This window comes from Tursiops truncatus, chromosome 9, assembly GCF_011762595.2.
Source record: "Tursiops truncatus isolate mTurTru1 chromosome 9, mTurTru1.mat.Y, whole genome shotgun sequence".
Taxonomy (NCBI): Eukaryota; Metazoa; Chordata; class Mammalia; order Artiodactyla; family Delphinidae; genus Tursiops; species Tursiops truncatus.
In genome coordinates, this window is record NC_047042.1 from 77,208,523 (window position 1) to 78,361,955 (window position 1,153,433).

Here is a 1,153,433-nt window from a genome sequence, read left to right on the forward strand (position 1 = left end):
TTGTAGGGTCTCTTCCAAGAGAATGTAATGTTGCAAGTGCAGGTATGATAACCAAGTATTTTATAGACAAATTCTAATAAAAATACCCTGAAACCAATAAAAAAAAGACGATCCTGTCAGATATAGCAATCTTTCCTCATCTTACGAAGCTTAACTCTGAGACAATAATCAATTATGAGAAGTGAAAATAAATGAAGCCTCGTAAGTAAGCCTCATAAGTCTTACCCAATTATTTACCAAAATTTCATAGAGTTTTATTGCATTCACAGCTTTTATCCACACATTGTTTTATTACATAATTGTGGCCTTGTTATGAATATATTTTTATGCTGCCTTTCATGTTGTTACATAGGCATTTTTATTACACATAATTATAAACCTATCATTGTTACTGTGTAATATTCTACCTTGTATAGTGGTTTTCAAACAGGGATAGTATTGCGCCCCAGGGGACATTTGGCAGTGTCTGGAGACATTTTTGGTTTTCGCATCTGAAGGGGATGTGCTGCTGGCACTTACTGGGCAGAAGCTAGAAATGCTGCTAAACATTCCGAAATGCACAGGACAGCCCTCACAACGAAGAGTCGTACAGCACAGCATGTCGGTAGTACCAGGGTGGACGAACCCGCCCTCGTGGTGTACCGGGGCTCTTGTGATCACTTTCGTGATGTCAGCTGTTTAGGCTCTTTTCAAATTCTTCCTAAACTACAAAACTATGATAAACATTTCTTTATGTAAAAGCCTTTTACCATATTTAGGATGTTTCCTTAGTACCAATTCCTGTAAGTGCCAGTTGGTGAGAAGATTGTATGAATATTTTTATGTGTCTTAATACTCTTTGGCTTTCCGAGAGTTGTACAGTTTACACTCCCACTGCTCAGGTACTGGAGTCTTAGGGCTCCACTCCTGGGTTCAGGCTTCTGCTCAAACATCTCTTTGAGCAGCATTCCCCAATCGGCCTGTTGGAAGCAGCATCCCCCTCCTCCTAAGGAAGATCTTCAGAATATTTAGTGCTGATCATTGGAAGGGACTTGAGCTGCCTCAGTGTCCCGCGTGTGCAAGCCGAATGTGGGGCCCCCTCTCCGCAAGCCCCTCACCCCAGGCCCTCCCGTCTCCTTACCCTGCTTTTTCTCCGGAGCACATTTTGCTTCCTGACGTATTTTATATTTGTTGTCTGTCCCCCCCTATTTGTATATAAGCTCCATGAGGAGAGGAACTTTGGCTCTTGTAAACCTCTGTATTTCTATACCTAGAAGAGGACTGGGCACGTTAAAAACACTCACTACATTTTAGATAAATGAATGAATAAGGAGTGAATTAATGAATGAATTGGGGTTGTTTTGTTTTGCTTTACCTAGGACAAAAATGCTCTTTAGTGATCCTGGGAAACCCGACACTCTATAGGTAGTGTTCCTCAACATACAATAAATGTGTCAATTTTGACCCATTTTCTTTTTCTGTAGCACCTTTGTAAATTAGCCCAATTGAGAAATGGTGTTCTATACAGACTTTATCTCCGATATTAAATCACGTAGAGCAGTTTTGCAATCTGCAGAGAGGTATTAAAGATGAGCATGACCCACCTATTTAGCGAAATGCATGGGACTCTATATAGTCCATCATGGGTCTCAGCCTGATACTACCTGAGAATTTATGGCAGCTGCTCCTTCATATCAAATTAATACAAATATTTAATATGTGCATGTTCTACTCAATATTACACCATAGGACTCTTACTTAATTTTCACATTTCTCATCTGAAAGCCCCTAATTTGTTAGCATCCAAAATGACTTTAATAGACAAAACTTAGAAAATAAGAACCCTTTATAAGCAGATACATTTTAGTTTCTTAGAATTGAATTCCATTCATAAATAGCACATAGAGTCAGAAATACTAAGTATTTACTTAATTAAAGTGAACTTTTTAGGGAAAGTGGGAAAAATATACACATTTGTCAAAATAAACAAAAACACTTTTATTATTATAAATCATGATTGATTATCTATCATCCACTCACTGGCTAATTGCAAAATATTCTTGTATATTAGAGGTTTCCTCCTCATTAGTACAATATTGGTGTGTTAGGGTAGGTGGTATTAAATGTTAAGGCATATAAATAAAACACACTACACTGGTTTTAAAAATCTGGACATCCGGGATTTCCCTGGTGGCGCAGTGGTTAAGAATCCGCCTGCCAACACAGGGAACATGGGTTCGAGCCCTGGTCCGGGAAAATCCCACATGCCGCGAAGCAACTGAGCCCGTGGACCACAACTACTGAGCCCACGTGCCTAGAGCCTGTGCTCTGCAACAAGAGAAGCCACCACAATGAGAAGCTCGGGCACTGCCGCGAAGAGTGGCCCCTGCTCGCCGCAATTAGAGAGAGCCTGCATGCAGCAACGAAGACCCAACGCAGCCAAAAATTTTAAAAATAAATAAATTTATATATATAAAACAAATCTGGACATCCTAGGCATTAAAGTTAACAAGTTTCTTAAGGTAATCATTTTTAAAAAGAAAAAATAAGATTTGGAAGCGGGAGTAAGAAAAATTGTGTGTGAGATTGAAACTTCTTGTTACGTACACAACAAACTCCTAATCAGCCTGTCACCTGGGACACATTCTAAGCAGCTCGAGACACACAGCCTGACCTTTGAAAAACTTCCCGGATATGCTAATTTGTAATCCTTTCCTCTGAAGCTTTGGACATGACTTTCTCAGATTCCTATTATCTTGCTTCAATCCTAGGGGAGTTGCTTTAGTTCTGAATTATCCACATGAGAAATGAACCAATGCAAATAATTTTTTCCTTGCTGCTAAATTGTTTAATGAAGGTATGTATTGAAAACTATAGCATTAAGTTTCCTAATGGAAACTATTAGAGAAGTCTCTTACAGCACTTTTACTTCAGGTAAGTGTTTTAAAGGACTCGGGAAGTTAAAAGCACATTTCTTGGGCTTTTTAGAGAGTAAATGAAAAACATTCCACATTTTGTTTACACAGTATGTCTAGTTCTAATCTCACAGGATACATAAAAATGCTCAAAGAACCACCTGGAGAAAAAAAATGAAATGGTTAGACAATAACTAAGGCCAATGAGGAAACATTGATAACTGGGGTCATTTACTGTATATTCACAGAATCCACCTACCTGCCACTCTCCTTCTGGGGTGCCTTCCTGTGGCAGATTGTATTTTCCAAAAATAGCTCAACAATAGCTTTCAGCCCACATGTGACTCATTGAAACTCATCCCAGTGAGAGGTGGATCTATGGTCCCTTGCCTTGAATCTGGATGGACTTGTGACTACAATGAAAGTGATGCTACGTGATTTCTGAGGTTAAGTCATAACACAGCATCTGCCTGGTTCCCTTTATAACCATGCTGTGAGTTACTGCTGTCTTCAGTTTATGGAAAAGGAAACAGCTAGTATGTTGTAGGACTAATCACACTACTTCTCAGAGAAACTTCTGTCTCATGAGTCTAGGTTGAGGAAAGCTGGACATATAAATATCAGTATTATCTGGAGGAAGCCAAAAAAGTCAGAAAGACCTGGAAGATGTGAGCATTAAGTCTACCGAAATGGTTAGACCAGGGATTCCCAAACTGTGGCTCAGGGGCCACATGCTTCTAAGTACAGTATAATCTACCCATCCATACCCAGATCCTACCACCACCACCTTTACTATTGAAATTTCTGGTAGAAAACTTGTTACTGAGAGCCAATGCCGTGTTTCACTCTATATATCTTTACTCAAGCTTACTGACATTTCCTTTTCTAGCACTAACGTTAGACAGCCCCCCTTCAATCATACCCCCTTTATCACTCAGTTAAAGCCCAAACTAGTTATTATATTATCTCAGTGGGTTCCTGCTCCCACCCAAGGTGCTAGTTCCCTAGTTCCCATGCCATCTGGGTGCTCATCCAGACTGGGGGTGGAATCAACGCAACACAAGTGTTATTTCCTAATTGATTATGTTAAAATCAATGTTGTGGTTAAAAACAAAAAACTTTCATAACAGTTATGTCTTTACTTGTTAATAGATTACTGATCTCCATTATTGATATTTTTGGCAGGTGGGACCAGGTCGTAATCAACTTTGATCCTTTTCCAAAAGCATAGATGCTTTCTCAACTGCCATGTGTCCCACATATAATACCTGCTTATTTCGATGGCAGGATGTTTCATATGCCAGAATATGAGCACAGTCCCTCAGAAAGTTTAATTTTTATCCCTAAAGAGAAACATTCCTTTCCTCCAAGGAGAAACAAAGTTTTATTTGTACATCTTGGTACCTAATTCACACAGCATGCGATTCACACAAAGTGCACAATTCAGTGATTTTTAGCACATTCACAGAGTTGCACCTCCATTACCACGATCAACTCTACACTTTCATCTCCCCCCAAAAACCCCCGAACTCATTAGCAGTCACTCCCACTTGCCCCCAAACCCCCCAGCCCTAGGCAACCACTAATCTACTTTCTCCATATAGAGATTTGCCTGTTCTGGACATTTCAAACAAATGAAATCATACAATATGTGGCTTTTCACGCTTGGCTTCTTTCACTTAATATTTATCCATGTTGTAGCAAGTGACTGTACTTAATCTCTTTTTAATTGCCAAATAATATTCCATTGTATGGATATGCCACAGTTTGTTTATTCATTTATTATTGGATGGGCAGTTGACTTGTTTTGATTTCTGGCTGTTATGAATAATGCTGCTATGAACATCTGTTTACAAGGTGTTGCGTGGACATATTTTCATTTCTCTAATACTAAAGAGTGGAATTACTGGATCATATGGTAACTCTATGTTTAACCATTTGAGGAACTGCCAAACTGTTTTTCCAAGCAGTTGTACCACTTTATATTTCCACCTGCAGTTTATGAGGGCTCCAATTTCTCCACATCTTCACCAGCACTTGTTATTATTTTTTCACAGTAGCTATCCTGGTGACTTTGAAGTGGTATCTCATTGTAGGTTTGATTTGTATTTCCCTGATAGCTAATGTACGTTAAGCATCTTTTCATGTGCTTATTGGCCTTTTGTATGTCTTCTTTGGAGAACTGTTAATTGCGATCCTTTGTCCATTTATTTTAATTGGGTTCTTTGACTTTTTCTTGAATACAGTAGTTCTTTACCTATTCTAAGTACAAGTTCTTCTCTCACTTGGTATATGATTTGCAAACATTTTTTCTCATTCTATGGGTTGTCTTTTGCCTTCTTGAGGTATTCTTGGAAGCACAGAAGTTTTTAATCATGATGATACCCAATTTATCTATTGTTTTTCTTTCAGTGCTTGTGCTTTTGGTGTCATTTATTTAAGAAAACACTGCCTAATCCAAGGTCATAAAGATTTACACCTATGATTTCATCTAAAAGTTTTATAGTGTTTGCTCTCATATTTAGGTATTTGGTCCATTTTGAGATAATTTTTATATGTGCTGTGAGGTAGGGAGTCCAACTTTATTCTTTTGTATGTGGATACCCAGTTGTTTCAGCACAATTTGATGAAAAGATTATTTTCCTCAATTGAATTGTCCTAGTACCTTTTTCAAAAGTCAATTGACTGTAAATATGAGTTATTTCTGGACTCTCAATCTATTCCTATTTTACACTTTTTCTTAGAATTGTTTTCTTAATATTACTTTTGCTTCATTCATTGATATTGTATACAAATACAATCAATTTTTGAATATTAATCCTGTATCATGCAACTTTGCTGATCTCATGTATTAGTTCTAATGTTTTCTTAGAGTATTCCTTTGAATTTTCTTTGTATAACATTAGAGATAGTTTTACATCTTCCTTTCTAATCTGGATGTCCTTTACTTCATTTTCTTGCCTAATTGCCCAGCTATACCCTCTAGTACAAGTTGAATGGAAATGGCAAGAGTATACATCCTTGTCTTGTTTCTGATTTTAGGGGGGAATCCTTCAGTCTTTCATCATTAACTATGATACTAGCTATGGTTTTTTCATAGATGCCCTTTATCAGGTTGAAGAATTCCCTTCTATTCCTAGTTTGTTGAGTGTTTTTATCATAAAAGTGTGTTGGATTTGTTAATGCTTTTCCTGTGCCTAATGAGGTGACCATGTGGATTTTGATTTAGTCTTACCTATTTCCTTCTCCAAACATTAAAAGAAAGCTATAAGAAATGTCACTTTCTAAATGAATCATCATTTTACAAAAAGGCATAAAATAGTATTATTGCAAAGCTTTGGTGATCTAAAAGCATCCAACTGAATCCGTTAGAAAAATAAAGCTGCATGAAGAAATTTTTTTCTTACTAAAAAGATAAAACTTCATCTGCTAATTATCGGAAAATATATTCTTGTAAGAAAAAAGTTGCATAATAAATTAACAAGTAGTATAATCATTGTCACTTTTACATACACATGAAAAAATACATGATAGAATTATTAAAGTTCCCTGGTAATTACTGGCATCTCTTGTTCCAAATGTTTTCATATTAAAATAGAGATTTATATTTCAAAAACACCATTGTATTGACTTAATCAAAACATATCATGCTTTATGTTTTAAAATATCACATTAGCAAGCATGTTTGTGGCCTAAAAGTTCAGAGCTGTGTTGGCTGGGAAGATAAAAACAAAATATAATTCTCAATTACGGTTTGATTGTGCTCTGTGTAGTATACATAATGCCCTCTGCTTTAATTCGCTCCAGTATTGGTCCATAGATCTCCTTTGAAAAGGGCCCCATCAGGCCTTTAGCTTGAATTTCACCTAGAAGAAAATAAATTTGTAGTTACCATTTTAAAGGTGGTATGAAAGGTTAACTTCTACAGCAAGAGTCTCCATACAGCAGTAAACTGTGAGTCAACAAGTTGTTGGAGGCCTAGGGATTTTTCAAAATAGCAGCTTAAATGTCCCCTACTAAATTATTACTTTGGGACTTCCCTGGTGGTCCAGTGGGTAAGACTCCGCGTTCCCCATTCAGGGGACCTGGGTTCGATCCCTGGTCGGGGAGCTAGATCCCACATGCATGCCGCAACTAGTAGTTCGCATGCTGCAACTAAGAAGTCCACATGCCACAACTAAGAGCTCACATGCCGCAGTGAAGATCCTGTGTGCCGCAACTAAGACCCGGCGCAGCCAAAATAAATACATAAATATTTTTTTAAATTATTACTTAATCAACACTGTAAGAAAAAGCAGTTAATTGAAAGCACAGCTGGAGTTAGGGACAGAGTCTGAATTTATACACTTAACTGCATTAACTACCAAATCAGAGAATAAAGTCTAGTAAGAAAGTAAAGTCAACCTAACGGGTCTGCTTTATTTGCTGATGTCATTTTTTAAAAAGCATGAGACCAACAGAATGAAATTAAAACCAGTCTGGTTATTTGGGCACTGGCATCTGTTAGGGTGGCTGAAAGAGTAAGTCTGGGCACTTTCCTTAAAGACTATGATGCCCTCATCCCTCATCACTTCTTCACTCTGGTTCCTCAATAACTAAGTAGGTGGTTTAATTTTTTTTTCTTTTTTTTTTTGCGGTACGCGGGCCTCTCACTGCTGTGGCCTCTCCCGTTGCGGAGCACAGGCTCCGGACGCGCAGGCTCAGCGGCCATGGCTCACGGGCGCAGCCGCTCCGCGGCATGTGGGATCTTCCCGGACCAGGGCACGAACCCGTGTCCCCTGCATCGGCAGGCAGACTCTCAACCACTGCATCACCAGGGAAGCCCTAGGTGGTTTAGCTAATATGATACTGTACGTTTTTTCCCCATTATTTCCCATTTATGTTTTGATGTTTTTTACTCCCCTCACACCTTCACAGGGGCCAAATGGGGTGTCATATTCAGAGCTGATGCTTATTGAATGCAAACATCATCTTAAGGGGAGAGTGGAGAGTTGAAATTTGAATTCATTTAGTTCAAAATATATATTTGGTATTGATAGTATGTTGAGACATGAGGATTAATAAAATGTGGCCTATATTTTTGAAGATCTGGAAATGAATACCCTCTGCTATTTCAGTGTTACCCCAAAAATACAAAAAAGTAAGGAAAGAAAAGAAGGCAGTTAACATTCCCTGGGGAACCCCTCTATGTGGTAGGAGCTTTATGTATTATTTCACTTTAGTGTCACAACAACCCTATGAATTAGTCATGACAATCCCCACTTTAAAGATGAAGGAACTCTGACTCAGAGATGCTAAGTAACTTGCACCCCATCACTCAGTCATCTTGCGACTGAGCTGGGACAGAAATCAGGTCTAACTCCAAAGCCAAGGTTTTTTATTCATCACAAGGTGATCTCCCAGTCAGCCAGCCCTTACATCTTCTGAACTGGCTCACTTTTAGTGAAAGCTAGTGTCATACTCAAGACTAATTATTTGATATCCAGGTCCTGAATGACTTGGAGATAATATGGAGACAAACTTGGTCCCCCAGGGAAAGAACTTACCATCAAGTAACATCTTGGCTGCCATAGCAGTGGGTAACCCCACAGTTTTAGCCATAGCTGAAAAACCATTGACATCCCCGTAAACCACAAGATCAATAGTTTTATTTTCTAAATGTCCAGAAGGATGTCTGATTCCAAAGTTGTCTCTCATCACAATCATATCTTTCTCTCCAGGGCCTTGAAATAAATAAACATACAGTTTAAAATGTCACTATCATTACAACTCCAGTATCGTACTTCATCCCCCTGCGCCTGCCCTTCTGCTCTCGTTTCCCCTCCCATTATGTATATCCTTAAACAATTATGTATACTGCTTTTTAGCCCAAAGATCAAATTAAAAATTCAAGGAAATGATAACTGTAACCAGGTTCCTCTGTCTAGGTGGGTATCACTATAACCTGGTTACAGACACGAGGGTGCTGCTGTAGAGGCTGTCCCTGCTTCTCCCCAAAACGCTCCTTCAGCATTTTCCTTAATGTGTCAAAAATTAAAAGTAAAACTAATGATTTTTTCCTTTGCCATATTACCCAAGTTCACTCTTACTTAATAGTTCTCTTATTCTCCCCTCTGGAAAAATAGTCCGCGTGTTCTTTCCCCATTCCCACTGTGTAGCTCCCGCCCTTCAGTCTAATTCACTGGTTCTTATGATTCCTCTGCTGGGATGTTTAGCCAATAGCCCACAGCCTACCATAGGAAAGCTTCATGGCCAAATGCTTGGAGAGTGCATCCACGAGAGACTCTGCCCGAGGGACTTGTTCATCCCCAAGCAAGCCCAACCTGAGAAGCACGAGAGATGGCTGCATTAGTTCAAGTCCTATACATATGCTCAGTTGGGAAGCAGAAGGGAACGCTCACTGGATTTTATCTTGAAAGGGCAGAATCACAAGACGACAGTTCAAGTTATAGGACTCTCAAGTTATTGTAAAATAATAATAATGAGAGTAATGTTTTAACCTTTAGAATCATCCCCAGACTCTCCCAGGAGTGTTGCCTGGAGCTAGACCTGATGCACTGTAAGTACACACTGTTGCAAAGCTTTTCATGAGATTAACTTACAGGTTAGTTCTCCCACATGAAGGATACCAGCAGAATGGGCCACAGCCACATGAATAAGTGTTGTAAAGTAGTTAAAGGAAGACTGGGAGAATGTCCTACAGGAGAGAAAAAATATCCCACCTTTCTCAGGAACTGAGTAGTGAAGCTGCTCAAAAATAAGTATTTCCCAAGTTATAATTGCCATTGAATTTCTCGCTTTACCTACTTTTCATCCCCACATGAACATGGTACGTGGTAATCTCTGTACAACAGGCCAACATTAGAGCAGCAAATTAATCAAAGACAATGTAAAATATTTGCTTCTATCTTGACTTTTCTTTGACTAGAAAGCACTAAGTAATCATTGATCCAGTATTTTGCTCTAGGTTGACTGGTGGGTACCTACCATTCAACAGCCTCCAGCTGGGTATTGTCTCCTTCTAGTTTCTTAAAGACAGCTTCCTTAAGCACATCACACTTGGAGGAGGGTGAAATTCCCACTAGATCACAGAGGAGTTCTTTCTGGTTAGAAAAACAAAGATACAAATTCTAAGCTCCAAATAAAATAAAAAATGAGTTGAGAAATTATCCTATTAAGACATTGGACCTCAAAAGAACCTCAAATTTTAAATTAGAAATAATTAGAAATAGTAAATTGTGGCACACACATGTGCATACACACATCTGCACACCCACACATCAATAAATGGGTATTTCAGAATGATATTTCAGCAATAAAAGAGTCATGACACCAAATCAATACCAAAAAGGGGATACCATATTTACCATCACATTGACTACTTTTGCAGGTCCTCTCTATCACCTTATCCCTCATTATCCCTCACCGTCTAGAAGTCAATTTTGGCCAGGATAGAGTGAAAGGGGCTTATTGCTGTGGTTGCTAGTAGCAACTAGAGTTCTTTTGTAGGTTCAAGAAATGAGGAAAATTGTGCAGATAATAAAATCTCAAAGGACGAGCACTTAAACAGTGGTCATAGCTTTTTCTAATTTCTAAACAAGACTCTTTCCAGGCTCCCAAGGAAAATGTTATGCTCTAGATTAAGGATCAACAAACTAGTTCACGGGCCAAATTGAGCTCACCACCCGGTTTTGTAAATAAAAAGTTTTATTGGAACATAGCCATGCTCATTTGTTTACGAGCAGTCTGAACTGAGTAGCCTGACAGAGACCACATGAGCCATAAAAGCCTAAAAAATTTACAATCTGGTCTTTTACCAAAAAAAAAAACGTTTGCCAGCCCCTGTTCTAGACTGTAGCTACCAAGAGAAGGGGAGCAGCCCCAAGAATGCCTGCACCAGCCTTCCCATCAAACTGCCTCAATGTCAGATTCACTATGGGTATTTATTCACTCCTGTCCAACAAGTAAGTTTATGAAATCTGAAACTTAGATTGAAAAGACTCTCAGATACACAAAAGAACTGAATTTAAAAGCAACTGGTGGGCTTCCCTGGTGGCTCAGTGGTTGAGAATCTGCCTGCCAATGCAGGGGACACGGGTTCGAGCCCTGGTCTGGGAGGATCCCACGTGCCGCGGAGCAACTAGGCCCGTGAGCCACAACTACTGAGCCTGCGCGTCTGGAGCTTGTGCTCCGCAACAAGAGAGGCCGCGACAGTGAGAGGCCCGCGCACCGCGATGAAGAGTGGCCCCCGCTCACCGCAACTGGAGAAAGCTCTCGCGCAGAAACGAAGACCCAACACAGCCAAAAATAATTAATTAATTAATTAATTTTTTTTAAAAAAGCAACTGGCTAACCAGAATACCCAAGATCCAAGTTTCTTTGGGACACTTAATGGGATTAGCAGTATTGATTCTTTTCTCTTTGTGATAAATTTCTAGCATTTCTATTGGAATATGGGCACATTAATTTAAGTTGAATGACCAGCTGGTAACAAGTTAATTCCTGGCAGTTAGCGGAAGCTCTAGATTTTAATACAACACAGATATGGGCATAAACTCAGTAATTAAAAACTCAGATTACGCATGGTTACAAATGGTCAAATAAAGGAACGAATGGGATTCGGGCGTTGGGAATCTAGTTCTGCGATGCCAGCCGGAGCTCTCCTGCTTTCTCAGTTTCAGGAGGCCCAAGCTTAACTCCTGTCATGGGGTCACCACTCAGACAAGCGGCAGAGCCCAGAGCACAGTGCAGAGAGCAAGCGCATCTCTGCTCAGGGCTGAGGGAGCAATCAAGTGGTAGAAGTTGCAGCAGGAAACGGGCCCCGAGAGTCAGCCTCCGTGTGCTCTCCATCCTCCCCAAACAATGAAGTGTGGAAAGGGGGGCTTTGGGGCTAGGACTTAACTTCCTGCACATAAGTCACAGAATGGGTTCTTTGCTGGTCCAAACCCACGTTCAAACCTGACCATTTCAGAAGGCATTTCTTTTTTTTTTTTTTTTTTTTTTGTGGTACGCGGGCCTCTCACTGTTGTGGCCTCTCCCGTTGCGGAGCACAGGCTCCGGATGCGCAGGCTCAGCGGCCATGGCTCACGGGCCCAGCCGCTCCGTGGCCTGTGGGATCTTCCCGGACCGGGGCACGAACCGGTGTACCCTGCATCGGCAGGCGGACTCTCAACCACTGCGCCACCAGGGAAGCCCTCAGAAGGCATTTCTGAAGAGCAGCAGACAATGTATCATTCCGGAGTCACTCACCCAAGTGAGCGGATTGGCATCAGGTCGAAGGGCAGGAAATGCATCTCTGTTTATAAGACCCAATTTTACAAATCCATTCAAGGCTTTGGCATATCCCTGTAACAAGAGTTATTAAGCAATATATAAAAATTTGTCTTCAAAGAAAAACATTTTTTAATTTCTTGAAAATAAGGACCTATTTTTGTAGTTCATTTAGAAAACAGGCTGAGAATAGCCATTTGTGCTGCTAGTATTGATGCAGTCACCCTCGGGTTCAAACCAAAATCAGCAGCGTCACAACAATTCCACTGGTTTACACAAGAGCCCTTGCAAAACGTGGGTCTTTACTTTTGTTTCTGGGTAACATGCGAGTGGCGTTTTCTGACAGCATAAGGGAAAGTTTCATCTTGTGTTACATGCTCAGGTCAGCAGAACTGTATTTAATAGAATAGTTGTTCTCTCTCTTATAATGGAAGAAGGAGCTTGTAAGAATATCTCCCAACGAAGATAATCCATCCTACTGATTAAGAGCCATTATCCTAACGTCTATAAGGAGCAAGGGGGAAAGGCAGGCATCAGAGAGGTATTTCTAAAATGCCATCACGCTGATAGAAATTCCTCACATGTCCTTCATTCTCTGCAGGACAGGCCGAGGTTCTTGGCACTGTTATGTAGAACCCATCCCAATAAACCCCTCCAGCCTGACTCACTAATCATCCTCTCCACCACTCACCATCCTCCAAACAAGCTGCTGTGCTCTTCCAGAGACCTGGGGCTCGGTGCACGCTGCTCCCATGCTTGGAACATGGTAACCCCTCTTTCTCATCTATGAAATGTTTACTTTTCTCTTAAGACCCAGCTCAGCACACATACTGAGCTCCCTAGGTGAGTGGGCACCCCCTTCTTCTCTGTATTCCTGTAGCATTTTGTACATACGCACTTAACACAAACTGTAATTAATTGTCTATTCAGCTGCTGAACGGCAGGCATAGAAAGTATGTGTATGTGTGTCCTTCAACCCCATGTCCTCACCCCATTATCCATCATTCCAATATGCTGAAAGAGAACAAATGACTGGATGAATAGATTCTGAATGAAGATGAAGTGAAGGAGGATCATAATGTATGTTCTCCTGTGAGCAAGTTACACTGGGGGCCGGGAGGGAGGGGGGATTGGAAAGCCAAAATAAGGAGCTTTATAGCCACTGCAACTGAGAGACAGCAGGTGGGGGGAGGAGAAGAAGAAGAAGAAGAGGAGAAGGGCAGGAAATTATTTCAGGAAGCAGTAAAATTATTAAGATATAAAATAGTTCCTGTTGCCACTGGATGTTTCACAGCTTAATGTGTGAATTCTCACACGTCTGAACGGCTGTATTATTCAAACTGTCCAAAGTTACTAATTAAAGAATTAAAATTCATTTGCTCTAACCCAATGTAAATATACTTCAAAGAGGAGAAGCAAAAAAGCAATACCCCGAGCCTGCTTCTAGGATCTGATGAATGCTGGGGGCCCCTTCTTCCAACATCTCAAATACTGAGACATTTCTCAGCTATTTCTTCATCTCAGAAATAATTTTATGGTGACCTCTAGAAATGAATTTATTACGTGTATTCATTTATCAGTAAGTACTTAGCAAAGTGCTGCCACGTGTGAGACTTGTGCTAGGGGCTGAGGCCACAGAGACGAAAAATGCAGTCCCTACCCATGAAGACACTACAGTCCAGGAGAAGGGTCAGATAAGTCCAACAAATAAGGCCTGGCCCATAGTGAGCAAAACCACGACCACTGAGGACTACGACACACTGGGCTATCACAGGTGCTACGACAGGTAAACGCCAAGCTGTGGGCGCACAAGGAGGGGAACTCACGTAGATGTCGGGGAGGGGAGTCAAGGAGAGGAATTAAGAAAGATCCTGTAAGGTGGTACAAGCTGGGTCTGGAAGGACTCAGGTGACAGGCAGGTGCAGGAGAGAAGTCAAGGTCTCCCTGTCATACTTGGGTGACAGGGTCTCATCTCTAACGCTGGAAAGAATCTTCAGGTTACTGAAGGGTTGCTGACATTGCTCAGGACGTGAACTCTGTGACATCTTCCATCCTCTGGGGTTCTGTGGGTATGGCTCTCGTCCATGCACATCCTTGAGAGCTTTAGTTAATTCTTAAATCTCAAAATCCTCTATTTCTGGGTCTATATGTTTGGCAGGAGCCTAAATCTATTGGAAAAGCCTAACTCCTGAAACCCCTGGGGAAAAGAAACAGAATCAAGAATCTGTCAGATCTGAGGACAGTATGGCTGCAATTCACACTAGAATTTCTGCTGTGCTTGAAGGCTTCTGAAGCATCCATGGTTCCTCGATCTCCTTAGGATGTTGTCACCGACAATTCATTTAATTCCTAGACAATGAGGACATCGCATTCATGAGAGCACAGGTACCGCGGAATCTCACAGGGCATCGAGGTCTGAAATCAGGTCTCTAATTTTTAGAGATCTATGTATTTTAGGTACGCTGGTTGTAGTGGGTTGAGCAGTGTATCCCTCATAACTCACGGCCACTCAGAACCTCAGAGTATGACCTTATGTGGCTCTTTGCAAATATGATTAGTTAAGGACTTCAGTATGCAGCGACCTATATTTGGGCTCCTAAATCCAGTGCCTGATAAGAAGAGGAGAGGACACAGTGATATAAACAAGAGAAGGTGGTATGAGGATGGAGACAAAGAGATGGGACCAGTATGTCTACAAGTTAAAGAACATCAACAGTCGCCAGCAACCACCAGAAGTGAGGCGAGAGTGGCAAGGGACAGTTTCTCCCTCGACACCTCCAGAAGGCTTGCCCTGCCCACACTTTGATTTCAGACTGTGACCTCCTGGATAGTGAGAGGATAAATTTCTGCCGTTTTAAGTTTGTAGTAATTTATTATAACCACCCTAGGAAACAATTACACTGATTGTCTTAATCTGGTCACACTTGTAACTACTCTTTTGTGATTACAAAACGTGTGCTGGAATCTCTGCAACGGCGGTGCTTCCTGGGTCCCGCGGCAGCTTCCCTGGTGAGTCAGGCGTGGCTGGCTGCTGGGCAAAAATCAGACCCGCCTCTGTCCCATCACCCACGACGGAAACCCTCCAAGAAAAAGTGGTCCCAGACGCGTGTGCCTGAGTATTCCGCACGAAAGAGGTGCCCAAAATGAAGACCCTGACGCGCCCGGGGCTGGCAATGTGATTTGCGCTCACCAGCACGTGCACCAGCTTGCCGCTCGTGTACAGCGGTCTTGGCGGCCAGAAGGAGCAGCCCCCGCAGCAGCAGCCGGCAGCGGCGACCGGCAGCGCGCAGCGGCCCGCAGAGAGCAGCCCCCTGCCGCGCCCCGAGGCCCCCGCGCGACCGCGATCACTGCAAGGATACCTTGGCGTGGCGGACCACAAGGAAGATCTCCAACACTTGGCTCAGCACTGGCTGGTTCACAATGACGATTGCCCTGGAGCTCTGCGACAGGACCAATGTTTATGGCATGGATCCCCAAGACTTCTGCAGGGATCCCAATCACCCTTCAGTACCTTATCACTATTATGAACCTTTTGGACCTGACGAATGTGCAATGGACCTCTCCCGTGAGTGAGGACGGAAGGGTAGTCATCACCGCTTTATCACAGAGAAATGAGCCTTTAAGGACTGCGCGCGAGGCTTCCCTGGTGGCGCAGTGGTTGAGAGTCCGCCTGCGGATGCAGGGGACACGGGTTCGTGCCCCGGTCCGGGAAGATCCCACATGCCGCGGAGCGGCTGGGCCCGTGAGCCATGGCCGCTGAGCCTGCTCGTCCGGAGCCTGTGCTCCGCAACGAGAAAGAACTGGGCACAGACATTAAATTTTCACTTTTCTCAACCAGACCGGAAACCAGAATCGCTTGCTAGAAGTCATCCTGAGAACAAACCTGTGTTCTGAGGAAAGTGTGTGGCCAGACTGAAATCCCAAGTACCCTCTGTATCAGACATCGGGCCCCTGAACTTCCTGAGTCACCAGACATGGAAGAGGAACAGAATTGGTCGCAGGGGTAGCTGCACTCCTCAAGAAGTACCATGTACAGCTGCCTCTGAGGCCTGACTACAAAGCAGTGCAGCTGGTTTACAAGGGAAAATTCCAGAACTAATACACCCTAATGAGTGCTGTCCCTTTCAAGAGGGGTGACCTTAGGACCTGAACACTCATTTCAATGATGCTGCCGTGGCTAAAAACATTTTGGATCTCTTTAAGTATTGCTTTTGAAACTGAGACATGAGCAACTCAACATTAGTTGTATTCCTTTGTAGAAATATCACGTTAAGAGTAATTTTTCTATCAGATTATATCCTAACCTGAACCTTTGTCATCTGTTGGACTCTGTGTGGTTTGTAAAAAGCAGCCTTGAAAGTATGGACATGATTTCTGAAGAGTACATCTTTACTAAAACTAAAAATAGAATTACCATATGACCCAGCAATCCCACTCCTGGGCATATACCCAGAGAAAAGACATATGCACCCCAATGTTTATTGTAGCACTATTTACAATAGCCAGGTCATGGAAGCAACCTAAATGCCCATTGACAGACGAATGGATAAAGAAGATGTGGTACCTATATACAATGGAATATAACTCAGCCATCAAAAGGAACAAAACTGGGTCATTTGTAGAGATGTGGATGGACCTAGAGACTGTCATACAGAATGAAGTAAGTCAGAAAGAGAAAAACAAATATCGTGTATTAATGCATATATGTGGAATCTAGAAAAATGGTACAGATAAACTGGTTTGCAAGGCAGAAATAGAGACACAGATGTAGAGAACAAACGTATGGACACCAAGGGGGGAAAGCGGGGAGTTAGGGGGGATGAACTGAGAGATTGAGATTGACATGTATACACTAATATGTATAAAATAGATAACTAATAGGAACCTGCTGTATAAAAATAAATAAAATTTGAAAAAAAAGAGTACATCTTTACTGACTTTCAAAAGCAACTGCCCAATATTTATTTATTGAGAGTTTTTTAGTGTGCTCTAGGTCAGTATTTTTATAGATTATGATTATGTGGTAGTTTATCCTTCCTAGTTCTTTAATCCTGAATGATGGTTGGAAAAGGCCCGGAACAGGGAGAGATGAGTTGCCGTGTTCACAGTACTCATTGTTAGCATGTGATGGTATTTGGCTTGGAAATGTTGTGTTGCATTTTTTGAACCCTCAGGCTTCAAGAACAGCTATGACATTTTCCAAAGTGCAGAAATGCTCCAAATGACAAAATTGAAAACCAAAAACTTTGTCATTCAAACAAAAAAGATACCAACAAGAGAAACTTAAAGACAATTTGCTTTAGTAATAATTGATGTAGGTCACTTCACTTAAGCCCTAGTTTCCTCTTCTGCAGAATGATATCACTGTACCAGAGGACCTCTTAAGTTTCATTCCAGATCTGAAATTCTCTCAACAAGCCTCTCATTGACCCATGTAAGGACTTTGCACTTGGAATGATGGAGCTCCCACAGTAGCAGGAGCCTTATTTTAGGGGGTCTTTTATATCCCCCTACTACCTATCCCCCTCTTGTGGTTAAAAGCATACCTCCTCCCCAGACCCCATTGGCAGAAATCCATCCCCTGCTTCTCTGATGCTTCTTGCACCAAAAAGAGTTGGCGGGGGAGAGAATTTTCATGCTTTTCCTTGGTGACAAGAATAAGGAACTGCACTTCTATGAGTTTTTCAGGAGAAGAGAATATAAGGAGATTCCCCATTATACTGCTCATTTATCCTATGAACTATTCAGATTCACTCACTGCAAATCTTACATTATGTTCACTGCCATTCCTTGGTGTTCAGGAGTATAAAGGACTCATTTTACTTAGAACCAAGATCAAACAGTATGATAGATTTTCATTTATGCAAGTAACATTGTTCAAAAATAGCCTTTAAAAAATATACCAATGTTTTCTTTACACATGGCTTAGGAGGCATTAATTTCTCTAATGCCAAATTTGAAGGCGTCAGCAAACATTATGTATGGGAACTGACATTGTTTTACAAAACATGACCTGGTTTGTGATTAAAGAAGCTTTCTCACATTAAAAAATAAAACCATTTTTTAAAATGTGTACTGGACATTCGTATTTATGGTCCTAGTAGCTACACCCCATTTTGTGGTAAAAACATTTCAGATTCACTTTGGGGAAAGTGACGCTGACTACGTCGTCAGCACTGGGGACATAAACAGGGGCCAAAGCTGATTGGCACCTTTTATTGCACTGACCTCAGGGGTTAATGAGATAAAAACTCGACTTCTGGCTGTGAAGAAGTACTTTTTCTTTCTCGCTGGATTTGAACCTAAGAGGCTGCCACCATCTTGCCATCCCTGTGAAACAGGGGACGCAGCCAATGCTTGAAGGAAGAGCTGAGAGGTGAAGAGAAATTACTACGTGCCAGTGAGGTCACAACCCTCAAACCTCAGTACACCTGAAGCTGACCCTTCACCGGACCCCCCTTCTCCTGAGTCAAAAATTCCCTTTTTGCCCCAGTCACTTTGAGTTGTCTCCTGAAATGGTCAATCAAAAGAGCCCTGAGGGGAGAGCAGCTCGGGGCTCTGTGACCACCTAGAGCAGTGGGATAGCGAGGGTGGGAGGGAGACGCAAGAGGGAGGGAATATGGGGATATATGTATATGTATAACTGATTCACTTTGTTATAAAGCAGAAACTAACACGCCATTGTAAAGCAATTATACTCCAATAAAGATGTTTAAAAAAACCCAATTTTTAAGTAAAATATTTACATATAGAGTAAAAAAAAGAAAGAAAGAAAAGAGCCCTGAGAAAAAAGACGCCAATCTGGTTTGTTTTTTTTTTGTTTTTTATACATTACAAAATGATCACCATGATAAGTCAATTACCATCTGTCCCCATACAACAATACTACATTATTATTGACTACATTTCATACCCGTGACATGTACATTTCATACCTGACTCATTCATTTTGTAACTGGAAATTTGTACCTCTTAATAGCCCTCACCTATTTCCCCTTCCCTCTGGAAGCTACCTGTTTATTCTGTGTATCTATGACTTTGTTTTTTTCTTTTTTAACATTTGTTCATTTATTTTGTTTTTAAATTCCACATATAAGTGAAATCATATGGTATTTGTCTTTCTCTGACTTATTTCATTTAGCATAACACCCTCCAGGTCCATCCATGTTGTTGCAAATGACAAGAGTTCATTCTTTTTTACAACTGAGTGATATTCCACTGCGTGTGTGTGTGTGTGTGTGTGTGTGTATGTATACACCACATCTTCTTTATCCATTTGTCTATTGATGGGCACTTAGCTTGCTTCCTTATCTTGGTTATTGTAAATAGTAAGCATAGGGGTGCCAGTCTGGTTTATCATCTTAATTATTTCAATTATGAAGAAAAATCAAGTGTTCACATCACTTATATCAAAACAGGCAACATGATCATCTCAGATAGAGCCACTTACCCTGTACCTCAGCGTCCCCCGTAATAAAGTGTGAGCAGACGGAATGCCATAAATCTCAGCATATTTGGTACTGTCTCTGTTAGGATAACTTTCCAAATTCAATCCAGGGAAATAGTCCATAGGAGTAACCGAATCCAGGAAGGAGACACCCCCGACCACATTCACAACCTGAGGAACATCGAAAAGGCACACGTGGGGTTAAGAAAGTGCATTCCTCTTTGGATTTACCTGCATTCGTTTCATAAGGAAGAAATCCAGGTTTTACAAGAAAGCAATAGGGGATTTGAAAAAAAAAATTTAATGAAACTACGCTAATCAACATCCCATATTCAAGCTGTTCTACTAATATCATAATTCACAAGGCCATTGTTCTCCCAAGCTTTAAAATCTGACAAAGCATTTCATTTTTTACTCAGATCTTGTTTCTGATTTTTCCTTGCCCCTGGATGAGATGGCACTGGATTATGTCTCAGTAGAGTTTTGTTTTGTTTTTAAATAAACAATACACTATAAGCAACAGATACTCAAAGTGGCTTCTGTGCTCAAACAGCAATGGCCATGGTCTCACTCTGTTCTTTCTCTTCACTCCCATCCCCCTTCTCGAATGCTCGCTACATCAGGCACCAGTTTTGCACATCCATTCACACAGCTAGCATTTACAGACCCCCTGCTATGTGTGTGCCAGGATCACACCTGGGAATAAGGACAGTGATGGATAAGATTCAACTCCTGCCTCCGTGCAATCCTTTGTTCATTGAACAAACCTTTACTTAATGTCTACCAAGACCCAGGAGCTGCACTACAGCAACAATAAAGTGCTACAGCCTGGACTAGTCAACCAACATGTGTACGTTGGGAAATGGAGTGGGGGAGATGCCCTCTCACAAGGACAATGCAATGAACATACAGTGAAACTTAAAAAAAAATACTACCTCCTGATCTTACTGCCTCTGAGAAGTTATGTCACCGATTCCCAAGCTCTTCTGATTTCTCAGTAATCCTCGTTCCTACGTCTCTTCCCCCACCATACACAATCAAAATGCAGTGAAGCATTTTTTCCCGTTAATTTTGATTAAAGGGCTAAATTTTTCTTTCAGTTTGTGAGGTTGATGATCATCCTTGAGATCATGGAAAACATTCTGGAGTAATAAAATCAGGGCTGAGAATCCTGGTGGAACTAGACTTTTTGTCCTGCTTGCACCACTGGAAACAATTTCTGACCACATCTAAAAGCTGCACGAAAAAACACTGCACAAGGGAGCTGGTGACGTACCCTCTGGCGGAGTCTGAGCAATTTGCTCAAAGGAGTCTTCGGCTAAACTTAACGATTCACAGGGTTTATTTGTAGGGAGGTTCTGCGTATGTCTTGGTATGAAAGGGAAAATGGAAAGGTATGTATGTGTATAGCTGAAGCCCCAGAAGGAAACGGGCAGTGCTGACCGTAGAGTCATGCCTGGAGGGGCCTCCGCAGTCAAAGGCTCACTTTGAAGAGCACCAAGGACCATCAAAAATCCCAAGAGTGAGGGGCTTCCCTGGTGGCGCAGTGGTTGGCGGTCCGCCTGCCGATGCAGGGGACACGGGTTCGTGCCCCTGTCCGGGAAGATCCCACATGCCGTGGAGCGGCTGCGCCCGTAAGCCATGGCCGCTGAGCCTGCACGTTCGGAGCCTGTGCTCCGCAACGGGAGAGGCCACAGTGGTGAGAGGCCCGCGTACAGCAAAAACCAAACCAAAACAAAACAAAAAAATCCCAAGAGTGGGAATCAGAAGGAAGTGAGGAATGCTTTTCATTTAAGTTTCTTGTCAAACTCTTCTGAACTTCACAGTAAACATTTCTTGAAGAGCCATTTCTGTACTTTTGCTTTAAAACAAATTTCTTCCATCAGGATTCTAAATTTTTTTTTAAAATCTAATAAAGAGGCAAATGTTTACTTTTAGGGTCTTCCCACCTATCTCTCTTCTACAACCTATGGCAATTCTAAAGTTTGGTTTACTTGTTTGCAGGTTAGGGATTTTTAAAGAAAAATTCAGTAAAGACCACTATATTCCAGCACTGTACTAATCAGAAATAAATCAGCTGGTTCCTAAGTCTATCACGAGGTCCTTGTAAAGAGAACAGGGAAAATATAAGCTGAACGGTAACGATCCGTTTAGAGACTGACGGCTGCTAAAGGAACCTGACCCCAAAATCACTGGGTCATTTGATATCAATTCAGAGTTGTATTTCTAATGTCCTATCATGGGATTCATTAATAAGCCCCGCCCTACATGACAGATAAGAAAGAGAGGCATGTTTATCCATTTGCCAGAGAATATGCATTTTTTTTCGGACTCAACAATGATTCCATCCAAGACCCACTCCCAGCAGAAACAGTGGCTCATTACTCGCTGCCGGTGCAGACTGCTCTAAGTGTGACTCTTCCCCACACATGCGCCCACACCCACACGTCCCCCAACTGCTGAGAACCACTGACAATAAGCTGGATTACTAAACCAACAAGATATTTAACCCAGGCAATATACAGACAAGCATTTATGAGGGCCCACTGTGTGCCAGGTGCCTTATATACATTACCTTTAATCCACGCAATAACCCACTTTTCAGAGGTGAAAACTGAGGCTGATAGAGTCACCCGGGGCAGATTTAAACCCATGTCTATTTGACTCCAATGTCCGTGTTCTTTCTACTATACCATACCGTCCCCTTAATTGTGCTCATCTGTGGATCAGTAGTTTGAAAAGGATGTGAATTGACTAGGTACAGCATTCCTGATCATGCCACCAGTGATGCACCTGAAAATTGAGTTAAGAATGGCTGCAGGTGGGCTTCCCTGGTGGCGCAGTGGTTAAGAATCCGCCTGCCAATGCAGGGGACACTGGTTTGAGCCCTGGTCCGGGAAGATCCCACATACCGCGGAGCAACTAAGCCCGTGTGCCACAACTACTGAGCCTGCGCTCTATAGCCCGCAAACCACAACTACTGAAGCCCGTGAGCCACAACTACTGAAGCTTGCGCACCTAGAGCCCATGCTCCGCAACAAGAGAAGTCACTGCAATGAGAAGCCTATGCACTGCAATGAAGAGTAGCCCCCGCTTGCCGCAACTAGAGAAAGCCCGCGTGCAGCAACAAACACCCAGCATAGCCAAAAATAATAAATAAAATAAATAAATAAATAAATAAAAGAATGGCTGCAGGCAATAGAGAGCAGCAGCTACAAAGGGAAGGCTGGGTGCTACAGTCAAGGGAGGGGAAGGCAATAGGAAGAGAGCCAGAAAACCTATCTCAAATCTGTGTTTGCAGAGCGAGCACGATCCTTACTTAGTGTATTTGTTTAGCTTGGGAGTGGCTTGGGATAGGAGGCTGAAGGAGATGATGGTGAAGGTCTGCCATGTCACCCCCAGGTGTCACCAATGTCCCACCACCCATGGAGGGAACAGAACTCAGAGAAGACACAGTCACTGTCTCCAAACATGTGGAAGGAAATCAGATGCATTAGAAACAGGATTAGAAGTTAGAAGTTAGCAGTAGTACCAGAGGTAGATCTTGTCCTACATCCTTGCAGTTATTTCCAATGAGATACATCCTAATTCCTAGGCTACTGCCTGAGTTGCTGGAAAAGTTTAAGGTTTCAACTTAAAAGCAGAAGCCAGGGGCTTCCCTGGTGGCGCAGTGGTTGAGAGTCCGCCTGCCGATGCAGGGGACATGGGTTCGTGCCCCAGTCCGGAAAGATCCCACAGGCCACGGAGCGGCTGGGCCCGTGAGCCATGGCCGCTGAGCCTGCGCGTCCAGAGCCTGTGCTCTGCAACGGGAGAGGCCACAACAGTAAGAGGCCCGCGTACCGCAAAAAAAAAAGCAGAAGCCAGAGAAGTCACCTGGCTCCCCCATGATGATTCTGTGTATTACATAAGGCCTGCTCCATGGTGGAGGGTGATGGTGACAGAGGCAATGGAGGAACAAGAGAGGTTTTGAGATGTTTAACAATCTGGGTTAGAAGACAGACCGACACACTTGAATTACTGAGTGAATAATACAGCATCCGGAAAAAGTGTTAGACACAGACAACCAAAGTGTGGGAGTTCAGACAAAAGATAGTGAACAGGGGCTGGAGTGGTCAGGAAGAGCTGCGTCCACAAGAGGAGACCTTGAAAAAAGTATGATTTTAGCAAAGAGAAGAAAAGCATCGTGTTTTCTCTGGGTGTCCTCCACAGTGTCAGGGAGATGCAAAAAGCACTCCTCTTTTACAAAAGGAGTTCAGGATAAAAGGGAAAAACTTCAAATTCAACAAATACAACTTTTGCTGCCTGAAAATAACCTCTTGCTTTTCCTGAGCTCCTACCACCATTAATTTCTTTATGCAGCTGATGTTTGCTAGGGGCTTAGGACACGCCCAGAGATCTGCTGTGTGGCAGATTGTAATCTATATGACCCCACTGAGCCCTACCGCAAGAACCCTGCAAGGCTTGTGTGATTATGCTTACCTTCAGGCAAGGAGCTCAAAGCTCAGAGAGATGAAATGATTGCTCTAGTGCCACCCAGCCAGCCATGGCAGAGCTAGAGGACCAAGTCAGACACACTGGTATCAGGTTCCATGCTCTTTCTGTTGCACATTGCATTCCACTGACCTCCTTGTCATCATCTTTATCTCTTTTTTTTTGTGGTACACGGGCCTCTCACGTTGTGGCCTCTCCCGTTGCAGAGCACAGGCTCCAGACATGCAGGCCCAGCGGCCATGGCTCACGGGCCCAGCCGCTCCGTGGCATGTGGGATCTTCCCGGACCGGGGCATGAACCCGCGTCCCCTGTATCGGCAGGTGGACTCTCAACCACTGCGCCACCAGGGAAGCCCTCTTTATCTTTTATATGGCCTCCTGAAAATAAGCATTTTACCCAGCTGAAGCAAGAATTCTTCCTGCATTCACATGTGAGTTTATACCAAACATAGGCCAGTCTCTGTTCCATGATTGCAGAAGGTAGAAGGGGCAGTTGAAGAGGAGATCGGCAGTGGCATAGAAAAGGGCGTGTGTCTGGTAGAATGTGAGACTGAGACCCAAACCTTCATGATTCTTAGAATTGGAGAACTAGATTGCCTGGCCTTTGGTGACACTGAGGGATGTCAGCACTTGGACCACAACTCAAGGGTTCTGTTTCATATCCTGAACCATGTGAATGTGTCTTTCCAGAATCAAGGTCAAGTGTCTTGCTTGTCCAGTAGTGTTTTCAGTGCAGCTGTGGTCCTCTGGTCACTAAGTCAGTCCATCTCAAATTCAGCTGCACATTAGAACCATTTGGGAAGTTTTTAAAGATCCCCAAGCCCAAGCAAGTCAGAACCTCTGGGGATGAGGCCCAGACAGCAGGATTTTTTTAAGCGCCTTGGTGACTCCAGTGTTCGGCCACGGCTGTGAGCCGCGCTCACAGGTACAGAAGTCGATGGCTGACAATGACATTCACCTTAAGAGATTCTTTCAATTTACTCCGGTTTTTACACGAAATACACTTAGATCACAGATACACTGAGAACTTATAATACTGCTGCCAGAATAATCTTTGTTAAGACCCACATCCGATCAAGTAATTCATCGCTCCCTGCAGTGCTAGGACTACGGTGAGGTGAGTGAGGTGCTTAGGGCACAAAATATAAAGAGGAAGCCTTGGTCTAGTTATGTTTGTTCCTAAATGTGAGTCTTTCCTTACAGTCAAGAGCATAAACTACGAAAGCAGACAGATGTGATTTGGACACTGCTGAGCACAGTCATGAGTGGCAGTGTCTCTGCCAGGCTGGCGCCTTCTTATCCCTCAAGGCTGAGCACATCTTCTCTTCCCTGTTAATTTTCCTCTCCCTGACCTCCTCACCAAGGTCAAGTCAAAAGTCAATTGAACCTTGGGGTAAGAGAGGAATAAAGACACAGACCTACTAGAGAACAGACTTGAGGATATGGGGAGGGGGCAGGGTGAGCTGTGACAAAGCGAGACAGAGGCATGGACATATATACACTTATGTACTTATATACACATATATACACATGGACATATATTACGTTTGGACATATATACACCAAACGTAAGGTAGACAGCTAGTGGGAAGCAGCCGCATAGCACAGGGAGATCAGCTTGGTGCTTTGTGACCGCCTGGAGGGGTGGGATAGGGAGGGTGGGAGGGAGGGAGACGCAAGAGGGAAGAGATATGGGAACATATGTATATGTATAATTGATTCACTTTGTTATAAAGCAGAAACCAACACACCATTGTAAAGCAATTATACTCCAATAAAGATGTTAAAAAAAAAAAAGTCAATTGGCCTCTCATCTGCATCGCTGTGGCACTTTAGCATACTTTGGAACTCTCATTGAATTATACCTATTTATTCTACTGTCTGCCTTTCCTGCCGTGAAGCGATCTGGTAAAAGAGGGGGAAAAAAGGCTTTAGAGTTAGTTAGATCTGGGTTTGAATCCCAGCTGCATGACTGTGAACATTCTCTTTGCGCCACAGTTTCCTTATAGTAAAATGATGAAAACAGTACTAAACTCAGAGCGCTCTTACGTTCTGCCACACAGCAGCTGGGAAGAAATCTTAGTTTCCTTCCTTGACCCATCACACCCTCCATTCCGAGAGCTACCCCCATTCTAGTTGTGAGTTCTCTGAGATCAGAAACTTCATTCAGCATGACAACCTTTAGTGCCTTGGCCCAAGTCTAGCACATAGTAGGGATTCAGTAAATGTTTGTCAGGCTGAAATAAACTGCAAGATGACCAGTAGTTATGCACGCAGAGAAGTTAAGAAGTGAGTGTTTCAACGGCAGAAACAACTTGCAAGAGGGCAAAGAGGAAAGAATGAGCCTGGGCTTTGCTGGGAACCGTGAGGAGACCACACGGAATGGAACAGTAAACACACACTGGGAAACAGTGCAGGAGGAGAAGGGAGAGCAAGCAGCACAGCCAGCGTTAAAGGGCGTTGGTATTGGGGAGAAAGTGTTTGGCCTTTCTTAGGCAGTTACTGCAGGTTTGTATCTCTAAAGCTTTGATGATGAGCCTTCACCTTTCCATTGAGCAGGTAGGTGGCGGGCTGCATTATGTTCATCAAAACTCCCACTGGACTCCAGCTAAATTTGTATCTCAAGGGATTGTCTGAATGTTCAGGGGCTGGAAGGCCACCGCAGTAGGAAACATAAGATTCAATCTGTAAGATAAAGAATCAATAAATTAGGGAAATTAACAATTAGTTACGGAGAATAATCATCCAAATCTATCCGAGTAATTAATTGAGTACAGTGACACAAATAAGGTAAACTTGTTACAGTTTCTCCTTTCTTAAAGTTACAAAGGCTTTCAAAAATACATCCTTAAAGCCGAACACCATTTGGTGTTTGTCAGTTATATTTAGATTAAGTCAGTTATATTTATATATATATATGTGTGTGTGTACATATATATATATATTTTTTTTTTTTTAATCATCTAGAGATTGTGGCTAACATTTTGCTCCGTTAAAAATCCAACCATTAGTTCAATTCTGCTTGGTCAGTGCCTCCTGACTTTTAATTCAAATTATATACTTCATTATAATTTGATTATATATGTATAATTATTAGTATTAATTAATATGTAATTAATATAAATATTATTAATTGATATGATATATAATTTAATTAATTTGATTCTATATTTGATTATATATATTACATATGTGTGTGTATATATATTATATAAAATATATATAACCTGTTTTAGGTTATATATATATTATGTTAGGTTAGGTTTAATCTGAGTCATCACATTTTCATGTCCAATAGTTCTTTCTTATGTGTAAAAGATACTTTATATACCAACAGGTTGATAATATTATAAAGAATTTTTCCCACTTTTAAAAGTCAAACCTTATTATAGAATCTCCAAAGCAGTCTAAAATCTTTTATCAAACCAAAATATATATTATAGTAGCATCTATTTCTCTAAAAATCTATTGTTAAAGCTTGGACTTTTTTTTTACCATACAAATATTTCTGCAGTTTCAAAATTTTACTTGAAATTTCTAGTCAAAGTATGAGTTAGAATATAGCAGTTTCTTCTCAAAATAGACTAAAGACCCTAAATGTAACACCAGAAACCATGAAACTCCTAAAGGAAAACATAGGCAGAACACTCTGACACAAATTGCAGCAATGTTTTTTTGGATCTGTCTCCCAAAGCAAAGGAAATAAAAGCAAAAATAAACAAACGGGACCTAATTAAACTTAAAAGCTTTTGCACAGCAAAGGAAACTATCCACAAAGCAAAAAGACAATCTACTGAAAGGGAGAAAATATTTGCAAATGATATGACTGATAAGGGGTTAATATTCAAAATATAAGGGCTTCCCTGGTGGCGCATTGGTTGAGAGTCCGCCTGCCGATGCAGGGGACACGGGTTCGTGCCCCGGTCCGGGAGGATCCCACATGCCGCGGAGCGGCTGGGCCCGTGAGCCATGGCCGCTGAGCCTGCACGTCCGGAGCCTGTGCTCCGCAACGGGAGAGGCCACAATAGTGAGAATCCCACGTACCGCAAAAAAAAAAAAAAAAAAAAATATATATATATATATATATATATATATAAAAAAATACATATAAATAGCCATATAACTTAACATCAAAAAAACAAACAACCTGAGTAAAGAATGGGCAGAAGACCTGAATAGACATTTTTCCAAAGAAGAAATGCAGATGGCCAACAGGCACATGAAAAGATGCTCAACATTGTTAATCATCAGGGGAATGCAAATCAAAACCACAGTGAGATATCACCTCACACCTGTCAGAGTGGCTGTCATCAATAAGAACACAAATAACAAATGTTGGTGAGGATGTGGAGAAAATGGAACCTTCATACACTGTTGGTGGGAATGTAAATTGGTGCAGCCACTGTGAAAAACAGCACGGAGGTTTCTCAAAAAACTAAAAATAGAACTACCACATGACCCAGCAATCCCACTCCTGGGTATATATCTGAAAAAAACAAAAACACTAATTCAAAAAGATACATGCACCGCAATGTTCATAGCAGCATTATTTACAATTGCCAAGATATGGAAGCAACCTAAGTGTCCATTAACAGATGAATGGATAAAGAAGATGTGGTACATATATACAATGGAATACTATTCAGCCATAAAAAAGAATGAAATTTTTCCATTTGCAACAACATGGATGGACTTGTAGGGTACTATGCTAAGTGAAATAAGCAGACAGAGAAAGGCAAATACTGTATGATATCACTTATATGTGGGATCTAAAAAATACAACAAACTAGTAAATACAGTAAAAAAGAAGCAGATACAGAGAACAAACTGGTGATTACCAATGGGGAGAGGGAAGGGAAGAGGGGTAGAGGATTAAGAGGTACAAACTATTAGGCATGAAATAAGCTACAAGGAATATATCCAACACAGGGAATATAGCCAACATTTAAAAATAATTATAAATGGAGTATAACCTTTAAAAAAAGAATACAATAGTTTCTTTAATCAGAATTATAGAAAGAGTATTTCTGTACACAAAAATTGGGGCCTCTTAATATTTTCCTAAATGGACCTTTGGGTGTCAGTTGGGCTCACCGTGGCTCCCACTTCTTTGGCCTTATCTATCGTTTCCATTGCCAACATATGATCAAGACCAGGGTCCAATCCCAATTCGCCAATGACTGTGATGCCAGCATCTTCCACACTGAAAGAGGTGGAAAGAGAAGGAAGGAAAATTTGGATAGAAAATAAGAACAATTCCATGGAGCTACTTTGTTGAAAACCTACAGAAACTTACCTCTTTTCTAATTCTTTTAGCACCGGGGTGATGTAGCTTGCAGTGATCATGTTAACCTTGCTTGCGATGCATGCCTTGGCCACAAGAGGATGCAATACATAAGGCAACAAGCTTAAAAACAGGAGAAACTAATCAGAAACTTTCTTTGCCAACCGTCCCTCCAATGCACCTTGAACTGCAGTAAAGTGAAGATATCACACTGATTATTCTCTCAGAGATGATCAATGACTCCTTGAAGACTACAGAATAAATTCATCCTGTTATCATATTTAAAACTCTCCACAATATGACCTTCACTTAACCTTTCTATTTTTCCTCCTTGCATCTCCTTCATAAACCATATATGGGGACCAAAGAAGCTATTGTAATTCTCCACTCACAGTCTTTACTTTTCCATTTGTGAATTTAAAGAAGATGTTGGGGGTAGGAGTTTAGTAATTTATTTATTTATATTTGCTGTGCTGGGTCTTCGTTTCTGTGCAAGGGCTTTCTCTAGTTGTGGCAAGCAGGGGCCACTCTTCATCGCGGTGCGCGGGCCTCTGACTATCGCGGCCTCTCTTGTTGCGGAGCACAGGCTCCAGACGCGCAGGCTCAGCAGTTGTGGCTCACGGGCCTAGCTGCTCCGCGGCATGTGGGATCTTCCCGGACCGGGGCACGAACCCGTGTCCCCTGCATCGGCAGGCGGACTCTCAACCACTATGCCACCAGGGAAGCCCTTTTTGGCTTTTTTAATCAAAAATAATTATTACTAAATGTGGTAGCCCTTTAAAAGCCAATGAATGAAATACTTGCAAAACTCTTAGTTGGAAAAGTATTAATAGAAAATGTTCAGTGGCATCATCTTAAAGGTTAGTGGGGATTTTTTGTCGCATTCTCCACGTTGAAAACCTGTCTGATAAAAATTTTATCCAGATCTAATATTTTTAAATTTGGGCATTATCAGCACTAACCTAATAATATGCTGAGAACTAGAACGATAGAACTTCCATTGATGGTGCCTATTTTACACAAAGGGATTAGAGTTCATAATTCATTGTGTATGTAATATAGCAACTACTCAAGAGGACATAATTAACCCAAATAGTTGGAAATGCCACTTGTGAAAACATACACAAAATAAATACACATCTAATTTTCAAAGTAATTTATCAAACTCAATTCCTACTTTGCATTAAATCGTTAAAAACCAGAACTGCAAAATAAAACCATGAGAATTTGACATATTATAAAATTCTTGTGAAACATATTCTTCACTCATTTTACTTTGATAGTCCCTAACATTGTGTTTACATCAAAACATTCTTTCTCCAACTTAAAAAATGAAAAGCTATGTAAGAAACACTACAGGAATGTTTAACATCATTTCCACTATTCACCACAGAAATTCAACCAACTGAGAAAAATGAAATATAAAACAGATTTTGCTCATGCTAAATCTTATTGCAGGTCACCAAGTCGTGGAATTCTAAATTTTACACCTGTTAATAGATTATTATCGTGTCCATTATCTTGTCATATTTTGCTTCTGATTTTGTTCAAAATGTGTTTTGTTATGTTCTTTTCTTTTTTTAATCAAAAAACAATGTTATGTTTAGGTACCTATGTGTGGCAAAACAAATTCTCTTTGTTTTATTCAGTAGGCTAGAATATTACATTTTGAAGGACTTACTTTCATAATTATAACCTGACAGACAAGGTCTATTGGTTATTGATAAACTTTTGCTAAAAAATAATTAATTCACATTAAATTTTTATAAATTGAATAATGTTTTTAAGTGTCCAAAGTGAGCCTATATTAAGAGCTAATGCAAAAGTTCCCACTTAGAATTACCTTTCTTTGCGTCTGTTTTCCAACACCCACCCCCTTTTTTTAAGGAGGAAATCACAGAACTTGCACAGAACTTGCAGAACTTCCTCCAAAGATACCATTTGAATCTGATCTAACTATGAAAGTGATCTAATTATGAAAAAGCAGGTTAACTTTCTTCCTTCCATCTTGGAAAAATTATATTCTAAGAATAAACGGCTTATTCTTATCGCTTTGGTATTTTCAAAGTGAAATATCTAGCCTTCATTTTGTAGCCCTGTATCTAGAGTTAGATCTGCAGTTGTATTAGATAGTAATGAATGATATATTTCAAGATATGTTCCTCTGCTAAGGCTAAAAATGGTCATAGGGCTAGAGAATCTACTCACTTTCATTTAAGCTTTATAAGTCCAAAGGAAAAAATAGCCACCCAAATACGTCGTTAGTGCCTCATGACCAGCATTTCCACTTCTAGGTGAATCCAACAGAAGTGTGTGTATACGGTAACCAACAGACAAACACTACATTGTTCATGGCAGCACTATTCATAATAGCCAAATTCTGGAAACAACCTAAACACTCATCAGCAGTCAAATGGATAATAATAGTATATTCACGTAATGGAATATTACACAGTAAAGAGAATAAACTACAGTTACAGACAACAACGCAAATGACAATCACAATGCTGAAGAAAGAAGGCAGCCACAAATGAGGACATACTGAAAGATTCCGACTGTACAAATTGAAAACCGGCAGAAACGAATCTCTATGTTAGAAGCCAGGACAGTGCTTACCCTTGAAGGATGGGGCTGGTAATAAAAGGGGGCACAAGGAGCACTTCCTGGATACTATTATATTCTGTTTCTGATGTGGATGATGGTTACACCATGTGTTCACTTTGTGAAAATTCTTTGAACTACAAACTTATGATTTGTGCACTTTCCTGGAGGCACATGTGAGTGTAAAAGTTTACTGAGAGAAGAGAAGAGGAGAGAAGGGGGAAGGGAGGACAGGGGAGAGGAGGGGAGAAGAGAAGAGTGGAGAGGATAGAAAATAAGGAAAGAGAAGTAACAGCAACGACAACAAAATATATGGCGATCATTTCTTACTATTTACTAACCTGATGACAAGATCCTGCGTTGCCACCAAGGAGTTCAACTTCACTTCTTGTTTACCAACGTACAGGCTAACAGGATTAATATTGTATTTCTTGCCTAACTGTTCGATTTGATTCTCCATGTCAGAGCCTATTCAAGAATTAAAACATCCAATCTTTAGATTTCCTTCCACTAGTCAGAGAGTAAAACACATTTTAACATCTTCAAAAATAATTTTTCAAAGTTTAGAAGCAAGATAGTCATCTAACATTCACAGAGTAGCCATGTTTTGAAATCAATTTTACTTCCTCTTCTTTAAAAATTGGGGCTTATTTACCTACTGTTATTTCTATATTGTCGTCCCTCGACAGGTATTCCAACACCGGCTCAGATACGTAACCAGATCCAAGAACCAAGACCTTTTTCTTGGTGCTCGCTGAGAGTGACTGAACACGTTCCCTATAAATAAAAGGGGGGTGAGGGAATTTGAACAAAGAAACATTTCAAGTAACAAAATGTTGCTGTCCCCAAACCAGACTAAAACTTAGACTGTGAAGCAATTATTTTTTTCCCACACTTCTTATAGTAAGAACCTCAACAGGAGTTCCCAATACCAACATTTTTCATTATTTTAGATCTTGTATGATGAACAACAGACCCTGAGATCTTTGAGGTGTATGAGTTCCCTATACCACTAGTGAGGTGCAGATGCTGGCCCAGCACCTGGCTACTCACAACTGAGTAACTTGGTGTCACACTCTATCCTTCCGGGGGACATGATTCAAAATCATGCTGGGGGCCTTACATCGAACCTTATTTACTCCTCACAACAATCCAAGAAGACAACGATCTGAGGAGGAGATTATTATCATATTAGACACTGTCTTGTGATTTATCTTCAGGGTCACTTGAAAACAGTTAAAACCATAATTTTGACATCACAAACGCCATGGGTTAAACGTAGAAACCTACATGAGTCACTAGGCAGAACTCTAATTCTTGAATTTTTCTGTTGTTGGAATTTGTGCCTTCCTGACAGCTAACTCTTTGTCTTTCCTGCAAACTCTGACCTCCAAGACAGTGACTGAGTCTTAGCTGTCTTTATAAACTCACTATTGCTCACTGTGTTTTGCCTTAAAGATGGAAGATACTCATTAAATGTCTTTTGAATCAGAGTCCCAGATAACCATGGAATGGCTTGGTGACAGGGACTTAAGCAGAAGGCTCTGTTGCTGGAATCTTTTAGGACAGGATGTCTCTCAAACCTTAACCTTTATTTAACTTCACTTCATTTCATTAATTATAAGTGAATAAAAATAAATTTAAATGTAAAATGTTCCTGCCCCCTCTTCACCCCCAGAACTCATATTACTGATGAGGGGACAACTCCTTTAACTTCCACCCCCATCCCATTTCACCTCCCAGAAAGAAACACTATTACAGATCCTCTCTAACAGCACTTTCTGTAGTTTGTGTAATTGAAACACATTATTTTGATGTCCAAAAAATAAAATGTTCAAAATACATATTTAAGAACTCGCTCCTAGATTTTAATACTCTCCACCCCATCAGCAACCCCAAAACGCTCCAGGTTAATAATCATTGTGCTAAGGAACGAAGAGAACAAAAGAACAAGGCAGGCATTCAAGAGAACTCCAATTTCCTTCCAAAATGCAATCTTCATTTTCAGTCTCTTGGCACAAGGTTCTACCTGGGAAGGAGGGCAGGAAGTCCTAGCAGTTGGGGCCAGCAGACCTGCCGCTACGTGAAATATAGTGTGTAAAGAGCGACTGGTCATGGTAGACACGTCATTGGATTAGTAATGTAAGAAAGAGATCATCTGATGATGACAATTCAAAGATACACAGAACTATGAAAAACAAATATGTGCAGTTTCCCCTACGAGACACTCTCCTATGGAGTTACAGAACTAGTTGCTTTTTTAAAAAACAAATTATACACTCTTGTATCATGCCAGAATATTTCACTGACACACAAAAAATTACTGTAAGCTAACAAACACATTTGGAAAAGGCGTAACAGTAGTACTTGATCTGGTCATATCTCTTATTTACTTCTTACAGGTGGAAAAACTGAGAAAGAAGACCAGGCAGTTTGTTTGTTTGTTTTTAATTTTCCCACTCTGGCTTCTCCTGAGAATTAAGTGCATGGGTTATTTTTTTTTAATGTGAATAGACCAGATATAAACACGGATCAAGTGCAATCAGTTGGAGACCAGAACATTCCAAAGAAATATCAATGTTTCCAAACTTTTAGTAGTAAAACCTATTATAGAAACCAGGGTCTTAGCTAAGTATCTTCCTAAGAGAACTGTTCTCTCCAGTCGATTTGCCACATTACTTCCTGACACTTTCCTCCTAGTAAGAATCCCCAGGGGAAACTGACCTCTCATGATTTTCTTTCTTCACTACTTTTCTTAATTTCTAACCAAAAGCTCACTTTTCCGAGTATTATCCGAAACAAAAGAGAGTCCAAATCCTCAACCAAAAATCAGCCTGAAAGCACCACAGAAAGGGTTAGCAAGCTCATTTTCCTCTGAGAGAATAGCTGAGACATTACAACATGCAAAATGCTGGAGAAGGAACAAGGACAGAGCTTTTGGAGTTTTGCTTACTTACACCCAACTCTACATGGATAACAGAAAGCCAGAACGATGCTACACTACTGTTGAAGGGAAAATAATTCACAATGGTTCTAGGCAGTCACTTCGTTTGAATTTCCTATTATTTACAGACTTTTTTTAAACTTACATATTGCATAATCCTAGCATCACGAACTCACATGGAAGCATTAAAAAAAAGGACTCATGAGATCCATGATAAGAATAAATGTATTAAACAAGAGGATGTGAATGATGCTTACCTGCTCTCCCGGAGTTTCTGGATATATTTATACTTATTAGACAATGTGCCGTTGGATGTAATCACTGCCTGAATATATACGATACAAGACATTTCTTTAGTCACCACATTTAGTCCCACAAACATGGGCTCATGACTAATAGAGAAAACAGAGAGTAACAGAGAAAGACAGGGAGAGAAAAAGGAAAGGGGAGAATGGGGAGCAAGGATAGTGGTGGAAAAAGACATTCATGAAAAGAAATTCTTTTCATAACTTACATCTCGCACCACAGGAGAAAAATTCTGACTCTCAAGAGGCTGTGTCGCGTCTGATAATATCTGAAAAGGAAATGAGATTGGAAAGAGAGAAATGACATTGCAAAGAAGGCTTCTTGCTATTTTATCCATATGAAAATATTAGTCAAAGGAAAGAAAATAGTTTAGAAAACAGTTTTTGGAAAATCACTGAATTGTATAGATAATTGGTAAAAGAAGTTTTCTATAAGCAATGAATTCTGCCCCCCTAAAACATTATTTTAGTACAATTATTTCAGTACAATTTCCAACTCTAAAACCAAAATTTAATCATGTTCGCTTACTGGAAGCACAAAATAACTTATGCTTCCCCACCAGTTAAATGTGTCATGTTGAGCGTGCTGGTAAATACCATCACATGCTTTATAACCATAGTCCTCCCTCTGAGGAACTCTACCCCTTCCCAAAAGGTTCAGGCTGGGGCTTCCCTGGTGGCGCAGTTGTTGAGAGTCCGCCTGCCGATGCAGGGGACGCGGGTTCGTGCCCCGGTCCGGGAAGATCCCATATGCCGCGGAGCGGCTGGGCCCGTGAGCCATGGCCGCTGAGCCTGCGCGTCCGGAGCCTGTGCTCCACAACGGGAGAGGCCACAACAGTGAGAGGCCCGCGTACCGCAAAAAAAAAAAAAAAAAAAGAGTTCAGGCTGTTCTATTAGAAGTAGAGAATGGGTCTTGCAGACAAAAGAGCCACCAACCCTACAATAGAGAGTCTCCCTCGGGTCAATATTAGTTCTGTTTATAGGCACATCAGCATTTCCAAAGTGTCAAGGAAAATGACTTGACCTAGTAAACTCAAAAAGTCATTCACACTCTTCCCATTATCTTGCAAGAATGAGTCAGATGGCCAACAACAAAGGCCACACCTCTCATATTAACATCCCAGCAACCCAGTCCTCCTCTTTTCTTCCAAGGTATAGAATCGTTGAATAGACTGCCAAAGGGTAAAGGTCATACAAGTCAGTATGATTGCTTCTGATGGCCAATGCGACGATCATTCCTTCTTTATCCATAGGTTAAGGTCCAGAGCACTCATCCAACTACGAAAGTGTAAAATGTACCTACCAGATGCTGGCAAGACAGTATCTGTTTACTGTATTAAAATAAATATAAAACTACTTCCATGTGTCTAAAACATAAGACACCTAGGCTCTCTATTGCTGGGATAATGGCAAAGCCAGGGCATTCTTTGGGAAACTGATGAAATGGACACACCTGGGGTCTCCCCACTGCTTGTTTCTCCCAGGCACCTTTGGAGTATTTCCTTCTCAAGCTGACTTCTCCACCTACCAACCCTGTCTACAAGCCAGGAGCCATCAGTAAGTAGACAATGAAATGAGTTCGCATTTCACTCGGTATATGGTTAAACGGCTGAACTCTTGTGTATCTTTTCACTCTCTCTCTGCTCTTTATCTCTTAATTCCACAGCTCTATTTAGGCCTTACTGGGACCATGGGAACTACTTCCCACCTCTTTCCTCCATTTATCTCCAATCTACAACACAAATCTGATTATTTCTCCTGTGCCTACTTAAAATAATTCAGTAGCTTTCCGTTGCCTTCAAGTTAGTCTCAGGCTCCTCTACAGCCTGGCTCTGCCTCTCCTGCCTCAACCCTCCCATTGGCCTCACACCCAACACTTCAGTCCTGCTAACAGTGTGGAGCTGTGTATCTGCATCACACCCTCACCTGCCTCTGTGCCACACCATGTAGATGCTTCCCATGCTATTCCTCTACCTGGAACTCCTCCTCTTTGGTCTCCAAGATGCAGCTGAAGAATTGCCTCCTCTGAAAAGCCTTTACCAAAATCTGCCCCCAGGCAGACCTGGAAAGTAGGAACTGCACTTGGCATCTTGCTGTATGCCTACTACATTATAAAATGGTAAATACTCAATAAATACCTTAGTGGATACATGCAATAATTACTTAAAGTTCAATGGATTTTTCTTCCCCAAGGAAACTAATAATTGTCTTGAACTGCAGTCCTCAGAGATGCCAATCCTCATTTCGTTTTTTTTTTTTTTTTTTGGCCATGCTACACGGTATGCGGGATCTTAGTTCCCCAACCAGGGATAGAACCCGTGCCCCCTGCAGTGGAAGCACGGAACTTAACCACTGGACCAACAGGGAAGTCCCTAATAATTGTCTTGAGTCCACCTAAAGAAAGGCAAACATAAAAGACAACAAAAGGCTGTTTGATTACCGCATTTAACTGTCTCCCTTGCTAGAATTCGACCAGTACAAAACTGCAAGCACAGCCTCCTGGAACATGTGGTATGTCTCGTCACTTCCACATATAACACCTTTGAGGCTCATCACTCTTTTTTTTTTTTAATCCATTTATTTTATTTACTTATTTATTTTTGGCTGTGTTGGGTCTTCGTTGCTGCCCTCGGGCTTTCTCTAGTTGCAGCAAGTGGGGGCTACTCTTCATTGCGGTGCGTGGGTTTCTCATTGCGGTGGCTTCTCTTGTTGCGGAGCATGGGCTCTAGGTGTGCAGGCTTCAGTAGTTGTGGCACACGGGCTCAGTAGTTGTAGCACGCGGGCTCAGTAGTTGTGGCTCACAGGCTCTAGAGCACAGGCTCAGTAGTTGTGGCCCACAGGATTAGTTGCTTCCCGACATGTGGGATCTTCCCGGACGGGGGCTGGAACTTGTGTCCCCTGCATTGGCAGGCAGATTCCTAACCACTGCGCCACCAGGGAAGTCCCTCATCAGTCTTTTCTAAATTAATTTCAAGCTATTTATCCTGGTGTTAAGACCCTTTTAACACAAAACCAACATATTTACCTTAACCCCACCAGACCAGACAACGCACAGAAAGCTTACATTAAATTACTCCCACCTTTGCTGCCGTCTCCATCACACAGGATGCCTCCCACACCTACGCAAATGAACAGATCCTATACATCTACCAAGAGCCAGCTCAAATGTCACCTTCCCTGACTTTCCCAACAGGGCAGATCCTCTCCCTCCACAACATCATTGGCATCTTTCTGATGGCTGTCACATTCCATCTTACGGCAGAGTTGCACACTCATCTTATCCCCTTCCTGGACCTCATACTCCTATAGGTCAGAAACTGTGTTTTAATTCTCTTCACTTATATGTGTGCCTTGTTCCAACAGACAAGAAATATCTATTGAACTCAACTGAAACAAAACTTCCATATTGGTTCAAAATGATATCTTGTGCCCTGCAGTGCTACAGGGTCCATAGGGACCTCAAGTCAAAAAGGAAAATCAGTGGAAAATAGGACAGTGCATATACCGGCATACCTTGTTCTATTGTGTTCAGTTTACTGTGGTTTACAGGTACTGATTTTTTTTTTTTTTTTTTTTTACAAATTGAAGGTTTGTGGCAACCCTGTGTCGGGCAAGTCTATCAGTACCATTATTCCAAAAGCATTTGTTCACTTCATGTCTCTGTGTCACATTTTGGTAACTCTCCCAATATTTCAAAATTTTTCATTATTATTATTTTTGTTAAGCTGATCTGTGATCAGTGATCTTTAATGTTACTATTGCAAAAAGATAATGACTCATTGAAGGCTCAGATGATGGTTAACATATTTTAGCAATAAAGTATTTTTTTAATTGAAGTAGAGCTGATATACAATATTGTATTTCTTAATTAAGGTATGTTAATATTTAGACTTAATGCTATTGCACACTAAATAGACTACAGTATAGTTTAAACATAACTTGTATATGCACTGGGAAATCAAAAAAATTTGTGTGACTCACTTTATTGTGATATTCACTTTACTGCAGTGGTCTGAAATTAAACCCACAATATCTCCGAGGTACTTTAAGTATAGCTCCCATACCATTATCAGAAAAGAATACAGAAAATATACTTAATTTTTTAGTGGTAAGCAGATACACATAGTATTAAAACTACATAGAGACACTCATCAGTTTTCAAAAATGTCCAGTGCTCAAAGATAGGCTGAGATAGATGTCTCCAAGACAATCCCACCACACTGTTTGGAAGACCTTAGTGACATATAAAAGGAAGGAGCTGTGACAACTTAGGGAAGTTGGCTTTGTCAACAGACATCGAAGCACTGTTCTTAGATGTAGTCACCAATGTGGAAGCAATGGCTGGGACGCTGAGCAGAGAGAAACTGAGAAGAGCTTTCGGCTGACCTTAAACAATAGGGTGACAAAAACTGGAGCTTAAGTTCTGTTGAAGGGGATCCTAATAAAGGCCAGATTTTCATTTGTGATCCTGAAAGACTATATTCTAAATAAATGGTAAATTGAAAAACATCAGTTTTCCAAAGGACCAAAGCCCACCTTTGAATCATCAATTGAGGTGATTTTTTTCCTAGCCTATCCCCCTGTCAGAAACAAAGGAAATCTTCTCTGAAAAAAAAGACACAAAATCCAGAGCCTCCAATCATCTCTAAAATTTTATAGACACAATATCCAACATTCAATCAAAACCAAACAGGCATAGTAAGTGATAAGAATTGACTGAAAACCAAGAAGAAGTAAAACAAAGAACATAAACAGACCCAAACGTTCACTGTAATTATCAGAAGTGAGTTTAAACTCGGATTAATATGTTCAAAAAATAAAATTTTCCCCAAAAAGGCAAAACTAATCCATAGTTTTTAGTCAAGATGATAGGTACCTTTCAGAAGGAGAGTGGGAACGGTGCTGGGAGAGGCACAAGGGGATTTCTGGGATGTTAACATTGTTCTCTTTTTTACCTATGTAGTGTTCACATGGGTGTCTTTGTGATAATTTATCATGCTGTATACTTACAGATCACTTATCTGTGAGACTTTAATATTTTATGCTATTATATAATGTAAAAAAATTATATTTTCTTCTTTAAGAAAAATTTTATTTAAATTTTACTTATCCCTCATCAGTTACATGGGCTAACCCTCAAACACACTTTACTAAGGATTTCATTGAATTGGCTTGCTTTTCTCCTAACATCTGTATGAGATCAACCGTACTGAATGAATGGCAATTTTGATTAAGGACAAATTGGAATGAAAAACTGTGACCTAAGGTTCAAAAGAAATAAACTTGTAGGGCTTCCCTGGTGGCCCAGTGGTTAAGAATCCACCTGCCAATGCAGGGCACATGGGTTCAAGCCCTGGTCTGGGAAGATCCCACATGCTGTGGAGTAACGAAGCCCACGGGCCACAACTACTGAACCTGTGCTCTAGAGCCTGTAAGCCACAACTACTGAGCCCACGTGCCACAACTACTGAAGCCTGCACATCTAGATCCCGTGTTCCATAACAAGAGAAGCCACCGCAATGAGAAGCCCGTGCACCGCAACGAAGAGTAGCCCCTGCTCACCGCAACTAGAGAAAGCCCGCGCACAGCAACAAAAGACCCAACTCAGACATAAATAAATAAATAAATAGATTAATTAATTAATTAAAAAAAAGAAAGAAAGAAACTTGTAATTGAAATTTTGAAACATAATAATTTGTGACTTGCAAATGGCTAGTAACAGCTTCTTAGAATGGTAAATGATTTTAGAGCAGCCAAACCAAAAGACATTTCAAGAAATAACAGTCAAATCCATTCACAAAGGCAAATTAGCATGCAACATTTTCCATATTTTGGCCTAATAAGGTAAGAGTTGCACTGAAATGCATACTTGTAAGATTCAAAAGATGAATTAAAGCCAAAGGCTCACCGATAGCTCTTTTAGCTACTCCAAAGCTCTGCTGGAGTCAAGCTGATTTAATTAATGTATTATGACTGGGGAGTTCTCTTTTAGGTAGGGACTAAGCTCTAACAGACCATCCCTTCTACGCATAACAACGATAAACTCTGGACAGAATACAAACAAAACTAACTACGTGAGGGCTTCAGAGAATGAAGAATAGCAGGCGGTCTGGGGAGAGTGTCAAAACTCGGAAGAAATCAGCAGTGCCGTAGTTGAGCTTGCTGTTCTCTTGGCATTGCCCTGAGGAGGGGCCACGTGGTGTGAAGAGCTAAAAACCTGCAAGCAAGCTCACTGACTTTCTGATCTGAGGAAACAGGGCTAAAACCCACAGCACCACAGCCTCTGGAGTGTGACTGGAAAATGCCAAAAAGGACAGATTCAGATAAAGTGAAGCCCAACTTCCATGTAAACTCTGGTCCAAGTCTGGAAGGACTGAGCATGTGCAGGTCAGATTACAAGCAATCCAGATAAAGATGAAAGAGCTGAACTTGAGCTACCTGTCTCAGGTGAGACAGAGTTTTCAGTTTAAGTCTAGCCAAGTTAATAAACCAAACAAAATCAACACTTTTCAGAGAAATGTAGCAATCCAGAATCTCCACAGCATGACTCTTCAACTCATCCAGGATGTTCTCCAAAACTATTCAGCTTAAGAAAACGAGAAAACTATGACGTGATCCATTCTCAAGGGAAAAGACAATCAATATATGTCACGCCCAAGTTTACCCAGAATTTTGGAAATATGAGGTAGACTGTAAAGTGGCTTTTACAGCTGTGCTCCATGTGACAGAGGAAACTACACTCGTAATAAATAAAAAGATAGAAATTCTCAGGAGAGAAAGAGAAAAAAATGTACTAAATGGAAAGTTTAGAACTAAAAGAGAATATCTGAAATAAAAATTCAAGTAAAGAGCTAAAGGAAGTTATTGATTCTTCAGGGAAAGGATACCAGAGGGAAATGAATGAACATCACTGAAAATAGTAAACATCTAGGTAAATTTATTATTACTTTTTAAATATACACATGCTTTTCACCACTTAAACATTTACAATTACAGAATGTTAGAACTAGAGGGACCATTAAGATTATATATTAAAACCACCTTACTTTACAGGTGAAACATCTGAGGCTCAGAAAGGAAGTGACTGCCCGGCTCAAGGCCATAAAGCAAGTGATTGTCTCCAGTAAAACCTGGCATTTATACTCTCTTTCTCAGGCTACTTTAATCCCTCAGCACCAATTCCAGACACACTGCAGATCCAGTACTGCATCAGCAAGCTTTCTCAGCCTTAACTTCTTTGTGTCTCAGTTTTCTAATCAGCACAATGGGTTGATAATGGTACCTACCTGAAGGGGTGATCACGAGTATTTAAAAATAAAAATATATAAAGTAATTTGAACACTGTCTGGAACGTAGTAAGTGCTATATAATATTGTTTCCAACCATGATAATGCCTGCCACCATCATTTTCTAAAGCCTGTTACATCTCCCTGCTGACATATTCCAGGAGGAAAAACAAAGGGTCAAAATAGAATAATTTGTGAAAGAAAAGAAGAAAATGGGCTGGAAGTTGCACTTATTAATACCACACTACCTATTGCCCCATTTTAGTATGAGAGCTCCTCAGTGAAACCATGGATGAAAAGGACAAGAGCCACTCTTCATACCTTTGGAACCATTGCCTGAGGCAGACAGCCATAAGCAATAGAAATAAAGCAGGATGGGTATAAATGCTTAGGATAAATACTGAAATAAGAAAGCTTTTCCCGAAAAAGAAAATGGAATTTAGATAACACCGTATTTCAGCAGTCAATCGCTGATCACAGTAAATAATACATGACCAGTGGACCTTCAAGACAGCAGAGGAGAAAGACGTGGAGATCACCTGCCTCCCCACAAATACATCAAAAATACATCTACGTGTGGAACGACTCCTACAGAACACCTACTGAACGCTGGCAGAAGACCTCAGACTTCCCAAAAGGCAAGAAACTTCCCACCTACCTGGGTAGGGCAAAAGAAAAAAGAAAAAACAGAGACAAAAGAATAGGGATGGGACCTGCACCTCGGGGAGGAAGCTGTGAAGGAGGAAAAGTTTCCACACACTAGGAAGCCCTTCGCGGGCAGAGACTGCGGGTGGCAGAGGGGGGAAGCTTCGGAGCCACGGAGGAGAGCGCAGCAACAGGGGTGCCGAGGGCAAAGTGGAGAGATTCCCGCACAGAGGATCGGTGCCGACCAGCACTCACCAGCCCGAGAGGCTTGTCTGCTCACCCGCCGGGGCGGGCGGGGCTGGGAGCTGAGGCTCGGGCTTCGGGGGTCAGATCCCAGGGAGAGGACTGGGGTTGGCTGCCTGAACACAGCCTGAAGGGGGCTAGTGAGCCACAGCTAATCGGGAGGGAGTCCGGGAAAAAGTCTGGAACTGCCTAAGAGACAAAAGACCATTGTTTCGGGATGCGCAAGGAGAGGGGATTCAGAGCACAGCCTCAACGAGCTCCAGAGATGGGCGCAAGCCGCGGCTATCAGCGCAGACACCAGAGACGGGCATGAGATGCTAAGGCTGCTGCTGCAGCCACCAAGAAGCCTGTGTGCGAGCACAGGTCACTGTCCACACCTCCCCTCCCGGGAGGCTGTGCAGCTCAGCCTGCCACTGCCAGGGTCCCATGATCCAGGGACAACTTCCCGGGAGAACACACGGCACGCCTCAGGCTGTTGCAACATCATGCCGGTCTCTGCCACCAGAGGCTCACCCCTCATTCTGTACCCCTCCCTTCCCCCAGGTGAGTGAGCCAGAGCCCCCTAATCAGCTTCTCCTTTAACCCGTCCTATCTGGGTGGGAACAGACACCTGAGGGCGACCTACACGCAGAGGCAGGGCCAAACCCAAAGCTGAACCCCAGGAGCTGTGCGAACAAAGAAGAGAACGGGAAATGTCTCTCAGCAGCCTCAGGAGCAGCAGATTGACTCTCCACAGTCAACTTGATGTACCTGCACCTGTGGAATACCTGAATAGACAACGAATCGCCTCAAAATTGAGGTGGTGGACTTCGGGAGCAACTCTAGACTTGGGGTTTGCTTTCTGTGTCTAATTTGTTTCTGGTTTTATATTTATCTTAGTTTAGTATTTAGAGCTTAATATCACTGTTAGATTTGTTTATTGATTTGGTTAGTCTCTTCCTTTTTATATATTTTTTTTCTTTTTCTCTTTTTGTGTGTATGTGTATGATTCTTTGTGTGATTCTGTCTGTATAGCTTTGCATTTACCATTTAACCTAGGGTTCTATATGTCCACTTTTTTGGGGTTTTTTTGTTTTGTATAGTATTTACCGTTAGTTATCATTGGTGGATTTCTTTATTGGTTTGGATGCTCTCTGCTTTCTTTCTTTTATTTTTTTTTTAATTTATTTTATTTTTATTCTTGGGTGCATTGGGTCTTTGTTACTGCGTGAGGGCCTTCTCTAGTTGCGGCGAGTGGGGGCTACTCTTCATTGCAGTGCGCAGGCTTCTCATTGCGGTGGCTTCTCTGGCTGCTGAGCACGGGCTCTAGGCAAGCGGGCTTCAGTAGTTGTGGTGCGCAGGCTCTAGAGCACAGGCTCAGTAGTTGTGGCACACAGGCTTAGTTGCTCTGCGGCATGTGGGATCTTCCCGGACCAGGGCATGAACCCGTGTCCCAGGCATTGGCAGGAAGATTCTTAACCACTGCACCACGAGGGAAGCCCTCTTTCTATTTTTAAAATTATTTTGTTAATTTTTAATAATATATATTTTTAATAACTTTATTTTATTTTTTTTTCTTTCTTTCTTTTTTTCTCCGTTTTCTTCTGAGCCGTGAGGCTAACATGGTCTTGGTGCTCTGGCTGGGTGTCAGGCCTGAGTCTCTTAGATGGGATAGCCGAGTTCAGCACATTGGTCCACCAGAGACCTCAGACCCCACATAATACCAAACGATGAAAGCTCTCCCAGAGATCTCCATCTCAATGTGAAGACCCAGCTCCACTCAAAGACCAGTAAGCTACAGTGCTGGACACCCTATGCCAAACAACTAGCAAGACAGGAACCCAACCCCATCCATTAGCAGAGACGCTACCTAAAATCATAATAAGTCCACAGACACCCCAAAAGACACACCAGACGCAGTCCTGCCCACGAGAAAGACAAGATCCAGCCTCATCCACCAGAACACAAGCAAAAGTCCCCTCCACAAGGAAGTTCACACAAACCACTGAACCAACCTTACCAACTGGGGGCAGACACCAAAAACAACGGGAACTACGAACCTGCAGCCTGCAAAAAGGAGACCCCAAACACAGTAAGTTAAGAAAAATGAGAAGACAGAGAAATACACAAAATATGAGGGAGCAAGGTAAAAACCTACCAAACCAAACAAATAAAGAGGAAAAAGGCAGTCTACCTGAAAAAGAATTCAGAGTAATGATAGAAAAGATGATCCAAAATCTTGGGAAACAAGTGGAGAAAATACAAGAAACATTTAACAAGGACCTAGAAGAACTAAAGAGCAAACAAACAATGATGAACAACACAATAAATGAAATTAAAAATTCTCTAGAAGGAATCAATAGAAGAATAACTGGGGCAGAAGAAAGGATAAGAGCAGAGCAGGAAAGGATTTTCTGCAGAGCAGAAAAAAGAAAAAGAATGAAAAGAATTGGGGACAGTCTCAGAGACCTCTGGGACAATATTAAAAGCACCAACATTTGAATTATAGGGGTCCCAGAAGAAAAAGAGAAAAAGAAAGGGTCTGAGAAAATATTTGAAGAGATTATAGTTGAAAACTTCCCTAATATGGGAAAAGAAATAGTCAATCAAGTCCAGGAAGCGCAGAGAGTCCCATACAGGATAAATCCAAGGAGGAACACACAAAAACAAATATTAATCAAACTATCAAAAATTAAATACAAAGAAAAAATATTAAAAGCAGCAAGGGAAAAGCAACAAATAACATACAAGGGAATCCCCATAAGGTTAACAGCTGATTTCTCAGCAGAAAATCTGCAAGCCAGAAGGGTGTGGCAGGACATATTTAAAGTGACAAAAGGGAAAAACCTACAACCAAATTACTCTACTCAGCAAGGATCTCATTCAGATTCGATGGAGAAATTAAAAGCTTTACAGACAAGTAAAAGCTAAGAGAATTAAGCACCACCAAACCAGCTTTACAGCAAATGCTAAAGGAATTTCTCTAAGAAGGAAACACAAGACAAGGAAAAAAACCTATAAAAACAAACCCAAAACAATAAAGAAAATGGTAATAGGAACATACATATTGATAATCACTTTAAATGTAAATGGATTAAATGCTTCAACCAAAAGACACAGGCTTGCTGAATGGATATAAAAACAAGACCCATATGTATGCTGTCTACAAGAGACCCACTTCAGACCTAGGGACACATACAGACTGAAAGTAAGGGGATGGAAAAAGATATTCCATGCAAATGGAAACCAAAAGAAAGCTGGAGTAGCAATTCTCATATCAGACAAAATAGACTTTAAAATAAAGACTATTAGAAGAGACAAAGAAGGACACTACATAATGATCAAGGGATCAATCCAAGAAGAAGATATAACAACTGTAAATAGTTATGTATCCAACATAGGAGCACCTCAATACATAAGGAAAATGCTAACAGTCATGAAAGGGGAAATCGACAGTAACACAATCATAGTAGGGGGCTTTACCACCCCACTTTCACCAATGGACAGATCATCCAAAATTAAAATAAATAAGGAAAGACAAGCTTTAAATGATACATTAAACGACATGGACTTAACTGATATTTATAGGACATTCCATCCAAAAACAACAGAACACATATTCTTCTCAAGTGCTCATGGAACACTCTCCAGATAGACCATATCTTGGGTCACAAATCAAGCCCTGGTAAATTTAAGAAAATTGAAATCGTATCAAGTATGTTTTCTGACCACAATGCTATGAGACTAGATATCAATTACAGGAAAAAAAACCTGTAAAAAATACAAACACATGGAGCTTAAGCAACACACTACTTAATAACCAAGAGATCACTGAAGAAATCAAAGAGGAAATGAAAAAATACCTAGAAACAAATGACAATGAAAACACAACAACCCCAAACCAATGGGATGCAGCAAAAGCAGTTATAAGAGGGAAGTTTATAGCAATACAATCCTACCTCAAGAAACAAGAAACATCTCAAATAAACAACCTAACCTTATACCTAAAGCAATTACAAAAAGAAGAACAAAAAAATCCCAAAGTTAGAAGAAGGAAAATAATAAAGATCAGATCAGAAATAACTGAAAAAGAAATGAAGGATACGACAGCAAAGATCAATAAAACTAAAAGCTGGTTCTTTGAGAAGATAAACAAAATTGATAAAACATTAGCCAGACTCATCAACAAAACAAGGGAGAAGACTCAAATCAACAGAGTTAGAAATGAAAAAGAAGTAACAACTGACACTGCAGAAATACAAAGGATCATGAGAGATTACTACAAGCAACAATATGCCAATAAAATGGACAACCTGGAAGAAATGGGCAAATTCTTAGAAAAGCACAACCTTCCGAGACTGAACCAGGAAGAAATAGAAAATATAAACAGACCAATCACAAGTACTGAAATTGAGACTGTGATTAAAAATCTTCCAACCAACAAAAGCCCAGGACCAGATGGCTTCAAAGCCATCAAATGTTTGACTTCAAATGTTTGAATTCTATCAAACATTTAGAGAAGAGCTAACACCTATCCTTCTCAAACTCTTCCAAAATATAGCAGAGGGAGAGACACTCCCAAACTTATTCTATGAGGCCACCATCACCCTGATACCAAAACCAAAGATGTCACAAAGAAAGAAAACTACAGGCCAATATCACTGATGAATATAGATGCAAAAATCCTCTAGAAAATACTAGCAAACAGAATCCAACAGCACAATAAAAGGATCATACACCATGATCAAGTGGGATTTATCCCAGGAATGGAAGGATTCTTCAATATACGCAAATCAATCAATGTGATACACCATAATACCAAATTGAAGGATAGAAACCATATGATAATCTCAATAGTTACAGAAAGCTTTTGACAGAATTCAACAGCCATTTATGATAAAAACTCTCCAGAAAGTAGGCATAGAGGGAACTTACCTCAACATAATAAAGGCCATATATAACAACCCCACAGCCAACATCGTCCTCAATGGTGAAAAACTGAAACCATTTCCACTAAGATCAGGAGCAAGACAAGGTTGTCCACTCTCACCACTATTATTCAACATAGTTTTGGAAGTTTTAGCCACAGCAATCAGAGAAGAAAAAGAAATAAAAGGAATCCAAATCAGAAAAGAACAAGTAAAACTGTCACTGCAGATGACATGATACTATACATAGAGAATCCTAAAGATGCTACCAGAAAACTACTAGAGCTAATCAATGAATTTGGTAAAGTAGCAGGATACAAAATTAATGCACAGAAATCTCTGGCATTCCTATACACTAATGATGAAAAATCAGAAAGAGAAATTAAGTAAACACTCCCATTTACCACTGCAACAAAAAGAATAAAATACCTAGGAATAAACCTATGTAAGGATACAAAAGACCTGTATGCAGAAAACTATAAGATACTGATGAAGGAAATTAAAGATGATACAAACAGAGAGATATACCATGCTCTTGTATTGGAAGAACCAACATTGTGAAAATGACTATACTACCCAAAGCAATCTACAGATTCAATGCAATCCTTATCAAACTACCAATGGCATTTTTCACAGAACTAGAATAAAAAATTTCACAATTTGTATGGAAACACAAAAGACCCCGAATAGCAAAAGCAATCTTGAGAACAAAAAACGGAGCTGGAGGAATCAGGCTCCCTGACTTCAGACTATACTACAAAGCTACAGTAATCAAGACAGTATGGTACTGGCACAAAAACAGAAATATAGATCAATGGAACAGGATAGAAAGCCCAGAGATAAACCCATGCACATATGGTCACCTTATATTTGATAAAGTAGGCAAGAATATACAAGGGAGAAAAGACAGCCTCTTCAATAAATGGTGCTGGATAAACTGGACAGCTATTTGTAAAAGAATGAAATTAGAACACTCCCTAACGCCACACACAAAAATAAACTCAAAATGGATTAAAGACCTAAATGTAAGGCCAGACACTATAAAACTTAGAGGAAAACATAGGTAGAACACTCAATGACATAAATCACCGCAAGAGGGCTTCCCTGGTGGCGCAGTGGTTGGGGGTCCGCCTGCCAATGCAGCGGACGCGGGTTTGTGCCCCGGTCCGGGAGGATCCCACATGCCGCTGAGCTGCTGGGCCCGTGAGCCATGGCCACTGAGCCTGCGTGTCCGGAGCCTGTGCTCCGCAGCGGGAGAGGCCGCAGCAGTGAGAGGCCTGCGTACCGCAAAAAAATAAATAAATAAATAAAAATAAATCACTGCAAGATCCTTTTTGACCCACCTCCTAGAGAAATGGAAATAAAAACAAAAATAAACAAATGGGAGCTCATAAAACCTAAAAGCTTTTGCCTAGCAAAGGAAACCATAAACAAGACGAAAAGACAACCCTCAGAATGAGAAAAAATATTTGCAAATAAAGCAACTGACAAAGGATTAATCTCCAAAATCTACAAGCAGCTCATGCAGCTCGATATCAAAAAAACAAACAACCCAATCCAAAAATGGGCAGAAGACCTAAATAGACATTTCTTCAAAAAAGATATACAGATTGCCAAGAAACACATGAAAGGATGCTCAACATCACTAGTCACTAGAAAAATGCAAATCAAAACTACAATGAGGTACCACCTCACACCAGTCAGGATGTCCATCATCAAAAAATCTACAAACAATAAATGCTGGAGAGGGTTTGGAGAAAAGGGAACCCTCTTGCACTGTTGGTGGGAATGTAAATTGACACAACCACTATGGAGAACAGTATGTAGAGGTTCCTTAAAAAACTAAAAATAGAACTTCCATACAATCCAGTAATCCCACTGCTGGGCATATACCCTGAGAAGACCATAATTCAAAAAGAGTCATGTACCACAATGTTCACTGTAGCTCTATTTACAATAGCCAGGACATGGAAGCAACCTAAGTGTCCGTCGACAGATGAAGAGATAAAGAAGATGTGGCACATATATATAATGGAATATTAGCCACAAAAAGAAACGAAATTGAGTTATTTGTATTGAGGTGGATGTCCCTAGGGTGTGTCATACAGAGTGAAGTAAGTCAGAAAGAGAAAAGCAAATATCGTATGCTAACACATATACGTGGAATCTTAAAAAAAAAAAAAAAAAAAAGTTTCTGAAGAGCCTAGGTGCAGGACAGGAATAAAGATGCAGACGTAGAGAATGGACTTGAGGACACACGGAGGGGGAAAAGTAAGCTGGGACGAAGTGAGAGAGTGGCAATGGACATATATACACTACCAAATGTAAAACAGATAGCTAGTCGGAAGCAACCGCATAGCACAGGGAGATCATCTGGGTGCTTTGTGACCACCTAGAGGGGTGGGATAGGGAGGGTGGGAGGGAGATGCAAGAGGGAGGAGATATGGGGATATATGTATATGTATAGCTGATTCACTTTGTTATACAGCAGAAACTAACAAACCATTGTAAAGCAATTATACTCCAATAAAGATGTTAAAAAATAATATTAATAATATATGACCAGAACATAGGCTGTCAATTAACCAAGCATGAGTGAGTAAAATCCAACAAAATTTTCTGTATTTCTGATTTTTCCAATCTATTAATCACAGCATAGTAAGAATGCCCCAAAATATGAATTGACCTAGAAAAGCAGAAAAAAAGTGAAAATAAAGTAAATCTTATTTCACATGTCAGGAACATTCTTAATAAAGTATGCATAATGAGAGGCAAATGCAATTGTAATTAAGCATGAAGGCAGTTACATATTTCCCATGAAACAATTATGCAGAATATGTAAAAATAAGAGTGTCAGTAAGTACTTCGGGGAAGCGCTGGCATTTCATTTTACAACAGATTTCTTAGACACAGAAGACCAGAACATTCATAAGATCACTTCAAAGTCCTATTTAAAGCCACAGAGGTGTTGCTACCAGTCCGCTTACCATTTCTTCAACATAAGGGTAAAGCATGTCTCCAAAGTATTCGGTAGATTCGATTGGAAGCTGTGCCGGCAAATTGTCAATGGAGCACATCAGAATCCCAGAGCCTTCGACGCTAGGAGAAGCAACGTGCTTTATTCGGATGGACAAAATTTATGTGTAAGCGCTAACTTTCGCAGATGTCTACTGCGTTATTTACACTTCATAATCATTTGTAATCTTCTACCACAGTATATAGGAAAATAAACAAGACTTTTCAAATAAAACTTTTCCCTTCTTCACAACCCATGGAAATGTAGTATGTGTGTGTGTGTATTTAAGTGCTCAAATCTGAATGTGGTTTTTCTACCAAATTTTTTAATATGCTTGAGCGTATCTCTGGAAATTTGCATAGCCTTCATAAAGCCGTGAAATATTGAGTATTTTAGAGTAGTATATCAAAGGAAGTAAATGATGCATTATTATGTATCTCTCCCCATCTAACAGCTTTAGCAGACTCACCTGTCATGAATAATATGCTGATCTGCATCATACATGCAGAAGGGATGCTCTATTGTCGTGCACTCAGTCATAAACTCAATAGATCCTCCGGTGTCAGCTGAAATGTCACATATTGCCACAAGTCTGTAAATAACATCAATACTTAGATGTGAACATGGATCTCTGAAGTCTCCGACAGAATTTAAAATGAGTAAAAATGAAAGGTGCTTGAACAATTTTCAATGTAGATGCTAAATATTTCCTAGGCTCCTTAGCTCTTTTTCCTACAGCTCACATGTTCAGGAAACTGTTCTTTTGGGATACAGAGAATCTTCCTAATAGGAGTTTTAGTCTCCCCAAGCAAAAAGAAAAAGAGGAAGAGGAGATGGATAGAGGAAGATAAGAAAGGAAAAGAGATAGAAGTAAAAGAAAAAAAACCCTCCTTATACATACTACTATATATAAAATAGATAACTAATAAGGTCTATTGTATAGCAGAGGGGACCCTACTCAATACTCTGTAATGGCCTCTATGGGAAAAGAATCTAAAAAAGAGTGGATAGGGAAGTCCCTGGTGGCTCAGTGGGTAAGACTCCACACTCCCAGTGCAGGGGGCCCAGGATCAATCCCTGGTCAGGGAACTAGATCTGCATGCATGCCACAACTAAGAAGTCCACATGCCGCAACTAAGACTCAGTGCAGCCTAAATAAATAAATATTAAAAATAAAAAAGAGTGGAGATATATATATATATATAAAACTGGTTCACTTTGCTGTACAGCAGAAACAACACAACATTGTAAATCAACTATACTCCAATAAAAATGAAAAAAAAAACCCTCCCTAGAGAAATCATTGACAACAGCCTAAAGTTAAGCTAGTCAGCCAACTTTAAATAACTTAGCAAGTTCGACTACACTACCTCCACCCCGCTTAGTAATACATCATTTTATGTGTTATTACATAGAAATCTCTGGAATTATGAACAAAAGTCTCAGCCCAGGATTCGAAATCCTTTTGAAGTTGACCCCAATTTTCCTGCCCGATCTCTAATTTCCACTTGCCCATATAAACCCTATACTAGGGCTACAGTGTCCCACTCACTGTCTTAAACTGTGCTTTGGTGGCTCCATAGTTATCAAGCACCAATCCTATCACTTGAAATCCCTGTTCTCACTCCTCCCTAGAGACTTTGCCGAGCCCATGCTCCCACTTTCTTCTAAACTCTTGCGATATTGATTGCTCCTAGCATTCCTTTGGAATTGAATTGATGCCAGCTACATGCCTGAGGGTAGCAACCACATTTTTTCTTTATCTCTCAGCTTAGCAGAGTGACAGGCAGACCAGGTGCTCCACAAATATTTATTTATTAACGAATTCATTCAACGTTTAGTAATTATTTGAATGAACATTATATGTCAAACAACGTACTGGGTACCTGTGGCCAAAACAAATAGGGCCCCTATCCTTAAGGAGATTAAGTTCTAGTAAGTTCTAGTGAGGCAGGAAATATCATAAACACAGGAAAATAAAAATCATAAACACATGAATTTCAGGGAAAAATATAGTAACAGACTGAAGAGTGATGGGAATGGGGAAGCAAGAGACGACCTCTCTGAGGAGCTTACTTTTGAGCTACGTGTGGAGTCCCATAAAAGAAGAGAATCTCAAGAAGGAGGAAAGAAAATAGACTCACAAACATAGAAAACAAACATATGGTTACCAAAGCGCAAAGGGGGGGGAGGGAGGGATAAATGAGGAGCTTGGGATTAACAGATATACACTACGATATATACAATGGATAAAAAATGAGGACCTACTGTATAGCACAGGGAACTATATTCAATATCTTATAATAACTTATAATGGAAAATAATCTGAAAAAGGAAAATATGTGTATATATATATATATATATATATATATATATATATATGTAACTAAATCACTGTGCTGTATACTTGAAACTAACAGGGCATTGTAAATCAACTAGACTTCAATAAAAAAAATAAACTTGCTCCCTAGAGCAAACAAACAAAAAAAAGAAACTTTGCAATCTCAGTTATCCCTAACATGTTATCACCGAGTCCAGCTGATCACTTAACACAATTAAGCCCAGAACACTTTTTCTAACTTTCGGGATGTCACCTTATACATATATATATAACTGAATCACTTTGCTGTACACCTGAAACTAACAACATTGTAAATCAACTATACTTTGATTAAAAAAAAAAAGGAGGGAAGGTTAACTGTCAAATATTTCCAAGAGATTAAATAAGATAAGTCAGACAACTGGTTATTACTAGTCAAGTCCTGTGCTATGTGGGTCCCCTATGTGTGATACCCTCACAGTGGGCCTTGCTGCTGAAAACTGCCATCATTGCTGAAGTCCTTACTTGTGTGGCAGTGCAGGGCAGCCTTCAACACCAGCAACTGAGGACTTGCCTGGAGCCAGGAGACTCTGAGCATCTTGGCGGGTTAGTAGGCGAGGAGTGTTTTGTTCCCAGTAGATTCCATTAATTAAACAAGTTGTATAGGGTGCAATCTGTAAAGCAGATCCCAAGGTCAGCGAGATAGGAAACAGCCTTTTTCAAAGCAGTGTGCTGAAAGAGAGCTATCAGTAAAGTTCATGAGAAATAATTTAACGTTATTTCTAATTGACTTCGTTATTTGCCAAGTCAGTGGCCACCTTTCGAAGCAAAGACGATAAATACCCACCCAGATTTCAGTGGAAAATTATCTCATTATAGAAAAACACATGAATATAAATACATTAATATCTGTGTTCTATAATGCCTTGCATAGCCAAGAAAAAGGAAATAACAGAAGTTCAAGTGACCAAGTGCTCTACTTCCAGCTCAGCCTCTAGTAGCATGTGATCTAAAGCATGCTACCTTAACTTCTCTGGGCTCTGTTTTCCTTACCTGCCAGATGGGGATAACGTGTACCCTATTCCTCAAAGGAATGCTGTGAAGATTAAATCAGATAACATCTGTAAGCTCCATGGGCAAATGCGCTACATGCATGCATACATGGTAACTAGGTCATTATAAGTTTGGGGATGCATCCAATCACCAGTATTTCTGTGACTGGGGAAGAGAAGGGATGGAAACTTACTGGATTCAAAATTTTTCAATTTGAAACTAGTTTTATAATTCCTGTTTCTTAAGCATCTCAAGCATTTTCAAGCCACAGGTAAGAGTTCTTCTATAATATGCTCTACATGCTATAACACTAAATTTCATACCAGAATCTAAAAATGTTATATTGTTCAAATACATTTAAAATTATTTAAAATATTCCTTTTCACAATTAGATGCATGCATTTTTTTGTTGGTTTATTTTAAGAAGGACTGTTGCATGACCAATGACTACAAAACACACAAATATATTATCCTTCTTATAAGACGAGACCAGAGTGTCCCCATCAGGAGGATCTGAACTGGAAGTAACTTTTGTACAGTGGAGGTGGGTCTTCCATAGCCATACTGTTTCACTCTGGTCCCCTGTAATCAATGGCGTGTATTTCAAGATGGCTGGCTGAGGTTGACTGCAATTTGTGGCCATAGAAGGGATAGAACTATGTTGAGAACAACTCTCATAGACACTATGGTTTCTCAACAGTACTAACTAATTCAGGATAAATACAGAAAAGAGTAACCCACAGGAAATGGTTTAGAGCAACTGGGCACATGCAGACCTGAAGGAGAAACAGAGTCAGTGAAGCAATGTGCACACCCATAGAAACTACCAAAGCCACAAAGCAAAGGCCAGTCCAAACACCAAGAAAAGCCAACAACACCTAAGGACAACTCATAATACCCAAAGGACTCCCCACAAGTCAATATGGAGAACTGAAAACCAATGTACACAATCACAATCTCTCTCCTTGAAAGCAGCCTAACTATAGCGTATCACGAGCAACCAACTCAAAAGCGAGGCATGATACTCACATCGGTATTAAAACGGCTTATGTAGCGCTCAGGATATTTGTCATACTCTACAGGATCATAGATACCATCTGTTTTCCGGACGAGATGATGATGGCGACTTAACACTGTCCCGTACACTTTTCTCAGGTCTTGCAGAGGAGAAAGGAATTAGTCAAGTGGGTCACAAATGATAAAGGGTTATGGTGATAAAATACTATAACACTGAAACTGTTAAAAAAAACAGTAAAAGACACAAACACTCGCCCGCCCCGCCCTCCCTACCTCCATTTTGGGAAACTTCTTTTAATTCGTGCGGCTCCACGTATTCACAAGGTAATTCATTGAAGATTTCTTGGGCTCCCTGTAAATAATGCATGAGTGAAAACTCTAAAAATCAATCCGAGAAGAGCCAATACGATTTCCTGCAAAGGTTCCAACTCCTCTTCCCCACAATTTTATAGCTCAACTTGCCCTGCCCCGCAACTGGGACCACAACACGGAAGCACAGGTGAGCCTCTTGCATGCAGCCTGTGAACCAACTTTTATTCCCATTTAAACACCACTCATTGGAAGGGGCTTTAATTTTTTTACTTAAAGTTATTCAGCATAGAAGCAAGGGGGTTTAAGAACTGACAGTACGATAAAAATATTTCTATTTAATTTTTGCTCCATTGCAGAAATTATTTCAAGTGGGGAAACTATATTTCCTACTTATATCAGATGGCTATCTCACAGTGCAATATAAATAGTGATGTCCTGTTTGTAAAATATTTTCGCTGAAGAAAGATCTATTTTGCAATTACAAGTTTCTCTATGGGATCAAAAATACATTCTCGAAACTACCCCAGAAGGAAGAAAGTAACAATAGTAGTCTTGAGTTAAGCCTCTTAACATCTTTTGGCAAAACTCCAAATCTTATAAAATTTACATCCTGGGGTCACTTCCAAATTTTGGGATATCTCAGTGATAGAGGTAAAGCAGAGCACCCTAAGAATAGACCTTTACACAACACGGAGTTATCCCTCTAAAAAGAAAAAAAGAAAAGAAACACCATTCAAAGCCTCTGACAGCTTGGAATCAACTCAAAGCAAAGACACTAAGTTTGGACCAGTACTGCACTTTACTGTGGGAAAAGTACATAGGTAAGAAAAGTACCAAGAACAGAATGCCCAGTCGTGGAAAAGAAGGGCTCTGAAATGTCACACAAAATGCCCACATCCTTTGGGTCAGTGTCAGAGTTTCAGACTGCTTTACAGAAAGAAGACAGTTGGAGCATACCTTAGATACATTACCAGTCCCTGTGAACACAAATGTTAAGGGCCCTATCGACTTTGGCATCAATCCCAGAGATATTTCATAGCCAGTGTCTCGGACAGCTTGCACAGCCTGACTGCTGTTCCTGTAGTTATGAGCCATGCCAATGTGCTGCAAGCAAGCACACGTGGATCACATTAGTCTACCACCTGAGACAGGTTTCTATTCTTAAAATGTGACATGTATTTAAAAAAAAAATGGACACAATAAACATCTCACCATAAAAGGTGTGTGATGTCCCAAAGCAAGGAGCCTTAAACCCATTCCATGTAAAATGTTGATCATCCCTGTTGCAGAATCAGACCAACAGAAAGACCATTAGTTGGGAGGAGTTGAAGCTGTTCTCTCTACCTGTCCTCCAACCTGCTCCGTGCTCTGAGAAAGCACAGACCACAGCATCTCAGTTTGGAAGGGGCCCCGGTAGTCATCTTATCCATTCCCTCAACTTTCTGCCATCGAAAGCGTTAACCCAGCTGCACCCCGACCTGTCCCCTCCACATCCAATCCTGCTAAAACGGAGAGTGCCCCTCTTTTTCTCTAAGGTTAATCTCTCCACCTTTGCTCCAGATCCCATCCCTTCCTGTCTCTCTCAGGAATTTACTCTTGAATTATGTCCTCTCTCTATCCCTCTCTATTGGTTCATTCTTATCAACATTTAAACACGCCTCCATTTCTCTCATACCAGAAACAAATGAATAAGCAAAAAAGAAGTCACCATTGACCCTATGACCCCTCCCCCCATCATTTCAGTGACCTACACAGCTAAACTCGTGGACACTTTTCAGATCTTGGCTTACTTGTCAGAGGTATCTGGCAATGTAGAGCCCCTCTTTGTTGGGACTCTCTTCCCTCAGCTTGCCTGGCTTGAACATTTTCACCCTACATTTCTGCAGGCTCCACTTCCCATGCCCATTCCTTTTATATGAGTGCCTTGCCCTTTGCTTGGTATTGGTCACTCTCAGGATTCTGTCCCAGGCACTATTCTCTTCAATCTCTACATTTTTCCCTTAGCTAATCTCATGCATTCCTAAATTTCAAGTACTCTCTGTATGATGATGACTCCAAGTCTGTATCTCTAACGCAGATATTTTATTTCAAGACCCAACCAACCACCTTATGGATTTCTCAATCTGGATGTCCTTCACGTAGCAGAAACTTAGCATGCCTGTAACGAAGACCTCAGCATCCATTCTCCCCTTCTTTTCCAGAAGGGAACTTTCCCTCTCCATATCCCTGACAAATTTTCTTTGACCTTTTTTCTGATGTCAACTTTTAAAGGAATAATTTACATACAACAAATCACACCAATTTAAAGTCTATAGTTTGATAACTGTTAACAAATGCACACACCCATATTACCACCAACATAATCAAAATACAGAATATTCCCATCACTCCAGTCAATCCTCCCCGAACTTTGGCCCCAAACAACTACTGATTTTATTTGTCTCTATAGATTCGTTTCTTCTACAGTTGCATACAAATGAAATGTTAAGTATTTACTCTTCTTTGTGTGTCTGCTTTTACTCAGGAAAATGTTTTTGAGATTCGTGCATACTTTGTGCGTACAAGTAGTTTGCTTCTTTTTATTGCTGAGGAGTGTTCCGTTCTATGGATGTACCACGGTTTATTTATCCATTCCTCTGCGGATTGTCTGGGCTATTATGAATGAAGCTACTATAAATAATTCTTTACAAAAAATAATTTGTTTCTCTTGATAAATGCCTATGAGTGGAATTTATTTTGTACATTGATATGCAAGTGTTTTATTTATTCTTGAGATGAGTCTTTCAAGGATTTGCCTATTTTGTCAACGTTGTCAAATTTATTGGCTTATTCATAATATTCCCTTATCATTTTTAATATCTGTGACATATATAGTGATGATTCCTCTTGTATTCCTAATATTGGTAAAAAGTGGCTTCTCTCTCTTTTTTTTAAAAATCAATCTAACTTGAGGTTTATCAATTTTATTGATTATTTTTTTAAAAAAAGAACTGGCTTTTGATTTTCTCTATTATTTTCCTGTTTTAATTTAATTGATGTTCCCTCTTATCAATATTATTTCCTTCCTTCTATTTGCTTTGGGTTAATTTTGGGTTAATTTTGGGTTAATTAATTTATTTTTCTAGCTTCTTCTGATGGAAATTTAGATTACTAATTTAAGAACTTTCTTCTTTTCTAATGAAAGCATTAAATGCTATAAATTTCCTTCTAAGCACCACTTTACCTGCATTCCACAAATTCTGGTGTGCTGTGTTTTAAATTTTCATTCAATTCAAAATATTTTCTAATTTTTCCTGTGATGTCTTCTGGACTCATGGGTTATTCAAAAATACATTGTTTATCTTCCAAATATTTGGAAGTTTCCTATATATCTTTGTATTATAATTCCAAAATCAATTTTATTATAGTCAGAGCACATACTCTATGATTTCAGACCTTTTAAGTTTATTAAACATTGTTTTGTGACCTAGCATATGGACCATCTGGATGAATGTTCCACAGGAAAGGAATGTGTTCTGTTCTGCAAGTTGCTGGGTGGAGTGCTGGGTGCTCAAGAACTTCCACTGATGTCAGGGCGGTTGATAGTGTTTTGCGTCCTCTATCCCTACAAATTTTCTGTCTACTTATTCTGACAATTATACACCTTCAAGTAGTCTAATCTGATATAGAGTTATAACATGTGGTGTTTCTCAACTAAAGATGGTTCAAAGTACTAACTGGGACAAAAATCAAGTACTGTTTTTCCCCAAACTCCAGCTTGTATCCTTGCTAGACTGCTCCTCTGTTGGCTCCTGTCCCCATACCTTTTCTCCCTCTTTTACCCTTTCTTCCATTCTTCAATTTCTCATCACCAAACTGACCTCTCTTTCCAGTCTTCCAAACAGTAAAAATTAAGAGCCTAAGCATAGCTGTTGTCCTTCTCCCTGCTCTCTTTTTCTTAATTTTTGTAATAAATATAGTTTAATGATTTTATTTTATTCCCCTGATATTCATCACCCTTAGTCACACCCCCATGTTTATTTTTATTGGTGGAAATGAACACTCCCATCCCCTTGCCACAAAAAAGAGAGAACGCAGTTACTCCCCAGGCAAATTTAGAAAATGGGTGATGTAACAGCCTTGGCATACCTACCTGCCACACCTGCCCACTGTCCAAACGCCACTACCCGTATTCCTCTATGATCCACCATTTTCTCATAATCAATAAGTCGGATTTCCTGAAGAAACAGTAAAAAATTTCTCAAGCAGACCCATCCAGCTTAATTTGAATGAGTACAAAACATATATGAGCAAGTGATTATTTCACAGTATTCCCTCATAAAATAGATCTTGACTTGCCAGGTGCACCATGAAATATTTAGAAAATGCTGGGTCACAAACCAATGATAGGTTTGTGATGAGAAATGAAAGAATGGTCCTAGCAGGGTGCTAACACCCCTTGATAGTAGGCAATAAAATAACAAAGGCATGATTTCTTTTAACTTTTAGCCCAGCACCACTGACAAATATATCCACATACTGCCCCCACTCATCCTCACATCCTTCCCTCTAGTCTCAAAAACCACAAGTCTTTCCTGAGACTAATCCCTGTGAGCTAGATGCCAGCTTTATTCTATGTCCTCCAAGACCTCTCAAACTTTTTCTTTCTTTTCTTTCTTCCTTCTTTACACTGTTCCTTTCCCTCAGCCATTCTAAATACACCCAGGTCTCTCTTCTACTTTAAAAATAACGACTATACACCCTCTCAAGTCCATACACACAAATCTATCTCATTCTCTCTCTCTCTCCTTCTGTCTCTCTTAGTATCTCTCTGTTTCTCTGTCTCTCTCTTTTTTTTCTCTCTCCAGCCTTTCACAAGCGAACTTTATTTTAAAAGTAGCACAAGCTGCTTGCTCTTCACTTCCTCACCTTCACTAAAATCTTGTCCTTCCTCTTTCCTTGGGAATCTTCCCTCTCTCTTGGAAATGTCCTATTACCTCATGCTTAAAAACTGCTGACACATTGGAATTATAGAATGTTTTAAATAGTCTCTTTCCTCAAAGATGATATAATTTTTGCCATGTGCTTGGATTTAAGAATATTTAATATTAATCCAACTCCAAGTAATTTGTTACAAAATGTTGCCCAAAAGCAGCCCTGCTGGGTCTGTTTTCATTAATTTTCTTGAAATGAACGAAACTTCATATAACCAAAAAGAAAAATGTTTCTAAAGTACTTTTTGAGGAGTTTTATCTGCTTAAAGTGAAACATTCTTCTATAATACTATTTCCTTTAATTACTTTTTGAATTGATTCTTATGAAACACTGTAAATTAACTACAGTGTCTGTTTAGTGAATCTGAAATTAGTAAGAATGTGTTCTACAGGTTTATGTAAAATACATTTTCCTCCATTACTTTTACTGTTTGTGAAACTCTCCTGTCCTCTACCTATCGTCAGATTCAAGTCTAGTTTCTAATGCTCTAACATCCTTACCCCAGGACTTAGACCTTGGACTTCTCCATCTACAGTCACTCCTTACCCTCACCCAGTCTCATGGCTTTAGATACCATCTAGTCTCTGACAACTGAAAAATGTGTATCTGGAGAAGCTGCCCTCCTGAGCTACAGACTCACATCCAATGGCCCACTCAGCATCTCCCCTTACATGTCTAATGGGCAAATTAAACTCGACAGGCCCTAAGCTCAAATCTTCATCCTCCCACCCAAGCCTGCTCCTCGTGCAGTAGCATCATGTCAATCTAAAGCAACTCCTTTAAGTTACTCTAACCAAAATCCTGGAGTCGCCTCTGACTCCTCTCTTTCTCTCATAGTCCACATTCACCTCATCCATGAATCCTGCAGGATCAGACCTCTAAAATACATCCAAGATTGTCCATGTGTCACGACCTCCACTCCCGCCACCCTCAACATCATTTGCAGCCTAGCATCTGGACTAGTCTAGACTAACAATCTTCTTATCAATTTTGCTCTCCTTCTCCCGTCTCCAACTTTTATTCACAGAGCAGGCAGAATAAGCATCTTAGAATATGATTAACTCTAATCCTCCATTCAAAAAGACTGTCTGTCGGGCTTTTGCACTACTATTCTCTCAGGCTGGAAGGCTTCTCCCAGATGGATATGGCTTGATCCTTTGCCTCTTACAAATTTTTGCTCAATGCCAATACTGCAATGAGGCACTCCCTGATCATCCTATTTCAAGTAGCGTTATCACCTCCCCTAGTGCCCAGCACTCCTTTTTTTCTTCTGTATTATATTTATCTCCATTACACATATCACCAAGCGACATATGAGGTGTTGTTTATTTATTCTAGTGTCTCCTCGTACTAGAATGTAAGCTATGTTCATTGCAGTGATCAGTGTCAGACACATTGTAGGCACTTGGTAAATATTTGTTGAGTATTTTAAATAGATGTATTTTAAATAGATGATAGTTTTTCCACAGTATTTATATCTCAAAAAATGTTTCTTTTCCTTATGAATGTTAATAAATGTAAAAATAGTTTCCAGTACAGTTCTGGTACTACAGAGCTGTGCAGCCTCAGTCAAGTCACTTCACCTCTCTGGGCTCCATCTGAAAAATTAGGGTGGTAAGTTATATGATCCCTGAGGTTCCTTTTAGCTCTAAAATTCTACTTGCTAATATTTGAACTATTAACCTTATAAGTTAATAATCATTTGGAGCAAATGCTTCTATCATTCTTCCCATTTCAGAATACAAAGGAATGAAATGTGTTTGGTTCCTCTTATCACAAACTCCAAACTTGCCCAGCAGAGCAGCCCGAAGAGTAGCAGAACTATACAAGGACTAACTGCAGATCACCTCTCCTACTGAGGTGAATACGTGATGTATTTTCTAGATGCTGAAAGAAAACTAAAACTCCACTTGACAGTTAAAAGTTAAAAAAAAATATGTTTCTATGTTAACATTTATGAATATTGGCCACTAATTACCTGTTTTAGGATCTCATCCAACAAACCCATATTGGCCTCCTGAGCCTTTATGGTGTGGGAGAAGAATGCATAGGTCTTCTTAGGCATTAGTTTTTCTTCTGGGGGTCTTTTAACTCCCAAAATTAAACAAGCTTCAGAAATATCCTCCTGAAGAATGCCACCAGCTTTGACATATTCCTGGGAATGTAATTTTGATTAAAAGTTATTCTCTTGATTTGTTGTATTCATATTTTCTTTAATAAATAAATGTAGCAATTAAAGTCACAACCTTTTGAAGGAAACAAATATAAGGAACAAATCATAGAAAAACTACTTCTAATATTCTTACTTGCTGGCTAAAGATCAATCTAACATGTTTGACTTTTGTACCAGAAACAAAAAATTAGAGAATTCAGCACATACTTTAATCTAAGAACAGTTAATAGTTTGACCATAACCGCTAGCACATGTGATTTAAATATACATGTAAAATGTATATTTTGTGCCAACAATGCCCTGAAACATTAAATGCTAAATAGTAATATACTTTTAAAGGAAATATATATGCTTTTATATACAGGTATACTTTTAAAGGAAAGACATATATGCAATCTTTTCTTTTCTTTTGTTTTTTTGTTGTTCAGTTAGTATTTATTACTGCCCTACTCTGTTCCATGGACTGTGCTAAAGATGAGATAGGACACAAAGAAACAGAGACAAGCTCTCCCCTGTAAAGGAGCTCACAAAATATTGTAAAAAGAAGTCAGAGGCACAGTGCATGAGGCTGAATTCAAAAGAACATTATGAGTAGCATAATCTAAGTGATATATTAATTTAATGGATATTGAGATAACTCCCAGGTGAGATGATCAAGGAAATGTGGAAATTTAAATTAATCTAAAAGGCTGGGTAGGATTTGGAGGGATGGAGATGGGAAATACAAGGTGGTAATATCAGTAAGAGATAGTGAAGGAGATGGGAAAGTAAGGAGATGTTTAGGGCATAATAAGTGAATCAATTTAGAAAAATAGACTGAATATTATTATGGTGAATATAAGCTTTATTGGATAAAAATAAAAATAATCATTGATTTTTTTTTTTTTTTTTTGCGGTACGCAGGCCTCTCACTGTTGTGGCCTCTCCCGTTGTGGAGCACAGGCTCTGGACGCGCAGCCTCAACGGCCATGACTCACAGGCCCAGCCACTCCGTGGCATGTGGGATCTTCCCAGACCGGGGCACGAATCCGTGTCCCCTGCATCGGCAGGCGGACTCTCAACCACTGCACCACCAGGGAAGCCCCATTGATATTTATTAATAAATTACTATGTGCTTTGCTAAGCTCTTTGGGTGAATTATCTCATTTAATTCTCAAAACTCCCATGAGGTAGGTACTATTATTATCCCCAATTTATCAATGGGAAACCTGAGTCCTACACATTAAACTGAGATTTCATAGCTAGTACATGGAGGCAATAGACAATCATTTCAGACTTTTAAATAAAGGGGTAGCATGATCCAGGCAGAATTTTTAAAGCATCTTAGATGGCAGTTGAATAAAATGAAGATAAATCTAGTTAGGAATCTACTTCAAAGGAAAGTACAAATGAATAGGAAAGAAAGTAAAAGAATGAACATATGGTTCATACCTGGTTTCTCTGAAAACAATCTATTTGCCCATTTATAGTAGACTGGTTAAATAAATCATGATAAATAATGGAGTAATTATAGCAGCCATTAAATAGAATGACGCTGATGTCTATGAACTGACATGAAGTGATTTCCAGGTATGCTGTAGAACAAAGCAAGGTGCAAAAGAGTATATACAGTATAAAACGTTCTGTATAAGACTGAAGGGAAAATAAGAAAACACATACATACACACACATACACATGCTTATTTTTGCAAGAAGAAACACAGGAATGATAGATCAGAAACTGATGAAAATAGTAACCTATAGGGTGGGTGGGAATGGGATGTAAGGGATTAAGATGAGAGCAAGACTTCTCTGTGTCGCATCTTTTTATACAGTTTTAATCGTTGAAGCTTGTAAATGTTTAACTTATTTGAAAAATAAAATTAAATCAAAAAGGATTTAAAGCAAATATTAAAATGTCATAGAAACAAAAATAAATCCAACTGGATATCACATTGACATGTAACCACAGAGAAAAACTCATTCAGATATCTTTTGAACACAGCACTCCGAATATTCTTTGTGGGATGTATTCTAAAGGCCAAAAACAAAAAAATTCTTCTAAGAAATATTAAATTCCATTCAATATTCTCTTATTGAGGTATAATTGACATTATATTAGTTTCAGGTATACACCTAAATGATTCGACACTTGTGTATATTGCAAAATGATCACGACAATAAGCCTAGTTAACAATAAGCCCAGTACTGTTCTAGATTAAAAGAACTAAAGCTACATAATAATGAATACAATGAACCTTAATTAAGCCTTAATTAAAATAAAAACCATAAAAGACATTTGAGACAATGGGGAATTTGAAATGTGAGATGTGAGATGATATTGTGGAATTATTAATTTCTTAGGTGTGAAAAAGATACAATGGTTACGCAGGAAGATGATTTATTCCTAGGAAATGTATACTGAAGCATTTAGAAATAAAGTGGCATTGTCTGCAGCATATTTTCAAACGGCTCAGGAAAGGAAAAACACATGCATGTATCTAAAATAAAAATAAAAGTCAAACCTGTGTCATAAGATTATTGTGAAGAATAAACAGAATGATGAATACGAGGGGCTTCACCTGGTGGCTGGCAAGGTAAACACTCATGAACAAACTCTACTCAGTGAAGCATTTCCTGCAGACATTTGTCTTTCCAGTCCTAGAACCAGGGTCACACATGAAGGAGAGAATGACTGAAGGATGTCATCTCCTAAAAGCAATCATTTTATCCCTCAGCTGGAAGAAAGCATGGAATGGGGTGAAAATAATACTTACTGGCTAAATTATGGGCTCAAGAAAGGATTCTAACTAGAAATCTCATAACTATATAATCTCATTATAACCGAAGTAAAGAAATATTGTCATGTGGTCTTTAAGTGACACTAGCAAACATTTTATTTTCACTCAGATGCTCCCTATTTTTCATACACAGGGTCATTTCAGTCCCACCTATTTTTAAAAATTGGAAATATTTACCTTATCGTGAATGGCCCGCCGATTGGAAGGCTGTATTAAGACCTTGTACCCCAGATTGGTGATCCCTTTGATGTGCCGGGGAGCCAAGGGAGCCCGCCTCTCCCAGGCGTTCACATCCTCCCGCCTCAATGCCATCACCGCCTTATAGTGAAGCCTGGAGAGGCTGAGGCCCAGCCTGCCCAGTTTGGTCCTAGGTACTCGCAGCATCTTGAAACCTGGTGACTGTAAAGAAATTGTAAAAGCAGGACAACAAAAGGCAAGAAGACTCACAGGTCAGTTCTGGTCTCCTGAGAAATCTGCTGTAAAATCCAACCAACTCAGGTGGTAACAGATTCAAGATGAAGAAGGGAGAGTGAAAACCTGGATGACATGATAATTTGCTGGTCATTGGGATGCTGTTCCTTTACCCAAACAAACCCAAACTTCCACAAACGAAGTTACTTCCAAAAAAAAAAAAACAATAAAATGTCCCAAGCAACTTATGGGACACTAATCAATATCTGCTAAGTTGAACTCATTTTTTTAATGTATGTTTTATCAAACACACATTCAGCACAGAAGTTTTAAGCAAGTTAATCTACAATGCAAATACAGGAAGATAATTTATGCCAATTTTGATGATTAAAGTTTAGAATCCTTTCATAATGTACAAGATCCTTGACAATCTAGCTCCAACCTCTTTCGAGTTTCATCTCTGACCATTTCCTAAACTAGTTCTACTCAGTGTGTTTTATAGCCTGTTGTCAGTCAGTGACTGCTTTGTACTGGTCCACAATGAGATATGTACAGAAATAGAAAGTAAGCACTTAGAAACCTTTATATGACAGGATCATTCTTCTAGTAATTCATTGGTATTGAATTTTATAAAAGCATTGGTCCTGGAAGATTGGAAATTTAAGAAAACAAAACAAACAAACAATTTATCACCACAGGTGTTAGAAGCTGAAGAAGCACCTGACACCCCCAGCCTCACTTCTCTGACCCTGTTGTTGCTCTAAACATTCTCTTCCCGGGCTTCCCTGGTGGCACGGTGGTTAAGAATCAGCCTCCCAATGCAGGGCACACGGGTTTGAGCCCTGGTTTGGGAAGATCCCACATGTCGCGGAGCAACTAAGCCCATGCGCCACAACTACTGAGCCTGCACTCTAGAGCCCGTGCTCTGCAACGAGAGAAGCCACCGCAATGAGAAGCCCACGCACCGCAACGAAGAGTAGCCCACGCTCACAGCAACTAGAGAAAGCTCACGCACTGCAACGAAGACCCGATGCAGCCAAAAAAAAAAAAAGAAAAAACCATGCTCTTCCCCTTTCCAGAGTTTCCTCTACCAGACCACCTCCCCCTGCTATCATATTAAACCCAGACCTGTCTCAGTTTTCTAACTGCTATTCCAGATTCTGTAACCCTATTCATTAATTCAATTAAGAAATATTTACAAGAGGCTTACTATGTGTCAGCACAGAATAAATTTTACAGAAAATTTTAAAGCATAAGTATCAAACAGTATTCTGTGCCTCTTCAAATGGTTACATAAATGTAGTAGTCAGAAGTCATTTCAGACGATAATTTGCTGGTCATTTGGATGCTGAACCTTAGTTTTCTATGTTTAAGGTTGGCATGAAAATATAGAGACTAAATGATTTTACATCTTCTAGAAATTCCCTAGCATATAGCACAATTCTTATGGAACACATTTCTGTTACATCAGACTACAATCTCTAAATCAGACCCACCTTACAGACAGGGAAGTTTTGTCCAACAATGGAATGTACAAGTACTATTTCCTGGGGGCAAACTACTTATCACCCTAGATAGAAAACTTGTAGGATAACTCACAACACAGACTAAAAGAATAAAGCAAACAGCAAAGACTCCGGCTAAGAAGGCTTTAGGAAGAAAAGGGGCAGGGAGAGAAAACACTGCACACAGCAAATGAACATGCCGGTCATGAGGAGTTCAGGCTAACTTTTACTCAGGCCAAAATACGGATGACCGACATTTCAGTAAAAGTCTGTTATACACTTTATCTAACTTTTTGGTTTACTTATATAGTTTCGTTTTTAAAAGAAACTATGCTAAGCCCAAATCCAAGCCCAAGCCCATAACATTTATTCTCCCCCAAGCCAAAGGAAAATCTGCAACGTCCCATAGAACTTAAATCCCTATGTTTGTAAATGAAATCAATTCCAAAGACAAATGAGTCTTCTAAACACACTGAGAAGCCCAGAAACAGTCCCATCTTCTCAGCAGGGGCTGCATCTCACATACCATAGTTGACCAAGTGACTCTAATCCTCTATACTTAGTAGCAGTTCTTGGCACAAAGATTAGGAAACATGTCCAAATAATTCAGTCTCTTTCCTCAGCCCTAGCTTGATTTATAACCACAGCTTCCCCTTTCTCAGCAACACTCCCTCCTCTTCCACATCTCCTTTGCCTGGAGTCGGGGGTACAGCGTGGGAGGAGAGACATAACCACATACACTCATGTAATACACACATACACGTTTGCAGCTGCAGACCTTCCTCGGGACCTAGGAAAGGAAAGTAGCAGAGGCCGGCCTTCTGCGTTTTATTTGGGAAGCTACTTTCACTTTCACTTTTTGTAGGGAATTCTTGAATCACAATTCCTGACCCTTTGTTTTCAAAGAAATAGAGCAATAGTCACCACTGATTTAACATTATATGCTAAGCACTATACTGAGCACTTTACAGACATTATCTCATTTCCTCCTTGTGAAAATCTTATTTAGTAGATACTATTATTAGCCCCATTTTACAGATGAAGAAACTGAAGTGAAATCCAACTAGAGCTGTTGCTTTTTAGCAGAAGCAGAATCCCTAGGGTAATATTCAACACTCAGGATTTTCTCTTCTTTGCCAAAGCCTGCAGATCCACACCTCGTACATCTGACATATGTTACTCCTGCCAGCTCAATTCAGAAATAGATCAGATCCATATGGCATATTATTAGTTCTCGCACAGCATGGGGTTCCTCCATCAACCCCTTTCTATGTGTCACCAAAAATCCTTCCTGAGTCCCTGCCAAGGTAAATTCTAAGTTTCTGGATGCTTAGAAAAAAGATGATTATAGCAGGTCTGATTATGTTAGCAATTGCTTGAACCTTGAAACTTGGTCTCAGCATAGAACTTTCTGGGACCGCCATTCATTTCATTCTCAGGTCATCAAGAAATATGTAACAGTGAGAATTTCTGAATTACTCTGAGGTATGGCACTGCAGGTGTCTGACATTTCATGGAAATGCCCAAGTGGGTTATTCTGGACTTCCCTGTCCTGTATTTTATGGGCTTTTTCCAAGAATACCGTGAAGTAAATGTCATGTATATTTCTGGCAATGCCTTCAAGTGGAAGCAAGGCAGTAAGACTCCGGACTTATTCACTGGCTCAAGTGAGGTTAATTGACAGGGTTGTGTGCTGATAACAGCTTCTGGCATGAGCAAGGAGAATGTGGAAAAGCAAGAGAAGGAAAGGAAAGAGGAAAAATAAGGAGGAGGAAGAGGAGGTGAGAAATAAGGGGAGAACGAGAAGTGTCACCCAGTCAGGGTTGGAGAACAAGACCCTTTCCCTGACAATTTCTGAACAGTCTTCCCTTCAACACATGAAGGGCCAATGTTTCAAATGGCATTAAAATAAAATTTAAAAAGATTCTTCTGTATGTTTTTGTAAAACAAGAATAGCACTATGGGGCTTCCCTGGTGGTGCAGTGGTTGGGGGTTTGCCTGCCGATGCAGGGGACACGGGTTCGTGCCCCGGTCCGGGAAGATCCCACATGTCGCGGAGCGGCTGGGCCCGTGAGCCATGGCCGCTGAGCCTGCGCGTCCGGAGCCTGTGCTCCGCAACGGGAGAGGCCACAACAGTGAGAGGCCCGCGTATCGCAAATAAATAAATAAATAAATAAAAGCCAGACATTTTCTTGATGAGCTATAATTTGCCCATTGATTATGGGAGAAGTGTTTTGATTTTCTTTCTTTAATTAAAAATAAATTCGGGGTTACTTAAGGTATGCATAGCGTGATGTTAGTTTCTTGTAAAGCAGCAGCAATCCAGTCCCCTGCTCATTTTCATGAGATCCAACAGGAGCAGCATGAAACAATTTTATCTAATTAAATGACCTCAAGCAGTATCTGCTGGTGACTTATCAATCACTAATTATAGCTGAATATTAGAGTCAGAGTGGATGGGAGAAAAGATCATCTAAAACCAGATAATACAAATGAAGGTAGCGTGCCTCATATAAATATAGGATTTCCCATGTTTCATAAACAGCATTTTCCAAGCATCTATGGATGAATCATAATAAAACAGTCTGCTCTTTGGTTGGTATAACTTTTAAATGTAACTGGATTAGGTTACATTTATCTGTTATTGTTCAGGTAGTACTTATGCCAGAAGACAGAGTACCTGATTTGTGCTGGTTTTCACGGGTTAGAGTGGTAGGTGGATGAAGAAAGCTGAGATCTACAGAGAGCTTTGTATCCTTCCATCGAATGTTCAAAAATCTTTGAAGTCTCTTCAATCCTTTCCATACTATCAACCTAAACAGAAAACTTTTCAAACCTACAAACCACCTACCAAAGCCAGAACAATGTGCAAGCAAACACAAGAGCTTAAGTACAAAAAAGGGTTAGGCTTGGCCCCTTCTAATTTCTGGTGCTTCCACTGAGACATGTCAAAAGGATTACACATTCAGTATTAAAGAAATTTTAAGGCCAAATCATCTATCTTTAGCCCCCAAAGTCAGAGATGTGCTCTTTGTCCTTATATTTTAGATCTTTGAAATAATTCCACTAGAACATAATTCAGTGACTCACACTAAAACCATCCAATTACATGGGGAGATTTCTCAATGCCAAGTTATTTGCAAATGATCAGGCATACATCTTGGTTAAATATTGAGACACTAAGGATGGAGTAGCCTTGAGCTGACTAAAATAAATAATGAGTGAGAAATGCAAATGTTTTATATCCACACTTCCAGTTTATTCAAAAAGTGCAAGTGTATTTAAAAAACCATGGTTTCCCAGGAAGCCTTGGTACTATAAATAAGGGTAGGCAGCCGCATGGCCATGAGTCTTGGCCTACACGACATATTTGGCATCCAGACCATAATAATCCTGTAGAGGTCCAAAAGAGTTCCAAATTAATAGAACACCCAGTGATGGCCTAGAACTAATCCAAATACCTCCCAACCCCAAGGCTTGCTAGAACTAGGCTTGGGTATGCAGCAACACTGTCCTCCATACTTTTATTTCCTGTTGCATAGCTATATTCTTTTAATATTAAACTCCTTACAAAAAAGTTAGCTAGAAGTAAAAACAAGCAGACTTGGGGAGTGCTTATTAGTGCTAAGTAATCTGGTCTAAGAATATTCATATGTTCTCAAGCCTATAAGCTACTCAAAGTCATCCAAAGACATAAGACCTATGAGTCTCCTGGTCTCTAGCCCACAAATGTAGCTTCACTGAGATGGAATGCAAAGTTAGTTCTGAATTGGAGTCTCATCCAAAATGTTTATCTGCATATTTGTCTGTCTCTTTGTTAAACTCTAAATTCTTTGAAGAAATGAATTGTGTTTTCCTCATCTCTGTATTCCCAGTGACCGCCCCATAGGAGAACTCAAGTGTTTTGCGAAAGAATGAAGAAATAAATGAGAAAATTTAAATGAATGTCATAAAGACCAATGTAGCAGAGAAAACAAAATAGACTGATGAATAAGAACAGGAATTCATATCTCCCATCCCTCCAACAATGCCCCACAAAAGATCTAATCTCTTGCTGAAATCTCATAGACCAATGAATATTTTGAAATGCAAATAAAAATGGTAGCAAAATCCAGACCTGGTTGCTGAGACATTTAACTAGATATGGGGCTCCTTACCTGACTTCAGTTTCCTAATCCAGACTGGAATATAATACTAAAGTCCTTTTCAGCTCTGATGTACTGATTCTATTAAGGATAGTAGTGACTAGGCACTGTGGATTACAAAAGCATTAGAATTTTAGAACATAAATAGGCACTCTGACTCATGAAGATCCAGGTGAAGTACAGTAAACAGGGAGACAAAAATACCAAAAACACTACGGAGGAAGACAGGATATTCACTTAAATTACCTGGATTAACTGCAGTGACCAGGAGCCCAGAGCTTAAAACAGGAGGGGGTACCTCAAAGGAATTCTGACTCCTCTCTTCCACAAATGGCCTGGGTTCCTCAGCTTCCCACTTACTCTATGACCTCGGTGAGTAACTTAACCTGTCTGTGCCTCGTCGGCAAAATGGGAATCATACTATCTACCTTTTAGAGCTATTGTGAAGTTTATTTGCACTAGTAGGCATAAAGTGCTGAGCACTGCCTTGCATGCCATAAACACTCAGTAAATGTTAAGAAAAAGGCTGCAAGCCTGCCCACTCCTCAAAGGTGAGCACAGGGGCTTCCCTAGTGGTGCAGTGGCTGAGAATCCGCCTGCCGGTGCAGGAGACACAGACTCAAGCCCTGGTCCGGAAAGATCCCACATGCCGCGGAGCAACTAAGCTCATGCACCACAACTACTGAGCCTGCGTGCCACAACTACTGAAGCCCAAGTGCCCTAGAGCCCATGCTCTGCAACAAGGGAAGCCACCACAATGAGAAGCCTGTACATCACAACAAAGAGTAGCCCGCGCTCGCCGCAACTAGAGAAAGCCCGTGCAGCAACGAAGACCCAATGCAGCCAAAAAAAAACTAATAAATAAATTTATTTTAAAAAAAGGTGAGCACAACCATCACCACTGACAGAAGACACCACTTTTCCATACTCTGGGTCACACCGTGGGAAGGCCTTCACAATGGCTCCATATTAATCCCTCCCCTTTCTTATTTTTTTAGAAGCCCAGTAAACCTTCTCTTTACCTTCACCCTTTAGGCATGAGTGTTCAAGAAAAATAAGTTATCATTTTAATACTGTATTTCACCAAATTTAAAACATGTTTTTTCACATTTTAGCATCCCCAAAATGGGGATGCATCTTATAATTGGCTGCACCTTAATTCTATGAACACGGTAATAATGTTGTTGGTTATTTCCCATTCCAAATGTACAGCATTTCCGTGATTCCATGAATTCCATAGAATTTTCCTGTGGCCTCATCAAAGAAACTTGCCACTGTTTGTACTGTTATCTCTATGAGAAAATTAGAAAAAGAATATTTGGAAAAATGAAAACTTTTTTGTTAAATTGGCATTGGTTACATACCAAAGATCACTTCCAAAGTCCTGAACCAAAATCTGCTAATGATTAAATAGAAGATTAGTTAGTAAAGGGGGAAATTTTTCAATTACAAATAAATCAAAATTCTGATGACGCTGTCACCAGTAACAAGTGAGACTGATAACAAATATGATTTTCTGGAGAGTGGGAAAGTCACTTGGGGACATTGGCTTAACCTTTGTCGTCCTAGCTCATTTGGCAGAACGGCCACCAGGTTACATGGCTAGAAGGTAGTCTGGCCCTAGGTTCACTCAGCTTTATAGCAAAAAAAAGAGGGGCTTCCCTGGTGGCGCAGTGGTTGAGAGTCTGCCTTCCAATGCAGGGGACACGGGTTGGAGCCCTGGTCTGGGAAGATCCCACATGCCGCGGAGCAACTGGGCCCCCGAGCCACAACTACTGAGCCTGCGCGTCTGGAGCCTGTGCTCTGCAACAAGAGAGGCCGAGGTAGTGAGAGGCCCGCGCACCGCGATGAAGAGTGGCCCCCGCTCGCTGCAACTACAGAAAGCCCTCGCACAGAAACGAAGACCCAACACAGCCAAAAATAAATAAATAAATTTATTTATTTATTTTTTAAAAAAAGGGGGGGGAGTTCAAGTTACAAAACACACACACACACAGAAGCGTCCACACCAAGTGCCATGGGTTTCTTGGTTTTTTTTTTCTTCCAATATAAAGTATATGAAAGCCACGTGTCAAAGTCAGTGATGGTTCGGTCCTGTGCATAGCTAGGTCGGCGTAATAACAGCTACGCCTTTTCCACATTCCGATAGCTGACGACCCACAATATCAAAAAATGTTCATCTTTGTTAGAGTTACTAAACACACTCTCTCCCTCTCACCACACCCACTCCCGCTCTCCTAAAATCAGTGCCTAAAAAGCATATTTCTTCCAGAAGTAGTCGGGCCATTTAGTCCCACTGAATTAAACAGGGTAGATAACTGCTTCTAACCGCGCCCCCTCCCCGCGCAAACGCTCACATTGGCCCGCACAGCCCCTGCGGTTACTCCGCAGTTCAGATGCGCCGAAAGAAATCGGGGTCGGGGGGACCGGGGGGCCGCGGGGAGGCCCCCCTCTCCGTCAACCACCTCCCACAGCTGCCTATCTAAATAAGCACACAGTCCAAGAATTAACAGAGGGTTTGCTCTACAGCTTCAATACCAATGCTTTACTCCCCAGCAACCGCTCCCCACCTCAGCCCTCGCCAAGAAAGAAATCCGAATTGCCATCCCCTGCCTTCTTCCTATACAGAAACTCCGGAGCCGCGCCCGCTGCACCCCACCTCCCAGCCCTCGCGTGCAGAGAAACGCTAGCCGGGGAGGCCTGGCGAGGAGGCCCAAACGCTCGCCACCCTCTTCCGTACGCTCGTCCCGGCAAAGGCCGGAGTCCGCAGAGCTCCCGGGTCCCCAGCGGCGCGGGGAGGGGGAGGCAGAGCTCGCCAGCACCGCCCGGCGGACTGGCAGAGCCCCGCCTGCGATCTCCAAATCCTTCTCACAGGCTGAGCCCACCGCCCATCTGCTCAGCCCCTCCGGGCACCCTCCCCCTGCTCACCTCGTCCGGTCCCCGCCGCCTCTGCGCTCCCGGGTCCGGGCTGAGTAGGATCCGAATTCCGAGCAGAAATTGGGATGGGGGCCTTGAGGAGGAGGTGTTTGCTCAACTTCGGAAGTCATGCCTCTTCCTCCGCAGCCAATCAGCGCCCGCCCTGAGGGAACAACCTTCTCCTCCACCAATCCGCGGCTATGCTAGGTGCTAGGTCATGCCCTGCCCCTGCTCCTCCCCGAAAATCCTCCTGCCTTTTAGATCTCTGACCTACGTCCTTAGCTGGGGGCGTCACGTCCTTCCAGGACTGTTATTGACCAAGTTTGTAACTATCCATAGCAGGAGACAGGCGGAGACGGAGAAGGACGAAAATAGTCCGGACATTACACGCTCAACAGATGCATGTATCTCCTGGGAAAAAAGTTTCCGTTTCATGTATATCACGCTTGCTTAGCGATATGCACTTCTCAAAGCATTTTCACAGCCTCATAACAAGACTGTGAAGCCAGATGACAGTTCTTAAGGCCATTTTAGAGTCCAGCAAACTAAGACTGAGAAATTAAGTGTTGTGTATGCACATCCAATGAATATTAATGTTCATTAATGAATTTACTAATTTGAATAATGAATTTTCATTTTTATGAATAGTGTGTAGCCCCAGAGGCTTTTTGCTCAAGTCAATGAGATGATCAGAGTCGTGCACTTAAGGGAATATGGTCTAGATAGTGTATAGAAGGGGGTCAAGTAAAAGTGATAGTAAAGGGATTTAAAAGGACAGAGTCAACACCACCAGTAAGACTAACAGGCTAGAGTAAGAACTGAAACAAATTTGGTGTTTCAGGCTTGGCTAAGTGGTGATTAGGAAGTTGGTGATATCAAGAACAGTGCAGTAAAACACAGCAAGGAGGGAAGGCTTTAGAGGAGTGGTTAGGAATATGATTTGGCATGTGTAAAGCTAAAGATACAGAGGAAAACCCCAGCTTCCAGAGAACCTTCTCATTTTCTCTGTAATTGGAGATATGAGTGGAGTTTATAACAATGTTCTAGGTTCAAGATCGTTGACATGAGCATTTAATAGTTAAACACATCTGTGGCAGTATGAGAAAAGTATGTGTTAGAGAAAGTTACAAAAACAGAAAGGAATATTACCCTCTGGCCATTGATTCCCTAGGAAGCCCACAGATGGACTTCAAGTGTTTTTTTCTGCCTCTAGTGCTGAGGCTAGTCTTCACAAAATGCATTTCCCCCGACCCTCTAGGGCCATTTAGCCAGGACTTTTAAAGAACACTGGACTTTGTCACATATGCGTGAATTCTTAATATTCATTGGATGTGGATACAGTAAGTTTACATCTCAGTCTTGGTTTGCTGGACTCTGAAACTGTTCTAAGAACTGTCATCTGGCTTCACGGACTTGTTATGAGGCTGTGAAAACACTTTGAAAACTGCATATCGCTAAACAAGTGTGATAGTCATGAACTCAAAACTTTTTTCCAGGAGATACACACATCTGTTTAGTGAGTCATGCCTAGACTATTTAGCCCAAAGTCTTTCACACAATGTGTGAGTTCCTTCAAGATATGGCCAAAATCAGCCATCTCAGCTTTATTTCAACAGCAGCACCAGCCTGAAAAGAACAGTGAACCACAATCTGTGCTTTGTTATCTCCTAAGGATTAAGAGCCTGGATCAGAATCCTTACTTTTTCCTCTCAAGGTAGAAATCGTGGACAAGTTACTCAGTTTTCAAAAAGGCCTCGGTTTCCTTACCTGCTAATAGGAAAATAATAGGAGCTACTTCATGGGGTCATTATGAGGATAAAGCAAGATGATGGCCAAAGTGCTCTGCAAAGTGTTTAGCTAAAGAAACAGGCAATTATTCTTCATTTTCCCAGAATCTCATGCTGTTTACTTATCTGTGGTTCTCTGTAATTCCAACGGGGTAAATTAGGAGACATTAAGAGAGTGGGTACAGGGATAAAGAAGGGCAACAAGAGATGGTGATGCACCCCAGGGCTAGCCATAGTGAGAATACCTGTAGGCCTTGATAGGGCCAGGGGAAGAGACAGTTACCAGAACTCAGGAAGAGCTCTAGCTGTGGTGTAGCTGAAGCTACAGGAGGGCCACTTGACAGTGGTGACTTTTGACAGGCATGGAGATGCCTAAGGAATCAATAACCCTGCCCAGAGAGGGAGTTACCTAAGGCAGGGGTCAATAAACTTTATTCTGTAAAGGACAGAAAATTAATATTTTAGACTTTGCAGACCATTACGTCTGTGTCACAGTTACCCAACTCTGAGATTTGGAGAGTAAAAGCAGCCATAGACAATGCTTAAATGGATGGGCATGGCTGTGTGCCAATAAAACTTTATTTATAGAAATAAATTGCAGGCTAGATTTGGATCGAGGGTCACAGTTTGCAGATGCCCCGCCTATGGAATGAATAACCCTACTTCCCTCTCCTGCCCTCCCCTCTCCTGCTAGAGCCCAAGGAAAGCCTGAGGCTTGGTACAGTCCATAAAGGTCAGTCCCTCAAGGACAGAGCAGGTACAGAAAGGGGCAGAAGTTCTACAAGGTTCAAAGGAACGTATTCAGCACAAAAGGTATTCAGCAAATGCTTGTTTAAACGAATGATTGGTCACTGTGAATTACTCTGCAAATGGTTGAACACCCATAGGAAAACTATCAAAATTACATCCCTTAATGGGCAAAGCCAGGAAAGGGTCCTGGATTACGGTGACTCCAGAGAGACTGGGATGCTCCGTTAGCCTCTCTCTTGCTTTATTTTGAAATCCCATGCACTCCTGACCTGCCGATGAAACATTAACCTGGCCAAAAGAATCCTTCCTTTTAATTCCAAACTACCGCTCAAATGCTTATGGTGTTCAAGAATTTTGCAAAATATGCACGTGAGAAAACCTGTTCCTTAAAATGGGGGATTCAAATGTTTTTCATCATAGTGACATTTGTTGTAATAAGTGTGACAGTTCTCAGAAATTTCTTCACAATGAAAAGAGACAACAGATGCAAGAAAAACAAGTCTTGGATACACCCCAAGTGCTTCCACAGTCAACTTTGGCAGTCAACCCCTCAGACTCCTTCAATATAGGAGAATTCTTCTTCCACCTACGTGGGGTGCTGAGTCAATACTCCTGAAATTGGAAAGTTGATTCTAGGCCACTCAAGCTGCCTCTCTTTCTCCCACATTCTTTGGCTTTCTCTCTCCCCTCGTTGTTCCTTACTTCGGTTTTGTTCTTCCTGAGAGGCCATGAGGGTAGTAGTCAGGCATGAGAGCACTGGAGTGAGCCAGACCTAGACTTAATCCCTCCTTTGCCAACTCCCTAGTAAGTCATTTTCCCCCACCAGGACATTGGCAAACATCATAATGTTCTCAAGAAGATTAAGTGACGCACATTCTCAGGATACATGAGCTATCATTGGGGTTTACTGTTTTACTCTGTCTCCTCCTCCCCTCTCCTTTCTTTGTATGCAGAACCCATTTTTAATCTTAAGTGAACTTTGCCATAAAGAGAAAAGAGGTGGACATTTGTTCTATTTTTTAATTAATTAATTAATTAAATTTAATTTTTCACTGCTTTGGGTCTTCGTTGCTGCACGCGGGCTTTCTCTAGTTGCGGTGAGTGGGGGCTACTCTTCGTTGTAGTGCACAGGCTTCTCATTGCGGTGGCTTCTCTTGTTGCGGAGCACGGGCTCTAGGCGCGCGGGCTTCAGTAGTTGCACCACGTGGGCTCGGTAGTTGTGGCTCGTGGGATCTAGAGCGCAGGCTCAGGAGTTGTGGCACATGGGCTTACTTGCTCTGCGGCACGTGGGATCTTCCTGGACCAGGGATCGAACCTGTGTCCCCTGTGTTGGCAGGCAGATTCTTAACCACTGCGCCACTAGGGAAGTCCCAAGAGGTGGACATTTGTTCTCTTGATCTCTCAAGACTTTATATCTCTCACATGAACAGCAAATTTCACAATATCACCTATATCAGCCCACCCTAATAAAATATTTGATTATTATAAATAGAACTTTCTTACAGACAGGAAGTACAAAGTCATGTTGTATAAAATAAGAAGTAGTTTAGGAAAGAAAAGTTTCTAAATGACAATTACTATTGTTGCCTAACTCCCAAATTATCTTGGGAATGAAACACACCTTCTTTACTATCAAGGAATTTAAAAATCTGATTAGGTAAGATAAGAGCAGGAACCACCCACAGAAAAATCACAATTCCTGCAAACAGGTTCTGGGTGGAGACAGTGATGTCCTGGGGGATTGTATTTTCCCCCCACCCTCAGAAGAAAGAAGCTGAGAAAACTAATTTTTAGTTCACCTCCTCTACCATTACCAGTCCTTAGGGAGCCTTCCTGAAAAAAAATTTTAAGAAAATCCCAAGCCCCCTGGCATTTCCAGGGTCAACATTTGTTGGTTTCACAAAGTCCCCAAGCGTCCATGATCTCCCTCGAGAGTTACTTATGCAAACATAACTCACTGGACAGGTTTGCTGTCCATCATCACCTGCTTAGTAACTGTTATTGTAAGTCTACCAGGACTTCTAAATTTTCAGTTACACAACAATGCATTTTATAGATTGAGTGACAATTTTATGCCATGACAATACAAGCATTGTACTGGGGATGCAGATTGTGGAATATATCTCCCTGACCAATAATGGATCTAATATATTCAGATCGAGGAAGAAAATCCAGCGTTCCTCCTCTCAGCCTCATTTGCATGAAAATCTCAAAAGAGAAGATGTCTTAAAGGACTGAGAAAAGATTGGAGAAAGGAGGGAGGAAGTATTTAAAGCAAAAATAAAATACAAATGTAGTTTTTCTGGAGTAACTGCAAGTGTAATTGAGCTGGAGACAACCAGCAGGCCAGGAGGAGGAGGTAGGAGAGTCAGGACTTTCTCACTCTAGTCCTAACCTGGGTTAGGGACTGAACGAAACCAATCTTTTACTGTTGTCATCTCACTATAGACATAGGAAGGAGAAAAGAATATAAAAATTGTTTTTTGCAGTGTAAGAAGTAGCAGCTAGGAAAAATAATCTCAGCATAGACAAGGTCTCATCAGGAAGCAGGAAGTCAAGTAGAGAAAGTATCCCTGACATTGAACTGACTCTCATGATCACTGCCATCTGTATAGCTCCTCGGAAACAAAGGTAATAGAATTGGAAAGGAAGAGAGAAAGAATATCAAAGGAAGATGTTCTCACTGAATGGTGTAATAATATGGACATTGCCCATGACAGGCACAGGCTTGTCTGGCATTATTATTTATCATTATTGAACGAACGACTCCCAACCCCCTAAAACAAAACAAAGGCAAAAGCCTGAAAGACAAGAATTTACTCCGTAAAGAGAGTACTGCCTGGGCCTATATACACAGGTTAACTCCAAATATTTGTTAGCTATTTTATAAACATAGTTTAAATAAACACTTTCCCTACCCTAAGAAGCTAAATGCCTACAATGCCAAGGATGTGCTGAGACAAACACCACAACAATGAATAAACTCTTAGGAGTCCAAGACTTGTGCTCTGTCTTTGGAATCTCAGGTGTCCCCTGCCCGCCCTACACCCACTAGGCCCTGAGGGATCTGTGCAATTTTGTGAAAGTAATAGATTTAGACCGTGGATGAAATAGGCAACTGAAAAAAAAGAATAAAATGAGGAAGAGTGGAGAAAACAAGGATAAAGAATGAAGTGAGTGGAAGGTGAGAGGCCAGCAGCAGAAGGGTTACAGCAAAGTTTACTCACTGCATGCAAGTCCCATGAGGAGACAGGAGGATGAGCTGCCACAGAGGACACAAAAGGGTTTCAGAAAGGACAAATATGTCAAAGGTTTGGGGAATAACACCCACATCTCAGAACACCTCTATTGAATTTTAAGAAGGAATTAAGTTCAAGAAATCTTTTCCTGCTAGAAACCACTTCTGCTTCTTCCCCTCTCTTTCTTGGGCACAGGCTGCCTTGCCTGCTTACATCTTCGGCTTCTTGTCAGCGTCCTGGCTGCCGTGAAAGCTCCATGGCTGCTGGGAGCCTGGCTGTGCCACCTGCTGAGCCCACAACAGCGAAATACCGTCTCCCTTGTCAGGAAGGGAACTGCGTTCCTACCACCTAATGGAATTCAGCGGCCTTTGTAATGGGTTGAATGATGTCCCCCAAAATTCATGTCCACCCAGAACCTTGAAATGTGACCTTATTTGGAGGTAGAGCCCTTGCAGGTATAACGAAGGAAAGAATCAAGTTGAGATCATATTTGTTTCCGGTGGGATTAAACTCACTGTAAGTGTCTTTAAAAGAAAAGGACACGTGAAGGAAGAAGCCCAAGACAGAAGCAAAGATGGAGTTATGCTGCCACAAGCCAAGGAAACCCAGAAGCCACCAGGAACTTGAAGAAGCAAGGAAGGATTCTCCCTGTAGCGCCTACGGAGGGGCCATGGCCCTGCCAATACTTTGATATCGGACTTCTGGCCTCCAGAACGATGAAACAATACATTTCTGTTGTTCTAAGCCCCCCAGTCATTGGCACTTTGTTACGGAAGCCCTTAGGAACAGCCTGAATCCACCAAAGAGCTAGATTGCCCCCCAATGTTGTGGTGATTGCTCATGTATCACTGTCTTAGGACACAAAACAAAATAAAATCACGCAATGAATAAAGAAGGTAGAAATATACCATAACTGCATAGGCAGGAATTCAAAGTCAAGGTCACTTCTTTAGATTGATCTTCCAGAGACTGTTTGCTCTAAAGGTCTAGAGAAAATGAAGCTGAGCTACAGCTTGACTGTGAGCTCTAAAATCAATTTGAAATACAGGTACACTGAAGCTGGTTGATTCTACTTTTAAAAGACCTACGCCTCTGGATTTTGGAGAAACACCCTTATACCTGCAGTTTCTACAGACTCATTTAGGAAGAGTACTTCATTTACAAAAATGCCTATATGAAAAGAGAATGGTGGAAACAAACATTTTTAACCACTTCATCTCAGACAAGTCTTCTGTAACCCATGTTTCTTCATTAGGTAGACTGATAAAAAGCATATCAGAGAATTGGTGAGTACTATCTTGAAAATGGTATTATTGTTATTATGCTACATGGTACACGGCACACTAATCTGACAATGTGAGAAAAAAGTCAGAAAAGTATCACCCTCAGGTGAAACAGATGACCAGAACCAAAATGGAGAGAAGAGCGGCCAACTTTAGAAATTGTTTTTAAATGAATCGCTGAAGGTACTAAGGAATTTTCCAGGTCTCTTTCAGGAGATCCTGTTGTCCTCTCAAGATCTCTATGGGATACAATAATGTAGACAAACTGTAACTTAATTGCTTGTTTTCTGCCTGAAGCAATGATATGGTAACCCCAGAGCTGTGAGATGCATGGAATCGAAAAAAAAAGGTGAACAGAGTCTTACCTATGAAGGAGAATCCTCTGCTCAGGCCAGCAGTGTCCATATCCCTGCGTTAGAGACACAGGAGAAGATCCAGATGTGGGGGAGCCCGAGATATCATCTGTTGGACTTCCTTCAATAAAAAAGACAAAATTATAAATTCAAAATTAAGTACAAGAATAAATTCTTATTTATACTAAGAAAAGAATTCACGATGGATTATTAGAGCCTTGAAAATTCAGGTCTCATTCTTCTGAGATCTCTTTAGGCAATTTACTAAAAATGGTTACATAGAAATACTTCCTGGTTGCAATTCTGGCTTCCCCTCTCTACCTAGAATACTCTACAGTTCCCAGTCACGCCCAGCACTCACAGGACTCAGGTAAGGGAGGGGTCGAAGCTGAAACCTGTTTACTTTATGCTACATCCAATTCTGCAGAGAGGGTTGTGCCCAGCTGTAACAGAGATTTCCCTGTCCAGGACAGAATGTATTGTCAAGCAGTGACATGAATTTCTTATCAAATATTAATAATAAATTGACATTTTGGCTTTTGAGTTCAACCTGCATGAATCAGTCCCTAAGAACCCAAAGGGCTGATAACAATGAGGGAGCTTGAATGTGGAGACTCTAGCAAATAACGTCATCCTGAGAATCCCTGGCTGAACAACTAGTCACACTGTGTCTCTGACATCTCCAACAAGGACCACCAGCTCCATAAATACACTTAGCAAGAAATACTGGACTCTTCGCCTTCCTGTACACACACAAACACACACACCCCACAAGATACAGCTCACTCCATTCTTTAAGGATCAGTTTTGATCTCAGTTTAAGATGAATTGTATACACACAAACACACACACCCCACAAGATACAGCTCACTCCATTCTTTAAGGATCAATTTTGATCTCAGTTTAAGATGAATTGTACACACACACACACACACCCCCCACAAGATACAGCTCACTCCATTCTTTCAGGATCAATTTTGATCTCAGTTTAAGATGAATTTATATCTTCTGCAGCAGTGCTCAACCTTGGCTGTTCATCAGATTTACAAGCAAGAAAATGCTCCAGTAAGAATGTATACAGGGCTTCCCTTCCCTGGTGGTGCAGTGCAGGGGACACAGGTTCGAGCCCTGGGCCAGGAAGATCCCATATGCTGCGGAGCAACTAAGCCCGTGCGCCACAACTACTGAGCCTGCGTGCCACAGCTACTGAAGCTCACTGCCACAACTACTGAAGCTCACGCGCCTAGAGCCCGTGCTCCACAACAAGAGAAGCCACCGCAATGAGAAGCCTGCACACCGCAAAGAGGAGTAGACCCTGCTCGCTGCATCTAGAGAAAGCCCGCACACAGCAACGAAGACCCAATGCAGCCAAAATAAATTAAATAAATAAATAAATTTATTTTTTAAAAAAAAGAATGTATACAAAATAAATTAAAAAAAAAAAAAGAATGACCAAGTCCAATGGACCAAGGGATAAACGAATGCCTTAATTAAAAAGAGCCACATCATGTTTCCCTGAGACAAGGTGGTAGCAGTGCTGGTCGTGAAATGCGGAGTGGAGGAGTGTTATGCTTTTTTAGAAGATAATGAGTAAAGTTTCATGCATATTTGGTGTGAGGTACCTGCAGCATATACCGAGGTAAAGATGTTTAGTAACCATGTACTACAATTATATTCACACATGTCTTCAGCTCCTGGTAAGTTGTGATCCCCATGAAGCCAGATAATAGATCTTATTCACATTTATATCCTTGGCATCCAACTCAGGACCTACAGTATAAACGGAGTTCAATACACATTTGGTGAGTGGATGAACAAACAAACTACTATATGAAGTAAATGAACCAGTGTTTGATAATCTGTTCAGGAACTGAGTCATCGAGACTGAAGCTTTTCTGTACACTTGCCAAGTCCCAAAGAGAGATGAAAATTCTGGTGCCTGAAGCCCTGACACCTGAAAATCCTGATTCCCTTATTTTGTCCACTTGGCTAGCGGGTTCTCCCAAAGACTACCTTCTCTTGGATTCTTGGCTCCCTTACCCTTCATGCTTAGCAATTCACACCACTACCCCTTGCTATGACTGTGTAATGCTGATTGCTCATCTAGAATACCGTTATCTGTGCCCATATTCTCTGTACTCTCTACTCTGCCTTCCTAGCTGCATTTTCTCCACTACTTGTAGCTGCATCCCACTGCCAATGGCTGTCCTTACCTAGTCCCTCTCAATGTGTCCTTCCTTCCGTGGTGTATCAATGTACTAGCAGGAAAGAAATGGCAAACACAAAGGCTGTAACTGAGAGAGTTCCATGAAAGTGGTATGGGCAAGTCTTGGTGAAACACTCAGGTATCAGCAAGAGTGAGAAATCATTGCTACGCCACAACTGAAGGCACAAGAATGGGAAACAGTGTTTCCAGAGCCTAGAAAAAGTTTGGAGCCATAGAAGAGGAACTGAAGGACAGAGGCTCTAACTATAGAACACAGCCACTGCCCAAACTGTGGCCAAGCAAATGTAAGAGTGCAGAGGGAATAAATAACCCAACATGCTTCTCCTTTCATCTGCCAATACCCTGCCGCTGTCTCCCTTTGGCTAAACCCAGCTGGAAGCCAAAGGGCAAGGGCAGTCTGGTAATGTAATCCATAGAGGTCAGTGTCTGACGCACAGAAGGTAAAGGGCATGGTATGGATCAAGGTATGACGTGGGGGTATGCAAACAGAGAATAACCTATACAGTCCATTCCTTTTGCTACACAGCTTTTACTCTTGACCTCTGCCTAGATGAAGAACTTGTGACCCCCATACAGGAGAAACACGAAATATCATCAGTCATAGCGTCATTGTTGAGTGATGTCAGTTCTGTCACACTTCCCACCACTGGAATCTAAACTGTGATGTTAGCCTCCATTAGCACTCTTCATAAAATGTAAGAAGGAAAGGGGGGAGACAATTAATTTAAAACTGCTGCAAAGCTTTTTGTAGCTGGTTACGAGATCTAAACTGATAACAAGAGCTTCCATGTTTTAGCACTCAATTCCCTCACTCTCTACCAGCATCTTGACTGAACAGAATTCTTTATCTAGTAGGGTTACCTAAAAATTCTTGCCTGCAGAATCTGAGGCCTTGGTGTTTCTGATTTATTCAGCTACTGGAATTTTCCATTGACTAGTGTTTTGAACTGGGAATTCTAGACTTTAGGTTTCTCTTTTATGTATACTCTCCAGAGTAGACAGTGTCCAGTCCATTCCTCAATCCACCCCATGGTTGCCATAGCAACTAAGTGAAAGACTATTTGATCCCTCACTACTTTGTCCTCTCCCTCTAACTCCATCACATGCCACCTTTAATGATAATCTGAGTAATGTGATATTATTACATCTCCTTTCCTCCCAACAAGGAGGGTATCTATGCATTCAAATACGTGACCATCACAACCTGAGCTTCCCATTTTGAGGATCACTTCTGAGACCAGTATCAGCCAGGGTCACAGCAGGAAAAAAGATAGCTCACTCAGAGTCCCTTGGCATAGTTTTCTTCCCATGCTCCAAGCTTTGGCCAGAGTATCTCATCAACCCAACTCAACAGGAAATCTTAGGGCAAACCCTAGGGTTGCAATCCACAGAAGTCAGCCTCCTGGGTGTGGCACAGAACAAGTTAGAAACCTGGAGGATGGGTGTGATGCAGCACTCAGATAAATCAGCATACTTGGTCGCACTGACATCTTTTAAAAAACAACTTGTTTTTTAAGTTATAACTCCTGAATTATAACAGTTAAGGTTGAGAAGGTTTTAAAGTCTTCTTTACAGAGCAAACATATCAACATTTATCCCTCTAAATCAATTAACATAAAAGACTAAATGAACATGTGTATGTAAGTCTCTCTGTTCTAGAGGCCTGGGACACCACTATCTAAATCTACTTCTCAATGGAAAGATTACTCGGCAAATGCCAACATGCCTTATAATTATTTTACTTTGATTGTGTTTTCCTTCTGAGGTTTAATGAGTTTGAATAACTTGCTGATGCAATTTTGTTACAATGGAATTTATCAGTTTTAGAAATAATTTATTATAAATTGTATTTGATATAATTATAACTAGAAATATTCTTCAATAATACTCTACATGTTTGCTAATGTCATTTGGAGCAAACAAAATTACCAGAGCATATCTGGACTTTTTCTTTATCTCCTGGCACTAACGGATACTCAACTCTTATCCTTATAATAGTCAACGGTCCTTGGAACTGACATTCTTCTCTTTGTTGAATTTTTGTGACCTGTTATGATGGCTTGTAAAACTGGGAATGATAGGTGTGGGTTATCCAGGTAAATAATGTTAAAATACAGTGTAATGTAAACACTAAGGAATATTTACGGATGCTAACGTGTTTCAGTTGGAGAACTTATAGAGCTCTGCTACTGATGGACGGAAATTCAGTTTAACAGCACTGATTATACTTTGCCTTGAAATGAAGTGGAGAAGTGGGAAGTAGAGAGCTTGGGAAGAGTAATGTTTGGAAAGGAGAAGGATAAGTGATTGAAGAATCACCAAGATAAGATCTTATTGAGACTCAGCATCCTGGCTGAAGGACCACCATTTCCACTGAAATGATTTTATCTGGATAATCAAATGTGGACTTTGATTAACCACAGGACCTGCTTCTCCAGACTCAGACGTAATGGAGAATATGTAGATTTGTAGAAATATCCCCATATAAAATTCTAGGGACTTGACTTCTTTTACTTTAGCTCTTGGCATAGTATTCCTAACAATATTTTGATGATGGGCTTACGTTACTTTCATTCCATGGAGAACACTGATTCTTGTGACGATGTATTTAAAGCAGGAATGTAGGAAAGCTATTTATATAAACACAAATGTTGGATTCTTACAGGAAATCAATGAGTTCCTAAATGTTTTCTACAGGGTATCAGTGAAAGATATGCTGCAAAGATCCTAAAATACATGAAAACCATAACCTTAAAGGTTTCCATGAAAAAAAAGAAGTATGAACAACAGAGAGCGGTGAAATAAAAGTGGTGAAAGTATAGGTCAGAATCTAAGAATATAATGTATATTTTAGAAAGTCTTGAGAGAGAAGTAAAATTCGTATTTTATGGCAAGACAAGAAAAATTTAAACATAAAAACTTTTCTCTGTCCTTTGGCCTCCTCTCTCCCCTCTGCTGTGCATTGTGTACCTGCATTATGCATCGACCAAACATCCCCATTGGCAGAAATACCTGCTCAACCATAAAGAGCAACATTCTCCCAGCACCAACAAGACAACTCCTTAAAAGATAACATTCTTTCCTGATCTTGTAAAGGGTCACTACGACCCACCACTTTGTGCTTACAGACCTGGGATTGTGTAAACTGTCAAAAATACATCATTTAAAGTTCAGCTCTCTGTCTCAAAAAAATTTTTATAACTGTGCCTCGACTTCTAATGGACAGGACAGCTCTCAGAGACTTCTGAGAGGCTGTACCCAGGATATAATCCTCCATTTGGCTCGAATAAAATTTTCCTCTTCTTTCTTAGATTGACCAATTGATTGACCAATGGACACAAGAAAGAAATTTAAAAGTATAAATGTATACAGGGATAAAATACAAACAATTAGGTAATTATATGGTAATAAAATGATAATAAGAAAAGTACCATGTTCGAACACCTATATGCCAGATATTGTGAAAAGTGCTAACCCTATAATATCTCATGCAGGCCGTACAGTATCACATGGGGTAGATATTAATAGTAGTTGCAATCTATTTGAGAAAACTGAGGCTCAGAAAAGTTAAGTGAAGACACTCAGATCCCTGCTGAGGAGCTAAACTTAGGTCAATTCCCTGGTGGATTCCAAAGCTCATGCTCTTAACCACTGTGCTATGATTCTTCTCAGAAAAACAATAATTTGTGAGTTTGAACCGGGACTAGTGGGGGTTTTTTTGTTTCGTTTTGTTTTAGTAAGGTGACTGCTTTTCTATACAATTTCCTGTCATAGAACTTGCCTGCCACAAATGGCCCTGAAGCATGAAAGCTTTTATCTTTTAGGGGTGGCAGCCTCTCTGATTCTGGGTACTTTGCTTCTCTCATCTTCAAAATCAATAGAAAATATAGTCCATCTATACAAGATGATCTATTTATTTCCAAGGCTGTAGACTTCATGCTGTCTGAACTGAAAGAAATGGGTAGATCCAGGGTCAGGGGTGGAGAAGAAGCTGTGTTTGGAACATCCTGAAGGAATTATTTATAGATGGACAAATAGAAAAATTATAAGTTGTCAACAAGGACCTTTGGAGAAAAATGTAGGAAAAGAGCAGAGGTGTTTGAAGATTACCAGTAGTACACAAATGAAAGTAAAATTGAAGTTCTAAGAGGCAAAAGGTGGGGGGGGGATGGAAAAAGCTCAGATGAAGTAACAGTTTGGGTCATACTTAGGGCATATCAAATATAAAATTGTGAAGAGATGAAATGCTTGGGAAGAAGGAGATTGGGGACCATCAAAGTGGTTGGAGAAAGTGGGTAAAAGCAAACCAATTCTTTAATTTTGCCTAAATGAACATAATCAAGATGAGATGTGTGTAAAATAGAATAAGATACTCACTGCTCATGGGACTTCTCCCTAGTCCTTCACCCCCACCAAATCTGACATCCCCTCCAGAAGGAATATCTGCAGCTCTTGTCAAAATTGAAGGAGGAGGGGGGAGGGGGAGGAGGAGAAGGAGAAGAAGAAAGAGAAGAAACACCACTGGATTAAAATTCAGTGGTGTGATTGTGATAGTTCAGAAATAAAGGATGGGACAAGCCATCCCAAGATATGTTTTAGCTCTTGGCTGCCAGCTTCTCACACAGCTGACTTTAAAGTTTTAATAACCATGTTAAGAGATTGCAGAGGATTCCCATCACCCAGCCAGGATGGATTTATTCCCACCCATTCATATCCATCTCACAGAGCCAAAGAAAACTTTGAGGAAGAGTGGACAAAAAGCTTCATCTCCTGCATCTCTCTTACGGCCTCTCACCAGCGACACCTACTACTGTTCCCCATAACTGTCCATTTGAAGTGAGGGAGAGGAAGCAGGAAAGAGGGGGCTTGTGTTCAGGCTACTGCTGCTGCTACAAAGATAACCAGATTTATTCCAACATATGTATATTTAAAACAACATTAGCATGACCTAACTCTTATGTGTATTATTGGCTCAATAAATGGGAAAAAAGAGATGAAAGTGGAGAAGAGGAATTTCCTTTTTTCCGTGTTCATTATGATTATCAAATTGGTCCAGGGTCTACTGTTTCACCTGGAGCCTGATCTTAGTATTTATACTAGCTTACAGCTTGCACAATGAATGCATTCCACTGCCTTTATTGATGTTGTACTAGTTTGCTAGGGCTTCCAAAACAAAATACCACAGACTGGATATAATAAACAGAAATTAATTTTCTAGAGGCTGCAAATCCAAGGTCAAAATGTCAGCAGATTTGGTTTCTCCTGAGGCCTCTTTCCTTGGCTTGCAGATGGCCAACTTCTCGCTGTGTCCTCATGTAGCCTTTCCTCTGTGCAAGCACATCCCTGGTATCTTTCTGTATGTCCTAATCTCCTCTTTCTTTTTTTTTTAAGATTTATTTATTTATTTATTTATTTTTGGCTGCGTTGGATCTTCGTTGCTGCATGGGGGCTTTCTCTAGTTGTGGCGAGCGGGGGCTGCTCTTCTTTGCGGTGCCCAGGCTTCTCATTGCAATGGCTTCTCTTGTTGCGGAGCATGGGCTCTAGGCCCACGGGCTTCAGTAGTTGTGGCATGCAGGCTCCGTAGTTGTGGCTCATGGGCTCTAGAGCACAGGCTCAGTAGTTGTGGTGCACGGACTTAGTTGCTCCTCGGCATCTTTCTGGGATCTTTCTGGACCAGGGCTCGAACCCGTGTCCCCTGCATTGGCAGGCGGATTCGTAATCACTGCTCCACCAGAGAAGTCCTAATCTCCTCTTTTTATAAGGACACCAGTTAAACTGGATTAAGGTACACCTCACAAGCTCATTTTAACTTAATTACCTCTTTGAAGTTCCTATCTTTAAATTCAGTCACATCTGAGGTACTAGGGGTTAAGGGCCTCAACTCATGAATTTTGAGGGGGACACAATTCAATCCCTAGCAGATGGTATGTTTATACTGCAACATCAACTGTTACCGAATGCAAGTTCATTTGTCCAACAGAGTGAGGTCAAACAAACCTTAAACATCAGAGTTTGGAGCAGAGAAAGCTTTACTGCAGGGCCAAGCAAGGAGAATGGGCAGCTCATGCTCAAAATACCCCAAACTCTTCACTGGTTTTTGGAGAAGTGTTTTTATAGGCAAAATTGGGGGTGAGGGCTGCTTTGTCTACACTATTGTTTCTTGACTCTTCCTCCTTTGTTTCTGCATTTCCTCCCTTTCCTAATTAGTAACTCTACCCTTTCGAAATCAGGGAAGGTCTGGGAGGCTGAAACCTTTTTCCTACAAACTAAAAATGGGGGACACGGAAAGGCTTTTTTACCTGGGAGGGTCCCACGGGGTCCAGCTTGGTTTCAATCCCCCTTTTATTTGATAATCCTCAGTCTTGAGGGGAACAGGTGTTCAGGTGTTAGGCAAGAAAGGGAATAACATTTGGATAGAGACGTTAATTATAAACTCAGCAGAGGAACTTGGTTTTAGGAGGACTCAGTTTCAATGCCAGGCTACCAGTTACACCTCCTTTCCTTCCCCTCCTTGGTGAATGTTCAGAGTTAACTGACAGAATTTTTATTGTTAAAGCACGTGATGAAGTAACCTAGTGATGACAAATAATTTTCTGGAACTCTTTTGGGGTATGTTGATACCTACCATAAATCACCTAGTTATAAAATTATTGGCATGGGACTAGAGTCTGACTGTATAGATGGTAGAGAACCCTGGGGAGCACATGTTGGAGTAGTAGAGAAGAAAAAAGGGACAGAGTATGATCTGAAACCAGTAGGATCCAACACAAGAGAAAGTTTGAAGTAAGAAAAATAAGAGCAGGCCTGAAGAAGTTTCCAAATCAAAGCATAGACAGTTGAAGAGATGTTTTTTCAGTTCTCATGACTACCAGCATGGATGTAGTCATGAGACTGCCTGGAGCACTTCAGAAGCAGAAGAAAAGTACATAGACGTGAAAAGGAAGACCTATCTTGATGAGAAAAATAGTACAGAGGTAGAATCAATAGAACATTGAAGATGCCTGGAAAACAGAGGAGATAGAAATGGCAGAACTGGAAACGGGAGAATGGCAGGATAGTGACCAATACAGTAGTAGGCAGAGTTGAGGTGCTGGGTTAGATGAATTGAATGCAATGTTCTGGCAAGACATCTAAATGACAATGTATAGTAGGAACCTAGGAATTAATGACTAGAGTTAGAAAAGTTAAGGTCGTAGATAGGATTTGGTATCTGTAGGCATAGACAGCAAAAAAAGAGAGGACACAGCCTTGTAAAAGCCTACATGGAAGGGGAAGACGAGAGCAAGGCATGAGAAGAGAGTGCGCCAAGAGAGTATGACACAGGGGACTTCGAGAGAAGAAGGAACTTCAAGGAGAATGTGGATGTGGGTAGATGGTTTTAAACCTGTTTTATGTTGCATGAAAATTTGATAATTTGTAAACTTTTGGAAATGTGATACAGTGAAATGTTATGTTGATACTAAGCAACACAATGAACTCTGCTTGAAGGATGGCCCCTGGACTGACAGTTCTAGGTATGAATATACACACCTAGTGAGGAGCCATAATTTTGGCCTTCAGTGAGTGCAGTGACTTGCAAGGACCCTGGAAGAGATGGCTAAGAAGTTGTTAGAAGAGATGGGCTCATGTGGAACGTGGGGTTTCTAAGCCAGGGCTGCTCCCACCCTGGCTCAACATGGATCTTGTCATCTTGCATGAACTGTCATGGGGGAACCAGGGCCAAAGAGAATAACCCCCAGACAGGTGAATAGACTGGTGGGTTAATGGCTGCCACGAATACCAATGAAGTACCGAAACAAACCAACAAAACTATCAGAATACAATTATATACTCAGCCCTCCCCTGCCAATAAAATCATTCAAAGACAAAGGTGAAATAAAACCATTTTCAGGCAAACAAAAACTAAGAGAATTTGTCACCAGCAGTTCTGCCTTATGAGAAATATTGAAAGAAGTCCTAAATAAATGAAGAAAACCGTCAAGGTCAAGATAGGGCTTCCCTGGTGGCACAGTGGTTAAGAATCCGCTGCCAATGCAGGGGACACGGGTTCGAGCCCTGGTCTGGGAAGATCTCACGAGCCGCAGAGCAATTAAGCCCGTATGCCACAACTACTGAGCCTGCACTCTAGAGTCTGTGAGCCACAACTACTGAGCCCATGTGCCACAACTACTGAAGCCTGCACACCTAGAGCCCATGCTCTGCAACAAGAGAAGCCATCTCAGTGAGAAGCCTGTACACCTCAACAAAAGGTAGCCCCCCGTTCGCTGCAACTAGAGAAAGCCCCCGTGCAGCAACGAAGACTCAATTCAGCCAAAAATAAATAAATAAAATAAGTAAATTTCTTAAAAAAATAAATAAAATATATTTTTTTAACTTTCTTTAGAAGGTAATTGACTGTTTAAAGCAAAAAGAATAGCAATGTATTATGAATTTATAATAAATGTGGACATAAAATGTATGACAACAATTGTGAAAATATACTATTATAGGATTCTTACATTGATTACATTGTATGTGAAGTAGCATAGTATCATTTGAAGGAAAACTGTTAAGTTGAAAATGTATGTGGTAAACTCTAGAGCACTAAAATAATAGTGCTACCACTAAACCACTAAAAAAAATAACAATATAATAAAGAGATAATAAAACAAAGGGAGGGAAAAAACAAATTGTGGAAAAAAATAATCTAAAAGGACACCAAGAAATGTTTTGAGTTGATGGAAATGTTTTATGTCTTGATTTTGGTTGTGGTTGTATGACTGTATACATTTGTAAAAACTCATTGAGATGTATACTTAAAATCAACAACTTTTATCATTTGTAAATTAAACTTCAATAAAGATGCTTTCCAAAAAAGTGGGCAGAAGCTGTTCCCAAATTGTGGTCGAAAGAAAACCAGCGTTGTAGGCTAAATGTTTGTGTCCCCACCAAAATTCATATATTGAAGCCCAAGCCCCCAGTATGATAATATTTGGGACTGTGGCTTTTGAGAGGTAATTATACTTAGATTAGGTCATGAGGGTAGGACGCCCCCCCCCATGGAATTAGTGCCCTTAGAAAAAGAGGAAGAAAGAGAGAGATTTCTTTCTCTCTCCAGGAGAACACATCAAGGAAATGCCACGTGAGGACACAGCAAGAAGGAGGCTTTCTACACTCCAGGAATCTCACCAGGAATTGAATCTGCTGGAATCTTGATCTTGGACTTCTCAGCCTCCAGAACTATGAAGAATAAATTTCTGTTGTTTAAGTCACCCAGTCTACGGTATCTTGTTACAGCAACCCAAACTGACTAAGATAACTGGAATCTTAGTGAGATGGTAATCAGTACTTCAAGAACAATAGATCTTCTAGTCCTAGAAGCTGGGTAATGTTGTACCATAAATTATTCTCTCAGAACTTCACAATAAACAATAGCACATTAAAGAATCTAGGAAATACCTTGTTATAACAAAAAAGGAAAAAAACCTATTTGAGTTGGGAAAGTTTTTTCCCATCAAAACTATTAATTTCTCCTGGAACTGTTTCCCTGAATAAACTAGTTTGAGAAGTTCTGGTGTCCAACATTCTTTTGAGAAATTTGTCAGCAAGTAAAATGAGATCACTGGGTCTTTCATCTGACTGATAAGGAAAAAATAAAAATAAGCACGTATAATCATGACTTGGTTTTTAAATAAACATAGAGTAAAAGTTACCTTTTTTAATACAGTTCTATGAATTTTAACCCATGTACAGATTCATGTAACCACCACCACAATTAAGATACAGGACAGTTATATCATCCCTAAAACTCCCTCATGTTGGTAACATCCTTTGTAGTGACGTCCTGCTCCCATGTCTAACCCCAGGCAATCACTGATTTGTTCTCTATTGCTATAGTTCTGTCTTTTCAAGAATGACATAAAAGTGGAATCATACTGTCTATAATGTTAGCTTCTTCCACTCATAATGTCTTCAGAAACCATCTAAGTTATAGTGTGTATCAATAGTTCATTCCTTCTTATCATTGCATAATATTCCACAGTGTCAATGTACCACAGTTCATCCATTCACTCACTAAAGGACATTTGGGTTGTTTCAGCTCTTGACAATTCTGAATAGAGCTGTAAATATTTGTGTACAGGTTGCTGTGTTTTCATTTTACTACCTAAGAGTGGGATTACTAGGTTTTAGGAAGTTTAACTTTATAAGGAACTGCCAATCGGGACTTCCCTGGTAGTCCAGTAGTTAAGATTCAGCACTTCCAAAGCAGGGCACAGAGGTTTGATCCCTGGTCAGGGAACTAAGATCCCACATGCCGTGTGGCGTGGCCAAAAGAAAAAAAAAAAAAGAAAAGAAACTGACAATCTGTTTTCCAGAGTGGCTCTACCATGTTTTACTACCACCAGGAGTCCAAAAGAGTTCCAGTTATTCTGTATCATCATCAGGACTTGGTATGTTTACTCTTCTTAATTTTAGATATTCTGATAAGATATACAGTAGTGGTATTAAAAATGTGGCATTAATTTGTGTTTTCCTAGTGGCTAATGATGTTGGATATCTTTTCATGTGACTATTTGCTTATTTTTTGTCCACATAACCTGTTTTAGCGAAGTGTCTTTTCAAGTATTCCCACATTTTTATTTGGATTGTTTGTTTTCTTTCTCTTGAGTTTTGAGATATCTTATGTATTCTGGATATAAGTCCTTTGTAGAACACCTGGAGTGCAAATATTTTCTTTCAATCTGTAAATTCTGTTTTTTATTCTCTGAAAAGTGTCTACCATAGAGGAAAAGGTTTTAATTTTTATGAAGTCTAATGTATTAATATTTTTCTTTTGTGGACTGTGCTTTTGATGCCTTGCCCAGAACTCTTTGTTTAACCCCAGGTCATAAAGATTTTTCCTAGGTTTACTTCTAAAAATTTGTATGATTTTAAGTTTTACATTTAGATTTATGATCCATTTAAATTAATTTTTGCATAGGTGTGAAGTTATGTCAAGGTTCTTTTTTTTTTTTTTTTTTTGCTTATGGTTGTCTAATTGTTCCAGCATGGTTTGTTGAAAGGTTCCCCTTTCAACATTAAATTGCCTTTGCATCATTGTCAAAAATAAATCAACTGGGCTTCCCTGGTGGCGCAGTGGTTAAGAATCCGCCTGCCAATGCAGGGAACACGGGTTTGAGCCCTGGTCCAGGAAGATCGCACACGCCGCGGAGCAACTAAGCCCATGTGCCACAACTACTGAGACTGCACTCTAGAGCCCATGAGACACAACTAGTGAGCCCGAGAGCCACAACTACCGAGCTCACGTGCCACAATTACTGAAGCCCGTTCACCTAGAGCCCATGCTCTTCAACAAGAGAAGCCAGCGCAATGAGAAGCCTGCACACTGCAACGACGAGTAGCACCCACTCACTGCAACTAGAGAAAGCAGGCACTCAGCAACGAAGACCCAACGCAGCCAAAAATAAAAATAAATAAATTTATAAAAAATGTTATATGTCAGAACGGTATTGGCTTCCGGAAGATGGCGAAAGAGTAAGACGCGGAGATCACCTTCCTCCCCACAGATACACCAGAAATACATCTACACGTGGAACAACTCCTACAGAACACCTACTGAACGCTGGCAGAAGACCTCAGACCTCCCAAAAGGCAAGAACCCCCCCCCCCCACAACGTACCTGGGTAGGGCAAAAGAAAAAAGAAACAACAGAGACAAAAGAATAGGGACAGGACCCGCACCAGTGGGAGGGAGCTGTGAAGGAGGAAAGTTTTCCACACACTAGAAGCCCCTTCGCGGGCGGAGACTGCGGGTGGCGGAGGGGGAAAGCTTCGGAGTCGCGGAGGAGAGCACAGCAACAGGGGTGCAGAGGGCAAAGCGGAGAGAATCCCGCACAGAGGATCAGGGCCGACCGGCACTCACCAGCCCGAGAGGCTTGTCTGCTCACCCTCCGGGGCGGGCGGGGCCTGGAGTTGAGGCTCGGGCTTCGGTCGGAGCACCGGGAGAGGACTGGCGGCGTGAACACAGCCTGCAGGGGGTTAGTGCGCCACGGCTGAACGGGAGGGAGTCCGGGGAAAAGTCTGGACCTGCTGAAGAGGCAGGAGACTTTTTCTTCCCTCTTTGTTTCCCGGTGCGCGAGGAGACGGGATTAAGAGCGCTGCTTAAAGGAGCTCCAGAGACGGGCACAAGCCACGGCTAAAAGCGCGGACCCCAGAGACGGGCATGAGACGCTAAGGCTGCTGCTGCCGCCACCAAAAAGCCTGTGTGCGAGCACAGGTCACTATCCACACACCCCTTCCAGGGAGCCTGTGCAGCCCGCCACTGCCAGGGTCCTGGGATCCAGGGACCACTTCCCTGGGAGAACGCACGGCGCGCCTCAGGCTGCTGCAACGTCACGCAGGCCTCTGCCGCCGCAGGCCCGCCCCGCACGCAGTGCCCCTCCCTCCCCCGGGCCTGAGTGAGCCAGAGACCCTGAATCAGCGGCTCCTTTAACCCCATCCTGTCTGAGCGAAGAACAGACGCCCTCCGGCGACCTACACGCAGAGGCTGGGCCAAATCCAAAGCTGAGCCCCTGGGAGCTGTGAAAACAAAGAAAAGAAAGGGAAATCTCTCCCAGCAGCCTCAGAAGCAGCGGATTAAAGCTCCACAATCAACTTGATGTACCCTGCATCTGTGGAATACATGAATAGAAAACGAATCATCCCAAATTGAGGAGATGGACTTTGAGAGCAAGATTTAGGATTTTTTCCCCTTTTCCTCTTTTTGTGAGTGTGTATGTGTATGCTTCTGTGTGAGATTTTGTCTGTATAGCTTTGCTTCCACCATTTGTCCTAGGGTTCAATCTGCCCTTTTTTTGTTGTTGTTGTTTTGTTTTGGTTTTTTGGGGGTTTTTAATTTTTTTCTCTTAATAATTATTTTTTTATTTTAATAACTTTATTATATTTTATCTTACTTTATTTTACTTTATCTTCTTTCTTTTTTTCTTCCTTCCTTCCCTCCTTCCTTCCTTCCTCCCTCCCTCCCTCCCTCCCTCCCTTCCTCCTTTCTTTCTTTCTTTCTTTCTTTCTACTTCAACTAATTCTTTCTTTTTACTTTTTCTCCCTTTTATTCTGAGCCGTGTGGATGAAAGGCTCTTGGTGTTGCAGCCAAGAGTCAGTGCTGTACCTCTGAGGGGGGAGAGGCAACTTCAGGACACTGGTCCACACTGGTCCCAGCTCCACATAATATCAAATGGCAAAAATCTCCCAGAGATCTCCATCTCAACACCAGCACCCAGCTTCACTCAACAACCAGCAAGCTACAGTGCTGGACGCCCTATGCCAAACAACTAGCAAGACAGGAACACAACACCACCCATTAGCAGAGAGGCTGCCTAAAATCATAGTAAGTCCAGAGACACCCCAAAACACACCACCAGACATGGACCTGCCCACCAGAAAGACAATATCCAGCCTTATCCACCAGAAGATAGGCACTAGTCCCCTCCACCAGGAAGCCTACACAACCCACTGAACCAACCTTAGCCACTGGGGACAGACACTAAAAACAACGGGAACTACGAACCTGCAGCTTGCGAAAAGGAGATGCCAAACACAGTAAGATAAGCAAAATGAGAAGACAGAGAAACACACAGCAGATGAAGGAGCAAGATAAAAACCCACCAGACCTAACAAATGAAGAGGAAATAGGCAGTCTACCTGAAAAAGAATTCAGAATAATGATAGTAAAGATGATCCAAAATCTTGGAAATAGAATAGACAAAATGCAAGAAACTTTTAACAAGGACCTAGAAGAACTAAAGATAAAACAAACAACGATGAACAACACAGTAAATGAAATTAAAAATACTCTAGATGGGATCAATAGCAGAATAACTGAGGCAGAAGAACGGATAAGTGACCTGGAAGATAAAATAGTGGAAATAACTACTGCAGAGCAGAATAAAGAAAAAAGAATGAAAAGAACTGAGGACAGTCTCAGAGACCTCCGGGACAACATTAAACGCACCAACATTCGAAGTATAGGGGTCCCAGAAGAAGAAGAGAAAAAAAAAGGGACTGAGAAAATATTTGAAGAGATTGTAGTTGAAAACGTCCCTAATATGGGAAAGGAAATAGTTAATCAAGTCCAGGAAGCACAGAGAATCCCATACAGGATAAATCCAAGGAGAAATACACCAAGACACATATTAATCAAACTGTCAAAAATTAAATACAAAGAAAACATATTAAAAGCAGCAAGGGAAAAAGAACAAATAACACACAAGGGAATCCCCATAAGGTTAACAGCTGATCTTTCAGCAGAAACTCTGCAAGCCAGAAGGGACTGGCAGGACATATTTAAAGTGATGAAGGAGAAAAACCTGCAACCAAGATTACTCTACCCAGCAAGGATCTCATTCAGATTTGATGGAGAAATTAAAACCTTTACAGACAAGCAAAAGCTGAGAGAGTTCAGCACCACCAAACCAGCTTTACAACAACTGCTAAAGGAACTTCTCTAGGCAAGAAACACAAGAGAAGGAAAAGACCTACGCTAATGAACCCAAAACAATTAAGAAAATGGGAATAGGAACATACATATCGATAATTACCTTAAATGTAAATGGATTAAATGCTCCCACCAAAAGCCGCAGATTGGCTGAATGGATACAAAAACAAGACCCATATATTTGCTGTCTACAAGAGACCCACTTCAGACCTAGAGACACATACAGACTGAAAGTAAGAGGATGGAAAAAGATATTTCATTCAAATGGAAACCAAAAGAAAGCTGGAGTAGCAATTCTCATATCAGACAAAATAGACTTTAAAATAAAGACTATTAGAAGAGACAAAGAAGGACACTACATAATGATAAAGGGATCGATCCAAGAAGAAGGTATAACAATTGTAAATATTTATGCACCCAATATAGGAGCACCTCAATACATAAGGCAAATATAACAGCCATAAAAGGGGAAATCGACAGTAACACATTCATAGTAGGGGACTTTAACACCCCACTTTCACCCATGGACAGATCATCCAAAATGAAAATGAATAAGGAAACACAAGCTTTAAATGATACATTAAACAAGATGGACTTAATTGATATTTATAGGACATTCAATCCAAAAACAACAGAATACACATTTTTCTCAAGTGCTCATGGAACATTCTCCAGGATAGATCGTATCTTGGGTCACAAGTCAAGCCTTGGTAAATTTAAGAAAATTGAATTTGTATCAAGTATCTTTTCTGACCACAACGCTATGAGACTAGATATCAATTACAGGAAAAGATCTGTAAAAAATACAAACACATGGAGGCTAAACAATACACTACTTAATAATGAAGTGATCACTGAAGAAATCAAAGAGGAAATTAAAAAATACCTAGAAACAAATGACAATGGAGACACAATGACCCAAAATCTATGGGATGCAGCAAAAGCAGTTCTAAGACGTAAGTTTATAGCAATACAATCCTACATTAAGAAACAGGAAACATCTCGAATAAACAACCTAACCTTGCACCTAAAGCAATTAGAGAAAGAAGAACAAAGAAACCCCAAAGTTAGCAGAAGGAAAGAAATCATAGAAATCAGATCAGAAATAAATGAAAAAGAAATGAAGGAAACGATAGCAAAGATCAATAAAACTAAAAGCTTGTTCTTTGAGAAGACAAACAAAATTGATAAACTGTTAGCCAGACTCATCAAGAAAAAAAGGGAGAAGACTCAAATCAATAGAATTAGAAATGAAAAAGAAGTAACAACTGACACTGCAGAAATACAAAAGATCATGAGAGATTACTACAAGCAACTCTATGCCAATAAAATGGACAACCTGGAAGAAATGGACAAATTCTTAGAAATGCACAACCTGCCAAGACTGAATCAGGAGGAAATAGAAAAGATGAACAGACCAATCACAAGCACTGAAATTGAAACTGTGGTTAAAAATCTTCCAACAAACAAAAGCCCAGGACCAGATGGCTTCACAGGCGAATTCTATCAAACATTTAGAGAAGAGCTAACACCTATCCTTCTGAAACTCTTCCAAAATATAGCAGAGGGAGGAACAATCCCAAACTCATTCTACGAGTCCACCATCACCCTGATACCAAAACCAGACAAGGATGTCACAAAGAAAGAAAACTACAGGCCAATATCACTGATGAACATAGATGCAAAAATCCTCAACAAAATACTAGCAAACAGAATCCAACAGCACATTAAAAGGATCATACACCATGATCAAGTGGGGTTTATTCCAGGAATGCAAGGATTCGTCAATATACACAAATCAATCAATGTGATAAACCATATTAACAAATTGAAGGAGAAAAACCATATAATCATCTCAATAGATGCAGAGAAAACTTTTGACAAAATTCAACACCCATTTATGACAAAAAAAGCTTCCAGAAAGTAGGCATAGAGGGAACTTTTCTCAACCTAATAAAGGTCATATATGACAAACCCACAGCCAACATCGTCCTCAATGGTGAAAAACTGAAACCATTTCCACTAAGATCAGGAACAAGACAAGGTTGCCCCCTCTTACCACTCTTATTCCACATAGTTTTGGAAGTTTTAGCCATCAGAGAAGAAAAGGAATCCAAATCGGAAAAGAAGAAGTAAAGCTGTCACTGTTTGCAGATGACATGATACTATACATAGAGAATCCTAAAGATGCTACCAGAAAACTACTAGAGCTAATCAATGGATTTGGTAAAGTAGCAGGATACAAAATTAATGCACAGAAATCTCTGGCATTCCTATACACTAATGATGAAAAATCTGAAAGGGAAATCAAGAAAACACTCCCATTTACCATTGCAACAAAAAGAACAAAATACCTAGGAATAAACCTACCTAAGGAGACAAAAGACCTGTATGCAGAAAATTATAAGACACTGATGAAAGAAATTAAAGATGATACAAATAGATGGAGAGATATACCATGTTCTTGGATTGGAAGAATCAACATTGTGAAAATGACTCTACTACCCAAAGCAATCTACAGATTCAATGCAATCCCTATCAAACTACCAATGGCATTTTTCACAGAACTAGAACAAAAAATTTCACAGTTTGTATGGAAACACAAAAGACCCCGAATAGCCAAAGCAATCTTGAGAATGAAAAACGGAGCTGGAGGAATCAGGCTCCCTGACTTCAGACTATACTACAAAGCTACAGTCATCAAGACAGTATGGTACTGTCACAAAAACAGAAATATAGATCAATGGAACAGGATAGAAAGCCCAGAGATAAACCCACGCACGTATGGTCGCCTTATCTTTGATAAAGGAGGCAGGAATGTACAGTGGAGAAAGGACAGCCTCTTCAATAAGTGGTGCTGGGAAAACTGAACAGGTACATGTAAAAGTATGAGATTAGATCACTCCCTAAAACCATACACAAAAATAAGCTCAAAATGGATTAAAGACCTAAATGTTAGGCCAGACACGATCAAAGTCTTAGAGGAAAACATAGGCAGGACACTCTATGACATAAATCACAGCAAGATCCTTTTTGACCCACCTCCTAGAGAAATGGACATAAAAACAAAAATAAACAAATGGGACCTAATGAAACTTCAAAGCTTTTGCACAGCAAAGGAAACCATAAACAAGACCAAAAGACAGCCCTCAGAATGGGAGAAAATATTTGCAAATGAAGCAACTGACAAAGGATTAATCTCCAAAATTTATAAGCAGCTCAATAACAAAAAAGCAAACAACCCAATCCAAAAATGGGCAGAAGACCTAAATAGACATTTCTCCAAAGAAGATATACAGACTGCCAACAAACCATGAAAGAATGCTCAACATCATTAATCATTAGAGAAATGCAGATCAAAACTACAATGAGATATCATCTCACACCAGTCAGAGTGGCCATCATCAAAAAATCTAGAAACAATAAATGCTGGAGAGGGCGTGGAGAAAAGGGAACCCTCTTGCACTGTTGGTGGGAATATAAATTGATACAGCCATTGTGTAGAACAGTATGGAGGTTCCTTAAAAAACTACAAATAGAACTACCATATGACCCAGCAATCCCACTACTGGGCATATACCCTGAGAAAACCATAATTCAAAAAGAGTCATGTACCAGAATGTTCATTGCAGCTCTATTTACAATAGCCCGGAGATGGAAACAACCTAAGTGTCCATCATCGGATGAATGGATAAAGAAGATGTGGCACATATATACAATGGAATATTACTCAGCCATAAAAAGAAATGAAATTGAGCTATTTTTAATGAGGTGGATAGACCTAGAGTCTGTCATACAGAGTGAAGTAAGTGAGAAAGAGAAAGACAAATACTGTATGCTAACACATATATATGGAATTTAAGAAAAGAAAAATGTCATGAAGGACTTAGGGATAAGACAGGAGTAAAGACACAGACCTACTAGAAAAAAAATGTTATATGTCAATTATATATCAATAAAAAATGTTTTAAATCAGTAAGGTGGAATCAAAGATTTTAAAGATAACTCTCGCATATTAAAAAAATAGTAATAAAAATAAAATCTTATCATTAAAAAAAAAAGAATAAAATACTTGGGAATAAACTTAACCAAGGAGGCAAAACACTTGTATACTGAAAACTACAAAGCACTCTGAAAAAAAAATTTAAAGCACAAATAAATGGAAAGACACCCTGTGTTCATGGACCAGTTTCACTCTTAAGCAGAGTGCCGTTCACATGTGTGTCCTTGTCCCTCTTTTCTCCTAACTTAGCATATTATTCCACAATATCAACTTTTTACCCACCTGTTGCACCCACGATTCCTCCCTATGCCCTAGTCTGCAAATCATTAACAATTGGAATTGCTGTTTAAAGCTGGGGGTTGCAAACTTCTGTTGGAGGTGGTCAGAGGGAATAATAATCATAACTTAATAATCTTTTTCCTTATCCTGTGATATAAAGGGTGAAAATGGTCTCCACTTGGAGTACTGTAAAATATAACTGTGCTTTCATCAGACGAAAGTTGGGATTTGGTTGAGAAGGGAGATAAAGGGATTGTTTGGAGTATTTCTGAGTTTGTTGACAACAGAATATCAGTTGAAAGGAAGGGGAGAGGTGTTGTCAGGAGGAAGTTTCAAGGAGATACAGTCCTGAGCTGGAGGCACAAGAACAGTTAGACTGAACTAGATAGGGAGGAAAAAGTGGTGAAAGGTAAACTGGAGGGTTCTCAGTGACATTTTAGTTCCTGTAACTTGCCTCTCCTCCTTTCTGGGGCTGCCTGATGAGAGATTATATTATCAAAAATCAAATAGATAAGCAAGAATTTATTGCCAGTTTTATGAACACCAGGGCAAGTACCCTACATCTCAATGGTAAAAGATGGATAAGAAGATACAGCTTAGTTTTCAGTTGAAGGGAGATCTCTTACTCTGGAGATCTTACGGGGAGGGAAGGGCAGGTAGAGGGTGGGATACTGTGCAGAGCATACATCTAATCACTAACCTAACCAGCAACAAAGATTAGAAGGGGCAGGCCTACTGCATCTACCCAGTCTTCTGCTTGTTGTGAAGACACTGTCCAATTTATCTAACTTTTGTTTAAATCCAACAGCACGTCGGAAAGCCAAGAGACTGTGCCACCAGATGGCACTGATTTAGCACAGTGACTTAGACTCCACTGAGTCAGATTGCAACTCTCCCTCCTATGGAGAGGAATGAGTATGGGGTGGAAAAAAAGGAAGGCCAGAAGGACTCACTTCAAGCTTCCTGGGAAGTATGGAGTGGAGATAAGACCTAAGATTTGTAGTGAGATTGGTATTGAAAGCCAAGGACCAGGAGTCGATGATGAGATAACACCCAATTAGTTAGAAGGCAAGAACGAGATGCTGTCTGAATTGTTTAGGAGACGGTCACTAAATGAGAGCCACCAGGCTTTCATTTATAACGTGTCTCATTTGTTGCCTCGATCCAAAGGACATAGGAAATGACCAAAACTAGGACTTAGACATTCACTTGAATTTCCTAAAGACCCAATGGCTGAGCTCTAGTCATATCAACAATGCCACGCTAAACACCCAAACCTTTCACCTTTTTTGTTTCTCTGCCTCCCCACTCCCTAGGCTGAAACCCTGCGTGAGCATTAATAGGCAGTAGGGTCCTGGTTTAACTCCCCCAGACTTTGCTTAAGGGACTCCCTCAGCTACCTCCCCATATTCTCACAGATCCGTTTCAGACGATCTATTGAGAAACGTTAGGAAAGAGACTTGTTCTAGCTTCAGTGGAGGGGGTCACATGTTCATATCCGTTTATGCCTCCAATAATTCTATTTGTTGCCTTTGCATTGTGTTCCAAGATAATGAATACCTCCATAGTAACAAAAGTCTGAAAATAAACTGTTACCTTGATTTTCACATTTTCAAAGAAAAATCCCTCAAAGGCAACCAAACCAGAAGTCTCAGCAGTGAATATGCAATAATGGCTACAAGGTGAACAGTGTTTTTTATTCCATTTTCTAAGCAGCACCACTGATTGATTATCTTGGAAAGGAATTTAGATTGGATTAGGTGATCTTTTTTTTTTTCTTCAGTTGTATAGCTTGTTATTAGCAATTAGAACATGCAGTTGCTTTTGAACAATGCAGGTGATAAGTGACTTTGAAGGAGATTTATTATATTGTGATACAAATGCTTTATAAATGCAATTTTATTTTAAAACTTCCACCTTTTCCTTTTCTCTGGTTACAACTGTCAAAGTATTCTGAAAGCAGAAAGAGTGTGCATAACTGGAAAAAAAATATAACGAAATATTCCAGATATACTAAACACTTTACAGGCTGAATTCAAAGGACTGCTGTTGCTGTACTTTTTTTTTTTTTTTTTAACCTATCACCTTTTCTCTTTGCACAACATACTTCAGGGACAACCCCACTTACACTGTGTGAAACCAGAAAACCCTTAGCATTGAACTAAAATTAGGAAAGACTATACCTATCAACCATGAGGAAATTGAGTTCTGGCAACTTTGAGGGTTCGAGATTCCCAGTGTTCAGCAGTGATATCTTTGTAAGGGTCCAACTGGACCCCCATATAGAACACAGGCATGTGCAAACAGAGTCCTGTAAACTCAGAACTTCAGTGAGCTCAGCTTAAGTCCTGAAAGGACAGCTCCCTAAACATCTATACTGGCTTGATTGGGTATCATTTTTAAAATGAAATATTTTTATTTCAATTTTCTGGACCCTGTGATTGTGGTTTTAGAGAGCCAATAAATAGCACTCCGCTTTTCCATACCCCAATAGATTCAGGAATCTGACAGAGATCAAAGCATAATCTTTATTATTGATAAAAGGTAGAAGGAAGATGTGGCTTAAATGTTCAGTCTCAATAGATTTCCTAACACTTTGTCACTGTATTAAACTTAGATCCTCTAATTTGTCAAGGGACGGAAACTGTCAATAAAAAATTAATCAGTCAATCTAAGAAAGAAATGAGAAATTTTATTCAGCCCAAATTGGTGATTATAACCCAGAAACAGCTCTCAGAAAACTTTGAGAACTGTCCCACTCATTAGAAGTCAAAGCACAGTTATTTAAGTTTTTTGAGACAGAGAGCTGAACTTTAAGCGATGTAGTTTTGACAGTTTACACAATCTCAGATCTGTAAGTGCAAAGTGGTGGGTCATCATGACTCCTTACAAGATCAAGAAGGAATGTTATCTTTTAAGGAATTGTCTTGTTGATGCTAGAAGAAGGTTGCTCTTTATGGTTGAGCAGGTATTTCTGCCAATGGGGGATGTTTGGTTGATGCATAATTCAGATACACAATACACAGTAGAGGGGAGAGAGGAGGCCAAAAGGCAGAGACATTTTTTTTGTTTAAATTTTTCTTGTCTTGCCATAAATTGCGAATTTCATTTCACAAAACTAAATTTTTGGTGGTGAGAATACTGTAGTGTGTACAGAAGTAGCAATACAATGTTGAACACATGAAACTTATATAATGTTATAAACCAATGCTACCCCAATAAAAAATAAACTTACTCTCTATAGGGGCACAACAATGGATCCATGGTACTGGGAGGTGAGACTGGCACCTGGACACTTTGAGCTCCTCATGACACTGAATCAACAGGCAGAAGAAGCAGTGACTGTACTGCTAGGGGTTGATTCATCCTGAGTGAAAAGGGGGAAATTGAGGTTGCAAGTGCATAATGAAAGAAACGATCCCTGGGACACCTCTTATTACTGTCATATCCTGTGAGTAAAGTCCATGGAAAATGGCAACAATTAATTCAAGCAGAACTTCTAATGGCTCAGACCCCTCAGGAATGAAGCTTAGGGTCACTTCACCAGGCAAAGGGTCATGACCAGTTGAGGTAAATCCTCGGGGCAAAGGAAATATAGAGGGTTAGTGAAAGGATGTCGTTATAAATATTAGCTACAACCATGTGACCTGTTGCAGATATGAGGAATACAATACTTATGAGTAGTTTTACTTATTTTTATATGAACATTTTTGTTTTATTACCTCTTTCATCCTTTATTATCTAATATAGATTGTATTAATAGTAGATAGCTAAGTATTTATCAGGTTATCAAAAAGAGAGCGTAAATCAGATGGGAGAAGGATGAATACCCAAAGACAAAAAAGAGATGTAACCTCTCCTGGGGAAAGGCTTAGATGGTTTCTCAGCTATATGTGATAGAGTTGCAGCAAGTGAGATGGAAGTATGACTTTCTTACTGTCATAATCTGAGACTAACTTTGGTTTAAGAAATGTGAATACATATGGCTGTTCCTCAACCTGGATGACCAAAAACTTCCTGGTACTTCAACAAAATGCATTTGTCAGCAGGCAAAGAGTTTCCTACACAGTGAGGATTTTCACTCTTCATTTTGGCCCCTGGAGAGATGGGTCTCATATTTTTCCTGTGAACGACTGAATATTTCAGACTTTTGCAAGGCTCTCGTAACTTGAACAAAACATTAAAAACTTTTTTCAAATACACAAATATAAAGATTTTATTTAACATAGTGTAATATAAAAATCTTATTTGTCTAATGCAGTTGATGCCAAAGTATAATATGTATTTGCAATTTAGATCTTAAAAAATACATACATTTTTCCAGCTCTCAGCCATAATGTAGGCAACATAGTCCCTTTTTATAAATGAAGCAACTCCAGAACATCTGTCTCCCTTCTCTTAATTCAATATTTTTTCTATATTATATCATGTTGCAGTTAAATGTAATTCCAAACTTATGCCATTTTTCTTTTATAGTTATTGGTGTCTCTGTGAACTGTAGGGTATAATAAGGAACTAGTTTACAGTTCCAACGTGAAATTCTCCTCACAATTTCTCTTATGCGGCAATTCACAATTTCACCACTGGACGGCACCAGATTTTATCTTTTAAAGTTGATTTTTCAATTGAAATTGAGACTAGTGCACAGCAGTAAAGTAAATATTTAAGTTACAGGAGTTAATCAAGAACAAAATACTTCAATCAGGTAAAATCACACCCTAATCCTCAAGTCAACGCTAAAAACTAACATTTCTGCACCACATGTTTGTAAGTGAAGAAACAAAATATGTGTATAAATGAGCATTACAACTCAAAAGTGTTGACTCAAAGTAAATTGTATGTAACAACACCAACGAATGTTTAACCTTGAAATTAGATTAATCCAAAGGAAAACTGTTCAAATCCATAAGTCACAATAAACTTTAACAAACACACAGTACAAAGACAGAAAGTAATGCAAATATGCTCCAGCCACATGAATTCAAGTTGGAGACTATCCAAAGCTTATGATAACCACCTGTTTTCCTGAACTATCTGCTCTAAGAGTTCACTCCAGTGTTTCATTCCCTTGGTGGGTTTTCTCAGCCTTGCTGTGGTCTATGAAGTCATCCTTTGATTTCCCTATCAAAGTGACCTTCTCTTAAAGGGAGGGAACCTTCAAGATGTTCTCGTCTCACGCTTCCTCTTTCTTCTTCCCTCTGATGGTAATTTACACATCCGATCCAAAATTGTACTTTAATCATGTTGCAATATATACGTATATCAAATCACGTTTTACACCTTAAACTTCCACAGTGTTATACGTCAATTGTCTCTCAAGAAACCCAGGGGAAAAAATGTACTTTATATACTGACAGGCTGGGCATCGTAACCAGAAGCCTACATACTACCAAGAAAAAAATATGCACAGGAGAAGGAGGAAAACCAGAAAAAGATGGTGCATGGAACGCAAGAGAAAAGTCTTGTGGGACAATTCCTTCCTTCCAGTTGCTCAGACCAGAAATACTTGGAGTTAACCTTGACGCCTCTATTTTTCTCACACTGCAGATTCAATTCATTACCAAACTCTATTTTCTCTACCTTCAAAATATATACAGGTCTGTTACGGTCTGAATGTTTGTGTGCCCCTAAAATTCTTATGTTGAAATCCTAACAGCCATTGTGATGATATTAGGAGGTGGGGCCTTATAGATGTGCTTAAGTCATGAAGATGGAGCCCTCACGAATGGGATCAGTGCTTTTACAAAACAACCAAAAAACCCCACAGAGCTCCCTAACCCTTTCTGCCACGTGAGGATACAATGAGAAGTGTGCAACCCAGAGAGGGCCTTTGCCAGAACCCTACCAGACTGGCACTATGACCTTGGACTTCCAGTCTCCAGAACCATGAGCAATAAATTTCTGTGGTTATAAGCCCCCCAGTGTGCGGTAGTTTATTATAGCAGCCTGAACAGACCAAGACAAACACCCACTCACTTCACCCTACTCCTTCTCCTGTAACCCTGTTCCAAGCCACTACCATTTCTTGCCTCAATTATTTCTATAAACTCACGACTGCTCATGCTGTCACTGTCTTCCCTCCTACAGTCTACTGTCAACACAATGATCCTTTTAAATGTGAAATATTACTTTGCTGCTTAAAATTCTCCAATGGATTTTTCTTCTTCATTGATTGGAAAGGTTGCAATTTTTAAGGTGAATCTTTATATTTCCTTACATCAAAAATTATACATGTCCAATGTGATAAAGTCCATCATTTCTAAAATGAGTATTATAGACAGTGAAATTCCCGAGTAACCGTCTCTTCCTAGTAAAAACTACTATTGACAGTTTGATGGGTATTTTTTAATGCAGGTAGGATCATAATATAATATTTTTCTGCAAATTACTTTATTGGCTCAACCTTATATTTTTGGACAATTTTCCATGTCAATATATCTAGACCTACCTCACTCTTTTAAATAGCTGTACCACAATTCAGTAGTATATTGAATGGCTCTGCCACGGTTTATTTAACAATAATTGATATAGGAACATTGGGGTCATTTTCAAAACATTTTGTTTTTACTAATACTTCAGTGTTCATCATTGTGCAGGCATTTTTGCATGCATGTGAGTGTATGTCTGCAGGTAAAGTCCTAGAAGTGGAATTACTGGGTCATAGGGTATAAGACACATACATTGGTGTCAAAGCCTTGATTCTCCTAGTTGCCACTCCCCTACTCTACCCTTTCCTGTGAGGAAAAGTGCCTCCTCCCCCCAGTTCTCCTAGGGTTCTACATTGAGATCACAGTGCCTTGACATGACGCTCACCTCCCCTGGCCACAACACAGATGATCATCTCCACCTTGCAGGTGAGACAGATGAGTTCAAAGAGCCATGATAAGACCTCACATGTTTAGTAAGTGCATAAAATAAACGTTAAACCCAAGTCTGCATGACTCCAAAGCTGTGTTCATTTTCCTATGCTGCACTTTGATACAAATATAAGGAATTCTGTTGAAAACCATCTGAATATAGAAGCTAAGTGGATTCTCTGGGACTCAGGGTCTGGACCCTGGTTGGGTTTGTGCTGTTTTCTAAGCAACAAGAGAGGGGAAATCTCCACGCTGGCATCTAAATATTCTGACTCCGCAGGACCACACGTCAATGCTTCCAGATCTCCTGATATTTGGGTTTTGTTAATAAACCATGGACTGGATGTTTTATATTTCGTCTGGGTGTTTGGGGACTATAGAGACCAACAGAATGTGATTAAGCACAGTGTTCACAGTGAGATGCTCTGTTAATTGCAGCATTTGTGATTCAAGGAAAGAGGAAAACTGCTAGCGATAGAAACATTCATTTATTTGGACCTGATAAAGCACTCAGATATTGTTGATATTTATAATCCAATATGTGCTTATAGTGATAAGGAAAAAAGAATAAGGCTGCTAATTCCCTTGCATTGTATGGAACTCTTTATGGTAGCAGACATTTGTTTCCCTGTGGTAGGCGTCTCTCTTCTAATTCTTCTAGAATTACTGAGGCCCAGAGCATACACAGCTTTTATGTTCCTTACCCAATCCCCAGCAGGTCTCCAGTGGACAGTGTTGCTCTAACAGAACATACCTGCCTGAAGCAAACCTGGGAAGTGAGTCATGCTGCTTTCCTTAAAGCATCTATCTTTCCTATTGTAATAAAACCAATCAACGACAATGGTGATGAAGATGACATGATAACAGCTAACATACATTGAACATCAATGCATACGCTCGTGCTCCGTAAAAGTATTTCTAAGGATACTTTTAAAAATTGTACCAATGCCTATGATCTCCTCCCAAAACTCCTCCCTAGTTTGATGAACCAAACTTGGACCAGTTATGCCTAGAAAGAGAAATGGAGTTTCAGATTTCCCAAGAAAATGATTGATAGTTTATTTGGCTTTGTAAGCTTCCTTGCATGGTTTTTATATCTGTATTTTATTCCTATATGGTCACAGCTCTTGAAATTAATAAAAACAAATCTCAAACTAGCATAAACCAACAAGGTAACTAGGAAGTTCAAGGGATGAACACACAGACAAATCTGAATTCAGAGGCTCCAATGATAACATCAACCTTGGTCTCTTCCCTTCGTGTCTTAATTTTGCTACCTTCTACACTGGCTTTCCTCTCAGGCATTTTTTGTTTGTTTTTTTACGAGATGACCCATGAGCAGCTTCAGGCTTAAATTTTGCTAGCATAATTATTCATTCAAAGATTTTATTTTGCAACAGCTCTAGCAAAAATCTCAGAATTCAATTAACTGACTTGGGTCCCAAACCCAGATTTGAAGCAATCATCATAGTTGAAAAGTGAAACTGTCCAAAAGGCCAGGCCTGGGACATATATGCCTACTTCTAGGTAAACCCCAATCCAACACATGAATTGAGAGTGGGGTGGTCAAGTCCTCACAGAGTAAGAAGAGGTGTTGGATGGGACAAAAAAGGTCTTTACAGTGTCTGTGTCTTAATCAGACTATAAGCTTATCAAGAGCAAGGACTACATCTGATAATTATTTGTATTCCCCAGAGAGTATTCAAAACAGTGCTATACACGAGCGCCCATAAATAAATTTTTATTTACAAAGTTTCTAGCTGCCTGAATACAATGGCTTAAAAGGGGCCTTTATCAAAAGATGGTGACATCACCATGCCCACCAAAACAAAAATATGTGAAATTCAAACAATAAAAAGTATTTTCTCTTTTTTTTTGCTAAAAAAAGGTGGGGGGACTCTATATAGATCAAAAGATACAATATTTCCCTCTCTAAATAAGTTACTGTTTAAATTCCATTAATATTTATTGAGCAAAGATCATTTACAAGGCACTATATATAGTATTTTATGCATATTATTGCATGTAATAACTAGTCCAACCCTGTGGGGAAGTATTGTTATTTCTTTTACAGAATGAGGAAATTGAACTTCTGAGAGATTAAGTAATTTGCTCATAGTCTTAAAGTTAATACATGGTGAAGCTTGGAGAGATTTTTGATTCTACGGCATTCTCTGCACCAGACCAAAAGTGGACATTTAGAGACCACAGATGTGTCTGGACAGAAAGTTATGTTAAAAAATTAAAATGGAATGCTTTTAGGAGAGACATTAATCACATGTTTATTGTATAAACCAATTTTTATTGACTTACAGCTGACTTCATCACACAGTTGTGATACCTGCATGGTCTCCAGAAGCACGTGGGTGAGGGAACTGCACAGGACCATGATGGACTTAAGCCATTCATGCTCCGTAGGCTCCCATCAGTATTATTTCCTTGTTAAAGTATGATATTTATACTGGCTATACATTTGGGGGGGTGAATTAAATTAGATTCTGTTCACACTATACAAAAAGTAAATTCTAAAAATAATACCAAAAGAAAATATTAAAAGATAACATAGGCACAACACTCTGACATAAATTGTAGCAAAATCTTTTTTGACCCACCTGCCACAGTAATGAGAATAAAAACAAAAATAAACAAATGGGACCTAATGAAATTTAAAAGTTTTTGCACAGCAAAGGAAACCATAAACAAAATGAAAAGACAACCCTCAGAATGGGAGAAAACATTTGCAAATGAATCGACTGACAAAGGATTAATCTCCAAAATATACAAACAGCTCATGCAGCTCAATATCAAAAAAACAACCCAGTCAAAAAATGGGCAGAAGACCTAAATAGCTATTTCTCCAAAGAAGACATTCAGATGGCCAAGAAGCACATGGAAAGATGCTCAACATCACTAATTATTAAAGAAATGTAAATCAAAACTACAATGAGGTATCACTTCACACCAATCAGAATGGCCATCATCAAAAAATCTACAAACAATAAATGCTGGAGAGGGTGTGGAGAAAAGGGAACCCTCTGGCACTGTTGGTGGGAATGTAAATTGATACAGCCACTATGGAGAACAGTATGGAGGTTCCTTAAAAAACTAAAAATAGAACTACCATATGACCCAGCAATCACACTGCTGGGCATATACCCAGAGAAAAACGTAATTTTTTACTGCATGGGGGCATTGGTGCCCCTAACCCCACATGGTTCTAGATATATATATGTCCTGGAGATATATATACATATATCTCCAATTTGTTCTGTTTCTCTGGAGGACCCTAATACACTATAATTATTTCAAAATAATACATTAAAAAATAAATGCGTGCATGCTGAACAAGTTTTTTTTTTTTTTTTAACTTGTGTTTCATGGGAAGTAATAAACATAAGGGTATCTATAGAGAAAAAAAGCAAATAGATTAAGGTTTCCATGGAATAGCACTGTCAGCACTGTCCAGGCTCTGAAGCCAACAAAGCTGCCCTGAAGCCCTTGCACTAGGCAGGTCCCGGCAAGTTCCTTAACCCATAAGCCTCAGTTTCTCAGCTGTAAAATGGACGTTATAATAGCTATTGCTTTGGGGATACCGTGAGAATTAAATGAGCTAACTCCTGTAAGGCACTCAGTCCTGTGCCTGCCAGATAGTAAGTATTCAATACATTTAGTTATAATTAAAATTATATTCATTCATATTTAAGTATATTATGTATCAATGCCCACATAATTTTGGATTTTTGTCATAGTTTTAAACCTGGTACAAGTATAAAAAATGTTATGAGAGCTATTTTCAATCTCATTTTTGTACTAGAAAATAATTTATGAAATCTTTCATGGGAAACCTTTGGAGATTTAATTTTCTTCACTCTCTGTTTCTCAGCCTGCTGGAAAGTGTATTATGCCATTGGCTATTTAGTCTTGGAATTTCGTTCACACTGTTCTCAGGAAGTGTTGCCAAGGAACACAGATGAAAACCGGAATTGTGAACCTTTCTTATCCAAATCTCACTGCTAACTCCATCTCTGATGGCTGATCATATTAAAGACTAAAGTAAATCGTTATAATGTAACCTTCAACTTGCATGATCTTTTTATTAAAAAAGCATTATTTACTCAAATGGCAGCTGGGAGCCCAGAGCCCATGGCTACTTAAAACATTTTCTAATACAGGCAATTTTCTGCCCTAGAGACAAAACATGAATGGACCATCTATTGGGATGACCAATGGCAGTGAGGGGGTGGGGAAGGGATGACAGAAAACTAGTTAAAGGATAAAGACATAATTAAATGTCACTGACCAGTCTCATTATCATTAGGACATCAGATTTTTTGGAAGCTTGGTTTATATAATCAACTACGGAAAGCTGATTGGATGAAGACGATCACCACTGGATAAAATTGGACAGAAAGAAAACTCAGGAGGTTTAAAATTCTTATGTAAGTCAATCAACTCATCAGTTCAAACTGTTTTATGCCTAAATTTTTTAAAACTAGAGTTAGAATTTATATTTTTGTTTAAAGCTTCAGGTAATAAATGCAAAATATTAATGAGATTTAAAATTAAGGAGCTGTGAAACAGTATGTTCTAGTTAATTGAGGCAGAATTTTAAAGGAACACCAAGGGACTCTAACCAAAATGATGAATTCTCTGATCAAAGAGGACAATTTGCCTTGAGAGCGGTGGTCTGAAGCAAGAGCAGGGGTGCTGGGAAGAGGTTGCAATGTCTTAGCTCTACTGGCAATTATCCTATCATCCAGGCATTTGAGATTTATCGACTCTGACTTGTAAAAGTTGTTAGAATCTCCCCCAAAATTTGATTTGCCCCAAGTGACCAGAGTGTTATGGTTTTATTAAGGGCCCAACTCTGGCCTCAGCTCGATTTCACGAAGCTCTTATGGTTCAGCTGCCCTGGGCACTGCTCCCAGAGCCCACTGAACAACGTCTCTGGACATGGAAGACTCCTATTATCTCTTAATATTAGTCAGGACTCTTCTGAATGTGAGTGACAGAGCTCTTACTCCAACCAGCTTAAGGAATAGAAAGGAAATATACGGGATCATAGAACCATTAGAAACTAATGTTCACTTTACTACTGGACCCACTTTCCCATTCTTTCCTCCTTTAACACATACAATGTCGTAAGCTACTTCATTATTATTTACCAGAATTTTCTATAAACATGTGGACTAATTACTTATCATTATGGCATATATTAAGGAAACTTAGTAATGATAAAAGCTATAGTAAGCAACTACTATATTGATAAGGAGGGATAAAAAAGATCTCGAGTAACTGACTCAACTCAGTCCCTTGCCCAGCCTAGGCTAATCACGGTGACTGGGGTTCAGACATTCTGATTGGCTGTGTTCAAATCATGTGCTCCAATCATGTGCTTCCCAGATGAAGGGGGAGGGGGCTGCTAAAGAGACCTAGAGGTGTTCAACTTTAAATGTGGGTATTTTAAATGTGCAAGGCATTATAATTGAAATGAAAATAATTACTATAATTACACTTATATAAATATAATAATAAATACATTATATAAAATGTAACATATATATTAATCATTAAATATATTTATAATGTTATCTATTATATTATAATATGTAACATAATTATACTTATATAAATATTATAATTAATAAGCATTGTAGTTATAGGATTGCTTCTCATCCTTCCATCCCCCCCCAAGAATTAGGTGTTATTCTTACTTCATGGACAAAAACACTGAGGATTCAAGAGGTTAAGTAATTTCCCAGTCTCACTGGTAGTGAGCGGAGGTATGGGGGCTTGAACCCACCGAGTCCAAGTCCTTCTTAGCTGTTACACTGCTGGCAGCAGAGTCACAACCCTTTTTCTTTTTTCTGCTGTTTCTTTATCTAGTAAACATCTGCAACCCCTCTGGTCTTCAAATATTTGGTCTTCACATTTTCTTAATGAAAGACTGAAGTGATTTTAGTAGTCTGATCTATTATTATTCAGGATGTCGGGGCAAGGACAGAAGGACTTAATTTACACGAGTGAGGAAACCAAAACACTAAGATGTCTAGTAAAGATTGGACTCTTCTGTCCTCTCAGCAAGGAGCAACACAGAGCTGAGAGCTCACAGGGGCATGAAGAGGGCAAGAAAGAAGGGGCCTCCCAACAGCAAGTCCAGGTTAGGGGTGCAAGAGTCAATGGCAAGATGGCGGAGTTGTTCTCACTTTCTGATATAATTATTTGCCCAGCACATCCATTCTGGAGCTAAGCTATCCATACTTATACCCTAGTTCATGTTGATGTCAATAATATAGCTCAGATTCTGTAAGGCAAATCAGCTGTAGTCTTCTTTTTGTTACCTGAGCTCCCCAAACTCATGACTACTGAAAATGGAGTCAGCATACTGGTAACTTGCATTATATGAATCAAAGAATTGATGCTCAGGGCGTCATAACTAGCACAAGCAGTGGATAAATACAACCAGAACTTCCTTGTTATCAGTCTTTGATCATAACACTAATGTCCCTAAGGTATGTGAAGGGGTTATACTCAATTCTTATCGAAATTTTCCTTCAATTGTTGTCTTTATTAACCGATTCTGAATTGGTCGTCCAGAGATAGAAGTATATTTTATTAAATGCTTATATAGAAGTATAAATATTATTCAAGGTATATGCTTATATAGAAGTATAAATATTGTTCAAGGTATAGTCACCTTATTATTCAAGTAAGGTGATAAATGACTTCCCTAGAAGTGTATGCAAATTAAATTAACTTTGGGAGTGAAGTCTTCATTTTCAAGAGAATCCCACACAATCTACTGCTTTCGCTCCTGCTGAGAGTGTTAATTTATTTTTTCTTAACTAGAAAACCATAAGAAGATCTCTTTTAGGACTGCGTCTTCTATTTATTAATTTCTTTCATTGATTCTAAGATACTTTAACAACAACCTTGCATCAATGGTTATGGTATTTTCAAGCTATTTAATGTAATGTCAGACAATATGTTTCATAGTAGTATCCCTTTGGAGTGTTAGGCAGTTTGCCTCCCTGTATAAGCTATCAAAAGACAAACAGTAGCAAGTATTTATCACAGCCTCAGATGTCCAGTGATTGGTTGGAATTCTTTGGTCAACAACAGATACAGAGAGATGAATGTTAATTTTCCAAGCATTTTATTTAGAAAGCAATTCAGGTGAACATGTTCAAAGGAAATATTTAGTATTAATAGTGGTTGTTTATGACTTTTCCCTCTATTCACAGGAACTCAAAAACTAAGGAAAAAAGATAGTGGCACTGCTCTGCTTGTCGAAGGTAATTTATACTATAGCTAGTAAGTAAAGACACCTAGGTTAAATGATTTAACTATGTCTTCCATGCCTAAGACTCCAATTTGAAAACTCTTTCTGCTCTAAAATTAACTTGTAGCTTTAAATATTGTCAGAGTAGGGCTTCCCTGGTGGCGCAGTGGTTGAGAGTCCTCCTGCCAATGCAGGGGACGCGAGTTCGTGCCCCGGTCCGGGAAGATCCCACATGCCGCGGAGCGGCTGGGCCCGTGAGCCATGGCCGCTGAGCCTGCGCGTCCGGAGCCTGTGCTCCGCAATGGGAGAGGCCACAACAGTGAGAGGCCCGTGTACCACACACACACACACACAAAAATATATATATATATATATACACACACATATATATATATACTGTCAGGGTAGGAGAGTATAGCTATACTACTAGTTGTGTGACCTTGGGCAAAAAACTTAGTTTCTCTGAGTTTAATTCTTCATATACCTAAGGGACGTAATTTCTAACTTACAGGATTATTGAGGAGATTTAATAAGATAGCGAATGCAAAATATTTAGTACACTTCTTAACAAACACTTGACGTTATATGGAATATACCCCACTAAGGCCAATTTGAGCCATTTTAAAAATTGAAAAAAAATTATGTAAGTTAGCATCTAACTCTAGAATAGAGAACATACAGGTTGTTTTTACAAGTAAATTTTTTACTGAAGATGAATGAATACATATAGTAAAGTCCACAAGTAATAAGTACATTGCTCAATATTTTTTTAAATTAATTTTTATTGGAGTATAGTTGCTTTACAATGTTGTGTTAGTTTCTACTGTACAGCAAAATGAATCAGCTATACATATACATATATCCCCTCTTTTTTGGATTTTCTTCACATTAGGTCACCACAGAGCACTGGGTAGAGTTCCCTGTGCTATACGTTAGGTTCTCATTAGTTATCTATTTTATACATAGTATCAATAGTGTATATATGTAAATCCAAATCTCCCAATTCATCCCACCCCCCTTTCCCCCTTGGTATCCACATGTTTGATCTCTATGTCTGTGTCTCTATTTCTGCTTTGCAAATAAGATCATCTATACCATTTTTCTAGATTCTACACATATGCCTTTTAATATACAACATTTGTTTTTCTCTTTCTGACTTGCTTCACTCTGTATGACAGTCTCTAGGTCCACCCACATCTCTGAAAATGATCCAATTTCGTTCCTTTTTATGGCTGAGTAATATTCCATTGTATATATGTACCACATAAACACACAAGGTAACCAAATCAAGAAATAGAACATTACCAGTATTTCAAAAGCCCGTTCCTCTGTTCTTTCTCCTAGTCTCTACTCCCTTTTCAAAATTAATCAGTGTTCTGACTACTAACATCATAGGTTAGTTTTGCCCATTCTTCAACTTTATATAAATGGAATATACCATATGCATTCTTCTGTCTGGCTTCTTGTCTTTCAACATTATTGAAATTAATCCATGTTGTTGTTATGTGTCACAGTACTTCATTTTCATTGCCCTGTTGTATGGATGGACCACAGTTTACTTTTCCATTCTAATGTTGATGGATTCTTGGAACAATTATATTATGAGTTAATGCTATTATGAAGATTCCTAACATAGTGATAGTATAGGATAATGCTATAATACAATGAAGATTCTCTGTACATGCTTTTTAGTGCATATATGTATACATTTCTTTTTCTTTTTCTTTTTTTTTTTTTTTTTTTGCGGTACGCGGGCCTCTCCCTGTTGTGGCCTCTCCCGTTGCGGAGCACAGGCTCCGGACGTGCAGGCTCAGTGGCCATGGCTCACGGGCCCAGCCGCTCCGCGGCATGTGGGATCTTCCCGGACCGGAGCACGAACCCGGTCCCCTGCATCGGCAAGCGGACTCTCAACCACTGCGCCACCAGGGAATCCCTCTTTTTCTTTTTAAAAAAATTTTTAACATCTTTATTGGAGTATAATTGCTTTACGGTGGTGTGTTAGTTTCTGCTTTATAACAAAGTGAATCAGCTATGCATATACATATAATCCCCAAATCTCCTCCCTCTTGGGTCTCCCTCTCACCCTCCCTATCTCACCTCTCTAGGTGGTCACAAAGCACTAAGCTGATCTCCCTGTGCTATGCGGCTGCTTCCCACTAGCTATCTATTTCACATTTGGTAGCATATAAGTCCATGTTGGGTGTAATTTCTGTTGGGAGTGGAATTTCTGGGTCATAACGCATGCACGAGTTTATTTTCAGTAGATACTGCCAAATTTTTCCAAAGAGGTTGCATCAATTTACACTCTCAGCAGTCATGTATGGGAATTCCACATGCTTGCTAACACTTGGTATTACCTCTCTTTTTTTATTTTAGCCCTGTGTCAGGTGTGTAATGATATTTAATTTTAATTTTAATTTCCCTGAATTGTAATGATGTTAAACACCTTATTATAGGCTTATTGACCATTTGGAAACGCTCTCTTTTTTGCCCCTTTATTTCTTTAATGTTTTTCATAGGCATGGAAATTTATTGAAAAGTGACCCCAAACCAAACAAAAAGCCAAACCTGCTGCCTGGAAGTCATCAGGTAAGAGAAAAGAGAAACACCATATCACAGGTATTACAATAGTTACTCTTTCATTTTTTCATAACATCCAGACAAAAAAAGCACTTGCAAGTAAATTATAGTGAATGGTAACTCATTAAGAGAAATGAAATTCCCATAAAAATTTTATGGAACTGGAAATTGAGAGAGAAAAGAGCTAACATTCAATTTTAAGTGATTGACATTCTTGATATCAGTGATAAGGAAAATAATATTCCAAGGTTGATATATCTGTGGAAGTATAAATTGATGGTGTGTATGGTGAGGTGGCATTCAACTTTCTTTTTTTTTTAATTGAAGTATAGTTGATTTACAATGTTGTGTTAGTTTCAGGCGTACAGCAAAGTGATTCAGATATATATATATATATATATTCTTTTTCAGATTCTTTTCCATTATAGGTTATTATAAGATATTGAATATAGTTCTCTGTGCTATACAGTAGGTCCTTGTTGTTCATCTATTTTGTATATAGTAGTGGAAACTCTCTTTTGTGAAGTACCTGTTCAAGTTCTGTGCCCAATTATCTAATGGTTTGTCATTATCTTTTTGATTTGTAGGTGGTTGATTTTCTTATACTCTGGGTATATCTTGAATCAGACACATGAATGCAAAAAACTTCCTTCCCTCTAAATCTTTACTTTTACTTTCTTAATGACTTTTTTAATAAATAAAATTATTGATTTTAATGTGGTCTAATTTATCAATCTTTTCTTTTTTAGTTATAGGTCATATGAGTAACAAATAGCATTAAAAACAAATAACAGATTCAGAAGACTGGGGCTTTAGATGTTGAAATTAAGATGCGTAATATAAAATTATTAGATAGAAAACACTTAAAAATAGAATTTTTTGAATTGGGAAAAACTATTTAAAGCTTCTGAGATGATTTGAAAATTTTTTAAAATTTGTATTGGAAATTTGGTGCACGGAATTGATTTAATCATAACCCTTTAATCATGGCACATTAGAATCATTTGCCCAAGAATGGCCTTTTTTACTTTATTTCATCTTAAAAACATAACGAACATTTGGAAATTCACCACCTAATGCAAGAATTAGAATATTAACAATAACTTACATTTACTACTACTAGTAATACCACCTCAGTGGATAGGTTAACAGCTTGTTAAATGTGGTTGGAAGCAAATTGAAGAACCAAAAAAGAGAGCTTAAAAATTACCCTTATGCCAAAGACCTACTGTATAGCACAGGGAACTATACTATACTCAATATCTTGTAATAATCTATAAGGGAAAAGAATCTTAAGAAAAATCTTAAGAAAAATGTATATACAATATAAAACTGAATCACTTTGCTGTATACCTGAAACTAACACAACACTGTAAACCAATTATACTTCAATAAAAAAAGAAAAAATTTACCATAGTGCAACACAAAGAGACAGGAATATGGAAAATAGGAAAAGAAATTTAAGAGATGAGAAAGTTCAATAAGATGGTCTAATTGAAGTCTAAGAAAGAGGCAATAGGGAGAATGGAGAAAAGTCAAAATATGAAGAGGTAATGCCTAACAATTTTCCAGACCTGATAAAAGATATCATCTCATTTTCAAAAAACATTAAAACCAAAGCATAATATATAAAAATTTGCTTATAGAAATATTGTAATGAAATTGGAGAACAAAAAGGTTGAAGCAAACATTTTTCAATTTAAAACTTTGCATTTGTGAAACAGCTGGAGAGAAAGGACTAAATACATAGATCAAAAGCAACTATGCTAGTGTCCATTGTTGCTAGAGAACAGTAAAATAATATATTTAGAGGTCACTGAGGAAAAAAAACAACTAGCAACTAGAATTATAAAGCCATCAGAACTACTTTTAAGAACAAAAATTTCCTTTAATATATGTCTGGGCCTGGTGTTGTTTTTGTGGGAAGGTAAAGAAAAACTGAGCACATAACAATAGAGCCCCACTAAGAAACTTCTTAAGATGTACTTCAGGAAGAGCAAAACAAGTCCAGAAAGAAGGTGTAAATGCAAAAGGAAATGAAGGGAAAAATTATGGTTGTACGTAAATCCAAGGCAGCATTGATCTGAATTAAGATGTGCCAAGCTCTTTGTCTGGATTGGGGATTCACAATTAATTTTGAATTTTATTAAATATAATAAAAACCACTTGCCCAAAGAGATCTGTATGTCCATAGTCATTGGCAGCATTAATCACAATAGTCAAGGAATGGAAATAATCTGTGTCCATTAATGAATGAATGGATCAAGAAGATGTGGCATGTATGTCCAATGAAATATATTCAGTCATAAAAAATAAATATTTTCATTTGCGACAACATGGTGTGACGTGATTTATAAGAAATATTTATTTGGGAACTTCCCTGGCGGTCCAGTGGTTGGGACTCTGTGCTCCCAATGCAGGGGGCATGGGTTCAATCCCTGGTTGGGGAACTAAGATTTGCATGCCTTGCGGCAAAAAAAAGTATATATATATATATATGTGTGTGTGTGTGTGTGTGTGTGTGTGTGTGTGTGTGTGTGTGTGTGTATATATATATATATATATATATATATATATATATATATATAGTCTTTATCCCCATTCCAAGCACAGAGCTCCTAAAACCCTTGGAGGTTCCTGAGATGAGAGCAATATAAGTGTCTTTGTTATATTAATGAGGTGGCTTTTGGAAAGCTGGTTGCCAGGGGAGCCAGCCACATGATTGGAGAGTTAGAGCTTTCAGTCCCACATCCATGATCTTTGGGAGGGGAGAGGATGAAGGTTGAATTAATCACCAATGTCTCTGTAATGAGTTTTCCATAAAAACCCAAAAGGACAGGGTTTGGAGAGCCTTCCGGTTGGTGAATCTGTGGGGATTTGGAGAGAGTGATACACTCAGAGAGCACATGGAAGCTCCAAATCCTTTCCCCCTTTCTTGCCCTAAGCATCTCTTCTATATGGCTGATCCTGAGTTATATCCTTTTGTACAAAGCAGGTAATCTAGTAAGTAAAATGTTTCTCTGAGCTGTGTGAGCCACTCTAACAGATTAATGGAACCTGAGCCATGGGTCATTGGAACTTCTAATCTATAGTCAGTCAATCAGAAACACAGATGACAACTTGGACTTGCAATTGGCATCTTAAGTGGTTGGAGGTTGGCTGGGGGTGGAGTGGGTGCAGTCTTCTAGGAGTGAGCCCTAAAGCTATGGAATTTGACGCTACCTCCAGGTAGATATTGTTAGGATTTAGTTGAATACTGGGACACCTGACTGATGTCTGAGAATTGCTTGGTGTGGTAAAAAACGCCACACGTTGGAACTGGATGCATAATTGCACATGGATGAACCAGAAGGGCGTTATGCTAAGTGAAATAAGCCAGGGAGAGAAAGGCAAACACTGTGTGTTATTGCTTATTTGTGAAATCTAAAAAAAAAAAAAAATGTCAAATTCAGAGAAATAAAGAATAGAAAAGTAGTTGCTAGGGGTTGGGGGGTGGGGGAACTATGGATAAGATGGTAAAAAGGGTGCCAACTTTCAGCAGTACAATGAATGAGGATTCAATGTGTAACATAGTGATATACTTGATTACTCTGTATTATATAACTGAAATTTGCTAAGAGAGTAGAACTTAAATGTTTTCACCCAGAAAATCCCAGAAGGTAACTATGTGAGGCAATGGATGTGTTAATTAACTCAATGGGTAGAATCCTTTCACAATGTATACATATATCAAGTTATCATGTTGTATACTTTCAATATATTACACTTTTGTCAATCCAGCCTCAGTAAAACTGAAAAAATAAATATCTGTTTTGCATAAATAATAATTATAGTTCACACTTGCTGAGTGTTATATCAGGAAAGTATGTAACATAAATAACACATTCAATCCTAAAAACAACCTCTGAGGCTTATTAGCCCCATTTTACAGATGAAGGAACTGAAGCATGAAGACATTAAATAATTTATTCAAAGTCACAGAACTAGTCATCAGAGGAGACAGGATTCCACCCCGGTTTTCTGGCTCTAGAGCCTGGTTGCCTAGCAGCCCTATGCTGTCTTAACTACAGTCCAAAAAAAGCATTTTTAAAGCATGTATTTTTATATGCTTAGAACATTTTCTGGGAAAAAATAAACTAGAAATGATCAAAATAGTAGTTCCCTTTAAGGCAAGTGCCTTGGGAGGGAAGAGATATTTTTCTTCCTTTCAATCTTTCTATTTTTGTTGTTAATTTATTTGGAGGGAGGGTTAAAAATCATCACGCACCCAAAAGAATAAACGAAACATATATTACGAAGCATATATTTTGAAGCATAACAATGAAATGAATCCCTGTGAATCATGATCTTAAAAACACAAACATTACCAATACTATTACATTTAGACCTCTGTTGTAACTTCCTAATCATGTGAACGTAGTACTTTAATTTTTAATTAAAAAATTCAACTAGAAGTATTCTGATGGGGCAACTTATACCATTTTTCTCACTGGCAAAGCCCATTAACAATTCCCAGGAAATAAAAATAGAATCTGGATAATAAAATGAAGTCTAACCTTTATTTGCTCTTTTCCTTTGTGCTCAGTCTCATTTCACTTGCTCAAAGCGTGTCTGCTGCATGCAGAGGCCTCCAACCCGGTGCTTCAGACCAGAGTTCCTAGTGCGAAACACCTTAGCTGGGCAGGCTACGCGCTGAAGCACTGCACACAACACTGCAATTCAGGACGGTGGGCAGCGGGCCGTGTGCAGAGGTGCTGCACCTGGCACTGCGATCTGGATCCGTGAACGGCATGCTGCACCTGCCCCCCACCGGCGAGAACTCGGCCCCTTCTCCCTCCCCGCTGATGTGAACCCTCAAACCATCCCTGCCCATGAGCTACAAGAGCTGGACGGTGTGCGCTCCAGCTGAGCTCACCCTTCTCCATTCTTTGATCAAAGAATAAAGCTTTCCTTCGCTTCTGAACCAACCTTGGTCTCCTATTGGAGAGAGAGGCACCAGGCAGGAGGACCCTTGTTGGGTACTGACTTGGGAGGGTCAGTAGCATTTTTGTCTTCTTTATATGTTTCTAAATATTTTTTTGAGAAACCAAACAGTAAAGTGGGGAGGTGAATCAGAATGTTACATTTTCAAAAATGTAGTGGTTGTGAGTTCCAGTCACACCCAGGGATGTGACAGCACATTAAGCCTCCCAACGCCCTTGATTAAACCCATGTGTATCTCACGTGAGGCAATGTGAAACACTATTGAAATATCCATTGTAAGTTTATATAACAGGTTATTTTACAACCTCTGAAAGGGAAGTGAATTCCAAAGGGGAAGAAAAGCGATTTTATGCAAGTACGTCGCTTAAAAATAATAAGTGTATGAAAAAACTACCCGCAGCTAGAGACTCTTAACACTATTAAGGGTAGTATGAGAACTCATCTCTGCTGTTACCAGCAGCTTTTGTCACTGTACTCTTTGTCTTTGCCAACATCACTTTTGGTTTAAAAAAAAGAAAAGAAAAAAGCACCTGAAAACCTTGAAACCCAACAATCTTTCCCACATGATTCTGGGACAAACAAACAAGTATTGTTCAACTGCTCCATAATAAGGTTAAGGACCTTTAACGATAATGTCAGCATATTGACGATATTGTCAAAAGCTTTTTTATAATTCTGAACACACAGGCAGAATAAGTTGTGTCATTGGTGCTTTTAGGTGGTCTTTCAAAAACCTTTAAAACCTGGTACCATGTGAAATCCTTAGCACTTAATGGGGAAGTTTCAATTCTTGAGGACGCTACTTACATGAAATAATGTTTTTCATTAGCAAATTGAGCACCCACAAAAATTTTTAAATAAATTCAAGTTTCTTAGAAATACATTCTGTATAATACATTCTTTTTAAGTGAAGTTTACTTCTTTCATTGCAAACTGTTGAAAGGACATTTCAGGAAATTGGATGTGAAGATGCTATTTGAAACACTACACACACAAACTTCTATCCTTCATTATATTCTTAGCGCTGCTGGCACAGGGATGCCTTAGAGCAGAAGGATCTGAAAAGTGTGAGCCAACACAAGCCATGCTTCTAGAATAATCTATACATTAGATAGACAGATAATCTGACACCTCCCCCATTGTCCTCCTCCTAGTATATATCCACTGCCTTAGCCCTCTCACCCCACATCTGCACCTTGCTGCTTTGTAGCAGGGCAGTGTAGTGGCTAAGAGCCTGGACTTGGAAACCAGACTTTCCTGGCATCCAACCCTGACTCTGCAATTTACCACCCTTAGCTCTGTGGTGATGGATGAGTTAGGTAACCTCTCTTTGCCTGTTTTGTCATATGGAAAACAGACATTATAGTGCTGTTACAAATATTAAATGTTACTCTATGTAAAACACTTAAACAACACCTGCAGATAAGTGCTTCGTAAACATTGGCAATTATTACCTCATACATACTCTGTCTTCTGTATCCTAGGCCTCTAATCTTTTCCATAACACCTATCTGCTTTTATCAATTTTCTTTTTCCCCCAACAAACACCCACTCGTGACCTTGACCAAAGTGCTGCTTTGAGTGGGTGTGAGTGTGGAAAGGAGACCCACAATATAATCAAGACTGTTCCCTGTTACTCTTCCATCTGGACAATTTCCCCTGTTGCATCTTTTTTTTTTTTTTAATTATTTATTTTTGGCTGTGTTGGGTCTTCGTTTCTGTGTGAGGGCTTTCTCTAGTTGCGGCAAGCGGGGGCCACTCTTCATCGCGATGTGCGGGCCTCTCCCTATCGCGGCCTCTCTTATTGCGGAGCACAGGCGCCAGACGCGCAGGCTCAGTACTTGTGGCTCACGGGCCTAGATGCTCCGCGGCATGTGGGATCTTCCCAGACCAGGGCTCAAACCCGTGTCCCCTGCATTGGCAGGCAGACTCTCAACCACTGCGCCACCAGGGAAACCCCCTGTTGCATCTTATGAGTAACAAAAGTAAAAACAGTTTTCAAAGGCTTATTTCTTGAACTAAACCATATCATGATGCTGGTAATATAGCAGATTCTGTGAGAGCATTAGTGATGGAAAACACATGAAGCTCTCTCTATCTGCCAAAGCCACCTTTTCACTCATGGTGCTGGGATAACACTTCTCCTGTGGCTTATGGGACCCGAAACCTATACCAACCACACAAATGTGGTCTGCAAGCCGCCAAAGTAACTAGCTTTGTGGGATGATTACTTTGCTAGCCTTTACAAACCTTTTTCTATCTCCACCTTTACCCTGCCATCCCAGAAAGATCTAAAGTATGGGATAGAAAGAGCTTGCCTGATTTTCCTGCTATCGTTACGATCACAACTCATTAGGAACACAAAAGGTTTCATTCAGAGAAAATACAAATAACAACACTTAGTTATTGCCACCAGAAACTAAAACTCCCCGGTTCCAGTATCTCCCTCTCATGGATGTTCCTTCATATCCGTCCTGGCCATGGCTCAGCCTCTCAGCTCTTCACATGTATTTCCTCAAACAAGTACAGCACCATTTCTTTCAAGCCTCAGCTGGGTGCTTGGTGTTTTGGATTACTTTAAACCCACCACTTATTCTCCAGAGCCTTTAAAGGTTCTTTCATTGCTGTGATCCCATAGGCCGTGTCCTATGCCTACAGTATCATCCCTTCTAGATGATATTTGGGTGAGGGGGCAATAAGGGCCAGAGAGGGTTGCTAGGCAATCACCAGCTGTCTTGGGCAATAATTTTGATGTCTTCTTCCAATCAATTCACAGATTGCACACCACCACCACCATACTCAACAGTTTTTTTTTTTCCAATTCATACCATATTCTCTACCGGTGACATGCCACAGCTGAACTTGTTGGTTACAACTTGTGAATTACAACACGGCCTACTTCTACTTCTACTTCTACTTCTAATCCTAATCAACCCCTGGCTTGGTGACCAGGTCATCTCCCTCTACTCTCTCTTCGTTGCAGTGCGCAGGCTTCTCATTGCAGTGGCTTCTCTTGTTGCAGAGCACAGGCTCTAAGCACATGGGCTTCAGTAGTTGCAGCACGCGGGCTCAGTAGTTGTGGTGCATGGGCTTAGTTGTTCCGCGGCATGTGGGATCTTCCTGGACCAGGGCTCAAACCTGTTTCCCCTGCATTGGCAGGCAGATTCTTAACCACTGCGCCACCAGGGAAGCCCACAACCTGTACTCTTTTTCTTTTGATAATTCCTATTAAACAGGATGAAAGGGGAACTATTTAAATGTGTAATAAAACTTGAACTGTTGTATATATATATTTTTAAACTGAGGGGAAAAAGTAAAGTCAAAGCAATGTAGTTTTTTTTTTTAAAACTGAGACTTTTCAAGGTATCAAGGCAAATACTAGAACATTTTAATTATAAGCTTTTATGACAACGCAAGAACAAATAGCTGGTTTGGCTGAATATGTCCTTAATGGACTTGCTTGATCAAGTAAATAGCTTGGTTTGCTACAAAGCAGATATATCCTAGACTTTCTGAATTTTTCTGATTTTTACAAGACCTATTTTTTTAACACCTTTCCAAATGCCTGTTTGTTATTTTCCTCACCATGGTACACAGCATAGGGGGGCAATATAATGCCTGGTTTCTAGCCACGATTTTTTTTTTTTTTTTTTTTTTTTTGCGGTATGCGGGCCTCTCACTGTTGTGGCCTCTCCCGTTGCGGAGCACAGGCTCCGGACGCGCAGGCTCAGCGGCCATGGCTCACGGGCCCAGCTGCTCCGCGGCATGTGGGATCTTCCCGGACCAGGGCACGAACCCGTGTCCCCTGCATCGGCAGGCAGACTCTCAACCACTGCGCCACCAGGGAAGCCCCTCTAGCCACGATTTTTTCATGCAGTGAAAGTACTTCACAAGTACTTTCTTAAACAAGTACTTTCTCTCCTGAGTATCATGACAGCTTTACTTCTGTAGTTCGATTAGATAAGTCATGGTATCTGATATACATTCTCCTGCCAGATCTAATTGGTGACAATTAAATTTCACCGGTAGGTCTATTCCATATTAGTTTAGAGTGTACCATCCCAACTTAACCACAGGTAATAGATGCTGTTCTCGAAAAGACTCTCAAAGAGAAGCCTACTTTGCAATTACAGGACAGCGTGAAACTTGCATCTGTCTGCCCTTCTGTGTTCAATAATCACAGCCTTTGGGTTTCAGCCAGCTAACAGAAGACAATATATTGCCATCCTTCTTATTAGATTATGCCGGTGACAGCATGATGATCCATGTGCGCGAGCAGGGCTGAAAAGAAGACGAAGGAGCAGAATTTTCTTTCTTCACAGCAAGCCTGTGAAGAAAGTCATTTGAATTTTGGCAAATGACACTGCCCTAAGAGCATCCCTAGGTGTAGTTCGGCGTCTGCACTCTTCAGATTGTATCCTCGAAACATTTGCCTTATTTGTTTGCACTTTGCCCCCAGCCCCACCCCATGTTGTCAGCTTCTTGGAAGCAGGAAATCCAGTGTGTATTCCTCTGTGATCCCTAGGGAACCGGTGATCTTCTCTGAACAGTGGGTAATCAATAAGGACTCGTTAGCCTAATTTGTTTGCCACTCCTGTTTGCCAACAGCTCACAGCTACACCGCATTGCTTGATATAGTGCTTCAGTGAATCCCTTCTGAGTCCTTATAACAGTGTCACATAATGGAAAAAGGAGGGAACAGAGGATTCTAATACCTGGATTTTGGTCCCAGTTTGCTGCTAACTTAGGTGTTGTGGAAGATGCTCAGAAAACTTCCCTTCTTTGGGCTTTCAGATTCTTTGATATCCTCCCACAGAGAACCTTTAATGTCACCTTTTTAAAGAGGCCTCTCCTAACTTAGTTAAAATTACAGCCACTACCAACTCCAACCCAGAAACCCTCTCCCTCGTCCTTCCTTTATTTTTCTCCATAAGACTTAACACCATTTCACATATTAACTTATTTTTTTACTATCTCTTCTCACTAGAATGTAATCTCCATGAAATCAGGGACTTTTGCCTCTTTTAACAAAAGTATTTCCAACGTTTGGAACAATGCATGGTGATGTAGGCACTCAATGAATATTTGTTAGCAAGCAATATATAACTACATTCTACTCACAGAGTGAGGAGATGGAATTAATAGATTGGGACTGGACTAGGGTCCATTGCTCTTTGTGGGCTCTTTTCCCAGAAGATAGGACATATATTGCAACAAGGGAAGAGAACATATAATATTTGCAAATTTCTTATTACAAGTCTCTCTTTGTTTAGAAATTATGCAAACCCAGTCTTTGTGTTTCTTCTGGACAATAGGGAGAAACTTTCCCTCTAGCATTCCGTTTAATAGAAACTATCAAGAAAAAATGAGTGATGACTAGATTCCAGGTTATGTAAAGCATTTGCTGGAATTTGGCATCCCAGAGAAAGTTAACAAAAGGGGGTCATACTCACTCCTTCAGGAGATAGCACTTCAACACATCAGAGACTAAGTTGGAAGTTTCAAGAACCTCTTGTAGTCTATCCCCAATCCTGAGAAGATAATGTCATCTCATGGCCCAGAATCTTTCAATAATTGCAGAATCCCACCTTTAGGCAAAAAACCGGAAGTAGCAGTGAAACATCTCAGTATTGCTTAGTATTCTATTTGGCAGGAAATAAATGGATTGAAAAGCTCTTTAGTATGTTCTGTCTCTTGGTGTCCTGCAATTTTCCCTTTTATTGTCATTTTAAAGAGTTAGAGAATAATGTAGCCCAGAGAGAGAAGTGCTGTGAGAAAGAGGCTTGCAAATTCTGGCAAGCATACTTCATAATAATTCTTCCAATCCTTCCCCAAAGGGTCCTATAGTTAGTTACTTGGGTAATTGCTTACTGGGGAGAGGGAATGCACAGTTTGGTTTGTTGTCGTTTTGCTTTTTTCTAGGACTCTTGGACAAATGGTCTGGGTTGAAATTGATATTCAGGAACTTGAAGTACCATTAGAGCCCAATTGCTAGAGTGGAAAAATATGGGAACCAAGTAATAAATGGTGCTCTGGCCTAGATTTGACTCATGGTAGGTCCACTGAACCCACTTCGATCATGGACTTACCCAGTGCCTCAATGTACATATTGAGTACTTAGTATTTGGGCAGAATTAATACAATAATCCCTTGACATGTAGGATAAGAGCCCCTGCAGTGAAGAAGACCAGGTGGAAACTTCTGAATCTTCCCTTACTCTCGCTGAGATAGTGAACATAAAGCAAGAGACTTCCACTTGCAGTTAGAATACAGAAAGTAACAAGAGATTGTTCCAACCCTACTGCCAACAAGTTGAAAAAGCTAACCTTCCCACAAAAAAAATAAACCTTAAATCACGGCTTTATTTAACAACCAGAGAGCTGAGGACACAAAGAAACCAAAGTAAACTGAAAAACGTGAAGTGATGAGAGGCTTCCATCTCTTGCAAGGCAGTGGGAAGAGGAGGAATGCACCCTTGGTAGTGGTAAGGGGAAACCAACTGACCTTTAACAAGCTTCTGGAAGCAGCATCTGGGGATTGGAACCCTGAGAAGCCCAAGCCAAGAGAGAGCGCCTACTCGAACTTTCCTACAGGTTTTCATGGAGTGCAGAGGGAAGATACACAAAAGAATGGTTACAGTGCAGGAGAGCCAAGAGAAATACCCCCTGAAGTGCTCTCCAACCCGAAAAGCTGGTAACTAGGCTTTGGAGCACAAATATCTCAGATCTTTGGCAAATTTCGGCACAGCTCAAAAACCAAGCACTACTGAAGAAAAGTCCTGATGTTTCCCCCAAAATATTTAAACCAGAGGTGAATTGAATTTAACTAAAGCTGCAACAAAGTTGAGATTCAGTTCAATTATAGATTAGATTACCTTAGTGTCCCATACCAGTAGCCTGCCAGAAAAAAAAAGGATTATCGTATTATTTACTTCAATCTCTATTATTCTCTTACATGTAATGTCTGGCAATACAATTAAACTGTGTAAGACACAGAAAGAAGCAAGAAAAAGACATCTGCAGCCAAGAAAGGAAAACCATGAATAGAAGCAGATTAAGAGATATTGCAAAAAAAGAATAAAAAAAAAAAAAAAAAAGAGATATTGCAGAAAATACCCCATCATTAGAAGATAGTGATTTTAAAGTAATTATGATGAATGTTAAAAAGAGGTAGTGTAAAAGATGGACAACATGTATACATGAATTAATAGATGGAGAATTTTAGAAGAGAAATAGAAACTAAATAGAAGTTAAATAAAATTGCTAGAAATGAAAAATATGAAATCAAAATTAAGAATTCAAGAAATGTTCAACTATGCTTCAATAAAAATAAATTTAATTAAAAATTTTTTAAAATAATTCAAGCGATAGCCTTAACAGTACACTGGGTACTGCAGAGGAAAAATAAGTAAACTTGAAGATAAATCAATAAAAATTATTCACATTGAAATGAAAGAAAGGTGAAAAATGAAACAGAAACCTTAAATGTCTGGAACAATACCCAGGAGTCTGATATACATATAAATGGAGTGCCAGAAAGAGAGTAATAAAATGGAACGGAAGAAATGTTCAGAGATAATGGTAATTTTTCCTCAAATCATAAAATATATCAATTCAGGGACACAAGCAGCTCAGTGAACCACAAGTGGAGTACAGCACACACGCACACACACACACACACACACGTGTAACACAGTCAAACTGCTGAAAAACAGAGACAAAGAGAAGATCTGAAAAAAACAGCCAGAAGAAAAAAACACATCATATACAGAGGAAAACCGGTATGGATTATGGCTCACTTCTCATCAGAAACAGCAAAAAAGTTAGTGGAATAGGCAAAAAAAAAAAAAGAAAAAGAAACTTTAAAATGCTGTAAGAAAAAAATTCCTAACCTAGAATCCCTTTTCCAGCAAAATTGTCCTTCAAAAATGAAGATGGGGACTTCCTTGGTGGCACAGTGGTTGGGAGCCTGTCTGCCAATTCAGGGGACATGGGTTCGGGCCCTGGTCTGGGAGGATCCCACATGCCGCGGAGCATCTAGGCCCGTGCGTCACACTGCTGAGCCTGCGCTCTAGAACCTGCGAGCCACAACTGCTGAGCCCGTGCTCCTTGAAAAGAGAAGCCACCGCAATAAGTCCACGTACTGCAACGAAGAGTATCCCCGGCTCGCTGCAGCTGGAGAAAGCTTACCCTGTACACAGCAATGAATACTCAACGCAGTCAAAAATAAATAAATAAATTTTTTTTAAAAAAATGAAGATAAAATAAGGATATTCTCATTAGTGACAACCTGAGAGATTTTGTCTCCAGAAGACCATCAGAAACACTAAAAGAAGTTTCTCAGGCTGAAGAAAAAGACTGTCAAATGGAACATTGGATATGAGGAAGTGAAAAAAAACCATATATATATATATATATATATATATATATATATATATATATATATATAATTTATTTAAAAGACTATTGATTATGAAAAACAATCACATTGATAATGTAGGGGTTATAGAATATACAGAAGTAAAATATAAAAGAATAAGAGAACAGGTGTCAGGAGAAGGAATAAAAACACTTGTTTTAAGATTATTACACTTTTTCATGAGATAATAGAATATTATTTGAAGGCACATTGTGATGAGATAAAACAAACAGAGATATAGCTTAAAACATAATCTAGGAGATAAAATAGGATACTTAAAACGTACTCACTTCATCAACAATAAGGCAGCAACGCAGGTGGGAATAAAATACACATAGTAAAATGAGGGGGGAAAAGTAGACAAATCCACTTGTTAGTTAGAGATTTTAACGGGTTTTTCTCAATATTTGGTAGAAAAGGTAACCCCACCCAATCACTGAAGATATAGAACTTTTGAATGACATTATCAACCAACTTTAATTAACATTGAGAGAAAACCACAAAGTTTCATAACTTGGTGTATAAGAACAATTGTCAAAATAAATGACATACTGGACCATAAAACAAGTCAATAATTTAAAATGATAAAAATAAAGCAAAGTATGTTCTCTAACCGTGATGGTTTTAGATTAAAACATGCCTAGTAAAAACAAGGCATCTAGAAAATCCCTAATATTTGGAAATATAACAACACACTTCTAAATAACCCATGAGTCCAATGAGGAAAAATTACTAAAAAAATTGGAAAATATCTGTACTGAAAGATCATGAAAAGATAATGAAATGTTAGCATATCAAAATTTGTGAGATAGAGCAAAAAAAGTAGTGTTTTGAGAAAAATGTACTGGTCTAAATGCCTATATTAGAAAAGAAAGTGTAAAATAAATTATTTAAGCTTCCACCATAAGAAGTTATTTTTTAAGTAGAGCAAATAAAATCCAAAAGAATGGAAGAAACAATAAAAAGAATGGAAATCAATATAACAGCAAATAGGCAAACAATAGAGAAAAATCAACAAAATTTTTCAAAAGTTGAAAAGTTCAATTGAATTTATAATCCTCTAGCAAGACTAATCAAAAAAACAGAAGAGACAAATTACTAATATCAATGTAGAAGGGGACGACACTACAGATGCTACAAATATTAAAACAATAATAAATGAATGTTATGAACAACTTCAATGCCAACAAATTTGGCAAATAAAGGAAAAGAACAAATTCCTTGAAAAATACAACTTTCCAAAATGGACAGAAGAGAAATCAAAAAGTCAAGTAGCCTTCTATCTATTAAGGAAAGTGTATTTGTAACCAAAATATTGTAACAAACAACTGCAGGTCCAGATAGCTTCACCAGTGAATTCTATTAAACATTTAAGGAAAAAATAATTCTAATCTCACACAAACTATTGATATTTCAGGAAATAGAAGAGAAGGGAACACTTCCTAAATCAGTTTAACAGGTTAGACTTGAAAGGACATTAACAAGGTATAAAAGCTACAGGATAATATCCTTTGGGAACATGGGCAAAAAATAATCTTAACAAATTTTTAGCAAATCAAATTCAGCAGTGCATATATAGGATAATACCACATGATCATGTGGGATTTAACTCAAAAATTTAAGATTGGCTTAACATTTTTCTATCAATCTATGTAATTCACCTTATTAACAACATAAAGGAGAAAATCATATTATCATCTTAATAGATGGAGAGAAACTATTTGACATCTTAGTAGATGGAAAAAATGTATTAATGATAAAAACTATTAAGCACACTATAAAAAGAAGGAAATTTCCTTTTGATAAAGGACATCCATGAAATACTATATCTAACGTTATACATAATGTGAAACACTAAACTCTTTTTCACTTATATTTGGAACATTGCAAGGAAGTCTGATCTCACTTCTTCCAGTCAACTTTGTAATATAAGTCCTAGTCAATGTTACAAAGCAAGGAAAAGAAATATAAAAGACTTATTAGAAAGGAAGAAGCATAATCAACACTACTCTCAAACAACATGCAAATACACATAGAAAACCTAATTAAATCTCTCCCAAAGTACTAATAAAACCACTAATAAAATAAAATACTAATAAATAATACTACTAATAAAAATACCAGTACTAATGAATTTATTAATTTGGTTGAATACAAAGTCAGTATGCAAAAATCAGTTGTAATCCAAAACACTATAAAATTACATTTTAAAAAATATAATTTGTAAGTCCATCATAAACACCGTATAACTAGGAATAAATCCAACAAATGACACATAATACATCAACATTGGAAACTACAAAGCATTGCTGAAAGAAACTAAAGAAGACATATACAAATGAAAAGACATACCCCATTCATGGATTAAAAGACTCCATATCATAAATATTTCCCATCTCTCCAAATGCAGTGCAATCCCAGTCAAAATTCCAGGAAGGATTTTTACAGAAATGTACAAGCTGATTCTAAAATGTATATGAAAATACAAAGGACCTAGAATATCCAAAGCAATATCGAAAAAGAAGGACAAAGTAAAGGACTTTCTCTGCCTGACTCAAAAGTCTTTATAGCTACAAAAATAAGACATTTATTAAACATTGAATTGACCTAAGCATCAATGAATAGATCAGTGAAGCAGAATAGAGAGTCCAGAAATAGATCGACACACATATGGTCAATTCAATGGGAAAAGGAAAGTCTTCTTAACAAATGACTCCAGAACTGGAAAAACATATGGAAAAAAACAGACCTCTACGCTTGTGCAACCATACACAAAAATTAATTCGAGCTAGATCATAAACCTAAATGTAAAACTAGATCCATAATGTTTTAGCAGAAAATGTAGGCATGTATCTTCATGACTTTGTGGTAGCAATTTTTTTTTACATCACAAAAAACATTAATCATGTAAGAAAAAAAGATAATTAAAAAACAAAAAGATAATTTAGATTTTATTAAAAGAAAAAGTTCTGCTCATCAAAGGCACCTTTAGAAATGAATAGTCAGCCCACAGATTGGGGAAAATATTCACAGTATATGCTTAAAAAAGAACTCATGGGGCTTCCCTGGTGGCGCAGTGGTTGAGAATCTGCCTGCTAATGCAGGGGACACGGGTTCGAGCCCTGGTCTGGGAGGATCCCACATGCCGCAGAGCAACTAGGCCTGTGAGCCACAACTACTTAGCCTGCACGTCTGGAGCCTGTGCTCCACAACAGGAAAGGCCGCGATAGCGAGAGGCCCGTGCACCGCAATGAAGAGTGGCCCCTGCTTGCCACAACTAGAGAAAGCCCTCGCACAGAAACGAAGACCCAACACAGCAAAAATAAATTAATTAATTAATAAACTCCTACCCCCAACATCTTCTTTAAAAAAAAAAAAAAAAACTCATGGCTGCAATATATTTTTAATAACTACTACAAAACAACAATAAAAAGAAAAACAACCCTATTTTTTAATGGGCAAAAGACTTGAACAGACACTTAATAAGAGAAAATGTAGGTATAGCTGATATCATATGTAAAGATGCTCAAAATCATTAATCATCAGGAAAATGCAAATTAAAACCACAATGGGGTACCATTTCACACCTGTTAAGAGTGGCTAAAAGTCAAAAAGTATGCCAGTACCAAATAAGGTTGTGGAGCAATTGATCCTCCCATATAGTCCCAGTGGGAGTGAAAAATTAGTATAACCTCCTTGGAGAATTGTTTGCAAAGTTTCCTGAAAGAGGTATAGACCATCTGGACATCCCTTGTGACATAACATTGGCCGTGATACCAATGTTATCGTGCTAATTGAAACAGATGAGCAAAGGAAGCTAATACGTTGAAGGCTTTGGTAAAGTACCTGTGTTCCAGAGGGTTTAAAATAAACCTGATGAAGACTCAGAAGTCAAACACATCAGTAAAAACTTTTTAGGATTTTAATGGTCTGAGGTATGCCAGGATTATCACATATTAGGTTCTGGAGACAGCACAGTTCACACTTGCAAATACTGCTCCAACCCCTTTACTGAGTGACATGGAAGGCTGACAGATTTTAATGAGATCCAGAGAAGTAAAGGGCTCTGGGGCAGGATTAGGCTGTGGGACAAGCAGCCCTGTCACTTGGGCTGTGTAACCCAGCAGACCCTATGATATTAAAGGAATCTGTGATGAAAAAGATGTTGCGTGGATTTATGGCAAGTTCCTGTAGGAGAATCATAACGTTAGACAAATGAGGTTCTGGAGTGAGACCATGGCATCTGCAGCAGAGAATTAGCCATAATAAGATGGACGTGGTACGTCGGAGATCGGTCCTGAGCAGGACGAAGAGGCACAGCAAGCTGCATGAGCCCAGACTCCAGTGACATACATTAGTATTGCAATGATGCCTCCTGCTGAGCTCACACCTGAAGGGAGTGCTACCTGAGGCCCAGAGGACAGAGGTGAAAAAAGGCCAAGCTGCGTTCACAGGTGAGTTGGCTCAGTATATATATATGTGCAAAACAAAAACTGGCTGCAGTTTCACTATCTCCTCACTCAGAGGGAGAGGAGGTGTCTGAAAGAAAATAGTGACAGGAAAATCCTCCCCAAAGGCAGTCTTGGATGTGGGCTGCCCCTGGGGAAGCGGTATTCAAAGGCTTAGCCCCTCGCCTCGGTTCAGGACATGTCTGAAGTATTATCCCAGCTTCATAGCACAGTGTGGGGTCGGGTCAGGCTTCTCTGAGGCTGCACTACAGTCCAACTTCTCCCTCTGCCCAGCCCTGCTTCCCTCAACTCTTTATAGAGGTTATGCCCAAAAACACATCTCAATTATCTCCAGTTCAGCCTGTTTCCCAGGAAACCCAACTTGCAAACAATGAATAAAAAGAACCAGTGAAATAAATCAGGATTAACATTTCTACATTTAGAAAGTTTGTGGGAGGCATGGAGGGATGTTATTTCTGCTTGGAAATTCAAGTTATCAATTTTGATACTTGTTTTTTTAGTGCTCTTATTTCTGATGGTGGAGACATACACCTTGGCTAGAGCTATACCAGAATATAGACTTGGGCTGCCACACCGCTACCCGAAAGCAGAGGGCGCTTTTGCCTGGAACATGTGAGAACAAATTATTTTCTCGTTACTTTTTTGCAGCAAGGGGAGTGTAGCTCCCCAAAGGCTAATGCTTACTGGTGGGATTGAGAGTTCTCTAGAGCTCTATCTATCTATACATAAATATATATAAAGGCAAGGTGGGTAATTAATGTCCAGTACTGGGGGAAAAGACACATACTACAGTATAGGAACAGCCATGCTTAGAGTATGTTACTCAAAGGGCAAAATATGTATTTCTTTCCTCTTTTCCTTTGTTACATTTTTTTGATTGAGCATCGGGTGCACAGAACTGCACTAACCATAATCCTAAATTCAGAACAGGCTTCCATCATCTATATATAAAAGGCTCTCTTTTATTTGTTTGTTGTTCATTTGTTGGTTTGAATAACATAATAAACAATTGTGAAATCACCACCCAAGAGAAAATTTAAACGATGACAATATGATCCTCCTTGGGATCCAAACAATTCTCCTTGGGTGAGGATCTCATGGGACAATAACATTCACACGAGAGCCTCACCCATCCTCTCCCCCTGGGTCTCACCTTGAAACTTGAGTTCACGTTGTCTTGCTTTCCTTTTGATATAATTATATTACACTTAACTCTGTTTCTTAATAGCATATACTTTTGTTCGGTCGTTTTTAAATTTATAAAAAAGGGTCTCAATCCAATTTTACTGTATTATATTTCACAATGAAAAGGATTATTTAAAGGTATCATGCAAGATGTAATCTCTGGAGACTTTTCATTTAAAATTATATTCCTAAAATTCACCCATAGTGTCATATGTAGCTATGTTCATTCACCTTGTTTACTGCATTTTTTCTATCTTCAAGATCCATTTCTGGAAATTCATCTATAGACATCACCTTTTTTTCTTATCTTTTCCTTTAAAAACAAAACATTTTTTTCTTTATTTCCTCTCTCCTCTTCCACAACATTCTCGTTTACTTTACTGTGTATCTCATATATGCCTTGCTTCTTCTTTTTCCAACATAGTTTCAAGGAACCCTGGCATCTCTTGCTTAGTTTCAGGAAGAGGGGTGTTTGTTTTCCTAGAAAACCAGAACAGAGAAATTCAAAATGCCTTTAATATAATGCCGCATTTGAATACCCCCTGCGCCTACACATCCACCTTGTTCTTGTGGGTCCCTTAAGCCTACCTGAGGCCTTACACCAATTGAGCTGGTTGTAAAGATTCATTTGGTTGGGCATAAAGAAATCTCCTGCGGTACTGAAAAAACATCCCTCATAGAATAAAGGACCAAGCTGTCGGGCATAATGAAAATCAAGTATTAAACGTAAGCCATACAGGCACTTCACACACCTGGAACAACAGCCGGATGGTTTGGAGAGACAATGGCAGAAAATGAATCTCATGTGTATTCCAGATGGTTCTGAAGGCTCACAGACAAAAAGCATTCATTCTACCCCCTTTTCAGAGCAACTCCAATGAAAATGTCCTCCTACTCTCAGCTAAATTCGAAAAGTTAAGTGGTTAAATAAATGCCTGAGATGGGACGGGTTATCCTTATCCTTCCAACTTGCATATGAATGTGAAGTCGTCTTGCAAGAAGAAATGACAAACACCCAAACGACTGTGATCACACTGACTTCTTCCTAGTGGACATGATGACCGACAGAACGTACAGATCACCACACTGAGGTGAATACAGATGAGAGTTTAACACATGCTGAGACCCACAGCGCTGGACAGGCCAGGGTGGGGACAGAGATCCTTCGCTCTGAGGAGTAGCAACAGTGGATGGTGCAGCCACATTTCTGCAGACAGAAAGAACGCAGTTCCACCATTCACAACAGCTTTTAAAAGAGCAAATATTTTCTATTCATTCTAAAGAAAATTATGTTTGTGAGAATAGAAAATTGTGTGGATGCAAATTCTCCAACCTGGTAATTATCTCCGATCCATTTCAATAAGCAAAGGTTTGGGGGAATTATTCACATCTGAATCATTTTCACTGCTTTTTATTTGCAGAATAGATTGGAACTCTATGAATAAGAGACCTTCAACTCCTATTAACATTTTTGCGTACAACTGAGGCTCTCCGGAAATGAAAAGACAAACATCAGTAAATCAATAAAAGAAAACATTATTTTATTTCACCTTGGGCTCAGCCACCCACTGCCTAGCTTCTCTCCATCCTTGGAAATTTTTCTTTTGAGCTGACCCAGCTGGAATGCAGACAGGCGGTGAGGAGGTGGGAGTGGGCATTGCAGCTGAAGGGAGCTGCTTGAGCAAAGGTGAGACTTCACCCAAAGGGAAAAGATGAAGTGACTCCTTTGGTTGGATTGAAGGGTTCACATGGGAAAGTGGTTGTAGAGGAGGCACTTTGTGGAGGAATTTTAATGTCTGGATAATTGGAAGCCGCAGAGGCCACTGGGGTGAGTGTGTGTGTGTGTGTGTGTGTGTGTGTAGGGAATGGGTGCTGTCCAAGGACTTCGGCTAATAAGGGACAGCCATAAGTGGCAATAGACCATTAGAGCACCATAATGAAGACGGAAGGACTTGTGTCAGACCTACCACAGCTGAAATATTGGCTTGGCTACCTCCTAACTCTGCCACCTTGGGCAAGTTACTTATCTAAGGCCAAGGTACCGCCTCTCCTTGGGGAGAGGGGTGATATTATCTCCTTGGGGAGAGGGGTGATAAATGGGGGTGATATTAACAATTCCTAATTCATGGGTTGTTTGAGGAGGTTAAACAGAATCATCTCTATAAAGTACTGGACACATTGTAGGACGAAGTATAAATATTAGACATTATCATTTTTATCATCTTCGTTATTATCATTATTATTTCAGGAAAATTAATTCTCTATATGAGATGAGTAGAGATATCCATCCACTACTGCGCATGGCTCTGATGGAAAGAACCCCATTCTCAGCAATACTATAAAGTAACTAAGATAGAGGCTGTTTTCATTTTGAACAGCCTTTAAAAATCTACATTTCTTGGAACAAGCCGTTATAAATTCCTTATTTAAAATATCCTTAGGGCAAAGCGAATTTTACCTCTTTAAATTGCAAAGAATAAACACAGGTGGACTTCAACTTAAGTTTCTCCGTAAACTATTTGTGGGAAAAACTTGGCCCAAGTCTAGAAAAAAGAAATAACTTACATGTTAAAGGCAAGTCCGTGCAGAGAACACACAGGAATGGCTGCATCAGCCAGGGAATCACCTCCCTCAGGGAGGAGCAGGGAGCTACAGATTGTAGCAGATGGGGATTATGTTTTCTTTGTTTGGCTTTAAGGGTTTGAGGCACAAGAACACGATGGAGTTACTCAATTGCAGAGTTAGGCAACTCCATACCCACCTACTGCCTCCAGTTTTCTTTTTATTAAAGGAATGAGGAAATTCAAAGGAACAGCCATGATTATTTTCTAAATAGGAGACTTAAAAGTCAAGACTTTTGTTACCTATTTAAGTGGGTGGCTGTGTGAGGTACAGGAAAGTTTACTGACATAAGGATGGGGTAAGTGAGATCAGATTCCACCTCCTAATTTAGGGACACTATGCACTACCTCATTTATAAGAAAAGGAAAGGGTTTGAATTAGATGGTCCAAAGGTTTCTCCCAGTTCTCAAATTCTGATTCTACATTAGCCACATTTTACATAGCAGTGTTTCCTAACTCCTCCAAACCAGATATGACCTTTCCCTGCATTAAAAACCTGTACGATTTCCCCCTCTTTTAGAATACTTGCTGTGCTCCACCTTGGATTATAGTTAAGGGTGTACCTGTTTATTTCCCCCTAATTGACTATAACATCCTTTAAGGCAGGAGACATTTTTTTTTTTTTTGCGGTACACAGGCCTCTCCCGCTGCGGAGCACAGGCTCTGGACGCGCAGGCTCAGCGGCCATGGCTCACGGGCCCAGTCGCTCCGCGGCATGCGGGATCCTCCCAGACCGGGGCACGAACCCGTGTTCCCTGCATCGGCAGGCGGACTCTCAACCACTGCGCCACCAGGGAAGCCCCAGGAGACATTTTTATTCATATTTGCATAATCCAAAAATGGATAGAAAGAATTATACACCACAACCAAGAGGGACTTATTCCAAGTATCTAAGGCTAATTCAACATTCAAAAATCAATTAATCGGGCTTCCTTGGTGGTGCAGTGGTTAAGAATTCACCTGCCAATGCAGGGGACATGGGTTCGAGCCCTGGTCCGGGAAGATGCCACATGCCATGGAGCAACTAAGCCCGTGTGCCACAACTACTGAGCCTGGGCTCTAGAGCCTGCGCACCACAACAAAGAGCAGCCCCTGCTCGCCGCAACTAAAGAAAGCCTGCGTGCAGCAACGAAGACCCAACAGTCAAAACTAAAATAAATGTTAAAATAAATAAATAAATTTAAAAAAATCAATTATTGTAATCCACCATATCAATAGCCTAAAAGAGAAAAATCATATGATCATAACAATTAATGCAGAAGGAGCTTTTGACAGTATCCAACTCTCATCAGTGATAAAAGCTCTCAGCAAACTAGGAACAAAGGAGAACTTCCTGAACTTGACAAGTACTATCTTCAATAAATCTATAGCTAACATCAAGCTTACCGATGAGCAACTGCATGCTTTATCCCCTAAAATTGGAATGAAGGCAAGGATGTTCTGTTTTACCACATTGTTCTTCAACATTGTTCTAGAAGTTCTAGCTAATGCACGAAGACAAGAAAAAGAAATAAAAAGGCATACAGATTGGGACTTCCCTAGTGGCACAGTGGTTAAGAATCTGCCTGCCGATGCAGGGGACACAGGTTCCAGCCCTGGTCCAGGAAGATCCCACATTCCACGGAGCAACTAAGCCTGTGTGCCACAACTACTGAAGCCTGCGTGCCTAGACCCCATGCTCCGCAACAAGAGAAGCCACCACAATGAGAAGCCTGTGCACCACAACGAAGAGTAGTCCCTGCTCACCACAACTAGAGAAAGCCCGTGCACAGCAATGAAGACCCAACCAAAAATAAATAAAATAATTTTTAAGGCATACAGATCAGAAAAGAAGACATAAAACTACCTTTAGTGAGAGACGGCATGATTTTTATATAGAATTCGCCCGAAAATCTATGAAGAACTTCTGGAACTAAAAGGCTGATATAGCAAGGTGGCAGGATACAAGGTCAATGAGCAAAAGGAAAAAAATTTTTATATACCAGTAATGAACAATTGTAACCTGAATTTTTTTCTTTTTCTTTTTTTTTTGTGGCTGCACCACGCAACCTGCATGGTCTTAGTCTCCTGACCAGGGATCGAACCTACAGTGGAAGTGTGGAGTCTTAACCACTGGAAGTCCAGTGAAGTCCCAGGGAAGTCCTCTGTAATCTTAATTTTTTTAATGTTATTTACAATAACACTAAAATATATACTTTGGTATATATCTAGCATAATTTATACAGAATATATGTGGAAAACTATAAAACACTGATGAAAGAAATCTAAATAAATGGAGAGATAGTTTGCCTGAAAACCAATAAATGTTTGCCAGGGGCTCAAGGGAAAAGTGGGTTGAATGTGTGAGACACAGGAGATTTGGGGGGATGGTGAAATAATTCTGCATGGTACGATAATGGTGGATATATGATACCATGCATTTGTCAAAACCATGAATGTAAACCTTAATGTGTGCAAATTTTAAAATTTCACTCAGAAGATCTTGGAATCCCAGGAAGGAAAGCAGACTGTCAAGAGGCTCTAACTGTATTACAAATGTATGATACAACATCAACCTCACTGAGTGGGATGGGATGGGATACAAAATGCTAACTGAAGTAATGTTGGAAATAAGTGGACCTGGTATGACACAAGAACTGTACACAGGCACTGTGCTCCAGCTGATGAAACTTTTTCCCATGAGTGTACAGGTTACCAATTCAGAAACCACTATACATGAACAAATAAATAAATGGATAGTGGATGGTAGGAACCAGATTTCTCATTGTTGGAGTGAGAAATTACAGATAAGAAAGAAGGGAGGGCTAGAAAGATCCATGTTGATTTTGACTCAAGTTAGAGACATCAATATGAACTCATGTTTAGCTTAATATAAATACATATAGAAATATTTATAAGTACATATATATACACCAGTTAGTATACACACACCTATCCCTGCTCTGACAGCTTAGAGGGCCGAGAAGCAATGACAGCTTAGTAGCAAAGAGCACATCTAGTGCCTAGATCTTGATTTCTTTTTTTTTTTAATTTCTTTTGATGTGGACCATTTTTAAAGTCTTCACTGAATTTGTTACAATATTGCTTCTGGTTTATGTTTTGGTTTTTTGGCCGCGAGGCATGTGGGGTCTTAACTCCTTGACCAGGGATCAAACCCACACCCCCTGCACTGGAAGGCAAAACCTTAACCACTGGACCGCCAGGGAAGTCCCCTAGATCTTGATTTCTTATATCATTCTCCAAAAAAAGGAATGAGAGATCCTTAGGAAAATGGTTGATTCCAGGACTAGGGCAAGAAATGTATAGGATGAGCCTAGAACATCTTGCAGTGCCAGCATGTAAGGAAGTACTCAAACACTCACATATACACGCACACACACATACACACACACACACACTGACAATGCTGGGATTATGTGTCAAAGGGACACAGGAGCCAACTGAAAGAGCTCTCAATGGCCAAAGCTGCAAAAAATTTGAGCAAAACAATAAAGTAGTATTTTATTATAACTCAAAATATAAAATAAACATCCATCAGTCCATACTGATATACATAAATGATTAAATAAATAAATGAATGGGGAAAAAAATCTCTTGTGCAGAAAAATTCCAAATAATTTATGTAGACACTTTGCCTTAAGGGGGGTAGAACTCCCCCGCTGAGATTGAAACCAGGCGTATATAGTGGCATAAATCCACTCAGTTTTGTGGTTTTCTCCAACAGCACTTTAGCAAACTGTGTAATAAGAGAGAAAACAGGTATATGAATTGATTCAAGGTTGAGGCTTGAAGCTGGGGTGCAGTAGAAATAGAAGGAGACTAGTATGCTGAAAATGCTTGCAAGCGGGTGGCTGACATCATGCACTGTAAAGTGTAGTCTAACTGGGGAAGGAGGCGAGGCTGTGAGAATGGCAATGACCTGGATGAAACAGAAGGAGGTCTCCGAGAAGTGTATTGAAGAGCAGCTGGCGATGGAATTGATGAATGGCTTGAAAGATGACGAGGACTTTGTGTAAGTGCAAAATTGACCAGGGAGACTTGCATTTTGACTATGGCAGGGGGTGAGGCGTGACAGGACAGCAGGATTGAATGGTCTTAAGGCTAAGTTTTTAAGCAGGCCTGAAGGAAGCCTTGAGGGGTGTCAGCCTCTGTACTCCCCTTATCCTGGAACCCCACAAAGCACGTTGTGTCTGTTTAGTGTCACAAATAAAAGGATGGTGAGAGACTACTTGGCTGCTTTTGAAAAGTTGAAATTGGAAACTTCCTATTGTTCATCCACCTCTGAGGAACTGGTTCTTTCTCAAAAGCATTGTCGATGTCCTTCATTGACTATGAGTCTGAGCTTCTTTTTCCCCCAGCTTTGTTGAGGTATGATTGACAAATAAAATTATATACATTTAGGTTGTACAACGTGATGTTTTGATAAACGTATACATCGTGAAATGATCTCCACAATCAAGCTAATTCACATATCCATCACCTTATGTAGTTACTGCTGTTTTTGTGTGTGGTGAGAACACTTGAGATCTACTCAGCAAATTTCAAGCATGTGATACATTATTATCAGCTATAATCATCATGCTATACGTTATGTCTGCAGAACTTATTCATCCCATAACTGAAAGTTTGTACCCTTTGACCAACATTTCTCTTTTCCACCCACTTTATAGCCCTTGGTAACCAACATTCTCCTCTCTGTTACTATGAGTTCAACTTTTTTTTTTAGATTCCACATATAAATGATACTATACAGTATTTGTCGTTTCTTGACTGGCTTATTTCACTTAGCATGTTGTCCTCCAGTTTCATCCATGCTGTTGCAAATGACAGAATTTCCTGCTTTTAGGGCTGAGTAATATTCCATTCTGTGATATAAATATATATATATATATATATATATATATATATATATAATCTTCTTTACCCATTCATTCATTGATGCACACTTAGGTTGTTTCCATATCTTGGCTATTGTGAATAATGTGGCAATGAACATAGGAGTGCAAATATTTTTTTGAGATAGTAATTGCATTTCCTTTAGATATATACCCAGAAGTGGGATTGCTGGATCATATGGTAGTTCTGTTTTTAATTTTTTGAGGAACCCCTGTACTGGTGTGTTATCTTGTTTGTCTTCGTGTTGAAGAGGCTTAGAGAACACCAGCGTGGAGATTATAGAGCAAATGAGAGAGGATGCGGCGGACGTTTTAGGTGTAATTATTTCACCTTTGACCTGTTGGAGAAAGGTCTTAAGAATGACAAAAAAAAATTGTTTGAATCTTCCAGAATGTGGGAATAGAGAGTTCAGAAGTCCCGCTCCACAGCAAAACGACAGCTTAACTGGTAAAATAAAGATTTGTTTTCCCTTCCTCATATGGTAATAATTGTTACAATTTGCAGACGAAGAGCCTCTCCACCACCCCACTGTCCAAACTAACAGTATAATCAATTTTCTGTCCTACTTGGCTATACATTTACAACCAGTTTATCTTGGAAATTTCATCAGTGAGTAAAGTTACACGGCTCAATGTTATATGTTACAAGATAGCTTGAGATTTTTTTTTTTTTTTTTGAGATGAGTATTTGGTTACAACTGCCTTAAAATTTCTGCAGGCTAGATTCATTGCAGCCCTGTCCTATAACATAGAAAATTCGATTTGATGACTCATTGTAAGTAAGAGCAGAGTCAATATTAATGTCTTACAGGACTCTTGGCCCTGTATAAAGGTATCCCTTGGGCCTCATCTATGGTATTGTGGTGTAGCAATCTATTCCAGCACATTACCTAGCCTAATTCCTCAATTTTCATAATAGGATTTTTAAATTTTTATTTATTTTTATTTTTGACTGTGTTGGGTCTTCGCTGCTGCACACAGGAATTTCTCCAGTTCTGGCGAGCGCGGACCACTCCTCGCTGCAGTGCGCGGGCCTCTCATTGCAGTGGCCTCTCCTGTTGTGGAGCACGGGCTCTAGGTGCGCGGGCTTCAGCAGTTGTGGCACGCAGGCCCAGTAGCTATGGCCCACAGGCTCTAGAGCGCAGGCTCAGCAGCTGTGGCGCACGGGCCTAGTCGCTCTGTGGCATGTGGGATCTTCCCCGACCAGGGCTCGAACCCGTGTCCCCTGCATTGACAGGCAGACTCCCAACCACTGCGCCACCAGGGAAGCCCCATAATAGGATTTTAATCCTATATTCCATCTCTATTGATTTTTAAAACATTGTTCATTGATTTAGTTAGCAATGTACATTACGGGTTCTATTACCTTAATTCACTGATGCTCAAAATTTTTTAAATCTCCATTAGGGGAAACACAATATTCATGAAAAAGTACCTGAAATACAGTCTAGCTGTACCTGCAGAATCTCCATGTTTAGGAAGAACTGGAGAATTACATTTCTGAGTCAAACTGCTAGGCCCCTCAGTTGTACTTGGACATTTTGCCAATAGCCCAGGCTGAGCAAAGCTACACAAAACAATTTTGAAGAGTTTAGTGCTTACTATAAAGACATTTTTGAGGATGAAATTCTCTGTATCCTCTCAGTGTCTTCTCTCTAGGAAGACCTACCTGTGGAAATTGCTACCGTGTCTCACTACCAGCATAGTTATATTTCTTCCCAGCAAATCTTTTTATAGGTACAGTCAATCACACCACTGATGATTTCTCCCTTTTCATGTTTGCTTTTTGAAAGCGTAAAACAAAATTGATGTCTCGGTGACAGGAAACCAACAAGATCCGGCAGCACTGTTCCGTGCACTAAGCCTAATCCAGGCTTGATTTTATCTTTCCTGCCTTCTCATCTGTTCATTTAAACTTTATTTTCTTATTATATGTATGTATTTCAGTAATCTGTTTTAAATTCTTCCTGGAACAAAGAGAGTAATTTCTAATGTCCCTAAAGAAACCTTTCTTGGAATGTACTTCCTGCTAAATTAAATGAAAATTCTGAGGGCATTTCAGGTAGCCAAGTAGGAAAAAACATTGTGTTTCATCACAAGGGTCCTCCTTTAAATGCTACTCTTCAACCTACTTTACCAGCCTATATAGAATGTCACTGTGAGGGAAGAAAGAAAAGATCTTTTGTAACTCATTTTTTTTTTTTTTTTTTTTTTGCAGCACGCGGGCCTCTCACTGTTGTGGCCTCTCCCGTTGCGGAGCACAGGCTCCGGATGCGCAGGCTCAGCGGCCATGGCTCACGGGCCTAGCCGCTCCGCGGCATGTGGGATCTTCCCGGACCGGGGCACGAACCCGTGTTCCCTGCATCGGCAGGCGGACTCTCAACCACTGCGCTACCAGGGAAGCCCTGTAACTCATTTTTGAAGGCTTTTTGATGAGCCTTGAATCTCTAATCTGGGGAAGCTCAGGCGGATGAGTGGAGTAAACATCCAAACACCATTCTCTGAGAGGCCAACGTGGTATTTCTGGCCAGGACTCATTGTTCTGAACTATCAGCACTAGGGCCCATGGCTGTGATGGAGTCATGTGTCCAGTGCAGTGGTGCTTGTGGCAGCATCCTAGGCAGGACCTTGGCTATGCCTTGCCTCCCTTTGCTTCTGTCTGAGTTCACTTCAAATCTCTGTAATCCAAACTGTGAGCAATTGGGTCTGTGAGCCAAATAATTCCCACTCAAGAAATTCCTTTTCTTTTCAGATCCACAGATCCAGTTTTGTGGGTTGTTTTTACAAATCTTGAATAGTACGTAGGACCACTCTCATTTTCTTTTTCTTTTTAAAATTTTTTTTTGGAGTATAGTTGATTTACAATGTTGTGTTAGTTTCAGGTATACAGCAAAGTGAATCAGTTATACATATACATATTTATATCGACTCTTTTTTAGATTCTTTTCCATATAGGCCATTATAGAGTATTGAGTAGAGTTCCCTGTGCTTTACACATATACCATAGATCCTTATTAGTTATCTATTTTATATATAGTAGTGTGTATACACTCAATACACCCAATCTCTCAAATTATCCCTCCCCCACCTTACCTCCTGGTAACCATTAAGTTTGTTTTCTACATCTGTAACTCCTGTTTTGTAATTAAGTTCACCTGTACCCTTTTTTAGATTCCACATATAAGCAATATCATACAATATTTGTCTTTCTATGTCTGACTTACTTCACTCAGTATGACAATCTCTAGGTCCATCCATGTTGGTGCAAATGGATTATTTTGTTCTTTTTATGGCTGAGTAATATTCCATTGTATATATGCACCACATCTTTTTTATCCATTCCTCAGTTGCACTCTCATTTTCTTAAGGAGAGAGGCTGACACTCTGGAACTCTGGGAGGTCCCACTTTCTAATTCAGAAAGTAAATATGATAATGCTGTCAGGCAGGTGGTCCCAGACTTGAGATAAGCTCTGACAAAGGAGGGAAAAACAAAGGGCAGAATTTATTTTGTCTTAGAAGATGCTGAAGAACACAAATGTCATATCACCTTTTTTATTTTTTAGGATGTTCTAAGCTCCAAATAACAGAAATCACGACTCAAAAAGGCTTAAACAATGGGAGTATCTTGGGCAGATTCAGGCATTAGGAGACCTGAAGGCTAATACAATCTTTGAGGCTCTCTTCATGCAAAAGAATGCAAAATTACAAATTTAATACTGCTCTCCAGGTCTTAGAAAGTCCTATGCAGGAGAAACACCCTGATTTTTAAGCTTTGTGTTAAAATGATTTATACCTCCCATCACTAGAAGTCTAGAAGTAAATTTGTAATAGGTAATGAATTCAGCAGTTTGATGATATCACTAAAGATGTAGGTTCCTTACAGATTTATGCTGTACCATCTTCAGCATATCCTTTTCAAGTTATCTCTCCTTGTGGTTACAAGGTGGTTACTAAAGTTCTAGGCAACAAATAAAAACACTAAAATATCCAAAAGATGATGATGATCATTGAAATAAGGCAAGGAAAAAGAAATAAAAGTCATAACGATGGAAAGGAAGAAGAAAAACTGTTTTATTTGCAGATAATATGATTATTTACTTAGAAAATTAAGGAATCTACTAAACAACTACAAAAACTAATAAAATTAGCAAGGCCACAGCATATGAGGTGAATGTACTTCACTGTGTTTTTATAAACTAGAAGTAAACGATTAGAAAATTAAATTTAAATATAATTCAATATACAGTAGGATCAAAAAATATTTAGGAATAAATTCAACAAAATATGTGTTAGACCTCTACACAGAAAACTATAAAACATGTCTCAGAGAAATTAAAGAATGTCTAAATAAATGAAGAGATAAGTCATATTCATGGAGTGGGAGACGATATTGCTACTATGTCAATTCTCACTAAGTTTATTCAGCACAATTATAATCATAATTCCAGGAGGATTTTGCAACAAGCATGACAAGCTGATTCTCAAATGTGTATAGAAATCCAAACTGTCTAAAATATTGAAAGGAATCTTTGAAAAGTAATAATAAAGATGTACTTTAAAGATATAGTAATCAAGATACTATTAGATACTATTAGAATAAAGATAGACATATAAACTAATGAAACAGCATACCAACTCCAGAAATAGATCCTCAGTTATATGGCTATTATATTCTCAACAAAGGCACCAAAAAAATCCAATGAGAAAAAGAATAGTATTTTGACAAATAGTTATGGGAAAACTGGATATGTATATGGAAAAGAGATGATTCTCAACCCTTACTTCATATCATAGTCCAAAATTAAATCAAGATAGATTATGGACCTAAACACAAAAGCTAAAGCAATAATAATTTTGAAGGAAAACAGGAGAAATTCTTAATGACTTTGGAGTAATAGTAAGTTTCCTACAGAGAATGAATAAAAGAAAAAGATTAATAAATTAAATTTCATCAAAATTAAAACTGCTTACCCAAAGTCACTATTAAGAAAAGGTGTATGGAAGCTGCAGACTGAGAGAAAATATTTGCAAAATATATTTCTGATAAAGAACTGGTATGTAGGTTGTGTAAATAATTCCTATAAATTAATAATATAAAGAAGAGCACCTCAATTAAATAGGTAAAATATTTCAATAAATACTTCACAAAAAAGAATATATGAAATGCTGATAAACACATGAAAAAGTGCTCAACATTATTAGTCACCAAGGAAATGAAGTACCACTGTATACCCACCACAATGCCAAATTTGGACTAACAGAGACTTGCATATATTTTTTTGTAGAGTGTAATATATTACAACCACCCAGGAAAACTTTCTTATAAAATTAAACATACACTTTCCCTATAACCCAACAATCCTACCTCTAGGTGGTTACTCAAGAGAAATAAAGACAATTTTCCACAAAAAGACTTGCATAAAATGTTTATAGCAGCTTTACTAAAAATAGTTGAAAACTGGAAAAATCTCAGATGTCCATTCATAGATGAATGCACAGCTCTGATATATTCATATAATGAAATACTACCACGTAATTAAAAAGGAAGAAACTACGATGCATGCAAGGACATGAATGAATCTCAAAAACCCTACGCTGAATGCAAAGAGTCTTACACGAAGGAGTACACAGATGTATGATTCTATTTATATAAAAGTCTAGAATAGGTAAAATTAATCTATGATAGAAAAAAAAAACAGAACAGTTGTAGCCTCTTGGGGGAAGAGGTAGGGTTGACTTAGACGGGGAATGAGGGAAATTTCTGGAGTGATGGCAATGTACGTTGATAGGGATTTGGGTTACACGAGTGTATGCACTTATCACTTAAGATTTTTACATCTCATTTGAAAATTTTACTTCAAAAGAAAAAATTATAAACATATAATGACCTCTAGTTAATATTACATGTCTGAATTATCTAGTGAGAAGGGTAGGCATGTCTATAATTTACTTTGAAGTGCATTAAGAAATAAGATGGATTGATGGAATTATAGATGGATAGATACGTGATAAACCAAATGCAGCAAAATGTTAGTAGTAGAATCTTGGTGATACACATATGTGTTTACTGCAAAAATCCTTTATCTTTGCTAAACATTGTTTCATAATAAAATGCTGGGGAAAGAGGCCCAGAAAAAAATTTTTTTAATTCTTCTGAGTCTCTTTTTATGAGCAATGAAGACTTTCCCCAAATAATAGAAGAATTTCCCTCATTTCTCATTTGCAGGAAGAGTGGCATCTTAGAGCTGGCTCATTGTGGCTTGCAAGAGTCAATTGTTAAATTTTCAGGAATTTTGTGAACCAGTTGATGTCACGTTGGAGTTTGAATTCACTACAGAGGGAGTATTCACACCAGAGAAATTATTGAATGCTCCAAATCAGGACTTTTTTTAAAAAAGAGCCAGTTGTTAAATATTTACCAATACACCACTGCCCACTCTCAACAAACCTCTGACATAGAAAACAAAACACAATGATAGGCATAAATTAAGGAAAATACATCTGAGTTACAAGTCAGAATGCGAACACCTGAACCAAATTAGGTCTCTTCCAGCATGGAGAAAGGAAAATGACTAATGGATAGGCTAGTAACAGTCTGACACACACTTACACAGACTCACAATTCAAAAGAGTATATAGTACTGTTTTGGTTCAAAAGGATACACAGTAAAATCTCTCCTCCCACCTCTCTCCATTTTCCCACCCTTCCAGTCAGCCAGTTCTCTGACTGGGTAACCAAAATTACCTGTTCCTTGCACATCCTGCCAGTAAGATTACATGCATATACAAGCAGATGGCATTTTTCTTCTCACAGTGATAGTATACTGCTACTCTGCTTTAAAACCTTGTTGTGTGTGTGTTTTTTTTTTTAACCTAACTTTGTAAAATTCTACCCACATTCTCATTTTTTGGTGATTGCATGGTTTCTATTATATGAATATAATGCAATGGATTTAACCTAGCCCTAGACGTGGATATACAGGTTGTTTCCAGTCTTTATTATTACAAATTATGCTGAAATAAATTATAGAGTATTTCCCACATATGAGATCAATTCCTAGGAGTAGAATTGTGGTGTCAAAGGGGATTTGCAACCTGTAATTTGAATGATATTGCCAAATTGCCCTCCACTGATATTGTATCAATTTAAAACACCACCAGCAATGACTGAGTGCCTGTTCCCACAAAACCTCACCATCAAAATGTGCTAAATCTTTGCTAATCAGGTAGGTGAAAATTGCTTTATTGAAGTTTTGATCTACAATTCTCTTAACACAAGTGAGGTTGAACATCTTCTGATGGCTAACAAACATTTGTACTTCCTTTTTTAAGAACTATTTCTATAAACATTTGTAAGGTGCATCCTTTTCATAACAAATGTGTAAGGATATCCGCACTATGTTTGTTTTTTAAGTTGCAAATATTTTCCCCAGTTTGTCATTTTTCTTATGACTTTGCTTAGCTTTTTTTAGATATGCATGACTTTTTTCATTTTTATGAGGTTGGTTTATCGACATCTATTTAATGTATTCTAGTTTTGTTGCCATACTTAGAAGGTTATACTGATTATGTGAGTATTAAAAAATACGCCATAATTTCTTCTATGACTTTTATGGTTACACACTTTTCATTTAAATTTTTGTCCTTTTGCAATTTACCTTTGTTAAGGTAGGCAGTATGAACCGTATTTGTTCTTCTCAATGACTGCTCAGCTGCCCCAGTACTGTTTAATACTATGATTTATCATTTTTCTGAAAACACAGCATGGTCTAATTTATTAGTTATCTTGTTTTTCTGTTACTTAATTTTTTAATGATCAATTTTATCATTTCTATATTTCCTTCTGCTTCCCTAAACATTTTTTGTTCTTTTTCTAACTTCATGAGTTAAGTGCTTAATACATTTCTCTTCATTCTTTCCAGATTATTACTATAAATATTTAAGGACATGAATTTTCCTCTGATTTAGATGTATCCTAAAGGTTCTAAAATGTAGTGGTTTAATTTTTTTTATTAAATTTAATCAGATAAAAATAATAGCTATAAATTCTATTAGGAATCATCACACAACAAACATCTGTATACACACAGGCTAGTTTAATAAAAAGACTACAACTATTAATATCAAAGCCTCCTGTGTACCCTTCAATCTCATTGGCTTATTTCCTGCTTATAGGTAACCACTATTCTAAAAAGTTTTCTTCATTTATTGACCTTATTGATATATTTTTAACTTTTTAATGGATTCACAGTGTGCATTCTTCAATGACCTGTGTTTTTACTCAAATTATGTTCCTGAGATTTATCTATGATTTTGCATATAACAGTAATCCATTCATTTTCACTGCTATATACTATTACATTGTATAAGTATACCACAATTTATTATTTCCCTGTTAATAGACATTTGAGTTTTTCCCAGTTTTTTATAATTATAAAAGTGTTATTATGAAATCTTGTACCCCGGTACCTATATGTCTCTGGTAACTGTGTGTGAGAGACTCTCTAAGTTATGTAGCTAATAGAGGGATTTCTAGCTGATAGAAATAGTGTATGTATAGACAAATTACTAGCTAATGCCAACATGTTTTCTAAAGTGATTTCTAAAGTTATTACAGATTCCTTTGCTATCAAGAGGATATAGACGTCTTGGATGCTTTATATATTCACCACCTTTGCTATTGTAAGGATTTTAATTTGCCCAATTGGTTGGGTATGAAATTGGATCTCACTGTGGTGATATTTTGTATTTTGATGATGATTAAGAAGGCTAAGCATCTTTTTACATGTATATGGGCAGTTTGATTTCCTTCTCTGTAATTCCTTATCAAGTTTTTGCTTGTTTTTCGATTAGGTTTTTTTTGCCATTTCTTTTTGTTTTATAGATTTCTTTATATATGTTGGATGTATGTGGGATAACACAAATTATATGTGTTGAATGTTTTAGCTATTCTAGGCATTGCAAATACCTTCTGTATACTCGCTGTATACTTAGTAGTTCCATTTTCTTACTGTAAAATTTCTTAGTCTGAAAAATTCATGTGGTATGAAAGTGAGAAATTTAGAGAATCCATAGACGCAAGTGCTGGCAGAAACACTATGTACAAGAAAGACAAATCTATACAGAGTAAGTGCCTTACATATGAACGAGTTCCGATCCGAGAGCATGTTTGTAAGTCCAGTTTGTTCATAAATCCAACAAAGTTAGCCTAGGTACCCAACTAACACAATCAGCTGTATACCGCTGCTTTTACGCTTGCTTCTGGACAGCCTGGGCTTGAAATAAAGACACTGTACTACTGTACCCTATACAGTACTGTACAGCGAAGTACACAAAAGCACAACCACTTGTAGAGGATGCACACACGTGACAATGTATGTGACAATGTACGGCCAGACACGTGAACTAACTTACATGATTGGACATGCAAACGCACGTTTGCAACTTTGAAAGGTGAAGGTTCGTATGTAGGGGACTTACTGTACAGAATATGTATCTCTTCCAGCAAAGACAGCATGATGTCCTCCATGCGGAAGGAGTCCAACGTAATCAGCGTATCACCAGCTGGTCACCTGGTCCCATGCCAGAGGTTCTGCATTAGATTCTAGTATTGGCTAGAAGGTCATTCATCCATGAAAACCACATCAATCTTAGTGAAAGGGAAATCTATTGAACCCATGCAAAACACTCTGTTTTCCATGATAGAATGTGAATTCCAGGAAGATAAAAAACATATGGGTGTTAATTCCTATTGCATACCCTCCACCTAAGCTGGCGCCTTGCACTTTGAATGAATCAATGAAATAATGAATGAATACTGAGTTTTAGTTCTGGTTTTCTTGGGACTTGGAGTGACTATACAATGCTGAGGTAGTCTCCATTTTATGTATTGCCTTTCGATTAACCCGTGCATATATATGTTTCTTCTCACTATCTGAAATATCCTAGCCAATATAAATTTTCAATTGTCCTTTACCCTCAACATTTTGCTTCTCAAGAGAGTAACAGGTTCACTGATTCTCTTCCTTTACATTCTTTTATGTAAACTGACAATTATTTAATTGTTTTATTGTAGAATTATTTAATTCTACAAAAGGTTTAAAGCTCTATATTGTAATGGGATTAGTCCTGGAATCAGACTAAAAAGAACAGTATAAACAATGCAATTAATGCTTTATGGTGATAGGATTATGAATGTTTAGGGGGGAAATGTTTTCTGATATGATACAACTTACTGTAAAATATTTTTAAGTGAAAATTTAAATTTAATCCAAGTATTCAGAATGTATAATACAATCTTGTTTACCATCACCCAGCTTCAACAATGATTAATTCATGGCCAATTTTATTGATCTGTACTTACACCCCTTCCCTTCTTCTGTATTATTTTTAAGCAAATTCTAGGTATCTTATCACTTCACCCTAAAACAGTTGAATACATAGCTCTAAAAGAACTATTTTTTAACAAAATCACAATGCTTTTTTCATATCTTAAAAAGTAAACATAATTCCTTAATTTTATTAAACACCCAGTCAGTGTTCAAATTTCCAGTAGTCTCGGATGTCATAAATGACTTTCATTTTTATAGTTTATTTTATTGACTTGGGATTGAAATAAGATTTACATGTAGCAATTGATTATTAATGGCAACTGTTTTTAGCAACTGTTAAAATAAATAGCTGTGTTAAAAACATAGCAACTGTCTTTAAAATCTCTTTTAACTGGTAAGTTTTCTTGTTCTGCCGTCCTGGTCCCCTTCCTCCTCTTCCCCCTGCCCACTCCCCCTCCACTCTCTTCTCTTTTTCTAGCTCTCCCTCTGCCACTCTCCCTTACTACTGTTTGTTGAAGAAACTGGGTTGTTTGTTCCACAGAGGTTTGTTCCAAACTTTGGTTTTAGCTGACATTTTAAAAAATGCAAATCTTATTCGGAAATTTGTGTAAACAATTTACAGGTGTAGAATGTTTCACCAACTCCAGATCTGGTTCACATTTAACTGAAAAATTACCTTTCTATGGTAAGCTATCAAAAGACATCACTATATTTGTTACTATGATTCAAGGGCTCTGCATTTCTCACACGTAAAAAGTGTATATTATTGTTATCAAGAAGAATAGAGTTAAATCAAACTGAAGATCTGTTCTTCATGTGAGTATAGATTTCTAGCTCCAGTTAGGAACTGGTACGTGATGCTTTCTCTCCCCACTCCCACACCTTTGTACCCATGAGCAACATTTGTTTGACAGCAAAATATTAGCCCTGGAGACTTGTACTGACAGAATTTTACTTCATCTTTATTTAGTAACTTGATCTCCATACGACCAATAGCAACGTGATTTCATTTGACACCAATATCACCTCGAACTTGAACAGAAAATGTACACAGTTATTTGTGATAACTTTGTACCCATTCACGTGCATGATGGATTTTGACTTTTCTTCAAAGTTCATTATGGGCAGCATGTCACAATACAAGCAGAAATAATATAATGGCAGAGGTAGATTTTCCTATCAGGGTCATTTAAACACCAAGCTTCCTCTTCTCTATTGCCTGGAGTGAGTAACCTATCCTGGTTTGAACTGCCAATTGCTTCAACACCAAGAGAATACAAATGACCAGTGTGTAGATTAATATAGCTTTGTTTTTAGTTAGTCTGCCTGGAGCTGGAATGGACATATGCACTGACTTCTAGAAACAATGAAATTTATAATAAGGTATCTGCTTACACTTATAAATATGATTTATTTTTTGGTTTTTAATTAACCTAATGGAAACATATAATTTCTTGTGTGAAATAATATGTGTTTTTGGCAAAAACATAGCAAAAAGGCAATGCTTTTCAGGGCCAGGCAACAACTTCATATTCTTACCCACTGAGATTTAGGGTTGTCTTTAATTTTTATGCTTTTAAAAATGTACTGTTTGGTAACAGAGTAAGTCATGATCATGATCCCTTAAAATGATAAACTTTATGTGTAATAAAGGTTCTACCCATTGAAAGTGTTTATAAAGTGACCCAAAAAATTTCTGTAAGAAATAAACCCTAATTTTGAATTTGAGATCATTTGTATTTTATATCGTATATTTGGGGGTGAATATTTTGCAAAGACAAAACATCCCATTACAGTTATAATTTAGTCACTGCTTTGAGCTGTCACCAAATCTAACAAAATTATGATGTCTGACATTGTTACCTGCCACTAACGTAAGGGACATCTATCAAACAGTGTGCACAGTTCTGGGACTCATGAGTCCATTGCACCTTGTGGGTTCATTTCTTCCATATTTGGAAAGGAGCAAAGTTCTATGATAGGCTCACTAAGCTTCAGACTTCATGAACAAGTAACTGCTTTGACGAGGCCCCTAAAAATGCTTTCATTTACTATTGAAAAATTGACACTTCACTCCTAATCTTGCATGATAATAACTTGTTCTCAAACTAAATGTTTTTTAAAGTCGAACATATTATATCCTTTGGGAAGAGATTATTAGAAATCAGAATTTGGGATCTGGGTTAAAATAAAATCGGTAGGAATTAACTACTTAACGTTATTAATTCCATTCTATATTCTGATTTCCAAAACTGAGCAAAACACAAGGCTCCAGGTCAGGAACTTTCTAAAACTGGTTCCTGCAGTCCAATAGGCCACCTTCCTCTGTACCAAAAGTTAACTCCAACAGACAGCTGGAGATAAAACATTTCCCTCTGCAGATGATCTGAACACTGGCCACTCTTCCTAAACATGAGAGAATTTGCTGGCTAACTTCAAGTAAAGAGAAGGTGTATGGGGATGAGCCAATTTGCTATTCATACCATTGGGGTGCCTATTTCATGAATGAACATAAACATTTATATAAGCACACACAAATACAAACATACAGGTTAGAGAGTGAAGGGGCACCTTTTCACATTTGTTGGAGGTGGGAGAATTGTAAGGTCTTCCACTGACTATTAGCTAAGTATCCCTCTTCATCAATTTTTAACACCCCCCTCCCAGTCACCGCCACTCCAACTAATCTCTAAGCTCATCCTATCTTTAAGGAGATTCTCCTTGATGTTTAGTGAGTTCTAACAGCTTTGTCATAAATCAAAGTTCATCGATAATTCACCTCCTGACAAGTAGTCCTCCTGAGTGCTTATTTTAGAGGATTTCCTTTTGGCTTTTCCTACTTAATCACCACTACTTCAGACTACTCAAACCTGTGACCAGACAGACTACTGTTTCCGTTGCCTGCCTTCTCTGGAACTGTTGCCCCATCCCAAATCAGACCTGCGCAAAGTCTCTCCAGATTACAATAACAGATCCCCTATATGCTCCCACCTACCCAAACAGACCAATTCTATCCTTCCATAGAAGACTTCTTTTTCAATATGTCAAAGCACACTGGCAGGGGCTAAAAGGTGGGAGTACCACATATAAGTACTTCCTAACTGTAAGTATTTTATGGCTTAGTAATTTTCCTCAACAATGTTCATTTTCTTTTCCACCAGTGAAATTGTGTCACCTTGAAAGTCTGGGAGAATTACATCCTGGGGTTCTGAGAATAAGTTCAAATACTGATTGAGAATAAATTCAAGAGACAAAAGCCATTTTCTGCCCTTTATAATTACCCCTGACCTCATTCTGTTTACTCAAAGAGAACAAACGCTTTCAAGGTTCGACTAAGTTACCTCGAAAAGGTGGCTACCCATAAACTACCAGACATTTCCCCCAAGCTCCCTGGGGCACAGGCAGCTGTGAGGGAATGTGACAAGCACCTGGAAAAAGATTTTTCCACTTGGCTGTGATAGTCAGGAGAAATGGCTCTTCTGCCAGCCTCGAAGATTCAGAATTTACCCAACTATGGAATTTCAGAACTATCTCTTTCTGAAGTCAAATCTAACACGGATCTAGCCTCAGCAAAGGATAAGGTGGGGTATGGGGACGTCAGGAAAAGAGAAAGGTAGGGATTCGATCTACTGATTGCTGGATTGGGACTTAAAAGTCCCAGTGCCCGAGGGCTTGCGTCCTGGGGCAAGAGCTGGGAAGTCTGGACCCGACGCCTGCACGTGGAATCAGGAATCCCCTGCTCTCGGGATCCCTCCCGTCCAGCTCCGTGCCCAGGATATTGGGGTCCCCCAACCCGAGAGAGGCCGCGGTGGAACTTGGCTCGGATGTCCCGTGGGGCCCGCTCACGCGCTTGTCCGCGGTCGCCTCACCCAGGGTGTCTATCACCTCTCTGACTTGGGCCGCCGACGAGGGCCTCGGGTCGTCGGCTCTCGGCGCCCGGAGCGGTCAATCCTTCCCCCACCTGGAAATGCGGGCTCTGGTTGCCAAGGAAATCGCCGCCTCGCCCCGGCGGTGCCCCCTACCCACCTCCCTTTCGTCCCGCCTGTCGCCTCCTGGCTCCGCATTTCCTTGAGCGCCCCCAAGACGTACAAAAGTGAGGCAGGAGAGCAAATTTGAACTCGTTCCCTACGCCTCTCTTGCGACCGTCGAGGCGCTCGAAGAGCCGGCGAGGCCGCCCCGGGTGGGAGGGGATCCTGTGCCCGCCGTGCGGATCCGCGGTGGATTCTCCGCAGCGGCCAGGCCCGGCGGGAGCTCGAGGCCGAGGGAGGGGCCGAGACGCACCCCCGAGGCAGGCGGGGCTGCGGGGACCCCTGCGGCCCACTCCCCCCAGCCTCTCTCCCTGGATGTGGCCCCGCTGCAGCAGGGTGGCTGGGCTGGGAGCTTGTCTGGCAGCTTCTACTGAGCAGCTAATAGTATAACAACCCGGCTTTGATAAATCTGAACTAATTACCCCTCTTAATTAAAGTCTTTAGCAGTTGTTTCACTGTTTTGGCAAGAAAACAGGAGAGACTTGCAGTTAGAAAACACCAGAGCCCGAGCTCACAGCGGAGATGCTGATTAACACTTGAAGCATTTCAAGGACCTGGCACCCACCACAGTTTGGTTTTCATCCATTTTTCCTCCTTGAACGGAAGTATATTCGTCTATAAACATATACACACACATAAAAACATGCAGGCTCCCTTTGCCAGCTATGTACAAGTCAGTATGCGCGTTCAGGATGCAAACAATAGATCCCCGTCCACATGATATCATTGTAACGCCTGTGTGGGGACGTATATTACACACAGCTCCTATAGATATGTTGTTTCCACTTAACTTTGCACTACAAATATATCAGATGGTCCAGGACAAAGACGTGCTTCTGTTAGAAAGCTCCACATCTTCTGTCTCTGAACTTACCGAATTTCATTACTTTACCAAAGTTGTAACTATTTGGAGAGACTATTATTTGCTCCTGGTGAATTTTTCAGATGAAACATTGGGTGATACTAACCCAGGGTTGAACTTTTTAAAAAGGAAGAAAGAAGGCTGAGGGGGTCAGAATCAGGGATCCCTAGCTGAATAATATGAACAGAGCCCTGAAGGGTGTTGATTAAATAAGCATGTTCCAAAGATTTATTTCCAACAGTCAATGAATCAGTTTTCACGTGCAAGAATCAAACCCAAAATTCAAATTCATCCATAATGAACCGTCCTTATCTAATGTGTGTGTGTTTGTATGTGTGTGTGTGCTGATGAATGTGGACTGTGCCTTTACGGGCACACACATCTATGCGTGTATATATAACATACACACAGAATTGGGTTTTTTTTTTTTTTTTAACCTCAGGGAAAGAGGAACTGGTAATAAACAATCGGCAGGCATCTCGAGACCACAGAATCCACACAATGGAAGTATATACAATAATAAAATTAAAATGGTGCAGCATTCCCGGGTAGGATAATACAGATCTCAATAAATACAGCAGAAATTTGTGTTTAAAAAGAAAAACAAACACGATCTCTCCACCCGAGATGAAAATTCTTTGCAAATTAAAAAAAAAATCAGAAAACAAAGCCCCAAATTTTCTCCTAATTGTTAGTGCCTATATAGGATATAATACACAAAACCACTTAGCAGGTGCATGCAAGAGGCGAAAGGCCAGGGAATTCAGAGGCTTCTGGTTGGCGCTAATGTGTAAGGCCCAACATGCCCTGGGTTCTACAGGTGAGCTTGGGTAGAGAGGTCCAGCTCTATTCCGCCGCTGTCTCAGTAGTGGGGACCCCGGCTGGGGCTGGGAAGGGACTTCGGCCTTGATCACTGGTGGCCCGGGGGGAGCCCAGGCTGCAGGGGCCCAGGGGGCGGCAGCGGCGCGGGCAGCGGCTGCTGTAGAGGGGGGGACGGGTCCGCTCCCGGCTCCCCGGCAGAGGTGCAGGGCAGCCCCAGGCCGCTGTCGTGCAGCTTGCGGACATGCTTCTTGAGGTCAAAGTTCCTGCAGAAGCCCTTGCCGCACGTGGGGCAGGTGAAGGGCTTCTTGTCATTGTGGGTGTGCATGTGGAATGTGAGGTTGTAAATCTGGTGGAAAGCCTTGTTGCAGATATTGCACTTGAACTGCTTCTCCCCGCTGTGGGTCAGCTTGTGGTTTTTGTAATTCCCTGAAACAGACAAATGACAGGGACGTGGATCTGAAAAGAAAGCTTGGAACGGGAGGAGCAGACGATTGAAGGACAACGAGTCTAGAGAAGAGGGGCCACAGCGCGGAGGGCCGGTGCAGTTCTATGCTGCCCGCCTGCACTTCGCTCCCCAAATTTATTTTTAAACATCAGCAGTGAGGTCGTTCCCTCCACGTTTTAATACAACAGTTATTAATCCAATTCTATAAAACGAGGACAAGCGGTTAAAAAGAAATGCCCCCTCTGTATACGAGCCATGCCTTTCTCTAGCACTCATCACACTTGAGGGTACGACGTTGGAATGGCAACACATGCGCTGGTAACTAGCTGCACTTAACAAATCGTTTTCTGAAATACCCCCCAAAGTTGAGGGCTTTTGGTAAGACTACTGCGAAAGACAACGCCTCCTGGGTTCGATACCTTTTTGATGAAATCCTTTGCCACAGAATTCACACACAAATGGTTTGTAGCCTGCGTGTATTCGGGTATGCGTGTTTAAAGTAGAACTTCTATTAAATGCTTTGCCACACTGGTTACATTTATGAGGTTTTTCCTAAGCGGAAAGGAGAAAAAGCAGAGAAGTTAAGGTATTTTGCTATTCAGTGGAGTCTGAAAAACTCACAAACACTGTAATGCTCTTACACATGCTTTTAAGCAAAACAAAGGCAAACAATACCTGGCATTTCTCTCTCTCACAGCCGGCACATTTTAAACAAATCTTACGCTAAAGAGTAAGAGTTTATCGGCCATTAAAAAAAAAAACAAATCGTTCGGAAATAAACCAGGTGAAATTGAGACAGCCGAACACACCTGGGTGTGAATGATCTTGTGCCTGCACAGGGTGCTGGCTTGCCGGAAGCCCTTTCCACAAACTTTGCAAACGAAGGGTCTGGCTCCTGTGTGCACCGGCATGTGACGGGTTAAGTTATAGTGCGCGTTAAAGACCTTAAACACAAGTACAACAGGTTAGCTCAACAAGCCCTTGGAGATCAAACCAGGCAGAGGGAGGGGAGGGAGGTGATAACGTTATAACAAGTGTATACAAATAATTACAAAATAAAATTAAATGTGGAAAGAAAGAAGGGAGGGAGGAAGGGAGGAAGGAAGGAAGGAAGGAAGGAAGGAAGGAAGGAAGGAAGGAAGCCCACTCCCCCCCCCCCCCCCACTCCTTACACAGTACTTGCCTTTCCACACACTTCGCAAGTGAAAACTTTGGGCTTGGTATGAGGAGAGCCGCGGCTGAAGTCAGAGGTTTTGAACGCTATTTTTTCCGACAGGAGCTGGGCGCTTTCTTTCATGTAATGCTGCAGCTGAGCCTGGGACAAGTCTTTGAAAGCTACTCCCGAGGGGTACTTCTCCACCGCCGGGACCACCAGTTTATTCCTTTCGGCTAAATACGTTTTTGGCTGCGGGTGCAAAGGGGAACTGAGGAAGTAGGAGGCCACCGGGTGGATGTTAACGCCGGCCGCCGGGTGGCACGGGCCGTCACCTCGATTCAGGTAGCACAGGGCTCCCATGGCGTGGAAGGAAGAATGGTTGACCACCCGCGGCCTTACCAGCTTGTACTGCTGCAGCGGGAGCGCGTCGCGGGCCAGGTCGCCCTTGAGAGTCAGCGCGCAGTTGAGCAGGTCGCTGCAGCTGAACGCGGGCGCCGCGGGCGCTTCTGCAGGTGCAGCCGGAGCCTCCAGACTCGCCTTCCGCGGCTCCGAGCCCGTCATTCCCGCCTTAGGGCTCGTGTCGTACGCCACGGGCACGAAGGGGATCATGCAGGGGATCGACGAGTTAAGATGCAGAGAGTGCTTGGGGTCCCCCTTGGGCACGGCTCCCTGCAGGAAGTGGGGGACAGGCAGGGCTTTGGGCTCGGGGGTGCGTGCCATGATTCTTTCGATGGAGAAAGCCAAGGGTTTGGAGGTGTTCATCATGTTGCCCCGGGCCGGAGCGGTCGCTAACATTTTGGCAGTCGCGTTGTGGCAGCTACTGTCCATGTCTGAGTCTCCAGCGTCCCTCAGCCGGGGCCGGGCTGCGCCGTCGTTGCCTTGTTCCCTGCTTGTCACAGACCTGCGGAGAGGGGGACGGGCACCATCACCACCAACAGCCTCCTCCTCCTCCCCAGCATCACCAGCCGAACCTGCCTGCCCAGCCCAATGGACTCCTGCCAGCCCATCGCAGAGTTCTTGGCGCACCAATGACTCGGGGACAATCACTACTTATTTCTATCAATAGAAAGTGTTGTGTCAATAACGCAGCCAAGATCTCGCCAATCGTTAACTTCCAAGAGGAGAAGGTAAACTAGATAATTGCTCAATTCGCTTCCAACACTCAACAGGAAAACTTTTTTTTTTTTTCCTCTGCAGTCAGTGACTACTTTTCATTGGTGAGCGAGGTTCCCCCGCCCAGAAGAGGCGGGGGCGCTCTCCGAGGCGCGGCGGACCGTCGCCTCCGCGCACACACTCGCCGGCGGACACTTCGCTACCCTCCGCGTCGGCCCCCCCGCTTTGCTTTTTCCTGTCTTTTTAACTCTCAATCTGCTTAACCGGGCTTTAGAGGCCAAGCAAATCTGAGATCAATTTTCTCGTTTAGCTCTAAATGACATCATCTAAAATCATTGTACAAGGGCTAAATAAGGAAACAGACTCGAATTCAGGGGCAAACACCAGGCTATATTTATCAAACGCCAGGCTCTAGAAAGCCGCGGCCAGAAAGCCTCCGGCAAGAGAAATCCGAGCCTTCCAGGCATGGTTCCGCCGGGCCCGAGGTGGGCCCGGGTCGGAGCCCCGCTGCCTCCTCCGCAGTCCTCTTTCTTCCTCTAGGGCCTGGGGCTGAGGGCTCCTGGAATCCCGAAGTCTCCGTGGCCTGAACCGAGTCTGGACCATTTGGAAGACGCCAGCAGGTAACTGGCCTCCCCACAAAGCCCCTGAGAATTAAAGGCCTTGGGAGGCTTGTTTTATGTTTGTGGTTTTGTAAGCGCGATGCCGTGACCTAAGCTTGGGAAAGACACGCTCCATCCACAAAGTTGAGGAGGAATTGCAAGGAATAAGCGGGTGTCACACCAAAAGAAACCTCGGCTAGGACTAGACACCCTCCCCCCACACCCACCAAACACACACGCGCGCTTTTTGGCGTTTCCATTGAGAGCCCGGAAAGAGAGTCTTTTAGTACTTGCGCTCAGCTAGAGCTCTCTCGGAGCATTTAAAATCCTGAATGTTGGGCAGAGAAGGGAAGCAACCTATTGATTCCCTCCCCCAACCTCCCGACTGCTGGTGTCCGCGCGCCTCCTTAAAGCAGCGCGGGCGGCAGCCAGGGTGTGTGTGTGCGCTCGGGGGCGACGAGCACCGCGAGCTGGCTGCATGCCTGTCGCGGCCTCAGCCGCGCTTTCGCCTCCCAGAGAGCGCGCGGAGACTAGGACCCGCAACGCCCCCCATCAAGGCGCCCTCCGGGTCCGGTGCCTGGGCCAAAACTCCCGGGGAGGAGCTGTAGAGAGTAAGGAATGTTCCCGGCAGCGACTCCGGCAGCGCGGGTTCTCATAGCTTAGGCGGGCGCCGCCCGGAGCGCGCCGGGAGCAGCAGCGCGCACCGTCCTCGTCGCTCCCCTTGGCAAGCCTGCAATCGTGCGGAGCTTAGCCCTGGGGCCAGGTGTGCTAGTGCCGGGCGTGACCTAGCCGCTACACCGGGAGGACGCGGTAGCCGGGAGACCGCGCCAGGAGGCAGAGGAAGAGCACAGAGATGCCAGCTCCGGGCCTTGCGGCCTGCCCGCCCCTGTGAGTGGCCGCCCGCAGCAGCCCAGGGTGCCATCTACCTGGTGAGTTACCCCGAGTGGGTGCTTGTAGAACGGGTGGTGACGGGCGCCAGACATCGGGCCAAGCGGGTGTGGGCGTCCTCTTCCAGCAGGAGCGGTGGAAACGGTCGGCAGTGGGAGGCTGGATGCAAGCGGACTAGATACCCTGGGATTGTTGAGCCGCTGACCAAATTACACACCAAATGCAAAGCCTGGACCCCAAACGGAGGAAATCGACCTCAAAACAGTCCCTCTTCCCTAACCCATTGCCCAGCACAGGCCAGGGACCACTCTCTCTGGCTTTGCTTAGGGGGGTCTGCCCCGCCCCCGCCCGGCGGGCCAAGAGGAGTGGAAACCGAGAGAGTCTGGGCTGGGAGCGCGCCCGATGCCCAACCGCGAAGCAGAGCCGCTGGATGGGTGGCGAGGAAACCCAGTTGCTGGGGCAATGGGGGAGGAGACGCGAGTCCGCCTGGAAGTTGAAGGCAGCCAAAGGGCCAGGTGGGGGAAAGGTCCGGTTGCGACCGGCCTTAGCAACCAAGCCTGCAAGTGCCTGGTTTCAGGTCTCGAGGTGGCGTCGGGCTTGGAGGACAGATGCGGCGGTAGAGAAGTGCAGAATGAGGCGAGCGCAGAGCGCGGGGCCCGGGTCCAGGAAGAGGTGCCACACCCCCAGCGGCACTTTGGGGCGGTTTGAGGCCCAGGCGCAGTCGCCCAGGGTGATCCCAGGCTGGAAATTTTCTTTCCGTTTGCTGCTGGGGCCGCAGAACCTGTCTCCTCTTCTCCCCTGCTCAGACAAAGAGCGCCGGACAGCTTTGCTAGGGGAAAGTGGGGGCGGGTCCCGCCACAGATGGGTCGCTATTAAGACTTTAATTGCTGCCTTTTGGGGGGCGGATCAGGTTTCCTTTCCTACCTGCCGCTTCCCAGCATCGAAGAATCCCCCTCCTGCTGCCCTCCTCCGAGGCAGGGCCAGATTTAAAGGAAAAAGCAAAGAAGCACGAAACTGCCCGACTCTGGAAAGCTTTGCAGCGCCCAGCTGACATATACAACTCACCCGCTTCCGGAGCGTTACCTGCCTTATTGACTGAATGCCACCAGTTTGTTTTATGTTCGTCGCGTGTCCCTCCCTCTCTTCCCCTCCCCCACTTCCTCCTCCTTAACGGCAAAAGAGCCTTGGTTTGACCTCGGTAAATTTCCCCTTCGTTGGACAGTGAACTAAAAAGGAAAATTATTGGCTAAGGGGTATACGTGTTTTGTATGGCTAATACTTCAGTAGTTTGCTTTCCACTGGTCTTTTTGGGATTTGCCTTTTTGACAAGTGTTGTTTGAAAGTATAGTGTCATTTGAGTAACACAAATAGCGCAAAGTAGCAATTATACCCTTCCTTTACTAGTGCCGAGCTTCCTAATCCTAAAGACCGAGGAGGTTCTTTATAAATCCAGGTCTTGTTATTCCAACATTTGTTGATGAGTGTTTTCCATTTAAAACCTAACATATATATATATATATATATATATATATATATATATATATATTTATATATATAAAAGCCTAACCTATATGTTAATTTTTTAAAATCTCTATTAAGTAAGGATGGTCTTAAACAAAATGCACAATGTATTCAGCAAAGTCTTCCATTTTATTAACTAATCTAGCCAGTACTTTGGGTTTTTTCCAAATGCATTTGAAAAATAACAACAAAAATACCACCAATGAAAGCAGAGCTTATCTGACAAATTTAGAAGCTTCTAAATCAGTTCAACACTTTAAAATTATTTATTAAAAGAATGCAAAGAAGACTTGTTTGTTTTGTTAATGGCAAAATAGAAACTCGGTTATCGTTTCTTTGGATTTTCTTGGAGAATCCTATAATCCCCCCTTTTTCTCATCAGAGCTGATGATTAAGTTCCCTCCCCTTCCCAGCCTTGGAAAGCCAGTATTCATTTGCTCTACTACTTTAAATCCTTGGGGAAGGTGAGTTTTAATGTTTGGTTTATCCTGCATGAGATGTCCTAAGGGAAGCAGAAAAACCTTTGGTACAAAGAGACTAGGTAACAAGCTCCAAGTTAAGACTTTCTGAGAAAATAAGAAAGAAGTTCTACTCCGCTAAAGTAATTCAAAGTTCTCTTTTTCCTGGGGAATCTGATTTTGATCTCAATGCTTCCTAAACTATGTTCTTGATATTTTTCAAGAACTTGCATAATTTTCACATGCTTTTGATTTACATCCCTGTCATAAGGAAATGAAGTTTCTGGTCATGATTACTGCAATAAAAGACAATATAACAGAACCATCAATTGCCAAATAATCCACAATTTTTAATCTCTTCTCTTTAATGTCATCAAATACTGTTGACTATTTTAAAAATAAAAAATGGACTGGGAATTATTCAGCCTTCTGCCAAGTGCACTAATTCATCCCTGGTCATGCTTTTAAGGTTTTCAGGCCTTTCCAACAACATCTACCACCCCGGCCTCTTTTTCAAAAGCAACAAACCAGCTTTCTTTTTGCTTCTTATTAACTACTGCAAGCTAAAAAAAAAAAGGAGAGAAGATTATTATTATGATGACCCCCCTCTCCCAGGCATTCAGATTCATCCACACTTTTTCCTATTTAATAAATAGCACCAAGGGCAACGTACCTTCCTTCTAGAGGAGGAAAAACATTCCTAAATTCTTCTACAGTTTTGCTCAGTCTTTATCTCCGACTGGTCTTTTGTTATTTCTTGTGTGTGCTGGAGGCGGGTGATGGACTAGGACACAAATAGGAAGGGTCTGCAAGGTTCAAGGAAAGAGTCTTGTTGCGTTCCTCTGATTAATTACTGAATACACAGTGGGAACTAACTTTCCAGTACATTAACAAATACATGGGCCACAAGTTCATACTGAAGGCTACTGCTTTTGCTTTTAGTTAGTTTAGTAGCAAATAAAGAATTCTTGCTAATTTCATATAGCACGTGAAAGGCAGTAAGTATCACAGGTTAGGAGTATAGGAGGCATCAGTTAACTCGCAGAGCCCTCTTTTCTTTGGGGGTCGGAGAGGCGGGAATATGGCTTGTTGTTTATCTCTAGGTCTTTGTTGTTAGTATTTCTTTCATACTAGGATTTCCCTTAAACCTAGTGAAATTATTCTCCTCAAAACAGCATTTGCATATTAAATCGGTTTGTGAAAGTAAATGAAGAGCCCCAAAGGTGAGAGCTGGTATTGAGCTGGCAGGCATTACAGACTCCGATCACCTGCCCTGGGTTTGTTGCTGCCCCTCCACTAATGCTGGGCTTTTTCTCACCCGTTCCCACAGGCCTGTGAGGTGTTTTCCCTCCAGACTGCCAAGCTCCGACTCAGGGCTGGACTTGATGGAAAAAGAAGTCTATAAACAAGCAACCCAATTTCTCCAGCATATTCGAGGAGCTGCCCCGAAGTCAAGCAACAAAACCCAGCAAAGTTTTACTTGCAATTTACAACGGTGTTATTGAAACCCGGGAAGTGGACAATTAGAAGAGGATGCCCCAAGTATGCGCTCTTGCCCTACACTGATAGCTCGTTATGCAATTGGCCGATTAGCATTTTGCCGCAGTCCCCAGTTTTTTCAAAGTCATTTTGTGGTCAAAATAAAAACTACATTTAACACAGCGCTGCTCTTTCCTTGATACCACCCACGAGATTTACAGCGGTTTTCATGTTGTTTTCAAACTTTCTTATCTCTCACACGAAATAAAAGTCGACAGTGGCCATTCAAATAACACAGAGCAAAGAATGAGCTTAGAGAAATGGAGAAGCAATCGAGGTAAATCAAAATCTTTGGGCGAGAAATCTCTGACAGCCGTTTATACATTCAGTTTCCTCCCGGACCCCGGCCGTCGCAGCGCCCCGCGCCGACCCTCTGCCTCGGCCGCCTGGGCCTCCATCACAGCGGCGGCCTCGGCGCCCCCTGCCGTGGCCTCCAAGGGAGACTGCGTCCGGCTGTCGGCGTGGGAGCTGGGGCGCCCTCCTCACTCCCGAAGCGCTGGCCCGCGCTGAGCGAGGTGATAGAAGCCCGAAGTGAAACAGAAAAGCGGACCCACTCTCCCCGGCCCGGCCGGGCTCTCTACTCATTGGCCCTTGCTCCCGAGTCCCAAACAGTAAAACTGACGTTGGCAAGGCCTAGGGCGACCTGGCTCCGTGCTGTGGCCTTGGAGGGGCCCGGGGGCGATGGCGCCTGGCGCCTGGAGGGGACTGGGACCTGGGGCGCCACTCGCTTAGCCCGACCTTCCCTTCCCGCCCGCCGCGCGGTGCGGTGCGCGTCCAGCTGGGCTCCGGGCCCCGGCGGGGCCTCCGGGGTGCCGGGTCCGCCAGCATCGCGCGGTCGCCGACCCGGTCCCTCTGACCTCGGGCCTCGGGAACCGCCACCGACCCCGCGGGCTCCGCGGCCCCTTCGGGGCTCGATCGCGCTCCTCCCCCTCCCCGCGCACCCCGCGGCTCCTGCCGCGGCTCCCTCTCGATCCTCCCCTAGGCTGCGAGAATGGGGGGAGTCTCCAAAACTCCAAAGAGTTTCGGGAGGGGGGAGGGGCTGCCGGATCGTGTTTAAAGACCCAGTAACAGATGGCAGAGAACTTCTGTTTGAAAAGTTTTTGAACAGAACATTCGCTAATAGACTTGCTTTGACGACTCCGAGTGTAACTGAAGGGTCATTTAATCTAGATGTCAGGTGAAAGAAAACAGGCCTGACGCTGTGGCACGCCCAAGAAGGAACTAGAGCATCTTTTTTACTAGTTTTGCCTGTCATTTTGAGTTTCCCAGAAAACACTTTCTTAAGCCAATTTTAAATGGGGGCGAAGGGGGGGGGCACCACTGTGTTCTCCCTAAACCTGTCACGTCCATTCTCGTACCGTATTTTCGTGCCCACTCCTCGCCCCCCAACCCCGCGAATCCTCCTTTCAGAGCCGTTTCGCTTGTCCTTACAATTAGTTGGAGTCTTCTGAAAGTCCTGGGGATGAGAGAGAGTTTTCTAACTAGATTCTCCTGTTTTAAGACATTTTCCTTCTACCTTCGCCTCTCGGCCCATCCTCCAATTTGTCCTTTCATTCGGGTTCCTGAGCTCTCCCTGTCAATCCCTTTTTCCCCCCTTCAAAGGAGGAGATGGGACGGCTGTCCCCAGAGCACAATGCCCCCGCGGCCACCTCCAGCAGGCCGCCCCAGTCCCGAAGGGGAGGAATCGCTCAGCCACTGGCCGGCCCCTTTTTCTCAGGGGCGCTGGACGCTCTTCTGCGATTCCCCCCGCCTCCCTCCCTAAGGCCTCTCTCGGACCAGATCCTACAGGCGTTGGCCCTGTTTCAAGAGTTGAGCTGTAACATCCACGCCGAGGAGATCCCAAGATGAGGCTTGATCCATCGTTAAGGGATCTGACTTTTACAATGTTAGGTTAAATCATTGCCTTTGTTTTGGGAAGTCATTTTTCTTTTTCTCTTCCCACCGTCTCCTCTTTAAGTTCAGTTGATTCTTTGAATTTCACCAGCAGTGGGTCTGTTGCCCTCAAAGTTTCCCATCAGTCTCACAGAGGAAGAGGGTGCTGGAAACACCGCGAAGCTAAGCGGCCCGAGTCCGTGTGAACGCCGACTACAGGGGAACGGCGACCGGCAGCCCGCGGTGACCTCGAGGGCCGGCCGCCTGATGTCACGAACGCTGCCCCGCCGCGGCTCCCAGGGCCCGGGTTGGCGGCTCTGTTTCCCTGCCGACCCGCGGGGTGGAGGGTGGGAAGGAAAGCTGAGTCCGGGGAAAAAAGCGCGAGGAAGAAACGAGGCTGTGAATCATTCAAAGACTGAATGGGGTCGGTTCCAGTTGCAAGTGGAGGTGGGGGGACCCTCCTCGATCTAACCCTGTGATTCACAGCTTTTCAGAAATTTACATAATACCAGGGCGTGGATGTAAACCTAAAGGACAAAAATATGAATTCGACAGCACATGTTCCATTATTCGCACCATGGGCCTGGATATGTTCCCGGCGTTGGCATAGTAGCTGATTCCCCGAGCTTTGTACTCATGACGGAGAGTAACTGAACTTTCACAACAGCGTTGAAAGGAGAGGCAGAGAGGGAGGAAAAAAAGGGAGAGAGAGAGAAAATGGCTTTAGTGACTCTGATTTAGATTTCTTACTGACGGCAAAAGAGTTTTAAAAATTGAGAGCATATGCTGTGTTCAAAAGGCAGTGGGCATGATGGTAATTGGGGTCCCTCACTTTCCAAAGGATCTGTTCCCCTTTGATTTGGCTAACATGGACCTTTTATTTGAAAAGCAAATTCATTACCCTTTAATATTAATAGGACATTCCAATTCATTATTTCCCTAGATAAGTGAAGGCCACAACATCTACTGAGAGGCCCCGCTGTCAACTGGGCTCCAGCTGGCCAGCTCCAATGTAAGATCAAAAAGTAAGACGTGGCAGCTACAAAATACACGTGATTGGCTGTCTTGCCTTTTGGACTAGTATTTTTGTTTTGTTTTGTTCCTTCTGCATTTGAACTCAGACACCACTAATAAATTCAAATTCTGGAGCCCTGCTGGAGGCGTTTTCTCAATGATTCCCTGTGGAACACCGGGCATGGGGAAATCCAAGGGCAAGGTTGTGGGATCCCAGCGTCCCCTTATTTTAGCGGGAAGGCTGCAGGAGTGCAGGTACCCTTGGTCTCGTGCTGTGCCTCGGCCAAGTGCATCTGGCATCCAGTCCACCCGCGGGTGAGCAGTGGAGCCCTCCCCTCTTGTTTAGTGGCGGACGTGGTGGTCACTGGAAATCGGAAAGAGGAAAGGCCTTTCTTCTCCCATCTCTGCCTTTCTGCATCTTACTGCTATTCCAGCCTCCCTCTTCTCTCCAAAACCTATGTGCAAAATTGGCCATATTCTCTCTCATTCAGTCCAACCCATCAGTAGTTTGCAGTTATTTTAAATTAATTTCTAGAGCTTTTAGTTAAACCTGTATGGGCAGGAACTTAAGAGGAGAAATCATCTACTTTTTCAAGTATGCAGTGAATTCTGCCTTCACTAACCGCCCCCCCCCCCGCAATTGCTGCCCCATAAAGGGTAAATGGTAATCCTCTTTTCTCCTCTTTGTCCCCTTCTATACTTTTAAAACTTGATTCTTCAATTATCCATTGAAATTGAGAACGTTTCCTCCCTTCTAAGAAACTTCTTTTTCATTAAGTACTCCTACCACCGATGTGTCCCAGGAGTTTTGAGGGCTGAAATAAATGATGCCAGTTTCCTGTCCTGCTTTAGCCTTCTAGCCAGGGAGTGCCAGCTTGGGGAGGGCCACCCAGCCAGTGGACTCCTTGTTAACCTGAACGGATAGTGGCAGTTCCCCTTTGCCTTGTTTTTCTGTAAAATGGGACTAAATCAAAGCCCACTTCATTCTTGGGAGGCTTTGAGATTGAAAAGAGATTTAAAAATAAAACTACTTTACATGTGAAAAGCTATCCATCACCTTGTTAAAAAATTAAGCTATAAAATTTTCCCAAATATTTTTCAGACAACTGTTTTTAAAAACAACGCTTCTGCTCAGTGATTTGCCTTCTGGTTATATACATGGAAATGTTAAAATACACATAAAAAAATCACATTTGCTAAATTATTTTTCACAACCTTGAGGACTTCCCTTATCCTTGGGGGCCTGCTCTCCCACGTCCAGTCTTGAGTTCCCCAGGGGACAATTTCTTCTGTAGATTTGTGAATTAACCTTTCACAAAAGCTTTTCAAAAATCCCAATTTGATTAAAGCTTCTCTTTCGAAGCTGTTATTTCTAAAATTAATCAACTTCCTGATAGACCATCATGATTATATGAAAGAACCCACCAAGCTATCACCCAATGTAACAAAAAACTGGGCAGTTTGAATGAGTGACAATGAATGAGCTTCTTCAATACAGCAACTTTGTAGTGTGTTTAAAAAAATTATTACCCAGCTTTGGGGTATGTGTGTAGGTCAGGGACACCTAACAAAAGCCCTCCCCTGACACAATCTGCTGCTATCCTGGCATTTCCATATTTCACTTTCCACGTTTTGAAATCCAGTCCTATTGGGTTCTGACCTTTTACTAATGTAACCCCTCTTTAATGAAACTTTTTCTACCTCCCTAGCAAAATCTCCTTCCAAGGTTACAATTAGTTTTGCTTCCTTGGCATTTTAAGGAAGTACCCTAAACAACAAACTTCAGCATTTAAAGTTTTCTTTCTGTCAATCACACCCAAGAGAGGTGTTACCAGTTGGGTGTCAGGAAGGAGGCAGTGTTAAAAGGCAAACCAGAAGTGACTTAAAGTAGAAAAAGAAATAATTTGACATACCACTTTCAATTTGGCAAAGGTACATATTATGTGTAGGGGCTCCATAAACAAGCCTGTGCCAGGGGCCAGGAAAGAGTATCTACTCTGCCTGATGGTTCTTGTTTGAAATCAACTCTTCACTTCCTCTCAGACCAGAGAACCACTGATCCTAGGGATGGACCACGTGAAAGGAGATTTCAGACAACTCTAGACTATGTTTATTGTCTTATTTATTTATTTATTTATTAAAAATAAATTCCTTTATTTATTTTGGCTGCCTTGGGTCTTCGTTGCTGTGCGCGGGCTTTCTCTAGTTGCGGCGAGCGGGGCTACTCTTCGTTGCGGTGCGGGGGCTTCTCATTGCAGTGGCTTCTCTTGCTGCGGAACACGGGCTCTAGGCGCGCGGGCTTCAGTAGTTGTGGCTCGCGGGCTCTAGAGCGCAGGCTCAGTAGTTGTGGCGCACGGGCTTTGTTGCTCCCCGTGTTCCCTGCATTGGCAGGCGAATTCTTTTTTTTTTTTTTTTTTTTGCGGTACGCGGGCCTCTCCCTGTTGTGGTCTCTCCCGTTGCGGAGCGCAGGCTCAGCGGCCATGGCTCACGGGCCTTGCAGCTCCGCGGCATGTGGGATCTTCCCGGACCGGGGCACGAACCCGTGTCCCCTGCATTGGCAGGTGGACTCTCAACCACTGCGCCACCAGGGAAGCCCTGATTTATTTTTTTTAATCGCACTGCAAATAAGCACACAAATACAGCGGCCCGCAGTGTAAAGTTGCAAAGTAGGGGAGATTAAAGGCAACGTGGCATTCCGGAGTGGGAGGATGGGCGTGGGGCACGAATCCTGTTTCCTAGGTCTGGAACTCAGGAAGCTGCAAGTAGGCTATCTTAAAGGAATGATGGGGATGGGGAACATCTCTCCAGTTAAAAAAGCAGCTCTACGTCTGGGCCTGTGAGCCATGGCCGCTGAGCCTGCGCGTCCGGAGCCTGTGCTCCGCAACGGGAGAGGCCACAACAATGAGAGGCCCGCGTACCGCAAAAAAAAAAAAAAAAAAAAAAAAAAAAAGCAGCTCTAGTCCTGGCACAAAGCAGGGTGCGATCTCTTTCCCTTTGGTGAGTGATCAGTTTCTCCCTCCTCAAGGCCACCGCGTTCTTGGCCCCGGCACCACCTGGGCTCGCACCTCCCTCGCCACGGACATCCTGGCTTGTGACCCTGGGCGCGCCCTTGGCCCCGCGCTGGGTCTCTACGCTATTGGCGTTTCCCTGACGGCTTCGAAGGGCGGTCAGTTCAACAATCCGGGGCAGGACTCCGTGCTGGCTGTCGTCCTCAGAGCCTGCCGTTTTTTACTCTGTTGCCACGGCGGAGGTCACCTTGGGGCGCGCCGGGGCGGCCTTCGGTCTCCTCGGCCTCACTCCCGGTGCTGCTTCGCATTTTCCCGTGCCGTGTGCGCATCCCTGGGCTGAGACGCAGGACGCCATTAAAGGCCTCCTTAAATCTGGGAAAACACTAATGAACACCAATTTGCCCTTGAAATTCTCTTGAACTCAACCTACTGGTCACAGGCAGAGGCCTGAGATTCCTCGCTTGTGGTCCGACACCCCCCCCCCCCATCATAACCGTCCGGTTTCGGAGGCCCTGACCAACAAACAATATCCTCATGTGGACCCAAAGACACGTCTCCAGCCGCCTCCCCTCCTAACTGCAGCTGCTCTCGGAATACTGGCCCTTTTGGGAGACAGTCGACTTGCCCCTCCCGGTCTCCTCTCCTCCCACTAGGTTGGCTGTATAAATAACCTTGAAACTGGACAGTTCTAGCCAGTCCACTGACACGCTAGGGACGGAGCCAAAGGTCCGCCGAGATGACTGTGATCTACACCTTGTGCCAACCCGGCGAGAACTGGGCGGTGCGAGTGGTGGTGTATGTTGGCAGGGGCAGGCCTCCCACAATTTCTTTCGAATCCACCCCCACATGAAGAGTCAACAACGGCCACAACTTATACGCATCACCTTCGTAACTGAGCGCCCACTTCACAGAGAGGTTACATAACTTGCCCAAGTACACAGAGCTCGGACGCGGGTAAGTGTAGTCGTTGGCATTCAAACCCAGGCTTTCCTGGCTCTAAGGCCCTGGCCCCTTACGGTTCCCCAAGCTGTGTCACGTTCACACGTTTCTGGGTAGATCTTTAAATCGAGGTCTTTTTCAACTTGGGAAACACATCGAATTCTTGTCTTACTTCCTGTCTCTCGGCTGTACACACTCACAGTCTAGTGCCTCCTTCTCCCTTAAAACGATCACGTATTGCACCTGGATAGAGGCTGTGGCTGACCGTCACCGTGGCTTCTAGAACCCAGGCTCAGAGCTTTGCGCTCACAGCCTGCACTCGCCTCGGGCCCCTTAAAGTATCATGCTTCAACGTTACAGAGAAGGGCAGTTGAAGGCACATCTGCCCTTCATCTACCAGCCCACGCGGCGGAAGGCGGGGAGGGTGGGGGAGGAAGCCTCGCCCTGGGCTCCCGAGGTTGGGGTGAAGCGCTCTGGAGCCGTCGCTGCTGCGGGGTCGCAACTGCTCTTTGCCTCTGGCCTGCTGCCCAGGCCCCTGGGCTTGACTCCATCTGCAGCTAAATACCGGGGCCAAATGAGCTGCCAGCTTTTCCCTAAGGTTCCTGCGGGTCCAGCGATCTGGACTTGAAGGAAAAAGGAGACCCAGGCCCACGGCGTCTCGCTACACAGTACCGGGGAGGGGATGGGGACTCAGTGTAAAGGCGGGATGAGCCCCATCCTCCCGAACCCCCCCCCAAACCAGGTCCGAATTCCGCACAAACCCCGCGGGGCTGGGAAGGGTCAAGGGCTGTGGGCGGGGCCGGGGTTGCGGTGAAGCGCGAGCGCGCGGGGGCCGACTCGGTGGCTCTCCGGCCGCGTAGCTGCCCCGCCAGCGGCGCGTGAACAACTCTCGGGAACATCGATTTGTCACCTCCCTTTAGGGACCCGGACCGGGAAATTTCCATTTTCTGTGCTGGGAGTAAGAAATGAAAGCGATCGAGCTCTTGCTCTAATTTCTTCCATCGGTCCTTCTACCAAAGGCGTGGCGGGAGGGGCTCGGAAGACCGGGTCTGCGCGGGGGGCCGGGCCTGGGGTTCCCCCGGGCTTTCGCGGGGTGGCTCGGGGCGCGCCCCTCTCGGGAGGGGTTTCGCGGTCCAGGAATGGCGACAGCTGAGTGGCCGCTTTCCCACCAAGGGCACCTTCCCGGAGCTCACGGACCCCCTCACCCACGATCGCCGCGGGACCAGGCCGGCTGTGACCCTGGGGGCGCGGGGGGAGCCCCGAGACACTTTGCATGGGCGCTTACTGCAAAAGTAGCAGGAAATCCTTTCTCCACAGCGAGGGACAATGAACAAGAACTAAGAGGAATTCAAGTGGAAAAATCCGTGAATACAAGAACGACCCCCAGCTGGAGCTGGGAGGTTTGCGTTAAGCTCTATGTGGTTCTCTCCCTTTCCGGGAAAAAGGCCTTATTATTATTTTTCTCCAACAAGAGCTTGGAGAAACTTTCCCTCTAGGTGTGTTCTTTAACAAACTCATTCCGGCTGGACATTAGACTGTATTAGTTATTTTCTCCTTCAACATTCACCGAACTGGCCGAAGAATGCACTTTTTTTCCCCCCCTTCCCCAAGACCGTTTAGGAGAGTGGAACTATTTCTTTGAAGTTAAAAATGATTTTCCTTTCAAAAATTGTACTACATTTGTTAGGTTTCCAATTAAATTCTTTTTTAAAAGATTTTTGTTTTGTTTTGTTTTTAAAGAACACTTGGTATCCTTTAATAGACAGATGCTTGGGCATCCACTCTCACAGCTATACACACGGAAGAATTATGAAGTCATTTCAAGCAATTTGCAGTTATGTTGAAGAGCATTTCTGGGCAAAAGCCCCAAACTAACTTTTCATTCTTTTTCAGGGTGACTTTATAAATTTCTCTCCATACACCCCTCTGTGGCTCAAAGGTTAGTCCACACAGTCCTCAGAAAACTGTGAGCATCTCCACTACCTGCCCTTGATTGCTATTGTCCTCTCCCTGCAAGCCAGTGGAGGCTGGAGTGGGGGTGGCAGGTTTAGAAATCTCCTGGGTGTCTAAGGGAAGGAGCAGAGAATACCCAAATCTGGAGAGAAGCTACAAGAGGCTGACCAGCAAAGAGGGCCAGTGGGCAGGTTAAATAGGTCAGGTCAGCAGGGAGACCCTGCTGGCCCCAAGTACTTTCCCCTGTAACACATGCTTTCCCCTTTATTTCCGAATTCTATCAGCTAGATATTTCCTTAAAAAAAATATGTATATATATATATACATATATATATATATATGGCTAAGGGGGTGGGTTCATCAGTTATTCATACTTTAGGACAAGATGGGCCAATTACTCTGAGATAAGCTACATCAAAGAAATAGACATTCGATATAAAGGAAAAGAAGGGTGGGTAAGTTCCAAGTAGACAGCAATTTGAGCTGTGCAGAGCCAGCTTGGGGAGGGTACCGTTGGGGATTTGAGGGTAGCCTGACTAGACACCTGAGGGCTTGAGAAAGGATAGTATCGGCATGAGGGTGGAGAAGAAAGGGAAGGACAAGCATTCCAAGACAAACTGCCTTTCAACAATACTGAGCTCGTAGAGTGGGTCTCTAATCCAGGAAAGGAGAAGAAATTTCCATTCATGTTTATCTTGTAGCACAGGGTCTCTTACCCCTAGGACCCAGAATTGAGCCCACACAATATTATATAATAACTGTGGATTAAATAGGTTTTTGTGGGCTAGTCTAGGTCAGGCACCAGAATAGATTTGGAGGGCCAAGTTGTTTCACTTCCAAAGCTTCAGAACTTATGTTTACACAAATTCAGGGGTACCTTCACTTATTCTGCATTAACTCACTTCATTTAAGAACTACTTACCAGGGCTTCCCTGGTGGCACAGTGGTTGAGAGTCCGCCTGCCAATGCAGGGGACATGGGTTCGTGCCCCGGTCCGGGAAGATCCTACATGCCGCGGAGCGGCTGGGCCCGTGAGCCATGGCCACTGGGCCTGCGCATCCGGAGCCTGTGCTCCGCAACGGGAGAGGCCACAACAGTGAGAGGCCTGCAACGGGAGAGGCCACAACAGTGAGGGGCCAGCGTACCGCAAACAAAACAAAACAAAACAAACTACTTATGAATGAGTGCCGGCATATTTTTGAAAAAAATACAAAAATTAAAATTCAAAGATAAATTACAATTTAAAATTGTAGCCAGAAAATACTTTGGGGGAAGAAAAACTGTTAATATGTCAATTGCTAGTTAACATTACTAGCATTTCTAGTATTACTCATTATTAACTAATTGCTAATGTTAACTAATAATACACAATCTATGAGTATGTAGTCAACATCAGCTTTGCTATGGAAATATGCTCTCATATTTAACCAGTTCTTTTAACAAGTGTGAGTGCCTACTAGATGGAAAGCAGTGTTAATACCTTTTACTCATTTGATTGTAAATAAACACAATAAAAACACAGAGCCAGATTGCTGAGATGGTTATAATACTGCAAACATATTTTACTGTATTTAATTTATACAAGTCTAATAAATACATAAGTGGTTAGGACCAAGTGGACTTTTATTGCCTGCAAGCTGTTACACTTAGTAGTAGGAGAATATGGTATGCTGACGACAGCACACTTACTACCCCACACTTTGGGATTTTTATACTTGAAGGAAAAAATGTTCAGAATGGAACAAGACACAAGCCCATTGGATAATCTAGCTTATATTTGGGTTTGGCGATCCTTTAAGCCCAGGAAGACCAATTCAGAGTACTAAGAACCAAGGTTAAAGTTTTAACACACATCACAACAATGATAAATTAACTAGGAAACAAACCTTGCACGTAAATGATAAACTGTCAAGTACACACCATTTTAACAAGGGTACGTACAATAGAGCTGGCGCAATGATGAGAAGTGGCTTATTCTCACAATGTATCATGAGAAATACGTATTTCACTTCATACAAGCGACATGACTTTGATGTAACTACAGGAAAAAAAGTCGAATCTTCTTTAAAAAAAAAAAAGGTTCATGTTCCAATCACAGAGCCAAAGGTCATCATTTTAGATCAAGCTACACAAAAAAGGCTGATCTTCTTCAAAAAAATACTTGGCATTTTCTCTTTTAACTCTGCTTCAGGTTAACTTTTTAAAATGTAGAGTGAAATATAAGCATTTATATTTGGTCCAAACTATCAATGTAATTACAAGGACAGGTACAAAATAAACAATGTCAAGGCCCTCCTTCCTTCTGCAGAGCTGCATTTTATTAGCCTTCTTCTTCTTCGTCACTGTCTTTCATCGTGATGCCCTGAAGTCCACCTCCTTCCGAAACAGAAGCTGTAGCCTCCTCTACTGTTAAACGTCTGTGCAGGGTGTCATAGGTCTTACTGTTCAGGGTGCCTTCCAACACACCCTGCAATCGGAAGTCCCTATAGGTTTTCTGGAGGAAGGAGAGAGAATTTGCTTAGATCCCTTATGGATTATATGTCTGGATGGATGTATATGTGTATGTCTGAATGTATATATACTCAGTTGGCATTTCAGAAATGATCTTGGACAATTCACTAATGGATTCGGATTGTAGCTGCCCAGGCCAGTCATCCTGTTGGTGTAGGTTCTGGGGAGCAAATGAAATGAGAGACTTTTGATAGTGCTATTCAAACTAGAATCACTCTGAGTAGATCAAAATGTTGTGACTGTCAGATGACAAATGAGCTTTTTCCCCCCAAAATATTACTAATTGTGCAGAATTTACTATTTGAATAACCTGTAACAAAGGTAAAATTATATGTACTTATGTACATTTTCAATATGAAGGAATTCTTAGTTTTTCAATTGAGGAGGCTTTATTTTATTTTAGTATTGAAAAATACATTACATTTTATAAAATGCATTAGGTTTTTGGGGAAGGTGTGTGGAGGGAAGAGGATTAATCCTATTATCACTAAAAGAAGTTTGCATTTTCAGCATTTGTGAATTATAAAGTTTATTTATATGCACACTGGTTAAACTCTGTGTACACCTAAATGTCTGTATGAATTTTGCCCTTCTGAAATTGTCTTGGAATGTGAAGTGTTAAATTCTGGCATTAAACTTCCATTGATGGGCTAATAAAACATATTTACTTTTTTTGGTGTGAAACAGTAAATTATTATTTGGTGTATTATCTGTCAAAAATAGTGCAAATATCATGTTACTGTTTATACAGTGATTCTTAAAAACAAGAATAACAACGAAACTCTCATTTCTGTGGCTCTTAAGATATGTAACCTATAAAACTTTCCTTATTTTACTTTTCTCCTAAGTGAGACTTTCTTCACACATGAGTTTTTGATGACAAACAAGGCTGGTATTTTATTATTGATTTTTAAAGTTGAAGAAAAAGTCTAGAGTTAGTTCAATGGGGAAACAAAGCACAAATGAAGATAGCTCATTCTGTAGGGGCACTTCTAAGGCCATTAAAATGCTAAATATCTTTAAAGATTTTTTTTTTAACTGTCCTATGTTAGATTTAGAATACTAAACAGCCAGATGTCAATTGACTGGACAAAAGTATCAATACATATCAATGTGCCACTTTTTTGTTCTAAATGATTGCTAACAGTCACTTTTTTGGGGGTTTGCACTTAACAGATGAAAAAAGTCAAATAAAAAAAGGAATGTTGTACTTCCTGGCCCCAAATTACAACTCCAATAGCTGAAAATTAACATTAAGGAATGCCTGATTTCACTCAACACAATTAGAAGGAAAATATAATATTCAAACAGCTCAGCTGAAGGTGCTTATTCACTTGAGGTAGGAAGTGCTGATGGATGGCATCTTAATCCCCTGGATATACACACCTGGTCTACAAACAGACTTCTGGGAAGGAACAGAACCATTACAAGGTAGTGGTGTCACTGGTGTTTTCACATTTTATCTTCCTGTCTTATATCATCTGCCTTATGCCCCACGGTACCATTCAAGTTTCAGAAGTGATATTCACTTGTTATAAATAAAATGCATAAATAAAGTCCACCTCATGTCCAAAAAATAAACTGGTGAGGAACACTGTACTGTATCTGAGGTCAGTATCTCAACAGCAAGAAAAATTTAGTGTTTTTTTTCTTAAATGACCCAAACTATTTAAATTTGATTATTTATTTATCTATTTATAGATAATGTGTTGGGTCTTGGTGCTATGTGTGGGCTTTCTCTAGTTATGGTGAACGGGGGCTACTCTTTGTTGCAGTGCACAGGCTTCTCGTTGCGGTGGCTTCTCTCGTTGTGGAGCACGGGCTCTAGGCACGCAGGCTTCTGTAGTTGTGGCACGTAGGCTCGGTAGTTGTGGCGCACGGGCTTAGTGGCTCCGCGGCACGTGGGATCTTCCCGGACCAGGGCTCGAACCCGTGTCCCCTGCACTGGCAGGCGGATTCTTAACCACTGTGTCACCAGGGTAGTCCTTTTAATTTGATTTTAATATTTTGTATTAAGAAACATAAATCCCACCATCCTCATATTCTCTTTCTAAACCATTAAAGCTTATTATTACTAAGGTGATACTTTCACACCAAAACATACGGTAATTTGCATCAGAACCCATGAAGTAACTCTGTAAGGTAAATTTTGTCTGGAAAAATCTGGTAACTAGTATGCATGGTATTACTACCACAGAGATTTCTGTTCAAGCCTCTAACACTCTGATAGTTAGATTAAAAATATATCAAGCACAAAAAACATTCATCTACAGCTAATACATCTGAAATAAAGTATTAGTGTTCCACTGAGAATTATATGCCAAGTTTGTGAGTCCCACTTTCTTATTTTATTGGAATGACTTTCCTTAGACTTAGCTTAATTATCAGTAAGTTGGCCAGGACAGAGTTGTATTGTGGATTTGCAGCCCTAAAGGCTTTCTAATTTGTATAAAATTAAGACTCTGCTTCCTTACTTTACTAGTAAGCAATAAGCAGTTAGGGGCACTGCAGGGCAGGTACCCTTGCAATCTCTCTCTTTCTCTTTTTTTAGAATTCATAACATGTTATTGACACTTAGAGATCCTCTGTGGCTGCCAAGAAGGTCTGCTTGGCTCTTACTTAAGACAAGTGCCTGCCGCAGGGTGCTGCTCACTTGTCGTCTTTTCTCCTAGTAAAAGAGGCAGCTCGTTTATGTTAACCGCTTTTAAATGTCAAATGGCCTCTAGGGAGAACAGAAATCCATCAGCCATTTTGATTATTTGAGGATTCTATTTTTCCCTTCCCCAAATAAACCATTCTGATGTTTAAACTTTGTTAGTTTCTTAGTCCTAAATCTTCTGTGAATATCTTACTGCAATTTGTCTCTTCTTAGTGAGCAACGTCAATGAACCAACTGGCGTCTAAGTGTCTTTGTGGGGCAAAGTTGGCTATCGTATACATCTTGATGGCATCTGGGTCTCCGTGGGCACAGGAGAATGACAATGCTTCTAAGGACTAGGCTGCCAGAGTCCAGTAGCTCTCGGCTCAGCTCCTGAGTAGAATGCACTACCCTACTGTAACATGCAGGTCCAGTCTAAGTGATGTGGATGGAAGGAAAGCCTACTCGGGGCCTGCACAATTCTATACATGTGCTGTTTAATAGCCGCTTAAATTCACTGGAAAATGAACATTATAAACATAGCCATATAGGCTCTGAAGAGCGATGAATCTATGTATGAAATTGGTTAAAGTCTGTTTATATTCAAAGTAGAAAAAAAACCAATTAGAACACTGAATTAATTCATCCTAATTTTCATTGTGAGAATAATCACTTTTAGTTATTAAATAAAGCCCTATGAGTTGATTAAACGTATCAGCCCAAGAAAGTAACGGCTGAGTTTGGGGACCTGCTTGCGAAAAACAAAACATGGAAAGTCAAACATATACATGAAATTTAATTTCATATTTATCAGTCTTGACTGTTGGTAGCCATCATGAAGACTATATTAAAATAAGATAAACTGACTGGTTTAGAATACAATGGAAATGTCACCCTATAATTAACAAAATTATTAATCATTTTTTCTGCTAAAATATTCACTGGTGCTCGAACTGTTATGACTGTGAATATGAGAAGAGGAATAACTTTGAAATAAACAGATGATGGGCTAATAAAAAATGGAGATTATTATTATAAAAACAAAGAAAGCTTACCAATCTATCAACTAATACCAATCAGCCGACTATGTAATTTCTGACATCCTGAACACAGTAGACATTAGCTTGAAAATATGGCTGATCCTAAGGGGAACAAGCTAATCCCAATATTAGTCACAGTATAGACTGCAATCTTAACATGTACACCTATTTAGAAGGTAAACACAGATTATTCTGATTCTCTTTTATGAAAAACAAACTTCAGTTGAAAGCTCTCCAAGTGACATTTGTAGAAACAAGGAAGAAACCATGGAGGAACTAAAGCAAACATGAACGTTATCATAATGTGTTTTCAGTTTCTTTGTAAAATAAATAACACCTGGTAAAAAGTGTTCTCTATCAAAGGTAGTCTGTCAATTGAAATGTAATGTTTTAGTGTATTAAAATTAGTGGGTGACCAATTTTCCTTGTTATTTATGGCTAATCATGATTGCTATTACTGTGACATTATAGGTCTGGGTCTATGTTCCAGTAGATTTGCTGATTTCTGACTTTAGAACTTTCCTCTTGGTGGCTCTTTCTATAACCTATGTGTCTGTGGCACAAAAGAATTCATATTCTGATGAGACTGCAGGAGCCAAGAGAATGGTGGAAAATATTTTAATGTGGATAAAACTTTTAATGATGTGATACAGTGGTTCTTCTCAAACTTTATCTCTATCAGAATCCTCTGGAGGGCTTGTTCATGTACAGATGGCCAGGTCCCACTCTCAGACACTCTGACTTAGTGAGTCTGGTGTGGAGCCGAAGAATTTGCATGTCTAACAAGTTCCCAGGTGATGCTGATAATGTTATATCAGGAATGACATTGTGAGAACCACTGTGTGTGTGTACATATACACACATACACACAAATATACACATATACATATATATGTACGTGCAAATATAGATATACACATATATAGGCACACACACATATATATACATCAATGGCATATGTATACCATTTGATAAATGGTACTAGAATGGAAGTAAAAGTTACTTATTTAAAGGAACAGCTGATTCACAAGAGCTTAGAGTTATGTTTTTTGCCATAATGTAGAATTTGTCTCAATTTTAAGAAAAAGTTATACCTGTGGTAAATTTTGTATTTCCACTGGAATTTATAAGGTGTGAGAAATCATGCTGAATAATGTATTACTTTAAAGCCCCTACTCACTCAATATAACATGCACGTGATTACATTTCCTCTTGAAAAGCAGACGTCAAAATGGCCTCATTGAACTGATATAACATCTGTTAGTGGTTATGGATGGTCCCGGACACTCATACTGATCATCTCTTACATATAAGAAGGGGCATGCTTCCAAAAGAATTCAGGCAGTGACAATGTTTTACTTTCATATCAGGATATAACAAAATAAAGGAGACTCTCCTTATCCTAGGGGCAAATATAATTCAAAAGCCCTCCTAATAATATATTAATAAATATGAAGGAAATATATTAGGAGAAAACATTTCTATACCTAAGACAATTAATACAAAATTATTGTGGACCCACTAGATTCAGGTAAATGTGCTAGGGGCTTTATGTATATATTATCTTCAAATATAATTACTTGATAACAAAATACTTTTAATTTATTAATACAAAAACAATAAATTTATGTTTATTTAGTAATCTAACTGAAAATGGAATAAACAGCAGCACATCATTGCTGAAAGTGATGTTTTTAAAGTACTTACATCCACTCAGGTATATTAAATACGATTTTCTTATATGTCAATATCTTGCCATTATTCTTTATAGCTTGCTGGGCAATACACATCTAAACACATTTTGTTTACCTTCACAATCTTGATTAGTGTCTTCAGTTGGTAAATATGAAGCTGCAGGTCTAATCTATCAGCCAACCACACACAAATGACTTTCATGGAACTGCTGTACCATTGCTGGAAAGAAGGATGGGGGTGGGGGGGAAGAAAACAGAAAAGAAAACAACCTCTGCAGTATTCATTTAACAGATTCGGTAATGAGGGGGTAATGAAACACTCTGAAATGACCATAGATCAGCACTTGAAGTCAATAATGCTATAATTTCCTGTTAACAGAATTGTATGTTTTGCTAGAAAATCTGCTAAGTTGACCTAGGCTGTTCTTTACATGAATTAACATTACAGTCTTTTAGCTGTAACATATTCATGGGAAACAGTGTTTTTGCACTTGCAGCCTAGCGGCCTGCTTTGTAATTTGTAGGTAACAATGGGTACTAAATACATGTTATGGGACTGAATGGACTGCCAAGCAGCAGGAAAAAAACAGGTAAATTATTTTCAAAGGGAAATTTCCCATTAGCCTGCATGTTATGTAAAAATCAGAGTAATTACCATCATGCATGTAGGCAATACCTAGAAATAGCATTTTAAAGGAGGGATGGTGAAAAACATCCACAGCTTACTAACCTCTAATCCCCAGTCACAACTTTATCTACTATCGGTTGTTAAGTATTTGCCAAGATGGTCTAAAACCACCTAAAATAAAGATTTCAGATCTTAGGAAGGAACATTATCAGGATGGAATTCTTGTGTCTTATAAGAATCACAAAAACAGATGTCAGTTGACCAAATTATAAAAGAAAACAATCTGTTTCATTTTGCAAGTGTTTTTGGAGGGTTCATGTTTTCTCTCTGTTTATTATAACTCTCTTGGTGGGAAAATGGAAATTCTTCTCTAATGTACTTTCCTGCTCCTATATAATGCCTGTGAGTATAGTAAAAGAAGAAATTTTGTTCCTATTTTCAAAAAAGGGCAATCTGCCATTAGTGATGGCATTTTAAGGGATTCAGTACTTACACGCCAGAGCCAGGTTTAGGTAATAACTGTAAGAAAATAATGCTAGTCATTCAGATAACTGTGAGAAATATCAATGTCCACGCAGCATTTAGGAAATGACAAAAGAGTTTTTGAAAGAGAAGGTATTTTGTGCCTTGCTTGTGTACACACAGTGACACTACAGATCACATATGTACGTGCATATGTTCTTAGGTATTCAAACACAGAAAAAAATCCTAAAAGATATTTTTCTTCCATAATAAAGCAGTAAATACAAATTTCTAAAAGAAATCTCAAGTGATACAAGTAAGTCTGAACTTCACCTGGACTTGTATTTACTAACATTGTTCTAATAAAATTTAGTATAAAGAATGGTAGTTTAAGCATAATATAAAAATGAATTAGTTTAACATTTCATCAGACTTATTTCTATTAGTTTGTTGGCATACTGGACACACATGCATAAAATGAGATAAGCTAATGAAAATGAATAACTGATTTACTGAATACTGTGATATTAAATGGATGAATGAACATTCAAGTTTTTAAAATGTGAGATGGGCTATGGTTGTTTAAAAAAAATATTATTCATGTACCCAGTTTTTCTTTTTCCTAATGATTACTTTCCTAATTTTCAGGACATGTAAAAGTATCAGAAATAAGTTTTATAAAATGAGATACTCCTAAATTCTTAAAAAATAAACTGCTAAAAAATTCAGTACTTCAGCTGACATATTAAATCTTAATAGATTAGTATCTGGTATTTAAATTCTATACTTCCTTATTTCAAGTTATAGCCTCAACTACTTGAGTTCTATTTTAATGCAGGTAAACACTCATAGGTATTGGTGATATTGAACATGAGTATACTGAATTAAAACCCTCGCCCCCAGCCCACCCTCCAAGTAACTTGAAAACTAAAATGTAGTCATAATGGTTATGACTCTTAAATTATAGTGCTTCTTCAAGGAATAATTTTTTTTTTTTTAGTTGGGGGGACAAAATACGATACATTGTACAAAATTTATAACATACAAGTTAATTGGGCTGTTAGACTGTAAAGTTACTATATATATGGTAAGTTGCATGAATCTGAAGTAAATGAAAATGCTTTCTTAAAATTACTCCATATGCATCTTATGTTCTTAAAAAATCCTTAGGTAATTTAAAATTAATTTAACTTCATTTTTCCATTACATATGAGTGGTACTTATGATTAAGTGATAACTGAAAGGACATCTAACATAACACAGAAATTTATTTTTAATATAACTTCTTTAACACAATGCCAAAATTATAATTTTAAAGAAGAATAATTTGGGAATAAAATGATCTAAAGTTAACTATAAAAACAGAGAAAAAGAACTAATGTTAATAAAGTGCTTAAGCTACTTCATCATCATCTTACTTTAAAGGCAAACAAATTATTCTACAAGGAACATTCTATAAGAAAAATTATTCCATCTGCTAATCATGCATATTTCTTGGTTCCAAAGTCAAAGCATTTCGAAGAATTTCAGCTAAATCAAGCAAATGATGAAGAAAAATCAATAGCTTAGCTTAGAGTTTACGTTGCTATGAAGAATAAGCTAACGAACAAACAAAAAACCTTATTAGGACTGCTTCTTTCTTATATATGGTGAAACACACACACACACACACACACACACACACACACACACACACACACACACACACACACACACACACACACACACACACACACACACACACACACACACACACCCCAAACAGACAAAACCACAAAACAGAAATCACTAGCATTTTCCTATTTCTGGTGTTGGAATGGTTATGTCCTTCTTCTGGGTGGAGGACCATAGATTCCATTTTTTTCATCTTGAGAAAAATGTCAAAGGTAAGTTAGCATCATTCCCCCCACCCCACCAAACCAAACCAAACCACCCTCCAAAGCAAAGAAAAAAAAATTTGAAAGGGGTGAATGTGCACTGAAGTGTGACTGTTAGAAAATGTGCTTGCATTTTGGAAAAGTTAATTTTATAAAGCAACTTGTTTGACTATTCACTTTTCCTTTCAGGGGATGACAACGAAGGGGCACTGGAGCTTGCACTCAAGTCGTGGGTATGGCATTACTGCTTTATTCCCTGCTTGGTCTACTTAAGAATAAAGCAGTTAGTGTATATTCTACGCTTTTTTTCTCCATCAATCCATGCCAGCAGCCTACCACTTTAACAAAATATATGTGTTTTTTTTTTTTTCTTTTTTGTGGTTCATTCAACTCCTGTAAGGGCATGCCTTACTCACTTCATTTTCTTGAGATATCTCTTTTAAAGCAAAAAGAAAAGCAAAGGAAAGGCTAGGGTTGACTCTGTGAGACCCCTGTATTTATTCACACTTATTGTGCATGACTGTAGACTGGTAAATCATATTAGCAGCCCGTCTCCCCATCAAGCTGCTACTTGCTTTCCAGCCCTGGGAAGGTTCAACAAATCAACAGGAGCACGGAAAACAGAACATCAGTCTAATCTAGTGTTTAAGGTGAAGTTTTCAAACCCAATCTAAGAAGATCTTTAGAGCAAGCAACAAGCTGAAGGGCTCAGAAGGTGGTATTGACAATGAAAGAGTGTTGAAATATTGAGAAGCGCAGCACTTGTGCATTTTTAATAACAAGAGGGTCAACAAGGACACAGCTCCCTCAGTGCCAGGAGTTGCCACTGACTATGGAAATTGCCACACCAGGGCTATAAACGCTTGCAGTTCATCAGCTTTTTTAAACAGTTCATCAGCTTTCTTAAACACCCTGAACCCCCTCAGTGGACCTTTAGTCTTGAATTAACAAACGAAAGCAATGAAAGAGGGTGCATTCTGAATGGCTGGCATTGATCCCCAACTGTGTCAGCACTGCTACAGGCCCTGAAAAACTCTCTCCATTGTCAATAGAAATTGACAAACCTCCTCTCCTAAATAGTGCAGCTGAGCCGGGCGGGATCCACGCAGCTGTAAAGGGCTCTGCTCTTGGGGCCGGGGAGCACTAACAATGGAACAAGCATGAGCTCTTTGTCAGTCCCAGACTCGGCAATTTTCTAACAAGGATTAAAGTTGTTTCTCGGCAGTGCTGGTGAAAAGAGATTTAGCAACATACCGTGCTTTCTTCATGCAAGTTAAAGAGAAGTAGTTAAGGAATTTCATTATGCTGTCGACTAGTGGAAATACAAAACAAATATATTAAATATGCACGGCTCCCTTTGCTGCCTAATTTATAACATTTTGAGGAGGATTCAATTAAATATAACACTTACTGCCTGGAAACAGGCGCTTCGCCTTTATTTTGGAAGTTTTATTTTTTAAAAAGTCCAGCTGCTTGCCACCTGGAATGAGGTCTCAATACATACTAATGCACAATGTCTTCAGACCTTCTGGGGCTAATATTCCTAAATCTGAGTCACAGGACCACATAGGGTTCACATATTGCGGCTGCTTCAAGCAAATGATTTCTGTCAGAATGTGGCTTCTGAGGATGATGGCAGGGTAAAAATAGTTGCTTTGCTGGGGAACAAATCTGTGATATATTTTCTGCTTAAGTGTTTAGCTTTTTATTGATTATGAACTTGGTACAACTAGCTGATGTATTTTCATTCTTCTCCAGCTAGGCTCGTCTCAATAGGTGAACAACAAGAACAACAACAGCAACAAAACAAACCCAACACTTTTTAGCGCCCCCAGATATGAAATGGCTACATTTCCACAGTATGTGTGCATTTCTTCATTTATTTCAAGAGAAGCTGATAGTTTCACCAGAGTCAAGTCACCGTGTTGAAATGACATACCACCTAGAAAATCTCATCTTAGGAAATAGGTGCCTTTTAAATGTTAAGTTTAATTGGATAAAAGAATAATGGTTTTGAAAAGCTTGATAAATATAAAGCACCCTTTAGGATCACTTCGTGGCTTCAGAGGGCAACAAATTATTTAGAAATGTTAATGCCCTACAGTTTCACCAGTACATTACAAAGTAAATAGAAATGTTTCTTTATACATGGAGTGTTCCTTTTGTCAATTGTACATCTGTTTAATATAACTAAATTCGTGGTCACTTCCCATTTCTAGGCACTAAAATGCAGATCTATATTAACGGTACATTTGATATAATAATACCAACATTTCCACCCTCTTTTCAAGCTAACCCACTCAAAATGATTATATTTGGTTCCACAAAACAGACCCTCAAAACACAAGCATTTAGGGCTTCCCTGGTGGCACAGTGGTTGAGAGTCCGCCTGCAGATGCAGGAGACACAGGTTCGTGCCCCGGTCCGGGAAGATCCCACATGTTGTGGAGCGGCTGGGCCCGTGAGCCATGGCCGCTGAGACTGCGCGTCCGGAGCCTGTGCTCCGCAACGGGAGAGGCCACAACGGTGAGAGGCCCGCGTACCACAAAAAAAAAACAAACCACAAACATTTTGAAAGTTTTAAGTGTGAATTTTGTGTTGGCTTGGAATAGGATTAAAGGCTATATTTAAGGAAAACTGAAACCAGTCTATTAGGTTAAGAATACAGGAAGTGTTCAACCCAACCTACATCTATCAACCAGCTAGCCCCGGAGGCGCTCAGGAGGAGGGAAACAGAGACTCGCATCTGGACATGGAGGCTGAGGGCTGGCCGTGAACGCACCAGAGAAGAACATCAACACAGAAGCTGCAGGGGCCGCAGTGCCGGCCCCTGTGATGCGACTATTTGCTTGACTGAGTCTGTCGCTTGCTTTCTCTATGCCTCAGTTTTCTCATCTGTGATATGACGGACAGATTATATGAACTAGCTTTAAAATAAGATTTTTATGCTCTCCAGAAATACTATGAGATTAGATTTGACTGTCAAAGGAAGGGGCATGATTAGAAGCAATATAGCTTGTGATTCTCCTCAAAGAAGGGAAAAGCCAAATTGTTTTTTTTTTTAATGCTACTTAAATATAGCTTTGTTCATCCAAATATGCAAGTCTAGGATTCCAGAAGTTTCATTTGGCCTTTTAATGAAGTACAGACATATTATAAAAATGAAACAATAAAGTACAATGAGGAATAAATGAAATCTATTAAGAACTGTGAAGTATTCTTATTATGATTTTATAATAACAAATAATGTTATATACAATATATTATATAATAATAATACTCTGATTATAAAGGTATCTGATGTTTTTAAAAAATCTTCCATGGGAGGTTCAAGTGCATCAGTTTTCATTTGATTCTTAAAACAACCTTGACGAAGTGGTTATTATTCCTATTTTGCAGGGAAACTGAGCTCACGTAGGTAGAAAACTGAGTTTAGATTAAGCAATTTACTTATGTAAGTTTATGTAAGTGGCAAGGTTAAGATTCTTCTTATATCTATGCTCCAGAGTCCGTGCTCATGACTACTAGGTTATTCCATTTCCTTCTATGAAACAGTCTGTTCCATCAGTGAAGTCTCTGATTTTTTAAGAGTAGTTTGATGCTTGCAGCAAACAACTAAGAAAACAACTCTACCATTCCTGGTGGTCCCTGATAGTTATCATAACCCAGGACTGTGAAGTAATACAGGAGATGCTTGTTGTTTCAAAGAAGTCCATCACATTTTCTTGCAAGTTACTGTAATCTGCATTTCCAAAGATATTTGTACACCTGATAATGTAATTACATAATGTAATAAATTTTTGGAAGAGCCATACTCTGTTAGGGTAACCAACCAAATGGTCCTTGTGCTATGCATTTCCCACGTGTTTACTTCTTAAGTTGTTTTACAGTGCCATATACCCTAATGCTTAGGAATCCTGGGAAGAATTTTTTTTTCACTGCAACAAAACAAAGCAATGCGGAAAGAAGATCCTTAGTACATTCACGAGGGGACTCGATCTATATGTGCAGTTTTCTTCATCTTTTTTAAAAATACAGAACAGAGAAGAACTTGATTCATGCCTTTTTCCTTCCATATTCAATAAACTCACATTCAGGGCGATTTTCATTTCTTATCTCTATGAGGAAGTCTGAAAAGGAGAGTTCATGAGCACTATGATGTCTGTTAAGAAAGGGAAAATGTAAAAAGTACTAACATGGGAGGGTTGGCATATAGTAGGTACCTAATAAATGCTTGTTGAATGCTGAAAAACCTTTCCTGCTCTTGAAGTTCAGTACTTTTTTTCCCCCATTCCTTTTTAAAAAAAAAAAAAATGAATATAATAACCAAGACACTTCCAAGATGCATTCAATCCTCTTCACTTATAAAATAGGATAAGTTACATAACAGGGTAAGTTCCACAAATTGGGGGTTGCAAAAGCTCTTTTCCACTCACTACTATTTCATTAACCCCAAATTTCCTTTCTTCCAAAATATCCTGAAAGTAATATTATTAAACTAGCCTACCTATTCTCACGCTAGACAAAGAGCATTAAAATCAATACTATTCTTCACATTCATTATCATCAAGTAGGCAAGTGCCTTTGTAAATTTATTCTGTGGTTCTTTCCCTGGTGCTAAAAAGATTAGTGATTACAAAGTGAAAATTTCAGATCATCAGTTGTTCCCCCTCTCGCCTACTTATTGACAAATGATGGAACGCATACTGGTTTGGCTCATCTTTTGACTTATCAGTGGTTTGGTTGAACTCAGTGGTCAAGCCAGTTATAATGGTGTGTGCACCAGTTTGGGGTGCAGACATAGACTATGAATGATTTATTTGGGCATATGACCTGTTCATCTGGTTGAATGACTCATCTTAAGTACTATATATAAAAGTTTGGTCGATATTGCATTTAAATCAATAATGTAGGATCCGGATAAAAATAAATTAGACTATTAAATGGTACAAGTTTGAGATAAAACCTAGGTCTGAGAATTAATGGTTAGCAAGTCTCTCTGCTTCAGTTTCCTTATAAAAAATAGGGAACAATTATTCCAAAGTCCCGTTTCCAGAGTGTGGTAGGGACTGGGATAAATAGCTGCCTTCCGGTCTCCGACTCATGGCGCACTCCCACAGGACCTGAATGACCTGCTGATCTGCTAGATGTTGGGTTTCTCTGTATCTATGGTTTTTGGACATGCCAATCCCTCTGTCTGGACTTTTATTCCCATGTACGTTTCATTGGCCAGATTCACGTTGACCTTTAAGACTCAGTTCAACTATCATTTCTGCTACGAAGCCAACACTATCTCTTACCAGGTAGACTTAGATGCTCCTGTATTTCCTGCTCCTAGAACCCTGTACAGGTGTCTATAAAAATACTGCACAATGTGCCCTATGTCTGCCTCACCAGGCTGTGAGTATCCATAAGGCAGAAACCAAGTCTTTTTATTGATATCTTGAGCCCTTGGCAGAATGTTTGGCACATGACATGCATTACATAATTGTCGAAGGACTGAATGCTTTTAAATATTTGGAAACATAAACTGTTACGTATATAATAGTGGCAGGGCAGCTTTTCAACAGAAAAAAGATAAAAGAATATCAGAGCCAGAGGAACTGTTGACTTGAATTAACATGTTTCATTAATAGCAAAATAATTTAATGCATGCTAAAGTTGTAGATATCATCAAAAAGAAAACAACTGCATCTGGCTAAAGACATTTAACATAGAACTGAAAATGTGACAGTCTAATTTCGTTTTAAGTGATGAATTAAGTAAAGGAGAAAGTACTGTAAACTAACAAACCCCCATGTCTATGTACATATATGAGTGTCCGCATATATACTCTTATACACAAAGATATGATAACATTATGTGCTCAGCGGTTGATGTGCTCAGCTCCTGGATTGGCCCTCAAGAGTCTGTCACGCATGCAGTGAGCTGCCCCTCCAGCATATGCTCAGGGGTATTGGTAGCTATTCCTGGGGGGTATCTGAGGCTGTGGGGCATATCTGGTGTATGGCTGGCAGCACTGCCTGTGCATTTACACCAAGAAGTGACATGTCCTGGGTGCTTTCAGTGCTTGTTGGTTTTGTGAGAGGTGTTAAAAAAAAAAGTGAGAAACATCATTGGTGTGGCACTATTGACTTGAGTCTGAGGGGACATGAGAGCTCTCCTGGGAGCTGGTATAAGCCTGGCTTTTGAGCAAAGAATCCATGAAGGGTAGAGAGGGAGAGTGTGCCCTTGTTGTAACGTCACGGCATTGGATATTGCAGGCACTAGAGCTAGGTACAACCCTTGCATTGGCCCTAAGTTCTGGCAAGTTTCCAACCATCCACTTGCAACGGAGAGAAATAAATAAACGTCAGATTTAGATAATCACTATCATCTATTTTGAAAGGGTACTAAATTTTAATTCTCCATAGTACATCCATTTGGAAAAAAATCTATGAAGGTCTATTCAATAGACGAAAATATGAAACATTTTAATGTAGAAATTAACAACTTTTTCAGAAGACCCACTTGGCCGTAAGAATGTAAGCTCCCTTAGGGCAGGAACTTGGTATATCTTATCTAACATTGCATTCTCAGCCTCTAGCAGTGTGTGGCCTCTAGAAAATAAATACTGGTTGTATGAATAAATAATAAGAGGGGTTTTGATTTCCTATTTTAATTAGAATCCTACCGAGTCATTGTGACAGAGATACCCAACTATGTGGGAGGAAACAAATGCCTAACGTTTTTTTTTCTTTTTTTGGCCGCACAGCATGTGGGATCTTAGTTTCCCAACCAGGGATTGAACCAGTGCCCCCTGCAGTGGAAGTGCAGAGTCTTAACCACTGGACCATCAGGGAAGTCCCAATGCCTAACCTTTTAATCCCAACATTCACCACCATCCCTTGCACTTCCTACTTGAAGGATGAATTGGATTTGTTTTCTAGATCTTATGCATCCAAAACGTCACATGAATGACCATCCTACGTCTATAAACATATACATTTTTAACTGTATAACATAGGCAGTAAGAGGAAAGTCAACAAGAAATATGGGGAGTATATGGGACCAAATTTATAAGGATCAGTAGAGCAAAAGTATGGGAAAGTTATCCACGAGAATGCATAACTAGGAATATGCCTTGAAAAAAATATTGTTCAGCCACATTCAAATACTGCGTCCTATTCCTGACTCTAAACCCTAAGCATGACCGAGAACATTTTGAGAAGTTTCAAAGGACAGCCACAAAGATGATTAAAGGGCTAGAAAAGGGGCCTATGAAGAGAAGTTTAGCAAATAGGGATTATTTATCCTGGAGTAGACAAGTATGACAGGTGCCTTAATAATAGTCTTTATATATAGGAAGGATTATTCCCTAGAGATTCTGGCTACCTGCTTTTTGTTCTCCACTGAGAGGAAAAAGGGAAATGGGTTTAAAAAATAGCGTGAAGAATTTTGGTGATGTAGGGGTTAAAACTTGCTTTATTTCAAACAAAACATCTTGCCCATATTAAGAGAGCAAAATTTAGATGGTCTCTTAATTAGGACTGGGCTGCGATCAAGAAATTGAGAGCTCTCTGAAGTTTAGGTATTTATAAGTACCTGTGAAAATTGTTCTTTTATAGAGTTTCCTTTCAATGCATTCAATAAACACATGTTTTTGCCACAATGATGCTGATTTACTACAATAGCCGTTTCCTTACACGGATTTTTTTTTTTTTTTTGTAGTTGGACGTAGTCAATAGTGGCAATCTGGCTGCCACTGCTGTGCCCACTTGTGAATGGCACTGACCATGTAGATGGGGCTGCATGGAAAGCTTGCAGAGGGAGTGTCTGACGGAGGAGGAGTTCAAAAGGCTACCACAGAAAACGGCTTTAAAGCCATGTGTCATTTGCTTATGAAGTTAGGTTTGAAGAGAAGAACGGTAGCTATCATTTCTATGAAAACATCACACTGGTCAACTGAAAGAGATGCTGGTCTCAGGGGAGTCCTGGGTATTTTCTTTTTTTGTTTTTTCTGCGGTACGTGGGTCTCTCACTGTTGTGGCCTCTCTCGTTGCGGAGCACAGGCTCCGGATGCGCAGGCTCAGCGGCCGTGGCTCACGGGCCCAGCCGCTCCGCTCCGCTCCGCTCCGCTCCGTGCTTCCCAGACCGGGGCACGAACCCACGTCTCCTGCATCGGCAGGCGGACTCTCAACCACTGCGCCACCAGGGAAGCCCTGGGTATTTTCATTAATAAGTCAATGGTTGCCAGATGCAGTGCAAGCATGCAAACCACCGAGGAAAAGCCAGGCTCTGTGTGGAGAAGTCAGAGTTTTCAGACCATATTACATGTGAAGGCAGCATGAAATCAGTACTAAATAACTTTTGAAATGCTCAACATGTTGCCTGTAATTATTTCAACTATCTTTGATAAAATCAGGAGGGAGAATATTCTAATTTCTTCCATGACTATTAAGTCACTGTTACCGGCTTGGGTGAATGAAAGCAAATGCGTACTTATGCGTTCGGTGTGAAGAAAAATTTCTCGATCGAAATGCAAGTTTTGACATTTTCCATTCATCAGAGAAGAGTTTTACCATTGCTAAGGGATTTTAGGTGATCAACCACAATTTTTTTTTTTCTATTCAAACAAAAACCTCAGATCAGTTCACATGTGAGTTTTTTTTTTTGTTTTTTGTTTTTTTAAAATTCTGAGCACAATTAAAGGTGAGTTAAGGCTCTGGTGGAAATCTAAAGAGCATCAGCAAATCTGAGCACTGCTCAGCTTTTGAATTGCTTTTCTACTTCTCAGTTCTTTTAAATGGTTTTCTATGGCAGGAACATTTTTCTTAATTAGTCACAGCTAATTAGTGTTCGGGCATAGACAAGTAATCAGAAATGTCAGAGCTGCAAGGCTACATCTCCCTAATCCTTTGATAATAATTTAGCCTCCTGGGAGGGCCCCAAGCTGCGGTAAGTAGTGACTGACAATAAGGCAAAATTAGGTGGGCAGCAGACCATTAGGGTAGAAAAATAAAAAGCACTACCCGGTCCCGCTGAGCACCATCAGGCAACTAACTGCGCTGCCAGATGAGGTGCCTGTTTAAGCCTGTGTTGTTAATTAGCTGATTCTACCAGACCTGCCACATATGTCCAGGTGCCTCACGCAAAGATGTGTATTTCTGGGCAAGCGCCAAATGACAATTGTGTCCCGTGATCACATTTCAAGAATCTAAGGAAGAAGTCCACATATTTCTGGAAGATTCTTTTGAATTATTAAAGAAATAAGATCAACAAGCTGCAATACATTTTCTTGTTGAGTTTCTTTTAGGCAATTAGGCACGCTTATCTCAAGTTTCTCAGGTCTTAATTCACCAACAGCTTAGGTTCAAATGAGGGCCTTTGGCCGCAGAGCCGCGTCTGGACTTGCCAAAGCTCTTCTGGCACACACCGTACATCAAAAGTAGATCCTTTCACAAATCCTTACACTTACAAATGATAACATGAAAATAAGGATTATTAACTAAAATGAACGAGACGGCTGTAATTTGAGAGCAGAGGTTTTGAAGAGAAACAAACTTTGAGGGGAGAAAAGAAAACAGCTAAGGGGCAAGCTCTGTATGGCATTTACTGAGGCAGACATGACCATATACAGAACAAGTCTGACTACAACTGTCTTAAAAGACGTCCAACAACTTCAGTGGGAGTCTGAATACTGTGGGTAAAACAAAGCAGGAATATATATAATGAAAATAAAAACCACCACCTGGAAAACAACGTGTTAAAGCAGCGAAATCAGACATTGTTTAAATGTAGGAGATGTGAGATGCCGGTCCTATAACACAAGTAAGAAACAGACAGTTAAACTTCTTATCTACCTTTAGTGCACAGTGTGGCCCAGGTTACACGACCTAACAGTGGGTAGAAATAAATGATCTCAAAGAGTCTCAAGGACATCCCTGAGCTTCTATCGTCCATCTTTTCTAGTGATGGAAAAGGAAAAGAATGGAATGACATGAGAGTGATGGTAACATTTGAGTGCTGATAGGGAAATCATGACTGGGCATAATGTGCCAAAGTAATGCTTTACATTTGACTTCTTTTTACATAGGGACAAAACCAAAAAGAAAATACGCTGTAACGGGAAGCTATACTGATTTAGGCAGGTGTATAACCACTTGCTCGTCATTTGAAAGTGAAAGATCATTGAAAAGAGGAAAAGTGCTATTTTTAAATCGACATTCACATATAAGAGAATATATCTATAATATCATGGAATGATAAGAAATGCAGGAAGGCAAAGAAGTCTTCTTAACGGGTCTTAACGGGTTCCAGCCTGCATTTCTAATAATGAGGTTGATTACATACACAAAGAAATTCATCCAAGGAATATGACTGAAAAAGTAGATGGTCAGTTCTAAATATATCCTACTATCTAGCAGCCATTCTTACCCATGTCCTGTTGATTTCATGTATTCTTGGGAAACCAACATGATCAATTTAATTTTTAAATAAGTTAAGAATAGTAGTGTCAGTCTTACTGAGGATGAATAAATTCTCAAATCAAAAATTTGGGCATTGGTGTGAAACAGTTAACTCAAAAATTCTGAGCATTTCCCCCCTTTTTCTTATTTGGGAGTCCAGAGACAAACAAGAGCATAGAAGTGCAAAATTAGTTTTATTTTGAAAAGTATATTCACTTGCAATAGTTTCATTTCTTTTTCTTACCGTATCTTAAAATGACTACTGAACTCACTGACATAGTTTAGGTCGATTTTACTTAAAATGTTTAATTTAGAATTTCTTTACTGAAAAGAATTCTTTTCAAGGAAAGTCCTAAGAAATTAATCCTTCATAAAACACTATTCGGATGAATATCACTGATTAATTATCATTTAAAGAATTACTTTTAATTTTAGAAGACATCACAACACGATTTAAAAAAAATCTCATTGAGATGAAACTCTTCAACAATTAGATATTTAATCAGTTTATAACACAAGAGAATGTTTAATCTGCATGATTTACCAATTAAATACTGCACCCTGATGTGTCTTCAGCAACACTAGAGCTAAATCGAAATTGTTTCAAAGGGACACAAGATGGGAAATGCCCTATAGATGCACAAAGGTTTAGAGAGGTAGGAAGGTTGAGTGTCTCTCCTGGACAGCAGGATGCACTTCAGTCGACCCCTACGGGCCTCAGCATTGTAATATTCTTGGACATTAGGAAGTGACCACAGAGGATGCTCTCGTGGCGATTACCGTGGTGTCAGTTTTGATTTCTGAAACATCACCACTTTCCGACCCAGAGATCCAAAGCTCTCAGGGAAGTTGCCCAGCCTCTCTCCTGACCCATGGGCACTTGGGGCTCTCCCTGTGTTTGCTGAAACTTGAGAGCGTGGGAAGACACATCCATAGTAGGCATTAAAAATGGAACTTAAGAATTAGAAAATCATTGCCATGCCTTTATATTGGGATCAGAGAAGTTGTAGATGGTTTTGAGTTGATAAAATTTTTAAACAGCTACTGACAATGATGTTTTATACACTGAGGTAAGGGAGATTGCCTGCAAAGCAGAACACCTTCTTTTGGTGAATCCATATTCTCTTCTGCTACAGAACTTCCTTTAGATTTCTCTTACCCAGATAAGACACATTTTTTTAAATTGAAAAAGTAGATTTAACATGTATATTTTTTTCCTTTGGCTAAATTCAAAACATAATAAGTGAGTATAATTTTTTCTTTTTTAAAATTTAAGTATATTTGCTATACAGTATTATATAAGTTACAGATATACAATATAGGGATTCACAACATTTAAAGGTTGTACTCCATTTATAGTTATAAAATATTGGCTATATTCCCCATGTTGTACAATATAAGCTACAAGAATATACTGCGCGACACAGGGACCATTATATTAACATATAGATTTTAAACACAGCTTGTGTACCACCAATGACCACTTGATAGGCAAAGACAGCCTCTGTTTAAGATATCCTGGTCACTCAGAAAGACTTAACATGAATACAGAATATATGAGTTCCAACCGTTTTTCTAAATGTAGGGTTCAGAACCATGGTGGTAGCTGTGCAGAATGTCAAATGACAGTCTTTATATAGAATCTATTTTCTACTTATCTACTGTAATTGCTACTGCTTATTGCTTTTACCTGGCCATCACAAAAAAACTTAAGAATTGATTGCTACTCCGGGGTGCAAGACTCAGCATGCAACCAACCCAGTAACTTTTGGCGCCACTGCTAAAATTAAAACTAATTTAATTGGTTGGTTTAAAATCTGGAAGGGATTTCAGAAACCATCTGGAGTTCTAGACTAGCTTCTTCAGTTTATATGTACTACCTATACTGAGTCTCAAACAGGCGACATAACTTCTTGAAGCTCACTCATCCAATTAATGGCAGAACTGTGGCTGGAACTGAGGTTTCTGGATTCCTGGCCTAGCCCTCTTCCTACAAACACTGTTTTACCACTTCAAATTTTGTAAGTCTGAAGTATGGTAGACGTAACATGGACTTTGAAACTAGAGAGACACAATTTCAAAGTCCGATTTAGCACTTAGGAAGTCCTTTATTGTCTCTGGGTGGGAGATTCCTTAACCTGAAAATAAGGCTAAAATGGGGGTGATGGCATCTACCCAGAAGGTTAGAAATGATATAGGTCAAGTATCTAGCACATTTCCTGGGACACGGAGGTGCCCTGCGAATAGTAGTGGTGACAGGGAAGGCTATTATAATTATTTTGACACTTTGAAAAGATTAGGGATGTACCTTAATCAAACTTAGTACCTTCCATTAAACAGGGGATCTGCCATCATTTACTTACACTTTTTGGAAATTATTTCCGTTTTAAGCAGGAAGTGTTTTATAAGTTTAACCATTTGTGGAGTAAAGCAGAATGTCTTGATATTTATCCTAATATTAACTGTTTTGATCTTCAAATGATACTTTTAGTTTTAATATTTCAAGATTTGACGTAAACGTCTAAGATTATCCTATCTATGGTCTTTCAGATAATACAGATTTTAGTCATCCCCCTCTTTAACACATTGAAGAAATAAGAAAACTTCCATTAGGGGCTAGAACAATAATAATAGCAGTGCAGGATGCTTAGGAAGCAGTCATGGTGTACGGCTGGGTGGGGGGCTGCACATGGACAACAGTAGAAGGTACCACTCTCCTCTGCAGGTGCCTCCCCAACACAATGGATGCAAATCCAGGGCAATGGTCATTTTTTTACCTTAGTCCCTGGTACAGTTATTTAATCAGAACCCTAAGGTATTTAGCCACAAGTATCAGGAACTAGTAAGATGCTTAATGGATCAAAAAGTTTCTGAGGCCAGGAACACCACAAGTAATTAATTACTACTCTCAGGGCCAGTTTCACAGAATTTTCAGCAGTCTTTTTCACGCGTGAGGCATCATGTGGAGAAAAATTCTTTAGTAAAACACATGCATTCTTTTTTAAAGTGTTGGTGTTGGTGGCAGGATGGGTGTTTTGTAGAATAATTGTTTTATATGGAAATACTGCTATGTGTTCTAGAACGAAGCGAACTTCATCTGGATAAAAAGCACATCTTTTGTAAGAAGTTAAGCTCTCCTATTTCATGACCAGAAACTGCAGGCCCTGTACTCTCATCTGGGTGGGTTAAAACCACTAAGTATTGACTCACTGCAGCGAGTGTGCGCGCGTCTGCGCGCAGGCGTGTGAGTGTGTGTGTGCGCATTTTCTTCTGCATCTGAAGGTGGGAGGCTCCATTTCCTTACTCAGGAAGCGAACTGGAATAGCAAAAGTTTGTCATGATGCCTGAATAAAACTGTTCATTCTTTTATCTGTAATAGGCTAAGGTTGCTAACAGGATTTATAGGGTCATTACTTTCAACTGTTTCTTGACACCTAACAATATTATTTTAAGCTCCAGCCAAGTAATTATATAACGTCTCTCAGTAATGATCTGTTGCTTAAGATACACATTCTACTTTACCTTTCAACACATACTTGATAACCTCTCATTTACTAACTGTAATTGAGGCAAATTCAGTCTTGGCTAATTAGGGGCTCTTGGTACCCCTTCATATGTTATTCTTGGTGACATATCAATAGAATTACAGTTTACTTTTTATTTTTAATTACAGTAATAAAAATGTGCAACTTAAAAATATTAGAATGTTTAAGGACATTATAACTATTTTACAAATAACAAGTCCAATGTTCTACTGGGGATACACAGAATGACAAAACCTTCACAACCAAAACAGAATGGTGGCTTGTCAAGGGTTCCCCTTAGAAGCAAACTCACAGCCATGTCTGATGCTTAGGCGTTGAAAGGAAAGTATATACCTATCACCAGGACAATCAAACTAGTACATCATTTTAATGTTGGCCTCCTGGCATCCACTTTAGTTAGCTCCGTTTGTTATTGCTGCCATACAAAAGGTCTTCAAAAGAAGTTTGGTGAATGAAGGGGAGTTTAAGTAGGAAATAACTTTATGAAGAAAGAAATTCTGGGACTTCCCTGGTGGTGTAGTGGTTAAGAATCCACCTGCCAATGCAGGGGACATTGGGTTCGAGCCCTGGTCCAGGAAGATACCACATGCCACGGAGCAACTAAGCCAGTGCGCCACAACTACTGAGCCTGCGCTCTAGAGCCCGCGAGCCACAACTACTGAGCTCGCGTGCAACAACTACTGAAGCCTGCGCGCCTAGAGTCCGTGCTCCACAACAAGAGAAGCCACCACAATGAGAAGCCCGCGCACCGCAATGAAGAGTAGCCCCCGCTCACCGCAACTAGAGAAAGCCCGCGCACAGCAACGAAGACCCAACGCAGACAAAAATAAATAAATAAATAAATTTATAAAAAAAGAAAAGAAATTCTACCTCTGTTACAATCTGATGGCAAGCTTTGTAGTAAATAGGTCGCCAAGACAAAAAATTGAAGATGTTAAGAAACACACACACACACACACACACACACACACACACACACAGTGGCCTATTTCCAGAATGACTCTACCATTTTTTCACCATAGAAGATGTGCTTTAGCTATACCAAGAAGAAACATAATGGGAATAACATCAACTCAACTTTTCTGCTCAACATTTTTGAAAATTACCACATAAGCAAAAAAAGTAAAAGAGAACTTGGAAGTGAAACATATGCTTGTAAATTCAGAGCAATACCAAGTGGAAGCAGAAGTTGCTAATATGGTTTCAGTATTTTGTAAAGGAGCCAGCTGGATGGATGATAATTTTTCTACCCCTGCAGGGCATCAAAGCTTTTAGGAAATCATTCTTTTCACACATATTAACACTTAGCTTATTAAAACAGATGATACTTTTATTGTAAAACAGCCTGGGTAGAGGCTAGAAACATAAAATATGAAAGATAAGGCTCATTTTGACCACCCAATCTGACAAACAGCAAACACTGACATGACAGACCATGGTGGAGATGATGACGTAGCAGGACCTTCTGTAACTGCCACAGCTGAAGTGTCACCATGAAGCCCGTGAACTGCTGTTATGAAAACATTTGCAGTAACTTGCATAATTAAATGAAACTGCCAGAAAAGCATTTCTAAAATGCAGAGAAGATGTACATAAATAAATACAGTTCAAAGCAAATACTCCATTTCAGAATCAGCACTGTAGTGAATTATGCCAAGTTATGTCACAAGCAAAGTACCATTTCCTTTGAACTGACTGCTGAATAATTACAAATGAGTGACAACATTGTTGTTGAAATGGACTGCTCTCTTAGTCTCTTTTACAGGTACTCGGTGAATGAAACTTGCTGATCAGGCCATCTAAAACCACAACCTCCCCATTCGAGGAGCTGCCATGCCTCAGTGAAGATCTTCACGAGACTACAGCAGTATTCTGTTAGCAAACGTCAGTACTGGAAAGCAAGATGAAAATGCACACTAACAGTACAGTGGCAGATATCTGCCTTTACTGCAGCTTATTTCTTTGTTTAAATGAAGAATATTATACTGACTTAAGAAAAACTTTTATAGTAGGGGCCAAATCCATTACAGTCTGATTCTGTTTATGGATTGCTGCAAAGGCAAGTGATGTAAACTATATACAATGGTAAACTGGATATCACCTTGCTTGCTAAAATTAACCTTAGAAGGATTTTGAGACTCTCACTCTAATAGTGACAGTTTTCAAGTACAGAAAAAAGCCAGTTAAGGCTTCTGTCAGCAGTCAAAGAAATAAAATGGGCAACTATATTAGCTGCCTAGAAGAAAAAGAAATAAAAAAAGAGAGTCTGCTTTGCAGACATACCATCAAAGTGTAACTGTTTCCTTCACAGTACATCTGCAAAGCCAGCATGATTTGCAAGGGTACTTACATCAAACAACTTTTCTATATACATTTCCTCATTGACCTTTTCTCGAAGAATATCCTGGTTTTGCCGAACAAACATAATATAGGTGTCTGCCAGGTCCATTCCTGGTTTCTGTTGTGAGGGAAAAGCACAGGGAAGAAAACAATATCACGTCTTGATTGTGAAAATGTTATTTAATCACCATCCTAGAAAATCATTCCTTATATCCTTTCAAAAGTTACAGTAGAAAAATATGCTTAAGATCAAATCAACAATGGACACCTTCAAATTCCATAATTAAAGTAAATGAACGTTTATTATTGAGGTCTATAACTTGAGGTCATAGTTACTTATCATTATTAAGATGATTAGAAATATGTGGTTGTAAGCTAGTAGATACTCTTTTTTTTTTTTTTTTAATGGCTAACTTGCTAGGTCAATATGCCAAGCAGTATAAATGAATACATTTTTCAAAAAAATTCCCACATGCAATAATCATTTCCTAATTGTAAGTTCAATTCCCTTTTCATCATTTCTGGCTGGTTTATCCATATATATTTTAAAAAATGTTAGCTTTCCTTGGTTTGCCTTCCTCAGCTACTATGGGTGTTCAAGGGATACAAAATAAATTTTCTTATTAGGAAGATATTGAACAAAAAATATTTAATGCATTACAAAGTGAAATGCAAATCAAAATTTTGTGGGTTATCCATTGCTTCTACTCATCCATATTAATCAATACTACCTCAAGGATTTATATTATTTTAGAAATGCAATAAGAATACTGATGAACTAGTCTCCCGTGAAGAGCCAAAGGTGTGGATTAGATAAGTTTCCAAAGTTACTCAACAGTTGGTGTCTTCTAATATTAGACAAGATAAGGCAGTTAATAGAATTCCTCCTCCCTACAGAGTCTACAGAATCAGCACCAGGGAGGGACAAAAACCTGAATGGCTCCTAAAGAGTTCTCCTTCTAAATTTATCTCTAGTTCTTCTTTTAGTTTCACACAGCTGGACTAGATGATCTGTATACTCTATACCTGGGGTTGATTCATAGTCTGTACTGAATAAGTCATTTCATTAGAATAGGACAATAATAATGATGAAATGGTAGAACTGATGCCTGAATAAGTCAATGTCAGTCGTGCATAATTTCTTATCTATAGGATGCACTTACAAACTCCATCGATGGACTCTTTGTAAAAGTAAATAATGTAAGGAAACTAGGTGAAAGAGGATATGAATTATTTAACTATTACTACTGCAGGAAAGACAAGATATACATCTGAGTGATGCTAGGACAGTAGTAGTGCCTTTTCCTTAAATGAAGGACAAAGTTCTTATCACTTCTTTTTCCGGGAGGGGATTGTATTTTATGTATTGATACAATGATAAAACTGCCCATCTCTTAACCAGTGCACAGTATAGACATTGGGCATATCTCATTAATAAAAATTAATTTGATTTTTTGGTAACAAAGTTATTTCTGGGCAATGAAAATCACAGAAAGTTCTTATATATTTACCTCTTATATTTAGCCTAAAGGGAAATTTATACCACATGGACGAAAGGATCCTTTCAAACATAACCTTGAGGGGGCTTCCCTGGTGGCGCAGTGGTTGAGAATCTGCCTGCCAATGCAGGGGACACTGGTTCGAGCCCTGATCTGGGAAGATCCCACATGCCGTGGAGCAACTGGGCCCGTGAGCCACAGCTACTGAGCCTGTGCGTCTGGAGCCTGTGCTCCGCAACAAGAGAGGCCACGACAGTGAGAGGCCCGCGCACCGCGATGAAGAGTGGCCCCCGCTCACCGCAACTAGAGAAAGCCCTCGCACAGATTTGAAGACCCAACACAGCCAAAAAAATAAATAAATTTATAAAACAAAAACCATAACCTTGTTATAACAAAATTCGTGAGTAGCTATAATCTGAAACAACTATTTATATAAATGTCTTCACTGATCTTTCCTTCCAGAGCAACCATACACAATGTAGGAAATATATTCCAAACTTAATGGAGACAACGTACCAAATTCATGCCTTCACTATTTTTCTACATAATTCTCATAAGCAATGTCTGAAAGTTTAAATAATTACAAGGCTACTCAAGAGAAGCCTAGGTTATTTTCTTCTTCGGGGGCGAGGGGTGTTACACGTAAGTTTTTCCAGTAAAAAGGCAGGGTAATTTGTACAAGATTACTAACTACTATTAACGGTTGAAGATAGCTAGCCCATAAGATAAGGATTTCTCTCGGTGCCTCTCAAATTTGTCAAGACACTGAAAGTGTGAACATTCAGAAAGGATACTGCCGCACAATGAAAATGACAGGAGAACGACTTTCTATACATGATAACAAGTCAGCTCCACATCTGAGTTTCAGTCAGGTGCTTAGAAACAAAATGCTGTGATATATATAATACCAAGGCAGCTGGGCACAGCCCAGAGGAACTGAGAGTTAAGAATCAACACATGAGAGGCGTGCCTCCTCCACCATTTTTCCCCACCGCTACCCCATTTTTATTTCTGCCTTTCAAAAGAAGAGTACGCTTAGAAGTTTAAACTAGTCAATCACTTGACCCATCAGACTCACTGGAAACTGAGTTACAGCCAGGAGAAATAGAGAATGATGGCTTTAAACGCTTGCCACAGACCCGAAGGTAATTTTTTTCCCATTTCCTTGATCACTTTTAAGATAACATTAGACATCATGAAACACTGTCCAGGAAGAATTTATCTTTTGTCATCTAAAACTAACAAATACTTTTACAGTTTAAGCCTAAGAGAAAACTCAGTGCTATTCCCTTCCGCAGACCCGAGGGATATAATACTGAAATCTGTAAGCTGAGACAGTTCTACAGCTCTCTAAGAAAATCACAACCGTGGTCGAGGGTGTGAAGTAAAGCTCATTTAAAAGTTTATTTCAACAAATTAAGTGTTGTCTTTTTCTTTTTTTCTTTTTGAAATTACATTTTCTCCCCTTTGGCAAATTAAGATCCACTTGCCTAGAAAACAAAACCTACAATTCTTACATTCCTCATTAGCATTATTTCTTCCTTTATCTTTGAGCTGTTTACGTATTCTTGCAACTGTGACATACGGGAATTTCACACCTAGTGAATATATTTTCATGTAGCTTGTGCCATGAGACTATAATCATTAAAAGAATATACACAAGTAAGGATAACTGCAACAGCTGGTGACATTTACCAATTAGAATTATAGTTCTTTAAAACACTTTGTCCTTCCTTTGGTGTATGAAGGGTAATTATCTCTGATAAACTGCTGAAAAAGATGTAATTTTCCTTTTAAACAGTTTCTACTTACAGTACAAATGTGTTTGGATAGAAGACATTATCGCTGGTTCAGTGCTCCTTTGTGCAAAGACTCTGTTTTATGGCAGTAAGATCTACATATTTTGGAAGTCACTGCGTCTCACTCCATTATTACATGTTATCTTATTAGGAAATAAAGTTTAGTTAAAAAAGCAAAAAACTGAACACACTCAGTTAAGTTTTTGTTTGCTGGTGTGTAAATGAAAAGCATGCATGTGACTGCATCACCAGGTAGAATATTGCTACACATTCTGGTGCAAGTGGGTGTCTCCAACCTTATCAAAGGAGCAGCCTGTTAAACTTCAACAACTGTAGATCTGGATGAATTTTTATCAAGGATATTTTGTTCTGGAGAGCTACATGTAGAAATCTTCGCTATATTTGTAATTACAGTTTCCTTAATGAACGAGAAAATAACAATTAAAAACCACATAGCGAGCACATTATGTATTAAATACCACTAAGAGAGAGTAAATGTTGTTTTTCATTCTCCCATTTAAAACTTTGAGATCACGCAGCGTAGAGAATGGGATTGAGGACACGGGGTCGGGGGAAGGGTAGGCTGGGACGAAGTGAGAGAGTGGCATGGACATATATACACTACCAAATGGAAAACAGATAGCTAGTGGGAAGCAGCCACATAGCATGGGGAGCTCAGCTCGGTGCTTTATGACCACCTAGACGGGTGGGATAGGGAGGGTGGGAGGTAGACACGAGAGGGAGGGGATATGGGGATATATGTATATGTATAGCTGATTCACTTTGTTATAAAGCAGAAACTAACACACCACTGTAAAGCAGTTATACTCCAATAAAGATGTTAAAAAAAAACACAAAAAACTTTGAGATCCTCAGTTCATTAAGCACTAACTTCTCCATCTTGTTTCTTAGGGTAGTAATCTCTAAATCAAAATAAGCCTTCCTGGATTGCTTCTAATTCGATTCAGAAAAGAACAGAATTTGGCTAACGAAGTTATAGTAAAAGGATACAAATATCTAAAAACATTCCCCCACGAGCATAAAGAAATCAAATATGGACGGGAATGGAGTACGGTAAGGTGAGCTCCTCTGACTTTGGCTGCATAATAGAATACACCAGCGAGGGAATGAGTTTAAGTAAGGATGCAGACTCCAGCACATTTTTTTCGAGCGCTAATCACTGGTTAACCCAGTGAGATGAAAATGCCGTTTAAAAAAAAAGAAAAGCAAAAAATTCCTTGTTAATTACACACTGCAAATGCTCTTACTTCCTGCTGCTACACCTAATCCCACAGGTGCAAGTCTTCACTTTCCCCATTCATGGGTAGGTGGGTGCAATGCTGCAGACATTTTTCACAGCTACAGATTTAGATACAGAAGAAGCCCGTTTAACCTTCCACAGGAGGTTAACAATACACTATGCAAACACTGTCATGGTGTCTATTTAACAAGGAGACAATTTTTTTTTTTTTTTCCTGCGGTACACGGGCCTCTCACTGTTGTGGCCTCTCCCACTGCGGAGCACAGGCTCCGGACGCGCAGGCTCAGCGGCCATGGCTCATGGGCCCAGCCGCTCCGCGGCATGTGGGAATCTTCCCGAACCGGGGCACGAACCCGTGTCCCCTGCATCGGCAGGCGGACTCTCAACCACTGCGCCACCAGGGAAGCCCTCCCACTAGGTTTTAGTCACTGATCCTAGTTCTATCCTCTTGATTGATATAGACTGAGGCTTCTTTAACTGGGAACTCCATGTATTAAACATGACTCTCTTGTCTCTTAGCGTTTTCCTCTCTCAAGGATAATATTCCAATTTCCCTTTTTTCCTTTATAAGCCATTATTTCCAGATCCCCTTAACTATGCTGGCTGCTCTCTTCAAAAGGAGGTAAAGTAAAAATTATATGTCGTTTTTAAAAGACTACAGATGGATTTTCCCACGATAACACAGACAGATGTGAACAAGATAGTATAGAGCAGAATGATTATTTTTTAGAATCTGGACACTAGATTTATTATAATCAGTAATAATGTATGATGACAACTAACATTTATTGATCACTAATTTCATTCCAGGAATCCTGAAAAGTGCTTAACATATTTACAACAAGCCTAGAAGTGGTATAATTCTATTTCCATTTGATAAAGTAATTGATGTCCACACGGGTATATGCTTAAGTCCAAACTCATCTAATTATGGACATTATATATGTGCAGTTTTAAATATATCAATTATACCTCAATAAAGCTGGAAAAAAAAAAAAAAAGGAAACTGATGCCCAAGGTCATACAGATACTGAGCAAAAATGATGGAGCAAGGGTCCAAACTCAAGCAGTCTGGCTCCTGAGTTTGGGTTTGTAACTTCTCTGTTGTGCTACCTCGTGTTTGTTTTTTTAAGCAGCTACTTTACATTATGGTCTCACTTAATTTTTCATACAACTTTCTAACATACATTGATATCATCGATATCCTCCCTACCTTATAGGGAGGCAATATTTTTTGGGGGGTGGTTAGTTTTAATATTCTACTTTAAATCTACTGAAGTTTTGGGTTGGGCCTAGTGTTCACGTCTGTAAAGCTAAAGTGAATGTTTTCATGCTGGTCCTACATCTACTATAGCCATTCTCCCTTCCCCTCTCTCAGGTCTGAGTTCCCTCCATCTAAGTTACTGTTGAGCAGGGGGAACAGATTCACCCCCTCGAGGTCTTGCTTTTCTTATATGTCTAAGGGCTTTGCCACCATGAACATACCAAGGTTCTATGATGGAGCCTTGAACTGTGCAACTACAACAGGAACTGGTCTCCAGAATAGGGTTGTTTAACCAAGAAAAAAATCTAGGAAACCATCCGAAGGTCACAGTTTATCACCCTGATTAGAAAGATATCACGGGGGTGGGGAGGGGTCGGCTACTAGCTTCTTTGCTAAGAAGCAGGAGATAATGAAATTCACTTCTGTTCAGGAACAAACTGATGATTTTTCTCTTATGTATGATATTTTTTCTTTCATAAAGAAGTGTCATGAAAGTACAGATTACAAAATACATAAGACTATGTTCATAACATGTTATATTTAAATGACTTGATTTGAATCATTTTCTGTTATTGACTCTTTTTTAACATCTTTATTGGAGCATAATTGCTTTATAATGTTGTGTTAGTTTCTGCTGTATAACAAAGTGAATCAGCTATACATATACATATATCCCCATATCTCCCCCCTCTTGCGTCTCCCTCCCACCCTCCCTATCCCACCCCTCTCGGTGGTCACAAACCACCAGCTGATCTCCCTGTGCTATGAGGCTGCTTCCCACTAGCTATCTATTTTACATTTGGTAGTATATATATGTCCATGCCACTCTCTCACTTTGTCCCAGCTTATCCTTCCCCCTCCCCATGTCCTCAAGTCCATTCTCTACGTCTGTGTCTTTATTCCTGTCCTGACCCTAGGTTCTTCAGAACCATTTGTTTTGCTTTTTAGATTCCATATATATGTGTTAGCATACGGTATTTGCTTTTCTCTTTCTGACTTACTTCACTCTGTATGACAGTCTCTAGGTCCATCCACCTCACTACAAATAACTCAATTTCGTTTCCTTTTATGGCTGAGTAATATTCCATTGTATATATGTGCCACATCTTCTTTATCCATTCATCCGATGATGGACACTTAGGTTGTTTCCATCTCCGGGCTATTGTAAATAGAGCTGCAGTAAACATTTTGGTACATGACTCTTTTTGAATTATGGTTTTCTCAGGGTATATGCCCAGTAGTGGGATTGCTGGGTCGTATGGTAGTTCCATTTTTAGTTTTTTAAGGAACCTCCATACTGTTCTCCACAGTGGCTGTATCAATTTACATTCCCCTCAACAGTGTAAGAGGGTTCCCTTTTCTCCACACTCTCTCCAGCATTTATTGTTTGTAGATTTTTTGATGATGGCCATTCTGACTGGTGTGAGGTGATACCTCATTGTAGTTTTGATTTGCATTTCTCTAACGATTAATGATGTTGAGCATTCTTTCATGTGTTTGTTGGCAATCTGTATATCTTCTTTGGAGAAATGTCTATTTAGGTCTTCTGCCCATTTTTGGATTGGGTTGTTTGTTTTTTTGATATTGAGCTGCATGAGCTGCCTGTATATTTTGGAGGTTAATCCTCTGTCGGTTGCTTCATTTGCAAATATTTTCTCCCATTTGTTATTGATTCTTATACATCTTCAGCTGTGCTATAATTATATGGAATACCTGACAATCAAGTATGTACCAGGATCATGAATTCCTCCTTCTCTTTTGTGTTAGGAATGCCACTTGATATCATAGATAATTTTATATTTCTAACGCTTCATTTCATAAAATGTATTTTTTATTTTTTGCTTTTTCAAAATTTCAAAAATGAGATTATTTGCTAGAAGATGTTGCTCATTTCTCTGAAGAATTTTTTTTCTAGCTCTTTACCTTACTATCATCTTCTAAGTGACATTTATGGGCTCTGTTGTTTCTTGGATGGAATAGGCCAGAGATCTAGAATTCACAGAATGATAGAATATCACAGTTAGAGGGACTAATGCAGTTTATGTAACTTATTCATCCATTTTATAGATAACTAAACTGAGGCCACTGAAGTGAAGTAATGTCCAGGGTCATACAGTTAATCCAAGGGCATAGAGCAGCATAAGAGGAATTAAACCTCAGGTATTACGTCCTAGTCCATTGCCCTTTAATTTTTTTAAATTTTAGAATAATTTCAGATTTATAGAAAAATTGTGAAGATTGTATGGAGAATTCCCATTTACTCCCCACTAAGTTTCCCCTATTATTAATATCTTACATTAATATATTTGTTACAATTAATGAACAAATAATGATACATTATGAACTAAAGTCTATACTTTATTCGTATTTCTTTAGTTTTTACCTAACATCCTTCTTATGTTCCACGATCCTGTCCAGAAGACCTCATTACATTTAATTAGTCATTATGTCTCCTTAACCTCTTCCTGTCAATTTATAAGACTTTCCTTCTTTTTGATGATCTTGAGAATTTGAGTACTGGTCAGATATTCTGTAGACTGTCCCTTTATTGGGACGTGTCTGTTGTTTTTCCTCTGATTAGACTGGAGTTATAGGCTTCTGGAAGGAGACCACAGAATATTTATCAAGAATAAATATTATCTATATAATTTATCACTGTTGATGTTGACCTCAGTAAACTGGCTGAGGTGATACTGTCAGGTTTCTCCCTGATAAATCCATTCTCCTCACCCTCCTTTTCATACTGTGCTCTTTAGAAGGGGGTTGCTATGTACAGCCTTAAGGAGTACGGAGGTGTACTGTCTCCTTGGAAGCAAAGTATCCACATTATTTATTTGGAATTCTTCTGCTTGGGAGATTTCTCTTTTCCATTTCTTCTTTTTCTGGCAGCGCCGCACGTAGGATCTTAGTTCCCTGACTAGGGATCGAAACTGCGCCGCCTGCATTGGAAGCACCGAGTCTTCACCACTGTACCACCAGGGAAGTCCTTCCCCCATTTATTTATTTATTTATTTAATTTTTGGCCGTGTTGGGTCTTCGTTTCTGTGCGAGGGCTTTCTCTAGTTGCAGCGAGCGGGGACCACTCTTCATCGCGGTGCACAGGCCTCTCACTGTCGCGGCCTCTCTTGTGGCGGAGCACAGGATCCAGACGCGCAGGCTCAGCAGTTGTGGCTCATGGGATCTTCCCAGACCCGGGCTCAAACCCATGTCCCCTGCATTGGCAGGCAGATTCTCAACCACTGTGCCACCAGCGAAGACCCCCTCCCCATTTATTTATTCAGTCAATCATTTACTTACGTCAGTATGGACTAACAGATATATATTTTATACTTTGTGTTATAAGCTAACACTACCTAATTTATCTGGTTGCTGAACTTACTCTAGCTCAGGCCATTGGGAGCTCTCTCAGGGGTCTCCTGGGTCCCTTTAACATATCTCCTATCATTGTGGGTTTTTCTTTCTAGACACTTCCTTACTTTCTCTGACACATATATAAGATGCTCCAGGCTCATCTTGTGTTTCCTGCCCCAGTCCTAGTGTCAGACATTTCTTCAAGGAATCCTGGTTCATTTTATTGGAGATTAGAGACCACGATCTGGGCACTGGGTGTGCTTGTAGCTACTGGGATATCAATGCTTCTAGGCTCTCTCAGCTAACAAACCGAGGAAATATATGTGTATATACTAACCCGTGCATATACGTATATCTAAAAATATTTCTATATGCAACCAGCTCTATCTATATTAAGCTAAAGACAAGTTCACATTGATGGCTCCAACTCCAATCCATTACCACAGCGATAATTCTAGCCTCTTCCTCTTGTTTGTCTTCAACATCTCACTCCATGGGAAACTTGGCTCCCACCAGCCACCACCCTTTACTTAATTGTTCAATTCCATTATACACGTAGAGTGGTTTCTGAATTGTTAACCTGGGAGGAAACACTTTCTCAACAAGAGTACAATGTTTACGTACAGTTCCTTTTTCCTTTATTTTTACATATGCCACCCATTTCAAAAGTGACTCGGATCAGCACTTTTTTCCTTCAACTTTTTTTAGTGAGGTTATTCCATACATTTGCAGTAGGGTTTAGATTATTTTATCACAGTCTCCATACTAGGATCCCATGATATCCTAATTGATTTAAAATTTTTTTTCATATATTCAGGTTCAATTTTTGTGCTATAAAGTTAGGACTTGACAGAAGCATAGTGTTTTATATCTATCATTACAGTATTACCTGGAATAGTCTCACTGCTCCAAAAAGTTCCCTTGGCTTCACCTATTCAAGTCTCCCTGACCTTGAACTTATGGTAACCATTAACCTGTTTGTAATCTTTATACAGTTTATTTATAGTTTTTTAGATGTAGTTTTCCCTTTTAGAATGTGATATAAATGGTATCATACAGTACGTAGCCTTCTCAGACTGGCTTCTTTCACTTAGCAATATGCCTTTAAGATTCATCTATGTCTTCGTGTCGCCTGATAGCTAATTTTTCTTCTTCTTCTTTTTTTTTTTTTGCTGACTAGTACTCCAATTGTATGGATATACCACTGCTTGTTTATCCATTCACTGACTGAAAGACATTTTGGTTGCTTCCAATTCTTGAATATGAATAAAATTGCTATGAACACTTGTGTGCAGGTTTTGGTTGTGGACATATGTTTTCAAATCAGTTGGATAAATACCTAGGAGTGCAATCGGTGGTTTGCTAAAGACTATATTCAGCTTTGTAAGAAACTGCGAAATGGTCTTCCAAAATGGCTGTACCATTTTGTATTTCCACCAGCAATGAATGAGAGTCCCTACTGCTCTGCATCCTTGTCAACATTTTGCTACTGTCAGTTTTTAAATTTTAGCCATGCTAATAGGTAATAGTATCTTATTGTTTTAATTTTCATTTCTCTAATGACAAATGATGTTGAGCATCTTTTCATTTGCCTATTTGATACCTATATGTCTTCACTGCAATATCTGTTCTTATCTTTTGACCATCTTTTAATTGGGCTGTTTGTTTTCTTATTGTTGAGTATTAAGAGTTCTTTGTACATTTTAGATACAAGTCCTTGATCAAATATATGTCTGTGGCTTGTCTTTTCATTCCCTTAGCAGTGCAGAGCAGTCAATTATTAAGTCTAACTTACAATGTTTTTCTTTCATGGATGCTTTTGGTGTTGTATCTAAAACCTTATCACCAAACTTAAGGCCATAAATATTTTCTCTATGTTTTCTTCTAGAAGAGTTTTATATTGTAGTGTGCATTTTACAGGTAGGTTTTTGATCAGTTTTGAGTTAATTTCTGTGAAAGGTGAGCCAGTGTTGTTGTTTTTTTTCTCATAAGGTTCTCCTTAAAAGACTGTTTCAGAAAGGTATCTTGCTGGAGTTTTAGCATAAACAAACAAACAAACAAACAAAAACAGTAACAGCCAACAGCACCTCATAGCTTTTGAAGTTAATGCTTACAGACATCAGTAATAGAGGTGTAATGTCTGGATCTAAGGGAGAAACTCTTCCTATAGCAATCTGCCATGGCCAGACCATATCTATGGTTTAGTATGCTTTGCTCTGGGTGGCAACTTGATTTAATAGTGAAATTGGTAAGCTGGAATTCATCTAGAGAGCGATTGGTATGATAAAGAGTCTGGGTACAATTGTTACAGCTGTTTTCATGATATGTCTATTTCCCTATCTCTTTTATTCCTAGACACTGAACAGCTTGTGGGCAGGACATATATATATTTTCATCATACATGCCCAGAATCTAGCACTTAGTACGTGTTAAGTAAGTATTTAATTAGTGAATTCAGTGAAGAAGTTAAGGATGTTTAATACAGAAAATAAGAATTCCTCAGACAATATATCCCTTTGAATAGCCACCATATATCTCTTGGGAAGAGGATGTATGATAATCATCAACAAATATTTGAAGGGCTATCATGCAGAAAAGGGATTAGAACCATGACAGAATTCACAGAGGTACAGAATTTCAACTCATTATACATAAGAGGAGGCTGTCTTATGGTGAGCCTGCAATCACTGAAAAAATTAAAAGAGCTTGACTGAATCTTTGTGAGGGCTATCAGGAGAGGGGGCTTCTGCATTGACGAGGAGAGTGAATGAACCACTTTCTGTGTGTTTCAATGCTGAAGCTCTATGGGCTCTAACAGATCTAGTACACAGTCAAATAAAGAATTTCAAAAGCTCTAAGAACAGAAATAATTATGGTGTCCTATTCAAAATTAAAAACAAAAATTTGTGATTCAAAATTTGTAATTCAAAATTAAAAACAAAAATCTATATTATAAAGTATTTGCTAGGAATTCCAATAAAATTCATGTGTTCCCACGATTACTTGTCTTTTTTTTTCATACAGCGAGTATAAACCATTCCCCCTTAATTCTCCCTTTCCCTCTTTCATGCTGTTCCTTTGCAGGACCATACAAATGTGATTATTTCTGCTTATTGCCCAGTACTGACTTTCTGATTCTAGGTACAAGACAAGGAGTATGCCGAGACTTCTTTTGGAATCATCTGTAAAACTAAAAACAAACAAACAAAAAACTACTCTGAAGAAACCCCAGGCAAAGGCAGGAAAGTCCACGGCCTTTTCATTTAAAATGTTCATTTATAATAACTATAGCAGCAATAAACCTGGAGACTGTCTAGCCCATAGTATAAAATGCAGTTATGCATTTCAAAAATAAGAGCCACCTACAACTGATACACAACGCTTGCCAGCTCTCAAACCACTAACATTCATAATGATGATCTAGAGATGGTGATGCTATTCAAGTACAGCCTTAATCAAAGATGAGATGACTTATATTCCACTTAGTTTTAAATTTTAAGTTTCTTCCCATTGTGCCCTAATTCTTTGAAAATTGATACACGTGCCAAAACACATGATTAAACAGAACATTTAGGCCTTGATCATATATACGTGATAACAGAATTTAAGGCAAAAGTTAATTTGTTAATGACTATCAACTTGTTGATTATATTTATCACATGAATTTTTTTTCATTGTAGCTAAGTAAGTTTCATACTTTCCTCTCATGGTATCTTAATTGTTGAACAAATTTACAGGTCACTCATTATTTCCCAAGAATTCTGTGAAAAACCAAATGTTGAACTAAGTGAATATTGATTTATTTATAACACTTCTGTATTCAGAAAACTAGTTCTTTGATTCAACAGGTCTTGATTGTTACTTTAACTCCTATAAGAAACCTGTTAGAGCTTTCATGGAAAGGGAAGGAGAGTGAACCTTTTCCTATAAGTAATGTGAGTCATTTTCTCCCCCACCCTAGAGCTGCCACTGAGCTGATATGTTCTAATGATGAATTGACCTCCCCAAGTTACAACGGAAAAGGTACACTGAAATAACCTTGCCAGGCCTTGCTATGAGGGTTAGTGCTCGCTTAAGAAAAATAAACTGCTCCCTGAGGCAATGATGTTAGATTAAAGATCTGAAATACACCCATGGTGAACCATAATTATTTTTTTAAAGACTTATTTATAATTTTAAAAAGCAGATAAAAAAATACTTACTGGAACATCAACATATTTTGCGGCTGCTTTCACCTTAAGTGGAAAAGAGATAATTATGAGAATTATTTTCTTAACTGTTTGATAAGTACTGTGACAGCAGTCAAAAGACAGCAGAGGAGAACTCATTCAAAATACTCACAGTGAATGACAGAATGGATGAAAAGAAAGTACCTTCATCATATCTTGACAGCTTAGACAACACCCCTTCCAACACTGAAACAAACTAGAATACACGTTATAGTGAGTATTTAGGATAGTACTGTGCATACAAACAAATAACGGGGCAAACAACTCTTGGACCAACTTCTCCCGTGGCACAAAAACCTGAAATGTATAAACTGACACAATGACAAAATCTCATTTTGAAGATGAACTCTAAGGTCCTTTTACATTGCTGGAAAAAATACGCACATTTTTTAAGATAAAAGAACAATGTGTAATAGGAGTCTGGTTACTACGTGTGAGATGACTTAAACCATTAGTAAAAAACTTTAAATCCCTGTGACTCTTCCTTAATATAATTTTCAACTCCAATATAGATGTTTATAAGTCCTCATCACAAGAAAAAATGTTGTAACTATGTATGGGGATGGACTTATTTTGGTGATCATTTTGCAATTTATACAGATATCAAATCACTATGCTGTATACCTGCAACTAACATAATGTTGTATGTCAATAAAAAAAAAGAGAGAGATGTTTCAAGGCAACGATGGTCAAGCTTCATCAAATTCCTTTCTATCATATAGCACTTGACCATTCCCCAACTTTTTCTATCTACAGAAGAGGTTGAATGACAAAGAACAGAAAATGGAAAGGTGTAACATTTGGGGCCCTTGTAACATTGAAATGAAGTATGATACATCAGCTAACGAGTATTCACCAAGCAGTTCCAATTGGGACATGTAAGGATCATCCTTGCTTTCAGAAGCTTACAAAGTAGTTGGGGAGCTCAAACAGATACACGCACTGCAGAGTACGATGAAAAGAGCACCAGACTGAGAACATAAATCCTGATTCTGTCATTGACTGACTGCTATGTGGGCTCCAGCCAACCAGTGCACCGGTTCCCCCATCAGTCAAAGGTGTGTTTGTGTTGGTGGGACGGGTATGGAATTAAAATTGTCTTAAGAGTTTTACATTTCTAAAATTTTATACTTCTATGAAATGAGAGTTAAGACATATATACTGTAATGTAATCAAAAATGTGGAGAATTTTATTTCATTGAGCAGAAACATTAAGATCTGGCATGAAGATAAATAAAAGATATTAATAAGGATCTGCTGCCCTACATCTTTCCTCTTTAGAAGCAAAATAATATGCACTATTGACAAATTATACCTTCCCAAAGGGAAAATACCAAAAAGGTTTTTTAAATACAAAAAGGGAAATTAATGAAGGCTGGTTTTTGTTCACATAGCAGCTTCTTCAACAAAGGGATAATAGTTCTAGGGACACACCTTATTGGTCTCTGGTGAGCAGAGAACTCGCTGAGAGTGCACAGGAGATAATCTTTTCTCTATGGCTGGTCAATTACTGCAAAATAGTTTATGCAAAAGAAACAAAAACTTCCCTGCAGGTTTCTCCATCACATCATTTGAGACATGATGTAAGAACACAGAAACAAATTCATGTGAACTGCTGACTAAAATTTTATTTTTATTAAAGAATGAGAACTATGTATGGTTGGTTAGTTATCCTAGGGGATACAAATAGCAAAAAACATAAAATTACAAATTGCTCACAACTAAAAGTCAGTTTAGCACTTTCCTCCTGCCCATTAAGATTTCTTACCAATCAGAGCTGGCTAACTCAACTTCTTGTGGTTGGCAAAGACCCAGAAGACCTATACTCCAGGGCTATGACCAGGGGAAGGGAATGCCAAACTTAATGGCCCTCTGCGGAAAATGCCTCATCTCTTGTAACTCAAATCTTGAAAGTCAGTGTGTGATGGGTGATATCATTTGCCATGAGGAGAGAGACAATTGCTATGGTTACCAGACAACGTGAACCACTGAAGGCTCTAGCATAGCATCTGGTTCACTTGCCTTCAAGTGAGTATGTGTTTACACAGGTGAGTGATGCTGAGGGACTAGGCAAAGTAGAGGCAGGTCCTGTGGATGGATTTAGAAGATCTTAGCTCGAGTTGAAGCTCTGCCACTCTCTGGAGGTGAGACAACAGTCTGGACATTCAGCTTCTCTAGCCTCAGTGTACTCATCAGTAAAACGGGGAAAATGTCACTGCTTTGCTCACAATAAGGATGGTGTGAAAATCAGCAGAGATGATTTAGGTGAAGGGACTGTGAAAATGGCAACACACCAAGAGATGTAAAGAATGAATATTATTGGTATGATGAGCTAAATCACTAGCCATTATATGTCTAAAAACCTACACATGTTACGTCACAAGTTAATGGGGGTAGCCTTGGGATTGTTTAGTGATAAGGAGAAATAATGCATTTGGTTACCAGCGAATGCGTCTAATTCAGTGACATGATATCTATGGAGGCAGGATAGAGTTGATGCTGTAAGTCAGAAGACCCATGTCGGAATCCCATCTGTATCAAGGTCATGTGGCTGACAGTAGAGGAGGGAGGCTTTGGACACAGGTGGTCTGGCTCCAAAGCCCGTGTTCTTTGCCATCACAGTACAGAGTTGTAAGCATTAAATGATATAACTAATGTGCCTGGCATATAATAAGTGCTCAATAAATGCTATTTTCTTCTTCTTATTGAGCACCTAATATGGGGAATACAAAAAAAAAAAATGAGTCTTAGACCCTTCCCTCCAGGAATGCACAAACTAGTAGGAGAGACAGACGTGTACACAGTTGGTCATGACACAAGGCAGGAAGTGATGAGGGACAAACAGTGTAACTGAAACTGACTTCCACTGGAGGATACTGGGTAAGCTTCGTTTGCGTGGTGGCACAGGGGCTGAGCAGCAGGGTAGCAGAAATCGAGTGGCTAAAACAACACTTGGGGAAGCCCATTAGCAGATGACCTTAGGGCAGAAGTTGCCCCACTGTGGCATCTGACAACCTGTCTGGCTCGTCTTCTCTTTAGAGTGTGAAGCAGCACCAGGTTACATCCCACGAAGTCCAGCGTGTGCACCTGCTGCATGCATGTCACAGCATTCTTGGGCTCCATTTTTTTTTTGGTATGCGGGCCTCTCACTGTTGTGGCCTCTCCCGTTGCGGAGCACAGGCTCCAGACGCGCAGGCTCAGCGGCCATGGCTCACGGGCCCAGCCGCTCCGCGGCATGTGGGATCTTCCCGGACCGGGGCACGAACCCGTGTCCCCTGCATCGGCAGGCGCACTCTCAACCACTGCGCCACCAGGGAAGCCCCTTGGCCTCCATTTTAACAATAGTGTAGAGCCTCTCCCTGGGATCCTCCCTACCCCAAATGGTCCCTGGCGAGGCCCAATACAGCAGGGACTCTAAGTGCTTACATGGCAGTGAACAGTGACTGCCCCTCTGGGACCAACCACATGAGCCATACAGTTCCAAGAGGAAGGTTTTCTTTGTAAGATTTCTGTCAAGGCACACGTGGTGGAAGAGCTACCTTAAAACCCAAAATCTATTAACAAGATTGACTAATAATGATGTAGTTTCCATCTGGCTTTTAATTGTAGAAGGCAGCAAGATTCCAAAGAAATCCAGCTAAATGCTGGGTTTAGTTGCTGTGTCTTTAACTGCTTCCTGTGAACTTTCTCTGTACAGCTCAGGGAGGATATAAATACTTACAGGTTTGCCTTGCGCTCCCTGTTCTCCTGAGGGTGTCAGGTTGGAAGGAAACCCTGTAATCTCTGTTTCCCTGCTTTTTATTGCGGATGTCATTTACTGGGTTTGTTTGAATAATATTTAGCGCCCAAAGTCTGTCTGGGTCATTACCAACTTTGCCTCATTAGGTACACTCTCAGGGAAATTAAAGATGAAGGTATGTTGAAAGGACTGGTAGAATGAAACATGAAGTATGCCACGAGGCATGTCGGTTTAAATTTCCTGCTGGATTTTAACAGGGTATAGGATTCATTTTCCTACATGTATGGAAAGTAGAACGACAAATTCTGAGAAGTGATAGGAACGATTCAGCTGTAGACTGGTGGGTTCAAAACACGCAGTTCTTACTTTTTTCAACTGTGAAATTTCAGGAAGTAAACAAGGAATATTTGCATCATTTACACTGCAAGTTATTAAATCTTCCACAGAAAAAAAGATGCATCCATAAACAAGACTAATCATGAAAAACTAGGTGTATTTTGGAGGGGGGAGGATACATAGGGCTGGAGATACCTATCAGATGTTTTATTTTTGTTTGGTACAATCAGGACTGACTAGTACTGTTAAAAATCCACCTGGAACCAGAATGTCATGGATTGGAAGAAAGCAGGTTTCCTTCCCTGAACTGGAATGTTAATGTTATGATACAATGGAAAATAATCCTCGCTTCTCCCACTGTGTATCCACGTCCTCTTTGAACCTTTGTTCCAAATGACTCCGAAAAGGTCCTTCCAGATGATCCAGATCGGTATTGAGGATGGACAGGATCTGACAGCACGTATTTATACGACATGCCTTGTTCTGCACAGTATCTCAGACAACTTCCAAAACAGCACGTCTAGCCCGGATGTTGGTGAAGTCTCCGCATTCCTCTCATTGTTCCTTTCTCCCTTGTCTCCCAAATAGACTGAACTATGTTAGTTTGTATTTCTTTTCTTCTAATTACTCCTAACAGTGCATGTTATTCCTTTCAAGCACATTCTTGGGTTTCAACAGTTGTCTTCTGAATACATTGTCTTGATCCAAACAAGTAAATTTAACCAAGTTAACTTAATCAGACTGAATTGGTGGTGGTAGAGGAGATACTTTAAGTGCATCATCTAGACAGTCAGGTCAGATTTGTCCTCTGTCCCTCTTAAGAGAAATTCAGGGGAAAATATTCTAGGTTATTAAAAAGAATAGGTGGGGCTTCCCTGGTGGCACAGTAGTTGAGAGTCCGCCTGCCGATGCAGGGGATGCGGGTTTGTGCCCCGGTCCGGGAGGATCCCACATGCCCCGGAGTGGCTGGGCCCGTGAGCCATGGCCGCTGAGCCTGCGCGTCCGGAGCCTGTGCTCCGCAACGGGAGAGGCCACAACAGTGAGAGGCCTGCGTACCGCAAAAAAAAAAAAAAAAAAAAAAATAGGTGTTGTGGTATGTACAGGTATTTACACCTACACACCTATATATCTATATATGTACTTAGTGAAAAAGTATATACTCTTTCCTAAATCCCTTTTTGCAATAGTTGAGAATTCAGGAAGTTGAATATACTGCTCTGGTCTTTTAATTCATACCCAGAATTTACTGAGCCCGTTACTGGAGTGCATCGCGAGAGTAATCACTTTCTCACTCTTTGCTCTGTTGACCATTTCCTCCAAGCAGTTCTTTCCCACAGCCTTCCCAGTTTTTCTTTGATGTTACACACAATGAATTCCACTCTCACCTACCTGACTCACAGCTGTCCCACATGATTGCCTGCCCACGCTGGTCCCACAGTGTGTATGCCTGCATGTAACAAATATCGCAGGAAATATCCACAGAGCCTGGACATATAAAGGGGACATGAGAAGACTGCAGTGAAGCTCCCATTCTTTTCCTCTCTGATCTTGCTGAGTTCTGCGTGCTGTTGTGCAAAGATGATAGGCTTAGGGCTACAGGGTCAAGTCCTGGCTTCTCCGCCAGCCACTGTAAAACCGTGGGCCTTTGTTTCCTCATCTGTGAACAAGGAGACTGGACTCTGGGTGGATCAGGCCTGCCTTGGGAGATGGGGCTACACAGGTAAGCTCTGGCCTGCTTCCCCTCCTCAATCAGAATAGCTTTGCTTCCACCAGTGTTGTATCTGGGGTGCCACCTAAGATATATCTGAAGACATTAAATATATCTCATAAACATCATGAAAGTATATAGAAATATGTCTTATAAACATTACAGAAGTGTTTGAAAAGTCTCTGTTAGACAATCTCAGGGTTCTCTTCCAACTCTAGCATCGTGTGTGCTATGGGACTTCAGAGCCTGCAGAGAAAAGATGCAGGTCCCTGGAAGCCTCCATACACAAACATATAGAAAGATCTTTGCTTTATTTATTTATTTTTTGATGTGGACCATTTTTAAAGTCTTTATTGAATTTGTTACAATATTGCTTCTGTTTCATATTTTGGGTTTTTGGCCACAAGGCGTGTGGGATCTTAGTTCCCTGACCAGGGATCGAACCCACACACCCTGCACTGGAAGGCGAAGTCTTAACCACTGGACCTCCATGGAAGTCCCCAGAATTTTTGCTTTAGACTGAGAAAAGGCTGTAGGTTTTCTTCTCATCCAGTATGCCTGCTTTTTTTTTAATGCGGAAACTGAGTCATGCAAGGAGACCCAGCTGGTAACATGAAGAAACAGGAATGGAGTCCAGTTCTCCTGAGCCTCCCACAGTTTATCTGACTGAATTAATTCTAATATAAGGCAGCAATAAATATAGCATTTCTTGTATCCTTTCCTTGGCAAGAGTTAATGTTCCTGTCTTCATTTTTTTTTTTCTTGGTAAAAATTATCTATATCCTTTTCTGGATAGAAGCTTCTTTTTTGTTTTTGTTTTTGCCTTCTTTAAAATGGTTTTTATTTCTTCCATTTCATTTCTCCATGTCTTCCACAGGAGTTCCACTTATAACATATATACCTGAGAACAGCAGCCACTGATAGAATCATGTTCAATGGCTGAAATCTTATAATCCCATTGGTATTTTCATCCCATATCCTTCCTGTGAACTCCAGCCCCAAATACCTAAATATCTGAATGTCCCCTTGCTATCTCCTCCTTCAGGTATCTCAGAGGCAGCTCGATTCCCCCATGTCCAATTCTGACATGGGTTGTTCCCTCCAAATCTGTCCCTCTTCCAGGGCACCCTGCATCACCGAACGGCACAACATCACAACATCCATCTCCTGCTGCAGGCTATAGACCTAGAGGTAATTGTCAACGTTTTCCCTTCTCTCCCCATTACTAACCCCTTGTCTTAGTCTTCTCAGGCTGCTATAACAGAATGCCATAGACTGGGTGGCTTATAAACCACAGTAACTTCTCATACTCTGGAGGCTGAGAAGGCCATAGTCAAGGCGCTGGCAGATTTCATGTCTGGTGAGGACCCAATTGCTGGTTCATAGATGATACCTTCTGGCTGTGTTTTCACATGGCAGAAGGGACTAGGGAGCTCTGTGGGGTGTTATTTATAACAAAGTGAATCAGCTATACGTATACATATATCCTCATATCCCTTCCCTCTTGCGTCTCCCTCCCACCCTCCCTATCCCACCTCTCTAGGTGGTCACAAAGCACCGAGCTGATCTCCCTGTGCTACGTGGCTGCTTCCCACTAGCTATCTATTTTACATTTGGTAGTGTATATATGTCCATGCCACTCTCTCACTTTGTCCCAGCTTACCCTTCCCCCTGCCAGTGTCCTCAAGTCCATTCTCTACGTCTGCATCTTTATTCTGGTCCTGCCCCTAGGCTCTTCAGAACCTTTTTTTTTTTTTTTTTTAGATTCCATATATAAGTGTTAGCATATGGTATTTGCTTTTTTCTTTCTGACTTACTTCACTCTGTATGACAGACTCTAGGTCCATCACCTCACCACAAATAACTCAATTTCATTTCTTTTTATGGCTGAGTAATTTTCCATTGTATATATGTGCCACATCTCCTTTATCTATTCATCTGTCAGTGGACACTTAGGTTTCTTCCATGTCCTGGCTATTGTAAATAGTGCTGCAGTGAACATTGTGGTACATGACTCTTTTTGAATTATGGTTTTCTCAGGGTATATGCCCAATAGTGGGATTGCTGAGTGGTCTGGTAATTCTATTTTTAGTTTTTTAAGGAACCTCCATACTGTTCTCCATAGTGGCTGTATCAGTTTACATTCCCACCAACAGTGCAAGAGGGTTCCCTTTTCTCCACACCCTCTCCAGCATTTATTGTTTGTAGATTTTTTGATGATGGCCATTCTGACTGGTGTGAGGTGATACCTCATTGTAGTTTTGATTTGCATTTCTCTAATGATTAGTGATGTTGAGCATCCTTTCATGAGTTTGTTGGCAATCTGTATAACTTCTTTGGAGAAATGTCTATTTAGGTCTTCTGCCCATTTTTGGATTGGGTTGTTTGTTGTTTTGATGTTGAGCTGCATGAGCTGTTTGTATGTTTTGGAGATTAATCCTTTGTCAGTTGCTTCGTTTGCAAATATTTTCTCCCACTCTGAGGGTTGTCTTTTCATCTTCTTTAGGGTTTCCTTTATTGTGCAAAAGCTTTTAAGTTTCATTAGGTCCCATTTGTTTATTTTTTGTTTATTTTTTTTTTTTGCGGTACCCGGGCCTCTCACTGTTGTGGCCTCTCCCATTGCGGAGCACAGGCTCTGGATGCGCAGGCTCAGCGGCCATGGCTCAGGGGCCCAGCCGCTCCGCGGCATGTGGGATCTTCCCGGACCGGGGCACGAACCCGTGTCCCCTGCATCGGCAGGTAGGCTCTCAACCACTGTGCCACCAGGGGAGCCCTATTTTTGCTTTTATTTCTATTTCTCTAGGAGGTGGGTCAAAAAGGATCTTGCTGTGATTTATGTCATAGAGTGTTCTGCCTATGTTTTCCTCTAAGAGTTTTATACTTTCTGGCCTAGGTTTAGGTCTTTAATCCATTTTGAGCTTATTTTTGGATATGGTGTTAGGGTGTGTTCTAATTTCATTCTTTTACATGTAGTTGTCCACTTTTCCCAGCACCATTTATTGAAGGGGCTGTCTTTTCTCCATTTTATATTCTTGTCTCCTTTATCAAAGATAAGGTGGCCATATGTATGTGGGTTTATCTCTGGGCTTTCTGTCCTGTTCCATTGATCTATATTTCTGTTTTCGTGCCAGTACAATATGGTCTTGATTACTGTAGCTTTGTAGTATAGTCTGAAGTCAGGGAGCCTGATTCCTCCAGCTCCATTTTTCTTTCTCAAGATTGCTTTGGCTATTCGGGGTCTTTTGTGTTTCCATATAAATTGTGATATTTTTGTTCTAGTTCTGTGAAAAATGCCATTGGTAGTTTGATAGGGATTGCACTGACTCTGTAGATTCTTTTGGATAGTATAGTCATTTTCACAATGTTGATTCTTCCAATCCAAGAACATGGTAAATCTCTCCATCTGTCTGTATCATTTTAAATTTCTTTCATCAGTGTCTTATAGTTTTCTGCATATAGGTCTTTTGTCTCCTTAGGTAGGTTTATTCCTAGGTATTTTGTTCTTTGTTTTGCAGTGGTAAATGGGAGTGTTTCCTTAATTCCTCTTTCAGATTTTTCATCATTAGTGTATAGGAATGCAAGAGAGTTCTGTGCATTAATTTTGTATCCTGCTACTTTACCAAATTCATTGATTAGCTCTAGTAGTTTTCTGGTAGCATCTTTAGGATTCTCTATGTATAGTATCATGTCATCTGCAAACAGTGACAGCTTTACTTCTTCTTTTCCGATTTAGATTCCTCTTATTTCTTTTTCTTCTCTGATTGCTGTGGCTAAAACTTCCAAAACTATGTTGAATAAGAGTGGTGAGAGTGGGCAACCTTGTCTTGTTCCTGATCTTAGTGGAGATGGTTTCAGTTTTTCACCATTGAGAATGATGTTGGCTGTGGGTTTATCATATATGGCCTTTATTATGTTGAGGTAAGTTCCCTCTATGCCTACTTTCTTGATAGTTTTTATCATAAATTGGTGTTGAATTTTGTTGAAAGCTTTTTCTGCATCTGTTGAGATGATCATATGGTTTTTATCCTTCAGTTTGTTAATAGGGTGTATTACAGTGATTGATTTGCGTATATTGAGGAATCCTTGCATTCCTGGGATAAACCTCACTTGATCATGGTGTATGGTCCTTTTAAAGTGCTGTTGGATTCTGTTGGCTAGTATTTTGTAGAGGATTTTTGCATTTGTGTTCATCAGTGATATTGGCCTGTAGTTTTCTTTCTTTGTGACATCCTTGTCTGGTTTTGGTATCAGGGTGATGGTGGCCTTGTAGAATGAGTTTGGGAGTGTTGCTCCCTCTGCTATATTTTGGAAGAGTTTGAGAAGGATGGTGTTAGCTCTTCTCTAAATGTTTTATAGAATTCGCCTGTGAAGCCATCTGGTCCTGGGTTTTTGTTTGCTGGAAGATTTTTAATCGCTGTTTCAATTTCAGTACTTGTTATCGGTCTGTTTATCTTTTCTATTTCTTCCTGGTTCAGTTTCAGAAGGTTGTGTTTTTCTAAGAATTTGTCCATTTCTTCCAGGTTGTCCATTTTATTGGCATATAGTTGCTTGTTATAATCTCTCATGATCCTTTGTATTTCTGCAGTGTCAGTTGATACTTCTCCTTCTTCATTTCTAATTCTGTTGGTTTGTGTCTTCTCCCTTTTTTTCTTGATGAGTCTGGCTAATGGTTTATCAATTTTGTTTATCTTCTCAAAGAACCAGCTTTTACTTTTATTGATCTTTGCTACTGTTTCCTTCATTTCTTTTTCATTTATTTCTGATCTGATCTTTATGATTTCTTTGCTTCTGCTAACTTTGGTATTTTCTGTTCTTCTTTCTCTAATTGCTTTAGGTTAGGTGTAAAGTTAGGTTGTTTATTTGACATTTTTCTTGTTTCTTGAGGTAGGATTGTTTTGCTATAAACTTCCCTCTTCGAACTGCTTTTGCTGCATCCCATAGGTTCTGGGTCGTCGTGTTTTCATTGTCATTTGTTTCTAGGTATTTTCTGATTTCCTCTTTGATTTCTTCATTGATCTCTTGTTTATTTAGTAGCATATTGTTTAGCCTCCATGTATTTGTATTTTTTACAGTTTTTTTTTTCCTGTAATTGATATGTAGTCTCATAACATTGTGGTCGGAAAAGATACTTTTTCCGACGATACGATTTCAATTTTCTTAAATTTACCAAGGTTTGATTTGTGACCCAAGATATGATCTATCCTGGAGAATGGTCCATGAGCACTTGAGACACAAGTGTATTCTGTTGTTTTTGGATGGAATGCCCTATAAATATCAATTAAGTCCATCTGGTTTAATGTGTCATTTAAAGCTTGTGTCCTTATTTATTTTCATTTTGGATGATCTGTCCATTGGTGAAAGTGGGGTGTTAAAGTCCCCTACTATGATTGTGTCACTGTCAATTTTCCCTTTTACGGCTGTTATCATTTGCCTAATATACTGAGGTGTTCCTATGTTGGGTGCACAAATATTTACAACTGTTATATCTTCTTCTTGGATCGATCCCTTGATCATTATGTGGTGTCCTTCTTTGTCTCTTGTAATAGTCTTTATTTTAAAATCTATTTTGTCTGATATGAGAATTGCTACTCCAGCTTTCTTTTGATTTCCATTTGCATGGAATATCTTTTTCCATCCCCTTACTTTCAGTCTGTATGTGTCCCTAGGTCTGAAGTGGGTCTCTTGTAGACAGCATATATATGGGTCTTGTTTTTGTATCCATTCATCCAGTCTATGTCTTTTGGTTGGAGCATTTAATCCATTTGTATTTAAGGTAATTATTGATATGTATGTTCCTATTACCATTTTCTTAATTGTTTTGGGTTTGTTTTTGTAGGTCTTTTCCTTCTCTTGTGTTTCCTGCATAGAGAAGTTCCTTTAGCATTTGTTGTAAAGCTGGTTTGGTGGTGCTGAATTCTCTTAGCTTTTGCTTATCTGCAAAGGTTTTAATTTCTCTGTCGAACCTGAATGAGATCCTTGCTGGGTAGGGTAATCTTGATTGTAGGTTTTTCCCTTTCATCACTTTAAATATGTCCTGCCACTCCCTTCTGGCTTGCAGAGTTTCTGCTGAGAAATCAGCTGTTAACATTATGGGGATTCCCTTGTATGTTATTTGTTGCTTTTCCCTTGCTGCTTTTAATATTTTTTCTTTGTATTTAAATTTTGATAGTTTGGTTAATATGTGTCTTGGCGTGTTTCTCCTTGGATTTATCCTGTATGGGACTTTCTGTGCTTCCTGGAGTTGATTGACTATTTCCTTTCCCATATTAGGGAAGTTTTCAACTATAACCCCTTCCAATATTTTCTCAGTCCTTTTCTTTTTCTCTTCTTCTTCTGGGACCCCTATAATTCGAATGTTGGTGTGTTTAATGTTGTCCCAGAGGTCTTTGAGACTGTCCTCAATTCTTTTCATTCTTTTTTCTTTATTCTGCTCTGCAGTAGTCATTTCCACTATTTTATCTTCCAGGTCACTTATCCGTTCTTCTGTCTCGGTTATTCTGCTGATTCCTTGTAGAGAATTTTTAATTTCATTTTTTGTGTTGTTCATCATTTGTTTGCTCTTTAGTTCTTCTAGGTCCTTGTTAAATGTTTCTTGTATTTTCTCCATTCTATTTCCAAGATTTGGGATCTTCTTTACTATCATTACTCTGAATTCTTTTTCAGGTAGACTGCCTATTTTCTCTTCATTTGTTTGGTCTGGTGGGTTTTTACCTTGCTCCTTCATCTACTGTGTATTTCTCAGTCTTCTCATTTTGCTGAACTTACTGTGTTTGGAGTCTCCTTTTCACAGGCTGCAGGTTCGTAATTCCCATTGTTTTTGGTGTCTGTCCCCAGTGGGTAAGGTTGGTTCAGTGGGTTGTGTAGGCTTTGTGGTGGAGGGAACTGATGCCTGTGTTCTGGTGGATGAGGTTGGATCTTGTCTTTCTGGTGGGCAGTACCATGTCTGGTGGTGTGTTTTGGGGTATCTGTGAACTTATTATGATTTTAGGCAGTCTCTCTGCTAATGGGTGGGATTGTGTTCCTGTCTTGCTAGTTGTTTGGCATGGGTGTCCAGCACTGGAGCTTGCTGGTTGTTGAGTGGAGCTGGGTCTTAGCGTTGAGACGGAGATCTCTGGGAGCGCTCTTGCTGATTGATATTACCTGGGGTCGGGAGGTCTCTGGTGGTCCAATGTCCTGAACTCGGCTCTCCCACCTCAGAGGCTCAGGCCTGACACCTGGCTGGGGCACCAAGACCCTGTCAGCCACATAGCTCCTGTTGCTTGAGGATCCACATTTCTTCTGGAAAGGACATAAATCTGGCAATCTCACTTCAGGCCTAGCCCATCCACCTTTTCTCCCTTTGTGCTTAGTCTGTTTCACTTGCTCATAATGGGCCCCATGCAGAGGCCTTGCCCCCGGCCTTCAGACCAGAGTTCCTCGTGAAATGGCTGGGCCGACACCTCAGCTTGGGATGTGCACTGAAGCTCCTCACAGGACACTCAACTCCTGTGGGGTGTTTTTTATAACGCCACTAATCCCATTTATGATGGCTCTAACCTCATGACCTTATCACCTCCCAAAGGTCCCACCACCAAATACCATCACATTAGGGATTAGGTTTCAACATATGAATTTTGGGGGGACACAAACATTCAGTCTATGGCACCCTGCCCATTGTATATCTTAAATGTTTTTGGACTAGTCCAATAGAGACCAATGTTATAGCCTCCTTACTACTCCCTCTCAATCTGTTTGCTGTGGGTAATCAAATGAATTGTCTTACAATGCAAATATGATTAACTCTATACCCCTACTCCCTGCCTCTCCAACCATTCAGTGACTTCTCATTGCTCTAATGATGAAGACATTAAACTCCTCAGGCCTGTAGCTGGGCTTTTTTTTTTTTTGCGGTCTGCAGGCCTCTCACTGTTGTGGCCTCTCCCATTGCGGAGCACAGGCTCCGGACGCGCAGCCTCAGCGGCCATGGCTCACGGGCCCAGCCGCTCCGCGGCACGTGGGATCTTCCTGGACCAGGGCACAAACCCGCGTCCCCTGCATCGGCAGGCGGACTCTCAACCACTGCGCCACCAGGGAAGCCCTGTAGTTGGGCTTTTAACCATGATTCCATACTACCTCTCAGGTACAGAAATCATCAGCATGTAGTTAAACCAGAAGTGTGAAAGTCACATATATATATATATATATATATAGAATGAATTCAAAAGAAGACTAAAGATGGAAACCCAAGAATCCCACCATTTAGCTGCTAGGTGGAGAGAGAACATAGAGATGGAAAGCCAAGATCTTTTCTAGGCATGGGAAATGTGTGTGCAGGTGGGACACATCCTGTTGAGTGTTACATGTGATTAAGAGCCCTGGATCATTCTCAAAATATTTGTGAAGACATGTGGATAAAAGGAGGATGCAGAAGTTGAACTTAAGAAAAGAGATGAAAAGAATGTAGCAAACATATTTCTCAATATGCACAGAAGAATTGAAATATGGGCAGAAACATTTGGGATACAATACAAGGAATTCACTATTTTATGCATCTACTCTATATTGAATTAATTAATATGCTATAAAAATGTCTAGGACACAGCTCTTAGAATTTTCCAGAATAAAGACAGTTAATGTAGAAGTTACATATTTTAATTTTTAGTCTTTTGCTTTTTACTGATTTCCTGGAGATCTGGAATCAGCAAGTGCACTGGATTAGGAATCTGAAACTCAAAGGTTTGAATCCCAACTCTTGCACTTATTAGGTGTGTGACTCTGATCAGTTTACTATACTACTTTGAAGATTACATTCCTCTCTGTGAAATAGGGTAAGTCCACCCATTCCATAGGTGCTATGTAGTTTGAATTAAATAACATATGTATAGTAGCTGCTTCACAGTAGGTACTCCATAAATACCTCCTTTAAAAAAATCATTTCTTCTTTGGTGAAGACAAATGGGAACATACTATCTAAGCGGTTGTCTTGTTTTTAAATATACTGAAGTTTTAAGGTAGTTTGCATGTCCATCTGAGTGGAGGGTCATCAGAGCAGTGGTTCTCAAAGTCTGGCTCAGGGACTCCTACATCAAAATCACCATGGTGACTGGTTAAACATGCACATTCCTGCCCTTCTTCCAAAACTTCTGGAAAGCAGGGCTAAGGCATCTGTATTTTAAAAAGCTCTCAGGCAATTTTTTGGCATGCTAACATTTAAGGATTGTATTACAGAATCTTATTCATCTTTGTTTACTGAAATAAAATGCACCATTTATTGTCATCTTTGATGGAAGCTTAAGACAGTTGTCAAAACTATCAAATTAATTTTATTCTTTTCAACTAAAGATTATTAAAAAGTGCCATTTGACTGCAGGAGAATGGATCCAGAGAGAAAAACTATAATCTAGACCTGATTTCTAAATATAATAGCTAGTTACATTAGGCTATGTAAGTTAAAATTAATTACAATTAAGTAAAATCAAAATTTCAATTCCTCAGTTGCACTAGCCATGTCTCAAGTGTTCCACAACCACATGTGGCTACTAGTTACCATACTGGATGGTGAAGGATAAACATTTCTATCATCACAGAGAGTTCTATTTCATAGTGCTGATCTCTAGGACACCATTTCCCAGCTTGACTCAAATATACTATTTTTTCAATTAACCAGATGCATTTGATATAGAAAAATTTAAGTTTTTTACTTTGCCAGAAACAAATGCAGAAATGATGTATAGACCTTCCTGCCTTTTCTGCAACCCTTCCTCCCCTTCGCCCCAAACCAAAACTCATTGTAGCCTTTTTGCCTTGTTGCCTATTTAACCCTTTATCAACTGCATGCTTGCAATTCAGTGGCTCTCTTTACGTACCCTTCTCACAGAAGACAACTTCCACAGGAGAACTGTGCTGATGGGAAGGCTCTACCCGGATAAAATTTCCCTGGATGGCTCGCCGACAATAAAGGTACAGGGTTAACTATGTCTGTTCTATGGGCTGTAAGCTGCTGGGCTGGGCTCCTGGGAGGGCGGGAATCTCATGGTTCTTCCTGTAGGAGCTTCATTCTCCAGTGATCCACCTCTTCCTCTACCTCCCAGATGGTTTTCCTGTTAACACTTCCCCTTTCCCCCTGCTGGTGAATTTGTGTTGTAAGTGTAGGTGTTCAGTGCTGGGGTAGAAGCTGGGGGGCAAGAACAAACTGGGGAGGTGGTGCAGTTCTAAAATCCCCTTTCTTTGTGACTTTTTTTCTACCTCAAGACCTGTTACCAGAGAATTAGGAAGCACAAAACGATTTGAACCCCACCACCCCTGAATCAACTATAATCCCACCACCTAGATAAAAGCTCTGTTGGTACTGTGGTGTTTATCTGTCTTTTCTCTATGTGATGACAATTTAGATCATAGTTTACATTTCTAAATAGTCAGCTTTTTTCCCACTTACCACGATATTATGAAATTTTCCTTTAACATTATAGTCTTTGAAAGCAAACTTTATTAATATAGATGTCCCATAATTTACTTTACCGTTGCCCTCATGTTAAAGTTGATTCCTGTATTTTTCATTAGAAATAATGTGACATCTATCCATGTATATAAATTTTGTGCATCTCTCTGAGTAGTAAGAAAAAAGAAACGCAGAAAGAATTTTAGGTGAAGGGGTATTAATGTACTTGACATAGTTCCAAACTATCTTCTAGAAAGGCTGTAGCCATTTATATTCCCATAAATAGAAAATGTGAGTGTCCCACTTCACCTTTTCTAAAACTGGGTGATAGCTTAAAAACATCTATGCTAATTTGCTATAAAAATATTATATAAATTTTAGTTTTATTGGTATTCCTTAAACTATTGAGGCTTAACAGCTTTCATGCTTGTTGGGCACCTCTATTTTTTTCTCTTCTAAACAATGTGTCCTGTCTGTTTATTGAATTGAGGGTGGCTTTTCCTTTGCTTTTTGCACATTCTTCCAATTGTCTTATGAAGCCTGGTCTAGGGCTCTTTGATTCAGCACCCGCTCTTATGAAAGTGACTCTTTGGGAGAAATCCACCCTCTCTCCTTACCCTCTTTCAGCTCCCCGTGCTCTCCGGTTGTTCATCTCTTTTCCTATCAGACCCTGATCTCAAATGTCATCTATGGCAGTCTGTTCCACCTTAGTGGGATTTTAAATCACCTAATCATTCAGTGGAACACTCACTTATACTTCATCTCTCCTTGTACAGCTAAAGGCCATAGCTTTTGTCAAATATCTGAAGCCTCAAATTTCCAGACCTAGAGTCCCAGTGCTGTCACCACAAAAAAATAGGCTAAATTCAAGAACTGATGATGACTCAACTCATCCGTGGAGACAAACAATAAGAGAACATGAATGAGAAAGAATAAGGTATTACTGGAAGATAGAGTTATTTTTAGAAAGACAACAATTGCAAAAAAGCCAAAATTAATTATAAATGAAAAACCAAAAGTTACTGACAAAGTGTTCATAGTTTGCTCATAACTTTTCTTAAAATTTGAACTTTTCTTGCATCTGTCTTTAAAGCTACTATTTCTCCATTAGGTATTTAGAAACCTAAGACAGATATTTCTAAAAATTCTCAGTTGAAAATTATTTCATGTGATTTAAAAAGGTAAATAAAAAATACCTTACCTTTGAAACTAGAAGTGAAATGATTTCTTTTACAGTGTTGTCAATCAAATCATCTATTTTCGAATGGTACTGCTGCTGGATATTAAAAGACAATGATGCATTAGTTGATGTGGACACAAAACTTTTGTCGTAAGTCAAATGTTTTAAAGCTACTAGTTATGGCATATCCGATTTATACAAAATGGCCATTTTGCACATTAGAAGAACAAAACCTTGAAAACGATCCACCCAATCAACAGTTTTTACATTGTGGGGTTTGAAAATTTTCCCATGTGCTCTGTTGAGTGAAGCAGCTAATGGGGTTATTATATAGATGAATTGAGTTCTTTTTCTTATTCAGGAGAAGGAATGTGAAGGATACTTTTTGTCTTCTCCTCTATAATTAAGGTGGCTGTGTATTTTTCTAAAGGGTTGATTTAGCTGGAGAAGCAAAAAGACTGGAAAAAGATTTAATTAATACAGCATTTCATGTCTGACAACTCTCATTCATAAGTTATTTTAAATGTGCTCTAGAAATAAAATGAGCTCCCAATTGTTCACACTGAAAGGACCTTTTTGTCAGCACAGGGAGCCGCAGTTTATACAATTCTTACAATATGCTCAAGCAAGGGCAAAATTAAAATTTCATCAACAAAGGTGATAGATGGTAACAAATTAATAGGCCATAAAAGGTATAATGAAACGGCACTCACTCCCCATAGTTTTATTACTGCTTCCTCTGAAAAAGACGCCTTTAAGTAAATGCAAAAAAGATGTATTTAAAATAAACCTGAAAGACTCTTTTTTTGCTTTCTTTAGAGAATACTAGAGAGTCCCCTTCTTAAGCTAGCAGGAGCTTCGGGCTTTGACAGTGTGTGAAGGCACACTTCACAGAGAATGTGACTTGTAAAGACTAACCCTATCTTGATGGTTCAAGGCTTCTTGCAACAGCTAACGTAATGCATAGAGTAAAAGTACTCAGGTCAGTATAAACATTAGACCAACTTAACAGCTGCTGGGTGAATGGTTTCCAAAGATGTAAGTTTTTGAAAGCTATTTTTTCTTCTGAAAACATGTCTCAAAGTTTCTACACAGAACAAAACATCAACTTAGGTCTGCGTTGGAATACGCAGGAATGAGGTCTCCCCACAGGCTCTGACAGTTACAAGCCATCATTTACCTGCACAAATAATGAAGAAAGGAAGCGTAATTTTGGAGCATGTGAATTATTTTCTTTTCCTGCTTGTGTGTGTGTATGCACGTGTGTGTTGACAAGTGGTCTAAAATTAAGCACACATATATGAACAAGGAAATTTCTAGGCATGTATTCCACTCAGTGAAACAAAATACTAAGCGTCCATCTCACGTAAAGCCTTACTGATCCTCAAATTTGTGCTCCCCAAAGGACAAACAGAACGGAAACCTAGATGGGGGATTTCTACTGCTGTAGTACTGACACTTTTGCTTTCAGAACAGCTTGAAGAGAAGGGAAAGGGAAGAGAACAAAGAAAAGCAAGGCAGAAGAGGAAGAACCTGAAAAACCTGGCTGGTAGTTGAGATGTCCAGGAAGCCCCCCACAGATACAGGTACAAAAACATCACTCCCCCTGGCCCCCACCAGCTGAAACTGTTCCAATGCCTCGGCAGTGGAGGAGCTTATGCAAATGACCACAGCAGCTCTCCCTCCATGCACACACTCTTTTCAAATCCTTCTCTCTCCAAATTCGTTGTCTGTGTAGCAGGAAGAGCTAAAATAGCAGCCTGAGGCTCCCTCCTCTTTGGGGTAGAATAAGAAAGGGATACAGGAGATGGGCTTCAAGCTTCTCTCATCCCTCTCACATGGAAAGTGCTACAGAACATTCAGGGGTTGAGGCGCCCGAACTTGCAAACAGTTCCATCTTCTTAAATATGCCTTATCCTCCATGTTCATCTCCCTTTGCCATAAACTTTATTTTTAACTCAAAAATAATGAAATGCCATCAGAAGGCTATTGGATATAAAATAGTAGAGCTTATACATGTTAAACTTTTGCATTGGACCGATTTTGTCAATTCTTAAAGTCAAGAGATGAACCACTGAAGAGGCCATTTATATCCTTTTTATCGAAAGGCAGGGAAAGCCACAGACTCTAGGAGCCATCAAATTCTCCTACTATACATGTCTTTTGACTGCTGTTTTCTTTCATATCTAATCTAGCCAAAAGCAGAGATGGAGGGAAGGAGAGAGAGAGAGAGAAAGTCAAAAAGGAAGAAAGAAAATATACTATACATCTTAAATGTGTTACCCAGGGGGCAAACCCAAATAGTATAAGGGTTGCTAGATTTTTTTAATATGAGATTTTGCTACTGTAAAATTTCTCTGATTAGCTCTTACACTAATTCTAAATCTGAAAGCTGTTGGGAACTTCCAGAGTCTGCTCTAGCTGCACAGTTGGTAGAGGTGGTCTAGGAGAACTGTGGGTGGAAATGGGGAGGTGGCCTGAGAATTCATAGTTTACATACATATTCTGCAAAGAGAATAGTTCAGAAATGCCACATACAGATAATAGATAATTAGCTAGAAAAAGTTATTCATTAGGAGATCCAGATAGCTTCCAAAGACAAATACAGACACATACAAAAACCACAAAACAGGTAAGAAGAGAATTTATCTGGAGACATTTACATTTCCTAAGCTAAAACTGATAGGTTTTTCATTTAGACTAGCAGACCAAATTTTTGTTAAAAACTTGCAAACTTTTTCTCGGCAACCATAAAAGCCTATAAATAAAATTCGTATCAGGATATTTCAAGTTGGATCAATGATTCTACAGACCAGGGTTTTGGTAATTTCCAGACCATTCTTAGACTAATTCTCCCCACATCTGCCCTCAAAAGTAAACCGCTGGTGCCTTGCTTCTCCAGTAGATGACTCCGAACTTAGATTAAGATGACCGTTGAGGAATTTTAACTTCATGGAGCCCAGGGAATTCAGACCAGGCACAGGTCTGAAATCCTTGCCCCCCTACATGTGGGTAAATATTCTCATTTCACCGGACTGTTCTCATGAGGAAACACGCAAAAAACGAAGACTAATCAAATGCCACTGCAATCCAGCATTCTTAAAAGATTTTGGTCCTTCTGTTGGATTGGGTTGTTCTGGTAACGGAAGTATTTTACTGCAACTGAGAACAAATTCCACATAAGTAGGGGCTCCCGAGTAGCTCCATTAATGTGCTTCCATCTTCAACGGACGGACCATGAGGTACAGTGGTTCTGAGAGCATATGACTGCCTAAGGCCCACGCAGTCATCTGCTTTTCTGCAGGAATGGATAAGGAGGATTTCTAAACACTGGTGGTTTTCTGATCCCCACATCTGTCCCTGAGGGCCTGGCCTGAGATTGCTGACTCATTACACACGGCTGTCACAAGAGCAGATCATTCACTCACTAATCACTCCATTAAATGCTGTTCTGGGCTGTGGCCCAGAGTGCTTGCATCATTGTGTGCCACGTAAGAAAACAGAATCATAATTTAGGAGCCCAGAAGAGGCTTCACTGTGGGTAAGGAGCTGGGAAGGTTTTATCCCAGCAATGACGATATAACAAATTTACTAGAGACTGTGGAGAGGTAATTCCCTTAAATTTAGGAAAAAAAAAAAATCTGCTAGGTTTACCAATGTAGTATATATTTTTATAAGGTTCCAAATTGTGTAATAATCTAGTTTTTTCAACAACTTTATTTGTTGCTTGCTGTACACTGGGGTCCGTTGGTTCACCTCTGTATGTAATGTATTCACCACTTTGCAATAATTCCAAAACTTGTCTCAAACACGTACAGGGAGGAAAAGCCTGTGCAATTATGTGCATATATTTCCTGGAGATTAAAAGCAAAGTATAAAATACTTCTTTTGCATTGAAATTCTTGTTTACCACTTTTCAGTGTTGCTAATGAGTTTTACACCTGCACATTTTGAACTATATTAATTGTGTGAAAGTTGTGGGAAACTAATTGTCTCTGGTGAGAAGGTACAGGTGCAAACATAATGAACAATAGCAGATTACTCTTCAAAACCATCCACCTATTAATGTAAAGAATCATTTGACAATGCAACAATGTTTTGTCATTTGTGCCTGTTTTGCTTTCAGAGTCCTACAGTGAGTTGTTTCTTACAGAGGAGGATTTCTTTTTTTTTAAATGGGGGTAATATTTTTAAAGCAAAAAAAATCACTCTGCTCATTCAACAAATATTTATTACGTGCCTATCAGTATCAGGTACTGCAGTGTACGTAAAAATAAGAACAAATGGATAAATTCAGTATTAATGGAAGAGGCAAGATCATTCTATCAACCTGATGAGAAATGGATGTGTGTATAAAGAGACTTAAGGCAATATTCCCAAGCAGACAATCAAAGGCTTACATCTGGCTATAGAAAACCAAGAGAAGGTGGTTATGAGCCATTGAGAGCCAAGCCAGCTGCCTACTCATTCAGGTAATTAGAGATAATAAATCACATCATAAGAGATCAGAGAATAATTACTGAACACTCTATAACACATACCAGCTACTTAATGTGTCTGTATGGTTGTATGCTGTGGTATTAGAAACACATCTTTTCCCCCTGAATTGCTCAAAGAATGAAAGATGTGTACACACACATAAGTTATGGTCAAATAGCTAATGTTTATCTCTGGGTTAAAAAGTATGAAATTCACAAATAGTGGGCCTTCTCATCCTCTTAGCAGTTACTTAAGCCTTTCTGCTTGGATGAGAATTGTTAGCCCAGTGAAGAGTTGGTTCTGAATTTGATTCCCAGGTGTCAACTGTAAGACTTGTAAGATTTAACATATTCGTAGAGCACAAAAGCTTTTGACCTATTAAAAAATATTTAGTCAATCCTGTAGGTATAAAAGGTTTTCTTTTTTTTGAAAATTTTAGATTTTATTGTCTCATTAGATGTAATTTTTTGATAAGAACATGATTAAGATATAGTTCTATTTTTTTTTTTTTTTAAGATGACTGGTTTGAACAAGAAACAAAGTGGTTCAGCAACTTGTGTTCACTGAATACCTGAACACTACAGAACAATGAACTTTGGGTGCATTAAAAATCAGTGAGAAATCCATAATGCGTGAATCCTTCTGGAGGATTTTTTTTTTTTAAATTGGAGTATAGCTGCTTTACAATACTGTGTCAGTTTATACTGTACAGCAAAGTGAATCAGCTATATGTATAAATATATCCCCTCTTTTTTGGATTTCCTTCTCATTTAGGTCATTAGTTATCTATTTCATACATAGTTATCTATTTCTAGGTCATTAGTTATCTATTTCATACATAGTATCAATAGTGTATGTATCATACAGTCACTCCCAATCTCCCAATTCATCCCACCACCACCACCACCCCCTGCTTCCCCCTTGGTGTCCATACGTTTGTTCCCCATGTCTGTGTCTCTATTTCTGCTTTGTAAATAAGATCATCTATACCCATTTTTTCAGATTCCACATATATGTGTTAATATATGATATTTTTCTCTTTCTGACTTACTTCACTCTGTATGACAGACTCTAGGTCCATCCATGTCTCTACAAATGACCCAATTTTGTTCCTTTTTACGGCTGAGTAATATTCCATTGTATATATGTACCACATCTTCTTTATCCATTCCTCTGTTGATGGACATTTAGGTTGCTTCCATGTCCTGGCTATTGTAAACAGTGCTGCAATGAACACTGTGGTACATGACTCTTTTCGGATTATGGTTTTCCCTGGGTATATGCCCAGTAGTGGGATTGCTGGGTCATATGGTAGTTCTATTTTTAGTTTTTTTAAGGAACCTCCCTACTGTTCTCCATAGTGGTTGTATCAATTTACATTCCCACCAACAGTGCAAGAGGGTTCCCTTTTCTCCACACCCTCTCCAGCATTTATTGTTTCTAGATTTTTTGATGATGGCCATTCTGACTGGTGTGAGGTGATACCTCATTGTGGTTTTGATTTGCATTTTTCTAATGATTAGTGATGTTGAGCATCCTTTCATGTGCTTCTTGTCCATCTGTATGTCTTCTTTGGACATACAGATGTATGTCTTCTTTGTTTGTTTTTTTGATATTGAGCTGCATGAGCTGTTTGTATATTTTGGAGAGTAATCCTTTGTCAGTTGCTTAATTTGCAAATATTTTCTCCCATCCTGAGGGTTGTCTTTTCATCGTGTTTATGGTTTCCTTTGCTGTGCAAAAGCTTTTAAGTTTCATTAGGTCTCATTTGTTTATTTCTAAAAGGTTTTCATACTGTGTTCCTCCTGAGGTTCTGGGTAGTACCTCAAGAAAAGCTTGTGTCAGGGAGGAAGAAGGCTCCTGACACAGGCCTGCCTCTTCCCTGCCTCTGATGATGGTTACATCCCACACGATGAGTGGGAGGAAAGGCTGTTATCATGGTGGGCATGTCCCTCACTGAAATCCACATCTGGGTTCTTCTGTATGAAGTGATCTTAAGAGTTGCCTCCTGGTCCTCAAATTTAGAGGTCACCCTCATATATGCTATATGTCATCCTAAGCCCCAAACTCTAAATTCTTCTAGTATTAATGAAAGTACATAATACAGGTATATGCATCTTGAAAATGTTAACAATCACTCTGCTTCTGAATTTATTTAGAATTTAAAGGAGGGTGAATTCATTTGGTTTTAAATAATCTTATCTTTAAAAATTTTAAAGTAGTTTGCTGATTCTGCAGCTTAACAGGGAAGAAACATTCCCCTTGACACTATTTAAGGTATAAGTATCGACACGTGTTTTAATGAGTCATTGGGTATTGCTATGTAGTGTTATACGCAGAAACCAAAAACCTGAAAATGGAATTAATTATATTATTTAAATTTGAAAAGACGAAAATAAAAAATGTACACATACGAAAATAATAATTCAAATGAAAATGTGCTTTTTTTAAAAAAAAGAAACTTACCCACTGACTACCAAACTGGATCATGCCATGGGGGGGAAATAAAAAGATGATGAAGGAGAACATAAGGGAAAAATAAAGAAATGATGAAAAGGTAATTACCATGGGAAAAGATGCAATAAAAAATCAACTTAAACAAATAATCTAAGAAAAAGAGATCCATTTCACCCAATCACCACTCTCAACAAAAATAAATCATGGAGTAAAATAAACTGTATTTCTGAGTATAGAATCAAACAAAATAGAAATCAAATTGAAACAACGGGGTATTTATTGAAGAAAAGCAAAGCCCCATCTTTAAGTACATTTCTACTTGATCTTTAAAAGAAATGGAAACTTTTGTGTAAATAAAATATTTCATGCGCTATTTTCTGTGACCTGTTTTTTGTATGCAAACTCTGGATACTCTATATTTGTATAAACAAAGTAAGTAGCTTTCTAGCTTTCTCATTTGCTTGTGAAAAGCAAGGTTTATGTAAATACACAACACCTAAGCCGTTAAAAGGTATATCTGAAATTCAATGGCCACTTGTAAAATTTTGGGCAGTCTTTATATTAAAAAGAAGAAATTGACAAGAGCAAAGGATAAAGGGGCATTCCATTATTATAGTAAAGATCAAACACTTGTATGGGGGAACGTGGCCTTTTTAATCTAGTCAAGTGAGAGACTTCTAGAAACAGCATCCTCCTCCACCAGGGCACCCAGTGGTGCATTTCCACATGGGACATTCAGTCTCCACTTACCTCCTGTCCTCCATCCAGGGCACAGAGTTTGGTGCTTTGCTTTTTGGCATCAACTAATACATTAAACATTGTACACACAGAGGCTGGGATGCGCAAGTCAGTTGTTTTGCTTGCCTTTTGCAGCTTGAGTTCGAATGCAGTTCTTGTTCTATTCATTAAAACATGAATTCAGAGTAAGAACTTCTGACATATGTCCCACCTGTTTTGTAAAAGTGAAATCAAAACTACAAGATGCTAATTTAAAACATGCAAATATGGGGTGTGGCATTGCCTGGGAGCTAGGAGGTAGGATGCTCTTCTTTTCAGGTGTCTCGTATGAAAGATCAGACTGTGGTATTTTATATTAAACATAGCTTTTGCAGTCGCTCAGACAATATTTCTACCCAAATGAAGCTATTTGTTACATCTAGTGTGTACTTTTCATGGAAAAACTTCATAGTTGCGCTTAACTGTCTGAATGAATATCCAAGTAGAAAAATCACCTGCTTCTCTATGTTAAAGCAGAACAAATCCTCTGTGTGAGTGTTCACCACATCAAAAAAAGGACAAGTCTAGAAAACACTAAAACACCATAATCAGTGTGCAATGGAGAATGTGTAATTCTTTTATGCCATTTAGTTTCTCTTTCAAATACCTGAAGTTGCATTTAGGTTTTTTAAAGAAACTGCATAACAGGTAGTTTGGAAATGGTTTTGCTAAAGTAGCCAAAGAATATCCATAGATTTGATACATCAGAATCACAGATGACGAACATGAATGTTTTTAAACATTAAATAATCTAATTCATGGCCTTGCTTTACAAAGCCATTAAACATTATTCGAAAGACAGGATTTTTCTTGCTTTAAAGAATTCAGGATTACTAATTGCTCCAACCAGAATTTGTTATTCCCGTATGCTGCCCTCACTGTTCTTGCACATGTTGTGAACTAGGGCAATGGGGAAAACAATGCTAATTAGGATGCAATACTGATTTTGTAAAAAGTATTAAAGAAAAGGAAAGCACATGTGGAAGAATCCAAAGCCTCATAACTTATTTCTGGTTAAGTTCTGAAAGAATGTAAATAGATACTCGGAATTCATCCGATGGGGATAGAGAATGCCAGAAAAACAGAACAATTGATGGCAATGATCGTCCACGGAGTTTGCCATGTCATTTCACAGCACACAGACACAGTAAGTAATGCGTAAAGTACTTAACAGATCTCCTCCATATGTCTCAGGAAGTATTGCTTTGGGAATTTCAAGCACAGTATTCCCAGAGGATAATAAGCACAACAGAAAGGATTAATACAGTACGGGTGCTATTGATGAGGGTAATGGTTAGGAGACCCGAGAAAAGGTAGCAGGCCAATTTTATCAATTACATGGGTCCCCAGAATTCAGGTCAAAGGACCTAATGTCCTTGAAATTTTGGAAAAGTGGTACATGTTGAAACCTTCCTTGTGACAATTATATAGAAGAGACTTGGTGAAAAGTGGTATTTTGGGGGTTGGCAGAGTAAGCAGCAACTTGAAAATACATGTCTACCTTTTGACACAGGCCTCTATCATATCACTGGCCATTAGTTTAAGTCTTTGCTCTAAGTGATGGGCAAATTCTTGTTCTGGCCAGTGAAGATCAAATATAAACATTTGCAGTGCATCGAGTTTCCAAAAAAGGTCTTCTGATGTTGCTGAGCCATTGCTAGAAGAAAAGGGAAAAATGAAGAACATCGTAAACTTCCACTGTTAGCTGCGTCACCAATACATTGTTTCTTCTTTTCTGTATCACTTGCCATCAAAACACTGTTTCTTCTTTTCTGTATCACTTGCCCTCAGTGAAAAAATACTACGTAAACCCCCTAGTGATCAATACTTTTCTTCGTTCAACCTTCTAATTTTCCCCTTTCACTTCTTAATGAATAAGGCAAGGAGAACAAAATGGAAATATAGTAGTAGGGTTTCATTAAAAAGGGGTAAAATGAATAATGATTCTTTACTAAGGAAATCAAATTATATACATAGGAACAAACATCTTAAATCGTTCTTTACCAATCTCTAGGATAAAGATAAAATACACATTTCCTCCTAGATATTCAGAAAAGTATGTTTTATGCCAGAAAATTCATATAACAGCAACTAGCAGCTTTATTTAACTCATGCATACGTGCCTCTGTCATCATGATGACAGCCATGATGATGGCTTCTGTTTATCTGTAGGTATGTAGCCTTCAGGGCCTTAAATTTCTCAGTTACAGGTAAAGGTGAAACAGGTACTGGGAATGAAGTAACAGGCTGGGTAGGGAAGCAAATCTTACTTTTACTTTGAAATGCTTTGTGCCTTTTCTTATTCATAATCAAACCTAACTTAGTACCAGGTATGGTCTAACAGAGAAAAGATATTCAAGGTGCTCTCAAGTTGGAGCACCATCATATATTTCAGGTCCTTCCATCTATCTAACCATGGAGCCAAGGTCTGCTATGCACTCACTACTATGGTAAAGTTACTCTAGGGACCATATTTTCACACCATGTGAGAAGGTAATTTGTGTCAGAGTATATCATATTTGAGTAAAGGATAATATTATTACTTTTCATTAAGCAAGTATACAGCCTAATAGGAAAATAGATGATTTGAAAATAAAATATTCCTATGTATACTGAAACTTAATTGTAAAAGAGAACAAAAGAAAAACAAAAAAACAAAAACTGCTGTATGATTCATTTCTGCTTAGCTTTCCAAAATTTTAACATATACTAACCTAAAATTTATATTTTAGGTTTGTAAAAGAAAAATATTAAAATAAAATAAACTAACTTATCACAAGGGCATGGTAGAAAAATTTTATAAAAAAGTCTTTTAAATAACCACATTGTTTAGCTAAATATATCTTAATTAGCCAAGCGTAAAAACAATCACCTCCTGCTCTGGCTAATTAAAAGCTTATTTCTGCCCTGCAGCGCCCAACATCTTCGCTCCATCACCAATCTACTGTGCTTTCCTCCTCCCATTTTGCCAGTAATTCCTCATGATCTCCTCGTCTAGCCAAGATGTCCTCCGAGTTAAATTCTCAAGGGAACGAGCACAGCAAAGCAGTGAACACTACCCATAGCACTTCCCTCACTTAATATCTCCAAACCTTAATATTCAGTGCCCCAAATGTATCATTAAACAAAAGAACCAGACAACCATGCTGACATTGCTGTAAAAAATGTTTGAGAAAACACTATAGTCAATTTTCCATTTTGCCATTTATATAATAAAAAATAAGAGAAAAAAGTCCTGAAGCAAAATCCTCCTGTACATCTGTAGTGTACAATTTAGTAGATAGAGGAACTATGTTTTAAGAGCTATTGAATATAATTGTCAAAGAAGCAAATCTACTTCTTATAATATTCTAATTTGGAGAAATATAAGTAACAGCACAACAAAACAACAGCAACAAAAGCCACCATCAAAACAAACCCCCAAATAGTAAAGGTAGAATTCTATTAAAAATGGACTTTCTCATCGTATGTGACAATTAAATCTTTATAGAGAAGATGGATATATGTTTTTTCTGTTCTTTGATGTTATGGTGAGATTCTGAATGATACATGTGCTTAATTGGGAATGTAAGTAAGATAACAAGAGTTTGTTATAATCAAATAGATGAAAAAATGTAAATAGGTTTTCTCTCAAGCTGGCATGTATAACCCACAATTTATTCAGAGCTTTTTCATTTTAAAATTATTTCTCATCAGTGACCTATCCCTAAAAGTATTAGTAACAGATTAAAGAATTCAAACGGGAAAAATGGAGTCTGAGATAATTTTCTCAAAATGCCAGCAGTAAACTTACCTGACTGGCATTCACTTCTAGAGCGAAAAAACCCAGAATGAAGATTTTATATACAGCGAGAGATTTGGAGGAGCACCTCTTAAGGTGATTTATACATGAGTATGTAGAGACGCATCTTCAGACTCATGGCTAGTTTGGTATTATTTCTCTTTACTTTATCAGTAGTTGTATTTTTAACTCCTTATATATGTGAAATGGGATTTTTTTTCTTGTTATTTAATGCTTTATAAGAAAAGTTAAAAAAAACTTTGCAATGACATCAGAACATTATCAGTAATTCTGGCCACCTTGACACAAAGCCTTGTGTTGAAAACCTTGGCAGGTAAAGATAATGGTAACTAACTTGTAAAACATAATTTTTTATTTGCCCAGAATGATGAAAGTAGAAGCACTTTATTTACAAAGTCACAATTTGTTATAAAGACAGGACACTCCTGTCCTGAGACAGGTTATTGTTAAAAAGGGGCTCCTAATAATGAGATTTAGGGCTCACATATATCTCAAAGCTAATAGAGTAATTACAAAAAACCCCCACTAAATTTCACAAGGCAGTGCCCAAAATAGTGTTCTTCATTAAAATCAAGGATGTTAAACAGATGGGAAATGAGGAAGAAGAGTTAAATTAGAAAACCATGTAAAGAAGTACAAAAAAAAATCATAAACTTAGAAAGGTTCACTACACTTCCTAGATAACTGAGGACACACAGACACCACTTGTAAAGCCCAAAGCATTTGCTTGTAAGAAAAAGATTCACATGTAACCTAATATCTTAATAATTATTATGAGTATAGTGTTGATGTTTAATTTGGAGAAAAACTGCCAAACTATTTTGCAAGTTATCATTCTCTTCCTTGGTCTTTGTTTCTCTCTCTCTTTTTTGATTATATGCAGATTAGACTGGGAATAGATTTGACATGTGGTGATGGGATAGGTTTTGGATGTTGGACAACTTTTTAATCAGTATATTCTCTGGAAGCAAAATATATTAATAATCGGAGTGAGAGCTTTGGAGTCAAGCAAACCTGGGTCCAAATCTTGTCTTTGTCATTTGCTTACTGTGAGACACTCGTAAGTTTTGCCTTTTGACTTCTTTGTGACTTAGTTTCCTTAACTGTAAAATAGGGAAAGTGACATTTACCTCACAGGGTTGTTACAAAGCTTAACCGAGATAAAGAATTTGGCACTTTATACAACAAATTCTCTATAAATGGTAGCTAATTTTCTTCTTATAATTATTATTCTTTCTAGCTGACTTCATGAGAGACCTTGTGCAAAGCATGGGCTGTTATTGAGTCCATTTGATTGCTGTGAGGCTCATACTTTTGACAACCATACAGTTATGAGTAATAATGATGATTGACGATAATGTAATAATAATTATAGTAATAACAATCATAATGTAGAATAGGAGTGGTTATCATCTATCGAGACCCTATGCTGTGCCAGGCACTTTTCAGTTTTTTAAAAAATTCTCACAAAAAACGTCTTTAAGTTAGGTGCCATAACCATTTCAGAGTTGAGGAAACTGAGGCAAAGGAAGACTTAACAATGAATAAGCTGGGATCTAAATGTGGGGCTGATCGATTTCAAAGCCCATGTCCTTTTCACTTTAATGACTCTTGGTTACTGAATCTGCAATAGGTAGGCTCAGCAAAATGTGGAGTTAATAAATATGGTTTGTAATGATATAAAGATTACTTAGGGCTCCCCTGGTGGCGCAGTGGTTGAGAGTCCGCCTGCCGATGCAGGGGACACGGGTTCGTGCCCCGGTCCGGGAAGATCCCACATGCCGCGGAGCGGCTGGGCCCGTGAGCCATGGCCGCTGAGCCTGCGCGTCCAGAGCCTGTGCTCCGCAACGGGAGAGGCCACAACAGTCAGAGGCCCACGTACCGCAAAAAAAAAAAAATTACTTAAAAATAACAAGGTGCATCAAATGATATATGAAAGGACAAAAGAAGAACTTGTTGGTACTGAGAAACAAAGGACAACCCATTCTCTGGAGCCTGCATTATTATTTCTTTAAAGGTGAGACTAAGATTAAAGCAGAAAAAGATTATGTTCTTGAAACTGTTCTTACAAAGGTTTTTCTACATATACAAGATAAACCAAGTGGCAGTAACAAAGCTGGAGCCAACTAAGGATCCTGGAGATACATACCAACCGTTAACCACACTGCTTGTCTGAATATGGAGAACTCTGGTTATACCACTTAGACTAGAGTCTACAACCTGGGCCACAAAATGACCCCTGCCCCACAGATTACATATGAACGACATCAAACCAGTGAGTATTTTTTTTTAAAAATCTATATTATTTATCATTGATATGCTAAGCTTAGCTTAATAGCTTCAAAAACTCAAAACAAATAAAATCAAACATAGTATTCCTCAACCAATGATAAATGCCATGCAATCTAAACACATCTGCACAGAATACAGCCCAGGCCATGCACCAGCTAACACAGCACCAGGAAATAAGTGAGGGATACACACGTGGACTCATATAAAGAAGCCATCCACGAAGGAGTAGAAAAGCTAGGAATCTGTGGAAGATTAAGAGGCAGACTTGGAACTTTTGGAAGAGCTACATTGGGAAGACTGTTGGCGATATTCCTGTAAAGAAACAAACAACGTGGGAAGGGACCACCATAAGCAATAACTACAGATGGCCACGTGTAAAGTCATAAGGTCAGCATAGAAGAGACAGGGGCTCTGTGGACACTAGGCAAGATACCTACTTGACAGGCTGCCATGTCTCTTGCTCAAAACCTCTGTGAATTGACTGGGCGATGGAGGACTCCATGAGATCCACGTAGCGGACAACCAAGGGCACAAAGATTTCTTGCAAGTGTTTATGAAATTTTCCATTACATAGAAGTGCTGAAATAGTCAAGCAGAAACAGTGTTTGTCAGAGGGATAATAGCAGGCATTTGGAAAATATGGACGAAAATCTTTTCTGGAAAGAGTCTGACACAGAACCAATAAAATACAGAGGTCTGGCCCCTCATATTGGATATCGTGTCATGAAAATTGATCAAGAAGTACAATTGACCTTCTATATATGGCTGTCAAAACCACAGATAGATTATATCTCTATAAAATGTTCCTGCCAGGTGGTATGGTTTTATTTTCTAAGAGGTTTAGCACACGAGGCATCTGACCACTTGCTGGAGATTCAAGGGAGCTGCTGAATTCCCTGAAGGTCTTGACACGTGTAAATACAGCAATTAAACAGAGTTAGAATACCTGTGGTATGCTGTGTATCACAGAAGAGCTAAACCTGTTCAATTCTAAGAGATAAGTTTGATTGCTTCTAAGAGATACACTAGTTTAATTCAGCAGGAGGGTGACTGTGGCCTTGCGAATGTCTATTCTGCTTCATGAACTTTTTAGTTATTTGTGGATTTTCTTCTTAGGCATTTACTTTTTCACATGGGTATTAAAAAAGTCAGCATATCACATGCATTTTTTAGTTGTCCGTTAGTCTTCACTGAATTATGATATAGGACATCCAACCTGAAGCCATTGCAGACGTCTAAGAATTTGCACTACTGGGACAGGACTGCTGGACAACATGCACTTACCTCCACTAAAAGATGGCTGCTTTCTATGTACAGGTCATAGTTTTATTAGAACACAGGTCAGTGCTATAGACTGAATGTGTCTCTCCCAAATTCATATGTTGAAATCCTAACTCCCAGTATGATGGTATTAGGAGATGGGATCTTTGGGAGATGGTCAGGTCTAGGGCAGAGCCCTCAAGAACAGGATTAGGATCCTTATCAAAGAGACCCCAGAAACATTCCCTTGACCCTTTCACCCTTGAAGATACAGTGAGAAGACAGCTGTTTGTGAGCCAGGAAATCTAGCTCTCCCCAGACACTGAATCTGCTAGTGCTTTGCGTACCACAAAAAAAAAACAAAACTCAGTTACAACATGAAAAAGTGAAAAGGTTACCAAAACGATTATATTCAATGAACTGAAAAGTAAACTAAACTCAGGGAACATGATTCCTCCAGCTCTGCTCTTTCTCAAGATTATTTTGAATATTTGGGGTCTTTCTGCAATTTCACTCCTGTGTATATATCCAAAAAAACAAGAACACTAATTCAAAAAGATACATCCACCCCAATGTTCATAGCAGCATTATTTACAATTGTCAAGATAGGAAGCAACCTAAGTGTCCATCAACAGATGAATGGAGAAAGAAGATGTGGTATACGTATACAATGGAATACTACTCAGCCATTAAAAAAAGAAAGAAAAGAAATTTTACCATCTGCAGTAACATGGATGGACTTGGAAGGCATTATGCTAAGTGAGATAAGTCAGACAGAGAAAGACAAATACTGTATAATATCACTTATATGTGGAATATAAAAAATATAATAAACCAGTGAATAAAACAAAAAGAGCCAGTGGGAAGGGGGAAGGGGACTAAGGGGTATAAACTATTAGGTATAAAATAAGCTCCAAGGATATACTTGGAGGAATATAGCAGGGAATATACAGGGAATATAGCCAATATTTTACAATAACTATAAATGAAGTATAACCTTTCACAAATTGTGAATCACTATATTGTACACCTGTAACTTATATATTATACATCAACTATATTTCAATAAAAAAGTGAACACTGTGAAAATATTCAATGCGCTTATAATACGCATTGAAAGCTGGATAATTTTACATTGCTATACAGCTAGACTGTGTGCCTAAGTCTTAATTTATATGGCTTACTAATAAAAAGTATAAAGAACCTTAGGCTCTGCACCTTGATAGGTACTGTTAAATATTGTCATTATTTTTAAGTACACCAGAGCCAAAACATATGCTAATGTTAACAAATCATTACCTCTGAAAATAAGCATTCTACCTGATCAGTTCAGATGCTACTTTATTATACATTTAGAGATTAGGTATGTTGGCTATTAAGCCGTACTTACTTTCTTAAGATGAAGAAGCACATAAGGAGAATCACTCTCAGTTATTATTAAATGTTATAATGATTCTAAGACTAAGTAGCAGTTGACTCAAATGTATTTCTAGCAAGAGCTCTCTTATGTAACAAATTATATCTACAAATGAGCACTCTGCCTCATCCATTCAAATGCTACTCTACTGTACATTTAGAGATTAGATATGTTGGCTATGAAGTCATAGTTTGTTAAAATGAAGCACATAAGGAGAATCACACTCAGTTATTATTAAATGTTATAATGATTCTAAGATTAAGTAGCAGTTGACTGGAATGTATTTCTAGCAAGAGCTCTCTTTTTTGATAGCCTTGATAAGCACCGAATTCATTATCTTGTTAAATAAGCCTACTTCTCTTCTCTTATTCTCACCCTAGGAGTGAAAATAGGGATTGTCCACCTGATCATTATACCAGCAACCTGGAAGTTGTACCAGAGGTCTCTCCTTCACTTCCTACCTCCAATCCGTAGTCAAAACCTGCATATTTTATATCCTTATTATCTTTCTAACACTTCTCATCCCTCTCTTCATCACCACTGATGTTGTCCTAGTTCCAGCCTTCTCATCTCCTGCCTGGGCTAATGCAATAATCTCCTAACTGGTCTTAGGCTCCTTATTTTCCTTCTGCCCATTCATCTTCTTAAAATCTCAAGCAGAGGGGCTTGCTAAAATGTAAAACAAATAATGTACCTCCCAAAGATTATAATTCTTTAATGGATCCTCAAGAAAAACTTCAAAAGCCTTAGCATGGAATGAAAGCCATCTATGAGATGTCTTTTTTTTTTTTTTTAAAGATTTATTTATTATTTATTTATTTATTTTTGGCTGCATCGGGTCAGTTGCGGCATGCGGGATCTTCATTGAGGCATGCAGGATCTTTCGTTGCGGCGTGCGGGTTTTCTCTTCTCTAGTTGTGGCACACAGGCTCCAGGGCGCGTGGGCTCTGTAGTTGTGGCGTGTGGGTTCCAGAGCATGTGGGCTCCGTAGTTTGCAGCACGCAGGCTCTAGCTGAGGCGCGCGAGCTCAGTAGTTGTGGCGCGCAGGCTTAGTTGACCCGTAGCATGTGGGATCTTAGTTCCCTGACCAGGGATCAAACCCACGTCCCCTGAATTGTAAGGTGGATTCTTTACCACTGGACCACCAGGGAAGTCCCTATGAGGTGTCTTAATATGACCTCTCTGGCTCTTATCGTTTGCCTGACCCCCCTACTTCCTGTGGTCCAGACATAATGATTTTCATGTTTCAGTTCAAGTATACACTTTCCCCTCCAAGTCTTCCTTGAAATGCTTCATTCTGCTGTCCCTCTCCCTGATTACTGGTTTCCCATGTTTATTCTCCACCCTGCACAGGTTTCTACTGTAGTCCATGTTATACTTCTGTACTCATTGACATATCTCTTTCTTCCTATGAGTGTGCAAGGTCCTTGGAGAAGGGACCATGTCTGTATTCTTAGTATCCAACAAAGTCCCTGGCTCAGAGCAAGTGTTCAAACGTTTGTTGAATGAATGACTACCTGTATACACTATTAAGATTACTACATAGTTACTACATTATTATTCTGTATAAGAACTTCTGAGGCCTGTGTAGCTCTTCATATTTTCTATAAAATATATAGTACTAAACATTTTTATGAGAAATCCTATTTTTAGACCCATACGTCCAAGATCATGCTGCTAAAAGTTCTACTGGATATGAATGTTGTCTATTTTATGTCTCTTATTTTATTACTATTATTATTCTTTCGGCCATGCCGGGTTTCGTGGCTCGTGGGATCTTAGTTCCCTGACCAGGGATCAAACCAGGGTCCCGTCAGTGAAAGCCCAGAATCCTAACCACTGGAACACCAGGGAATTCTATGTCTCTTATTTTAATGAATGTACCAAAGGGAGGATTTTCTCTGTTCAGTCATGACTTGATAGCAAACTATTACATCCTGCAGAATGAGGAGAAAATGGAGAGTTCCTGTATTTCCTAAGAATGGTCACAAATATTGAATTCTGGCCAAAAGTTTGCTTACGTTTCAGCAGAGTTTTCCTTTTCATTAAAGTCAATCCAATTATAAACCCATGTTCAAAAGTTTTAGAAAATTGGCAATTGGTAGTATTTCTTTGGTAATCAGGTTCAGGAAAGGCGAGGAAGAATGGAGGGAGAGACGGGATGGAGGGGAGAAAGAGGAAGAGGAAAAATGAGAAGAAATGAAGAGAAAATACACATGGAAAGGGAAAGAAAGAAAAGGGAGAATCCGGTTTCAAAAGGCAAGACTCCTGGAATACAGATGACACTATACTTGTGTATGTAAAGGCATGCTCCTTTTCTCAGTTGTCCATATGCCAGTTTGCATCCCATTCCTATCAGACGCTGTCAAAAGCCATCGTAATGTGTAACCCCAGGCATCAGAATGAGTGCTTCTATCTTCTCCATATGGTTTAATAAGGACAGATTAGGATTTGGGGCTGCCACCTGTCCAAATCAAGCCTTTACAAGGCTAAAAGCTCACTAGAAGAGGCCAGTTCTCAATGTGGCCTCATCCAAGAACGTTTCTGACAATATACCAGAGGTGTGGAAGTAGAAAGAACTGCTCAGAAGGAGTCTCAAATAGTGGTTACGAGAACATAAGTGGAGGATTAGCATCTAGTTGGTTGATAAAAATATTTTTTTCCAAAAGATTCTATTCTATATCTCCAAATATCACCTTGTCAGAAAATAGGGAAGCATCAATGACATCAAGCCCAACAGTACAATTAGAAATGGCAAAAAGAAAGCAAAAGGCTTAAATAAAAGGTAAACTAGAGGGGCAGATGTGCCCAGTTATTTTGAGCATCCCAATAATTAATAAATTAGTGTTGATTCTTTACAGACCCAAAAGAGTCTTACATTTACAAAAGTACTTGTCATAGGCTTTTAATAGTAAGATTTCAACACAGAATTTAAACTACAATCCAATTAATAACGATTACTGAGACAATAACCACTGGATAAATTAAGGATAAGCAGATAAAAGAGTTCACATACTGTGTTTAGGGTAAAAATACGCTGTTGACTCCTGAGACCATATAATCCAATCTTATATCTGCATTCCTCCTTCTAATTAGTCAGCATTCGTGGATTACTAGGAAGAATGAAACTCCCCCCTAAAATTCTAATTCTAATTAGGCATTTCAGAAGGGAATGAGTAATTTATGACCAGCAAAAAACCACAAAAAATACCCAACCACACAAACCACAATAAAAACAATAGATTTTGCCAGAAAACAACAATTATTCAAGGGACTACAAACTGTACCAATCCTTAACAATGCAAGCACCATGGACTAAGATATAAAATTAATAGATCACTCTCTATGTTGACAAATACATATAATGGGATCCCCATCACAGGAAATATGACTATGGGCTTCAGGAGAAAAGCCTGGAGGACTGCAGCCTAGAACAGCAGTATGTAAAAAGAAAACACATACACACAAACCAAACCAAACTTCCTCCCCACTCAGATCTAGGAATAGCGCCCAGCCAAGAATCTGGCACATTAAGCAGGCACTCAATAAATATCTGTTTATTGAATAATCCACCCCCTAAAGGAAACTCTGAGAGCATCCTGCTGAGGTTTAAGTAAAATAGAAAACTCTTCAGTTTTTTATTCTCCTTTTAACTAAAAATCTGATAAGCAATTTTACATAGTTTGGTAATATTTAATTTATACTATACTGGAATGATAACCTCCTAAATCCACACCCAACTCTTCCTTTCCTCTCAGGGCACTTGTTAAAAAATACCTATCTATCTATCTATCTATCTATCTATCTATCTATCTACCTATCTATCTATCTAGAGATAGGAGGTAACAAGGAATGAGAGCACTGATGTTATAATGTTTATTATTTTGGGGGCAACAAATCCAAATCAAACAAAACCAAGTTTAAAACTATAATTAAAAATGTCATAGCACAGAGTACACATCATTGAATTACAGTTTTACAATCTGGTGCATTATAGTTAGTACTGCATATATGCCCATATCCTCCACTAAATTATATGCTTTTCAAGGGCAGGAATTGTTTTTTACCCATGTATCTGTAAGGTGACTGGGATTTGGTAAATTGTAGGCATTCAGCCCCTGTTTCTTGCAGAATTAATTCAGGAAAAAATCAATATAAACATTAAGCAAGGCTTCGGGCAAAAATAAGCAAAGTCTCGTGGTCTAGCAATTCTCATGCTGGATTTTATGAGACTAGTATTAAAGCCAAATGGAAAAGTCTGAAATTTTACTCCAGTTACATACAACCTTCTAATCTTTGGGGTTATGTCCCACAGTACCGTCCCGGTAATGGAAACAACTGAGTACGGCTGTAACATGATCAATAGCCTTCAAGTGTGGGGTTCCTGACGTTTGTGGCCTTCAAGAGTTAAAGATGTTTCTACAAATCTATAGTGAAGAACACTGTTAGAGCACTTTAGGTTATTTTCTCTAAGGCACTAATTTCTAAGAAAATATACAGATTAAAATTTTAAAATGTCTACATGTAGTAAAAAGATACTAGAGCAGTACTGCAGCATTCCATTTAAGAAAAAGCTAGTGACTCCTTGCTTTTTCATTTCTTTTACTATATTAGTCAGTAAAACAAGTTCTGACACACAATTTTGAATTCAATCAGCTCTTGGGATTGGTGTTAAATACATTTTTGAGTTTTAGTGGTCATTTCATCATTTGTAAAAGAGCTATAAAACTAACCTGGCACACAGCTCTGCTATAATCTAGAAGTCATATCCTTTCTGCATTATTCCTAGTAGATGTATATACAGATATAACTGTAAACACCAATTTGTGAATTTCAGATGTACAGCTCATTTAAGCTCTTGAGGTAGAATGACACGCAGGTGCCAGCCCTCCATATTTCAAAGCCTGAAAATTAACCTAATATGCAATATGGTGACCTAACTGTTCTTCATTTGAAAGAAATCTAAAAAATAATCTCTGATACAGCTGAAGTGTGAGAATAACCACCAGGATTTCCACCTCTTCATTTCTTAATGAGTTTTTTGATAATGAGAGGTGACTCTGCCAGTCACTCTGGGCTCTATTATGGCTAATTTGACTCCACTTCACTCTCCTTGTTAATTATTAACACTAGCCTTTTTATCCTCATGAGACCACATTCCAATTTTTCTTTTCTCCATTTTTATGAGCCCATCTTTATGAAGGTGAAAGTCTTGGAGGATAGGTTTTCACTTAGTGTAGAGCCTGAACATTTATTATTCGTTTAGGTAGAGACGCTGTGACATTGATTATATAAGCACGGGTGTTCTTAAGGATGGCTTTAATGTGCTAGCAATGTGAAAAGGCTGTTAATTAAAGAAGAAGCACCGTGGTATTTTTCAGCTGGGAATCAGTTCCCAACAGAATGGTCATTTGCCACTTGCTAGCATATCCACAGATTAAAAGGTGACTAGCTCCAAGAGTCTGTCTTTCGGTAGTACTGAAAGAGATGATTTGTGCCATTTGCAGATGGCTTTCATTTGTCAGAAGCAGTCACTTGCCATACGGATTATCGACAGGACAGGACAATTGTGGAAAACGGCACGCAAGGGTAGAATCTATTTGTACCAGCTTCATAGTCATTCAGGATCATTCAACTATCATGCTAATTGCTTCATTATGAAAACATTTATTTTCCCTAATTTTAATACATCTGTTTTTCAAAACTGTTTCCTGAGATACCATTTAAATTGATTACCCATCTAATTAAGACTTGGGTTGTGGGGAGTGGATCAGGATGTATGGAGGAAGGATGGAGAGGTAAGCAGGAGTTCAGTCTTTTTTGGACAGAAATGAGGGAGCCGGAGTTTGTTTTCTTCATCAGTCCTTCTCTGGGAGTCAATGGGTGAGCCTGTGAGGGGCGGGAGACTGGGGACAGTTGCTACAATTGTGGTGCAGCTGGTACTCTTCCCTCGAGGAAAACCACATTTCATCTCCATGGATCCTTGAGGCTAAGATTTTCCCTAATCACGCCCAACTGTAAGGAAACACACCTACCCCAGACACAGTTCTTTTTTCCCTCCTTAAAATAGCAACCGAATTCACTGTCTTGAATCTCTTTCCTCCTCTAATTAGTTCAGTCCCTGGAAATCTCGTCATGGATGTTTTATAAGGTACATGCTAAGACAATACTTTATCTGGTCCCTTCTGCACCCTTTAACCAACCTGCTTCCTTTGCCCCCATAATTCAAGGCCCTTACTAACATTTTATGAGGTAAAAATAAAAGTTCAAGGAATCTCCTATCTTCTTTAAAAATATGATCTTATTTTATAAATGCCTCCAGAATCTGCATTTGCGCCTGCAGATTGAGGTGGGCTGGAGACTAAGTGATCAGGCTCCACCTTGCCGCTGCCTTGGTTTCCTACCCGCAAGCCCCAGCCCAGGCACCTCGCCTCCTAGGGGTTTAGCTTATTCAGCTGGAAAATGAAGACGTTTGTCTAAGATCCTCCCCGCTCCCCTAAAGATAAACACTTATTTTTAAATATCAAAGCATAAATATTTTAACAAAATAAAGATGGTAAACATCCAGCAGGAACATCTAAATTATTCATTAAAAAAAAAGCCCAAAACAACTCAGCTATAAAGCTTTCAAGGCACAAATAAAGCACAGATTCTAACTAATATTTCTGTTAGAGATGTGTTAGTAATTTTTATTTTGGAAAAGCAGACATAAGTATGTGACATTATTAGTAATAAATCACAACCACTTAAAATCTCTATATAATTAGTGGTATGCCACGTGTGGGGTAATAGTAAGCACTGTTATCCAGCAAATTATCTCCCTTAACAAGATTGGACATTTTGGAGCAATCTGTTCCTATTTTACCCCTGGCTAGTTGAGGTTTAAATTAATTAGAATTTGGACTATACCTCTAGTTGGGTCAATATGGTAAAAACTGTCAGGCCATGGCCAGTGATGTAAGAATCTTTCTTTGGGAGGTGGTGGTAAAAGGACAGAAGTTTTATGTTTTCCTATAAGCTTTCCAAAAGGACAATTTGGGGGCAGCTATAGGTTGACATTTAACATTTGGATTGAATTCACTAAATCACCATCTGAATATTTCAGGAATTTAATGAAACAAACATAATTATTAACAATATTCTTCATTATCAAGGGTGATATTAATAGCAAAAAAAAAATATGTCTTACCAACTACTGAGATATTACTAAGTGGTCTTGGCTTTGGATGGTAACTTGTGAGTTTGAGTTGAAAGTTACTGCATTCTATTTCAATTACCCAGACCACACTGCTCTCCCAGTACCAAAAGGAAATTACAGCACTGGGGAACTTTTCTATTTACCTCACTACATAGAGGAGCTGTTTTTCTCTGAAATGACTGATGTTTTCTAAAATATGTTAATCACTGCTAAATCAAAGCCTAGATCTAGACTTCCCCCCCAAACTGATAACATTCAAAAGAAATCATTAATCAATGCTTTTGTGTGATTGAGTAATGTATACCAAAATGACATAACACAATACTTTATGCATTTAATAGTAGCCAATATTATAAAAATGGTTTAAAACAGGAGAGGAATGTGATATTCTTTTGAATTAAATATTTGGCTAAAAATCACATTTCTGTTATACTCTTTTTACTGTTCTTTTTGATATGACTCATAAAATTACACTTGAATGTAAGAGCTCTTCTTAAAAATAAATTTTAAAAGATGTTAATTCATTGGCATTATAGTAGAGGTTCCCCAATTTCTAAGAAATCTACAGCATATTTATTTTCCTCATAAATAAATTCTAATATATTGAATAAGTTAAATGATTCAACATCTTTGCTACTTCACTGAGAATATTAATAAATACTTTCATCTTTGAACAAACCCCCCAATAAATCTAAATACGGTCAATTCTTGAGTTTTCATGCAAGCGGAAAAGAGCAATGTTAGAAATAATCCTATGTTTATTTATTCTCATTTAGGGACTAAATGTATAATACTGTACATGTATTTATTTTTGGCAGCAAGTTTATTGATATATATTTGTCGTAAGAAAATATTAAACCTCACTTGTAATTTCTTAGCAGAAAATAAAATGATGATAAGAGACTGGGAAAGAAGAAGGTCATTTGAGGTCTGCTAGCTGGCAGGAGGGAACCAAACTGGAATGTAAAAGTTGTCTGAGGACAATTTGCAGAATAAACGATTCACAGACGGATAACTGTGGGTATAGCAACTCCTGAGAGAAGACATTGTTGTTGAATCTGAACTAGGAATTGTAGCTTAGTTCTTTGGCTTTTTAATAAGGCCTTTTGGAAATGAAATTGGATAAGAGAATGAATAAGATGGCTAAAAAAAATCAAGACTGAAATTGTAACTGATTAATATCTATAATATTTATTTAGCATTCATTATACATGAGCTATTACCTTCTTTAATCCTCACCACCAATGACACTGTAGGTACTATTATTTCTTTCTTTTATAGATGAAGAACCTAAAGTTTACCGAGGTTAAGCTATCGTCAAAGGTCAAGTAGTGAGCAGCAGAGACAGATGTGAATCTGTCTGGCACCAAAGCCCATGTTATTAATTAGCATAATATGATGCCTCTCTCTCTTATGTAATTAGTATAACATGTTATTAATTAGTATAACAAAGGTTCTTACCCTGGTGTCCCAAATCCAGATGTCCACGGGCAGTCCAATATTACACACAATTTCTTATCTATGTAGCTGTTTTTTCCAGTAAAACAGTTGCAGTTTTATCATAGACTCAAAGGGATGAATAACCAAAGGAAGGTAAGAAATGATAGACTAGGGTGATGAACAAAATCAAGAGAGTCATTTTTAAAAAAACAAAGATAAATGTCAAATAAAAAGATTTAAATTTAAACCTGGAAATACAGAGTAGTGATATCCTGGAAAGAGAGAAGCAAAGAGATCTGGAGTTTTAAAAGACAGCAAGTGTGAACTGTATCACCAGTGTGACTAAGCTCCTGGGAGAGAGGGCAGCCGTGGGCTGCAGGAAGACAGGGCAGAAGGCAGGCAGCTCTCCTTGGGGCCTGGGTTACCCAGGTAACGTTGTGGGCACCGTGTACTTCTTAGCATCACACTCCAGAGCAATATTGAAAAGCGGAGTGAGACCTTCTTAGAGGAAGGTGATAAAAATGGTGATGGGCATGAAAACGCTATCACATGAGAAAGAGTTAAATAACTGGGAATAATAGCTGGGAGAAGAACTTATGAAACAAAAGAAGGCCATTCCATGGATCCGGCAGAACAAGTCAGAACCAGAGGTTAGAAAGAGGCAGAGTTCAACCTGGTTTATACTGAGAGTAGTGTGATACAATAGGGAATTAGTGACCCCAAGACCACTGCAAGTGTTGAAGCAAAAGGCTGTCAGTAGAAACCAAACGTGAGTTGAAGGGAAACTTCAAAAAGAATCATCAGAGGAAAGGCCCACAGGAATCTGTAGGCTAAGAAATGCCTCCAAAAATCCTGACTGAAAACTATGTTTATACTGGCTGCTAGAAGACCATGTACCAGAATAATTATAAAAGTTATTACTGCATTGGAAAAAAATATCGCAACAGAGAACCTTTACGTTCTCTTCAATTTCTAAATACTGAGAGAGCAAGCAATACCGCAGGGCAATATTCCTATCATCTGTAGAACCGAATCTCTTCAGGCAAACAATATTAGCACAGTGTGTATTAGTAGAAGCCTTAACATGGCATGATGTCTAGAATAATAAGTTTCTAAGGTGTCTTTCAGAGATCTTAAATTCTCAGGTACTTTAGAAATGTTAACCTTTGAAGATTTTCTGATTCACAGGTACACTGAGAAGGTACCTATGTTGTCAGTGCCTGATGAAGCAGGAGGGTAGAATGAGAGCAATTTTAGAGGCCAGTGGACCAATGTGAGAGTGCTGCTGGTCTCGCCCAGACCCGGGCCGGATATACCGGGGGAGACTGAGCAAATGTTAACGTTACCCGTGTTGATTCTTGTTGGGTGACCGCTAGAGCTCCTTAAATCCAGACTCACACACACAAAGTTCTCCCCTCCTCCCCATTTCTACCCTAAAGAAAATGCAAGTGCTTACCGTCATTTCTGAGGAAATTATTAAGCAGCTGGAAAAGAGGAAAACTGTCCCAGGAGTCTTGTGGTTGTGCTTCCAGTGCAGTATCCATATCCACTGTGAATAAAGCCCAAAATTTCTCTGCATGCTCTGCCAATAAATCAGGCCACCAGGCAAACGCCTGTAAACAAATAAAGAAATGATGTAAACGTACATTACCTGTTAGAAACATACACAAATACTGTAAAAATATGTCATTAAAAGTGAAACTGTAGGACACTGTTGTAGAGTATGATACCAAATGTTTTAATATTTCTAGTCACAGAAAAAAGAATTGGAAATAAATATGCCAAATAGTAGTTATGTATAAATTATGAGATACAAGGAATTTTTGTTTTATGTATTTTTCAAATGTTCTAAATCAAAAATGTATTTTAAAAAATAAAGCAATAAATGTCATTTTACATTTTAATTCTACATTAGATTTCATATTTTATTTATCAATGCCAAATTTGTTTACTATTTAAATACATGTATCTACAAAATTATTTCCCATTTAAAAAAGATTACACTTTATTTGTAGTATTTTTTTATGAATCTAAGGTCTAAAGCTAAAACACACTTTCATAGAGAGGGATTTCCTGACCCTCCAGTGTAAATTATGTCCTCCTAGATAGTCTCTCTGATACCAAGTATTTCCATTTCACAAGACTTAGTACTGTGTCTATGACCACACATATAAATATTTTAATGTCTGCCTCTTAAATTAGACTGTAAACCCCACAGGGGCAAGGCTGTGTATGTCCTGTTTATTACTTTATACTCCGCTGGGCATTTTTCAATGCCTTTTAGGTAGTAACAATAATCACTTAAAAAAAATCTCTGCTGTTTAGATGGGTGAAAAGAGTATTTACTTTTTAGGAGGTTCTCAAAAATAAGGTGGCCTGCCCATGTAACCTGGCAGCAGGCCCACCAGCCAGCCTGCCTATGGATCCTACCAACCAGACCACCCGGAATATCTGGCTGGGCTGACTGGTGAAGGCTTTCCCTGCTGAAGTCAGTCTGTAAAGAAAGGAAGAAGAGACAGTTTCTTCAAATGCACAACACCAAGGTAAGATTACCAGATCATGAAGAATCTAGAAATAGGACACCAAACAAAATAAAGCTCCCATAGACAATCCCAAAGAAATGGAGATCTACAAATTGCCTAAAAACGTTCAAAAATTCTTTTAAAGAAGTTCAGTGAGCTACAAGAGAACAAAGACAGACAACTAAATGAAATCAGGAAAATAATATATGAAAAAACTGAGAAGTTCAACAAAGAGAACCATAAAATGAACCAAATAAATATTCTGGAGCTGAAGAACACAATAACCAAAAAATTTAAAGGACAGCTTCAACAGTAGACTTGACCAAGTGGAAGAAAGAATCAATGAACTTGAAAACAAGTAATTTGAAATTATCTAGTCAGAGGAACAAAAAGAAAGAATGAAAAGGAGTGAAGAAAAGCCTATGAGATTTGTGGTACATCTTCAAGGGAACCAAGTTGGTATGTATTATCAAATACATATTTCTGGAGTTCCAGAAAGATAAGGGAAAGAGAAAGGGTCAGGAAATTTATTTAAAGAAATAATGGCTGAAAACTTTCCAAATCTGAAAGAAATGGACATACACATTGATGAAGCCCAAAAGATCCCAAATGGGTTGACCAAAAGAGGTCTACTCTGAGACACATTATAACTAAAATGTCAAAAATTAAAGACAGAGAGAGGATTTTGAAAGCAGCAAGAGAAAAGTGACTCATCATATACAAGAATAAGGCTATTAGCAGATTTCTCAGTAGAAACCTTAGAGGCTTCGAGGGAGTGGTAAGATATATTCAAATAGCTAAAGAAAAAACTGCCAACCAAGAATACTATACACAGCAAAACTGTCCTTTAAAAATGAAGGCAAGATAAAGACTTTCCCAGACAAACTAAAACTGAGGAAGTTTGTCACCACTAGACCTGCCTTACAAAAAGTGTGAAGGAAAATTCAAGTTGAAACAAAAGGATGCTAAATGCAACACAAATGTATACGAAAGTATAAATCTCACTGGTAAAGGTAAATATGTAGACAAACAATACTGTAATGCTGTAATGGTGGTGCATAAATAACTTTTAACACTAGTATAAAATCTAAAAGAGAAAAGTAGTAATAATAACTATAACCACAAAAATTTGTTACTGGATATATAGTACAGAAGAGGTAAAATTTGACATGAATAACATAAAGTATGTGTAGGAAGTCCAAGTGCAGGATTTTGTATATGATTGGAGTTATAGGTTTAAAATAGATGGTTAAAAGCTCTGAAGTCCAGTTGAGAGGTCAGCTTTACCTATTAGTAATTAATTTAAATGTAAATGGATTAAAATCTTCAATCAAAAGACACAGAGTGGCTGAATGGGTAAAACAACAAGATAAAACTATATGTTTGCTATCTATGAGAAACTCATTTTAGATTTAAGGATACACATAGGCTGAAAGTGAAGGGGTAGAAAAAGATATTCCATGCAAATGATAACCAAAAGTGAGCAGGGGTGTCTATGCTTATATCAAACAAACTACAGTATATGTTAAAAACTGCCAAAAGAAATAAAGAAGGTTATTACATAATGGGAAAGGGTCAATTCACCAGGAAGCTAGGACAATTATAAATATATAAGCATCCAAACATCAGAGCACCTAAACATGTAATCCAAACATTGACTCTGTAGGGAGAAATAGATGGCAACACAATTACAATACGAGACTTCAATACTGTACTTTGAATAATGGAGAGATCACCCAGACAGGAAGTTAGGAAACAGCAGACCTGAACACCACCAAATGGGCCTAACAGACACATACATACATTCCATACAACAGCAGTAGACTATACATTCTTCTCAAGTACTCATGAAACATTCTCTTGGAAAGATCACATGCTAGGTCACAAAAACAGTTTTACAAATTTAAGAAGATTGAAATCATCCCCAGTATCTTTTCCAACAACAGTAGAAAAAAACTTGAAATGAATAACAAAAGGAAAAGAGAAAAAACATAGAGACTAAACAAGATACTCTTGAACAAACATCAGATCAAAGATGAAAGCAAAAAGAAAGTAGAAAATATCTTGAGACAAACAAAAAACATAACATACCAAAACTTATGGGATGCAGTGAAAGCAGTACTAAGAAGGAAGTTTATAGCAATGAATACCTACATTAAAAAATTAAAAAAAATCTCAGATAAACAATATAACTTTACACCTCAAAGAACCAGAAAAAAAAGAACTAAGCTCAAAGTTAGAAAAAGAAAGGAATAATAAAGGTTAGAGTATAAATAAGTGAAACAGAAAATAGAAAAACAATAGAAAAAAATCAAGGAAACTAAGAGCTGTTTTTTAGAAAAGATGACAAAACTTTAGTTAGATTAAAAAGAAAAAAAACAAAGAAGACTCAAATAAATAAAATCATTTAAATGGAAGGGAGACATTTCAACTGATGCCACAGGAAAGAAAAAAGAATCATAAGAGACTAGAATGAACAATTATACATCAACAAATTAGACAACCTAGAAGAAAAGGATAAATTCCTAGAAATATATAATCTATCAAGACTGAATCAAGAAGAAACAGAAAACTTGAACAAACCAGAAACAAGTAAGGAATTTGAATCAGTAATCAACAACCTCCAAAGAAGAAAAGCCTAGGAACAGATAGCACTACAGGTTAATTCTATCAAACGTTTAAAGAAGAATTAAAACCAAGTCTTCTTAAACTCTTTCAAATAATAGAAGGGGGAACATTTCTTCTTTTTGCGGTACGCGGGCCTCTCACTGCTGTGGCCTCTCCCGTTGCGGAGCACAGGCTCCGGACATGCAGGCTCAGCGGCCATGGCTCACGGGCCTAGCCGCTCTGCGGCATGTGGGATCTTCCCGGACCGGGGCATGAACCTGTGTCCCCTGCATCGGCAGGTGGACTCTCAACCACTGCGCCACCAGGGAAGCCCAAGGGGGAACATTTCTAAACTCATTTTATGAGGAGAGTATCACCCTGATATCTAAGGCAGAAAAAGACACCATACGCAAAGAAAAATATAGGCCAATATCCTTGATAAACATGGATGTGAAAATTATCAACAAAATATTAGCACATCAATTTCAACAGCATATTAAAAGGACCAGACACTGTGATCAAGTGGGATTTACCCCTGGGATGTAAAGTTGGTTCAACACACACAAATCAATCAATGTGATACACCAAATTAACAGAGAGAAGGATAAAAATCACATGATCGATCATCCAGTAGATGCAGAAAAAACATTTGACAGAATTCAACATCCTTTTGTGATAAAAATTCTTACAAATTAGGTATAGAAGGAACTTACCTCAACACAACAAAGGCCATATGTCAGAAGCTCACAGCTAACATCACATTCAGTGGTGAAAAACTGAAAACTTTCCCTTTAAAATCCAGAATATAGCAAAGATGCCCACTCTCATCACTTTTTTTTCAACATGGTAATGGAAATCCTTGCCAGAGCAATCAGGCAAGAAAAGGAAATAAATGGTATGCAAAGTGGAAGGGTAAAATTATCTTTGCAGATAATGTGATCTTGTCCGTAGAAAAACCTAAATACTCTATAAAAATTGTTGGAACTAATGGACAAATTCAGCAAAGATGCAGGATACAAAACCAACATACAAAAATCAGTTGCATTTCTACACACAAACAATCCGAAAAAGAAATTAAGAAACAATCTCATTTACAATAGTATTAGAAAGCGTAAAAATTCTTAGAAGTAAACTTAACCAAACAGGTGAAAGTCCTGTAAACTGTAAGTATAAAACACTGATGAAAGAAATTAAAGTAGTCACAAATAAATGGAAAGATATCTGGTGTCATGGATTGGAAAAATTCATATTGTTAAAATGTCCATACTACCCAAAACAATCTTACAGATTCAACACAAACCCTATCAAAATTCCATTGAACTTTTTTTTATAGGAATAGAAAAAATAATCCTAAAACTCATATGGAACCACAAAAGATCCCAGATAGCTAAAGTGTTCTTAAGAAGAACAAAGCTGAAGGCATCACACTTTCTGATATCAAAATATGTATATTACTAAGCTGTCTGTGGTAATTAAATCAATCTGGCACTGGCATCAAAACAGACACCTAGATTAAAGAAGCAGAATAGTGATCCCAGAAATAAACCCACACATATATGGTCAACTAATCTTCAACAAGGGTGACAAGAATATACAACGGGGAAGGGACAGTCCCTTCAATAAACGGTGCTGGGAAAAGTGGATATCCACAAGCAAAAGAATTAAACTGGACCCTTGTTTTACACCATATACAAAAATCAACTCAAAACGCATTAAATACTTAAACTTAAGACATGAAACTGTGAAATTCCTGGAAGAAAATAGAGAGAAAGCTTCTTAACTTTGCCTTGGCAACGATTTCTTAGATATGACACCAAAAGCACAGACAACATAAGCAAAAACAGGCAAATCATCAAACTAAAAAGCTAATGCACAGTAAAGAAAACAATCAACAAAGGAATGGGAGAAAATATTTGTGAGCCATATACTGGATAAAGGGTTAGTATCCAAAATATATAATACACTCCTAAAACTCAAAGCAAAAAAAGAAATAACCTGATTAAAAGGTGGACATGTGACCAAACAGACATTTCTCCAAAGAAGACTAACAAATGGCCAACAGGTATATGAAAAGGTCCTCAACATCACTAATCATCATTTGATTTTCAAATGCAAATCAAAACCACAATGAGATATCACCTCACACCTGTTAGAATGGCTATTATTAGCAAAAACAAAACGAAAGGTAAGTTTTGTTGAGGATGTAGAGGAGAGAACCCTTGTACACTGTTGGTAGGAATGTAAATTGGTGCAGTCACTATGGAAAACACTTGAAGGTTCCTCAAAAAATTAAAAATAGAACTATCATATGAGCCATCAATCCCACTTCTGGGTATATATCTAAAGGAATTGAAATAAGGATCTCAAAGAGATACATATTCTACCATGGTCAATGCAGTATTAGTCACAATAGCTAAGACACAGAAGCAACCTAAATGTCCACAAATGAATGAATAGAAAATAAAGTATGACATTTATATACAATGGGATATTTTTCAGTCTGATAAAAGAAGGAGATCATGCCATTTGCGGCAACATGGCTGAACCTGGAGGATATTAAGTATAATAAGCCAGACACAGAAGGACAAATACTGTATGATCCCACTTATATGAGGAATCTAAAATAGTTAATTTCATAGGAGTAGAGAGTAGAATGGCTGGGGAAAGAGGGAAAAAGGGAGGTATTAGTGAAAGGGTACAAAGATTCAGTTATAGAAGATGAACACATCCTAGAGGTCTACATACAGCACAGTGCCTTTGGTTAACAACACTGTATTGTATGCTTAACATTTTGCTTAGAGGGTATATCTTATGTTAAGTGTTCTTATCACACTCACAAAAAATAATGTGGACTTCTCTGGCTATTGTATCTCAGTTTTGTTTTAATTTGCATTTGTCTAATTTTGAATGAGTTTAACATTTTACATATGTTTTAGGGCTCTCTTTATACTGTTTTTAGTGAAATGTCTCTCAGGTCTTTTCCCCCTTATTTTCATTTAACTTTTGATAAGTGTTACAATTTTGTAACCAAATAACTACAAAGCACACACATTTCTGTGATACAGATGTTCTTGTTATTCTTCCAATTAAAAGTAACTTTTAATAAATGTTTAATCATACTATATACTCAGAGAAGTCCATATTTACTTTCAAGAACTTTCTAAGAACATGTGAGATTTGTGGTCGCAAAACTCCATTCAATTCCCTCCAGTATAAATTAGATTATAACAAAAAGAGTCAAACCACAAACCAAAAAAAGGTGGATTATAAAATATTGACATATTGAGTATTTTCTTAAAAACTTCTGTCACAATAATAATGTTCAATATGTTTATAAAAAACATTACCGTGTAACTAATTAGCAGACGGAAACTGAAGAAAACACTGGCTAAAAAAAAGAGTGGTGTAGTACAAATCACAGACTACAGAGGTAGGAACATTTTTAATGGTTGGCTCAAAGCATATAACTTCGACTTTGCTGTATAAACATGTGAATGTGAAAACCTGCTGGAAGTGGTATGTTCTATGTAAACCAAGCTATTGCTCTTTGAAAATATTATATTTGAATAATTTTTGTTTAAATTTCTACTAGAATGGTTATATGACAATAATATAAAAGGAAAAAAATAAAATAGTATACACAATTTCATTGCATATACCTTGCTCCTGTCTTTTAGAGCTGTGTTGGTGACATAGATAAGAAGAATCTGAGATTCCTCCCTGAGTAGAGCAGGATAGAAATGCTACTGAAAATGCAGCACTGCAAAGAGAGACATTTTCAAAGTCTCACTTCCAGTTCACAACCAATACCTTTGCGAAAGGTTAAAATTAAGACAATAACAGCCACGTTAGGTCAAGATTGTATCAAGACTCTGAGAAAAATTTCCAAAGCTCTTTTTAAAGTTTACTTGGAAGACAGAGTTGCAGTGGGGAATGGAACACGATGGAAGATAATTTTCTTTAAAATAACAGCTTCAGGTCGGCAAGACTTTGCTATCAACTGGAAATTTACATTATGTTTTGCTGAAGTATATATTTATGTTTCAAATTGTATCTCTGATGATGTTATTCCTAATGAACGTAAGCCAATCTGTGACGAATGCTTATTGTTCTAATGATGACCAGAGAAAGCTTTAAGGAACCACTGTCCTTGAAAACGAAAAGCAAGGGTTGCAGGCTGTTACCTTGAGAACACAGGGTCAGTTCTCCCACCTGTCCCCTCCTGCTTTTTGCCATCCCTCTGGGTGGCAGTCCTCGCACCCCGGGCTGGTGGTAAGAGCAGAGGCTATATAATTTCTGTCCTAGAGCGCCACTTCCTGGGAGTGGCTGAGGCTCCACAGCATGAGGGGCTCCACCAGGGAGGAGAAAACCCTTCTCAGCAACACACCCATCTGTAGGGCACCAATCAAAAGTCACGATTATCTAGGTTAGAGTTATCTTGGCTCTAAAGCTAAGCCACTAATTAGTGTAAATGAGACAGCACAGGCAGAAGGCAATGTTTAACTTGATTAAGAAGGAAATACAAAACAAAACTTGATTGTAATCCTTTAGCCATACGATTTCTATCAAAGTTCTAACAGTAAATAAATCTTGTACAGTGAGAACAATATCTGTGGCAGGCTGACAATACTTTGAAAGCCGTGTCTGTTTACTCAGAGTAGTTGAAAATAGTGGCAGCTAAGACTATCCCTGAAACTGGAAGCAGAGTACTGAGCTTTTGAACTTGGTGAGATTTAAGTGATGATGGGCAAATCAGTTCCCTCAGTGGATTTCCATTTCCTCATCTGCAAATTGCTAATAACGATACTTGTACCAGCCTCCTCCAGGGCTGTTTGGAAAAGTCAAGGAATATGAAAATCTCTTGCTGTACAAAAGTAAAAAAATGAATCATTATCAGTAACATAAAAATGAGACAAAAGTCACACAAATCTTATATTGTGACTTTATATATTTTTAAAATAATGATATCCAACATGAATGGAATAGTTTCTATGTGCCAAGTACAGTAAGTCCCCTACATACAAATGAGTTCTGTTGCAAGAGTGCATTCGTTAAGTCCAATTTGTTCGTAAGTCCAACAAAGTTAGCCTAGGTACGCAACTAACACAATCAGCTATGTAGTACTGTACTGTAATAGGTTTATAATACTTTTCACACAAATAATACATAAAAAACAAACAAACAAAAATAAACATTTTTAATCTTACAGTACAGTATCTTGAAAAGTACAGTAGTACAGTACAACAGCTGGCATACAGGGGCTGGCATCGAGTGAACAGGCAAGCAGAGTTAGTGACTGGAGGAGGGAGAGGAGGTGGGAGATGGTAGAGGTGAAGGACTGTCAGCAATAGGAGACGGAGGGCAAGCTGCAATTTCACTCACGCCTGACACTGATGGCACAGGTTCTGGTTCCTTGCTGGATCCAATTCTATCTACCGTCTTGAAAAAACGATCCAGTGATGTCTGGGTAGTAGCTCTTTTTTTCTCGTCATAGATGACACGGTAGCACTGGATTCCATTCTGAACGGCTGCTGCAACCTTCGTGTACCATTCTACATTCAGGTCCCGTGCCTCAAAAACTAACAGTGCCTCCCAACTAAAGAAAATCCCCTTGCCATTTCCTGCATTGTGAATCTCTTAGTTCTTCAGTTACTTCTTCTTCCTCTTGTCTCTCTTCGTCCTTCCTCTGGGCCTCCAATTCCATCAGGTCTTTATTAGTAAGCTCCTTGGTCTGCACAGGAAGGAGTTCGGTGAAGTTGTCCTCTTGTAGATCTAGCTTGAAATAAAGATACTGTACTACTGTACTCTATACAGTTGTGTACAGTAAAGTACACAAAAGCACAACCACCTGTAGAGGATGCAGGCACGTGACAATGTACACCAGACAGGTGAACTAACTTACGTGATTGGACATGAGAAAGTATGTTCGCATCTTTGAAAGTTAGCAACTTGAAGGTTCATATGTAGGGGGTTTACTGTAATATTCGAAAGGCTTTTTATACATTATCTTACTTATTCCTTTCAGGTAGATGGTATAATTATCCTTATCTTATAGGTTAGCAAACTCAGAGATTAAAGAACTTGCCTAAAGTTGGTAGGTAACAGAGCAATAATTTGAATCCAGGTCAGCTGGAGTGTAGAGACCAAGCTCTTACACATACAGCCTCTTCTTAATTAACTATACATGGCACAGGGCCTGTCTGTCTGTTGGTCTAGTTTTGCAGATCAGACCAATGTTAATGTCCTCTGATTTTTTTCTTGCCGGAGCACCTTTTAACGGTCTGATTTCTTTATATCTCTTCAAATTTCTTTGAGGTCTTAGGCTTTTGATTACTTTTACCCTCAAAATATAGTAAACATTTCATAATTTAAAATACCACAAAAAATATGGCTGCATAAATGAGCAAAAATAGCATGTCTGATTTTGTAATGTATTACATGCTTTTTTCCCCCCCAAGAAAAGATCAGCTTGCAATCCTGTATTTTGTAGATGATCCTAAAAGCCCTGGTGTCTAGGATACCCAGTGTCTAGGGCATCACCACAACCCCCAACATACACACAGAGCAACATAATGCTAAGGGGTCATATTCTAGAAATATTTAAGTGCTTTTGAGGAGCCAGCAGAATGGACTAAACTAAACTGGTGACACCTAAACTACTGCCAAACGAATCATAAGTTTTCTGCACTCTTGATTCACGAAAATCTTTCCCTAATTGTGTTCATAGATGAATATAAATACTGAAATAACCAAGTGAGATGAAGAACTGAAAATGCTTCAAAACATGTTGGGGTAAAGTGCTACTCTTAATATTATACATTTATAAGTCAGTGAGTGACTAACAAACATTTTTGATAGGATATTTTTGCCGATGCAGTTTCGTTTGAGAGTCACTGCTGCAAATTGAATTCTGCCTCTGTAGCTTAGTTGTATGAAAGCCACTTACTGGTCATCTTCTTCCAAAAAGAGGAACATTTGTTGGACCACAGGCTAATCTAACCCTAAACCCGTCCTAAAAAAGAAAATATCGATTTATCTCACTGGCTATCCAGATATAAATACTAGGCAAATAAGATCAACTCAACTGTTGAGATGAGTGCAATTTAGTTAGTAGTAGGTAGTAAACAGATCTTGTCTATGATCAAGTTTTGTATAACTACACTTTAAGATGGTCCTTAGATATGCATGGTAGTAGAGAGGAATAAGGATATGAGGAAGTAAAAACAATGGAAAAAAATTTAAAAATCAAACATCCATTCTCTTTATGTTAGAATCCATCCAGACGCATAATCTGGTCCAGATACCGATGTTCATGTGAATGACCACATGCACAAATATGTGTGTCCGTACTGAACTCCTTCCCTGCCCTGACTCTGCTGCTGGAGCAGCCTGGGACCCAGCCAGCTGGAGGGCAGGATGCATCAACCATTTGCAGTGAACCGAGAGCTAAGTTGCAAATACTGAATTACCGCCAGACATCCCCCTGGCCTACAGTGTCACTGATATGGTGGACAATATCATATTTAAAATATTTCAGGGACCCTCAATTAAGATTCTGCTGCAACAATAAATCACAAAGTAACAACCTGAGCTGTGCTCATGTCGATCATGTCGCCTCTCTCTCTGCCCCTTCACTGAGGGATATTTCCAGCCCTCCATCCCCATAGCAGAGTCCCAAGATATGCCAGGAGAAGAGCCTGACAGAAGAGAAGGGACATCCCCAGGCTTGCACCATCCTCCTCCTCTCGCGTTTATATCCCTGCTACGATGCTAAGTGCCAAACCTGCCAGCAAAACTAGGACAAGGCACTCATACCTGCCATTCTACTGAAACCAAGAAATAACAATGTGGTTCCCTGGAAAGTGTGGAGTCTGGAGTTGGCCTGCGTCTTCACCCCGTCACTGACCAGCTGTGCACCTGGCAAGTTTTCTTAGCAGGAAAGTGCTGCGTGTGTGTGGAGGGGGTGGGCTGGTGAGAGCCTAAGGCTTCCTGGTCGGCATCTGGGACTTGCCGCCTTTGTCAGAGTGAGTGGCCTTGGATGGACAGTTGTCAGATCCGTTTTGTCTAAATTTCTGGTCAGACACAGTCTCATCACGGGAATGTGGAAGACGTCCTTCAAGATTTTCTGGAAAGGAGTGTGAACTGTCTTTCTCAAAAGAAAACACAGAAAATCGGAAGAAAAGCCTGAGGGGAGAGGTGGAGAGGCCTTCAGAGAGAAGGGAGGACTGTGTTATGAGTAAGTTACTGTCAAAGATCTGAAGGACGTGAAACCTGCTTAACTGAGAAATTGCTGAAGGACAGAAACAACCTCTTGGCCTTGTGAAGTGAACCGCCTCTGTGGAGGAAAGGAGAGGGAAATGAGAGGAGCTGACACACGGCCACTTGAAGGTCTCTGAGGCAGACGCATTAACCTTCACCAAGGGAGCCGGGCCGGGTCCTCTTTTGTGCAGTAGAGTCTAGCCTGGACATTCGGCAAAATCAAGATCAGTGTACAATGCAGTCCATCAATTCACTGTGGAAATGACTTTGGAATCAGATCAATTCACCCCCCAATATTGTTCAAAGGAAAAGCTGGATCTCCTGGTTAAAAAAAGAAAAAGGCCAAAAAAAACCGCTAAAAGATAAAACCAAAACCAAAATGGCAAAACCCTCTCAGTTGGCCTGTACTTAGATGGCCAGCAATAATTATGCATGCAATTACTAATAAGACACCTTCACAGAAACAGTACAACAAAGAGTTGCCCATTTAAAGAGATACAGTCTTTAATTCCAAGGAGAGGGACTAAGGTGGCTTTAAAAGTGTAACCAGAGTGTGTTCTATCTTATCTTCACATAAAAGAGTCATTCCATGCTAGAAAAATGGTGAAAATAATTTTACTCACCTCTCTTCCCTGAAGAATCCCAAGAATTTGGAAGCATTGTGGAATGAAGACATGTCATAGTGTTACAAAGCATTTTAAAAAGAGGTCCTCATAACACTTCTATATTTTGGCATATAGTTGAGTTACATTTATGAGTTTTGATTACCTCTGTTCAAAAGAGTCAACTGTATTTTTGTGGATTAGAAACTAAGTAATATTTACATTTTAATTGTGTTTGGATACACTGTACTTTAACAAGCATGTAGTGGTTGCAGGGAGTATATAATGCTAATTACATTTAAAAGACAGGAGAGTTATTATTTCCCTTATTAGTGCAGGAAAATTAAATGTAATTTTTGTGAAAGGTATAGGAATATTAGATGTACCTGTTTAGATGAAATTGGATACCCAATCAGAATTTTTTTTAATTCAAAAAGGTCTAATACTCTGATGATAATGCCTTTTAACAAAAGACAACACATACATACATTTTATCATATAATCATTTTCATTGTAACATAGCGGTAGTATTAGCCTAGAAAAGCTCCTCCTGGGAATTCACTTCAAATTATTGAAGCAGCTGTTTCTTCAGTTTAAAATAAAATATCCATAACAAGTTCACACATGACAGATGCAAGGTAAAAGCTAGATTCCATAGTGTGAGCTAGAAGCAGATGTTTTGAATGATCATATTTATAACCAGATACAATAAATCTTAGTTACCTATAGCAAGGTTTCATGAATATTCTTTTCTGAGAATTTGCTTAAAACGTACTTCCTGTAGTTTCTTATATTTTTGAGAACAAGGTTTCATTAAATATAAATATTCTATAAATTCTTCTGTACCTGGTCTTTTTCATACTTACTCATTTCACGTGCTTCCTCAAGAATAAAAGCACTGTTAGGGCACTGAAATTTATTACATTTATTTAATCCTACACATTTCCCCTACCTAATTCAGTCAGAAGACTCTTGTTTTTTAAAATAAACTCATGGCTATTAGAAAGAATGACACTTTTAAGTCTCAGAATAAGCAGTTTGCCTGATGAAATACCATTCTATATTTTTAGTGAATGTCAGTATATAATTAGTATTAGAACTTTTAAAAACCTCTTAAAAACGAAAGTTTAGTGAAAATTTAAAGAAAAGTTTGACGGTAAAAGTGAAAGACTGGAGTTATCAATCATACAGCTCTGAATGTCTTCTATTCAGTTTTGGTGTCCTATAGTTTATCACTACTTTCCCTTTTGCACATTGATTAACTTACATTTCGAAACTAAAGCAATCGGGGCACAGGGGAAAAGCAAGTGATCTGGCATCGCAAGATGGGGGTTCGTGTTCCAGCTCTGCTTCTTACTAGTTGTACACCTTAGGCAGATCCCATAAGTTCTCCCACGTTCCTCACAGGAAGACAGTTGTCAGGAACAGATACTAAATTATATACATATACAATTCCTTTGTAACATATAGGAGTTATATTTCCAGGAAATGCACACACGTTCTCAGTTTTCTGTAGATAAATCGCCAGATGTGTATCAAAAGGCACTTCTTAAAAAAAAAAAAAAAAAGCCACTTCTTCAGTGCTGCTCCCACTATGGTGAAACATTATGCGACGCTTTATGTGACAGTTAAAACAAGCCATCACCTCTGCATGATGCTCTTCATTCTGCTGTAGGACTTCTATGCAGAGCTCTGCTAGATGAAGAACCTCTTCCAGCTTCCTAGCAGGAGTCGCCTGGTTCATGGTCTCTGCATTAAAAACAGATCATAATAATGTTACCTTGAAAATAAAAAGCCAAGCAGATTCTAAGATGTTAATGATGAGACCAGGGTGTTGAAATAGAATGAGAAAGCACAGTTTTGAGAAATGAGAGACAAGAAATACAAATGAATACAGTCTTTAAAAAAAAATCAGTTCACAAGATTGCACAAAATATTTCACCCACAAAGCAATCATGGGAAACTGCAAGTGCTTTGCCATTTAACATATTACAACTAACAGGTGCATCAGCACATTAGATGCTCAACTTCTGCAACAAACAAGTTATAATTCTCCTCAAGGTCAGAAATACAAAGAAAGGCAGATACCACAGTCTTTTCCTTCTCTCTGTATTGTATTAGCAATATAATACCATTCTCACGAGATGAGTCATTCCTGGCATTAGTGAAACGCAGGCTTTTCTGTTGCTATTTAGATTTCCAGCCTGAAATGTCTAAGGTTCATGTTGATCTTAAATGGAAGAAGTACAAAGTCACCTAAAACAGCTCTGACAGGCTGCAATTAACTGATTTCCTCTCCTCCAACCGGGGAGGGCTTGAAGAGCCATTCTTTAAAGTTGAAGGTTCTCTCAGCATTACAGCAAACTGGTATAAAAAGGCCAGGCCACAATGAGATTAAGTGCAGCTGAAATTCAGCAACAGAGAAGGCAAAGCAGTTGATTTCAGAGATAAAACGAACTGGCAAAAATTAGAGGTGCCCTGTGTAATGAAACTGTTTCACAACTGTGAGGAATAGACTTTCCAATAAGCATACTAAAGATAAACGTTTCTGGACTCTCTCTTTGCCCCTGTATGGAGATTGTAAGGAAGAGAAATAAAATGTTTAGATAAAGAGCTTTTTCTGTGGAACCTAAGGAGTTCTTTTGTTTTTTGTTTTTTTGGCAGGGGCAGGGCAAGAGATCTATTCCCTCTACATCTCCCTATAACTTCAGCCTTAACTTTGGAAGACTTCCATTTGCTCTTAATTTGTTCCCAAGGGACATACGATTCAGTGAAACAGCCTATGATTGGTGCTTGTTCATTAAACACTTTTTATAAGCTCACTATGGGTCCCAGTGTGATGCACGTGGGGTTTCCCATCCTCCAACCCTGATACACATCCTCCCAAACTCCCCTGCAGGATTAACGCCACTGCTCATCTGTCACAGGGATCAAAGAGCAGGATGATTCTTCAGGAAAACAGTCCGCCAAACACAACAGAGTTGAGTGTGCCTACAATAATCTTAGCTGTGGGAAGTAGGAGGAAGTAGATGACACGTCCCTGCTCTTAAACCACTCAGACTCCAAAAATCACTGCTGCTGGGACCCTCAGACATCCACTATCCAACCTCCCGTCTGTTTCATGATCACTTCAACATCCTCAAACGAGGGTGAAGTCAAGGAGGCTTGTGACTTTGCACGACAGTCTGCTCCACTTGGGGGCAGCTCTCGCTATTGCAGTGAGGAAACTTCAAAGTTTGGAAACAGTGTAAAGCAAACAGAGGGGAGGCAGGCGATGTTAGGAGAGACTGCTGAGAGCAGGTGTATTTAGGGGGGGCGGGCGGGATATCAGTGGGAAGATAAGCAGAACCTGAAGCAGGTCCTAAAGGAGAAGCAAATGACCTGGGTAAGAGGAGCAAGGGTTTCTAGAAATGCTTGCATGTCAGAGATGTGGTGCGTTTCAGAGGAAGGTGATGATGAAGGTGGCTACAAATGTCACCATTTATTGAGAGCCAATTACGTGTCAGACCCAGCACCAGGCACTTCCCATGTGTCATCACACTAATTTTCCTAACAGCTTTAAGCCGTTTGGTTATTTATTCATGTAAGTCGTAAATGAGGAAACAAGCTTGGAGAGATGAAATGCCACAGCTAACACGTGGTAAAGGTGAGACCTGACTTGGTGTGGGCTCTTAGCATCTCTACCCTGCATTTGCCTGGCTGGAGTAAAAAAGTTCTGGGAAATGATGGGTGAGGAGCCTGAGGTTGGATCGTGGCTTCCCTGGTGGTGCAGTGGTTGAGAGTCCACCTGCCGATGCAGGGGACACGGGTTCGTGCCCTGGTCCGGGAGGATCCCACATGCCGCGGAGCGGCTGGGCCCGTGAGCCATGGCCACTGAGCCTGCACGTCCGGAGCAGGGTTCTCTCAGCTTTTCTCTGAGGCTTTAAGTAAGAAAATAAACAGACTCAGTAACAATATCCTATCTGGTAACCTGGAGCAGATGTTTCTTTGCCGGGCTTCAGAATAAATTAATTTTGGGAGAACGTATTTGTGGTTGTGTAGTACAAGGAAGGACTGGTGGGGACCAGGTCTAGCGTATGGGGAACTATGGGAAGACGGTAATGGGAACAGAAAAGAAGAGAAAGGTAGAAGGGACGCTTTGAAGAAAGGACTTGCAAGCCTTTGTGAGTGACTAGAAATTGCGGGTCAGGGAGGACAATGACCTTGAGGTTTGGAGACTGCATAGCTCGGAGAATGGAGATGCGTGGCTGATGAAACCACCAAATGGGTCTTCGGTGGGCCACCCCACCTAATTACCATGTACATAAAATTTAAAGCAAGCAAATTATTCTAAACTAAAAGGAAAGTGGTGCATTGTAAAATCTACATGCACAGGGAGTTAGGATATCTGGATCCTTTGCCTGGAAAACTCCTACTCATCATTCAAGACACAGCTTTAATGCTACCTTAAATGTAGGACCTTCTCAAAGTTCTGGGGCTGGGTGAGTCGCTCCTCCCTCTGGGTTCCCCTATTACCAGCTCATGAGCTGTTACTAGACTAGGCCCAGATCAGTCAGAAACTGGGTCTCATGATCTTGTGCTCTCACTACCTTGAATTGGCTTTGGACCATGACAGGTACTTAATGAATGTTTACTGAGGATGCAGTAGTATAATTTTTGGGAAAGGGCATGTTAAAAATAGAATCAATGCCCAAATTATTTCATTTCACTTTGTGTGGGATTGCAAATAGCTCTTCTGTCACTCACAAACCAAGGGTGAGTGACAGCAAGTCCATCAATGAAATGCAGCTGTAGTCCAAGGACACTGCTCAAATAATTGATGAAGCTGTGTTCTTAAATTATTAGAGATTTTTGGGGTAGAGTTTTCAAAATAATTTTTAATTCTCAAGAGCGTATCACTTATATTCTTTAATGTTTCCATCTTTAGATTTTTTTGTTTTTGCTTTTTTGGGCTGCATTGGGTCTTTGTTGCTGCGCATGGGCTTTCTCTAGTTGTGGCGAGTGGGAGCTACTCTTCATTGCAGTGGCTTCTCTTCTTGTGGAGCACGGGCTCTAGGCACAGGGGCTTCAGTAGTTGTGGCTCATGGGCTTAGTAGTTGCGGCTCATGGGCTCTAGAGTGCAGGCTCAGTAGTTGTGGAGCACGAACTTAGTTGCTCTGTGGTATGTGGGATCTTCCCAGACCAGGGATCGAACCCGTGTCCCCTGCATTGGCAGGCGGACTGTTAACCACTGCGCCACCAGGGAAGTCCCTCCATTTTTAGAATGAGGGTGTTGAATTAAGTTGAGGATTCTTAACCCTAGGGGTTAGGAATAGGTTTTAGGGAGTCCTTGAACCCCTTAAAATTATATGCTAATTTTTGTTTATAGAGGCATTTTTGGGGGAGTGAAGGATCACAACTTTCAGATTCTCAAAGTAGTCTATGAGCCAAACAAATGGTAAGCATTACTGAACCATATATGCGCTAAGATTCCTTCTAGCTAAGAGAGTCTATGCTTCCTATAAATTTTGGGCTTTACCTATATTGGATTATATCATTTCAACTTCATGAGGAAAGGGAAAGGCAACAAAATGTAATTGTTTTGATCACAGAAGAGAAACTTATTTTTCCTACATACTTTAGTACAATATTTACTCTATCCCTAAAACCATTCTGAAAGTTAGGGAATCAGGAGCCCTATTTCCAGATTAGGGAAAAGTGTCTTAGAGAGGTTAAAACAGTGATAATCCAGTGACTTGAATTCTTTTCCATTTTCAAATTCTCTGAATAGGATTAACATACACACACATACACTCAACTGAATATATATGTTCAATGTAAATTTCTGAAATAGCTGAAAGCTTGAGTTTATAAAGTCACCATATCCTTAGCCACAAGTAGGCAATAATGGGAAAGAATCAAGGAAGCAACCTGAAAACGTATTTCTGTTTATGTGTGAATATATCAAAACCAGCTTTTACATTTAACACTCCCTTAAGGAAAAACTCACAGAGTACCCTGTGTTCTACTGAAACTTAAAAACAGTCTGAAACACTTTATTCTTTCTAAATTAAATTTACTGAGAGGATCAAAACTTTGTACTTGAACATAATGACCACTCTAATACTTTAAACAAACAGCATTTTTATCAAGTACACTATGTATGCCATCTCTGGCTGCCACTCATTTGAGTACAGCCAAGAAGTTTAATGCATTTTTTAGCTAGAACTCTGCTAGATAACAAGGTTATCAACAGCTCCATTAAAATTCCGAGCACTGTGAATATTTGAGAATTCCCCCTTAAAATGTCCACTTTCCCTCTTTTTGCAACATTTCTACAGCATTACAGATGCCTCTATATTCTTCAAGCTTCACGCCAAGTTGCTGGTAGTTGGTAACGCATTTCAAATAGTGGCATTTAAAACAAATACACCCCAAAGTAGCAAGGTTTCTTGATGACTTTCAATGTATTGCTCTTGGCTACGATACTTCTTCATTCTGGAACACTTTTACTTTTCTATGGCAACACTGCTAGGCTCCTCCAAGCAACCCCTTGTAATTATGCACCTGTGTACATTTAAGAAGAGATCTCACTGGAAAAAAAAGTCGGAGGTGGGGAGATGTAAGAAGACAGCCTGACCATTGTGTTGGCAGGCTTTAACTCTGCTCCCCTGCTTCAAAGAGGGTGCATACTCTCAGCATCCTCTCCTTGGCTGCCTCCTTTCCTGCCACTGCCTGTAACATTGGATACACAATGATGCTCATTGTGAAGGCTGTAAGGGGATATGGGGAGAAGACCAGTAAAATCATTTCAGTCCATTTTTCTCCATATAAGATACAAAGAAATTTGAAATATATTTGACCTTAACTTTTAACAGACTGATTGTATTTGTACTTGCAGCTAAACAAGGACTAGAATTCAAGATGGTGTTGGATTGAAGGGCTATGGTGATAATCCCACTGCAATACTGCCTCGTCTACTCTCCTCTGCATCTACATCATGATAACAGCTAGAGTGCGCCAACATATAATTCCTATATATGCGCTAAGATTTCTTTTTTTTAAACATCTTTATTGAAGTACAATTTATTGGAGAAACTAACAATATAGTTTCTGCTTTATAACAAAGTGAATCAGCTATACATATACATACATCCCCATATCTCCTCCCTTGCGCTAAGATTTCTTGCTGGTTCTTCAACATCCCCAGATTTTGTGGCCCTGAATTTGATTCAACAAACATATATTGCATGTAAGATATTGTACTAATAACTGAGGGGATAAAATGATGAACAAAACAGTATTTCTGCCTTCAAACAATTTATGTATCTCTTTCCCTAACCAGTTTATGAAGTAGAGGATAGAGCTGCATCCCATGCATTTTTGGTCAATATGAGGAAGTTCTATAATAAAGCTCTGATAAAGAGTGAATTAAATGCATTCAATATGCAAGAAAAGAGTTACTAGCTTGCAAGAAATAGGATCAAAGATATATCAAAAAGAGGGCTTTAAATTGCTCATGCGTAATATATGGAGTTCTTCAGAATCAAATTATCCTTTTAATGGGTGGGTGTTTGAGTTCAGAAACATTAGATCAGAGAATGCAGCAGTCTGACACTGAGGTCTCCCATCTTTTTCCTCCTCCCATCTGAAGAAAAAGAACTCCCTCCCTCCAAAGGACAAAAATCAGATGAATGCGGAGAAAGCCCTGACATTCAGGAGGTAACTGAGGCAAGAAACTTGTATGCCTGAAGAAAAGACTGGGGAGAACTGCAGGTCCTGGGGAAAAAAAGAAAAAAAGCAGCCACATAGCACAGGGAGATCAGCTCGGTGCTTTGTGACCGCCTGGAGGGGTGGGATAGGGAGGGTGGGAGGGAGGGAGACGCAAGAGGGAAGAGATATGGGGACATATGTATATGTATAACTGATTCACTTTGTTATAAAGCAGAAACTAACACACCATTGTAAGGCAATTATACTCCAATAAAGATGTAAAAAAAAAATCCTAAAAAATAAATAAATAAATAAAAAATAAAAGAAAGAGGAAGAAGAGGAATGAGGGGGAGAAAATGGGCAAATGACTACTTTCTAGAGAAAGGAGTTAAAGGAAGGCCTACAGTTTGGAAGGAGTAAGGATGTCAGCAACATGGAAGCATCTACATGGGACACTGTGGAGACCCAAGTAGTGAGGCTCTGCCTTGTGAGGTTTAACTAAACAAGGAAGTTGGGCCAAGGGTACAACACCTGAGTTCTTCTACCTGAAACTCTAAAGTTCATTCAGTAGCAAGGACTGTCAGCACCCTCTCTGTGGACTGCTGGTCAGAAAAACTTATCTACCCACAGACCCCGACGAGAAATGGTGGAACGGACCCCTCTATTTCCTTGTGCCCCTTCTCCACCAAAGTAGACGGTGACTGCTCCCACCAGCCACCTCACCCTCTTACAAAAACATAGGGCAAAACCACATTACACACGTTGCGCACGGCTATGGGCACATACATGATTTGTACCAGTTAGAGAGATCAGAAACGGTTCCATCTGAGCTACCACCTCCATCCTCAATGCCTTTTTCCATTCATACACCCCTTTGGCCAGCCCAGCCGGCTCAGGAATTTCTACTGGCTCCCTAGTTTGTCCTAATTTAAACCTACCTTAATTCTTGTCTGGGATCAGTGTTCTCCCTCTTCGCATGACCCAGACTGAGGACTCAGTTGGAAAGTGTAAATTTTATTGAGATTTTCTGACCCATCCTTTAGCTCCAGGCATAGCAACCTGTGGTGAGTGATACAGTACCAGAGTCTAGTACAGCTAGGCCCTTGGGAGTCCTACCCCTGCCAGATCTCAATACTCATGGGCCTTTTCATCCCAAGAGGGAAGGAGGGCAGGAGATCAAACACTTTCCCATTAAACAAAACAACCCCTCCCCCTCCCACCTGTCTGCCACCTTTAGAGCTTGTGACTAGATTAGAAGATTCCGTGCGGGGTGGGGGGGGGGGGCGGGCATCTCCCTCGACTTAGTCCCCTAGAGGGAATAGTATATAACTTTCTGGCTAAGAAGACCACCTCAGAATCCAGCAGAGAGGCGGTGTCTCAATCTAAACGCCACTTCTCCAGCCTGACCTATACTTACTTGCCCAGTATGTGACGCCTCAAGACGTCAACTGATGCAAAAGGATGGAGAATCACGGACTCTCTCTTGGTTTGTCTGACTGCAATCTATTACGGTTCTATGACTGCCAGACATAATACATCACTCTAATCAATGAATGGAGTATTTGCAGTACAGGTCTGTAGTTTGCAACTTCATCATGCACCAGAATCACCTGGAGGGCTTGTTAAAACACAGATTGACAGCACTACCCCTAGAGTTTTTAGATTCAGAAGGTCTTGCTTGGGGTCAAAGAACTCGCAGTTCCCAGGAGATGCTGATGGTGCTGGTTTGGGGAATGCACTTTGAGAACTACTAGTGTTTACGAAAAACAAAGATGAACTGTTTAACCTTCAGATTATTTCCTCCTTTACCTACCCGAAATCAAGCTATATATATATATTTTTTTTTTTTTTTTTAAAAGAAGATGTTGGGGGTAGGAGTTTATTAATTAATTTATTTATTTTTGCTGTGTTGGTTCTTCGTTTCTGTGCAAGGGCTTTCTCTAGTTGTGGCAAGCGGGGGCCACTCTTCATCGCGGTGCATGGGCCCCTCACTATCGCAGCCTCCCTTGTTGCGGAGCACAGGCTCCAGACGCGCAGGCTCAGTAGTTGCGGCTCACGGGCCTAGCTGCTCCGCAGCATGTGGGATCCTCCCAGACCAGGGCTCGAACCCATGTCCCCTGCATTAGCAGGCAGATTCTCAACCACTGCACCACCAGGGAAGCCCAAGCTATATCTTTACATAAACTTCATTTTAGGAAAAAGGTGACTTTTGTGTAGAATCGGAACACATTTTACCTTTCAGTATTGTTATCCCAGATAGGATGAGGTACATATTTGGACAATCCTTAGATGAATGAAAATAATCTATGATGTTATGGCCTGCCTATGGACGTTTAAAATCCATGAGAATACCAATGCCACAGATGTTTGAAAACAATAGGTCTGTGGCCTCCTAATTCCAAGGCTCCCTTTGGGGCCAACTTGTTTTTAATGACCCTGTCATTTAAACCAACAGTTGCAGTTAATATCTCCTTGGAATTAACCATGCTAATGATACAGTGCTTTCAAATAACTGTCCTGCAGTCACAGTCACGTTAGCTGCTTTACCTGGATTCTCTTTTGCATCAATACGTTCATTTTTAAGGAAATGGTCAGCTATAGAGCAAAGGAGAATTGGACACTGGACTAGAGGCAATGGCAGTCAAACTGGATGCAAACTGAGCAACCTCCATAAGGCAACAGCCAGTGGTGATCCATGAGTGACTGGCCACAAAAAGTCAGATACCTCTGGACGTAAATGTCAGTGACACTTCGTGAACCTTCCTTGAGGAGGAATATGGAGGCATCGTCTCCTCTTAAGATCTTAAAGACATGATGGTGATGGAATTACAGAGAGAGGATTATTAGGACACACACACACAATTTAATATTATTTGGTTTAACATTTGTCACAGGCTTTTATAATTATGTGACTTATAGGAGTGGAGAAATAGGGGGGTTCCCTGGTGGCCTCATGGTTAGGATTCTGGGCTTTCACTGCCATGGCCAGGGTTCAATCCCTGGTCGGGGAACTGAGATGTCACGCAGTGCGGCCAAAAAAGAAAAAAAAATAAAAAGATTGGAAAAACAGACACCTTGGTTTGAGTTTTATTAAAGTTTTAACTTAGTCCTTTTAGCTGTTGAGATTCTGGCTCTCCTTAAATCTGTGAAACCAGAAGATCTAAGATCTCACAGGAAGAAAATATCTGCATCGTGTTGCTGACTGCAGAGCCTGTGAAGGCTTGAAAGAGAAAAAAATTTTCTTACATGCATATTTACTTTGCTCTGGTTAGCTCTGGCTAGAACTATGTGGTAGGATTCTAGTGACAGCAGAAATTTTCTTCCACTGGCAGTTCTGTCAGCTAGTTGCATAACAGGGGCTTTTCTAGAGACTGGGCTTTAGCCATGATAGCTATATCTGTATTTCACATACACAGATTACATTCAGCAGCTGAAACTGAGAAATGGTCCCTTCCCTGGTTTATTGCTCTTCATATATATATATGTATACTGTATTTACTTCTCCCCAATATAATTCAGATTCAGAAACTGAAAACCATCAGAATAATCTCAATTATGCCATGCCAATACTAAATTATCATATAATTAAAGCCTATAGCGTCTTAAATTTCATGCCTAGATCTTCTTGTCTTCTAATTACATTTACCTGAAACAAGCAGCCTGTCCATAGTCGTTTGTTACATTCCCACAGAAAGGGAATAATACCCTTACACCTCCACACTTACACTTCTCCTGCCACTTACGCTCTTTTTTCCATTCTCAGGGATAAAGTCTGCCTGTGAACAGTGGGGGTTAGGCAAGCAGGATCCAGTGAGGCAATGGAGGTGAAGATGGTTTGTTCAGGAATGAGCAGTGATTAAGGGGAAAGGCACTCCAGAGGCTTGCCAGCTGGGTAGCAAGCTGAAGGAGAAGAAACGAGAAGTTTCCCAGACACAGCAACTACAATATGAAAGAGATAATTTGAAGATTTGTAGCCTTGGGTGCTAAGAAATTAGTCAAAAGATCTTGACGTCTGTACATATGTCTTTGATTCCTTTGACACATAATCAAGATCTGTTAGGGCAGCCAGCTCATGCATTAATGGTGATAAAGTATTTGATGCCAAGATTTGGAGAAAGTCTCCTAGCTGGACAAGTGTAAAGACCAAGTGTAGAGAGGAGGGTTGGGCTTGGTGACTTCCTGAGTATTTCTATGGTTGGTTTTAACATCGTGGGTCTGCCTGCCACTGTGAATGTGTGTGTATGCACCGATGATGCCTCAGGGATATTTTATAGGTTTCCCTTTTGAAAAAAATCCGGCATTACAAATTATTCAATTAGGTCTTTAAATTGAGTGCTTGAAGCTCTACGTCCACTTCGCTCTGGTCTATAAGAAATCTCCCTAATTTCCCAAACTAGTCATCTGTCTAGGCTTTGAGTACTTACAAACTCTGTTGAGAAATAAAGAGGTGAAATCTGTCAGTTTGCATTACTCTCGTTTTGTCCAAGTGAAAAGACTTTTTAATACATCTAAACTACTCGGATTAACAAGGTGCTGCAGAAGCCACACTGCTGCATGTCACTTGGTTACCTGTTGACATGTGTTAGTAAATAAATAAGAGGGTCATCAATCAGTTGGTTTCAAACCCTGGATTTAGAGAATGATAAATTCTACAGAATTGCTCATGAAAGGAGGAAAGCTTGCTATTTCAAGACTGCATTTATCTGTGAATCACATTCCATATAAAAGTAAAAATAAAACAAAAACACAAAAAATACATGACACACTGTCAAGTGAGCTGAATAACCTGACATCATTTCTGAGACCTTTTAGGGAACAGGTGTTGAACACTTGTAATGAGATTTCCATGCATCTTCAGAGGAAGGAGATAGGATTCTAGCAAGAGCTGTTCAGAGTGTTACAGATCATGGCTGAGGGAACAGTTCTCAGTAAGGAACAAACTGAAAGAGATATTACATAAACGTTTGGTTTTCTCAGGAGGTGCTTATGTTTTAAGAATTTTTGCAGAAGGCAAATGTTCACACAAGAGAAGCTTTTGGAAGAATATAATTTTTCCAGATCCTGAGGAATCTGGGATATACTTAATTAAGTAAGTCCTCCTGATACAATATCTTGTGCATTTACCTCATTATTTTACATCTTCTTCTGAAACTCTGAGAGTCAATGTGGTTCATGGAGCTTTCATTTCAGAGTGTGAAGTATTTTTTTCAAGCATAAATGGTTGGTTGACAATTCTATGTAGAAAATGAAGTAAGTAAATTGGACACTTAGAAAACTGAGGATGTGAAAAGGTAAAAATATTATTAGTTGAAGATAGTTACAATAAAGAGTAATGATGCATTTATAGTGATAGATGTTTTCTTCAATACTTTGAGGTCTCTCTGGAGACCACGTTTTTATCAGAGAGGGCTTCAGTTTATTTTAATCCATTTAGTGAGCCCTTCTTTCTAACATCTCTGAAACAGCCCATCCTTCCATACTGATTTGTGGTCCCACTTTATTCTCGATGAAGCGTATCAGTCTCCCATTTATACATGACTCTGTCTCTGCATTCCTCTTCTGAGTATCTGCCTGATCCTGGGCTTTGGTGATGGCTTTGTAATTTGTCTTAGTATCTGGCAAGGCAAATCTCCACACTGTTTTATTTTTTCCTTAAGGTGATATAGTTTTCCAGTATCCTTTATTCTTTTACTTAAATTTTGAAGTAACTTTATCAAATTAAAAAAAAAAACCCTGGAATTCTGATGGACATTGCAGTGATTTTATAGATTAATTTGGGGGGAGAGTTTATATATTATTAAGTCATCTCTCTTAAGGGCATGAACTGTTTCTACATCTATTTACATTACTCTCTGTGATCTTTATTTGAATTTCAAAGTTTTTTTTATAGAGGTCTAGGAAGTTTTGTATAATCTGCCTAAGTTAACTCTTGGATGCCTTATAGTTTGGTGGTTACTATGAAAGGTACCTTATCTATCTATCTATCTATCTATCTAGTTGAATGATGGTGCAGAATAGTGTTTCTGAGTGTGGTCCATGGACCACTGTGGATCTCTAAGACCTTTTGGGGGCCTGCATAGTCAAAAGTACTTTCATAATAAGATGTTTTGCCTTTTAAATTCTGTTGACATTTACAGTAATGATGCAAAAGCACTAGTGGGTAAAACTGTTACCTCAGCATGAATCAAGGTTATGGTGCTAAATTATACTCATCACGTATTCTTTATCACCATTCACTCAAGAAAAACAGCTGGTTTTACATAAGAATGTCCTTGAGGAAAGAGTAAAAAATTATTAATTTCATTGAATCTCTGCGCTTGAGTATACATTTAAAAAAGTATCATCTGTGACAAAATGAGAAATTTGCATAAAGCACTTTTGTGTACTGAAGTATGATGACTATCTCAAGGAAAATTGTTTGTGTGACTGTTTGAGTCCAGGGCTGAGCTAATTGCTTTTTGTTTTCTTTCACAGAGAACCACTTGACTACTGGCAAAGTATGGTTATTCAGACTTGGAAGTTTGGTAGACACTTTCTGAAAAATGAAGTAAACCTCTCACTTTAAGGAAACAATAGATAGTATCTGTTGCCAATGATAAAATGGGAGCTTTTAAGGAAAAGTAGAATTTTAGAAAACTTGTATCTGTCAGGAGCTTGACAGCTTCCTAATACTTTAAGACTCTTCTGATGAGTCGGGGTGATATTCACAAGGGTGATTTTTTGATATTACATAATATTTGTTAACATTAAGAAGATTGCAATTCACTGCATATTTTTCAAATAATCAATACATAATGTTAAAAATTATGCACGGTGAAAGATCTATTCAAAATACATGATAAACCAGTGGAATTTAATGTAATAGCATGAAAAGTTCATTGATGTACTTTCAGACTTCACGTTTCAATTAAACTGTAACAAACTTCCAGTTGCCGAGTTTTGGTATAATATCAAAGAAGAAAACCCACAATTATCTGAAAAGTTTTCTAAAATATTCCTCCCTTTTCAACTACATATAAGCCCAGATTTGTTTTTCATGTCTTAACCAAAATAATATATTGCAATAGACTGAATGCAGAGCAGGTATGAGAATCTAGTTGTTTTCTATTAGGGAAACCATTAAAGAGATGTCCGAAAAGGTAAAACACTGTAAACTTCTCACTACATAGTTTTTTGTTTGTTTTGGAAATTTTTTCTTTCATAAAAATGTTTTATGTTGACAAGTAATGAGTTTATATTTATTTTTAAACAATGACATTTTATAAATTTATTTCTAGTATGGTAAATATTGGTAGATATAACCTACATAAACAAAAGCTCTTTGGGATCTGTGTTAATTTTTAAGAGTGTGATGGGTCCTGAAACTGAAAAGTTTGTGGACCTCTGATGTAGAGAAGGGCTATTGATTTTAACAGGCTGGCTTTACAACCTTGCTGAACTTTTGTATCTAATAGGCTCTATTTAGATCCTGTAGAGTATTCTAGGGAGATGATCATTTCATCTGCAAACAATGATGGTTTTATCTCCTCTCTTTCCACTCTTTTGATTCACCTTTTTTTCATTCATTTTATGTAGAGTCTGAGACTCTCAGTACTGTGAAAAATGAAAGTTTATGTACTTGTCTTGTTCCTAATCCTAGAGAATGCCTTTAAACTTTCTTCATTAAATATTCACTGTAGGTCTTTTCCTATATGGATTTTATAAAGCTAAGGAAGTCTATCTAGGCTAACAGTCTATTTTTTTTATTTTTTATTTTATGGCTAAGTGTTAAACTGTTTCACCCTTTTAAAAATATCTATCGAGGGGCTTCCCTGGTGGCGCAGTGGTTGAGAGTCTGCCTGCCAATGCAGGGGACACGGGTTCGTGCCCCTGTCCGGGAAGATCCCACATGCCCCGGAGCGGCTGGGCCCGTGAGCCATGGCCGCTGAGCCTGCGCGTCCGGAGCCTGTGCTCCGCAATGGGAGAGGCCACAACAGTGAGAGGCCCGCGTACCGCAAAAAAAAAAAAAAAAAAAAAAAATCTATTGAGATCATTTGATCTTTAAGTTTTTTAGTTTTTTGATGTTGAATCACTTTGATAGTCTTGGAACAAATCCCATTGACTATGATATATTATTTTACAAATACACTGTTGGATTTTGTGAGCTAATATCATATCTAGGAATTTTGCATAGATGCTTATAATGAAATGGACCTATAATAATTCTTTTTAAAAAATTTTACTTATTTTTGGCTGCGTTGGGTCTTCGTTGCTGTGCGTGGGCTTTCTCTAGTTGCACCGAGCGGGGGCTACTCTTCGTTGCGGCACACAGGCTTTTCACTGCGGTGGCTTCTCTTGTTGCAGAGCACAGGCTCTAGGCACGTGGGCTTCACTAGTGTGGCACACAGGCTCAGTAGTTGTGGCCTGCAGGCTTAGTTGCCCCGTGGCACGTGGGATTTTCCCGGATCAGGGCTTGAACCCATGTCCCCTGCATTGGCAGGTGGATTCTTAACCACTGTGCCACCAGGGAAGCCCTATTTCTCTCTTATTCTATTGTCTTGATCAGATTTGGGAATCATGATTATACCTGCTTCATGAAATGAACTCCCCTCACTTCCCATTTTACTGAACCTATTTTGGATAGGAATTATTTGTTCCTTAAAAGTTTGGTAGAACTTACCTCCTAAAACAACTGGGTCTAGGAATTTGGGGATGGGAGATCTTTGACAACTATTTCAATTTCTTTAAAATTTATTGGCCTACTTGAGTTTTGTTTTTTGTGCTGACTTTACCAATATACAGTTTTTTGAGACTTTCAATTTTGTATTGGTTCACAATACTCTATTATTTTGTTTTGTGTCTCTAGTTACTTTTTCTCTTTCATAGTATATTTATCTGCATCTTTTTCTTAACCAGTCTGATGGAAGTCTGTCTTACTCTATTTCTATTCTCCATATCACTTAGCTTTCCTTTTGTATTGTCTACTTATTTCTCCTTCCCTGCAGCCCCCATTCTGATCTCCTAGGTCACTATCAAGTTCTTCAGCTATATTCATCCTGTATCCTGTTTTTCTTACAACCATATTATTTTCATACCCAATATTTCCACTTGGTTTTTCACGACTTCTTGTCCCTGCAGCAAGAAGGGACAAGCTAGCATCCTCCTGTATCACCTTGAGAGTATTATGCTCAATTTAAATTCTTGCTCCATCAGTTCCAGGTGGTACATATCACCTATCGTCTTTACTAAGAGCTGCACTCCTTAGGAGTCTAGTAATTTTAGTTTGAGAGCTCACGATCATTTGGAGGCACAAAGAATGGGATGATGGGCAGGCTTGTGTCCTTTGCAGGGACTTCGAAAAGACAGAAGCTTAAGCTTTGGAGCAGAGAGTTCCAGGCAACACAGAACCAACACTGATAATTTCCTTTTCCTACTAAGTCATTAGACAACTCCTGTGGACAGGGATTCACCATTAATTTGTTAGATTCAAAGCAACAGCACTTGGTCAACAGTCCTGTAATTCACCAGGCTACAGGGTTTGGATGTAGAGGAGTGAAGGGATGAGCAGGTGTGGCTCAGCCCTTTCCTATCTTCATCAACATCTCACTGCAGCACAGCTGAGGCCCTGTTTTGATAATACCACAGACACCACCTGACCTACTGCTACCAATTCCAATGACAAAAGATAAGGAGTTGGACATCTCAAGGCAATGTAGTGGGGAGGCAGGAGCAGAATTTAAAAGTTTTCCTCCCTTCCGCTCTCCTTCTGACCAGCCATGCTCCAGGCTAGTGTAACTAACTCCCCACAGGACAGACTGGTGAGATTGGAAGCCAAACTTCTTTGGGCGAAGTGGAGTGAAGGTGAGTACAACGAAGGTGAGAGTATAGCCTGCTTTTTGGATGGCAGCTGAAAGGAGGTGTAGAGCTCAAGATAAGGCATTATTTAGGGAGATACCATGATTATAAATGGAAGGGAAACATGCAAAAGAAGACAGAGGTACAAGCCACAGGAGAAAGAAGAGATATATAATGCAGTAAAATACATCCGGAAAGAGGTAAGTGGAATTGGGGTCAACATGATAGGTGGACACGTTGGCCTTGAAGAGGAAGATACCTCATCCCCTGATGATGCAGAAGAGAAGACACAGGTGAGTATAAATAACAGGAAGTTGGAAGGTACAGAGCTGGAAAGCTGAGGCTTACTATGCACTTTACAAGATTGAAAGGAAGTGTCTGCCCTTAAATAACCTTTAACTTAGGTGTCATTTAAACTTAAGCTCAAGTTCCTATTATAGCCTGATCCGGAAGGAGAACACTGTTCAAGATTGAATCAAGTTTTCATTTTTTTTATATGTGGAATTAGCTACAACTGTCTCTGAGTGAGGTCGTTCTTATCTATTGTAATTCACACTCAAAATAGAATGACATAAAAATGGAGAGAAATGATGGATGACTCATTGACAAAGAGACTGTGGATCAAGGAAAAGTTCTGCTCATTTGGGTCGCAAACGATCTCATGGCATTACAAATCACTCGGCACTGGTAATATTAACCCCAGTATAAGGGACAGAAAGCCAAAAGTAGAGGGCAGCAGGACAGAAGGCTAGCAGTTGTTTTAGACAGAGTAACACATACTAACGCTTTCCAGAATCAAACGAAGATCAGTCAGCAAGGATGTTGGAGGAATGCAGACCCAGAACTAATTTTAGAGGAGAGAGACCTAAGTGTCTTTAAATGTCTCCATGCTTTGGAGCTGACAGAACCCTCGTCCTTTGGTCACTAAAGTGGGTGCAGAGGTCCCAGGAGTGCTGAAAGCACTGCCATCAGGTTGCCACTGGTGTACAAGGGTGCACCTCGTCTCTTCATTTGACTTTTCACTTAGTTGGTTAGTGACCTGAGTGTGCCGAGAGCTACTGAGCAACTGCACCACACTCTTGTCCTCTGTCCTAAGCTGACAGAAGGTACATACAGAGCTTGAAAGCTCTGTCAGACATAAGCAAATCACGCCTTTACTTGCCTTTTCTAATCAATAATCCCTGCAACTCCTGCTTGTTATATTCCCAAACCAGCTTTGGATACATGGGGATGAATCTGTCAACGTTGTCATGAGCTGACTAACTGACAAGAACACAAATTATATAGTGCGGGGTTCTTATCTTGAGGGGCTAGCGAGTTGGTGGGAGAGAAGTTGGGGCAAATGTACCAGAAATCCTCATTCTTCCAGATCAGATGTGGAAATAGCCAAAGTGAATTCATATTACTTACGTAGTACTTAAAAGAGAATATGGTTTGAATACTTTCTGGCACATACATTATATAGAATAAGGCTAATGGTGTGGCAAGGAGATGTGAAAGACATCTTATTCAATATATTGAGAAGAACATGCTGATAAAAATAGTTTAAAATTAGCATTTCAATTGTATCCTACTCGGTGATAGAATCAAAGTAATTTATGGTTATCAGAAAACAATTATCGGGCTTCCCTGGTGGCGCAGTGGTTGAGAGTCCGCCTGCCGATGCAGGGGACGTGGGTTCGTGCCCCGGTCCGGGAAGAGCCCACATGCTGCGGAGCGGCTGGGCCCGCAAGCCGTGGCCGCTGAGCCTGCGCTCCGCAATGGGAGAGACCACAACAGTGAGAGGCCCGCGTACCGTAAAAAAAAAAAAAAAAAAAAAAGAAAACAATTATCTTCTTAGGTAACTTAAATAGTTCATTGACCATCTGAAAACTACTCACAGCTTTTCTTTGTATATAGTGCAAAAATAAATCTTAATTTGATCCTATCCAGGTAATCACAGATGCTAAGTCAGGGTAGCTCAAGCAATGAGTTTTTACTGTATATGCACATATTGCCTTACAAACTAAAAAAAGAAAAAACTTTACAGATTTATATGATGTTCTCAAATATTTTAAATAAAAAGACAATAGGTCATTCTCTTTGTTTTAGAGCTGGAAATCGTATCTATCAATTTGTCCCTAAATCATTAGGTGAAATCATCCGAAGCAGAAATGGTCACAGAGGTTTTACTTTCAGGCCTAAGTCCCAGAGTCCAAGCCACACTGTCCAAATAGGCTGGACAGAAATTCTTCAGTTCTTTCATTTTGTTTTATCATTTCTAAGGTGAGGGCCCTGTTTCTTTTAGTATACAAATTACCTCCTGCAAAGTGTTGCCAGTGCTATGGGAGTGCAAAATTTCAGGTCTATTACTTAGGCATTGTAGCCTGAATTCATGGTAACATATAATACTCAAAAAATTTAAGAATCAAATTTATAAGGAAACTCAAAAAACTTTTATGAGAGTACACTGCTAAGTTATCCTAGAAATATTAATATGAAATTATTCATTAACAAAAAGCATTTTCATCAACTGTGCGGTTTACACACTCATTTCTGTGCACACACGTCCTTCAGTAGAACAGATTTCACTTATTTATTATTTATCGCTACACTCTGACAATGAAGTGCTAACTTAAAATGCCACCCAGATGGCAAACACATCCTAATGACGTAAGGATGGCCACAGTGCAACTTCTCCACTCAAAGCAAGCAAGCAGCGTGGCCCTCTGGGAAAGCATCTCTGTTCTGTTCAACTGAGACTTTGAAAATGAAAGCACTGGGGGTTAGACCTGGGAACCTGGCAACCAGAGGGCCCAGGGAGATCATCACTGCACAAAGCCTCTGCCTGTTCATTCCATGCTACCTTTTGTTTAGGGCACCTCCACGTTTCGAGATTCACAAGAAGCTTAGGTACCAAATTTACATAAAAGATCTCAGGTCAAGGCAAGCTCTAAGGAGTGGTCTCCCTCTTTTATCGTAAGTCACAGTATGTTATGTAGTTTTCAGGAGAAGACAGGGACTGTTATTAGATGTTTTAGAGTTATTCTTGTCCATAAAAAATTCCGTGAATTAAAGAATGGATTCTTCTTTAAAAGTAACAGCTAATCTGCATCAACAAGGTATGTGATTTAAGAAAAATACAATGAGAAACATAAAGTTTCAGTATCATTTTGAACCTTGGATTATAAATAAAAATAATCTTACTATTACATAAAAAGTTAGGGATAAAATTAAACCAAAGAAGAAAAGTAGCTGATTTCACAACAGTGTAAATCTCAAACTTTTCTTAAAATTAAAAAAAAAAAATTGCTTTCTAAAAGTTTCAAGTTCTTAAAATGGACTATCTGTTCTCATAAAACACATGTGAATAATTCCCAAGAAGGAAAGAAGGCATTTAGAGAGAGGTCATCTGTTTTATTTCATCTATTACAGAGTTGTAAAATTCCTTTATTCTGCAAATTTGTGCTGCCAGTGGAGAATCTGAAGAATTCCCAAGGATAGACGAGAACTATGAGTCAAACTGAGCAACACGCTGAATTATAGAAACAACGGAAACAGGTTAGATTCTTACCTATCATTAATACAGCTGCTGTCTATAACTTCTGGCGTCTGTGATCCAGAGTCAGTGCCTCCTCACTCCCACACTACACCATTGTAAAGGGCATGAAATTCTGGTTTAATTGTTCCAACCTTGTTATTTTTTAGCGGTTAGTTTTTGCTCTATATTGTTAATTATTCAGTGATTGGTTTGAATGATCTTTTGCAAGCCAACCTGCCAGCTTACAGATGTTCTCTCTGCTGTAAAGAGCCTGATCACTCTCTGGGCCATTAACTCAATCGTTTATTCAATGAAGTACTTATCGAGTAACACCGCACCAGGCACTTTTCTTGGCACTGGAGATACAGCAGTTTTGAAATACATAAGCCCTGCCCTTGTGGGGCTAACGTTCTAGGACAATAGCTGGGTGAAAGAACTATCTTGTGTGTTAGATCAAATGGGCTATGGAGAAAAATAAAGCAGGGAAAGGGAAGAGACATTCGGGGTTGGGGAGGCTGCACATTTTAATCACGTTCAACACCCGACACTTAACATGTGTCCGGGAAAATAAAGAGTCAGTTTCTGGAGTTCAGCTCTTAGCCTTCCAACCAGACACCTGTGTTGTCCAATTCAGCAGCCACGAGCCACATGTGGTGGATGAGTACTTGAAACGGGGCTACTTCTAATGGAGATGTGCTGGGAGAGGGAGATGCCCATTGGATTTCAAAGACATAGGAAAAAAATAATGTAAAATATCTCAATAGTTGTGTATACTGAATACATTTTAAAATGATGATATTTTGGGTATATTGGGTTAAATAAGCTATATGCATAAAATTAATTCCACGTATTTCTTTTTACCTCTTTAATGTGACTACAATTTTTTTTTCAAGTTACATATATGGCTTTCATCATATTTCTATGTGCAGCACTGTTCCAGACTCCTTTTTAAATGTCCGTGAATTTTAACTGAGTGCAAATTGAACTATGCAAGCTTGCCAAGAATGGAGAGGAGGGAAGACATAGGAAAATAAGAAGATATCTTAATAGGTAGACAGTGGGTTCTAATCTCCCACTTACTAGCTATGTGACCAGAGACTGGCTGGTAGATAATAACCTCTCTGCTTTGGTTTACTAAAAAAGGAATAATAATAGTAGTATTTACTGTAAAGCCTTGTTGTAAAGAATAAACAGATACATGTAAAGTGCTTACAATAGTGCCTGGCATGTAAGTGTTTGCTCCTATTATTAAATAAATATTATTTTTGGAAAAAGAGACGCTACCAATATTAACCCTTGGCTTTTGTGATGTGTGTGAGGGGTTTATCTGAAAATGCCACGACTTTGGATCAGACAGCCTTGGAGGCAGGGCAGCCAGGGGGAGAGGAGCCCTCTGGTGTCCGAGGAACATGGGTGCGAATCTCAGGTCTGCTGAATTTTAATAGCAGCACAACCTTGTGCCAGTTACCGCCTTTTTCTGAAGTCTTAGTTACCTCTTCTGTAAAATATCTGTTTTGAAGAGTTGTTTAAGGAACTCCTGAAGCAGTGTAAATGAAAAACCTCTGGGGCAACAGGCAGGTCAACAGACGACAACATGATGACAAACCTTGAGCCAAATTTTCCTCTTCTCTATGTGGAACAAACTAACGGGGGATAATGATTATAAGGCTCAAGAGAGTACTGTTTCAAAGTCTTATCAAGCATTTAAGCTCTTACACATGCAATTGATATTCTCATTTTTACTCACTTTTAAAATCACCTGCAAGAACATTTACTAGGTAACCCTGTTAACTGGCAACCAAATACAACTAAAGGAATGTAACGACATTTCTTAAAAACCTCTCTTCTGTTACTTCAGAAGTCTTCAATGGAGGGTAGCTTTCCCTTCGATTCACTTAAATTACTGAGGCTATACTGATTTTTTTCTCTTTTCTATACAAGCATTTGACTTTTAAAAAGTATTTTTCCCAGAGTCTGCAGCCTAGACAGTTGAGCCATGGTACGGTGTTAAACACAAGTGAAGGGAAGCCTTTCATCTGGTTGGAAGTGCTGTACACAGCGGACAGCAACTGTCACAAGCAGGGCAACTGCCTCTGCTCCATCCTCGTCATGGCATATGGTGGCCCCTTCCTATTTCACAGGGACAGGAGTGTAGTCTCTGTAGGCTGGGGATCAGGACACCTGACTCCAGTCCCAGTTGGCTGACTTATTTACTCTATGGCAAGTGGGAAAACCACTAACAACCCTAGACTTCTTGTCTGAAAGTTATATAAAAACTATTTTTACAACAGAAATGTGGGAGATAAGATGCTATACGAGGTTTTGAAAAAGTTTGTTAAAGATCATGGGGCTGCTGCTCTCACAGCGGGCTGTCATAAAAGGGGATGGTAATATTTTTTTCTAATTCATCTTTTCTTTCTAAAGTGCACTTCAGCGATCATTGTAGGTGTGTTCTTTCCCCTTTTCCTGGCTCTGAGTGTTTTGTTCCTGACACTTTTTGAGGTCAAATACTGGGAAAGAAGTGAAGGTCGGACAAAAGAAATAGCATCCTTAATGGAAGACTTCAGTTAAAAACAACCCAAACAAACTTGTCCATAAGACTGCATGCAAAATTTGACTAAGATGAGAAAACTCAGATTAGAAAGGTTCATCACTTGTCTCTCATGCCACTGATTTCAAATGGAACTTAACTAATGGACCTCTTGTCTCTTTCCAACTACTAAGTACCTACTTTGTGTCATGGGCACAGTGCTGGGTGCTGGAGATACAACAGTGAACAAGTTCAGTAGAGACCCTGCCTGCAAGAGGCTGAAGCGGAGATGGACAGGATGAATACATAATGGCCCATTAATTAAATTAATTACAACTGTGGGACTTCCCTGGTGGTGCAGTGGTTAAGATCCGCCCGCCAATGCAGGGGATGCATGTTCGAGCCCTGGTCCGGGAGGATCCCACACACCGCGGAGCAACTAAGCCCGTGCGTCACAACTACTGAGCCTGCACTCTAGAGCCTGTGAGCCACAACTACTGAAGCCTGCACGCCTAGAGCCCGTGCTCCGCAACGAGAAGCCACCGCAATGAGAAGCCCGCATACCACAATGAAGAGTAGCCCCCGCTCGCCACACCTAGAGAAAGCCTGTGCGCAGCAACGAAGACCCAACGCAGACAAAAATAAATACATACATAAATTAATTACAACTGTGATAAGTGGTGTGCGCGCACACACACACAAAAGTAACAAAATCTTTAAAATCTCAGAGACCCAGAGAAGAACTCTTTCCTAGCAATTTCTTGAGAATGGGATTTTATAACCTCTGCTCATTACTATGATTAACAACTTTCAAAGTTAAGAGCTGCTTACTTTTTACTTAATAGCATTTATGCATTTTTACTCTCGGGTTATCTTCCAGGAGTGATAAAAGAAAGATGGTCCTCTTTTCTAGTTCTAAGAGTCCTTCAAATATTGGCAACAGCTTCCAAATAAGATTAGTGTACGTGGTTAAAACCTAATGCATAACATTAATACAGCCTCAGGTGTTTTGCTTTGAATTCATATCAAAAAAACATTGCTGAACTTTTGTAGAGATAAATGGTCTATATTTTCCATACAAAGCATTAGCAACAGTTCCAATAAAGTCAAAGTCTTTTCAGTATCTTAGTCAAAGTGATCTAACAGGAGCCCTGAAAAGGAAAGAGCTATTCATCCATATCAAAACACAACACCGCCACATTAGAAATAATGACACATGCATGTACAAACGTTAATTACCTGTTTCCTTTTCTGCTGGGCCTAAAACACAAGAGAAGAGAATTTAGGAGAAAAACAAACTCTACATGTGTTGCTCACTCACGTAACGTAAAAGACCAATCAAGCAAAGAAAAGTAGCCCATTTCCTATTTCTAACTTAAAGTCGACTTTGGTCTTGGTCTGAGCCTGAGCATAAAACAAAGCATTTTATTTTTTAAGATATAAAAAAAGGGGGAGAAGGGAGAAAATGAAAAGGATAAAAGCTTTTCTTATCTAGTAAGTATGCACTTTATTTTTTTTTTGAAAAGAGACTGCTCAGCAGTCCTACCTGACTAGATTTCTAGGATCCTTTTTCTAGAATGTTCTCACACTGGACTCGAGATAAGAGAGGGGGTGACTCCAGAAAGGAAGAGGTGGGAGAGTTCCCTGCTCACTCTCCATTGGGTCCTCTTTTAGGCTTTTCTCTAACACAGACTTGTTTTTGTGTGTGATCCAGAAGAATAACTATTCCTTTCTGATCACCATTGTTAACGGGTTTATCTAGCTGATTAATGAGAGGAGCCCATGGCTGTGTACAAATAAAAGAAAGTTCTTCATTTGTCCATATTAAAATGGATTCTACAACTAGAAAATAAATACAGAGATAAAACAAAAAATATACTGCATATCTTTTCAGTATTGTTGGATAAGGTAATGGTCAAAAGTAACTAAAATAGTTAAGACCAAAAGGATTCTCATAGTTTTTTGGAGTGCATTCATAATATTTAGATAAAACGATATTGTGTTTACTCAGGTTGCCTACAATTTTTTCTCTTTGCCAGAGTTGAAAGGTTTTCATATGTCTATTTTTATATCAATTCTTTCAATCCACGTTCACAATACCCAATATTCCCAAAACATGAACATTGTTTGAAGGAGTATTCAAAACGTGAAAACCAATCTGTTTATCTTCCACTTTCCCCAAATGACCTAATATTCATTGCTTCTGCTTTAACACAACATGATATCATAATTAATGATGTTAAACTGGTATCTAAGGAGGTTTCATGTTGTTACTCTCGTGATATAATATTGGTTGCTATAGTGATGGGATGGCTTTTTTGTTAATCACTCAGGAGGCTGGCTATCACGTGCTTGTTAGAAAGCTTGATCAGATTTGGAGAGAAAAAAGGATATAACACAGCCAATTATAATCATCTTTTTCATTGTCCCAATTTTGATGAATCTATCACAGTATCAACTCATTAATAAATTTATAATTCATTAAATACAATTTTATATTAAAAGTTACTAAATTTTTTCTAACAGATGATTTACTTTTTATTTTTAGAGATAAGTATTTAACACTATAAACTTTTTTCCTCCCTAAGTTAATGCTACATGTATTACACAAGCTAGTTTTATGATAATTAAAGAACCTGAGGTCATTTCTATTACTTTTAATTATATCAGTCAAAGGATTGTCAGATAAAAGCTGATTGTGTGACTTTGCCACAAATTTCAATCTATGTATTTCTAAGTTATCTTAAACCTTAAATGAATAAAATAATTATCCTTAATGAATAAAACCTGAAGAAAGAGAAAAAATGCACAGTCCTCTCAAGAGAGCTAATCTTACAAATGCCTCAATATATTGTAAGCAATTAAAAGTTGCAGGAAATTCTATCAGTTTATTTCAGCCCTCACGACAATCAACAAGTTTCCGCTTTCTCTGAGAGATGCTGCAGAACCAAAAATAAAATAAAATAATACTACACTGTTACTGATCAGGAAAGAATACACTGCCCATAGTTTAAATGTTAGACATACTTACTGTAATGTCAAAAAATACAACCCATGAAAACACGTTTTGGTATCTTCAAAACTCAAAGTAAGAACAAAGGACAACTTAAGCATGAATCCTGGGTCTTTCATTCAAGCAGAGTCCCAGGAGGCATATTAAGGCAATGAATAGGAAAAAGCTCTTCAGTTCACCAGCTGAGATTTTAATGAGACATTTCCCTTTGCCATGGCACAGGTTTGTTCAAGAAAGGAAAGGACTTCTCACAGAAAATGCAGTTAATAGGCAATGTTGGCTCTCACTGCCATTTCGGCAATTGCTCACTGCACTGACCTTCTATCTTGGCATATTCTGTGAGTCTCGTGTAATTGATCAAGGCAGCTCTCTCAAGACATTTTCTGACCACTTTTTTCACCTCTTCCGCTGGTATGGGAGTGGCAATATCTTTCATTAAAACCTAGAGAGAGAGAGAGAGAGAGAGGGAGAGAGAGACGGCATAACATATTAAAACACAAGTACACAAATTGCCCTAGACCTATTGGTAGGAAGGGGTCCTAGGTAACACTGGGGGAGGTGATGAGTCAGCACTCCACAACCGGGAAGTAATTTCTCCCAGTCTTGGCTCCGCCTGTCTAAGCATCATTTAGGCACATCAAAACCTCCCTTGCCCAAGCCACCATTCAGTGTGACTGTCACTTTTCCTCCAGGGACCCACAACGCCACTAGAGCAGCTGTTTCAAAGGAGGATTACAGTCCTTAGGATACTTTGTAATAAAGTTTACCTTGCATATCCCTGATTTAAAAGCTTTAAATCTTTTGAGCAATATATATGAAAACATAAATTCCATTAAAATAAGCATCATTTATGGGCTTTATAAAAATCAAGACCACTACTCTCACTAATTATACTTTAGTTATTTTGATCTGCTGGGGATAGGGGGAACTTCTTTGTCTTAGTGAAATGAATGGAGTATCAAATGTTAAAACACAAGGAAAACTTTCTGAAATTAAAAAAAAAACAAAAAACGGATTATTTTCTGTTGGGTTCCTAAATTGTGTTTTTGGATTTTTCACTTAAAAGTATTACTATTGGCAAATGGAAAATACAATTGTATCCAGAATTCAAAATATAATGTATTTAAGTACTTTTCTAGTTACTCATTGATAATTTTCCTTAAAACTTTCCTAGTGATAAAACTGCTCACAGTAAGTTTTGATTATACAATTAGTCAAACGCTATTTTCCATATAATTGATGTGGCTTTCCGTGCTTTGCTTACATTCAAATTCTACAATATACAGGTATAGCAAAATCTTAACATAAAGAAGACAATACTTTTGTAAGTGTTCTGACTATCCTATTAGTCTTTTACTTTGAAAGAAATATTGAAAGAACATGAAGACATCCATTTCATGGTTTGTTACTTCATTCTATTTCGATCAGCCTCTGCACTACGTATTTTTTTTTTTTTTTTGTGGTACACGGGCCTCTCACTGTTGTGGCCTCTCCCGTTGCAGAGCACAGGCTCTGGACGCGCAGGCTCAGCGGCCATGACTCACGGGCCCAGCCGCTCCGCGGCATGTGGGATCTTCCCGGACCGGGGCACGAACCCGTGTCCCCTGCATCGGCAGGCGGACTCTCAACCACTGCGCCACCAGGGAAGCCCTGCACTACGTATTCTATAATCTCAAATTCATTCAGTCATTCTAGCACTGGTGATCCTTGACAACATATTTTCATTCTGTCAGACAAGGTTTCCTTCTGAAAACAGCAAACTTTATCACTTAAAGATTTCCTCCCCTAACAAATTAAATTTTTCTTTATATTTTCACATTAAAAATCTTCAACACTGATGTATATTTGGCACTTTAATTAGAACTGCACTTTAGACTTTTTATTGCCAGAAAAATCCTTGTGTTTAGAGTAAAAAAATATAAGCATTAACAGGCACTATCATTTTTAAGGTGATTATTACTAAAATTTAAGATTAATTTTACTATTAAGCTTTCCCATGGTGCCAAACTTTCAAATAACAGAAATAGCTGTTAAAATCAGAATGTCTGTATCTATTACAGAGGTGAGTCTAGGGTTGAAATCAGGCAATATTTCACAGTATCTAGGAGCTGGACACTTCATTTGAAGTGTGTGTGGGGAAACTAAATCCCCTTTCCTGGAGAAGCACAGATAAAGGGCTAGCAAGTGCAAAAAGGGAGACACACAATTTGTTTCATGTTTCCGCCCCAAGTTCTTCCAAGATACCATTTGTATCAAGAATTCACATGTAGATTTTATTTTTCTAAGATTTCAGTAAGTACAGAGACATGAAAATGAAGAAATAGCCCTTACCATTTCTCTTTCAATTCAGCAAGAGACATGATTAGTTACTGTAACTGGAATAAAGGTCACTGTTCATCCTGCCACCTGTCAGTACAGGGCACGAGGGCATCTCTTCTGTTACTAACTCTTCCCTGCCGGGGGGAGGATGGGAGCTCTGCCATGGAAACCAGCATATAGAGAGGCTGTACTAGGTACCCAAGATGGGATGCCGTTCCAAAAAGCAAAGCTGCCTTTAAGGATTTTTATCTCATTGATCATACCTTAATGGATAGGATGAAATGAAAACTCTGAAAAGCCTGAGTTACTTGCAGCTTTTAATATTATAAAAATTCTAATAAAACAGATAATTATGACAATAATATTTCTATCACACCATTCACAGTAATCAAGGATAAGACAGGGATATATAGATAAAACCAATCTATAATCCAAAGATCTCACTTTAGTCATCAGTTCTAGCCCTCCTCTCCCAAATCCTTAAATCACTGAACAATGTCTCCCCTTTTTGCTTTTCAGAGGTGCGAATAAATAATATATTATCTGCAATTCCTTGGGCAGAAAAATCAACAAGAGCCAAGTGCTTAAAGTCAACAAATCAGGACCAGAATAATCAAATCAAGAGATAGAGATGATCCCTAGATATTCTTTTTAACACAGATAAGGAATAAAACTTGTTCACATTACTTAAGCTGTTAGGTTCCAACTAGCACATGAATAGTTTTATAGACAGGTGAAAGGATACTTCCCTTTTTTTTTTATTGGGGTATAGTTTGGGGTAGAATTGCTTTACAATGTTGTACTAGTTTCTGCTGTACAACGAAGTGAAACAGCTATTTGTATACATATATCCCCCCCCCTTGGACCTTCCTCCCACACCCCCCCTCCCCCTTTACACTTAATCTACCACAAAAACAGCAGTGGAGAAGAGACTTTCATTAATAAATGATTTCTAGCATGGGTATAACACCTTATTTGCTATTTACTTTTTGTATATTTCTATAATTTCATGACTTCTATAATCATCAATTTCTGTAATTCATGAATTCTTTCAAAGTAACACAAATTGAACTGAAATAAATTCTGAGATAAACTTAGAATGAAAGAAATTATATGTTTGTGAATATTAAATGTTAAACTCTTATAGGTATGAGGGATATGACAGACAGAAGTACAAATAAGTCAGGGGGATAATAAAAGACAACTGTAAAGTCTGAAAAACAGATAATTGTACTTATCTGAAATAAGGAGGGGAAAAAAAAGAGGTGGGAAAAATGGATACTACCAAAAAGATGGTAACTTTAACCCTAACTCAGCATAGGATGGCAGTGGTAGGCTTCAGAAAGGCTTTGGAGAGGAAAAGCAGGATATAGAAGAATTTGAATGTAGCAAGAAAAAGTGAGAAACTGATGAAATGCAACAGACTCAGGTGACACCACACTCATGAGGAATGGGACCATCTGCCTAGTTCAACACTGAAATACACAGCCATTGAGAATGCAAATAGTACTTAAAAAGTAATGTTCAAACATACCCTTTCAAGTAATGAAAGTGTAGCTTTCAGTGCACCTTCAGGTCGTCCAAAGGGAAAACAGTATCTTTAAAAAAAAAAAAGGAGGAACAAAAAAGTCAAACATTTAATATCCAAGACTGCTAAATAATTCCCTCTTCTATAACTTGGTGTTATTGGAGAACATTTGTAAAAAGTGGTTAAAAGGGCATTGACCCATGCAGGAAATTTTTAAATGCTGAAATTTACCTAGTCCCATGATTCAAATGTCTTAAACAGTAAAGGTATAAACTGTGATGAAAAAGGTTCTCAAGTTTCGATGATACATGTACAAAAATACAGTAATCAAAAAGGAATCTCTAGGGTCCTATAAGTAAAGAGAAACTTAAAATGCATTTCCTACTAATTTCTTGTTTAAGGTGCTGTTATTCAAGCTCTATGATAAAATGAAACGATTCCCCCTATTTCCTCCTATATTTATGTGCGATTTAAGATGGAAACACACACTGCATACATAACTTCTAGGAGAAGCAAGGTTCCGGCTCCCTCCTGTCCTTACATTTGCCTGTCTCTGCTGGTGTCTAGCTCTCCAACCTCCCCATCCCCTCACGTAACCCTTCTGCAGCTCTATTGCCCGCAGTCATTTATCCAAAGTATTTCTAGTCCCATGTATTCCTAGTACACACCAACAACTGGAGGGCAGGTATTCTGAAATCAGGGTCAGAGCTGGGAGGGTGCGTAGGCCCCTCAAAAGTTAGCTGCCACATGGTGGTGACAGGTTTACTGCTCTTTACAAGAGGGTCCCTCTTCAGGTCACTTTCCACTTAGAGAGTACAGAATGTCAGGGCCACTTCATCCTGCGGGTGCGCCTCGCTTGTTCAACCAGGTTCAGCAAAGCCTCCCTGACCGGTGCCTCAGCCCCAAGATGAAGTGCTACACAGGCAGCTGGGCTGTCGCGGACTGACATTTTGCTCTTAGACATCTTCAAACTAATAACTTGAAAAGTTTACTTATTTCCATGGCTTTTGCCATTATCCAAGGACTAAGTAGACGTATTTTCTAAGACATAATTACAAAGAAATTCTTTTTTTCCACACTGTAATTTGAAGAGGTTTCCCTCAAAAGCACATATAGTTTAAGCTCACGTTCTTTTACAGGACCAAATTTTAAAGAGAAACTTTACTGGACCTAATTTTAAAGAGAAAGAGAAAGATGGATTCCTCACAAAGCAGTAGCTGAATTTATATTCGGATCAGCTTTTAGTTTTGCGAAACTTCCATTCGCGTCAGATAAATGCAAATAAGTGTCTTATAAATCTAGCCCCTCATGTTTTTCTTCAGAGCACTGTTTATCATTCCATTTACTGTTAAAACTTTTCTTCACTTAATCTTGCCTCTATGCATCCCCCCCTACTACCTCCCCCCGCCCATACATAAAAAAACATGACCAATTTATTTTGATAAGAGTTTTTCCTGCACAGTGGTGCTTTTTAGAGCATTAGCAAATTAGTAAAGTAGCTTTAGTCATTTTGTATACCATAAACCTTAATCCACGTTTAAATAAAACACAAATTGGGTTCTTGTAGTCCCCTCCTCCTGCTTAAATCTTTTCAGTGTTTCTGCATAATCCACCCATTGTCTTTCCTATTGTTTATTTCCATTAACCTATGGGTGACACATTTTATGAATGGAATGTTACTGATCCCCAGATTACATTTAGCATTTCAGGGCTTTGAGGTCCCACTGGGTATGCTCTGAATTAGCATTAGCTGCCCATGATGTGTAAATAATTCAACACATTTACAGAGTACGAGTAATCCTGAATCAATAAAATACAGAAAATAACTACACAGAAGCTTAATTAATCTTCACAAAACAAGTTTTAAAAGAAGGGAATCATTTTGTTCTGCCTTTCAGGATAAATATTTTGGGTTTTTACCACTTGGATAGCTCTGTAATAGCTAAGCAAAGTGAAAAACACTCAATTAACAAATAAAATTCAACCAAGTTTAATACCTAATCTGAATAAATCAAAGTCACGCTGATTTTCACTTTAGTCAATTAATTACACAGATAAGTGAGCCTGCATAGACCTGTCCAATGATTAAACTGGTTTTCTTTGAATTTTAAATTAAAATGTTAAATACAGTATCTGTTTTTATCAGTTATATATGCACATAGTCTGAAAGGGAACTTTTCCTAAGGGGATTTTTATGAAAAACGTAAATCCTTTATGTCAGTTCCACCCCCATTTCCCAAGTAATTTCTGGAGAAAAAAATGTTTTTAACTTTTAGCTGATTCTTTTGGTATTTAAATGTCATATCCCTAACCTACGTGATAATATTTCAAATTCTTGATTTTCCAGTTTTAGATATTATCCTACTAATTTTCCACTATGGAAGACGAGTTCTTAGCTTTTTAAAAAAAAATAGATTTAGAGGTGTAAGTGGCATACAATGAACTACACAGATTTAAAGTATACAATCTGATAAGTTTTGACATATGTATACACCTGTGAAACCATCACTACAATCAAGGCAATATACATATTCATGCCCCTCAAATGATTCCTCCCGACTCGTGGGGCCCAGGCAACTACTGATTTACTGTCATTTAGATTAGTTTGTGTTTTCCTATAATTTCATGTAAGAGGAATCATACAGTATTGAACTTTTTTGGGTCTGATTTCTCTCAGCATAGCTGTTTCGATATTCTTTCATGCTATTGCAATGTATCAACAATTCATTCCTTTTCATTTCTCAGAAGTATTCTAATACATTTTTTTATCCATTCCTTGTTGACGGTCATCTGACTTGTCTTCATATTTGGGCTATTATGAATAATGCTGGTATAAATATTCATATTAAAGTCTTTGTGTGGATGTATGCTTCCATTTCTCTTGGGGAAATACCTAAGAGTGGAATAGTTGGGTCATACGTTAGGTGTTTAAATTTTTAAAAACTGCAAACTGTTTTACAAAATGAGTTGTACCATTTTATATTCCTATCAATCACTGTGGCTTTAGTTTATGTTTCCCTAAAGAGTAATGATGTTGAGCATCTTTTCATATGCCTTTTCACCATCATATATCTTTAGTGAAATATCTGTCAAAACAACTTTTTATTGGGCTGTTTTATTTCTTATTGTTTTAAGAGTTATTTATAGGGAGTTCCCTGGTGGCCTATTGGTTAGGATTCTGGGCTTTAACTGCTGCGGCCCAGGTTCAATCCCTGGTCGGGGACCTGAGATCCTGCAAGTTATGCAGTGTGGCCAAAAAATAAATAAATAAATTTATATATTCTAGATAGAAGTCTTTTGTGGGATATGTATTGTGAAAATATTTTCTCCCATTCTGAGATTCCCTTATAATGTCTTTGGAAGATCAAAAGTTCTTAATGTTGATGAAGTTGGAAGTAATATTTTTCCATTTATGAATCACGATTTTGGTGTTTTATTTAAGCATCTGTGCTTAGTCCAAGGACACAGAGATTTTCTGTTTTCCATGTCTATCCATCTTGAGTTAAATTTTGGATCAAGTGTGAGGTACGGATCCAGGATTTTATTTTACATTTGGATATCCAATAGTTCCAGCACCACTTGTTGAATAAAGTATACTTCGCAAATTACCTGTACATTTGTTGAAAACTGACCATATGTATGTGAGTCTATTACTGGACTCTCTATACTACACTACCTTGATTATTGATTTTTGAGTAGATAGTCTTGCCTTGTTTTTCACTGTAGGTGGAAAACATTCAGTCTTTCCTACTTTTTTACTATTAAGTATGATGTTAGTTGTAGGTTTTCCATGATGCCCTTAACAGGTTAAACATATGACATGTGGTAATAATAATTATTTTGATACTACTGTTTACTAATTCTGTCTTCCCTGTCATTTTCACTTTTGCTTGTTTTTTTTCTCTTCATTGGTCGTATTTTACTACTTCTTTGTATGCCTAGAAAATTTTGACTGGATGCTAGACATTGTTATTTTACCTTCTTGGAGGCTGAACACTTGTATTTCTTTAAATATTCTTGAATTTTGTTCTGGAATGCAGTTAAATTACTTGAAAATAGTTTGATTCATATGAATCTTGGTTTTAAGCCTCATTAGGAGAGACCATGACAGTGTTTATTCTAGGACTAATTTTTTTCCACTACTGAGGCAAAACCTTCTGTATTCTACCTGATGCTCATGAATTAGGTTTCCACTCTAGATATTGAAAACTGGAATTACTCTTAGCCCTGTGTAAAGAAACCCCTGTAATCCTTTCACATAGTTCTTTGCCCAACTTTGAATAGTTTCCTCACATCCATGCACAGATCAATACTTAGTTGAAGACGCCAGGAGGACCCTCAGCAAATATTACTTGTAGGTCTCTTTGCTCTCTCCTTTAGAACTTGGAGTTGAAAACTCAGGCCTTACCCTCCATGGACTCTCAGCTCTGTCTCCTCAAGTCAGGGTGTCCACGGGGATCCACCCAGATTCCTCCTCCCTGGACCATGATCTAGAAACACTGTGCTGTCAGTAAGCTGGGGCAATTAAAGGGCTTATCCATTGTTTTCCATCTCTCAGGAATTACTGTTATTGTCTTATGTTTAATATCTTGAAAAGCATTTTTTTTCCCACATATTTTGTCTTTTAAAAAATTGTTTCAGGTGGGAGGGTAAATATCATCCCATTACTCCATCTTGGACATAAGTTGCTTTTTTTTTTTTAAGACCACTTTCCACCACCCTAGACATAATTTCTGTTCCTCCTTCCCTTAATGCAGTTACATCACTTTTGTGTGTTAGACCGAAATTCAGTATCTACATTAATTACATAAATGTCCTAGATAACTGAAATGTATCCAATATGATTACTTTCTAGTGTCACTATTTTGTTTATAATACTTTGCTATATTTGTTTTAATTTCTTCTTTTTATTATGTACTTAATCTAATACAATTCCAAGCTCTAACACAATTAATATAATTCCAAACTCTATTCCAAGTGGGTGAAACTTCTCTCAATATGTTAAAATATCTCAGTGTTTTGTCAATTTGATCTACTTGAAGAATTTTCTGACCTGCTCTGGTTAGAACTATTTCCTCTCTAGGCTCAGTTGCCACTTTGGGGTCTCTATTAGCTACCACTACGAAGATTCCCTCCTCTCTCATGTTGATTTCCTGTCGCAGGGATCTTAACTCTCCCTCTTTGTTTTCTCCTTTGTCTTGGTAAATTGCATTCCCCAGAAAGGGAATATGGGAAGCACATTTTTTGATGTCCAGTATGCCTGAAAATATCATTATTCTACCATTACCCTTAATGGAGACGTTTACTAGTGTAGAATTCTAGGTTGGAAATAATCTTTCCTCAAAATTGTGAAGCCACTGATGCATTGTTTTCTGGGTATCAGTACTGCTCCTCACATCAAAATGAAAGCTGCAGAAGAAAAGGATCTTTTTAAAAATTTTGTTCACTGCCCGACACATAGTAGGCACTCAGTAAATTACTGTAGAATAAATCAGTGTTGAGAAGCCATTCTGATTCTTGATTCTTTGTATTTCAGCATCCTCCCTTTTATCTCCAAGATTGTGAAAATTCACAAAAATGCACTCTAATGAGTATCTATTTTAATCCCTTGTGCTTGGTACTCAATGGGCTCTCTTAATCTGAACACTTATGTCTTTTAATTCTGGAAAATCGTTTTGAATAACTTTATTGATAATTTCCTATCTTCAACCTTAACTGTTTCTGGAATACCTATTATTTATGATGATGAAACTCCTAAGCAGATCCTTCATTTTTCCTGTCTTTGTACAGTTGCCCCTTAGTATCTGTGGGGAATTGGTTCCAGGACCCCCATGGATCCTAAAATCCACCGATACTCAACTCCCTTATATAAAATGGGGTAGTACAGTTGGCCTTGTATATCTGCAGATTCAACCAATCCAAATCGATCTGGCCAGGGATGTGAAACCCAAGGATAAGAAAGGCCAACTGAACTCCTATTTTCCTATCCCTGCCACCCTCCACCCTGTACTTTCTGGAAGATTTCATTAACTTAATCTCTCAATAGTATGTAAGTATTTGTGTCATTTGCATCAATTTCTAAGAGTTCTAATTTTTCTTCCCTAAGATTTTTTCTTTTTCTTTTTTTAAGCAACATCTTGTTTTTGTTTTATGGATGCTCTATTTTCTCAAATCTCCAAGCATATTAATAATAGATTCCCACCACCCCCTCCACCATTTCCTTCTTCCCACATAATCTTTCTTTTTTCCCCAAGTTGCTTTTTTGTATTACTTGTTTGGGCTCTGTCTCCCACAGTAAATACTTTCCTCAAATATCTGATGCCTTACCCTGGCTGTCAGATCATTTTCAAAATTGCGTTATTAAAAAATTGAACGGAAGCTATATGCACCTAGGTGGGTACGTGCAGACTGTGGTCTTTGCTGAAGGGCAATAGAGCTGGGCTGTTTCGGTGGGAGTCTTTCTTTTCCACAGCTTTAGGTCTTTTCTCTTGGGCTAGTCAGAGTCCGGGGGGAAGGTACTTACAATATGTATGGAAAGTGTAAGCCTGCCCGCCAGCATTTTGGGTGCCAAGTGTGTGAGTTGGAAGGAGAAAGCTGTGATTCTCAGATTTCAGAATAACCATTTATCTAATCCCCATGTTTCTATGTAATCCCAAACTCCAACTGTGCCTGATGTTTCCTCCCCTCCTCTACCTCAGCCCAGGTACCCTCTAATTTTACCCTCTCCAGGCAACAAGCCAGCAGCGCTCTTCCAGGGAAGGGGAGGGGCAGCGGCCTGGCTGATGAGGCGGAAAGGAGATCTGGGGATCTAAGTGTGTCTTAAGCAGCTTTACAACAAATCATCCTTTACTCTTAATTTCCAGGAGGGCTTACAACTGGCAATTCCGAACATTTTGGTGATTGTATGACATAAATCAGATTGCTTCTCTGTATTCCCCATTGCCCGTTTATGATCCAGTTTTTCCTGGGTGGCTAAATTAGATACCATCCATCCATCTGACTTCCACATTTTTAACTTATTTTTTCTATTTTTTCCCCTCTTACTCTTGCTGTCCTTGTGGGTTTATGTCTTCTGAAAAATACTGTTCTGTTGTTTTGGTTAGGTTCTGTGAGGAAACTGAGCCAGACATGCATTTAATCTGCTGTCTTTAACCAGAAGTTCCTCATTTTTGTTTAATTTAGTTTGCCTTATTATTTTACCTGTATCTTTGAAATCCATTTCTGAAATATAGTTGGGCCTGAATAAATAAATTTCTATACAAGAGTTATTAACAGTACTCTGGTTACTTCTTTAGTGTGAGTTGATAAGTAATTTACGTTCTTTCTAAATTTTAATGTAAGTGGCTAAGGAAGCTCACTTGGCAGAATCCTTAGGAAGATCTTCATGGAAAATTTAAACATTTTTCTATATTTGCCTATATGGATACCTAAAATTTCCTCTGCTTTACTTTAATCCCATTTCCTCTTATCCAGTTTTCTATGGACTCAGGAAAAATAAAAATGGTAAAATTTATACAAACTCTACAAATATCAAAAGGGAATATAAAAGTCAGCCTAAAATGTCTAGACCAGTTTAGTTCAGTTCTTTATAGTACATCAAAGAAATAAAAACAAAAAAGAATTCTAGCGTACATCTTTACAGACATTATTAAGAGAAACAGAGAAACAAAACTGTAAGAGAGCGAATACTAATACAATCAATGATGTGGACAACTGTCATTCCCCGCCTCTATTGTGTAGCTGTAAGCACTGTGGGGGACAGGATCCGCTGGTGGGCTGGCTCTTACCAAGCTAACTCGATCATGGCGGTCCCATGGCTTGTCAGTGACTGAGGACCTAGTATGTGGGCTTCCTCTGGCCCCTGGGTTTGGTTCAGGACTGGGCCTATGACCTATCTAGGGCAAATGAGATATGAGGGCTGGTTTGCTAGGATCTTCTAAGGAAACTTTTCACCTTAAGAGAGAATCACAGAAAGAGACAGCCTCTACTACCTTCCCTTTCAACTCCAACATGTATGGATGTGAGGCCAAGGAATTCTGTGGTCTTGTTACCCATCTGGGGATGAAGCCATCTCATAAAGGAGAATAGCCGTGTGAGAATTACAAAGAAATGGAGCTACGGCTACTAAATTCAGCCTGTCTTAAAGTCCACCCCATCTGAGACCTGCATGTAAGTGAACATATCCATTTATTTGTTTAAACCAGTTTGAGATAGGGTTTGTTACTTGCACATGAAAGCACTACTACAAATAACCATAGAGACTTATAGTTACTGATGTATATAGTCAACTGAATGATCAGCTCTGTCTCAATAATGTCAAAACCAGGAAAATTATATATTGACTTTCATTAAATGACAAACACAATGAATATAAGGGTCTCTACACAACCTAAAAGACAATACTCTTAACAGCAAATGCAGAAACATCCTCTGCAAATGTGTTTCCTAATATGAATTTATTGGCCTTTTGGGAAGAACAGTTCTCCAATGTGAGACTGTTCCATGAATAGCATTTCTAAATCCAGCACTAAATGACTGCCCCTATGCCCAGTTATCATGACAAAGAAAATCCTCCCTCATTCGCTTACCTTCAGGTAGTGGTACCAGCCCCAGATGAAAACACCAATGCAGAGAAACAGATGGATAGTATATCCTATGATCATTTTTTCGTTCAGTATCATTTTAAAGTAAGAGTCTAAGCTTTTCATATTACAAATAAGGAAACTGAGGCCCAGAGCAGCCATACTCTATTCATATGGTTAAACAACAGTGTTTTCAAACTGTTGAGGGGGAATATTAACTGAATTTATTTTTCAGTAAGTTCACATGAAATGACATACCTGCAACATGACAGATATGCTATAAGATGCAATACACTGACATAGCAACATTTTATAGGATCTAATGATGAGACTGATAGAAAAAGGTATATTTCTGTTTTTAACCATTAGGTTCTATTAAGCTAACTGTAATCAGGGGAAACAATATTATCAAGATATTTATCCTTCACCCTGCAAATGCTTCTTAGTATCAATACTTAATTTTTTTGGCAAAGAAACTGTGCTAGACGCACTGTGGTCCTTGTTCTCACAGAATGTAAATAAAAGGATAACCAAGGACTATATGATAGGTGACCAGGGCATAGTACAGATGATGAATGCTAAGAAGACTTCAGCTTTTCCACTCTCTGCTGGAATAAATGAAAAAGTCTCCCCTGTGAAGGTGGGGCTTGAGTCTCCTTGCCTGGCTATGCAGTGAGAGGGAGGAAAAGCCCCCAGAGCTGGGGCAAGAGGCTATGCAAGGCTGAGAACTGCACAGGGCTAGCAAGAGGGCCAGTGGAAATGATACTGCAAGGGGCGGGTTTGCACCACTGAATGAGTAGTGCAAAAACTGAAGGCAGGCTGAGAAGCAGAACGCAGACCTAGGAACGTGGATCATACCTTGCGGGCAAAGGAGGAGAAGCTACTGATTGTGCTTGAGCAGTAGCAGAAAGACATAATAAACATTTGTAGGGGATTAGAGGGTTGAGTGAATTAAAGAAACAAACACTTGTACTAATGGAGTATATACCTGAAATGGCTTATCTGATTCTCTAAAAGGGAAGACAGTCTTTCCTTTATCTCCTCAAACTTCTCTTTTTCTTCCATTGAAATAGTTCCAATTCCATCAGGCCTGGAAAAAAAAGAGTCAGTAATTTATTGTGATAGAACATTTACCTTTTTTAAAAAGTATCTATTTATTTATTATTTATTTTGGCTGCACTGGGTCTTACTTGCAGCACACGGGATCTTCGTTGTGGTGTGCAGGATCTTTAGTTGAGGCGTGCATGTGGGATCTAGTTCCCCTGTTGGGGACTGAACCCGGGTGCCCTGCACTGGGAGCGTGGAGTCTTACCCACTGGACCAACAGGGAAGTCCCTTGAACATTTACTTTTATATATTTTATATCTTTCAATTTCCCTGAAATATCCAAATAATTAAGGAAAATGCATATTGGTTCACAGTATACATACTACTTGTGTCTACACTGGAAATTTATTGGAGATATTTATAGCCATTTGCTTCATGTTTCGACCTGGAATGAATGGAACAGAATTATTCTCTTTTAGACAGCCTTCAAGGTAAAGGATTACAATAAATATTTTTCAGATCTACAGAAAACAATGACTAGTCCTTGAGAATAGCAGTGAAAAGTGTTTTATAGTGATACCAAACATTTGACCAATTAAATATCGTGAATGGAATTATTATAAAAAATATACTGAATGTAAGCTAAAATGTCTTAACTCCTTCTCTTCCAAATAAAAATTAAGCTAATGTGAAACTGGAGATTTAATTTTAATTGTTGTAAGGAACAGACATTTTGGATTCATGCAGTGGTGTACTGCTCTATTTTTTTGTTTAAATATAAATGAAACATGAATACTTGAATAAAAATATACAGAGAAGAAAGACCACCTATGTTTCAAGATTTTTGTGCTTAACCAAATATGCCTATGAAGTAAAGTATCAACTTTATAAATAAAGTAGTACCTTTAAAAGTAGCAACAGGGACTCCCCTGGTGGTGCAGTGGTTAAGAATCCTCCTGCCAATGCAGGAGACACGGGTTCGATCCCTGTTCCAGGATGATCCCACATGCTGTGGAGCAACTAAGCCCGTGTGCCACAACTACTGAGCCTGTGCTCAAGAGCCTGCAAGCTGCAACTACTGAAGCCCACGTGCTCTAGGGCCAATGAGCTGCAACTACGGAGCCCGCGTGCTGCAGTTACTGAAGCCTGTGTGCCTAGAGCCCGTGCTCTACAACAAGAGAAGCCACCACAACGAGAAGCCCGCACACTGCGACAAACCACAACTAGAGAAAGTCTGTGTGCAGTAACGAAGACCCAACGCAACCAAAAAAAAGAAAAAACAGTAGCAACAAAGATTGAACAGAAGTCTTCTTTTACTAAGATTAGGATTGAAACCATAAAATATATCCAATAGGGATTCAGAATTTATTCTATATCAATTTAAGTATCTGGTAGTATAGCAGTCATCTAAAATTTTGAATATATGAATTTCACTGTCTGTTAAAACAGAGAAAAAGATACATTAATTTCACATTTACTTTAAATATTTATATATTTCAACAAAATGAATCTTCTGCATTTCTTAACACCAATCATATCTTCTCAAATTAACTTATTTTTCTGAAGGTTGTTTTAATTTCCAAAGATTTATCATTTGAACTTACTAATTTTTAATGTTTATGTATAAAATAGGTACAAGTGAGGATTATGAAAAAAATAGGTATTTAAAATAACTTTCCCAACAAGATTTTTATTTGCTGTTCCCACTGTTTTTTACCTAGACATCTAGACGTGTGTGTGTGTGCATTTTTGATACTTGTAAACTAGTCAGTTAGGATAAAAGCAATTAATTCTAAAGTTATACCTGAATCATACTGGCTTAAAGACCTTTTATTCATATCAAAGCATCATTTTTCCCAGAAAAAAAGCATCATTTAAATCTGAGAAGTTTTTTCTAAAACAGAGTAAATAATTTGTTATTTCAGAAACTTGCATCCTGCTTGAATTTATGCTTTGAAAATACTACTTACAATTACATTTCATTCTGATCCATCAGAATGCAGTTTGAATGTTAACTGCAGAAAAACTAAGGGCAAAATATTTGGTCTTTCACAATTTTTAGGAAGGAAAAAAGAAAGTCTGATTTTAAATTCTAGAGCAATGAACTATGAACTAACCCCAATGTTTTAGAATAATTTAACAATGGATTTTTTTTCACGTATTACTTCAGAGTCAACTCCTACCAAGCAAACAATAGCACAAAACCCAGATTGTAACCTAAGCATAACTATTGCCAATGATCACAAAAGTTGAATTGGATAGTTCTATATAAATCATTAATTTGGGAATTTGGGCAGACAAGAACTATAACTACATTATGCTATTACATAGACAGCAAAACATCCCATACCACAAAGTTGCAAGTGATCAATTCACTAAATACACCTATGCAAACTTGATGAAAAAGAGCAAAGAACTTCTCTTTATTGTTCTGATGATTGACATGGTCCTTTGGCCTTGCGCTCTGACAGATGCCACACAATTATATTTGAGTGAATTTTACTGTTTGTTTCAACTGTCAAAGGGGACTGTAATCCACAGTGACAGAGTACGCTGGTGGGTCATATGAAGCTTCGCTGGGGCACATCGCCTACCTGACTGAATGAGGCCAGGGGTTCAGTCAATGAACAGCGAGAAAAGTCAGTCGGGGGGAATGTCACTCGTGTCACTTTCACTGAGATAAAGACTGTTATACACAGTGAAGGGCTGTCACTTCACTGAGCTTATTACTCAATTACGTATACATCTGACAGGTTAAATACATTTTATATTTTGGACTTGCCCTTATTCACATATCTTTATTTTAATATGTATACCAGACTATATTAGGTATATGAAGTGGTCTTCTGTATCTAAATTATTGAGGCTAAATGGCAACTGTGCTGCAGTCAAGCCTAAAAGTAACAGCTCCTTCTAAAATTATTCTTCCTAGTAACTGCAGATACTTCCGTTTCATCAATATCTTCTTGTCATGGTTGCTATTAAAACAAACACAGCAATTATCAACGTGCCTCGTACTGTTCTCTTTTATATGTATAACAACATAGGGTGCCCACAGCAATCCTTTCTCTAGTCTCCAAGAGAGGAGTCTGTTGAGCCTCAGGGAGGTTAGGTGACTTCCCCAAGGTCACACAGCTTGTAAGGACAGAGCCTGGACTTGAATCTAGGTCTCTTGCCTTCCAAATCAGAGACTCTCAGTGCCCATGCCTTATTGTCTTTCCTCTGTGTTTTAACAGAAAATCAAGAACAATACGAAAAATCCCTAATAAAAAATGGAAGCTATATTTGAGAAGCAACAATGGTGGAACTATTTTAAATACACTTCCTCACATCACACATTTTCTATGTTACCTGTGTAAGGCAGAGAGCTTAAATCCCAATACAGTTTAAAATACCTACCACTGAATCAGTGATTCAGTTAAAAAAGACCCTAACAAAGGAAATCCTAAAATTTGCGCTTTCGTGCATTACGACACAGGTACTTGCAGAATCCTGGAGAGATATTTAAACCAGTTTCATTTGATGAACATTTGCCTAGTAGACTCAGGGTAATAGAGATTCAAAGTATAATAGTTTTATAAGCTCAGTTTATAAATTAATTTGTCAGCTATATGTTCAAAACATTTTCAGAACTTGACCACCCTTGACCACTTCTGCTGCTCCCCTGGTTCCGGTCATCATCAGCTCTTCCCTGAGTATGGCTGTAGCCTTCTTGGTCTCTCTCTCCTCCAGTCTTTTCTTTGTCAGAGTGTTGGCTACACACTATTGTGAGCCATTTTCAAGTGTGAGTCATATCCTTGTAGTGGTAACACTCATTGTAAAAGCCAAAGCCCACTCTGATTTCCTCTGCCCCCTCATGGCAAGTCCTCCACTCTAGCCATGCTGGTCTCCTAGCTAGTCGTCAAACATAGGAAGCAGGCTCTGCCTCAGGGCCTTTGCACGTGTAGCTTCCACTGCCCAGGAGCCTTTCCCTATGCACACATATGGCTTGCTCACTCACTTCCTTCTTTTTATTTATTTCTTTATTTATTAACATCTTTATTGGAGTATAATTGCTTTACAACAGTGTTAGTTTCTGCTTTGTAACAAAGTGAATCAGTTATACATATACATATGTTCCCATATCTCTTCCCTCTTGCCTCTCCCTCCCTCCCACCCTCCAGGCGGTCACAAAGCACCGAGCTGATCTCCCTGTGCTATGCGGCTGCTTCCCACTAGCTATCTATTTTACGTTTGGTAGTGTATATATGTCCATGCCACTCTCTCACTTTGTCACAGCTTACCCTTCCTCCTCCCCATATCCTCAAGTCCATTCTCTAGTAGGTCTGTGTCTTTATTCCCGTCTTACCCCAAGGTTCTTCATGACCTTATTTTTTTCTTCTTAGATTCCATATATATGTGTTAGCATATGGTATTTGTTTTTCTCTTTCTGACTTACTTCACTCTGTATGACAGACTCTAGGTCCATCCACCCCAATACAAGTAACTCAATTTCGTTTCTTTTTATAGCGAGTAATATTCCATTGTATATATGTGCCACATCTTCTTTACCCACTCATCTGTCAGTGGACACTTAGGTTGCTTCCATGTCCTGGCTATTGTAAATAGAGCTGCAATGAATATTTTGGTACATGACTCTTTTTGAATTATGGTTTTCTCAGGGTATATGCCCAGTAGTGGGATTGCTGGGTTGTATGGTAGTTCTATTTTTAGTTTTTCAAGGAACCTTCATACTGTTCTCCATAGTGGCTGTATCAATTTACATTCCCACCAGCAGTGCAAGAGTGTTCCCTTTTCTCCACACCCTCTCCAGCATTTGTTTCTAGATTTTTTGATGATGGCCATTCTGACTGGTGTGAGATGATATCTCAGTAGTTTTGATTTGCATTTCTCTAATGATTAATGATGTTGAGCATTCTTTCATGTGTTTGCTGGCAATCTGTATATCTTCTTTGGAGAAATGTCTATTTAGGTCTTCTGCCCATTTTTGGATTGGGTTGTTTGTTTGTTTGTTTGTTACTGAGCTGCATGAGCTGCTTGTAAACTTTGGAGATTAATCCTTTGTCAGTTGCTTCATTTGCAAATATATTTTCCCGTTCTGAGAGTTGTCTTTTGGTCTTATTTATGGTTTCCTTTGCTGTGCAAAAGCTTTTAAGTTTCAGTAGGTCCCATTTGTTTATTTTTGTTTTTATTTCCATTTCTCTAGGAGGTGGGTCAAAAAGGATCTTGCTGTCATTTATGTCACAGAGTGTTCTGCCTATGTTTTCCTCTAAGAGTCTGATAGTGTCTGGCCTTACATTTAGGTCTTTAATCCATTTTGAGTTTATTTTTGTGTATGGTATTAGGGAGTGTTCTAATTTCATACTTTTACATGTACCTGTCCAGTTTTCCCAGCACCACTTATTGAAGAGGCTGTCTTTTCTCCACTGTATATTCTTGCCTCCCTTATCAAAGGTAAGGTGACCATACATGCGTGGGTTTATCTCTGGGCTTTCTATCCTGTTCCATTGATCTATATTTCTGTTTTTGTGCCAGTATCATACTGTCTTGATTACTGTAGCTTTGCAGTATAGTCTGAAGTCAAGGAGCCTGATTCCTCCAGCTGCATTTTTCGTTCTCAAGATTGCTTTGGCTATTTGGGGTCTGCTGAGACTGAACCAAGAAGAAATAGAAAACGTGAAGAGACCAATCACAGGCACTGAAATTGAAACTGTGATTAAAAATGTTCCAACAAACAAAAGCCCAGGACCAGATGGCTTCACAGATGAATTCTATCAAACATTTAGAGAAGAGTTCACACCTATCCTTCTCAAACTCTTCCAAAATATAGCAGAGGGAGGAACCCTCCCAAACTCATTCTATGAGGCCACCATCACCGTGATACCAAAACCAGACAAAGATATCACAAAGACAGAAAACTACAGGCCAATATCACTGATGAACATAGATGCAAAAATCCTCAACAAAATACGAGCAAACAGAATACAACAGCACATTAAAAGGATCATACACCATGTTCAAGTGGGGTTTATTCCAGGAATGCAAGGGTTCTTCAATATACGCAAATCAATCAACATGATACACCATATTAATAAACTGAAGGAGAAAAACCATATGATCATCTCAACAGATGCAGAGAAAGCTTTTGACAAAATTCAACACCCATTTATGATAAAAGCCCTGCAGAAAGTAGGCATAGAGGGAACTTTGCTCAACATAATAAAGGCCATATATGACAAACCCACAGCCAACATCGTCCTCAATCGTGAAAAACTGAAACCATTTCCACTAAGAGCAGGAACAAGACAAGGTTGCCCACTCTCACCACTCTTATTCAACAGTTTTGGAAGTTTTAGCCACAGCAATCAGAGAAGAAAAAGAAAGAAAAGGAATCCAAATCGGAAAAGAAGTAAAGCTGTCACTGTTTGCAGATGACATGATACTATACATAGAGAATCCTAAAGATGCTACCAGAAAACTACTAGAGCTAATCAATGAATTTGGTAAAGTAGCAGGATACAAAATGAATGCACAGAAATCTCTGGCATTCCTATACACTAATGATGAAAAATCTGAAAGTGAAATCAAGAAAACACTCCCATTTACCGTTGCAATAAAAAGAATAAAATATCTAGGGATAAACCTACCTAAGGAGACAAAAGGCCTGTATGTAGAAAATTATAAGACACTGATGAAAGAAATTAAAGATGATACAAACAGATGGAGAGATATACCATGTTCTTGGATTGGAAGAATCAACATTGTGAAAATGACTCTACTACCCAAAGCAATCTACAGATTCAATGCAATCCCTATCAAACTACCACTGGCATTTTTCACAGAACTAGAACAAAAAATTTCACAATTTGTATGGTCACCTCCTTCTTATCTCTACCGACATGACTCAGGATGAGCAAAGTTATCTCTAACCACCTGGTGTAAGAGTGTTACCTCCCACTTCCACAGGCCTGTTTATTACTTGCCATTGTATATATTGCCATCGTCCAACACATGATATATTTATTTGTTTATTGTCTGTCTCTTTGTGCTGCACTCCTAGTGCATAGAACAGTAGCTGGCATACAGTTAATATTCAATATATAAATGCTAAAGAAATGAATGAGTGCTATATAGAATAAAAAGTATCAGTTATATATGATTATAAGAATTCATGAACTAGTAATATCACATAATATTATTATTAGTATTAATATGACATGAATTATTTGGAAAATTTTTATTATGTAACAGTAGGTAAAATAGAAAATTTTTTGAAAAGCAAGCTAGAGCAGGAATTATAGTTAAGAATTCTGGGTAAAAAGATCTCTAACAAAAAATTTGCATGTATTTACACTTAGCAGAAAATTTTTAGTGTTTACCTGCCATGAAATGAACTGGTTTTAATCTCAAGAATAGTTTTCCTGAGATAGTAAAAGCAAAAATAATAATGCCTCTTTGACATTCATAAAAAGATGATGTGAAAATGTGGTTATTTAAAATTCTAACAAAGAAGACCAGTTTTCTGATTTGAATGTTAACTGGGGTTTAACTCTATGCCTATATTATTATATTGTTACGTTAAAGCGGTTCCAATGGGAAGGAAGTGTATGTTCTTGTACCAAGAGTTAACATTTTCATTTTTTCCTGAGGCTTGTAGTTACAGAAGTTACATGATTTTAATAAAACTAGAGTGTTCTGTGAAATAAATCTAAGATATGAACAAGTTATAAAGCAGGTACACTTCTTTTAGTTATAGATAACTGTCAAACGAGCTATGACACAGAACTTCCTTCCAGTATTACGTAATAAGCAATTGAACACCACATGCAGTTGTGTCTATGTTAATTATACTTGAAAGATTCTTAACAAACAGGATCATACAACACAACTTTCTGCCACTGATTCATACTGAATAGACTGATCTTCCATCTGCCTATGGGTCATATTCTGTTTTCCCAGAAACCATCACATGTGTGCACATGCGCACACCCATGCACACACACGCACATAGAGAACACCTTTTCTGAAAGGCGGATTCCTCCAAAAAATAGTTCCTATACATATTGAGGCCTGTACAAATTAATTTTACTCAATTCCTCCGTGAACGAAGGGATTTTATAATTTGTGCTATTCATCAATCTGGCATATTAGGTATTTTAAAGCAAACAGAATCCTTTCTGTACATGTGACATCTTGTCATGATTACCAATTCCTTCTGTAATGAGTACAACACAAGCTCTAAAGTGAGGAAGATGTTCTGAAAAGACAACTCCGGAACAAGAGGGAGGCACAGTATTACCCATCCATTTCCTGTGATCTCTGATGGCTTTTGGGGTAGTTCAGAGAACAGTTTCCATGAAGGGAAATGATGATTTCACTGTATTTCAAGAAAGGTCTGAGGAGAAGAGTACACAACTGGGTTGCAGAGTTGGGTATTAGAGCAGAAGAGAAAATATCAAGGAGGGGATCTGCCTAAATGTTCTGATGTGGACGAACCCAGTAACTTCACTTCCCTTGGCTCGACAGTAGACAGTTCATGTGTTTTTCAGTATCATACATTTCAGAGGCCCATAAGACTAATATAGACTAATTCTGGCATGTTTAACAACCATTTCATCTGGGTGAATTTAGGTAAAGACGATATACTGGCTGCCAACATACTTTAAGGAGTAATGGTTCTGTGACACACTCCAACAAAAAGGGTGAAACGCCCCATGTATCTTTCTTTTTTTTGAACACCACGAATCATGAGACCTTGTTGGAGGTTCTTAGTGCAACAGTGAGGTCTGAGAAGGCTGACAGTAAAGAAATGGGTTTAATTTGTTTTAATAGCACTTCCGAGAATTGTTTAGTCATGGTATCTCCCTACAATTCCCACTTAAAAAGCACTATTTAGTGCTGATGAGCATTTGTTCTATTACTCAATGAAAACTATAACATCTTCTATGGTTATTTTCTTAATCACTTTTATCAGTGGGACAGCTTCTAGATACTCGAAGGATAAATGTGCCCTTTGCTTTATAATCTCTAGGAGTGGACATACCGCCTGGAACAGGGTGCTTGGGAAGTTTGTGGGTTGAATAAATACACCAGGAGTTAACATATAGAAAAGTCCTGTAAATTGATGAGATTTCCTTTACCTTCCTGCTTCATACTCCCTCCCTCCCCAAACTCCTCAGGTAGGTTTGCTTGTCCTGGAAGTTTGGTGGTTTGTGGTAAAAGATATTTTGCAAGCAATGAGTGGGCAAATGACAAAGTTCATGGTGCTTTTGAGTTTCTTATAGGCTTTTACCTGCCCTCTCTGATGAGGAATGTATGACATCTTAGCTTCCTCCAGAGAGAGTGAGAAGGCGGGAGGCACCTAGAGGGTGGTATTTCTGAATTGTCAATTCTGCCTACAGCACAGCAGGTAAAAGTCACTTTGCACTTCATGTATTTCCCACCAATATCCATTTGTGAACAGAATAAAAAAAAAAAACAGAGGAAGACACAGGACACAAGAGAATAAGAAATGGTGGAAGATGACGGAGAAAACAATAATCTCTCATTTTTGTTCTCAAATCTGTAACACCTCCTATTGTTTCAAACAAAATGATGTATCATTTGGATGGTCATATAATATATAATCAGTGTCCTTTTACTTCCCCTAAAATTTTCAAATATACAGAAGAAGAAATTAATTCTACCCCTATACATTCATTGAAATAGAAGAAACAGATTTTCTAGGAGAAAATATCTTGGAAATGAAATTTAAAAATCATATTCTCTTTTTCCAAACCCTCCTCCCTCCTGATCCTTTCCATATTTGAATTTCCATCTGTATTCTATTTTCTTTGGAGGTTTTAGATACTTCTACAAAAAAAAAAAAAAAAAAAAAGGCAGGAATCTGACACTATGAAGATACGTGATCTTGTGACTTAGTTTTTGTGGTGAAGTAATGATGGACAGACAGGTCAAGGTCAGGTATCAAGGTGTCTCATAACTGTCCTCTCCCGGAACCAACTAAAATACTGCACAAAATTCTAGAACTCAAGAAAAATAAAATATCAAGAGGAGTTTAAAAATAAAGAGAATTAAGGTTGATCGTGTTCTCTGATATAAGTATCATCTCTGCCTAATATTTTTAAAAATAACTTTTTTAAAAAATTAAAGAACTATATACACATCATAATTTGGGAGGAGAATTCAGAAAAATACAAAGACAAAGTTTTCTTAAATGCCCCAATCAGAAATAACTGGCAATACCATTTTGTAAATATAATCCAGGCTTCTTTCTATAAATCTATACATATATTGCACATTCTACTGTATAATTTGATTCTTTTAGTGAAGTATAAACATTTGCTCAAATCATTTAAATATTCTAATATATGCTTTTTAATGGAAGAATGATATTTCATTATATGGATGTACCATGTATTTTTAAAAAAATTTATATTGGAGTATAGCTGCTTTACAATGTTATGTTAGTTTCTGCTGTACAGCAAAGTGAGTCAGTATACAGTATGTATACGTATACATATATGCCCTCTTTTTTGGATTTCCTTCCCATTTACATCACCACAGAGCACTGAGTAGAGTTCCTTGTGCTATACAGTAGGTTCTTATTAGTTAACTATTTTATACATAGTAGTGTATATATGTCAATCCCAATCTCCCAGCTCATCCCACCCCCACTTCCCCCCTTGCTATCCATATGTTTGTTCTCTACATCTGTGTCTCTATTTCTGCTTTGCAGATAAGTTCATCTGTACCATTTTTCTAGATTCCACATATAAGCGATATTATACTGTATCATATAGAGTGACTCTGTGACTAACTTCACTCTGTATGACAGTCTTTAGCACCATAATATATTAATCCAATATTCTATTAGTAGAAATTTAGACTTTTTCCATTTTTTCCCTACCATAAACACCGCTGTGATAACCAATCTTACACTAAATATTTTTAACCCATCTCTGATTGTTTCCTTGGGATAAATTCCTGAAAGTATATTGTTAGGTTAAATGGTACTATGGATCAAACTGTATTTCCCTAAAAGTTCATATGTTGAAGTCCCAACCCCCAATATTTCTGTGTTTGGAGACAGGGCTTTTAGGAAGTACTTAAGGTGGAATGGGGTCATAGGGCTAGGACACCAATCTGATAGGATTGGTGGCTTTGTTAGAAGAGGAAGAGTGAGATCTTTTTCTCTCTCTTCTGTAAGAACACAGAGAGAAGGGAGTCATCTACAAGCTAGGAAAAGAGTCCTCCTCAAAGCCCAACCACACTGGCGCCCAGACTTCTAGTCTCCAGAACTGTTAGAACATAAATTTCTGTTGTTTAACCCACCTAGTCTATGGTATTTTGTTATGGTGGCCTGAGCTAAGACAAATGAGATGACACTTTCAGGCATTTGATACATATCACAAAACTGCTTCTTAAGAAAGGACTTACCAGCTTATACTCTGACCCACAGTATGTGAAATTATTAATTTCCCTCTAACCTCATCAACTGTGGTCTTTATCATGTGTTATAATCGTTTTCAATTTTATATATAAAAAGGGTATTTCATTGTTTCAATTTATTAATTTCTATGTTGTAAAATGGCACAATCTTGCTGGTTACATGGGGTCTTTCCACGGGCCATAAAACTCACTGCATTTAACTCATGAAGAACATGTAATTGTGAGATCTATTTATGAAGTGCCCCAACATGTCACCTATAAAATTTGTAAACATATGGTCCAATGTCATTCATTTACTTACTCAACAAATATTTATCGAGTACTGGCCAGGTCCTGGGGATACAATATAAGCACAACAGAAATGACTCCTTCCCTAATAGAATTTATAATAGGGAAAGGCATAAAAAAGAAAAATTAGAGAGTAAGTGTACATTACATTTAAGAAGGGCGAAAGTACAAAGCTCTGATGTAGTTTGAGTTTCAGGTAAGGATTCAGTTTGGGAATATTAAAGCTGAGATGCAACGGATGAGCAGCAGTTAACCAGGGGGCACTTGAAGCAGAGGGGTTAGGGAGAGAGTCCCAGGAGGTTCTCCTTTGAGATGTCCAAATGTTTTTCTCAAAATGCAAGTTTTATCATGTGATTTCTGCTCCTATTATAGTAGACTGATGTGGTACTCCAAAAGTCCCTCTTCACTACAAAACTCCTAAACACTGAATAAATTATAGCAAATACAGTTAAATGTTATGTTGTACTTATAAGAAAGTAAAAAAATCTCCCAAGAGCAGGAAAATAAAAATGAATTAGGAGCTGAAATCAAAGTAGGGGTGCATGTGAATACCAGGGCTGCCTTAAGGGCAAATGTCGATTCCAGGGAGGTTCTGTAGCTGTGTTGTTCAAGGGAATGCACCACGGGCTCAGAGACCTAATCTGCATGGGCAGCTAAACTTGAGATGCCTGCAAAAAATGGGACGCTTGAATGGGCTATACTATCAGTGAAAGGATGGGCTAGAAAATCAATATCCTTGCCAAGGAGGACAAACAAGGAAATCTGTCTGTTTGTACAACATCTATAGACTGAGTGAAAAGAGTCTTTCTTGAGAATATGCACCACTTGCCTGACCTCATTAAACTGGGTACCACCTGTGCAATCGAGGAATCTCCAAGATGGAAAATAAAGCAGCTCCAGTAGCACCTCCTATCACCAAGTAAAAGCAAGCATTCTCCACCCTGGCCTTGTAGAATTTCCACAGATTAATCCAAGTATATGTGCTTACTACAAAAACTGCTAGCAGAATAAGCAAATGGTTGACCATGGCAAAAACATCAGCAGAAACAATGGATCTATTTAAACACCTAGAAATTTTAGCTATTGCAATGATCAGAATACAAAATAACTAATTATAAAAGGTCTAAGGAAACAGAAAAGGAAATAAAAGCCAAGAAAGGAATGAGAGCTACTCAGAAATTACCAAATGGATTTAAAAAAGAACCTTAGAGAATTTCTAGAACTAAAAAAATTTAATAATTGAAATTAACAATTCAATGAGTAGGTTAGAAAAGCAGGTGTCATAGCTGAAGAGAGAAGTGTGGAAGTAGAGCAAGGGCCAGCAAATGATAGTCTATCACCTGTCTTTGTGAATCAAATTGTATTAGAACACAAGCCACACTCATTCATTTACATACTGCCCATTCGGCTGCTTTTGCTATACAGTAAGAGTCAAGTAGTTGTGACAGACCATATAGCCCACAAAGTACAAAATATTTATTATGTTTACTGTCTAGCCCTTTACAGAAAAGGTCTGCTGAGTCCTGAAGTAGAAGACAAAACTAAAAATATTATATAGAATGCAGCTGGAGAAATAAGTAGATAGGATATGTTTTAGAGACATTAAGGGATATAGAAGATAAAATACCTAATATATAGGTAATTGGAGTTTGAGAGAGCAAGATTGGAGGAGAGACCATACTTAAAGAGATTACAATATTCCAGAACTGATGACAAACATGGATCTTCATATCCCAATCAAGGTAAATTCAAAGAAATTTGCACTTACCCAATATCAGCGCATATGGATCAGAAAGCCACAAAATTCCCAAACAGAATTATTTAAAAAGAAATCCACACTGAACAGTGAACCCATAAAACACAAAAGAACGAAATAATCCTAAAACTATTAAATCAAATCTCCCTCAAAAGAATGGCAATGAAGCCTTCTTAACCCAGGAAGTCAGAAGAAAATGGAGTACTATCTGCAAAGTTCTGAGAGAAAATAACTGTCAGTGTAGAATGTGTAACAAGCAAAATTTTCTTTCAAAAATGTGAATGAAACAAAGAAATTCCGAAATTCATTATCTATAGGTATTCCACTGTATGAAATTCCAAAGAATATATTTTAGGAAAAAAGTAATTTCTAAATTGAAGCAAGTATTGAGTATAAAATAATAAAAATAATGTCTAATGTGTAAGATTAGAAAACAAATAAGGATACAGTTAAAATACCAGATAACATAAGCATGTAAGCCAGGAAGCGGGTGACTGGAGGGAAATGTTCTAAGGTCTCTGCACTTGGCAGAAGGAGGGGAAAATTTGCTGATTAACATAAGATTTAAAATTTTAGTCACATACATGGTAAAATCTTCAAAAGGTGAAAAATGTAAATGAGGAGAAAAAAAGAAAATACACTGGGTGAAACAAAAAGGAGGCAAGAAAGAAACAAAAATCTTAGAGACATGAGCCAAAAAGAGTCCAAAATAAAATAGTAGAAATGAATTTACTTATATCAATACACATGATAATTGTAAATGGACTAAACTAATTAAAAAACAGAAATTGTTATATTGGATAATTAAATCAGAATCTAGTGTGCTATTTATTTATTTATTTTTTTAACATCTTTATTGGGGTATAATTGCTTTACAATGGTGTGTTAGTTTCTGCTTCATAACAAAGTGAATCAGTTATACATATACATATGTTCCCATACCTCTTCCCTCTTGCCTCTCCCTCCCTCCCACCCTCCCTATCCCACCCCTCCAGGCGGTCACAAAGCACCGAGCCGATCTCCCTGTGCTATACGGCTGCGGCTGCTTCCCACTAGCTATCTACCTTACGTTTGGTAGTGTATATATGTCCATGCCTCTCTCTCGTTTTGTCACAGCTCACCCTTCTAGTATGCTATTTATAAGACACAAGAATACAGAAAGATTAAAAGAATAAACATATATCAGACAAATGCCAAAAGAAGGCTACGCTAATAACCATCTAAATAAACTTTAATGTAAAATGCATTATTAATTATGAAAAGGGTCACTAAATCTAATAATAATTTCCATTCACCAGGAATATTTAATAATTTTTAAACTTCAACACACCTAAGAAACAGTCTCAAAGCAAAAATTTGCAGAAGTAGAGGAAGAAAACACCACTGCAGTGGCAGCTTTCCATTCACCTTGGTCATAACCCCACAGGTCAAGCAGACAAAAAAACCAGTAAGAATTTAGAAGATTTCAACCACAGAACTCCTGCTTGCCCTACCAAGCTACAGAATATACATATTTTTTCAAATGACATGAAACATTTACAACATTTAACACATAACTGGACCTAAAGAAGTCTCAAGTTATGAAGAATCAGTATCATACAGATTACATTCTCTGAACACAAAGAAATTAAGTTAGAAATCAATTTTCAAGAATATAACCAAAAAAAAAATTCACTTTCCTAGAAATTCTAAAATATACTTATAAACAATCCTGTGTCTAAGAAGAAATTATAATGGAAATTAGAATTACTTAGAGTGAATTTGAATCAAATACATTATCAAAATGCATATATGTAGGAAAAGCGGTACTTAGTGGAAATTTAACCTTAAATACTTATTTTAGAAAAGAAGAAAAGATGACTAGTAATGAGTTAAATAGCTAATTTAGGAAGGTAGAAAAAATAATCCAAGAAAGTAGAAGGATGGAATAATAAAATCAAAGACTAAGTGTAATGAAATGGTTGACTACAAAAGGGGGCACACAGGGGAACTTTTAGGGTGACAGAACTAGCACTAGGGTGGTGAATATATGACTCCATGCATTTGCCAAAACCCACAGAACTATAAGAACTGTGTAGCAAAAAGAGTGAACTTTACTGTATACAAGCTTAAAGAAGAAAAAAAAAATTCTATATCAACTAGGACACTGAGGGATCCCAGGATGGAATGCATATTGTGCAAGTGACTCTACCTGTATTGTATGACATAACCTCATTAAATAGCGTGGGGGAAAAAAGAAGGTGTCATATTGAACTTTGGAAAACTTTTTTTTTTTTTTTTTTTTTCGGTATGCGCGCCTCTCACTGTTGTGGCCTCTCCCATTGCGGAGCACAGGCTCTGGACGCACAGGCTCCGCAGCCATGGCTCACGGGCCCAGCCGCTCCGCGGCATGTGGGATCTTCCCAGACGGGGGCACGAACCCGTGTCCCCTGCATTGGCAGGGGGACTCTCAACCACTGCGCCATCAGGGAAGCCCGGAAAACATTTTTGATTGGAAACTCTAAGGAACTAAAGGCCCTGTACACAGTGTACTCTAGTTGGCAAATTCTGAAACTGCTTTACATGTATACTGGGGTTGAACAAACAAGTAAATGGATGGGATGGTGGAAGCCAGATTTCTCACTGTTGAAGAGAGAAGTTACGAATAAGCAAGAGAGGGTGGCTAATATGAGCTTTGTGGTATTGGACTAGAGGCGGAGACATCAGCATGAACTCATCGGTTACTATACACACATACATACATATCACCTAGCTGTGTCCACTCAGAGGGCCTGGAAGCAATGGCATCCCAATAGCAATGAGCATATCCATCATCCTGATCTTGGTTTCTATATACCGTTCTCTAAGAAAAGGTATCAGGGATCTTTGGAGAAATGGCTGATTCTAGGGCTGAGGCAGGGAAAAACCAATATGAACTACAAGCATGTTTTAGTACCAGAGAGTAAGAAAGTGCTCAAAAAAACACACCAAAGGGAGTCTGTCCGAAAGAGCTCTCAACGGCTAAAGCTGGAACAATTCGAGCAACAAAACCAAGTAGTATTGGATTATAACCCAAAGTACAAAGTAACTATACGTGAATCCATATTGATATAAATAAGTGGTTGACTAAATACACAGGGGATAAGAGACAAATCTTCATTGCAGAAGAATTCCAATTTACTATATGTAGCTAGTCCTCCCTCTAGGAAGTAGGGTTTAATTCTCCTCTCTTCTTGAGTATGAGTTGGACTTAGTGACCTACACCCAAAAAATAGCACATGGAGACAGCAAAACAATATCTTTACAGTGGAGAAAGCTGGCAAACACTACCTTAACTAAGTGATCAAGGTTACCATGACCAGCTGTGTCTTGTAGATACCATGTGCTCCCAGAAAGGATGAGATGAGAGGGTATTTCATTTCTTCAAAAACCTGTGGCCCCAGTCTAACTGTGAGAACGTCAGAGAAACCCAAATTGGACCTTTGACAAAATATTTGGCCAGTACTCCTCTAAACTGTCAAGGTCATGAAAAACAAGGAGGAGAGACTGAGAAACTGCCACAGATCAGAAGAGACTTGAGGACTGAATGTAATGTGGTATCCTGAGTTGGACCTTGGAAAAGAAAAAAGGGCATTTTAAAAAAAAGAAACAACAACAAAATACCCCAATGGACTGGTGAAATCCAAATAAGGCCTTGTGGTTAGTTAAGAATAATGTGCCGGGCTTCCCTGGCAGCGCAGTGGTTGAGAGTCTGCCTGCTAATGCAGGGGACACGGGTTTGAGCCCTGGTCTGGGAGGATCCCACATGCCGCGGAGCATCTAGGCCCGTGAGCCACAACTACTGAGCCTGCGCGTCTGGAGCCTGTGCTCCGCAACAAGAGAGGCCGCGATAGTGAGAGGCCCCCCACCGCTTGCCACAACTGGAGAAAGCCCTCGCACAGAAATGAAGACCCAACACAGCCAAAGAAAAAAAAGTAATGTGCTAATATTGGTCTTCTAGTTTTGACAAATGTGCTGTAGGAATGTATGACATTATTATGTATGTAACATTAGACTAAATTGAAATACAGAAATTCTCTGTACCATCTTTGTAATTTTTCTGTATATCTAAAATTATTCTAAAATCAAAAAGTTTATTTTTTTCAAAAAATTAATGAAATGGAAAACACAGAAGCAATAGAGTCCAACAAAGCCAAAAATTGCTTCTTTGGAAAGACCAATAAATTTCACAAACTTCTGATAAGATGGATTGACGGGGAAAGAGAGAGAGAAGGTAAAAATGAACACTATTAGAATGTGAAGGGAAGACATTTATAGGCAGGAATAAAAGTATAAAAAGAACAATTTGAATAACTTAATATCAATGCATTTGAAAACTTTGATGAAATGCACTATTTCCCAGAAAATCATAACCTGAAAAAATTAACTCAGGAAATAAATGGAAAACCTGATAGTTCTTTAACTATAAAATAAACTGATGCAGTGGTTAAAAATCTTTTCACAAATAGGTCCCTAAGGCCAGATGGTTTTGTTTTCCTATTTTTTGATGTAACTTTTATTTTTTGGAATAGGAAAAATATTTCTTTCTTTATTTATATTGATGTATAGTTGATTTATAATATTATATTAGTCCCAGGTGTACAATATAGTGATTTGATGTTTTTATGGATAATACTCCATTTAAAGTTATTATAAAATATTGGCTATATTCTTGCTGTTACACGTTATATGCTTATATCTTGTTTATTTTATACCTAGTGGTTTGTACCTCTCCCAGATGGTTTTAAAAATGGGTTACTGATAGACCTTTCGAATCTCGAACAGAACAAGTGGGAAAGCTCCCCAACTCATTTTATATGGCTGCAATACCTTGGGTACCAAATCCTGACACAAACAGTATGAGAAGGGAAAATAATAGGCCAATCTTGTGCCTCATTAGATCAACACAGATCTAAAAGTACCACACTGAGTGGCAACAGTAATGGTAAATGGTTCAGCTGTATATATACAGCTTTCGGGTTTTGTCTGATTGTTTTCATGCAACAGCATCACATACTGTGTTCTTTAAAAATTTTAGTATGTTGGAAAACTACATGGAGATCCAATGCAAGACCCCAAACTCCTTTCCACACTTTAGATGCTAAGAGGCTTTAAAGGTCCCAAGCTTCAGAAAGGCTACACCAGAAAAGTAGCTCTTGCTTCTGTTCATCGTTAACTTGATCTATATTCAAAGTCATAGTGAAAAAATCCCTTTGCTTTATCTCTTCCTCAGTAATTTACCTTCAGTAGGCTCTTTCGTGCACTGTTTCAGAAAAAACCAGGAGTTGTTTGCAGTGCATGAATGGTGTGGAGGGAAAAGAGAGAAAATTGACTAGGGGACCTTAGTAACCGTTCCCCCCAGCTTGCAGCCTGGCAACTTCCTTACTCTGGATGATGGGATACCCGGCTCCTGCTTCTGGCTGTGTCTATGCTGCTGCCCCATTAGGCCCACAATGCTTTCCAGCAACACGAGGGGCTGGGACGGAAGGGGGGTGATCCCAGAACCTCCCCATGGCTCCTTCTAATGCTTATGGGTGGTAGTTGAAGTGAGGCACCTATTCAATGCTTTTCCAGTCTCATCTTCCTGCTTGAGGCTTGTGTAAATTGTAACACCACTATCAAGTTCACCTTTGCACTGTCAGTCTTTTACAGAGCAATTCCCCAAAGCTTATTTAACTACCATACCATATGTAAAATGTCACTGCTTGATACTTACGTGATATTTTTGTCATTTACAAAGTGCTTACATAATAGTATTTGACCTATTCAGGAACCTCATCAGGTAGGCAGCATCGATGATATTACTCACAAGAAACAGGTTGGGAAACTGAGGCTCAGGACCAACTGCTCCAAATGAAATAGCTCAAAAGTGGGGGAACCTCGGCAGGAAGACAGTTGTGCTGACTCCTAGCTCCGTGCTATTTCCAACTTAGTCAGTCTCTACCCACATCACTCACTTTCTGTTTTTGCCTTATTTTAAAGAGCATAATTATCTTTAGTATTGAATTCCAGCTTGAGTAGGGGTAGATATTTCTGTTTGAAAGTCTGATTGAGGCGCATTTGGGTTGTACTATAGTTTCTGATAGAATCAAAAACGGTTCCTCAGTGTATATTTAAAAGGCCCTCATTGGTAACTTATCTCTTCCACCTCTGCACACATATCACCTGGGATAAAATCTGTCAGGTTAGCCACACCGTGTAAATTTCACCTTGCGATGACACTGTATCTGGTTGCTCCCCTGTCCCAGAAGTGAGTCTCTAGATTCACAATGGGTGTGATACCTAGACTTAATTTCTCTAAGTCATTTATCAAAGACTAGAATTAAGAACTGGTAATGAAAATTCTTGATGAGCCTATTTGATGCAGTCTTCTATGATGTGACTCAAAATATGCAACCTTGTCTCCAAAATGAGAGGCAGGAAGTTGAGGCATGACTTCTGAAGTGATAGGTAAGAGGAAATGTTATGATCTCTGAAGACGGAGGTATTGTGATATGATGATTTGACTGATTCCCGTGAAGGTTGCCTATTACTCTGTGATATGATCTGGAATCCACAGAAAGTAGGGATTACTTTCCATATAAATTATAGTCACGTTGTACTCCCTGTACCCGGTACTCGAAAGCTCGCACAGCTGAGCTGGTCTTTGCCGGGTGTGTAGCAGCTCTAGGATGGCCCTGCTAGACCATACAAGAGTCAGCGACTCCACTGCATCCCTTACCTTAAACAGCGACATAAAAGCCATTTTGTGTTGCTGCTTTAGTTTCTCCACCATCAGCCTGACTCACAAAACCAAGATGTCTAACCATGCACATCAACCTGGAACCTTGCCCTACAGGTATCGTCTCCGAAAGTCTCTTTTCTCCTCGCTGACAGTCCTGAGCTGCGCTAACGCTGAGTGCGGGGCTGTGTTCTTCACGGCCGTCCGTGGCTAGCATCCTGCACGAGTGGGTCGGTTTCTGTCCTTGACTCACTTTTCTCTTTCTTCCTTGGTCTTAGTACCAGCCAGACCTTTTCTGTTTAACTCTATTCTTTTACTCCTGAAACACTCAGAGTGCTATTCAGAGACGCTGTGTCTGCAGGGAAGGCACACGCCTAAGCGCGCTCAGCGCCATGTGACACGATGGGCTCCTGGAAACGGTTCAGATCCAGACAGCACTGCTGTCCTTCGTGTCCATCCATAACAAAAGGCAGTCTTCTTTTCTTTTGAATTTTTGACAGAGGCGGTTCAGGTAATGAGCAAAACGACTCTTTGAGTGTGTGTCTTGACAGATGGAAAGATGATCTTAACAAGAGAATACGGCAAACACTGTAGAAAAGTCAGACTTGACATTGACAGTATTTTTAACGGAAGTCTGTATAAATATGAGATGCCACAGACAGGGATGAGAGAAGCTTATTTTCACAGAGGGAGGTTGCTAAAACCTAGAATATTCTATTAGCAAAGAAATTAAGAATATAATTATTTGCACGCTGAAATATTTCCACTGAGCAACTACCTATTTTTCACGTTTTTCCTCCTCTTACAATTTACATGCTTGTGGCTGGCTGACAAAGGGAAACATACTAGAATAATGACTAATCAATACTGATAGAGTATTTTATCATTATCCAGGACCTTCACCTTAATATTTCCCCTTTTCCATATAAGAACGCCCATTTCAGAAATGTTAAGTGATTTGCCCAACATGGGTCAGCTTGCAAATTTCAGAGGCAAGATGCAAGTAGAGATCTTTTGCCTCTTTTAATTCTTTCATCGAGACAGCACGACATCTCTGAGTGACATCTGTTAGACTCTAAACATTATAGGAAACATTAGGCCTTTTGGGTTATCTTGGAATATTTCTACCCTAACTGAGGTTCAAATTTCCCTAAAACCTATACTCCTTCCTTTCTTTTTTTCTTAAGTTACATATGACCTAAATGCTGAATCAGAGACTGACTCAAATTTCTATTCTAAAGCACCACCCAGAGATACCTTCATAGGTATATATTTTAACCTGGAAAATGAATTTAATGTGTAATATTAAGTATAATATACGCACGAACGTATAAACATACCTTACATGGTATTTTACAGTGTACCATCATAAGGAAAACAATAGTTTACAGAATAGAAGTAACTATGGCAACCCACAGGTTCAAATCAGGCTGCCTCCCAGGTGGTGGCAGCAGCTCCCAATGGCCTCAGTAACTTTCCATTAAAATGTGTCTCAAACACATACATTTTGGGGGCACATAAGCTGAATTTTCCACTTAATGTTCTCAATTTAATTTTACCTTTCTGTGTTAATGACTAAAATAATCTGATCATACAGGGCTCTCTGGGTTTGTCTGTTCCACTGTAACCTTCTTACCCTCTTGCATTTCAGAGTGCTGCCTAACACTGGGGGGCCGAGCTTTTGATATCCATTGGTCAGGAGGAATTAAGACAGTGCCCAGAGAGATAAGAGACAGTTTCTACTATTGTACAACAGCCCCTCACTTTGACTATCAAAGGTTAGCCATCTGGTTATTCTCAGGGTCCCCTGCTTGCCCTGGCATCTCACCCAACAGCCACCCCCCCACAAAGTATGCTGAGTGTGGAGGGTTTAGCTTGGGGTAATAGGAAAAGCGACTAAACTCTGTAACATTCCCCTAATTTCCAAGTAAGGCTGAGTTCCATAATGAGGTGAAAGTCTGAAGAGATTCTGAGATTAGGATCGGTCTTATTTTATTGTAGGACGAGAAAAGGCAGCAGTGGGGACTTCAGCAAGTACTTATTCTACACCCACAATATGCAAGGCACTGTGTTAAGGTTTACAGAGGATAATAGGGGAATGAGAAGTAGTTTTTGCTTTTAAAATATGATCTAGTGCAGTAGAAGCAGGCGTGCACGTGTGCGAGTGTGTGTGTGCATACAAGTATACATGATAAAGTTTATAACTACAGGTAAAAGGTTTGTAGTGTTTGCTTGAGTTAACGGAAGTCTTCTTAGAGGAATTTTGTGATATCTGACTGTTTAAAAACTTGAAAAAAGAAACCTTACAGGGAGGATAAACAGGTTGTCTGGGGTAAAGATTATGTCGCGAAGAATACCGGGACTTCAAACGAGGTAGACAGAACATGATGATATTGGAAAAACCCGATACTTGTAATTTATTTTTAATTTGTTAATGAAATGAGAATCACCGAAGGCTTTTGCAAAGGAGTATGGTAAAAGTTAGCCTGTAATTTTGAAGGTGATTGCTAGACTAATGTGGGGAGGAAAAAGCAGTAGAGAGATGAATAAAGGTAGATAAGCAAGAAAAAATAAAGGCCAGAATTAGGGCAGACACAACGGAAATGCTAAAAGACAAATCTGAGGAGTACTGTAAAGACAGAATATTGACATTGGCAACAAAATGGGGCTAGGAGGTAAAAGGGAAAGATAAATGAAAGATGAATGGCCATTACTGGAAGTGATATTAATACAAATAACAAAGTCATTCATTCGTTCACCAAGTATTTACTGAACACTTACTTTGTGCCTGAGTGTTACTTCTTGTCAGGCACTCTGCTAGGAGCTCAGAGAGGTACAGGAGCGGGTTTCACGAGATGATGGATTTAGTTTTAAATGTGGAGAGTTTAAGGCATCAGCAGAAGATTCAAGCTGCCAGTTGTAGACTTAGGAGATCTGTAGCTTAGGAGAATAGTTGGGTTGGAATTATCTGTATGAAGAGAGGTCATACTTGAAGCTGTGGAAAGTGGCAAGATCACCAACACAGAATTTTTCACTGAAGTAGAAAAAAATTCTCAGAAAGAAGAGAGCAAGTTCAAGAACAGACGTGAGAAAATGCCACACTTGGGGTCTGCAGAAACACGAACTATGAGCAAAGAGACGGCAAAAAAAGAGAAGATAATAGAATAAAATAAAAAGAGGAGCGCTGAGATAGCTGCATCAGGGAAAATGAGAAGCATTTACAGAAGCACGGGGACTTGGATATTCCACAGCGTCAACTCTCCCATGAGAGTAAGGAGGGTGGAGCTGGAGAAGGCAATCCATTTCAAGCAGCCTCCGGCAAGTGCGGAGCTGGGGGCCGAACGGGGGAAATGGTGAGAGGAGTTTGGTGGGGAGGAGAAAGAGAACCATGGAGAGGTAGCTTGACGGGACAATAGTACTTAAGACAATGTAAACTATCCCTTCACATTTTTTTGACCACTCACAAGCCAGGCACTGTTCTAAGTGCTTGATACACACGAATGCGTTTAATCCTTATCACAACTTATGATTTGAGAGAGATACTATCTTATGTCTTTCTTAAAGATGGAGAAATAGAGACAGAACTCGATGCAGAAACTTGCCCTACCTCATCTAGTTAGCAAGTATTACCACTCTGTTATCTTGTGCGGCTAGATGAAGCTTAGGCTTGTGGGAAGAAAGGAAATATAAAGGGGGGAGATGGAATAACGGGTGAGGCAAGGTACAAAGGGGATGAGATAAAGGGCATCTCCTTTATGGGAGGAGCCCCGCCTAGCGAAGGTTCCCTGGAACAAGATGGGGAGGAGAGAGGGACCAAGGTGGAGAGATTTTTAAGGTCAGAGATGCATCGTTGCGGGGGCCTGCATTAGGTGATATTTTGCTCTTTTGGTAAAACAAGAGGTGAGGTCACTGGCTTAGAGTGCTAAAAGGGGATACTTGTTCCTCAAGTGTGGATTAGGGAAGGGGCTGGGAGGAGACTCTACATAAACCCAGTATTTATCTCGCTTTATCGATGAACACTTGTTCCACAGCGGAAAAGCAAGGATCATTAGGTATACACAAACCTGTCAACAAACCCTACCCAGACATCCACATGCATTACAACAGAAATACAGATGACACTTAAGCTGGGCAGACCCTAATACTAGGTGGTACATAAGAACTAAAAGGCGACTTCTAATCTCATAGATTCTCTCTCTCTCTGTTTCAAGTGGCTTTAATGGCAAAAAGAAACATAAAGTGCAGCCCACCTAAATCACCAGCATATTGATGTACATTTTTCCTTTGTGGGTTTTTTTTTTCCTCTTGCAAGAAGCATTTGCTATTTAAAATCTGTAACTAGGTGATAATAGCATTTTTCTCTCTTCCCAAGTCACCCCTCCACATTTCACTGTGTGTTTGCAAGTAAAAATACCTGTTGCCATGCACATGAGAGGCGCAGAACGCAAAGCTGTAATGAAGCAGGGTTGGGTCAATGACAGCACCGTTTTCTGAATGCTCCATCAGTTCTGTAAGGTAGCAGAGGTGTCTATAACAGCCCCTCACGCCATAACGGGCACAGTACTCATCCAGCACAAAGACCTGGCCAGGGCTAAACCACCCCTGCAAAAGGAAGAACAGAAATATATATATATATTTTTCTCTTTCTGTACCAGGATTTGCTTTTCTGTAGGCACTCTTAGGCATTATAAGCAGAAGCTGCGTTACAGTGTCTTTTGACAATATTTTTAAAATTAGTAGTATGTTTCCTATTGTTTTCTAAAGAGCGAATGTCATCAATTTTGGAACTGATCTGGGCCACTGACAACGTGAAAGCATCCTGTCTTTATTGCCACAGTGAGGCATGGGCAACCTCTTCTCCTCCACTGTCACTCACAATTAGTCAAATTTATTCACAGCATCTAAACTGTCAGTCACAAAGAATGACATTACAAAAAACGTCAATCTCTATATGAATCAATTAAAAAGAGAATGGTAAAGCAGACCTGATAACTGAAATTGCCTAGTTTCCAAAAGCATTTTATAAAGTGAACTAAGAGAATTTCAGTAAGTCTAGCAGTGGTAAACATGTACTACTTGGGTATTTAAATATTTGGGATATTGTTCTCATTCTATTGTCTTTCTATGACCAATACAACAAAGTTAATGTTTTACAGCAGCAGTTTCTGGTTCTCTTGAAATGAGATGTTAGGATGGGTGTGTATGCTTGGTTAACAAGAGAGGGCCAGGTTAGGTAGAGCTGGTTTATAAAATATTTCAGGGGATTATATGGATTAATTTAAGATAAAAAAGAGAAAGAAGGGGGAATGGAGAGTTTTCAAAGGGGGCAGCATAATTGTGCAAGAGAAGGAAAAGAACAGTGAGAAATACAGAAAGATGAGACTGCAATAAAAATTAACTAAAAAGGAAGAGGAGAAAAAAGAAAACCAGAATACTACTTACTGTGGTGATAGTACAGGCACAGTACCAGACATACTATGTATATATTTAATATTTAGAACCATCATGCATAGTAGTTACTATGACTCCATGTTACAGATACAGAAACTAAAGTTCAGAGATAATCAGTGAATTGCTCAAGACGACAGTGCAAATCCGCTGCTGAGCCATGATTTACATCCAGGGTCATCTTGCGCTCAAACACTCTTTCTAATCACACCTACCCTCTAGGTGCAGTTGAAGACACACTGTAGTGTTCTCCTCACACTTCATATGGCACGTGAGGTCATCCACATAATGAAAACGACTTTTGACAGTTCAGGAACTAACCCCACAGAGTGGAATCCCAGAGGAAAGTGTTCTTATTGATGATCAGTCTACGTGTGCTTGTCCACAGAAAGATACATTAGGGTTTTGTGATGACTTGTTTTACTCTCCATGTAATTGTAAAGTTTGGGCTGGATTGGGTTTAAGCTACACAATTACTTGTTGAATAATAGGTACTTAAAAAAGAGTCTATAAATGCATTAACGAACCATCAGCACGATCATGGCAATAAATTGTTTAATTTCTTCCTGTCAACTGAAACATCTCTGATGAGCTGACAGCACATCCTGTCTAAAATCTTATTTTAAAGAGAGTGTAACTTTACTGCATGCAGCTACCATGCTCAGCAGCCAACAGACTAAGTGGTGATAGAAATAGGGATATTCCAGCTGGAGAAATTCCAGAGGAACTGCCATGAACAAAAATCCTTGGATTTAAAGGTACATACGATTTTTAGGCTATAGTTTAATGCCCACATTCTAAGGAGTCAAGCATTCCTTCTAAATGTAAATTATACTTTGTATCCCGAATTTTGGCTGGTTTAAACACAAAGTAGCAGTTTAGCTACTCGATTTAATGCCTTTTTTTTTTAAAGGAAATTCAAATTATCTTTGGAGGGTTAGATGAAACTAAAGCTTTCCTCTGTTACATACAGCCCCTGTCATCGTATTATTTATTGCACTGTTCCTTTTCCCTGTCACTTAGATTGTCTTTCTAGGAACAAAAGAGAGACATGAACAGTATCACCATTAGGTGAGCAGAATTTAAACCTTAAAATGTCTGTACAGGTGTTAGTAAATTCTATCACAGAGGTTTTTTATCTTTAGTAAAGCCTTCTATTTTCATTCCACCTTCTCTGGAGGGACTGAGAAACCACAGTTCAGAGTCTGTTCGCGTCCATTCTCCTGTCTATTGAGTGGCACAGCAGTGGTCTTCAAGTGTATAATTTTCAATTTGGGAAGCAATCGATTGGAATCCTTTATCCCTAACTCCAACTATAGTTATTAAATGAGTCAGGGATAATAAAAGGCTGCTTCATAACAAGTATTTCTCACTTTAAAAAATCTTTCACTCTAACCCATAGGGGACGAGATAGACAGGTTTGTACTAACCAAGCAAGAATAGGAATCGTTCAGTCTGTGATCCAATGTCTGCCTCTGGAGTATTCTAAAAAGGAAGGCGTGGTCAAGCTTGCAGGGATTCGCAGAAATAAACTCATCCATACCATGTTTCTGAAAACGGTCTGCATCTGTAAATTCAGAAAGGCATGTCCATTTATTTTTGTACTTTAATAACAGGCAAATGCGGTTTTTGAACAACACAAAATGTATGTCTCAGGATAACAGATGACTACTTTCCATTACATAAAATATGATGCCACAAATTCAGCATATAACCATAAAATGCAACATTTTTTGGAGCCTAAATAAAAACGACAGGGAAAAATCTGCCAATCATTTGGAATGAAGAAATTCTATTCACATTCAAAGCTACTTCAAATATCCATCACAGGAATCATCTTTTTTCCCCCTAATTTAAGAAAACTTGATGCATTTGAAGTATACATTTACTGAAGGAACTGCCTGGAAAAGAACCCGGGCCTATTTATAAAGAAAACCGACAACGATGGCTAGAAGCCTGCTTTCCAAATGGCAAACTAGGGCAGAAATGAACATACTAGCTTCAGCTGGATCACTTCCAGTCTTTTTTTTTTGTAGGGAGCTTTTAATGGGACCAACTTTAATGTAGAAATGGCAATGAATGCTCTCAGGCTTCAAGTTTAAGAGACATGAAAAAGGGAGCATCATGTTTGTGCAAATATGCAGACAAAGCACAACGTCCCAAATGGCCCTTCAATCAAAAGCCCAAATTTATTGTTCTTTACAGATTGCATCTTTCAACGCCTATAGACCCTGCGGGTTTATCAAAAGGCAAGCTTTTATGATTGCTTTCATTAATGGTATGTTTTGTCAACGTCTTCAATGTGAGTTATTTACTAAGGGGAGAGAGAGAGAGAGAGAGAGCGAGCGCCACACACCACCCGAAAGGAGTGCTGGGGTGTTACTACATTAGCTCTGTTAGAGATGTCGCGCATATTGGGCAAGCAATCAGTTATCAAGATAAAAGTGGGCTCTCCTCACAGTGGTAGAGCTGAGGCTCCATTGTTCCTTAAAATTCACGGATAGATCTCATTACTGGTCATCACAAGAAGCAGAGTCCTAAATGTAAGCTAAATGCAGTTTTTAAAAATCTATATGGTCCAACCCTAAAACTGCAAAGGAAAGGAGACAAAAGCTTATTGATTAAACCCAATTATAGAGTCAGGCTCATAATAAAACTCAATATTGATCTGTGGACATGATGCTAACATAATCAGTCACATTTAGATATTTAGCCCAGATCATATTGATCCATGTCAAGTTCAACTTTCAGCCATATTTGTGGACGGAAGAACTATATAATTCAAGCTGAAGGGTCTTCAGAATCACATGTAAAAAGAAAAGATACACAAACTAATTTATATCTCACATCAGTGACAGATATCAAGAGGTGAATGCAGCAAGCAAGCAATGAATGGCCATTCATCAATGATGTAAGGGATACAGTTATGGTCCATGGAGAAAGTAGCATATGTATTCTTTTGCATTTAGTAATTACTTATCTGAATGATTAAAGACATTACATGTTGTAATTAGTGTTAGTTGCATGAACACTAAACTAAACTGCTTTTCCTGAACTGAGAAATAAGATAATCCAACTTCTCCTGTATTTTATTCTTATGTCTGATAGTCTTTTAATATAAAGTTAAGTATATGATAATGTGAAATAATATCAAATGTGGAGGAAGAATATTGAAAAATGCAAGGCATACATATTATAAAATCAGAAGATTTTGTATTTTAAAGAATTTATCTTAGAATCTTCATCTCTTCATTTGAGTAAAAAAATCTTTTAGTATCACCTTTATGAAATTAAATTACTAGTTTTATAAAACATCTGCTGAATTTTATTCATTATTTTTTTCACCAGAGAAGGTCATAACAAGAAGTTAAAAATAACACCCATTAATGGTTTATGTGTTGAGAAAAGGATATGTAATAAACTTCAGAGAAAAAAATCCATAATTCTCCTTTTACTATAAAGGTTTGTAGAAAAAAATTCTTATTTTAAAATAATGGGTATACAGTCTTTAAATAAGATACACAAGTTTCTGAAAAAAACTGAGTCTATAGTTCATTCCCATAATTAAATCATATTTTCAAAAATAAAGGTACTTTATGAATTATCTTCCTTATGAAATATAACTCAAAACCATATATTATTTAATGTGAGAAACCTTTCCAAATCACACACATAAAAGGAAAGTACTTTTCTAGCAAACAGTATTACTGATAAAAATAATATTTATGATAGCAATTTAAGTCACAAACATAGAATGTACATTGACGGTGAAAAAACATACAGGCAAACAAACCTACTAAAATTTTTATTAAAAACAGCAACAACAACCTACAATCTCTTCAGGGATGTAAATTCTATGATAGTGAAATGTACTTTCTATGCCATCTGATCAGCACAATTCAAAATATTTTATGTAAATAAACTTCACCATGCACTATTTTACCATTAGTTTCCATGAATTTATGAATAAAAATAAATTAGAAAGACAATAAATTAGAAAGGTTTCCCTGTGTGGGAAACCTTTCATTTTAAAATCCTCTCATGAACTAAAGTAAAATAGGAAAATAATTATCATTAAAATAGCTAGTGTCTTATTTTTATAAAAGAATATTTTCATAAAGTTTTCTCTTAGCATAACATGTCTTTATTAACTGTGAGGGTAACACAGAGTTATCATCTGGGTCAAATGGAAAACACGCTTTCAATCAATTACATAACCAAATCCAAGGCTTGGAGACTTGCTTTAAAACTGAGTTACACTCGATCATCTTCAATTCATGTTCACCATAACACAGAATTATGGTGATGAGTCTTAAACGGAAAATTATTCATGGCACTAATCAAATGTTCAATGACAACTCAGCTCAGTTCAGTTTGTCTTCTGAAACAATATAAGGAAATCATCGAAAGAAGCCAACAAGATAAGAGCTAAAACAATGTACTGTAAAACTGTCATATATTGTGATGATTAACCTGCGGACTAAGTACAGATGTTGGACATGATAAATGAGGGTACTGGTGGAGAGTTTCTATGGTAACAGTTGGATACATGCTCCAGCGTCTTTAGGTAGTACTCTCACCAGGTGTGGTAAAAGTGGGTGGAATAAAACCCAAATTGAGAATGATTACTATTGGCTATAGATTTAAGAAATTATAGAGGCTTTATTCAAATGGGACCTGAAAATTTAAGTTTTTCATTAGGGTAACAGCTATTGGAAGTCAAGAGAAAAGAATAATTAGCAGGTTCACAGTATCAATTTAAACAGTTAACAACGACTTGAAAATAGCTAGCATAGAAAACCATGTGAGGTCTACTAGCAAGCTGGCAGGTCCCACTGTGGTGGGAGGGCTATTTGGTGGGCATTGACCACAGCCAGCTCCTATGTGCTCAGGAACCCAAATCCCAGGAAGGGTACCTAAGTCAGAAATCAGAATGTGAGAAGGGTAAAAATTAACTGAAATGTTTCTCTTTCCTTTGCAACTAATTCTAAGGATGCTACATGTTTTTCTTTTTCTTTTCTTTCCTTACCTTTCCTTTTCTTTCCTTCCCTTCCCTTCCTTCCCCTTCCTTTCTTTCTTTCTTTCTTTTTTTTATTGCTGTTCCTGGTGGTGTGAGAGATTAGGGATATAAAAGGGAAAGGGGAAGAAAAAGAGAGTTGGAGGAAGGGGCAAGAACAGGACGGCACCGTAGAAGAGGAGGTCATTTATCAGCCTTCTGAGACCACTCAGGTGCTTGGTCCCAGGCCTGGGACTCCAGTACCAAAAGGACTAAGTAGACGGTGCTACTAGCTAAGAGCCTGTCTTCTCTGCAAAACCTTGAGCTCAACTAAGCAGCAAATGAACCTTTGAAATACAATAACTTGTTTTAAAATTATCCTATGTTCAGGAGTTTGCCTGTAGCTGCATTTACCACTACCCACCCCAATTAGAATTTCCTTTTAGCACCAACTCTCACTGAGCTTGAAAATTTACAGCAAGTTAAAAGAGGCACAGAGAAGTACCACTTCTCTTTTTAGAGCACCCATATAGACTTCAATAGGAAAAGTTTAAATGTTTTAAAATTTTATGTAGATTATCTTGTTGGTATGTTCACATACATATGGTTTATGCTGAAGACCTAACAATAAAGGTTGGTAGATATATTCATGAGGGGTCTGTTCATGCCTCTATTATTGACCCAAATAATTTCTTAGCTTGTTTTCATTAATTGATTAAAAATGAATGTATGGATTTACACATCTTACTTTCTGCAGCAAATAACAAATAAATAATACTTATATATGATGACAATCTTAATCAACACATACAGACCTATAATCATAGGCAAAGTACACAGATATTCAACATTTATTTGAAATAATATATTCAATATAAAGTAGGATATACTTTACTGATGAAGGGTGAAATTTAACTTATTAGATCAATCAAGAGAATTAACTTATAAAGTTAAATAAGTTTACAGTCTGATTTAAGAATTTTTTAAAAGTTTGGCTAAAATTGAAAAGAAGGTAAGTACTCTGGTTCATTTTTGACATTGACTTATTATTGAAAGTCAACTAGTACTGTGTTGTATTGTATTATGTAACATACACATTATATGTGTGAGAGGAAAATGTAAAAAAGAAAAAGGTGCTTGCACAGTATTTTGTTTGGGGACAGCAAAGAAGGACAGTTTAAACAACGTCATCCATCTGGCAAGAGGCAGACGGAAGCAGAAAAACTCAACAGTACTCCCCCAACCACACTCCAATTTACCCTTTTCCTTAGAATTTCTGTAGACCTTGAAAGTCAAAGAAATATGGATGTAGAATAGATACACTTACTGGATAAATCTATAAATACACACCATTATATATACTTTTTAAAAGATAATAAGGTTGTATCCTAATAAGTTAGATTTCATAAATTTATTATTTTGATCTGACTATCCCTAACCATTTGGTATGCTTGGATTTAAAAATGAGCTTTTCTTTTTAAAGTTATAACATAGATTGTAGAAATTCAGGCAAGAGAGGCAATGAATTAGCAACCAATCCCTCCAATTAAACGCATCCAATGTAAATATTTTAGGTATCATTCTACATATATTTAAAAATCTTTTTTAATAGAGTGAAAAGAGCATCACATATATAATTTAGCATTTTTCTACTAAACATTACAGAGAATTTTTTGCATGCTGTTGTTAACACCTTCATAGCCATTTCCTTTATGCCCACATGAATGATAGATATTAGTTTGTTTCTACTTTCCTGTTGTGGCAAAAATAAACATTTCTGTTTCATAAATGGTAAAGTTAATGTAAATATTCCAGGTTTGCCTAGAAAGCAGTATCATGATACCATAAACAAGATCATGATATTACTTTAAAAAATCTTATCATTATATGACAAATCTACAGCCAACATCATACTCAATGGTGAAAACCTGAAACCATTTCCTCTAAAATCACAAACAAGACAAGGATGCCCACTCTCACCACTATTATTCAACATAGTTTTGGAAGTTTTAGCCACAGCAATCAGAGAAGAAAAAGAAATAAAAGGAATCCAAATCAGAAAAGAAGAAGTAAAACTGTCACTGTTTGCAGATGACATGATACTATACATAAAGAATCCTAAAGATGCTACCAGAAAACTAGTAGAGCTAATCAATGAATATGGTAAAGTAGTGGGATACAAAATTCCTGAACAGAAATATCTTCCATTCCTATATACTAATGATGAAAAATCTGAAAGAGAAATTAAGGAGAAACTCCCATTTACCACTGCAGCAAAAAAAATAAAACTAGGAATAAACCTAGGTTTATTCCTACCTAAGGAGTAAACCTAGGAATAAACCTACTTAAGGAGACAAAAGACCTGTATGCAGAAACTATAAGACACTGATGAAAGAAATTAAAGACAATACAAATAGATGGAGAGATACACCATGCTATTGGATTGGAAGAATCGACACTGTGAAAATGACTATACTACCCAAAGCAATCTACAGAGTCAATGCAATCCCTATCAAACTACCAATGGCATTTTTCACATAACTAGAAGAAAAAATTTCACAATTTGTATGGAAACACAAAAGACTCCGAATAGCCAAAGCAATCTTGAGTAAGAAAAATGGAGCTGGAGGAATCAGGCTCCCTGACTTCAGACTATACTACAAAGCTACAGTCATCAAGACAGTATGGTACTGGCACAAAAACAGAAATATAGCTCAATGGAACAGGATAGAAAGCCCAGAGATAAACCCACGCACAACTGGTCACCTTATCTTTGATAAAGGAGGCAACAATGGAGAAAAGACAGCCTCTTCAATAAGTGGTGCTGGGAAAACTGGACAGCTACATGTAAAAGAATGAAATTAGAACACTCTTTAACACCATATACAAAAATAAACTCAAAATGGATTAAAGATGTAAATGTAAGGCCAGACACTATAAAACTCTTAGAGGAAAACATAGGCAGAACACTCTACGACATAAATCATAGCAAGATCCTTTTTGACCCACCTCCTAGAGAAATGGAAATAAAAATAAGCAAATGGGACCTAATGAAACTTAAAAGCTTTTGCACAGCAAAGGAAACCATAAACAAGATGAAAAGACAACTCTCCAAATGGAGGAAAATATTTGCAAATGAAGCAACTGACAAAGGATTAATCTCCAAAATATACAAACAACCCAATCCAAAAATGGACAGAAGACCTAAATAGACATTTCTCCAAAGAAGATATACAGATTGCAAACAAACACATGAAAGGATCCTCAATATCACTAATCATCAGAGAAATGCAAAGCAAAACTACAATGAGGTATCACCTCACACTGGTCAGAATGGCCATCATCAAAAAATCTACAAACAATAAATGCTGGAGAGGGTGTGGAGAAAAGGGAAACCTTTTGCACTGTTGATGGGAATGTAAATTGATACAGCCACTATGGAGAACGGTATGGAGGTTCCTGAAAAAGTAGAACTACCATACGACCCAGCAATCCCACTACTGGGCATATACCCTGAGAAAACCTTAATTCAAAAAGAGTCATGTACCACAATGTTCATTGCAGCTCTATTTACAACAGCCAGGACATGGCAGCAACCTAAGTGTCCATTGACAGATGAGTGGATAAAGAAGATGTGGCACATATATACAATGGAATATTCCTCAGCCATAAAAAACAACGAAACTGAGTTATTTGTAGTGAGGTGGATGGACCTAGAGTCTGTCATACAGAGTGAAGTAAGTCAGAAAGAGAAAAACAAATGCTGTATGCTAGCACATATATATGGAATCTAAAAAAGAAAAAAGGTTTTGATGAACCTAGGGGCAGGACAGGAATAAAAACACAGACATAGAGAATGGACTTGAGGCCACAGGGAGGGGGAAGGGTAAGCTGGGATGAAGTGAGAGAGTGGTATGGACATATATACACTACCAAACGTAAAACAGATAGCTAGTGGGAAGCAGCCGCATAGCACAGGGAGATCAGCTCGGTGCTTTGTGACCACCTAGAGGGGTGGGATAGGGAGGGTGGGAGGGAGACGCAAGAGGGAGGGGATATGGGGATATATGTATACATATAGCTGATTCACTTTGTTATACAGCAGAAACTAACACAACATTGTAAAGCAGTTATACTCTAATAAAGATGTTACAAAAAATCCCATCATTACAAAAAATTTAATATAGTGAAGCAAAAAATATCATAAAAATACTTACCCTTACCAGCTATATAGGTCAGCAAAGAAATGAAAAACATATTTAAACATTTAAATAAATGTTTAGAAACGTTTATTTCGAGTCATTTTAATTTCATGTTATTTTCTCAGTTTCCACTAATGACTCTAAAAGTTGTTCTTCCGAGAGATGATCAAGAAAGAGAAAAATAAATAATACAGAAGCCAAGGAAGGGAGGAAAATACTAAAGGGAAAACTACTCTCTGGGGCAGTCAAGTCGCATCTGTGATGAAGGTCATGGTCAGTAGCTCATTTGGATGAGATAGAAACAGATTTTTCTTTCTTCTTTCCTTTTCTTTCTTTCTCTCTTTTCTTTTTCTTTTTTCTTTCTTAAAGAAAGGTAAAACAGCATGGTCTGCTCTGACAGAAAACTTTACTAAGAGCCTGGAATACAAGAAAGCTCTTAACGCGACTGGAACAGTTTGGCTTTTTAGAACAAATTTAGCTTTTTTAAAACAATTTTATCAAGGGGCTAGAAAATTCAGTTCCACTTAGCCTGATCAACACTGCCTTGACAACACATTGTTATCTAATAGAAAGGTTTTGCTAGAAAGAAATTATACGGCTATCTGAATAAACTGATTATTAGATCCTTTACTCAGTAATTCTGTATCATGTAGTCATGATATCAATGTTCTAGACCAGTGGTTCCTGTCCACTTTTCTTGCCATTGTTTGTAAGATGGTTGATATCCTTTATGATACCAGCACAATCCTTGGGTATTCCTTGCACACAAGATGTAAAGAAAAAATACTGGAACACAAGTGAATGAGGGAAACATTTTCACAAAAATAATTTTCAAGTCACCCGAACTCGGCAGTTCTCAAATGGGGGTAAACCTTCTCCACCTTTTCCCCTGTCCCCTGGAACATTTGACAATGTCTAGAGATATTTTTGGTCGTTAGACCTGGGGGGGGGGGGGCAGTGCGATCAGGTGCTACAGGCAGCTAGTGGGTAGGAGACAGGGATGATAGTAAACATCCTATAATACACAGGACAGCCCTCCCCGCAACCCCTGAAACAAAGAATTATCTGGCCCAAAAGGATAGTCTTGCTGAGATTGAGAAACACTGCTCTAACGAAGAAAACAATCACTCTGTTTCTGATTAAGACAGTGTCATGAACAACAGATTAAACTTCCTACCTGAAACCACTAAAAATTCATGTAAAAATATTTTTTAAAATGTTCTCAAAATTTTGGACATCGTGCAACATAGGAGAGTGATTCCTAAGAGGTGGGGAAACAAATGAGATGAGCCTTTTAGTTGCCCCAGGTTAATGCCAGGAGAAACTTTCAAAGCTGTGGCTCAGGGAAGGAGAACCCAGGGAGAGCCAGTGGTCTCCCTGAGTTGAAAAGATGGAGTTGACAGTTCCGGAAGGCCAAGGCTGCTGGAGTTTGCAGGAAAGACTACTGTTCCCTCTCGCTGCCCCGTTTCGTATTCAAATGAATACTGACCACCTCACGCAAGGGAGGCAACAATACGAGGATGGGGAAAGAACCACCCTAAAGGATTAGACGGGCCAATGCCCCAGATTCACAGAGCCTGGAGCATCACACAGAGCCTGGAGCAGTGCTTGTTCCCAACAGCCAGGAAATAAAACCTCAAAGTTCACGGGTCAGCAGTTGGGGTCTTTAAGAATAGTCTTGGTCCAGAACTGGAGACAATTAACCAAAACCACACCAAGGCTGGGCTTCCCTTGTGGCGCAGCAGTTGAGAGTCAGGCGGCACGGGTTCGTGCCCCAGTCCGGGAAGATCCTACATGCCATGGAGTGGCTGGGCCCGTGAGCCATGGCCGCTGAGCCTGCGCGTCCGGAGCCTGTGCTCCGCAACGGGAGAGGCCACAACAGGGAGAGGCCCGCGTACCGAAAAAAAAAAAAAAACCTACACCAAGGCACATTATAATCAAATTGCTCAAAACCAGTGATTAAGAGAAAATCTTTAAAGCAGCTTGAGAAAAAAACCACATTATATACAGAGGAAGAAACAAAAATGATAGCACATTTCTCATCAGGAGAAAAAAAAGCAAGTTAGCAGAGAGTGGAGCAAAGTCTTTAAAGTACTGAAAAGAAGCATCTTTCCAAGTGAAGGTAAAATAATGACATTTTCATATAGAAAAAAGCTGAAAGCACTACAGAAAAGTCAAAGGAAGTCCTTTCAGAAGTGAACTATCTCTATAAGAGAATACAGAGTGCTAGGAATGGTAGCTACACGGTTGAGTATACAACATTTTCTCTTATTATTTAAATTTCTTTAAAAGGTAATTGACTGTTTGAGGCATAATAATAATATCAATGTACTGTGGGGTTTACAACATTTGTAGAAGTAAGATGTATGACCAGAAGTGTGCAGGGGCCAGGAAGGGAGATATGGACGTATACAATTGTGAGATGCATATACTACGTATGAAGCACCAGCATCACTTGAAGATGGATCGGGATAAGTTTAAAGGTGTACACTTCGAAGCCTAAAGCATGCAGGAATCTGGAGTTGAGCTCATATTCCATCTTTATTTGGCCTAAAGTACCTTTGTTTAAGATGTCTAAATGTAATACTATCGGGTGTCTAAAAAAGAACAGAAAATAGTTATGTGCTGCAGGAAAAGTATGAGAAGAGAGAAGAAACTAAAGAGAGAAGAAAATAATGAATGTCAAAATGCTGCTCCCTGGAGAAGAATCTTGAGAGTAGAAGGGTGTTGAATGAAAAGTTCCAATTTGAGCTTACAGTTAAAGACAAACTGATTTATTATATTACAGAAGGAACCAGAGAAGTTTTAAAAAGGAATATAACAAGTGAAAACATTTGGTTTAATGATTATTAAAGCTACATTTGAAAATGTTTCTATCATTATTACATAATTTGTTATTAATTACTTGTAAATTAAAATGAAAAATTTAGTTCTTAATGATTTACATTAGCATCGAGAAAATGGCATGAATATAAAGGTATCTAGAAAAAGAAAGTTGCCTTGATGACTTTTTTTTTCCGACCTACAACAGAAAGTAGGCCTATTATCCTTTTGGTTTGTTAGGAACAACTCTAGAAAGTTATGGTCCATCATTTTGGTATTCTGGAATCTTAATGCCAGTTTGATTTTGCAATACTTTTCCCATTTCAATAGAACACGTTAAGTTAAAATTACAGTAAGTTAAAATCAATTTTCTTTTATGCTCTTGAGATTCCCAGAGACATCCCAGTGCTTGGCAAATTCATGACTGGAAATCATAGGCACCATTTATTCCAGGTTTGTCTGAAAAATTAGATAACTGATTCTATGACTACTAAAATGAACTATTCTTATTCAATTAGGAATCAGTTAATGATGTAAACTATAATACTGAACAAATTTGACTCAGGCAATTTTATATCTTATTAAGGTTATTAATTGATAATCAAATTATTTTTCAACCAAACTTACAAAGTTGAGCATCTGCATGGAGAGTTCCTCCTTTAGGATTCAGCTTCTGGGCCTGAACTGCAGGAATGGGTTTGTACGACTGACCTGTGGCCCTATACATGGCCTGAACCCACAATATTCTATCCTGTTCATCCTCACTTGCAAATATTACAGTGTCTCCTTCTTTAACAGCATTGAAGAACATCTGACCACCCTGAAGGCCTGTGGAGGAAAAACAAAGACATTGTTTAAAATGTACACAATTGGCAGATTTTGAGCTCAATGCCTTGAATCATTTTCAGTTGAGGATCAAATCCAGAATCCAAGAATTGAAGGAAAACAATAAGGCGACGCTACACACTTCCATATCACTTTGGAAATTAAAATTAGCTTAGGGAACCGTTCGTAACAAAGCAGCATTCTGCAAGACATACAAACCTACCCCAAAGGAATGCATAGCAAAGTCTGATATTCCATGTCGGAGAAGAAAGTCATTATCTGCCGGCACATTCCTCATTCTATATGCAGGAGATATATATGACCAGTTTAGCAGTAAAAAAAATACAGGCAAGACAAAAATGATACTTACGTTGCATGGAATTTTACTTTTGCAAAATTCTTTCACAGAGAAGATATTTTGCATTTTAAGTGATCAATCGGTGAATGGGATCACTGACTTCTATTTTTAATCTATAATAATTTCTTAATCTATTCATTAGTATCTCTATATTTCTTAACCTCACTTTATTAATTTCATTAATCTCCATATATTCATTCATTCATTCATTCACTTATTCATTCACTCACTCATCTCAAGCACTGAGTGTCCAGTACTATACACAGCATTAATATATTAGGAGGGAGGGAGAGAAGTACAAGAATGTGATGCTGGGGAGAAAATTAGTAGTATATAATATACAGTTATTCATTAGCTATTTCTTTCCCTGTTTCTGTCTCTTGTACCTTTTGCTTTTCAGTAAAGAAGTTTCTGAAAGCACTGCTGATATTTCTCATATAATTTCCCCGTTACAGTAACTTTCACATATTTCATCCTTGTACTGAGATAACAGAGATAATGAGTTATGGCTAAAACTAAGTAGCCTCATAAAGATATAATTCAAATCCTATCAAATCTTGTCTAGGTATATAAATGGAATATGTACCATTCACTGAATGGAGTTTGAAATGGAGAATAGACACAGGATATTTATGACAATTTCATGAATACATGAGAGGCAGGGAAAGTGATTCAACTAAGAATTACCTGGGTGGGGATCTGTGTAATCCACAGTGTATCCTTCAAGCTGCATTAATTCTTGTGGTTCAGACTTTTTTTCTCTATAACTGCACATAGCAAAGGTGTATTGGCTAACCTGCATGAGAAAAAAAGTTTACATATTGGTTACATTAATTTTTTTTTTTTTTTTTGCGGCACGCGGGCCTCTCACTGCTGTGGCCTCTCCCGTTGCGGAGCACAGGCTCCGGACGCGCAGGCTCAGCGGCCATGGCTCACGGGCCCAGCCTTTCCGCGGCGTGTGGGATCTTCCCGGACCGGGGCACGAACCTGTATCCCCTGCATCGGCAGGCAGACTCTCAACCACTGTGCCACCAGGGAAGCCCCTACATTAAATTTATCTTCTAGTTTTTTCTTTATCAGAAGACTCTTTGACCAAAAAAACCCCCAAACATATGATCTGCATATAAATTATTAAATGTTCACATTTTTTAAACCTTGCTCAGAGATTAAGCACCTTTCATTTATCAGCTTGCAGTTAGGCCTTTCATGCCTATGACCCAGCATTTCCCAGTTTGATGACCTGCTGGCCAAGATTCCATGAGCTATTTATTAACAGAAGAGCCATAAAAAAAATAGTTGTGTTAAAAATAAGTTTGGGACCATAAAACTTCTAGAGGGAGACATAAGCAGAACACTCTGACATAAACTGCAGCGATATTTTTTTTGATCTGTTTCCTAAAGCAAAGGAAATAAAAGCAAAAATAAACAAATGGGCCTTAATTAAACATAAGCTTTTGCACAGCAAAGGAAACCATCTACAAAATGAAAAGACAACCTACTGAATAGGAGAAAATATTTGCAAATGATATGACCGATAAGGGATTAATATCCAACATAAAAACAGCTCATACAACTCCATATCAAGAAAACCAAACCGCCTGATTAAAAAAGTGGGGAGAACACTTGAATAGACATTTTTCCAAAGAGGACATGCAGAGAGCCAACAGGCACGTGACCAGATGCTCAACATCGTTAATCATTAGGGAACTGCAAATCAAAACCTCAGTGAGGTATCACTTCACACCTGTCAGAATGGCTATCTTCAAAAAGACCACAAACAAAAATGTTGGAGAGGATGCAGAGAAAACGGAACCCTTGTGCACTGCTGGTGGGAATGTAAATTGGTGCAGCCACTGTGGAGAACAGTATGGAGGTTCCTCAAAAAACTAAAAATAGAACAACCATATGACCCAGCAATTCTACTCCTGGGTATATATCTGAAAAAAAAAAAAAACCCCACACAAAAACCCACTAATTCAAAAAGATACATGCACCCCAATGCTCCTAGCAGCATTATTCACAATTGTCAAGGTATGGAAGCAACCTAAGGGTCCAAAAAGAGATGAACAGACAAAGAAGATGTGGTTTATATACACAACAGAATACCACTCAGCCATAAAAAAGAATGAAAATTTGCCATTTGCAGCAATATGGATGGACTTGGAGGGCATTATGCTAAGTGAAATAAGGCAGAGAAGGACAAACACTGTATGATATAATTTACATGTGGAATCTAAAAAATACAACAAACTAATGAATATAACAAAAAAAGCAGCCGTCTCACAGATACAGAGAACAAACTAGTGGTTACCAGTGAGGAGAGAGAAGGGGGGAGGGGGAGGGGATTAAGAGGTACAAACTACTATGCATAAAATAAGCTACAAGGTTATATTGTATAACACAGGAAGATAGTCAATATTTTATAATAACTATAAATGGAGTATAACCTTTATAAACTGTAAATCACTATATTGTACACCTGTAACTTACATAATATTGTACATCAACTACACTTCAATTAAAAAAAAGGTTGGGAATCATCAGGTTAAATAAAGACAAACAGGCTTCTTTTACTGCAGGTTCTTTACGGCCTTTAATATGCTAATACACATTGTGAATCTCCAAGAATGAGACATATTATGAGCATTCTCAAACATACAATCATGGAACCACATTTTCAAGCACACGTATTTCAAGACTTAACCAAAGTAAGAAAGATCTTAATAAGTGTTGGAAATTTATTGGGCCACATAGCCAACCCCACAGGAAGGTCCAGGGTGGAGTTAAGGTTTTAGGCAGCCAGGGACTCAACATGGCCAAGGTCTGCTGTCTCTCTGCTCTGCTTCTCTTGAGGAACTGGCTTCATGTTCTTACCCTGAAGTCTCACCGGGCTAGAACCATAGCTGCCAACAGCTCCGCAGCCACCTCTGATTGCCTCAGCTTAGGTGTAAGGCCGTATGTGGACCATTCACTGTGGCCAAGGGGCAAAAGTACCACTGTTAGCCCAGTCTGGGTCTGTGGCAAAGACTACTGAATGCTACAATGGGCAGGCTCTTAGAAGTTCCCCCAAAGCAGTGGGGGGGAGGTGCTGCTCCGAGCAGGAGAAAAAGATGTCTGGTGGATTGATACCTAATTGCAAAATTTCCTACAACACAGGTTTCCAGGGAAGACACTTTGCTTAATGAGAGTTCCCTTTCCCACTTTTGAACAGAAATTAAAACTAAGGAAACATAAGCACACCTTTCAGTAGATGAAGATTACTTAAAGAGGACTGAAAAAGGAACTAATTAGGAAAGAAAAAAAATAGATTACATGAACTAACACTAAAATTAAGAACGTCTCCTCATTAAAGGATACCCTGAAGAAAGTAAAACGGTGTATGCAAAGTATATATTCAACAAAGAACTAATATCAATGTGGGGTGATTTGTAGATAAGAGCAAAAACTGAGGTTACTTGGAGAAGAGGAAATTCTGCCTCAAGACTGCAGCATTAACTCCTGCCTGAGTTTCTAGCCTGCTGGCCTTTCTGGAGAACCCTGACTGATACCAAAAGACTTATGATGGATTATGAACACTTGATCCAGCCAATTTCCTTCCAGGAACTTACCCAAGGAAACAAATGGACAAATACTCAAAGATGCATGTGCAGTGTGTTCACGGCAGCATTGCGTATGAGAAAAAACTGGAAAAACCAACAGTGGTTTGATTAAATACATTATGGTATAACCATACAGGAGTATAATGCCACACAGCCACTGAAAGAAATATGACGGGTTTTTTTTTTCTGGACATGAAACTATTTCTAAGATATAACATGAAGAGCGGATTTAAAAAATGTAGAGTGTGCTTTTTTTGGTAAACACTCTATATACATATGAATAGAAGGCTGTATACTGAAACTATAAATAGTGATTATTATTAGATAGTACAATTATAGGTCATTTAAAGTTACTTTTTTCAGTGTTTAAAGTTTTTTTTCAAAGAATATTAATTACTTTATAATGAGACTTTTTCTATTTTGGGAAAAAAAACCAAAGCCTTGTTTGGGAACAGCGAGTCCAATAACTTGAGACACTTGCAGTTCTTACTACTCTTAGACTTCCTTTTCTTTTTGCTTTCCGTATCTTATAGATGGCCAATGAATCCACTTTCTCACCTGCATATGCCTAAGGCTTACAGATGAAACCCACTGGCTCCCATCGGAGCTTCAGTTTCTTTGTGTAAAAAGGTATGACTGTGGGTGTTTCTTTAGGGGGTGTTGGTAAGTGGTAAACTGTAACATTATACTTCCATTATTTATTCTGAAAAGCAACTCACTCTCTTACTTAACTTAGTCCAAAATCCCACCATTCTTCCATAAAGTGATTTAACATAGTGTTAGCTTAAAAATATTATGAAATATTTCAAGCGTAAAAAACATGATAATATATTAACATGTATATACCCCCCATTCAGCTTTGTTCAATCATAACTTCTTGTGTGTGTGTATATATATATATATATATATATATATATATATATATATATATATATATGCTTTAAGCCCCCACCTCCAACCCCTCCGGACAGAAAAAGTTAATGCCTACATATTATACCTACTCAAACCCATTTCCTTTTCTCTCTCCCCAGAGGTAATCATTATGCTGAATTTTGTGTTTATTATTTCCACTCATGCTTTAAAACTTTTATTTTACATGTAAGTTCTTGTAGGTTCCTGGACCTAGTTCCAACCTGTGTGTGGGGAGAGGGTGAGGGGTGGTTTCTATACCACCACCAAACAATGCTCTGGACAGCAGCTGGTTTTCCTACAACTTAACTCAATTGTGATACTATCTGCCAGGAGATAGCATCAGATTCCACAGGTGAAGGGTTCAGTCTGAAAAGCTTGCCCTCCCACTCCCCCTACTTGAGATGCCAGTTGCAAGCCTAGATTGTTTACCTGTGCTCTGGTCAACCGGTTACAGACTGGAGGCTCCCATGACCCCCTCCTGTACTTCAGAGGCCAGTTGCAAGTCCAAGTTGTCACCGGTACTTCTGACCAAATGGCTACAGATCAGAGGTTCCCAGTATTGCCCCACACACCCCCTCGGGTTCAATTAATTTGCTAGAGAGACTGATAAAACTCAAGAAACCCATTTACTTACTAGATCACAGGCTTATTATAAAAGAATATAACTCAGGAAATGCCAGATGGAAGAGATGCATGGGGCGAGGTATGGAGAAACAGTGAGGAGTGTCCATGCTCTCTCCCAGCACTCCATTCTCCCCAGATCTCCATGTGTTCACCAACCTGGAAGCTCTCTTGAACGCCCTCCTTTTGGGTTTGGGTTTTTGAAGCTTCATTACATCGACATGATTGATTAAATCACTGATCACTGGAGATTTATTCAACCACCAACCCCTCTGCCTGCCCCAGAGGTCAGGGTGGGTGGGACTGAAAGTTCCAGCCCTCTAATCCTGTGGTTGTTTCTCCTGACAACCAGCCTAAGGTGCTTCCCAAAGTCACTGCATCAACATAACACCTTTATCACTCTCATTACTTAGGAAACTCTCAGGGTTTTAGAAGCTCTGTGTTAGAATGGGAATGATGGCCAAATATCTATTTCTTTTGCTTTTAACTCATCTCCTAAGTGTAGAAAACTGAGTGCTTTGCTTCTTTCACCAGCTCCCATCTTATAAAGCAGTGCTCATTATATGCTAATTCTACCTTATTTTAGTCATAAATAAGGTAATACTTAATTATACTTAAGTATACTAAGTACACTTAATACTTAGTATTAAGTAATACTAAATATTACTGTACTAATACTATTATTAATATACTAATATTAACATTTAGTCAGAAAATATTCATTATCAAATATGTTATCTTACCTAGTCAATATTTATTTGCCCTTGTCCTTTTCTTTTTTTAATTTTTATTTATTTATTTTGGCTGCGTTGGGTCTTTGTTGCTGTCTGTGGGCTTTCTCTAGTTGCAGCGAGCAGGGGCTACTCTTGTTGCGGAGCACGGGCTCTAGGCACGTGGGCTCAGTAGTTGTGGCACACGGGCTTAGTTGCTCCGCGGCGTGTGGGATCTTCCTGGACCAGGGAAGGAATCTGTGTCCCCTGCATTGGCAGGCAGATTCTTATCCACTGCTCCACTAGGGAGGCCCTCGCCCTTGTCTTTACCCATATTTTTTTTGTGACCATTATTTCTTGAATTACACTCCATCATTCTGAGTTCAGTTTCCTTCTTCCTTCCTTTTAGCAAAAGCTGAGTCAGTTTTTCTTTTTCTTTTAAAATGTCTTTAATTCTCCCTTACTTATTAATGATGGTTTAGTTGATTATATATAGTATTTTAGGCTAGTAATCTTTCAGCACTTTGAAGATACTACCCCATTGTCAGAAGGCTTATATATCTAAGTTGAAAAGTCTGATGGAAATCCAGTTGTGGTTCCCTTGTAGTTAATCTGCCTTTTCTCTCTGGTTTCTCTTAAATGTTCTCTTTATCTCTGTTGTCCTGCAGTTGCACTGCAAAATTTCTACTTTTATATTTATCGTAGTTAGTACTTGTTGTATTTCTTATATCTGATAATGCATGACTTGTATCAATTTTAGAATCTTGTTCAGTATTTTTTCAAAGGTTGCATCTGTCCCATTTTTCCTGTATACTGCCTTTTCTTCCAATTCTATCAGAAGTATCTTGAAACTGTAGATTCTTTCCTCCACATCTTTTAACCTCTTTACATGTTTCATGTTTCTGCATTTCTGTATGCTGAATTCTGAGTTATTTCTTCAGATTATAACTAATACGCTATCATTAATTACATCACTAACTTTCTCTTCAGATGTGTCTAACCTACTGTTTAACATGTCCAGTAAGGGTGTAATTTCAATGACTGCTTTACATTTTTAGTTAGTAGTTGTGCATAGTCCCTTTCCAAACCTGCTTGTTTATTATTTCATAGTGTTACGTTCTTTTCTGTTGTTGTTTTGTTCTTTTCTTATACTTCTGAACCCACTTATAAGTTTCAATGCCTTAAATACAATTATTTTATAGTTTATATATGTGATATTTCTATTACTGAAATTCTTGGGGGTGCAAATAGTTTATTATTCTATAATTTTAAATTACGAGCTCATATCCAGCACAGTTTTATCTGTAGATCTCTTATAAAGCCTAGGTTAAGGGATCATTTCTCTAAAAAAAAAAAATTTTTTTTTAATGCCAGATGCCGCAGATGTATCACCAATCCAGAAGTACTTTTTTATGTTAATTTCTTAACTTGGATGTTTCCCTTATATTTGGAGAAATAAATTAGAACTTCAAAACTTTCTAAGTCAAGGCTAACAGTTACATTCTCAGGCATCTATTTTACTCCACATTCCAAACCTAAGGCCAAACAGAAATTTACCAGCCTGAGGGCAGGCTTTTTCTAGTCTACCATTTCCCTGAAATCTAACTCTTTTAAGTTCTTTAGGAGAAAGTCTCTGTTCCAAATCCCCACTTTGAGAATGCCTCAGGGTATGTTTTCTTTCTCTTGGAGTGAACAATAAAATCCCTAGCCCCTGACAGACCAACATCAATATCCCTTGTCCCATACCCCAGCCCCAGGACAGCCACAACGTCAACTCACAAGCTTCACTATTTGGTCCCTGAGGTTTTCCTTTCTTCTTACAGTTACGTATGTAAAAAGATGTGTATTATATCATATTTCTAGATGTTTGCCATAAAATAATTCTTAGCATTATTTTTATGACTAGCCAACACCACCAATTTAAACCCTTTGGCTAACTCTCGATTCTAATTTTGTTTTATGGAGTTTCTGAATAGTAGGTCTAAGTTTTATATGCATGAGAGAGACTATACGTGTCTTTTTCACCACATTCCAGGAAAAAAAAAAATCTATGATGGATAGTATATAAAACCAAACATATGTTCAAATTTGTCTTATAATTAAAACATAATTATTAGACACCAGAGACTATTCCAAAGTCATCATTTTGTGATCAATTATTAACAAAATAGAACTATTTATTAAGCAAATCATTCATGTTTTCCATTTCATTCTTTTGGAGAGTCTTCAAAACCTGACTAAAAGAAAGTCTCCTGACAAATCACCACAGGAACAATCTGGAACCCGCTGGGAGAGAGGTCTGCCTTCCTTGCAAGGGTTAGCAACAATCTCCAGTAATTACTAGCTGGAGTGCAAGCAACCACTGCATCTGCTACTCCAGACAGGCTCTCCGGCAAGACTCGCCCACTTCTATGCATTTCTTCACCTGAACTGCCGAGCAGGAAAATATCACCTTCGCCTTTAAAACCCCACTTTCCATGTATTTCTTTATCTAGTAAAACCCTACTCCCCCTTCCAAGACCCTGACAAACGTGTCCCCTTTACCTTTCTAACTGCATTTCCTGTGTGTTGTTCCCTGTTTTTGCCTCACTGGCTCCTACACTGTCTGGCATATAGTCCCTGCCTTTTAATTTCTCCACGAAATCCAACTTATTTCAGTTTGATAAATATTCTATGAAGCCACATTTGAAAATGTATTCTATCTGAAAGTACAAATCACATACTTATCTTGTTAAAAAAAAATACTACTAATAATCCAGCAGCCCAAATTACCCAACGTGTACTCAAATGGATCCTCCACTACTTGGCATACTAATGATATTTGCTTTTTTGAATGTCGAACACTCCACTTAAAATGTTCAGGAAATAATAAACATGAGGCCAAATTCATTCCTTCATCTAAAGAGCCTGTCTTGAGTACCCATTATGTGATGGGCACACCTGTGAGGGCCACGGGGACCCAGATCGTACTCCTTCAGGATACACAGCTGTGATGTGACCACAGTCATGAGGTCATCAAAATGCTAAGAAAATGCAGGAAAAACAAAGTGAAACAACAGATAATATAGCAAAAAATAATATGGGAAACAACTAGTTAGGGAGTGACTATTCATATTAAAAAGAAATTCTTAACCTTCTCAAAAATAAGTGGTTCATAAAAGTAAAGAGATCTGTCTATATTTTATGTATTTCTACTTAGAGAAAAAAACAAGGCCAAAATAATGAAATGTAAACTGAAAACTGATCAGAAAAAAACAGTAAGCAGTTTTAAAATTGTAGTGGAACATCATAAAATGTATAATTTCATTCAAAATCCCAGATCTTACTCACATATATCAGATACACATTATATAATAATACATGGGATTGTACTTCTCAACATTATAGATTTACTTTTTTTAAAAAATTAATTAATTTTTTGGCTGAGTTGGGACTTCGTTGCTGTGCGTGGGCTTCAGTAGTTGTGGCATGCAGGCTTAGTAGTTGTGGCGCATGGGCTTACTTGCTCTGCAGCATGTGGGATCTTCCCGGACCAGGGCTCAAACCCGTGACCCCTGCATTGGCAGGCGGATTCTTAACCACTGCACCACCAGGGTGCAACACTTTTTGATAGTATTGTCCTAACATTCTACAAGGTATTTACTTAATCAGTAAAAATTCACCAATGGAATAAAATATTGTTACATTTGCTAGAATTACAGATTTCAATCATGTGGTGAGGATTTTTAATACTTTGGAAACTAGAGGCTGTGATACCTAGAGGACTCAAGTCTCACTAAGTGACAAATAGTTACTCTCAGAGCTAAACGTCACTGAAAAGAAAACATATGATTATCCTCTGAAACATACTGGTATTGAGGAATGAGGGTTATGGATCCCCGAGGTTGTGACCTCAACTTGAGAGTTCATGGATGTGGAAACTGACTTTCCTGAGGTCACCCAGAAGGAGGTGGTCATCTTGAGTGTAGAACACAAGTCTCCTCAATCCAGTAAGTACTCCTTACGATATACCACATTCTAATTCACATTCTGAAACTTAAAAACTGTATTCCCAAATAACAAGCCAATTGCCCCTTAATTTCTGGCAAAGTTACTATTTAAGAGAGCTATAAGGTATTTAGTTAGGTATCTGTAAGAAACTATAATCAAAGACTACTAAGGGTAGGGGAGAGAAAGAAAAGTGAGTTGAACAGCAAGCAAGTTGAGGCATTTCTCTCAGGTACATATTCAATAAATCACCATCATTTGTTTTATAGTACTGTTAACTATATCTTTAAACAATATAAAATTATAATCCTTTCATATATTTAATACTTCTCTTGAATTTTAATTGGTCTGAATTTAATACTGTCATCCTACTTTCTCTGTGTTTTGGCCTTTTGTTTGTGGTGTATCTCACACACGGATTTTGGTTTTTATCCCACTCCAAGAATGTTACTAGGTCCATTTAACTCATTTATACTAAAAATTCATATATATACGTATATATCACTGTCTTCTGTAATATGGCTACTACAATTTCCTTGGCATCCTATTTTTAATCTATACTAGTTACTTTAAAAGTTTTCAAAGACATCATTGACCCTATCTTTTCTCTATTTATTGAAAGACAAATCATTTTTTACTGTGTCTTATAGAACTTGAAAAATGTAGCTTACTTTTATCGCTCCATTCATTAACTTTCACAAAATCTGGAGTTTAGTTTTCACATATTGTTATTATTACTTAGTTACTTCATATACCTATAACGTATTTTAGGAATCATCTTTCACGTTTTTGAGTCAAAATATTTTATAACAGTAATTTAGATTTAGCTATTTCTTATCATTATGCTCTTTTAATCTTTTATATTTTAAGTTTGATATTTCTGAGATACCACACTCATTCACCTTTCAAATATCAGGAACTCCACTTTAAATATTTTCAGGAAGGTGAATTGTATCTTTTCTGAATCTCCACCCATACTATAATATTTTCTAGTGCTTTTATTCATGAACAACTTCTTGGATGTATACTACTCTCAAGTCACACAATTTCCCATCAAATTACATATACTGTAGATATACTCTATTTCCCATCAAATAGAGTATATCTACAGTATATCTCTGTAGATACACTCTATTAAGTTCAGTAGTTGAGTGTTAAGGAAATACGAGGCAACATACACATCTTTTTTTTTTTTTTTTCTTTTTTTTCGGTACGCGGGCCTCTCACTGTTGTTGCCTCTCCCGTTGCGGAGCACAGGCTCAACGGCCATGGCTCACGGGCCAAGCCTATCTGCGGCATGTGGGATCTTCCCAGACCAGGGCACGAACCCGTGTCCCCTGCATCGGCAGGCGGACTCTCAACCACTGTGCCACCAGGGAAGCCCTGTACACATTTTTAACTGCAGAGAAGTGTGATAGAGTGATAAAAAAAATTTTGATGCATAATACTTATTTCCTAAGAATAAAATTCTGTTGGGGAACAGTCATAGAAATAAGAATTCAAGGAGAAAAAGCTAATAATATACAATTTGCAATGGTTACAGGTGCATATAAAATCACAACAGCATGTAAATTCTATTGAGCATTTTTACGATTAATGGTTTTATTTTAGAATCTGCATCTGTTGCAACTATTTAAATTTATGATAAAAAGTTTACAGTGATCTATAGTTGTAAAAAATTTAATTTAAGGGACATACTAGGAAAACAGTTTGAAGACTGATGTGACTGCTCCTGCCTAACTGGTCTTTTTTTAGGAAGACACATCTGGTCCTTCCTTGATACCTTTTAGAACTGTGAGAATTAGTCTTTCATTCCTTACTAGTCAGAATGGTAAGTAACGGGCTGTAGTTTCATGTACATCTACAATTTTTATTATCTTCTTCCATGTTCTTATGGGTCGTTTTTCCCCTGTTATTCATTCATTCATTCAACAAATACTTACTGAATAACTACAGTGTATTTTTCTAGGCCTTGAGGATACAACAATGTCCCCAGCATCAGAATCAGAAAAAAAAAATTAGAAAAATAAAATCAATCTCACATAGTGAGGTGGAGAAGACTGAATTACAAATAAACAAGGAGATACCTACAACAATTTTGGGTGGTGAATTGCTTTGAAGAAAAATAAAGCAGAGCAAAGAGTATGTCATTGAAGGGAGTCTATTTTTGATAATGTGGCCAGAAAAGGGCTCTCTGAAGACAATCGTATTTCAATATTGGAAGCATTTCAATCCGAAGTGAAGGGGGATAAGCCAGGCTTAACAAATGAGTCTGCCATTTCAAATCCAAGTCCAAGTTTCATATCCCCCTCACTTGCTTAACCTTATTCTTTCCAACTTATCTTTGACAAGACTCTGGACAAATTACTTTAAGCCCTGTATAGTTCAGTTTGATTTTCTGTAAAACAGAGACAACAATGACTCATGTTATAAAGGGCTTTGAGAGAACTGGAGATACTGACATAGAGCACCTAGCACAATGCTTGCCTGTTATGCAGTGGTCTCCCAATAAATCAAATCCAACTGTCAGGGAACCATCAACCTTCTCTCTATGCTTTTGTGTCTTCCTAGAGTCATTTCACTGTGGGTTAGAGATGCAGTTTGTTCTGCAACAGGTGTGAAGATACCTGACTGACTTGGGGATTGACCCGACTTGGGGGCTGTATGCTTCCATGCTGGGAATGACTAAGGACTGTTGACTTTCACGCCTCAGCCTTCTGCTTTCCAGCCTCACTTGGTTCTCTCCCCCTTTAACTTTCTATTCCTCCCCAGTCTCAAGCGTTGTTTCTTTCCATTAAGCAGACAGTGACTATGTTACTGAAGATACCTGTTGAATGAATATGTAAATGAACAAGAAACTGAGGGAGAAGAAAAATTGGAGATGCTTTTAAATGTAGTTTTAGATATTAGTCCCTCCATTTCTAATGGACATTATCTTGAATACATATTTCAATGTATAAAAAAATTATTCTCTTAAAACAATAAAGATTAATCTCTAAAGCTCTTTATATAAATCATGTTCGTGTTGTCACACATGAAACAATCCAGAATTAATATGCATAACGCACCTAAAGTGCTAAAAATGTGCTTGCTATTTAAGATCTAGCCTTAAAAACTACCCGCCAAAAGGCTACTTGTTTTTTTCAGTCAGTGTAAAACGTTTACATCAACGTTGCTCTTTTCTTTATATAACCTGAAGTACAGGTTCAGTTGCTGTTTTCTGCTTTACGTATTGTATTTCTAGCTACCTTTAAATAATACAATTATCTCTTAACATGATGGATATGTTTAAGTACCAATTTCAAAATCTTTAGAGATACCAAGAAAAAAACCCAAAGCCAAAAAAACCTCCAGCTTTAGAGAGATCGCCTACTTTTGAAAGTCATGGTAATTTAAATGGTATTAAATATGTATTATTTTGTACTTCTCTTAATATTTTGTTTACTCTAATATCTCAAGAGTCCCCTAACAGTCCTGGAGTCTATCACAGATAATTGGGCCCAGAGTTTTAATGAAGAGTACAGATGGAAGAGTAACAAAATACCAACGACCAACGAAGCTGTCACTGACAATTAGGAAATCGGACCCAGGAGACAACTGAAAAAAGTGCAGTTTGGCTTTCGAATACTCTGGCTCAGGAAGCAACTAACTACGAACACTATCCTTTTGACTCATTGGCTCCTGGTTCCGCTTCCATAAAATGACGCTGTGTTTTATGCGTTTGATTCCTCTAACGTCCCCAAGCACCTTCACTTTTGCCCATCTCTTTTGCAAGGTCATGCTAAATCACATTCCAGAGGCAAACCCTACAATGAACCTGTAGGATATATTCAAGTGAATCCTTCAGAATAGTGTCAACACCTTGTAGCTACTGGTTTGCTCGCCAGTCTCCAGAGTGAGGGTAAACTGGAGTTTGCACTCTGGAAAGTGGAACTGCACTCTGAACGAAAAGAACTGTCAGTATCAGTTGGCACTAACAGTTAATGTATGCTGCTGAAGGATAAGCTACAGGGGCCAGGGGTTTACCACGCTCCCCATGCTTCCAGCGAAGGCAGTCTTGCAGCCCCCACTCTGCTCCATCTTCGCATACCAGGGAGTTAGAAACAGGTGGTCTGACCTATTCTGATCTAGCATTTGTTTTCATGTATAAGCTTACTTATAAGCTTATATAGTATAATTGCAATGGAAAATCCATTCAGTGGAGAGACAGAGCAATGATAAACATTCAATATCCTTAACCCAATCCACTCTTAATAACTCCATAAAGAATGGATTTGTTGAGAATTGGGGGATATAAACAGACTTTAATCTGAGGACAGCGTTAAATCAGGTTTTGGCATCATTACCTCTGATGGGGCACCTGAGTTGCTGAGGTCCCACGAGGTACCTGCATCTGGTCTGGGAAACCTCCCATTTTATTTTCAATTGCCAACCTGTTTCACACCTGTCTGTGTCCACACGTGTAACCGCTAACGGTGCGTTCTCAGACACCACAGCATTCAGGTTTGCGTGCTATATTCCTACCGCAGGGATCACGTTAACAGCTGGCAGCTTAGCAACTGCCACCGTCTAATTTCAGGAAAGATTAAGGCTTAAAAATCCTTAGCTGGAAATGTTCTTGGCAGAGGCCAAAGGTGCTGCTAGAGTTATTTAAAAAAAAAAAAAAATCCCAGAGCTTAATTTAATCAAGGAAAATGAATATATCTTCAAGATCATGATGGATTTGAAGGAAATATATATTTACTGTCTTGACCAAATGGCATAAAAAAGATTTAGCAATCAGTGCATAAATTAGAAAGAGGAAAGGCAGTCTTTTTAAAACAATGCTCAGACCAATTCACATATACTCTTTTATTGAACAAATATTTCGGCAGTTTCTACTCACAGTAGATTATAAGAAAGACAAGGTCCTTATTTTCATGGAGCATATATTCTAGAAGGAGTAAAGAGATAATTAAAAAATAGATATATAAGGATGACAACTTTGATTAGAGAAAAATGCTCTGAAAAATATAAAACAGGGTAATGTGACAGGGAGTCACTGTAGATTGGGTGGGTAAAAAAGACCTATTTAAGGTGACATTTGACCTGATACCTAAGTGGGTAGGTAGAATGAGCCAGTCACAGAGGAAATATAAGCAGTAGAAAAAATGTTCAGAATTTCTTTAGATGCGTTTAGGGGTAGCCAAGCAACAACTGAGTGGAAGAAAGGTAGGGAGACTTAATTCAAAGGCATATTTGCATAGGAATCACACTTTAGAAATAAACTCATATTATCATATATTTGAGAGAGGGGGCTGGTGACTTGGAGGTGCTAAACTCCAGCTCTTGGCACTGCGATTAATTTGGGCGCAGGGCATTACAAGTCACGGTGCTGCTCAGACACAGGCAGGGACTCATCAAAGAGGAAGCTAGAGGCCACAATATGTACAATATATCGGACCTTCTCTAGGTTAGAGTCAGAGGTTATTCTAAGTGTAATGGGAAGTCATGGAGGGATTTAGACAGAAAATTGGCAAAATCTGAGTTACGCTTCAAATAGATTATTCTGGCAATGTGAAGAATAGATTGTAAAGAGAATGGTAGAAAGTAGAAGCAGAGAGAACAGCTGGGATTCTATTGTGAAAATCCATGTGAAGATAATAGTGGTTTCAACTAGAACAGGAGCAGAGAAGATGGAAAGAATTGAATGTAAGCAGGATACTGTTCTGGCCGTAGATAAAACAGTATTTTCTGACGGACATGGGGGCAATGAAAAAAGAGTCATCAAAGACGACACCAACGTTTTGGTTCAAGTATGCTCAAATATAAGTCAGTTTTTATGTTCCATATAGAGGTTTGAGAAGGAACCCAAATTAAAGGTGAGATATTCATTTATCTTACATTTACCAAGTCTTAATTATGTGGCAGGAACACTACACATGTATGTGTAAAGATATATATGCATACGAATGCATGCATATACATAAAGATATACACATACAGCATTTTAAAGTGGAGTCTTATAAAACAAAAAAATTAAGCCCATTAAAATTTAATTCAGATAAAGGATAATTGTCACAATATTGCACATTCCTCATTCATAGGGCCTTTGCTCTTTCATATAGATATGAGCTAGAAAAGAAGAGAAATAGACATTTCTTTGCAATCTAAACATGAAAATAACAACACAAATTTTAAGGGAACACAGGGTATATGCAAAAGAGGAATTTTTGCATTTGCGATCATATCCTGATCTGTATGAGATACTCCTTACCAAATTTGGCCCCACTCACACTCTACTTTCTTTTATAGTTTTAGCTCTTGAGACATAGGTAAATGATATTTTAGAACCATTTTGAAGAGTAAGTGCATTAGTTCGCTAATGCCCAAAGGTAAATTGTATAAATTAATATGGCCATTTTCTTGTTTTTGGTTCTTTTTTTTTTTTTGGCTATGGAAAACTCAATTATCACAAAGCAAAAGTTCTCTTAAAAATGAAACTTAAAAAAATTCTTTTCCTCTGAGATTTTGTTCCAAATAAGCTCCACAACCAAAAGAATTTTCGAGTTTCTTTCACACGTGCATTTTGAAAGATAATACATGCAACCTGACACATAATGACCATTAACTATAAAAAAGACAAATTAAAAAAAAAAGTTTTGGTGAGTATTTAAGCATTCATGAGTCAGCTAGAGCTTTATAAATCTTACTTCATATTATAGGTATCTATGCCTTTGGCCCAGCAATTTCATTTCTATAGGAATACTCCCAATACACCTAAAGATTATGCATATATATTGATTCCAGCATTATTTGTTGATTAAAAAAAAGGAACTTAAATGTCTCAAAAAGGGGAATTGTTACATAAATTATCTTAATCTACACTATGGGATCCAATCGTCCATTAAAAAGAATAAAAGAGATTTTAAAATACTGACATGGTAACTTTATGATATATTTTAAAAGAAGAAGTGGTACATATATACAATGGAATATTACTCAGCCATAAAAAAGAATGAAATTGGGTCATTTGTAGAGATGTGGATGGACATAGAGTCTGTCATACAAAGTGAAGTAAGTCAGAAAGAGAAAAACAAATATCATATATTAACACATATATGTGGAATCTAGAAAAATGGTACAGATGAACCTATTTGCAGGGCAGCAATAGAGAAGACGCAGACATAGAGAACGGATGTGTGGACACAGGGGATGAAGGGGGTGGTGGGACGAATTGGGAGATCAAGTTTGACATAAATACACTACTTTGTGTAAAACAGACAGCTAGTGGGAACTTGCAGTATAGCACAGGAAGCTCAGCTCAGTGCTCTGTGATGACCTAGATGGGTGGGATAGGGCGTGGGGTGGGATGGAGGGGATATATGTATACACATAACTGATTCACTTCATTGTACAGCACAAACTAACACAATACTGTAAAGCAATTATACTCCAGTAAAAAAATAGGAAGATCAAAACAATTCACAAATGTATCAACACATGGAATGGTTCCATTAGGGTTGGATTAGACTGAAACAAGTTTAAAAGGCCAAACTACTAGCAATGGTTATTTGGCTATTGGGGGGGAAGACTGGAATAAGGTGGCCGTGCTGGGAGGGGTGCTGAAGAGGGCCTTTCATTTGCTGCCATAAATACTTGTGTATGGTTTGGTTTTATCCTATACTGAGTATGTCTTGGGTTTGTACATTTTAAATCAGTTTAAAACATGAAGCCAGAGAGCCACTACCCTATGACTTTCTTGACTTGACAGAAGCATATTTATTCACTTTGCATTACTATAAGCAAACATCAGCTTATGTCCTAAGACTAAACCTAGACCATACAATTTCCTGCAGTTAGTGGCGTTCTCAGAACTGTGCCAGTAGCCTGCTGCAGTGCTTCTCCAGGTGTGCTGAATATTTCAGATATCAATAGGCTGGGGCAGCCACTTCTTTAAGCTTAGAGCAGATTTTGATGGCATGTCACTAACAGAGTGGTTCTCGTATGTCTGCAGCATGTAATGATCACTCAGGGGCATGGCTGACTGTTTATATCCTGTGCCAACTCAGCTGATGTGTAATTAACATTATGTCTTGATAGCCTGCTGTTTGCGGCAACTTCAAGTCATGATTCTGACACATCGACAACAAGCAGTGAACACTCTGATACAGGGCCAAAACAACATAGATGTCTATCTTCTTCAGTTTCCAGGCATGTCATACGGTAAGTGGCCTTCACAAGCATGGGACTCTTTATGCCATCAGTCACTGGCCATTTCTTTAAAGGAGTGACACTGTTTTCTACTTCGTGAAATGAATGATCCACAGTGATTATTCGTTTTTTCTGTTTGTCTTCAGATCAACTGTAGTTGTGTGCATTCATTTGATCATGGCACCGTGACAGAGGACATAAGAGCTTAGCCTCTAGAGACTGACAGAACTGGATTAATCACTTGACGCTACCACTTACTAACTGTATAATTCTGGGCAAATTATATAACCTCTTTGTACATCAATTTAATCTGTACAGTGGGGATAATACCTACCCTCAAATAAACCTTATTCTGAAGAGTAAAAGAGATAATGTAGTAAAAGTGCTCCCCATAAATGCCTGCCACATTTGCATAATAAATATTAGATTAAATATAGCAATAATTGTATTAATAGGTGAGTGATTCAGGAATTTTTATATTACCACAGAATATGCAATATCTGGGGGCATACAGTTTTTTGAATACGCATTAGCTGAATACAGAATTATGAAATAATTCAGTTTGGTTAAATCATAAATACAAGTATAGAATTTTAAAGCTACTGAATGGTTTATTATAATGAACTAAAACATATTAGTGTCATAAGTACTTTATGCCAATGATATCCTCCAAATGTAATACTAAAACACTGAATAAGCATAACAAACACATATAAGTTTAATACAAACACATGTAAGTTTTGGTAAGAGTTCAAACATATTCCTCAAAATCACTGTTCTTTCAGTTTGGCTTGAACCAAAATTTACCTTCATGAAAAACAAATGCAGCCTCTTAGACATGAAAGATCTAATTAATACTGTCACTATACTGGCTTCAGAATCTAAATGGGGTCCAAAACTAATCTTACTTAGAAGCTAAATAAACACCCCACATTGATAAGTAATTCATTTTCCCATTTTCAACTCTGATTTAAATGTTTATACAAGAGTCTTTGAAAAGTCTCTTCACCTCAACAGCTCTGCAAGTGTTCCCTTTGAACAATGACTTTGCAGCTGACCAAACCCGACTCTCAATCAATTTTTATGAGTACAAATTCTTGGGCTGATGGCTAGATCTCCAGCTATATCACTCATATAATACACACTCACAAGTGGTGATGAGATTCACATTATCACCAGAGCACCATTCTGACGATGGCGGCAGCAGACACAGCAGGGGTATACCGTCCTCTCTGAAAATGACTCCTTCACCTTTTAATAGTGCAGCCTGCAGGTATAGATCTACGAACTATTTGCCAATAGAATGAGAGCTATCTTTAAAAATACTGATAAAACTACCTGGCTCTTCCCAATGAGTCCTTCTTGCTCAATCTCCATACATACCCATCTTGATTTTGAAGTGGGTACATTCAATTTGTCTTCCCATTACATTTGGAATTGAAAGGAAGATTCAATTGTCTTTAAAACTTCAAAAAGTTGCCAGACTACTGGCGTGTAAATCTCAAAACACTTGGGCATGGGATTCTTTGTGTGAGTACACGTACTTACATATATTTGTGTAAAGATACAATGCTTAAATATGACTTCAAATTTTAAAATGATACCTCAGGTAGAATAAATCTGAATTCATGATAGTTTGGTGGTGTTTCTCCTAAATTTTAATTACGGGGTATAGAGGTTTACCTCCTTTGGTTTAAATTGAATTTTGCCTTTAAAATGTTAAACATATTTTTGTTACGTGGAGAACTTTCTAGCTCTCCAAAGACATGGTTAATGTTCCTAAAAGACATACCAATTAATGATCTCAAAAGTATTCAACTTCCTTCTTTCATTTCTAAACTCTCTTATGGGGTGATAAAGTATACGTGGTTGTTTTATAACTTGATTCTTGTGATCATATGCCAGAAAATAAGGTAAGAAGCAAAGGATTACCTTGAACTTTACCTGGCCAGAAGCATGAGGTGTCCATTTGACCTCTCAAAACTGATGTGCTAAGGCCTAGTTTTCATATTAAAACAGTCAGTATATAAGAAACTCTTTAGCCTACTGTCATTTCACTGGATCTCTATACAACAAACACTCTCTGATTCATTCTTTAAAAAAATAGTGAATATGATCCAGCAATCACATTCCTTGGCATTTACCCAAAGGAGCTGGAAAGTTATGTCTATACAAAAACCTGCACACAAACGTGTATAGCAGCTCAGTTCATAATTGCCAAAATTTGGAAGCAACCAAGATGTCCTTCAGCAGATGAATAAATAAACTGTGATTCATCCAGACAATGGAATATTATTTAGTGCTAAAAAGAAATGAGCTTTTGAGCTATGAAAAAACATGGAAAAATCTTAAATGCAAATTCGTAAGTGAAAGAAGCTAATCTGAAAAGGCTACAGGTTGCATGATTCCAACTCTATGACTTTCTGGAAATGGCAAAACTATGGTAAAAAGATCAAGGGTTGCCAAAGGTGGAGGGGAAGATGAATAGGCAGAACACAGAGGATTTTCAAGGCAGTGAAAATGCTTTGTATAATGTTACAATAATGAATAGTATGTTTGTCCAAATACACAGAGGTACAACACCAAAAGTGAACCCTAATAAAAACTACGGACTTTTGATGAAGATGATGTGTCAACGTAGGTTCATCCTTGGTAACAAATGTACCATTCTGGTGAGTGTTGTTGACAGTGGAGGAGGCTATGTCTGGGGACAGAGGATATATAGGAAATCTCTGTACCTTCCTTTAAATTTTGTTGTGAACCTAAACTGCTCTAAAAAAAAATATCGACTAAAAGGTATGATATGTTGAACATCTGTGGTTACTGGGTGACATTCTCATGTGCTCTCATACATATTTCCACCAGTTAAACTCTAGGCTTGCTAAGAGTCAGTAGGGTTTGCTTATTAGGCCAATAACATCAGCTATTGAACTTATGGGATGGGAACTTATGAGATTCTATGTAAATGAATGACATATGACTATGAAAAAGAAGCTGCACTTCCTACAAAAAATCAGTTGAATGCTTGGAAAGATTTGACAAAGACAAGTCACTAACACAAACTTGTCAAATTAGATGTGGGTGAGACATCTATAACTGGAGAAAGATCTGCACTCAAACTGCCTGGTAAATGCATTTCAATTCTTGTGCCAATGTCAAGAAATTAAACCTGGAAACCAAAGAAGATGGCTTATAGGTGTGGTTTTTGGAGGAGGATCACTGAGAACTCCCAACAGGGAGCCCTTTCTCAAAGCAAGTGCTTGGGGTTTATATCAAAAGATTGTCAGTGTGTGTGCGCACGCACATGTGTGTGCATCTCTTAGTAAACTCGTTGACCAAATATTGGTTCTATTTACATAAGAAAAAGTCACACTTTACCCAGGGGAAAAAAGCACTTTTGATGAAAAGGTTATACTTTTCGTGAAGTTACCACGCTACTATGGCACATCAATAAAATAATTTTATCCAGCAGTTGATAGATGGCTTTATTTCTGGAAGACAGCAAATAATTTTCTTTCCTTGGAATTTCACCATGTTAATCTGATCTGGGCTATTTAAACTACTTACGTGTGAATAGGAATTGATGAGATTTTACAGACTGTTTTGTGTTAAGGATCCCAAGAGAGCTTCTCTTTTCATATATATTCACTGGGAACAAAACAGCTTGGATTTATCATGAAATGGAATGACTATTACTCAAATTTATTCTTTAATGTAACTTTAACTAAATGAGTATATTCCATGAGCAAAGGTCATCCACGATTCAAAAACCAAACCAAAACAAAAAAGAGTCAACTGAAGTGTACATTCCAATATCCTGTCTACATTCAGAATACTATCACAAACAAATCTACCAGTCAAGGTAATTTAAAGACCTGTACATGTGAATAAGTGATATATATGGTACATTTTTATAAAAACGCATGTTTCTATGTATTAAGTTTTATCTATGAACTATGGAACAATGCAGTGACTCTCAAGGTATGCTCTTGGGATCCCGGAGCTCTTCAAGATCCTTTCAGGGACTTGGGAAGTCAAAACCATTTTTCTAACAATATTCAAACATCTTTGCCTGTTTCACACTTACTCTCTCAAGAGCGTATAGCGTAGTTTTCCAGAGGCTAAATTTCACCTGAGATTGCGACAGATTGAAGGCAGAAGCTGATGTGAAAATGCAGCTGCATTCTATTTTATTAAGCCAGAATATTAAAGAGGGGTACAAAAGCAAAAAGTAATGCCACTCATATCACTAAAATGTTTGGCCTGAAAAATAGTTATTTTAAATAAAAAGGTTATTTGCATTGGCATATAATGGGCTTACCAATTTTATTTTAAAATGAATTAAAACATTTTTTAAATTTCTCAGTTTTAATTTCTGATACAGTAAATATTGATAGATACAACCCACAGAAAACTTGAGAATGGCTTAGAGTGATTATGTGACAGGAAAAAAGTCTACTTACCTGAACAAGAACAAAGTAACGTTTTTTCCATCTTTTCCAAACCTTCTGTCCAAGGGCATACAGATATCTGGTAAGAAAAACAAGTAAAAGAATACTTTACATGAACGGTGTGGTTCCACGTAATCGTATTTCTTCCATAGGTATTCATTCTTGCAACGAGCCTGCTAAAGGCAAAGTTTAGTTCATTTGGAATCTGTGACAGCACGCAGCTTCTGTGTTACAAAATGACTGAGCCTGTTCTACGGCTTTTGAAAGGGAATTGATTTATGTGGCTTGTCAACTGTCAGTTCTTCCCACAAATTGAGCGAAGTTGGAGTTAGAAAGGATAATCAAAGAAGCAGTAGGAATTTTATTTCTTATACATATTTCTTAGGAGAGACAAAGGCTACGAATTGAGGCTACAGTACCAAATGTTTCAGCTCTCAGCTGACCGGGGCTGAGGAGTGTGGCCTCGCAGGCAGCTGGCTGCAGAGTCCAGAACCCATGGAGAAGGGTCGCTGTTCAGCTGAGTGTTCCCGAGATGTGCCTGCACCAATCTCAGTTTCCATTTCCTCAACTATCAAATGAAAGGACTGGATGTGATGATTTCTGAGGTCCCTGCCAGCTCCATAATTTGGAGATTTGCCTGACTTATGCAAGCTTCTTACTGCAAATTTTCCTAACTATGAAATTTAGATACTAATGAAGATGACACTGTATAATTTAACACAGTTTCAACCAAGGCTTTTGTTTAACTTTGCACTGCTATTAGTAACCTAAATTGAAATGATTCAAGTAGTCAATCACTGGAGAAGAGAACTTTTGTTCTTACTGAATATACAGATGTAAGCTTAAGTATCAAGGAGGAAAGAGAAGAAATTAAAAATTAATCAGGTATGAGTGTGTCATGGAGGGCTATTTAAAATTATACCACATACCTCCTACAAAAGTGGGAAACATTGTTAGAAGTTTAAAATATGACAAATAGAGAGCTAATTTTTAAATTAAAGTAAGACTTTTCAGTATTTTATCACAATCCCTTTTTCTAATGTGGAGGTTTAACACTGCTGAGGCTATTCAAACTAACTTAATTTATAAACAATTCTGAGTGATTTAAGAAAAGGACTATAGCTAATAGTTTGTTTAGGGGTTTAAAGTCTTCAGACTTTCTCTCAATTTTTAAAACTGAAAACTTAGCTTGAATTTTTAGTTTCTGTCTTATGCAAATAATTCTCTTTCGTAAAACACAACAAACATACTCTTTGCCCCCTTTTGAAAAAAATATGGGATATTAGCTAAGGTGTGCTGAAATGATGGGATTTCTTATTCACTGCTAGTGAAGTGTAACATAAGACCACCTTCCTGTAGGATAACATGGCAGTATATAGAAACGGTCTCCACCTCTTCATCATAGAATTAGGGAAATAATTAGGTACATACACAAAGATGTATGCTACATGGATACTTAGAACAGCGTTTTTTATATTATGGAAAAGGTGACAACTTAAATGTCCAACAGTAGGTGAATGTTTAATAAATGCTAGAAAATGCATAGAAATACTATGCCACTGAAAAAATATTTTTGATAAAATAACATAAAGAAAATTTCATTGCATAATATTATGGGAAAAGAGCAGATTCAAAACTATTGATACATAAATACTTAGTGATTTAAAATTTGTAAAAAAAATACAAAATAGATATTCCAAAATTTTAGTCATAGTGCCTTTGAGTGGTGGGATTATGGAAGATTTGAGTTGCCATCTTTATTCCCTGTGTTTCTAAATTTTCTGAATAAAAACATACAAACATGGGGTTACTAAAAGTCGACATAAATCCTAGGCTCTTGCCTAGAAAGCATCACCCCAAACTGCCCAAATTAATTATATATTTTCTTTCTCTCAGACACATCAGCTAGCTGAAGGGTTTGGCAAACTTCTATTTGGTTCTCACAATACCCTTGACGACCTATCGTCTGTGCTTGTGGATGTAATGCGAATGCATTTAGAGTCTATCAGAAATATCTACCGCTACTGTTCTCACCTGTTCACTATCTCCTCCTGAGGGCCCCTTGAAACCCTTTGCCCCATCTTTGCTCTAGCCTCTAATTTCTCTTCTATGGTGCCAGTGATAGGTGTTTAGTTGCTCTCTTTCTGTCTTCCCTATGTAATTTTCCTCTGCTGAAAGGCATACACCCAAGCTCCTATTACAGGGTTAACAGCAATGACCTCAGGAGCTATACACTGTGGACACGACAGATGCTCTCTGTACAAGTTCACTAGCAAGGAGTGCACCAAATAGCTGCTGAGGAGCCAAGAGGGCATCTGGAATAACCTCTGCCTGTGACCACAGGCTGGTTCTTCAACGTGTCTCACTTAGCATGCTGCTGGGCTACTAGGTCAGACATAAGTGAAAGTGAATAGGGATACACAAACCATCAACACCACAAGCAAGTGTAAGTCTTGCTGACAGTGAAGGTTCTGCATAAGGGATAATACTGTCATCTGCAACCTCATTAAAAATGATGCCTCACCACATTTGGAATGAAAAGGTATGGTTTCTGTGAAGACAGAAAGCAGAGGGGTGGGTGGATGTACACATGTATACTGAAAGATATTATTAGAATAAAAGACAATTCAAGACTGGAACCAAGGTAAGCATTTGAATGTTGGGCCTTGAGGTATTATGGACTATTGCACTAGAATTCAATAGAATATATACAGAAGAAGTCACAATTGATCAAACATTTCTAGAAAGGAATTGCTCATAAGAGTTTTAGTCTCTATAGAAGAAAAAAATTACATTCAACAAAAGTAAACATTTCTGCATAAAGGAAATGTTACAAATGCTATGTAGGAAAAATATGATAGCACCTGCCCTTTAGTTTTCATATTAGCCAGACAAAAATTTTACATAAAATTTTTTTGAACATATATAAAAGATATCAGAAAAGTTAACTATACTGAATAAGAACAGATTAAACTTCAACAACTCTGAGTTTTTTCACTATAAGCATGAGTTCTGGAATCAGGCATCAATATCACCATCTAGCTGCTTTTTCACTGTATAAAAGCAGATTCTTGGTGTAAAAGACACATTTAAAATTGAGGGGAGAATGAAGAAAAAAGATGTTCATCAATGTCATTTAAGAGCAAAAATTCAAAAACCATCTAAGAATCAAGCAGTTAAAATGATTACGTTGCCATTAAGAGTGATGCCAAAAACAAAAGCCCAGGACCAGATGGCTTCACAGGCTAATTCTATCAAACATTTAGAGAAGAGCTAACACCCATCCTTCTCAAACTCTTCCAAAATATAGCAGAGGGAGGAACCCTCCCAAACTCATTCTACGAGGCCACCATCACCCTGACACCAAAACCAGACAAAGATGTCACAAAGAAAGAAAACTACAGGCCAATATCACTGATGAACATAGATGCAAAAATCCTCAACAAAATACTGGAAAACAGAATGCAACAACACATTAAAATGATCATACACCATGATCAAGTGGGGTTTATCCCAGGAATGCAAGGATTCTTCAATATAGGCAAATCAATCAATGTGATACACCATATTAACAAATTGAAGGAGAAAAACCATATGATCATCTCAACAGATGCAGAGAAAGCTTTTGACAAAATTCAACACCCATTTATGATAAAAAAAAATCCTCCAGAAAGTAGGCATAGAGGGAACTCACCTCAACATAATAAAGGCCACATATGACAAACCCACAGCCAACACTGTCCTCAATGGTGAAAAACGGAAACCATTTCCACTAAGATCAGGAACAAGACAAGGTTGCCCACTCTCATCACTCTTATTCAACATAGTTTTGGAAGTTTTAGCCACAGCAGAGAAGAAAAAGGAATAAAAGGAATCCAGGGCTTCCCTGGTGGCACAGTGGTTGAGAGTCTGCCTGCCGATGCAGGGGACATGGGTTCGTGCCCCGGTCCGGGAAAAATCCCACATGCCGTGGAGTGGCTGGGAAGCAGCCGCATAGCACAGGGAGATCAGCTCGGTACTTTGTGACCACCTAGAGGGGTGGGATAGGGAGGGTGGGAGAGAGGGAGATGCAAGAGGGAAGAGATATGGGAACATATGTATATGTATAACTGATTCACTTTGTTATAAAGCAGAAACTAACACACCATTGTAAAGCAATTGTACTCCAATAAAGATTGAAAAAAAAAAACTACAATGAGCTATCACCTCACACCAGTCAGAATGGCCATCATCAAAAAATCTACAAACAGTAAATGTTGGAGAGGGTGTGGAGAAAAGGGAATCCTCTTGCACTGTTGGTGGGAATGTAAATTGATACAGCCACTTTGGAGAACAGTATGGAGGTTCCTTAAAATGCTAAAAATAGAACTATCATATGACCCAGCAATCCCACTACTGGGCATATAACCTAAGAAAACCATAATGCAAGAAGAGTCATGTACCACAATGTTCATTGCAGCTCTATTTACAATAGCCAGGACATGGAAGCAACCTAAGTGTCCACCAACAGATGAATGGATAAAGAAGATGTGGCACATATATACAATGGAATATTACTCAGCCATAAAAAGAAACAAAACTGAGTTATTTGTAGTGAGGTGGATGGACCTAGAGTTTGTCATACAGAATGAAGTAAGTCAGAGAAAAACAAATACCGTATGCTAACACAGATATATGGAATATTTAAAAAAAAAAGTTTTGAAGAACCTACTAGAGAATGGACTTGACGACATGGGGAGGGGGAACGGTAAGTTGGGACAAAGTGAGAGAGTGGCATGGACATATATACGCTACCAAATGTAAAACAGATAGCTAGTGGGAAGCAGCCGCATAGCACAGGGAGATCAGCTCGGTGCTTTGTGACCACCTAGAGGGGTGGGATAGGGAGGGTGGGAGGGAGGGTAATGCAAGAGGAAAGAGATATGGGGACATATGTATATGTATAACTGATTCACTTTGTTATAAAGCAGGAACTAACACACCACTGTAAAGCAATTATACTCCAATAAAGATGTTAAAAAAAAAAAAAGACTGAGGCCAGAAAGAATGATAATGGAAAATCATAATAATGTTGTTTTTAAAAAGCTGTCACATGAACTTATACTGTATGCATGCGGAAAAAAATCCAGAAAGATGTATCAAAATGGGAAACCTGAAGTGAGTATCTGGCTGGTGAGATTAAAGATAAATTTTATTTTCTTCTTCACGCCTTTCTCCATTTTCATAATTTCTATCTTGAGCATGTCTTCCTTTTTTGTTGTTGTTGTTGTCATTTAAGTAAGGTATACTGGTAGATTACCTAAAGTAAAATTCACCCATTTTAGGTATATAATTGGACGAAACTTGAAATAGGAGGGATGTAACCACCACAGTGAATTTATAGAACACTCCCACCCCCCCACCCAAAGGTTCCTTCATGCCTTTTTATGAACCATCTCCTCCTCACATCTGCAGCTTTGCAACCACTGATCTGATTTCTGACCTTACAGTTTTTTGTTTTCCAGGATGTCATATAAGTGGAATTACACAGTATGTAGCCTTTGGTGTCTGGCATCTTTCACTTAGTATAAAGTTTTCGAGATTCAGCTTTTGTCTGTATCAGGAGTTCATTCCTTTTTATTTCAATGTATGACTTCAATGTGTTTATCCTTTTACCAGTTGGTGGACATTTGAGTTGTTTCCACCTTTTTGGCTATCGTAAATAAAGCTGCTATAGCCATTCACATATAAGTCTTTGTGTGGGCACATGTTTGCATTTCTCCTAGGTAAATATCTAGGATTGGGATTACTGAGTTACAGTGAAAGTGTGTTTAACTTTATAAGAAACTGCCAGATTGCTTTCCATGGCTGTACAATTTTTCATTGTCATTAACAATGTATGAGAACTCATCATACTTTTATCATTAGAAAAAAATCACTTTTATTAAGGATTTCAAGGATGTGGGCATTACAGCTCCATAAACAATACTTCTGACATGACTAAGTTGAATATCTATAGACCAAAGATGAGGATCTTTGTCACTTTATCTTGAGTACAGTGGCGAATTCCTATAAACTTTAATGGTTAAATGGGTTTTCCAGTTTTCAAAGCTATTCTCAAGTTCTGATATTTAGAGCAGTCTAAATTCTCTGTAGGTGGGTTGTCTTATCAGGGGACGATTAAAGTGTAAAGAAAGTAAGGAGAAAGGAGCCAAAATCATTTGAACATTTGGTTACAATCAGATAATCCATTTATTAGAAAGCATCTGTAAAAATCAAGATGCATTCTTTTTTTTTGAATTTATTTATTTTTGACTGCGTTGGGTCTTTTTTCTTTTTCTTTAGTCATCAGTTTTATGCACATCACTGTATACATGTCAGTCCCAATCGCCTAGTTCATCACTCAAGATGCATTCTCTCGTAACTCATCTTTATGCCTAGCACTGCTGCTGAATTCAGAGTTCCATTTTTTTTGTTGTTGTTTTTAATGTTGAGTGTTAGGTTATAAATTATCTCTTTTATGGATAAAAATCCAGTAAGTTTTTTTTAATTTCAGAAAAATACACTAAAGTTACATTTAACATGTTATACTAGGCAATAGATTCATTTCGTTATACTTACACAGCAATGATTACTGAAAAATGAGTTATTCTGTATAGAGACTGTATATTCATCTATAATGAATTTTTAAAGAATCTGTATACAATAGGTTGACTTCAAATAGTCATAAAATATAATTTGATCATTCTTTAATGATTTAGAAAAGGATCCTATAAACATCTTGGGGTCATTACCATGAACTTCAATTGTAACTGCGTAGTTCTGTAAAAGGAGAAGGTACACCTGGTGGGACCAAATCTATTTGACATACAATGGCAATAGTGATGATTAAACAAATCCTTGAGAGTTAGTTACTTGTCACTTATTTCTGTTTCATAAAAATAGTTTAGAATTTAAGAAATCTATTATTAATATTATTTTCTTGCTGTCTGAACTCTGGAAAAATTCATTTTTTTAAAGCTTTATGAAATCTGATTCTACCCCATAAAGGTGCAGAGAACATCTTCCAAGAAGTGCATTTGTCACCTGGGACAGAGAGAGTACCTTGGCTCGTATGGTAATGTTGTTAAGGGGGTGCGGTCTGCTCTGCAACTGTATTCTCCCTGAATATTTAGTAACCTGCTGAGTCATTACTAGCTTCCTCTCAATTGTAGGATTATCTCAAATTAAAAAAGTTTTTTTTCAGAGTATGTAAATGAGACCTGCCAAATACCAGGCAAACTGGGAACACACATTTAACTGGGTTTTGTGTGACAATTTACAATGTTACCCAATAAAATAAATATTTATCACACAGCATGAGACCAACATTCTCTAATGAGTGAATTTTTGTCACCTTATTTAAAGGTTTTAAAGAGCAAACCAAAAGCAAGTCTTCTGTTTTAGTTTTGGTGGGGTCTTCAACATGATTCATCTTCATCAACCTACAGAATCTGATTTTAAACAAAACATGTTTTCTCACCCTTGTTAAATTATCTCAGTTACTAAGAAATGGATGGAGGGAATTCCCTGCTGGTCCAGTGGTTAGGACTCTGAGCTTCCACTGCAGGGGGCCCAGGTTCGATCGCTGGTCGGGGAACTAAGATGCAACAAGCCGGGTGGCATGGCCAAAAAAAAACCAACAAAGAAATGGATGGAAGAGGAACACATACCAGCAGTTTTCACAGTCGTAGTCATATTACATTCTCCAGTACTCTATACTAGAGTACGACCCTAGGAAACAAATTCCCTAATCGGAGTTAAATTTGATTCAAGATTATTTAAATGAGGACAGAAGATATATTCTAATGTATGTAACACAGTTCAAAAGCACATATTTCCAATGCTAAACTGATACTAAATATAACACTTTTTCCATCGAAATATTTCCAATACATCACAATATTCATGTAACTAGAGTATTTTGGGTTATTTAAAAATAACTGCTCAGATACTATTTTAAAGTGTTTACTTTCATCAATACACCCAACTTAAGTAAGGTATTAAGAAGCTGTTCCCTTTGAACAAAAAATTGCCTGCTTAACTTTAAAATCTTCTCTTCTTACATGGGATTAGGTAACAAAGAAATTAGCAGCCCTGACACAAAGCTCGGATTTAACACATAAGAGTAAAGCCTTGAAGCATTTGGTTTTATAAATCAGTATAAATACAGCAATAATCTTAAAGTATTAATCCCTCTTCTAGGGCTGTTTCTAATTGAGAGTACTAGTTCCCCCAAAGAAACATAGGAATCAGCTAGGAAACAAGGCACAAAACAAACTAACGTCTTATCAATGATCCACTCACCTACGACTTTTTTTTTGGTATTTATTTCTAACTATTCTTAGGTCGTGCTCTATCCTCAAATACCAAAGCTAAGAGACAATGAACTTTATGAATTTCTGCTTGTATATTTAAAATATGATATGGACATAGATTATGTGCCAGGCTGTTAGGAAAAATGTCAAGAAAACAGAGAAAAAAAAGAAGAGAAAATGAAAGTTTTGGCATAGCCAAACCTCAAGTCAATACAGTTACTATCAACAAAGCAAACGGGTCATTATTTTTCATCTATTACATCACATTTATATATGTCATTAGAGAATCTCAATACTTAACATTAAAAATTATACAACCTCTATGGTCTCAACGTGATCCTTAAAAGAGTTATCTGTTAACTTAAGAAGCCAGCTGGAACACATACCACAGCTGCTTCTAAAAGTTTTCATTTGTGGACAAACAAAAGCAGAGTCTTAATGAAATCCATCAGAATGTTCTGTGACAACAGGAATAAAAACTTTTCTGTAGAGATATGTTGATCATTAACAACATACATTACTCTATTACCAATAAAATGGTCTCAATATATTTATGGAGTAAAATGAAACTTGGTAAAAATAATCTTCAAGCAAAACAAAAATCAGTAAAATATGAAGCTTATTTTTGCTGAATTTTCAAATAGATATTTACATTTCATCACATGTTCACATTGCAATGCTTGTAAAACAAAATTACTTTAAATGCTTGTTTTTTATTCAGTACCCCTTGAGTATTTTTTTTTTTAAAAAAAAAACAGATTCCCATATAACATTCTGTGATTTGCCTTCCTTTAAGCCAAAAAACCTCTGAAATTAGTCTTAGTAATAAATTAAGCCATTTTCTAGAAATGCTATATATTATTTGCTAATATATATAGTCACAAAAGTTAATGAAATTTCAAGAGCTCATTTTGATTAGTTTTAAAAACTGAGATTTAACTCATCTTCATAACACAGTATGTCTAAACTACAATATACCCTATATTTTTCAAGTATAGTAAAGAAACAGCTAATATTCTCTATGCCATATTTGAAATAGAAAATGGTAATATGAAATAAAGAACTCATCTATCCAAACGCTTTAAAAGCACCTTATAAAACCTTTCTAACTTGAAGATTGTTCAAAGAACACTTCAACACACACAAATTCTCCAGACGTCTTACTAAACATTGTAGTTTAGTTTCAATTAGGGTGGTGGCATACAGTTCTAATAGAAAGGAGCATATGATGATTTATTTGCACGGAGTCCATGGTGTGGGAGTTCATGGTTTTACTTTATGGTGAAAAATCATCACTAATGAATATTTGAAAAACATAATTGTATACAGAAACTGGGAATTATGCGGTGCTTGAAAAAAAAGACTATTACTTTTGGCAGATCACTTATGACTCTAGCTTTTTATTCAAAGAAATGGAAAAATCAATCTACATGTTGAATGATAAAGCCTATTCTTCTACAAGCCTTCATTTCTCAAGGAAAAATACAGAAAGAAAAAAAATCAATATATAGAGTAGTTTAGTCCTGGAAAGGGCTTTCTTAAAGAGAAACCTCAGTCAAGGTTGAAAGAGCAATTAATGCAGGCTCAAAAATCTGGGCCATTCTGATAGAGTTCAGTTAACATGTGGCAGAAGTAATCATCCACTTGTGAAAATGATTTTCGGTTCATTCTCAAACACCTTTCAGACACTCATGATCCCATTTAACTGACAACAATACAGGCTATCCGTGGGCATCACTGCATTTGATGTGAAAACCAATAGGGACCAAATGCCCTCAGGCACTTTCAGTCATTCCCTGCAGTCTGTGCTCACAGCTTCCCCGCATAAAAGGAATCTTCCTTCTTTCACTACATTCTTTCCTTTATTTAACCCCACAAGATTAAGCCTTTTTTTTTTCTTTTTTTTTTTGGTTTTGTTTTCAGCTAAGGATGAGAAAAAGAAACTGATTCAAAACAACAGTGTGACCTGGGCATTAAGAAACCTAGAAGTAAATACTTTCCAGTTGGCTTTTATATACTTCCTGAATTCTTATGGGAAAGAGAACAAGAGGTGAGGCTGCAAGGAGAGGATCATCACCAAACAAAATCACAGAACATTTTGAAAGCAATGATGAATGATGAAAAATCAGAAACTCCTATTGTTCAGTAAGAAGTTAAAATGCGCGTGCTATGTCAGCAGGAGACCTGTGACAGCAAAGGAATAAAATGTAGTTCTTCCTTTTCTGTATCACGTTTTGTAGAATCAGCAACATGAACTGCCTCCCCCCACCCTTTTTCTGAGAAGTCTCATCTTCTGCTAGTTTAATCTCAGCTAGATGGGAGTTAAACTTGAGCTCATATCAGCATTTTCAGATTCAGTCTAACAGTCTAAGGTATAAATGCTATCCTTTAAAAACTGGCTTGCTGGGACTTCCCTGGTGGCGCAGTGGTTAAGACGCTGCACTCCCAATGTAGGCGGCCCAGGTTCAATCCCTGGTCAGGGAACTAGGTCCCACATGAATGCCGCAACTAAGAGTTCGCATGCTGCAGCTAAGGAGCCCTCGAGCCTCAACTAAGACCCAGTGCAATCAAATAAATAAATAAATATTTTTTTAAAAATTGGCTTGCTATTCACAAACTAGAATATGAATATAGGCAAACTGCCAAGATGAGAAGACCATAAAGCCCTATTCCACCCTCAGATTAAGACATCAAGATCTACAAGTGACCACTCTTAAAGGAGGTGGTCTAATATAAATGGCAATGCACTACCACCTAGAAACAAAACTGATCTGGGTAAATTATACTATAAGTTGTTCTACAAGAAGCAGTTTTAAACAGCTAAACACAAGCCAAACCATGGAACTAAATCAACCTGTACAGAGAAATCTTTTGTTATAAAGGCAGTTTTTCCTATATTTTTTGATAACTGATCATCAGTACCCTTTTATATCTCAATTAGCAGAAAAAGTGCCCCAATACATATTTTTGAATGGTTCATGACCTTACCAATGCTGATATTTAGAAAGTTATACAAATATCTTAGGGTCTCATTCTAATATACTCTACTACAGAGTACGTATTTTGTAGGTATAGTTTCATGTTTTTCCTCAGTTAAATGTCCTTCGAAATATAATAGTACTTTTCTGCATGTGCAGAAACTTTACTGCCTTGTTAAAAGTTAAAATTAGTGACCTTTCCAAGTTGATTATAAAATGTCTCAGAAGAGGATAAGAGGGAAAAAATGTCACAAGAATGTACTGAGTAACCTACCCCAACCAGGCAAACTTGCTTAGAGTCAAGGCTATGCCTGCATCTCCTGGGAGAAGGGTGGAGGGTAGCTGCTATGAAGATGTGACTCTCTAGGGGCTATGACACATTCCAAAGGGAAGGATGCTCCCCACCATTTAGCAAAAAACTCTGGCACACGTGATGATGAAAATGAAATAATTTACTTAGGCGCTCCTAGATATTTTTGTGATACAATCCATTACGCTTTCTTCTCTCTGAAAATGCAAATGGTTTGGAAATCAGGAAACAAAAGTTTTAGCAAAGGCTTTTATGCATGTATCATAGTACGTATTATTTATAAGGTATTGGAAGGTACTGGAAATACCTTCCCTTTGGGGGCACAAAATTCCTAAAGCAATGCAAAATGGTCACACACTTTTAAACTGTATATACGGTACAGGTAATCCTGAGTTAACACAGATATGGTAGGCCTCAGTTTCCTCTTCTGTAAGTGGATATATCTGTTCTACCTGCTTCATATTTAGGCTAAATTCAAGTGAAATACGTACATAAAATGCCCATTTTATAAACTGCACACACTCTAAAAAGAAAATCATCGAGAAGATAATTTGGGATTCCGTGTTTTCCACTGTATGTCTCAGGACATCTGGATAGAAAGAAGTAGTACACAAAGACAGAACGAGTTTGGCAAGCAAATAACTGTGAGAGATGCCGAGCTAAACAAAGCTAAGTGCTGTGTGTGTGTGAGGACTAGTAAAAGCCTGTAATAGACCTGGGAAATGAAACGCTGAGGAGTGAAGACAGGAGGGGGGAGAATAGTGCAGGCAGCGTCTCCAAAATTACAGACTCTCTCTCACTGAAGACCATGTAGGAGTCACGCTCTCCAGCACACACTCTGGGAAGTTAGCTGGACTAGATGACTGCTGATGAGTCTTTAAGCACTACAACCATATAACTTGGTTTTTGCATTCTGTTCAGAATTAACTAATATCCTAATCATGATGAAAAATATCCTCTTCAGGGACTTCCCTGGTGGTCCAGTGGGTAAGACTCCGCGCTTCTCCGTGAACCCAGGGGCCCTGGGTTAGATCCCTGGTCAGGGAACTAGGTCTCACATGCATGCTGCAACTAAGAAGCCTGCATGCTGCAACTAAAAAAAAAAAAAAAAAATCCCGCATGCAACTAAGACCCTGCACAGCCAAAATAAATAAGCAAACAAATAAATAAATATTTTTTAAAAATCCTCTTCACTTCTGACACTGCTTTACTTAGAATCTATAAACATTTATATTTGAAAACAAAAAGTTTTCTGTAAAATTTGGATCATAATCGCCATGGATTATGTTTGATTCCAGAAAGGTCTCTTTTTCTGTAACGTCATTCTCTGGTCTTAGTTAATGAGGACATTTTGGAGGGCTCTGAAAATTTAGAAAACAAACTGTCTATGTCCATCTTTAACTTATCTTCATGTGAATTATTTGTAAAGGTATTTGAATTCCTCCTGACACTCGGCATTCTGCAACAGCCTTGTTTTACCTAAACTGTATCACTTGAACTTCACTTTCGTGCTTTGTGACCAATCTTACCTGCCATCAAGGAGGACTGTGAATTCTGGGTCAAAATTTGGACTGAGCTGTGAGATCCCCTTGCTGTCCTGCCAGCTCTGACCTGTACCTTGGCCTCAGCGTCTCAGTCCCTGTTCCTTTGAGCTTAAGTGGTTGCTTTGATAAGCTGCCCAATACTCCAGGCTGAGGACGCAGCTTTGCTCTTGTTCTTGCGAATCTTTCTCTGACACCCTGCTCTTGAACTCTAGACTTATTAGTTGGTCACAGACATTTCCAAGACAGCTCATATCTGGAACATTTCTGTGCTGAGACCCTTTGATACTTTTCTTGTGTTTCTTTTTGGACACCAAGTGCTCCTTTGTACCAATACTCTGAGTTCTTGCTGCTCCCCTGGTTGTGTGTTGGCTGTCTTACCCCATCAGTCCCACATATCTTACAATTCCATCCATTTCCAACAATTTAAATTCATTTGGTTCTCACCTCTCATGTTTCCAATTTCTTCCCATCCCTCAGAGTTCAACTATCACTTTCTCAGAGAAGCCCTCCCTGACATCCCTAATGAGGTCATACGCCCTTCTTACATGTATTTGGTGAGATGTGGACATTCCTTCCACAGCCCTGCCATGGTGTATGGCATGGCACATTGGATGAATGTCTATTTCCAACACAACACATTAAGGTCTGTGAGGGTAAGGACCACATACATCAGTTACCACTCACCACCCTGTCTCAGCACTGTGACTTTATACAGCAGATATTCCATAAGCGTTTTTGGAATGACTGAATGGCTATTTCTAGTCTTGTCATTAGGAATGATTATAAGAACATAATGAAGAAAGTAAATCTTCAGCAAAAATTTATATAATATGTACAAGTGTAAAAGAAAAAGCCTTGGACAGACTTTGGATTTTCCATAAAGTTGGTATTTTCATATTTATCTAATCAAGAGTATTCAAGGTTTTAGCAGCAGCATTTTATCCTGATATTTAACTTAATATAGAAGCTCAGAACACAGAGGAAAGAAGAAGTGGCTGCTGGGAAAGGAGGACCGAGGTGCAGGAGTCCAGTTCGCCTACAAGCCCATCAGTCACGAAAGGGACTCCCAGGGTTTCTGGCAAGACAGTTTGAACCACAGCTGGAGATGGCCCCAAGGTCACAGTATCACAGGGGCCTTTAAGTTAAAATGCAATAGAATATATTCTATGTCTAAAGATTTCTAACTCCCTCATATATATATATATATATATATATATATATATATATATATATATATATATATAAAATGTATGTGTATATATATATTTTATCTTTCATGATATACAAACATGGTTGGAGTTTTTGAGAAGGCCCAATAATTTAGTACCTCTTTTCTTTGCCTGAGTTCCGAGCTAACTGGCTAAAGACAAAGAGTTGTTAACAAGGGTTAAAAGATCTCCTTATTAGTGATAACAATAATACTGAAGAATGTGGCTTATTTCTGTAAGAAGTGGGCTCCCTTATGAGGTTCAGTATTATTATCAGACATACTTTCCCCACTCCAGTGACAGACAGCGCTGGTCAGGCCACGCCTGTCCATGTGGAGATCCCGCCCCTGACAAACTCACACAGGAGGCAGCAGCAAGCAGTTGCTTGAACAGGTGTTCCAGGGACAAATGGAGTGGAAAGGGCTGATCTACGCATGCCCAGTCCCTGCTCTCAAGCTAACTAATCAGATGCGCCAAAAAAAGAAAAAGAAAAAGAAAAAAAAGGGGGTAGAGAGAAGCCAGGAGTATTACTGTCACGGATATTCCTCCACATGGAAGCAAATACTGGGGCACAGAATAAGAGCTTTTTCCAAATAGAGATGAAAGAGTGAAAATATGAGAGACAGAGACAGAGAGAAGAATGACAGAGAAAGAGAGAGTGAGAGGGAAAACAAATGAATGATTTTCTTAAGTCTCTTTAACTTCTAACTGCTATGTGCCTGGTATGACCTTCACTATTTTTCACCTGTAAAATAGAAATAGCAATATTTGTTCTGATTATAACAGATAGTGTCATTACAAAAATCTAGTTAAATGATGTGTGTAAAGGAGCCTTTGAAATTATAAAGCATAATGTAAATGAAGGCATTATCATCATCTTTATGATATTAGTAGTAGCAGTATATACTGAAAACTATTTCAATCTAACTTTTTAAAGGACTCTTTGGAAAAGGTTGGGGAGAGTGGCAATGAATTCTTCAACTTTTCCCATTTACGAAAAAAAGACTTTTGAAGAGTGGCACAAAAATTTAAGTATACATTTTCCTACAATGAAGTATAACTATAATATCACACAAGTTACAACAAAACACCTAGTTCTTTTCATTCATCAGATAAAAGCAATATTTCTATAGAGTGCATGTATTATCTTTCCCAGCTACTGAATTCCTTAGGTTCTTAAGAAATTGCTACTTAACCACCTACTAAAAAACTCTAGACTGCTATGAAAAAGTACACTTCGATGTTCAGTTTCTCTCTCACACGCATCTATTTATTTGGAGGAGAATGAATAACAAAATAAAGGTAACAGTAATAAGAGGGCTATGTACAATCAGGTTGGGATTCATTGGGCTACACTTATAAAATGTTTCTCCTTTAACTTAAAGCTTAAGAATTCCACTTATTTACTTACTTGCTTATTAAACTATAGGCACAATGCTTCTGCCTATGAATGCAGGATACAAAGAAAAATGAAATCAAGATAGTCAATGGAGGGCTTCCCTGGTGGCGCAGTGGTTGAGAATCTGCCTGCTAATGCAGCGGACACGGGTTCGAGCCCTGGTCTGCGAGGGTCCCACATGCCGCGGAGCAACTAGGCCTGTGAGCCACAACTACTGAGCCTGCGCGTCTGGAGCCTGTGCTCCGCAACAAGAGAGGCCGCGATAGTGAGAGGCCCGCGCACCGCGATGAAGAGTGGCCCCCGCTTGCCACAACTAGAGAAAGCCCTCGCACAGAAACGAAGATGCAACACAGCAAAAATAAATAAATTAATTAATAAATTCCTATCCCCAACATCTTCAAAAAAAAAAAAAGATAGTCAATGGAAAAAAAAAACCTTTGACATTTAATGAAACATATTCAGAATTTCAAGTCTCAGATATTTTTGGTTAAAACTGACATTAGTGACATCTTTGATTATTCATATAGTGCTAAACATTAAAGTTTTTCTGTATTAATGTGATAAAATGTCTTGACAAGTTTAATATGTCCAAAATGAACTACCACTTCACCTAACATTTTCTTACATTGTTTAAAAAAAGAAAACGTCTTGAAGATTACTTAATACTACTTAAATAATGCCACCTTTATTATCAAGTTCTCCATTCAGTAGATAAAAACACTTTGTTTTTTGGGGGGGATGCTTGCACCATCTACTGGAGAAATATATTACTACTTTTGTCAAAGGACAACTTTAACACCATTTCCAAAGATTCTTGTGAGGTACTTCCCTCCAAAATGCAACACTGGAACAAAATCTGGTCCTTTTCTTTGTTGCATGTGTCAGTAGAGGAAATCAGCACGTTTTTCCGTAAAACAACGCAAATATACGTTAGTTCAAGTAAGTCAATATTTCCATCTTAATTTGACAGAGTTATTAATCCACCAGCAAAAGTAATAGATGTGGAAGAGAGAGAAACACAGATGGAGGAAAGGAGATTATACAACCATTTTACTATTTATTTAGAAAGTATACAAACACCTAATTTTAAAATGAATATAAGCAGAGGCTCTCTCCCATTCAGTCATACAGCTAGGGATAAAGACTAGAATGGTCAGATGAATTGGTATAATGTCAAGATTACTTCACAGAACAGAACTGAAACCATTCTGAAGGTATCTCTGGGTTTTTCTTATTAAATAACCACAACCATAATAATATGGAGTGTAAAAAAATCAGTACACAGAAGACAATGATCTCTAAATAGCTCTTTTCCCCTCTCTCCGTATGAGGTCACCACCTAAAGCAGAAGAATTTAAGATCAGTTCATTTTCAGTTAAGAAGGCCGGCTATTTTTTTCCTAGCAAAAGAAATGAGAATCTTGTTTGAAGGTCCATATTTGTTAAGAATCCAAATAATTTTCAATCTATGAGAGGCCCTACCCCTTCCTCTCTATAATTAGAGGAAATAGACCAAAAAAAAAAAAAAAAAAAACCCTCACTGCAGAGACTATAAGACATATCCTGGAGTTGCTGCTCCTTAGTGATAATTGATTTATATTTACTTTGTGCATTTCAGGACGGAAGATATGCTCACCATAAACATTAACAAAGGGTAGGAAATACAATGAATAGTGAAGATAAACTACCATGGGAGTACCTATAAGTCAGAGAGAATCAGACAGATGACCAGAGGTGAATAAATGATCCTTAATCGTCAAATAAAATTAAAATGTACTTATGAACTCTAAAGAGAAATACAGAATTCTAGTAAACATCAAGGCAATTTTAAACAATAAAGTCTGAAATTTAAAAAGGTTTAAATAAGTTAGACTTATTTTGCTAGCATTCAAGTTAACCTTTTGAATCAATCTGAAATTTAAAAAAAGTCAAAAACAAAAACCAACAAAAGTGAGTAAAATGATAGACTATAATATTACATCAGAATATATCCCGTCATAGCACACATCCTATGTTGATATTCTTCGTATCAGGTAACTATTCACAATGCATTTCATCATTGTTTTCTTTATAACAGGTTACATTTCATTTTTTGAGATTTACTGAATTCCAGGCATTGTACTTTGTATTTTACATATATTATCTTGATTAATACTCATTAACGATCCTATTAGGTAGGTACAGTTATTGCTACAAACGACAGGAAACATACAGTTTATAACCAACTTCCAATACTTTCAATACTGTAAAAACTATATATTAAGGACCACCTTTAAGTTTTAATTAGCAACACTCACTGAATATACTTTCTGACTTTGCTACAAGATTCACTTCACAATTGTAGTTAATTGTGAAGGAACAGGCCCCAGCTTCCACTGATATATACATAAAACGCTTCTCTTCACCTAAGGTTTAACCTCTCATATATGGAGAAGGTGGTCTTGAGCTCAGAACAGGAATATCAAGACCGCTCCTTGTACACTGGGTGAGGCACATCCTGTCCTAGTTGCTGGACTGGTTGTGAATGGGAGGGGTTTACTTACTTAAACAGGAGGCCGCTCCCTGGCGCTGGGTGTTAACGTAGGAGTCTTCATTTGGAGAAAAGGCTAAGAGCAAAATAGCAGGGGACCCGCATGAAATGCCATCTAACTCAGGCCAGCTTTTTGGATAGACCCCCTAGTATCCCAGGACAGTAGATAAACAGGTCAGAATCTATAGAATAATGGCAAGCTTTACTGGTAGTTTCTTATATTCTCTGTGATTACTTTCTTATTTGTTCTCCCTTAGCATGAAGACTTTCAAAAGCTCTACCTCATTCTAGCTGACCAAAGAGAAATAGGAAGGGAAGTCTATCATGGGAGAGAACGAGAATGAGATGAGGTCTAGCACAGGACGGAGGAAGGATGTGAGAGAGTATCTCCAGGAGGGGAAAACTCGGTCCCGACCTCACAATCCAGTCACCGTATTTCCAGAAGATTCTCCTACCTGACTCAAATCGTTGGAGGTTTGCAGTTGTTCTTTTAAGGGCAGAGGCATTCTCTCCCAGTAGTTTCCACTAACTCTCAGAGACGAGGAACAAAATTAATTTATTAAAAAGAGAATTAGCATAGTCCCTACACTAATATAACACTTAGATAAGAATTCTGAAACTGTTCTCAGTTGAGCCTCAGTTTTTCTTAACCGTAAATAGAGCTAATGATTGGTTCTTAATTGGTTCTTAAAGGGTTATCATTAGGATCAAATGACCCAATAGGTATAATAGCCCTTATAATAAATATAAAGATACTATTAAGACGTAATACTGTTAGCAGTATTACATTAAAATGTAGGTCATGTCTTGTTACTATCACAAGGAGTTAAATATGAGAAATTCCATTAATTGGCTTATTTATTTACATAATATAAAACAGATGATTAAAACTGGTTTGAGAGTCCGCCTGCCGATTCAGGGGACACGGGTTCGTGCCCTGGTCCGGGAGGATCCCACATGCCGCGGAGCGGCTGGGCCCGTGAGCCATGGCCGCTGAGCCTGCGCGTCCGGAGCCTGTGCTCCGCAACGGGAGAGGCCACAGCAGTGAGAGGCCCGCGTACCGCAAAAAAAAAAAAAAAAAAAAAAAACTGGTTTCTTTTTGGGAGGGGGGATGAAAGTGACTCATCAACTAACTGTTGTGACTCATATGGACCCAGCTGTATAATCACGAGCAAAAAAATAAATTTAGACTCATTTATTGTTAATGTAGGAGAGAAAACTTTCCCGAGAAACATTTTCACAACATTTCAAACACATCTGATAAGTTAATTTTTAACCTAATGATTTTTAACAGTTAGAACTTTTTAAAGTATGTCGACATTCACTTATTCTAATCCAGTGCTTCTCAAGTGTTATTAGCAAGCAACGAAATCATGCACAGAGAGCTTGTGAAAACACACATTGTTGGGTCCCACGTCCCGAGTTTCTGATCCACTGCAGCTGGCCTGAGAATCTGTATTTCTAACAAGTTCTCAGGTGAGGCTGATACTCCTGGTCCAGGCAACCCACATTAACCACTGGTTAATCTATACCTATTCTGAAGCTTGAACAAAAACTTCAGCCACCTCGAGTATATGCTTAAAAGGTATTTTACCTAAAAGTATACAATTAGTTAAGGTTTCCTTATAGTAGTATTAGGAACAATTTTTCTAACTGAAATAAACCTAACAAAATAACATTTTTCCCTTTTTCTTCTTAAATTTGATCATAGTGCCCCCAAGTGCATGAAAATGTTACTAACGGGAAAGGAAAACAATTCTCACTGGGAGGGAGTTAGGTAAATTTATCTTTGTATTTGCCAGGATACATTCAGGACAGGTTAACGGAATAAATACTCACACATACTTTGGAAAGGCTTACCACTCTTTCCCTCAGTGTTTTATTTATAAAACTCTAATGTTGGGTCAGGTAATCCCCAGATCTCTTTTAGTGCTTAAATTCTATGCTGGCATGAAGTAAGCACAAAAACCTATTTAGAATCAAGTAGAATATAAAGAAGTAACAGAGAAACCAGTATTATTCTATGCTCTTTATTCTCACCATCACATAGCTCCTCAAAGCTGTGATGGGATTGCAATAAGCATTCATTTAGGGTTTAGAAAGAAAATATCTGTACTTAAATGATCGAATATAATGCAAGGTGGTTAAATGGGCTCTGGCTAAACACTTGCCTCCCCAGTGCGGCTACTTGTGCCACAACCCTGGAGGAATTGTTAGGAAGAAAATCAATCTTTCTTCCTAGGCGTAATTAACAGTATCTTTACAGTACACTCCATAGCAATTTGTATATCATTTTGTAGCACTCTAATTCATTTAAAAACTTATCAGCTGAATTACATATATTCTTTTACTTCAACGGGCATATGCGGAATCAATAAATTAAAGGACCTTAGTCAATGCCATGAAAGGGATACTGTGGATGGGCTAAAATTATTTCTAACATAAAACACTGGTGAAGAGGCTTGGGGCTTAAAGGCTTGATACTGACTAAACGGTTTTCTTAATTTTCTTACATGCATGTATCTCTCTGCCTACCTTCCTCCCACCTATTAGCATTTATTTATATACATGTGTATCTCCATCTCTTCGTCATTTTTCATCATTCTCTTAATTTCAGAAAAGTGACATCTATTTCAAATGTATATCCACAGTCTCACATTTTCATAAACCGCTCACATAAACTCATTCTGCCTAATAGAAGGACAGAAATTCAAAGGGTTCCGAGGAACACAGGCTTCGGTGGCACTGGTACATGCTGTGAGGGGGGCTAATGCATACATTTACCTCTTCGCATTTCCCCTGGCTTCCTCAGGCCTGTGTATTTCTCGTACAAAATACCCTGAAAAGTCTCATGTTATTTCATGCCAATTAACAAACTGTTAACATGTCATGTTAATAAAAAAAAGCAATTGACCTAAGTAGAAGGGCTAATTAAATGGAGTAAGATAATTAAACGATTCTCAATATGTAATCAAAAATTATGGCTGGAAGTGTTTCACAATGTTGTCTTTTTGTTTTCAAGTATCTGCCTATCTGCAAAATTCTAATCATTGTATCCATATGCAGAAAAGATCCAGTGCAGATGTTAATTTGTTGCATGATAGAAATCAGGTGTTCAATTACAAATAATGGGGTGTATGAGAGAACGTCCAAGACTTCCATTTAGCTGAACACACGCATCTCAACCGGCAAGTGATTGCAAAGCATTCATACTGGAATTAGCTACTAACATGCACCCAAGGCACATCACATTCAACTCCTTTATTATCTTCATTATATAATATTCACATCTCCAGCCCTGTGTGTTACTTACTTTGCTACCGATTTAGGAGTTTGAATATTTGGTGATCTAAATTCTATTTATTGTATCTGAATTCTTTTAAAGGGATGTTTTGATTTTTATCTAAACTCTAGAGCGCTTGAACATGAGCAATTTTGTTTCCTAATATTACATTTTAAACAATCAAAACCAGCTGCTTTTGTACTAAGGTAAATTCCTTGAATTAAGAATATTCGAAGTTTTTAACATGTAAAGCCTATTTCAACAAAGCCTTCTCAACATGGTATCTAAATGTATTTTAGCAAAGTAACCACATAGAGGGGCCAAATATATTCACTTGGCTAAATGATTTGCTTTTTTGAATATAATTTACAACAAAGACACAGGCTTAAAATTTACTTATTAAGATATTCACCATGCCAAGCTTGTAGAATGACACAATTCTGAGAGTATGAATAAATACCAGACTGATGCTGAATTATGTCCTAAATCAAGACCCTAATATTGAGAGTTTGCAAATTAGTTATTCAATAACTAGCAGGGCCATACCTCTAAAACCTTAATGTCAGATAATCACAGAGGAGACAACGAAAAAGATCATCTGATTAGATGGCAGAATAACAGCAGTGTACATCAATGGGGACTTCATTATTTTAAAAGAACATATGAAGGAGGTTTAAAAAAAGGAAAGTGCATTAACTTTTCATTCCTTTCATTCTCTTAAAATCACTCTCAACATATGTGACTGTCTAAGGTTCCTTACTCATTAAGAAAATAAACAAATGCTATTTCTGAGTATGTGGCAACTAGCAAAGCCTCAACAATTATTCAAAGGTAAGAATAGTGAGGGATAATTCCTGTAACCAAGAGATCCAACACGGTGACCTGATGGGCCAAATGGGGCTGCAGATATGCTCTGAAAGCCCAGCATCACAAAAAGGGATTCTGAATTTCTTTTTGTAGGGCATGTTACCTTGATTCCACTAACCCTGACTATTCTATTCTTCCTGACCTTAAAACTTAAATCATTTCACACTTTCGTTTGGCTTGCCTGGCCTATGGTGCCATTTGAGTCTTATGAACACCTGGTTATCACTTGAGAAAAGTGTTCTATATTCTTAGGGAATGTTGTCTGGTGGTTTAGAGAACAAGCTCTGGAACGAGACAAAATTGGGTTTAAATCATGGTCACTTACTAGTTATAAGACTTTGGTCAAATTCCTTAACCTCTTTATGCCTCAGTAATCTCTGTAAATTGATATAATAGTGATATCAATCATATTATACAAATGATACATAAATACATAAGTTATGTAAACATATCAGAGTTGCAAGAAATAATACATCATAAAAATATAATCAACTAAGAATATATTTATATTCAAATAAGGTTTTTTTAATTTAATTTTTTAAGAAGAGTTTTAGGCTCACAGAAAAAGTTAAAAGGTAGGTATGGAAATTTCCTTAGACTCTCTAGCTTGATACAAGCAAATTCTTCCCAATACTGACATTTTACACCAGAGTGGTATATTTGTTACAACTGATGACCCTATATTGACACATCACAATCACCCAAAGTCCATAGTTTAGGACATGGTTCACTCTTGGTATTGTTCATTATATGTATTTGGACAAGTGTGTAATGATACATATATACCAATCATTAGAGCATCATGCAGAGTATTTTCACTGCCCTAAAAATCCTCTGTGTTCTGCCTATTTGTGCATTCCCTACCTCCACCTCTTGGCAACCACTGATCTCTTTATTGTCTCCATAATATTGCCTTTCCAACAATGTCATATAGTTGGAATCATACAGCATGTAGCCTTTTCAGACTGACTTCTTTCACTTAAGTTTACTTAAGGTTCCTCCATGTCTTTTCATAGTTTGATATTTCTTTTTAGCACAGAATAATATTCTGTTGCTGGATGTACCACTATTTATCCACTCAGCTACTGAAGGACATATTGGTTGCCTCCAAGTTTTGGTAATTATGAATAAAGCTGCTATAAACATCCATGTTCAGCTTTTGTGTGGACATAGTTTTCAACTTCTTTGGGTAAATACCAAGGAGCATGATTGCTGGATCATATGCTATGAATATATTTATTTTTGTGAGAAATTGCTCAACTGTGTTCCAAAGTAACTGTACGATTTTGCATGCCCAACAGTAATGAATGAGAGTCCCTATTGCTCCACATCCTTCCAGCATTTGGTGTTGCCAGTGTTCCAGAATTTGGCCATTCTAGTTGGTATGTTGTAAGATAAGTTTTTAACAAACTTCCAATGACAGAAAATCCCTCTTATACAAGTTATTTTAATAAAAAGGAAAAAGAAAAGAATTGAGAAAAAAAACTGCCCAAGAGGTTTAAAGAGATTAACATAACTTTGATTCCCCAAATTAAAACTAAATGAAAACATTAAAAGAAAAAAAGTGTAGGCCAATTTCACCTATAAACAGAGATGAGAAATTTGGCAATGGAGATGAATATATGAATTACAGAAGAGAAGCCCAACTAGTTAAAAAGCAAATGGAAATTTACTCAAACTCATTAGCAGTCAGATAAACTGACGAGAATATTTAAATTTCATTTAATTTTAAATAGTTTCAATAATAAAACATGTGTTCCATGAACGTAAGGATGGTTGAACATCAGAAGACCTACCAATGAAAATCACTATATTGATGACTTAATGGAGAAACATAATATTACTACCTTAATAGACACACAGAAAGCATTTGATAAAGGTGAACAATTTATGGTTTGATAAACAATTTAGTAAAGCTGTATATCAAGAACATAAAGCAATCATCGTGCTTAATAAAAGAAATTTTAGATATTGCGATGGTTAATTTATGTCAATTTGCGCCACGGGGTGCCTAGATATTTGGTCAAACGTTATTTTAGGTGTTTTTGTGAGGATATTTTTGGATGACAGTAACATTTAAATCAGTAGACTGAATAAAGCAGACTGCCCTCCCTAATGTGGGTGGACCTCATCCAATTAGTTGAAGACCTAGCTAGAACAAAAAGCTGACCCTCCCCTGAGTAAGAGACAATTCTCCTGTCTGACAGCCTTCAAACTGGAACACTGGCAATTCCTGTCTGAAACCTTCCAAACTGGGACACTGGCTCTTCCTGGTTCTACAGCAGCTTCTGGTCTTTGGACTAGAACTGGACCACTGGCTCTGTAGGTTTTGGAATTGCCAGCTTCCATAATCACAACAGCCAACTCCTTATGATAAGTCTCTTAGTGCACACACACATGCGTGTATGCGTGTGTGCGTCCTACCGGTTCTTTTTCTCTGGAGAATCATAATACAGATTTAGTTATTCTAAAACTGAGAAAAGGCAAGCTTGCCTGCTGTCATTTCTAAATAACATAGCATTCAAGGCCTAGGCCCGTTGTATAAGACAAGAAAAAGAGAGAGTAAAGACAGCAAATTAAGAGGAAAAAACTGCCATTATTTGCAGGTGACACAATCACCTACAGAAAAACTACAACAAAATAAATTGTTAGAATAAGAGAATTGATCAAGTCAGCTTACTACAATCAGTACTATGCTTCTATCCCACAAAAGTAAAGGTGGAAGGATGGGTTGCCTTCCCAACAAAGTTAGAGGCCTTTCTTATTACAACATTCCAAAAGGGAGCTCTATGTGGGTTAAAGACATAAAAGTATAAGATAAATCTTTAAACCTAAAAGAAGAAAATAAAAGGGATTATTTCTGTGACTTAGGGGTAAAAGATACTTTTAAAATGACTCCAAAAGCACAAATACACAGAAAGAAAATTGATGAATTTGACTACCAAGCATTTCTGTTCAACAAGGTTATCCGTCAGATAACAGATCAAGAGGGTATCTGTAACAGCTAAAACCAACAAAAGTATGTGTATATCTGATTCTTGGTTATGTATGGGGGAGAAATTCTGACATAGGCCTACAAGTGGACATGAACAAGGACAATCAAGGGGGCACTGTGTATGGTGAGGGACTGGAGAAGACAGTTCGGGTAGGTGGTCATCATAAGAGGACTGCATAGGTAAAATATGATAAATACTATGGAATGTACATAATATCAAGAAGCAATGACCTAGAATAATGTAAGCATAATTATGTACATAGGTCTTAAATACTTAATGTTTAATGAAAACATAAGAAGTTGAGTATCTTTAGCACAAAATATATAAACTTAAAAGACATACACATACAAAACATATTCTATAAGGTTACCTAACATTCAAAGATACACTCTCCAATACAGGATGGACACCTATGCAGGTAGGAGCAGAGTAAGAGATGGGACAAGGGATGAAAGGACTAAAAAGTAAAACAGAGGAAGAGCTGGTGACAGTGTGCCATGAAATGAGGAATATGAGTATGTGAATTTCTGTGCCTCAAATTCTAGAGAAACATGTAATTGTTTAAACTCTTCTCAAGTACACGTCCTTTTAGGTGAATTTATTTTAACCAGAAGTTTTTGAGATATAATCTAGAATTTTAAGAGTCCATTGAATATGACTACATTTATAAGTTGCCGTGGAGTGTTAAGAGAACATGTAATTCATATAATATTGACATCATTATTTATTAAAGAAGATTTTTCCCAAGTGGTGAAAAATGCTGAAACAAAAAAATGAAAAAAAATCAATACTCAAGGAAGCTGAAAACAATTTAGGTACTCAGTGTTATAAAAATTTTAAAAACATACTAAGTTTTAAAGTATTCTAAACTCTATCTGTTCAAGTTCCATAATCAATCCAATAAAAAATTAACTTGTACCAAATTAAAGTAACATTTAAAATTTTATGACTGTTAACCTTTCCCAACCACAGATCACTTTAACAAAGTCTGCTGTGGGTATGCTCTTGAATTTGGAAGTAAATTTATACCTCAGCTCTTACAGATATTCAAACTAATTATTTCAGAATGAATGTAGAATGACACTTTAATTAGTAATGCATCTCCTGGCAATTTAGATTCTCTTGCTTCTCTCAGTAATTAAAATGGCAAGGCATACTATTAAGGTCCCATGATTCTTCATACCTCTTCCTGACAATTACCACAAGAAACACTAAAGGCAAGATCGCAGCTATAATCCATTCACCGAATATTCGGTAGCAGGATAAACACTTTCTCCTCCTTGCCTAGTAATTTTTCATTTCACTTATTACCCTTCAATCATTAACGCAACTTGTGCTCTGTCTCACAAAGTTCAACTTTTCATTTTACATAACCTATTGAAACCAACTGATCTTGCAGGAATGCAAGTAGTAGGGATAATTTTAATTAAGAAATAATTTTTAACACGTTTATTCATGATATGACTTTAACAGTCAGAACATTAAATACATAGAGTGGTTGATGTTGGCAGAAAATAACAGTGGTGGAATATGAGACATCAAAAATTACCGTAGGCCAAAAAGAAAAAAACCAAAATTACTGTAGGGACTTCCCTGGTGGTCCAGTGGTAAAGGATCCGCCTTCCAATGCAGGGGACGTGGGTTCGATCCCTGGCCGGGGAACTAAGATCCCACATGCTGCGGGGCAACTAAGCCCACGTGCCGCAAACTACAGAGCCTGTGCCACAACAAGAGAAGAGAAAACCCGTACGCCACAACTAGAGAGAAGCCCGCATACCACAGCGAAGAGCCCGCGCGCTTCAAAGAGTGCCCTAAGGAAGATCCTGCGTACCACAGCGAAGACCTGATGCAGCCAATTAAATATTAAAATAAATTACTGTACATTGAATATATTAACATAACAAAGATACATGCACAAAATTGCTGATACGGCTGGTGGGATCAGAGAATAAAGAGAAGCACTTTTTTTTTTTTTTTGCGGTACGCGGGCCTCTCACTGTTGTGGCCTCTCCCGTTGCGGAGCACAGGCTCCGGATGCGCAGGCTCAGCGGCCATGGCTCACGGGCCCAGCCGCTCCGCGGCATGTGGGATCTTCCCGGACCGGGGCACGAACCCGCGTCCCCTGCATCGGCAGGCGGACTCTCAACCACTGCGCCACCAGGGAAGCCGGAGAAGCACATTTATTTTTAACTTTTAAATACTTAAGATTCTTTTTCTCTCTCCAGTTCCTTTATTTTTTTAAAAAATTTTATTGAAGTATGGTTGATTTACAATGCTGTGTTTATACCTAAGATTTTTTTAAAAAGTTGTTATTATGAGGTGACTTCTATGTTGATTCTCTTATAATTCCAGTTTTTTATATTAAATATATATTATTACAGTAATAGGAAAATCTCAGTCACAGAAATTATTTTTATATAATACTGTATCATAAAATTAAAACACGGCATTCACATGTGTGAAACTTCTGAAAATTGTAAAGCACTATAAAATTTAAAGAATCTTTAAGAACAAACATGGCACTTATTTGTAAATCATAGTTTGAATTATTGTTTCCTGAGAACAGCTAAAATGTACTGAACATTTATGTGCCAGGCACTTTAGTGATACTAACTCATTTAACCCTCACAGCAACCCTGTGAAATAGGTGATTACTATTCCACTTTACAAGTGAAGAACTGAGGCACAAGGCGGTTAAGAAATTTACGCCAGGAGTACACAGTGATGGGGCTACAGCCGGGTTGTACGCTCCCAGCCACTGCAACAAAGTTGTACTGCTATGGTATTACATTGTCCTTTAGTAGTTTTCATTATGCCTTAAGACATTTCATCAATTATTCACATCTTTCACTACAAACACACCTATCACTATCACTCTCTCAGATATACTTAGTCAATCTGATGGTTAAACCTTTCTATAAATTTATTCATTTTATCAAAATGGACATCTGAGTGATTTCCAGCAGTTCCCTCAAAACCAGGGGCATGGAGATGAAGTGATGAGGGTTAGCTGGGTTTCTGCTCAAGAGGAAGTTAGATTAACAAACGACCTTTCTTGGTACATCTGTACTAGTGTGAGAAAATGTGTAACCTAGTATCAGACTGGCAGGATTTGTTAATAAAAAAGTGGAAATAATAAGGTTGTGTCAGTAAAGGCATGTTCAGTGTATACAAACTGATCGGTTTGGTTGAAGCTGGGGGTTTGTGTTGGGTATGGAAAGGAGAAAAAGTTGTAAAGACTAGATGGGGACAGGTTTTTGAAGAATTTGAATGCTAGGCTAAAAAATGTAACTCTAATCCTACAGACAATGGGGAAGCACAAGAAGTTTTTTAGTAGACACATTAAATAGTATTCCTAAATTCCTGACTGCGCTGGAAAACAGGTGAAACAGGAAAATCAGTACAAAAGTCACTGAACAGCTTTTTGGGTTGTTTTTGTTGTTGCTGTTAGAATAGAGATTGAATTGGGGTTGGCAGAACGAATGGATTTATCTGTGGGAAAGACTATAGAGAGAGAGGTATTAACTACAATGGGTGAAGAGGAAGTGGTTAAAGACAAATGTAAAGATCAGTCTAACTGGCAGAAAGGATAAGGCTCCCAATTTCACAAAGCTGGAAAGAGCTGACATTCAAATTTTCTCTGACTTTTGTTCTATTGCTATGCCCTTCTAATCTACTGTCAAAAGAAATTTTAAAAAATTTTTTCATAAGTTCTGATACATGAAATAAACAAAGACACTAAAAGATACTCATAGTTTTATAAAGGCAATAAACATTCCTTTTTTAAAATTATGAAAATAAGATGTGCTTTTCCTCTGATTTAATACTAGCGTACTATCCCTTAAGGATATCAATGATTCCAGGATGAATGATTAGAAATGTTAATACTTGCAAACCCTTTGCTCATGCTCATTCATGTCATCAACACTGGTACTAATGAACATCTAAATTGTGATGATGATTCTTTTTATAATCAGAACACACGTCTATCTGACTAAAACGAGCTCATTTGCTATCTTCCCCACGATCATGGGCTTACAACGATTTTCAGGCATTTCAAACACAGTCTCGATGGGAAACTGTGGCTGTGATGTTACCTCCTGTCACCAATACCCAAACCTGCTAAACTCCAGCTCTGATCATAAAGAGAAGATTAGGAAATATTCCTAATGATCATGTGTTATTTGAAAGAATTACCAAATTAAGTACACTACTGGGACTACTTCTGAAGAGATTCTTTTTAATCAATTCTGTATTTCCAGACACTACCCTATCGATCACTACTTCCCACCAACACTCATTTTCGTCCCTTTGGACCTCTCTCATATGCCCCTAAGCTATTTTACTCCTCCTTTTGTTTGGGGCTTCCCAATGAGGCCAGCTTTGCTGCAACATTCGTTGGTCAAGTTCTTTTAGTGCTGTTGCCCTTCCCTGATGCCATGTTTCATTCTTCCTAACTTATGTAATCTTCAGGTGCCTACATTTCTTGATAATTTGGGCCATGTTTGGACCCTTTGAAATCTTTACAAATCTTGGTAGCAATCAGCCCATTCTTTTGCTTGTCCCCTCGACTCCTCTCCCATGTAATGTATCCAAGACCCTTCCTATCTGACTGATGGCCAAAGTGCTGGCTCCTTTTTGGTTTCTCTTCATTCTTCTTCGGCAGTTTTCGGGAAGAATATTTTCATGAAGTATTTTTGAGCTTATGTAAATGGAGTAAAAGTGTTCACCAAACAGAACTGACAGAACAACTCCTGAAATAAATGGGACTACTTCAAATCAGGAGGCGCTGTAGGAGAAAGAAAGTGAGTAACTTATTGATTCCACAAAGATAGTATGAACAAAGCTCAAGCCTAGCTCTTTTTTGCCCTTAATAAGTATGGGTTACATGATCCGTCATTCTTATATACGAACCCTGAGGTATAATGCTGCCCACACAAAATGCTGCTAAAGCCTCCTCCTACGTTCCAACCACGTATCACAGGAAGAGTCTAAATATAAATGTTTGCAAATAACAGATATTAGAAATTTACCTCCTCCATCATAGTTTAGACAAAAAAGCCATTTAAAAAAAGAAAGCATCGCTATAGAGAATAACAAAGTTTTTAGACAATACATTTTTTTTTTCATAATATAACTTTTAGATTTCATATAGAAATCTGTGGACTAATGAAGTTTCCTGCACTTCGTCTGGGGCAATAATGTTCTGAAGCACACTCCAATAAACTTATATTACAGTGGTACCAATTAGACAGCATTATAATTTGAAGTTTATAACCAATATATCCAAACAACCAATCCAAAACCTTGAATACAAAAGATCTGTGAACCTAAGTTCTGCATTCTCCTCTTTCTTTGGAAAAGAAAACATTCATTCATTCAACAAATATTTATTTAGCTTCTGATAAGTGGTAGGCAATTTTCTAAAAACTGGGTTTAAAAATAGCAGTGAATAAGGCAAGGTACTTATCTTACAGAAACTAGATTTGGTTGGGGAGCTAGTTACCAGCAAATCACCCAAATGGAGATAACACTGTAGATGGTGAGACAGTCTATAAGCAATAGTCACTACCTATAATATCAGGTAATAAGAGTTTTAAGGATTGAAGCAGGTTAAGAGAGCTGGCAGCAAGGAAAGAAGAGCACCGTTCTATACAGGGTGGTCAAGATGAGCCTCACTGCAGAGATGGTATCCGATCTGAAAACTGGCAGAAGTGAGGCGGGGGTGGATGTGGAGCAAGAGTATTCTGTAGTAACATCAGTAAATGCTACAGTCCTCTACCAGGAGCCAGCTAAGAATGTCCAAGATGCAGCTGTAGAACTCTAATCTCAAAGACACCAATCACTCCCAGTGATTATTTTCATAAAATGTCAGCATATATAATTGACTACTCAATTACCTGAATGTCTTGGGTACTATGCTAACTACAAAATAAAAGTCTTTTACTCAATAAGTATTGCATAAGCTATTCAGGCTTACCAATGCCTCCTTAAACAAAGCACATATACAACACTAATTTAAAAAAACAAAAAAAATACCTGAGATGAAATTAAAACTAACTTATTTGGTATATACAAATTGAGATCAACAACTTATTGAAAAGAGAACAAATTTTAATACCACAAAGAGAAAGATCTGATAGACTGTTTAGACCTATGTCGGTCAAGTAATAGTTTGTCTAATGATTTAAGGAAATTAAAGCTAGCAATTGCACTAAACCTACAAAAGGCACCACACTAGTTATTTAAAATAATACACTTTGAGAGCACATGCCATTTTTCAAAGAAGTTAGACTGCACTGGACTAAAATAAAGAGAGAAATTCTATCAGATTCTTCTCACTTGCTATGAAACGATCTCCAGGTGTTCTTTCTTAGAACTGGAGCTTATTTCTTAGATAAATCATTCAAGTCAGTTGCTCAGACACAGTTGAAAGCTCTTAGGCAATACAGTTGACCCCTGAACAACGTGGAGACTGGGGTGCTGAACCTCCACTCAGTCAAAAATCCTCCTATAACTTTGGCTCTCCGTATACACGGCTCCTCCGCATCCTTGGATTCAACCAACCGCTGATGGTGTGGTACTGCAGTATTTACTACTGAAAAACATCCCAGTATAAGTGGCCATGTACAGTTCAGATCCATGTTGTTCAAGAATCAACTGTATTTTCCTTTTCCTTCCTTTGGACATACAGTAGACAAAATAAAGTGAGCACCCAAACGTACACACTAAGAGAAACAAACCACCGCCACCACCTACAGCCATAACAGCTGTCAAATAAAAATGTAAATTAAAGCCTAACAATTAAGCAGAAGGCCCTAATGGGGGATTAATGGGGATATAACTTTTATACTCTCAAGGAATCAGTGAGGATTTGTGCACTATTTTCCCATCTGTCTTTGAGCATTTTCTTCCAAATAAAGTCAAATGATGTGATTAAAACTAGAAGAAGGTTTTATTATAGTTTAAGGAATTATACATTTTTTAATGTTTATTTTAATGATTGTTACTAGTTAACTGAGAATTTACTATGGAACAGGCACTGTGCTACATGCTTTATCAGTATATCTCATTTCATGCTCAGGACAATCCAACTTCATGGTGGAGAAAAGTGAGGCTATGAGAAGTTAAGACCTGACCAAGTTTGCATAAAAAGTGACAGGACTAGAATTTGAACCCAGGTCTAACTGCAAAGTCTGTGTTCTGTGTCACTCTGCACGTTGCTTCATGTCTATGGAAATGTCCTCAAAGAGAATAATGTGGGGGCTTCCCTGGTGGCGCAGTGGTTGAGCGTCCGCCTGCAGATGCTAGGGACACGGGTTCGTGCCCCGGTCCGGGAAGATCCCACATGCCGCGGAGCAGCTGGGCCCGTGAGCCATGGCCGCTGAGCCTGCGCGTCTGTGCTCCGCAACGGGAGAGGCCGCAACAGCGAGAGGCCCACGTACCGCAAAAAAAAAAAAAAGAGAGAGAGAGAATAATGCGGATTGAAAATCACTTAACTGTTTCCACCCTGCCCAGGAATATAAACACTTCCATCTTTCTTTCCTTAAGGGAACCCTAATTTTCGACGTAAAGAATTAAAAGATTTCAGAGCGGGAAGAAACTTAAAGATCATTTAATGAGTTCAATATGTTGTATAAAGATGAAGAAACCAAGGAGGCACGTGACTGTGGACTCAGTGCTACCTGAAAGCAGAGCTGGCTGGAGCCCAGGTCTCCCAGTCCTGGCCCCCTACTGCCCAGCGGCAGCCCTCCTGAGTGCTGGAGAGGAGTAGAGCAGGGGGTCAGAAGTTGGGGATGAAATGGAAATGTCTTATTTCTTAAAGTGTTTTTGTCTGTTTCATATTTTAAATATTTAATATTTTTCCTTCTTTTACTAGTATCTCAACTCAAAGATGTACCTGCCTTAGGGTTTTATTAATAGCTAAATATATTATTACTGTGAGCTAGCCAGCCACCCCTGTAAGCACATTATACACATTAAAATATTGCTCCTCCAGACAATTCTGTGAGGTAGGTTCTACCAACATTTTAATTTTGCAGATGAGAAAACTGAGGCAAAGTTATGAAAGTTTTATAACTTGCCCAAGATCTCCTAGCTACTAAGTGATGGAGCCAGAATTTGAAGGCAGGCAGTCTGGCTCCAGAATTTACACTCCTAAATGACACTGTCCCTTTAAGTACTGGAAGGGCAGGACTCCTCCCAGGCTCTCCTGAAGGCATCCTCTCAAAGGTCTCCCTAACAATCAGATTTCTGGTAAAACAAATTTAACTGTTTTCAGTGAAAAGAAAACCTATTTCCTTTTTTTTTTTCAGTTCAATAAACTGCATTCTTTCATCATAAAAGAAGTATGACATCACAGAAAATTTGGAAAACAAAAACAACGTCACCCATAGTTGTATTCTATTTAGTATGTCTAGTATACATCCTTTCTGAATTTTCATATGCATTTGTTTAACACCATCAGAGTACAAACAATTCTATATTGTGCATTTTTCAAATTAATCTTATACAACAGAAGCCTGATGTTTCTAAGTCAGTCATGATACTTCCTTTCCTTGCCTTGAGAGGATTCAAATAAACCCCCAAATCTGCCACATCCCTCCATGTTGCCCTCGCTTTTACCACTTCTATTCCCCCTGAACCCTTACACCCTCTCTCTGATGACATACTATGGAATGAGTAAAATACGCACCTGGCGAGGTCAGGGAGGAAATGATTCACTGAGTTATAATTTTCCAGGGGTCTAAGGAGCCATTCAAATTTTGTAGCCCACTGTCTCCTTCAGTAATTGATGAAACTGAGGCCAAAAAAGATGCAGTGACTTACCCAAAGTTAGTGACAGAACTGGGGCCAAAATACAAGCATCTTGGCTCTTAAACTAGTGCTTACTCTTCAAACTCTTATAGTACTGTCCTCCATCTATGCCACTATTCAGCTACGAGAGAAATGAACTAAAAATAAATATCTTCAAATAACGTACAAATTTTTCTTGACCTTCCACAATGCCCAGGCCTTTAACCAGCCCAAGATTTTTGCTTTATTAACACAGTGTTACTATTTCCAAACTTCTGGATATGCACAAATGCACAAATAAAAAGTACCACTGTGTCAAGTATATAGTACAAAAATTTTACAGCAAGGCATCAATTAAGAAGAGGAAACCATTCCATTACAATTATGTGCATTAACTGTTTATAAAATTTTATAGTATTCCTAAATAGTTTTCACGATACCTTCTTGAAAAGTGCTCCAAATTAATTAAGAAAACCAATGAATATGGTCTGTGGTTTCTGAAAGAAAATAAAGAAAAAAGGAACTCATCTGCTACCCTTAATTATTTGACCTAAAGTACCTTTGTTTAAGATGCCCAAATGTGATACTGAAGGGTGTCTAAAAGCAAGAGAATAGTTATTTGATGCATAAAAAGTAGAAGAAAATAACACAGGTTAAGATGTTAGCCTCCTAGAGAAAAATCCTGTGTTGAACAGAAAGCCACAGTTTGAGCTTAAAGTTGCAGACAAACTAATCTGTCACAGGAGAAATCAGAGAAGTTTTGCAAAGGAGTATAACAAGTTAAGACATTTAGCTTAATAATTATTAAAGCTATGTTTGAAAATGTTTCTAACATTATAATAATTTATTAATCACTAGTTAATTAAAATGAAAACCATAACTCAATGATTTATATTAGTATATATAAAATGACATGAGTATTAAGGTATTTGGAACATTTTTATCATTCTACAATGACTAAATCAACGTTTATAAAGGCCCACAGACAGCCCTTCTCTCCTGAAAACTGTATCCAGAAAAAGAATCAATGATTTATTAAGAAACTAGCAAACACTTTGTCAGAAGTCTTGGCACAGCTACAAGGAGTGGGATTTCTATGAAACTGGGGTAAGCCAGATTGAGGTAATAAATTGGGAATGCAGAGATGTCAAAACATGGTTATTTTAGACAAGGACATGTAGAAAAGTCATGCTAAAAGGTCGATTTAAAATGAGGAATCAATTTTCCTTGGGAAAAAAAACCCCGACTTGTTATTTTTTGGAAGGTCCAGACCCTCTAAGTAAGCGCCACTTTGCCAAAAATAAGATTTTCCTCCTTTTTGGTCTTCAGACTGTCCCCTAAACTACTTGAAGATAATAAACCCTAAGTCATAAACAAAATAATTCAACTTCATTAGAGTGCAGTCATGTCACTTTAGAGCAAATGCCACACTTGAACATTAAGAGTATGACTGAAAGGTTCCGTAGGCATCACACAGCAGACCCTGAATGCGTGGCAGGTCCTCTCTACAGGGAAGCACACGAAACCAATCAAGCAGCCAGCTTGGGGCTTATGCTGTTCTTCCTGCTGGAAGCTCACATGCTGTCTTGCCCCTGCAGCAAGCAATGGGCCCAGGGCCTTTTCTACCTTTATGATGTAAGTTAGGGAGTTTTATATATGATACTCTCAAAGTATTTCAAAACATCTATTCATTCAATAAGTGTTCAAACTGCCAAGCATGACTTTACACACAGAGAATTATGAGATTTATATGGTAGTGATTTGGCTAAAATTTTATCTTACTGATTTTAACTGTGAAATAATCCTTCTATAGTTATATACTCATGCAGTTTTCTTTTTCTTTCTTTCTTTTAACTATAAAAGTAATCAGCTTCATGCAGCCTACGTAGATCCCGGTCATAGTGCTTCTACATATTTGTGGCAATTGAATTTTCATCTTTCTCCTTTTCAGTTGTAGATTTGTCATAATAGTCATTTGTTTTATTAGCCCCATTTTATTTTGCCTTTCTTTGGGCTGAGAAAATAACATTTGAATTAGGAAAACATGATTTAATAAAAACGACGACGGTAGTTCTGAGATTTAAGTTAATACTGCCTCTCAGCCACTAGGCTATGCTAAAGGACAGTCCATTTGTTCACGAACACTTCTGTCTTCCAGCCACCCAAAAAAGGAAGGAAGATAAATTCTAAAGCTGAATGTGAATTATTTAACCACTTAAAACCTAGCTGGAAATTCATTTAACAGATTTATATGAGAGTTTATGTAATTAGTTTATATGACATACCCCCAAAGAACAAATGAACCGAAATTTTTTATTTTTTTTTTTGCGGTACGCGGGCCTCTCACTGTTGTGGCCTCTCCCGTTGCAGAGCACAGGCTCCGGATGCGCAGGCTCAGCGGCCACGGGTCACGGGCCCAGCCGCTCTGCGGCATGTGGGATCTTCCCGGACCGGGGCACGAACCCGTGTCCCCTGCATCAGCAGGCGGACTCTCAACCACTGCGCCACCAGGGAAGCCTATGAACCCAAATTTTTACTAGCTAGATGTCACATAGTAATGTTTAGTTTGGCTTTGAATGAATGAGTCGTCATTATGCTTGTGTTATCCAAATTAAATATCTATTTTAATTTGCATGTAGTCAGTCCTATTAAAAATTTATAATGTATAGTCATGGACTGATTAATTACCAGAAGCATGAGCTTTAGATTGGTTATATTTTTCCTTCTGGTTCAAAAAAAGGTCATTTTAAAATGCAACAATTCGGCTTCAGTAAAATCCATCTGTGAAGCGCCACAGAAAAAGATGTATAAGGTTAGGATTGTCATGTGTGTGTCAAGTCATGTTTTCCCATATACATCTAAACACAGGGGTGATATTCAAAATATTTAAAACTGTTACCACACAGGCACTGAGAAACCTAGACAGGTGCTTGTGGTCCCTGCCCATAGTGATAAATTGCTATTATAGCAATGTTGAAATTCTGGTTGATCATTATTATTACAATCAATAACGGTCTTACATAGCTTTTTTGAATAACTATTAGGAAATATGATATTCTTAATTATGCTCCATAACACACCAACTAGCAGAACAACGTCACAGATATTTTCAATTCTAGAATTTCTTCCTTTTACATACCACAAACTGCAGTTACCCAAATGTCTGGCAATGCCTGCTAGTATCTTCGTAAAGGCAGGTCACAATAGCTCTCGAGCTTTACAGATTAAATTCAGAGACTATGAGACATTCTCTTTAGTCAGCTCTTTCACCCATAGTCTTGGGCAGAAGTCAACACCAGAACCATTCTGGGGGTCCTAATTTAGTCAAAGGTCTCTGAGACGTGATACAAACCAATTCTCCTTCGTTGCAAAGGAGTGATTAAAAAAAGCAAAAAAAAAAAAAAAAATCAAGTCTTAGAAAGCAGCTAGATTGTACCACTTGCCCTGAAGCATTTTAGAGCAAGAAGATGCCAAGGATTAGAGCAGAGCTTTCTTTCCACGGGAGCTGAAGGCTTCAGAACTTGCCACGTGCCCAACTTCATATTCAATCCTGGTTCTTGGGTCAATCTGAAGGCTCAAAGGGTATTCATCACAGTGCTGCCCATGTGTAAATCAGGGGCCATCTTGGTGTTACAGTGCATAGGTTCCCATTTCTTGCTGTACTATTCATCAAGAGACTGAGTTCAAAAGAGTAGGGAAATAACTACAATGTTTGGAACATAATGTGTTCTTTTTTTTATCTCCCTCTAGTTTCTACTAGTCTCTAAGCACTTTAGAGCAGTAGTATTCTCTCTAGTCTTAAAGCACTCTCCAGCCATACCAAAATTGTCATGGTTGGCTAACAGCCCTTCCAGATCTCCTGCCTACGTACAGGCTATGCCATGTGGCTGGTGTCTGGACTGCCCTTCCTCCCCACTGCCCACCTGCTGAATTCATCCCTCAAGCTTCATCTCAAAAGTCAGTTGCCTTGTGAGACTTTCTTCGACTCCAGCTAGAAGCAGGTGTTATTTCCACCCGTTCCCATTCCTCTCTTGCAGCGCTTATCACTATTATCATGATTCGTACACAAGCCTGAATCCCTGGCTAGCCAGTTCCTTCAGGCCTGGGATGGTATCTCATTGAGGCTTGCTCTGGTTGGCACAGAGGAAGTGCTCAATCCATGTCTGCTGCATAAATCAACAGTGAGCAGGTAGATGGAAGTGGGAAGAAAGAACTCTCAGTATTAAATCCCCGGAACTCCATCTGCATCATGAGTCATAGTTAGACTCTGCATTACTACATTAAAGACGCCATACTGTGGGATACCTAAATTATTGTTCCCTTTCTAAGAGCCCACCCGCTGAGGTCTTCTTCCGCCAAGTGAGACTAGTTCTGACACTGCATACACTACTGCCCACACAAACCAAGGAAGCAATATGGTCCTTAGAGTCTCATCCCGGCTCTAGTAGATACATCTGGGCTGCCTCCTGCTCAGAGCCTAACTTGGTTTTCCCTAACAGTCATCGAAAGAATCCTTATCTTGTGGACTTACCAGTTAACTCTGCCACAGTGCCAGTGACTTGGCTCCAAAGCCAGCAGAGATGCCCCTCTGTACAGGCATGCGCACAGACTGTTAGATTTGCTGCTAAACTTGGGAGGAGACACTTTAGCAACTGCTTCTCTCCTTAGTAAGAAAAGTCTTCGCACTCTTTCCTAGCGGCTAACACCCCTACACTAGAATTTGGCTGTAGCAAGTCCTAAAGTATTAATCTGAGAAAGACCTGGGTTTTAAAAAACTCATTGAATTGTACTGAAGAGTTCAGACCTGTTTCCTCATCAGCTACAAGGGAAAAAGAATCTCAGAGATGGAAGTTGACTCTGACCCACAGCAATCCCCAGGGGCCAGCCCCTGCACTTCTGGTTATCCACCAACATCAGTTTCCTCCGGTATTGATCTAGTTTCTCACTCACATATTGCAATGAACACTCACGCCCCTCCCGTCAAAACTTGTAAAGCCTCCTGGGTTATATCTGAACCACCATTAAACTCTAATGTAGTCTATGTAGGTTTAACTATTTCTGGGGATCTGAATTCTAGGCTTGTTTCAACTACTACTGTATTTTGAAATATATCTTACACGTTATCTCCATACATCACTGTTCTTTATCAATATAAGCGATGTGCAATACCAACACAATCAAGTACCAATAGTGTGTTAGCATGCAATCAGTTATATTAACTAAGTACCCATGTATTCAGCTATAAAGATGTCTACAGATTTAAAAAATTAAGTTAACCTATTAATGTAACTTGGGGGGGGAAACTCCATGGGAATGTCTGATATATTGGCTCTCAGTAAAATGACAAAAGCGATACAATGAAATCCAATAATTCAGGAGAAAAACACCTTCAAGTACACTCACCCACTATGTTTCATATGTGGTGGTTTATCCATTCGCACTGCCAATTTGATCTTTAAGTCAGAGTCCTGGCTGTTTTTTGGAACGATCATTCGGTGCAGCTCAGCTGACTTGGAGCTATTAGAAGTTGGGTATAATATCACCTGTAAGGGACAAAAATAACACATTTAGGTGAATACAGAACGTTTAAGGAGTAGAACTGAAATCTTTTCTATACATTTTCCTGTTTGAAAAGGTGGCATCATGCCCAAATGTGTCTAATAAACCATTTCACTCCCACCACAGCAGATGGGTTTTCAATACAGACTGGTTTATTTATTTAGTTTTTTGACAAATATGTGTTTTCACATTATCACATAACGAGTTTTCTTCCTGTGTCACTTCATAATGAATTAATAGCACGGCGGCTACGGTTGAATTGACAGTTGAAAAATACTTAATAGACACCTATAATTTCAAGACCACTCTAAACTCCTCAGAGCAAAGAAGTTCAGAAAGAAATATTCTTTGAAATTACAAATAGCATGCTCAAAAAGCAAAACCAATTATTTGAAGTAGCAAAAATATACCTCATGTTTTAATATTTTCATTGCAAAGCAGTGTTAAAGGAAATCAACCCAATTAGAGATGGAAAAGACGGATCGTCGCATTTTCTGCTCTAGATCAATATCAGAGAAGGATTTTTTTCCTGACTACATGTTCTCAAAACTATAAAGATGATATTATGATGACTGAAACAAAGTAATTATTTTTAATAAAACTGCCAAATTATCAAGTCGTTATTTCACAATCCCACATTCCACAGAGCCAACACAGGAAAGAAAAGCTTACTCTTCAGATGTTACGTACCATGTAGATAATTAAAAAAAAAAAGTATTTTCCCCTTTTAGTCAGTCATGACACTACTTAGACACAGCCTATATTCAAGCCTTAATGAATATTTTTAAATGGGAGCACTATATTCTGAAGGATAAAATGAAGATATGAAATGCAGTAATCATATTTTAAGCCATTTCTTATTTTAAAGCAACGTGAAAAGTAAAAAAGCTTGAAGTTTCTAAGAAAATGAAAGAACTATAAACATGCTCAGGTAGGATAAAATGTTTTCAGAGCACATGATGGCAACTGAATTTGACATGCTCTGTCAAAAAAAAAAAATCTTCATTTCCATGTATGAGTGAAAATATGCATGGAGAAATCTTCAGGCAAGGCTCTTTCTCTCTCTAGGAAAAACAACATAGTCATAGTCTCCAACTTCCAAGTTGTTAAATATATCTACTGTTTTGAGACTTTTCTCAAACCTACCCATAGCCAGGTTCAGTCCAGCGTATCTACACACGTCAGCATATAAAGGCTCAGCCCAAAGCAGATTAAACGGCATTTGTGACGTTTTCAAAAATTATGATCAGATTCTAGAAAGAGTTCTTTTTGACTGCTGAAACAGCCAATGGAATATTTTACAGATTCTTTCTTAAACAACAGTAAAGGAAAATAAATTAGTAATTTCTGGCTCAAACCAGCAGACAAAGGTATATCATTTTCAACTCAGAAGGTGATTCCACAAGAAGAGTCAAAGACTAAAGAGCTATACACCCTCTGTAGCTTTTACTGCTATTTCCCAGCAAGTCTGAAAAGCTTTTTCTATTTCTCCCCACCCCATCCTTTTAAAAAGAATTTGGCACGAACCACCTACAGACTTTATTCCTTTCTAATTCTTCTTTCTATGTTTGTATGAACATTGGTATTGTTCCAAACTCTAAATGTCGTATACAGGAAGAGAATATTTAAATTAAAACTTTCGACAATTTCTCATTCTCTAAATGCCAATAATGGGTTACTAAAAAAGGTCCCTAAATAACTGCAGTTTATCCCCAATTAAGGATCATCTCAGTACTGAACACCATCATTTCTGCCACATTTTCATTTTCTGATGGGTACCTCTAACTGAAGTCGGTGGAAGGATTTCCTGCATATCTCTGTTCAATTAAACATTTGAGTGCTTACTCTGTGGGGACACAGAAAGATGAAAGAATATGGAAGACTCCATAAGGAGTTGATGGTTTCTTCTTATCAAAGCTAAAAACTCAGATAATATCTGGTAATATCACTTCTTTCTCTTGCCCTTCTATCCCTAGGGTGTGCAGCAGTTTTCCGATATTGTTAGTCTCTGGGTTCATTCACCATCGTTTGTTTGGCTTCTCTGTTCTATCACACATGTAGCTAACTCCCCGTGTTAAATTTCCACCATTTGAATGGGCTGGAATTTTCTGTCTTTCTGGACAGACTCTAATAAAGGTGTAAACACTGCCATATGTAACAAATGAAGGCCCAGAGATATGAAATCTATTACTTCTAAAAACGGTACTGGTGAACAAACTCTGTTAAATTGTTACCAGGTTCCCAAATTGTACAAGCAGAAAGTGATCATACTCCTTTCCATGATTCAGCCGTGGATGATAACAGACAAGGAAGAAGCACCCAAATGTGTAGAGCCCAAAGGGCCAGGGAGAATAAAGGACAAAACAACTCTTTTCAGATGCATAATAAGGGTCTAATCAAGAGATCCTGAACACTGTCAGGCAGGGTGTCTTCACAGCGCCTGCCACGACAGCATCTCACTGCTCTCCCTGGACACGTACTGCTCTGTATTTCCCACTTCACCTTTTTTTAGAATGGGAAGCTTAATTGTAGCTTTCCTGCCCCCTGCTCCACTGCTATATATTGGATTTGTGCTTGAGCAGGGTGGGGAGGGGAGACGGAACAGCAGGCAGTGAACACGAACCCTAGCTCATTGGACACCAGGCTGCAAAGAGCCACAGCTGGACCTGATCGAGATGCTGGACCTTGAACTGGAAGTAAGGACAGGATGAAGCTTTGGGTTGTCTCCCTTGAAGTAAATGCATTCTGTGGGTAGTTGGAAGGGTAACAGAATTGTTGTTACCTTGGCTATAGGGGTGAGCTATGGCAGATGATCTAACGTGTTCACCAGGATTCATGCTTTCCCTAGTATAGAACTGTTGCCAAGAAGCAGCTAGCCAGCCATATTTTCTAGCTCCCCTGGCATCTAAGCAGGGGCACATGAAAGTTGTAGCTAATGGAATAGGAAGAAAAGTGGTAAGTCGTTTTGGGGAATGATGATTAAGATATAGAAGTGAAGAAGGTATGCCGTCTTCACTCATCTGCTAGCCAAATGCAGAGGACTCCAATGCTCTAGCAAATAAGAGAGCCCTAAGAGGGAAGAAACTAGGGCCCTGAATCACCACACGGAGGAAATCTACCCATCCATCAGGAACACCCATGATAAACTATTATACAGGCACTATCATTTTAAATTACTGAAATGTTGTCATTTGTTACAGCATTTCGTATACCAACTAGTACATTAACACAGAGTTTTGCTGCATAAGACTTGCACAGGTAGTAAGTGCTTGAAGAATTTTCTTTCACGATAAGCAGATAAACAGTTCTACTTCAACACGACTTAGTTCACGTTCAGAGAGGGATGTCTGATGTTGATGGTACAATAATTAGAATACTTAAGAGACATAATTTACTAAGGATTCTTCTTGTATTTTAGGTTCACACATAAGTTAAATCGTAGCTCTGTACAAAATAGTTAGCTTCTTACAGAATTTAGCAAAGTAGCTTATTCTTTGCTATTCATTTCTTAACTTTTCTACACGTATTTCTGCTTCTTCTAGTCTTTTAGTTTATTTTTGTCACCAACACTTTAAATGCCTTGTCATTTAGCATAACACAACACATTTTATGATTTACCTTAAATATAAAGCCAATGTATCTTCTTCATAATAAAACGTCAACATTACTTTCCATCTTTGCTAAAGTGTAATGGAAAACGCAAAATGTTTTTTTCAGGCTTTAAAATTCTGTCAAATTTAATAGAGTCAAAACTTAAAATGAAGTGTAAAAATACACATGTACATAACATCTAGAGTAATATGGGGTACAGAAGGATCTTTCTCTTAAAATATACTTGTACAAACTGACACCTCTACATTATTTTTCTTCTATTAAGATACATTAATTAAAGCCAAGCCATGTGCATCTGTACATATACATTATTTGAACTTTGTGGCCTATGAATTCACGACTTTCTAAATTTCTAAACTGTTTCAAAACTAAAAACCTAAAAACTGGGAGGAACAATCTAGAAGAACTGAGAGGGAGCTAGGTAGGCTCTGGGGTGAGGTAAAGAATTCACTACCTTGTCCCATAAATCTTAGTCCAGAGGAAGGAGAAAAAAGACCACATGACTGCAGCAATTGCACTGTGGTCTTTGAGTAAAATAATACAGCTACATTTTTGATATGAATCTAGCTCAGAGATAGGTGCAATCCACAATTCTTAAAGGAATCAGGACAGACTTCACAGAGGAATCACTGCTTCATTCCGGAGTCTAAAAGAATACATAAGATTTCTAAGATATTGTAAGATACAATATACAAGACACAATAAAAGACACAGGGAAGGGACTGATAAAGACATGAGGCCATTGGAACTGACCCACCCTTAGAAAGTAGGCACACAATCCCGATGCTGACATTCTTACCACTACCTTTGCTTCTCAAGCCCTTCCCCAAGCGTGACTGGTCAGCTCTTTGTTCCCAGGGGCCTATCCTTAGTCAGTTTCCATTGCTTGCCACCAAGGGAACTTCAACCAGTACAAACGTTCATGACATTTTCTGCCATGTCAATTCTCTACCTTATCAAAAGGTAAGGGGAGAGCCCCATGGAACAGTAACTTTTAAGGGTTAAGAAAAGGAAGAGAACTCTATAATCAAGACCAGAGGCCAAGGAGACAGAAGAAAAACCAGAAGGGTGGGATGCACGACATTCAAGGCAGAGAGTGTTTCGGGGAACAGGAAGTGGCTGTCAGTGCCAAATGACACTCAAGAGGTCAAGCGTGGCAAGGAAGGAAAGGCTACTGCTTGGTTTAACAACAGAGAGGTCACTAGAGATCTCAGCAAGAGAAAGTTTAGGTGAGGCCAGACTATAATGGCTTGAGGGATAAAGTCTATGAGAGGAATGGAGGAAGACATCACTTAATTCTTAAATGAACAAGATGGGGTGAGATAAGCAAGATCGTTTTGGCTGGAAGGGGGATTGTGTACAAAGGCGGGGGCGGGGTGGGTGGTGAGGATATGGCCACGTAGACTGAAGAGGGTAAGGAAATGGGAAGGTTGTGCTGATAGGTGAGATCCGAAAGGAAGAATGGGGATAGACTGTAAAAGCATAGGTTTTGCTAAGGAGTTTGTATGTTATCCCATAACGTGTAATCCAAAGATGCTTCTAAACCAGAGAATGACATGATCAAAACGTCATACTCTTGTGTAAAGGATAATCCCTGTCTATCCAGCTGTATACATTCTAGAGAGGAGTCATGTGTAGTCAAGTGTCCAACATCCAATTGAGAAATGAAATGGCCTTAGAAATACATCTTTAAAACAGAGTAAGAAGGGACTGAAAATGCTTTTAGCTGGAATGTTTCAGTTTGTGATTAAAAATTTTTTTTTTTTTTTTTTTTTTTTGCTGACAATCAGATGTCCTTGAGGCATAGGGTATTTTAAGGAAATGTCCAAGGGATCATCACTCCAGATAAGTAGAGCTATCTCTATGAGAAACCTTGACTTTTGGGGTTCAGTTGACATTTTTCTAACTTTCTCTTTCAACTGACAAATTTTTCAGTTTAGCAAAGATTCATGACAACTATGCCTTGTGAACCTTTTAAGTACCTTCTTGAGAGCTTAGAACCTTGAGAAAGTATGTACAGTGAAAGGACCAACTGAATTTACTTCATTTCAATAAATTTTTATGTAGCACATGTTAATAACTAGCATGTATTTTCTCCAATATCAGAGCCCTGTATTTTCACTGTATGGAGAAGATGAACTGGATGACTTCTGAGAGAAATCTACAATACATCCTTCTTAGTAACATTTTCCAGTGTTTTAATACACCTGAGGTTTTTTAGTCTAAATAATTTCTCCTTTAATGTCATTGCTTCCTGTCCTACTTGGTTGAAACAAAGAACACCTGCTCACTTTCACTAACACAAGGTCCTTCTGTATACTGAAAAATTAGCATTAAGTCTTCTGTGAACCTTATTGTCTGTAGGCTAAATCCAGTTCCCTTTATTTTCAAAGCTGGAAAGAATCCTGGAATTTACAATATAGAACTGATCAAACTCCCAACCCCTTAAAAATGTGCTGATGGCCCGACAGGAAATTACACATTTCCTTCCTTCTATATGGTACTTTCTTTTTTTTTTTTTTTTAATAAGAAAAGCCTTTAAAAAAATGAGTAAAAGAAGAAAAAGGAAAGTATTATCTGAACTATATATTTTTTCTTGGCATTTGCTTGTTTAAAAAATAGGGGTTATAAGCTTTGTTATTTGCATGATGGGGGTTGGAGAGAGCATGAAAAACAAACATCAAGGTGTGTAAATTCTTCCTAAATCTTTTCTGGCATCACTACTTAATAATGAACCACTGTATGAAGGGGCTCATGGACTGCATTTAGCAGAGTATGTGCTCCTTGAGGGCAAGGGCTCATAGTGATACCTAGAGTAATTCACCTGTGGCTGCTAGTGTAATTTAAGCCAGTATCTTTAATTAAGCCATTCTTTTGTTTTTGAAATTGAAGTACAGTTGATTTACAATATTGTGTTAGGTTCAGAGGTACAGCATAGTGATTCAGTATTTTTGCAGATTATATTCTATTATAGATTATTATAAGATAATGGCTATAACTCCCTGTGCTATACAGTATATCCTTGTTGCTTATCTATTTTATATATAATAGTTGTAGCTTAATCCCATACCCGTAATTTGTCTCTCCCTCCTCCCCTCTCCCCTTTGGCAAACACTGGTTTGTTTTCTACATCTGTAAACCTGTTTCTGTTTTGCATATACATTAATTTGTATTATTCTTTTAGATTCCACATACAAGTGATATCATATAGTATTTGTCTTTTTCTGACTTATTTCACTAAGGATAATATGGTCTAGGTCCATACATGTTGCTTCACATCCTAAACTAGACACTTACCAAGTGTTTGTTGCATAGATGGGTGGATGCTTAGAGAAATTAGAAATAAAAATGCAAACCAAACATTGATAACTTCATTGAGGTGAAAAGAGAAAAAGGCTTGCCAACTAAAGTACTGCCAAAACTTGATAACAGAAAATGACAGTAGCAAAGGCAGAATTCGTACGCCATTTACCTGCCGGTCTCTAAAAGCTTCTGAAACTCTCATCTTTCCATTTCTGGACTGTAACGGGTAGAATAATTAGTCTCCCCCAAAATGCCTATTCCGAATCCCCAGAACCTGTGACTATGTTACTTACCTGGCAAAGGGGAATTGAGGTAGCTGATGGAATTAAGGTAACTAACTGGTGGGCCTTAAGAAAGGGAGATTATCCAGGTGGGCCCAGTGCAATCACAAGGGTTCTGGGAGGTGGAAGGGGAAGGCAGAGGAGTGACGAAGCAAAGTGATGTGAGAAACACTTGACCAGTCATTGCTGGCTTTGGAAATGGAAGAGGACCATGCACGAGCCAAACACAGGCAGCCTCCAGAGGCCGGAAAAGGTAAAAAAAACCTGCATTCTCCCTTTCTGGTCTTCTGGAAAGGAACACAACCCTGCCAACACCTTAATTTGAGCCCACCAACATTCGCTGTGGACTTCTGACCGGCACAACTGTAAGATAATAAATTTGTGTTGTCTTGAGCCACTAAGTTTTCAGTAATTTGTTAAAGTTACAATAGGAAACCAATACACAGCCAATAAAAGCTGCGATTTGATTACAAAAACACTAAATTTACCTTTTAAAAAATTTCTTCTGCTAACTGTGTGATTCAAAGATTTTTACAGACAGATTTCTATCATAATCTCTGATTACTTTAAGATGTTTTGGGGTGTGATTATTTCTCTCACTTTCCTGAGGTATTCTGCTTGTATTAAATCTTTTGAAAAATACTCACTCAGTGTTACTTAACTTAAAGTTTTCATTTTCCTCAACATAAAACAAAAGAAAAAATTGAAAAGGATTCACAATGAGACAGCTTATTTTGGTTACTAGAATGAAGACCATCATGCATATATTTCTAACAAATTTCAAGTTCCATATACCCAAACGATCAAGGATTACATCTTCTATTTCAGTCTTCAAGAAAGACTTTGAAAGACATAGTCAAATTTGTCAAGATATTTTTCATGGCTCAATTAAAGATACTGGCCTTTACTAATCTTCATATATCACTTTTATTGCCTGTAAGTTCTCAATTTCATACTTCTCCTTGAGTGGAGCAATATATTCCATCCCAGCTACATCTGTGTCTTTAAGACTTATGTAGACAGGAAAGCATTATTATTCTTGATCTATTCCCCTCAGCCATAAATTATGAATAGCAGTAACCTTTATATTTCCTTACCAATAAAGTTTCTATTAGAGGACACTGCATGAGTAGCTTTATCATGTTTCTTTTTACTAGTCTGGTTATAATAATGCCTGGCATTTATAAAGAACTTTTCAACTCAGTGCCTCAAAGTGCTTTGTGAAATTTAAACTAATTCTCACATCACCCTTAATAGATAGGCATTGCTCTTGTTGTGTAAATAACTTGACACTGAAGTTAAATGAATACCTAAGGGAAATTACTTCAAGATAACAATAGACACTTCCAATTTTACATACCCTCCCCAACACATTCCCTTCATAATTTCACATACATTATAATAACGAATTTAGCTTTGTTCTCATTCTTTGGTTATTAAGAACTGTAAGAACTCTTAGAGCCCAAATCAATTTTATTTCTGTCAATCCATACATAGGATGGTAGGATGGAAAGGAGGAAGTTATGTTAATGCCTAAACTTGGATTACTTCAGTTGCAGTCCTTAAACTGAAGACAATTATAGCAAAGTGTTTGGGAACTGAATAATTTACAGATAAGTGTTGGTATTTTTATTAAAAACCAACTGCCACCCTGAAGAGTGAACGTGAATTATTATTCTTCATTTGAATAAGGAATCAAAGCAAGGTCTAATAATTACAAGCTAACAATTTGCCAAAATGATAAGATTCATGAAAACCTTCCCAATTTGTCATTCTATATGTATACAAACTAGTCAGAAATCCTTTAAAGAATAGAAAAGGAAGATAGGAGAGTAGGAGGTTAAGAATTCTCGGTGTTCCATTTTCACATGCTCCGAAGAACTGCATGAATTTAGAGAAATACGATAAGATGGAAGTAGTGGGGAATAAAGGTCAAGGGAGAGAGGTTCAGTGACCTGTTCATGCCCTCTTGGCTATTACGGCAGAGCCAAGACCAGAATCAACGTCTTACGGAAGCAGGTTTCAAACTTTCAGTTTGTGGTGCTCAACAACCAACTAATCTGAATGTTGGACCTTGGACCTAAAGACTTTATTTCTGACTCATACAATACATATAATAAAAACTAGCAGGGAATAAAGGTACTTAGCTTTTCAGTATCAGTGCTAGAGACAATAAAGGTGGCTATTCCTAAGAGGCTTTGTATAGCTCCCAGATGCACAGGGACTTCTTCATGCAGTAACTAAAAGAAGAAGTTAGTAATGGATGTCAGGATGTTCCAACCTGCTTCTTCTATATATTATAACTAGGAGATGGGCTGAACATCCTAGCACCTCACTCTTGCTATAGGATCCAAACCATGTATCATTCCACAGTTGCTGTTTCAGCTTATCACTTGGTTAGGGAGCTCAGGTGTTCAAACAAAAACTGTCTACGATAACTCTGCAAAGGAGAAATGAAACTGAAACTTCAGGAGATTGTTCATTTGTTCATTCATCCTTCCAACAATAATTGGACACGTATTACACATCAGAAACTGTTAGACAGGTGCTATTGCTGAAATAATATGTTCTATGTCTTACCTTCAATGGGAAATGGAGATATAATATTGTAAGGCTCATAAACTACACATGAAGTGTTATAATATCATTTGAAGTTAGACTAAACATAAGCAACACTTAAAATAACAGTTACCAATAATAAGCAAAGAAGAAAAAATGGAACCATAAAAAATATTCAATTAGTCTAAAAGAGGAAAAAAAGGAGGAAAAAGGAAATAAAGAACATATAAGACAGAAAAAACAGCTAAATGACAGATTTAATCACATCAGTAATCATATTAAAATACAGTTTAAATACTTATTGAAAGGCAGAGATTGTCAGATTGAATAAAAAATAAAGACCCAATCATATGTTGCTTCAATCAACATATTTTAAATGTAAAGAAACAAATAGATTAAAGGATGTAAAAAGATATAATAAGCTAACACTAGTTAAAAGAAAGCTGGGATAGCTAAGAAAAAGAAGATTTTAAACCAAAGTATATTACCAGGGATAAGGAAGTTATTTCATAGTAACAAAGTGGTCAATTAATGAAGAGGAAATAGGAATCCTAAATATTTGTGCACCTAATAACATATCTTCAAAATACAAGCAGCAAAAAATGACAGAATAGATCCATAATTATACTCAGGTTAGTAACAGTCTCTCAAAAATTGCTTTTTAGGGCTTCCCTGCTGGCGCAGTGGTTGAGAGTCCACCTGCCGATGCAGGGGACACGGGTTCGTGCCCCGGTCCGGGAAGATCCCACATGCCGCGGAGCGGCTGGGCCCGTGAGCCATGGCCGCTGAGCCTGCGCGTCCGGAGCCTGTGCTCCGCAACTGGGGAGGCCACGGCAGTGGGAGGCCCGCATACCGCAAAAAAAAAAAAAAATTGCTTTTTAGAAAGTAGATACAAAAATTCAGTAAGGATATGGAAATAACAGTAACTTGAACTATCTGACATGTATAAAACTCTACTGAACGAAAGAATATGCAGTCTTTTAAACTGTGAATGTGGAACATTCACAGGATAGACCCTATTATAGGCTATAAACTAAGCCTCAATAAATTTATAAAGGATCCAAGTCATATCAAGTATATTCTCTAAGCCCAATAGACTGCAATTAGAAATTCATAACATAGAGAACTCCGAAAAAGCTCTCACATATGTGGAAACTAACACAGTTTTAATAACCCATGGGTCAAAGAAATCAAAATAAAACTTAGAGAGTATTTTGAACAGGATGAAAATGAGAAAAAAATCTGTGGGATGCCACTAAGGCAATATTTAGGGAGGGTGGCACTTAGAGCACTAAATGTCTATATTAGAAAAAACAGATTTTTCTCAAATCATTGGCTTCAGCTTTAATAGAAAAAGTATCATGAATTAAACTCAAAGTAAATAGAAGAAACAATAAAGATCAGAGCCAAAATAGATTAAATAAAAATTAGCAGAAGGAACTTTATCAACTTGATGAAGGGGGTCTACCAAAAACCTACAACTAATGTTATACTTAATGTTCAAAGACAATGTTTTTTCCTTAAGATCAAGAATAAGACTAGGATGTCCACTTTCACCACTTCTATTCAACACTGTATCGGACATCCTAATAAGTACAATAAGACAACCAAAATAAATAAATAAAACCATCTAGATTGGAAAGAAGAAGTAAAATTGTCTTTATTTGTAGACAACAATATTGTCTATGGAAAAACAATCAATCTACCGAGATACCAGTAGAACTAGTAAGTGAGTTTATCAAGGTTGCAGGATGTAAGATCAGTATAGAAAAGTCAACTACATTTCAATATACTAACAATATCTAAATTAAGAAAATTAAAACTAACAAAATGATGCTATTTAAAATAACAAAAATATGAAATACTCAGTGATAGATCTGGCAAAAGAAATGCAAGACCTGATCATTGAAAACTATTAAGACATCACTATGGGGAATGAAATAAGACCTAAATAAATGGAGGGATATACTGTGTTCATGGGTCGGAAGACTCAACTCTGTTGATCAACTCCCAAACTGATCTACATATTCAATGCAGATTTCTTACATATGGCACCAAAAGTACAAGCCATAACAGAAAAAAAATTGGACTTCATCCAAATTAAAAACTTCTGCTCTTTGAAACACACTGTTAACAGAATGAAAAGACAAGCCAAATTCTGGGAGAAAAATATTTACAAATCATAAACCTGATAAAAGATGTGTAAACAATATATTATGGTCTTTCCAAACTTAAGAATAAGAAAACAAGTAACCCAATTAAAAACTGGAAAAATGTCTGAACAGATTCTTCGTCAAAGAAGAGGTACAAATGAAAAGTAAGCATGCAAAAAGATGTTAACATGATTAGTACTAGCTGTTACTGAAGTATAAACTAAAACCATAATGAAGTAACACTACACGCCTATTACAAATAAGGAATTGGTACAGTATGTACGTTGAATACTTGTTCTATCTGGGACTGAGGCAGCCCTCTATTTTTCTGAGGAAACTGAAATGTCAACTTCTGCTACTATAATCACCCACATGGACCCATCATGGAGGATGCCTATTTATAACTTGCTCTTTTAGTGGTGAGAATGTAAGGAAATGCTTTCCTCTACCTCTACAGTGAGGATGCCAGCCAACTCCTCAGAGAAGGTCTGAGGGAGACTCACTGAGGAACAAGTGATGCACATTATCAAAGGCTCCTTTCCAAGTCAGACTCAGGATGGTAGTAAGTCCTCTCCTCTAACACTTCACAGCACGTAATTAATGACACAGATGTAATCAACTGCTGCTAGAAAATATATCTAGAAAGACTTCGCATCATATATGAATGATCTCTGGCCCTTCACCTGTTTGTGGTCCCTTTCTTGTCACTGGAATGGCTTCTGAGATATGACAACAAAGGCTTGTGACAAATGGCTACATGAAAGGACTAAAGGAGGAAGGAGAGCTTTTCTGTGATTTTTAGTTTCAGAAAAGGAATACCACTTGTTAGAACTACAAAAATAAAAGTTTGCTCTGTTTGAGGAGGTGAATTAGACATATATGAAACGCAAATGAATTTCCATTCCATTTTGCAGCAAATGATATTATTAACTTGCTGGCTAAAACAGCAGTCATTGAGTACCGGCTATTTCAATGAAATTGGACCTTAAATTTTGCTTTCAAATTGAAGTAAAATGCCTATGATTATGATTTCACTAGCAGCTTCTTTAACGCTTTTTTGACATATATAGATGAATCAAATTTATATAATGCTGGAAAGTTTAATCCTCAAATATAAATTTTGTCTGAGTGAAGGGAAGGCCTAAAGTGATTTTTATGCATTTAACTCTATAATTATTTGTGAAAAATCAGAATGTTAATTAGTCAATAAAACATCTGTAGTCTATTCCTGATCTATTACTTTGTATGTTGAAATAAGTTCTGTGATGACTCCCTATAAACCAGGCAATTAGAGACATGTTTTAAACTCTATAGGTCCTAACCAAGGTGCTTGAAAGATAATAGTACATTTTAATGGAATAATCTATTGAGCGAGGCTAATTTATCTTAATATTTAAAATGTACCTGAAATTTCCATATAATATCAATATTTAAATTTGTAAAACATGCATAGTGATTGTCACTCTGCATTATTAGCTATGAACATCTCCACATTAAGAAATGTTTACTAGAAGTACAGGTGTTGAAATATTATTTAATCAAATGAGAAAAAAAGATGACGTTCTAGCTCCACTGCACCATAAAGGAAAATAGATTCTGATTTATACACTTCTCCAACTTCAGGGAGGCAGAAGAACCAGCACCTTCCTGTGTATATTGATGATGTGATACCAAGGCCACAAACTTAAGAGTGTACGAATAGACAATAGGTTCTTTTTCTAACAACTGTCAGAAAGAATGTCTTTACAGCAACACTCTAAAACTAAAAAGTTATTTGGGTAGAAACTTCAAAAATCCATTTTGGGGACTTCCCTGGTGGCACAGTGGTTAAGACTCTGCCTGCCAATGTAGGGGACACGGGTTCGAGCCCTGGTCCAGGAAGATCCCACACGCTGCAAAGCAACTAAGCCCATGCACCCGCAAGCCACAACTACTGAGGCCGTGTGCCACAACTACTGAAGCCTGCGCTCCTAGAGCCCGTGCTCGGCAACAAGAGAAGCCACCGCAATGAGAAGCCGGCGCACCGCAACAAAGAGTAGCCCCCACTCGCCGCAACTAGAGAAATCCTGCATGCAGCAACGAAGACCCAATGCAGAGAAAAAAAAAATCCATTTTGGACTCAAGAACACCATTTGGCAGGTTAAATAGTACCCAGGAGTACATTAATTCATTCTGAAAGACTCAATGCAAACTGCATTGCTCACAGATAGATGCCTTGTGGGATCATTTAGATTTTTATATGGCTAAGTTACAAAAGCCCCGCTTTTAAATTTTTGCGGGGACAATTGATTATGCTGAACTGTATAAGTTTGGGTGCTTAACTGGTCTACTATTTACCTGCTCGGACATACCCATAGTAAGAAAAATTCCCTGTTCTGTCTCGAGGTATTCCCTTAGCACCCGGTGGAGGGCTGGCCACCAACTTGGATGAAAAATCTCCATATGCCACCCCCGTTTCCCTAAATAGGTATTTGCATTTGCCATCTACAAACAAAATCTGCAGGCCAACCATTTGCCAAAGAACATATCCTTTGAGTGCCTAATGCCGATTTAAATTTGAGCTATCATTTCACAGAACTATGTGCTACAATAGACCTTTTTTTTTATGTGTTACTAGTTCTCAACCCTGGCTGCACCTTAGTAACGGCGATGCTATTTGTGCCAGTGCCTCTCGACCCTATATGCACATTATCAGCTCCTGAGAAGTGCTTAGAATTCTCTTTCCTGGGCTCACCCTAAACCAACTAAAAGTGTGAGCCCAGACCCTGAGTCTTTTCAAACACTCCCCGAAGCAGTTCTTATGTGAACATCAAGTTGAGACGCACCATCACAAATGACAGTAATAAAAGCAGCCAGACAGTACCCTAATAAGACTCAAATCACTGTATAAAATGATTATGCATGAATTGGCTTTAGCTTAAATAATATTCAGTTCCTGCTTTAAGTCATGAAATTAAATTGGTCCACACCAACACCAAGATTTGTAAAACGGTCACATTACCTCATCTATGAAACGTAGCATTTAATGATTGTTTTAGGGCGTAGACTTTGGGGTCAGAAAACTGGAGTTCAGATCAGGACTCTCGCAGTTGCTAACTGAGTGGTCTTAACCTCTGATTCTCACTCTTTAACTAAATATGGACTGCTACTAGCATCTTCAAAGAGGATTAAATGGGATATGTGAATACTAAGCACTAATAGCAACCAGTAAATCAATATAATGATAGAAAAGGAGAACAAGAAATGACAACACAGTGTGTATTTCAGACAAGGGGTCACAGATCCAGAGAGTAAATGACTCCAAATAACGCTTAATAAAAAGTCAGTGGAGTTAACCTTACTCAGTATGGCAAAACTGATCTAATAAATCCTTCAGTGAGCTGCTTGGATGAGAATTATTATGATAGACCTGTTGAAGGAAATCTCCATAATGACTGAACCTGTAGTATCTTCAGTGATTTTTACCATTTAGAATATAAATAAGAAGCTTTATCTTCTATTGTACTAGGTTACTTTTGGTACGCGGGCCTCTCACTGTTGTGGCCTCTCCCATTGCGGGCCTCTCACTGTTATGGCCTCTCCCATTGCGGAGCACAGGCTCCGGATGCGCAGGCTCAGCGGCCATGGCTCACAGGGGCAGCCGCCCCGCGGCATATGGGATCCTCCTGGACCGGGGCACGAACCCATGTCCCCTGCATCGGCAGGCGGAATCTCAAGCGCTGCGCCACCAGGGAAGCCCTGTACTAGGTTACTTTTAATGAAGTAATCACACATACATCCTTACTGAGATACGTTCTAAGGACAAAAAGAACTACAAAGAAATACTGACCATTAGTTGGTAAGTTCTTTGTTGGTTATGGTACTGGTACATTATTTCTGGAACAATTTTGTATGTATTACAAGACAGAAGATAAGTAAACATATTGATGCTGCAGGGAACCTGTAAACTCATGATTTTTAAAAAGTATATATTCCTTAACTATAAGTGATGATACACAGAATGTTGATTTCTAAATTCCATTATCACTAAAAAGAATCAGTGCTGATTATAGCCCCGGGATAGGGAGAGTACAAGCTGAGTCAATCAACATCTCAAGCTCCAAAAAACAAAGACTGATGGTATCAAGCTTAATTAACTTCACTAATACCAGGAAAATCTACTACTATATGACTCCCGATATGATGTTATGGGAATCACAAAACATCACCTATGTAGGGTTCTTCCCAAAAATGTTTAGCTGAATCCAATCATGAAAAAACAGTAAGACAAATCCAGAAGGGAAAACATTCTACAAAATTAAACTCGTTAAAAATGTCATCATCAGGGCTTCCCTGGTGGCGCAGTGGTTGGGAGTCCACCTGCCGATGCAGGGGACACGGATTCGTGCCCCAGTCCGGGAGGATCCCACATGCCGTGGAGCGGCTGGGCCCGTGAGCCATGGCCGCTGGGCCTGCGCGTCCGGAGCCTGTGCTCCGCAATGGGAGAGGCCACAGCAGTGAGAGGCCTGCATAACGCAAAAAAAAAAAACAAAAAAAACATCATCATAGACAACCCCCCGCCCCGCCCACCCAATATATGATCCTGAATTGTATTCAGGATTGGGGGATGGGGAAATCCAGCTTTTACAGACATGCTAGGATAATAATGGGACTCTGAATGTTGACTATATATCACATACTAATATTCATCAATATTAAATTTCCTAGGTGCAATAATGGAATTGATATAAGAAAAAGTTTGTCTCTTAGAAAATATAAGCTGAAGCATTTTGGGAAAAGAATGCTGAAAAGCCTTTCTTATTACAAATCTTTTTAAAACTAAGCTTTACATTCTGAAATAATTTCAAAAATTTACAGAAAAGTTGCAAAAATATTATTGAAAGTTCCTGTATACCTCTCAGAGTTTCCCCCATAATTAACATATGATACCATGGTACTTCTGTGAAAGCCATGAAACATACATTGTTACATTACTCTTAACTAAACCCCAGACTCTATTTGGATTCCATGGGTTTTTCCATCAGTCTTTTCTATTCCAAGACCCAATCCAAGACACCACGTCGCATTTAGTTGTCATGTCTCCTTAGTCTCTTCTGATCTGTGTGTGACAGTTTCTGAGTCTTGTTTTTATACCTAGACAGACTAGAAAAGTACTAGCCAATTACCCTGTACAGTGTCCCCTAGTCTGGTTTTGTCTGATATTTTCATCATAATTAAACTGGGTTTAAGTTGGGGTTTTCAGAAATATCACAGAGGTGAAACGTGCCGTTCTCATAACATCGTAACAGGAGTACATGATAGCTATGTGGCATCAATGGCAGTGTTAATCTTCATTACTTGGTTAAGGTAGTGTTTGCAGGTTACTGTTTTTCTCTTATATTGCTTAGGTGTACATTTCTCACCACTCCTTTCAGTGCAGTTATGTTGTACCTTGTAATACAACTAAGTTCATCTGTGTTAATCTGCATACATTAAAGTACATGCTTTACGATGTACAGTTCTTTTCGTTTATTGAAGTATGGTTGATTTACAATATTAAATTAGTTTTGGGTGTACAGCATAGTGGTTCAGTATTTTTACAGGTTATAAGTTATTACAAGAAAATGGCTAAAATTCCCTGTGCTATACAATATATCCTTCTTATCTATTTTACATCAATACATAGTAATTTGTATCTCTTAATCCCATACCCCTAACTTGCCCCTCCCCACTTCCCTGTCTTTGCTGGTAGCCACTGGTTTGTTTCCTATGAGTTTGTCTCTGTTTTGCTATACCCGTTTGTTTTCTTTTTTAGATTCCACATATGATTTCCTTTTTGAGTTCTTCACTGACCTTTTTTTTTTTGTGGCTGCATTGGGTCTTTGTTGCTGCATGCGGGCTTTCTCTAGTTGCGGTGAGCAGGGGCTACTGCTTGTTGTGGCGCACAGGCTTCTCATTGCAGTGGCTTCTCTTGTAGCTGAGGACAGGCTCTAGGCACGTGGGCTTCAATAGTTGCAGCACGCAGGCTCAGTAGTTGTGGCACGCAGGCTCTAGAGCGCAGGCTCAGTAGTTTGGCACACGGGCTTAGTTGCTTCACAGCATGTGGGATCTTCCCAGACCAGGGATCGAACCCATGTCCTCTGCACTGGCAGGTGGATTCTTAACAACTGCACCACCAGGGAAGTCCAATCCATTGTTTTTTAATAGCATGTTTTTTAAGTCTGCACGTCTTTGTTCTTTTCTCATTTGTTTTCTATAATTGACTTCTAGTTTCATACCATTGTGGTCCAAAAAAATGCTTGATATAATTTCCATCCTCTCAAATTTGTTTAGACTTGTTTTGTGGCCTAGCATATGATCTATCCTGGAGAATGTTCCATGTGCATTTGAAAAGAATGTGTATTCTGTTTTTGGATGTAATGTCCTGTAAATATCTACTATGTCCAACTGGTTTATTGTGTCATTTAAAACCACTGTTGCCTTATTTTCTGTCTGGATGATCTGTCCATTGATGTCAGTGGGGTGTTAAAGTCCCCTATCATTATTGCATTACTGTCAATGTCTCCCCTTATGTGTTAGTATTTGCTTTGTATGTTTAGGTGCTCCTGTACTGGGTGCATACTTGTTAATGAGAGTAATATTCTGCTCTTGTATCGATCAATTTATCATTATAGAATGCCCTTCTTTGTGGTTTGTTAAAGACTTTGTTTTAAAGTCCATCTTGTCTGATATGACTATTGCTACCCCCATTTTGTTTCCATTTGCATGAAATATCTCTTTCCATTCCCTCACTTTCTGTCTGCGTGTCTTCAGCTCTGACGTGAGTCTCTTGTATTATCCAAAGAGCCACCCTATGTCTTTTGCCCTATGTCTTTTGATTGGAGTACTTAGTCCATGGACACTTAAAATAGCTATTGATAGGTACCTACTTATTACCTTTTATTACTTGTTTTTCTGTTGTTTTTATAGCTCTTCCCTGTTCATTTCTTCTTGCTTCTTCCATTGTGGCTTGATTTTCCTTAGTAGTATGGTTGTGTTCCTTTTTCTTAGTTGGTAGGTTTTTAATTTGTGGTTACTGTGAGGTTCATGTATCTACTTGTTTTAAACTAGTAGTCATTTTAAGTTCAAACACACTCTAAAAGAGCCACATTTTTTACTCCCCTCCTCTGCACCATTTTTAATGTCATATTTTACATTTTCACACGTATCCCTTTACAGTTTTTTGTGGTTATAGTTGCTTTTACAATTTTTGTCTTTTAATCTTTGTACTGGCTTATGTAAGTGGTTGATCCTCAGTCCTTACTATATATTTGCCTCTCCTAGTGGAATTTTCCTTCTCCTATAGATTCCTATCTTTCCACTTAAAGACACTTTAACATTTTTTAGGATAGGCTTAGTACTGATGAACTCTTAGTTTCTGCTTGCCTGAGAAGTTCCTTTTGTATTCTAAACGATAATCTTGCTGGGTAGAGTATCCTAGGTTACAAGTTTTTCCCTTTCAGGGTATTGAATATATCATGTCACTCCCTGCAAAGTTTCTGCAGAGAAGTCAGCTGATAGCCTTATGGGGATTCCCTTGTATTTGACTCTTCTTCTCTTGCTGCATTTATAATTCTTTATCTTTTGCCATTCTAATTATGATATATCTTGGTGTGGGTCTGTTTGAGGTCATCATGTTTGGAATCCTCTGTGTTTCTAATACCTGGATATTTATTTCCTTGCTCAGGTTTGGAAAGTTTTCAGCCATAGTTTCCTCAAATACATTTTCAATCCCCTTCTCTCTTCTCCATTCTGGGACCCCCTATAATGCAAGTATTGGTGGGCTTAATATTATCCCAGAGTTCTCTTATTTTTATTTTTTTAAATTTGTTTCTCTTTTTGCTGCTCTGATTGGGTGATTTCCATTATTCTATCTTCCAGATCACTTACTCATTCTTCTGTATCATTCAGTGTGCTATTCATACCTTCTTGTGTGTTTTTTTTTTTTTTTAATTTCAGGTATTGAATTCATTTCTGATTGGGTCTATTTTTTAACTTGTTAAAATTTTCACTGTGTATATCTATTCTTTTCCCTAATTTAGTTAACATTTTTATTACCAATATTTTGAATTCTTTATCTGGCAAATTGTTTGTTTCAATTGCAAATTGTTGAGGTTTTCTCTTGCTCTTTCAATTGAGAGCAATCCCTCTACCTTCTCGTTTTGGTGAACTTTCTCTGCCTCTATGAATTTAGGTGAAACAGTTACCTATTGTGGTCCTGAAGGAGTATTCTTATGTGGGAGAGTCCCCATATAGACTGTGTCCAATGCCTTTGGTAGGAGAGCTGGATTTGATGAGGATGCAAGTCATATCTTTCCTCAGGGTGTTCTGGCAGCTATGACCTTGGTAGGGGGTGGGGCTGGAGATGGAGGGGCTAGAGCCAGGTGTGAGGCAGGACCTCCCCTCTGCTCAGTGGCCAGCAACACCCTATTGGGGGGAGTGGTCTGATCCCAAGTTGCCGGAGCAGACTCCCTGAGGGTCAGGCCTGAGCTGGCTCTATTCCATTTAAGTATGTGTTTATCCCTCTCCCTGCACTGGGGACCCTTGCCCCAGAGTGGGTAGTGCTGAAGCAAATGGGGCCCTTGGGGGCTCTCTGCTCCTGTCTGCCTCAGACAGAAGTCCAAGCTTTCTCTGCCATGCTGCCTGCGCAGGCACCCACAATAGTTTCCCTCGCTCTGCTCAGACACAGCCTCAGGTGCAAATCCCTCTGTCCCTAACAGCTGATCCCTCTCCCCAGCCTCTGCCACCCTCGCCCTGTGGTGGAGCAACACTGCAGGGCGGGGGGGACCCACAAGGACTCTGAGCATGTATGGGGGTGATGAGCTGTGGTAGAGCGGCTGCCATAGAGATCTGGGCTGCTTTTGATGGGCTGCTTAAGTAAGTGCCAACAATGGCTGCCACCCCCTCACCCAGGCTCTGCCCCAGTACCTGGTAGTCTCCGTGTCCCACAGTTGAGTCTTCTCCCCAGTCACGGCTGCCCAAGATCCCATGTCTTGGGAAACCTGGCAGCTGCTAGAGCAGCCCTCTCTTCACCCTGCCTTGGGGGGCAAGCCAGTGTGCTCGTGCTGCCCACAAGCTGAGTCCAGTGTTCCCAGAGCCCTCCTGTTAGCCCTCCTGTTCCCAGAGCCTCCAACCAGCCAAGGGGGTTCGTGTCCCCTGTTTAGGACCCTGGGACTGGGGTGTCTAATCTGTGGCTCTCACTGCTCATTCCTCAGGGCAGGCGTCCAGCCGTGTATTCTCCCTTTTCCTCTAAGTTCCCTTCCAGGCACACAAGTCCCAACCTGATGGTTTTTCTTCCCTTCCTACCTGATCATATGTGTATCTTTCTTACAGCCTTGGTTGTATAGGAGTCCTTCTGCCAGTTTCCAGTTAGTTTTCAGTGAGAACTGTTCAACATGTAGGTGTATTTCTGATGTATTTATCAAACACATGTGAGTTCCACATTCTCTTACTCCTCCATCTTGATTGATCTCCTCCTGTGACGTACAGTTCTATGTGTTTAGGCAAATACATACATTCATACATCCAATACCCAGTATCACACAGAAAAATTCCTTCACCTTGAAAGATCCCTGTACACCCTTTTCAGCCAACCACTTCCCCCCTGGGTCAATCCATGGCAAACACTCATCTGTTTTCTGTTTCTATAATGTTGCCTTTTTTAGAACAAATCATACATTATGTAGTCTTTTGGGTCTGACTTCCTTCACTTGCATTTAAGGTTCATTTACGTTGTTTCATGAATTAGTCGTTCATTTCTTTTTACTGCTGAATAGGATTCCACTCCATAAATGTACCACAATTTATCCATTACTCTGTTGAAGGACATGTTATTGCTTCCAGTTTTTTGTGATTATGAATAAAGCTGTTACAAACATTCACATGCAGGTTTTGTGTGGACATGAACTGTATAAACCCTTGGGTAAATACCTAGGAGGGCAGCTGCTGGGCTATATGGTAAGTCTAAGTTTAACTTTATAAGAAACTGGCAAGTTGTATTCCACAGTAGCTGTACAACTTTTCATTTCCGCCAGCAAAGATTAAGTTTGTTGATTTGAATCCTTGTCAGCTTTTGTTACTGTCAGTTTTCTTGTGTTATATCCATTTAGTGTATCTTCTTGTGCTATACATCTATTTTAAAGGCTGTGTTACTCATCTTTCAAATACCGCACAAAATTTTAATTAAAAACTTCACTAAACTAAGATCCCCAGATACAAGAGTTATATCATTTTAGACTACAAAGCTCAGTAATGCCTTTTTCTTCAAATTAAAATGTTGTTACTGTTTCTAAGTATAAAAGTTGGTAAATATATAGAAAACATTACCAGGAGCTCTACCCTCCAGCGATGACCACCATTCTCTTCTAATTTTCTTCTAATTGCACACATGTGGTCAGATTATAACACATCTAAAGACCCAAAGTGTAAACCAAGAAGGAGTCTGATATGTCTGAGGAACAGAAAGAAAGCCAAACATGAAGGAAGAATGATAGTAAGCAAGGAGTGTGTAATAGGAGATGAATTTGGAGAGAGATCAGTTCAGGCAGAGCAGAGTTCTTCAATGTTGGTGTGTGTCCAAATTATGAGGCGGCCTTGTTAGAACAGATTGCAGCACCCCACCCCCAAGTTTCTGCACCAACAGATGGAGAGTTGTGCCTGAGAACTTGCATTTCTAACAATTTTCCAGGTGTTGCTGATGCTGCTTGTCCAGGGTCTCACTTTGACAACCCTTCTTGGTCATACGACACTATGATGAGGAGTCTGATTCTTTGTTCCAAATAACTGAGAAGACAGTGGAAGATTTTAAGGACAGAATGATGTGATTCTGTTTTGAATTTTAAATAGGTCATAGTGGCTGAGGTGTGAACGCTGGATCAGAAGGGACGAGATGACAAATGAGGAAGCAGTAAGCTGACTATTACTAGTGAGAAATAATGATGTCTTGAATCACGGTCAAGGAAATGTTAAAGTGTGAACGTACTCAGTATAAATTTAAGAAAAAGCTGACAAAACTTGCAAACAGATTGGGTATTAGAGTCAAAGAAGAAGAAAAAAAGGGCATGCTGAGGTCACTTGCTTGACAATGGCCCCTATGGAAGACTTGATGGGGTTGCTAATCAAAAGTTCTTATTTCAAAAATATTTAGTGTGAGATATCTGTTAATACACAATTAGAAATACCAAGTAGGCAAGTTGGATATACAAATCTGAAGCTCCAAAAAACTAATTTAAAAATTGGAAGTTATTAACCCAAAAAAACATTTATAATCATGGAACCTACTGAGGTCATTAGCATAGATCTATGGATCTCAAGCAGGGGTGCTCCCAGGGGACACTTGGCAATGTCTGGAGACATTTCTTACCATCTTTACTTAAGAGGGGACGAGACTACTGGCATATATTGACTGGTCAGGAATGCTACCAAATATCATAAAATGCACAGGAGTGCTCCTAACAACGAAGAATTATCCTACTCAGAACATCAATAGTGCTGAGGTTGAGAAACTCTTATACAGATAGAAAAACTGTCTTTCATGTATCACAGGAACAGGGGAGCATGAGGTCTTTCTCAGATATACAACTGATTGGAAGATATACCACTCATGTACATAATTTAAAAATTGCTTTTATATATATAGATATCTATATCTATCTAGAGAGCTGAAAAATAAATTAAAAATACCTTAAATTACATTATAGCTTTAGACTTAAAATGGCTGCTATTACACAGTGAAAAATAGTTACAATAAGGAAACAAGGTAAAATGAATGTAATAATAATTTAAATGAGAAACCGTGATTCACAAATCCATCAGACCACGTGCAGTCTCCAGGGTTCTGCTCTTAGATTATGCCACCTGTATACCTTTGTTGAATGAATAAATGCACAAATATATAAGCACATGAATGAACGAACATTATGGTTTAGCTCTCTTAGGTATTAAGAAATACATATAACAGGGAAACAGAAGAGGAAATCTAGCATATGAATGCAGACTCACAATTTCTGGAGTGTGGGTATCGATTCACAAAATCCCTAGAAATGAAAAAAACTTCAAAGGTGAAAAGGATACAGAAAAGGAGGAAGAGTTGAAATGAATAGAAATCCCAACTTTAGGGGGAAAAAAATCCAACATACACACGAATCCTAGCATCCTTCGACACCTAGCATCACGCCAGCTATCCACCATTACCAGAAATTTTCAAGTAAGATTTCTTAAGGCTTTATTTTCTGGAAAATATATATGAAAGCAGTGCTCAGGTCTGGGTAAAACAGATCCACATTACAGAAGATAACTTTATAGTCTACTCACTGGAACACATCTACCTCGTAAGCAAAACTGCAGATAATCTTTCACAGAGAGGTGTTAAGATCACACATCTACCATAATGTCAGAAGAAGCTGAGAGATACTGGATTAGAGGATAAATATGTTATAGGTATGAGGAGGTGACTATAGGAAAAAAACAATTCTATGCTAAAAGATGTGTGGCGAAGACCTTCTCACAGGGAAAATGAGAGAGGTACAAGAGATAAATACACTTAAGAGATATTCTGTAATCAATCTAATCACAACGAACATAAAGAGCAGATGACTTCAAATATAAAGAGGATGCTTGTAACCCACGGACAGAAATGTTTGAACTAGGGTTACCTTTCGCCAAGAAGGACAAGTTGGCCTATACCATTCACTCATTGGCCAGTGGAGTACGTGTGACAAGAATGACTCAGTCAGTGACTAGGACCTTAGGTGTTCCCCTTAAACACCCAAGGCCTATCACAACACTTTCTCCATTACAGCAATTACGTTTAGTAAATCAGAGCTGTAAGCTGGGCTCGTGGGAAATTACAAATAAATTATTAATGTACGAACAGAAGGTTTACACACTGCATACTGGTCCACCTTAACTCTAAATCAAGAGAAGTTAAAATTGTGCTCTCTGGGAAACACGGAGCTGACCATAACTCACCCTTCCCAGTTCTTTATCTTCAAGGGCCAGGACCCCAGTGCTTTCCGTGAAGAGTTTTACTTTGACCACAGGCCGTGGATGAGTAGTGGTAAAATCTCCTTGGGTTCCCCACCTGCAATGAAGTAACAAAGATTCTCTTTGAAATGCAGCATTAATTTTGTTTTCCATGTAGATGTGTTTCCTTAGAAGGCAGATTAAGCAGTGGAGAATCTTTCATGGCTCAGAGATTTTTATCTTTGCTTCTGTTTCTGACAGATGGCACAGTCAAGAAAGAAAACAACAATAAGCTTTACAGCTTGTAATAATTTTTCAGCTGTTCTAAAAATTAGCACATTAGAGTACAAAACACAGTGTGCCGTAAGAATTTAGGTTAAGGTAAAGCATTAAAGAATATATATATGTAACTGAATCACTGTGCTGTACACCTAAAACTGACACAACACTGTAAATCAACTATACTTCAATTTTAAAAGAAAGGTAGAGCATTATAGATAGAGCTATTGGAACCTATTTTATTAATTCAAACACAAATTACAACACAATTTTTATGGATGGCTGGGGAAAACTGTTAACGGTTGGAGTGTGTAAGAGGTCGTTTCTCAGAAATTATTTTTGCATGCTGAAGATTTCACACCATCTCTTCTTACAGAGTCTTCACTAGATATTTTATTTATATTTTTAAAAGTGGAGGTAATCATCTCATCCCTTACTTTACATGATTTTTTAAAGCTCCTGTCAAAAGGAAAGAAACAAGCACCATAAAGATGGGAGTGTTTTGCCATTAATTTCCCAGTACACTCTGCTAAGAAGGAAGTCAGTCTGTCGATATCTGGCTTTTCAAATCATAACAAAATAACATGCTCCCTTGGCTTATCTTTTAATTAATAGCATCTCATCTTTACCACATACCAACTCATTCTAGTCTATTTGCAAACTCAGATAGTACACACCTGATACTAAAAAATCTTATCAATGTTTCTCATAATTCTGAGATTGGACGTGATATTCAGCACAGCATAAAGAAAACACCACCGAGAAAAACAGACATAACAGGAAGAAAAAGAGAGGCTTAATGAGATAAGATTCCTGTTAAAAAATAAATAATCAAATAAAAATACCAATTTCTTATTTAAAAAAAAAGTTTACCACATTCCTGGCACTGTCTAAACTTTATTTTATAAACCTTATTCAGAAAGCTGAAATACAGAAAACTGACGTAAGTATACCAAAAACTAAATAATCATGATGTCTTCTCCGATCACGGCAGTTTTAATTTTTAACATTGTGATACATGTACAGTAAAAGCAGAGGCCATTTCAATGACTGAAGAAACCTGCCTCAAGATGCACTTTGTTCTTTTGAAATTAAAGTCATACTTCAGAGGGAAGGGAGAGATTCATTCAGGATGGAAAGCAACTTAATTTCTATTTTAGATTTCTAGAAACTGATTAGCAAAGAATCTTTTTGCCATTTCATAGAATTAAGATGGTCTGAGATAAAGTAGAGCTAAAATAGGAATAAAAATAAAAATAGATTCAGAACCAAAATAAGGAAGGAGAGAACAATTCTTAATTTAGAGTGTGGAATCTTAAGCCTTGAATACAGTCAGCCGATCTGGATAACAACTCCGGAGTTGACGCCCATGACATACCCTTCTCTTTATTGAGTAACATGTTGTTAAATTTGGAAAACTAACTTTTGGAGACATTTTCTTATAACTGAAATCAATGATTTTTAGTAGTCATGTAGACACAGCCTAATAGTTTTCCACAGAATTTGCTGATCTTTTAAATTAAATTCTCTTCATAAAAATTCTTTGGTGTATTAAATCAATGATATTTTGTCTCCTCTAATGTCAAAAATCCTTTGAAACTATTATTACAGTTTTAGATGATTATTTGAAATTCCTAATCTACTCCAATATGCAGTTCTCCAAAGAGAAAAATATTGACTGACCCTATTAACCATCACTGAGGGACTTGGTGAGTTTTGTCTTTTACCCTCATCCTCCTGTAATTTTACCTGAAGGAAGGGAAATGTGTTACCAATTCCACTTTGTTGGATACAATAAGACAAATAACATCGCACATGTAAAGAGCTGTGCTCACCCATGATCGCACGAACTTCCGGAAAACTGCCTACTAACTCAGATCCTCGACAAACAAGCATCTTCAACTGTTCTTCAATCTTTATTCACTGTGGCACGTCTCTCATTTACTCATTAAAACCATTTTATTGTGAACATCCTATATAAATTGCCTAAAAGTAAAATACAATGTAAATAATAATAAAAAGAAAATCGATATTCCCACAGCTCAGGTTAAGATGGAAAATGTACCAGGACATTAGAAGAGCTCTGTTCAGGTCTGCAGTGGTCACATCTTCCTCTCGCCCCTACTCCACACTACCACCAAAGTAGCTAGGATTTTGGATTTTATGTTAATAATTCCCTAGAATTTCTTCTTCTTTTTTTTTTTTTTTTTTTATTTTGCTGTACGCGGGCCTCTCACTGTGTGGCCTCTCCCGTTGCAGAGCACAGGCTCCGGACGCGCAGGCTCAGCGGCCATGGCTCACGGGCCCAGCCGCTCCGTGGCATGTGGTATCTTCCCGGACTGGGGCACAAACCCGCGTCCCCTGCTTTCTTCTTAAAGGGCATATTTTCAGCATTTTACCTCTGAGTGTATCCTTCTTCATCTCTTGTAATAGTCTGTATTTTAAAGTTTATTTTGTCTGATGTGAGAATTGCTACTCCAGCTTTCTTCTGATTTCCATTTGCATGGAATATCTTTTCCATCCCCTCATTTCCAGTCTGTATGTGTCCCTAGGTCTGAAATGGGTCTCTTGTAGACAGCATATATACAGGTCTTGTCTTCATATCCATTCAGCCAGTCTAGCTCTTTTGGTTGGAGCATTTAATCCATTTACATTTAAGGTAATTCTTGATATGTATGTTCCTATTACCATTTTCTGAATTGTTTTGGGTTTGTTTGTGGAGGTCTTTTCCTTCTCTTTTGTTTCCTGCCTAGAGAAATTCCTTTAGCATTTGTTGTAAAGCTGGTTTGGTGGTGCTGAACTCTCTCAGCTTTTGCTTGTCTATAAAGGTTTTAATTTCTCTGTCAAATCTGAATGAGATCCTTGCTGGGTAGAGTGATCTTGGTTGCAGGTTTTTCCCGTTCATCACTTTAAATATGTCCTGCCACTCCCTTCTGGCTTGCAGAGTTTCTGCTGAAAGATCAGCTGTTAACCTTACGGGGATTCCCCTGTATGTTATTTGTTGCTTTTCCCTTGCTGCTTTTAATACATTTTCTTTGTGCTTAATTTTTGAAAGTTTGATTAATATGTGTCTTGGTGTGTTTCCCCTTGTATTTTCCCTGTATGGGACTCTCTGCACTTTCTGGACTTGACTATTTCCTTTCCCATATTAGGGAAGTTTTTAACTATAATCTCTTCAAATATCTTCTCAGTCCCTTTCTTTTTCTCTTGTTCTTCTGGGACCGCTATAATTCGAATGTTGATGCATTTTTATGTTGTCCCAGAGGTCTCTGAGACTGTCCTCAATTCTTTTCATTCTTTTTTGTTAATCTTGCTCTGCGGTAGTTATTTCCACTCTTTTATCTTCTGCCTCAGTCATTCTGCTATTGATTCCTTGTAGAGAATTTTTAATTTCATTTTTTGTGCTGTTCATCACTGTTCGTTTACTCTTTAGTTCTTCTAGGTCCCTGTTAAACATTTCTTGTACTTTCTCCATTTTATTTCCAAGATTTTGGATCATCTTTGGATTTTGGATCATACCATTACTCTGAATTCTTTTTCAGGTAGACTGCCTATTTCCTCTTCATTTGGTTGGGCTGGTGGGTTTTTACCTCGTTCCTTCATCGGCTGCATATTTCTCTGTCTTCTCATTTTGCTTCACTTACTGTGTTTGGGGTCTCCTTTTCACAGGCTGCAGGTTCATAGTTCCCATTGTTTTTGGTGTCTGCCCCCAGTGGGTAAGTTTGGTTCAGTGGCTGGTGGAGGCTTCCTGGTGCCTGTGCTCTGGTGGGCAGGGCTGCGTCTAGTGGTATGTTTTGGGGTGTCTGTGATCTTAGTATTATTTTAGGCAGCCTCTCTGCTAATGGGTGGGGTGGTGTTCCTGTCCTGCTAGTTGTTTGGCATGGGGCATCCAGCTCTGGAGCTTGCTGGCCATTGGATGGAGCTGCGTCTTAGCGTTGAGATGGAGATCTCTGGGAGAGCTCTCGCCGCCTGATATTATGTGGGACCAGGAGGTCTCTGGTGGACCAGTGTCCTGAACTCAGCTCTTCCTCCTCAGAGGCTCAGGCCTGACACAAGGCCGGAGCACCAAGACCCTGTTAGCCACACAGCTCAGAACAAAAGGGAAAAAAACGAAAGAAAAAATAATAAAAGAATAAAATAGAATAAAAGTATTAAAAATAATAAAAGAAGAGAGCAAGCAAACCAACAAACAAATCCACCAATGATAACAAGTGCTAAAAACTATACTAAGATGAACATAAAAATCAGAAACAAGTCAGTCACAGACAGCAATCCCCAGGTCTACAGTTGCTCCCAAAGTCCACCTCCTCAATTTGAGATGATTTGTTGTCTATTCGGGTATTCCACAGATGCAGGGTACATCAAGTTGACTGTGGAGATTTAATCTGCTGCTTCTGAGGCTGCTGAGAGAAATTTCCCTTTCTCTTCTGTGTTCGCACAGCTCCAGGGGCTCAGCTTTGGTTTTGGCCCTGCCTCTGTGTGTAGGTCGCCTGAGTGCATCAGTTCTTCGCTCAGACAGGAGGGGTTTAAAGGAGCAGCTGATTTGGGGGCTCTGGCTCACTCAGGTCAGGGGAGGGAGGAGTACGGTAGTTATAATTGGAATGTGGGGAGACCCTGCAGCGGCAGAGGCTGGCATGACGTTCCAACAGCCTGAGGCACGCCATGCGTTCTCTCGGGGAAATTGTCCCTGGATCACGGGACCCTGGCAGTGGCGGGCTGCACAGGCTACCGGGGGGGGGGGGGGCAGTGTGTGTGTGGATAATGACCTGTGCTTGCACACAGGCTTCATGGTGGCTTCATCAGCAGCGTCAGCGTTCCATGCCCGTCTCTGGGGTCCAAGCTGATAGCCGCGGCTCGCGCGCCCATCTCTGGAACTCATTTAGGCGGTGTTCTGCCTTCTGTGGGCAGACAGGGAAGGAATCCTCTCTTCTCACGTACCCTGAAACAATGGTCTCTTGCCTCTTAGGCAGCTCCAGACTTTTTCCCAGACTCCCTCCCAGCTAGCTGTGGTGTATTAGCCCCCTTCAGGCTGTGTTCACGCAGCCAACCCCAGTCCTCTCCCTGCGCTCCGACCGAAGCCCGAGCCTCAGCTCCCAGCCCCTGCCCGCCCCGGCGGGTGAGCAGACAAGCCTCTCAGGCTGGTGAGTGCCGGTCGGCCCTGATTCTCTGTGCGGGAATCTCCCTGCTTCGCCCTCCGCACCCCCGTGGTTGCGCTCTCCTCCGCGGCTCCGAAGCTTCCCCCACGCCGCCACCCGCAGTCTCCGCCCGTGGAAGGGGCTTCCTAGTGTGTGGAAACTTTTCCTCCTTCACAGCTCCTCCCAGAGGTACAGGTCCCATCCCTATTCTTTTGTCTCTGTTTATTCTTTCTTCTTTTGCCCTACCCAGGTACGTGGGGAGTTTCTTGCCTTTTGGGAAGTCTGAGGTCTTCTGCCAGCGTTCAGTACGTGTTCTGTGGGAGTTGTTCCACATATAGATGTATTTTTGATGTATCTGTGGGGATAAATGTGATCTCCACATCTTACTCCTCCACCAAGTTGAAGGTCCCTCCTCTACTGTGCTATTTAAATCTATTTTATCCTTGATGATTTTTGGTATCCCTTATATAGCAAGGTGTAAGTATTGAGGTCTCCCACCAAAACTGAAATTTTTGTCAATTTCCCTTTGTATTTTTGTCAACTTTTGGTGTCCTTTTTGGTGATGTAAAGTGTTCAATAGTAACCAAGCCCTTTAAGTATGAACAGTTTATTTTTTCACGATCCCAAGGTCATGATTACTTTTCAACCATCAGACTTTCGTAAAATTAGAGAACTAACACTATGCCAGGAATGGTGATAAGGTACAGACAAGCTTAGAGAAGTCAGACAAGGAATCTAATCAATATATTCCAAGTAGAGAAAGTAATTTATTAGAAAACAAAGAGTTAAAATTTATGAGAAATCATTAGTAATCTATAACTTGGAAGGGAATCCAGGGTATCCATTCTCAAAACCAGTATGCCAATGAAGGCAGGAAATAGATGAATATCAGAGGCCTGACGGGCGATCCACAAGAGTACATTTACCTACAAACCAGGTCCAGGAACTCTGTATGTGGAGTATGGATTGCTAATGGCCAACTCCTGTGAAATGAGGAAAGCTTAAACAACATGCTTTCAGGCAGGGAGAAGCTGAGGCACAAGGATACTGGCAGATCCTAACTAACAGCTAGAGACATTTGACAAAAATGTGCAATTTTAAAGGGTGCATGAATATAAATATGGTGACACTTAACAGTCCTTATATATTCCAACATTCTAGGATACAAGCAAACTGGCATTACCTTGATAATTTCTCCTCTGAAAAATAAGTTAAAAAGATATGTACAGTTAAAACATGCTTATGAATTCTGTAACGAATGAATTAAAAACCAAAGTCTCCCTCCCCCTCCACCAAAAAAGTCAGGGAAGAAAGGAAAAAGATAATAGGCCTATCTTCAATATTCACCATATTTCCTTGTTTTCTACTTAATTGGCATGTTTAAACACTTTCAGGAATTAATACTAGTTATCATCTTACTATTTTCTCTGTATTATGTGATGAAAGAATACACTACCCTTGCTGTCAATTTGCTTTGTTTCAAAATGCATTGCCTTTTTGTACATCTATGAATGTATTATTTATGAGGATTAAGACTTCCAATGCAAATCTTCCAATCAATAAAATATCTACAAAGCACCTGCAGGTCTTCGTGGCTATGAAAACAGGGTAGTTCGTATACAACTGAAATAACTGACATTATTTATGTATTTGCTAATAAATAAAGTATGCTGGAAATTTGTATCAGGATCCAAAATATATGTTCAATTTATTCATCCAGTAAGACTATTTCTAGGAATTTATCCTAACAAAATAATGTGTAATAAAAAAGTATAAGCAGGAACATATTCCCTATAGCATTAGGTATAATAGCAAAAGCAAGCAACTTAAATGTCTAATATTAGGGGAAGTGTTATGTAAATTATATGGCGCACAATGGAATATTTTGCTGCTACCTATGACAGCTATGAAGGTGATGTACAACCATGCATGATGTATTAAAAAAAGAGAAAAAAAGAGGGGACACAAAACTGAATCAGGGCCTTTTATTCATTCAAAAAAAATTGATGAGTACCTTGTGTGTGCCAGACAGATTCTAGTGTCAGCAACCAAAGTCTAGCCTCTTGAAACATATTCTAACAGAAGATTATAGACAATAAACATTTTTATTATTCTATTCTGTAACGTATCTCTCTCCACCCTTGCCCTGCATTCTTAACAGCTAGATACCTCCCATGGCCTCAGAGAAGTTAGAGAAACAGATTTATATTGTGATCGGAAAGAATTCTCAGAAGTTAATAGCATATTTGTTTTAAAGTATGTTGAAAACCATGAGCAGTACAACAGTTATGTCAAAAACCATTCAAATCCCTTAACTCAAAATTCTTACTCATTGTGACCACATAATGCACCATGATTACAGAAGCTAAGAACTTAAAAGCAGTCTCAGTCTATATTCCTCATTATAACCAGCAGTAACGAGTTAAAGATATATGTAACTCAAAAAATTATTTCATCCATCATCTTATCTCTTCATTGTTTTATCTAGCCAACTATGTGACTGGTATTGGGAAAGGCAGTGGGCATTCAAAAAAAATCAAGACAACAGATCCTGTACTAAGTAAACTCATAGTAGTAGGGGAGACAGACATATAAACTCAAATATAAACAATAAACTAAATCATACAGAACTGAAGAGGGCTCTAAATTACTTTTGAGGTCTAGCACTTTCTCTTTATTAGTCATCTGCATTTCTGACTTGCCTTTTTATTATGACGGTCCATTTCTCTCTTAGCAGGCTTTCTATCAATTGGTGATTTTTAAAAACTCTTTGTAAGATAGACATTAACTGTTTCCATACATGTGGCAAATATTGTCACACTTGGTTATTTTCTATTTAACTCATATATGACTTTGAAACTGGGATTCACATATATACACTACTATATACAAAACACATAATAAGGACCTACTGTATAGCACAGGGAACACTACTCAGTACTCTGTAATGGCCTATATGGGAAAAGAATCTAAAAAAGAGTGGCTCTACATATATATGTATAACTTATTCACTTTGCTGTACACCTGAAACTAACACAACATTGTAAATCAACTATACTCCAATAAAAATTTTAAAAAAATAAAAAATAAGTTTAAAAAATGTATAGTTTAAAAGTATTAGGTAGCTAATTCTATCAATTTGATTTATAGTCTCTGATGTTGACATCCGACGTTAAAAGTTTCTTCTTAACCAAAGATGAATATTAACCTATATTTATTTCACACATTTCCACTGTTTAAATCATCAAGTTGTCTGAAATTTAGTAGTAATATTAAATTTCAGTTTCACTTTTCCTTTTATCCCAATTTCATTTGGTTTAAAAGTCAAATGCATTTACTATTATATAAACTTGAGGTTGGTTTTGAATTTTCTGTCCTAAATATCTATCTCCTGAGCTGTGCTATTCTGTTTTAATTATTACAGCTTCATAAGATATCTGTTAGAACAAAAAAAAGACATTTTCAAATTATATTTCTATTCAAGAAAAAGGGAGGTCTCCATGAACTAAAATCTGTTCTGATATTTCTTGGTGAAGACTTTTTTTTCTTCTTCTATGTAGGTCTCACGCATTCCTTGTTGAACTCATTTCATAGTACAGTTGACCCTTGAACAATATGGGGGTTAATCCCCATATAAGTTATAGTTGACCTCTGTATCCGCAACTCCTCTCCATCTGCAGATTCAACTGACCACTTATTGTGCAGTACTGTAGGATTTACTGTTGAAAAATATCCACATGTAAGTGGACCTATGCAGTTCACACCCATGTTGTTCAAGGGTCAATTGTATTTATTTTGCAATTCTACGGAATCTATTTCCTTTATACTGTCTGACTATACCATCTATGTCCTTTATACTGTCTGACTATTGCTGTTATATTGGAAATTTACAAACCCTTATTTCCAATCTAGTGACTGCTTTTTAAAATAAAGTCTTCACCAAATTATCTTTAATTCTATTACACAAGTTGAGTTATTAAAATGATCAAAACTCAGGGACATAATTCAAATACATCACTAATTTTATAATAAAAACATTAAATAAGGATCCAACTACAGAGGTAGAGATCAGTCTTTAAAGAATCACATGTAATTCTTAAGATCTTCCATGCTGCAATTACTTAACCAAACAATCCAACTATAGATAAGTTATCATTTTCATAATTTAGGCATTTTAAGATTAAAATGATGCAACATTCATCCAACAATCTTTGCCTAAATAAAAGTTTCGGTTGATAAACATCCAAACATCAGATATTTGGTAGCACTGACTTAGATACTCTCTTGGAAAGTAGAAAACACTTCCAAGTTTTCTGCAATTGATTTCAAATAGGTCTAAGGTCTCTTTCTGCTGTCCTACAGGGAATTTGCCCAAGAAACTAGATTTGGATTCGCCCAATTCATGATGAACAGTCAGGACTGTCTTGAGTTATTTTCAATTACTCATATTTGGTGACAAGGTAGTTGGGCATTCTTCACAAGCTCCAAGGACCAAGAAGGAATAAGATGCTTGAGAATGGGATGCAGTGAGTTCATGAGGAAGGCCTGATGGTATGGTGTACCCACAAGAGTTTCAAAGAGTTATCATCCACAGACATGTGCCTTCTTGGGGACTGGATGCCAGGGAAGTTTGCCTGGTTGACTGAGGGCAAACAGCTGTGTCTCTGCTTGTGCAGCTGTCTTTATGCAGCTGAGCTCTAGCATGCTTTACTTACATAAAGAAACCTATACCCCTTGCCTGAATCTGTTGGTATATTTCTGTCAGCCATTGTCCCACTCATCATGGCCATGAGCATTCTAAAATCACTCTGAAATAGATGTGTGTGTAAAATAGGTACATTAATAGGACGTATAAAATATACCAAGCAGATACAAGACCTCACTATTACAAATACACAGGACTATATTTTTAATTGAATTATTTTAAATGGGGATTAATTTTAAAAGCATTACAAATAGCCTGATTATTAATTACATGAATATAAATTAAATAAGAAAACACTGAAAGCATTTTAAAAATTGTTAAGCACTGTATAAATCCTTTAAAATATAGCATTTGATTAATATGAGCAAGTAATAAGACAGTTTCATGGAAAGCTCTTTTTAAACAGAAGACATTTTTGGAAGAACAGATCTTCAAATTTAAAAAGTTCAACATTTCTAAGTCATTTCCCAGGGCCCAAGTGTTTCAGAGTTTTATCCAAAACTGATGGACTTAAGCCAAAGATTAATGGAAGAATGGTGAAGGTAACTACATTTTCATGGGAATTTGGATGACTGGTGATGTCATTTACCCATCAAAACTATGGTCAAAACTATGAGAGGGACTTATTTGAAAAATTTAACTGCTTGCAATAGGCTGCTGGAAACTCAGGTCTGGACTTTTGCTAAAACGCTGCAAATGAAGATACGGATTTGAGAATTATTAACATAGAGATGGTAGAAGCTATGACAATGAATGAGCTTGTGAAAGGTGCCCATTAAAACTCAATGATAATGGGGACCTGTATCTTACAAGTCTAGGTCCATATATGTATCCATATGCTTGTGTGTGTACCTAAGTGCATACTTATTTCTAACAATTTAAATTGTTCCATAACTTGTACTTTAACACTACGTATTCTTTATGCATCAGTACGTGGATTTACACAATTTTTAAGACTTGTAAAGCATTCCCCTTATATGGCTATGTCACCATTTATTCAACCACTCTTCTGTGAATGGATCCTAAGGTTGCTTCCAGTTTTAACTATTACAAGAAATACTACAAAAAAGTCTTTCTATATATTCAATTGTTTTTACAACAATATTAAAAACAAAAGATCAAGGACAGAATTCCAAGACATCTTTTATGTTCTTAAATATTAAAGGTTTCCTAAGTAATTAAAAAGGTTGATTCATAAGAAATTTATCTATGTATTACATAACATTTGTCACAAATAGCTATTGTAATTAAAACTCCAGATTTGAAAATAATGCATTGTAATACAAAACCCAAGATTACTGGATAGAATTTCAAACTTTTATTACAAACAAACACCCCTCCCCTTCAATTTTAATAGTTAATCTGTAGAGCAGATTTAAATTTCTTCCCTTAAAAATATACTGAGTATATTTTAAAACAATTTTCTATATATTTAATGGAATTAGTTTAAGTTAGGTGATCAGTAATGTTTATAAAAGTTGCCTTACTTATTGTCGTAACAGTTGACATACTTTAAACGTATTTGAAATTTCAATTTGAGATATCTAAATTGAAATGCAGAGGTTAATAATATGCCCAAGGCAATACTGTGGTAATGAATAAAATTATGATATAACTTCCTAGGCCACGAGGATAACATTTATTCAACAAAGCACATTTCCATTTAAGACATCATAGTATACTACTGTATCCTTTCAACAAAACCAAAGGAATTATTCTGCATAGCTATCTGTGAAATACAACAACCTTAATGAAATTAATGACAAGTGTCACAACATTGTTCTAAAGAGTTTCATATAAAGATGTGGGGGGGGGGGGAACAGATTGACTAAAAAAAAAAAAAAAAAAATCCGAACCAGTATCTGAGCCCTTGCCTCAGTGGAGTAACAGTGGTAGTGAGACAGGGCTAAAGAGTGCAGGTCCCAGAGACAGTCTGTGGGCTCAAGCACCAACTCTAATGTGCAAAGGGACTCCAGGCAAGCAACTCTGTCATAACTAACATTTCCCGCATAAAACTGTTGAGGTATAAATGAAGACAATTCATATTAATGCTCACAGTGGCACAGCACCTGTCACACAGAAAGTGCATACAGAAGGCTAACTATCACTATTAGGATCCACAGTAGTATTCCTTTAGCTTTACTAAGCAAAGTGATACCTACCTGGAAAAAAACTGATAGATTTGAACGTTAAGATTTTAATCTGTTTCATAAAACGGCAACATTAAAATCCAGACAATATCAGAAACTAGAGAGAGATATCAACTAATAGCAAAAGACGACAAAGGAGAAAAAAAGAAACAGGAAGAGAAAGAGATGGGGGAGAAAGAAAGTAGGGGTGAAAAAGAGAAGAACAATGGAGAAAGAGGGTAGATGGGGGAGAAAAGAAAGGAGGATTAATAAAAGACCAAATCTGGAAAGGAGAGAGAGTAGTCTGGATCTTAACCCGTTTTTGCACATTATCTTTAATCTTTCTTTTAAAGACAATGTGCAGTCTCAATGCTGACATGACGCAAATCTTAATAGAAGAAATAAAAAATATCCTTTAAAGTAACTAAGTTTGATCACTCTAAGCTTTGGGAGGAGCTTTCAAAAACACCACACTAAAAGCTTTTTATTATGATGAAAAGACAATACAAAGTTCTCTGTTTCTTCAACATGACAATGAAGAAATCCTGGGATGGTATCTTGCAGCTTAAGGTAGAACAATATTTGGGGATGACTCAGGATGGGTAATGATCACTTTCAAAATGAAAGAAAAACGCTCTGGGCTTCACCTTCATTCTGGCTCTTACCCTCTACTCGATGATGTCTCCGCTAGCCTTCAAAGAGCTCCATTTTGTTGCTCTCAAGATTGGTAAAGCCTCAAGAATAATATGATAAAATTCTCCTCTAAAGTCTGCATTTCATTTATGAAGTTATTCAATGCCATTAAACTTCCATATCCAGAGTATAGAAATCATTATATTTGAACCATTTTCTTCTGAACAAGTCTAACAGGCATGTTAGCACAAAATCAGATTTCAGGAACGACAGAAGATATAATCTCTCATACGCATTTTTCTTTTTCTCCCTCAGAGCAAGGTAGTTCAGAGACATTAGCTTGATGCATCTAATTTTAAAGAGAACCATTTGTCACATCTTGCATTACAATTTTACTTGGTCAAGAAAGCACCCAAAAGTAGCTTTTTATAAGCTGGAAATCAAGATTTTTAAGAACTTACATTTAGAAAGACAGGCTAAATAATTGATATAGAAGATAAATTAACTTAACTATAAAGCATAAAGTCCACTATACACACATAAATCCCTAGAAAAGGATTTAAATAATAAAATGCAATGGTGTAAAAATGAGAACATACTGCATAAACCACTACAGAAATTTACCAATGTATGTGCATACTGTTCTCATACCCGTAACTTTGAGGCTTATGTGAGAATATCAGTCTGATTTTTTTCCTGGTTTTTTTGACATAAAAATAAAAGGTGGATGTGTTATATAAACTGGAATTTAAAAAAAAAACTTTCAAATGTCATAGAATTCATGCATTATCCTTTAAAGATAAAAAGAAATTTAAACTATACTGTTTCCAAATACTAGGTTATAATTATCACTAATCAGTATAGCATACTGTTATTAGTAAGTTGGAGTGTCCATCAGTTACTAGTACAGGTGACCCTTGAACAACACAGGGGTTGGGGTGCTGCCCCTCTGCGTAGTCGAAAATCCAAGTATAATTTACAGTCAGACCTCCCTATACACGCATCTGTGGATTCAACCAACTCAGATGGTGCAGTACTGTAGTATTTACCAGTGAAAAAAATTCACGTATAAGTGGACCCATGCAGTTCAAAACCCATGTTGTTCAAGGGTCAGCTGGTGTTTGCTTTACCAGATCTTCCAATGATTACTCTTTAATTTGATAGAATTTCAAGCAGGGGTTAATGTTCTTTGGGGCTAGACAATATGGGCATGAAAATATTTTGCTTTATATATTTTTTTAATGTGAAGGCCTTGGAATTGCTAAAGTAATACAATGTTAGTGCATCCCATTCTTAATGACTTACATTTGAAAGCAAATGCTCCTCAGCTGTTTCTAGCTGCTCCAAAGGTAAAAGACTCTTGGTTGTGTCTTCAAGCAGTAACATCGGGTGGGGGGCAGGGGGGTTGAAAGGGAAACAGCAGACTGAATCATCTACACAGGCTGTTTTCTCCTAGAAAAATCCCTCCTGGGGTCTCCCTGCAGATAAAACTACTTTTTTTTCATTCCTAAATGACTATTTATGTGAAATAAAAAGATGTGCCAAGTGCAGAGTAGTTTGGGAACAACAGGAGAAGTCTCTGAATTATACCAACATCTCAGATTCCAGAGAGGGTCGGAGTCACCTGGGACCATCCTGAAGGGGTTAAGAAGACAGCCAAAAGCAACAAGCACTCAACAAGAGCATGATGTATGGAGCTGAAGCAAGCAGATCTAAAGCATGCAAAACATGGCAGGGCCCAAACCAGCCCCAAGAGCATCAGTAGGGTACTTGTACTCCGGTCCACTGCCCGGAGGACATCACAGGAAGACGCAGGAGGAATCCGGTCAAGGAGCCGGATCTGGTAATTTTCATAGGACACAGTCACTGCTGGCCCTTGGTGCTTCTAGATCCTATGAGACCTACCCTGTGTTACTCAGGAAAAGAAATCCCCATTAGCTGGGGACTTCTGATGGCCGGTGGCTACTTAATTTTGTGATACTTTAGAACGTAAATGCAACGCAGACACGCTTTTAAAAATTAAGGACATTTAAATTGATTTTTTTGAAAAAAATGTTTGATCCTTATGAGACAACGGGAACTCTGTTAAGGTTTTAAAGGAGTGAAAGTGATTTATGTTTCTCCATAACTTACCTAATTGGCACTTGAGGAAACATTTTAATAACGACACTTTAATTCTTGCCTCATTTGTGCAACCTCTAGAACGATATTTAATAAGCACCTAGTATGTGACCATTGTAGTGATGAATGTTTTAAAACACGAAGATGAAAGAAAACAGACTACGGCATCCAGGGACTTAGCTTGTGGGAAAGGGAGAAGCGTGAAACAAACAAATACTATATAGTACAGATTAAAGGTACATAGTGGCCTCCACATTAAGACCAAAGTCTCCCCCCTACTGCATTATCCTTCTACGTTTATGATTTGTCTCAGCAACAACAGCTAGACCCCTCACTGCAACCACCACTGTGCTCTGTACGTAACAAGCATACATTACATATTCAAGAGAGAAGATGATGATGTGTTAAAAAAAAAAAAGTACAAAATTTGTAGTCTAAGAGGACTGGGCTTGAAAAGCTGAGTTAAATCATGTATGTCAAACTTTTTGAGGATACATTCTCCTACCTAGAAAACAGGAATAGTAGTAAGACCTCCCTGACAAGGATTCAGAAGAATAAATGAAATCAGTAAGAAAACACCTATCATAATGTCTTGAAAATTAGAAGGGCATACTAAATAAATGACTATTCTCAATTCACCCGAGCACCCTATTCTCCTGATGTCAGGATAGAGATCCAAGTGAGCAATTCCTGACTGCTTCCTCATACCCGTTTCTCTGAAGGGAGAGCAGCCCTGAGAGTGACCGTACATTCTGTTCTCAGCTGAAAGCAGCAGCAAATACATCAAGCAGGACAGAAGACAGGCCCTGAAACACCACAGGTTTTACCCAGATTAGGTGGGGATGCAGGTTTTGCTGACAGCTCTTTGACTTCTGGGAAGTCCATCAGTGCTGAATCAGCTCCAGAAAACACGGCTGATGCATGTTTTGGCTTTCTGTGCCCCTTGGTCTGTGAGAGTAAGGCACAGTTATTTTCACACAGTCATGGTACCCAATTTCGAGGCAGGAAGCACTTTGGGGAACGTTGCATCCAAGTCTAAGATATAGATATTTGGAATTCCTAGAATCCTTATTAAATCTTTACAGGTGCCACTTGGAGGAAATTCTGAAACAAAATAAAATGAAAATTCCAGTCCTATAGTACTTGGTAACAGTACAAAGCTGGTGCTCATCTTGGTCAGGCTAAGAACCTGATAGTCCAGGTGGAGCTTTTGTCATCAACGTATCAGTGGGAAATCTAGCCTAGAGAAGAATTTCTTAAGATTCAAAACCAGCTGGCAGGTCTCTCCCCCGTTTTGGTTGGCATGTGCAGAGGGAGGCTTGGGATTTTTTGTTTTCATTTTTTGTTTTTTTCCTTCATTCATTCTGTCCTTGAGCTACTATGGTTAGCAACAGAGTCTTACCTTCAAATGATGGAGATATGGTAAAATGTAAAGAATGGCTACAGAGGTGAGCTGACCAGAATGACAGAGTCAAGAAACAGGCCAAATCAAGTAGTAGGGATGTGGTGGTACACACAGAGCAGCGCATGGCCCTGGAAGGAATGGCCAGATGATGCAGATTTGGTGCAACCCAAAAGAGTCAACTACGGATGGGAAAATCAGAAAACGATAAACCAGGAAAAAGGGTACAGGAGAACAGGGCTAAGGTAACCTGAGAAGCATGATTAGAAAATCTGTGGTGGTCTCTACCCAGCTACAGAGCTGGAGTAACTACTTGTGAACGATTAACTCGCTTCCCGCAATGATGCGAGAAGAAGATACCGCTGCTTTACACATGAGCTATCCTTACAAATGGTTCTTTCCCACCAAACTCCACAATATGAAAGCAGTTCCTTTTTATTTTCCCTAGAAAAATCCTACCACTCTGAAACGTACTAAGCAAGCAAGTCTATGTTTATGAACAGAAGCAAAAACTCTGACGTACACTGAGGTTTCTACCATAGAAGATGGGAAAGGGTAAAAGAAAAAATTTAAGATAAGGAAACAAAGACACCAGAATGAATATTAATATCCTTACCATGGCTCTTAAGGTTGGGCATACCTGGCCCTTAGCTATGCCTCAGGCCTCATGTCAACCATTCTAACCCCAGTCGATGCCCATCCAGAAGGTTCCCGCCATAGGGCAGCTGAACTTGCCTGTTCCTTCATTAGTATAGATTCCTAGTTGTCCCATGATCCTCTGCCATCATCCGATTAACTACTACTTGTCCTTCTGTTGAGAGCTCAAGGGTTACATTCTCAAAAAGACTTCCCTCGCCAACTCCATTTGCAGCACTGGACAATCCCCCAAGTAAGTAACATTACTGTGACATATATATTTGCCTAGGATCAGATTCCTTTTCTTCAAAGCAGTTAACTCAGTTTGTAATTATGTGTTCCTGTACATGTAACAGGGTGTCTCCCTGCTTTAGACTTCAAGCACCATTGGCAATAGCTCTTTCTTTTTTTTTTAATTTTTATTTTATTTTTATTTACTAGCCATTTCTGATTTTAGTCATCACTTCAAACCCAGTACCTGTGTGGCACTTAGCACAGAGCGACTCAATAACTGTTTGTTGAATGAATGAGTGACACCATATACGTTATTCTAACCAGTCCTCAAAGGACTATAAAGTGATTCACAGCAGTTGAATGACCAAGTTTGGTCGATAGTATATTTTACTGAGCTATACAGTTGTCTCTTGGTATCTGCAGGAGATTGGTTCCAGTATCCCCCTCAGATGCCAAATCCATGGACGCTCAAGCCCCTCATATAAAGTGTCATAAGTATAGTCGGCCCTGGGTATCTGGCGGGTTCCACATAAGCTGATTCTACCAAATGCGGACCTAGTGCCGCTGGCTGAAGCTGTGGATGTGGAACCCACAGATGTGCAGGGCCAACTTACATGGAAGGAGAACTGAGACCAGGAGCTGAGTTTCTTTAATTACTGCCACATCAGACAACTGCACAAGTTGCATGCACCAGAGCTTTACATCAGACTTCCATTAATATATACAAAAAATATAGAAAATATTTCATGTTTACAGACACACAGTTCTATGGATAACGCAACCAACTCAAAGTGGGGGGATGGTGTTAAATAAGAGCAATCATCTGAATCTGAAAGCCACTTTTGTATTTTAAAATATAACATTACATTTAACTAAAATAATATTGCCAGTAATTTTAATATAATTATAGTGGTTCAGAAAGATTCTCAAATAAGTGAATTTCTACGTGTCAGAACTGTCACGGCTGATAAACAACACACGTACGCTTTTTAAGTGTTTACCTGAGACTACTGTCCGTTTCTTACCCAATCTCTGTCTTAGCCAACTGTGAAGATGTGGAACTTTCTTTAGGCAAAATTTGTTAATGAGTAACGTGTGTGTTTTACTAATTTATTCAATAAACATTTCATTTAGTTTTTAAGAGCTTAAATTTATTTAAGCTCTTTTTGGTGCTTGAACGAAATGATTTTGTGGTATTTTTCCACTTGTCTTTTTGGGTACACGTTTCTTGTCCTATCATCACTGCACCTGTGCCCTGCTTAAGTAGAGAATTAGTACAGAATATGTCACAAGAATTAAATGCTACCTGACTGCTTAAGTAGTAATCATAATTTTCTCTATGAGGTGAATCTGATAGAGCACTTATTCACTAAAGTCTTCCCCTGAAATAAAAATGAAATACGGAGGCAGAGTCTGTTTGTACATATTATAAAAGCAAATACTAAAGATCAAAAAAGACTTTGTCTCCAATTTCCCTTTGAATACCTCACAAACACTAACTTAACCAATCACATCATATGTCTGATATGTTTATAACTTAAGAAGAATCACAAAACTGTGGATCATATTCCAATTTAACCCAGTAAAATACATCTGTCACAGTTTCAGTGGAAGTACACAGAACTTGTGTAAAGCCAGGTTTGGCTTACTCTTAACACTTTTAAAGGGAATAATATGATTTTAGAAGATGAAATACCTGGGTCCTCTGATCACCAAAATCATACGTATTTACAAACCAGGTGGAATTTAGTTGCCTGGTTAGATATTTAATTATTTTGGAACTACAACTTCCTTTTTCTTTATTACCTATATGCATATATTTTTAGCTGCTGCTTTGTTAATCCTTATTTACATATGCAAAAGTTAGAAGTAAACAATGTGGCTGGAAAATTTTTAAGTGGAAACAAGCACAGTTGTGTATCTGGTTAAGTAAAAATATTCTACCTCTGGTACAAAGATGTCTTTTTGCAAAGTACCCACATATGCTTTAAAAAATTAGAATATTATAATAGCTTTAAAGAACTTTACGATTCCAGCTTAAATTTAAGGGGCATAGTCTCCGAGAAATTCCATTTGATTTACAGAGGAGATTTTATTTATATATAACATTTTTGTCCCTGCACCAACGTTCTGGATATGCAAGATGGGACGGCAGTGTTGTGTTAGTTGTAATTTGTGAAGATCTGGGCCACAGAAAGTGATTTGTACACTGTCACTCAGAAGACTGTATTTCACTGTGTAGTGGGTGGAAATTAAGGTGACAACTGGCTCCCAGTTGCTCTTAAGTCCATTCAGACTCAGGTTTAACTTTCTCATGCATGAATACTAGAAGGCTGTCAGTTTTATTTGCATGTCTTATTTTTGTTAAAAGTGTCCTTCTTATGGATGAATTACTCTCACTGATGCTTAATAGAGTCAAGAGAATTTTGTCGTCAATTATTTGAGGTCAAATGCTTCATCAGATAGAGGTCAGTCACTGAGCCGGATACTGGGAACACAAGGCTGCACAAGACCTGGCCTCTGCCTTTAGGGGGCTCACAGTTTTGGGGGAGCAGCATACAGAGGCAATTACAACACAGAGTTCCAGACTATACACAGGTGCTAAGGAAGCTGCCGTAGGGAAATGGGGGACAGGGGTTCAGGACAGCTTCACAGAGCAGAGCACCCTAAACTGAGCCTTCAAGGAAGAAAAGTAAAAGACAGGCAGCTAGGTGCAGAATGAAAGGTAGGCAGGCCATGGGTGAGACCAGACAGTGGCTCTCCCCAGGGATGATACCTCCCCCTGTTAGGGGCATTTTAAAACGCATATGGGCAGAAGCTATGGAAGCTAACTAACCTGTGATAGAAGGGATAGTTCCACTGATGAAAACTGCTCCCGTAAAAATGCAACAGCGCTCCTGCTTGGAAACACTGTGGCTGGCAAGACATAAGAGGTGGGGTGGAGTGGTAAGTGGCAGTCAGGTAAATGTAGAGTCTTTCATCCTGAGGGCAAAGGAAAGTTACTAAAAAATGTTGAGGGAAAGGACATAATCAGATTTGCGTTTTAGAAATTGGGCTGAAGTAAAGGAAAGAACAGAGGTAGGGAGACCAAATAGAGGCTTCTGAAGTAATGTTAGCAACGTCCCAAACAAAGGTGCTGGCAATGAAGATGTGGGAAGAGAGTGAGATTGGCTGGACATTACGGAAGCAGAATCAATAGGATTTAGTTGTGGGGATCAGAAAGAGAAAGAAATGATGAATGCCCCCATTTCTGCTTTGGCCACCGCTATAATATAAAGGTACCACAAACTGAGATGGTAAGCAGAAAGGAGGAGTCTGTTAAAGGTGAAAAAGAATTGTTTCTATTCTGAACATGTTGAATTTCAGAGTCTGCAAGATACCCAGCTGAAGATATCCAGACAAGAGAAGGATATGCTGTCCAGTGTTAATCTGCATAACTACAAAGAAGACTCTAGATGGTACAATTACTTTTAGTAACAGCTTTCTCAACTTGGAAGTTTTTTTCTTTGTATTCTACCACAGGGGTTGGCCCATTATAAAAGTTTCTTTCAGAATGAACAATACTGCACACAATATGAATTCCTCCCCTATTAAAGTAAGAGAGAATAAACTGTATCTGTTGCCTATCTAATAAAAGAGAGTGATTATATTCTACTGTGAAATTATTGCTCATCCATGCCATATGGATAAATATTCCTGCATCAAATTAATTATCCTCCTTGTAATGTATCTTACTTTACATAAGCGGTGCTATAAAACTGTGAACAATTTTGATCACTTTATAAGAATGTGCTGTTGGAGTATTACATCTTTTGATTGCTTTTAAGAAAAGGATCATTATAAAACGGATGTACACTTTTTGTCCAGGCCATCACAAGCTACATGATGGAAAGAAAACAAAGCAAAACAACACATGCAGTAGCTAAATAAAGGAATTAGCCTCTTTGCAAGCAGAAAGGGCAGCCCTGTGGAGTCAAAGCAACAAAGCCAGGCTCAGCTTGGTGTAAACAAGCTTTCTCTTTCTAAAGATGCCACCAACTGAGGGAAAACAGCAAAGGTCACTGGCTAGGTTGGGGACCTTCTCTGAAAACCTGAGCCATGAAACATTCACAGATATGCCCAAGAAAATATTAATCATGAAAATTTAATGTAATCACTAATCTGTCTGATGATGAGGGAAACAGGTCCAGCTGTCAGCAGGTCTCATCACAAAAGTGACTAATCATATTAAGTTCATAAACCTGCTCTGAGCCTTCCAGAAATAGTTACTTCTGCAATTTTAATGGGTTTGCAGCAGAAATCGAGACCCTTACTCTAAGCCATTTACCATTCTAGTCCCACTATAAGTAGGATGTGCACTTAAGCAAGGGGCTCAAATAAATACTGAGGTCCACCAAGTTCCTGCTATGACCTGAATGTGCTTGAAGCCAAACTTAGAAAAACACGTCTGTTTTGGTCCTAACTTGCCAAGGGTCTTATTTACTAAAGAACTAACGAGTCTCTCCCCTAGAAGTTCATTCTGGAGCTTTCACCTAGAATGGAGTATTTGCGGAGAAATAACAGGAGAAGGAGGTAACCTGAAACACTGCCCCTTTGTAAAATAAGTAATTGGATGAGAACATTTTGAATTTTTAGAGGGAACCTATAGGAAAAGGTGTTTGACCCTGACAGAAATGTTGACTTTCAGCTACTGGTAATATTTTAATAAAAACACAAGTTGTTACTTTAGGAACACAGTTTTTAAATATGGAAGATAAAAGGTTAAGTTTTTACAACTCTAAGATTATATTCATAGTAAACAGTTTAACTTTTTTTTCCTAGACATCAATCCTATTTAACTGTAACACAGGGCACGAAAAGAAGAAAAATGTCTAAGAATTTGTCTTTGCCACTCTGGAAGAGCTATGTAAAAATTGTGATTTTTTTTTCCACATGCAAATATTAAAAATTTTAAAGATTCTTATGAGAATTTGCCAATTTCAGTATGATCCAAATGTTGCCATCTGCCAGCAAAGCTATATTACGGCAAGAAGAGGAAAATTAAACATTAGAACACAGTGAGAATTTCACAAAGTTGCTTCAGGTAAAATTTTGCTATTTTATAAGCCAAAGATATAAAATCTTTGCCAACCAAATTCATCTTGCATTTTATGTAATAAGGAAATTTGTGCCAGGATAACAAAAGTGTTACTTGTCTAAAAATTGACTGATTCTTCACGTACATTTCTTTTGCCAAACTTACTGTCACTGTGGTTTCTTTGGTCATCTTAAGTCAATGAAGTGTTTTCTGAGAACAAGAGAAATTCAAGAATAGGCTTCTTTTCCCATCTTTCAAAACTCTCTTTAAATGATGCGATGTCAATATCTTTGATGCCATATTTCCAGAGCTGATAGTTTTAATTGGGAAGATGGAAAGTGCAAAACAAACAAACAAAAATGCCCTGAAATTTACGTAAGACTTATTCTTTCTTTAAAACAAAAGAAAGCTTAAGGAAAAACACTCTCACATCTTCTAGATCATAGGGTTCTCATGCATAAAGAGTTCTCTTCAAATTTCAGAAAGAAGAAAACATACCGTGAACAAGGGGTCTCATTCAGCAAAAGTTATCTGATAATTGGTACTACTTTAGATTTATTTAAGTGTCTGCTTCCTTCTAAACAGAAAGGCTTAGAAATTATGATTTTTGAAAATACATTAATTTAAAAATAATCAGCTTGTAATTAATCTTACTAAATAAACTAGTGACAAAATATCTCATAAGTAAAATTTAATAAGGAGAGTCACTGTCATGAATAAAAGTGCCTTAGCAGGGGAAAAAAATGTTGCATAGGTGGTTTAAGCAGAGATTTGTTAAGTTGATGAATCTTTAGTTAGACTATGTAGGATAAAGAGAGACTCAAAATTAGAAATGAAAGAGGGGACATTACAACTGATGCCACAAGAATCATATGAGACTACCACGAACAATTATACACCAACAAGTTGGATAACCAGAAGAAATGGATAAATTCCTAGAAACATACAACCTACCAAGACCAATACATAAAGAAAAAGAAAATCTGATCAGACTTATAACTGGCAAGGAGATTGAAGTAGTAATCAAAAACCTCCCAACAAAGAAAAGCCCAGAATCAGATGGATTCACTGGTGAATTATACCACAATTTTAAAGAAAAGCTAATGCTAATCACTTTTCAAACTCTTCCAAAAAATTAAAGAGAACACTTTGAAGCTCATTTTAAAAGCCTAGCATTATCCAGATACCAAAGCCAGACAAAGACACTACAAGAAAAGAAACTACAGGTAAATATCCCTGAGGTACACAGATACAAAAGTCCTCACAACACACCAGCAAAACAAATTCAACAGGATGTTAGGAGGATCATGCACCATGACCAAGTGTGATTTATTCCGAGGATGCAATAATGGTTTGACATATACAAATCAATGTGACACAGCATATTAATAGAACAAAGGATAAAAATCACATGATCATTGCAACAGAGGAAGAAAAATCGTTTGACAAAATTCAACATACTTTTATGATAAAAGATCAACTAAGTACAAAAGGAATTTACTCAATATAATAAAGACCATATTTGACAAGCAGACAGCTAATGCCATACTCAATGGTGAAAATGCTTTTATACAACATAGTAATGAAAATTCTAGCCAGAGCAATTAGGAAAAAAAATTTTTTTAAAGGATACAAATGGGAAAGGAAGAAGTAAAATGATCCAGATGACATTATCTTATATGTAGAAAACACTAAAGAGTACACAAAAAACTGTTATAACTAATAAATTCAATAAATCTGCAGAATACATAATCAACATACACAAAAACCAACTGCATTTCTGTACACTAACAACTATCCATGAAGAAATTAAGAAAACAATCCCATTCACAACAGTGTCAAGAATAACAAAATATTTAGGAATAAACTTAACCAAGGATGTGAATGACTTACAGAATGATAATGATATAAAACTGATGAAAGAATTTAAAGACAACACAAATAAATGGGAAGATATCCCATGTTCACAGGTTGGAGGAATCAATATTGTTAAAATGTTCATACTATCCAAAGCAATCTACAAATTCAATGCAATCCCTATCAAAATTCCAGTGGCATTTTTCTGAACAGAAATAGAAAAAAATCCTAAAATTCAAATGGAACCACAAAAGACCTTGAATAGCCAAAGCAATCTTGAGAAAGAAGAAAAAAGCTGGAGGCATCACGTCTTGATTTCAAAACACATAACAAAGCTACAGTAATTAAAACAGTATGGTACTGGCATAAAAACAGAAACATAGACCATTGGAACAGAACGGCAAAAACAAAAATAAACCCATACATATATTGTATGATCAACTTATCTTCCACAAGGGTGTCAAGAATACTTAATGCAGGGGCTTCCCTGGTGGCGCAGTGGTTGAGAGACCGCCTGCCAATGCAGAGGACACGGGTTCATGCCCCGGTCCAGGAACATACCACATGCTGCAAAAGAAAAAAAAAGTGTAACTTTGGGCTTCCCTTGTGGTGCAGTGGTTGGGAGTCCGCCTGCCGATGCGGGGGACATGGGTTTGTGCCCTGGTCCGGGAGGAGCCCGTGTGCCGCGGAGCGGCTGGGCCCGTGAGCCGTGGCGGCTGAGCCTGCGCGTCCGGAGCCTGTGCTCCGCAGCGGGAGCGGCCACAACAGTGAGAGGCCTGTGTACCACAAAAAAAAAAAAAAAAAAAAAAAGAATACGTAATGCAGAAAATGTAGTCTCTTCAACAAATAGTGCTGGGGAAACTGGATATTCACATGCAAAAGAATAAAACTGGACCCTTACTTTACACTACACACAAAAATCAAGTCAAAATGGATTAAGGACTTAAATGTAAGGTCTGAATTTAAACAGCTCCTAGAAGAAAACATAGGAAGAAGTTTCATGACATTAGTCTAGGTAATGATTTATTGGATATCAGACTAAAAGTATAAGCAACAAGCAGAGAGAGACAACTAGGACTACATCAAACTGAAAAAGCTCCTATAAAGCAAAGGAAATAATCAACAGTGAAAAAGGCAACCTATGGAATGGGAGAAAATATTTGCAGACAGTATATCTGATAATGCGTTAATACCCAAAACATATAAGGAACTCATACAACTCAGTAGGAAAGAAACCAAGTAACTTGATTATAAAATGGACAAAGGACATAAACAGCCATTTCTCAAAGGAATGTATACAAATGGCCAACGGGTATATGAAAATTTGCTCAACATCAGTAATCATCAGGGAAATACAAATCAAAACCACAATGAGACATCACCTCACACCTGTTAGGATGGCTATTATCTAAAACAAACCAAAAGATAACAAGTGCTGGCGAGGATGTGGAGAAATTGGAGCCCTTGGAACACTGCTGGTGGGAATAAAAAATGGTGCAGTTGCTATGGAAAACAGTATGGAGGTTCCTCAAAAAATTAAAAACAGAATTACTATATGACCCAACACAATCCCACTTCTGTGTGTGTGTGTGTGTGTGTGTGTGTGTGTGTGTATGAAAGAACCGAAATCAGGATTTCAAAGAGATATACTCCCATGTTCACTGCAGCATTATTCACAATAGTTAAGATATGGAACAGCCTAAATGTATATCAGTGGATGAATGGACAAAGACGTTTTATATATGTACAATGGAATATTATTCCACCTTAAAAAAGAATGAAATTCTGCCATATGTGGCAATATGGATGAACCTTGAAGGCATTATAAGTAAAATTAGCTAAGTCACAGAAGGACAAATAGTGCATGATTCCACTTATATGAGGTATCTAACATGGTCAAATACATAGAAACGGGGAATAGAAAGGTAGTTGCCAGGGACTGGAGGGAAGGGAAAAAGGAGTTGCTGTTCAACAGACATTTTCAGTTCAGTATAAATTCTACAGATCAGCTGTATGACATTTTGCCAATAGTCAACAGTACTGTATTGGGCCCTCAAAAATGTATTAAGGGAAGAGATCTCATGTTTTTTTTGTGTGTGTATTCTTACAATAAAAAATAATTTTTACTTGCAAAGAATGTCAGTCTTGATCTCATTACAACTACTGCAATTATATTTCATACAGTTACCTAACTTTAAAAAATCTATATATAATAATGTATACATACATATTATGGATATTACCCCAAAATGAGTTTTCCTATGAAGGAATACAAAACCAGCATTAGGATGAATGTAAAAAATAAAATACATATTATATGTGGTATTATGTTTATATATTTATACTATGTTTATGTATTATACTATGTTTAAGTAAAAAGTGCTAATAAAAGGAGAGTGTGCTGAGATCAACCTGGGTGCAAAACCTGCACCAAGCTGAACTGGTCTTAGAACATCATTCACATTTCTTGGGCAGAGAAAGGAAAGGGGAAGCACCCTGCTCTCACGTACAGAGGCATGACCATACCGCATTTTTGACCCTGACTCTGCGTGCATCTCCCGGTCACCAAGGCCATCTGAACGCTCTGATTTGCAGAAACAACCTTCTGTATTCCCTTCATTCCAGGGAGGGCCTGCAAAGGGTTGCAGGATATTTTTCCCGACTGTTCTAGATTTCCCTGTGTCTGAAACAATCCCAGTTATATAAGTTGCACTGAATTTAGGATTATCCTTTCTTTTACTGATGCACACGTCAGTTGTCATGGGAGTCCCCAGCTGCATTTCTATTCCACAGCTCTGGTACAGGTCACGCCTGAGTGCCCTGCACATAATGTATTAACACGGTGCCAACATGGGAGACGCGGCTGCAAAGTCACCGTCAACAATAGCAGAACACTCTGCTGCTCAGAGCTAGTGATCCTGTGACAGCTGCATTTTACCAGAGCAGATATAAATCTTCAATGACATCAACTGAGAAACAAAACCAATACTGATAGTAAATAGATGACAACCGAAGAATGTGGTTCCTTCAAACTGACACTGGAGCATTATTCATGTTGAAAACGACCTCTTTTTGATTGAAACTAACTCTCAAATCTTAAAAAAATTGGTCATGGGGTTCTCATCAAATAAATACTGCATGACAATGAAAACACCCAAGCCAAAAATCTCAGACGGGACTCAGGAGACAAAAGCAAATTTCGCTTCATAAAATGTTCTTTCATGTTGTCAGCAGCATTGAATCTTTCTTCAACTATGAGCCCCCTCCTGAAAATTCTCAACTTTAAAGCAGGGTGCTACAAGAAAAGGTTTAAAGAAAGTAGAAAATGAACACAAGATTTAAAAAACTGAAAAGCAAAGGCTAAAACAAAAATTGGTGAGTATATGGGGAGAGGTAAAAGCAGGAGAACATGGTCGAGTGTTCCTGCATACATTATGTCAATTAACTCACAATATAATCCTTGATATAGGCACTACTGTCCCCATTTTACCAATGAGGAAACACACACATGACAACATGGCTAACCTGGGGTGAAGCTGAGATTTACCCTCTGATTTGTCTCCTTCTTTGGCTTCGAGCCATGTTACATATCCACTATCATCACCCTGAAATTAACATTTTAAAATCCTGAAATCTGAATTTCAAAATATCTTACTCCCTTTCCAACTTATTTCATTTCTAATGTATTTCTTTCTATTTTTAAATATTATAAATTCTGCTGAAATTCTGAAAATATGAACTTATTTTATGAACTCACACCAAATGCTATACAGGTTTCATAAAATGTCTTTCCTACTTATTAGCATTCTTCTCATTCCTTGACTGTTCTGAGGATCCTGGAAAATCCTTTACATGTACTACTTCCACTCTCTCTTCACAGCAATGCTCTAAGTAGTGATTACTGTGCACGTGTCTCAAGAGAACATAGGTCCTTCACTGCTGCCCACCAGGTGCTGGACCTGGTCTGGGTGAAGATGTGCACTGGTGGAAGTGAGCCCCAAAGAGATCTCTTTGGCTGCTGCTCTGTACTCTAGGACAGGAGCAGCTAAGAATAAAGGCATTTCTTCTGTCTGGGCTAAGCAGTCTGCATCTGAAACACAGCAACAGTAAAGTCTTTTGACCACAGGACTTGGTCTGGCTCCAGAACATGACATGTCCTAGAAAAGCGGCCTTCAACCTTTTTCTCATGAACTTCCTAAAATAATTTTGAAAAATTATGTACCCTCTTCACACATTTTTTAAATTGACATCTAGAATTTTTAAATATAAATTTAAAGAGTTGCAAAGGGCATAATTTCTGGTGTGTTGGAAACATTGACATTTAACTTGAAACAGTGATATCATTCTTAAGTGGATCCAAGGGAATTTATCAGAGCAAAATGATTCCACCATCGTCCATTAAAAAAAAACACACCTGTACAACTCCTCTTTAACAGAAATTTGACACTATTTTTTTATACTTTGATTCTACTTACCCCTCATAAATTTAGAATTTTAGCCTACTATATTTTAATGCTTGACCATGTTTTTTATATATTTTTTTAATCATTGTAAGGCTCAACATGGGGGGTGGAGAGTAAGAAAGAGAGAGGGAGGGAATACATATATTTCCTTCTGGAATATACCTCAACATTATAATAGTTGTATATGACAAGCCCACAGGTATCATACTCGGTAGCAAAAAACTGAAAGATTTCCTTTAAGTTCAGGAACTAAACAAGGGTGCCAAACTTACCACTTTTATCCAACATAATAATGGAAGTCCCGGCCAAAACAACTAGGCAAGAAAAATAAAAAGCATCCAAACCCAAAGGAAAAAGTAAAATTGTCTGTTGGCACATGACATGATCTCATCAATAAATGGTGCTGGGAAAACTGGATATCCGTATGCAGATGGTGTACCTTACACCACACATAAAAATCAACTAAAATGGATTAAAGATTTAAACATAAGGCATAAAACCATAAAACTCCTAAAAGAAAACACAGTGGAAAATCTCCTTGACATTTGTCTAGGCAATGATTTCTTGGATATGACACTAAAAGCACAAGCTACAAAAGCAAAAATATCCAAGCAGGACTACATCAAACTAGAAAGTGTCTGCACAGCAAAGGAAACAATCAACAGAGTGCAAAGGCAACCTATGCAATGGGAGAAAATACTTGCAAGCTGTATCTCTGATAATGAGTTTGTATCCAAAGTATATAAGGAACTCATACAACTCAACAGCAAGCAAGCAAACAGACAAACAAAAAACCCAATGAGAAAATAGGCAAAGGACATAAATGGACATTTCTCCAAAGAAGATATACAAATGGCCAACAGATATATGAAAAGATGGTCAACATCCGTAATTATCAGGGAAATGTAAATCAAAACCACAATGAGATGTCACATCACACACGTTAAGGATGGCTATTTTCTACATAATAAAAGATAACAAGTGCTGGTAAGGATTTGGAAAAATTGGAAGCCTGGTTAACACTGTTGGTAGGAATACAAAATGGTGCAGTTGCCATGGAGAACAGTACTGAGGTTTGTCCAAAAATTAAAAGTAGATCTACCAAACCATCCAGCAATCCCCGTTCTGGGTATATACTCAGGGACATAAAATCCTCATCTGGAAGAGATATCTGTACTCCTATGTTCACTGCAGTATTATTCGCAGTAGTCAGCATAGGGAAACAAATTAAATATCCATCGTAGAAAGGAAATGTATATGCATACAATATAATATCACACAGCCTTACAAAAGAAGGAAGTCCTGTCATTTGCAACAGCATGGAAGTACTTGGAAGACATTACTTTAAGTGAAATAAGCCAGACACAGAAAGACAAATATTGCATGATCTCACTTATATGTGGAATCTAAAACAAAAAAAGTCAAACTCATAATAACAGAGTAGAATGGTGGTTACCAGAGCCTTGGGGGTGGAGGAAAAGGAAAGATATTGATCAAAGGGTACAAACTTTCAGTTAAAAAAGGCTTAAGCCTACACATACCCACGGGTGACCACAGCTTAATTCTAATGATACACTGAGACAGTTCAGCGTCAATTTTAACCCAGAATTTCATTCTTTCTGTTGTAAGCTCTAAGAAAATAAGTAGATGGAACACTATTATAGCAATGTCTATCAATTTGTTTGTTTCCATCCTATTTGATTGTCCCAAAATAATACAGTGATTGATAAGCAAAAACTATTTCTCCATCATTCAGCAGCTGAAAACTTGAATAAATCCTTCAGCAACTTTGCTGAAAGCAGAGAAATAGACGCCATCTAATTTACAGGAGGATTTATTACATCACAGGTAAATTGCTTTCCCAAAACTAACAGGAACATCTAAATTTTTCCTTTTGAAAGGCGATGTGGAGGTTTTTTTCCACTCCAGAACAAACACACCGTGGTTAAGACTCAAGTTGGGTTAGAGGTGTACCTTTTTGTGTAAAGTCAAGGAAGGGAGACGGAAAGTGGCTTGAGAGAGAACTGGCATTTAGCAGGTTCTTTCCTAGATAGAAGGGCTTTAGGGGAGAGGACTTATGAACTAGAGGAATCATATATCGATTCTATTAAAACTGAACTTGTGCCTGTCTATCCCTTGGCAAGTCATCTTGTTTACGCAGGTGGTCCCCCATCTCAGGGTAGTCAGCACAGCAAGGATCTGGAAGAGATCCTGAATCCCAGCCTCAAGTTACCACACAGAAGCAGAAGAAATGGCCCTTTAAAGTGAATATGTTTTCCAAGGAATTTCTAGAAAAATGGGAGCTTGGGGTGTGAGAATGAGGACTAAACATCGTGTTAATCAGGGTAGGTACTGGCTCAAGTGTCATAGCCTGACACCTACTGAGAGACTGTATTTTTTAATACTCTAAATAGTAGAGAAAAAAACTTCCATGAGCCATATTACTTGGGGCTGGTGCTAAACAGGAACCAGGAGGTATATTATAGAGCCTTTGTCTTTAAGGAGCTTCCAATTTACTTGAGCCATCTGCTAAGAAAGTTAAATTCAAGCAGGAAGAGGATATGTGGGTGATGTTATTAAAGCAGTAGCTCAGGGGAAGCAGAAGGAAGGCAGCTAGAGGATGCATCATTCTAGGACGGAAGGGTGTGATGTCAGCAGTTCCGGGCAGCACGAGGTGTGTCTCCCAGGAAGTGCACCAGACAAAAGTTAAATGTGTACATTCCCCATGACAGAAGGCATTTGCTACCCAAGAGAGGATTACAAAGAGTACCTACATTAAAAGACATTTTGCCCCTTCACCTCTTCCCCTCATCCCCACCTCCACCCTACCCAAAATTGGTAGAAAGAGCATACGAGCAGGCAAAACAAGAAGCATGTGAGGAACAGAGAGCAGTACCCTTTCCCCCGGGCAGGTTTCTGGGAAAGCTGGGAGGAAGGAAAGGAAAACCCTACCCTTTTGAAATGGGTAGGTTTTGACTTAAAGTGGTCTGAAATTTTAATACCCGAACATGTTATTTAATACCTGAAAACGGGCAGCAAAGCTATGGTTTCTGCCAAGATCTCTCCCAAGGGCAGGGGAGGGTGATCCTGGAGCACGTCTGAGAGCAGTACCAGTAGAGAAGTTAAGTTTTTTGCTACTTACACTTTGCCAAATTTATCCCATGCAATAAACTGGCTATCCAGATCAAATAAAATAATGATGAAAGCAACTGCAAAACACTGCTCTGGAAAAAAGTCACGGATTATAAGGGGCAGTTATTTACAAGCTGCAAATCCATCCTCGAGATGTTGATAATCACAGTTACATACACTTTCTCTCAAGCTCTCTCACTGCTGTTTTCCATCAGTGCTCTTCAGCAAGCATCTGGAATCTTCATCGATCACATTTTCCCCTCTAATTCAGATGCCACCAATTATGAGGATCCACACATTAGCTTCCTTTACTTGCAAATAAACTCTCCATGAATGTAGTTTCTGTATACGGCCAGTGTTTGTCTCTTTAGGCCTCATTTTCTTCAGCACCAGCAGTATGAGTTTTAGAGAAATGTTATTTCTGGTGAATTTATGTAAGGGGAAGGAACCTCATATTTTTAAAGATGGAAATGATAAAAGATGAAACTTGTGTGCTGTTTGAGTGTTTTCCTTTTGATTCATTAAAAACAGGCAAACTTTCTGATAGATCATTTAAAAATGTAGTATATTCTCTCTCTCATCAGCAAGAGTAGCTGGCTGATGAATTACACTTCAAAACTAATGCTGGCATTAGTAAATTAAAATGAAAACTACTATGCTTTTAAAAAGCACGGTTACCTTTCTATTGGTTTATTTGAAATCTGTATTTAATCTCTCTTAAACACTTGTCCTAGTAGCTTGTCATTCTGATAAGCTTTCCATTTATAGTGGCAATATTCTTTCAATAGTTTCACAGATTATTACAATTATGGTTCAGAATTTAAAGTTTCCAGAAACGGGTAGTGAAGCCTTTGTTTCCCATCATTTTCATGAGGTAGAAGAATGTTCTATCCTAAAAACCATAAATATATTTCTCTAATGATGCAACTCATCCGTTTTTCTTACTGCTCCCTGCCTTTCTGTTTTATTACTTTGAAGGGGGGCTGGGGACAGAGACCAATTAACCTTCAAAGGTCTTTAATAAAACAGCATTATGGATGAACGAGATAGAGAGTATAGCAAAACACAGCGTTGCTTCCCCAGGATCTTTTCTTGTGTGTGGCAAGAACATTTAACATGCGATCTACCGTCTTAAAGAATTCTTAAGAGTATGATGCAGCGTCGTTAACTATAGGTGTGATGTTGCACAGCAGCTCTCTAGAATTTAGTCATCTTGCATGACTGAAACTTTAAGCTCCTCAAATAGCAACTCCCCATTCCCTGCTCCCCCAAGTTCCTGATTTGTTTTTAACAGCGCATTTCCTTCCTTCTACTTCCCCAGAACCAAGGTCTATCTTGGCCCTCCATAGGGTATTATTAGCTTTTATGCTTTTAGGCACTCAAAGGATGCTCATCATCTGCAGGGAAAGTGCTTTAAGATCACTACGTATCAGGAGATTGGTGACCACTACATGACCATGACAAGTCACTCCCTACCCCCCTTTCAGCTTCAGCTGTCGTCTGACTACCCCTCCACTTCCTTTCAGCTGGTATCGTTAAGGGTATGGGCTAAAACTGAAATAATGAAACGTCTGGAAATGGTAGGAAGCTATAAAAGTGGAGCAACAATGCTTCTGTACCTCATTCATAGAGAACAAAACTTTCCCTGGTTGACCGAGAGACTATGAAACGACTTAAAAATTCAGAAGTAACAGAATTTTCTCCACTGAAAATACCATTTATCTACATTCCTTTCCCTATATTAAAAAATCAAAATTAAAAACAAAACTTTAATAGATGACCTCACTACCACTCTTCACAAATCAAACTTGTCTCTAAACACCACTTTTATTAGATCCCAGGTTCCATATTCTAAGTCATGTACCAACCTCACATGCTGTTTTCCATGTAACTGCTGGCAGGAAATCTGAATTACAAGAATGAAATAGGCAATGGCTAGAAATCGTGATTACATTTATTGGAAATATGGACTAAATAAGGCACTTTAATTAGTATCAGACAGAAGAATGAATTGATCTCCAACAAAGCACAAAGTGTTGAAGCAATAAGATTTAGAAAACGTGTCCAAGACATAATTCACTGTGATGATGGAGGAGACGAATCTCTTTCCTGTTGTGCAAAATGAGTTCAAGATAAAAGTCACCCCACTGCTGAAAAGCTGCAGTTGGTCAGCATTCAGGAGATACGTTTTTAAGGAAATCTGCCCCTGGGATACAATGAAAAACAAAAATCTTTTAATTCTTTTTAAAAGTTAACTCAGTCTGCCTGAAGAAACAGGTAAGATATTTTAGCCAAATTTCCTTGTGAAAAGAGTAATCAAAAGCATATTGGAGGCTTAACTGTAATATTTTCTCTCTAACTCACAAGTGTTTTAATTCATTTAAATTATGCATGTATATGTTCCCTATTGTAGCATCTCTTTATGAATACATTGAGTTTATTAGAAATAAAATGAGACGTATTCTGTGAAAACTTTTACTATTTGTGGAAAAAATTATTGTTAAAATAACTACTTATGTAAAAATTAACTCATTTGATTGACCAAATATTTAGGTATCAATTAAATAAAAGACTTTGTAGAGATTATGCTAAGTGAAAAGAAGCCAGATACAAAAGACTACATTTTGCATATCATTTACATGAAGTGTTCAGAAAAAAAATGACAGAGCTAGAAGGCATACGAGTGTTTTCTTGGAAGTGAGTAAGATTGCAAATGGGAATGAGGCAACTTTGTGAAATAATGTGTTTTGAAACTGAATTGTGATGATAGTGGCACAAGTGTATAAATTCATTAAAAATCATCTAAATTTCAGTAAAAGAATTTTATGCTATATAAACTATACCTCAGTAAAACTTTAAGAAAAGATTCTGTAAAAACATCATGACATTGAGATTCTAAGGGCATTTGCACTCCCTTGAGAAATCACGGAGTACTAGAGTAGGGTAGTGTTTGTGACACCCTCAATATGTTGAGGCCCTAATCCCCAATGTGATGGTATTTGGAGGCGGGGCCTTTGGGAGGTAAGTGGGCTCAGATGAGGTCATGGGAGGGGAGACCTATGAGAATATTGGCGTCCTTATTATGGGATGAAGAAAAATGAGATCTGTCTCTTTACCATGTGAGGACACAGCAAGAAGGCAGCCATCTGTAGGGCAGGAAGAGGGCTCTCACCAAGAACCCAACCTAGCAGGGCTATTATGGTTCACTATATAATCAGGATTAGTAACCAGAAAATATCCACAAAGAAAAATCTATCTCCAGATGGTTCTACTGGTAATTCTACCAAACACATAAAAAATAATTAATACCAATTCTTCATACCCTTCCAAAAAGTAGAAGAATTTTATGAGGCCAATATAAAATCAGACAGATGCCAACAAAAAAAAGGATATTATAGACCAATCTCTTATGAATATAGATTTTAAAAATCCTCAACAAAATACTAGAGAAAATAATCCAGTAGCAAAAATAATTATAGGGGCTTCCCTGGTCACACAGTGGTTGAGAGTCCGCCTGCTGATGCAGGGGACACGGGTTCGTGCCCCGGTCCGGGAAGATCCCACATGCTGCGGAGCAGCTGGGCCCGTGAGCTATGGCCGCTGAGCCTGCGTGTCCGGAGCCTGTGCTCCGCAACGGGAGAGGCCACAACAGTGAGAGGCCCACGTACCGCAAAAAAAAAAAAAAAATTATATACATCACGGCCAAGTGGCAATTATGCAAGGTTGGTTTAACACACCCCCCCCCCCCCCGCCAAAAGCATATAATGTAACGTACCATATTGATAGAATAAAAGGCAAATACCATATGGTCATCTCAATAGATGCAGAGAAAACATCTGACAAAATCCAACACCCTTTCATGGAAAAAAAAACCACTCAAACTAGGAATACAGAGGAATTTCCTCAAACTGATAAGGGGCATCTATGTAAAAGGCACAGGTAACATCATGTTTAATGATGAAAGACTATGCTTTTCCTCTAAAATCAGGAATACAAGGATGTCTTTTCTTGCCACTTCTATTTCACATTGTACTGGAGGTGCTAGTCAGGGCAATTAGGCAAAAAATGAAATAAAAAGCATTCCGATTGGACAGTAAGAAATAAAACAATCACTATTTGCAAATGACATACAGTAAGAAGTCTAAGAAATCCAGTAAAAAAAGTACTATTAGAATAAACAAGTTCAGCAACGGTATGGAATTAATATACAAAAAATCAACTGTATTTCTATACATTGGCAATGAACAATCCAAAAGTGAATTTAAAAGAACAATGCCATTAATAATAGCATCAAAAAGAATAAAAATACTAGCAATAAACTTAACCAAAGAAGTAAAAAACATACTTTGAAAACTACAAAACATTGTTGAAAGAAATTAAAGATTTAGATACACGGAAAGATATCCCACATTCCTGGGTAGGAAGACTTAATATTGTTAAGTTGGCAATACTCTCCAAACTGACCCCAGATTCAATACAATTCCTATCAGAATCCAAGCTGGTGATATTTACAAAATTTTTGCAGAAACTGACAAAGTGAACCTAAAATTCATATGGAAAACCAGAATAGCCAAAATAATCTTGAAAAAGAACATATTTGGAAGACTCACACACCTGATCTTAAAACTCAATACAAAGCAATGGTAATCAAGATAATGTGGTACTAGCATAAGGACAGACATATAGATATATCAATGAAATGAAACTGACAGTCCATAAATAAACCCACGTATCTATCATCAAATGATTTTCCAAAGGGTACCAGGAACATTTAACGGACCAGGAGTAGTTTCTTCAATAAATGGTGTTGGGACAACTGGACTGTCATACACAAAAGAAGGAAGTTTCACCCTACATCATACCATGTACAAAAATTAAAATGGGTCAATCACCCAAATGTAAGGGCTGAAATTATGACAGTGTTAGGAGAAAACACAGGGGTAAATCTTTGTGACCTTGGATTTGGCCCTGGATTCTTAGATATGACACCAAAAGCACAGCAACAAACAAAAACTAGGTAAACTGGACTTAAAGTTGTAAAACTTCGTGCTTCAAAAGACAGTACCAATAAAGTGAAAAGATAATATACAGAATGGAAGAAAACATGTGCAAATCATATATATGATAAGGGTCTAGTATCTAGAATATATAAATAGTTCTTTCAACTTAACAACCAAAAGGCAAACAACTCAAAAAATAGGCAAAAAACTTGAATAGACATTTCTTTCTCTAAAGAAGCTGTATGAATGGCTACTACAGCATATGAAAAGATGATCAACATCATTAGCCATTAGAGGAGAGCAAATCAAAACCACAAGATACCACTTTACTCTTACTAGGATGGCTATATATTTTTAAAAGTCAAACGACAAGCACTGATGAGAATATGAAGAAATTTAACTCTTATACATTGCTGGTGGGAAGATAAAATGGTGCATTGTGAAAAAGCATTTTGATAGATTATCAAAAAGCTGAACACAGAATGACCGTATCATTCAGCAATTTCACTCCTAGCTGTATACCCAAAACAACTGAAAACAGGTACTCAGATGGGTATTTGTATACCAGCCCTAACTGCAGCATCATTCACAGTAGCCAAAAGGTAGAAACCACCCAAGTCTCATTAGCCTAGATGAATAAACAAAACGTGGTATATACATACAATGTAATATCATTCAGCCACAAAAAGGCGTGAAGTCCTGACACATGCCACAAGATGGACGAACCTTGAAAATATGCTAAGTGAAAGAAGCCAGTCACCAAAGAGCACATATTATTGTTATATATGATTCCTTTTATATGAAATGTCCCCAAAAGGCAAATCCATAGACACAGAAGGTCAATTAGTAGTTGCTTAAGGCTGAGGTGATTTGAGGCTGATACGTAAAAGGTAAAGAGTTTCTCTCTGAGGTGATGACTATGTTCTAAAATTGACGATGGTTGCATAACACTGTGATTATACTAAACCAGCTAATTTTTAAAACAGACACCAAACCCCTCCCTTGACTCCATATGCCTTGCTAGAAATGGTCCCAGTTTCTCTGTCTCACACAGCCTCCTCTTGAGAGGTTTTAACCTCTTAAAGAGCTGTTTATCCTCATTATTTTCACTTCACCATGAATTAGTAAATTCTGACTGAGTACCTACGAGGTGCTAAGACGTAAGATCAATAGGACAAGAGCTCTGTCCAAAAGGACAGAGGAAGGGAAACAGTACAAGATACACAGATGAGGAACCCATTAATCTAAAAATTATCAAGTGATGAGCCAGAAAATACCCCCTTAGCATTGCGTTGAGGGCTGTTCTCAGCAAGTGATGTTTAAGTTTCTCAGTACTAAGGATCCAGCTATAAAAAAGGTAAGGGACAGAGCAACTGCAGGCAGAGGGAAAAGCAAGTGCAATGATGAGAGAAGGCTGAGAGGAACTGCATGAGGTCCAGGGAGGCGGAACAGTAACTGACCGGAGGAACAGAGAGACAAGGTGAGGTCCCAGAGGTAATGAGAGGCTGGTCAGGGGAGACCTGTAGGGCTTTGTAAGGCAGGGTGAGAAGTTTCAGTTTGTTTCTTCTCAATCCCATAATATTTTGTGCACATCTGTCCTGTTACACTTAATTCTCTGTATACCTCCTTAGACTTTGCCCCAAAGAAAATCAAAGTTTCTCGTTCATCTCTATCTAGCCAGTGCTCAGCCAGAATCTCAGAGGTTGAGGTTTCCTGAATGAAGAATCCACATATTGACACCGTTATAAGGCAAAAATCCTAAGGCCTGTAAGAAATTCTAAATAAAGTTTAAATGGAAGAAAAAGTGTTATCGAAAGGCAATGTGCAAATGAAGGCCAGGCAATTTTCATTTAAATTCCCCTGGCCCACGTGGTTATTTCTACCAGAGACTGTGATGTTTCCCACGTTTGAATCAGTTAAAAAGAACATCTTCCAAACTTAAACTCACTCCCAGAATCTGAAACATAAAACTGCCAGCAAAGAACAGCTTTAGCATCTCCAGTTACTGCACGGTAGTCATTAACCGGTTCTCTAACTCAAGCCTACTTGCTAAAGTATCCCAAGACGTTGTCTAGTATCTACCTCAGCACCACCACAGAGCTATAATACACAGAAATGGAAAAGCTATAGATCACATTTCTAGTAACTGAAATAGGATCAAGCACTGCCTTTTAAATAACACATGATAAAAACACATGCATTCCTTACAAGTGACTTACAAACATTTAATTGCCTAATAATTAGCTTCACATTTGCATGTTGGATTTTCTGTTTGTGCTACACAGGGATTCTGCATAGCTCTAATTATAGCCTCATTATCCAGAAAGGCACACACTGATTCTAACACAGTTGAGACAAAGCTAGCCAAATAACAGTTTCAGAGTGTAAAACCATACGACTCTTCAAAGAGATAAAGCACATTTCTTCAAGAGGGAAGAAAGGCTTCCCTGGTGGCGCAGTGGTTGAGAGTCCGCCTGCCGATGCAGGGGACATGGGTTCGTGCCCCGGTCCGGGAAGATCCCACATGTCACGGAGCGGCTGGGCCCGTGAGCCATGGCCGCTGAGCCTGCGCATCCGGAGCCTGTGCTCCGCAACGGGAGAGGCCACAACAGTGAGAGGCCCGCGTACCGCAAAAAAACAAAAAAAAAGAGGGAAGAAAAACACATTTTTTTCAGCTGGCTTACTGTGGCCTTGAGGCTTCGGCCTGGTCTGTCTGCAGTTTTTCTCCTCCTTCCACTTCCATTGTACAGTAAACAATTCGATTGGGAGCGACTGACTTCAAACCTTCCACTTCCATTATGACAATCTAAGGATAAGAAAAACGTTTCACTGATTCGTCAAGCTGACAACACTTAGCAATAGAGACGGCAGTATGAACTACATATGATTAGGAAGACCAACTGATAACATTATCTGGCAATATCATGGTATTTTATCTTCTTTATAATCCACCTTTATTCATGGAAGGCAAGTAACATTTTGAGAAAGTCTGGTATCTGAAGACGCATCTCCTGCCAGTTATGAGAGATTCAAGTCTCTAAATATGAGCCACAATGAAGTAAGTGAGATATAAACTACTCAGAGCCTGAAAAGAAATTATGGCAGGTCTGCATGAGGCAAAGCAGAATTATTAATGAAAATTCAGTGCATGTGTTAAAAGGATTCAGGTTGAATTCCACATAAGGCGACTGGTAGACACTGTCACCATCACACCAATTCATTGATATCAATACATGACGTCAGAAAATTTCTATGTTCACTTATTTTATATGACTACTAGCATTTATAAAAGAATTTTCTTCATAGCTACTGTTTACCTTATGAAAAGATGGAAAATATAACTTGGCAATGAATATCTTACTATTAACTTGACAAGGAAAACAATTTTCCCCATCCATTAAAGGTATATACCAATTTGATGTAGTCTACTGGAAAAGGGTGGAAAGACTGATATTACCTTATATATTTGTAACTCCTGGGGGAAAGGGAAACATAGTTTTCAAGTGTGCTTTTTATGTCTGTATAAAAGACTACCAATCTTAAAATACTGTAACCTAACATTCTTACTGGATGTACACATAAAATATAACTATTACTAAATATCATTTATAATAGTTTTTTAAAATCAAAACTTGCATCACTCAGTTTCCTAAATTCTCAAAATTAATAAAATATATTCAATGACCTTTTTATACATGCACATGTATTGATCTCCTGTTGTATATGTATAAACAAGATTAATAGCATCATTCATGCCACGTAGCTACCAAAATATCCACTAAAAAGATGTGTGTCAGGGCTTCCCTGGTGGCGCAGTGGTTGAGAGTCTGCCTGTCGATGCAGGGGACGTGGGTTCATGCCCCGGTCTGGGAAGATCCCACATGCTGCGGAGCGGCTGGGCCTGTGAGCCATGGCCGCTGAGCCTGCACGTCCGGGGCCTGCACATCCGGAGCCTGTGCTCCGCAACGGGAGAGGCCACAACAGTGAGAGGCCCGCATACCGCAAAAACAAAACAAAACAAAACAAAAAAAAAGATGTGTGTCATTTATTGATCTTTTAATACATTATGAAAATCATTACACTCTTCACAGAGTTCTGATATGAAAGTTCAGGCAAAAAGCCTCAAAGGAACAAACCATCTTAAAAGAAGTTTTCTTCCTTTCAGTTCTGGTACAACAGCTTTTTTTTTGTAAATACAAATGTCTATTATTTTTGTTGCATTTTTTCATAAAAACATATGGGAAACTGATCACCAAAAAATACGGGTCAAATTCAGAACCATTTTCCTCCCCCAATCAAGGCTTTTGTCATTTTGTCACACTGAAACGCATACCAACATATGAATTAAAATGAAGACAACTGAAAACAGACTATGAGAATTGATAATAGTAACAGTTTTCACAGTCGCTCTAATACTCAAGGAAGTTTAGATGAAGTACTAAACATGAAGCAGAATTGAGTACACAAGATAAATCTAGAAATCCTGATGGCACTGTTTCCTATATGGGAATATGACTGTTTGTCCTGCATCTCTTTCTGTAGCGTGTTTAATAGCCAAAGTGCAAGAGAGAAGAAAGGAAGCATCTGCTTAACACTATTTCTGTCACCTCTACTACAAAGCTACTATAAACAGGACCTCCTAAAACATACGAGTTGTGAAACAGTTTTCTGTCCCTCAAAACAATGCTCCCGTCTGTTCCGGGAATGTTCTATCCTGCAGAATTGCCACTTTCAAAAGACGTAACTTCTGTTATGAATCCACACATATAAGTAAATAAAACACAGTTCTACAGATCTGACTTCCAAAAGGAATTTGAAACGTGCAGCTAGTCTCAATCATTAATGATAAAGGCAGCTAAGAATTCCATGGACCATCAACTAACCTAAGTTATCTTAGGCAACTGTTTCAACCAATTGCCAGTAAAACTTGATAATGAAACTACAGAAAATAAAGCTGATCCGTGTTCTGCCTTTTCTTCCCAGATCTCTGGATAACTGACGTAATCAGGATAAAACAAAGTTATCCTAGAAGCATAAAGAAGGGAGGCATGTACAAAATATGAAACCAGATAACACGCTTCTGAATAATGCACTGTCCGCCCACAGAGTTACATGGCACTCAGGCATGTGCGGGTTGTGATTAAGGCAGCTGACCAGTATGGTGAATAGGGGGACCACACACGTACCTCCAAACACAGAGGAGGTCACAGGGTCTGCCGGCCCTAAAACACTCGTGTGAACATCAACTATATTCATGCCACTGACACCATTCCCCTTACAACAGACTCATAACTTCATGGAAGAACGTTTTCCTAACCTTACTTGAATATTAAATTGTAACATACCGTTGTTTGGCTTAGTGTTTTGTGAGTTAGCTTGTCTCTTGCTTTATAAGTCTCTCTGAAGGCTTCATAAATGAAGAGACATAAGAGTAATCTTGTGAGGCTAACTGCTGTGTTTTGATACCATCAAAGTTCCCAATTCAATAAACAATTATTGAGTCAACGGTTTTAGGCTGTTGGCACTGTTTTAGGCTCCTGGGATACCTCAGTAAACAAAAAAGAAAAAAAAAGACTTTAACTTCCTAAAGCTTACATTCTAGTAAAGAAAGCCAGATAATGAATAATAAATATAATAAATAACTGATTTATATGTTAGGTGGTGTGGTGCAAGAAGGGAGGAGTGGGTAGAAATTTTAAAGAAATGATAAAATTTTTAGCAGTGTTTCAAATCTGCACTTATTCCTTTGACTCAGACTTCAGTTCCTAGAAAAACTCCTTCTCCACTGGGCCAGCTCTAAGCCTGACGGATGAAATGTGAAACTCTTAAAATGGATTAACTGCTTGCCCTTCAGAGTTGTCTTAGGCTGAAATCTGGTGTCTGATGAGCGAGGCCTGGATAATGGGCGAGAGATAATTATTCAATTTAGCTAGGCTGAGGTCAGAGGCCTTGGGGCTGGAGGAGGTACCTGGTCCATTCCCTCAGGTGTCCCATAGACAAGCACTGTGTAGTCTGCCCTGAAAGAGACTTCATTTTGTTGTGAGACACAACTCCTCTGTAAAATACTGTAGGCAACATGGAACAGATCTGTACTATGCCATGATAGGAAAATATCTGCCTCATATAGACCTAGTAACAGAGGATGTCAAAACGATTGTAAAAATATGGAAGCTTCTCAGACCATGGCAAAATGAAGTTTTAACTCATTTCATCCTCCTAACACCCTTTTATTGCTAACTGAACAACCCTGTTTAACATACTGGCAATGAAGCACAGAATAACAATTCATAGTTTCACAAAAAAACTAACTCATGGGGCTTCCCTGGTGGCGCAGTGGTTGAGAGTCCGCCTGCCGATGCAGGGGATGCGGGTTCGTGCCCCGGTCCAGGAAGATCCCACATGCCGCGGAGCAGCTGGGCCCGTGAGCCATGGCCGCTGAGCCTGCGCGTCCGGAGCCTGTGCTCCGCAACGGGAGAGGCCACAACAGTAAGAGGCCCGCGTACGGCAAAAAAAAAAAAAAAAAAAAAAAAAAAAAGAAAGAAACTAACTCATGAGCATAATTTTGTTTTCAAAAGGGAAAGACAATTCATAAAAGCTAATTACTTAACAATGGTGTAAGATTTTTAAACAATAGAGAAAAGAGAAAGTGTTTTGAACTGTTTTCAGTTTTGCATGCTTATAGAGATAATGGTAGGTTCAAACATTACACAAATCATTTGCTTTCCAAATTATTTTTTATTATTAATGAATTTAAATGCCAAACTCTTGTTAGAAAAAGTTAGACTGTAATTAAAGAATTGACTTTGTTTTGTATAAAACCTTAAGAAAAAAAGAGTTGGCAGTTTTCATTTTAGTTGGCAGGAAACCTGACGCAGGAATGATTGGGAAATTCTACACCTGAGATACTATGTAGTTTCAAATTAAACATCCTGAGGTTATGAGGTTAAAGAGATTGAGAAGAAACCCAGGAACAAAGCCACTTGGCAAAGTTATTAGCTAATCCCTGAACTGGGTATGGAGTCAGAAGAAAATCTCCTATTTCTACCCTGACACTGAATTGAATCTATTAGCCTACAAAGAAAATGTTAGCCTGGAAGGGAAGAAAGACAGGCAGTTGTCTTATCCTCAAGCTTGAATTTCTCTTAGAGTTGAACAAGTGGAGGAAAGAACAGAAGCAGACATTTGCTTTTTCTGCCATAAACGAAGCAAGTCAAGTGTAAGAGGCATCAACAAAAAAATCTAAAGCTGTACCTCCTAAGACTCCACATGTTTTGCTTTGTCAACGAGCAACTCAAACAGCAGTACCGGGACCTAGCAGAGAGAGTGCATAACAACGCAAGAGAGGAGTTACAAGCTTGAATTTTTGAGAGGCTAAGAATTTAAGCTGGATAGTGCAAGCGTATGTGCGGGTGTTGGGTATAAACCCATACACATATCCATGGATCAGCCCATATACAGAGTTTAGCAGTGAGGAAATGCCATCATGAAAAATATCCACAGGGAGCAGTAGGGGTCAGTGATCAATGTCTGTGGTTTCCAGTGATCTGTATAAAAGGGATGAAACTCTGAAGTCTTGGAGAACACAATTTTAAATGCACAACATTTATTCTCGTTTCTTTTTTTTTTTTTTTTTTTTTTTTTGCGGTATGCGGGCCTCTCACTGTTGTGGCCTCTCCCGTTGCGGAGCACAGGCTCCAGACGTGCAGGCTCAGTGGCCATGGCTCAGGAGCCCAGCCGCTCCGCGGCATGTGGGATCTTCCCGGACAAGGGCACGAACCCGCGTCCCCTGCATCGGCAGGCGGACTCTCAACCACTGCGCCACCAGGGAAGCCCTATTCTCATTTCTTTTTAATGATATTTACTGTACCTGTAATGAAACGGCAAATCCTAGAAAGGAAGAAGTCTTTACTTCTCATCATCTATAGTACCAATACTGTACACTACAGCTGGTTTATGCGATTTGATTCTAGAAAGATGATCTCGTAGTTAAAGCAGATTAAAAACAAGAATAACCAAAAGCTTGAAAGGAGTTTCCAAATTACAGAGAATTCAATTATGTGTTTAAATCCTATTTCCACTCAAGCGTGTTTCAGTGCTTACTCTACCAATAAATTTCCACCAGCCTAGGTGGCGCCAAGAACACTTGCCTCAAAACTTGTATTATTTTATTATTTAACCCTAACACCACTGTTACGTTTAAAGGACAATTTGCGTTAATTTGCATTCACTCTCTGATTGTCTAGCAAATGAAGAATAATTTAACTTCTTCAAAATATATTACATTGCTTTAAATTTGAAACGTTACCACCAAGGTCAGCGGAAATGACCCTGTAGCCTCATTTACACTGCCGGAAGCAAACACGGGATAAAGCCACTTACCTCTAAGGTGAATGACAGCACCACGTCGGACTTTGACAGCTGAATCTCATTCTCATCTCCTATGTCCAAAAAGGCAGAATTCTGCGAACGTTTTAATTTTTGTAATTTAAATTCTGGACCACCTTTCGAAACTGGAAGACTCTCCAAATTGGCCATTAGCAAATTCACTGAAGACCGCAACTCTTCTATATACATATTCTCCATCTCTTTTGCTATAAATCTGGGGAATTTTCTTTCCTGGAAAATAATTTTTAAAATAATAATGTTACACAAGTCATATTTCAATTTTATCGTAAAAGATTATATGGTGGATATATACTCGACTGTCTTAGAAATTGTGATGCTCAATGATACTTTAGTCTCTAGGCTTTAAAGCCTCAGGCTTTGGCAATTTTGATTATATTTAACTGAACCTTATCTACCTTATGGAGGATCATTATCATAAAAAATGAATCACATGATATACATTTTCAGCTTAACTTTATTTTTGATATGGTATTTATTTAAGGGAAAAACCAACTCTAAAAAACATACATGTAAAAAGTTTTAGTGTATAGATGAATCTTAATTAGCCACTGATATCTTTGAAATACTTGGAACAACTGGTCTATAAGAAGAATGTTCAGTATATACTGCTCTGACTGTTAAGAAACAAACATTTTAACAGTATCTCTCTTTCATACCACTGATGTGTTAGGCATTCAAATTGAAAAACATTTACTATGAAATACAAATATGGCCATACTTCTAAAATTAGTTAACTTTCATGTCATACAAATGTATCAAGATCCCTTATTGCCATAAATTCAGTTTTTTAGTAAAGGTTTAGAAAAAATTAAGTTTAAAGCCTAATGTAAATTTATGATAAAAGCTGTACATGAAAAAGTAGTAATATCAAATTAGGAGATTCAATTTTCTTCCCAAATTACATGAGTGTTGCCATTCAGTCCTCAGACCTCTGCAATCAGACTTCTGTTTCTTTCACTCAGTTAAAAGGACATTCCAAGTATTGATACTTAGATAGATATTAACAGCTATTGCCAAATTGCCCTTGGAGAAGGTTATACCCATTTACATTCCCACAAATAGCAAGTGAGGTTTCCTCATACTCTTGGCTCTTTCTTTAACCTGTGACAGCCTGGCACTTAGGTCTTCTCTCTGAAAGGTAGAGGGTATACAGCTTTATGATGGGAAACGCGATGTAATGTAATGACAGCGGTATAAAACTGGCTGGGGCATGACAGCCTCAAGCTGCCATCATTCAAATGAATGACTGCCTAATGTTCCAGAAAAATCAATGCCTTTACTACTGTCTCCTTTGGCATCATTCAAACTGTTACCTAAGAAATCCCCATCTCCAGGGTGAATGGAATACATCCACAATGCATTCATCAACCTGCCCCTGGTCTGACTCACTTGCACCAGTTTGTTCATGGGCTGGAAAGGAGCATCTGGCACCACCTCATGAATCAGTCCCAGAGTCCTGGACCACCTGTTTTCCTTTTCCCCCAATATAATCTTGACATATTTCTTTTAAAATAATTTACATATAATCAATGTTAAAATTGCGTATTTATATCACAGAGAGATTAAATATCTACATCCATAATAAACTTTCCCAAGGAAGATTCTTAAGTATCCTTTTAATATTCCTCTATAGCTTGAAGCAACATTCCCACACAGTAAGTTTGCATCCTCAGGAAAAACACATAACTACTCAGTTACATAATAACTTGGATTCCTTTGGGGATGCAGGGAATAATGTTTTGGATAGTTTTTCAATACATGCAAAAGAGGAAAAAGATAAAATAAAGCATAAAAACATTTTTACATTTGTGGACTAATTTTAAAAGCTGTCATAAAAAGCATCCAAAACTCAGATATAAGGCAAAAAGGTGAGGGAACAGGTCCTTCCAATGTCATATGTGAGCAAAGGCCATCCAAGGACCGACCATGTGGGGGAAATGTACCTAGTTCAATTTACTGTTTACATTGATTAAAGATCCTGTTTACAAGTGAAGTCACACGTTACTTTGTAGAATTTTGTGTGGTAAAGATATAAATAATGTGTGTCTGGTGACTAAGATAATCCAATGGTTATAGTTTAAATCCCTGTTAGAAATTAACCACTGTTTTTTTTTAACCACTTTTATATCTAATACTTGAATCTTATTTTAACTTTGCCTAAAAACACCTACTTTTCAAATGCCCTTCAGACTAGTTTTAACATCTAACTAGTATGCTCATTAATTATACACTGAGTACAATCATTATTGTTTGTTCATTTTATATTCATGTAACAGTCACAGTTTTGCCTTTCAGAAACATTTTAGCAAAGCAAAAGGCAAATATATCACATGTTTGAAAGTTTGGATGTACCAGTTATTTTCTCCAAATTTTTAAGGTGTTTTTTAATGGAAAACTTAGCATTAGCACATGAAAAAAAAATCTATTCTTACTTAGCTTTCATTAAAAACACTTCAGTCATTATCATTTTTCAAAGAACAGACTGGCAGGAATCACCCAAATTGACTGTTTCATCAGCATTTTCAAACTTTTCAGGAAATAGACTATACTAGATTTTCTTTTTCTCTCTGGGGAAAAAACCCCAACAACTCTCTTTTAAAGCTTTGAGGTTTGTCGATAATATTTCATAAATTTTATTTAGCCTGCTTATGTTGCCTCTTTCTTGGAAACAAAAACAACTGTACAACTAATGTACATATTAATTTGATCTTTTAAATTAGAACAGCATCAGAAATAGGGTTATTCTGTAGTTTACCTGTGAGTTGTTCCTATAAACCACAGTTTCAACGTTCTAATTTAGTCCTCTTACAGCTTAGCCCATTAGCAGCCCTAACGCACTATATACATTAAAAAAAAATTTGCTCCATAAAATTTCCATTATTCAACTTTAGTCACTGTAAGAGTTCTTAACTTTCCAGTAGATGAAGCATGGACCAGAGTGGTAGGATGAACGCAGTGACAACTGTCAGATCGTGGAAATACTTTGAAGATAGATAGAAATGGATTTCCTGATAAATTTGGCATGAGGAAAAAAGGAGGCAAAGATGATTCCAAGTTTCTGACCCTGATGTACTAGAAAGACAGTACTGCCAAGAACTGGCCTACCCTGACCACTTGACTGGAAATTTTCAACACTCTCCTTCCCTCCCACATTCCCGATTCTACCTTCTCTGCTTTATTTTCTAAGTAGCAAATGTTCACCTTCCATAATTCAGTTACAGTAATTACTGTAAGTCTCTCCCAAATAAAATGTAAGCTCCCTGAGGGCATGGCAGGAATATTTTTGTCTGGTTTTATCCTAAGAGAACTACATTTGTCTGGATGTATCTCAAGTGCCTAAAATAGTGCCTGGTTATCTTAACAGGTGTTCAAGAAATATTTATTCATTGAATTTATGAATAGTAAAATTCAGGCTCCAAAAGGTTAAATAAGTTGCCTATATCGAGGAAACAGCAATCATGGATCTGGCCCACAGGTCTTTCTGGCCCAGTCCAGTCATATTTTTTTCTCCTACTACTTCCTAATTATGCCTTGGCTAAAATATTAAAGTCAATATTTACATCCCTTGAAACAGACTTCTGCCCTGTGGCTTCAGTGTTATTATACTGTGTTGTAAAGCATGACAGGTGCTACTAATAGTTGACTGCAAACTATAAACTATGAATAAACCACACTTCTGGATTTATGAGACTGAAGAGGTATCAGGGCCTAAGAGAGCAAACCTAAGCTCTGGAGTCCAAAGACCAGCGTTTGAGGTCTTTTGATTTGTTAAGTAATCTTCCCTAAACCTCAGTCTCCTTGTCTATAAAATAAATTCATTATATCATCTGCCCTTGTGGATTCACAGGATTATTGTAGAGATCTAAGACAACAAGGTCAGTAAGTTATAATTAGCCTTATATTTTATGAAGGTGGCTTAAATTTGGTGAAACTGAAGTAGAAGGCAATTAAACATGCTCTATCTGCTATGTCAATATATTTACCAAAAGGCATTATATTTTGGGGTGTTTTTTGCTGTTGTTGTTGTTCCAATCCCATCAGTTTCAATTCCTTCCTTCTCCACGCTTTTTCTTTTTTTTTCCACACACACACACACACACACACACACACTGTATTTTATTTTTACTGACACCAAGCATTGTAAATGGATGACCACAACAAAAGCAACAATGATTGTAATTATCAAGCATGAAACACACTCATACTATGTCATAATATTGACATTCAGTCCAGGAATCCTCCACTGTAACAGCTCCTTTACTTTAAGTGAAAATTGATTTGTATATTTTTTGCCTCTGAGTCCTTGTGGGATTTTTTTTTTTTAATTCGAACAGAAAGTCACAAAAATTATAATCATCCTCATCAGTTCACTCAGTCCCATGTAATTTTTTTTATCTTGATCTTTTGTTAGCACTTTTATGAATTCATCAGTTTTCCATTAGAGTTCTGAAAATGCTTATTCATTCAGTTCAGCAGTATAGTCAGTTCCCAGACACCTGTCTCCACGCTTTTTCTACTTTATCAGCACTTCTGATGAAATCATCAAGGTCCCCGCAAAGAGAAGCTGCTGTATATGCATCACTGACCCTGCTCCTCTCACTCAGTCCAGAGGTTACACACACACCACACATCCTCTTCCACAGACATGAGCTCGGGGACACACCCAAGGCTTTCCATCCTGTTCTGTAACCCTCTAGAAATTCATCTAAACTATCACATATTCAGCCAGACCCTTGAAGAAGTTCAACTTATGACAGTGTGTTCAGCTCAGGTACAATCTAAATACAAGTAGGCAACTGAAAAATGCTGATCACAGGTCCAGAGTCCTGCCCACACTGTCGGGCACATCTCTCTGGATTCTCTCTTAGCCTCAGGGCTTCAAGAAGAGCAGTGCCCTTCCAGACACAGACAGCTTCCAACTCAGGTTAGGATTCTGGGGAATGCATTTCTCTCCCTAAAGCTTCCAAAAGCCTCAAGCTAATACTTGATTCCTAGCCTATGAATTCCACATCTGAATCTCTAGAATGATGTAGTACCTCTCCAGAGGGTGGTAACAAGGTGTGTTGTCTTTTCACTCTCTGCCCTTGGCTTGGTTCTCACAACTTACGGTCATCTCTGTTACCCAATTTCTCTCAATTTTCTATGTATTTCTATTTATATCTATTTCTCAACAACTTGGCTACTTTTAAATTTCATACACATTTAGATAAGCACAGTAATAGTCTTAAAACTTACATATTCATAAATACATTTTTCTTTGAAAAACACAAAACTTCAATAGTCACATGCAGTATGGGATATATCTCCTTAAAGTGCTGGAAAAGTTCACTATCTTGATTTGGGAGGTAGTTAATACAGGGCATATACACATTCATCAAGCTGTAAACTTAAAATCTGTGCACTTTGCTATATACATGTTATGCCTAAAGTTTTTAAAAAGAAGAAAAATCCCCAACAGAGAGGATTCTTCAGAGAGACAGGACAGAGACAGACACAGAGGGAGGGAGGGAGAGTCTATCAAATACTCACATTTTTCATTTAGCAAAAGGAAAAAAATCTTATTCTCAGATCAACAGCATTATAACCTCAAGTCTATTTTAAGAGACTAAAATTTTATTTTTACCACTGAAGTAAATTAATGCATCAATTTACTAGAGAATGATTTAGACAAAGAGTTCTCAGAATTAAAAAGAAACTCATGGCTTTTGTTTGAAATCTATTTCTGTTCATACGATTGTATAAATAAAAGTAAACAAAATATGGTATTCAATATGCCCTATGAGACTCTGTACTAGAAACTTCAAATTATATTTTTCATCCATTCAAATATTAGTTGACACCACTGTGTGCCAAGCACTGTGCTAGATACTTCGGAATATATTGTATGATTCTGCAGGCAGGATGGTTTTCTCTCATGCACTAAGCATGATTATATTATGCTTAGTGCAGTATTAAAATTCTTCTAAGTCTGGCAGTTTGAGAAATTCAGGCACTGCTTTAAGAATAATCTATAAAAGTTACCACTGAATTTAAACATCTTATATAAGGATGGATATGTAAAATACATAATGTGCTCCATTTTAGATAATATACATTCAGGTACCTGGGTTTAAGAGGTATGCATGGAGATGAGAAAATAAAATTATGCTGGCTTTATCTATACAAAACTCTTTCAGCTCACAGAAATCTAAGTACAGAAAGAAATGTGGTACAGTATATCAAAGTTAACAATTTACCTTTGCCATTTTCTCTGCCAATTGCAAACGACCATCAAGTTCTCTTCTGATCTGGGCTGCTTGTTCATCTGCATTATCCAACTTAAAAATAAAACAGAAATCACACATACATGATTACTTAATGGCAGTGACCTACAGATTAAAGCAAAGACAAAATGACTCTGAAAAAACTTTATAAATTCTCTCAACTACCTACTGAGAACACAGAAAGTTGTTTAATTAGATTGACACTCTAATTTCTTGGGCACTTTTCATTGTGGTTTGCTCACAAAAAAGGTAATAAATCTTTAAGGTTAATAGCTCAGCTTACCAAAAAATCTAATTATAATAATTCTTTGCCCAACCTGTCCACAACAGAGCTAAACCAAGAAGTCCTTGTTTCCTTGAGGATGCATTAAGCTGTCATTAAGTTTATTCAGGCCATCCTTCTGCCTTCATTAAGGTCAGTCCTAAATAGTTCAAAATAGATAAATCTCTTGTTTTGCTCTTTCAAATTCCCAGAATGCATTTCTGGATAGTGAGATACTGAGTAATGTTTCACTTTTTTCCTTGATCTTTCAAAAAATATTTCCTTCATTTTTATAAAAAGTTTTTATTTGTGCTAAACTATCAAGGCACTATTTGATTGATTGCTATAACTTTCTACCATTTAGGTCTTCATATGCTCCTCATTTTAGTACCAACAGGCTCATACTGCCAAGAAATCCCTTCACAGACCGGCACCACGTTAGAATTCCATTCTCTTGTTCTAAATTTGATTGAAAGCTTAGCATGCTATCCTCATTTTTATAGATATTTCCATCTACATGGAATATTACTTTAACTTCTCCACTGACATAATCCTTAACTTTTTCTATAACCTCTTTTAACTTTTCCTCATGATTCCTTCTACCTCCCTGTATTAGTTCATTAAGACCTCTTAAATCTAGGCAGTCCTATGGGCCATGCACAGTGTGGGCTGCACTGGGTGGGTTACAGATGTGAACAAGGCCAATGTTTCTCTTTAATTCCTTCCCCTCTCCCACTTCCCTCATTAAGAAGCCTAGACCACACAATACAACCATACTTTAGTAAAAGTCCATCTAAAAATTGGATTAGTACTGAGTACAACATTAAACACCCAGAAGAAAAAGATTAACTTGTCCATTTGCTGAAGAACTACAAATTTACCATGTTACATTAAAAAAAAAATAGCCTTAATAAGAAAAATTCTGAAAAAAGATGAGTAGGGGCAAAGCAGGTCAGTAGGATGGTGGTGTCGGAATGTATACGAAGGGTCAAGAAGAAGGGTAGGTGCTCCAGTAAGAGGGCGCCAAATGTCTGGAGGTGAGAGCAGACAGTGGTTTGGGGAATGGAATGGGGGGAGAGGGGGAAGAAGGGAAGGTTCATGAGAGATGGGGCTGGAGAGAGAGGTGGGACTATTTTATAAGCCTACTCTTCGCAGGCAAATTAGGGAGGTTGGAATTGGTTCCTATAGCACCGGGATTTCACCAAGAGGTTTCAAACAGGACTTCGGAAAGGTCACTGTGCCTGTCTCCATCACAAACAGGTTAAGAGGGACACAAGGAAGTCTACCTGTCCCTCTATATCAATCCATCTATGTGTTTGTTTAACAGATCTAAGGTCACCTTTCCAAAAAATACGTTCCCAAGTTTATATAAAAAAATCAACTCTATTTAAAAACAAGTTTTTAAATAGCCAAGATTTTCTTAAATTAAATCCTTGTTGTAAAGGAGTTGCTATGTCATCTCAAAAAAAAATACACTTTTTATTTTAATTGATTCATATTCAAAATCAAACAGAAACAAGTCTCTCTGTTCACTGCATCTGAAGTCAAAATGACTTACATTAAAAACAAAATTATTAAGGAAAAAAACAGATGATAAATGCCTATTCCAGGTAACCGAAATCAAGGTCCTAAAAACAAAAATTATGTGTAAGAACCCTAACTACAATACCTCAAATACAGTAAACGTAATATGGGGTGTCTTCTCATTTTGCTTAAATGCTGATAAATATTTTTCCACAAAAAATAAAATGGTTACTTGCAGTGAAGAGTTACAGTTCCACCAAGAAATAGCATTTAACATCTTAAAGCCTTAAAAATTCTCCTTCATATTTCACCACAAAATATTATTTAACATCTTTAACTATTTGTATCTTCAGATTAACAGTTCTTATTTAACTTTAAATGGAATTGTTTCAGTCACTTCTGCAGCCTGCAAGTGTTTTCTTTCTCAGAGTTTTCTACTACTTTAAAAAAATATTAATGCCTTAACTGCATATGTCTGAAAACATATACACAAAGAAAAGCAGAGCATTACTGTACTAAACTGTCCGTTAATAGCAATCAGAGACTGAAATGTGACTGATGACTACAGTGCCATTTCTGTGAAACTAGAAAAGCACACTCCCAAACATGTTTACAAAAAAAAAGAGGAAAAGCTAATATAATAAAGACAACCAATAAAACTTTTTACTGGTTGTCTTTGTTTTATGTAATGCTAGACAGAATTCAAGGAGGTAAATCAGCTGGTTAACTATAAGTAAGAATTTTAGTTTACCATTCCATGTGCCATATGTTTTATTTTCTTTTGAGTATTACCAAACTCAACACAGTTGAAAGTTTATATAATTTTTATGAATGCTTTTTTTTAAACATCTTTATTGGAGTATAATTGCTTTACAATGGTGTGTTAGTTTCTGCTTCATAACAAAGTGAATCAGCTATACATATACATATATCCCCAGATCTCCTCCCTCTTGGGTCTCCCTGCCTCCCACCCTCCCTATCCCACCTATCTAGGTGGTCACAAAGCACCGAGCTGACCTCCCTGCGCTATGCGGCTGCTTCCCACTAGCTATCAATTTTACGTTTGGTAGTGTATATATGTCCATATATGTCCACTCTCTCACTTTATCCCAGCTTAGCCTTCCCCCGCCCCATATCCTCAAGTCCATTCTCTAGTAGGTCTGTGTCTTTATTCCCGTCTTGCCCCTAGGTTCTTCATGAATTTTTTTTTTTTTTTTAAGATTCCATATATATGGGTTAGCATACAGTATTTGTCTTTCTCTTTCTGACTTACTTCACTTTGTATGACAGATTCTGGGTCCATCCACCTCACTACAAATAACTCAATTTCGTTTCTTTTTATGGCTGAGTAATATTCCATTGTATATATGTACCACATCTTCTTTATTCATTCATCTGTCTCTGGACACTTAGGTTGCTTCCATGTCCTGGCTATTGTAAATAGAGCTGCAATGAACACTTTGGTACATGACTCTTCTTGAATTATGGTTTTCTCAGGGTATATGCCCAGTACTGGGATTGCTGGGTCATATGGTAGTTCTATTTGTAGTTTTTAAGGAACCTCCATACTGTTCTCCATAGTGGCTGTATCAATTTACATTCCCACCAACAATGCAAGAGGAACGGTTCCCTTTTCTCCACACCCTCTCCAGCATTTACTGTTTCTAGATTTTTTGATGATGGCCATTCTGACTGGTGTGAGATGATATCTCATTGTAGTTCTGATTTGCATTTCTCTAATGATTAATGATGTTGAGCATTCTTTCATGTGTTTGTTGGCAATCTGTATATCTTCTCAGGAGAAATGTCTATTTAGGTCTTCTGCCCACTTTTGGATTGGGTTGTTTGTTTTTTTGATATTGAGCTGCATGAGCTCCTTGTAAATTTTAGAGATTACTCCTTTGTCAGTTGCTTCGTTTGCAAATATTTTCTCCCATTCTGAGGGTTGTATTTCCATCTTGTTTATGGTTTTTTTTGCTGTGCAAAAGCTTTTAAGTTTCATTAGGTCCCATTTGTTTATTTTTGTTTTTATTTCCATTTCTTTAGGAGGTGGGTCAAAAAGGATCTTGTTGTGATTTATGTCGTAGAGTGTTCTGCCTATGTTTTCCTCTAAGAGTTTGATAGTGCCTGGCCTTATATTTAGGTCTTTAATCCATTTTGAGTTTATTTTTGTGTATGGTGTTAGGGAGTGTTCTAATTTCATTCTTTTACATGTAGCTGTCCAGTTTTCCCAGCACCACTTATTGAAGGGGCTGTCTTTTCTCCACTGTATATTCTTGCCTCCTTTATCAAAGATAAAGTGAGCATATGTGCATGTGTGTTTATCTCTGGGCTTTCTATCCTGTTCCATTGATCTATATTTCTGTTTTTGTGCCAGTACCATACTGTCTTGATTACTGTAGCTTTGTAGTATAGTCTGAGGTCAGGGAGCCTGATTCCTCCAGCTCTGTTTTTCTTTCTCAAGATTGTTTTGGCTATTTGGGGTCTTCTGTGTTTCCATACAAATTGTGAAATTTTTTGTTCTAGTTCTGTGAAAAATGCCACTGGTAGTTTGATAGGGATCGCACTGAATCTGTAGATTGCTTTGGGTAGTATAGTCACTTTCACACTGTTGATTCTTCTGATCCAAGAACATGGTATATCTCTCCATCTGTTTGTATCACCTTTAATTTCTTTCATCAGTGTCTTATAGTTTTCTGCATACAGGTCTTTTGTCTCCTTAGGTTTATTGCTAGATATTTTATTCTTTTTGTTGCAATGGGAAATGGGAGTGTTTTCTTAATTTCACTTTCAGATTTTTCATCATTAGTGTATAGGAATGCAAGAGATTTCTGTGCATTAATTTTGTATCCTGCCACTTTACGAAATTCACTGATTAGCTCTAGTAGTTTTCTGGTAGCATCTTTAGGATTATGAATGCTTTCTTAAAGGTTGACTCCTCAGTTGAGATAACTGCAGTTTCACATGCAGTTGTAAGAAATAATTGAGAGATATCCATTGTACACTGCCCAGTTTCCCTCAATGGTAACATCTTACAAAACTAGACCATCATGTACAACCAGAATACTGATTGATACAGTCATCCATCCTATTCCAGTTTCCTTAGTTTTATGCACACTCATTTGTATGGATTTCTATACAATTTATTATCTGTCTAGGTTCACTCAGTCACCACAGTCAAGATACTGAACAGTTTTAACACCATATGTTGCCCTTTTATCACCACACCCACTTCCTCCACCCAATCCCCAGCTGGTTAGTTTTATACAATGTACCTCATTTTCAGAATGTTTAAAAATAAATTTAATAAGGCAAATAGATTTTAATTTCCATTATTAAATTGGAGATGTGCTCCCATGCACGAGAGATTAACATTTATAAACAATGGATTGGGGCCACAGACCTCTTTAATCTACACGTTCACTGCCTAGGTGCTTTCCTCAAAGCGCATGGCCATAAACAGCATCTATTCACTGATAACTCCCAAGTATGTATTTATAGCTCCAACCTCTCACCAGAGGGCCAGTCTGTTACTTTCAACTGCCTACCTACCATTTCAACCTGCATGAAGACAAGGCACATTGCATTTAACATGCCCCAAATGGAATTTTGATTGCCATCTCCCCACCTCAATCACTCCTTCCGTGAGCAATGCCATGTCATATAAATGGCACACCTATTTACCATTTGTTCAAGCCCAAAGCCTAGGTCTCATCTTTGACCTCTCTCTTTCTTTCACAGCCCACAACCAATCCAATTAGAGTTATGTAGTGAAACCCAGAATCACATAGTTGAAGGCAGACCAAATCCAGGTACTCTTACTCCTTGGCCAAGACTCTTTTTTTGCGTGGTGTAGTGTATCTCTAGCCACTTGAAGTGCATTTCACTTTGTCAATACAGTTGTATACATCATTATGGTGAAAATAATCTTTTCTTTTCTGAAAACTTGGTTTTTGCACACTACCTCCTCTCCTCCTTCCCCTCAAGAAAAAAAAAAAAAAGTAGAAAAAAGCCCATATGGATGGTTTAATAGATGTGGGACATCAGACTTTAAAATGTTGGTGATGTATCCATTTCTAGTGCCTGATTTGGGCTGTGAGATAAAGACAGTGGGGATAATTTGGGGACCATGGAGTTGGTGGTAGAGGCCAGAGACAAGTCCTCACTCCACAAGGACATCTTTTAATTTCATTTTCTTTTACTTTAAATTCCTGATTACAACACTTTATATGACAATAGATTACTTATACCTCACAGATATCCTTTCCTGGCACAGAATATTTTCCAGGTCTTTCAAAGAGGGTCATTCAACCCTGACAATAACAGATGCCCAAACGTATCTTTATTCTCTGCAATGCCTTGAGTATCTATTATACAGAACATTTTATCACTTTAATTATCAAAATATTTCAATGTCTTGACAAATATTCAGTACTTTTATTTTCCTCCTGTTCATTACACAGGGATTGCTGTTTCCAAATTCAGAATTCTCTTGGCTATGAAGTTCTTAACCTGGACCTTCAGGAGTCTGGACCATTCAAGTTGGGAGCAAAATTTGGAGAGATATGCACTTTTCTCCTTGAGGAATTGTTTGAATTTCATAGCTTACCCAAAGGGGTGGTTAACTCAAAAGAGGTAAAGAACCATGGCTCTAGGAGAATCTTCTTTATATAAGTCTCTATTCATTTCTTCTAGAAGAGGCTGTCTGGCTTCTCAAACATAAGCAATGGAAAATGGCCACCACAGGCCTACATCAACCTTACCCTTTCGAAGATTTGTTAAATTCTTCATAAAAGGACACTAAGACAAAGGCTCTGAACAATGTTGACTGAATGGCCCACAATTACTTTACTAACTCTATGATTTTTATACACCTACTGTACAGCAAGCACTGCTGAAAGCTATTCTGTAGCTGCAGAAGTCGTGGCCTTCCAGGAGTTCACATTTCATACAGAAAACAGTAAAAACAGCATTTAAAACAGAACAGAATTGCCACCAGAAAGCTACTGATCAAGGAGTGTGGGAAATCAGTGATGGAAGAGATGTTTTTCCTGGTTGATAATATCAGGATGAATTTGCTAAAATGGAAATATTAAAAAATGGACTTTGAGGAATAGAGAAAATACTGATCTGATGCCGCATCTATTAGTCTTGACTTGCAAATCTCAAACCCTGGGCTCTCTGGGTCCCAGTCCTCTCAAGTTCCATGGAAACAGTTCTGAAAAGAGAAGGTCTCAGAAATCAACAAATCTCCCTTTGCAGAAGTCCTTGGGAAGACCCAAAGACTTCATTGGTAGCCAACTATCTTACAGGTTAAGAAAATTTTAAACCGCATAAGAACAACCTTACCAAGTTTTACCCAACAGCTTCATTTTATAGCATCTGATATCATTCTTCTAATGCTGTAAAAACTACAAACATCAAATACTCAAATTCATTAAATTTGCTCATATCTTCAAGAAAAAAAAAAGCAGTTTTCATAGCACTGTTTAGCATCATTGCCCTCTATGATTAATCTATTTTCTAGAACCAGGATAACTGTCTTCACATTAATATTGTCAATCACTAAAAATGGAGATTAATAGCTCTGTTTTTCCATAATGATGCCTTTGTTTGCGCTAACCCTAGTCAATTGTGCCCTTCTCCCACTGAAAAAAAAATTAGTTCTTTTCTGAGTCCCCAGTCCAATTATGGCATATCTCTTTTCAAACAAATTATATTCTGTTACTTTCTTATAACATTCACCTTTTAGTATGAAATATACAAGTAGACTAAGATTTGCACTGTTACATAAATAGTGTTTTCCCTGAGATTAATTCATTTGCTGGTTATTCTGTTTATATCATCTATAAATCTGGTGATCTAGAGATAATACATCATGAGAAGAAATTTGCACAAACCTAACCCCAATTCCAAAAGAACACTCCACCCAACATTATAATTTTCTCATAGCCCAGTGTTTGACTTATTTGACAGTGCCAAATATGCATGGATTTTGTAACACAGCCTAAAAACCCTGATCAAAAGCTGTATTAAGAATTAGCAAATTCATTTACTTCATCAATAAATTTGTTAATTTTCTACCATCACTTGAATCAAATTACTTATCGTGAAGATAGAGTACTGATTGTTCCTGCTCTGTTTTCTGTGCTGAGCCCCCTCATTCTCTCAGCCCATAAGCACACACAGTTGGTCCTTAGCTGTTCTAGACAGAGTGCCTGCTGTTGTACATGATGTCATGACATAACTCAGCACATAGCTCTGGCCTCTTCTCCTGAGTCCCAGTTCTCTATCTCCAGTTGAAGGCAAGGTCTTTCCTTTCAGGCATCCAACAATGGCCTCAGCTAAGACTGAAGTGTCCTTTACAATCCACTCTTCTTCATGGCTGCCCTGTTTCTACACATGATTCTCACTACCCTTGATCAGGCTAACATCTTAGAAGAGGAGGAGGAGTAAAGGGCAGGGGGATGGAAGGATGGGTGGAAGTGAATGAAAATAAGTGGGTATGAATGAGAAAGAATGATACTCAAACATCTCAGCTTAGTTTTCAGGTCCACCCTATTTTGTACCAATCTCACTTTTTAACCTCTTGGATACTTGCATTATGTATACAAATTAGTTTGCTCATTATATACAAAACATATTACATTTCCCCAATCATATACCTTGTTTGTGTTTCTCCTGCCTGGGATGCTCTTCTTACCTACCTTCATTGTCCAGATCAATCTCCAAATCTTCTGAGAAGACTACCTGCCTACCTATTGGGTAACAAAGCAGGTACTATCTGACAACATGTCTTTCATAGTAGTCTTCTCATTATTCAACTTCTGAGATATTTATGACCCCTACCTCACACCGCAATATATGACCCTTGTTAGCTCACCCTACCACCCTAACAAGAGGCCTAAACCAATCCATCGCCAATGGTGGGATTTCCGTAACCAGTCCCAGTTTTAATGTAAATGCAAGGAATAATTCCACCTGTATTTGAAAGGTTCTTGGACCCTAACATCCCTCCAGACTGACCCATCTTCCATGAGGCAACCTCCCTCAAAAACAGAAACAAAAAAGTCCTTCCTCCCCACTACCTGATCATTGACAATTAGCCAGCAACTCCAAGGTAACTAAAACTCTTTCTGCAACTTCGTGCAGCACAAAGAGCACAAGGAAGTGAAGTGATCCCCGTATTCTCAAGAGGGACGCATTGCCTGGATGCTGTTACGTCTGAGTCAGGGAGCACTCGGCTGCTAAAGGCACAGCCTGTAAAGATCACTCTCACGTCTACTTGCTAAACTGTGCATAAGAAACCTGGCTCGGAAAGAGCAGTTCTGTCGCAGCTTCTCAGAGAACAGTTCTGAGAGTCTTAAAATTGCATTTCCCAAACCACACTTCCCTTTGAATACTACTTAAAAGTAGGGAAAAGATGAACAAGTTAATGAGATATAAAATTAGCCTATGTGAACTGAACTAAACTATATTAAGTAATGGAAAAAAATGTTCAAAAGTAAGAACGCAAGAACTTTAACCTCAAACACGAAAACCAGGGGACTTCGATAGCCTGGAGACTATGCATACATTATTGCCTAAAATGGTAGGTATAACTTCGCAAATTTTTGCACATCATGAAATTTTCCTTAGGATTCCATTTGGTATTAACATTTTACCTTCTAGACAGAAGTCATGAGCTAACATTTTCAAGCAATTATTTACTAACTATACTTCCCTCAATAAAATAATTGAATATACATTTACATTAATAATGATGAAACGGAGAGATTTTAGCACTAAGTAAAATAACACAGACACTATCAGTGACTTTAGAGGATGCTGTCAGAGCAGATTAGAACTTTAGCCTCATCAGGACTAGTAAGGTGAATTTATACAGCACTGGACTCATGGGCCCAGCCGCTCCGCGGGATGTGGGATCTTCCCGGACCGGGGCACGAACCCGTGTCCCTTGCATCGGCAGGCGGACTCTCAACCACTGCGCCACCAGGGAAGCCCTCTTGGTTCTTCTTTTAACCCACTCCAGTCAGGTTTACTCCCAACCACTCCAAAAAGTCTTCCCTTGTCAAAGCCAACAGTGGCTTCCACTTCACAAACTCAAGGGTCACTTCGTTGCTGTGTGGCACAGGTAAACTCTCTCCTTGCAATGTCTTCCCACGGCTTTCCTGACACCACACTTTCTGGTTTCCTCCCTCTTCGCTGGCTCTTTTGCCTTTGTGCAGCCTCTAAATCCTGGCATCCCCAGGCCTCTCTGTCGTTGGCCCTTTTTCTTCTTGAGCCCCAGACTCTCCCAGTATGATTTCATAATGTCTCATGACTTAAATTAAAACACTAACTTTATCAAAATGATTTCCAAATCTTTATCTCCCACTCTGACCTCTCACTGGAATTTCAGACTTGTATATTCAACTACCACCTGCCATCACATGGACGTCTAACATTCTTATTTCATCAGGTACACAACAGAACTTTTGATTCCCCCCGCCCCCTGCCACATATGCCCCTGCCCCAAAATATTGCTCCATGGGAAGAGGGACTGCAATATATGGAGAGCCCTGATCAGTGGCTGACCAGAGTAGGTGCTATATTGAAAGAACACCTTCATCAAAGATGCACCATCAGAGCACAATTAATAGAAATGCTGCATCAGATAAATGCTGGAAATGTAAATGGGAGACAGCCATCAAAGGATACTATCTTTTCTATAAAACGTGAGTGAGGGGAATAGGTGGATGTTACCCGTAGTTCTGGAGGATGGTATGTCTTAAACTACAGACTCCAGCTGATCCCTTTTCCTGCTTGAATTCCTGGGCTTTCATCATGTCCCTTTTAAGGCAAGTAGGTGGTCTAGTGTTCTGACTCAGGCCAAAGCTCCCAAGCGCGGGAGCACAGAAGAATTCCGAAGCACAAAACAGGGCATGGATCCAAGAGGATGTGACGAGACACCCAGGTGAAATCCAGTAGTCTAGGAACTTCACAGGCAACACAGGAAAACAGGACCACAGTAGGGCAAGGAGCAGAGCCTCATGACTACTCAAAACATTAATATGCAGGTCCTGTTCCACTTCCTTTTTTGTGTGTGTGTGCGGTACACAGGCCTCTCACTGTTGTGGCCTCTCCCGTTGCGGAGCACAGGCTCCGGACGCGCAGGCTCAGCGGCCATGGCTCACGGGCCCAGCCGCTCCGCGGCATGTGGGATCTTCCCGGACCGGGGCACGAACCCGTGTTCCCTGCATCGGCAGGCGGACTCCCAACCACTGCGCCACCAGGGAAGTCCTCCACTTCTTTTTTAATAATGCTGTGCCATGTCCACAGGTGGGGTGAGGCAGGGGATGGGCCACATGTAATCCATTCTTTAGACCACAGAGAGTGATCTTTCCAGAACCCCAACTTGTTCCTGTCATTCCTTGCCTCACAGACCAACAGCGTTCCCCATCTTGTGATAGTTCCAAGCTCTTCCAGCTAGCATGTGAGGCCCCTTAACATTCAAGTCCTTCCCTAACTCTAGCTTCATCTGCTACTCCACCAAAACACACAATGAATCTCCCATAGACTCCAAGCCATTTCATTCTCCTCGTGCCTTCGTAAGCGTTGTTTTCCTCCAGTCTGCTGAATTTCTACGCATCTTCCAAAATTCAGGAATTGTCCTTGTTAGAACCTTCATTAAAGTTCCAACAGAGGATTGAGTTTCCAGACTTCCAAATCATTTCTTCTTCTGGGCAGAGAGCTAGACTGTTTCCCAGCCTCCTCTATACTTAGATATGACCATGGCATGAAGACCTCAGATGAACTGTCAGGCCAGGGGTCCTTAAGCCTCAGCATCACGTAGGAAGCTTTTAAAAAACAGACACTTAGGCCCCACATCCACAGACTGTTTCACTTAGTCTGAGGTGGGGGCCCAGGTACCCAGTGGTTTGTAAAGCTCCTCAGGTCATTCTAATGTGGAGCCAGGGTGGAGCATTAAAGAAATCCACGCAAACTATCCAGTATCAAATTAAGAGACTGTCATCCACGTGTTCACATTACGCCCTATACACACCCTCAGAGACACACTGATTAATTATACCATTCATCACATTTTACTTGCATATCTGTCTCCTGACCACATGCAAACACCTTGAGGGAAAGAATAAAATCTTGTCATTTTTGTATTTTCATTGTTTCGCCCAGTAACTGATATTTTTAGAAGGCATTCAATAAGCATTTTTCAATGTATAAAATATATTTATCACATATATGTCATTTTGACAGAATATTTTCATTAACAACCATGAAAAACCTAAGAACAATATTCATATTATTATAGTTGGAACAGTAGATTCATATAATCTTTTATTCATTAATAGATGAAAACAGGTCATGAAGTGCATTGGCAAATACACTTTTCCCTTCCATTACTATTACAAAAATGCCTGATCTCTGAAGATTTGTGTTCTCTTATCATTAAGAAAAAAAAAAAATGTGGACATGCTGGGATAAAACCCTAATTTCTATAGGCTAGATCTAAGTAAAGAAGAAAAGTCTAAAAATAAATGCATGGAATATCTGACTGTAGCCTATATTTTTATCTGATGAGATTTGGGAGAAAGCAGAAATAAGTTAAAACATCTTTAGGAGAAACCTTACTTAGAAATATTTTTATGTAGTTCCTCTACACGTAGGCCAAAGGTAAAAAAAAAAAAATAATGCATAGTCAAATGAAGCAACACTGATAAAAGTTATAACCTGATTTAAGAATATAATACAGTTGTATTCACAATTATAAAAACAATTTTTATGGATTACAGATCTAAATGTAAGGCTAGACACTATAAAACTCTTAGAGGAAAACACAGGGAGAACGCTCTGTGACATAATCACAGCAAGATCCTTTTTGACCCACCTTCTAGAGAAATGGAAATGGAAATAAAAACTAAAAACAAAAATAAACAAATGGGACCTAATGAAACTTAAAAGCTTTTGCACAGCCAAGGAAAACTATTAGAGGAAAACACAGGGAGAACACTCTGTGACATAAATCACAGCAAGATCCTTTTTGACCCACCTTCTAGAGAAATGGAAATAAAAACAAAAATAAACAAATGGGACCTAATGAAACTTAAAAGCTTTTGCACAGCATAAATAAGACGAAAAGACAACCCTCAGAATGGGAGAAAATATTTGCAAACGAAGCAACTGACAAAGGATTAATCTCTAAAATACACAAGCAGCTCATGCAGCCCAATATCAGAAAAACAAACAACCCAACACCAAAATGGGCAGAAGACCTAAACAGACATTTCTCCAAAGAAGATATACACATTGCCAACAAACACATGAAAGGATGCTCAGCTTCACTAATCACTAGAGAAATGCAAATCAAAACTGCAATGAGGTATCACCTCACACCAGTCAGAATGGCCATCATCAAAAAATCTACAAACAATAAATGCTGGAGAGGGTGTGGAGAAACGGGAACCCTCATGCACTGCTGGTGGGAATGTAAACTGATACAGCCACTATAGAGAACAGTATGGAGGTTCCTTAATAAACTAAAAATAGAACTACCATACGACCCAGCAATCCCACTACTGGGCATATACCCTGAGAAAACCATAATTTAAAAAGAGACATGTACCACAATGTTCACTGCAGCACTATTTACAATAGCCAGGACACGGAAGCAACCTAAGTGTCCAGAGACAGATGAATGGATAAAGAAGATGTGGCACATATATACAATGGAATACTCCTCAGTCATAAAAAGAAACAAAATTGAGTTATTTGTAGTGAGGTGGATGGACCTAGAGTCTGTCATACAGAGTGAAGTAAGTCAGAAAGAGAAAAACAAATACCGTATGCTAACACATATATATGGAATCTAAAAAAAAAAAAAAAAATTTGTTCTGGAGAACCTAGGGGCAGGACAGGAATAAAGATGCAGATGTAGAGAATGGACTTGAGGACACGGGGAGGGGGAAGGGTAAGCTGGGATGAAGTGAGAGAGTGGCATGGACTCATATATACTACCAAATGTGAAACAGATAGCTAGTGGGAAGCAGCCGCATAGCACAGGGAGATCAGCTCGATGCTTTGTGTCCACCTAAAGGGCTGGGATAGGGAGGGTGGGAGGGAGACGCAAGAGGGAGGAGATATGGGGATATATGTATATGTATAGCTGATTCACTTTGTCATACAGCAGAAACTAACACAGCATTGTACAGCAATTATACTCCAGTAAAGATATTTAAAAAATAAAAACAATTTTTAGAGAGGAAACTGATTCAATATTACTAATCAGATTCACATTTAACTGAAATCAGATTCATCAATTATATATCATGATACATTTATTTTTTAAAAAAGTGAATATTTACATAAATATTATAGCTAATTATTAACTCCAGAATTTCAAAAGTCAGGTATTATACGATCCAATCAGTCTTAAGGTCTTCAGTTGCTCCTTGCTGTTTCCTAAAACATAACAATTGCTATTTAATGACATTCACTCGAATATTTTCCTCATTTTTTTTTTTTTGATTGAAATAAACGTCTTGTTTTCAAAGTTGTCAAGAAAGTTTAACAATATGCCGCCTGACTCAGCGATGAAGAGTATTTACAATCATGATGACAGGAACTGAACACAGCCCATCTGAACTTGTGAAACACCTGTAACTCAATCCGGGGCCCTGGATGCGGGTGGGGGGGGGGGCGGTTGGCGAGGGGCCGACCACCCGTCCAGGTCCAGAAACAGGGAGAGAAGGCCCGAGGAGCCGGCTGGGCAGTGAGGTGCGTGCAGCGGGTGCAGGCTTCCTCTGTAGCCTTGGGCTACGTGACTCTTCTCTCCGCTGCTGCGTTCTGTTTCCCCCACGCACTACTTTTTAAGCAGGTGTTAAGCTGTTAAATGGAAAAGGGTCTAATCATTTCGGGAGGCGGGGTTCTCTCTCAACCTTCGGATTCCTGGCCCCCCCTGCGAGTGGGTGCAGGGACCGGCGCTCTCCAAGCAGCGGGCGGCTCTCACGCACACCAGAGTCTGAGTCTGCACCCCTCCAGGTCAGGCTGGAAGTCAGCGGCTTCCCTCTGGGCCGCCTTCCTCATGGGGGCAACTTCACTGCCGCACAAACGTCATCTTTAAAAGGATGCAAGAATTCCCGGAAAGCGGAGAGGACAGCGACCAGCACAAAGGGCTCACTCAATAAAAAGCACAGAAATGACGAGTGATCGCCATTCCCGAAGGGAAGTGGAGGGGTGTCCCAGGCTCCAGGTCCCGTCATCCCACAGCAACTGTCACTGTCCTTCTCTCGCTGAAGGAGGGCTCAGCTCCGGCTCCTGCGCTCTGGGCCCAGCCGGGGTCCTGTCGCCCACGCAGCTTCCCGCCCCAGGGTGGATCCTCCCAAGCAGACCTTCTGGGGAAGGGCAGGACCTGCGGCTTTACCGGATGTTAACCTTTTTCCCCTGTGCAGTAATCGTTCCCTTGCATTTCTGTACGGTTGTCACCCAACTGCAACATCCCAGACAGTTCGGTCCGTTACTTTTTCAGTATGTCTTTTTTTTTTTTTTTTTTTTTTTGCGGTATGCGGGCCTCTCACCGCCGCGGCCTCTCCCGTTGCGCGGAGCACAGGCTCCGGACGCGCAGGCTCAGCGGCCATGGCTCACGGGCCCAGCCGCTCCGTGGCATGTGGGATCCTTCCGGACCGGGGCATGAACCCACATCCCCTGCATCGGCAGGCGGACTCTCAACCACTGCGCCACCAGGGAAGCCCTAATTCAGTATGTCTTTAAGTCTCCTGTAAGACACGACTTCCTCCATCTCTTGCTTTTCCTTACAATCTTCCTTTTAAGAAGCGGAGCCCTAAGGCCAGTTGGACCCTTGCTGACTGCATGCTCCTGGTGCCCTGCATCTGCTGCCGGTTAGCAGCTGGCTCACCGAGCCCCGCCGGCCCCTGAAGTCATTCTGAAGGTGCAATCCTGTTCTTTCACTGAAGGCACCCGATATCTCGTGTTTCTCTTTTTGTGATATCAAGGGCCACCGACGCTCAACGCTTAGGTCTGCTGATTCGTCGAGGGGTGCAAAATGGGGCTGCCCTGTGGTTTCTCCTGCGTTTAGGAGCTGGAATAGCTTTTAGAGACTCTACATCATCTGTTGGTTGGTATCCAGTGGTAAATTTCATGTGGTTATGGCAGGATGAATCTCATTTCCCCTTACCTGCCCAGTTTTCCAGGTTACGAACTGGTTCCCTACCACCCTCCAGGGTAACCACATAGTCTTTCCTTTCTTAACAGCATTAGGAGATCACGGATTTAAATATATCCGGTAGGCTGCACTGCCTGCCATCTTCAGCGCGTGGGAGCCTCAAGTGAGCTCCGAGTCCTCTGGACGGGACCCAGGTGGTCTTTGACAGATTCTCTGCCATCCAGCCTAACAAGGGGCTACAGGTTCATCCATACTTCCCACCCCAAACCTGCAACTGGCCGTTTCTCCAAGGGACTCTGGTTTCTTTTCGTGGGAAACAATTTCAAAACCAAAATGTGGAAATGATCTTCACTTTTTTTTTTTTTTAAGATAAAATTCCTGTGACTTCTGATACTTCCCATACAAATTCAGGCCAAAAGGCTTTTATGCGGTCTTTTCTAGGACGTCTGCATCTCTGTTCCTCACTAGGGGAGGAGAGGACTTGACTAGCCCATAATTGCTTATTTGCTGAACCCACATCACACAGCTTCACGATAAGCATTCTAACGTGAATGGTTAGAATCACCCCCACCACTGCCAAGTACCATTCCTGAGAAATCAGGTGAACTATTCCTGTTCCCCTCACTGATTTCACAGCCAGACCTCCGCCGCCTGAGCCCTCGTTGAGCCTGCCCCGGCTCAGCGCCCATCTCTCTGGCCGCGGCGGCTGCACAAGGCTCACTTGCCTGCAGACTCCTCGGGAAGGCCCCAAGACAACCCTGTTTCCTCAGCTCCTGCTGGCTGAGGTCATCTGCGCCCTTCCAACGTGGAAGGCAGTCTTCCTGAATACGATCCTTAGCTCTACCTTTTCTTCCCCTGAGAATCATAAATATGACTCCATTTTCTCCTGGCATAAAGCATTGCTGGCGAAGTCTGACAGCAATCCCATCTACTTTGCCTTGTAAGTCATTTGCTCTTTTTGCCTAGATGCCCCAAAGGATTTGCTTCTTCCTTTAAAGCCCAGTGACTTGAATAGAATATGTCTTGTTCATCCGAGTTGATATTCCCAGATCTGTGATTTGCTCCTTCAGTACCTAACTTTGACATTTCAGGAATGTTTTCTGGACTCGTAGTTTTTACCATTATATTCCTTCGGATTTCTTCTTCAAAGGGCTTTCTTTACCTAACTTCAGTACCTGTTTTTTTTTTTACTCTGCCTTAATCTTTACTCATTTCTTTTTGATTTTAAAATGGCCCTCTTTTTCACCTTCGATTTTTCTTAAGGAACAATGTGTTATTTTTATTCAGTCTCGAATTCCTCCTACTTCACTTTGAAATTAATTTGACTCTGTTTCTAATTCTCTGCTGAGTTCTGCCCCCTGGGCTGAGCTGTTCTGATCTTGCACTTCCAGGGGCCGTCATCTCCTGGCCACTCTGAACAATCCTGACCTGTCTGCAGGTGTATCTCTGACCACCCTCTCTGTCTGTGGAGATACTATTTGCCCCTCTTCTTTTTTATTCTAATAGCTTCCTGGGGGGTGGAAGCAAGAGGACTGAACTCACCATTTTCCAGTTTCACTCATTTCTGTGGTCAGTCTCCCTGAACTTCTGGGAGGCTACACTCTGGACAGCGTTTCTGGCTCCTCAGGGCTCCCTCTTCCGAGTGCAGGGCTGCCTGCTCTGCGGCCACCCCTGATTTTATCTGGACCTTCCCTTCTCCCTTGTGGCCAATGACAGGGGTCCCACTCGATCCTGAACCCCCTCCTGACGGGCTCTGCTCTGCGTGGGTCCTGCCAGGGCAGGGCACTTTACCTGGGTAAAGGAAGCCATGGGCCCCAGCAGCCCCACGCTCCCTGCTCCTGGTCTGGACAGAACCCCTCCAGCTTCAGTTGCTGGCCGCAGCGTGACCAGCCCCAAGTCCTCCGGTGAACCCCCGAGGGCTACCTGGGGCGTCCTCCCCTCCTGCCCCTGCTAACACCACACTGCCCCGGCTGCTGGCTTGTCCCCATCCAGCTGTATTTTGGGGCTTTGCACCTAAGGTGTGCTGCCAGTGTGACCCGGGAACATGGGTTTTGCCCACAGGCAGTTACTGTGTTTTTACGTGGGTCTGCTGTCATCCGGCTCAGACGTGGCATTTGCGGTGAACTCTGCGGGGTCATTCTGGAGGGCACTGAGACGTGAGAGGCGGGCGTGAGAGCGGGAGGCCGGGACCCTGTCCCTGGTGGGTGATTTCCAACACACCAGCTGAAGACTCTTTCCCACCTCAGAATTGGGATGTCTCTTTATTATTCATTTTTGGATGGCTTCTCCTTCTGAACACCCTGTAGCTAAGGCCCCAGGCCGAGCCTGGACAGCTCTCGCACCTGCAGGGGTCAGTGCGCCAGTGAGGCAGCGCAACAGACTCTGGCTGCAGCCTACGGACAGTCCAGGCCCCCAGGCCCCTTCCACTGGCTCCCGGCTGCCTCACCCTGGGCGGTGGCCTGGCCTCTCTCTGCCCAGCACCCTCTGATCAGCACCCCGAGCTCGAAGGGTGTGAGGATTCCATGAGAGGGCCTACCCGAGGTGGCTGGCCTCAAGCTCGGGGCACACAGGAAGCGCTCACAGCCCTGCTCACGGACCCCTCGTCCCGACCCAACAGGGAAACAGCCTACAGGGGCTACCGCCAGCCCAAGCCTCCTGCTCCTGCGTCCAGGCATCAGCCGGGGGTGGGGGGCGGGTCTCAGGGCAGGGGTCCGGCCCTGTCCCATCACAGGAGGCTGCCACAGAGGTAGGACCCAACAGGGCAGGCCCAGAACCAGGGGACGCACGGCAGCTTGGAGGCATCCGGGCCACACGGCTTACAAGCTGAGCGAAGGGGTGTCACGCGGTTGGGGGTACCACGCAGGGAGGGGCCGGAGCAGACTTGCAACAGACTCCAGTGGGGGGTTGGGTCGGGGACAGCAGGCCGGACAAAGGGGATATGAGAACCCACTTGTGCTTTGTAGAGGTTTCCTCAAGAGAATGAGTTAGTGGACGGAGTGTAAAATTAAAACCACCTTACTTCAAGGCAAACATGCATTTTGGAGACAGCTGGGGACACCTTCACACACTGGGCAACGCTTCGTCAGGTGAGATGAGCGTTTGTTATTGCTGGAGAATCTGGGTTCTCATGGCTGGCCATCTGCTGGTCCTCAGAATCCAACGGCCCCGGAGACCACGCCTCTTCCCGCAGCTCCATGTCTGGGTCCCTCCTCCGTCCCGGGGCCGCCGCGCCGCACTCCTCCTCCTCTCTCCTCCCTCGCGGATGGTGGCAGCGGCGGCAGCGGCGACTCAGACCCTGGGGTCAGGGGGACGGGCGCCCAGGCCGGAAGTGACCTTCCTGGCCGCTTCCGCCCGCGCCGCTCCCCCTCCCCTTCCCACCCCACCTCCAGCCTCCACCCCGTCCTCGCCGCTCTAGGAAGGCGAGCCCGGCAACCCCTAGCTGCCGACCCCCCCCCCCCCCAGCTAAATGGTGCGAAGCGGGCGCCCCAGGGAGCCACTTCCGGATGCGTCTAGGACAAGGGTCCTCCGTCCTCAGACATTTTGAGATTTAAAATTATACACACAGGAAAGATATATCTTGCTAACAATCATTTCCTCAGCTTTATTTTCCTGATTTGCAAGTGATTTTTGTTATCAAATGTAATTGTCTCTGTAGAATGTGCTTTTATATTTCTGCTAAAGTAGACAAATTATGTTAAAATGTATTATCAATCACATGATACTAGTTGAGAAAAAAGATGACGGCAGTGAAAGGCAGATACCAATTTCCTGTGAGTGATTCACACGTCTCTCCCTATTTTCCCTTTACACACCGTGAAAGGGGGTCTTCAGAACAGAATGCCTCATGGTTCCTGCACTTCCGGGGGAAGACTTTCACAGTGAGAGGGGCAGGAAGCACAGCAATTGCCTCCGTTGATTTTTTTTAAAATTCCTAGACCTCAAGTGCTTAATCTCCAAAGCTTGAGATTTCTAGGGGAAGGGAATCATAAACCGGAACACTATACTTTTTAACCATTCATAAATATTCCTGCTTATTCCTTACAAACACACAACCAGTTCTGTAATATTACTTAACACAGTTCTTACAGTCTTCAGAATATAAGGAATTTGGTGAGGGCAGGTGGGAGCGGTATTTAGAGAGGAAGGTTCCAGGTCACTTTGCTTTGACTCTTGGGTAAACATGGGTGAAACTTTCTTCAGTTAATGGAAGGAGTTTATGAAAGATTAATGAAGGTTGCTTTCGGCAGAAAAGATCAGGATCTAGATGGCTGTAAAATTCAGTTAATTAATCCTCTTAAAAGGTAAAAGGAGGAGAATGACAGTGTATATGGTACTATGTATTCCACTACTCAGACTCCGGTCACTTAGGATTGTGTGTCTCTGCAATCTACAAGAGCCACACCCACACGTGCTAATGTCACCTCAAACCACAGCCCCAACCCAGCCCTCCTTATGCTAGCAGCTCCCCCCAGACGCCAGGGGCTGCTTCACGTCTCCACACCGGCACATGCTCCCCGCCCCCCACAGAATATTTAGCATCTTCTCATCCTGGTAACCCTCTTCATGACACACCTGAAGATTACACAATTCTCCCCAATACTGAATTCTCCTCAACCTCGAGAAGGTAGAGCCAGGGACTTACCACGCCACTGTGGCATTTACAAGAGTGCTTCCTTTGAAAAAAATTAAAGCTAGCAAATAACTAGATCTCCTTTCTATGTTACCATCTGTATTCTCTACATGATTACAGAGAATGGGTTAACGAACTGATTTAAACACAGTGTACCACGCTTTGTTGTATTTTAAAATAATCTTTAAAAGACATTTCATTTCTGTTCAAGGAAAGCTGATTCATTACCGGTACCACTTAAGTAACAATATTTTAATTCAAAAATATGTGAAATCAAAATTATTCTGAAGACTATAAAACACATAGCTTTAATATCAACTAACTTCATTTCTCTAAAAGTATGACTGTATTTATTTGAAATTCACTGCATTTCCTTCAAGTTATTCTGAAATTAAAGTCTTTACTGACAGACTAGGCTTCTTTCACCCCGTTAATATCCTGATTCAAGTAAATGATGGCTAACAATTTCAGATTCTGGTGTTGTTATGTTACTCATTGTAGAATGTACAGTTTGCGCTCTTTTCTTCATCTTTTTTCTTAGTGTTCTGTTCTATGAATGTGCACCAATGCAAACACGATATTCTCAAAGCAAAGAATCCAAAATCTGACAGGCAGTTTCAGTAGCACAAGAACTAATCCATGACATATGTGGGTTGTTCTTATGTTTTTCTGATAACATGTAAATAACTTTTCTTTCAATTATCCCTGGTTTCATAACTTAATTGTTACACATGCTATCTTCTAAATTAGTGCTTTTAAGAGTTTCCTAGAGGAAACTCTTCAATGCCTTAATTTTGAAATTAAGTTCTTGGCTCTGACCGGAAGCAATATCAACACCCATGCTTCCTCAGAAGACAGCTTCCTGTTTTTCCATTATGGATGCTAAACCTACAGCTCTGGGACAAGGGCTACAAAACTACGTGAGGCTCCTGCCAGCTTCAGGTGGCAGCCCTGCCACTGCTCCCTCCTCATTCACGTCCTTTCCTTTCCGAGTCCCCAAGAGCTGTCTGGCCGTTGCCAACCTGCACATCTCAGCAGAGCAGCTTCCTATCCTGAGCTTCGGACCCTGAAGCAACAAAACATCTTTGAGATTTCCTAGGAGAACACTGTTGGCAAGAACAAGGGACCAGACAGGGTAAATAAATACAGAAGCAAGAATTTTACAGTTAGCAAGAGCCTCAAAGCCTTTCCTGAGACACAGGGAAAGTGGAGTAAATTCCACCAACATGTACCTGGAGCCAGGTGCCCGCAGCTTGGCTAGCTTTAGACCAAGCCGTTTCCCCGAGCCCTGCTCTACTAATTCCTCTCCTCACACCATTCCTTCCCTATAAAGGGCAGGCTATCTTCTGTGATTTCTATAGCCTTTTCTTTTTAAAACTCTGTTGAAAGACAACAAAGGAACAAACAAGATAGACAAGTCCTTGAGGGTAAAAGAAGAACCTCAGCTGTTTTTCTCAACAATCCATTTCCTTAATTTCTGTAAAATGATTCTTATTCCAAAGGAAAGCTCTTCCCTTACTTATGAGTATTTCTGTAATTTCTTTAAGTTAATCAAAAAATCTTTAAGCTTTTCTTTCAAATCTCAGAGCTGAAGAGAACTCTAGTTTCAGCTCAGACATGTAAAGAGCTTAGGGGAAGTCATGCCTCCTGTCTTTACAGTAAACAGCTGGACAAGCTGAAAATCAATGACTTTTCCGCACTTATCAGGGAACTGAGCTTTCAGGGCAAACCACTAACTCAATATCTGGAGACACAGGAAAAACAGAGATACTACATTTAAAGCAGAAGTCAATGGGTGCCAGAAATACAGAACCACTTATCTGACTAGTAATTCGGACAACCTACTGGAAGCTGAGTGCAGAGAGTGAGAAACTCCTGGGGTTGTAATCATAAAGGGGCTTCCACACTTTCCTGGGCTTTCTTCCAGTGACCCCACCAAGTTCTCATGGTAAGGATCCAAGAAGGTTCCCCTTGGGAACGTGGCCGGAAGAGGGGGAGAAAAGCCACTGTTATACCGCCCAGATTCTTTTCCCTAACAAAGGGGAAAGGACTTTGTTAGAAGAAAACGCTGAAAACTTATTCTAGCTGGAGGAGGAGAAGGCTGCCCTCTGCAGTCCTTTGCGGCCTTTCTGTCTTGTCTATTTGAAAAATAATAACAAAAAACCCAACATGAACAGGAGACAAGACTTCAAGGAAACAAATGGGGGATGCTTTAGCCAGGGAAGGAAATAAGGGGTGTGGGTGAGGAGGAAAACAATACTCGGGGACAAAGGTTAGAAACGCTTATGCAAGGCTTCCCTGGTGGCGCAGTGGTTCAGAGTCCGCCTGCCGATGCAGGGGACGCGGGTTCGTGCCCCGGTCCAGGAAGATCCCACATGCCGCAGAGTGGCTGGGCCCGTGGCCGTTGAGCCTGCGGCCCGGAGCCGTGCGGCTCCTGCGGCCCGGAGCCCACGGCCGTTGAGCCGTGGCCGTTGAGCCTGCGCGCCCGGAGCCTGTGCTCCGCAATGGGAGAGGCCACAACAGTGAGAGGCCCGCGTACTGCAAAAAAAAAAAAAAAAAAACAAGAAACACTTGTGCAAGTTACAGCCCTGAGACACAGGCCCATGGAAAGACTGACTTTACCAAATGGTAGGATGAACACTCCCTTCTCCCCAGCACCCTACCACAACACCAGCGTCGCTCCAGAAAAACAGCTGATCACGGTTAAAGAGCCGCAGATACAGACTCTCTGAAGAGGAATACTTCGGGAAGCCCCAAGTCAAGACAGGAGAAAAAGACAAGGACACTAGAAGAATGTGAAGCTTCTTGCGCCTGTGGCTACAACAAACATGAAACACAGCCAACCTCCCGGTCAGATTAACATAAATCCTCACACTAAAGGCGAATATACCGCAGTTTCTCTTACCTGATACAACATGTCTGGCTCTCAACAAAAAGTTATACAAAGCATGCCAAAAGGCAAAAGAAGAAAAAGGAACACAGTCGGTGGAGACAAATCATGCATCCAAAACAGATTAAGATGTCACACGGACGTAGTTAACTAACAAGGAATTTAAGTAACCGTTAATAATATATGAAGGGCTGTAATGGAAAAAGTTGAAAACAGGCAAGAACAGATGGATAATATAAGCAGGGAGGTGGAAACGCTAAGAAAGAATCAAAGGAAATGCTAGAAATCAAAAACACTAACAGACGGGACGGGCGTATCAGCAGACTTGCTGATTCTGAGCAAAGAATCAGGACACTTGAAGGTCAGCCGAAACTTCCCTCTCTGAAATGCACAGAGAAAGAGAACTAAAAAGCAAACAAAAAAATAAAAGGAACATCCCAGAACTGTGACAAGTAACATAAGTAGACATAACAAATATAACTAAAATACTGGCAGGAGAAGGTGAGAATAGGATATAAGGAACGTTTGAATTAATAATGGCTGAGAATTTTCCAAACGTAATGACACACACCAACCCCTAAAATTCAGGAGGCTCAGAAAATACCGAGCGGGAGAAATATCAAAAAACTCATACCCAGGCGTATCATATTTGAACTGCAGAAAACTAAGCCAAGGAGAAATTATTAAAGGAAGCCAGAGGACAAGAAAACAAACAAAACACCTTACAGAGAATCGAGGAAAAGAGCTTGATCGGACTGCTCATCAGAAGCCACACAAGCAAGAAAATGGAGTGAAATCTTTAGAATATGTTAAAAGAGAAAAAAAGCTAACTCTACATCTAATGAAATTATCCCTTAAAGATAAAGAACAGAGACTTTATCAGATATACAATAACTGGGGGAGTTCATTATCAGTAGTCCTGCCTTTCAAAAAATGTTCAAAGAAGTTTTTCAGATAAGGAAAATGATGTAGGTCAGAAACTTGGATCCACATGAAGAAAGAAAAGTGTCAGAGAAGGAATAAATGAAGGTGAAATTATATATACACACACACATATATATATCTTTTACTTTTCTTATTAATTGATCTAAAAATTATCTGTTTAAAGCAAGAGTAGTAACAATATGTTTGGTGAACAGAGCATATTATAAGTGAAATGAATGACAGAAATTTCACAAGGGACGGGAGGGAGGAATTGAGAATTCTCTATTATGGGAGAGCTGTATGACACTGGAAGCCTTATAGTGTTATTTGAAGGTAGACTTAGATTAGATTATTTTAAAATACATATTGTAAGCCCTAGGGCAACTACTAAACACACTTTTTAAAAAAGATAAGTAGTGCATCAAAAGAGAATATAAAATGGAATCATATAAATGTTCAATTAAAATTAAAGAAGGCAGAAAAAGGAGGGGAGACAAAGAACAAATGCAAAGAAGAGTCAACACTTAAAAAGACTGCAGAATGTGATCCAACTACATCACTCTATATACAAATGGTCTAAACACACCCATTAAAAGACAGAAATTGTCAGACTGGATTAAAAACAAAAACAAAAACCAGAGGTAATATGCAGCTGTCTACAAGAAACCCACTTTAAACAAAGAATCAGACAGGTTAAAAAGAAACAGATGGAGAAAGATACACCCTGGTAACCATAATCAAAAGAAAGCTGAAGTAGCCATATTAGTTTGAGACAAAGTAGACTTCCAAAAAGAAAAAAAGATGATCAGGGACAGAGAGGGACTTTATATAAAGTCCACAAATTTATATATTAATTCCACAAAAAGACATGACAATGCTAAATGTGTATGAACCTAAGAAAGCATCAAGATCCATGAGGCAAATACTGATAGAACTGAAGGCAAAAACAAATCCATTATTACAGACAGAGATTCGAACCAGAAGTACTGGGTTGGCCAAAAGGTCCTTTCGGTTTTTAAGTAAAAATAAAAGATATGTTTTTCATTTTCACCAAGAACTTTATTGAACAACATATTCACTGTTTTTGTTCCACTACCTTCTGCCATTTTTCAGGCAACTTCATAATTCTATCTTCCCAAAACCTTTTATCTTTTTGAGCAAAGAACTGTACCAGATGCCTTTTACAGTCTTCCAGGGAATCGAAATTTTTGCCATTAAGAGAATTCTGTAAAGACCGAAATAAATGGAAATCCAAAGGTGCAATGTGTGGTGAATACGGCGGATGAATCAGAACATCCCAGCCACGGGACTTCCCTGGTGGTCCAGTGGTTAAAGACTCCGCCTTCCAGTGCAGAGGGTGTGGGTTCAATTCCTGGTCGGGGAGCTAAGATCTCACATGCCTTGAAGCCAAAAAAACAAAACATAAAACAGAAGTAATATTGTAACAAATTCAATAAAGACTTTAAAAATGGTTCAGATCCAAAAAAAAAAAATCTAAAAAAAAACCCAAAAAAAACCCCAGAACTTCCCAGCCAAGCTGTAACAGTTTTTGCCTGGTCATCAAAGAAACATGCGGTCTTGCATTATCCTGATGGAAGATGATGCATTTTCTGTTGACTAATTCTGGATGCTTTTCGTCGAGTGCCGCTTTCAGTTGGTCTAACTGGGAGCAGTACTTGTTGGGAATTAATCGTTTGGTTTTCTGGAAGGAGCTCATAATAGAGAACTCCCTTCCAATCCCACCATATACACAACATCACCTTCTTTGGATGAAGACCGGCCTTTGGTGTGGTTGGTGGTGGTTCACTTCGCATGCCCCACGATCTCTTCCGTTCCACATTGTTGTACAGTATCCACTTTTCATCACCCATCACAGTTTGTTTTAAAAACAAAATGTTTTTGTTACGTTTAAGTAGAGACTCACATGTGGGAATATGGTCAAGAAGGTTTCTTTCGCTTATGTGGAACCCAAACATCAAAGCGATTAACATAACCAAGCAGGTGTAAATGATTTTCAGTGCTTGATTTGGATATTTTGGGAATGTCGGCTATCTCCCGCGTGGTATAACATTGACTGTTCTCAATTAATGTCTTGATTTGATCGCTATCAACTTCAACTGATCTACCCGACCGTGGAGCAACGTCCAGCGAGAAATTTCCAGCACGAAAGACACGTTCTATCAGTCACAGCACCTTCTCCATACGCTGCACAAATCTTTTTTTGTATTTTAGTTGCTTTTTTACCTTTCTTGAAATAATAAAGCATAATATGCCGAAAATGTGTTTTTTCTTCCATCTTCAATATTAAAATGGCTACACAAAAATTCACCAATTTTGATACTTTTTTTAAAATGCGTGCTGCTATGACAGCTGTCATAATACAATCTAACAAAACTGTTTTGAATGAAGTTAAAGACAACTAAGCACTACTAGAGCCATCTGACAGAAAACATCGAATGAACCTTTTGGCCAACCCAATACGTTCCAAATCACAGAGGACGGAAACCAGGAGGTCAAAACCCTTGCTGTAGAAGTGATCTTTAAAAGTAAACAAAAGATTAATTTTAGTACATTTTGAGTAAATAAACATAAACTCGTAGGTCCACAGGAATTTATGTTATGACCCTGTAACATTCAGGATAAATTCTACTGCATTTGTAATAACTTATTTTAGAGGTCTACCTGCTCTATTAAGACTTCAGCACATAGAGAACAAATATTTTATTTAGTTAAGGTTGGTTTCCCCAACACCTAGCAAAGTTTTTGGCTTGAATACTTGGTAAACATTTACTCAATGTCTGAATCTGAATTTTACTAATAAATTTTGTTCATCAATATTTAACTATACAAGTGAGCTACTGCTCCATTAAAAACAGAAAGTCCCAGTTGTGTTTCTTTTACAATGGAAGATTTTGGCTGTACAGTCATCCTCCAATATTATCAAAACCACCACCTGGTTTAATAATGCAGTAAAATCAATTATAGTGAAAGCATGAATTGTTCACAGGGTTAAGGTTCCACACTGCTTTTCCATTAATTAACTCTGCTAATTTATTCATTGGAAATGATTCACAAATTAGTAATGCAAAGTAAATGATACACATAGAATACAGAAATTGAGAAGTAGATTTGCAAAAAGATTTAAAATAAATGTAAACATATGTACATGATAGAAGTGTGACTCTTAATGAACACAGGAATTTTAAAATGCCAGAATTTTGGCAATTTAAATTGTATATTAGGGTACAGTTAAATAATTTATAGCTCTAAAATAAGCAAACAAAATACAACTAAGGGAGGAATACATTTAGACAAATCATAGGATCTAAAGATGAAAGACATGGAACAAACATGATATTATATTTAGTTTTTCATATGTATGATTAAAATAACAACTGAAGAGAAAATATATTATTTACTCTGTCACCTCTAAATTATGTAGTTTAGCAATCTTCTTCAATTCATTTCTATCTGGCTGGGTTAAAGAAAAAATTTTTGAAATTTCAGTCACTTCCATAAAACTCTGAAGATGAGTATCATACCTTTATGAAAAATTATTCTGCAGTGAGGAATACCTGTTTATTATAAATTGCCAAGCTTCTTCAGATAAGAGACGATTTTCACTTTACTACTCAGGGCATGCCCCATACACATATACCCAATAGGTATAAATCTGATGTCCTAAAATAGGGCACATGGAACAAATTACTTACTGAATAAAATGCACAGATATTCTTCTCCTATCGAATAATTCTTTCAAAGCTTCTTCCAAATGTCATTATTTGACATATTAAAATTCAATTTCACTCACCTTTTCAAACAAAGTGATTAGAGAAAGTAAAGTACATCTTCATAGGCTTGTAAAGACTTGGTGTTCATTCTGTGAGTCAGGGGAATAGGAAATATCATGATCACTTACCTGACATGCATTATAAAGAAGTTGGTGTTCTAGTTTTTTAATTCCCAAAATCTGCTGAAACATTTCATAGAGTTGTTCCTTGCTCAGAATAAGTTCAGAAACAGCGCTCAGGGCCATCCTGTTTTGCTGTTTACACAAGTCCTCTTCACCCCTGTAAATGGCATCATATTTGGCTATCCAGGAGCTCAGCACTGTCTCTTTGCTCAAGCCATCAATTTCTGGCAAACTCCGCACACGTTTTTCTATGTTTTTCTTAAACACCTCTCGGAAGTCATTAGCAGAACATCCTCCACTCTGAACCATTCTGGCCACTCGATCACTCTTCAGAAAAACCTGAAAACAAAACAAAAAGCAAAAGAAAACAAAAACCCACTTACAATTAGGCGTGGACACTAACACCAACTGCTTTTAGCAATCCAAGAGTCATGACACCAAACATTCACAACGGTTCAAATGTTTCATAATACGCACTAACTAATGACGAAATGGAGGCTCCGAATCATCTCTCTTAAAATGTTGAAATGTTTAGGAGAGAAAATAATGAGTCTTGAGGAACTTGTATGACCCAACCTTGACCTACACGTTCCCCACCTGAAGGTCATGGGGATCTCTACAACTGAAACCCTTAAGAGTCGACTGAAAAGGTAATTGGAGATATGAACCCAACTTCCCTATGTGTCCTTGGGAGCTCTGGTTAGTTCTTCAGCAAGGGGAAGGTCCCTTATTGTCTGAAAATCTGAAGGCCAGTAGCGTGGTAAGTCTAGTATCCAAGTCAATACCCTCCGAGTATAACTGTTAATCAAAACTACTCCAGAGCTGGGGGGTACACCTGTCCCCACCCCTGACTTCACTACCTCCCCAACTTCTCACACACTTCTTGTAGCTGGGAAAAAATCGATGATGAAAAAGCAAACTCTAAAACTTTTAGCTGTCCGCTAATATCAAGTAAGAAACAAAGCACAAACAATGACAACCAGGGAGAGAGACAGTTTTGAAATGGGTAGGAAGAGGTGGGTAATAAGTAATAAGGTCATACTGTGCAAGGGACATCAGACTTGGCCTCGAATCTCTCCTTTCTTCTAAGTCACAGACCCAAGTATCAACAAGTATCGGCCAAGATTCATGAAACATCTATTCTGTCATCAATATTCCTAAGAAGCCTCTAGGGGTCATATGAGACTGATTTGATTCCTGTTTTCTTCCTATAATAACAAAAACTCCTTCCAAAGAACCCGTAGGACTATTTAATGCAGCCCCCATGAGTTATATCCGTTGTTAAGGCTTATGGAACAAAAATTCGTGTCAGTCTTTTCCCTAAGAACTGACTCATGATACTGAGGTACTCCCAAATTATGACCCCACTAATTGCTCTAATGCTACTACCATGTCCATCTGCATGTGGGCAAACAGCATGTGTGGTCTGTGCAAAGCAGCCTCATTTGTCCCAGCGACTGGCATCTCAGCTACCAGGTCCCAAACCTTCTCCCCACTTAATTTCTCCTCTTTTCAGACCATGCATACAAAATATTGCTTCCTATCTTTGCTCAATGGCCAGAGGGGATTCCTGACTCTTGAATATTTTGGTTAACTAACGTACTGAATTAGGAGTGGTGAATTTTACACTAGGCAAACATGCATGACACATAGACCCAGCGCTTCCTCTCTTTTTACTAGCTGTGGCTTGATTACAGTCAAAAAGACTCTTATTTGTTATGTTTCTAAGCCAAAACTAATTCTTAAGCCCCAAGTATAAGAATAGTGTCTTTAATTTATTTAGATGAAGGAAAATAAAATTTAGATATTTAATATTTTATCTAAAAATGCCATTTAACTACCTCTAAACACACAGGGGTCTCTCCATCTTCTTTCTCATCCTCATCTAATTGCACTACTCTCGTTGGGCACTAGGCTTCAAGATAAATGTTATACGGACATAATTTTTCTCATTTCTGTTACAGCTGTATCTTGTTAAATGGGAACGTACGCAGGCTCAGGAGTCAGAGGGGGCAGACTGCGCCAGTTGTCAGTCCACTGCTTTCCAGGGCTGTCTTCCTGTGGCCTTGCCACTGGTACAGTTTTAGAGGGTGCTGGAGGGACACTGGAGGAGGAAGGGCCCTGGTTCCCGGTTCTCTTCTTATACCAGGAGGCACGTGGCACCCACCCCTGGGGCAGCTTCTCTGCAGACCCCAAGGACGGCTTCGCAGGGCGCGCCCACACTGGCAGATTCCCGGGCAGTTCTGCAGTGCAGCACTGCAGAAGGCAGGCTCCCGTGAATCCTGCCGGTGCGGCACTGCAGTGAACTTGTCTGCCATCTGGTAGGATACACCACATCTTCTCCGGTGAGGTCTGGATCCCAGGCTTTTCCAGATTTGCTCCTTCCTTGGGCGCTCTGCTCCCTGTATCTGCTACTCCTATATTCTTTAGTCGCCCATCGTAGCCAACCCCTCATTGTTCATAACAAATTTTCCCTGATCGATTATCGTGTGGTTTCTGTCTCCAGATTGCACCGTGATACAGAAATACTGAAATGCTGCATGGGACACTATATCTAAGAGAAAATATTTGAAATTGAAACAGCTTTTAAAAATTTGGTATTTGTATAAAGCTGGAACGGCAAGATGTTTTTAAAGCACAACATAAATGCCTTACAATTGGCTTCAGAAAACCTTTTAATTGCTTGATATCTAATACTCTAAGTTAGGAGACATTTCATTTTTTTCAACCTCTTCTGTCAGTGCTAACTTCTACCAAGTAACCAAACAGTGTTTTTGAAGCAAGGGCGCTGATGAACTTAGGTTTTTGGAGTCTTAATTTCCTCTGTAAAACCATACCTAAAGCCATACTAACAGTCCAATTGCATGTTATTTAATCAACATTTACTAAGTGGTAACAACATGTCAGGCATTCTGCTAAGTGTTGGGGACATACAGACAAATGAGCCAAAGACCCTGCCCTCAAACAGCTCACACCACCTGAGAGAGACAGGATACACAGTAAAACAGAGGGCGGGAGCAATCATAGAGACCTATGCAAAGGTGGGGGGAAAGAAAAGGAAGTTACTGACTCTGTTATCTGGGGGACAAGGTTAGGGAGGAGAGGGGAACAGGACAAAGGACCCATGATTTGAATGACCTGTGGGGTGAGTAAGGGGAAAAGGGAGAAGAAAATACATTTCAGGAAAATAAAAGAGGTAAAAAGCAAGAAGCATCAAATCGCATGACCTTTTGAAGGAAACATAAGAATTTTTATACTTCAGGAGCATCAAATATAAGGGTGAATGGAACACAAGTTGTGCCGATCAGACCAACAGAGACCAGATGGCCAAATGCAGTGTGTGCCAAGCAAGGAATCTGAGCTCTGCCGGTGGGTCAGGAGTCGATGATGGCCAGGTAACCTCGGTGCTGAACTACTGAGAAGCATGATTGAGACAAATAACTGGTAGCAGCATCAAGGGTAGATGACGACTGACCAGAACAGAGATTGGGATCAGTTATCTGGAGACCAGGTGAAAAGCAGTAAGGGCCTCATCTAGGGCAATTCATGGGCTAAAGAGAGAGAGGCAGAGGAGAGACAGCTGGGAGACAATCAACATATCCTGCTGAGTTACAGGATGTGTAAAGGCAGGGAAAATATGATTCACAGTTTTTACTGGGGTGTCTGGATTCCACTAGCTAAAAACAATTAAAGAATACAGGTGGAATGACGTGCGCGCGCGTGTGTGTGTGTGTGTGTGTGTTGCTTGTAAATGGTGGTGGGTATGTGGGGGGCATGGTCCTGGATTACTAGTTTAGTTTTGGTAGAGGTCAGCTTTGAAGACCAAGTATAGTAAATACAGAGTGAGGAACAAAACTCCATGAAATACCTATATTTACAAAGCTGGCAGAAGAACTGGATCCAGGGGAGGCTGGTAGCGTCAGAAGCAGAAGGAATAATATGACACATTCGCAGTCAAGAGGGGAGACAGTCCTGAGAGAAAGAGAATCAAGTACCACAAGGGAAATCAGCAGAAATTTGATTGTCTCTACCACCATCTGGTCACCTTTGGCAGAGAAGATAGTAGAGTGGTAAAGAGTAGGAACTGATCTGCGGAAGGAGGAAAGGACAAGTTGTAATAAAGTTAAGACAGCAAATATTGGGTTGGCCAAAGAGTTCGTTCGGGTTTTTCCATAAGACGTTGCATAAGATGTTCCCGTAACATCTTATGGAAAAACCCAAATGAACGGCCAACCCGATATAAACTGTTCTTCTAGAAAGCTTGGATGAAAAGGGAAATGAGAGGAAGGCAAAAAGCTGAACTGGGAAACGACATGTAGGCAACGAGGGAGACAAGTCAGGAAAGAGAGGCAGCTTATGGTGTGGATTACAGAAAATAGTGATGGTACGTCACTTCTGAGATTAGTCTGTGGAAGCCTGCAGTGCACTCTCCCATCACATGCCCGGGGGGTGCCAACTGCTGTGACGCAAGGTACTGAAGCCCTCGGTCTAACAGCCCTCAATGAACTGAGGTCAGCCCAGAACCACGCGGAGTGGACTGGGAAGCAAATTCATGACTAACTGAGCCACGAGTGTGATCTCAGCAGACAGCCTGATTGCAACTTCACGAGAGACCCGGAGCAGAAACATCCAGCTAAGCCTCTCTCAGATTCCTAATCCTGAGAAATGCATGTGAGATCACATGCATTTACTGTTTTAAACTGCTATGTTTTGGGATAAATTGTTACACAGCGATAGATAATACATGGTTTACACTGTATTCTCTCATATTCATGTCATATATCCACATGGTTTACGTTCTTACTTCACATGGGTGTCAGTACCATCATTTCCTCAGAGGAAGCCCCAGCCCTTCCCCCTATTCATCATCACACCCTTTTTTTTTTTTTTTTTTTTTTTGCCGTACACGGGCCTCTCACTGTCGTGGCCTCTCCCGTTGCGGAGCACAGGCTCCGGACGTGCAGGCTCAGCGGCCATGGCTCACGGGCCCAGCCGCTCCGCGGCATGTGGGATCTTCCCGGACCGGAGCACGAACCCGTATCCCCTGCATCGGCAGGCGGACTCTCAACCACTGCACCGCCAGGGAAGCCCCATCACACCCTTTTATCTTGCTCTGTTTTTCTTTTTAGCACACAGCACTACCAGATATGTATTTACTGTAGGTCTGTCTCCCCAAAATACAAGAGCCACCAGAGCAGTGACTTTGTCTTGTTTTCTAGTGAACCCAGCGCCTAACACAGTGCCTGCCTACAGTAAGGGATCAATAAAGGTTTGTTGAAAAAAGTGATGACTATCTATAGACACTGAATCCTCTCAGGCTAAAGAAGAGAATTTAGACAGGCACCTGGATCACATTTGAGGCTTCCTCAAATACGGATGCCCATGGGAGAGGAACCAGGAGATGGATAAACACCGAAAAACTGGAAGTGTAATAAGTGGTAACAGTGAACAGGAATGCACTCCAGAAGGCAAAAGAGATTTCCCCTGAGGGAGGAAGAGCAATGATCTGAAAGCAGGAATGAGGAACAGCCCTCCTGGCCCTAGATGTGGAGGAGAAAGGAAGGCCTACCATCATCAGAAGGCTGTTCCTCCCTGTGTCCTCGCTAAGGTTCCATCCCAACCATCGTTAGGTCTGAGGGGCTCCACTTTGCACGTGTTCCCAATCCCAACACCATCACAAAGGGTGATCCACCAACCCCTCCTAATCTCACTTCAGCTTCAGACTTGCATCTCCAATACCACCCATCAGCTCTCCTGACACGTCCCACTGACACCCTAAAGTTAAATTTCAGACGGGATTCATGACTTCTCCCATTATTTGCTCGACCCCCTGCTTACCTGCTTCAATGAGTATCAAAACCTATTTCCCTCCTGGAGAGACCTGGAAACCATTCTCAACTCCACCATCTCCTCCATGTTTATTTCCCAACATACAACTTGTCCCTAAACCTTGCTGGTCCTGCTCACCCTGGAATTCCTCTGAAATCCTTGCGCACTTCTTCACACCCCACAGGAGCCGTTCCTGCCCCTCACTGTGACTCAGCTGGCTAAGAACAACAGCCTCTTAAGTGGTCTTCCTGCCTTAGAAATTTCCCTGATAGCCACTCTACTCTCATTTTCCCCAACTTATCCTCTTCACTGGTATCTTTTTTTTTTTTTTTTTAATCTGGCCGTTTAAATTCTTCTCCAGCTTAAAAATTCTTTGCTGACTCTCCACCAAAAGTCATCAGCAAGGCCTCTGAGGCCCTACACTTCAACTGGCTCCAAACTACCTATCACTCTGGCTTCATCACAAATCTCTCTCTCTCTCAATCTCCATGCCCCGCCCTCCACCATCCTTCCTTCAAAAACTTCACATCGTCCATCTCACCACCACCAACTTACCTCCTACCAACTATTCAGATCCCTGCTCAGTTGACCCTCAGTGATTCCCCGAATCACCTTGAATCGGCCATATCCTATGTTGTTTGTATGCAATCCTAGCACCCTTTCTTTTTCCTTTAAGTTCACTTTGTAACTGTAATACTTAACTGCAAATTCTATTACCGTCTTACTTTTTACTCACTAGACAGTAAGCTCCATGAAGCCAAAGACTGTTTCATTCACCATTGTATCTCCCCCTCCATGCAACTGCATAATTTAAACAATTAACCAGTATGGTTTACTGAGTTTCAGTTACTTGCTTACAGAAGAAAGTATAGGACATGAACCTTGCCCATATGAACGGGAGAGGGAAAGATATCTCAGAGGGAAGGAGGCACGATGAGTGATGCCACAGAGAACTAGTTTTGTGAGAAAAATAAGATGTTTATTGTCTAAAAACATAATACTGTCTAATTCTCCATCTGTGCTGTTCTTGCAGAGATGACAGTTTTTAATTTTTCAGATGTTATCAGTTATGAAACTGTAACCATGATGGATTTAGTCTCATTAGATATCAACTGTCTTAATCCTGTGTCCTTTCATAAGAACAGTTAGCAAGTTAAAGGCGGGTGAAGTGTGACCACGTGCAAAGGCTAGTCCTAGATGCCGCTCTCCAAGTCAAGCGTGCACATACGCCAGCTTTCTGCTCTAGGCCCCAGGATCCTCAGTGAACTTCTGTCCGGAGAACACATAACAGGGGGCCATCCTGGTGCAGAAGCGGCCACGGGAACTTAGTATATCAACACACCCACCAATGAGCAGATATTCTGTCTCCCTAGAGCTCTTCATATATTATCTCCTTTCATCCTCATCATCACCCTGCCCCTTTCTCCATTATCATTCTCTTTTACAGATGAAGTGGTCAGGATGAGAAGTGACTAGCCCAAGATCACAAAGTTACTGGGAGAACAGAGACTGAATCCCTGCCTCTGGAACCCAGAAGCAACATTTCTTTATTCTCCTTACGCACTCTTCCACCCCACCATACCCCACTCCTACCACGGGTTCACCCCTGCACACCGTGTATTTTGCTGGGTGCTGGCCAACACATGTGGAATTACCCATCAGTGACCTCCCTGTGAAAAGTCCACTGAATATACAACCAACTGAATACACACCTGGCGTGGCAGGGTGAGGGTGGGGAGTTACGATCCGGACATCAGAAAAATAATACACCACACACGCTACCTTTCTCCACATTTTACTGGGTTTTAACTTGTACGTGGGCCCTCTGAGAAGCCCCAACTGCCACCCTTCCCATTCACCTGCTCAGCTTAGAGACCAAAGAAGTTACTGAAGAGCTTAAAGTCATGGTGAACTAATAACACAATTGAGATGTGGTGACTGCAACGAGCAGCTGTGTCTGCAAAGGGTGAGTCTGCTCAGCTGTCCAAATAAAACCTCAAATACACTTTTCTGCAGAAGTACTTATTGTTCACATACTGCTTTTGATCTGAAACATGCATTGCTTCTTTGACTCAAAAGGATTGTATACGATGAGAAAAACATTATCTGCTTGCCAAATCACTGTGGTCATCTATGACATGGTTCCCGGGAAGGCCGCCAAGGTGTGTTCAGCCAGGAAAACGCCGAGAAAGTACAAGAGCCCCACTTCAAAGAGACGCCTTTTTCTCCTGAATAATGACAAATAAAATACTGTAATGATTTGAATAATCTATGCGGCCCATGGAGAAACAGTTTCTTAAACTGTTTTTCAGGTGTTATCAATTCATGATCAATTTTTTTGTAACAATGATGAATTTGATTTTACTAGATATCAAATAATTCCCAGCTTACCAGCATAAATACCAGTATTTCCTATTGTTCACTTCTCACGCCTAAAGCCAGTCAATGGCTTATACTCCCTGTTGGCACCCTGTTGTGCCAGTCTCTTCACCCATCCAAGTCCCCCTCAACCTACCTTTCCAGCCTTCTCTTCCACTGCTCCTGAGAACATATTTTCTCTTCCGATAAAGGGAACCGCTTGTTTAGCCTTTGACATTCTCTACAAGCTTCCTCCCCCTTACCGTACCTCATCTACTTGTTCCATAAATATTTAGCAAAACATATTCCCTGCTGGGCAATGTGCTCAGTGCTGGGGATTTACTGGTGAGCAAAATGACATGGGTTTGCTGCCTTCACAGAACTTATAGAGGAAGAAACAAACTACACGAACTAAAATGACTGCAGCCTGATGTATACTACTGAGCATTTCCGGCACCGTAAGAGTCTGTAGCAAGACTTTGAATCTATCTGAGGAGGTCAATGGAGGCATGAAGACCAAGAGGAATCAGTTGGAAAACGAGGGGAGACCAAGGGACCATGGGGTAGGGTGGGACACGGCTGGTCTCAGCGGGCTTCAGTGAAGGGAATGAGGCTATAGTGGTGTGAGAAGAGATTGGAGAGAAGGGACAGGCTTTATAAGCCTTGGAAAGGTATCTGGTCTTTATCCCCAGAGCAGGGAATGCCACCCAAATATTTGTCAGAGAGTCACATGATCAAGACTGCATTTTGAAAACAGCTAAAATTTACTCTAGGGGCTTTATTTATATTAACCCTCAAACACATAAGGTAGGTGTTAGCATCTGTTTTAAAGGTAAGAAACAAAAGCATAGAGAGGTAAAGACACTTGTCCGAGGTCACACAGCCAGATTGTAGAGGAGTGAAAATCTAAGCCCAGACCATGCAATCAAGTGTGGTGACTGATCAACTCATGGCTCATTAAACTGAGTGGGACAGAGCAAGGAGCCGGGAGAATGCAGAGAATGAGGAGGCCGAATGCACTCCTGTTATCCTCTGCTCCTCTGTGACACTTTCCCCAGCTTATGCCAGGTCTTCATCCTGTGCCTTCTTAGCACTTCCCATCCTCTCTGAAGGTATGAAATACACCTGTCCTCAAGCAAGCAAGTCCTGTACAGCATCACTGTATCTCTCCCCTGCTTAGACTATGAACTGCATTAGAACTGCACCTTTAAAGCCTCTGCAGGGTCTGGTACCATTGGATATTCAAATTTTACAGAAAATAATGAGGTTCTTATAGTCGTAATGGATTTTGGAAAGTTATTAAATCCGAAAGGGGGGGGTAGTTTTGACCAGTGTGGAATGAGGTTTTCACTGATTCAATGTAAAGAAATGAACATAAAGATTACAAAGTAATTCTAATAAAGCTAAATTTCCTCCATATTTTAACAGTAGAAAGCATATGTGCAAGTCACTTCTGTGTAATACAATGTTATTAACAGTAGATTGTGGGTTAGTTTTTTTGTTGTAGTGGTTAATGATCTTTCTTGGCAAAAAACTAAGAGGCTATATTTGACATTGGTGTTTTTTTTTTTTTAAATCCATGAATTCCCAAGGTTTATAAACCACTGATTTAACCAATCCCATTCCCTTTTCAAATGTTAAGAAATCATACCTTAAAACTGATAGCAATCTTTAAAAAAAAAACATATATGTGTTTAGACCTTTGTGATATGTCTAGACCTTTATGTGTAAACTAGGAAGCAGGTGCTCACAAAAGACCCTGCCTTATAACTTACCTAAATCCCTTATATCAACGCTAAAGCCCTTAAAGCAAACCTAAACCCCCTAAACTACCAAAGGCTTCTCGCATTATCTGCAGGTAGGAATTGAGGCGAGTTTACATCCAAATGAACGTAAATGTGGTTTGAGAAGTATAAAACTATTTTTATGGAAAAAAGAATACACATGCTCTTCCCATCATCAATATTACAAGGTTTTTATAAAGCTTTTTTCTTCTAATACTAGCTAATAGCAGATCCTTTAGTCTTCCTTTATAGATATCCTCCAACTCAATGATTAGCTTAAATCTCCCTAAGCCGATGGCAAACTCTCCTTAACCCTGTAACTACAGAGCCAGAAACTGAAGAATTTACCAAACCGCTCACTCCGAGCACAAATCTAAACAGAGAAGCAGGATCACTGAGCACTGGCCGGGCTTCCAATCTGCACAGACTGAAAGTCTTAACGGGATAAAAGATCATGTCCACAGTGGAAAAGGGAGCACGATAAATGTAAATTTGTGAAGTCAATTTCTGTATGCACACATAAGGTGAAAGAAGGCATCACCCCCTCCTAGTCAATCCCCTCACCCTTCCCCTATTTCATTCGATGGTTCATGGTATTATAGAAAATTTTAGAAAACTCTACAAGTTCCTGGGTTGGGCTGCCTTGTTCTGCCTCTTCTATGAAGAGGTTTTTTGTTTGTTTGTTTGTTTTTTTGGGGGGGACGCAGTTTGCCCTCATTATAATGATACAGAAAGTAAATTTTTTTAAATGTATATTACATTTACAGTCTTATACTATCTAATGTTCGGTAAATCCCTAAAATCATTTCTCTTTATTGTATGGAAGAAAACGTGCTGTTTCCACCTTTACAATATTCCAACCCCGGTTGTGTAATGCTGTTCACCTCACCCTCACGTCTGCTGCACTGCTCTCCTCTCGACGAGGAAAGAATGTACCAAAACCTGGAAGGAAATCAGACCTGAGTGGTTTGCTCCTGATAAACTAAGAGCCTTCAAGGTGTGACACAAGCTGAGAGACTCAACTGTTCTCGGGCAGTTTTGCCACTCGTGGAACAGGAATTATATCCCTTTTTTCCAACAGTTTTTTTGAGTATTATATGACATAATACAGTAAAATAAGCTTTTCATCAGTTATGCGAAGTGTGATCCGTGGACCAATGCCACGGATTGTAACCTGTCCCCCGACAAGTACAGAGAGTATGTCTGTAGCAACTTGCAGTGATGTGACACTGCCATGACATCCTGATACATGATTTTGTACCAGTACTTTGCTATGAAAATGTCCAAACATACAGAAAAGCTGAAAAAAGTTTGTAGTGGTTTGAACATCACTGACTTAACTGATCCTATTCCTTTATCAAATGTGAAGAAATCATTAAGTTAAAACCCACAGCAAACGATCTCTTCTGTTCCGACATTGACCTTCAACCTAGATTCCACAAATAACATTTTCCTCAAGTTTTTCTTTCACATAACTATCCGTCCCCTCCATCAGTCCAAATTATTTTCACTATACATTTCAGAATTAGTGAAATGCATGATCTTGTGTTTTCACAAAATAATCCACAATGGATTGAAAATAATACAGGTCCTTTGCTGCAGATACATCATCTCAAACCTTTTTTTTTTTTTTGAGAAGATGGATGATGTCCTAATGTTGACACAGAAATTGGGAGCAGATATTTCTAAAAACCAAATTATATTTTCCACAACACTATCAGCCTACCAGAGAATGAGCTACTGTCCTTTCAGATGGAAGGTTTATAAAACGTGCATCTTGAGGATTGCGAGAGGTTTGCTCCGGATAAGCCAAGAGCCTACAAGCAGACAAAGTTCCAAAATGAAAAAAGAATTTCTGGAAAGTCAATCAATCTTAAAAGCAAACATTCTGTTAAGTCAGAGAAAAATAAACCCCAAACCTTCTGAACTACATTTCCCTGGCTTATAATGACTCTCACTAAATATCTGTTGAACAATACCTTGTAGTTATTTGTTTTTCCACCAGATGGCAACTATGGGTGGAATAACAATGATTTCAATCTCCACATGTGATTTTCAGGATTGTGCAAGACTTCAAAGGTATAAAGCCAGTCACCCTTCCAGAGCTTGAATTCCCTCACCACTGCTGCTGCCACCACCATCAAAACGACATCCAAACCACCAAACTCCTCTAGGGAAGAGAAACTCTCGGCACTCGGAGGCAATGGCCTGTCTGTGGGCAGGACCCACTACCTGAAAGTTCTTTGTTTCCAGGGGGCAACACTCTCCCTGTAGCTGTCACTCTCTTAGCTGCTTGTAACCCCTGCAAGAGAAAAGACAATCTAAATTCTCCCCAGGCCATTCTTCAGGTGTTCAAGTCAGCTCACACTGTCTTCAACCTTCCAGGTTAAACACTCCTCAGATGACAGGGCGCCCTCACCAACGTGAGGGCTCTCCTGGCACATGGCCCAGTTTTTCTCTGTGTTCCAGCACAGGGCCCTCGCTCCTTTCAGGCCTTTGTCCAGCTGTTCACCTTCTTGACAAAGCCTTCTCTATTTAAAACTGCAACTCTGCCTCTGACAAGTTCCCATCCTGTATTGTTTTTCTACACAGCACTTATAACTATTCAATAAATTAAATTTTTTTAATATAATTTATTTCCACTAGAAAGTAGAAAGTAAGCTCCATGAGGGCATTGGGTTTATTCACCCCTGTATTTCCAGGGCAAACCAATATTTAATGAATGAATGCATGAAATGATTCATCAATGAGTTTGCCACATAAGTAAAATCTCACCATTAATGTGAAGAAAAGGACAGCAATTCTAGTTACAGAAGCAACGTTGCTATTAATGCAGTAGGAAAGGCCACACACCTTAAGATGGCCTGCTTAGATGCTTGATGGTCCTCCTCTTGTACTTACTTTCAGCTCCAATGTTAAAGATAGTAAACTGAGTCTCCCTCCAGTGTTTGTGAAGCTGGTTTTACGGATCCAAACCGAGGAATTTACATAATTCTTTTTTTTTTTTTTTTTTGCGGTACGCGGGCCTCTCACTGTTGTGGCCTCTCCCGTTGCGGAGCACAGGCTCCGGACGCACAGGCTCAGCGGCCATGGCTCACGGGCCCAGCCGCTCCGCGGCATGTGGGATCTTCCCGGACCGGGGCACGAACCCGTGTCCCCTGCATCAGCAGATGGGCTCTCAACCACGGCGCCACCAGGGAAGCCCCTACATGATTCTTTTTTTGAATTTCATCTTCAGCCCACCATTTTAGTATGTTATTTTCAGACCTTTAGTGAACAGGTGGTATTAAACACTATCCTTTGCCAGCGCGGACTGCTCAGTCCAGTGCATGGATTGCCCTAAGCTGTTTCTGCTTCTCAGGTGTTTTTCTATCCTTATGCTTTGAAATTCATAAACCATCTAAAATCTATTCATCTCCTCACAACTCCCTTGGCAATGTGATAGTGGTGGCAGAGAAACCAGAACCGGGAGAGAAAAGGGGCAAGCATTAATGCACGAGCCATGCATAAATCAGAGCAGCTGGATACCTGAAATATGCCTAAACGTGTCTCTAGAAAACTTAACAGCAACTATTATTTGTGTCATGCTTTAAGATTCACACTTATTTTCATTTACGCTATTTCTGATGACAACCGTATGATGCATCCTTCTGTGAAAATGAACTGACCCTCTGCGACAGAAGAGGTTCTTCAACTGGAAGGTCCATCAGAATCAGCTAGAAGACCTGTTAAAACAGACTCTTGGGTCCTCCAGAGTTCCTGACTCCACAGGTCTGCAGTGGGGTCTAAGAATGTGCAGTTCCAACAAGTCCAGGTGATGCTGATGCTGCCGGTCTGAGGACCACCGTTCCGAGACGCTCTGCCCTGGGGCAAGGATATGAATGTGCAGGCCATCTGATGTAAAGGCTTGGTGTTCTTTTCAATAGGCAACTGTGCTTCCTAGGCCTGAACTTTTAAAACAAACTGCTATTATTAAGAGAATTATAAAAATTACTTTTTGCCCCTTTCCAACTTCAGAGGAAAGGAAGGCTCTATAAAACCCCTCTGACTGAAGTTTTTACACAAGAGAACTACCAATTCCAGAATCAGTACCTCCTAAATGGAAGTATCCTTTCCTAGAGCTTGACTGTCCTTCTTCCCTCACTCAGACACACCCTCCCCACACCCTCCCCTGCCCACACTCCTCTTTCCTAATTATTTATTTTGAGATCTCAGGAGTTACTGCTTTAACCATTCTGCTGCTAGCACTTTCAACACCTCTAGCTGGGCTTTTTCTTCCAAGGCCTCATCCTTGAAGTCCTCAACACGAGACTTACCTAAACACTTTCTCCTTCACTTGAAAAGTAGCTTTCCAAGCTACCTGCAGTGTAGTGGTTAAGACCAGGAGCTGTGGAACCAGACCAAGTTCAAATACAGGCTTTGCCACATACTGGCTGTTTAGCTTTGGGCAAGTTACTTAGCCTGGCTGGGTCTCAGTTTCCTCATCTAAAGAATGGGGGTACTAATAACATCTACCTCAGAGTTGCTGTTAGGACTAAGTGGCTTTCTACTGTTAAGTGCATATAACAGGTATACTGCAGCTGTTAAGTGCATATAACGGGTATATTGCAGCTGTTATTTTTCACAGCCACCTCATTGCCACCTTCACAATCATCAGCTTCACTCAGGCTGCTACACATTTGAGAGAAAAAGTCATACAACTTTGTAATTGGAGATACGGGTCCAAAATAGTAACATTAAATTTCACATAATAGCAAATTACAATTAATGTGAATTGTCTTGTTAATAAATTACAACAACTAAGTACTGCCTTTTGCTATACTGTTCCAAGCATCTCATTTAATTAGCACAGACCTATACTTTCAGCTACGTAATGAACAGCACCTATGAGTTCTTTGGGTTCCTCAAATTCAGCATACTAAAAATTTGAACTCCCCTTCCACCCTAAACTTGCTTCATCTAACTATTTTCTACCTCAATGAATGACACCATCACCTCCTACTGGCCCAGGTCAGAAACCAAGGAGTCATCCTTGACTCTTTTTCTCAACTCCTTCTGACCCATACCCTTCTCTTCTGTATCCACTATGTGTTGCTAAACTGAAGATGAAAGCTACAGGTACAGGCAAGTTTTCAAACCACTGTGACTGTGGTCAGTAAGAAATGAAGTAGAAAATTCCTATCAGAAAATGAGATCAAAGAACATTACCCTGGACATGACCCACCTTCTATTCATCTCACCCAATTCACCCGTCACTGTTTTCGTTCATATTTTCATCTTATCAACGCCTGGATTATTGCAACTACCCGCAAAATTCCCGGTCTTCATTTTCCTAAACCAAAATTCTACATTACACTTAAAACTTCTTTAAAAAACACTGTTATTCACTGTTCCCTCCACGAGCATGCCCTCTGTCCCAATCCAGTAGTTCCATTTCAAATGTTATTTTCTTATTTAAGCATTCCTTGCCTTTCCAGTTGAAATCCACTCCTTCATACTCCCAGAAGCCTTTAACAATTCCTCTCCATGAAATGTAACCCTTTATAACTTGACATTTAGATTTTTACCTGTATTTTTCAGGAAAGTAAAAACCAGTAAAGCTGAAGGAATCAGAGGATAAAACTAGAACTTGACTAACATAAAGACTCTTTGGAAGAGCCCTATGGCAGTGGTTCTCAATCTTGTCTGCACATTGGAAACACCTGGATACCAGGTACCTGGGCCCCACCCCAGAGGTCTTGGGTACAGCAAGGGCACTGAGCATTTTCAAAGCCCTTCACGTGATTCTGACATGCAGCCAATGCTGAGAAATACTGCTCTATGGGGAATATAAAAAGGAGTTGAGATTAATAAAGGATTCTTAAATAGCAGTAAAGATCTGGTGGAAATCAGTAGAGATGACTCAGGGTAGGCAAATGGTACTGCAGAAAAAAAGTCTGGAAGTCAAGGAATTCAGTAGCACTTCGTAGACAGAGTAGGACTAAAATGGCTTACAACTGGCTGTAGGCTGAAGTTGGAGAAGATGAGATGGGCTTGGAAAGGATGGTTAAGGGAAACTAGGCTTGGAATGAGAACAAAGAGCAAGTGGTGGAAATGAGGTCAAGTGAATTCAGAGAAGGAATTCTGAAAAAGGCGCCGTAAGTTGGGAGGTGTTCAAAGACGACAGAACTTCTGGGGCAGCAACGAATGTTTCAGATGTAGGGAAGTTTCCAAATCAGGGTTACCCTGCTTATCAACAGTGATGAGGAAAATTCCTATCAGCAGCTGAAGTCAAAGAACACATATCTTGGAGGTCTGACGAAGATGACAGCATAGTTGCAGAGAGAGGTGTTATAAGCTGTGGTGTAGTTATTAAAAAAAGGGATGTTTTTTGGAGAGATTGTGATGGAATAACTCTAACACCTGTGCCCAGGGACCAGATCATCTCTCCAACTTAAAGTACATTACCCACCCCCCCCAAAAAAAAGTTCTTACAGTTTAGAAAACCAGGAATGTATCTTAAGATATTTCTGTCTCAGTAATTGTAATAATCCTTATTTTTCATTACTAAGCACTAAACATTTTTTAAAATGAAGTACAAAACCAAATAAATTCTAAAAAAAAAAAACAAAAACCCCAGTGCTCACAGTAAATGATGGAGTGGGAACATGGAGTTGCCATTAAATGGACTCCTTCGCAGTTTCAAGGTGTGAAGGCTTCCTCTGTACTTCAATGCATCTTCAAATTCTGATCCTTTCTCCCACTTGATTCCTGCACGCTGCTTCAAAAACCAGTGAGTTTTGCAGAAGGAGAAAACACTTTAACTGTATATACTAAGCTTAAATACCATCAGAAATGCCAGATCCTGGCTCACTAAATCCTTTGAAATACATTATTGTAAATATTATGGCTGACCAACATCTCTACAGGACAACTGCGTTACAACAATTCTATAGCAAGAGACAGGAATACGATCAGTGTAGTGTCATATAATACGAGGAACTATACAGGTAACTTCACCTATGGCATCGCCCAATCAGTGGTCAAGTGCTTTAGAATCATTTTCACTTCAGTAGATAGTAAATCCAACTTATCCCAGTTATAAGGAAAAAAGTTTAATTTTTATAAGGAGTATCAAACCCCTACCTAGCGAGGTGAGCAGGGGGAATCAATTACCAGAGAAATGCAAAAATATATACAAAGGAGAAATGCAAGGGAAATCCATTATGACACTGGTATTGGGGGCAAAATAATTCATATTATAGCCCCATGCCATTATGGCAAAATACATTTGCATCACTAGGTACAAGAGAAAATGGTGTAGCCCACAAAACAGGTAAAAATCTATTACAATGAATAATACCTAACATTTGACATAGCAGTGCTATTTCCAGGTTCTAGTTATTAAACCCAGAGTGAAAGTGGTTTATTGATCTGTTTACAGCATTCTAAAGACAAGGATTAAAACTGCTGTTTTGTTCTGACCTAAGAAACAGCGACGGAAAGAATTTAGTCCACTGCCTGCTACATGGTAGGCACTCAGCAATGACAGTTCCCAAGTTCACTGATGTGAGCTTTCCTTCCCCATTTCAAACACAGATTCTAACTATCCTTTAAAGAACCTCTGTTGAAAATTCTCAAATCAAGACCACAAGCACACAGTGTTAAATGTTTGATGTTCACATTAACAAGAGACATTACATGCGAATTTCTTACACATGAGGGTTAAGTCAGGTCTAAGATTGACAATGATGAACAAAGTGGAAGAAAAGGAGGGGAAGAAAAGGAGAAAGCAACGAGAGTGCAGAGGAAGGATGGAAAGAACAATGTTGGTGTCAGTGTGAAGAGCAAATAAATTCCTCAAGTGTTGGGTCTATCACGGAACACGTACCCCACATGAATCTGCTGAAAGTACACAGAACTATAATAACCTGAGAACCCTGGGCTTGGGGACTGCCAGCATTACCAGATGCATTCATTTCCATTGTTCCAATGATTCCAGCAGGTAACCAGAGAAAGTCAGTCTAGCCACCCCTATAAGCTGCCAGCCCCTCGTGGCAGAGATGCCAACAGCGGCCAGTCTGAGAATGACAGCTTATTCTGGCTTGGGAATCCTACCAGATGTGGCTCCCATGGGGTCCTCCGTGTCCTGTCTCTTCAGTGTGATCTGTGGACCTTCAGGGAAGGACTCTACTCTGAAGATAAACTCAGAAAGACACATGAAACAGTGTCCCTGCTAAATCCTTCAGCAGCCTTGGTGCTATGCAAGTCCTTCAAAGAGCAGCTCTTGGGATTAATTTCATCAAAACACCTCTCCACGGTTGGGTATAAAAAAAAAACCTGTATCTACCAAGCAAGGCATCACCCCCATCTGGCCGTCTGCCTAGTTTGTGCTGTGTCTCAGTTCTCCCTGGCCTTCAAGGAATGTCTTTCCTCCTTTAAACAGTCTTCTCTGGCACTGCAGTTAGAATCAACTACTGCCCTCCTGCCAGTCTCTGGATTCCAGTACCGTTAGCACCGAGCAACTCATGAAATTCCTCTTAATAAAGCTCTCTCTAGGGTTGCACAAGAAATCAAATCCTTGTGTCAGCCCTGGAGAGTTCAAAGCCCTTTGTTAAAATTACACATGCTAAATTGTAATACTGAGTTCTGGGCTAAAAATTGTAATTTTCTATATTTTCCAAAGCGATTTGGGATGAAAATTTTCAGGATTATGTTCCCATTATTTTGTATGACTGGGATAAAACTGTCCAGTTTTTCAGATTAACACATAATAGTTACGTTATTTAAAACATAATAATTATTCATTTACTCAAATATTTGAGGGTCCGGCACTGTGCTGCATCCTGAGAATACAGTGAACAAAACAAACAATCCCAATATGTCATAAAAACTTCTACATTGTGGTACTTATCTACAAAATAATATGACATAATTAAAGTGCCTTATTTAATTGCTAGGGAGTAGGGTGGGACACATGGGAAATAAATACACAATTACTAAATATAGGAATTCTTCACTTAAGTCTTTCTATACATTATGAACGTGTAACAATTATGATAAGCAATACTGGGCACTGAAATCGCTCCTATTCACTTAAGGAGTGCTAGTATTTTATTAAAATTTCTATCATTATATATACGCAGATCACATAAGATGTACTCATGGCTGAATAGAACTATTTGTCAAAATACTAAAATTCTATACAACAAAATTTTCATGCCAAGAATGAAGAAAACACAGCACAATGACCTCAAAATTAGTATACTGTACTATAAATATCAAGACACATTTTATTCTTCCTAGTATATAAAAGGTAATTCATGTTTTTCAAACTTCATCGATAGTTTCTGTAATATAAGGAATGTGTAAATATGTTAATTTTCTTACCAAAACAAAGCCATATATATATATATATATATATATATATACACACACACACACAAAAATTTAGGGAATAAAGTTTATCCTTGGTTGGGAATTCCCTGACGGTCCAGAGGTTAAGACCTGGCATCTTTCACTGCGGGGGGCCTGGGTTCGATCCCTGGTCAGGGAGCTAAGATCCCATAAGCTGCATGTTGTGGCCAAAAAAATAAAAAGCAAAGTTCGTCCCTGGTCATGTGCATACAGAAATAAACATATATACTCACAGGAGTAACACACACTGACAAAAAGTTACATTTAGTAAAGGTGAAAAACGGGGGAAAAAAATCCTGCTAGTACTTTTCTTCTGTCTCTGAGACCGGACAAAGCATGTAGAAAACTACCGAAGTAACAAAAAAAAAAGACACAGAAACCACACTTCAGACAAACTGCTTGTTAGTACTTAGGACCTGATTTCACAGACAGGTTTAATCCACTTCCTCAAAGGCCATGCTGTCAAGGTGGACGATGAACGTTTGCTGCTACTGAATTAGACGGGCCATCGTTCTGACAAGTAGGGCACTCCTCCACGTGCGTCCCTTTATTTGACCTTCCCGCAGGAGGAAGTTCATTACTTGTGCCCTCTTCACGAGGTGACAGGATACCAGGCAATTCATTCAACATTAGAACTTGCACAGATTCTGTTCCATCTTCAACATCCACCTGAATCCCCAAAGCTTTAAGAATGTCACATTTGCACATGGGGCATGTCCCACGGGCTAGAATCCAGGGGTCAATGCAGTTCTTGTGGAAAAAATGTTTACAAGTCAGAATACGAACTGTATCATTAGGCTTATAGAGTTCAAAGCAAACTACACAGCTATCTCCATTTGGACTTACTTCCTTGTCCCCCTCTTTAAGTACCCGAAGTTGAAGCTGGCCACATGCTTTCTTGAGATCACTTGTTAACCGCTGCCATCTCCTGTTCTGAATCCTTGCTACCCAAAGTCTTTGAATATGATAAAAGATGAAATACGCTAGCGGAGCGGTTGTGACAATCACAAAAGAGACAAAATAGTGATTCATCCAGATGATGTGTTTTCTTCCCACCTCAATCATGACTGTAACGTGAACTCCCTTCTGAATTAAATGCAAAATCTCCATGCCTTTCAAGTTACCAATCATCACCACGACGATGTCTTTAAACGCCTGATGAGACATGGGAAAAACCCGATTGCCAGTTCCTAGGAAGTTATAGATGATCACTCCGCTGGCTCCCTTCTCCACGGCCACCTTGATCTTCTGTGTGAAGGTACAGCCTCCCCGTTCAACAAGTGCGAGCCACGTCTCCGAGTTCTTCGATGTGCTGAAACTGGTACCGGGGTCACATGCGTTTTGCGTTTTTCCCTCTGGAGGCACGATAACTCCCGCCACTCTCTTGAGAGCAGAGCTTCTTCCAAACACTCCAGTCTCCCCCAACTCTGACAACATGCGATTCCCAACGTGAAATGATATGTTCGTGTATGCAGTCCAAACAGCTCTGGCTCTGCAACAGTGCTGGCTAAGCAGCCAAAGGAAACTGAATTTCATGAGCCAGGAAGAGGCAGTGCTGTTTCTCCGAGTGCCAATCTTGAGTAGATGCATCTCTCTCTTACTGCCTGAAGGACTAACCCAACAAAAAGATGTGGCTTCCACATCTGCTGACAATCAACATAAAATATTAAAGTGAAAAAAACCTTCTGGGTGAAAACAAGTTCCACTGTCTTCCAGCATGTTTTTGTAAGAAAGATGTCTTATGAGTTTCAGATGTTTTTTTGAGAGAAAGAGAAAAACTTTAGATTGAAAAAAAAAATCCCAGTCTCACTACTGTAACTCTACATACTGCTTACTGTTGGGTGGCATGATTATGACATAAAAGACAACACAGCCAATTAGGTAAGAGCTTAGAGCATGCTGTACCTTTATTGGCTTGACTGTTTCAAATGTTGTTATGGGTAATTTCAGTGTTGTTACAGGATGGATTCAATCCTTGAGCTACTACATGTAATGTTACCTGGTATAACGTTAAACTAAAGAATATTAAAAATTGTATAATGCAACGCGTTTTAAAACCTGAAAGCATATGCAAGAAAGACCATACGATTAACACTCTCCTTCACAATCAGTGAAGGAAATATCTGTATCAAAATGGCAAGTTTCAAAACCATGAATAAGAGTTAAAAATTAGCACTATGACCAGATATGGGATAAAAGCGGTAAGTAACACTGTTTTTAACTCACATCTGGTCACAGTGCAAATTTATCTATCATGTAAATTTTTGAACTGAGTTTATTTAATAAAGCTTGCTCAGAAATTCGTTGGACAGGTTTGGTTTTGATTTAACTTTTAAAAGCAGGGCATTCCGTTAAACTACTTCAGCCTCACTACCCTCACTCTTACATTGATTATACGTAGGGATGACAGCAGTAAAGACGAAAAAGCCTAATCTCATTTCTCTGCAGACCTTGGGTCTGCAGAGACATCTGTTAGTAATCTCACAATATTTTGAGGGAAGAGGAGGACGGGTACAGGGGAAAAGATTAAATAGAGCAATATTAGTTTAGCACAATTTACTTTGATCCAAAATGTAGCTATAGATTTTAAAAAGAAAAACTTCAAGGTCCTCACTTAAATTTAACCACTGACAGCAGTGACTGTTAAAGGTCATAGATGCTTTTAACAAAATGTTTGCCAAAATCGACAAACATTGTTGGTGGAAGACCCCGCATACACTGTCAGTTCTGCCTATATGCTGCTACACTCCGGCCAATGGCACAATATGACTTCAAAGCCAAAGAATGACATGTGAACTAACAAATACGGGCAGTCACTGGCACTGCCATACGCTTTCTCAGCGGTATCTCTCAGTGGTTCTCATTCACCAGCTAGGAAACCAAAGGCAAGGATTTTGACCTTGGACATAAATGTCTCTGACCTCTGTGCATAGGGTACTAAGAGACACTTTAGGCTGGGTCTCACCAGGACTACGGGAGCTAGTGTATTCTTACGAAATATCAGTCAACAACGTGACAGCTCAAAGTAGAAAAGAGGAAGGAGGAATGGCACCTAAAGGCCCAACACAAAGTGGCATTAAAAGAAAAGAACATTGATGTGACACCTCTGGCTCACAGTGGTCGATCTTCTTTCCCAAAGACCATTAATCTGATCTCCACACACCCACTCTTTAAAAAAGACAGTGAGGCACACAGTGGGTTGACTCACAAATTGCCACTGGAGTTGGACATCAATGCTTTAGCGTATTATCCAGAGAGATTTTCATCAAAACAACAAAACCCACGTCTTCAGGCCTCTCATTGCTATACAGGTGTTTATCTACCAGAAAAAAGGAAGAGGCAAAATAAGGCAAGAGATACAATTTGGAAAGGCAAATGAACAAAACTGCAGTTCTGCTCTAGGTCTATATTATCAAAATGTCCCAAATAGAGACATACCACCATCTTAAGAGGAGCATTTACTAGAGTCAATTCTAGAAGGAAAATTTGCAACCATAGCCGATTCACTATGCTAGGACTTAAAGGGCTCTGGCAAACAAAGGTGACTTTTTTTTATAATGCTGCCCTAAATTAGGCCTATAGTAATTTTTTTTTTTTGGCCTATAGTAATTTAAAATATTTTTAGATACATAACCAGAAGTGCTACCATCTAAAATAATTATTTGGAACACATTACCTACCCAGTCAATAGCTTTGGCAACCAGATTTTCTGGGTATTAATAAAATTAACCACGGAAAATTAAATCAAGATCTAAACCTATAATGAAGTTTACTGAACAGAAGTATTATTAGATATCAAAAATTAAACATATGGAAGCAAAGTATAAAAATGAGTATAAAGAAACTTTAAAATATGACTAACGCTCTGTGGCATCAATGTCACAATCATTGTAATTTGAAAATCAAGACTAAATTGCTTTTAATATACACTAACATCCTTATTTAGATAAAGGCAAAAATGTATAACAAAACACTAGAAAAACAAGTTCAAATAGATGGAGATGATATGGAGTTTTATTTTTAAAGTACACAAATGTCACCCTCTTTAGTACTTGCGTAGACAAGCTGCAGTTGAATTTTCTCTCTACATAAAGTGCTAAAAGAGAATTCATCTTCATTGTAACCTTTGGTAAGACTCAGTTACATCTTCAGGAGACTCTCTGGGTCTCTTAAGTTTTCAGAATGTGACACTTGCACATGGGGCATGTCCTATGGGCTAAAAGCCAGGGGTCGACGCATGCCTTATGGAAAAAATGTTTGCAAGCTAAAATACGTACTACATCTTGAGGCTTGTATATGTCAAAGCAAACAACACAACTGTTTTCATCTGGATCTAGTTCCTTATCCCCTTCTTTGAGCACCTGCAGTTGAAGCTGTCCAACAGCTTTCTTCACATCTGCCTTTCTCTGTCTTCGCCTCCTGGTGGAAGAATTGGGCACTCGAGGTTTCCAGGCACAGTACAGGAACAGGTAGGCCACTGTGGCAACCGCAAAGGTAAACAGAGATATGACATAATGGCTCAGCCAGGGCATGTGCATTCTCCCCACTTCAATGATGATCGTCACACAGACTCCTTTCTGAATCAAGTGCAAAAGTTCCATGCCTTTCAGGTTGCCTATCATCACTGCGACTATATTTTCCGTTCCCTGGTGAGACATGGGAAATACTTGGTTGCCCGTACCTGGATAGTTATAGATGATCACCCCATTTGCCCCCTTCTCTGCTGCCACGTTGATTTTGTGTGTGAAAGTACAGCCTCCTCCTTCAATGAGGGCCAGCCAAGAGTCTGCTCGCTCAGGCCTGCTGAAATTGGTCATAGGATTACAAGCGTTCTGATTCCATCCTTCGGGAAGTACCACCACACCAGACACCCTTTCCAGAGGAGAATGATTCCCAAACACGCCACTCTCTCCTAATTCTGATATACTCTGATTTCCCACCTGAAACGTTATATTCAGGTGGGCTGTCCAAATGGCTTTTCCTTTTGAGTCAGGAAGGCTAAGTAGTAGAAAGATGCCAAGCCTCCACAGTTGAGATGAAACAGAAATACGAATTGAAGGAGTAATTCTAAGTAGGCTCATTCCTCCATTTGCCTATTAACTGACAAACATGAAGAAAAAAAAACCATCCGTTGTAAAAGAAAGTCAAGAAGCTACCTTCAAGTGTTGGCAGTAGATCATTAAAGCACATAAATGGAAAAGGCCTTCTATCTTGCTCCTTCTAGCATTTTTACTTTTGGTAGATTATCTTTCTCATAATGAAACAGAATAACAAGACTTGTTATTGGTACAATGTTATTTCAAGAAAACTGTGACTTCCTAATGGGGAAATTGTGACATCAGAGGTAGTTAGCCAATCCAAGAGTTTATATTAGTGCACTGCATACTGAAATCCTATTGGCCAAAAAGCTAGGCAGCAATGACTCATGTACCAACCTGAATAAACTCTAAAGCAAAAAAAAAATAATTTTTTTAAATACCTCGAGTTTCTTTTCTACTTCTGGATAGCCTGAAAATCTGCCTCAACACTTTTTGCTCATTGTTTTCCTATCTATAAGGCAAAGGAGAAATCGTTCATGTATAAGTGTACGTCCCTGTCCAGTCACCAGTTCTCAGATATGGTTCTGTGCTACCCAATATGCCATTCTATGGGAAGCAGGAACAAATCATTCCCTCTCTCTTCCAACATTAAATGCTTATCCCAGGCCTAAAGAGGGTAATGTAATATAAACTTATACTGTTAGTCTGATATATTGCCATCTTGCAAGGCGAATTCAACTTTATTCACTAAAATCACTACCAAGAACCTATACTATGTGCTGAGCAAGTACTAAGTATGGGTCATCTGTTGGAGAAGACACATACACCTACTTTGTGGAGATTATCTGGTGAGGGCAGATTTTAAACAAAAACACAAATGTGTAACTGCAAGTTGTGATAAGAGCTCTGAAAGGAAGACAGAGTATCAAAAGAAAGAACAAATGTAAAGGGGATCCAAACTTTGATTCGAGGCCAGAGGCCCAGGGCACTGCTCTCTAAGAAAGTGACAGTCAGTCTGAGGCTGGACAGATACATCAGAATTATCCAAGCAAAGTGTGAGCTGAGAAGATTCCGGGCAGAGGAATCGGCAATTTCAAGACCCTAAGATAGCAAGGGACATGGCAAGTTAAAGGATCTGAAGGAACATGAGTTTGGCAAAGCGAGAGAGGCAAAAGTTAAGGTGATGAGGGGAGGCAAGGCCAACAGCAGTCAGAGGTTCAGGATCATGAACCATAGACTAAGGATTTTGGATTATGTCCCAAGGACCAGAGAAACACACTGAAGGGTTTCAACCTGGGGAGGTGACTTAAGTGTTTCAAAATGTTCACTTTTTTAAAAGTGCACTTTGGCTTCCTGAAGTGGAAAATGGATTGGAGGAAGAGGAGAATAAATTGATGAGTGTCTTCTTTTAGGCAAAAGAAGACAGTGGCTGGGACTCTTGAAATAGCAGTAAGGATGTAGAGACAGACAAATCAAGTTACTTTAAAGGTTGAATTAACATACGTGGTAACCAGAAGGGTAGTAGTGGGCAGAGCAAAGGATGACCACAGCTATCACAAGTCACGACATTACTTAGTTGATGCAAACTGTAGAATCTTCACTGCTTTAAAGTTGCTTTAATGCTTGTTTGCATTTATTTTAAATCTTCACCTGACTTCACTCAAGGATTCAATAAATTGGCAACACTCATTCAAACATTATTTACTATATACAGGACACATGCTACGCATGTCAAAAAGAAAAGACAGCCTCCATTTGCTTGTGTGTGAAATAGACAGCAACATTTAAATCAGAGGCATGTTAAGAATTATGTCATTTTCACAAAAGGAATTACTGTACTCCCTGGTCTGTAATATTTTAGTTAACATTTGCTGTTAAAAATAAAATTGGAACCAATCAACTTGCCCCATGCACAGAATTTTATGCAGGCAACATTTCAGTTCACATCTGAACTGTCTTTACATGTAGACTTTTCCCAGGTTCAAACAGTGTGAAATCCTGGCTTATTTATTAGCAAAGTGAAGCCTTACCACGAAGACAGTTATCATCATCATATCAGAGGCTGTTTGTTAAATATACGATTATTTAACATTTAAAGATAGAATTACATTAGTTTTTAAATCCTAACTTTGCTTTTCTGGTTTGCTGATTTTCAAGGTTGAAGGAGTTTAAGCAGTAACTATATGTCAGCTCAAAACATCTCAAATCTAAAGGTTCTTCATATGGTTGAAAAGACCAGTTAGAAAAACTTAGTAATTCATTGTATTTTCTCACCATATGAGGAAGCAGTCAAGGCAATGGAAGTTAGAACTTCCCCCCTCTCTTTCACCTGAGTCTTAGGACAAACGCACCTACAAAAAACAATCCTTTATCTCTAACGCAGTGGTTCTCAAGTGGGGGATACTTTTACCCCCCAAGAAATATTTGGCTATTTCTGGAGACATTTTTGATCGTCACAATGGGCATCTAGTGGGTAGAGGTAAGGGACACTGATAAATATTCTATAATGCACAAAACAGCCCTGTGCAATAAGTAATTTTCTGACCCAAAATGTCAATAATAGCCTTGGGAGGGAGGAATCATCCCCAAACTCACGTGTCCCTGAGAAATGAGGCCTGAGCTCTTATCACAAAGTTTATAATTGGCAAAACATCCATCAAGGAGGATTCCTCAACCAGTCTCCGCTTCCTGTTGTCTTTGAAATAGAAACAGTGGACACCTGCACGAGTGCCTATTAGTCCATGAAGCCTGATTAAAAATTGCATCCAGGACTCCCCTGGTGGTGCAGTGGCTGAGAGTCCGCCTTCCGATGCAGGGAACACGGGTTCGAACCCTGGTCTGGGAAGATCCCACATGCCGCTGAGCAGCTGGGCCGGTGAGCCATGGCCGCTGAGCCTGCGCGTCCGGAGCCTGTGCTCCGCAACGGGAGAGGCCACACCGTGAGAGGCCCACATACCGGAAAAAAAAAAAAAAAAAAATTGCATCCATTTGATCAGGACCAGATCCAAGAGTCTTCTGTGCTGGGGCCAGGATGTCTGAACAGGAAAGGAGGGAAGTGGGCAGTGGGGGTGGGAGAAGGAGTGGAAAATGGATAACTCGTGTTACTCTAATCTGTGACTTTTAGACCATTTATTCAAAATATAGACTTTCTATCTTCTTAACAGCCAAGTATTAAAGAGGTTTTCATTAGCCTACCTGCCAGGTTCAACCAAAGGAGACTGAAATATACTAAGGCTGGCTGATCACGTTCAAAAATGCCTGCCTGTTCCACCTTGCCACTCTGCCTCTTTAAGGACAGTATGTTGATTTTTCTCTTATACAGGCCCATTTCATTATCCCCCAAGGTGGCTACTGCTGTTCCAGGCAGACCACATTCAGAAGCACAAAGAGACTTTTCTTCTCCCATCTCTCTATATAAGAGCAAGGCAATTTTCTTTTCCAGAAACCTACTAGACTTCCTTCAAGGTCTCTCTGGCTAGCAGTGCTTTAGAGACCCATGCTTAATGGAACCCCTGGAAATCAGAGTAGAATTATCATGATCAGCTAAGGTTAACCAAGATTTATCCTGCTATGGAAAATCCCTTCCCTGACTGAGCACATGGCAGGAGGGAACACGAAGGTAATCAGTGCCCTGCCCCCAAAGGGAAAAGGTATGAACTGGAAGGTGAGTAGGTAAACAAAGGTCCTGAGGTTTACCCAAAGGAATGATACTTAAATAACCATTAACCACAGCAAACACATAATATTCACTATACACAAGGTACTGATATGAGCTGGAGCCTATGTTACCAGGGACACAGCACGGCCCTGCTCTCAGGGGTCATCATCTAGGTAGAAGAAGAGAGTAATACACCAATTAGGTACATGCATATATATATATATATATATATTAACTTCTAGGTTCTAATTAAAATTCAAGTAGGTTCTAATTAAAATTCAAGAAGGTTATCAATTTCATTAACTTGGCGGTGGGTGGGGGGTGGGAATCAGCAGATCTCTATCCCTCCACTATTCATCAACCTCTGTTAAGAATGCTCAAAAGTCCAGAAATCTCTACTTTGAGAAGAAAAATAGCCAAAAACTCTCTGGGCAATGCTTTGTAATTGTATCTCTAAATGCAGGGAACCCTGAAGAGACTTCAATAAATTACCTCCCAAGTCACCGTATCCAGGGCTATGATATTATTAGAGATCTCTAGGAATCCACAAAGCACACTGGATTTGCATTTAATCTTGAGAAAACAACTGTATAGGGTTTCTGTGAGTAATTAAATGCATCATAATGGGATTTGACAGGAAAAAAACACTGACTCTAAGTAGCTTACTGAGAACAACAAAATAGCAAGTAATGCTAATGATATTCTCTGAAAGAGATATCTTTATTTCTAAAGATTTTTAAAGGCAAAACTTACTTTAAAACGTTATTATCTTTGATTGCAAATTGGTAAATCCTTATAAAAATTTCTTCTAAATTTCTCCTGTAAATTAGTCTCTACTCCCACATATTCTCCCAGACATATGCAATAAAAAAATTATTCTCCACATACAAATACACTTTTTCCACTTAATATTTCTGAACCCAGGAAAGTGTTCTGAATATGCTAAAATGAAATACAGTAAATTCAAAAACTAATAAATCTTTGAATTACTTTCACAATCACATACTATACTAGAGGCAGGTACAGATGTGTGAAAGTCACAACATTTACTCAGGCTCCTATTCATTATTCTTTATATTAACCAATAAAATAACTTTCAATATCACTAAAATCTCTGGTAACTAAGTATACTAGAAAGTAAAAATAGCCAAGACAGACATTTTAAATCACCATATCACTAGCCACGATTTCTTCGCTATGTAAGCCAGGATTACTATTCCCCTCTACTTATCTGCACGCCTAACAGTGGGATGGATGATGAAAGGGTAACTTGTGTAAGAGCTCCAGAAGTCCAAAGCTCCAAGAAGCCTTTGCAACATTAAAGAAAGGGAATTCTCACTGACGGTTCTCAAACACCTAACACAGCACCTGGCTCAAAGAAGTTTGTCTGAATGAATGATTAACATGATCAGGTTTACCACACTTGAATTCTTTCCACTGCTTTAGTTTGGCCTTCATAATCTTTCCACAATCTAGAGTTTTGCAACAGCATCTAATCTTCCATCAATGTTCTGCTCACCTTGAATTCATTGTTGCCAGAGCAACCTACAGAAAAAAATGAAATTTACAATGGCATTCCTGTTTGCCTAAAACCTTAGATGGCTCCCTCTATCCAAAGGGTAACACCCAAACTTCTAGAAGTGCAAATAGAAGCCTCTCCAACCTGGTCCTCTTTCCTTCAATCCAGCCTCATTTTCTACTGTTATCAGTCCTGAAATGTATGCTTCTTCAATTCAAAGGGCTTATAGTTTCCTGTGCTCCTATTGCAGCAGTCACTGTATAAGCCCTTAGACAGGCTTTGTTCCTTTTACAAAACTCTGTCCCTACGATAGGAACAGTAATCACAAAATGGCCCAATTACCTCCCTCCCAGTGATGCCCTCTGCAATGTGACTTAGCAGGTCCTTCCATCAGGTCGTGGGATTTACCTCTATACCACTTGATTTCGGATGGCCTGATAACTCAAGCTGGTGAACAGACCGGCACGGATGTGATGATGTGCGAGTTCCGAGCCTAAGCCTCAGGTGGCCTTGCACTCCTCCCCTCACTCTTGGGACCCCACCGCCCTCCAACAAATAAGGTCAGCCTGACAGAGAAGGACGCAGGTGCCCCAGCTGAGGCTACCCTAAGTCAACCTACAGTGGGCAAACATATGCGAGCACCCAAGATGAGCAGAGACGTCTCCATAATCCTGAGGTGACCACACATGCATGACTCAGTACAGCTGAGACCTCAGTTGCTTAGCCTATTTAGACTCCTGAGCAATGACAGATACTGACCTTTGAAAAAAGGAGTTTATAAAAGAATACTGCCCTTATATACAGTGAGTTTTTATACAGCAGCTGATATAGTTCCCTCTACAAAATGATCTATTCCATTAATCTCCAGGTCTGGGACTAAATCTTACTCTCATTCTTTCAATACTCAGTTTCCAGCACATTGTAAGTTCTCAATGAAAGTTAATTAAATTGATAGCGTCTTATCCTCCAAATTCTAACCTGTAATATTACTCATGCAATAATGCATCTACTTAATTTTATCTTCGTCAGGGTGATCATTCTAGTTAGAGCAATAGTTAAATATACATAATAAGTTTAACCTTTAATTCTTCCACAGATTTAATACTCATAAAACTGAATTTCTTATAGCTGTACCTGAATTCTAATAAGATAAATGAGCACTTGGAATATGACCAAATTATCTTAAACTTTAATGGGTATAAATCAAACTACATAAATTGCACTCTCTTCCACATTCTGAATTCAACTCAAGGTCTACAAAACTTTAACACTAAATTGAAAATAACTTTTCCTTCTCATTCAATCTGCCAAGTTACAAGACAGAATGGCAATCAACAGAGTAGAAAAACATTACTAGTAGTTTGGAAAGTAATGGGGGCAAAACCTCACACCACAGCCTGTGCACTCAGAGGACAGAGAAAGTAGCTGAATATTCCTCAGCAAACACAAGATTAAAGACTAAGGACGGTAATTGGTGGTACTGTTCTCTTTCTTTGAGCCTAGGACAAAATACATCTTAATATTAACTCAATCATTTAGACTGGATTTTTGTTCGAAAGGGCGGAGAGAAGGCAACATACTCAAAAAAGGAAAAAAAATTAATAAATAAAAGCAGAATCTTTTGAAGAACCACCAGAACTTGCCCTGTTCTCTGAACAGACTATTTTGCTCCTGTAGTTAAGAACCGCCAGGGATGAGGAGCCTGCTTTTGGAGCCCTGTCATTTCAAAGTTGCCCTAAAACCCTTAGATTCTAGACCTTCTTAAGCCACAATCGGGGTCATTGAAGGTTTTTTTTTTTTTTTTTTTTTTTTTGTGGTACGCGGGCTTCTCACTGCTGTGGCCTCTCCCGTTGCGGAGCACAGGCTCCGGACGCGCAGGCTCAGCGGCCATGGCTCACGGGCCCAGCCGCTCCGCGGCATGTGGGATCCTCCGGGACCGGGGCACGAACCCATGTCCCCTGCATCGGCAGGTGGACTCTCAACCACTGCACCACCAGGGAAGCCTTCATTGAAGGTTTTTATAAGCTTTGTCTTCCTAACACCAGTCCCCTGGAGTGCGGTTAACTCTAAGTGAGCTCTTAGCAGTCAGAAATAGCAGGGCAGCGGCGATTAAGATTTTCCCACTCAGATCCCTTACGTTTTTCCGATTCACAGGTCACAAAACCTTACTCATTTATTAGGTAATTTAATCCCTCCTGGGAAGCAGCAGAGAAGAAAAAAACAAGAATATGGAGTCATCACACTAGCAGAAACTGTACTGCGGCACAAAGTTATGTGCAACAGACCTGCCATGAAACCCAGTCTCTGCCATGTGCTAGCTGTGTGACGTAAGTCACACTGAGCCTCAGCTTTCTCATTTGTAAGATGGGGGAGTAAATGACTGCCTCTCTGGTACACAGTATCAGATGACCTATTTCACATCTCTTTGTAATTCACTAAGCACAGGGCTAGCTAGCATGGCAGGGGCTCAGCAAAGAGGCCCTTTCCCCCTTCCAATGTTATGAAGGCTCTTTTCTGTTTTCCACCTAATAATATTTTCTCATCCTTCAAGGCTGATCCCCATCTCCCTTTTGCAATCATCCCAGTCAAAACAACGTGCTCCCATTTTTTTGTGTCTATTTGACAGTCATTTAATTTTGCCATATATTATATAGTGTAGTTAGATGCTTATACGTCTGGCTATACTTTTGTTTGATTTAGAATGTCTTGGAAGAAGCAATGTCATCTTATTTCTGTAAATCCTGTTTCCTTCCCTTGTTCCCAGCACAATAAAATTTGCTCAGGGTCCCCAACCAATGTGTGACTTTTCAAGCACTTATTCTTCAAAATATTAAGACATAGCAGCAGCTTTCAGCAACCTCTGCATTATACAGTCATCCATTAAAAAAAATAGAACCGGCAATGATTTGCCATGTCGTCCCTCAGCTAAGAATTACTTTGACAACAGTTGTCCAGAAAAAGGCTTATTTAACATCACAGGATCAGTTGCCATGTGTCTCACATTTTCTCTCTAAAAGTCAAGAATTCCATCCACATCTCTGTATCTGAAAAATGATATAAAAATTGAGTTATAGCCATAAACTAACAACTATTTCTAATATATAAGCAACTAGACTCTACAATATTTTAAATGCTCCTTTAATTATCTTTTATATATCGATATATATATATATATATATACACACACACACATACCTATATAGATATGTATCAAGTCATAAGCCAAATAGTCATTATCCAGAGAAAAGTATCAGAACAATTTTGTTCATTTCAGTGCCTCAAAGAAAGCCCTATCATCATATGAGCAGTAATAGTTACAGCAACTAACTTTCTCAACAACCCTTGAGGCCTTCTATTCCCGGCCCAAGACACTCAAATCCTGCAATCCCTAGAAACCATCTGACTAACCAGGTACAAATCATGTTCTTTCTACTGTGAACTGCCTCTAATTTTTTATCACTAAAAAAACTTGTAGCTATACTTTAGAGTAAAAACAGTATATATCATATATATACATTTTTAAAATAAAAATAAATCAAGTACTATGTACATTTTTAAGAAAAAAATACTATTGTTCATTTTTCCACATCCTTTCTTAGGAAATTATATACTACCTGGTGATATTTTTCCACAGGTGTTGAAACAACATTAATTTACTTTTCATTCTAATAAAGGCTTTTTTGATTCTCAATTATAAGTTTTTTGAGGGTAGGATTTTGTTATATTCCTTTGTCTTCCTACAGAGCCTAGTACACTGATTTGTGTAAAATCAATTACTTATTTGATTTTTCATAATAAAAGTGACTCTCTGACACGAAGAACTTGGCAAGTCCTATTTTTCACATACGCTCCAGGATGACAATCCAAGAACCACCTACTCAATACCTACACGATTCTCTCACTCATTCATGCAAATATTTATCAAGAACCTACTATGTGCACAGTTCTCAGTGCTGAGGCTACAGCAGTGGTCAAAAAACCAATTTTCTATATTCATGAATCAATCTTTATTGTGTACCTGGGGATTCAAAGATGAATGAGGTCAAGGGTGTATCTCACCCAAGAACTCTGATGTGATAAATAAGTAATGTGAAGTAAACGGCAGAGCAGTAGGAAAGGATAAATCCTGCCCTAAGATGGAGCAGTTTATTCACACACTGTCCGGATACCCTAAGCTAAGGTACCACATTCACTAGTATGCTTCATGCAGTTTACAATAAAGCAGGCCAAACAGCACATGTGATCACAAAGCTTCCTTGACTCAGGTTCATGAAGCTCACGGAGCTGCTAAATTTCTATATTTAAAAACAAATCTTTGTTTCGTACCATGTTTCACAGTAGGTCTCATTAGTTTTAACAGGAATAGGAATTACTTAAATTTCACAGGTTTAATTAATTCTGAAGCTAAGCTGCCTGGGTTTGAAACCTGTATTTACACTAGCTCTGCAACCTTGGGCAGCTCACTTGAACTTATATGCCCTGGTTTCTTTACCTGTAAAGTGGGGAAATTAGCAGTACCAAACTCTTAGAGCTCTTATGAGGGTTAAACAAATAAATGTACAGTATCTAAAGCATTCAGAACACTGCTTGGCTCATACACAGACCGATATGTGTTACCACCATCATCATCTTTATAGTCTTATTCACTTATTTTACTAGATAAGAGTGATGTCAGGGTCTTTAAGGGACTTTCTCAATCCTTTAATTCTAAGGAAGTCTCTATATTGACATAAAACATTTAGTATCACTTTTCCATATATAACATACATAACTACTGATCTATTGCATAAACGCCTGTTAACATCTGCAGCTAAACAGTAAGTGATTGCCCATTAGAGAAAGTATTTCATGATTCATAAAGGATGCATGATAATAGAGTTGCTTATTATGAATATTATCCTCTTAATGTATATGCCAACTTCAAAAAACAGGTCCTGGGCTTCCCTGGTGGCACAGTGGTTGAGAGTCCGCCTGCCGATGCAGGGGACACGGGTTCGTGCCCTGGTCCATGAAGATCCCACATGCTGCGGAGCGGCTGGGCCCGTGAGCCGTGGCCGCTGAGCCTGCGCATCCGGAGCCTGTGCTCCGCAACAGGAGAGGCCACAACAGTGAGAGGCCCACATACCGCAAAAAAAATAAATTAATTAAAATAAAATAAAATAAAATAATGAACGTACTTTGAAGAAATGCTTTTGGTCAAATATCGTGGAGAAAAAGAAATATATTGAGTAGCACACCAAGATCCCAGGTATTAAAGAGAGGTAAAGTAAACCAAATATCCAAAGGTACAACCAGTTTAAGAAGAGACAGATAGGGACTTCCCTGCTGGTCCAGTAGTTAAGATTGCAAGCTTTCAATGCAGGGGGTGCAATTTCGATCTCTGCTCAGGGAACTAAGATCCCACATGCCATACGGCCAAAAAACAATAATAATAACAAAGTTTAGCTTAAAAAAAAAAGATAATTCTTAATTGTCTATATAAAACAGACATACAACCAAGATGGAAAAGACTATTCATAAAATCACTGAAGGAGTACCATTTATGGAGCTAAAAAAATTAATAGCAGACAGACTTTGGAGAATTTGTAAGCCCTGAGTATAAAGATATATTTTCAATTTAATTGGTGATACAGGTTTACTAGGGTTTTTCACATATATGGATATATTCACACACACATACACATACTGCCATGGTTAGAAATGTCCATCACAGCTAAAGGCTACCAAAAATCTAATATATTAGAAAATCGCTACTGATGGATTAATTGTTGAAAACAGCTGTATACAGGAAACAACATGTAACATCCCTGAAAAGGGAGACCTTGAAATACATAAGCCAAAAAAGATCATAAAATCATAGAATACTAGGTTAGAAAGAACAATAAAGCCCAACCGTGCTTCTGAAGCATCTGCCGTCTTTGCGGAAGCACAAAGCCATGAAATTGAGATCATAATGGAAAGAAATTCCATGGCACTATTGAAGTGATACTTTAATTTAAAAATTATGGAGAAAAAACCCCAAATATACAATTTTACACAGAACAATAAGTGCTCCAATACTCATCCACTTAGTCAACAAGCTTTTGTTGAAAGCATTTGTGTGCCACAAAATACTTGCTACATTTGTGGAATAAGATGATAACCAGGGCAGAAATGGTTCCTTCAGGGAACATACATTCAAGAAGTCATTAAGATCTAGGTCGACATGTTTCTCAAAATACAGACTGAACCAAAGTCATCCCCAGGTGCAACTTCAAAATTCAGATGCTCCATCCCAAGGAATTATGATTTAATAGGTATTGGGTAGAACCCAAGATCTGTTTTTAATAAGCTTTAGTGGAAAGAGTGAGGTTTTGGCTCTGCTATTAGCTATGCAGCTTTGGGCACTAGTCACTTAACTTTGTCTCTAAGATGGGAATAATTCTGTTTAAAAGGTTTATTCTGAAGAATAAAAACATTTTCCAAGTGTTTTGCACAGTACGTGGCACAGGTGTCTTCAAATGGCACCGTGAAAGTCAGAAAATCTGGATTCACACTGATCTCAGATGCTTACCAAATATACAACAGTGGACAAGTCACTGAAACCTCTGTGAGCTTCAGTTTCTATTCATGGAATTTGTGGGTAGTAATATTTTCACTGTTTAGCATAAAGATACTGGAAGAAGAAAAAATAGATATTTTTGGTAAGCTGTAAGAAGTACCACAGAGGTAATTATAGTAGAGGCTACCAGCAGGTTTTTAAAATTTTATTGAAGTATAGTTGATTTACAATGTTTTGTTTAATTTCTGCTGTATAGTAAAGTGACTCAGTTATACATACATTCTTTTCATATTCTTTCCCATTATGGTCTATCACAGGATATTGAATATATAGCTCTCTGTGCTATACAGTAGGACCTTGTTGTTTATCCATTCTATATATAATGGTTTGCAGCTGCTAATCCCAAACTCCCAGTCCTTCCCTCCAACCACCTGCCCTTTAGCAATGACAAGTCTGTTCTCTATGTCTGTCTGTTTTTGTTTCGTAGATATGTTCATTTATGTCATAGTTTAGATTCCACATATAAGTGATTATCATATGGTATTTGTCTTTCTCTTTCTGACTTACTTCACTTGAGACTACCAGCATTGTTAGTCATAGCAAAGTATACTAAAATATAATCCTTAAAAAAGAGGGTAAAGACTTTTGTAGGAAAAATTGAGAAGCAATTTTTTTACCTTATTTTTCCAACAAAATTTACTTATCAAGAGTTTGAGTACCGAATGTGTGCCACCTGGGAAAATGGTAACTCCCCAAATGTAAATCAGGAATATAGACTCCATAGACGTTAATATAAATCTTAACCCCTTTGAGAACTTCACAAAGACAAGTCAGCTACAGTCTCACAAGCCAACAATTGTTGGAAATACTACCCAAAGAATAGAAAACCCTGGATCACCTAGCCCAATACTTAAACATTACTACCCACCAATTAGATAATAGAAATAGAAACACTGGAGCTCACAGAGGTTCAATGACTTGTCTGTTATGTGTTTGGTAAGCATCTGAGTTCAATGTGAAGCCACATTTCCTGACTTCCTAATAGGCCGCAGTCGTTTCCCAGCTGCCATTTTGAACACTCTTCAGTACTTACATCTCTTTCTGTAACAATCCCAGCAAGCGATCATCTAATTCCATTGGTCGGCAATCTACCAGTAGTAAGCGAATCACCTGGAAAGCTTTTAAAAATATAGATTCTGAAATTCTGATTCAGTAAGCCCAGGGCAGAGCTCTGGGACCCCTCTGTGCAAAATGCTTCCCAAGTGATTGTGAAGTGGGCGGGAATCTGGCCGCCAGTGATGCTGCACTCTCCAGTCCACTCTGTAATCTGGGCGGTGCAACCAAACTCCAATAGTATTAGGTTGAAATCTTCCCCACTTCAGTTTCCATGTTAATTCTAGTTTTATCCTTGGGGCCACACACAACACAAGCCTCATCTGTCTTTAGGCCCTTCAAGTGATCTATATTATGGTATGTTTCAAATCTGTTATCACTAAATTTATCCACATCTTTTCATTTGTAGTTTGTACCCAGAACAGCACACCAGCCTCGTTTAGAAACCAAATGGTGATACTCCTTTATTACAGGAAAAATATTCTCATTAACACAGCTTAAGTGTGCCTTTTACTAAACTGACAACAACATATTATGCTTACTTCTTTGTAATACCCTTACGAAAAACACTTACTTTGGAATATATTTATTTTGGAGTAATTTTAGGTTTACACAAAAGTGGCACATGTAGTACAAAGAGCCCCCATGCCCCCCTCACCCGGTTTCTTTTCCTAATGTTAACATGTACAATACCACAGTACTGAACCAAAAATGAGTTTGCTTAATTACATCTTTTTACACAAATTACTTAACCCATTTCTTTCCTCCTGAACACAGACGTTTGGCTTTTCTTTTACTACATGATGCAAGTATAGGCCCTTACATTTCATCTATTAAGATTCAAGGCAAGATTTCATCTTGCAAAACTTTGGCTCAAAGACTCAAGCTTTGGATACCCTATACTTGTTAAGATATTCTGAGTTGGGCTTCCCTGGTGGCGCAGTGGTTAAGAATCCGCCTGCCAATGCAGGGGACACAGGTTCGAGCCCTGGTCTGGGAAGGTCCCACATGCTGCAGAGAGCAACTAAGCCCACGAGCCACAACTACTGAAGCCCGTGCACCTAGAGACTGTGCTCCGCAACAAGTGAAGCCACTGCAATGAGAAGCCCGTGCACCGCAACGAAGAGTAGCCCCCGCTTGCCGCAACTAGAGAAAGCCCTCACACAGCAACAAAGACCCAATGCAGCCAAAAATAAATTAATTAAAAAAAAAAAGATATTCTGAGTCAAGGTTCAGTTAGACAGCATCCACTACTGCCACTAGATTCTTGCCACACACACACATCTGGTGAGTAAGACTTCTATACTTTTACCTTGTTTGACAGGCCTAGGCTTGGGATAACATACACCTCCCTCGGGTTGCATTAAGCCACTTCTGATACATACACACCATCAATTAATTACTAATCCAACCAAGTATCTGTACATCCAGTTACTTTGTTACTCCTGCAAAGATATTTCCCTGCCTCAGAAAATTTCAGACACGCTGCATCTCTATATTTTTAATTTGTACTAGTCTAATACATCTTTGTATGTTGTTCTTCAGCTGAGAGATGTACACTATCTTCACACTGGAAGGAATCCATGCACCAAATGACTCTAAAAGTCCTCAGGAAAAGAGGGAACTCTCTTAACATCTACTGGCCACTCACTGAAGCGGTTAATGACACTGTGTGAAAACTGGTGCCCATAGGAAGTCCACAGAGAATTCCTGATGACTCAGAAACTAAAATCAGAAGAAAGAGAAAGGTGGTATTGTAGTATTATCTCCCTGGGAAGAAAAGAATTCAATTTATCCTCATGAAATTAGTTCCTGGCCTTAAATATTATAAAGTTTAGTGAACAGAATGGCACAAGATAGCAATTTACTATTGAAATCCTGATTAAAAAGGATAAATTAGACATGTGGACCCAGAGATAGCTACACTCAGCTATATCAATCACTGCCAGAAGATTTTTCTAAACAGCTTACTTCTCCCTCAAAGGATGTGAATAATTTCCAATTCTGTTTATCTCTCAAAACCAGGCTGTGGAATCTGTTTTTAAATTGCAAAACAGAATTGACAATGCTTTCAAGGAAGGTGGCAAATTCACAGCCATCCTATCACACCAGTGAGCTTCTTAAAATGGGAAAGCCATTAAAAATGTCTTTTAAAAGGCATCAGACTCTTCAAACTTACCTCATAGTAACTCCGAACTGCATTGCAAAACGCTTCATCGGCTACAATCTGGGTTTCCCCATTGAGGAAGGCCTGGAACCGTTCTTTCAGTAACTGCAATTGCTGCTTGTTAAGCTGCAAGGAAAAAGAGGGAATCAGATCAAAAACTAGCCAATCCATGAAACATAATGACTTTTAAAAGTTACATTTGCTACTTGTGTCTAAGATTTCATACCTAGAATTAACTTATGGGTCATTTTAAAAATGTAGGTCACTGCCCCACATACTCTGTGATACCTGATATTGCGATGGAATCCAAATTTCTGCCCCAAACAGAATTCCCGTGATTACTACACTCTAATCCCTCTGTAGAGAGAAGAAAAAAAAAATCTAAAATTCGAATGAGAAACTAACTGGCAGCTGCCCTGAATAGAGAGAGCAGAAGGGACAAGTGCTCTTGGAGGTGAACGGCCAACCATCAGCTTTGGACAAAAGGTGACAGGAAAGACAGAGGGACCCAGAGAAAGAATCCTCTGGAAAAGACATCTGTGGTATGCCAAAAGCCTGGATTCCATGAGTAAACACACCTCAGTGCCTGAGCTGAGATAAAGGAATGATAAGGAGGCGAACAGAGAGGCGATGGGGGGCAGTGAGTGCATCTGGAGGCAGGCTAGGGGAAGGCCGTGACGCAGGGAGTGGAGTGGAAGTTCACAACCAGATTTGTTCACCCTGGGTCTACCCATCACAGTTACGGAGGGTGGGTTAGACACGAACCATGACTTACTAAGCATGTCCTCTAGTTATCAACTACAAGAAGAGGCAGCTACTTCATTTGCAGGGCTCACTACAAAACGAGAAAGAGAAGCTCCTTGTTGAGAAAATTAAGTTCAATACAGCAGCAAAAGAACATTAAACCAAGCATGGGACCCTTCTCAGCAGGAGCCCCAGGTGGCTGCACAGGCTCATCCCCACGAAGCCAGCACCGACTACAGAGGCATCCACTTCACTAGAGGCAGGGTGCGTTAGGTCAAGCAGAAGCATTTTTTTTTAATGCTTAACTGGAGACAGAGCACAGTCTTGCAGATAAAACAACAAATCCTGAGATATATAAGGAACAGAAGGAGTGATCTTTCCATTTCAGTCATCCTCATCAGACTGTTAAAGAACTCAGCCCAGTTCTGGATTCTACAGAGAGATGTGAAGCATTTGGAAACATGCTGAGGATAAAATGATTAAAGGATTAGAAAGACTAAACAAACTGGTCTGATTTGGCTTCCAAAAGAAGGCCGATATGAAGTAAGTTTAAACCTGTTCAAAAGGCTTACTAAAATGCCATTCAAATATGAGACAAGCTCTTTCAAAACACGGGTTTTATTTAGGAGTCTAATAAACAAGACAGCCTGTAAAGAAACTGCTACTGGTAGTAACAGACTGATAAAGAAGTGTCCTATTGTGCCGCAGTGTAAAAAAAACCCCTTGCCCCGAGCAGTGGAGAGAGGAGACCATTCCATTTCTTTAGTAAGGTTACCTTCTTCATTTTAGGGAAAGCTAAACCAAGCTGAAAAGCAGGAATGTCACCACTATATTACACTCTCCATTTCTATAATATGAAGAGAATGAAAGCAGGAACCTTTCCTGTATGTGTACTAGCAAGGCAAATTAAGCCCATGCCTTTAGCTCTCTAAACATGGTTCACAAAAGGGACCAGATGAAAGCAGAACAGCAACTGCTGAGAATGAAATGGCTGAGAGCAGTCTAGTTGCCAAGCCCTGGGAACCGCCAAGAAGGGCTTCAACTTGCAAACCAACTGTCCAGGTAAAATAATGTAAATGGAAATGTACACAGGGCAATGACAATGACCTGGAGGGGACCTTAATGATCATTTGTCCCAACTCCCTCATTCGATAAATAAAGTAAATATTGTTCAAAAACTACAACCTAGGGATATCTTCCTTCAATTTTCTTCTTTCAGAGGCATTTTATTCTTTAAGAACTAAATCTTTTCAATTTCTAGTTTGCCAGTGTTTAAGTTCAGCCATTGTGGCAGTGAGTTATGTTGTGGTGATTATGGTGTGGGAAATTCAAGCATATGAATCAAGAGAAGGAGATGGCACAAACCATCTTCTTGGAAACTAACAATGGTGGTGTAGTTCACAAAACACGCCAGAGGCACGTGGCTAAGTATAAGGCTTCAACTTTTTTTTTTTTTTTTTTTTGCGGTCCGCGGGCCTCTCACTGTTGTGGCCTCTCCCGTTGCGGAGCACAGGCTCCGGACGCGCAGGCTCAGTGGCCATGGCTCACGGGCCCAGCCGATCCACGGCATGTGGGATCTTCCCGGACCGGGGCACGAGCCCGTGTCCCCTGCATCGGCAGGCGGACTCTCAACCACTGCGCCACCAGGGAAGCCCAGGCTTCAACTTTTTTATGAATAAAAATTACTGCAGTTACATTTAAGACATAAAATGACAGCCATATCATAACGATATACAAACAGTCAATAAATGGATACTCCGTTAGTACAGAGAAAAGGTCTACAATTCTACATAAAAGAGATAGGAAGGAAAAAAGGCAATTTAGAATCTAGCAGTGGGAAAGCAGTCGGAAAGAATTTCCTAAAAGCTACTGGCATTATCAAAATAAACTATGCTATACATCAACAGATGAGACCAATATAATAAACCCATGAAATAGATCCAAATACAACCAGAACTGTACTATAAAATACCTTTATTCCACCTCAAATCAGTAGTAAAAGATGGTTTCTTCAATCAATGATGTTAGAATAACTGGGTAGCCATGGAGAAAAATATTAAGTTGGACCGTAACACATGGTTACAGCCCAAATGAATGAAAACTTCTAATGTAAAAAAAGACCAAACCGTAAAGGTATTAGAAGAAATGGGAGAATTCCTTTAAACACGGGCATGAGAAAGATCTTTTTAAGCATGAATCAACATCTACAGGTCATAAATTTAGCTGCCTAAACATTAAAAATAGATTTAGTACTGTAGTAATCATTTTGCAATATATGTGTATCAAATCATCACATTATACTCCTTAAACCTATACAATGTTATGTCAAATATATCCTTTTTTAAATAAATAAATACATTTAGCATGGCAAAACATACCATAAATAAAATCATTGGAAAAAAAGACTTACCAGAAAAAAAAAAAGACAAAAAACTTGCAACTCATACCCTAAAGAGCTAGTTTACCCTAAAGAGCTAGTTTTCAAATATATAGATCCTAGAAATTGACAAGAGTCTAACCTATAAGCCAACAGAAAGACAGGCAACATGGATGTACTCAGAGAAATGACTCAAGCTATGAAAACATGCCTAACTTACTGTACAGTTTTCTTTTCCAAATGAAGTCTACCTGAGAGCAGAAGGCTCCTGGGAAGATGGTGGAGCAGGAAGCACCAGAAATCTGTCTCCCAGGGGCTTCCCTGGTGGAGCAGTGGTTGAGAGTCTGCCTGCCAATGCAGGGGACACGGGTTCGAGCCCTGGTCTGGGAGGATCCCACATGCCGCGGAGCAACTGGGCCCGTGAGCCACAATTACTGAGCCTGCGCGTCTGGAGCCTGTGCTCCACAACAAGAGCGGCCGCGACAGTGAGAGGCCCGCGCACCGCAATGAAGAGTGGCCCCCTCTTGCCGCAACTAGAGAAAGCCCTTGCACAGAAACGAAGACCCAACACAGTCAAAAATAAATAAATAAATAAATAAAATTTTAAAAAAAGAAAAAAAAGAAATCTGTCTCCCACCCTAGACAACAGCTGCATCCGCAGTATGTACCTGATGTAAATATTCTGGAACTCTGGAGTATACTTAAAGGCTTGCAACATGAAAGGGGAGGCTTGACTGGAAACTGCAGTTAACTCTATAATCAATTTCAGCTCTGCACAGTAGCACTTCCCACCCCTCAAGCCCCACATTAGCAAAAAACAAAACAAAAAAATGCCGACCACCTAACTTTTCATAAATAAAGGAGTAAATACTACTACATCAAACAGTGGTAATACTATTAGCTTTATAAAGAAGTATGACAAAGTTCTCTTATGTACTGATGTGAAAATATCCTCAAAATATCTTGGGGAAGGAAACAGTATAGAACAGTATTTAAAATAAGCCACCACTTCCATAGAAAAGGGACAAAAATCAGAACATGTATTTGCTTCCATATACAGACAAACTATGGAAGAAGGATGGCCTTGGACACTGGACAGATGGAAAATAAGGATGAAAAAGATCTTTCAACCTATATCACTTTATTCATTTTAAGTTTTAAATCACAGGACCCTTCTTACATACTCAAATTTTAATTTACATTTAAATTAAGCTTTAGGGCTTCCCTGGTGGTACAGTGGTTGAGAGTCCACCTGCCGATTCAGGGGACATGGGTTCGTGCCCCAGTCCGGGAAGATCCCACATGCAGCGGAGCGGTTGGGTCCGTGAGCCATGGCCGCTGAGCCTGCGCATCCGGAGCCTGTGCTCCGCAGCGGGGGAGGCCACAACAGTGAGAGGCCCGCGTACCGCAAAAAAAAAAAAAAAGAAAAAAGAAATTAAGCTTTAAGAGCCACTTTACACATTTTTAAACTCAGAACAATTATGATTCATTGCAGACAGCTTAAATCTGATCATCCTGCAGAAAGACTGAACAAACCAATTGACTTTTTTAAATTTCTCCTTTCAGGTATAAGATTTGAACTTGACTGTATATCCACCCACCACCCTTTTATTTATTTATTTATTTTTTAACATTTCAAGGTTGAGGATTTCAAAGAAACAGAAAGAGTCAGGAAAGAACCATAATAATCATGCTACTCAACATTCTAATCAATGCATTAATCTTTACAAAATCCATACCAAGTGATCTCTCGGTCTCCATTTGAGCCTACTGAAACTAAAATACACACAGACATACACACCCTACCTTTATACCTTGCAATGAAGCCTACTTTAATTTTAGACAACTATGAAGGATTGAAACCTGCTTCCTTATGCCTTGCATAAATCCTAGTTCTATACTACCTAAGACCAAACAAACTAAACGTTACTTTGCTTCTTCAACATAGCAATTCAGGAAGTTGGAGACAAGTACTAGATTATTTGAGTCTTCTCTTTTCTAGAATAAACTTTACCAGTTCCCCCAGCATCCTAAGAGTACTCTCCAGTTTGCCCATAAATGAAGCATTACATAGCTAAATAAAACTTATTTACATAAAACTAAATATAAGAAAGTACTTTGAAAGCTATAACATCATGAAACTCATTACAACAGCCATGTCCCTTCCAAAATATACTCAACAGACTGATGATGATTCTCCTAGGATCATGTGGCCAACACAGAGACAAGTGGGAGGGCCACTTCTCACATTCTAAGTACTCTATGTCTATTAATTCAAACGAAAAACAAATTAACTCTTCTTGGCAGTCACATCAACTGACTCACATCGTGCTTACGATCAACAAAAATTCTAAAACATTCTTACATGTGCTTCATTGAGCCGTGTTTCCATCCTGGCTAGATTTATTTGGTCCATGGTTCCAGTTGATTCAGTTTTTTCTTTAGAATTCTGATTCCTTCACCCTGTGACCAAAGAACCCTCCTAGTTTTGTTATACCACTAACATAATAATGTGCTATCCATATTCTTCATCGTCCAGATCATTATAAAAATATTCATCAATTCAGGATTAAGCAAGAGGGAAACCTGTCATATGCATACCTCCTGTCTGACACAACCAATTAACATTTTGGAGGGCAGCTGGTTTTATTAGTCAGCCCATATATTAGTTTTGCCCATATACTGTCTTCACCCTAGTATATTTACTAATGAAGAAAATATTTTTCAGAAGTAAAAAAACTGACCACCAGAAATTATCTAATGGGAATTTTAAGAAGAGCTTTTTATATGAAACCAAATTGCAAAAACTTAACTGGAACATAAATATCCTTGCAAACATCTAAATACAACCAAGAGATTTACCTTATAAAAAGAACACTTCAATTACTGACAGTAAAAGCTAAGTTTCATAAATCTTGGCTGGCAGTGATAATTTATCCATAATAAAAGTGGCCTCAGAAAAAATACTTAATTTCTTGAGTTCAGAGATGTCTTATGCAACCTAGAGCATTTTTTGTTTTGGGGTTTGTTTTTTTTTTTTGTCCCTGTTCAAATTATATCCTAGCCTTTCCATTCTAAGTCATGATCAGCTGAAGCCTTATGCCTGGATCTTGACTGCAGCAGGAGATCACCCATTATGCTACTCAGGAACCTGGCAACCACTGCTGTGCAGAGCCTACCTGGCCCTGCAGCCCCGTCATGAGTCTGAACACTCATGGTGGGGCTGCATGACCTCCTGGTAAGTGAAGGAGGCCAAGGTCAGACTCTATAGCACAGTGGCAGGTGACCAGTGGGTAGGTACCTCCTCCGGGAGGGTGGGTGTCGGTGTACGCACAAACCTTAAAGAAAGTAGAAAGACAAGCACTTCTCAAGGAGGTGAAAGGATTTATTCCAGGCACAGATGGTCTCTGAAATGCACAAAGGCATAGCTTTAACACCCGTTAATGAGATATAGCAAAAGACATTAGCAGGAAAAGACTATAGGATAGGTATTGTTTTCTTTTTCCCTTCCTATGGACACTCTACCAGAAAGATCTGCATAAAACCACTGAGGCAAAATCATCAGAGCCTTTCTGAAACAGACCTCCCCCAACTGCATGTCAGAACAGAACAAAGAGCCTCTGGCCCATTTCACACGTTATAATACCCTGTGGGAGTCACTGCTATTAACAATTTCCTATCCAAATAATTTCTCACTCTCTTCTACAGCTGCAGATACTTGGGACAGTGAATATGCCTATCTAAGACTACAAATACCAGCCTCACTTGACAGTGGACATGGTCAAGTGACTAAGTTAAAGCCAACAAGATGTAAGCAAAAGTATATGTGACTTGCAGAAAACCATAAACGGTAGCTGAAGCAAGCACTGTCTGCCTCCTTCTCTTTCCTCTTTTCCCACTGGCTGGAATTTGATGTGCTAGCTGGGAATGTAAGCTTGCCCATGAAGATGGTGAAGCAACAAATAAGAGCCTGAGACTCTCCCAAACGTGAAGCAGCCATTACAACCCTGGACTGCCACCTCCCAACTTGCTTTATGTGAGAGAGAGATAAACATCTATAGATACAGATCACTCTTGGGGGCAGGGGGAGCTGGGCTTGGGTGCACTGGTCATATGTGACTGAACCAAATCCTAACTGATAGAAATCCCAATGAGATACCCCGTCAGGGAGGAAATGCCACAGCACTACCATCCCTGGCTAGTAGGTTTATCTCAATTTACTCTACAACAAAATCTTCTTTCCATATGTTATCTTATATGAAAAACTCCTCATCCAGTGAACTTGCCCCAATGAACAGTGAACACCAGATTCTAAGTGCCTGAGGTAGACTACAAATAAAGTTAGTTTGACAGACTGAGTTCTACTGTCCCACAGTATTGAAAAGGGGAAATTTTAGAAAGCCCCAGATTTGCAAATACTGCTTTAACATATTTTATAATAAAAGCTATACTAAATGATGAGTACAGAGCAGAAAACTCCCACTGTACTGTGAACAAATGGGTCCCAGGCTAGGCTTGCCCAGCTGCTAAGTATGACTTCTATCCACACTCTCACTGACCTCCTAGTTGAATTCAAGCCTCAGCAAAATTACAAGTCACTACAGGGGACTGGCTTGGGGGAGGGGAGCTGCTGGTGAACACTGAAACTAGGGAAGTTAAATCCATGATTCTATGAATTTCCTTGCTGCACTGTACTGAGCACACTTCACGCATGTCTCATTAAATCTCCCTAAATCTTCTAGAAAGTTCATCCTCATTTCACAAATGAGGAAGTTAAGCATCTCACCTAACTTCACATCTAGGAAGTGACAAGGGCAGAATCTCAACCAGTAACCTGATCTAAAGCATATATTCTTTCCAACCTCCACATTATTCTGTTTCCCTCACAGCCACGCTTTTTTTTTCAATAAGAGGTATGTAATTCCTGCATTTATTTGCTTATTTAACTCCTCCCACTACAATAAAACTAACTTTAGGATAAGAACTTCATTGTACCTCACAGCACTAATCCCATACTAAAATAGTGCCTCAAACCTCTACAATGGATGAGGAAACAGTCTATTATGGATATCTTTACTCATTTCATTATTTAATAAGGTTATATATGACTAACAGGGCATTAGAGTGAGTAAGAGCACAGGCTCTGGTTTAAGACTACTGTCTGTATCAGGATCCCCCACAATTTGTAGGGTCTTCCACAGGTCATTAACCTCAAGTTGTTCACCAAGACAGCAAGGAGAGTAATAATGAACATTTCGTAGGGTTGTTGTCAGAAACACATGGTGGGGACTTCCCTGGCAGTCCAATGGTTGAGATTTCACCTTCCACTGCAGGGGGTGAGGGTTTGATGCCTGGCTGGGGAGCTAAGATCCCACATGCCTCCGGGCCAAAAAAACAAAACACAGAAGCAATACTGTAACTAATTCAACAGACTTTAAAAATGGTCCACATAAAAAAAAAGTCTTAAAAAGAAACACATGGTGATGTTATTTCAACAACTTAAAGAAGCACCAGACAAAGCTGAATCTTAACATGGATGCAGGCACAAGCCTCTCAGATAGCCTCATCCACCAGAGGGCAGAGAGCAGAAGCAAGAGCTACAGTCCTGCAGCCTACGGAACAAAAACCACATTCACAGAAACACAGGCAAAAGGAAAAGGCAGAGGGCTATGTACCAGATGAAGGAACAAGATAAAACCCCAGAAAAACAACTAAATGAAATGGAGATAGTCAACCTTCCAGAAAAAGAATTCAGAATAATGATAGTGAGGATGATCCAGGAGCTTGGAAAAAGAAAGGAGTCAAAGATCAAGAAGATGCAAGAAATGTTTAACAAAGACCTAGAAGAATTAAAGAACAAGGACCTAGAAGAATTAAAGAACAAACCAAGACGAACAACACAATAACTAAAATGAAAAATACACTAGAAGGAATCAAGAGCAGAATAACTGAGGCAGAAGAACAGATAAGTGACCTGGAAGACAGAATGGTGGAATTCACTGTTGTGGAACAGAATAAAGAAAAAAGAAAGAAGAGAAATGAAGACAGCCTAAGAGACCTCTGGGACAACATTAAACACAACATTCGCATTACAGAAGTCCCAGAAGGAGAAGAGAGAGAGAAAGGACCAGAGAAAATATGTGAATAGATTACAGTCGAAAACTTCCCTAACATGGGAAATGAAATAGCCACCCAACCCCAGGAAGTGCAGAGAGTCCCAGGCAGGATAAAACCAAGGAGAAACACTCTGAGACACATACTAATCAAACTGACAAAAGCTAAACACAAAGAAAAATTACTGAAACCAACAAGGGAATAACACAAATAACATACAAGGGAACTCCCATAAGGTTAAAAGCTGATTTCTCAGCAGAAACTCTACAAGCCAGAAGGGAGTGGAACGATAAATTTAAACTGATGAAAGGGAAGAACTACAACCAAGATTACTCTACCTGGCAAATATCTCATTCAGATTCGACAGAGAAGTCAAAAGCTTTACAGACAAGCAAAAGCTAAGAGAATTCAGCACCACCAAACCAGCTCTGCAACAAATGCTAAAGGAACTTCGCTAAGTGGGAAACACAAGAGAAGGAAAGACCTACAAAAACAAACCTGTAACACTTAAGAAAATGGTCATCGGAACATACATATCAATAATTACCTTAAATGTGAATGGGTGAAATGCTCCAACAAAAGACACAGGCTTGCTGAATGGATACAAAAACAAGACCCATATATATATATGCTGTCTACAAGAGACCCACTTCAGACCTAGGGGCACAGACAGGCTGAAAGTGAGTGGATGGAAAAAGATATTCCATGCAAATGGAAATCAAAAGAAAGCTGGAGTAGCAATACTCCTATCAGATAAAGTAGACTTTAAAATAAAGAATGTTACAAGAGACAAGGAAGCACACTACATAATGATCAAGGGATCAATCCAAGAAGAAGATATAACAATTATAAGTATATATGCACCCAACACAAGAGCACCTCAATACATAAGGCAACTGCTAACAGCTATAAAAGAGGAAATCCACAGTAACACAATAATAGTGGGGGACTTTAACACCTCACTTACACCAATGGACAGATCATCCAGACAGAAAATTAATAAGGAAACAGAAGCTCTAAATGACACAATAGACCAGATAGATTTAATTGAAATTTATAGGACATTCCATCCAAAAATAGCAGATTACACTTTCTTCTCAAGTGCACACAGAGCATTCTCCAGGACAGATCATATCTTGGTTCACAAATCAAGCCTCAGTAAATTTAAGAAAATTGAAATCATATCAAGCATCTTTTCTGACCACAACACTCTGAGATTAGAAACCAATTACAGGGGAAAAAACGTAAAAAACATAGACACATGGAGGCTAATCAATACGTTACTAAATAATAACCGAGATATCCCTGAGGAACTCAGAAAGGAAACCAAAAACACCTACAGACAAATGAAAACGAAAACACAACAATACAAAACCTATTGGATGCAGCAAAAGCAGGTCTAAGAGGGAATTTTATAGCAATACAATCCTACCTCAAGACACAAGACAAAACTCAAATAAACAATCTAACTTTACACCCAAAAGAACTAGAGAAAGAAGAACAAACAAAACCCAAAGTCAGTAGAAGGAAAGAAACCATAAAGATCAGAGCAGAAATAAGTGAAATAGAAACAAAGAAAACAATAGCAAAGATCAATAAAACAAAAAGGTGGTTCTTTGAGAAGATAAAGAAAATTGATAAACAATTAGCTAGACTCATCAAGAAAAAGAGGGAGAGGACTCAAATCAATAAAATTAGAAATGAAAAAGGAGAAGTAACAACATACACCGCAGAAATGCAAAGCATCATAAGAAATTACTACAAGCAATTCTATGCCAATAAAATGGACAACCTGGAAGAATGGACAAATTCTTAGAAAGGTATAACCTTACAAGACTGAACCAGGAAGAAACAGAAAATTTGAGACCAATCACAAGTAATGAAATTGAAACTGTGGTTAAAAATCTTACAACAAATCAAAGTACAGGGCCAGATGGCTTCACAGGTGAATTCTATCAAACATTCAGAGAAGAGTTAACACTCATCCTTCTCAAACTCTTCCAAAAAATTGCAGAACACTCCCAAATTCATTCTATGAGGCCACCATCACCAACATACCAAAACCAGAAAGAGATACAAAAAAAAGAAAATTAAAAAACCAATATCACTGACGAATATAGATGAAAAAATCCTCAACAAAATACTAGTAAACAGAATCCAACAACACATTAAAATGATCACACACCATGATCAAGTGGGGTTTAGCCCAGGGATGCAAGGATTCTTCCATATACGCAAATCAATCAATGTTATACACCATATTAACAAATTAAAGAATAAAAACCATATGATCATCTTAATAGATGCAGAAAAAGCTTCTGACAAAATTCAACACCCATTTATGATAAAAACTCTCCAGAAAGTGAGCACAGAGGGAAACTACCTCAACATAATAAAGGCCATATATGACAAACCCACAGCAAATGTCATTCTCAATGGTGAAAAACTGAAAGCATTTTCTCTAAGATCAGGAACAAGACAAGGTTGTCCACTCTCACCACTATTATTCAACATAGTTTTGGAAGGCCTAGCCACGGAAATCAGAGAAGAAAAAGAAATAAAAGGAATCCAAACTGGAAAAGAGGACGTAAAACTGTCACTGTTTGCAGATGACATGATGCTATACATAGAGAATCCTAAAGATGCTACCAGAACACTACGAGAGCTAATCAATGAATCTGGTAAAGTTGCAGGATACAAAATTACTGCACAGAAATCTCTTGCATTCCTATACACTAACACTGAAAGATCAGAAAGAGAAATTAAGGAAACAATCCCATTCCATTCACCACTGCAACAAAAAGAATAAAATACCTAGGAATAAACCTACCTAAGGATGTAAAAGACCTGTACTCAGGAAACTATAAGACACTGATGAAAGAAATCAAAGATGACACAAACAGATGGAGAGATACACCACGTTCTTGGATTGGAAGAATCAATACTGTGAAAATGACTATACCACCCAAAGCAATCTACAGATTCAATGCAATCCCTATCAAGTTACCAGCAGCATTTTTTATAGAACTAGAACAAAAAAATCTTAAAATTTGTAATGAGACACAAAAGACCCCGAATAGCCAAAGCAGTCTTGAGGGAAAAAAGTGGAGCTGGAGCAATCAGACTTCCTTTCTTCAGACTATTCTACAAAGCTACAGTAATCAAGACAATCTGGTACTGGCACAAAAACAGAAATATAGATCAATGGAACAGGATAGAAAGTCCAGCGATAAACCCACACACCTATGGTCAACTAATCTATGACAAAGGAGGCAAGGATATACAATGGAGAAAAGACAGTCTCTTCAATAAGTGGTGCTGGGAAAACTGGACAGCTACATGTAAAAGAATGAAATTAGAATGCTCCCTAACACCATACACAAAAATTAACTCAAAATGGATTAAAGACCAAAATCTAAGACCGGACACTATAAAACTCTGAGGAAAACATAGGAAGAACACTCAGACATAAATCACAGCAAGATCTTTTTTGATCCACCTCCTAGAGTAATGGAAATAAAAACAAAAATAAACAAATGGGACCTAACGAAACCTAAAAGCTTTTGCACAGCAAAGGAAACCATAAACAAGACGAAAAGACAACCCTCAGAATGGGAGAAAATATTTGCAAATGAATTAACAAAGAATTAATCTCCAAAATATATAAACAGCTCATGCAGCTCAATATTAAAAAAATAAACCCAATCCAAAAATGGGCAGAAGATCTAAATAGACATTTCTCCAAAGACAACATACAGATGGCCAAGAAGCACATGAAAAGCTGCTCAACATCACTAATTATTAGAGAAATACAAATCAAAAGTACAGTGAGGTATCACCTCATACCAGTTAGAATGGGCATCATCAGAAAATCTACAAACAACAAATGCTGGAGAGGGTGTGGAGAGAAGGGGATGCTCTTGCACTGTTGGTGGGAATGTAAATTGATACAGCCACTATGGAGACCAGTATGGAGGTTCCTTAAAAAACTAAAACTAGAATTACTATATGATGCAGCAATCCCACTACTGGGCATATACCCAGAGGAAAACATAATTCAAAAAGACACATGCACCCCAATGTTCATTGCAGCACTACTGACAACAGCCAGGCCATGGAAGCAACCTAAATGCCCACTGACAGACAAATGGATAAAGGAGACGTGGTACAAACATACAATGGAATATTACTCAGCCATAAAATGGGACGAAATTGGGTCATTTGTAGAGACGTGGATGGATCTAGAGACTGTCATACAGAGTGAAGTAAGTCAGAAAGAGAAAAACGAATATATGTGGAACCTAGAAAAATGGTACAGATGAACCGGTTTGCAAGGCAGAAATAGAGACACAGATGTAGAGGACAAATGTATGGACACCAAGGGGGGAAGTTAGGGGGTGGGGGTGGGGTGTTGGGATGATTTGGGAGATTGGGATTGACACATATACACTAATATGTATAAAATAGGCAACTAATAAGAACCTGCTGTCTAAAAAATAAATAAATTAAATTAAATTAAAAAAAAAAAAGATGGATGCAGATGAACAATCAACAATAGACTGTCCGGAGCTGGGTTGTCCCATCGAGGAGCCACTAACCACACGTGGCTATTGAGCACTTGAAACGCGGCCAGCCCAACTCAACACACACCCTATGTCGAAACACATCCTGGATTCAAATACTCTATGCAAGAAAAAGAAGATTACGAAACATCTCACTAACACTTGCATAGTGGTTACATGTTGAAAAAGTGTTTTGGCTACATGGGGTAAAATAAATTATTAACATGACCTTTATCATTTTAATAATGTTTTAATATTGCTACTAGAAAACTCTGAAGTACCTGTGTGGCTCCCGCTATATTTCAATTGAACAGCACCGGTATAGAGAAATGTGCGAGGTGGTGAAATGTCCCTTGAAGACACCAGTGAACGAAGCCTCGCTGCACCATGCAAAACAGGGGTGGCCTCACTCACAGCAGCAGGCCCCACGGTATAAAGCTTGTGACGAAGCCTGTGGTATAACTGATTGAAGAGAAACGGAACAAAGGCCAAAATGCAAAACCTAGGTATTTGCCTAGCGTTTTTCACTGTCAGAGAGTGAAGTAGGTGTTATTAAGTCCCATGTTATGGATAAGAAAACAAACTTGAGAGGTGAAGATACAAAATCAGTTAGCTCACAGAACTAGGACCCTAACCTAGGTCTCTCCTGAATCCAAGCCCACATTTTTTACCTGACCCTGCGTGCCCCCATCCCATTGGCATGTCCTTACATGACTGAGCCTTCATTCAGCCTACTCTTACAAAAGACAATCAAGCTAAGTACTGAGGAGTCATTCAACAGAACTGTCTCATACTCCAGAACATGGCGATAGGTAGGTGAGAGAGAACATTGGCAAGTCTTGTTGGTGATTATCTTCCCCAAATCTGCTTTTTCATTAGCATCTGTTTCACCCACCAGAGTGAAACAGATCTATGACAGTAACTTCTAATCGTCCCCATTAATAACACAACCTCATCAAAAGCAAAACCAATTGTGATGGTTAATTTTATGTGTCAACTTGACTGAACAAGGGGACACCCAAAAAGCTGGTAAAAAGTTATTTCTGAGTGTGTCTATCACGGTGTTTCTAGAAGAGATTAGCATTTGATTCAGTAGACCGAGTAAAGAGATCCACCCTCACCAACGTGGGCAGGCATCACATAATTCATTGGCAGCTGAATACAACAAAAAAGGTTAAGGAAGGGCAAATTCTCTCTCTTTCCTTGAGCTGGGAGGTCAATCTTTTCTGGCCCGGGGACATCAGAGCTCCTGCTTCTTGGGGCCTTTCAACTTAGACTGAAGTATCCCACAAGCTTTCCTGGCTTCTCCAACTTGCAGAAGTCAGACTGTGGGACTATTTGGCCTCCGTACTGCATGAGCCAATTCCTATATGATGTTTACATATATAATCTCCTATTGGGCTTCTATCTCTAGAGAACCCTGACTAATACACCAATCACCAAAAATAATAACAGCTTAGCAATCTAGCAATTCAGAGATAACTGGGGGCTGGGAATGGGGGGCAGGGTAGAAGGTTCGAAGAGAAACAAACCTTAGGAGCTACTCTGAGAACTTCTTACTACAATCAAAAGTCACTCCTTCCCCCATTAAGGTCTGACAAAAGTCAATAAGCCTTCCTCAACCAAGTAGTCTTGGAAGTTTACTATGGAGAAAAGACAGGAATAGGAGATAGTTCAGGACAAGCTTTGCTACCTTATAGTCCTACAAAGCCAGAAGAGTCTGTCGTCATGAGCCATCTTTCCAACTCTAGTCAATGGTTTCCTACAAACAACACTAGTGAATTATGTCAAGGTACATCATGAGGGAACTGCCCTTTTGAGACAATATAATTTCCCCCTGACTAAACTTAATGTGTAATTTAATACCCAGTAGCTTATACTAATACCCAATAGGTTATACTAATTGACAACTTACTACATAAGAAGCACATTTCTAACCTCATTACAAGTATTATTTTAAACTTCCTATAAGGTGGGTTTTTTGTTTCAAATAGGAGGAAGCGAAGACCCAGAGAAATAAATAAAGTGGTCCAGTTCATGCGATTTAGGGGCAGGGACAGGTACACCTACTAGCATGCTCTTAGCCACTGGCTACCCTTGGGGTTTCTTCTGGAACTCCCCAAATCACATCTCCATACCCAGGTAAAGACACGGGGCTACCAGAGCCTGGGAAAGCTGACCATGGGATTTGATGGGACTGAAGAGGCAAGTAAAGGCTCCCCTTCTTCCCATTTACCTCCAAAACATCATCTCATTCTCATCCACATTACTGAGCCTTTGCAAACACTTCCTCCTGCCTGGAATATCCTTTCATCCTTTAGGAACATAACTCAGATGAAACCTCCTAGAAATCATCTTCCTTCAGCTCCCCCCAAATTAAGTCAACTCATCCTCTCTGTCACTTCTGCACCGCATACATTCATCTATCATTTGCTTAATGTGGCTTTCTCCTTACTAGGGTACAGACCCCTTAAACAGCAATGCCAGTCATCTCTATATCCCCCTTCCCCACTCAGTACAATGTTTGTTGATTATGAATTTATCTATTGGTGAAGAAAATCCAGAGTGGAAGACAATATCACCATTCAATACTGCTTTTCTGGGAATGTATCCTGTCACAGCCATTGACAAAAGACACTAGCAGTGATATAATTGAGTGAGGCATAGGGAACAAACAGTCTTAGAAAAGAATTCCAAGATAGCTTATGTGTTGTCCAAATAATAAGTTCCTGGCCAGACTCGGTGAAGCCTGAAGAAAAAGCAAAGGATTTCTTGGTTGAGCTGCAGTGTGAGTGGTTCTGTCATGCAGATGATATTGTTCTTGGGCAGGAAGAACTCTGTGCCTCAGAACCACCTGGTATTGCATGAAAATGTTCTGTATGCTGAAAACATATTTGAATGAAACAGTGATTTTATATTCATTATAAGGAATTCAGACGGGCTCAGCAGTAGACACATGCTGGCCTAAAAGCTCAGACACACTGACCAGCTCCAAGCCCAACGGCCTTTTCCAGTAGACAGTTAAGTCGTTTGAAATAGTTCCTTTTGAAAGAAGAAAACATGATATAAATTTGCTTTCCAAAGAAGTGTTTGAAGTTTTTACTTTCTTTCTAAAGTAGGTATGTCAAGGATGAGAAATGTCTCGCTATAAAGGGAAAACGGAAGAATAGGAAGGAAGGTAAAGAACTTGCAGCTTGCCATCTTTGTGGACCCATCCTTCTGACACACACAGCGGTAGAATCTAAAAAGAAAAGCATTAAGTCTACCTTCCTCCTTTAATTTAGTGAGGGTGCATGTGACTGAAGGTTGCAGAAGCCCCAACTCAAAATAGCCTGTTAAACAATAAAAAGGCTGATTATCACATTTCTCAACAAGTCCAAAGGTAAGAGGGTTCCAGAGTCAGTTAACTTGGTCACTCGATGAAGTCACCAAGGACCCAAGCCTTATCAGTAAGTCTATATCCTCCATATGTTGGCTTGTTCTCAGATCTACTGTCTCCAAAGAATTCCATATTAACTCTACGCAAAGCATCCTCACAACAATAACCAAGGATTGAAGAAAATATTTTCATTCTGAAAAATGGAAAGAGGGAGGAGAAAACTTTCCCAGAAACAGCACACCCTCCAGCAGATCTTCCTCCACAGGTCACTGGCCAGAAATGATTCATGCATCCATTCCTAAAGGAACCAGGGAGGGAAAGTAAAGGAAATATCATGACTGACCAATGAAAAGTCACCCAGAGACAAGAAGAATCCAGCCACTCCTGTAGAAAAATAGGGACTATATATCTGAATAAAACCAAAGGCCTGCTAAGGAAGAAGAGGAGCTAGAGCATGGCTACTGTGTGGGCAACACACTGCTGTTCTGTCCTGACCTGTCCAATAAGGAGGCCTGAACTGGAAAACCACACTCAAAATATCAAGACTAATATCTCCTTATGTCTAACACAAATTCCCTAAGAAATAACAAAATTCTACCTCTACCTAGAACAGAAATCTTAGCTGCAACAACTTTAAAATTTTCAAAATAAGTTAAATCATACTGACTACTGCATTTGTATCTACATACTTAGGGACAAAAATGCCAGGGTTGGGCTTCCCTGGTGGCGCAGTGGTTGAGAGTCCGCCTGCCGATGCAGGGGACACGGGCTCGTGCCCCGGTCCGGGAAGATCCCACATGCTGCGGGGCGGCTAGGCCCGTGAGCCATGGCCGCTGAGCCTGCGCGTCTGGAGCCTGTGCTCCGCAACGGGAGAGGCCACAGCAGTGAGAGGCCCGCGTACCGCAAAAAAAAAAAAAAAAAAAAAAAAAATGCCAGGGTCACATTGCTCCCTTAACAATGAAAATTATTTCATATTTATTTCCTTCTTTAACTTTACAAAATTTATCCAGCAAAAAAATGCTATACTACCTCTAAGACATCATATATGTTGGCAAACTCAAGGATCTGTGAAGATTAAACAGATAAAAATCCTCTTCAAGAGTAACATTAAAAGAACTGAACACCTAGACTAGCATGATATAAATATTTGCTTTAGACTTCTGGATTCTAAAAGCAATTCTGAATTCAAGTACAGAAGACTGCTGATAAATAAAGGCAAATGCTTAGCACATCTGTTCACCAAGCGAGGTCAAATAAGGAGAATATATAATGATTTTCTGATTAAGAGAGAAAAGCAAAATGAGGGTCTATTCTACCACTTACGAAGCTAGTTTTCAAGTGATAAACAAGAAAAAAAAAACAACAGGTAGAGGGAGTTTCAAGGATGGCAGAGTAGAAGTACCCTGAGCTCACCTCCTCTCACAGGCACACCAAAATTACAGCCATTTACAGAACAACTAGGGGGCGGCCCCACCTACCAGTGGTCCAACACCAGCTCTGGGACATCTGGGCCCTGCAGCCAGACCCCAGGACATGGCTCTGCTCACTAGTAGGCAGGTACCAACCTCAGGATCACCTGGACCCCAACTCCGCCCTCCAGTGAGCCAGCACTAGCCCCGGGAACCCTGAGGGTTGCCCAGCCGGCCGCCTCATGAACCAGCCCCCCAACCAGTAGTTGGCAGCCTCAAAAGAAGGCAGGACCTGGCAGCCAACCAGATCAGGAGCTGGCCATGCCTACCAGACCACCCATACCAGTCAGCCTGTCACAACCGAAGGATCCACACAGCCCACTTGGAGGGCAATCCTAGAGTGTATAGCTCCAGTGACTAGAGGGGAATGCACTGGCAGGATACACAGGCTGTCTCCCACAAAACGTTACTTCTCCAAGGTTCGGAAATGTAACCAACTTACCAGATACATAGAAATAAAAAAAAAAAAAAAGTTAGGGCTTCCCTGGTGGCGCAGTGGTTGAGAGTCCGCCTGCCAATGCAGGGGACACGGGTTCGTGCCCCAGTCCAGGAAGATCCCACATGCCGCGGAGCGGCTGGGCCCGTGAGCCATGGCCGCTGAGCCTGCGCGTCCGGAGCCCGTGCTCAGCGATGGGAGAGGCCTCAGCAGTGAGAGGCCCGCGTACCGCAAAACAAACAAACAAACAAAAAAAGCCCCAAGTTAGGCAAAATGAGGCAACAGAGGAACAAGTTCCAAATGAAGGAACAAGAACTAAGTGAGGTGGAGATAGGCAATCTACCCAAGAAAGAGTTCAAGGTACTGGTGTAAAGATGACTGAAGATGACAGGAGAAGAAGACTGGATGAGCAGGGCAAGAAAGTTAGAATTTTTTTTTTTAACAAAGGAAAAATATAAAGGACAACCAAACAGATGAAGAATATAATAAGTGACATGGAAAATACACTAGATGGAATCAACAGTAAACTAAGTGACACAGAGGAATAGATCACTGAGCTGCAAGACAGTCATGGAAATCACTGAAGCTGAACAGAAGAAAAAAGAAAAAGAAATGAGGGCAGGACTTCCCTGGCGGTCCAGTGGTTGAGAGTCCGTGCTTCCAATACAGGGGGCATGAGTTCGACCCCTGGTCAGGGAACTAAGATCCCACATGCCATGTGGTGCAGCCAAAAAAAAAAAAACTAGGGAAAAAAAAGACGAAGGCAGTTTGAGACCTCCAGGACAACATCAAATGTTCCAACATTCAAGTTATAGGGGTTCTAGAAGGAGAAGCAAGAGAGAAAGGGGCAGAGAACATATTTAAAGACATGAAAATTTCCCTAACTTGAGAAAGGAAACAAAGCACAGAGTCCCAAACAGGATCAACCCAAAGAGGGCCACACCAAAATGCACTGTAATTAACACGGCAAATATTAAAGAAAAAGAAAATATTAGAAGTAGCAAGGGAAAAACAACATTAGATTTTTAAAAAAAACCCTCCCATAAGGCTATCAACTGACTTTTCAGCAGAAACTCTGCATACCAGAAGGGATCGACACTAAATATTTAAAGTGAGAAAAGGAAAAACCTACAATCAAGATTACTCTACCCAGCAAGACCCTCATTCAGATTTGACTGAGAGATCAAAAGTACACAGCCAAGCAAAAGCTAAGAGTTCAGCACCACCTAAACTGCTTCACAAGGAATGTTAAAAGGATTTCTGTAGGTGAAAAAGAGAAGGCCAAAACTAGAAACATAAAAGTTACAAAAGGGAAAGTCTCATCAGTAAAGGCAAATATGCATTAAAGGCAGTAAGTCAACTATGTACAATACTAGCACAGGAAAGTTTTCTTAAAAAGTAATAAAATCACTATATCCACAAGAAGCAATCAAGGCATACACAAAACAGATGTAAACAAAAATAGTAATTGTGAAAGGAAGAGAACTTAAAATGGAGGGTTGTTAAAATACATTGGAAATTAAGAGATACATATCTATAGATTGCTATATATAAACCTCATGGTAACCGAAAACCAAAATTCTATCATAGATTCACAAAAAAGAGAAAGGATCCAAACACTAAAGGCAGTCATCAAATCACAAGGGAAGAGAACAGAAGAAGAACAAAAAAGAACTACAAAAACAACCCCCAAACAATTAAGCAAATGGCAATAAGTACATACATATCAGTAATCATTTTAAATGTAAATGGATTAAATACTCCAGTCAAAAGAGAGAGGCTCAATCAATACAAAAGCAAGACACATATGCTGCTAACAAGAGACCCACTTCAGATCTAAGGACACATGCAGAATGAAGGTGAGGGAGGTGGAAAAAGGGATTCCATACAAAAGGAAATAAAAAGAAAGCCAGGGTAGCAGTACTTATATCAAACAAAATAGACTTTAAAACAAAGACTGTTACAAGAGACAAAGAAGGACATTACATAATAATTAAGGGATCAATCCAAGAAGAAAATATAATAATTATAAATATATATGCACCCAACATAGGACCACCTAAATATATAAAGAAAGTATTAACAGACAAAAGGGAGAAATCCACAGCAACACAATAATACTAGGGGACTTTAACACCCCACTGACATCAATGGACTGATCATCCAGACAGAAAGTCATTAAGGCAACACTGGCCTTACACTAACAATGAAAGATCAGAAAGAGAAATTAAAGAAACAATCCCATTTACCATCACATAAAAAAGGATAAACTACCTAGAAATAAACCTACCTAAGGAGGCAAAAGGCCTGTACTCAGAAAACTATAAGATGCTGATGAAAGAAATCAAAGATGATACAATCAGATGGAAAGATATACGATATTGTTTTGGAAGAATCAATATTGTGAAAATGACTGTGCTACCCAAAGGAATCTACAGATTCAATGCACTCCCTATCAAATTACCAATGGCATTTTTCACAGAACTAGAACAAAAAATCTTAAAATTTGTATGGCGACACAAAAGACCCCGAATAGCCAAAGCAATCTTGAGAAAGAAAAACAGAGCTGGAGGACCCTGACTTCAGATTATACTACAAATCTACAGTCATCAAAACAGTAAGGTACTGGAACAAAAACAGAAATATAGGTTAATGAAACAGGACAGAAAGCCCAGAAATAAACTTATGCACCTATGGTCAATTAATCTACGACAATGGAGGCAAGTCTATACAATGGAGAAAAGACAGTCTCTTCAATAAATTGTGCTGGAAAAGCTGGACAGCCACATGTAAAAAAAAAAAAAAAAAAATTAGAACATTCTTTAACACCATACACAAAAATAAACTCAAAATGGATTAAAGACCTAAATGTAAAACCAAATGGATACTATAAAACTCTTGGAGGAAAACACAGGCAAAACACTGACATAAATCGCAGCAATATCTTTTTGGATCGGTCTCCTAGAGTAATGGAAATAAGAACAAAGATTTTTTAAAATGGGACCTAATTAAACTCAAAAGGTTTTGCACAGCAAAGGAAACCATGAACAAAAAGACAACCCTCAGAATGGGAGAAAATATTTGCAAATGATGCAACCCACAAGGGGTTAATCTCCAAAATTTATAAACAGCTCATGCTGCTCAATAGCAAAAAAAAAAAAAAAAAAAAAAACCACACACAACCCAATCAAAAGACAGACAGAAGACCTAAATAGACATTTCTCCAAAGAAGACATACAGATGGCCAAGAGACAAATGAAAAGGTGCTCAACATCACTATTATAGAAATGCAGATCAAAACTACAATGAGATATCACCTCACACCAGTCAGAATAGCCAACATCAAAAAGGTTATAAATAATAAATGCTGGAGAGGGTGTGGAGAAAAGGGAACACTCCTACTCTGTTGGTGGGAATGTAAATTGGTACAGCCACTATAAAGAACAGTATGGAGTTTCCTTAAAAAACTAAAATTAGAGCTACCATATAATCCAGCAAACCCACTCCCGGGCATATGTATGAAAAAAACATAGCTCAAAAGGATGCATGCACCCCAGTGTTCACTGCAGCGCTGTTTACAACAGCTAAGACATGGAAGCAACCTAAATGTCCATTGACAGAGGAATGGATAAAGAAGATGTGGTGCATATATGCAATGGAATACTACTCAGTCATAAAAAATGAAATTTTACCATTTGCAACAACATGGGCGGGCCTAGAGAGTACTATGCTTAGTGAAGTAGGTCAGACAAATACTATATCTTATCACTTATATGTGGAATCTAAAAAACAAAACTAATGAATATAACAAAAAAGAAACAGACTTACAGACATAGAGAAAAAACTAGTGGTTACCAGTGGGAGAGGGAAGTGGAGAGGGGCAGGATGGGTAGGGGATTAAGAGGTACAAACTACTATTTGTAAAATAAGCTACAAGGATATACTGTACAGCACAGGGAATACAGCCAATTTCTGGAGTATAAAGTCTAAAAATTTAGAATCACTGCATTGCACACCTGAATATATTATAAATTAAATATACCTCAATAAAAATGTAGTATTTTCATTTTAGATTAAAAAACAGGTGTCTTAAAATAAAGCCTGCTCCTGGGGCTAGTTAAGCTGAAAGGCTGTTTTGTGGTACACTGCCGCATCTAAGCAGTATGCCATATCCTCCTTCCACACTAATGGACTTCCAAGGTAGGGCTGCCAAATTAAATACTGGATGTCCCATTAAATTTCAATTTCAGATAAATAGGTAATGATAAAATATTTACATTAAAAATTTGAAATAATTTTTACTGTAAGTGTATCTCATGAAATATTTGGGTCATACTTGTAGTAAAAATTATCCATTATTTACCTAAAATTAAAATGTCACTGGTCATCCTATATTTCATTTGTATTATAGCTTTCAACCTTCACGCTAAGTCTTTGATAACATCATTCTTTCATTCATTGCACTGTTTCTGCCTAGTTTGTCTTTGCCTCTTCGGACTTGATACTGTCTCATAGTCCCAGTCACGTCAAACTCCTTAATCTTTTCAGTGCTGCCTGAAAAGGAAGCTCAAAGGAAATTTCCATAGCAGAGTTCAACCTGCTGTGTAAGATTAAATTCAGGCAAACAGATGAGATGCCACGAAGAGGAAAGTCTGATCATTTTTCTATAACAAAAAACCAACAAGTTTCCCAAATCTGGCTAATCACAAACTTTGAAAAGCTTTTTCAAAAATGTACATACCGAATACCTTACCTATACCTACTACTTCTGAATTCTGAACAGAGTGGCCCAGAAAGCTATTCAATTTTTAAGTTCCTGGAGGTCTGATGTTCAGCTAGGTTAGGGGATTTGCTGGATCTGGTACTCGTTAGTTAAAAGAAATCTACCCAACTAAATCAAAGGGTAGGGAGGTATCAATGAATTGATTTAGATTTTCACACCATAATACTTGGCTGTAACTCCAGAATCTTAATTTTTGACCAACCTAAAGTGGAATGACAGATACACATGATACACAGGATAGGACTAAAACCAATTATTAAATTAGGCTTTTACTCATGACAAAGAAATAAGAGCAGATTCATCTTCTGCTTAGTATAATTATAAATCATATTTTAAGACGTAAGTACTTCTTACATGTTACATCTTATCTGATAGGAAAACCTAGAAATGCTTACATCTGAAGCAAATTTCTAATTAGGAACAACCTAACCTTAACTTGTCTGGATCTAACAAAAAGTGGTGGGTTTATACTAAACCCACAAGCTTGTTTTTTAATTTTAACTTTTATTATTATTATTTTTAAATACCCTAATATCCTGGCCATACCCTAAGAAATTAAAGCAATTCAAATAAACATGGAAAGCCTCTGGCTACACAAACAGAATAAACCTCCAAATACAACAAAGGTGGAGAAGGACCACTGCACAGTGCCACTCATTGTTGACCAGATGTCCCACGTATAGCACTGGTCTAGAGAGGAAACCTACACTATACTAAATATGCATAAATAAAGGCTTGTAAAACAGTGAAATGCTGTGTAATTCTGCCCATGACATATGCATTTTGGTCCTAAAACCCCGTCTACTGGTGCAAGGGGTGCCTTTGGTTCCAGTCCATCTGCTGCCCACCTAAGTGGGAGACACTGAGCCAAACCAGCTTGAAAGGAGAGTCGCTACTTAATTCATTAATATTTAGAAATACTATCAGCTCCATTTTGTAGGAGAAAACTTAAATTCACAAAACAGATGTCCAAAACAACTCAAAAGTGATTCAAGATGCCAAAAACTGAAAGATATTCTAGGATGTGAATACAGAGAACAGAAAACTCAAATATTTTGTGCTACAGCAGGTCTGAAAATTTTTCACACTGAAGACATTATTCTAGTGTTAGTTTCTTTTCAGTTAATTTCTCTCACAAAAATTCCATTAACAAACCTCACTTATCCTTTATCTATTTACATTGCTAAGTTTCAGAACAACCCCCAATTTTTTTTGTAGCAAAGAACAGCATATTCTATACTTTGTGGACAAGCTTTCCCAAGTCCTGAGTATTGCAAATTCCTGAAATGTACCTGGATATCATGGAGAAATTTGGCTACAAGGGGAGGTGAATAATTATAACATCAATACAGGGATCATATAGAGTAATATGTTAACAATCACGAATATAATTTAGCACCAAAATCATTAGTATATCACAAGGAATTACATGAGGTAAAGTGAAAAAGACAATGGGTAAATTTTACAAATTCAAAAGCTTCCACGTGACAGTTTTGTGATTTATTTTCCAAATGTTAGTCACACACCCTACCTTTGTCATTATAGAATGCCAGACATTTTGATAGGCAAACTCTTTGGGGTATTGTACTCTTCCCAGGACCCCTTCCTTGTTAAGATTCCTGCGATAGGTTAGTATGCAAACCCATCAGTCCTTTACAACACAAAAGCAGCTTAACGTTAGTTGACTAAGCTGACACAACCTGCTCCTAAAAGGGTACGGCACACCAAATAAAAAATTTCCCTGCTGACTGGGAATCGAGAGAGGTAGAGGAAAAGGAAGAGGAAGAAGAAGAGAAGGGCTGGCTGGCGGAAGGAAGGAAGCAAGAGGAGGAGGGAAGATGAGTGGGAGTGCCTGGTATGCTGAGACTGGCACTTCCACTCTCGGAAGAGAGACATCTGGACAGAGTACCCAGTGGATAGTCCTACAGTACAGTAAGTTCATCAGAAGTCCTCAGGTAAGAGATTACTTGTCACTAAATTCAACTAGTATCTGTAAGTTAGATTCTTATTAATACATCTTATAAGCATGTTTTTGAAATAAAATTTGATAGGGTATAATTAAGTCGAAGAAATTTCCAGGAAAAAGATGCACTTTATGCTGCATACTTAGGAAGCATTCACTGTCTCAACTTTTATTCAGAAAGGCTATGTTGCTTTTAATGTTTCTTCAAATATTCAGCAAATGAGCAATTCAACAAGTATTTATCGAGAGCCTACTACATTCCAAGTACTGTGATAGGGATGGGAAAGACAAAGAAATAAGCCTACCTTCAAATAAATGTTTAGTGATATTTTGGGGAAAATATCCTAATTTCCCAATACTTTGTAAAATAACCTGATACTCTGAATGGAGTGTTCAAATACAGTTATGATTGAAGAAAGTAAAATTTTTTCTTCCTACGATCTTGGTTTATAGTATAGTACACATTACCCAACAGCCATGGCTGTCAAAAATAATATGAGTAATTTAAAGCACACTCAGTTGCGTATATACACACACACAAATGCTTGCATGTACTTGCGGGCATATATACTCCCCTACCCACCTACTGGGGGTAATATTTTACAGGGAGGAGCTTTCCAATCAACGTCTGCAGGTCGTGAACAAAAAAAAAAATTGTTTAATTTTTAACCACTATGCAAAAATTTTAAACCATTGAATAACATTTAAATATTATTTAAATAGCTCCCTCCATGAACTTTCTTAATGAGGTAATTGTCGTTTTGGCAAATAAAACTTGATGTAGAGCAGTCCCCCCCCCAAGTGAGGTGCAGGCCTACACAAATCTCATCTCTCCCTGACCTCTGGCCAAATCTGTCAGTAGGAAAGGTTTTGTCACAATTCCTTTATAATCAAAACTTTTTTTTAGCATACACATGTGAAGTACTTAGTTCTTATTCCATTTAATTTGCTTCTGCTTTTCACAATTCTTCCTTCTAACACAGAAAGAAGTTACCATTACTACTATCACTATTATTATTTTGTTATCATCATTACCTTCTTATATTAGTATCTGTAAGTTGAATAGGACTGTGTGAATTTTATCAACTATTTATTAATTTATCTACAATTGGTTAATAAAACAAAAACAAAGTGACTCCAAGGAATTTGATAACTTGGAAAAATGTTTGCCTCTAAAATAATTAATGCAATTTAATTAAAAGGATTAAGTAAAGGGTCTTTAGAATTTTGAAATATATATTTCAATTTTTTAATCTCATGATTGTAATATCTATATCATGTGAATTTCTAAGTTTTAACTACTGAATTAGATCAAATTCATATCTCAGTATTTCCTAATGCTATTTTTAATTTTTTGAAGTCTCTATTTACACATTCTTAAGAAAACAGGTTTAATTTTTTAAATCAAGTTTCTAAACTCCTAACAGCTCAGTCTCCTTCAGAAGTTTTTATCTAAACTGATTTAATTTTTACAGATCTCTTTCCACTAAAACGCACAACTTTTCTCTTTAATCCAGAATGTCCTCCGATGACAGTCACAAAGTTTTGCCACTAATTAGGCAATATGATGAGGATGATACAAAATCTAGATTTCTGTATTCCAACAATTTTCTGCCAACAAAATGTCTCATTTCATGTAAACGTTATCAAGTTAAGCAAAAGTACCAAGCAAACCAGGCTGATAACTTCCTAGAATACATCCATCTTAAATATTAAAAAACTACAAATTTAAATAGCTTGACAATTGTTTCACGAGTTAGGTTACAAGAGTATCATACTGAAGTCAAGAACTCAAGGTCATGCAACTAAGAGCTAAAACCAAAATCTCTCACATACACTGCAAAGTCACTTTATCAGCTTACGTGATATTACGGACCCTGTATTACACATGGGACCAACGAAGCAAAGGATACTGGAAAGGCGTCAGTTGTCAAAACTTTTAGTACAAAGATGTCAGATGACAGAGACAACACTAATTCAAACTATTAAATCAAAAGAATTTCCATTACATATTAACGAATCCCCAGCTGTTAAAAATATTTTATTTTAAAAAAAATTAAATCACTGGAAAGTAATGCTTGGAATAACACTACTTGTTTTGTAGGGAAATATCCAAACTACTGGGGATAAAATAGTCTGTGTGGTAGAAGAAAACCAGGAAACCAATAAGACATACAAACAGGGCCTATGTTTACGTTCTGCACTGACAGGAATATGTAAAGGCTTTGACACCAAGAGTTTATTCTGAAAACATTGCAATTAACACATCGTTTTCTTCCAAAGAAGGCTTCCTATAGAAGTTTGCCTGAATTCCACACTAAGTTATGTTAACAAAATAGGGAGTACAATATAATCCAAGCTGCTACTGTCCCATCTGTTTTCAGCTTTTATGTGAAGAAACAGGATCAGAGCATCATTTATTGTTTCCTACCCCAGCATACTGATGGTACAAAAAGGTTTAATAAAGAGTTTATAAACTAAAGGTTTTTTTAAGAAAATTGTTAATGCTTTATTTCCACCTTGCAGATTTGCTGTTGGATTATTACTGGCTTCAAAAGATGGCTAACTTAATTGACACGACAGCACCAGAATGAACAAACTGAAAGTTACAAGGAGTCCATAAATATATATTGACACATATTGACACAGCTAATGGATTCAAAATAAAAATCCAAAGTCAGAAAGGGAGATTAAAACAAGTCACTAAGCCCTGTACAGCTGCTGTTATCATTTGTATCCTAACATTGTAAAACAGCACCTATGTATGCTCATAGAGTCATTCTGAAATCTTGATATGAGAAAGTTCATTCATGTTACAAAAGAAATATGCACATTTGTTAACAAAAGATTAGGTTTTAAAATACTTATACCTTTAATATGGAATTGAATTTCCAAACACATGGATGTTTTCCCATGTCATAATCATATATTATCAAGTCATGAATTCTTTCCTCAAACCCCATTCACATGTCCCAATCCCCTCTACCTTGTGCCTCACAGTGCAGTACAGACAGTACTGCCATATTCCAAACCTCCGGGGAGCATCCTTTGTATGGAATAAATGTGAAGGGTACTTCCTGGAATTGTGCTGCAAAGCAGCCCTCCCCCCTCCCCCTTTCTCCTTCTCTCCATATATTTATACATACGTATGTATTACAAATGTCCCTTTTCAGTGTGTTCCAGCACACTGGTGGGAAAGCTCTGAAACATGGCCAAGGGGCAATGTTTTCAAACACTGCTCTTCAGCTTCTGTTAACATAAGTTAAACAATTATTTTTCGAAGTGCTCTCTGGACTACCATCTGGCATCGCTGACCTCTACGTGGCAACACAAAAAGGGGATGGTAATGCCCCTGGTTGTGGCCCACCTGTCCAAACTCAGAATTCCAGTTCCTGGTCTAGATGCTTTGTAGTAATTTCTGTTACAATTCTAGACATTCTTGACATACCTGTCACCAAAAACTGGCTGAAATTTGAAAGTACTGAACAATCCTCTTATAGTAACACTCTTCTTTGGATTCAATCTCTAGTTGAATTTTTAAAAACAAATAGCGACTATTAAATACTTGCAGATTAGGACAAAAAGAAATTATAATTAACTGAAGTAAAAAAAACTCACAGTAGCCATTACCCACATGATACTGTTTACACAGAACAGAAATACATTTTAAAAGTTAAGAAAAGGCTTAGGGAGAGATTGGTTCAAGATGGCGGGGTAGAAGGACGTGCGCTCACTCCCTCCTGCGAGAGCACCAGAATCACAACTAACTGCCGAACAATCATCGACAGGAAGACACTGGCATTCACAAAAAAGATACCCCAGATCCAAAGACAAAAGAGAAGCCACAGTGAGAGGGTAGGAGGGGAGCAGCCACAACAAAATCAAATCCCATAACGGCTCGGTGGGTGACTCACAAACTGGAGAACATTTATACCACAGAAGTCCACCCACTGGAGCGAAGGTTCTGAGCCCCACGACAGGCTTCCCAACCTGGGGGTCCGGCAACGGGAGAAGGAATTCCCAGAGAATCAGAATTTGAAGCCTAGTGGGATTTGATTGCAGGACTTCGACAGGGCTGGGGGAAACACAAACTCCACTCTTGGAGGGCACACGCAAAGTAGTGTGCGCATCTGGACCCAGGGGAAGGAGCAGTGACCCCAGAGGAGGCTGAACCAGACCTACCTGCTAGTGCTGGAGGGTCTCCTGCAGAGGCGGCGGGTGGCTGTGGCTCACCACAGGGACAAGGACACGGGCAGCAGAAGTTCTGGGAAGTACTCCTTGTAATGACCCTTCCTGGAGTCCACCATTAGCCCCACCAAAGAGCCTGTACCCTTCAGTGCTGGGTCAGCTCAGGCCAAACAACCAACAGGGAGGGAACTGGGGCCCACCCATCAGCAGACAACTGGATTAAAGTTTTACTGAGCTCTGCCCACCAGAGCAACACCCAGCTCTATTCACCACCAGTCCCTCCCATCAGGAAGCTTGTTTAAGTCACTTAGATAGCCTCATCCACCAGAGGGCAGACAGCAGAAGCAAAGAGAACTACAATCCTGCAGCCTGTGGAATGTAAACCACACTCACAGAAAGACAGACATAATGAAAAGGCAGAGGGCTATGTACCAGATGAAGGAACAAGATAAAACCCCAGAAAAACAACTAAATGAACTGGAGATAGGCAACCTTCCAGAAAAAGAATTCAAGATAATGATAGTGAAGATGATCCAGGACCTCGGAAAAAGAATGGAGGCAAAGATCAAGAAGATGCAAGAAATGCTTAACAAAGACCTAGAAGAATTAAAGAACAACCAGAGATGAACAATACAATAACTGAAATGAAAACTACACTAGAAGGAATCAATAGCAGAATAACTAAGGCAAAACGGATAAGTGACTGGAAGACAGAATGGTGGAAATTACTGCTGTGGAACAGAATAAAGAAAAAAAATGGAAAGAAATGAAGACAGCCTAAGAGTCCTCTGGGACGACATTAAACACAACAACATTCGCATTACAGGGGTTCTTATTGAGTAAGTTATTTTATTGAAAGGCATACACTCCAAGTGATAAAGCAGATGTCAGTGGACAAAAAGCAGAATTAAAACACAAGACAAAGGATGGACTGAAATGCAAAAGTTAGAAAAGAAAATGAAATACCATTTTAATGAAGTTACATTTCTAATTTTTCAAAAGTACAACTAGAAAAGAATTATCACCTTGGTACATTTCATTAAGCAAATCACAGTGCAAATTAAAGGAAAATGATAGGGGTATTGCTTCTGAATTCTCAGAAATTTGGGGTTTCATTGCAAAAAGGCTTTTGAAACATCTGAATTCTGTAGAAGAAATTTCATTAGACTACACAGATGGACTTTAATGATTTTAATGGATTAACTGATTATTCAGAAATGAGACTGAAGGAATGCAAAACTCCTTGCCTAGACCTTTGCTATTAATCCAACTGTCACCATTTCTGAAGAAAGCTACTTATCTTTGTGATTTTAGTATTACTTTGTCTAATTCTATTCAAATTATATGGCAAACTTTTAAAGCTAGTAGCAAATGAAAAATCAAAATCTAAATAAGATTAATTCCTTAAGTGAGCATATAAAACAGAAGATAGCTCATATGAATCTTTATCCAACTAATTCAGAATTTCAGTCACAAGTTTAATTTGTGTGTGTATGTATGTATACATTTGGCAAATATATGAATATAGGTACATATGTACAGTGAATAAATTCATACAGAGAATACAATAGAATCGGTATGTATATGCATACTGTATATGTAGGTATTTACAGGTATATATATATGCTGTATAATTATGAAACTGTATAATTAACTAATCAACAGTATATATCAATGTATTATCAAGTACTGTATGCTTAAGCAAACAAGTCATCATTAGTTTCGGGAAAAAGGAAATATAATTATTGCACAACAATTCTCAGTTGTGAATATTTGTAAATGCATATATATATTTGGATAATATATAATTACATATACTCAACCAAGGATTGCCAGAGAGGTGAGAAAAGCCTCTAATATAAAAGAAAATAAAAACAAATAGAAAAAGGCAATTTGGAAGAAACAAACTATGCAGAAAGACCGTAACAAATCTATCCCTAATACTGTCTAAGAGATAAAAGATACAACATGAAAGAGCATAAAGCTATGAAAAATATTCAACAAAAAATGCTCTTGAAAAATATGGTAGCAGAAATGAAGTACTCCATAGACAGGTTGGAAGATAAAGTTCAAGAAATCCTCCAGAAAGCAGAGGGGAAAAAAGCGATACAGAATACCAAAGTGAAAACGAACTGGAGGACGAGCTAGGCAATCAGGCTAATTGGAAATCCAAAAAAAAGAATAGAGCAAATTGAAAAGCAAATCATTAACAGATCATTTTTAATTCAAGAAAATCTCCCAGAAAGCAAACTTGTGAATTTCCAGATTAAGGCTGAGTTCTCAGCACAAAGGGTAAAATAAACACGAATCCAGCGCATCATTGTAATAAACAGATGAAGAATTAGGATGGCTTCAGACTCCTCACGGGCAACTAAGACAACTGAGCAACGGCTTCAAAAACTGGGGGCGGGGGGACACTGATTTGTACTTAAAATTCTTTACCCAGTCATCCTATCAATTGAGTGCGTGAGTAAAAAGGACATTTTTCAATATTCAAGGATTTTAAAAATATTCCTCCCATGCACCACCATCTCTGGGGAAGGATGTGCTTCCTTCCCCAAATGTGCTTCCTTCCCCAAAATGTGCTTCCTTGAAGCACATTTTGGAGGATGTGCTTCAACAAAATGAGATCCTCTCCCAAGAAAGAGAAGGACAAGGTCGTAGAAACAGAGGCTTCAACTAAGAAGATGCGGAAATCTTCGGATGAAAGATATGCACCAGCCCCAGAGGGCTACCCTGCCCAGACTGAAGCACTGAAGAGTTAAAAGTCAGATTTGTTAAGGGTTGTCACCACAGTGCACTTTGCTGTCATACCTTCTTTTCAATCTGATGAAGCCATGAGAGAATGGGTCCCTCCTTAACAAAGGAAAGACAAAGAAAAAGGTAGGAAATCTAGGTAACAGGAAAAATAACTCAGAGAAGAGGCAAAGTGAGTATCTAGAATAGCAGCAAATGAAAAGTTTTAGGAAGGAAGACCTAGGAGGCTGCCTACAGAGCAACCAGTCCAGCTAGTTACATGGAGGTCTCCAGAGAGATGAAACCACAAAAACTGAATTAAAAGATGTCTTCCTGGGCTTCCCTGGTGGCACAGTGGTTGAGAGTCCGCCTGCCAATGCAGGGGACACGGGCTCGTGCCCCGGTCCGGGAAAATCCCACATGCCGCGGAGCGGCTGGGCCTGTGAGCCATGGCCGCTGAGCCTGCGCGTCCGGCACCTGTGCTCCGCAATGGGAGAGGCCACAACAGTGTGAGGCCCGCGTACCGGGAAAAAAAAAAAAAAAAAAAAGATGTCTTCCTGAACATAGACCAACCTTGTAGAGGGCTGTGTTGAGAGGCTTTTGGATCATGGGGGAAAATCTGCAACTGGTACAGTGAAAACTAAGCAAGCAAGTCGCCGTTAGCTTCAGGAGAAAGAAAAGGAAATATGATCATACCACACAATTCCCAGCTGAATAGTATTTGCATATACATAATAATATAGTGATTTGAGAAAAAACTGAACACAACTCTATGGGAATAATGAAGGGACGGAAGGGAAGCAAAGGAAACTGTGGGATAACAACACTAAATCTTAAACCATGATAATAGGAAATCAGCAGAGATAATGGCTAAAACTGATCAATACACCAGTATATGGGCATTATTTAGAAATATGGGCATGGGTAATTGTCAGAAGAGGAAAGAACAAAAATCGTTCTTAATGTTATGCAAGTAGATGGAGATAACACTGTAACACCACAGCCGTATTCAAAAAGCACTGTATCGCCAAGATCCAAAATGTAAACTCCATCCTTGAGAATAAGGGGTTTTGTCCATTTTTATTCACTGTGCCTGGTATAAAGGAGTTGCTCTATAATGCTTATTACTCAATGAATACACAAATGGCCCTAGTAAGGTAAATAAGACAAGCTCTGGAGAACTTTGTTAGAAAACACCAAAGGGGTTCTATTTATGACAATACTGACGTGGAAAATACACATTAAAGGCATAAATGATAATTATTAAAGAAGGAAAAGCAGGACTTTCCATGTATTGTTTTATATGATATGGGATTTAGTGTAGCCAAGTAAGTATTATGAGCATATATTTATTTCATCAGTGTATCTAAAAATTTATATATTCAACTCGGCCGAAAAACTTGAAGATACACTCCTTCAGGCACATAACCTCTAAAATGTTCTGAGCTCTCCTTCTCCTGACAGTTCCATTCAGAATTCCCTCTGCCTGGTTTGCCTTCCCTATTACCCTTCCCACACTTTTGCTTCATTCAAGTTGCTTCTCCTCAGCTGCTTCTAAGACTCAGTAAGTTAAGTTATCACACCTCTCCAGGATACCTTCTCTGATCCCTAAGGCAGGAGACCCTATCCTAGGTGTTCCCACAGAACCCTGTTCACATCCCTATCACAGAATAGAACACATTAAGTTTCCTGGTTTTGACTCTCTTCCACTAGAAAATAAGATCTTGATCAGAGTAACTGTATCCTACTTATAATCGTATCTTCGGCAACCAGCATAATACTTGGTAATCCCATAAATGTCTGATTAACAAATACGTTTGTTCATTAATTTAAGTAATATTTACTTAGCACCTACTACGTGTCAGGCGTTTTCTAGGCATTGCGACTAAAACTGTAAAAAGCACAAATCGTCTGCCATTGTGGAGCTTACATTCTAAATGGAGAGACAGGAACGACACAAGTACAGTGGTTCCTTGGTACCTGTGGAGGACTGGTTCCAGGAAGCCCACAGATACCAAAATCTGCAGATGCTCAAGTTCCTTATATAAAATGGTATATAGTTCAGTCAGCCCTCCATATCCTTGGATTCAGGGGGATGGCTGTATATATGTATAATATTTGTACAAAACACAATGGAAGACGGTGCTGAGTGTTATAAAGCAGGGTCAAAGGATACACAGGGATAGGAAAGAGTACTATTTTAGAATGGTGACTCTTTAAGGATTAAGCTAGAGAGCTAAGTGAGAGAGTAAGTCACTCAAATCAATGGGAAGACTATTCCAGGTAGAGGAAACCGCCAAACACCAAGGCCCAGAAAAGGCAATGTACCTGATGCATTCAAGGTAGGCATGCCGCTCACTGGTTAAATAGCTGGCATGGAATAATCTCACCCCTCTAAGCCTTATGTCCCCCATCTACACAGTCTGGAGTCTATTAAACTAAAAGCAACACTTGCAGCCTAGGCATCCTACTACCCGGCTTCACTGCTTCTGCGCCTCCTACCACCGCTCAGCTTGGGGCAGATGGTTGGCCAAGTGTGCTGGCTTTCTGAGACTTACAGAGTCACTCCCTGACTCTTTCTCTCATGAACTTAATCCAAATGGAGGGGTTCATCTGACACTGATGGATCACACCAATTGAAGGCTACATGTTCTGGCATGTAACAGAGTTCATACGCGCCAAACAGTGCGCTGGCCAGATCAGGATTGAGAAGGCTCACGGTTGGATTCCACTCCAGCGAGAAGTCAGGGCTCCAATCTGAATGATATCAAGTAACCTCAGTATCTCTAAATCAAGGATTTTTAAGTTCAAGCCTAATAGTCTATACAATTCTTCCTCCTTATGGAAGACAACCAATTAATATGGCCAAAGAATTCTGGTCATCTTACACTGCTTACTTCTGACCTGTGTAAAAAATAAACAAACCCTGGCAGCTAAAAATAGTGCACAGAAGATGTAAGAACCTAAATATCTGATAAGCGCAGATGAGTGACTGACCAGTTACTCACTGGGAGAGGGCGGCAGCCGTTAGGAAGTCATGGATCGCTAGTGACCAGACTATCTTCCTACAGCACCCACTTCGATGTCTATTCAAAAATAAAGCTGTCTATAATATTCCTAAAACTAAGGGCAAATACTCTTTGTTTGGGATACAACGTGTCCTCTCTGTAAAGAAAGGTATCAAATAACAAAAACTCTCATAGTTGAAGGAGCAGCTGTCGATCAACAGCACAGAATGTGCTCTGCGAGCTGAAATGCAAACCCACTTGCTCAGCCAAACAAACCTATAGGGTAACCCTTATTATGTCTTACCGCTGAGAAAGACATACTCCAGGCAGATGACGTCTCCAAGGGCAACCACTGAGTTGGATGACTGTGGAGCTAATCCCAGGTGTTTGTTTTCTGGGCACCTACTTCTCTCGTGAAAGATAAACAATATGAAGATTTTAAAAAAATATTTGAACCACTGTCATGTGAATACAAAAGGAGTGCTTGTTAGCCAGCTATACTTTAGAAATATCTTACACTGATTTAAGAATATTCTTGTAACTGATCATTTTACCAATATGCCATTTGGTTCACTCTCCTCAAACAAAGCCAACAATTACTGTTACATGTCCCAAAGACCATGCTCATTGGACCACAGGGTAGGGAAACAAGGCGAACTATTCATTCCTTTCCCTTTCCATATACAGAGAGATTCAGCTAAGAAGAACATGTCCCTTAACACCAGGATAATTTTGAAAAGCTATCTTGCTAACACCCAAGAAAAAGTGTTAGCAAGGGTATGTGCCAGTGCAAGAGACAATAAATCTCAAGCAAGTAAGGGCAATTTAAAAGCTTTTAAAATGGCTTTTCAGAACACAGAAATGTGGCAGAAGGTGAGTCAGCAGATGATATCCTAGCTTACAGGATAAGGAGTGACAGGTAACAACTCAGGCCCTATTGATGGAGCTGAAGCTAAATCCCAGCTCCACCATTTGCTAGCTACCGGGAAAGTAACTCATTCTCATATGCTCTACAGCTCCCTTTCGTATCTGGAAAGTGGAGATAATAATAGCACCTACTTCACAGGACTGACATAAGAATGAAGTAAACTAATACATGTAAAGTAAAAAAGCCAAATAAATGTATAGCACTTGTTAACTACTTAATAAAAAATCATTATTCCCTAGGCAATGTAAGAAAAGATTCAGGAAAAGGCTGCCTACCAAAGCAGGTTTTCAGTGCTTATCAAACATGGACTGTTTCCAAGCAGACACTTTTAGAAATTTTATTTAGTGAGTTTAAATATGCATTTAATGTCTTTTTAACTTTTTTCCTAGAAAGTTAAGACATCTTCCTGGATTGAATGTTTCCTAGGTCTCCACGCTAAACATTCTTCTCATCTAACCTTCATGACTCTTGTGAGGAAGACGTTATAACCCCCATTTTACAGACAAGAAAATGTGGACTCAAGAAGTTAAGGCAACTGCCCACACAGACAGATGACAGAGCCGGGATTCCAAGCTCAGGTCTGTTTGATTCCGAAGTCTATGTTTTTAAATGTCATGTTACCCTAACTCTCTGTTTCCTCAGAGCCCATGGCTGTGCCACCCATGGTGCTTTTCAAGAAAGTTTAGCTTCCCAGTTGGGGAGGGATTACCGTATGGTTATTTCTAAAAGGAAAAGTCAATAGTTGAGAGACACATTCAAAGGCATGCAGTTAGACCAACAAAGGCTTAAATGCTCCACAGCTGGCACACCCACTGTGCCTTTTTCTTACTCCTTCTGCCTTACCCTAGACGGTGTGGTGTGTCAACAATTCTAGTGGCTGTAAATTAGTCACTTACTGACGTACCAAATAATCTAACTCCAAGTACCTTTAGGACAATATGACAGTGGAAGCTATCACTGATGGGAAGAACCCCCAGGTTTTCAGTCTATTCGTGAGACTATAGTTAAAAAGGGGGAAGGAAGTATTTCATAATGGAACGCAGATAATCTATACTGCAAAGTTAAGCTTCTGGAATCCTGATAGCTGTACTGTAACTGGCCTGTTGCCTCTCATTTTGTTATTTCACTGCGCGCATTCCTTTTTATTCACAAATCTAGAAAACAGGTAAAGACTGGGTGGAAGAGATAGCTAAAATGAGTTTCTGGCCTTATATACAGCTTTTATTATAGTCTGCAGCCAGCTGTCAATCACAAATTAGCAAAGGGAAATGTGATAATTAAAGCCAAACTTGTCGCTTAATAAAGAAGGGCTTAAAGCAGGCACCTTTGAGTGTCTGTAACTGCCAACCTGGCTGAGTGAGACAAGCATCTGACATATCAGTCATAGAAAACAGTTTATATTGGCAAGCCCAGATCCAGGGTTATGAACTTCATTTGCTCTTTGTGGCTCTGGTGTGCTTGAGTAGCGAGGGTGAAGGTAACATGAGCCACTTAGTTGCCCGTATCTGAAACATACAACAAAGTCATTATAAATCTAAGACAGACCATACTGTCAGGAAAACAGGAATTTTTTCTTTCAATTCCTACTTTGTTCCCATAATTATTTAAAAGCAAATATAGGAGCTCAATAGATGGTTACTTAATCCTAAGGTCAAATAAAAGAGGAACCTGAAAGGTTTCAGAAGTGTCACATTAGCTAACCCACTGGACATTCACTAGTGATCTTTAAAACTGTATCAGTCACAAAGAATTGCAACTGCTTGAGCTGAAAACAAAATGCCTAAAAAGGACAAAATAATGTTTTCCGTTTTGCAGAAAGAAAATGGACGCTATTTTTAAAGTTTCTGCTTAGATGTGAAGAAAATCATATTGTGGATAGTTATATAAGTAATAACAGTTCCTTTGGAAGCCATATGTTTATACTTATAAGCAAATATTTTCCCTTTTATGTCTTGTATTTCAGTACTGAATAGCCCAAAGATCTCGTGCATATAAAGTCACAAGAGCACAGAAGATATATTTTATTCTAAAGAGAAAACCCAAATGAGGAATAACAACCAAGTTGCAAAACACAGAGCTTATGATGGAAAAATGCAGATAACCTGAAAGACAGCATATGCTGCTAAGTGCCAATATCCAAAAAAAGTCACAGCTGCCATAAGTATGTATTTTTTCAGATCACAGCAAGGCTGCCATTCAAACTGTACCGTCAAAGTGAGTCTACATTTAATGAGATACATACCACAAGAGCTGGAGACCTCAGTAAGTAAGAGTGAGACATTAATGTGACTTTCTGCTTTTTGATTAGCACTGCCCTCCAGACAATTCAGCTTAGTTTTATGATTACTGGATAGACGGCACTTAGCTCTATTCTTCTGCCAACACGTGGTTTTAAAATTCATAGCTATAGAGTCCAAATCTCATCCTCTCCCTTTGACAGGGCTTTGGCAGCATTTCTGTTGCCTCCAAATTCATAACACGGCAGAGCCCTCCATGCCTTGGGAAAGCAGCCCTTGGATCCACAGCTTGCAAGGGCAAAATTCTGAGGATTCCTTGACATCTCCAGGCCACAGCGTCTGTGATTCCTTGACTCCATCACTTTGTTCATTCAAAATCCATCATACCTCACCATTGCCCATTCTCTGCCCTACAAAAGCCCCTTCCTCATCTAACTTATTTTACACATGGAGCCAATTTTTCTTGAAATGCTATCAATCCCTCTGCCAGAAGTCAATATCCTCAATGGTCTCTTAGATAAAATAAAACTAAAACCTTCCTAATTAAAGACTTCAAAATACTAACGGTTTCAATACCCTCATCTTTTTTCAGGGACAGTATGGGCTGTCCATGAAAGGTGTGGGCTTCAGAGTGAGACAGATGTGGATCTGAATCTTACAATTGTTAACTGGGTAACCTGGAACAAGTGATTTAACTCACATCAGAGGCTGTTTACTCCTCTTCTAAAATAGGGATGGCAACAGAAATCTCAAATGGCTGTTTTGCGGGTGAAATTAATATAACTGTCCTAATTACTGTTAGAGCTAACATTTATTAAGCACGTCTGTATGTCAGGTATTCTAAGCACTTACATAATTAACTCTCTTAATCCACAAGACTACCCAGGAAGTGGAAACTAGTATCTGTTTTAGAAATCAGAAAACTGGGGCATAGAATTGATGAGCCAACAAGTGGAACTCAGGCTTGTCTGCATAACTGAACCCACAGAGGGCCTTGCCTCACTTACTGAGAATGCCATGGGTAACAAGTCCGTTCATACGCTGCCAGCCACACAAAGAGATGCTCATTTCTTTTCCTTCTTTCCTGTCCCATCTCTAACTTACCTTATATCATGCAGATCATGCAATGAATTTAATAAGTTACGTGGGAAAAGAAAATAATTTTTTAATGTAATAGAAAATTCCACTGGAAAATTTAACCAAACTAAAATAGGAAAAAAAATGCAAGGTTCAAAGATCTATATAGAGAACCCAAGTTTTTACTAAGAGATTTAAAGGAAAGCTTAAATAATTGGAGAAACATACCATATGTTTCTGGATGGGAAGCTGGATGTCAGTTCTTCACAAATCCGCATGCATAGTTAATAGAAATACAGTAACTACACTGGACTCTCTAGACAAGATACCTCCACCATAAAAGGTATAAGAAAGTAAACATAAAAATCAAGGCTCTTGATAGCAAAGAACTTTCCAAGCAAAGGAAATAAAAATCAATGCTTTTAAATGTACAAAATTTTGTATGTCAAAACAGATCCCAAGGAAAACTGTACAAAATTTTGTATGTCAAAACAGATCCCAAGGAAAACTAAAAAGCAAACAAACTGGAAGAAAACTGCACCGTATGAAACGGGCAAAAGTTAACTTTTAGAATTAGCACTGAATAAAACAAAAGACATGAACAATTCATATGAATGAAAACTTTTAAGTGTTCAACTGCTCTAGTATGAAAAGCACACTAAACAATAAGATTTTATTGATTAGATTAACAACTTCAAAATTGTGATGTTCAGGGGCTTCCCTGGTGGCACAGTGGTTGAGAGTCCGCCTGCCGATGCAGGGGACATGGGTTACTGCCCCGGTCCGGGAAGATCCCACATGACGCGGAGTGGCTGGGCCCGTGAGCCATGGCCGCTGAGCCTGCGCGTCCCGAGCCTGTGCTCCGCAACGAGGGAGGCCACAACAGTGAGAGGCCCACGTACCACACACACACACAAAAAAAAAAGTTTGGGAAAGGCTTCTGCTAGGAAAACATTTTTATATGTTTAGACACATGCTAAATGCAATACAGTGAACAAGTATTACTTTTACTGGCATTGCTTTAATGTCAGCAAAAGACTGGCATACAAAACATTTAACGTTCTTTTCTACTTGTAGCAAACCAAACTATTTTTCTATAACTGCACTTCAAATTCTCATCCCACTTTTCTTACGAAGCTTTCCTTAAATTACTTTTTACATTTTAAAGCAATGAAGACAGCTAGATCTCACCAGTTTTGCTCTGTTTAGTGTTCACATTTTCTGAAACCCTGTTTGCTCTGCATGCTATATAGATTATAAACTTATGTCTGCTTAGTTTTCAGTCTTGTGTAAACTTTGCATATTATAGGTCTATTTTTTATTAGTAATAGGCTGTAAAAAGGCAGAAACAGCCAGAAAAAATCAATGTAGTTCACAGATACTGAATTAAAGTCTTGTTAGCATTTTAAGATTTTAAAGGAGAAAAAAATAACTTTTCAATTTCATTTAATTTCAACCACTGCATAGCGACATAAGCACTCATCCCTAACAGTAGGTTTGAGTTACTGAAAGTTGTTTTTTGAACATAAGAAATTAATCTACTAAATTTTTTTGGAAAAAAAAAATACACATTGGAAACATACTTACTGACAAAAAAGTCACCTCAAGCCAATTTATTTCCTTCAAAGTGAAAGAGCTATATTTTCTTCTTTTCCAAAAATGGAACAATGTGTTAGCACAGGCTTATATTTAGCAATAAGAACCAGAACCATTTCCAAGGAACAGTTAGTGTAGACTCCCTGGTTTCTAGACCTGAATTCATTTATTTTCAGGTCATTTTGTTTAATAAAAGCATAGGTTATATCCATTCATCTGTCGATGGACATTTAGGTTGCTTCCATGTCCTGGCTATTGTAAATAGTGCTGCAATGAACACTGTGGTACATGTCTCCTTTTGAATTACAGTTTTCTCAGGATATATGCCCAGTAGTGGGATTGCTGAGTCATATGGTAATTCCATTTTTAGTTTTTTCAGGAACCTCCATACTGTTCTCCATAGTGGTTGTATCAGTTAACATTCCCACTAACAGTGCAGGAGGGTTCCCTTTGCACCACACTCTTTGCAGCATTTACTGTTTCTAGATTTTTTTATAATGGCCATTCTGACCGGTGTGAGGTGATACCTCATTGTAGAGATTTTCTACCAACTATAGTTTATCCACTTACCATAACCTTTGCTACAGAACATGTCTCTTATCATTCCCACAGTCTAACTTCATGTTTGATATCCTCTTTGATCCCCAAGTGATTCAGAAGAATGTTTAATTTCTGTTAGAATTTTTATTTGTCTCAAATTCCCAATTTAAATGGATTTAGGCAAGCAAAAAAGGACTGAATTGTTTCTACTCTTTTATTGAAATTTTCTTTGAAACCAACTATATTTAATGTTTTAAACTGTTTCACGGGCACTTAATTTACATTACTTTTTTTTTTTTTGCGGTACGCAGGCCTCTCACTGTTGTGGCCTCTCCCGCAGCGGAGCACAGCCTCCGGACGCGCAGGCTCAGCGGCCATGGCTTATGGGCCCAGCTGCTCCGCGGCACGTGGGATCTTCCCGGACCGGGGCACGAACCTGTGTCCCCTGCATCGGCAGGTGGACTCTCAACCACTGCGCCACCAGGGAAGCCCTACATTACTTTTTAAATACGGTGCAGATGTATGCATAAATATTCAATATATACACTCACTCAAGCTTTTTGAGGGCAACAGGCAAATATAAATTTTGGGAGATTTGACTAGTTGTTAAATTTTGAAAGAACTGGTTAAAGTCTCTCAACTATGACTTAAAATACAAAATAACCTACCTTCTAGAAGTTTCACTTTTATGTATTTCAGTTACTGCGTTGTTTTGCATTATAAAAGTTTTAGGACAATTATTCTTGGTCTCAGTATACTGTACCTTTTATCCAGGTGTGATATGAAAAAAATTTAACAAACAGTACAGCATGATGTCTGTGAAGAGTGAGATTTCACTTAACTGCAAGCTAACAAATTAGCCTGCCACTGCTTTACAGATACCGGAGCAAGACATGAGACTCCTGGATCAAAGATAAAGCATATTATTATGCACAACACAGACGGCAGCATTAGCTTCATGTTTTCATGGGTTCTCCGTGGCCCAAGCCCCAAAGGGTGACGCAAAGTGGCTCAACGGGATGCTGCACACACAGTAGGTTTGAGTTACAGCTGAAGAATAGTGGAGTTTAGGGAATGCCACTTTTTCTGTTTTTAAAGGTGCTACTAAGCACATCTACCCAAACTTTGTCCCAGAGAGAGGCAATCTATTACCCCAGTTAGGAAACAAACCTGCCCTCTGTGCCAGAAAGAGATACTATATCTTTTTTTAAATACTGTATGTCTTTCTCACAAGTAGTTTCCTTTAATTTAGCATATTTTAACCCACATTTGCTTATCACCATCAAGAATTAAACACTATAGGGCTTCCCTGGTGGCACAGTGGTTAAGAATCTGCCTGCCAATGCAGGGGACACGGGTTCAAGCCCTGGTCCAGGAAGATCCCACATGCTGCAGAGCAACTAAGCCCGTGTACCACAACTACTGAGCCTGCGCGCCACAACTACTGAAGCCTGCACACCTAGAGCCTGAGCTCTGGAACGAGAGAGGCCACCGCCATGAGAGGCCTACACACTGCAACGAAGAGTAGCCCCCGCTCGCCGCAACTAGAGAAAGCCCGCGCGCAGCAACGAAGACCCAACGCAGCCAAAAATATAAATTAAAAAGTAAGTAAATTTATTTTAAAAAAAGAATTAAACACCACATATGATGTTTTCCCCTAATAAAACACGACAGTAAACAAACTTTTAATCTCTCTTCCAGGCCAACATCAATTTTATTGACATTAAATTCCCGATGTGCTTCCCAATAGGATGGCCTGTGCATTTTGAAACTCTTTTCCTAACTGCATTAAGATTCACAACCTTCTTATGAATGGTTATTTAAACTTAATCATGTTTTTACTAGTTTCAGTGTTCACTGCTACTTCTTCCATTCCACTTCTTTCCTGTTCCTCATTATGATTCTTTTTTTCACTTGGGTACTTCTACAAGTTCAAAAATTTTTTTCCTACTGAAGTTAGATGAGCATATATTGATAGTTCCTAGGCCTGTAAAACAACAATAATTTCCCCCTGTTGGAGTTGTCTCATTCAGCTACTGCTATTGACAACCAGCCATAGACGCAGTGCACACAATAAGCATTTATTCTTACGCTCACTGGTCTTCAGCTGGAGCAGCTCTGCTCAGGCTGCAGGTAGACCAGCGTGACTGTTCCACTGGTCTCATTCTGGGACCAGGCTCAAGGAGCAGAAGATACAGTCTTCCCATGGTGGAGGTCAGCAGCTCTCAGGGGGCCAACCCCAGCTCGACAGCACATTTCAAGCCTCTGCTCACATGATACCCACACATACTCCATGGGCTAAAACATGTCAAAAGGCCAAGCTTAAGTGAAGGGGTAGGACTACACTCTGCCCAAAGTGAGCATTTGCTGGACAACCTAAGTGACACTCATCTACAATTATACAACCGAGTATAGAATCCTTGGTCAAGTCTTCCCCCATCCCTCCCCTGGCTCCAGTAACTAGTCCTTCAAGGTCTTCAAGATTCGAGGGTCAAAGGAAAGCAAAGCCCACTGCAGCAAATCTCCCATTTATTTTGTCAACAGTCTTCAGTAAGCAAAGTCAGGAGTCACATGTGCAGAATTTGTTGATACATGTCCAAAGCCTTCATTTTGTCACCCTATGCACTACCTCATCCCCTTCCCATGATGCTCCAATACACTGCTACTCTGAAACTACAGACTGACTAAAGCCTTTGGGGTGAAACCCATCCATTTACTGGTTACTTGCTAGGCAGTCCCATCTGTTCCATGTGTTGACTCAAGGGCCAGTCAGCATTTCTCTTTATCTGATCCTGTCTGCTGCAGAACTGCTACAAATTCCACAACGTCTCAGGCTACTTGGTGGCATCCTTCCATGTTTTCTAGCACTACTGCCAAGTTTTTTAATTTTTATGTATTTGTTGGTCCTTTCAACATTTTTAGGAGGGAAGTGTGTAGGCTCAACTTATCTTGACATCAGAAGTCCAAAAGAGAGACTATGATAATTTTAATCTATTTCTTCATACATTACATAATTTTACATAAATACATGAATATCACAATCATTTTTATTTTCCTTTTCTGCCTAATTCCACACTACTGCTTCACAAGCCTTCTCTTTATATACTGAGTCTTATAAACAACCTCTGAACACCATCTGCATGCTACCCCACCCCTAAGTGAGAGCAACTGATAAAACTGACTATTTTTCCCTACACTCATCATACTACAGATACATATACGCACACAACTACATGAACTGCACACAGAGATGTGTTAAATCATGGTTATTGTTTTGGTTTTACAAAAATGGGTAATTGTATAGTTTTTGTTCATTTCTCATTCAACTGTACCTCCAGGGAAACCTCCCTTCCTCCAAGTAATCTGGTTTAGCTCTGAACCATCTTTTAGGGGCTCCATAACGGTCCGCGATATACGGCTGCACCACAATTCATACTCCCACTCCCCCCGACAGCACTTACATTCTTTTCAGCTTTATAACATTATAAATAATACACCAAAAACCATTCTTATGCGTATACCCTTACTTAACAGTGCTTTTACTCTACCGGGTAGACTCCCATATGTGGGAATGCTGAGTTAAAAGGTACGTTTAATTTTCATAGATTTTGACAGATCACTCTAAAAAGTGTTATATATAAGACTACCCTTCCTGCCACATCCATGAGAGACAAAGACAAAGCAGTGATAGAAAGCAACATGTTTGCCACTTTAATTTGCACCTTTTCATAAATGTGTTCATTTTAATTTGGTCTCCTCTGAAGTGTCTATTCATTTCTTTAACCATTATCCTGCTGTCTTCCTTGTCTTTTAGTAAGAAGTTTCTCCACAGAATTGCTATACTTTATCATCTATACCATATTTGCAGAGGGGGGAGACTTTTGACGTTGTTTATGGTATCCTCTGCTAATCAAAAGAGATTTCATGAAGTCAAATGTTCTTTTATAGTTTCTGTATTTCTTTTCTTGGTTAAGGAGGTCTCCTCTACTTCTAGGCTTTTATTTTTCATATTATGTCTTATCCCCTTTGTGCTTTATTTTATTCTAATACACAAGAGAATTCACATTTCCTTCAACTACACCTGTACCATTCAATAATCTATCCTCTTGTTTTTGTAATGAACTATCACTATCATATGTTAAATTCTCTAAAATATATTTCTAGATTTCACTTTGTTCCACTGACTTAACTATTCTTAATACCATATTGATTATAATGAATTTATAGTATTGGATTTAGAGAATATTTCAACTTGAGTAGCCAGTTTCCTCCTCAGTAAGTTGTCTATTCTCAAGCCCTTATTCTTCTCTATAAACTTTATAATTATTCCATCCAATTAAAAAAAAACAGGATAGGATCTGAAATGAAAAGTCTTTAAATATGTGTATTTTGAATGACTTGATATTTACAAGCTACTGAACCTTCCATCTAAGGATAAGAAATGTCCATCTACTTATTCAGATTTGATTTTACATCAGAAAAATTGTAGTTTTCTTCTCACATGTCTTAGGTTGATCTTGTTGACTTTACTACTAAATTTAGTTTTGTCATTCTTCTAAATTAAATTTGTATTTCTAGATGTTTAGTGTAAAGAAGAGCTATTGATTTTGGTGCATTTACCTTATATCCAGCAACCTTATCAAACTTTTTTTTTTTTTTTTTAACTAGACTGGGTTTCCAGGTAAAAAAATAACATCTATCAGTATTAGGGATAATCTTCTCTTTCAATGCCTTTGCAGGCTATTTTACTACCAACATTTACTAAAATCTTCAAGAACATGTTAACTATAGCATGACTAGATAACTTGGCTGGTATTGAAACAACACTAGCAGCAACTATTCTAAATTTTGAAGATTGGTTTTAAGTTTCTTTCTATTCCTATTTTTCTTAGTTTTCATTGGAAATGACTGATGAAGTTACCACACATCAATAGATGCTTTTCATGTTACCTTTTGTATTTGGTCATCTGCACCAAATGTGCTAATGTAATCAATTATGTATATGAGTTTTCTGTTCTGTTCACATCTTTATTTTTTTTGTTTTATGTTTTAACTGATTTTTTTGGTGCGTTTACATTTTTAATTTACCTTCAAGATAAACTTGCATTTTCACTCTGTATCTCTTTGTCCTAGAGTCTCTTTAATATTAATACTGCTCTATTGACATATTTTACATTTCCTAGCATCATTTTAATGCATCTCTGTATTTCAAACATTCTTATAAACATACTAACAACAAAGCAATGAACACAGCATATAGCTGGGTTTACTTTTCTAACCCAGTTTCATACCTGGCTTTTGATTTTATAATTTAATCTGTTCATGCTTAATATAATGACTGGTATTTTAGTCGTTTTATTCCTTCCACCTTACTTTGTGTTTTAGTCATTTTATATTGCTATTTTTGTTCCATTTCCTTATTTTTGAGAGGCTGATCAAGTTATTTTCCCCCTCATTAGTTTAGAAATTCTGCTATACTCTTCCATTCCATTAGTAGCCATCTTCCTTTTCCCTGTTCTCATAATTAGATGACTATTCTTTGAAAACAAGAATACAACTACTCTGCTTAAGAAACTGAGTTTTCCAACTATGACCCTCTATTTACCCTCTTGTATCCCGTAGTAAGCTCACTCTTCTATAATTATTTTTTTTAATTTCTCCTCTCACTCTCCTCCCTAAAATCTTTTTAGAATGCTTCTTCTCTGCCTACCACTTCCAACAGTTAGGTTGTCTGATAAAGTTTACTTTTAATATTTTTAGGGAGGCTTACTGTGTCCTTCTTTTGCACTTAAATTATAAATCCCCAGACAGCTATCTCCACCCATTTAGGTTTAATGTTTAAATAGCTATGAACCAATAATGTTAAGGTTTACTGTGAATACTTCTTTATCTTTTCCCATCTTGAAGTCTGTTCTAGTTCATCTACTATTTGGTTAGCATCTGGCCATAGATGGGGTATGTGGGTGATGTTCTGAATTTCTGCATAGCCTCAAATATGTTTCTTTCAACCTAGGCAGGTAAATGATGTAGGTTGGAAGTAAAATTCTTGGATTGTGGTCCATTTCTCTATATAATGTGTGGATACCCCCATCTCATCTCTTTCTGACTTACTGGCAGATGAGAAAATCAAGGCCAGCTGGATCCCACCTCCCACCATTTTCTTAAAATTATTTTTTTTTTTCTTCTTGGATTTATATGGTTAGACAATGAAGAATTTTGCCAGAATATACCTAGACTGTGGAGCTTTCTCACCAGGTGAGCCTAGACCTTACTGAGCCCTTTCAATTTGCAGGCCCAGTTCTTTCTTTAGCTCAGGTCAGAAAGATTGTCTCCTATTGTATAATTATCACCTTTCCTATTTATGTCCTTTACTCACATCACTAACTCCAGTTATTTTCATTTCAGGTCTCAAATCTACTCTCCAACTCACATTTTTCTCCTCATGATTTCTATCTTATCTTTTCATATTTTTGCTCTATGATTTGAGGTATTTTTTGCACTTAATCTTCCAGGACACTAAATCAGGTCTCAACAATGACCAACCTTCCTCCCCTTTACACAGAAACTTTTTAATTGGGAATTCATGCTTAAGATTTTTTAGGTGCCACAATTAAATCTTCACAGGTACATTTTTTTCTCCCTAGTGTTTAACAAACATGTCTCCTCCAATGTTTCTGCCTCACTTCATTTGCTTTGATTTTCCTCTCTCCAGCTACAGGTTTTATGTAGACTGCTATCTTGGCTCCAGTCTGATGTTGGTGCTCTAATTTGCACATTAGATTCACCTGGGTAGTGGGAAGTATAAAACTCCTAATGCCTAGGGCCTATAAAATGAGAATTGAAGGAAGTACTCAGGTGTCAGTACTTATGTAAATTCCCCAGGTAAGTCAAGCTAAGAGACTAAAGCTCTAATGCTGTTCTGAATCTCACCCATTCCAGCCTGTTGCTGTCTCTGCAAAGGGAAGCCTCTTTGTTCTCAGGTCTACCTGCCCTCTCCTGGGCTCAGGAGCAGAGGTGATTCAGTCTAGCCATTCAGCTTCCTCTTGGATTTTCAGAGAGTCAAATATCCAGCACCCTTTTTTTTTTAATTGAAGTATAGATGATTTACAATGTTGTGTTAGTTTCAGGTGCACAGCAAAGTGATTCTATTATACATTTTATATATATATATATATATATATATATACACATTATTTATATATATGTATACACACTATATATGTAAATACTTTTTCAGATTCTTTTCCCATATAGGTTATTACAAAATCTTGAGTATAGTTTCCTGTGCTATACAGTAGGTCCTTGCTGTTTATCTATTATATATAGTAGTGTGTATATTTTACCCCCAAATTCCTAATTTATCCCTCCCCCACACCTTTCCCCTTGGGTAACCATAAGTTTATTTTCTACATCTGTGAGTCTGTTCCTGTGTTGTAAACAAGTTCATTTGTATCTTTTTTTTAGATTCCACATATAAGTGATAATCATATGATATTTGTCTTTCTCTGTCTGACTTATGATCATCTCTAGGTCCATCCATGTTACTGCAAATGGCATTATTTCATTCTTTATTATGGATGAGCAGTATTCCATTGTGTGTGTATATACATATATATGTATTGTGTGTGTGTATATATGTGTGTGTGTGTATATATATCTATATATAGATGTGTATATATATATATATATACATATACACATCTTCTTTATCCATTCATCTGTCGATGGACATTTAGGTGGCTTCCATGTCTTGGCTATTGTAAATAGTAGTGCAATGAACACTGCAGTGCATGTATCTTTTCAAATTATGATTTTCTCTGGATATGTGCCCAGGAGTGGGATTGCTGGATCATACAGTAGCTCTATTTTTAGTTTTTTTTAAGGAACCTCCATACTGTTCTCCATAGTGGCTGTACCAATTTACATTCCCACCAACAGTGCAAGAGGGTTCCCTTTTCTCCACATCCTCCACAGGATAGAAAGCCCAGAAATAAACCCACGCACCTATGGTCAATTAATCTATGACAAAGGAGGCAAGGATATACAATGGAGAAAAGACAGTCTCTTCAATAAGTGGTGCTGGGGAAACTGGACAGCTACATGTAAAAGAATGAAATTAGAACACTCCCTAACACCATACACAAAAATAAACTCAAAATGGATTAAAGACCTAAATGTAAGACCGAATACTATAAAACTCCTAGAGAAAAACATAGGCAGGACACTCTTTGACATAAATCGCAGCAATATCTTTTTAGATCCGTCGCTAGAGTAATGGAAATAAAAACAAAAATAAACAAGTGGGACCTAATTAAACTTAAAAGCTTTTACACAGCAAAGCGAACCATAAACAAAATGAAAAGACAACCCTCAGAATAGGAGAAGATATTTGCAACTGACAAGGGATTAATCTCCAAAATAAACAAACAGCTCATACAGCTCAATATCAAAAAAAATGACCCAATCATAAAATGGGCAGAAGATCTACAATACATAGACATTTCTCCAAAGACGACATACAGATGTCCAAAAGGCTCATGAAAAGATGCTCAACATCGCTAATTATCAGAGAAATGCAAATCAAAACTACAACGAGGTTTCACCTCACACCAGTCAGAATGGCCATCATCAAAAGGTCTACAAATAATAAATCCAGCACACCTTCATACCCCTACTGCCAGGATGTCTGAGACCAGGTTTCTTCCCCCCGGATCTGCCTCTTTAAAGCTCTTTATCCTGGGGTTCCAACAGTGTTCTTCCAGCGAGGTTCACACCATTTAGAGCAAGCCCCCCACCCCCAAACACATGAACTATTTCCCTTCCTTGAAGTCCCCACCTGGCACAAGGTCTCGCTTAACCCAGTTGCCTCTAGATCCTCCTGGGTTGGTCAGAAGAGCCAAGCAACAAGGTTCTAGAAGAAATAAACCATACACAGACCTTCAAACTATACCTCTTAGAAAGGATCAGATGGACTTTGGTCTTTTATGTTTCCACGTCTACAGTCAATATCTAAATACAATTTTTGTTGCTGTACGTGGCAAATTAGCATCACTGGGTGATGGGCGAGAGGGAAAATGGTAAGTCAGCTAATAATGAGCATTAGAATGCCAACAGCAAATTTCAAAAGGGAAGGAGGAGGGTTAAGCAGTCAGGAGACTGGGAGAAAGGACTGACAACGCCTGAAGCAAAGTCAACATGATACACAGATATAGACAAATAGACAAGGAGCACATTTATAGATTAGGTTTATACAACAAAGATGTTCAGCCAGAAGTGAGTGAACGGGGAGTGACATTCTTGTACCTCTTCTATTATCTGTCAATCTTGGGAAATTTTGCTTATAAGAATTTATCAAGAACTTTTGATATTCATAGATTTAACAGTGAGTGCATGGTACCCACTAGGTAAGAAATATATAGCACAACTTTTGTGAATAATGTTGCCTTCCAATTTTGAGATGTGAGCGTTTTTACTAATGTTGTGAGTCCTATATTCAAGACAGGATTGCAAATACTACTTTCAGAGCTCTCTCCATTATAAGAAAAGTAAAGGACAGTAAAGCTTCACCAGATTCCATTCTTTTCTTCTATAAAAGTAGTTTTCAAACTTGTTTTGCCCACCATTCTTTTTCCCAAAGGGGTTTAAATAAAAGCTCACACTGGCAAACAGAAGCCTGCTTATGACCCAATGCTCCCAGCCCTAAGCATCTCCCCGCTAGAAACCAAGCTCCATGGTAATGAAGACTTTATGTTTCTCAAAGCTACATCCCCATTGCTAGCGAAAGTAGGCCTTGTCTAATATTTAAGAACTAAACCCCCTAATAATATGAAGGACTATTTGGAAACCATCCTTCCTGACTCCTTTGTGTAAGTAGTCTCTGGGTAAGCCATTCCACAAAGAATAAAACTTAAAGCACAAGGAACAGGTCATGCTCTTCCCAGCTGAGTGATTTGAGACAAGATATCTCACCTCCCTGCATTTCATGAGGGTAGTTTGGGCACCTGTGTTTCATGCCATTTGACAGCATCTGACAGCAGAATAAAGTATCATGAACTTGTACATACACTTCCCTGGGGCACAGCAGAAAGGACTATAAAAACCACAGGCCTATGAGCTATTTACTTGTTATTACAAAACCTTCTGAATGACGCGCACACTCTGTAAATTGACAGTAACTCTCGTCTTTGAGCCCAGATACATTCCAATGTGAAGCCCAAATTCCAGATGACTGAAGATTAAAGTTCGAATGGACATTTGGAAATGGGCAATGAATCACCACCAGCTTTGTGTCCCCAATACAGGTGGTTCATCTTTGATACTAACCACAGTACACTGCAACCATCTGCTTCCATATCCATCAACCCCAGTACAGGCTGGCTCCTCGAAAAAGAGAATCAACATTGTATTCATAGTAGTAATTAATTTAAGCGCCTAGTACACTGCACAGCTCATTGCAGGCTCCCAGTTACGTGTCTGGGAAGTAAATACAAATCTAGGGAAGTAACTGCACTCCAGGATGGCACTAGCAGGCAGGGCAACCTTCCACAGTATCTTTAATCACAGGCAAAAATTCACGTTACTCAGGGAAGGAGGCAAAGTATTACCGAACATCTGATCCCCTACCCTCAACAAGACACCTCCCAAGGTCCAACACCAGCTTAAACTGGAGAGATATTTGTGCAGTACTTAAATGATCAAATTAGAGAAAAGGGTCCCTGACAAACAGTACGAGACTAGACAACATAAATGTCCTCCACAGGACACAGCATGCTACAGGAGACAGAGAAGTAAATATTAACTCAAAGGAAAAACCTGCCCAGCCATTCATCAGGCTGGAATAATAGATGCAGACAGAACCGGCGTCAAACAGGAAGCTATATTTTTCTCAAGGACATTCTGCTACTGTGGAGTGCCATAATAATCCCTTTGAGTGTCTACTGTTTTCTTACTCATGGAGAAACTTAGTTCTCTAACTTCAAACAATCAGAAACTTTGCTGTTTTGAAATTATAGTCAGAATGAAGCATTTCACTCTTGCCTGCAAGAATAAGTTCCTTAGACATAGAAGTAGCCTTGCTTTACAACCCAGGTGCAGAGCTTCAGAAAGAGGTTTCTGTATACAACATTCCACATTGCTCTTAGATTTATAGTTTCCAAGGAAACAGGACCATGGTCCACTTTGCAGTGATGCTGACCCATTTTAAACAGCTCTGTTCTGCTTCGAACCTATCAAAAAGTTGCTTCATTTAAATTTCACCTAAACTCCCTCCTTCTCCAAAATCCTGTAACAACTCTGTATTTTCCTTTCATTGGTGAGAAGTCCAATGAAGGGTTCCTCTGGTGTGTGGTCACCCTCACTGCAATGAGTCAATACACGTGATCTTGTTGGACTACAGCTTTGTCCCAGATGATCTTAGGCTGACTGGGCTACAGCAAGACTTTTTAGAAGCCGTCTGGTAACCACCCTTTCCATGACTCAAGATGAGTTTAGACTCAAGCAAAGCCTTAGGCAATAAAACCAGTCTCCTGAGATGACAGGGCTCTACTTCGTCACCTGTGTTCAATCAGGCTTAAGTGGTCTCGTCCTCCCCAGGACATCAGTCCTCAGCCAGTCGCTAGGATTAATTATCTGCTTCAGCAGTAGAAACAGTTCAGTACTTCCCTTTCACTGACCCTTACTGTTTTCAACACTCAGAACACCCTGGCTCCTATCAGACACTGACCACAAAGGAGGAAATAGTACTTGCCTTCTCCAACTCTTTTTTTTTTTTTTTTTTTTCCGGTACGCGGGCCTCTCACTGTTGTGGCCTCTCCCATTGCAGAGCACAGGCTCCGGACACGCAGGCTCAGTCAGTGGCCATGGCTCACGGGCCCAGCCGCTCCACGGCATGTGGGACCTTCCCGGACCGGGGCACGAACCCGTGTCCCCTGTATCAGCAGGCACTCAACCACTGCGCCACCAGGGAAGCCCTGCTCTCTCCAACTCTTGATCCCAGAAGCTCACAATCCATATGTCCTCAGAGATGGAAAGTGTCAGATGGCAGAGGCAATGCTAGTGGCTCCTTCTGGCCCTCAGCTTGGCTGCACTGGATACCGTGTGAGCGAGAAGGATGGGGGGGGTAGGTTTCGTTATTAGTGTATCATTCAGATGGGAAGAAAGGCCAACTATAGCAGCACCAGAGTATATTCAGGGCTTAGTGTTTTTAGAACCCTTTTCCTTTTTTTTAATTAATTAATTTATTTTTTGGCTGTGTTGGGTCTTCATTTCTGTGCAAGGGCTTTCTCTAGTTGCGGCAAGCGGGGGGCCACTCTTCATTGCGGTGCGCGGGCCTCTCATTATCGCGGCCTCTCTTGTTGTAGAGCACAGGCTCCAGACGCGCAGGCTCAGTAGTTGTGGCTCACGGGCCTAGTTGCTCCGCGACATGTGGGATCTTCCCAGACCAGGGCTCGAACCCGTGTCCCCTGTATTAAAGGCAGATTCTCAACCGCTGCGCCACCAGGGAAGCCCCAGAACCCCCTTTCTTATCTGTCAGAAAGGAAGGCTTATTGCTCTACTACCCAACTTCCCCAAGGCCCAAACATTTCAAGGAAGGTTTAGCCTCTCATTGGTTCGTTGACTCCAAAGCCCCAGTAATTAGCAGTGAGAGCTCCTATTTAATTGCCTCAGCCACTTTATCTTGACTTTGGAAAACACTCAAAAGGAAAAGGCGGGGGGTGGCTTCCCTAGTGGCGCAGTGGTTGAGAGTCCGCCTGCCGATGCAGGGGACGCGGGTTCGTGCCCCAGTCCAGGAATATCCCACATGCCGCGGAGCGGCTGGGCCCGTGAGCCATAGCCGCTGGGCCTGTGGTGCGCAACGGGAGAGGCCACAACAGGGAGAGGCCCGCGTACTGCAAAAAAAAAAAAAAAACAGTCTATCTTGGAGGTTTTTTGATTTCAGAGTAAATTTAAAAATGTTTCTAAATGTACTCGATCTAATTATAATCCAAATGTACTTGATCTAATTATAATCCTAAAATTTTGTTCAAAATTAAAGGCATGAGTATGAAGATTACCAAGTAGGTTGATTAAATGACAAATGCGTCTTTATCTCAATTGTCATTAAATTAAATGATTTATATGCATCTGTCTCAAAATCATCACTGTCAAAGAAAATACATTTTATACTAATGTTGATGCCTTAAAGGTAACTAAATCAAATGGCTACGTCAGTCTGTAAACAACGGACCAATTCCCACATATCACATTAGCTTTCTGTGTTGAATACTGAAAAGGAAGAAACCTAAAACAAAAGGCAGACTCAGTGTCTGCCGATCAAACCAACATATTATACCAAGCAAAATGTACTTTTCAAGCACACCCTTTGGTGAACAGAGATGATTATTCTGGTAACATACTATGTTTGGGGAAAAAAAAGCTAGTGTATAAAAATACACCATTTTAAAGTAACTTCATTAAAAATGCAAGTCTTTAAAAGAAGCACCCTTAAGATTCTCGAAAGTATTTAACAGCACTGCATTTTGAATTTTAAGTGAATTAGATTTGATGATCTTTCAAACAGTCTATTCTCTTTACAAAGCAAAGCAAAGCAAAGCAAAGCAAAGCAAAGCAAGCGAACCAGCTACAAGATGTTCTGTTTTAAACAAGAACAGAATGAACAAATAAAGGTAAATGGCTCATTCCAGGCCAGGAAACAACTAACAGCAAAGCATCTGGTTTCTCAAAATCAACTGTTTACCTAACAGCATCATGCTTATTTATGTTAACTTCTAGTCCAATACATCATGGACAGGATTTGTGCAGTTCTAATATAATTCATGTAGAAACTATAATATTCCTATTGGATTGTTTTTCAAAGAATACTGAGTGCAAATGAAGAAATATAAAAAGCTGTACCTTTCAGCCATACCGTTACATGTGCTAAAATCCTCCCTTTAAAAAAAAAAAGCTCTCAAGGGCTTTATGATTTCACAAATTTTCCCTCATTGCCACTTCCATTGATTAAAACTCCTCAGTCCATCCCTCCAACCCCTGCCCTTTGAACATTATTCTTTGAAGTTCAAACACAGCATTCTCATTTTCACAATCCCTTCAAGTATGTCTAATAAAACCACTCTAACACCATGGAGAAGCTCTAACCAAAGAGTGCCACAACAGTGAGAGGCCCGTGTACCGCAGAAAACAAAACAAAAACAAACAAGAAAAAGGAATTAAAAATGGAACCAAATTGTAGGACAAAATCTATGTAAGTGCCAAAAAGAGTCTGGACAAGGAGATGAAGATGTTAACACTGACAATCCAATTAGTGACTATATACTAACAACTGAACCTTGAACAGTCAGCTGTTCACTTTCTCTTATGGAGGATTTGGTTCAAAGCCTGATCGTAGTCATACCTCTTTCAGTCAACACATTTGCTGATGTAGGAGAAAAGTTACTGAACCACAAAATCAGGAGGTGAGTTGACATCTTGGTGTGTCATTTAGAAGCTTTAGAAAGGCTGCACCTAGCTCCTCAGAAGAAGTGTAACCCCTGTCAGTCAAGTTACCCCCGGAGGTACACAACATCATATGCAAATGGTACTCCATAAATGGCATTTACACGGAAGGTTTTTATCTACTGTCAAGGTCAGTAACTAGGAAATATTATGCATTCAATAAATGAATAAGCGAACACATCGAGTCCTAGTACAAGTTTTATTCCTACTAGACATTTGATTCACATTATTTATGAGAAATATTTTGATCAATGTAGTCATGTTGGAAATCTAACACATCTCAGGATTATCAAAATAAAGAGAGCAGTGTTCAACCTAACAACTTGTCAAAATAAATTAGAGAGAAAATTTTACCTCACAGATAATGCTTTTTTTCCCCCCAAACACCCATGTAACCTTTACAAACACCGATCAAGTTCCAGAGCAGTGATTCTTGAACTTGAACATTCACAGGACTCATCTGGGAGTCATTCAGATTCTGATTCAGTAGACACAGATGAGACCTGAGAGTCTGCACTTCTAATAAGCTCCCAGATGATAATGATGCTGCCTAAATCCACTAAGGTTTATGCCAGGAATGCATAGGTGGTCCAACATGGAAAAGATGTCCTAATAATCTGTTACATTAGCAGATTAAAGGACAACAGCCATGTGACAATATTAATGCCTGAAAAGATTTGATCCAGATATTTCATCACCCTCTGCTAACAAAAAGTACTAGCAAGCAAGGAACAGTGTTCAAGGTAGGTTCTTCATTTAGTAAAGTGTGCCAAAGTATATCTAGCATAAAACCCCACGCATAATAGTTAATAGTAAAATATTAGATATGCTCTCATTAGATCAGGAAAAAGACAAGGACGTCTATTATCACTGCTGTTAAGACACATACTAGACACTAAGTAAATGCAATAAAGTGAAAATGCTAATCAAAAAATATACACAGGAAAGGAAGAAAAATTTTAGTTGTCTTTACTGGAAACTACAACTGTCTACATGTAAAAGCTAAGAGAATCAATTTTTTTTTAACTACTATAATTAATAAGACTTCAGTAAGTATTCAAATATAAACCATACAATTAACTAAAAATATTTTAAATCTCTAGAAAAAATCTTTAAAAGTCTAAAACTTATCACAATATGGGAAAAATCCATCTTTTAAAGGAATTCTTGAAGGACATAATAATAACCTGAATATATGGAGTGAAAATTTGTGTTTCTATTATGGAGGAATCTATACTGTGAATATGTCAAATATCTCCCAAATTACAGTATAAATGCAAAAACAAAAAAAACAGCTTTTTAAGACTGACACTGAATCTATAATTCATGTTCAAAGAGGAAAAAACCAGAGACGATAAAAGATCTTTCCCTTTCTCCAACAAGCTGAGTACGTTCCTGCCTCAGTCTTTGCACATCCCACTCCCTCTGTCTCAAACGTTGTACCTCAAGTCTTCTCACTCATTGGACCTCAGCTCAAAAATGCCTTCTGATTTTGTCTAATGTAGATACGTACCCGTGCCCACATGAACCCCCAGTGTAGGTCTACCCCATGATATATCTCAAACCATAACCATGGCATCCCATCCACCTGCCTACTCTTTGGCACTCCCATTAGAACATAAGCTCCATCAGCACAGCAATCGTGTCTCTCCTGTCGTCTCCAGGGACTGGCATAATACCTGACATTCAGGCTTATTGTTCTTTAAGAATTTGAGCATGTTCCTCAAAACACAGTGTCTCATTTTTCACTATTATCAACTATCACAATGTCTAAGTGGTTGGTTAAATAATTCCACATGTGTACAATGGAATAACATACAACCATTAAAATGATGTTGGTGAATAAGGATGACTGTTAGTCAAAGTAGATAAAACAGAATGTAGAGCAAAATCCCATTTTTGTAATCAAATTCATGTGAACAAGGATGCACACAATTCTTACAACAACTAACCTCAGGTTCATAACATCAAGTGGTTTTTTTGTATTTTTAATTTTAATGCTTTTTTATGTTTTCTAAAGTAACCATGATTTTTAACAAGGAAAAGCTAATATAGGTGTATTACTGTATGCGTAAATATGTATGGTTAAGAAACAGACCTCTTTACTTCCCAACTCCCTTATTACCTTTGTCCCAATGTATGTAACTAAGAAAAAAATATTAAAGAAAATTATACCAGTGAGCTTAATTATACCACAGAGCTCTGTGCTGTTTACAGAAATACACTTAATTCTCCTGTACCTTGCTGCTTTAAAAAAATTCAAGTTGTAAGTGAAAAAAAGTAAATATTGCCAGTGTTTGTTCTGTAAAGGGTAGTCACAGTTCAGGAAGATACAGTTCTTCCCTTTCAAGGTAGGAACAAGAACAAAACCTCTGAATTCCCGCCCTGGTCATGTACAAAGAAGAGCGGGGGAGAAAGGGTTTTGTTGTTACGGAATCTCTCATTTTTGGATCTAGAAGAACGTTAGATTGCTACCACTGTAACACAGAGTTTGTCATTTTCCACGGTGTTTCCTATTGGAAACATGTACAAAAATGGGACACAAACCCTAATTCACAGCAGCCTTTCACCACTAGATGGTGATCTTGTGTCTTGGTCGCTCTTGCCTCTGACATCATCAACCAAAGAGAAAAATTAGACACTCAATTCATCTTCAAACTTTAATGGTTTAATTAGTTAACAAGTAATTTGCAACTGAGCATTACACAGTTCAAACTCAGCTATCAAAACACTCTTTAGAACAGGGGTCCCCAATCCCCGGGCCGCAAACCGGTACTGGTCCGTGGCCTGTTAGGAACCGGGTGGCACAGCAGGAGGTGAGCGGCAAGTGAGCAAAGCTTCATCTGCCGTCCCCCCACCCCGCCCCTGCCACCTGTCCTTAGAAAAATTGTCTTCCACGAAACCGGTCCCTGGTGCCAAAAAAGGCTGGGGACCGCTGCTTTAGAATAACCAAAATGACACGCTTAAGTCCTGGTTTTTCTAGTATACACTTATACTCAAATTTAAGTGGGGCTGGAGGATGGATTACTTAAAATGCGAATTCTTACACTTAGGCTTTCTAGTTTTGACTTCCCACCTGTACTGGTGTTTTTTTAACCCATCTTAAATGGAAGGAACCACTGCCAGGCTTGCATTGAGGCTTACTGCTTCAAGTAACTGACAGCCACACTTGGGTCAATGCCTGGGAGAGGTAATCCACTGTGGTCGGTTCATTCCCAGCCATCAATTCTCTTGCCTCTGTGCTCCCTGACAGAAGAGGGGACTGGACCTCAACTCTTGTTTGTTTGGACAAATTTAGGGCAAAGCTTTAATCCTGACCCCTGCAGTTTCCTTTCCCCACATCAGTGCCAGGCCACTGGCATAATCAGTGTTCCTCAAAGAAGGGAAAACTGGTGAGCTTGTTTTTAAGTGACTTCTTAGAAGCCAGAACAAGACCTATGTATATAGATTGTGATTTGGATATAAGTATTTACAACCATGGAAGACTATCATGTTGCATTTTCACAACCACAGGTATAAACTCTGTACTAGTGACCTTTACTCTTTTAGGAAAATAGTTTTGATAAAATAAAACATCTAGTGTCTCTGAAATACTGTGCAAGTGAATGACAATTTTAGAATCACTGAGAGTTGTGTTTAAAGACAAAAGATCATTTAGTTTACTATTTTCATAGAATATTTTCTTCGATGGCACTCTAAGGAAATGACAAGGATTTTGGTATAACCAGAGTATATGGTACCAAGGCGATGAAGCAGAAAATACTTAACCCTTTCTTAAACTTAATTATTATGAATGGCAATTATTACTCTAAATCATTATAGAGATGCCCTCAGGACACAATATACCATAAAGGGTCTGTTTCCCTAGAGCTCCTGGATTGTTCCCTAGATTTTCTAGACTGACACATTTTTAAGTTCCTAGGTCCTGCCTTGAAGTCAACCATCATTTTTCATTCTAATCACTATCGCTGCCTATAGAATCTCTTATCCTCACCTATTTGCTATTATTAATATCATACACTGAAAAACTAGGTAAGTGAGTTTGTTAGAACCATGTGTGAAACAATGAATAAACTTCGGGGATTAGAAAGGAGCATTCTTATCCATCACAAGCTGTGTACTTCAGTGGGAGGACTATGTTATACCTACTGTTAGCAATAGGTTACCCATTTAATATTAGCTGTGTCTTATCTTCCATTATTAACTACAAGTTCCTTGAGGGCAAAAGCCACACAGTACCTCCTTGTATTCCCAAAGCTACCACCCAGCAGAGTGCTTTGATTAACAATGAAGGAAGTCTCACACTTATTGTTTACTTCCTTTATATTTCAGATAGTTTAGGTCCAGATGAGTCGACAGTGGAAGCAAAGATCAAAACCCTCCATATTTACTAGCTTGTAAGGTAAGTTGTAGTGCTTCTATGTACCCTGACATGTCACACAAACATCTTTCCCAGTTATAATTCAAGCAATTAGATTGGTAACCAGGACAAGTATCAGGAGAAGCCACAACTGAGGTTCTCAGAACTATGAAGGGCCGGTGAGAGGCCAAGAGTGACCGTGATAACGTTACAACACACAGCAGTTACCAGGAAACATGCACCCTGTAACTCAGAGAAACCCCTCCGCCAACAACAGAGGAAAAGGGAAACAATGTGCACAGACACTACTAATTTCCTACCGGTGCTTAAACTTCAATAGGGTGATAAAAAGAGGCACACTGACCTACGACGCTAGCTCCTCATGGATGTTTTATATAGTTTTTCAAGTGACTTCTCCAACAAAACAGTACTTTCTCGTTTAAGTAGGAGTCATGCCTTTCTGACTATATTAATATTTATATTAGTGCTCTGGAAATGCAAAGCTTTGCCGCATGATCACTTCTAAAAGTAGCAATAAAAGGTACTAACCTTAGTATCTTCAGGTTTTTGGATATTTTTGCAGTGGCAGAGCCACCAGACCTGAGACTTGTGCTGTCAGAAGCTATTCACAATGTAGGCAAATTTACAAAATTATCTTAAAACTGTAAAAATTGATTCTACATAAGTGTTTTCTGAGGCTGTGGAATATTAGTGTTCTCTCTTGAATGAATAAATCATTTTTGTGGTGGTCTCAGGTCTACACTGAAACAAAGTTGTTTAGAACTGGCAATAAAAAATAGTTTGACCTGTTATTTTTTCCCTTCTCCTGCACCCAAACTAAAAATGGACACATCTAACAATGCTCTCATTGGAAATAAAGGCCAGGATCTAGAATTTATGGCCCAATTAATTCCTTCTCTAGTAACTTCACTACACTGGCAAGGACAGTTAGTGGATTTATAAATGCTACTTTAACACTGACAAATAACTTAATGTGTCTAGATAAACAAATTGATCGTCCAGAGTCTTGTCATTAGACCCTAATCATTAGCAACCCTAATGATTTTCTCTTTCTCTCACAGCTTACCATAAAGTAGCCTGAAATACTCTAATATGGCAATCTCAGTGAACATAATAATGATCAAACCATGAGTTACTTAGATCAGCACTAAGAATTTTTGCCAAACCTACCACCTACGTAATCCTTCCCTCTGTGGTATTCATAATTGTATTCAAGTCTAGAAATCTGTTAGCTTAGCCTATGATCTGAAGATGGGGAATATTAGAACCAAAGTAAGTCAGCTGGAAGTTTTTTTTTTTTTTTAAATGATTCCCAAAGAATTTTACAGACTGTTAGTTTATAGGAAACAGGGAGAATTTAACCTAGGTGGCTTAAACAACAAATTCATTTTCTCAGTTCCAGAAGCTAGAAGTTCACTGATCACGGTGTCAGAAAGTTCAGTTTCTTCTCAGGCCTCCCTCCTTGCCTTATAGATGGCCACCCTCATGCTGTGTCCTCACAGAGTTTTTCCTCTGTGTGTACACGTCCCTGGCTCTATGTTCTCATCTCCTTTTGTCAGGACACTGGTCCCACTGGATCTGAGCCCACCCTAACAGCCTCATTCTAACTTAATCACCTCTTTAAAGGTCTTATCTCCAAGTAGTCACATTCTGAGGTCCTTTGGATTAAGATTTCAACATATGAATTTGGGGAAGTACAGACACAATGAGGCCCATAACACTCAGGTACTCTCACTCATCCAATGAAGACACTGTTTCAAGTTCTTTTTACCCCTTTGTGGGTAATCCCGTTATAGTTGCCTTTTTATTAAATTTTTCTTCAAATTACTTTGTGGTTTCTGCCTTCTGATACACAGTGATGGTGCAGTTGCATTGTTTGAACTGGGAACCCCCTCACATTCTAAGTTCACATTTTTGTAACTTCAGCATTCCTGTAGTTTTGTACCTTTACTGATTTACAATTAAAGTAAAATGTAGTTTCGCAAATTATAGTACAATTCTGTTGAATTCTCTGCACTTAATTACTCTTAACCACCATGACAACTTTACTGATCAAGACCATGAGGTCCTGTGGTACAACACTAAGAAACTGGGTAACAGCAGCTTAAAGTACCGCTTAAGTGACAAGATACCTGTAAACCACCTCCTTGATACTACAGAAGACCCATGCAAATACGTTGTGTCGCTTTAAGGCATACTAACAGTGAGATGTCAAACTAACTTTTTAGATCCAAACTGATGTTTTTATCATAAACATAAAGCAAGCCCAATTCAGATAGCTCTGAACAGAGGCAAACTATCCACCTGGCACTCTGAAGCTCCAGCATTTGCCACAATACATGTCAATAACATTAAGATCCTGGATGACTTTATGGAAAGCAGTATTTCAAGACCTCAGTCCTGGCACTAGGCATACTCACTATTACTAGGTTATTGTTTCTATGCATTTTCAGTAGAAAGAGGAAAAAGTAGAAAATATGGGTTTATTTACCTTTAATTAAATACCTTTAATTTCATATAGACAGATATATAGGTATGTATATGTGTACATATATATGGAAGTTCATACTGATAATTCCAATTTAAGCTTAGGACTACAGTTGCTTATCTTCTTAGTAGGAGAGGACACTGGCTGGTTTCTGGGTACCTGGCAAGGCCCTATCACCTTGTCACCAAAACAGGGACACTTGCTTTTAATAACTCATTAAGCTCTATATTTGTTTCATGTGGTTTTCTGTATGTATATTAAATAAGTTGTTTCATATCATTAAAAAGTGTTTTTAAATAACTAAAATTGCAACATTAAAAAGACAGCACATTTTGAGATAAAAATATGCTCCTTCACAACCTAGTATAAAACAGCTTTGTAATATGGTATTTTAAAATATCCACATATGAACTGTCAAGCCATGAAAAGACATGGAGAAACCTTAAATGTGTATTACTAAGTGGCTTTTTACACAGCAAGATAATTTTTTCTAAGAACATTTTATTACATTACACTGTGCTAATAAGCAGGACTAACTACTGATTAGGGAGATAATGTGCTAAACTCATCTTTTATTTATCTACTCAGTCATTTAAATCATTTGCTGTTACCTTCTCCTCTCCTAAGATTCCAGTATTCTTGGTCCCCAGTTAATTGGAGATTTCACTGATTTCTTTCCCTCCTGTATACCTCCTTTCAAGGAACTTAGAAACTGAAGTCCCAAAAGACTACATATTCTGCTTGTAACAGTATCTTGCTCAGTGGTTTCTTAAGCAAATCAATTCTTCATCTATAAGAAGGAAGTGATATATGCATGGAGGTTTTATGTGTTGGAAAAGCATTATTCTGAAGGATTTTCATGGCACTGATACAAAACAGAACTTCAGAAAATGTAAGTAGCATTTACTTCTAGTTGTAGAAAACAGAAAAGAAAACTAGTATAAAAGAACTTTCTAACATGGGAATTACAAGTTAAAACACTGTATGGGTTGGGGTGAGGAGTTATTTTTATAATAAGGCATTGGCCCCTACCTTCAGAATTTCTCCACAGCACCCAGCACATAGTATTTATTCATTCAGTAAGTATTTCAGTCTTTACTATCTTCCAGGTATTACAGTAAATTAGATGCTAAAAATAAAACCTAGTTCTATTACTATAGTCATTTTTTAAATATTGATATAGTGCCTAACTATGAAGTTACAGAGGCAATGCTATTGCTTGTTAATGCACACTGAAAACCTATTTTCAGTTGGCTCTCATAAAGCTAGGATGCAAATTCTTCGGGAGGTTATACACAATGTGGAATGGAGCAGGAAAAGCTATGATAAAAGGACCAAGGGGCAAGGACCTACCACTTGCCCATTCTTCTTTGTCCACACAGATTTCAAAGCAACATAGGCCAGAAAAGACTTTAAAAGTCAACGTTATTTACTATCTTAGAGAAACATGCAAGCTAATTATGTCTTTATCTGTACCAAGTCCCTTTTGCCCCTCCCTGCAAGATGTTAAGTCAGTACCTGCATTTATGTATTTTTATATTCTTCCCACTTCCAATTTAAAGACATACTTAAAGCAAAATCATGAAACACTTTCATTTTCTATACAAGTCCAATTTTTAGACTTAATTATACAACAGCCTGTAAGAATTATAATGCTTAATTATGCTAATTTGTAATGATTACATTTAAGTCTTTTTGCCACTGTTATTGTGAAATTATATAACTCTTTTCAATTTATTAACCATAAATGGAGTGTTTATAGTTCTCTAGTCAAAAAACACTTAGAAGCACCATCACTTGTAAATTACCTTGCTTACTTATGCCTTATCAAGGTGCAGAAATTCTCTTAAAAACCGAATTTTGTCAAAAAGCTGGACTTAAGTAAATGCCTGGAAATGCATGGAGGCCTCAAAGGGGCATTCTGACAATATCACTGCACTAAAACCATAAAATTCGATTTGCATTTCTCTAATGATTAATGATGTTGAGCATTCTTTCATGTGTTTGTTGGCAATCTGTACATCTTCTTTGGAAAAATGTCTATTTAGGTCTTCTGCCCATTTTTGGATTGGGTTGTTTTTTGGATATTGAGCTGCATGAGCTGCTTGTAAATTTTGGAGATTAATCCTCTGTCAGTTGCTTCATTTGCAAATATCTTCTCCCATTCTGAGGGTTGTCTTTTCGTCTTGTTTATGTTTTCCTTTGCTATGCAAAAGCTTTTAAGTTTCATTAGGTCCCACTTGTTTATTTTTGTTTTTATTTCCATTTCTCTAGGAGGTGGGTCAAAAAGGATCTTGCTGTGAAACTACAATGAGGTAGTTTCACAATGGCCATCATCAAAAAATCTACAAACACTAAAGGCTGGAGAGGGTGTGGAGAAAAGGGAACCCTCCTGCACTGTTAGTGGGAATGTAAATTGATACAGCCACTATGGAGAACAGTACGGAGGGTCCTTAAAAAGCTAAAAATAGAACTACCATATGACCCAGCGATCCCACTACTGGGCATATACCCTGAAAAAACCATAATTCAAAAAGAGTCATGTACCACAATGTTCACTGCAGCTCTATTTACAATAGCCAGGACATGGAAGCAACCTAAGTGTCCATCAACAGATGAATGGATAAAGAAGATGTGGCACATATATATAATGGAATATTACCCAGCCATAAAAAGGAACGAAACTGAGTTGTTCGTAGTGAGGTGGATGGATCTAGAGACTGTCATACAGAGTGAAGTTAGTCAGAAAGAGAAAAACAAATACCATACGCTAACACATATATATGGAATTAAAAAAAAAACATTTTTATAGTAAAAGAAATTACTGTGAATCAAGAAACTATGTCAACCATCAAACAGAACTGTCGTTTTACTAAGTCTGTCATATTTTGGTTAACCAAAAACCTCCTTCAGACACTTTCGTTTCAAGGTCTGCGTACTGTAAAAGGCTGGGTGCAAATCCCTCCTAGGTCAGTCCCACAGAGCATCTACGCAAAGCTCAAAACTCAAATTATAAAGCACGAAGGGAAAAAAAAAAAATGGAAGCAGTTTTATAGGTAAAAGCCAAGACGCAGTTAAGGCGTAGAGGAGGCTAAATAAAGAGCCTGTTGTGCACAGACTTTGCGACACAACTACAATAAAGAAAGTGGTTTGAGTACGTTACTCCTGCAACTCATTAAGTTATCCTACACAGAACATATGGTTTGCTTTCCCTAATCAAAACTGTAATTTCATCGATCTGCAAAAGCTCACCTACTGGAGATGCTCTCCTAACTAACCCAAAATGCTAGCTAATTCCCTTCTAGCAAGAAATGTGCTCACGGTCCCGAGTAATGCCCAAACTAATAAAGGTATTAAAATGATTATGCTTTGACCTCACATCCAGAAAAACTGTTAATATAGCTAATTTCACAAAGCTGTACCCCAGAAAACTGCAATTTGTAACAAAGATCAAAACATTAACCCTCATTTAAAAGTCAATGAAAATATGCAATTCTAAAAGTTATTCCGTCTTGGGCTCAAGCAAGAAGTGGTATAGGAGGGTGGAAATGTGGAGAAATACAACAAATAAATCTGAAGAAAAAAACAGTCATGGCTAATAATGAAGATTACCCAAAATTTCATGCTTTATTCCAGAGGATCATTAGACCTTGATGAGGTTAATACAAAATAAGCTTGTATGAGTTCCCACATGATTATAAAACTTTCAGTTATTACCTCGAAACTAGTAGCCTCTAAACTAGTGATAGAAAAATGTTTCCTTTTAACTCTCAAAGCAGCTCCAATTGAAATTATTTTGCTTAGAAATTAACTGAGTTATTGTTAGCTGAAAGAAAAGATGAAGTTCTACTTTCACAAAGGTTTAAATTTAAGAAATTTCAGGTCAAGCAGTGTGCGCCCTCAAAATTCAATCATCTGATGCTCATCTCAAATTTCTTATTTGCACAATGCCATTCCATTTTAGGGGGAAAAACCTCCTTACCTCAGTTTCCCCCCTCCACAAAATGGGTAGACTAGAACCTAACTCCTAAGTTTGAAGTATTAAATGACAATGTGTATACAGTATTTAACACAACCTTAGCATATTATATGATTAATAGATCATTTCTGATATACCTGTGTCTCAATACTGAGAACGAAAAGGTAGCCAAGTCACGTAATAAAAATTTAAATTAGGTATAGTTTCTGATAGCTTTACTGTAGAAGTATCCATTAGACAGTGCTTCTGACACTGATATACACATAAATCTTCTGGAAATCTTGCTAAAATGCTGATTCTAATTCAGGAGCCTTGCAGTGGGGCTAGCAATTCTGAATTTCTGACAAGCTTGGATGATACTGGTCCTGCATGTCCATGGTCTTTAAGTAGCAGGGCTCCGTAATTGACTATGGATGGAGATTGCCTGCAATTAGAAGGGCTATTTTGGATGCAAGGAACAGAGACTTCTCTGAGTCCACTCCAGAAAACTTAAAGCATAACCTGGAAGAAACCTAACTCTGGAGTTGGGCCTCTAGGAAAGTCCGTTTACCATTATGCACCTGGGTCCACTCTCCTCTTTCTCCTCTTCTACCCAGGTCCCTCACCACCTACTCCAGTAGGTGACTATCAGACTAAGGGTGGAGGTGGTGGTGCTTGTGTGTTTTTAAAAAGCTCTCTGGAAGTTCTGCTGGACCTCCCTCAGCAGAGCGCATAACACGCTCAGGCAAAAGGCACTGGCTTTCAATTACCGAATCTCAACCTCAAAGCACCCTCTTGCTCCTTGTTCTTCAGCTAAATGCAGTACTCTTAACTTTCCTGGTCCCTTAATGATTAATACCCATTGTTTAACCTAAAAGGTAGGAAACAGTGATGAAAACTGAGTGTTTCCATGTAACATTTAACTCTCACAGCAACCACCCAAGGTAAATATTTTTACCATCCCCACTTCATTGACAAGAAGACTAACGCTTAGGGAGGATAAGAAGTTTGTTCACAGTCACAGAGCTGAGGCCCATCTAGTTACGATGCCCACGCTCTTCACCGCACCCCGAAACAACTCTTGCCCAGGACTGGTGAATCTGAACTCACAGGCAATGTCTTTGAGTACCGTCTTTCTCAAAGCTTTGCCAGCAAAGAAATGTTAAACTTCTGAATTTTGCTACTCCGATAGTGAAGAAAAGTCCCTTCTAATTAAGGATGACATATAATTGCAAATGTTTAAAGACCATTTGCACTTTTCTCTTTTGTCTTTTTTTTCTAATGGGTTTTATTCCCTTTCTTTTCAGTTGGTAGCTCTTTAAAAATCAAGATTAGTCCTTATTCTGTGTCTGACACGTAGCAAAAATTCTTAGTTTGAATATGTTGACTTTGCTTATGATGTCTTTGGTCATGTAAATGTTTTAATGTCTTCTTTTAACCATTTCTGGGGTTTGAATCTTGTATTGGAACATTTTCACCACTCCTAAGCGCTTGTACTATTTCATTTTCAGTATTTAGAATTTATTCTGAATTTGGAATTTATTCTTGTGTATTATGTGAGGAACAAATCTAATTTTATATTTCCATATGGCTATCCAGTTGTTCCAACACTATTTATTAAAGTCTATCTCTTCCTCACTGATTTGATATGCCATCTTTTTCAGATACTAAATTTTGACAAATAAAACAAAATAATGTAGATGCAATCCAACAGCCAAAAACTAAACAGTCAAGATGCCCTTTAACGGGTTGATTTAAAAGTTCAAGGTGGAAAAATAAATAGCAAGAACAGCCAGAAAAAGCACAGTAATTGCATAAAGAGGAAGGCAGTCCAGCCATAGCAGATATTAAATGTCTTATAACCTCTCTAGAATTAATTCTGGCAAAATTACAAATACGTTCACACTTAATCCAAAAATCCTGTCTCTAGTGTATTCCAAAATACACTGGCAAGAATACAAAATGACTCAAGCACAAGGATATTGTCTCATTACTTGTAAGAGCAAACTATGGTTCGTCCATGCGATGCACTGATGAAGAGCTGAGCTCCCTACAGAGACTAGTCTATATACAGAGTGATCTCAACAAAAACTACTAAATGACAAGCGTGGTGCAGAATAATGTTTCATGATTCTTCATGAGGGGGCATCGGGGGAGGGAGCAAAATTAATAGAAAATGTTTCCCAAAGAAACAACAAAAGGATAAAACAAACTATTAATATGGTCACCTACAGAGAGAGGGAGGGCACAGGGTTGGAAACAAGATTTCTGTGACTAGGCCTTACTATGTAGTTTAAGCTTTGGAAACAAAATTTCTAATCATTAACTTATTTTTAATTCAAATTTTTGCCGAGATAAGTGCAGAATCACACACTTGTAAGAAAGAATACAGAGAGATCTAATGTTCACTTTGCCAGTTGGCTTCAATGGAAACATTTTGCAAAACTAGAGTACGATATCACAACCAGGGTTGTAACAGACAATCCATCTACCTTATTTAGTCTTGCCAGCTTTATCTGTACTCCTTGTGTGCGCACGGTAAGTGGCATATAATTTTATCACCTGTTAAGGTTCCTATATCCACTGTACAGACACAAAATCCATAAGGATTTTTCAAGTTGCCCTTTTATATATCATCCATATCCTTCCTGCCACCCCTCACCTGGTCCCTAAGCTCCTTACAGACACTAATCTGTCCTTGATTTCTAAAACTGTGTCATTTCAAAAATGCTATACAGTACTTTTGCTTCTGGGAAGGCTGACTAGACATACTTTTCACTATTCACGTCGTTAATTACAACTGAAAACATGGGATACCATGTAAAACAAGCATAAGACTGGAAAAGAGAAAAAAGGTAGACAGGCTAGAAGCTGTGGGAACCAAGGAAGGACATGGTGGTTGTATCTGCCACCTCGTATTAGCCCTGATTTGGAGATGAAGATGTAGGAAACCTAGAAACACCAGGCCCAAGCCAAACCTAGAAACAACAGGCCCAAGCCAAAAAAAAAAAGAAAAAAGCCCCGATAAAAGGCTTCTCTATGTTGCCAAAGGACCAGGAAACGGGCAACCTAACAAAAAAGAAAACATTTAGGCAACAGCCACTCTATTCCACCAGTCACCACAGAAAGCCTTTACCACCATCCCCCCTCGTGCCAGCAAAGGACAAATGCAACCCTAGAATTCTACCCTCTTGAGACTAACAAGGCCCCTAGTACCCCTGCCTGGGTGGTGCCCAAGAAGGCCAAGTAGGGAGTGGAGACCGTTATGCCCACTGGGCAGTAATGGCACGCCCTCCTTGTATGTCAGTGGAGACAACGTGGGGGGCCTGCACTTCAGCCCCCAAACAGCAAGGCGGCCCCCTCCCCCTCAGAGGTGGAGGCAGAGGAGGCCTAGTGGAGACTACGGACTTTCACCATCATCCAGTGGGAACACCATGGGTCCGTGGTGAGGGAGAAGGAGGGCAGAAATCCCACCACACCCGGCAGTGATTAAGATTCCCCCTTCTCCATGTCAACTGCGGCTGAGTGAGGAACCTGGACTTCTATCTCCAGCGGCAGGAATGAGGCAGTATCCCTCCCTCCTGCCAGAACAGCATCAGAAACAGCCAGTTAAAACAAAATTTAAGCAACACCCAGAGCCTCCCATAACATGATACAAAAATATCTAAGTTTCAATAGAAAAATCACTCATCATAAACAAAAACCAGGAAGACCTCAAACTAAAAAGGGACGATCAGCAGATACCAATACTGAAATGACATGTTAGGTTTACCTAACAAAGATTTTTAAAGCAGCCATCATAAAAGTACTTCAAGGAACATCTATGAATACATTTAAAACCCATGGAAAAAAATAGAAAGCCTCAAAAAAATGGGAAGTTTCAGCACAGAAATAGAAGATATAAAGGAAAAACAAATTTTAGAAATGAAATATATAATAACCAAAGTTTAAAACTCAGTGGATGGGCTCAATGGCAGAATGGAGTGGACAGAGGAAAGAATCTGTGAGCTAGGAAACAGACTAGAAAACCAACAAAGGAAATACTGAAGAAAAAAAAAAATGAACACAGCCTCAGCGACCTGTGGGATGGTAACAATCTAACTCTCATGTCATTGGGGTCACTGGAGGAAGAGAAACAAGGGTGAGTCCGAAAAAGTACTGAAAAAAGTAATGGCTAGGGCTTCCCTGGTGGCGCAGTGGTTGAGAGTCCGCCTGCCGATGCAGGGGACACGGGTTCGTGCCTCGGTCCGGGAAGATCCCACATGCCGCGGAGCGGCTGGGCCCGTGAGCCATGGCCGCTGAGCCTGCGCATCCGGAGCCTGTGCTCCGCAACGGGAGAGGCCGCAACAGTGAGAGGCCCGCGTACAGCAAAAAAAAAAAAAAAAAAGTAATGGCTAGAAACTCTCCAAATTTTCCATGAGACAAATCTACAGATTCAAGAAGCCGAGAAGACCCCAAACAGAGTAACGCCAAGGAAACCCATGCCAAGACACAACATAATTAGAATTCCGAAATCTAACATTAAGAAAATAATCTTTAAAGCAGCTGAGAAAAGTTGACAACTTACCTATAGGAAAAAATTGATTTCTTATCAGAAAACAAGGAGGCCAGAAGTGGCACAATGTTATTCAAGTGCTGAAACAAAGAAACTGTCAGCCTACAATCCCACAGTCAGCACAGTATCCTTAGAAAATAAAGGGTGAAATCAAGGCGCTCTCAAAGAAAAGCTAGAAAAATTTTTCACAAGTAAACCTACTCTAAGATAACGGCTTAAGTGTTTTCTAAACAGAAAAGAACACCCCTCCCACCCCCAGCCAAAAAAAACCCGCGGAACATCAGGAAGCAAAAAAGAATAAACTAAAATCTGGGTAAATACAGTAAGCTTGCCTTCGTATGTTTTCTAAACTATGTTTGAAGTCTAAAGCAAAAATTTTAACATTGTCCCACGCGCTTCTAAACGTCTCATGTGGTTTAAATGAAATATCTACAACAATATTTTAAAGAGAGTATTAAGACCTAAAGGAAGGTAAGATTTCTATTCTCCAAATGAACTGGTAAAGGGATGATACCAGTAGAGTGTGATAATTTATGTGTATTTAGGTGATACCTAGAACCTCAAAAAAAAAAGCTATACAAAGATATATTCACTACAGATAAATCAGAACTCTGAAAAACATTAAAGGCAAGACAAAGAAAACAAATGAAATGCGATGACAGAAACAAAACATAGCAATCTTAAGCCCTAACAGATAAATGGTTATATTGAATGTAAGTGGTTTAAATATATCAATGAAAGACGGACTGGCAAAGTAGATTAAAAAATGACCCAAATATATGCTGCTTACAATAAACTCAATTCAAATATAATTATACAGGCAATTGAAAGTAAATGTAAGGAAAAAGACCATGCAAATGTTAAAGGAAATCAGGAGTGATATCAATATCAGAGCAAAGAAGATTACTAGAGACAGAGAGGGACATTATATAATGATAAAGAGTCCATCCACTATGACAACACAGCCAACCCAAATGTGTATGCACCAAAAACACAGAGCTGCAAAATATGTAAAGCAAAACTCATAAAACTAATATACAAATCTACAGTTGGAAACTTCAACACTCCTCTCTCAACAGTTACTAGAGCAAACACACAAAATAGGCAAGGCTATAAAAGAATAACACCAACAACTAACAGGATCTGTGAACACCCTGCCCAACAGCAGATTACACATTCATTTCAAGTGTCATGAGAGCACACATCAAGATAGAACACATCGTGGGCCACAAAACAAACATCAAGAACTTTAAAAGAATTGATGTCATACAGAATACGTTCTCTGACCACAAAGAATCAAACTACAAATAAGTAACAAAGGTGACAGGAAAATCTCCAGACATTTAAAACTATGCAACACACTTTAAAAAAAAAACATCTAACTGAATTAAAACATACAATATATCTAGATTTGAGGGACACTGCGGCGAGCCGCCTCCGACCAGCAGAATGACGAGTCGCCACACGCAAGATTCTTCTCGTATCACACTTCATTGGAGCACAGCTTGGTTAAAGAAAAGATGGAAGGAAGACGCCGCAATCCTATAGCAGTCTGCTTATATAGGGATTAAGAACATGTGTCGCTCTGTGATTGGCCTTCGCCGATGGTGCGACTTGTGAGCCAGCATCGGATAGGTCGCTACTTTAAAACCTCATTAGTATACTTAGCGCAAGCGCAGTGGCCACAGGAAGGATGACTCAGCTTACTTCAGCTTCCTGCTGCGTGGCAGTTGGCTGACCGCGCCCTACAGGACACAGCTAAACCACTGCTGAGAGAGAAGCTATAGAACTAAATGTATAGATTTTAAAAATCTTAAGTTCTCCCTTTGAGAGCCTACAAAAAAGTTAACTCAATGCAAGAAGGAAATGAAAATTTAAAAAAAAAAAATCAATGAAATTGAAAATAGGAAATCTACAAAGAAAGAATCAATGAAAAAAGCTAATTCTTGGGAGAAAAAGAAAATTGATAAATTCCTAGTAATAATAAAATAAAGTGAAAAAAGACAAATTACCAATTGTCAAGAATGAAACAGAAGATATCACTAGAGATTCTGCAGCCATAAAAAATATGAGGGAATACTATGAAAAACTTGGTAAGTTTAACAGCTTATCAAAAATAAAGCACCAATTCCTCAAAACACAAAACCTGTCACAAGTCACCCAATATGAAATGGATCATTTTAATAGCCCTGTAACTATCAAGCAAATTGAATTAGTATTTAAGGACACGTTTAAGGAAAAAAAAAAAAAAAAGCAGTCTCCAGGCCTAGATGGTTTCACTGGAGAATTCTAGCAAATGTTTAGAGAAGAATTAACCACAGTTCTATACAATCTCTTCCAGAAAATAAGAGAATGTTTCCCATTTTTAAATGAAGCTGGCATTACCTTGACACCAATATCAAAGAACAAAAAATATTGATACTATATGTGCAAAAATCCTTAAAATATTACATAGCATTCAGAAATACTGAGAAAGTATGTACTATGATCAGGTGGGGTAAATTTCAAGGATGCAAAACAGTTCAACATTCAATGGTGGATTGTGTTGTTCAGATCTTCTATAACCCTGTTGATTTCTGTTTAGTAGTTCTACCAATGGCTGAGAGTGGGGTGTTTACATTCCCAACTGAAATTGTAGATTTCTTTCTCCTTGCAGTTCTACCAATTTTTGCTTTATTGTGAGACACTGTTGTTTGGTATGTACACGTTTAGGATCATGATATATTTCTGGTGGACTTACCCTCTTATCATTAGGTAATGTCCAACTAATAATTTTCTTCCGTTCTGGAATCTAACTCATCAGGTATTGATATAGCCATTTCTATTATTTTTTTATTAATGTTAGAAGTGTATAATTTTTCCATCCTTTTACTTTCAACTTACCCACTGGTATTGAATTTGAAGTGAGTTTCGCGTAAGCAGAATATAATTGTTTTTTTTTTTCTTTTTTTATCCACTATGCCAATCTCTGCAAATGGTCGGTGCATTTAGAACTTAATTTTAAGGTAATTGATATGTTAGTGCTTAAGTCTATCATGTTATTCATGTTATTATTTGTTTTCTATTTGTTTTCTTCGTTCCTCTGGATCTCATCCTGTTTCTCTTCAGGTTACTTGAACTTTTTTTTTCTTTTAGAACTCCTTGATTTCTTTAGTGTTTCAGTGTATCTCTCTGTATAGTTTTGTAATAGATGCTGTGGGTACTATATATATGAATTATAACAATTTACTGATTCCATTTTAACACCTCAAGTGTGGAGAACTCACTTTCATTGAGGTCCTTTTACCTCCCCTGCTTATAAACATCATTGTTTTGCATATTGATACCATGATTTGTTTCAATCAAGTATTATTTATTAAAGTCATGAGGACAAGCTTAGGCTCTTGTACACACTCATTTATGCTGTTTCTTCTTCCTTCCGGATGCATCAAGATTTCTTCTTACATTATTTCCTTTCTGCTTGAAGAACTTTAGCCAATCTTTGAGCAAAAGTCTGTTAAGCAACTAGTTCTTTGTTTTCCTTCATCTGAAAAGCTTTTTATTGCCCTTTCTTTCCTGAAGGATAGTTTCACTGAACATAAAATTTGTAGTCGATAGTTCTGTTCTACTAGCACTTGAAAATATTCCGGGCTGCAGGTCAAGAAATGCTAAGTGTGGGTGGTTTTCTGTTGGGTGCCGGGGACCTAAGACCCCCTGCCACCGTGCTGTTCCAATCTTGCTCACCTTATCACAGTTCAGAGTTCTCCTTTGGTTGTTTCCTACACCATTTTTTCTGGAACTAAAATGTATAAAAGTTTTAAATAGTTTTTAAGCGTCCATCTCCAAACCACCATTTTAACAGCAAACATATGTTAATGGCGTTATTGTGTCCTTCCTCAAGAAATAACAGGGTCATTACGACCTTGAGGGCTCAGCCTGAGGTCAGTGTAGTAACACCTAGGTATTCTCTTGGTCAAAGAGCACTCCACTCTCTCCAACCTGATTGATTTTACCCACATTTTAAGGTTATATATGCAATTTATACTACTTGCATTAATCAATTTTAACGTGTTTTATTTTTCTTCAACACAAAAGTGAAGCAGAAAATCCAAAAGCAAAGCTTAAATCTTCTTCCTTTCACATTTCAAAGGAAGAGATACTAGATCAAATATGCTGACAAATGTTTTTCAAGACAAAAGAAATCTTGCGAACAGCATTACCAAACGAGCCTCCCAGATTCCTACCCTTGCATGCAAAGGCCACACTGAAAACAACTTTTTAAACTATCCTATGAATGAAGAATGATTGTTAAACTGGTAGACAGAGTAAGCTATTTTTTATATCTTATGTGAAGAAGACATTATATACGTTTTCAAGGAAAAGCTTATAATTTTGTTCAGTTACTTAAATGGTCTACTTCACTCATAAATAACCTTAAGCCATCAGCTATTTTTAATATAAATTTATTTATTTAATTTATTTATTTTGGGCTGCGTTGAGTCTTCGTTGCTGTGTGCGGGCTTCTCATTGCGGTGGCTTCTCTTGTTGCGGAGCACGGGCTTCAGTAGTTGTGGCTTGCGGGTTCTACAGCACGGGCTCAGTAGCTGTGGTGCACGACCTTAGCCGCTCTGCTGCATGTGGGATCTTCCCGGACCAGGGCTCAAACCCGTGTCCCCAGCATTGGCAGGCAGATTCTTAACCAGTGCACCACCAGGGAAGCTCAAGCCATCAGCTTTTATCATTTCATGTATTAAATGTATTTTAGAACCACTTTAAAAATATAACTTGAGGGCTCCCCTGGTGGCGCAGTGGTTGGGAGTCCGCCTGCCGATGCAGGGGACGTGGGCTCGTGCCCCGGTCCGGGAAGATCCCACATGCCGCGGAGCGGCTAGGCCCGTGAGCCATGGCCTGTGCTCAGCAACGGGAGAGGCCACAACAGTGAGAGGCCTGCGTACTGCAAAAAAAAAAAAAAAATATATATATATATATATATAACTTGAAAGTCTTAAAACAACGAGCCCAGCAGAAAAGATAAAGCTTATGTTTATAAAAATCTTCAACAACAGAAATCGTCTATGGGGCCTCAAAGATGGCTTTATAATTCAGAAGTTGCCAATAAAATAATTATAATTCATTTAGGCCAACCTCATTCAAAATAGCGTAAGAGCAGCCACCTTTTCAAATGTGTGAACACTGTGACACAGAGCAAAAATATTTATGAATTTATAAAACAAGGCATACTATATAACTATCCATTATACTTCATAGCCGTGACCACAATAGTATAAAACAGTACAGATAGGAACTATTACCCCCATTTCAAAGTGAGAATACTTTAGACACAGAAAGTTTAACTAGCTTGCTGAAGGCCATACAGCTAGTAAGAGGCAGACGGCCATTCAAATCCAGGCAGTCTATCTTCAGAGTCCCTGGCTCCTAACCTAACACTACACTGCAGAGACACTCCAGTCCTGGGAAATCACCAAAGGAGCATGTCTATTGCAAGATTAAAAAGGTAAAGTAAATATAAAGTCTGTAAGATTCTATTCTAAGTGAAATAAGGATAAATAGCATTCCATTTACTGACACTGCTACAGAAATAGCATGAAATCAGTTAAACTTTCTTATTCTGATGCTGCTAAAATCAAAGGATGCAAATCCCACTGATTTCAAAAGGCCTGCAAAGATAACAATCCAGAATAATACGCAACTATTTAAAAATAAGCAGTAAGTACCAAAATAAACTAAAAACAAACATAACTGCTCCCATATACAGTGCATTAGCAGAGGACAAACAGAAAAAACAGGCTTAATAGATATTTTTTCAATAAGTTGATTTTTCAATTTGTAATAACTGCAAAAAAATTTGCATCGGGACACTGGGGAATCTTCCATTTTTATTTAATAGGTTATTCAGACAAAAGAACAAGAAAAGCTAAAAGATCACAAGGCAAACAGTCTGTAGACAGCAAAAGTAGAAGGTTAAAGACAGTTCTAAGTTCAATAACTAAATATCCCCTTCAGCTATAAAATAACTTCATTCTACTGTATTTAATTTTTAAAAGTCATTTGACGTTTTCCATTTATAAAGTCCAGCTATAAAACCATGAAACTCAAAAGAAGATAGTTCTAAAATGTCATCATTAAAAGAAAGCAATCTGGACTTTCACTGAACAGAATTAAAAAAAAAAAAAAAAAAAAAAACCCAGAAGATTTAAGTGGAAATAGGAAGAAAAATCTAACATCAGAAAGTTTTTAGAAAGTTTTCTTTTTAATGGAGAAATTAAACATTCAAGGGCCATTCTATTAATCTACTCCACGAGAAATTTAGAAGCTGGAGGAAGTACCAGGCAAAACTCAATGTCCTAATAAGAAGTAGAAAGTAGGCTTCCTCCTCTCCTTCCCCACCCCACCCCCACACCCCCCGCACCCCCACACTCCCCGCACCCCCCAACCGCCTTGAGTAGGATCAATTGGGGCTGTTATTCGGCTCCTCTCCTGACTGCAAAAGGGAAACCAAGTTCAATATTACACCATTAAGTAAGATTTAAACAACTCAGACCTATATTACATCATCACCTTAAGCAAAAAAATATGATGATGCCTTACTGGTGTGATTTTGGGCCCCCCCGCCCAGTAAAATAGAAATGTAACTATGTCATTCATACCTGAAAAACAAACATTCCAGTCTTCAAAAGCATCAGTATCTTAAGTTTTGATGAAAATCTGTAACTGAAGATCACATTTGTATTTCAGTGGGATATATACAAATAAAGCTCCTTTTTTAAAGGACTTCAGATCTGGGAGTTATATTCCCAAATGGGGAAGTATCAATACCTCAACAATTCCTGCTGTGGTGGGGATGGGGGCGGTTGTTGTTTTACATTAAGTCACTGGAACTGCTGCCAGTAAAATTTCAATCACTCCCAACTTTCCATCTCAGCACAGGCCAAAGCCTGAACTTGTGAAGAAACTCACTGTCACACTAAAGCAATTTTGCCAAACATTGGAGATCCCTTTTTACTGAGTGCTGCACAAAGACGTTGATAAGAGGACACCACAGAGAAGAAAAGCATACACTAGGATTACCACTTTAGCTCTCAAATATAAAAGAGACTGAAGTTTGTAATAAATGATAACCTTTCCCTTTCAAAACTAATGAAAATCTGTCTAGAAAAAGGGAAAAGCTATCAGAGTATAAGTGTATTTCATCACTCCAAAGATAAGAGAATGGTTCCATTCTGGTTAGAGACTATGAATGCAACAAACTATGCTATAAAATACTTTCACTGTAAGTGTATAGGGTTGTTCATGTACATGTGTATTTCATTCACTCTGAAGTCATTCAAAAATAAGTACTTACTATGTGCCAAGCACTGTTAAAATATATACACGAAATGTCGGTTCTGTCTTTCATGGAATTCTAGTCTAGTCCAGTGGAGGATGACATGTAAACAAATAATGTAATTCACTCAAAAACATCAGCAGGGCTTCCCTGGTGGCACAGTGGTTGAGAGTCCACCTGCCGATGCAGGGGACACGGGTTCATGCCCCGGTCCGGGAAGATCCCACATGCCGCGGAGCGGCTAGGCCCGTGAGCCATGGCCGCTGAGCCTGCGCGTCCGGAGCCTGTGCTCCGCAACGGGAGAGGCCACAGCAGTGAGAGGCCCGCGTACCGCAAAAAAAAAAAAAAAAAAAAAAAACAAATCAGCAAGTCACTCTCTTAAAAATCTCTGGCAGGGTCTTCCCTGGTGCCGCAGTGGTTGAGAGTCCGACTGCCGATGCAGGGGGACACGGGTTCGTGCCCCGGTCTGGGAAGATCCCACATGCCGCAGAGCGCCTGGGCCTGTGAGCCATGGCCGCTGAGCCTGCGCGTCTGGAGCCCGTGCTCCGCAAAGGGAGAGGCCACAACAGTGAGAGGCCCGCGTAACGCAAACAAACAAACAAACAAAATCTCTGGCAAAGCCACCATTTGCAAAATCATGGTCTTAAGTACAACAGTTCAATAAACTAATATAAAAAATGTAAAAAAATCACATATGTATGCATACACACAGTACTAAAGAAAAGTGTAAACTTACAAAAGAATCCTGAATCACTAGCATATGGAAATCTGGTCTTGTAGGTGGCCCTTTGCTTGTACCACTTGCTCAAGAAAAATGTGACATACAGATTATCAAAGCCTGTTTACCCGTAAGTTAATCTTATCCTACCACAAATGTACCGAAGTCATCTGGAGATGTAAGTGCGTATTTCCCTGAGTCTAGTCTTCCATCTGCATTAAGGGGAGATGGAACATAAATAGACCTCTTCTGCCTGTGTTACTAGAAATCTACCAGCATATCCATGGCAGTGGACAGCAGTATTACTGTCTGGTTCCAGCTGCCATTTAAAGACAAGTGAGGTAAACACCACATAGGTAAAAGAACAGATGTTAAAAAGCTGCTATATATATAGTAAGAGTAATTCAAAACCACGGCTGGCGAAACTGTAGAAGAAATCGCAGTACACTATGGAAACTGCCATAATATAGTTGAGACTACACAGCACCAAAGTCCCCTTTGCCATGAAGCTAAGCATTTTTAAAAAGACAATTTGGGCAATGAAGATACTCAGTGTGATACAGTAATGTTTGATATGTCACTACACATTTATCTAAACCCATAGAATGTACAATACCAAGAGGGAACCCTATGGTAAATTATGAGCTTCGGATGACTATGTGTCAATGTAGGTTCACAGTTAACAAATGTACCGCTCTAATGGTGAGGCATATGTGTGGGCAGAGGGTATTCAGGAAATCTCTGTACCTTCCCCTCACTTCAGTTTTGCTGTGAACCTAACAGTACTCTAAAAAAATAATAATAATAAAGTCTTTATCTAAAGACAAAACAAAACAGTTTAATGATAGTGAAATAATGCATTTCTCTTTACTTTTGTTTCCCTTAGCTTCTGTGAATACATTGCTCCTCTTTAACTACAGAACGGCAGTATGGTACTTTGACATCTATTTCCTTCCAAAAAACTGGAGAAACAATCTAGGGAAGGAAAAAGAGCCTCACTGTCCATGCACAACTACTATATAACATTTTCATTTATTTCCTTCCAGCCTTTTGTTCTATCCATAACACTTTTATTTTACCTACTTGTGATCATGAGATACTACTTTAAAAGCAGAATGACAGGGCTTCCCTGGTAGCGCAGTGGTTGAGAATCCGCCTGCCGATGCAGGGGACGCGGGTTCGTGCCCTGGTCCGGGAAGATCCCACATGCCGCGGAGCAGCTGGGCCCGTGAGCCATGGCCGCTGAGCCTGCGCGTCCGGAGCCTGTGCTCCGCAACGGGAGAGGCCACAGCAGTGAGAGGCCCGCGTACCGCAAAAAAAAAAAAACAAAAAACAAAAAACAAAAATACAGGGAAGTCAAGAAAAGCCTTGCTGAGTTGATGATTAAGCAAGAGTGAAGGAGAGGAGGGAAGGATAGCTGGAGGAAGAGCATTCAAGGTTCAGGGAACAGTAAGAACACAGGTGCAGAGGTAGCAACATGCGAACATGCTCCACAAACAGCAAGGAGGTGAGTTTAGCTAATGGGGAAAGTGCCAGGGGGAGGAGCAGGAGATGAGGTGGGCGACCACGCAGGGCCTCGAGGGCCCCTGGGAAGACTCTCACCTGTACTGGGAATGCATGGAACCCGCTGCGGGTCTTGAACAGAGAAACAATCTGACCTGTGTTGTAAAGGAATCTCTGACTGTTTGTAAAGAGACGGGGGTGGTAAGGCTGGAAGCCGGAAAACAAGTTTAGAAGGCTACTGCAGAATCCTGCATGCAGACTGCTTTGCAATCTCCACTCCAAAAAACCCAATAAGAAATTAGGGGGCTTCCCTGGTGACGCAGTGGTTGAGAATCTGCCTGCCAATGCAGGGGTCACAGGTTCGAGCCCTGGTCCAGAAAGATCCCACGTGCTGCAGAGCAACTAAGCCTGTGCACTACAACTACTGAGCCCACGTGCCACAACTACTGAAGCCCGCGTGCCTAGAGCCCATGCTCCACAAGAGAAGCCACCGCAATGAGAAGCCTGCGCACCGCAACCAAGAGTGGCCCCTGCTCGCCACAACTAGAGAAAGCCCGCGCGCAGCAGCGAAGACCCAGTGCAGCCAAAACTAAATAAATAAATTTATTTAAAAAAAAGAAATCCCACAAATTAAGTTTTGTGAATTAAAGAATCTAAAATGGAAATGATAGAAGGTGCATTAAGGATGTGCCTTATGCTAGAAAAATAAGGCATGACAACAGTCATTGCAACCACACCTAAGGAAAAGGCCGTGGCCTTCATGCCAGTCCTCTGTTTGCTCTCCCATAGACTCCCCAGCTTTCCCCTTCACATGACTGAACCCCACGAACTTCAGCGCTCAGGTTTCCTTGACAGATTGGCTGTTGGTGTCTTAGGCTGCTGAGAGCCTAGCAGGTGAATGGACATCATAAGGGGGAGAAGTTCAGGGTATTTTCCCCCCGCTACCTCCTCTACTTCAGGGGGCACCTCCAGCGGTCACCACATCTCCTTCATTATTCCAGCTCTTGTGTAGGCAGCCCTACGTCCTGGGTTCTGCTCTCACCAGGCAGCTCCCCTCCCTGGCTGTGACAACACCCATTCCTTCCTGTATCCCTTTAGCCCAAGGGATGACAGCAGTTTCCTGAAGTTGAGGCATTGCATGACAGATCCACACTTGCCCTCTGGCTCTCCAATACCTTCATAATTAGTTCCCTATATTCAATTCCCTCTATTAAACCACTTTGTGACAGTTGTTTTTCTGACTAGATCCTGACTAATAAACTCCTACATCAAAAGATACACGAATGTTCCTATTGTGTTATAACCTTGACAATATCATATATCATCCTGTATGATCCACGCTATTCATATCCAATCCTTCCCAAGGAAATCACGTTGGAGGGATGGCAGGGGAAAAGGAAGAAAAGGGAGAGGCGCGTGCTTCCCTGTTGGCGCAGTGGTTGAGAATCCGCCTGCCGATGCAGGGGACATGGGTTCGTGCCCCGGTCCGGGAGGATTCCACATGCTGCGGAGAGGCTGGGCCCGTGAGCCATGGCCGCTAAGCCTGTGCGTCCGGAGCCTGTGCTCCGCAACGGGAGAGGCCACACAGTGAGAGGCCCGCGTACCGCAAAAAAAAAAAAGGGGGGGGGGGGAGGCGGGAGACACGGGGACATGGGGTGGGAGGGGGGTGGGAGGGGGGTGGGAGGGGGGTGGGAGGGGGGTGGGAGGGGGTGGGAGGAGAAGAGGTGGAGGGCATGCACTGTGTGCCAGCTTCAGTGCTTTGCAAACATTTTCTCTGCAGCCCAAGGCAAAAGCCCCAGAGGTGCCTCCTGGCATACAACTCTGGTAGAAAACCCCATCCCCGTCCTTCTGGATAGCCTGCTATCAGTCAACACAATCAGGCTGCAGGCACTACCTAAGCAACGTCCTAGGAGCTGCCAGAAGAGAGGGTCTTGCTTTCACCAGCTCCGTACTTGCACGCAGCATATAATAATCAGAAAGTCAGAAGAGGACATGTATGCACAGAAAAGTCAGTGGAGAGAAGTTCAAGCCATTAAGGTGTCAAGACAAAGAGATGCCACCCTCGTTTGCTATAGAACATCGCCAAACAAGACACCCCACACTACCACGCTGCTTAGCTGTACTGGAACAAGGCGTGCTCCACACATGCAAGGGCTGAGAACTCCCATGAGCAACCTCAAGGCTAACACTTATTATCACTGCAGATAAATGTATGCATCAACAACGGCAGAAAATTTGCCTTCGAGTATGTGCAGAGAGCAACAAGTTCTATAGAAAGACACTTAAGATTATATTGTGCTGCATAACCGTTTGGTATGAGGGGATGATGAATTGAACCCGGAGAAAACCCTCAGTGAACAGAGAAAATGGCTTCGGTACTACAACTGTTAGTCACCACTTAGTTTAATTCAAAAGGGAATCATGTCCTTGAAAATCATAGTATAAAAGGGACATCACTATATTTACATAAGATCTAAAAAAAATTAGATAATGTTTATTGACTTGTTATATATGAAAATATAACCCATAAAAGCTTTGAATGACTTAAAAGCCTTTCTCCCTGGAGGGCAAGTAGTTTGTGGTGGAGTCTGAAAGCTTTTTAAAATGTGACTTTGATCCCCATCTGCAAGAGAGGAAGACTGATGGGAAAACAGCATGATGCTAGAAAAAGGGGCTGCTGATTTCATGGAGGGATCACTTCCTTATTGGTATTACTAGTATTCCTTAGCAGTGTTCTGCCTGGACGCTAGGCCTCTTTTCAAAATTGTGGAGGGGGAGACAGGAAGGGAACAATCATGGGAAGTGAGTTAGTAGATACATTTATTTAGTCCTAACAATCCATTTCCTCAGATAAGAAAAGGTATACAGAGAGGGGTTGAAAAATGTGGTTATTGCCATATCTGATAAATTACAGACTGGAATTCGAATTCCAAACAAAGGACCCTACCATTAACACTATAAGTACATCCAAGAGAATTCTGAGGGCAATGGATGAAATAACAGTAAATGGAACCAGAGTGATGGGATGTCATGGGGAGTCTGGCCTTGCAGTTGGAAGGTACAGGGTGTGGTCCTCAGGAAGAAAAAAACCTAGAAACAGGAATTTGAAGTCCTTCAGTTACAAGGCTGAATACGAAGCAAACGTAGACTGCATCTACATCTGTCCCCGAATCCCGAGAACTTCTGAAATCTACGTGCTATTTTCCACTGCACAAAAGCTTCTTCTACAAACATGGCCAAAATTTATATTTATATTCTGCCCTCTTGTTACCAGACTGTCAGTGGCTTAACTAACTCTCATTCCAAATCCCTTTCTCCTTTGCTTTCCTCCAGCACAGAGACCAGTAAGAAAAAACTACTATCCCAGCCTGATTTGCAGCTATAGTTTGGCAATAAGGTACAGAAAGAAGTCGAGGTGGGGAGGGACACTCCTTTCCAGAATAAAGTCTCTCCACAGCTCCTTCTCCTTTCCTTCTACCTGGAACAAATACCTGACCTGCAGGTAGCTGCAACCATGAAGGCAAAAGCTGCATGCCAGGGGCTTCCCTGGTGGCGCAGTGGTTGAGAGTCCGCCTGCCGATGCAGGGGACACGGGTTCGTGCCCCGGTCCGGGAAGATCCCACATGCCGTGGAGCGGCTGGGCCCGTGAGCCATGGCTGCTGAGCCTGCGTGTCCGGAGCCTGTGCTCCGCAACGGGAGAGGCCACAGCAGTGAGAGGCCCGCGTACCGCAAAAAAAAAAACAAACAAACAAACAAAAGCTGCATGCCAGGGATAGAACAGCAGCGAACAGGAGAAGGCTGCATTATGATGGCATCACTGAGCCACCATCCCAGCCAGTGCGTCTTGTAAAGTGAGATAAATAAAGCCCAGTGGTTTAAGCTATTAGGCTTTCTGTTCAGAGCCAACATAATCCTCACTGGAATATACCCAAATCTTTCTCATGTTTCCCATCTTGGTAATGGTTCCTCATCCCACAAGTGGCACCAGCAAGATCCTAAGAATCATCTTTACATCCTCCTCATTCAATCAGTCCCTGTTGGCTTCTCATTCTATTTCTTACACGTCTCTTACAGCCCTTGTCTTGTTTCTCCATCATCCATCCCTTCATTCATACTCTCCTACACTACTGAAATGCCACCAAACTCCTCTCCCTGTCACCAAGCCGCCAATCTTCTTAGACAGACAAACCTCTATTTACAGGCTTTTCAGACACACCAACACGAGTTCTTGGCTCCTAGCCTGCTTCAAGAGCCTTCACAGTGTGGGGCTCAACGATAGCTAAAAAAACACGTGAAACGTTAGCATTTTAACTAAAGTTAGCATTTTAAACAGTAAAACAACATACCATGTGTGTCAAATATACAAAGCTGTCTAGCTATGGAGCAACAGTAAGGACCAGATGTCTGTTAAAAAATTAAAAACCAACTTAAAGACAATGTTCAAAGTTAGCAAGGACACAGTGAGATAAGTATATTTGTTACAAACTATTCATAGGCATATGTATGTACATTTGTTCAAGAATTATTCAATACATATTACAAAGCTCAATATGTGCACATTCTTTATACTCAGCCTAGAAATGTGAAATCCATCCCTCATCCCATAAGACGTACTCAGATGCTCATCATAGCATAAATGTTATGATATGTATATATGAGGAAAGAGTATACAAAGATTAAAAAGTATCAGGAAGAGTGTTTTGAATAGGAAAATTTTCAGGATACAGTGCTAAGTGGGGGAAAAAAAAAGGCAAGATACCAAATTGTGTTTATAGCATAATCACCAGGGGAAGAGAGAAATGGAAATGAGAAGGATGAATTGCTCAGCACTCCCCGCCCTTACCCTCTGGTTAGAGCATAAGTATTTCCCTCCAATTTCTCTATGTTTCTGGACTTTATTATAAGCACATATTATTTCTATATTCAGAATATAAAGAATTCTGGAGATTGATGAGTAATAGAGAAAAAGATAGTAAAAACTGAAATAGTAAAAGAGAAAATTGGGTTGAACTATTTTTTTTTTTAATGTTATTTATTTTTGCTGTGTTGGGTCTTCGTTTCTGTGCGAGGGCTTTCTCTAGTTGTGGCAAGCGGGGGCCACTCTTCATCGCGGTGCGCGGGCCTCTCACTATCGTGGCCTCTCTTGTTGAGGAGCACAGGCTCCAGATGCGCAGGCTCAGTAGTTGTGGCTCACGGACCTAGTTGCTCCGCGGCATGTGGGATCCTCCCAGACCAGGGCTCGAACCCGTGTCCCCTGCATTAGCAGGCAGATTCTCAACCACTGCGCCACCAGGGAAGCCCCGGGTTGAACTATTTTAAATGACAACTTTCCCAAGCCAGATCCAGAACGAGAAGCCCTGAGCATAGGTGCCCAAAGAGCAGGCACCTGGGATCAAGATCAATAACCTCCTTAGCAGTTTGACAGACTCTTTTACAGTTTGAGAATTCAGAATTCCCATTATGAGGTCCTGACATTTTAACATTTCCTATTCAAACAGTTTCCCATACAATCCCAACTAACTCCCTTTATAAAGCCACTGCTGAAGACCACCACAATACTCAAGTTTCCTTCTGTCAGCCTTTAATTGTAGGTAGCAATGCTTTAGGGGCATGTGATTTGTCCTACAATATACCTACATACTCCTGACTTCAGTATAACCTAATAAAACAATTTTAAACAAGAGCTCTTATACCAGAAACAAAGTAGTTCTGATCTTGCAAGAAAAAATTTAAAAAGACACCTGAATTAAAGATCCAAGGGTTTGGAGGCACAGAGATCCGAGTTAGAACTCAAACACCATCATTTACAAACTGAATGACCTTAAGCAGATTGCTTACATTCTCTGAGCAAACACAGAAATAGAAATAAGATAAGCTGAAACTTCAAGACTTAAAAATGTCATTTAATCCTTCTCATTTCTTTTAAAAAGCCATCGTGCATTTTATCCCTTTTTAACCTTCATGCTCTGAAGAACATCTCAGAACCTGGTAAACATTAATATTTCAAGCACATTATGTATAGCTGACATTTTTAGACTCTATATTTTTGTGAAGATACTGACTATTCTGCTGAGAGGCCTCTGAACAGCAATACAGTGATTGTGAAATTAATGAAAACATTGGGGGCCTAGGAAGGTCCTCGGTCAGGAAAAAAACCAAGTCAAAAGTGCAGTATTTAAGCAAATACTGCTGAAGAGAACAGTCTTTCATGAGAATAAAAGAAGCTGCTTTGTAAAAAGTTAAAATGTTCTCATTGTCAGGCACTTGTCTCTTGGTGGGGGAAAGACACAGACGGTACTACCTACTGAAGCCATTATCTATTGATATGGTCAGAGAGCAGGGCCTGAGGGCCTTGTACTATAAAAAGAATCAAGTAACTTTTGCTAAAAAGTTACTAATGGAATTCAGGTCTCCCTCTGACCTTAACACATACCTCACAAATTGATTCCCCTCATTACTCCCTTATTGGTTTCCTCCTAAAACTGCTTAAAATATTCAACTTACCTGGGTTTTATTTAATTGAAAGTTTATACTATTTTACATTAAATAGCCCAACAGACTCATAAAATTTCATGGACATAGGAGTCACACATACACACACACAGATTGAAAAGAGTTGGGTAACTAATTAGATGAGAACCTTTAATTTTATTCTTACCTTTACCATTACTGGTTAATGCCTAGAGGCAAAATGCTTTTGAAATTCCTTTCTCCAACCAGATGTTTATATTCCATCATATCAAGGTCATTTTAGGAACTATGGGTCTTATTCCAGTTAATAGCTCATTAATGCACAGGGGAGTCAAGCATAAAACTAAGTCACAGAAAATTATAACATAATAGGGAATATGCACATAATATGAACACACTGTTATATCCTTTGATTCTCCTGAATTTTACATTACTCTGTGTTCCTAAAGTAAAGCCAAGAGGCAGATGAAAGGAAAACACTTGTTTGTTAATGACAATCTGAAGATTATGATTAGAAAATTCATCCAAATAGAACGTTCCAAGATCTTTAAATGTTCTAATAAAGACAGCAGGATGATTTTAAGAAGCTGTCTCACCCTAAAGAAAAGCAAATACCACCCTTTACCGCCCAACCTCCCTCCCTTTCAAGTTCACAAAAACACAAGAATTTCCAGGAGCTGAAAGACACACTCCTACAGCCATATTGAGTGTAAATAAGTGCCTAGCGCAACAAATTCTTTAAAAGTCAAAAGGATTGTTGTACATTTTAGAACCCCCTAAAAATAAAGAACAGTAAAAGCATATGACAGGAAAAAAATGGGTCATGTAAAAACGACACCAGACTTCCAACTTCTCATTAACAACACTTGTGAAGCAATGCCTTCAAAGGTCTGAGGGAAAATGATTTCAACCCAGACTTCTATGGCCAGCCCATTTCTCTACCAAAATAAAGGTAACTACAGACTTGCATGGATTTGGGAAATTTATCACACTCTCTCTTACAAAAGCGCATGTGCAAAGGTTCAAACAAGAAGAAAAAAAAAAGTGTTGCCAACTCAAAAGAACTAAGAAGGGAGAATGACAACTCAGCCTGCTGTCCAAACACCAGTTCAGATTAGTGTTACGCCTGAGGAAGGCTAAACAAGGGGGGAAAGGTAGAGAGAGAGATGAATGCTATCCTTTGGAATAGTGACTCTCAACCCTAATCAGACACGACATCCCCTGTGCTAGCTATTCCCCTCTGCCCTCCAGATCTATTTTCCCCCTGTTGTCTGCCCTGTTCTGTGCCTTGGGGGACTAATGACTTAGAACAGCAAGCAATTCTGCTCTCCAGCTTCTCTCTGGGTTTCCCTTCTGGTGAAGGGCCAGCATCAGAGGAGTCAGAGAGAAGGAAGACAAAGCCAGCAGAGTCGTGCCCTTTGCTCCCTCCCTGCTATGCACAGTCTCTGTGACTAGACTCTCCACAGCCTCTGTCAGGCAGCCTTTCTCCCGCCCAGCTCAGACCACAGCTCCCTCCTCCCGCTCTTGGAGACCCAGGGGTAGTAAGGGCTCTTCCTTCTGTAGCCAACTCTTGAATGCTTCACGATCCCGTCACTGGTTCCCTTAAACCTGCCTGACCCTCTCATTTGTGAACTGTCCCTTGGAGTGGAACAGGCTATCTCCTACTGGGCCCTAACTAATAAACCCCCTATAAATGCAAAAAACAGAATAACCCTTTTGCTATGCAGCAATGAAATTTATCCCTAGGTATATTACCTGCCCAGACCCGTTTTCAAAAATATAACATCCTAACGGGAACAGAAACAAAGTAACTGAAATAACATGTATATTAGTATGTAAATGCTTAGGCGTAGCTGGTCTACAAGATAGTGGATGTATGCATCTAGTCTTACATAATGAAGAAGTCAGAACTTAAGGGAAGTTAGGCGATATTTAACTGAAATTTATCAAAAACAGAGTGCTGACATTTTGAAATAAGGGCTGAGAAGTTTTTATATATGTATCCACAAAATCAAGGAGAATGTGACAACTGAAAATGAAGGCTGACACAAGCACCTTGTATTGGTAACACAGTATCAGAAGCATCATTACTGTTGGTGACATTTTTCAAAATAGTGAGCAATGGGCTTCCCTGGTGGCGCAGTGGTTGAGAGTCCGCCTGCCGATGCAGGGGACACGGGTTCGTGCCCCGGTCCGGGAAAATCCCACATGCCGCGGAGCGGCTGGGCCCGTGAGCCATGGCCGCTGAGCCTGCGCATCCGGAGCCTGTGCTCCGCAACGGGAGAGGCCACAGCAGGGAGAGGCCCACGTACCGCAAAAAAAAAAAAAAAAAAAAAATTGTCGCACTAGAAAAATAACTTAGTAAACCCATGCAAAAAAACTTTGCATTTTGTAGATGAAGAGTTATGCTCTAGGCTCAAATAATTATAAACCGGCTTTAACTACAGAAATGTCCAACACGGCATTCAAATGCCATGTGTGACGGACAATACAGCATGCATTCCAGGATTTCTAGAATCCTTGGATCCCACCCCCTAAATACCAGTGGCAAGCCCCCAGTCAACCGAGAAAATCAAAAACACCCCATACTTTTTAAAATGTCTGCTAGGGGTTATTACCATCACCGTTGATAGGCACCGGTTTATAATTCTGGACAACTTAAGGAAGCAATGAAGGGAGACAAGATGGGTAAAGAAGAAAAAAAAGACCCCAAGAAAAATAAAATTTTAAGAAATGCAACCAAGTACATTACGTGGTTTTGCAGTGAAAAATAGTCTTGATGATGTAAACTCCATTAAATGGCCTTGAATTTCTAGAAGCAACTACTCAAAGAGCAGAGAACTTAACGATTCTTACCATAAAAATCGTTCTTACTTAATGATTCTTAAACATAAAGTAGATTAGCAACCTTGGGAGGGTATTTTCCTCACAGAAATGTCTGGATGCAGGGGCGACTGGCAATGGTTTCAGAATCAAGTGCGTCTGACCCAGCATCTCTCATTCCCTTAGCATCTTCCTCAGTCACAAGATGACTGTCTCCTGTCTCATACACCAGAACGTATGTCACATGGCCACCCACAGCTGCCAGGGAAGCTAGAGCTGAAAACTTAGCAAAGAGGAGGAGGGGAAATGAGCATCAGGTAATTAACACTCATAGCGGAAATAGTACAACTATAAGGTCTACAGAGGAAAAAGGGAGAAATAAAAGGGGTGAGTATATTACGTAAATTAAAAAGCTAAGTGTAGGTATGATGTGGATATAACAGATTATAATTAAAATCACTTAAGATTAGCATAAACATGACAGAAGTTCATTTTCTCTGAGACCTGAGCATGTGGCAGCTCTCCCCTGCAAAGCTTTCAGGGCGCCAGGCTCCTTCAGACATGTTCTGCTCTCAGCAGGCAGCATGTCCTTATTCAAATGGCTGCTCTAATGACTGACGTGGGGATTCCAGCCAGTGGAAAAAGGGCGGATGTGCCCCTCTTTCCAAGGAATGGCCTATAAGGTTTGCACAGGGCACTTCCATTCATACCCCACTTGCCTGAACTTAGTCTTTTAGCTCTATCCAGCCACAAGAAGCTGGAAAAGACAACAGACCCTGATTGTTACATACTGTTCAGAGCCATCAGGAGAACAATCTGGGGCAACAGTCCGTCTGCCACATACTTGCTCCTAGTCTGGCAAGACTCACTTTCTGCTCTTCTCAGCAAAATCTCAGCCACATGTAGCCTGTCTTCTTGAATTCTTTAAGAACAGAGACATTGCCTGTGCAATTCGTCGTGAGAACAGACCCAGTCCTGTTCTCATGTGCGAGAAATAAAGTCGACATCCCCCTGGGCTGTGCTCTCGACCCACATTCTCTGCAGACAAGCACACCCAGTGCCACGGTTAACAAAAAAAAAAAAAAGCGGGGAGAAGATGAGAAAAGGTAACCATGCTCCCAACTAAAAAGTCTGTGGCTTGTAAGGAGGGGAGAACATACTGGGGTCAACTAGCAGACTAATAATGGTAACTAACCACCTTCCAAGTAGAAGAAAGGAGCCAGATGCTTGTAAGTGGGCTTGATCTCCCCACCCTGCCCCTTCTACAGGAAGTAATGGCTGGAGTCTGAGGAGGATGGAGGACGAAAAGTGGTTTGTGCATCTTATTTCAATTTACAAAGGATTCGCCGGAAGAGTTAAAAACATAGGGAAGAGTGAAAAGGGTTCTCTCAGGAAATGTAACTGGGGTTGGGGAGAAATGGGACAGGAGACAGCTTTTTATTCCAAGTTCTGCAAGGCTTCAATTTTTAACCACATGAATATGTTTTATTTAATAGCATAAATAGATTTAGCACATTATCATCTTCAAAATAACACTATTACCATATGGTCCATTTATAATATATTCACGAACTTAAATGGTGAGAAAATACTACCTATATCCTATACTACCCGAGGCTACCACCCTCTTCAGACCGGAACCATTGCCACAATCTCTCAATTGGTCTTCCAGCTTCCACTCTTGCCTCGACAATCTATTCTCAAGGCTGGACGATGCTTCAGGCGTTGCCCTAAATTCCACGTAAATGGTGGCCCCTGGAGTTGTGCCATGTAGTGGCACTGGATCTTCTCAGGTACGGACTATTTTAGAATCTTAATCAGATCACTTTTTGAACCTGCTCAATACTCAACAGCTCCCCACCCTGCTTAAAGTCTGATCTTCCCATGGCCTAAAGAACTTACATAAGCTACCCCGTGCCTACCTCTCCAGACTCATCACTTCCTAGGATTTTTGCATCTATGTTCATCAGTGATACTGGCCTGTAGTTTTCTTTTTTTGTGACATCTTTGTCTGGTTTTGGTATCAGGGTGATGGCAGCCCCGTAGAATGAGTAGAATAAATCCTTGGATTTATCCTGTATGGACTCTCTGTGCTTCCTGGACTTGATTGACTATTTCCCGTATTAGGGAAGTTTTCAACTATAATCTCCTCCAATATTTTCTCAGTCCCTTTCTTTTTCCCTTCTTCTGGGACCCCTATAATTCGAATGTTGGTACATTTAATGTCTTCCCAGAGGTCTGAGAATGTCAATTCTTTTCATTCTTTTTTCTTTATTCTGCTCTGCAGTAGTTATTTCCACTATTTTATCTTCCAGGTCACTTACCCATTCTTCTGCTTCATTTATTCTATTGATTCCTTCTGGAGAATTTTTAATTTCATTTATTATGTTGTTCATCATTGTTTGTTTGCTCTTTAGTTCTTCTAGGTCCTTGTTAAATGTTTCTTATATTCTCTCAATTCTATTTCCAAGATTTTGGATCATCTTTACTATCATTACTCTGAATTCTTTTTCAGGTAGACTGCGTATTTACTCTTCATTTGTTAGCTCTGGTGGGTTTTTACCTTGCTCCTTCATCTGCTGTGTGTTTCTCTGTCTTCTCATTTTTCTTAACTTACTGTGTTTGGGATCTCCTTTTCGCAAGCTGCAGGTTCGTAGTTCCCGTTGTTTTTGGTGTCTGCCCCCAGTGGCTAAGGTTGGTTCAGTGGCTTGTGCAGGCTTCCTGGTGGAGGGGACTGGTGCCTGTGTTCTGGTGGATGAGGCTGGATCTTGTCTTTCTGGTGGGCAGTACTATGTCTGGTGGTGTGTTCTGGGATGTCTGTGACCTTATCATGATTTTAGGCAGCCTCTCACCTAATGGGTGGGATTGTGTTCCTGCCTTGCTAGTTGTTTGGCATAGGGTGTCCAGCACTGTAGCCTGCTGGTCGTTGAGGGGAGCTGGGTCTTAGCATTGAGAAGGTGATCTCTGGGAGAGCTCCAGCCATTTGATATTATGTGGAGCTGGGAGGTCTCTGGTGGACCAAAGTCCTGAACTCGCCTCTCCCACCACAGAGGCACAGGCCTGACACCCAGCCAGAGCACCATGGCCCTGTCAGTTACCCTGTCAGCCCTGTCAGGCTCAGAAGAAAAGGGAGAAAAAAAAGAAAAAGAAAAAAAGAAAAGAAAATAGTGTTATTAAAATTTTTTTAAATTTAAAAGAAAGAACGGAGAGAGCAACCAAACCAAAAAACAAATCCAACAATGATAACCAGCACTAAAAACTATACTAAAAAAAAAAAAATGGACAGACAGAACTCTAGGACAAATGGTAAAAGTAAAGCTATACAGACAGAATCACACAAAGCAGCATACATATACACTCACAAAGAGAAAAAAGGAAAAAAGTATATAATCTATATATTTTAAAAAAAAGGAAGACAGCAACCAAATCAATAAACAAATCTACCAATGATAATAAACTCTAAATACTAAACTAAGATAAACAAAAACCAAAAGCAAATTAGATGCAGAAAGCAAACCCCCAAGTCTACAGTTGCTCCCAAAGTCCACTGCCTCAATTTTTAGGTGATTCGTCGTCTACTCAGGTATTCCACAGATGCAAGTACATCAAGTTGACTGTGGAGCTTTAATCCGCTGCTCCTGAGGCTGCTGGGAGAGACTTCCCTTTCTCTTCTTTGTTCGCACAGCTCCTGGGGTTCAGCTTTGAATTTGGACCCGCTTCTGTGTGTAGGTCGCCTGAGGGCGTCTGGTCTTCGCTCAGACAGGATGGGGTTAAAGGAGCAGCTGATTCGGGGGCTCTGGCTCACGCAGGCCGGGGAGAGGGAGGGGTACGGATGCGGGGCGAGCCTGAGGCAGTAGAGGCCGGCATGACTTTGCACCAGCTCAAGGCGCGCTGTGCGTTCTCCCTCGGAAGTTGTCCCTGGATCCCGGGACCCTGGCAGTGGCGGGCTGCACAGGCTCCCCGGAAGGGAGGTGTGCATAGTGACCTGTGCTCGCACACAGGCTTCTTGGTGGCTGCAGCAGCAGCCTTAGCATCTCATGCCCGTCTCTGGGGTCCATGCTGATAGCCGTGGCTCACGCCCGTCTCTGAAGCTCGTTTAAGCGGTGCTCTGAATCCCCTCTCCTCGCGCACCCAAAACAATGGTGTCTTGCCTCTTAGGCAAGTCCAGACCTTTTCCCTGACTCCCTCCCGGCTAGCCATGGCGCACTAGCCCCCTTCAGGCTGTGTTCACGCAGCCAAGCCCAGTTCTCTCCCTGGGATCCGACCTCCGAAGCCCAAGCCTCAGCTCCCAGCCCTCGCCCGCCCCAGCGGCTGAGCAGACAAGCTCCTCGGGCTGGTGAGTGCTGGTCGGCACCGATCCTCTGGGCAGGAATCTCTCCACTTTGCCCTCTGCACCCCCACTGCTGCGCTCTCCTCCGTGGCTCCAAAGCTTCCCCCCCCACCACAACCCCCCGTCTCCACCAGTGAAGGGCCTTCCTAGTGTGTGGAAACCTTTCCTCCTTCACGGCTCCCTCCCAGAGGTGCAGGTCCCATCCCTATTCCTTTGTCTCTTTTTTCTTTTGCCCTACACAGGTATGTGGGGAGTTTCTTGCCTTTTGGGAAGTCTGAGGTCTTCTGCCAGCGTTCAGTAGGTGTTCTGTAGGAGTTGTTCCACATGTAGATGTATTTCTGATGTATTTGTGGGGAGGAAGGTGATTTCCACGTCTTACTCCTCCACCATCTTGAAGGTCTTCCCGTGAATTTTTTTTTTTAAGGAAAAAAATCTGAAGACTTAAAACTAACATTAAAGATTAAGAAAATAAGTGAGAAATATGCCCAACTCTATGTTAATATACATGAAAATCTAGAATTGGCCAATTTTCTGAAATTATGCAATCATCACAATTGAATCTGGAATAAGAAGAAAAATCTAATAGGCTAGGGAAAGGAAAAAATCAAAAATAGGTTCTGGATGTAGTTCATTTCATGAGTCAATTGTTTCAAAAGTTCACGTATAATAGGGGTTACCCTAGCAATGCAAACATGGTTTAATAAGAACCTAGAAATATGTCACATCAGTAAAATAAAACTAGTCAATCACCTCAATTGATGCAGAAATCTGATAACATTCAGAGTCCATTCCTGACATTTTATCCTCTTAACGTAATAAAAACAGAATTATCCTAAAACACTAACCAACACTATATTCACTGGTAGAATACCAAAAGCATTCCCAGGAAAGCCTGGACCAAGCCTAAGGTATTGGCAACAAGTACACATACTCTTCTAGACATTGTATTAGGACAGTTGCCCTGTGAAACAAAAGAGGTACAGCTACTGGACCAGACAAAAGTTATAACTATTAGCAGATGATTCAACCACCTACTTAGAAATTCTAGAAGAATAAAGTACTAATTACTCAGTCAGTAGTGTACTGTAATATAACCAGCTGTAACAAAAATTAGAGTTTTACATTTATCCATAATAAAACAGGGAAGGATGTCACAGTAAAAACAAAAATTATAAAATGCTTAAAAATAATTATAATTATTAAGTATAAATGCAAAGGTTCTATATAATGAAAATGCAAAACATCACAAAGACATAAGAAGCTTAACTAAGGAGATATGCTGGGCTTCCCTGGTGGCACAGTGGTTGGGAGTCCGCCTGCAGTTAGGGGACACGGGTTCGTGCCCTGGTCCGGGAAGATCCCACATGCCGCGGAGCGGCTAGGCCCATGAGCCATGGCCACTGAACCTGCGCGTCCAGAGCCTGTGCTCCGCAACGGGAGAGGCCACAACAGTGAGAGGCCCGCATACCGCAAAAAAAAAAAAAAAAAAAAAAAAAAAGATATGCTATGTTCCTAGAAGACTGAATGTAATAAAATATAGTTTCCTAAACAAGATTAAATTAAAAATGATAGCACCTAATTTGGAGCACATCCATGCAGTAGGCACTATACTAAGCACTTTATATGTATCACTTCATTTAATCAGAACAGGAATACTATGAGGTCATTATCCCCATTTTACAAATGAAAAACCCAGGGCCCAGAGACATGAAATGCCTTGCTCACACAGTGAATGAATAGAAAATAATGAAGCCCAGGCCCTCTGAAGCCAAAGTGATTTCCATCAGATATTAAAATATGGTAAGATCATAATTATGGTATTAGCAGTAGGAAAAAGTAGTAGATTAATGAATTAGAATAGGTAGCCTAGAAACAGATATAAAGCGAAATACATACAAATAGTCTATACATCACTGAACATTATCCCATGAGAAATTTTCTGCTTGTTTTATTCTCTAGTCTCAGAACATTTTGTAGTTAAACTCACATACTAGGGGCTCAATAAATATTTGATCAATGAATTAATGAAGGAAAGAATATAAATGATTTGGTCTAACACCTTAGTAATTGAAGTAGAGCTTAATCAAAAGTTAGGCTTCAAGAATTGCTTAGCTATTTGGGGGAAAAAAGTCAATTCCTTGATTCAAATTTTAATTCAAGATGGGAAACTTATTAGCCAAGAATATAAATTAGAAATAAGTTTTTAAGATCAACTGAATTCTATCTAAAAAACGAAACGAAAGGCAGAAAGGCAGACTATAGAAACACCCTCCACAAAGGAATGCTACCTTCAACATACCGAGGACGGGGACACATTAATAAGTGACACCTAAATCTCAATAGAGAAGTAGGAATAGGATATTAGATCATATACATTCATCCTCCCAAGCAATCAGAAATGAGCAAATTAAATACCACCTCAGCTATCAGACTGAGAAGGATAGCCTTTTAATTATTCATACCCTTTGTCCCAGTAACATTTTCATCACAAAAATTCATTCCTAACTCGAAAGTTATAAAATGAAAATATTCAAACCATAAAGTTTACAAAGCAATGTGATAAAATTTCAAGAAGCAAAGCAAAGCATCAAGGATGCTCTACAAAGCAGAAGGCTCCCAAATACAAACAAAGGACTTAACCCATTGTGCAATCTGAGGAAAACAGGGGCTTTCCTTACTGTCTAACCTAACATTAGAGTTTTGGAAATAGCACAAAAATAAAGACACTCTTAGATAAGTCCTTAGTTTTTAATTACTTCACTTAAAACAATTACTAGAGAATGACTTCTAAGGTTTACTTTTTGAAAAACCCATATGCATTCCTACTGCACACACTGAAAAAACATTCCACCTGCTAATGATCTTGTAAGACCAGACCACTGTGAAATTCACTCTTCAGTTAGACATTGCTCAGGGTCAACTCCAACTTGGAGATTTCACTAGATTCTCCTTTCCAGTTCATTTTGTAATGGTAAACGCTCAGGCTTACCCTCCTATATTTCCCGTTGCAAACACTGTGATCTATCTGTGGTTTTGTAATGAATAAATTACACAATTGATAATGTAGTTCAATAGCCTCCAGCATATCAGCAAATTAAAGACCTTTTAAAAGTCTAAATACGCACTGTCCTCCCACTGTATTGGTTCAATAGAGTCTAAAATATTTAGATGTTTTTTGTTCCTTGCCTAGAGCACCCCATTACCTTTTCCTCAATATGTAAAACGGGTTTAATTACTCAGTAATCTCACTCATTATTGCAAATATTATACTTTCACCTTGCCTAGGTGAAAATAAGCCATAAACTAAGGCATTTTCCTGTAGTTTCCCTTTAAAACAGGGATTATCAAGTCTGATCGTACACTGGTATCACCTGGGAAGCTTTACGACTCTAACCCAGAGATTGGTTTAATTAGTCTGGGGTACAACCTGGATAATGGGATTTTTTTTTTGAATTTTTGAATTTTGATTTATTTTTTATATAGCAGGTTCTTATTAACCATTTTATACATATTAGTGTATATACGTCAATCCCAATCTCCCAATTCATCCCACCACCACCACCACTCCGCTTTCCCCCCTTGGTGTCCGTACGTTTGTTCTCTATAACGGTGTCTCTATTTCTGCCCTGCAAACTGGTTCATCTGTACCATTTTTCTAGGTTCCACATATATGCGTTAATACACGATATTTGTTTTTCTCTTTCTGACTCACTTCACTCTGATTTTTAAAAGCTCTCCAGGTGATTCTAATGTGCAGCTAAGGATAAGAATCCCAGGGGGTTTTTTTTCTTTTTTTTTTTTCTTTAAAAAAAGGAAATCATATCAAAATCCTTAGGTAACTTAAACACTGGTCCTAAGGTGACATGTTACAGATTTGGGACAGTTCCATGATTAGCTTCTTGAATCCTCTTAAAGCTTTGGAACAATATCATTTGTTCCAATGCTATTCTATTTACAATCATTAGTTTTCTTCCTGGCCTAAAAACTGAAATGGCAATAACACATGACTATGCAACCCACCCTCTTTGCCAAAGAAAGGTCTAATCTGAAATGCATAAAAAGTAGCACAATAACTCAAAAGAGGCCTGCCTCACTAGAAAACAATAACTGGTAGAATTTTCCATTCAGAATTCCCATACTTAACAGCCTGACAATTGGGTTTCTTAATTTTGTTTTGAAGGTCTTTCATGACTTTACAAACTATGCCATTTATCTTGTGAGTGTAGAAATGAAGGGAACTGCTTCCATTTAATAGAGGGAACACACAGCATAACAATATTTTACTTCACTTTATAAGCAGTAAACGTAAACCAAAATTACAGCTGATTTCATTTCTGAAAGAAGCGAACTCCAATATCGCTTAATCCATTTCAGTTCTCATTAGCACAACTCATTCCACCAAATTAAGTGCCGCGGTCTCAAGACACCCTGCGGAGGGATAGATGAATCAATTGAAACAAGCAGCATTTTTTTCTCTGAGATAAAGTCCAGTCTGAGGTTTCACTCTAATGTGTGGTTTCCAACTCACTCCCCACAGGACAATGTGCTCCATATTAAAAGCAGCCAACAACATAACCCATCCCTTCTGCACCATAAAGTACCAAAGCGCAAGGAGCAAAGCATGAATTAGCCTAACTCCCTGAGAGGGTGGGCTTTTTAGACTATCACCACATCTCCTGGACACCTGCAAGCAAGAGAGCAAGGCATGCTGTGGGGCTTCTACACTGCTTGTCTCTCGGATTTGGTTGTGGCATTGGGACAGTCTTCTCTTCGAAGTCATTAGTTCTATACCAACAGGTATTACCCTTTTTATGGCTTTCTTTACAGAGGGTGGGGTGAGGCCTGGTGGTCTCAAAACATGTTTAGGAACGTTAATTTCCACAGAAGAGAGGTTGACTCTTTGCCTTTATATTCTTGCCTCCACCCTATACCTCCCTAATTCCTCGAGACAGGGACTAAATCTGACACTTCCTATCCAACAAGCATTTAACTAGGTTCTTATACATCATGCACCACGCTGAGAATACATCAGGCTACAGTCGTATCTTAGGCCCCAAAGATGGCACAACATAGCACTAAGGAACAATGACCCCTAGCATAAGGTAAGTGATTCCTGGCCTTTGTAAATCTAGCTCATTTTTTCATAAAATTGTCTTTTCTGAGCCTGGGGATCACCTAAGCAGTAAGAACATTTTTTTTTAAGCTACAGAAAGTACTGCCATTTCCAAAGAGGGATAAAAGTGGCCACTTTACTGCAGTATAAACACTCAGACGTGCCAAGTGCAGAACCCACTGTGTATTATTTCCCCCAATGCTACTTCCCCACAGTGCTCTCTTCCTGATCGGTTCTACCAAAGGAGATTACTTCCCCACCGTCTGCAATTTCACATTATTTGTATACATTTCTCAAACTTAGTGTGGAAAATTATGCAAAGTGGTGGGAGTGATTATATAAGCAGGTTTAAGGCAGTTTAGTGAGATTACAGTGACACATAAAAATGCAAAGAACAAGGGCAGATGAATCACATGTTAAGTTATTAGATACCATTTTAGTCTTTTTGATTCCCTCTTCATTATTTCTAGTTTAAGGTAGTTGGCTTCAACATCTGACTTACTAAATTTAATAAAACAAATAATGAACAAAGCAGCTACTGACTAGAAACCTATCGACTAGCCAACCAAAACTGTGAGCGCTTTAAGTCATGCACACCTGAAATCGTTATAAACTGAGACCTGCAATCTGTAAACCACATCTATGGAACATACTTAACCTCTTCTATGGTAGTCATTATGTTTCTCAGATTCTCCCTACCTTCTAACCACCATGGACTTTATTTTTCCTTCAGCGTCTCAATGTTTTCCAAAGGTTCGACAAATTGCCTTTATTAAGCAATAACTGATTAGCTTTAACTGCATCATTGTTGTTTCCTAGTTTCAACGCTGATCCCACCTTTAACCAATGACCTAGAATCATCCAAGGTTCATCATTATCACTGTTAGCTGATGGTGCAAAGGTAATCAACGTAAATAAGCATCAGAGGCTTAAGCATTATTCACAGCTGGTCATTTTTGCCATTGGCTGTTTGTTACTCCACATTGGTAGCATGTGTGAACCGTTTAGGTGGTGTGACCACCCGGTACAAGGCGTTGTCAGTGCCTGGTCTACACTCCTCCCAGAGTTTTCTGTAAAGCCTGAAGTTATCAGACTGGCATAAGCTAACCACCATTATTCTTCTAAGCTGAAATTTTCCAGCCAAAAGCAAAGACAGACATGTTTTAGTCAACTGAGCTTAACGCTATTAAGCTTTTTCAGCTCGTGGATACAACCTCCTACTAGCTTTGTGGGCCATCTTAGCCAAGTGGGAAAACAAAAAACAGTGCAGCTCAGTTGGTTCACAGAAACCCACCAACCCTACTAGTGAGACAGCTTTGACTGCCAGGATAAGGCTTTTATCTTCCTGTGATTAATTTTCTTCATTTATAAGATGAGGACCCTTTCAAATCTCAATTTCTGAGTTTCTAAATTCTTGAAGTTAGAAGTGAGTAAGCAGCAATATGCATTTCAATTACAACAATTTAAGCTATTAAATCCTTTTACTAGATGTCTGACTACTTGAAGATACAGAATAAAAATATACAATGGGGGCTTCCCTGGTGGCGCAGTGGTTGGGAGTCCGCCTGCCGATGCAGGGGACACAGGTTCGTGCCCCGGTCCGGGAAGATCCCACATGCCTCAGAGCGGCTGGGCCCATGAGCCGTGGCCGCTGAGCCTGCGCGTCCGGAGCCTGTGCTCCGCAACGAGAGAGGCCACAACAGTGAGAGGCCCGCATACCGCAAAAAAAAAAAAAAAAAAAATATATATATATATATATATATATACACACACACACAATGGATTAGTGATTTTGCAATTATCCTGTCACTTCTTTTATATAACCCAACTGTATACTTCAAGAACAAAGTTTTTGTCATTAATTATTGGCTTGTGCATCAAATCCGGAGGAATACAGTTAAATTCCCATTTCATTTTGTCCTGGGAGGAAACCCGACTGCCAAGAATTGCTCCAGCTCCCTTTAACAAGCAACTTGTTAAAAAAAAAAAAAAAAAGTGGGGAGCCTTTTGAATAAGTTTGAATAAGGGAAACACTTAAGTTGTTTGGGGGCCTCCCCCTTAAAATATAAGAATAAGTCACAAAACTTCATCTCACAGCATTTAATGCTCTCAATATTTAGAAAATAGAAATTTCCAAGCAGTCTTAAGTATTTTTGCACAGAACATACGCAATGTTTTGCGTCGTTTTTGCAGTTTGGAATTATTTTTGGTGATGCCTGAAGAAGGTTATAACAATGGTCTCCTCAGTGGTATTGTGAATGCACCTGTTTGCCTATTCAAATAATTTCTAGAGAAACATTCTATTTAAACAAGAGTGTCAGAGAAATCTGCCCTATTTGAACAAGCGAGAGTTTGTTTCATTAACAAAACGCAACAAGTATGTACAGTAAGAATCAGCTACCAGTAAGCGACTCTTTGCAAAAGCATCTTCAGTGATCATATTCCAGACAGGAATAGCCTTAGTTTCACCAAACGTTATTTTTATACTTTAACACACCGAAAATAAACTTAAATGCAATATGAATATTAAAACTGGAGACTGGATGATATTCATAAACTTATATGACTACATACAACATACACAAAAACTTAGTTTAAGAGTGACTGCTGAAGATGAAAGTCTCTTGACCTACAGAGTTAAGAGGCACTGGGTGACTGTAATACAACCCAATGCAATCAAAGGATAACACAGTGTGGTACTCACCCAGGAACAAAATGGAAGGCTCACAAAAACTCCACAGGGCACTCAAAACTGACCTCACAAATGGTGGCTTCAATCATACCAACTGGTTAGGGAATAGAAAATGTTACTCAGAAATCCTTCTCTCCTCCAAAATGAAGGGCCTGCCTGGATCCCAAGGTCTTTTCCAACTCTAGCATTCTGTGACTAACTTACCTAGAGGGTTAGGCATTTGAAGGATCTGTGTAATTAGCCACCAACTGTAGCGAATCATCCCCTAAGTATTCCCAGGGAGCAATTCAAAACAGCTGCTTGGTTTAGGCCTGTTTTAAGAGGTTGGGTAAATGGGGGTGGGAGGGTAATGGGAAGACTGCATTTACTCTGAAATACCAGCTTCTCACAAGTCAATTCAGAAATGCTCCAAATTTCTAAGAAATGCTTCACATGCTTAAGTTAATGGTTCAGAAAACTAACAAACATCTATGCAACTAGGTATGCTTTGGACAAATTACAATACAATCTCTCTGGGTCTCCACATCCTGTCCCAAACTAAGGGGGCTAGTGCAGATTTCTGGTGAATCGTCTAGGTTCAACATTCTATCAAGATTTCTTAGTTTCTATTGAAAACATTCACCCAATTCGGGCAATTTTGAGTCATCACTTTCGTCTGCTACAGACTATTAGACCCTGGGGTCTTGTTTTAAAACTAAAGTTGGCAGGTATTTCACCTGAAACTCTTTAGCTCTTTGGGGACGGGGACAAAAGCGCTTTCGTGATGAAGTAGTTATGAACCAGTCCTTTATTTTTCATCAAGAGCGTGTTTCCTTAGGCCCGCCGAGACCGGTCATTACTAACCCACAGCAACTCTCCAAAGCTGCGCACCTTCCCTCCTTAGGATCTGATGTCCTAGTTACACAGCAATACAGGAAAACCTGTCCAGTTAGCTTTGTTTCGTGGAACATTTCTACACCTTCTCCCCCAGAAACGACTTCTCCCTAGCTATCAGAAGTGTTCAGATTCCACACTCATTCAGACCCACGGTAAAGCCCAGCTCCAGGAGGGCCAAGCGGACAGGAATGCACCACTACCCTTCGAAATTAAAGTTGATGGGAGCTGTGTTCTCACCCGGCCGGGTGCAACGGCCGCACCGCCGGGCTGTCAGGTCGGTCTCGGTCCCGACCAAGCTGACAGCTTCTGCCCACCGCGGGGGAGAAGATGCGTCCATTGCAACCTGATACCAAGCGGGCTAAAGCACCGTCCTCCCTCCAAAGATTCCCTTGCCCTCCAAGACTAACAAAAATACAGTGTCCTGCAGGAGGACAACGGGCAGGCGCCCCAGAAAAGCCCAGGGAGGAAGAAGTGGGGCTGGAGACGCCCGGTCCTGCCGGCAACTCACCTTCTGCTGCCTCCGGGCCATGTCGGTGGGCTGCTTGGCGTTGAAGGGGTACGCGATGCATCTCACCACGAAGACGTAGAGCTGCAGGCGGATCCTCCGCTCCTGCTCCTCGTCCAGCAGCCGTTCGGGCTCGTCTCGCCCCTCGCTGAGCACCGAGGGGCTCGGGCTCACGGGTCTGGCTGCGCCGCCGCCGCCGCCCGCGCGCCCTGCCGCGTCCCGCCGCCCTTCCCGAGCCGGGGCCGGCTGCGCTCGCTGAGAGCCGCCGGCCGCCACCAGCACATCGCGGCTCTCCTCTTCCAACCCCTCTTCCGACTCCTCTTCGCTGGAAGACGGGTCCAGCATAGTGCTCGGGGCACCCCGCCGCTCGGCCCGCGGCCCCCAGGCGCCTCACCCCCTGCCGCTGCGCCCGCGGGTCTGAGGGAGCCGCGCGGCTGGCCGCAGCGGCCGCAGAACGAAAGGGAAACTGGCCGAGGCTTTCCGGACACGTCGAGTTAGACCCAAGAGTGTTTCCTACCACCAGGGCGAAAGAGGCGGGCGGGAGCCGAGAGGAGGACTGGTAGCGGAGGGGGTGGAGGAGCCGCCGGGATTAAATAGGCGGAGTTAGCGTCGGGGGTGAGCCCGAGCGCCTGGTGAACTGCTCGGCTGGCCCGGGCCCCGCCAGCCCCGTAGTCCTCCAACGTCCGCCGGCCGAGGCGGAGCCGCCCGAGCGCCCGGGTGCAGGTGGGGAACCTGTGGCGCCTACAACAAGCAACACGTGGAATGGAAGGTTGAGGAGCGGGCACGGGGTCGCGGAGTGCGCGTGCGCGCGCCGCCGGCGCCGCCGCGACCCTGGCCGAGTGCCCGAGTGTCAGGCGCGTAGTTTGCAAAGATGCGGAGCGCTGAGCGCAGTGGCTCTGTGTGCGCCCACCCGGGACGCTTGGACTGCCGTGACACCACCACCACCACCACCACCACCTATCCCCTTTTCTCCCGCAAGCTTCCTGAGGGACAGGCGGACGTGGGGCAGGAGAGCTGGCCCTCTCCACCTCCCCGGGTGAGCGGAACAGCCAGAACGTGAGTCTCCAGCCCGAATTTGATACCCAGGGTTGAACCCCAGCACGGAAAAGTGGGTCCAGAGCCGTTTACCGCCAAATAACGTGGAGAAGAGACTTTAAAAAGTCTCTCGCTCAGCTCTGTTGCTGTTTGACGCTATGCTGAAGTCCAAATTGTAAAAGTCAGAGGAACATTCTTGAAAAGAAAAGCAAAAACAAAATACATGAGGCTTTCTTTTTAAACTGTCTTTATTCCTGTAGATGCATGAGTAAGACCGGTTTTATATCTGCGAAATGGCACTCTGCTTCAGCTCACACATAGCTTTATTTTCTGGGTTGGGATGCGGTTGACTCAAGACAGGTTGTGCAGTGTAGACATTTATTCAGCAGATTTTTTAGCACACGCCCGGTGTCCAGCACTGTTAGCGTTTGGACGAGCCCGCAGCGCCCTGGGGCACACACTTGGTCACTATCGGTTCCGGCCTCAAGTGGGCGTCTCGTAGCTGCATCCGAAGCCTGTCTTATCTGCGCAGATTTCTCAGTCCCAAAGCCAGAACCACCTAGGAGTTTCTTTCTGTGTTTTTTCCGGTATTCTTAATCCGGACAAAGGAGGAAATAGGGAAAATAGTGCATTCAACATTAGGTGCAGTGCGCAGTGGCCAAACTGGCAGGGAGGCGATGGAAGCTCAGTGCAAATATCACCCGGCCGGTAAAACTACCGGCTCTGAGCTCGTCTACCCCGTGGCCAAATAGCAGCTGTAGCGTTTTCAAGCCACTTCCGCAGTTAGGTACACATGAGGGAGGCTTTCCTTCTGCATTTACTCATAGTCTCCCAAGATGTAGAAAGACAAAGAAGCATTTACTCCTGGGGAAACTTGCCTATTTATCAATCCTTACAGGTGCCCACGGTGATGAAAGGTGTTCACTGAGGGCGTGACTGCTGGCTGATCTCCAACTGCCAAGGAACACAAATCTCAAAAACTGATGTATTTAAAGGCAATATTTTTCACTTTTTGGCAAGGTAAACCATAAATAACAAGCTTATTCATTTAAGTTATAGTATCTAATGTTATATACATAGCACTCTACATTTTGCAAAGTTTTGTAAACGTGCTTGTCGAATAATGTCACCAAAGTAAACTTTTGAGAAAGGTAGTGATGATGATGATAATGATGATGATTACCATTTACATGCTTTGTACGCGGTACTGCACTAAGCCCTTTACATACATTATCCCATTTATTTTTAGTTCCATTGTACAGATAAGGAACCTGAGACTTAGGGAATCCTCTTTCCTACAGAAGGAACAACTAATAGAACAAGGACGCAACACACTGAATCCTCTCTACTTCCAAATAGTAGCTTTACTATTACAATTTGTTTGATTATAAATCAGTATATTAAATGTATGATGTTTATTAAACTGATACTTAAAATAAGAATTTAATTCCTAGGCACATAAAAGTATAATTTATATACAGCAGCTTTATTGCCCTTCCTTTTCTTGCCAAGGAAAGGTATCTTTTCAGCTTCCTTTATTAATTAGTTAAAATTGCTTGATGTGATAGCTTATTATTCTCTTCCTATTAAAAAATGGTTATCAGAGATTCTCCAAGCCTTGGAAATCCCACTGGAAAACATCTAATAATTTGTAGAATAATACATACAGTGTTTTCTCTATAAAGATGAAAATGGTTAAGGGGCATAAATTAAAGAAATATCCAAAACAACAAAGAGAATGTTTAAGGATTTCATTAGTTAAACATACATTGGTTAAGAAACTAACATTGTTAACATTATGCAGGGTATATTTAGAAGAACAAGATACAGCCTCTGACCTTTAGAAGATTACAGTTTAAAGAATGACAGATGAGAAAAACACTAAAAAAACCCAGAAAATAAATATTGGTATTGCAGTCTGATGATCGGTCTAATAACCTGGGAGATAATGGTTATACAGAGAAAAAGTAGCTTATTCAAGATAGAGTAAGAGAAGGCTTCCAGGATGCTTGACATATGTTTTGAAGAATGATTCATAGCTGTTTGGGTGAGGGCACTATAGACCAGAGGAACCACATTGGCAAAGGTATGAAATTGTTTGCCACATTTGGAGAACTACAAGTAAACTTGGCATGCCCGAAATAAAGGCTACATGTGAAGATGGGGAAGATGAGGCTAGAGAACAGAGTCAAATTCAGCCTTGAGCAGAAGGACAGTGGGCAGGTGTCCATGGCCTTGTACGCCATGCTTTGGAATTTAAACTATGTCCTGAAGAAAATGGGTGTACACATAAAGGTTTAAGTAAGGTACAACATAAGGTGACCTATAACTCTGAAGAGTCAATCTGGAGCAATGTAAGGGCAGTGAAACCAGATGCAAGATACCAATGAGATTACTAAGGAAATCTGGGAGAGAAACAATGAGGGCTTGAATTTAAGATGAGGACAAGGGGTGGGAGTGGGGGAAGAGAGCTTAAGAGGTGGACAAAGGAATTAATAGAACATATATGAGGAGCTGAAGAAGAGGGTCAAGGGTAGAATATGATTCCCAGGATAGGGTAACTTGACTGGGAATAGAAGAAATATGAACTTCTAGAGGACATGTAGCTATAGAGAAACATCAAGTTATGAGGAGCTTATCAGAGTGCTCCTAGACCCATTTGGAAATGCAAACCTGTTAACTCACATCTGGATAAAGGAATCATCAGCATATTGGTGGCAGTTGAAGCTACAGACAGATATGGATAATGAGGTCCATAAAGCATGTTTCAGACTGAGAAAAGGGCCAATGATGTGTCTCTGAGGAACCCTCCCTTCCTCTTCTCCAAAAAGAGATGGTTTGAAGAAAAGGGATGTGAAAGGAAAACCCGATCATTAAACATTAACTGTGCCCTAATAATTATTAATTAACATTTTCAACTTTGTGCTTATACTAATGTTCTTGCCAAATTTCTACCTTAAATATTACCTTTTCAGGTAATTATAACTTCAGTTGATGCTCTGGGATAATTGAGTAAATGATGCCCAACATAAGACTATGATTGGTCTGTACCATTTCAAAAATACATAAAATACACTTGAATTTATTCAGTGATTCATTTTTATTTTCGTCAAGGTGAGCATAAAAACAAATTGAAGTTATACTGCTTTTTAATGAAACACCTCTAATGCTAGGGAAAGTTGGATGCACAATAATAAAATAGAATATAAAATGTGTTTTGGCAATGATATTTAAGGAAACAGGTGTGTGACCTGAATAGCTATAGGTGGTCTGTTTGCTCGTTGAGAATTGATTTGTGCATTTGACCGGAAAGCAAGGTATTAACTCTTTCAAGTCACAGATGAAATCATTGTTTCATTGAACAGACATTTTTGGGGGCACCCACTCTAGGCTATGCACTATTCTGAGTAGATAAAAACAGTAGAATTTAGTCGCTGAGGGGACGTATATGAAACAAACACGAGCAAAATAAGAAGTTATGGTAATATATGCTCTTGTGGTCATAGAGAAAAATATTCACAAAATATCCCTTAAGTGTTTTGGGAGTCTATTATTTTTTGTAGTTATAGCTAAAATTACATAAAAACAGACAGAGGAATCTTTTTCAGGTCAAAGGGAAGGACTAGTTTTGCAAATATGTATGAGAAAAATGTCAACTCACAAGCCCAGCTAATAAAATGGTATGCATTTGCAAAAGTAAGATAAAAACCAATTTTTTGAAACTTTAAGATGAGTATTTATATCTTATGAGGCAATAATCCTCCTGGCAACCTTATTTAAATCCCTCTCCTTACTTTGCTCAGCTTTTTCTTTTTCGCCTCTCAAGTTAGAATTTGAATCCTAGAAAGAATCATTCTGTGACCCCACCTTTTACAGATAAAGGGTAAAAATATATGCAGATGATCAGCACAAATTGACCAGAAAAATGAGTAATCCACACTGATACCCACACAAGATACAGTCAAAGGTTTGTTGTGAAGATTAAATAAAATAATGTATTCAAGTACTAAAAGATTGTCTGTTATAGAGTAAATTCTCAGTAAATGCCAAGTATTTTATTGTTATTGTAATTGTTTTATTATGTAGCTCATTTTTAACTGTAGAACTATAGAAATAAATTGTAGATAAACTAGTAAATGGTTCAATGCATTTATTTATTGATTTTTACATAGCTTATAATTTGTGTTTCTAAATTGTTTGCCTTGAAACAGCCAGCCTAAAAGAACTCCCAAATACGTTAAGGTGTTTTATTAAAATCTTAAGGATTTCATAATTTTTATAAGATGGTTTGAGCCCACAATACGAAGCTACTTTCCTTCTGTTCCTATTCAATCTGTCAGCATTCATCAATGATTGATTACCGTTCCATTTTTCAATTTCCATTTTTTAAGAAATTTGGAGAAGGTAACGGAAATGAGTTTGTTGTAAAGTACAGGGAGTAAAGAAAGGTAAAAGCATACTGTGACCTTTGAGCCTAAAATTTCATGAGAAAAGTCTTGCCTTAATTCAAGATGTACAATATATGTGATGATAATTATGGTCTCCTAGAGAAGGAGGTACTTAACCTGCAAGAACTTGTTTGTGTTTTAAATGGTAATAGAGACACAAACTGCGCTTTTTGTGGGAATGGATTAAAATCTACTAATTATGTTCATAAATGGATAAAGCAGTAAATGGAGTTTTTTCCCTCTAGCTTTCACAGTTGTTTTGCACTTTTATTGACTTTGTTGTTTAACACATGTTCTGCCAGTCAGTAACACTTATTGAGTGCCTAGTCTATATTAAGCACTATACTAGGACACTGTAAAGAGAGCATTGCATTGGTTGACCAGGAATTCAACCAACGTCTCAAGAGATGAGAATTCTACTCCTATTAAAAAAAAAAAAAAAAAGCTAGACCATTTCAACAATAATGCTCAAGAAAATTAAACTGAAATAGAAAAGTAAACTGAAATTAAATTGAAATAGAGTTTTTATCAGAGAAAATTATAAGGGATAGTCAAATGATATTAAGTGGGGAAAATGAAGATATGTCTTTATTAATTATTTACTATTACCCTGGTCTGTAACAGTGATTAACACACTTGTTCTCAGGGCCTAGTTACCCTCTTAAAACTTAGTAAGGACCCCAAAGTTCTCTTGGTTATGTGGGTTATATTTATTAGTATTTCTAATATTAGAAAGATAAAACTAAGGAAATTTAGAAATGACTATTAATTCTTTTAATAATAACCTATTATATAACATGTTATATATGTTTATGAAAAAAACACTATTTCCAAAAGAAAAAGTTGAGTGGGAAGAGTTGTACTATTTTACACTATACAAATCTCTTTAATGTCTGGCTTAGTAGAATTCACGTGCTTCTGCATTCTCATATCTGCTTCTACTTCAGTTTGTTGCAATACATTGTTTAGTTTGAAACAGATAAAGAAAATCCAACCTCATATAGATATGTGGTTGAAAAAGGAAGGAGTATTTTAATAGCCTTTCACATAATTATGGATATTCTTCTTTGATATTAAACCAAAACTCAATGAGTGGTAGTTTCTTTAAGGTTAGTTGCAATGTGAAATCTATAAACACATCAGTAAATTTTTCTTACTCTGTGATTTTAAAAAATCCATTAGTCTGTCTTGAACTTTGAATGGATCTTTTACTGATGCATGATTTCATAATGTCACTCATTGGTCATTTGGAAAACACTGGTTCATTGGGTAATGTAGATTGTCCAAAAATTGACACATTTTATTTTATTATGTAGTATCCAACAAATTACATTTGTCAATAATTTCATCAAAAAAGTCATTAAGTACTGGAACACTATCGTTTACTTTGGCAGATAACGTTTTACAAAATTCTCATTTTCACCTGGAAGCTTGAATTTATCACTGGCACAACAAAACTGTCAGTTGTTTTCCTTAAAGTGACAAGCTCACTTCACTCACATTTGAGAAAATGTCTGCCAAACATCTGAGTAACTATAATTTGTCAAGTTGCTCTCTCAAGTAAAAATGGCGTTCTATGCAAAAGCAGATAGTTCAGCTTGCAGCTCAGTTCTCCAGACAATCATTGTACTTCGTTATGCAGAAGTGTTTTATGTATACTTCCCATTTCACTTCACATTATTTTTTAAATGTGTACCCAAGGGTTGAGATTTTTAAAAATAATATTTTTTACTGCTTAATCAGAAATATTCATAAGTGAATCTGGCTTATTTTTTTCTGTGAGTGTGTGCCTGCGAACACAATGATTATTAAGTGATTTTGGTGCCATTGCCTTGATTCATGCTAAAGCTCCAGCATGAATCCACCATTGTTACTGCACCATCTATGCAATATCAACAGAGTGAAAAAGACAAAGAGATCCTAGTATTCCTATAAAAATAGTTTCAACCTCACAGACCTCCCTGATAGGGTCTCAGGGAACACCCCCAACCAGGGGTTTGAGGACCATATTTTGAGAATCCCTAGTTTTCAAGGTTAGGTCTCTAATTTTACCATTGCATCACTAATTCTTTTTTTTTTTTTTTTCACTTGGTAACTTGTTTATGTCTCTCTGGGTGTCATTCCCGGCACGTGGGGCCGTGGTCTCTGGAACCTTCACTGGCCATCCTTTCCTTGTTTCTCCCCTGGGCACCAGAACCGCATAGGTAGATACATCCACCTGTCCCCCACATCTGTAGACGCCTCCTGCCTCTTGTGCTATTTGGCCAAACTCTGAGGCTCCCCCAGAGCCTTCATCTATGGGTCTGTCCCGGTGGGGCCTTCCTCCCTGGGGTACTAGTGCAGGGGATTGGGCCACAGGCCCTCACCGATGATCTCAGCAATCCTGTTAGACCCTGGGCAGTTGTGGTCACACAACCAGTTGAGGAAGTTAAGGCTGGTGGTGTCCTGCCTGCGGCTGGGGGCACCTTGTTCATAATCCCAGAACCACTGAACTGGAGTGGAACGAGACGCCCTATATCCAGCGATGCTAAGGTGATACTCCTTAATGATCACGTCGTTCCAGAAGTAGGAGTTGTTCCGAAAGAAAAACATCAACTTGCAGCGGTGCCTGGGATGGCCCAGTTCCTGCACCTCCAAACTGATCATGTAGCTAAGCATGTCTTCATCTTGGTCACTGATCATGGCCGACATCTGGAGTTGGTTCATGATGGCTCTGGCCCAGAAGCCAGGGATGCCCCAGATGATGGCCCTTCTTCCATCCAAGTGAGGCTTCCGCGTCTGACCCATCATGCACTTGAGCCAAGTGTAGGCCCTGCTGGCTTGGGCATTCAGAGGGCTCAGCTCTAACTACAGGGCCGCCAGCGCCTCCGGCAGGGGCCGGGCTGTCATGGGTCCCGGGTCCCGGCCCTGGCTCTTCCTGCCCCTGCTCCTGGGGCTCCTCCACCTGCACCTCCTCCTGCTATTCCTCCGCCCCCGCCTCCACCCCCTGCATGATGTCTTCCATCAATAGCCCCAACTCCTCCCCGATCCCCGCCACCTCTCCCTCCTCCAGGGCCGCGCCTTGCCGCACGACCCTCACCCTGAAAATGGTGGCCTCCTCGCCCGACCCACCAGCTAGTGCCCGCACGGCACCCACCTCCCCCACTGCATCTGGGGACCCGCAGGCCCCTGCTTCCTGAGGACCCCCTCCCACACGCAGGATGACCCGGGGTCCCCGGGGCGGCGCCACGTGGCCCTGGCCCTGAGCTGGGGCAGCTGCAAAGGAGCGGGAGGTGGGAGCACAGCACGTGGTCCGCAGAGTAGCCCAGCGACTAGAGCCCCCCTGCGCCTCCTCAGACTTCGGGGTGGGGGCGGGGTGCCGATTGGGGCGGGGCTAATTCATCATTTTACTTTCCTCCCAATTTAAGGACAAAGTAAGTATTACACTAAGTACAGCAGCTATATCCATCCCATGGATCGTATTACAGTTAAAGGTATAGGTGGTGGAAATATTTTCATTACCGTTTTAAATGATCAGATATCTAAATTTTTCATGAATTTTTATGGAATCTGCTCTTACAACTTAAAGCATTTTATTAAATTAGCGAGTGTTCTAGGGTATCAATAAAATAATTTTTACATTATGATAATTCTGCATTTGATAACATGAAAAATTAAGTTAACATCTAATATAGTGTCTTGGATCTGCATTTAAACATAATGCTACTATTATAAATCTATTAAATTTCCCTGGATTTCTTATTAAGCTATAAAATACCTATCCACATCTCAGAAGTAAACATAAAAATATGTATATGGTATGCTTAGAATTTTTCAACTTTATGTTGTATTTTTTCTATTAATATGGACATCCAGGAATAACTTAATTTTATTAAATCAGTTACAAGTTTACATTTGAAACAAAATTTAGAAATTTAGAGTCGTCTACATGATATAGAAAACTATTCATAATAGGACATTATTAGAACCTGTAGTATTCTGTGAGGATAAAGCCAAAAATTCTATATTGTTTGTAGTCAATGTCATATTTTTACATCTCACTGTAAATAACATGAAAATAAAATCTGTATAAAATAAACTAATAACCTCTTTATTTACACTGGTCTTTTAATATAATTTAGTTGTGGAAGAACATGAGTTAAAGCCAAATAGGAGTGTGTGTGTGTGTGTGTGTGTGTGTGTGTGTGTGAGTGTGTGTGTGTGTGTAAAAATTATGGATTGCTTCTACCACAAGAAGACCTTGCATTTTTGTGATAAAGCTCCTGGCTTTTACTTGTCAATATCACATCCTACGGAAATAAATGTTAAAATAAGGAGAATACTATTTAAAATCGTAGAGCATGGATGAGCTCCAGGGAGTCCAGAAGCCCCTAAAATTATGTGCAAAATGTATTGTATCTATGGACTTTTTAAAAAAGAGAGGTTCCAAAGCTTTTATCATGGAGTTCAGGACCCTAAAAAGTTAAGAACTACTGAATCTGTGCTTTGGTTAGAAGTGGGATAATTCTACACCATATAAACTGGGTAAATCATGTAGAGCCTCAGGTCTATATATGATAACTAAAGTGAGCTAAGCATGAAGGATATGAACCATACCCATGTAACTACACCTTAATAATTAATTGCGGAGTTTTGTTCATCCATTTTTCTATAATCACCTTAAATTGCCTATGTGTTTTATATTAAAATAATAAGAAGGATTATTAAGAAGTGTTTATTCAAAAATATCTGTATCTGGGCTTCCCTGGTGGCGCAGTGGTTGAGAGTCCGCCTACTGATGCAGGGGAAACGGGTTCGTGCCCCGGTCCGGGAAGATCCCACATGCCGCGGAGCGGCTGGGCCCGTGAGCCATGGCCGCTGAGCCTGCGCGTATGGAGCCTGTGCTCCGCAACGGAAGAGGCCACAACAGTGAGAGGCCCGCGTACCGCAGGAAAAAAAAAAAAAAAAAAATCTGTATCTAAAATCAGAACAAAATAATGGGCATAAATCACTTATGAAAACATTTAAATTCTAGATAAATATGAGGAGACTTGATTACCAGTTCTATAGTATCAGCAGATAGTTAAATAGGTTTATTATCATACCTAAATTTCTCATCACTCTCTATAAAGTGTGGTTCATGTCTTATAAGAACACTTCTTTGCAAGGTGATAATCGGTGATGTCCCAGAGTCATTTAGAGACTGACAGTATTCTGAGCTACATGTCTTATTTCACAAAGTTATGAATTTGTATTGTAATAACTGTTGTTTGTCTTCTTCAAATTCTTAATTTTGAAGGGAAAAAAGAATTACAAATCTCTTTATTTACCTTGCCATCACAAACACACACATTCATACATGCATGCACACATACACATTCAAGTTATTCAATATTGCAACATTTTTCCTTGTTACAGTAAAATATTCTCCTCCTACATTTTTTTTTTTTACTGATAAAGCTTTTCTATTCCCAAACTCAAAAAGATTTTTATATTTATATATTTTACAGATATAGAAATATCCATAAGATGGTGCTGTATCTTTAATTTAATTTGGTCAGATACTTGAACGCTAAAATATATCTATTACACATGTGGTTAAAAGACTAGGTTAGAGTTTAATCTCTAAAAAGTCTTATGCTGTAAAGATGTCAGTATAAGTATAATCAGAATCTTTGCATAACTTATTTTTCATATATCACAGATTATTAAAGCATCTTTGCCCCAGATTTAGTTGCCAACTATAGGTGAAAAAAATAATTGAAATTCTCATTTCAACTGACATTTTCCGAATAATAGCCACTTTGCACATACCACATATGACAAATGAAGCAGTTGAATTATATACAGTATCCATTTATACCAAAGTCAATAATAGTCTTTAAAAGTCCTGTGAAACATCCAATTTGATGGAAATTAGAAATGACATTGCATGTAAGCACTTCCTTTCAAATGCTAAAGAACTGTAGAGGAATTAACTCAATAATTTTCTCTAGTAAGTTTATTTACCTAGTAAGGGAAAAGTAATTTAAGACATGCTAATTATATAATTTATTTCTGATTCAGGGAGATACAGTTAGGAGAAGTAATATTTCATATCCCATTTAATTATCACTTATAAACAGATTTAATAGAGTGCTTAAAATTGGTTATAGGATCTTTTATTTTTAAGATGAACAATCTTATGCCAAAGGAATAGAAGCCATTGCAGTGGAGGTGACAAGGTGACAAGGGAAAATGTGTTCATGAAAGGAAATATTTGGAGTCGTGAAGGTTGATAATACCAACATATGGGTGTGTCCAAGACAAGAACCAAATCCTCATCACATAACCACATGAAAATATCAAATAAAAAGTTTACTGCTGGGCTTCCCTGGTGACACAGTGGTTGAGAGTCCGCCTGCTGATGCAGGGGACACGGGTTCGTGCCCTGGTCCGGGAGGATCCCACATGCCGCGGAGTGGCTGCGCCCGTGAGCAATGGCCGCTGAGCCTGCGCGTCTGGAGCCTGAGCTCCGCAACAGGAGAGGCCACAACAGTGAGAGGCCCGTGTACCGCAAAAAAAAAAAAAAAAAAAATTTACTGCTATGATTTGGGGACATATTTAATTTTATAGATTTGCTTTCCTAGCAATGGCTCATAATTTTCTCTTCCTTTGAACAGTGTCATCTTCTGAATTACACCATCATTACATCTCTCTCTTTTTAAATATTTATTTATTTGGTTGTGCCGGGTCTTAGTTGAGGTTCATGGGCTCCTTAGTTGCGCCTTGCGGGCTCCTTAGATGCAACTTGCCGGCTTCTTAGTTGTGGTATGTGAACTCTTAGTCGCGGCATGCATGTGGGATCTAGTTCCATGACCAGGGATCAAGCCTGGGCCCCTTGCACTGGGAGCACAGAGTCTTAACCACTGTGCCACCAGGAAAGTCCCAATCATTACATCTCTTAATCCAAGCTGATGCTGTAATTTTGCTGAAAACTTTGACTAGATTAGTAGTCATTATGAAGTAGTGATAAACAGAATCCTATATAACATTATATTGCAAAATAGCAAAACCTAGTTAGTGACCAGTTATTAAGAACTTATATTTAGGCTAAAATTTTCTGTCAACAAAATATCAAAACATACTGCTATCTTAAAAAGTTATAAAATAACTCTAAGAAATATGTGATACCAGATTTGTGGGGACATTTTCACCTTCTCAAAAATTTCCCAGAATTTAACTTTCTTAATTTTCCTTAATATATATATTTTTCTCATACTGAAATAGAAACTCTAAATAATATTGGGGTTTATATAAATAAAAGACAGCAAAACTTAAATCTGTGTGATTTAAAATTAAGAAACTAAAATCAAGTAATGCTGTTGAAAACCATTTTCATTAAGATAATCTATCAGCCTTTCAATGAAATATTTTTCCATTCACTTGACCATAGTGTTGGTTATACGATACATAATAAACGTTTATGTTGAAGGCACCTTCCCACAGACTGCTTTCTATGACAATGTTGTTTTGTATTTAGTGGGGAGAAAATAGTATTATGATGTAAAAGAAATAGCTAATGATTATTAAAAAGATTGAGAAGATAAATATTAATTATAAGTTTTGCCTGCACATTCATTTTGAAAATAGGACCAACTGCACCTGTTGGTAAAATAGTACCTGATCAAGTGCTTCAGAAGAAATCAAAGAGAGGATAGAAGTCTCTATTTGGAGAGACTAAAGGTACCACAGGGCAGGGGCTATATGCAGGAAACCTTTTGATATTAAAAGACCATGAAGAATGCTAAGAAGGCAGCAATGGGCAGGGTTCTATTATGAAAATCCCCACAGCTTAATTAATGGGTATCTATTAAGAATTCACTCTGAGCCAGGCACTCTGATAAGAAGAGGAGGTAGAATGATGAGCAAAAAAGACACCATTTCTCCCTCATGGGACATGAAGTATAGGATGAAGATAGACACTAATACAAAAACCATACACATAAATATATAATTACATACTGAAATGATTTCTTAAAGTAGAAGCGCTGGGTACAATGAGACCATATGACCAGGCAGTATGACCTAGATGGCAGAGGGATGGGGGAAACAGGTGGCGCTTGAGCAGAGACCTTGAGGATAAGTGTGAGTTAGAAAGAGTCTTTCGTTACATGCCTGGGATTTGCTTCAAAGTTATCTGGGGTGGAGGTAAGGTGGGTGGTGCCATAGATGAAATATGATTAGACACGTATTATTAATATGAATATGTTTGATAATTTCAAAAAGAAATACTTGGGCTTCCCTGGTGGCGCAGTGGTTGAGAGTCCGCCTGCCGATGCAGGGGACACAGGTTCGTGCCCCGGTCCGGGAAGATCCCACATGCCGCGGAGCGGCTGGGCCTGTGAGCCATGGCCGCTGAGCCTGCGTGTCCGGAGCCTGTGCTCCGCAACGGGAGAGGCCACAACAGTAAGAGCCCCGAGTATCGCAAAAAAAAAAAAAAAAAAAAAAATACTTTATATATTTATAGGTAATAAATATATATATTTATTATATAGTATTTCAGGCAGAAGGAGGAACATATTTGAAGACCCTGAGGCAAGAAGGAATTTGGTTTGTTCTAAACCCTGGAAAGAAGGCCAGGGTGGCCGGAACGGAGAGAACTGAAGCCAGACAGAAAAGAGCTCTGTAGTCCATCCCAAAGGTGTTGGCCTTTATCCTAAGAGCAATGATGGGTGTTAGGCACCAGAGTTATAGTCATATATTTTATTTTTTACAATAAAAATCAGCCAGGTTGAGATTAGAAAATGGCAAGATAGTTGAGGGCGATGGAAATGTCAGAAAGAAAGTGACTGGAAAGAAATATAGGCGGTACAAATGAAATAACTTGAACAAATAGATATTAGGCAAAAATGAGAGGAAGACGTTAAGAAGGTCTCCCAAATTTTGGAGTTTGTGCAACACTGGGCTTAAGAAATTCTTTTAATTGAATTTTTTTTTTGAATTTTACATTTCAAAAATAACATTTTTGTCTTGGTATCATTCTTATACCATGAAATCTTGAGCATTTCAATCCCTTTTGTCTCTTTTAAAAGATTTAAGTCCCTACTAGAGTGCTAAATTCTTCCTATTTAATTTCTATTTCATCTGGAGTGTGGGGACGATAAAATTAGATAAACTTTTGTGAGTAGGGTAAAACCAGCTTTAATACCCTGGATCCTGTCAAGGAATCTAGGATATCAGTTATATTTGTATTTCTGATGTTTATTTCCCTCCTTTTATCTTCTGGCATCTCCAAGTCAAGAATTGCAAACATATGGTCTTTGCACAGATACAATGGATTTACAATAAATAAAACAAAGAAATCATTATGATGAAAATCTGCAGCAAAAATAATGAGAAGATTGAACTTTTCCCTCCTTTCTTTCAGTACTAGGGTTAGTCTATAACTCTTAATATAACAATGACACTGATAGATGTAATTACATTCCTAACACATGTGAACAGGAGGCCAGAACTGGTTCAGGATTAGGAGTAGCTATTAAAGGATTTTAGCGGGGACAGAAAGTCTCCACCCAAAATCTTCACTGAAGAATATCTGTCACAGGATGAAGCACTCACTACAATGAAATATACTTAAGTAAAATTTACTGCTTCCAGACTGTTAGTTTCACATTGGTGATGCAATACTGTCCAAATGTTCCCATTTAATATTTTAACAGGAAAGTTTAGAGCTGATGTAACCCTTATCTACACCACCAAAATTTTTTTCACGTTATCATGGGAGAAGTTTTGGGATAAAAAGGCAACCTGTGCTATAATAAAAAGTAGAACAACCTATATAACACCTCTAACCCTTTAATGTCTCTGTGATTTGATGTGAGGAACAAACTTGCCCCCTAACCTGAACCCAAACTAACCATAACCTTGACCAGAATCCTAAATGAATTAAATGCAAAATGTATTAAAAGGGAGACATCTTATTTGGCTATATCTTGCTTTATGGTAAACAGAGAAGGAAAAAGGACAAATGAACATTTTCTTCCTATCATAGTGACCTAACTTTGGAATTCACAAGCTCATTTGGTTGTTTTCTGAATTATCTGTATTTTATAAATAAAACTTAATGTTTTAAACTGCAGAACAAATATTAAATTCAAATATTTTCCCACTAACGAAACACTCTTTGGGGCAGAAAGTATCCTGTTAGAAGACTGTAGCAACATTCTCATTAGTGTTAGGATTTGCAGAACATCAGTCTGGTACCATTAGTTGGGTAGTAGAGATAAGAAACGAACATCCTCCGTATATTCCATATCAGTCTACTGCTGTAAGAGGAAGGAACTTCCTTGACATTTTTTCCTACTCTTGTCAAGAATAGAAATTAATTACTTTCCTAATGGTATATATGCTTTGTGCTTTTGTTATTTATGAACTAAGAATACTGTTTGAAAATAATTCACTTCAATTTATTTTAACAAATATGTACTTAGCACCTATGACACACCAGGCACTGAGATACAGCAGGAAACAAAATAGACTTAAAGGAAAAACTAGAATTTCCATAACACTTTCAACATTTTAAAGAGCTTTGACAGCTAGTACTTTATTTTTCACAATAGTCTTTTAAGGAAAGTACAGAGAGATTAAACAATTTGCCAAGGTTTAGTTCTTTAATTGATGAAATATTCTCTTAATTCCAAACCCATTACTTTCTCCTGAGTTATAGACCTTTTCTTCATCCTCCAACTGATTATCTTTACCTAGACATTTGGAAAGAACTCATTATTTCCTGTACAAGTAGCAGTATGATACAGACTCTGTACCCATATTGTCAGAGTTCAAATTCTTTCTGCCATTTAATTAGGTGGCTGAATAACAAACCACCATAAAACTCAGTGGAATAATCAACAATCAACTATTCTCTCTCACCATCTGTGGGTTGCCTGATCCACGCTGGGCTGTGCTCCAAATTACAGGTTGGTTCCAAGTCCATTCCACCTGTCTTTCATCCTCTTTGGACCAGTAGGCTATCCTAGGGCATGTTCATCTCATAGTGATGGCAGAGGCATAAGAGGAGAAGCCCTCCACACATGCATATTTCAAGCCTCTGCTTGTGTTATACCTGTTAGCATCCAATTGGCTAAAGAGAATCACATGGCCAGGCCCAAAGTCTAAGTAAAGAGACAAGGAAGTACACTCTGTCCACCATGAGCCCAAAGCCAGTCACATGACCAAACCAAGGATCAGTGGGATGGGGAAGTGATAGTAAGGGAGGGTGAATATTTTTGAACAGTAATCTACCACGGAGACCTTAACATTTCTTGCCTTAATTTCTCTCTTTGTAAATCTTTCCTAAGGTTGCTGTGAGAATTCAATAAAGCACTTAGGATGCTTAGCAAAGGGCGAGTGCTAGGAAACATAGACACTGCTATTTCTATATGGCTCTTTTCATTTAATGGAATCCCACCTCCAGGCCTCTTACAGCTATCCCATTTCCTCTCGTATCCATTCCTTTTCTTCAAGGAAGCACATTTGTTTAGCCCAAGGCAAATAGTTTGCACTTAGGTGCAGCTAGCTTTAGTAACCATAAAAACCATAGAGTATTCATAAATGAATACTCTATAGGGAAGATCTCTATACAGGTTTCCCTTCTTTATTTAAGGCACACCTCATCACTGAGCTTTCTGATCCAGATGAGATTGCTAACATCCAAAATCCAGATTGATGAGGTAAATATTTTCTAAATTTTCTGTGATGAATGTTTCTTTTTCAAAAGAACGCGAAAGGAATTATAACAAAGATAACCTAATTCAAGCTATGCCACCTCTGTGAAGTTTTCTGTAACTCTTTCCTCTGGGATTGTCAATATTTTTTTCTTAACCTTTATTACAGCAGTGACTGGATCCTATGTGACATGCTTTTATTCCTAGTTCCCAAAATGAAATCTTCTAGAAAATGGTTTCTTATTCTTGTCTCTTTCCTAACACAGTGCATGACACAGGCAAATGATCCATAATTTTCACTAGATAGAACTGGGGAGAAGCCAGCAATGGAACCTAGCAAAAGATCATTGATTTCACTTCTGACCCCCTTTCAAAAGTGATATTCACTAAAAGATACAGTCTGCTGTTTATAAACTATACCTCAGTAAAGTTGATTTTTGAAAAAAAGATTCCCAAAAGACAAAGGATAAATGCCCTATGGAGTATCAACCATTTACTGGCAGATAATGATACTTATTATAAAATGGGCATAAAATAATATTGCTGAATACTTTTAAAATGAGCTTTGGCTAGTACTAGAAAATCAGCATTGGACAGAATAGGAAAGGTAGCACAAAAATAATCTTTTCAACAAATGGTGCTAGAATAACTGGATACCCATACAAAAAATAAATATCAACCATCATCTCATGTCATACACAGACATTAACTCACATTGATGGTAGACCTAAGAGAGAAGCTAAAATCTATAAAATCTCTAGAAGGAAAAATAGGAGAAAATCTTTCTGACCTTGAGTTATGCAAAGATTTCTTAGATGCAAAAAAAAAGTAAATCATAAAAGAAAAAAATGATAAATAGGTTTTTACTAAAATTAAAACCATTTTTTTCCATAAAAAGACACTATTAAGAAAGTGGGAAGGCAAGCTTCAGATTGGAAAAAAATTTAGCAAAAACACACATATCTGGCAAAGGACTTGTTCTCAGAGTATATAATGAACTTGTACAACTCATTAATAAGAAGTCAAATAACCCAACATAAAGATAGGCAAGAGATTTGAACAGATACTTCACAGAGGAAGATATACAAATGGCAAGTGAGCACATGAAAAGATGCTCTACATCATTAGCCATTAAGGAAAATGCAGATTAAAACCCCAGTGAGATAGTATTATATACCCATTTGAATTAAAGTTAAAAAGACTAACAATACCAGTGCTTGGTGAGGATGATGGAACTCATGGAGCTTACACTTCATTGGAATGTAAAATGGTGTAACCACTTTGAAAAATTATTTGGCCGTTTCTAATACAGTTAGACATATAATTACCATATGACCCAGCAATTCCACTCCTAAGTATTTTGTTACCCTAGAAGAATGAGAAGCTATGTCCACCCAAAGATTTGTATATGAACGCTCAGATCAGCATTATTCACGAAGTTAAAACCTGGAAGCTATCCAAACGTTCATCAGCAGGTGAATGGATTTTTTAAAAAGTGGTAAATTGGGCTTCCCTGGTGGCGCAGTGGTTGAGAGTCTGCCTGCCGATGCAGGGGACACGGGTTCGTGCCCCGGTCCGGGAAGATCCCACATGCCGCGGGGTGGCTGGGCCCGTGAGCCATGGCCGCTGAGCCTGCGCGTCCGGAGCCTGTGCTCCGCAACGGGGGAGGCTGCAACAGTGAGAGGCCTGCGTACCGAAAAAAAAAAAAAAAAAAAAAGTGGTAAATTGATATAGTTGAATACTGCTCAGTAATAAAAAGGAATGAACTACTGATACATGCAACATGGATCAACCTCAAAAATATGATGAGTGAATGAAGCCCGACACAAAAAGTACACATCATTCTATTTCATTAAAATTTTAGAAATTGCAAACTAATCTATCAGTACAAAAGACAGATCAATGGTTGCCTGGAGCCAGGAGCAGAGAGAGAAATGAATTGTATGGGGCCATGGGGAATATTTGGAGGGTTATGAAAGCAATCCACATCTTGATTTGTAGCAGTAGTTTCTCAGGTATATATATATATGTCAAAACTCAAAAATTTTATAGTTAGTAGGTAGTTCATTGTTTGTAAATTATATCTCCATAAAGTTGATTTTAAAAATAAAAGTTTTCCAAAAGGCATGGGATGAAGTGACCTATAGAGAATTAACATTTTATTAGCAGATAATTTATTGCAAAATAGAAAAAAAGTAATACTGCTGAACACTTGAAAAAAATTCTTTCGTGCTTAAAAAAACATCACAGAAGATGGAGGGTCACAGAATCAAATATAAAATTTTTTCTCTCCTACTTTCTGAGTCTATGAATTCTTCCTCCTGCCTCATCTCTACTCCCCACTTTTAGCTGAACAGATGGACGTTGCTTTCCCTTCTTCTTTCCCTCTCTCTCCTTATCCCCCTCTTCTTCCCATGTTGAAAAAAGATCTATTATTTGTGTGATTAATGCTAATCACACAAAAGCGTTAATTTGGGGGAGGAGTGAGAATTTTCGAGTGTAAAAATAAAATACTAGCGGTAGTACATGTACTCCCATTAAAGCAATTGGAAGTACTCATACACAAAAAAAATGAATTAAATATTTCACATGCAGTCTCCAGAATTCAGGGAAAGTACTCCCAAGTCAGGGTACAGTATTCAGTGCCTACCAAAGCTCATGCAATTCAGACCTAATTTAGTGCATCTCTGAGGAGACAGTTGCTGGTTTTTAGTCGCTATCCCCTCACAATTGACACACTTGAATCTGCAAGTTGATCTTACATTTGCTTTTTCTTTCCTAAATATGACATTTACAAAGAACAGAGTTTATGGGTCCATTTCCAAAGTAAACTCAATTTTTCTGTAGTCCAACCAAAAGTCCCAGTTAAACTTTTTTTTTTAACAGGACAGTCTCCATAAGTTCCAACTAATTTAATTTTTTCAACCTGATTTCAGAGGGCTAATGCTAAAGAGCTATAAACATAGTCAAGTGAGATTCTTTGGAATTCTAATGGGATCTGCATATCTGGGGATTATCTTTTTACCTAGAAGCATTGCCATTTATATTTCCTCTGGCAAACATACACCTACACATATCTCCATCACACTCACAAATTTTCAAGAGCTGGAACTGGGAAGAAAAAATTAAAGTTAGTGGAACAATACTAAATAATCAGCATTTTTTGTTAAAGATCAATTTTCTAAATCTTTCACAATCCTGACCTATCCACAATGATATATCATGCATGGAAATATGGGGAAGTTTGCAGTATTTTGAATATACAGCAAAATACTATTAACGTTTTTTTCCCTATCACTGCCAACTCTTTATTTGAATTTTAGAGTTTGTGTAATCATATAACCACTTGCTAATACCCTGAAAATAGACACCAGGGAATTCAAATGATGGGTTGAAGACCGACTGGAAATATAAAACTTGCTTTCCTGCAAACAGACAGCCTGTGAACAACAAAAGTACAATCCTGGCATGAATGCTTCTTGTTGATAATGTTAATTTTCAGCTGTAAAATGACCTGGAATTTTTCCAAAGCTAACAAGTCCATAGCCTTCCTTCCCATAATAAAATTCCATTATTATTGGAAATGTAATATCTAATCACACTGGAAGTAAAAAATTTGAGGAGCTAATAATAACAACAGTAATAATAACAGCTGAAGTTACACCCAGAAGCATTGCCATCTACATAAAGGTGAAAATGTGTGTTATAAGCCAGCATTTTACTAAGACCTTGATATACATTTTCTCACTGAATTTGTACAAACCCCCATGAAGTAGTTTCTCTTATTATATCAACATCGCAGCTGCAGAAATTGAGACTTGGAGATGTTAAGTAACTTCTTCAAGGTTGTTCAGCTAGTAAACAGCTGAGCTGGATTTTGAATGTAAATAGTCTACTCCAGAACACAGTCTCTTAGCCAGGATGAACTGCAAATAGTTGCAATTTACAGAGGAGGTGAAAGGTAACTGTCTCTAATCTTTAAATAGAATGACAGAAACTAGGTACATTCCTTAGAAGACATAAATGTAATCAGCGGTACAAGAAACATATTGATTGCACCTGTGGCAGCTTTTGTGGCAGGCATTGAGGCCCAAAATTCTATAAGGTTGAGAGTCTACTGTCAAAGAGAGCACAGATTAGTGAAGGAGGCAGCTATATAAAAAATTAAATAAAAGAAAATTGGTAAATGCAATGTCAGTAGAGGTATGAAGAGAGCACTAGGGGAGCACAGAGGAGGGGAAGGCTGAGTGGCTTCAGGGGAATCCATACAGCCTTCCCAGAAGAGGTAATATCTGAACTCAGCATTCATCAGTGAATGATTTTCATGGCAAATAATATTTAAGATGTGAACAGACACCCGTGAAACAAGAAATAAAACAGAGGCAAAAGATTACTAGTAAGCAGAGCCTTTGGTTCTAATATCAAACCCATGGTTCAGTGGCAGAGCAACTAAGTAAATTCTTAGTAGTCTGGAATTTGTTAATGTTTTCCCCTAAAGCTTATTTCTGGAGAGTAAATTAACTAAGAACTGGTGAACAAATAATAAGAAAAAAAATCCCACTAAGGTAAAAGAAAAGGAGTATAGTCATTCTTCGGTATCTGTGGGGGATTAGTTCAAGGACAACTAATGATACCAAAATCCATACATGCTCAAGTCCCTTACATAAAATGGTGTAGTATTTGCATATAACCTGTGTATACTTTAAATCATCTCTAGGTTACTTGTAATAGCTACTACAATGTAAGTGCTATGTAAATAACTATAAATACTACTTAAATGCTATGGAAACAGTTGCTGAGGGTGGCAAATTCAAATTTTGATTTTTGGAATTTTCTGGAAGTTTTTCCCCCGAATATTTTCAATCCACATTTGGTTGAATTCGCAGATGTGAAGCCCACGATACGAAGGCTGACTGTAGCATTTACAAGGATTAGAAATCAAATACATTTTGAAAGGATAGTGATTTGAAGATCAAAGACAAAAAAATGATGAGTCTGACTCGAAAATACACATTAATTCTGCATTATTTTTCCTCTAGTATATATTAATTTCAAATATTATTTTGTATTATTCAAATGGTAAGAATTTCAGAATATTTAACATGACATACAATGTGTACCATCTCTATTCATTTAAAAAGTAGTATAAATTTCATAATGTATTCATTTTAATTTAATTTTTATTTGTCATATTTTTAAATTTAGACAAAATTGTCTCAGGTCAGAATCATCTGTTTTATCTCTCTCAGCCCCTTGCTTCCTATGAATGACATTTCTGAATGGTAATCCTCTGTTAGCCATACACAAATATAAAAGATGAAGGACTTGTGAAAATCACTGGGTACATCTCTTGGCGTTGTACCACATTCAAGCTTTACCTACATTAGCAAAAGAAAGCATGAGAAATAAATCTAATGTTTTCAGTAGTTAATCTGGAACAAAAGAAAAAGGAAAATTAGTGCAAACAAGTGGAAGATTTTCCTAAGAGAATGGTCTTTAAGAAGTTTTGAATCTTTCGGTACAGTCTCCAACCCCGCTATGGTAGGATTGTGATTGAACAGGAGACCCCTCAAGACTTTATGGCTAAAAGTCTTTCTGGCTAAAATACAGTATTTTATGAAGCCAACCAAACTGGATCAAGGGCACTCTGATAGGAGAATGAACAAGAAGCTCTTTGGATATGTATACTCAATTAACACACAAGTATCTCAAAATTCAGTTCAAACTGGCTTAAACAGTAAGAAAATGTATAGGTTTATGTGACTGCGAGTCCAGAGGCCAACAGACTTTAGGTCTGTTTAATTCAGTAATGCTAGTTCTGTTTCTTCAGCTTCCTGTCTTGTGCCTTCCTCTAAGTATTGGGGTTTTCCTTAGGCTGCTCCCCGCATGGTAGCAAAAATGCTATAGCACATCACCTCTCTCCATACCATGGAAAGGTAGAAAGGATTCAGGGGGACATCTTAAAATATCAAAGACCTCTTTTCCCCAGAAGCCTTCAGCAGATCTCTCCCAATTAGCCAGAATTTGTTTACATACCCATTTGTGACTGAATCTTGTAGCCAGAGACGTGCCATGTGCTGATTGGCTTAGGCCTGGATCCCTGAACCAATCACTGGAATTCATCTTTATTGTTTTCTTTTATTGAAGTATAATTGACTTATAATATTATATTAGTTTCAGGTGTACAACATAGTGATTAGATGTTTTTATACATTACAATTCACCTGCATTCTTAGACCAATCAGGCCAACTCTTGGAGCTGGGGGAAAAGTCAGTTTCTCCTGAGGTACCTGAGCTGTGAGAAGGAATAGTCATATGATCAAAGATGAACTTCTATTAGGAAGGGAGAAAAAGGGCCAGACGGTAGGGACAAGCAACCATCATCAACTACAAAACCATCAATATAACAAACTAAATATTTAGTGACATTTTGAGGAAATTGGTGGAAAAACTAACTCCCAAGAAGGGAAAGTGTAGGTATAGTCAACAGAGAGCTCTGAATGGCTCCCTCTCTGCACAGTATAGCAATGAAAAGGAATCATAATTAATAATATTATTAATAGCGTGGTAAGAAGGATCTTCTGTTTCTTCTATATCTATGAACTTGCAGGCTCAAATTAAAATTCTTTTGAACACTAAAACTGGTTGCCATATTTATATTTTCTCCCATTGTTTTTTTTCCACAATAATACACTATATATAAAAACTCTCTCTCTCCCTCTCTCTCTCTCTCTCTCTCTCTCTCTCTCTCTCTCTCTCTCTATATATATATATATATTCATGATGGATGGATGGACATACTGTACATTATTATGACAAAAACCATAATAATCACACATATACATATTTAACCCTTATAGAGATTACTACCTTGCCCAAGGTCACATAGCTAGTTGAACAGCAGAGCTGGGATAAAATCCAAGCCATTAGGCTTCGGAGATGGTATTCTTATTCTAGATTATACCTACTGCCTCATGGAATACTTTCCTCCTCACTTTGAGGGCTACTCTTTTTTCTTTCTGCCCACTCTTTCCTTTCCTCTTACTTCTGGGTTTATTCTGATGCCTTTATTACTCTCCTCTTGCTGTGAGCTCCCTGAAGATCTCCTGACCATGGGACAGTTTTCCACTAGTTTTGTGTCATTCAAGGTCTCTTCCCCATCTATTTGATTCTATTACAAGCTCCTATAACTGTTCTTCCATATTAATTTTTGATCTCCTATTTTGGGGAGTTTATTACAAGTGTTATTTCCTTGTATTTTCTAAACCAGAGCATAAGAGTTAATGCATGGAATTACTTTCCCTCTTAGCTTTATATTAACATATTGCTTTCAAGATCATGCTATTTGCTACATTATTATTTTTAATAACATTTAATAGGCAACTGCTTCCTTCTCTGTAATAGTCTTAAGTATTTTAATGTACCATTATTTTTCTCATTATAATTTGTTTTCATTTTCTTTCTTATATTATTTTTAAATATGTAGTTCATTAACATTTTCCCAATATATTTCCTAATTGTATTCCACTTCAAATCATGATGTCCAAAGTTCTTAGGCATTTTTCAAATGAAATAAAGTAGAACTATTGACTGCAACAGGGAGGAACCAATAATATGTTCATTAGACTTCTATTTATATTTATACCATAAAAGCTAATCATTCTTATTATTTTATTTCAGAATAGGGTATCCTCATTAAAGTCCCTAGTTTTCCTAAGGAAATATTACATTTGAATTTCCACATATTTTCACAAAGGATACAGGTTTGGTCAAAGCTGTAATGTAATCATATAGAGATCCTGGCTTATCGTGTTACCACTTTTCAGTGTGTATTTAGTCAGAGACTAGCCTTGCCGCAGCCTGAATGGTGTTTCTGTTCATACTAGGAGAAAACCTTCTCTTCCTCAAGACAAGTACAGCCACCCGACAGACAACTATGGTGATAAACACACAAGTCCAGAGCAATTGTTAATGTGAATGACACTCCCTGGTGCTGGGCATGACCAAGCAGAGGCCCCGGCCCCGAGAGAGACACCATCAGTGCTCCTGTTTATTTCAGTGAACTTTTTCTGGCTGTACTCGGCCAGCCTGGAAAAGAACTGAGGTAATCAGACATGATTATTTGAATTCTTTGTGACTGAGAATCAGGTTTACTAAGACAAGAGAGGAAAATAATTTTTATTTTAGTTTTCATGGCACGTCAGGTTCTACTGAGTGCTAGTGAATCTTGCTATTTGTCAGAATCTTGCTGTTTATCGGTTTAAATCCAATTTCTCCTCCTGTCTTGATGTTTGAATATAGCATTTCAACACCCTCTAAAACAATATGAAATGAAATGACATTTTAACTGCCAACTATAATTACCTATTTAAATCACAAAATTTTATTATACTTTTTTTTGAAGAAATCACATTTCTTATGATATAATAATGTAAATATCTTATGTTACCAGAAAGAATGATGTTCTCTGTATATAATTTGCTTGATTAGCACTGAAAAAGGTAAGAAAAGAGAGATAATTAAGGCCATTATTACAAGTTCTTACACTTGAAGAATAACTAAAAATCGGTTGGGCTTGTTTGGAAGTGGAGGTGGGGATATGAAATTTTATAGTGAAGCAAAAAGCTGGCTTAGTAACCAACTATGTGTAACATAGGATGAAATAGGACATTTTTGAACAAGTGAAAAACAATATTAGTAAGGCTTTAAAAAAAAACTGTAGGTAGAAAACTTCAGACATTGATCTCAATCCTAAGAGGAGTACAAAATATTATGGGGAATTCAGAAAATTAATGATAAATCATATTGTGTGTATATGCATGTATATGTCTATATATGTGTGCATGTGATATATGTATTGATAGTTAGGTTCAGAAGTACTATTTAAGTTGTACTTGAAATATATAATTGAGTTCTTAATATTTATTCTCCTTCATTCTCTCTGCCTAATTTCCATTAAAAAATATTAGGAAGATTTTGAAAAAAGTCTATGAATTAATTATTCTTGCCATTATCAAATGCCCATTTTTTTCTACATTTGTTGTTCTTCACTTTTGATGAGTATGACAGACAATGATTATATGTTTTATACACTTTGAGACTGAAGTTGGGATAAGGCTTTCAGATTAGTATCCTACTCATCTAATACTCTTTTTCTTACAAAACATGGGAACTAGGGATGAGATTAAAATGTAACTAGGTGCTATGTTCATAAATATTTTTAGTTTTTGGATGATATTGAGGTGAATAATTGAATATTCATCTTTTGAATAATAAAATTTAGTCAAGGGCATACCATCAAAATGTATCATAATCAAAATTCAAGCTAACATCAAAATCAGGGACTCAAAAACTAAAAGGTTTCTTAGAAAACAATGATTGAAAAACTGGAGAGTAAGGTTATCTAGAATCAAAATTAAGTACCTCAAACTTCAAGTGAACATAAATCTCAGTGATTATATATCTTAAGCAATTTACAGATGTCCAGCCTGGGTATAGCCTGGTGAAATATATCCATAGTGTTAGATTATACATAGTCCAGAGAAAAGCTGATATACTTAAGATGAGCTGCTCTGAGAAAATGTGCTGGCATATTAAGAGGCTGGATGACAAAACGAGCATGGGAAGAGTAGATAGAAATGAGAGCTTGTTATTGGAACTTCAAGCAAAGGAACAGGGATTCAGATATGTTATCTAGGTAAAAGGTCAACTCCAGATAATCAATGGTATTTTGAAATTTCCCAGAAAATTGTTTCTATGCTTCCTAAGAATATAAATATTCAACAATAATTTTCAAGAACTAAAAATATTTCCAGAGATACCTACAATATAATCTCTATAAATCACAGAGTATCAGGTTCTCCAAATGGTGGAGTTGTTGACTTAAAGAACAAAAATGTAATCTCTACACTGTTGTATATGGGAAGCAGTGAACCCTCATGCTAAGGTCAAAATAAAGAGGCCTGCTTGGTGTCCTCCATCAGCTAGACAGCTGTATGTGAGAGATGTTAGGATAGGGACACTGTAACATAATGTTGTTGTTGTTTTCTTAATTCCTGAATTGAATACCTGTTTCTTTCTGCTTTGATGAATTCAATTGGCTATCACAGAAACAAATTTGAAGCCTTCCTAATAGGTACCTCTTTTAAGTCAAGAGCAATACCTGAACAGACAACATTTATTTTAACATTTCGCAATTTTTGCTAGGGAGACAATTTTTTCCAGTCTAATATCTGCTTCTTTCTGAAGAAATTTTGCACGTCTAAAGGAATTCACTAGGGAAGACCTGCTGGCTGTTTGTTAAGAGTCCTCACAGAATAGCATTAATCTTGGCAATTCATCAGGAATTTGAGGTTGGGTCTCAGATTTACAAATCTAAAATCTTGATAGCGTATTAAGAATGGACTCTTCTTTGAGAGAGTGCTGACAATAATCAAACTCATAGAGACTGAAGTGTATAATCAAATCCTTATTATTTTATAATTATAAGAATAATCTTGCAAATCAACATTCTTGCACCTATTTAAGGCATTAAACTCAGACTTTTTAGGGAAAACCATTTATAATCAAGAATTTGGAATGAGCATGGAATCAGAGCAAAGGGATTTGTGTCAGAAAAATATAATTAGAAACAAAATCCTCCCAACTCAGTAAACCTCACCACAAAGATAGAAGAGAAAGAAACCAATTTTACTATTGAATAAGCATTAATCAACAATGTGATGCACATCACAGACAATCTGCTAAAGAGAATGCAAATACAAAAAAAATCCTCACCGTTTTATATAGCCAAGCAGGTAAAATCCATTACATACTTGTTCTCAAGATGTACAGTGACAAGTTCTTAAGAAGTAAAATAACTTAGCACCATTTGTAACACATAGTTCATCCTCAGTTCACCTGGTAATTGGGGTGACCGGCAGTGTTAGCTAATTGGCCTTATCCAGAAGAAAAATAACCTTATGTCTTCTTACATCTTTATGGCAGGAAGTAGTTATGCAACTTGGAGTGGGGCTCCCACTGAAGTTAGGCCACGATTCTCCCACAGAAACTGGGAGATAGGGTGATGTCTTCCTTGATTAGTACGTTTCCAAGAGATGGTCCCCAGGTCCTTGAGAAAGACATTCTTGAGTCTTTAAGCTGGTAAGAGGCTAATTTAACTTCTGAAAAGACTTATGTAGGGAGTGGGGGGCGTGGCCAAGATGGTGAAGCAAGAAGACCCTGAGCTCACCTCTTCCCATGGGTACAACAAAATTGCAACCATTTACAGAGCAACTATCCATGATAGCAATCTGAAGACTAACAGAAAGGATCTTCCACAGCTAAAGATATAAAGAAGGGACCACCACGAGATGGAGTAGGAGGGGTGAAGACATAGTACATCAAGACCCATACCACCAGGTAGCTGATCTATAAACACGAGAATAATTACAATTATAGAGGTTCTCCCCAAGGAGTAAAGGAATCCAAGTCCCACATTGGGTTCTGCAGCAGGAATTTGAGCCCCCAGAGCATTTGGCTTTGAAAGCCAGTGGGACTTACTTTCAGGGGAGCAAGAGGGTGGTGGGTAATGGAGACCCTACTCTTAAAGGGCACACACAAAATCTCACACACTCTGAGACCCATGACAGAAGCCATGAAAGGAACTTTGAAAGGAACATGGATCAGACCCACTTGCTGATCTTGGAGAGCCTCCAGGAGAGGCAGGAGGCAATTGAAACTCACCCTGGGGATGCAGACTCTGGCAATAGCTAGTTTGGAGAGCTCATCCCACCACAAGGACACTGGAGCTGGTAAGCACCATTTTGAAATCCTTTCTCTAGCTTATTAGTACCAGGATTGGCCCTGCCTACCAGCATGTGGGCACCAGTCCTGGGATGCCCTAAGCCAGGCAGCTAGCTAGGCAGGGACACAACTTCACCCACCAGCAGGCCAGCTGCCCTAGGACCCCCTGAGCCCATAGCTTCCCGGGGACCTGGCCCCACCCACCAGAAGGTCCAGCACCCAGCACCACCCAAAAGTGGGCCGGCATTATCCCCAGGACTCCTGGGGCTGCCTGCAGCTAGCCGTTGGACACAGTTCTGCCCAACAAGGGGCCAGCACTAGCCCTTGGATCCCCTGGATCTTGGCTTCACCCACTAGCTAGCTGATATCAAAACTGGGAGCCCCCCAGGGCCCCATAGCCAGAGACCCTGGGACCAGTTGCCCATCAGTGGGCAACACTAGCCTTGGGTCCCCCTGAGCCCCAAAACTGCTGACAAGTGGGCTGACACCAGCTCTGGGACCCCTCCCCTTGCAGCCAGAAACCCCAGGATCTGGTCTTCCCATCAGTGGACTGGCACTAGCCCCAGGACCTGGCCTCATTCACTGGTAGGTGGGAATCGCTCCAGGACTCCCTGGGCCCTGGCCCCACCCAACAGCAGGCCAACACCAGCTCTGGGACACCTTGGGTCCCTCAGCTAGCCATTACAGGATCTGACCCCACCACCAGTGGTATATCACCAGCTCTGGGTCACTCCGGACACCATAGCCAGCCACCCCAGGAAAAAGCTCTGCCCACAAGTGGGCCAACAGTAGCCCCAGAAAACCTTGGGGCTATATACTAGTCATCTCATTACCTGGCCCCACTCACCTGAGGGCTGGCACCAGGACTCAGACTCCCCTGGCCATGCAGCCAGCTGTGCCAGGACCCAACTCTGCCCACCAGTGGCTGGCAGCCTTCACACGAGGCAGTGCATGATGACAAACCAGACCAGGGGCCAACAACACCCACCAGATCTCACACAGTAGTCAGACCACCACAATAGAAGGGCCCATGCAGCCCATAGAGAGGACACCACTAAAGCATATAGTTCTGGTGACCTGTATTGGGAAAACTATAAGACATTGATGAAAGAAATGTAGATGACACAAACAAATGGAAAGATTCACCATGTTCATAGATTGGAAGACTTTGTATTGTTAAAATGACCATACTACCCAATGAAATCTGCAGATTCAGTGCAATCCCTATCACAATACCAATAGCATTTTTCACAGAACTAGAACACATAATTTTAAAATTTGTATGGAAACACAGAAGACCCCAAATAACCAAAACGATCTTAAGAAGGAAGAACGAAACAGGAGGTATCATGCTCCCTGATTTCAAACCATACTACAAAGCTACAATTATCAAAGCAATATGGTACTGGCACAGAAACAGACACACAGATCAACAGAACAGATCAGAGAGCCTAGAAATGACCCCACACTTATACAGGCAATTAATCTATGACAAAGGAAACAAGAATATACAATGAGGAAAACACAGCCTCTTCAATAAATGGTATTGGGGAAACTAGACAGCTATATGCAAAAGAATCAAACTGGATTATTTTCTCAAATCATATACAAAAATAAACTCGAATTAAAGACTTACATGTAAGACCTGAAACCATAAAACATCTAGGAGAAAACACAGGCAGTATGCTCTTTGATATTGATATTAGCAATATTTTTTTGGATATGTCTCCTCAGGTAAGGGAAGCAAAGCAAAAGTAAACAAATGGGACTACATCAAACTAAAAAGCTTTTTGCACAGCAAAGGGAACTGTCAATAAAATGAAAAAGCCTCCTACTGAATGGGAGAAGATATTTGCAAACAATGTATCTGACAAGTGTTTATATCTAAATTATGCAAAGAACTCATGCAATTCAACATCAAAGAAAACAAACAACCTAATTAAAAAATGCGCAGAGAACCTGAATAGACATTTTTCCAAAGAAGACATACAGATGGCCAACAGCTACATGAAAAGATGCTCAACATCTCTAATCATCAGGAAAATGCAAACCAAAACCACAATGTGATATCACCTCACACCTGTCAGAATGGCTATTATCAAAAAGACAACAAATAAAAAGTGTTGGTGAGGATGTGGAGAAAAGGGAACCCGTGTACAGTGTTGGTGGGAATGTAAATTGGTAGAGCCATTATGAAAAAAAGTGTGGAGAGTCCTCAAAAAACTAAAACTAGAACTACCATATGATCCAGCCATTCCCCTCCTGGGTATTTATCTGATGAAAATAAAAACATTAATTCAAAAAGATATATGTACACCTATGTTCATTGAGCATTACATACAGTAGCCAAAATATGGAAGCAACCTAAGTGTCCATCAATAGATGAATGGTGCCTATCATACAGATGAATGCGCGCATGTGTGTGTGTGTGTGTGTATGTGTCTACACAGAGTGGAATATTATTCAGCCATAAGAAAGAATGAAATTTTGCCATTTATGACAACACGGATAGAGCTAAAGGGTATTATGCTAGGTGAAATAAGTCAGACAGACAAAGATAAATACTGTATGATTTCACTTATATGTAGAATCTAAAAAACAAATGAACAAACATAACCAAACAGAAACAGAGTAATAGACACAGAGAACAAACAGATGGTTACCACAGGGGAGGGGGTGGAGGGAGGAGAGAAATAGGTGAGGGAGATTAAGAGGTACAAACTTTCAGTTACAAAATAAATGATTCACAGGGAAAAAGTGTACAGTGTTGGAAACACCGCCAATAATTATATAATATCTTGGTATGATGACAGAAGACAACTAGACTTTACCATAGTGATCATGATCATACCTGTTGAAATGTATAGAAATATCGAATCACTATGCTGTGTAATAGGAACTAACATAGTGTTGTAGGTCAATTATACTTCAAAAACAAACAAACATAGAAAAAGAGATCAGATTTGTGGCTACCAGAGCTGGGGCTGGGTGGGTGGGAATGTGGGGGGAAGGGGAATTAGATGAAGGCAGTCAAAAGATACAAAATTCCAGTTAAAAGATAAATAAGTACTAGGGAGTAATGTATAATATGATAAAGATAATTAACACTGCTGTACATTGTAAATGAAAATTATTAAGAGAATAAATCTTAAGAGTTCTCACCACAAGGAAATAAAAATTTTTGTACTGCTTTAATGTATCTACATGAGATGAGGGATGTTCACTAAACCTATTGTGGTAATTATTTCATAATGTATGTATAAGTCAAACCATTATGCTGTATGCCTTAAACTTATACGGTGCTGTATGTAATTATATCTCAATAAAACTGGGGAAAAAAGACATGTATTTTGTAACTATGAATGGTGATGGATGTTACCTAGACTTATTGTGGTGATAATTTTGCAATACAGTCGTCCTTGGGTATCCTGGGGACTGGTTCCAGGAACTCTGTGGATTGCAAAATCCAGGAATGTTCAAGTCCCTTACATAAAATGGCATAGTATTTGCATATAACCTACACACATCTTCCTGTATACTTTAAATCACCTATAGGTTACTTATAATACATAATACAATGTAAATGCTCTATAAATAACTGAAAATACATAAATTGTTGGCAGAGTGTGGCAAATTCAAGTTTTGCTTTTTGAAAATTTCTGGAATGCTTTTTCAAATATTTTCGTTACTCAGAAATGTGGAACCCGTGGATATGGACACTAGACTGTATATACAAATATCAAACAATTATGCTATACGCCTGAAACTAATATAATGTTATATGTCAATTATATCTAAGTTTTTTTAAAAATTAGAAAAATGAAAAGACATACATTTTGAAGAGGAGAGAAAGAACTTACAGACTTTGTAAATACCCTAAGAAAAAGGAAGGAAGAAAGAAGTTCTCTTATCTACAACAGGAAGAATTAGGCCTCTTATTTTTAATTTGTATTTGTCCTTAGAGGTACAATATTCCAATGTTTAATTTGCATCAGACTTGTTTTGGCCAGATTCCTTTTCCTCTAGATGCTTGGATTTTCACTTCCTAACTTTGCTTCCTCCACTTCCCTGCCAGCAAACTCATTTCTCCATTCATTAATACATTCTTCCTTTAAATACCTTGCTATGTCATTCAATCAGGTTACAAGTAGCCAGGGGAGCCATTTGCCTCTTTGAGACAAATTTGCTTATTGCTGCTTAATACATTGATTTCAAAGTTTGGCTCTTAAAGCAAACTCATTTCCCCTTCTTCCAAGTTTTTGAGAGGTACTCTTTGTAGCTCTACATAGAAAATGTAACAACCAGAGTTTACCTGGAGTAGTATTCCCGGAGCAGGCGCTCAGCAACTATTGCTGATTGATTGAGAAACCTCGTTAACTGAAAGGCTGGCATTGCTTTCATTCCAGTTCAACTGGTTTCTGTATTAAGCTGGGGACTAACAATTACAGGAATGGTTTCCATTTCCCTTTGCTGTTAAAGAAACCAGCAGAATTAAGCAATCAGTGACATCATCAAAACAATGACCATATCTAAAATGGAAACATTCCAATTGGCTTGTGAATCATTTATTCAACCTCTTGAGATTTACCTCTGCTTGTATAATCACTTTGTTGTGAAAATCTAGAATAGAAAAAAATCTTGAGGTTGAACTAGGACTAGTGACTTACTCGTCTTTTCTTTTCCAATTTGTACATCCAGCTACTTTAACATGTTCATTGCTGTGGGTTCTGTTATTGCCTTTGGCACTGTGAGGCATACTCAAATTAACATGAAACCTTTGCCTTAGTTCCCTTAGGGCTTGATTTGTCCAAAATTACCTTCGGAGGCAGCTCTGCTGATCCATGTCCAATGATTTAATAAGGAACAATCACCATTCTTAAGAGTAAGAAACTTTCAGCTGCTGAGTTAGTCGTGCTTCTTGCTTCTGAGGCATCTTCCTCCAAATAAGATCATTTATTTTGGATACCATGGGAAACAAAGAGAAATTAAACTGCTATCCTTAAACAGCTCCTAAATTTGTAACCAAATGTCATATTTCTGCTAGATATTCTAGTAAGGCAGCTTCTATAAGACCACTATCAACTGCACTTATGGATTTAGAAATGAGAGCCAGTTCGCTCTTTTTTTATGTCAAGATTTCATATGCTCCACCAGATAATAAATAACAATTCTTAAAAAGCCAAACCCCTCAATATTATTTCTGCATTTTTATAAACTTTCCCTCATTCGGTGTATATTTGCTGAGATTCAAATTGTAAGGCCAACTGGCCCGAGGCAGGGGAACACAATCAGATTCACAGGTTGCATCAGACCGAAATTCTCCGGACCACCCAGTTCCAGAAACTGACCTGGAGACTTTCCGGACCACCCAGTTCCAGGAACTGACCTGGGGACTCTGAACCCGGCCCAGCCTTCCCGCCTTTCGAGGGGCGGGACTAACGGTCCCCCAGGATACCCGAAAAGACCACCAAATAAGGAATACCCTGCGCCCTCCCAGATTCACCACACCCCTTTCCCTTCTTCCCCTATAAAATCTTGCCCAATCCTCGCCCGCGTGCGACTTCTCTGGCCCCTTTCTCTCGGACCAGTGAACCTCGCCTGGGAGCGCTCCCTAATAAAGCTCACTTGAAGCTTTCCTCTGTTTCGCGGTGCCGTTTGTTAAGATCCGACCTTACACAAGTGTGGCAGAGATGTTTCACAGGGAACATAGCGTTCCCTTTTTGGAGATTACAAAAGGTCATGGTCTCAAAGTGGAAAAGACAAAGGTCTCATAAAATCCAAGGGACCTGAGAATGGATCCATGTCTACCAATTATCAGATCTGTGAGTTTACGTATGTTATTAATCTCTTTGAGCCCTAATCTCATCATTTCGTCATAACATATATTTTACCTGGTGGTCACTACATACAACACTTCAATATGGTTTATAATAGAATGTTACAGAAAACATACAAAACAGCTGTCACATAGCAGATGTTCAATAAAGGATAGTGATTATTATCTTTCTATCCAGGGTTCTATAGCATCCTGTTTAGGGTTCACTGAAAGAATGACAATTATGATTCGTTTGGCACTATTCTCCTGGACTCAAATGCGTGATTTCTGTACCTCGTGTTAGTGCAACACGTTTTAATGATGAGCTCTAATCTATTCCTAACACACCATCTTTTTCCTGCAAAAGCATCCAAATCATGTGTTAGTCAGATCAGAGAAACAATCCCAACAAAATATGTAACCAGACTTCCATAAAAAATTTTCATTATATATTTGTCATTAGACAGTGCAGCTCTGTTTTCACTCAAACCCTAATACCAGACAATAAGATTATTCCCATGGCATATCTGAATAATTGGGAAGCATAACATACTAAAAATGCCAATTTCTTAAACAGAAAAAGGAAAAATGAGGTTTTTCTAATCAAGAATCTTGAGAGATAAAGAAACATAGAATTTTGGTAGTAATAGAGCTTTTGATACTTTAGAGCTCATCTTATTCAATTAGTTCTCTCCCTGCCCTTCCCCCACATTTTTAGAACAAGAAAACTCATGTCCATAGATATTAAATAATTATTTTATTTTTTAAAAATTTTTGGCTGTGTTGGGTCTTTGTTATTACGCGCAGGCTTTCTCTAGTTGCGGTGAGCGGGGGCTACTCTTCTTTGCAGTGCACAGACTTCTCATTGTGGTGGCTTCTCTTGTTGCAGGCATGGGCTCTAGGCGCATGGGCTTCAGTATTTGTGGCACGTGGGCTCAGTAGTTGTGGCACACAGGCTTAGTTGCTTCGCAGCATGCGGGATCTTCCCGGACCAGGAATCGAACCCGTGTCCCCTGCATTGCAGGCAGATTCTTAACCACTGTGCCACCAGGGAAGTCCCGATATTAAATAATTTTGTTGTGATATTGCGAGACCAAATCTAAGATTTTTGACACTTTATCATGGTGGCCATTTTCTTCATTGTATTTGCATACAGAGCTTCAAGTGGAAGAGATAAGAATTAGCAAATTTTCAAAACTTCAATTCTCATTCCCATTTTTCCATGCTTATATAGATTTTTGAAAATAAAACATGTGGTGACTATTTGCTGCTTTTCCCTGCTCAAAAGGTATGACCTTTCTTCTGGTAACAATAAATTTTTCCCGGGGGGCATCCATTCCACCCTTACCCTTGGTTCATGTGATGAGATGGACCAAATCCCCTCAATAAAAGTTAAATGTGTGAAATAATGAAATAAACTGTATTTTATTAATCAGCAATGCATTTATACATTATAAAAATAGCAATACATAGATGGAGAAGGTATATTATTTATGCTGTCTAAAGATAATTTCGGGTGTCTATATGTATTTTTGGCCTCAAGTTTCCCAAAGATTCCCAGCTGCAGTGCCAAACAAATGGTAGCTATTCTCAAGATACTAAAAAGCAGCGGAAGGCATTTTGCAGAGCATTTTGCACAGAAGTAAACAATAAGGACTGGAAGGAGTAAGATGGAACCTTGGGATCCCCTAGTGTCCTCTTGTACTATCATGTTCATTAGAATTAACGGAACACTACAGCATATCCATCCAGGCAGGATCATCACATGTTCACTACTCTAATGAATGAAGTTTGGTTCTCCTTGCCAGTCAAAAAGTGTTAATGAGCTGAGGTGGCTGAGGACAAAGGAAATACTGAATGAATAGTGTGGAAGGATGAAAGTTATACCAACTATGGTCTTTCATTTGTAGAAATGAAAATGGTATTTAAAGTATTATCAAGTTTTATTTCCCCCACTTCGTCTAGTATTTTATATAGGGCTTGTGGCTGGTGGTTATTCTTAGAATTTAGCTGATAAATTATAGAATATCAAATCAGCATTGTAACTATGCATGGTGATGGATACTAGCTAGACTTATTGTGTTGTTCATTATGCAATATATACAAATATAAAATTATGTTGTATACCTGAAACTAATATAATGTTATACGTTAGTTTATCTTAATTTAAGAAAATTTAAAAAACAAAACCAGCATTGTGAGTAATCCAGGGGAGAAGAGCATGTGGCCTAGGAATATAGAAATTGGAGTTGGATGCAGTAACTGATGAAATTTATGGATCATTCCTTTTTAGGGAGTGTAGGGGAGAAAGAATTTTCCTTTACCCTTAAAAGGTTCTTTTGGCTGGTCTAATAATCAATTGACATGAGACAGATTAACAGGAAAAAAACCAAATTTTATTTTATTTCAAGACAGAAGAGTTAAATGAGGGATGTATGCTATCCTGAGTCAAGGAATGGGAAAAGGGCCTAGGGTTTCAAAGGGGAGGAAGGCAATTCACAGGACAATAAGAAGAGCAGATGTATAGTAATCTGATGTTTGCCCTGAAAGACAGATGGATCACTCAGATAAAATTTATCTCTGGTAATAATTCTCATTCTGGGAAAGACCCCCAATTTAAATCCTTCTAGGTAGTTAAGGGAGGAACAGAAGTTTCGCTTGAGCCCACGGGGTCTCAGGTGCCTTTAGCTCAAAATATTCCACATGCTAATGTGGCACTTTGTGGGGAGGCTCATTCTGAACCCCTTTAGGGAGCAAATGAACACATTTTATTTTGCTTTGCCTTTACTGAAGCAGCATTCTTCTGCTGGGGTGAGAGAATTAATATTTGGAAGCTTAGCATGCTGTTGGTGGGCAATCAAAGGATGGGATCTAGAGGATATTCATCAGATGGAGCTGTCCAACATCTCTGAACATTCTTCTTACTTTTCGGTAATTTTCAACATTGTAAATTAAGCCCTCCCAAGAAGCAAGTAAATTCACATAGCCAGATTTACTTTCATCTAGGGTACAGGCATGTGGTATACAAGTCTAGATTGAAGGTATTTTCCACGGTTTTCTGGCTTCCAGGATAATTTGTCATTCGTTTTTCAGATAATTTTTCTTTCTCTTGCTGCTTAAATTTTGAGTTTATGTGTATGTGTGGTGTGTTGGTATTTTGTGTTTCACTACACTTTAGTGTGTATTGGTTTTTATTTATCCTCATTTGGATTTCTTGTGATTCTTCAAACTGAACATTCTAGTTTTTCATCAGTTTTAGTAAATGATTAACCGTTACCTTTTCCAGTATTAGTTCTCCCTGATTCTCCATTCTATCCTTCTGGAATACTATTTTTTATATATTAGCACGTGTCATTCTACCTTCTGCATCTTTTAATCCCTCATCTTTTTCTTCTGATTTTATCAACATTTCTTTGGATCTGTCTTCCAGTTATCACCTTATTCCTCATTTCTGTTTAATTAGCTACTTAGTCCTTCCATTCAGGTTTGCTAATGTAAATACGATTGGATTATTACATTTTAAAAATACACAAATCATAAGAGTGGCTTAATGTGTTTTCACAAATTGAACACACCCACTTACCCTGCACATTACCAGCACCTCAGGAGGCCTCTTTATGCCCCATCCAGCCCCTCTTCCCATTCTAAGGGCAACCAATATCCTGACTTAATAGAATTGGTTAGTTTTGTCTGTTGTTTGACTTTCTATGAATAGGATCTTAGCATATATTCTTTTGGTTATGGCTTCTTTCTTTCAACAGTATATTTGTGCTGTTGCATGAAATTGTAGTTTGATCACTGTCATTGCTCTGTAGTGCTCCTTTTAAAAAAATATACCACAATTTATTTATCAATTTTACTGCAAATAGACATTTATATTTATCCAGTTTAGGGCTATTAAAACAGCATTGCTCGGAACTAGATCCTGCATGCTGCAACGAAGATCCCATGGGCCACAACTAAAGATCCCACGTGCCACAACTTAAGATCCTGCTGTCTCAACTAAAGATCCCGTTGTCAGAACTGAAGATCACGCGTGCCACAACTAAAGATCCCGCGTGGCAACGAAGATCCCACATGCAGCAATGAAGATCCCACGTGCCACAACTAAGGCCCCGCACAAATAAGTAAATTAATTAAATAAATATTTTAAAAAAGAAAAAAAAAAACTGAAAAAATAAAAGAAGAAACGCAGTGTGCCATCCTAAGATTCGGGACTTACTCCTGTAGAAATTGAGTAACTATGCAGGCTTCTCTGCATGAGTATTTGTGGATCCTGATGATTTCTATTCTGGATTGAACAACTCTGTCAAGCTCCCTTTGGGGCTTTTGAATCTTTATACATAGATCCTTTTTTAAATAAAAAACTAAAAATGAAAAAAAAAAAACCAGCATTGCTATGCATGTTCTTGTATATGTTCTTCATATTAACATTTAAAACATTGTGGGAACACATCTAGGAATAGAAGCTTGATAACGTGTATGTAAATTCCACATTAGTAGGTATTGCTAATTTTTCAAAGTGATTAATATCAATGTAAATGTCTACTGCAGTGTATGACAGTTCCAATTGTTCCACATCCTTGTCATCTTTGTCTGTTCTTTTCATGTTGACATTTTCATGGAGTTGGTAGTGCAATAAAATTGAACACATTTTAATACATTTATTAGCCATTTCGATTTCCTCTTTGTGTAATGCCTGTTTCAGTTTATGGCTCAATATTTTCTTGGGTTGTCTTTTTTTTTTATGGATTTGCTTGAGTTCCTAAATATCTTGGATACAAGCCCCTGACAGTTATATAAACTGCAAATATCATTTCCCAGTAATGTTTTCATATCCTATAATGGTGTCTTCTGATGATCGCAAGTTCTTAATTTTAAAGCAGTCCAACAAATCCATTTTTAATTGCTACTGCTCTTTGTGTCCTGTACAACAAATAGTTGCCTATCCCAAAATATTTACTAAAGATACTGTCTACTATGTTTTTCTATTTGCTTTATTTATTTACCTTTCACACTTGCCCTTGACAAATCTCAATTTTTGTATAGCGTATGAAGTAGGGAGTCAAGGTCCTTTAAAAAATTTATACAGATATCCAATTACTGCAGAACCACTTCCTGAAAAGCTATTCATTTCCCACGGAATTGCTGTGGTGCCTTGGCTATTTGATTCCCTTGTTCCATTTATCTGTCCTTGCACTAATGCCACAGTTTTAATTATTGTGGCATGATAATAAATGTTGAAATATTATAGTTTAAGTCCTCCAAATTTGTTTTTCTTCAAGTTTGTCTTGTCTATTCAAGTTTCTTTGAATTTTTATATAACTCTTAGGAGCGTCTTGCCAGTTTACACTCTGACAAACGCTCACACACCTTTCTGGATTTTTGGTTGGGATTGCATTGAAACCATGGTTGATTTGGGGATAATTGATGTCCTAAAAATATTAAGGCTCCCAACCTATAAACGTGGTGAATGCTATATTTAATTACTTGATTTTTCTTAATAAAGTTTTGAAATTTTCATTGTAGAGGATTTTCGTATTTTCTATTAGATTTACTTTTAGGTATTTGATGCTGTTGCAAATGATGTTCATTTAATATTTTACTTTCTACTGATTTATTGCCAGTATACAGAAAAAACTTGATTTTTGTGTATTAACCTTGTTAATCCTGCCATTTTGCCAAACCCATTAGTTCTAACAGTTTTCCTGTATATTTTTTGTGGATTAAAAAAATATACACACACGTCACATGCAAATAAAGTTTTGCTTCCTCTTTTTCGATCTTTGTACCTTTTATTTCTTTTACTTGTCTTGTTACACATGCCAGGACTTCTAGTACAATGTTGAATAGACGTGGTGAGAGAGGGCATTTGAATCTTATTCCTGGCTTCAGGGTGAAAGCATTTACTCTTTCATCATCAAGTACAATGTTAGCTATGGGTTTTTCATAGACAACCATTATAAGCTTAAGAACATTCCTTTCTAGTCCCAGTATGCTAACAGCTTTTTAAAATCATGAGAAGGTATTGAATTTTATCAGATACCTTTTTGACACCTCTTAAAATGATCATCTTTTCTCCTTCATTCTGTTAATGTAGAAAATTACACTGATTAATTTTTAATATTTACCCAACTTTGCACTCCTGGGATAAACCCCAGTTAGTTATGATGCCTTATTCTTCTCATATATGCCTATATTTGATTTAACAATTTTTAAAAGGATTTTTGCATCTAGAGAGTGGTCAGTAGTTTCTCTTTCTTGTAATATCTATGTTGGCATAAAGTGAAATGGGAAGTATTTACTCTTCTTCTACTCTTTTAAAAAGTTTATCTAAGGGCTTCCCTGGTGGCGCAGTGGTTGGGAGTCCGCCTGCCGATGCGGGGGGCGCGGGTTCGTGCCCCGGTCCGGGGGGACCCACGTGCCGCGGAGCGGCTGGGCCCGTGGGCCGTGGCCGCTGGGCCTGCGCGTCCGGAGCCTGTGCTCCGCGGCGGGAGGGGCCACGGCAGTGAGAGGCCCGTGTGCCACAAAAAAAAAAAAAAAAAAAAAAGTTTATCTAAAATTGGTGACTCCCCTGGCAGTCCAGTGGTTAAGAATCCATGCTTCCACTGCAGGGGGCACGGGTTCGATCCCTGGTTGGGGAACTAAGATCCCGCATACTGCAGTGTGGCCACCCCCCGCCCCAAAAAAGCACAAAAAGCTCTTAGAATAAAATTGGCATTATTTCTTACCTAAATGTATGGAAATTTTCTCTGGTGAAGCGTTTGAAGAATGTGCTTTTGTTTTATAAAAATAATTAAATAATTGATTCAATTTCTTCAATAGATTTAGGAGTATTTAATTTTTTCTGTTCTTTTTTAAACAAATAATTGCATATATTTAAGGAATACAATGGATGTTTTGATATATGCATACATTGTGAAATGATTACCACAATCAAGCCAATTAACATATCCATCACCTCACATAGTTACCATTTATTTTTGACTTTCTGGTCTTATATTCATTTTGGTACTGTTGAAATACAATGTGTTTGAACAAAAATATTACCAACTGAATTTTTCATTTTTGTTCAACTGAAACATACAAAATTGCTTCTAAATTCACAAACTAAATTATATTTAGGGCTAAACAAAGCTAATTAAAAGACTTTTTAGTAGGACACAAGCTGCCAAAATAGCAAATTTCCCCTGAATTTGTTCATTTATCTGTTGAGTGGTTCCTATGATTTCTCTATAGTGCTTTCATTCATTTTGAAAGTATTTTTAGACTGTGTATTTGGCATAAACATAAAATTTAGAAGTAACATAAAATTTACTTTTACCATATTTACTTGTTATTAAGGCATTTTCTTTCTGTTTCAAACCGACTCTTTTATATTCTGCCTTATCTTACTAGGGCTGGGACTCTGCAAATCACGTTTCTGTTTTGCCAGTTGTCTCCCTGTTAGACTTTGACAATGGAGAATTCTAAAGAAAGACTGGAGGCCTGGAGAAGGAAAAAGGGACATGTTCTTTCCTGTTTTGCTTCCTGTGACTGTCAACATCATATGAGCACTGATTTTTCACCTGGGCAGTAGGTACAGTAGCAGTTGGTTCTAGTTTCCACTTCTCCTCCCAAAATTTAAAAAACCTGTCTCATTTTGCCTTCTCAGAGACCAGCACCAGTTGGCTGGTATCCTTTCCTCACATATCTGAGTCCCAGCTCCCTGACACCTATCCTCTAGGATTTTGAGTTACAAGCCCCAGCCAGGCAATCTGTCCTCAAACTACTATTTCTTCTAGTATTCCCACTCTCTTCCCTTTATTATCCCAGCCCTAGGGGTGGTAGATTCCTCTACCATACTTCAGTGTTCTCTTTTTTGTCTTTTCAGCTCTCCAGTATCTAAATCAACTCTATTACATTCTCTTGTTAAAATAGTTGGTGTGATTTCTATTTTTTCTGAAGTGATAGACCATTTCTTAATCTATGCTTTTTCTTTGCAAATAACAGAAACTTACTTAAACTGGTTAAGAACAAAACAGACCATATAGGTTTCTCCTGGAATCCTGGGACAGGAAGTACAATCAGGCCTGGTCAGCTTTAGAAAACAGCCTGAAACTAAGATTAGTCCTTTTGGGCTTCCCTGGTGGCACAGTGATTGAGAGTCCGCCTGCCGATGCAGGGGACACGGGTTCGTGACCCGGTCGGGGAAGATCCCACATGCCGCGGAGCGGCTGGGCCCGTGAGCCATGGCCGCTGAACCTGCGTGTCGGAACCTGTGCTCCACAACGGGAGAGGCCACAACAGTGAGAGGCCCGCATACCGGACCAAAAAAAAAAAAAAAAGATTAGTCCTTTTTGTCTTTCTAAAGGTACTCTATGGTCTCCCACCTTCTCTACTCTTTCTAGCTCTCTCAGTAAACCTATTTTCTCTACCTTTGGCTCTGGGATCAGTATGAATTCCAGTTCCAGAAGAGGAAGAGACCCTGAGTGGCTTTGTTTGCACAAATGTACTCACTTCGTACCACCAGCATTAGCCATTATAAATACAGCTATGGGCTCTACCACTGAGGTGAAGAAAAATATTTGTCAGAGATGAGGACATTGTGCTGAGTGTATGGCTCAAAGAGTTTCTAATACATTTTCTGATTTTCCTTCATTAGAAAGGATCACCGCTTAAGGAGATTTTCTTTTTTTGGATGATATACTTAAGGCATATTCCATTTATATATAATAATTATTAGATTTTTAAAAAACTTTAAGTACATATTCACTGAACAAAATTATAAATATAGATGAACCAACGTAAAAAATATAGATAGTACACAAATTCCCACCACACAGGTATGTAATTTGGGGAATATATTTACATGCACTGATATTTATATTCTTTTCAAAAAATGGGTTTTCACATAAGCAATAATTTTAAATAATTTTATGTCAATAAACATGTTTCTAGAACATCATTTTAAAAGGTTAGCCAATAATTTAAGAAACACAGTTACTTCCTTCACCCAGATTATTGGACACTTACAGCCTTTAATTATACAGTTAATTTTTGCAGATACATTATTTTCTCAGAACAACTTTTTAGCAGAGGTATTTCTGACTTGATAAACATGTATTTCAAGATATTTGGTATGCATTTTTTAATTGCCAGAAAGTTTGTGTACCTCTCATCCAACTGCCAAGAAGGCTGTATCAATTAACGTTGCCTCCATCAATGTAAGGGATTACCTGTTTTTTTCTCGGTACAATCGTTGTTACCAACTTTTAAAGTATGACAAATTGAGAGGTAAAACCCTCCGATATCACATTATTATTTTAATGTACACTTTAGTTTTAAATATTTATTGGAAGATTTTTAACATTTGTTGGTCATGTGTGTGTGTGGGTTGTTCCCTTTCTATAGAGTTGTTCTTTCATTTGTAACAGTTGAAAAGAGTTTATTAAACTTCCATTTTAGGTTTTAGTGTTTGATTCTTGGACCTATAAACTTCTTAAGTTCATATTACACTTATATTGTAAGTACCACTGAAGTTTAAGCTAATATCTCTGCCTCATCTCAATCTCTTATTTTATTTAAAAAAAAAAGTCTATCACTGAAATAAGTATTCATTAACCTATCAGGAATTGTATATTAAACTGCTCTCATTTGGTCAAAAGTTAAAATAGTTTTTAAATAAATAGCACTAAAAATAATAAATCCATGAAAAGAGTAATTGAATTATTTATAAAACTTACCTACTTAAGATTCAATGAACTATGTATATTTACTAAGTTGATTACAAGATGTGTTAGTGAATGATAATGACTTAAAACATTATTTATTCCAAGTATCACATCTGAATTTTAATAGGAGATTAAGGGACATGAAATGTTTTAATTTTAAAAGAGTGGAAAGTTCAGTAAGTAAGGAATATTCGGGGTGCTTATATATTCTCCACAGTTTAAATGATATCAGCAGTTATTCACCAACCTCACGGGCAGATGACAATTTAGTAAGGAACTGCCTAAACTACAAACATAGAAGATGGAAACAAACATGAGCAAAAGCAAAGTAAAATTCTATAGAACACGAAATAACAGATTAACCTTACAGTTAAAAGAATTCAAAATGCAAGGGAAACATTTAATCTCATGCAATTACTGGAAGAGTATTGCAAAGTTATAATTCACAGTTTGTACTCATTGGATTCTCATATTTAGATTCACATCACATGATCTCCTGTAATTTGCAACGCTTTTACCATTTCCCAAGTACATATGGGTGAGAAGACATGAATGATAAAATTTTTTTTTTAAATATTCTAGACTTCTTAGGAAAAAATCACCCTGAAACATTCGGATTCTCTTTTGTTACATATCTTTCAATTCTGTGTTGTGGGAAACAGCAGAAGAATGACACATATTAATGTTTAATATGTAAAACTTATCCTGATACTACTTGAAAGGAAGAACTCTGGGTCTGTAGTGTCAAAGGCTCTGATTTATTTCTTACAGGGATCTGAGTAGTCTAATGAAACAACCTCAGAACTCAATGACAATGAAAGAAGTCTGCGAAGGCCTGAGGCTGGTATTGATTCCAGGGAGACAGGTGATGTGACAATATAACACAGGGAGCAAAGCACATTGCTCCATTAGGGAGGAACCTGTATGAGTTAAGTACATGTTCAATGGTGACGTCAGCGTCATCGCTAATAAGACGTCCTTTGTTGTATCCCCCATCCTAACAACAACAACTTGACATCAATCCACAGGCAAAAGTGACTTTGTACACATTCAGCAGTGGCCTGTGACCTGGCTCCAGCCTCTCTCGGCTGCAGCCTGGGAGTCCCGGGAGAACAGTGCCTTAGACAATCACCTGCGGATGAGAGAGCCTTTTATTTCCAGGTTTCCAGTGGAGAAGTTCAGCACACCACTGGAGCCAAACAATACAAGTCAGGATGCATTACAGAGGTTAAGAGGAACTTTACCTGTGTCACCCGCCCCCCGCCCCCCGCCAAAAAAAAGTGGCACAGCTTAGTGCCAAGCGGGAACTTTCTGGCCTGTGATTTCTCCCATAAGGGAAAGTGAGTGCATGAGTCAGAACTTAGCTTCCCCCCTGTGTGGGATGTTGCCAAAGAGGCACATTTCTCTCTCGTTCCCTACAGAGTACTGAGTCAGGAGCTGCAGGACTAGGGGGAAGAGGGAGGCGAAGAGAGAGGACTCGAAGAGGGCAGTAAAGGGACTCGGGTCCTACTAAATGCATCACAGACTCCACCAAGAACCCCACCCATGAGGCACTGGGATGCCTCACCCACGGATCCCGCAACTGGCCCATGAGCACTCTCAGTGCTTATTAAAGAAAATGTGGTGCTCACTTCGGCAGCACATGTACTAAAACTGGAACGATACAGAGAAGATTAGCATGGCCCCTGCGCAAGGATGACACACAAATTCGTGAAGCGTTCCATGTTTTAGGCTCAAGAGGGAGGGGATATGGGGATATATGTATACGTATGTATAGCCGATTCACTTTGTTATACAGCAGAAACTAACATAACAATGTAAAGTAATTATACTCCAATAAAGATGTTAAAAAAATGTGGTTTACATTTTATTTACTATCTGTCTGCATGGTTTGAAGTAACATATTTATGGGACATTTATATTACCATGTGATGTTCACCAGTTGCCATTACTTTCAATAAACAACTCAGAAATAATTAAGTTAGTTCCTAAATTTCTAATTTGACTACTATGGACTCATAAAGGACTAATGTTTAATGAACACTTATAATACGTAGAAGATTTCCTGGGTTTGTGAGAATCTAAATATGTGTAAGTGTTGTCCTCTGCCTTCAAGTTGTTACTTAAAATAGAAGACTAAAACCAAGATTAGAAAAAACTAAAATCATGTATTATAAAGTCCAAGATTCAAAACAAATACTCTGATATCTTAATATGGAAACAGACACTAAATTATTTTTACTTAAAAGATTAGACCTTTCCCCACATTTTAGTTCAACATATAGTAAAAAATATAGCTGTAAGAACACCTTTCTTACACATCTTTTGCACATCAGTGATTCTCTCTCCATGCTTTACTGGCCTAAAGATGGATTAAAAGAGTTTCCCTAAAGTGCTTTGATTTGGAGTAACCTCATTGATTGTTTCCTTCCTGACACTACTTTGTGAAATTAGATTGGGACACGCTTTTCCCTGAAGAGCTCTACATCCGCAAATGTTTCTGACTACATGAAATCAGAGTGTGAAGGGTCATCATGTAGAGAAAAGTGGCCGGCTAGTCCCTATTGCCATAATGACAGAATAAGAGAATATGAGTTTAAACTGAAAGAGAAGGGATTTGGCTTGCTTGTGGGGAAGGTCTTATTATTTAAACCCTCTGTCTTAGAGTAGCATGGATCTCCTGTTAATAATAAAAGCCAAGAGCTGCTTGAAACTTACTATGTGTCAGGCACTGTCCAAAGTCCTTTACCTGTGTTAACTCATTGACTATTTGCAGCAGTCCTATGAAACAGATATTGTTATTATCTCTGCTTAACAGATAGAGAAGAGTTAGTTAGGATTATAAACTTGGTGGGGGGGAAGAGAGAGAGAGAAATATGACCTATGCTCTCAACCACTCTGTTTTTGGGTCCTTTGTGCTGTCTTAGCTCTTAACTGACCCTAGCTTCTTTCATGCTTAGCCTTTCTGATCTATTTTCCAGAGCCCATCTTCCCATTCTTGCTGACAGACACTGCTTCTCCAAATCCTATATGCTGAATTATGTAGTTTTAATTAAATCTTCCACAGTATTTTAGAAGTATTACCCATTTAATCTTTTCAGGAGAGTTACATGTAGGGGAGAGATCACCTCTATTGCTTCCTAACAAATGATTCGTAAGTTTTACATTGCTACCTAGCAGCAAAATTTCCCACTGATGTTTTATAAACACTTAATTATTAAACCTAGAAGAAATCAATTAAAAAGTATTTCAAAGAAAGCTTGGTAATGGAAATATCTAACAATCAATATAAGAAGACAAATGATTATGTTTAAGTTCTCTATTAAAGAAATGGTCTATTCTTGTTTGGCAAAGTTTTTTTCCTAAAATCTCACATAACCTAATACTGAGGGCTTAGACAAGCTTAGTTAAATGAACTTAATTTCTCATTAAAGATTATGGTGTGCTACCTCTCAATATGCACCCTCATTTCCAGCTATCATTTAGTTGTGTTTTGCATTATTTTCCCTGTTACCATCTGTCACTGGGCTACAATCTCATCAAGTTTCCAAGTCCAGCTGGTGTAGTCTTCTAATGGCTCCCATTCTAATGGCGTCTAACAGTGTAGAGGTGCTGATGATTGCTAATTACGGCCACTTTGCACAGAATCATTTCTGACACAGATTTTTTTCTTTTTTTTCTTTTTTTTTTTTTTTGGGGTACGCGGGCCTCTCACTGTTGTGGCCTCTCCCGTTGCGGAGCACAGGCTCCGGACGCGCAGGCTCAGCGGCCATGGCTCACGGGCCCAGCCGCTACGCGGCATGTGGGATCTTCCCCGACCGGGGCACGAACCCGTGTCCCCTGCATCGGCAGGCAGACTCTCAACCACTGCGCCACCAGGGAAGCCCCAGATTTTTTTCTAATATTGATGTGACATGTAACATCTAAAACCCTTTTTGTTTTTCCTCTTAGGAGCTCTCTTCTCATTCTATGGGTATCTTGGCCCTATTCTGAAATGTTACACTTTAAAAGAAACTTAGTGCAAGATTATATGACCAGATTAAACTCTGAATAACTTCAAGTGACTCTGGATAAAGCAAAGCACACTAAGAATACATCTATTCCTGGGTTTTCTCTATATGGAATTCCTCAAAGCGTGATCCTCTACTATCTTCATCAGAAACACTGACAGTGTTTTTAAAAAATGGACGTACTGGTCTCCCTCTAGATCTATCCAGTCAAAACACCTAGGCACTGTGGATTGACATCTACACTTTAAATAAACATCACAGGTTAATATTACAAACTCATGTTTGAGAACCAACGTTTTGTTATTTACATAGCACCTACCTCCAGAAGCAGTGATACCAGAGAGGAATAGTAGACAAGTACAGCTTTCAGACCCTTTGTAAGGAAATGAGCATCTAAGACACCATGGTTTATTCCAGGTGCATAAAATGAAATAGATACAGCACCCAGGGATCCAGCCATGGTTAGGTGCCCTGCATAATGTAAATTTATATGGTATGGACATAACGGTATGTCATCTGCTACTGAGATAGCTCGGTGCAAAATTCAGCCTAATTGGGGTGTTCCATATTGGATAGTCTCACTAATGGGTGGCTGCCCCAATAGTAGGTGGGTTTTTAGGCCTCGGTCTGAAATATCCTGGGTGAAAATGGGCCTTTGTTCTGGTTCTTCATGGACCTCAATGTCATGATGCACTTCTGAATAAATATAGCTGCTGTGATGGGTTTCCATGCTTCTTTATTTTCTAGGATATCTTTATAATAACCTAATATCATCTAACTTGGCTTGTCTTTTCCTTGCAACCTCAGAGAGCTTAGTAAAGAATTAGTATGCTGCTGCTCCAAGGCCTGGGCCCGGCCACTGGGCGGCCGTGGCGAGGGCTCTGGAGCCCTGCGGAACACAGCTCTCAGCCTGTCCCCGGACCCTCCAGCTCACCCGCCTGCCCTAGCACGGAGGGCCTCGAAGGCCCCGGGGGTAGAAGGCAGCCACTTACCTCTCACCGCACTCTCCGCCCAAAGGACCACTGTGAGGTTAACCGTTGGCTAATGGTCTGCAGGTCTCGCAGTCTCGCGGTCTCGCGGTCTCGCGATCTCGCGATCTCGTGGTGTCGCGATCTCGCAGTCTTGAGGATTCGCGGTCTCGCGGTCTCGCGGATTCGCGGTCTCGCGGTCTCGCGGTCTCGCGGTCTCGCGGTCTCGCGGTATCGCGGTCTCGCAGTCTCGCGGTCTCGCAGTCTCGCGGATTCGCGGTCTCGCGGTCTCGCGATCTCGCGGTCTCGCGGATTCGCGGTCTCGCGGTCTCGCGGATTCGCGGTCTCGCGGTCTCGCGGTATCGCGGTCTCGCAGTCTCGCGGTCTCGCGGTCTCGCAGTCTCGCGCTAAGGATCACGCGCTAACAGTCTCGCGATAATGGTTTCGAGAGGAAGGCCTACCACTAGCAGCTGTAAGGTAATGGCAGCGTGCCCGTCCCGGCCCTATTATAAAAAGGGACACCAGGCATATTGCTCTGGGGTCCAACCTAATGACCTTAACTTACTTCTAGAAAGACGCTATCTCCAAAGAAGGTCACATTGTGAGGTACTAATCGTTAGGACTCCAACATATGGATTCGGGGAGGGCGGGGGGAATAGAATTCAGTACTTGCCGTTCATATTAAACGGTATTTAAGTGTGATGGCAAAACAAAACCATTCTGCATCCTGTGTGACCAATATTTTCTTACCACTGGCCTAGGCTGTTCTTGAGGAAGGCTGATTCCAGCACAGTCATGGCTGCAGCTAGAAGGACTCCTGGACCAAGCCACCGTGGTGTAGCAGCATTCTTTGAAAAACAACGACTGAGCCAGTGAGTAAGTACAATCTTTGGTTGTAATTCTTTAATGGTAACCTTGTGAACCCAAGCTTCCTTTAGGAATAATAACACTGTTCTGAGAGCTGGACAACATATGCTTCACCACACTGGTGGACAGGGATGTGTTAACCATGCAAGATGAGTTGTTTTCAACAGCAATAGTGTAAACATATTAACAGAAGCAATGGCCTCAGAAAACTAATATGTGTAGAGGAAATAAGGAACTAATTAGCTCCTCTAGCACTTTCTCTGTTTGGCACTTGGACACAGGAATGGCCCCTATATGTTTTTCTATTTCTGTGTAACAAATCACCACAAATATAGAGGTTTAAGCCATATCCATTTATTAGCTCACTGGTCTGTAGGTCAGAAGTCTGAGTGCAGCATGGCTGCATTCTCTGCTCAGGGTCTCAGAGACAGAAATCTAGGTGTTAACCAGGCTGGGTTCTCATCGGGAGGTTCTGGGGAAGAATCTGCTTCCAACCTCATTAGAATCGCTGGCAGAATTCAGTGCCTTGCAGCTGTAGGACTGAGTTCATGTTTCTTTGCTAACTATTGACCAAGGGGCCTCTTTCAACTCCTTAATTCACCCTTTTTCTCATGTGGCCCCCCTCTATCTTCATACCAGTAATGGCATGTCAGGACTTTCTCATGCTTCCCGTCTCTTTCCCTTCCTTTTCTGCTTTTAAAGGGCTGATGTAATTACATTAGGCCCAGCTGGATAATCCAGAACACTCTCTCTATCTTAAGGTCAATTAACTAATTAGCAACCTAAGGTCAACTAATTAGTAACCTTAATTACATTGGTAAAGTCCCTTTTGCTGTGCAGCATGCTGTATTCACGGGCCTGATATTTTATCATACAGTCCCTGGTATTAGGGCAAGAAATCTCGGGGGGACATTTTTATAATTCTTTCTACTACAGCCTCTTTGGAATGAGCAAGCCTCTTGGATTCTTGGATAATTCAGGGAATGCAGGCCCAAAGAGAGACACAAGGGACTTGTCCCTCTGGGCATGTGGGTGCTCGATTGATTGTTTTCAGTATTAAAAAGAGATACGTTACTCAATTCATTAATTAAAAAGTATTTATTGATTACCTATTTGGGGCCAGTCCTCTTCTAGGTACTAGAGACTGAGTAAGGAGGAAAATATTAGGCAAACAGGTAGCTAATTCGTATAGGACCTAGTTGGCCATTATCAGGACTCTGGGTTTTACTCTAGATATTAAGAGAGGTTATTGGAGAGTTTAATGCATTGAGTGTTACGATCACACCTAAAATTTAAAAGACACAAACGGCACTTCCTCTTCCAGGGAGATGGAGCAGATGTGCTTTTTTTCTGTTCCTCCTGCTAATAACTAAAAATTCCTGACCTTTATATGTAAAATAAACATAGGAAGACTCTGAAAGGTGGAGAGAAGTCCAACTGTCCAGGGACCTTGGTACTCAAGGAATAACATGGTGGTGAATTCTCTGGGTTTTATGTTTGCCCCAGGTATCCCAAACTTAAAGAATCCACAACCTGGAAATGCCAACAGGCACAGACAATAATAGCTCCGACAAAAGCCTGTTCCACCTAGTTAAAGGGCCAGGAAAGGGGTATGCTAGCAAGACAGAAAAGTTTTAGACAATAACTGTTCTGCTCTGACTAAACACCACAGAGAAAAAAGCTATGGTTTCATCCCCCCCACTCTCACAACAGCAAAGGCCTAGAATTCTACCATTGCCAGGCTGTAAGGAGGCATTCCAATGCCCTTGCTGGGATAGTGTTAGAGAAGGCCAAGCAGGGAGCCAGGACCTTTATTCCCACTGGGAGCAATGAGACCTTCCACCCCAAGGTGTCAGTGAAGACCTCATGGGGAAAATAGATTCCATACCACCCAGCAGTAAAGAGGCATCTCTTCCTGGGATAGTGTTAGAAAAGGCCTAGTGGACAGTAATGACTTTCACCACTGCTCGTTGCTATTGAGGTTACCCCTCCTGTGGTGTCAGTGGAGGCCATGTGAGAGACTCCAACTCCTCCCAGGCAGAAATGTGGACCATCCGGACATCCTATAAAATAGCACATTGATCTGTTACATTGATGACATCATGCTGGTTGGACAGAATGAGCAAGAAGGGGCTAGCTTGCCAGAAGCATTAATAAGACACATACCCTCCAGGGTGTAGGAGGTAAGTCCTATGAAGATTAAGGAACTTGAAACACTGTTAAGTTTTTTTGGGTCCAGTTGTCTCCTGTTGGCATAGGAGTTGAATAATATGGACACATAGGTCTAGAAACCAGGAGATAGAGGCAGGATTGGCTGCACTTACTAACACAGTGACCTGCTGGGAGACTTTCTGCCTCTCATCCCAACTCTGGGCTCTACAGGATCAGAAGTCCTGGTCCGCAAAGGATGCTCACTGTTTCTATGAGACAAAACAAAGGTCTCATTGAGCTATAACCGTGCCTACCACTTGATCACTTTGGATTCCTTGTGTGTATGGACAAGTAGAGAAGAGTTGCTAATATCTTAGCACAAATAATTGACCCTGATCAGAAGGAGGAAGGAGGACTGCAGTTACACAGTAGGGGCAGGTAGAAATAATTATGTAATTTAGGTGTTCCACTTGGATGTCTCCTGCCACTTGGATTACAGATGGGCAAATGAAGCAATCTATGCCTGAGAAGCATATGCGAACAGGGGCCCAGAAGTCTTAGGAAGGAGGTATAGGTCATATCACCAGGTACATAAGAGAACTGTCTAGGTGATGGCTAAGAGTGAAAAGAATTTAGCATACACAGTGGGGACAGAAGATATTGAGTACCAGCTGCAGACCCAAGGCCAACTTCAGTGATGGGGGCTACAGTTCATCCCTCTAATAAATTCCTCTCAAAGGGAGAGGCTTAGCAGAACCACAGAAGATCTCTTCTTGAATGTGTATGAAGAAATGAGTGTGCACAGTATAATGGGTGGGCTGTTTCAGTCATAGGGGTGCACCACTCTGATCTCCTTCAAGAGATAGCCTGCCAAAAGGAGTGCAGCGAGCTGACAGTGGTAGCACCTTCAGGATCTGCTACAGCTTTCAGCCTGAGGTCATGCGCTTTCAGGGAACTCCCAGCCAATAACTGAGCATCCTGGGGGTACTAGGGCCTGACTGTTTGGCCTAATAAGGGACTTCTGTGTGGGAAACCTTTGGCTCAAGATCCTTACGGGACTAACCAGGACTTTTTCAAGCTGTCTCACAGTCAGAGGCTTGATTTACCAGTCTCTACTCACAGATATCAGATCTGAGTTATGGTCTGAAGCCTTTCCTTGCCGATTCCTGCTTCCTTTCTCCTTAAGTTTTCTCAAGGAATACCCTCTTTAATTCTTCTGCATTTCTAACTGTATTAGTATATGCTTTCCGAATGATTGAAACTGACCCATACCCTAAAGATCTCCTGCATCCTTTCCTGTTGCATTGTATAAAAAACAAGCAAACAGACAGACAAAAAAACTCCCAAATTGCCCTCGACAGGTAGGATTAATAACTCCAGATGGAGCTGTAACCTTTGTTGCCTGTTGGTTCAGCTGTACAAGTAGTCTAGCACGGTCAGATGGCACTCTTAACTTCCAATTTAATGGAACAATTGTTGTGTCCCCTTGTGGAAGCACTCATATTTTGTGAACTAAGACCACTAAACTATCAGACTACAAAGTTGTGGTGATGAAAAGCAAAACTTTTTCTGAGGATCATTAAGGGTAGTAGAGAGAGGAACCACTCTCATTTCCACATAGTGATTCCTGGACCCAGGAATCCTTGCTATAAGAAAATCATCACCATATATTGATTGCCGTTTAGAGCATTACCTCATGCTGGTGGATATTAGCCATGTGCACAATGTTTTGTCACCTAGGTGGCACTGTAACTAACTGAGTCTTCAAAAGGCCATTGCATTACAATTACACTGAGGCCAACTCAGTGGATTCCATTAGCGTAAGCCATTGATGAAATTGTTTGCTCTACAGTGAGTTCCTTGGTCAGGAGCAATGCTGTGCGGAATACCACAGTGATGAATAAGTTTTCGTAAATCTTTGTTATTTTATTTGTTTATTTTCTTTATTTTTTTGGCTGCGTCAGGTCTTAGTTGCGGCCCGGGGGATCTTCGTTGAGGCACACGGGGTCTTTTTGGTGCAGTACATGGGCTCTTCATGGTGGCACCCAGGCTTCTCTTTAGTTGTGGCGCATGGGCTCCAGGGCACGTGGGCTCTGTAGTTTGTGACACGAGGGCTCTGTAGTTGAGGCGCGCGAGCTCAGTAGTTGTGACGTTTGCGCTTAGTGGCCCTGCGGCATGTGGGATCTTAGTTCCCAGACCAGGGATTGAACCCATGTCTCTTGCATTGGAAGGCAGATTCTTTACCATTGGGACACCAGGGAAGTCCCTGTAAATCTTTGGATGGTGTTTTGATCAAAACATTGCATGTAGGGAGGGCAAATGCATATCCAGAATAGGTGTCTATTCCAGTGAGAACAAAATGCTTCCTTTTTCATAAGGGAGTGGTGCCACTTATCTCCCAGGGAATTATGCTGTTTCAGGGAATCGGTCTTGGTTTCTGCCGTTGGCAGCCTGGGAACTCAGTAGTATAGACATATTGGCTTTGGTGATAAGAAGTCCATGACACCGAGTGAAAGCATAACCTCTATTCCTGCGGTCATGACCTCTTTATGCATGAACACATTGCCAAGGCTGAAGTGGCTTTCAAAGGAGGCTGACTGACATCTACATAATGAATTATCTGCTCCATTGATCATTAAGTTCCTTTTCAGCTGAAGTTACTCATTCGCGTGTATTTACATGTGATATAAATATCCTTACACTCTGTGCTCGTTCAGAGAGGTCACTATCTCATCCCCAGACCTTCTTGTCATCAATTTTCTAATTATGTTTCTTCCAAATTTTTGACAGCTAGCCAGACCATTATCATTGCCTATAAATCAATGTAGATACACACATTAGAACATTTCTTTTTCCAGGCAAAATGAGAAATCAAAAGTACTGTTCTAAATTCTGCCAACAGGGAGAACTTCCTTTCACCATTGTCCTTCAGGGCTACCCATAGAATGGGGCTGCAGTGCTGCAGCTCTTCAGATGGGTGGTGCCAGAATATTGTGCAAAATCGTCTGAATATTTTCTTCATCATTTAACTGGTCATTGTGAATTTCCCATGAGATATTGGTGCAGGATGAGAGAAAAAAGAAGATGTAGCTCCAGTAGGACTTATGGGAATCTGAGCCATTTGCTGTTGTGTCTTGGGACCTACCTAATTCTCATCTCATTTATACTACTTTTCCTGATGAAGGTTGTTGCTGTGAACATTCAACTTTCTGGCTTGGGGTCAGACACCTCCCTCTTCATTATGGGCAGCTTAGAAAATATGGCAACTTGAGGGCCAATGATCAAGCATTCAGTCTCCATTTACCCTCACTAGTAAGTCATAAGATGTTTTTCAAAAGGAAAATAGTTATCAGCAGATGAAAACTTAGCTTTGCCCTAAAATCTGAAAGGTCTGTGATGTATTTTACCTATAGGGTCTGGCCAAAGACTCCATACAGCACTCCTATCTGCTACAGACATTTCAAACATATCTGGGTCTGGTGGGTTGTTTGAACCAAGTGGCAGAACAACTTGCACAGCAGCCTGGAACTATTGGTGAGCTATCTTTTGCTTTGCGCCCACTTAAAACTTGCAGCCTTTCTGGTTTCTCAGTAGATGATTTGGAGCAGTACATTCTAATAAAGTATATGATGCCTCCAAATTATGGAGAAGCCAATAAGCCCGTTTCTTAGTAGCTGAAGAGGACTTTTAACCATGGAGGGCTATTTCAACATGCCCCAGACCACTGGACTCCTATAAATTTCACTGAGGTGTCAGACCCCTGAATTTTCCTGGGGTGTATTTCCTACCCACTGATCCTCATGTGACATACAAAGGCTTCTACTTCCTGTTTACCAGAAAGGTTCAATCAATGTGATAATATTGCATTAGATCAGCATTATATGCTATGGGATAGATAGGGTATCAAAGTCCCTGCAAACTAAATACAACAGTGATGGAGAGCTGAAAGCAAGCTATTCTTGATGTTTTCTATCAAGTATAGAGAAAAAAGACAATCACCTGTTCAACACTTGTATACCACACTGAATGCAGAGAATCTATTTTAATAGCAGCATTTGCCACTCTGTTACTCCTGGCCTCCAAAGAATAGCTGTTACAGAGGTCTTCAAGGATGCTGGTGCTCCCAGCCCCTAGTGTGCTTCTCAGAGCCTTTATAAAAGAGGTATCCTCCAGAGGTTCCCTAGGGACATAAATAGAAGACATGATTATAAAGTCACTAAAACATTCCAATTTCCTTAAACGTCTGATGCCCTAACACTAGGTTAGTTCTGATTTTTCAACCCCAGTTAGCATAAACCATATTTGATTCCAAATTTTAGCCAAGCAATCAAACCAGCCAATCCAAGTTACTTTAGTTAATGCATTAAATTCAAAATTTCTGCTTAATCCTCCTGCATCAGTAGATTTGGCTTCATCCAGTATTGCATTCCTTCTACCAGATTCCAGCCCCTTAGAATGCATTATGATAAATATTCCCCAGCTTTTAGTTAATGTATATTGGCAAAGTCTTGCAATATTGTATATGCCACGTTCTCCCGGGTCATACTTTGTGCCTGATTTCCTGGATTTTAATATAATTATCGGTCGGGAGTAACAAGAAGAAGAAGATTAAAATTTTCTCTCTTGGAAAGATCATTACTGGTTCTTTAGGCAAGGAGAGTTGAACCTCCTTAGACAGCAAGAATGGGCTGCTTCCACTGGCAAATGTGGCAAAGCAGAATTTGGGGGTTCATGGTCCCCAGCTTCTCTAGAATCTAGCCAGTTGTGCCCATTCCCATTTTCATGGTTCTTACTCTTTTCCAATTAATGCTTCAACTTTAACGTAAGAGAATCTATGGTTGTGAATTCCATGCACATTATCATTTAGCTGCCTGCAGGACTGGACTTTGGGTTTGTTTTCAGAAATATCAACCATTTAGCTATAGGACCTAAGGAAGCTTTCTGGTTCATTCCTTTGACGTTAAGCTGGGAATGTAAAGCTCTAGCTCATCATTTTCCTTTTTCAAGTTTTTAAAGAAGCAATCAACCAACCCCACAGTTGTTATACTCTTTATTTTCACTAAAAACCTGGCTTCTGTAGACACTGGATTCCAAATGACAAGAGGTGATCTCATGCCTCACCCCAAGAGCTGAGGATGGGGTTATCCAACCCAAACTGCATGACCAGGAATGAGTGGGGAGTGAGTTCTTTCATGGGAAACCAGGGTACTGTTGATGGGAGAGGGTAGGGATGGAAGCATAAGCAAATATCTGGACACCCTGTCCATAGTTGGTCTTTTCTCTCCAAAGTTGAATATAAAATGTAATGTACTATTGTCATTATTTAGAAGATTCTTCTCAGAGCAAAACTAGAATGGAGCAGGCCAGAGGCTGGGACAGCGGGTAGGGTAGACAAGAACGTAAGAAGACCAGGAACTTGAAAGATTAGCAGAAGAGACCAGCAAGAAGAGGAAATTGCAGAACGGCTAGGCTGGAAGTGAAGACAGAGGCTCTGCTTGCTCTGCAATTATGTTTAGAGCTATACCTAATACCAGTTAAACTATTATTTTTTTAAAAATTTTATTGGAGTATAGTTGGCTTACAATGTTGTGTTAGTTACAGGTGTACCTCAAAGTGATTCATTTATACATATACATAAATTCATTCTTTTTCAGATTCTTTTGCAATATAGGTTATTACAGAATATTGAGTAGAGTTCCCTGTGCCATACAGCAGGTCCTTGTTGGTTGTCTGTTTTATATATAGTAGGGTGTATATGTTAATCGCAAGCTCCTAATTTATCCCTCCCCACCATGTTTCCCCTTTGGTAACCAGAAGTTTGTTTTTGAAATCTGTGAGTCTGTTTCTATTTTGTGAATAAGTTCATTTGTATCATATTTTAGATTCCACATATAAGTGATAGCATATGGTATTTGTATTTCTCTGTCTGACGTACTTCACTTAGTATGATAATCTCTAGGTCCATCTATGTTGCTGCAAATGGTATTATTTTGCTCTTTTTTTGTGACTGAGTAATATTCCATTGTGTATATGTACCACATCTTCTTTTCAGCATTACTTTTAAGTATGGAAAAACACAATTTGTTACATTTGAAAGATAAATGGTGTTAAGTCACATACATTTGAATGAGAACATGTTCTGTCCTGATATATAAGTGAATTCTTTTTTCCCCAGTTTTACTGAGAAATAATTGATATATATCACAGTATAAGTTTAAGGTTTACAACATGATGGTTTGATTTACATATATTGTGAAATGATTTCCACATAGGTTCAGCTAACCTCCATCTTCTCATATAGATATAATGAAAAGGAAGGAAAGAAAACAGGAAATGGAAAAAGAAATTCTCCTTGTGATGAGATCTCTTAGAATTTACTCTCTTAGCAGCTTTCCTATATATCAGACAGCAGTGTTAGCTATAGTCATCAAGTTGTACATTACACCCCTAGTACTTAGTTATCTTTTTTTAAAGTATAATTGACTTACAATATTCTTTTAGTTTCAGGTGTACAACATAGTGATTTGAAATTTTTATACACTACAAAATGATCACCACAATAAGTCTGGTTACTGTCTGTCATCACACAAAGTTATTACAATATTATTGACTAGGGCTTCCCTGGTGGCGCAGTGGTTGAGAGTACGCCTGCCGATGCAGGGGACGTGGGTTCGTGCCCCGGTCCGGGAAGATCCCACATGCCGCGGAGCGGCTGGGCCCGTGAGCTATGGCTGCTGAGCCTGTGCGTCCGGAGCCTGTGCTCCGCAACGGGAGAGGCCGCAACAGTGAGAGGCCCACATACCGCAAAAAAAAATATATATATATATATGTATATATTATTGATTATATTCCCTGTGTTGTACATTACATGCCTGTGACTTATTTATTTTGTAACTTGAAGTCTGTACTTCTTAATCTCCCTCACCTATTTTACTCATCTCTCCATCCCTCTTCCCTATAGCAACCAACGGTTTGTTCTCTGTATCTATGAGTCTATCTCTGTTTTGTGATGTTTGTTCATTTGTTTTGTTTTTTAGATTCTACACATAAGTGAAATCTTATTTGTCTTTCTCTATTTGACTTATTTCATTTAGCATAATACCCTCTAGATCCATCCATGTTGTTACAAATGGCAAGATATTACTCCTTTTTTCTGGCTGAGTAATATTCCATTGAAATATATGCACTACATCTTCTTTATCTATTGGTTTATTGATGGGAACTTGGGTTGCTTCCATATCTTGGCTATTGTAAATAATGCTCAGTGAACATAGGGGTGCATATATCTTTTTGAATTAGTGTTCTTTTTTTTTTTTTTTTTGGAAAAATACCCAGAAATGAAATTGCTGGGTCATATTGTAGTTCTGTTTTTAATTTTTTGAGGCACCTCCTTACTGTTTTCCATAGTTACTATACCAATTTTAAGTGCATTCTTCTTTTCAGATACCATTTGAGCAATGAGAAATAATGTAACTACTTTATTAAGCATTGTTTCCATGCTATGTTCATTTTTACATTGGAATGAAAGCTATGCTACTCTTCGGAGAATTTGGCTAACCTTTCTGCTTATCACACGTCACAGTTATTTCCAGGATATTGTGAGGTTGGAAGTTATTTTCCCAATGGTGGTATCATGATAATGAATATTATTTAATTCTTATCTCTAGGACAGATTTTAGGGATTTCCCATAAATTAAGTTATATGACTTTGGGGCCTCATACAAAATTCCCCAGTGTTGGCAAATGCTAACCAAGCCTCCTGCTGCTCCCCAAACCTTGAGCAATTGCTATAAGGCCTCAGAATCGAGCTTTTTAGAGTCTCATGTAGACTTAAATTGGATGAGCTGGGTAACAGAAGCATCTGGCTTTAACTTCTATTTTTCTGAAGTTTTACCAGAGGGATTTTTATAAAGCTTCTGTTTAACCTCATTTTCATTTGTCAGTGTCAGCCTCTTCTGTGGGAGTCTTAAGTTTACCTTCTGTGACCTGCTGGTCGTTTAGCAGTGCTAAAAACATAAAAATACCTTTCCAGGCTTTAGTGTCAGTTGCTGTCTTTAAGAAATAAATCCTATATACATGCTCTTAAATGCTCAAATTCCCATCTTGCTTAACTATCAGATTCACCCAGATAAAGTCAGTCACATTGTATAGTTTTTTAAAAAGAAGCAGCTCTAACTTATTGCCATTTCAAACAGTTTTTGCAGCTTAATGCCATATTTTTATATTGTAGACAACTGTGAAGCACCTTGAACTGTAGGCCAAGGAGTTTCTATGTAATTTGGTATGAAATGGAACAGTAAAATATTATAAAATGCTGCATTGATAAAATAGTACTAAATGTAATTTCATCTTTTCTGTCCTGAGAAATCCCTTGGATCTTTAAACAGACTGCTATTTGTCCATCAACATCTTCTTCTTCTTCTTCTATCTGAATGGAATTTTCAGTGAACCATATGGCCAACCAACTAGCTTCCTTTATATTTAAATGTGGCCATTATGAGTTAGTCTCTACAACGATATAGAACTTAAAGAAAAGGAGCTTTTTCTCTTTTGGTCTCTTCCTTCCTCCTGCTACATGGGATGTAGACAGGGTGGTGAGGCATCTTTGCACCTGTAGCTGCTCCAGGGATGCAAGAGGAACAAAAAGAAACATGGGAACCTCCTGGACTACTTGTAGTATGACTGTTAGAGGAGAAAGAAAGAAACTCTACCCTATCTGAGCCACTTTTAATATGGTGATCAGTAATAGCAGGTGAACTTATGTCATAGATAATTCAATCTGGTTTTACATGTGTAAATAACTATTCCTTAGCATGGAATGTCCCCTGTGAAGAACAATACAAAGTATAAATATAATAGCTTTAGTACCAAAAAAGTGACCTCTGATGGTATTGCCTCTTTTTGCGTGTTATTTATGGCAATGACAGCCATAGATATGGTGGGATGTATGTTGCATAATTTCCCCATACACTGTTTCCCAAAGTTCATTCATTATTGTACCACCTTCATAATACTTGCCATATTCATGTCCACTTTTAATATTAATTATTTAACATTTTGTTTAAATTGACTTTTTATAACTGATGTAAATGGAAATTGATGTGACTTAGAGTAAGTAGAGGGTAATTACAAAAATAACTGCATTAAAAAAATTATAGCAAAATATTATTACCTGCCAAAGGCCCTGGACCCGAGACCTGATCCTTATTTATTAAAAGAGATCAGTTAGATTTAGAGGTATGTTTAAGACACACTAGCAAGAACTTGAAACTTTCTGTTTCGTATAATTAAGTGAAAGAGAATTGAAAAGGGAAAATCTTTATCTCTATGTGACTAAATTTTATATAATGCTGCATGAAACAAAATCATTCAAGAGTACAATCAAGTGCAATCATTCTTGCACTTCAGAAAATTCTGCTCTCTGATTCTGTTTCTTATCAATAAATAAAATATAGCAATGATCAGACGAAATGTTGGGTGGTGGGGTATCAGGTATATTCCAGTATGTAGTATAGTTTCTCTCTGTTTCTATGTCAGTCTCTTGCTCTGAAAGTAAATAAGAAGACAGCCAACTACTTAAAGACTCAAAGTCCTTGCTACTTGTTATATCATCTCATATTTTTGCTTTTGAGCTAGGCATTAGATACTTTTTTAAAATTATTATAGTATTATTTATTTTTGGCTGCGTTGGGTCTTCGTTGCTGTGCGCAGGCTTTTCTCTAGTTGTGGCGAGCGGGGGCTGCTCTTCATTGTGGTGCGCAGGCTTCTCATTGCGGTGGCTTCTCTTGTTGCGGGGCACGGGCTCTAGGCACGCGGGCCTCAGTAGTAGGTGTGGCTCACAGGCTCTAGAGCACAGGCTCAGTAGTTGTGGCTCACGGGCTTTGTTGCTCCGCGGCATGTGGGATCTTCCCGGACCAGCGCTCGAACCTGTGTCCCCTGCATTGGCAGGCGGATTCTTAACCACTGCGCCGCCAGGGAAGCCCCAGCATTAAATACTTTTAAAAAGTAACTTCAGTTTACCAATATGTGTTCCCAAGAGTGAAATCACGACCTCATTGAGGTCCAGATCTGAAATGAACATCAGGAGCAAACTGTTTAGGCCTGAATGGACATTTAACCTTGGACATGAAAATAATAAGCTTCACTAAGGAACAAGATGAAAAGAGAGTGGGTCATTTTATAAGCAAATATAGATTTGTTTAATTTGGATGGCTTCTGATTACAGAGCAATCTTTGAGGTTCTTATTTGAAAACTGTGAGCACACAATGATGCATTTCTGATGAAACAGTGTTTAAATGTGCTGCCTACAGAAGTGGCAGCTTAAGAGTGCTGCCTATGAAAGCAAAGTGCAGTGTAGGCAGACGTTATAGGAGCTTCCCAACAGGAATTCTCTTATGCGCTGGGTCATGGAGAAAGGGTTGATAATTTTACTGGCATAAATTTGCCATTAACAGGAACTGTAGCATGTTCTGAAGCATTTTCTCCGTCCATAGTACATCTTATGAACGTTTCTAGTTTTAATTCAAACCTCTGCATTCACACAAAAAAGTCTTTTTTTATAGTGCTTATCAAACAAGTAGAGTTTCATTTGTTCAGGTTGTCATTTAGCACTTGATATTAGGTATCCCTTAGGCAGGAAACATGAAAAAAATTATTCTCTTTTCATACTAAAATACAACTGGATGAATTCATCTGGATTTGCACAACACCATGGTGCATCCCTGCTTCAAAGATTAGACAGCTGTGTGAGACAGCTGTGTATTCACCATAATTGATTTCCTTTTTCTTCTGGCCTCACAGATCTTATTTCCAGTTCTTAAGTGTAGGGGATACAGTGGAGTTCTAGCCAATGGAATGCAGAAGGGTTATATGCCATTTTCAGGCTAGTGCAGAAGGGGCTATTGTGTGATTTTCCCTGTTTTCTCTCTTTCCTTCTGTCAGCCAAATGGCTTTGGAGAACTCAGTGGAGGTCTATGAGTTCCTAACAGATGGTGGGAGTATAGTATGTAAAGAGCCTATGTTCCTGAATGGCTTCATGGAGCAAATTAGCCCCTGCCCCCAGGCCCTGCTGATTGGACTTCCTGCGAGTAAGAAATATACTTTTATTGTGTTAATCCACTGATTTTTTGAAGTAATCCCTAAATGAATGCAGCTTGATATGATCAAAAGTACCAGGTAACAGATGATAGTTTTAAAGCTGAAACAGACCTAGTGACCATTTAAACCCAGGCACCTACTCGACAGATGCTCTCATGGCCCAGGCAACACACAGTCCCCTTGCTGTTCCAGATGGGCAGGAAGGAGAGCAGTGCCCACTCCACACACTGCTCCAGGACTTCAGCACCAGCAACCCTCCAGGCAACAATCTCAAGATTTCCAGAGAAAATACTCAATTAAAATAGCCCAACATTCTTCTTTTATAGGTGAAAAAAATTGAGACTTGGAGTGTTTAAGTGATTTGCTCAAAATGACTGACTTATTAAATGAGGACTGTAAACTAGGTCCCCTAACTCATTGTTGAGGTAATTCATATTTATAGGTCATTAAAAGCAGTTTTATTCTGAAATGCATGAAGATAATTACGAGCTATAAAGTTCAAGGAACTAGTTCTTGACTTTAGGCAAGTCAGTATCTGTAGATTAAAATAAAAGTAGATGAAGAATGGTCTCAAATTCTTAGCTACTCCTCCATTGAGAAGTAGAGTCTAAGTCTCCTCTTGAATTGGGCTGGCCTTTTCAAGTTGTTTGACCAAGAGAATATAGCAGAGGGGATTTCTAAGATTAGGTTATAAAAATCCTTGAAGCTTCCACTAGGTTCTTTTGGAACACTCTCTGAGTTTTCACTTAAGTAGTTTGACTACCCTCAGCCTGCCAGCTCTAATGGTCACGTGGAGGGCCTCCAAGCCAACTGCTCCAGCTGAGCTCAGCTTTCCCACCACCCCTGTGAGTGCCAGACCTGTGAGTAAAGCCACCTTGGACTCCTCAGATCAGCTCATTTGTCAGCTGAAAACCACAAATTGAGAGAATTCCCCAGCTGAGCCCCACTTGGATTTCTGACCCACGATATCATGAGATATGACAGAAAATGATGGTTGCTTTAAGCAGCTAAATTTTGCCGTAATTTGTTTCACAGCAATAGATGAATAGGATGCCCAGTGAATGAAGTATTCTCTTTAGTATGTAGTGTAAATGTTAAAAATGTGGAATGAGGCCAGTCTTCCTGCGTTCAAATCCTGGTTCCACCATTAACTAATTGTATGATCTTTTGTGTGTCTCAGTTGCCCAGTCTGTAAAATTTGGATAAAAATAATGCTTACCTTATAGTGGAAATTAAGTGAATTAGTATTCTTAAAATGTTACCTGGCACATAATAAATAAAACATAAACATTGGCCCTATTCCTTGCTTATTAGTTTCTCACTATAATCCTCATAACACATTCTCCCTCTGGTTGGCTCACTAGGCTGCGAATGTGTTGGTTTGCCAACCACATCAGCCTGGTAAAGTTGGAACTGTTTTTCCCAGAATCCCCTTTCCTCTCGTTTTGGGTTAGAGCCAGACAAAAGAGGAACTTCTGCAGGGTTTGGAAGGCAAAAACGAAGCAGCAGTCATTTCTCTCTATTATTTTCTTGCGTCTGCTTAACGAATGACCATTTTGGCTTAAAAGACCAAAAATGTATTCTCTCAGAGTTCTGGAGGCCAGAGGTCTGAAATGAGTTTCACTGAACTGAAATCAGGGTGTCAGCAGGGCTGTCCTCCTTCTGGAGGCTCCTGGGAGAATCTTTCCCTTGCCTCTTCTAGCGGCCACGAGGGTTCCCTCACTCCTGGCAGTGTCACTCCAGCCTCTGCCTCCTGCCTCCTTTTCCCTCCTCCTCTACTGTGTGTGTCAAATCTCCCTCTCCCTTTCTCTTATATGGACATTTATGAGTAGATTTAGGGCCCAATGGACAAGCCAGGATAATCTCCCCACATCAAGATCCTTAATCACAACGGCAAAGACCCTTTTTCCTTCTCAGGTAATATTTGCAGGTTCCAAGGAGTTAGACCTGATATCCTTGGGTGGCCATTATTCGGCCTTCTGTACTCTCTTCTGTAGTATTCATTATTTCTTCTGATTGACTCAGTAGGCTACTCACGAGGTGGTTTAAAACCATATCGACTTGGTTAAGTGGGAACTACTTTTCCCAGAATCTCCATTCACTGTATGGTTCAGTGGTTAGAGTTGGGCAAAGGATGAATCTGTACAAGGTTTGAAAGGCAAAAGTGAAGCAGTGGTCATTTCTCTCTGAAGATCACGGTGGTTATGCAGTGACCGTGAGATGCTGATGGATTCTAGGCTGTCCCCTCTTTCCAGCATTAGCTGAAAATGAAGGAACAGTGTGATTCGACAACCTCAAAATGGTAGGTCATTTTAGGCCACATTATTAGAAGTATAGGGCCTGGAGTGATGTAGATAATAATTACATATCATTGATCAGATCTCAGGTGGAATCTTTTTTTGAAGATACATGCTAATTTAAAACTATTCAAGGAATACAGAGAAGTACAAAGAAAAAAGCAAAAAATTATCTTTACTCACAACTCAGAAATCACCATTGTAACTTTAGGTGAATATCACTCCAAACAGTACACAGGTTACTAGGAAAAAAAGGTGACTTCAAGGATTAAGGGATTTATGCAAGGATAGAGTCATAGAAAATTATGTGGAAAAAATTTCATATACCTGAAGGCAGACAATTAAACTGAGCATAAAATTTGTGATTATATATATCTTATTTCAGAAATTTGTAGAACTTCACTGACTTGTTACTGAATAATATTTTCCCTTTATGTTGACTTTGAGTGTGTGTGTGTGTGTGTGTGTGTGTGTGTGTGTGTGTATAGTAACTGAAGAACTCATTTTTTAAGACTTTATTTTTTTTAGAGCAGTTTTAGATTTGTAGCAAAATTAAAAAGAAGGTAAAGAGATCTCCCATATACTTCCTGCCACCATGCATACATAAAGAAATCTCTATTTTTGAAGTATAGCAATTTAAGTAGGACATATTTATATAGATAATCCTACATTCATTTTTCTTAGATTACAACATACCCATTTGATCTATGTATTTGCATTTTCATTTCAGGGAAATTATTCTTCAGGTCTTAATTTTTACTAATGTAATATATGTATTATGTTTTAGCTAATTATTTTAATCCCTTTTGTATCTTCTGTATTTATTGGGATTACCTCAAGCCTTTCCTCTGCATAATTAATAGATTTTCAGCCATGTCAATTTTGTTCCTTGCTGATTCCAAGTTAGTGATTAGTTCTGAAATAATGTTGTTTCTCAAGCTGTTTATATAGTTGCTTTATCATCTTCTTTTTGAGTTTATGTTTTATTGAATTACTGTTCAGATTTTATTTTTCTATGGTTCAAAACACTTTTGGGGACTTTTCTTTACCTTGGATAATGTTTTCTTCCATATAGGGTTCTTCATCTGTCTTTACATGCTTTGTTCTCATCCTCTCTTCCTCCTCGTTCTCTCCCTAATATCTTTGATTGCTTTTTCTTTGTGGTTTTTTTTTGCTTTTTTTCCTCAGCTTACTCATATTTAATGTGGGCAGTTTTATCCAGATTCTCAATGTTTTTATGTAAAGCGGTTGGATTCTTTTTGGCAGCCTTAACACTTTACCTAAGATTGATTTATCTTCTGCTTGAATACTGGGAACTGTATTTTATCTCCTTTCTGAAACTTGAAATATATCTGAGAGCTGGAGCCTTCTTCACAGGACTTGAGAGCTGAGTTCTTGTTTAATATTTTGTTCATCACCCACTCCTGTCTTTGTAGAGTGTACATTATCTAGTCCAAGGTATGTTACATTTTCAAGAGACAATCAATAGTTTCAGGCTTTAGATTGTTCCCTTGTTTTGGAATTAACCCCTGGATTGTTCCCTTGTTTTGGAATTAACCCCTAGACAGTATGATCCTTAACAATATTTTCTGCCTCTCCTGAGCTTCTGAGAGCCTGATGTCAATTATCGTGGCTTCTACTTTCAAAGCTTTCTTCTGCTGCCACTCACTTTATAGTACATCTCTCTCCACATTAACCGTATTAGTGAGAATTCTTAGGATTTCATCAATTTCATTGTAATATATTTGTCATTTTTGATTATTGGTTAACTTGCATTTGGGAGCAGGAGATCTTGTAATCCAGTTTTTCTTTGTCACCATTAAAAAGAGTTTTGACAACACTTTTGAAATAGTATTATCAATCTAGAACTTACGTAGAAGAAAACAAGGGAGATAATAAAGTGATTCAAAACTTTGACAGTTAAGAAACACTTTAAAAATGTCATTTAAAAAGGAACAGAAGGTCTTTACCTTTAGAAGACTCAGATACAATCAGTAATTATTAAAAGCTTTCTGTTAGCACAATGAATAGTTTTAATGTGTGTGACCCCAGAGACAGGAGAAATACCAGTGGGTTGAAATCACAGGAGGACTGATTTCAAATTGATACAGTGAAGAAGCTTCAGAAGTAAAAGCATGCCTACCTCTGGGTCTTAGCTCTTGTTTTTCACCTTCTTGAAACTTCCTAATCCTGTGATATCTGCTGGAGGTGCTGCATTATTCTCATCAATCCATAGGATTTTCCAGATCCTCCTATTATTATTCCCATCTCTCCCACATCTTTTCTTCCACTGTACTGTTGAACTACATAAAAGCAAATGTGGTTTTATAATTATTAATGTTTTTGTTTCTCACCTAAAATATTTGGTCCACTTTAGTGCCTAATACAGGGTCTTGAACAAACAGTAGATGATCAGCAATTTTGACTGAATTAAATTAGATAATATATATTTAAAACACATTTACTCTTTACAGATTATTGAATTAGTTCACACTAACATAGTTGTCTTATTAATAAAAATTAAATTTACTGCTAACCTCTCTATGTATCCTAAAGTATGTTTTATTTAATGAAAAAAAATTACCTGGTTGTATTACCACTTATCTGAAAATTTATTCTTTAAAAATTTCACAAGATAATTAGACATATAACAATCACACAATCTGTTGGGTATAATCATCAAATTTAAAAAAAGGTAAAGTCTTATAGTATAGTATTATATTGAGTACAAATAAATATTTAGCAGTATTACAGCCCTTAGTTTTTGGTGTTCTAACAGGCTGCAAATCTCAGTTTTGCTTAAACTTAGAGGATTTTAACATTCCCTATAAGAACATATCGTGGAAAGAAACCGATTTGAATGCCTTTCTATCCCACCACTAACCTTCATAATTAATGAGGTCTTTCATTACTTAAATAAGTGTGCTGAAACCATTTGTCTGAACTAGCAGCTACATATTAAACTGAGTTATTCATAGTTTTGAGTGGGCAGCATTAAGAATTTATATATGCTGTACATTTAAGTGTTACTAATATATTTTTAAAGCAACATACTTAGCCACAGTTTCACTTCATAATTGTTATGCCATTTGATACTATTAGAATAAAAGCCTTCATAATGGATTATCATATTTGCTTTAACCACTCAAAGCATTGAATATATATTTTAACAATCCAATTTACACATTTTCCTGTTTGTATTCACCACTAATCCTAATCTCTGCTCTCTTCATTGGCACCCTCTCTTATTTTTCTCTGTTGATCTCCCACGTTTTGTCTTCATCACTTAGTGCTTCAAGCTTATGTCCAATTGCCCGCAAAGGTCACTGGATATTTTCTGTGGAAGTCCCCTTCTCCTTCTCCTCCTCCTCCCTCTCCCTCCCTCTTCTTCCCTCTCCCCTTCTCTTCCTCTTCCTCCTCCCCCTCATCTTCCTTCACCTCCTTCCCCACTTTTTCCTTCTTTGTCCTGCTTTTGCAGAGGAGAGGAGAAGTAGAATTGAACTAACCTCCCAAATGTTCTGTATGTGTCTGTAAATTTTTCCATCATCATTAAAAATGGTCCTTCCATTGTGTTTTGTACATCACATATTTCTGGTGATTAGGAGAAGAAAAATAGGAACTGGAGGAAGAAAGACAAGAGAAGGAAGAAAAGAAGTGAAGAGAATCAAGAAGAGTGGAGGGATAGATATGGAAAGTTGGAGGGAAGGGAAGGAAAATTTGGAATGGGGCTACAGGAAAAGATAAAGTTTGTGTTTAAAGTGAGATCCAAAAGTTCTGATAAAATATAGGCAGAAGAGTTGGAATGGAGACTGGTAAGCAGCGCATCCTTCCCATCTCCATTCTTTGTGGATTTTCTTTTAGTATTTTAGTTTCTATCACATTCATTTTTCTCTCTCTCTGACTTCTTTTTCTTTATTTTATAAAATTAAAAGACTTCAATATGCCCTAAGAAAACACACACACACACAAACACACACACACCCCCCCAACAAAAAAAACAGATTGTCCTCTTTCAAAAGCTCTCTAAAATCAAGTATGCTGTGACTGGTGCCCATCTACTGCAGTACCCGCTACTACTCCATGCACAGCAGGCTGTGTTCACAGACTCAGGGAGATATAATATAAACTTAATTTTCTTTTCAGTCTTTTTATTTTCTGTAGTACCTTTAAACAAAGTCTCAATTACAGATAGTTATTGCTCACAGTTTCATAAGATAGAACTTAATATTCTCTTTTTGATGTGACCAGACATCTTATGTTTGCTTTCCCCTGCTCTCTTAATATTAAGCTAAAAATGTTTTTCTTAATCTAAGCTGTGGCTTCGAGTTGGTTAATCCAGTTTAAACAAGTAGGGTTCCTTCCTTATTCTATCCTTCCTCCCTCCTTTCCTTCCCTCCCTCACTCCCTCCCTCCCTCCCTCCCTCCCTCCCTCCCTTCCTTCCTTCCTTCCCCTTGGATGATTTCTCCCTGACACAGTAAAGAGCTTCCTAGGCCCTCAGCACAAAGGAAGTAGGTATTATTTCCTGAGGGAGAGGCTACAGCAACTTCTAGTGTTTATATACCGAGGCATTACATTGCGTATAAGTACAAGCTGTACTCCATGTAAACACAAGGACCTTTTCATGCTCTTAGAGTTGTTTATTCAAAATGACTGAAATATATATTTTTAGATGGGTGAATACTTTATTCATGGTCCTGTCTTTAGTTTATAATCATTTTCTCCAATCCCACCCCTCCCCCATGTAGATGGGGAAAGAGGACTAGGGAGACTTTTTTCCACTAAGAATACAAATATTGAACATAATTTATAAAGCACATATCTGAAGTATTAATAACGACTTCTATGTGTAATCTGAAGCACAATCTAAAGAGGTGAGCCACGACGTTGAGTGCAGCACAGTGACAATGTTAGGAAATGCTGTTGTATTATAACCTTCCTGCTACACTTTGAAAAAACAAACTCTAGCCAGAGAATAAAATCCAAACACCAGAGCAAAAGTTAATCTCAGTTTTCACATATAAAATATTTATGTTTTAGTGAATGGTAAATTCTTATCTGTGCTTTCCTCCTGGCTTCCCCTGTCTCCATGATGTTTTAGCTGTGAAATTAGCCTTTCCTCTAAGAATGAAAGAATGAGCACTCTACAAAAACCCTTCTTATATGATTTGTCTCCTGAAATGATCAGCTCTGTAGGATCCTTCCATTCATGGAGATTATATGTGTCTCATGCAAATCAACCGGTAACCTGGGCAACAGTGCAGACAGCCTGGGCTGTGCTATTATAAGGTGACCAACAGAAGACATTCAGTGTTACAGCTCCCCTTGGAAAGAGCTCACAGGGAGTGGAACCAGAGACCATGAAACTTCTGTTACTCCTCTGGCCAACACTGGATCAGATTGTGAGGAGAATAGGCTGGGAAAATGGATTGTAATTCAACACAGATATGTTGAATCAATGTTTAAACTGCTAATCAAATCATTGATATGAGGATCAGAGCTTGTGTCTCCTGATGCGGGAGGGGAGGATAGAGTGGGTAGGCAGAACCAGTAGTCTTAGGGGGTAGGATAGGGTAGAGACAAAAGTTATGGAGAAGAAGACATACAGATGACCAATAGGTACATGAAAAGATGCTTAACATCACTAATTATTAGAGAAATGCAAATCAAAACTACAGTGAGGTATCACTTCTCACAGGTCAGAATGGCCATCATGAAAAAGTCTACAAGTAACAAATACTGGAGAGGGTGTGGGGAAAAGGGAACCCTCCTACACTGTTGGTGGCAATGTAAATTGGTGCAGCATATGGAAAACAGCATGGAGGTTCCTTAAAAAACTAAAAAATTGAGTTGGCGATATGATCCAGCAATCCCACTCCTGGGCATATATCTGGAGGAAACTATAATTTGAAAAGATACATGCACCCCAGTGTTCATAGCAGCACTATTTACAATAGCCAAGATACGGAAGCAACCTAAATGTCCATCAACAGATGAATGGTAAAGAAGTTGTGGTGTATATATACGTACAGTGGAATACTACTCAGCCATAAAAATGAATGGAATAATGCCATTTGCAGCAAAATGGATGGACCTAGAGATTATCCTACTAAGTGAAGTAAGTCAGAAAGAGAAAGACAAATATTGTATAATATCACTTATATGTGGAATCTAAAATAATGATACAAATGAACTTATTTACAAAATAGACACAGACTCACAGACATAGAAAACAAATTTATGGTTACCAAAGGGGATGGAGGGTGGGGGAGGGATAAATTAGGAGTTTGGGATTATCAGATACAAACTACTATACATAAAATAGATAAACAACAAGGTCCTACTGTATAGCACAGGGAACTATAGTCAATATCCTGTAATAAACCATAATGGAAAAGAATATGAAAAAGAATATATATATATATATATATATATAACAGGTATAAAACTGAATCACTTTGCTGTATACCAGAAACTAACACAACATTGTAAATCGACTGTTCTTCAATAGAAAATTTAAATGATAAATAAATAAGCCATCTAAAAAAAGAGTTATGGGGAAATGCAGAGGATTGTTAGAAATCAAAGAAAGCTAAAATATATATGCCAGTTTATTTTTCAGAGAAGCTTTGTGTTCAGGAGGAACCAAGAACCTAGAATGAGTTGAACTATTCTAGAAGAGTTGACTGTTTTCTCATCATGTATGAGAGCAGGAAAGAGATGGAAGCCAGTGAACTGAAAAGAGAATAAGGGCTATGGGGCATGGGACAGTCTGGGGATGAAACATGGTCATCTCCATGTTTCTTTTATTTATTTATTTTTCTGTCTTTCCAAGTTCTTTTTTCTTTCTTTTCTTTCTGATTATGTAAGCAATATGTACTCATTTTTGAATATTTGGAAAATAGATATATGGCATGAAGAATAAAAATCACTTGCAATCTACCATTCAGACAACCAATAACATCACGAATATTTTGGTGCATTTTCTTCCTAATGTTTTTTCTTTGGCTTTTATATTTTGAAATATAGTTTCAGTTTTTATCTAAGTTATGCATGCATAAGGCTTTAAGAGAACAAGTGTTCTGCAAAGCTTTTTGGGAAAAGCAGAATTTTCAAGTTTTAATGGATTTTTTTGAAACTAACCTTCATTTCTAAGTAACATACTATTTTGCCTTTTTTTAATTTTCCAGTTTTAGGCATTATCTCTTGCCTTGAGAAAGATGAGGAGAGGACCTGGCTGTTGCTAAAGTATAATTTTTAAAAAGGTAGCGCCATGAATCTCATGAAGTCTTAAAATGAACATGTCAAACTTAGTGGTTTAAAAAACCAATTCAATATACTGCTTTTCATGATTCCCTGGGTAGGTTGGGCAGTTCCTGAGTTCTAAGAAGGCAAGAGCAGAGGCTTCTAGGCTTCCTAAGCATACTCTCACCCCACCATTGGCCTATTGGTCAAAGCACATCACAAGCCAGCCCAGATTCAAGGGGGTGGAGAAATGAACTTTAACACTAATGTGAGAATGAGCAATTCATCCTTGCAAAGAGCATGGCCACGGAGAGCTGTGATGTATTAGGGGTGTGTTCACCACAAAGTCTTTTTTTTTTTTTTTTTTTTGCGGTACGCGGGCCTCTCACTGTTGTGGCGTCTCCCGTTGCGGAGCACAGGCTCTGGACGCGCAGGCTCAGCGGCCATGGCTCATGGGTCCAGCCGCTCCGAGGCATGTGGGATCTTCCCGGTCTGGGGCACAAACCCATGTCCCCTGCATCGGCAGGCGGACTCTCAACCACTGCGCCACCAGGGAAGCCCCACAAAGTCATTTTTAATTTTGGTTCCCACCAAGTTACTGTTCCCTGTGTTCTTGTTTCTCTGATTATCCTATTAGAAGCTTTCTTCAAATATTTGGAGATCTTTCAAATATCTGGAGATGCTATTCAATCGTATGAAAGGACATGGCACTAAAACACTGACGGGAAGCTCTGTGCACAGGATTGGGGTGTGTTGAATGGGGGGTTCACTACTTGGTGATCTAGCTGGGCCATTTGTTGGGGGAACCCCTCATCGTCAAATTTCCCAGGAAAATGTGTCTAATCTCCTGCCTGGAAGGTATAAACTTGGCTCCTGGGCTTCTCTATCCTGGGTCCTGATGCAAGTCTGCTTTTAGTATCTCGGCTGTGCTAATGGCCCCTGTTTCAGGTACCCTCTGTTTGATCCTCTTTAGAGAATAAACCTACAGGCTTTGCCAGGGCTGGCAGAGGAACTGTGGATTCCATTGCTCTCTTCAGTAGACTTTAGCAAAATCTCTTCTTACTCCACTTTCACTCCCGTTTCCAAGGTGACTGGTGCCTTGATTTCTTTCATGGGTTATGTGATGTAAATTGGTTTGCTTCTTGGCTTTCCATATTACCAGTTTAGGATTCAACTTTCCCAGTAACGGTGAGTCACTTACCAAACATCTGCTTTCCAGCTTCCAAAATCTTTCTGTTCTCTCCTCTCCCTTTCTCTTTGTCTGTATAGATTTATTCCCTGCCCTCACCCCCACCGCTCCTCCTTTATCATCATCATCAATGTGTTTCAGGAGTTACTACTGTGTACACACAGGTCCAACCAGAAATCTCACTGCTTTATGCGTGTTACACATGTATACTGTATATTAATTCATTTTGCATGTTTATTTTTTCAAAGTTTGGGTTTCGGCACAGACTGGGTCACATGAAGTGTTTGCAGTACCACAGCCCTTCTGGAAACCATAGTGCTGCTATACCTATGGCCTTAGTGAGGAATTTCTTTTTTTTTTTTTTTTTGCCGTATGCAGGCCTCTCACTGTTGTGGCCTCTCCCGTTGCGGAGCACAGGCTCCGGCCGCGCAGGGCCAGCGGCCATGGCTCACGGGCCCAGCCACTCCGCGGCATGCGGGATCTTCCCAGACCAGGGCACGAACCCGTGTCCCCTGCATCGGCAGGCGGACTCTCAACCACTGCGCCACCAGGGAAGCCCGGGATTTTTTTTTTAATAGACTTATTTATTTTTTTGGCTGCGTTGGGTCTTTGTTGCTGCGCGCGGGCTTTCTCTAGTTGCAGCGAGCAGGAGCTACTCTGTTGCGGTGCGTGGGCTTCTCATTGCAGTGGCTTCTCTTGCTGCGGAGCACGGGCTCTAGGCACGCAGGCTTCAGTAGTTGTGGCACGTGGGCTCAGTAGTTGTGGCTTACGGTCTTAGTTGCTTCGCAGCATGTGGGATCTTCCCGGAGCAGGGCTCAAACCCGTGTCCCCTGCATTGGCAGGCGGATTCTTAACCACTGCACCACCAGGGAAGCCCCAGTGAGGAATCTTTAGGTCATATGATGCCATGTTTTGTGCCACCACCATGGCCAGAGCTGATTGAAGTAGGGATGAGCTTCTGATCCAGAGTAACCAAATCTTTGGGTTAAGTTGTGACCTTTGAAATGGCCACACACAAGTGCTCTATCTTACATGTGTTTTCCATATTGAATGGTGACTGCCATTTTTCTAAGGTATTAGTATTAGTCACACACACACACACAGGAAAAGGAATCTATTACTAGTAAAAACAAGAGCATCAGTTATAGAGATTAACTGAGTCAACATCATATCAGAACACTGGAATAGGGAACAAGGGATGTCTGCTGCTGGTTGAAAATGAAAGAATTGCTTTGTACTTACATTCCAGTGCTCTGTGAAGCCTTTTTATGGGATAGTTCATACCGTTTACTGTTTAATTTGCTTCCTTTATGTCTATCCAATAAACCCAGATTCAATAGCATAAGCTAATCATAGTTCTGTTTCTTGTGCAATTTGGAAAGAACTAGATCCTTATAATCCTGAGCAACGGGGAATACACTGCCACTATTACTGTGATGAGAACGATCCTGAAAGAGAGAGTTTGAAAATGTCAGTCTTGCCTTACATGGTTAAGATGAGTATGTTCTGTAAAGAATGTATGAATAGAAAAAAATAGCATCTCAGTTGAAAAACTGGAAAATACAGTTTCTAATTCTAGGTTCCTTACCAACTACTTAAATTCCTGAAGCAAGTCACCTACTCTCTACTCCTATTTATTTATTTTTTTCTTCATCTGCTGACTAAGGGCTTTGTACTAGAGGACTCAAAGTTCTCTTCTAGCTCTCCAATTCTGTATCAGCTGATACCTGTTGTCAGATTATTTCAAGATCATGAAGGCAGAGATATATATGCAGCTCCCACTTCATTTCATTGCTACCCCCAAACATTTTCTCCATTCTTTTTCATTCTCTTTCTCTGTTATCATCAGTCCCATTTTCTCCTATGCAAGCATTCTGTTGGGAAATAGGCAAAGCAACAGTGTTTAGGTGTTTGTAGCAAAAGGGAGGGTGTACAGTGCGTCAGTGTGAGTGTGTGTTTGAGCGTGTGTACGTACATGTGGTGGATATGGGGATGAGGGTGTGGGAATAGTGAAGGCAGGAAGAAAACAGATGATGGCTGGGAACCTGCCATATCCAGGAATACCTTTGGCAGGGAAGTTTATCTTTGAAAAGAACTTTATGCCTCTTGGACATAGTGAGTTTTCACTATGAAATAAAAATAAAGCTGATGCTAAAGTTTGATACTGGATCTAGAAAATTATAGAAATTTGGTATGAAATAAATTTTGTAAACATCAAAGTACATTAATCTGTGTCTCATTTAACAATGTTAAAAGAATAAGGTGAAAAGACATTAAGCCAAAAAGTTATTGGTGAAGATTTCAATGAGGGGAATAATACACTGTCCCCAGAGCTACAAAAGTCATAGTCATTTTCTAAATAAGCTAAAAAGAAAAAGCGGCACTTAATTATGACTAGCATTTCTGAGTTTTCTTATTAAAAATGCAATTAGTTATTAAGATTTTTTTTAAAGTAGACAACACAAAGACATTCTGGATAAAAGTAGAGTTTGGTTTATCCCTCTAGCTAAATGCATTCTAAAACTATATTGTCTCCACAAAAAATTAAAAAATAGAACTACTATATGATCCAGCAATTCCACTTCTGGATATTTACACAAAAGAATTGAAATTAGGATCTTGAAGAGACATCTGCACTCCCATGTTCATTATTCACAATAGACAAGATATAGAAACAACCTAAGTGTCTGTCTGCAGATGAATGGATAAAGGAAATGTGGTATATATGTACAATAAAATATTATTTAGTCTTAAAAAAAAAAGGAAAGCCTGACATTTGTGATAACATGGACAGACCTCGGGGACATTATGCTAAGTGAAATAAGCCAGACACAGAAAGACAAATGCTATGTGATCTTATTTACATGTGAAATCTAAAATAATCAAATTCAGGAAGCAGAAAATAGAAAGGTGGTTGCCAGGAGCTGGGGGGAGAGGAAAATGGGGGAGGTGATGGTCAAAGGTACAGAGTTTCAGTTAAGCAAGATAAATAAGATGTGCCTAAAGCTATCAATACTGTATTATACACAAAATTTGCTGTGAGAATCGATCTTATGTTGTGTTCTTATCACACACATACAAAAACAATGATAATAATAATAAAGGTGAGGGGGGAAACTTTGGGAGGTTGAATATGGATATGTTTATGTCCTTGATGGTAGTGATGATTTCAGAGGTGTATACTTACCCTCAAACTAACCAAGCTGTGTACATTAAATATGTACCACTTTTTTTTTTTTTTTTTTTTTTTTGCGGTACGCGGGCCTCTCACTGTTGTGGCCTCTCCCGTTGCGGAGCACAGACTCCGGATGCGCAGGCTCAGCGGCCATGGCTCACGGGCCCAGCCGCTCCGCGGCATGTGGGATCCTCCCGGACCGGGGCACAAACTCGTGTCCCCTGCATCGGCAGGCAGACTCTCAACCAGGGAAGCCCAATATGTACCACTTTTTACATGTCAATCGCACCTCAAAAAAAGTGGTTTAAAAAGAAAATAAAATACTTAGTATTTGGTTTTTTTCCAGAAAAGATTTGCTGACTTCTGCTTCAGGGCACGAATTTTCCAACCTCAATGTTCTTCTAAATCATTTGGAATACTTTTTTAAAAAGGTAGCTTCCTGGGTTCCATCCTTGAAATGTTAATTCAGTAAATCTGCAGAGGCCTAGGAATTAGCATTTTAAACACTTTCATCAAATAGTTCTGACTCGGATAGTCTTGAGCCAAACATTAAGTAACACTGCCTACGGGTCACCAATAAAAGCTCAAGAGGTAGTTTGCAGGAAAATTCAGAGCTCTCTGCAGTCTTTTCATCCCTTTCCCCCAAATTAAAACCAAGCCTCAATGCTTTTTGTCTTTCCTACAAAAGACAAAGTTGTCCTCATTAGAAACTCTCCCTTTTGTGTAAAACAAATACATTTCCACTGAAGTATACAACCCTGGATATTTCACAAACAGGCTCTCAAAGTAGGTTTAGTCTGAGATGTACTCTCAAGAGGTTTGCAGAGATGATTCTACCCTCTGTCAGTCATGTGTTCGTGAATAAATTTTGCTTTGTTCCTGCTCATATAATTTTACATGCATTGGAATAATTCATTTAAAAATTAAAAGGTTATTTTAAATTAAAATTTAAAAAGGTTATCTCTTATCCTTGAATAATTTTCTAAAGGAAATTATCCAGGCAAAAAATAAATAAAATACTTGTTTGCTGCCAGCTTCTCACTAAAATTTACTATAAGGTGAATTCAGTATTGAGTTTCTTCTGTTTATACCTCCAGAAAGGAAATTATAATTTAACAAGCACACAAGCAGCTCCTAGCGTTTAATATTTTAGTGTTAAGCGTCAGGATTATCACGCCTTGATCATCAGAAGTGATTAGCTAGTAATACAAAAATGCTGTTGAGGGTAAGAAATTGTGAAGAGAGTATATTCTAACACCGTTTCCCTAATAATTCTGATCTGAGGAATCCCATGAACTTTGGTTAAAAGTGCACATTCTGAGGAGCCTCTCCTAGAGATTCTGATTTCTTAATCTGGAATGGTTCCCAGAAATCTCTATTTTTAATAAGAAGCCAGGTCATTTTTTAGATCAAGAAAGGTTAGAGGACATTGCTACAAGGTTAGATTTTCCTGATCAATTGTCAACATTACAGGCTTTTTTCTTTAACATTTAGGAATTACAGAGAAAGAAGAGGTGCTGTGTTCTTTAGGCATCACATTGTGGATGCTTCTGATTTATTCTTCACATAGATTTCTGCCTCTGGTCGAAGAATAGAGATGCTTGATTTGAATCTGTTCCATCACCTCAGTTCTTTGGCTGTTCGGTGCTTAACCACGTTTGGCTTAGATGCACTGAGTCCTTAGATGGGGCAGCCCAGTTTTATACAGCCCATCTTTTTAAAAATTTATTTATTTATTTGCGGTACGTGGGCCTCTCACGGTTGCGGCCTCTCCCATTGCGGAGCACAGGCTCTGGACACGCAGGCTCAGCGGCCATGGCTCACGGGCCCAGCCGCTCCGCGGCATGTGGGATCTTCCCGGACCAGGGCACGAACCCGTGTCCCCTGCATCGGCAGGTGGACTCTCAACTACTGCACCACCAGGGAAGCCCCAGCCCATCTTTTAACTTCCTTGCAAAAAAGCATAGCCCTGACCTCCCCCACTCTGCCCATTTTATAGATCCCCATCCTTGTGTCTACTATACTGATGTGTCAGTGTAAAGAATTTGATGTATAATACACTTCTCTCTCTAGGCAATATACAGAAGAAAAATATTTGTTTGGTGAGTGTTTGGTACAGTAAATTATTTTCAAACCGAGAAGGGGGAAGATTCCATATGGTGTTTTTAACCAGAATCAGGAAAGGGGTACACAATTTGAAAACATTCTCAATATTAGAATATAATTTTTATTTGTAAAATAAAAAAAATTATTTCTGTGCTTTTCATATCAGCTGAAAAAATTGCAACAGGTATTTTTTGACTGATGGAGATATGCAGAAGACATAGTAATTTTTAACTAGAAGCATTCTCCTGGAGGAAATATGAGAAGTGAAAATTTAATTTTAACAAAAGAAGACATGGTTCAAAAGATTTTAAAACTAGGGTGGATGCCTTCTAATACATTCCTTCCAATGTTAGAATCTGTGATTTTTCAAACATTCAGAATCTCTTGCTTTAAAAAATATTATTCTGATCACTTTGCTCAATTTCATTCCTCCTACATGCATGTTTGATTGTAGTGTAGACAGACTTAAGGAGAAAAAACCCTGGAGTTCTGTTTACTCCTAGGATGTAGAAAGCTGAAAAACAAACAAACCTAAAACCAAAAAACATGCTCCCATCTATCAGTGAGAAAGAGCTGGATAAATGAAAAAATTACAACTTTCCCTGAATCCATCAGAGAACTAAGGACACTAATCTTAAATTGATGGAGGGACAACCTCCTCCAAGAAGAGAAGGAACGTGTGGAATGGATCAGCTATGTAGAGCAAGGCAGGAAGAGATGCCAGCCACCATACTTACACCCTGACAGAAGAAATGGCATGCCTGTCTTTAGACACAAATATTATTTACCTCAGCTTCTACAAGTCTATGCAAAATGCGTGGCATTCAATAAAAAATTAAAAAACACAAAAGAATAATGAAATCATTCTCAAGAGACAAAGAAATGACCAAGAATGTTATAAGTATTAGGGAATTTTAATTGCTCTTTAACAATAAACTTTGATTTAAAAATACTTTTAGATTTACAAAAGAGTTGCAAAGATGGAACAAAGAGTGCAAGCTTTGCAGAGTCTCTCTTCTGTTTCTCAGGGGATGGTCTCAGGGTGGTGGTAAAGGTGGCAGAGCAGTCAGTGTGGGGTATCAGACACTTGTCCTCATATCCAGGATCTGTCCTAAAGTCTTGCCATGCTATACTCATGTATGTCATGGATTCTCCTCTTTCTTGTACCCACATTTTAGGACCTAGGAATTTTCTTTTTATGTCTACTTAGAGGCATGGTTATAGACTATCATAACATGAAATGCTAAATCATAATGAGTGAGTGAGAGAATATAGAGCAAAAACTGGAGGGATTTATATGACCTTGTGACAAACCTCTCAGATAATAGCTTGAAGGACTTGTCAATAGGACTAGAAAGCTTCAAGTTGGTTGACCAAAACGTCCCCCTACCATGGGCAGACCTGGATGAACATCATGAAATTCAAATTTCTTACCTTTTTATGTGTGTGTTTATTAGTTTATTTTAAGACATGTTTTACCTCTCTGTGTAATATGTTACAATCTGGACTCTGTCTAGACATACATCTTGAGATTTGATAGGAGTACGTTCTACCCACCCTTTTTCTGATTAATTCTTAGGTTACTACATTTAGAGCAGAGGTAGGGAGAAAAGTTGATTTCTTGATTTACCCTTCAGAAGACAATCTTATTTCCAAATTCTTGGAGTGGGTCTCATTCAAACCATCAAATACTGACAACACCAGTCTGCCAATATTCTCAAGAAATATCTACCTACACAGTCTGTCTTTAGACTTTAAGAATGAAGGCTTGTGAAATTTATCTTCCCTCTAATTTTAAACTTAAATTTTAAGATCTATTTTTTCCTGCAAATGCAAGTGATTATTCCCAGTCATTTTGACTGTATCTTGGCTGTGTTTGAGTTACTTACAGCTAGCATATTTTAATAAAAGTTAATTTTTAAAAATCTAGCATTTAGTTTAAAATTTAAAGAAAAACTTCAGTCATGATATAGGTTAGAATTTACATACTCTAACCAGTGTGACCTGTCATTTTTGATATATTCTATCTAAAAAAATTATTTGAAGAAACTTGGCACTGCAATATAGTTAATACAACTATATCTTTGCCACCAAAACTAGCAAAAAGTCAATTCACACTTAGGATCAATTTTGTAAGTTTTATTAAAAATAGAACATCATCTTAAAGAAATGTTTGGGGAGTTTGAGACATGGCTAAAAATGGTGAATGAGTCTCAAAGATTCTATTTAAAAACTCTGTCTAGAAAAATCAAAGAAGATGCCTTTCCCCCTCTTATTAGGAAGCATTTTGACATTATGAATAGTCACAGGAATAAGTTATTTTATACTGATTGTAAAATATACTATAGATGCTCCTCTAGGCTTTATAAGAAAGAGTTCCCCCAAATCTCTCCTTCAATATGCATTTCTGGAATTAAAGTAAGTCTGGATAATTTTTTTAAAAGGTTTACAATTGCAGGTGTACTGTGATTGCTTTTTTGCTACAATACTACTCATACTATTATCCTTGGTAGCCTTTCTCTCTCTTTTGGCTCTTTATCTTTAGCAAGACCAGTTTTGGAAAGAACTTGCCATAGTTTACAATACAAATACAAGAACAGTGAGGGCCATTAACACAAGAACAGTAACGCGATTAACAAAATATAAACACAAATACCAAAACAGGAAAAAGAGCAGAACTCAATGTTCTGCTCAAGATTTACCAGACACTGAAAGTTATTGTGATCAAGTCCAAACTTTAAGGCTACTCTGTCTGGATTCAAGTAGAGGGAATTGTGAAGTTTGTGGTGGCAGGAAGACTAAGGATCATCAGAGGTGAACCTTTACCTTGGCCTTTGGTTTGGTTCCTTCTGGGAAAGGAATTTATCTCAGGGTCTATTTATAAGGAGAATGTAATGCACAGTGCCTGACAAACAATCTCAGAGAAAATGTAGGCACGTTTAACATCTTACTGACTTTTACATCTCCTGTAAAAATTTTATTGAATAGACTGAGCTTCAAAGAAACAAGTTTTTCTCCAACTTCTGCCTTCAGACATGTTCTAGAGATCATCATTTGCCACCTCTTGTGGGTATTATAGATTCCACAGGTTTCTACAAATAGTTCCCTTTTGATTTATAGTATGAAACTATAAATCAACAAGAGGAAAGCTGGAAAATTTAAAAGCATGAGGGAACTAAACAACATACTCCTGAACAACCAATGGGTCAAAGAAGGAATCGAAAGAGAAATTTAAATATATCTCAAAATAAATGAAAATGAAAACACAATAACCAAAACCTATGGGATGCTGCAGCAGCAGTTCATAAAGGGAAGTTCATAGTGATAAATGTATATGTTAAGAGAAAGATGTCAAATAAACAACATAACTTTACACTTCAAAGAACTAGAAACAAAAGAAGAAACTAAGCTCAAAGTAAGCAGAAAGAAGGTCATAACAAAGATCAGCATGGAAATAAATGAAATAGAGACTAGAAAGATAAAAGGTCAGTGAAACTGTTATCTGCTTTTTAAAAGATAAAATGGACAAACCTGAGGAAAAAAGAAGACACAAATAAAATCAGAAATGAAAGAGGAGACATAACTGACACCACAGAAATACATAGATCATAAGAGACTACTGTGAACAATTACATGCCAAAAATTAGGTAACCTAGAAGAAATGGATAAATTCCTAGAAACATAAAAGTATCTAAGACTGAATCGTGAAGAAATAGAAAATATAAACAGATCAACAATGATTAAGAAGATTGAATCAGTAATCAAAAACCTCTTAACAAAAAAAGCCCAAGACCAGATGATTTTACTAGTGAATTTTACCAAACATTTAAAGAAGAATTAACAATAATCCTTCTTGAACTCTTCCAAAAATTGAAGAAGAGGGAACACTTTCAAATTAATTTTATGAAACCAGCTTACCCTGATACCAAAGCTAGACAAGAACACTGATGAACATAGATGTAAAAATCCTCAAAAAAATACAAGCAAATCAAGTTCATCAGTACATTAAATGAATCATACACCACGATCAAGAAGAGGACTTTATCCCTGGGATGCAAGGATGATTCAACATGCACAAATCAATAAATGTGATACACCATATGAATAGAATGAAAGATAAAATTCAAATGATCATCTCAATAGATGTTATGAATAATGAGAGTTATGTAGGGTAGACTGCTTACAAGTTGGACAATACAGGTATTTAGGCCCTTGGTGCCTGAATCTCATATCTAGCTAACTCAAGCTCTCAAAAGAATTTCCTTGTTCTTAGCCCAAACATCTCTGTTATTCTTTCTAAAGTATCTTCCTTTTAAATCCTAACCAGATTTAATTTAATCCAAATTAAAACTTTTCACTTCTAATCATAGAACATTTTTATTTTATGGAATAGATTTTAATCTATTTACTACTTTTAATGTCAGCTTTCCATGGCATGTCCATTAGCTGAATATTCAATAACAAATGATCAGGGGTTTCCTCAAAACTTGTATATGAGGAAATTGCACATAGTACCCAAGATTTGGGGGAATGCAGAAAATTTTCAGACCATGAATGTTTCCATTTTTTCCTAATGGAATGTGAGGGTTTATTTTATTCTGAAGGACTTTAAAGGGAGGGATGCATGATAAAAAGCCTATAAAAGGTGAAATATGTGATGTTTGAAGTCTCATGGTAGACTTTTTATATATATTTTTAAAAAACACTCATCTAGATGAGGTGCTTTGAGCAGTTCTGAAAAATGTAGTTCCAGAAAGCAACTGCTTTGATTCCTAAGGAAGAAATTCTAAATAATGCAAACTTTTTTATAAGCATCTGGGTTTTTGATAATTCTGTCTACCTACAACAAACTTGTGAGTGCATAACCACTATTTTAATAATTATTTTCCCTACACTAGTGTGTAATACCATATTTGACTTTGCTTATGCAGGCCATAAGTTCCAAAAGGCAATTTCCTGGGCCACAAACGCATCCATTTGAAAACACTTGAGATTGAATCAACACACTTTAATAAAAAAAGATGTATAATCTAAAAAACCAAACCAAAACAAAACAAAAAAAACTCTTCACGTCTTTAAAATTTATCTCTTCATTTCCTTTCCTTTTCCTTTGCTTCTTAGGTCTGGTATTAACAAACAGTATGAACTTAGGTAATTCATATGACTTTTGTCGGTCTGTTTACCAGGAGTGGATGATCATGACCTAACTTGTCCAGTTGAAAATGATTAAATGTACGTGGAAGCTCTTTGTGAACTATTAGATACCACAATGATAAGAGGCAGTTATTATTTCTGTTTCTACATTTTATTTTATTAAGTTCTGGATACCTTCCACTGGCTCTAACATCCCTACCTCATGCATATCCTTCCTGGATACCTTTTCCATTGCACCTTACTCAAAATAAGACAGCGAGAGTATTACAAATATTTAACAACTTCTGGAAGAGTATCTGTGTATTTGATAGTTGGGAGCAGAGGGGGAAGGTTTTTCTTTTGACTCTCTTCTCTATTTACACATATGTGTGGAATGCAGTTTCTGTTTCTTTCAGCTTTCTGAGATTTTTAGAACATGCAATATGTGGATACAAATGACCAATAGCAGTAATTCAAATTCCAGTTGCTTTTTTGTCTCACCTATTCTGGTAGGCTCCCAAACTCTTGCAACCTGCCACCCCACCAGCTTCCTAAGCATTCCTGGGATTATCTCGTCAGATAACACACGGTTGTTATCTATGTTTTATTTTCCTTTATTTACCCAGTCCCATTTCATCTGGTTATGACTCTGCTCCCCAGACATTACTGCATTCACCAGGCTCTGTCCCACCTTCTACTCCAGTTGAACCATTGGAGCTTGGGAAATGCTAAGGCTGCATGGGGTGCTACGGTGAAGTGGGAAAATACGCTTTACTCCCCTTTCTATGTAACAGTAGAAATGCTGCTGAGATATATCAAATGGAACAGAGTCTTTGGAAAAAGTTTTTTCAGTTTGTACTTATACTTCACAACCTCAGTTTCAAATATGAATTCAAGGGATGACTTGACTGGGAGACAAGTCAGAGTGATAGACCCAAGACCAGATCAGAATTTCTATTCCTTTCCAGGACTCAGCTTTCTTTTGTGGTCAAAACTTGAGATACCTGCATTCTTTTTCTTGTAGGATGGTTTTTTCCTTGGGAGGTGTTTGAGCCTTCTCATGGCAGAACCAGAAGTTCAGTTCATCAGACATGCCCCATATATATAAAAGGTGAAAACAATTATATTCATAAACTCTGGCATCAGAATGCTTTAAGAGATGAAGCTGTCCTTAGGAAAAATACCTTGACAAGTGCCTGGAACAGATGGAAGCTGAGACTCAAAGGTCCAGAGGTTGGCAATTACTAAGGCACTTTGTTGCTAGTGGGTGAGGGTGAAGAGGAGAGAAATAAGGAGAGAGATGCCGTGGGGATAAGGTAGGACTTAGCCCTATAAGGAAAAGAATATGAGAGAAACCTGTGGGATTGGGAAGTTGAAAGGACTTCTAAAAAACAGGAAAGTCCTATACGTGATTTTAATTCGATTCCTGTGTGGTTCCTGTATTCTTATCCATTTGGGAAGGACTTTGGATTGTCAGAGAATACAGAATAGAAAATTACAGAAAACTTAAGCCAATGTCAGTCAGATTTTACAAAGAGGAGTTCCCAGCTGATATCTGGGTTATGTATGGAAGAGAATGAGCTAAGCCTCAATCTGGGAATATTTCTAGAAAGTCCATTCCAACTTGTGGTACCATGAAGAGGCAAGAATCCAGCCAATGGAAACTGTGTGCAGTTGGTCAAATTAAATTGCCAATATTTGAAGAGGTTCCAGGATGACCCTAGATTGGGTAAGTCATCTGCTATTCTGGGGGAAGTAATGTCTTGGCAAGAAAAAGAATAGTTAAAATTTGACTTGAATATTAAAAGCATAAAGGCACAGTATTTGGAAGAGACACAAATAAGGAAAATCATATTATTGAATAAAAGTACAGAAGCAACGGAGAGAGAGATACAAGATCTTTTCTTGACTAAAATATGGAAAGTAAATCAAGGGCTTAGCATGGAGAACATTCAGGATGTGGGCAATAAATTCTTGTGGGGAAGGGATTCATATTAGTATGAAGAATTGGCAATCATGGAATGGGTCAAATTAAAACAAAATGCAGATACCGTGACTTTGGGTCTCTTGTGTTGAATATACTGGGAGAAAGATTTCAGAGGTAGAGAGGACTAAGGAGAGATGGAGATGTCATGAGAAAGTTGGGGCCAACCTGGGGACTGTGGAAAGGAAAAGAAAGGAGTGGCATAGAATAGAGAAGGGATTGCTTGTTGGAGATAGATGGCTGTAGGGAAAGAGATTGAGGCTTGCATTTATGGTGCGTCACCATCACACAGGGGATTGTCAAGAGTCCTGCAGGTTAGGTTATTGATATTAGTTGTATCAGTGCAAACACCCATTTGCCCAGGGGTCTTCTTGTCCCCTGTGCCTCAGGCAGCCTCTAGGTCCCAGCACTTTACCTTTAAAACCCTTTTCAGTTTAGGGCTGCTCAGCATCCGTGAAGTCAAATGAATAGAGACCAGAGCACAGATGATAGCTTCCCAGGCCCAGAACCAGGACCCCTTATTAAAAAGGACACCCCACATGGAGATTATTAGGGTCAGAAAATAAGAGGTGAAGAAAATGAGGAAGACAGCAAGAGACCTCAGGGCAGTAGAGTGAGCTTTCAGGCTGGAGAGTGGCTGGTGTGATGATCTTTCATCTGCCTCAGGTGTTGGAATAATAAGGCCATGAGCAAGACGGTGGAGGCCAGGAACAGGAGGAAAGGAATAATCAACACAACCACTTGTGACACATGGAAGAATCCCACAGGAATATCTCAAGTCTCTCAGTCATGGTGCTGTTTCTAGGGAAATGCGTCATGGAGATTAGTTGAATCTTGCTGTAATGCCCAACAGCTGCAAAGATGATAGACACACAAGAAGTCAGCAGAGAACCCAGCAACAGCCAAGGAACCAACCTCACAATTCTCCACTTCAGCCAGAAGATGGGGTGGCTGAAGGAGGAGACTTTGACACAGTAGAAGACAGCAAACATGCTGGTCAACCAGAATGAAAGAATGTTAGTAAATTCCCAGACGATACTGAAGTACCAAAATTCGTAACTAGGGTAGAAGTGGGAGCAAAAGTTGTACAGCATTGATGACCACAGTTGACAGAAGCAGCAGACACCCAGGCCGGTGAGAATCATTTCCACAGGTGATAGCCTTTGGAAACTTACCCACTCTGTGCCCAGCACTACAACAGTTAAGCTGCTCTGCATAATTATTGTCAAGAGCTTGAGCATATAGATGATCATGAAGAAGACAGAGTTGGATGGTTATCATCCTTCTATTCCAAAGAAACTTCCTGGGCACAGACTCAGAATCTCTGCAACAATTTCCAGGTAGGGACCAGATTCCTGGCCCCACTAGTGTTTCACACAAGAAAATATCTCCCTCTGGATGCAAATTTTTCTGGGCTTATTTTTGACTTTCCCATTTTCCTATCTGCAGGATTTGCTTATGCTTTGCCTGCTGGTTTGTTATCAGGCCTGGATGCAGGGAAATGTGGTTTGAGTGTGGATTCTTGCTCCTGAGGTGATTTGATTATTCCCATAAAAAGCACCCCTAGGGCTTCCCTGGTGGTGCAGTGGTTGAGAGTCCGCCTGCCGATGCAGGACACGGGTTCGTGCCCCGGTCCGGGAAGATTCCACATGCCGCGGAGCGGCTGGGCCCATGAGCCATGGCTGCTGAGCCTGTGCGTCCGGAGCCTGTGCTCCTCAACGGGAGAGGCCACAACAGTGAGAGGCCCGCGTACCGCAAAAAAAAAAAAGCATCCGTATTTCATAACCATGCTGTTTATTTCTTCTTTATCTGCCTGAGGTGTCTTTAGCTTATTTCCCCATCTTTTAAATAGAATATCCTCAGTCTTTTAACCTAAAGTTTGAAACACAGGATAGATAAATCCTTCGCTGTCCATTCACATCCTGGGTAACATTTCTGCTCATTGAGTGCTGTAACAATGTCAACTTCAGAAACCGTGTGTCCCCAGCTTCTACAGCAGCTGGGCGTGGATGCTACAATCAAAGTTTGAATGCATAGAAAAAACAATAAAGAAAATCTTTGCTTTGAGATTCCACCCACAAAATTGCTGGAAGCTGAGACCTTCAAGTGTCCTCATCCAAGACGGGCCACTTTCTTTACTGCCCATTGAATTTCTAAACTCAGAGAAATCACTGCACGGTGCCCCCAGTACTCTCCCTACAATTGAGGTGTGGCCTCCCTGGCTGTTGTTCTGCCGATTCCTGTGCCTTGAGCTCATGCTTTACATATGTTTGGGAAATGTTCTTGTTCCATTATCATCACCAGTTTTTTCCCCCTTACATGGCGAGGCTCTGTTTGTCACTGCTCCCATTGCTCAAGATGAATTGAAAGAGGGCCCTCTTACCACTAGTAAAACCATTTTGAAGCATGGGGTCTACTGAATAGAGAAGCGTAGAAGCCTTGCTCTCTTTATTTGTTTGTTTATGTATTATTGTCTTCAAGCTTTCCCTTCTCTAACCAGCCTGTGGAGACAAAGGTAATCGCTGTTGATGGTAACTTCGATGTCCCTGGCCCTGCTGTAATCTGGTTCTGTAAAGTTGTAGCTCTCTGTCAAGTTCCCACTAGGTATTTCTGGAAGTGTCTTATGAGGGCTCGCAAGCAAGTCTGACCCCAGTGGATGTGGAATGGGCGGATCCGTCAGGCACCTGCTGAGGATAGGCACTTGGCAGCTGCTTCCCTGTCAAGCTGTGTAGCCTGGCCTGGGCTGCACCGTCCCGTCTGTGCTCTTGCTGCTCAAAGCTCCACCCCATAGGCCCTGAGGCTGAGCTGAGCAGCCAGATGTCTGTGGGGAAGCAGCTGAGTATTCACACTCTGAGCTGTTTGAGGAAACTTGGAAGCTTAACCCTTAGTCCTTCTATTCTTTGTAATCTCACTAGAGGCAAATTTGATGTGCAGTTGCCCAAACAACTACAATAGCACCCTCTTGAAGCAAGCCCTTTTTCTGTCTCGATTCTGGGACCACAGTTCCAAGTATCCAATGTCACTGGTGTGGAAGTGAATGTGTGGTGGTGTGTGGTACCTTGGAATATGAAGATGGTAATTGAAAGCCTCAGAGACACAAAGATCCCTATAAGCAGGACGCGTGTGATTTTGTAGACTTTCAATGCTGTTTTAGACAAGGGACAAACTGCACATTACTTCTAAATAACTCAGTATTTAGGAATCCAGAGCTATATATGCAGACCAGAAAATGAATTCAGGAAATTGGTTCTGGAAAGCTATACCAGATAGACACCAAATATTTAATTAGTGCCTTCAAAATTGAGAGGCTAATTCTGATAATTACTAGTTGATGAGGGAGACAAAGTGAAAGTCATAGAACCCTTGAAAGTAAAACAAGAAACCACTGAACTCATGGTGCAAAGGTAAACCACACTTAAAAATTACACTAGGAAACAGAATATTAGAAAGCATCTGATCTGCATTCTCAACAAAATGCAAGAATCAGGAAATTTTAAAAGGAAGATGGCACCTTTTAGTTTTCAATTAAAAGGTGAATTGGTTGAGATGTATCCAGGTATAAGAAGGGAGAAAGAGGGCTTCCCTGGCGGCGCAGTGGTTGGGAGTCCGCCTGCGGATGCAGGGGACGCATGTTCGTGCCCCGGTCCGGGAAGATCCCACATGCCGCTTAGCGGCTGGGCCCGTGAGCCATGGCCGCTGAGCCTGCGCATCCGGAGTCTGTGCTCCGCAACGGGAGAGGCCACAGCAGTGAGAGGCCCGCGTACCGCAAAAAAAAAAAAAAAGGAAAAATAAGAAATGATATGACGTGAAATATACGTTAATATATAGCATTAACACCTGCCTTTTGTCCTGGATACACTAGGCATGTTGCCTCTGGTATTCACTGCCTCATTCTGAGAACCCTCAAGGCCTGGCTCTACTGCACTCCACAGGGGCACTCTCCATATTGATAGTGACCAATCGAATAACCCAGATTCTCTTTGTGAAAGTTTGAATGTGAGACATATAAAGTGAGCCCCTAACTGGTGGTTGATGTTCCCTGGGGTTAGGAGTTCAAAGGCTGGATCTTTTCTTGTGTGGGCCTGTGAATCCTGCAGAGCAATCTCTGGGGTCCCTTGATTCAGCAACTAGAACATAACAGCCCCTAGTAGGTACTTAGAAAATAGCTGTTGAATGAATGATGAGTACAAGGAGAGCAGACCATGTGTCCTACTATATCACAAGCGTAAGGGCCTTGAAAATCATAAAGCTAGCCTCCTAGTATAATAGAGAAATGCACACATGTGATTATACTCTTATGTCATTCAAATACTTGAAATTGACAAAGATGCTAAAATATAAGTGTGCCCAAATTGACAATTTTTTAGGGAAAAACTTGTGGCTTGGGCATTTAATTTGAACAAATGCTTCAAAATTGAATGAGACAAATGGTGATTATAAGTTCTTATACATCATATGTGACATTGTGGAGAGTGGTTCCCATGATCTGCACTGCTGTGAATGTGCATTTATTGATCAGTGTTTGGACCAGTGGGGCTGGCAAATGGACCCCAAGTTAGTACAATATGAACTCAACAATGTGACTTCAACAATTGTTAATATAACGTGGTAGTTTATTTACATCGTTAATGTCCCCCTTCCAGAATATTGACATCCTAATGCCCCAGACCTGTGAGTATGTTACCGTATGTGGCAAAAGGGACTGTGCAGTTGTGATTAACGACCTTGAGTGGAGAGATTATCCTGGAAAACCTGGGTGGGCCCAGTGTAATTACAAAGGTCTTTATAAGAGGAGGCAGGAGGGTGAGAGCCAGAGAAGGAGGTGATACAATGGAACAGATCAGAGTCACGAGCCAGGTAATGCACAGGAAGCTTCTTTTCAGTCTGTGCCTAGTCTCATTTTTCAGGATATATTTGTTCTGTGGAGGAAGATGGCATTCATCCTTGAAGGTTGTGGGAAAAATGATTTCATCCTCACCTTAAAATGAAGAACACACTTTGTTTACCTGCCTTCCCCTTTATAATTCCCTTTCCTGAAAAATAGAACTCTTTTCCCCACAGGCTTGTCGTGGAGTTTTGCCTTTGACCCTTGTTAAACCAATCCCAAATTTGACCAAAAAATAGTGGAATCAGATGTTTCCCAATTAGCCAAACACATTTTCTTCCTTGTGTTACTGGAATTCTGTAACAGTCAGAATCGATCTTTTTCACGTGGCAATGGCTCCCAAAGGGTCAGCATTTGAAAAGAATATCTAATAGTAACTAATGTGGTCCAAGCACAGGATCCAAACTCATTCTCTCTTCTATTTTTAATTCTGCCATCAACCTGTGCAGCCTGAAGCAAGTTCATTTTTTTCTTGCTTTTTATCTCATTCTTTAAGAATCATAGCATTAATTTGTTTAGTCTCCAATTTATTGAATGTATGCATTACTGAAACCCTGGGAGCATATACCCACTCAGTTGGCAAATTGCAAATTGTAGAAAATACAAGAACTATAATTTAATACTAAAATGATGCTATCCAAAGGCCTTAGGCAAAATTCTGGCCAAAAGGAGTTAAAGACCATCCCCACCATCAACAGCAAAACAACTGTGATTCAGGTGACAGACAGAACTCCATTCAGCACTGCCTCTGTTTTCATCACTCTTCCCAGGCACTGGCCCTGCTGCCTTAGAACGTTTCAACACTCAAGGTGCAGAGCCTCTGGTGATCTGAGGTAACATGGAGGAGAATAACACTCCTCCTCTCCTGTTACATTCAATTAGAGGGGGGAAAAATAAAGCCACAAACACACTCCAGAGCCTCAGAGATGTTTTCTTTACTTTGTGTCTCTCCCTAGGACATAGCACAAGTCCATGAGGTTGGGTGGGGTTAAGGCAATTGAATGATAAACACCCTCAGAGACACTCCTCTCTTGCGGTGTCTAAAGCTGTGATTCCTATGGGTTAACAGCATCAGCTTCTCCTGGAGAATAGTTAGAAATGCAGATTCTTGAGCCCTACTCACACCTACTGAATCAGAGATTCTGGGAGTGAGACCCAACAATCTGAATTCTAACCAGGCTTCTAGGTGATTTTGATGCTTGATTCAGTTTGAAAATCATTGATTGAAACACGTCATATCTGGTTCCTTCTAGCCTGGGGAGGACTCAGGTCCTTGTACGTACAGGCTACCCTGTGGCCACTCCTCAGGAAGCTCCAGTTTAAATAGATTTATCAGTCTCTAATGGAAGGCCCAACTTTGGCCCAAGCTGAGACTTTCTCAACATATAAAAGAAGTGAGATCTTTGGTTTGGTTTTTAATAAATGATGTCCTTCTATGAAAATTTCTTTGTTGTAGTTTTGGGGCAGAATAAAATTTTCAGATGTTGCGAAGAGGGATTTTGGAATAAATCTTTACTAAAAATATGTGGTGATGGGGAGTGAGAGGTTGGCTATGGAAGAGCTGTGAGAAATCTTCACTTGGTTACCTTCTGTATGTTTCTCAACTACAAGGTCAGTAACTCATCAGCCAGTGCTGGGTGCACACAGTGGTGCCCACTCTGTGCACTCTGTGCACCCAAGGGATGACTTGGATACCTCTGTACCACCAAAGCATTTGCATAGGAAAAAAACAACAGGGAAAGTGCAAACAGCAGGATAGAAAGAGATGAAGATGAAGAAAAAAGGAATAAGAATTGAAGAGAAAGAGGACCAGCATTCTCAAACCTCCTGGTCTTTGTCCCATCTCAGAATTTGGGGTTGTTCATGGACTGCCTTAAACCCTATTTGTAGAGGCAAGAAAGGCTCTGCAGGGACTATGTCCCTGGAGTTTGAAAACAATTTCTCAAGGATAAACCACATGTGACTATCCTGCTAGTCTAGGGCCAGTCACCTTCCCCCAAACCTTCATACACATAAATACATACATTTTTAAAAGATAAGTAACAGCATGTTTTTGTATGTAGAGGAGGGGAAACTGATGATGCAGGAGAGAGAGAGAGAGGGGAAACTAACTTCTGGGAGCGTTGTCTTTAGTAAGCAAGAGATGGTAGTAGGGCTTAGTCAAGTAGAGGAGTTGGCCTTTGCTGCATGCAAGGATTTTTTCCCCTTAGTAGCAGGAGGAAAAGAAGCATACACGTGGTGATAACATGTAGAAGTTCCTTTCTTACGCGTGTTTTTCAGTGAGGTGGGAAACAAGGTTCCGTGAGTTGAGAGTGAGGAAGCGATGGGAATATTGGAATTTAAAGACAGGCGAGTTTGTGCAGTATTTAGGAGACAAAGACGTCGCGGGGTTGTGCTTTGCAGAACTCTAGAGGGCAGTATTTGCATGGACTAGTCAGCAAGGAGCTGTGGCGACTGTGGCTATGAAAATGTGCTGCTCAGATTGTCTGCTGCTGGGAATGTAATTGGTGAGCCAAGCTTCTGGATCCAGAACCACATTTGCAATAAGAGCCATGCTTCCCATGGGCTGGGCTCACCTAGTGACTAAGCATGGCAGAGATAGAAGGAGGAATAATGCTGATTCATTCCCGTGAGATGGGGGACTCATCAACTGTGACTTTGACTCAAGGACACTCTTCATTCAGGCCGGGACTTTCTTAAAACTGCACTGCAGCTCAGGAATCTTCCTACCTGACCCTCTTGCTTCCCTCCACCCCTTCATAGAGGTCAAGTCTCATCTCAGTCTGGAGTCTATCTTTGTCTTCTCCAGCTTCATCCTCCTTTTTTTTCACAGACGTTTCTCCGATAAATCTCTTGCATATCTAATACTATTTTGGTATCTGCTTTTTGGAAGTCTGAACAAACATAAGTGATACCAGGAGTGGTCTGAGAAACAGGTGATCAGATGGGGTTTGGACTGACAAACTCATATCCCAGCAGGCAAAGAGGACCTCAATATTAGGGTTATTTAGGGCACAGATTGTCCCTAGCACAGTATGGTAGCCTGGTTGCTAAAGATTTCACTAGTGGTGAAATAGTCAGAGAAAGACAAATACGGTATAACATATGTGAAATCTAAAAAAGCCAAATTCATAGAAACAAGGATAAAGTGGTGGTTGCCAGGGACTGAGGGGTGAGGAAAATGGGGTTATGTTGGTCAAAGGAGATAAAATTCCAGCTATATGATGGATAAGTTCTGGGGATCTAACATACTTGAAAGTTGTTAAGAGAGTAGATCTTAAATGTTATCACCACAGAAAGAATGGTGATTATGTGAGGGATGGAGGTGTTGACTAACCTTATTATGGTAACCATTTTGCAATATATACATGTATCAAATCATCATGTTGTACGCCTTAAACTTAAGTATATGTTTATAATGTCTCAATAAGGCTGGAAAAAATAACAAACTAGACTCTGCAGATGAAAAGATCAGTGAACTTGAAGAAATAACAATAGAATGTATATGAAACCAAACTCAGAAAAAATGGTAAGCCAGGGAGAGGGAGGAGGAGGGGGAGGGTTACGGGGAGGGGGAGGGGACACAGCTGTAGAACAGCTTCAAGTAGCCTAATATACATGCACTGGCGTCCCTGAAGGAGATGAGATGGGGGAGAAGGGAAGGAACAAAGAAACATTTGAAGATATGTTTAAAAAAAATAAGGTAGTCTCTGTAGAAAAATAGAAAAATAAAGCGTAATACATCCAAACAATGAAATATTATTCACTGCTAAAAATAAATGAGCTATAAAGTCATGAAATAAATCAAGGAACCTTCAATGAATATTACTAAGTGAAAGAAATTAATTTGAAAACCCTACATAGTCTGTAATTCCAATTGTATGGCATTCTGAAAAAGGCAGAATTATGGAAGATTAGTGGTTATCAGGAGTTGGGGGAGTATGGAGGACTTTTAGGGCTATGAAACTATTCCATATGATACTGTAATGGTAGATACATGTCATTGTACATTTGGCAAAACCCAGGGAATATACATCACCAAAAGTCAACCTTGATGTAACCTATGGACTTTGGGTGGTGGCAGTAATGTGTCAGTGTAGGTTCACCGATTATAACAAATGTATTACTCTGGAGCAGGATGTTGATGGTGGGGTGACAGGAGGTATGTGGGAACTCTGTGTGCTCTGCGTTCAATTTTGCTGTGAAACCTAAAACTCCTCTAAAAGAAATAAAATCTATTTTAAAAAAGAATGGTTGGAAAAATTTCCAAATTCATGAAAATTATAAACTTACGGATCCAAGAATCTCGATAAACTCCAAACACAAGAAACACGAAGAATATTATGCCAAAGCATATAATAACAAAATTACTTGAAACCAACGCTAATGAGAAAATCTTATAAGTAGCCAGAGAACAAAGATGCATTAGATACAGAAGAAAAATAAGTATGATAGAAGACTTCTTGTAGGAAACAATGAAAGCCAGAAGGTAGTGGGGCAAAATTTTAGTACACTGAAAGAAAAATTTTAAACTTTCAACCTTAAATTCTATAACCACAAAAATATCTTTCAGGAATTCAGGTCAGATAAATACTTTTTCAGGCATATGAAAGCTGAAAGGTTTCATCTTTAGCTGACTGACCAGATCCAGTGCTGGCAGTAATATGGAGAAATTGGAGTTCATCTATATTATTGGTGGAAATGTGAAATGCTGGGACACTTGGAAAACAGTTTGACGGTTTCTTTAAAAGTTAAACATACACCTACCATATGATATGGCTATTCCATTCCTAGGTATTTATTTACCCAAGAGAAAGAAAACATATGTTTGCACCACAACAAAAAACCCCAACATTTTGGGTTACCCTAAGTATCTGAAATTTTTTCTTATTTTTGTTATGGTAGTATCTTTGCTCATTTTAGACCTTCATAATTGAAAGTTTAAAAAAATGGAAAGTTAAAAGCTCTAACATGCAACTTATCTAGAGAATACTCATTTGTTGACATACCACAAATTACTGTTTTATGAAGTGAGACTTATTTGTAACATGAACTTTCTTTTTTTGATTTTGTTTTGGGGCATGTAATTCCTTGGTCTTGTTTTAACTATGTGGGGAATGAGCTTAAGAGACAGAAGGCTTTTTTGTTTTTCCTGGGATCCTCTAGATGTTTAAAAATTCTTTTTACTGTTAAGAAATCATGCTTAAGAGGCCACATAAGCTTTTTAACTTGCTCACCTCAAGAAAAAGTATTTTGTTTGTCTCTTCCCTCCCCTTCCTGGGACATTCTCATTTGATGGATTTAGGAATTTATTTTGTGTTTATATTGTGTACATTTTACACCGTATTTCTATACAATACAATTTCTGTATATTATGATGTTTTGACATGTTGAAAAACTTTTCTGGCTAGGGAGAGACTGGCCCTACCAGAGCTAGCCAATTCTTACAGTTAGCAAAGGGCCCAGCCAGGAGCATGCTAGTGATATGCAAACTAGCCTTTCAACCTCTATCTGGTTAGTAAAAGAAAGACTTATAAAATGTCTAATAAAATTTTGAGGGCAAAATTTCCCAACTGTAATTTGCAATCTTTGGTTTGCTTGTGAATCCTATAATATTTCTATTAACAAACAGAAAACGAAGCAAGTAGAACATAAGTCAGTGGAGACTGTATCCAGTAAATAACATATTCTCACGATTAGTCTGTTGCTTACATTTTCACTTATTTGTATTCTCTCTCATTTTCACATGTATGTATATTTTCAACTTAGTCTCTTAGATCTTCCTTTAATCTCCTTCCAGAGAAAGATAGTGGGCACAGAAAGACTCACATGAATTCAAATATTATAATGTATATGTAAGATAGTCACATTATGTTAAAACATACAGCATGCCAGTTTCAGTATCCCTTCCCAGTTTTTCACGATGTAATTTATTATTTTGGATATGATGCATCAGCTTATTTCTTTCCTTTGAATCTAGGTAGACACGTGGAAGTGCCTTTCTGGACATATGAGGAATAAAAATGTGTGAATTAGGTCAACTAGCTGGTCATTTAGTAATTTATTAAAAAAACCTTTATTCTCAGGGTAGCATACATAGGTTTTCTGAGGAATCAAAATCCAGATCAGAGTCTTCGGGCTTTTGCTTGACCTAATAACTATTCTCCCTTATAATACTCTGCAGTTGGAGTAAAGGTGAGAAAAAAGGAAACAGAACAGAGAGAGTGAACATGAAGGCTGAGATTTTTTTTTTTTTGATAGGATATTTAAAATTTTGTTTTGCCTCGGAAAATGGGGAAATAGAAAACTGGAAAAAAATAAAGATATTTATGGTAGTAATATAGTATTTGAGGTAAAGAAAAGTAGATAAGACCTTTCACACAGCAACAAATGTTTTGAGAATCATTTAACTTTGCTTAATTAAGTACGAGAATTTAGTTGATCCAATAAAAAAAAGTTATCCATAATGATTGGATTTTTCTTGGGAATCAATAAACAAGTTAGAAGTAAGCTCTTGCTACAGATGGAACACCCTTGGATGGAGGATGATGGTGAATGGGCCCGGCATGGTACAGATTCTTACTCCTGAGGTTGAGGCAGGAGAAAAAAAAGATTGTAAGAAACTCTGAGTCCTACTCAAAGACCTGTGCATCATCCTTGTTTCAATAAAAATTTAAGCGCCATTTCCAAGTTTTGGTTATTACCCATCCACTGTTGCTATGAAAATGTTGCTGGACCTCACCATTAATCAAACCCCATGGCAAGAGGAGCAATTCGCCTTATAGCCATTTCTCCCCCCACCCCCCCATCTCCCAGCCTGAGGGAGGACGCCCTGGGTGAGAGGAACCTCTCACAAGTGACAGGTATGGGGAGATAAGGTCTGGTGCCTCTCCCTCCTACTTTGTTCTTTGGAGCAAAATGAATTGAGCTTTGCTTCAAGAGTCTGGGTTTGATGAATATTCAGTTTAACTGGACTGCGATAAACGATCCTCAACCCCCTTCTCATTCCTCTAGCTAATCCAGCCATCTGGAAGAATTAATGGCATTTCTTATGTTCCAATTTATCATTTTTGAACCTCCTAGATCCAACAGCCGTAGAGAAGCAACAAGCCTGCCCCTCCTACAGTCACCTCCATGGCTCCAAATGACAATGCCAGCTTTTCAGTTGCTCATGACAAAAATATTGGAGTCGCTGCTGACTCCTTTCTTTCATATCCCAAATCCCATCCATTAACAAATACAGGTATTCAAAACCTATCACTTCTTATTACCTCTGCTACTAATATCCTGGAGTGAGCTGCCATTGTTCCTGACCTCGAGAATATTGCAATAGCCTTTCTACCATCTGTCTGATTCCACTGTTGCCATCCACTATTTATTCTCAACACAGTGTCCAGACATACCCTACCAAATGTAAAATAGATAGCTAGTGGGAAGCAGCCACATAGCACAGGGAAATCAGCTTGGTGCTTTGTGACCACCTAGAGGGGTGGGATAGGGAGGGTGGGAAGGAGATGCAAGAGGGAGGGAATATGGGGATATATGTATACTATAGCTGATTCACTATGTTATAAAGCAGAAACTAACACACCATTGTAAAGCAATTATACTCCAATAAACATGTTAAAAAAAATAAAAATAAAAATGTAAGCCCTATCATGCTACTCCTCTGCATGAAATCCTCCAATAGCTTCTCATATTATAATGGTCTACCAGACCCTACAAGATCTTCCTTTCTCCAACTCCATCATTTCTCTGACTATGCAGGCTCCAACTGCAGAGTCTCTTAGGGTCTTTTCATTATTATTCCCAGTCTCACTTAACTTCTTCTCCCAGATACCTAGTTTATTGTCTCAACCCCTTCTGGTCTTTGCTCAAATACACCTTCACAAGGAGACTTTCTTTTATCCTTTATTTAAGATTGCATTTTCTCCTTCCCTAGCCCTATGTCACTGGTCTTATCCTCTCCTCCTCCCTTTTTTCTCATGGCATTTCTTCCCAACTGATATACCATGTACTAAATTATTTGTTTAGAGTCTGCTCTCTGCACCAGAATGTAAGCATCATGATTGCAAAAACTTTGTTTTGAGCACTGCTGTATCCCCAGTGCCCACAACAGTGTCGGGACCAAAATAAGCCCAGTGAACATTTTCTTGAAAGATTTTTTGAATTTTGCTAATGCTACTCTAAGCTTTTCTAAAGCTGTTCCTAACTTCTTGAGAATATTTTGCTGATTATAACAAAGAGGACCAGATGAAGGAATGTGGATTGGAAGTACATCTCATGTTGCGGAAACAATTCAACACGAGTGCTATAATGGTATTGAAACCATAGGAGTCTCTTCATGGAGAAATCTAGCATCTGCATTTATACAGCTAAAAGTTGCCACTGGTGGCAGTTTGGCCTTGTATCTGGAGAATGTACTGTTTCATTAATTATTTCATGGAGCAATAGTCCAAGATTTCATTTCACCAAAGGGGTAAATTTGTAAACAGTATCAGAAGTCAAATGGAGAGGTGAGGAAAGTAAAAGGAGTACTTCAGAAAAATGTCAGTTGGGTACAGTAACTCTGTGATTACGAAATATGATAATAAACAATATGCTGTTGCTTTGAATATCCTCAAAGATTAGATATGTACAGAATGTTCCTTTCCTTTTCTGTTGTCATGTGCTAAAATAGCACATTTTTTTAAATTACCTTGGAATGCAGTGACCTGACTAGAGAATGTTTATCAGAGGAAAAGTCTACTTATCTCTCACCTCCCCGACATACCTCAGTCTTTTCCTCCAGATACCCTGCCCCAGTTGGTGTTGGTTTTCAGTACCCTTTATTTTCATCCATTTCACTTGCTCCTTTTTCCCTGGTGACTTCATCAGCCCTTCAGTATTGCTCTTGCCACCATCCTGACTTGCCCATCAGTAGTAATGTTCTTTGACGATTTTTCTCTGCCTAAGCTCCCATGTCTAGGTCTTGGGTCACTTCATAGCTCAACACCAACATTTTCCCTCCTTCCTATTTAATTTCCCCTCCTACTCTCCATTCCTCAACTAACAATAGCGCTTAACCAAGTCTTTGTAAAGGAGATTTTTTTCATTGATCCTGTGTCTCTATCCTTCAGGGAAATGGATTTTTCTCTCCTTGCTGGGACTCTGCTCCTCACATTACCCCTTCATCTCATCCTGTCCCACTTCCTTTGGAGTTATTTTCACATTTTGTCCTCTCCCTTACCAATATTATCTTTCTGTCTCCTCAGGCTTTTTATACCCTCAAACATTCTCAATATTCCCAGGTGACAAAATCAAAACAAACAAAAATTAAACAATCAGAATCAAAATTGTGCAAAATCCTGCTAATCCTCATAGCCTTTTTTCAACCCCTAACGGTTTAAAGCAAAACTCCAGGGTGTAGACTTGCCCAATTTCTGTTTTCTATTTCTGTTTACACTTTATGATCTATTTCTTTCTGCACCATTTGCCTGAAACCACTCACAACTATATCATCCATTACTTTCTATTATTCTGCCCCTTCTTTCTGCAAGGGACTGTATTAGGAAGTATGGAGGCTGGATTAGACAGTGAGCACACTAACTCACCCCAGATTGCTTCTACGCAGGAAGTTTAGGTAATTTACTGAGTGTTGGTTAGAAAATGAGCAGGAAAAGGTAATTGGATGTAAAAAGCAGAAGGTAAGGGAAATAAGAATTGTAAATAGAAGTAGCACAAGAGACAAATGATAACTAACAGTAAGTGAAGAATGCCACAGTGTAATGAGAACAGAATTCCCTGGTTAGATTGACTGGGTTAAAGTCTTGGCTTCCCCACTTAATAGTTCTGTGACTTTGGCCAAATTACATACCTCATTAAATTTGTTTTCTATAAAATGGGAAGACAGTTATAGCCACATCAAAAGGTTGGCTTGAGGGTTTAAAAAAAGTCCATGTAAAGAATTTAGTTCATTGCCTAGTACTTAGTAAATGCTCAATAAATATCAATTATCTTTACTGTCAGTGGTCTACTAAAGATACCATGACACTATGAGAGACGAGAAGGGGAAAAAGTTTGAAATTTAATTTTTCAAATATTCTTTTGTTTTAAGGAATTTGAAATAGTTTTTGTGTGTATGGTGCTACAGAGCTTATTTTAATATGATTAATGTCAGTAGTACCTACTGTCCACTGTATTCTTTTATGTTTTTAATGCTGTATTATTTGGAATTTGTGGTAAAGACTGCTAGTTGCTCTCAATATCCATTTCCCTCTTCCTCTGTAGTAACAGAATCTTGATTTTTAGCTGGTTACCTTGTAGTCCAGGGGTCCCCAACCCCTGGGCTGCGGACCAGTACCAGTCCTCAGCCTGTTAGGAACCAGGCCGCATGGCAGGAGGTGAATGGCAGGCAAGCAAGCGAAGTTTCATCTGCCGCTCCCCATTGCTCCTCATTGCTCGCATTACCGCCTGAATCATGCACCGCCTCACCCCCATCCATGGAAAAATTGTCTTCTACCAAACTGGTCCCTGGTGCCAGAAAGGTTGGGGACCACTGTTTCTATTTAAAAGACTACATTTCCCAGACTCCTTTGCAACTACATGTAACCAGGTAACTAAGTTCTGGCCAAAGGGTTGTAAGCCCACATGATGTGTGGAGTATCAAGGAGTCCTCCCCTTTCTCCATCTTGCTGCTTGGAATGTGGATATGAGAGCTGGAGCTCCAGCAGCCACAATGGATCATAGATCAGCCCACTAAGGCTTCTGAGGCAGCAAGTTAAAAGAAGCCTAAGTCTCTCATGGCCGTGGAGCTGCTTTCATTTCCAGGGACTGCCTACTTTTAGAATCTTTTTGTGAGCAACATAAACTTTTGTTTTCCTTAAGATGATATTATTTTTCTTCTTATTTTTGTTATGACTGCTATGTGCAACTGTGCCTAATTCTGATACAGACTGCCTTTCAATTACCTTCCTTTGATAATCTACTTCAATTTTCTCTATTTTACTTATATTTCTGATCTGAGATTTTCTAAAACATACAAAAGATGGCAGGCACTCCAAATGAGTTGAATTATCAATACGTTTTTATTTTTAAATATTTTCTATTAATTAGTGTTGTAATATTCTACTAATTTGGTAACATAATCTCATTTTTTGTTTTACATTAATCCATTCATTACCTTGGTAAGAAACAAACAAACAAACAAACAGTTTTGCTAAGTGAGAAAGTAGAACAATGGGTGGTTAATCATCAGTTGGAGAGAATAGGGAAGGAATAACATCATTAAAAGAGATTTTAAAAAATATTGCTTTCCTCAGAGAGTAACTTGAAAAGGGGCCAGTTATTTTAGTGTGGATTTTGTCATGAGAGGTGAGAAATATTGAAAAACGGTTGTTTGTGTTCAGGTGCTTCAATCACAATGTGGGAAGACTGCCTCCTTTAAAAGCAATTGTAGTGTATAAGTAAGAGGCCGACACAGAGAGAACATAGTAATCAAGATTTAATAAGCACGGGTCACAAAGGCAACGTAAGTCATTGAGGCTGAATTCGGAAGATGAACAACACAGACCCGTAACCATGGAAACACAATGGGCCAAGGATAATTCTAAACCTCTGATCAGTTTTTGTTTAGAATTAAATGCCACTTGGAAAAGAAGGAAAATGAAGTGCTGAGGATACCCAGCCGTACACTTCATAAACTTTTTAAAGCCAAATAAGCAGAGAGATATTGAATATTTGCTGTGACTAAAGGCAGGTTCATATGCCAATACTTGTCTAATCAGACACAGGAATGGGTCTTCACAGAGGAAGTGCCAGGACTAGCACAGCTTTCATTCTTCTGTTGGTATAAAAGGTAGAAAATCAAAGTTACTAAAGGCACATGACTAGATATATGAAGTGATTGATAGAAATAAAACAATGTGAACATTTATAGACCATTTAGTCTCTAACACTCTTACACTGAAAGAAGGGGCATAATGTTACTGAATTTCAGGTTAATCCATTTCATTCAATTAGTGGCCATTTATTGGCATCTTTTATGTACACAGGACTGCAGTTAGCAACTGCAGCCTGCCTGAGACTCAGTTCTGATGGGGAAATAGTGCAGTCAGGAGGCATGTGAAGATGGCCTTTGGAAAGTAACATGCTTCTCACTGAAATCTTGGAATGCAAGCTCAACACTCCATAAGGAAAATCTCCCAGACCCTCATCACCGTCTATTTATTCTTATTTTATACAGTATTGGGTTAAATTTGAATCTCTGGTTACCAAGCACCTAGCAGATTAGAAGCAAAACCTAAGAAGAAGGAACAAAGGCCCTACAATGGTCACATTGTCACTGGCGGGGATGCCAAGTATGACTCCTGAGTACATGAGCGACGAATAACAACAAGAGATTGAAAAACATTTTTAAAAGGGATGATTAGACCTTGAGGATAATAATTTGCAGTGCCTAGCTTTGAATTTGATGACCCTGCTTAACTCATCAGGCATCAAAGTATGTTATATTACATATTATATAATAGAGAATAATAATTGTTGATAACTAACATTTATTGAATTCTTACGAAGTGCTAGGCACTGGGTAGGCATTTTGAATACATTTCTTATCTCATTTAATCCTTGTAACAACCATGTGCTATAGATCTTACTATCACCCTTATTTTACAGATGAGGAAGGTCTCAGGCATTTTACTGCAATGTGTCGGTAAACTTTGAGGGGCTGAAATGTGATTCAAACTCTGGTCTCTAGGATTGTAAGGCCCATGTTTTTAAAATATCTTTATGTCACCTTTCACTATCCTATGCTGCGTCTCAAAAGAGAAATACTATTTTGAACCCATTTTCTTTTTACCTAGAAGAGAAGTGAGCTAATCAAGCTATAGTGGCAATAGCTGTATTCATTGAAAGTTTAGCATATGCCAAGCACTGAATTATAGTCATTATTTCATTTACCAGCACAGCTCTAGCAGGGGAACACTCTTAGTATGCCTGTTCAACTGCCAAACAAGCTAAATTTTAGAGATGTCACTTGTTCACAGTCACACAACTTTTAATTAGCGGAGTGGAGTTAGCGGGATCTAGATTAGTAGGATATAGAACCAGATATTCCTGTTTCCAGGGTGCGGGGAGGTCTCTGGCAGGTTGGAGAAAAGTGGGTTCTCTCCTTCACCTGAAGTCAGACTGCTCCTCTTAGTTTCTCCTAGACTGCTCCTCTTAGTTTCTCCTAGACTTTTCCAACTCCCTCTCTATTTTTTCACATAGGCACTTATTTCTTACATTACATTCCTTGTACGTTTAGTCCCACCTTGATATCTACTTCTCAGAGAACCTAGACTAACATAGTTACTTGGTGTTTGCTCAAAAATTTGAGACAGGCAGAGGGTGGAATGATATCCTGAGTTGCCTTAGTAGGTACTGAAAAGTATAAGTTGACAAATCCCTTTAATGGAATTCCATTCCCTGGTATTCAAAAGCTTCCATCTCATTGTTTATTTTAAAAAATCAGTTATGGCTGAGTAATATTCCATTGTATATATTTGCCACATCTATACAATGGAATATTACTCAGCCATAGTTGATCTAGAGTCTGTCATATAGAGTGAAGTAAGTCAGAAAGAGAAAAACAAATACCATATGCTAACACATATATATGGAATCTAAAAACAAAAACAAAAACATGGTTCTGAAGAACCTAGGGACAGGACAGAAATAAAGACGCAGACATAGATAATGGACTTGAGGACACAGGGAGGGGGAAGGGTAAGCTGGGACGAAGTGACAGAGTGGCATGGACATGTATACACTACCAAATGTAAAATAGATAGCTAGTGGGAAGCAGCCACATAGCACAGGGAGATCAGCTCCGTGCCTTGTGACCACCTAGAGGGGTGGGAGAGGGAGGGAGGGAGGGAGACACAAGAGGGAGGGGATATGAGGATATATGTGTACATATAGCTGATTCACTTTGTTATACAGCAGAAACTAACAAAGCATTGTAAAGCAATTATACTCCAATAAAGATGTTAAAAAAAATCAATTAAATTGGACCTATCTAAAGTGAGGTGTCATTCCCATTTTGGAAAAGTCCTAAAAGAAGTTGGTGCAGGGCATTGCAAGGTACTGATTGATTCCAAAGCAGCATCAGCTCTGCAGAGGAGTTGATTCAGGTGTATCTGTCTGGGCGCTACACTCAGTATCTGTGAAATAGAGGCTGGACACTGTAGGAGGGATGGTCCCCATGTCCTTTCTGTTTCACAAGGAAAGCCTGAAAAGTACTGTTTTTTTCTTCCCCCAGTCAGTTATTTAGTGTGACTCTATCCTAGGTTCTGGCCAGTTTTCCCACCTGTCCTAGAGTTGGGAGATGCTTAGACGCAATTTTTCTGTTTTCATGTCTATCATAGCAGGCAATTATGATTCTGCTAGCTAAAACCCATTTTAATGTCACTATGATTTGGATTAAAGTTAAAGGAAATGAAACTTTCACCTAAATGTGCATCACTTCAAAAACTTGAAGTATTCCTTATTAAAAAAAAAGGTTTAGTTTTTGTGGGACTATATAGGCTTTAAATTCCCTTGGAGAGCTAATGGTCTTTGAGTCTCTGTTTCTCCAGCTATGTAAGGAAAATCTATTTCTTCTATTGATGTAAGACCTATGATTTTATTCCCTTGGGTGGTAACCACAGATGGCCTCAGACTCTTGTCAAGCATTTTGCATGTTCATGAATGTAGAAGTGAAAAAAACAAATGTATTTATAGTCTTAAAGAGTTAGGTTATATATTTCTTGGTTTGGGCAACTCAAAAATCAGAAAATACAAATAATATGTGATAATTTAATAATAACCACAATTAATGAAAGCAGCCATGTTAGTTTCTGTTGTTGTTCTAACAAACCACTAATTTAGTGGTTTAAAACAACACAAATTTATTTTCTTACAGTTCTTGAGGTCAGAAGGCTAAAATGAGCCTGCAGGGTGGTGTTCCTTCTGACAGTTCCCAGGGAGAATTCATTTCCTTGCCTTTTGAGATTTTCGGAGGCTGCCTGCCTTTTTTGTCGTGTAGACTGTTCGTCTTCAAGGCCAAGAGTGTGGAGTCCTCAAGTCTCTCTCCCCTCTGCTTCAGTCACCACGTCTTCTTCTCTGCCTCTGTTGTTACATTGCCTTCTCTGACTCCTCCTGCCTCCATTTATAGGACCCTTGTGATTTACATTGGGCCCACTAGGATAATCCAGGGTAATCTCCCCACCTCAAGATGCTTAACTTAATCACATCTGCAAGATCCCTTTTGCCATGTAAAGTAACATACTCACAAGTTTTGGAGATCAGGACAAGGACATCTTTGGGGACCCATTCTCCTGCCTACCACAGTAGTCTTACCAGTAGTAACAGATACAAGCTAGAACAATGAGAGTTAAAAAAAATACACTCATTCCAATAAAACTACCATATGGCCCAGCAATCCCACTACTGGGCATATACCCTGAGACAACCATAATTCAAAAAGAGTCATGTACCACAATGTTCATTGCAGCTCTATTTACAATAGCAAGGACATGGAAGCAACCTAAGTGTCCATCAACAGATGAATGGATAAAGAAGATGTGGCACATGTATACAATGGAATATTGCTCAGCCATAAAAAGAAACGGAACTGAGTTATTTGTAGTGTGGTGGATGGACCTAGAGACTGTCATACAGAGTGAAGTAAGTCAGAAAGAGAAAAACAAATACCGTATGCTAACACATATATATGGAAGCTAAACAACAACAACAACAAAATGGTCATGAAGAACCTAGGGGCAGGACGGGAATAAAGATGCAGACCTACTGGAGAATGGACTTGAAGACATGGGGAGGGGGAAGGGTAAGTTGGAACGAAGTGAGAGAGTGGCATGGACATATATACACTACCAAACGTAAAATAGATAGCTAGTGGGAAGCAGCTGCATAGCACAGGGAGATCAGCTCGGTGCTTTGTGACCGCCTAGAGAGGTGGGATAGGGAGGGTGGGAGGGAGATGCAAGAGGGAGGGAATATGGGGATATATGTATACGTATAACTGATTCACTTTGTTATAAAGCAGAACAAACACACCATTTTACAGTCATTATACTCCAATAAAGATGTTAAAATAAATACACACATTCCATACTTGTCTGGGAGTGTAAATCCTTAAATTCTGTAAGGCATTTTAGTAATATTCGCCAAAGAGCTTCAGAATAGCTATATCCGTTTGGCCCCCCCAAAAGGATTGTATCATATGTGTGTACAATATATATCATGTATCACGTGTGTATCACGTGTGTATACATGACATTGTATACACACATATTTATCAGAAAGGAATTTAATTACAAAATGAAAAACATGCATCCTAGGGGAATTAAACATATTTTGATATATCCATAATAATATACCAACAGTATCTTTAGTAAAACCATTTTTGAAGGATTCTCAAAAATATTGAAAAGCCTTTAACTTATTTTCATAAGTGAAAAAAAGTTACACTCTATTATATACCATATGGCCCTAAAATTTCAAATTTACATATTATAATATTTACTTATAGGCATATATAAAGGAAGAATGGATATATAGCAAAAATTTTACTGTTCACATTTGAGTAATGGAGTCTGAGTAAAACTTTGTGGATGTGCATCTCTACATTTCCCAATTTTCTTAGTTGAATCTGTATTATTGCCATGATACAAAGGAAAGTAAATATGTTCTTAGAAATTTCAGTGGTCTTGGCCCATTGGGGATAAAGAATTTTTAGAAGTAAATTTTAATTATAAAAGCATACCAATAGCTTCTAAGATGATAAAGCGGGGATGATAGATGAACTATAGCATTTTAATTGTGACCATCACAAATACTTGTCTCTGTTATTTCGCAGAAACACCTCAGACTTCTTATTTTTCTGATTGCTTTTTTGGTATTATTATTATTAATTCCTTAAGCTTTCTATTTATTTAAAATTTAGAGAATTTATTTTTCCTGTGTCCCTACTTAATTAAACTCCCTTTAAAATGTATTAATATTGTTATTGGTTATCTTGCTGTCAGGTTTGAGTTTATAGAATTACCATATTTCTAAAAACACATTGTTTAAAAATAAAACCATATAATTATACACACATAAAAGAAAATTTCTGTGGCAAAACCTTATGCAACCTTACTACATAAGATGAATGCTCAGTTAGCCAAAAAGCTTGAAGAGTAATTAAAACAACCGATTCCTCAGTTATACCAGTTAATAAATGTTTGTGTATTTAATACTTCTTTGTACCAAGATCTTAGAAATACAGTACAAATATATAATACTCTTCGTTACAATACCTTTGATAGCCTAATTTTAGTAACTAGAAGACACTGAAGACATTTCCTTTAGTCATTCCATAGGTCAGCAGCAGAAATTCTACAATAGTCTCACAAGTAATTTTCCCTGGAAGTAGAATGCATTCTTTTGGTGATTGTTTTAACATTCTAGTGACTTTTCAGTATTTCATATTTGCAGATCTAAGAAGGAAGAATCATTAATCTCTTGATTATAATAGAATAGTGTCTCCTAGAGGCCGTGTAGGAATCCTGTGCCATGACCTTTGTGTTTGTAGACAAATCACTTAGTTTTCTGGGCTGCAGTTTTCTCATCCCTCAGTGGAGGGCAAGAGAAGGTGGTGGAGGCATCACACGTCTAAGTTACTCCTCTAATGCCCTAGAGGGAAGACAGCTGGGATTTCAACAAGATGCTCTTTTGACAATTAGGAAATGTCCAAAAAGAGATGCCAAGGCTAGAGAGAAACCAGATAACTGTCTAATATGAGGATTTGGAGAAATTTATCTGAAGGAAGTGACAACAGAAAAGAAACATTTAACGATATACGCAGAGCCATCATAGTCTACCCAGTGGGCTAGGGTAAATGAGTCTGGAGAACATAACCAAATGCTGGCACATTGCCCTACATAGAGAGTCTGGAGAACATAACCAAATGCTGGCACATTGCCCTACGTAGAGACGGTAAATGCCATAGATGCTTTGAAGCTGAAGGGAAGAAAATATTGACTCCGTAGAAGATAGGACAGCTCAAACTAACACTGGACCAGGCTGCCATAAACAAGATGGAATGCTCTCTGGCATTGGTATTTAAGAAGAATCCAGAGGATCTGATACGTTGTGGAAAAGATTTATGGATAGAATGAGAGACTGGCTGTTAGAGTTTTCTAATTTTTAGAGTTTATTTTTCAATGATCAGAAAGAACAATAGCATTTTATGAATGAAGAGATATAGACTCAGTTAAATATTATTTTATTTCATTTTTATTTTAAATGCATAGAAAGACAGTTTGGGGAGTGGAATCAGATGACTATTTTAGTCAAAGTTTGTTCTTCTTAAGTTATGACCTTGATGAAGTTACTTGAAGTCTCTAAGTTTCCTCATCTGTGGGATCTACTAGCTATCTACTTCCTAGGTCAAGTTAGAAAATATATATATATGAAACCTGCACGTGAAACCCCTTTGCATTGCTGAAACTGCTAGACAATCATCGGCTTCCTGTTATTATTATTCTTATTATAACCTCTTTTATTGATCATGTAATAGGACCTTTTTCTACTCTCATAACCACTCTAAAAAGATTATTCAGCCCTATTTTATAATTTAAAAATGAGATTAGATGTAGGTTAAATTATTAGTCATATCTAAACCCAGAACAGGACACAGACTTTCTTCCCAGCATAAAAATGAAGATGCTCTTCTCAAGTAAAGGAGACATTTCTATGAGCTTTTTCATTTCAACTCACTTTGAAATTCGTGTTCAAGGTTACTGGTGTCTGATGTGTAATTTGATCCGCAAATGGGTGAAAGCTGAAAAAGGACAGAGAGAAGTAATGGGGCTGAAACTAAGGGATAATTCACAGGGGAAAAGGAGAGAGTATTTGTAAATTGTACAAGATACGCGGGCTCCTGAGTAATCCTGACTGAGTGGCTCCTGAGGAATCCTGACTGAGTTCAACTGCTTGATGAGCAATTATAGGGCTGGGGGGTCGCTTAATTTGTCATAGATTTTATCATACTTTAAGCTGTCTCTTGAAAGGTCATATTTTCAATTTCCCCAATGGGTGAAGGAAAAATTGCCTTTCATTAACTTCAGACATTTTTCTCTTCACTTTTTGTGAAGGACTGAATGTTTGAGAATGAAAGTAAAGACGTGTTCTATATTTCCTGGCTGTCAGAAGTAGGAGATGAAAATAGAAGGCAGAAGGAACAGATAAACCCAAAAAAAGATGATACAAGTTCTGCCAAAAGTACACACACACAAAAAAAAACAAAACCAAAACCCCAAAAAGGTTACCTGAGCTGCCAAGAATATTTACCACTTAAAAAATGCAATCGTCATTATTAAGGAACTACAGAAAGCCATAGGGTGTGAAGCACCCAACTGACCATTGAGATGTGGTCAGCTCAGAGAAGTCTGAACATGGTATCTCTGAGCTGAGAGAATACACACAAATATAAGGAATGACTCCATTTCCTAAACTGCTCTAATTCTTGGTTGATAAATTTGCCTTTCACAAGAAATGAAAACCACTCTCACAATGGAGGTAAATGGAAAACAAAATTCTTAAAGGTTTTGTGTGGGATTATTTTCATAACACTGTCATAGCACTTACATTTTTCGCTAATTCGCTAAGTATTAATTTAAAAGGTAAATAGGATGGTAATTGAAAAGCAACTTATGAGTCACCGAAGGAAAAATGTTGAAGGGAGTAGGGTGATTGGCGGATATGATGTTTTTAAAGCAGAAGTGTCAAAAGTTGGTCTGTTTATATAATAATCATGACCATAATAAGTGATTTTTATTTAATGGGCAATTGCTTAGACAAAGAATATGAAAAGGTTTTTTGGAAGGGTATGCAACATTCAGCAAATTTTGTCATTGTACTAATAACATTTGGCAGTGGGAACACCAGAGTACAAACTACAAAAATTGATTTATAAGGCATGTTTACCAGCAAACTAACATTGCAAGTGGACACAAGCAAAGAAAGTATCACTGGGAAAAAGGCTGCCCCTAAATGAAGTCACCTTTATTTTTTTTCTTCTTTCTGGAATTAAAAGGCTCCCAAGCGACACTTCTTTATTCTATTTCTCTTCTCTTTCTCTGACCTTCTATAAATGTTGGCAAGCTTCTGAAAAATTCCAGAGAAAATATCTGAGCTCTAATCTGATCAAGATAGTGGAGATTGTTCTAGTTTTATTTCTCATCTTGTGACCTTCTTATGTTGTCATGTGTTCAAGTCCTAAGTTTTTTGAAGATCTCTCCCATCTATACCAAAATGTTTAAATTAATTGTCAGCTGGAAAGGACCTCTAATCTCAGAGGTAGCAAAATAATTTGATAGAAAACAAATCCATTACAAGTTGATTCAGATGAAAATGAAGGCCCACAGGTGGGTAAAACTTAACATTTTATACCAAGTTGTCTTTCTGTACATGCTAAGCCTGCCTCCTGTGGGGATACTTTCTTTCTCCAGTCTCTTGCCCTTCTTTTCCTCTAGAGTCTCCCCTGACTTCTCTAGACTTCTGTCACCCTTACAGGGTCCACCTTTATTCTAGAGGCAAGTTTCAACGTCTCTAGGGGTAAGGGTGACTGACAGTTCCCATGGCCAGATTGTGACGGGTTTTCATCATCCTCTCAAAGCAAGAGGCTTCTTTTTTCTAGTCTCTTCAGAATGGACCATCTACAATATACACATTCAGTTGTGTCTCATGGTAACATTTTATTAAACGAACAAAGTCTGCATTACCGAAGCCCCTCCTTGTCACAGTAAGAAGCATATAAGAATAAAGGCAAGAGGGAACAAACGGTCTGATCATCAGTTCTCCTGATGGCTCCTTACCCCAACTCATACTTGATTAGCGTCCATTTGAAGGGACTTTGTGATGCCACCCTAGGGTTGGCCCTTGAATTATTAAGGCGAATTGTAGACTCTTTTTTTTCCAAGTTGATATCAACTTGAAAATAAACTACTGTAATTTCCGGTACCTTCTGAAGGATGGAGAGAGACACTGAGACTACCTAATATTAAAGATGTCCTGTCAATCCAGTTAAAAACCAGTCAGTCTTTTTCCTTTTTCCCATGGCAGAAATCCTAATCTTACAAAATTTGGCTTCTCATTTTATTTTCACTGCTTACTAGCTCTGCTTTTTCTGTTGCTTCTTTAAAATAACTGAGAAAGCATTACTTCCCACCTATTTTACTGGGTGGTGTGAGGATCACATGCAATAATGTATGAGAAAGTGCTCTGAAAAGTGCAAAAAAAAAAAACCCCAAAAAACCCTTATGTCATTGTAGAGTAGCATGTTTTCAAGATAAGCATTCAAATGATTTTTTCCTCTTTTTAATCTATGTAGGCTGAGTGCCAGGAACTACTAGTAATGCAGGCAGTATTTAATCTCCCCTTTTTCCTTTCTGACTGAACTTAGATTTATTTGAGATAGTAACGTGCACAGCTAAAAAATCACATTCCCAGGCTCCCTTGCATATAAAGTCAGCCACGTGTCACAGGTTTTTTTTTGTCCTTTTTTTTTTTTAACATGCCACAGCTTTCATCACCCAGGTATGGGTAGAAGTTATTGGGTAGGATCTGTGGGAAATCTTAAAAGAGTGACTAGACTCAGCTGACTTGTGCCTTTCATCCTCTCCTCTTGCTCTTCTTCCTTCGTGGATGGTGAATGTTTTGGTTAGAAATACAGTGGTCATTGTATGACATTAACTTATGGTTTTAAGGCTGGAAACCATCAGAAAGCATAGTACAGTGGAAAAGCCCATGGTGCCTGGGTCATTGCTTATACCCTGGAGCTGAGGCATCCAGTCCTGGAATATCCAACTCCAGATCAGTCATGCTACCTACGAAAAAAATCTCTATCTTGTTGAATACGTGTTTTCACATATTTGGTTATTCACGATCAAACGCAGATTTTAACGGGAGCAGGATAATCATATCTGTAGTTTCTATTACTTGATTTTAAGTACACATATACCCGGTAGTCGTATTTGATACTTCTTTTGACCTTGCAAATATATCTTATATGTCCCACTGGCATTTGACATACGAGGACTCTAACGTTCAACTCATCCTTCTCACAAAAGCCCTTTCTTATCTTTTATTGTTCAACTCAGTGAAAGGCATCATTATTCTCTTAGTCAGTGAAGCCAGAATGTGGGTGCATCCTTTTGCCTTCTTGGAGATATTAATGGTAACTTCTTGTTAGCAATTCTCAACTCTGTACTTGGTCTTTAAATCTTCTTTATCCTTTATGCAGCTGCTAGTGAGCCTTCTAAACTGTATGTAATTTACTAGTTTAAAAGTCTAGATACACAACAAGGTCCTACTGTATAGCACAGAGAACTATATTCAATATGATAAACCATAGTGGAAAAGAATATAAAAAAGAATGTATATATACGTATAACTGAATCACTTTACTGTACAGCAGAAATTAACACAACGTTGTATATCAACTATACTTCAATAAAAAATTTTTGAAAAAGTAAGTCTTAAATAGCTCCTTACTATCTAGAGGAGTATGTCTCTATTTTTCCCTTTTCATCACATATAGAAAATGATGGTTGGGCTTCCCTGGTGGTGCAGTACTTGAGAATCCGCCTGCCGATGTAGGGGACATGGGTTCGTGCCCTAATCTGGGAAGATCCCACATGCCGCGGAGCGGCTAGGCCCGTGAGCCATGGCCGCTGGGCCTGCGCATCCAGAGCCTGTGCTCCGCAACGGGAGAGGCCACAACAGTGAGAGGCCCGCATACCGCAAAAAAAAAAAAAAAAAAAAAAAAAATGATGGTATCTTGGGGTAAATGGATGAGAGTACTTGTCCAGAGTGATTTTATTACACCCTCAGACACTCCAGAACTGAGTTGTTCATGGAATGGGTACCTGTAACAGAATCAGTCTATGAATTGGATGTTGTTTGGGAAACTCTGACTTAGAAGAAACAAAGTCAAGATATCTGAACGTGTCATACAAAGCTCTCCCAGTCTTTACTTCCCTTCCAAGCTTATCTCAAGCTGCATTCCTTTTCTGCTCTTACCCTTCCTAATACATGGTTATATATACACACACACACACGATGTATTACACATATATCACAAATATCATAGATATTTGATGAATTATATATGTGTATAATACATACATATGTGTATATTTACATACTAATATATGTGTTTGTGTGTTTCTGTATCTATCTATATCTATCTCTGTCTCTGTATCTCTTTCTGTCTGGCTATTCTGAATTTTCTTCATGGAATATGCCAGATGTTTTCATCCTCCTGGCCTCTACTTCTTGCATTATCCCCATCTCTAATGGGCATGTTGAATATCAACTCATCCTTTCAAACTCAGTTCAAGTGTTCTCCTTTGTGAAGTCTTTCCTTCTCTCTCCTATGTAATTGATCTTTTCCTCTGTATATCCATTGATCCCTGTTAACACTTCTGTAACTCTTCACCGCCTTTTCCTTAACATACTGTTCTCCCTGTACAAGGCTATAGACAAATAGAAGTCAGAGGCCATGAAATATTCATTGTTATACCCAGTATCTATTTACAACAGTGCCCAACTCATGACTAAGTAGATATTTGTCAAATATTGCTTCTTGACTTAAAAAATACTTTGAAAAAATGTTCAGAAAAATTATTAGACCATATTTATAGATCCTGCTGACAAAAAATTTCCCATTTTACCCTGCTTAAGATCTTAGTGCTAGTTAAAAATAAAAGCCAAAAAATTTGTCCTCAATATTTGTCCCTTGACAATTATACTTTATGGACTGTGGCTAATTTTAAAGACAAATGCTACATTTAAAATGTCTTGAATAATTTTGGCTTTACCACTCTGGCTATAGATGTAACCTGAAAATGTAAGGCTTCAAACCACCCGGCTCTTGCATAAGAAAACAGATGTTCAGCTTGCCTGAAGATCTACATGTCCCTGGTATTTCTTGACCGTCATGAGCTTTTCTGTTGACACTCTGCAAAAATCATTTGGCAGTGCTTTAAAGTCTGAAGCCTATCCCAAGAAAGATGATAACTCTAGAATCAGAGTAAAAGCAAGAAGAGTTTGATGCTCCACAGAAACATCTGCACATTGAGTTAATTAATTTTTATAGAATAGATGGGAGCAAGTAACTCTCTTTTCCCCTCCCCCTCCATAGTTTTTAAAAAATAAATTTTCAACAAATTTACCACATCCTAAGTGCCACTTCTCATTAAGACAAGGATGTTTACATCCCTAAAGAACAAGAGGGTTCATTATGTCAAGGTAGAGATACTTTCTATGGATTTGCTATTCTTATAAGTGATTTGCCGTTAAAGACATTTATTGCGGGAGAGAAATTGACTGCATGTATCAAAATTTAAAATGCACCTCCATTTAATCCAGCAATTCCACTTCATGTATGAAATGTGTGTACAAGGATATTCATGAAAGCATTGCTTATACCAGCAAGAGTTGTAAAATAACTAAACGTCCTTCGGTGGGGGCTGATTAAGTGCATTATGGTATATTCACTTTTACATGAACTGATATGGAAATATACAATCATAATAACTCTAAGTTATGATATTTAGTGAATAAACCAGGTACAAATGAGTGTGTATAGTATGCTGCTATTTATATCTAAAATCAGAGTAGGTATGTATAGTTTTCAAAGGCATAACACAAGAAAGATATGCAAGAATGGTAAAAGTATTAGCTCAGAGAAGGGGGGCCTGGTAACTATGGAAGAGAAAAGAAATTGAGATTTATCCTTCACTGTTTATATTTTACCTTTTGTTTTGTTTTTTTTTGTTGTTTTTTGCAGTACGCGGGCCTCTCACTGTTGTGGCCTCTCCCGTTGCAGAGCACAGGCTCTGGACGTGCAGGCTCAGCGGCCATGGCTCACGGGCTTAGCCGCTCCGCGGCATGTGGGATCCTCCCAGACTGGGGCACGAACATATGTCCCCTGCATCGGCAGGCGGACTCTCAACCACTGAGCCACCAGGGAAGCCCAACATAGAGATTTTTATGGCAAAAGATTAAGACCACAGAATTTATCTCTGAACAGTTAGTAATCAAGGGTCTATGCTCTTATATAGGCATGTTGTGCCCGTTTTTAAAAAAAACTCGAAATTTCCATAGCTTTATCAATTCTACAGACTTGGAATACAGCATGTGGTCTTATATTTATTTATATATATATGGTTTTCTTCCCAAACTAGGTATTATATTCAAGTCAGTGACTTTATTTTTAATGCATCAAAATACCTATCAGAGTTTCTTATATGGCAGGAGGTCAAAAATGTATTTATTGATTGTGCAGTAAAGAGATGAGTAATGGGGCTTAGCATCTTTAGTAATCCTTACCTCTAGCTGTGTGAAATCAAAATGTAATTTTATTTCAGTGCCTGCAAATGAAAACTTAGCATGTGCCACCTCCTTTAGCAACTGAGCGATCTTAGAGAGTTATTAGCTGTTAACTGGATTTATGGAGTGTACTCCTCAAATAGGCCTCTAGATATATTCATACAACTATGAAATAAAGATGGAATTGTTGCTGTTAAGGTTTATAATGAAGTCATCTAGAGGCAATTCATAAAAGCAGGTATTGGATATAACCACACATGGACACCCTACTGCTACTCATCTAGTTTAAGACGAGGAATGAGCATAACTCCCCGTACTTTAGTGTGCTTATCTTTCCTAACATCCTGCCATTACTCTTCATCTTGTACAGTTTTTTGTTTGTTTGTTTGTTTTGGTTTTTTACTGATGCACTGAAAATTTTGAAAGTTTCAACAAAGGCTTGTTGACGAAATGAATATGTACCAGCTACTCTACCTGTGACTTAGAAGTTCAGCAAGCCCTTTTGGGCAGACCCTAAAGGAACTGACCTGGGTGAGCTGTTTTGCATGCAGCCTTCTGTTTATGATATTAGAGAAAAAAGGGCTGGAAGGGCCCAGGCAGGAAGGAAAAGAAAAGGAGGAGAGGAGAAGGGATGTGCACGAGAGAAGAATGACCCATTTTCAGGAAGAACACGTGAAATGGCCGAGCCATGGCACTGTGAGAACATGACCCTACTGGCCCTTCCTAGAGAAGGCTTTGAGCGGAACAAAAGCGGTGGAGCAGGAGTGATGTCTTACAGAATTACAATTGTTTGAGAACATCTGTGATTCATGGAAATCCAAAAAGCAATTAATGGGAATCTGCGTGGCTAAGTTTTAGTTGATGGGACAACAAGAATGAAATGAGCTATTACCATTACTTTGTCTCTATCGAAATCATAGGTCTGGCTTTTATAAAAATAATGTAGATAAGTCACATACTCAAACTTACATGAGTGAATTTGGTAAAGAAATGCCACCATGGGCATATATTCATAACATGTGAACTAACTGTTTTTTCTGAACTAAAAAATATTAACCTGTTATTTTGGTATAGATCAGGATAAGCTTTCTGTTGTTTAATCGAGTGTTAAAGCTCATGATGAATTAATATCATCTTTGTAACTAAACTTCATGGTGTTTTCTTACTAAGAATGTTTTTGTGTTCAAAGGAGCAGATGTAGTGATAAGAGATCTTGAGTTCTTCTAGGTTCTTCTATTAAAAAATACTAACCCTACCCAACTCCCTAGCACACTAGGAAAGGGTGGTATTCAAAGGTTTGGGCTTCAGTTAAGACAATGGAATTCTTGACTTAAAATCCAACAGTGACCATATTAGCATCACACATTTTTATAATTTTACAGTAATTGGTTGCTCAGTTCCTCAATAAAGACAAAAGCTTTAAAAAATACTATACACACATATATATATTTAACGTGTGTGTGTATTCCTTCATTTACAAATTGGGAGTATGTAACATTTATGATCTCTGCTGAGTTTCTGGGGAAAATTCTCTTTACAATGTGAAAGGGTTTGCTTTCAAAGCAATGCTGTATTTTTTGTATTTTTCTTATTTAACCTTCAGGCATTCAATGTTTGCTTGAATCATCAAAAAATTTATTTCAGATGGCAACTGACATTTCCTCATATTAAAAAAACAACTCCTTGAGTTGACAGACATCCAACAGTAGGAGGGAAGGCTTGAGCTGACAGTTGCTTCCTTGCACAGGCTTTTAATTACAGAGTCAGCATGCAAGCTTCAGAAGCCTCCAGGAGTTGGTAGCTAACACTGACTGGTGTTCAATCCATTGCTAGAACAGTAACAGAAAGAAGTGTGGCAATTACTGTGTCTCAGTGGGAACATGAAGAGTCTATATCTGCTCTGGGATCAGGAGTCTTAATTTCATATAGAAAAAGAAAAAAAGACTATCATTTCATCTATTTAGCTTTATCAGAAAATGAGTTTCCCATAATTAAAATTTTTAAATAGTTGAGGCTTAGAATTTATTCAAATGTTTAAGCTGCTTAGATATTTAAGTCACACCTTCTTAATGTACATTAGATGTTTTCCTGTCTTCTGAAGCACAGTATTCTAAACAAAATATAAACTTCTCTTATGCAACTCAAGGATAAATTTCAGTTGTTTCAGTTTTCCTGTGAACACAGTGAGGCACTATTTTTCTAGCTCCGGGTCTTATTTATATAAGCTCTTTTTTCTCAGCGTGAGCTTCTAGCACAACAGTCTGGTCATTCTTTCCAAAAGATTTTTTTCTGTAATCTAGGGACACAGATGACCAAGTTTGTTAAATCAAAAAAATTTATTTCCTAATCATTGTAAACCAGTGGGCTTTTATCTGAGGCTCAGAAGAGGACTTCTTTTCCTGTGGATTCAAGGATTTTATAATTGCCATTTTTTCTAATCAATTCCCCAAATATTTACAGAGCATCTGTTACATGCCAGGCATTGGGTAGGTTGCCAGAAATGTGTTCTTTGGCTGAGCAAAATGCCACCAAACTCAAACACTTTAGAAAACAGGGAGTATGGGTTCTTATATTTCTGCCCAGGCCTTCCACACCTCCAGGCATGATTAAGATCTCCTGCTTCTTAAGATCTTCTATCTTCTTCTGCATCAGCAGAGGATGAGACGTGACCTCTCCAGACTTTCCATTTTAGAATCAGAAGCATAGTGTATTCTGTGGCTTGTCACCGTTTACAAGGCCTTAAACTCTACTGGGTAAAGTCCTAAGCTGACCGTATAAAGAGCTCTGGTCCAGATCTCCACATAAGGAAGCTTGTCTGTCAGTTTCACATCTAAAGTAAGATGGCTCATTCTGAGTTTCTCTGTTAAATTTTCTGTCTCCATGTGCTCGGTCAAAAACAAAGGCCCTGCATGAATTCAGGTAGATCAAATTTAAGAAAATATGTAGGAATATATAGGATATAGGAATAGCAAACATATGAAAGGAGAGAAGGGATTTTTGTGCCATTGGTTAGCCTTAAATCCTTTATGGAATAAAAAGATATAAACTAATGTACAAACAGACTCCTGGTCTTACAGTTTCTCCTGACTCTTTAATGTTCTCTTTTAGGGAAAATCAGTGGTCAATTCATCAATTCTTGGTTCTTTTTAGGAGGCCTACTCTTGTCCAATTAAATTAAAATCTTTAGGTTCCTCCACTATTAATACAAGAAAAAAAAAAAAAAGAAAAAACCTTCCCAGGTGACTCTAATTAATATATGGCACTGAGTTTGATTGATTTAAAAGGCACAGTGAATAGACATTGCTTTTGCAAAGTCCCATACCAGACAGGCATCTGATATTTTAGTTAATCTAATTTCTGAGACAATGTCACTTAAGCAGAAAGTTGGAACAAATATGATCTAAAGTAATCTTTGGAAAATCTGTAATTCAAAGACAACATATTAGGAATGTACTTTTCCTGCAAATGGGCTAATCACAAGCATAAGATGTGAAAAGAGTATGTCATATTTTGACATTTCAACAATGGCTATTAATCACAGCCTTATATTTTACTATTAAAATTGCCATTTAAATACCATTTGTTAATGATAATTTTTTGAAAGCCTAACCATATGTAATCTAACAGTGAAAATAGTTCATAGCCTATCTTGAATTATACATCAAGTTGAAAAACCTTTTGCTAAAAATAATCTGGAATAGAGAAGATATTGTGCAAGACACTAAAAATGTATGCTTTGGAAAGGAAAGTAGGTGAGCTAGTTGCTACATATTTTGATTTTTTTTTTAACAAAGTTTTCATGTAATAAAAAGGATAATTTACCAAAAAAAAAAAAATCTCAGGAAATAAGAAAGTTATATTAGTTCCTTCTAACTAATATGGATACTTTAAATGAAAGCATTATAACTTTCTCCTCCAGGGTGCCTAGAATTCCTTAGAGAATAAAATTTTAAAACCATTGGAATTGAGAGAAAATCACTTTCAAAACCACTGGAATTGAGAGAAGGTCACTTTCTAGTTCTTTAGAGAAATCTATAATGTATCCTTAAATTAAAAAAATAAATCCTATTATGAAGCATCAGAATTATTTTCAGGATAGTTCATTTACTTTCTGATCATTTTTTGGAACTGTTCTGGGTAAAATTACAGTGGTTTCATACATTTAAAAAAATAATCTAGAGTCTGAGTGCATTCCAGATTTTTTCACATGAACAATAGTGTCTTAGAATATTTACAAGGAAGAGATGTGGTCGGGTTAACTTAGGAATGAGGTCTTATCTACAGACAAATTGGGAAGAGTGGCACCTCAGGATATCATCACAGGCAGCTGAGCAGTTATTCTGATGCCACTGTGTCCAACTGACCATCATCTCTTGTATGGAAATAAGGCACAGAGCACTGGCTAAATAACCTCCAGGGAGCATGGAGCTGGGAGTCTCAGAACCTGCCTTCGTAACCATTGAGCTACACTGCCTCTCCACCAAGTCTCAGGGAGCCAGAATCAGATAACAGGAAAGCCTACAGGGAGCCTAGAAAGCCCAAGTCTAGAACTGAACTTTGAAATCCACTCAGGAGCCAGGACCAACGGTAAAACTTCAGAATTTAGTTTTGTATCTTTGCACTTACCTTGTGCATTTACTTTATCCAATTTCCTGAAAGCATTAATTTTGCAACAAATATAAAAGAGGAGAATTACTTCCTGAAAGCATTAATTTTGCAAAAAATAAAAAAGAAGAGCATTACTTTACAAATATGCCGTTATAAGGCCCAGTTGAATGAAGAGAAAATATTCCCAGTCAGGACCATCTGGGGTGGCCTCCAGGCAGAGGGAGTGATTGGGTTTCTCCATATTGCCCGAAAGGTCAGTAAGATGAGTCTTTACACTTGGCTCAAGATGGCCAAAATCTAAACTCTGCTTCACACATTCAAGCTGGGGAATTCCAAAGAGCCTGCTTTTGTCCCCTCCCTCCCTTCCTTCCTCCTCCCTCTCTCTCTCTTTCCCTCTCTCTCTCTCTCTGCCCCCCCCCTCTCTCTCTTTCTTTCTTTCTTTCTTTCTTTCTTTCTTCCTTCCTTCCTTCCTTTTTCTTCCTTCCTTCCTTTCTTTCTTTCCTTTCTTTCTTTCTTTCTTCCCTCCCTCCCTCCTTCCTTTTTCTTTCTTTCCTTCCTTCCTTCCTTCCTTTTTCTTCCTTTCTTTCTTTTTCTTTCTTTCTTTCTTTCCTTTCTTTCTTTCTTTCTTCCCTCCCTCTCTCCCTTCCTCCCTCCCTCCTTTCTTTCTTTCTTTCTTTCTTTCTTTCCTCCCCCCTCCCTCCCTCCCTCCCTCCCCCCTCCCTCCCCCCCCCCTCCTTCTCTCTTTCTTTCTTTCTTTCTTTCTTTCTTTCCCAAGTGGGAGAGAGTTTCTCCTCCCAAGGCAAGAACTAGTTGCAGGAGGATGGCCTACAGGTTGGCCGGGGCTCTGAGTAGCAGTCCTGAAAAGAAAGAAAGCAAATGAGAGAGGAAGATCAGGCCTTTAAAAGGATTATGTGGAAAGAGAATAAGATCAATTTTTGACCAGCTGTATCCAAGAGTAGAAATTTAAGGAGAAATAGCTAGACACACCTCTGTGGTGTGTATGTTTTTCTGATGCATCATCATGTTGCATCCCCAAGGGACCAAGTTTTATTGTGGTCAAATTAAAATCTAAGATATATTATTTGCTTTGCCTACCTACAACTCTGATAGAATCGGTAGCCTCTAACATCACATTTTCCAGGCTGCTTGGTTTGTGGTTTTAAAAGAAGGCAACCACCTTAGAATAAGAGGAAGATTATGAAAGCCAGTCTAGAATAGGAATTACGACCACTGTGACAATGCAGTGTCTGGAATTTGATGTATTAGACAGAACTGAAGAGGAAATCAACCCTCTTGTCATCAACAGAACTTTGTCACACTTTCTAAACATAAAAATCGCAATGAAAAATGTTCTGAATGGTTTATTCCCTTGAATAATCATCAAAACCTTTTATAGACCTCATCTTTGGTCTTCTGATTTTCCTGGCTCACTTCCTTTTCAAATACAAACCTGAATCTCTTTTGAAATATAATGGCCTTACGAAGTTTGTTCTCTTTCATTAAAGGCTCATCTTCCACTGTGGATCCTAAAGCAATTCCTGAGTATGCATGTGGGGGAATCTTGGGTTGAACTGTACACTGATATGTCAAGAAATGAGACTTGGCAGTCCCTGGTCTCTGGTTGATGATCTCCTCCTTGCAGTATTTCAAAGTTTCTGGTCTATTTTTCCCCCACACAGCTGAATTACGTTTAGGCAGTGTTATGTGAGATACCCAGAGTGAAAGAGTATAAGAAACTCTACTTCAAACTTATAGGCTGGAAACATGTTTATCTTTCCTCCCTCATACACACAATTTATTTAGGAATTTGAGTCTTTCCTGGAAATGGAACTGAGGTCTCTGACACTCATTATTACACCGGGACCTTGTCAGTAGCCGAGACCATCCTATGGAGACTCAGCTGTCAAGGTTTGGATAACACGGCTATAAGTTGTTTGCCGTGTTACCCAAAGTCAGGAATTTCACAGGTATCACTGTATCAGGTCTGAGGCAAGAGGACATTCTTTCATGCTTAGAAAATGTATTGAATTGTAACAGGGTCTGCAGACTTTGGGGGCTAAGCAGAGACTTAGGTTAATAGGATAGTCCGCAGGAACAGGCATTAGGAAATAATTATGTCCACTTCGATTTTTGTAGCAGAATGCTCATCAGTCACAGAGGATGTAGCAAGGAGTGTGGTTCCTGTGTTCACATGTTGAAATCCTACCTGAGTGTCTGCAGAAGGGTCAGGATGTGTCCGACCTATGTGTTTAGGCTTAGGAGAAGTTGACAGGGGTCCAGTTAACCCGGTGTTGTGAAGTGCAGTTTAGTGAAACTGAAAGATCTGCATTAAGCCGAGGCGGGTCTCAAAGATGGCCGGGAGTTCCTACCAAACTTTGATATTCCTCAAAACCTCTACATTCTTGCTACAAGTGAAGTTACCAATGAAGTATAAACATAAAAGCAATGCCTCAGACTAAACAGAGCCATTACGGCCAGAGCTTTGGTGTGAACTTGAGGGCAGAGAGGTGAGGCAGGCACAAGCTGGGCTGCTGAAGCCAGACCCCTAGCCAGCAAGTGCTGGGTGAGCAGAGAGGTAGACCTTCCGCTGGGTCACCACCCCCTCATTATTCAGCATCTGGGTCATACCAGGTACCCCCAAATTTGCTTTCCTAATAGCAAGATGTTTTCCAAATCAGATTGTTGATAGCGCTTCAGCAAGAGTTCCTTGGGACTTCTCAGACCTCTTTGTGATTGAGACGTTTAGAAGTAAATCCAGAAACACCAAGACTCCAGAGAGGAAATATCTCTTCATCCCATGCCCAATTTGTTCAAGCTGCAGTAAGAAAGGAAAACTGATGGCAGAGTGAAGTCATAGGATAAAAAAAGGCAAATACCCTGTCATTCTCCCTCGGAAGAAGCTGGACCCATAGGGCAGTGGGAAGAGAGAATTCAATTCTGATGTTGCTGTGTTGGTTTTTGGATAGTTACGACTTTCAATGTAGGCTCATTTTCATGCTGGTTCTAAACACACAAGTACACACACACTCAAATATAGACTATCTATACCTGTATTCATACCTATGTGTGTTGTGCATCTGCACTGTAATAAATGTCTGTATACTTTGCTATATATAATAATATATTACATAATATATATCTAAACTGGATAATTTTCAAGGTAATAGAATTTATTCATTTTTTTCAACAAATGTTCACCGAACACTCACAGTGATTCAGATACTATGTTGGGTGCCAGGAATATAAGTCAGACAAGGTCCTTCCTTACATGGAATCTATTTTTCAAGTTTGGGGAGATAAACAAAATAACAAATAACAATATAAATTAAGTACAAGTAATAATAATTGCTATGAAGAAGTTAAAACAGAGCAATATAATTGGGAATGTCTGGAGTGAACAGAGCAGGTTAGGCAAGACCTTGCACAGCAAACTTTTATTGAAATCTGAATAATAAGAGTGCAACAATACAGGTGTCTGGAGGAGACAGATGTGCATAAAGTCTGAGGCAGATTGAGCTTGGCCTTTTTCAGGAACTGAGAGAAGCCTCTGGAGAGGAGGAAATTAATGAGAAAGTTGAGGAGTTGAGGTTAAAGAGGTAGGAAAAGTCAAGCCACTCACATTTTGCAGACAGTTATAAGGAGGAAGGATTCTATTTTCACAGCCAGTAGAAGCTACTGGAGAGTTTGAAGCAGGGGAGTGATACATTCTTATTTATGTTTTAACAAGTAAGTCCTTCTAGGTGTTGCCCAGATAGGGTAGAAAGAGTGGAATCAGGGAGATAGCCTTTGGAGTTTCAGACCCACCAAATTAGAGGGGCTTGGGAAATATTTTGGGCATTCCATATATACACCAAACAAAGCATAAGAGCAAACCTTTTCAAGTTCAAGGTGATCATCCTATAATTGAACTGTCTATTCACAGGAAGATAACAGAATCCAGAGTCTCTACAGTCTATCATCCTCAGAGACCAGTACATAATAAAAAATTATTAGGCGTGCAAAGAAAAACAGGAAGCCATGACTCATAGTCAAGGAAAAAATGTCATTAATACCACCACCCACACCCCCTGCCAACAGCCCACATATTGGATTTATCAGACACATATTTTAAAGTAAGATTACCCAAAAAAATATGGAAAATATGTTCAGATAACTAAAGAAAAATATTTTCTTCATAAGGGAACAAATAAGAAATCTCAGCAGAGAAATGGAATCCATAAAATATTGCAAATTCTAGAACTGAAAAGTGGTACGGTAACTATCAATAAAATGGAAAATTCACTGACTGGGCTTAACAGATTTAGGGGAGTGGAAGAATGAGTTAGTGATCTTGAAGATATATCAATAAACATTTTCCAGTCAGAAGAATACAGAGAAAAAGATTGGAGAAAAGTAAACTGTGCTTCAGAGATATGTGGGACAATAGCCAACAGTCTGACATACATGTTACTGAAGTCCCAGGATAAGAAAATGAGAATAGGTAGAAGAAAATATTTGAAGACAATGACCAAAAGTCCTCACACTTGATGAAAACGTAAAAATGGATCAAGCCCAGTGATGTAAAGCAAGATATTCTTCCAGCTACTGATTCAACAGTATTTATTGAGTGCTTATTCATTTACTATTTATCGAGTACTTGCTGTGTTGGGCAAGAGAGAATATACATCTAAATATGGCACAGTGTCTGCCATAGATCTATAATACCCAGTTCCCTAACCACTAGTCACTTGTGACGACTGAGCACATACTTGAAATGTGATAGGAGGATAGTATAACATGATGAAATGGCAATGTTTTCAATTAAATAATATATAGAATTAATTTCATCTGTTTCTTTCCATTTCTTTAAACTATCTTAATAGAAAATTAAAAATTACACATGTAGCTTGCACTATATTTGTATTAGAATTGATCCAGGCAGTCATAACCTAGTTGGTAAAGTAGGGGTCATACATATAAATACAAAGTAGCTAAGTCTCAACTCAGATACATTGGGACTAGATACTTTTTGTTAGTATTTGTTATTTTATTAGTATCATTTTGATTAGTATAGTTTTGTGCTTTAATCGCAATAGTCAGGAAGGCTCTGGAAAACCGTGCTGACATCATGTAGTTTTCAGCAGGTACTTGGGTGGAGATCTGACTTACAGGAGAAACTTCCCCCAGTGAGGTCATTCTTTGGCCAAACCTTCTTTTTTTAAAATTAATTCATTTTAATTTAATTTTTTAACATCTTTATTGGAATATAATTGCTTTACAGTGGTGTGTTAGTTTCTGCTGTATAACAAAGTGAATCAGCTATACGTATACATATATCCCCATATCTCCTCCCTCTTGTATCTCCCTCCCACCCTCCCTCTCCCACCCCTGGCCAAACCTTCTTGTATGGAGTTAAAAGAAGTCCATTTTCCACCAAATTGTGTTTTGTCAAAATCATACTGTGGAGACACTCTCATTCAGCAGTACCTAAAATAGCTTTAACATTCCCCTAAACTGGCCTGACTTTAGACAGGCTTCTTCCTAACTCCAGGCTCCTCACCTCCTTTTTGCTTTAGAAAACATTAAATTCTTTCTCTGCTCCTTTGAGATATAAAACTTTTAGAAGCTTCTTGCCAGTTTTACAACCCAGGAATGCCTTTCTCCAGGACCTGGGAGTCATCCCGTTGAAATGCAGTCATCACGGAGATCAAGCCCTTATCTCTCATTTTCTGTTGGACAGTGGGAGCCTGACTTCTAACATCTATGGGTGCCTGTTGGTGGCATCATCACAGAGAAAAACATATATTTGCAAACTGAGGAATAACTCAGTGGCTTCAGACATCAAGTTAACCAACCTTCCCCTTGGTTGATTGAGGACCTTCCCCCAGTGTCCTCCAGTACTCTTCCACAAGCTCACCCCATTGCTTAAAAAGTCTCCTGCCTTTTGCTTCAGTAGTGATGAATTCAAACCCAGTTCTGGCCTTGCTCCCCCGTTTCAATAGCTTGGAATAAAATCGTCCTTACTTGTTTAACTTTGGTGGGATTTTTGCTTTGACACCCAAATGTGAATGTCTGTGGTGGGCATGAAAGCCTCTGATGTCCCTATAAGCTGCCTCACGGAACATGTGGTTAACAGGTTTTTTGGTGGAGGATGGGGAACAGGCTGAGTTAAGGGAAAAATTTATTTGCATGTAGTGATTGGTTTCTACCACTTCTTCATCTATTCAATTTTACTGAAAATAATAATAGAACCATGGATTACATTTGTGTACCTATCTTATCACAAGTAGTTTGACAGTTTCTGGTATGAATAATTTAGTGTTTTGTTTTAGTTTCTTTCAGGAACATTATTGTCTGGGGCCTAGAAGAGTGTTTGTACCCCCATATCCTATTGATTGTTGGAGAGAGATTGAAAGAGAGAGCGAGCAAGCTGTGTTGGGGCACCCTCATTCTTGCATGCTTAAAAGAAATCAGGCCAGACTCATGGGGAACCCTGAAAGCAAAAATCAGGGACCGGAGCAAAGAAAGTTGCAAACCAGGGGGCACTTCCTGCCCTTGTGTTAATGTTGACTTCAGGCAGTGACCCTAGGGAGTGTTGTTTTTGGAAAACATCTTTGGACTTAGAGAAGCTCATCCTACACATTTGTAGGTATGTGGTAGCTGTCCATTATGAATTCAGCTCCTTGAAATTTTTAAAACTCTAAAGATTTTTTAAAATGTTAAATATATCAATAATTGAACTTTCTGCTTTGAGATTTAAAAGTATTGTTTATCTTACAAACCATCCCCTGTTGAACATGCTTATACCAAAGAAAAAGTTTGGTTGTAGCGATAGAGGAACTGGTGTTGGGAGAGGAGTGGAGTGTAGAATAATACAAAGAAAAAAAATGGTATAACTGTAATCCCCAGTCACTGCCTAATTAGGCCATCCTACCCTCTTGGAATTGATGATAGCATGATTTAATAACTTTATTTGAATGTCGAAGATCCATTTCACAGATAACTAGGAAATTGCCTACATCTCCACTGTTCTAAGTAAAGCTCCTGAGTTAAAGCCAGTTTTTCTTGGTGATGAAATATTTTCAGACTTCTGGGAAGAACAGAGGGAGGCTATAAAGTGGGTTTGAGGGGGAATAAGATACCAGAGACTCTTGTTTATGACAAAAGCAAACTTTGATCCCGCCCCCCCAAACTAAACAGTTTTCCCTAAATCAATAGCAAAGCAGAATCAGATGCACACTGATCTTTTGCAGAACTCGTAGATGTCAGAGCTGTAACTGTTTTGAAGGACTTCAGCTTAAATTCAGTCAGAGGCTTTCTCTGAAGATCTGGTTTGAAGCAGTTGCTTCCCCTTTTGGAGGTTCCTGTGATTTCAAGACCCTAAACTATATCACAGATTAAACCTAATCCCTGGCACATCTTCAAGGTCAAAAGTCTTTCACACGTATTCATTGTCTTGGAGAAAGATCTCCAGGAGCCCCACAGGACTGGGAATTTTCAAAGTAATGTAGCTTCTCTGAGAGGTGAGTGTAGAAGGTTGAAGTTTACAGGCATCCTTCCTCTGGTCCCACTCAAACTTCTTTTGATTCATTATTTTTAAAAAGACCAACCTTTATCTTCCTAGTGCAGACACTCCAACTCCATTGCGAAGTTCAAACATGTTGTGAACGTGCATCGCCAGGGATAGGTGCGGGTGGGGCGTGGGAGCCTCTGTTGCTCAGGTTGCTACGGAAGGGAATTCCCCAACTTCTGAGCAAATTCACTAAATGCTTATAGGATTGGTTAAGAATTCTTCTACATTGTTAACCCATCTGTTTTTAGACTCATATCCAACAAGTGTTAAAAATATTGTTTTCAAAACACTTTATTTACTGATAATACCTTATATCTCTACAGCACTTAATCACTTAGAAAATATTTTATACAAACATTATTTCAACCTTATTTCACAACTACCACCCACCCATGCATTTTTGTATTTTTTCAATCAATATATAATTTTGAGTAATTATTAAGTGCTAGATGAAACCATATAACTACATATTTATAAATGTATTTTTGGATTGAGGAAATTGAAGGTGAGGGAGATTAAATGACTGGTTCAGCATCACAAAAGAATAATTTTTAGATCCAAGGCTTGCACCCAGAGAGTAAGATGAATCCAGCACCCTTCTCATTACTTTTCAGTTTGGGAAGGTGGTTTATTCCGGCAGTGCAAATGACTAAGACCTTTTGTTGCTAGGTTAGGTTTCAGCTTTACAGTGTGTTTTTTTTCCCCCCCGAGAAGTAAATCTTCCTTCCATGTAGGTGGCAAGGCTAGTTCAGGAACTAGAGAAATATTGTGATATCTGTGTTTTATCATTTCTAGAAGGAGAGGAAGTAGAAGAAAGATAAGTCAGCTATGTAATGTCAATTTGTGTCACCTTGTGATACATTTATGGGTCTAAAATTATGTAACTACCACTATTTCATTTGTATGTGTGCTGGAAGATCAGCCTCAAATAAAACTTGTGATGTTATTTGTTAAGTACTTTCTTTTGAGAAGCTTACACTGTTCAAAAACTTATCTTCCTAATTTTTACACCATTGTGGTAAGAAAATAGTGGCACAGGGAATTAAAATTACTTGGACAATGTCAGAAAAAGTGTGAGACAGAAGAGTTGTGTCTATACTCAAAAACTGATTTAAATACATCTGAATTCAGTCAAAGCATCAAATAACAGTGGTAATATTAATATTAGAACTTTATTATATTAATTATTTATTATATTAATTCTGTATTCAACTTATTGTTCTTTTAGAGAATCCAACCATGTTTCATTAGGATATAGTTGCAATCAGCTTTCCTTGCAGTATTTATATAATGCCAGCAAGGAAACACCGGCATATATATTAGTCAGGATAAACTAGGTTATGCTGTGGTAAAACATTAGCCATGAATTCTGGTGGTTTAATACAATAAAGGTTTATTCTGCATCAAGTTACATGTTCAAAGCAGGACAGAGGCAGGATCTGCTCCACTGAGCCACTCAAAAACTCTGATTAAGTGCGGGGGGGCATTGACATTTCGACATGAGCTTTCAGGGTTTGCTGCAGTAGAGGAAGGGGGAGACTGGAGAATTGCACAGAGAGGTTTTCACTCCCTCACCCTGGAAGTGACATAGTCCTTTCCATTCGCATTTCTTTGTCCAAGACTTAGTCACACTGGCCTGCCTAACTGCAAGAACTCCTAGGAAGTTTAGTTTCCCCATGTGTCCAGGAAGGAAGGAGGGCTGAATATGTAGTATTTATCTCAGCATGTTTGTGATACTCACAGCACATATTTGGGATCTGAGAGTAGAGAAGATGAAAAAGTGTGTAAAGTAATAGTCTGAATAAAAGAAAACACAACTGGCTACTCAACACTGTGTATAATTCTGCTTAGATCAAGGTATATGTTTATCAATCCATCTTTCTACATATTGCTGATACATCATAAATCATTTCTTTACATACTGTATCATTCAGGGTTCTCCAGAGAAATGGAACCAATAGGATGTGTGAATGTAATTTAGAAAGAAATTTATTGTAAAGAATTGGCTCATGTGATTATTGAGGTTGGCAAATCCGAAATCTGTGGGGTAGGCTGGCAGGCTAGAGACGCAGAGAAGAGTCGATTTTGCAGTTCTAATGTACAGATCATCTGCTGTAGAATTCCCTCTTGCTCAAAAGAGGTCAGTCTTTTGTTCTATTCAGGACATTACCTGACTGGACAAGGCCCACCCACATAATCGAAGGCAATCTTCTTTATTCAGAGTTCCAGTTTAAATGTTACTGTCATCCAAAAGCACCTTATAGACATATCCAGAGAAATATTTGTCCACTTATCTGGACACCATGGCCCAGCTAAGTTGACATATAAAATTAACCATGACATATTCTCAAGTATAACTCCACCTACCAGCTATGAGAGAAAGGATGATGGACTTGCCCTTTTGACCAATAACCTCAGCATGAAATATTCTTTTATAGCCACATCCAGATATATGATTCCTTGAGAATCATCAGATGCTTTCATAATAATCCCTTCAGAATTACTGCAAAATGTTTTGCTTTCAAACATTAAGCTTAGAAATGAAGTCTAATGAAGTCTAAAGCCTAATGGCATTGTTTTATCCTGATTAATTTAGTGATTCCTTTACAATATCAGTTTGTTTGGAGGATTCTAAAACCACTACAGTTTTTTTAATAAAAGTTTTACTTAGAGTTTCATTAAAGCGTGAACATATTTCTACCTGCCCAAATAAAATTTTAAAATGTGTATTAAAACTAGATTCCTTTCTGTTGCTGAGAATTAGGTACTTAGAATTCAATAGCATGTTAAAAAGAAGGAAGAGTATTTTTGCCTGAAAAAAAAAGTCGTCCAACTTTTATAAGCAGAAGAAAGGAAGAAACGATCAACTACCACAAAATAGCTGAAACACAGAACTTCATGAAATATGTTTTTCACTACTTTTTCTTTTGTAATGAACACTGGTAAAACACATAATCTATCTCTGAATTAAAAAAACAAGCATAATCAAGTTGTCACCTATTTCTAGAGCATTGGATCAGGATTAACAAGATAATATTGGGGGAGTTTGGAATTGATATGTATACACTAATATGTATAAAATAGATAACTAATAAGAACCTGCTGTACAAAAAAATAAATAAAATTCAAAATTTGGATAAAATCACCCTTTAAAAAAAACCAAGATAATGTTGGTAAATTGCTTTGAGATTCTCAGATAAAGGGCATTGAGTAAGAAAGTAGCTAGCTAAGTACTGATTATAATACATTCATACGCACAAACACACGTATATGTGTGTGTGTGTGTGTGTGTGTGTGTGTGTGTGTGTGTGTCATGATGGGCGCTACATGTCCCTGTGTTATGTGGAGCAAAGATTCACAACCTGGGCACTACTGACATTTTGGGTCAAGCTGACTGTTGTGGAGGGCTGTTCTGTTCACTGTGGAATGTCTACCAGCATCCCTGGCCTGTATCCAATAGATGCTAGCGACACCCCTCACTCTGTTGTGACAGCCAAAAGTGTCTCCAGACATTGCTAGATGTCCCCTGGAGGGCAGAATCGCCTCTGATCTAAAACCACTGACTTACAGGTTATGACAGAACTAAAGTGAGGGAGTTTGAATATGATAAAATTCATAAATTTGGCTAAAAGGAAGCTTTCACATTTAAAAGAGAATAAAACAGGTATTTTTTTAAGGTGATAGCTTAAAGGAGGCTGTCTTTGAACTTTACAAGCTGACCCCCAGATTCATATTGGTGAACAAAAAGACAAGAATAAGATAATTTTGAACAAAATTGATACAGGAATCGTTCTTTTGATTAGTTGTTATTTTGATTAAGGCAGTGTGCTGTTGGAATAAGAACAAATAGACCAATGAAACATGATAGAAAGCCTAGAAACACACACAAGACACACCTAACATTTGTGGGACCTAGGACGAGGGTGCAAATGGAGGTCTGTATATCACATGTTTAAATATTTAATCAAGCTAGCAAACAATTAAAGAAAAAATGTTTTAGATTTTTACCTTGACATGTAAACCTTCATAATGACCTGAAAGGCAAGTTTAAATTTATGGTTCTTGGATCCCTGGAGTTCTCTGAAAGAAAGTGATGGAGCAGGAAAAGCAGGCCTCAGACTCCAGCTCCTAAGCCTTTCCCCAGCCCTGTTCTCTTCCCATTCCCAAAGGTCTCATGCACTTATCTGTGTGGACAGCAGGGCCTTAGCCTGTACGTCCAAGATCTTTCCACAAATCCTTCAAGACAGCTTCCACTTGGCCAGCCTCATGCTTATTGGTGGTATGATCTGCCTTTGAGGGAAGCAGACTGTGCAGGCCCCATAAGTAGGCTCAGAATTGTTGGGCAGAAAATTCTGGGATCCAAAATATCTACCACTAGATAGGCTTAAACTTGGAACATGGGCTCTGGGTGGGCAGATCCTTTGCCTGGCCACCTCCTCTCACCATAGAAAGGGATATGGCTGGATGGGAACCAGAAAAGACCCTTTGAAACATGGATCCTAAGCTAGAGGCAATTCTTCTTGGAGTCCGTGGGTGGTATTGCACCAGTGTATATGGAAATATTTTTATACGACAGAGTTTCAAACCAGGGGGGAAAGACAGGAACATTCAATATTGGATTGAATTAATTGGTTATCCATATAGAAAAAAATAAAATTATATCTTTTACTTAGAGCAGCACAAGATAAATTCAAGCTACATTGAATACCAAGATACTAAAAGCAAAGCTATGATCTCAGGGAGAGTATCACGTCAGACCATAGGGGAAAGCCAGACAGGTAAAACACAAAAACTATCAGCACAGGCTCATAATTGATATCCTGTTGAGAAATTTGAAGGAATATTGTTATTCTGTAAACATTCACTGGAGTGCAGTTTAGAACCTCAATTCAAAGTCTAAATTTGTTTTAATGAACAATATAATTGTGGTGACCACACCACTGAAGCAGGATTAATTCTTTCCTCACCCCTTTCCCTCCCAAATCTGGTTCACATGTCTGGCTGATAATCCACACAAGCACCAATGGGGTATGAAAAGTTGTATTACTCACACAGTGAAGCTTTCTGGGGAGAGTCAAACAGGCACCCAAGTAGATAAAAAAGTCTGTGGAGCCCCAGTCTAATCATGAGAAAAACATTAGACAAATCTCAGTAGAGTTACATTCTACCAAATACTTGACCAGTACTCCTCAAAACTGTCACAATCATTAAAACAAAGAAAATCTGAGAAACTGTCAACTAGAGGAGGCTAAGGAGAGATGACAACTTAATGTAATGTGGTCCTCCCTATGGGATCCTGCAACACAAAAGGGACATTAAATAAAAACTAAGGAAATCTGACTAAAGAATGAACTTCAGTAAATAATGTATCAATATTCATTCATTAATTGTAACATATGTATCATACTAATGAAGGTGTTAATAACAGAAGAATATATATATATATATATATATATATATAAAACGTGCAAACCATATGGGAACTCTATACTATTTTTGCGTTTTCTGAAATCTAAAACTATTCTAAAAATAAAGCTTACTTAAAACCTGTATTAAAGCTTTATTTTATTTATTTATTTTTATGTTGGGGATAGGAGTTAATTAATTTATTTATTTTTGCTGTGTTGGGTCTTCATTTCTGTGCAAGGGCTTTCTCTAGTTATGGCAGGCGGCGGCCACTCTTCATCGTGGTGCACAGGCCTCACTATCGCGGCCTCTCTTGTTGCGGAGCACAGGCTCAGTAGTTGTGGCTCACAGGCCCAGTTGCTCTGTGGCATGTGGGATCCTCCCAGACCAGGGCTCGAACCCGTGTCCCCTGCATTAGCAGGCAAATTCTCAACCACTGCGCCACCAGGGAAGCCCCTAAAGCTTTATTTTAAACAACTAGGACCAAAGGATCAATGAAAGAGAATACAGTCCCCACACAGGGATTATTCTCATAGTGGAATTTGGCATGTGAAAAAGGTAGTTTTACCAATCATTGGGGGAAATGTTAGACCTTTTAAGTAATATTCCTGGGGCAACAGGTTTACACATACTGAAATGTTAAAAATAGATTCCTAGTCTCAGTATTTACAATTACATTTCAAATGGATTAGAAACAAATGCGAAAAGCAAAACAAATATTTTAAAGGAAGTTGTAGGGAATAACTTTGTAATAGGGGAGTAGGAAAGGCTGTTCTTAAATTAGATACATGTGGAATAAAACAAAAGAAAAAGATTAATTTGATAAAAATTAACTGGAATTTAAAGCTAATTTAAATGAGGGGTTAAATCTAAAAACTTCAATATGATAAAAAACAAAATAAGCAAAGGGTAATGACAGTCATTCACCAGGACAAGATATATGCAACTCAAACAAATGTCAAAGAATTACAAGCAAGAATATACATATAGAAAGAAACTCTACAGATTAACAAGTAGAAGTCAAACAACTCAATAGAAAAATAAATCAGAAAAAGATATGACCAGGCAATTCATAGAAGAAGAAATTAAAAATATTCATTCTTATTAGTAATTATGGAATGCAGACTTAAATAATGAAATACTAATTATCCACCCATCAGATTGGCTAGGCTTATTGGAAAATTGCAATTATTAACTGTTGCAAAGAATGAGAGGGAAATTACCAATAATTTTGGTGGGAGTTGAAATTGATGTAACTACTTTCAAGGGTCACTTGGCAATATGCGGTGAAGATGAAGACGAGCACATAGCACTAAATGTCTACAGAACAGAAATTCTCACACAAGTGCGCAAGGCTTTTCATTGCAATATCATTTATAATAAGGAAACACGGCAAATGTTCTCAGTGTAGATCAGTGGAGGAGACACAAACACTTCATGGTATATTCTTACAAAGAAATTTTCTGCATTCACTGAAATGAATGAAATATGTGTATTATCGTGTTATATTTTGAATACATATTAAGGGAAATACAGAAATTGAAGAAACATATGAACATGAACAAATGATAAGCCAATTTCAAATCATGGTTATCTAGGCATTAAAACAGATTCCTAAAATTTTTAAGTGGCAAGTTTTTATTAATTTCATTTGAATAACAATAGAAAATGCAGAAAGAAGGTTTACTAAATAATTCTTGAGAACTTATAACAATTTTCCTTTTGCTAAATAAGATTAGGGAATTTTTCCTTTTTAATTTTTTTTAAACTTTATTTTATTTTATTTTTTTTTAAGTCTTTATTGAATTTGTTGCAATATTGCTTCTGTTTTTTGTTTTTGGTCTTTTGGCTGTGAGGCATGTAGGATCTTAGCTCCCGACCAGGGATCGAACCCGCACCCCCTGTACTGGAAGGCAAAGTCTTAACTACTGGACCTCCAGGGAAGTCCCTACTTTTTTATTGACACCTGCAAAATACATAGTTTGGCAAAAGCTGAGAAAATGACAGAATTTTGAATTAAACTTTTATTCAATATCTACCTCATACTATGTTTATATTCCTTAAATTTATGAACATTATGTCTTTAGAAAAACTATCTTTGTCAACAACATTTTACTTGAAAAAAGGGACTGTTTTAATTTCTGTAATCTCTGTCCTCTGCACAGTTTCTAGAGCAAGGGAATCACTCCAAAATTGCTGAAGGAAAGAATGAGTAGTGCATCTTAGTTGCTATAATACAAATGCCTAACAGCTAGCTGTTATGCCCTGGTGGCTATAATGCAATGTTCTTAGTCATAAATTATTTAATATTTTTGTCAATATGATCAGTTAAAAAATATTCTACTTGCTTTTAAATATAAAATTTCAACCATATTTTGTTATAATAGCTACCCTGTTTTCTGTAATTATTTATCTTCTGTAAATTAGATTTATATTATCTATAATTGCAATTAAATATATACATAATTAATAATAATATATATCAGTGGTTCTTAACTGGGGGTAATTTTGCCCACCAAGGGGCATTTGACAAAGTCCAGAGATATTTTTGGTTTCCACAAATGGAGGGCATTTACCACTGGGGCCTAGAAGAAGGTAGAGGCCAGAAATGCTGCTAAACATTCCACAATACAAAGGATAGTTCCTCACAAAAAAAACCTTAGCTGGACTAAAATGTCAATAGCGCTGTTTTTGAGAACCCTGATTTATATTGAAGGGAGAAGGAAATCTATTCAAAGATGAATTATTAAACTAATTCTTCAAAGTGAGCAAATGTGTAACAGAGAGCAGGATCTCCTAGAATAAGAAATTCTAATGCTTGTTAAGGCTGCATGTTTTGTTCGTTTGTTTTACTTCTTCTCTTCAGTAATGGTTAGTGGAGGGACCCCTGTCCTCTTCACTAAGTTTTACAGGACTGAAAGTGGGGCGGATCCTGACTGAGGGCAAACACTTACCTCTCTAGTGATTAGAAAAAAGGAGTTTTTGCCCAGAATAGAAACGATGAAGGGCAAGCCTCCCTAGATCCCTTGGTTTTATAACCTGTAGATACATCATGCAATTAAAAAAAGGAAAGGCAAGTACATAGTTACCAGCCTTAAGAAACAATCCTCTAGTGGAGATCTCAGCTTTTGGGAAAACAAAGTAAAGCCAGATTCCGTCTCCACAGAACGTATGAGGACTATACATGTACTTTGCCCTCATCTGTTTGAACATGAACAAAAACCATTAAATAAGCATGCAACGGCAGTGAATATAGCTTTAGTAAACAGCACCAAATGAATGGAGAAGGTAAATAATAAAAAACAATTGTGAAGATCATTCATAATCTTCTGTAGTCAATGGCGAGACTTTAAGTGTACTAAAGGCCAGATAATAAATTGTTTCACTGACTTTGCATATTTTTCCATAGCCTATGCAAATAATAACTGAAATTATATTAATCTAATATGTTGAGGTAATCTTAACTTAATCTTAACTGTAAGGGCAAGAGGAAAATTATGAAAACTTGTTTATCACTAACCCTGCTGACATTGAATCTGAACTAAATTAATTTTTCCACCTTTAACAAATTGGGAAGACAAACATCAGATATATCTCACTGTAGGAAGAAAATGAAAAGTGTTACTATGATTACTGTGAAATAAAATATACACATCCCAAATACGAGATTAAGTACGTGTATATCCCCTAGAGCCATATACCTGCTTCACGATTATCACTCAATAAGCGTGAGCTACTGTTTTTATTAATGCTAAATCCCAGTACGGCTTTGAATCTAATAAGTATCTTGTGACTAACCAAATAAAGGAAACATAAGTGCAGTGTTCTCAGTCCAGAAGTGCTCATGTTGCTGATTCTAAACAGGGGAAAATATCTGAGGGAAAACCTATCTACTTATAAGAAGAATATATTTTTCTGAGATACCAGCACCAGTAAGAGAAATGCACAATGGTCATTCTTTGTGTCCAGCAAATGTTCTTTAAGCAACCCCTTTCCAGAGTCAGAGAAAGAATAGGCAATCTGAATGTGAACAGAAATCTGAGTAAGAAAAATCAATAATACATGCCATCTGCCAGCAAGAACAGATGGAATGACAGTTTTTAGCCATGTTGAGATGAGTGAAGGGAGGCATATACTGATTATGGTGAATTGGTGGAACATTGTATGGAATTCCACAGAAAGAGTAGCTCAGCTGAAAAGTGATTGTTCTGATGATAACATCAATAACATAAAACCAGCATGGGACCTATAAGAATAAAACTGTAGAATCTTATTAAAGTGCATAAAACGAGATCTGAACAAATGTAGTACAAAAGAAAATGCATATTGAATATAATCACAAATCAGATGGTAGCAATAAATGCCGAGAGCATAAAGGTGTTTCTGGCAAGTAACATATTGAACATATACAACATATACAACAACATAATATATAATTCATGTTGTATTAAAATTTATTAGAAAGGTTTTTAAAATTTTGAAACAAGTGGTGTTATTTTGAACTACCTTTTTGCTATTAGCTACTAATTTTATTGCCTTGTGGTCAGAAAACATTGTCTAAAATTGATTTGTTGTAATTTATTGAGACTTGTTTTGTGAACTAGTTCATGATCAATCAGTTTGTAAAAACAATAAAGACAGATGGGGCAGAGGGAGAAATACAGTAGACAAAATAACGAGGATCATGTTAAAAACTTTACTCCAATAATTTTGAAAACTAAAGTGAAAGTCACTCATAACAAAATTTTTAAAAGTTTGTACTGATTTATAACATTAAAGCAGAATCAACATTTAAAATCTACTTACTGGAAGTATAGTTGGATAGAGGGGTGGACAGACAGACAGATGTGTGGTAAAGCAAGCAGAGTAGAATGTTAATGATAGAATCTAGGTGGTAGGAGCAGGGATGTTCACTCAAATTATTTCAACTTTGCTGTTTATTTGAGAATTTTCATAATAAAATGTTGGGGGGGGGAATTCTAAGTATTTATGTAGTCAGTTTTTCTCAAGTCTTGGAAGAAAGACCATCCATACCTAAGATAAATGATTCCAGAGAATAGAAAAAGTGGAAAAGATACTCAACTCACATAATCAGGCTACTATAACCTTAGTAGTAAGATTGGACAAATACAAAAAAAAGAAAAAAATTATAAACTAATTTTATGTATGAGCATTGCTGCAAAACATAAGAGAATAGCTTTATGACATAGTGGGCAGGGACATGTTTCTTAAGTAAGTTGCATAGAGTATATCCATAGGGGCAAAAAAGGCAAAAAGCACAAATGCTAAAGGAAAAAACACATTTTACTATATTAAAATTAACAGTCGATTCAAAGATAATACGTCATGAAAAGATTAAAAATAAAACAATCTGCCAACCAGAAGAACGATTATTATCTAAAGAATTACTATAAATAAATACTAAAAAGAAATAGCAGAAAATTAGGGAAAATATATTTACAGACAAAAGAATGTGAAATTCCAAGGGCTAATAAATATATGAAAAGATGCTCAGCCTCACAACACATTAGGGAAATGTTAAAGTAATATCAAGATAAAATTTCTATGGGAATAGCAAGCCCTGAAATATCTAACAATAAATGTTGACAAGGATGTGGACAAATGGAAACTTTCATACATTGTTGTCAGGAGTATTAAATGACTGCAGCCACTACTGAAAGCAGCTAGGCGATATCTAGTAAAATTGGGCGTGTCCATATTCTAGAACTGAGCAATATCACTTACAATGATCTCCTCTAGAAAAACTTATCCATGTGCACAACAAGCCATGTACAAGGTTATTACTAGGAAAAAATATATTGTCCATCATTAGGAGAATTGATAATGTTGTCCTTTAAAATAAAACCTAATGCTTTAGATAAATTAAAATGAATAAACAAGATCTACATATATGAATACAGTTACTAAGAAAAATATATTGTAAAAATATACCCAAAGACTAATAATTTTATAAAACTTTTTTAAATTTATGCTTTCATTTTATTTTTTTATACAGCAGGTTCTTATTAGTCATCAGTTTTATACACATCAGTGTATACATGTCAATCCCAATCGCCCAATTCATCACACCCCCACCCCCACCCCTGCTTCCCCCCTTGGTGTCCATACGTTTGTTCTCTACATCTGTGTCTCAATTTCTACCCTGCAAACAGGTTCGTCTGTACCATTTTTCTAGGTTCCACATATATGCGTTAATATACAATATTTGTTTTTCTCTTTCTGACTTACTTCACTCTGTATGAGTCTCTAGATCCATCCACGTCTCAATAAATGAACCAATTTCGTTCCTTTTTATGGCTGAGTAATATTCTATTCTATATATGTACCATGTCTTCCTTATCCATTCGTCTGTCGATGGGCATTTAGGTTGCTTCCATGTCCTGGCTATTGTAAATAGTGCTGCAGTGAACATTGGGGTGCATGTGTCTTTTTGAATTATGGTTTTCTCAGGGTATATACCCAGCAGTGGGATTGCTGCATCATTTGGTAATTCTATTTTTAGTTTCTTAAGAAACCTCCATACTGTTCTCCATAGTGGCTGTATCAATTTACATTCCCACCAGCAGTGCAAGAAGGTTCCCTTTTCTCCACACCCTCTCCAGCATTTGTTGTTTGTAGATTTTCTGATGATGCCCATTCTAAATGATGTGAGGGGATACCTCATTGTAGTTTTGTTTTGCATTTCTCTAATAATTAGTGATGTTGAGCAGCTTTTCATGCGCTTTTTGGCCATCTGTATGTCGTCTTTGGAGAAATGTCTATTTAGATCGTCTGCCCATTTTTGAATTGGATTGTTTGTTTTTTTAATATTGAGCTGCATGAGCTGGTTATATATTTTGGAGATTAATCCTTTGTCCGTTGATTCGTTTGCAAATATTTTCTCCCATTCTGAAGGTTTTCTTTTCGTCTTGTTTATGGTTTCCTTTGCTGTACAAAAGCATTGAAGTTTCATTAGGTCCTATTTATTTATTTTTGTTTTTATTTCCATTACTCTAGGTGGTGGATCAAAAAAGATCTTGCTGTGATTTATGTCAAAGAGTGTTCTTCCTATGTTTTCCTCTAAGAGTTTTATAGTGTCCAGTCTTACATTTAGGTCTCTAATCCATTTTGAGTTTATTTTTGTGTGTGGTGTTATGGAGTGTTCTAATTTCATTCTTTTACATGTAGCTGTCCAGTTTTCCCAGCACCACTTATTGAAGAGACTGTCTTTTCTCCATTGTATATCCTTGCCTCCTTTGTCATAGATTAGTTGACCATAGGTGCATGGGTTTATCTCTGGTCTTTCTATCTTGTTCCATTGATCTATGTTTCTGTTTTTGTGCCAGTACCATATTGTACCGTATTGTCTTGATTACTGTAGCTTTGTAGTATAGTCTGAAGTCAGAGAGTCTGATTCCTCCGTTTTTTTCCTTCAAGACTGCTTTGGCTATTCAGGTTCTTTGGCTATTCGGGTTCTTTTGTGTCTCCATACAAATTTTAAGATTTTTTGTTCTACTTCCATAAAAAATGCCATTGGTAATTTGATAAGGATTGCATTAAATCTGTAGATTGCTTTGGGTAGTACAGTCATTTTCACAATATTGATTCTTCCAATCCAAGAACATGGTATATCTCTCCATTTGTTGGTATCATCTTTAATTTCTTTCATCATTGTCTTATAGTTTTCTGCATACAGGTCTTTTGTCTCCCTAGGCAGGTTTATTCCTAGTTATTTTATTCTTTTTGTTGTTGTGGTAAATGGGAGTGTTTCCTTAATTTCTCTTTCAGATTTTTCATCATTAGTGTATAGGAATGCAAGAGATTTCTGTGCAGTAATTTTGTATCCTGCAACTTTACCAGATTCATTGATTAGCTCTAGTAGTGTTCTGGTAGCATCTTTAGGATTCTCTATGTATAGCATCATGTCATCTGCAAACAGTGACAGTTTTACGTCCTCTTTTGCAGTTTGGATTCCTTTTATTTCTTTTTCTTCTCTGATTTCCGTGGCTAGGCCTTCCAAAACTATGTTGAATAATAGTGGTGAGAATGGACAACCTTGTCTTGTTCCTGATCTTAGAGAAAATGCTTTCAGTTTTTCACCATTGAGAATGACGTTTGCTGTGGGTTTGTCATATATGGCCTTTATTATGTTGAGGTAGGTTCCCTCTATGCCCAGTTCCTGGAGAGTTTTTATCATAAATGGGTGTTGAATTTTTTCAAAAGCGTTTTCTGCATCTATTGAGATGATCATATGGTTTTTATTCTTTAATTTGTTAATATGGTGTACCACATTGATTGATTTGAGTATATTGAAGAATCCTTGCATCCCTGGGATAAATCCCACTTGATCATGGTGTATGATCCTTTTAATGTATTGTTGGATTCTGTTTGCTGGTATTTTGTTGAGGATTTTTGCATCTATGTTCATCAGTGATATTGGTCTGTAATTTTCTTTTTTTGTAGTATCTTTGTCTGGTTTTGGTATCAGGGTGATGGTGACCTCATAGAATGAGTTTGGGAGTGTTCCTTCCTCTGCAATTTTTTGGAAGAGTTTGAGAAGGATAGGTGTTAGCTCTTCTTTAAATGTTTTATGGAATTCACCTGTGAAGCCATCTGGTCCTGGACTTCTGTTTGTTGTAAGATTTTTAATCACAGTTTCAGTTTCATTTCTTGTGATTTGTCTGTTCATATTTTCTATTTCTTCCTGGTTCAGTCTTGGGAGGTTATACCTTTTTAAGAATTTGTCCATTTCTTCCAGGTTGTCCATTTTATTGACGTAGAGTTGCTGGTAGTATAGTCTCTTAGGATGCTTTGTATTTCTGCGGTGTCTGCTGTAACTTCTCCTTTTTCATTTCTAATTCTATTGATTTGAGTCCTCTCCCTCATTTTCTTGATGAGTCTGGCTAATGGTTTATCAATTTTATCTTCTCAAAGAACCAGCTTTTTGTTTTATTGATCTTTGCTATTGTTTTCTTTGTTTCTATTTCATTTATTTCTGCTCTGGTCTTCATGATTTCTTTCCTTCTGCTAACTTTGGGTTTTGTTTGTTCTTCTTTCTCTAGTTCCTTTAGGTGTAAGGTTAGATTGTTTATTTGAGATTTTTCTTGTTTCTTGAGGTAGGCTTGTATTGCTATAAACTTCCCTCTTAGAACTGCTTTTGCTGCATCCCATTGGTTTTGGATCATCATGTTTTCATCGTAATTTGTCTCTAGGTATTTTTCGATTTCCTCTTTGATTTTTCCTGTGATCTCTTGGTTATTTAGTAACGTATTGTTTAGCCTCCATGTGTTTGTGTTTTTACGTTTTTTTCCTTGTAATTGATTTCTAATCTCATAGCATTGTGGTCAGAAAGGTTGATGATATGATTTCAGTTTTCTTAAATTTACTGAGGCTTGATTTGTGACCCAAGATGTGATCTGTCCTGGAGACTGTTCTGTGCGCACTTGAGAAGAAAGTGTAATCTGCTGTTTTTGGATGGAATGTCCTATAAATATCAATTAAACCTTTCTGGTCTATTGTCATTTAAAGCTTCTGTTTCCTTATTTATTTTCATTTTGGATGACCTGTCCATTGGTGTAAGTGAGGTGTTAAAGTCCCCTACTATTATTGTGTTACTGTCAATTTCCTCTTGTATAGCTGTTAGCAGTTGCCTTAAGTATTGAGGTGCTCCTATGTTGGGTGCATATATATTTTATATCTTCTTCTTGGATTGATCCCTTGATCATTATGTAGTGTCCTTCCCTGTCTCTTCTAACATTCTTTATTTTAAAGTCTGTTTTATCTGATATGAGTATTGCTACTCCAGCTTTCTTTTGATTTCCATTTGCACAGAATATCTTTTTCCATCCCCTCACTTTCAGTCTGTATGTGTCCCTAGGTCTGAAGTGGGTCTTTTGTGGACAGCATATATATGGGTCTTGTTTTTGTATCCATTCAGCAAGCCTGTGTCTTTTGGTTGGAATATTTAATCCATTCACGTTTACAGTAATTATTGATATGTATGTTCCGATGACCATTTTCTTAATTGTTTTCGGTTTGTTTTTGTAGGTTCTTTTCTTCTCTTGTGTTTCCCACTTAGAGAAGTTCCTTTAGCATTTGTTGTAGAGCTGGTTTCGTGGTGCTGAATTCTCTTAGCTTTTGCTTGTTTGTAAAGCTTTTGATTTCTCCATCGAATCTGAATGAGATCCTTGCCTGGTAGAGTAATCTTGGTTGTAGCTTCTTCCCTTTCATCACTTTAAGTATATCATGCCACTCCCTTCTGGCTTGTAGAGTTTCTGCTGAGAAATCAGCTGTTAACCTTATGGGAGCTCCCTTGTATGTTATTTGTCGTTTTTCCCTTGGCTTCTTTCCATAATTTTTCTTTGTCTTTAATTTTTGCAAATTTGGTACTATGTGTCTTGGCGTGTTTCTCCTTGTGTTTATCCTGTGTGGGACTCTCTGCACTTCCTGGACTTGGGTGGCTATTTCCTTTCCCATGTTAGGAAAGTTTTCGACTATAATCTCTTCAAATATTTTCTCTGGTCCTTTCTCTCTCTTTTCTCCTTCTGGGACTCCTATAATGCGAATGTTGTTGTGTTTAATATTGTCCCAGAAATCTCTTAGGCTGTCTTCATTTCCTTTCATTCTTTTTTCTTTATTCTGTTCTGCAGCTGTGAATTCCACCATTCTGTCTTCCAGGTCACTTATCCGTTTTTCTGCCTCAGTTATTCTGCTATTGATTCCTTCTAGTGTAGTTTTCATTTTAGTTATTGTATTGTTTATCTTTGTTTGTTTTTTTAATTATTGTAGGTCTTTGTTAAACATTTCTTGCATCTTCTCGATCTTTGTGTCCATTCTTTTTCTGAGGTCCTGGATCATCTTCACTATCATTATTCTGAATTCTTCTTCTGGAAAGTTGCCTATATCCACTTCATTTAGTTGTTTTTCTGGGGTTTTATCTTGTTCCTTCATCTGGTACATAGCCTCTTCATCTTTTGTATCTTTCTGTCAATGTGGTTTTTGTTCCACAGGGTGCAGGATTGTAGTTCTTCTTGCTTCTGCTGTCTTCCCTCTGATGGATGAGGCTATCTAAGAGGCTTGTGCAAGTTTCCTGATGGGAGAGACTGGTGGTGGGTGGAGCTGACTGTTGCTTTGGTGGGCAGAGCTCAGGAAAACTTTAATCCGCTTGACTGCTGATGGGTGGGGCTGGGTTCCCTCCCTGTTGGTTGTTTGGCCTGAGGCAACCCAACACTGGAGCCCACCCAGACTCCCTGGTGGGGCCAGTGGCAGACTCCGGGAGTGCCCACACAAAGGAGCACCCCCAGAACCTCTGCTGCCAGTGTCCTTGTCCTCACGGTGAGCCACAGCCACTCCCTGCCTCTGCAGGAGACCCTCCAACACTAGTAGGTAGGTCTGGTGCAGTCTCCCCTGGGGTCACTGCTCCTTCCCCTGTGTCCTGATGTGCACGCTACTTTGTGTGTGCCCTCCAAGAGTGGAGTCTCTGTTTCCCCCAGTCCTGTTGAAGTCCTGCAGTCAAATCCTGCTAGCCTTCAATTCTGATTCTCTAGGAATTCCTCCTCCCGTTGCTGGACCAGGTTTGGAAGCCTGATGTGGGGCTCAGAACCTTCACTCCAGTGGGTGGACTTCTGTGGTGTAAGTGTTCTCCAGTCTGTGAGTCACCCACCCAGCAGTTATGGGATTTGATTTTACTGTGATTGTGCTCCTCCTACTGTCTCATTGTGGCTTCTCCTTTGTCTTTGGATTTGGGGTATCTTTTTTGGTGAGTTCAAGTGTCTTCCTGTTGATGATTGTCCAGCAGCTAGTTGTGATTCTGGTGTTCTCTCAAGAGGGAGTCTAAAACTTTTAAAACACTCTAAACACAGTATTATAAATTGCTTTTACGTACATACAAATGTAGAAAAAGTATGAAATCATGCATAGATGGGATGATACATACCAAATTGAGGGTTGTGATTACTTCTGGGGGCAGTAATGAGTTGGGAGGGTTTAGTTGTTTATTTCTTTTGGGAAAATATATGGAACAGATACTTAAAACTATTAATTTAAAATTATTTCTTAATTTATTAAGTTTTAAAATTTGCACAATGGGTCCATGGGATGGTGAATACACTGGTGTTGTTAATATTATGTTCTGTACCTTTCTTTATGTTTGGAGTGTTTCGTAATTAAAAATTAAAAATAGATAAAAAGGATTGATATACATGGAATATATTCCTAAGACTATGATGTTCATTCTCTAGATAAAACATTCAGAGTCAAACCTGTCAGGTATCAGACACCTGAAACAGAATTGTGGCATTTCTCCCCCACTCTACCCTTACCACATGTCAACTCACCTCCCTTACCCCTCTCCTCCACCCCAGCTCATAACAAGACCTGCTTTCATAAATGATGTTTTGTCATTATTCTATGGGCTTTTATTATAGGACATTCTAAGAAACAGTTCAGGAGCTTAATTATTATAATAATATCATTAACGATGGGATCTTCTATATCACCAAGGTAGAAAGGCATATGACAATATGGAGAGTATCATAAATGTAGTGTAATATATTTAGCTTAGACTGATTTTCCCACATTTATTTTCTCTATGCTCTTTCTTCCTCTGTTTTCTTTTAAAATTTTTCTCTTTTATTTTAATAGCTATAATCCAATTGAAATCCTTCTTGGGAGGAAGTCCAGAGAAAAGTTTAGGAATAAACAGATTAATAGAAATTATCAAGAGGATTCAAAAAAGTATTTGAATCCCTAATCCTTCTCTTGAGTAAAAGCAGTTATTCATATAGACAAAAACTCACGAACAATACTAAAATTGTAAGGACTCTTTATTTAAAAGAGCTTCCTAAAAACTAAATATATGCATTATATCTTATAATCCTAATAGTTAAGTACTATTATTATGATCTTTTACAGTCAGGAAAACTTAAAGAGTTAAATAACTGGGCCAAAACAATGCAACTAGAAAATGGTAATATTCAAGCTCTGGTGTTTCTTACTCCAAAACCAGGCTCTTAACTGGTTTTTCTTTATTACATTACCTTACTGAAAAAAAAGATTTAAATTGAGGTGACATTGGTTTATAACATTATATCATGACCTAAGTTTCATGTGTACAACGTTGTATTTTGACTTCTGTATACACTACGGTGTGCTCACCACCAAAAATTTAGTTTCCATCCATCACCATACAGTTGACTTCCTTTACTCCTTTTGCTCCTGCCTCTTCCCCTCTGGTAATCACTACTCTGTTCTCTGTACATTTGTGTTTTTTTGGTTTGGTTTTTGTTTTCCAATTCATTTTGTGTTGTTCGGTTTTTGTATTCCAAATATGAGCAAGATCATACAGTATATTTGGTTTTCTCCATCTGACTTATTTCACTTCACATGATACCCTCAGTTTCCATCCATGTTGTCACAGATGGCAAGATTTCATTCTCTTTTAATGGCTGAGTAGAATTTCATCATACGTATGTAGATATGTGTATACATTCATTTGTCGATGGGTATTTATGTTGCTTCCATATTGTGATTATTGTAAATAATGCTGCAAAGAACATAGTGGTGCATGTATCTTTTTGAATTAGTTTAACTCTTATTCTTTACTTTTCTAATCTTAAATTAGACAAGTGTACTCTGGCATTTAACCTAAATACAAAGGCATTTTAATAATATTTTGATAAGATTGTACAAAAATCTTCCAACTGCACTCTTTAATTAAGTCTCTCTTCACCTTACTTCCCCACCCTCAGCCTTCCACAACTCTACTCATACAATCAAAACATCAGCCTGGTATATCTTCCTTAAAATCAACTGATTAATGAATGAGCTTTTCATATCAGATCTTTGTGATCTCATATTTATCCAAAAAGTGAAAATGTGGACTAAATGGTCTTTTCCAGAAGAGCATGGTTGATTTTAATATTTTTTCCTAAGAGGGATAGGAATATATATTACAGAGATGCAATTTCATGAAGAAATTCTAGAACCTCTCACAAGGTCTTGCTTTGGAATTAAGCTTTGTATTGATACAATGGGCTGAATCAGCCCACAGCTAATTCTAACCTCTGAATAAGGGGAAATAGATGGTTTTCCAACTCTTCCAAGAATTCTTGTACTTTTGTAGGAATTCAGAACAATACTTGAGAGACAGAGGGCACTATTAAATCATCATTTTTTTTTTTTTTTTTTTTTTTTGCATTACACGGGCCTCTCACTGTTTTGGCCTCTCCCATCGCGGAGCACAGGCTCTGGACGCGCAGGCTCAGTGGCCATGGCTCACGGGCCCAGCCACTCCGCGGCATGTGGGATCTTCCCGGACCGGGGCACGAACCCGTGTCCCCTGCGTCGGCAGGTGGACTCTCAACCACTGCGCCACCAGGGAAGCCCCATTTGTTATATTTTTTAAAGAGAATTTTTTAAAGGGATTAGAAAATATCAACAATAAATTTTTGGAAAATCTCCTAATTCACAAGCTGACATTTCTTCATGGAGTTAGAAGATATACTGGAGATGATTGCTTTGATAATTCTGATATTGTTGCTTTGCCTCTGAGGGGGCACTTAATCAGACTCTAATAAAAGTGAACAATCTGAAAATTCCTTGAGAACATGCAATTATGGTGTGATGCATCTTTCAATTCACTCACTAACATTCTGAGTGCTTTAAAAAGGTACTCCAGGGCTTCCCTGGTGGCGCAGTGGTTGAGAGTCCGCCTGCCGACGCAGGGGACACAGGTTCGTGCCCCAGTCTGGGAGGATCCCACATGCTGTGGAGCGGCTGGGCCCGTGAGCCATGGCCGCTGAGCCTGTGTGTCCAGAGCCTGTGCTCCGCAATGGGAGAGGCCACAATGGTGAGAGGCTGGTGTACTGCCAAAAAAAAAAAAAAAAAGGTACTCCATCAGCCATTCAGATAGTAGAAATGAAAAGCAGATGGATTGTGAAGGATAAAGATTGGAAGAGAAAAATGAGGCTCAACATCACTCCTGCATGTGCAGAGTATTGCTTCCATCTCTTCAGTTTACCAAAGCTCAGGTGTAGCTGGAAAGTGATATCTGTACCTCAGAGCCAATCTGTCAACAGCATCTGCCATCCCAACCTCCATCTCCACATTTGTTTTTACCATAATTTACTGTTTGTAGAGAGAGGATTTAGAACAGTGTAAGAAATAAATCTTTACAGCTGCTCCACAAAACGCTTAACACTTCACTAATGCAAAACATCACCAATACTAAAGAGACTCTGAAGGCATACCTGGGCAACTTGTGTCACTAGAGACACTTTAAGAATCCTACCGGAACTGAGATCTTAAAAGGACCCAACTCACTGAAAAGCAAAGATGGAAGGCTATAATTTGTAATTAGCAATTAATAAATAAGGTTGAACGTCCAGGAAAATTTCTGCAAACCTTCAAGCTTTCTACAGTCTTCTTTATGTTTTCTCCATTGATGTAGACAAAGTACAAGGGTACACAAAATATTTGCAGCCTGAGTTGAAGATATTTTAAAGACATTAGACATTAAAGACATTAGACATCCTATTGCCTCAGGAATAACTGGAAGTAACATTTTAAGTACTCTCAATAGGTATGAGTTTTTCCTGTCTTGACACTCAAAAATGTATATTTTTATTACTTTTTAAAAAGCATTCTCACCACACACAGACACACAGACACACACACATGTGTGCACATGCACAGGAGAAGTTAACTATGTGAGGTGATAAATGTGTTAATTATCTTGACCTTGGTAATCATTCCACAAAGTATATAAAAATCAAATCATCACATTGTATACTTTAAAAATGTATTTTTTAAGTTAAGCTTTTTTACTTTGACATAATTACAGATTCATATGCTTAATACAAAGAAGTCTCCTGTACTTTTTGCCCAGTTTTCCCCATCTTGTAAAACTGTAGAAAACATCACAACCAAGATATTGACATTGATACAGTCACGATACAGAACAGTTCCATCCCCATGAAGATTGCTCTTGTTGCCCTGTTATAACCACACCAACTTCCATGCTGTCCTTTTTCACTCATCATAATTCTCTGGAGGTTCATTTTAGTTTGTAATGTATCAAAAGTTTGTTTTTTTAATGCTGAGTAATATTCTGTGGTATGAATATATCACAGTTTCCTTAATGATTCACACTTTGAAGGACATGTGGGTTGTTTCCAATTTTTGACTTTACTAATGAGCTGCTATAAACTTTCGTATGTAGGTTTTTATATGAATAGCATTTTACATTTTCATTTCTCGGGATAAACGCCCAGGATTGCAGTTGGTGGGTCAGATGGTAGTTTCATGTCCAGTTTTTTTTGTCAAGAAATTGCCAGTCTGTTTTCCAGACTAGTTTGTACCACTTATATTCCCACCAGCACTGTCTGAGTGATTGTTTCTTCACACCCTCACCAGCGTTTGGTGTTGTCATTCTTCTTTATTTGGGCCTTTCTGACAGTTGTGTAGTAATATCTCATTGTGGTTTTAATTTGTATTTACCTAATGGATAGTAAGGTTGAGCATCTTTTCATGTATTTATTTAACATCTGTATATGCTCCTCTGTGAAGTATTTCTTCATATCTTTTCCCCATTTTCTAATTGGATTGTTTATTTATTGTTTTAAGAGTTCTTTATGTATTATCAATATTAGTCTCTGTGGTTCGCAGAAATGTTCTCTCATTCTGTTGTTTGTATTTTCATTCACCTAATGGGGTCTTTTGCTGAGAAAAAGTTTAAAATTTTGATGTCCAATTTATTCGTTTTTGCTTTTGTGGACTATGCTTTTCATGTCAAGTCTGTTAACTCTTTGCCAAGGCTTAGATTCTGAAGATTTTCTTCTATATTTTTTTCTAAAAGTTTTATATTATGTTTTACATTAAAGTATTTATTTAAGTCCATGATCTATATTGAGTTAATTTTTGTATAAGGTATGAAACTTAAAGGTCAAAGTTTTGTTTTGTTTTGTTTTCTTGTTTTTATCTGTGGATGTCCACTTCTCTTGCATCATTCATTAAAAATCCAATTTTCCTCCATGAATTGCTTTTTTACCTTAGTCAAAGTTCAGTTAGGTATATTTATGTGATACTACTTCTGGTTTCTCTATCCTGTGTCAATTATATGTGTCTGTTCCTTTGCCAATACCATACAGTCTTGATTACTGTATCTATATTATAAGTCTCAAAGTTGGGTACACTAGTCTGGCTCTGTCTTGTCACTGAAAAAAAAAAATTTAAAGCCTACTTTAAACGTCTTTGAATGCTCTTATTATATCCGCAGAACCACCTAAGTAGTGATTCAATATCCATAATATTTGGCGAATAGATTCAGAGGAGGTTGCACAAGATGCAATAGCACATTATAGCAACTAGTACTTCAGTGTTTAGTTATCATGTCTGCTTTCCATATAAGTTTTTCCAGGACAAATACCAAGGATTACTAGTTTAAAATACTCTTTCTTGAAAACTTGCTTTACATTTTGTAGAGTACTTGACTACTATCAGATTTTAAAAGGTAAGCTACTAGAAATGCTCAAAAGTGCTTTAGGAAATTGTACAGAGTTTTGTTTCTTTGCTTATTACATTATTTAGTCAAGTGAATATATGAAGATAAAGAAAACAGATGTAGGAAATGGAATGTAAATAGTGGCCAGTGAGACTTCCTTCCGCATGGGAAGACTGAGGTTCTTTATGACCTCACAGTTCTGGCTTTCAAAAAAAATAGGGAAGTAAATATAAGTGACACTAGCCTTCAGAAATATATTAACTATAAAGCTGGCTTTAACTCAAAGTATAAATTATCTAGCACATTAAATCTCACATATAGTCTCAACTACAGTTGCAATAATAGAGAATGTCAACTTCCAGTTCTGAGGATGGATTCTGGCCCTTTTCAAATTCTAAGGAGGACCTATGAGTAGGTTCTATATGGAGGAAGATCAGGGCATCCCAAAGTAACCTACCAGATTCCCTGAGGACAGGACTGTTCACACCCAGTAGACCCCCAACTCTGACTGGAAAACAGTCAGTAGACCTCCAATTCTTATCAGAAGTAATTACTTTCCCAGCTGAGATGGAGATTAAAAGTTTACGGAGAGGAAAGTCAAGGACTGTAGTAAAAATGACTTCCCAGATCCTGAGGAATAACCTGCCATTATTTATTATTCATTTAACATTTGTTAGATGAACCACAAAAAGCCCTGTGACTGTGAAAATAAAATATTCCTGTCAGACTGTAGGTTCTGTCAGAGACCTGCCTCCTCAGGTTGAACTGACTTTGAGGTTGAATTATTTTCTAAACAATTTTTGCAAGATTTAAACCTCTACATCCCCTAATTCTTTTTAGATAAAACAAGAAAGTTTGTTATATCTGTCCCAACATACTTTCAAATATGGCCATGAAATCTTGAGTTCTGAATTAAAATAATAATTTAAAATTATATATTTCATTCATCTGTCAATGGACATTTAGGTTGCTTGTATGTATTGACTATTGTAAATAGTGCTGTAATGAAAATTGGGATGTGTGTATCTTTTCAAATTATGGTTTTCTCTGAATGTATAAAGATGTGGTATATTTATACAATGGAATATTACTCAGCCATAAAAAAGAATGAAATAATGCCATTTGCAGCAGCATGGATGGACCTAGAGACAATCATACTAAGTGAAGTAAGCCAGGCAGAGAAAGACAAATATATGATATTGCTTATATGTGGAATCTAAAAAAAATGATACAAATGAACTTATATACAAAACAGAAATAGACTCAGAGACATAGAAAACAAACTTATGGTTACCAGAGGAGAGAGGTGGAGGAAGGATAAATTAGGAGTTTGGGATTAACATATACGCACTACTATATATAAAATAGATAAACAGCAAGGACCTACTGTATTGTAAGCACCCCCTTGGCCTTAGAACTAAGTTTTACTTTAAACTCTTACGTCTTTACACAAGACAAAATAATAATAGTTTAGTCATTAAGCAAAGTCAAGGACCTTTAGTTACTCCTCAAGGGCTATAGATAATATTCTGAGCCATATCCTGTGAGCTGTTTTGCAGATAACAAAGCTCCTACCAGGTGGAGGAATATGACCAAATTGTAACCATGACAGAAGCAACTCCATTTCATAGAATTCCGAGAACTGGCCTCAAAATGATGCTGATTAGACGACCACATTACTGATTTAGAGATGACTCTTAGAGCTGACTCTGCTGCTCTGCCCCCTCCCTCTGCCAATACACCCCTGAAAATCCCCTTGCCCCCTGAGTGTCAATTGGGAGTTGGTTCTTGGACATGAGTCTACCTTATCCCCTGGTTGCTGGCTTCCACAACAATGCAACCTTTCCTTTCCTACCAATACTCGTCTCTCGAGTATTGGCTTTTGAGCAGCGAGCAACTGGACCTGGGTTTGGTAATAGTGTTGCACAGGGAACTATACTCAATATTTTGTAATAACCTATAAGGGAAAAGAATCTGAAAAAATATATATATATATATATATAACTGAACCACTTTGCTGTACACCTGAAACTAACACCTTGTACAACTATACTTCAAATAAAATAAATATCAAATAATTTAGGATATGAATATGATGTAGCTATCATAGTGTTGAAGTTGAAGAAAAGACAGTTTCTTACACATTTTTTTGTATGTTCTGGACTCACTTCATCTTATAGAAATATTATATTTTAAGCTAAAAATGAAGATCTGACCACTGTCCTCAGCTTCACATTTGGATTATTTAAGTGAGTTTAGTCAGTTCTTCTTGACTCTCTCATAAGTGCTGAGTAAATCTCAAGGTCAACAAATTCAAAATTGCATTCACAGAAGAACCTTTTCTACTTCCCAATACCACCAGAAAGGCTCCTCATCCACTCTTTACTCTCTTATTTAAGATCTGCACTACACACTCAGTGATTAAAATTGGAGACTTCAGAACCATCCAGTTAACTCAGCTTGTCCTGATTCCAAGTTTACTGGGGGGAGAAGAAGATTATGATTAAATTTGACTCTTCTACTCTTGGCAAGATGAGACCTCCACTCTTGGCAAGATGCAGCATTAGGAAAAGGATTTACTCTTCTGTCTGAAACAATTTAAAAAAAAGGAAAAATCTTATGAAATAACAGTTTTCAGACATTGGATATCAGGCAAAACAGGACAGTGGTCTCTGAAAGGGAGGAAATAGTTGAGTTCTATGATTGCTCCAACTCATAGCATGGGGAGAGTTTCCAGGCAGCATCTCAGAAAAGGGGGAATCCAGGCAGAGTCTGGTGATAACCTAAGTTGAACAGATGGAGTTGGGAGTCTGGGGAAGACAGGTGGCTAGAGTTTGCAGGGCAGAGTACCAGAAAGGAGAGACATGCACAGATAGAAAGAGCTTCAGAAATTCTGTCCCTTATTCTCCTGAATACTGATCAACACATATCTGTCAGAAAACTACCTCAGGGTAAGGAAATAATCACTCAGAATTATTAGCTGAGATGATCACAAGGGCTCACACAGGGTTGAGACTAATGCACATTCCAATCAGAGTGGAAAACCTCAAAATTAATGGAACATCAAGTACAATACTCAGAAAAATATTGCCTCAGCAGTGAGGCAAATGCAGTCCTAGATTAAAGGTTGTTTTAGTCTTACCCAATAAATCTTAAGAGCAAACTGTTTCAAATAACTGTGTCCCAGAATAACACTCAATAATATTATAGAAATAAAAATATAGATAGTATTAAACAAAGTAAAATGAGCAATACCTGGCCCTCAATTGAAAAAAATTACCAGGCAGAAAAAGAACAAAAATACGGCTCTTAAAAGAGAGGAGAATCAAACAATAGGAATGGAGGCAGAAATGAAAGAGATGTAGACAAGAACAGCAAAAGTTATGAAACCTATATTACATATGTTCAAGAAGGTAGAGGAAAAAATGAGTATGCTGAGTAGCAACAGGAAAAATATATAAGACCCAAATCAAATTTCTAGAGTAGAAAATTACAATGTTTGAGATGAAAAAAATATGCTTGATAGAATTAACAGAAGTTAATTCTGTTAATTAACAGAATTAAGTTAATATAGATACTGCAAAAGAGGGAATTAGTGAACTTAAACATGTAGCAATAGAAACTATCCAAAATGAAACACAGACAAAGAAATGGATAAAAATCCCCAGAGGTTCAGTGTACTCTGGGACAATTTCAAGTAACCAAATATGTGCGTAATTGTAGTCCCTGAAGAAAAGGAGGTGAGAGAGAGTATTTTAAGGAATAATGGATGAAGGTTTTCCAAATTTGCTTAAAAAATCTAAAAATACATGGAAACTTAATGAATGTCAAACACATAGACGCATAAAGAAAATGACTTCAAGTTACCTGACAATTAAATTGCATAAGATCATGTAAAGAAAATCTTAAAAGTGGCCAGAGGGGAAAAGATACACATTACATGCAGAACCACAAAGTTAAGGATAAAAGCACATTTTTTCAACAAAAAGAATATAAGCCAGAAGTCTTTCAACATCTTTAAATTCCTGAGTAAAATAACACTGTCAATCTAGAATTGTATTCCCAGTGGAAATATCTTTCAAAAATGAAGGCAAAATAGAGATTTTTTCAAACTTACAAAGCTAAAAGAATAAAAGTTATAACAGGTATTAAATTAATTGAAATAACAAGCCTATATGAAAGGAAAGAAGAATATGGGAAGATATAAGACACTTTTTGATCTTTTATATTTTTTAATCTTTTAAAAGATTATCTACTGTTTCAATAAAAAACAATAGCAATGCATTTTGAGGTTTATGACACATGTAGAAATAAAACACATGACGAAAGAACACAAAGATGTGAAGGGAGCTATAGGTATGAACTCTTGTGAGTCTTATAATACACATGAAGTGATATAATATTACTTAAAGTAACTGTGATAAGTTAAAATGTATACTATAAATTCTTAGACAACCACAAAAAATTATGGTAAATAAGTCAACAAACGAAATAAAATTAAATCACAAAAATGGTCAATTAATCCAAAAGAAGGTAGTACAAGAGGAAAGCAAAAACAAGAACAGGGCTTCCCTGGTGGCGCAGTGGTTGAGAGTTCGCCTGCCGATGCAGGGGACATGGGTTCGTGCCCCGGTCTGGGAAGATCCCACATGCCGCGGAGTGGCTGGGCCCGTGAGCCATGGCTGCTGAGCCTGCACGTCCAGAGCCTGTGCTCCTCAACGGGAGAGGCCACAACAGTGAGAGGCCCGCGTACCGCAAAAAAAAAAAAAAAGAGAACAAATAAAACAAATAGAAAGATGGTAGAATTAAGTGCAGTCATACCAAAACCACATTAAATATAAATGGCTTAAACACATAAATCAAAAGACAGAATCTGTCATATTTGACTAAAACCTAAGAAAACAAAATTCATTTATATTGGACTTCCCTGGTGGTGCAGTGCTTAAGAATCCACGTGCCAGTGCAGGGGACACATGTTCAAGCCCTGGTCTGGGAAGATCCCACAGGCCGCGGAGCAACTAAGCCCATGAGCCACAACTACTGAGCCTGTGCTCTAGAGCCCACGAGCCACAACTACTGAACCCATGTGCCACAACTACTGAAGCCTGCGCGCCTAGAGCCCATGCTCCGCAACAAGAGAAGCCACTGCAATGAGAAACCCGCACACTGTTAACGAAGAGTAGCCCCCACTCGCTGCAACTGGAGAAAGCCCGCGCACAGCAATGAAGACCTAACGTAGCCAAAAATAAATAAATAAATAAAATTTTTAAAAAATCAATTATATTTTACCTACAAGAAACCCACTTTAAATATAAAGATACAAGTAGTTTAAAAATAAAAGGATGGAAAAAGATATACACCATTATAAAATTTTAAAAAGTTGTAATAGTTACATTAATATCAGTGTATTTCAGAATGAAGGATATCAACATTGATGAAAAGAGCACTGTATTGTGATACAGGCATATACTCATAATGAATATATAGCAACCTTAAATGTTTACAAACTAATCAAATACCAGAGCTTCAAAAAACATAAAGCAAAACCAGATAAAAATGCAAGGAGAATTGACAAATCCACAACTACAGGCAAAGATTTCAACATTCCTCTCTCAGTAGTTGATAGAACAAGTAGAAAGCCAAAAAGGATATAGAATAATTGAAAATTCTATCAACCAACTTGATTGAGTGACACTCTAGAACACACCACGCAACAACAGCAGAATATATATTCTTTTCAAGGGCACATGTAATATATACCAAGATATTCTTTCATAAACAAATCTCAATAAATTTAAAAGGAATCAAATTCTACAGACTCTCCCAGATAATTGAAGAGACTGCTAACTTATTCTCTGAGGCCAGCATTACTCTAGTACCAAAACCTGACAACAAACAAACAAAAGACCTATAAGAAGGCTAAAGACCAGTGTCCCTCCTGATCACTGATGTGAAAATTTTAAATAAAATTTTAGTAAATAAAATTTAACAATATATAAAAAGTATAATATATCATGCTCAAAGTTAGTTTAATTCAATGTAATTTAGCAAGTTAACAGACTAAAAAAGAAAACCATAAGATCATCTTGAAAGACACAGCAAAAACATTTAACAAATTCCAACATCTATTGCTGATAAAAACTATCAGCAAACTAGCAATAGAAGAGTTTCCTCAATCTGAAAATTCTACAGCTAACAAACACTGATAACTAATGGTAAGAAAAAAGAGGGTTTACTGCTAACAGAAGGAAAAAGATAAGGATATCTTAAAGCAGAATAAGAAATAAAAGTATCCAGATTGAAAAGCAAGAAATGTAAGTGACTTTATTCACATAAGACATTATTGTTTATGTTAGAAAATCCTATGAAGTCCACAAAAAAGCAGCTAGAACTAATAAGTAAGCTTAGCAAGGGTACAGAATTTAAAAAATCAGTGTATTACTAAATTCTAGCAACTATCAATCAGAAATTGAAGCTGAAAAATAGAGACTTCCCTGGCAGTCCAGTGGTTAAGACTTCGCCTTCCAATGCAGGGGATGCGGGTTCGATCCCTGGTCGGGAGCTAAGAACCCGCATGCCTCGTGGCCAAAAAACCAAAAACATAACACAAAGCAATATTGTAATAAATTCAATAAAGACTTGAAAAATGGTCCACATCAAAAAAATCTTAAAAAAAAGAATCTGAAGCTAAAAAATACAATTTACAATAGCATCAAAAAATGAAATACAAAAAAAACACAATAGCATAAAAAATATGAAATACTTATAAATCTGTTTAAAGATGAGGACTGTATACTGAAAACTATATAGCATTGCTCAGAGAAAGGAAGGAATACGTAAGTAGAGAGATACAGTGTTTATGAGTCAAGAGAATCAAAATTTTTAAGGTGTCAACTCTTCCCAAGTTGATTTATTGTTTATGACTAGAGTTTATTGAGTCCCTGTCGTAATCTCAAATGTTTTCACTTTTGATATGCACTTTAAATTGTCTAAGGTGATAAAATCCATAAACTCCCTCAAGAAGTGTGAAGGAAGGAAGGATCCTGGAAGCTAGTCTGGAAATCCAACATCTAAAAAATATAATATTGTTTGAAGAAGGGGAGTCTTCACACTAGAAACGGATTTTGTGGCAGTCAGGTTTAGATGGATCAAACATGCTGTCTTTAGAACATCTCTTCTGCCCTAAGCTTTTCCACCAAAACTCTCTCCCACTCTTTCAGAATCACTTGGAGTTTGAAAACCATTGCATAATATAGAAGGCATGTCATTTTCAAGCTTTGTTTGAATATTTATTCCAAGGCCATAGAATATGAAGTAAATGGAGAAAGCTATCTGTTTGTCATTTCTTTATGTAGGAGCGCTATAAGAGGCCACTATTCTTAGAGGCTCTAACAAACACAGTCTCTGACTCTTCTGAAGAGTCCAAGCATATCTGCATCTCTTAAAAAAAGATACTGTGTCAAGAAAAAAAGTTGCACTAAATAAAAAAAGATAAGAATTAAGCATTAGAATAAATAAGGAAAATAATGGAAATGTCAGCCTTAACATGGATGCAAGAGCACACCACTCTTCTTTGAATGGAGAGGCTCTCTGACTTTTCTGGCATTTTGGTGATCTTCAGTACATACTTTTTACAGAATAATAACCACAAAGGCATAGAGTCTGATTCAGTGGCCCAGCCATAGACTTGCCACTGAAGAGAGGTCAAAGGGTAGGCTCAGCTCAGCAGGTGTGCAGAACTACATTTGTCCAGATTCATCCACAACCCTGCAAACAATGCTCCAGGGAGCCCTGACAATATGGGGTGGGAGGGGATTGAACTATCTAAAAATCCCTGAAGTGAAAACTAATAATGAGAGTAGTTTAATGGAGTTAGAGGCTCATTTGATACCAACATTCCACAGTATTCCAATAAGGTATTGAACTTGTTTTTTAGTATTGTATACAGTGTCTAAATTGTCCTATATTTTCTTTGTGTGCTGAATTCTGTAAAGTGAAAATGCATTTTTAAAAATGCACACTTTGTTCACTGTTTTACCTTCAGCGTGCTCTCTCAACCAAAGGGTAATTGGGTAAAAGTTAAATGATTCTTTGGGAATGTTTGTTTAGGTGTTATTACTAAGGGAAACCTTTTAAACTTAATAAAATTAGCTTACCTAAGGTTTCAATGAGATTCTGGCTAAGAGTCTTCTGAAGAAGGAGTTTGACCAAGCTTGGTGACTGTGTGTGAGCAATTACTTCTGGTGATGTGCTAAGGAATGATAAGAAAATAACAGTAATAAGAATAACCTAATATTAAGCTTTTATTATGGCCAGTCACTGCCCTAAGCGTTTTATGTGTATTAATTCATTTAATTCTCATAACCCTATGAAGATATTCTTGTGTCATCAGTGGTCCATTTTCAGATAAGAAACTGTAGCATGTAGAGGTCAAATTACATATCTGAGGAAGGTATGGTGAGTTGTGGAGCAAGCATTCAGTCCTGGAAGTCAGCCTCCAGATTCTATTCTCATAAGCAGTGCTCTAGACACAATGGTTTTGGTCTTCATTTGAGCTAGGCTGATTTGCTCTGTTCTGTGGCTCTAGGTTACATCAGTTATTTTTGCCATGAATTTATTAATATACTGACTCTTCTAGGTGAAGGATGTGAGCTTCAGGCTCCGTCTCTCTTGCACTTAACACGAAGCTCTGCAGTAGAGTTGGTTAATGGCAAGGAGTGTCTAATACAGGTGGGCCTGAGATACACTTTCCTCCCAGAGGATCCCAGAGAGGTGCAGAGGGCATCCCAGTTTCCCTACACCCTTGAAGTGGTGGGTCAGTGGGGCTTGTGGCTCCGTTCAAGAGATGTTGATTTTAGGCATGACATGAGAGGTACATGAGCCAGGGAGTATGAATAGATCTTGGAATCAGAAGTAAAAGATAAAACCGATAGGAATCATACATTTCAGAGGATTGTTCATCTCAGTGGAAGCCAACACGGACAATTGCTGATCACAAAGACCAGATGCATCTCACTCATCCAGTGCAAGTTTCATATGTAAGGTTCACAGAACTTAGATAAAAACCTCAAGAAGAAAGGAACAAGAGAGGGGATGTAAAAAACAAAAACCTAAGTTGACTAAGTTAAACTCTGAAATCAGAAAAAGCACTGAAATGACTAAATTGACTTCGATTTAAAGTGTGCCGCTGTTGTGAAAAGTGGAAGCTTGAGAGCTAAATTAGAATACTTTTCTTTGAACTTATTTTATGCTTTTTCAGTATTAATTCTAGTTTCTTTTTAACCCATATGTTTACCAATTTGGTTACTCACCATTTCTTGTCATGTCACACAACTTTTGTCTTGAATTGTTTTTCTCTTTCCTTTGTTACATATGTTAGACGTACCTTTATGAGCTTTGGTTATTGGTAAACTCTCTTAGTTTTTATTGGTTTGAAAACGCCTTAGTTTTCTTTCATTCTTGAAACATAGACTTTCTAGATGTACAATTTTAGGTTGATAGCTCTTTGTTTTAGCACTTGGAGATTCTTCACTGTTTCCAGTTGTTCTTGAGAAGGTAGCCTTAGTCTAATTATAGTTCCTTATATGTAATCTTTCTTCTCTCTCTCTCTTTATTACCTTTTCTTTCTTTTGAGTGTTCTACTATTTCACTCTCATGTAGGTGAGGGCAAATTTCCCTTTTAAAAATCCTGCTTTGGATTCATTATGCTTCCTGAAAATCTTGATAGGTTGTTTTCACTAATACTGGAAAATTGTTACCCATTGTACCTTCAATGATTGTGTCTCCCTCATTCATTTTACTATATACTCTTGGAATTCTGATTAAATATATGCTACATTTCTCATTCTAGCTTGCATTTTTCTTAACTTCTCCTTCAGAGTTCTATCTCTGTGTTGTATTCTAAATAATTTTTTAAATGTGTTTTCAAGTTCACACACTTTCTTCCAGTTTGTATAGTGCTATTTAAACTATTCATTAAGTTTTTAATTTAAATCATTATACTTTTTCTACTTAAAATTTCTATTTGACACCTTTTCATATCTTTTTTTAAACACCTTTATTAGAGTATAATTGCTTTACAATGATGTGTTAGTTTCTGCTTTATAACAAAGTGAATCAGCTATATATATATACATATATCCCCATATCTCCTCCTTCTTGCATCTCCCTCCCACCCTCCCTATCCTTTTCATATCTTTCTGGTCACTTTTCAGGGTCTCTAGTTCCTCATTGTATTTGTTTTCTATTGTTGCCATAACAAACTACCACAATACTTATTATTATCTCAAAGCTCTGTAGATTAGCAGATTTGTCCAATACAAGTCTCACTGGACTAAAATCAAGGTGTCTGCAGGGTTGCATTCCTTACTGGAGGCTCTTGAGGACAGTCTATTTCTAGGCTTATGTTGTTGGCTGAATTCAGTTCCATGCAGCTGTAGGACTGAGGCCTCTGTTTCCTTGCTGGGTTTCAACCAGGGTCATTCTCAGTTTCTAAAGGCTGCCTGCATTCTCTGGCTTGTGACCCTTTTCATCATCAAACCCAGCAACACTGGGGGGTCCAGTTCTCATGTTTCAAATCTCTCTGACTTCCCATTCTGTCTGATCTCACCCACCTGACTCTTCTGCCTTTCTCTTCTGCTTTTAAGAGCTCATATAATCACATAGGTTTATGAGTCTTCACTTTATATTCTTTATTTAATAATTAGAATATCTGTTGTCTTTGCACTTTGGATTTTATTTCTTCTGTTTATGTTGTCTCTTGCACAAAATGCTTTATGTCTTGGCAGAATTTATGGGTTTTGATTATAATCTTAGAAATTCTTTGAGCCCCAACTTGAGGAAAGTGTTCCTTTTTTTTGGCCAGGTAGTTGGGGATGTTATCAGCCTAGGACTGTTTTAAAATTACGTTTCAGATTGAGGTACCTACACATATTGCTATTGAGACTTTAGGCCCCTAACCTGGATGGTTATGAATTTTCAAAGGAGATTTTACCCCTCCACCAAGTGCATAGGCCAAAACATGAAAATTCCCTTGATGTTTCCCTCCACAAGGTGGGTTTTTTGTGTGTTTTTTTTCTCATTTTCACTGAGAGTATAGCCCTTGGAGATCCTAACTCTATGTAATTTTCCATTCAACCCCTAACTTGCTTGGGTCCTAGCTTGGTCTCCCATCCCTCGTACCCTGTGTACTTATTAAAAGAAAATTTCAATATCTCTAGGGACTAGCAGTTTCTATCTTCAGTCCTTGCTTAAGTCTCTGGACATTTGCTGGTCCTTCTATATATTTCTCTTCTTAAGGACTTCTATTTTTCTTTTTGCCTACATGGTAATGTATGTTATACAATATTTATTATTATTTGGCCTTAAGAAGATCTCCCCCACGTCTAGCCTCCAATGTCTATACCACCATACTGTCATTAAGAAAAGCCCTTTTATTTCTCTTTTCAAACCCCACATCTTTTTGTTCCTAAACAAATGAAGGTCCTCATGTTTGGAAAACCTTTTAATTTTTACTTTATTACTTTATTTATGTGCTGTTTTTACTATTTACTCCTGGACTAATCTGATCTTACTCTGCACTGGGGACATTTCCCAGTGCATTCCCAAAACTTACCTAGTAAATTGTTATTTTGACTAAAATACTTTGTTTGGGAATAACATGGCTGATGCTGCTCTGGGGTAATAATTTAAACTATTTTTATTTTTATATTACATTACAGTAATAAAACTGAATGTTTGGGTTTACTCTTTCATTGCTAGTACAATCCTCTCCCTCCTGAAAATAAAAGTATTTAATTGGGAAAAATCCACACACAAGTAAAGGTAATAAGCATTCAATAACTAAACCAAGAAAACTGGAACAAAAGTGTCATCACAAAGATTCTTATCAAATATTTAGCCATGGCAAAGATATAATAAAGTATCTAATAATAAACTTTGACATATAATAATATGTAGTACACATGTCCAGACACGTGTCATGATATTGTTTTATCAAATTTTGCTAATAAATTTAGTTAGTAATACTGGCTAAAAGTGTACCTTCCTACCTCCCAAGCTGAAAAAGAACAAAGTCTTGGAGACCAGGTAGGGTGAAAACAGTGCACACATTTGAAAGGAAGGAAAGCTGAATTCTAGAGGTGCTGACATATACAGTGGCAATTGTGGTGAGTGAAGGATACACATATGCTGCGGAGCCCTCTAAGCACTTGCAAGGAACAGACAGTAAATAGGCACTTAGTGAAATTGCTCCTATTATCTGGACAAGATCCAACCGTAAGCAAGATACAGGGATTTAAAGTGACAAAGACTTCTAGTTAACTTCTAAGTAAGGCTCAATATAAGAACAAAAACACTGTCTACCCTAGAGTGGGAAGACAAAGATTTGTCTGATCATCTGTTTAGGCTGTCTTTTGGAAACTTTCAAAGACAGTATGCACCTCTCAAACTAAAAGAACTTGAGAACTTTGATGTAAATGGGACAAATATGAAATGGATGAGTTAAGTCATTTTTGATATATCAACTAAACATAAAGATGTTACAAGAGAACCATACGGCTCACTTAAACAAATTTTAACAAAGTATCATTTTCCTGCATTTTTCCAGCTGGCAGCTGTTGGAAGTAATTCTGTTAAAATGATTCAAGCTGAAATGTTTATATTATTTTCTTGAGAGCAAAACTTACTATAATTTGAAAAGTCATTTCATTTTTTCATAATGAAAATATATTCATCATATAATATAATTCAGCACTGATAAATTGAATGACTAGAAAAAAGCAGAAATGTAATAAATACTATGGATCATAAATAAATGTGTAACATATGATAGGGAAGGGAACAAGTGAACAGGGTGAACATAGATGATTTACACAAAGCAGCAATATTATATTGTCAGGCTTAAATAGACACATTTTTTTCTTGAAAAAGTGGTTAATTTTGCATTGAGTAATTAATAAACAAATAATAAACATGGGCTATTATATATAATTTTTTAAAGAAATGTATGACTTTAAAAAACCCTCTTTACCATATTTAGTTTTCAAGAATAACTTTATAAATAATGTCATTTGCACAAAAAAACCAGGTCTGATGAGCTCTATGAAAATTAAAGCTATTAAAGGTGTTTTTTAACCTTGTCTTCCATTTTATTTTTAGCATGAGAATTGCTCTAACTTCTCCATATTTTCCTAACTGTACACATTTTTTGTCTTTTTCAGTTTTTTGCCTTTAGTCTAATTTTGGAATGCCAGTAGACCTTACAGTTTAACATCCTGAATGCTAGGAGACTATTTTCTTCCTACTCTTGTTCGAATGTTCAGTTCTTTTTTCTTTTTGGTTTGCACATAAATAATTTATTTTTTTCTTTTGCAAATATATCAACAGTTTCAATTTTTTATTCTTTATTTTCCCTCTGGTATTCCATTTCAATGTTGATGCAATGGAGTTACATGACTATTTTCTGTATCTGCATACACAGTGATAATTCATTTAAATTTCGGAATTTCTTGTTTTTATGTATGACATTATGTAGTTCTGAAATAAAATAAACATTTAAGCAAAACTGTTATAAAAATCCACAAATGTGTTAATAATTTTATACTGTTTAGCTTTCTTTCCTAACTATACCGTGCTAATAGTGCGTCATAGCAAGCCTTATCCATAGCTCTACAAAGTACATTTCTCAGTGCACCGAGATCATAAAAGTATGAATTATCAATACTTTAACCATAGGGTCAAATAGAAATTAATCCTTATCTATTTTCTGTTGTTTAGTGGATTCAGCTATAATTTTGCAACTACTACTTTCAATTTTTTTTTTTTTTTTTTTTGCGGTCCGCGGGCCTCTCACTGTTGTGGCCTCTCCCGTTGTGGAGCACAGGCTCCAGACGCGCAGGCTCAGCGGCCATGGCTCACGGGCCCAGTCACTCTGCGGCATGTGGGATCTTCCCGGACCGGGGCATGAACTCGTGTCCCCTGCATCGGCAGGCGGACTCTCAACCACTGCGCCACCAGGGAAGCCCTTAACTTTCAATTTTTATACTATATGGATATTTCAAGAGTAATCTGATTGGAGTATTTTTTAAATGAGGGAATGTATATTTTACTTAGATTAAACTTTTCTTTTGCACTACCAGATGACCACAGCTTTGATTTTTCAGAAAATTCCCTTGGACACTACAGAAATGATTTATACAAGTAGCTAATAAACTTGTATATTTTATTTTCTATTTCTACCTTCATGGAAAGTTTCTGAAATAACAAATTGACATTTGAAATGTTACACTGAACCCAAAGTGTAAGATGAAGCAAATGACCTAATCTCTTGAAGGTCAAGTTATAAATTATTCTTATGATGAAGCAGGATGCATATGGTCCATGAGCAAAATCTCAACTGAGGGCTTCTTCATGAAGGCACATAGATGGTCTTGGTTGCATCTCAAAGCAGGTTTGGGGTGTTTTACAGCAGCTACACCAGGACTAATTTAAGTGTCATCAGTTTTCTAGAGCCAAATTTTGTAGTGAATTCTTAGTGGTTCCCAAAACCCACCACAGGATAGTCAGAGCATTCATGCTTGTCATGGCATGGTCTCATTACTAACTGCAGGAGCCCAGGAAGGGTAAGTGTGGAGGTCAAACATGGGTACAATCCAGGTAAACATGCCAAGCATCACGACAGCAACACCCACAATATTAACGCCAAGTCCAGCTTTAACCTTGAATACGAAAGAACATGAATGTCAGTCTCAAAAACAAACAAACAAACAAAAAAACCCCAAAACAACCTATGGGAGAATTGGAATACTGTTGAAGAAGGCATATGTCAGATTTACATGCATCCTAAATGATTAGTATCAATGATTGGTTTCATAAGACAAGGAGTCCTTCCACTCATGTCAAAAAAGAATCTGTTCCCAACTAAATGCCATTTAGGTTGAGAGTCTCAGAGAGGTTCCTCTTAGGAATATACTGAAGTCATTCTGATTAGAGAAAAATCCCTTTAAAAATCTGCCGTTTCATGTCAAATCAGGATTTGAGTTTTGCGGTTTTGTATTTCAGTGAAAATAAGGTTCAGGTCACTATATGAAAACTGAATCCTTCATATTCACTCCATATTATTTTTAGTTTAGCCTTCAGTATTCTCTTATTGAGATTTAATACCTCTTCCATTCATCTTTCTTAGAGTTCCCATTTTTCTAGGTCTGACGTCATTATTCTTGTGGCACTAAACAATCTCAAATTGTTTTCTAGCTATTAAGATAGAGGTTGGCAAACTACTGCCCATAAACTGTTTTTGTAAAGAAAGTTTTGCGGGACCACAATTCTGCCCATTTGTTTACATGTTGTTGTTGGCTGCTTTCATGATTCAGTAGTTGTGACAGAGACCATATAACCCACAGAGTCTCAAATATTTACTCTCTGGCTCTCTACAGAGAAAGCTTGCTTATCTCTGCATTCTCTGTATTAAAACATGGAGCCCCAAGGCAAAATAAACGTTATAGAGGCCTCCTGTTCTGTCCATGCAAGCCTCTCGTTTATTTTAGAATCCTGGTTTTTTTTAACATTCATATACCTAGCACAGTTTATATTGTATATTATGCTCATTTTCTTTACCCAAAGGAGATTATACGACTTCTGCATAGAGGCATTTCCAGAATTTTTACGTTACAGGGGTTTAGGGACAGCAATCTGTCTGGAAGAAAAGAACCTGGGGCTTAACTTGGAACTGCATTTGCACAGCAAACTCACTGAATTGCCTTTAGTTATAGTCTTGCTTGGTTTGTTCTGAAAGATGGTGATCAAGATTGAGAGAAGAGCAGGATATTCTCAAGCTAGTCCTTCTCTACCACAACTTTTGTAATTGGCAAAATGTGCACGTTTTGTCACTTAAAGTTTCTATTATTACTTGCTTGTGCTAATTTCATTTCATTTCACTTCATTTCATTTCGTTTTATTTCAGGTGCCACTATTAGAATCAGAAAAAGAAAGATGACTTTTCATCAGTCAAGCACTGAGCCCAACATCTTATTCAGAGCAAATGTCAGTTCTGTAAATATTCATGATAGTAAACCACAGTGCTTGATTGCTGAATTTCATTAACCCTTTTGCTTAGGTCAAGTTGGGTCCTGATCTTGACATGTAAGCTTAAGCCATATTGTTTGCTCTCTTCCTCTGCCAGCGTATTACTGATGCATTCAATATCTCTGTATTTGTGACTGTAAATATTAATGGCATGTTTGCTTCTGGTTATCACTCTTAAAAACAATTCTATGGCCAGTATCACTCTTAAAAACAATTCTATGGCCAGTCATGAACTCACCTTCAGAAGTAGTACTCAGGCTATGCATTTCCTAGCAGTTGACTAGTGTATAAAAGGATAGACAACCCAAGATATCACAAAATAATGTCTGTTGGTCTTGATAGCATTCTTTCAGCTCACTCACCATGTCAGTAACTTTTAGATGGCCATACGAAAAAACAATAGCATTGGGTGGATTTGCTACTGGTAGGAGGAATGCAAATGAATTACACAGAGTAGAAGGTAACAAAATATAAAGAGGGTTGACTTGAATGGCTTCAGCCTGTTGGAAAAGATAAAAAGGAGTCTAAGTAAAATTTTGAGATAGGCATCAAAATGAGCAAAATTATTTAATAAACTTTCCCAGAAGCAGATTGATATATAAAGACATAAAAGTATATATACATAAATGCAGTTATAACTGGAAGAATAATTTTTAGAAAACGTATCTTCCTCTTATCATTGTTTATATGGTGATTGGCGTCCATTTAAGCATTATAGCTCAGTTCATTTAGAAAATAAAGTATCATTTATTCCAGAAACAAAATTAAAACAGCAGCTGTTTATTACTGATCTAGCGCTAAGTGCTGTGCTAAGTGTATATATATATATATATATATATATATATATATGTTATATATATAATATATATAAGATATATGTAAAATTTAACATATATATAATGTATAACATAATAACATTGTATATTTATATATATATAATTTAAATTTCACTACGACCTTAAAAGATCATAACTGTAGTCCCAAATAGCAGATGAAGAAACTGAGGTCCATAAACGTTAAAGTAACTGATCCAAACACATAGCTGGCAAGCAGTAGAGCTTACAGAGTTCTCAGGTCCCTCTGGCTCCAAAGCTTCTCATCATTCCATTAACTTTACTACCTCTGTGACATATGTAATTTAAAATTTTCTTAGGAATCATCACAGAAGAGTTACTACTATTCTTAATTTATCACATGATTTTTTAACTGCTCCATGTTGAGAAATAAAAACCAGAAAAAACCCAAAATTGTATTTTACCAACATAACCTGCCTACATTTCTTTTCTAATTTGAAGCAGCTCAAGAATGCCAACATCTGCCCCTTGAGCTGGTAGCAGAACACTTCCAGAAGGGCAATTCTTCTTCATCCAAAGTGCTTTCCTTTCACCAAACTCATCTGTCCCAATAAGAAAAACATTTTACTTGAAGCTGTTTCTTGTAATTGCCAGCTAGTGATGGAGAGGAAGAGAGACAGTCTTCCCTCTCTCTCCTTGCAAATCTGCTTCTTATCTTTTTAAATTCTTCCCTGGGCCGTAGAGAACTGCATCTAAGACATTTAAGCTTGAAGCCTGAAGTGTAAACATAGCTTTTTATTCCCTTGCAAATCACTTATATGAAGCACTTCTCAAAAATTCAAGACATCTTCTGGAGGGAGAAGTATCAGTGTTAGAGATCTAAATACTAAAGTTGCCAGGAAGCACTGAATCCCAAAGTCTTCTAGAGCTGGAAAGGATCTGGGCTGACCCTCCTGTTTATCTGCAAATGAAGAATATGGGTAGAAAGAAGGTAGAGGGTTCACTTAAGATCATGCTGCTTGAACATGGAAGAAAAGAGTTCTCCTGAGTTGAGGTCTCCTAAGAAAGTATGAATGCAAATAAGGACGACTCTGTAAGTTACCTACAGGGGGACCATTCAGGACCCAAATGATTCCACACTGCAATATGAGAACACACAAAGTAGAACACTATTCTTTCAATGAATAGTGTAAATAGGATAAATGAGATACTCACCAATGGAGACAGTATTGGAAGAAGGAGGGTAATGGTAGCTGGATTGCTGGCTACCTCTGTTAAAGATGTGACGAGCAAAGAAGATATCAGAATTATTAGCCAGACTGGTAATGAACCTAGAGGAGATAATTTATTTCCTATCCATTTAGATAGTCCTGACTCCTAAAAAAACAAATTTGCGATATTTAGCATTCATTAATAAGTCATTTAATCAGACATTTAAATATATTAAAAAGCATTATTTGATCTAAGAACTCAGTTTCTAAAGTATAATTTTAATCTTTCATGTTTTTCTGTGGTTTGTTAGATCTAGGTGGGTTTGGCATGGAAAAGTTCTCAATTATTCTCATTTTAATATACCAAACTTTAGGAAGTTTGAATTGTCTTCCCACATCTTTTCAATTAAATTTTAATTATATCTAATTAATATATGTGGGTATAACAAGCCATGTAGTACTATAGGGCTTTAAGAAAAGAGCAGCCTTTCTGGTCTACCTCTGTCCACATCTGTGTTCCCCAGAGGCAACAACTTTCATCCATATTAGCTATTTATAACCATGTTTATGTGTTGATAGCTATTTTACAAAATTCTACTTTTTCATATTTCTAAATTTTCAAATGTAGACATTATTTACTGATTTCCTAATACGTGCATAAGAATTCAGCTTTCTAACACCTTCCACCATACATAGAATTCAGCTTTCTAACACCTTCCACCATACATATATTTCCTGTCCCCACCCTCCATTCCCTTACACTCACTCATATGTCAACATTTTTGGTTAAATCAATATTTAAAGTTTGCCATTATGATTATATGGATATCGTTCACAACTGAGCCACTTAGTGTACTGTGATTGCTTTCACTTTTTTGTTTTACTTTTTGTTTGTTTGTTTTTCCAGGAAATAATTTCCCTATGCTTTTTTTTTTTTTTTTCTGTACGTGGGCCTCTCACTGTTGTGGCCTCTCCCGTTGCGGAGCACAGGCTCCGGACGCGCAGGCTCAGCGGCCATGGCTCACGGGCCCAGCCGCTCCGCGGCATGTGGGATCTTCCCGGACCGGGGCACGAACCTGTGTCCCCTGCATTGGCAGGTGGACTCTCAACCACTGCGCCACCAGGGAAGCCCTCCCTACTCTTTTGTTTGCTTAGTTTTCTAAGTATCTATCACTAATTCTCCAGTACACTCTCCAGTAAAAATGGAAAACGCCTCACAAGTAGATAAAAATTTCAGGTAATTGTCCTTTTTCATTTTCCCTAATGGAGGTATCAATTTTGTAGTGTTCCCTTTTTCTGCTCCATTGGGACTAGTTGCTCTTTAGATCTACTTTACTGTTATAAAGAGACTTCTCTTCACTAGCATACTGTGGATTCCCTTCATCTCTCTCTGATGTGGGAATCCTTTCTTGCTAACTTCTTTGTGTTGGTGGGCCACAGGACCACATCTTCTGTAGCTTCCTGTTAATTGGTGCATGGGAAGTAAATTTTTTTAGTCTTTGCATGTCTGAAAACCTCTTTCTTTTCTTTTCACATTGCTTTGATATTTAGCTTTTGTAGAATTCTAGACTTGAAAAAATTACCACTCCAAATAATTATTGCTCCACTTCCTGTGGCTTCCAGTTGGGTTCTTTAGAAGCCGGATAATATCCTGATCTTGGATTCATTGTACATAATACAGAAAAATCTGCCACAGTCAAATTAATAGTCAAATGGAAGGGAAAATCCTCCATTTGTGAGATTTCAGTGAGCTGCTGCATGTGTGAATCTGTATGCTCATGACAAAGTAGGATGGACATCAGAAATGCTCTAATTACAAGCAGTATACCCTCAGATCAGAAGTTGACAAAAACATTGCCAGATGTGATAGCCAGATATTATGTATATTATTTGCAGTTCTGACTTAATTTTTTGTTTGTTTTGGGTTTTTATTTTTTATTATTTTATTTTTATTTATTTATTTTTTTGGCCATACCGCGAGGCATGTGGGATCTTAGTTCCCTGACCAGGGATGGAACCTGTGCCCCCTGCAGTGGAAGCGCAGAGTCCCAACCACTGGACCACCAGGGAATTCCCTGGGTTTTGTTTTTTAGATGGAAAAAGACTATTTACCATTTAAATCACATTGGCACAAATTCATCTTTAAATATATTTTAAGAATGGATTTTATCTACACCTGATTAGATACAGCTGGAAAAGATTACACCACATATTGTCCCTTGTCTCTGGAAGCCACTGGGATCATATCAAAATCCTACATGAGGTGGTTTAGTACTGGGTTCTCAGTAGCTCTCTCTGTCCAGAATCTCTAAGTCCTCGGTTCCATGAAATTTCTTGTGTTATTTTTTGGAAGTGGCCTTCTATTTCTATTTTCTTTCTTCTTTTTTTCCCCTTCTCTTTCTGACGCTATTATTGATCAGCTGTTGGATTGATACTCTAATTTTCTTATCGTTTTTTAATAATATTATTTTCTCTTCATCTTTTTGTTCTATTTTCTGGGATAAGTTCAAACTTCAATTTCTAACCCTGCTACTGAATTTAAAAATTCCTGTTGTTCTATTTCTTATTTTCAGTGGCTCTTTCTTATTTTCTATCTAGTTCATTAAAAACAATTTACATTCTCGTGGGGGGGTGGTGGTGGTAGGATGAATTGGGAGATTGGGATTGACATATATACACCAATATGCATAGAATAGATAACTAATAAGAACCCTCTGTATAAAAAAATTAAATTATATTAAATTAAAAAAAAAGTTTCCAATGCATCCCCTGTGGAAATAAAATAGCCTATGTTCACAGAATTTTTCCAAAAAAAAAAAAAATTACATTCTGTTTTACTTTCATGACTTAATGTTTCTGATATCTCTTTGAAGCATCAATGAAAAATTTTGGAAGTTTTCTTTTACTTTACACATTTTCCTTGTCTTTTTGGTATTCTTTCTCTTTTTGCTTATTTTTTGTTACTGGTTGTTGTATCAGAGGCTTTCCCCACTGTCTGGTAATCCTGGACTACCTATTTATGTTTTAAAGGGAGGCGATAAAATCACAATTGGAAGCTCTTTGTGTCTAAGTGAAGATTGTTGAGAGGAAGACATTACTATAGGTGACTGAACTGTAAGCCAGTGTCTCAGTGATTCGATTTTTTACAGAGTAAATCTAAATTTTCTACCAGGGAGGAGAGAGGGCAGTTGTCTCTCTGTTCAGGGCTGGAGGGAGTGTCTGGAGGCTCACACCTCCTTACAGACTTTTTAAACAATCTTCCATTTTTAGTGCTGGTTTTTTCTCTAGCTTTCAGTTAATCTGCTGCTTCCAATTCCTAAACTCTTCCAGAATCTTGTGGATGCATGTTTGTTTCTTTTTGGCTTTTTTTTTGCAGGCTGTAGATTGAATCTTTTTCTACTTCTTTACAAGGTCATTGACCCCTCATATATCTTCTTCCATCTTCTAAATTTTATCAGTATCTCTTGTATGTTATTGTTCCTGCCATTTATTCTTTGTCTTTAGAGATTGATACTTTTTTGTTGTGCTATTTCCATTTTAGTGGAGACCTGAGTCAAAGTGTTAAGTCCTCCATATTTAACTTAATAGAAAAATTTTGAGGAATGTGTGAAAATGGGAGAGGAGGAGTTGTTCACTGATAAGATTTTGAAGGTGACTGTCAGTTCGTGAGAGTTCAATCATGTTGAACCAAAATCAAGGAGCATTTAAGAGAGAGGAAATAGCAATGAGGTGAAAGCTTTAGGAGCTGCAATCTCAGAGTTCCCGACTAGAAAGGTTATCTAGTTCTAGGCATTTGCCAAACTAATTACAGTTTGGAACAAAATTTTTAAAAAGTAACTGTCTCCAAATCTTTGTAAAACCAGTTTCTAGTGGAATAGTTGTCCACAGCTATAGAAATAGGGTGATTTGGGGTATCCCACAGAAACCTGATTCTTTGTACTAGGATTTTCACAGCAGAGTCCCTCCATGGTTTCCCTCATTCTTCCAGTGAGAGAGCCTAGTGCATCAGACTAAGTCCACACCTTTTCATTTCCTTCAATTTTGCTATTCTAGGGTCTGGCCAATGCTTTTAAAACCACTTTGAGTGACAGATATTCTAGGAAGGAGAGATGAACAAATTCACGTCAATGCTAGAATTGCTGATTCTGATTTCCTCACAATTCAAATTAGCAGACATAGGAATAGAAGTTATTTATTCTGAGAAACCTGATCTCATTACTACTGAGCTAGTAGAAAAGTGTATTTGTCTTCTATTTCTGTCATTTATATTTGAACAGTCTATGAGGCAAGCCAAATCTAGACCTAAAATGACATTGTAAGGGGCACTCAGAACTGAGACAATTTCTAAGACTTTCACCTATTACTAAATTGCTGAAAACTCAGTATCCAAATATCATACAGAAGAATTGACAATAAAGTCAGAAGTAAAAACCAGTCTTCCCTTAGACTGTCAAGAATAGAACAGAACAGATAGTTATTTGTCTTGAAAAGTATAAAAATACAACTTTTCAGAAACTGAAGGACTTGACATGATCTCTCTCTCACCATCATTTTTACTTTGATGACTGAATAAGGAAATGGAATGTCCATGAGTTTTGAGTGTTTCACAGAAGGCTACTAAGTCCCGAATAATTAGTTAAAGAGGAGAGGATTTTCATGGAATTTCTGGAGAAGATACTTTTCTTCTAGCAACCCTATAATAACCAGGGCAATTTCAAGGGACAAAGGCTTCCCCAGACTTCTACTTTATATCAACTGCATAGATGACAGGCCAAAGAAATAGCCAACTTTATTTCTCATGACGGTTTTGTTTCTTCCTACAATTAGACATAATACAATATTAAACATGGCTATGTGAAATTCTTTCTGGACTTCATTCAATAAGCATGTTTTAAGTACCTTTAATATATTTAATATGATATGTAATAAATAATGTAATAAAGTACTGTTGTTTCTCATGCTTCTTTGGCAACATTAGGACCATGATATACTGCAGAGACATCTGAGAGCAACTTAAATTCATCATCAAATAAGGTGAAGGTATAAACAAAAAAAAATATGTACATATAATTTTTATATAACATATTTTTCTTATTAAGCTGGTCTTCTAATATTATTTCATGGATTAAGAATTCTAATTTTCTTTTTTTCTTTTGATATGCTGGGACATCATAAACAATGATGTTTTATGCTTATAAAGATTCTTGAACTCTGAACTTACCTCATCTGTGTGGTACAGTTACTGCATGGCTACTGAAATCTGCATCATTACAATGAAAGGATGAAGTCGAGCATTCCAAAAGCTTGACTGTCTTTGCGTTCTTCTTTCGAACAGTCTAGTTAATTGCTAACTATCTTAGACACAGAGTATTACCTCACAGCCATCTGCCAAGGCAAACCCTCCACCAACAAGAATGGCTATATCCCAGGGCATGAATGACTGGAATTCTTTCCAAGTAATCAGTGGAGAGTAATCAAAAGCAACTGAAAAACAAAAGTCCTACAGTTACACATTGCTTAAAATATGACAATATGACATTGCTTATTATCCTAAGTAGCCATCTCACAAGAAGTTTTTAATATTCTTGTATTGTTCTTAGATAGGAAACTTGATCTGGACTTTGAGTAATTTCCACCTGGCCTAGGCAGAACATTATATTATAAAAAAAGAAAAAAATCCATAACTTGTAAAAATCCTTTCTATTTTATTATAGAATAAATTTAGATAAATAACACTGTCATATATAATACTGTTCATTCATTCATTTATTCATTCATTCCACTAACATCTTTGCCTACTATGAGTCACAAGTGCATTGGGCTATACTGTCCTTTGCTATGTGAAATGTCTGTAATACGGCATTGGTTCAACAGCATCAGTAGAACATTATAATTATTATTCACTTATATCTATTTGAATATTTTATTGTTTTTTCAAATCATGAGGAGGGTCATGATAGATTCACCAGAATTTCTGTTTAAAATAATTTGAAGTTCAGATTTTAAAATTTATGTATTATTCATGAGACCCTTAAAATGCTCATAAAGCAATAATCATAAGGATTTCTCTTGATATTTGGGTCCTGATAGCTCCATTGATTTGCTTAGAAATAACATAATCCATGAACACATTATGCCCATTTAACATTTGTGTATAACAGGCAAGCTTCTACATGGTGAGGTTTTAAGGTTACTAATAAGTCCCCTTCCTGTCTCCTTATCCCAAACCTAAACCAAACCTACCCTCACTGTTGATGGAAATTTTGCTATTTCCTGCTCGAATTAAAGCCATATATCCTGTCAAAATGCAATCATCTCTGAATGTACCTCTCATCTAAAACTGAATATTTTATGTCTTATTTGGCATTTTAAAACCTAGTGTGAATGAGTTTATCAGGGAGAAGAGGAGCTGCAGAATGAGAAGGGAGAGGATGGCGGGTAGGGCAAGGCTCTTTCTGAGAAGGGGACTCAGATGTGGGAGCCAGAGGAGTTAAGCCAAGCATAGCACTTGCCACTGCAAGGCCTTAGGGCTTTGACTGCAATGGTCAGAGTCCTCAGGGTCTCACAGGAATCATTGCTCTATATTACAACACCTCCTTATAACACATTTGAGATATTCTAGTCTCAAGTGAAGAAGAAAAGGCATGTATTTCTACACTATACTGTTTACATATATCATGTCCTGGAAATGTGACCCATTAGTCATTTATCTATTCTGACTCAAGGAGGCAGGTGGGCCAACCCAACTGCATGACTCCCAGTTCCGTCCCAGCAGATAAATAAAAAATAAATAGATAGATAAATAGATAAATGATGAATGAAAAACCTACAACTCTGCTAGGCCATTTCCAAACAATTTTAAACCATTTTCCCATATTGACAACATATGAATCTGACTACCCGAAATACTCTGTGCTAGTATAAAGCACAGGCATGGATGGATCCTATGTTTAAGAAGTGTGTGTGTGTTGGGGACAGGATGGGTATACGCACATAAACACACACACTTTCTTGTCTGTGTGTTATAAAGGCAATGAACGCTCCCACTGAATGTGGTTTCTTTCAACTGTGACACTAGGTTATGGCTAAGTGTGGGGTTGATTTGCATTTTCTCCAAGTCTACTTATGAGGCTGTAAATACTCTTCCCGTTGAAACTCGTCACCTTTTTAGATCCTCAGTATTTATTACCAAGGGCTCATCTTGAAGTATGACTTCCAAGCTCCTTTTCCTACGTTTGCCAATAGTAAGATTAATTCCGATTATGACCAGGGAAGTGGGTACATGGCAGACCAAATAGTATCACCCATAGCAGAATCCTACATAACCATGGTGCATAAGGAAATCTATGTCTACCTTCTGCAAAGTAAGATAATCCTGCATATAAGGAGAGGATGTGTGCTGTCTGAATAGGGGTTGCAGTGTATAAACAGGAGATGTAAGCCAGGGGTTGTGTCCATGTCCATTCCTTCTGTTCTACGTGTTAACTGAAACCAAGGGAATTTTGTATTTTTGCTCTTCTGTCAAATTCATTCAGAATTATAAATAATACTCAACCAGTTTCTCCTGTAGGTATAGTTTTGGTCAATCTCTTAGCTGGGATAAGAAAGAACAGGAGTCCTACAAGTAAGGCAACAGTTGAATCTGTAGCAAAACCAGGGTACCTGAAAAAAAGACATGTGTGTGCATTAAAAAATGCCATCAAGAATTTGTATGAACTAAGCACCAACTGATTATGCTGATAGCATACAAGTAGAAGTGGTGGTATTGGTAATTTATTCTGGCTAATCTGCTCTAAAGTCTGTAATTCCCAACTAAATATGTAACTTAGTGGGACTGAAAAATCTCAGATTATATCCCCATTGTTTTCATATATATCTCCTTATTTTCAAAACCATGTATACATATGTTGATATACTAGGCCAAGAGTTCACTTCTAGGTAAAGCTGACAGATCTGGTAAATAACTTCTTTGAATTATTTCTTTAATTTTATTGGCAAAGCATTGAGGTTGAAACAATAGGCCAAATCCTGTATAACTGATTTATAAAAGGCTACTATTGAATTGTGGCACGGCATGGATGTTTTGAGCGTCCTTTAAAACTCTCTGTAAATTGTGAAAAGGAATTGATCTGTTTTTCTAAGATATAACGTCTGCTTCTGTGTTTATAGGCCCTGCCATATCATACAAATGAAATCACCCATTTAATGCTTTGCACCCTGTGAAACTCAATCAAGGATATTAATTATTAGAATGGCTTTGAGGTACTCATAAATGATCACTGAACAAATTAAGAGTTATTCAGAAACAGATGGGGTCTTAGAATCACCAGGCCATTCCAGCAAGTAGAACAGGTTCCCAGAAGCCCCAACAGTTAAGAAGTACCTGGAGACCAGATATGAGTGAAACAGGCATAAATAATTAGAAGTCAGTTTAGAAGTTAGCGTATTAACTAGTGAATCTTCGTAGTCTGAAAAGAAGTATGTACACCCTAAAAATTATTTTGCTACCTTGTAACTCAGCAATGCATACATAGTATAGAGGCTCTTTATTCCTGTAATTTATTTGAACAATTTACATAATCAAGGAAATGCATTATTTTATTCAATCTGACAATTTTATAAAGAAGTCTGTTTTCCCCAAATATAGATTTTCTTTATTTCATTGTGGAGTAAAAAGCTGCCTTGGTGTAATTTATTCAACAAACTTAACCTATATTTATTATTTTACTGTTCCTTATTTCTCTTATTTCAGTTATAATTTTGGTTGAATTTTTGCCAAATTAGGTCAGGCATCATGTAATCTGATTTTGCTTTATATGAAAAGACATATTGAATTCCTTCCAGGTTCAAACAGATGGAATGAAAACATGAGGTGGTAGCTATAAATCTAGATTTATCATTCTAGCTTTGCAAACTCTAAATGCCTAAAACCTCTGCATTACAAATGTATTCTACAGAATATATACTTTAAATAAAATCAAGCCATAAATACAGAAATAACTGCTTTTTAAAAGACTTTTAAAACTACTATCATTTTATTTATTATTAGTTTATTTTATTTTGGTTTATTATGAACTAAGGTTGTCTCAGTATTACAAAATATTAAGCTTATGCAAATTTTATTTGCCTTGGCAATTTATACATCTAATTGCCAATTAGATGTATATCTTCAAATCCCTTCCTCTTTCAAAGCTTTGTTTCTTTTCTTATTGTTTTCTCTCAGAATTCTAGATATCATGAGCACCTCCCCAAAGCAAGTACGCCTTGTTTTCCTGCTACAAAAAAAAAAATCTCCTGAATTACATTTTCCTCCCATAAGGAGTAGAAATTAGAAGCTGATTATATTGAATTTCCTCTTGGGATTTCTGCCTGGTTTTTATTACCCATTGCCTGATTTCATTTGGTTTTTACATACTGGTGTTTAGAGAAGACCCTCCCTCTCTAGAATGATAGGAGTGGGATTTTTAAAAGGAGGAAGAATTATTTTTTCTGTTGGTCTAGGTCCTATTCCAAAACTATGAAGTTCGAATCAAACTATTAAATAATAGTTTGCTTTGAATAGCTTGCTTTGAATGATTGGATACTGCCTTTTGTTTTGACTTCTTGAGATGAAACGTTTTTGTCCTAATGGAAATAAAAAGTTTATAAAGCTGCAGCTGATTCTTTGAAACATGTACCACACTGCATTGCTGCACTTGTGTGCTCACTAGGAATTGGGACGCCGACTTGGCAGCTTTAAAAAAATGTTGGCAATGCCTACATAAGCAGAAGGCTCCGATGCAAGAATTTCTTCATTCCATGTGGGCAGAATAGATCTGACTCAAATGTTTTTGGTTTCTACCCCACTACATGGATTTTTGCTGGGGGATGTGAGACAGGAAGTTCAAATCAGAGATCTGCTGAATTTAGGATCCAGAGGACTTCAGTGAAAGCCAGATTTGGGAATGCGAATCTCAAAACCAAAGTATTTATATTGACATGTAGGATGGTCCTTAATTTAGAAAATTATGCTACAATCTTCCCCCTCACTTCACATGACTCAGCAATGTCTGCTGGGATATTAGACACTGAGAGATAAAATTAACTCTGACCCAGCTTCTAACATTAGTTTGTAAACTCAGTCTTATTGCTTACTCAGGATTTCCTTATTTATAAAATAGGGGCAGGATGGATTTATAGCGACTAATACAAAAATGGACATCAATAGAGGAAAAGACAAAATATGAACCAAATAAATAACCCTCCATAGAAATAAAAAAAAAATAAGCCAGCAAAAATCACAGAATATGAATTCATATCAGGTTACTAAGAAGCATTGAGTGGCATTGAGTTCACATAATAAACAATTATACTGCACTTCCTGTGGGAAGAAGCGCAGCACTATTCTAATTAGCGCCATTTTACAGATGGAGAAACTGAGAGGTAAGTGACTTGCCCAAAGTAAGTGGAAGAGCCAGGAATGGAACCCAAGCAGTGTGGCTCCAAGGTCTATACTCCTGACCATTTTAAAACATGGCTTTCCTGCAATCATATTTCTAATTTTGTAAAGATGAAAATAGCCTTGTCTGAAGGAGACTTATCTTTAGTTACAGGGTAGTTTGGTTACCTTGTTTGCTGCCTTACCCTAGATTTCATTCCTTATCTTTTTTTTTTCCTGAAAAGATAAGAATTAAATCTTTTCGATGGAAAAGAAGAAAAAAAATCTTATACAGTTTTTCAGAGTTATAGGAACCACTTAGGAGAAAAGCTGAGTATAAAACAGGAAGTGTTGACAAACATAACATGTAATGCTTACTCTGAAAAAAGCACGGACCAACCAGACACAAACCCAGGATCTCGGGTGAACCATAGCAGGGCCATTACAATGAAGAGGACTAAGGTCACAATTTCTTGATACCTGTGGGAAAATTCCAATCCTTTCATTTATTTTTCTCAGTCAGGACATTTGTAGAAACTCCCTGAACTATTGTCAGAAGTAGTCTTAGCAGAACACTAAGCACTGTCAAAACTTGATGTATCAAGTATTTAAGAGAATCTGCAGTTTGAAAGGGGCTTTAGTCCTCTGTGGGCCTTTCAGTTTCTTGTCCTTCCACCTGGTAAGTTTTAGTTAGACAAGGTATGTATTTTATCATGTTGAGTTATATTCACAAAGGTTAGAACATTCAGGGCCCTTATCAAGTGTAATAAATACACTAAGACAATTGTGCACATATTTGCCTTTAAACAGATACTTGCAGTATAAGCAGCATCTCTGTGTTTGCTTGCTTGTGTGTGTGTGTGTGTGTGTGTGTGTGTAACTTACTTTATTGGTCCAAGTTTTTGGTATTCTTGTTTAATAACCTCAGCACAAGCTTTTTGTTTGGCTGTTGCGGTTTTGCCACACTGTGCCATCTCCTTAAAGCTGAAAAGAATAATTAAGCCTGTTAAGCAAAGAATTCTCCCTTTATAGAAGATACTTGTGTCAAAGCGTCAGAAAATACAAATCTCCCTGCTAATAATAAAAAGCTGTGCTTTTTGCCTATACCCCTATCTCCTTCTTGGAATTTCTTCTCCCCTTTTTTCTGTTTTTCCCTGGTTTGCTTAATTTTCATTCCATATCTCCCATGACATCATCCACTGATCTCTTCCAAGTCCTTTTGCACCACTGGAATTTTGCCATGTACCACTCATCTCTAATTTAATACTTCATTATATACCTGATTGTTATATATTTTAATATATTTCTTAAGTATCTTTATTGTTAATTTTCGCACATGTATAAGTTTTATCTCACTAGTGAGGAAACAGATTATTAGAGGGCAGGGGCAGTATCATGGATTTTTTTTTGGCCCAGTTATCTCTAAACACTGACATACACGGTAAATACTTGATTCATTCACTCAGTACCTCTGTCAAATTTATGAGATAGTTGGTTGCTAGATCCATCAATTTTCACAAAATATGCTAAACTCCAATTATACACTAGGGCATAGAAGTCACATACACTGAAGATGAACAGAGTTCAAACTAGGTCTGTTCTCAGAACTAAAACCGATTCTATTAGTTGTTTTTTTTTTTTGAGTTTGTTTCCTCCTTATATCCTAATAGCATCAACCAGATAATTTTCCAATTTACTTCTAATAGTAACTGTCAGTCTCTATTTCTTTTAGCTGCTTGTTTTAGTGACCCCTTTCTCCTGTGACTAATTTACCTATCCTGAAGTCCAGGGTCTTCAAAACCTTGAACATTTTTTTGTGAAGTGCTGCTCTAAACCTTGATTTAAAAAAAAAAAAAAATCCCTCCAGAGGAAGAAACAAATGGGAAAATGGCCAGATTCTTATGGATTATCTCTTGGAATGTCTATGAGAAGCTCAGTTAGATTATATGTTGGTATAGAAAGGACTTCTGGGTATATATCTAAAGACATTGACATCTAGATCTTGAAGAGATATCTGCATTCAAATATATCCATTGCAGCATTATTCACAACAGCCAAAATATGGAAACAACTCAAATGTCCATGGATGGACAAACAGATAAAGAAAAAGTGGTGGTATATACATACAATGGAATATTATTTACTTATAAAAAGGAATAAAGCACTGATACATGCTACAATATGGATGGACCTGGAAGACATGATGCTGAATGAAATAAGTCAGACACAGAAAAACAAATACTGCATGAGCTCACTTATATGTGGAATCTAAAACAGTTAAACACATAGAAGTAGAGAGTAAAATGGTGATTGCCAGGGGCTAGGGTAAGGGGAAAATGGGGAGGTGTTGGCCAAAGTTTCAGTTATGCAAAATAAGTAAGTTCTGGAGATCTCTGTACAAAATAAAGCCTATGAAGAACAATACTGTATTATATACTTAAAAATTTGCTAAGAGGGTAGATCTTATACGAAGGGCGTTTACTACAAAAGGAAAAATGAAAAAAAACCCAAAAAGCAAAGGAGGTGGGAGGAAACTTTTGGAAGTGATGGATGAGTTTATGTCATTGATATTGATGATGGTTTCATGGGTGTATATTTATCTCCAAACACAGTAAGTTTTGTGTACATTTAATAGCTACAGCTCTTTGTATGTCAGTCATACCTCAATAAAGCAGTTTTTTAAAAAAAGAAATCAGGGACATTTTCTTCTGTAAAATTGCTGGGGTAAACATTGATATTTTGGGGAGGGCAGCTATCACACAAAGACACATTTCATTTATTTATTTTTCTGTAACTCTGCTACTCAGATTTGTTTGGACTATTACTCCCTGTGAAGGATCAGAGTTTCCTCAATTCGTAAGTCATCCATCCTACATATTCATAATGACCCTCATGCACACACAACCCCCAGGGAACATGATTGGTTGTTGTGTTTAAGATCAGTGAGGTAATACTTAATTTTTATAGCCTCAATTCAATTATGACTAGTGCCAGTCTTGAAGTTTTTCCCTTTGTCACAATATAAATCCTACCATTAAAAAAGAAACTGATCCATGGACTGCCTTGAGAACCATCTGTAGAATTAAAAAGTAGAGTTAAAGGAAAAGATGAGTCTCCTTAGAAACTGTTTTCTACCCAGTAGACTGCATATGTATTTTGTCACTTTGGTTGGGGATAATCAATAGTTAAGTCAAAAGCCATACTGGCTTTGCTACAAATGAAGGTTAATGCCTTCACAAAGGAGCTGATGAAGCGTATGACAATGCATCAACCTCTCCTTTTAAATAACTTCCGTGGCACTGATAGATGAGCTTCACTTCCCGAGTGGGTTGGGGTCATTTATGATGGGTGAGTTAACTGTGTTAACAGCCAACACGCTAATCAGAATGTATGGTGGCCTGCCAGGGGAGGGGCTAATAATTTCTGTTTCTCAATCTAAAACCTCTGGAGGTGAACACCCTGGCAGACTGAAAAGGACACTGAAGAATTAGCTGGAGCATGAAACTGTGCCATGTCTAACTAACAGTGGACCACAAGGGGACAGTTTCAACATGCTACTGATCATGATTTATGGACTTGGCCTAATATATGCACTTCACAGGATGTTCTTCCTCATAGAGAAACACATTTCAGTACATCTGCCCTTTATCTTCTTGATTTCTCCTTTTTAAGTGGTGGGCGACTTCAGAATAATGACAAGGGTTGCATACTTATTTTATAAAGTCATTATATGCAGCAAAAAAAGAACAAAACAGCTGTGGGTCTGAGACCGGATGCTTTCTCTGTTGGTTTGGGATTCCTGTCCCCTGCATTCTGCTTTGCTACCTGTACGATTGAATCGACCCCCAAAGGCTTGGATTTCCAGGAAAGGGCATTTAGTATGCAGCTAGCCTCTCCCCACTAATGCCCACCTGCTGAAGGCGGTGACATTCCACTCATTTGCTTCAGCAGGAGGACAACCTCACACTGCTCCCACAATCTGGACAAATAGATTTTTCAAAAACGCATCAGTACCGTCTCCCCACTACTAACAAAATTGTGGCAGTTCTGGAGAAAAACCAGGAAGAGGAAGGGAGAGAGAAGAATATCAGTCCTTACATGACTAAGCTTGGAAAATCTGGGCACAGGCATGGGGGGTAATACGACCTGATTGCAGTATTTTGCTGTTCAAAGGAAGTATAAAAAGCTGACTTCAGTCTCCCTGCTTGGTGGATAACATGTTTTTTCATTCATAGGTCCTTGAAATTATTTAAATAAAACCCTATGAAAATGAAGTTGAATTTTTTGGGGTTTTTTTTTAGGAAAAAGAATACTCAAGGTTTGATATACAGCCCTTTCCCCTTTCTTTTGGAGTGTTGTTATATATGGTGAATGTATGATGCAGTATTTTAGATTTTGCTGTGGAGCCCTGTATAATTTTAAGTGTTGGCTGTCATTTAAGTCATGTAACTCATTGGGACTTATGAACCACCAACTTCAGTCCCAGCCAAAGAAACACTTGCAAATTCTCCTTGAATGCATATATTTGACATTTTCCAGCTCTTGATTGATCCGTGTTTCCTACCTTGACTTCTCTGTATTCAACTGGGGCCCATCCGTGTTAGAATTACAGCATTGAAAGTGATCTTGCTGATCTTCCAGTTAAATTCCATGGTATTTAGTTGAAGATACTGAGACTGAGAATGGATCAGGACTTGCAAAGATTACTCATCTGGCTCGTGGGCAGCCACAACTTTGTCCCTGGCCTCCCAATTCCCAATCCAATATTCTTTCGTTTTTCAAGGGCAAATCAATGTTGGTACTAGGATGAAGCAGGAAGCCCTGCATATTACAGTTTAAAGTAACTCGATAACCTGAGGAAATCCCCACATTAAACCAAGAGGAGGGACAAAACTTCTTAAAGTAACACTTGAACAGGTTGGACTGGGTCCTCACCATAATGAGCTTCGTATGCCCTTTTGGTCTATTAATGTCTTAATGGGTTGGGATCAAAGGAGACCAAGATGGAATTTCTGTCTACAAACTCTCTTCCACAGTCAACACTGGTTAGGTGATATTCTAGAGGGTCCTTAATGTATGTATGTGTTCATACGTGTCAGTTTTGTGGATAAGAGAAATGCAGAAATGCAGCACTCGTGAAATAGGTGTAAAAGCCCTGAATGAGGGGCTGAGAACATGGAACCCAGACACCTTTATTTATCTGATTAACGTGGAATATGTACTCACTTGAATCCTAAGAAAAGCCACTGAAGCCAAATCCATGACAAGAGGAGAATAATAATAGCAGCCGGGAAGGACATCAGAAACCATGATCCAAAGTTGATGCAGTGACAATCAGGGTAGCGCCTGTGTGAAAATATGGAAACGTGTTCACAGAAGGAGTACAAGAGGAATCCTTTCTGATGGTCAGTGGGAAGCAGCACTTCCCGTCTTTCCTGTGCCACCAGTCAAGAAGGAAGATGTGGGAGGTATTCACCATTAAATACAGAAGTTAGTTTTACTCCTCACCTCTTGAGTCTGTAACTGCTGCTTCCCACAAAAACAAGAGTGGGCATGTTATAACTTTTGCTCCCTTTATTCAATCTATAAGGAAGTGTTTGTGAAGGAACCTACCACGGTACCTGCTACTCATGGAAATGCACAAGAAATGGGTATGCATGGGTGTGTACGTTTTGTTGTTCGTACTCAAATCATCAGTATATGAGTGAGGAAAGACAAATAAGCAGACTTGGGAACAGATGAGAATTAACTTAACAAAACTGAATGTGTCCATTACCATTTCGTCTTGGGAGCTGACATCCCAGACTCGGAAGGGACTCAGACCCCACCCGCGTTGTCTCTCAAAGCTGTTTCCTTCTCTGTTTCTTCTGCCCCAGAGCAACTGCAACCATCTTACCAGACATATTCTAGTCCTTTCTTCCTAGAATTAGACAGTGCTTTGGGGCTCAGTCAAACAGAATAAATCAGATAAAAATAATTAAAAGTCCTGTGGAAAACATCAACTTTTCCCTTTCTCTTTCCTAGTTATTTTCAGCTTTTTAGCTCACATAATAAGAAGAAGACAATAGCAACAAAAAAAGTTCAGGTACAAGCACAGTTTCTTTGGTAACCTCACATTCATTGTTTCAAAATGTAGTCTAAATTTCATATAGTTATCTATTTTATGACTGTGTGGGAAAAAAAAGAAAATTTGAGAAACAGTTGTCTTTAAATTTTCTTCGTGAAGCAGTAACACAGAGTCAGAAATTGGAAAAGTACAGAATATAATACAGAAGTAATAAAAACACTGTTAACATTTTTTAAAATTATTTTTGAAATCACAAAATATAGAGAACTTTATAAAAATGACAGATTTTCAATATATATTTTTTCTATTTAAATCGTACCACTTAAAATTTAAGTGTATTTTGCCACTTAAAAAAGATCATGTAAATAAATGAGAAGATTCATGCTACATGCCTCAACGTAAGCCAAATTTATTTATTTTAGAGCACTCCTTCTATTTTAGAATGGTTCCTAACAAATGCAAAGGCTGTTTTTAAAAAAACAAAATTAAGCTTTCAAACCTGCAGATTTCTAATGTTGTCTACAATTTCTTTGAGCTGATCTCCCTGGGTCCTAGAGTTATTGGCAACTTGAGGATGATTCCATCTACTTTGAAGAGATCCTAGGATTAGCTTATATATTTATGCCATTAGAAAGTGACAAATGATAAGTAAAAATTGCTATAGAATACAGAGAATTGATGAATGGAAAAAAATGCTTTACCATGTCCATGAGGTTTTACTGAGAATTGCCTGCTTAAAAATAAATGTTGTTTTCAGTTGGAAAATAAAATAAGTGGGAAAAGGCTTAAGCTTTTCTCCCATCTGTTAGACTTGGATTACAGGTCAGTGGTCTATGTTATTTTGTTCAGCCTGAAGACATTGAGAAATGCTGCTTGGATTAGGTTCAAAACAATGCCCCAAACCCAATTTCATTTTTCACCATCTGTAGCTCATACCTAGAAATCAGGCTGCATTGTTCTCCCCACCCACTGCAGAGAGTCCTGTGAGATTTGAGGAAGAGGAGCTTTTCAAAATTTTTGCCTGGAGGGATAGGTCATTTAGAAAAATGAAAGCTTAAAAAAGCTGAACTCTGGGGGTTGTTTTGTTTGTTTTGTCTTTGTTTTTTAAGTCGGTAGTAAGAAAGTAAACACCATGCAGGTGTAAATATTTTGAATGAAAGTGGAATGAGTGGCATACTCGGGGTTAGTTTCACTGTGGTAGTTCTTTTCCCACTTCCTCATATCCTGTAAGTGAAGGGACTGCAAGTATCTGCCTAAAGCAGATACAGATTTCTTCTATCATAAACTATGTTAAGTACATTTAATTCTAATAGAATCATTTTCTTTCACCCAACACTGTGTTTTGGGTGTCTACCATGTGCCGGATAGTCTAGTTTTGGGGATGTAGTAGCGAATTAGATGGACATAGTCCAGGCTCTCACAGTTTATATTAAATGAAGAACACAGGCAATAAACAAACAGGTAAGCATATAATGAATCAGAAAATAAAACAGAATAATATGATAAAAAGTTATTAGGTGGAGGGAGAAATTTTACATAGTGTGACCAACAAAAGAGATAGTTGAGATGAGATCTAAATGGCAAGAAGGAGCCAGTCATGTAGATAACTGGGAAATAGCATTCCAGACAGAGGAAGTAGCAAGTACAAAGGCCCTGGGGTAGGAATGAATTTGGAAGACCAGTGTGGCTGTGGGTAGTGAGCTAAGTTTACAGTCACATGAAATAAAGTCCAAGAAGTAGCCAATAGGGGTCAGATCATATATAACCTTGTAGGCCATCAGAAGGAATTTGGATTTTAATACTAATGCAATTAGAAGTAATTGGAACATAGTAAGTAAGCTAGTGACATGATCTAATTTAAAATCTATGTAAATTTATGAATTTCATAAAACATGTTAGCTAGGTGGATTGTCAAGATTGACCGTAACAAGAGTGGAAGTCAAGTGTGGTAGGCAGAGTTCCAAGATGAACCCCAAGAATCCTGCCCCTGGTATATATGCTTAGTATATTCCTTTCTCCTTCTGTGTGGACAGAACTTGTAAATAGGGCAAGATTTTATTCCTGGGATTAGGTTCTTTTATGGCTAAAGTGAAAGGATTTTGCAGAGGTTCCCACAAATGGACTCTGAGTTAATCAAAAGGGAGATTATCTTGGGTGGGCCTGACTTAACTCAAGGGAGCCCTTAAAAAAGAGATTTTCCTGCTGGCCTAAAGAAGTGAGCTTCCATGTTGCCGAAGGAAGGGGCCACACGGCAAGGATCTAGGGGTAGCCTCTAGTTGCTGAGAGTGGCCTTACGCCAATAGTCAGCTACAAAATGGGCACCTCAGTAATTCAAACACAGCGAATTGAATTCTCTCAACAGCCTGAATGAAGACCCTGAGCTTCTGTGGAGATTGCAGGCCCAGCTGACACCTTGATTTCAGCTCAGCAAAGGACCTGGCTAAACTGTGCCTAGATGCCTGACCCACAGAAATTACGAGGTAATAAATTCATGCTGTTTTTCTTTTCTTATTTATTTATTTAAAAATTTTTATTTTTCAGCTTTTAAAAACATTTTAAAAACAGTGGAGTTGAGTAGATTTTAGCTTAATTTACATGAGTAGCAGTGAAGATGAAGAGAAGGCAATAAATTTTACAAATGTTTGGCATAAAATGTACGAAATTGGGAAAAGGTGCTATTCATTGAAATGAAGTCTGAGGGAAGAACAGGTTGGCAGAAGGAATGATGGATTAGGAAGCTGCCATGGGCATGTTAATGTGAGATGTCCCTTAGTTTCCCAAGTGGCCATGGTGGATAGGCAGTTAGACAAATGAGTCTGGAATTGAGAGGGCAGGTTAGAGATGTAAAATTGGTGGTTACCCACATACAGGTGGATTTATAAACCATGGAAATGGGTGTGATAATTTCGGAAGTAAATGGAGGTGAGCGGAAGAGGAAATGCACCTGGGGCTCCCTATGTCTTAGAGGAATGAGCTAAGCGCATTTAATTCTAACAAAAATCCTGTGGGCAAAGCATTATATTTTCATTTTACACCGAAAACAGAGTCTCGGAAGGTTAAGTGGATCGCTCAAGGTCACAGAATGCAGTCAAGCTGGATATTTACACCCAGGACGAATGTTGAAAACACAGCCTCTCTTCATTAAAGCCTAGTGTCCTCAACACCAGCTCCCAGGTGAAAAGAGAAAATTCCATATATATTGCAAAACATCCATAAGCTAGAGTACAAACTTGATGTTTTAAGGACATTTTCGAACACCATATAGGAGTGATGGCGCCATAGGAGAGACATGCTTTGACCTAAAGCATGTATGTGCGTCAGTGTTGATATTTAGGAAGATGGTGTTGTCGATGCAGTTCTTATGCCCACGTACAAGATCACAAATCATACTAACGAAATACACAGTACTGGTCTTAAAAGAATGGGTGCGGTTGTGGACGTTTACAGCCTTGAAACAGATTTTGGCCATTAAGAGTGCGATCAGCTGGTATCCACGCTGATTATAGTCCCTTTGATTAATGACTGTTTTGATGATTTCTGAGTCAAAGTCACTTTTCAGTTTTGTATTTATGTACTTCCAGAGGTTTCTTTTGAAATATTAATTACTCGTTACTCATGAGCCAGGCTTTTCTAATAGCAATGGCAAAAGTAGAAGCGGCAGCAACAGAAAATGGTTAGGGTTATTGACAATTTCCTACCTGCCAGGCCCTCTGCTAAGGGCCACGGATGCACTATGCCATTTCATCCTCATAATAATGTTATAAGTTCTAGTTTTGCCTCCATTTTACAGATGGAGAAACTGATGTTTGCAGAAGTTAAGCTAATACATGGCAAGACTGAAATCTGAACCAATGTCTAAGTCCAAACTCTGCAGTATCCAAATTTCTTCTCTATTATTTGCCAGAGAAATTCTTTCTTAGAAACACACATTGCTCTTTTCTGCAGGGGGGAATCATAGTAAGTTTTGAAAGTGGCTGTTGCTAGGTAACTGGTTAGCCTTCTTCCTCTGTGATTAATCAAGAACGGGGGTTCGGGAAGCGGGCTTTGAATTTAGGGTGCCTATAAACACATTTCTTTTACCATTTCTACGTTTGTGAAGCTATAATAGTTATTATTTAACGTAGAATTAGTGACTGTGCTAATCATTGATAATTCAGCTTCCTTCCAAGCTGTTTTGTATACCCACATCTTTCACTGCTGACACCTACAAGCTGAATAATATACTTTGATAATCAGCAAACTACAAAATTTTACTTGTGATATCTTCCATTCTTAATCTGATAGATTTGCCTTCTATGTTATTAATAGCTGTTGCATTTGTTAAGTGATATTGATGCATCAAAACTACTCTGTTATGAAAGCAGTAATTGTCCCTAATCATATTTCCCTTAATAACTTTATTTTAATATCAAAAGATTATTCAGTTACTTAGATGATTCCCAGGAACAGTCAGCACTTCATTTATGTCTTGGTACAGTTCAATGCAACCAACGTTTATTGATCACCTACCTGTGCCCCTTGTGGGCTAAAAGATGAAGAAGACAATAATTCATGAAGCCTTTAGAAGTTTGCAATCAGGGGTGGTAGTTGTGCATAAGACAACTTTTGTGGATAAGACAAATTTATAGAAATGTGAGTATAGTTTATGATAAGAGGAGATGGGAATGGAAGTTCTGGAGTAACCGAACAGAGTTTCAAATGATACAGCATCCACACAAGGAGAGAAAGAAATTGGCAGAATTGGCAGGTCTTTCAAGAACCAGAGTAGAAAGAAATGGGTTACTTACAGGGTGAGATTTATTAACAATAGTGTTAGGAAAGGAGGAGATTGGGTGATGACTAGAAGAGTCTATCAGTGGAGCAGAAGGGTCAGGTAGAGAGCATTGAGCAAGCAGGATTTCCCTAATGAGAAGACGAAACAAAGAATATTTCCAGAATGCCCTATTCCAAGGATTAGTCATAACTAATGGTGAATTAATCACAAGGCAGTCAGAATTCAGGTGTCACAGGTACTAGATTCAAAGATTAAGAACACAAGAAATTTCCTGCTTTCTGGCTGAGTTAGAGAATTGGCTTAGTCTTCTCAGTGTTGTTCTGAAAATCACTTTCTAAGCTATACATCAGCTTATGACAATGAGGGAGTGGTTCAGTCAAACTAGCCACATTCCCAGCTTTGCAACTCTTTCAAATAATACTTGTTATGTGTGCAGGTTTATATTTTATAAAAAGAAAATGCAACGCATGAATGCAAATACTCATGCAGTCTTTACTTGTCACTGTCAGCAAACTTGCTTTTTCAAGACTTTTGCCAACATGGCCCCCTCACAGATGGTCAGAGAGGCAATGAGGCTGCAGAGTGAAAAGGGCAATGGGACTCCGGCCAAGTGCCTCCACTGACTAGTGATCATGATTTAAACTCTTGGAGCCTCGGTTTCCTCATCTGTGAAATGAGGGCATGCATACACGTGATTTGAGAGATCTCTGTCTTCACTTGTCCCTTTTCATTATCACTCAGCAGGACACATCCTTCTTTCCCAAGACTGACATTTCTACTCTTGTTTCTATTCCATTCCACTTCCACCTGACTCTTAGCCAATCAATATATTCTCTCTCTCGCTCTTTTTTCCCCAAACTTCACATAGCTCTGTTTTTACTGTCTCCTTCCCCTGAGTGTAAAACCAGACTGGCACTACCCTTGTTCTAAAGGAACACTCTACCTCTGGTTATACCATGCTTGCTCTTTTTTCCTTTTCTTTGTCAAACTTGAAACAATCATTTAAACTAGCTGCCTTGCCCTCCCACGATGTGCTCACTCCTTAACTCTCTTCAGTCCGAATTCTGCCCCATACCCCAATGTTCCACTGCACCTGCCCTCTTGGAGGACACTGATGAGAACCAAAAGCCTCTTCTCAGCCATCATCCTACTTGGCCCTTACACAACATTGCATGCTCCTGACTCATCCTCCCTTTGGAAAATGGTCTCCTCTGTCTTTCAAAATCCCACATGGGGCTTCCCTGGTGGCACAGTGGTTGAGAGTCCGCCTGCCGATGCAGGGGACGTGGGTTCGTGCCCTGGTCCGGGAAGATCCCACATGCCGCGGAGCGGCTGGGCCTGTGAGCCATGGCTGCTGAGCCTGCGTGTCCGGAGCCTGTGCTCCGCAACGGGAGAGGCCACAACAGTGAGAGGCCCGCGGACCGCAAAAAAAAAAAAAATCCCATGTGCTCCTGGTTCTCCACCTACCTTGATTAACTTTTCTCATCTTCTTTCTTGTTAATATTTCCTATGAATCTATCCAGGTCTCAATTCTTTTAACTTTTTTTCTCCCTATATGACCATTTCTAGAGTCAAGATTTTAATATCTATGTTGATATATATATATATAGAGTCCCAAATTTACAACTAATTTCAACAATGTATTTGCAAATGCCTGCTGAAAATCCCCTTGTGGATAGATTCTGAGCAGGCCACTTCAATATACTCAAAATAAAATTTATTTATTTCTCTAATGAACCTGCCATGACTTCTCTAGAAGTTCATGTCATCACTATCTATACAGCCATATTGTCAAAATTTCCCAGAGTTGCCTTAACCCCTCCTGACCCTTACATCCTCACACCTAGTTACTTACTACCTTCTGACTGTACAGTGCCCTAAGACTAAATCCCCCCATCACTTCACAGCTAATCTAGTTCTGCCTCTCATCATTTGTCAGTACATTGGTAATAAACTCCTAACTGGTCTCCCGTCCCCAGACTCTTATAACGCCAGTGTGCACACTGCTATTCTCAACTGTGCAAAGACATGCACAGACTATCCACTGCCTCCCTGCAAAACTGATGACACGATTTTTGTGCTTTGATTTTATGGATTATTTGCATTCATTTTCTCCATAAACATGGTGTTTACCTCTTTTAAGATTGGGCCAGGTTACACAGACAGATTTTCTCTACTGATCAAGGGGTGCTGCACACAGCTAGAGTCCTCTTTAAGGATGCATGTTCAACTGTTACTAGGAAGGTAATATTTTAGGGAGACAGACTTTGGGGTTTGACTGATCTTGGTTTGGCCTTCAAACTGCTAAGCTGAATGCCAACTTTCTCAACTCTACTAATAATAGCCAACATTAATGGAGCACATGCTTTGTGTTAGGCACTGTTCTAAGTGCCATTTATTTTATGTAAAACTCAAAACAACTCTCTGAGAGAGAGAGAGATCTTATTATTATCTTCATTTATTTTCTGGCAAAATAACAGGCTTAAAGACATTAAGTAATTTGTCCAAGAGCTGGTATTTGAACACAGACATTTTAATCTCAGAGCTATACCTTTAATTACCACTGTATACCACTTCCACAGCAAGGATATATAGGATTCGTGTGCACTATAATATATGTAATTCATCTGGCAAGGGCTCAATACATGTCACTTTACCTTCTTCCTTATATGTCAAAGAACAAATGTTATTATGTTTTAAATGTTTTCATGGTTTCCATATATGTATGTTTTGTCTAGACAATGAGATGGAATCTTCTTTCTGGTAATTTTTATTTTTTTGCCTTTTCCGAAAGAATTCAAAACCATGCTTGCACATTGTCAGTCCTCAACAAATGTTTGTTGATTGACTGAGTGAATAAGTGAAGATCTGTTTTTTATTTGCACAGAATAAAATTTAGGTTTCTCAGAATTCACTGTTCTTATTTCCTTTGTGTAAAAAAGAGAACAAAAGACATCACATGTATAATATATAAATATATTTTATGTATAAGTAAATAGATAGATAGACAGATAGATAGATAAGGCTTTTAAATGTGTTATCCAGTCTCTTCCTCCCATAGTTTATTTGTAAGATAGCACCTTTTTCTAAATGTCAAAGGCAGGAAATCATTGACTCTCATGCTTATGTACCCTTTGGAAGTTGGCAAGACCCAAAATGAATTTGTACAAAATGATCGTTGGTATTGCTCAAAAAGATGGCAAGCAGTGTCAAGAGAAAAGGTGAGATTATTGTAGTGGATTTGGAAATAAAGGGCGATTTCTCTCTGGCTCCAAACATCTGAACATAGAAAATAAATCTTTTTTATTTTCTGCAGTTTTAAGTTTCTGAAACTTTTTCCAGTGAAACTGAAGGCATTTCATTCCATTGTTGCTTTGGGTTGCTGTTGTATTTTTTAGGGTCGATATTTAAGAAAACATTTATTAAATAGCTAGTTTGTTTAATAGTATCAATTATATTTTGTTACATAAGGTTGTTTTCCCCCTTCTATTTTAATATTTTCTATCAAGAAGGGATACTTTGAGTTTTTTTCCAGTTTTCATATAACTCTTAATGTTAAAGAAAACTTGAAGAAAAAAACCCACTAATTTTAAAGTACATTTTAAGTATTTTCTAAATTTAAAGAACATTTTGGCCAAATTCCCATGATTAGAAGAACTAGAAGATTAGACAATTGGGGAAAATAGTTACTAAAACATTTTGCCCAAAGTGCTACAGTGCTCTCAATCTGTCATTGCAAATGGATGAATGCATTCAGAGTCAAAGGAACAGTTAAATAAAAGAAAGAAAATTTTGTCGATACATTGGGCAAGAACACAAAGACCAAGGGCAAACTCAATGTGGTCATTTTGACAATACCAAGTAATTTCATGGGAATGGTGGAAACCAGCAGTTCTCTAACACCAACAAAGATAAAAAATAAAAAATTGGTCTAAATTTTAGAAAAAGAGATTTGCAGAGAGGACTGAAATGTGGAATCTCTTTCTTTGGGGGATTCGTGGGAAAGGACAGAAGTCTAGCTTTCAGAAAGGGATCAAGTACATTTCCTATCTTGAACTAGGAGATAAATGGGATAAATCCTCTCTGCACTAGGAATTTTAGAAGTCTCCCACTTATAAACCAAATGTCTTTCTAAGGTTCCTTTCTAAGTAGGCCGTTGGAGTACACATGATGGTTGTGTACTAATAGAAACAATAAGCGCACATGGAGGTCTGTGTTACAAATTCCCTAAACTGTTCTGTTAGTGTTCTCTTTTGTACATAAGTTCTCATTCTTTCCACAACGGAGGGTGACATTTTTTGAATCTTGGATTTCTTGGAACATCTTGCAAATAATTTCAGAAAGTTCACAGAGTTTCTGAATCTGTTTCCTAGAGTGTGGTTTTCCTAAATTTTCTGTGAAAAGGACCTAAATCCTGTTCCAGGCCATCCTCAGCACTGCCCACCTTCCAGGCACTCTGACAATTATCTGTCCTATTAGTCCTTGAAAATATACCTTGGGTGCAGGATCAGATTGAGCTCTCACAAAAAAGCATGGACTTTCAGACTGTTGCTTCAATAGTCCTTACATGGTACCAAGTATTTTTACGTAGTCTACTTCATTTAATTCTCACAATAATCATATGAACTGTGACTATTTTAGGTATGAAAAAATTAAGTCTTGGAAGAGTTATTTACTTTTTATTGTTCAAATTCACAAAGTAAGAGGCTGAAAGATGTGGAATTTTTAACTCAAGTGCTCTGACTGTATCCAGGATTCCCCATTTTCTGCACTGGAGTAACATCACAGCATTAACTTATATTCAGATTCATACATCTGTCCTTAGAATACTTTGTTACTGCTATTTTCGGTAATTGCACAATCCTTCAAATCTTTTTCAACCTCAACACCAAATTTTCTGTAATGAGCAATTCTGTTTCCTGCTCATCATTTAAGTTCAGTTGCAAAACCCTACATAAATTGTCCCATGTGAACAATCCCCTTTCTTTGTAGGTAACTACCATTTGCAATATTATTTATAATGAAAAGTGTCTTCTGTGTTTGGTGAGCATGGTCATCCAGGAGTTATTTCTTTCAAGGTGACCTTGCAATCTGCAAACACCTGTTAATTCACTATGCCCTACATATTTAACTCCATGGGAACGAGTAGAAGGGCATGTTTCTAGAAATATAGAAGTCCTGATGGGGAACAAAGGAGAGTTAACTCAATATAGCATCTCTGTCTTTGGATTCTCTGAAACAAGTAAGAATAATTCTTATAATTTGTGTGTTGTCCATTTATTAAATCACCAGTCCAACAATTTTACTTACATATTGAAATGCTCAGCGAAGATCAAGTTGGCGGAGGTACCAGTGATCGTTGTCAATCCACCAATGGTAGAAGAGTAAGCAACGCACAGGCACATAAGTTTACACATCATGTGGTCCTTCTTTGTTCGATATTTGTTTCCTGTGCCTGAATTCTGTTCAACAATAAAACGTACATGAGAACAGCTCTGTTTGTGGTCATAACAAGCAGTAATAGCATTTGTTATGGGCTGAATGTTTGTGTCCACCCCACCGCAAAATTCATATGTTGAAAGCCCTAACCCCCAATCAGATGGTATTTGGAGGTGGAGACTCTGGGAGGTAATAGGGTTAGATGAGGTCATGATGGTCGGGGCCTTGCATGATGGGATTAGTGCTCTTGTAAGAGGAGGCACCAGAGAGCTTGATCTTTCTCTCTCTGCCATGTGAGATCACAGAGAGAAAGCAGCCATCTGCAACCTAAGGAGAGAGCTCTCATCAGACACTAATCCTGCTGGTACCTTGATCTTGGATTTTCAGGTTCTAGAACTGGGAGAAATAAGTTCCTGCTTTTTAAGTCACCCGGTCTATGGTATTTTGTTATGGCAGCCCAATAATGCAACATTTATCTTTCCATCAATAGAAATGTTAACAATAAAAATACATAACCACTGAAATACTTTACACAGTTTCATTCATTCATCCTTCTTTCTTATTCCTGAGCCAACTCTTAACTTCCTTTCTTCCCTTCTCACCAAACACTCCCAAATCTTCCCAGGGTTTTCCCTCTGAACTGGTGGTACATGGTCAGTGAATTCCTAAACCTCTTGTTGGAGTGTTTCTTTATTTGGCACTTTCACTGATCCTCCCCAGAGGATACCACTACTTGTGAAATTGAACGTTTTCACCCTCTGTACTTCACTGTTGAGAGAGAGAGTCCGTGTCCTCCTTGTTCCCAACCCTCTTCTAGAACATTAATCCTCTACTGACATGAAAACTAATCGATTTCTCTTTAAGGCTCATATAATTTGGCTCTTTCTCTGCCTATTCTTTTGAACAGGATGTTCTGATCTCCCAGTCACCCACTGCCATCACTTAAGATGACATGCCCATCTGGCACACAACATTCCTCATCCTGCAAATCCTGTCAGCATCTGGATAACTATACCGTCTTCATGAGTAACGCCTTAAATATCCCGGCTTTACACATTTCTTAAATCTCATTTCCAGAGACCTTCGACTCCGCTCTTCCTGTCACCCTCTCCTCTAGTTCCTGGACAATAGCACATCCTCAGATGGCTCCATCTGAAAAAAATCACTATTTCTAATGTTTCTGTTTAAGAATAGAGCTCCCTAAGGTGCAATACAAAAGCAACTTCATTCCTTCTCTCACCTGTGATCCATGTAACACACTCTGAGGTTGGTCTGATTCTTGCTATCCCTGGGGTGAAATCTGGAGTAGAATCTATAACATTTTTGGTCACTTCATTTAATAGAGTCTTTCAGTCATGTTTAGTTTTAATAAAAAAAAAGCAACCTCATTTCAGTAGCTGAAATAAAGAGTCCTCTACTAGCAAAAGTCCAAACTTTAGTAAAGTTAAACTTTTGCTTGTCTCCTAGATCAGGCTTGCTGAAAAGCCCATAGTTGGAAGTAGGTTTGTGGGTTTGTATTGTTCTCTCTCTTCTAGCTCCAGTTTCTCCCACCATTTGCTAGTTCAAGTTTCTAAATCCTCCATATTTGGAGTGGCAAGGGATGGACAGTATCGGGAGAAGAGCAGTAAGGATTAGGAGAGGTCTTAGTTGACTGGTTTAAATAAGATACGATGTTAGTACTCTTTATGGGTTTTTTTTTTAACATCTTTATTGGAGTATAATTGCTTTACAATGGTGTGTTAGTTTCTGCTTTATAACAAAGTGAATCAGTTATACATATACATATGTTCCCATATCTCTTCCCGCTTGCGTCTCCCTCCCTCCCACCCTCCCTATCCCACCCCTCTAGGTGTTCACAAAGCACCGAGCTGATCTCCCTGTGCTATGTGGCTGCTTCCCACTAGCTATCTATTTTACATTTGGTAGTGTATATATGTCCATTTGCATAGCAAAGGAAGCCATAAACAAGACGAAAAGACAGTGCTCAGAATGGGAGAAAATATTTGCAAATGAAGCAACTGACAAAGGATTAACCTCCAAAATATACAAGCAGCTCAATACCAAAAAAAAAAAAAAAAAAAAAAAACCCAATCCAAAAATGGGCAGAAGACCTAAATAGACATTTCTCCAAAGAAGACATACAGATTTCTCTTTATGCTTGATGGATGTTCCAGATGGCCTCATCTGGTGGGTGGTATTATGGATTTTATGCGTCATGGTGCTTTTAGAGATTCCTGTCACCCAAATAAGAACATCAGGTTGCTGCTCCTTCTGTGGAGTAATGCACCTCTTCCACTATGACACCCTGTGGTTTCTGCATGTGATGGTCACCCGATCTCTTGATGCAGAGGTCGCCTTGCCCTGTCAAGAAGCTGTCTTGGGGAAAGTTGCTTTTAAAATGACCCCAAATACCACTCCTGTCATACATCTGGCTCATGGGAAACAGGCACCTCTGCTCCGTTCGCAGTGAAAGAGCAGCTGACTCTCCATTAGATAAGGAGACTCAGCAGTGACTTTCACTTTTAAATGTTTCAAGAGTATGTCAAATACCAGTCCACTGATCTCTAGGAAACAGAGTTTCAAGTTTTCCAAGTGGAGATTCCTCAATATCTATTGCACTGTCTCGAGGTAAATGGAAGGCTCCCCTGCCAAAAATTGATCATACAAGTTGGAGTTTAGGAAAATATTCTGAATTTCTCCAAAGGTAGACTGTCTCTCAACCTTCTCATTTTCAACACTAAATTTAAGAGTCTAAAACTGTTTTTTGGTCACTTGCTTTGCAAATCCTGTGTAAGTAAAACACAGGAATACTTATGGGATGTGCTTGATATGATAGTTCTTCAGGGATAGGAAGAGCCTTGTTTTACCACTCCATTAACCAAGAATTCTGCAGTTTACCACAGCTTCTTTTCCAACTTAGCTGTTGAATTACTTCTGTCCCTGTTGTCCTTTGACTCTATTGACAAGTCTTGGTCACTAAAGCATCTAGTTATTATTCCCAATAGTTTGGTCCTCTCCTTTCTTCACTTCCTTTCTTATCCAGTTTAGATTTCTTGGTAAACCAATTCAGTAACTTTCTTTTTTAAGGCATTTTTTTTTTAACATCTTTATTGGGGTATAATTGCTTGACAATGGTGTGTTAGTTTCTGCTTTATAACAAGGTGAATCAGTTATACATATACATATATCCCCATATCTCCTCCCTCTTGCGTCTCCCTCCCTCCCACCCTCCCTATCCCACCCCTCTAGGTGGTCAAAAGCATTTATTTTTATATTTTTATTTTTTTGCGGTACGCGGGCCTCTCACTGTTGTGGCCTCTCCCATTGCGGAGCACAGGCTCCGGAAGCGCAGGCTCAGCGGGCATGGCTCACGGGCTCAGCCGCTCCGCGGCATGTGGGATCTTTCCGGACCGGCGCACGAACCCGTGTCCCCTGCATTGGAAGGCGGACTCTCAACCACTGCGCCACCAGGGAAGCCTCAAATGCATTTATTTTTAAAACCACTTGATTGAGGTATGATTGATATGTAAAATGTTGTACGTATTTAATATATACAACTTGATGAGTTTGAGAATAATTATATACCCATGAAGCCATCACCACCATCAGTAACCTTCTCAGCAAAACCCTAAACTCTCTTGTCTCTCTTTAGAATGATAGTTCTTTAGCAAAATCTTAACTTTGGATTAACCCAACAATTTACTTTCTCTGCGTCACGTCTGCCCCTGAGCAGCCAAGTTCTGTTGATGAAAATTACAGAGTAGGGCTTCCCTGGTGGCGCAGTGGTTAAGAATCCACCTGCCAATGCAGCGGACACGGGTTCGAGCCCTGGTCCGGGAAGATCCCACAGGCCGCAGAGCAACTAAGCCTGTGCACCACAACTACTGAGTCTGCGCTCTAGATCCCATGCTCTGCAACAAGAGAAGCCACCGCATGAGGAGCCCGCGCACCACAACAAAGAGTAGCCCCCGCTCGCTGAAACTAGAGAAAGCCCATGTACAGCAACGAAGACCCAATGCAGCCAAAAATAAATAAATAAATTTATAAAAAGAAAAAATTACACACAGTAGAGGAGATTAGGCTCCCAACATTCATGGTCACAACTTTCAGCTGCTTTGTTACTGCTGTACCTCTACCCTGCTGTGTTTCTCTCACCAAATGATTCTACCTGTCTCCACAAGAAAACTTAAAACCTTCCCACTTCTCTTTTCACCTCCCTCCTCTCACTCTTCACGGGTAGCTCTGCCTCCTATTCCACACAGAAAATAGAAGCTGGTAGAAGTCTCCCTGTCAAAGGTAGAAACATACTTGCATCTGCCCTTCCTTCCATATTCTACATACAAAGAGAGTAAATCTCTCTCCTCCAACTAGTTTCTGGACCCCAATCTCTCAGGCCTCCTCAGAAACCTTATACAATAGACTTCACTAGAATTTTCCCACCAAAGTTTAATCATTTTCAAGTCATCTTTCCAAAAGAAAAACAGAAGGCCTTCTTAACCCCCCTCTCAATGAAACTACTGCCCACAGCACATCCATTTTCACAGCCAAACTACTCAAAAGAGTTGTCTGCATTCACTGACTCCATTGCTTTAACCTCTCCAATCTGGCTTCTGTTTCTTCAATCCACCAATACGTACTTGCTATGATTATTGATAACCTTCATATTACCAAACCCAATAGATATTGTTCAGTGTCAGGTTTGTAGACCTCTCAGCAGCACCTAAGATAGTTGATCACGCCTTCCTGCTGCAGAACTCTTCTTTGGGCTCTGTGATATCTCAGTCCTCTGGGTTTTCTTCTACATTTCTGCCTTTCCTCTGTCTCCCTTGCCAGTTCATTTTCCTTGATCCTTCCTTAAAACTGGAATTTCTTGAAACTCTGTCATAAGTACTTGTCTCTTCTCATAGTAATATTTCTCCTTAGGAAATCTCATATGCTTTCATTGTTTTAACGAAAGATAAAACCAGACCACCAAACTTGTTTTCAGCCAGACTTCTCCTTTTAGACCTGTCAATCCAATTGTCTGTTCGACATAATTTGAATGTCTTAAATAAAACTCCAGTCCCCAAATGTTCAAGACCGAACTCATTATTTCCTTCCTCAAGCCCTGTTCTTCTTCAGGATCATCTATATAAGCTAATAGCATTACCATCACCACGATTACAAACACTTAGAGTGTGCCTAGTATGCAAAAGCACTGCTTCAGGTTAAAATCAAATAAATGATTTAATTCACATTTTTCTTACAACACAATGAGGGCAGTACTGCTAGTATCCCACTTTACACATGAAGACATGAAGCCCAGAGAGGTTAAATGGCTTCCCAAGGTTATAGAGCCTGGAAATGGTAGACTTGAATTTTGAGACCATGGAGGGCTCATACCCTCAGCCACTACACAGTATTTCTCATCCTCCTTGAAATCATTCTTTTCCTCATCCCACCAAATCCTGTCAATTGTATCTCCTTAAATACATCTGGAGTCTGTTGGGTTTTTTCCATCTCCACTATCACGTTTGGTCTAAGTCATTGTTATCTCTGATTTGAGTTACTGTAATCACCTCTTTATAGGTCTCCAATTCTTGCCTATTTCAGACCTGTCTTGCACACTGAGCCTTTAAAAAAAAAAGAACTGGATGTATTTAAGAAATATGCAGACAGAAGAATTGCCCCGTTTCATACAGATAATCATGCTGTGTGTGACACTGGCACTGAAAGAGCCTTTTGAGAAATCATGATAGGAAAAAATGTCTGCTCACTAAAAGCCATCATGGATGTGGGAATGGCATTTAGCATGGCAGGGTCAGGACATTGGATTGTAATTTGCCTTTTACTTTCTAATTAACTTAAAGGTTAGCCCCCAAAGGTATCTACCCTTCACCCCAAATAAATTAATTTACAAATGTCTCCCTTTGCCTTATATTTCCTACATGGGAATGATTTGTATTTTCTACATAATAAAACTTTCCATTGAAAATTTGAAAAATAAAGGATATGTAAATAAAAGAGTAAAATAAGTTTAAAAGTTCTTATCAGTGATACAAAATGACAAATGAAACTTAGGGCTTAACTATTAGCTATTTTACTAAAGGAGAGACTTCAAACACAAATCAGAAAATGATATATAATTTGGATATTATTAAATTGATAATAAGAAATGGAAACTTAAAGATGTAATATGCATGTAATTTCTCATCACATTAAAACTTTCAAAAATACAAAGAAAAACTTGGATTTCATAAAAAATTGGACTTCATATATGTATATATGCAGTCATATATATAAAATGATAAAACTGCACTGACAGGTATAAAATTAAAAAATCAAAATAGAAAAATATTGACATATTTGCATGCTTTAGACCTTATGGACTTCTCATACTTTTTTCCTATATAAAGACTTTAAAACATACACGAATGCTACAGCACAAAAGGCGATGTTTCTGCAAATATCGTGGACAATTTAGAAAAGCATTACAAATTCAAGTTAAATTCAAGTCCTGCAGTAAATGGTAATGGTAATATATCATAAAACACATCAAGAGTTAAGCGGAGGTCTTTGGGAGGTGGCATGGGGCGCACCACTTGCGTTATCTAGCCAGTAAACATGAATCCCATGCAGTCAGCTCTACTGTTATTTTTACTTAGGGCCTGTGATTGCTGGACTGAACTACTGTGAAGAGATGATACTGCAGTAAGGGGTAAAAGTTGAGGACCAGAGGGATAGTAGTAGAGGGCAATGGGCAGGAAAATACAGCTCTTAAGGAAGTCTGAGATGAGCCACTAATTAAGCCAATGATTGGTACAGAAACTATAAAAGGGAGTGGGGGGTGTCCTTAGCAAATTAATCTTCTGCTCAAGGCAGTAGTTTCAACTTGAGACCAAGTGTTTGACCCTAATCTAAGAGGGTGTTGGAATAAGTCACTCAGGGTAGAAAGTAAGATTCAGACCCTGAGAGCACATATTTGCAGATTATCAGACTAATCACTACATTTTTCCATGAGTGGAAGAGGAATTGGGGGGGGCGGTATTTTCTCCTATGAGTTCGGGAGAGAAAAAAAAATCCAAAGTGAAGAAGGGAGAAGCAAAGTGTCTAGAGGGGTGAGGCTGGAGACAGGGATGAAGTGGCCAGAGAAAACCTCTTGTGCTGGTGACCAAAGGACATTGCCATGGCTATACTGTGAATGGGAAAGTACTTGTTTTATGTTTCATGATGAGAGACTTCTGTGAAATTAAATGTATAGAACGATGTAATTTTAAAAAAAATAAAAAATATATCTACATATGTGCCTAGAAATAAGACTGAAATGAAATGTGTCAAGATATGAGAGTACCTGCTACCTTCTTGATACTTTTTGTATCTTCCACAATCATAAAAAAGTTTTTTTAATATATAAAAGAATCATAGACTATTAGAACAGATAGTATTTAGAGATAATCTGGTACACAGACCTAAATTTTCAGAAGAGCAAAAATAAATCTCAGTGTGACATAATGGTCACAGCAGAATTGAAGCAGATTTCTGTGTATCTAAGTTCCCTCTCAGTAATTTCCCTTGTGTCATCTTGCCTTCCAGAACACTTTTTATTTATGTGAGTTTTTTAGCCTACATCTAAAACTTTACATTTAATTACATTTCATATTGCTTAGTGTGTTTTTATTCAATCCCAGTTGTCATCGTACATTCGTATTTCCCACAAATATATGACATCTAAGACCTTGTGAGTATGTCTCACAACTTCTTTCAAGTGACTGAGAACATTTTGTCCAGGACATGACCAAATTCAGAATCCTAAGATAACTGGGTGGTGCTCAAGGGTCATTTCTGAACAGAAATCCTGCAGGTCCAGATATAACTCACTATTGCCACCTGGTGGTAGTGATTGCAGACTCCAGTGATTAGCACCGACCCCGGGTGCTAATAATGCACACAAGAATCACCATGAACTAAACCAGTGGTCTCCAAGGCAGTGTACAAAAGAATTCATTTGGGTGAGTGTGGTATAAAAACATTAGGGGTTCTATTTATATTTCTATATTTATTCAAGGCAAATTGCACAAAATATTAGTTCCTGCTAACCATTTTCTGCTTGCCAAAGACAGCCAGTTTAAAATCTTCCAGCTCTTTTTGGACATTTATTTGCACTTACTTTAGGAGTATTCATATGATACCATCTCTTGATTTCTCAGTTGAAGGCATTACAGTTAAAACTCCACTATGTTAGATGATGAGAATCTAGCTATCTTTCACAGCATCCTCCACTGAACACACTTATACTTTTCATGTCTCCATCGTTCTCCCGTTATGGCTATATCATAAGTTTGCTTAGAGCAGAGTTCAGTGTTCAGAATGTTGTCTAGATATCTGTTAACAGCTGAGCAATGGGATTTATATTACTTTTCCTGTTTTGTGTCCCCCGCTTACTTGCTTAGCTTTCTAAGTGGATACCACTAAATCAGCCCCAAGTATTCCCTGGTTGTTTAAATCTTCCCTTCAAACAATCAAGTGACAGGACACCTAATCTACATCAAATACTCTACCAATTCCATTGTCTTAGAGACATCTCTTCCAGGGCTTTTCTGCTTGTCCTACAACTAGTCATTTTCTTCCTTGAAGCCATTTCCCCCTTATTGCCTGGGAGTTCCCAGTGTTTGGTATAAAGAAGTCTTCTGCCATTCTTTTCATCTTAAGGAATCTGTTTTTCCCCCTTTCTGGAAACTTTTAGGGTCTGTCTTCATTCACCATGTTCTGAACTCTCAGTGCCTTTCCCTGTGTGCATCTGTTTCGTCAATTTTGCTGGCACGCAGCGGGACTTTATGTCATAAAAATTATATTCTTCTTTTATGGAAGTTTTCTTGAGTTTTGATGTAATCTCAGTTTTCTCTATTCTTTTTCTGAAACTCCTATTATTTTCTTATCTTGTTTCTTGTATACTAAAATTTCCACTTATGTTTTATATCTTTACATTATATTGATATTTTGTATTTTATGTATTTTCTATTTTATTTATATATTTATTTTTTGCTTCTCGTGCCTCTTTTATAGAATGTCATTCATATTTCATGAATGCAATTTCTTTGTTCACCTCTCTGAATATATTAATGATAGTTTCTTGTCTTGTGTTTTCAACTTCTTGCACAGTCTCTGTTTCCTGCAAGTTTGTGTCTCCTTTTTGTTTGTTTGGGTCTCTCTCTTTCATGCCTGAGGCTGTCTTCAGATCTCCAGGAACTTTGGTGGTTTGCTCATATTTAAGGCAGTGAAAAGCTGGTTGGAAGTCCTGTACATGTGCTTTGGGATTTGTTGACTGTGGGCACATATATAGTATCATCTGACTGGAGCTTTTTTTGAGAAAACCCAATGCTATATTTTTCATCTTTTCTCTTGTGCTCATTGTATTCCCCAAAGAAAAACCTCCTGGTTCCTTGCCTACTGTCACCTGGAGGGAATAGGCCTGGCTGTTGGGGACAGTGGGGTGGAAGGAGGGGCTCTCACCATTCAACATATTAACTGTCACTCAGTGTCCCTGTTTTCATTGTGAAATCTGTTCCTGACCCTGAACTCCTTCCTGTCTGCTTTACTGTGTCAAAAGACTACACTTCCCGGCTTCCCTGGTGGCGCAGTGGTTGAGAGTCCGCCTGCTGATGCAGGGGACGCGGGTTTGTGCCCCGGCCCGGGAAGATCCCACATGCCGTGGAGCGGCTGGGCCTGTGAGCCATGGCCGCTGAGCCTGCGCGTCCGGAGCCTGTGCTCCGCAATGGGAGAGGCCACAATGGTGAGAGGCCCGCATACCGCAAAAAAATAAATAAATAAATAAATAAAGACTACACTTCCGTTTGGTGGAGGAGGAGCAGCTGCATCCTGTAGAGGTTGGGAAGAAATTTGTGGATTTAACTGTTGCATAAAATTTTTTAACTTACCCTCACTTTTCAACATTTTGAAAAACTTTGAGGGCTGCTGCTAGGTAAATTAGATTGTTTTTTTTTTTAAACATCTTTATTGGAGTATAATTGCTTTACAGTGGTCTGTTAATTTCTGCTTTATAACAAAGTGAATCAGTTATACATATACGTGTGTCCCCATATCCCCTCCCTCTTGCGCCTCCCTCCCTCCCACCCTCCCTATCCCACCCCTCTAGGTGGACACAAAGCACCGAGCTGATCTCCCTGTGCTATGCGGCTGCTTCCCACTAGCTATCTATTTTACATTTGGTAGTGTATATATGTCCATGCCACTCTCTCACTTTGTCCCAGCTTACCCTTCCCCCAGCCCGATAAAGAAGATGTGGTACATATATACAATGGAATATTACTCAGCCATAAAAATAAACGAAATTGAGTTATTTGTAGTGAGGTGGATGGACCTAGAGTCTGTCATACAGAGTGAAGTAAGTCAGAAAGAAAAAGACAAATACTGTATGCTAACACATATATATGGAATCTAAAAAAAAAAAAAAGGTCATGAAGAAGCTAGGGGCAGAACAGGAATAAAGACGCAGACCTACTAGAGAATGGACTTGAGATTGCTTACTTTTGTAACTTACTGTTGACTTAGAATTCCACTTTCATGGGATAACTGAGGCATTTTCCAGCCATTCTTTAACTTTCCAGCTTCCAAAATGATTTTGCTGTCATCTCCTCTCTTGATATTTTTATAATTGTGACGTATGACTTAAAAATCTATTCTTGTTTTAATGGAGATTTGGGATAGAGTGAAGGTAAATGGACCTATTCAATCTGCCATCTTATTGGAAGACGCAATATTTCTCTTTTTACATTAAAAAATCCCCAAGAAATAAATGATTCTTGACTAATAATTATTGCACAGATTGACCTTAGTGCCTTCATGGCCCATACATTGGTGGATGATGGAGGTAAAGGGAGAGGAGAGGAAAGCTCCAAGTGCACAGAGAGACTGACAATAGGGCCCTGCCCACTTCGTTCACTCTTGGCATATTGAGTTTATATGGGCTTGGTAAGTGGATAACAAATTATCCTTTCTAGTTTTAATTAAACTAGCCCTCCCGTAATGTGCTTATGGCTGTACATGATTTCTACAGGAAATGACTTATGTAAAAAAAAAAAAAACACACCTAGAATGAAGATAATATAAGAAAATATAAGAGGATATCCTTCTCCTACCTGTGGTATGAATTCTTCATGAAGATCTAGAGAAGATCTAATTAGCAATAACCTGAACAACTCAGGAGAGCTGGTAACAAATTTGAAGTTATCAATAACTCCTTGAAATAGGATTTATATCCACTGTAGTTAATAAAGAATTATGATGCATATTGTGAATTGGGATGTTTGTTTATATAGTAATAGTATAACAAATAGATATTCAAAATTTAGCACTCGAGACAGGACTTTTCATAAAAATTCTGTTTCTAGCAATGTCAAAAATCAATTAAATCCAGGATTTATTTTACAAAATGTTATATCCTAAATGTTAAGTATGTAGAAGCTTCCTTTGTAATTTCTTAGTGAAGAGCAAAAAATCAAAACATACATGCTATTAGAAAAAAATCCTGTTCTTTTTATAGTGGTAAAAATGACTGAAATGATATATAAATAATATAGCAGCATAGGACGTCAGTATAAGTGTGTGTGTGTGTGTGTGTGTGTGTGTGTGTGTGTGTGTGTGTAGGATGATATAAATAATAAAGAAAAAAAGAAAATAAAAATGCAGGAAAGAGAGATGGAAAGAATAAATATTTAGAAAAAATAGAAATCTGGCACTAAATATTATTCTAAATTTATAAAGTCACAGAGAGTTCAAGGGGATCAGACTTGTCAGGCAAAAATTTCTAACCTGGATAAAAATGCAAAAGCCAACAATATGCTTTTTATAAGAGAAACATCTAAAGTATAAGGACATAGAACTGTTGAAAGTGAAAGGATAGAAGTAATGTCAGGTAAACACTAACCTAAAGAAAGCTGGCATTGCTATTACATTATCATCAGACAAACTCAAAGACCCCAAAACATTACCATAGATTGAGAGGGACACTGCAAAATGGTAAAAGTGTTAATTAACCAGAACATATAAACATTCTAAACATTATTACGTGATAGGGACATAATATAATCTGAAAATATATAGAAACCAAAATTGACAGAACTATCAGGAGAAATAGATATAGCCACATCATGGAGGGAGATTTTAACAAAACAGTTGCATTAATTGCTGGGTTAAGCAGACAAAAAATTGTTAGGTCACAGACAATTTGAAATTCACAACTGGCAAACTTGATCTAATAGACTTGGAAAATACTGCACCCAGTAAGTTGAAAATATGCAATCCTTTTTTAGCACAAGGACGTATTTATCACAATTGGCCACATGCTAGTCCACAAATCTGCCTCAACAAGTTTAAAAGAACTGATGTCATACAGACCAGTTTCTGACCACAGTAAATTTATGTTAGAAATAAAAAAACAAAACAAAAAGTAGCTACAAAAGACTCATTTATTTCAAAATTTAAAACACATGTCTAAGCAGCTCATGGATCAAAGACTCTAGCGTAATGGAAAGCAAAAAACACAAAGAACTAAAAAATACGGAATACAGCTAAAGTGGAAGAAATGGAAGAAAATTTGTCGCCTCAAATTCTTACTTTGGAAGAGAAGAAAAGCTCGAAAAAAGTAATGCAAATGTATACTTTTAAAAGTAAATGAACAGAAACTAAATGCAAAGATTAAATAGACAGAACGAAGTAATAAAGAGAAGAAACTAATAAAGTAGAACATGAAATAGGATCAAAAGAGCCAAAAGCTTGTTCTTTGATAAGACTTATAAGACATAAAATCAACATACTTTTGGAAGAATTATTCCAAAAATGTTTAAAAGCATAAGTAAAAGTATTAGTAACTAAAAGATACATAACTAAAAATACTATAGAAATTAAAGAGGTAATAAGTGAATATTATAAACAACATGCTACTAAATTTGAAATGGAATGCATAAATTCCTAGAAAAATATAACTAAAACTCAAGGAGAAATAGAAAATATGAATAATTCTGAATCCAGGAAAGTAATAGAATAATTACTAAGTATATGTATATGCCTTCTACTTTCTCCTTTCTGTTTCCTGCTAGCTGGAACAGAGAATGGATAGAGGGAGATGAGGCAGCCATCTTGAACCATGAGGTAGCCATCAAGTGCTGAGGATGGCAGAGCAAGAATAGAAAGAGTCAAGGTCATCATGATTGTGGAGCCACCATACCAGCCTATTTCTATATTATTAAAACTATTGCTATTTTTGGTCTTTGTTGAGATGAAGAAGTAACTAATATAAGTGGTAATACTGAAAAGAAAATAAGAAAATGATTAACATGAAATTCTGGACTGTGGCTATGTTGACAAGGGGATGGATATGATGGTCTGAAGAAAGGAGATGGAATCAGAGAAGAGCTCATGGAGATTTCTAGAAATTGTTATGTTCTATTTCTTAAGCTGGGGTGTTGGTAAATACCATTTTATTCGTTTTATTCTTTTAAATTTGTGTTACATTCTTTAAATATGTATATATTAAAATATTTCATAATCAAGATATATGAAAAACAGTTTGGGGACAAAATAAATCTATTCCTTTTTTAGGAAATATCATTGGAATATGAAAAGAAAAATATTGTTGAAGATTTTAGGAAACAAAGTACAGTATTAGAATAAATTTTATGGTATGGGAGGTTTATTGTACAGTTAGAGGAAAGTACAGATGCTTCCAACACAGCTAAGCTCATGTTATTTGCTAGATAATATTTTAACAATATGAAATGTGAAGAACCACATTTTTGTGATTCAAAAATGAAAGATATATGGAAGAAGAGGTATCATCAATAGTCAGTTATTTCTTTAATAACAAAATGTTTTGTGGAACCCTAGCTAAGTAAACCAGTGGAGCCCAGCTAGGGCTTTGACTACAATAAATATTAAAATCTGAGTGAGGTTGTGTTCACAGGTTGCTGCTATGATTCCTCTCTTTTTTTAATGAATATTAAAATAAATTATTTACTCAGAAGTGAATTTACCTCACCAACGGTTGCCACCCACTTCTCTCTTCTTTCGGAAGATGCACCTGGCAGAATTTCACGTGGATCGGGTGTGACCTGTTTGCTGACACCCAGGCATTTACCTTCACTTTAGTGAAGCCTCTTTGTGGGGCATATTGGATCCCCAGTGTATGTCAGAAATATCATCCTTTGTTCTGATTTAATACCATTGATAATGAGGCTTCCAAATTCTCAGCTGAATGGAATGAGTTCTCATAAATTGGATTAGTGAGTAGAATAGTTACAATTTCTTTTGAAAGTTCAACTTCATCTTGTATTCCCAGAGGCACAGAAAACTGCCAGGTTAAAAAAGGACCAAGTAAAGGGTACAAACTTTCAGCTATAAGATGAGTAAGGACTTAAGAGCCATCGCAAAACATGGTGACTGGAGTTGACAACACTGCACTCGACAATTGAAATTTGCCAAGAGAGTAGAACTCAAATGTTCTCACCAAAAAACAAAAAAGAAAAGAAGAAAGGATAAATATGTGAGGTGATCAATGTGCCAATCAACCAGATGGGGGAAACCATTTCACCATGAATACTTCATCAAATCACCATGATGTACACTTTAAATATCCCATGATCCTTTTCAACTTTATTGAGGTATAATTAAAAAATAAAATTGTAAGATATTTAAAGTGTACATCATTGTGATCTGATCCACATATACATTATGAAAAGATTACCCCCATCCAGCCCATCAACACATCCATCACCTCATGTTTCTCTTTCTTTCTTTCTTTTTCTTTCTTTCCTTTTTCTTTTTTTTTCTTTTTTTTTGGTGAGACATTCAAGTATCAGTCCCCTAGCCAATCTCAACCATACAACAGTATTATCAACTCTAGTCCCCATGTTTTACATTAGGTCCTCTGACTTTATCTTATAACCAAATGCTTATACTCTATTACCAACCTCTCCCTATTTACCTACCCACCACCCTGCCCCAGCCCCTGGCAACCATTTTTCTACTCTTTGTTTCTATGAGTTTTACTTAAAAAAAAAAAAAAAAGATTTCCATATATAAATGAAGCCATGCAGTATTTGTCTTTCTCTGTCTAGCTTATTTTACTTAGCATAGTGCACTCAGGTTTCATCCATGTCATTGCAAATGGCAGAATTTCCTTTTTTGCCATGGCTAAATAATATTCCATGGTCTATACATACCACATCTTCTTGATCCATTCATTCACTTACGTTTTTTCCATATCTTGGCTACTGCAATGAACATGGGAGTGCAGATATCTCTTCAATATCCTGTTTTCATTTCCTTTGAATATATACCCTGTAGTGGGATTGCTGGGTCCTATGGTGGTTCTATTTTTAATATTTTGAGGAACCTTCATACTGCTTTCCATAGTGGTTGCACCACTTTACATTCCCACCGACAATGAACAGGGGGCTCCCTTTTCTCGACACCTTCAACAACACTTGTTATCTCTTGTCTTTTTGATGCTGCTGTGATTCCTAAAGGGTGTGTAATAGGCTCTCTCTCTCAATCATTCTCCCTCTCTCTCTCTTTCTGCTCACCTCTCTATAAACCGCAGGGTTTGGCAGGTTGAGTAAAGGAGACCCGTGAGTTGTCTCAAGTGAGGTCTGAGAGGCATTAACAATTGGCTTTGCTGCCGAATTTCACGCGGTCTAAGAGAAGGCAGGAGTAATCAAGAAGAACTTTTGTTTGTAGCACCTACTTGATCTAATCTAAAATTCCTTTTCTACATTTGATCTAGGGGCCAGATATTCTAGAACTGATATCTCCTTACTCGGCAGCACTAATGCCCCTAGTCCCTGACATTATGACCCATGCTAATTACTGTTATATGGTTCTTAGAATTTTTGGAGAATATTAAAGAGTGCCCTCTTACGGAATTTGATTTTGAATAATAAGAACTTCACCCCCAAACTAAACAACACGTAATTAAAAGCAAAATTCAATTTGTTCAAGGAAATTTTCCTTTGAATTTTTCCCTTTGGGGAACAAGAAATTATATAAGATGAATGGAAAACAATTATTTTAGGCCTTTCATTAAAGTGTACTGATTTTTCAGTTCCTTTCATTCAAAGATGTCTGGAGGTTTAGAAATTGAGCTAGTATAAAAATCTGAGGTATCTCTTTGATTAATACTAGTGCTTGAAAGAAGGAAAATATATAGCAACTTGATTCTTCTCTTGGTATGTAAAAACTGATTCTTGGAAACCTGGAACTCATTTCTTATGGAAATAATATGAGTGATGACTGGTCTCCCAATTGCTCCGTTGGAACCTGACAAATCTATTCCCTCATGTATGTCAGTGTCATTTTGGGGTCTTCCTTTTTTCTTGTTCCTTTTCTTCTCTAAAAATATTTTAGCTACTTTTGGAGTAATATAGAATTTATGGTCAGTTCGGTCTAAGTACCTACCCACCATTTTTATTCTGGGCATGAGTAGGGAGTTCTGCTAATGGGTGGGCCATTGCCTATAGTGAAAAGGGAACTTGGTGAGTCATGGAAGACATCTCTCTTTTAAGTATGCAGCTTAGGAATATGACTCTTAGATAGGAGTGCTTCTTAATCAGTTCCTGGAATCTGAGGAACTGCTGAATATCCATCAGCTTCAAAACCAGCATATAATCATCACCATCAGCTGCTGCAGCAGCAGCAGTGGGAAAATTATCATCAAATTATCATCGTTATCATCTTTACCAGAACTTTGCAGTTCTATTAATAATAATTTTAGGACTGATAAAGTATATAAAGAACTCATACAACTCACTAGCAAAAACATCCAACCAACCAAACAAACAAAAATCCCCAGACAAGCCAATTGAAAAATGGGCAGAGGAACTGAATAGACATTTTCACAAAGAAGACATCCAAATGGTCAACAGGTACATGAAAAGGTGCTCAACACCACTAATCATCAGGGAAATGCAGATCGAAAGTATAATGAGTTATCATCTCACACCTGTTAGCATTTCACATAGCATTATGCTAAGTGAAATAAATCAGACAGAGAAAGACAAAGACTGCATGGTATCATTTATATGTGGAATGCATAAAAGCCAAACTCATAAAACAGAGAGTAGAGTGGTGGTTACCAGGGGCTGGGAGTGGGCAAATGGGGAGATGATGGTCAAAGGGTGCAAGCTGCTAGTTTTAGGATGAATAAGTTCTGGGGATCTAATGTACAGCATGATTATTATAATTAGTAATACTATATACATAGCTGGAAGTTGCTAAGAGAGTAGATCTTAAATGTTAACACTGCAATAAAGGAATGGTAATTATGTAATGTGATGGAGGTGTTAAATAAAGCTATGGTGGAGATCATTTTGCAATATGTGAGTATATCAAATCAACACGTTGGTGATTCAGATGTGTAAAAACATGGCAAAATGGTGCAAATTACCAAAAAAATCTATGACTTTCCTTTTTTTTCTCTTCTTTGAAATTTATTTTAAACCATCCCCTCTCAAAAGGAGTAATATTTGGATCTTTTTTGACTTGTAGTTCACATTCAAAGCCAAACCACACAGGATTTATTTTAATTCAATAAAATGTCCCACCAACTTCATGAAAAAAGCAGAAGACTAAAACATTATGAATATAAATATCCCTTCCATTTTATAGCTAGATTAAGTAGATATAGATTCTTCCACATAATCAGTTAATCTTAAATTATCTAGTTTAAATCTAGCAAAGAACAGGTGCAATTTATTATAATTATAACACAAACTATACAATATGTTTATATCTGAGAAGAGATGTGTAACTGCTAAAAATCAAAACATATCTTAAATGTACAGTATGTAAAAAATACTTTCATGTGATCTCTTATAAATAGCACTATTACAGAGCAAAAAGTGATCCCTTAATTTTTCTTTTACACCAAGCTAAATTTGTATATATAAAGTTCTAGAAAGACCATAGAATCATTGTTCAAAGGTCTTCTCTTCCAAACTCAGATCTTAATCTTTACTGCCTAAAATATACCAAATTACCTTACTTCTCGCCGTTGAAAACTTATTTCCCCTCAGTGTTTCCCATCTCAGTCTGTGGCATCACCATCTGCCTTTACCTAGCTTACTGTAGCAGAGGCATCTTCTATACTTTTCCCTCTCTCATCTACAAAGTCAGATTAATCAAAAATTCAATTAGGTCCATACCCTCTGCCTTTCACATTGTTGCCACAGTAAGCTTCTTAAAGGGCAGAATTTAACATGCTGCCTCCTGGCTTCAAAGCTCTCTATTTCCCTTAAGATGAACTAAACTCTATTGCATGGCATGAACAGCAATTTTTAACCTGGTCCAACCTATCCAAACATTTCACTTTCCACAGCTCATTCCTGGCACCTGCACTGGAGATGTTTCCCCAAAAAAGCCCTGCTCTCGACATTTTGGGGTCTTTGAATTCATCTTATTCTCTGATTATGTTACCTCTTCCTTTTTCTCTCCTTCGTTAATTAGTCAAGATAAATATCTATTGAATACCTACTCTCTGTCAAACAATGGAATGTGCTAGGGGATTATATGCTGAACCAAGTGGACACAGTTCCTGCGCTCATGGAGTTTGCACTTCCCTGATTGCACACGACATCTTGCTCCAGACTCAAATTCCTTTACCTCACATTCCCTCTGGCAATATTCCTAGATTGAGCTAGTTGCTCCAGCTTCTGGGAGATCTGGCCTCTGTGTGCACCTTTGCTGTGGTATTTATGTCACGCTTTTTTTTTTTTTTGCTGTATGCGGGCCTCTCACTGTTGTGGCCTCTCCCGTAGTGGAGCACAGGCTCCGGACGCGCAGGCTCAGCAGCCATGGCTCACGGGCCCAGCCGCTCCGCGGCATGTGGGAGCTTCCCAGACCGGGGCACAAACCTGTGTCCCCTGCATCAGCAGGCGGACTCTCAACCCCTGCGCCACCAGGGAAGCCCTATGTCACGCATTTTTTTTAAGTCCATCTTCCCCATTAGACTCTGAGCTGCTTATGGTAAGGAGTAGGTCTTTTCATCAACAGACCTTCCTACAATGCCTAGGACAGTGTTGGATGTCAAATCATTGGAAGCCAAATTTAGGCATCACACCAGAAAACTGGGTTTGTAAAGATGACCACGAGAAAGTTACTGAGTGCAAGTATATCCAGCAGTTTTTAAAGCCTATTTATAATGCATTCTTCTGTAATACAGCGGGCATACTGTTGATTTTCTGTGTTTTAAAAGAATTACTTCTCTCCCTAAAGATGATAATGTTTTCATAAATATGTATTCAATTCTCATCTTAAAAACCCTTAATACACCCTGTAGCTAGTGGCTTAAAACTTATCTTTGTATTAGTTTTCTCTTTACATAAAATTCGCTCTTTCCTTGAAGATTTCTGTAAATAACAAGAAAGTTTTCTTTTTCCTATTGAGTTGCATGCTAATGCATTATAGCCTGAGGAAGGAACATATGCCCCACTCTCATATTTCTAATGCCATGGTTACCGTTGGACTATTTCTATGCAGGATTATTTTTCAATGGTCTCAAGATATATTGCTCCCAATACAACCTAGTATAGTATTTTTACATTGATTTATTCTGGGGAAATGAATTCTATGGGATAGTTTACAGAAGTCTCTTTCCTTCCTTTAATAGGCAGAATAGCTACAACAACTCCTCCATCTGTGTTTGACAGTAGCACCTCATGAATTCTGCATTGAATTTAGTGGTAAGGAAGACACTAAAGATAACTGGATTGTAATTACATGAATAGGAGTTGCTCTAAGTTCATACCCTGGAAGAAATAGGATGAGCCTAATAAAAAGGCAGCAAGATTTTAATAAGAAAATGAAACAATATTCTGAGACTAGCATTATATTTCTTTAAACTATATATGCTAACTGCCATCACCATGAACCTGGTAAAAGGAGAAAATGAGGCTGATTTTCAGAGCCTAAAATGTTTCCTATCAGGATGTTGATTTCAGTCCATCCATGAAGGCTTATCAAACCATTACAACATGCTTTGATGTAAGCAAGTAAAGTAATTTATAGACAAGGAAGCAAGTAACAGGTTTTAAAATGCACACGTATCTACCTGCAAATCTAATATAATTTTATGTATAATTATTCAGAGAGAATTAAATTTCATGTACCTTTTCCAGCTCCATCTTGCTTGAAATTTTCCCTGCATCATTACTGTATCTGAAAAACAAATTGACCCAGTTTATAATTTTATTAAAATGTAATTCAGAAAATCCTAATCAAAATAATATTCTTTACCCTGGAACTGGTTTTGTTTTCTCTTTTCTCTCACTTGTTTCATGTTCATTAACATTTTCTGCAAAACATTAAATAGAAAAAAATAATAATTTAAATGAAGGGTTATCAATGTGTGTATGTGTGAAGATGGAAGCATTATTAGAAACTGAAAATAAACAAATTCACCTTGTACTGACATAACAGTCATCATAATAAAGTATTTTACGAACACCAATATCCTCCCAACATTTTTTTTCACTGCATCAGAGCAGTTTATCAGACCAGAAATAACCAAGGTAAAATGTGATGCTGTTTCCAAATAGAATATAAGAATTAAACGTTCCCAATATTATGCAGGAAAGTCATTTCAGTATAAAAGAGTAACCTGGAGGTCTACTGATAAGGCATGAAAGACAGAGAAAGTTCTAACAGACTGGCTGGAGGATAGAAAAGTCATACTTATTCTTTCCCTTTTGCCAGAGAATGTAAATTCAGCCATTAACTGAAAGTAAAATATTTGGGTAAATGTAATTCCCTTGTATAAATACTGGAAAATAGAGAAAGAAGAAGGTTAAATTCCCATCATGCATGTATGGACAGTTAGTTCAAAATATAACCCAGAATTCTTGAGCTTTTTCTATTGCCCAAATGACTAGACCCCACTGTGGCCAAATCAACATGTGATACCATCTGTTTCCAGTCCATAGTTGGTTGATCCACTGATATAAGTCATCTGAGTAGCCTCAACCTCTGCTTCAGCACTGATGATCTGCTGGGCCACAGCCTCCATGATGGGCATCACCATGGCAGTAGTAGAGGTGTTGCTAAGCCACATAGATAAGAAGGCGGTACTGCTCATGAACCCCAAGGTCAGCCTGAAATGAGAGGGCCTTTATTATGAAGTGTGCTCTCTAGCTTCACCAGCTCCATATCACTTAACTGTAAAGGATGTTGTTCATGAGTTGTGAATTAATTTTTTCAAAACATAGAAGGTTAAGATTCCTCCCAGATGAGGAACTCTGAGGAGAGCTATAGCCAGGTAGAAATCAAAATGGCACATGTAAGGGCAGATTTCTTACGAGGTTTGTCTCCCTGAAAACCATAAGAATCTTCTCTCTGAAACCAGAAAAATGATAAAACTTATAATCAAACTGCAAGTTGGTAGATGGTGTAACAGCTTATAATATTACACCAATATTTGAATGCCCTTTACAGATGACACATCTTCAAATACTAGTAAGATAAGGTGCAGTCAGCATTTGCATTTAAGATCCCTTATCCTTTCTTTTATGTTTGGGTCGTATCTCTGATTATTAGTATATGTGCCAAGGAGGCACAAGGGCAAGGAGGGAGGTTAATATTTGTAAATCTGCTTTTTACTTGTTAACTACTCTGGTTCAATATATGGTGGGTGGAGGAAATGGGTAAAATCACTAGCTAAAATGAGGTTTCAGAATTTTCTGTAGATTCAATTATTCATGCTGTCCTGAATCTGACATCCCTGCCTGTTGTCAAGACTGGATGTATTACACTGTCTCCTCTTACAAATAGAGTAATTCTTCTCCCTTAAAAAATAACATACCTAATAGGATTTTAAACCATGTCTATAAGCTTTCAAAATCACAATTGGGAAAAAACATGATCTCTTGAGTAGGAGGTCCAAGAAAATCATTCAGAAGCACATCTTTCCATATAGAGCCATTTATGAAATTCTCTGAGTCTCTTTTGAAATAGATCTATAAGAAAATTCCACACTATAAATTCCAACTACAGATAAGGTGGATATTTTCTATGTGTAAAAGAAAACTTTTAAGAAAACTGTTTAAACAAGAAGTGATTCTTAATAAAAAAAAAAGAAACAATTTTAACTTCAGGCACTGGCAAAACCAGAAATCTTTCAATACACAAAGGGTGGGAACTGATAAAACTTCTGCGTGGTAAAAATGCCTTAAATTGAAAAACCGCTTAGTGGTATAATGGACAGGACCCTTGCCTCACTGTGCAGTGCATGACCTCACCCCCTGGGGCCAGTGAGCAGGTGGCCAAGGAAAAGAGACACATTTCTACAGCACTTTAAGAGGCATGGAACACCATTTCATGGTAAGAGTGAAATACCCTTAATACCTGTCGTAAAATTTTTAAGTAACAGATATTTTAAAAAATGTGTCTGATCTGAGTTATTGAATTTTTTTTCTATTTAACAAAATAGTTTGCTCCATAAATGATAAACACAGATGTGGTTATACCCTGGAACGAATTATGCAACATAATTCAATACAATTTTCCTATGTTTTAAAGAAAGATGAGAAGGGAAGAACCACCTAAGGCTTTAAAGCATAATGCCATTAGGTAAATGATTATGACACTGGAATTTTTTTGTTTTAGCTCCCATCTATGTTCTTAACAAGAGCTAGAATTAAAACCAAAACAGCCAGTTAATTTAATGGAAAAAAGCATTTATTTTAGTGGGGTAAATCAGTCTAATGAGTGATTTCACATTCTATAAATGAACCTTCTTAATTGCTTCACTTTGGAACAGTTCATTTAAAAAGAGAAATGTTCACCTTAGAATTTTTCTGCACATATTTGTATTTTGTCAGCAATGTCTTTGGTTCTTAACATCCTCCCTGATGATCAAGGATACTCTTGAAAGAGACTTGAATGTGTAATCAGCCAAATAAACAAGCTAGCACTGAAATCTACTCTGATGTCTGTCAGTCTTGTCTGTTGAGGTTCAAGGCTTCTCTCAGCTTTGACTCCTACAGTGCATAAAAGGTGAACGAGTTGTGTGCACTTATTCCAACCTCCCTGTAGTTAGACCTGCAGTGGGAAAGTTTTCTTTCTTTTCCTCCTCCAACTCAAGTACCTTTTTTTGTTTTTTTCTTTTTGCGTTATGCGGGCCTCTCACTGTTGTGGCCTCTCCCATTGCGGAGCACAGGCTCCAGACCCGCAGGCTCAGTGGCCATGGCTCACGGGGCCCAGCCGCTCCGCGGCATGTGGAATCCTCCCAGACCGGGGCACGAACCCGTGTCCCCTGCATCGGCAGGCGGACTCTCAACCACTGCGCCACCAGGGAAGCCCCTCAAGTACCTTTTATATCACTTTCATATTTGCAGAGAAAAATAAAGTCGTGACTTACACTGCCATACAAATGATTGTCTGGATATGCATTACTTATCTGTTTATTTGCTCTGCACAAAAATGGTCTGTTTGGAATGTAAACCTGGAACGGTAAACACAGTACTTACTTACCATGCTGGGTTCACACCCACCATCATCACCATTCTCAGAGCAATCCTTTTGTGCAGATTCCATTTTTCTATTGATGTTGCTAAACAGATGACTCCAGTTAGCAGTAGGTGAAAATCTTTGAAATAAGCAGATGCCACCTGAAATTACAGTTAAACCCATTATTTACATTGGTGGGGGGAAAACATTGCACCAGAAAGACATTGTTTCACTGCACTTAACTTTGACCTTCAACTACATGATCTTTCTATTTTGTTGAAAGAAATGTAGATGTGTTTGAATACAAATTTAAATAAGTTCCACATCCTTACCCAGAAACAGTAGTGCTATGAAAAAAGTATATAGAAAAGAAAAAGGGTACCCATATACTAAGTTTTTAAAGAGCTGAGCAACATCAGGCAGGTGCCTTCTATGCCTTAATTTCTCCATCTGTAAACTGGGGTTAATTAGTTTGTACTCCTATGGCAGAACGGCCATGACTATGATCTGGGAAAATCTCAAGTCAAGTTTTGGCGTGCCAATATCTTTATCACCACCATTATACCAAAACGGCAGTCACTCTTGTATCTTGACTAGTAGAGTATACAGATACTTGGGCAACCACTTGCAGCAGGACTTACCAAAGAATGCTCTGAAAGGTACATAATATTTTTCTTTAAAAAAAAAGTTTCTGGGCTTCCCTGGTGGCGCAGTGGTTGGGAGTCCGCCTGCCGATGCAGGGGACACGGGTTCGTGCCCCGGTCTGGGAAGATCCCACATGCTGCGGAGCGGCTGGGCCCGAGAGCCATGGCCGCTGAGCCTGCGCGTCCGGAGCCTGTGCTCCGCAATGGGAGAGGCCACAACAGTGAGAGGCCCGCATACCAAAAAAAAAAAAAGTTTCTGTGGTCAAATAAGTTTAAAAAACAGAGTTTTCCATGATTCTAGAATTTTCTTTCTTGTAGGCCTTCTCAAAACCTTTAAACACTAGTGTATACTATCACTCTCAAAGTGTGGGATACCCTATACTACATATTTTTCAAACTTATCTAATCATAGAAACCTTATTTAAAAATACCTCATGGTACTGATATTCAAGAGACCTGACTTTACAAAATGCTTGGCTTAAATTGAATCACAAGGCTGTGGTAAAATCTTCTCCCGCGGAAAGGGGAAGAGAACTGTATCATGGGTATTATGGGTTAGTTAAAAAACAGAAGTCTCCACCCACGTTACAGGACAGATGAGCCTCATGAAAGCAGTACTGGGCCCAGGCAGAAGATAGAAATCCAAAGGTGATAAATTGCATGGCCTGGCATCTTGAACATGACATCTTGCCTGAGAATGTTTCAGCTGTGGTTTAGGCAGTTGTGTGCTGGGTGGCTGAAAGCTGCACGGAGATAGATATTCTGGTTTCAATGCATTTCATGCTTTTAATGGGAAACTGAATCCATTTTCTTCAGATGGGTACCCTTAGATTGTATAAAGGTAAGAAACACCTCTCAGCATGAATAAACTCTCAGCAAGAACAAAATGGAAATACATGTGAAAGTTAATTTGGCCTTATCTTCTGAAATGGCAGTTTTCTGGAAAAGAAAACAGGGAAGCTTTTTCTTCATTAGAAACAAAAATTGCATTTCCAACACTGTGTGAGACCGAATTCTGTTGACTAGAAAAAGCTGATGCAGGACGTGAAAGAATTGGCCCTTTTCTTGGGAGGTAGGCACCGGGCATGGATGTCAGCCTGGGAAGATTGGAAACACATTTCTCCTGCTGGCACACATGACTCAAGAAGCCACAGTCTGTGTTTTGTTTTTGTCCACCTGAAGGTGGACACACATGCAGAATTCTAGAGGCAAGAAACAGCTGGAAGTTTGGAGGACTTATGTGGAAGCCTTATCAACAGGATTATTGATCCTTTTAAATACAGCTTTCTCATTGGAAGTAGCAGCATGAAGTAGGGAATCTAATTATGTCAAACATTCGCAGGAGAACTTACCTTCTTGGAAGGCATGATCCCAAACATAGGGAGCATTAAGGCAGGCAGCAAAGCTGTTACCGACAGAGGCAAAGCTTCTGTCAGCCAAAACGTGGCAACGACAAACAGGATGTAGGCACATTCTGCTTCCTGGACAGAACAAAGGCAAAATGCCAGGTGAAATAATGAGGCTGGGAAATTATCATTCAAACCACAATCACATTTGCTGGATAGAGTCGAGTCACAGAGAAAGTTATGAAGAAACTCTGAAGGTCCCTGCCCCTTTGAGTTGGGCAGCAAAATGGTTATTTCTGAGGGGTTCCAAGAGTCAAAATTTAATACACATGAAAAACCAATGACATAAAAACATCCTTATTTGTTATGTTTCCTTCGCATTTTCTTCAAAACAGACAACAGCATGCAGTCAGTTTTCTGTGTTCATGTCAGCGTATATAATTGTTTGCCCTCAACTTCATTTGGCCTGTGAACTGTACTCCCTGCCTTTTCACTGCATTTCTTGGTTGGGTGGGAACCATGCACACTGACCTTCCTCTCCCTCTACTAAAAAGGGAAAATCAACCTAGAAGAAAAGTATTGGTGTACTTTTTTACAGGGAAAGAAGGACAGTGCCCTGTTACATGCATGGATAAGACTGAATTTGCTCCTAAGTGACACAGACCTGGAGGTGAAGAGCCTCTGCTTTGCTTTTTAGAAAGACAGCTGAGCTCCTGGGAAGACACAGGGGGACTCAACAGGATGGAGACTCTTAATAGAATGTTTTGCTTTGCTAGGTATAAAACTGTGGGTTTCTATTTTAGGGCATTGTTAAGGAATGGTTGGAATTTGTCATTGTGTTTGGCTTATATAAATAATTTTGATATGAAATCACCCAGGATGTACTAAGTGATCAGTAAAGGTTAGCATCTCTTATAGGCTTTGTTTTGCTCTCACACTGCTTAATCTCTGCAAATTCTGGGCTGTGTTTGAAAAATTTACAAATTTACAAAAACTGCTGTCTGAGTTTACCGAGGTCTTTTATTTAAGGCTTTCCCAGGACAATAACATTTCTAGCTCTGCTGCCCTCTGATTCACCTACCTCAGGGTGAGTCCTCTGGGCCTGGTATTTACTCATCCAGAAATCCTGTACTTTCAGTGGGTTTCTAAGAAATTCTTAATAAGCCATGATTGTGTCATGTCTTTGTTGTGCTTTTTCAAGGAGAAAGACTAAAGGTGTTTTGATGTTGACAATATTACACAAAGTCTGCCTCTATAATCTTGACAAACAATAAAAAACAGTGAAACAAAGCTGAGCTTTGACTAAATCTTCCTGACTTGCTCTGGAGAGAATCTGTGAATATGAGCTTAATTTAAAATGCCAGTGTAGGGCTTCCCTGGTGGCGCAGTGGTTAAGAATCCACCTGCTAATGCAGGGGACATGGGTTCGAGCCCTGGTCCGGGAAGATCCCACATGCCACGGAGCAACTAAGCCTATGTGCCACAACTACTGAGCCTGCGTGCTACAACTACTGAAGCCCATGCACCTAGAGCCCGTGCTCCGCAACAAAGAGTAGCCCCCACTCCCGGCAACTAGAGAGAGCCCGTGTGCAGCAACAAAGACCTAAGGCAGCCAAAAATATTAATTAATTAAAAAATAAAATAAAAATGCCAGTGTAGAGAATGACCAGGCCTGCTTTTTCTCTTAGTTAGAACACGTGGATAACCCCAAAGCTCTTCATTATGACCCTATGTTTTCTATCATACTTACAAGAACCTAGATTTCAAAGATAAAAATGGACCTTTTTATTATCTTGCTTTTTAATCACAACCAACCAGTCTCTTGGTCCTATCCATCCCCCTGTCATTTTACCTCTAAAACCTGACCACCTGCTTCCATTCTACTTCCTCCACTGCAGGCAAGGCTGTTCCAGAATGAGGTGATCTTTTAAAAATCTGCTTCGTTTTCGTCATTCCCTTTCATGAGGCTGGATTAAGGGACTAGCTACCCTGACAAGTGTCTGGCGCACCAATCTATAAGGGACTGCAAAAACATCAGAAAAATAAATAGAATATGGTACCAGTGAATTCTGTTCACCACACATAACCCCTGCCATAGTGTTGAAATTTCATTTCCACATGGGTCTACTTCAGCTAGACACTCATAGTCTGCTCAGATGGGGCAACTTTGGGGACAAAATAAAAAGCAAAATTTCAAGTATTATTTGCTTGTGTAGATGGCTTTCATGTTTTAACTCGCCCAGCCCTGATTTAAAATGATCAAGTCAGTGATTTTTCAGTTGTTTATTGAAAAGAATCCAAAATCCTCATCTTGCATTCAAGGCCACCTTCACTCTAACTATAAGACTCACTCCAGGGCTTCCCTGGTGGCGCAGTGGTTAGGAATCCACCTACCAATGCAGGGGACACGGGTTCGAGCCCTGGTCCGGGAAGATCCCACATGCCGCAGAGCAACTAAGCCCATGCACCACAGCTACTGAGCCTGCGCTCTAGAGCCCGTGCTCCTCAACAAGAGAAGCCACCGCAATGAGAAGCCTGCGCACTGCAACGAAGAGTAGGCCCTGCTCACCACAACTAGAGAAAGCCCGCGTGCAGCAACGAAGACCCAACGCAGCCAAAAACAAAAAACAAAAAAAAAACCTCACCCCAGTACTTCCTGAAATATTTCTAAAGAGTCTTATCTATATTCCTTCTTCATATTTGGGTTCTGATCCCTGCTCCTCATCATACACCCTTCTAAACTCTAATCCATAACATTCAATCAGGCAGTCATACTAGTGAGCCCCCAGATACTCTTTTTTTTTTTTTGCGGTACGCGGGCCTCTCACTGTTGTGGCCTCTCCCGTTGTGGAGCACAGGCTCCGGACACACAGGCTCAGCAGCCATAGCTCACGGGCCCAGCCGCTCCGCAGCATGTGGGATCTTCCCGGACCAGGGCACGAACCCCTGTCCCCTGCATCGGCAGGCAGACTCTCAACCACTGTGCCACTAGGGAAGCCCCCAGATACTCTTATGCGACGGCTTCTACCTGCGTGTGACCATACCTTGGCCTCTTGGACCCTCTGACCTAGTTTAACTATGTAGACAAAGCAGTTGCGAACTGATGGCCAAATCTAGCAAAAAATACAGTTTACTTGACTTACAATGGTATGTGTGTGAGTGTGTGTGCATTTAATTTGAGTCAAGATTTACAAACAAGCAGATTTCATATTAGATTTAAAATCCAGATTTCTGGCTTCTCTTGAAAAACGAAGGAATTTGGTAACATTGGAATCATATTCTTCCAAGTCAATAATTCTCCAGACTTGAGGACTCCGAAATTCCCCTTTAGAGACTGACTTGTGCTTTTCAGTTCTGCACAGTACCTCTGCACCATCTCACGCACTCTCTTACCTGCTTGGCCTTAAACAGCATTTGAGTAAAATCTCTGGTAATAAAAATGCTGCCTACGTGCTCTTCCTTGCAAATCACCAAGTGAGAATCAACACTTGGATCGCTCACTTGGATTTCTCTGCCTACCAGCTGTGTGGTCCATGGACCAACAGCATCAACATGATCTGGGAGCTTGTGAGCAATGCAAGCATCTCAAGCTCTTCCCCAGGCGTTCTGAATCAGGATCACCATTTTAAGGTTCCCCAGGTGATTCTTACATAAGTTACAGTTTGAGAAGCCCTGGGTTACTACCTCGTTCGAGGAAGTAACCTTTCGGACCTTCCCTTTTATCATTATCCCTGGGTCCAACTTGCAAACCAGAAACGTGCTTCCAGTAAGTGTCTATTTGCTCAAGCTGAATCCCTAGACTCATAATCTATTGTGAAAACTTGGCCATTCTTCAATGTGAGGTTCATATTTACATCTTGTCTATGGAGCTTCCCACAAACACTTACCTACATTTCATATTTCTGCCTATGTGTCCCAGGAGATTACAGCTGCATCTGGCTAAGGCACTATATCTGTTGTCCCTGATAGCTGCATTCCCACAATGTGTAGGAAATGCCTCTTTTTCCCATATCTTAAGGAAGCTCAAAGTCTAGAAAAGGAGGAAAACAGATGTATCCCCCTTTGAATGGGTAGGATGGCCATCTGTGTCAGTTTTCATGGCATAGTGCTGGTTTACACCTGTTGGGCAGGTATCCCTTTTGATTAGCAATCACTTTCATTCTCCAGAGTGTCCCTCTTTGGCTGACAAATTATGCAGTCATCCTATTGATGGATCTATCCTAGGACTACCTCCTTCCTCAAATTCCTGTTTTCTATTATGTGATCTTTCTTGGTCAGGCTTGGAGTCCTGGACAGGAAAGTGTTCTTTCCTATTAGCACTTTAGGCCTTCAACAACACAAGGTTAATCCAGGCACAAAGTCAAGTATTTTAAGAATCTTATATTAAATATATATAGGATTTTTTTAAAAAAATCAAAGATCTGTGGATGTTTTTGTTAAGAAAAAGAAAGAAACAAAAGATAGAGAAAAACATTTCATTTGTTATTTACATTATATTCAACAAAACTAAAATGAGGGTGAATGATTTTGGGTGAACACGTTCTTCTGATGAAGAAGAAAGTTCAGGAGTTATCTTAGTGCTCACAACTCAAAAGTCATTCTGAGGGCTTCCCTGGTGGCGCAGTGGTTGAGAGTCCACCTGCCGATGCAGGGGACACGGGTTCGTGCCCCGGTCTGGGAAGATCCCACATGCCGCAGAGCGGCTAGATCCGTGAGCCATGGCCACTGGGCCTGCGCGTCCAGAGCCTGTGCTCCGCAACGGGAGAGGCCACAACAGTGAGAGGCCCGTGTACCAAAAAAAAAAAAAAAAAAAAAAAGTCATTCTGAATGTTTGAACCATTCTGAATGTTTGTAGAACCATCTCTGAGATAGAGGAAAAAATTGCTTCATTATATCACTGGAAATTCTTAGAGTGACCCATTATCTCTAGCTCTACCATCTTTGTCTCTTTAATTTTTTTCTCTTCCCTCTCTTTCTCCACCTTCTTATCAAGCCCCCTACTCCTAAAACAGAAGGACACCACTGTAACCACCATTATACACCACAATCACCAGTACTACCACCACCAGCAAACACTGATACAACAGTAAAAGACCAATTGTCAAGTAAGTTAGACTGTGGGTGAATCATTTCCCTCTCAGTCCCTCTCAAGTCTAGTGAAAATCGTGAGTACATCTGTTGTCTTTATTAAAATTAACCTTGCAACCATAACAAGTAAAAACTTGAATCAAATTCTGTTCCACAGATAGCAAAACATTTTAGTATTATAAATTCTTGAACTGAGTGAGAGCAACACAAGTAACGTCTACTTTCATTTTGTTTATTGTGAAGGAAAATATAGGAAGGAAAAAAGATTCAAAATTATGAGTAAGACTGATCTTACAGAAATATTTTTTAAGTCATGATCTCTTCTCAAAATACTATATGAAACAAAGGGGGAAAAGTCCAGAGGACTTCCCCAAAAATAAAAACACCGATTTTCTGTTAAAAAAAACCTATATACCCTCTACCACTTCCAAAAGTTACACCGAGAAGTTCAGCAGACCACATCCACCAGGCAGAGGCAGCTATGCAGAATACAGATATTGTAAATTCCATTCGATAGTGTGAGGAGTAATGTCACTTGACTGTGTTTTCCTGGTCTGTGTGTGTACGCTGTGCCTTTCTGGCTCATTTAGGGCCATCTCCACCTTTCCTGTTAAAAGAAGATTCTCTCAAACTACCAGAGAGATTACGTGCAGATGATTACCAACCAATATGGGCAAGAAATTCCTGTTCCTGATTGACATATACACATTACTATATATAAAATAGATAACTAATAAGGACCTCCTACTGTATAGCACAGGGAACTCTGATCAGTACTCTCTAATGACCTATATGGGAAAAGAATCTAAAAAAGAGTGGATATATGTGTGTGTATAACTGATTCACTTTGCTGTACAGCAGAAACTAACACAACATTGTAATCAATTATACTCTAATAAAAATTTAAAAAAAGAGATTCCTGATCCTTGATATTTTTGAAAAAATGAAGCATAAGAAGCCTTCTAGCAGTATATGTTTTAAAAGCATTTTTTAAATTATGAAATATTAAGAACATATGGAAAATTATATAATAAACACATTCGTACACATATTTTTAAATGCTAATATTTTGCCACATTTGCTTGAATTTTTAAGAAATAAATAAAACATTCAAGATTTATATACACCACTCCACTTCCTTCTCTGAAATCCTGAAAGTCAACCACTATCTAGAATGTGTGTCCTCTCCATCCATGCTTTTGTGATTTTACTACATGTATTTACTACATTTTACTACATTAATGCATTAATAAACATCATGTGGTTTTGAGATTAAATAAGATTTTCTGTATATGTGATTTTTCAACTTGCTTTTTCACTCAATGTTTTATCTATTTCAAGTGCATTCATGTTGATACATGAAGGCCTATTGTTAATTTGTTTTAAATGGATAGAGCATTTCTTTTTATAAATACATTAGAATTCATATGTCCGTTTTTCTACTGATGGCTGTTTACGGGCTACGAACATCTTTGTACTTAGTTCCAAAGTGAATATAGGAAAGAGATTTTCTAAGCTAGTGTATAAAAGTAGTTATCGAAGTTTCTGAGTGGAAAGTATGCAAGATGGTTGTATCAGTTTATACAGTATTAGCACCAACAATGTGAGAATGTTCCGTTTCACCAACCATTGGCATACTGGACTAATTTATTTATTGGACAATCTGATAGTATGGAAAGTTCTTCTTAATTTGCATCTGCTTGAATACCACTGAAGTATTTTTTTCATGGTTATTGAACATAATTGTTTCTCTCCTGAAAATTACCTTATTTATAGTCTCTTTCCATCTTTCTGTTCAGTTATTTCTTTTTATCATGAATTTGTGGAGTTATTTTTAGATTCTTAATAATATTTCTTTATAAGTATATATTTGCAAATATTTGTCTTACTCTCTGACTCATCTATGAAATTGGTTTTATTCTATTTCTGGTTGATAAGAGGATTTTAATTTTAATGCAGTTATTTTAAAATCCTTTCTGTTATATTCTGTGCTTTTACTACCTTGTATGAGAAATTCTTTCTATATTCTATTATATTCCCATATTTTTTTCTAAAACTTAAAAAGGCTGTTTTCAAGTGTAGGGCCTAAATTTACTTGTAGAAGAATCTGAAGCCTTTTTTCTAAATGTATAACCTAAATGCCCTGGCTTTTTTTATTAGATGGTCCATCTTTGGTCCATCTAATTTGTGTTGCTATATTATTTCCTGTGCCAAATCGCTACAAATGCAGGCACATGTGTTTATGGACTCCTTGTTTTGTCCCTCAATCACCTACTCCCCGCCACCGCCTTTCAAACATCAACTCTTGCAGAATTACTAAACTCTTTTAACTACTATAGCTTTTCAATAAGTTTTACAATCTGTACCTCAAGTCCCTTATCTTACATTTTTCTCAAACTTGCCTTGATAGTTTTAGGCTTTTACATTTTGAATTTTAGATTTTTATTGAAATTACACAGAATTTATAAAACAAGAAATGGCCTTAAAATATTCCCATCTATGAACACTTTCATTCATTTAGGTATTCATTAAATTCCTTCTATAATATTTTGAAGTTTTCCCCATAAGGGTCATGTAAATCTGTACTAGACATCTTCATTATTGTTGAAAAAAATGAGAAATTAATCTAATTATCATCCTTTTGTATAATTTTTGTTCTCTTTACTGTTTGGTAGCTTTAAAATTTTCTCCTTATCTTCGGTGGTTTGAAGTTTCATTTATGATGTGTCTAAACATGGACTAATATTTAATTAAATTATTTTGTACTTAGAAATGCATATTCTATCTGAGGATTCATATCTTTTTTAATTCTGAAAATTTTAACCATTATTACTTTGAATATAATCTCTCTTCTAGTCCCTCTTTTTTCAGGAGGAATACGTTTTACATGTATGTTGGAAATTCCGAACTCATCCTTCAAATTATTCTTTCATGTAAAGCATATTTATTTATTTATTATTCTGTCTGATTTTTAGGTGAATTCCTAGTATTCTTTCTTATCAGTTCACTGATTATGTCCTCAAGTGTACTCAGTTTAAAGTTTACAGTTTATTATATCTTGAGTTTTTAAAATTTGATTTTTAAAAGAATTTCAGAGACTTTATTTTTCATTTCCAAGATTTCTAACTAGTCTTTTTTTTTATATTCACCTGCTCTTGGTTTATATTTCTTTTTTTAAAAATGAGGATTAATAGATACACAAAAAACTGCACATATATATTGTATACAGTTTGCTGAGTTTTGGATATATGCATATACCTGTGTAACTATCACCACGATCAGGGTAACAAACATATCCATCATGTCCAAAAGTTTCCTGAGGCCCCATTCTGGGTTTTGTTTGTTTTTGTTTTGTGTGTGTGTGTGTGTGTGTGTGTGTGTGTGTGTGTGTGTGTTAAAAATACTTAACATGAGATCTACCCTCTTAAAAATTTTAAGTGCACAATACAATATTGTTGTTAACTATGGTTACTGTGCTGTGCAGCAGATTTCTAGAACTTGCATAACTGAAACTTTTACCTGTTGAACAACTCCCCATTTCTCCCTCCACCCAACTTTTGGCAACCACCATTCTACTCTCTACTTTTATGAATGTGACTATTTTAGATACTTCATAAAAGTGGAATCATGCAGTATTTTTCCTTCTATCACTGGCTTATTTCTCAGCATAATGTCCTCCATGTTGTCGCAGATGACATGATTTCATCCATGTTGTCTCAGATGACATGATTTCCTTCTTTTACTTTAAGGCCGAATAATATTCTGCTGTCTATAGATAACACATTTTTCTTTATTGATTCATTCATTGATGGACATTTAGGTTGTTTCCATATTATGGCTATTGTGAATAATGCTGCAATGGACATGGGAGTACAAAGACTAATTCAAGATCCTGATTTCAATTCTTTTGGCTATATACCTATAAGTGAGACTGCTGCATCATACATATGGTAGTTCCATTTTTAATTTTTTGAGAAACCTCCATACTGTTTTCCATAGTGACTGCATCATTTCATATTCCCACCAACAGTATACCATGGTACCAATTTCTCCACATCGTCACCAACACATCTTTTTTTAAAAAAATTAAAACCATTCTAATAGGTGTGAAGTGATAACTCACTGTGGCTTTGATTTGCATTTCCCTGATGATTGGTGATACTGAGTACCTTTTCATATGTCTGTTGGTCATTTGTATATCATCTTTGGAGAAATGTCCATTCAAGTCCTTTGCCTATTGTGTATTTTTGGTACCCTGGTCAAAGATCAGTTGACTACATATGCATGGTTTTATTTCTGATTTTTCTATTCTGTTTCATTGGTCTATATGTCTGTCTTTATGCCAGTAAGATACTGTTTAATTACTGTAGTTTTGTAATGTGTTTTGAAGTCAGGAAGTGTGATGCCTCAAGCTTCATTCTCTTTGCTCAGATACCTTTGGTTATTCAAGGTCTTTGTGGTTCCATATGAATTTTAAGATTGTTTTATCTATTTCTGTAAAAAATGTCATAGGAATTTTGATGGGGATAGCACTGAATTTGTAGATTGCTTTGGGTAGATGGACATTTTAGCAATATTAAGTCTTCCAATCCATGAACATGAGATGTCTTTCTATTTATGTGGGTTTCCTTTAATTTCTTTCATCAATGTTTTAAAGTTTTATAGTTTTCAGAAGGTGAAACTCCTGGTTAAGTTTATTCCTAAGTATTTTATTCTTTTAGATGCTATTGTAAATAGGATTTAAAAAAAATTTTTCTTTTCTCATAGTTGTTAGTGTGTAGAAAACAACTGATTTTTTGCATTGATTTTGTCTCCTTCAACTTTACTGAATTTGTTTATTAGTTATAACAGTTTTTTGTACAGTATTTACAGTTTTCTACACATAAGATCATTTTACTTCTCCCTTTCCAATTTAATGCCTTTTATTTCTTTTTCTTGCCTAATTGCTCTGGTTAGGACTTCTAATACTGTATTAAATAGAAGTGGTGAGAGTGGGCATCCTTGTCTTATTTCTAATCCTAGAGGAAAAGCTTTCAGTTTTTCACCATTGAGTATGATGTTATGTACTCAGGGCTTGTCATATACATCCTTTATTATGTTGAGGTTCATTCCTTCTATACTTAATTTGTTGAGAGTTTTTCATCATAAAAGGATGTTGAATTTTGTCAATGATTTGTCTGCATCTATTGAGATGATTATGTGATTTTTAAAAATCCTTCATTCTGTTAATGTGATACATCACATTAACTGTTTTGTGTATATTGAATCATCCTTGTATCCCAGGGATAAATCCCACTTGCTCATGTTGTATGATCCTTTTAATGTGCTAATGAGTTTGGTTGGCTAGTACTTTGTAGAGGAGCCTGTGATTTCCTTTCATTGTATTGTCTCTTTGCCTGACTTTGGTATGAGGATAATGTTGGCCTCATAAAATCAGTTTGGAAGTGTTCGCTCCTCTTCAATTTTCTGGAACAGTTTTAAAAGGATTGGCGTTAATTCTTTTAAAATATATTTGGTAGAATTTACCAGTGAAGCCCTGGTCCTGGCCTGTCTTTGTTGGGAAGTTTTTGATTACTGATTCAAGCACCTCACACTCATTATTGGTCTGTTCAGGTTTTCTGTTTCCTTATGATTCAGTCTTCATAGGTTGTATGTTTCTAGGAACTTATCCACTTTTAGGTTATTTAATATGTTGGTGTGTAATTGCATATTGTAATACAATATTGTATATTTCTATTTTAAAAATAATTTGACATCTATTGTGGATTTTCCCCCTTTCTTCATCTATTGATTTCCCTGTTATTTTCATTTTATTTGGAGTGTTTTCATCTCTGTGTTGATTGCATTGTCAGACTTTCTTGGTTGTCTTATTTCATTTTGAAATTTTATTTCCAGATTTACCCTGTATGGTAGTTGTTTTGTTTTTGTGTTTTTTCTTTCTGTACTCATTATTTACCATCTAGAAGTTTTACAGTTGCCTCCAGCCAGTCCTTAGCTCATAGTACAGAGTGTGCCTTATCTTGTCAGCCTGAGGTCCTGTCCTCCCAGGACAATGCAAATCCTGTCATCTAGGTGGATCAGGAAGCTTGGATCAGCTCTGCCTGGGAGGCTGGGCAGAATCTGCCTCCTCTGAATGCCACCACAGAGAGTGGTCAGTCTAGCTTTTTTTTGGGCCTGTCATAGTTGCCAAGAAAACCATTCTCCAGCCCTTGTTTGTGGCACTAAAATTAACTCTGACCCTAGAATGATGTGGGAGCACTTCAGACCACAGGTTCTCACATCTGCTCTGCTTGCGTGCTTTTCTGACCCATTCTGGTCTACAGAGTTGTTCATTAGCTTTGTGTTTATGGTGGAGAAAGGGATGAGGGGGGTCTTAATTGTACAAACTTCATCTAGACTGGTAATCACAGGCTTTAAAGATAGGAAATCTTATTTAAAAGGTGAAGATATTTGCCAAATAAATAGGCAAATCTGTTTTTCTGACTTATGACTAAGTAAGAGGAGGGGAAAATAACATTTATGAATGCCTGCAACATGCCAGATATAATATTTGTTTTATGTAGACCTTACCAAAATTCTGTAAAGTAGGTACGGTAATTCCATGTTGAACTTAGGATCAATAATCACATTGCTAGTATGTAGTAGAGTTCAATCCAAGTATATCCATGAGAGCACATCTCATTTCATTTACTGCCTTAGTCCCAGCACTTAAACCAATGCCTGGCATACAGTAAGTGCCCAGTAATATTTATTAAATGAATGAAGCTTTTTTCCCTCGGTGTCTTTCCTACAGCTGTTTTTATTCATATATCTTGATCCCTATATAAAACAATCCCTCTACTAGGCATAAATTCTTTAGCCTAGGAATCTCTTTTCTTTGCCTTGTTCTCTTTTCTGTTTTCGCTCCTACTTGCCCGGCACTGGATGTTTTGGCGCTCATCCCGGTGGGTGAATTGTCTCTATAGTTCTCCTGAGGTTCTCACCTCTCTTGCTAATAAGCTGAAATTGGAACTAAAACTTTTACTTGCATAGGTCACTTCCCAGTAGCTGCCACTCTCCCACTTTCCCATTTCACAATATTAGTCATATGGTGTCTTAACCACCCCAAGTAAGCACAGCCAGGAACTTGCTACCGAGGCAGAAAAGGCAAATGACCCTATGACTAGGCAATGTGGATAATGACTCCCCCCTACTGAAGTTCTGAGTGTCAAATTATCTTGGGAAATGTGGCTGATTATATTTAAAAATCACCTTGGTTCTCTTTCAAATTACTGTTCCGGGTGGAATTGAAATATAAATTAGGCTTTAAAATATAGTTTTTTCACCTCTTCTCCCCCTTTTTAATGACACACTGACTGATATTATGGAATAATTTCACTGAAGAATTAGTACATATGTAGGTACCATCTCTCAGCACAGCTTGAGAAGAGCAGGACCAATCACAGGCCTCACTCACTGCAATTGATTTTCAAAAAAGAATGCAAAGCAATTAAGACAGGAGAAAAATAATGCATTCTAAATCTGTGTGCTACAAGAAAAACACTGTTATTATTTGACAGAACCCATAAAGGGCTTTGCATGGTTCATGACACACCTACCCTACTGCTGCAGGAAATTCTCAAGACTCAATCCATATTAACTGCAAAGGTTAAAGTGACTCCATCTTGGAAGATGGAGAGTAAGAAGCTCAACTACAAAGTCAAGGAAAAATAATTAGCATTTCTAGTTAGTTTTCAGCCCAAAATGGGTAGCAGGGAAAGGCAATTGGTGGCTCCACTATGTCAGTTACAAGGGAATTTTTAACTCCTTTTCATCTAACTTCTAAAAGCAATTAGCAAAGGAGACATGCTGTATTCACACCCCATGCACACAGTGGAACTGGACATAGCCATAGAGATCATCTTGTTCTCCAGTGCACCAGGGTGTGATAACAAGTCAGGCCATGGATTAACTGCTTCCGAATCATGATGAGTCTGTTAAATGTGCAGCATCCCGGACTTCACATCCGTAAGTACCTCAGGTGACTCTGGGGCAGCCAGTCCGCAAATAACATTGAAAACTCTTTTAAGTCTTGTCCATTTTACAGATGAGGACATGGGCCAGAGGGTAGCATGACAGAATCACTTGGCGAGTTTTTCAGAATATGCTAGATAAGTTGGGACAGCCTAGGTTATGCTGTGGCAAAACCCCCTAAATCTCAGCAGCTTGAAACAACCAAAGTTTATTTCTTGCTCACATTATTTGGTCATCAGGGGTCGTGGTTGCTCTGTAATCCAGGCAGTGGGAGACCTCATCTCAACATGTGTTTTGTAATTACAAATGCAGGAACAATGGTGCACGAGGTTGTAAAAATCTGATATAAATGCCATTAAGGAAGCAATAGCATCAATGGGCTTGGGAGCCAGACAGCTTGTCTTTAAATCCTCCCATTCCCCTTAGAGGCTGTGTGACTTTGGGCAAATTGCTTAATCTCTCTGAGTGTCTGTTTGCTCATCTGTAAAATGGGGATAATATTGACTATACTAATGGTTGTTAGGAGGCTGACAGTAGACATTCACATATACTATTGTTACCAACCAAGGCATAAATATGTATCATGAAAGGAAAAGAAGAGCTTCATGGAAGAGACACACTCCTGTTACACCTACATTCTTGTTCTGTCCCTTAGTCGCTCTCTATACTCTATTTGAAGTTCTTTCCTTTCATCGTCTCCTTTCTCCTGTATCTTATCCCTCCTACAAGATCTAGCTATGTACCATATCCTTCTGCTGCGAGAGGTCCTTAATCCATCCGTTCAGCACAGTTATCAACTATCTGACTGTGTGACAGGCACTGTGCTTGGGCCGGAGGAAACAAGTTAAACAACATGTTCTGTGTTCTTGAGGTATCTGCAGTTTAGAGGGGGAGGCAAAGATAAAGGCAAAATGGAATACATGCTACGATGGAGGCCGATGTCTCCACGACTGTGCAATGAGAGCATGGAGGATGATTCTGTTTGTATCACAGCCCAAGCCGCCTTTCCCAAGAAGGACAGGGTGAAAGGAGTGGGCATTCCAGGAGGAGGATGCAGCATGTGCAGAGAAAGAGAGGGAAGAACAATCATGGGTCTCCTAGGGCGGCAGATAGTGAAATATCGCCGCCATGGGAAATGTGAATGCAATGCGGGAGATAGGTACTGGGGGCTTTGGGGAGGGCTATTAGGAGGAATAAATGGCAAAATCCCAAAGATCCATCAGTATATACATGTTTGGTTTAGGTATTTTCCCCCTGTCGGCAAAAGGGAGCCATGGAAGATGTCTGACCAGTGGTACAATAGGACGAGGTTGACATTTTAAAAATAGTCCTCTGGCAGGAGACTCTGGGGGAAGAGTGTGAAAATGGTCTATGAAAGAGAGAGGAAAAGACAGGATTGAGGAGAGCAGTGCCAGCAGGAACGGAGATGAAGACACAGATGGGAAGCGGGTGGATTCAGGAGGTAAAGCAACATAGACTGAGTGATGAGGGCTTAGGAATATCTGAGGGATCTGACATGACACACAGATTTCAGACCTGGAAACGGGGTAGCAGATTCTCCGAGACAGGGAAAATAGAAGGAGCAGCAGGTTGTGGGCAAGTGGGATGTGTGTGGCTGGGGGAATGGAGGGGCTGAAGAACAATGAATCCCTAGAGATATATTCACCTTTTAATTACATGTCTATAACACAAATCATTTGTTTCCATCATTCGGCATGGATTTATATACAACCTTATTTTGTGATGAATGTTGGCCATGGTATATATTGACTTTTCAGCAATTGTGCAAGCTACTTGAAAGCAGAAACATTAAGCTGCGTAACATGCCACTGTTCACTGAGCACACTACTTTGGGCCTAGCAAGTTCTCATCAAATATTCATGAAATAAATATATATCACATTTGGATTTTCTGGTTTTGTTCATCTCCTACCACATTAATTAGCATGATTCCATGCCTTCTTTTTCTTGCCCTCCATCATTCTGACGCTCTTTTGTATCTAAAATGTTCCCTTTCTTGGAGTTTGTAGCATCTCCCCCCTTTATCTTAAATCTCTACAACAGTTGAGACCAACATTAAAAACAATATCAACTGTTTCATTACTTGATTTGCCCCTTTAAAAGTTCTGTATGTTTTCTCAGAATTCTGCCCTCCCTCTTCTCTCACCTGTGGTCTTTTTAAATTTTCTCCCACTCATTTTCCTTTCGTTTGTCAGACTTCTCAACCTACCACTTTCCCCCTTCCATCAGAGCCTTTATCACTTTAAGGTTTACATTTCTTTACAAGAGCTACCTTTTTCCCACCTGTTTAGTTTTTCTAGATGGAGCACCATAAGACTCTCATTATGTATCATTTCTTTTACTTATTATAATTTCTATTATAACTTTGAAATTTACGGTGCATCAGATGCATAGACGCTGAAGGAAACAGAAGCAGGTGGCCCTCCCAGCTGTGTTTCCTCCATCCCTAACCTGGGCTGGTCCAGGGCCCTAAGGCTCTCTGCTCGGCTGACTCTTCCCCTCTCCTCTCTTCAAGTTTCTCCTGGTGTAAAATATCTTCCAGAGAAATCCTGAAGTATCTGACAGAAACCTGAAATCTGGTCTCAGATTTACAACCAGTCAACTAGGGAATGCTGCTCAGTATCTGTGTGGCTGTTTTCCTGTCTCCTTAACTGAAAAAAAAAAAAGGGGGTCCATAATGAATGGGTAAATTAGATGGAGTGACACACCTGGAAGGATGCTGTCTACAAACAGAAAATATTATTGTTCAGTTTTCTCCTATTAAAACTCCTCAAACAAACTTGGCCTTCTTTTTATCATTTTGTTCCATCAAAAGAAATACAAAGAAAAGCCAAGAAACTAGAAAAATAAGTAAAGAAATAGTACGGAGTTCTGAGAAGTAAAATTAACAAGCTGCTAGAAATACTCATAAAAGAACAAAGTTGCACTGTGAATATCACTGGGACTACGGCACGTAGCCTAGGCCAATTTTAACAAGTTTTTATCTGGGAATATTTAAGATATTCCCTCTCCAAAAAGAAAAATTCAGTGAAATTATTAATTTTACTCAAATATTTACATAAATATCAATTACACTACAGGCTTGTTTTACTGACCACGAACTATTAATTGGGAAGGGACTAGGACCACCCTTATACTTATGTGATGATTAAAAAGACAGTATTTTTGATGTTTCAGTGTAAAGCAATAAGGAAATACAATTCCTTTAGTAAAGTGACATTTACACCAATGTGTTAGGAGTATACTTATTACCCTCAGAAGCTATAAAGACACAGATACTCAGTTGTGGTTGAGATCACTGGCTCTAAAGTCAGACAGATGTTGATTGGAAACATCTGTATAGCCACATTTTGGTAAGCTATTTGCATGTTTCTATCTCCATTTCTAATCTGCAAAATTTGACCAGTTACAATACCTAATTCATAAGGATTCAATTTGAGCTTCTGTTTGACTTATGCTCATAGGCTTCTGGGGTGATATCAGTACATATTTTCTTTCGTTGTAAAATATTATTTCCATGAAAACACTGAAATACACAGTTCCAAGGTCTCTTCCAACTAGAAGATTTTAAGATGCCTACTAAATGCCATGACTCATGGTAAACATTTGGGCACAGGCGTGAAGGAAAGGGGCACCATATCCTGACAAGCTGATAATACAAGCTTGTATATCTGGGACTCTGGGACATTCAGCAAATGACACACATGAGACCGCTACTCCAGTTCTCACAGGTCCGCCCCAGTGGTTAGAATCACTGCAATTCTCTACCTTTTAAAGACATTGAGTTGCATGAGGTCAATTGAGGAAATGGCAAAGATGCACCTCTTCTCTGGTCTGACCTGTCTAAAGCATTATTGTAAAGAGTTATGCCTGAGTTGTTCAGAAATGATTATCAAGCCACACTTTATGTGACTCTTCAAAATAGAGGATAAATCTTCAAAAGTACAAAATACAGAAAAGAGTAAAACAAAACCACTGTTAAATCATGAATTCTGAGTTCTGACAGAACTTGAGTTCAAATCCAGTTTCAGTAGCATCTATTTGGCCTTTGTTGGGTCACATGTCTGCAAAGCGAAGCCCTTCCCCTCCCTTTTGAACATTACATTGCAAAGCCACTTAGGGGCTCTCATAATTGACGCTACATTTTTGAATTAAGGTAAGCGTTAAGGCTGGTCTATAGAAACAACTCAATAATCAGAAGGAAAATGAAAAAAAATCAGCCAATAACTTATTGTTTGTTGGTTCTACATCATGTAGATTCACTGTGCTTTTATAAAGCAAAATTGACTTTGTTTTGCTTGACTATTATTGTGGGTTTGGAAGCAAGCATAGGGTTCTCCGGTTTGGTAACATGAACGTTACAATAAATTGATTTGCTTACAATAAATTGATTTGCATTCATGTCAAAGTAAGCCTCTACCTAACTTTTAAACACTCCAAAGGCCCACATCCTCTGAAACAAAGTTTTGCTCTCCTTGTATGCAGCAGTTAAAATAATATTCTTTGGGTTTGATTAGCGGTTGATTGAATGGTTAAGTATGCATTTAGAGTAAACAAAAAATGAAATCATGTTACTGTACTAGAAAAAAATCCTCCCATTAACATTAATTGAGTTTTAACAAATGAGTTGATTAGAGGGAAAGGAAAGAGGAACACAGTTTGTCAAATGCAACTTGTTGCCAGGTTTCCCCACAGACCTAATGTGCACTTTCTGATTAATGACTCATGCATGGAGAATGTTGCTTTCTATTAATTTAATTGTTCTTCCTTTTCAAGGAGCTTATATTCACTTCCTCTGAAAATTATGGAAGATACTCAAAGTGTCATATGTGTATATGTCAAAGGAGCAGCACAGATGATATGCACTCATGGCCAAAGTTTGTCTTGACTAGTTTAACTTATTTTCTCTGCCATAAGTAAGGACTTATACTGAGAGTAACCCAGAAATATTAAAATAGAGCAGGTGTCCAGGTATGAATCAGGATGTACTCATGGTAGGAGTCAGCCAGGTCTGGGGGACGGGTAGGACCAGGGGAGTTGGAAAAAGAAGGCCGTCATGCGCACTAGATGGAGTGACGAGTCTTCGAAGCGGGGGGGGGGGGGCATTCAGATGAAATCCCTATGTCTGTGATTCACATTTGTCATCTAGTGGCTGCCAGAGACTCACAGAAGAGTCCTCAGAACTAGCTGGGGTGGGAGGGGCAGGGGGAACAGGGGAGGATTAGTCACAAAGAATTTGCAAAACAAAGCCAACCAAACCAAAGACCATGGAGTGTGCCCGCTGTTTTCACTAGACATTCTCTAAAACTTTGGGGGTTCAGAACAATATTTGACGAAAAGTGGGAGAGAGTTCTTCCCCCGCTCCTCGGGGCACTGTGAGACCTCCGTTGCACCTCCTCCTGAAGGAAACACCCCGCAGCTGTGGGTGGCAGAGGCCAGATCCCTTGCCGGCTTTGCAGGTAGAGGAGGCCTTGACAGAGTCAAAAGAGACTTTTCAGTAGCTGATGCGACTTTCCTTCAGACAGTGGCAGACTTCTGAGGGAGGGTGGAGTATTATAATTACTGCAATTCTATTTTTACCCAGACTAGTATAACCTTGGTTAATGCTTATGAGAGAAGAACATCAGAAAGGTTCTCTTCTGCTCAGAGAAAAGGCATCATGGGGTGGCGGGAACTGCACAGCTGTGGGATCAACAGATTTGGGGAGATTCTCACTAGCCCACTTACTGTGTGCCAGCCACAGCTCCAAGTAAGTGCTTGATGAGTGCTTATTTATTTAATCCTCATAACAAGCCTGTTACTCTCTCACTCTTACATATGAGACAATGGAAGCACAGAGAGGTTAATTAATTTGTCCAGGTCACACAGCCTCTAAGTGGAAACCTGGGACCTAACTCTGACTCTGGTGACTGTCCTCTTACCACCAAGAGATACTCATCGTGCCTGGCGTTGAGAAGGTGCTCACTAAGTGTTTGCTGATACAGTCATTTCCCCAAGGTATTAAAAATGCATTGTGTTTATTATTCTGGACTTAGACTGACCACACTTAAAAGGAAACAGAAAAATCCCTACAAGCACACCAAAATGATAAAAAATCTCAAATGCTCAGAACATGTACAGTTATTTATTAGACTTTTCTGATTAACCAAGGAAAATTACTTCATGCTTTCAATGAAGCATAAGGAAACCAGATTTCCAGAAGATTCCATGGCCCACACCAAGCCACGGAGCTGTCAAGTAAATTAGTTTGCGCTAGACCCTCCCTAGGACTCCCAAGTTTTCTTCTATCTCTTTCCCCCAGTGTCACATTGCTGCCTCGTCTCAGGGGAAAGGATTGTGTTAACCCAGGATGCTCTCTGGAGATTGATAACTAGAATGACAGGATCTCAAGGGCTGTGATTCTTTTGCCCTTCCTCTCATCTGGTTGCCAGGCAGAGAACAATTCTGACTGAATATACTATTTAATTATTGCAGTTAATCATACCAAGGATCAACAACATTAATCATTAAAAAGGAGAAAAAATGGACAAAACACAATGTATAACCATCCTGATTTCAAGCCCAAGGTGTCATCACCCATTCAGCTCTGAGCCAGACAATTACATAGCAACAATAAAGGACAATTAGATAAATCAGAAAACCCACCAGCCCATTCTCCGGGTTCACTTACCTTGTTGCGGAGGATGAGTGGCAGTGGCAATAAAATCAACAGAGTGAAAAGTACAAGGAGAAACCGGCGATAAACTAAAATATAACTGAAGAATTTCATTGTCCCGAACTGGTGCCTTCAATAGTGTTCTCCTCCAAAAAAAGGCAGACGTTAAATAGCCAACCTGGATTAATATTTCTCTAGCCCATCGTCTTCATTTACTGCCCCAGACTCACCAATGAGTTAAAATTAAATCTCGATTTTTATTGTTTTACTGTCACAATTCACATGGAGAGATAAGCTCAAGAGTGTTTGCAAGAACTCAAAGACCATTTTCTGTTATGTTTTTGAAGGGCAAAACTGTCCTGATTTAGTCTGTGCACATTAACTGGAATGTGAACTGGCCAAGTCTAGGAGAAGGCAAACCATGAGGCTGGCTGAGTCTGCCCACGATGAGGCCCCTCCTTACCTTTTGATGTTCCCTGAATTGGAGGCTCCACACTTGCGTGGTGCCTTGAGCAGGTCTTTACTGGGTGCCTCCAGTACCCTTTCTAGTGAAGCTCATTTTCAGTTTGTGAATCGAAATAGCAACCCCAGTAGTAGGAATTCCAGTGTGAAAAGGCAAGTTTTTGCTACAGATGGGTTCTTCTGGGACTTCTCAGATAAGGTATTGAGGCAGCCGAATGCACTGCCTTTGTGGAGTTTGGCTCAGAGGAGAGCTCCTGACCGTTCTCATTTAGGACTTCTCTGTTCTCATTCAAAAGATAAATACCACTGCTTCTGAGAGTGAATAGTATTTTTCTCCCCAGTACCACACTCAGTTGCACAATAATTTCTTCACTGTTCGAAAGCAAAGTTCCATGTTTCTTGGACTCTATGACCTCTTTGGATAGGAAACCAAAAGTTACCATAAAGTCTTCCATAAGCCCTCACCTGTAAGACTTTTTCAGAACTGAGTTGATACTATTGTGCTGATACTGACTATATTGACTGTATAATTATCAGGGAATTTGTACAGAGATAATTTGTACAGAGATATGGCCATTCAAGAGGAGTGTGTGTGTGTAAACGGGAACTGTTCTGACAGTGACATGGAGGATCTGTTTTGAAACACCTCAGGGCTAGGGACTCACTGGTTAGTTTCTCATTGTGTCATAAATTAATCATACAACAAACCTCAACTAAACAACTACTATGCACCTGGCTCTAGGTATAAACAAAACACATTTCCTTCTATAATCTATAGTCAATTTCTCTTGCCACAAATAACCTTAGTTTTAAATAATCTGTGGTTAGCATTTAGACCTTATTTCTATGCCCCATGAATATAACTCTGCCTTCTTTTCCCTTCAAGAAAGATAATTCTTTCACCAACACTCACCTCACTGTATTGTTAATGCGGATGAGAAAACATTTTTTCGCCTCTAAAAGTCTAAATTTCTAAAGATATATCATATATAGTGATTCAGGAAAATCAGTAAGCAGAAAAAAAGTCTCCAAACCAGAAAGGCACATTACATCTTGAATTTCTCAGGTGAAAAAAAGGAGGGTAATTATAAATAATAGTAGTAAATAGTGAGCAGTAATAAAAGCGTTAAAAAACACATTAAAGGAGGAGAGTTAAAGCAGTTTTGATACTTTTTTTTCTATATAACACTCAGTACAGTTCATTGCATGCTATTTTTATATATATTTTTTGAAGAAACCATGTCTGTTCTCAGATTTCCTTCAGCCACCTGGTGAGACCATTTGAGCCTCATTTTCTCATCTTAGAAGATCTTACTCTGTGAGATGATACCAAAAATGAAAAGGTATTTGTATGATATTTAATGGAAATGAAGGCCTATGCATGCAGGGAACAGTGGCACTCAAGCCAGACAAAGGCTAAAGGTAAAACAATTGACATTTTGTCAGGGCCTCCTCTCAGTGCGCTGTTTTCTCTATTCTGGCTCCCATTTCTCACCAGACCGAGTCTTGCAGGTCCCTCCTCTTATGGCCTGAGGTTCTAGCCAGCTCCATCTTCTGTGGCTGCCCTTTATCACAAAATGGTTCTACCTTTGCTTTACGTCCAGCCAATTTCCTTTTCCTCAGGGGTTTTCTCTCCATTGTCGTTGAGATAAAAGATCTGAGAAAACAATTCACACTAAACACAAAAGACTAATATGAGCGGCACACCTCTGCAAGAGCCAGCAGGGAATGAAACTCTAATGGGAGACTTTGGGCCACTTGGAAACACATCTTAAGGTATCTTTCAAATCACATCACGGTGCTATCCAGTTCCACACTTGTCAACTTCCATCTCTTATTTGTATAGAAAAACATATATCTCTTTTACTGCATCAGAATTGTGCTGTTTTATCTATCTGACCTAAAATGAATCACACCATTGTGTAACTATGGATTAGTCCATTTAAAACATCTCTATGAATATAAAAATATTACAAATACTGCTCATCCATTTACAATCAACTGCTTTGTGTCAGGAAGGTTACTACCTCATTTAGTCTTCAAAACCCAATACAGTTCATTCCTATACACTAACAATGAAAAATCAGAAAGAGAAATTAAGGAAACACTCCCATTTACCATTGGAAAAAATGAATAAAATACCTAGGAATAAACCTACCTAAGGAGACAAAAGACCTGTATGCAGAAAACTATAAGACACTGATGAAAGAAATCAAAGATAATACAAACAGATGGAGAGATATATCATGTTCTTGGATTGGAAGAATCAACATTGTGAATATGACTGTACTCCCCAAAGCAATCTACAGATTTAATGCAATCCTTATCAGATTACCAATGGCATTTTTCACAGAACTAGAACAAAAAGTTTTACACTCTATATGGAAACACAAAACCCTGAATAGCCAAAGCAATCTTGAGAAAGAAAAAAACTGAGCTGGAGGAATCAGGCTCACTGACTTCAGACTATACTACAAATCTACAGTAATCAAGACTGTATGGTACTGGCACAAAAACAGAAATATGGATAAATGGAACAGTATAGAAAGCCCAGACATAAACCCATGCACATATGGTCACCTTATCTTTCACAAAGGAGGCAAGAATATAAAATGGAGAAAAGCCAGCCTCTTCAATAAGTGGTGCTGGGAAAACTGGACAGCTACATGTAAAAGAATGAAATTAGAACACTCCCTAACACCATACACAAAAATAAACTCAAAATGGATTAAAGACCTAAATGTAAGGCCAGACACTATAAAACTCTTAGGGGAAAATATAGGCAGAACACTCTATGACAAATCACAGCAAGATCCTTTTTGACTCACCTCCTAGAGAAATTGAAATAAAACCAAAAATAAACAAATGGGACCTAATGAAACTTAAAAGCTTTTACACAGCAAAGGAAAATATAAACAAGATGAAATGACAAACCTCAGAATGGGAGAAAATATTTGCAAATGAAGCAACTGACAAAAGATTAATCTCCAAAATTTACAAGCAACTCATGCAGCTCAATAACAAAAAAACAAACAACCCAATCGAAAAATGGGCAGAAGACCTAAATAGACATTTCTCCAAAGAAGATATGCAGATTGCCAACAAACACATGAAAGGATGCTCAACATCACTAATCATCAGAGAAATGCAAAACAAAACTGCAATGAGGTATCATCTCACACCAGTCAGAATGGCCATCATCAAAAAATCTACAAACAAAAAAATACAAACACATGGAGGCTAAACAATACACTACTTAAAAACGAAGTGATCACTGAAGAAATCAAAAAATACCTAGAAACAAATGACAATGGAGACACGACGACCCAAAATCTATGGGATACAGCAAAGGCAATTCTAAGAGGGAAATTTATAGCAATACAATCCTACCTTAAGAAACAGGAAACATCTCGAATAAACAACCTAACCTTGCACCTAAAGCAATTAGAGAAAGAAGAACAAAAAACCCTCAAAGTTAGCAGAAGGAAAGAAATAAATAAAAATCAGATCAGAAATAAATGAAAAAGAAATGAAGGAAACGATAGCAAAGATCAATAAAACTAAAAGCTGGTTCTTTGAGAAGATAAACAAAATTGATAAACCATTAGCCAGACTCATCAAGAAAAAAAGGGAGAAGACTCAAATCAATAGAATTAGAAATGAAAAGGGAGAAATAACAACTGACACTGCAGAAATACAAAAGATCATGAGAGATTACTACAAGCAACTCTATGCCAATAAAATGGACAACCTGGAAGAAATGGACAAATTCTTAGGCACAACCTTCAAAGACTGAATCAGAAAGAAATAGGAAATATGAACAGACCAATCACAAGCACTGAAATTGAAACTGTGATTAAAAACCTTGCAACAAACAAAAGCCCAGGACCAGATGGCTTCACAGGCGAATTCTATCAAACATTTAGAGAAGAGCTAACACCTATCCTTCTCAAACTCTTCCAAAATATAGCAGAGGGAGGAACACTCCCAAACTCATTCTACGAGGCCACCATCACCCTGATACCAAAACCAGGCAAGGATGTCACAAAGAAAGAAAACTACAGGCCAATATCACTGATGAACATAGATGCAAAAATCCTCAACAAAATACTAGCAAACAGAATCCAACAGCACATTAAACGGATCATACACCATGATCAAGTGGGGTTTATTCCAGAAATGAAAGGATTCTTCAATATACGCAAATCAATCAACGTGATACACCATATTAACAAATTGAAGGAGAAAAACCATATGATCATCTCAATAGATGCAGGGAAAGCTTTCGACAAAATTCAACACCCATTTATGATAAAAACCCTGCAGAAAGTAGGCATAGAGGGAACTTTCCTCAACATAATAAAGGCCATATACGACAAACCCACAGCCAACGTCGTCCTCAATGGTGAAAAACTGAAAGCATTTCCACTAAGATCAGGAACAAGACAAGGTTGCCCCCTCTTACCACTCTTATTCAACATAGTTTTGGAAGTTTTAGCCACAGCAATCAGAGAAGAAAAGGAAATAAAAGGACTCCAAATCGGAAAAGAAGAAGTAAAGCTGTCACTGTTTGCAGATGACATGATACTATACATAGAGAATCCTAAAGATGTTACCAGAAAACTACTAGAGCTAATCAATGAATTTGGTAAAGTAGCAGGATACAAAATTAATGCACAGAAATCTCTGGCATTCCTATACACTAATGATGAAAAATCTGAAAGTGAAATCAAGAAAACACTCCCATTTACCATTGCAACAAAAAGAATAAAATACCTAGGAATAAACCTACCTAAGGAGACAAAAGATCTGTATGCAGAAAATTATAAGACACTGATGAAAGAAATTAAAGATGATACAAATAGATGGAGAGATATACCATGTTCTTGGATTGGAAGAATCAACATTGTGAAAATGACTCTACTACCCAAAGCAATCTACAGATTCAATGCAATCCCTATCAAACTACCATTGGCATTTTTCACAGGGCTAGAACAAAAAATTTCACAATTTGTATGGAAACATAAGACCCCGAATAGCCAAAGCAATCTTGAGAACGAAAAACGGAGCTGGAGGAATCAGGCTCCCTGACTTCAGGGACTCCTGACTATACTACAAAGCTACAGTAATCAAGACAGTATGGTACTGGCACAAAAACAGAAAGACAGATCAATGGAACAGGATAGAAAGCCCAGAGATAAATCCATGCACATATGGTCACCTTATCTTTGATAAAGGAGGCAGGAATGTACAGTGGAGAAAGGACAGCCTCTTCAATAAGCGGTGCTGGGAAAACTGGACAGGTACATTTAAAAGTATGAGATTAGATCACTCCCTAACACCATACACAAAAATAAGCTCAAAATGGATTAAAGACCTAAATGTAAGGCCAGAAAGTATCAAACTCTTAGAGGAAAACATAGGCAGGACACTCTGTGACATAAATCACAGCAAGATCCTTTTTGACCCACCTCCTAGAGAAATGGAAATAAAAACAAAAATAAACAAATGGGACCTAATGCAACGTCAAAGCTTTTGCACAGCAGAGGAAACCATAAACAAGACGAAAAGACAACCCTCAGAATGGGAGAAAATATTTTCAAATGAAGCAACTGACAAAGGATTAATCTCCAAAATTTATAAGCAGCTCATGCAGCTTAATAACAAAAAAACAAACAACCCAATCCAAAAATGGGCAGAAGACCTAAATAGACATTTCTCCAAAGAAGATACACAGACTGCCAACAAACACATGAAAGAATGCTCAACATCACTAATCATTAGAGAAATGCAAATCAAAACTGCAATGAGATATCATCTCACACCAGTCAGAATGTCCATCATCAAAAAATCTACAAACAATAAATGCTGGAGAGGGTGTGGAGAAAAGGGAACCCTCCTGCACTGTTGGTAAGAATGTAAATTGGTACAGCCACTATGGAGAACAGTATGGCGATATCTTAAAAAACTAAAAATAGAACTACCATATGATCCAGCAATCCCACTACTGGGTATATACCCTGAGAAAACCATAATTCAAAAACATACATGTACCACAATATTCATTGCAGCACTATTTACAATAGCAGGACATGGAAACAACCTAAATGTCCATTGATAGACGAATGGATAAAGAAGATGTGGCACATATATACAATGGAATATTACTCAGCCATAAAAAGGAACGAAATTGACTTATTTGTAGTGAGGTGGATGGACCTAGAGTCTGTCACACAGAGTGAGGTAAGTCAGAAAAGCAAATGCCATATGCTAACTCATATATATGGAATCTAGAAAAATGGTACTGATGAACCTAGTGATAGGGCAGGAATAAAGATGCAGACGTTGAGAACAGACTTGAGGTCATGGGGGTGAAGGGGAGGCTGGGACATTGTGAGAGAGTAGCACTGACATATATACACTACCAAATGTAAAATAGCTAGTGGGAAGCTGCTGCATAGCACAGGGAGGTCAGCTCGGTGCTTTGTGATGACCTAGAAGGGTAGGATAGGGAGGGTGGATGGGAGGGAGGCTCAAGAAGGAGGGGATATGGAGATATATGTTTGCATATAGCTGATTCATTTTGCTGTACATCATAAAATAGCACAACACTGTAAAGCAATTATACTCCAATAAAGATGTGTTAAAAAAAAAAAACCCAATACAAGGGATTGGTACGGTGTGTATTTTTATAATTGTTTCTCTTTACAGATTCGGAAACTAAAATTCAAAGAGGCCAAGTAAAATTCCCAGGTACTAAGTGGTATAATGATTTAAATCCAGTTATTTCTGGGACCTAAGGCAATGTGGGGTGTTTTTGGTACTATGTCACGTGTCTACCATAATGACTATTAGTTTGACACCACACACTAAAACCTGAAACCTAGCATTTGTATGTATGTACATGGTTTGGCTGGCTTAGGGACTGTAGCTCTAGGGCTTGCTTTCTTAATGTCCATTGAGACTTATGATTGGACATACCTTATGTGAAAAGCAGGTTCAGCCACAAATAGAAAGATTCCTTCTTTATATATTCTGCTTATTTTCATAAAGACTTCAGTTGTGTAGACAATCAACATGGGGGAAAAGGAAACCAGACTTTATGTGCCATCCCTTAGGCTTCTCTCAGGCTTGTTTTATGGTTTTCTCTTTCTTATGCCATATTTACTCTCAAATTTGTGCTCTTCTTCAGGCCTTTCCCTCTTCCAAGGAAATGCTTCCCTTCTCTGTCTTTAAATCCCACCCATCCTTGAAGTTTGACCCAGTAGACTCATCTCAAATCTGCTGCTTTCTATAAATCCATCCTGACAATTCCTGACTTTCCATGGACCCACCTGGGAAGCTCCTTTGGCCAACTGTATTCAAATAACCTGGAGTGCTTGACAAAAGTGCAGAGTCCCTGCCCTATTAGGTCAAAATGTGGCTTCATGTTTAGTTGGCTCCCTACATAGTTTTTATGCACACTAAAATTTGAGAATCATTGACATAGTATCTGTAAGATGCATCTCCCTGTGAGTAGACACACTGACATTAATTACTATTTTAAAAATGCATGTAAGTCTTAAATCCTCAATAAACCCTAGCAAAGCAACAAGTGACTACTCAGTGAAAAATTTCTCTAAATTTTCCTATAAATATAGATAAATGGGAAAAAATTAACCCCATTGCTTATATAGTATGGGTTACAGGACCAGTTCTTTTTTGTTTTGTTTTGTTTTTCTGCGGTACGCGGGCCTCTCACTTCCGTGGCCTCCCCCATCGCGGAGCACAGGCTCCGAACGCGCAGGACCAGCGGCCACGGCCCACGGGCCCAGCCGCTCCGCGGCATGCGGGATCCTCCCAGACCGGGGCACGAACCTGCGTCCGCTGCACCGGCAGGCGGACCCTCAAGCACTGCGCCACCAGGAAAGCCCACAGGAGCAGTTCTTCAATTAAGTATTTAGGTTTTCAAAGACGTATGGCTTGTTCAGTGGGGGAGTATTTGCTCCATTCCAAATATACCCATAAATACTTAGATGAGAAAGTGTATATGCTGAGTGTATGCTTTGACCAAGGAAAGAAAAGTCAAAATGCTTTTCCTGTTGGTGAAAGCAGCCAGGCACATTTGTACATAAAAAGACCACATTGGCTTCATTCTTAGAATTTGTGGATGCCAAAGTGCATGCCATTTTGACTTGATTGCTATTGCTGAGACTATAGAGGCAGGAATGTAAGACAGATTTTCTCTTCACAGTCATTTGTTTCTAGGCCTTCACTAGTCCCTAATTCTGAAACTCACTCATCCTGTATCCCCATTTATATATTCCAGTTATCATCATAAATTCTATCATTTCCAGACACTGTACTGTAAAGTGTTTACTCCCTGAGTTCCGTATGTGAGCTGTGCCCTAAAACCTTTTCAGATACTATGAAAACTAAGATCATTTTTTTCCCCTCGTAATCAGCATCCAGTAGTCATTTACTTTGGCACTTTTTAATATTTTCGATTTCTTCATGCTCACTGTTCTATTCTTTAAGGTGATGAATTCTCTTGATGAAAGTGAAATGTACAGATAATGTGTATGTAGTGCAATTTCCAGGCCCATGTCAATGAACTGTATCAGTTTTTATTTTCATTTCCTAAAATAAAGGATAAAGGCATTACCTAGGGTAGGATAATCTACCCTAGAGACTCCAGATTCATGCGCAACTCCCTAGACACCTAAATTGGTATATTGTTCATTATTAACCACAACTTCAATAATCATTCCTCTAATTCCGTGAAGTAAATGACTGACTGAACAGAGAAAGACTGAACTGTGTCCTATGAGGTGGTGACCTGAACTCCCATGAACCGAGAAGCAAAGCAAATTCCACAAGAGGCAGATCTATTTTTGGCAAGAACAGCAGCTTCCTGGACACCTTAGCACTCCTGCCCAGACACAACTGGTCACACCCTCCACCAGGGTGCACGGGATGGTTTTCTCTTGACTAAGCCTGACCATGTCTTTATCTTGGGCTCTCTGGGGGATGAGACGGGAAGATTCAGGGATGGAGGAAGGAAGAGGGGGATGTTGGGGAGAATGGAAGAGAAAGGACATTCTGGAACACTTAGCACATTGTTAGAAAAGGAAACTGAATAAAGCTACTCAAAAATGTCTAGAACTCTGTTTATTCCCGCTCCCTGCTTGTCCCTCACCTGCCTGCCCAGTTGCCTTATGAAATAGTCCTATTCCAGCAGCTTTCACACAGGAGGCAGTTTGGGACTCCTCATGAGAACTTTCAGGGTATGCAGAGGTGAACCAGGACTCCCAAATGTAGCATTTATTGTCAGCACCTGGGTGGGAAAGCAGACCAGAGTGTAAGGTGCTCTGAGAGGACTGCTATGACTCCAGGACTCCAAAAAATGGAAGCTGAGGATCCCCAGCAATAGATCACATAGAACAACCCTGTGATCCCAGCTGATCCAAGTGCTCACTTCTTTTCTAGAGTCAAAAGGATTTCACAGGGTTCAGTTAGGCAATCAGAAACTGGTTTGGGTATAGCTCGAGACCAGTTTAAAGAAACTAGAAAGGTACAAGTTCTCCCCTGGTAACGTTAGTGCTGCTATGAATTCACTGTTTTGTTGCTCATAGCCAAATGGGTCCACTTTTCTCCCTCAGAAAAAAATTGGTATTTCTCCCACCATTTTGCTACCAAAAATATTGTCCATTTGAGCTCGGTACATCTCTTGTCCTTGATGACAATGAAAAGAAAAAGTTTCTAAAGGTGATTTCATTTTAAGCGTAGCAAGTGGCATTGACACAATCCAGCCTACTGTGAAGCTGACCCATCTTCCTTGGAAATTCATTTCTACCTAAGTGTGGACTATCTCACAACATGTCGTTAACATGAATACAAGGAGTCAGCCGGGGGCCGCGTGGAGTAACTTTCTTCTGGCATAGCTACCGCATTCACTACTCTTCACCACTTGACTTTGCTACTATTTGGGTTTGGTGGCTTTCGGTTCAAAATGGTTGCTTATAGAGGCAACTCATCATTTAAGGGAAGGAAATGTGTGCCTCGTGACTACTTACAACCTTATGAAGAAAAATACCAACATTTGTTCTGACAAGTTATTTATGCTTTCATTTTTGTCCATTTTCTTTACCATAGACTCACAGAGATACATTTTCAGAACAATATTTTCTTCTTCATTTGTAGGACTGTACAGTTAAACCACATTAATGGACAGACCATGAGGGGTCAGCTTAATTTATACTTCTGGCCTGGACAAACATGATATAAAATGATAGGGGGGGCTTCCCTGGTGGCGCAGTGGTTGAGAGTCCGCCTGCCGATGCAGGGGATGCGGGTTCGTGCCCCGGTCCGGGAAGATCCCACATGCCGCGGAGCAACTGAGCCCGTAAGCCATGGCCGCTGGGCCTGTGCGTCCGGAGCCTGTGCTCCGCAACGGGAGAGGCCACAACAGTGAGAGGCCCGCGTACCGCAAAAAAAAAAAAAAAAAAAAAAAAATGATAGGGGTGAGGAATAGTTTGAATTCTGGGAGGTTTTTAAAAGAAACAGGGCTAATAAAATAGACTCTTGTAGTGATTGCATTGATGTGAATAAGATACTGTCCCTTCACAAGGGACCTTGCCATCGAATGGGGAAGACAGTATGTATACAGCCAAGAACTCCTGGTGGCTTTGTAGAGCTTAAGACAAGCGCTATGGGAGGGCAGTTAATTCTGAGCACTCTGGTATCTTTCATAATAATCTCCATTTTCACAGTCCCTAAAATAACTAATTATAAAATTTCACGGCAAGAGTCTTGATCTAATGTGGTTTTCTCTACTTTTAGAGAATCATAGCATCTCTGGTTTGGAAAATTGTTCTAGCCCCCCCAGGAAATATCGGTGCCCAAAAGCCCATTCTTTCCCAGCCCATTCTTGAATGACTCATCCCTCATTCCATATTTAAATATCCCCTCTCTTCTCTCTTAGATTTTTTTTCCCCTGGAAGTTGAGCCAAAATTTGTCTTCCTGTAGCTTCCATCTACTGTTTTAATTCTGCTTTTTGGGATCATTGGGAGGGAAATCAAGCTGCTCTTCCACATGACAGCCTTTATATATTTGAAGTCTTCCCTTACCCATTTGCTTCAACCATTTCTCACGTCTCAGATTTTAAGTTTCTTCACAATCTTGGGAGCTCATCTTAAATTAAGAACATGGACTAGTCTTTTTCTATATCCCTGGCTGGTGCCTGAGTTCAATGCTCTATTGCAGATGCTGTTTGGCAGACAGGAACAGAACCGGACTATCACCTCCCTGGTTCTGGATGTGGTTCCTATAGCAACACCGGCTGCATTTGCCCCATGACATTGCTGAAATATTTTGAGCTTGCTATCCCATAAACTTTGAAACTATTTTTCTATGTGCTATAGCTAAGGAATCTCTGTCTTGTCATCTTAGTAAATACGGCAAATTTTCCCTACTAATTTTCATCATGTTAGATTTTTTTACACATGCTTTAAATTGCCATGACTTCTGTAATTCATCACACGCATGCTATACACATACTTAATGAGTGTCCACCCCATTTTTATTCAAAATCATTGATAATGTATTCAGCAAGCTCCCTTCTCCAAGTACCTCCCTTCAAGTTGACACTCTCGCATTAGAAAGTAGCTTTTGGATACTATCATTAACTCAGGCCTACTGAATCATCTCCCTTTCTAGGCAGACACCTCACTCTCTGATATACATAGAGTTAATAGCAATGACTTTTGCCCTGTTGACCATCAGGATGGCATTTTCCTGTCTTTGAGCACAAATTCACATTTCCTATAAAATTTTTGAAATCTACCTTCCCAGAAACTTAGATTACACATATGATTATGTCCACCTTTCCCCTCCTTGGCTGGCAAAAATGCCAACAAGGACATAAACAGTTTTTTCTAAGGCATAAGTTACTTTCAACTTCACAAACCAATCCTTCTTCTATGCTTCAAAATATGCATTTGTCTGGATAAGAAATGTTAGTTATTATACTTATTGTGGCATTGATTTCTCCAAACAAAGAAGGATTATCCATCAATCATTATTTAAAAATTAGAAATGTTCATTCTTTCTAGAAAGGAAATGTTGTCAGTATTAAATATGTATGAATGCCTATGTGTGACTCTATAAACAGTCAACCAGGAAATCACCTGTGGAGTTAGTGTGAACCTAATAGTCCTGGAAACCACTAGCATGTTTCCTCCAGGCCATTCTTTCCTTTCTTTTCTCCTGTAGGGATGTTACCTCCCAGGCAGGTTCAGCGCCAGCCACTCAGCATCTTGGCAGAGTCTGCTGGGGAAACAGAAAATCTGAACCGGGAAGCAGCAAGGCTGAAAGAGTGGAAGGACCTCAAACGCTCCCCTCAGGGGAAGGAGGCATCCCCTGAAATTATAAAGACCCAAGGAAAGAAAAATCAAATTACTGATGGCTAGTATTTTGTCATACCCTTGATTTCCAACGGCAATCTCATTTTTACGGATGAGGCTTCAGGAGGTGAAGTAACTTGCTTAAGGTCACTCAGACCAAGTCCAGATCCAGATTTGTTTGATTCCAAAGCTTGTGCTCTTTTCACCCAACTCACCACTAGTTCCGACTTCATATGGGACAGCATACTTGGATGCCAACTAGCGAGGAAGGCACAGAGCACAGGGCTCCTAAAGTGAGCCTATCTAAAGACACAGGAGCTAGAGTCATTTCTGAGTAGCCTGTCTTGTTTGCTATTGGGAATATGGGAAACGGAGTGCAGCCACTGAAAGGAGGGGTCTACAGAGCACCCTGGTCAATTGCTCTTATGTCCTGCCCAGATGGGTGATTTTTTCTTGGATCAGGAACTGAAAGTGGGATGCAAATACATTAATTTATAAAACTTGGCAGAGATTGGGGAGGTGGCAGCTTAGTGGCCATGAAGGTGCCTGGTGTGGTGACCTCAGGAGCCAACATATCAGGCTCGTGAATAGGGCGAAAAATTGTACCAGTTTTCCCAGGACTGAGAGTTTTCTGGGACGTGAGACTTTCGGTACTAAAATTAGGAGAGTCCCAGGTGAACTAGAATGTGGAGTCACTCTGTCATGGCATCAAGAAGGCTCCCCACCCCCATCCACCAGCGATCTGAACATTATGTTGACTCTGTCTTCTCATCCCCACCTCCCCACTGCATCCATCATGGAGGTCTCTTCACTTTACCACTGCAATGCTCTCAAATTTCTCGTCTCCCTCATCTCCAAGACCACTGCTCTTTGTTCAGGCTCTCGCCATCCCCTACGATTACTGGCCTCCTAACTGGTCTATGTCTCCATTCCTAAAAACTTACCCAATGATACATCCTCCACAGTGCCACCAGAAAGCTCTTCCCAAATGAATCTGACCACATTACTTTCCTGTTTGGACATATCAATGCCTCTCCACTATGGAAAAAAAAAAGCCTAGTATCCATACATAATTTGAAAGGCCCTACAGAGTATAATGACAGTCTGTGTTTTCATCTTCATCCTTCTGCACTGCCCTGTTTCACCTTTGATATTTTTCTGTAAAGCAGTTTCCCAGCAAATTATCTAGCAGCCAGTGCTTGGTCTGGGAATGTGCACTTTGAACTTGGGTGAAAGAAGCAACTGGTCAAGACTAACTTAGAAGCAAGAAAAAATCAGGCACAAGTAAAACTACTCTCTAAAAATAGAACTACCATATGACCCAGCAACTCCACTCCTGGGTATATATATGAAAAAACAAAAACACTAATTCAAAAAGACACATGCACCCCAGTGCTCATAGCAGCATTATTTACAATTGTCAAGATATGAAAACAGCCTAAGTGTCCATCAACAGAGGATGGGTAAAGAAGATGTGGCATATATAAACAATGCAATACTACTCAGCCATAAAGAAGAACAACATTTTGCCATTTGCAGCAACATGGATGGACTTGGAGGGCATTATGCTTAGTAAAATAAGTCAGACAGAGAAAGACAAATACTGTATGATATCACTTATATGTGGAATCTATAATATATGACAAACTGGTGAATATAACAAACAAGAAGCCAACTCGCAGATACAGAGAACAAACTAGTGATTGCCAGTGGTGCCGGGGGGTACAACATAGGAATGGGGGAGTAGGAGGTACAAACTTTTGGGTGTAAGATGGGTTACAAGGATGTATTGTACAACACAGGGAATATATTTTGTAATAACTGTAAATGGAGTGTAACCTTTAAAAATTATATTTAAAAAAGTAAAAAAAAACGAAAAAGTAAAACTACTATGATGAGGTACCAAGACACTCCAATGGGGAAAGAAGAGTCTTTTCAATAAATAGTGCTGGGACAATTGAATATCTACATGCAAAAAATGAAATAGTGCCTCAAACTGTATACAAAAATTAACTCAAAATGGATCAAAGAACTAAGTGTAAGAATCAAAACTGTAAAATTCTTAGAAGAAACATAGGTTTAAATATCTGTTACCTTGGATTTGCCATTGGTTATTTGTTTGTTTTTGTTGTTGGCTTTAATCTAGTTTTTTTATATATAATTGACTTATTTAGTTTCATGTGTATAACTTAATCATTTGATATTTGTACATGTTGAAAAATGATCACCACGATAAGTCTAGTTAACATCCATCACCACGGATGGTTGCAAATGTGTGTGTGTGTGGTGAGAACTTTGAAGATTTACTCTCTTAGAAACTTTCAGTACGCAATTAACTATAGTTACTGTGCTGTACATTACATCCCCATGACTTATTTATTTTTTCCTGGCAGTTTGTACCTTTTGACCACCTTTCCCCATTTCACCCAGCCCCCCACACCCCTGGCATTGGTTATTTTAGATATGATACCAAAAACACAAGTAACCAAAGTAAAACTGGAAAAATTGAACTTCATCAAAATTAAAGACTCTTGTGCTCCAAGAAAGTGAAAAGACAACCCACAGAATGGGAGAAAATATTTGCAAATCATATACCTGGTAAGAGTCTAGTAACCAGAATATATAAAAATGATTACAACTCAACAATAAAAAGATATAATAACACAAATAACATAAATAACAATTTTTAAAAACTGAGCAAAGGATTTGAATAGGCACTTCTGTACAGAAGGTACACACATGGCAAATGTGCACATGAAAAGATACTCAAGATCACTGGTCACCAAAGAAATGCAAATCAAAATCACAGTGGAAGACTGCTTTATACCCACTAGGATGGCTAGAATTAAAAAGGACTGATGACAATAACAAGTGTTGACAAGGATGTAGAGAAATTGAACCCTATACAAGGTTGGTGGGAACGCTGAATTGTACAGTCACTTTGAAAAACATTCTGGAAGTTCCTCAAAAAAGTTAAACACCAAAAAACATCAAAAAAAAAAATCAGACAATTTGGGACCTGTCATGTCTCATGCCATCTGGTCTCATTTGGGACCTGTCATGTCTCATGCCATCATGCTACTATATGACTCAGCAATTCCACATTTAGGTATATACCCAAGAAAAAATGAAAACATGTCTGCACACAAAAACTTATACATGAATGTTTACAGAAGCATTTTTCATAATATCTTTGAAAAATGGAAACAACCCAACTGTCCTTTAATGATGAATGGATAAACAAAATGTGGTATATCCATACAACGGAATATTATTCAGCCATAAAAAGGAGTGAAATTCTGATACATGCTACAACATGGATGAACCTTGAAAACATTATACCAAATAAAAGAAGCCAAACACAAAAGTACACATATGGCATAATAACATATGTATAAAATGCTCAGGATAGGTAAATCCATAGAAACAGAAGGTAGATTAGTAGTTGCCAGGGGTTGGGGAAAGGGGCACAATGGGGATTAACTGCTAATGGCTATGGGGTTTCTTTTTTGGTTATGAAAATATTCTGGAATTAGACAGTGGTGATGTTTGCACAACTTTGTGAATATACTAAAAACCACTGAATGGTATATAATATGTTCATTAAGAGTGAACATTATAGCATGCGAATTATATCTCAATTTAAGAAAAGGTAAAACTCCACTGTGTACTTGTGAAAGAATGAGGGAATTAGGCAAATAATGTCTTTGTCATATTATTAAAGTAGTTTGACCTGGCAGACCTTCTGAAAGGGTCCTAGAGACCCACAGGGGTCCCTGAACCACATTTTGGGAAGTGCTAAACTAAACAAATAAGAGATAATCTATTGTTATTCAAAAGAAGTTTGTCTTATGAGGGAGGTAGTCAGAGGTGTCCATTAAATTTGATGTTGATAAAAAGAAATCTCTTACTCAAAGAAGTCTGCTATTCAATAAGAAAATTGTAATTGCTAAACTCTAGAACATGGACACTTCTGTGTTATGGCAATTGCAAACACAGATATCATTGAGGTAGCCAAGGGTAGGACTCAAACCTGGAGAGTTTTGAGAATAAAAAAAATGCTGTTAATAATTCCTCTGGGACTATCACAGACAAATTGCATCATGTGGTCCCCTTAGCCAGGGCAGAAACTGAGAATAAAACTGGGTCTAAAAGGAAAGATTTTGAATATTTAGAGGGCCTGGGGAGAGTGTCCTGCTTAGAGGGAATGACACGGCAAAAGGAATGCAGGCTGACATGAGCAGACTGGCTCATGGTATAGAGGACTTTTATAAATCCTGACAGTTTACAGATAATTTTACTAAAAATTTTAAACATTGAAAGAAATCTATTTTCTGAGTGTCAAAAATTAGTTGAGTTACAAGAATGTCTGTTAGAGACAGATCTTCTCTATGGTCCTGATAGACTTGCTAATTCACAGGCCACAGGGCTTAATCCCATTAAGAGAATAAAATGCCTTTTTGGTGAAAGTAACGGGGAAATTCATGCCTCCTCCATCAGAGAGGACCACTGGAGGGAAGTAATTTAATTAAGGCCACTGTCCTTCCATGGATAACAGCTAAAGCAGAGATTGCAAACCCAACGCTTTCAGACACCAGACTGTCAGATATGAAAGGGAAAAGCAGGCTGGGGACCTCGGTAAAAGTGAAAGTAGATGGCCCATTGAAAGAGGCAGCCATCCTCAGAGCCAGATGGCATGAGACATGACAGGTCCCAAATTGTCTGATTTTTTTTTTTTTTTTGATGTTTCAAAAACAAGTCAGAAACATTCTTTTATGTGAAATGTCCTGATATTTAAATGTTTGCAACTGATTCAGTATGACTCTAATAGAATTAAAGCCACGAGTGTGATCCTGTCTGTCATTCTTCCAACCAAAATTCTGTCCTGTAACCCATGGCATAGGATCAATCTAAACCTAGCCAGCTACACATCACAGGAAGCATGGATGCCTCACAGAACAAATCCGCACCATTAATTAAGAAAAAAAACCATCAAAGCCATGTCTAATTGAGGGTCAAAGCATCCTCGTATCCCAAAAGGAGCACTGTTTATTGTACACTGTAGCTAAGCAATCTCTGGAATATAAAATGAATCTCCCATGAGTTATGCTTGGGGATGCACTTACAGATGCATTTATTATTGCAACATTAAGGTGAATTAACTATATGCTATAGAAGCAAAACTGAAGTTGGACGTTTGAATCTTATATTTCGAATCCTTATATCAGGGATGAGCAACTGAACTTTCATGGATGAAAGCTGACTTAAGCCATGGTCACCCTAAGACAATGCTTGTCTCACCTCTGCATTCCACCGTAATTTAACATCCCATTATAACATAACACACAAACAGTCTGATAGTATATCCTATGCCCACTCCTTACTTATAAATTATGTACATTAAAATTATATTAAACAAAATAATCTACTTTTTGTAGGGAAAAAGATTGCAATGATGACTTTGTCCAAGGCTTGCCATTCTGACCATTTCTTCTTGATGATCCAAGACCTGAAATACAGTGTTCCTTTCCAGAAGGTCAGTATTTATCCCAGCATCAGTAGGATTCTGCCACTTCAAGGAGTTAGACTCAGACAGCCAGTGAATGTGATTATAGATGAGGGTCAGTGCTTTGAAACTAGTCCCTACCAGAGAATCTGAGTGAGGTGATCTATGAAATCCCCATGCCACCAGCAGCTTTAAAGAGAGGAAACAGCATTGCCCAAGTCACTCAACTTAAAAGAAAGAAGAAAGGGAACAGGGAGAGAAAGTGAGAAAACAGACTGAAATCCCAGCTGTAGAATCAGTCAACTCAAATAATTTCAGACTGAAATCTTTGCAGATGCCCAAATGAACTCTTTGGGAGATTTCTTTAGAATTCTGCAAAAATACCAGGGTAGAAATTGAAAACCCAACAAGCCCTGCATTGGGTGGTTTGCTGCAAGGCCCTCTGATCTGCATGCCAATGTGCAACCAGGCTGAGGGCACCTGGCAGTGAGCCCTGGCACATGTTAGTGAGGCTTCTGCTAGAAGGACCAGTGGCAGACAACTCAGCATCCCAAGGAAATGGGTGCTATGGGCGCCAACTACTTTGGCATATGATGGGTGGTGCCTCCCATGGAAAGACAGAGGCATGAAAGACCAGTAAATGATCAGCAGATTTAATACTTTTTAAAAAGTGCTAAAAAAGAAAAACCCTATATCTGCATGCACCCCAATGTTCATTGCAGCACCGTTTACAATAGCCAAGACATGGAAGCTACCAATGGATAAATGGATGAATGGATAAAGAAGATGTGGTATAATATACAATGCAATATTACTCAGACATAAAAAATAATGAAATAATGCCATTTGAAGCAACATGGATGGACCTAGAGATTATCATATAAAGTGAAGTAAGTCAGACAGAAAAAGACAAATAGCATATGATATCACTTATATGTGGAATCTAAAAAAGTGATAAAATTGAACTTATTTACACAGCACAAATAGACTCATAGACATACAAACTTATTGTTACCAGAGGGGATGGGGTAGGACATAAATTAGGAATATGGGATTAACCTATACACACTACTACGCATAAGATAGATAAATAACAAAGACCTACTATATAGCCCAGGGAACTATATTCAATGTCTTATAATAACTTATAATGGAAAAGAATCTGAAAAAGGATATATATATATATATATATAGATGGATAACTGAATCACTTTGCTGTACACATGAAGCTAACACAACATTGTAAATTAACTATACTTCAATTTTTTAAAAGTGGCTTTTCCTTACTTCCAGTCACCTTCCCCCTCGTTCCCCATGTTCCTCATGCCTCAGACGACCCTGCTTCTTTAGCCCATAAATACCCCTAGCCCCTTACCTTCCAGAATATGAATTTGAGATTTGTTCTTCTTTCTTTTCGTCTCCTGCCCTGTCTTGGCTGCTTTGTGAATAAGCCCTTTTTTGCTGCAGACCTCTGCCTCTCGGTGTTTTGGCTTGCTGCGCAGTGGGCAAAACAAGTCCAGTCCGATGCCAGTGCTGGGGAAGAGTCTTGATGAACACCCTAGCTGTGGATCGACCCTTCTTTTATATGTTGAAGGAAGAGTGTGTTGAAGGTCAGTGACTTCATTCTTGTAGAACCAGATGTGTTTATAAGGAGTCAAGCAACAGCAAGAGAAAACTGTGGGCCAAGTGCTCCCCTGCCTTCTTAAACATATTCGTTCAGGACAGAAGCTGTATGGCTGGCAGGATCTTGGTGCTCCAGCCAGGGGTCAGGCCTGAGCCTCCAAGGTGGGAGAGCTGAGTTCAGGATATTGGTCCACCAGAAACCTCCCAGCCCCACGTAATATCAAACGGCCAAAGCTTTGTCAGAGATCTCCATCTCAACGCTGAGACTCAATTCCACTCAACGACCAGCAAGCTCCAGTGCTGGACACCCCATGCCGAACAACTAGCAAGACAGGAACACAACCCCATTCATTAGCAGAGAGGCTGCCTAAAATCATAATAAGTTCACAGACACCCCAAAACGCACCACTGGACGTGGTCCTGCCCACCAGAAAGACAAGATCCAGCCTCATCCACCAGAACACAAGCACCAGGCCCCTCCACCAGGAAGCCTACACAACCCACTGAACCAACCTTAGCCACTGCGGGCAGACACCAAAAACAACAGGAACTATGGACCTGCAGCCTGCGAAAAGGAGACTCATGGTCTCCTTTTCTCTGCAGCAGATGAAGGAGCAAGGTAAAAACCCACCAGACCAAAAAAATGAAGAGGAAAGAGGCAGTCTACCTGAAAAATAATTCAGAATAATGATAGTAAAGATATCCAAAATCTTGGAAATAGAATGGAGAAAATACAAGAAACGTTTAACAAGGACCGAGAAGAACTAAAGAGCAAACAAACAATCATGAACAACACAATGAATGAAATTTGAAATTCTCTAGAAGGAATCAATAGCAGAATAACTGAGGCAGATGGACAGATAAATGACCTGGAAGATAAAAGAGTGGAAATACTTACTGTAGAGCAAAATAAAGAAAAAAGAATGAAAAGAATTGAGGACAGAAAGATTACTCTGGGGTCATTAGAGGCAAGAAGAATCAGCTGACTTTACTGACAGTACTGGATGATGCATGGAACCCCTGGGAGAGCTGAAGAAAACTAGGCTCAAAGGTACTTTGAAGAATGACACCCTACATTGCACTCAGGACTGGCTCCCCACGAGATGGCCACCTGAGACGCTGCTGCCACAGGATGCTGCAGACTTCCGGCCACAACATTTGCCAGTGAAATGGAATTCACACGGAGCCTCTTCCTCCATTTACCTACTTTGGAATCCAAATGTGTGGCATGGGTGAGCCTAATTCCCAGAGCCCGGGGCTCACGCCTGTGCCTTGGCTACCAGGCAGCCAGAAAGGTTGATTTCTGACTTCTGCCTTAGGAAGTGGATTCCATAATGTTGGAAATTCACCAAGTACAGTAAGCCTGGCCCCAAGGTGCTGGGTTGTCATGACAGATGGCATCTCATCTGGCAAGAGAGTTAATGATGAGTTGGAAGCAGGCAACCCTGAGAAGTGTTCAAAACATTCTGCAATAATTCAGGTGATGTGTCATAAACTGATGCCAACAGTGGGAAGGGAAGAGAGGAATCAAAACTAAACATGTGAACTTTTAGAAGGTGGAATCTATTCAACCAGAAGACAGATTGGATAAGGGATCTGAGAAATAAAGGGCCATGGGGAGCCAGCCTTGAGGGACAGGGAAAATATACTAAAGGGTGGTAAATGTGAAAATAGGGGAATATACATTTTGACATTAAAAGTTTTTGCTTTTAGTGATATAGAAATTCACTTTTTGATATTCTGTTTTTTAATAATACTGACCAAATGAGATAATCATGAATTTATAAAACCCTCGATTATGTTCAAGGAATTGAGATGCTCGCCCAAATTCAAAAAGTTTGGCTTCTATTCTCTGAAATATGTATGTACTATATTATTGTAAATTCAGGATACAGAGGAAGAAAAATATGAAAGAACTGACATTGTCAGCAGGTCGTCAGATGCTACTTTTCCTGGCATTTAGTTCTATCTAGTTAGTGGTTTACTTATTTAAAGACACAGTATGTGTCCCAATTTCATATCTATAGGGAATGTTTCTCTCTGAAACATTTTGTGGTGATAGCCGCTACAATCTATCCAGTCTGGACTACTAGGAAAAGTGACAAGAAGGATAAATTGCTATTTGGCTCATGTCTACCACGAATCTTTTCTACTCAGGCAGGTACTCTGTAGATTCCTTGGGGGTGTCACTGAGGGGAAGTGGCGGCTCTGATCTGGGCCCACCAGCAAAATGCAGGCCAGTGAACATGCTCCTGGGTGAGCCACGTGGAGGCAACTCTGGCAGGTACAGCTTTCCTCTTGGCTGGGCACACGGAGAGTGAGGCCTTAGAGCAGGGCACAGACCTTCCCTTATGTTGGCTGCTTTCTCAGAGCTCCCACACGTTCCTTGGAACCTTTGTTTGACAAACCAAAGCTCTTTTCTTTACTTCAGTGGAATTTGGGTAGTGAGAAGCCTCTCTTTTCTTTATATTTAGTCCTAGGGAGTGTAGGTATTCATTTCCTCTTAGAAGCAGTTACTGAGTAAAATAAGGTCCCTCCGGCTCTAAACAAAGATCTATCATCATAGCTTCCTTTCATCTAGTCAGTTCTCCCTAGCTACCACTATATGGCCTGAAAATTCTGCCTTTCCATCTTTTGATTCTATTATTATTACAAAAACAAACAACAAACCACAAAGTGCTCCTGACATCTTTGTACTGTCATAAAACTTTGACAAGTGATTCTAGATTTATCAGAACTTTACTTAGCTGCATACAATATATCATCTGATAAAATATTTTCTGTGATGTGATGGAAAGGGGCTCAGATTTCGACTCACTAGCCTTGAGTTCTAACCTTGGTTCTTAGGATTAATTTTAAACTATGCAAACTTGGGCAAGTCAGTTAGCATCTCTGGACATTAACGAAGAGACAGGACTGTCTTGAGGACATTGGCAAACGTGTTGATAATCTCCAAGACATGCACAAACCGATGTGTTGCTGATGCAGTACAGGAACAGAAGGGATGTGATGCACTCGGGACCCAGTGTGGTCCACAAGGTCCTGGGTTGTCTGGCCACACTGAGGGAACGTTCTGCTTCTTCACCCCCCATCACTCTCCCCTAACTCACTGTGCTTTGACCACCCACTGACCACACATCCACATCAGGGCTTTTCACAGCTCTTCTGCCAGCAGTTCTCTGCATTGCATTCTTGCTTCTGCTGACTACTTCTTCAAATTTCAGCCTAAATAACAATTCAGGTGAGCCCTCCTAGCTTCCCCAAAGTGAGAGGGATCTATTCCAACTACCCTCATAGTTCCTGTGCTTCTGCTCTGTGGTATTTCTCAGAACAGCAATTTAACAATCATTTCTACAGTTAATGGTATGCTGTCAATACTTAACTATCCTACTATAATTTTTATAAGAGCAGGAGTGATTTGTCTAGTTACTGTGACCTAGCTCTTGGCTCTAAGCAAGGCACTCAGTAAGTATTTGGTGAGCAAAGGAATAAATAAACCCATCATGTGCCCTCCCACTTTCATGTTTTTGCAGATACTGATGCATCTGGTTGGGAGAGCCTTCTCCCTGCTTCAATTAGATATTCCTTCTTCACTGAGTGAATCAACTCAGACATTCATTCTAGGTCCTAGGTAACTCCTAAATGTTTCCACAATACCTTAGATTTTCCTCATCTAGATGCTACTAGGTTTACCTGGGTGTTGTTAAAAAATACTGATGTTCAGGCATTATCTCAGAACGATTAAACCAGTACCTCTTGGTCAGAGACAAGCATCACCATTTCCTGAAAGGTCTCTCTGATGATCCTATTATGAAGTCAGGGCTGAGGACCACTGATTATTACAACGTATCTTTATCATCTATTGATATGTCTATCTCTGCCAAGAGGCTCAGGCCTTTGAAATAAGACTTTGAACTAAGACTTTGTCTTATTCATTGTACTATTCTCTGGATCTAGCATAGAACTGAGTATTTCACTGAGTCCTCAAAAGAAGATCTTTGAATGAATGGGTTAGATGAATGTAGACCACAGGGATAGAAGTAAGCACATGTCAACACCAGACCACTTTTATGTCAGATATGGGTGTTGAGGGAATGCTTTAATAAAGACAATGACTTTTAAGTATTACACCAAGGGATCCTCCGCTGAGTGAGAAAAATCTATAGGAACCTTTTGTTGACAAAACTCAAGATGCTTTCTTCCCTCTTGGATTTATAACAGTATCTCAGTCATATGGAGAGCGTTCCAAAAGTATTTGGTTGCAAGAGAGAAACTGGATTGAACTACTGTGAATTGATGCCGTCACATGTAAAAATTTCAGACAAAAAAGGCAAACATATGCCAGTAGAACAACCAGTGTGTTTTCTTTTTAGCAGTAAGTGTAGAGCAGCTGAACAGGATAGTATTTGGAAAAAATAAAAAAGAATAACGTTCAGTTTTTCTAAAACTTGATTGCCAAGAACAATACTGATTTACTTAGTGAAGGCTTCTGGTCAAAGGACAAACAAATAGGTTAATGGGTGGGGTGTTCTACCTGCTTGCAAAACTTGGAGCTTTCCATAATTTAGAGTAGGGACCCATGAACCTCTTGAATTCACATCTAGAGCACATGTTTGAGTTTCTCTAGGAAGATAGAATATAACTTTCATCAGATTCTCGGAGTCCGTCATCCAAAACACCTCACTACTAGAGGGAGTTTGGGGCCCCTACTGACCACTGTGGCAAGAGCCCGAGTGGGCCAGGAAACCTGATCAGGTCTTCTGATCCAACCTGAGCAGAGCTGAGATCCTACAGCCTTGTCCAGTCTTCTGTGCAGCCGAACAGTGACCGTGAGGATTAGCCTGCTTCCCTGTGTCTTATTTAACACTTTTACCTTTAGTTTCCATTCAGTTTAAATCTACCTTATTCACCTTAAAGGTCTCAGAACTGCCATCATTCCAACACTACCCTCTCTTCATCTTCATCTCTTCATCCGCATTTATTTCCTGACCATTTCAGTCTCTTCTTCAAGCTTGTTTCTTTTAGATTATGTTCATAATATATGCAGAATGTTTCAGATTGCATCATACAACAGGACTCCAGGGAACACTGGCTTTTGTCAGACAGTCAGATGGGATAAGAACATGTGAAAGAGACGGTGATAGATACATCAGAGATTGGAGAAGAAGCATAGAGAGAGAATGGGGTCAAGGAAAGAGTGAGCTACAAAAGGATTAGTTCTTGAATGTGTCCTTGGATGGAGATCATGATGGATCTCATGTGAGAGCACTTTCCTGGGGATGTGGGCATGGAAATCAGACTGAGGTAGGTTGAAGGGTAAGTGGAAGATGAGCCAATGGAGCCAATGAGATGGTTATCTCTGAAAAGTAGGAAAGAAGGGGAGTACAGGGTTTTAGATGACTTATTTATTTGTATAGAAGGCCTTTACAGGAAGGAAAGGATGCAAAGGAGGAGAATATTTAGAGGCAAGAAGGGATATTTGATGGAACAATATCTCAACATGAGAAGAAAGTCCATTTTTGGTGTTTCGTTTGTATTTCATTGTATAATCTCTTTGCAGATGAGTTGTTTATTGTTCTTAGCAGAGTGATATGTAGTGAGCCACTGTATCCATAAAGCACAGTTTCAGGAAATCAATATTAGAGTTATATCGAGAAGATAAAGATTCCTGATCCTTCACTTCAAAAATGTCTATCTCCATGTCCACGCGCTTCCCCTTTAATGTTAGTGGGAGACACATCCGTTCTCCTTTCTAGAGCAAACACCTTCACCACTGGTCTTGGTCTCGGGGGTTAATCCCCCCTTTTCCAGCATTTTCAATCTCTAGTTACATACGTGTTTAATTCACCCCCCTGTCTCCCAAATGTTAAGCTAACCTTTAAAATCAACATTCCATTGCTCCCAACCCTTTTATCTCTAAAGTTCTCAAGAGAGTAATTTTTGCCGTCTCTTTTTTCTGCATTTCTATTTATTTATTCCCCCCTCACCCCCAATCTGGTCTTTGTTCTCACTACTTACTCGCCTTCACATGGCTCCTCACTTGCCATGAGGAGAAAGAGGCCTCCTCTACCTCACTGCCTGCTGCTTCCCAGACTCTGGAGCCAAGTCTCACTGCCTTTGCCCCATGGAATTCCTTCCCTGTTTTCCAATATCATTGTTTCCAAGTTTGGCTCTTGCACACAGTAGGTATTCACAGCTGTATAACCCATGGTGCAGAGGTAAAGGGTGCCACGGGGGCACAGAGTTACTATGGTGTGTTGTAGTGGTGAGCAAAAAGTCCTATGATGTTGTGATTTATGATAAATATATACTTGGTCTCCCTCCTGGTTTCTGGCACTGAGCTCCTAAAACCCTTGGGATTTCCTAAGTGAGGACAGTGACAAATGTCTTTTGTTATGCTAATGAGGCGACTTCTGGAAAGCCTCTGAGGAGGGGAGCTAGTTGCCAGGAGAACCTCAATCTCAATTCATTTCCTCAGGGAGGCGTCCCCTGACTTTACACTTGTCTGGGAGGTCATCTTATTAAAGTCTATCTTTTATCCACATCTAAATTTAACGAGGACTCTCTATTTTCCCCAACACCTAGCATGAGGTATGTGCTCAAAAAATAGTTACTAAATCAATAAATGAATAAATTATTCCTCTGACTGAGTCTTCAGTCCAATGAGAATGTGTCAGTCTTCCTTCAAAGATCTGCTCCCACTCCATTTTCTCCTGATCCTTATATACTTTAACAACTCCAGCTCAAGACACCCCTGTCTAGACTGCAAACTGCTTAAGGGAAGAAAGCCTGTCGTATCATCTCCTTAATTTCCACAGTGCCTCGTGTCATGTTTTGAATGCAGTGGATGCTCAGGTACAACCCTGTGAATGGATGAAAGGAAAGTATGAATGAATGCGTGACCTACCCGATCTATTCTTGTTTTGTTATTCTGATTCTTGTGAACCTGAGCCCCTTGGTCATCTAACTTGACGTAAAGCTTTTGCTATCTAATATTATTCTAATTTCTTGGATAATACCACCTGTCTCCTGTCTGACCCACTTCAAGTTCCACACCTTGGTCTGTGTAGATTCCCAGCACAATGCTGTGCAAAGCAGAGCCACTCAGCTTTTACAATCCTTTATGCCACTAACTTTCTACTCTGGACATGCTCTTTTCCACTGTTCCTTACAGACCTCATGCTCCTTCTTGTCTCTAGGTGTGTGTGTATGCTATTCCTCCTATTGAAATGCCCTCCCTTATTCTCTTCTGACTTTTGGAATCGTCATATATTTTTTAAGACTGACCTCATGGACTTCATCCTGCTACAAAGAATGGCAATGTGCATATACTAGTTTGGGGTGAGACAAATTTGCATTCTCGTATGAATTCTGGCGTTGCTAACTCTGTGACTGTGGTTGAATTTATATAATCATCTTAAGATTCAGTATCCGCATGTATAGAATGTGAATAATAAGAATATGTTGTTTTTTCTTTTAAGTGGCAATAATAAAAAGGGTTGTTGTGAGGATTAAATCAGACAAGGCACACAGAGTACTTTGCATAGTACCTGACATATGGTGAGCACTTAATGACCAATAAATGCTGACCATTGTTGCTATAATGATAGTCATTGATAATAATAATTTGAAAACCTTTGGCTATTTAGCCCACACTGATCTCTCCTTTCTCTGAGTTTCTGTTGCACTGAGAGTGAGCTGCACCCAGTTTGGCCTTTGTTGTTCCCTTATTATTTCATATGTGTAGGTTTTGCCTCCTCAGTTCAATTGTAGGCTCTTAGCACCTAACACAAAGCCGACTGCATAGTAGGAATGCTCTATAAACTTGCTGCTTGGTTGATGGTTTTTGCCTCCATGCTGAACTAAACCCAATAATGTCACCAAGGGAAACAATTCAGATCAGGAGTGAGCTCTTTCTGAATCCTCCGAAATCTAATTAAGGGAACAAGGATTGTACTGTTGCACCAGACACAATGCAAGAGGAGAACAATTAATGCTCTTGTTGAAATCAAAATGGAAAACGTTTCTCATCTCAAATGTCCTAAACCTGGGCTGCAGAACATGACATGTACTGTTCTCCCTATAAATTTGAGAGTAATATCCTTGAAATATCTATTCTGCTTTTGTAAACATTCATTTGTCTTCAGACGGGAACTTCCATTTCTGAAGCCACAGATTTGTTTGCCGTCAACACCTGTGATATGAAACTCTTTCATCATTCTGACGACGAAAATTAAGAACGTTCACCACATCCTCTGGCAGAGTAGAGAATGATCCCAAAACATTCACAAAACAATGAGGAATATAAATGCACAGAAATACCTTCATTTATTTATTCTTTGAACTTATTATAAATGCTCCCACTGTTTACCTTTTAGTATATATAATTCAACATGCATAAAACTTGGCTTTAAAAGGATGAATGTATTACCTAAAGCAGTTCTGGAAAAGTGAATTGCAGCAATAGTAGAAAAGAAGGAAGCAAACTTCCCAAGGATTTTGTGAGTGCTTTGGAGGACTTTACTCTCCTTTTCAAGCAACCTTTAAATTCTCCTTTCCCAATCACTACTACCACCACCATCTACTGTCTCGTGCTTGTTCTGCTAGACTCACTTTTCTTTTCTAGATGTCTTCAGCTACTCATTTATGTTTTTCTTCTTTACCTTTCCAAATGTATCTTCGCATCCCCAAATTCCATGATGATTTAACACCCTAATATCAACATGAGTCACATTCCTCAGTAGCATTTGTTGCACAACCACTCAGTAAACATTTACTATGTGCTGATACCGTTTTGAACACTTACATACATAACCTCACTTAATCCTCACTATATTTATGAAGTAATCATTCTTACTTCTTCTATGCAGATGAAGTTCTTCATCTCCATGCCACATCAGCCGTTTGACACCCCAGCTACACACTGCATCTAAGTCAGCTTGGCCCGATGTAACAAAATACCATAGACTGGGTGACTTAAAAAAGTCATTTATTTCTCATAGTTCTGAAGCTTGGGAAGTCTGAGATTGGGGTGCCAGTGTGGTGAGTTCTGGTGAGAGCTCCTTTCCTAGCAGGCAGATGGCCACCTTCTTGTTGCATTCTCACATGGTGGAGAGAGGGATCAGCTCTGTCATGTCTCTTCTTATAAGGGTACTAATTCCATTCATGAGGGCTCCACCCTCATGACTTAATTACCTCCCAAATGCCCCACCTCCAAATACCATCACATTATAATCTGTAATCTGTGAATTTTGAAAAATGCCTTTCTCTCCCCACATCTCCATTCTGTCCCAACTCCAACCTTACCATCATCAAAACAACAAAAAAAGAGAGCCGGTGAGTGGCAGCCTTTGTCTCAATCCCCAATTCTTGTCCTTACTTCTACTGCTAACATATGGCGGAAAATGAAGTTTTCCTCCCCATAACCAGTGCTGCCCTAGGGCCTATTAAAGCTTTCTTTGGGCCAAGAGAGGGAGTTGCAGGCTCATTACAGGGAAATCAGAGATGGATGACTTGTGCTTTCTTACTAGCTTCTTGTGTTAATAGATGTAGCTTCTGCTACCAGTATTTAGGACTGTCATCAAAAACTAAAATGTAGGTTTTCAGATTTTTTTAAATTAATAACAAAATATTTTTTCCCTGTCTGTTGATCAAACTACTAATCCAACTGACGGAAAGCCTTACTCCTGGAGTTGTTTTTACTTTGAGTTGAAATTACGGTCCTTCACCAACAGCCTCTCTTCAGGGTTCTCTTGTGGCCCAATGCAGATCAGCCGAGGATAATGGCTGATTTTGAGGCCACTCTGAACAAAGGCATCTTGCCGTCAGAGATACAGCTCATAACTCACTGTATCATGGTTGAACTTCAGCACTCAAATGCCTCAGTGCTGTAATAATTTGTAAAGAATAGAACATGCAGGCAGGTGAAACTGAGGACAACTGACAAATCCAGGAGAAACAAAAACAATACAGGTAGTCACCTATATCCCCTAACTCTCTGTTTTGAGCACTGTAAAGTCCCTATCTTGCGCATGATTTCTTGATGAGAGTGGAAACCCTTATTCTGCATCCTTGTACAATCAACTCTTCACATAGATTACGGTATACAGTAAGGTCTAGATGTCCTCACACCCCCAGGACATCCCCTAAACAAGATTCCATCCACATTCTCATCCGACTCCTGACCAATTCCAGTTCATCTTGCCTGCCTGAGATAAAATGTTGCCTCTTCTGGGAAGTCTTCCCTAAGCCCAACCAAAAGATTAGGCCCTCCATTATGTGCTTCAACATACGGCCTACTTCCCTTCTTTGTAATTACTTGTGGAACCAGGGCTATTATAGCTCAGGCATCTAAGAAGTGTTCAGATCTCCAAATATTTACTGAGCACCTACACACTGCCCTAGATGCTCTGGATACCGCAGTATGCAAGACAAGCATACCTTTGCCTAGTGGACTTGCATTTGGGGAAAGAGACATAATGAAAGCAAGTATATAAAATAATTACAAACTGTGGTGATGCTATGAAGGAAACAAACAGTGGTGAGAGAGAAAATAATGAAGAGAAGGCTACCTTAAGGTGGTCTGTTAGATCTTTCTGAAATCCCAAGGATGGGAAATGGCCAGCCATAAAAGAACAGAGAAAATAAAACACATACACAGGCTTGAGATGGGTAAATCCAAGCAAGTTTGAGAGTTCGGAGGAATGTCAGAGGGGCCAGAGCCACGCTGGGAAAAAAAATGGAATGAGAGAAGGGAGGGGGGCAGATCATACACGGCCTCTGGGTCTTGGTCAGGAGGTCAGATTTAGGGTCTCATTCTGATCTATTAATTTTACTGAATAACTTAATTCTGAAAGCACTTACGAGCATTTGGCTTTGGAGTCATAAAAGGTTGGGTTCAAATATTGGCTCTGACACTAATTATATCTTGTTTCAAAATTTGAAAGATGTTTCGCCCAGAGGCTTGAGGTAAGAATTAAATGAGACAATGTGTGTCTATAGCACATTTAACCAGTAAATGTCCAATTAATAGTTGTTATTATTGTATTAGTCAGCTATTATTGCATAGCGAACAACCCAGGAACATACAAACTTACAGGAGACATGTGTATACAAGTCAGCTGAAGGTTGCTGGCCTAAGGCTAGACTTCACTGTTGGTGAGCTCTTGTCTCCACACATGTCATTCTGGGGCCCAGGCTAAAGGGACAGCAGCTTCCTGGGGGTAGTATGGTAATGGCAGAAAGGTAAGAGATCAAGGCCAATAATGCAATCACATTTCAAGTCTGCTGATAACCCTTCGGACAAACCAAGGCATAATCTGAGCCCAAAATTAAAAAGCAGGGAATTACTGGGCTTTGAGTCCTAAGCCCAGTATGTAAATATTTTAATTAATAATCTAATCCACCACAATTACTGCGGCGGATAATAACCTAATATGTTACCTTACTCAGGAATGCCACTGTTTTCATAAGACTATTATGAACACAGAGAAATGAATGAATGGAATCTACAGCAAATACTTGCTTCAGAGTAAGGAAAAGTTTCTTCTTATTCAATACCTGACCCACCACACCCCTAATCTATTTGTTTTGTATATTTGGAAATTAGTACTTTATTGCATTTCTATGAGAAATGTATTTTCTTCTAAAAATCGTTATTATAGAACCACTGAGGTTGAAAATCATTTCACTGATTGATCCTAATGTAGGGCTTGCTGGTTTTCAGAAGTGACTTATTATGCATAGGCCAATAGAAACAAAGTACTGGAGTAACAGAATCAATTTAATTGTCTTTAGAAACCAAGTAGAGAGCTGATTGATTAGGAAGGCTGTGCATAATCTTTCCTCTCTGTAACTTCAAGCCAGCCACTCAGACTCACTTTACAGAGGAGGAAATGAAAAAATGGAGAGTGGTACACATAAGCAATAACCGTGAGGAACTGGGACATTTGCCTGCTCTCCATGGGGGGTGAGTGAAGATACTAAAATACATTATAGCCCAATTCCTTGACGAAGTCAATCCAGCCAAACCTCCTTATATTGGTGCCATGATGGCTCAGGGAGAAAGGCATCCTGCACGCCAAAATCCAGTGTGAGAGCAGCTTTCTGTGGGTCTCTTCACAGACACACCAGAGCCTCAGAATCACAGAGGGAGCTGAAAGAGACTAAACATTACGCCTCCCATACTGCACTTGCTTTTATAAAAAAGCAAAGAGGACCTAAAGTGAACAAAATTGCCAGAGATCGTATTTGAGTTTTCATTCACAGGCCTTTGAGGGACTGTTTATCCCAGGGGTGGAAATTAACTTGATTTTATAAGGTACTAAGCTGGAATCACTTTATATTTGATCTCAGTAAAGATGCTGTTAATTTTCACTTATTCCTGAACCATGAGAGTGCGGAGAAAAATCAGCATCATGCTGTTTAAATTCTAATTACGTGCAAGGAAATAACTTGCCTACTTAAAAATCTCCCTGGCTCTACAACCCTATCACACACCCTTTCCCCACCAGCCCTGTTCCAGAAATGTCTTCAAAATACAAAACAAAAGTTCTTTTATACTGAGAAGACAAAGGTACAAAACAAACAAAAGAAAGGACGTCCTTTTGATATCTGAGGGTTTAATAACTATTTTCTGAGTGGACTAACTGATACTTTCCGTTTCGGTCTATTGCCATATTTTGCTCTCTTTATCCTTCCGGATCAGAAAATACACACCTGAGTTGTTATGTTAACCTGGAAACTACACCTAATGAGGTTAAGGTAGTTTTATTAATGTAATTGATTAATGCGTGTGTGCGTGTGTGTGTGTGTGTGTGTGTGTGGTACAGGTGTGGGGTGCGTGTGTGTGTGTGTGGTATAGGTGTGGGGTGTGGAGTAGAGTGTGGACTAGAGGTGAGGAGTCCAGCCAGAGATGGAGCCAGGAAGCTACAGAAATTACCTATCACCAGATCAGGAAGAAGTTGGTGAGCTTTGCGCAGGAGTTAAAGTCTTCTCCCCAGGACACTGTGAAGCTGCTGTGTAAGAAAGCTGGGAAATTCCTCCTGGCATAAAGTAAAGGATATGTAATAGGAAGGTACTATGAATTCAAATAAGATGTTTGTTCTGACCTTAAATAGATGTTGTACGGCATAAAAGGGCCGTCAGAGAACTCTTGGGGAGAGAGGCTTCTATACAGGAGGAGGTAGCCAGGAATAGTAACACCACGTTCAAAACCATGCCCCAGCCCTGCTGAGGCCGTCAGACCTCTACCCACGTTAAGGCCTCAGATCATCAATTCTCCCTCTGATGATGTGAGTTCAACAACTACTCATCTTTGTCCAGGGAGTTAAATGAGACAACGTACTAATGCACAGAACCACCTTTTGTAATTTGTGACAAGGTGATCCAGCAGTAAATCCTGTCAGCTCTACCTTCAAACCACATCCAGATTCTGATCATGTTTTATCACTTTTGTAGGCTTCACCTTCAGCTCTGGCTGGATTGTTGTGATTACTTCCTAATAAGGCTTCACTCTCACCTCCACTGCCCACTCCTTCAGTCGGCTCTCCACAGAGTAGCTGGAGGGACCTTCAATACATCGGTCAGATCACGCTGCTCCTCCACTCAAAAACCCTGCACTGGCTTCCCATCTTCACTCAGAATAAAAGTCAAAGTCTTTACATTGGTCTTACGACCCTATGTGTTTTGCCCACCTCCCACCCTCCCCACTTGTCTGACCTCATCTCCTTCACAGGTCTTCTTACTGCTCATAAAACAGTCCTGACATGTTCCTGCCTGTGGGACTTTGACGTTGCTGTTCCCTCTTCCTGAATTCTCTTCCCACAGGTGCCTTCATTGCTGTCTCCCTCTGTCCTTTCTTCACTGGACACCTTACAGTGAGGCTTCATCAGATAGACTACTCTATATAAAATCCAGGATTTCTTTTACAGAATTATTCAATGCAATCAATTCTTAAGTGTCCATTATAACCACTAACTTAAAGTTGTTTTCCTTTCCTTCTGTCTCTTCAGATCTTCATATCTGGAAAAGCAACTCTGTGTTAGGAAGTGCTGGAGTCCACAGTTCACCTCTCTAAATTCCTTTCTAGCTCTGTTCTTTTGATACTACCCTTTAGTGTCTCTTCCATATTACATGAGTACACTGCTATATTCTCAGAATTTCCTCATGCAAAGGACAGTTGTTTCTGCTGTGTGTCCCACCTGACAGCCCTGGGCTATCCTAGACCCGTCCCAGCTGATTGCACTGAGATATCCCGTTATCTGCAGGCTGATCTGCTCCTCTTATGGAACTAGTAGAGGTCAGTCAGGCAGAAGAGCAGTCTTTCGAATTAATTAATTAATTGGTTAATTAATTAAGAAGAGAAGAAGGAGAGGAAGAAATTCCATATACCTCATCCTGCCTTATTTTTCTCTATTCCACTCATCACAATCTGATACACTGTATATATATATTTTTTCTTTTTTTTTGCGGTGCGTGGGCCTCTCACTGTTGTGGCCTCTCCCGTTGCGGAGCACAGGCTCCGGACGCGCAGACTCAGTGGCCATGGCTCACGGGCCCAGCCGCTCTGCGGCATGTGGGATCTTCCCGGACCGGGGCACAAACCCATGTCCCCTGCATCAGCAGGCGGACTCTCAACCACTGCACCACCAGGGAAGCCCCTGATACACTGTATATTTACTAGTTTATTTACTCTACCTGCCTCCCCTAGGATGTAAGCCAGAAAGGAACTTTGTGTTTTGTTCACTGCTCTATCCCCTGTGCCTGGAACAGTAGACATAGTAGATACTCAATAAACATATGTGAAAATATTTTAAGTAAAGGAATAAATATTATTTATGAATGAAAAATTTCAGGAAGCCAATATATTAGATATTAGATTTTTATAAATCCTTATATGTAGACATCCTGCCCTTTAAAAGGGCCTGTTCCCCACTTTTGTTTCATCCTTTCTTTGAAATTGTGCTGGAGATCACCCTTGAAGGGAAGATTAAAGCACACATACACATTCACACATAGAAACACTCCCAGAGATACAGAATAGGATTATCACCTTGATCTACCAGTCACAGGATGCTGAAAATACAGTAGGTACTGTGCTAAACGATTTACATGGATGCTCCCATAGCATCTCTAGTAAAGAGTAAATAACTTCCCCAAGGCTCCACTTAGAACAGATTTGAACGAGGCAGTCCGAACCCACAACCCACGTTTTTAACTGCCATGCCACCTACTTTAGTCTTCGTCATGCTTGAGATCTCTTCTTGGGTACACAGCAAGAGTCCACTGCATTTGTTTTATGCCGGTGTAATATGTGTCACTGTGTTGACTTATACAGAGTTCAAGAATCATTAGCAATTAGGGTGTCTGCATACATGTGGCTTGTTCTCCTAGATCTGTGTGAAGCCAGAGGTTTTAACTGTGTATACCACATTTAACCAGGGAAGAAAAAATTAATGATTTGGAAGTTTAGTAAACCTGTGCTCAAAGTACGGTTTTTACTAGTTAATTCTCATACTAGGATTGTATTTGCCAGCCATCCTGTAATGGAAGGAACGATAAGGGCTTTCTGTGGACTGAGGAGAAGACAGTGAAAGCAACTACGTCAGGAAAGAAAGAGAGCTCTTAAACCAGAAATCTGAGGGATTATGTGGGCGGGAGAACAAGAGGGCAGAGACCCAGGGCAAGAGAGGCAAATGTGGCACTTTGGCAGGAGAGAGGAATGGGGAAGAAGGAAGAGTTTGGAGACGTTTCCCAGAGTTGTAACTGGTGAAATCTGTGACAATGGCTGGTGGGTCAGGAGCAGTGAAGGACTGCAAGGTCTCTCAGGGGCCAAGAGGATTGTACTCTTGGTGGGTGTGTGGATGGTACCATCAGTTGACCTGAGGCAGATCTTGTCCAGTGAGTTCAAATTCATTGATGTCAACTAGTTTTCTAAGAGTTAATCATCTAATTATAAGTTCACCACCCTGAACTACTATCCTGCAAGCTTTGGTTTAATTCACATGAATATTCTGAAAGTATCTTTCAAACGTTAGCTGAAATCTAGATACCTTCTGTCTACTCATCCCTCTTAGGTACCAGTCTATAACTGGGAATAAAATCACTTTATAGTGTAACAATATAATATAATATCATTTAGTCTAATGTAGTGTAATACAATACAATATAATAAACTTCGTTATTAATAATAATAACTAATCAGTGTTGAGCACTTACTATGTGCCAGACATGTTGTCGACTTCTATCCAAACAACAAACATATGAGTTAGGTAGCACTGAAATAAGGCTTTGAAGAGTTCGACACCTTGTGCCGTTCACATATAAATGCCTAAGCCAAGGTTTAATTCACGTTATTTGATTCCAGAGCCAAAGCCCTTAACAACTAAGGTATCTTGCTTTTCTTTTTGTACTTGATCTCCCCAAATCATTTGTTCTACCACTAGAGACCTTTTAACTCCTACAACTGTCTTCATGTAACTTCTACTAACCATGCTTGCTTTCATGTGTGTGTAGACAAGGCACCATTTAAAAATACCTGAAAAGCAAATTTATTCTTTTAATTCAGTCAAAAAATTAGAATTATATAGGTAGGCTAGCAGATTGGTATAAGAAGAATATTTCTTCTTATCCTTCCTCTCTAAATTGTTTACTCTTTTCTTATTTCTTGTGATTGAAATTTTCACACTTAAATATTTGTCTTGATACACATAATTAAATTCAGAGCAATTCAAGCTTAAATGGCTAAATCTTGGCAGTACTAAATTTAATGCATGAATTACGGTGATGGACTAAGATGGCGTATAATTTTTCAATATAACTACTGAAACTCCACTTTCTGTTGCCTGAGCCCACCATGCTAATTTGATAGATTTAAAAAGAAAAAGCTCTTTGATTTGGAAAGACAGAGCAGAAAATTGATAAGCATGAATCTTGCATTTTATCATTCAAGTGAATATGATGATGATGGTATCATTAGGCAAAATAATAATGTGACAGTTTCATATGATGAAGGAACACTTCTGCCACAGAGATTTTAAATGTCAAGCACCTGGATTCCCAGATGTTTACCAGTTTCATCAGTACAAATCCTCTGCTAACCTGTACTCTTTGAATAATACATTTGAAAGGTGTTGGGTAGTTATAGAGCAGAGATCAAAACACATAATCAGGGCTTCCCTGGTGGTGCAGTGGTTGAGAGTCCGCCTGCCGATGCAGGGGACACGGGTTCGTGCCCCGGTTCGGGAAGATTCCCACATGCCGCGGAGCGGCTGGGCCTGTGAGCCATGGCCGCTGAGCCTGCGCGTCCGGAGCCTGTGCTCCGCAACGGGAGAGGCCACAACAGTGAGAGACCCGCGTACAGCAAAAAAAAAAAAAGCAAACAGACAAACAAAAATAAACACATAATCATTGCTGGCGGTAGGGAGAATAATATTCCTTTATCCATTTATTAAAATCAATCTGTATTTACTCAATTAACCCATCATAATTTGGATTACTTCAGAAAGACTAAGAAAATCGAATTCAGTTGTGACCTTCATCTTCAAATAGTTTTTAATTATTCTTTTATAAAGGATACTTTCACCGCCTGTGCATGCATGTCAATTTCTTCAACTGTAAACAGTCTTGAGCGTGTGTGCGCGCGTGTGTGTTGGGATGGGAGTGTCTTTCTGTTGGGAGTGGATTTTTCTCTCCAAGTAGAAATAATTTCTGCTTCCTCCTATCGTCCCATGATTACTGCTTTACAGAAGCCCTGGGTTTTGTACGGAAGCCAAGTTTCAGAGAGGCCAATGTTTGTTCACCCACTTACTGTAATTCATAGGTGTCTTGGCACCTGGCGGAACAGGTTAGTAATTACTAAGCTTCCTCTTTCATTTTCATCCCAAGGTCCTACCTTCTTTTTAGTTTGGAAACACAACATAATAACTGAGCGAGTTTGACCTATCAAGAAAACGGCTTTGTTTAGGTGTGGTGAATTGTTTTTACGCAGTTCTTCGAAGCAATCACACAGTGCACACTTGCTTACTGACAGGAGGCAGCAAGTTGTGTCAAATTCTGTGCCCTTTACCGAATGAACTTCTCATCCTGAGAGTTCTAGATTCCAGTTCCCTAAGATTCATGTAAGTTTGGAGAAAACACCTAAGTAACCCTGATGGTAAAGCACCACTGTCATGCATCAGTGGTTTCATCATAGCTGCATATGGGGATCACTTGGGGACCCTCAAAAACCATCATATCTGGGGCCCTCCTCCAGAGGTTCTGCTCAGTTGGTCTGGAGCATGGCCCGAGATTCAGCATGTTTCAAAGCTTCCCAGGTGATTCTCATGTGCAGTCAAGGCTGAGCTCCTCCAGTCAAGACCCTGAAAGTTCATTCAGTCAACAAGAGCTCACTGTTTGGATCATCTTTGGCCATTGGTTGTTATTTTCCACATGTATACAGGCTACTTCACTGACTTAATTACTTACTTAAAATTCTCAGAACACAGCAAAGCACTCTCTGTGAATGTCAGTTTGTTGAAGAGTACTGTTGTAGGGGACAAGATTTGATTTTTGCTTAGGTTAAAAAAATCAGCCTAAGCTTATTTGAAAGAGATTTAGAAAGGACGTTCAAGTTTTCTTTCTTGTGATCATTTTGTTTTTATCATTTTCAGAGGTAAAAAAAAAAAAACAGCAGTTCTTTATTTTCTGGCTATAAGGTAGATAGAATATTTTTACTGTAGGAAAATGACAAATTTTACCAATGGGTTAGTTAGTATTCTTCTTACTTCTAATACAGTGAGGGGGCCTCAAACCCTGATGTTCAAGGGAATAAAAAGATAAACAGGGAGTCAGGACCTTGTATAGAACTCAAGGAATTTTTGCCTAGGTGTAAAAAGTTTATGGCTTTTTAGAAAACCAGGCTTGGGACTTTCCTGGTGGTCCAGTGGTTAGGACTCTGTGCTCCCCCTGGTTGGGGAACTAAGATCCTGCATGCCGCACAGTATGGGCAAAAAATAAAACAGTGGACATGTAAATCAACTATACTTCAATTAAAAAAAAATTTTTTAAATGCTAAAACACAACAACAGGCTTCCTCTGAAGTATTTCTATAAAGAATAAAACGAAAAATATATTTGAAAAATAAATGTTATTATTTGCTAGAAAAATGCCAATTTTGGGGGGAAACCCTGGCCTCTGGTGTTTACAGCCTACTTCAAAGAATCCTGTTTCATTACCTCAATATCTGGATCCTTTCTTGATTCAAACAGAAATTCAAATAGGCTGAAATTCAACATATGAAGTATATTTTTCTTAACTGAATGATATACTGGTTTTCCAGATTTTCTTAGGCTTGAGATGGCATCATTTAGATATGTGAGCCCAGGATAATTTCAATCAAAAACTGTATTTTCTACAAGTCGAGATTCATAGGTAAACATTCCTATTGGGTTTCCAAGTTCTTCTAGAAGGGTTCGTGGGTTATAGGTATCCACTATGGAGCCTAGAGCAGGCAGGAATCTGTCTGGCCTGCTTGAGTGGTCATTCAAGAATCAGAGCTCCAGTACTGGGAACAACAGGAGAAGGGACATTCTGAGGGATGGTGCAAAGGGGATGGGTTTCCCCCCGCTTTGTTGGGGGGTCCAATTCTAAGCTTCTAACACTGAGGAAAGGTAATCAATCTTGATTTAAATGTTGCTAAGATCTCCATACTGTGTATACCTCTGCTATGACCGTTAGGGCCTCTTGTCTTGTGTTAATGTGATTAATATCAGATTATAGGTCCCCTATTACATCAAATAACCTGAATATTTGCCCCAACATAATGTCATAACCCTTCCTTTAAGATCTGAATGATTTGCTCTGCCTCTGAAGTATATCCTGACTCCAGCCCCTTCTATCCTGTTCCACTGCTACCACCTTAGTCAAAACCACCACTCTGTTGCCTGGACTCCTGACATAGCTTCCTTATGGATGGTCTTCTTCATGCACTCCTTCAGCCTTCCCAGCCCCAGCCTTAATCTATTCTCCACACTGCAGTCAAGTGATCTTTGCTCTGATCGTGTTGCTTCTTTCCTTAACTCTCTCTTCTTAGAATAAAACCCAAACTATTTATCACAGCCTTGCCTTCCTCTCCAGCCTGACCTGTAATCTCCTCTTTCACCTCGAAGGTTTTTCAGTGTCTCAAACTTGCAACCGGGAATTCCCTAGCAGTCCAGTGGTTAGGACGCTGCACTCTCACTGCTGAGGGCGCAGGTTCAATCCCGGGCTGGGGAACTAAGATCCTGCAAGCCTTGCTGTGCAGCCAAAAAACAAAAACAAAAAACAAAAAAAAAGCAACAACAACTTGCAACCATCTTAGGGCCTCCAGTCCTTACCTCCAGAGAGCTCTGGAATTCATACTGGCCAATATTTTAGACTTGCCAAAATGCCTACACCTGTAGTAGGATTCCATGGTAAAAGGTTTTGCAGCTGTATAATTGTTTTTAGCACCTGTTCAGACTGTGCCCCTACCAGTCCCACTCCCTTGGGAGGAGGAGGTAGATGCTAATAGCAAGGTGGGATCACCCAGGGATTTCCCTGAAGAAGGCGTCCCAGATGAGTGAGCTCACACCCGATGCCCTCCTAGTGCCTAGCTGGCTCAGCAGCAGGGTATCCAACATAATATGCAAAGCCTACACGTTAGAAGCCAAGTGTCTGCTGTCCAAAGTAAGACTGTAGTTCACCCTGAGAGCCCAGGTTCCCAGCCAGTATGCAGCAGAGCATGCACTGCAAAGGCACTGAAATATCGATGTTTTCAATCTCAGTGTGCTCTCCATATATGATCAGTTTCTGTCTGGACTGTGATGCAGAAGAAAAAAAGCTGGATAATATTGCAAGGTCAGATATTGTGTGGCTGGTCCCCCTCACCCCCACGTCAGCAAGCTTAGTGACTGCCCAGGGCCCTCTGTAGCACTCCAGCAGTTTCCGATGGAAACTTTGCTCTTACCCTGTTCCTCCTCTCTTTTTCTCAGTACTATTATATGTACTGTATTCTCTTATGTCAAGCGTTCTACTAGGAAACATTAAAAATATATCTTAGCAGTATACTCTGAAGTCTGGGAGCCTGATTCCTCCAGCTCCGTTTTTCTTTCTCAAGATGGCTTTGGCTATTCGGGGTCTTTTATGTTTCCATACAAATTGTGAAATTTTTGTTCTAGTTCTGTGCAAAATGCCATTGGTAGTTTGATAGGGATTGCATTGAATCTGTAGATTGCTTTGGGTAGTACAGTCATTTTCACAATGTTGATTCTTCCAATCCAAGAACATGGTATATCTCTCTAACTGTTTGTGTCATCTTTAATTTCTTTCATCAGTGTCTTATAGTTTTCTGCATACAGGTCTTTTGTCTCCTTAGGTAGATTTATTCCTAGGTATTTTATTCTTTTTGTTGCAATGGTAAATGGGAGTGTTTTCTTAATTTCTCTTTCAGATTTTTAATCATTAGTATATAGGAATGCAAGAGATTTCTGTGCATTAATTTTGTATCCTGCTACTTTACCGAATTCATTGATTAGCTCTAGTAGTTTTCTGGTAGCATCTTTAGGATTCTCTATGTATAGTATCATGTCATCTGCAAACATTATTCAGCCATAAAAAGAATCGAAACTGAGTTATCTGTAGTGAGGTAGATGGACCCAGAGTCTGTCATACAGAGTGAAGTAAGTCAGAACAAGAAAAACAAATACCGTATGCTAACACATATATATGGAAGCTAAAAAACAACAACAAAAAAATGGTCATGAAGAACCTAGGGACAGGACGGGAATAAAGACGCAGACCTACTGGAGAATGGACTTGAAGACATGGGGAGGGGGAAGGGTAAGCTGGGACAAAGTGAGAGAGTAGCATGTACATATATACACTACCAAACGTAAAATAGATAGCTAGTGGGAAGCAGCCACATAGCACAGGGAGATCAGCTCGGTGCTTTGTGACCACCTAGAGGGGCAGGATAGGGAGGGTGGGAGGGAGAGGCAAGAGGGAGGAGATATGAGGATATATATATATGTATAGCTGATTCACTTTGTTATACAGTTGTAAACACACCATTGTAAAGCAAGTATACTCCAATAAAGATGTAACACACCATTGTAAAGCAAGTATACTCCAATAAAGATGTTAAAAAATATATATCTTGTACCAGGGAGGTCACTTTGATAATGATTCAGTGGATTTTCATCAACCCCAAAGAGGACTTGCAACTACCGTCTTTGGATCCTGAAGCAATTAGTGATGCTGGTGTTTCAGTCCTGTGAGCAAACCAGAGATGAACTATCTTTGGGTAAGCCCTGCCGTATCTGTGACAGTCTTCTCCATCACCACCTCAAGTGCACTCTGTTCTTTAGGTCCTTTTCCCCACAGTTTTAGTCTTTCACTGACATGAAGTACAGAACATAAAGAACAAAAATGACAAGTTACTTATTCAACAGTTAATGAGGCCTTTTTTTATCACTGTTTTTGAGGACAAGTTACTTTGAAAATCTTGCCTTTAAGGTCTAGATTTCATAATCACCATAAAAGAACAACTCCAAGTGAGCTTCAAGCGCATACTGAAGGTATATTACTTCTGTATATATCTCTGCCTCCAAGCTCCTGCTGAGTAGTTTGCTATTAAGGAATGCAGGATCAGCCCTCACCTCGTGACTTGTCTTAAGATGTAAAACAGCTAACACTTTCACTCTAAAAGCTTCTTTCTGCATAAAGGCAGCAAATTACAAACTGATCATAACGATCACTTGGGGGCAGATGTATGTATGCATTTATGTTCATACATATATATTATGCACCTAGTGAACACTGGAAAAATAAGAAAACACATTTAACAGACACGACTTGCTTAGCCCCACCTCCTTCGAGGTGGCTAAATGAACGCATTGCAGTCGATTTCATGAGTTCCAGGGGGTGCTTTCATATCCTCAGATATATTTCTGGGGGCACATCCAAAAAGTAAGGTTACATTCAGACTCATGCCCTGTTTACCCTAGCAGCAGGCAACCTACCAAACGTAAAATTGAGTTTCTCCCCTAGATTCTAACATCTGCATTTCTGCTCTCCCTGCAACTGTTACATAGAATTTGGTATGAGATTCGTTTTCTCTGCACCCTCCTGTGAAATACTGTACTATGGATTCTCAAGGAGTAATCCAAATCCCTCATCACTGCTCAAATACCAGGAATGAAATTCTATACGTAACGGAAATTATCAAGGAGAGCAAGTCTATTTCTATGTTCCGTAGCCACTCAGAAGGAGACCTGAAGTTTCAGAAGGGATGACAGAGGAAGGAAAAAAATGCAACTTTCACATCTCAGAGACGGCAAGGGGAAGGAGAGTACCCTGGGCATGAGTGAGCAGCCAAAGTGACCCAGCACGAGGCTCGACTTTACTGTGAGTCTCAAGGAAGAACATTTGGGAATCCTACATAATGTTCTCATATGAGTATGTGGCACTCAGAGGGGTTAACTTGTTCTTTATAGGATAGGAAAAAAATTGTCTACTTATTACAGAAAGAACAAAAAAAAAAAAACCTTCAAATTTTTGGTAGAAATGACAGGACTTGAGAGGGGGAAAAGAAATAGATATTTAAGGAAACGACAGGGATTCACTTTGAAAACATGGCTGGCTAAATCCTATCATCCAGAATCACTCTCTAAGCCCTGGTACCTAAGAGGCCAAAATGGGCTTTCCTTCGAGAAGGAGTAAAAATCAATTTCTTTTGAGTCTCACCCTTTCCCTACAGAGTATTAAGTCATGCATTTTAAATAGCTTGTTAATTACTTTTAAGAACCTAATTTCTATGTATGTCTTTTTTTCTCTGACCTGCAAAGTGCTTCAGAGCTGAGGGCATCAGTAAACACAATTTGAAATGTAATCTCCACTACTTCTTTGCACTCCAGTGAAAAGAATTAGACCAAAATGAAAGATGCTGTCAAACACCAGACTGGATGGTGTTTTCCAGGCCATTTCTTTAAAAGACTCCAAAAAAATCTACATTTTCCAAAAGGCCGAGCCCACTTGATTTCAACAGGTCGGCACTGAGAGCCCTGGGCATGGTGGCACAGGTTGGAGCCTGTGGTCCTACCTTCTTATCTGGTCTCCCTTACTTGCTATGGGATTCTGTGCTTCAGTTTGCTCTTTATTAAAATGAAGGGACTGAACTAAAGGATCTCTAGGTTCTTTTTTTGGCTCAAAAATGTAAAGATTCTATGACGCTTAAAATTTGTTTGCTTCCAGCCCACTCGCACCCACAAGCACAAGCCCAAAGGAATCGGCTTTTACATGGTGTCACTGATTGGGGTTGTTTGTGATTTCAAACAAATGAAAACACCCAGGAGCACTGAATTAGTGATTGGATTAGGAAATTTATCAGCAGTTAAAATAGCAATTTGGGAAAGCTCCCTGAAAAGAGTTTACCCACCAACCCACTCTTCATAAGCACTGGGTAGGAGAGGGAAAAAAATCTCCATATTTACGAGTAAACAAAGGATTGTCAATGAAACAGGTGATTTAGAATGAAACCTACATAGTAAGCCGGAAGGGATAAGTGGAAGAGTTTTGGGGACAAAGGGAGAGATTGGAATGCACAGGAAATAAGACAAATTAGGATTGCACGTGGAGGTGTCAAAGACATCAATAGAAAAAGTTGAGTGTGTTTTTATGTCCCTCACTTAGAAGATGATGTTTCTCAAGCTGAAAGAAATAACTGTATTTCACATACTTTCACTAATTGGGGAAGGAAAGATGAGATTTCTAAAGACCCTTCAATTATTAGGAAAGGAAGATCAGAAGGAAGTAGTGTCTAAGCAGAGTCTTAAAAGGATAAATTGAAATTTGTAGGAAGTCTAGGTGGGAAGTTTATAATCATAAATGGTCAATTTGCAGCTCAACCATTACACTTTAATGTATCCTTCTCAATGAAAAGACCTACTGACAAACAATCCTGAAATATGCTTAGGGAAAAACAGTTTTATTAGATAAATGTCTTTAAGAGTGACAAGTAGACAACAATGAGAAATCATGCACAATTCTCTCCATGGATCTATGTTACCACAAGAGGCCTTACAAGTGTATATCCTCTTGAGAAATCAGAAACACGCTTTTAAATTAATAATGCTAATAAAAAGTCACTTGTTTTAGAGGAGTGATCAGTTTTCAGACAAGGCAACTTTGTTTTTCTATTTTCTCTTTACATAGTAATATCATAAAATCTCATCCTTTTCTCCCATGGTTGAAATCGGCGTCGGCACCCATCCTCCCTGGAACAATTCAATTCATCCTTCAAATCTCTGCTCAGACAACACTTCCTGCCTGGCATTACTTCCCTGACAACTCCGAAAGCCCCCCAACGAGAATCTTACCCTACATATTCATTTGTCATTATTTGTTTATCATCTCACCCATTCAACTATGAGCAACTTGAAGCCAAAGAAGATATTTTACTTATCTCTGTATCTCTATTACTTGGCATGGCATGTGGTCAGAGTTGGTGTTAAATAAATTTTTTTTTGAATGAACAGATAAAAGTAAAATAACACATGGGCATATTTGCCATATATTTTTTGTAGCTCTGAGACTTTAATACAGCCAAGTACACAAGGAATGAAATAATTATCATTCCAGGGCATATACTAGAGGCAAGAGAAACATCATACATGATAAATTTTCAACTATACACACTCACCTTATTTACTTTGATAATATTTTGCAGAAGCACCCATGCATTTGTGTGGGTCAATTTCATCAATTGTTTGATCACTTCCTAGGCTTTGGAACGAAATAGTCTATGATTTAAACCCTGGACCACCCATCATTATGAACTTATTTAAAATTTCTGTGCCCCAACTGAAAGCATACAGAATTATTGGTCAATTTCATCATTCCATCATTCACTCAAAATCCTTTGTCCCTACTTCCTCACTTATAAAATGAAACTAACACCTACAGAAAGGGCTACTGTGAGAATTAAGTGAGAAATATATGTATTGCGTTATATTGCCTATCACATAGAAGGTGCTTTATAAATTGTAGCTATCAATTATTGCGAAGTATAGTAGAAGGATTTTTCCTGAACCAAAAGATACTGCATCTCCGTTCCTCCTTGTGCCTATTCAGGAAACATAATTCTCAGTTCTTTTTCTCCGTGCCTACTTAAGTATTAAAGGTTTCATCATCTCTGATAGAAATGGGATATCGTATTACCACAATAATCATAATTCTTAGATGGTGATCCTCTAGCTACAAAACCAAATAAATTACCATCGGCCAGAGTTTTTTAACAAACTAATTACAAACAGAGTAATTAACAAACAGCACAGTTTACATTACCAGCTATGTGATTTGAGGCAAGTTACTTAAACTCTCTGTTCCTTGTAAATTGGGGGTAATAATAGTACCTATTTCATGAAGTGTTGTTATGATAAACTGAATGAAAACACACACGCACATCTCCTAGAATACTGCCTGCTAGTTGTGAGTGCTACATGTTTATTGTTGTTATTATTATTGTTAAATCTATAAATACTGAATATACTAAAACACAAGTACATATACCACAATCTGGTTATTGGTCCATCTAATTCTTCAATACTCTAACCTTAGGAGCCAAAGAGTCAAGAGTAGTGAGATCAGTCCCTGACTACTCTACTCTTAGAACCGTAGCAGGGCCCTAAGAATATTATCTTGCACCAGAGGCCACATGTCCCCTTAAGTAAGTCAGAAATGATAAAGTCTGCTATATTTTGTTTTCCAAAAAATGCTTCGCTCTGCAAAAGCCAACTTTTTAATATAGAGAAAAAAAAGAATAAATGGTATTTAAAATTTAAGAGCCATGTAACAAATAACTTTCAAAGAAGAACTTCACGTTAAGAACAGAGGTGAAAGAATGTTTACATGGAAACAATTTTCTTATTTTGCTAGTAACTTTATAAATTCCCATTACCGTATCTCTGAGCTATTTTTGATTTCTCCTTCAAGTTCCTCTGTTTGTTACATCAGAGCTTGTTGCTATGGAGATGATAGAGATGGCACAGATTCACCAGCATGGACCATTTTCCAAACAACTAAGTATCTTTCCCTACCATAAAAGAAATATTCCTGTCTTAGACATTTCTTATGTTTTCATTCTGAGAGATAAAAAAATAGATGTCACATTTTCCATTTAACAATGAAGGATGGTGAATTCACCATTAGGGATGGTGAATTTCTTAAAATATTAGTTACATTTGGAGAAGATGGATTGATTGATAAATACTTTGATTTATTTTTAACATCAATCTTACTAACCATTATATTTAATAGTATTTTTACAACTCACACAATTATTATCACATGTGCTACATTATTTGATTTATGCAGTCTCCAATGACATAAGAAGACATGGTTTTATTTCCATATCTTATAAACGAGCACATGGAGCCCAAAGAGACTAATTTGCCCAAGAGAAAATGGCAAATATAGGAACCTGCACCCAGATCTCTTGATAGTTCCCCTTCAACTTATTGTACCTCCCCATATCTCATTAGAGTGTTATTTTCAAATCTGGTAATAAAGTTTTCTGAATCCTTCATCTTCCTCTTGTAACAGAGACGAACAAACCTGACTCCATATTGGATCTATTCTCTTAGGTCTAACCTTTGTGCTCTGTTGTCTGTGCTTCCTCATGCTTGCTCTGCACTTCTGTAAAAGAATGTTTCCTATAGCCTGAAATATACACAATAACCCATTCTCAAGGCTCTGCCTTCCCAGGCTTGACCTTTAAAGGTATAACACTTTACCATTCATATAAAGATAAAAAGTTGCTGAACAGAAAATAACATTTGTCTTGTTGGAGGTTTAAAGGAATATTGTGGGACTTCCCTGGTGGCACAGTGGTTGAGAATCCGCCTGCCAATGCAGTGGACACGGGCTCGAGCCCTGGTCTGGGAAAATCCCACATGCCGTGGAGCAACTAAGCCCATGCGCCACAACTACTGAGCCTGCGAGCCACAACTACTGAGCCCGCGTGCCTAGAGCCCATGCTCCGCAACAAGAAAAGCCACTGCAATGAGAAGCCTGCGCAGCTCAACGAAGAGTAGCCCCCGTTCGCCACAACTAGAAAAAGTCTGCACACAGCAACGAAGACCCAACGCAGCCATAAATAAATACATAAATAAAGGAATATTGTGACCAGACCCACCCAGACAGCTGCAAGGACAAAGGATTCTGGCACCAAGAAGTTTGCAACAATAAGCCACACCCCATCCCCTTTTAGAATAAAATAAGCCTGAACTCTAACTCAGGGAAGATGGTTCTTCGGGACACCAGTTCACCATCTTCTTGGTCTGCTGGCTTTCCAAGTGAAGTCGCTGTTCCTTGCCCCAACACCTCTTGATTTATTGGCCTGTGGTGTGGTGAGCAGTAAGAGCTTGGGCTTAGTAACATTCTTCCTCCTCCTCAGAACTAACCTCTATTGACTGGTTCCATGTTCAGACACTGTTTCAAGTGTTGTTTATGTATCACATGGAGGTAACTGAAGAAATGAGAACTGCTATGAAGGCAATGCATTAAATTCAAATACATTTGTAGTATCTTTTCTTTGTTTACCACTAAGTACTTTAAGGAAACTAGAAATGCATAGTTAAAAACCAAAAAGATCTGTAATAAAAGTATAAACAATTAAACTGTACTCTAAGCTGTATTTGTTTTAATTCATTGCTTTATCGACAGCATCTAATACAAGCATATGGCTTGTCATAAACACCCAATAAATATTTTTTGAGCACTATGTCACAATTAATACATGCTTCTGACACATATGAAAAACTGACTTATACAATTTTCCCACTATGTGCCGTGTATGCATTTCTACAGCTCTAGGTCCTAGAGAAAGAAATGATTCTACATGTTTGAAAGTGAAGTTCCAAGCAATGCAGGTAGGTTCCTGAGATGACATTTTCGGCAGGCTTCATCTAGCCTGCTTGCTTGGAAAATCAATAGAGAAACACCACTTCTTAGGAGACTTTTGAAGAGGAGAATATTTGGTTGTTGCAGACTTTCATTTCTCTTTCTGTGTCTACTCCTTCCTTTCTGTACTTCCCATCTCTGCTCTAGTAATTTCTCCTTCATGAACACTTGGTATGTTGAAAAGATTCTGGGAAAAGCTGCTTATGGCTAATACCAGACAGAGTAAAAAATGAGATCAGATATTAACTTAGTTTTAAGGAGAGAATCTAAAAGAGATAAGGTTGTCCTAGGCCCATTTAGTGGATGGGAGAGGTGGGTGGAGATTCAAGCCTGCAACAAAAATGTCAGAGAAGGAACACTTAAGATAGAAGAGCAGCTGATTCACTTTGTTATAAAGCAGAGACTAACACACCATTGTAAAGCAATTATACTCCAATAAAGATGTTAAAAAAAATTAAAAAAAACAAATAAAATCCTGTAAAAATAAATAAATAAATATTTTAAAAATAAATAAATAAATAAATACAAGACTTTGCAAAATGGCACACACACACACACACAAAAGAAATGTGAGAGATCAAGGGGAAAGAATATAGTTCCTATATTTGCAGGGAGACCACAGGCTATTTAAGGAGAGGAGGAGATCTTAGGAGGAGCAGAGCTGATGCAGGACCCCTACTGGGCAACCTCTTCTCCTGAAAGGCTTTCTGAGCTTACCAACCCATGCTCGGTGCTTGGTGAATACCACCACATTCTACTTGTACATTGGCTTGCAGATTTTCAGTTTTTCATAATCAGTTTTCATTAGATCCTTTTGGAAATCTGTGAGGCCAATACAGAAGGAGCTGTTATCTTACTTTTACAGGTGAATAAACTGAGGACCTCAAAGATGACATAATGTGCTCAAATTGCCATTAAGTATCAGAGTCAGGTATAACCAAGGCATCATTTCCTACATTCTCCTGGGGAAATGGAGGTGAGCAGAATAGTAGCCAGACCTATTCAGAACAAGATGAGAGAAAAGGCTTAGAAAGTCAACAGGCTATTTGGAATATGACAGGATAAAACATAAAGGAATTAATGTGTTGTCGACAGTTATGCTAATTGTTTTTTCATCCATTCAATCAACACCTTTATTTTACTTGAAGCATATAGACCACTATATTACATACACAGGGGAATACAGTGATGTTAACATATGGCTCCTACCAAGAAGGGTATGTATATGTTTCAGAAGTAGATTGAAATTCTACAGGAGGGCCAGTCTGTGTTTTGGGACCCTAGAAAATCGTTTGAGAGGCATGAGGCTGCCGGCTGTAAGGAAGATTCATGGTGACTGTATAAGAGAAACTGTGAGACACAAGTTACAAGCTGAAAGAGATCTTCTATTTCTTTGAATAGACTTTGGTTGGTTCTTGAGTTCTTTTTTCCCTTGAAATAAAAAAATAAAAGTAAACACTTTTCTTTGGCCTTGTGTATACTGCTTATTCATGTTATGCTTATCTCTGGAGGCAGATGTCATTTGGACCTTGAGTATGAAGGTAACACAGTAGCATGACAAAGCAGTGATTTTAAAGGTATACGCGTCCCCAACTAGTTGGTGGAACTTCTTCCAGATCAGTCTGGGCAGTCTGTCTCCCAAATGTATTTACCTGAGAGAAAATAAGCCTATCATTTATTTAAGCCTGTTTTCTTTTGTATTTTTATTTTATACACAGCCAAACCTAATCCTAACAGACTCACTGATATGGTACTGTAACACCATGATACCTTACCTCTCCTCTCCTCATCTTCCCAGTTTACTTACATCTCAGTTTTCTATGAACTCAGTACCAGCATTTACATTATCATTAGTATAGAAATATTGAAAGAAAATACACTTCATTTTCCATGGCACACCACAGATTGGGGGGTTTGTTCACTTCCTTTCTGGCCACACTAATGCTTCAGCACAGAATTGCCCTTTGACCAGCTCTAATTATGGTGTTCTGTAAAAGAACCCTAGCTTCAGTGCCTAAAAATGATTTAGTCAGATTGTAGGCTCACCAGTGGGAATGAGTGGTGCCCAAAGTAAAAAAAGCAAACAACAGAACTTTAAGAATTTAAACTTTGTCACAGCCCATGTGCCAGCCATGGTCTCTCTCCCTACACTTAAGACTGCCCACTCATTGAAAATGAATTTGTCATAAAGTATGTTTGGGGACTTCCCTGGTGGTGCAGTGGACTCCGCGCTCCCAATGCAGAGGGCCTGGGTTCGATCCCTGGTCAGGGAACTAGATCCCACATGCATGCTGCAACTAAGAGTGTACATGCCACAACTAAGGAGCCGGCGAGCCACAACTAAGGAGTCCTCCTGCCACAACTAAGACGTGGTGCAACCAAATAAATAAATTAATATTTAAAAACATAAGTAAATAAAGTATGTTTGAGGGTAATATACTGGTTTTTATAAGAACAGTCTTTTATACTCAAAACTTCTTAGAAGACTGTCAAAATAAATCATGATGTATCAAAATAGCACAATAAGAAAATATTGAAAATATTGCAGAATATTTAAGGACTCGAAAGAGTTTCATATACGCATTGAAGTGAAAAAAAAGAAAATCATAAAACAAAAAAATTTACTTAAAAATGGAAGAATATACTGCTAACCATTAATGATGTTTTATATCTGAATTACAGGTTATAGTTAATTTATGTTTCCTTATTTATGTTATTTTATGGTTTCTAATTTTTTTACAGTGTAATTATTTGAAATCAGGAGAATCTGTTATCACAGAAAACTAGGGGGAAATTATGAAGAGGTCTTCAAGGCTAACATAATCACTTTAGGCTCCCTGGCAAAACAAGAGAAAAGGCTGAAACACTGCTCCTGTGATTTTGTGTAATAATTAGAAAATTCCAAGAGAAAACATTTAAATATCTTGAAACAAAAGCAATTAGGATCTTAAACGCCAGGATGGAAATGCTCAATTAACTTAAAAAAAAAACTTCCCCATTGAATTTAATGTTGTGATTAGAACAAATGTAACATTTATTGTGTGCTTGGACTTTAGAAGACATAATGCAGCATCCTGAATTATAAAAAGAGTATTAATTCAAATTAATTTGCATAAGTACATGTGGGAAACATCAGCTGAAAGACACTGAGAAGGAAAAAACACAGACGATGTGTTAGATTGAATGGCAATATTTCCAGTTCTAAGGAGGCATTTGCACAGTCTACCACAAATATCCATAATAATAGAATTCCCACATATTTACTAAATTCCTACCGTGTGGAAAGCATTATGCTAGTCCCTGTGGAAAATGCAAAGCCGCCTCTCCTCTGCCCTAAAGACACTTATAATCCAGTAGGGGAAATGAACACAACTAATCATATGCAAAGCTGTCTGGGAAGTGATAAGAGAGAAGTGTAAGCAGTGTTTTCTAGGAGTTAGAAGAGAGGAACAGACTCTGTGTTTATTAATAATCTGAGATAGGAAATGAACTTCTCAAAAACAATGTTGGCTGATGATTTCAAACTGGAAATTGCTCAACAAAGTTAGTGTGGAAAACAAGATGATGTAAATTTCCCAAAAGACTTGGGAAGTGGGAACAGAAATGAACAAAATGAGACTCAATTTGAAAAGGGCGGGGGTGGGTAGGGAGAGCAGAGAAGACATATAGACATCTGAAAACGAATCACTCGAAAGCATGAAGTATCCAGTGGGCAGAAACCTAGCCCTAGCATATGGGCTAGTGGATCCCACATTAGCTGCAACTCAATGTTACAACACAAAGGCTTAGTCAGAGTGTTCAGTAGGGTGAAGGGAGATAAAGGGGCCTCCACAAACAGAGCATGAAAAGGTTTATTCTAGTGAAATCACAGCTAGAAAAGAACATTCCATTAAAAAGATAATAACCACCTGGAAGGCATCCGAAAAAGCATTAAAGGTCTTTACTGAATTAAGAACAGGGAAAAAAAGAAAACCCAACTCCTCACTTAAATACCGATACCACTTAAGTAAAAACAGAGAGTCAGCATACTGGAAAGGAAAAGTTGAAAAAGACAGAATTATATGAGGAAGAAAGGAAGCTAGCCATGGCATTATGCCTTCCAGCTAAAATAATGATAAACCATGTATCACAACATGGTTAATTCAGGAACCATAGCTTTATTAATCATTGACTAAATGGGACTGCCACTGAGTCAATCAAATTAAGGCCAGAACAAACCAAACCTACTTCACTCTTGCTTATTAAACTGCTTTTTAAGACACGAACGTACTAGGATCAACTTAAATAGAGTTTTGATTCAAAGTCAGGAAGATACCTGAAACAAAGCATGGATTAAGCTGTCTTTTAACCATGGCGCCTAAGAGTATCTGGAATAGTTTTGGGCTGGTAAGTAGCTATTTATTTGAGAGCACTTCAATGCTAATTCCTCCGTGGGTCACTCCAATTCACTGTTGTATGGCCACAGGTTTTTAGCCCTGGAGAACTTTCTAACAAAGGTGTTGGTTGGGTGTAACTTGATGTCTTTGGCCAAGGAAGTGGAGAGAGCTCAAACAATCTATCTTCTTTATTAAGCAGCTGGCAAAAAGCATAATATGCCTGTTCCAATAATTACAGTTTAGGGCTAGAAGACGCTAAGCAAACATTTTTTTCTTCTCTCTTTGCTCTGTCATCTACTCCTCTTCTCTATACTATACTTCTTTATTGCAAATTTATATTAGCTTAAACGTCCATATATTATTTAGGGAGAACAAGTTAAACTGATACTTGAGGTTTAAACATCTTTATGGTCATGCCATAATGGCCAGTTTAAAATTATCTTTGATTCACTCACTCAAAACAAAACAATATGTTGTATACCTAAACACTGTAGGTTTTGTTTGTTTGTTTTGTTTTTTGCGGTACGCGGGCCTCTCACTGTTGTGGCCTCTCCCATTGCGGAGCACAGGCTCTGGACGCGCAGGCTCAGCAGCCATGGCTCATGGGCCCAGCCGCTCCACGGCATGTGGGATCTTCCCGGACCAGGGCACGAACCCGTGTCCCCTGCATCGGCAGGCGGACTCTCAACCACTGCGCCACCTGGGAAGCCCAACACTGTAGTTTTTATATCTTCTAAAAGTAAGTTAATCATAAACAACATTCAATGAAATATTCTTCATACTCAGGCTGATACCTGAGTTCATCCCTTCATCAGCAAAGGAGAGAGATTTATAAGCCAAACTTTATGTGGTGTCCAAGTTTGAGAAGGATAAATAAATCTGAAGCCCCTCCACATCCTAGTTTTACCCTCTGACCACCAGAACTGGGACTCTGAACCACTAAATAAATTCCAGAGCATCAGCCTAATTCTACCTGAAGCAGAAATGAGCAGCTCTTTGAGTCCTGGATGTCCCAGATATCATCCAAGGTCAACTCAGTTTGGGCTATGAAAGTCTTCTCCATATTTCAGAAGAACCTGAAGTACCATCCTAGTTTCTGCTTCTGCTGTTTGCTTCTGCTTCTTTTATTCTTTTTTCTAGTTGCTCATGTCTGAACCTTTGATTCTACCTCCTTCTCTGGGGCACCTCAACATCAGACCTCCAGAACATGCCCAGCTGTGTCCACATCAAACAAAGAAGGCATACATTCATTCTCAACACAATACTAAGAAACTATGCACAAAGGTAAATCAGACAAGATTATATTTTCTGAGGAACTGTCCAAGGTCGGTCTCCTGGGTCATCTATTCTACTGTTAGCTGTGAGATATAAGATTACGTGCCTCGTATACTTCAGGCTCCAGAGTGAATTTATTAATGTTCTGCAGATATTCAGACATCAGGAGGGAGGAAAGAGAGTCAATGCATATGAATGCAAGGTGTTTTTGACACCATAGCCTGGAATATACAAACAGAAGAGGTCGTGGAGGCACAGAAAGATTCCTGGGAGGTTTGCTCTGCTAATGTAACTTTTAAAAATAAACACTACAGAAAGTCTTTTTCACTTCAGTCAATTCCTTTTCCTCTGAGGAGGCACAGATCTTTACTAATATAATCTTTATTTACTAGCTGCTCCATCCATTTTGCAAATTCAAGCCTATTGAGATATAATACCAGGGAGAAAAATACTGAGGAAACTTCTGTAATCAGTTAATAGTCAGTGTTTTCTTGGAGCCAGAATGAAATTCACCATCTGTAAATGCTAGAGAAAGGTATAAAAATAAAGTTATCAAACCATCAGTCAATGCTACTAGGAAGCTTGGTAATTGTCATATTAGAAATGACAAGAAAGTAATAATACCAGAGCAGAAAACAAGCTCTCCTCTGAAAACCAGAAGGGGAGCTTCTGTCTTCTCAATCCTGAAAGGTTGCTCTGTCTTCCTTTCTTTGATTTACAGGCAAGAGTCACTGTGCCTGTAAGATTTTGTCAGTGAGAATTATGCTATAATCTTCTATCTATAGATTTGGAGGATCAGGAAGGAACAGGCAAGACAGGGTAAACAGGCTTAGAATTAGCCAGTCTGAATAATTTCAGTGGGTTCCAGGGCATAGGGACTGTCCCTAGTTGTCTGGTACCTGGTCCTGAGATGATTAGGGCAGATGGATAGTGACTGGGAGTGTGAGAGCCCAAGGGATGTGGGCTCTGGATTGATTGATTTGCCATCAGAAAGTGTTCTGATGAGCAAGTTGTTTATTATCTCTGAGAGCTGGCTAATTCTGGAGGGGTAGCCCCTCCTGGTCAGAAAGGCCCCAGATTTCAAAGCATCAGAATACACAAAAGACATTGTTAATCCATTACAATAGACTAATAGTCTAACAGACCCCCTAGGTGTCAAGTTGTGTGTTCCTATCACAGTTCTGTCAGAAATTATCTGTGTAACAGGTCACTTCTCTAGCCTTTAATTCTTCCACTAGTGAATTAAACATTATTTGACTAGATAAATCTTAAATATATTAGGTACATATTTAGCATTCTTTGAGTTATGATCACATGACAAAAGGAGATGCCTTATTATATTCAACAAGATAACTCTTATTCAGGACAAGAATTTGGTAAATTCAGTCTGATATAGGAAAATTAGGTTTGAGTACACCTGTTTTTTTAGGCAATCTGTAAAGCAGACAAGTTGTTACTGCCACATGCAGTCTAAAAAACAGCAACTTAAAAGCTGGAATGCCTGCTTATGCCTCAAGGCTTCTAACCACGCTGTACTTGGCTGCTGGAATTTGTAAGCACTGCCAGGTCCAGGACCTCCTTCAGAAGTGCTCTCTCATTTTTACTGATTGCTGACGTAAAGAAACAGCAACTACTTTTTACCTTCCTCTTATTCAGCTTTCATATAGCAACAAGGATATGGAGAGCTCACCATATAGCTGGTAACCAATAAATTTATGCATAACTATTGGTAACCAGCCCAGCAATAAAGTATCTTAAAGAAAAATACAAATGTAGACTTGAAATTGTAAGATGAACATTGGATTGCTGTTCTCAGCCATATGGGAGATCACCACTGTATTTCTGTATCATACCTGAAAGACATATTTCTCAAAATTCTGCCTTGGTGCCTCTGCCATGTTAACCTGGGTATGTGATCCTTATGAAACATAGAAACTTCTGGTATTTCTCATATTTAAGTAATAATCCTTTACCTTTCCTGCACCTAAATAGAAAACCCTCTGATTAGACGTTATTCCACATCTTTATGTTTTGGTTGTATATAAGCACATTTTTTAAATGGAAAAATTCCAGTGGGGTGTGCGTGCATGTGTGTTTGTCTGTGTGTGTACGTGTTTGTGTGTTTCTGGGATGGGGGATCAGGTCATAAAACAGTATATAAAGTATGATCATATCTTCATAAGAATAAATAGATATATTTTAAAGGTCTGGAAAAATATATAGTCAATTGTAAGCAGAATTCATCTTTCAGTGATGAAATTATGGTGATTTTAATTTTCTTCTTTATATATTTTTGTATTTTCTGAATTATTTGCAATGAATATACATATATTCCTTTTATAATGGAGGAAAATTAAGTTACTTCTATTTTGCAAAACAAATATTCCTACATCCTTAGAGAATTTTTTTGTGAAGACATTATTTTTTTAATTTATTTTTTTTTGCATTACATGGGCCTCTCACTGTTGTGGGCTCTCCTGTTGTGGAGCACAGGCTCTGGACACGCAGGCCCAGCGGCCATGGCTCACGGGCCCAGCTGCTCCATGGCATGTGGGATCTTCCCAGACCAGGGCACGAACCCGTGTCCCCTGCATCGGCAGGCGGACTCTCAACCACTGTGCCACCAGGGAAGCCCAGTGAAGACATTACTGAACATTACAAAACTTAGGTCAAATGTCAAATGGTCACTCTCATGTAGATTTACAGATCACTATACAGGTTGTTTTCCCCACTTTATCTGGGACCTTCACTCCATAATTGTTAAAATCTTTGGCTTATAGATAATATTTAAGGCCAAAAAAACCCAGCCACTATGGTGGAGACTGTAAGTAAAGATTGTTCCTGGTCATACCTCAGTAGCCCTATATTCTTAAGGCCACAGGAGGTGAACTAAAAAGAGAGAATTGCAGTATTAAAAAGAATCAAAATAGTTCATCAGCCACTGCCAAGGTCTCAGTTCAAACAAGTTCTCAGCCCTCAGGCCTCAGAGTTTACTCTGGTAGGCAACTGAGTATGACGGTTGTATTTCAAAGGTTTCCTTGCTTGATTAGGGTACCATAGTAATGAGGTCATGGTCTCAAGAACACTCCTTATACCAAATAGCTTTACATAAGGAGCAACTGTTCTGCAGCCACAGACTGTGCCAGTATAGTCAGCAAGGTTGAACCAGGTTGAACCTTGCAAAGGCAAGGTTCACAAACAGGGGAACCTGGGAATGAGCGTGCGGCTAAAGCAACAAAAATCTATAACTACCCTTTCCAAAGTAGCTTAAGTTTGCTCCTGTGACAACAGGTCAATAACAGCTTTAAAGAGAAATACTAGGATTTCTAAAGTGGGACTAGAGTTATAGATACATCATTTTAAGATGTCTTTTAAGTAAACCTCCTGGTTCAGAGCTATGGGGAAGCTCATGTGACCCAGCAACCTATATCATCTGATATCAAAGGGGCAAAATCACTCTCTGAGCTTGATGCTTTGATGTCCATCCCATCTTAAAAGTCCTAGAATATTAAGATGGTACGTAAAATTTGAAAAGTTGGGTAAAAGACCAGACTAAGATCCTCAATAAGTAACTGAAGTGGCAGCCCCTCACTGTCTTTGTGCTCATTCCTGCTTGTTATCTACGTCAGACTTTATGGTTCTCACTTATTTCCATGAGTTATTACAAGAGAAAACATAGGAGAAACTAATTTAAGTTGGGTGAAACTTTTGCAAGGAGCTGTATTAAAAAATTAAGTCTTTATAGAAGCACTAATTAAATTTTCTCATTGCCTACAACACAGTAAACTTCCAAAGTCTGTATTTTAACCGCCAAGCATGTCAGTAGAGATATCACAAATATTTTATCAAATATGCTTAGGGTTGAAATTATTTTCATTAATTAATTACACTTTGAAATCATCAGTCAAAAATTCATGTTAAGGGCTAAAACATTCTCAAATACACTAATCCCCATCATTCTCCTTCAAGTGAGTATTATTAGCCCTGTTCCAAAACCAAATCATCTGAATGGCCATAAAAGAATGTAGTCTGATAGGCAGAGCTAAGGCTACAATGCAGATGTAATGATTCATAGACCATGGTTCTAAGTCTTAGCTACTCAGTATTTTTATAGGTTTTAAGATTAAAGATTCATAGACCATGGTTCTAAGTCTTATCTAGTCAGTATTTTTATAGGTTCTAAGATTAAAGGTCATATATCTTCCCTTAGATATGTCAACCGTAGTGTGATTTTACCAGATGGAATTAGAGGTGAATGACTGGTGTGTCGATACTCTAGTTCTCTGCCAATAAACTCAATTTATGTCATGTAGTGTCATGGCGGAATAAGATCGTTACCTACAAAGTAAAAATGTAAATGTTTTTGTTGGAATTGTTTGGATAATACACTAGCTCTCCAGATTAAGTAAAATGTCTGACGAGATTATAACAAATGGGAAAGAAAAGGAATGCAATATTTGACAATCATCCTTCAGTTATTCATTTGTCATCAAAATATGTAAAATGGTGACATATCTTTGTTTTTTATTTTAAAAACACATAAGATCTAGCCTCAAGTTTTTAAGTGCACAATACCATATTGTTAACTATAAGCACAATGTTGTATGGATTCCTAGAGATTTTATACCTTGCATAGCTGTAAACGTATCTGTTGAACAGCAGCTCCCCAACACCCCCACCTCCTGGCCCCGGCAACCAGCGTTTGACTTTCTGCATCTATGAGTTTGACTATTTAGATGCCTTGTATAAGAGGAAATGCAGTATTTGTCCTTCTGTGACTGGCTTCCTTCACTTAGCATAATGTCCCCAAGGTTTGAGATATTTGCACTCCTGTATTTATTGCAGCATTTTTCAGAATAGTCAAGAAATGGAAGCAACCTAGAAGTCCACTGACAGATAAACAGATAAAGAAAGTGTGCTTACATACATACAATGGAATATCATTCAGCCTTAAAAAAGACATCTCTCTATTTTTAACTTTAACTTCTTATTATGAAAAACTTCAAACCACAGAGCATGATGAATCCCCATGCTTCTGGGACTCCGATTCAAAAATCATCAATTCATAGCCAACTCTGTTTCATCTCTCCCCTTCTCCTGTACTGGAAGCAAACCTCAGGTGTCATATGATTTCATCCACTAATATATTATATGTATCCCTAAAAAGTAAGGACTGTTTTATATACATTACCGTAATATCATTATAATATCTAAAATATGAGGTAACAATCTTTCAATATCATTAAATATCTTGGAAGTTTCACATTTCCAATTCCTTACAAATATAAAAAAATGTTCTACAGTTGTTTCTTTGAATAGGAATCCAATAAGACCCACCTTGCAACTGATTGCTCTATCTCTCAAGTCTCTGTTAGTTTACCAGTTCCCCCTCTATCTTTCTTCTTCCTCTTTGAAACTTAATTGTTGAAGAAATATGGCATTTGTCCTGATGTCTGGATGTTGTCATTGTATCCACTGGTGGCATTTAACATGTTCTTCTAAATTTCATACTACTAAAATTGGTAGTTGGATCTAAAAGCTTAAGCAGAATCAGGGTCAATTTTTTTTCTAGACTACTTCATAGATGTGGTAATATTCTTCCATCAGGGCACAAAATGTCCAATATCATCTATTTTTGTGATATTACAGTCATTGATGATTATTACCTATTAGAATTTGCATAATGATATTATGCTCAAATAACCTATTAGAATTTGCATAATGATTTTTTACTTCTACCATTTCTTCATTTTTTTAGCTGGAATTCCTTTAGAAAAAGAGTATATCCTCTATTAATACTTGGCTAAACAATGCTACAAATTTGATAAGAAAGACAGGATAAAGAATTTATTTCTTCCTTTACTGATTAGTTTATTTACCAGCTTACCTTAATTATCACAAGTTAAGGGTCTTTGTTTTTTAAGTATTAAAATTTATTTTAAAGGATTTTATACTGGTGAGCACCTGTATGGTAAAAAGTTGGGACTTTTTTTTAGAAAGCCAATGTATGAAGTTGTCACTTTGTACACTGTACACTTTAGTCCTCCTAAGTAAATGCATTTCAAATTAATAAAAGACAACCAAAGAGAAAATATAGAGATGCGCCAGGTGTGACAGGTAGAACTTTTCACTACTAAAGGATTGGTAAAGTCTAAGGGGCTGAACCTGCAATAAAACTAAAGGCATCTTTCTGGAGGCTTAAATGTTGAAAAGGCAAGAGACTACTCATCTACCCATGACAGGAATTATGATTTTTTTCTACCTGTTTATTTTTTTTTCTTCCAGTTTTATTGAGATATAGTTGACATACATCACTGTATAAGTTTAAGGTGTACAGCATAATGATTTGACTTACACACGTCATCAAACGATTATCACAGTAAGTTTAGTGAACATCCATCTTCTCATATAGATACAAAATTTTAAAAATAGAAAAGAATTATTTTCCTTGTGATGAAAACTCTTAGGATTTACTCTCTTAACTCTCATAAATAACACACAGAGGTGTTCATTATATTTATCACATTGTACATTGCATCCCTAGTACTTTTTTATCTTATAACTGGGAGTTCGTACCTTTTGACTGCCTTTCTTCAACTCTTCCTCCCCTCTGTCTCTAGTAACCACAAATCTGATCTCCTTCTCTATGAGTGCGTTTGTTTGCTTGCTTGTTTTTGAAGTATAATCGACCTACCACACTACGTTAGCTCCTGTTACATAACAAACTGACTCAGTATTTCTATACAATTCAAAATGATCACCATGATAATCTAGTTATGATCTGTCACTACACTATATTCCCCACACTGTGCATTTCATACCCATGTCTCATCATTCTGCAACTGGAAGTTGGTACCTCTTAATCTCGCTGTCATATTTCTTTCCTCCACCACCCCTTCCCCTCTGGCAACCACCTGTTTGTTATCTATAACTCTGTTTCTGTTTTGTTAGGTTTGTTCATTTGTTTTGTTTTTTATATTCCACATATAAGTGATATCATACAGTATTTGTCTTTCTCTGTCTGACATTTCACTGAGCATAATACCCCTCTAGGTCCATCCAAGTTGTTGTAAATAGCAAGATTTCATTCTTTTTTAATGGCTGAGTAATCATTCATTGTATATATACCATGTCTTCATTCGTCTATTGATAGGCACTTGGGTTGCTTCATATCTTGACTATTGTAAATAACACTGCAGTGAACATAGGGGTGCATATCTTTTCTAATTAGTGGTTTTGTTTTCTTTGGAGAAATACCCAGGAGTGGAATTGCTGGATCATATGGTAGTTCTATTTTTAAGATTTTGAAGACTCTCCATACCGTTTTCCAAAGTAGCTGCATCAATTTAACATCCCCAGCAACAGTGCACAAAGGTCCCCTTCTCTCCACATCCTCACCAACATTTGTTACTTGTTGTCTTTTTGCTAACAGCCATTCTGACAGGCAAGAGGTGACATCTCATTGTGGATTTTATTTACATTTCCCTGATGATTAACGCTCTTGAGCATCTTTTCGTGCGCCTTTTGGCCATCTGTACGTCTTCTTTGAAAAAATGTCTATACAGATGCTCTGAACATTTTTTAATTGGGTTATTTGTGTTTTTGTTTTTTAATGTTGAATTGTATGCGTTCTTTGAATATTTTGGTATTGACCCCTTATCGGATGTATCATTTGCAACTATCTTCTATTCAATAGGTTGCCTTTTCGTTTTGTTGATAGTTCCCTTTGCTGTGCAGAAGCTTTTTAGTTTGATGTAGTCCCATTGGTTTATTTTTGCTTCAGTTTCCCTTGCCTGAGGAGATATATCCCCCAAAATATTACTAAGACCTATGTCAAAGAGCTTACTGCCTATGTTTTCTTCCAGAAGTTTTCTGGTTTCAGGTCTTACAGTTAAGTCTTTAATCCATTTTGAATTTATGTTTATGCATGCTGTGACGGAGTAGTACACCTAAATTCTTTTGCATGTAGCTCTCCAAAATCAGGAGGTGGGTCTAACCCAGGCTCCTTTCAAATTATTGCTTCTGCCCAGGGTCCCGGAGTATGTAAGCATCTGTATGTACCCTTTAAGAGTGGAGTCTCTACTTCCCACAGCACTTTGGCTCTCTGGAAATTATGCCCTGCTGGCTTTCAAAGCCAAATGTTCTGGGGGCTTATCTTCCCAGTGCAGGATCCCCAGGCTTGGGAGCCTGATGTGGGGCTTGGATCCCTTGCTCCTTGAGAAGGACTTCTGCACCTGTAATTTTCCTCCCCATTGTGGGTCACCTACCCAGGGGTATTAAGTGTACCATCTCTCCATCCTCCCACCCATCTCGCTGTGGTTCTTTCTTTATATCATTAGTTGTAGAAGATCTTCTTTGCTAGTCTTCTGGTCTCTCTCATCAATAATTACTGTGTAAATAGTTGTAATTTTGGTGTGCCCATGGGAGGAGATGAGCTCAGGGTCTTCTTACTCTACCATCTTGGCCACTCTTCCCTTACATGTTTACCTTGAACATAAAAAGTGAAGAGATTCCATCGTCAAAGTAAGGAAGTCTCTGGGTGGCCAGTGCTGATTCCAGGGGCCCCTTCTTCCTTCCTGATATGCTGGAGGTGTCTTGAAAAGAGCGTGCTACTCAGAACCCTCTTGTTTGCCATGCAGCCAGGCTCATGGCTGCATACGGTTCTAGTGGGTCAGAGAGGAGAACATTTTTCCATCTGTATCTGAGAGGGGATGAAACTAAAGTAGAGGCTGACCATGCTGCGGCTTGCTGAGCTTCTTCAGTGCCTCGCCACTGCTCTTGGGATAAACCCCATCTGTATAACTTGCTAATCAAGGCGACTATTACCTGGTCTACCCTAACTATTCTAACTAGCATCCACTATATTTCTTTCACAGCCTCCCTACTAGAGTGCCTATGGTCTAGAAGAAAGACAATCAAATTTACTACTCTTCTCTGATCATACTTGAAACTCTTTTCCATGTCTGTTCATGATGTTCCAGTTTCCTATTTATGGACTCTTCTACCAAACACCATCTCTGACTCCTCCACTCTTGAGCCACAATTAATACGCCTTCTGTGGTGGGTGGAAGGATGGCCCCCAAAGATACCTACATCCTAATCCCTGGAACCAGTGAATGGGTTGCTTTACATGGCAAGGTGGAATTAAGGTTACAGATGGAATTAAGTTTGCTGATCAGCTGATTTTAAAATAGAGAGATTATATTGGATTATCTGCATGGGTTCAATGTAATCACAAGTCCTTAAAAGTAGAAGAAGGAAGCAGAAGGGTATGTCAGAGTGATGTGATGTGGGAAGGATCCAGCTCATCATTGCTGGTTTTGAAGAGGGAGAAAGGAGACCATGAGCCAAAGAATGCAGGCAACTTCTTGAAGATGGAAAATTCTGCAAGAAAACAGATTTTCCCCTGCACCCTTCAGAAGGGGACACAGACTTGCCGACACCTTGATTTTAGCCCATGAGAAGTGTTGGACTTCTAACCTAGAGAAATTAAGATAAGCTACTAAATTTGTAGTGATTTGTTGCAGCAGTCGTGGAAGACCAACGCACCATTCTTTTTGCTCCCATGGCACTTTTTAGCTGCATAGCTGGAGGCAGCAAATGTAGTGCATCAGAGTAAGATTCCACCTGGATGCAAATTTCTGCTTTGCTACTTCTAAGCTGTATGATCTTGGGCAATTAAAGGCACTTCTCTGAACCTCACTTCACATCAGATCATCTGCTTACACCTTTCCATTGCACAGAGCTCCAGTCCTTTGAGGTATTTCTCACAATTATAATTAAATAATCAACTGGGTGCTTAATTAAATGTCTGTTTCTCCCTTGAGATAGTGGTTTCCCCAAGGGAAGGAGCTCTAACTATTTTGTTACTATCTTGTATCCCTAGCACAGAGCTCCAGTGCTAAGCAAAAACAGGCATTTAAAAATATTGGCCAATTAAATGGATTTGATTAAACATATCACCTTGGGTGTGATGTAGACAATACTGTCCAGTAAAATATCACTACATTCAGAATGTAAAAATACATTCACTGTACCAGTATAATTCAGGGATTCAGGGAGCCATGACTCAAGAGATTCCATAATCTCCTCTTTTCAAACCCCATTTTTAAAGTTATTCTATTTTGTCCCCTCCCTCCTTACTTTGCTTTCCTAACAAGGAGGTGTTTTCACTGTTAGGTGTACCTAGAACAGATGGAAAGTTTCATAGCTATAGGTAGGGCCTCCCCAGGTATCTCTGCCCTGGTAGAGTCCCCATGAGGCCAGGGTCTGATACTCATATTTATAGGTAAAAAATATAAATTTACTGTGATAAGCTCTAGGGGACTGATTCAGCTCAATCAGCTAAAAGACCATTTGTTAATTTACAATGAGGAGTATTCCAGGAGCAAAAACAAAATTTATTTGCACTGGATCATACCTTCTTTATCCAGCAGGAAAATTTAATAGGAAAAACTTTTTTTAAGTTTTAGAAAACAGACATGTACTATAAACCTAACAACTTATAAATACAAAGCATATATACCGAGTACTCTTATAAGCAAGTAATACTCGTAAAAGAATGATTCAGACTTCCATTTCAATGCATCTAGAATTGGTATTTGCTGTTCAGTGATCATTATAAATGGTTAGTAGATCATATATGTAATTGTCTTGCCTCCAGACCATAGAAAAGAAGAAGAATCTTTTAAAATTTATAACAATGCCAACTTTAACACTTCACATCTTGTTTCTAAATCTTAAAAACTTTTTTTCATCCAATAAATACTTACACTTCAGGCATTCTCTAGAAATGGATCCCTGCAGAGCTCTTGATATAAGCCCTGTAAAGACCACTAGTATGTGAAAGGAAGTCTATAAACATGCTAGTGATTCATCACTCTAAGTTACTGATACTCAAGCCTTGAACTGAGCCGAACCTCCAAGAAGCCACATATTTGTCCCAGAGAAATTTGAGTCCCTATAGAAACAGAGGGCCCTCAGCTGCTATGAAGTTTGTTTATAAGGAATAGTTATGTGAAGAATGTGTCAGCATCCTTTCTAAAATAAACTGGAAGATGCTGTATCTTATACTGTTCACTATCCCTGTACTATCACAAAGGTCTGAATTATCAGTCAATGAAATAAGAGTCTTCCTCAGCCTTAAGCTTTATTAATGATTAGCAGAGAATTCAAAACAATAATGCAAGCAGCACCAATATCTATGAGGCCCCATACGTCAGATGCAGCTCTTAGAATACTCATTTCTGCACCTGAGTTCATTTGGTTTCAGAGTTATGCTATCTAATTGGGTATCAGTCAAGCACAGGGAAATCACTGAGTTGGGGTCTCTTGAATTTATATGCCTCATTAATCATACAGACCTGTTCTGGCTACATAATTAAATCCTATTCTTCAACACAGCAGCAGGAGCACGTAATTCCATAAATTTCAGATTTACTTATAAGACTCAAACTAGATAAACCAGGTACACCCTTCTAAAAGGATTCCTGTTCCATAAGTCAATGTTTGCACAAGTTCAGGTCAATCTTCCCTCCAGCATCCCTGAGGACAGGAAACTAGTTACAGACCCACTGTTAAATCTTTTCTTCCCTATGCCTATATAAGGATCCTTCAGGTAAACTATTGAAAGAATTTAGCAATAGAAAAAATAGCTCTCTCTCTTAAAAAGAGTTCAAATAGATAAACAAATATCGATAAATAAAATAGAACTATTAATTCAAAAAAGATGTGCTTACTTTTAATTGACAATAGGAATTATATAACTCAATATAGCTCTCCTTTTTTGGCTTTAGCTGCTACAGTATCATGCCTTAAATAAGTACATAATCTTGAAACTATTTATATCCAAGCTTTTATATATAATTACCTTCAATCTCATACACCACATGATTTTTTTCCTATAGAAGTGAATCTTCTACCTCCTACACTTTTGGTAGGAATGTAAATTGGCGCATCCACTATGGAAAACAGTATGGAGTTTCCTTAAAAAACTAAAAATAGAACTACCATATGATACAGCAATCTCATTCCTGGGTATATATCTGGAAAACCAAAACTCTAATTCAAGAAGATACATGCACCCCAATGTTCACAGCAGCAGTATTTACAATAGCTGATGAGCCATCAACAGATGACTGGCTTAAGAAGATGTGAGATATATATATATAATGGAATATTACTCATCCATAAAAAAGAATGAAATATTGCCATTTTCAGCAACATGGATAGACCTAGAGAATATTACACTGAGTTAAGTAAGTCAGGCAGAGAAAGACAAATACTGTATGATATCACTTATATGTGGAATGTAAAAATAATACAAATGAAACTATATTCAAAACAGAAACAGATTCACAGACATAGAAAACAAATTTATGGTTACCAAAGGGGAAAGGGAGGGGGGAGGGATTAAATTAGGAGTATGGGATTAACAGATACAAACTACTATACATAAAATAGAAAAGCAGCAAAGATTTACTGTATAGCACAGGGAATTATATTCAATATCTTCTAATACCCTATAATGGAAAATAATCTAAAAAACACACATATATACATGTATATATAAAACTAAATCACTTTGCTATATACCTGAAACTAACACAATATTGTAAATCAACTATACTTCAATAGAAAAAGGAAAAAGAGATGCATCTTCTATTTTAAGCAACCTCAAACAATTTTTGGAATAAATATATTCTAAATAGCTAAAAGTTGTATATTTATCTAGAATAAAATTTATAGTTAGCTTCCTATTTCTGAGAGCAATATTGCTTCTCTTCCACATCTGCCTCTTCACCCTCTTACACTTTCTTTTCACAAACTACCACTGATAAACATCATAGTCAAAGGTCATGCAACTTACTTCCTACTACTGGGTACTTTCCTTCCCTACCACCTTTCCCAAGGCGAAAGCTCTGAGTTAACTGCATCACCCTCACCCCACAAACCCAGGGGCCTTAATCAAACTGTTGTCTGTTCACTCTGAAATTCCAAAGTTCCTGGATGCGGGAGGGTTTGAGGAAACAGAAATTCTCATCCATGAGATTTGAATAACTGCTCATGGGGTAATGGCAGGATCACCATATTGAGAGGAGGAATAAGGAGTGAAGGCTATCAGGAGAAGAAACAGTGGAATAGGGCCTGTATTTTATGATTAGGCAAAGAGATTAAAAGGATATGCTCAGATTATTGAGAAGGGAAAAAAAGACCAAGATTCAACCAAGCATATAACTGTCTTTTTCTTGTATTTAGGTAGTTCAAGCATATTAGAATTCTAAAATATTAATATTAAAAGGACTTTAGAAATCATTTTATCCAGCCTCTTTATTCACAACCATTTAAGATCAAATTGGGAAGGGGAAAGACTGACTATAGTGGCAAAGCAAGTCTTCTTTTCCTTCCCTCTCTAAATCTCTTATTCTTCTTTTAAATTCTTTCTTTGCCTTACAGATTTTTGAGGTCAAATATTTTGTATTTTCTTTAATAGCTTTAAATGTTTTAGTCATAATTAAGAAAGCTTTTTCCATTTCTAGTTGATAGAGGAATTCACTTTCTCTGGTACATATATAGGGTTTTAATTTTCATTTTTAAAATATTCAGATATCTGATCAATCAGTGGAATTTATTCTGATGTATAGTTTGAGGCTAGAATCTAAATTTTATCTTTTTTCAATATTTCTCCAGTTGTTGAAAAATGTCTCTTTCCCCCAATGATTTAATATACATACATTGTCCTACATACTAGGGTCTAATTTTTAGTTTTCTATGTGTTCCCTTGGAATGTCAGGCAGTCCATTCATACACAGTCCACATTGTTTTAATTAGAGGCGATACAGTATGTTTTAATATCTATTACTTCTAGTCTCCTTACTTTCTTTCCATTGCCCTTTTTCTCCTGTGTTTTTTTCCCTCCATAGTAATTTGAGCTTCATTAATATTTTTCATATAAACTTTAGATTCAGTTTATCTAATTCTGTCTTTTTAAAAATTGGTATTTTTATTGGGGTTGTATATTATCTTGGATAGAATTAGCATCTTGATGATGTTTATTCTTTCTTTTTAAGAATATGGAATAGCTTTCCATGTGTTCAAATATAATGTACGTTTCATAAATATTTTAAGGCTTTCTCTATAACTTTTTCACATTTGTTAACTTTATACTTTCCTCTCCCATTTTTTAGTTATGTTATCTCTATTTACTCAGAACATTTAACATTTACATTCTAATCTTCCACCTTTACTCTCATCTTTATTTTACTCTTAGACATAATTAAATATATGCAACGATGCTCACTAGAAGGCCTTTGTTATTATCTCTCGATTGAATGAAGACTGTTCTCTGGCAGATTCCTGAGGAAAAGCCTGTGAGTGCAATATTCCGAGTTCTTACATGGTTAAAATGGGTTTGTCTATAGCTGTAAACACTGAAGGACTGCGTATAAAACCCCTGGCTCACACGTTCCCCCCGAATGTCTTGAAAATATTACCCTACCTTTCTCTAACATTGTATGCTATTGTTGACAATTTTCAGTCTGAGTTTTGAGTTTCTGATTTCTGGTTGTCTTTTCCATCCTCAGTTACTTGTTTAATTATATTGGGTTCATTTTTCAGTATTGTGTTACAATTTTCCTTTGTATTATGGCTTTTTCTCAAGGCAGGGCAATTATCATTATCTTACACAACTCTTCCATTTTCCTTTCCCTTCTTTATTCTTTTATACAAGAAAATTGTGTTCCTCATCTCATTTAGAGCAGGATAAGAGATGATTCAGTATCAAAGTAAAAAGTTGCACAATTTTCCATTATTACTACATGGTAGGACTTCACCTCCCTTACAACTTGATTTTCTCTCCCTGGGACTCTCTCTTTGTTATCAAATAACCCTCTGGCTGATTGTCCATTACCTATTTTCAATTATTCTTGTCAGTGCTATCTTCAGTATGAGAAATGATGAGAAATTGAACATTTTTCCCTTGGAGAATATTACTTGGCCTTATCTTACTAGCTGAGCTCTACATATCCAATATCAATAACCTCAGTTTCTTCCCACATTCCCTAAGTTTTAAAGAAAAATTAGAATGCTGTAAATAAATGTGGTACCAGATGCACTCCAGCAAATGATAGCTCTTGGAATAGCATCTGAAATGACAATATGTACTCACTTGGAATTCAGAAATGAAAATGTCCCAGTGCCTTCCTTGCTTCATTACTGAAGGGAATCGGCCTTATACCACAGCAATCGCCTGTTCCCACCAGCTGACAATGAAATGAATACTCTGTAGGAGCTGAGATGATTGTGGCATTAAACTTAGCAGTCTCTCCATGATCCCGCAAGACTGCTACTGAATCTAAACTAAATCAGTTTTGAGAAGAGTCTGTACAGAACTTGTTCATCGTTTAAAATCTGGAGGGGAAATACGAGTAAAATCAAATGAGTTAGGAAAGAGATTATCAGCTAAGAGATAGCTCAGGGATCTGTTTTAGGTCAGGCGGAGGGAATAGGACAGAAACAGCCAAATAGCGTGAGGAGAGTTGACATTATCCGCAAAAGCCCAAGAGATTGTTTTATTATTGTCATCAGTTGCAATGATGATGATAATAGTAGTGATCTGTTGTTCAGTGAACACAAAACACTGCAATAGCAACGGCACTGACTACAGAAAGAAAAACATGATACAGCTTCCCTGGCTGCTACACTTGGCATCTAAATTACCCAGACTATGACCCAGAGCAGGGACACTTAGGGAATAGAGCAGATGCCTGAGATAGGGCAAGCATCTGACACAGCATGACATCGGATAGAGAATGACCCAGAGCAGGGACACTTAGGGAATAGAGCAGATGCCTGAGATAGGGCAAGCATCTGACACAGCATGACATCGGATAGAGATGATAGATTGGTCTTAGTCCTTTAATCTCCTGTTGGAAGGGTAATAAGTGACAGTTTAGTCCTAAGGGTATTAGGAGGTTAAGGAGCAAGGGGCGGGTGGTGAGGAACATATTAATATCTCTGGGTAAAACTTTCTGAATGTACCTCATTTAAGATTCACAACAATGCAATCAGTTAGACACTATGGTTTCTATTCTACATAGGAAGTAACCGAGGTTTGAAGAAGTTAAAACCGTCCCAGCTTCAGGCAGAGAGAGAGAAGAACGCAGGCTTGAGGCCCAGCGAGGCAGAGCTGCAATGTTCTGTATCGAGAGCCTGGAGACGACACTGGACAAGGAGAGGGAATGGAAGATGCTCGAGGATGTGATCTCCTCCCTACAGAACGTCCTCATCTACATGGTCCTGCTGGAAGTCACTTGCTTTATCCAAAAGAAATTGGACAGCATCTGAAGACTGGGCATTCTATTTGGATACGTGATACGAAGAACCTGATAACAGTTTCTACTTCTATCTGCAAATGAGACTCTTTGACGTCCACAGCTAAAATAGAAAACTATTTGTAAAGTGTGAAAAAACCTTCTGGTCATAGTGCGTCTTGCGTCCGTTATATTCAGCCTCCACGAATGGTGATATAAACCTTTCCTCCTTCACAGCTCCCTCCCAGAGGTGCAGGTCCGGTCCCTATTCTTTTGTCTCTGTTTTTTCTTTTTTCTTTTGCCCTACCCAGGTACATGGGGAGTTTCTTGCCTTTTGGGAGGTCTGAGGTCTTCTGCCAGTGTTCAGTAGGTGTTCTGTAGGAGTTGTTCCACGTGTAGATGTATTTCTGATGTATTTGTGGGGAGGAAGGTGATCTCCACGTCTTACTCTTCTGCCATCTTGAAGCTCCTCCTTGTTTATTTTTAATAATATTTTTTCCTTAAAGTTTTCTTTGCATGATGCTAATCTAAGTGTACCAATTTTCATTTAGTTAGAAATATCTTTTTCCATTCTTTGACTTTTAAATTTTCTTTATATGATACTAATATAAGTATACCAGCTTTTTTGGGGGGGGGTTAGGAATATCTTTTTCTATTCTTTGGTTTTCAGAATTTCTGGATCATTGTGTTATAGATGTGTGTCTTATCCACAAGATATAACTGACTTGTGTATTTGTGTGTGTGTGTGTTGTTAAAACCATTCTGAGAAAAAGAAAATAACTGACCCAACAGGCCAGTTTTTCAACTGGAGCATTTATTCCATTTATGTCAATAATGGATATTGATATATTTAAATTCACTTCTGCAGTTTTGTTTTTGCTTTAAATGGTGCTTTTTTCTCCTCTCTTGCTTTTTAAAAAAACCTTATGTTTTTTATTCCATCTCTTTTTTACTATAAGTTTGGAAATATATACCACATTCCTATTCTTAGAGTAGTTACCTTGAACTTTCTATCATGAGCACTTAGCTTCTTAAAGTCTGAAATCCGCGAATATCCTTATCATCTTCCCAAACAATGCAAAGATCTTAGAACTCCAAACACATCTGAACTATCTGATATTGTTGTTGAGTATTTTAGTTCTTTGTGGTTTTCCTTTTATCCCACAATACAGTGGTGGTGTTGTTATTTTCTAGTCAATGTTTGTTAAGCAAATTCTTTGTTCCTTATGTCTTTGTTCATGTCAGATCATTCTTCTGAGATTACTCTTTTTCTGAAGTATAACTTTTAAAATTCCTTTAGTAAGGACTATTTGAGGACATTCTTTTACTCAGTTATAATTTTCTTACACATTTTTTTCTTGTACATTTATCAAAATCAAAAAAGTAACACAGATATGAGACCACTGTCTAATCTGTAGATCTTACTCAACCTTTGCCATTAATCCCAATAATGTCCATTATGTGCTCTTGTTCTCCTTTAAGTTGGAACTATTCCGGAGTCTTTTATTGTTTTTCACAAGCTTGCCATTTTTGAACAAAATAGGCCAGTTAGCCTAAAGAATGACTCTCAATTTGGGTTTGTCCAGTGGTTTCTCATAGTTAGATTCAGGTTATCACCTTTGGCAGCAATGATACAGAATTGACATTGTATTCTCCCTGCATCCTATCAGCAGACATATGGCTTTGCTCTGTCTCATACTAGTTATGTTAACTTTGATTACTTGATTAAGGTAGTGTTTGCCATGTTTCTCCACTGTAAATTTATCATTTTCCCTTAGCAAATAAGTACTGGTTTGTCAGTAAATTCTTACCTTTTATGATTTAGTAAACTATTTTTATTTCTTAGCACTTCAAAGGGAACTTGTAAAGTTTCAATTAAAAAATTTTTTTTTCTCAAATGGCAGAATGAAAGCTTGACCTATTTGGAAAATAACTGCAAAGCAGAAAAAGAAATATATTTAAGAATTGGAATTGAAATTTGGGAAATTCATATCTAGTTTCCTTAAAATATCAAAGTTATTAGTAAGATTTTAATAAGGAATTTTGAAAGAATGGGAGACTATTCAAACAGGAGCTTTCAGAAGATAAAATGCTCATCAATGATCTCAACCTATATAAAAACTGTGCAGAATTATAAAGTTAGGAACATAGATAAAGGGATATCTCTTGCCTGTAGAATTTTATTCAATATGTAATTTTACTTTGTTTTTATTACGATAAATCTTGTCCTAAATTTTCCTTTTAGGTAATTATAATTATTTTCCTAGGATAAAAAGTTGAGTACTTATTTAATTTATCTTCTATATTTTTAATCACATTAAAAATATTTTTTGGGCTTCTCTGGTGGCGCAGTGGTTGAGAGTCCACCTGCTGATGCAGGGGACACGGGATCGTGCCTCAGTCCGGGAAGATCCCACATGCTGTGGAGCGGCTGGGCCCGTGAGCCACGGCTGCTGAGCCTGTGCGTCCGGAGCCTGTGCTCCACAACGGGAGAGGCCACGGCAGTGAGAGGCCCGCATACCGCCAAAAAAAAAAAAAAAAAAATTTTAAAACTACTAAATTCATTTTGATTAATGCTTTGGCCTCATTCCATAGAGTTTCAATATATACAAAGGTTAATATTTTATCACTTCAGAAACATTCTATTGCTGTTTTCTTGATTTAATATTGTTTTAATCTTTATTGATTTCTTGGCCCAGTTGTTACTTTATAGAATACTTTTTAAAAAGTATGAATATGTCAGTTTTCTGTATTTAAATTTACTTTTTTCTAGTTTTATTGAACAGTGATCTGAAAACATATACTTCAAATTTCTGCATTTTGAATTTATATAAACTTTCTTTTTTTCTGTTATACAGGCAATTTTGATATTTGTATATAATAACAAATTTGTATACAATAACAGTATACACCTCATAGAGTTTATATGAGGATTAAATGCTTAAGAGATACAGTTAAAACATGTACATAAAATCAGTACTATAGAAATGTTAGCTATTACTACTATATTCACTTTAAATTCCATTTGAAACTTACATTCATTTTTTTTTGTTTTCCTTATTCAACCTTTTATTTTTAATGTTTTTGTTTCAGTGTTACGTCATAGTAATACAAATTATTGTATTTTATTCTTTATTTATATACAATACACTATTTTTGGTAAGTGATTTAGACATCCTCATTCACAGAAGTAATCGCTATGCTAGTCCTATCATATGCCATTCCTTTTTTTTTAGTTTCTGTTTTTTTTTCATATGTCATTCTTCATTGGCCTTATTCTAAAGTCAAATGTTTTTAGGGGTGGGTCTATTATCTATGATTACATTTGTTATGTAGACTTGTTTTAGTTTGTAACATTAGAATTTTTATTATGCTATTTTTGAAAACATGTTTAAAAAACAAATGAAATCACTCACCAAAACTATTTCCAAGTTAATCATTGATTTTGTCTCACAAACAAACTCAACAACTTTGATCCCTTTTACAACAGAGGAAGTATTTAACAATTTTTGGCTTTCCTTCTGTCTGACCTCTGCTTTCTCAGTCTAATCCAATTTAGTGGGGGTGGCGGGGGAATTGAATTGAGCCCAACTTTTGGTCCAACAATTAACTAAAATAATCAACCACATTCTTCTCTTTTCTTAGTCTTATAATTTCTTCTTGTTCTCTCGGCTCACTATTTTTCTTTTTGTTTGCTTAAATTTCTGCAGAAAAAAAAGATGGTACTTAAAGAAAAGGAGGCTGTTTTTGCATTACAGGGAGAGTGGTATTTAAACTAATTGAATTGCTCTACCAAATAAAAGGAATGTGATTTTATTTGTGGGCTGGGTGGCAACCTCACAAAGATATAATTTTGAGCTGGGGAAAATAGGACTGAGGGCTCTGGGATTGGGGAGGGAAATGAGAGAGAGGTGACAAGAAAGAGGAAATGCTCATTAAAGAAAGGAAAGTGCATGAGCTTCCAAAGCTTGGGGGTGAGTCTGAGAAATCTTTGTGAAAGCAAAGGTTAGGGATGATAGCCCTTAGGAGCAGTGATTCCTGATATCCAATTAAAGTTATATTTACTTTGCTAAAATTCCTTAGAAGATTCAGTCCTGGCGATTCCCTATGCTAGCCTAGTATTTACTGAGACCTGGGGGATGGCAGGGCTATCTTGGCGTGAAGCTGACCTGACCAGCAGTTGTACAGTGTGGTACAGAGGTGGCCAGATATGTCAGAGAAGCCCTAAGCAGCGTCTGGAACAAGAGGGCAGAAGGGATGTGCTCCACATGTGTACACCAACGTCCTCACAAACACTATAGGACATGGGACTGGACTTCCTACAGTCTCCCATTATGGGGGCTGGATGTTAACAGCATGGAGAATAGAAAAAATTGGAAAACTATGGATACATTTAAGATAGGTAGTTTTTCCCCTAGGTCATACCAAAGTCCTTAACAGATTTCCAATTTGAGAAATGTCCTTTAAAAAGCAACTCTAAAAATTGTGGAAAACATCCTCTACTACAATAAAGGTTTTTAACATTTTGGAGTCAGAGATCTCTTTGAGAAAAATGATGAAACATTGTGTCCTTTCATCAGAAAAATGCATCTACACATATACACATAAAATTTTGTCTAAAATGTAACCCTTATTAAAGACCCAGAAACTCTTCTTTCCTCCTTAAAATTTAATCATTTGTTTCTGCTTATTACTTTTTTGATATCACAATGAGTACCTTCAATTTTTGGTCTCATTCTGCACCCCCCCCCCCCCGCCCAATTGTACCCTTGATGATTGATTGTTTCATTTACTCTATCTTCAGGAACTTCTATTATTTCTATTAACATGTCTTCTTGTATGTCATCTTCCCTCACATTCTCTTAAAATATTTTGATTGCGTTCCTCAAATCTGTCTTTTGTGAGCTATACTAGAAACTCCATATGAAGGTAAGGAGTAGAATTATTTTGTTCATTACTTCATCCCCAGCGTCTTGCACAGCAGCTGGGCATGTCTGATAATCAATCAATAGGAAAATACTTATCTCAGTTATTTATTGTTAGCATTTATTAAAGTACTGAATGGGACTGAATTTTACTAGTCTGATATTTTGCAGCATGCATTCTTACTGTCTCCAGTAATTATTAGAATTCTTTAATAGTAGAATATAATCTGTTCATATCTGCTGAAAAAATGGCTAATTGGTCTTTTATAAAATATTCATGGGTTTCTTATAAATAAAGTGACTATAAATTTGTCACCCAAACAAGGACCCTTTTGAGAGTAAGTATCAGGTCTACTGATATTTGTGCCAAGATATCACGCAAAGAAAAGGACTGTGTTCGCAAACCAGAATATGTAGTCATCTTGCCTACCAAGCGTTAAAGTAATCCAACAAGGAGGCCAAGACTGAGGAGGCTCTAATGCCTTGGTAGCCTACTTCTGCAGACCAACACTGAAGCCAGAGTCAATACTGTCAATGCCTCAAGAGTAAGAACAACCAATCTCAAACAACCAGTTAGGCTTTCCCAAATAATGCAAAGGCTTAAGCTATAGCCAATCAGATAACTTCCTTGCTTTGCCTCTGTCTTCCGTATACAAGCCTACACTCTGCCCCCAGTCAGCAGACTGCCCCTGACCATTTCCAGTTTGACACTGTAATATTCAAATCAAGTTTTGATCAAATAAACTCTTAAAATTTTTAATGTGCCTCAGTGTATCTTCTAACAGAGAGAAACTATTTCATGGATAAGGTTAATGTTGTGGGCTGAATGTGTCCTTCCACAACACATAAAGTCCTCAATATCTCACAATATGACTGTATTAGGAGATGAGCCTTTAAAGAGGTAATGAAGGTAGAATGACCCCCCCCCCGGAGGGGGGCTCATCTAATATGACTAGTGTCCTTAGAAGAAAAGGAGATTAGAACACAGACAAGCACAGTGGTAAGACCTTGTGAAGACAAAGGGAGAAGACAGACATCTACAAACAAGGCGAGAGGAGTCACAAGGAAACCAACCCTGCTAACACCTTGATCTTACACTTCTATCCTCCAGAACTGTGAGGAAATAAATTTCTCTTGTTTAAGTTGGTGGTATTTTGTTATGGCAGTCCTAGTAAAATACTACAGTTGTCCTCTCCAAAATCTTTTTCATAATTTTTAAAATATATTTTATTTCTTTATGAAGGTCACAAAGTAGTAGACCACCAGTCACACCAGCACCTTAGTTGTTTGGCCTACATGGTGCTTTAAAAAATTAAATTAGTTGCCAACCATTAACTTAAAAATCTGGATTTCCGGCTCCCCTCAAAGTCTCAGAAAACCTGACAACACTTGGGTGTCTATTCTTCTGGGGATAATGCTTATTTATGATATAAATGAATTCAACCACTTATTTTATTCACTTATGATAAATTTTTTACTGTGGTAAATTACCCATAACATATGTGGACACTCGGCATCTGAGTTTTGACCTTTGCTCCAGATATATTAATTGAATATTCTCACTGGGTGACATTATTAACATTTTCCCCCTTTTGGACTGTTTTTCCTTGCAGTTGGTTAAACCTTGGGGAGTTGGTTAGAGTAAAGGCTGATTTCATGTTCTCTTTTAGATACACAATTGCTGAGTCTCACATGTGGATTGGTGCTCGGGCAGACTCATCAGGGCTGTGATGAAATCTGGTTCTGAGCAAGTTCTGTAGCTCAGTCAGCAGATGGAAATTTGGTTATTTGGGACTGTTTCCTCCTCTTGATTCAGTTTCAGCCCTGCCACAGAGGGGGCACTCAGCCTAATCCAGAGGATCTCTTTTACCATCTGGATCTTGTGGCTGAAGGATGGACCTGCCTCTGAGATATAGGATAGGTTCCTTTTCTCTTTCCTGTGTTCAAGGCTGCTAATGTTCCTTCTCTTTCTAATATTTTAGCCATAAGGACTTTAGGTAGATGACTCACCTCAGGTTGAAGCTTATCCTGTCTCTTAGGCATGTTTTCTGTTGGAAGAGCACCAAAGGAAACGCTTCACTAGCAATAAGAATGGGACCAGGACCCTTTCCCTGTGACACCTGTTACTTAGTCAATACTGGTAGAGTCCCTGTGATATGAATCTTCCTCTGCTAAATGCTAAAGGAGTAACCAAAATTATCATACATAAGCTTGCCTACGGGAATTTTCCAATCTAGCCTGTATAATGTGGTTGAGTAGGTAGTAAGTGAGAATTCATGAAGGCAGAGGATTGAGATAATTATATATAAAAGAATCCTCCCTCCCTGTGTCATCCAAGTAGAGGTCCATTTCTGTAGTGTCTTCCTATACTACCCCTGCCCAAATGGTATCAGGGCTAAAGTTATTTAAGCCCAATCCCTCAATTTTTTGCCCACGCCCTTATATAAGTCCTAGTAGAACTGCATAATGTTCAGGTAAACTCTGAGTTTGAACATAAGAGTTCTCCTTTCAGGTAGGTGAATCATCTCTCTTAATTTTATTATCTGCATGTAGTAATCTTTGCATCTCGAGGTATGTAGGGTAGCCATGAGTATTAAATGAGATACACTTCTAATTCACTTAAGGCGGTACCTGCCACCAAGTAAATGCTCTACAAATAACAGGTGTTGCTATTGGACAAAGGTATGAAAGAAAACCAGGAATGAAAATAGAAGGGGAAATTCCTACAATCTATTCTTCACATAGGGAAATAATGATATCACATTAAAAATTAGTTTCCAAACAAAAATTCCAAAATTACCTTTTGTTAAATGTAAAGAAAAAAAATTTGTTTGCTCTCTCTAATGCAGGGAATTTGGTTGGTATTTACACTGAGAAAAGTAGGAGGTGGCTTCCAAGTCTGTTTCATCTGTGTTCTTCTTCACAATTGGCCTTTACTCTTGTTCTAGAAGACCCAACATTTAGCAAACTGAGTAATTGGTTCTGAGCAAGTGGAAACAGTCTATAAATTTAGACTGAGGTGGATACTGTATGAAGATGCTGTTTTATAGAAAAACTGAAATCTCCAGTATCAAGCCATAAGATGCCTTGCTGAATTTGAGAGTTAATTCCACTTCAACCTAACATTGTAACTTCTTGCATTTGTTCTCTTGGCCACCTTTTTTTGATGCCAGTTAACTCTTCAGTTATGAATGGCTGTCTGAATAATAGAATTTTCTGGAAAGAGCTTTTAGACCATCAGGGAGAGTTTCTCATCCATAAGGAGCTGGTTTATCAGCTTGTAAACCAGATTGTCTTCTAATATATTCTCATTAGGCAGTTGGAGAGCAACTGCCCATCTCTTAGGACTCTGATGCTATGTCGCTGGTAACCATCACGTCCATGCCCTCCAGGCCAGCCTTCCATGTTCATATTTCATATTAATTCAATAAGCATTTCCTGAATGCCTACTTATATATCAGGCAGAGTACCAAACACTAAGGATATAGTATAAAATGCACCTACCTTCTAACCTTCAAGCCTTATTAGCTTAGGAAGTGGGCAATATCATTTTAGGGCTCTCATTCTAGCTAAATAATACTGGTATCTCCTCCCTAGAAACGTATAATCTGACAAGGTAGCAAGACATAGCAAGGACATAACTGTTTAAATATCAAATAGTTGCACAGATATTAAAGGCTAAAGAAAATCAGGAGAAAGCAGGTGGTTGAACATTTAGAAGACTAATAGAATATTAGTCTTTTGAGGTCATTCATCCATTAAATTGAAGGGTTATTTCGACCTGAAGTATATTAATTTTGTCATTTTTTTCAACAAGCGTCCCAGAAACATGGCCTTCCACAATATTGGAGTCATTATATCTATATATATAAAATACTGAAGGTGTAAACATACAATAACAAAACCTTTTTACTTGCTTACATGGGAGGAAATATCAGAGGGAGTTTGCAACCACCTAAATTCTTTGCTGTGAACAATATACAGCCTTTTTTTTAAGGAAAGAGCTGTCACTGATACTTTGCCAGGTAACATCTTGACTTGTTGCAATCATTCCCATGAGTTGAATTGATCCTGGTGCATCTACCTGGTGCAAAGTAATATCCAAGCTTCAGGTAAAGTTTAGGACCATGAGCCCTAATCTCAGTTTCATTTGACAGAGAAAATAAAGGTTTTCTTTTGTTCCCCAAATACACTCAAAAACACCCCATTAGGGGTGATTCTCAATCATTCACATGTTACCCAGTCAACTGAGGAGTGTAGTAAAAATGCAGATTCCTAAAGGTTCTGCCTGAGTAGGTCCAAGAACCACCACTTTTAATGCCCAGATGAATCTGATATGAGTGGTCCACAGAAACACCACCCATCTTCAAAGAGGAAAACCTTTGAGAACAGGTCAAAAGTAAGAAATAATTCAGTTTGAGGGAGGAGCAGCCGGGACCCATGCACTGAAAAGGCCCTTACAGAAGCATCCTACAAGATGAGCAAATGAGGAGCCAGAAGGTTCTCTCTTCCGATTCTTGGTTCTTAGTGTTCTCAAGAGGCCTCAGTAAGAGGCAGCAGGAGGAAGGATGCTGTGCCCCTTAGGCTGGTAGTGAGTCTTCGCAGTTTGAATCCCTCTAAACTTTGGTTTTTCCGACAGTCCTCCCCACACAGATTCTTTCTGTTGGGATTCCCCTGCCCACTGCTCCTTTTTCATCAGGACAGACCTAAGAGAACCTAAGGGAACTTATTAACTGTAAGTACTGAAGGATTACATTGATGTGTGTATACTAAAATTTGTATTACATTTCTTTAGAATCTTTTAAGAATCAACACTCTTTTGGTTATATTTCTCCCTGAAGAATGGGAAAAAAAGAAAACTATTACCAAAATCTTTTTGAGACCTACAGATTGTATATAACCTAGGAAGCTGTTAACCGAGTTTATCAAATAGTAAACTCTATGTGGGCAGGAAGGTTTTTTCCCCTATTTTTTTTTATTGTGGTAAAATACACATAATATAAAATTTACCCTCTTAAACCATTTGAAGTGTACGGTTCAGTGGTATTAAATACATTCATATTTTTGTGCAACCACCATCCATCAAGGGGGCTCTTTCCATCTTGCAAAACTGACACTCTAGACCCATTAAGCAATAACTCCCCTATTCTCCCCTCCCCTAGCCCTGACAATCATCACCCTACTGTCTGTCTCTATGAACTTGGCTACTCCAGGTGCCTCATAGAGGTGGCATACAGTATTTGTCTTTTTGTGACTAGTTTATTTCACACAGCATAAGGTTCTCAAGGTTCATCCATGTTGTAACATGTCACAATTTCCCTCTTATTTATGGCTGAATGATATTTCCTTGTATGTATATACCACAATTAGCTTATCCATTCATCTACCAGTTGTCTAAAGGACTGGAATTTTCATCTGTTTTGTTCACTTTCATGTCCCTAGCACTTAGAAAATTTTCTGGCTTATATTAGGTGCTCAGTGATTATTTATTAAATAAATGAATAATGAACAGTTAAATGTGAGATCTTGAGTATACTTATAGCAGCATTATGTCCATTGAATTAGTTGTAAATCTTGGTATGAGTCTGCTTCTTGGTCAACTGTATCTTCTAATCTTTTCTGTTCCCCCCCTTCATCTTTCCAGTTTTTTCTTTTACTATCTCTTCAATATGCATTCTCTTGACTCCTCCCATCTTTTTTTTTTTTGCGGTACGCGGACCTTTCACTGTTGTGGCCTCTCCCGTTGCGGAGCACAGACTCCGGACGCGCAGGCTCAGCGGCCATGGCTCACAGGCCCAGCCACTCCACGGCATGTGGGATCTTCCCGGACCGGGGCACGAAACCGTGTCTCCTGCATCGGCAGGTGGACTCTCAACCACTGTGCCACCAGGGAAGCCCCCTCCCATCTTTTTCTATTCTCCATGTCTCAGACAAAAATCAATAAAACACTGCAACATTGATGTAGCAATGCTGCATAAAGGCAGGGTTCATTGAGCCAGTAAGTAGTACTTCATTGTACAGGCCTTTGTGCTAGCATTGGGACCATTATACTTAGTTAATATTGCCCAATGAGATCTTAAATTAGGACTATAATTTCAGATCTTTAATATGCTGAACATTACTCAAATAAAGTTCAGTACTTATCAAGTAGTTACTAAAACTGCTTAATTCAAGCAATATACAGTAGGGAATCTACTTTAAAGGTAATATTCTCTAAAAGTAGTGATGAAGCTTAATGTCTATATTTATCTAAATTAAAGTACCTTTGAAGAGCATTTTATCACACTTATATATACCAAAAATGTGTCTGAAAGAAATCGACTACAATGTCAGGTCAAACGAGGTTGGGTACATTCAGAGTAGTTTGGTGATAGAACAATTTGCAAGGCCTAGAGTTAAAAATAATTGAAGGCATGTTATTCAGTTTTTTTTGAAATTGCTTGCTGCTAGAGTCTAGTGTATTTTGTTTCAGGTCTAACTGGATTTTATAAACATCCATAGATGGAAATTTGTAATGTCAATACTGACAGAACAGTAGCTCTATTGGGCTCAACTATTCAATCTTCCAACAGAATTTCTTGTTTTTCCCCTTGTTTTTCTATACCTTCAACACTACAACTTACAAAAAAATAAAGTGAAAAATAAAGGCTTCCTTTACAGGACCTAGAAATGTTGTGTCATGTCTCCTTTCTCTAAAAAACAAACCAAGAGGGCTTCCCTGGTGGCGCAGTGGTTGAGAGTCCGCCTGCTGATGCAGGGGACACGGGTTCGTGCCCCGGTCCGGGAAGATCCCACATGCCGCGTAGCAGCTGGGCCTGTGAGCCATGGCCGCTGAGCCTGCGCGTCCGGATCCTGTGCTCCGCAATGGGAGAGGCCACAACAGTGAGAGGCCCGCGTACCGCAAAAAAATAAAAATAAATAAATAAAACAAACCAAGATTCCTGTGCTCTTCATCTTTTCAGATTCCTAAGACAAGGTCTATCTGCATCGGAGCACAGCCAACAGAAATCTGCATTCCTCACAGCAGCAATCATGCCCTGGTGGACCTGATACTGGCTGCGGCAGATCTGATAGATTTACAGTTGCTTCACTTTAATACCTCCTCAGCTTTTTAAAACAACAGAACTGCATGAAATACACAAAGTATATTGTGTATTTCTCAAAGTCTCAAAGTATAAAGCAGCTATAGTATGCAGATCAGACAGAAACAAAATCGTATGGGTCAATGATTAATTGTGCTTGCTAACAATTTAGTGTCCACGTGGTCAGGCTGGTTAGCTAACATAAAGCCATTAGAGGGTCCCCAAAGTGCTCTTCCTGTCCCCAAATTATTGCCCTTATGTATTGCTATCTTACCAACATTCTTCTCTCCGACATAGCCTGAAATTCCAACCAGCTCTTCTGGGCTATACAACTAGTTATTTATTTTCTTAGAAGCACTACTGAAGTTTATCAAATGGTTCAAGGAGGTGGCAGAGAAGTTCTCTTTATACATTAGCATGAATTATCATGTAAAATTAGCCCATATCACCTTGAACACATCACAGGTCCTAGGGAGATGAAAGTAACTGAGGTACTAACAGGTTAACACGAGGGGGGGTATTTGATATCTCCAATATCTGAAACTTCTGAAGACCTTTAGTATTTTTTTTCTTATTAGTCATTTTTTTTCTTGTGTTCTATAGCTTGGTAAGTTTGTAAGTGAATGTTGGACATAAGGTATGAAAAGAGTCCTCTTCATAGTCTCACACACTGTCTTCCCTCAAAGCACCAATCCTTCAGAAACATTATGGCTGCCTGGATACCTTCTCGGCTATAGTGAATTATGGTCCATTTTTAAAAATCTTTCATTCATCCCTGTTGTGTGGCCTCTGGCATTCTTTGAAGAAAACTACAGAGAAATAAGTATCATCCCAATAATTTTTAATAACAAAGGATAAGTGGTAGTTCTTCCACATGCTTGGAAAAAATCATAGACCCATGGAATCAGAAGGGAATTTAGAGAACACAGTCGAGTCTCTCACAAAGAAGCCAACTTGCCCGAGGTCCCACACTGTTTGGAGGAAGGAACAGTATTGTCTTCTTCCTGTCCAGTGCTCTTTCAAAAATACTCCATTGCTCGCAGTAAAGGAGTTACTTCATGGGAAGATCTATGTTGACTGGTAACTCTTAGATTCTACATCTTAATGTCCTCTCCAGAGAAAAAATCTTTTGTGATTGTTGCCTATCAATCTCATCCCATACCCTAAACTTTCTCTTTAAGATTCTGGTCTAGGCTGTTCAAGGATGACTGTGATTTTCAAACTTACAGGTTGCTGTGTAAGTTCAGTTCTCCATTTTCATGCAGGAAGTTTATTAGGTAAGCTCGTAGGGAAGTGTAAGAAGAAGGATTGGGCAGAGGGAAGGTTTAAACTAGATGAAGCTACAGCAAAGGCTCACTCAATCGTGCGGGTACTCTGGAGCAGGGATGGTACCCTCACAGTCGTCCTAACTTAGGCAAGGGGGACATCTTCATGTTTCTACCTGGATACATCAACCAGTCAAATGATGCAGGCTGACCTCAGGGCAAGGGTGTGACCTTGAGCAGGGTGGTTCTCTTTGGTGAAGGACATTTCCCAGAGAGGGACTCAACTGAGAGCCATTAAATGATAAATCTCTCAAGCCCCATTCCTGGAAGGGGAACCTGGGAAACACAATACAGCATCTACTATGGGTTCTTAATTAAACCAAAATCTAGAACAAGTAAAAGTTAAAAGGATGTCATTAAAGATGAAATCCAAACAAACGAAAATGCATCTGTATTTGTCTCTCTGTTGTCTTTGAAATAAATAGCAGACAGCAATAGTCTGAGAGTGAAATAACCTAGTGATTTTATTCATAAATATTTTACACTTGTTATCAAAGACAAGCCATTGAGGAGGCATGTATACTCCACATTCATCTGCCTGAATGAAGGATATCAGAGTTCAGGCATGGAACATGGAATTGCTTTCTAAAGAGTACCTTCACTGCTTTTATGTTCCTTGTGCGAGTTTTGCTGAGAGGCTTAGTAAAATAATTGTATTGAATTCAAAGGAACTAAAAAGCAGACATCATCCTCCAGTCCTGCATATCACTATTTTAAGAGCTGAGTAAATGTTCATTTTATAAGAACAGTCACTGTATAGTCAAAAAGGAATGACTGTATTTGACTTTAGCAATGACTGCAAGTATCCATTAATATATTTAATGAAAGGAATTAATGTTCTTCAGTAGAACTATCATGTTAATAGCCTTATTGAATTAGTTTAAGAACATGAATATAGTACATGATCTCTAAAACTGTCAAATTCCAAACTTTTTAAGACATAATTTAAAGGATCAATAAAGAAAATTTTTATAATGATATATTTATACACAATTCCAACTTTCTCAGTTTCAGCCAAATTGAAAGTAAGTTTTTATTGCCATCTTGAAATTCTAAAGAATATATCCTCTTAGTCCTTAAATTACCTTCAGCTGTGTGTGTGTGTGTGTGTGCGTGTGTGTGTGTGTGTGCACACACACGCACGCAGGTATTCTTAGAAGTCAAGTTGTACAGGCTATGTGTTTGAGGTCATTACATTCTTAGAGAGAATGGAGAAAAAATATTTCTATATGAGAACATCAAATAAGAAATTAAGGAGCAATGTGAAGAATGGGAAAATCTCTTATTAATCTGTGACTCCTTTAACCGGCCTAAGAATCCTGATTTTTCACACCCAGTCTAATTTAAAAATAAAATTTGATGATTGGAGGACTAGAAAACCATCTGATTTTCTTGGGTTCTCAAAGTCTATAAGTCACAAAAGAACCCACATAAAATTAGCAGGTATATATGTATAGTGTGATTCAAGGAATATCTCAAAGCCATACCTGATTTTAGATGTCCTTCCCCGAATGAACTCCCAAAGTTTTGCCTTTTAATCTGTCCAGAAGTCCCCTCTATTGGAGGAACTAATGGGAATGCTGTCATCATTAAGCATGATACTTGGAAGGAAGCCCAGGCATTAGGGTAATTTTTATGCACTTAGTATCCTGCTTAGTATTTGATACTTAGACATTTTTTGTTGTTGTTAACACCGAGCAATTTGGCAAATTATCTATTGGAGAGCACTGAGGAGATAATAGAGCCAAGTGGGTACTGTTCAGTTAGGAAGGAAGGACTATGAAGAGACTGGCGGGGAGGGTGGTGGGCATTTGATGGAGAAAGCGTGAGTAAACATTGCCAGGAGATGAGAAGCACATAAAGACATACTTCCTGGATTTCACAGTTCTCCCTGATGCCAACGCTGTTAGCTGGCCTCCTCTTTTCTACTGTTCTCTCCAGTGATAACTTTCTCTGACCTACACTGTGGGGTCCTTGAACCTTTTCTATCCTCTTATACCTCTTATATTTGAGAATGTTAACATGCTTCCAGTTCCTTTCTCTTCTTAGCACTGAAGACTTACTTATTCCCAAGCACAAACAAGGACCACAGGAAGAAGTAAAAGTTAAAATGTTGCCACTTATAAGCAAAGTATTTGCTACTTATGTTTCACTATCAATGGAATAAGAAACAATATCAAGAGGAAAGAAGTAGCTTATTGTCTTCTGTTTTCAAGCTAAGTATGTATGCTTTCCTCATTCATTCCTAACATGGATCATTACAGACAAACCGATATGATTATACCTTGTAACTACTGCCACTTTTGTAGTACAATATTCTGTTGAACAGTTCTCTGATGATTCCAATAATTGCTCTTCTCATATTAAGATCCTCTGGTTCTAAATATTTGATAAACCCTGAGTCAAAGCTTTTATAACTTTTGGTGAAGAAATGGGAAAAAATTTTCTGATGAACCAGTCTAAATGCTCAAAGATAGATTTTTAAGTCATAATGGCCTTCATAATTGTATTTTTGAAATGAAATCCATAATAAGTATCTCAGTTGAGATACAGATGAGTTTCTGCCGTAGTTATAGTCTTCTTTTATGTGAGGGTTATTAATTTGTGAGCTGGTTATACAGAAGCTAATCTGAGCATTGATCTGACTAGATACATTTTATTTAAAATATTTCATGTGTATCATGTATAGTGATGGAATTAAAATTCTGGAAAAACTGTGTGTGTGTGTGTGTGTGTGTGTGTGTGTGTGTGTGTGTGTAAACTGATATATGTATGGGGAGAAACCTATTCATGTAAATACTGTAAAATAAGAAATTTTAATGAGCATACCTCAGAAATTTGAATACTTATCTGTAGACAGCAGCTAAACACAAATTTCTAACATGATTTTTCAAAGCCCATTACTGTTTAAATCCTAAAAATAAAAATGCACGTGGTCACATAGTACTGCTTCTTTTTAGGCTCTGGGTATTTGAGTAGAAAAGGCTACTATCTAAAGTTCTAAGAGCTAAACTTCACAGGCACAATAGAACTTTAAATGTTCTGAGATTTAATGTGAGCAGTTTTCTTGCTCTTTTGCCTAGCTGGTAAATCATTTACTCCAGTAGGCAAAATTTTTCTTTAAAAAATGCTTCTTTTAGAAAAAATACCTCAAAATAGAGTTGAAATAAAAGTACTGTGTACTTGCTCTGGATACAAACCTACCAAAATAGAAATGAGTGGTTGGCTTTTTAACTAAAAACCCAGTGGGAAACAGGAGGAAGGAATTTTAAGTAAGAAAAATGTATCTAAAACTCCCTTCTACTAAGTAGAAGGAAAACTACAAGTTATTGGATAAAGAGAGTTTACACTTTGGTATTAGTGGAAGTAGAGAAGTATACATTCTGTTCCCCAAACACCTGGAGGGCAAAATATCTATTCTGGAGTTGAATATCTATACCTATTCATTCCCTGCCCCCAAGCTCCAGCAACAGAACAGTCCTACTGGGATCTGACAGTCCTGAGTGCAAGTTACAAGCATTCCAACAATACCTGTGTGTACTTCCTATACAGAATGGAGAGGAAAAGAATTTTCAGAACCAAAATCATAAGCAGAGAGAAGTGTTACATAAAAGAGGAAGCCAAACCTCTACCACAACTAGATGTTTCTCTTTGTGTCTCAAAGGAAAAGTTAGTCTATTTTCCTTGTCACCCTGTTAATTCATAGACTTGACGTCACTCTGAATTTCATGTCACATGTGTTTACTCCTGCACAGACACACCTATATATCATGATATTTCCTTGGTTTGTGGACGCAGCACTCCAGTCTCTGCCTCTATCTTTCCATGTCCCACAGCGATGCCTGCTGATGGGAGAGGCTGGCTTGGGACTGGATTCTGTCTCCAGCAGATGCCTTGGCTGTGGTAGTATCGTCAGACCTCACGACTTTACCAGCAGTCATCACCACGAGGACCACTTCGTAAGAGTTCCCTCCCCTCAGTGTCTGTGCTGGAGTTGGTCACTACGTCTCGCTTTAAGCCATCAGCCAGCATCATTATGTTTGGTGTTCATTGTGCAAACCCTCCAAACTCTTCAAATAAGAAGAGCTGTCTAATCCACAGATTCAACCAGGACACTTCTGAGCACTGACCCTCAAGTGCCATCCAAGGAGATTTTTAAAAGCTGTCACTGTTAGGATTGAAGTTTTAAATTTTGAAATGTGATGGAGACTTTATTGCCATATAACACGATTCTCAGGATTTCAACATTTACATCTGCAAAATACCCCACTTTATGCAATATTTTAATTCCTAATAAAACAAGAAATAATCCATTAATACAAAATGTAATGTGTACAACTACCCATGCCATTGATAACAAGAAAAGAGAAAAATAGACTGAAGTGTTCCCAAAATTGAAGAGGAAAGAAAGAAAAAGAAAAACAATAGGAAAATTCATTATCTTAGTTATTACAGCAAAATTATACTGGTAACTTCGAAAGATGTAAACAACACCAGAAATCATCCTTTCAGCAGAGACGTGAGTCATGAGTTTTCATCATTGATATGCTTGTCCAAAGCGGTAATTTAGAACTACTGCTACCAGCTCCGGCTGTATCCAGAATGCTAATTATGAATTAAGTGGTGAGCAGATGCTTGGAAATAAAAGTTTGCCCTGGGCTGCCAGGAGCCTAAGGACAAAGCTAACAGTCCCTATAAACCATTAGTTTAAAAATGGAATTGTCAATACAATTTTCTAAGCATCAATGACCGTGACATAAAAATATGGATTATTTTAAGAAAAGAAGCTGTCTCGATACATAATCCTTTCTGCTTTTCTTTCTGTGGATCTGTGCCTACTCTGAATATCTTAAAGCAGCAACTCAAGATTAATTCACAAGAAAAAGAGAAATAGGCTAGTGAAAACTGTATTTATTAGCTCACAGCAAGGAATATGTGCTTAAAATGGGATTTATTCTTTCTGATTGCTATGGAATGGACACTTAATTTTCTCCCTAAAATGAAATGAAACTTTTAGAAGATGTATGGCTGCTGAGAGAGCAGTTTCTCACATGCCAAGCTATGTTAGCAAAGTTAGGAATAAATCATCAAAGAAATCTGACTAGTACTACAGAGTTCACGCAAAATAATATTTTACTTTCTACCCACATGAAGCATCTGTAGGACAACTAGTGTTACTGAGTTCGCTGCATTCTATAAAATAATACCCTTGAATCACAGACAATTAGTATTCTTCCTCTTTTCTTGGTGCTTACATTAGTCCTTTTGTACCTTCTCTTCTTCTCGTCCTCTCTCCCTTGCTACTTCTCCAACAATACCTTCCTTATTCTGACACCGGAGGTTTGCTCAGCTATCCTCACGCCCTCAGTTTTCTCCCCTCCTCATTTCCCCTCTTTCACTGGTATTACTGCTGCTTCCTTAGAAGCCCCTGTAGATGACAATGACCGTAATCACAGACATGTCCTCCATCTTTCCAGACTGTTGTCACAGCATGTATCAAATGGTATTGTTCGTTTAGAATGAGAACAATGACTGATATTCTTTTTACAAATAGGCTTAGATTTCTACCCTTTTTGCCTGAATGTATATCGAGATTTTTAACCAAAGAAATTGAAAAAGGTTTGACTAACATAACGTAAAAGTTTTGGGTTGAAGGGCTGCCTTTGCTATTTTATGGCTTCTAATAAATATTTCACCATTGGTTGAGAAAAGAGATTCCTGGCCAATGGAATACACTATGAGTCCCTTTTATATTAAAAAACAACAGCAACTCAGTCAAGTAGGGTAAAATCCTATTATGACATAAGGAAAAAAGGTAATAATAGCTGTTACTTTTCGAGGGCTTATATTACGTGTCAGAAACTTTGCATTTGCTATTTAACACACACACAACCCTGTGACGTTGCTCTCCATTGTGCTATCTCTGTTCCAGCAATGAGCATACTCAGTCTCTGAGAAGTTACAACATTTGTCAAGTTCTACTCAGCCTCTCACAGCCTCAACATCTATTCCATTTTATTTGCTCCCCATGACTTAATGATATATCAGACTAATTTGAGAGACATGATTTTATTATGATAGAATAAAATCTATTATATAGGCAAATGCTTTATAACAGACTTTTACTATATTTTAATTTCTTTCCTATAATTCTTACTAGTAAATGGCTCTGGATCTGAGATCTTAAATCATAAGACTGGAATCTACACTTCTTTCCCTTTGTGCTGCTTAAAACTCTCTCTCTGCGCAACGTTTACACATTTCAGGGAAAGCCAAATTTATCACCTTAGTACCAGGTTCTGCCACAAAGTTTTTGCTAACTCATGTTCTGTTTAATCCAAGGGGCAGGGAAATAGAGAGATTTTTCCTTAGTCATCAGAGTGGCAATTCTGATGGTGAGGAGAATGCTGTTGAGGGAAAAGCACAGCTGAGTGCCAGACAGCTTGCTCTTTGGAAGGAAAATGGCACACATTTTCACTCCGGGAATTCAGCTTGTCATGGGGTAGTCATGTAACAATGAAATCAAGTTAATTATCTCTTCTTTCTATAAAAATGTGCTCTGGACATACTAGTTAAACATTAGGACTTGGAGGACTCAATTTTCTAAATGCCTACCTCTAAGAATTATTGCAGAGGGGGAAGAGTATATAGAAATTATTCGGAGGTGAAGTTGTATTAACAGAAACAGGGCCCTTGTGCTCACATGATGTATAGATTGCTTGAAGGAAAGGGTGTGTTGATTCTTCATACTCATTGTCTACAAGGCACAGAGAGTTGGTGATGATTGAGAGAGTTAAAGTCAATCAAGAGAGGCATGAAAGTGTTGTTTTCCTCAGTAGAACCCCAAACCCCTTAACACCACAGACCTTGTCTTATTAACCTTAGCATTGCCAGAGTCCAGCACAGAACCTAAGTAGTTGCTCAATTTGTGTTGATTGAACTGAAACAAAGTGAAAATCAAGTGAGATAATTAGACTAAATGCATCTCTAATGAGAAATTTTATATATGGTATTATAATATTTAATACATAATTCTTATTATAACATATGCATTTAGTTAATTTTTACAACCATAAAATATGTACTATTTTATCCCCCATTTTATAGATGGGAAGACTGAGGCAAGGAGAGTTTCATGAATTTTCCCAAAGTCACACAGCTAGTAATGGGTTCACCTGGGATTTGACCCCAGGGTTCTCTTGCCCCAGAGTCCACATTCCTAACCATTTGGCAATACTTGCCCCTGATAAAGTCTCATAAGAGAATGTTTTCCTCAGGCCCTGTGTACTTGGTCATGCATGCAGTTGTTATATTTCTTACTATGCTGTGAACTCTTGAACTCTTCTAGGAAGGGTCCGAGGGCTATTCACCTTTGAATCTGGTCCAGCAGACCCTTGAACATACTGGTCTGTTTAGAGTTGAATAAATATATCAAAACAAAATCCTCACCTCAGAGGAAAAGATAACTGTAGTGGGAAACCTCAGAGGTAGCACAGTGATTATGCTTGAGTTCTGGATTCTCATTCACTCAAATATTTCATGACTAAGATCCCCTAAAAAAGGAAAAGTGGGGCAGTACCCAAACCAGGACCTAGACCAAACCAAGGAACCCTGAGCTCTTTGGGGAAAACCTGAAGCGCACAGAAGGAAAGCACAGTTGTCTCAGAGTCAGGCTTAACCTGGCAACACTCCAAGCAGTTTGTTTGGAGACAAGAACAGTAACAGCTGGCTCAGAAATGTCTGCCAAGTGGTAACATACAGGCGGAATCTCTTCCTATTGGGGCCTTTCAGTGTCTTCCGTGGGCAAATTGATTATTAGTTTACCAGATTAGTTAGCTGGCACCTGTGGAATAACATACGGAGTGGGGAAGTGTTAGTGGGCGAGTGAAGGACAAAATGTAAATGGCACACAAATAATGGCCTTCAGGTCCCAAAGAGCCCAATGGTGGGAGGCGGCCTCAGGGCTAAGCAGGCCTCTGATGATGGAAAGCCTGAAGAGACACCTGGCCATTATTCGTATTCGTAAGTGTGGGTTATAAAGATGTTTTTGGTAATACACATAAGGGATAAAATACTTAACTAGGTGTAGGAAGACCTGACTTTTCTACAAATGGTGTAACATTGAGCAAGTGGCTACATTTCTTGTCTCGGTTTCCTCATCTGTAAAATAGGATTAAATGATTCCTATGACTCCTTCCAGCTCTAACATGCTGGAGAATCTACTGCGAGTCATCAGGGCCAAAGTCAGCTTTAATCACTCAGCACTCAAAAAAACAAAACAACAAAAAAGAAGGCAAGGAAGGGAGGAAGGAGGAACGAAAGAAGGAAAGAAAGAAAGAATTGGCCAAGAGCTTGCAGTGTCTGAGAAGGCGGAAGGCCTAACCCAGCCCTCCCCCTGTACTGTCCACTACTCCCTTTGCCCTTCATGAAGTCCCCTGTTTCAACATCTTCAAAAGCTACCCAGAGCCATAAGCAAACAAAAATATACAATTAAATTCAAAATTAGTGAAAATCTTTTCAAAGGAGGAATTGAAAAAGGATATGAACGGTTACACTCATTTTAGAAATCCCTTCAACTATTAAAAATAAAACATTGCAGAATCAAAAATAGCTCTGACTTGTACAACATTCCGCCATGCTGAGGTTCAGCACTGTATGAAATATGCAGACGCAGTGAATAACTATCTTCTGGGCTCTCTGAGGGTCCAAAGTTTTCTAAATTCAAGTCCATCTTTTCCTCTAAGAAACTGATAAATCTGAGATGAAAACAAGTTACCTACACAGAAGGACTCTCGAATCATAGTCTATTTATTTACAAATCTGTATTGTTCCTACAACATATGGTTTGAACAAAGACATCAAAAAGTGAAGTCAGCATCAGGTCTTGGGCAGAGCTGCCATAGAGCGAGCTCAGTTTCCAGGTCTGGGATGTTCTCAGAGAAGCATCCACTCCCAAGGCTGCTCAAGCACAGGCACTCCTGTTTTAAAAACACATCTACAGATCTCCACTTTCCCTTTCCCCTAAGGATAAATCAAATTCATGTTTTACACACCAGGTTTAAAAAAAAAGACCCTCCCCGTTCCAGTGGTCCTTCCTTTCAAGAATACTGTCTTGCATGGCTATTCCCATACTATTTGGAATGATAGATGGCAAGGCCCACCAGACATAATGACAGGAATGAGTGGTTTGTTTGTCTTCAGGCGCGTCCTGTCGCACATTTCTGATGCCTCTGATCTTCCTCATCGAAGTGACCCAATCTCAGCCTCTCTGTTCCCTCCCTCCGCCTCCCAGTTGTTCAAAGCACCCTGGTTTGGTCTCGTCTTGCTCTGTCCCCGTCCCTGCTGCTGGGAGGATGTGGCACTGAAAGGGCTACTTGGCAGTTCACTCCAGCAGACTTCTAGGGTATTAACACTGGAGCACAGAAGTTTCATTAGAGGACCTCCAAATGTCAGTATCTTTGCTAGATATCCTGTTTATGCACTGACCCCCCTCCCCCATCGTATCTTTTCTCCATTCTTCTCTGTCTTACTCTGGGTCCCAGGAACTACATACCTGGGCTCCCTAAAACAACTGCAGTCTGGTGGGCAGGCACTAGGAGGATGTGGGTGAGCGGAAGGCAAAGGTTAGGGTATCGTCCCCGCACCAAATTCTCTCCCTACTCAGCAAGAGTCTCTAGCAGTGTATGTAACTCCCCACACTTCAGTTTCTGCTGTGAGGGCTTTGTTCCACTGGCCTGTATTTCCCTCCATTGTCCTTTCAGTCCTGGGGATACAATGGCTTCCTACCGATGCTGGTTGCTAGGTGACTCATCATCCCTCATTTGTTCATTTACAGACTGTAAGTAGTTCCTCCATTAATGTCTCTTCATCTGAATCATCTAGAGTGAATCTGCTTTCCTGCCAGGACAGTATCCATAGGTGTTTTCTTTGGAACAATTCGGTTTCTCCAGAGAAGGAATCTGTAATATTTATCCAGGGGATAGGGGAAGCATATACCTGACTCTGAATGCTCATACAGTAAGGAGCACTGGGGTAGGCACTCAATTTTCCATATTGTCTTTATTGCCTCTTTATCACTTATCATTTTATTACAGTAGCTCTTCCTTGTCTACTGTTATCCCTGGTGTTTTTGAGATTTACCCCCTTCAAAGGAAGTTTCTGGGACTTCCCTGGCAGCACAGTGGTTAAGAATCCACCTGCCAATGCAGGAGACATGGGTTCGAGCCCTGGTCCGGGAAGATCCCACATGCCGCGGAGCATCTAAGCCCGTGCGCCACAACTACTAAGCCTGCGCTCTAGAGCCCGCAAGCCACAACTGTTGAGCCCGTGTGCCACAACTACAGAAGACCGCACGCCTAGAGCCCGTGCTCTGCAACAAGAGAAGCTACTGCAATGAGAAGCCCGCGCACTGCAATGAAGAGTAGCCCTCGTTCGCCGCAACTAGAGAAAGCCTGCATGCAGCAATGAAGACCAAATGCAGCCATAAATGAATAAATAAATTTATTTTTTAAAAAAAGGAAATTTCCAATTTCTTGGTGGGGTTGGGATACAGGGGATGGAAGAAAGGATCACTAGGTCTGATTGCCTTTCAGAGATTTTTGACCAATTCTTGTTTTTTCAGCCCCTTGTCTCATCCCAGTCTTGCTGCAGCAATAGGTGCCTTTAAGTTCTGAATTTTTCCCAAGTTCCATGGTATGAACTAGTCTGCCTCTTATTGGTATATGTATTCAATGCTATAAATTTCCCTCTAAGCACTGCTTTCTCTGCATCCCCAAATTCTGATGAGTTGTATGTTCATTTTCATTTAGTTCAAAATATTTTTAAACTTCTCTTGAGAGTTCTTCTTTGATCCATGTGTTGTTCAGAAGCGTGTTGTTTGACCGCCAAGCATTTTGAGAGTTTCCAGCTATTTTCTGTTTTCGATGTCTAGTTTAATTCCATTATGAGCTGTATGATTTCTATTCTTTTAAATTTGTTAAGGTATGTTTTATGGCACAGAATGTGGTCTGTCTTGGTGAATGTTCCATGTGAGCTCGAGAAGAATGAGTATTCTGCTGCTGTTAGACAAAGTGCTCTATAGATGTCCATTATATCCAGTTTATTGATGGTATTGTTGAGTGTAGCTATGTCCCAACTGATGTTCTGCCTGCTGGATCTGTCCATTTCTGATGGAGTGTTGAAGTCTCCAAGTAGAACAGTGGGTTAATCTACTTCTCCTTGCAGTTCTATCAGTGTTTACCTCATGTATTTTGAGGTTGTGTTGTCCTATCCATGTACATTATAGATAGTCATGTCTTCTGGGGGCAGAGGGGAAAAACAAAAAGATCAAATAGGGACTTTTATGAAGTTTACCAAGTGTTTGTGTTATAAAACCTCTCTTTCGTGTCCTCCAAAAATCTTCCAAACAACAATATAAAACTTGCTTTTTTTCACTTATGATTTTTGGCTTGGATAGGCTTTAAGGGAAAAGGGCTGAATCCCATTATGAGTTAATGCCACACATGGAGACAAGCAGCATTTGAGCTCTGTTGCTCTTTATTTCCTTCCTTTATTTCTTTTTCTTCCCTTTCTTCCATTTGACAGCTCTTAACTATGGACTTAGGTACTATACTAGCAGCTATGGATTATAAATCTGTGCTTTCAGTACATTTACAATACAGTTGAAGACACTGAGAATAGCACTGACATTATGGAAAAGTGAGGGAAGTGTGTGAAGTGTGCAGCAGAGGAACAGAGAGAGTGCTTGGTGTAGAGATGAACACAGTCTCCGTCCACAAAGGGCCCACATTCTAGACAAGGGAGGGTAGAATATAGGATCAACAGAAGCATACAGCAGGAGACAATGCTCCAGACAGTGTAAAGGCAAGTGCAGGGACAGCAAACCTGAAGCTGGGTGACACATTCTGGGGTACCCATTCGGTATGGGTGCAGGCAAGTGTACAAGTGGGAAACTGCAAGGTGAGCCTAAGAGCAAACTGGAGGAACTAGTGTGGTTTGAACTTCATTCTGAAAACTGTGGAGAGATATTCAAGAATTTTAGGATGAGGGGTGGGATATAAACAGATTTAGATTATTAGAAGACCGCTTGGCAGCACCATAGAGGATAATGAATTGGGGCAAGACGGGAGGCAGGGAGACCAGGAGAGAAGCGACTGCAGTGCAGTCATCATAACCACTATCCACGCTGATGAGGCTCTAAGAGTGGCAGGGGATCCAGCGATGAAGCAGAGAGGAGGGAGGATGTTGCAGTGGGTGGTTAAAATCTATAGAATCTGGTCATGGGTTGTCGGTGTGGGGGAGAAAGCAGAAGTGAGGCTGGAGATTTCGGAAGGGGTGTGAGGAAACCACTGGATCCCTCACTGAACATCCTGGGAAACCACCTACTGCACTGCTCAGTGTCCCACATGAGAGTAAGAGCAAATGCCATCAAGTGTGTTGTCTTGTAGTCGCATATAAAATGCAGCTGAATAGGCAAATCTGTAGAGACTGAAAGTAGAATCCTGGTTGCAAGGGACTGGGAGGGAGGGGGAGAGGGAAATGAGGAGTGATTGCTAATGAATAATAGGGTTTCTTTTGTGGGTGATGAAAATGTTCTGGAATTCAATAGTGATGATGGTTCCACAACCTTGTGAATATATGAAATGCCACTAAATTGTAAACTTTAAAAAAGTTAATTTTATGGTGCATCAGTTATAGCTTAATTTAAGTCTCAGGGCCCAGATGCCACCAACTAGACCATGTCAGGCATCTCTTTTTCCTAGAACCTTAGGACCAGTGCACTATCCTCTGAGCTGGGCTCAGCTCATTTCACTGGAGACCTTCTGTCTTCACCAGTAGAAACTCTGGGTAAGATAGTGGCGTTAATCATATATCCAGAGAAAACTCTCTAATTCAAAAAGACACATGCACCCTAATGTTCATAGCAGCACTATTTACAATAGCCAAGATGGGGAAGCAACCTATATGTGTGTGTCAGACAGAGAAAGACAAATATCATATGATATCACTTATATGTGGAATCTAAAGTATGATATGAACTAATTTACAAAAGAGAAACACGCTAACTCACAGACATAGAAAACAAACTTATGGCTACTAAAGAGGGAAGGGAGGAGGGATAAATTAGGAGTTTGAAACTAGCAGATACAAACTACTATATATAAAATATATATATATATAAAATATATAAAATAGATATATTTTATATATCTATTATATATATAAATATATGTAAATATATATAAAATAGATAATATATAAATAAATATATATAAATAAATAAATATTTATATAAATATATAAATATATATAAAATAGATAAACAACAAGATCCTACTGTATAGCACAGGGAACTATATTCAATGTCTTATAATAAACGATAATGGAAAAGAATCTGAAAAATATATTGATATAGATACAGATATATAGATGTATAACTGAATCACTTTTCTGTACACCAGAAACTAACACAACTTTGTAAATCAACTACACTTCAATTTAAAATTAATCAATCAATTAATTAATTAGTTATTTTTTAAAAAGACAGTGGTCATCTACAGCTTCTCTCTTATCCTTAGAGGGGTAGCCTATTATCCATAGACAAAAATAGGGGGAACAGGGACAGAAGACAGTCATTCCAACCAGCCCAGATAAAAAGTGTCTGCAGGGCTTCCCTGGTGGCGCAGTGGTTGGGAGTCCGCCTGCCGATGCAGGGGACACGGGTTCGTGCCCCGGTCGGGGAAGATCCCACATGCCGCAGAGTGGCTGGGCCCGTGAGCCATGGCCGCTGAGCCTGTGTGTCCGGAGCCTGTGCTCCGCAACGGGAGAGGCCACAGCAGTGAGAGGCCCGCGTACCGCAAAAAAAAAAAAAGTGTCTGCAGGTTCTAGCTGACAAGAACAATGAACATTATTCCATTACCTGTTACGACAAAGAGGGTATAGTTCTCTGGGTTTTTTTTCCTCTCTCTCTCACCTTCTCTCTCTCTCTCTCTCCCTCCCCCAGCCCATCTTTTCTCCCTCCCTTTCCCTCTCTTTTACATTCCTTTAAAAATCTGGATTGTCTGACTCTGGCACCAAAAAGGAGATATCAAAATCTAAGATTCTATGAGATTCTTTGAAGGTCTTTTTTAAAAAAGGAGAAAATACCATATTTTAATGTTTACTTGTTTCTATGAGTCGTATAAACCTAAAAAGAGGAAGATTCTGGTGGCTCAGTGTTTTTCCATTTCTCATGCATAATAATGTAGCTGATAAGTCTCTCTGGCCCTTTCATCATTACTTTCATCCAAGCCATGTTCAGTTAGGATATCATTTGCATGTTGGCAAGATGATTACTTTAATATACAGTCATTAAAAAAAAAAAAACCAGACAGAAAAATAGAACACCTTTTTTTTTTTTTTTTTTTTTTGCGGTACGCGGGCCTCTCACTGTTGTGGCCTCTCCCGTTGCGGAGCACAGGCTCCGGACGCGCAGGCTCAGCAGCCATGGCTCACGGGCCCAGCCACTCCGCGGCACGCGGGATCCTCCTGGCCCGGGGCACGAACCCGCGTCCCCTGCATCAGCAGGCGGACTCTCAACCACTGTGCCACCAGGGAAGCCCTAGAACACCTTTTATTAACTGATGCATTAAATGGGGAACAGTTTTCTTTCATGAGAATATAGTACTTGACCTTCCGCAGAGACAAGTGCATTGAACCTAATTTTGAGAAACCGATTACATTTTTTCTAGCCAGAGATGGTTTGATTTGAGTGAAGTCTGGTTAGGATGCAAAGAGGCTATTAAAATGATTTTTAGCATTTTTTCCAAAGAGCGATCCATTCATTGCTTGTGAATATTCATCCCTCAACCCTCCTACTCTATTAGGCTCAAACCAGCGCTGTAAGATTATGATGTTTTTATTGATATAATTAATAATAAATGTTACTCGTTAACTTGGTTATCGCCAAATTGGACATTTAACAAATGTACTCCGGGCCTTACCCTAGTGAATTTAAGATAAATATGAGGCAACATACGACCTGAAAAGAGGAAATCAAGAGTGTTACTGTGGAAAGAAAAAAAAGTGGAGAAAGTGCTTTACCAAGTTTTGGAAAAGCTAAAAACAATGATTTTTAAAACTAATTCTCTTTAGGTTTCTCTGACCAACATGCTCAAATAATTTAAGACATCTGCTCAATATATAACATCAATTGAAATGTTAAAAGATAGTTTAAAGTACCAGAAGCAAGAAGAACCCTACAAAAAGCAATAATATGCAAAATGCAGAGACTGGATTATGAAAAAACAAAAACCTACCACTTTACTTCACTCCTCATTCTACAACCAAGAATCCAGCTCCTGTATAATCAGAAAATCTAAGGAGTAACAGCAATGAAATATTTCTGCTCTACTGTAATGCTGCAAATTGGAACCTTGAAAATTGTACTCAGATGTGTACCAACGGATCTCAATTGCAAAACAGCATAAGGAATGAGATTTGCAAATGTAGTCTAAGGACCTAGAATAATAGTTTAAATCAGGCTGCATTAACTTGGAATTTGTCCATGAGTTGACGTTTACCTTCACATTATTTGAAAGAAAAATCAGAATGTAGACAGAACTTTTATTTAAAAAAAAAAAAATAACAGCACCCATCGATAGTTCAGCTAGTAGCGCCGAAGACTGTAGACGTGATTTTTGAAAAAACAGATGCTTTTCCAGCTTTCCAGCTCTAAACAATAAATTCTACTGTGCTAATCCCTGCCCCACATGAACAGGTGGGGTGGGGATGGCAGGCAGGTGAGAAGCAGTAAAAGAGGTGGACACACGTGTCAACTTGGCCAGACATAATCACTAGTAGGTAGAGAGGAGACTAGGTTCCACGAGGCCAGGGAAATTACTGTCTTATCCCATTTTACAGATCAGAAACTGAAGCTGAGAGGTTACTTGTGCAAAATCCCACAGCTGGGAATCAGTTCTAAGGGATTTTTGCCCCTAAAGCCCCCACTTTTCCTATTCCACCATCTTCAGAGAGATAACACAAGATTCTTGTAAAGTGGTTGATCAACAAAACACTTCTATGATTAGCCTTCCTCCAGCTGGAAGACTGACAGCAGGCCAGGTGGCTCAAGGTTCCCCACCCCCTATTCTTTTCGGTGCCCCTCTACCGAGGAGGCTGTGCTTTTTCCTCGGTGCCCCTTGGATACACCAATGTGAATGGAGGTCTCAACAGCTAGAAATGAAAGTGCCCCATCTTCCCTCACATGTCAAGGTCACCTGTAAGCATCACTGTTAGGCACTGTGCGAGGGTTCAGAGAAATAGGGTACCATTCTTGTTAACAAGCTGCTTCCAGGCTGATTAGAAGACAAGGCAGGATCATCCTTGCTTTTATCCCCCCAGAATAAACATAATGAGAATTTCAAGCAACTAGGGAGGAAAGTCAAAAGAGATATTTTTGGTCCAGGACTTTCAGAGGTCCTACAATATTAAACCACGTGGGTAGGAGGCAAACTCCCAAATGCATGAGGACATGTGGATCTATGTAAGTATGAAAACATAATTCCTTTTCTGTGTCTCCTTTCTTGTTTTCAGTACTTTCACACCCCATGTCCTATTGCTCACCTGGTGTGTCCAACTGCCTAAGCCCTACCTCGACTGTGTAGGATAAGTTTATGCTCAAGTTTAAGATAAGTTAAACTTGTAAGATGTTTATGTGTAGATAACTTATGCTTATCTTTTACTTTCATTCCTTTCTTTCAAAACTCACCAGTCCTATTTCCCCATTCTCAGTACTCTGCTCTCTCCTGGGAAAATTCAAACTTACCTGTGGGCTCCCCCAGACAAATATTATGTGTTTACAGTTACATACAGGGAGTTGCTTTTGCTGGCAGCATTAGCCATCAAGTTAGGCTATGTAGATATTTTTAAAAAGATCACAAAAGTCACTTCCAAAGGAGTGTTTATTTTATATTCTTGCTCAGACCATATCTAAGGACAATGGTTCCTAAACCAAACTATCTTAGGAAGTTTCTTTATCAATTTTATTTCACTTAAAAAAATGAAAACAATTAATATTCTTAATGAGGCACCTACCTTGACCTTTGTTCAAGTTCTTTTTTTAAGTAAAAAAAAAAAAAAAAAAAAAGACCTGAGCTACCTTGCTTAAATTAGTTAAAAACAATTCATTTTAGACACTTCAAATGTTTCAATATTTTGTGTATGACCCAATCTGCTTAATTAAAAAGAAATTTACTTTGGCTGTATCTTCAAATTTTCACTGCATTTTACAATTACTGACCCTTAATAAATATTGAAAACTGAGACCTCAATGTCTTTGAGGTCGCAGTATACCTGCACACATATAAAACAGACAAAGAGTCTTGTAGAAAAATCCTATCTTGAAGAAAATGTGAAAAAAATGGAAGACTAAACTAAGGTTGCCACTTAAATTGCGTACATCAAAATTTCAACAAATTCTTCAGTTGCTATGTAGTCATTAAGCTATTTGCCTGGTATAACCAATCTCAGTTCACTTCTATAAACCTGTGTAAGGGTTTCATATCCAAAATAAGGTATCAATAAGAATATTGGTAAGAGACAAAAGCTAACTATAACCAGCATGAACATGATTGGATTTGATATTTCCTTAAGAAATGACCCTCCAAGGTAAAGACTTGTAAATAGACTGCTCAGACAACTATATTTCCTAAACCATAACAAGCTATTTCTGGTGCCTTATGAAAGTAAAGCATTTTGAAATATAATTAACTTGAGAGAACTATGATCTTGGAAAATACTACATCTTTTAAGAGAAAGTACAATACTATAAGGGCCAAAACTTGATTCTAAATATAAAAATTTAATAGTAAAAATTTACCAGTGTGTTTCCATCACTGTCTAAGGGACTGGATAATTTTCGTTTAAAACTAAAGTCTTACAATGGAGATACGTGATAGTACTTCTCAGTTTTAATGATTATTTTAATTGTCCCAGGAGATTGTGTGACTCCCAACTCTATAGCAGTATAGTTACTGAGAGGCCTTCTAGTATTGATTTTATTTTGTAAATAAATTTACCTATAGGAAACACAATTTACTGACCAGATCCATGGAATTCTAGTCTACTTCTCATTATTTTTGTTATAAATTAATAAACTGAAATTATTGTATATAAATAAAATCCTTCAGCATGACTCAATCTTCCAGATCTTACTTATCCATGACTAAAATGTGAAAATTGGGTTTCAGTATCTGCAAATTGCAGGATATGTGATCACCCCATCTCTAAGCAGACACTCTTTGAGACTCAGGCTCTGGAAAGCGTCTCTCTCTTTCACTTGGCACTTGCCTCATGACCACAGCAAATGTTATTTTTTAAGTTTAAGCATCATTACTTTCACCATTTTTGCATGCAGGTTTAGGACTAATTTCTATTACCTTGTTCTCACTTTTGGAAAAATAAATCGCTCACAATATTTACACTGATGTCTTAAGAAAGCAAATTTGTAGTCCAGTAAATTTTAATAATCTGTGCCAGGCATCACTGTAGAAGGGGATAGTGCCCTGAAACCAATCAGTAAATGAAAGAGACTAACTCCCAAAACATTATGGGGCTTCCATGTCTGGACCGATAAGGACTGTCTGTGGGATAAAGAGATAACTGTTGCACTACTAACATTAGGGCATTTGGGGCAAAAAAGCTCAGGCTGAGGCTTTTGGGCAGGCAGAACATGCTTATTTCATAACCCACTTACTCACAACTACCAAAACCTATGGCCAGTTGCCTTTTTAAAAACTGTAGAAAATTGGAGGCAGATGATACTTTAGTGGTGATTAAGACAAATGCTTAATATTTCTGAAGATAAAAAGGTTTGCGAGAAGTTTCGGGATTTGCCTGCCATCACACTGTCTCCCAGGAGGAAACTGGGAGCATCCCTGTCGATTTAGAGCTTGCTATGGCCCCATCCTTCTTTCCATTTTAACTTGCACTGATGTACACAACTCATGCCCTTTAATCCTCTGTGGTTTCATCACTTAGAAGCACTATATTGAGCAGAGGTAAATAATTATTTTATGTAGGTCTAATTAAGTTCAAACTGACTAGTGTTGGCCCCAGACTTTCTGCATTCCTCGGAGTCAGTCTAATATGAGCAGTTGAATCTACTCAGTTCGACGTGTACTTGGGGGGTATATGCACCTGCTCAGGGTAGGAGAGAAGGAACTACCACTCTGCTGAGCAGAAAGTTTCGGCTGCTAAAAGAAAGTGGACCGGAACTAAGCCATCCCAGCTTGCAGGATAAAGGAAACACCCACAGCAAAGATAGTTGGAAATCAGGTTGACATGTACTCTGTCTTTACTTTTAGGTTAAAGAAAAAAGTCTCTGAAGAATTGCTATACTGTGGTAAGTGGAACATGATTTCTTCATTTTAAACAGTCCCAAATGGTATCTAAAGAATCTTTTTCCACAATAGATAAACATTAAATGAAGAATAACTCTTATCTAGTATATAAGTATATAGTATCCCACCATATGTGAAAATAACTTATGAGGTGTAATAGTTTTCCACATGTTTCTTTTAATATCTTTTAAATAATTAGCTATAGGTTATATTTTAAATGGCATCATGGAAATTTAGTTTTATTTGGGAGATAGGTTTGTCTACTATTTCTCCTTCCGCAGATCCAATTTAATTAACCCGTTCTCTTCCTCAAAAATACATCACAGAAGTATGAGAGAGATCAGATGGCTCAGGGCAATTTGCCTGTGGGGACAACTCAATGCCTAGGGCCTGTGGAGTGTGTCATTAGGATCATCTAGTATGAAGGACAATGCCTTTACCTCAAGTGAAACTAATGTCTCAGGTTAAATGATCCTAGGCAACCTTGAAGTCACTACTAAGATTTCAGGGCTCTTCCTGGAATTAATGCATAACTTTTCTTCATATTCATTCACTCACAAAACATTTATCGATCAACTGTAAGGCAAGTGTTGTGCTAGGTGTTGAGAATACCAGATCAAATGCAACAGGAGTCCTGCCCTTGAAGAGCTCATAGGCTGGTTCCAGGTTTCTTATTTAGCCCAACACACCAGTGTTATTTAAAGCTGGTTTCCATTCTGATTGACCGACACCTATATTCTACCGGTGTTTACATGTTTTGAATATTCTCTACCACCTTGCTGTCTGTAACTGTAAATTTTAGGAGCATGGAAGAACTCAAAAACATGCCACTGAGTGAGATTTAACAGAGGTGCATACAAGGCCCAGTGGGAGAATCCAGCAAGGAGTGGTGCAAGTCACATGATGGCATTTGAGAAGGCTTCACAGAGAAGATGATATTAGAGCTGTAAATAATGAAGTTTGGGAGTGAGGGGAGGAATAGGGGAAGGGACTGAAGGGGTCGGAAAAGTCTGGGCATTACTGGAACTACCAGAGCATACTCTTTTTTACTGAATAATATTTGGAAGCAGCTCAAGTACTAATACCACATGAAACATAATTAAATATAGCGATTTCATTTAGTTGTTAAAAAGACTACCTTGGGCTTCCCTGGTGGTGCAGTGGCTGAGAGTCCACCTGCCGATGCAGGGGACGTGGGTTCGTGCCCCGGTCTGGGAAGATCCCACGTGCCACGGAGTGGCTAGGTCCGTGAGCCATGGCCGCTGGGCCTGCGCGTCCGGAGCCTGTGCTCTGCAAAGGGAGAGGCCACAACAGTGAGAGGCCCGCGTACCGCAAAAAAAAAAAAAAAAAAAAAGACTACCTTTCACAGTTTCCCCAAATATTCAAGGACATCTGGGATCATTGTTTTAAAATAAATAAATAAGGTAAGAAAGCAGTAAATAACTGGAGAAGAGGAAAGACTGAAGCTCCAGAAATTGGTAAAGAGCTTCTTAGAAGGGCCTTCCTCTAATCTCCCCTTTCCTGGTTGCTGCCTTCACTAGTCATTTAGCTCTGGCCGAGGATGCTCGGGAGGAACTGTGGAGATGTCTTTTGGCTGCATGCCATCCTCTGAACTGCGCATGATAAAAACACTAAAGTACAATAATAATGGTAAGTTATTCTGTCTTGTTCCAAATGATTTTAAACTGTTTTGGAGAGCTTTCAAATGCTTTTGAATTAAGAAAATAATTGCAATCCTAAATTTCAGGAACGTGACAAAACTTAAAATACCCTATTAATTTAAAGTTGAGGCACCTTTCATTCTTAATACATGTTATTTTACAAGTCCTTGCATATTTCAAGGTCTAAATAGATTTTTAAAAATGTTCTTAGAGCCTTAACTTCTTTATTTTAACAGAAATAACATAGACTCTTACTTAAAGGTATAAACTTAATATATATTCAAATATCCAATAACAGAGAATGTTTCATATTAGCTTGTTAGTTAAATTACATTTTGTGAGTAAACAAATTTAGAGCTTATGAATGAAACCAGATGGAGAACCAAAAGTATCAGTGTTTGCCATATTTTGGCTGCAGACAGTGACTGAGGAATTTTAGCTATGCACCATGCCTCAACCCTGACCTCCAGAGGCCGTTCTAAGAATGACGGAAGGTTTCTAACATTTAAACCTTGACGGAACTTTGTTAAAGCTATCAAATTTGTCCACGTGCTTCAGTGAATCCGTCTCAGAGCACAGCAAACAAATGAGGAAATTATCCTGTCTTAATCCAGAGAACAATTCCAAACTATTACTTTAATTTCCAAAGCAATCCTTAATATTTTCCAACTGGCTGGAATTTCTAACCCATTCAAGTGTTACAAATAACTTTATTCACTCTCCCTTCCATTCTTTATGAAGAACGATAACTCACCAATATTCTCCTTACTTTTTATTATCAGCTAAATGAAGATTACCAGCAAAATGGTTCTCGGTTTCCCTGAATGACCCTTTAATCTTTTCCTACGAGGCTCATTTTCTAATCTCTACTTTTTTTTTTTTTTTTTTTGTGGTACGCAGGCCTCTCACTGTTGTGGCCTCTCCCATTGCGGAGCACAGGCTCCTGACGCGCAGGCCCAGCGGCCATGGCTCACGCGTCCAGCCGCTCCACGGCACGTGGGATCTTCCCGGACCGGGGCACGAACCCGCGTCCCCTGCAATGGCAGGCGGACTCAACCACTGCGCCACCGGGGAAGCCCTCTACTTATTTTTATGAGTCTACTCTAAGACTTTTATTAGCTACCCAGTTAACATTAAACGTCATATGTTAATGATGAAAGAGATGAATTTATTTATAATAGTTTAGGGAAATTTCATATTTCCTTACACATAAGCTACCAAAAGAGCATCCTGGAAAATTGCAGTTAATTAAATGAATTAGCTACTAATGAGATTTAAACAAACAAACAAAGCTACTAATGCAATTTAAATAACTTGAGAAAATGTTACTTAAAGCTCACTAATAATCATTACACCCTCAAAGTGTTACTTTGACATACAAATATGAACAAGATGGTGTCCGATGCTACCCAAGATCGTGTTTTCCAGGAGTTGGCTACTAAAGCTTATGCTGGGCACACGTGGCCCATATTTGAAGAATAGAGAACTTACAACCAACAGGATCAATGCTTCTCGAAAGACTTGATGATAGACACCATTTTGGCAGAATCCCACATAACTACCACCACACCTCCACCACTACCCACCAAATGTCCACTTTCCCATTCCCAAGACATATAGAATCCCACAAGCATGAATATGATCAGATTTGAGGACGTGCAGAGGGCGGGGTGGTATTATTATGACCTATCACTTTGCTGAGAATGATACTGTGATCTATAAGAAATATATGTAGAACCAAAACTAAAGTGGAGTCACTTATGTTGGGGACAAAAAGGAGCTGGCGACACAGGTGCATTAAAGAAAAGCAAAGGTTAACCTTACCTAATATCAGTTGGGAGATTTTACAGCTCTTCTCAGAAATCAGCAGAGGACACCAGCAATCTGCCAAGGTCAAAAGTCAGTTCACACCACCTCTGGACTTTTTTGTTCCCCTAAGTCAGCTACCCTGATTCAAAAAGAAAGAAGACCATCATGCAACCGGTCAGCTGAAAAAGACAAATAATTTCCGCATTTACCCCATAAAAACCCTTTAGCCTGTAAACAGCTGGGAACTCACTGCTCCCATAGCCTTGAGTTTCCCAGCTTGTCAGTCAAAACCCTTGCCATAAACTCATCTTTGGCTTTGTTTTACTTGGTGTGCCGAGTTTGGTTTTTCACATATATATTTGGCCATTCAGATGACCAAAATATATTTCTCATATGTATTTTGTCTTCCTCCATGGTTCCTGACTCACAGCTCCCCAAACCTTTGGAATTTCCTGAGTGAGTGACAAGAACAATGGCAGCATCTTTTGTTATAATATTTGGTCTCTTGTCCTCAGTTTCTGGAAGCACTTTAGAGTCATAAAGGTGAAATGGGTGTCTTGTTATATATAACAAGCCCTCTATCACTACTGGATTTATGTTAGGGAGATGATTTTGGGATAGCACATAAGGATGGGGGCTGGTTGCCAGGGGAACCAAATATTCTTTCAAGGAGGAGTATTAGGCCTGGCTTAATTGAGAACCACTGATTTGATACTATTTTAAATTTCCGAAGTTAGTCCCACTTTCTTATATCTCCCCTACCAATTCCTCTACCAAGGAAATAAAACCAAACAAATTTATTTAAATATAGTCAAGCCAAAGATGACAAAGAATATTTTCTAAGCAGGGAAAGAAATTGAAATAAATGATTGACCAAATCATCAAAATATTTATTTTTTTCAAAGATGTTGCTAAACTCAAGCAGTCCCTCTAGTGCTTGGAGTTGGGGGCACCACTAAAGGGACGGCAAGGCTCAGAATTCCTTAAGAAGTCACTTCTGAAGGTGATGAACAAGAACAGAGTAAGAAACTTTTACTTAAGAAGTCAATGTGCACTCAAAGTATTTCCTGTGTCCTTGTCAGTGTGTTTTCTTAGAATTCACTGTGTTCACACCAGAATGAAAAGAGAGGATGGCATCCAAAACCCACACAAATCAGCTTCCCAGCCCAAGGTGGGCTCGAGTCGCAGCCCCCAGCAATGGGCGTGGATGTGAAGTTGGAGAAGAGCTCTTCCTGGCATATCAAGTCCTCTCTTTCTTTGGGAGAAAATAGCACACTTTGGCCATAATAGGAGAGATTGACAAACCTATTTTAAAGGATGTTTACTGAAGTGTTTCTATTGTATTAAAGCTATGCCTTTTAGTATAATAAAAGGAGTAAAATTTTTAAACGCCTTCTCAAAAATAACTCGAGAGATAAGAAAAGTTTTGTTAACTTCTGCACCAGTAGAGGAGATTACTCTCTTGTCTCTTCCCACAAGAGACATCAGGGTCTTAAGGGTATGATTCACTGTGAGATTAATTTCCCATCTCTTCGGTTACAGTTTGCATCTCCCAACTGGGAGGAACGTTTCGATTTTTGGTAAACATTTAAAAAAAATCAGTTCATGTTTTGCCAAGTTTGTATGGATTACCCAATTAATACTCAATATAATCATTATCTGGAAGCTGCTTTGGGGATAATCATCAATTAAATAGTTATTTTATTTTAATGAAGAGAGAAAAAACATTTTCCTAAGGAAGAATGTTTTTAAATTAATTGATGTGTTCTCCAAGTTGTAAGACGTTAGCATTCACATCTTGCCTCTGCTTTACAGCTAGACATCTCTTTTATCGTTAAGAGAAGGAAATTATGACTAGCACTCAACAGTAGGAATATCACCTGGAAAAAATGAGTCTTTATCTCATTAAGGCTTTCAGAATGACCTCTGAGATGATGATAAATTATTTCACATTCCAGGAAAAGGAGAGACAACTGTAACTATAGTTACCAAGCGTATCAGGGGCCCCTGCTTTCCAGAATAGCCTCCAGACTAAGTATTTATTCAAGTGAGTTGTCATGTAAACATACTGAGAGGCAGGAGGTTAGAGAAGGCTTTAAATGCACCTGTCACAAACATTTTAATATGCAACATTTCTTATCTTCACTTTTTTTTTCATAAAATACTATGTACTTTGGAAACGTTTTTTAAGAGATAGCCTCCCTTGAGTTGCCTAGGACAAAAACCATTAGATGGCCTTTGTTCTGGTACAACAGGTATTTATTTTCTAGACTTCACATGTCCAGGATGTAATGCTCATAGAAGGCCTTGACTTGCTTAATACTTTTAACTGGAAAGAAGGAATTTCCTGTTGTTTTAGAAGACAGGAAGTAGAATGTCCAGCTCCCCTTGCCTCTAGAAAACACTCTCTGTACTTACTTCATGGGGATATAAAATTCCAGTGCTCTAGGTAACTTCTGAAATTAGAGATGTCTTTTCCCTGGGGCTGTGCTATAGGCTGTATTATTTATTCTACATATTGATAATATATATTTGGCTTCTTCAGAGCATATAAGAACATAGGATCTAAAATCAGGTACCTGGATTTGAACACTAGATACTTCACTTACTAGATATATGAACATGACCAAGTTACTTAATCTCTTCAAACTCTATTTCCCCATCTGTAAAAAGGAGAAAATAGTAGTGTCTTCCTCTTAGGTCAGTTTTGAAGATTAAATGAGGTAACTCTCCAAGGCTTAGAATCTTCCAAGATTTCTCTACCAGTGTTAAGAAAAGAGAGGATAATCTTTCTCATTCTTCCAAGATAATCAACAGGAAAGTATTCTTTAAACACACACACACACACCTCTCCAAAGGAGAGGAGTGAAATTCAGAGTCAATATAATACCGAAGAAACTATTTCCCTAAAAAAAAAAAAAAAAAAGTACAAAGTCCCTAAGCTACAAAGAAAATAGCCTGGGCTTCCCTGGTGGCACAGTGGTTGAGAGTCCACCTGCTGATGCAGGGGACACGGGTTCGTGCCCCGGTCCGGGAAGATCCCACATGCCGCGGAGCGGCTGGGCCCGTGAGCCATGGCTGCTGAGCCTGCGCGTCCAGAGCCTGTGCTCCGCAACGGGAGAGGCCACAACAGTAAGAGGCCCGCGTACTGCAAAAAAAAAAAAAAAAAAAAAAAAAAAAAAAAAGATAATAGCCTGATAGCCTGATATTACTATGCACAGTGGCATGAGTTTACTTTTGTTCATCTATTTGAGCTATCTGGATTAAAGTCCTAACCTCAGGCTTTTCATCCTGGTAGGGTTTTAACTCCGTTTGGAGAACTTCAGTTATCCCTAGTGCCTTAACCAGAGTTGATGGGAACCAAGGAATATGCCTAGGGTTGCCCATGATCCTCTTCCAGGAGCCAACAGAAGTCTTAGTATAAAGGAAGAGTCTTGATTTTCTAGCCAAATTAGAATTATCTTATTGTTATTAGATGTTAAATTTCAGTTAATTCTTTTTAGATTTTCTAGGTATAAATAATAGCACTGTACATTATGATAATGCAGATGCTTCTTATCTAATATTTATTCATGACACATTCTTAGAGGGAGAAATTTTATATGTACACTTTAATTACTAATGTTGTTAAAAAATAAAGGTTCAAATATTGGTCAAAAATAGTTTTGGGGGGGGTTCCCTCGTGGCACAGTGGTTAAGAATCTGCCTGCCAATGAAGGGGGACACGGGTTCGATCCCTGGTCTGGGAAGATCCCACATGCCGTGGAGCAACTAAACCCGTGCGCCACAACTACTGAGCCTGCACTCTAGAGCTCGTGAGCCACAACTACTGAAGCCTGTGGGCCACAGCTACTGAGCCTGCACTCTAGAGCCCATGTTCCGCAACAAAAGAAGCCACCACAATGAGAAGCGCCCCCCCACAGCTCACCACAACTAGAGAAAGCCTGCACGCAGCAACGAAGACCCAACATAACCAAAAATAAATAAATAAAATAAATTTTTTTTGAAAATGACCATTAGTGTAATAGAAATAGAATGTAGATTTCAAATCACAAAAAAAAGAGTAATAAAATAATTTTATTCAATCAAGCAAAAGTCAGGGCAAAAAAAAACAAGAAGAAGAACATAATGAAGACAGCACAGTAGGAATTAAATAGGACTTCTGCTTCTGGACTTGACAGAACGGGTGGTACAAGTATCGTTCCCTCTCACACTGTAAACAACTATTAAACTGGACAAAATATATGAGGTAACCGTTGTCAGGGACTGAACAATAGGCAGCACAGGACTGTGATTCTCCGAGGAGGAAAACACACATGGTGAGCCTCATGATAGCCCTGGATTCTGCTTAGAGGTCACTTTTCTACCTTGGCTCAAGGAGGTGGACTCTAAGAGGAGTGACGGGCATTGAGGAGGCAGAGATTTAAGTTGCAAGTTGCTGAAGGCGTTGGCACTTAGAGAGAAGCTTCCAGAACTCTACTGGTGGAGGACAGGCGGAAGTCTGCATAGAGATTGAAGGTGGGTCATTGGGCTAGGCTGAATATGCACAAGATCAGACTTCGGGAAACTTAGCAGAGATCGTCTGCTAAGTTTGGGGCTAACTTTGGTTCAGCAAATTCTGAAAAGGCATTTTCCAAGTGGTTAACATTCATCTGAAGTTGAGCACCGGGGAGATATTATTAAAAATTATCTTCATCCAACCTCATCAGAAAATGTAAATAAACATAGACGCTACTAGATGGAGAAACTAAATGAGAATGCAGTTAAATTGGCAAAATAACCCAGAGTGCACAACAATCAGGTCCAAGTGTAATATTACATGTGAAGAGCTTCAGTGAGTTTCTTTAAACTTGTTTCAAGATTCACCTCCTAGTAAGTCATATTCAAATTATAGATCTCAAGTTTAGATATCTGTAGCTAATCAATATCCTAGCACATTTGCGACTCATTTCTCATTTGCGTGGGTCAGTTCTGTTCTTAATTTTGCTGGACTATCAGAGCAAGAAAAACCAGAGACCAATACTTATGAGCCCTGGTTTCCTCACATGTAAACTAGAGGCAGATATCTGTGGGATCCAAACACAAAAGCTACTGCATAAATACTTTTTGATTATTTAGACTTACACTGCCAAAGGGGGCTACAAATTGCATACAGACCATAGTTTTATTATATTTTCCTAATTAACTCATTCAACAAATTGTTTTTTAGTATTAATATATGGCAGGTATTGTTGGGCACAGGAATTAAACAGTGAATAAACCTAACAAAAATCTTAGCCTTTATGGAGCTTATAGATAATCATAGTGTAATTAAGTAAACATGACCTAGAGGATTGAGTTGGCTTATTTTCTTTTTCTCCTGGCTGATATTTTTAGGAATAAGTTACCCTGGTTATTTTTTTCATGCTTTGGCTTTATTCCTTATCTTAACAATTTAGGCTGCTTATTTAAAAAAGTTACATTTGATTTATCCATAATAGCCAAGTATCAATAGTTTTAAACATGTATAATATACTTAAAAATTTGTACATACTGAGAATTTATTCTGAATTTAACTCAAAATGGATAAAAGTATCTCACCTGTTCATCACAGTTTTATTAGAGCAGGTTTTATTTTTTTGATTTTGTTTATACATATATTTAAATTTTTCTACAATGATTGTATGGTGCTTTCTGTTAGAAAAAGACATTATTTTTAAGTCTTTAAATATAGTTCCTTATACTGTCTATAAAAAATTAGGTCATGAATAAATAAACATAAAACTTGCTTTTAAAAAAAATAATAATTTTTGAACCTAGAAGTCTACTATAACCTAAGCAAATAACTATATTTATATATTTATATTTATAACTTTGCTTAGCTATAACCTAAGCAAATTCTGAAATTTGTTGAGGCCTCTTTGGCTGAAAAATTAGGACATTTCTTAAAGCAACAGACTGGAGAAAAACGTTTTTGTGAAATATACCCTGGATAAACAAGGTTTAACTTAGCCTTTTCTGATGTGTGCTGCAATATATTTTTATATGAAGGAACACTAATCTGTATAAAACAAGTTTTCTGTTGCGTAAATAGAAATGCCATTACATCAGTGACAACTGTCCTGAGTTTAAGAATTGCCCTGAATGAATAGTGAAATCCTCCACTGTTAACACTCTCCTGAAAGGGACTGCTAAGGAATTTTTCTTTTTGGTGGGGGGGGCTGCGTTGGGTCTTCGTTGCTGCTGTGCGCGGGCTTTCTCTAGTTGCGGCAGCGGGGGTTACTCTTCATTGCGGTGAGCAGGCTCCTCATCGTGGTGGCTTCTCCTGTTGCGGAGCACGGGCTCTAGGCGTGAGGGCCTCAGCAGTTGCAGCGTGCAGGCACAGCAGTTCTGGCTCACAGGTTCCAGAGCGCAGGCTCAGTAGTTGTGGCGCATGGGCTTAGTTGCTCCACACCATGTGGGATCCTCCCAGACCAGGGCTCAAACCCATGTCCCTTGCATTGACAGGTGGACGCTTAACCTGGAATATTGCTCAGCCATAAAAAAGAATGAAATAATGCCATTTGTAGCAATATGGATGGACCTAGAGATGATCATACTAAGCGAAGTCAGAAAGAGAAAGACAAATACCATATGATATCACTTATATGTAGAATCTAAAATATGACACAAATGAACATATCTACAAAACAGAAACAGACTCACAGACATAGAGAACAGACTTGTGGTTGCCAAGGGGGAGAGGGGTGGGGGAGGGAAGGATTAGGAGTTGGAGATTAGCAGATGCAAACTAGTCAAAAATACTGAATCACTATGCTGTACACTTGAAACTAATATTGTAAATCAACTATACTTAAATTAAAAAAATCAAACATAGAGTGTGTTCTCCATGGATTTTGTGTTCAAAAAATATTTTCTGAACACCTATATGTCTGGGCACTGTGGTTGGCGCTTGGAATTTGAAAGGAAATAAGATAGACAAGATCCTTGTCCTTTGGGAGATAGATTAAGAATAAATTATGTACATATTTTGATAAGTGTTTTAGAGGAAATAAATGGAAAGCTGAGCAAGATGGATAATTTAGGCCAAAACTCTCCTCTGGTATAAAGAAACATCAACATAACATTTCACCAAGGAGTACAAATCAAGGTGGACTTGCACTTCCAATGTGTCATCGTGGTGCTAGTGTAGGGTGAATTGTGCCCCTTCCCCAAAACTGGTATGTTGATGTCCCAATCCCAGTATCTGTGAATGTGACTTTATTTGGAAATGGTGTCTTTGCAGATGTGATGAAGTTAAAATGTGGAAATAATGGACTAACATGGGTCCTAATCCAACGACGAGTATTCTTATTAGAAAAGGAAAAATTGGACAAAAACACACACAGAGGAGAAAGTCATGTCAAAATGGAGGCAGAGATGGGAGTTATGTACCCACAAGGCAAGGAACACCAAGGATTGCTGGCAACCGCCAGAAGCAGAGAGGAGTGTGGAACATACACTCTCTAAGAGCCTCCAGAAGAAACCAACCAAGGTGACACTTTAACTTTGGACTTCTGGCTTCCTCAACTATGATAGAATACATTTTGTTTGAAGCCACCCTGCTTGTAGTACTTTATTATGGCAGGACCAGGAAACCAAAATAGGTGCCAGTGGCTTTATACAAGGGGATGACCACATAGGATGTTTTCTCGATTGTACTGTGCAGAATATCATTTTCAAAAGAGAGAACAAAACATCAACAAAAAGGAAAGATTGATTTATATTGGGAAGACCAAAACTAGCTAAGAGTCCCTTCAGTTCTTGAAATTCTCTGACTCTTAAACCAGAAAAATTGTGTAGTCGAGCAATTATCCACTCAATTAGTCCTCACGAGATCAACTTACTAACACAGGAACCCACTGAAATGGGGCATGCTAGCCTCGCAGTCTGCGTTGGGATGGCTTTACTTGTGCTCCTTGGTGAAATATTATATTGATGTTTCTTTATACCAAAGGTGAGTTTTGGCCTAAGTTATCCATCCTGCCTATCAAAATCAACAAAACCACACGTGTTGCGTAAACATGACTTTAGTGTTCATATAATTGTGTTTTTTCAGAGTTTAAATACTTAAAATCCTTTAAACCAGGGAAACCTTCGTTTCTCTTCTGGGATACATATATTTCCAGTGTAAATTTTTTAAACAAAGAAAAATAGCATAAATCTTTTCAACAACTATAATTTAAACTTGAACCAAATAAAAGCGATTTGGTATCTTCTTGGAGAGACATGCTCCTACGAAGCAGAAAAGGAAAAATAGAAATAGTTTTAAAACAAAGAACTTGATTTGTTTAAGACAAACATAAAGCAAAACAGAAAAGGTAGTGCCCCCAACCAAACACCACAGAAAATGTCAGCATAACAGAAAATGTCAAAAGAGAAAAAAATCTAACCTTTTTTAAATCCCATTCATTTCCCACAGACTTTAAGAATCTTTCCTTTTTAAATAAAAATTTTCTTCCTTTTTCTTATTGCAGGAAAGGATATAAATCAATCTGGCACTGCCCTATAAAACTCGGACTTATACTAAACAGAAGCAACAAAAGTGTGAACTGATCTTCCCTTTCCCGGTGCTGCCTTTCCTTCAAGGGCCTTAGCGCATCAATAACAGAGACCACTTAACAGTCCAAGGTCATGCAATAGAGAACAGAATGAGCCTTAAGTTTAAGTCCACCCTTCCCTTTGCCCAGGGCGATAGAGCAGAGTGGAAGGGCTGCCATTTGTACAGCCCCAGGGGTGCCCTTCCTATCACATAATCTAGTTTGCAGTGTATCAGCAGAACGGTTCAGAGCTAAGCTTTCCAGGGAATAGGTGGGAGCCGGTGTGGCTTCATTACTTATTAACCATGTACCTTGGCAAGTCTTAATAGTTAACCTCCTAAGCCTCAAATTCCTCATCTATTGAACAAGATAATAATATTCCCTATTTCATAGGATTGTCAAAGGGCATAAAATAATGCAAATACCTGGCATTACAAGAAGGAACTCAACAAATCACTTATGTATTGTTAATATATATAAGCTTAGGAGATGGAAAGTGAGAAAAGGTTAAACCTCCCTTCTGGGTCTCTCCTCTACAAGTATGTTCATATATTTGTTCCCACCCCACTTCCTGACATTCTCATCTATTTTGTCCTCACAACACTTAATTAAACAGGTAAAACAAACAAAAAAAAAAAACCAAAAAACACAGCTAAAGCTCCAGTTATGAAAGTGATATATGCCCTTGATAGAAGACAGCTGTTGCCTAAGCTACTTATGCTGATAGAGATTCAGCTTCCAATTTCCAACAAGCCTTAAGAGGCATTCAAGCCTCTGCATTGATGTTCTATCAGTGGCCTGGAGAAGCGACCAACACGAGTGAGGAGAGAGTGAGTTAAAGACACACGTAAGCTGGAGGCTTCATGTATGCTCACCAATAGATAAACATTTGGGGAGTTAGTAACCATTTGAGTGTCCTGTCTGCCAAGACTGTGGTGATTTTTGACCAAAGAACCAAAAGTCTCAGGCACTCTGCTGGTCCCTCAACCACTAAGCCTAAAGATGTGCACTGAATTGCAGCTACATTAAATGTATCTCTTTACCCATGAACCAACACAAAAGAAGCAGGCTGATTCTGGGTACCTCCCTTAAATGCCAGCTGGTGCGTCAACAAGCTTGGAATGGAGCTGTTGAGCCAAGTATCAGTTTTCCTCAACAAATAGTCCTCTGAATATGTGCTCCATTAGATCTATGTGAAGGGATCAACTATGAAAGAGTTTGCTACATCACCATGTTATCAGTGTCGTCAGCATCATTGCTAACTACTTGAGTGCCCCCAAAAGTAGAGTTTGAGACAAAGACTTTGGGAGGTGATGCCAGGGAGGCAGAGTAAGCAGTAAGGAGAGTAAGACAGAGCAGGGAAAAAACCTGGTAAAGTAGGTATTGTACAGCTGGTTATTGCTGTGAGCAACTGGGATTTAACCTCATTGGGAACCCTTGGCAAACCACCTAGAACGCATAAAATCACAGCGCAGCTGACATCACCAAGAGACAGATGGAGATGGAAGAGTGGGGAGATGGGGAGAGCAAGTTCTCCTGTGAAGTCAGATTATCAAAGGGAATGAGCTGGGCAGAGAGGAGGTGGTGGCCTCAAAAGCAGTGCTTGAAATTGAGATTATAGACAGTTTCACTGTAGTTCTTATGTTATCTCCCTTATTGTAGGAGAGCTTCTTCTCTCCTGGTGAGAAAAGGAAGCTCAGAGTAACTACTGCCCCTCTCTGTGCCTTAACTCACTCTACCCCTGAGCAGGTTAATGGTTTATATGAATGTAAATTTGGAGGAACAACCCATGCTTCACTCAGCTCCACCCTTTTTCCTTTTGGAAGTACCTCCTTCCAGAGAGTACCAGCTCTCCTGTGCCCTCATACTGTAAGGATGCAGGGCTACCTCTGTCATGGGAGGGAGGGGAAGAAGAAAGGCCTGCTCCTGCCCAGTGCTGCTAGGGACAACATGCTTCCTAATTCTTGGGTTCAAAATTGGAAGTTCACTTGGCTTACGAACCTAAAATTCCCATGGAAGATGGGAAAGGGAATTGCTGCTGAGAATTTGAAACCCCAAGCTGACCCTATTCTAGGATATATGCCTCTTCGAGGTGGTAGAATCTTCAGCTTAAAAAAAAAAATTGGGGGGCTTCCCTGGTGGCACAGTGGTTGGGAGTCTGCCTGCCGATGCATGGGACACGGGTTCCTGTCCCGGTCCGGGAGGATCCCACATGCCACGGAGTGGCTGGGCCCGTGAGCCATGGCTGCTGAGCGTGCGTGTCCAGAGCCTGTGCTCCGCAACGGGAGAGGCCACAACAGTGAGAGGCCCACGTACCGCAAAAAAAAAAAAAAAAAATTTTTTTTTTTTTGATTAAGAACAAGTCTAAGAGTCAAGTGTGAACCTAGAACCCAAATAGGAAAGAGCCTTCTTCTCATAGAGGCTAATCTAAAGGGATAAACAGGACTGTTTTGAAGACAAGAGTAGAAGAGGATGTGCTATCAAAATAATCATAAACTCATCACTTAGGATCTAGTATGCTTGCAGGGAATACTAAAAAGAACATGGTTTTGGAGTAAAACAAAGATCCCAGTTCTACTTTTGCCATTTGCTTGTAAGCTTCTTTAAACCTTATTTTCTCATCTGTAAAATGGGGCACTAACACCAAACTTGCCAGGATATTATGAAGATTAGAAATGTGTGTGTAAATGTATGACAGCATCTTACGTTTACAAGGTAATCACATAATAAATGGAATCTAGAAGAAGATGTCTCATTATAAAATGAGAAAAGTGATAGAGATGGACTGAAAATGACTGTGCCATGATTTAAACCTATGCCAAGAAAAGGAAGTACAGGAAACTTGCCTCAGTTGGATATAGTTTGCTTTCCCCAATTATTCATAACATAAGGAGGTTTAGTTCTATCCTAGAGACACGAGCCAGCCTCACATGGGCAATGTGGGGAAAGTGGGCCTCCTGAAAGAGAGGAAGCTGGTGACTGTGGACCTCAATAGATGTCTCAAGGAGTTAACCTGAGTCCTCGGGTTATAGCAGATCTGAGAATATACCTAGCATCAGTTTAAAATCTAAATATGACAAAATACGAACTCTGTCTAAACATTTCATTTTTGTTTTCTGAATCCTTATTAACAGATACCCCTAACTTAGACTCCACTGAAAAAATATTCATGAGCCTATAAACGTCTTTTGAAATGTACTCAGCTAAATCAAAATATGTTTAAGCAAATCTATTCCAATCTTTGGTAATCCCCATATACTAATATTTCTCTATTTTAAATAATTTAAATTGGAAATTTCACTAACATACTGAGATTAAATGTTAATCAATATGGTAACCGTGTATAAAATGAATTTTGTCATAAAAACAAAAATATTTATTCGTTCACTAAATATTGACTGCATGCCGAATAAGTGTACTGATCTTGGCACCAAAGATACAGCATGCATGCCCTTCTTTTGGTTTCTCCTTGATGCTACAAAGATTCAGCTGCAAACCAATTTGTTCAACTGTAATTCAAAAATGGTGAATCAGGGCTTCCCTGGTGGCGCAGTGGTTGAGAGTCCGCCTGCCGATGCAGGGGACACGGGTTTGTGCCCCGGTCCGGGAAGATCCCACATGCCGCGGAGCAGCTGGGCCCGTGAGCCATGGCCGCTGAGCCTGCGCGTCCAGAGCCTGTGCTCCGCAACGGGAGATGCCACAACAGTGAGAGGCCTGCGTACCGCAAAAAAAATAAAAAAATTAAAAAAAACGGTGAATCAATCAAAGGGTGATTGGAGAATTGTGGCAGGTTTTGGAGTCCCATCAAGGAGACAGTCTGGTGTAACAAACAAAGGATAGACTCTCCTTCAGAGACTTAGACCCTAACAGTTCCACTTTTTAGGTTTTTTGGTAAGTTACGTACTGACTCTGTACCTCAGTCTTGGTCTGAAAGATGGATAGAATAAGCATCAGAGAAAATTTGTACAAAAAATAATTTTAACTAGATTGCAAAAGCAACCAATTATGAAAAAATTAACTAGTGAATGTGTTCGTCTCATGCCTTAAAGAAGACTTACACTATGAAGATAATTGATTTAATTCACATCATCCGCATCTGCCTTTTAACACTTCAAAAGGCTTCTTCCTACTTTTGATGTTTTCTTGCCAAAGCATGTTTTTTTTCCAACCCTACTGCTATTATCTGGATGGCAGACATTTCTTTCCTACCAAACTAGAGAGAAAAATTCACTAGATTCATTTAGTTTTTCTCTAGGTATCTCTAAAAGTTACTAAAGTAAACTTTATCTCCACATTTATTTTAATTAATCCCTATTCAAGGATTTTCTCTGAGAACACAACCACAGCTTTTCCCAAGGATACCATCATTGACTGTCTGTCAGTTACAAAGCAAACCCTTTCGAGTTTGCTCAGGCTGCACACTTATATAACCATTTCATTCCAAGGATCACTGAGACCTTTGCTGGCATACACACCACTAAGCAAACACAACGTATGGAAATTCAGATTGACCCAAAAGATAAATGGAGAATATTTTTCTTTACAAAAGGAATTGCTATAGGCTTTGTTCTGCCTATGCTGATGCATATCATCAAACACATTTTAAAAACATTATTAAATGCTACCTGTAAGTCCACTCTGTCAGGTGCAGTGGAGAATGACTGACTGCCCCCAAGGAATTTACAATTAGAGCGGGGTAGAGCTATGTAAAAAACTAACTGTATCTCAAAAACTTTAAATCAATTAGAAATAGGGGTTCAACCAACATATTGTAAATGTGGAAAAAAGAGAATAATACATTCTGATTGAAATATTACTGAAGATTTAGTAATTATCATATCATAAGCATTAACATATCAGAAACATTCTGATAAACTGGTGCAACAGACTGTCTTGGTGGCCTGCTCATATCTCCTACCATCCCTTTTACTGGTTTGGTTGATGTACCCAAACCCTAGTCGCTGTAGGGTGCTTCAGCTAACAGTTCACACCGCCAATCCTCCGTGGAGGCGTGCCTGTGGATGACTGAAGCTACCTTTTCTTGTTTGTTTTATTTTATTTTAACATCTTTATTGGAGTATAATTGCTGGACAATGGTGTGTTAGTTTCTGCTTTATAACAAAGTGAATATACATATACATATACACATATCCCCATATCTCCTCCCTCTTGCGACTCCCTCCCACCCTCCCTATCCCACCCCTCTAGGTGGTCACAAAACACCAAGCTGATCTCCCTGTACTATGTGGTTGCTTCCCACTAGCAATCTATTTTACATTTCATAGTGTAAAGATGTCCATGCCACTCTCTCACTTCGTCCCAGCTTACCCTTCCCCCTCCCCGTGTCCTCAAGTCCATTCTCTACATCTGCATCATTATTCCTGTCCTGCCCCTAGGTTCTTCAGAACCACTTTTTTTTTTTTTTGATTCTATATATATGTGTTAGCATACGGTATTTATTTTTCTCTTTCTGACTTACTTCACTCTGTATGACAGTCTCTAGGTCCATCCACCTCACTACAAGTAACTCAATTTTGTTTCTTTTTATGGCTGAGTAATATTCCATTGTATATATGTGCCGCATCTGCTTTATCCATTCATCTGTCGATGGACACTTAGGTTGCTTCCATGTCCTGGCTATTGTAAATAGAGCTGCAATGAACATTGCGGTACATGACTTTTTTTGAATTATGGTTTTCTCAGGGCATATGCCTAATAGTGGGATTTCTGGGTCGTATGGTAGTTCTATTTGTAGTTTGTTAAGGAACCTCCATACTGTTCTCCATAGTGGCTGTATCAATTTACACTCCCACCAACAGTGCAAGAGGGTTCCCTTTTCTCCACACCCTCTCCAGCATTTACTGTTTGTAGATTTTTTGACAATGGCCATTCTGACTGGTGTAAGGTGATACCTCATTGTGGTTTTGATTTGCATTTCTCTAATGACTAGTGATGTTGAACATCTTTTCATGTGTTTGTTGGCAATCTGTATATCTTCTTTGGAGAAATGTCTACTTAGGTCTTCTGCCCATTTTTGGATTGGGTTGTTTGTTCTTTTGATATTGAGCTGCATGAGCTGCTTGTATATTTTGGAGATTAATCCTTTATCAGTTTCTTTGTTTGCAAATATTTTCTCCCACTCTGAAGGTTGTCTTTTCGTCTTGTTTATGGTTTCCATTGCTGTGCAAAAGCTTTTAAGCTTCATTAGGTCCCATTTGTTTATTTTTATCTCCAGTACTCTAGGAGGTGGGCCAAAAAGGATCTTACTGTGATTTATGTCAAAGAGTGTTCTGCCTATGTTTTCTTCTAAGAGTTTTAGAGTGTCTGACCTTACATTTAGGTCTTTAATCCATTTTGAGTTTATTTTTGTGTATGGTGTTAGGGAGTATTCTAATTTCATTCTTTTACATGTAGCTGTCCAGTTTTCCCAGCACCACTTATTGAAGAGGCTGTCTTTTCTCCATTGTATATTCTTGCTTCCTTTATCAAAGATAAGGTGACCATATGTGTGTGGGTTTATCTCTGGGCTGTCTATCCTGTTCCATTCATCTATATTTCTGTTTTTGTGACAGTACCATACTGTCTTGATTACTGTAGTTTTTTAGTATAGTCTGCAGTCCAGGAGCCTGATTCCTCCAGCTCCATTTTCCTTTCTCAAGATTGTTTTGGCTATTCGGGGTCTTTTGTGTTTCCATACAAATTGTGAAATTTTTTGTTCTAGTTCTGTTAAAAATGCCATTGTTACTTTGATAGGGATTGCACTGAACCTGTAGATTGCTTGGGTGGTATAGTCATTTTCACAATGTTGATTCTTCTGATTCAAGAACATGGTGTATCTCTCCATCTGTTTGTAACATCTTTAATTTCTTTCATCAGTGTCTTATAGTTTCCTGCATACAGGTCTTTTGTCTCCTTAGGTAGGTTTATTCCTAGGTATTTTATTCTTTTTGTTGCAATGGTAAATGAGAGTGTTTCCTTCTCTTTCAGATTCTTCATCATTAGTGTATAGGAATGCAAGAGATTTCTGTGTATTACTTTTGTATCCTGCTACTTTACCAAATTCATTGATTAGCTCTAGAAGTTTTCTGGTAGCATCTTTAGGATTCTCTATGTATAGTATCATGTCATCTGCAAACAGTGACAGTTTTACTTCTTCGTATCTGATTTGGATTCCTTTTATTTCTTTTTCTTCTCTGATTGCTGTAGCTAAAACTTCCAAAACTATGTGGAATAATAGTGGTGAGAGTGGACAATCTTGTCTTGTTCCGGATCTTAGAGGAAATGGTTTCAGTTTTTCATCACTGAGAATGATGTTGGCTGTGGGTTTATCATATATGGCCTTTATTATGTTGAGGTAAGTTCTCTCTATGGCTACTTTCTGGAGGGTTTTTATCATAAATGGGTGTTGAATTTTGTCAAAAGCTTTCTCTGTGTCTTGAGATGATCATATGTTTTTTCTCCTTCAATTTGTTAATATGGTTTATCACATTATTGATTTGCATATACTGAAGAATCCTTGCATCCCTGGGATAAATCCCACTTGATCATGGTGTATGATCCTTTTAACATGCTGCTGGATTCTGTTTGCTAGTATTTTGTTGAGGATTTTTGCATCTATGTTCATCAGTGATATTGGCCTGTAGTTTTCATTTCCGTGACATCTTTGTCTTGTTTTGGTATCAGGGTGATGGTGGCCTCAGAAAATGAGTTTGGGAGTGTTCCTCCCTCTGCTATATTTTGGAAGATTTTGAAAAGGATAGGTGTTAGCTCTTCTCTAACTGTTTGACAGAATTCGCCTCTGAAGCCATCTGCTCCTGGGTTTTTGTTTGTTGGAAGATTCTTAATCACAGTCTCAACTGAAGCTATCTTGACGCCATTTGCCCCATTGCCAATGGCCCATTATTTACTAAACAGGAGTCTAAAAGCCTCTCTTCCTGTCTCAAGGTGGGACAGTGCTTGTGGTGCAATTTACATTCCAGCATTCCCCACTGTATCATGATGATGACTCTTCCTACAACTACCAGGGATTGGTTTCTTCCACAGCTTCTTCCCCTCTACATTGTTTCCACCCCTCAGATTTTACCCTGAAGCAGCTACAAACCCTGAGCTTTATCAGCTGGAACCAGGAAAGTATGCCTGGGAAGGATGTTAAGGGTGCTGGACCAAGGCTGGCAAAATGTAAGCCTGGATAAAGCAGAGTTTATCAGTATGGGGGCCTCTCCACATTAGACAGATTTTAATGTCCTGGTAAGAGCCCCAGTCCTAAACCACTGCGAGGAAGGCTCTTAGACACTTGGGAAAGTGTTAGCTCCCATTAAATGGGTAGCAATACCAGAACTGTCCTGGCAGAGTATGAAAAAGGATCAAAGGCTCAGAGGAGTGGGCTTGCTAGAATGGGTCTATTATATAAGTCCTCAAACTCCTAGTGGACTGTGTTTTTTGGAATTCTCAGAGGACTCTCCTTACTTGGTGGACTAGCTACTGGTCTCAGCCTCAAGGAACAGACCCTGAGGGCAGCAAGCCTTGTCCTGTAGGGTGGATCTCTCCAGAGTGTATTTTAAAGGGACCCCTGTTGAGTATGGCCAAATGGACAAAGTCTGAATTCACAGATCAAGTTTCCTTTAAAAAATAAAAATATATGGGAAATAAGCAGAGAAAAATAGAAGGGAACTTAAATCCTTCCAAGAAAATCAGTGAGATTGGAAAAATGATTCTGAATTAATCAGAAATGCTCTCTTCTCCTTAGAGAAAGGCAGTAACAATGGACATTGATCAATTCCAAGGTTTTGTGTCAGGGCCAAGTCAGGACCTGCATCACCCACTCCTTCACTGTTCAGCCTAGCATCTTGGAGTGGGAGATTAGGGACTTGCTATGTAAACATGAGACTCTGGAAGCAGCACAGAGCAAAACCTCTACATGCCCGTGAAAGCTCTTTCCCATCAGGAAGGAAAACACTGTAGATGGTACTGAGTGTACCATAACAAGAGCAATTACAGCGAGAGAGATTACAGCCTCAAGGATCAGTGCTTCTGTTACTCTGTCACAGAAGGAGCATTTGGAGTCATTGACACATGGTGTGCTGGGAAGGAACATAATGTTAGCCCCAGAGATAGGTGCTCCATAGCCATGAAAAGTATGGCCCTCCTCCTAGCAACATCTGTCACCTTTGCTGTGCCCAAAGTGTTGTTACTGTAGCTTTTTTCAGAATATATTTTAGGCTTTCATTTTAGACAAGATATCACACGCACATCGCCATCGACCCCATTACAGCATTTGCTGAGACATATGGGAAGAAGAGTGAGGAGCAGGCTAGCACTGGAAAAAGTGAGAAAAGAGCAGAGCCAGGATTGGTTCTCATTGTTAACCCAGAGTTTACCCAGAATGGAATCCTAGAAGCAAGAATGTTTGCAAAACAGAAGATATGTTAGTTGTTTTTATAACATAAACCTCTTGAAATAAACTCTGTCCAAAAGCTGTCACACCTGTGTTTGAAGATCATATAAATCAGTACAACATATACAAAATAAGGTGCTCAGTGTTTGCACACACTGGCAGCTCCACTCCAAGCACCATGCATGATCTGTATGTCTTTGGTTACCGTTAAATCTTACATGTTAATAATTTCTATCTGAAATCAGCTGGGCACTGGGAAAAAAAAGCAATCTGCTTTGATTTAACCTGTATTGTTCCTAGGTTTGCTTATTATAGCAAAGCAGCCACAAGACAGCACCACAATCCTTTGTGATCTTACGCCAACCATCTAGCCTCTCTGAGGTATAAATCTGTCATCTGAAAGTCTCTTCTTGGAGTTTCTAACTATAGACCTGCTGACTTTTGGACCCGAGATTCATGTGTAAGTTATTTGCAAGGTCATGAGAAACCTATGTCAATAAATTGAATTCAACTGGTCTACTGCAGGTTGGGTTCTCCAGAATCAGGGCTGAGGTAAGAGATTGAGGGAGTTGTTTATGAGGGATGAACGCCTGGGAAGGGAAGGAAGTGGGAGTAGGATGGGGCAGAGGGAGAAAATGAATAGTGATGCATGACACAGCCTCAGCCAACCCAGCGAGGTTATATGGAGTGAGTATTGTCATTCAGGGTATCCCGAATGGGGCAGGTATAGCCAGGCTGTTAAACCTGCTTCATGAGCTCAGGTGCTGTGGCTTCCTACAGCTGAGCAGAACCCAAGTGGCTAAAAATTAGAGATTGTCTGTTTAGCACACTCTCTGCAGTGGGTCAGCAAGTTCTTTCTTTTTTTAAAAAAATAAATTTATTTACTTTATTTATGTCTTTTTGGCTGCGTTGGGTCTTCGTTGCTGCATGCGGGCTTTCTCTAGTTGCGACGAGCGGGGGCTACTCTTCATTGTGGTGCGCGGGCTTCTTACTGCAGTGGCTTCCCTTGTTGTGGAGCATGGGCTCTAGGCGCACGGGCTTCAGTAGTTGCAGCACGCGGGCTCAGTAGTTGCAGCATGCAGGCTCTAGAGCGCAGGCTCAGTAGTTGTGGTGCACAGGCTTAGTTGCTCCACGGCATGTGGGATCTTCCCAGACCAGGGCTCGAACCCATGTCCACTGCATTGGCAGGCAGATTCTTAACCACTGTGCCACCAGGGAAGCCCAGCAATTCTTTCTTGAAGAGGGATCTAGACGCTGCATTTCCGTGTCTGCCATATAGTTTCAAATTGATGGTGTCCTCTGGGTCCTAGCAGTAGAAAATACTTTCTGGGAAGAATTTTTCCTGATTCATGCCTCTTAGATTAAGTTCATCAAAGTATAAGTTCAAAATAATAAAGTATCAAACATGTAAGCAAATAAGCCAGTGTGAGAGAGAATCAGAAAAAAATAATAAAACATTTAGACACCCCACAAGACTTGAATACTGACTATAAAATGTTAGCTTAAAATGAATTTTTAAAGTAAAGATATATTGAAAGTATGATTAAGAAACAAAAGGCCATCAGATTGACTGGGTAACTTCATATAATTCTACAGAACAAAATTTGAAATTCTAGTAGAAATTATTGATCTTCTAGGAAAATTAATTTGGCAGAATTGGCCCAATTGAGATTAAAAAGTCCAAATAGGCCATTTACCATAAAAGTATTAAGAAAATTGTAAAATAACTTTCGGGCTAAAATGTACCAGGTCCAACTGGTTTCACAAGAGAATTTACTGGATTTTTCAAGATCAAGTAATCCTAAAGCTATTTAAACTATTCTAAACCCTAGAATAAAAGAAGAACTTAAAAATTGTTTTTATGAAGTAGATTAACATTTATGTCAAAATATATTAAAAACTGCACAAAAATTGTAGACATCTCCTTTTAGAAAATTGGCATAAAAATCTTAAATGATTAGCGAGGACACTTGCAAAACACATTAAAAAACAATACATCATGACTAACTAGAGTTTATTACAGAAATCTAAGGTGATTCAGTGTTGGGAATCTGGTAATATATTCATCACATTAAAAGAAGTAAGGAGAAAAATCGTGATTTTTAATGAAAATTTGACAAAATTCAAACTCCATTTTAAAAACCCAATTAAATAGACAACTTACTGAATGGGAGAATATATTTGCAAATCATATATCTGATAAGGGGTTAATATCAAAAATATATAAACAACTCATACAACTCAGTAGCAAAAAAATCCCAAACAATTTGATTAAAGAAATAGAGAATATGAATAGACATTTTTCCAAAGAAGACATACAGATGGCCAACAGGTACATGAAAAGATGCTCAACATCACTCATCATCAGAGAAATGCAAATTAAAACCACAATGAGATATCACCTCACACCTGTTAGAATAGCTATTATCAAAAAGACAAGAAAAACTAGTGTTGGCGAGAATGTGGAGAAAAAGGAATCCTCATGCACTGTTGGTGGGACTGTAAATTGGTGTAATCACTATAGAAAACATTATTCAGGTTCCTCAAAAAACTAAAAATAGAACTACCATATGACCCGGAAATTCCACTTTTGGATATTTATCTGAAAGAAACAAAAACGCTATTTCAAAAAGATATATGCACCCCCATGTTCATTGCCGCATTATTTTATAACAGCCAAGACATGGAAGCAACCTCAATGTCCATCGATAGATGAATGGATAAAGATGTGGTATATATCTATAGAATGGAATGTTATTCATCCATAAAAAAGAAGAAAATTTCGCCATTTGTGACATGGATAGACCCTGAGGGCACTACGCTATGTGAAATAAGTTGGAGAAAACAAATACCATATGATTTCACTTATATGTGGAATCTAAAACCAACAACAACAACCCAAACCTTGAAATCATAGAGAGAACAGAATGCTGGTTACCGGAGGCATGGGGTAAAACGTGGGAGAAATGGGTGACAGTGTTCAAAAGGTACAAACTTCCAGTTATAAGATAAATACTAGGAATGTAATGTACAACATGATGACTATAGTTAACACTGCTGTATGATACACAGGAAAGTTGTTAAGAGAAATCCTGAGTCCTCATCACAAGGAGAATATTTTTCCTTTATTTTTTTCTCCTTTCTTTTCTATTTATTGTTTCTATAAGAGAAGATGGATGTTAGCTGAATCTACTGTGGTAATCATTTCACAATGTATGTAAATCAAGCCATCATTCTGAACTCCTTGAACTTATAAATTTTCCAGCCTAATACAAACCTGCTGTTGTCTTCCTACTTAGAACTGTAATTTGTTAACATAATTGCTTAACCTTGAATTTAGAGGATATAGACGATTCAGACACTAGGAGAAAATCTCTCAGCATTTCAGCAGACTTTTCTACCCTTTTGAAGTAAATCCTCCTTATTACCTCTTTTTGAATTTCATAAAATCTATCATCCTTGCTTTGAGCTTTGGCAGGTGGGAAACCTCCCTGCAACTGTGTGCAGTAGACTCCTGACAGTAAGTGAAGTGAGCTTGAATAAGCATGGAAGATCATGACTAACCAATCCAATAGCAGGTTGCTCTCTTACAAGAGAGAGAATTGTTAGAATTCACAGAAACTTGAAAATAGCAAAAGGCATTTCAGGCACTTAGTCCCAGTCCTCCTTCCTGCGCCCTTACAAGTCTATAAATTCCACTCCATTAATAAATTCAGGTTCTAACTAATAAGAACCTGCTGTATAAGAAAATAAATAAAATTAAATTTAAAAAAAAAAGGAAAAAGGACGGAAGCAAGTATGTCATCAAGTTTTTTCAAGATTCAGTGACAGATTAAATGAATAGCGACCTTCTCCGTGATGAAACGATCCAGGAAAAGGAGTATGTTTGTGAATAAAGGTGATGAATTTGCACACACACACCAAAAAAATAATAAATCCAGGTTCTTAGGTTTGAATCTTTAAGCTCATCTTTGATTCCTCCCCTTGCTCTCTCCACAACAGGTAGATCAACTGGTCTTACTGGCTCACGCTGTCTCCTAAACCCATCCCTCCATTTCTGTTTAGCACTGCTCTAATCCCATTCTGAGCCGATACTCTCCCTCTTCTCCCAAATATCCCATAAATTATAGCTGGTTGAAGATAAGAAGAAAAGTTGCAATGATGATCACCTTCTCCATCGAATCGGATGTTGACTCATCTGCAAAGTTCACAGTACACACCCTCCAGAGAATGACGTAAAGGAAACTGGGCACACCAACTTTTTCTTTCAATCTTAAAATCTTGGTTGACGTTGGCAATCCTGGCTCCCCAGCTTTTTGGAAAGTGTCCCTGTTTTTGGCACTAAATTCAACCTTTTTATATTTACACCAAATTCCTCAAATTACTTACTGGTTATGTCCTCCCAGTGGGTATATGTTACCTATTTGGATTATTTACTTTTAAAAGAAAGGAAGAGAGAAAAAGAAAAGAATAAAAAAGTGAAAAGAAAAAACCCAAGCGGGTAGAACCCAGAGTCAGCGGGTCACATTTAAAGCCCCCTCAACTCAGGCCGCACATTAAATACTGCTTTCATTATGTTCAAGTCCAAAGTCCTTTTCATTACACTCAAGGCTTTTACCGCTTCTCTCTCTCTTAATCCTGTATCCCATTACATATAAAATCACTTGGCCTGGAAGTATGCCTGCTTCACTAAGTCCTGCTTTATTATTTCCACAGCAATAAGAGAATTAGCTTTTGCACGTTGCCAAAGTAATTGAGTATTTCCCAAAGAACCCAAAAACTCCTTGAGTTCTATACCAACCCACTCACTCCCAGCCAGTGGTTTTATCATCAGAATTGCACTCATTAAAGAGGTGGTGGGACTTCCCTGGTGATGCAGTGGTTAAGAATCCGCCTGCCAATGCAAGGGACACGGGTTCGAGCCCTGGTCCAGGAAGATTCCCACATGCCGAGGAGCAGCTAAGCCCATGCACCACAACTACTGAGCCTGCACTCTAGAGCCCACGAGCCACGACTACAGAGCCCGTGTGCCACAACTACTGAAGCCCGCGTGCCACAACTACTGAGCCCATGTGCCACAACTACTGAAGCCCGCACGCCACAACTACTGAAGCCCACGCGCCTACAGCCCGTGCTCCACAACAAGAGAAGCCACCACAATGAGAGAAGCCCACACACTGCAACGAAGAGTAGCCCCTGCTTGCCGCAACTAGAGAAAGCCCACACGCAGCAACGAAGACCCAACGCAGCCAGATAAATTAATTAATTAATTAAAAAAAAAAAAGAGGTGGTGGGTCACTTCAGACTCTGTGGACATGGAGCTGGCTGAGTAGTCACTCACCCAGAAGTAGAACATTTATATAGGGAAAGTCTGCATGACATTTTGTGCCCTTCTAATAGGCAACAGATAACAGTAAAGCAGGAAAAGTCAAGGTTACCATGACTCTTTCTTAGGCCCCGACTTTCTATATTGATCATGAAGACACACTTCAGAGTATTTATCCATATTTTATTAGCGTTGTGGCTCATAGCTTTTGTTGTATTTTAATTTAGCTTCAATTCAACAAGTGTATTTCTGGACACGTGATTCTAACTCAGAACCATGCTGGGTTCTGTGGGGTAATGGAAGATTGTGTCCCTTTATAAGTTAAAAAAAAAAAAAGGGCTTCCCTGGTGGCGCAGTGGTTGAGAGTCCGCCTGCCAATGCAGGGGACACGGGTTCGTGCCCCGGTCTGGGAAGATCCCACATGCCTGGAGCGGCTAGGCCCGTGAGCCATGGCCGCTGAGCCTGCGCGTCCAGAGCCTGTGCTCCGCAACGGGAGAGGCCACAACAGTGAGAGGCCCGCGTACCGCAAAAAAAAAAAAAAAAAAAAAAAAACCTGAAGAAAGCAGGAATGTTGTTTACCTTGAAAATGCATCATTTTGAATAATACTGGATAGAAGTATATACCTAGAAACTAGACTAAGGAGAAAAATGTGACTTCCAGGCTACGTTTTGGTACCTATCTGAGAATGCAGAAATGTGTTTTACTCCTTTTCTTATCAGTCAGTATCCAGTGAAGAAAACAGAAACTGCTCTAGGTATTTCCAACAAAAAGTGCTTTAATTCAGGGAACTGGTGTTTTAGGAGGTCTCGCTGAGCAAAACAGATAGGGTGTTACCCAAAGACCAGGAAGCAGCTACTGCTGAGGGGCCAGAACCAGGACCCTAGACTCATCACGGACCCTGCTGGAGATTTGGCCACTGCAGTGGAGAAGGACATGTCCCTGCTACCTTTACCTGGGTCCCCCATGCTAACTCTGTGGGGCAGCTGTCACTGAGGCTGCTGGACCCAAGGCCACCACTGAGGAATGTGAAGTTGCCTGCCACTCCCAGAGACCGGAGGAGAAGAGTGCCTGCCTTCCTACTGCCTTCTCATTTTGCTTCCATTCCTCCTATTGGCAACACCTATCTGAAACCCAACCCCCAAAGGAGTCTAAGAAAATGGCTCCAGTCTTTCTGGAAACAGAAGAACGCATGGAAAAGAGGGGCTGTGATTGAGTGCTGGCAGATACTACCTGGTACACTTAGAGGTTTTAAGAAGAAAATAACGAGGTAGAAATGATACCGTTAAAACAGGCTTGTATCTTTACAGTTCTGGGTTAATACCAGTTTTAAAAAATGCCCATTAAAAGAACTGTACATAGTTTCAAGAAAAAAATTTTTTCTTAGAGAATAATACATAATAAAACAGGCTATTAACTCTAGCTAGCTTTTAAACTCTGCTTACTAGAAAAATAAAGAAAAGCCAAGTTCATGTGGAATACCATTAAGCCAATCTTCAAAGTTAAAGAGATTTTCTAATGTGAAACTTTACTTCACAGTGAAACAAGAAGCTGACACACAACATCATTCATTCATCCACTCAAGAGTCTGAGATGGACGACATGCATTGTTCTAACTTCTGTGGGTAGTGCACGAGAACACCCGTGGCTTTATCTGCACCTGCACAATTGAGATAGTCTGCCAATAAATAATTACAGCATACTGTAACAGATGTATGTACAAAATACAATGGAGGCATAGTGATGGAGTGAGAGAGAACATTAGAGGGCAGAAGAAGTAGTATATGCAAAGCTACAGATGCACGGAGAAATTCTGATGCATTTGGGAAGTGCTATTGAACCGTTTCACAGTATCAATTTCACCTGGTTACTTTTCGATATCTCAAACCCTCCAGTGGCCTCCTTCACACCAAAAAGAATCCCAAAGTCTTTACAAGGCCCTGTGTGATTCGCCCCCTGGCTACCACTTGGGCTTCAGCTCCTCCCACACTGGCTTTCTTGCTGTTCCCTCTGCCCAGAATTCTCCACCTCCAGGTCTCTGGCTGGCTCTGCCTTTGCCTCAATTGTCTTGCTGCTCGAATACACCTCATGAAAGAGCCTTTCCTGACCTCTGTTACTAATAGAGCTTCTCTCTTCTAACCTTGATTAACTTTTCTTAATGGCATTTATCTCTAGCTGACATGATATATTTATACTTGTATATTAAATACAGTCAGGGCCAACTATACTAGTTATTTTATGTAAGAGACTTAAGCATCTGCAGATTTTGGTATCCATGGGGGTCCTAGAACAATTCCCTGATGGATGCTAAAGGACGACTGTACTTATACATACTTATATACTTGTACATTACGTACATATAGATTGGCATTATATATCACTTATACATTATTTGTCTCCTCCCCCCCACACACATGGGGACAAGGACGTTGCTTTATTCACTGCTGTGCTGTACGTCAGCACCTAGAACAGCCAAGTACATACATGGTAGATAATCAATAATCACTTGCAAAATGAACTAATACATAACTGAATGAACAAATGAATCGACGAGTAGGAAAAAGGGTGAAGACCTGGACAGATCACCCTGGTGGGAAAACAGAACGTAGTATGAGGGACTCAGGCCTTGTATTTGATTGAGGTCAAAGAAGTGCCACCAAGGTGGGTGAATACATGGGAAAGGGAGCCCCATCAGTTTCTTCAGGTTCCGAATTTCGCCTAGCATTGGCCCTTTGGCAAATCATTGTGGCTTTTCTATTCAATAGGAAATGCTTTTGCTATACTTAGGAGACTTTCGAGGGGGAAACTCTGCATAGTCTCACTTCAAACTTTAGCCTAAAAAAAACCAAAACAAAACGGGGGAGTTATTTGCTTCTAAGCACGGTAGCCAGAATAAATTATGGAAAGATAAAAATATCACAGAACTCTGGTTGAATGACTAACTTGTAATAAATCCCCTGCCCAGCCTCCCTTCCCAATCCCTGTCTCCCACAATAATTGCAGGGAAATCTCTTGGAGATACATGTAGTGAAAAGTGATCAGTTCCAAAGAAAAAAATGGAGTGGGGAGTGAGGGGTGGGTGGTGGCGGGAGATTAAAATTAGAATGATGACATGGCAAGTAAAATTAACACCAGAAAGGGAAAAGAGCTTGAAATCCAAGTCAGCCTGACAAACAGCACCACTCAAACAGCTGCTCCCCAGCTATACTGAGAGGGTTGGAGAGCGCTCTGCCTTTCTCTTTCCCAAGGAACCTCTCCCAGTTGATACCCTATGTATCGCTCCTCCCAGGACACTCTCTCATTCTCTTCCACTGTCTCCCTGACCTCGGATCCGGGCTTGTTTTCCTTGGTGCCTTGCCAAGAAAAAGATGTAAATTCCACATAAATGTCAAGCAAGGCCCTGAAGCCCCTCCTTGACCTAAAAAGTTGGTTTTCCTCACTGCTTAGTTAACTGGAGCACAAGCACAGAGATTTTCTAAATTTATTCAAACTGTAAGACACTGAACCACTGAACAGAGGACATCAGGGAATCTAGATTGGGAAGAAGGATACCTCCTGCTGCCCCAGTAGGGCTTTGTAAGTCGGTTAAAACACAATACAAACAGCATTATAATGACGTAAATTATTTATATAGATGAGCACAGATAAAAGTGAAATTAAAACACCATTAATGAACTTCACCATATTCTGTTCTGTTTTGTTTTGCTGCACTTTAAAGCTTTTGAGAAGGAAAAAGCATGTTGATGAGGATGAAGAAAGTTTACTAGAATAGATGCGTAATTAACAATTTTTCTGGTTTAGTGAAAGTTCTCTTCAATTCTCTGCCTTTTGCCAGATGAACAGGGGCACAGAAAGCCAGAGAATTACTGCTATAGCAGACTTGCCAGATTTAACACAACAAAAATATAGCAAATAAACATTCAAATTGAACTCAACATTCTGTGTTTTACCTGGCAACTCTGCCCTGTAAGGCTCTTGTCTTATTCTGTGTCACGATTAAAAGCATGGCTTGGAGACCTACAGCTCTGTTATCTTAGTAAACAGTTTAACCTCATTAAGTCTTTGCTTCTTCAAATGCAGAATGAGTTAATAATAGAACGTACCTCATAGAATTGTTTTGAGAATTAAATAATTCAGTACATGTAATACCACACAGAATGGTGTTTCACACATAGAAGATACTCAATTAACTTTTATTATTATTATCATTATTAAGGGATGGTGAATTTTTAATCAATTAATGCAATTAATTTATAGAGGATTATTTACAAGAAAAATTCAAGCAAGTTTCCATATTTTGATTTTGTTTTATTGTGTTTTTTAACTTTAGGAATTGCTCTTGAAAGTAAGAACAAAGGGTATATAAAATTATTACATAAATATTTAAAAAATATATAGAACTACATTTCAGTTCTATATTGGGAGGTATGGGAAAGGAAAAGGAATAGGGGAAGATGGAAGAAAGAAAGACAAAGACAGGCCAATATGCTTGGTTTGGACTGCATGTTACCTTAAAATGTTTTAAGTTATTTTCCAACACTTAAAGACTGGGAGAGTTCACATAAATATACACAGTTCTGGCTCCTCTGCACAAATTCGAACTTCAGGTCCTCCAAGCCTTGAGTAGCAGTTGCCCTTATTAGATGGGGCATACGCATTCCAGTTCAGCCCCTACCATCTACCAGACTTTGAGGCTTAGTGTCAGTCACCATGATTCAATGTACTTGCACTGTTTTCATTCTTAGACCTGGTCAGCTTCACTCATTCATGTCACCTGCCTGGCACAGTAGGGGGGTCCAGGTGTGGCTGCACTAAACCTCCAAAATAATCTCTAACAGCAACCCCAAGCTACCCAAGTAAACAAAACATCTAAGTAAATAACTGGTGAGCTTGGTGAGCGACTTAAGACAAATCACCTAGACCCACAGACTTCGAATGTCTTTGCTCAAATACCTCCTACAGGAACTTTGAAACCTTTGTACCTCTTGTACATTTTTACGTTGAAATCTAAAAAATTCTGTCATATGGTTTAACAGTTGAAATGATATAATTTCTAGCATAATGTAAGTACTAAGTTTTAAATAAAACTCGTATCATTCCTTTAAAGGCACCTGATGGACTCTAAGTATGATTGTATATATTCAGCATTTTATACTGAAATTTTAGACTTTAAGAAAAGACTCAAAGATAGTACCGAGAGCTCTCTGTGCCCTTCCCCCAACTTCTCCTAATGTTCATATCTTACATAAGTGTGATATAATTATCAAAACTAAAAATTAACATTGCTAAAAAAACTATTAACCAATACTAATAATGACAGACTTATTTGGATTGCCCCAGTTTTCCCACTAATATCCCTTTTCTATTCTAGGGTTCTATCCAGGGTACCACATTGTATTTAATTGTCATGTCCCCTTAGCTCCTCCAATCTGTGACAGTCCCTTGGTCTTTCCTTATCTTTCAGCATCTTGACACTTTTGGGGAGTACTGGTCAGGTATTTTATAAAATGTTCCTCATGGGACTTCCCTGGTGGCACAGTAGTTAAGAATCCACCTGCCAATGCAGGGGACACAGGTTTGAGCCCTGGTCCAGGAAGATCCCACATGCCGCGGAGCAACTAAGCTCGTCTGCCACAACTACTGAGCCTGCTCTCTAGAGCCTGCGAGCCACAACTAGTGAGCCCACGAGCCACAACTACTGAAGCCCGTGCGCCTAGGGCCCGTGCTCTGCAACAAGAGAAGCCACCGCAATGAAAAGCCCGCACACCACGAAGAAGAGTAGCCCCCGCTCGCCGCAACTAGAGAAAGCCCGCGCACAGCAACAAACACCCAACACAGCCAAAAATAGATAAAATTAAATCTTTAAAAAAATAATAATAAAATAAAATGTCCCTCAATTTGGGTTGGTCTGATGTTTTCTCATGGTAAGACAGAGGTCACGGATTTGTGGGAGAATTCCACAGAGATGATGTGCCCTTCTCATTGCATCACATGAGGGACTACATGATATCAATATGTCTTTATTATTGGTGATGGTACCCTTCATCATTTGGTTACGGTGGTATTTGTCGGCTGTCAGCTTAAAGTTCCTAGACTTCAACTGTAATTAATAAATATATACTTTGAGGTAGACACTTTGAGACTACTTAAATAGCCTATTTCACTTGTTGAGTATCCATGGACAGGTCTTGCCCACAATTACTCTAGTGTTCTAAATTGATTTTCTATTTCCCTTATCCCTTCTTCGTTTATTAACTGGAATTCATTTGTAATGAATACTTACCCCTCCTCCCCCATTTATTTATTTAGTTATTTATATTAGCATGGACTCATGGATATTTATCTTATTCTTTAGGTTATTAGTCAAGAGTTCTCCAGAGAGACAGAATGAACAGGACATGTATATACATATATACAGGTTGTGTGTGTGTGTGTGTGTGTGTGTGTGTGTGTGTGTGTGTGTGTGTGTGTACATGAAGAGAAAGTGAGAGAGGGGTTTTAAGAATGAACTCACACTAATGTGGAAGTGCAACTCTAAAATATACAGGGGAGGCCGACAGGCTGGAGACCCAGGGAAGAGTTGTAGTCCGAATCCTAAGGCAGTCAGCTTGCATAATTCCTTCTTGCTCAGGGGAAGTCAGTTTTTGTTCTATATTCAGGATTTCAACTGATTGGATGAAGCCCATCCACATTATGGAAAGTAATCTGCTTAATCTCATCTAAAGAACACCTTAACAGAAACGTCCAGAATAATGTTTGACCAAATATCTGGGCACCATGGTGGAGTCAAGTTGACACATAAAATTAACCATCTCAGGTTATAATCCAAATGACCATTATTTATTTTCTTTCTCAAATTTTTCCAACTTTACCCATTAGGAGTTCCTCTTATGTTCTCTTGACAAGCTTCTACCCTTTTGTACTTTTATACTTTCTGGAACTATGACATATTTCAGGCTCATCTTGTATTTTACCGGTCCCAGCCCTGGAACCAACCGCTTCTCCAAGGAACATTGTTCTTTTTATGGAGAAAGATATTTAGAAACAAAGATCTAGGCACTGAGTGTGCCCACTGCTACTGGGGTATCAAAGCTTGTAGGACCTCTCAGTGGACAGAGCTAAGAAATGTGTGTATGTACACTTATCTACACAATGCACAAATACATATTTATTTCTGTATCTATCTCTTTGCATATTTTAAAACATGAGTTTACATTGATACCTCTGAATCTAATTTAGTGCCACAGGGTTCAGTTCTAGCCTTCTCCCTTCCCTTATTTGTAATGTCTTTTTCCAACAGTGAGAAACCCTTTCTGACATTATGTACAACACATTAACTTGTTTGTTCCATTCTAGCTTATATATAGTTTCAGTATTGTTAGCCCATATTGCTGCAGGAAACACATTTACCAACCAGTGTTCAGTGACTATGTTTAGTAATTTTGTCTTTAGTCTTACATTATCCAGTCAAAACTCTGCTTTTCAAAGTTACTTAAGTCAGTTCCTTTCATTCCCACCCGCTTCAGGGCAGTTATGCCATTCCTTTGAACTACGGTTAAAATCATTCGTCACAGTCTATCTTTCATCTTTAGTTCCTTCCACATCATAGTCAATCTTTTCTTTTTATTTACATACAGTAGAATTCTCTCTTCGTGGTGGACACTTCTGTGAGCTTTTACATAGTCATATAATACCATGATAAATGATCTTAACACTTTGCTGTTTATTAATCTTTTTTCTATGCCTATCTGTGTCAAAATTAACATTATAGTATTACTTCCATCCTATCTGGGAAAGAGTATGCCACTAGAATAAAAAGCCTAGTTTTACAGATCATGGCCACTGTTTAGACTTCATCTACTTCATATTGTCTTCCCAAGGATCAAACGAGATCATCATATAACTTTGTTTAGTAGGAGATAATTGGCTTCAAGCTTTTGTATTACCATCCGTTTCTTTCTCTTGTAGAAATATAGTTTTGGCTCTTGTGGATATTAAAATGTATAAATTCATCTTTAAAAATAAAGTGAAATAAAAATAAGCGATCTTTCATTATCCAAGCTTATTATAGGAGCTCGTGATCCATATGCTGATTCTAAAGATACTTTTCAAAAGCCATATCCATACATAAATTTACACTGGCAACAGTCCTTTCTTCCTGCTGTAGTGCTTTAAAATTCAAATGCAAAGAGACCATCCTGAAATTTTCTTGCCTTGTGAGCGACATGCTCCATGAAGGCCTAAATTTATCTCCAGCCCACATAGATCCAGTCTTCACAGAGTTTGCTGCTATGAATTTTAAGAGCTGGAATGAAGAATAGTAAAATAGAGGTCTGAGAGATTACTTGTGCTGAAAAAACTCAGCCGCACATCAGTTTAGATATCCTTTCTGAACATTTAGTTTCAAAGAAGGAGACTTACAGAGGAACCGATTACAGACTTGGACTCAAGAAGAAATAGGAGGCGTGAGTCAATACACCTACAGAGGGTAGCTTGTGTTCTGTCCCCTGAAATCAGGAATGGCCTTGAGGAAAACTGGCTTGTGGCACCTCCCAGACAGTAAAGCTGGAGTTAAAGGAAATGGGGTGAAAAAAGATTTTTGTAGTGTGTCCCTAAATAAAGAATTTCAAAATTTATGATATCTGGGGACATGAAGAAATATTGGGTAAAGAAGTTAACTGTGATATTTCTAGGTATCAAATGAGAGATTGTTATTTTTAAAATGGTAAAAATGGTTCTCCATCTTTGTTTGCAGTGGAACAGAGGACATAGGCCTGGTCTGTGACATTTAAAAGATTGGTTAGGTAATAGGAATTTCCCAGCAGGGAGGACTTTCAGACTGTGGAATGGTTAACAAGTGAAAGTGCTGGGTTTCATTAGCGAAAGCGTATTCGCTCTTACATTTGTTACTTCCTTTTTGGGGAGGGTGACAGGAAAATGCACTTGATCACTAGCCTATTTCCAGTGTTCTTCCCAGTAACTAACTCATTCCCCAGTTAAGGGACAGGTAACAAGATTTCACCCCCATTGATTATGGAAAGAACAAGACTCACCATGGAAATAGAAAGCTAAGCAGACATAGATGGTGAATGTTATTGGAAAGAAATCTGAAATGAAAGGGGAAACTTGTGAGATGAGAAGTAGTGTCTGGGAGTGAGCAGTGGGCAGAAGAGAGAGAGACACTAGAAGCAGGGACTTGGGCAGGGCAGAGGGAGGGGTGGAGCCAGATGGCCACTCTACTCCTCCCCAGGATGAGACTTAGAAAGATGAGAGGAAGAATCTTCCGGGCCATCTAGGTCCAGACATGCTTATGAAACGGATAAAGTTTTGCTAGCACAGTTCACCTCCCAGTCCCTCTCTCATTCGAACATTTCCAGACCCTTGTGCCCTGTCCCTGGTCAGCCAGTCCCTCTAGCACCCTAGCATGCCCATTTAATCCTTTCTCTTCTCTATCCTCTAAGACTCAGAAATTGAGGGAGGTCTGCATTCATATGGATCTCTTCTTTTTCTTTTCCTTAAATATGCCCACAAAAGCAAGCTCTATCATTATTTTCTCATTTTCTAACTCCTGAGGATTTTATTTCTTCCCCTTCTGTCATCCTCCCTCGACATCCCCGCATTGTGTTTCAAGTTTCCTAGATCTTGAAGGTGTCTTGTGAGGATGCAATAATACATGTAAACAGTAGGTTGTTCAAGTGCCTCCAGATACTCCAGGATTCTACCCCAGAAATTCTGACTCACTAAGTCTAAAAAAGAACTGGGCTCCAGATTTTTTTAAAGCTCCCTTGGTGATTTCAATGGACTCTCTACTTAGGAACAACTGGATTAATCGATATGTCAAAGAGAAGGTAGAACTCACCCTAACATTCACATCAAAATGCAAAACAGTTATCTTGACCAAGTACTCTTCAAAGTACTAAGCATTATATCTGTTTTCTGTTAGTTGATGCATCTTCTTCATCCTTGTGAGTGTGTGTGTGTGCCTATGTGTGTGTATAATCTCCTTCTCTCTACAGATAGATAGACTGATATTTGCATCTTTCCTCTTTCTAGTTTCGTCTTCTTTAATCCCTTTTCCTCCTACTTCCTCTGACCGTACTATAGATTTACACGCTCGAAGTTAGGCCAGGGATGCCCCCAGAACTTTTGCAACAGGGGAGCTAAAACCCAGCAATAGTGTGAGAAAGGAAGGCAAAGTTAGCAATTTTCAACCTAAAAAATGAGTGGCACTGGGGCAAGGAGGGTACAGGAAGACTTTTAAGGGATGTAAAGGCACCCACAGTTTTAAAGGAATTAATTTCTCAACATTCATTTGCACTCTTTCTTAACATCAGGTAAACTCTATTTTCCATCTCCTTTTTCACAATATCCCATCGGCTACCATAAGTCATACCCTTGGCCATTAGGAATCTCACTATGGTACATTGTTCCAAGGGGTAACAACTTCCAAGGTGACAAACTAAGGAGCCATTGCAAATACTATCTTGGGGAACCTCATTTAATGAGTAACCAAAGTAGATCAAACCTATCTTAATAAAAGCTTCCTATCTTCCTGTGTCTTATATCAATTTGACAAAAGTAAGAAGAAACTGGGTATTTGTTAAGATGATTTAAAATCAAATATATTGTAGAACGTGGTCACTGAGAGTGATGATTTTCCTTTTACAACTTTAACCTCTCCATCCTTAAACCATTATCAAAGAATTAGTTACTAAAGAAGGTGCAAGCAAAGCAAATCAACAATATGAAAGAAAATATAAAGGCTGAAAATGGATTTTTTTTTTTACTTAAGTGTGAGCATTGTGTTTCCATTTTTCTCAGTAGTCATCCACAGAATGAGTGATTAAGTGGAATAAAAAGTACCCATAAACAACCAAAGAAGAACAAGAAGTACCACATCATTCTAATTACAACAAATAAGACCTGCAGATGCAAATTTAATGTGATATCACTTAAACTTGGGGAAATTAAAGCATACAATAAAGTAATACAATTAAGAACCTATTTTCAGAGATTGGTTCAAGATGGTAGAGTAGAAGGACGTGCGCTCACTCCCTCCTGCGAGAGCACCGGAATCACAACAAACTGCTGAACAAACATTGACAGGAAGACAGTAGAACTCACCAAAAAAGATACCCCACATCCAAAGACAAAGGAGAAGCCACAATGAGATGGTAGGAGGGGCACAATCACAATAAAATCAAGTCCCGTAACTGCTGGGTGGGTGACACAGACTGGAGAACACTTATACCACAGAAGTCCACCCACTGGAGTGAAAGTTCTGAGCCCCACATCAGGCTTCCCAACCTGGGGGTCCGGCAACAGGAGGAAGAATTCCCAGAGAATCAGACTTTGAAGGCCACCGGGATTTGACTGCAGGATTTCAACAGGACTGGGGGAAACAGAGACTCCACTCTTGGAGGGCACACACAAAGTAGTGTGCACATCAGGACACAGGGGGAAGGAGCAGTGACCCCAAAGGAGACTGAACCAGACCTACCTACTGCTGTTGGGAGGGTCTCCAGCAGAGGCGTGAGGTAGATGTGGCTCCCAGCGGGGATGGGGACCCTGGCAGCGGAAGTTCTGGGAAGTACTCCTTGGCATTAGCCCTCCCATAGTCCACCATTAGCCCCACCAAAGAGCCTGTAATCTCCAGTGCTGGGTCGCCTCAGGCCAAACAGCCAACAGGGAGGGAACTCAGCCCCACCCATCAGCTGACAAGAGGATTAAAGTTTTACTGAGCTCTGCCCACCAGAACAACACCAGTTCTACCCACCACCAGTTCCTCCAATCAGGAAGCTTGCACAAGCCTCTTAGATAGCCTCATCCACCAGAGGGCAGATAGCAGAAGCAAGAACTACAGCCCTGCAGCCTGTGGAAAGCAAACCACATTCACAGAAAGAAAGATGAAATGAAAAGGCAGAGGGCTATGTACCAGATGAAGGAACAAGACAAAACCCCAGAAAAACAACTAAAGGAAGTGGAGATAGGCAACCTAACAGAAAAATAATTCAGAATAATGATAGTGAAGATGATCCAGGACCTCAGAAAAAGAATGGAGGCAAAGATCAAGAAGACGCAAGAAACGTTTAACAAAGACCTAGAAGAATTAAAGAACAAACAAACAGAGATGAACAATACAATAACTGAAGTGAAAAATATACTAGAAGGAATCAATAGCAGAATAACTGAGGCAGAGAACAGATAAGTGACCTGGAAGACAGAATGGTGGAAATCACTGCCGTGGAACAGAATAAAAAGAAAAGAATGAAAAGAAATGAAGACAGCCTAAGAGACCTCTGGAACAACATTAAATGCACCAACATTTGCATTATAGGAGTACCAGAAGGAGAAGAGTGACAGAAAGGACCTGAGAAAATATTTGAAGAGATTTTGTCGAAAACTTCTGGAACATGGGAAAGGAAATAGCCACCCAAGTCCAGGAAGTGCAGAGAGTCCCAGACAGGATAAACCCAAGGAGAAACATGCCAAGACACATAGTAATCAAACTGACAAGAATTAAAGACAAAGAAAACTTGTTAAAAGCAACAATGGAAGAACAACAAATAACATACAGGGGAACTCCCATAAGGTTAACAGATGATTTCTCAGCAGAAACTCTACAAGCCAGAAGGGAGTGATACTTAAAGTGATGAAAGGGAAGAACCTACAACCAAGATTACTCTACCCAGCAAGGATCTCATTCAGATATGACAGAGAAATCAAAAGCTTTACAGACAAGCAAAAGCTAAGAGAATTCAGCACCACCAAACTTCTCTAAGTGGGAAACACAAGAGAAGAGAAGGACCTACAAAACAAACCCAAAACAATTAAGAAAATGGTAATAGGAACATAATCGATAATTACCTTAAATGTGAATGGATTAAATGCTCCAACCAAAAGACACAGGATCACTGAATGGATACTAAAACAAGACCCATATATATGCTGTCTACAAGAGACCCACTTCAGACCTAGGGGCACATACAGACTGAAAATGAGGGGTTGGAAAAAGATATTCCATGCAAATGGAAATCAAAAGAAAGCTGGAGTAGCAATACTCATAACAGATAAAATAGACTTTAAAATAAAGAATGTTACAAGAGACAAGGAGGGACACTACATAATGATCAAGGGTTCAATCCAAGAAGAAGACATAACAATTATAAATATATATGTACCCAACATAGGAGCACCTCAGTACATAAGGCAAATGCTAACAGCTATGAAAGAGGAGATCGAGAGTAACACAATAATACTGGGGGACTTTAACACCTCACTTACACCATATTATCCAGACAGAAAATTAATAAGGAAACACAAGCTTTAAATGACACAATAGATCAGACAGATTTAATTGATATTTATATGACATTACATCTGAACACATCAGATTACACTTTCTTCTCAAATGCACACAGAACATTCTCCAGGATAGACCATATCTTGGGTCACAAATAAAGCCTCAGTAAATTTAAGAAAATTGAAATCATATCAAGCATCTTTTCCAACCACAATGCTATGAGATTAGAAATAAATTATAGGAAAAAAAACCGTAAAAACCACAAACACATGGAAGCTAAACAGTACATTACTAAATACCCAAGAGATCACTGAAGAAATCAATGAGGAAATCAAAAAATACCTAGGGACAAATGACAATGGAAACACGACGATGCAAAACCTATGGGATGCAGCAAAAGCAGTTCTAAGAAGGAAGTTTATAGCAATACAATCCTACCTCAAGAAATAAGAAAAATCACAAATAAACAATCTAAACTTACACCTAAAGGAACTAGAGAAAAAACAAAACTCAAAGTTAGTAGAAGGAAAGAAATCATAAAGATCAGAGCAGAAATAAATGAAATAGAAACAAAGAAAACAATAGCAAAGATCAATAAAACTAAAAGCTGCTTCTTTGAGTAGATAAATAAATTTGACAAACCTTTAGCCAGACTCATCAAGAAAAGGAGAGAGAGGATCAAATCAATAAAATTAGAAATGAAAAAGAAGTGACAATGGACACCACAGAAATACAAAGCATCATAAAAACTACTACAAGCAACTCCATGCCAATAAAATGGACAACCTGGAAGAAATGGACAAATTCTTAGAGAGGTTAACCTTCCAAGACTGAACCAGGAAGCAATAAAAAATACGAAAAGACCAATCACAAGTAATGAAATTGAAACTGTGATTAAAAATCTTACAACAAACAAAAGTTCAGGACCAGGTGGCTTCACAGGTGAATTCTATCAAACATTTAGAGAAGAGCTAACACCCATCCTTCTCAAACTCTTCCAAAAAATTGCAGAGGAAGGAATACTCCCAAACTCATTCTATGAGGCCACCCTCATGCTGATACCAAAACCAAAGATACCACAAAAAAAGAAAATTAGAGACCAATAGCACTGATGAATATAGTTGTAAAAATCCTCAACAAAATACTAGCAAACAAAATCCAACAACACATTAAAAGGATCATACACCATGATCAAGTGGGATTTATCCCAGGGATGCAAAGATTCTTCAATATATGCAAATCAATCAATGTGATACACCATATTAACAAATTGAAGAATAAAAACCATATGATCATCTCAATAGATGCAGAAAAAGCTTTTGAAAAAATTCAACACCCATTTATAAAAACTCTTTATAACTCTGGGTAAAAACTCTCCAGAAAGTGGGCATAGAAAGAACTTACCACAACATAATAAAGGCAATATATGACAAACCCACAGCAAACATCATTCTCAATGGTGAAAAACTGAAAGCATTTCCTCTAAGATCAGGAACAAGACAAGGATGTCCACTCTTACCACTATTATTCAACATAGCTTTGTAAGTTCGAGCCACAGCAATCAGAGAAGAAAAAGAAATAAAAGGAATACAAACTGGAAAAGAAGAAGTAAAACCGTCACTGTTTGCAGGTGACATGAAACTATACATAGATAATCCTAAAGATGCCAGCAGAAAACTACTAGTGCTAATCAATGAATTTGGTAAAGTTGCAGGATGCAAAATTAATGCTCAGAAGTCTCTTTCATTCCTACACACTAATAACAAAAGATCAGAAAGAGAAATTAAGGAAACAATCCCATTCTCCACTGCAATAAAAAGAATAAAATACCTAGGAATAAACCTACCTAAGGAGGTAAAAGACCTTTACTCAGAAAACTATAAGACACTGATGAAAGAAATCAAGGATGACACAGACAGATGGAGTGATATACCATGTTCTTGGACTGGAAGAATCAATATTGTGAAAATGACTATACTACCCAAAACAATCTATGGATTCAATGCAATCCCTATCAAATTACCAATGGCATTTTTTACAGAACTAGAACAAAAAATCTTAAAATTTGTATGGACACACAGAAGACCCCAAATAGCCAGAACAATCTTGAGGGAAAAAAGCAGAGCTGGAGGAATCAGACTCCCTGACTTCAGACTATACTAAAAAGCTACAGTAATCAAGACAATATGGCACTGGCACAAAAACAGAAATATAGATCAATGGAACAGGATAGAAAGCCCAGAGATAAAGCCACGCACCTATGGTCAACTAATCTATGACAAGGGAGGCAAGGATATACAACGGAGAAAAGACAGTCTCTTCAATAAGTGGTGCTGGGAAAACTGGACAGCTACATGTAAAAGAATGAAATTAGAACACTCCCTAACACCATATACAAAAATAAACTCAAAACGGATTAGAGACCTAAATGTAAGCCCGGACACCATAAAACTCTTAGAGGAAAACATAGGAAGAACACTCTTTTACAAAAGTCACAGCAAGATCTTTTTGACCCACCTCCTAGAGTAATGGAAATAAAAACAAAAATAAACAAGTGGGACCTAATGAAACTTAAAAGCTTTTGCACAGCAAAGGAAACTATAAACAAGACAAAAAGACAACTCTCAGAATGGGAGAAAATATCTGCAAACGAATCAACAGACAAAGGATTAATATCCAAAATATATAAACAGCTCATGCAGCTCAATATTAAAAGAACAAAAAACCTAATCAAAAAATGGGCAGAAGACCTAAGTAGACATATCTCCAAAGAAGACATACAGATGGCCAAGGAGCACATGAAAAGCTGCTCAACATCACTAATTATGAGAGAAATGCAAATCAAAACTGCAATGAGGTATCACCTCACACTGGTTAGAATGGGCATCATCAGATAATCTACAAACAACAAATGCTGGAGAGGGTGTGGAGAAAGGGAACCCTCTTGCACTGTTGGTGGGAATGTAAATTGATACAACTACTATGGAGAACAGTAGGGCAGTTCCTCAAAAAACTAAAAATAGAATTACCATATGACCCAGCAATCCCACTACTGGGCATATACCCTGAGAAAACCATAATTCAAAAAGACACATGCCCCCCAATGTTCATTGCAGCACTATTTACAGTAGCCAGGTCATGGCAGCAACCTAAATGCCCATCAACAGACAAATGGATAAAGAAGGTGTGGTACATATATACAATGGAATATTACTCAGCCATAAAAAGGAACGAAATTGGGTCATTTGTAAAGACGTGGATGGACCTAGAGACTGTTATACAGAGTGAAGTAAGTCATAAAGAGAAAAACAAATATCGTATATTAACACATATATGTGGAATCTAGAGTAATGGCACAGATGAACCAGTTTGCAAGGCGGAAATAGAGACGCAGATGTAGAGAACAAATGTGTGGAAACCAAGCGGGGAAAGTGGCAGGAGATGGTGGTGGTGGGATTAATTGGGAGATTGGAATTGACATATATACACTAATATGTATAAAATAGATAAGTAATAAGAACCTGCTATATAAAAAATTTTAAAAAATTTTTTAAAGTTTAAAAAAAGAACCTATTTTGTCAAATTTTATAATAAAATGTATATAGATATACACACATATGTCTCATGTATATATATATATTATATGTAGTATAAATAATAAAATCTTCATTCCATCCTTTTAATTTACCTTATAAAAATTTCAAATTTACCGTATTCTACATATTAAGAATACATAAAAATACAGAGTAGCTACTGGATAAACTAGTTTTTAGTAGTATATACTTCTTTCTTTTGTTAATACATAGGAAAAGCTTAATCTTAACATCTAAAGAAATTAATGGAGTTATCTCTGACTTTTCATACATAATTCTTTTTTAATTATTCCCCAAAGCTGAACATCAGAGTCTAATATATGAATGTATACCCATTTATTCAAGGAATACTATCCCTCTTAGCATCCTCTTTGCTTCTTAAATAAATTATATTAGTTATTCATATAATGCATTAGTAAAATTAGTAATGAATAATTATATAAGTTTTTGTCTTTAAAACCTTCCAAAAACTTACAGTAGTTATATTAGCTACAGTAGTATTCATTACATTAGTTCTTATATAATTTTAATCTTGAATTGACTGCTTTTTATATTTTATGAGATTTATACCATAATTTATCTTAGACATTTTTATTATATCCTGAAAATTCATTATTTTGTAATTGTTTATGTAAACTGAAAAAGGGAGCCAGACTTTCTGACAGAAAGGAAGTCTAATTTGACTGATTGTGTTGATTGTGAGGATTGGCTTTGTTAATTACATTAAATGGCAGATATTATACAGAAATTTATGTTACTTCAGGTCCTCCAAGAAGCACGTGCCAAGACAGAATTAGATAGGCAAGAGACTTACTAGGAAAAAGTCCTATGGAGAAAAAGGAGAAAGGAGCTGGGGTTGGCAGGATAGCCTTTAGACTACAATGCAGTTCTGACATCTACAAAAAGAGAAATTGCTACTGTATCAGTTTCACCTTGGAAACTGGAAAGAGCATCATTCCCACCCTTGCAACAAAGAAAAGCTAGAAAAATGTCAAATTAACAAGTTTCCTTTAACCAATCAGACAACCGAGGGCACAAGGCAAACAAATGACCAGAAATCTGCGGACAGGGGCTTGCAGGGAGAAGCAGTTGCTTATCTATGGTGGATGCTGTCAGATACCACAGATACCAGTAAAGAGTCAGCTGAATAAAGTTAATAAATTACAAAGGGATGAATGTAGGCCAGTATGACAGTGTGAAGCTCCTGAAGACCAGATATCCAGAGATAAAAGGTGTTCATATTTCTTGCACGCTTTTCCTCCAAAAACTTCACAAGGCACTCACTGAAATGATTGGGAAGAATCTAGAGAAAGTTCCCTTGTGGTACAGTTTTGGAGAGGAATCAACAACCACCTCTGAAGAACTCTGACTATACAGTTCAGATGTTACCCATCTCCTGAGCCTATCCAAATTCTGGTCTGGTTTGTGTTTATTGTAGACCTAAAATTCTGGAAATGCAAGCACCACAGAGATTATCTGGGCCAAATAGTTCACTGTAAAGTTGAAGAAATTAAGTTACCTATCCAAAGTTAAATACATAGCACAATGCAGCATCAGAACTAAAGCCCAAGTCTCCTCAAATGTCCCATAGTACCTTTCAATAACACTTTCTTATTCTTTAGCTGTGGTATGCATATACATTCCAGCCTAAACGACACATATGGGAACACTATAAAATCTTAAGTTAGATTTCCTGTTCAACCTTCGGAATTAGCCACATTACTCTAGCTAATGTGTGTGTAAATGAGACAAACATACTGTGGATAATATTAAAGTCAGAAATGCTAATTGGCATTTCTGCTTTGTACAGGTGAAACGGGGCTGCATTACTCTACCTGAGTAACGTTGGCAAATGAAAATACAGACCGTTGCACAGAGTGTATTATTTAGTTTCCTGATTGGCACCCCTTCCCAGGGATATGATCAATCTCTTTCATTAAATATGAACTCACTTATAATGCATCATCAGAACAATTCAGAGAACAGAAAAAGAAAGCGAGAGAGAAAAGAGAAAACTCAGATTGATTTGATATTAACAGTTGAAAACATTCAACATCTGGATTTCATACATGAGTAAACTACTAAAATAAATTTAGTTTGAATGAACACTCATTTCTTAGATTGAGTAGTTTTAAAAACCTAATAAATTCAGTCGATCTGATATACTCATATATTATTTTAGAGGAAGTAATTTTTATGCCCAAAGTCAAATTATGGACTACACATATAATTGCATATGAATAAAAACCTGCCTCAAATTTTTCTTCTCAGAAATGTGCCTTTAGGTTATATGAATCTGAGTAATATTATATGCACAGTCAAATATATAAAAGACATGTGAATGAATATTTACCTTCAAAAATATAGATTTTATTCAAAGAATAGCACTTGACTATTTTGCATTTCTATAAAATAAAATTATATTGCAATTATAACATATTACATTTGTCGAATATAGCTAAAGCACTGCCTAGAGGGAAATTTATAGGATGAAATGTTTCTATGAGGAAAGAAAAGAGGTTTCAAATCAATTCACTAAGTTTCACTTGAAGATTAGGAAAAGATAAGTATTAACCCCCCCAAAAAATAGAAACTATGACTTAATAAAAGAGCAGGTATTAATGAAATATATAGCAATCAGTAGAGAAAATTAAAGTACCAATAAAAGAAGGCAGAAAAGATATTATTTTCAACAAATGGTACAAGAACAACTAGATATCCTCCATATTAAAAAAAAGAAACTTTAGAACCAGAGTAATTTCCAGCTACTGGCCTATTGCATTTGAGTTACATCGTTCAAACTTTTGACATTATGCACAGGATCATTGATCTTTATATACAGATTGCAAGTGTTTTAAATAGAGTTTAAAAAGAAATTATGGAGAAAAATACCAGTTCATTAAGAGTTTTACCATGTGTTATTCAGGAGTGTTAATGTTCTGGGGAGGGGGCCTGAGGGGGGATAGAGAAAGTGAAGGAAGAGAGAAAAGTATTGCATATGTAGATTTAGTATTCAATAGAAATTGTTATGAATATTTAAGTTGTATTACTATTTGAATATTTTTCATCACAGGCATGAGTTAATTTTATATAAAATAAATTTTCTTTGTAATTTCAAAAAAAATTGAAAACCAAAAAAATTAAAAAGCTGATTCACTTTGTTATACAGCAGAAACACAAGGTTGTAGAGCAATTATACTCCAATAAAGATGTAAAAAAATTTTTTTTAATTAAAAAAAGAAACTTTAATCAATTCTTATCTCACATAATGTACAGAAATTATTCAAGATGGATCAAGGACTTAAATGTAAAGCTTAAACTACAAAGTAGAAGGAAATAATATCTGCTCAACTTTGGTGAAGGTAAACTCTTCTTAGAGAGGAAACAAAAAGCATAGACCACCAGAGAAACAATTGATTAATTGGACTTTAACAAGTTAAAAACTGTTACTCATGAAAAGACACCATTAATAAAATTAAACAGAGAGCCAGGGACTAGGAGAAAATATCTACAATACATGTATCTAACAAAGGACCTGTATCCAGAATTTATAAAAAACATTTACACCTAAATAATAAGAAAAACAATCCAATTAAAGAATGGGCAAAACACTTGAAAAAACATTCCAACAGAATGCATAAGAATGATCAATATGAACATGATAACTGCTCAACATCATTAGTCATCAGGAAAGTACAAATTAAAATTACAATGAGATGCCACTTATATCCACCGAAATGACAAAAAGGCCTACACCACCAACTGCTGGTGAGGATGCAGAGCAAAGAAAATTCTTGTACGCTGTTGGGGGGTGGGGGTATAAAATAATACAACCAATTCTGGAAAACAGTTTAGCATTTTCTGCTAAAGTCAGAGATATACCTAGCCTACAACCCAACAATTTCAGTTCTAGATATTTACTCAATAGCAATAAAAGCATGTCTGTTAAAAGGCTTGATAAAAGAAAGTTTATAGGAGCTTATTTATAATAGTCAAAAAAACTGGAAACAATCCAAATAAAATATCACTCAACAGTAAATATCAACAAACTGCTGAGACATCCAACAACATCAGTGAATCTTGAAAATGTTATATTGAGCAAAAGAAGCTAAGCACAAGAGTCCTTTATAAAACTCAAGAACTGGCAATGCTAATGTTTGATCATTGAAATCAGACTTGTGATTATCTATGGTGGGTAGGAACTGACTATAATGGGTCACAAAAGTACCTTCTAAGGTAATGTAAATGACTTATAACTTGATTGTCATGTTGGTTATACAGGTGTATACATTTTTTGAAATCCATTGAATTATACATTTAGGATCTACACATTTCGCTATTTACAAATTTTACCTCAACAATAAAATGATGCAATAAAAAATTAATTCCTTATGTACACTTCAGTCACTGCAAATAAAAACTGTAAATAATTATAGGTATATTGGGGGATTTGGCATCCTTTTTATGAGTCAGACATTGCCAGATTTATGTCTTATAAAATATAGTTTTTATTAAAAGAATAACTCGACTATTTTTGCTAGTTCTTATTCATAGCATTTTATTCATAGCATTCTGTATTGATGTTTTTAAAACAAAGCATTGTTATGATGTGTCAAATACCTACGGCCACTTTCCTTCTCCACATTTCCATAACTCATGGAGGGAGACTGAACAGTATGTGGCATTTTGGCTTACACAATAAAGTTTATCCTTAAGAGCTATTCACAGGGAAAAGATGGTTTAAAAGGCAGATCACGATGAGCTAGGTCAAATAATACCATAATTAAAAAGCTGGAAAAAAAATAGCAGACTACATTTGTGCTAAAAATAGTTAATATCACTGGAATTTTGTCCAAAGAAAACAATTACAAAAATATATTGTTAATATAAAACAGCTGGAGATTTTGTTTAGCAAATAAGAATTTTTTATTCTTTATTAGAAAGCAACTTAAAAATTTTTTTCAACTCAAGGGTCTTTTCCTGGCTACTTGCTGTGCATAGTAGAAATTAGTTTCTTACTCACACTGGGAAACCAACTCCAGCTGGTTTTATTCATATCGATTTAAAAACAGGTAAGGAGAATAGAGCTATCACAATATATAATTTTTTATCCTAATAATTGATATTTTTAAAACTTTCACATTGTTAGAGAGTATTTGTAAACTAATAAAGCCTAAAAAGTTTAAGACCACATACAGTTCTTTGTTTCAAAGCCTCCTGAAGCTTGAGAGAATTACTGGCTTTACAAATTAGAAAAGAGAGAATTAGTGAGTTGTCTTCCTAAAATTGCCCAGCTGCCTCTAATTTGGGAAAGATAAATGCAGGTTAGGAAGACCATTGGAAGCTGCCAAACACAAGCATTAGCAGGAAGCCAAGCTGAGTGGGAGGAGAGAGACAGCAATCCATCTGCAGATAAAGCTCTTGTGAAGTTGGGGAAGTATTTTTCTGAGGAAGTGCCCCGGAAAGTTCATAATAATTTCTTGAACGCTTGTAAAATTCATAGCAGCAAGGTATCAGCAGTAGCTGTTCACACTTTATACACCTGAAACCTTCACCTCCAGAAAGTAGAGTTCTGTCTCTTTCGAATCGTTTTCATGTACATTAAAAGGAAACAGTGGGAATAAGGGATCACACTTGGACCAAATTAGGATACAACGGCTTTGGATGAATCCCCACAGTACGTGAATAACCACGTAGGGCACCAAGAAGATGACCGGTCATTGAAGGGTAAACCTAATTCTGTGTGTCTTCTATCAACATACTGCATATGAAATAATAAAAGAAAGATTATACTGGTTTATAAAACACTTAAAGCAAAGAAACACTAATCCTTCATTAAACATTTAACACTTCCTGTGTCCCATATATTTTATGTACACACTTTAATTTTTAACAATCCTGCAGCTGAAATAATGCCAACTTCACTTTACAGATGAGGAGACACAGAAAGACTGCAATTATTTGTCTGTCTGTCTACATGGGTTCCTTGAGGGCAGGAATAGTATTTTACCTGACATATGGCCCCAAGGCATAATAACTAGTCCATATTAAACTCAAGAAGTATGTGTTGAATAAATGAGTAAATGACTGAATGAGGTACAGTTGGGCTGACCTTGCAAAATACATAGGATTGGAATAAGCAGAAGCAGGGGAGTGAAGGTGGAAAAGAAAACCAGGAGGAATATCCGGCATGTGAACATGCATTTTATCAAAGAGGGATAGGCTTATAAGTACAGATGATAACAATTTCAAGAGCTATTAGGAAAGAATAACAGAATTTCCTTCTTTCAATTACTTGTTCTTGTACCTAAGTCAATTCACAAATCCCATACTGATGTAAAACACCAAACTTCAGTGTATCATTCTGTTGGAGTCAGAAAAAACACAGACTTCTGACTTATATAAAACTTTATACTCTGTTCAAATCGATTTGTGCGTGCATCCCCTATATTCGTCTTCACGTCAAGTCACTTGAATCAGCAATGATTAAACATTGCTGAATTCTGTTTTGATACACTCTTAATTTCAGTTTCGACACGATGTAAAAATGTCAACTCTCTAGAATCTGAGAACAATCACTCTTCGCATGTATTTGTTAAGATTATAATTCAATTCTGCATTGTGTATGGGAGAGAAGAAATTAAAATTCAGTTTACATTTCACAAACATCTTGCAACAGCTGTCCACAAGATCCTATGAAAAGCAGACTCTGACTCTCGGTCATTATCACAAACTGTTCATATTTGAAAGATTCATAGTTTAGTATGTACTTTCCTTTCCTGATTACATAAATATGCACATTTATGGGAACTTAATGGAAATATTTCCTCCTGAATCATTAAGGTTGAAAATTCAGTATAGGTATATGTTTTTTAACATTCATTGATAACATTTTAATCTATTTTTATGTGTATTAGATTTTGTTTACTGTAAGAAATGTTCTTTAAAATCTGCAGTGCATTAAATTTAAGTTGGTAAAAGGATTATCAGAGTTCTCTCCAAGTCAAGAGCATCCAGGGGACTTCTAGTTCCCAATCCAGCAAGTAAAAGCTTAGAAGTCACCACTTCGCCCTAACAAGTAAAAAGCTAAACAAACTGAAAAAGCAACAACTCTTCTTAGATCTGTAAGAGAAGTGAGGTCACAGGACGAACCTCTACCCCCAATATTGGAGAGAAAGACAGGCAAATACAGAGAATCACAACCTATTGGAGCAGAAACCTCCATGGGAACCAGTGCCAGGGTAGGGACCCTGAACTGTAATTGATGAATTGCTAGAGGCTCAGTGTGGACAAGTCTGAGAGAGAGAAAAATCCAGGGGAATCCAGGCATCAGAGATCTCCACATTTTGTAAGTTTTATTTCCTGGAGCTCTCTAAGATTCTCACAGTGAAGATTAGAGAAAAATCCCCTCATGCTTAGGGGGAATGGGGAAATTAATCATTTCAAAATATGCCAGATTATTCAGTTCTTTTGAACAAGCTCTGCCCTCAGGAGAAACTATTTAACCAGAGACAAACCTACTGGGACTTTATCAGTGCCTAATGGACCCGGGAGAAGGGAAATCCCCAACTCCAGCTCACTCTAGCCCATCCTGTCCCACTAAGTGGGAAAGAAAAATGAAAACAAAAACCAAGAAGTACATGTGAAGTTCACAATCCAGACTCACTAAAAGACTGACACTCACAGGACTACAGAACCCTTCCCCTCCCCCTACATCTTACCACCACTACTAAAGTCCTATATTACAGCAGTTCCTTTTACCCAGTTAATGACCCATTATTAAAAAAAAAAATTACAATATATACTAAAAGACAAACAACACAGTTTGAAGAAACAGAGCAAGCATCAAAGCCAGATCCAGATATGGCAGAGATATTGGAATTATCAGACCAGAAACTTAAAACAGCTATGATTAATATGCTAAGGGTTCTAATGGATAAAGTAGGCAAGGATGCATGAACAGATGGGCAATGTAAGCAGAGAGATGGAAATCCTAAGAGAGAACCAAAAAGAAATGCTAGAGATCAAAAACACTGTAATAAGTGCAGATAAAATGAAAACTTATGTTTTTCTTATTCTTAATTAATCTAAAAGATAAATTCATTCAAAATCATAGCAAAAATGTATTCGACTATATATACACTCATGTATACTTATATATAAGTGAAACAAATGACAGCAATGATACAAGGGATGGGAGGGAGGAATCAGGATTGTTTTGTTGTTATAAGGTACTGGTACTACCTAGGAAGTGGTATAGTGGTATTTGAAAGTGGACTCAGATTAGTTGTAAAGGTATGTTGCAAACTCTAGGGTAACCATTAAGTAACACTTAAAAAAAAAAAGGCATAACTCATGAGACCATGAGAAAATTAGTAAATATAATAAAGAGAGGAGAGACAATAGATTCACATAAAATACTCAGTTAAAACCAAAAACGACAGAAAAAGAATGGAAGAAAAGAGTAGAAACAAAGAACATGGGTAACAAATATGAGAGATATTACTACAACTATATCAACAATCACTTTGAAAGTCACTGGTTTAAATGCACCAATTACAACAGAGATTATCAAAGTGTATCATAAAACAATACGCACCTATATGTTGCCTACATAAAACTCACTTTAAATATAAAGACAATTTTTATACAGATTAAAAGTAAATGATTGGAAGGAGATATTCTATGCTAATACTAATCAAAAGAAAACATGAGTAGCTATATTAATTTTAAATCAAGCAGATATCAGAACAAGGAAAGTTACCAGGGATAAAGAGTGGCATTACATAATGATAAAGGGGTCAATGCTCCAAGAGGACATAACAATCCTTAATGTGTTATGCACCTAACAACAGAGCCTCAAACTGCATGAGGCAAAAACTGATAGAACTGCAAGGAGAAATAGATGAATCCACTTTTATAGTTGGAGACTTCAACATCCCTCTATTAGAAATAGATCCAATAGGCAGAAAATCAGTAAGGACATAGTTGAATTCAACAACACTTTCAATTAACCGAATATAATGGATATCTACAGACTACATACTCCAACGTGATACACATTTTTCTCAAGCCAAGAGCATCCAGTACTTTATTTTTGACTAAACTTTTTTGGTTCTCCCTCAGAAAGTCTTTCTTTTAAAAATATATTATGATTCTATGAAATATACTGTGTGATAGTTTTTAAAGTCCAAAATGAAATTTCATAATGCCTGTTATGGAATGACACATTATTCCTATAAAGCAACATGGTGTATTGCATCTATAAGGGTACCATAGCACACTACCTGGAGTATAAGTTGGAGTGGCAAGGGAGTCTTATTGTGAGACCTAACAAGAATAAAATAATCTTATATCCAAAAAAATGTGGAAAATGTTTCTTCTCAACCAGGTATTGGTAGCTCTCAACCTGTGGAAAGGAAAAATTATGACCAGTTCACTTAGAACGACACACTAACTTAACCATTTGGGCTCTCTAAAGAATTGCTTTGTGAGTCTCAAAATCCAATTCACTGTGAATATTACTACGAATATTACTGTGTTCCCTGGAGAGATTCCTCCCTGTGCATAGAAGTCTACACACTCATTGAGTCCAAGGTTGAAAGGATGTGCATAGGTTATGTAGTATAATAGTGAAACAGGACACACTCAGCCTTATCCTTTTGTTCCTAGTCCTGTGCATTCTTAAGATAAGACAGCAGCATCCATTAACCAGCTCTACCCATTGTTTCCCAGTCTATGCATTCTGGCTGTGAGGGAGACACCACTTATTGGCCAAGGATTTAAAGCATGTGCTGTATCCTGTAGGACAGCGCTCCAACTTCTCAGGGTGTTGTCACCCAGATGGTGCCCTAACTGACCCTTTAGTAGGCCATGCCAGAGTTTTATCAAGTCAGGTATTTCTGGGTAATAGAGACATGGTAAGATTGGTGAATTCTGTGAGCATGACCTATTGTCTCACTTCTGCCTCTGTAAAGCAAGTTCCTTGATTGAAGGTAATATAATACATGATACCACAGATGTCACATCTGTAACCAGAGCTGCAATTGGCATCATCATCTGATTATCTTTTTTTTTTAAATTTATTTATTTTTGGCTGTGTTGGGACTTTGCTGCCGCACACGGGCCTTCTCTAGTTGCGGTGAGTGGGGGCTACTCTTCATTGCAGTGTGTGGGCTTCTCATTGCGATGGCTTCTCATCGCGGAGCACAGGCTCTAGGCGCGCGGGCTTCAGTAGTTGCCGCATGCAGGCTCAGTAGTTGTGGCTCACGGGCTCTAGAGCACAGGCTCAGTAGTTGTGGCACACAGGCTTAGTTGCTCCTTGGCATGTGGGATCTTCCCAGACTAGGGATCAAACCCGTGTCCCCTGGACTGAGGGGGATTCTCAACCACTGCGTCACCAGGGAAGCCCCATCATCTGATTATCTTTATGATAATCCACAGCTTTTCTTTAAGATCTGGATAGGATTTGCACCAGCCCAAAGCATAATTAAATGGGACTGTGGTAGGAATCCTAACCTTCCAAGTATTTGGTGGCATCAATTCCCCCATCGATGCAGTATTGGTTTTGGTTTACTTTTTCTGGGGGAAAGGAGAGATCTGGAGGACAGTTTCAGGGACTTTCACTTGGCCCTTTCTATTATAATAATCCTCACTGCACAAATGAGGAAACATATGGGAGAATCCTGCTAGTTACTAAGCACATGCATTTCCACTTTATATTCTAACCTTGGGGAAATGAGCACAGGATGGTTCTGTGGTTGCCAGGCACTCATTGCTGAATTGATTTGGGGCAGGAACCAGCTTACTGCCTAGCCGTCACAGACTCCCAGTAAGCCACACTGATGTTTTGAATCTCTGGAGATCAGAGTCATCTCAGAGCCAGTATCTAAGAGCACTTAGAAGGTCTGGGTATTTGTTTCCTCCTGCGCACTGTCAATGAGATAGGTCCCACTGGAGAAGGCTTGGAGGAACATACACAGTAAACACACGTTTGTGGAAGAGTCATTCTTTAAAGAGAGCCAGTCTCTCCCCACATAAAGAGTCTGTGGGTCTGTGTTAAATTAATTAAACAAGAAAGCCATTAGACTGAGGGAGCTCTAATGCCATGGCAGCAGCGTACATAAGGAAACCAAAAATCTAAGCCTGTAAATGTCTCAGGGTTATGAAATCAAAATGCTAAGGACAACCAATCACAAAGACCCAACTAGGCTTTAAGTTATAGCCAATCAAATAATTTCTGTTCTCCAATTGGAAAAGAAGTAAAACTCTCACTGTTTGCAGATGACATGATACTATACATAGAGAATCCTAAAGATGCTACCAGAAAACTTCTAGAGCTAATCAATGAATTTGGTAAAGTAGCAGGATACAAAAGTAATGCACAGAAATCTCTTGCATTCCTATACACTAATGATGAAGAATCTGAAAGAGAAGGAAACACTCTCATTTACCATTGCAACAAAAAGAATAAAATACCTAGGAATAAACCTACCTAAGGAGACAAAAGACCTGTATACAGAAAACTACAAGACACTGATGACAGAAATTAAAGATGATATAAACAGATGGAGAGATATACCATGTTCTCGGATTGGAGGAATCAACATCGTGAAAATGACTATACTACCCAAAGCAATCTACAGATTCAATTCAATCCCTATCAAACTACCAATGGCATTTTTCACAGAACTAGAACAAAAAATTGCATAATTTGTATGGAAACACAAAAGACCCCGAATAGCCAAAGCAATCTTCAGAAAGAAAAACGGAGTTGGAGGAATCAGGCTCACTGACTTCAGACTATACTACAAAGCTACAGTAATCAAGACAGTATGGTACTGGCACAAAAACAGAAATATAGATCAATGGAACAGGATAGAAAGCCCAGAGATAAACCCATGTACATATGGTCACCTTATCTTTGATAAAGGAGGCAAGAATATACAATGGAGAAAAGACAGCCTCTTCAATAAGTGGTGCTGGGAAAACTGGACAGCTACATGTAAAAGAATGAAATTAGAACACTCCCTAACACCATACACAGAAATAAACTCAAAATGGATTAAAGACCTAAATGTAAGGCCAGACACTATAAAACTCTCAGAGGAAAACATAGGAAGAACACTCCATGACATAAATCACAGCAAGATCCTTTTTGACCTCCTACAGAAATGGAAATAAAGACAAAAATAAAGAAATGGGACCTAATGAAACTTAAAATCTTTTTCACAGCAAAGGAAACCATAAACAAGACAAAAAGACAACCCTCAGAATGGGAGAAAATATTTGCAAAGGAAGCAACTGACAAAGGAATAATCTCCAAAATTTACAAGCAGCTCATGTAGCTCAATATCAAAAAAACAAACAACCCAATCCAAAAATGGGCAGAAGACCTAAATAGACATTTCTCCAAAGAAGATATACAGATTGCCAACAAACACATGAAAAGATGCTCAACATCACTAATCATTAGAGAAATGCAAATCAAAACTACAATGAGGTATCACGTCACACCGGTCAGAATGGCCATCGTCAAAAAATCTACAAACAGTAAATGCTGGAGAGGGTGTGGAGAAAAGGGAACCCTCTTGCACTGTTGGTGGGAATGTGAATTGGTTCAGCCACTATGGAGAACAGTATGGAGGTTCCTTAAAAAACTACAAATAGAACTACCATATGACCCAGCAATCCCACTACTGGGCATATACCCTGAGAAAACCAAAATCCAAAAAGAGTCATGTACCAAAATGTTCCTTGCAGCTCTATTTACAATAGCCCGGAGATGGAAACAACCTAAGTGCCCATCATCGGATGAATGGATAAAGAAGATGTGGCACATATATACAATGGAATATTACTCAGCCATAAAAAGAAACGAAATTGAGTTATTTGTAGTGAGGTGGATGGACCTAGAGATTGTCATACAGGGTAAAGTAAGTCAGAAGGAGAAAAACAAATACCGTATGCTAACACATATATATGGAACCTAAAAAAATAATTTTAAAAACTGGTCCTGAAGAACCTAGGGGCAGGACCGGAATAAAGCGCAGACGTAGAGAATGGACTTGAGGACACGGAGAGGGGGCCAGGGTAAGCTAGGACAAAGTGAGAGAGTGGCATGGACACATATACACTACCAAATGTAAAATAGATAGCTAGTGGGAAGCAGCCGCATAGCACAGGGAGATCACCTCGGTGCTTTGTGACCACCTAGAGGGGTGGGACAGGGAGGGTGGGAGGGAGACGCATGAGGGAGGAGATATGGGGATATATGTATATGTATAGCTGATTCACTTTGTTATAAAGCAGAAACTAACACACCATTGTAAAGCAATTATACTCCAATAAAGATGTTAAAATAATAATTTCTGTTCTTTGTTTCCACACTTTCTCAATATAAATCTTTCCCCTGGTTCCTTTTGGCAGAACGCCCCTAACCACTTAAGGTTTGACACGGCCCAATTCAAAGAGATTGTACTCAAATAAACTCTTAAAATGTTTAATATGCCTCTATATTTTAACATCTGTGAAATAGCTTAAGTTTGAGAACTCTGGTAAAAGACCAAGATTCCTCACTACCATACTTTAATTATTTTTCTGACCTTCGGAACTGGAATTTTTCTGCTCATATAGAACCATACTGCTATAGTGGATTGAAAGGTGGCTCCTAAAAAGATATATCCATGTCCCAGTACATGGACCTGGTACATGTGACCTTATGTGAACAAAGAATATTTCCAGATGTGATTGCATGAAGGATCTCTAGATGAAATCATCCTGGATTACCCAGGTAGGCCCTTAACCCAATGATGAGTGTCGACATAGAGACAGAAGAAAAGACACAGACACACATAGAGGAGGAGGCCCAGTGACCACAGAGGCAGAAATTGGAGTGATGCAGCCAAAGCAGCCGAAGAATGCCTGGAGCCAGCAGAAGCTAGAAGAGCAATGAGGAATTCTCCCATAGGACATGCCGAGGGAATGAGGCTCCGCTGAACCTTGATTTTAGACTTCTGGCCTCCAGAACTGTGGGAGAAGAGATCCCTGTTGTTTTAAACCATGCAATCTGTGGTTATTTGTTACAGCCTCTAAAAAACTAATACAGCAGTCCATTTCATGCCCATGGATCTGATCATCAATTAACCATTGTTATAAATCCCTGCAGGAACAAACCACTCTGCCCCTAGGGTTCTTATTATAACTGCCCACTTTTTTCTGATGCTTAAGTTTCAGCCTCACTTCTAGCACTGGGGATTGCATTATTCCCATTAAACCAGCCTGTCAAATTCCACTGCAGCCACCACTGTCATCTCCAGCTTACAGGGAACAGTCACCACAGAGTTTTTCAAGGATCATAATCCACTTACGATCGCATTTTTTAATGTCTTGGTGAAGACCCTCTTGTGGAGTATAGACACCTTTAAGAGGCATCTGAGAAAGTTGCACATAACAGATCCACTCCAACAACCCATCTTCCTAATATTTTCCAGGGGGAGTCCTGGCATTTCAAGCTCACTGATATAGGTCACTTTTGAGTTTAGGCTCCAGTTAACACATATAGCAATTCTCAGGGCCTCAAGCCAACACATTAAATCTTGAATTCTAGGCAAGAACATCAATTTGGCTTGATATAATCTTTTGTTTTACCCTTTTTAGTCTAACATCCTTACAATAAATTCTTATATATACTCCCCTGAATCTAAGTAAAAATTGACACACTCCTGAAACTCTTTCAGTATATAGGCTAACTCATACCAGACCATACATTGTTCTTCCTCACCAGTATCCTTACCTAAGCATGAGATCTAACCTGGGTGCACATCTAATTGACAAGACAACACTACACACATTACAATCAGGCTTCAGACTTAATCCTTAGCCACGTATTCCCTGTATATGCAGGAGATAATTTCTTTAGAGCTGACTTAAGGGCTTTCTGAATTTCTGTCTGGGTCTGTATTGGACATTTAAGGCTTTCAATATATCCATTTCTTTATGGACTCCCTCTAGTGTAAGAATACCCATTTTATGCCACAATCTTTGTCATCAAACTGACTAATTGCATTTCATCTCCCTAAGCTTATCGGCCATCCTGCACCCCGTTCCATGCCTCCACTGGCGAAGTTTTGAGTAATCATGATGCTACCACACACTGCATATTACCAGTGTCCCATTTCCTATATGGAGGGTACCCACATGCTCTTCAAACATGTAAGCAGCCCGAGCCTAGGATTACATCTTAAAGTCCATTTACTGGGACCACTCTTGGTACCAATTACTGCTTTGTTCATGGTCCAGCAGAACCTGTTGGCAGATTCAAACTGGCTAATTTGAGAAGTATTTAGTAAAAGGACTGTTTACAAAGGAGATGACATTGTTTAAGGAAATCAAAAAGAAAAAGTGAAGCACCTTAACCCAGCTACAAAAGAAAGCCATTATCACCCATAAGCTGAAGAAGTAAAGAGAAGGAATGAGCCCCAGAACTCAAAGAGAGTTGAAGAGTAGGAGGGATGACCGTCCAACCACAGCTGTGGTCTTAGGCAGATAAAAGCAGTCACTTGACAACAACAGACCAAAAGGCAGATGGGAGAAGCCAGGGTAATAAATATCTCAACCTCTTTCTCTCAGACCTCAAATTTCCTGCTGATGCTTCCTATTGACCAAACCCACCTGAGGAATATTGTGCACTCATTGATGCACTGCATAAATATCAGCCTCCAAGGGCACAAAGATGAGAAGAGAAGGGGGGAAGGTAGAACTGAAGAAGCACATGAAGAATATCCGGGAAAAACCATATGCTTTTATCTTTTATTACACTTTTTGGATTTGGTTTGCAGTCAAATGCTCTACCACTGAGCTATCCCCCTTATTTGCTAATATTTTGTTTAGGATTTTTGCATCTATATTCATAGTGAAATTGGCCTATCATTTTCTTTCTTGTACTATCCTTGTCAAATTTTGATATCAAGGATATGCTAGCCTCATGAATTGGGGAGCATTCATTCTTTTTCTATTTATTAGAAGAAGAATATCTAGTTAGTAGAATCAGAATCTTTCATTCCTTTAATGCTCAAAAGTGACACAAGATCATTTTAATTGCGTTACATTGGACAAAGCATGCTACATAATCCTGCCTCACTTCAAGAGGATGGAGAATTGCAATCAATCACCCAGTGTTCCTGGAAAGAGAAGAGAAACAGCATTTTGTACCTCTTGACTCATTTCCCTTTTTTTTGTTTTCCATTTCTAAGGTTATCTGTATCAAGAACTGTGAAGTATCTGAAATGCTGTCCTAATTGCAAGGTAACAAGTTTGGTGCCACAAGTTCATAAATGATAGTAAAAGACATGAGACTCCTGGGTCAGAGATAAAGCACAATTTATTTTTCACAGAAACAGCAGCAGCCAGAAGATCAGCATTTTGCCCTAAATCCCTTAGGGTGACACAAAGTCCAGATGACACATGCACACTGTGAGCTGCTTCATAGACTGGGAATGCTGGGCTTAGAGACTATGAATCTTTTACAGGGAACAGTGAACACTATATCTTCTAAGACTGCTTGCTTTACAAACATCCTTGAAAAAAGGAGAACTAAGTACCTCTGCTCAAAAGACGTGCCGAAATGTTAAAAACCTATGGAGAATTGTTTCCCAACTGACTTTTTGTTTTAAGCCTACTTGCATACCCAATGTAGAGATTAATTCTCCATTTATATTGTGAATAATAATTTATCAAAATAAAGTAACTTCTTTTGCTCTTTTTCTTCTTGATTTCATCCTCGATATTAATATTGCCACCAATTATTTTGTTGTCTATTTGTATATGACTGATATAGTTTTACTATATATCTTTAAATGTCATTTTATTGGGGGTACATATCTGGTACACAGCTTGTAGTTCACTCCTTTGATACCATATAAGAATAACTATCCTTGGGCTTCCCTGGTGGCACAGTGGTTGAGAGTCCGCCTGCCGATGCAGGGGACGCGGGTTCGTGTCCCGGTCCGGGAGGATCCCACGTGCCACAGAGCGGCTGGGCCCGTGAGCCATGGCCGCTGAGCCTGCGCATCCGAAGCAGCGGGAGAGGCCACAACAGTGAGAGGCCCGCGTACCGTAAAAAAAAAACAAACAGAATAACTATCCTTTACTAGAATTTTAACCCATTCAAATTTATGCACTGTGATATTTTTAATCTTGTTTTTCTCTTATATATACTTCCTATTAACCTAAAAAAACAAACAAAACCCCTTTATTTCACAATAGTTCTCAAGTTTGTCGCTGTTCCCTTTTTCTCTCTAGAAATGTGGAGTTTATAATTCCATTTTCATTCTGCTAGCAGTTGCTTTAAATTTTTTAACTAAATATTTGAATACCAACTTTCCTACCTATATATCCATTTACTCATCTCCCCTTGAAAAGATTTGGAACACTTTTATCCCTCTGAACCCTCCTACAGCAGACATTTAGTGACAATACTCAGGGTATTTTTTTGTTGTTGATTCATATTTTTGTTTTTTGCAGTATAGATTTTTATTTGAAAATTTATTTTCATAACCATACAAATGATGATCATTTAGAAAGGATTGAAGTTGCAGTGCTCACTGCCATTTCTCATATACAGTATCATGCCCAGACCCTACCTCCATAGTTTCGAGGTCAGCTGGAGGACAGAATGAGTACACATAGACTGATGACATGCTTCCTGCCTAACAATGTCTTCCTGTTGTCTTCACCAAAAAAAATTTGCCTGAAAGTAAAATTCTTAGGTCATTTTTTCACCCTCAGAATTCAAAAGTCTTCAACAGAAGTGTTCCTCCTTCACCTTCTGGCACTTAGTGTTGCAGAAGAGAAATCTATGCTGTTGTTATTGACTTTTTTCCTTGTGGCTTTTCCTCTTCAACTTGAATGCTTATAGAATTTGTCCAATATTTCTGAAATCCAGCAATGTCATGAGGTTGTGTCTATGTGTATCTCTATATTAATTTTCCCAGTACTTGGTAGATCCTTTATACAGCTATGGATATATGCCTTTTTAGCTTAGGGAAATTAGCTTTAAATCTCCCTTTGCTAATTGTTTCTCCTTCTCTACTCCATTTTAGGCTTATGTTATTTCTAGTGTAGACAAAGCAAAGCTGTTAGACTTATCATTTTTGCTCATCTTCCTCATTTCTTTGACTTTTCCTCTGAATTCAAGGGGACTATCTTTTTTTTTTGACCGCACCGTGTGGCATGCAGGATCTTAGTTCCTCGACCAGGGATCAAACTCATGCCCCCTGCATTGGGAATGCAGAGTCTTAACCACTGACTGGACTGCCAGGGAAATCTCTAGAGGACTGTCTTGAGCTAATCACCCAATCCCTGTATTAGCTTTAGCTTTCAAGTACCAAATCTGCTCTTCATTGCCAAGTGTGTTGTTTATTCTAATTCAGCAATTGTTTATTTTGTTGTATTTATTTATTTATTGTAATGATCTATGTAATAGCAATTTTTCCCAGTATTTTTTTTCCAAAAGATGAAAAATGCTATCAAATGTCCTTAATATAGTTGAGATCTGTTAAATGAATATTTGTTCTCATTCTTCAAAAGGATCCCTTTTTTGATTTTTGAATCTTTACGTATACAGTGACCATCTTTTTTCAGCTTGTTTTTGCAATATTGGGATATAAAACTTTGTTCTGTTCTACTGTTTAGGCCTCTATCCATATAATATAGTCCTAAAGGAGAAAGAAGGAAACACCTTCTACAGTTTCATTTGTTAGTGGGCCAGGGGAGGTGTGCTCATCAGGTCATAAACTAGAGAAAAGCAGGTCCTTCTACGGCAGGGGAGTTTAACTTCTTAACTGGTTGCTGCCCAGTACCCTAGTGCCAGGATTCTAGTAGGCAGCAACTGGACTTTTTCCCTGCTGGCTGCTCTCTAGCCTGACACCATCTCTAGCCCCTTCTGCTGTGGATTTTTGGAGACCTGTGTAAAATGAGAGCTGTAGTTCCAATGGGATGGAAAAGAGTTTCCCAGAAGAGTTGACCTTATTAAGCAAAGTCTCTCTGTTGTTGAGCCTTTTTTTTTTTTTTTTTGCTCTTTGTGGTTATTTTCCCAGCCCTAAATTAAGGTGCTGCCCCTTTTCATGTATGATTCAATAGCTCTGGTTGCCTGCCCTCGCTCTGCCCCCCACCAGTTGTACTCCACAAGTCTTCCATTACTATAAGCAAGTGCTTTACTCCTAGGGCAATAGAGGAACTCTCAAAGTCCTCTACTTGCCCCTATCTATTGCCCCCTCGCTGCCTGCTGCCCCAGCCCTTCCTGCTGCCTCCTCTGCTCTTCCTACTCTGACCTGGGGGTTTCTCCTGAACTGTCTTGTGAAAACCTGGTTATTTCCATTCCAGTGGACTCCTTGACTCCTTGATCACTAAACTTGAGAGAACAGCCTCATTAATTACTGATTGAAATTAAGAGAATTCTCTCTCTCTCTATATATAATATACACATACGCACATATATACTTATATATAAGTATAATATATACAAATGTATATGTTGTGTGTGTATGAAATATTGCTACTTGAATTATAGCTCTTCACTTTCACTTTTAATTCTTCTCTCTAGCTGGATGTCTTCTCTTTAGCCAGCCAAATGCACTCTCCCACTTGTCTCCTCTGATCTTTGCCCTGAAGCTATACGAATTATGTCCACAGACTTCTACTTTTTCTGCTTTCCTTTCGGGTTCTTCCAATGGGAAACCCAAGCAAGAGACTGGAGGAAGAGAGAAGTATGAGGTCTGATATTTATTTCTCTAGCTCATGAGATCACCTAGGGCCCTGAGAGTTGCTCACTGATCTCAGTTATCTCCTTTACACTCTCTTTCTGGGTTCCCAGACCGTTCCCTCCCCGGATCCACTTGAGATTAGGGTAGACACAGCTTATCTGATAGTGACCCTACATTCCTACACTATTCCCTTAGTTTCCCTACACACTGCTCACGCTTTATAAGAAGTCCCTTTGTAAATAAACTCTCCTTGAATTATCCTATTTTGAACGTATTTCCTGTTAAGATTGACTCATATACCGTTGTTCATCATTGTACGTCCCTGACATGCATGTGGTCAAGGTTATTCCTTTGGTTTATTAGGGAAAGGAATTGTTATAGTTTACTTGACCATTTTTATTGTTCTTACAGAGTTTCATCATTGCCCCACAGGGAGTTTTTCTACCATAGAATAAAATATAGTTCCACTGTTCACCCTGTTTTCCAGTATGGAATGAACTTTTTTGTTTGTTTATAGTTTGTTTTTTCATTGAAATTTTGAGAAGAATGGAAGATGAAAGTAGAAGATAAAATGTGAAGATTCAAATCCCTATATTAAAACATAGCATCTTTTATCCTATATGTAAAGATTTTCATGAAAGAGTATTCTATAATGTTTCCTCTCATCCGTATACTGACTATTCTCCTGTAACTACAATTTTTTCTAAAATAAATTTTTTGAGTTGAAAATTAAGCCTAGCTTTTGTTTGTCTGTTGATTTTAAGTATAATATAATGTAGTTGAAATTTTTAAAAATTTTAATCTAAAAATAAAATGTTCTCTTTAAAATATTAATTTCAGTAACACAATTATATTTAAATTTAACACTAACGATAAAGCATTTGTATAGGGATGTTTTCTCTTCATACAACTTATGACACTATGAAGAACAATTAAAATCAATAAAAGATAAAATTCTACTACCGTACTGTGTGACCTCTGTATTACTCTATTAGCAGTGGACAAAAATGCTGATCATCAAACAAATAGTCCTGGATCTTTTAAGGACTAGGCCTGTGGATATCTATAATCTTAGATGTTGGTTCTGATTGATGTTTCTTTCTGATCTCATCTACTTCACCATCACCAAGTAAAAATGAAGCCAGCACTGGAATTTGTGAAAAATAGTTCTTAGCCAGGAAATGTTTGTGTTTGATCTTGTGAATAAACAAGGGTTCATATCCCTGAAAAGAAAAGAAAATCAAATTCTATTAAATGTCACAAATATATTTTGCCAAGTAAAAACACTTTTATGCCTCAGTGCCTTTACTTCTCAGTTCTTTCAGCCCAGAAAACATTTATTCTCACTTTGTCCATCATCTTTCGGGGCTCAGCTTTTATGACGCTTTAACCTGGAAGCCTTTCTTGATTCTCCGTCTGACCTCTCTAAGTCTAAACTAACCCCTCCTTCTTATATACTTGCAAGCACTTTCATGTATTTTAATTGTAATATTTAGTTCATTCTGCCTTGAATTTCACTATTTACTTGCAAGTCTCTTCCATGATGATAAGAAAGGCTCCTTAAAGATTCAAACTGAGTCTTTTTTTTTTTTAATATTTATTTATTTATTTTGGCTGCGCTGGGTCTTAGTTGCAGCACGAGGGATCTTTTTTTAGTTGTGGCATGTGGGCTTCTTAGTTGCAGCACTAGTTCCCCGACCAGAGATTGAACCCGGGTCCCCTCCATTGGGAGTGTGGAGTCTGACCCACTGGACCACTAGGGAAGTCCCTCACACTGGGTCTTTTTCATACATGTGTGTCTTGGCACCATAAGGTAAAGAGTCAATCAATATTTTTGTGTGAATGCTCTTGTCACCTTAGTTCTCTATAAATCTATTTCAATACTGATACAATTACCCACTTGAATTTTTTTTTCTAAAATTAGTCCTTCCCTCTATATCTCCAGAGTTCAAAATAAAGATCACAATGGTGCTGTGACAATGTAAGCTTCTCTTTAGTCACCCTTTTTACTACCTTAGATATGAGTCCCTGCACTGTTTCTCTTGTGTTTCTCTTCTGTCTTCTAAATAGAAAATAACTTTCCTGCCTTTATCAAATCTTTGTGCCTTTCCATTTTTATTTGTTCATAATTAATTTTTAGGCTTCTTGTCTCTCCACAGCTATAGCAGCACTTTGAACTTTCTCTGTAATGTAGCTTTGCCACATTATAAGACAATCTGTTTTCTAATGAGAGGGGCACAATGCTAGTTGCCAACCCAATATTCATTCTCTCTTGCATTCATATTTAGAGGCCCAACTCTATATAGGGGCCTTATTTTGTATTTTGTGATGTGCTCAGCTTTCTTAGGCTTTATTATAGCTAGGGGTGGCCATATGACAAGTTTCTGACATATATATGTGTGTGTGTATGTGTATATATATATACACACATATATATGGCAGAAATATATATATATTTATATATACACACATGTATATATGTACATTTGTAAAAAAGAAGTCATTGGATAAAGCTTACAGGGAAGCTTTTTAGGAGTGGGAAGTACCTTTAGGCTTTTGCCATATCTAGGAGGGGGATATAATGCAGAAGATGAAGTAGCTATCTTTCTCTAAGAGTACACAATCATTAGGGTTAAAGCCAAAGGTTAAATATGGCTGAGGAAGAAGTTAGAAGGCCTGGGTTTCTGAGAGCATTGTGGAGCTACCATACAAGTCTCCAGATGCCAAACTCTGGATCCCTATTATATAAGACAACTGACCCCATATTTGATTAAGTCATTATACTGCTTAGTCTGTTATTTGCAGCTAAACTCAAATGCAACTGAAACAATGAAGTATTGTATCCATTACATTTCCTTGCTTTTCCCCACGCACTTATCACAACATCCGGCAGATTGAAAAGCAAATTCTGGTTGAATTAATAAATACTGTCTATTCTCTTTATTCTTTTTTGCTTTCTGTTTTTTTTTGGCTGCATTGGGTCTTTGTTGCTGTGTGCGGGTTTTCTCTAGTTGTGGCAAGCGGGAGCTGCTCTTCGTTGCGGTGCGTGGGCTTCTCACTGCGGTGGCTTCTCTTGTTGTGGAGCATGAGTGCTAGGGGCACAGGCTTCAGTAGTTGTGGCATGTAGGCTCAGTAGTTGTGGCTCACGAGCTCTAGAGCGCAGGCTCAGTAGTTGTGGCACACAGGCTTAGTTGCTCTGCGGCATGTGGGATCTTCCCAGACCAGGGCTCGAACCTGTGTCCCCTGCATTGGCAGGCGGATTCTTAACCACTGAGCCACCAGGGAAGCCCCTCTTCATTAATCTTAATTGACTCTTCTTTTCAACCAAATCACAAATACTACCTGTACCTCCTCCTAAAATTTGTTTTCTGAAAGGTTAGGTATCTCTTTACTAAGATATCTCCTTACTAAAGATCCTTCCATAGTGTCAAGTCAAGATAAAGAAAGCCCTGGAGAAAAGGAGCCAAAGGATGTGGCATTCTTAAAGAAAGCATTATGTAGAAATATCCTGGGCTTATTTTAAAGTTTCCTCTCTATGGTATGTATATATACACAATGGAATATTATTCAGCCGTAAAAAAGAATGAAATTCCACCATTAGCAACAATACAGATGACCTAGAGAGCATTATACTTAGGGAAATAAGTCAGAGAGAGAAAGACAAATACTCTATATTATCACTTACATGTACAATCTAAAAAATAAAACAAATGTATACACCAAAATAGAAACAGAGTCACAGATACAGAGAAAAAACTAGTGGCTGCCAGTGGGGAAAAGGAAGGCAAGATGGGAGTATGGATTAAGAGGCACAAGCTACTATGCATAAATAAATAAGCAACAAGAATATATTGTACAGCATAGGCAAATATGGCCATTGTTTTATAATAACTTTAGAGTATAATCTATACAAATATTGAATCACTGTGCTGTACACCTGAAACTAATATAATATTATAAATCAGCTATACTTCAATTTTTTAAAAAAAGTTTCCTCTCTACAGACAAATTCACCAGGTCAAAATACTCATTTAACCTTATTCCAACACTTCTTAGCCCATATTTCATTCAAGAAGTACTAACACATTTCTGTTATACAACATTAAACAAAACATGTAGAGAACTTTATAGGTTTTCAAAGTGCATAAAGGCAAAAAGTAATCATCAAAGATGAGAATAGCACATTATGGTACATACAATAAAAGGAACAATAAGTAACTCTTAAAGAGTAATATAATATGGAAAAATATCCATTATTCCCATTTTATAGATGAGAAAACCGGGGCATTGAGACATTAACAAACTTGCCCAACTTCTCCCATAAGTGATAGAGCCAGAATTCAAAGCTCTAATCTACTCTAATCCTTTATACCAATTTCATGTTTTTCGCTAACCTTTATAAAATTTTGCAAAGCAAAGAAGGAAGGTCTTAATGTCCTGCAGATCGTTAATGACAGAAATGGGGAAATACTGCGTCAGGTGTCTTGACTTTAAATCCACTATTGTCCTACTCTGGCCATTGCACACACCAGGAGAAACTGATCTGCCTCATATACAGTTCAAAGAACAGAAGTCTTTTTCCATGCTTTTCCTACAATTTGTATCATGATTGCAGGAGTCAAGATTATTTTAAGTTTCGAGTAGTTTTTTACTCAATGAGATAGCAAATACCTCTGTGCATTTAGGAAATTCTGGAAATTACAACAGGACATAAACTATTCTTTAAGTAGGCTGAATATTAATACTTAAACGATTACACCAGCCCAAAACCATAAAAAGGCAAATTTTTTAGTTTGTCTGAAATGACAATTATATTTGAAGTCATTTCTTTATTTACACTAGGGTTGCTTGGCGTAAACGGAGCTCTATTTACAGAAATTCAGTAAGATCCTGAAATTAGAAATGCATGTGAATAGAACATTTAATTTGATACTGCAGTAATTTGATTAAATACACAAAGGGAGTTGTGTGTATGAATTGAAGAAGCAGTGGAATATCAGCTTTGGGAGTGAACTTCAATCCCACTATGGGTCCTATATGAAACACTATTGCTAGTATTGGCTAGGCTTTCAGTGATTAAATATTTATGAGGCAGCTTAGTTTACTAAATATAATATTTAACATAGCTTCAGTTTCTTGTTACCCTTTCCTTCAGTCCCTAGAGTAAAATTTTTCTTAGCCTGACTCCTAATGGAAAATTATTCAAAAAAGTTAAAACTTTAACTAGTTTCTCCTCTTTACTCCTTCCCCCTCCCTAATAAAAACACAGGCAGGAAATAGCACGATTCAAAACGACTATTATATTTGAAGTCATTTCTGTATTTTCCCTTAGCTGACATCTTGCATGGAATTAAAGTACAGCAATTTAATTAGCAGAAGGCAGAGAATCAATATCAGATGTTGGGATCATAGGCTTGCTTAGTATAAACGGAGCTTTCGGGGAACTCATCAGGGACCCCTCAATTCTGTTCATCAAAATGTTTTACAGATTGCATCTTATAAATTACTGGAATTAAATGGTATTTAATTTTTACAGTGCTTTCCCCACTCCTAGTTAACTGGAAGCAAATGAAAAATGAAGCCTCAGAACTATACCCCATCAGTATGATTGTCATTTAGGGCACAAAATTATGAACAGAATTTATTTGAGAATCTACCGTGCTTTTAGGCAGACTTGTGATGATTAATCAAAGGACAGACTTTAGGTTTCAAAATACCTATCTGGTGATAATATTCATTTATTCATTCAACAAATACTTATTAATTCCCTAGTCTGTGACACTGTTGTAGGTATTAGAGATATAGACACAAATAAACTAAACAATATCCCTGTTCTTATGGAATTTACTGTGGAACTAATGTGCTTGAACTTGCTATTATTAGGAGGGTCTGGTTTCATGTTAGGTACTTGGAAGACTTTCAGATGTCTTATCTTTACCTTTTAAGTGTCTTAGCTTCCTTTCAATTTTAATCTCTGCCATACATACCATCTATGTATTTTGTTACTGTTATCCATGGGTTCTCTGTTTCTTAATCCAATGGAAGTATTTAACTTATGCATGGAATGTAGTAAAAGGCAGTCAAGTTACCTCTAATAATTCCAATGACCAAATTAAGGTCCCAAATAAAGTTTGACCTCCTTACCTCTTCAATACTCTTTAGCTTGAGATGAGCAGTGCCTTCATCTTTGGTAAGAAGAATGCAGTTCCAGGGCGACCACTCCAAGGACTTATCCCACCTGACCATGACCAGATCATTGAGATCGTTCCAGGTACTGAGCACTGACTGGGATGCCCAGATGTTCTCAGTCAGGTACTGAATATCTTGTAGCTGCATGTCAAAACATTTGTGAAAAACAATGTTTTCTTCTAAACATAAAATTTTAAATTATTCTATTACTTGAGAAAACAAATTATACTGAGTATATTTTTTAAAGGAAAACATTATTCATGAGGTTTTCTGCGCACATGGCTTATTTCTCATCAAATCTCTGCTCATTCTGCCCAAACCATAATATGTTACCAATCTCACAGTCATGACTGCATCTTTAACCCAGAGTAAGCTGTGTATATTTCTTCCAATATGCTAATTTTACCTTACATTTATATGGTATTAAGTACTTTTCAAAATTCATTAGTAACTATCATCTTATCCTCAGGGTTACTGCAGATCATTTTATTCCCATTTTACAAATGAGGAAATTAAGATTTAATAAAGAATAAGCAATTCGCTTAGCGTTATTAAAAACTTTATTGTTTTAATGAAAAAAGAGGGAAAAGGGAAGAAATGAAATAACTGTTTTAAAACTTTTTAAAAAAATTTTAAACCATATTAGCTAAAGCTCTTGAAATGACTTTCTGTCACAAGGTCTGCATATATAAACTCAGAATTGCCAGAGGCAAGCTTCACAAAGAATAAACATGGGAAAGAGAAACATTATTTTAATAGGTTTGGATGGGAAAGCAGAAATCTTTTCTGTAAAATCAATGGACAAATTTCATCCATGATTGGCAACATTTACTGATCATACCTGCATCAGGAAAGCAATTTTAGAATCATCTTCATAATCAGCTTCTGAATAGTAAAGTCGTTGAAGTAAACATTTGTACTTCAAACATGATTCTCGTTTTTGAGTCTCATTGTCAAGGTTAATGCAGTGGCGACAGCGGTAAATGTGGTGTGAGGTGGATGATACAGCAAACTCTGTAGAAGGCAAATAGAGCTGGCAACTGAGGCAAAAGTAAATCTTCTTATAAAACTTCAGTGGATCTTGAGGGACCTGAAAGAAAGAAAGAAAGAAAGAAAGAAAGAAAGAAAGAAAGGAGGGAGGGAGGAAGGAAAGGGAGGGAGAGAAGAAGGAAAGGAAAGGAAGGAAGGAAGGAAGGAAGGAAGGAAGGAAGAAAGAAAGAAAGAAGGAAAGAAAGAACGAGAAAGAAAAGAAAGAGAAGGAAAGAAAGAAAGAGAAAGAAGGAAAGAAAGGAGGAAAGAAAGAAAGAAAGAAAGAAAGGAAAGAAAGAAGGAAAGAAGAAAAGGAAAGAAAGAAAAAAGAAAAGAAACGAAAGAAAGAAGAAAAGAAAGAAAGAGAAAGAAAGAAGAAAAGGAAAGAAAGAAAAAAGAAAATAAACGAAAGAAAGAAGAAAAGAAAGAAAGAAAGAAAGAAGAAAAGGAAAGAAAGAAAAAAGAAAAGAAACGAAAGAAAGAAGAAAAGAAAGAAAGAAAGAAAGAAAAAGAAAGAAAGAAAGAAAGAAAGAAAAAGAAAGAAAGAAAGGAAGGAAGGAAGGAAGGAAGAAAGACAAACTATAACAGCCAGGCCAAATGCTAAGGGCTAATTTATCTTAGAATGAGATAACAAGTTGGTTAATTTTAAAGTCATATTTTTTCCTTAACTTCCTACTCTATACAAAATTTAAATTTCAAGTAGTATTCATTTACCCTACCAAAATATTAAAAATCTCTATTATTCATAAACTTTTAGATATACATGGTAAAATCACCTAGAAAATTAACTGACTGAAAAAAATGAGTCGGTAGAGGCTTTGAGTTGCAATAGTAAGAAAACTTCCCAAGAAGAAAAGAAAAGAAAGTGCTTTGGCACTTATTTTTTTTTTTTTTTTTAACATCTTTATTGGACTATAATTGCTTTACAATGGTATGTTAGTTTCAGCTTCACAACAAAATGAATCAGTTATATATATACATATATTCCACTTATTTTTAAGAATTTAGATTTTTGGTGCTATGCTGTGTTAATTATTTTTACAGGCAATAGCTAGATTCACACAGAAATTAAAGCCCACTAAACCAAGTGTTCTCATTTCATTTATCTTAACACTAAATTTAGATTGGCTCAATTATCAATATTCAAAATTTGAAATTCTGCATTATATGGTAGTTCTATTTTTAATTTTTTGAGGACCCTCCATAATGCTACATTTCCACTAACAGTGCACAAGGATTCCCTTTCTTCCACATCCTTGCCAACACTTGTTACCCTCTGTCTTTTTGAGTAGACATTTTAACTTTGGTGAGATGATATTTCACTGAGCTTTTGATTTGTATTTCTTTGATTAGTGATAATGAGCACTTTTTCATGTACATGTTGGCCATTTGTATGTCTTCTTTGGGAAAATGTTTATTCAGGTCCTTTGTCCATTTTTAAATTGGATTAAAATTATTTTGTTATTGAGTCATACACGTTGTTTTTGATACTAACTCATCGGATAAATGGTTTGCAAATATTTTCTCCCATTCAATAGGTTGCTTTCATTTTGTTGAATTCTTTCCTTTGTTGTGCAAAAACTTTTTAGGTTGATAAAATCCCATTTGTCTATTTTTGCTGTTGTTGCCTTTGCCTTTGGTGTCACGAGCAAAAAATTGTTGCCAAAGCCAATGTCAAGAAACATTTCCCCTATGTTTTCTTCTAGTAGATTTACAGTTTCAGGTTTTACATTTAAATAATTAATCCATTTTGAGTCGATTTTTGTATGTGGTGTGAGATAAGGGCCCAATTTCATTTTTTTTTGCATGTGACTGTCTAGTTTTCCCAACACCATTTATTGAAGAGACTGTCCTTTCCCCGTTGTGTATTCTTAGCTCCTTTGTTGTAACTTAATTGACCATATAAGTATGGGTTAATTTCTGGGCTCTCGATTCTGTTTCATTGACCTATGTGTCTGTTTTTATGCCAATAATATACTGTTTTGATTACTATAGCATTGTAATATAGTTTGAAATCAGGAAGCATGATGCCTCCAGCTTTGCTCTTCTTTCTCAAGATTGCTTTGGTTACTCTGGGTCTTTTGTGTTTCCATACAAATTTTAGGATTTTTTTTTCCTATCTCTGTGAAAAATGCCATTGGAATTTTGATAGGGATTGATTGCACTGAAGCTGTAGATCACTTTGGGTAGTAAGAACATTTTAACAATATTAATTCTTCCAAAAATTTCTTAAATACAAAACAAACAATAAAAGCATGATCCATTTTAAAACTGAACAAATTGAACGTCATCAAAACAAAAACTTCTGCTCTGTTAGAGATACGGTTAAGAGAATAAAAAGACAAGCCACAGACTGAGAAAATATTTGCAAACCATGTGTCTTACAAAGGACTTATACGCAAAATATATTAAAAATTTCAATAACGAGAAAATAAGCAACTCAACTGAAAAAATGGCAGTGACAAAAGATGTTGAGACACTTCACCAAAAAGATATATGGATGTCAAAAACATGCATGAAACGATGCTTAATATTATTACTCATTGGGAAAATGCAGATTAAAACACTACACACCTATTAGAATTCCAAAAATGAAATAAAAACTGACAATACCAAGTGCTGACACGGATGCAAAGCAACTGGAACTCTCATACATTGCAGATGGAGTGCAACATGGTATAATCAGTTTGGAAAAATGTTTGGCAGTCTTTATAAAGGTAAATATGCATTTACCATATGACTCAACAATCCCACTTCCTAGGTATTTAACCCCAAACAACCAACTTACACAAAAACTCACAATTGAGTGTTCGTAGTGACTTTATTCACAAAAGCCCAAAACTCTAAACAATTTCATGTCCTGCAATTGTAAACAGATAAACTCTGGCACACCCAGACCATAAAAATATTATTCGGTTACAACAAAAAACTAATGATACACTAAAACAATATGGGTGAATACCAAATACAATATGCTAAATGAAGGAAGCCAGTCTTGAAAGACTATAGGCATACCTTGGAGATATTGCAGGTCCAGTTTCAGACCACTGAAATAAAACGGATAATAGCAATAAAGCAAGTCACACGAATTTTTTTGTTTCCCAGTGCATATAAAGCTATGTTTACACTATACTGTAGTCTGTTAAATGTGCAATAGCATTAAGTCTAAAAAAACAATGTACATAATTAAAAATACTTTATTACTTAAAGATGCTATCATCTGAGTCTTCTTTTTTCTGGTGAAGGGTCTTGCCCTCCTTAAGGGCTACTGATCGGTCAGGGTGATGATTGCTGAAGTTTGGGGTAGCTGTGGCAGCTTCTTAAAATAAGACAACAATCAAGTTTGCTGCACTGATTGACTCTTCCTTTCATTATGCTAATGGTTTCTCAGTAGCATGCAATACTGTTTGACAGCATTTTACCCACAGTAGAACTTCTTTCAAAATTGGATGACTCCTCTCAAACCTTGCCACTGCTTCATCAACTAAGTTTATGTAATATTCTAAATCATTTGTTGTGATTCCAACAATCTTCACGGCATCTTCACCAAAAGTAGATTCCATTCCAATAAACCACTTTCTTTGCTCAGCCATAAGAAGCAACTCCTCATTTATTAAAGTTTTATCATGATTTGGAGCAATTCAATTACATCTTCAGGCTCCACTTCTAATTCTAGTTCTCTTGCTATTCTCACCACATCTGCAGTTACTTCCTCCACTAAAGTCTTGAATCCATCAAAGTCATCCATGAGGGATGGAATAAACTTCTTCCAAACTCCTGTTAATGTTGATATTTTGACCTCTTCCCATGGGTCACAAATGCTCTTAATGGCACCTAGAATGATGAATCCTTTCCAGAAGGTTTTCAATTTACTTTGCCCACATCCATCAGAGGAGTCATTATCTATGGCAGCTATAGCCTTATGAAATGTATTTATTTATTTTAAAAAATTATTGAAATATAGTTGATGTACAATATTATGTTTCAGATGTTCTACATAATGATTTAACATTTGCATACAATATGAAATGATCATCTGGATAAGTCTAGTAACCACCTGTCCCAGTACAAAGTTATTACAATATTATTGACCATATTCCTTATGCTGTACATTACCTCCCTGTGACTTATTTACTACATAACTAGAGGTTTGTACCTCCTAATCCCCTTCAACTATTTTGCCCCCACCCCCGCCCCGACGCTTTTACTTCTGGCAATCACCTGTTTGTTCTCTGTATCTACAAGTCTCTTTTCGTTTTGCTTTGTTTTTTTTACTTTTTAGATTCTACTTATAAGTGAGGTTGTGCAGTATTTTTCTTTCTCTGTCTGACTTATTTCACTTAACATAATACCCTCTAGATCCATCCATGTTGTAGCCAATGGTAAGATCTCATCTTTATGGCTAATACTCCATTGTGTGTGTGTTGGTGTGTGTGTGTGTATATATATATATATATATATATATATATATATATATACACACACACACACATACCACATCTTCTTTATCCATTTGTCTATCAATAGATAATTAGCTTGCTTCCATATCTTGGCTATGATAAACAGTGCTGCAATGAATACTGGAATACATGTATCTTTTCAAATTAGTCTTTTTGTTTTCTTTGGGTAAATACACAGAAGTGAAATTGCTGGGTTACATGGCAGTTCTATTTTTAATTTTTTGAGGAACCTCCACATTGTTTTCCATAGCGGCTGTACCAATATAAATTCTACCAACAGTGCACAAGGGTTCCCTGTTCTCCGTATCCTCACCAACCCTTGTTATTTGTTGTCTTTTTGATGATGGCTCTTCCACAGGTGTGAGGTGATATCTCATGGTGGTTTTGATTTGCATTTCCCCGATGATTAGTGATGTTGAGCAGATTTTCACGCGTCTGTTGGCCGTCTGTATGTCTTCCTTGGAAAAAGGTCTATTCAGGTCCTATGCCCATTTTTAATCCTGTTGTTTGTTTTTGATGTTGGGTTGTATGCATTCTTTGTATATTTTGGATATTAACCTGTAATTAGACATTTCATTTGGAAATATCTTCTCCCATTCAGTATGCTGCCTTTTCACTTTATTGATAGTTTCATTCACTGTGCAAAAGATTTTTAGTTTGATGTACTCCCACTCACTTATTTTTAGCTTTGTTTCCCTTGCCTGAGGACACGTATCCAAAAAATACACTTAAGACCGATGTCAAAGAGCATATTGCCTAGGTTTTCTTCTAAGAGTTTTAAGGTTTCAGGTTTTACATTTAAGTCTTTATTCCATTAAGTTGATTTTTGTATTTGGTGTGATAAAGTAGTCCAGTTTGATTCTTTTGCATGTGGCTGTCCAGTTTTCCCAACACCATTTATTGAAGAGACTGTCTTTTCCCCCAGTGTGTGTTCTTGCCTTCTTTGTCATAGATTAATTGTCCATATAAATGTAGGTTTGTTTCTGGGCTCTCTATTCTGTTTCACTGATCTATGGATCTGTTTTTGTGCCAGTACCATACTGTTTTGATTACTGTAGCTCTGTAGTACAGTCTGAAGTCAAGGAGCATGATACCTCCAGCTTTGTTCTTCTTTCTCAAGATTGTTTTGACTACTCAAAGTCTTTTGTGTTTCCATACACATTTTAGAGCTATTTGTTCTAGTTCTGTGGAAAATGCCCTTGGAATTTTGAAAGAGGCTGCATTAAATCTGTAGATTGCCTTGGATATTATGTGATTTTAACAATATTAATTCTTCCATTTGTTTATGTCATCTTCAATTTCTCTCATCAATGTCATAGTTTTCTGAGTACAAGTTTTACCTCGTTGGTTAGATTTATTCCTAGGTATTGTATTCTCTTTGATGTAATTATAAATGGGATTGTTTTCTTAATTTCTCTTTCTGAGAGTTTGTTATTAGTGTATAGATATGCAATAGATTTCTGTATATTAATTTTGTATCCTGCAACTTTACTGAATTCATTGATGAATTCTAACAGATTTTGGTGGTATCTTTAGGATTTTCTCTACATAGTATCATGTCATCTGCAAATAGTGATAGTTTTACTTCCTTCTTTCCAATTTGAATTCCCTTCATTTCTTTCTCTTGTATGATTACTGTGGTTAGGATTGCCAATACTATGTTGAATAAAAGTGGCAAGAGTGGGCATCCTTGTCTTGTTCCTGATCTTAGAGGAAATGCTTTCACCTTTCCACTATTGAATATGATGTTGGTTGTAGGTTTGTCATATATGGCCTTTATTATGTTGAGGTATGTTCCCTCTATACACTTTGTTGAGAGTTTTTATCACAAATGAATGTTGAAGTTCGTCAAAGCTTTTTCTCCATCTATTGAATTGATCTTATAATTTTCATTCTTCAGTTTGTTAATGTGGTGTATCACACTGATTTGCAGCATTGAACCATTCTTGCATCCCAGAGATAAATCCCACTTGATCATGGTGTATGATCCTTCCAGTGTGTTACTGAATTCGGTTTGCTAACATTTTGCTGAGGACTTTTGCATCTATGTTCATCAGTGATATTGGTGTGTGATTTTCTGTGATGTCTTTGTCTGGTTTCAGTATCAGGGTGATGCTGGCCTCATAGAATGAGTTTGGAAGTATTCCTTCCTCTTCAGTTTTTTGGAGTAGTTTGAGAAGGACAGATGTTAACTCTTTTTTAAATGTTTGGTAGAATTTCCTGTGAAGCAGTCTAGGCCTGAACTTTTATTTGTTGGGAGTTTTTGATTACTGATTCAATTTCATTACTGGTAATTGGTCTGTTCATATTTTCTATTTCTTCCAGGTTCAGTCTTGGGAGATCGTATGTTTCTAGGAATTTATCCAGTTCTTCTAGGTTGTCCACTTTATTGGTGTGTAACTGTTCATAAGAATCTCTTATGATCCTTTAATTTCTGTGGTGTTGGTTGTAACCTCTCTTTCATTTCTGATTTTATTAATTTGGCCCCTCGTTTTTTCTTGATGAGTCTGGCAAAAACTTTATCAATTTTGTTTATCTTTTCAAAGAACCAGCTCTTAGTTTCATTGATATTAGTCTCTTTATTTCTGCTCTGATCTGTATTATTTCTTTCCTTCTACTAACTTTAGGTTTTGTTTCTTCTTCTTTTTCTAGTTCCTTTAGGTGTAATGTTAGGTTGTTTGAGATTTTTCTTATTTCCTGATGTAGGCTTGTATCACTATCAGCTTCCCTCTTAGAACTGCTTCTGCTGAATCCCATTGATTTTGGATCATTGTCTTTCCATTTTTATTGTCTCCACGTATTTTTTTTTATTTCCTCTTTGATTTATTCAGTGACCCATGTTTAGCAGCATATTATTTAACCTCCAAATGTTTTTACTTTTTGTAGGTTTTTTTTCTTGCAGTTAATTTCTAGTCTCATAGCATTGTGGTTGGAAAAGATGCTTGATATGATTTCAATATTCTTAAATTTATTGAGACTTGGTATTAACCTTCATAAAAATAAAGAGAGTTAGGGCTTTGCTCTGGAAGAGGCTTTGGCTTATGGAAATGTTACGGCTGGTTTGATCTTCTATCTAGACCACTCAAATTCTCTCCATATCAGCAATAGGGCTGTTTCATTTTCTTAGCACTCATGTGTTCACTGAAGTAGCACTTTTAATTTCCTTCAAGAACTTTTCCTTTGCATTTACAAGTTGACTAACTATTTAGTGCAAGAGGCTTAACTTCTGGCCTATTTCAACTTTCGACAAGCCTTCCTCACTAAGTTTAATCATTTCTAGCTTTAAATTCTCCAATTTAAAGGGAGAGGTGTGCAACTCTTCCTTTCACTTGAACTCTTAGAGGCTGTTGTAGGGTTATTAATTGGCCTAATCTCAATAATGTCGTGTCTCAGGGGATAGGGAAACCTGAGGAGAGGGAGAGAGTTGGAAGTACCACCAGTTGGTGGAGCAGTCAGGACACACACACGTCAATTAAGTCCGCTGTTTTATGTGGGTGAGGTCCATGGTGCCCCAAAACAATTACAATAGTAACATCAAAGATCAGTGACCACAGATCACTGTAACAAATATAACAATAATGAAAAAGCCTGAAACATTCCAAGAATTACCAAAATGTGACACAGAGACACAAAGGGAGCAAATACTCTTGGAAAAATTGTGCCAACAGACTTGCTCAATGCAGGGTTGTCACAACCTTCAATTTGTAAAAAAAAAAAAAAAAAAAGAAAGAAAAGAAAAAGAACACATACACAGTATCTGCAAAGCTCAGTAAAGTGAAGTGCAATAAGACATGGTATACTTGCACATAGCATATCATTCCATTTATGTGACACTCTAGGTTAGGTATAACTATAGAAATAAAATTCTGATCAGGGTTTGCCAAGGGTTAGGTAGCCAGGGGAAGGGCTGATTACAAAGTAGCAGCATGAGGGAATTTGGGGGAGGTGATAAGACTATTTTTTATCTTGATTGTGCTGTTGGCTGTTGATTATATGACTCTGAATTTGTCAAAACTCACCAAAAGGATTGAATTTTACCAAAGGTAAATTTAAAAAGTGAATAAAATGATACAATGTTATATGAATGTGTAGAATATTAAATTCTGTTATACTACTGCAAGCATATAAAAACTGAGTAAGTCTATAGAAGACTAAAAGGTAGCTTGGAAAAATGAAACAACGATGTGAATAAGAAATAATTCAATGGTCAACTTTTCTCTTGAACTTTTGTTATATTTTGAAATTATCTTGCAATACAGTTAAGTTTCAAAACTTCATTAAAAAGAAAGAATATAAAAAATAAACAATTTTAATTTTTCTAAAAATTTTGACTAAATATTGAGATTTTGTTTATGTTAAAAAAGCAAAATACATGTTTAGTCAGCTTCTTAAATAGATTATTAGTCTAAACATAATCACTGGAACAAAACGCTGTTTCAAATTCTTTAGTAAACCACCCCCCCCAAAACTTTACTAAAGGTGTTTTAAATAGTTTTGCAAAGTAAGAAGGCAGTAAGGCACTTATCTTGGCTTTACAGAGAAAAATCCCCAAAGGAGGCTAAACATGTTAGAGTTGGAAAAGGTAGTTTAATTCAAATACGTGTTACATTTGAAGTTCTCGCAGGATATCTATGTGGATCTGTTCAGTAATAATTATAACTCCGTGATAAGTATTATAAAGGAACACAAACAGGTGCATGTAGAATCTCAGATATGAAGAGTTTAACTTTCTCTGAGGCCTAATGAAGGAGGGTACATGTGAATTGAGTCTTAGAAAATGAAGAGGAGTTGGCTGGGTAAAGTAGGGGACAGCATTCCAAGTGGAAGCAACAGTACATGGAAAAGCATGATGGTGTGAGAGATCATGATGTGTTCCACACACTGCAATATTCAACTGGATATTTAATCCAGAGAGTAGGAGAGAATTCAAGCTTGGAAATACAAACAGAAAAAGTTAAATGATTCATTTATCAACATAAAAAATATCATTCAAAGGAGATTTCACCAATAAGATGGTCTTCCACATGGACCCCCTAGTAAAGTATTAAAGCAAAATCTGCATATACTTCGACTTACTATAGCACGTCTTAGAATTTTGATAAAGGAATACAGGGAAGAAAAGGTAGAGTACCTTAAGGTGTCTTGCAACTTCTGGATTAAACAGAGGTGTTTTGATGTACTGAAAAAAGAGTGTTGCAATCCTTTTTCTGAGTCCTTCAAGGTTCTCATGTTTGACTCCTCTCATCATAAGGTCAACCTCCCTGTCAATCAATTCTAGAATTTCTTGAGTCAGTTTACAATCATGTTCCTGTGTAAAACACAACCATATTCAGTATAGAATTTTAAAAATCACTAGTTTTTAAAATTATCACCCAAACAAACTGAAAACTACATTCCAAAGGTAACAAAACATTGCTGACATAAATATAAGTTGGTGCCACTAATTTAGAAAAAAATTTGATGTTATCTAGTAGAACTTAAGATATGCATAATCTACAACCCAGCAATTCTACTCTTAAGTGCTTTAAAAAATGTGCACGGAGTCATCGTTCACACCAGCTCAAAATGAGAAACAACTAAATATCCATAAATAAATTGATTACATAAATAATGACGGCTTATTCATACAGTAGAGTATTACGTGATGTATGGACATGAATTAACTAGAGCTATATACAGTAACAAGTTTAAATCTTACAAATTAATGTTGAGCAAATGAAGCAAGGCACAAAATAATACATACAGTCTCATTCCATTTAAATAAAATCCAAAAATAAACAACACTACACCGTATTATTTAGAGATGTATACAGAGGTGGTAACTATGAAGAAAAATCAAGGAAATGACTACCATGAAAGTCTGTATGGTAATTACTTTTAGAGGACGAGAGGGTGAGTTGCAGATATGAAGAGAAAGGGGGACGTTGGCAATGTCCTGTTTTGGGGCCAGAGGGCCGTAACAAGATTGGTGGTTTTATATTTGCTAAACTATACACGTATATTTTATACATGTTTTCTGCATGTTTATATAATTCACAATAATCTTTAACAAAGTAATAAAAATGATGGTGACTGAATAAGAAAGCCCAAGTAAGAGTGAAGTGATTAAAGTAGAAGGATTTAGAAGTAATAAAATAGAAGTAAGTTCCTCCGACTGCCCTCCGACTACAAAAACCATAGTTTGAATGAAGGAGTCAGAGGGTAACGTCAGTAACTGTAAAATAATGCTCTTCTCTTCTTTTTAATATGTACTTGGTATGGCTAATACAAGAGTCTGCATCAGTGGTCTTTGACCCTGAGGGCACATTAGAATGACCTAGGGAAGATTTTAAAAGATTTTAACAGTGCCCTCACACTTGAGAATCTGATTTAACTGCTCTGAAATGGGGCCTAGATATCATTCCTATTCATTTATTCTCAAACTCTCTCCCTTTCTCTGTGTATCTCTTTCTCTCTTTCAAGCTCTCCAGATGATTCTAACATACACCCAGGATCAAAATTCACTGGTCTATATTAGCAACTGTCATCAAAATAATACTTATTATTTATTGAGGGCTCCCTATTTGTAAGCATTGAGACACATAAATTATATATTTTATTTATATTCTATATACATATGTATGTATAAATATATACACATATATATATATGTGTATCTTCAAAGCAACTAATTTTACAGATGATGAAACTGATTTTCAGAAATATTAAATAACTAATCTACGGTTGTACAGCCACCATAAACACAGCCAGACATCGAGTCATGCTTAAAAGCCTTAATCCTCCATCAAATACTGTTAAATAAATGTATATGTGGATATATTAGGTTAAACATATTAAGACATGCACAACTTATCTTTTATGAGTCCATCCTTTGGTTTTTTTAATTAACCAGCTAATGGTCCTAATTATGTCAAGTAAGAATATTTCTACTGTACTCTCTACCTGCACTCTCCTTTTGCCAATTTGGTCTTTCTACTGCCCTCTACAGATACCATGCTTATTTCCCACCTCTGGACCTATGGCTTCTCCCTCTCTTCCTATCTCTAGCTTCAAAGGCATAGTCACTTGACAAACATCTCTGAAAAGGCTGTCCAGAAAAAAGGCAGTCAATGCCTTATTGAGTCCATGCCTCTGCTTTCAAGATGGGCAGAAATATGAGAGACCTATGGGGACTTACCTTCCAACAAGAACCATTTACTCAACTACTTAAAGTGCCTTAAATCAATAACTGATGAGGAAAAGGAGGTAAAAATACTTATACTAATGCTGCATTAAAATTGCTAAAAATAAAATTTTCATTAAAAAGTGTGAAAATATATAGCCAATAATTGCTGTTTTATTGAACTGAGTTGAGTACTAATCTCATGCTGTATATATCTACATTCATTGCAAAGGTAAGGATACATCTACATTTAGAATATTCATTGTGTTATATTTACTTTTGTATGTGTCATAATATATAGTTTGAGAACTTGTAGATAAATGTTAATGCATAAACCATATCCTCCCCCAATTATACCCAAACAATATAGTTGTTCACAAAATAAAATTCATATATATAGACATTTATTATCTTTATAATTACTTAATACAAACCATCTTGTTTATTTTAGTATTCAATTTTTTTATTGATAGTGGTAGTGATACCCAAAAACTAAGAGAAACTAACGTACCTTTACAGTATGTTTGAGTGTTAACAGCACATCCAGTCTCTCATCTTGAGAGAGATTTTTCAGCACAATGCAGTTATAGATGTTTTGCAGCTCTCTGGCTCTGATGGTGAATTGTGTATCCATCTCAATTATTTTGCCATCAAATCTTCTCCATAGCTTTGGAGCTGAACACTTAAAAATAATGTTTATAATTATCAGTTAATTAAAAGTTCAAAAATAATTTTGTTCCTTCTACTATAAGTTAACCTTATTATCATGTGCTTTATGGAATAAAACTATCACTAAAACTTAAGAAAATTATTTGAAGAATTTGTAGACCATGGGAAAGTAAAACAATTTAGGAAAAAAAATATGAGAGAGCTTTAGTCTGCAGAAGTACAAACACTTCCTCAGGATTCAGAATTTGCTACTAATTTGTACTAACTAGTATGATGGTTAGCTTGATGGATTTATGAAATAATCCCTGGGGAACAACGCATGCTATTTAGAATGCTAAAAAAATTATCTACTTGGTTCAGTTATACTGAGTTGTATGAATGTGTCTTGATCATGCCTTGCCAATTGAGAACAACCCTTGTGGAACAATGATTACAATCCTCAAGGCATTAGACCTACAGATATAGCAATATGGGACTCAGTTACAGTTCTGTTTCCTATAAAAATAAATCTATAACAAGTTCACAGTTCTTCACAAAGCAGATGTCCATAGGGAAACAGCTGTATTTAGCTATTTTAGCAGTGCTGTGGCCCCTGCCTCCCTGACAATGGCTAAGATTCTCACTTCCTACTTCCAAATCTAGCTTGGTGCCTCCCAACATAGCCCGTCTCCTGAATTGAGGGTCAAAGATGGAGCTAACTTGCCCTGAAGCTCATGTGAGGAGTCCCAGGCTAAGAATTCAGAGAGAGGAAATGGAGTGAGTCCTCCACTGACTCAGGACCACAACAAAATATTTAAAGACTATGTTTGCCAATGCTTTTGTTCCCTCCTACTCAAACTACTGAGACTTTAAGAGAAGATGCATTGACCTAGAAAGAGCACAGTGAAAATTCACTGACTCTTCTACTTTAAGGTATAAAGCTGCTCAGTTTCTTTCCCTGATTATAATCTATCAAAAAGGAGGCTATGTTGATCACAATTTCTAACTGTCCAAATGCTGCATTTTTGTAGACTGATTGGTAATTGCTTTGGAGACCTGTAGTCCAATTTATGCCATACTTGCAAGCATTTAAATCTTAGATTTGATATAATTTAAAGTTTAAATAGAAGCCCATGTATCAAAATAAATCATCAGGAATGTAGAATAGCCAAATAGAGAAACCATTTAAGGCTGTATTTAGTATGACAGTAGTATGAATTTTTAGTTACAGCCTCAATTTACCTTTAATATTTTTACATTTCATATTAGCTAAATTACATTGAAAACTACAAAGCTACCATTTAACAACTATATTTGATATGTTTTCAAAGTAATGGCATCATTTTCTGATCAAAGGTAAAATGAATGTTGTGCAGAGCTAGGAATCTCCATCAGAAACTTTAGATTCTCAGTTCTAGTTTTAATCTAGCAAATGAGAAGCTGCAGCCCCATGATTAATTTCTATTTTTAAGCCATAAATCTAATATTAAATAATATACAGTTAATTAGCAGATTGATAAAATTAATAAAATTTATTAAGGATTACAAAAGGGAAATAGCTCCATAAGAAAATATTTTATGATTTAATTATTATCACTTAGAAATTTTAAAAATATATTGTTTTAAATGGTTACAGCCTTGTTTGGGGTAGGCCTCAGAGTGTTACTGAAATCTAATGTTTGCTGCAAAGCTCTTTTTAAAGCCTTTAAGGAATAAGCAATCTTAGGCTAAGTTTCATATAGCAATATTCTAAAGTCTAAAGCCTTAATCTTTGCACACAGTTTTCCTCAGGGTGGCTCTATTAAATGTAATTTCCCTTCTTCCAGTAATGTGATCAATACCTTTAGCTCTTCAGGCTGATAAGTTATTTCATTTGTAATAATCCAAGTACAATAACCTTTTAATGAAATGCTTAGTCCATCTACTTTATTGTGGTTTTTTCAGCTGCTGTATTGATTTAACTCTACCTTCCCTCCAAGTTTTTAGCCCCATCTAAGACACTGTGATATAGTAATACCTTGGATTTTTTCCAAATATATTTAACATCCAAATTGTTTCTACCCTTTGATTTTTAACTTAAATCCTAACTTTTCTATAAAGATTCCTAACTACTATGGTTTGAAACCACTGAAATCACTATTATCTGTCCTATTGTACATGTAAACACACACACACACACACACACACACACACACACACACACACACACACACACAGTATGCAATGGGGCAATGCAATTTGTTCTATAATTACAACTCTATTTCTCCTTACAGGTTATAAGAAATAAATTTCTTATGTAGTTTTATATATTTCACAGGGCCTACAGTATTCATTCATTCATTCAATAAGTATTTATTGTGTTTACTATAAACTGGTCAGTGTACTAGGTAGCAAGTAGATAAATTCTAAGTTCATGAACTCTTAAATCTAAGAGCATAGAAAGATTAATAAATAATTAAAAGTTGATTATGCTTGATGATGCAGGTAAACAGGTAACTACAGTTTGATATGAAGCACTTAACTGGTGAAAAGAAAATAATATCTAAGATAAAACCTGAAGAATAACTAGGAGTTAGCCAGATTAAAGGAAACTGAGTGATATAATCAAAGATTCCTAGATTTGAAGTTTGAGTTCCCTAGTGTAAGCACTGAAATGACATTTAAAAAATCTGTTTGGCAAAGTTGTTTTTATATTTGGATTTATTTCTGCCAACACTGATAACCTGGTCTTCAAGTCTAAGCTTCTCTGATTGCAGGCCTTAAGGTATTTCTTTTATTCTGATGCAGGAAAATGTCAACTTTGCTTATTTCTCTTTCTATGTCTTTTTTTCTTTGAATGCTTTGACTACAATAAGAGATGTACAACAATCATGTTCTTAAATTGCTTCAGAAAACAGGAGCATAATAAATTCCACTTAGCTGCCAACAAATGAAACAGCATAGACTCTGGAGGAGAGGAACAGAAGAACAGCAGGAAGACACATTTTGAGGAAGGGAAGGTGGAGAGATAAAAACCTTGAGAGCAGCAAGCTTCCACAAAAGAGAAGAAATGGCTGCACTGTGAGAGACGGTCTTTTCTTTCTCCTAAATTAATACTCTAGACCCTCAGGGGACAAATTAAGAATAACACTAACCCCCCAGAGCTACTGGGTAGTGATCAACTTTTCTTTTACACAGCAAAGTGGTTTTGTCCGTCCATAGAGGACACCCCTGTGTACTGTGGTACTCAGAGAGAGGCAAGAGCTGGTTGCATTTTTCTATCCCATTACCTGTTGGCCACCTGAGTAAGGAGAAAAAAAATTAAATGACACAGCTAAAGTAGATTGCAGTTTTTTAGCTTGTGATTGTGAGAAGTGGTGTGTAAATCAAAGAGAATCAAAGAAATAAATGGCCTTGACTCTAGGGAAAACCTCTTGCAGAAATTCAAATTGTCTCTTTACACAGTTTGGGTAAGCAGTACCCAAGATATATTAGAAACTGACTGATGATTTTTCATTCAAATTTCTTGACCTGAATTTCTTCACCTCTGTCAATTTGTGAGTTTTTAACATTTGACAACCTGTGGATGTCAATGTTTGATGTGATAAAATTACAAATTTTTTAACTAATGCTTCAAAAATCTTTAAACTTTTTATGGAGAATGAAGGCTTAGTATAGAGTCCCTAATAACTGATTAGTTCAGTGCTTTTATTGGACTAATTTAAAATAGTAATCATTCACTACTCAGAGAAATTCTGTGTCCAGGATAAGAAGATAAAAAATAAAATATTAGTTCAATACACTACATAATACTTAGACACACTGAAGTTAAACTAAAACCAAACCATAAAATTTTATTTTCCAGAGTTATTTCCAAATTATGGGAAAGTAAATATTCTCTTTACATATCTATATGTTATGGTGCTAAATGTGGATCTTAAAATCCGCATCATGGCCCTGGTTGTTAGCGTTAACATTTGAAAAAACTCTGACCTTATCTAGCCTCAGGGATTACTTATAAGCTGTTTTTTCTTAGCAATCAAAAAAACTGTAGAATAAGTTACTTCAAGTTTCATGAAATCAACACTGACTCCTCCTGAATATTTATTGGAGACAATGCTAGGCATGGGTAGGGTGGGATAGGCATAAAACAGAATAGAACTGATATAACTATTTACAACAAAAGACTATAAAATCTACCTTAACTGTTTTCTATGATGTTTATCATGGCACCATATACAAAAAGGTGATTTAAATGACTTTGTATTAGAATAACAAAGATTTCACAACTTACTATAACAGGTTAAAAGCAGGTCAAAAGTCACCGTTGGTCAATATTTTTAAAGAATGGACTAATTAGGGTATGTAATGGACTGGGGATTGACCTCAAGTGCAGCTGTTCCATTCCGTGGTTGTGTTTTGTCTTGCCCTGTATAACACTTTGGTCAAAACTGAGGTAAAATTCTCTTGTATCAGCTAAAATGTCCATTTCCTCTAAGTCTTAGCCTGGGGATTGGTGAGATTAACTGGTTTATCAGCTGGGGTGACCACAGGTTCAGAACCCCAATTCTAAAACCTATGACCCACACAAAAACCTATGACCCACAAAAAAGCCTTTCCCTTGATTTCTACAAGTTTTTGTGGCTAACTTTTCCATACTTCCTGTCATCTTCTGATCCTGCATCTTTGTGTGCTGCCCTGAATCAGTCATTAAGGCCCAGTCATTTCTCTTGCTCCTTTTCCTCTTATGAAAAAAAAAAAAATCATCTTGCACTTAATATTTCAATTATTAGTGATATAATTAATGAAGTTACAAGAAGCCACATTGTGTCCCACTGCCTTCTAACTGTCCTCCCTCTACTCTCTCTCCTGGCAACACTCGAAAACTTCCGTTTTCCTGGGATAGAGCAATTCTTCCCATACTCAGGATCCTTTAGGGTCTCAGATTCTACCCCACAACGTATCAAAGTATTTACCAAAAAAAAAAAAATCTTCCTTCCTCACAGGAATTCTCATGAACAAAATCTCCCCATCTCATCTTTTTTGGCGACATTTAAAGAACTTCTTACAAAGTTATACTTCATGACAGAGAGTAATCGTCATCAACTGGCTCCAGAGGCGCTTTTATATGTTGGGACTTGATCTACCTTTGGACTCTCTATAATTTAAAACATGTTTAGGGACAATGCTAGACATGAAGCTGGAGGTTGGGGGGTGGGGTGAGGGGTGTGCAGGCATAATGAAGAATAGACATTGTATAAGTATTTACAACAAGAATTTAAAATCGCTTACAGGAAACAAAGCAGCAGATGAAGCACAAGCAGGAAGTCCTGTACAAGGTTCAGCCTTAAATAGGGAAGGTAAGTACCACCCATCTTCCCTGTCCATTGGCACCTGAGAGGCCTCCAGCTCTTTCTTGTGCCCTGGGTCCATGCTGTCCTCTTAAGGTTAACAATCAGACACATAAGGAACACAGTTCCCAGTGATGAAGCTGGATTCAACATAGAGCAACTTGCTAAAGGAATAAGTTTAGTTCAAAATATGACTCTGGAGAAGTATGAATATTATGGCTTCCATACAGTAGAACTCAGCTATTCTAGAATGAAGATATTCAAGAATTTGAAATGATAGTATCTACACTGCATATTTTCTCATAGTACCTGAAATATAAAATTACAAATCATTGGGGCTTCCTTGGTGGGGCAGTGGTTAAGAATCCACCTGCCAATGCAGGGGATATGGGTTCAAGCCCTGGTCCGGGAAGATCTCACATGCCACAGAGCAGCTAAGCCTGTGTGCCACAACTGCTGAGCCTGTGCTCTAGAGCCCACGAGCCACAATTAGTGGAGCCTGCACATCACACTACTAAAGCCTGTGCTCCGCAACAAGAGAAGCCACTGCAATGAGAAGCCCGCACACCGCAACGGAGAGTAGCCCCAGCTCGCCACCCGCGCACAGCAACAAAGACCCAATGCAACCAAAAATAAATAAATAAAATAAATTTTTTAAAAAAAATTACAAACCATTATTTATTTCCCTTATTTTTCCTCCCTACCTTCCTCCACAAGCACTTATTGATACTCTGTGATGAGCACTGAGCTAGGATATGAGGCTATGCAGATAAAAGATGGCTCTTGCCTTAAGAAACTCAGAATCTAGGAAGGATTCAGACATGTAAACAGATATAATAAAAACTGACCACAATGTACTAAGACAAAAATGAAACAGAGTCTTATGAAGGTATATAGTACAGGCTAAAGTAGGAGGATCAGTGATCCTTCCCGGAATAAGGGACATCTGAGCTTGTTTTGAAGGGTGACTACTTGGTTACTGAAGAAGGAAGGAAAGGATGTTCCATGTAGAGGCCACAGCAGATGCAAAGGCATTGAGAGCATGTGGTCTTTCTGTGAACGTGCAAGTAACTGAGCATAGCTGAAACAGTATGGCTGTAGTGTGCAAGCAGAGATGATAAACAACTGTGGGATGGGTCAGGTGTGCCAAGAATCGACTATAAAAGTCCTTGTTCCTTGAGGGCAACAAGGAGGGCCAAGGGCAGAGTTGTGTTGAATGAGGTCCCTATGGCAGCAATACGGATGATGGAGGAGGGAATTAAGAAGTGAGACTGGAGATCGAAAGGCTCATTTGGGGACATAAAGTAATCCAGATGGGAAGGAAATCCAGATCCAATTAAATCAGTGTCAAGCTTACACACACAAGGCAAGACCTGTCTCATGACAGCCTCTCAGAGGAGATAGGGAAGCAGGAGAGGGGAGCTGTTCCATAACATCTCAGAAGCTTCCCATCCTCTCCAGTGCCAGCAGGATCACAAGGCATTCCACCAAGACTCAGATTAGCTGTGGTTCAAGTCTTTGTTTACGTGGCGTATTTGGATACACGCAAGGTCATCAAGGTGCATGGCAGAGCCACTTCCCTGTAGGCAGTGGTAGTGAGTTTGGAAAGGAAGAAGTAAAGAACTGAGGAGATTATTAAAGTAATAGAACAGACAGTTTGGTGGCTAAGTGGGACGTCAAGAACAATGCCCAGGTTTCTGTCTGAAGCAACTTAGGTAGATGATGAAATATTCACAGAAGATAAATTATGCGAGTGTTACAGAAGAGGATCAGTTTGGAGGTGAGGGGTCAAAGAAAGGTAAGATGATATGACTCAGGGGTTGACATGTCAACTTGAGGTTTACTCTGGGGACATCCAAAGAGCAATGATAGTAGGCAATTCAGGATGTGATTTGGAAGCTCCTAGGAGAGGTCTGGCCTGGAACTGTAGGGAGTTCCAGGATGCAGGCAGTAGTTAAAACCACAAGAAAAATTGAGATCAAACAGGAGAGCGTATAAGTAAGGTGAGTGGGGGGCATTTATAGTATCAAAAAATATGGTTTTTAAGAACAAATGTTCTCAAATAACAAGAATCATACAACCAGAATCACTACATGAGAATATCTTGAAGAACTCCATCCCTTTTCTTCTGGTGGCTGGATTGGCTTTTAATTGTTTGGAAAGATCAAGTTTATAAAAGGAAATTGGTCACTATGGAAACAGGCTATTCAATATCAAGCAGGCAGTTTCACCACAAAAGGGTAATTACTTTAGTTTTTCCCTTAATTGTATGTTTTCATGGTTTTCAATAATCATATATCCTTTGGGTCAGAAATTTCTAGTCACTTAATGAGCTGGTGAACAAAAGCAGAAACACTAGTCTATAGCTATTTCCCCCAGGTTGCTTACTATGGGGCACTGCAGATCCAGACATTTTGTGACTTCAGTACTCTACATTTTATCAGGGTGTGCAATTCATCTAATTTCTATAGCCAGCCTAAGTCTAAATGAACAGAGCCACAAAGGTGGTGTCTCCATTTTTCCCTTCATAGCTCTTTTCTTAAGAACACGTTAATTTTATGTGACTTGTCAATCGTTATTCTAGGCTGCAGTGAAAATCTAAAGCTGTATAAGAAGAAAAATATATACAAAATTTAAATAAATATGTCACCAAAATACTAAACAAAATTCACACAAATTCTTACAATGTAAGTCTCTTCTTTAGTTCATTATTCTATGTTTTTAAATTCAGGATACATTCATATTTAAATAATTGTTACTTCAATAACCTTATCCAAAAAAGCTTGTATCGATGCTTCCTGGTTAGCCGTATAAGCGATGTATCTATGTCTCCCAATGGAAGCAATTATCTGGGTCTCTTTTTCCAGGAGTTCACACAAAGCAGCTTTCCTTTCAGCTCCAGTGAAAGACTGGTTAATGCGTGCAAGTTCTTCTTGCCTCCAGACTAGAGGAATAACATAAAAGACTCTTGAGTTTTTATAATCCCACATCTTTACAGAACATTTTTTACTATCACCTCCAGACAAGTGTATTTTATTTTTATAACAATTTAAATAAAATTATATATGAATAGAATCATTCATATTGTACACCTGATATATGAAAAAAAATAGGATGAAATGAAAGCTGAGAGACGTAAAGCAATAAAAGTAGAGTCAAACTAACAGAAGCTGTAAGACATCAGTACAGATCATGTCAAATTATGCCTCCAAGTAAGCATGCACACCCCCCAGTATTGGAAGAAATATGGCTTGGATTTGTGGCAGCCATGAACGTGTCCTGCTCAGATCTCCCTTCAAGAGAGTACCTGTAGCTAGGAGTACAGCTGACAGTACCAGCTATAGCACTTCGGATCTGCCGCCATATTGGAGCAGAGGCCACACTTTTCCCACACTTACTCCCAGTCAATGAGTAAGAACCATGGGGGAAGCAGGGCCTGGCCATGTCTGCCCAATAGTGGTCTCTTCTGTGGTCAATCAGAGCTGACCGTCAGGCCGGCTCAGACTTCCTCAGAACTCTACCTGTTTGAAGATATCCATCCCTCGTCCTCATTCCTTCCCTCTCTGCTTTCACAGGTGTCAACCTACATCTCAATCTGAAGACTTTCTTTGCCTTTCCCTGCTCTCTCTTCCCTGTATCTTTCACTTCAAACTCCATCTTGGTGTCTGCTTCCCCCAGTACCCAAATTGACAGTTTTATGTAGAAATGTTGACTTCAATTGTTTTCTTCATTATTAGCACTTTTAGAACGATTTTCCATTCTTTACAAAACCCTAATTATATCAGCAAATGTTATAAAGTAATTACATTTACACTTTACTCAAACCAATGAATTAAGTTAGAATAATATCTACAATATTTTAAAGTGTTGGTTACTATCAACAAAGACTGTGTTGCACATTACTATATATAAAACAGATGATCAACAAGGACCTACAGTATAGCATAGGGAACTCTACTCAGTACTCTGTAATAACTTATATGGGAAAAGAATCTGAAAAAGAATATATATATGTATATGTATAACTGATTCACTTTTCTGTGTAGCAGAAACTAACACAACATCGTAAATCAACTATATTCCAATATAAAATAAAAATTAAAAATAGAATGTGTTGCATGAAATACATCCTAAAACAAAACCATAAAATGCCAAAGAATAGTACTTTTATAAACTCACTTTACCTAAAGATTACACCATATTCTCAAAATTAACCTCAGAAAATACAGAGTGCAAGATCCTATCCCAAACTTAAATAAATCAAAGTGGCTGGGCTCAGAACTTTTTATTTTAACAAGTGTTCCATTCAATTCTTATACATGTTAAATTTGGGGAAGAAAACTGTTTTATATCCCATATTTCAAAAGTGTCAAACTTATTTATATTAAAGGAAAAATAATGTTGGAAAGAACCTTAGATTTTAAACAGTTCAACACCCCTCCCCATCTCCCAGCAGCTTGGACAGGTTTAACTTGCTCACCCTGGTCCTGGTCCTAGCCTGTGAGGCTAAACAGTCAGTCTATTCTTTGCACCGCATGGCATTGAAGACAGCTGTCACAGTCCACTTAGGCTTTCTCTTTTCCAGACAAAAACACTTCCCTTTCTTAAATTGCATATTATTTGACATAATTTCATGTCCTATCCAGGCCTAGTTCCTCTTTAATATATGGCATACCAAATTTCTGACAAGATGGAGGTTTATATACAGGCTGTTAACTCCAACTCCTCTCTCCTAAGTTCTTCTAGAAATGATACAGGAAACATGAAATGGGGGAGGAGAGGGAGAGACCGGAAGCAGTACTGAAAATCAGAGAGAGGTGTGATCCATGTGATAGAAATCTCAGGGCAATTTCCGTAAGACACAGTGCAGATTCGACTGGAAGACACTCAAGAAGGCACAAATGTCGTCCCCCAAACTGCTGTTGTTTCATCTCAGAAAATGGACCCTCTAGCAGAAGGTAGTAAACCTTAACTCAGGACTCAGAACTAGAGAAAATGGTAGGCTATGAATCCATTTGATAGTTTACCTGTTTTAAGAACGTCTTTGAAAAACTTTAAGAAGGAATAAAAAAAGAATGCTTACATTTCAAATCATTGCAGAAAAGAGTAACAATCATAAATGTTTGTGCAGAAAAAGACAAAAAAATTAGAAATAAAAAGCATAAAGCAAGATGAGAGAAGCAAAATCAGGCATAATCATTATATTGAAAAATATGAAATGGTTCGATTTTTTTGACTGAAAATAAAATATTATGGTTTTTTAAAAATTCAATGACATGATGTTTTTGGAAGGCACAAAGTGATGCCAAAGACTAAGGTTAAACATAAAAGGATGGTAAATATGAACAACAAAAAAGACAGATACAGGGCTTCCCGGGTGGCGCGGTGGTTGAGAGTCCGCCTGCCGATGCAGGGGACACGGGTTCATGCCCCGGTCCGGGAAGATCCCACATGCTGCAGAGCGGCTAGGCCTGTGAGCCATGGCCGCTGAGCCTGCGCATCTGGAGCCTGTGCTCCGCAACGGGAGAGGCCACAACAGTGAGAGGCCTGTGTACCGCAAAAAAAAAAAAAAAAAAAAAAAAAAAGACAGATACAGCAATATTAATATATTGAAAATAGGGGGGAAAACACTCAAAATTCATCCCTTGGGATAGAAGATAATTTTATGATGAAAGGTATGACTCTCATGAATATTTACACTGAAAATCACATCCCATCAAGCTATAAAAAGCAAAACTTGTATCAGTTATAAATACTACTGTAGTGAGTATATTTTATATTATATAAACATAAATAAAATACAAATGAGTTAATCTATGACAGTCAAGTAAAGAAGAATTAAAAACAAAAAATATCTGACACAGTATGATTAACCAATTTAAATTAATTAATATACATCAAGCTCTGAACACCAAAGTCTGAAAATATATCTTATTTTCGAAGTTCTATGAAGCATTTATATAAAGTTATATAAATTCTAGGAGTAGGAATGGAAGAAAACATAAATCCCCCAAATCAGAAACATCGAAAACTGCATTTTTTGACACAGTACAATTCAACTACAATTAATAACAAAAGTTTAAAAAAGAAATATATTCCCATCTGCTTGGAAATGTAAGCAATACTATCAAAAATAACATTTTAATCAAATAAGAAGTAAAAGGTATGAGTGTCAACAATTAAGGAAAGAAAAATAAAAGCACTACATATCAAAATGCATAGGATGAAACAAAAATTGCAGTAAGGTCAATTTGGGGGAATTTTACATAAGTAAGCCTCATATTTAAATCAGGCACCTGAAAAGTGTGTATTGGGGCAGGGAGCCGGGCAGAGTTATAAAAAGATGTAATGTATGTGACAGTTAATCACAAGCCTCCTCTGGAAGGTCATGTCTTCTGGGCACACCTCCCATTCTCCATGAATACTGAAAGGTAACAGTATGGCTTTGATCCCCTGGGACATACATTTGGACTGTGAACCTGAACTCATTTGAGCCATATTTGTTTTCTGCTCTTCACAGAACATGGAAGCAAAACAAAAGTAGAAGCAGTGACCTACTGTTCTTTATTCTGAACAAACAATTCCAAAAAGTCACTCTAGTCTTTGACATTCATCACAATTCTTTTCAATGTGAACTTATTAGGTGCTTTACTACTGGAAAGCCATATTTACTTCATTAGCCATGTAATTCTTTCCTTTTATGTAGAGACGATTTATTACTTTATTGTCAGAATGATGAAGCTTCAGAGTCTCATGAACTACACTCTGGCCATGGAATCAAGCCTATTTTTTATCTGAACTTCAAAAATCCTAGTTCCCTGATCTGGTTATTATATCAATACTTGTCAAAATCCTATCACTTCTTCGCCAATTCAAAATACTCAACTACAATTTTTGAGCAATTGTTATCTGAAAGAACTCTATAAAGTTTGATGGTACATACAAAAGTGAGAAAGACATAATGCCTTCTTGAAGGAGCAAACGTGTCTCTGCCTCTCCCTAGTTGGATAGACTGTAAAATCCTTCCACTGGGACAGAATTTTTGTTTGTCATTACATTTATCTTTACCCAAAAGCCTGACATTTTTCACCATTAGTTTTAAAGACTTCCTTTGGGTAAATCAACTCTTGACATAAGATTACTTCCTCTTATCTTCTATTAGATATGATTCAATCAAGTAAAATGTATTCTTCTGTTGTTATATTCCAGGCATGATTACTCTCTCATCGTGTTGCAGGGATATTTCAGAATATATTACATTTATATATAATTTATATAATTAGAAATATTTTCCTTCTTCTATTAAAATTTCAAGTTTACTTTAATACTAGTCCCTGCATCGAAAGGTAAATATCTCAAGTCATGTTGTTTCTGGCCCTCCTCTGTTATAACCACTGCCTTTCATGATATCTAGTTTTATAATTTTATCATATTATTTCTTCCTCCTCTCAAATTTCAATTTGAAATCATCCTGATCAGGTCAAGGACTTGTCACTTGTGTTCTTTATAAGAATCCCATTCTGTCTCTTACCAGGAATACATTATTCAGATACTGTACAGTTAGGTCTATTCGAAAAGAGGATTTGTAAATTTAAAAGCTAAATTGTGTTCAGCAAAAGGATTGTAAATTTAAGGGCTAAATTATGTTATGAAAGTCCAGAAAATCCATGATTGATGAGCTTATCATTTAAGAGTAGTTTTACCAACCAAAAAGCTTTAAAACTTTGACAATATCCATATACTAAAAGGCAGTATATGAATAAAGAGGAAGATTGCTTGCTTGTGGAAATAATAACTGAGAATATTTACCTCATGGGATTATATGGATGTCCCCAGAAAGCAAATAAATCTGAATGATATTAGTAAGCGTATTTTACTTCCCAGTTTTACATTAGAAACCTTTGGGACCAGTAATAAATTTAGGCCACTAGGATATTTAAGCTATTCTGCCAACCTCAAAAAGCAATATACTGATCTGCTAGATTAATCCTTAAGTCCTGGGTGAATCTGGAGCTATACATATGTGTATTCAAATACAGTTATATCCATATATATTCAGATTTTGTATTTTGCTTAAATTATTAGTATGACTTTTAAAAAGGAAACAACCCAATGAAGCTAATTAGAAATATGAAAATAATGGACCTTAATTCCAATAAAATTCTCCATTAGATGAACAAACTCCCTGTAAATCTACAGTAAAGGATAGAACATGGCATCAGAAAAATACCATGACCCACTACTAATAAGGAATAGAAAAACACAGACACCAGGAACAGCTATATAAAACTGATTTCATAACTGATTTGACAGTTTCCAGAACTATACAGAGAAGACATTGAGAAAAATGAGAGATTCTTCCTGCTTTCATAAAATATATGCTCCCTGGGAATGATAATAAAAGCAAACAAAAAAAATTGGAATCCTACATTAGTTTGCTAGGGCTGTCATTGCAAAGTACCAGACTGGGAGGCTTAAATAACAGAAATTTATTTCCTCACAGTTCTGAAGGATGGAAGTTCAAGATCAAGGTGATAGCAGGATTAGTTTCTCCTGAGGGCCTCTATCCTGGGCTTATAAAGAGCCACCTTCCTCCACTGTCTTCACATGACCTTCTCTCTGTGCATGTCTGTGTCCTAATCTCCTCTTCTTATAAGGATACCAGTCATACGGGACTAGGGTCCCATAGGAGCTCACTTTTTCTTCATTAGTTCTTTAAAGGCCCTATCTCCAAATACAGTCACATTCTGAGGTACTGGATGTTAGAACTTCAACATCTGAATTTGGGGGGAACATAATTCAGCCCATAACAGATGTCAATAACCTCCAATATTTTTAAAGAGAAAGATATGAAAGCAACCGGTTCCTTTCAAAGAATACATTTATCTTATAACCTTAACTTACATTCTTGAACAAATTACCTAATTTCCAGGGTCTGAAGTTCAATTATAAAATGAAAGGATAGCACTAAAATATAAAGTCCATACACATTTTAAAATTTCTGAGATCTAATAAACTTGCTATTTCCAAACAAGAAACAGCAGAACATACAATATTTTGTCTGTCACTGGCAGTTTATACGCATCTGCTTTTTAAAATTCTTATCACAGACTGGAAGCCTGAATGGAAAAAAACCAAGAAAGATTCAGACTGAAAGCCCAGGGCCAGATCTGTCAAAGGACTGGGGCCAGCGAGTCGCCAGAAGCTAGAAGTCAAGGGACCTTGAGATCAAGAGGTAATAATTAGAGACGAGTCAGAAAACACCATTTCCACTAGTTAAAACAAGACAAAGGGTAGAAGATTCAATTCAACAAACATTTATTAGACATAATGAACAAGGTCCTATCTGGTGTCCTAGGTACAGACATGGACAGTTAAGAGAATGGTATGCACAGAGAATAATGGGGCAAGGAAAAGAGGCTCTGAGCCTAATCCATGTTGATAAGAGACATTTCCTCAAGATAATGACTCCTATACCGAGTCTGAGATAAGAGTGACCAGTCAGATCAATGAAAGAAGTTGCCCTCAACATACTGATATAAGAAAAAAAAAAAAAAAAGACATAAAAATCAAACACTGTTGGGGCTTCCCTGGTGATGCAGTGGTTGAAAGTCCGCCTGCCGATGCAGGGGACACGGGTTCGTGCCCCGGTCCGGGAAGATCCCACATGCCACGGAGCGGCTGGGCCCGTGAGCCATGGCCGCTGAGCCTGCGCATCCGGAGCCTGTGCTCCGCAACGGGAGGGGCCACAACAGTGAGAGGCCCGAGTACCGCAAAAAAAAAAAAAAAAAAAATCAAACACTGTTGCCCAGAGATAGTCTTGTCTTTGATACAGCATATTATCTTATATAGTTAAATTCATTTTCCTAAATTGATATCATTTTGCTTTTATTACTAAGCAACAGGTTACCTGGAGGAAAAGTTAAACTTTATTAGGAGTTGTAATTCAAACTATGCAATTGTCACTATGAGCCACAAGGGGGCAACAGTTTCAAACACTGGAGTAAAGAATATGGAATGAAAACTATAGTAAATAGAAGAGCTATGTAAATTACTGAGCTTGTGAACCAGAATTTTAACTACAACAAAACAGAACTTTAAATTATTCTTAGAGTTCTAATTTAGAATTTTAGGCCTGGAAGAAAACTAAGAGATGTCTCTTTTATGTAAGAAATTTCATTTCCATTTTCTTCCATTTATCAAAGAGATAGATGTATTACTATTGCTTGTTAGACCTAGTGTTTAATTGTATCATCTTCAGTAAATAGCATATTATCATATAGCTATTTAAATAGACCTGATATCTGACACCTAAAATTGTATTCGATTAGAGAGGAAAGGATGACCTGAGTAACAGAGCACATAGTAACGTCCACAAATAAACAGTATATAAAGAAACAACGTTATAGTAAGAAAATTTACTTAAAGTTAATATTATGAATAATCATAGAGAAGTCAAAGACTATTATTTCTTTGGATAAAAAGACCGTATTCAACTAAAAAAATAACTGAGGCTACTTTTAATTTTTTTAATTCTTCTATGTCATCACAAGAGCCCAACTTCACTTTCTGGTATCTAAGGTAACAAATAACTCTTCTGTTCTGGTTACTTCTACTTTAGAGGTACTCTTGGGAAAGCAGAAGCTAGAGACAGTTGCATGGCTACATCCTTGGGTTTCCCTTCATTCATTCACTTATTCATTCTACCAGTATTTGTTGGGCATGTGAGCTAAACACAGAAAAAGAGATCATCCAAAAAATAAATGAGTCATTCATTTACGGAGCTTACAGTCCAGTAGTGAAATTAATGTTAAAAAAAACGTATTGTGGTGTTATAAATGAAAAGTTGGTATGCAGTGAGAACCATAAGATGGTAATAGGATGTCCCAGTTGCACTGTCAGTCACAAAAGGCTTTGAGTAGGTGATATTTAAGCTGAGATTAGAAGGTGGGTATTGGGGAAAAGCTTCAAGAAGAACAGTGTATATACTGCCCAAAGTAGGGAGTGATTGGCTTGTTCAAGTAACGGAAGTTTTTAACTGTGTCAACGACTAGCACACATCCTATGGATGAAATAAGCCATAAAATCAAATGTGTAGGGAATATATATACATATACATATATATATATTTATAATCATTAGTAGAAGGGAATAAAAAGGTATCTCCTGTAAAGAGCAGAATCAGAGACAGAATGCTGGACTGAGGGGTTCAAGACAGTTCAACTCTGAGTTCACAAATTCCCAAGACCATCAGAGAAACAGACTGGACAATACTTTCTCTTTTTATCTCATGGGGATGAGTAGCAAATGAGATAACATACTAAAACTGAATAATTCACAGAGCTGTAGTCACATTTTATTCATCCATTGTTAATATAAAAGCGTTTCCAATTTCACACCAGCCTTAATTCCTGTCCCAAATGTAAGACATTATTCATCTTTTAAAATTCTCTAGTCCAGATACCCCAGACATCTTCCTAAAATAATAAGGTTCCCCTTTTGTCTTTAGTAAACCTGTTTTTCCTACTAATGAAAAATTATAAAATTAATATTTTATGCAAAGCCTATTTCAAACTTACGTTCCAGTGCATTGTAAAGAAGTTCAAAATCTTCTTTTGTTTGAGGATTATGCCTCCGGTAATAATCCAATTTCATCCACTCTTCTTTTTCTCTTATCTTCCTTAGTTCTTCCTGTGCTTCCCACTGCAACCTTAACATTTTCTGTCTTTTTAAATTGTCTACCACAGCTTTAGCATGCCATCGTCTGTAGTAAGTCTGTATCACAATTACCTATACTTAAAGAAAATAAAATATGGTCAACCTTATTACACAATGAAAGGCAACAATGACTATTTCTATTCCAATTCAATAAGTACTAAAAAATACTGAGAGTCTAGTTTCAGCTCTATTCCATGTATTCTCACATACATTATAACAGAAAGGTCATAGATAATGCACATCAGCTATCTGACTTTGAAATCTAGTAGCAAGTATACCTTCACAGGAGGCAGTTAGTATGAAGTTAAGAGCACAAGGTCTGGAGTACAGCTTAGTTTAAATCTTCCCTCTGCTACTCACTAGTTAGTTAATTTGGGTAAGTTACTTGCCATCTTTGTACTTTAGTACCCTCAGGTGCAAAACAGTGATAATAATACTATGCATATAAAGTGCTTACCTCAAGCCTGGTACACCACATGTCCTCAATAAATACTATTACTGTTATGAATACTATGTACTGTTACCTACTTTTTCTTAATTGTCATTAGCATAGGCTCATACCTTTTAAAAAATGGTATTTACTAACTACACAGTGGGTAGGTTATATGTGGAAACCACCGAAGCAAACATGTATTTATTAAATTGTAAGAAAAATATATATGTCTGAAGGTATATAATACAGTACTAGAGTTACAAAAAGCTTGCGATATAACTGAGAGATTTTTTGTTTTTATTTAGTAAACTCATTTAAAAAAAGTAAAATATAGAGAGGCTAGATCAAGTTTGAGGGTAGAGAATATGCTGACACGTCCCTTCCCCTCATCCTAACCCCTGATGACTACAGAAAAATTATAGAAGCAGAAATCAATAAAGATATTGGATCATACTGAAGGAGTCCTCCAACAGAACAGAAACTTTAAAGAATTCCCTTCAAGAAAGGAGGCACGTGGAATAAATTGAAGAAGGAATTAGTGTTACAGCTCTTTTAAAATTTGTCTCAGGTTTTCTGGTCCACACCGGAAAACCCCCCACAGAGCAAGGGTGGAATTTGAAGGAATCTACAGCCTAATCATGCACTGGAGAGGCAAGCTAGAAAACACAGAAGTGTCTCTAAGATGTTTCAACCCCAAAACTAGTGGATCCTGTGAGCAGAAGGGGTCTTAGGGCAACTAACAAGGTGACTGCTTGAAAAATGCAAAAGGGACAGGCTCCTCTAAAACAATTTAGGTAAAGAGCATCAGAGGTATTTGCCTCTAGGCAAAAGTGGTTGGTGTCCCAGAAAGCTGGTGACGCCCAGAATGAATAGAAGCCCCCTCTCCAGAAAACTAGCTGCCTCCCAGAATCAAGCCTTGCACATCCCTGAAAGCCACTGAGGTAAGGCTACAGTAAACAAATGTGTTGTAGCACTTTGGACATCAGAAATTTCAAATACTCTTGAGTACACACCCAAGAGTAACCAAAGATTTGACAACAGCCAACAGAATAAAAGGTTCCTCATTCAGTGTAGAAGAATTTACATTTGTGTGAAAGAGAGTTACTAGAACAGAGGTTCTCAAAGTATGGTGGCCAGCCCACCAGCAGCAGCAGCATCTGGAAAATTGTTAGAAATGCGTATTCTCAGGCCCACCCCACAGTTAATGAATCAGAAATTCTGGGGTGGGCATGGATTCTGTATATTTACAAATTTTCCACATGTTCTGCTGCATGCCAAAGTTTTAGAACCACTCTTTTAGAGTAAAACAAAACAAAGCAAAACAAAAAACAAGACCAGACTAGATAGAGTTAACATTTTCAGAGAGAAAGGAAAGGCTGTTGAATCAATACAAAAGAAGGAACAAAAGACTGTGACAACATTTTTATCTTTGAAATTAAAAAAAAAATCAGTACAATGTGTTTATCTTGGGGGCTATTAAACTTGTTAAACTCATTAAGGATACTAAAACACAGTTGTTTAAACAACTTAGTTTTTCCCTTCTCGCATGATACTCCAGGGATTGGCCCAGGGATTGGCAAGCAGTTTAGGACTAGTAGGAAGCTCTGTGCTGTATTACAAATGGCTTCCTACTTGTGTTTCCTAGTGGCTGATCTTCTAGTCAGTAGAATGGGGGAAAAGACAAAAGAACTGCAATCCAGTCACTTTAAGAGCAATACCCAGAAGGGGCACACATCATTTCCCCTCACATTTCTTTTTTTCCAGGCCTTAGTTCCTTGGCCTCACCAACATAGAAAAGAGGTTATAAAATGCAGTTTTCAGTGTTGCAGCCTCATGCCCAGGTTAAGCTTTACTACAATGGGAAGAATAGGTTCCTATAATCTATTCTGCTGATCTACAGAACATGCAGAGTCTAAGAGGGAATTAGTAAGCAAGAAACTTAGACAAGAAAATCTTTTAGAATGCACGTTGAAAGGTCGTAAAAATTAGAAAGAATGGAGGAATATTAAGAGCCATGGAAAATAAATGTAGACATTCCAAAATATGTCTGATACAAGTTCCAGACAGAATGAAGAAAGTTGGATTAGAGAAATTGCTCAAAATATAATAGAAGAGCATTTCCCCAAACTAAAGACATGAGCTCTCAGATAGAAAGGATCCATCACCAAGTCTCAAGCACATCACAGTAAGGTGACTAAGGATTAAGTGAAAATTCTAAAATATTCCAGAAAGAGGAAACAAAGAACTAAGAATCCCATTGACATCAGACTTTTAATCAAAAACAGCTTCAAAGTTATAAAATAAAATAATTTTGAAAATAAGTTTGAATCTAACCTTCTACACCCACTCAGACTAAAACCCAAAATGAGGTTCATTCAATAGGACTTAGATGGTTCACCTCCCATGTGTAATATCTGAAATAATTACTAGAGAATATGTTCCAACAAGAACAATAAAGAGGGGGAGGCCTTCAAGACGGCAGAGGGAGTAAGACATGGAGATCACCTTCCTCCCCACAAATACATCAAAAATGCATCTACACGTGGGACAACTCCTACAGAACACCTACTGAACACTGGCAGACCTCGGACTTCCCAAAAGGCAAGAAACTCCCCAGGTACCTGGGTAGGGCAAAAGAAAAAAGAAAAACCAGAGACAAAAGAATAGGGATGGGACCTGCACCTCTGGGAGGGAGCTGTGAAGGAGGAAAGGTTTCCACACACTAGGAAGCCCCTTCACTGGTGGAGATGGGGGGTGGGCGGGGGGGAGCTTCAGAGCCATGGAAGAAAGCACAGGAACAGGGGTGAGGAGGGCAAAGCGGAGAGATTCTCGCACAGAGGATAGGTGCCGACCGGCACTCACCAGCCTGAAAGGCTTGTCTGCTCCCCGGCCTGGGTGGGCGGGGGCTGGGAGTTGAGGCTTGAGCTTTGAAGGTTGGATCCCAGGGAGAGGACTGGTGTTGGCTGCGTGAACACAGCCTGAAGGGGGCTAATGCCCCACAGCTAGACGAGAGGGAGTCCGGGAAAATGTCTGGACTTGCCTAACAGGCAAGAGACCATTGTTTCGGGGTGTGCGAGGAGAGGGGATTCAGAGCCCCACCTAAATGAGCTCCAGAGATGGGCGGAAGCCGCAGCTATCAGGTCGGACACCAGAGACGGGCATGAAATGCTAACACTGCTGCTGCAGCCACCAAGAATCCTGTGTGCAAGCACAGGTCACTATCCACACTGCCCCCCTGGGAGCCTGTGCAGCCCGCCACTGCCAGGGTCCCGTGGTCCAGGGACAGCTTCCCTGGGAGAACACACGGCATACCTCAGGCTGTTGCAATGACACGCTGGCCTCTGCAGCCGCAGGCTCGCCCAGTATTCCAATTATAACTAACGTACCCATCCCTCCCCCAGGCCTGAGTGAGCCAGAGCCCCCTAATCAGCCGTTGCTTTAACCCCCTCCTGTCTGGGAGGGAACAGATGCCCTCAGGCGACTTACACGCAGAGGCAGGGCCAAATCCAAAGCTGAGCCCCTGGGAGCTGTGCAAACAAAGAGGCCAAAGGGAAATTTCTCCCAGCAGCCTTAGGAGCAGCAGAGTAGATCTCCACAATCAACTTGATGTACCCTGCATCTGTGGAATACCTTAATAGATAACAAATCATCCCAAATTGAGGTGGTGGACTTTGGGAGCAACTGTGGACTTGGGGTTTGCTGTCTGTGACTGACTTGTTTCTGATTTTTATGCTTATCTTAGTACAGTTTTTAGTGCTTGTTATCAATGGTAGATTTGTTTATTGGTTTGGTTGTTCTCTTCTTTTTTTTTCTTTTATTATTACTTTTTTATTTTAATAATTTTCTTTTTTAACTTTTTATTTATTTATTTTTTCTATCTTTCTTTTCTTCTCCCTTTTATTCTGAGCTGTGTAGCTGACAGGCTCTTGTTGCGCCAATCTGGTGTCAGGCCTGAGCCTCTGAGGTGGGAGAGCCGAGTTCAGGATATTGGATCACCAGAGACCTCCTGGCCACACATAATATCAATCGGCTAGAGCTCTCCCAGAGATCTCCGTGTAAACACTAAGACCCAGCTCCACCCAACGGCCAGCAAGCTCCAGTGCTGGACGCCCCATGCCAAACAACTAGAAAGACAGAAACACAACCTCACCCATTAGCAGAGACGCTACCTAAAATCATACTAAGTTCATAGACACCACAAAATACACCAACGGACGTGGTCCTACCCACCAGAAAGACAAGATCCAGCCCCACCCACCAGAACACAAGCACCAGTCCCCCCAGCCAGGAAGCCTACACAAGCCACTGAACCAACCTTACCCACTGGGGACAGACACCAAAAACAATGGGAACTATGAACCTGCAGCCTGTGGAAAGGAGACCCCAAACAGAGTAAGTTAAGCAAAATTAGAAGACAGAGAAATATGCAGCAGATGAAGGAGCAAGGTAAAGACCCAACAGACCAAACAAATGAAGAAGAAATAGGCAGTCTACCTGAAAAAGAATTCAGAGTAATGATAGTAAAGATGATCTAAAATCTTGGAAATAGAATGGAGAAAATACAAGAAACGTTTAACAAGGACCTAGAAAAACTAAAGAGCAAACAAAAATTAATAAACAACACAATAAATGAAATTTAGAATTCTCTAGAAGGAATCAATAGCAGAATAACTGAGGCAGAAGAACGGATAAGTGACCTGGAAGATAAAATAGCAGAAATAACTATCACAGAGCAGAATAAAGAAAAAAGAATGAAAAGAAATGAGGATAGTCTCAGAGACCCCTGGGACAATATTAAATGAACTAACATTAGAATTATAGGGGTCCCAGAAGAAGAAGAGAAAAAGAAAGGGTCTGAGAAAATATTTGAAGAGATTATAGTTGAAAACTTCCTTAACATGGGAAAGGAAATAGTCAGTCAAGTCCAGGAAGCACACACAGTCCCAAACAGGATAAATCCAAGGAGAAACATGCCAAGACGTGTATTAATCAAACTATCAAAAGTTAAATACAAAGAAAAAATATTGAGAGCAGCAAGGGAAAAGCAACAAGCAACATACAAGAGAATCCCCATAAGGTTAACAGCTGATCTTTCAGTAGTAACTCTGCAAGCCAGAAGGGAGTGGCAGAACATATTTAAAGTAATGAAAGGGGAAAACCTACAACCAAGATTGCTCTACCCAGCAAGGATCTCATTCACATTTGACAGAAAAAGTAAAACCTTTACAAACAAGCAAAAGCTAAGAGAATTCACCACCACCAAACCAGCTTTACAACAAATGCTAAAGGAACTTCTCTAGGCAGGAAACACAAGAGAAGGGAAAGACCGACAATAACAAACCCAAAACACTTAAGAAAATGGTAATAGGAACATACATATCGATAATTACCTTAAATGTAAGTGGATTAAATGCTCCACCCAAACACCTAGACTGGCTGAATGGATAAAGAAACAAGACCCATATATATGCTGTCTACAAGAGACCCACTTCAGACCTAGGAACACATACAGACTGAAAGTGAGGGGATGGAAAAAGATATTCCATGCAAATGGAAATCAACAGAAAGTAGCAATTCTCATATCAAACAAAATAGACTTTAAAACAAAGACTATTACAAGAGACAAAGAAGGACACTACATAATGATCAAGGGATCAATCCAAGAAGAAGATATAACAATTGTAAATATTTGTGCACCCAACATAGGAACACCTCAATACATAATGCGAACGCTAACAGCCATAAAAGGGGAAATCGACAGTAACACAATCAGAGTAGGGGACTTTAACACCCCACTTTCACCAATGGACATATCACCAAAAATGAAAATAAAAAAGGAAACAAAAGCTTTAAATGACACATTAAACAAGACAGACTTAACTGATACGTATAGGACATTCCATCCAAAAACAACAGAATACACTTTCTTCTCACGTGCTCATGGAACATTCTCCAGGATATACCATATCTTGGGTCACAAAACAAGCCTTAGTAAACTTAATAAAATTGAAATAGTATCAAGTATCTTTTCCGACCACAACACTATGAGACTAGATATCAGTTACAGGAAAGAAAACTGTAAAAACTGCAAACACATGGAGGCTAAACAGTGTGCTTCCAAATAACCAAGAGATCACTGAAGAAATCAAAGAGGAAATCAAAAACTACCTAGAAACAAATGACAATGAAAACACAACAACCCAAAACCTATGGGATGCAGCAAAAGCAGTTCTAAGAGGGGAGTTTATAGCAATATAATCCTACCTCAAGAAACAAGAAAAATCTCAAAATAAACAACCTAAACTTACACCTAAAGCAATTAGAGAAAGAAGAAGGAAAAAAACCCAAAGTTAGCAGAAGGAAAGAAATCATAAAGATCAGATCAGAAATGACTGAAAAAGAAATGAAGGAAACAATAGCAAAGATCAATAAAACTAAAAGCTGGTTCTTTGAGAAGATAAACAAAATTGATAAACCATTAGCCAGACTCATCAAGAAAAAATGGAGAAGACTCAAATCAACAGAATTAGAAAGGAAAAAGGAGAAGTAACAACTGACACTGCAGAAATACAGAGCATCGTGAGAGATTGATTACTACAAGCAACTATATGCCAATAAAATGGACAACCTGGAAGAAATGAACAAATTCTTAGAAAAGCACAACCTTCCGAGACTGAACCAGGAAGAAATAGAAAATATAAACAGACCAATCACAAGCACTGAAATTGAAACTGTGATTAAAAATCTTCCAACAAACAAAAGCCCAGGACCAGCGAGCTCCACAGGCAAATTCTATCAAACATTTAAAGAGCTAACACCTATCTTTCTCAAACTTTCCAAAATATAGCAGAGCGAGGACCACTCCCAAACTCATTCTACGAGGCAACCATCACCAATACCAAAACCAGACAAAGATGTCGCAAAAAAAGAAAACTACGGGCCAATATCACTGATGAACATAGATGCAAAAATCCTCAACAAAATACTAGCAAACAGAATCCAACAGGACATTAAAAGGATCATACACCATGATCAAGTGGGGTTTATCCCAGGAATGCAAGGATTCTTCAATATATGCAAATCAATCGATGTGATAAACCATATTAACAAACTGAAGGATAAAAACCATATGATAATCTCAAAAGATGCAGAAAAAGCTTTCAACAAAATTCAATACTCATTTATAATAAACTCTCCAGAAAGTAGGCAGAGAGGGAACTTACCTCAACATAATAAAGGCCATATATGACAAACCCATAGCCAACATCGTTCCCAATGGTGAAAAACTGAAGCCATTTCCTCCAAAATCAGGAACCAGACAAGGTTGCCCACTCTCACCACTATTATTCAACATAGTTTTGGAAGTCCTAGCCACAGCAATAAAAGAAGAAAAAAAATTAAAGGAATCCAAATTGGAAAAGAAGAAGTAAAACTGTCACTGTTTGCAGATGACATGATACTATACACAGAGAATGCTAAAGATGCTACCAGAAAACTACTAGAGCTAATCAAAAGTAGCAGAATAAAAAAATTAAGGCACAGAAATCTCTTGCATTCCTATACACTAATGATGAAAAATCTGAAAATGAAATTAAGGAAACACTCCCATTTACCACTGCAACAGAAAAATAAAATACCTAGGAATAAACCTACCTAAGGAGACAAAAGACCTCTATGCAGAAAACTATAAGACACTGATGAAAGAAATTAAAGATGATACAAACAGATGGAGAGATATACCATGTTCTTGGATCGGAAGAATCAACATTGTGAAAATGACTATACTACCCAAAGCAATCTGCAGATTCAATGCAATCCCTATCAAACTACCAATGGCATTTTTCACAGAACTAGAACAAAAAATTTCACAATTTGTATGAAAACACAAAAGACCCCGAATAGCCAAAGCAATCCTGAGAAAGAAAAATGGAGCTGGAGGAATCAGGCTCACTGACCTCAGACTACACTACAAAGCTACAGTAATCAAGACAGTATGGTACTGGCACAAAAACAGAAAGACAGATCAATGGAACAGGACAGAAAACCCAGAGATAAACCTATGCACATATGGTCACCTTATTTTTGATTAAAGAGGCAAGAATATACAATGGAGAAAAGACAGCCTCTTCAATAAGTGTTGCTTGGAAAATTGGAGAGCTACATGTAAGAGAATGAAATTAGAACACTCCCTAACACCATACACAAAAATAAACTCAAAGTGGATTAAAGACCTAAATGGAAGGCCAGACACTATCAAACTCTTAGAGGAAAACATAGGCTGAACACTCTATGACATAAATCCCAGCAAGATCCTTTTTGACTCACCTCCTAGAGAAACGGAAATAAAAACAAAAATAAACAAGTGGGACCTAATGAAACTTAAAAGCTTTTGCATAGCAGAGGAAACCATAAAGAAGACAAAAAGGCAACCCTGAAAATGGGAGAAAATATTTGCAAACAAAGCAACTGACAAAGGATTAATCTCCAAAATACATAAGCAGCTCATGCAGCTCAATATCAAAAAAACAAACAACCCAATCCAAAAATGGGCAGAAGACCTAAATAGACATTTCTCCAAAGAAGATATACAGATTGCCAACAAACACATGAAAGGATGATCAACATCACTAATCATTAGAGAAATGCAAATCAAAACCACAATGAGGTATCACCTCACACCGGTCAGAATGGCCATCATCAAAAAATCTACAAACAATAAATGCTGTAGAGGATGTGGAGAAAAGGGAACCCTCTTGCACTGTTGGTGGGAATGTAAATTGATACAGCCACTATAGAGAACAGTATGGAGGTTGCTTAAAAAACTAAAAATAGAACCACCATATGACCCAACAATGGTAGCAATGACCCAACAATCCCCCTACTGGGCATATACCCTGAGTAAACCATAATTCAAAACGAGTCATGTACCACCATGTTCATTGCAGCACTATTTACAATAGCCAGAACATGGAAGCAACCTCAGTGTCCATCAACAGATGAATGGATAAGGAAGATGTGGCACATATATACAATGGACTATGACTCAGCCATAAAAAGAAACAAAATTGAGTTATTTGTAGTGAGGTGGATGGACCAAGAGTCTGTCATACAGAGTGAAGTAAGTCAGAAAGAGAAAAATAAATACCATATGCTAACACATAAATATGGAATTGAAAGAAAAAAAAAAAGGTTATGAAGAACTTAGGGGTAGGACCAGAATAAAGACGCAGACGTAGAGAACAGACTTGAGGACACGGGGAGGGGAAAGTGTAAGCTGGGACGACGTGAGAGAGTGGCATGTACATATATACACTACCAAATGTAAAATAGATAGCTAGTGGGAAGCAGCCGCATAGCACAGGGAGATCAGCTCGGTGCTTTGTGACCACCTAGAGGGGTGGGATAGGGAGGGTGGGAGGGAGATGCAAGAGGGAGGAGATATGGGGATATATGTATATGTATAGCTGATTCTCTTTGTTATAAAGCAGAAACTAACACACCATTGTAAAGCAATTATACTCCAATAAAGATGTTCGAAAAAAACAAAATAAAATAAAATGAAAAATAAAGAGAACAACAACAAAAGAATAAAGAGGAAAAATTAAAGAAGTAAGCAAAAACTTCCAAAAAAGGTTTTAAGCTAAATATAACACATTTGAAAAAATTTATATATTACATTGATGTAAATATATAAAAACAATAGGAAGTTATAATTATATAGTAAATTATAATGATGTAATATACATACAATTGTAATTCCAGATCAAGTCCTCACTGAACAGGAGGAGTGACTGAGGAGGAAGAAGAAATGAAGAAAAGCCTGCTAGGGTCCTTGACTTGTTCATGGACAATATATAGAGCCTGATTAAATATGCGTTTGGTATTAAAAAATTAAGTCCATTAAATTTTTTTTATGAGTAACCACTAGAAAAATAGAAACAAAGTACCTACTTCTGACCTATGAAAGAACAAAAAAAATGGAAAAGAAAACTTTAGTCAAACCAAAAAAAAAAAAAGTTAGTAAAAATAACAAACAAGAATAAATAATAAATCAAAAACAAAATGAGATGGCAGTAATGAGTACAAAAATATCAGTAGTCACACATAATATAATCTTGCTTACAACAAGAAAGATATAAATACCAAGCACTGAACTCAAGAAGTTCAAGAATAAAATAAACATGATACAAATAAAAAGGTATCTATCAAGATAGAAGAACGTATTAAATTGAAATTTACTCCTTTTACTGTCTTTTAACCAATCCCTCTGTTTACAGTTCACATCTCACTTCCATCTTCCACAGAACCTCCAATTCACTTTCCGAGATTCTGTGGGGCAAACTGATTTGGTTCTTGACGCCAGCCCCCTTGGCAGGCATTTAGATTTTCACTTCCTCTGCTCAAGTAAGTCAATGCTTCCCCATCTGCTTTACAACTTTAAAAAATCGACTGACATTTACTCTTCTCTCTTCCCATATATTCTTTGTTCCTGTATGTTTATGCTTTTCTTATTCCCTTAATATCATTTTATCCGAGTTTGGAAAGTGTTGTAGTGTAGTGTAGTGTTGTTCATTTCCCCACCTAATAGCCTTTCTCTCCGACTTCCTTACTAACAAAATCTCAGTCTTACTGAGGAGCAACAATATGAAACTTTAAAAATGTAATTATCACATAGTCCCAGCAGGGACAGTGAAGTCACATGACCCAGTTCAGGTCAATGAGATGCAAGTTGAATCACTGGCAGGGGCTTTCAGGGAAAATTCTTGAATGGCATCCATGGGACATGCTCCCTTGATGTCTCCCTTCTTGCAGAATGCAGACATTATGCTGAAGGTTCATTAACCATTTTATCATCATACAGTAACAAGTTCATGATAGTAAGATTAATTATTAGAGTGGAAGGGTAAAAGGAATTCAGGTTCCTGATGACATCACAGAGCCACCAGCCAGGCCCCGTACAGTAAGAAATTAAAAATTCATTTGGACTGAGAAAATAAGAATCCATCAGGCTTGAATACCAGGCACGAATAAAGTCAGCTACAAAATTAATAGGAAGCAATATTTTTCCCAAGGACACTATGCAGGTTGTTATGACATTAGTAAAATGTCATAACAACCCCTTCTTTGAGTGACTACTATTTTCTTTCTCTCTGAGAAACTTTGTTCTCTAAAATCATAATCTATCATAAACTTTGCTGTCTGAAATTAGATCACTAAGAATGAAACATCCCACTCTTGCCTGAAGGATCTGTATTATTTTGACAGAGAGAAGCAGCCTTGATTTACAACGAACGTGCTGAACTTCAGAGAAGAAACACATCCACATCTCTCTCCTAACTTTGTTACCAAAGGAACAGGACTCTTTGGTCCATGTCTCAGTCCAGACTTGATGCTGACCCATCTACACGCAACCTTGTTGGACAGAGACAATCAAAATACTGTAACACTTAAATTTCACCAAAACTTCACTCCTCCCCAAAAGTCTATAATAACTCCCCCTTTTCCTTTTGTGTAAATTAGTTTGGACTGAAAACGTAAACATTTTCAGGCTGGAATAATTGCAGGCACTGATAAAGTCAACTACAAAGTTAGCCGCGTGGTTCCCCTGCTGAGCAGTCTCCTTCAGTGCAATGAGTCAACAGACCAAGACTACAGGCTCCTCTCTCAACGTCCTAAGCTGATTGGGCTAGAGCAGCAGTCTAGCTCCAGGTTTCTTGTCACGCAAAAAACAAAATCACTGCTTTCAATTCTTTTTATTCAAGCAAAATGATGCTAGGAAGTAGCAGAGATAAAATGCATATGCTTTGTATGTCATGTTTAACTGATATCCCAAATGTTTAACAGGGTAAAGGTGTCCACTCTTCCCCAACTGATCAATGTACTTCTGAGCAAGACCTGCAATTTTTCATGAAAATTGCAAACTTACTCTAAAATTCATATGGAAGAAAAACTTGCGTTAATAGTCAAGACAGTCTTGAAAAGGAAGAACAATGAGGTAGAACCTAATGGACCAGGCCTCAAAATATATTACAAATCAGTAGTAATTAAAGCAATACATTACTGACATAGAAAAAAACGTATACATTAATGAAAGAATGCAGAAGTCAGAAACAGATGCATATATATATGAAAATTTAGTATACATTACTGTGGAGAGAATAAACTTGAATATTCATGGTACTGAGCAGTTGGCATTACATTTGGAAAAAATAAAATTTAACTCTTCTTCATATCATTTTTAAAAATCCAGATAAAGTTGTACACACACACCAACTATAAAAGAAAGTTATACTTATGACTGTGGGATGAAACAGCCTTTTATAACAATACATAAAATGCAAAAACCATAAAAGGGAATATTAATAAGTTTGACTATAATGAAAGACATCATAAACTAAGTATGAGTGATAGGTGGAGAGAAAATATAAAAATATATTTAACATCTATAAGGAGACAACAATTTTTTCAAATAATATGTACTACTGGTGAAGTCAGCATGGAATGGGCTCTTATAAATGGTTTATGCATACATCATTTGGTACAAGATTTCTGAAAAACACTTGGTAATATCTAAAACTTTTAAAAAGTCATCATTTTTTCCCCTAGTAATTCAACTTCTAACATCTTCTCTAAGTATTTTTTAAATGCACACTACAATTTATATAGCATTAAGATTTTGATGAAAACATGTCTAAATGTCCTAAAAAAGAAAGTAATTAAATTATAGTGTTAACATTGTGGAATAAAATAATGCCATTAAATTGTTTATAATAAATACTAAAAGGTAGAGAAATGATTGTGATATAATGTTAGGTGTACAAGAAACTTCTTTAAAGTTCCATGTATAATTATCTCCCAATGGAAAGAAAAAGAAAAATCTGGGTGAGGAATTTTTTGCAAATTTTTTTTATGATTAATGTCATTTGGAAAAAAAGAAGGAAAATACTATATTGACTATGTTTAGGGTTAGATATTGAATAAATTTTTGTTTAAAATGTATGGTGACAGAATATCAACAAAGAGACAGAAATTTTTAAAAAAAGAACCAAGTGGAAATTTAGGAGTTTAATAGTAAAATAATTGAAATGAAAACACAAAAAACAGGCTCAACAGCAGATCTTAACTGGCAAAAGAAAGAATAAGGAATTTGATGATAGATCATTAGAAACTATCCACCTGAAGAAGAGGGGGAAAAAAGGTAAAGGAACAGAGACTCAGAGATCTTTAGGACACCATCAAGTATACAAGCATACACAAGTACTAAAGGGAATTCTCCAAACTGAAAGAAAATGATATTAGATGTTAATTTTAACTCAAACGAAGAAATAAATAGCACCAGAAAAAGTAATTATGTAGATAAAATATAAAAGACTATATAAATATATTTTCCTCTTTTCTACTCTTATTTAAAAGTCAATTGCACAAAAACAATAATTATAAAAGGAATTACAGGGCTTAGAACATAAACAGAATGTACATGTTTGTATGATAATAGCACAAAGAAGAAGGGATAAACTTGGAGTTCTATTGGAGCAAGGTTTCAATACTTTATTAAATTTCAGTTAGTATTAATACAAAGTATGTTGCTATAAATTGAGATGTATATTCTAATCCCTAAATTACACTTGGAGCAACCACTTAGCAAACAACTAAAAAAATTTTTTAAACAATAAAGCAATAATAAAAAAGACAACCTCACTAAAATTGGACAAAGTATCTGAATGTACATTTCTCCTAAGAATATATATAAATTGTTAATAAGCACATGAAAAATATTCAGTATAATTAGCCATCAGGGTATGCAAATCAAAACCACAATGAGATACCACTTCACACTCACTAGGATGGCAATAATCCAAAAGTGCTGATAAGGATATGGAGAAATTGGAATCCTCACACACTTCTGGTGGGACATAAAATGGTGCAGCTGCTTTGGAAAACAGTCTGACAGTTCCTCAAAAAGGTTAAACAGAATTACCATATGAGGGCTCCCCTGGTGGCACAGTGGTTAAGAATCCGCCTGCCAATGCAGGGGCAAGGGTTCAAGCCCTGGTCCGGGAAGATCCCACATGCCACGGAGCAATTGGGCCTGTGCGCCACAACTGCTGAGCCTGCGCTCTGGAGCCCACGAGCCACAACTACTGAAGCCCGCGTGCCTAGAGTCCGTGCTCCGCAACAAGAGAAGCCACCGCGATGAGAAGCCCATGCACTGCAACAAAGAGTAGTCCCTGCTCGCCACAACTAGAGAAAGCCCACGCGTAGCAACAAAGACCCAACTCAGCCAAAAATAAATAAGTAAATAAATAAATAAATTACCATATGATCTAGCAATTACATTCCTAGGCAGATACCAAGAGAAATGAAAATACATATCCACATAAAAACTTGTACGTGAATGTTTATAGCAGCCTTATTCCTAATAGCCAACAAGTAGAAACAAATCAAATGTCTATCAACTGATAAATGGGCAAACAAATTGTGGTATATATATTGACCTACCTACAGTAGGTATATACAATTGGGTACATACAATGGAATATTATTTTGCAATATAGATTGCAATATATTGATACATGTTGCAACATGGATAAGCCTTGAAAACATTATGCTAAGTAAAAGAAACCAGTCACAAAAGACTCCACATTGTATGATTACATGTATATGAAATGCCCAGAATAAGCAAATCAATAGAGGCAAAAAGTAGATTAGTGGTTGCCTAAAGCAGAAAGGAGTGGAGGGAAATAGGGGCTGGCTGCTATTGGATGTAGGATTTATTTCTGGGATGATGAGAATGTTCTAAAATTGACTGTGGTAATGGTTGCATAACTCTGGTTACACAGTAAAAAGTCATTTAGTATTCGCCTATAATAAAAGTTATCTTACCGCCTTTAATCTTTTAGCATGGTATTCTGCTGCTGAAAAATATTTTCCTGGTGCTACCAGTTTATCAGTCATATTTGATACATACACACCAATTTTAGTCATCTGTGTGGATGTTGTATTTGTAGTTTGCTGGAGCTTTCTTCTCTGAAAAACTGTCTAAAATAAAAACATTTAAAAAATTTAAATAAATATCCACTATATACACATAAAGTGAGTAAAGAACATATTTTCCTACACATCTAAGTTAATATCTTTTATTATTTTAATTACCATATAATTCCCTAGAAGATTTTAATTTTAGAGAGCTACACAATAAAACATTTTTTGATTCTGTAGCTTCAAAATCCTACATGGAAAAATAAAAATATTACCTGTGTATCCCTACAAAATGTATTCAGTTTTTCAGGAATCTTTTTAGGTACAGTTTGTGTTCCAGCATTGTGATATTCCATTCCTGTTACTTTATGTCTGAATCCACCAAGAAATGGTTTGTGAAAATCAGATTTTATAATCTCAACACCTACTTCCTGGTACTGATCAATGCCTGAGGAGATAAAACCAAGATTAAATGAAAGTTCAACTACAAAGGGACTCTAAAAAAATACTTTATCTAAAAGATATCAAATAACTAACCAGTTTGTACTCTGACAGTTATGATTTGAGAGGCATCACTTGATCTATCTAGTCTTTTGATTGGATATAGAAATGGATGTAAAGAAAAGATTTCAACTTGGACAATATCCTGGGGCTTAACTCCATGTTGTAGTAGCGTCTCATGGTCTTTAATAAGCATTCCTAAAAATGAGATAAAATTATAAAAAGTGTTATGGCAAAGAAATGATTATATGTACTCATTTTAAGGGATGGGAAACATCAATGGTGCTTATATGAACACATATTGTTTAATTACCAAATAGCGCATTGATGATGTCCACCTCTTGCTGTATTATTAGTATCAAAAACTCCACAATGGAAAAAATTAAGGTGGTACTCCTGAGCAAGAATTCAGCATTATAAGTAAAGTAAAAATACAACTCTCAACTAATCAGAAATACAAATATACAATAACCATGCAATTATAAACATTTAAAAATAAAAAACACATTCTATAATATAAGCAAAATCATATTCTAAACATCGATTCTCTAAAAAAATCACAATGTTGTATACATAAGCATAGGACATATCCATATCAGGGAAAGCCTGATTATTTTAATACACACTCCTAATGTATACACTCAGAGTTCTAAAGAATCCCTTCCTTTCTGTTTCTATAATCAGAAATTCATATAAATTAATTCATGCCAAGGTAGAGCTAAGACTCAGTTTTTTGCTGAAAAAAGTGTACATCATCACCTTACTTTTATGTTTTATTGCTTCAACTTATACCCCCAACCCCACTGGTTTATTTCATAAACTGACTATAAATTTCTTTCTGTATTTTAAGGCATACATAAATACGTACAATGTTACTGGCTGCTGCTTTGTATAATGATAAAAACTATAACAGTTTTCCAATGTATGTTCTTTCTAAATTACAATTAGGAATTTAACATAGCAAAGGTTTGTTTTACTCATTCTTAGAAATATGTCAGATACCACTAGTCTATTTTAGCTATGTTCAAGAAAGCACATTCAAAAATCTTTGAGTTTTGGGCTTCCCTGGTGGCGCAGTGGTTGGGAGTCCACCTGCCGATGTGGCGGACGCGGGTTCGTGCCCCGGTCCAGGGGTATAAGTTGGGCCGTGGCCGTGGCCGCTGAGCCTGCGCGTCCGGAGCCTGTGCTCCGCAGCGGGAGAGGCCACAGCAGTGAGAGGCCCGCGTACCGCAAAAAAAAAAAAAAAAAATTAACGTTATATGGATTTTGCAATAGGTTGAATAATGGCCCTAACTAAAATATATCCATGTACATTCCTAGAGTCTATGGATGCTACCTTATATGGAAAAAGTGACTGCAGATTTTACTAAGTTAAGGATTTTGAGATGGGTAGATTATCCTGGATTATTCACATAAGCCTTAAATGTAATCATAAGTGCCTTTTAAGGGGAAGGAGGAGGGAGATTTGACTACAGAGAAAATGATATGACAGAAGCAGAGAGAGATTTAAAGATGCTATGCTGCCGACTTTGAAGATGAGGAAGCCCAAGAATGCAAGAAATGCAACTCTAGGAGCTGGAAAAGGCAAGGAAGTAGACTCTCCCCAGAGCCTCCGGAGAACAGCCCTGCTGACACCTTGATGTTATCCAAGTGAAATTGATTTAGGATTTTTGGCCTCCAAAACCATAAGCAAAATAAGCCACTAAATTTGTTAATTGTTACAACAGTCATAGGAAACTAACAGAGATTCCTCTTCCAACTAACACAGAGCCCTCTTCAGCCCTCTAATTGTTTCTATTGTAGGCTTAGTCCCACCAAACTTGGACTCCAGTTCTAGTACTAGAAGAAAGTACCTGTCTTGGAGAGTGGTTGGCACAGAATCAAGCTCTTTTTTTATTGCTGCTGACATAAGCCAGTGGTGATGCATGGTATTTACACATAAAGAAGAAAAGTCATGAAGTGCAAAGAAATAGATTCTTAGGTACCACTGGCCAGGTGCTCAGTCTCAAAGTGCTCTCTCTTCTCCAGTTTTGAACTTCACCTTATAGTTAATGCCAAGCAGTTCCAAATTCCCTTTTTGGAGTCATACCTATATTTAAGTTCAGACTCTGCCACTCATAAGCTTTGGGAATTTGCAGAAGTTCCTCAAGCTTTAGTTTCCATCTCTCAAAAAAAATTAATAGTAATACCTACCTCAAAGGATTTTTGTGTAGATTGAATGATAATGTGATAATGTAGGCAGAATATTCTGTAGAAGGACTAGCACACAGTAAGTGCTCATTGAATTAGCCATCATCATCAACATGATCATTATCATCATCAGTATCATTACTGTTACAATAACTATTTAAATTTTAGCTTTGTTTCCTCAATCAAGCTTTAGTAACCTGTTGTTTGAATACATGAACATCTTCCTATTGGAGCACATTCATTACAATAGTTTTCTAAAAATAATTTTGAAACAGAACTGATTGTTCTTCTCTGATTTGGCAAGGAGGAAGAACTTCATAGGTATGGCTTTTTCCTTTTTAGCACTTCGGATTTTCCCACCAAAAAAATGTTTTTACTGCCCTAGAAACTTGTGGCATCTTTATAAGTTAATATCAAACTTTTTAAAATAAAATATTATGATCTGTGCAGGCATATTCTACAGAAACATTTCCTGAGCTATTCTAGTCTGCTTAATTCTATCACAGTTACTAAGACCTCAGCCTCTCATGACACAAGGCTAATATAAGGTGGGCTACTCAATATTGCCCACAAAATATAAATAAAGTTGAACATCATCAGAATGTGAACTGATCTTAATGTACAGAAGACTGATAAACCATTTTCAGTCCTCTTCTTTTTCTATATATACATGCTCATTCATCATCTATCTTTTTAACCTCATTTCCTCCTACTTCCCATATATAATTTACTTCTATTCCCTCTAAATTCCTTACTACTTCCCAAAAGTCCCAGGTTTTCTCACCTCTTTGGGACTTAGCAAAAGTATTATCACTTTTATCAGATGAAGCTTTCTAGAATCTCCCAGTTTCCTTCCTCGCTATTCTCACAGTTTTTTGAACATATCTCCATCAAAACATTTACACACTGTGTGGTAACCACAGCATACATCTTCTTCCTTCCTAGTCTGTAAACAACTTGAAAACAGGGATTTTGTTTCATGTTTCTTTATATCTTTGGCTCTTAGCAAAGTATTTGGAACAAAGTATGTCCTCAATAATAATGTGTTGAATGAATGAATATATAACCACAGTATAATGTTCAAACAGTAAACATGAAGATATTTAGTTTAACAAATCAAAGAGAAGTCTTGATAAGTTTTATTAGCCTCCAAGCTTACCTGCACATCTTATCTGCAGGACATAAGATGGGACATCTAATAGAGATGAAAAATGATCCTTGAGGCGTTTTAGAACAGTGTCAACTTTAAAGGGCATTATAATTTCCTGGCCCACAGGAAGAAGTACAATTTTTACTGTAGAAAAAATAAGAGAAAAAAAGAATCACAGTTAAAAGCAAGGGTCAGCATCATAGAATCCACAGGCAGAGAAATACGGGACAATTTGTAATCACATAGAATGCAGGTTGTCTCTGCCATGTTCTCCCACCACACCTCCATAATAAGAGCTACTGTTCATTTTCTAAGAGGAGAAGTGACAAACATTCAGTTGCAGCATTTTGCTTTGAAAATCAATGCATGATCTCAAGAATTAGCATCAATGGTCAATGCCTGCTCCCCCAACTCCAGCTCAAAGTTCAGATCTCTCTTGCATTGCCTTATATGAGGATCAGTGCACGTTCGAGATTACCTCCTTGCCCAGAATACTGTGAGAAGGAGGAAATGAAACTAAAGTGCTTTTAAAGATTCTTTTAAAATCATTTAAAATTTTTAAAGATTCCCAATATCTGGTATATATAATTCAGATATAAACATAGGAAACATCTCAGAACATCAAGTGTTTTTGTGTAGTATTACAAAGGGAGACCCTGAGACCTGAACTTAGAAACATACATGCTTTGATTAGATATTTATACCATGCATCAGGAAATCAGTGTGTACTCATGAAGTTAAGAAAAACCAATAGGGAAATTTTCAAAGAAAATTTTCCTTGACCTTGCGATGACAAAAGATTATCTAAGTCCATTCTTCTTCCCATAATTGATTTATATCTATAGCTGGCAAAATGCAAAACAGAAAATCATTGTTTTTTACAAATATCTGGAATAACTATGCACAAATCTACTTTTCACAAAAATGGACATTATGTAGCTCACTCCCAACTCTATAAAATAAAAATCAAGACACATGTTAAAAATAGAGAAAAACTGTTATTATAAAATGATTATCTGTTCAGAAATTATAGGGAGGGTATATAATACTTAAAAACTAATTATGATGGGGTAAACTTTTTACTTTTATATCTACAGACTTTAAATTTTAATGGAGAAGATATAAGTAAGATGGAGTGGAGAGTACACATGTAGACCAAAAAGTTTCATATATTTCTAGATGCCTGACATGACAGTTTTCATAAAGCTCTATGAGACATTCATCACTAGTCCCAGCATGAAATGTAACAAGGCATTATTGATGCTAAGGTTCTTTAAGCTTGTTAAATATTATTTTCACAGTTCTTAGTACGAGAACACTCTCACAGATGCTACATTATCAGAAGGCTATCTTAATTGTTTACTGGATTCAACATTCTATGATTAATGTATTTTAAATTTTCCATAGCAGTGACTTCCTAAGCTTTGGGAAGGGAAAGTTTGTTCAGGAATCTGTGAGCCTCAGGAAGTACAGGACCAAGACCACTTTTTTTTAAAATCATCATATATTTGGTAAAAGCTATAATCACAGAATTATCAAAAAATGGAGCCCAAATTCACAATGAATAATGTAATTGAGGGATAACAGCTTCAATTAGGCATAAATGGGCTTGATTACTTTTCCTCCTCCTTTTTATTCTTACTTGCAAGAGCTAACTACTCCACTAGATTCAAAAGCTACATTGTACCAGCCAGACTAAGCTGCTGTTATTGTTAAATGATGACCCATGTTCTCCACTCTATGGATGGAAACTCTCTCAAAAGTTATGGACAAGGGAGGAAGGAGCAGTCAGTTAACCACCCAGGTAGAATTCTCCATGTAACCACCTTCTTGCTGCTCCCCTTCTGCTTTGTTATCAAGAATGTAGTAATAACTTCCACATGCCATGGGATCAACATTATGTCTTTAAAATTAACCCATAATGAAAGACAACAATGATTTTTCTGAAGCTTAATATAAAGTTAACACTAAGCAGAAATATGGAAATATGTAAAAGCAACGAGATATGTAGAATGAGTACTGTATATGAAACTAGAAAAATATGGTGTCAAGTTCCCATCCCCCTACTTGCTAGCTATGTACAATTAATTCCAAAATGGCATGCAAAAGAATTACAATTATACTCAAAAATTTCTCCCTAAACATTTTAAGAACCTATTTTATTTTGGAAAAACAGAGAGACAACACTTTAAAATTTATTGATGCTCCTTTATTTAGGGAAGTAGATACTGCAGAATAAAGGAGAGGCTTCACACATAATTAAGAGATTCAAGTGGCATAGCCACAGAGGTTTGGTGGATAAGAGAGTGGGAAAGTAATATCAAATATAAAATAAATCTTCAAGCAAAAGCAAACAAGAAAAAACAACCATTCTTCAAAATGAGGCGGAAAAAATACCCTATCATCCCTAGGTAATACCTGTTACTGACGAATCTTTCATTGATGTTTTCAGAGATTCCTCTACAGCCTTTATTTTTTCCAGAAATGCCAGAGAATCTTTTGAATATTGTTCAGCTGACTGCACTGCATTATCAGATTTAGCTAGAGACTCTCCACCGTCTCCTGGAGAATATGAAACTTGTTCATCTGCCGTAACGTCTTCCATGAGTTGCTTGACATCATTTAGTTCCAGGTTTAAAACGCTCTGGTCACTCGGCTCCTCAACACGTTTTTCACGGCCCCCACTAGATGGTTCTAGTTCAGATTCACAGTCTTCAGTTTGATCTGACTCTGGAACCTCTTCTGAGGGAACTGGAATATTGGTAGTCCCAAAAGCATCCTCTCTTTCTTTTGATGAATCAACATTCTGAGCATCAGATCCTTCCTCCTGGTCAGACATTGTCCTGAATTAAAAATAAATAAATAAATAAATAAATAATACATATATATATATATTTACTACACTTAAAACTTCTACACCAAATATAATTCATTGCTGGCATACAGCAATGTTCATAGTATACTATAATGTGGCTCATTATTTTTTTAATATTATCTTAGTAATGGCATTAGGCAAAAAACATTGGTGAATTTTTAATAAAAACACCACAGAAAGTAAACATGTGTACCAAAAAAAGAACCTCAAAACACAATAAATTTGAGAGAAATATTCTATGAAGAATATATTTTAAAAATTCTAAAATATATATTGTCATCTCTTATTCAATGAACAATGCCTTGTGAAAGAAAAATTTTTTTCAATAGCCTTTTTTCTAAAAAAGTCTATTTATGCTTCTGACATTGCAACTGAATAGAAGCTCCAAGGAACCTGACATCTCCACAGCAACTATATGCTGGAAAGTACACACTGTAGTAGCTTTGCTCTCACAAATTGTAGCAGAGGTGTCCAGTGACCTCTGTCCCCCAAAACAAACATATCAACAAACAAATGTGGGTTGATCTTGGAGCTAACTAGGGCCTAAGCTACAGCAACCAAGAGTTTTAGGTTGGGAAACAGTACGACAGCATACAGGAGCTTGGGCCAGGGTGGGCCAGAGCAGCCCAGAGCCAGGCATCAGAGGCAGGAGCTGGATCACAGCAGTGAGAAGCCAGTATAGCCAGGAGCCTACCTATAGAGGTTGGCAGCCAGGGAAAGGGGATAGGGGAAGTGACCCTGAGGCTGATTTCCGAGGCAAAAGCACAGGGAAGATTAAAACTTGAAATAGTAGTGCGATGGAAAAGCTGTGTTTGGGACTTTCACTTAAGCATAGATCCTTATGGAGAAAAAAATTAACCTTAGTGAAGTTCTCTGGCTACCAGATGACAAATTAAAAATAATTAATAATAACAATATCCTGAATAAAAATGTATACTTGTTGAATTCAATGAATACAGCATTAAAGCTGAAGAGAGAACTAGTGAACTGGAAGATAAATCAAAAGATTGTATATAGACTGTTGCAAAGAGATAAGGATATGAAAAATATGAGAGATTAGGAGCCATGGAGAAAAGAATCTCCCTGCCAACTCAAGGGGACTTGGGTTTGAGCCCTGGTCCGGGAAGATCCTACATGTGCGCAGCAACAAAGACCCAACACAGCCATAAATAAATAAAAGAAAATTTTAAAAAAATATATTAAAAAAACAACAAAGAGTGTGCAACAGAGACTGCACGTAGCCTGTGAAGCCCTTTTCAGAAAAAGTCTGCCAGCCCCTGATCTGGCATGTGCCAAATTGGAGTCCTAGAAGAAAACAAAGATGGAAGGGAGAAAATATCATAAAAGGTAATGGCTGAAAAATTTTCAAAACCGATTAAAAATATGAATCTACAGGTCCAGGAAGCACAATATAAAAATATACTTAACAGGATAAATAGAAATAATTCATAGCCATTTATATTGTAATTAAATTACAGAATAACAGAAAATCCGAAAAGCAAACAGTGATCAAGGACATATCATCCACTGTTTTGAATCATATTTGCTGGCATTAATGCAAAGGAAAGAAAAGTAAAATCACTGCAATTTCTCATCAGAAAAATAGAAGCCAAGGCAATAATAGACTAATTAAAGGAAGGTTAGCACATGACTAATTAAATTAGCACATGACTAATTAAAATAATAGACTAATTAAAGCTATCAACCCAGAATTGTACACCCAGCAAAACTATCTTTCAAGAAGAAAACAGAAACATTTACAGACAAGTTATCACCAAGATATCTGCTCTAAAGGAACTTCTAAAGGATACAATTGAAGAGGAATAAAATAGGCCCAATGTAAGTCTGAAGCACAAGAAGGAAAGGCTAACAAATAAATCATAAACATATGGGTAAACCCAAATAAATATTGTCAACACAAAATAATAGCAGAAAATTAAAATATGAGACAATAAGAATATGTAACTGGGAAGGGAAAGATGACAATAAACTATTATCAATTCCTTATACTGTTTACAAAATTGAGAGCTATGATATTCTTAACTCTAGACATTGTTAAATTAAATATGCATAGTTAAACTTCAAGAACCAATAAAAGAACTGAAATAGTTTTAAAATTCCGGAACAATAAAGAGAAAAAAAATGAGACAAAACTGAACAAAACTTCAACTTTTAAGAAGTTCGAGAAACTTCTTTAGGCTCTCACCCACACACAAAAATCTTCCTTTTGGTTATTTTCTCCTATAACAAAGTTTAGTGGCCTGATTAGAAAGAGAGCACCATAAAGAAGCCTTACCTCCTAGCAACCTAATTATCTACCCTTTTTGGAGAATCTGAGATAATGCTTTTGTTTCTATCTGGTGGGTTAGCCTCCCCCCAAAATGGCCAAGACAGCATCTTCTAAAACAGCAACAGCAACAAAATCAAAAACTTCTGCTCTTCAAAAAAGACAACTAGAAGAATCAAAAGGCAAACCATACACTGGGATGTAGTTTTTTGCAAAACTCTTAATCTGATAAAGGACTTGTACACAGAATATACAGAGAACTTGCAAAACTCAATAATAAGAAAAAAAAACAGTGAAAAAAATGAGGAAAAGATTTAAACAGATCCATCACCAAAGAATACACACAAGAAAGCAAGTAAGCAGAGCCAGGACAAGATTGAGGCAAGCGTGGCACCTGCGCTACCTTATACACGCACTTGCACCTGAGAATAAATGCCTCCTAAAATTTTAGACCTAGTTGCCTCACTCTAACCCTGGCCCTGAGTACAAGCACATGAAAAATGCACAATATCATTAGTCATTAGAGAAATGAAACTTCAAATCACAATGAGATTTCACTACACATCTATTAGAATAGTTTTTAAAAAATTTTAGCCCAACAATAGCCAGTGAGTATGAATACAAGTGGAGCTCTTTCTTATACCTTGAGGCAAAAATGAAAACTGATATAGCATTTGAGATAACTGTTTGTCAGGTTTCTTGTAAAATTAAACACATTTATCATATGACCCAGCAATCTGTATCCTTTACCCATGTGGAATGAAAAACTACATTCACTCAAAATCTTCACACAAAAGTTAATAAAGGCTTTATTTTTAATCACCAAAAACAAGAAACAACACAAACGTTCCCTAGCTGAGGAATGGATACACATACTATGATGCATTCATAAAATGGAATACCACGCATAAATAAAAAGGAATAAACTATTGATACACACGTGTGAATCTCAAATAAATTATGATAAATGAAGAAGCCAATTCTAAAGGCTACATACTGTATTGTTCAATTAAGTGAAAAAGCAAAGCTCTTGGTTCACAACCTCCAGAATTCCCTGGGTAAAACAGAAATTGAACCTGGTACACAGAAGGCAAGGACAATCGAAGAAAGAGGCAGACCGCTCCAGATTGCAGGTGGCAGGTTTAATAAGCAAGGACACTTACAAAGGAGGATTGTCTTAGGCAGCCTAAAGACAGTAAGTCTCAACATCTACCCGCCAAAATCCTGAGTTTATGAGATCTTAACTGGGTTCAGTCAGGTATACAGTTCCGATGGTCTCAATAGCACATCTCCTAGTCCAGGAACAATGGGCAGAAGGTACATTCCAAGGACAGGAGAGGGGGAAAGAGCCTCCGATTGCCCCCCTGGGTAGTGGGTAAACCGGAGGTCATGTCCTTTCAATGACCTCTCCTCCACCAAAAGCACATACCAGTATGTACAATGTTACAGATACGACTACTTTTGTATATGTGTAGAATACCTCTGGAAGGTGAACTGGAGGACAGGGAGTTGGGGAACATGGGTGCAAGACAGATTTTCACTGTTCATTCTTTTTACTGTTTGAACTTTTAATTATGTATTCAAGGGTAAATGTTATAATCTTTAAAAAGTTGTTTAAAAAGAAAAAAAAACACTCTACTATGATTGCATACAAAAACGTCCCCCTTTCACCTACAATGCATAATTTCGTTGGTATATCCAGAATATTAGTGTAAGTAGTAAGGCAGAGACACAGTTTTCCCTTCTACCAAATAGACTTGTTGAGCTTTTAAGTTTCTTAAGAGGGCACAGCAAAGACCGTGGGTGGAGAGGAGTGAAAGAGGAATGTCTGAAAGCGCTCTATTTACTAAAGACGAAAAATGGTCACCATGGATGGCTAAACATTTTCTAATGCCAGACTGGGTTGCACACACGTCTTGCTTCTATATTATTAACCGTGATAAACACTCGAGGTGGGAGGTGAGGTACACCTCCTAGCTTGATGCCGCTACTTCCAAATCCCAAATTAGAGATAAGAGCCAGAAAAGGAGCCAAGAAAGATGGGATGCTTTGCGCAGTTTTTGGGTTTTAGTTTTTTTTGCGGTACGCGGACCTCTCACTGTTGTGGCCTCTCCCGTTGCGGAGCACAGGCTCCGGACGCGCAGGCTCAGCGGCCATGGCTCACGGGCCCAGCCGCTCCGCGGCATGTGGGATCTTCCCGGACTGGGGCACGAACCCGTGTCCCCTGCATCGGCAGGCGGACTCTCAACCACTGCACCACCAGGGAAGCCCATTGCACAGTTTTTTAGGCAAAGGTGAAACATTCCCGAGTGGCCATACAGTCCCCAGAGCCCAGGTTGCATCAACGCCCCGCACAGAGCCCTCGGAGTCCAGCGCCTTAGTCACCCGCTCAAGGTCGGCCTAGGGGTCGGGCCAGTCTAGGTCAGCCAGAACCTGTCCTCCTACCTAAGAAACGCAGTTAGTCGGGTAGAAGCGGTTTCCCGGGCTCCTAGAAAGCCAACTCCACACGCCGAATTCTGTTTCCGGTTGTATCCTAGCAACCTCCCCGGCACCACTCCCGCGAGAAGAGGCGGTGCCCGCGCTTAGAAAAAAAGGGTCGAGTGATGGAGCCAGGGGAGGGGGCGGGGCCAGGGGAGGGGCAGAGAGAAGGAATGAAGCAGAGGTTGGGGCGGGGCGAGGGAGAGAGCGGATTTGTTACCTACTCGCTACCTAGGTCCGAAAGTGGTTATGATGGTAACCACTCTCTAAGCTGTCTTTCACACTTGTGAAATTGCACAGTTCTCCGAACCAAATACTGACAGCGATTCGCGCTATGGATATAAAAAAATCAGGGTTAGAGAAAATGTAAATATGAAGTGAGAGTGAGGACTTAAGCAAAGGAGAACACAGGTGTACAACAGGTGCCTACTTGTTTTTCTTAAATTTGGAACTTGGCCCTTAACTCCCTTGCAGCCAAACAGAAAAGGGAGTTAGCAGCTATTAAATAATTCCGCTTTTAAGTCAGGAGAAGCAAAGTTATTGTTAATCACTGAATTATAAACGCTTTTTTTCCCCTATGACTATAAATTCTTTAAATTGAGAAGGTTTTTAAAGAAGCACGTATTATTGCGGGAAAGGATCAATTGTGTTCCTATTGTATATGTAGTAACAAACTTCATGTGGCTTCATAATAGCTAACATTTATTATTATTTGTTACTAAGCACTTACATATACTTCTAATTTAAATTTTACAATGACTTTTTAAAGGAAGAACTGTGATCAGCTTCCTCTTACTAATGAGGAAACTAAGGCTCAGAGAGGTTTGGTGGGGGAACCAGAAATAAACGCAAGCAGTGTGACTCCAGAACCTCCATTTTTAACCACTATTCTATGCTGCCTTTGACCTAAAACCGTTTGATAGTTAAAAAGGATGTAAGATTAATTAATAAAATTAAAATTTGTGTTATATATAGTACAGGTCCATTCTTCCTTCATAATGTTCAATGTCTTCATTCCTTTATGCCATTCTGTTGAAATTGCATTCTCCTCTCCCCAATAACTTCCTAATGGCCAATGTAATTTTTTTCCGTCTTTATCTCATTTTAAAATAGATATTTCTTACTAGAACAATATAAAATATGTGTTATATTCTCAGATGAAATTGGCTTTGCTAAGGGTTTTAGATTAAAATGTTTTTGTTTTTGTTTTTGTCTGCACCCGGTCTTAGTTTCAGCAGGATCTTTAGTTGCAGCACGCGGGATCTTTTTTTAGTTGCGGCATGCCAGATTTAGTTCCCTGACCAGGGAGGGAACCTGGGCCGTCTTCATTGGGAGGTTGGAGTCTAAACCACTGGACCACCAGAAAAGTCCCAAAGCATATGCATTTAAATCATTTCATGAATCCACATATTCATGAAGAGCAAAGGTCATTTTGATAACCACTAGTGTTAGTCTCTCATGAATAAACCAGATGTTGCTGGAGATATGCAGACAAATTCTTCCCAGTGATCCCTTACTCCCATCTTCAAAATCATAATGTATCTTAAATTTTACTAGTAATGAGAATTTAATTGGTTTTAAACACTCACCTTTCTGGGTTTCCTGTTTAAAATGTATCATTCACTGCCCTCCCTGTTAGGGACAGTATGAAAAGCTAGATATAGTCATAGAGGCAGGAGATGGAGGCATGAAAACCTGGTGGTAGATAACTTAAGTACTTCACCATCTTAAATGTGACTTGATACCCACTATATGTTCATATTTTATTTATAGTTTGCTGTGGAGGCGATTTTATACAACTCAGTTTTACAATATAAGCCTAACTTAATTGGTAGGCTTCCCAGGTAGTCTATACAAGTTGGAAAGCACATCAAAATCACATACATACATATGTGTATATACACACACACAGAGATATACGGTTGTTTGGTTATATAAAATAAACGTAAATGCAAGCTGAAAATAACCAATCAGAAAAAGACCCTCAATTCTAAAGGTGGAAAAGTAATTTAAAATACCATTTTACTTTTCACCATAAACCTTTGCATTTTTCTCAGGATTTATTGCCCAAAATGACTTACCTTTATTTCTCATGAAATAAGAATCCACCTTTATTTATCTCAGCTTTTATTTATACATTTCTTTTAAAGTATTTTTATTTTTACAAAGACGCCATCTAGTGGCTTTATGAAATCAAGCATTTCAAAGTATTTCCCATTGTTACTTCATGCTAAAATGCAAATGAATGAATCAGAAAAAAATATTAGAATAATTTAGACCAAGGACCTGAAAATTATTCTTTAGAAATTATCTGTAAGAACTGAATTTGGATCATAATACCTTTATGAGCTTGTTAAGAGACTGGAAATACAGATCCATAGTCCCTTTTCTGAAAACTTAAGGGACAGATGTGTTTGAAATTCAGGTTTTTTTCAGATTTTTGAAAGGTAATATGGACAAATACTGTATATTCTGTAACACCTTCAGTGGGTCTGGGGAAGTACTCCAGAAGCAAATACATTAATACTTCCGTAACAAAATATATTCATAATCACATTAAAGTGGGATAAAGACCATAAACAGTCTTTTCTCAATTCAGGTCAGGGTTTGCTTCCAAATGAATTATTAAAACACTTCCCGTTTTCAAACATTTTTGGAGTTTATAATTTAGATATGGAATTGTGGACAATATTTTACCCTAAGAAAAAGAACCAACCCTCCAGTCACAGAAAAAGAGAGTTAAGTGAAATATTATCATAAAATAGTAATGTTTACCTTTAGAAATGCCTAAAATGTTCACCTGAAAAAGAAACCAACATATTTGAAGATTATGAGAAATCTCAAAAAAGAATCTCTGCAATGCTTTTCATTTAGTCATGTATAGAAAGAAGCGAATTGACCATTCATATCATGTACGCACACAACAAAAAATAAGCAACTAATATAAAACGAAAGACCACTTTGAAAATTCTATGTTAGCAATGTGTGGCAAGTTAAATTTGAGTTCTATAGTACATTCCAAAAAAAATTTTTTTTAACTTTGGTTTTCTATTTCTTGTTTCTATATATGATTTGCCATGTTCCCTTTCCCCTGCCTCTGTTTATGAAACCACGTGTTGAAATGTCATCATTCTCAGCCCAGATCCATTGTGTGACTCTTTTGAGCACTGTCGACCCTCATTAGACATGTAATATGAATAAGAAACAAACTTTTGTTGTATTAAGACACTGGGATTTAGGGGTAGCCTATTCTAATTCACTATTTTTCTCATATTTTCCTTCACTAAGGAGAGTTTTGGCTAATTACCTCTAAATGAAAACATTCGAATAAATTTCTTCAGTCCCCATAAATAATTCAATTTCTGTATCACATTCCCACTTTGATTTTGTTGGGGAAGAAGAAATTTTCCTCTACCCTTCCAGAGTCTTCTGCCTGGTCAAAGAATTAGGTTGACATGAGACAGATTAACAAGAGAAAATCACACAAATTTTAATAACACATAACATGGGAGAGACCCAGGAAGACTGAGTAACTCACCAAAATGGCTGAAACCCTCACATTAAATACCATCTTTAGCTAAAGACAAGAGGATGTTGTGAGTAGTGGTTTGGGACTTCAGAGGGGAGGAAGGCATTTCACAAGGATATAGAAGAGCGAATGTTTGGTAAATAAATGTTTGCTGGGCCATGCAGAGACAATGGAACATGGAAGTTTTAACAGACTTTGCTAGGTTCCTCCCTGTCTATACACCTAGTTCATACTATAGTTATGTATGGTGATAGCTTCCTTCAAAATTTCTTCCTGAGTCTTTTAGGCCTTGATTGTTTTCAGCTCAAAATAATCTGCATACCACAGACATATTGGGGTGGCAAGTTTTGCTCCCCTACAATTTCTTGTGAATTCTATTGAAAATAAACCTCTTCATTCTCCTCTAAACCAAACTCCTATCTTCTCATTTACTTTTTTCTCCATTGTAATTGTAGTATAGACTGCCATCCCACCAAGTACTGAGTTTCAAAGGAAATTCTGAACTAAGATGCAAAATACTACTCATGGTATGTTTGGTGATTCGTTGCTTTACCCTAGACCCCAGAACACACTTGCATAGGCAGTTTCTTTAACTTCCATTTGTCTATATAGCCCTTGAGAGTGGGAGTAAAAAGAAAAGGCTGATATTAACCTATATGTGGGAATTTTCTTCGATGGAGCACTGTTGATTTTCTCCCTTTGAAGAAAAAATGTGAGGGTAGCAAACTGCCCTCCAGTGATTAAGAAGCCTGATATAGATAACTGGGGACGTGGCAAGGGTTCAAGCTCTAGTCAGTCCTCTCTTCAGTTGGAGAACACGGTAGGCAAGGTCCTGCAAGACCTGAAGATCTTGGCTTTTTGAGAAAAATGAAAGTGATCTTCAATTTCATGGGAGAGTTCCTGGGTAAACAGTAGAACACAGACTCTGGAATACTGTCTTGGCTGTTAGAAGGAATTAGAAGAGCTGGCCCAGTGGGAAGGCCCATTTGAAAAGCCTGATGAAGCATCAGGTAAAGAGACTTAACTTCTGAAGGCAACACAGCAAGTCTTCCCATTGTAGTAGGTCCTAAATTCAGCTACTTAAGAATCTGGTGACAAGAGTCATGTGGATTTGAGGAAGCTCTCACCTGGACCCAAGTGAGAGGCAGGCAAACCGGCTAGGTTGACCAGCTGGGTTGACCTGGGGAGAAGTTGCCCTGCACTCCACTTTGCAAATGTGGACGAGGCAGCCCTCAGGGACCCTTGCACTTAAGAGAGCTGGCCTCAGGGCCTCTGGGGCCCCTCCAGCTCAGAAATGGAGGCTGACAGGTTGCTCACCCCTGCACCCACCAGCATCACAAGAATAATGTAAGCTGCCTGATCTTCTCCATTTGATAGATTTGACAGAAGATTGCTTTCCTTTTTATCTAGTATCCTAATATTCATGGCTGTGCTCAAAAATAAATCTGCTTTGCCTTGTAACCACAAAAAAGCTCAATTAGCTTCACTTCTCTAACTATACTTTAGGATTAGAAAAGGAAATTAAAACAGAGATAAGCTTCCTTACTTCCATCCTTAATTCTGAGGGAAAGGAGTCAGGGAGTGGAATAATGGGGAAGAGGCAAAATGACACCTGAGGTCTGGCAGCACATGATGCCTGCCACTGCTGGCATGATATCCTTTCTATTCAGAAAGGCAGACAACTTCCCAGCTTCTCCTGATCAGAAAGGATGGCAACCCTCAAGGCTGAGCCATATCCTGTGTGCCCAGGATAGCCATGGCTTATACCTATTACTCTTATCACACTTCCTTTCACTCTCACAATCATTACACAACGAATGAAAAATTATATGCTTATCCTAGATATAAGCCATTTTCATCCCAAAGGAAAGAATGCCAGAAATTTGAATATTCTGCACTCAGTCCACAGACTGGAAAAAGGGGACATCACTTTGCTGCTACTTTCTTCTTTGTCTGCAAAGCTCAAACTGATTAGCTTCTTTTTCTTGAGGTGCCTGGATTAGGGTGATTTACTTGAATGAGACCTATGAGGAGCCCAGGGAGACTGAAATGGGCCACTCGGAAAACTACTCAAATTAGTCTAGAAGCCACTCAACAACAACTGAAGATCTTTAAATAGAAGAATCAGCTGCAACAGATCAGGAAAGGTTAATCTGGAAGTTTATAAAAAGCACCTGGAAAACATCTGCAGCCATAAAAACAATCAGGTGTAAGATTATAGGGGCAGTTGGAATGGCAGCTAGGAAGTGTAAAAGAGTGGACCACACAGTGATGTCTTTAAGATACCTATCCCATTAACATTATCTGCCTATGATCCATATGAAGATTTCTGTACAAAATGAAATCCAGTTTATTACTTTAGTTTTTTACAGGTACTTTGACAGAAAAAGTTAAGAAAGCAGATCTACAGTCTTTTTTTTTTAGATCTACATTCTTTTGGTGCAGTCCAACCAGTACAGGCAGGAGGGACAGCATCCCAAGAATATTCATAAAAAAATATAGTGTTTAGGAGCATGAGTTCTGGAGCAAGACTGTCTAGGTTCAAAAGTTAGCTCCACATCTTACTATGTAACCTTGGGTATGTTATTACACTGTCTCTTTGCCTCAGTTTCTCCAGGGTTCCCATGTTGCCTAATTGCAGGGGAGCACTACTTGCAACTGAATTCTGGTTTCTTTTTCTGGAAAAATTTGCAGCATCTGACTCTTAAGAGTTGTAATGCAGATCTAATGAGTAACATTAGTCAAGTACTTAGAAAATTGCCTTTTCTATTAACAAACATTAGTCATTATTATTATTACTATGACTACTACTGCTATTCTACAACTAGCATTCTAATTTCTGATGTAAACATCGTATAAGGTCCCCTTTTATTAACAGCCACAGGAGCTCTGCTGGTGAAATATATAAGATGCCAAGGATCATGGGAGAAATGGAGCTGGAAGTATGTATCAAGTCACCTTTCTGTTTTCATGTACCCAAAGGACCTGAAAAAATTGTTGGCCAGAAAAATAGCTTGAAAGCACCTATGCAAACATGCTTTAAGATCATATATTTTGACCTCAGTAAAATTATATATTAAAGCAAATGGTTAGAACTGAAAAGGAAGATATAAATCATAAATTCTACTTCTTTTACAGAGAAGGAAATAAATAGGTTCTTTTGAGAAACTGACCACGTGCCTCGACTTAGTCACTGAGTTCACGGTAGTGGCTAGAGCCTGGGAATGAGAGCCCCTGGACTCGTCCCCAAATGCTTTTCCCACTTCCCACATAGAAGCGTCCTCTTGCAGTCTGACTGCTAAAAATTAACTCAATCCACTTTAAATATTCCTTTAGCATTCAATTTGCATCTATATAAGGGGAGAAATATTGTAAAAAAAGAAAAATACATTTTTTTCCCTCATTCCAAAAATTCTAAAAGGTTCTGTTTGGCCACAAGAGATAGCAAAACACATATATACATGCACACATACACACACAAGAAACAAAAGTACTTTGTTCTTATCTTTGAAGGTAAGAACTACCAAATTTAAATACTTAGAAATGGTAGGAGGCTAGGTAGAAAAGGTGAGGACATATGAAAAGTAATTTTATTTTTGTTTAACCTTAAACTTAGCAAACTACTTCTTTCTTTGAACAGCATTTATCTTGTCTGATATCCAGCTGCACTCATATTGGAAATTAGTGAAAACTACGTAATGATTCCACTTTGAAGTTATAACCATACAACTAAGATGTTTTGAATATAAGCCTATCTGTAAGTCAGATAAACTTTAAGAACTCTTAGTGTCTCTTCTTTTACAGAAATTCTATCTCTATCCTACTGTACTTCAGTTGATCAAGAAAACTAAAGGCAAAGGGCAAGAAAGCTAACTTCCTTAAAAATGAGACAAAAGGAAAAGTTTTTCCAACTACCACTATAAAGAAAAATTTTTCTTTCAAATACCAAATCAATTTTCTCAAGTGTACAATGAATTCTAATTTGATAGGTATTTTTCTTACTACTTCACTTCAAACAGTGACCTATACATTTGTTTAAACAATAATAATAATTAGGTACCTTTTATGTTTTTTCAGAATAAAAAAAGTTAAATGATGTGTTGAAGATACTACTAAAAATACTTCACCTTTTGAATATGGCCCCTGCATTGGAGATCTATAGGAATTTTTCCAATTAACTTTCAAATCTTCCCACAACATTTCTGTTTTAAAAAATATTTTTGAAATAATTTGAATGAATGCTCTACAAATCAAAAACCGATTCACAAGTCCCTATTACATAATCAACGATTTTATCAAGTTTCCTATATATGTTCTGTATCAGTTTTCTTGACTATAAGATGTCAATAATATGGAAATATTTTTAATAGAACAGAATATTTAATTACATCAGTTTCCCATAAACACACAAGTCATTTAATGATGTTTATATTGGCCATTTCCACTGGTTGGCAAGAGGCTCTTCCACTAAAGGCTCCCATGGTCTCCATTGCACCATTTTTCTTGCCAGACTTAGTTCATTTTCAGCCTGTTAATAAGAAATTTTTAAAAGATCATTTGATTATATTGTCTAATAGGTATTTATCACAGCTAATAACTGAAATATAAACTAGTAGAGCTACTTCTTTCATATTAATACATAATAAGCTGTTCCACCATCACATGTTGAACATCATTAATTTAATTACCTTAATTCTCACAGCTACACAATCATCATGAGTAAGAAAGGATGGCTTTTGATTTCTTCTATTTGATTAAAATTTGCTTTTATAGTGTTCAAAAGTTTAGTTGGTGAGTTTTTGATCTTAATTGTCTGTTTCACCATTTAGACTACAAATTCTCTGAAGAAGTATGTCTCTTAATCTATGTTAATGGCTTTCAAACTTTATTTTACCATGGCCCACTGCTTAAAAACATTTTTTTTTAACTAAGGGATCCACAAGATACACATACAACTAAAACAAAACTAAAAATATCATCACCTTTACTAGCTGTCATACACTCTATTTTCTATTGAATGTAAAAAAAAAAAATACTAGTCACAATCCACCTAAACTGATTTCATGATCCATAATCCTTTAGACACACAATCTGTAAAATTGTGATCTGTGAAGTGTAAGAGAATACAATAGTTGTATTTTTATTGATCAATCAAATCAGTTTCCTTAATCAGATTATGTTACATTTAATTTTTCCTCTCAAACACAATTTACAACACATTTAACAAATATATTTTAGCTATCTTTTTTTTTTAAACATCTTTATTGGAGTATAATTGCTTTACAATGGTGTGTTAGTTTCTGCTGTATGACAAAGTAAATCAGCTATACATATACATACATCTCCATATCTCCTCCCTCTTGCATCTCCCTTCCACCCTCCCTATCCCACCCCTCTAGGTGGACACAAAGCACCGAGCTGATCTCCCTGTTTAGCTATCTTCTTATTTCACATTTTTTCCACAGCAAAAAGACCTATGACAACTCTGGCCAACTTAGAAGAAGAACACTGTTGAACACTTGTCAGGACATCAGAGAAAGAATTCAAACACAGAATGAATGCTTAGTTTCTATCAGAGGCTATACTTCTCCAGTTAAAAGGCAATGCCTCGGGACTTCCCTGGTAGTGTAGTGGTTAAGACTCTGAGCTGCTAATGCAGGGGGCCTGGGTTCGATCCCTGGTCCAGGAACTAGATCCCGCATGCATGCTGCAACTAAGAGTTCGCATGCCACATCTAAGGAGCCGGCAAGCCACAACTAAGGAGCCCGCGAGCCACAACTAAGGAAAAAAAAAAGGCAATGCCTCATTTATGCCAGTGGTGCGAAACAGCCAATCTATGTTTAGCAGCAACAGTCTAAATGTATATAAACAATGAGTTAAAAAGAGTAGATAAACAGAAATCTGGGGGTAGAGGTATTTCCTAATGCTGAAATGAGAAAATACTGATTAAAACAATCCCTAAGGATGACTCTCTCTCTGAATGCCCTTTGACTTTTGTCTCTTGAACATTCATGCCTTCTCTATGCCCCCAAAAAGTCACTGCATGCTTAGGAGGGTTCCTACCCCTGAACACCACTTAAGTCAGCCCTACTTCAGGGAGCTGGACTCAGCTGGCATGTGGTGCCTGTAACCACTTCCTCCCTCTTCTCCGGCTTCCGACACACTACCCTTTCCTCATTCCTCTCATATGTCCCTCTAGAAATGGGCTGTCCAGTACGGTAGCCACTATCTACCTGTGACTACTGAGTGAGCACTTGACATGTAGCTAGTTCAAATTCAGATGTGCTGAGAGTATAAAATACACACCAGATTTTAAAGACTTAGTATAAAAAAAAAGTAAAATGTCTTAATTTTTTACATTGATGATATGTTTCAATGATATTATTTTAGATCTACTGGGTTAAATAAAGCATTATTAAAATTTAACCTTAGCATAGCACATGAAAATTTGAGAACTGCACAGATAACATAAAAGTACTTAATGTACCCTAAGACTATAACTGCATGATAAATTAATGTACTAGCTAAACTAAAGTTATGATCAAAGTGAAATCAGGTAAAGAAAGAGGAACAGAAGGAAGACAATAACAATAAGTTTGCATTAAATTCCCATAACACTTTATCTAGTACCATATCCAACCTGGCAAATGAATAGGAAGGCCAAGAAAATAGGCCTCTGAATGACTGAAACAGTCTACATTTATAGAAAGCTGTCTGAATACTCCATTCTTCTTTTAACAGAGCCATCTAACAATTCTTTCAAATTTATATATTATGTCTATTGGTAAGAGATTTTGATAAAATCAAGCAAGAAAATGTAAGAAAAAAATGTTTACTTTTTTTTAAATATGAAAAACGTAAAAATTACATGAAACAGAATTAAACATTTATCAGACCCTTATAAGGGGAAGACATTCTAAACCTATATATAATATTGGGAAGGAGGGGAGATTAAAAGGGGAGTGGGCAGAGGGAGAGTGATTTGACCAAGTAAAAAATTTTAAAACCTCTACATATGGGAGAGAATAGTTAAAGTCAAAAGGCAAAGAACAGGGCTTCCCTGGTGGCGCAGTGGTTGAGAGTCTGCCTGCCAATGCAGGGGACGCGGGTTCGAGCCCTGGTCTGGGAGGATCCCACATGCTGCGGAGCAACTGGGCCCGTGAGCCACAACTACTGAGCCTGCGCGTCTGGAGCCTGTGCTCCGCAACGAGAGAGGCCGCGACAGTGAGAGGCCCACGCACCGCGATGAGGAGTGGCCCCCACTTGCCGCAACTGGAGAAAGCCCTCGCGCAGAAACGAAGACCCAACACAGCCATAAATAAATAAATAAAATTAAAAAAAAAAAAAAAAAAAGGCAAAGAACAGACTAAAAAAAGAAAAAAAAATATATAGCAAAAATTTAAGGTTAATATCTTTTATTTGAAAAAAACCTCAAAGAAATATATAAGAAAAACACTAAAAACAAATGACAGAGTAAAAACCTTAATATAAATTACAAAACACAAAATACAAAAACATATTTTAAGAATTTAACCTTCAAGAGTCAAAACTACATTTTAATTTTATGACTCAAAAGATCTATATTTTTCCATATTAAAAATATAGTAACCCTTTAAAATGTAAAAATATATGTATCTAAAAAGATAATTATTCAAATAGCAGTAATACTGTGTTACTAATTTGAACTAAGGGAAGGCTAACAAGAACATGCTAATTAAATTCTAAACTTCCAACAAAAGCCTCATAAATTCAAATTATAATCAATGATAAATATTTAACTGACATACATATGTCAGAGTATGCATTTTCTTATGTGGTTAGTCTTCTATTGGATGAATTGATATAAATTAAAAAGTTTAGTTTTCCTTTCTTTCTGGAATGTGAGTTTTGTACCCCTATAACATTGTGCCTTTGAACATTTGAAGCTAAACATCTGAATATTCAACTTTTCTTTACCTGAAGAATCACCTCTTCTATTTGGCCTCCCTGAAGTTGCTCTTCTAATTTTTTAACATTTGGTTCCTATAATTTAAGGGAAAAAAAGAAAAAAATAGTTAAAGAAGCACAAAAAGCACTTAATATGACAAATATAATTAATTTTTCTTTCATTGTACCCTTGCTAATTTTTACCAAATATCTGGTTAAGAGCCATTTCATCTCTCTACTATTTTATTGCTTTTCTGTCTTAATATTAAAAGTGTTAAACGTTTATTGATGTGCTTATCAAGGGTAAGAATATGTTTAATTCAGTTTTTCTAAAATATGGATTTTAAAATAATACTTTATTTTCTTAGTACTTCCTATATTTCCTCTTAAGCATTAGCATTAAAAATAAATGCTACCCTATGACCCAGAACTCTACTCCTAGGTATATGCCAAACAGAAATGCATAATACATTAACCAAATGACATGTTCAACAATGTTCACAGCAGCATAAATTACATCCCCAAACCAGAAACAATCCAAATGACCATATATAAGAGAATAAATGAATAACTGTAGTATTTGAATATAATAGAATATTATAGAGCAATGAGAATGAACAAATTACAACTATATGCAACAACATAGATGATTCTCTCGAACATATTATTAAGCAAAAGAAACCAGACAAATACATATTGATGATTCCACTTATAAAAAGTTCAAAACCAGGCAAAATGAATCTGTGGTGTTAGAGGTCAGAAGAATAGTTATCTTCAGGAGGGTAGTAACCTTGAGAAGAACAAGAAAGGGTTTTGGCATTCTGGAAATGTCCTCTTTTTTGATTTAGTGTTGACATGTGTGATTACTTTGTGAAAATACATCAAGTTCTATGCTTATAATGTCTGCACATTTCTTTATGTACATTATTCTTCAATAAAAGGTTACCTGAAACTATCACAACATTGTTAATCGGTTATACTCCAATATAAAATAAGAAGTTAAAAAAAATTATTAAAAATAAAATAGCCACTGTGCTTCCCCACTTTGACTCCAAAAAAAAAAAAAATGTTAATATAGTAACTAGAACATTCAAAGACATATATTTATTTTCTAGTAGACCAAGCTTTTTGAGAGCCAGAAACCATGATCTATATATACACATGCATATATAAATAAGGTGTAAATAGGGTAGCTTCTTGGCCTATAAATGGAGTGAAAAGAGGGAGAAAAAAAAAGTTACTTTCTACAGGAATTGGCATCTGTCTCAGGGCATCTGCTGGCTGACCCAAGATATCTCTATGGCTTGCTCCTCCACTTCCAACCAAGTCTTTGCTCATACATCTTCTTCTTAGTGAGAACCATTCTGATAATTTATATTGTGGTAGGCTCGAATAATGCCTCACAAACTGTACATGAACTAGTCCCTGGAATCTATGAATGTTACTTTATATGGCAAATATTTCGCAGATGTGATTAAGGATCTTGGAATGGGAAGATTATCCTAGATTATCTGAGTGAGCCCTAAATACAATTATAGGTGTCCTTATAAGAGAGAGGCAGAGGGAAATTACACATGGAAGAAGAAAAAGTAAAGACTGGAGTGACTCAGCCACAAGCCAAGGAATAACAAAAGCCACCACAGCTGGAAAAGGCAAGGAATGAATTCTATCCTAAAGCCTCCAAAGGGAGTACAGGCCTGCCGACACCTTGATTTTGGCCCCTGATACTAATTTTAGCTTCCAGAAATATAAGACAATAAATTTCTATTATTTTAACTCACCAAGGTTGTTGTAATTTGTTACAGCAATCATAGAAAACTAATACATATTGTAACACCCCTCATCACCCTCATACACACCATTCTTCCTTCTTCCTTCTTTAATTTCCTTCACTGCACTTACTATGTTCTAACACACTAATGGAATGTACTTTTTTTTTTTTTTTTGCGGTACGCGGGCCTCTCACAGTTGTGGCCTCTCCCGTTGCGGAGCACAGGCTCCGGACGCGCAGGCTCAGCGGCCATGGCTCACGGGCCCAGCCGCTCCGTGGCATGTGGGATCTTCCCGGACCGGGGCACGAACCCGTGTCCCCTGCATCGGCAGGCGGACTCTCAACAACTGCGCCACAGGGAAGCCCTGGAATGTACTTCTTTATTCACTTATTTTTCCTATTTATTTCTTTGGCTCCCATCATTAATGTATAATCTCCAAGGCAGGGATTTTTATGTTTTGTTCATTGCCATGTAGGCACTAGCTTCCATGCCCAGAACCATACGTAGCATATGATAGACATGCATTAAGTGTTTCTTGAATAAATACAAAGTAGTTAGAAAAGAGAGGGAAACAAAGCAGATGAACATGTTTGAGAAAGACTGTTTAACTCAAAATGACTGAGCTATGAAGCCAAAAATTAATAACAAAACAGGGAAGCTGGTCACTGTCACGATACCCAGGAGGGAGAATGCAGAGAAGGCAAGGAATATTCAACATTATTTTCAACTCAGGAAAAGCCTGTGTTGGGAAAACAATTCAAAATTTGTCTTACTTAAGTTGGGTCAATAATGTGAGTTTTATTTACTAATGGCATAATGCCACCAAGCTTAATAAGGTACCATGTACTGAATGCTCACTATATGCTTGCACCTGTGTTAAGCACTGTACATATATAACCCATTCAGTCCTAACAACAAGTGTTCAAGGCAGGTATTATTATATCCAAGTTATAGATGAGGGAATTGAGACAGAGAAAATGGGCAATATGCCAACTCACAAAGTAAGTATTAGAGCTGAGATGAAAATTTTGGAAAGACCACAAACCAATGCTTTTCACCACTATGCTATTACTATCTCCCTAGTATAATCTGAAAAAAATATTTACTTTTATTTCCATTTTAGACTTAGACCCTTTATAATCATTACAATATTCCCTGAAGATTCCATGGCTCTATGGGCGGGATTAAAAATCTGTGTTAATTTTATCAAACAGCATTCAGCAATACAGCTATTACATAGCGCTTGGTGTTTTTAAAAATTATTTGTATACAGCCTTTTGGATAAACAAATATTTCTAAGGACCTTATTAAGTGTCAGGCACTAAGCTAGATTCTTGGGATAAAAAGATGAATGCAATTCACAAGTAGTTTATGGACTAGTACAGAAGACATAAAAGGCTTCACAGAGGAAGTGATGGATCTTGAGGACTGAGTAAGAACTGCCTGGCATACAAGGTAAGGGTATTCCAGGAAGAGGGAAGAGAAAATACAAAGAAACCAAAAATAAAATTGCATGGAACTCACATAACTGTCAGAAGTCTGGTATTACTGAAGTATAGTGTACAAAACAAGAAATGACAAGATAAGACTGAGAAGATAACTTAGAGCCAGACCTTGGGGGGGCTTCCATACCATGCTAAAGACTTCATTCTATAAGCCAGTGGCTCCCAAACCTGGCTATACGTCAAAATCATGCAGATAAAGGTAGCTAGATGAGTTTCACACAATCAGCCCAGCATAAATCCTT

General features: G+C 38.6%; 10 protein-coding genes, 2 long non-coding RNA genes, 2 other non-coding genes and 2 pseudogenes across 33 annotated transcripts in view; 6 read left to right on the forward strand and 10 right to left on the reverse strand.

Annotated features, from left to right (window-relative positions):
* Positions 1-2,425: 2,425 nt before the first annotated feature.
* Positions 2,426-75,064, reverse strand: AASS (aminoadipate-semialdehyde synthase). 4 transcript variants are annotated; one of them, XM_019924709.3, is made up of 24 exons: positions 74,951-75,064; positions 66,139-66,360; positions 62,987-63,163; positions 60,167-60,251; positions 57,247-57,314; positions 56,992-57,138; positions 55,996-56,074; positions 55,735-55,862; positions 54,178-54,326; positions 51,802-51,924; positions 51,304-51,415; positions 35,445-35,504; positions 35,188-35,255; positions 32,642-32,763; positions 32,328-32,454; positions 29,398-29,508; positions 29,196-29,304; positions 26,646-26,786; positions 19,615-19,782; positions 12,144-12,239; positions 9,882-9,997; positions 9,129-9,217; positions 8,441-8,617; positions 2,426-6,760 (listed from the first exon to the last, which is right to left on the reverse strand). In XM_019924709.3, the coding sequence occupies exons 2-24, from the start codon at positions 66,343-66,345 to the stop codon at positions 6,642-6,644; spliced, it is 2,778 nt and encodes a 925-aa protein (XP_019780268.1). In that variant the 5' UTR covers positions 66,346-66,360; positions 74,951-75,064; the 3' UTR covers positions 2,426-6,641. The 4 variants fall into 4 exon arrangements, with proteins under 4 accessions (XP_019780268.1, XP_033719077.1, XP_073665976.1 ...); XM_033863186.2 differs by lacking the exon at positions 74,951-75,064 and adding an exon at positions 65,686-65,821 and having other exon boundaries at positions 66,139-66,272; XM_073809875.1 differs by lacking the exon at positions 12,144-12,239.
* Positions 15,308-15,691, forward strand: LOC117313544 (alpha-N-acetylgalactosaminide alpha-2,6-sialyltransferase 5 pseudogene; annotated as a pseudogene).
* An 87,687-nt stretch (positions 75,065-162,751) lies between the features above and the next one.
* FEZF1 (FEZ family zinc finger 1) lies at positions 162,752-165,092 on the reverse strand. Of its 2 annotated transcripts, XM_033862726.2 has the most exons (5): positions 164,664-165,092; positions 164,292-164,513; positions 163,918-164,052; positions 163,528-163,660; positions 162,752-163,089 (listed from the first exon to the last, which is right to left on the reverse strand). In XM_033862726.2, the coding sequence occupies exons 1-5, from the start codon at positions 165,090-165,092 to the stop codon at positions 162,752-162,754; spliced, it is 1,257 nt and encodes a 418-aa protein (XP_033718617.1). The 2 variants fall into 2 exon arrangements, with proteins under 2 accessions (XP_033718617.1, XP_033718616.1); XM_033862725.2 differs by having other exon boundaries at positions 164,292-165,092.
* Positions 165,093-165,579: 487 nt separating this feature from the next.
* Positions 165,580-170,504, forward strand: LOC141279480 (uncharacterized). Its single transcript, XR_012333750.1, has 2 exons — positions 165,580-166,905; positions 170,174-170,504. It is a non-coding gene; the product is annotated as an uncharacterized lncRNA (long non-coding RNA).
* A 10,169-nt stretch (positions 170,505-180,673) lies between these two features.
* On the reverse strand, positions 180,674-666,656 carry CADPS2 (calcium dependent secretion activator 2). Of its 15 annotated transcripts, XM_073809883.1 has the most exons (30): positions 546,207-546,328; positions 545,887-546,002; positions 544,734-544,844; positions 522,165-522,497; positions 493,810-493,890; positions 487,547-487,783; positions 481,852-481,973; positions 442,371-442,482; positions 417,320-417,459; positions 377,683-377,749; positions 355,885-355,993; positions 354,642-354,842; positions 343,424-343,560; positions 340,960-341,147; positions 316,253-316,354; positions 306,689-306,752; positions 303,154-303,277; positions 301,062-301,082; positions 277,892-277,995; positions 263,713-263,869; positions 251,379-251,520; positions 246,349-246,504; positions 244,821-244,968; positions 244,080-244,094; positions 237,156-237,230; positions 219,867-219,950; positions 219,728-219,760; positions 206,362-206,469; positions 187,167-187,271; positions 180,675-181,662 (listed from the first exon to the last, which is right to left on the reverse strand). In XM_073809883.1, the coding sequence occupies exons 4-30, from the start codon at positions 522,465-522,467 to the stop codon at positions 181,489-181,491; spliced, it is 3,309 nt and encodes a 1,102-aa protein (XP_073665984.1). In that variant the 5' UTR covers positions 522,468-522,497; positions 544,734-544,844; positions 545,887-546,002; positions 546,207-546,328; the 3' UTR covers positions 180,675-181,488. The 15 variants fall into 15 exon arrangements, 14 of the variants coding, with proteins under 14 accessions (XP_033719081.1, XP_073665977.1, XP_073665978.1 ...); XM_033863190.2 differs by lacking the exons at positions 544,734-544,844; positions 545,887-546,002; positions 546,207-546,328 and adding exons at positions 561,575-561,688; positions 665,933-666,656 and having other exon boundaries at positions 180,674-181,662; positions 237,156-237,227; XM_019924686.3 differs by lacking the exons at positions 544,734-544,844; positions 545,887-546,002; positions 546,207-546,328 and adding exons at positions 561,575-561,688; positions 665,933-666,656.
* RNF133 (ring finger protein 133) lies at positions 541,565-543,330 on the reverse strand. Its single transcript, XM_004321969.2, has one exon. The coding sequence runs from the start codon at positions 543,113-543,115 to the stop codon at positions 541,988-541,990; it is 1,128 nt and encodes a 375-aa protein (XP_004322017.1). The 5' UTR covers positions 543,116-543,330; the 3' UTR covers positions 541,565-541,987.
* RNF148 (ring finger protein 148) lies at positions 545,537-546,692 on the reverse strand. Its single transcript, XM_004321968.4, has one exon. It carries the CDS (start codon positions 546,604-546,606, stop codon positions 545,695-545,697), a length of 912 nt encoding a protein of 303 aa, XP_004322016.3. The 5' UTR covers positions 546,607-546,692; the 3' UTR covers positions 545,537-545,694.
* Positions 666,657-673,707: 7,051 nt separating the features above from the next.
* LOC117313519 (testis-specific Y-encoded protein 1 pseudogene) lies at positions 673,708-674,910 on the reverse strand (annotated as a pseudogene).
* Positions 674,911-712,031: 37,121 nt separating this feature from the next.
* On the forward strand, positions 712,032-712,138 carry LOC117313679 (U6 spliceosomal RNA). The gene has a single exon (XR_004528263.1). It is a non-coding gene; the product is annotated as a U6 spliceosomal RNA (small nuclear RNA).
* Positions 712,139-753,014: 40,876 nt separating this feature from the next.
* TAS2R16 (taste 2 receptor member 16) lies at positions 753,015-753,910 on the reverse strand. Its single transcript, XM_019930090.1, is given in 4 exon segments — positions 753,015-753,262; positions 753,265-753,370; positions 753,373-753,892; positions 753,894-753,910. Coding segments are annotated over 4 exon segments (891 nt in total).
* A 77,450-nt stretch (positions 753,911-831,360) lies between these two features.
* Positions 831,361-909,203, reverse strand: SLC13A1 (solute carrier family 13 member 1). The gene is made up of 15 exons (XM_019924675.3): positions 908,038-909,203; positions 888,253-888,381; positions 886,281-886,417; positions 883,716-883,903; positions 883,050-883,107; positions 882,923-882,971; positions 862,638-862,789; positions 851,713-851,832; positions 847,372-847,470; positions 846,865-846,966; positions 843,625-843,731; positions 841,444-841,553; positions 836,074-836,235; positions 834,427-834,564; positions 831,361-832,698 (listed from the first exon to the last, which is right to left on the reverse strand). The coding sequence occupies exons 1-15, from the start codon at positions 908,134-908,136 to the stop codon at positions 832,561-832,563; spliced, it is 1,788 nt and encodes a 595-aa protein (XP_019780234.1). The 5' UTR covers positions 908,137-909,203; the 3' UTR covers positions 831,361-832,560.
* A 69,504-nt stretch (positions 909,204-978,707) lies between these two features.
* LOC117313536 (mitochondrial import receptor subunit TOM5 homolog) lies at positions 978,708-979,912 on the forward strand. Its single transcript, XM_033862727.2, has one exon. It carries the CDS (start codon positions 978,796-978,798, stop codon positions 978,946-978,948), a length of 153 nt encoding a protein of 50 aa, XP_033718618.1. The 5' UTR covers positions 978,708-978,795; the 3' UTR covers positions 978,949-979,912.
* Positions 979,913-1,011,604: 31,692 nt separating this feature from the next.
* On the forward strand, positions 1,011,605-1,071,788 carry LOC141279567 (uncharacterized). The gene is made up of 3 exons (XR_012334055.1): positions 1,011,605-1,011,627; positions 1,071,521-1,071,572; positions 1,071,662-1,071,788. It is a non-coding gene; the product is annotated as an uncharacterized lncRNA (long non-coding RNA).
* On the reverse strand, positions 1,012,750-1,138,548 carry IQUB (IQ motif and ubiquitin domain containing). Of its 2 annotated transcripts, XR_012334054.1 has the most exons (14): positions 1,138,427-1,138,548; positions 1,133,238-1,133,662; positions 1,130,829-1,130,963; positions 1,127,516-1,127,677; positions 1,127,254-1,127,426; positions 1,126,883-1,127,038; positions 1,111,428-1,111,638; positions 1,102,617-1,102,792; positions 1,094,382-1,094,552; positions 1,091,840-1,092,016; positions 1,082,061-1,082,309; positions 1,081,175-1,081,360; positions 1,015,111-1,015,234; positions 1,012,750-1,012,915 (listed from the first exon to the last, which is right to left on the reverse strand). XR_012334054.1 is itself a non-coding variant. In XM_019924662.3 (13 exons), the coding sequence occupies exons 2-13, from the start codon at positions 1,133,656-1,133,658 to the stop codon at positions 1,076,071-1,076,073; spliced, it is 2,400 nt and encodes a 799-aa protein (XP_019780221.2). In that variant the 5' UTR covers positions 1,133,659-1,133,662; positions 1,138,427-1,138,548; the 3' UTR covers positions 1,071,769-1,076,070. The 2 variants fall into 2 exon arrangements, 1 of the variants encoding a protein (XP_019780221.2); XM_019924662.3 differs by lacking the exons at positions 1,012,750-1,012,915; positions 1,015,111-1,015,234 and adding an exon at positions 1,071,769-1,076,253.
* LOC117313650 (U7 small nuclear RNA) lies at positions 1,112,536-1,112,595 on the forward strand. The gene has a single exon (XR_004528238.1). It is a non-coding gene; the product is annotated as a U7 small nuclear RNA (small nuclear RNA).
* A 7,783-nt stretch (positions 1,138,549-1,146,331) lies between the features above and the next one.
* Positions 1,146,332-1,153,433, reverse strand: part of NDUFA5 (NADH:ubiquinone oxidoreductase subunit A5) — a 13,745-nt gene continuing 6,643 nt past the window's right edge. The window contains exons 4-5 of the mRNA XM_004310966.4: positions 1,149,945-1,150,010; positions 1,146,332-1,146,516 (exon numbers count right to left, since the gene is read on the reverse strand). Of these exons, the coding sequence (XP_004311014.2) occupies positions 1,146,415-1,146,516; positions 1,149,945-1,150,010 (168 nt within the window). The 3' untranslated portion in view covers positions 1,146,332-1,146,414. The remainder of the gene's footprint in view (positions 1,146,517-1,149,944; positions 1,150,011-1,153,433) is intronic.

Bases quoted from the DNA above. Each gene is read 5' to 3' on its own strand.
- AASS (XM_019924709.3), bottom strand. From the start codon at position 66,345: ATGCTGCGAGTACCTAGGACCAAACTGGGCAGGCTGGGCCTCAGCCTC. The intron at 55,863-55,995 runs GTAGGGAGGGCG...CTCCTCTGCAAG, and splicing joins AGAAGTTTCCCAAAATGGAG to ACCTGAGAAAAGTGTACGGG. The intron at 8,618-9,128 runs GTAGGCTGTGGG...ATTTATTTCAAG, and splicing joins GGCCATGAAGCTTTCCTATG to GCCCTGGAGAGAAAGATATG.
- FEZF1 (XM_033862725.2), bottom strand. From the start codon at position 165,092: ATGGACAGTAGCTGCCACAACGCGACTGCCAAAATGTTAGCGACCGCT. The intron at 164,053-164,291 runs GCAAGTACTGTG...CTTGTGTTTAAG, and splicing joins CTTGCGAAGTGTGTGGAAAG to GTCTTTAACGCGCACTATAA. The intron at 163,090-163,527 runs GTATCGAACCCA...TGTCTGTTTCAG, and splicing joins CAAAGGATTTCATCAAAAAG to GGAATTACAAAAACCACAAG.
- RNF133 (XM_004321969.2), bottom strand. From the start codon at position 543,115: ATGCATCTACTCAAGATTGGCACTCGGAGAAACAGCACTGCCTCTTCC.
- RNF148 (XM_004321968.4), bottom strand. From the start codon at position 546,606: ATGAGCCTACTTAGAATTACTCCTTCAATTCGTATTTCTGTTTCATCT.
- CADPS2 (XM_019924686.3), bottom strand. From the start codon at position 666,274: ATGCTGGACCCGTCTTCCAGCGAAGAGGAGTCGGAAGAGGGGTTGGAA. The intron at 244,969-246,348 runs GTAGACATGTAT...TTTAATGAATAG, and splicing joins ATAGAGGCCTGTGTCAAAAG to AACAAGAACTGCATTCGAAC. The intron at 181,663-187,166 runs GTAAACAAAATG...TCCTTCCTCCAG, and splicing joins CACTAATCAAGATTGTGAAG to AAAACCTATAGGGACTTCCG.
- SLC13A1 (XM_019924675.3), bottom strand. From the start codon at position 908,136: ATGAAATTCTTCAGTTATATTTTAGTTTATCGCCGGTTTCTCCTTGTA. The intron at 883,108-883,715 runs GTATCACATGTT...AATGTTTTGCAG, and splicing joins CTATGGACTGGAAACAGATG to AAAATGTTAATGAACATGAA. The intron at 846,967-847,371 runs GTAAGTTACACA...ATTTTCCCACAG, and splicing joins CAAAAACTTGGACCAATAAA to GTATCAAGAAATTGTGACCT.
- LOC117313536 (XM_033862727.2), top strand. From the start codon at position 978,796: ATGTTCTGTATCGAGAGCCTGGAGACGACACTGGACAAGGAGAGGGAA.
- IQUB (XM_019924662.3), bottom strand. From the start codon at position 1,133,658: ATGTCTGACCAGGAGGAAGGATCTGATGCTCAGAATGTTGATTCATCA. The intron at 1,081,361-1,082,060 runs GTATGATCAGTA...TTTGACATGCAG, and splicing joins AAATTGCTTTCCTGATGCAG to CTACAAGATATTCAGTACCT. The intron at 1,076,254-1,081,174 runs GTAAGGAGGTCA...TTTTCTTTTCAG, and splicing joins AGCTAAAGAGTATTGAAGAG to GGATATGAACCCTTGTTTAT.